A 1066939-nucleotide genomic window follows, 5' to 3' on the forward strand; every position below is an offset into this window, starting at 1 on the left:
TTGTTGGAATAGAAACACATGGACCCCCCAGCCTTCTAAACTCCAAATCCGAATCAGGGCTGAAGCCAAGGAGCAAATCAGCTGCCAAGCTTAACCAGCTCCCCGAACCCTATTAAAGTGATCCTTGTGCAATGGGGGACTTTACTGGCGATACGCTTCCACTGGCTTGCATTATTCGGCCCCGTGCGTAACATATTGAATTAGAATAAAGTTATAGGACAGGTTCAAATGTTCATGGATAGGAATATGAATGTGGCGGCCATTCCCGGATGTTTCTGGTATCGTTCACGCCTCATGCAATGTACAGGGGTCCAATATTTGATCTAGAATGTGAGGCCTTACCCACCTGCAAGGCTAATTAAGTACAAAGCTAACTGCACGGCGAACATGAGCGGCACGAAGCGCAGACTCGGACCAGCTAACCTTATCGCCGAGTCAAGGTGTCAGCGGATATGATCCAGTCGTATCATGTTTTGGCCGACCGCTTGGTATTTTAGCGAATCATGTTAGTTTCAAGCCATTATTATTGTTATTCTTGGTCGAACACGAGCGATATCAGTCAGATGCGAAGCAGTGCACATTCTACAAATACATAGCCCGCAGTTAATATAGCTACTTAGTGGTAACCCGTCGTATGCTTGCTCATGGTGATCCTGTTACGTGGCTTCCTGGTTAGCTCTCGCCATTTAACGCGCGCAAACAATGCACGTACATACATGGGATCAACAGGCTTGAAACCTAGAGATTTCTTTTCTGATCCACAATACTCCATATAGAGTACACTGCATCTTTTTAGTTCATGTTTTCTTTTATCCGTATCATTGCTTTGATCTGGACTAGGATTTTGTCAAGCTTTTGTGGTCACCGCAGTTAAATTCAAAACGCCGCGTCACTGGACCTAATACGAGTACGAGTCACGAGGATATGGCCACAGTGGCTTGCTTCTTTATTTATCAATTTTTAACCTATGAGATATCGGATATCGGATATAAATTAAAATACTCCGGGCCAGATTCGCTAAGATCAACCTTGTTTGGATGTGACTCGTATGGGACTTGCCCGCCAAGGGATAGGGTGTTGGATAAACATCGGACAGAATCGCTCAAACCCTGTTTGGGCTATTATTAATCAATGGGGGATCCTCGGTCGCATTTGGCTGGTAAATCCCGATAGTCAAGTGGGCTTGCTTCTTTTCCCTGGTAGATAAAAAATACTCTTATCTGAACATGGCAACCATCGGAATTGAGCTTTTTTAGCACGAAGTCCGATTGGAAGTCTGAAAGATAATATATATGTTTTGAGTACGTTGTATATGATGTAGGTACATCTGAAGGATAGCCCAATATCCAATTACAATATAGAATGAAGCTCTCCCCCCCTTTTGCCAAGAATGAAAATAAACCAAAAGTGGAGGGGTGGATGTGCACTCTGTAAGCGAGCATAAAGTTCAGCGCCGGCCTCCTCGTGTTGGATTAAGCTTAAGAGTTCCGCACTAACCTTTTTCGCGACCAGAGCGCCACTTTTCTGACACAGACCATTTTATATATACGCAACTTTTTTTAATTTTCTTTTTCTTTTCCATTTATTTTTTGTTTATGCATTATTACCATACGGACCTCGGGAGTAGATTGTACTCTATCTATTATTAATGCTGATCCTTTATTCTATCCTTTAATCATTTTAGTTTAATCTATCGCCAGGAATGGGGCCTTTGAAGGGGCCAAATTAACCTTACTGCCTTCCAAGGTTTTTCAAACCCCGTAAACCCGAGCCAAGAGTTCCAACATGGATTTAACTAGCCAATCCGGAAAACTGTTTCACTCCCCGTAACAGGAGAATTGAAATCTAAATTCCATTCTATATAATTCAAGTAGACTCACATTAAAGATCAATGACGCAATTACGAGTTATTACTTTTGCACATTTACAATATATACATAAATTACCCAGGCTACACAATATTGAAGCCTTTGTACTCCGTATAGCCGTGCCCACTTCAGCCCCATGTCAAGACTCATCTCCTTTTCCAAGGTTCCCATGCATAAATAGTTCGAGTGGATTTCAAAGAGATTCATTACTCCGTTCCATGTGTATTACCGAGAATCTAATAAGATAAAGTAATTAAAGTAATTAAATTAAAATAAATAAAGTAAATAGAATAAATTAATAATTCTCTCGCCCATTCTTGGAACCTCGGCGTTTAACAAGTTCCGTTCGATCTTTTCGCTTGGATCGCTTGGCCCGCTCTTCTTCTCTCCGCTTCCCTTATTTAACCTTCTTTTTATGATTTCTTCATTGTTTCTTATAAAGCTTTGGGTACATTTAGTTGAAAGATCTCTCCTTTTTTTTCTTCCTTTTTTTCCTTTTTCCTTCTTCTTCCATATTTCTCTCTTTCTCCCTCCACTCTTTTTTTTATTTTAAAAAAAGTTCCCGAGACAAGAACAGCTAAGCCATTCCTTCAGAAACCTTGTGGAGTCATAAAGTAGGTCCCCCACTATCTCTTTTGTCTCTTTGTGTCTTTTCAGCCTTGGCTCTCTCCCTTGTCTGTTCGGCATTCTTACGCCTTCAAGCCCACTTGGCCCACATCAATCTCTGCAGTTCTCTTATCCTCTTCCATTTTGGGATAAAGTCTCGAATCAGTCAAAAAAAAGAGAAAAGAGAAAAAAGAGAAAAAAAAAGAAAAAAACAATACTAGCCGGTCTAACCGTCTTGGGTGACGTAAAAGCTCGGCCTTTACCCACCAACGCCGGTCTACAGGCTACCCCATACTGACTCGGATCCTGGTTCCTTTTATATTTGGACCTGAACCCTATTTTCTTCCTCTCCACTTGCGCCTCTTTTCTTTTCCCTTAGATCTAACTCATCCCTCTCAGAGATCTCTCGTACTCCATCTACCTTTAAAAAAACCCTTCTATCCTTCAACCTGGCAATCAGACCAAATCAACCGGGGTCGTCGGTTGACTCGAGAGCTTGGATGGAGACGTATTACGGGCACGTTCGCACACCTGCGGACGCCATTATTCTTTTCGAGGCTTGCCGCATCGGCCTTCTACCTCGTGTGCAAAGACGATTATCAGAGAAAGAGCGACAATCGATCCGTTCTGGTTCGGTCTTTGTATGGGATGAACGAGAAGCGGGTATGCGGCGATGGACTGATGGGAAGTCATGGAGCGCCAGCCGTGTCTCTGGTAGCTTTTTGACCTATCGCGAAATGGAAGGCAAGCGTGGAGGTGGCAGTGTCTCTCAGGGCTCTGCCTCTCGAGGAGGCAAGACACCTGAGAGTCGGGGCAGCGACGATGACCGCGCCGATGGAACAGACGAGGGACCAGATGGATACCGTTACAAACCAGATGGTCTGATGAAACAGTCTTTCAGTATCACGACCTCCAACGGCCAACACTTGCATCTGATAAGCTACTATTCACGGTCCCACCCTTCTGCCGCCAACTTACAACAACCAACTTCGGATCCTGCGCTGCGTCATGTTCGACCCCAGAAAGGTCTCTATCCCGAGTCGACAGTCAATGATCAGCAAAATCTCCCTGTCGTTACCCGTGGACCTATGCCAGGCGCTGCTTACCCCATAACTCCTCATCCCCTCGGCGCATACCCCCGCGTCACCCATACACAGCCATACCCGCCTGCCTACGCTTGGCCGCCCACCCCTCTAGCTACACCACCGACTGTCTCGGTTCAATACGGCCCTGGTCCTTCTTATCTCCCCCCGGTAGGTGCCAATGGACATCCTCATTATGGCCCGCCACACCACCAGCCTCCACCCCATCAGCATGGCGGTGGACTCCCACCGCCTCCACACGGGATGACAGGCCCGTATGATCGACCACCTCATATGGAATCAACATTACCTCCAGCTGGACCGCCGCCACAACAACAACAACAACAACAACAACCACAACCACAACCAAGCTACATGAACCGGTCGCCGCGCTCAATACACGACCATGCTCACGCCCAAGCCCACGCCCATGCTCAAGCCCACGCCCAAGCCCAAGCTCAAGCTCAAGCACAAGCTCACGCTCACGCCCACGCTCACGAGCAACGCACCCCACCGGTCTACGGACATGCTCTAGTTGATCCTCGCATGGCATCGCCGCGCGTGCCAGTCCAGTCCCTGGCGCAATCAAATGGACACGCGCGCAGCCCTCGCCTGGTGAAGCAGGAGCATCCCGCCGCGTTGCCCTCTCTCAATCCCATCGCCGCGTCACCGAAGTCTTCTGATCCCGCGAGTGCTGGAAATGCAGTTCCCGGCATCAACTCATTAATGAACGGTGCAGCACTGGCCCCCCCTTTCCTCCTCCACTGCCTCTCCCGGTGGCCCCGCCGCGAGCTCGAACGGCACCCCCGTACAGAGCTCTTTCGCCGAGGGGCCACGAGATATCCCTAATGAGAAGATCGGATTCGGAGGCGAGGACACGAGGGCACTGCGCCAGCTGGACCGCGCCTTCATCGCATGAAGTGTTTGATGAAGCGGTTATCTGATGCATTCACTCAACCGGTGAAAACAGAAAGAAAAAGAAAATCCATATCAAACCCGAACCCGTTTCACATGATTGATGCCCAGCTTAACCTCACGCTTTGTCTTCGTGTCTATGTCTCTTTACTTGTTGCGGCTCCCTACAGAGGGGAGTCTTGTTGCTGTTTCAAGTGATATCCTTTTTGTTTTATCTTTGTATTTGTCATTATTAGCATCTTGCATGGGTCGGGGCAATTCGAATTCTTGTTTTTCACATGTGATCGGGCCATGGCTACGGGTTCAATGGAACCTGGTCATATTATGCATTGGGATCGGTCTACACGGTTGGGATACGGGCTTTATTTCTAAATGGGCTACTTGTGTCTTGTCAATTGACTTTCTTCTATCTATCCATGAGACTTGCATTGTGCTTTGTATATACTTAGATGTATCCCTGTGTAGCAAAAATGTCGCAGGCACCTTAGAACTGGCTTAGATATCCGTCGTCAGCACTCATTGCTTTTGCGTTCACATGCTTCTAAGTACATGTGTATGCAGGTAGCAGAGCTCCCGTGGTCTGCATACTGGCTTTTATTGCGGGTAGGCGTGAAGGATTATTAACTCTGACAACCCTGCACTCAAGTTATGTCGCTTTGGCCTCTTTTGAGATCCAAATGAACCGGTGAGTCCTCTAATTCCCATTCTCCAGGGTTATTACCCAGGAATCCACCTGTCTTACGTGTATCTGGGCAATGGGAAGGAGAAAGTGATACCCAAGACCAGTAATGGTGATGTTATCGCCGATGGATATGGGATATCGTTCTTTGTTGATCAAAGTGTCCTCCCCAAAGCGATGAACAGCGAGGTTTGATTATGGTGCCCTTTTAACAGTCTTGCGACATTTCTGACCCTTTGTCAATCTTACGAATGGCTGTCGCTTCGTGGACTATATAGTTCCTGATTTCGAATCATTAGATCAACCCACGAAAGAGTTGGAATCCCACCTCGTCATACTTTCTTACGTTGCCGGCTATTCCCTGGCCTGAACCAAACTCCTAATCTGGAATGGTCTTTGTGGGAACAAGGAATTGCCAATCTCGGACGAAATTTCATTGGTTGTGGGTTCGACTTGATCGAGATTAAGCCATTCCTGCAGACCTCCAATGCGAAGGAACTCGTAGGGAGTTCATCCGGTGCGAGCTATAATGATATTGGCCTCGGAAACACCCAGAATGGAATCGTTACGAGCTTTCCCAGAGCCTTCACCGGGCCGTCAGAGCCTGCCCCGGGCCGGGTATATGCATATTGGTCATGCAAAGTCAGCTTTGCCGAATGACCATCTCATGAATTCCTTGGCGCCGAAAAATAGGAAGTTCTGATCTGTCGATTCGATGGTACCGATCCTCCGAAAGAGTCCGCAGAACTCTAAAACTCAATTCTGCAGAACTGTCATTTGCTTGGAATTCAGTCTGACAGAAACCCCTATTCTAGAGTCCACTTTCAGGAGATATGTGATGGTTGTATCAAGCTCATTAGACTATGTAGGCAAGGGATATGTTGACAACACACCGAAAGAGCCCTGGAGTTCATGGCAAATCAACGTTGGAAAGGGCTCTGGATTGGGTCTTATCACCGTTGACAAACTAGTGGATTGTCTGCAGGATCAGTTTTGTCTATCACTGTGATCTCCGGCATCACCATCGAGCCTGAGTAACTTGGAAGCTCTATCCAGTATACGGCTTCTGTTAGCATTACTCATACGTTCTGGACCAACCTTGGAACAAGTATCGGATCAGCATCCGTGATATGTCTGGCTCCAGAAGTCTCGAGGTATTCGCTTCGTGGATGGATGGGACTTCTTCCACAATTCTAGTTCAACTGTGGTTTCCAAACGGAAGCCGATTTTCGGTTGAGAATGGCACTGTCTAAGATTAGACGGCCCTCGAATGCCCACTATGCGCGGTATACATCATCGGGAATGACAGTAACTACGCCTCGGGGGTTCACTTCGAAACAGAGACCGTGTCAAAATGTGATAGTTCTGGATTTGATGCTTATTTTCGGCCACCAACGATATATACATCGATCTAGTTGCCCCCGATACAAGGCTATACTCAAAGACAATGCTCTCTCAACAACTGTCGATGGAGTTGATGAACCTCCATTGCAGAGAAATCGAAACACGCCGAGAATCCAGCCCTATGGGTACAACAAAGTCCTTCTTTTCCGGGATATTCTTTTGAGATAGGAAGGTGCTACATCATTCAAATTAGATGACGAAATTTCACTGATAAATTAGGGCAATTCGATTATCACCAATATCTCTGCTGATTAATCTAGGGTTGTTCTGGGCCTAGAGTTACGCCTTCACGTCAAAGGTGACTTTTGAGAAAATAGAAAAAAAGGTGACCTGGCTGGCAAACAACCAACCAATATCATTTTCTGTTCATCTGGTCAAGTTCGACTACGTGATTATGAAGGAAAAGCCGAAGAAGGACGACGACCTGATGCTGTTCCTTGTGACCTAGGTATGCATTTTGTTTATATCTAAGTATCTCTACCCCTAAGAGAAAAAAGAGGTTTAAAATATACTGCCATCTGTCAGAATGCCGACTTTATACAGCGCTGTCGTGATCATGCCGAGAGAGTAGCACCCAAGCTCGGTCTTTAGTCCCCTGACTAGTATGAGAAGCTCGAAGACTGTGGAATATCTCGGTCCTCTGCATGAATTCGAGGAATAATTCGAGGATTCGCACTGCGAAATGGTTCTAAACAGTCCTGGTAAACCCGTAAGAAGTTATTCAACCTACCACTATATAAAAACTCATGTATATCCCAGGACAGCGATATCTACTCACTCCTTCCAGGATCTCCGGAATCATGAGAAGTCTTTCGAGATATCCAATTCCCTGTCATTGGTTATCGCAGTAGTGTAGACAATATGCCAGGCTCCATAAATTATCTGTTAGTCTGGGCTTCGTATCTCCTGCTACCAAGAGAATACTTCAGGGCTTCTTATCTGACTGAGAGATCCACCAGAATGCGGCCCAGAGGGTGAATTGTGTCATATTCAACATACTGAGGGAACATGTTCTGACTGCGACTGTTTTTTGTGGGCCATGACTGATGGGACAATAGTCTGAGTACCTTTAAAGTCGTTTCCGCACACCATAAGCTCAAGGCAAGCGTACTTCTCTCATCTGATTGTATGTACCTTGAGACTATGCAAGATAGCCACCTGGATATTACGAAGGCTGCCAACAACGACACAGGAAATAACCGCAATGCCTCTCTTTGGGCAGCTAGATTGGGCCGATATATGGACAACCTGAGGCTCTGGACTGCTCCAGATCAGATATCGATATGTCGCATGAGTCAACAAGCAACGAGACTTCCTAGTCATTTTTGCACCGGAACGGATAAATTCCTTACAGATCATGACAACATGTCTGAGATCTGGCATTCTTTCAAGAGTTGGCAAACATAGAATGGGTGTATCCAATTAGAACCAAGGTATTTTAGCACCCGAAAACATTGAGATGTGAAGCGTTCGACTCGCACGATAAAAGTAAGCAAAATACGCTGGGTCATGATTGGTGCTCTGTTAGAAATCTCCGCGGATTTGAGAAAAGAAAGAGGAACCTCATGAATATCAATTTCTCGTGATGGTCCTATCCACAATCCACAAGCTCTGGTCTGGATGCCGATCACACTCTGAATTAGCCCGTGTCATACCAAAAATAAAAGCCACCCATCGCTTGTCTCGGCAGAGGGGATACCTTTGCTTTCTCTTACCAAAGTCAAATGCAGTTATCTAGGCAACCTCCTTAAATTCAGTGGCTATGAGAAGGTCAAGCATAGAGGAATTGTGATGTAGTTCTGGCGGCCTGTTTTGCCAGGCCTGCACCCGAGTAATCCGAGATTTGTTTGTTCGACCAGCTACAGTATGAGGTAGTAATGTTTTTCCTATTTCGCATAATTATCTCGAAAGAGACATGTTTCAGATTTCGATAGTTTGCGACTAAATCCCAAACAAAGCCAAGCCCAGAGAATAATAAGTCCTCGTGACCAATGCAGACGAAATTTCGATTGTTCCTACTGGGCCAGCTGGGGCTGAAAGAGACCGAATTGAACCGACACTAAGCAAGTGGAGCATAAACGAGGTCAATTTTTCCTGTTGGTTATACAAAGTGTGTTGAAAAGCCATCAACTGCTTACTTTGGATAGTTTAATTGGAGAGATCGGCTGGACGACTTGGATGGGGCCCGTGTACGCCCAATAGGAAGGTAGAAGCCGAATTTCCTTTCCCTGATGATCTGACTAGTGTCCTGCGCAAGGCTCAGGCAATTCAATTATTTTTGATTGGTATATTCAGCGCCATCGGGCCCAGTAATGGTCGCGCAGCAGTTCCGGTGGTGCCTGGCGGGATTTCCCTTATGCGGCGAACACCGTTAAACAACATCTCCTCGTGTCCACTGTTGGGGGCGTGCAAGCCTTCTCTCGGAGAAGCCCCGAGGATGAACGGGGGTAACTTAATTAGGCAATAGCTTCACTCCACATGTGTACGGGGGAAGAGGTCAAAGATCAAGAGAAAGAGAGAGAGAGACTGAGCGCGAGAGAAAAGTACGAAAAGAAGATGGTCCAGACCTTGACCTCGGCTTAGTTACTGTATTGGTCTACGCCCTGAAAGGTCATCTGGCCGCCTCCTATTATCCGAACCTGGAAATCTTTTTGTCCTTTCGTACTTGCTTTGTACACCCCCTGGGTGCTGCGTAGGTATATAGCTCATCACCTCACACCCCTTGCTCCTTACCAGGAACGAGATCAGTTATACAAATTGAAGTCAACATCTATGGCTCCTTTGTTTTCGGCCCCACTGGGCGGGAACAACCGTTGACCCGCCTTGAACCTTGGAAGCGGATATGACTTTCATTGTTGGAGACATTGTATAGTTAAATCGTAAGTTGTAGAAAGAGAAACACATGTGCTCCGTACGGAGTACGGAGCAAGGGCAGGGATATGATGCGACGTCAACAAAGGGACTTCAGCGCGTTCCCCATATTTTTACGCTAGATCATCCGTGTACATTGCCTGATTCGTTAGCGCCACATACCGTCATCGAACCATTGGCCCATATTGTTGGTCCACCCCGTCAGATGAATGGACTTGCATAGTCGATCTTGTTGAGCATTGGAAAATTGAAACGAACTAAAAAATTTAATTGCCTACTCACATAGCTAGCCCGACCCTAGTGCGTGGACTCCATATGAAACTCCCACACGTCAGTGAAGAAGCTCGTATGTACGAAGAAACTAGCAGGGGTATGAACATCATCTAACCTCTCTCCCGCTTCTCAGCTGATGGGTCAAAATGGTTAAAAGGGCAAAAAAAAGGAGGGTCCCAACATTAGCCCGTTATTAAATCCAGACAAGTGTGTTTCCTTGTTAGTCTCCCGGCAGATCCACGGGGGCCTTGCGCAGTCAGTACTTTTGGTGACCTTGCCACATTCCCACCCCTTTGGACTGTCACAAGTCACAGAAAGTGAGCAGGACACGATGAAAAGGGCAATAGACACAAATAGTAACAAAGGAGCGAATGAAGAATACCGATGGATCCTCCGCAGAACATTGCCTATATTCGATAGGCGGAATGATGACAACGGACGGATTCCGATCCTGGTCGATTCCCTGCAGCGGATGTCCGTGCTGGTCGCACCCAGAAGATCTGGCCCACTCTTTACCCCAGATTTGTTGGTGTTACACAAAGGGAGATAATAAACGAAAATAGATGAAAATTTCAACCTGGACGGGGATGGCGCTTAGACCCGAATAATGGGAATTGTCTCCGAGGAGAATAGAAGATCCTCCCACCAGTTTCGCCCGAGTGGCCGCGCTTCTCCTTCCCAAAAAAGGAAAGAAAAAAAAAAGGAAGAAAGCTTCGATAGTGTGGGGAGTGGCTTGTACACCAGCTGAATGGTTCGTGAGAAGTAATATCGCCAACTAATTCCTATTAGTACACATCATTCTACCCAAAGATTCCGGGGACCATGTATCATCACATCCGGGGTTATTTGTCTTGGCCCCAAGTCTCCCAACGGATCAAGGGGGAATGTCTTACAGGTTTACATCTGGAGTACAGGAGACTCGTGACGAATCATCCACGTTATTTGAGTAGGAACATATGTACGGGGTAACATGTCCCATATTGCATGGATGTACTCCATAGACTACATATGTACGCAAGACACTAGATGGAGCTTTGGTCCAGAATCATATTGAGGCAGGACTTGATGGATATGGATTAGAGGTCGATCCCAAGGCAACGGGTCATTTGCCGATGAAAAAAAAAAATTTGGGAAAGAAAAAAGAAAAGCTCCAAAAGCAAATAAAACACAAAACCCCATAACGATGCCCTGGTCAATTTGCTTTTTTTGGGGCTTCTTCACTGCAAATCAGGGCATCAGATCCAACATGCTTGGCAGCCTCCCCCGCATAGAAAGTTTATGAGAACAAATACGGTAGAATAGAATATTTATTAATTGATTTTCATGATTTTTAATGGCTCAAATGGCTTAAATATTAACTCCGTAATGGATTATAATTTATAGGCTAATGCGTTCATAGCTAGAAACTAATGTAGCCTAGGTTTTCATTACGCATTTGATTCACCCAAGCTTTATACCCTGCCCTACCTAGTCGTAGGTTTCTTGTATATATTAATGTCCTTAATATCCTTCAGATCGGACTAGTTTTTCCCCTCTTTACTCAGCTACCATTTTGCTGGAATTTCTACGGAAAAGTGTATTCTCTGATCACACGCACTGCGGCGGACCAAGCACATTTTCCCGTACTTAGTTCCTTCCCCCCCTCCATTTATACCCAACAGCCCCTCTCGTCAGCAGAGCGCATCTGGGCTCTTATCGGATGCCCTTTCTTCTTCAATGTTGTCCATGCATACCTCATACTTCACCCATCCGGATTTGAATGATTCTGATGTTCGGGAGAGGGAGAGTCACGATAGCCGATCGGATATTCCTCCATCTTTATTAGGGATTCGCGGCTCCGTCATCCGAGGCAGCACATCCAGCGCCAGTACCGGTGTTAGCACCGATGATGCTTCAGTCGATTCACTGGATTGGAATGGCGAATCACCGTCGGTCGACCGAGACCAAGAGCAGGTGAAGGGATATTCGCATTTCGACTCGGTGCAATTGGACGATATTATGGAGTTACCCAAGGTGGAAGAACTGGAAGAACTCGACGATGACTTGTTGAGTATTAAACAAGCGGATGTGGAGTCGGGCCCTCCCGCTGTTCCACGGAAACGTGGTCGCCCACGCAAACATCCGCTGCCAGCTCCCGGAGGTCAGGCCAAGATCACTAAAGGTCGCTCCAAGACTGGTTGTATAACCTGTCGGAGGAGGAAGAAGAAGTGTGATGAGACAAAGCCTTCGTGAGTTGCGTGTTCCACCAGTGGGTCGTCTTGTCTAACAAGGGATAGTTGTCAAAACTGCCAGAAGAATGCGGTCGTCTGCGAAGGCTACCCACTCAAGGAGATTTGGAAGAGTGGGAGACAGAGACTAGCTGATGGTAGGTGCTTTTTACATTTTGATTCTGACTGTTCTTGATACACTAACTTCGTTTTTTCAGTAGCTCGATCCCAGTCTCTTACAGCCGTCCCGCGCAGTTTACCCCTCCTCATCGATGGCATCGAAACGGATGTCGACCGTCGCTTTTTGGACCATTTTGTGTATGGTTTCAGTCGCGTACTAACGCTCATCAACGATGATTCGAATCCCTTCAAAGAGATTCTTCTCCCGATGGCGACACAACACAGGGGGCTGATGCATTCGCTAATGTGCTTGTCCGGATCGCATCTCTCAGGTCTGGATCCCGAACCAAAGCTGAAGGAGCGAAAGTACTTTCATTTCCATCACGCTATCCAAGATCTGAAAGATAATATCAATGCGTCATCATCAGCCAAGAGCCCCGACGAGGATGATCGACTGCTAGTCGAGGACCCGATCATCGCATCCACCATCGCCCTCAGTTTGAACACCATCTGCGAAGGTGAAACCAACGGCGAATACCGACCGCACATGGATGCCGCCCGGTACCTACTGTTGTCACAGCAGCCACGGAACGAAAAATTCCGCCAGTTCATCGTCGAGTTCTTCCAGTACCACGACGTCTCAAACTCTCTCACCTCGCTTGACCGCCGTCCCAACCTATTACACAACGACCTGCACATGCCCAACTTCGTACCTGGCGTGTCAGCGGGGATGTTCCTCGGCGTATTCGACGGTCTCTTCAACTATATCTCGGAGATAACCCAGCTTCGCGACCGTATTCGCGAACGCTTCAACGAGGGCTATGAGCCGGCAGTGGACTACCAGACGCTGAGCGAGGCAGTTTCCATTGATATGGCCATCCGCACTTGGGAGACCTCCCACGAGCCCGACACCCCGAACTGGTGCCTGGCCCAGCTATACCGCCAATCAACCTGGGTGTACCTGTACCGGACGATCCGGCCCTCGCGACCGAGCGATAAAATCGCGCAGGTCGTCGACGACGGCCTCGACTACCTGGATCAGCTGCCACAGGATGCATCCGCTTTCAGTATCGTGTTGATGCCGCTTTTCCTGCTTGGTTGTTCTGCGTTCATGCCTGAGCAGCGCCAACGCATTACGCAGGGCTTCGAGAATCTCAAGTCCTATTCTAACCTGCGCAACATCGAGCCTGCTTTCAAGGTCGTTACGCGGGTTTGGGAGATTATGGATACCCGCATGCAGGATAGTTGGGACTGGGAAAAGATCATACGTGACATGAATATGGATTTCTTGATTACTTGAATACCCTTTGCTCCCATATCCTGCCTTCTTCTCTTCTCCCCCTCTTACCATTCTGATACCCTGTTCTATTCTATTTACTTTACCTTATTATTTTCTCGTTCTCTCTTTGTTCATTATTACCGTCTTGGAAAGGGGATTTTCCGCCCTTTGTCCCATACCGAGGGGACACGATGATCACCCCTCAGACGAGGCTGTACCATGTGGCGTTTTGATTTGATTGTTACTGCGACTGTGATGATGATGCATATGTATTTGCATCTCGGAGGCCCGGGAGTATTACTATTACGTTTGCGTTTGCGTTTGCATTTGCGTTTATGTTTCTTTTTTTTTTCCGGCTTGCGAGCATCGGTGCGCCGCGAAGTTTCCGTGTCAAAGGCGTATTATTCTCTGGCTGCATTGCATGGCCCGATATAAGCGCCAAGCCGGTCCTTCCAAAAAGCCTTCCGATCCAAAAAAAAGGCCGAGCTGGTGTTATTTCTATGGATGAGTGATATCGAGTGGCCGACTGGATGATCTCATGAGTTGATGGAGGGCGTTCTTGTGTCTGGAGGAATGTGGCCTGGTCTGGTCCTGTTATTTGATTTGGTTTAGGTGATTGTATATATTCAGCTTTCCCTTGGAGTTTCTTGCGTGGCAGAATAGGAATTGGGTCTTCATCCTTGTACAGTATCGGATTTGTCTATTTCTTTCAGATGTATTGGGGATGGTCACAGTGTCTAGGCCTTGGATCCTGCATCTCCTTACTTTATTTCTTTATTCTTTCACTGACAGTTCGGGGTACATCCTTGACTATAATGCAGTCAGATTAATGCTCTTACGCAGAACTGTACATCTGGAGATATAAACCTGAGAAGTTACGACTTCTAAGAGGCTCTGGCCTCAACATATTTGTATTCTTAGGTGTCTTCGTACACTATTTAAATACTATCAGCATGTCCGATTTTGCAATATATGTAACTCTTGTGATGCACCTATAACAGGTGGGACCCCGGTGACAGCTCCTCGCCTATGCAAGGACCACGTTGCTGCGGGGTGACCGGCCAATCGCATTGAAAATTCGGAGGCTAAGTATAGTCCGGGTCAGGTCTGAGGCAAGGAGAATTAATAGAATTAAGTTTGTCGGACTTATGTGACTGTTCACGAGGTGAATTGCAAGGATCTGATGTCGAATTAGCCTTTCAGGCTCAAGCCGGCGAAGGAGTCGGATTTTTTTTGGCACATTCCGGGCATCATCATCTTGCATCATCACATTCCATCCATCCCAGCCTACAACATAGTAAACTCGAGATCCACCACCTGTATAGCACATCCGAACAAGGGGGTCTTGTTTGGATGTTCTCGCTCCACCGGCAAAATCCACCATGGAAAAAGATGAGATCATCCCCGAATTGAGTGCAAAGCAAGCGGTCCTCCCGGCAGATATACAAGATACTGCATACAACCTCTCTCTGCGTGCAGTAAATCCAGTATGCATCAAAGTCCGCAACTTATCACTCGAAGTCAACACCACTCCACCAATATGGGAGACCTCGCCATCACAGATCTGGCAACGCTTGCGGGGCCAAAGGCCTTCAAGAACCAGCAAGACAGTCCTGGACAATGTATCCGCCTCCATGCCAAGCGGTAGCCTAACTGCCATCATCGGAAGCAGTGGCTCAGGCAAGACCTCCCTACTCAACCTAATGGCCAACCGAATGAGTCTCTCCCGAGCAAACACAAGCGGAACAACAACCTTTAACGACAACCGCGACATCGCGCGCATCCGCAGCTCCTACGTTATGCAAGAAGATGTCCTCATCCCGACTCTAACAGTCCGCGAGACCCTGCGCTACTCGGCAGACCTCCGCCTCCCACCACCAACAACTCCAGCAGAGCGCCACGCAATCGTGGAACAGGTCATCCTCGAACTAGGACTGAAAGAGTGTGCCGACACCCGCATTGGCACGACAGCCCACAAGGGCTGCAGTGGCGGCGAGAAAAGACGCACCAGTATCGGCGTGCAGCTCCTGGCGAATCCATCTGTGCTTTTCTGCGACGAGCCCACGACCGGTTTGGATGCTACCAGTGCATTCCAGATTATTAGGACTCTGAAGCGTCTCGCGTTGGACGGGAGGACAGTTGTTGTCTCGATTCATGCGCCGCGCTCTGAGATCTGGAGCCTTTTTGATAACGTTGTTCTATTAGCCAGGGGAGCGGCGGTTTACAGTGGTTCGGTGGAAGGGTCCTTGGCGCACTTCGAGGAGTGCGGACATGTTCTTCCGCCGTTCGTCAACCCAGCGGAGTTTTTGATCGACCTTGCTGCCATTGATAATCGGACGGAGGCGCTTGAGGCTGCTTCGAATCTTCGTGTTGAGCGGCTGAGGGAGGTGTGGCGGTCGAAGCAGACTGTAGCTACAGATACGGAGGCAGAAGGCAAAAGAGAAAAGGAGACACCGAAACCAGAGGTCGGTAGCTTTGAGACGGGAGCTGTGAAGCACGTCTCATTTCGTCGACAGCTCCGCGTTCTGACGTCTCGCACTTTCAAGACTACCATTCGTGACCCGATGGGTGTTGCTGGTAGTCTTCTTGAAGCTGTTGGAATGGCAGTCATTAATGGGTGGATCTTCTTGCAGCTTGATGAAAGCCAGTCCGGGATTCGCTCGCGAGAGGGCAGTCTATACACTGCTAGCAGCTTAAACGGCTATCTCATTCTGCTGTACGAGACCTATCGGCTGACAATTGATATTCGCCTGTTTGACCGTGAACGCAACGAGGGCGTGGTTAGTGTGCCGGCTTTCCTTCTCAGTCGACGAGCAGCTCGGTTACCATTGGAGGACCTTCCCGTGCCGTTGATCTTCTCTATCATCTTCTACTTCATGGTGGGATACCGTCTGGATCCGGCTCAGTTTTTTATCTTCTTCGTCCTCTCCCTGATCACGCACTACATTGCCGTAACATTTGCTGCGGTGGCCATTAGTGTAGCACGGAGTTTCCCTGGAGCTAGTCTGGTGGCAAACCTATCCTTCACGGTGCAATCCTTTGCGTGTGGATACTTTGTCCAGTCTAACCAGATCCCGGTCTACGTGAGGTGGTTGAAGTGGTGTGCCTACACCTTCTACACATTTGGGGCTCTATGTGCAAACGAGTTTATCGGACCCAATGGCTCAGAATTGGGGCAGTTCTATGACTGTCCATATTCCGATGACCCTCTGGACCCAGCCTGCAAGCAATATACCGGGCGCTACATCATGGAAAGCCTGGGAATGCCGACCAACTGGATCTGGCGGCCTATTCTGGTGCTAGTCGCGTTTGCTATTGGTCACTATCTCTTCGCCGCTCTTTTGCTCCAATATAACCGCTTCGCTATAGATGTTGCCCAAGCACGAAGAACTGAAGGAGACCAAACTAGTGGAAAATCTAAGGTCGCTATCCGCCCAACAGAGGAGGTGCGCAAAGTGGCAATATCGCTTGACAAGTACGCGTTGGATATTCGAAAGAGACAATACCCCTGGGAAACTGCGAAGATACTGCAGATTCTGAGACCCATTACCGCTGAGTTTCAGTCAGGAGAGCTGAACATTATCATGGGCCCATCTGGAAGCGGCAAAACATCACTGCTCAACTCCATTGCCCACAGGCTGCACGGGTCCGTAGGAACACAATACTGCGTCCATGGTAACATGCTATACAATGGTGCCGTACCCTCAGAGAGTGTGGTCCGCTCAGTGACATCCTTCGTAACGCAAGACGACGACGCACTGATGCCCTCACTAACCGTCCGAGAGAGTCTACGATTCGCCGCAGGTCTACGTCTCCCAACCTGGATGTCACGCGAAGAAAAGAACCGACGCGCAGAAGAGATCCTCTACAAAATGGGACTAAAGGAATGCGCCGACAATCTCATCGGCAGCGACCTCATCAAAGGCATCAGCGGCGGCGAGAAGCGGCGCGTAACAATCGCAATCCAAATCCTCACAGACCCCAAAGTCCTCCTCCTCGACGAACCAACCTCCGGCCTCGACGCCTTCACAGCAATGTCCATAATCGAGCTCCTTCACAGCCTCGCCGCCGAAGGCCGCACCTTAATCCTAACCCTCCACCAATCCCGCTCCGACCTCTTTACCCACTTCTCCCAAGTCCTCCTCCTAGCCCGCGGCGGCTACCCCGTCTACGCAGGCCCCGGAACACAAATGCTCGCGCACTTCGCCGAGCAAGGCCACGAGTGTCCACGCACAACCAACCCAGCAGACTTCGTCCTGGATCTCATCACGGTCGATCTCCAGCAAGCAGACCGTGAACTGGTCACGCGCGAGCGTGTGCATGGCCTCATTTCCTGCTGGCAAGATAACCCTCTCAGGTTAGGGCCAGACCGTCAGACGTCGCAGATTGCCACGCCTGCGGAACTGGGAAGTCTGAAGCGCCAGATGCTGCCATTCCGCGTGACGTTCCCACTGGTATTGCACCGCTCTGTGGTCAACTTCTGGCGCCAACCGCCGCTGGTTATGGCGCGGTTGGCGCAGATTCCAGGGATAGCGATTATCATGGCGCTCTTCTTTGCGCCGCTGAAGAATGATTATGCGGCTGTGCAATCACGTATGGGATTTGTTCAGGAGTTTGCGGCGTTGTACTTCGTTGGTAAGTTTACTCCACTCTTCCCCGGTTCTCTTCGCTGGATGTCCTTTTTGTATAGACATGCTAATATCCGAAAACAGGCATGCTCCAAAACATCGCAATTTACCCTAGCGAACGCGACGTCTTCTACCGCGAAGAAGCAGACAACTGTTACACAGCATCAACATTCATCCTCAGCTACACCGCAATCGAAGTCCCCTTCGAAATAGTCTCATCACTAATCTTCGGCGCGTTAGCCGCCTTTGCAGACAACATGCAACGCACCGTAACGATGTTCCTCATCAGCGCGTTCAACTGTTTCTGCATAATCAGCTGCGGCGAGTCCTTGGGCATAATGTTCTGCACGCTGTTCTCGCACGTTGGCTTCGCCGTCAATGTGACGTCTATCCTGCTCTCCATCTCGACCATCCTCGGCGGCGTCATGAGTCTTAATGTCAACAATGTGCTTCAGGCGCTGAATCATCTCTCGCCGATTAAGTATGCCATTGCTAATCTGGCGCCGTATTCAATGCATGGTCAGGTGTTTCATTGCTCTGATGCTGAGAGGCTTGCTAACGGGAGTTGTCCTATTGATTCCGGTGAGCAGGTGCTTAAGCTCTACAATCTGGATAAGAGTGGGCCGATGAATGTTATGGCGTTGGGTGTTTGCACGATCATATATCGGCTTGTTGCTTATGCATTTCTCAAGGCTATGAGATCGCATAGACTCATGGAGCGGTGGAGGGAGTGGCGGGCTCAGAGGAAGGCTAGATAGATCTGGATCTCTTTTCTTTTGGTTGATGTCTATTTCTTAGTTGAGATACCCTTTCACATGCTGGTTGCTTTCTTTTTCAGATCTACAGTCCCTCCCTATATAAGGGATAAGCTTCTGGTCGTGCCCGCTACCTAGGGGGCTAGATATTAGGCGGCCCCCTAGGCGGCTATTAATCTTCTAGATCTCACTTAGAACGGGGGCTAAATAATATCTTTAATATCCAAGTAGAATTAACCTAGGAACACTATATAGCAAAGAAATCTCTGATTTCACCCTCACGGCACTATACGGTCCTTCTGATGAAGTCATAGAACAGGATGTTTAAATCGATATCATCCTATCTTCACTTATCATCTCATTTTCACTTCTAATTTACTCGCAGCTACACCACGGCATACTCTCCCTAGAGACTCGCCCGAGCTCAGTGACTCTTTAACCGTAACACAAGCGACTATTGCATACTTCCACGCCTCACAGGCCCATATCACTTGCGAGAGCGTGCCTCCAAGTGTGCTGCCGTCGTTGGTTCATGGCACGACAATGACAAAGATGGATGCTTTGGCTTCCAACCATGGATTACGCTAAAAGAACGGCGACAAAGAAACTCTATGCGATTAACTACTTTGGGAACCGAGACACTGAGTTTGAACCGAGATAATACTGACTTTTTCAAAGCTGGAGACTACCGAGACGTGGCCACGTGATCATTTATGTGAACCATTGGGCATCAAAGTCTGCGATATGTACGTCACACAACGTAAAAAAAAAAGCATATTGTTGACTAACATGGAAGCTGGACGTGGAAGCTGGACGTGGTGTCAAATATGACCTGTCAGGTTGATCTCTGGTAATCGACGGTGAAGCCTGTGACTCACAGTTTTACCGAGAGCACCCGGTCTACCCAACAGGGCAGGCCGTAACAGGCAACATTAAATCCAGCTCCCATGTTGTTCAATGAGAATAATAGAGTTGGCAGGAATTTATCCCCACCCTTTAACAATGGTTCTAGACTGCGCTACCAAGAAAGAATTAAGCCACGCCTAGTGAAAGCCGGTAGTCTTGGCAGATGGAAGCCATCGAAGCCATCGAAGCCATCGAAGCCATGGAAGCCATGGAAGGGTTTGAAACGACCAAACGGCAAAAGAGGGGAAAAAACTTTAAGCATAACACAGTCCATTGGACAAAATAACCTTAATAATCAGTTTCTTTCAATTGCCGGTTCGCCCCGATTAGTTCTTCCCAGACAATTTGACTGGATGTTCCCACGGTTGGTGGCGAGTGGTTCACCCAGATAAACAATGTCGCCACTCAATAGGAACAGTCCTGCCAGACACATTCTGGTAGACGTGAATGGATAACTCGGCACTTTGAGTTATGTACCTGCCTGGAAGGTTCTGTACCTGTCGGTGAGTTGTGTACCTGTCTGCCATGAGTCTATATCACGTGTTCTGCGTTGTACAACATACTATGTAGCAATATATAACCCTATGACGAAAGTAATATAATAAAACACACACAATCACTAAAACCTGAATAATGACAACAGCACCTTTGTAAAGCGTTGTTTCAAGAGCGAAAAGCGCAGATCAAAGCCAAATTAATCCGCCTCGGTCTTTTGACAAAAATATCCAACAAATCAGGCCGAAGCTTTGAGGCGGAAATCTCGAATCGAAAATCCTGAAGCCACAAACCACTCAGTGGACACTTTAAACGTTATCCGCTCTTCCGACTGGCGGAGGATCGACACTCTGTACAACGGGCCTGAAGTGTGGAGCCAGATCTACGAATGGGAGATTTGTGTGTTGGGGTCTGTTAAGGGTCCCTGTCTATCACTTGTTCTAGAGCGTGATTATACTTGGTCTCGGTGTGTTGGGCAGAGTCTTCGTGGTTCCACTATTATTCGCTCCGTGGGATGTTTTGTGTATGTGATCATCCATGGATCTGTGGATTCGGGGATTTTACCGGTTTGCGCCTACGCTCCGCCTACGCTCGTGGTCTTTTACCTCTTGGGTTTTTTTCGGGGCATTTTTGCTTCCCAAGGATTTTCAGGTTTTGGGTCTAATTTTTTTTATGTGAAGTTTTTGTTTATAAGTCATTTGTAATACTGGAGATTGAGGAACACTTTTTAGAAGTAAAGATCGTATATTTCGTGTAAATCTTGTGCCTATTTGCAAGCCTATCTATTTCTCTCCCACACCATATATATAAAACTCCCATTTCCCCATATCAATCCAAGTGTGGGGGGTATTTCCAAAAGCCGTAAGAAATCATAGCTCGTGCCTGCCCCAGCGGGAATCAACCTGCTATAGATGGGGAGAAGACATGTCGAATCAACCGAACATGTTGCATAACAAAAAAATCACCAATCTCAAAAAAGCAATCACTAGCTAGGGTGTGAAAAGGTATATAAAAGAGTGGATGCACGGTTCAACCGGCAAAACAAAGAACAGCACTGGACACATCTAGGACTGGCCAAGAGTCAAATCAAGAGCAGTGTTGATTGGGCAGCCGTGGGTAGCATGGTCATCAGTGGGCGTGAGGTAAGCGGCGGAGCAAGCGGTATCACCAGCACTGCAGATGGCCTTGGGGCAAGTGGAGCTCTCGCCAGAAGGCACGACGGAGAAGCCGAACTCGGTGAACTTGTTGTTGCCAGCCTGCATGTCAATGCAAGACATGTCCCAGAAGATGGTGTCACCGGCCTCGGTGTACTCGAACTGGAGGACATCGTTCTGCTGGGGGTCAAGGGCCAGTTTGATGGAGATGCCACCGCCGTTGGGGTTGGTGCGCCATGCCTCGGAGTAGACGCCACCACCGCTAGTGATGGTCTGCATGGGGCCAACGTCGCCGGCAACAGACCAGGCGTAGACATCCTGTGCGAGGTTGTTGGTGATCGTGACACCGCCGCCGTCTCGGCGAACCATCTGGCGGCGGACCATGTCCTGGGGAAGAGCCGAGGCGATGGCGGAGAAGAGGGCGGCAAAGCCAAGAGTCTGAGTGAACATCATATTGAAAGATAGTAAGATGTAGATATAAAGACTGATGTAGTTGGAATGTGATTTGAGTCTAGTCGATAGACGTAAGGAATGCAACGAGAGTCAATCTCGAGATTTGAAGAGAGTGAATGTAAAGAAGGAATGTACTGATTGTACTTTGTAGTGAATGTGTTGAAGAACAGAAAATCTCTGGGTGAACGAAGGGGTTTATATAGATTTTGAAACGAGAGATGCATACAGACCCTGAGTGTGAAAGAAAACGTGAAAAGCCACCCATACTTCGAGCCATGGATCGGGTCAGGGAATTGTGGGGCAATTGAAAGGCAAAAGGCGAAAAGGCAAAAAAAAGAATAAAAAGAATAAAAAGAAGAAATTCCAGGGAAAAAAAAGAGTGGAACCAAATCAGGGCGTCCCGCCTCCCTCCAGGGCTCATTCGAGGTTTCTGTCAAAGAGAGCCCAGAATAATTGGGTAGAATCAGACAGCGATATCGGATATGTAAGATATATACAGATACACTATATTATTCTACTTATCAACTGCATAATCTGCATTGCTACGAGTTAGGGCATCACCGCTACCTGTTCATAGTACATGTGAGTTATAACTTTATACGAGGTAGACCATAATCTGGGCGTGTCAATACAGAGACTGCGTGTTTATACAATTTACCACTATGAAGTTGCCCCACCGATCGCCTAAATGCCACAACTGACAGCGTGGCAATAGTGCACACAACCCCTCGAACCCCACGTCATGGCCATCCGGCCGCATCCGCGGTTCTTCCAATCAGATTGAAGGAATTCACTTAAAAAAACTTCGAACCGGCAAAGACCATGGCAAAGACCATGGCAAAGAACATGGCAAAGAACATGGTAAAGAACATGGCAGAAGCAGGGCAATGGCTGCACAGCCAATTATAGCGCATTTTCGCCAGGAACCACTGGGGGCTTGGAGCTCATTGTATGGATGTGGTCTTGGCCACCACAACTTTTCTATCAAATTCCTCGTATTACATTCGGGGAAATAATTGTAGAATAGAAACAATCCAAAATCTAGAATTAAAGTCTAATGAGGGTTTGAGGCAAATATCAGTAATTAATCAGTGTCGAAGAGAAATCAAGGTGTATGCTGTACTTCAACATCATAATGATGGCAAGTAGGACATTACCAAGCAGACAACTATATTGCACAATATACGCACGTATTCTGAAGAATCTCAATTCAGCCAGTAATAACATCTCCTACAGATTATTACTGCAATTACCAATTTGACCGGCCCGGCTCCTCTATGCTTGTCGATTAATTCTTATACAAACTTATCCTTACTAGGTAGGTGGGAGCTGACACTCCACAGCTCAGACCCTCTTACAAGAAAATACTACATGTACAAATATGTATAACCAACTAACTAACTAGTTAACTATTGTATCGGAATAGTCCTGGACCCCTGTGTCAAAAAGCCCTGAGCCAATGGCATATTTAGCAATATCCCAGGGGGCCCACCACACGCCTCTGACGTTGATCTGGGCCCTGCACAAACTCACTGTACCTGGCGATCGAGTCTGGACTCTTTTTTGGCAAAATCATGTTCTGCATTGTACACTATAATACATACAAAGTAGTATGGAGTACTAATTCTCCAGATAGAATCATTTACCCTAAGTGGTTCTAAATTAGGGCTCCTATCGGGGATATTTAGTTCTGAACTGATAAAGCCCGACTAAAACCACCTTAAATAAAATAGGTCTTGGGCAATAGCCATGTGCACGGAGGCTGACACTAAGAACTCTCAAATAATAAAAGAAACTACCCCTGGTATACACAAATGATTTCTCCGATGTCTCACGATTATTCTGTTTGTTTTGTTTTCTTCACTTCACACTCCATTGAGCTCAGATGTTGATCCACTCTCCATCAGTGCCTCTGTAAGCCACTGAAGTCAGCGTCACAGTCACCGGTGGACTTTCCTAGTCTGGGTGGGACGAGCTGGAGCCTTACCCCCACCAACCCCCCACAAACCTCCCACCAATTAGCCCCCCTCCGCTTTCCTTCTTTGCAGCTTACCTGCAGTCTAGATCGCCAGGGGAACCAAACCAACCCGCAGGAAACGGTGCCTGTCAAGGGAGGGGTTGGACGGAGGATCCCGGATCAGGCATCTACCAATACGGAGCGCGCATGGCTGACAAACTAGCCAATGCGCCCTCGCTGCCCTCCTCTTTCTTCCGGTGACCAGCCAACTCCAAGTTAATCTGGCGGTGGATGTGCACCAGCCAGTCCACGTAGCTCTGGGCCTCGTTATTCCGGTCCTCCAGCAGGAGTCGGGCGAACTCGTATTCCGCCCCGTCCAGGCCTTGCCGGGCCAGTTGGATCGTTACGGACTTGGACCCGCGCACCGTCGACAAGTACTGCAGCAGGTTACGCACCTGTGCGTTCAGGTGTGTCTCAAGCACAGGCAGGGACGAAGTGTTGGGGTTCAGACCCTGGAGGGAGTCGTGGCCCGGCCCGAATAGGTCTTCCAGTAAATTGGGTGAGACCTGCGCGTGCAGCCAGAGTAGAACTGCCTGGCCGTTGTCCACGATGTAGACACCACCTTCTTCGATACGAGAGAAGCTGGCTCGCAGGGAGGGCGGGATTTGGAGCTGTCCGTGCTCGTTCGCAAATCCATCTTCCGGCTGCATGTTGTGCACAGGGATAATGCGAGGGTAGAGGTACAAGGCCATTTCCGTGCAGCCCATTGACCGGATCATGCGCATGTCATGCGCCCGTCGGTCTGATGACTCGGGCCCGGCTTTGAATGCTCTCGACTTAACCAAGCTGAGCATGTACATCGAGAACTCCTTCAGGTTCTCCGGTAGAACTAGCTGGCCGGGAGGGTGCGAGCCGGAGAAGATCTTGCGATACCCGCTGAAGATATCGACTGTCTTCTCTGAGATATTGGCTCGGATGTCCTTGAGATTCTTATCCAGGGTTTTCGAGGCGGCTATAATGGTATCAGTATAAATAGTCAACGTTTTCTGACAGATTATCCAACTTACCCTCTTTGGCAATAACCGAGACCACGGCATCCTGGTCGACAAACTTCATCGTCTCCATGCCTCCTTCATTAACCGCCGCCACAACGTTGATACATCGGACACGGCGTTGACCGTCTGCAGAAGTGTAAAGCAAAGCGGCCTGGAAGTGCGCATCCAGCTTGGGATCGAGTTTCCCGTCGTAGCTGAAGAGCACGCCGATAGCCTTATCGGCATCGACACCGGCAATATCCAGATCAGCGCCGAGTGTGTGCTGGACAAAGTTTCCGTGGTAGGAGGACACTTGGAGTCCATTGGAGCATCGGACTTTCATCAGGGTCTGATATCCCGTCTCACGAGTGACGGCATGAGTGATTTCATGCCGCAGCTTGAGAAGATCGCGCGGGGCATGGAAATTAGGGTAAAAGAAGGTCTCGCCGCCGGTGAGACTAGAGACGTGTCCTATGAACTAAGTTAGCTGATGCTCTGTATACGGCGCAATGACGCTTTCAACATACCAATTGTTGCCACATCAAGGTATGTGCCACCAGGCGCGGCCATGAACAGATCCAAGCCCACGCCAGCTTCAGCCAACTTGGTTGCCGTCTTCTTCCAAGCTGGGTTTTCTGTGGTGAAAAGTTTCCGTTCCGCATCCGTTCCATGAACTTTAGGATCTTCTCTGATGACCAAGTGTCCTGGACCGCAGGTAGGTAAGCTAGCCACCGCGCAGACGATCTTGCCACCTGTAGTCTGCAGTGCGGAGAGCGCCGAGTTCAATGTCGGCAGCAAAGCCGACTCCGGGTTTTTGATAGAAGAGAAGATTTTAGGTATCCGGCTGAGAAGAGAAGTGATCACAGACCTAAACATAGTTAGTGATCCGTAGGAGACTGGGAAGAGGGTATCACATACTTCGATTCATATGGGTCCACAAAGAGACCTTCGCTCAGCGGCACAAATGGCTCATCCAAATCGGTCATAACCATCATTTGTGCTTGTTCCAATGCCGCCTATGAACGTGTTAATAGACGAAAGCATCACACGGTGAGGAACACATACGCTCAGGTTGTAGAAGTGCACCTCCTTATCATACGTAACAATGCCGACCTTCGCCCCAACAGGCAATTTCCGTGATGATTCATCGCCTTCGGCACCCTCTGATGCTTCATCATCACCACCGTACAGAGCATCCTTGATACCTGCACAAACACCCTTGAGGAATCCCCGATGAACCGACTCCCGGCTGACATCGATCAAAAAGAGGGTTTGAAGGCCCACTGGCTCCTTGTTCCAGTATTCCTTCGGGACCGTAAACTCCACAGTTCCCATCAGCAATTCAGGACGCTGCATGCGATCCACACGCGCACCGGATGGGTCCAGCGGCGCAAAGTATTCGGGAGGCGTATCGTTCGGGAACGTGCACATATTACAGACGAACTTGCTGCCGCCAGATCGGAAGGACATAAATGGGTTGATATATGTTCGGCATCGTCGGCATCGCGGGGGACCAACATCCCCGAAGTCCAGCACGGGGATCGGTTGTTCGCCGGGATCCAGAGGCGCGAGGGGCTGCAGGATCATGCCCAATGGCAAGCCGGTCGAGGTAAGGAAGTCAGAGGCGGAGGGGATGTTGTTGAGCGTTAAACGAGCGTATTTAGGAGAGGAGTTGCCTTGGTCCTGAGCCACGAACGGGATCGCTGCTGGTGGGGGGAGGTGTTGGTCCATTGTCGGGTAGACATGGTTGAAATAGTATTGAGCGGGCAGGTCGCGCGATCGCGGGATGCTGGGAATATGCTCTGGGTCAATTCGGCCTGAAGTAGGGACAGAACCTGCACCACTCGGCATGCCAGGTATGTCGGCGACAGACTGGCCAGATACCAACCCCACCGCTGGGGAAACTGGTCGGTCAGCATGTTGGTTCAAGCCTGTGTTCAGGAACTGCGATTGTTGTTGTTGTTGTTGCTGCTGCGGCTGCTGCAAGCCTCCTTGATCCATGCCAGTATTAAATCCTTGCACGGGGGGTGCTACACCACCCCCGATGTCGTGGTGAGCATGACGGTGCTTCTTCCGGTGTGTCCTGGCCCCCGCATCTGCTGCAATTCCCAAACCGCTCATCTGAGAGGCTAGACCTGCCGTACCAGGATCCGCTGCACCCATTGCTTGTTGTGGTGCATTGTATGCGATGCCAGGACTCGCTAAACCCGGTTGTTGTGGTGAGCCGTAGGCGGGCCACTGATTCGGCGCCGGGTTGGCGTAAGGAGCTCCGGGTTGTGGAGGCGCGGCGCTGGGAGGATACCCAGCTGGGTATTGCTGAGGGGGAGGCTGAGCCATGTACTGTGGATTGGAGGGGTCTTCGCTGGATCCCTGACCCATTGTGTTATACATTGAAGGGTCGGCCATGGTGGATCATGCCGCGGGGTGTGAAAAGGCGAGAGAGGTCACACAAGGGTGGGATTGAGAAATGGAGAGAGAAAAAATACAGAACCTCAACAAATCATCACGTATGGAACAGAATTAGGGAATAAAGAATAGCAAGAGACTCCTATGTTGTATGTTGACGATATACAGTAGTATTGACCACCTAAACTCACTCGGATTTACGTACTTCCGAGGTTCTTCACGTGGGCCTTCTCGTTGCACCCGTTAACACTCGTTATACTTACTCTTACTCTTCCTCTTCCTCTTCCTTATAAAACGTTAATATTATAGAAGACAGCATCCTCCAATGACTTTAAAATTGCCAACCTGTCCTTTTTTTAAATAAAATGTAGTATGGCCCGCTATTCGTCACTCTGCATAACTCCGTTGTTAGAGGCAGACTAGCGATCCGGAGAACATCCCACTCTTTGATAGCTCCGAAGCCATAGTTACAAGGTTGGCACACATGTCAACATCCCAAGGTTCTCATCAGGGCTTTGTCCTCGTGTCGGCACCTTAGTCAAATTCGTCTTTGCATGGTCATTTTTGAAGTCCAATTTTACGCTTATCATATTCTCTCCAATCACGTCAGATTTCCAATCCTAGCTCCGGCTCAAGCTCCTTAGGGTCTATCTTTTTTTTCTGGCGCGTTCATCTCACCGTCTCTTTCCCGGCTTTGATGGCTCCTGTCTGGCCCGGTTCCTGAGCCGACTACCCCTACTCCGTACACCGTAGATATAATACAAGACAAGAGTTCTGTAAGTCCGGAGATTTCTCTTTTCTTTTTCCCCCTTATCTTTGCCCCCCTAAAGCTCCTTGCATATACATCGGTCACCTACTTCCTATCATGGACCTGACCGTAAAACTAGACCCGGGTCGCAAGCCTAGGAGAGAAAGAGTAGATACAACAGCTCCTCTTCAACCTACAATGGCCACTATTCACGATGATGATGAGCTGTTGCTGGCTCGAATCGGCTATAAGCAGGTATTGGCGCCCAACGCCTTGTGACGATCATAGCGGGGCACAATCTGATAACGATCTACTCGGACTAGGAGTTACGACGAGAATTCTCTAAGTGGTCAACCGTCTCATATGCCATCTCTATTCTGGGAGTGCTCGGCTCCGTGCCGGCGACATTTGGTGCGCCGTTATCGGCTGGCGGCCCAGCAACAGCTGTATGGTGCTGGTTGATCGGTTCATGCATGGCTATGTGCATTGGAAGCTCCGTGGCAGAGTTAGTATCGGCATATCCCACCGCCGGAGGGATGTACTTTGTGACAAAGCACGTCGTACCTCCCGATCAGGTCCCTATTTTCTCCTGGGTCCAGGGCTGGTGTAACCTCCTTGGTCAGACGGCAGGAGTTTCCAGTGTGGCATACACGGTCAGTCAGATGTTGCTGGCCTGTGTCAGTATGAATTCGGATCTTGTCGATGGCAAGTATTCGTATGCGCCGTAAGTTGGCAAGCCCCATTCGCTATGTTCCTAAACTAATATAATACCATTTAAGGACGGCGCTGGAGACCGTTCTAGTATCAATCGCAATTCTATGCATTCTTGGGGTGATTTGTTCATTGACCACGAAATCCTTACATCGAATTATTATTTGGTTTGCTCCCATAAACAGTGTGTATCAAGGGAACCTTGTTGTTAAACTTGTACTAATGAGTTCACAGTTGGGGCGACTATCTGCATCTGCATTGCGCTGATTACCCTTACCCCAAATTTACAGCCAGCGTCCTGGGTCTTTGGCCATTTCACTGATGGCTCAGGATGGGGCTCAAAAGTCTTTTCATTTTTCCTGGGCTTTTTATCTGTTGCCTGGACAATGACCGACTACGATGGGACGACACAGTATGCGACCCCGAAATCTATTTCTACTAATTTACATCTAATCTTTTACCTTATTGCAGCATGTCTGAAGAAACCCATGATGCCGCTGTGCAAGGACCAGTTGCTATCCAAACAGCCGTCCTAGTATCCGGGGCACTTGGATGGATCCTAACCGTCTCGATGTGCTTCTGTCTGACCGATTTCGAGGGAATTCTCACCTCCCCTACCGGCCTGCCCGCAGCCCAGATCTTCCTCAATGCCGGTGGCAGGCGAGGTGGCACAATCATGTGGGCATTTGCAATTTTGGTCCAATTCTTCACAGGCTGTTCAGCCATGCTGGCAGATACAAGAATGGCCTATGCCTTTGCCCGAGACGATGCGCTTCCATTTTCAAAGTAGGATGCTTTTGATCTTTGCACCCGATTCACGTTCCGCACTGATACATTATAGGTTCCTATCCATGGTCAATCCTCGCACCCATACCCCTGTCAATGCAGTGTGGTTCGTGGTTATCTTCAGCGTAGGTCTGAACTGCATCGCCATTGGCTCCACGCAAACAGCAACCGCAATCTTCAACATCACTGCCCCGGCACTAGACCTCTCTTACGTGTCTGTCATTCTCGCTCATCAGCTCTATAAATCGAAAGTCAAATTCATCGAGGGCCCCTTTACGCTCGGCAAATGGGGTACTTCTATTAACTACATTGCTGTTGTCTGGGTCTTGTTCATCAGTACAATTCTTTTCTTCCCGCCACAGCTTCCTGTGACTCCTGCGAACATGTAAGGCGCTTGAACCCGATTTATGTTTTAGATACAAAAGAGCATGCTAACATATTCCTACCTAGGAACTACGCGATCTGTGTTGGCGGCTTTATTGCCGCTTTTGCTTTGATATGGTGGTGGGTTGCAGCTCGGGGGTAAGAGACATCTGGAATTAACCCCATACTTCTAACATCATTCAATTGGATACTGACATGTGCTGCCTTCTTTCTGCAGAAATTACACTGGTCCCCAAACCAATGATACCATACGGGAAATTCCCACCGAGGACGATGGCAATGATTCCGAAGAGTCAGGCGAGACCACTGTTTAGATGGCAGATTCGTCTCTTACACCACGACGATCTGTGGTTTCATTTTTCGGGTTATAGAGTAGATATAGATTATGCTCATCCTTGTTTGATGTTTTGAGCGTTTAGAAATGGGTCGTGTTGATTTCGGGTTAAGATTGTGCGTGGATGATAATGTTGTTTTTGCATAGAATACTGCATTTAGCATTAATTTGGGCAAACCATTAGAAGAAAATATTATAAATCTCATGTTGTTTGGCAGAAATAAATGGCTATGAATGCTTTGTTGATCATGAAGTTATACATCGTGGAAAGATAGAAATACATGTCACGCGTATAGCCTTAACTGCCTGCAACAACCGCCAGGCCCTCGTAGATTTTCCTTTTGACAGCAAGGAAGCTTCCTGTTCCACGGCCAGCAGGCCGACCCAGTGAAGACTGCGCCGTTGCTTCAATTTCGATCTTGCCCGTTCCCGATTTGCGCACAGCTACGGACTTGTCAATGAGAAGCGTTCCCTCGCCTCGGAACTCAGCAGTGTGACCAGCGGATTGCATCAGCTTGCGAAGATCAGCCAATCGTAAGTCACCGACATGAAGAGGACGGGCCATAGACCTGGTTCCTGCAGCCATGCTAGCTGGGAGAGTGTCAAGTAAAGGATAGACCTCCATCTTGTCGTTTATTTTCCTGTCTGCTTGTTCCAACGTCGGGGCGACAGCGGAAGAGGCTGCTTGGTCTTTCAACTGCTTTACCTTCTTGCCTGATGTTTCAACGTCCCCAATCTCGGCAGGCTCTGGTCCTCGCAACTGTGCCGTGAGAGCAACGACGCCGAGGCTGCGGACGTGCTGCCAATTCAAGCGTCGAACGAGCGTGTTGCTCAGCTTGACCATCCAGGCATTTGTATCGACACTTGCATCGATGACTTCGCCGTTCGCCGGAGTGAAGATAATGGCAGCTGAGTCAAACGCAGGATCGGAAACCGTAGCGCCGAGCTTGACTGTCAGCAATTTCTGGCATTCGGCTGCCAATGCTGACGTCTCTTCCTTCATACCACCAACCAGAATCAATTTTTGAGGTTGGATCAGTGGAATTAACATCTCCAAGCTGCGCTTGTCGTGCAAGCCCATGAAGTCGATAAACGCAATCCTAGCGTTGATAGTGATGGTCTGAGTATGGTAAACAACCTTCGCAGGACCTTCGAATGACTGGCCTTCTACTTCATCTTCGGACTCCGCAGCAACATCAGCGTCTTCACCATCGGAGGCAAGGCTGAGATGATCATCGTCAATCTTCTTGCCATCAATGTGAGGACGCTTCCGTCCTGCTGCGCCACCAGACAACTTGCGTGCATGGGGGCCGGCGGCATCATCCCATCGTCGTTTTTGGCCAAGTTTAGTCTCGGCATCGGTACGCCGTTGTTGCATATCAATCTCTTCGCGTTCTTCTGCTCGAAGATACTCCTCTGGGCGAATGAATTCTCCATATTCGTCTCCCTTCTTTCTTGGTGCCACGTAAGGGAACATGCGCTCGCGGCCCTTCTTGCCACGCACGTCGTAATCATAAACGTTCTTTCGACGAAGAAGGATGTTGATGCCCAGGTCTTCGTCGCTGACGGCAAGTTTGCTTCGAGTAGCATGTGCAAGTGAGGCCGAAAAGTTCAGTGCGCGACCCTGCTGTTCAGGATCCGAGTCCTCAGAAGAGGTAGAGCTCGATCCGTCATCGAGGGCATCTACGGCAGTTTCAAGAGTTTCTTGGCCAAGTGTTTGAGAGGTGTCTTGAAGTTGGCGTTTGGTCGCGAGATACTGCTGGTATATTAACTGCTCCCCGGTATCGAGAGGGGCTCGCTGCACATCTGTCCAGGACAATTCTCGTCCACCGCTGTGGACTTGTTCGATATGTTCGCCATCCGATGCTTTCTCTAGAGCCACGCCGTCTCTTCGCTCCTCGTACCACTGCCAAATCATGCTTCCAATTGTTGTCGAACTCTGTGATGGTTTCGATTCTTGAGTCTTCATATCCTTGCGGAAGGACTCCGTCAGCAACAACAGATTGTTGGGTCCTTCGGCCACTTGTCGAAGCGCATCCTTTGAGAAGCCCCAGTCCATTGATGTATCGGATGCAAGAATTACTTTAGGTCCGGGTTCTGCTAGGAGCTTCTCAAGTCGCTTCTTGCGCTCAATAATCTTGAGATGTTTGAAAGTGAATGGACCACCACCCTTGTTAGAGCCTTTATCCTGTCCACCCGTCCTTTGCCCGCTTGTGACATCTGTGCTTTCCGCCGCTTCAAACTCGCGAACAATGTTCTCGTCCATCCACTCCAGCATGCTTCGGGCGAGTCGGATTGTGTTGGTAACCTTCTTGCCAGCCAGATACAACCCGGCTCCTTGGAGAACATCCTCTTTTTCGCCATTCGCGGCATCGCGCCAAGAATGTTCTAGTGAGTAGGCTAGTTCAAGAACTCGCGCACTTGTGTCTGTTGGGATGAGAACTGTTCCACCTTTCGCAAGGCTACTTCGGATCATGTCGAGGAGGAGATCGTCTCGCTTTTTCCGACCCCCGAAGGTGCCAGCTTATCGCCCCCCGTTGTACTGCAGATCAAGGCCGTGGGTTTCCGCAACTGTTCAATGACTTCTGCTCCACTGGCACCAGAGCCACCGAACCACGCAGCACCCGCGACCACGCTCTCACGAGCCTGGTTCCAATCCATTGCATAGACAATAGATTCCAACCCATGCTGAATATGCCATATCGTTCCACCGACGGTATGACCGGCATTGTAGGCTGTGAGAGTAAGCCCGTTCAACGGCGGAGAGAAAGGTGACGGGAGAGGCTGATGCGGTTGGGAATATTTGAGTGGCTGAATGAGAGAGAAGTATCGAGAAATTTCCTCCGCTGTCGGCGATTGAAGAAGTATTCGGCTTGTGCTGCCATCGGTATCCCCGCCTGACACAGTCGCAGAGCCTGCTGACGATGCGCCCGGCTCGGAGACAGAAGCCTTCGGTAAAAATGTGGCAGCAAGCGGAGCGGAGGCATAAAGGTCTTGTAGGAGCGTGCGGCCGAAAGCGATGACGGGATTCGTTGCATAGATTGGGATTTGCGTGAAGAGGGGAAATGTTCGGCAGCAATGGACTAAAGCGCCGATATGGGCGGGCGTCGCGTGTGTCAAGAGAATGAGAGAAAGTGTAGGAATATGCCTGATGATAATATTAGCTCATCTGAATTCAAACAAGGAAACGCGTTAATCGCATGCTCACTTCTCAAGTTCCGCTAAATCAAGGGTATTAAACTTATCATCCCAGCCCACATCCACTAGGATCTTGATGCCCCCATCAAGCTCCAGGATAGACTGCGATGCCCTCGAAGATGACGAGTGGGCGCCAAGGAGGGGAGTAAAGGTGAACATCTTGAGAATCTGCCGTTTCTCACGGCAAACCTAGCAGTCGCGATTGTTCTACTGGACCAGCGATTCGGGGACAGATAGGTCACGATCAATGCAGCTATATGCCTCGAGGTATTTGGTCAATTCCAAGATTGACCCATTATCCCAGAGTGTCAAATTGATCCGACTTTCGCGAACAAAGACGAGAGATACCAGATGACGGGTGAGCTGTTTGGCCGGTTTGCACGTGACTAGCAATATAAATGCCGTAGAACTGATTGTATAGATCAAGTCCTTCCCTCAATACCTTCAAGTGGTTTTTTTTACTTACATTTCACATTTCACCTAGCTGTGGATAACTCTCGCCTTCTGTATTGGCTCCAGACATTTATCTGAGTATCGTGCAACCAAGCGTTGCCTTGCGATTATGCCATATTCTGTAACGGGACTTCGCTCCAACCCAGTGTTGTAAGAATGTAATGAATACTCATTAGAAGAATGATGACGGTCAAATAAAAGTATAACGAAAGTATAAAAAACCAACGAATTCAAACAAAAATGAATAGACATCCCAAACTCAGAATCTATATATAATCCGGTTAAACAACCATCCGACCATAGGAACATCCCAAACTCCACCACGAAACTATGGAAGTACACAACAGGCTTATCTAAACGATGACCACCGGGCTGAACTGACTGACTGCTCTTTTGCAGATGCTGGTCTTGGCCTTCTCTTACCTTGCCCCTTGCTCCGTCTTTTCGATCTCGAGACCTTCGTGCCCGCCGTAGGCGCAGGTGTTATCCCAGTCTAATCGATTATGATCAGCGTGATTCCCATAAAGCTGAATAATTAAGGTACTCACCGGATTCTGCCATTGACTGAAAGGCCGGTGCCTCTCAGCCCAGGGGGGTAGCATAGCGTCGACTGTGGGTTTGATCTCATGGCCCACCAATTCCTCCCCTGCCCACACTCTGACTCGGCGCACAGCAAGAGGGTCAGGGAAATGTCTCGCCCTCTGAATTGGATCCTTGAGATATGCCTTGGTCTGTTCCAGGAACCTATCTTGCAGATTATGCGGAATCTCAGGACTAGGTGCGTCGGCCTGCGATCTTGCACCCGCCTGATTTCCCGTAGTCTTCTTCAACAGTGCCAACGGCGGCTTGTCTGATATTTTCTCCGCTGCAGCTGCTCTCATTTCGTCCCGTTTCTCTTGTCCTGCTCGTGCAAATGACATAACTTTATCCACCCTGATCTCAGACGCTGTCTTCCTTCGAGTCGCAGGTGGTGATGGTGATGGTGACTCCATTCGCATTCGTTTACAAGGCTCTGTGACCCCTACCATTTCGAGTTCTCTTATCTCCGCCTCTTCCTGTGCGTCTTCCAGTGACGGCTGTGTTTGGCGCTTTCGTTCTGATGTTTCGTGATGTTCAACTCCACCTAACCTTTCAACTTGAACCAAACATTAGCATCATTGACTGGGATGACAGATAAACAGATTGACTCACAATTTCCTTCCTTCTTTCCATAATACCCCTCGATCTGCCCAGGGCTGAAGAGCCCATCATGGGACACCGGGGATAGGCTATTCGTCGATTGGACGCTATTATCGTCAGCGGCGTTGACCTTGCTAGGCTCACTGGTCTTGGAAGAAGCGCTGACCTCGCTGTCGGAGCCGGAGCCAGAGAAAAGGCTATCAGGCGATTGCTCTCGAGAGTCTCGAGCTGAGTTGGGCTCAACCTGAACGTCACCGCCGTCGCCAAAGACTGAACCATCTTCCGAGATTGTATCTAGAGCCCATCAATTAGCGTATTGCCGGAATATGTCTCCAATATGCAACATGTAATGTGAAAGTGATTGACCCTCCTCTTCCCCAGAAACCCGACAACCAAGAGTGGACCCAGACGCCTTGGGTAGGACTGCTTCTACGTAGCTCATTGTGTCTCACACTGTAGTTGACACACTCGCACACCATCCACAGGGTCCATTGGCACACTCATAATCAAATCATCTGAACACCTTGAATGTATACAGAGAAGGCAAAGTAATATGTAGAGAATGAGAAAATCGCGTCAAACTAAGCACATTTGTACTCACCACGTGAAATTTTCTCATCGTTTCCAAGAGACACAGGGGTTGTCGGTTCCGAATAAGTGCCTTCTGGATTTAATTCCAGGTCAGACTCTCTGGTCACAGACGACCTCCTGGAATCGACTGACTGACTTCCTTCGCCGTCCTGCTCGCGGTCCTGTTTGTTGTCTTGCTTGCTGTTCTGCTCGTTTCCAAGAGATATGGTGGCTGTCGGTTCCGAGTAAGGGCCCTCTGGATCTCGTTCCAGGTAAAGCCCCCCTGACACAGACGACTTCGTGGAGTCGGCTGACTGGCTTTCTTCGCTGCCATGCTCGCTACCCCGTTCGCTTTCCTGGTCTGGACTTGCAGAGCGCGATGCAGTCGGCCATACCTCCACTCTCGGTCGATTATAGATATGGGAAGCGGCATGCGGATATGGCTGCACCATGTAATCCTCTCGTTTCTTGACTGCCAAGTTTGGACGCTCATAGTTGGGGAAGTAAAAGCCCGTATCGCTTGTCTTTCGACTAGGTTGCTCGGAGGTCCCTGTCGCAAAGTGTCTTGTGATGGGCACTGGCGGCAGAGCTGGGTACCATTTGTCCCCAACGGTCACAGCCTTGGGCAAGGGGCCATGGGCTAGGGATTTATAGATCTGCTCTCGGATCTCTGTATCAACGAGCGTATATTCGAGGCACAAGTACGCAAGTTCGTAAAGTGCTGGGTATTCTAGGCCGGTCCATTGTTTGAAGTCGCCTTCTTCAAAGGTCCAGTGTAAATCTCCGAAGTCCTTCGAGCTGGTACTAGGGGCACGTCGTTTGGAAGGGACTTTTATGCTTTCGGTTTGAGTGATCACCCAACGAGGCTGCGGTGCAGTGCCTCCAATGTAGATGTGGGGTAGAGGTCGGTTGTCTTCGTTCTCCACACCTTCTGGGACATCAGCTTTCCTCATGTAATCCCATTCCCCAATAATTTGTAAAGCCGGACGCGTTGCTTTGGTCGGGCCGATCTCCACATAAAGATTGGGAGGAGCCAGAGTCTCGACCTTGCGCCTTTTGGACTGCGGTTCATAGTGCTCTTCTTCGCTTTCTTCGTCATCTTCGTCATCTTCGCCATCTTCGTCCTCGTCTTCATCATACTGATTTGTTGAAGCCTTCACGGTAGCTGCGCTAACACTGCTCTTTGTGGCCTTCGCCTGCTTAGTGGTTTTGGCGGCTTTGGCGACTTTGATGGCTTTAGTGACTTTGGTGACCTTAGTCACTTTAGTGGCTTTGGTGGCCTTGATCTTCGGAGCAGTTGCTTGCTTTGTGCCCTTTGTGCCCTTTGTGCTGCTTTTGGCATTGGCAGCCTTCGCGGCCTTTGCTGCAGCCTTATTCGCGTCCTTATCGGCCTTGGCTGCAGCTTTCTTCGCATCATTCAAACGCTTCGCTGCAGCCTTGTCGGCCTTCTTTTCTTCCTTCTCAGCCTTTATTCTGGCGGCTTTGGCGGCTTTTTCGGCCTTGGAAGGCTTAGCCGGTAAAGGATGGACCTTTGGCCGAGTGCCCGCAGTCATTGCTCGTGTCGTAACCATCTTTCGAGTTGATCGATAGTCTTCAGGTCTGATTTGATTTGTTAGCCAGAGAATGTGTAAAATGATGCCACCAGGACCATACTTGTTATCAGTTGGTGCTGTTACAACGATGATGATTGATCTGGCGATGGAAGATCCCAGTCAAGAAAGTCGTACTTCTGTTCGTAGTTGAGGATAAATTTGGACATGTTGGCTCTATATTAATATAGGAAAGAGACGGCTCACCTATCCGTGCCTGTAGACAAAGCACGAGCAGAGAGTGACGAAGAAACCTGCAGATACTTACGAGCACAAAGAGAGTTAAAAATATATTTTCGAGCCCTCTTCTTTGTTGACGACGCCCACAGCTTATTACAGACACGCCGATGTACTTGACAAAGAGCGTTTCGGGTCAATCTTGATACAAAGTTCCCCTTCGTTCAATCGGAACTAGCATTGGCTCAAATTACCCAAAGTTACTAGCAGCTGTATTGAAGCAGGTGTATAATTTTTGTCGACACTATTCACGCTGTGGGCATTCGTTCATTCTAAATCAAAGTTTCGAGGGGCTACAGAATATCAACATAAGCTGGTGAGAATGGAACAAAAAGAAGTCAATAGAACAGACTAAGGAATACAACCAACCTACCGAAGCCGGGCAGCTCAAAGAGAAAGAAAAAAGAGTATCATCAGACTTCGAACGGCGCATGTACCATGAACAAGGACAGGCGCCACAGGAAGCAAAGTAGTACCATGAAACTGATATTTAATTTGAAAATCACCACATCAAAGAGAATGAGAGTAGTTCCCGGAATATCAGTCCCAGAAACAGAGTACCTCGTTTTCGAGCCCAGATGACCGGATCTGAGCCGGTATTCCTGATCATCTCGAGAAATTTACATCCAGCTTGTTTACTCCGGACGAGAGGTCCAGATTTTCATATCTAACATCCAATAAAGTAGTATCCTAGCAAGTTCGACACTTTTCCCCGGACAAGCTAGGTAATGGGGAATTGCGAAGCGTCCGGCGAGTTAGGGCTTGCTTCCAAGTGGGGATATCAACCAGCCATTTCCACCGACCTCAGAAGCAAAGCTGACCGGGTGAGACTAAGCCTAGTTCGTGTCCGGATTTGGCAATGGTCCCCCTCATTTCCTATCACGAAAGTGTCTCCAAAACAAAGCGAAGCGTAATTCCCCGTTGTCTAGATCTGACACCGAAATTCGACAGAACGATACAAAGAACTTTGAGGTCGATGAGTCCGTGCGGCATGAAGGAAGAGCCTGTTTGATCGAATCGAGTAAGCAGCGTGGCCACTGGAATTCAATGGGCAGACGTGCTACTCTGCTATGATTGCTCCGTGCAAAATCCTCGACGGCTCCATATCAAATACTGAAGGGCAAGTTCGATCTGAGAGGGAAAAAACGCGTGGTAACTTTATCAATTTGGATTGATCTGATTGACTGGGTTGAATTCAAACCGTCTTCGATGTGGTCAGGGCTATTATTAGCGGACGGCTGTCAGCACAGAACAAAGGATATCCCAAAGTCAACATCCAGATATATACGAAAGCGCCGGTTTACAAGCCTTTCAGTTTGGGATGGCTTATAACTTTGCAGCATCATGACATAAAGAGGAACATCTTGTGTTTGAGGAGGTGGTGTCTCATGAGCCTGTCGATCTGGTTGTTGCTAGGATTCCCACATTCCAGTTGAGACTGCAAAAAATGATTGTCAATATTTATGTTTTGTTCTCACATGATTTTTGGTTTCCAAGTTGGCAAAATGATCAAACTAGGGAGGAGAAAAAAAGCCCCGGCGCTACTGGAAGAAGATTGGGGACAATGTACAAATAACCGGCTATCCTTTGAGAAGAGGATACAGGACCACACAATTACAGGATCTCCTGTCCTATACACCCACCATGTGGGATGCAATACATTATCTTTCGGTCCCTTAAGCCATGCAAGGTACGAGTATGTAGGGGGTCGAGGAGCACGAGTCAGAAGTAAACACTGGTGGAATAGGAAAACTATCAACAAACAACACTCTCATCATTCAAGTACGCTAGGTATATTTGCAGCCCCAAGGATAGTGGGATATCTGCCTGGTTTGGTCCTTAATTATGTCACGATATGGCGGACCCATCAATTTTAATTTTCTTCAAGCGAACTTCTGCGCAATGAAGCGTATTCACGCTCCTTGCCCACCCAGACTGCCTATTGCCAGTACCTGGGCTCGTCGAAGACATGGTAGCGGTGCCCGCGCACTCCCTGGCCGCGGAACAAGGCAGGGAAGCGGCGGCCAACGGGGACCATCTCCTCTGGGATACGCATCTCATTTTCGGGTTCGGGCTCGCCAATGACGAACTTACCAACCTAGATCACGAAACAGTCAGAAACTAAGCACGCGTGGGCGAAGAAATAAAGAAACAACATTACTTACCTGGATCTCTGTATCCGTGATGGTATCACGACTGATTCTGGCGTAGCCAGTGCGGTGCAGCTTCTTGAAGAGAAGATACTCACACCATCTATCCCAGTCGGTAGGATCAATATCCTTCATTTGGCTACGCTCGCTCACGTAGGTGTTGTAGTTACCCTCGAGCGGCTTGGTGACGAGGTAACTCAACAGGATCAAAGGACGCGGGGAGTCGCCCATCAGCTTTGACAGATACTCGCTCTGCAAGCGGCGGTCCTCGGGGTCCTCTTCCTGTCCGGAGTGGAACACAACAACATCAATCATCTCGCCGTACATGTCGAGTGTGGCGTGGATTGCAGGTGCCAGCTCACCAACAGGCGATGGGAGGAGGTGGTGCGTAGAGTTGACGATGGGGAACTTGGACAGCAAGGCGGAGCCCCAGGTGTGCTTGTTGGGACCGGGGCCGAAGTCAGTGTAGTAGCCAAGGTCCTCAGCGATGAACTGGGTGACGTCCCTGTTGCCCATGATGATACGCTGGTTGTCGGATTCGAGGAAACCAATGACATCCAGCTCAAGCTCACTAATGACGTCGCGCATGCGGCGCTCAGATGACCACATGTTGTTATCGAGGCCGAAGTGGACAGTCCAGATACCAGCGGTCACAACCTTGTCCTCCTTGTGATGAGGGGTGTAGTCATTGGTCGGGAAGCGGAGGTAGGCGATAGACACGGAAAGCAGTTGCAGCACAGCAAGAACGTAGATATAGTATGATCGCTGTTTCCTGCTGTTGGGGTTGACAGGCTTGTGAGGCTTGCGGGAGCGAGTCGAGTTCGAGGTCGCCGCAGAGAAAACACCTGCACCAATGGCTAGCATTGTAGTGGTCATGAGCCAGTCAGTGTGCTCACGAAGCAACGGGCCACCTGGCACGAAGGCATAGGCAACAACCCAAACATGGAAGAGCAAAAGGGCCACATAAACGATGAAGCCGATGCCGAACGTGCTCGCGGGTGAGTGACGAACGCTGGATGCAATCAGAACCGGAGCAACGGCCATGATATAGAATGCAAGAATGAGGGCACCATAAAATCCAGTCCAGTGGTGGTAGCAAGTAAGAAGAGCAGCACCAATGGAACCGACACCGAATGCAGTCCAGCTTCCAGCGATTCTAGGGTGGAAGATGCCGTACACAAGTCCAGCTCCCATTGCGAAGATCGTCAGAGCACCGTGAGGAGCTGCGAGCGGTCCGCGCACTGGGTATCCGTCCCAGACCCACGAGATCATGGTACTCGAGTCAGTCAAGAGCGATACGATGGCGAACATCAGAGCGCCAAATCCAACGCCAGCAAGAATGGACGAGCCCTTCTTGCCACCTGCTGGCAAGTAATCACCGCCGCTCGTGTTTGAGCCTCTCTGGGACCTCAAAACAGCGAACAGAGCAATGGAGATTCCGATTTTGTTCCAGCCACCATTCTCGGCGTGTACAATTGGCCAAAGGGGGTTGTTGGTCTTGCATGCAAACTTGGCAACGACAGACATAATTAGACCGATTCCCCAAGCCATAATACGGGCTTCGAGACGAGGAGTGTTGCCCCTTTCGGAAAAGAAGCTAGCGGTCCATGCTGCACAAGTAGTAGAAAGAGCGAACCCAGTCACAAAGAGACGGTTGGCAGGATCCTGGAACTTGTATGCGAGAAGTCCAACGAGCGAAAGCAGGTGAAGAAGGCGAAGATTCTTCACAGCTGCATATCGCAGGGATGGGATAACGTAGAGCAACGGGGATGTGCAGCAAACAATGGCGACTTCGTATCCGGAGATACCCATGTGCCAAAGAGGGAAGTCTATCAATATCAGACAAGTCCATCTGTACCAGGGAATGGATGTCACTTACACCAGACAAGGACAGGTAGGGCAGTCACGATAGTCCAGAAAACAAACTACAGTCCATTGTCAGTAAAGCAAAGACCAATGATCGACTGTTATAATTTACCCCATTATAGACATCCGAGGCGGCATCAATGATCTCGGTCCAGAAGAAGCCCTCGCCAAAGGTGTTGCCCACTGGCTTGCCCTTCCTACGTATGTGTTAATTTCCGGGATGGTTGTAGTTGGTTATTGGATTGTACACACTCTTTCTCCAAGACAGAATCCGCAGTCGTTTCCAATTGCCTAATGAGGACAAACTTAGACAATGTTTTCTTTGTTCAAAACCAATATAGCCTTTGGCACTATACATTCCATGTGGGCAGTGTCATTTTGGAAGCCACGGTACATACCCTCTGCTAACACCCTTAACATCCCGCACCACCAGTTCGAAGCTCTCAAAGTCAAGAGCTGTGACAGCATCAAAACCGACATCGAACAGGATTAGGGACCATTCAAAGAAGGCATATTTGGTGTAGGCTAAAGGTTTGACTGATTAGCATGCGGTAACCCCCAATTGGATACAAGGGTAAGTACTCACCACCCGGAACCTTGTGGACCTTGTGCTGAATGAAATAGTAGATCAACGGAATCAAAGTTCCAAAGAACAAGCTGGCCATGATTTTGCGGTACTTGACGGCACGACGGTTGTTCGGGCTGAGCGCAAGGCAACCCAGGGTCCACGGCAAGGTAGCCACCAAGTACGAGATCATGAAGATGTCATGCCAGTCGTGGTCATCGGTAGATGTGACATAGGTCCAACCACCGCATGTCAATGTCCGGAAGATGCCCACGCCAGCAACCAACTTGGGCAAGGTCGAGTTCGGACGCGAAGTGAGAATGTACCACAGGAAGACGAGGGCGAAGCGAGGACCGGAAGTCATAGCAATGAAGACCTGGAAGAAGGACCGTTCGGGATATCGGTCACCGATGGTCGCAGACACGGAGGGGAACCATTCGATGGGGTAGCCGTAATGTTCGTTTTGAACGATCTTGTGGTAGTGCAAAGCAACGCCGACAATCAATGCGCTGATGAACGCAGCATACGCGAAAACCGTGTGAGTCCATGCGACCCATTTGCCGTTGATCTGCAAAGATGTCAAGTCAGTGGCGTTTCTAGATCCGCATCAGATGGCGCTTTAGAACTTACGGCAACCACGGCATCTCCGTCCTTGTATCGGGGAGCCATGGCGGCGCAGAGGTAAAGGCAGTCTCTGCACCTATATGACTAAAAAAAAGCAAAAACCGGGAAAGAAAAGAATGTCAAGGAAAAGAACGAAAGGAAAAACGACTTAAACAAGATGTCACGAGCAAATGGCCCCTGAGGGAAATGAAAACAACGACCGGATCCCTCGGTGGTTCTGAGCGTCCCTTTACGCTAACCCAATGCGGCTAAGCGCACCCTGGGGCTGATCGGTGTTTTTTCAATGCGGGATGCCGACTTTTTTTTAACCTCTTCAGTGAACAGCAATCATGTCGGCCGCAACAGATAAGGCTCGATTCTTCCTCGAGAAGTCAGTGCCTGAGCTCAAGGAATATGAGCGCAAGAAGATTTTCACCAAGGTAAGCCCGCAAAGCGGAGTTCTTCCATCAGAATGACAGCTGATCAAGATAACCAGGATGAAATTTCCTCAATTGTTAAAAAACGATCTGATTTCGAGCACAAGCTCAACGCGCGCGGTGCGCAGCCGGTGGACTTTGTGCGCTATGCTGAATACGAAATGAACCTCGACGTGCTGCGAAAGAAGCGGGTGAAGCGACTTGGGATTCGGTCAGCAGGATTCAATGGCCAGCGACGCATTTTCTTCGTTCTCGACCGAGCTACACGCAAGTTCCACGGCGATATCAACCTCTGGGTCCAGTATATCGAATATGCTCGCAAACAAAAGGCACACAAAAAGCTCCTCATGATTTTCACCGATGCTCTGCGACTACACCCTACCAGCGCCGACTTATGGGTTTATGCCGCTAAGCACGTTCTCGATGACCATGGAGATATGACACAGGCTCGGAGTTACATGCAGCGCGGTCTACGGTTCTGCAAGAGCGCGAGGACAATTTGGGTTCAATATGCAAAGCTGGAATTGATTTACATCGCAAAGCTGGTCGCTCGCCAACGGATTCTCGGTCTTGATGAAGAGAGCCAGAAGCCCAAGCAGATTCAAGAAGCAGCATTCGACGACACCGATGCCGACATGATTGCGCTCCCATCACTCACAGCTGAGGACATCAACCCGAGCACAGGAACGGATGGAGAAGTAGACCAGGTTGCTTTGCAAAACCTGAACTCCACGCCTGCTCTGAGCGGTGCTATCCCGCTCGCCATCTTTGATACCGCCACAAAGCACTTCAACCACGATGATCGGTTCGGTCAGGAGTTCTTTGATATGGCTTGGGAATTCCAGGATGCGCCCTGTCTTCGCAAGATTTTGGAACATGTGATTGAGACGATGCGCGCCAACAAGCCTTCCAGCCCACGGACGCAGATTTGCTACATCAAGTTCCCGACCGCTGGGATCCCTCCCACTTCGGCCGAATTCCCGCGGGCGCTTGGTAGCTCGCTTGCCCGCCTCAGGGAGTACCCTATGGGCAAGGATCTCGCACGCCAAGTGATCAATTGGCTTCAACCTGTTCAGGCAACAGAGGACCTGGATCCTTCGTTGCAGAAGGTTATTGCAGCTACCGTCCGCAATGCGGAGCGCGCGGCACAGGAGTAGCATACATATAGCATACCCAAGTATTTGTACTTAGCACTTAGGCGTTGATCGGATATTATCAAAATTCAGGGTCCACTGGCGAACTTGTCCCTATGCTATCATCAGGCGGTTCGCATGATCAATTCTCAATCATCGTATTTGCTTCCCCGGCGACTACCTTTCTTGTCGCTGTGCTGTTTCTTGTCTTTAATCCGTCCCTCATTTTGAGCCTTTTGTCTGTTTTTTTAGTTAGATTTGCTCGACTGCTTACATGTAGAGTAAACATACAATTTTTGTACGCGATTTCTTTGCGCTTGGGATGTTTCCCCGGGAATCACCTCCTTGGCCGAGGTCTGCAATAGTTGATAGAGCTTGTCAAAGCAGGATTCCACATTGTTAGACTGTTTCCGCTCCTCGTCCGACTGGATGACTAGACATTGGGTTCTTTCGGCGGCATATCGGGAAGCGCGTAGTGGATGGTGTATCAGACGGGGAACCAAGGGCAGCAACGCGTCCAATGGGACTTTCAAGGTGGCCTTGGAGTTGACCCTATTTCCCTCATTTCCAGATTAGCATTGCAACATTACAGTACTATTGATCTTCAAGTGGGGGCACTGACTTGTTCACATTTTGCCCGCCCGGACCGCTGGATCGACTGAAAGAGACCTCGCAGATGTTGCGGGGGATGGTCTTGGAATTGAGAGTTTTGAGCCAATCCCTAGCTAATTGTACATCTTGGTCAGCTTGAGATGTGAATTTTCTCAAGGGTAGTGCCCGAAGGCAGGGTATACGCCATTGGCAATACATGAGAGGCAGTCCAGTATACTCCGTACGAGAAGAAGCACTGGAGAGGTGGAGTGTGACTAATTAAAACATCTAAAAATGAAAGGCCGTTTCTCGCCTGGTCTAGCCCCGCTTAGCGTACGTAACAGAAGCTTTTATTTTGACCGGGATATGCGATTTAGAGTGATTAGAGTGATTAAAGTATTTGAAGTAGTTAGAGTGGTTAGAATGATGTAGTGATATATTGGTTATACCTACTCCTTAATAGTCAACCATCTACAATTTACATGTACAATCTTGGAATACACATATACATATGTACATATTCTTTCAATTTCTTGTCTATAAAAAATAAAAAAAAAAAAAAAAAAACCAAATGCCTTGCTCCCGTGATACTGGACATATCCCGACATATCCCCAATCCAGAATCTCAACGCCTCCAATATTGCTCACCTGACAAAGGGTTTTTTTCCATATTTCCACTTCTCACCTCTAGAACCCCCCACCCTATTCCCTTTCCCCTTCTTCATCGCCTATTTTTCTTCCTTTTTACTCTTCCCCTTTCCCTTCTGGGTGAGGTCTGAGAAATCCGACCCATCTTTTTCCCATCGCCCCACCTTAGCTTGCGATTGCGAAAATTCCTAGGGTGACCCTCTTCAATCTTCCCCGACACTTTTTCTCCGTAGATGAAACCACCTCTTCCTCGAAGTCTACATGACGCCCAGCCCCCCCCGATGAAGCGCTTCACTTTCGCGGAAAGACTCTGACTCCGGAAAGCCCTCGACCCCTACACATCCCAGAGCCATCCAATATCCCAGTCTTAGAGAACCAAATGGACCCCGTCTTCAACGATACCTCCACCTATGAACGCTCGGTGTATAAACAGGCCCCGCAAACACATGGATGGTTGCACGGAGGGTTAGAAGATGGCCAGGGAGGACCGAGTCAGACCCAAGATGCTGGTAGTTTTCATGGCTCGCAGCCGAATCGTGGGATGCAGAATGAAATGATTGCTTCTGCATACTACCCTCCCAACCCAGCGTCGGGATCCGAAAACACTGGCCATCTCAGCTCAGGTTTTTCTCACCCCGATTCCACTTATTCCCACGCTGCTCCGGTTGCTCCGGTATCCCGGGGCTTTGCCACTGGGAGCAAAGTAGATCATGCCCACAATCCGGAGCAGTCAAGGATGCCGGACCGCCTAATTGATGAGGAGCGCGTGGGACATAACGCGGGAGGTGTCAATTTCCAGCAACTCCTCGACAATCTTTCTCACCCCAACCCTGGTGCAACCATTCCCGCCGTTTCTTCAGCTGAGAACTCGTCTCTCCACCAAGCGCCCGCTGGCGAGTCCCTCAAATCCCAGGGCATCCCTGCCCACCCTCAAGCCCAAAGCCAAGATTCTCTTCAGGCCCATTACACCCCAAATGGCGAGGTGGCATATCACCAACTTTCGTCTGCCCATGATCCCGCTGCCACTGCATCGCCTGCCTACTCAGCCCAACCTAGTAATATTCAACCTCAAACCCAGTCTCAGCCATTTAACATTGCTTCTGGAGGAGTCTCGGCCGTCAGCGATCTACTTCCTCCTATTGTCACCTTCCCGCAAACCCCATCTACCGGTGCCGAATCTCAGGGCTCCTTGCAAGAGCCTTCTGTAGCCTCCAAGAAAGGCCGTGTTGAAAAGCAGGGTCGGTCTACCAAGCCTGCTGATGATGATTCGCCCTGGGGTCCAGAGGTTCAAAAGAAATACGACGAGTTCCTGCACGATGAGCGGATATATGTGACGGAAGGTCTTTGGGATCGTTTCCCAATGGGCTCCAGGCTGTTTGTTGGTCAGTTTTGTTCCCGCTTACGTCTACTCTTCGTCGATCTAACAGTTTTACCATGTACAGGCAACCTCCCTACTGAAAGAGTCACCAAGCGAGACATGTTCCATATCTTCCATAAGTACGGCAAACTGGCTCAGATATCGATCAAGCAGGCGTACGGCTTCATACAGTTTCTGGAGGCGAGCTCCTGCCATGCGGCTCTCGGCGTCGAACAGGGAGCCATCGTGCGGGGCAGGAAGATACGTGAGTGCTTGAAGCCATAACTCAACAACTTTTCTCTCAAAGACCTAACCGTCCCTAGATCTTGAAATCTCAAAGCCTCAGCGATCGACCCGACCCGCTCAAGCACCCGAAGTTTCTCGTGCACCACCGCCACGTCGTTCCCGGTCACCGGAGTTCAGCCGTGCCGCTCCTGGGCGAACTAACGTCCGGGCCCCGGCCGATCGATACGACCGTGCTAAGCCATATGAACCAAGTCGGCTTCCATTTAGCGATTTCCGGGATGAACCCTCTCACCGCAGCAGACGCGACGATTATCGCCCGCCCCGATCGCCTTCCCCGCGACCTTTTCGGGGGTCTAGAGATGGGTATCGGTCGCGCGACAGAACCCCAGAAAGGTTTGATCGCCGCGAGCGAAGGCGCTCCCGCTCTCCACGTTCTCCTCGCTCTCCTTATTCCAGAGATCGACGTTATCGCAGCATCAGCCCAAGACCACGTGGTATCTATGAAGGTGAAGCGGATTTACCCGTACCTCGACGCGCTCAGCGAGATGTACCAGAGGTGCAGCTCCTCGTGCTGGAGGAACTTGATAGGTGGGTTGAATCTCTCGGTATCTGTTTGGACAAAGTTACTGACATTGCGAAGAAACTTCGTTCTTCATGTAGAGAACGCTTTCCGCAACCGTGGATTGCGAGTGGATGTCCTGGTGCTTGGTCCACGGATCCCTCTTGGCGCCGCTGTGCATCGTCAATTTATTGAAGGTGTTCTTGCGGTTGTCCGCCTCTCTCGTCCGAACCAAGTCTCTCGGAAGATTCCTCTGCAGCTATTTGATCGTACCGCTGGATTGGATAACGTTCGCTTCCTTGGTAAGCCCATTCTGTGTTCGCTTCTTTATCGACGCCTTGCTCATGTCTCCTTTCTCACATAGATTACCCTGAGCTCGAGCCTAATATGTCTGCTGAGCTCCTGAGCCACCAATCCCAAGCGATGCAGCGAGGAGCAGCCCCAACCGCATTTGCACCCAATCCTGGTTTCATTGTCCCTTCAGCACAGCCTATGTCGGTTCCTCCACCTGGCTTGCCTGCGCTTTCAAATCCACCCAACATTGCGAACCTCATTGGTTCACTGGATGGTCCTAGCCTTTCAACTCTCTTGTCGGCGCTCCAGCGACCTCCCCATTCGCAGCCCGTGTCTGCCACGCAGTCGCCCTTTTCCTCACCAAACCCACCTCCGGCCGACCTCGCCAGTCTCCTGACCAACGCGCATCGGCCTCCACCTATGCAAGCCAACCCACAGCAACCCCTCCCTCACCCACCCTTCAATCCCCAGCCTGTAAATGCACCCGTCATCACCGATCCAACCCTGCTCTCGCTCCTGGCCAAAGGACTAGGTGGACAACAGCAGCAGGGCCAGGGACCCGTGGGTCCCCAGGTACAGAACCTGATGCAGCACCTGGCTAAATGGAAGCAATGATTTCACGACTCTCTTACTACCTATCATTCTCATTCGAACTTAAGGTTCATCTTGTCGTTGTTCATTTTCGGAGCCTGGCGTTCTTGCATCCCTACTTGGTGGATTTTAGTGCTCTGCTTCGGTTCCTTTTTTCTGGCTGGCCAAAAACCAGTTCTCGCAACACTAGGCGTTTCCTTTTCTTTCCTTTTTGCTCTTTGCTTCTCACGTGTCACAAACGCAGTAAGATATTAGGTAAATATTAGGGTAAGGCGGTATCTAGGATGGAGTTGACATGTCTTTTCAGCCATTGGACTCTTGCTTATTGTGATTACTGGGTTATTGCCCCCCTTTGGATATAATACGGACGTTTCCTAGATACGTATTTTGGGTTATATTATTGCTGAATATCTCTCCCTTTGGCATCAAAGTGTGTACCTAGGTCACTCTACCATATTCTCTCTGCCAGGGGCTTTATAGGGCTTCTTAGGTGCCGCTTTTATGAGGACGATCAGAGTCAAGATGAGTCAAATTCTAGTCCTCCATATTGTAGACAATTGCACAAGTTACCTGTATACATACATTTTCCGGGTTCCTGTAAAGGCGTTATCAAAATCAACCCTATCCATTCCATTGAAATTCCGAAAATTTCTCCTCTCTTCTGTTTTCCATACTGCTGTAAACAGTGATGAGCTCTTGATCTTAGAATTTGGGTTATACAGGGCATAAGATTGAGCAACCAAGCCATCCCAGGCTTGCAGCTTCTAGCAATGTACCTTTGAAACGGAGTGATCATCAAGGTACGTGATAAGAGAGGATATGCTACATATTGTACAAAAGCCGCCGACGAACTTCCCCTGGCTTCTTATTTCGAATTCCAACCTTTCTCCTTCAACTCCTTCACCTTGGCCGCATCCTCCTTTTGAATGCGCTCAATCGTCTTGTCCCGGTTGAACTCCATCACACGCTTTTCCTTGAAGTATTTCACCTAGTAGACGCAAGAACCTCGAGTCAGCAACCTGCGAATGAATATATATATAACGTAGAACAAGCTGGGGAACACCAAAAACCGGCAATTCTGAGCAGCCGATCAAAGATCCCATCGTACGTACCCAGCTTTGTGAACATGCTGCCTCAAACTCCACGACCTCGTTCGCGCACTTCTGTCGCGCCTTTTTATCATCTTTAATGCCGTCCAGGATATCGTTCTTGTCAAGGCAGGCGAAAAATAGATCGCGGCCCTCCCAACAGCGCGCGCGACTGGTTCGGTCCGGGGCAATGCGGCCGCCGTCGGAGGCTGCGTTCTTGTTTGAATCGCCGGAAGACCAAGGTAGCCAGCCCATTTTGGAGAGATGATTATACCAGAGAGGGAGTGGGTGAGGAATTGACTCGTCGAGTTCGAATCAGTAGAGTATCCTGTGGTTTGTAGCGAGTTTGCAGCCAACAGGTGTCAGTGACGGCAGATGTCCAGTTGTTGGCGGGTCGGGCCTGTGACCGCCAAGTCTGTTGATCCCAGGCAGGCGATCTCCATCTCCGGACCCTTTTTCACTTTCGCACTCCACGTTCTGGAATTTACATATAATTTTGAAGCCTCTGGCGCTGGATACTTTTCGTCTCTGGATTTCACTTGGAACACCCTCCCGATTAACATTGCATGTTCCCTTCCTCTCGCCTCCACTAGCTTACCCTCGCCTCGACCGCCGGGCTCACTCCGACCAACTTGACGCCTCGACCTTGAACGAAATTCGCCAAGGGCGACAGGACCCCTATTGTCTATTTAGTTGATGTCCGCGCGCCGGCGTCCACCAGCGGGGTCGCGCACTGAACTCCCTCCGCTGAAGATCGTCCGCAAGATCCTCTTGCTGCAGCTTGCATACTATGCCTGCGCCACGGTGCTCATCTTGTTCACGACAGTTGTCTATGGCGCACCGTTCTCGCTAGACCTGGTCTTCGGCTGGGACTCCCTGCGCGGTGATACAACCATTGGATGGATGTTGGGGTTGGTGTGGATGTTGAATTGCTTTATTAGGTGAGTTGTCCACTAGTTCGACATTGCGAGCAGTGTTCCGATCAGCTGGCTAACTATATTCTCCTCTCGGGGATATCAGCGTCATGTTTCTACTTGTTTTCGTATCCCGCTCAAAGCTGGTCCCGGATTTCGCTCTGACGATCCACTTCCTCCACCTCATCGCCACTACTTTGTACACCCACTCCCTCCCTTCCAACCTACTCTGGTGGGGGCTTCAATTCGCCAGTGCAGCCATGATGACCTTCCTCGGCATGTGGGCGTGCCAAAGACGGGAGCTGGAGCCTATCAAGTTCGGTGGACATGGTGGCAGCACTCAAGCTGGCCCGTCCTCACAAGCATCTGCCGGTGATGGCCAGCAGGAGTCGAGCTTTGGCCGCGGCCGCGGTCGAGAACGCAGCCTGCAAGAATATGAAATGGATGATATGAAGCACACCGGCGAGCATGCTGTATGAATCCGTGCCCCCTCGCTCCCTCGCACCCTCGCCCCATTGTTGATGTTCCCCGTTGGGGCGATGAACGACTTTTTGCTGCCCTGTTATGCCATTTTTGTCTTCTTACGCTCCGGTCTACCATGGACTGTTTTGATGCATCTTTTCCATTTTGTATACCCTTGCGGCAGTTGCATCTGTATAGATGGCGTTTGTTCTGAAGGAATTGATTTCCATATTCATTTGTTCGATACCTGTTTACATTAATACCTGCTAGTTTTTACTATTCTCCTCAGTCAGACAATCTGACGAGCTATATGAAAAAAATTCATGTATATCTCTACTTCTTGAAAAGAGACATTGTCTCTCATTGTGCCTAAGCCTTGTATCCACGAAGGTCAAATGCAACTGAGCGAAAACGTGTGCTGTATGTTATAGTGAATGATTAAATCATTGCCAGAGGAGCGTTTGAAGTCAATACAGCCTCCCCGGGGCCCTTCATTCAAAGCTCTTATAGACAAATATTGTGGTTGATGATTTGCTCTTTCGACTTCCTATGTTACAATACTGCCCTTTGAAATCGTCTCCTTCGCGACTGTCTCGTAGAGTGGAACGTGGTTTTGAATACTATCCTCCAGTTTGAGTGCTTATTATTGTCTTATACCATGGAGAATGCATATGCTACACATTCAGAAAAGCTTTGAACCGAATCAGAAACTGTCATATATATTGTTCACACTTTACAGAAGAAATCTTCCGTTTGTCTCTTCAACGAGCAAATCAAACTCAGGCTGGAACTCAGTATAGAAGTTATGCTAAAAGTTGTCAGTATACATATCCTCAAGCACTTTGGGCATATGTCCATTCCACTTACAGGATTCTGGGCAGCATCGGCAGTGAACTTGGCCGCATCATCCTTGATAATCTTCTTTGGAAGACCATTGGCTGCTGCTGCTTCAGCAAGAAGCTGTGACTGGCAAGCATTCTCCAGCATAGAGTAGAGGATCGCTGCTTCATCAACAGTCCGACCGACAGTTAGGAGGCTGTACATGAGTAAAGACAAATTAGTCAGATAGAACTAGACGCATACAGAAAACACAACGGCGAAAATCGACTCACCCATGGTTTTGCAAGATACATGCAATGTTTTGATTGCCCAATGCCCTTGCAATCGCCTTTCCTTCCTCTGCCGACAGAACAATGCCGCCATGGTCTTCGTAAACACCAACTCTGCCAAAGAAGTTGCATGCGTCTTTATCCAGCTCGTTAGCACAAAGTCAAACCCCCCAATGTCACCTCAAGAGAAAAGGAAAAGCAACTAACCTTGTGTAAGCATCTCAATTGGCTTTCCAAATGAACTCCACGTCTTTCCATGAATACCATGTGTGTGCGCCGCAGCCACAACATCCGGGCGTGCTTTGTGGATCTCAGAATGAATCAGGAACCCAGCTTCATTAACAGGCAGCTGAGCTCCGCCGTCGACGACGAACCCATCAGCATCCAGAAGAACGAGATCCGAAGCCTTGATAGTCGAGAAATGCCTGGCGAACGGGTTCATCCAGAAATGGTCCTTAAGGATCGGGTCTGCAAGCCGTCAGAATATTCTTCCTTGTTCATAACGCATCTCACATTCAAAATAGAGTTTCACACTTACCTCGCATCGAAATGTGCCCGGAGACACCCTCCCCATACCCTAGCTTGCCAAAGTACCGGAATGCAGCAGCCATGTGCTCCTTCATCCACTTCCGTTTTTCAGTCAGGTCTGAGAATGTGGGAATGCCACGGAGTTTCAGAGTGCCGTTTCGGCCTCCACGAGCCAGACCCTGGAACGATGCATCGTTTGCCGCTGGAGGTAGCGGAGGTAGTTGATCTTCGTTGGTCACGCGAACGGACTGCTCTTGCTGCGTTGTTGTTGTAGATGTCGACATGGCGGAGAATTGTCTTGGTTTAAAGTACTATCTTAGGAATCGCGCCTTAAATGTCGAGAGTTTATGTTCATGAGGTCTGGTACTCGGACTAAACTCCGAAGTCTTATCTATGAACCCCGCTCTGTCGTTGGAAGGCGTTGGTAGCAAAGTGCAACAGAGAATGTCAGTGCATTTGAATGCATTTGAACTTGAACTTGAAATCATATATTCATTGGCTTCAGAGGTATATCATGCCATTGTGATAAGATTATAAGATTGGTTAAGCTTCCAGGCTTTCCCAGGTTGGTTCTCTGCCTCCAAATCCCCATATTTGCCTGCGCCACCACATATGTATTGTATTATGAGACGGATGTAATGAAGTATCTTTGATTACTCGTATTTTGTGATTTATATTATTATCCACAGTCAGTAATGGCCTCAACACCTATATCTGCTGGGAATGTATAAGGTGACTAAGTGATAACACGTGACCCGTTATCAGCCATGTGGGCTTCCTATCTCAAGGCCAATATCCCTCTCTCCTCCAATGACCAAGTCGTCTGATGTCAAAACATTGAGAGTCGCATTGAAGACATATTATTTCTGAACTCCACATGCCCCTGATTTTGGCTGGCTCAAAAGGTGTTCTCTAGTTACTTCATTGCTCTTTTCTTCTATGCGGCCCCATTGAGATAGACATTGGACGCGTCTAGACCCATCATGGCGGAAGGAGATCCGTCATACATAGACTATGAGGCCTTCTTAGACCCAGATTTCTCCCCATCTTCATTCGCCAATACATTGGTGACGAGCACAAACAATGCAACAGATACCCCGTTGGATTTGTCAACACCATTGTCACGGGTGCTCTTTGATCTTCAGGAGATCGACACACACATCCATGCATTGACAACCAGATCAGCGCTCCCATTGCTTTCACACACCCAAAGCCAAACTGCTGCCGCCGATAATATCTTGAAAGAATCAGGAACGCAGATTGCTTCTGTAACCCAAGGGTACGAGCGCCTCCAAAAGGAGGTTGTACAAAAATGGGAAGCAGCCGACGAAGCCCGTATTGCTGCTGAAAACTCGCTTGAAACTGTCCGCCTAGCAAGGGCCGTTGCGCGCTGCTTAGCCCTGGGCAGACAGCTGGAGAGTCAGGTTTCTGAAATTACAGGGCGAGGCGCAACAGGGCCGGACCCCTCAGCGGGACCGGATGGAGCAGCATCACCGTCAGCTGGAAAAGATGGCTTCCGCGCACTGGAACGAGCAGCCTACACGATTTTGAATCTGCGAGAAATGTTCTCAGCCACGACACAGGGCGAGGAAGGCTATGGTTTGGATCGGGTGAAGGTCATTCGCACGCTACGCGGAGAATTCGTCATCCCAGTAGAGAACATGGTCAAGTCGAGAGCGCAACAGAACATCAACAGATTCTCTTTGTCATCAAACTCGGCAAGCGCTAATGGCCAGTCATCCATGCCATCTAGCTATAAGCAAGCCCGCGATGCCCGAGCACGACTGGCAACCGCCGCCACAACTCTATATCTTCTTTCTCCTCCGCCAAAGGGCGAAACCACTGCAGCCGACTACAAGGCCGAACTCTTATTGTCAACATTACAAGGGTTCATGCACACAGCAATCATGACATCCGCAAATTCCCTCGCCCGGGCTCTTACCCAACTCCCAACCATGGACCGAACCCTCGCCGACACCTCCGCACGATGCCAAGATATAGTCGCCTTGGAGAACATTCTCAGAAACCTCCGCCCTCCACCACACCCTCTCTTGGCCTCCACTACCACAACCGACGAACCCGCCACCGAACCGCAAACAGCGGACTCAACCAAATCTAATCTCCTGCAGCCTCTTCTCCAGGCTTTAGACACATCATCACTTCCTTCCTACTACTGGCGCTCCCTCGCCTCGTCTCTCGCCCCGCGTGTCCAGGAAATCGTCAGCCGAGGCGGTGTCTCTGCCCGTACATTGCGATCCAACCGTGATCGACTAAGAGTCGAAATTAAGGAGTGTGTGCTCCGTGCGTCGCAGGTGTCAGCTACCAGTCTGCTGGCCGAGAAGGGTCGGCCAGGAACTGACACGGTGGTGGTTGGAAACTGGGAACGAGAAGCTGCCGTGATGGTGGGCTCTATTGTTGGTCCTCTGGGACGGTGATCCTGTCTACGGCAAGCATGGTGTACATTTTACTGAATCTTTCCAAGGGAGATTCGAGATTCGGTACGAGATAGATGAGGTCGGTCCCAAGGATTGACTACAGCTCTAATGAGAAATATAATTGTATGGCATCATCTATCTAGAGTGGTATACTACACCAGAACTTGATATGCTCTGGTCTTCAGGTGTGAACTAGAGATCCGGAGCCAATTCTTCTAGTTCATAGAATAAGAACAGTCGGCCGCTTCTACAGCCTTTATACCCAACGATGTAGGTTTTGGAAATTTAGGTATCTAGTTGGAAAGAGATACTCTTGACATGCAGAGGCTGCATGTCATCACCAAACGACTCGGTCGAATTGAGTATCAAAAATCCGAACTTCGTTTACGCTTCTTATTCCTCTTCTTGTATGCTTCTTCATGTCGGACGTGAGCTCTTTCACGAAGGTGTGCAAGTTTGTCGCCATGGAATTTTCTTGCGCGTATTTCCACTCGGATTTCGGTGCTTTCATTGTTTCCACAAATATGGATAGCATACTGATCGTAGGCCCTCGCTGGTTTCTGTCTGCTGCACCAAATCCAGCATGGGATTGCCGGACACCGAACGAATATTTCGTTTAAAGTCAAGACCATTCATGGCCAACCCCTTCTTCTCGGTGTAATCGAATACTTCTTCCTGGCTCCACTGCTCGTACTCCAAGGTGAAAGTCTGCCGGTATAGATATAGGAAAGATCCCAATAATAGAAGCAGTTGAAGGATCAAATATTTGAGGAACTCGAGGTCCATAGCAAGCTATCACTAGATAACCGCAAGCCAAGAGCACCGAGGGCCAAAAATGCGTAACATCTGAATGGAGCAAATGCAGCAGACAGTTCACTCCGGTGATTCTTTTCCACCCATCGGCTGACTTCCAGTCATTCCATAGAATCTGTCATGCTGCAAGCAATATTTCCTGTCGACTGAAAGATCCTGCTGTCATCGAGTATGGGCCATCCCGAGGTCGCTCTCTTTAGTGATAGCTGGACTTGGTCATCTCGCATCTTCCAACGCTTTATCTCAGACGCAGAACCAGATCACGTTGGAGTCCCCATCATCATTCATTCTTGTTTCACAAAGTTCATCAGCCTTTCGATGAAAAGACCCGTGCATGGCAGACATGTTGATTGATCCTTGCGAATTCCATCGCTCAAGTTGGTACTCAATGAAACAAGCAGCTTCAAACCAGGATGCTTCAAACCAGTATGTTCGAGGGATATCAGCGGACTTTCTGAGATCCACGAATGACTCCAAAACCAGATCATGCATGCTTGGGCCAGCGCTGTCCCAGCGTAAGGGACATAAGATATTGCTGTCTGAATATACCTTTATAGATGATGTGGAACAACAGGAACATGAGGTCACCCCACCCCGACAGTGTTAATATGAGGGACACTGATAGAACGCTTCTTTTCCAACAATTTTTCAGCAAGAAGAATTTCTGGTTTTGCTTTGCGACAACCATGAGACAATGTGCATCATCGGGTTTGAAAATAGGTTCCACTGGCCGTCGACTTCTCAGAGTCTTTAGCAGGGCCGCAAAAACCAATGCACCATGCGTTATCTCTGGCCCAACGCAGCCCTAGCGTCACCATATAGTAATAAAGGAATATACCCTTCCGAAAAACATAAAATAGCGATATAATCACTCACTCTCCGACAGTCTCGATTTTGTCTGGGCAGAACGAGTGGCCAGCTTTTTGGCAAGTTTGACGTTAATTCCAATCGAGACTATCGGGGTAGACTCCTCTCATTGCGAGACATTCTTCGTATTCACCAATTTCCTTAACAAGAAGGATTGCTTTGCTTTGCTTTTGCAACAGCACACATGAGACCTGGGACTTCCCTTGCCCCATTGAGTAGTCATTGCCGCTTGGGGACAACAAGTCATGGGAGGTGGACGTGGTACTGCAGGCCGTGGTGCCAATCGCCAAGAGAAAACTTCTGTCAGGCTGCTACCAAAAAAAATGGAGAAGAGAAAGCAAAGGAACATGCTTTCATTGGCATAATAAACGAGGCATCAAGCATTCAAACAATTCCTCATCTTTGGTCGTGTCAGGATGCCTCTTGAACTTGCATATCCCGGAATGGAGCGCTTTGACACCAGTAAAAAGAATTGAGGGGAGTGCATCGTCTGATTATAGTATATACCAACACTCAAATATCTATCTATGCATATAGGTAAACGCGGGTATTCAGCTCCCATGTCGACTTTGGGTCGCACTCTGTTTCGAGCATTTGATCCAGAGTCGGCCCTTCAATTGGAGGAAACGAATCTTCATCTAGCCTGTAGATCTTCTTCTTCTCCTTTGTTACTTTCAAAATTGAATGAGGGCATTGAGGATTCGGGTCGGAGGAAGGAACACTTGTCGGCATTTGCAGGTCCATCTGTTCGTTGTGTGGCGGAGTAGATAAGCCCAGAAATGAGCCGCCATGCAACAATCAAAGACGTGGGAAGCAGTCCGTCTTGGAAGGCGCAAGTCACGGATTTAAGTGACTTTATAGACCACCTGTCTTTGCTTGTCTTTGCTTTCAGAACCTTTCCGGCGCTTTTGATGTCTTTGAGAGCCCCCCCCCCCCCCCCTTTTTGCACCCGCGGCTCTAGGGATTTTTATGAGTGCCCTTTAGCTCTTTTGATGTTGTCGAGAGCCCTCCTGGTTCTAGGCCTTTTTTTTTGAGAACCTTTTCCGGCTCTTTGTGATTGGCTTTCTGAGCCAGCTCAGCTCTTTGTGGTTGGTTTTTTATGCCTCTCCAGCTCTGTGAAGCTTTTTTTGAGAGCCTTCCGGCTCTTTGGGGTTTCTTGTTCGAACCTCCCGGCGTTTCGCCTTTTTGTGAACGTCTTCCCGGCTCTTTGAGGCTTCTTTTTAGATTCTGATAAGCCATCTCTGCTATGCGCTTGCTGACATGAGGCAAAGTTACCAGCAGGATCTCAATGTCAAGGCGGCCATCTGCGAGAACCAATTGGTCGATGACGATGTACATGATATCAGTGGGCATCGTTAGAAGGAACCAACCATAAGGGAGACACACTAATCCACATTCGTGACAGAGCGTGTATACCATAGCATCAAGGTCGCACTTAGCAAGTCCCATGAACTGTATCAGGAGTTACTTTCTGGTAGAGGCGTCTCTTGAGCATTTTGGACTCCTAAGTCAAACATCTCGCAATCCAGGGCAAGGGCCTGTCGTCTGGCTGTGCTCGCGATTTGGCACTGGGAATAATTGCCTCGCTTGGTCATGGTGGGAAGGCTGTCGATGAATGGCATGGTGGCGATGATGATTATTGGTAGATGAATTCTGAAAGTCGAACATTGGAAACACAATGCTAATAGCCAAGGGAGGTAGGCGTTCATACCTAGGTACCATTCCCGAGGGGGCATGGCGTTCCATGGAACCGGACCCGTGCCGGCGAATAAGGATTGCACAATCCGCTGTTTCGGGGTTCAGACATATCCTCGGCATCTGTTGTCTAGTCTTCTTGCCAGACAATGATTGTCGTTTTGCGGGCTCGGTGTTGTTGTGAGTGTGGATTGTCTTTTGAGGATCATTCGGCTCTTCGAAGCAGGAAATAGTTGTTCAACGTGCCAAGTCTGGTCTGGGTTCAATCCCATAATCCATCCTAGTGTTTTTTCGCGTTTGAAAGGATGGTAATAATCGGATAGACGAAAATTCGAAGGTCGAGAACGGTTGTATCCAGCAAATATCTGTAGAATGGAATCCCACCATTGATAGTGATAAAGCTCAGATCGGAGACATAGTCTCGTTGGGCATGTGTCAGCCTTTCAAGCTGCTCGAGGAAAGACTGCCAATCATCAACCTTACACAGAAGGTCGATGTCAAGCTGCTGGACTTGCTGAAAGGCGAATTCTTATCCGCCTTGACAACACGTCCTGGTTCCCCTTGTGGCTCAAAGATTTGTCAGGAGTCTGGGCGGAGTAGTATGAAGAGAAGAGAACAGAATCTGAGACAAAGGAAGGCGAGGAATCAATATGGTTCATGGTCGAGGCAACCAGGGTCAAAGGATCCTTTGTTGGTGTTGATTCCTGGCAACCAAGTCGAAGGACCCTTTGTTGTGTTGCTGCCTACAAACGGTGGATCTGATAGGGGGCAAAAGGTTAAAACGACTGCAATCATCGTGGTTGAAAAAAAAGACAACTCACTGTCGATGTGCCTGTCCACTTGGATCTTGACTCGTCTCCCATGTGGGCTGAACAGCCGTGACAGAGCTGCTGGAGGAATTTGGTTTTGGGCATTCAACATTCGAGTTTGACTTCAGGATATTAGCCTCTGTGTCAATCCTTGTGTTGCAGTTGCCACGGATAAGATGTCCAGCACAGTAGTTGCTCCAGCCCTTAAAGGGGTGATTTGGTGCGCAGGGGCACACCCGGAATGTGCAGAAAAAGACTCATGTGTACACATAAATGGTTACAGGACGTGGTAAGCTTTGGGGAGGGGGGAGGGGGAGGGGGAGAGATGGCGAGAAAGAGAAAGAGAGCGAGTTGGAGTTGGAGAGCAGAAGATGAAGAGAAAGGAACAGGAAGATACAAAAAGGTGGAAGCTTCTAGTTCCCACATTGTCCTGTCATTGTATACACATGTGCTTATTTGAGCCTCCAATGTTTAAGTGTAGACGGGTTATCTGTCTTGGAAAATGAGCTAAGATAAGCTCCCAATATGGGCCCTACTTTATGTAAACAGAGGGTCAGCCTCATATTTTCCGACTTCGCTTTTCCACCAGTAGTTGCTACAAAGGGAATCCGTGATTATTGCTACAAATTAAACATTCGAAACATTCGATTGCTATTCACACTGAACATCCTTATATACTCAACCTTGGAATGATAATAGCTATTTCATATCCTCAACTGTCAAATTCTACCACTACTATAAATATCTGAACCTTGCTGTCACACCATGGGCAACAGACCCTTGGAAGCAACAAACACCCAACACCTGGGCACGCAAGTCCCAGGTACCAGCAACCAGCCGCGCCCAAAGCCAAGGCGCGAACAACTAGCATACTTGACTAGGAACAAAGGAACCCGTATGTACCTTGGGACGACGATCTAAACACCAGGTTATCGGGACCGAATCCGTCAGCTCGCACAGAATCCGAAGCAAAAAACATCCGAACACCGGAAAATAATCCCCATGCATAAATGCATATACATACACACCAGAGTGTGCCGCAGATAAGCGGGTAGATCTACATCTGCAAGTAAGTTGTACAACTACCTGAACACGGTGGGTGTTCCAGAGGAGTCAGATGACTCCCACAAGGTGCACGATAGTGGTGGGGATCTCTAGGCAGTTCTGAAAGTGGCTGGGAGCTGGCGTGTGCACTGCAGGTCGACTCAATGCCCTGGATGCAGAGGGGAACAGATGCATGTCAGTTGCTGAGGAGGGGGGTTGGGGTCCAATTAGATTTGGAGAATGGCATGGGTATGGGTTAGAGAAAACAGATGTAGTGCGCTTTGTCCGTTTCATCTGGTCTGGAATTCACATGTGAATTGGACTCTCAGCCTCCTGGTACTTATTGTATGTACTATGTGTGTGTACGGAAGTAGGGGTTGATGTCTAGGGGCGATAAGGTTTATTGATGCTTTGTTGTTAGTACTCCGTACATACTATCTATCTCACTCAAGACTGCTATATAATATGAGACAATAAAACAAAAATCTATTAATACAATAATTTTTTTTTAATTCATATGGTCACATTATAAGGCGGCTCCTACGTGGCCAGCCACCCAGGTACGCATCCCGACACATAATCAGGTACAATTTACATGGATGGACCTGGTATGAGATGCAGAGCATGGCCTATGATTGGACTGATCAGTAAATAGTCAATGACCAGTCAGATAAGCAGACCGCTAGAAAGGCAAACGGATCGCCTCTTCAGGGGCGAAAGAACGGGTAGAAGTGTGCGGAGGAATAAGTACTGCCACAACAAAGAAAATATCGATGATCCCTGGAAGGCGTGAAGGTGCGGAAGTTTTAACCGTAGCCCTGGAGATCTCAGAAGTCAAAGACGTCAGCATATCCACCGATCCGGCCGGGGGGTTATAACAGGTTTATCGATAAGCCCTGCCGCTTAGTACCTGGCTCTACTTGGCTGTGCGCCTCCCTGCCAGCCCTGCAGATGTACCTACAGGTACCCGGGGTCTGGGATTTTCCCCCTCTTCTCGTACATGTTGGATCTTTGTAGCGACGATCCATGTTTTTTTTTACCCCCCCTGGGTGTATTCATATGGAATTTACAACATGAGTTGCATATTGTATTTCTCCGCTGTTCTCCGCATGGGAATTTTCCCGTGGGAGACGTCAACTAAACTGTCGATCATATAAACTAGCGGCAGGAGCCCCATCTTCACCTATTTCAGCTATAGCATCTGTTCACATCCTCGAATCATATCTCGCAAACTATGTATACGTAATATAAAATAATATGCCACACCTCATCAAGGAGGGGAACCATGTCTCCGGGGAAGAGTAGTGTATCCATATCGCCTCTTTTCTCCCCACCAACCGTGTTCGCAGGGTCATAACCGAACTTCCATAGGGCCGATCTGGGGCCAATACGGTACACGGTAAGAATTTTTTGATTTGACACCAAGCACATCATCTACATCGACCGTGGCGTCACATCGCGATTTCTGATGAGGTATTTGATCCCAAAACCAAAGTCAAGGGAATAAAGTACATTAAAGTACATGAGAACCAGGGATCTGAGAATACTGTACAGCATTGAATTCCAAGGTTGGGATTTGCCGTTTGCAGACTCGAGGGAAGTGGGGGGAAAGTTTAGCAGCGACGCAGGCACGATGGGCCAACGGGCTTAGTCCCAGGGGGTGAAAGTTTCAGATGAGGAGTTGCCTGAATGCGGTTTCAACGGAGCTGCCGGATCGTCGAGGTGACGAGTTCTTTTTTTTATTATTTGTGGTTCTCTTAGGTTCACGGAATAATACATATCGAAAGAGGTATGTTCTAGAATGTATAGAATGTATGTATGAAATGTGTAGGATGTATGTATAAAGAATGTATCAAGATGGAAATGAGATCTCTTATCAACCCCCCTCTCCCCCCCGCAGTCTTATAATCTAAAATTATCATGGGCTCGGACCGATGTGAGATCGAGGGCTCGAGCAAATGATTTTGTATAAAGACTTCGTATCGGGGCGGACCATTCGGAAGTCTTTCCCCTACCGCGTAACCATTCTTCTAAGAGTACGACGAGGTGCGATACATCCACGCGATGCAAGGGGGATGGTTGAGGAGGGGGAATGGAGTATATCGAGGTTAACCCTAAGATATCCACCCGAGTCTCGACCTTTTTTGTCTCCCCAAGAACCAAACTTATCGAGGCTTGGCAGTGCCTATTTCCAGGGTCACGGAAAGATGGTTAACGTCAAGAACCCCCGGTCTCAAGGGTTTCAACCTACTTTCGTATAATAGATTCCTATATAGATGGGAAGGACTAGGTCTAGACTTAGATTTCCAAGGCAAGTTCAAGTAGCTCCATGTAGCTTAAGTTCAAGTAGTTCAAGTCACTAATGAATCATGGAGGTGCCTGGTGCCTTTTGAATAAAATGGAGACACGCGGATATCTGGTGAAACACTTAATGATTCGCATCGGTAGCCCCGGAAGGTCTTTGAGTTCCTGTTGAGTTCCTGTCTTGACTCTTTTTTTTTGCCCCTCGCTTCCCGATAAGCCTCTTCTTCTTCTTCTCATCGTCACCATTCTCTGTTTTCTTTTTTATATTCTCTATAGTGTATACCCTGCATATATACTGACCCTTTTTTCCTTTTTTGTTCATTTTTCTTACCCGGCTGGTCGGATCTCTTATTTTTTTCCTGGAAATATTTCAGAGATGATCGCGATCAGCTAAAGACCTTCCCTTTTCTCTTTTTTCTTACATTCTTGACCTCTTCTCCCCGCCCTTGCGTTTGGGATCCTCGTACACATCCTATTTCCGCCCCTCTTTCTCTTCTTTCTCTTCCAGAGTAAGCGCACTTTCAAATCGTACGTGTTGAATTTTCTCCGAGTCTCTTTTAGTCTCTTTTTCTTCTCTCTTTTTTTTTTTACCCACTCTAGTAGTGTCCAAGTTACTGAGTTTGCGCAAATGTTCACAGTCAATCCGGCCAGACTCCGCGTCTTGATCCCCTCCGACTTCTCCGTAGCGCTGCGGTTGTTACGACTCGACATAGAGAGACATATAGAACCACAACTGGTCCTGGGGTGATTATTCCGATCGGATTGTCGGCTTTGCGACCACTGGTGGTCAGGAACATTCGCATTTGGCTCTCCGAAGACCTGACATCACTCCCGCCTCTCACCCTCTTACGTCGCTATGGCTTCCTTTCTCCCTGTCAACAACTCGGCCCCTGAAGACCACGCGATGGATGGAGCAGCTACACCCCGTGCGATCCCAAATGGCGTGCCGGTCACACCGGACGTTTCTTCGACGGAACTGTTTCCGGACGGAGTTTCACACCACAGCCACGGTAGCGACGCTTCATCCCGCACAACCTTGACCCACGCTCGAACACCGCCAACGTCTGACGAACCGATGCACGATTCCGAGGGAGAACAAGACGATTCCGATCATGATCAAAACCTAGGAAGTAACGGACCCCCCTCGAAAAAGAAGAAAGGCCAACGGTTCTTCTGCACCTCTTTCCCTCCCTGCAATCTAAGCTTCACACGGAGTGAACATCTGGCTCGCCATATTCGAAAACACACCGGTGAACGTCCCTTCCAGTGCCACTGCTCTCGGCGGTTTTCCCGACTCGACAACCTCCGCCAGCATGCTCAAACCGTCCATGTCAATGAGGAAATCCCCGGGGATTCGCTGGCGGCCACGGGCACACGGTTCCAGCGTCAGGTCCGTACAGATCGAGTGCGGCCACCAGGACGGGCACGGGCAGGTACCGGAGGCAGTGTCGGCAGTCATAGCCGAGGTCATAGCAGGAACTTGTCAACTTCGAGTATTGCGTCCACCACTTCGACATTCAGCCAACCTCCGGAACTTCGCCGGCGCCCCCCGCCTTTGATCATGGCCAACGACCCCGCAGCTCGATCCCGACTGGCAATGGATTCCATGGGAGAACCTCCGAGCACGCCCCCGGCCCAGATCCGTGGCATTCCTGGTCCCTCGGCAGCTGGATCACCATACACCCCTTCCAATATGTTTGCTGCTACTGGTGGAAGCCCCCAATTTGCTTCGCCCATGTCTGGCACAGCACATGGGTTCTGGGAAAGGGAAGATGGCCGCCCGTCGCCTTTCAGTACCGACGAGCAGCAACCCTTTCCTCGCACAGCACGGCAACGCATATCCTCCGGCATATCACACTCCCGCCGGCGCACCTTATCCGAACGCCGCTGGCGTATTCGCAAGCCCCACCAGCACACATTACTCCGTATCTCGTGATGAGAGCACCTTAAGCGCGGCCGAGGCGGAGATGCGGAGGAGAACGTGGCACCCTTCGTCATACACAGGATTTCCACGTCCTGGAACTAGTGGCCTGAACCAATACCATACACCCGACAATGTCCCGGCCTCATTCGGCGTGAACGGTTCGACCGAGCATCCGCCTCGACTCCCCGGGATTGAGAGCTTTGACAAAGTAGTCCAACGGCCGATGACCCCTCCCACTCGGAAAACCAGCCCAATGCAGCTTGATGGCCACCAGCGACCTAACCCAGGCTTTGGATCTGGGTTCAATTACACACAGCCAGCCCACCGTCCACCGCCCCCCATCTCCGGCCCTGGTCACCGACGAGGCCATGTATCCTGGGATATGTCTTTGCACCATAACCTAACCGGACTGGATATCCGAGACCGGCGTCCATCCACTGCATCTGCTTCTCAATGGAGTCAACAAACGCTCGCGGAACTCCAAAATGTGTCTTCCCGCCCATCGTCGTCTTACCAGCCTGCATTCGGCCCAACGGCCGAAAGAAGCCCTGAAGAGTATCGGGGACATCGCGCAAGCCTTTCAATCGGGAGCCGCGCACGAACTTCCCCCGAGGATTCGAGTAGCAGTGAGGGTGTCCATACCCCATCCACCGCATCGCTTGAGTATCATCCTGCGATTGTGCACAGCAGTGGATATATCGAATCTCATGATTCCTCACTGCCTTCCGATCACCCTCAACCGGTAGGAACTCCTGTTCGAACGGACGGCTATCGCCCCCGGTTACTAACGCCGTTATAGATATGTGGCCGCCAGTCTTCCCACGCGGACGGCTACGAATCCCACAACGACCGGGAGCCCAGGCCCGATGTCTTCTCAGGCTCTCCTGCCCGAAATGCGGGCCTGGGTCGCCTGGAGGCTCTTGTCGCCGTTGCCACAAGCGAGAACAAAGGAGCAGCCAAGCTATTTCTGTAAATTGTCTGGACAAAGCCCACCCATTCTACACTATTCTACACCATTCTACATCTGAAAGTCATCTTCGCTTCCTGCGACTAGCTGGAGAGCGATCATCATTATGTATACTTGGCATTCCACCCGTCTATTTCACCTGGGCGCACTCCCAACCACATTAACCACTCTTTTCACCCACTCTACCTTCCAACATTCCGCCCCTTGGCCTTTCTCGGCTTTTCCAATTCTTTCTTATTTCTATATATTTCGGGGATTCTCATACTTGCCATCTTATGACAGCGAACCCTTGATGACCTAACGACTTTGACGACGACTGATACACGACCGGGAAACATAGCCCATCTTTCTTTTACTTGTGTTCGGGAGTCTTATGTTTGTGTTTATGATTATTTTGTTTTTTTCGGACGGTTCTGGATGGCAATCTTTTTTGGATGAGTTCTTGGTCCTGAGCTGCATGTCCTGGCGTTCGCGTGGGAATTTTGTATGGATGGAGTCGCGTGCATGACGATACCTGGTTCCTCTTTCATTTTTGGTTGTGGTTCATGGTGTGAACGAGTGTTGTTGCATTTCACTCTCTTTCTCCGTGGGCTCTTCATCTCTCCCATCCCGAATCGCTTCCCCTCTCTCCACCTCCTTATCTCGCCTTCTCGTTTCGTTTTGTGTCTTATTATATTTTTTGGGGGATGGATCGTACATGATGCTTTAACGGACTACAACTATGAGGACTTTTGATATCTGTTATGAACTGAATATGACTGGAATGCATTGATATTGCCTTTCTCCTATAAGCTCACATGTGCAAATAATGAAACGTAAGAGATCACGCATAGACCAAGGGGCTCGAGAATGGAGGGCGGTGAGAGTAAGGATGCGAAAGTATCGACCGGAACCACCTGTTACCATAGCATATGGGTACATAGCAGGTCTTAGAGTATATTACACAATATATGTTATAGTGGATAGTAAGAAAACCCCAGAACCGGATAGGAATGAGGCAGCAATGACTTGCAGGTGACGTCGACGGGAAGTTTAGCTTTCCGGGGCTGGGCCTTCCAAGGTTTGAGTTCGTCCCCACTTGTAACCCTCACGTTTCTATGAACCGTGTTGGATTAATCCATATTGTAGACATTTAAGAGGGATTTGGATTTGGAATAAATTATTGAACAAGCTTCAGTGGCCAATGAATAGATCAAAAGTAAAACAGCATCTAGGAGGGGAAAAGAAAGAAAGAAAGAAAGATACAAAATACAAGGTAGAGGCAAGTTCTAGTACATGCAGACAAGGACTGGGAACAAGACGTCATAGTCGACTCGTTTCCCCGGTCATGAGAACTACCTATAAAACCAGGGAGACTTCCGATCTGCCAACTCCAGCATTTACTTCAGTTACACACTCTACATCTTCCCCTCCCAACACTACACTACACAACATGTCGAAGAGCCGGGTTCCATTGTATCTGGGTCTCGCTGCGGCGGGCGCAGGCGGTTACTACTTGTACTCTGCTGGCGGCAATCCTTCAGCAGCAAAGCACCAAATGAGAAGTACGTGCCCTGTCTGACAAATTCCCCCATGCTATTGAACTGCCTGGGGACCTTGAGCTAACTCTCCTCCTCCACCCCAGTCGACGCTGAAAAGGCACGCGAGAAGATCCCAGGCACAAACAACGCCGAGAAGTATGGCACGGATGTCGGCAAGGAAGCCGGTGCCAATGTCGATGATGCTGTAAGTCCCTATTCTGTCCACGGTGTCAATCAAGCATCCGTCCTCGATACTCGAGACTCGCCGCACCAACTACAACTGGAGATAATGTGACATGTCATACTAACCATCCAATTCTAGATCGCCAGAGCCCGCGCCGAAGGCAAACGCATCCCCGAGTTCGCTCAGGAGGGCAAGGAGAAGCTTGATGAGCTCCGCGGGGAAGCAAAGAGCAAGTTCAATGCCAATCGGGATAAGATCAACAGCAGTGTTGAGCAGATCGATCGCGACGTCGAGCAAAAAGCTGCTGAGGCCAAGGGGGCCGTCTCTGGCTGGTTCGGTAGCAAGAAATAAGCTCTTTTCGCCATTGAGCCTCGACGATTTAACTTTATTTTTTTATTACGGCGCTGGTCGGTTTGAGAATATCACGAAGAATTCCATGTCCATGAAACTTATGCGTGTTTCCTGTGAAAATGTCGATGTAGTTGGAGCTCATGTATGCGAAGTATTCAATGCACCCGGTACTGGCTGGTCTGCCCAGGGCGCGACATGAAACTGAGTATTGTCAATTAATCCTTTCTCGATAGTAAAGGCCGATTTGGAATTGATTTTCTGCCATACATTAGCATCGGACATCTCATGCGCCCGGAGAAATGTCCAGGCGCTAAGTGGGACACTATGACATTCCAATGCCGGAGTATTACCATAGTGACGAGAATGCCTGAGCTTGGAGCTCTCTTATATTTTATACTCAATTTTTCTCCAGAATTTATTATATTAAAACTTCTCTCTCCCTTTTCAAACGAGTCTCCTAATATTCCATATTTGACTTGAAGTTCTTATAGTTCCGGCTCACGCGTTTCCATTTGACCCGAAAAGGCTAGTGTGGGTTTTGCAACGCGCCCTCGAACGCGTCTCTCCTTTGCACCTTCTCTGACATCTCCTCCCACTTTCCACTTGCCACTTCCCACACTTTCCCACTTCTTGTTTACTTTAATATCTCGGTATCTCTTACCTTGTCTATTATAATACAGTTGTATCCATCGCCCTTTCTTCATTTATCCTCCCTCGACCGGCAAAAAATTTTCAGCAGTCGCGATGCCGCGCACCTCCCGGTCAAGCTGCGTTGCCCAGCCAGCCATTCAAGCCTTTACTCGGGCAACCAAAGCCGGCATTACTCCGCAACTACCTGTAAAGAAGATAACGTCTCTTCCGGTCTCGCCTTCCAAGAAACGCAAACTGCAGGAACTCGAAAACTTCGATAACGGAAGCAGACACGCGCCAATTGAGGAGGAAGGCACGCCCTCGAAAACTTTGCGATTGAACGAATTGTCTGTTTCCTCACCACGCAGCGGCCACTATGTCTCTCCCAAGAAACCTTCACCCGCGAAGACCCCGAGTCGGACCCCGAGTCGACGGGTTGCCCCTGTCAAGAACGCGCCCTCGACACCCGCTACCCCTTCGAAGCAACGAACCCTGAATTTTGAGAAGGTTATCTCGGTGCATGAGGAAACCCCAGCTATCGAGCGCCCTGCGTTCTTCAACGATATTCTCAACCTTCACTCCTCCTTTGTGCAGGCTTTCTCCATTCACATGGCACATAATGGCGCAAATACACCTGCGGACCTCCGAGAATTCCTTGGCAGTGTGACCCGCCTCTGGAATAAGCGCAAGGTGCAGATGAAGGACTTGCAACGTCTTGTGTGGGTCTGGGAAAAGAGTTCGAAAGCGAGACACATTTCATATCGTCTGGCAAATTATGGACTCGGCAAAATCTGCATGGAGCGCACCGTCCAGGTCAACGTGCAGCCTCCGGCTTTGCAAGACTCTTTCGAAGAAGCTTTGGACTTGCTGTGGGAAAAGGCCCCGGAGGCCCTTCGAGATGCCAATGAGGAAGCCCAAGCAACTATGTTCATCGAGTCTCTCGGTCTCTCCACAATCCACGAGTCGCTCACCCCTTTCACGGTTTTCCAGAAAGGCCAACAACGACTCCAGGATCTGAAGGGTGGTCTGCTCCGCTTGAAGGCCGAGAGAATGCGCTCAGAGTCAGCAGAGACGACTCCCCTGGAGCGGACGGCAACGACCAGCCGCCGCCAGGGCCTGTTGGATCGCATTAAGAATAAGGAGCTACGCCAGTCCAAGCTCCCTCCTCCACCTGCCAAGAAGGAGCTCGTGCGACGTGCAGCCGCCGATCGAGTGGAGGAGGTAGCTGGGATTCTGGCCCTGTTGCGTCCTGCTGGGTATGTGGGTAATGGTATCAAGGCCATGCTTGCAGCCCAACGCAAGCCGTTCAAGCTCGATGTGATGGTCGAGCATGTCCGTGACTCGGTCCGCAGCGAGATTCCCCGTGAGGAGGTGGAGATGTGTCTTGAGATTCTGTCGGATACAAAGGTGGCTGGTGATTGGATCAGTATGGTTACTGTTGGCCAGATGAAGTCGGTCGTGTTGAAGTCTTGCAAAGATGTCTCTGCCAAAGATATTGGGGCGAGAGCCGCCCAGCTGAAGGCTGACTGGGAGAAGTCTGTATCTTGTGTGCAGACTCCTCTCTTGTGATTTACGTTTTTTTGGTGTGTTCTTTTGTTTTTCATTGTTGGATACCTCACATCCGCGGAGCCGGTCTGCTCGTGGTCTTGCATCAGCGCTCGATACCCTGTACTTTATCATATGTCTTTTAGCATTAAAACTACCTTAGGTAGTACTTAGCAATTAGGTCCTCGGACACCCAATCATAATACTACTATCATAAGAAATGTCCAACCGCTCTCGCCATGTCTAATGTTTGGTAGTTTTTTGCTAATCTTCTTGGTAGTCTTCTTGGTTGTCTTTTTTGGTGCCTTTTACCGTTGTTGGTTTTATGCTAGAAAGATGAAAATATGATTAAAAGCACAAAACGTATGAACTAAATTTTTCTATGTATAACCAGGCATTAACCACCGAAATTGATTCCTGAAGAAACCTCTTTAAACCCCTGGCAACACGGAGCACGGAGTAGATCATACCCACTTAACGCGCGACGCGTGCACGGACCACGCGAGTTCGAGCAGCGCGTCGAATTGGACTCGTCCAAACTACCTTGATACCAGCATTTGCATTGTCCTTTGCTGCTTTTCTTTTAACACCAACCGACACCATGTCTTCCCGACCTGACTTGAAGGTATGAATTGAGCTATTGAATATACCCTAAACCCACCAATACAGCATCCACTAACTCAAACACTGAACACAGGTCGACGATGAACTCGGCTTCATTGGCTTCTACCGTGGCCTCCCTACACCCGATAATAATGAAACCATCCGTGTATTCGACCGAGGTGACTGGTACTCCTCGCACGGCGCCGATGCTGAATTCATCGCACGCACCGTCTACAAAACAACCTCCGTACTACGCAACCTAGGCCGCAGCGAAACAGGCGGTCTCCCCTCGGTCACGATGAGCGTCACAGTCTTCCGAAACTTCCTCCGCGAAGCCCTCTTCCGATTGAACAAGCGAATCGAGATTTTCGCCTCGGCCGGCTCGGGCAAGAGCAACTGGAAGCTGGCAAAGCAAGCCAGTCCCGGTAACCTGCAAGACGTGGAAGAAGAGCTCGGCAGCGTGGGCGCGCTATCAATGGATTCCGCGCCTATTATTCTCGCCGTGAAGATCTCCGCTCGCGCAGCAGAGGCCCGGAATGTCGGCGTGTGCTTTGCTGATGCGAGCGTGCGCGAGCTGGGCGTGAGTGAATTCCTCGATAACGATATCTACTCCAATTTCGAGTCATTGGTTATCCAGCTCGGTGTGAAAGAGTGTCTGGTGACCATGGATGTGGCTCGCAAGGACGTCGAACTGGCGAAGATCCGGGCTATCGCGGATAGCTGTGGGATTGCGATTTCCGAGCGGCCTGTTGCCGACTTCGGTGTTAAGGATATCGAGCAGGATCTTACGAGATTGTTGAGGGATGAGCGGTCTGCTGGTACGCTGCCTCAGACAGAGCTCAAACTGGCTATGGGGTCTGCGTCGGCGTTGATCAAGTATCTTAATGTCTTGACTGATCCTACGAACTTCGGCCAGTACCAGCTCTACCAGCATGATCTGTCGCAGTATATGAAGCTTGATGCCTCGGCGCTGCGGGCGCTGAATCTTATGCCTGGTCCGCGGGATGGGGCTAAGAGTATGAGCTTGTTCGGTTTGCTGAATCATTGCAAGACGCCTGTGGGCAGTCGTTTGTTGGCCCAATGGTTGAAGCAGCCTCTGATGGATCTGGCTGCGATTGAGCAACGTCAGCAGTTGGTGGAAGCGTTTGTTGTTAACACTGAGCTGCGTCAAACTATGCAGGAGGAACATTTGCGTTCCATTCCGGATCTTTACCGGTTGGCTAAACGTTTCCAGCGGAAGCAGGCCAACTTGGAAGATGTTGTCCGAGCATACCAGGTTGCCATTCGTCTGCCTGGGTTTGTGAGCGCGCTGGGTGATGTGATGGACGAGCAGTATCAGACCCCTCTAGAGACGGAATACACGTCTAAACTCCGTGGTTATTCTGACAGCTTGGCCATGCTTGAGGAGATGGTCGAAACAACGGTTGATCTTGCTGCTCTGGAGAATCACGAATTCATTATCAAACCCGAGTTCGATGACGGCTTACGTGTCATCAGAAAAAAGCTGGACAAGCTACGATACGACATGGATATGGAACACCGCCGAGTTTCAAAGGATTTGCATCAAGACATGGAGAAAAAGCTCTTTATGGAGAATCACCGTGTGCACGGTTGGTGCTTCCGTCTCACTCGAAATGAGGCGGGCTGCATTCGCAATAAGAAAGAGTACCAGGAGTGTTCGACGCAGAAGAATGGCGTATACTTCACCACATCCAACATGCAGTCGCTTCGCCGAGAGCATGACCAACTGTCCTCGAACTACAACCGAACCCAGACCGGACTGGTTAACGAGGTCGTCAATGTTGCCGCTTCGTATTGCCCGGTGTTGGAGCAACTCGCCGGTGTACTGGCACACCTTGATGTCATCGTGAGCTTTGCCCATGCTTCGATGCATGCACCTTCGGGATACGTTCGCCCAAAGATGCACCCCCGGGGAACTGGAAACACCGTTCTGAAGGAAGCTCGGCATCCTTGCATGGAGATGCAGGACGATATCTCCTTCATTACGAATGATGTTTCCTTGATTCGTGATGAATCATCTTTCCTCATCATCACCGGTCCCAACATGGGCGGCAAATCTACATACATCCGACAGATTGGTGTGATTGCACTCATGGCACAGACCGGCTGCTTCGTCCCTTGTACCGAGGCCGAGCTGACCATTTTCGACTGCATTCTTGCTCGAGTTGGTGCCAGCGACTCGCAGCTCAAGGGTGTATCGACGTTCATGGCGGAAATGCTTGAAACATCCAACATCCTCAAGTCCGCCACCTCGGAGTCCCTGATTATCATCGACGAACTTGGCCGTGGAACTAGCACGTACGACGGCTTCGGCCTGGCCTGGGCTATCTCAGAACACATTGTCACCGAGATTCGCTGCTTTGGCCTGTTCGCAACTCACTTCCACGAGCTCACTGCCTTGGCAGACCGGTATCAAAAAGCCGTCAAGAACCTGCACGTCGTGGCATTCATTGGAAACGGCAATGAGGGCGAGAGTGAAGCTGAAACTGAGGAAAAGAAAAAGCGCCAAGTCACTCTTCTTTACCGCGTGGAGCCAGGAATCTGTGATCAGTCTTTCGGCATTCATGTCGCCGAGCTTGTGCGCTTCCCGGATAAGGTTGTCAACATGGCCCGTCAGAAGGCTGAGGAGCTTGAAGATTTCACCTCGACAACTGAAGATGGGCAGGCACAGCTTCCTGCGGCCTCACTTGACAAATACTCCCAGGAAGAGGTGGAGGAGGGCAGTGTGCTCCTCAAAGGAATGCTGCTGAGATGGAAGGCGGCAACTGAGGGCAAGGAGATGACAGCGGAGCAGAAGCGACAGGTCATGCGTGATCTGGCTCAAGCCGATGAAAAATTACAAGCAAATAAGGTGTTCCAGGGTATCAAGGCTCTATAAGGATGTGAGCTATTAATGGGATTTGGCGTTCAAGGAAGGGCATGGGTTTGAAAAGGCATTGTTGTGTACTCATCTTTTTCCCATGTAAAGATGAACTAGAATTATATTTTCTACTATAACCCCTTCTGAATTCTCTTTATAGTTATCTTATTATAAAGTAGCCAACAGATGTCCCGAGGTCGACGTATACTCCGTTAATATAGAGGCCAGTCACGTGTAGGTCGGTCTAGATGATCAACGCGGGATTGCGACGAAGCAACTTTATTCCAAAATCCAAGTGATCGTTCTTTTTATTGTCTTCAATTTGTTCTTTTGAGTCTTAAACTTACCAAAAATTTTCTAATTCCGGACTTGTGCTATCGCTGTGCCTCTAAACCACCCTCGACCGCCTCACCCAGCTATGCGCGCAACCTAAACGCGGACGGCCTGAACCACCTCGATTCATGCACCCCTTTTCCGTCCTCACACTTGGAATCTTCGTCGCGGGTTATATTACCGCTAGGTGGGACCTTGTTACCCGTCTATACGAATTGGCCATCTTCGCCTGGGATCACGGTGTCGTGGTATGTCTTCCACTGGCCATCGGTCATTGGTCCTTGGCTCCCCCTCCGCCTGCGACTTTATCAGCTTGGTGCTAGCGCACGTTATATTTGCAACGTCACTAATTTGCTTTATAGACACGAACTGCGAAAGGATTTCTGTTTCTCTCCGTCTTCTTTTTCCTCCTCGTCTTACCAATCAATCATCTCGCGTCTAAGGAGGGCCAATTGGTGAGCAACACCGGAACAACCGAAGCTTTGGGCAGCGATCGAAAGATAAAGCGCTTGATGCTAGCTTAGTAGATTTTGCTGACGGCTTTGGTGGATATATAGCACCCGCGCCACGTGAATCTCGGCGTCTCCGCGCGCGAACAGTTGCGCCGTCGAGGTTCGTTCTGAGACTCAGGTGGAGGATGACAATATGATCATGAGCGATGGACTGTTGCGGGTATTTTGGCCATATGACCTCCCACGATCCTCGTCCCCGGGTGTGATTGTCGGATGGCGGAACTCGGAGCTTGATTTGTTCGTGCTCACGGTGCTGGAAGATGTCGAGGTAGGTGGTTGCAATTGCCTTTGTCCGCTCGTTCGATATAAGCTAATCGTGCTTGTAATTGAATAGTCTAGGAATGTTGACAATGCTCTCCGGGCGGGCATTCTCTTTCGAAACAGCCCTCACCCGATCGTGCGCATCTTCACTCTATGTGGACGCTCTCAGATGCATGTCCTCGGCTCGACCAACTCTCCCGTGTCTCCGGCGTGTTTCAACCCTTCCCACCTTGACGTGACTACAATTTCATCCCCGAAAGCTCCTCGCATCTTCTGCCCGCCAGAGGCAAATCTATCTGTCCAGGTTATCATGTACCATCGTCCGCACCCAACACGCATGGAATATATGTCGCTCGATCCGATTTCACTAGCCTTGGGTGATAAAGCGACAAAGACAGAAATATGGGGCCCATCATCAGATAAGATCGAGTCGGAGGAAGAGGGGAACAAGGCTGGGCCCAAGTTGTTGGTTGAGAAGCTCAAGCTTCATACGGTCGTCAAGCACATCCCATCACAGAAGGAGCAATCCCTCCCACTCATTATCAACCAAGTCAACTGTGCCTATGAGATGGGGCAGCTCATGCACAAAAACAGCCATTTGATTGGCATTCGTGCGAAGAGAAGTATGAGCGTCGGAGAACGTGTCGTGGAATCGGCGACAACCTTATGGGGGTTTGTTGTCCTTTGCATTGCTCACATTTTCTGGAAATGGCTTTGGCCTGTCGTCACCCGCATCTTTGTCGTCGGGCTTGTATGCCATCGGTCTGTTGCCGAAATTGTCTTGCGGGTTCTCGAGTGGCGTGCTCGGCCTGATGCTGCTGCTCTCAAGGATATCTCAGCAACAGCCCAACAGGTCGATATAAGATTGCAGCAGTTTTGCTACTGGCCGATTCAATATGTCAAGCTTCGGCAAAGAAAAGATAACTGGGAGAGTGTCACGACCAGTCATCCAGACTATATTCGGTTCTATAACAGTCTGTGGCTTGTCGCCAATGATGTGATCATTGGGATTGCGTTGGGCTCCTACATTATTGACAACGCGAACTGGGTCGCTTCGCAAATAAACACTGTCTTGACCGGCTGGACAGTGGAGGGGTTACAGCGCACCATTTCGTGGCTAATGGATTGGCCAGCCGGCTTGAAACTCAACAATGAGCTTGCAGCGTTTCTTGGTGACTTGTTCTTATGGGTCATTGAAAACTGGGCAGCTTGCATTGCCAACCTTCAACCTTACCTCCCCGCTGTCATCTATATTGTTGGATGCTCAAGCTTTGCAGGAGCTAGCATGCCCATCGCTCTCTTCTCCGACCTTCTTTCGATCCTGACAGTCCACATTTACTCCTTCTACATTGCCTCCGCTCGTATCTTCAACTGGCAACTCACCATTATCATTTCCCTTTTCCATCTTTTCCGTGGAAAGAAACGCAACGTCCTCCGCAACCGAATCGATTCATGTGACTACGACCTCGACCAACTCCTCCTTGGCACTATCCTCTTCACAGTCCTATTCTTCTTACTGCCTACAGTTGTGGTATTCTACCTTACCTTTGCCTCGGCCCGAATGTTAATTATTTCAATGAAGGCAGCGCTTGACACCTGCCTTGCATTCTTGAATCATTTCCCGCTCTTCGCATTGATGCTTCGTGTGAAAGACTCGCGAAGGCTACCAGGAGGTATCCGATTCGAGCTTCGAAATGAGCTAGACAAGAACCCAACGGAAACGGACTCGTCTGCGCTGGTTTCTTACATCCACCTCGAGGTATGTCTCCATATTTAACCAAAACATCGCCCCAGAAACGCTGACACGGATTCTAGTCTATTCCCCTTCCCCTACGTGCAATGTTCGACCAGTACTTCCAGCTGGGCCACCGGCTCCGGAAACACTATCTCGCGCCTCGCGTCATCTTCTGTCTTATGACCGGCCGCTTTGTGCCACCCATCCACCGCCGCAACCTCTATAGCATGCAGTACAGCATGCTACCTGCCCGACGGGCAGGTATGGTAGAGGTGTGGACATTGCTCACTCAACCCAAGAAAGGCAGTGGTGGAAGCAATGGCTCTGGCTCTATGGGTGGAGGTATTGGATCCATGAGTAACCCGGTAGCCAAGGTCCCGGCGAACTTCGGTCAGGGTGATCTTCGGAGACGGGGCCATCGTTGATATTACTCCACCAACTCCTCTTGTACATAATGCCGATAATGTTCTTATCCTAAGATAATATTCTTAATATTACCTTCCCAAAATAAGTAGGATGGACAAAGACATCCCTAGAGCAGAATAGAGATATCAGTATATTCAGTTAAGAGGTGAGATATGCTATGTACACAGAACGATCTCCAAAAGGCCACACCGTTGAACTCCTGTCCACGAAATTACATAGTTTACATGGAAAATGCATGGTATCGCTGAAAAGTACAAATGGCGCCAGAGCCAGGCTGCTCTTACAATCCCCCCGCAAGGAATAAGGATTCACAGAGGAGCCAGGTGTCTCTCTTCAAGATTTCTTGAGGAACTCTGCGTCCGTTTCACTGCTGCCGCTCTTTCGGGCATCATCCACCATGGCGTCAATGCCCCGTTCCTTGAGAACTTTCTGCAAGCATTACATACCTATGTCAGACATATTGAACAACTCGAGATATATGGAGGTATATAGAGGACATAGCGCAAGGCAGGACTCACATTCAAGCACCCCTTATAGTTCTTAAACAAGGCTTCGCAGTCATTGGATGAAGTGTTGCCACGCAGATATTCTGTTTTGGAATTAGCTGCTGTTATTTAGGCCTATGGTCGAAGGGCATAGGTGCATACTCTCGCTATACCACTTGAGGAAGCAAGTGTCATATTTCCTAGTAGATATATTAGCTTTGGGTCAACACGTAGAAGCTATGTTCACTCGAACTCACTCTTTGATATCGTTGCATTCGGGGGCGATAGAAGCTGCCATATTGGGCGTAATAGGAGATTATTTATCAGATAATATCCCGCAGACCTTGTACTCTTCTTGCTAGGCGAAACTTTGAGTATTTTAGAGGAATGAGAGGAAAGAATGCGGTGACCACTCGAAGATCGGCGGAAGTTCATACAAATCTCGCCACTCTGGGAAGGCGGTCAGGGCGGGCCTACCATTTCTCCATTGTCATTTTCTCGCCGCGACTTTTTTTTCGGGATCTTCATGTCACTGCTATTCCGCGTTTCTTTTCCTCATTATTCCTTTCGCCAGATCCAGTGAACTGGAGCTCTGCTAGTCATCATGGACTCTGCAGAATTTGCCCCATTCCAGGACAAGTTAACCTCCGCTCTGGTGCAGGTGACTCGAACTGTCGGACAGCTCTCATCGGAAGACCTGAACTTCCATCGCACCTCCAGCGCAGAGTTTTCGGAGTCGCTAGATGAACAGAGCGCGCGCATAATTGCGCTGACCTCCGCCGTTATCAAAGCTGCCACCGCCGGCACCGACGTGACGGGACCTACCCTTCACGATGAGGATTCCGTCGAGGACAATTGGCGTGGCGTGGTGGATGTGATTGACTCGCTTTTGGAAAAGGCCGATGCCTGCTTGGATGAATTCACAGGCGTGATTAAGAAGCTCAGCCCTTCGCAGGAAGAACAGGCACCGATCAAAAAAGCGCCCAACTTCCCGACTATTTACGACTATGGCCCCTCCAAGATTCCCAAGCCGCAATTGCTGTTCGATCGCAAACCGGATAACACTGATACGGGCCCCTTCAAGCCTCTTCTCAAGTCTAAGCCGCATGCGATTGTGCCGTTGGAGAAGTGCTTGAAGACGAAGAAGATGGAAGGTGGAATTGGTTATCCTCACCCCTACGAGGCGGAGATTCTTGCTTCGGAGTACCCGAAGCCGGTCTACCAGGTCTCCCCTCCGGTTGAGTACCTGCCTTTTGAGAGCACCACGGCTACTTTCGTCGATACTTTGGATGGAGTCAAGGAAATGCTCAAGGAGCTCAAGAAAGCGAAGGAAATCGCTATCGATTTGGAGCACCACGATGTCCACTCCTACCACGGTCTTGTCTCTTTGATGCAAATCAGCACCCGGGACAAGGATTGGGTTGTGGATACCTTGCAACCTTGGAGAGAAGATCTGCAGATGCTGAACGAGGTTTTTGCGGATCCAAAGATCTTGAAGGTCCTGCACGGTTCCACCATGGATATCATCTGGCTGCAACGTGACTTGGGCCTGTATGTGGTTGGGATGTTCGATACTTTCCACGCTGCATCTGCATTGGGCTTCCCAAAGCGAAGCTTGAAGTTCCTGTTGAGCAAGTTCGTCAACTTTGAAGCTGATAAGCGGTATCAGACGGCTGATTGGCGGGCTCGCCCACTTCCACCGGCCATGTTCGACTATGCACGATCAGATACGCATTATCTTCTTTACATCTACGACCGCCTACGAAACGACCTGATCGACAGCTCCACTGAAGAGGCGAGCCACATTGATTACGTTAGCGAGCGATCCAAACATGAAGCCCTGCAACGCTATGAACGTCCTGTTTACGATGCCGTCAATGGACACGGCCCTGGAGGCTGGTACGATCTGTTGTGGCGCAATTCGGGCAACCTTCCCAAGGAGCAATTCGCCGTCTTCAAGGCTGTTCACCAATGGCGTGATGAAGTAGCGCGCGCTGAGGACGAGGGTTGGCAGTGCGTTTTCCCCAAGCATATGCTCTTCAAGCTTGCGACCATTATGCCGCTTGATATGGGATCTCTATTCCGAACCCTATCACCCATGACTCCCATTACGAAGGAACGCTCACATGATCTTTTGGAGGTTATCAAGCAAGCTAAGGTTGCCAGTATTGATGGTCCGGAATGGCGCGATGTGGCACCCCCGAAACACCTCGCAAAGGTCCTAGAGGCTGCCACCACGGAAGCTGCCAATTTCCCCATTGCTGAACGCTACGAAACGTCTCAATTTTGGGGCAACGTTTTGGAAGCCAGGGAAGCACCCCCTCCTCCAGCATATGCGCTTGCCGCCGGCGCTGAAGCTCTGCGCCTTTCTCTTCCCATGCCACCCATGCCGACGACCGTCTCTGAAACCCGTGACCACCTCGGCACCGCACAACAATCCGCGCCTGTCCCCAAGCCCACACCTACTCCAGCTCCCCAGGAGCCAGAGGAGAAGAAGTACTTCACTGTCAAAGACCTCGGCGGTCCTCGCAAACGAAAGGTCACCCCAATCAACAACCCAGAGCAAGCCCTCTCCATCCCAGCCGACTTCAACGACACGAGCAACGACCCCGACTCCACACAAAAGAAAAGCAAAAAGTCCCGCAAGGAGAAGAAAGCCAAGAAATCGAAATCCGACTCCAAGTCCGAGAGCGAGGCTCCCTTCGACTATGGTACCGCCGACGCCGTCCTCAACGCACCGTCTGCTGCCACAGTCGCCCACCCTCGCAAAAAGGCTTTCAACCCGTACACCAAAGCGATGGAGGCCCCCTCAGGCGCGCGGAAGACCAAGCGGGAAACCCCCGGCAAGTCTCTTACGTTCCGCCAATAGACGGCTGGTCCGGAGTCAAAAAAGCATTTACGAATGGGGTTCAGGTTGGTTTTCTTTCCTGTTATTGTTTAGTTTCGTGTTTAGTTAGCATAGCGATACCCGTGCGTCAGTTGGAGGCTCTGGGATTCTACTTCTTGTATGTACATGTATAGAATATCAGGTTCTTCTCGGCAATGAGATATAAAGTGTGCATATTCTTGTAGATTAGATTAATGTTCATTCTTTTTTTCTAATTCCAAATCTATTTTGGATTCAGCGATCAAAAGAAAGTTTCGTGTAATCAAGGTACCGTCTATCTTTAATCCCATTGAGGTCCCAAGCCACGAAGTAAAAATGAGACAGTGTTTCACTGACCACAAGTTTGCTAGGTCCATGTTGTACTCCGTATGGGGTAAGAGTTAAAAGACGACATCATTGCCCCCTCCGCATTGACCATTCCCCGCTATAAAAAGAAAAGAAACATCAAAAAAAGCAAAATTCAACGGATGGCAAACGACAACCTTGGAACATGGGTACTCCGTACTTTGTACATCTTAGTGTGATCTTCTTCAACGGGTCCTAAAGAGGTATAATGGTGCGACAATCATATCTGCTTTAATGAATTCGGAGGGTAAGATAACTGTGAATTAAACATAATTATATTTAAGTACATAGTATGTATGCCGTACGCCATAGCAAAAGACATCCATGGGTATGTTGTATGCAGACATTGCCGATCCCTACTATATCGCAACGATAGCAGCTGACGAACATGGATTGCGGCGTAAGCGGAAGGATTCCTATCCAAGCGCGAATTAGCAAATTAGCGGAAGCCCGGATCGCTCAAACGGACCCATGGATGTCTAGTACTTATACTTGGTACATTATTACACTTGGATTTTATATGCAAGTACCCACGAATGGGAGTATGGGTCATGGTCCATATCAGGGGTTGGCAAGTGATCTACAGAGCTTTGACGCGTTTCATAACGGACGGGATGGGATGCATACTGGCCCGTGTGAATGATCGGCCGGATGTGAATGATATTTCGAGGGAGCCGTGAAGCGATGTAGCCATGTTTTGGCTGTAATCTTAAAATGCATGTCTACTTTGTACATCTGCATGTGCGTAGTATGCATAGTATGCATACTACATACTCCATGCATGTATGTATTGATAGGGGGAGGTTCGCGGAGAGAATCGAACTCTCTCTCCCCCCACTAACTCCACTTTTTCGGTTCAATTACCCCTGAGCAAAAAGCATAGACCAGGAATGCACTGTCTACCTTGAACTTATAACGTCTGTGTCGAGGGATTTTGGTAAAAAAAAAGCAAAGAGGTGGGTTCAGTGCACCCCCGCATACTCCGTAGTTTGCTTTCACTTTAATATTACATATTATATATCAATTATATTCATTCAATTCTGGATATTATTATCCATTCGATAACATAAAAAAGGCAACCACATCTGCAAACCTTGGAAAGACTCAAAGTTTGGTCTTCCCAGGGGTTGTCACCGTCCACTGGTACTGCGAGCCCAACCCACTGGTTCAATCCGGGACACATCTATGGAGGGAGATAGGAGAATATAAGATACATATGTATTAACTCATATTAACCTTGGAAAATATTAAACCTTCAATAAAAATAAAACCGAAAAGCCCCCATCTACAAGCATGTCGGATGTAGCCGAGGATACTCCGCTATAGTTTGAGACAATAGGAATTCATGCACACTATATTGTACTTCGTATGTACTTAAGTAAACTTAAGTGGTATGACTCTTGGAAGAATGAGGCCAGAAGTACGGAGTACTGAATATGAGAAGATCGAATACACGTAATTAATTGATAAGGCAAACCCCGAGATGCCATACTTGGTATGGGAAATCACCTTTTTGATTAACTACCCAGATCCGAATCAACCTGAAACTGGGTTTACTATGTCGAGTAGTTTAACGCGAATATTGTATCCATATTCATATAATTCTCATTCTGATTGATAAAATATACAATATATAACTAGGTACGGAGTAGACATACAAAGTACAAAATAACATTCCCGAGACATCCACATGGAGGTCTCGTGGTTTTAGCCTGAACAGTCCAAGTCTTTTTACAATATAGACGCAGGTACCGATTAGCCCTACCCCCCTGCAGACATGAAACCGTGTCACCTTCCTGTAATACGTTTTTATTTGTTTGTGTTTTTGGTGTTTTTTTGTTTGTTTGTTTTTTGCTTTTCTCATAAGCCGTTAAGAAGGGGGTAAAAAACAAAAGAAAGATCTGACGTCAAGATGTTCTCTTATATGTGATGTACGAGTACAGTATAGTGCACAGTCCGAGGACTTGGAGCTAGCGCGCATTGGTCAAATCCTTAGGACAAGGATGTTGATCGAGATCTTCCTACTTCGTACCAGTCCATAATCTCCAGAAAGGAGGGTGTTCCTGATAGTGGCGAAGTGCATCGGGCCAGGGGTAAAAAAAAAAAAGGCTCCCCTTGCATACCAAGATACGTATCATTCCCATTTTTTTCTTTTTATATAAGAGAATATTATACTCAGTAAAAATGAATATAAAAATAATAAAATAATAAAATAATAGAAAAGATAAAAGATGAAAGTAGAAAATAATAATACAAAAATACAAAAAATCCACATCATTGTTCCCCAGAACCGCCCTAACAGCAAACTAACGAAATAAATAATCTCCCCTCTCTTTACTTTACTTGACCCTTCTCCCCCCCTCTCTTTCTTCATTTTGATGATTCCTCTCTTTCTACACTAATTCGCCCTACCGTATCTCGGTCTCAAAAACCCCTGCACATCCTCGGTACGGGTGTTTCTTCTTTTCCCTTGGGGACCCGTTTTCTCCTCTTCGCCATTGGCAGTCATCGCAGTACATAACTCTGACGACCGCTCGTCACTCCCAAATTCCACAATGTCCGTTGCGACGATGCTACAACCTGCATCCAGACAGTCACGGGCATCCTCCTCCTCTTCCTCCTCGTTTCAGCCCGTGGCACGACAGAACACAATGTCGTCGCACGATACTCGGTCGCTTCGCCAATCCAAGCGGATGTCGGTCACGGCCCTGTACCTGTCCATGTCCGCCAAGGATCGAGACTTGGAGATTTCCGATGACTTGGCACGAGGTACGTCTAATCCTGGCTTATCCCCAGTGGTCGCGCTAATCCTCCGACAGCACAAAAACACCTGCGGGATTTGAAGTCGAGGATTTCATCGCAATCGAAAAAGAACTTCGTGTTGGAAAAGGATGTGCGATACCTGGACTCGCGAATCGCATTGCTCATCCAGAATCGAATGGCGTTGGAAGAAGTAAGGATTTTGATTCCGCAGAAATCGACACACATTCGCTAACCTGTTATCTTTCTGTCTAGCAAAATGAAGTCGCCAGCCATCTCGACGATACCGCAGACCCGCAGGAAGGATTCTTCCCGAACGATGAACGAACCCAGAAGTACGGCAATCTTCTTTTCCTCCTGCAATCAGAACCCCGCCACATCGCCCACCTATGCCGACTCGTTTCCATGGCCGAGATCGATTCCCTCCTCCAGACCGTCATGTTCACCATCTACGGAAACCAGTACGAGAGTCGCGAAGAGCATCTTCTGCTTACTATGTTCCAGTCCGTCCTCACCTACCAGTTCGATAACACACCGGAGTACTCGTCCTTGCTGCGCCAAAACACCCCAGTTTCTCGCATGATGACCACATACACGCGCCGTGGTCCCGGCCAGAGTTATTTGAAGCAGGTGCTCGCAGACCAGATCAACGCTCTGATTGAGTTGCGGGATGTAGATCTGGAGATTAACCCCTTGAAGGTTTATGAAAGCATGATTAAGCAGATCGAAGAAGAAACCGGCTCTCTCCCAAATTACTTGGCCCGATCTGTGACCGCCGAAGATGCTGCTGAAAATGCGCAGGTGCAGGCCATCATTGCCCCACGTTTGAAGATGTTGACGGATATTGCGAACGGATTCATCACAACCATCATTGACTCGGTAGACGAGGCTCCGTATGGTATTAGATGGATCTGCAAGCAGATTCGCAGTCTGTCGCGCAGAAAGTATCCGGATGCCCAGGACCAAACCATCTGCACTCTTATTGGTGGCTTCTTCTTCCTGCGCTTCATCAACCCGGCAATCGTTACTCCTCGCTCTTACATGCTGATCGATGCCACGCCCACGGACAGACCTCGCCGTACCCTAACACTGATCGCCAAGATGATTCAGAACCTGGCGAATAAACCTTCCTACGCCAAGGAACCTTACATGGCCAGCCTGCAGCCCTTCATCCAGCAGAACAAAGAACGTGTCAATAAGTTCCTGCTTGATCTGTGTGAAGTCCAGGATTTCTATGAGAGTCTTGAAATGGACAACTATGTGGCCTTGTCGAAACGGGACCTTGAGCTCCAGATCACTCTCAATGAAATGTACGTTATGCACGGTCTTCTAGAGAAGCACAGTGCATCGCTTGCCCAAGACCAATACTCGCACCTGTCTGTGCTGCTCCAAGAATTGGGTGGTGCTCCCCCTCAGGTTCCCCGCAAGGAGAACCGCACGATCACCGTGCCTTTGTTCAGTAAATGGGAGACCGCTCTCGATGATTTGACAGCCGCTCTCGACATCACTCAGGAGGAAGTGTTCTTCATGGAGGCCAAGTCAACCTTTGTCCAAATCCTGCGATCCCTGCCTCAGAACACCTCAGTTGCGCGTCGACCTCTACGCCTCGACCGCATTGCCGAGGCTGCAGCAACCTTGAAAAATGATGCCGTGATGGTGCGCAAGGGCATCCGAACCATGGAACTTCTCAGCCAACTACAAGACATGGGCGTGATTGACCGCTCCGACGAGTTCAGTTTGCTTCGTGACGAAGTAGAGCAGGAGCTGGTGCACCTGGGCTCCCTCAAGGAGAAGGTTCTGGAAGAGACGCGGAAGCTCGAGGAAGTTTTCGCGACTATTCGCGACCACAATGCTTACTTGGTCGGCCAGCTGGAGACATACAAGTCTTACCTCCACAACGTGCGTAGTCAGTCAGAGGGCAAAACCCGCGGCGGGAAGACGCCAAAGAACCAGGAACTTGGCCCGTACAAGTTCACCCATCAGCAACTGGAGAAGGAGGGTGTCATCCGACGCAGCAATGTGCCAGAAAACCGACGGGCGAACATCTACTTTATGTTCAAGAGTCCCTTGCCAGGGACCTTCGTCATCAGCCTGCACTATAAGGGTGAGTTTCTTGGATTTAATCTTTGGGGGAAAATAAACATCATTACTAACGCATTACCTAGGACGAGCCCGTGGATTGCTGGAGCTTGATCTCAAGCTGGACGATCTCCTGGAGATGCAAAAGGACAACCTTGAGGACCTCGATCTGGAGTATGTCCAGTTCAACGTCACCAAGGTGCTTACACTCCTAAACAAACGATTTGCACGAAAGAAGGGGTGGTAAGGGCGTTATATGCCCCAGGCTCCCCAAAGTCTCCCTTTTGATGAATGATGAGCTCGAGCAGAGGTCAACCAGCTCCCCCCCCAATTTGCTCTGCCAGTCAGGTCCTCTTTTCTACCTGACGATCGACCGTGCCTTAGGCGCTTAATATTGCGATGATGATGGACGCCAATATATGTCATAACTTTCCATCCCAAATAATGGATCGGATGACTGCTCTATGCAACGACTGAAATCTGCCTGTCCATGCAGTTCGGGCGAATGCCCTTTGTGAATGTTGCTGACACGCACATACTCTTAATGGAGAATGATCAAGGCCCTCTCCCCGCTGGTACGGGGGATGTCGATGATCCTGTGATTTTTGGTATATCCTTTTGTGTCCTTTCCCCATCTTTCCTACTATGCTTGCCTTTTACTATGTCTCTCCTCCTTTCAATGTCTATACCCAGCGCATAGTTGTTACTATTTGTTTTTTTCCCCCGGTTTCATTGGGGCCCCGAGTCCTATAATCCCCCGGCATGTCTTTCTGCTTTGTGTTTCCATCACCGCCCAAGCCTCTCCGGTCTTCATGCGCTGTGTATAATAATGCCTATTTGCGATGTGTGCTGATGTTGAACTGTTTTGAATTGAATACCCGTATGTTATGTTGTGAACGATTTATTTCTCTACGGAGCGTCTAGGCAGATTAATTTATTTCGGGACTTGTGGGCTTCTCTAATATATCTATTTTCTTCTCTCGCAGATCAAATATGTCAAATGCTAATGTCCACTAACATGCAGAGTGGATTCGTCACTGACACCTCAGACACCGCCACGTCTGCCCCTCGCCTGCTTGCCCCTTTTTCTTGAGTGAAATCTTCTTTCTGGGTACGGATATGCCTAATGTTGTTAGGACATCTAGCAGAACATTTAATAAGAGAATAGTACAGATTCGGAGTCGGGAATCCAGACAGGAAGTGCTATATAACTATTCTATATATGCTACATACAATATCGTCGATCCTTTGGACCCAAATGACCCAATAAATCACCAAACCAGTCAACTTGCAAAATGACGATAGTCTTGCCCCTATCAATCTCTAAAAATTCATTTGACATAGTAGTTTTATTGTTATTTTTCAATAATAAGAAATAACATTGGACGATCCCCAAGGAACCCCAAGTTTTTTTTTTTATCTTAGAAGTGGCCACTTACGCCAATCCCCCCCCTCCGCCTCCCGCCCTTTTTCCAGAACAACAACTCTCTTCTTCCCCCTCGACCATATACCTCCCATCCATCACAATGGCGGCCACAGAATCCCAGTTGCCTACCGACCCCAAGTACGACCAGTACGACTTCCCCACCACCGCTCCGGAAGCGCAGCCTGGCCACCCCGGCCACACCTCTCCCGAACAAGATGCAAAGGTGCACCAGCTCCGCGCTGAGCTCGAGAAGCTCGGCTACACTGAGCGTTTGGATACACTGACCCTCCTGCGGTTCCTGCGTGCCCGCAAGTTTGATGTCGAGGCCGCCAAGACTATGTACGTTCCTCGATTCTCGCCGGAGGGCATGGATGTTTTTTTTGGGCCGAGTTGGCAGAAAGCTTTCTATTACGGGCTTTTGACTTTCAGCTTTTATCGAGGCCCAATGGTCTAATTTGATATCCCAGGTTCACTACAAGCGAGGCGTGGCGCAAGCAGTTCGGCACTGATGATCTGGCTCGCAACTTCAACTACCCCGAGAAGGAGGAGGTCTTCAAGTTCTACCCCCAGTACTACCACAAGACGGACAAGGTTGGTTTTCCGTGGCTTCTACGCCTCTCTCTAGATGCAGGACTGACATAGTCCTACACCAAACAGGATGGCCGCCCCGTCTACATTGAGAAGCTGGGCAAGATCGACCTGACCCAGATGTACAAGATCACCACTGCCGACCGTATGCTGCAGAATCTGGTGTGCGAGTACGAGAAGCTGGCTGACCCACGTCTGCCCGCTTGCTCGCGCAAGGCCGGCAAGCTGCTCGAGACCTGCTGCACCGTCATGGACCTGAAGGGCGTGGGCATCACCAGTGTGCCGTCCGTCTACGGATACGTCAAGCAGGCCTCAGACATCTCGCAGAACCACTACCCCGAGCGTCTGGGCAAGCTTTACCTGATCAACGCGCCGTGGGGCTTCAGCAGCGTCTTCAGCGCCGTCAAGGGCTTCCTTGACCCCGTTACCGTCAGCAAGATCCACGTCCTCGGCAGCGGCTACCAGAAGGAGCTTCTGTCCCAGGTCCCCGCTGAGAACCTGCCCGAAGAGTTCGGCGGCTCTTGCAAGTGTGAGGGTGGCTGTGAGCTCTCCGACATGGGCCCCTGGAAGGAGGCTGAGTGGGCCCGTCCCGCTAAGTGGGCTACCCCTAAGGAGGAGACCCCTAAGGAGGAGGCCCCTGAGGAGGCCCCTAAGGAGGTTGCTGAGCCTGTTGTTCAGAATAAGGACCCCGGAAATGAGAAGAAGGATGTTGAGGGCCAGGAGGGTGCTCAGACTAGCGCTTAAGCTTGCTGAGGACTTTTTCTTGTCTTCTTTGTTGGTGCCAACAAGCCGATCGACGATCTCCTTCTATATGGCGACTGAAAACAGAACCCCAGATAAGGATGTTGGAGGTTTATTTTCAACTCCGATCAACCTGAAAACCTCAAAAAATATTACCTGGTGGTCCGACAACTCCCAATACAACCCCAATCCTCCCAGGCATACCGGAATATCTTTCTGGTAGTTTCAACACCTCTTTGCCGATCCATCCACAGCCTGTGGACTCCTTACTCTACATTCGCTTTTTGCGTTCTGCTTTTTTTTGTTCCGATCTAGATATCATGGAGAGCTTGCTTCTTTTTTTTACTTTTGCCTATCAAGATAAGCAGCGTGTGCTGCCACTGCTCTCAGTATAGAAGGGACAGGACGTGATGAAATTTAAAAGCGAGTTGGTGTGAAGATGGTGTTTAGCTTGGTTGTTTCTTTGTGTATACACGAATTAGCACATATTGAAATAGTAGCTGTCATATCTTGGACGTTGGGTCTTTGTCATGCTTATATTGTATGACGTGTGAGTAGCAGTAGAAGGAGTAAGAGTATAAAGTAACAATATTTGCCTTTGCTATCGAAATAGCAGACAGAGTTCAGCCTGAAGAAATGAAAGATGATAGGATTTCGACTCAACAGAGCCATCAAGAATAAACAAGACATGGTATCATGATCCCTAGGACAAGCCCAGGGCCCCGAAACGCCCCCAACATTGCAATAGTACCCAAATATAACAGAAGAAAAACAATAACAGAGAAGATAACGCTAGTCAACTAACCCCAAAGTCCTCAAAGCCCTCACTTATTCATACTCTCCACCACTTCAGCAGCACGCCCAGCCCTCTCAGCCTTGCCCACCGTTGTTGCCAACGCATGACCGTCCGCACCAGCCTCCGTATTAGCATTGCCCTCGCCCTGCAACCGCAGCAGCATCCGCAGAGCATCCTCATAGACACTCGCAATATCCCCACTCTTCCACCGCTCCTGCTCCTCCTCCGTCCCGAGCGCAGCCTGCAACGTCCACGTCGGGTCGTGATTTCCATGGGGGCGCCGCGAGCGCGCCTGGGCCACTGTCTGCCCCGATTCAGCTCCGTTTAGAGTAGAATCAACATCCATACTATCCGCCCCTTGGCCGGGCGTTGTGTTCTCGTTTCCATTATTCGATTGGGGCTGCACATACGCAGATGCGCGCATTTCCGTATCGTTATCGGCGTCTTTTCCACCATTTTCAATCTCATTTTCATATTCCTCTTCCTCCTCTTCAATCATCTTCTTCAACTGCGCAGCATATTCCTTCGCCGCACGCCTCGGCGCATCCCGTCTCTGCTGCGCGACAGTCGTATTGAGCGATTCCAGCTGCGCGTACAGCGACGTCACACGCGACGCAAGATCCGTATCGTATGCCTCGTACTCGACTTGTTCTGTTGGCGCGGTGAATGCTGCTGGGAAGGGGAATTGTGGTGAGGTGGAGTCTATGCCATTGATGCTGATTGAGGTTGAGGCTGATTCGAAGGTTTCGTTTATATACTATTTGAGGTTAGAGTCTGGAGGTACGTAGATGTACATGTTGTTCTGGTCTTACCTCGTCGATTAGCTCCCGGACGCGTTCGCGCATCGGATCGGGGGTGTCATTATCCGTTGCGGAAGGGGGGAAGTAGAGGTCGAGTTTTCGGCGCGATAGCGCGACTGTATTGGCGTAGAGGTAGGTGAAGTCTGCTGGAGATTGAAGCTCGACTTTTCGATAATGTGGTGCTGCCATGGTGGGCTATTGTGATTGTTGATGTTTTTTCTTTTCCCGCGATTTGCAGGAGAAATGGCCTTGGCGTTCATCCCCGCAAACGATGTCATCGATGTTGCATCGACTTGCTTTCCAAGGTTTCTTTTTTGGGTTTTCGCTCTCTATTGCTTCTTGCTTTCTTATGTTTATTTCTTTTGTTAGGATAATATACAGCTTTATGTTTCCATCTTATATATCCCTCCTTTCACTGTGATACGACCCCCTGAGATAGATAATGCGAGTGGAGCATACTGAGTGATATTCTACAGGGCTCGAGGAGCCCATTGGGATGCGTCAACACTATCCAGGACATTCCTTTACACACCCACACACAGGCCATGGAGAACTCGCCTTCCATTTCCCTTGTGGATAATACTGTCCCACAGCAACCCACCGGCGAAGGAGCTACACGGCGCACATCTACCCTCAATCAGCAAGGAAGCCTGACGAAGCACCTGAGCCGTGCATCCGTCCAAAGCCAGCTCACAAAGCGGAAATACGCAAAATGGCAACCCGATAGACTCGGTATTGCGCCCGACAGGAATGACTCGCCCAGCCGAGAATCGTCTCAGGTGCGCGGAGACTCGATCTCAGCAATCTCCGCCGGAGAAGGCAGCGCGGGCAGAGATGTCGAAACAGCTGACTTTGCGCCGTCGCGAGTCTCGACAAATAATGGGAACGGCAGCGGTCAGGTGAACGGAATAGAGGACCAAACCAACGGGCGCGAGGACACCAAATCGCGCTCGGAAATGGATGTTCTCTACGAGAACCAGCGGGGCTGGTTCGTTTTTGGTGTCCCACGTTACTCGCACAGCTCGCTGTTGAACTTCGATCCCAGTCCCTGGATGACCCAGGACCGCAGAGCCAGCCCTGTTAATATCACGAATGCCCAGCTGCCTGATCCGAGCTGGGAGTGGACGTGGAAGACATGGTATGTTGACATGTCTGGTGATACCGATGAGCAAGGGTGGCAGTACTCTTTTTCGTTTTCCTCGTCTTCATGGCATGGTACGCAGCCGTGGTTTCATTCGTTTGTTCGGAGGAGACGGTGGGTGAGACTACGGACTAAGGTCCATGCACGGCGGAATATTGGTCGCTCGGAGTTTGAGAAATCGCATATGCTTACTGAGGACTATTTTACAATTCATTCGTCCAAGGTCAGAGGCCGGGAGCAGAGCACTGCGGGACTGTCCCGGGTGGAATCTGGATTCTTGAACCATGCGAGCATGACGGTTGATGAGGAGCCACATATCGATGAGATTGGGGATATACCCAGTTTGATGCATGCTTTGAAATTAGCTTCCATTGATCGAGAGAGGATTGATGCTCTGAAGAAATTTATTGAGCAAGGAGGCGACGAGCTCTATTATCTGAACGACAAGGTGAGTTGGACAATTTTCCCTAAAATGTATGTTGAGACCGGGCTAACTATTTGGCGGATACCAGATACCAGATATAATGCCCATGTTCCTATTCCAGACCTCCCGCTGGCAATTTGTTACATATCTTTCTGGTGTCATTAGTGAGCTGTCCAAAACTCCCACCGATTCCGATAAAGACGCTGCAGTCCAACGCAAGAAAGACAATCTCTCGCGTGCCGCGGAATCTTGCAAGCATCATATTACCGGACCGGATGTCTTTAAAGATGATCATGGAGAGTCAGGAACGGAATTGTTAGACTTGACTCCGGCGGCCAAGCATGATACATTAATGGCTAAGCGACCTGTCTTGGAGGAGCGTGCGAGGTCGACGAGGCGGATTTTCAGGGGTATTCCCAAGGCTGCTGAGATTGGCCATGAAGGTCACATTTATTAATGTATTAAAACCACTCTGTATAAGCGAAATTGATATTATTCGGAGAATAACATAGCGAAGTATAGCAGCTTACCCGGCAGAGCCAAGCTCCGGCACACCGCCTACCCGTTCGGCGGCCAGCAATTTTCGGGGCAAAAAGGTCCATCGAAAAACACCTCAAACAGCAACGCGCCCAATTCTTGTCTCCTTCCCATTCATGTCTCCGGTGCCATTAGAGCATCGTCCCTTATGCTCTTGCGTGGCTGCCCGTGTCTAAGGAGGCGTGTGTCTGCCGTCTTGGACACTGTCGCGACTGGCCCCGATGAGCCTCTTCTGTTTCTCTATCCCCGCTGGGCTGCGCCTACTTTGCAACGTCGACGGATATCTTCCCTGAAACCGATTGATGCTCCAGCGAGGATAGGTCATACTTCCAGTGCCCCATTTCGCGCAGCAGTCCGCCCCGGTCCTTCGCTTTCTCGACACTCGCGCCAATGGATTTCCTCTGAGTCTTCCTCTCGGTCTCCCGACGATTCAAATCCACAATCTTCCCCTGCGGTGGCTGGAGAGGAACATTCTAAAATAGGCGAGGGCAAGGAAACTGGCCCTGATGGTTCGAATGAAGGTGGTAGAGTTTGGCTCTCCGCAGGTCAGGAACAACATGTCAATTCTCTCGCAGATGCCGAACACGCCACTTCTCGGGAACCACTGCGTGGCTTCGCGTTGACGAGAGCGAAGAGAATACAGAAAGGGAGACTGCACAACAAACCTCTGAACGCCAAACCTTCGTCTCCTACGCAGAAACAACTTTTTTTAAGAAATACATCGATTCGAGAGCGGAAGAAGTTGCGGTTTCGCGAATATATGAAGAAAAAATATCAATCTCGTTCGGCAAAGCTCTTCGACAATGCTTGGTTTGATACTAAGGAGATTCTGGACCAAGTGCACCGCGATATCCGGAAAAATCCCAAGAAGTCTTCGAACAAGAAAGAGATACTTGTACCAGAGGAGACCCTCGCCCTGTTTTCTGGTGTGACTCGTTATACCCTGAAAGAGAATATTTGGTACATCCCGCTCCACAATGGATGTCGTGTGCACATCCTACCTGTAAGTCAGAGCAAGGGATTACTCCGTCGGGTCGTTTTGAGTGCCACAGACCATATTATGGCGCTGGTGGAAGGGCATTTTACCCGTGCACAGAGCCTACAAGCTATGGGAGATCCCCTTGTTGATATCCACAAACCACCGGTTCCGATGTGCATTTCTCGGGGCGCGATGCAGCGTTCGAAGATGCCTGTACCGTTGATTCGTGGAAATTGGCATTTCGGTGAAACGTCGGATAGCAGCTCGAATTTGGATGAGATTCTACTACCTCGTCCGCTTATCGCCACTGTGAAGGAGTTCAACGAGCACGTCGAGGATGTCACATCTGCGAGACAACCGACGCTCGATGAGAAGGCCATGTCTCTATCAAAGCTTCCACACGTGGTCCGGATTAAACTACATCTGAAGGCGCTATTCATGGAAGAATCATACTCCAATTACATCTCGACTGCGGCCTTAAATAATGCACTAGAATTCCTTTGTCGACATGAGTTCCTTGAAACTGCCCGAGTCTTGTGTTCATGCACAGAGCATGTGGCTACCACTGATACATATAACATCCTGTTGCGGGCTGCTGCGAGGCGTCAGGATGTGGCTGTCTTCCGTCACTTCCTGCGGACGATGCCTCGGTTACACATGCGCCCAAACCCAGAAACATGGCTCGCATTGCTCAGCGCCCTGGTTGACCCCAGCGAAAAAGCCCAACTCATTGAACATATGGTCCAGCGTGGTCAGATGTCCAACCTTTCCACCATCCACAGCGCGCTCCAGGAGACAATCCAAGATTCGCTTTTAGTGCATTTGGACAGTGGAAAAGATATAGGTTCCTTCATTGGCCTCATGACCAATACATGGGGGGCCAATTGGTTCAGCCCTTCCGTGGTTGGCCAGATGTTCAGTGTGGTCGCTCGTTTGAAGGATTTCGATTCCATAGACCGGCTCATGGAAATCTGCATCGACAACAACCTCACCGTTGACAGTTATCCGCTCAGCCATATTGTGCAAGCGCTGGGCGCGAACATCCACGTCGCTTTGCAGTATACCCTCCGGTTTTTCGAGCACCCTTTGTTCGAGGTAACCTCTCAAAATTGGGAGGATTTGTTTTTGGCCGCATTCAGGCACCGCCAGTACAACATTTGCCTGGTTATATGGCGATATTCTTGCATGAAAAGAACCGTGACCTACAAGATGAAACAGGCTGTCTTGACTTCCTTATGTCGCAACGCGTCCTTTGGTAAGCCCACGAGACTCAACAAAGATTTGTGGAGTTCCGATGCCGGCAAGGTCATTATCGGTATCGACGTACACCATGAAAGCTACAGGCTTCCGGACTCCATTCTGAACGATATCCCCTCCGAGTTCCGTCACAATCCGATTCTCTACCTCATCGGATGGAAGCCCAGGGGTGACAAGCGTGATCTCCAAATCCGCCTTGCCAATGCCCTCATTAAGCGTGACATCATCCTTGGTGCAACTCGCTATGTCCCCCAGCATCCTTCCCCGATTATGCTGGATGCAGCGTCCATCTTGGACAAGGAATGGCGTGGTGTACCGCGGCCTCTGACTTGGAAGATGCAAAACGCCATTCAAGTTCCCGTTGTTCGCAAAGACAAAGACCGAGACCAAGACAAAGTGAAAGACCAATAATCTCCCAATCCTCCTCCCTTTTGCATCATTCGCGCATTCTTCGAACCTTCTACCTTTTTGACGCTAGCGTGTTGCATGAATATCCCATCTGGCGGGCTTGTTTTGGCTGGTATCTGTTTGATGTACTCTAGCTTGCCGACTTCCCCGTCACCTTGTATCTTATACTTTGTACATTATCTGAAAATATAGAAGCATGGAGTTGCAATGTCCAGAACAACATTTTGTGAATACAAATACATTCATCCAATCGTGAGCGAATACATCTCCTCTTTCAATATAAGCACTATCAAAATCTAAGCAACGCATCGAGATCATTCATAAAAACATCATGGCCTCCACCTGGAACTCTCGGAACTCTCGGCACTCTCGGCACTCTCGGCACTCTCCCTTCCCCCACTGAAGCAAGGCCCCTATGCCGGATCTCAGCTTCGCGAGCTACCGCATTCTCCAAACCAACCCTTTCACCTACAGGTGTCGGAGATAGAGATCGAGACCGAGACCGAGAAACAGGTATGCTGATCCCCTTTATAGAACTCGCCTCCGCACAATCCCTATGTAAAACACCAGACTGAAGGCGCCTCGAAGATTCGAACCCCGACGAAGACACATTCTGCCTTCTCTCGCTTGGTGCAGTTTGCGTGTGTGCAATCTCTCCTTCAATCTCGGGTGAAGGGAACGGGGAAGTGGAAGTGGAAGTGGAAGTGGAAGTGGAAGGGGAAGCGGAAGTGAGAGAAGGCAGTAGCCGTCGTATCTCAGAATAGGACGAATACACCGCACTCCAGCGTGGTATTTCGTGATCGATTCCTTTTGGCAGAAAGCCGTTGATGTGGAATTGGGGTTCGTGTGTTATAGTAGCTTTCTGGCTGTTGTGGTGGCGGTTGGGCTTTTGTTGGCGAGTAGGTCTTGTAGGTCTTCAATCGGTTTTGTAAGTCTTGCTAGTATCTTGTAATTTTGTTCGTTTTACATACCTGTCACTTGAATCTCGCGGGATGCAGCATTGATCTTCTTTGCGACAGTGCGTGCACTGCTTATATGGGGGGGCGATGTCGCATCGCTTTTTGCGGGCGTGGCAAGCCGTACAGGCTATTTTGCCGGGTCGACGACCTTGTTTATTTGGTTTTTTTATCCCAGATGGGCCTCGGAGGTGTCTGATTGCGTCTGAATCCATGGTGTGAGAGATTCCGGGGATGATAAAATCTAGACGGGGAAATGGCGAGTATATGGAGAACGGATGATCCGCAATCGCATTGATCTTCCGGACGTTAACCATAACGGGGATAGCGTGGAAAGCAAAGTTAAATGAGACTTTGGCTTTATTATCTCCCGAGGTCTTTTATTCCGTACAGTCATTGTTCTTATTTTTCCTGCAGATATAATCTGCCCTCGCCTCAACCCTCTTGAACATGGATTTTTTTAATGGGAGAAACTCTTTGCACAAGGCAGTGTTTCTTCACATCAATGTTCATTATCTTCTTGAAGGAGAGGATCCTAACGTCAAAAATGTCAGGAACCGGACTGCTATACAATGTGCTGATGAAGATATTCGGGAGATCACGGAATGGTCACCAGTTAAGGCAGCGGCACGACTTGAGCTAGCAAAGCAGACGTTTATATCTAAATTCCTCTCTTCTTTACACGATGTAGCCCTTCGATGCACAGATCCTTGATTCAGGCTAGGGAGTATAGACAACAGGCAGATTTCCGGTCAACCTGGTACGGAGGTATGTATAGACCTGCTCTCCGTTCACAATAAAAGTCTAATCCGGATACCATCTATAGTATGGTCAGCATTGACAGACGTGTTGCTCCTAATATATCCAGTCAAAGGTTAGACATCGGATTAAGCCCTTTTCCGCCTTCTTCTGCTATCTACCTAACAAAAGAAATATCTATAAAATCAGATATCTAGAAAGACTATCTGAGAAGACCACTGAAAAGACCACTGAAAATACATCTGAAAATACATCTGAAAAGACTACCGTAAAAAACCATCAAAAATATACTTGTCAAGGCCGCATAAGCGGCCGACTATTCTTGTGATTATATTGTGGAATCGTCGGATCTGCATACAGCAGAAAATTCTCATCTGCATCTTGCTCAGCCTAAGTACTATAGGCAGTCATTAATGTCGCTAACTAGATAGGTTTTACTGTGGCAAAAGGTCTGTGATCTGTGTATTGTCCCGTATACAAAAGAAGCACTTACATGGAGTTTTTACTAACATAATCCATAGCAAAACGCGAAATAGTCATCATACTCAACATCATAGAATTGTGGACAGTACTTATCGCCTCGACTGGCGCTCCACTATGGCCACTTTTAGACAAAAAGGTGTCAATATATAAAGACTAAAAATGGATTGGGCTCAATGAGATGAGCCCGAGAAACAAAACAAGCCAATATGGCAGATATCATGGTAACCCCGAATGCGATACGATGACCCATGATTTGAGCATCCAACGAAAGTACATATGTAAGTATTGCATCCCTCTTATGGAATATCCTCAACCAGAGTAGATTAGCTATTTGGTACACTTCGTAGGTAATTTATCTTTCTATACAGTATAAGTTCCACAAGAACGCCAGTTCGTGTGAAGTATAACTATTCTGGTCATTTCCCATAAATTATCATGACACGTCATGCCAGCACAGCTTGACAGAGCAACGAGAAAACTTCATAACGCTGCTAACAACCAAAAATCAAATCAATGACCCCATATTCGCATGAGAATGCCCTCCACACGTGTCAGGTAGACCATACACTGGCTGTGGAAGACCATAGGGATCAACAAGTGCCGTCCGAATCGCGCCCACACCTTCTTTGAGATAGAGCACAAGCCGGTAGGCCGAGTTGCCATTCAAGTAATATCGGTGCAGCTGTTTGCTACGAAGGAAACCCAGCCGCTCGTACAGTTTCATCGCGCCAGTATTGGTGATTTCGGTTTCGAGGACGATCTGCCCAAACATGTACAAGTCAGCCACCATACCTTCGAGACCACCCCGTTTGGGAACTAGCAGCCATATCCGCTGTATAGACATACCTCATCTGCATCCCGCTCGATCATAGCATCGATAGCCATGCGCACTAGCTTGGTTGCAATTCCCCGGCCCCGGTACTCTTCGCGCACGGCCAGCATGGCGATATACCCTCTCAGCGGGCCGTCACGGTGTGGCTCTAGCTTCGATACCACGACCCCGACCATCTCGTCCTTATCGTCCATCGCGAGGAAACACAGGTCACCCCATTGGTATAGGAAGTAGCGGTAGACGTAGATGCTGTAAGGTTCGGACAGATCTTTGGAGATCAGCTGGCGCATTGCGGCGACATACTCATTTTCGCGCGAATTTTCATATCGCACGTAGCGAAGATCGGGAGCATTGCTCATCACAGCGATGTCATCGAAGTGGGCTAGTGGTTGGAGTTGACGGAGGGAGGGGGTGGGATGCGTCCGGGAGGAAAGTTACTCTGTGCCATGTGATGCCGATCCGCCCGTTCGCGGACTTCATGCGCTTCCGTGTTTTTTTTATCCCCTGCCCTCTCTTGTTTCTTTCTTTTCTTCAAATTTGTTGGTTTTGTTCTTAATTTAATCTTCCAGGCAAATCGACCAGGTCCTCTCCTTCTACTCCCTCCCTCGCGGTTGGTCGCTATGCTCCGCCGCCGCACGGGCAAGGACGAGGTCCCGCCCTCTGACAAAGTTAACGGGACAAAAGCTGAGCAAGAAAAGCTCCGTGCGGAGGTTGTTGATACACAAGTCACGCAGCTAGTTATAAAGCCACGGAGTAAACGTCGCAATGGGTTCATCTTTATGCTGGGCGGGATCTTCGGCATCTTCATCGCCTTGTTCTTCGCGAACCAGCATGAGGTCATCAGCCTGGATTCGCTCATGGACCTGAATCTCGACTCATGGATTGAGGCCATTCCACAGGGAATTGTGAGTGATGTGAAGGAATTCTCGGTACGTGCTTTCCAAGGGAATGCGCTTATCTCTACATGTGGTTACCATCTGACTGACTTCCAACTGGGACATAGCAACATGAACGCGATACCGTCAGCTATGATTCGTTTGCTGTTGGGCTACAACTTCGCGCCATGGGCGTAGAAGCCAAACACCCCGTCGTGATGATCCCCGGAGTTATCTCAACTGGCTTAGAGAGCTGGGGCACGGGGGAAACTTCGCGACAATACTTCCGTCGACGACTATGGGGCAGCTGGAGCATGATGAGAGCGTTAGTCATGGATAAAGCTGAGTGGAAGAACCATGTCATGCTCGATCGGGATACGGGCCTTGACCCGCCTGGCATTAAGCTCCGTGCGGCGCAAGGATTCGATGCCACGGATTTCTTTATCACAGGGTATTGGATATGGAATAAAATCTTGGAGAACCTGGCTACCATTGGCTATGATCCGACCAATGCGTTTACGGCTGCGTACGACTGGCGACTCTCATATCTCAACCTCGAAGTTCGTGATAAATATTTCACTCGACTCAAGTCCTACATCGAGACCGCGGTGCAGGTACAGGGCGAGAAGATCACATTGGCATCGCACAGCATGGGGTCTCAGGTGGTGTTGTATTTCTTCAAGTGGGTAGAGAGCGAGGAGCACGGAAAGGGCGGCAAGGACTGGGTTAACAAACATATCGACTCGTGGGTCAACATCAGCGGTTGCATGCTGGGCGCCGTCAAGGGATTGACTGCCGTTCTGTCCGGAGAAATGCGGGATACAGCGCAGCTGAACGCCTTTGCCGTGTATGGACTGGAGAAATTCCTGTCGAAAGAGGAACGCGCGGAGATCTTCCGCGCGATGCCCGGTATCTCCAGCATGCTACCAAAAGGTGGCGAGGCCATATGGGGAAACTCGACCTGGGCACCGGATGACCAGCCAGGTCAGCCCCTGACCTTTGGCAACCTGCTCCACTTTCACGATAGCAACTCATCCTTGACAGAACGCAATCTCACCATGCCAGAGAGTCTTCAGTACCTCCTGGACCAGAGTGAGGATTGGTACCGGAACCAGGTTCTGAATAGCTACTCGCACGGCGTCGCGCATACGAAACGCGAGGTCGAAGCCAACGAGAAGGACCCGCGCACCTGGCTTAATCCTCTAGAGTCCCGCCTGCCCCTCGCCCCAGACATGAAGATATATTGCTTCTATGGCGTGGGCAAACCCACGGAGCGCAGTTACTTCTACCAGGAAGAGCCCGACCCACTGGTCAACCTCAAGGTCAGCATGGACACCACCATCACCAACAACGAGGGCGTCGACCGCGGCGTTTTAATGGGTGAGGGCGATGGCACCGTGAACCTGCTTAGCACAGGCTACATGTGCGCCAAAGGCTGGCGCATGAAGCGTTATAACCCAGCCGGCACAAAGATCAAGGTCTTTGAGATGCCTCACGAGCCTGATCGTTTCTCGCCCCGCGGTGGTCCCAACACTGGTATGTTCTTCTTTGCTCCTTGTCTGCTTTTTCCCATGCTAGATAGCAGGCGACTAACTTCATATAGGTGACCACGTGGATATCCTAGGCCGTGCCTCACTCAACGACCTTCTTCTCCGTGTCGCTGGCGGCAAAGGCGATTTAATCGAAGAGACTTTCTTCTCCAAAATCCGCGAGTATGCGGATCGTGTACAAATCTTTGACGAAGAATAGATCAAATGGGGGTCCCTTACGACTGTTCTGAGTAATTGTTCTTTTATTTGGCTTGCGTTTTGATACACACACATATGTACCTCTTTTTAGACATCTGGAATGCTTTTCTAGACGGATGGGGTTTTTGCTTATGATCCAGCATTTTTGTACATTTCTTTATAACAAATCCTTATATGAACACATTATATTTCTTTCTATGGCAATACATATTTTTGTTCAATTATAGCTTATGATACTAGAATACTCAAACAAACCATGTCAACAGGTCCGTATGTAAATCCCAGCCACTTCTTGTATCACGGATAAGCACGGATACAGCTTCTTACCTAGCCCCTAAAAATAGGGACTTATGCAAGCTACTGTACTCCGTATCAGCAACTGATCCCGTGTGATCGACGGAGCTGGAGTCTTTATTGGCCCACGTGAGATGCAAGGACCGCAAGATGTCCCGTCTCCTGTGTGGATCAACGGTCGTTATCACACTCGCGGGGTTGCCGGTTCTCTTCACGTTGGAAGGTTCGAATAGCTGCAAGCTAAGTTGAATGATGTAAACTACAAGATTCGTTTAATGTATACAATAAGAAAACCCAGAACTGTAAATAATGTACAATGATTCATTCATACGCTAGTGATTAAAAATAATGCTAGCGATACCCAACAGGATCCCACCGCCCCCAACAGTAACGATAAGAGGCATGCACACAACCCAATCTGGGTCGTATAGAGTGTGTCACAGGAGGTGTAGATGCAATAAGTTGTCGGGTCAGCTTCATCCTCAATAGTCAGAAGCGAAGAGAATGGGCGAAGCTCGAGGGTGGAGAAATGGCCTCCGTCAAAGTACCAAGATCTCGTTCACCCTAGGCTGCCATGGACACTTGAGCTCTGAAAACAAGAGCCCCAGCTTTCAGTGTCCCCCTTATTTCCTTTCCTCGGATCTTTTCGTGTCGAATCCACACGGAAAGAAGCCACACAATATCGACGCCGATTAATCACCTGCCAGGCGAGGTAGACACAGACAGAGGGTAGATCGAGACGATCTTTTTGAAAAACCCGTCTTTCATGTGCCGATGCAAAATGTCATAAAACAGCCAATATTCAAAAATCCTTCTAGTGCACAGCGAGTGGTGGTGCAGCAAAAAGCGCCGAACCTTTTTATCTCCAAAAAAACAGAGCAGAAGTTCCCAGGCGCCTATGATGAGCGAGCGACACGAATGGTAAAAATATTTGTTCATCTGGACGAGCCGAGAGTAAAAAAAGGTGGCTCGCCCAGTTCATAAAGTCGTAGCGAAAGACATGGGTCGGAAAAATAAAGGGGATCGCCCAAGGGCGTCCAAGAATGTGTACAAGCGAAGGTTGGCGGCGGTGGCGGTGCGGGGGATTGGCGAATGCAGGCATGTGAACAGGGCCCGATCCCTTCCACCACCGGTATTAATATTATAGACGGAGTTGCCAGCCCAAAGTGGGGTGGCGAGTCATGTACAGCCAGAAGGTGAAGAGTACCTTCAGCTCGAGGCGGAAGTACCGCGCGAACCGGAGGTTTTATTAAAAACCTTAAGGTGTCGAAGATTGCTCGATGCAGATAATGTTCCAAACATTGTCGTCAAACATAACGCCGATTCAAAAGTAGTAGATGCAAAAATAAACTGTGCCGAGGCACATGTGCAAGAGAAGCTCAAGGATTAGCGACCAGCCTCGATGTCGTGATTCGAGGTGAGAGTTTCGCTTTCCCATGTGTAATGATCGTCCACGGGGCTCAGAGAGCCAGAGGAAACGGACGAAGAAGAGCCCACGGTCCACTCGTCGCTGTCCAAGTTAAAATCGCCATCCAAGCTGGCAAGGTCATACCCGAAGTCGCGAGAAGAGTCACCGATTTCAACGTAGTCGTAGTCCCAGCGGAACATCTTGTCGGCCTGGACTCGCGGCAGGAACCGGGTCTTGGCAAAGTAGAAGGCAACTGTGGCAAGCAGACCACCGCAGACCAGATCGACTGCGTAGTGGTGAGAAAGATACATGGTAGCCCACCACATCCACAGAGTGTAGGTAACCCAGAGGGGCTTCAACCGCGGGAAGACGTGGCTCATGAACAGTGCTGCCAGGGTAGAGTCGGCAGCATGGAGCGAAGGGAATGCGCCGAAAACAACAGGGGACTGCTTGAAGCCTGAAGTGTAGAGATCAATACCCAGCAGCTTGTCAATGCGAGCAAGACCAGCTGGGTTTCCCTGCATCGAGTAGTCGGCTGGGGCCAAACCATACAGATTTTCATACCACGGTGGCGAGCAGGGGAAAGCCAGCTGAATGAAGACGGCGATCATGCTGATGTATCCGAGAGTCCGGGCATACAGAGGGGTAGTTCCCGGGGGCCGAAGAAGAAAAGGATCAGTGAAACGACGAATGGCGCTCCGTAATGGCAGAGTCCGTAAGGAATCCATGCCAGAATGTCAAGCACCACATTTTGGTGGGCGGATAGAATATTGCTTATGTTGGCACCGTACAGGATGTTTTCCATGGCTGGCAATACTCGGACCCAAATGGCAGGCCGCCAATCGCTTGGAACGAATCTAGAGAAACACATGTTAGCCATGTTCATACACCCGCACACAAGGCTATGGCAGGCGCATCTGCTGCAAGAAACCCAAAAGAAATCAAAACTTACTGGCATCCATAGAAGAAGATAAGCCACCCAGCAACGGGAAGGAAGGGCAAGAAGAATTGCCGGGTGATTGGCATAAGGAGAGAGCACAAAAGTCCCGTGGCGATCGCCGTCTTTCCCAGTGGTCCAGGAGACTGGATGATTGTCAAGGAGAAAAAGCCGATGATGAGGAGCAACAAGTATTGGAAGTCATACACCGTCCACCGGTGTGCCTGTAAGGATTTGAGGGTGTCGGCAGGCGAGAAGGAGGTTTGCAACCTCGATATGGACGAGGTGGGCGAGAGGCGGCTCCGGAGTTTGGACCGGAGCTTGCGACGCATGCGATGTGGCACCAGAAGCTGGAATGAGCGCCATGGCACTTGGATCTGAAGCTTTCCGAACTGATTCTGCGTGCGATCTTTCCATGACGGATAGGAGGCGCTCATGTTCGTGGCGACTCTCCTCTAGGAGGTCCGGGATCACTGGGGAAAAGGGGTGATTGAGACTTCAAGGAATGCCGCGGGACGAGACGGAAGGAAGTCGCGTAACGGAAGGAGGTTTATCGTTGGCCAGAAGAGAGGCTCATGAAAAGTTGAGTTGGGCCGATAGGAAGGCGAAGGATAGGGCCGAGGGGCGTGAGTCCCATGGAACTCAGGAGGTCACGTTGACAAGGGTCGGGATGCAAGGAGAAAAGGATGCAACCGAGAAAACCCAGGATAAACAGAACTCAAGAAAACCAAGGAGACCACTTAAAAGCCCTGAAACGGAGATATTATGAATTAAAGAAGAGAGATGGGAGAAGGAAGGAGAGGAAAAGGGCTGGATTTCATCCATGGGAACTTGAAGTATTGGTGTATTGGTATTACCAACATCTAACTTTTGGGTTGTAATTTTCCCGGTATTACATTTTGGTGTGGTATGAGTCCACGGGTGCTATGTAGTACTTTACCTATTTTATGTGTCTATGGCGTCACTAGTTGGTTTTAGTTTCCATGTGATCTTTTTTCCCTTTTCAGGCATGGAGAGGACTCGATATAAGGATTTCTTATTATCCATCTCATTTCTATTGCAATATTTGAAATCTGACCGGAGCCCTCGGCAGTATGTTGTATTCAATAATACAGTCCTGGATATCCGGTCTGAGAATTTGACTCGGAAGCTACGGAAGCCACGGAGATCACATTTCTGGGCATATCTCGGACTTCGCTATGCCAATGGTCCGACGTTAGTTTTTTTTTTTTTATGCAGATGAGTCCGAGACTCCCGAGAATATCTCTGTCTACAATTTGTATAACTTGATATTGTATATGGATATAACATCACGCTATATCGACCTCAACGATTTAACGACTTTTACTGCTTCAAACCATCAATCTAAATTTTAATATTGCTTCCAAGGATCATATGGTCCCGGCGCTTCAAAATTACAGCTGGAACGCAAATTTTCGCAAATTTTCGCAAATTCTCCATATAAGATCCATCGTCGGACTCTGATTGGCTGTTGCTTTCTTTGCCCCCATCGTTTAGTCCCGGTATTGAAACCGATCAGAACTATCTAATTTCGCTTATGCACAGCCTGTAACATCTTACTACCTCAACCGTCGTCCTGGTGATTCAAAGCAGCACTAGCTACCTCCTCATATTAAGGCTATCGGCAACGGCCAACGTCTAGATGCTATACTCCGTACTCCGTCCCGTACTCCGTACTCTATACTCCGTAGTATGCATTGGTATTAAGGAAACTCAGCCTCGGTTATGTGGCTGAGCCACACACGATCAGCACTCGATAGTCCCGATTTGACAACCTAAACCGGTTAGGTAAAAAAACGTACGGAGTAAGCTTGACACTGTTAGGGCCATTTTACATGGGGCCAGCGCTTAAGATGAGGATGTGCAGGCCCTCAGGGGATAACGGATAACCCCTCCTGGTTTTGACAACAACCAGTGTACATAATCTCTGCGGTTAAAAAGAAATTGCCAAAGACGGCAGGCACAGCTATGATTGAATATACTTTCTACCCCTTGACTTTGGTACACATGCGTTTCAGAATTCAAGTGTCGCGCGACCGCAGCCAATCACCCTTCGACTTCATCTCCAATCCAGCGTCAAAGCTCCCTGGGCATTTTACAATATAGGCAGTCGTTACTCCGTAAGATGTATCCTGAGGCTTATTATTACAATATTGTTGACTATGTATTCATCTTTCGAATACGACAGCGCACGTTCGTATTCGTATCTGGAGGCGTCTGCCTAGAGTGGGTTGTCAGGCTTAGAAGTGATGCAAGGCTGATGTGTAGAGCTGCGCCACTGAGATGAGGTCAAGCTGTTCCAAGCTTGGAAGGTTTGTTCGCCTTGCTACTAAGCCTTATCAGGATTTGGGTGCAGGTCAAGAATGTAAGATATCCCTATGATGCTACTTGTTCGATGAAAACTCGGTGAGCTCACTACCTAACTCATTGCGTCGTTGTCAAGATATGCGGATGCCAGAGACTCAATCTATGTCACATAGCAAGAGCCCTTAGCATCGCCCAGGCTTACATTTCACACACATTTCAATAGCCTTCAAGCAGTATGTAATTTCCGTTTGACACGCCCGTGCTTGTTTGATACGAAATACTATGATCGACGTTTCTGCGTCGTCGATCCTACCAGGCTATCATACCACGTCCCCGCAAACGCGATGCGGTCAGTGGGGAAAAATGACTACATCGTACATTTTGTATTTACATCATTCCCTGAGACAAAAAGAAGTTGTAAAGATTTAGAGAGTCTAATGTAGGCTTGCTACATGCGCTGACTTTTGAACAAGTAATGCTGTAATCATCTTTTGCCTAACTAAGCGCTTCTCTCATCATTCATTGGATATGCCGCGGCAACCAAGACCAAAATGACGATGGCTTGTGCATTATGTTCGGCTCTTATCTTAAGATTCTGCTGTCTAAATATTTCAAATGTTGATATACATATTGTGACTTGCAATCACTATCTTCTTTTTCACGTCAGTTCAAAGCCCCATGTTCAATAATCATCCCACGTATTAGAGGAAGTACTGCGGAAAAATACTGCTTTTATGCAAATTTCTAAAAGCCCACAGAACTACCTTCCCATTTATTGCATTCAATATGTCGTCGACGGTTTCAATTTATGTCGCCATCAGCATCAGCGAGGGCGTTTACAAACACTGGGGTGTTTTCATCGATGCACCCCGGGAAGAAGACAAAATTTTCCTCCAAGTGGCGGGTTCAGATGGTCGATTCCGCTATGAGCTGGAAACAACAGATGTTCGACAATCGGAAAGATTGGTGGAGTTGCTTCCCCTATGCGATGTGGAAGTCGCCGAAATCAACTCCATCACGACAGTCGCCAGTCAAGTCACCGTTCACAATGAGATTCGAGGCTGGAATTGCCAAGACTACGTGCTTGATCTTCTAGAGGCACTAGAAAAAGAAGCGATAGTGAACAGCAAAGACGCGGCTTACGAGAAGCAGAAAGATTTGCTTCATGGGAAGCAGGAAGGGCTGGCATAGGACGTGTTCTCCTTTCTGATGTGTGATGTGATACATTGCACCCTGGTATCCTTGCCATTAGGCGATTATGGCAAGGCGCTTGGCGGAGTCTGTGGAGAGGGTGCAAAGGAGTGTCATGTTGATGATTGCGCATTGTCGAAACGCATCACCACCTCAAAAGAACTCAAGAACTCAGCGACTTGACCTTTTCGGCACCTCCCTTTTCGGCACCTAACCATGGTAGCAACACAGTGGAGCTAGTGAGCTCTCTTCTAGTGGTTGAAGGCCTTTGCGCTATGCAGGTGTCGGTTCTTACTCTTGGCAATGTCAGGGCTGGCGATATCATGGTGAAACAAGATCTCAGTATTAATGGCCGCTATATTGTTGCTAGAAATATTGACTGGGAGGAAAGCAGCCATTGAGTGACCGAATCAAAGTCCTCATTCGATTTTAGTTCCGCAGTTTGCAAATCAAGAGGAAACAAACCCTAACGCCAGCCGATGTATCGTTGTAAAAAAAAAAGCCGCTCAGCGCCGACACCGTGGAACAGTAAAGAATGTTTGATGGACCATTCAGTCATGTTTGTGGTCTTCAGGACCATCAGCCAGCATCTGGAAGCCCTTCACCAGCCCCATTGCAGAACCAGCGGCGATACCGCCCACCAGTACCATTTGTATACCTCCAATGACACCCTTGCGGACATTTCGACGACCACGCCAGCCACTGACAAAGCATGTCTTTACATATCCGAAGATAAACAGCGCAATGACCATGGTAACAATGGACCATCGTAGCGCAATGAAGGCTTCATGGGGTCCGACGAAAAAGTATGGTACGAGAGGAATAAATCCACCGATAAAGTATCCGAGGGCAATTGTACAGGCACAAACGATAGCTCGCGAGCCTGAGGGTTCGGGAAGCGTGTGGTGGAAGTTCATGAGAAAGGATGGAAGCATAGGAGAGTCAGATAGATGATTTTTGAGTTGTGCGACCAGTTCAGAAGGCAACTCATAGGGCTCGAAAATGTCGGAGATGGTGTCAGATACAGACGTGGGATCCGTCATAGTCTGCGTCTTAGTTTCTTTCAAGGTAGCTTTGTATGACTCCCTATGAACATGTCAGCTATCGAACCACCGGAATTTTTCCTAGGGCTTCTCATAAGAGGTAGGTTCTTAGAATTTAGGTAGACTTACTCCTCGCTTTTAGCACCTAGGTACCCACCGAGTCCCATCGATATGGCTCCTGCGATGAGTTCTGCGAGTCCACCGAAAACCACGATTTTGGTATCGCCCAATGCAGATAATCCAGCAGTTAGGGCGAAAGGCACAGTCATGCCGTCGGAAAGACCGATGATGGCATCGGACACGGTGCGACCGTCGATGAAGCGGGAAGGCCTTCGCTCCGAGTCATTGTGACGGTTTGTGTTGTTCCCTGCCTCGACATCTGGTCGAAGTTGAGCACGAGGGTCCTTTTCATCCTCCGAAGAAGGGCTGCGATCGGGGAGGGCCATATAACTTGACATCAGGTCGGTTTAGGGAATTGATTAACACGGTGAGATCGGAGGAATTGAGGACTGAAAGGAAACCTTGCAGTATCCCTTGAATGGGACTTGGGAATGTTTGTTTAAGTGAAAGAGAGAGATGCAGCAAGATTAGAAAATTAGCCAGTTAGAGCACGCGGTGCAGTCATGAGGTTTCCCATGCTTTCAACCTTACATATTGACAAAGAAGTGATCAGCACCCATTGCTGACCACAGCCTATCGAGTGACCCAGGAAGACAACGTGCTTGGCATTCCCCTCATGGACAAGGCACGTGCAACGCTGATTCGAGGAGGACCAGCTTTTGGTGTGGGTCCATGTGGGTCCTTTAAAGGGACTCCCGCTGCTTAACTTGAGGTACGGGACCAATCAGAACCTGTTATTTCTAATCACTCATTTGTCCACCCGTGGACAGACTCACGGCTCACGTGTCAATATAAACTTTACCCGTTGCCAGCCCTAAAGAGGACTAGACATTCTAATGTTAGTTGCAATATCGCTTAGACTTGGTCACATTGGCCTGGAGATTCTCTAACCGTCACCACGTGGGCTACGGGAACTTCTGTTTTCCTCTAACATGGTATATCAGATCACAACCCCTCTTAAAGGTCATCTCAATCCAGATAAACCAGTGTTGAGAATACCAAGTCTGATGATGGGTTTTATTTCTGTGTGGATGTTGAATCCACAAGGAACACTGATAGCCTGCTGAGCATGACCTTCACCTCTAGGACCCCACGGTACAGGTAGATGTAGAAGATTAGAGATGGCAAGAAGGTAGTTGCAAACATATTTCTTTCACTTCTTTCCTTTCTTTTGCTTCTTAATTATTTGCACTTGTACCCCAAGGAGCTTACAGTCTCATATTGAACAAAAGTAACAATGATTTTCTACTGGGGTTTCGTTGTTCTAACGGCTCTGGCCGGTCTTGTATCCACTTATCCAACTGGGGGTGCTCAGGTGTGGGGCCAGCTGCGAGAGAATGTGAGTAAACTGCACAGCATCTATAATCCCGAAGGACCAGATGGCTTATAAGAGTACTCCCAGATCAAGCATGTCATCTATCTGACTCTTGAGAACCACTCATTCGACAACATCGCCGGCTATTGGGACTTCCATCCCGACATTGACAATTTGCGCAATCTCACCTTTTGCAATGACTACACCAATCCCAATTGGACAGTCTATGGGGAGCCACTAGCAATCTGCGCTGAGCCGGATGCAACCGAGGTGCCACTAAAAGACCCAGACCACAACTTTGGTGGAGTCACCTATGAAATCTTCCGCCAGTGGAACCCGACAAAAGAGGATATCCCTAATATGGCAGGTTTTATTGAGCGCCAATCGGAGAAGTACAATGCTACCCCTGGAGATTCGGCATTCGTGATCAAGGCCTTGAACCAGAAGAAGACCGCTACTCTGGTGGAGCTGGCCAGCAATTTTGCCTTCTTTGATTCATATGTGGGTCATCCTTTGGTCTATACTTGAATATATTGCAGATAACTGACCGCTGACCCTACCTTGTAGTTCGCCGAGCACCCGGGTCCCACTAACCCTAATCGCCAATTCGCAACCTCAGGCTCGTCCTGTGGTTTTGTCGATAACACAGATCAGTCCGCTGGGTTCTGGAACAATGTGACTGGAACTACTTGTGCGGTCTCGATCTTTGAATCGCTCAGCAAGAAAAATATAAGCTGGAAGAATGTGAGATAAGTCTCGTTCCTTTATATTGACAGCTGGCTAAACATTTTTATGTAGTACTACGAGACTGACATCGTCGATGGCTTCATGTATAAAGTCAGTCACTTCCTATACCCATCCAAGTGTCAGCTCCATTACTGACGATAATATCAAGTGGGTGCAAGACAACGCAATGGACCGTCTCGTCCATGCGACGGAGCTCTACCATGACCTGGAAGCCGGCACACTGCCTTCATTCTCGTACCTGAACCCGGAGTGCTGTACAGTTGACTCGATGCATCCTACCAGCAGTATGGCAGCAGGGGAGCAGATGGTCAAGCACTTGTACGACGCGCTGCGTCGCTCCAAGTACTGGGACAATGCGTTAGTTCCGCTATCCCCATGCTGAGTGCGGGAATACTAACACTCGAATACAGTGTTTTGATTATTAACTTTGATGAGCACGGTGGGTTTGCTGACCATGTCCCCACTCCAGTCAACGTGCCTCAACCCGAAGACGGTATCACCTTCAAGGGCACGTCATCAAACCACAATTTCACATACGACTTCACACGTCTGGGAGTCCGGTATGCATCTTGACCCCAATCTGAGATTCACCACACGAGTATTCGGCTTATCCTTTTATCATAGTGTCCCTGCCTTCATAATCTCACCCTGGGTACCGGCCAACCTCCTCATCCACGATCAAGGCACCATGTACGCCGACGATTCGGCCTACACCCATAGCTCAATCCTGCATTTCCTGCAGGAGTTGTGGGGGCTTGAGGGCTTAAACAACAGAGTCCAGTGGGCCAAGACATTCGAAACGGCTTTCACCAACAAGCGGCGAGACGATACGCCCAGGACGTTGGTTAAGCCAACCTGGTATGGTGGTAGTGGGCAGCCGGAACCGGAACCGTTCTTCCTTTTGAACCAGGATGAGAGCTACTATGCACGTCGCAACGCCCAGGCTAAAGCATAAGAGATGAAAATGGAGAGTTGCTATATTGATAATGCAACTATAGTGGAAAACTGAGGAATGATCCTTGAGATCTCCGGCTAGAAATGCGGATCTCCCGTTCTATGATATCAATATCAGTTCAATGGAACGATGCCTAATACACTTATTTACCAGACCATGAGAATACAATCCAGTCATCGACACCAACTCAAACCTTGATTTGTCAGTATGTAGTACACTGAACAACTTAAACCAGACGCGATCTCAAAGTATAGTCGACTCGAGTTTAGAACGCTTATTGATTTACGAAACAGAATCTGGAATGTACGACGCATAGTGATCGGAGGTTTGAAATGGAAAGTGAGATCATATATCAGGGCTGACCATCACTCATGAAGCCTTGACCGAGACCATAAATCAGAAATAGGTATCAACAAGAAGGTGGAAATGTCAAAGAAGTTCATCTCTCGAAGCAGGAGTGCACGCTATTTTCGGGGACCAGCCCTTTGCCAGGGACTAGAGCATCCGATGAAACTTGTAGATGAAATGGGGCTAGAAGCAGAAAATATGTCCAGTGTAAATGAGCGAGTGAAGAAGTGTTCATTGCGAAACCTGGTGAAGAACGAGTCAGGTCAGTCGAACCAGAAACATAACCAAAAAAGATGCAGGTCCGACATACTACTTGCGTTTCTCGGCACCCTTCTGCTGCTCCGACGAAGACGAGCCAGCCATATCCCACAGCCGGCTCTTGTAAGCGGGGAAGGAAGTGTGGTTCCACATGTTGAAGAGGACACTATGGGGGAATTATTGGGTCAGTCGGCGCGAACACGTAAGGGCAGTAAAAGAGCACAGCAAGACAAAACGCACCTCTGGGTCTGGTCCTTGTAGGCCTCATCTTTGACCTCCCTTACTTGCACTTTCATGCCGTCCTTGGAGAAAGCAATGTTCTTGCGCTCCATCTTTTCGCGCGTGTTTTTGCCTACATCCTGCACGATGCTGTAGACGACAAATCCGACTGCGGCAAGGATGCCAACAAAGACGAGGAGCAGGATGAGGGGAACGAGATTGCGGGCGCCCATGGTGGGGGTTTGTTTATCGGGGTACCGGAGGGTAGCCTAGTGAATCGCGATTTTTGGAATTGGGAAAAACGAGGCGAAGATCCGGAGACTAGGGCGGGTGGAATCAAAGGGAAAAAACGGGGTGAAAAAAAAAACAATGGATTATATGCCAAGAAACAGGTGTCTTGTCGCAAATAGTTGCAGCCTTGGGTCTTTTCTAGGCACTGTTGCTGCCTGGAGTGGATCTGGATGTTTCCTCACGTCAGGAATGCTGTTTAAATTCCAGCGGGGGAAGGCTGAATATGAGAACCTGAGACTCAGGGGTTTGAGACCTTGCTGTGTTTCAACGGTCCTTTTTTAGATTCGAGAGTGACGTCTGATTCGAGGGGAAACGGCACGCATCGTGGCTGTGTCCTGGTGTGGCTTTCCAAGTTAGCCACTTGCTGAGTCATTTTCAGCGGGAGGCCCTCCAGGGCTGGCCCAGTCTATGGGGTATTTTTTGAGATTAATTTTAGCCCGGAAGATATCTGAGCTATATTTTCGTACATACTTAAGACTTATTCTACTTTGATCGGATATACCAACATACATTATCTTTGTTTGTGATCACTACGAAGATCACCTCTAATACCCCAACATGAACTAAAGCTCCCCACTACCTAGGTACTACCTAAAACAAGACGGATCGGTGGATCTCGATCTCATCTGCGTCATCATGATAGAATCTCAAACCCACGATTACAATGTAACTGGGCGGTGAATCCTCCATCCGGGGAAGCTCGTTTCTTTGGGATAACCTGTCTGGATGAAGGCCGGGACATTTCTCTACATATTCCAGTTCAAGACCCAGCTACTCAGCCAAATCCGACACGATGTGTGACGTCCCTTTCTTTCCGATCTTCCCTATCTGCTTTCAATGCGGCACTGATCAGAACCCATGTCGCTGTAAGGTGGTCGGCCCGACAGTCGGTAAGTTCAGTTCTTCTGCAGTGTGAATCGCTGGAAAATGACCTTATGTCTGACGAAATGAACAGGGTTTTTCTCTACCATCGTAGCAGCGGTAAGTAAATATAGTATCTTCTCGGGCGACAGCATAAGTCTCTCTTGCTTAGCTCCAGGCTAATGGCAACCCTTTATTAGATCTTCTGCTACCCCGCATCGATATTCTGTGGTTGCTGCTGCACTCAAACTGGAAAGGAGTATGTCCTGCTGTCCTGCTACTTCTTAATATCCAGACTAACAAAAAGTAGCATGTTAGGATACCCAGTGGAGCTAAATCAGAAGATTAGTAATGCCATTCCATTCTGATATTGGGAGCTAGGCGCTTGGAATATATTTGAAAGCCTTTTAATTGTACCTAATCATTTTATCCTAATCTCAGTTTTTACCTTGGATTTGATAAAGCTAAGTACCCTTTTTCCCTCCGTAGTATAAGATTTCTACTCACATACTTTCAAAACTTTGGACCTTTCGCTTAATTCCCCTTCTTGGTAGAGTCGCAGGGCATGAATGCCCTGAAGCTATTGGTGGCATTGCATTTGGCTATTAAAAAAAATTTATAACTAGCATATACTGGAAGAAAGAGAATTCAATGCCCCGAAAATAATCCCCGGTCTTGCTCTGTGACATTCAACCCCAAGACATACTTAGGTGGAAGGCTTTTCGGGAGCAGGCAGATAACCCGCAGAGTATTCATCAGCTTCATCATAGTCTTTCAATTCCAGTCTTTTCAAGAATCCCCCTTCCAACAGATCTGCCACACTGGACAGAGCCAAAAGCTGCGATCCAAACCCGGGCTGCTCAAACCAAGGCGCAATGGGTCCCAAGAGAATATCAAACTCCTTGGTCACCTCGTAGACATGGTAGTTGTACGGGAAGCTGCTGTGGGGCGGCGCGAAAAGATTGGATGGTGGCAGGGATCGCTCGATATAAGGAGCTCCAAGAGGTGCCAGGAACTTTCCAAATTCAGACCCGAATCTGTCAAGCTTCTGGCCCACGCGGAGTGTGAAATTCCCTAGAATAGACACATTCTCGGTTGTGATGGCAAATCCGTCGTCGTCTGGATAGATCCAGTAACCCTTTGGGTCGGAAGCGTTCAGGGTCCATTTCTCCAAGAACTCGACTGGGCAGAGCTCGCCAAAGCGGGAATATGTCTCGAGCTCATTGGAGAGAGGGAAAAATCCAGGGAGGTCCTTTGGGCCAAGTCGTGGGTCACCGCAAACAGCAGTAGAGTTCACGTAGGTCACTCCTTTACAGGGATCGGGGTAGCATCTTTCTGGGTAATCCGGCTCCTAAGAAGCATGAGCGTCGAAATTTAAATAACCTAGGGTATCAAAAAAAGGGTATTAGGACCACTAACCTTGTTTGGCTTATGCAGAATAGGAGTAACGAAAGATACAGCCTCTACTAGAGCAACCGAAAGAAGCACGCTTATAGCTGAGAGATGCATGGTGATTAGGAGATGTATCCTGATAATCTGTGGATTTACTTAAGAAAGGAGATAGAGTCATCAATATATGTTGTACTTGAAAGTGCCAAGGAGCATTGACCTTCCAATCTCGCGATCTACAGCGCTATATTATGCACCTAAGCTATGCAAGCAGATGGGTCTGGCCTACGGTTTTCTTCCAGAGGTTAGCCACGCGCCTTAGCATCCGGTATTTTTCCCCTTGCTACTCCACCCTATCATTACCCGATTTGTAGGCTAACATTTCTGGAGAGTCCAGCATATCCTACTCACAGGGTAGTACTACGTATAGGGTAGTACATACAAGGTCGAATGGAATGGCCTACAATATGTTGAATGCTTCTCAACCCCTCTCCATCCCTCGCGCAACTCATCCGCCCCTGCAAGGATTACAGCTGTTCTCTTTCTATTACCCTAACGGAGTACTGCAAAGTATGGAGTAAGATGAGAAGCGAATGGTGTGTGGTGAAATGATGAAACGTCGAATTTATTGACAATTTGAGCTCGGATTGAACTCCAATCATGGCTTATTTGAGAGTGAATTTCAATTAATCATGGGAATAATTACTCCGTACTCCTCAAAGAACCCGAGGGGCGTCTGAAGAACCCAGCTGTGTTAGCTGAGCTCGTATCATCCACAAAAAGGTAGATGCACATTGCTTCCTATTTAGGAAAATGAGAGACAACATTTGAATTTACTCCGTACCCCGTACCTAGGTAGCATTAATTTACTCAATATTAGAATAATTATCCTGACATCTAGAAGTATTATAGGATTCCAGTCAATTTGTTTCTTCCAACCTGGCTACCATTGATTTTATTTCACTTGTCCTTATTTCCATTTGATTTCAAACCGGGCGAGTACTAGTAGGAGGCAGAGAACGGAGTAATATACGGAGTACTCCGTAAAGCAATCAATAGTTTGTGATCTACTTGGTAGGTGCATCACAGATGCAGGTGATAGGGCATGAGCATGAATCTGTGAGATTCGAGACCCACACCTTGGCAGGCCTGCACAAGACGATTTCCTTCAGCTGAATGAGATCGAGTAGGAACTGAGCCAATAATTGTAGAGTGGATCCAACAGTAGTCGTGTGACCAATTGCAAATCTCCAGGGCTGAAGAGATTCGGCTTTTCTAGGTTTGGTCACTGCATATTTGCTCTTGAGCAGCTCAACGCTAATGTGATCACTCGTGCATCAACTCGATACGTCTATTTGCCTATGCGGGATTGATTGCGATAAATGCCTCTTCTCTCCCAGCGTTTATAATCCCGCTCTGTTCCTGAATTGTATTCCGTACGGGGTACGGAGTATTTTCTTCGGAATGGAATAGACCCGCTATAGGGCCACTTAGTTTCTCCACTGATGTGGGTAGGTTAGCTGCGTGATATTAAGATCGACAAGATCATCGAACTATGTACTCCGTACTCCTTACATATTATTGATTGAGACTGCAAGACTCAGGGTTTTTACATTAGTCCTATCCGCTTGGCACATATGTTGTACTGAGTAAGTACAACCCAGCAATTACAACATGGAACTGAGGTGAGCCTTGAACAGCCCTTTATAAGCTCTGATATTGCTTGATAGTACCTACAAAAGCCCCTTCCACTCCATCACAACAATCGACATCTTCCCTACAACAGTCCAACTATGAGGGATTAGCCCACCTCCACAGTGGATCTTTTGGCGTATAAATTAGCGTGGTATTTAATATGGTATTTTACAAATTCATAGTACATTGATTTTAAAATGTCAAGAATACTAGTTTTCAGGCTAGCACCTGTTGGTCAGGCAGGTAATTCAGTGATGGAGAGGAGAGCGTATTGTATTCTTCACACAGAGACTAATCCTTGCTAAGGGGAAGTTATTAGGAGGCTCCAGTTCGTATAGATCTCTGAGGGCTAACCAACTGTGGGCAACGCTATGGTTAGCTCGATGTTACCCATGTATACAATTCTGTTCCTCCAACCTCTTGGCTAATTACTGTCCCTTGGCTGTTCCAATAGTCCAGGCAAGGATATCTTGCCCGAACCCACCTGGAGTGACTCAGAACGGCATGAAAATACATGCCACATACACCTGTGTACTCACTTACCTGGAGGTGACAGCTAGACTGAGCGATAGCCTCGTCAACAGTGGTGGGAATAACCAGAGCAAGACAAATTGCCGCAAAATTCGAAGGGCAGCCGGCTCAGACCCTCTACCAACGCAGACGTGATGATGACGGAGAACGTCCCACAGGAAGTGCATATCAGGAATGCGAAGACAAGCAGCAGAACATAGAAATACACTAGAATCAGATAGCAGGGCACAGAAACCCACAGATTGCTGTGTGTTCTGGCATCCGATTCTTTGCTGTAGTTCATTGTCGTCCATTGTTGAACGTTTCAAGGATATTCGAGTCACCATTTCTCAGATTTCTGCTTGGGTATGCTGGAAAACATTAGAATTAATGGTACGAACAAAAAGGGCTCATCGATCTATGTCACTATACTCTCTATGCATGCACCGGGCCAGAGTACCGTAACATGTGCAGGTAAGTAGGCGATGAAGTACTACTGCTAGCATAGCTGGAACCTTGGGGCGAACGAGGTATACAATATCTGGATGCATTTGTATGTTGGTAGTGTCAGTTAGACAGTCTGCCGAGAAGGCTGAAAAAATGAGAGCGCTTTATAATGTTCTATTATACACAGACCCCACCAGGTGCCACCGCCATCTCGAAATGGCATTGTACTTCTGCTAGGGTATATGAATGTTAATTTACCGGCACCCGACTGGTCAATTGCTCCAGACGCCCTGCCAAGGCTCGATGTTTGCGCATGACCTCCTCCCATTCGTAGGCCATGTCTTCGGTATCTTCTTCCCCCAGCTCGGTCAAAATCATGCCAAAGTCACCGCCAAGGCGACCAAGACTTGCAGCACAGTACAGAAGCTGGGTGAGAAGGCTTTCCCTCGAACTCCGATCTCGGACGTTGGGAAGATAGGAACGCATTGTATCCGCGAGCAATTGCACGAGATGCATTGGGAAAGTAGCCAAAGCCGGGGGAGGCGTTGCAAGGGGTCAGCTGAGTGTGCTGGCTTTGACTTGGCCTTGGAGTGGGCGTCTGCACCTCGTAAACCTGATATGGCAAACTCGGATTCGGATTGCTCAGAGTTAAAAATGTTCTTGTATAGCGAGACAATTGCAAAGCTCTGCTCACGGAAGATCTCAATGTATCTTTTTAAGTAGCGATCAGTCTGCTGACCGCCGGACCACGAGGTTGTGTCTGATTTGTCCTTGCCTCCGAGTCTCCGTTGGGTTTCTTGGTCCGCGAGCTCGCGGAGGGGATCCAGAGCTTCAAGCGTCGATACCAAATGCGCTAGTCTGCAGACCAGGAAGATGGCCCCAAGAGCGCCTTCTCCTGTCCCGACCGCCCCATCACTCTGAATCATATCTAAATCCGGGGCTACTCGCCGCAGCCAACCCACAGTTCGGATACCAGCTGCTAGCCGCAGGCTCTGGGTTCGGAGCCCCGTGATCAGATTACTTGTCATGTCCTTCATAGCATCCTCGGCCTGGGATGCAACATCTTGAATCAATGGTGATTCGGGGTATAATGTTTGTAGTCGCTTGATATGTGCATGCAGGTCGAGTGCAGAGGAGTAGGTTGTAGAGGAGACACCGGTACCGGAGTTGACTGAGGCCGCGGAGACGGCTTTGGACAGCAGACTTGGTAGTTCCAAGATATCTGACAATCGATCGACATTGCGAGATAGCTGCATCGCTTTCTTCCGTCGTTCTAGGGCGGCATTGTCTGTGATTTTACTGTATTTGGTGGAGAACCCAACGGCCTCCTCGTCGAGTTTGGGGATAGCATCGCGTAGCTGTTGCGCCTCGCGGGTCAACTGTGGAACAGATGTACATAGTGTGGACAAATTATCGGCAGAGGTGACAAATGCCCGGTGCGAACGGTTCGATAGGGCTTGGAGGGATAGAAGGGTTGAGTGGGAGGATTGGGCGAGCGAAGGGGGTTCTGTGGTCTGGAGAGCTTCAAGCGTCAAGGTTGAGAGGCGAGTGAGATATTTGTCGGTAGTTACATCGTGCGATTGAGTGGGATCTAGATGTGGAGCGAGTAGCTCCAGCAAGTCGGCCATGGCGAGTTGATGCTATTCGGAAGTTGCGTAAAAGAGGCGCGCTGAATGGATCACCCACCCGTTGGCCCGTGCGGGTCAGTTGTATCTCCGACTGGAATGAACTTTTTCTTTGCTTTTTTTGACTTCTTCTCTTCCAAACTGTTTTCCGCTTTAGATAGACGGTTATTTTGGTCATTGTTCTTTTCTTTTCTTCTTTTTTTCCCCCTCGTTGTCTTTCTTGCTGCAAATAGGTTACTTCTACTAGCCCCTCCCCCGCATTCGCAACCCATTTACATTCCCCATGACCCTTCCACCATGGGGAAGCCACGGGTAAGTATCCATTTCGGAGTGATTGAGATGTGTCTTGGCTTCAACTGACCGTTTTCCTACATATAGATGATCATTCTAGTGCGCCATGCACAGTCAGAAGGCAACAAAAACCGCGACATTCATCAAACTATTCCAGACCACCGTGTGAAGCTCACTGCTGAAGGATATCGACAAGCCCAGGATGCAGGCCGTCGACTACGTGACCTTCTCCAACCCGACGATAAACTTCATTTCTTTACCTCCCCTTATCGGCGGACAAGAGAGACCACCGAGGGAATTATCGACTCCCTAACCTCCGATACACCCGCTCCTTCGCCTTTTCAAAGACAAGCAATCAAAGTTTATGAAGAACCCCGGCTGCGGGAACAGGATTTCGGTAATTTTCAGCCATGTTCTACAGAGATGGAGCGCATGTGGATGGAGCGGGCAGACTATGGTCATTTCTTCTACCGGATTCCTAATGGCGAATCCGCAGCAGATGCCTATGACCGAGTGAGTGGGTTTAACGAGTCCCTCTGGCGCCAGTTTGGCGAAGATGACTTTGCAAATGTCTGTGTGCTTGTCACGCACGGCCTCATGGCAAGAGTATTTCTCATGAAGTGGTACCACTGGAGCGTGGAATACTTTGAGGACCTTCGCAACATCAATCATTGCGAGTTCCTGGTCTTGACCCACAATCCAGAAAACGGCAAATATACACTACAGAACAAGCTTCGCACCTGGTCGGATCTTCGAAAAGACCGAGAGCGTGAAAATGCATCGAAAGGGCAGGTCACTGCACCCATCCCGCCTGCTGGTCATGTCGGCCTCCCCGACCATATCCCAATTCGGCGCAAGTGGGGCGGCTGCCCCGACGGCTGTACTCATGGCATGACTGCAGAGAGAAAGCAATCGTTGCGAGCGAATCTACTGAATTCCATGCGTCACGAGCATGGCTATGCTCAACCAAAGCATGCCGATGACCACGTAGGCAGTTTTGGCTCCAAACTTCACAAGTCTATATCCATCGACGAGGTGGTATCGTCCTCAGAAGAAGACAGTTCGGCCCAGAATGATACCAGCCGCCAACCCAGCACTCGTCACGTCTCCAACCCGCAGCGCACACTTCGGGACGATGGCAATGGAGACACCACAAAGCAATACGACTCTGGCCCAGAAGCCCGGCCAAACGTGAATCTATTGCATCCAAAACGACCGAACTTACACGGATTGAATCGAAATAGCGAAGATCATCTCTCCCACTTAGCAACGGCCACATCTTCATCATCAGCGCACCTAAAATACGCCCTCCTCCACCTTGGCGGCCGTGACGGTGGAGGCTCCATGAGCGGAGCAAACAGCCTCGCCCCATCGGACGACGAAGGCGACGACCACGCTCACCACCGTCACGTTGCACCAACCTCTCCCAGCCTCCCCACTAGCAATTTGTCCCATGCGAACCAGCAACACTTCGAATTCCCGTCTAGCGAGCAAACCCAACGGGCAGCTCCCTCTCAGGAGTTCGAAGATGACGGCGATGACGAGATGAGCGGCAATCACACCGAGAAATTGAAGAAACCCCGACTGCACCATCCCCATCACCACCACCATCCTCATCATCGCCATATTTCTTCTTCCACCGACCAATCCGAGCATCGCATGGCCAATATCCTTGGCGACGGAGACGAGTCATCCAACCACTCAGAATCACAGACGCGAAGACAAGAAAGTTCGCCAACGGATTCCCCATCTCATCTCCACATCGAGGAATTATCCTTAGAAGAGCAGCAAAAGCAAGATCAGAGTATCCAAGGGAGCGTCTACTAATACTGTTCCGGTTGCTTTCGTTCACGCCTTGGCTGCTTTATCCGTCTGCATACTTTCCCTTCTCTTTTACTTGTTCTTGTCTCTTTCTTCTCTGCATCTACTCTTACGACCCGCGACGACTGTCTGGATGAATTTTGATTACCCACTAGTACAACTGCATTTTTACTCATATCTTATTTCAGCCTGATGGCCCTTTTCGGTGTTAGGCTAGAATCAAATTTATCAAAAAAAATACATAAATTACGAAATCTGACTCATGGTTCATTAAAACCAAGAGATCGCCAAAACTAGTGGCAGATAGAGAGAAGAGGCTCACTACTCAAATAGAAGATACGAGGGAGATACGAGTCCTAGGACTAAACACCAAAAGTTTGTAGTCCCGACAAAGACAATAGTTTGCCGCTAATTTAATAAGATATCTTTAAAGAACTGAGCATCAACAACCACAGCCACGGACGCCAGTAGCCAGGTCAACACATGACTGATAGAGACGGAAAATGTGACGGCCCTGGCTAGCCGGCAGCGCCAAATGGCAAAGGGCAGAAGGATAGAAGCAAGCCAAAAGAGCAGACAAACTCAGGTAGACTACATAGATGTCAGTCGTGGGGACTGACAGGACCCCGCGACTGACTGGACTCTCAAAACGAGATCAGACGCAAGATGCATCGAGGGTACCGATATCCCCGGGATACATGCGAAGATGTCACGGGGAGAAGAGATTCCAAGACCAATCGTTTGCCATCTGTGTCGCAAGTGAGGGGGGACAAAGGTGGGAGTGATGTAATACATCACGCGGCTTAGAAGGGTTGGAAAGGATCCTTGAATTGTTGATCTCATTGATTGGAGAAGAAAGGCTCGTCAGAGAAAGATAAAATCAAATCGAAGGAATCGAGAGGAAAAAAAAAGTGAATGAACAATTGAAGATTGAGATGAGAAGTGAAGAAAAATGATTAACGTCGGGCACTGCATGTAGCGTGGTGAATGGGAATAATGTACCGAGATGAAATGGAAGTGAAAAGAAGAAAGAAAGCACTCTATGGGTAATCACCGCGAGACACAAATGCCAAGCATAAAACAAAATGACCAAGGATATGAACCTTGATCGTGGGTAATAAACAAAGAAGTCAGATTTTGGGGATTCGTGATAGTCGTGACTGCGGCCCCGGCAACCTTTGCAGTGAAAGATGAAAGACCCAAAAATGAGATTGAAAGACTTGATGAATGTCAAAATGATATCAATATAACAAGTTGAGTCGAGATTTTGCATCGTGGGGCTTGCCGGGAGCATGCCAATGTCCGCTGTGGGAGCGTTTTTTCCCTTCTTTTTTTCCATTTTTTGAGATTTTTTCGCTTTGCCAAACGAGAACCAGCGGACGCAGAACATAAGTACTTTTTTGGAGACGCGGTAGGCCAATTGCTCAGAAGCAGGTGAAAGCTAGGAGGCAAAGGGTGGAAAGGCGCAAGGTTGAAAACAATTCAGGCAGAAGAAGAAACGGTATCGGAATAAATCCCATGCGAGTTGCCCAAACGAACGTTGAAAGAAGTCTAGAGTTGCAGTAAGAAGAAATTCAAAAAGAGGCAGCTAGACTTGTGGTCTTGAACCGTTGACACCGTCTGTTCCATCCGGGGTCGTGGGCAGAACATGTCAAGTATCGTCAACTAGGTTGCGATCATCGGCTGCTGCATGGAGGGGAATGCATTGTTGCACATATAGTGCTCGAGATGCTTGGCACAGTAGGTGCAGCCGCACGATGAACCATGACCCGTCCAGAGACTCTGTGCGAATGGCAGGCCGTACGCCGGAGTGTGGTGGTAGGATGGGGGCTGGGATCGAGGTGCGGGATGAGCCATGTACTGTGAGGGTGCGTTCCAGCCTCGCGAGTAGGGCGGAGGCGGGTTAGCGTAACCCCAAGGGCCAACCGAGTAGTAGTCGGGGGTAGTGGGGCCGCTGGAAAGGGCAGAGGGGGGCGAGTATTCGGACGCGGTCGGGTTGAGCCAGGAGTTCTCAATTTGGGAGCTGCGCTGGTACTGCGGCGGGATGGGGCCTTCGGGGGACATAAGCGGCTTGTTGACAGCCTGGCCGCGGATCACGTTGGTCTCGAGAGGCGCCAGAGTCTGGCGAGACTCCTGAGCCCGAGCTGTTGCCTTGGCCCGCCAGGTATCCCAGTGCGCGCGCCACGAGGCGAAACCATCCTGCTTGTCGTAGATGCGGTCGTGAATCTTCCAGTCGAAGGCGAAAAGCCATTCCAATTCCACGTGGTTCAACTCAGCAACGGGGATGTTGCTGACCTCAGCCCAGGATTTGTTCTGGAAGGTGTTGTCATCAAGGAACTTGCTGCCTAACAGAAGAGCCACGGTCAACATGCGATAGACCTGGCTACTGTCTGTCTTGGTGAAGGCGCGTTGGGCAGACAACAGGCGCACACGGCTGGCCAGATAGAAGAGACCGAGCAGGATGGTAGAACTTGGGAGGCGTGTCGAGGACAAAATCTGGAAGACGTATTTCCGAAACTGGGGGGGAACCGAAGATCCTGGGTAGATGCTTCGCACGAGGTCAATATCTGCAATGGTGATGTTGGTCTCAAACAAATCATACATTCCCTGAGCCATCTCTGCCACAAAGTCGGACATGCGATCCATCTCATAATCCAGGTGAGCTGCAACACCTCCAGTTGCCTTCTCCTCCTTGCGGGGTTGTTCGGGCTGCTGTTGCATCGGGGCGGCATCCTGTCGACGGTATTGAGGTGGCATCGTAGCATCCATGGGCGGAAGTTGGACGTTGCTGCGGATTGAGGGCAATCCAGTGCCAACCATGGGGTTGAACATGGGCTGCTGGTTCATCATGTGATGATCGCGAGCAGTGTTCATCGGATGGGCGGACTGGGGGTGGAGATTCATCGAAGTGGGTTTGGCGTAGCACAGAGACTGCGAGTACTGTTCGATGAACTCATTGCCACTTTGGTGGTAGCGAGGAGGGAATCCTGCGTGACCAACCGGGTAGAATGATGGTTCTTCCATACGGCCACCGTTGACATGGGGAGGCGTAGGCAGGCCATGGTGGCCTGGGACGAAGAAGGACGGCATCTTGAGAAGGTGAGGCGCGGTTACCAGTTCAGGGTGGGGAGCTAGACGTATTCTATTGCCAGCAGGTGAGGAATCAGCACACGAGGCCTCCGGGGTAGGCAAATGCCAGATGGACCGAGAGACAAGAGTTAAAAGAAACAAGGATACGAACCGTCTACTCCACCAGATCCTGATTCTGGGGGGAGGAAAAGGAGAAGAGCAGTGCTCGGCGAGCGGATCGCTCTGTCGTATTCCTGGGAGGCAGTCTCTAGTTGAATGACATTGAGGTGCGTTCAAAGATCCAACGGAAAAATGACGGGTAAATAAGAATTGGAAAGAGCGTGGTGAACGGTGAACGAGACACAGTCCTCGCTTGGAGTGTCGAAATGACGCAGCCTGGGAGGGAAGGTGATAGATCACAATCCAGTCAATTCAAGGTGCTTTGAGAGGCGAATAACCAGGTCGAAGCGAAGCGGAAGAGCCCACGCAGAAGTGTGAACTGAACGCGCTGGGAGAACGAAGAGCACGGTGGAAGAAAAATAAATTTCCCACGCGTAGACGCAAACCTCACAGAATGAGGTGATCAACGACACTTAGTGAAAAGCTCGTTGACACGGGAGAAGATTGATACAGAAAAGAGGTTGAGAAGAAGGATGAAGAGGAGAAAAGTGTATAGGGGCGTTGTGTGGGAAAAGGCCGTTGGGTTGCCCCGGTAATTTTACATGTATTTGGTATACAGTGAAGGAGTCACTTGGCCCACATATGGAAATTCTAAATTTAAGAAAAAGTTGTTTCGCACATGGTGTCTCTACTAGTATGAGATAAATTAGGCTCCTACCTACAATCTATGAATAATGATTGAATACGAATTTAGCATTATATTCAGTTCTTGTTAGGTTTTCTTAATTCTCTTTTTTTTCCTTCTTTTTTTTCCTTACTCTTTTTTGGCTACAAAAATCTATCCGGTGATTTCCATGAGTTTGGAACGTGCACAGTGCAGGTATTATAGTTGTAATTGTATCGTAAGGTTGTCCATAATAGTAAAGAAAAAAGGCCCTAGACCCTTAAGGCAAATCCGGTGATGCAACGCCCGTGTCACTGGTTCTCACTCGTATTGTATTTGAGCTTTGGCAGAAAAAAAAAAAAAAAAACTAAAAAAAGGTTACTCCACTTAATATGGACTTTTCGGGCCAGGGTTCTTAGTAAGCTCAGTTATATTTCAACCTTGGAAGGTTTCAATTCTTTTTTTAAATTGAATACGGAGTAGTGAATAGTAAATAGTAAATGCGAAATATCCTATATTAAGTGGCTACCATTGTTATATCTATAAAAATTACCCTGTAAACATCCAATGTCGCATTCCCTCCGTTGCTCAGTCTACAACCCCCCCCTACGTAGTGCTACCTGCCGGAAGTGTTCATCCGGACTCTTCCATACCCACTCCCCAAACGTACTCCAAATATGTACAACTACGGAGTATAGTCAACAAACTAACAACCTTGGAACATTTGAACCTCACAGCTGTCGCGGGTCATTCACTCCATGCTATCCCTCGATATGCAATCACACGCACCCATTACCCCGTACAACCAAGCAAGGGCAACCAAGACCATGCATCTGACAAGCACTCCATCTGACAAGCACTCTCCCTACCTCTTCTCTCTGGTCTTTCTGACATGTCAGACACAGTTTAACTGGCCACCTAGGAAGACACCCGGGCTCTGACTCACCGTAGACAACTCCGCCCTCAGCGATGGACCTGGATGTTGATCCCTGCAGTCTGCATCCCAATACGGAGTAGCGTCATGCTGCATGGGCAAGTTATCAGGTACTCCGTACATGTACTTACTCCTGGAGGCAAAGACAGTGTCTTGACCTGTATTTATCTGAGGCGCTGACAGTCCTGCTATATTTATGTGCCTATCTGCTTAAAAGGCGCATACATCTCTGCGTGCCAATAAAAAGTCCCGCATATATATTGAACTCATTTCTCTGACAGGGGGTCTAGAAATACATTATTAATCTTTAAATACTTAAAATACTTAAATACAACAGGCACCAAAGACCGTGCGTACTAATAAATTCTAGAAAAAACAAAGTCCCTCGGACCTCGTGCCTTGCCATGCTCCATTTTCGATGCAGTTCCTCCGATTCTTTCAAGGTACCACGATCTAACTGTACATACAGTACCTGCCTACATACCTTGTACTACTGATGAGATGGTTCTAGTCGATATAGACGATTAAATACACCAAGAACTGAACCTACAGAACAAAAAGAAGACAAAAACCGGATAGCAGGACCAACGATGCCCGACCGGCTACATTCGGCAGCTTTTTCCCTGAAATAAAAAAAACATCTCCATATTTTCTAGCTGCACTATGTGATTCGAATACAACTTAGGGAAACCCAAACTGTAATTCCCCCAAACTCCGTAAATCAAGGGGAAAATCGGAAAAACCAGGCGGCAAAACACCCCTCCTTTTATCTGAGGGCGGGGGAGGCGAATAAGAGGACACAAGTACACACTAATCCATGATGTTGTACTCCGTACAAGATTAATAGTTAATGACCTCAAAAACACTATAGCATTTGTCATAATTATGGTCTATGATTTTTTGTTTCTTACTATTTCTATTTTGGGTTCTTCTTACATATGCCTATATTGTATATAGCTGAAGTATAGGTGGCCTGTCTACCTATGTGATTGGTATTCTACGCCCAGCTGAGCGTTTGCGCTTTTACATCAGGCGCCAAGGTCATGCCTGGATCAAAAAAATAAGGAAAAAATAGGATTCACAAGTTGGAGGGTTCACTACACTGCCTCTAAATGGGCTGTGACAAGGCCGCCAATGAAGAGAATATTGAGAGGCAACCAATTAGACAGGCGCATACAAAGGCCTTTCAGTAAAACAGAGGAATATCACTGATCTTCAAAGATTCCAAATATGTTGCAAAACAAAACTATAAGACTTCTATTGAATGGGACTATGTGAACTGACTCTAAGGATTGTTCATGTCTTTGTTTGGGCTTTGAAAGCTTAAGTTCGTGCTTCTGCGTGAAGTCAAATATAGAAGGAGCTTTACACAATGTATTATATGACTATAGACTCGATCCCCGAGAAAATGCCAAAATCCATTATACCCCATATCAAGAATATACAATGAAAGAGATATGTACTCAAAGGAAAAGCGCGAGAGCGGCGATAGCACCAAGTGCAGACAAGACGCCGGAAACAGTGAAGGATGAAGCACCATTGAACACAGGCGATGCACTTGCTGAGCTGCTGCTTTCGGTAGTAGAACCCGAGCCTGTGCCTGTACCTGCACCTGCGATAGTATGAGAGGAGGCTGTGACGGGGGAAACCTTGGCCGTGGCTGAGTGGATGCCGGTGAAGTTTGAAGGTGTAGCTGAGCTAATGTGTGTGCGAGTGATGCCGGGCAGGCTGGAGAGGTGGCCGGCATTGTTACCAGAGGGGACGCTAGAGCTAGAGCCAGGGCCGGTCGAACCTTCACCTTCACCCTCGCCCGCTGACACTCCGGAACTAGGGCCATTTCCACTAACGTGAGAAACACTAGTCTCACCAACAACACCACCCTCGGTAGTAGCGGTGCCTGTGGCGGTGATAACAGAGTAAGCAGTCGAAGTCCTTGTCTCAGTGCCAACGACCATAGTGGTTGTCTGCACAGGGACAGACGATGTATGCACTGCGCCAGGTGCCGTGGTGGTCATGGCAGTGTTGATGGGGACTGAAGTGGTACCGGCAACGACGGTTTCGGTCGTGACGTGTGTTGTCTGGTCGCGAGCTGGGCAGCCAGTTACTGTTGCTGGACACTGGGTTAGGGTGACGGTTCTGGTTGAGAGGATTGTTGAGATTGTGTAGTCGTTGCCGTTGCCAGATGGGCCGGTAGGGCTGAATCCCGCGGTAGTGGTCGTTGCATCTTCAACAGGGCAGACGGTGGTCGAGACAACGATAGTCTCGGTTGTGATGTGAGTTGTCTTGTCGGTGAGTGGGCAGTTGGTGACAGTCGAGGGACAGGCTGTGATAGTCGCAGTGCGGGTGGTGAAGACAGTAGAGGTTGTCATATCCGGCGTAGGGGCTCCTACTGGGGAGGAGCTAGTGGGGTCCACGGACGTAGGGATTGTAAGTGCGGTGGACTCGGAAGATGCTGGGGCTCCAGGGGTTGAGGCTGAGGCCTCGATGGCACTGCTGGAAGCGGGATTTACGGGCCCAGTGATAGTGGTTGTCAAGGTGATAGGGCCTACGGTGCTACTTGGCGAGACTGAGGAGATGTTCGATGAAGATTCCGATCCCTCAGAACTGGAATGGCCAGACGAGGAGAGAGAAGAAGCGAGCGGAGTGCTGGTAGCTACAGGCGAAACTGATGGGGTCTTGGTAGGGACCGAGGCGCTGGTCGAGACGGATGAACCACATCTCTTCTCGAACGAGATGTTGTTCACATCCACTGTTGCGCCCGATATCGTCGCATCAGGGCAATTAATCAGGATGAACATGTCGACTTCTGAGCTAACAGCCGTCCATTGCTTAGAGATGGTCTTCCAGGAACCGGCTGTGAGAGTGCTGGTGCCGACATCTGCGCCATTGAGTAGGAGATTCACGGTACAGGTTGTACTATCAACGCCTGAGCCAGCTGTCTGGCGGAAATCGAAAGAGACAGTATAACTCTCTTCCGCAACGGCGCCGGTAACTGTCTGGGCCAACAGGGTCTGTGATTGGATGGCTTCGGCACTCAGATGCCTATCACAAAAGGCAAGTCAGTTCGCACTCTGCAAGAATCTTTTGCCCGTACATATGGTTAGGTGGACACGAACAGGTATCCATCAACAGCGACACCGCCATTGGGCGGCAGGACAGCCCACACACTGTCATCGAGATCAATAGACTCAAAAGCCACATCCTCAATCAAGTTCTCAGAACCACAACCCGAGGGCGGAGCTGGAGAGGGAGTCGCTAGAGTAGGCACGGTGATGGTGAGTACAACAGCCGGAAGAACGTGGGCAAGCCACATCAAATGGCTTTGGACCATCATTCTTATATAGAATCTAGCGAATGTAAACGAACGGACGGGTGAGTAAACACCACGGAAGGTAGCAAAAAGGACGTAATTTTGGATGAGTAAGTGAGTAAACCAAAATGAGGATATCGCGAGCTTTTAGCCCAAATCTCTAAATGGTAATCTCCCCCATAGGGTTGGAAAGTCTAGATGCGCTGTGGTTGTACCTTTTGCCATCGGCTTGTGGCGTTAACGCTCCACTTGGAAAATAAGCTGGCAATTTGAAGCGATGATTGTTTCATTCAAGACAAGGCAATTGGTTCCTGCATGATCTTGGCTGACTTAATTGAGGAATCAGGTAACTACACATCAAATGAGCGCCCAGAATCGTGTTGTTCTTGTTGTTCTTCCACTTAGGACTTGGGGTCTCAGGTAAATTACGGACGGGGCATGGCTGTTTTTCTTGCTGTCTACTATGTAGGGTTCTCGGGGAAATCGGGCTTATTGCTAGACGATATATTGCTCAATTTACATTCCTCAAATCACAGGAAATTCATGAAATAACTGACACCAGGGAATTAAATGGGGCGATCAGGGGAGCCACTCGGACTATCTAGCCACGTTTTGATGCCTCCGATCGGCGCTATACCAGTAGCCGAGCTTTCCTAACCCTTTTTACATATGTATATTTCCTAAACCGGCATGGGTCATTCAATAAACTGGTCTATTCTTGTAAATGTGCGCTATGGCCCATCTCTAACCGAGAAATCCAAGACATGCCATGATTTGAAGGCATTGCATTGCACAAGAAAAAAGATGGGGAATGCGAGATCTCGAAGTTATAGACTGTCAACACCCAAACACACCTCGATGACAGCCTGGCTGTCCCTATATATGCTATCCAGCCCCCAAACGCCCAGAAAACACAAACAGATCGGATAGAGAGCGAACAAAGGCGAACGCTTGCTGTACTAATGACACACAATGCACTCGAATGACAAAAGACAAGACAAGAAATGCTAAGAGAGGAAAATAAAGCTCTGAAGTCATCACATCATATATATCATACTTACTCTACGCAAGAGACGTGGGCAAGAAACAAAAGAAGAATAAAAAGACGCGTATAAACAGCCACGATCAAACAGTGCCGTATAGGTTACGCCCTACGCCCAACAGAGCCTGTCCCTCTTGCGGGACCGAAGATTCTCCTGAGTCCCTCCGAGGCGAAGCAGAGGGGATCCAGCCGCGCATCCAGCCGTGAACATGCCTCCAGCGACCGCGACCGCGCTTTTGGTCATCCCCATCGCCGCTGATGAAACTCTCGTCATCCTCGTGCTCTGGACCATCGCCATACATGAGAAACTGAACGCCCATGAACCCGTCCAGTCCCAATACACCGAAGGCACCGAGGAAAAATGGGGTAGCACGTCCGATCCATTCCAATCGGTCATTGCCGTGGTTATCGGCCCAGCCGCCGCCGCCGTATGGAGAGAAATCGGACCAAGCATTCGGGTTGGTGAGCAACGAGCTGGAGTAGAACAGGTTCCCACAGAAGGCGGCCATGAAGAGTAATGGGGAGAGACCTTCGGTGCTCTTGCGCTGGTAGTTCTTGTATAGCTGTGGAGGGCGTGAGCCGAGATACAGGATTGTTGACATCCAGGAGAAGACGCGGCCGATGATCTCGAAGATGGCTTCCCGCGGTGCTTCGGAAATGGGAGGATGAGGCTTATCGGTGGGAGCAGCGTTGGCGAGTACGGCACAGAGGAGTGATGCCATGAGCATCGTCCGGGGCAGTGCGAATGGCGGGCTCTGCGCGCTGCTCCCCATCCTCACGGATCGACGCGAGGAGCTCAATTTCTCGTTTGAGTATGAGGCTGTTTGCCCATGGATCGAGTTGAGTACTGACCCGGCCGGGAAGCCCACATCCTTGGCCTCGGAGTGCTTGTTGTCCATGTTGATGGGAGCTGGGGTCTGAGGGTCTGAGTCGTGGCCTGGAGGAGGCACGCCTTGAATGATGTCTCGACGAGACGAGTCATGCGAGTGTGACAGGTTGTTATACGAATCATTTTGGCGGGCTTTGTAATGGGTGTACCAGAAGAACTGGAATACCAGAGTGATGTCAACCAAGACGTAATAACTGGCAATCACGACCTGCCACCCTGCCTGCCGGGTGTATAGCGCTCCAACGAGATTGCTCGCATCACCAAGACACCAGATTACCAAGAAAAATATCGATAAGCCTGACGTCGATTGCACTTGGAAGTTCTTATAAATCTGAGGTAGTTGTGCGAAAAGCCATGAGACTATGCTGAGGGTCCCAAGAACGGAAGAGATCGCCGCAAGAGGAGTGGGGATGCAGATGTGGAGGTGCGAGGAGACGGCGGTCAGGAAGAGCGAGGTCGGTTCACAGTGATCAGGAAGTGTCCCAGAGAGGAGGTTCTGAAATAACGGAGGAGACATGGTCTATCAATGAAGGTGTCTTCGATAGATATAGTGGCTTGGTACAGCCTCAAGTAGACTCGCGTGGGACCGTGGGCATCAAAGTATGGGGTAAAGGCGATAAGCGAATCCGATGTAAACGAGATGAATAAGAGAGGATGTATACTCTAAGTCTAATAGAGCTAAAAGAGCGGGCAATCTTGGAAAGAGGAAGTAATAAGTAAGTGAACAAAAGCAGGAACTGGAGAGAACAGCACTGGGGGTCATTCTGGAGTGTCACGAGAGCTGAATCGCCTTATCGAGTTCATCGGGGCAGATCGGATGACTCATGTGATAAGCATAAATGGGCGTATCAGGGCTTCTCTAAGCTTCCAAGGTTGGAATGCAGGGTGCTGCATTTAGGTAACACAACATTATTATGTTGTACCGTGTAGGCCATGATGCCTATCATAAGGATTAATTTAGTTAGTCAATGCTATATATGTACATGTAAGCTACCCCGCATACTCTTCCAAGATTTTACATCGCCCCATAGATAACTTGGAAGTCGAAATGACACATCTCAAGCCCATTCTATAAGCCAAAATGAGCACCAGAAGAAGAAGAAGAAGAAGCTATAAGTCCAGTTAAAAAAAAATCTATATAACTGTGCCAAACGCTTACACACCTACCGGGGGTTCAATATTTCCAGAAATTAGGTATCTTTTGTATGACTTACCCATACAAAGGGTACTTAGGCACCATGTAAATTTTTTGAGCCCTCGAACTAGCTAAAGCAAGAGAAAAAGTACAAATATATAATAAAGGTCTAGCTTAATTGTTCTAATGCTAGTATTGATTATCGATGTCTAATGTGTAAGAAGGGTGATATTTAAAAAAGACACTATATATAAAATTTATATGTAGAAACATACGGAGTACTAGATGCTTTCTTTCTTATAGTATGCTTTGATCTTTCTTACCGAAGTTTGATTAAATGAAATAGACCTCCTTCACTCCGTACAAGTCTTCTTGTATCTGAAGGGACAATAAAATTGATATTATGCCTGTGATATACACAAGTATCTTTTGTATGGGCGTGTCATACAAAAGATACCTACTTTTAAATATTGTGTTTACTGAAAATATTGTGTTCGCTAGGGCGCACCAACACCAGGTATGGTGGTGTTGGGCACTTGGAATGGTTATATAAAAGAGACACTAATCCCTCTTAGAACGAAATATCTAAAGCTCAAAATATTTCTCCTCAAGGTCTCATGAAGGCTGGTTATTAGTCTAGCTCCCATCAGTATTCTAGGTCTATATCTTTTCAACCCCAACCAGACTGAAAGCCTAATATGATAACTACTAGCTGAGTTGGTGCAAGCAAAAGCTATCAAAGCGAATGCTATAGCAGCTAGCGGCTCGGAAAAGGAACTATAGTGAAGCTAGTACATATAGAGTTTGATCATCAGGTTATTATCTGGTTAGGGCATGTTGTTACGAGATTAGTTACAATTAGCCCTATAAATCGCAGTGGGTTAATACTCCATATAATAGGGGCATGCCAATGAGAGACCTGTTGGAAAGCCAATGGCCTGGTTTAGTATTGACCGAGGATCGTTTTCTTGCTTGCCAATACTTTGCCATGCAGATCGATGCAGATCAACACTTCTCTCCTGAGAAAATTCCGGTACTCTGGCTGGTAGTTTGACATGTATAAGGCCCTTTGCCCACCTCTGGATGATCTTCCTTTCCTCGTACCTTCATCTACTCAAGCTGCTATACTCTTTGTGAGTTCTCTCACGTTCACTCTTTTTTGCTGTTATCAGCGTCCATTCTTTTATCACTCTCATCAATATTAATCACGCCGCTTTCTCTTAATACTTAACTTATAATTTCTACATTTATTCCGACAATATGAAGCAATCTATTATCACTTCCCTTGTGGCTCTTGCCGCCTCTTGCTCTGTAAGTGGAACTTCCACCATTTCGGATTGCAATTGGATATGAAGCTAATAATATATGTCTTGCATAGGGTGTCCAGGCTACCGAGAGCTTGATCAGCTTGCCTGTTGGCCTCTGTGCTGGCATCCTTGGAGATGCTGAGTGCAAGCAGCAGAGCACCACCAACGGCCTCATCAACGTCCCCGTTAACGCCTGTGTGGCTGCTCTTGGCCAGGCGAAGTGTGACCAGGCCAGTTCCTCCAGCAGCGACAGCGAGTCCTTGATCAATGTGCCGATCAACGTTTGCCTTGCTGTCCTCGGCGAGGTCCACTGCAAGCAGAGCTCTGATTCCAACGGCGGCCTGATCAACATTCCCATTAACCTTTGCCTGGCAGTTCTGGGTGAGGCTGATTGCCAGGATGGATCTACTTCCTCCTCTGCTACCCCCGTCCCTTCTGTGACTGGATCTTCCATTCCCACCTCGGCGGCTGCCACCACTGCTCCCTGGACCGCCCCTGCTGTCACAAGTGCTCCTTCGTCCCCTGCTGTCGGTGTCTCCTCTATGTCCCCTATCTCTTCTGGCAGCCCTCGTCCTTCCGGTGTCTCTGCTGGACGCTCCTCTTCCGCTAGAGCCTCCTCTGCTATCACCGTGACTGTTACTCGGACCAAGACTGTCTGTGCCGCTACCTCGGCCTGCGCCGCTGCTACCTCCGCTGGTGCTAAGTCTTCTTCCCTGCGCCGTGTCACTCCTACCACTGCCACTGGCCCTGCCTCCACTGGTGCCTGGACCACTGCTACTCCCAGCTCTGTTCCCTTCAACGCTGCTGGACGTTCCACCGTCTCCGGTGTTGCAGTTGTTCTCGGCGCCATCGTCGTTGCTGCTCTGCAGATCTAGATGACACTTTAAGCTTGCAAAGATACCCATAACAGCGAAACTTGTTGGTGGCTATTTGTATTTTTCCGGGTGATTTTGAGCTACCATTGACAATTATATTTCTCTTGGTGTTAGACATCTGACTCCATCTTAAATTTACATTTCTTTTAATGGTTTATACCAGATTACCTTTAAGAACCGTACTATGATATATGTACTCTGTACCATCATCAATCAAGCATCCCAAGAATCAATTCGAGGATCGACCTCAACAACAATCATCCCCTGATTGCAATTCCCACTGAACCTTTTGTTGCTTCACTTGACTAGGCAAGGATGACACCATTCTGGACATACCCGCGCACAGATCGCCGGAATCGCATTACTTCGCGGAGGCATGAGACGCCAAAACAGTATCTGCATATAACCAGTGAGCAAAGACGTAATCAAATCAGAACGAGGATGTTGCGACCGTACATAGCGGCCAGCATAAATGGACCCGTGACGGTTATGTAGACATATTCACCCAATCCGGCACCCAAAGAGATTATAGTACGAATGTAGCTTATGATTGAAAGAATATCAAGAGAGGCATTGAGTAGCGGATGAAAAATGACTTCTCTGCGGAGCAGGACAAGATGAATTGAGGCCCAAACCAATGGCAGGAAATTCTAGATAATATTAGCCACTCAAGTTCTCAACCAACTCAAAAGAGGTCATTACCACAAGTATGAAAAACCCCCACGATGCTCCCACGGCCAGCAAATAGAAGGGTGAGACGGAGCTAGCGACTATGCACGCCACTCGCAGCCATTTTGATGTTGTCCAATATTCGTCATCAAATCGCGTAGGAAAATGGATAGACATTTTTGAAAGACGAAGAACGATGGGAATAAACAGCAGATATTTGGGTTGAAAGATGAATTAGTCTGGAAGCGAATTTGGGGATTATAGCTTGGGCCAGAGCCGTATTCCGATATCACTCAACACTGCCTCTGGCCCCCATGGCCCCCATGGCCCCCTTGACCCCCTTATTGTTTCACCCAATACCCCTCTGCGCCTCTTTGCATATGCATATTTCGCACAGATAAAATAGTTCTATTAATAGTATTGCTATATAAAGGAAATTCGTAAATATTCATCGGGAATTGTAGAAGAGCCTCGCCGTTCACGCTATCAACGGCCCGCCCCCGGATTTATAATTGGCGTCCATCGATTCACTTGTGATTCTGGACTAATTATGCATCTCGTCACACATGGGGTGAATTAATAATAAGTCCGCTTACCTCCCAACCTTACAACACGACTAGGGTGGCAATGCTATATGTGACCCCCGCAAGTCGGAAGCTTGAGCTGCACATTATCTGACCCTTCAAATTTTGTGAGGCAGTAATGACCCTGCAATCTCTTATTAGTAGTTTGCATGCGACATCTCCCCCATTGCTAGACTGATAATATGGCTTAGGGATGCTTGAACGTGCGAGATATTAAAGCCAGGCACTTTCACTCAAATTCCACGTCCATTAAGCTTCAATGCTCGCATGGACTATCTTATAGTCCTGTTGCCAGAACCGGTCATAAGTAAGACGGGCATAATGTGTCAGCCCAGGTATCTTCGTATGCTTGTGGCATGAGACGATAATGAACACCCTCGAAGCACAAGTCTATGTGACCAAGTGATGTTAAAGCAATTCTGTTGTATTGGAGGTTTGAACCCATCGGCGGCCATTCTTTTATAAGTGATTTCTTAATCTATTTGGGGTAATAGACAAAGGCGGTCCTCATCGCACAGATTAGTTGGCGTTTGTATTCGATCTACCTTAAAATTATCGTGTTTCATTCCAATTGACCTGAGAGATTCGGTGGTCCCATCCCTCTTATCTAGTTACAGTCATGTTGTCTTGCTATCCTTATTGTCTTCGAGTTATTCGATCATGGTACGACCCCTCAGGTCAGTCATGTAAATTTAAACCAGAAATGTCTTGCGTTCCATTGCCCAATTATCATGCCACTCCGCACTACTCAAATCACGCGGCCTCAAATAATGCAATGAGACGAGTTGATAGGCACGTAAACCCCGCAAAGACCAGGAAGGTTCTCTGGTTCGGGTAGGTCATTGGACAATGGTGCCCGCAGGTGTCGGCGGTCGTACCACTCGTGGACAACCTGTCGACGAATGTAGAATGAATTACATCACCACAAGCATTCCCCGCATTCTGGGGTAATATATAAACTATTTAAAGAGTTGACATTTCTGAATTGCATTCCAGGAGTTTCAATTCTACATACAATTATACATACAATTATTCAATTATCGCAATTACTTCACAGATTTCCACTATGGACAATATGGACAAGTACAATTCTCAGTGGGTCTCGTTCCACATTCGGGACCACATCAAAGATGGGGAGATCCTAGTGCAGAACACTGTCATTGAAGGGTATTTATGATTCCAGGGATTTACCAGATCTCTACTAACATCTGGCAGCGGCGAGTTTGCCGACCCCAACGACCGCCGCAAGTCGCTCACTGAAGAGGAGATCGACGAGATCAAGATCTCCCCTGATGGCGTTGGCGAGATCGGTGCTAGCAGCCGTCGCGGTAGTGAGGGCCGCCTGGACTTATTTCATGACAATGACAAGATTTGCGAGCTCCACTGGGAAAACCGTGGTGGAGAGTACGCCAACTTGGTTGAGGTGTTGGACAAGAGCGACAAGTACACCATCCAGCATGGAGGATGGAGTGCTGAGGCTGGTCCCTTGGGACATGTCTTTGTCGACGTCGAGGAGAAGAAGAGATAATTGCGCTCCACAGGCTGCACCAACTCCCTACTTGGGCGTTGGAGAGCGAAAAGCGTTGCGGTCCGTGGAGCATAAGTGGCAATATTTGGCGGGGAAAGTTGGATGTATTCTCAATACCGTAAACAAACCCAAAAATACCAAAAACAATGCAAAATTTCGAAAATCAGTGCCGTTCTCCGTTCCCAATTCCAATTCCAATACTTAAGCAATTTATATATGTATTTTTTACGTATGTATTTTATGGAGCAGCGAAGCAGTTTTAAAGAGCTACCCATCGAGATACACAGCATTTTCTGGGAAGAGGACTTCATGATGCCGAACACGAGGAACCAGTTGTATAGTAGCTGGATTTGGGTTGGCTTGGGCTCTAAGTCCTATCTGACCATTTTGTAAATAGATTATGTAGTATACCAATATAGCCCTGGAAAGAATTAACCCTTGAACAGGCAGCTAAGAGTGCCTTCCACAAACCAGGCCTTATCTTTCCTCCAGCCGTGGACGATCAAATCTCTTCCCAACTTCACCACCTCCTCAATTTGCTTTTGAGTGCCCCATCCAGGGACTCTACTTCCCATGGAAATCAGGTGCACACCAACATGGATCACAGTGCGGAATGCCATTTCATCGCTGAGGGTCCCATATCCCTCCAAGAACCCTTGAATAATCCACACTCCACCGTCCACATTCTTGAACAGCTTTGTTTCGTACAGCTCAGCAATCATCTGGCCCAAGTCTAATGCTCGGCTTCCAACCTGCGACAGTTCCCAATCAACAATGAACATAGTCGTCTCAGATTCATCAGTGAGAGGAACGTTTGGAAGAAGAACACTAAAAATTACGTCAGTAACCTGGGTCAGTTCATGGAGTCTAGATCCAAGAGAGCATACTTTCCAGTCCAGAAGTCACCGTGAATAATTCCATATCCATTATCATGGTCCTGTCGCTCAAGCTCTGCTGCAGCGAGGTCACGAATTTTCTCGAAAATATCACGATCCTGCTCTAGGATACCGGGGAAATTTTCAATAGTGTTCATCAGCAAAGTATAGTTCACCCAGAACTTCAAATCTTTCATGACTTTGTTCTCGCCAAGAACTTTCCTAGATTCCATTTGCTGTTCCTCGGCCGCCCAATGGTGAAACAATCTCAGCCAGGATCCAAGGGCGCTGCCCAGGGCTCGCCCTGAGGATTCGGACAAGTCATGAGAAACCTCTGAGAGAAGGAAGTTCTTTAGGTCGATTGAATTTGGAAGATCTTCCAACACCTGGGTGTCTGTTTCCCGATTAAAGTCTAATAAGCGCGGTGTCTTGACGGCTATTTTGTCACTTGTATACATTGCTAGGCCATCGAGAGCTTGAAGAATGGCTTCCTCGAAGTGCTAATTTGATATCAGTATAGTCCGAAGTAGGATCATTCAATGGAGTACAACTAACGCATCTCGTGACATCGATTTTAAAATCTGGGTTAGAGGCCGAGTGATCTTTGGTGTGCTTGATGATGATCGATTGTCCAGTTGAGGTAAGTGTGCCTCGATAGACAAAGTTGGCTGTGCCTCCAGAGAGGCGCGTGAGCGAGGAGCATGCGAAGGGAGTGGGGGAGAGTTGCTGTGCAATTTTATCCCGTGTGTGATCCCGCTCATTTGTATTTGCCATATTGTATGCCTTTTTTTGGGTGAAGGTTGTGAAAGATTTAAAAGATGGGTGTTCATACGAGTGTTTCCTCTGGGCCTATGCGCTAGTACATATACGGTCCCCGCATTTACGGTGGAGATATTTAGCTCGCCCCTTGCACAACGATACCTGATCTACATATATTAATAGTTCATCCTACCCAGGCATAGAAAAGCAGAAAACCTGGGCACTGTGTTACGATGAGATGGTGACTAGTAAGGATGATGTTATTCTGCTACTCCTATAACTAGACTACCGAGGTCACATGAGTCGGTCTGGAAGGAACTGAAAATAGCTACAAACAAGAAAGAAGGGGATTTTCAGAAGAGAACTTGCTTGATGGGGCCAGTCCTAATGTAGTCCAGGACTGTAGAGATAGTTTGCTCCCTCTCCCTCTCTCTCACTTTCCCCCAAGTCTCTCGTTGATAGCCAATACAGCCGTATTGATCTCTCTTGATAGCTCCGCTAGGACTTATCACGCGCCCCATATGACGGGGAGGTCCTTTGCCATCCCAAGCATCGGAAGAAGATCCTTCAAGATGGCTGCCGGCGGGGTTTTACAGTCGGAATTATCCTGAGTCCGATACCGCTGTAGCCATAGGTGCGGTTAGATGGTATTTCTTGCTGCCAAAGCCACCAGAGACGATCTATTTGTGTATGGTGCAGGAAGAAAATCGGGTCTGAATATGGAAAAGTAAAGCCAGTGGGGAGTAATTGTTGGGAAATTGTCAAGGTTGAGTCTTACCATTCGGTGATGTCGCGGAGGACCTGTCTCCCCCAATGGCAGAATGGACGGCACCATGAGGACCTGATTCAAGCGTGGTTCGGTATGAATCATAGTTCCGCAGCTTGAAAATCTTTTTTAACAATATTGGGAGTATATGCACGCCCCAGCATGTTGGCAACATATTCAGTCAGTGTATGCTGTATACGAAATATGCTTAATCACTACGCCAATCTATTAGTACTTAACATCTATGTTGTATCAACAATATTTGAAGCTTTTTATGTAATAACGTTGACGGTAACTAGCCTTTAACTATATAGCACTTAGAAAGTTATATATAGATCATGGCTAGAAGCCAATTATAAAGCTCTCTCTATGACCGATCATGTTCGTCTAATGTGAATAATGTAGCTCGCCATATTGTTATAATTCCTTGTTCTATAATGACCGGCTTTCAGCGGGTTGAAGTGACAAATCACAGACCATATGAATCAAGAGTGGGACCCTGTAGGCAACAGGCTACTAGTGGCCTCTTGAAGCATCTTCACTACTCCTTCATGGTTTTGGTTAGATGCCAGCTCAAGAGCGCTACCATGAAGACCACCTGAAGCTTGAACATCTGCATCGGCTTCTAGTAGTATTTTTACCACCGTTCCAAGGCCCTGGGATGATGCGGCCTGGAGTGCAGAGCCATATTCTCCACCAGGGGCATTGACATCGGCGCCTTCCTTTAGCAACAGCCGCACCAATGCCCCACGGTCTATAAGAAATGCATCTAGAAGCGGATTGCGCATTCCAGAATCCACAGCAGAAAGATCCTTAGGGAACATTGATAGCACAGCCTCGCTTATTCTTTTGAGCATCGTCTCATCCCAAAGGTATGCATCGAAGGAAGCAACCTGTAGTGCATTGCTATTCTGCGGAAGAACTGGCACACCCTGTGAAAGCATAGCCCTTACTATCTGTTGCACACCTTCTGCCATAGATTCACGAGTGCCAAATGATGCGGCCTGAAGAGCGTTGCCAAATCTTCCACCAGAAGCGTTGACATCGGCCCCTTTATCAAGCAAGTATTTAACCAGCTCAATATGGCCCACAAGGGAGGCAGCCTGGAGTGCACTACCAAGTCTTCCACTGGAGGCATTGACATCGGCACCATGATCGACCAGTATCTGCACTGCTGCCATATGGCCTCCAAGAGAAGCACTGCCGAGGGCAGTGCCGAATTGACCATCTTCGGCATTGATGTCGGCTCCAGACTTTAGAAGAACCTGCAGGACGTTTGTATGTCCACCAAATGAGGCAGCGTAGAAGGCATTGCCGAATATTCCACCGCGGGAATTGATGCTTGCACTTTTGTCCAGTAATGTCTGCACTATTTTGCTGTGGCCCGCACTAGATGCTGCAATCAGAGCATTGCCGTACTGACCAACTTGGTCGTTGATCTTCGACCCCTTGCGTAGCAGCATCGATACTAGCTCTCTGTTGCCATTGTAGGATGCTGCAATTAGAGAAGTGCCATATTCTCCACCATGGGCATTGACATTGATAGAATTGTTTGTGTTTGGCAACATCTGTTTCTCTGTCTCCTGCCGCTCAGGTAAGATTGCCTGTTCTGTGCTCGAAATCTTTTCCCCAATGTCAACATCAGGGCTTCCGTCTAGGAGAGTGCACACAACATCGATGTGGCCTTGTGATATCGCTGCTTGTAATGCGTTCCCATACCGTCCGCCAGGAGCGTTCACATCGTAGAACGTGACCAGCTCGGCTGCAATCTCGGCAAGCCCTAACAAACACGCATGGTACAAAGGTGTTGTATGGTTATCTGTAGCACCCGCGATGGCTGTAGCTCTCTTCCATGGGTGGCCCAGATCACGAAGTTGAATCCAAGTATCGAAGCAACCGCCCCGGTCCATAAAAAGCTCGACCACTAGTTTCTTGACGCCAGATCTTGGAGGGTCGGAACTTGTGTAGTGGTAGAGCCATTCCTTGGCAGCGTATGAAGCAAATGGAAACTCCATGAGCGTAACCTGGCTTTGTTCTCTCTGAGAAATCTTAGGGTCCAAAATATAGAGAAGACATGTTTGCGCAATCTCCATATGCGCAGAATTATGCTCTATCGCAAACATAGATACCTTTGGTTGCCGGCGGATTTTTTCTGACTCCAGGTACTCTCGCACAGAGAGGTGAGCTACTTGGATTATAATATACCCTTGAGCGAATAGACCTTTTTTCCAGGTAAGTTCGACCAAACAGCCAAACATGAAGTGGATAGTATCAATGTCTACTAGTCGCTGCTCAATATTAAGACGTGGATTTTGACCAAGATCCACTGCAAGTGCGTGAGTCAGCTCATTCACAGTCAGGGGTCGATTTGAGAGGCAAAGAATCCTCAAGATACGCCCTGCATCATTCGCTCCTGCCTTGGGAATTTTGCTCAGAATACCCTCGTATGCATCATCTAGAGAGCCAGGCAACGAGGAAAGCAATGTGTTTAATTGAGATAAACTTGCAGCCTGACCAATATGATCAAACAAGCAGTCAGCATACTTAAATCTAGAGACAAGATGGCTTAGTAGTCTTCAAACTTAATGCCCCAGTAGTACTTACGCGCTTTGGGCACGTTCTGAAATGAGATCCTGAATCTCACCGTGGCGTTCTTTGTATTTCTTGAGGATCGGATGGGTTTCAAGTCGGTGCCCAATATAGTTCGCAATGTCCTGCTGAATTGCAGCATTTTTCATGATCACTACCTCATCTTGCCGAGGCTTCAATGAATTACGAATGTTCAAGAAATCACGACTTGTGACTAGAAGGTGAAGACAAGGTAGGTTCCACTTCCGAATCATTTCGATGGTAGATAGTACGCCTGTCGTTTCCTCGGCAGTGATTTCATCCAAACCATCGATCAGAATGAAGATTTTCGAAAATTCTTCCATAATGGCATGAAGACAATTGCCGAGCACATCCCTTGTTAGATTTTGCTTCGAAGCATAAAGCTCTGTAAGCTGGGTGTGTCCATCATTCAACTTGTCAGAGAGTTGCCACAGTAGAGAGCGTAGCATACCACAGTCATCCTGCTGCGGTGATTGATTGAAGAAGAAGAAAAAGGCAACTCCTGTCTTGAGCTCATGGTACTTGCTCTGTCGCAGGTGATGATTTTGCAAATGATCAATAGCAGTAGCACACATGTGTGTCTTGCCACATCCTATAAATCCACGTGCCCAAAGAAAGGAAGGGCCCTTCTCTAGCCAACGAACAAAGAGCTTGTCATTGATAAACCACTGTCCTGTTTGTCCATGGTGTTTGCTCCGCGCAGTGATGTAAATAGAATCAAAGTCAGGAGTTCCAAACAAATCACGTAACTTAGCCTCCTGGCTGCTGCTGTAGTGTAGCCCTTGAAGATTGTAACTTAGAACGTCAAGCGCTTGCTTTAGAGGCACATATTTTCTCTCCACGTCATCCAAGAGGTTTGACCAAGTCTTGGGGCCGAGTTGAAAAACAAATCGAGAGGCATATCGGCGCACGGTAGCTCTGACAGATTCTTTGGTGTCGCTGTCGCAGACCTTCATCATTGTATTTAGTTTTTTCTGAAGCTCACCGAGGGTGTGTTGACTTCTTTTAACGGCGTCGGACATGAGATTTACTAAGTCATCCTCTTTGGGTTGGAATTTCCGCGACTCCAAGAAAGAAGCAAACTGCTGGAAAACGGCTAGGTGGAGTTCGAACGTCTTTTTCGTCTCAGTTGCATTTTTGTCCCATTCGCTCCAGTACGAGTAGCCCTTAATCAAGGACTGCGAGGTCCCAATGGCAGCAGTGACTAGCGCCACTGCTCCCGTCACAATAGAGAGCGGTTCAGCCATGTTGCGATGGCAAATGGCCGTAGACAAGTGCGTGGCTCGTTTCCTTTAGGCCGACCTCCAAGAGCACCTTGATCTGGACATATGTAAAGTGAATTGTGCCATGGTCTACCGTTAAGGGGGTCCCTGTATTTATCTTGCTGTAGAGCTCCACGGGACCTGGCAGAGTGCGCATGATAGGTCCTTCTTCTTCCCGTGTAGGGGTTCGACTTCATCCTGGCTCCTACCCAACCTGAGGGCCGTGCATTTCCTAATACCCTACCACCCCCTAAGTCTTCCCTACTATCCTTCTAGATCAGTATGCCTCGAGTAGCGATATTTTCGCCATAGTATGTCTTGAATCTATTTCTAGGTCTGGACAAAGTGTTGTCAAATTACAGTGTTTAGTGAACCACGAAACTGTCTGCGGTTCTACGAGTGTTTGTGGAATAATTTACCTTTGCTAATTTACCCTTGCCCTCTAGGTGATGTTTTTTGGTCCGAAGATATCCCGAAAGAAGAGAAGCCACATTTAGGCCAAACAGTTCGGCTGGGAAAATATAGCACTGACCATGATTCATAGCAACACATTCGTTGCCTAGAGACCATCCTTGTACCGACCTTTCAACAGAAAAGGAATAGTGGGACATATTCTAGACTGTGTTGATGCTGCGAAGTCGAGGATTAATAGAATCAAGATTCAATGCATTCGAACCAGCGAAATGCTTTGTGGCGCGCGAGGGGTACTTTCGCTCGCGCCCCGCGTTGGCACGCTTTAGGACACTAAGCACACCTTTGCCCTGAGCATCCATGGATACTTACCTATCCATGGATGTAGGTAAGCGAAGGGTGAGCTGAGCTGATAACTAAGCAGTCCTGAGTGCCCAGGTGCTCACATGCAGTGATCAATAGTATCCATGGATATTTAAGCACACGTGATGCTGTGATGACAAAAGTTTTAGTTAACTAACTAGTTAGTAAGAAGGGAGCTTAGGTAAATCGAGGTCCAGTGTAGCCATTTTCGACAGCCTATTTACCGTCAATTAGCGTTGTGGTGTTGTTTGAAACTACCTAGGTACCAAAAAGGGATGATCCAATTAAAGATACCATCCATGGATATAACTAGGTAATTACATTTCAAGACAAACCCGTGTTTATATAAGGGAAAACTAGGGCCCCGGGGGCAGCCCGGGAGGGCAACCCTAAGCATTGACCAACGCACCCTACTAAGAGGCAGGCAAGTTCCCCTGGTGTGAGTTCTCAAAGCTCGGGAGCACGCACTAAGCACTCACTGATCACGCACTACCCAGGTGAGCATGCAGTGAACTAGTCATCATTGATGTGACTACACCGAGGATGAGTCTGAGTCCGTGCTAACAACTACTCAGTGATCCTGAGCCTGAGCGCCCTCATAAAGGTGGCGGCAGCTCAGATAGGAAATGCCCCAGCCAGCAGACATTATCCTACAGGGCTGTCTATATTGTCGAATACTTTTCTCCATTTTAACCTCCTCCCTCACCACCATGGTTAAATTCTCCATTGAGAGACAAGTTGCATTGGAAATGCCGTGAAGGCATACCATTAGCGTGACAAAGCAAAAAAACCGCAGTATTGGCCCGGGAATTGACATTCCGTACCAGCTGCTTTGCAGACGAATCCTCAGCCCCGGTCCTCCCACCGTTTCTGGCAAAATTCTTGATCCTGTTCAAGAGAAAGAACTGGATCAGTGAATAATTTCCCTTGAGGCTGCCCATCCTCCTGCTACCCCTGGAATGGTAGGAGTCAAGGAAAATCGCGTGCTTGCTCGCGATGGAATCGAGATACAGGTTGGCCGCAACTGGCCTTACGGAATTATTGCTCATCGTCCTTCATAGCGGGCCCGACCTACAACGCCCATTGAGCGCACACAATAACTCTGCGCCAAACAGGGACCAAGTAAAGGCAAAGATTCGGAAGGCTATAGAATTACTCGAGAAAGTGGCTGAGTATCTAGATAAGTTCAACCCGAAGCCGCGAAAGCCGAGTAACTGGGGTCCTTACTACCGGTTGAACACAGGCGTAAGAAGTTACTCAATCTGAGGATTGAAGTCGCCAAATGCCTCCACGCCAGCAGCCCCGGAAACCAGTCTCTCGGCGTGTCTCCGCACCCGAGACTGAGGAATTGGATGAAGATTAAAGACGTGGACTCTCTGGCACGCCTATGACTGTTCTCACCACCAGAAAAGATACCACCAAACGAAAGAGAAGAGAGCAAATCCAGCATTAAAAGGGACAGGGTATGAGGCTGGTGTAGACGATACTATATGGGAGAACTGTGTCGTACGCCTAAGAGATCAAGGGACATCTACAGGTTATCACGTCGAGTTCAAGGAACCTCCTAGATATACATATTGAACCAAGTGACCGTGAATCGAAACTCTCATCACCTCCAGCTGACCGGTAAGATTATAAGGTCGTAACCATGAAGACTGGAATATGGTTTAATCGCCCTAGGTATTTCGTTTGCAAGTGAACATAATCAAATGTTCATTCCCTCATTACGCATAATCATCAAATTCAGTAAAAGATAGTCAACTATCAGGAAAGTCTGGATCCATTCGTAATTGTCGAAATGGAGTCTTCGTGGGAAAGTATACAAGGTGCCCATCAACCAGAGACTCCTCGAGACAAAAAGAAAATCATCAAAAGAAATCCATCAAGATAAGAATGCTGTCTCTAAACTGATACCAAGTCTCAAACAAAGGGAAGCATGTAACCCGGAAGCACACAACCTATATTCCATGGCAAAGGCTAGAATTGCAGCACGATAAAAGAAAGAGGGGAACAGAAGAAACCGTAGGCAAAAGAACACTGTCCGAAGTCGAGATCCGCTCAGTATTCATCCTCATGGCGGTGCCTCGAATGGCTGGTGTGATGAGAACTATGAGAGTGCCCGCTATGACCGCTATGTCTGCTATGACTACTGTGCCCCGAATGGCTCCGATGATCATGGTGGTGGTGGTGATGGTGGCGGTGACGGCGATGATGATCACTGTGATCATGTCCATGCTCATGTTCACTATCATCGTCATGTCTCTTGTGATCCTTCACTTTGTCCTCTATGAAGTTCCCAAGTAGGGCACCACCAATCGCACCCAGCAAGCCATGTTCCTTCTTATGACCGAGGTAATAGCCCGCCACGCCGCCAGCGAGCGAACCCCCGAGCCCACGGTCCATACCCCGGTTAGTGTCGGTGTCTGTATCGGAGCGCTGTTCGCCACTGCGCTGTGAATCTTCTGGCTCTGATACATGGACGGCGGGAGGGTGGGGACTTGCGGAGGGTGTGTACCGTGGTTGGTCGGCGGGATGGTCGTTGCTAGGGCTCAGTGTTAGTGTTGGTTCTCACAGCTGGGCATGTATCCCCCACTTACTAGTATCCTGCGTTCCCGGGGATTCTGTCTTGCGCATGCTGATATCCTGTCGGAGTCACTGGCCCGAGGTAGTCTGGCTGCCCTGCCGGCGTATAGCTTCTCTCCGTGGAGGATCCATATGGCTCGGGCGCAAGGTGGTATGAACTTTGCTGTGGAGCATAGGCCTGGCTTGTGTTTAGACTAGGCTGGTAAGGCTCCGGTCCGGGGTTGTATTGCTCTGATCCGGGGTTGTATTGCTCTGATCCGGGGTTATGGTATGGCTCTTGGTTTGCGTATGGCTCCTGGTGGCCATATGCCGGGTACTGAGGCTGATCCTCTGGGGGATAGTAGCCAACCCCGCCCGGCGTAGTTGAGTGTGAGTTGTAAGCGTTGTATGGGTCTGCCATGGTGATGCGACTACGTCAAGGAAATCCTGTCACATCAAGAATAGGAACACGAAATGGATTTTATGTACTTACGTATGTCAGACAGATGACTTGTGGGGGCCCTATACATCATGGTGCGGCTGACCTGCGCGCACGACCCTCGATCTTCCGCAGTAACTTCTAAGGTTCGGAATGCACCTATACTGATCACTTGCTTCTTTGCATACATATGTACATTTGAGGGGGTGTGTCTGCTAATATTTCTTTATTTTTTCTAGGAAAATATGTTCGGCAACTGATATTGTATTGAGATACAGTCCATTAACCTTGAATGACAAGATGTGAAAGGAAAAAAAATGAACACGGATGAGTCGGGGTATTCCAGTGAAAATCGAAGAAGATGGAAAGCATGGTGTAAATAGAGCTGGCCGTTAAGACGTTCAGGGTCACATCGCTCCCTGGGGCGATGGGAAAATGCAGAACAAGAATTTGCAAGCAGTGGCATCAAGATACAACACGGAAAGGAAAAAAAGTGAAGAAAGGACCGGCCAAAAGTGATGCGCCCAGCACATTCAAAAACATCCTGGCCTTCATCGCCATGCAAGGCGGACCGCCTATCAACACATGGCTTTGGTTTCAAAAGATTCATACACACTTGATTACACTGGTGGACTCTGAATGCCACGAGTCGAGGTCGAACTGTTAGTCCGCTGTGACATCCAGTTCACAAGCATGTCGTCAAGCTGATTGTTCATCTCCTTGAGTCTCTTGCTTTCCTCCTTGAATAGGCGACCGGTGATGGGGTGGTCAGGGCCAGCGGGAGGTACATTTGATTTGTCGTGGACAATAATAAACAAGTCGCGAATGTCGTTTTCTTCATCCATGTATGATCGTAGACTGGAGTCGCTCCACGTCGGGGTGTCCACAGAAAGGGTGCCCACTGAGGCAGGAGCAGCCGTGATACCCTTGAGGTAATTAACGTCCTGTCCGGGTGATGATGGTGGAGACGGTGGTGAGAGAGAGCGTACTTCTCGAGGAGAGGCATTATTCGTTGAGCCGCGTGCGCTCATAGGGGAATAAGCCTCCACGGGAGAAATATTGACAGGGGACTCCGACTCATCTCCAGCCACCAGCGTGGGGACGGATTTCTGGGGTGGAGATGTAACGGACGAGGGTCCAGCCGTTGTGCGGCCTGGATCATTGGGTCCTCTCCATTGAGCTTCACTAGATGGTCGATCAACAGGCGACTCCAGGGGGTCCATGGATTCGAGCGGAGTAGCGAAAGGGTCCTTGGAAGGACTCGATTGGCTAATAGGTGATTGTAACACAATTCCACAGTCTTCGTAGCTGCTTTCTCTTTCTTCTTGCAGCGGCACCTGTCGAATGCTCTTGCTGCCCTGACTCTGGTTAATGGCCTCGTTGCCCCTAGCGAACTCGGCCATCGTAGGGTCAAGGACTGGATCAACCTTCATGATTCCTGGGGGCTGCTTGTGTAGCTTGTTGTTCGAGTTTTTCTGGGGCTTAGAGGGCCGCTGTTGTTCAGGGGACACAGACTTCGATGAGATGGACTCCATCGAGGTCTTGGGTTGGGGTGATGTGCGGAATGCTGACTCTGCAGGAGACCTCTCTGGGTCGTCAATGTCATCTTTGCTCTTCTTGCGTTTGAATAACCCGCTGAGCATTCCAGGTTTCTTGTCTTTTCGCTTCTTCTCCTCTTTCTCTTTGATTTTGTCTTGCGAGTTAGAGCCCTTTTCGATGGATTCAAAGCTTCCACGAGGCTGCACCAAAACGTCAGCCAACTGATCTTTGGATAAACTCACGATGGAAAACATACCTCTTTCCATTCAGCCAAGGTGTTTGTGCCGTTTTCATCGCGAATATCGCGCAGGAGATTTGGTGTGAGAGAAATCTTCTTGGGCTCGGCCGTGTCGTCTTTGAAGAAGGAATCGGTATTCCGTACAGTGCCATTTCTGGATCTACTGACGGTGGGTTCTGCTTTGTAAAAGTGAGTTCCAAATACGATCCGAGAGCAGTTGAGTTGAGTGTGTTTACCTTCGGCCTCAAAGAACTCTTCACTAGATGGGCGTCGATCAGAGCTTGAACGCTGCAAATCTTGCTTCTCTGCACCGTTGGCATCGGCATGCTCTGCGGAGTTTTCTTTCTGGGCTTTGGGCCTAAGAGGTTCCACGACAATATCTTCAGCTTGCTCTTGCACGTCTTCCTCTTCTCCGTCCAGAGTCTCGTCATCGTTGAAAAAGTCGCCGTGTTCGGAATCATCGTCCGTTGAGTAGTCGACGTCGGAGGCGTCGATGTACGTTGGGGCCCCGAAGTTGACGGTCTTCGCATTCCGACGGCGCATGGCCTTTTTCAGAGGATTCTTCGACTTTTCGTTATTGTCGCCCAACATGGTCGCAGACAGATCCACGTTTCTGTGTTTATTCAATCTGGCAAGCCTTTCGGTTGGTGTTTCGATATGTTCCGCAGGGAGGTAACCAATGCTGCCATCCTTCACCACGCGCACAAGCCACCAGTAGCTGTTGCTGTCGTCGAGAAGAACCATAGTATCACCCTTTGCGGCATTTGCTTGCCCATCTACCGTAGCGACGAAGTTGTGAAGCGCATATACAAACTCAAAATCGATATCCTCTGTATAACATCAGCTGATGCCCGATTAATGCCTATAACCCCCAAGAGTCCGTACCATCATCGATAGAGGGCGAACTGGAGATTTTGTCCATATCATCGTCCATCATATCATCGCTTTCGCCGTCCGCCAGGTCACCATCTTCATGGTCGTAGTGATTTTCATCCTCATCGTCTTCCTCGTCATCTCGTTCTCGGTACATCTCCTTGTCACCGCGGTATTCGTGATTTTTGCCCGGTCCGCCGTTTATCTCCGCTTGCGAATCTTGTTCGGCATGGCGAATAGAAAGTTCTTGATGGGGAGCAGGCCGGCCGCTCCCAAGAGGATCTGGATGTTCGGGTTGTTTGGTGTGATCTTTGGCGGAAGGGGTATCGTGATCTTGAAGGTCCAAGGTATCTAGAGGTGGCGGTCAACACCTTCAACTTCGAGTCAATTGGCCTCGCGCCCCATAAATATTTGACCTACCAGCTCGGATCATCTGAGGCCTAGTCATGTTGCAGTGTAAAGGAGTGTGGTATCAAGAGCAATTGGATTGAAACAAGTCGTGAGCGCAAGGAGTGACTAGCGATCCAGGAGTATGGAAGTTTGAAGACAAGCGCGGGACAAAAGCAATGCGCGAGCCTCCAAATTTCCTGTAACCAAGTAATACACGAATACTAGACAGTAAAAAAAAAGTCGACCGGGGTCGCGAGCACTTGACGAATTGGTCTGAATGAGAGACAGTGCCTTGAATGAGAATAGTGGGGGCTGGTGTGCACTTCGGTCCAGCACGGTCGACACAAGGAGAAAGAAATAACTGCCAGAGCGACAAGGAGAAAAAGAAAAGGAGAAACAAAAGGAACAAAGAGATGTCTGCCAAGGCGACGTCGAGTCTGAATAGTAACTCCTTTCACATCTCCAAAAGCCAAAAGGAGGTATTCCCAAACAAGCGCCCCTTGCGCGCGGTTAAACCCACGACTTGACCCCTGAACCCATGGATATGCGGGCACGCAATAATGGCCGACTGGCCAGAGCTTCTATGGTATATTGGCCTTTGTATGTTTACTATGCTATTATGTATATATATATTTGGGGTTTTTTCCAGGCAGTTTAAATATAAATAATAATATCTCTTCGGCACTCTATACAGACTACAAAACACTGTGGAGATCGAAGTAAGACAATATGTAATAATAATTACCCTACATGCGCCTATTTCCCGCTGTATTTCTGACCATCGAGGGGAATTAGGGCCAGGGCTGCCCTTTAGTCAGGTGACCTGCTAATCAGGTGACTTGTTATTATCGTCATCACCCGAGTTTCCCCGGCTATCCTTCCCCTCTCAGTGACCGAACTACTTGACGAATACCTCACTTTCAGTTTCTCTCTTACTACCTTTGTTTGTACCCACCGTGTTTCATGTCGATTTTTATTATTTGCATCTTAAGGTTCAAAACCTCCTCAATCACGGCTTCCTTTACATCACCACTATCTCAAACGTTCTTTCCCCACTTTTGACGCTATCACCCCACAATCACAATCATCTTCAACATCGCAAAGCATACCGAAACAAAACAGCCAAGCAGAGGGTTATATAACCCTACTGCAAGCCTATCACAGGCTGACAATACGAAAATTTCCGCTTCGTGTTCCTTGTTAGGGCATGGCACATAGCGAGAGGGCCGGATTGGCAAGTGGATTGGCAGGTTTAAGGATTGAAACAAACTTTCATGAGCGGAACAAGCCCAAGTGGGCATATGAGAATGCTGGGAGGAAAGCGACAACAGTGGGCGATGGTATCGAGAGCGATCACACCAATCAATCTCATGATTATGCGCGTCGCCACGATACTGATGAAGACCGCAGTTTGTTAAGTGATCTACACTCAGCGACCCCTCCCATCTCCGTCCCTCGCCACAACGAGCAGCATCACGCAGACGATGCCGAAAACTTCCCACACAAGCCCGATGACGTGCAAGGGTCCCCTCTCGACAGCTATCTGCAAACTCGTCGACCCTCGATCTCTTTCAACCCGACGGTCTCTGTGGACTCCGGCAACCAAATTCCACTGGAAGAGCCACTGTCGATGGGAGATGTGAAGAGCCGTCCACCACAGAAATTTGAGTCTCGTAGCTCTGGACTTCGGAATGCCCTTTCACAAGATGATGAACATGTTGAACCGAACCACCAGTCCCCGAACTGGAGTCCCAAACGATCTCTGGATCGGAGTTTCCCGACCGGGGAATCCCGAGCCCAGCCCTTTGCAAGATCTGAGAATGGCTCGACCGCGGGCTCAGAGCTCGATCGTCCGACGTCCCTGACATCGCAGTCGACGGTATCACCGGTCACGGACGAGGTACGAACCCCTCCCGATTACTCCAGCCACACGTTGTTGTCGCCAGTTTGCGTACCGTCGCCAAGCGTGCCGTCGCCAACTCGATCATTTGCATCGCCTGAAAACCGCAGCAACTCTTGGTCAGGAGGGATCGCGACACCCTTCGGAAGCAAGCGCAGCTCTACCCTCGATCGCAGCGGCAGTCTTCGGATCTCCACCCGTCAAAGTTCTAGACGATCGACTAACTCGAGTGGAAAGTCGCCCGCCAGTATGTTTCTTTCCATGTGGAACACCCTTGAAGAGCCTGCTCCCCAGCCTGATGACGAAGGCCAGATGGTTGGAGACGACTATGTTCTCGGGAAGCAAATCGGATTTGGGGGTTTCAGTGCGGTGAAAGAGGCCTATAAGGCCGAAAAGCACGGTGAAACCAAAAGACTTGCCGTGAAGATCGTGAAAAAGCAGATTACAGGGCGAAGCGAGCACGAAAACGACGAAGTGCAAGCCGAGTTCGACCACGAAGTGCGAGTTTGGCGGTACCTCAGCCACCCACATGTATTGACGCTCGATGCCGTGTACGAAACAGATTACGCCACGTTTTGCTTCACCAAACTTGCTATTGGTGGCACTCTCTTCGACCTAGTCCGCCAAAATCGATCCGGTCTAGATACGCAATTAGCAAAGAAATATGCATACCAACTAGCCTGTGCAATCCGTTACCTGCACGAAGACGCCCGTGTGGTTCACCGAGACATCAAGCTAGAGAACTGCTTGCTCGATCCTATTGAGTCTGCTGACGGCACGACATCTTCGACCTTGGTACTGTGTGATTTCGGAATGGCGGAGTGGATGTCCATTGACACCGGTGGCGACTCTCCCGATCCCTACGAGGATGCCGCTGACCGTCCGCCGCCTCAACAAATGGGCCCTGCCGGATCCAGTACTAGTGTGGCGGGTAGTCTGGAATACGCATCGCCCGAGCTGCTTCAATCAATAGACGGTCTCATTGACCCTTCAGTCGACATCTGGGCCTTTGGCGTTATCGTCTATAGCGTGATTGTGGGCTCACGGCCTTTCCAAGACTCTTTCGCTCCTCGCATCCAAGCAAATATTCTCAGCGGCACCTGGGATTGTAATGCCGTATTCGGTGACACTGTGGACGGCCACCTTCGCCAAGATCGCCAGTATGCCCTCGACTTGATCCGCGGCTGCCTCGAAATGGACCCCAGCAAGCGTTGGACTATCCGCCATGTACTAGCTTCGTCCTGGCTACGAGAGGTTCATGAGACAGCTGAACCCTCACCCGATACTGTGTGGAGACTTTGAGCTTTGCTCATCTTTTCTTCCATTCGGTGATTAGCAATCCTGTATCTTGCCCTTGCACTCGCACCCCAGGACAGATGAGATTGTTTTAACGTTACACCCACGATGTGATGGCTCTCTTTTCCGGCGCTGAAGACTCAACAAGCGCCGATGCTCTCGGGGCCCTTTGAAATCACTATGATATCCCTCCATTTTGTTTTGTTCTATTTTATTGCTTTCTTTGGCTTGCTTCGGCTCAAGACTGCCAGCTTGTGCCTTTTCTTTTTGCGCTTCTTTTTGCGCTTTTCCGCAATCTATTCTCAATATCCCCCCTCACAGCGCATTCTTGATTTTTGCTTTTTTCTTTTGGATTGGGTTTGGTTCTGGCTTAGGCTTTGGCATCACGAGACGGACGATTATGATTTATTTTTATAGCAAGCGTGGCGTTTCATCTTATTATTGCCATCTGGTCGGACGTTGCATGAGCATTCGTCACTTCGGTTCTTTGTTTTGTGTGGTCAACTTAGCTTGATCATTTGCTTCTACTGGTGTACTTTTATATCTGCGGATCTTTGATTCCTCTTTACTGATCTGGCTTCGTTTCTCTACTCAATTTGGCGAGATATCTGTCCGGGTGGCTGGCCTGTCCTGAGTACGGCACAAAAATTAAGCTATGTATTCCGTTCAGCAATTCACAAGAATGGTCGGCCGCTCATGCGGCCTCTCTCCTTGACGATGAAGGACTTCAACAATCTGATATATCTGGCTTAGATAATACTAGGGACGTCTTTGTATTTAAGATAACGCTCGGATATTTTCTTTGGATCTGCTTTTTCTATCTTTCCCCCGTTTTAGCTATTCTATAGAAGAAACCTGGTTAGTATGTAGGAGGACATCAAACGGACGTACATTTAGATCACCGCACATATTCTGTATTTCGTAACTAATTATGTCTATTCTTCAACAGAGTAGCTAAAGAAAGAGGGGAGTCATCCATTTTTTTTTTCTCGATGTTATATTTGAAGGTACGGACTACATAGTCACGTTCGATGGTAGAATCCCTGAAGGCGGTACAAAATATAAAACGAACAGACGACTTTTCCATCTATAACCAGGGATGTATTTAATGCGTAAACCTCGAGATGCTTATAGGCTATTCCGCAGAATGAAAGATCTCTTAGGAGAATAGAAAAGAAGAAAAAAGGCCGAGAAGCATCTAATTTGCAAAGCCTAACATATCCAACAGAACATATTTATACATATACAGCAGACCAGTCTAAACCAGCCATAAAAAACAATGCCGAACAAACGAACAAACCAACAAATGGGGATCAAGTATGAGATTCTCCCCAAACCATTCAAATCTACCAAAGCCTATTCTCAGGCAGAAGCTTCTCCTTCTTAACACCAGCAGTAGACTTCCTCTCCTCGGAAGAGCGGAAGAACAAACTAGGTCCCTCAAGCGGCTTAAGCAGATGCGAAAGATATCCCCGATGCGCAGGATCACGGTAATACTCAATATCTTTACGCTTCGTCGGATCCGGCAGCCGGTACTTCATTTGCCGGTTGTTGACCACAGTAGTCCACTTCATCCAAGCCGCCGTAGGCCGAACGCCGGCGAGTTTGTAAAGCTGCTCGGAGCCACTAGCGCGCGCCCACGCAGCAGACAGGAAGCTGTGTGTCTCGCCGTCCAGGATACGGCGGATCGACGGCCGCGTGTAGTAGCGGGTAGTCACTGAGCCGCCGGCGCCTTCGATGGCCGCGATGGCGGAGGCGGAGACGCGCGAGGCAACGACGTGGATTGGTTGTTTCAGGTCTTGCGCGCCGTCGCCGAGGATCTTGAGGCCGTCGATGGGTCGGCTGATGCACCCGCTCTTGTAGAGCTCTTTCATTGTGATCGGGTGTTTGGGGTTGATGCGGCCTTGGTCGATCCAGTATTGGAGACGGTCGAGGTTGACGGTTGCCATATCGACGGAGAAGCTGGATCCGAAGAGGAATTGATTAGAGATGTACATTTGGGGGTTGGGGTGTTTTTGAGAAGGGGAGGACGACTTACATGTTGACGCCGCCGCGCTCGCCGTGTACAATAATATCCTTTGTCTGGCCACCATTGAAGCCCGCTGGGACTTTGCCGTGCTGACCTTGACCCTTGTGACCGCGACCGGAGGTCTTACCCTTGCCTGAGGCGGGACCGCGGCCTCGACGGATGCGCTTGTTGTAGGCAGTCGGGTTGTCGGAGAGGGAGGCTAGGATGGAAGCGTTGCGGGTTTGCTGGGATTGTGGGAGGAGGAAGGCGAGTGGGGAGGCATGTTGGAAGGGCCGGGCGGAAAATTGTGCCAGCTGTTTGGGCAGCCCCATCAGCCGGGGAGACATGGTGTGTGATTGTGGTTATAGGCTTGCTGGTGTTGGATTCGCAGGTTTGGTGGTGAGTTTCGAGATCTCTGTCGGGGCGGGTTATGTTTGGTCCGACTCCGGGATGGCCCTAACTATGTATGTACAGTATGGTACAAAGGTTGACCTGGGCACCAAGGGCTGTGTTGCTCATTCGTACATTTTTTTTTTTCAAGGATATTCGCTATTTTGATGAAGGAATCAAATATGGGTTTGTTATTTTCCATTTTTTTAAATATATTTACATGTATCGGTGTGGATTCGGACAGTCGGACAACTGGGTCACTGTATATCTTCAACTCGAACCTTTGGTTTATGTATATGGCTACCTCATTACAACACTAATAATATTATACAATCAAGGTTACAAGGAAAAATATACCAGTTCGTAAATCTAGATTCATATGCTGCAGAGCTAAAGCTAAGGCTGCCAGAGTAAAACGCCGTATGTATGCAAAATGCGAGAGGAGCAGTACACTGCCGATGTGTTTCAAGGCACATTCGACGGAAAAGGGCGAAATTGCAGTCAAGAATAACGCCGCAGATGCCATCCCCGAGGTTAATCTCGTCTGCAGGGAGGCGAAAACCGATTTCCTTCTAAAATGGAGCGCCGAAAATATGCCAGATACAATCGTGAAAATAAGGAAGTCTGTGCAGTTGAAAAAGGAAGACAAGCAATAGAAAGGGATAGTAAGGTGTACAGCGAATGAGATAATTTTTTCTCGTGTGACGGGTCGTAGCGCGGTGAAGTCATAAACTTAGGAGATGAGAGTGGTAAAAACAGGGGCACAGAATGCTTCAACCGGAGTAATCGGTGGGTGGGTAGATAGGGTGTAGGTAAGGAGCTTGGTTCCACGCGTCAGGCTGGATGTAGGGCAGCAGGCCGGTCTTGCGAGAAGTGTGACCCTTTCCAAGCGGCTGGTAGTGCATATGGTCAAACGGAACATTGCGCTGCTGCTGTAGAGAGCTTGACGGAGGTGGAATCAGCAAGGTGTTGACGGAACGCACTGGCCGGTAAGGCGAGTTGCGGTTGGCGAGGAAGAAGGAAGGAGAGAGGTGTGTCTGCGGGGTGTGGACGGAATAGGCTGAACCAGCCGGCGAGACGGTGGCAGAAGACACGCCGAATGGACTCTGGTGGTGCCGGCCTAGTTCTGGCAGTGAAGGGGTGGTGTACATGCTAGATGACATCGGGGGCACGGAGAGAGGAGGCATCTGCTGCCAGTTCGCCGGCCGATTGTAGATAGGAGGCATAATAGCTGGAAGGTGGGAAGGTGCTGTGGGAGGGAGCGTTTGAGGCGCGGGGTAGGAGGTTGGGAGGGGAGGCGGATGGTGAGGAGGTGGAAGACGAGCAACGTTCATCGGTGCCACCGGGACAGAAGTGGGAGTCAAGACGGGTGGCAGGGTGGGCATCGCATTCATGGCAGTCACCGGGTCCGTCATCGAAGGAGCAGATGTGGCGGAAGACAGCGCAAGCCGCTTGGTCGGGTGAAGCTCATCGTTCTCGTCGCGGCTTCGTTTCCGAGAGCCTCCCATCGCAGCCTCGCCGCCCATGTGTTGTGGCGGCAGCGAGTATGACAATCCATTAGGTGGCATATACCAATTGGGCTGTGACTGGGGTCGGAAGGCATCGGTGCCAGGCGACGGCAACTTTGATAATGGCGACAGCGATTGCACGCGGGGAGGCGAAACACGGAGCATGGCGGCTGACTCGACGGGTAGCATCGATGCCTGGTTGAAGTAGTCCCCGAAGAGTCCCAGCTTGGTGTGCCACCGGGACCATTCGGCCTCGGAGGAGAACAGATCATAACGAATGTTGCTCAAAAACTCGACCTCCATAATGTGAATCTCGTGCACCGCAATACCCGATACCTCAGCCCACGTCTTATTGGTGTAAGTGTTATCGTCGAGGTCTGTAGATGAGTCAGCTACTTCGTCCAATCAGGTTAAGGGCGGTGAACCCGATAAGAACACTCACATTTATTGCCGAGCATCAACGCAACCGTCATCAACCGGAATTCGCTGCCTTTCTTGCCCTTGACCCCAGAGTTGAACTTCTTCAGGCGGTAGATAAAGAGAAGGGCCAGTAGAATGACGTTCTGGCTGACTTGCGTTGTGGAGAGGATTGTGGCAACCCATTTCTGAAATCCGACGGTGGGTGCGGCCTCGGCGACCAGGGAAGGAACGGGATGTTGGCGGTCTTCGATGGCTTGCAATTTCGAGGTCTTTTCGAACCAGAATAGACAGGTCATCTATAAATGAAACAAAGACGTTAGCTCAGTGGCATCACTTCTGTAGACCCGGGATTTCTCACCTGAGCTGCAAACTCGGCCAGATTACCCTTGCTGTTGTTGATAGATGAAGGAATGCGGAGTTGCGATCCAGTTCCACCCGTTGACTTCTTCTGAGCAGTTGGTTCCGTTGCAGGGGCTACTTTAGTCGCAGTGTGGCTTTGCGGTTTCATGGCCATCATCGAGGAGGAAATGGAATCGAATTGGGGGCGAGAATGGCCGTAAAGGTGAGAGGGCACCCCGTTCGTTTTCCCCCCATATACGATAGGTGGCATGGCATTGTAGGTGACGCCGGTCATATCGTGAGGAGGGGTTGGTAGACCGTTCCGAATAGGAACAGTCCGAGAGGATCCCGAGGTTTGGCTTTCAAGGGCCTTCAACGGGTGATCCTCAGTCAGGTCGATGGTTGGAACTCCCAGTGTCGAAAAGGAGGAATGGAAGTCCACAGTGGAAGACATAGGGAAAGAGTGAGTGGTGAACAGAGAGGTCGACACATGGAGTTTTATTTTTTTTTTTTTTTTTTGATCAAAGCAAATAAAGGCGTCGGCGGAGAGAACCGAGGAGTTTCAGTGACCCATGTTCTGTATTAAAGGTGCAAATAGAGCCAAGCAATAGACAATAAGTGATGAGTTTCCTGCCCAATTGGAATGCAATCAAGGAGGAAAGGGCGAACAGAGATGTTTTATTCAAAGTGAGGGAAAAGTGAATATAGACCTTTCACAGGGAGTCTCAATGATGTATATAGAGTAGCCACGATAGGCCCATATAAGGAAAGCAGCGATAAACCAGAGAGATCCGGCTACTCCACTTAGAGATGAGGAAAGTAAAAAAAAAATACAAGAAAATCGAAAAATAATCAAAAATAAAATAATAAATTTGTAGTCAAGGCATCATCTCCATTAACCAAGTCCACAGACCCCATCCGGAGAAAGCGAATAGTGGCCATACACAGAGTTTGACCCGGACGCAGGTCCAGGTTGATCCTCCTTTCTGGGCTCGTTTGGGTTCCGGGTTTGGTCAATCTAGATTTGGAAAATAATAATCCAATAAAGTAACAAGGTAACAAGGTAACAAAATAATCAAGTGGAAATACCGGTTGATGTCAGAGCCACGGGGTGGTCAACAAGTGGATGCAACTAAAAAGGGTAGGTCACAGAATGTTTACCTGGTCCCGGCCTCACATTTGCAGTAAAATGACAAAAAGTTGACTAGACATAGCGTAGGACTAGTGAAAGCAAAAAAAAAAAGGAGAAAAAAAAATATTTAAAAAGAAAAGTAAAACCCCAATCAAGTTGGAATCAAGTTGAAATCAAAAGAGAGGGAGGTTCAATCCTGAGACCCATATCAGATCCAATAATAAGTTGGTTTTAGCGTCAATAAATTACCAAACCGTGTTATGCGAGGTGAAGGGCTGTGAGGGTGCGCAAGCATGTATGTAGGTACGCCTCCGTCCTGCAAAGAAAGAAAAAAAGGGCTAAAGGGGGGTTGCCGGGAAGCGCGGGGCCCATGGAGGTTTGAGCACGGTGGCTGGTAGTCGGGTGTACAACCAGTACGGAGTACGGAGTACGGAGGTACTGGGAAAGGCAAAGGAATGAACCAAAAAAAAAAGAGGAAAGAAAAAAAAGAGTAAAAAAAAAAAGAAGCCAATAATAAGAGAATGGAAGATCAATTACCTGGTTTAGGAGAAAGACCAAAAAGACCAAAGAGAGGGAAGATCGGGAGTCTCGGTAAGAATGGTGCATTCTTATGTAAGAAGGCAAAATTACTCAGAATTTGACCAATCAGAGAGAAGAATATGACAGTATTCACGTATACACAGTACTCCGTAATTTGTAGGAATGGTCCACTAAAAGTCTCAGGTGGGCCAAATTTCTCTTTCCTCTTTCTCTCTTTTTCTTTTTCTTTTTTTGTGTTAATTTATCCCGTGTACGACCGGTCCACGGTCCATGGCCTTTCATATCTGCTTGCTCCCTCTTATCACATCCGTGCTCGTGTACTCCCCGACTTGTTAGCCGCTGCCAATCAGCCATTGGTTCATTCCCATATTATGGATTTATGGACGGGTTCGGAGATAAGTAGTGATTTGGCATGTTCGCGTCTTTTCGTGTTCTGAAGTCTTGGTCTTATCCCGCGTCTCCCCTGCAGCCCACTGTTCCGGACGACTTTCCTGTTTATGATTCAGGGGGGGGGGGGGATCTCATCATAATTACAATACTATCCCAGTGATGGACCAATTTGATAGTTCAGGAGCCTCGGCGGAGGGCACAAATCCTGTCGTCTAATTCGTCCGGCTTTTATGCACTAGACTTCCTAAGGTATTTTGCTGCCTCCTACAGGTCACCACATACCTACCTTAGTACAAAGTACTTGCAACTGGTACCTCTGTCGGTATTTATGTCGGGTCCAAAGGCCGCTGTGTTAAGCCGAGTCTAGAGTGGCATTTACCACCAGGACTGTTGGCCCCCAGTGGGAAGAATTGGCTGTTTCACTCAAACCACTGTTTGACCTATCTAGACGGGACAAGCCTCACGTAAGGTGGCATGTAGTTGCACTTGTGATCCAGTGCAGTAGGCTAGAAAGCCCAAAGTGCAACGGGCCCAGATCGGCTGGTGAAATTGGAATCCATCGGCCACTCGTGGCGCCCCAACGGTCATCCCTTCGAAAAAAAAAAGCCGTGATTGTGCCCAGAAATGTGCACACTCCTAACTCGCAAACTATGTATCTTATACAATAATTACCGAGTTGATTGACATCCCGGTACCATGACATGGAAGTAGTCTGTCCAGATGTTTCTTTAACAGTAAGCACGGAGCATACATCTATTTAGTAGACTCTAGACGTCTCCCCCTAGACGCATACAAAAAGTATACAACGTATTGAACCACTTGAATCTTCAGAAACCTTCATCCCCGAAAGATCATCGGGTGGACTCTCACACAAGAGACACTTGCGGTCTATCACACCACCAGTTTACGTCCGAAACCAGGCAACTTGGGTAACCTCCAAAGTTGACTAGGGACGATCCAAGTGTGCTATTTTGGTGGCAAAACCACGGTCAAGCTGAGAACCAGGTGTCGGCTCACCAAATCGTGGACCTTCGTCAAAAAAAAAATAGTTGATCAGGCGAAATTAAATAATAAAAAAAGAAAGGAAGAAATTACTCTCTCTCCACTTTCTTTCTGAGCCACCGCCACGGAAGATTCGTTTCTAGAACCCCCAGACAAAGGTGGATTTGAACAAGGAAAAAGTCCACTGTGTCATACTGCTCCATCTTGTTAGACGATCCATGCTGTTGTCGATGGTTTAATTTTTTTCCAAAGTTGCTTTGGACTAAAGGTGACTCCTGATTGGCGAATTACTAGAGTGACCCCCGTCTTTTACTATTTTGGGTCAAGGGTGTGTTCACTCGTCACAGTCATACAGAGACCAAAAGAGAAGCCCTGGGGCCTTGGGAGTCAGCTTCAAAGGTGTTTGACTCGGAGCTTTGCCGCTTTGTCTCCCCCTTGATCTACATTCGTTTGTAATCTTCTCTTTTCTTTGGTAAATAGAAAGAAAAAAAATTGGAGTCTTCTAAAATGAAGTCTTGACCTTGCCATCCCGGTTGCGGCACTTCATTTCGACTTGTGCACAATTCCCGACAGCTCCACAAGTTTTACCCATCGCCTTTCGCGGGTGAGATTCCTCGGCACAGTACTACCTGCAGAGTTCACCTGGCCACCGTCAGGCTATTCTCGACCTTTTTTTCGGTCTTCAAATTATTGTACAGAAAGAGTGGGAAAATTCATATATATTTAATTGCTTTTTTTAATGACAAAAAAAGTCCTCGGAAAGGATTAGGTCTGGAAGTATATCACCCCCCTGTGTTATAGCCAGGATCCCACCGATGGTCACTCTCGGACAGGTTGTACCCTCGACCATTGGCGCATGCAGTTGACTGCGACCGCTATGGTGGTGATATTCCCGTTGGCAGAATCATAAATTCGAAGGTGCATCGTCTACTGACATCTGTGTGCCGACTTGATGCACGCGGAACCCATCCTATCATGGAAATCATCCGAGCTCACATCTTCGACCTTATGTCCGAAGTACCTCCATCACGTACTCCGTACCAATCCTACTATGCACAGTCACGGGCACTTGGGAACGTCTCCGCAGCACTTTGCGCAGAACCACACTTCAATGTTGCCTCTTGATTGGCGACAAGTGAATATCCAAAGTTTCCAGTACACTTTGGTAGTTGCGGGCAATGTGCTCCGTACGAGAAACCCACGCAATCTGGAATCTAACCCTGGTTAATAATGGTTGGGGCCCAGTGGCTGATCTAACTTAGCAAAGCTGAAGCCGATCACTAATTTACGCTGTAGTCACTCCTATATTAATCTCTACTCCGTACTCCGTACACAGTAGCTTCATCTATAGTATAATGGTGACCCATTCAAATCAACAGATAACCGGCTTATTCCGTACTCAGTCTCGACTATCACAACCAGGATGTTTTTATGGCTCTATTAATTACGCGTTAACCCTGACACCTTCCTTCATCATTACACGGCGGGGCTTGGATTCCGGTACAAGCCCTCTCTGCGCCCGGCATCTACTTCCTCTGGAATTTTAAATTGCTTGGAATATTGTGACATTTAATTTCTTTTTTTTTTCTCTTTTCTTTCAGGTAACCGATCTTATGCGTCAGTCGCAAGGCAAAAAAATCGCCCCCTAAAGTCTACACCTTGCAAAAACACTCGGGCTCTCAACGCCGTGTTAAACCACCTTGCTGTGCCTCTTACCCAGCACGGCTCCTTGCATGTTTCCCATCCTTGCGGGTTCCTATAAAGTACTAAGGGCAAGGTAAATATTAAACAGCACGGAGTATACGGAGTAGAAACCCTAGATCATTGCCTCGATATCACATAACATCGCACGTAGTATTCTGGTTTCGCTATCGGTGCATGCACTATCTAGGATTTTCTCCGTTCTCGCAACCTTGTAATACACTGGTTACAATTATCTATGTCATTGCGGATTATCTGCGGTTTTATGGGCCCGAGGCTATATGCATTCTGTTTTCAATTTCAATATCATAAGGCTGCTGCAATTAATCTTCTCTTCCTAGCGTCATTCGATCCACTCCCGGGATGGAGACGGCATGCAAACATCTCCAGAGGGGATCGCCGCTTCAACTGTTCGAAGATGGAAGAATCTTTTCTTTTAGAGTAATTCTTACTCGACCGAAAACCCAGCCCTGGAGGTGGAAGTTAGTGGAATTAATTGGGGAGTCAAAATTGCAGATCTGGTCATTTGGGACTCAATTACATCGTATAGATTGTCACTAAAATGTTAATATTATCTAGATAGTTTCTCTATGACGTCGCATTCCGGAGTGAAACGTTCTATACGGAGTATATTGTATGTGATATACGGTACGGAGGTATATCCTGAAGTTGTTCTGTGGGTGACTGCTTGGCACCCAGATCCATGGGTATTTCTGTCGCTGCAGTCTCACGATGATCAGATCCATTTTACTTGACTGCACGCCACCTAGAGGGTTGCCTTCTCCATTTAGTCTCTCCTGAGCAGTCACCGACAGACTGCAGCAACCTGACCTTTGACCTTGACCCCCGGAAGTGCACACTTTGTCAAGGGCAAATGCAAATGGGCTCGGACACACAGGGCCGTGTGACAGAATGGGGTCATCTTGAGCTATCAGTTGATGCCTTTTGAGGCTGATCTCCGATTCCAGACTTCGTGGTTCAGCCCCCCGCGCGACAGGGGCCAGACGCCAGAGGTACTCCATAGAGGGGGTGGACGAGCCCACACAACCCACATGCTCGAAAAGTTTCAAAGACAGAGCAGGTTGAGGGGGCAATAATCGGACATCATTATGTTTTCTTTGGCTTTTTGACTTTTAGCTTGACCAGGACGTATCTCGGAATTTGTCTGGATTGTGCATAGCGCCCTGAGCACCTCACAAAGCAAAACGCTGGTTTCGGGCTCTGGCGCTAGCACTGAGACTAACAGGGTCTTGAATCTTGACTTTTTGGGAGTAGATCAAAGACTTGTTTGCTTCCGCTTATGATTTGACTTTGGCAGATTCGAGAATATACCGCTCCGTCGACTCTATGGAGCCTTGATCGGGGTAATCGATACTCCTTTTGCCCCCCTGCTCGGTGGCTCATGGGTGATCAACGACCAATGCGGTTCTGACGGTGTAGAAATTAAAATCTGTTGTCTATCCCTGACGAGGTTGTATTATCTTCTATCGTCTATGTTGTAGACTGCAACATATACTATGTTGAAGTAATCAGAGTTCAGATTCCATATAATGTCCTCGGTACACATGCATAAAGTGTGGGGGAGCATAGGATCTATTACGTAGCCTTTGTCTCAGTCGCTCTAAACCGTCTAAGATTAGTTTTTTGAGGCTTAATAATACCGGACACATGGAGCGGCATCGGTCTCGAGAGTCTAGAGCTCCGATAATAAATAATAAAATATGCGTAGCGGTCACGACTCGACGATCCCAGTCGGAACGCATTACACTCCCGGCATCCGATGGAAATAAATTATTCTGCCTTGACATCTTCACTTAGCTTGCTGTGAATGGTGGAGCAGTCAACGCGTACAAATAAAATCTGACTTGCACCCTTTCTCTTACCACCGAGTACCATAGTACAAAGTGTACACAAGATCACATATTCCGCTACATCCGGGAGCCACTTCTTGTTTTCACTATTTTTTTTGGGATAATTTTTTTCAAGGGATATGAGATAAACCAAAATAAATAACAAAATTGTTTCAACTCAGTAAGCCGTCCTATGGGAAATGGCTCCTGTTCCCCGGTCCAAGATGTGTTGCAATGCCAGGTACAGTCAGTCCCGAGGCGAGCTGGGCTTGTTTCCAATCTGCAGCCAGTAGCACTGTACAAAGTAATCGCTTGTATATGGTAGATGTGAAATGAAAATATGCAATAATACCAGTGCTAGGATGAAATTCGAGAAAAATAAAAAGTACGGATACGCGGCAAAAGAAACCTTTGAAGGTTAGGAAACTTCACATTGTCACTTTTTGATTTTATGTGGATCAGTGGACTACCCCCGCCTGCACAGCACCGTGGGTGAATGGCACATATGTTGTATGTCACAGTCATCGATATCTCACAGATCGAATGACCGTCTTTCGATCCTTTGCAGATGCACCTTCCAAGGTAAATGGCGAGAAATACCCGTGAAGATCTAAAGATCTAGAACCAATCGCATTTGAATTCCCTCCATCATCATCATCATCCCTCGCATCTCCAAATCTATATCGGTTGAAACTAAATCTTTGACCTCTCGGAGTGGGTGGCTGACGACGCCTGTATCCTTTCAAGGCCTTCGACGCAGACGCCATTGAGACATGGTTATGGCCATGACCAGGGAACACAGGCCAGTGGCGGTTTTGTGCTTTTGGCGTAACCGCCCTCTCACCCTTCGTGTTCTTTTCAACTTTTCTTCTCTTCGGTAATCGCGGGTTGAGGCCAAATCCGATCAACTTTCAAGGTTTCTTTGTTGGCCGTCGAAATCTTTGAGGTGACAGGTTTATTCAATCGTGCTATTTCTGAAACCGTCCAGGAACTGGTTTGATTATTCCCTGGACTTCAGTGGGGTTACTGGTTGCTGGTGACAGGCTGCTCACAGCTTTCTTTTGGGGTTTCTTTTCGTTTGCCTGGATCGGAAGCGACTGACCCGAACGGGATGCACACCATGGCATACCGTTCCTCGTTTCTGATTTAAGTTTCTAACCACAATACGCCAATGACTAGCTATTACAAGCCGACTATTTTTATGCAAGTTGCATAGCGGTCTAGCCTTGCTTCGAAAGTGCGAGGAGGCCCAACCGATGCATTCGTCTTTGAATATGCATGTCTCTCCATTAACAGCACGCGGAGACCAATTTCTTCAAGGCAACTAACTGTGATCTCCAATTTTGTGGAAGTTATCTTCTACATTATTGTGATCACAATGCCGCTACACAAATTGGGCCTTCTAATCGACTCGAGAGGAACCAAGCAAGAAACTAGAGCTTCATGGGTGAGTATTTTCGGCTAGTTTGGCTATGCGGTTGATATGGCCATTCTGGGCCCTGAAAACCTGATGAAGTCTGTCTTGTCGCTTTTGATAATTCAAGCAATGGTCGCCTCTTTTTGATATCTACACCTATCCTCTTATCGGACCCGTTCAAGCCGGAGATTGCAGATCGCTGAATCTGTGAAAGGGAATAATTGACCATACCCATTCATATCAACTCTAATCTCAACTGACATTCTAATTTGATGTCTTGTTTTTCTTGTTTCTTCCAACCAATGAATGCTCTCTGTCGACAGACTCAAGACAGCAATACTTTCCGATCAACCAAGTGCATCCAATGCACCCACCGAACCAACCAGTTAACGTTGATAGAGGCACGCAAGGCAGAAACAACCTGACAGACAAGGCGAAATCCTAATGGAATAGCACCGCGTTCTACATCCAGATTTTGCCCAGAGATACAGGCATTAAGCCACAGCAGCACCTCCAACATCATAATTCGGCCTCGCCATAGCCATAATGGAACTTCACATTTCCCGGATCCGAAATATCTCATGAAGCAACTGGCCACATTCCCATCTCACAGTGCGGCTATATGTATATTTCCCCGTAACACAGACAAACGGACCCCATGAAGACCCGAAGCATAAGCGATGTCTAATCCAACCAGACGGGGCCAATGGAAAAAAGGAAGTACAACTCATGATATTCTATACTACACCAATCTAAGCCGCATCCTGCATACCCATACATTCAACACGCTCCAACGAGATATGATACCTCGTACGACACGGAGACCCCGATATACCCAATTAACCCAGATGCAATCCAGATGGACGCGTAGACAAGCAAAGGCGGGGCAAAAAATTAGCTGAAGGGCGATATTATGCTCGTACCCGCATAAGAGCACACTTGTACACTCGTCAAGCAGGGTTTCAGCCTACTGAATAGACAGACTCGCTGGTTACAGGCTCCCAGCACTGCTTACTTGCATACTCTGTGCGCGGATCGGCGGGCACTTATTAACGCCGTAATGTTTGGAATTCACCCGGGCTGTCACTCGTAGATACGTATCGAATTTGTCTTGTCTAGGCTCTTCTATTGCTTCCAGGATTGTAATGCAGTTCTTGAGTGGGTTTAGATGTATTGATTCCTTTTCTGGTTTGGGTCGGGGGGCCGCGGGACTGCTTATCTTAGTGTTCTATAAAAGAGCTTGGGATCCTCGTTGGATCATATATTGTGCTACGCATATCATATCATATCATACCCAGTCGGCCTTTTGGTCATTGGGGTTGTTGGTCTTGTGTTCATGCTGACGTCGGATCTCACGGACGATATCCCGTCGTTGTGGGTTTGGATATGATATTATTTTGTTCTAATCGCAAAGTTAGCATTGCTCTTGAAGTCTAAGGGTCTGTCACATCGGATCATGATGTCTCGGTTGATATACTGGCCTATACGTAATACCTGCTTTGCTGACACTCTAGGGATCTGAGGTCATATGGCAGCCTTTGAGATCCCTCAGACCTCTCGTGTGCCTTGCGGTGATGTGAGCATGAACGAGATATTATTTGCTGCAAACATTGGATTGACCAATGAAAAGGAAGCCCCTGAATTAATGCTTCGACTTGTCATATTGGCTTGCACTATGAAAAGGACATCTGATGTTGACATGACCTCTGAATAGTTTTCTTGATCTCACTTATACTTACCTCTGAAGCGCCAAGGCTTGAGGAGATTCCCTTTCTATGATGCGTCATATCGGAGCTGGTATCAGCTCCGCAATAAACAAGTATCAGCGGGTATTAGATGGCGTGCAAGTGTCGGTCACACAATACAAATTCCAATTGACACGATAAAGACCGGGAGTGCTGCCGACTGAGCACATCACGAGTACAACTAAGCTCCAAAAGACGATGACAGGCCGATTTTGGCCGACGTTTCCTATGATGTGTAGTCAGGCCCATCGGGATTTGTAAGGTTAGATGGGAGAAACCGGACCAGTGATGAAAGTGGAGCTTCGAACTTCCCCGGATTTTGCCAGAGAAAGCTCTAGCGCGGGTAACGTCAGAGATGTACCATATTTATTTAGAACCTATATTGTATAGAGAGAGCAAAATTATGCGGAATAGATATGCGGGTAATACCGGTTGAGGGTCGGAGAATATCGTAGGGCTTGGGGATTTTGGGGTGGGGAGGAAAGGGGAAATATAGTGATGGGGGGTTTATTGTCAGATATCAATTGGAATATCAATTCGGAGTTCAAAGATTGAATATCAAAGTTGTATAATTTTTACCCCAAAACATTGACCGATAGACCGAGTTTGAAGTTCCCCGGTTAATTTTTCTCCTCACCGGGAGATTCCTTGTCCCCTCAGTTCTCCAATTTTTATTTTGATTATTATTTTCCCTTTTTCTTTTTTTATTTTGATTTTGGCTTGTGATATTAAGCACTTAAGCGGTTATTATAGCTTTGCCGGTAAATAATTACGGGTTTTACTATGAATGTACATATCCATGGATGTATGTTATGACCAATGTTAGAGCTTATAGACTCGCACATAGTAATTGAATGATCGAATTGGCAGAAAAAAAAACGTGGTCAATGTAGACAGTACTTAGGTTTACTGCAGGCAGCACGCAATCAGCCAAGTACTAGATACACGGCTACCCCCTTTGGTCCGGCTACACCGATTCGCCCAAAGCAGCAAGGCGATGATGGAGCTTATCAAATCTTTTTTTTTCTCTTAAATTATTCAGTCACCCTTGATCTTTCATCCCATTTGCAATCCCTTTGCTACCTTTGGTGCGCCCTCTCACAATGGCTGGCAGCACGCTAGCAATTCGCAAGATGGCTCCGTCCATCATGCAGCTGTCATCGATGACGCGCAGGTCGATGTCGACATCGCAGGCCCTTCGCGCAAAGCCGATGCGGTCTACGAAAGTTTCCCAGCCTGTGTCGCGCATTTCTCGTCGTAGCTACGCTGATGCTGCCCCTTCGCCCGCCCCGAAGCCTAAGAAGCGTTTCAGAGCTCTGCGTTGGGCCTGGCGGTTGACCTGGCTGTCTGCCATCGGTCTGACCGGTACTGTCGCATACAGCATCTTCGACCTCCGTCAACCCCCGGACCAGGCCCCGCCTGACCCATCAAAGAAGACTCTGGTCATTCTCGGTATGTTTCGGTCGCGATCGTTGATCCCCTACGGCCAAAATGTCGCTAACGCGGCTGTGTTCGTTCAGGAACTGGCTGGGGCGCCGTTTCCCTCCTGAAGAAGCTTGACACCGAGAACTACAACGTCATCGTTGTCTCCCCCCGTAACTACTTCCTTTTCACTCCCTTGCTGCCCTCATGTACCACCGGTTTGATCGAGCACCGCTCGATCATGGAGCCTATCAGAAATATCCTGCGCCACAAGAAGGCCAGTGTTCAGTTCTACGAAGCCGAGGCTACCAAGATCGACTATGAGAAGCGGATTGTGTATATCAGTGATGATTCGGAAATCAAGGGTGATATCTCGCACACCGAGGTTCCCTTCGACATGCTTGTGATCGGTGTTGGTGCCGAGAACGCGACTTTTGGTGGGATCCTCTCTCGCATCTGAAACGATGCATTTTGGACTAATTTTGTGACGTATAGGTATTCCCGGTGTTCGTGAGAACTCCTGCTTCCTGAAGGAAGTCGGTGACGCTCAGAAAATCCGCAAGCGTATTATGGACTGTATCGAGACTGCCTGTTTCAAGGATCAGACCGAGGACGAGGTTAAGCGTCTGCTGCACATGGTTGTGGTGGGCGGTGGCCCCACTGGTGTTGAATTCGCCGGTGAACTGAAGGACTTCTTCAACGATGACTTGAAGAAGTGGATTCCCGAAATCAAGGACAACTTCCACGTCACTCTTGTCGAGGCCCTGCCCAACGTTCTTCCCATGTTCTCAAAGCAACTGATTGACTACACCGAATCGACCTTCAAGGAAGAGGAGATCTCCATCCGCGCCAAGACCATGGTCAAGAAGGTTACCGACAAGTACATCCAGGCCGAGGTGACCAAGCCCGACGGATCCAAGGAGCTTGAGACTATCCCCTACGGTCTTCTCGTCTGGGCTACCGGTAACGCCATCCGCAGTGTCGTCCGCGACCTCATGTCCCAGATCCCCGCTCAGGCCGAGTCCCGCCGCGGTCTCGCTGTCAACGAATACCTCGTCGTGAACGGTACCGAGAACGTCTGGGCCGTCGGCGACTGCGCCATTGCCAACTACGCCCCGACCGCCCAGGTTGCTGGACAGGAGGGCGCCTTCTTGGGCCGCCTTTTCAACACCATGGCTAAGACCGAGGCTCTCGAGCAGCAGTTGGAGACCCTCTCAGAGCGCCAATCCCAGGCCAAGAGCGACGAGGAGCGTAACCAGATTTTCGACGAGATCCGTGAGCGCCAGAAGCAGCTCCGCCGCAACAAGCAGATCGGTCCCTTCCAGTACTCACACCAGGGCTCCTTGGCTTACATCGGTAAGGAGCGTGCCGTAGCCGACATCACCTGGCTGAGCGGCAACATCGCCAGCGGTGGTACTATGACCTACCTGTTCTGGCGCAGTGCCTACCTGAGCATGTGCTTCAGCAGTAAGTTCCAAGTTCTATCCAACACTGATTGAGATTCATCATTAACATATAATCCAGCTCGCAACCGTGTCCTTGTCTGCGTCGACTGGGTCAAGGCTCGTCTCTTCGGTCGTGATGTCTCGCGGGAGTAAACATCTCCACCCGTTTTCGATGACCTTCTGTAATATTGCCAGCCACACTACATTTTCCTTTAGGTTATTCAATGCCTTTCCTGACACATTGACCGTGTAATGTGTCCCCGCTACGCCCCCCTTATGCCACCCCTCACTATCCTTGTCTTTATTTCTCTTTGCACCTGTGACTGTGATAGACATATCCATTTTCCGTCTTTTTCTCATGACTTACTATTGGTGCTGCGATTGGTTTCAGAGACAAAAGCCATTAATTCGCGTCTTCTTTGTTTCGCTTTCGGTTTTCAGACTGTACTGTACGCTATAGGAATATATAGACTGGGTCTGGGATTGTTATATTGAACTTGTCATTTCCATCTGTGAATTACGTTTCTTCCTTGGACAGTGTGGCTATCATACTGCGTGCTTGGATGCCACCTCTTGCTCGCTGGACGACATTCCTTTCTTTATTCTACGGCTCAACATCACAGGTCTAGATCATCGTCATCCGGAAAAGGGTATTCAATCCCGTTCCGTACTCTCACGCTCTGCACGCGCACTTCCCAGCTCCGAACCTCCTTTTGCTTTCTCAACCCATAGACCACATCAAGATTCACATCTCCCATCGGCGATTGAAGTCCTCGTACCAAGTCCCACGTCCAACTATCCTCACCAAATTGCGACCAAAGATGAGCTTCAAGATACGGCGAGTTCCACGTATCAAGCACGATATCCGTCTGCGCATTGGCCGACATCATCGCTTCGAGATAGTAGGGTTCCCTGTCCATCTGGATATCCGGAATACACCAGATAGACCACCTTTCCAGGTTAGGATGGCACCAATACATCCTCCAGTAAAAGAACGCTGCCGCCTCATTTGAAGACCTGACAACCAGGTCGTAAAGCATGTTCATACGAAGTCCACCGTACTCTTTCAACGAAATTTCCCATCGGCGCAGAGAGATCTGGTTGGTAAGGTTCTCTTGGCGGTCTACCCAGCCTAGCGACATTGCCGGGGGCTGTTGAATCAACATTCGGCGCCAACTTGCGCTTGGATGGAGCCATGTGGCGTGTTTGTCTAGAAATTCTTGCATGTCCCCAGCCCCGAATGCAGTATCGCGGGATGTTTGCCAAGCATCGGGAAACCAGTATGGAAACTTTACTGCCAGTAAGGGGTTTCGTCGTGGGATGGTTGTCTTTGGGAGGCTGGCTTGTATAGGCTCAAAGAATAGGGCTTGCTGGAGTACCCGGGAGTCTTGGATGCAACGAGCCCAGCGTCGACAGACTCGCTGGGCGAGTAGGAGTGTCTGCTCGTCATGTACCGATATCAGAATTATCTCTATGAGTTCTTCGGGGAAATTGTCTAACCCCATACCCGGACACTAAGCACTTGTAGTGTGTTGGAGAAAAGACATTTAGGCCAATTTGGGCGTGGGGGTGGGTTCTAGTTCAGCGGGGTAATATCGCGTAGGGAAAACGTTCTAGTTAACTACATAGAACTGTATGCGGAGCTATCTCTACGAGCTCTATTGCCCCTTTGAGCTGCGTTATGGATGAAGTGAAAAGAGATAATATGGTACCATAGGAGCTAGGTAATTGAAGTCTACTAAGAATATTAAGAACATTATAGATTCATTTGAATGATCCCATTTGTTTAGTTTTAATACCAAAGCCTCACAAGGTTATATATCAAAGGTTATACATAGAAAAGTCGTCTGCACAAAGTATGCATTTTATCGCCTTCGTATACGCCTAAGCAGATATCAAAAAAGACATCAAAAAATACTTATGAAAAGAACGTCCAAAAAACACGTCGGGGGGTTCTTACATATAACATCCCTATATCATCTTCAAATAAATCAGACTATTAAAGTCTTACGTTATCAAGGACATAGGCCGCATAAGCGGCCGACTATTCTTGTATATTTATATAAAAGACACTGCTTTCTAAAAATTACAAACCCCTACATCTTCACTGCTGTTTGCCTTTTCCCTTGGCCAAATGAGATGGTTTTTTCAGAACCTCGGGCTTCGAGCCTTTAGCCCTTTTCGCCGCAGGTTCAGTGGTGTTGTCTGCTGGAGAAGGCCGTTTAGCACGGGCCAGTGAAGCGATTTTCAATGCAGATGCTCTCGGGGGTCAGGACGTGGTGATATAGGCGATTGCACTGCTGAAGATGTAGTGGTGTTGTCCGCTGGAGAAGGCCGTTGAGCACGGGCTCGATGGATGGAAGGAAGAATACGGTGCTCACATGATCAAGTCTTATGGCCTCACCAATTGCGTGCCGGTGGTTGTGTCTTAAGATTGGAACGAGACATTGTTTGAATCAAATGGCAGATATTACCTTTGGGATCGGTATGGTAGCGGCCTGGTGCGCATCCTTCATGGTTTGGAGGAGATCAAGCAAATAATCACCGACTGGGGACAGGGAGCACTATCCATGGAGTTCATGGGGTTTGTGTAATTTGGCCATTTGATAGGACGCCTCATGGGTTCATATGTAGGTCGTGTGCTTGCGGGCCAAACTCCGGAGTAGCTAGGAATTCTACAGATCAAAATGGAGAAAGGATATAGATCCAAGGAATGAATTATCGTCGATTTTGTGATGAACGGTCTAGAGCTATGTACATCGACGTCCAAGACATTTAGAGATACATGCTATCCCAAGAGGAAGGGGTAAGGGGAGAAGACGGCTAAGCATGATAAAGAGAGTGATGAGAACACTAGGAGAGGTATCAAAACTCCAAATTGAGAAAAAAGAACGAGTGTTTCGCACGGGCAGTGAGGGGGAAGAGCAAGATAGCCCAAACATCATGTCTTCTAGAAAGGGTTCCAGCGGCTCCGCGTCTCCTTTCCAGGAGGCGCACGCTCTGGTTTCCGGGCGCGGCCATCAAGCTGACGGATGCCTTCGATCTTCTGCAGAGCCAGCTCTAGCAGCTCCTTCTTGCGGATGATGTCCAGGTGACGGCGGATGCGGGGATCCTCGCGGGCAAACCGCTCGACCTCGGCGTCTGAAAGGTGTCGTCCAAGTCTTGAATCAAGCTCACGTGGAAAATTATAGTAGAACTCTGATAAGAGCTCGACGTTGAGGAATAGCACGGCCGTGGAGGTGAGTTTATCTGCCACAACATCCAGGAAGACCTCTGGGCAGTAGTATTTGTTCTTTTGTGTTGCGCATTGTTTGGACCGGACGGCGAGAAGTCTCATCTTGATAAGATCAGCTCGGTCTCGGAGGAAAAGGCCTTCTCGTCCTAGATAATATGTCAGTGTCTGTAAATAAAAGAAAGAGGGAAATACCAACCTCTCTCCAACAAGGCGGCACTAAAGCCACCCGCGCCGCCCTCGCCGTTGCCCTCTAGTACTACTTCGCCCTTTCGCACTCTGTCGATAAACGAGACAACATCTTTGAGTTTTCGCTTTCCGACAATGTCTTCCACATGCTTCATGGCCGACTCGCACGACTTAAGCTCTTCCTTTAGAACTTTGCCCATGTTGTCTCTGCCTTTAGCCCATTCAGGATCTTCAATCTCGATCTCAAACTTATATGGCTTGATGCAATTTTCGACTTGATCGCTGGTGCTGAAGAATTTGTCATTCAGGATACTGGTGCATGCATCGGTAATCTGTTTGCAGGCACCAGGGTGGGAGGCGAACGTAGACGAGGCTAGAAGCGAGTCCACATGGTTGTTGAGAGCATTGGCGACAACAGTCGTAGCCAACCGACCAATTCCAAGCTTTGTTAACGACGAGGTAGAAGCATCCAGCTTCCGGTGCCAATATAGTGACTCAGCATCGGCTTTGGGAAGATCCTTGAGAGGATCTAATTCCAGCAGTGGAGGATCTAAGTCCTCGACTGGCTTGTTCCAATAACGCTGCGCCAGAATGTCCATGACTCGCTGGTCCAATTCTGCTTTGAGCATCTCCCGAACCTGCGGTCGCCCGAAGCTTTCCGCGAATGCCTTGAAGGAGTGCTTGAAAGCATCGAGGCTCTCAGCTAAGTGGGACTCCGCGCTCAAAGGTCGGTCATTATATTGAACCTTGAACTCATAGGTTGCCTCTTCAAGCTCTTGGCTGATGGAGTCTCTGGTTCCAGATAGGCTAGATGACATGGTTTGCTCAAGAACCTGCATCAGTGTTTTCCGCAGTGTCGAAACACCAACTGAGACGTCAGAGTGGGGACCGAATTCATTCTGATGCGCAGAGAAGTAGGCATGTTCATTCTTGAGAATGGCGCTGGTAATGTTTCCAGAGCCTCTAGAAAAGAGAGCTGTTGTCTGAGGAACCCGAGTAACAACACCCACGTAACCTAGCCGAAGGGGGTATTTTTTATCGGAAAGGACATCGCGGCCACGTTCGGGGCTGACAAGGTCCATCTTCGTAATCACACCGATAGTCCGTTCACCCCGAGGGTCTACTCGACGACTAGCTCGAAGTGCTGTCGAGTTTGCTAAGTCAACGTCGGCGGCCGAGATCGCCAAAATGACATTTGGTGGCTGAATGTATTTATCGCAAAGATCAGCAATCTTTTGCTTGAGCTCTGGGGGCTGATCTCGGCCCGCAACCTGGATATATCCCGGCAGGTCGATCAAAGATAGATCCGGAACGTTGGGAGAATATATCGTAAGCTGAATGGGATCGTCTGTGACACAATCCTTCTCAGGAACGGCAAGGTTCAGATCTGTGAGTGTGCGCTGAACTTGAGAAAAATCTGTGATCTTTCCGAGACCCAGGGCCGGGAATTCACCGTATTCTGCCTGAGCGTTGGGGGTGTTGACCAATGTGAGCTCGATCGGCCGCCGAGTCACCATGTTCGAGCCCTTGGGCAAGAACTCATGGCCGACGATAGCCTCAAGAACTGAGCTTTTGCCCGATGATTGGGATCCAATCACGACGATCGACGGAAGAGTGAGCGTGCCGGACTGGCCGATAGTCTGCAGAATATTTCGGATTTCGATCATTTTGCGGGTGAGCAGCATCATTTGGTCATCCTCCGCAGCATCTCTCTCTGGTCGTAAATCTTCCTCCCCTGATTGATCGTATCCAAATGCCGTAGTAGTAGCAGCAGCAGCGGCAGCAGTACCAGCCCGACTTTGTTTCGGCTTTTTGCCTCCACTACCAGACGAGTCGCCCTTTCGAGACTCAGACTCCTCGTCGAGACGTAGGACTTTCTGCAGCCAGTCAGGCATTTCGATGTCTTCAGTCGTCTTATTCCACCCGCGTTGTGTCTGATCCGCCATGTCCTGCAGTCCTTGGAACAAGGTCGAAGCTGTGTTCCCAGCAGTCTCCGAGGCTTGCTTGAAGACATCCATCGCATAGTTACCGGCCTCTGTGAGATTAAGTCAGCTTGAAATTCCACTTGTAGCGAGCTTCATCCACGAGAGACATACGAGTTGCTTGGTATTGGAAATAAGCTAGACCCGCGATTGTCGCCCCGCCGAACATAGCCGGAATCCTGACAAGCTTCAATGCGAGCTTCGGAAGCATTCGAGCAAATGAGATTGATCGAACAGCAGGGACATTGTGAATGGCATTTGCACCCACTGGCCATGCGCGCCCTCTGAGAGCAGCGCCACCATCTGCGCGTAGCAGGCCGCCGGTCCTCGAGCCTGCATTATGGATATGGCGAGATAGTTGACCGTTCCGCAATAGCGGTCCGAGTCGATGGGAGAGTATCCTCCCACTCATTATGGTTGTGGTAGCATTCAATAGAAAATGGAAACAAAAGTGATAACCTTGTAGATTACCGGATCACTGCACATGTGACATCAAACATAACTAACAGTCCCCGTGACTTGCGCAAGTAGCCGCGTAGCCTCCCGTACTACCCAAGTCACGTGAAATATGACGTGCTGTGCAAGGGAAGTGACTTTATTCTTTTGTGTTGATTTCGATAAAAAACAATCCTTCCTTCTTGCAATCTGTGGCAAAATTACAGCTCGGATATATTGTTGTTGGGCAGTAAGATCGTGGTTGACGTTTGGGCATCTCACCGGTTTCCAACAGTCGGTGACTCTTCCTCCGCCCTGACCCCATACATCCTTGATTAAGAGCACGGCCTTGTTCGAACTACAAGTTTGGTGTACACCTTGAAGCTATTAATAAAAATTTAAAGTGGGATTTGATACAGTCTCATTCCAATTGCATTTGATCCAGACCAAACATGTGTCGATTCCTGGTAAGGTCCATCCCTCCAAGCATTGGGCCTAAAGCTAATATCTCGATCAGATATACAAAGGGCGAAATGAGATCCGTCTCAGTAAGCTGATAACCGAGCCAAGTCATTCAATCCTTACTCAATCATACGATTCACGCCTGAGACTGGTAGGTTGTCCCATCTCGCTGGGTCAGATATCGCAGCCCACTGACATGTAATATCAAGGACAATCGCCGTCCTGTCAACGGTGACGGATTTGGTGTGGGCTTCTACACAGATCCCAAGCTTGGACCAGAACCTTGCATCTTTACCTCAACACTGCCCGCCTGGAATTGTGAGAATCTAGAGCGACTCGCTGCAAAGACATGCTCAGACCTGATTTTTGCGCATGTGCGCGCAACAACTGAGGGTGCTCTTGCCGAGAACAATTGCCATCCGTTCCAGCACCAGTCCCTGATGTGGATGCACAACGGCGGTATCGGCGGGTGGAGCTACATCAAGCGTACGCTGGGAAGCTCACTCGCCGACAAATGGTACCTAGGTGTGAAAGGTGGCACCGACAGTGAGTGGGCATTCGCCCTGTTCCTTGACCTGTTAGAAAAAGAAGGAGTAGATCCGAGCTCTGACCCCGGTCCTGAGGGATTCGGACAGGCTCTTCTACGTCGTGTTTTGATGAAAACCATTGCCAGAATCAATGAAATGGTCCAGGAAATTCCAGAGAAATATAATGTCACCGGAGTTGAGACTCGGAGTTTGTTGAACTTCGCTGTGACAGATGGCCATACTGTTGTTTGCACTCGGTACATCAGCAGCAAAACAGATGAGCCTGCCAGCTTGTATTTCTCTTCTGGTACCAAGTGGAAGGAGGGTGAAACGAAGGGACACTTCAAGATGGAGCGACACGATAAAGGTGCCGATATTGTCCTCGTGGCTAGTGAGCCCATCACCTTTGAACGACGTGGGAACCCTTTCTCTCTCTCTATATCTATGAATATATGCTAATATCATACACAGACAATTGGGTGTCAGTCCCAACCAACTCAGTTGTCACCATTCACAAGCAGACTGTTATGCTCCACCCAATTCTTGATGAATTCTATGGCGAGAACCTCAACCACGACCGCTCTTCCTGCTTTGCTGTATCAAAGGGACTTGTTAGCACCGCTCCCGGGACAACTATCTCACCACCGAATACAAAGGAGCCTTGCGCCCCTTCGGCAACAGGCAATAATGCTATTGGAAACACCAACAGTGGTATGGAAAGCTTACGGTCTGGTCATGTCACCGAATGTGCCGTCTCACACTAAATTCAACATCGAGCCGGTCATTCTTGGGGTCAACTCTGAGGTTCAGCCATGAACCTGAAAGCATTGTCTTAATATGGCGTTGGGAATGAGACAGATATGCCGGATATCCGGGTCAAATTGGAGTTTATGAGTCGGAATGCAAGCGTTTGGGTCCATGTGGTCTTTCGGGATATGTAATTTGGAGAAGGAAATACCCCTCAGCCAGGGTAAAATCCATAAGATATTCACAGAATCGGGACCTTCGAATGATTCCAAATATCTATAGTATACATATCGCCTAGTCACGTGGCTGTATCATGACGTAATTAAAATCAACAGCCCTCGGAGCCCTAGAGACCAAGTCGGGTCCAGGCTTCCTCCTCTCTCCTGCTTGTCGAATCACTCCCTATGTTTATTTTATGAACATGGCTATCTGATAATTTCAAAATGAGAAAGACCCTATTACTTGTCTTTATTCACGGCTTCAAGGTATGCCGGATGCCTGCTTGCTGAAGACCTGGTCGGTCCCCCACAAAGGATTACAGGTTCCAGCTGAAGGAGATTCGTTATTGGCCTAGAACCTACGTTGACTGACCAAATCCGATTCTAGGGCGGCGATGATACTTTTGGAACGTTCCCTGAGCATTTGCGCGTCCTCGCAAGCAGAGCACTTCCTGCGGTCGAGGTCGCCACTGCTGTCTACCCCAAGTATGAGACTAAAGGTGACTTGAAAGAATGCGTGGCGAGATTACGAGATTGGTAGGACTCGGTCCAGTGCCTCACGTGAATGGATACAAGCTTTGCTGACTGACGGTACTTCTTCTGTGCAGGTTACAAGATACTGTGATTGATCTCGAAGTCGCCAACCATACCGCATCGCCCACCGTCGATCCCTCGGTCCATGTCGTTCTGATCGGTCACTCAATGGGAGGAATAGTAGGAGCGGAGACTCTCCTTTTGCTAGCAGCGGAACAACCAATTCCTCGGAATCCGACTTCAAATACACAGCCCGAGTTTACAGATGGCACCGAATCTATCGTGGAACCGGGTACTTTCATGTTCCCTCATATACAAGGAGTGCTTGCATTTGATACCCCATTCCTGGGAATAGCGCCAGGAGTCGTGTCATATGGCGCAGAAGGACACTACCGCAATGCTGCAACCGCCTACAACACCTTCTCCGAGGTTGCAGGTTTATTCGGTTACGGTGGCAAGGGCAATGCATCAAACCAAGGGACCACCCACACACCCTCGCAAGAGCCCCCCAAAGCGTTGCCTTCCACACCCGACGCCGCCGCGACACCTTCCTGGCAACGATGGGGTAAGTATGCTATGTTCGCCGGCGCGGCTGGTGCTGTTGCCGCTGGCGGCGCAGCCATGTATACGCAGCGTCAGAAGCTCACTGACGGGTTTGGATGGGTATCATCGCACCTTGAGTTTGTCGGTTGTCTCACGCGCACGTCGGAATTGCACGAACGTCTCGTGCGATTGTCGAATGTTAAGAAGGAACGTGGAATCGGGAGTGTGAATTTTTACACATGCCTCGGAAAAAGTGCGACTAGTCTGGTGGAGAACACATCAACAAGCAAAACATCCTTCAGTCAGAAAATAATCAGGTCGAGGAATAGGACGTTCTGTTCATTGCCAGCGGAGGTGGAACGTGGCGAGGAATCTCAAAATCAAGGACTTTTGTGGACCAGGGCAATTAACGACCAGGCTACTGACGAAACCAACGCACATGTTACCATGTTTCTGTCCAAAGAGAATCCTGCATTTTTCGAAATGCTCAGGGAAGCGTGCGCGGTCTTGGTCAAGTCGATGGACAAAGGATGGTATGATTCGTCCACCGAACCAGCACCAGCCAACGATATCAAGCAACCACATGAAACACAGGACACAAAACCCAAAACAGACGGGGATTTCATGGATAGTGATGACGTTGTTATCGTTGACTGAGATCGCAAACCCCGATTCGAACATGCCGCTCCACAATTTCCCCTGTTTTATTACCGCTTTAGAACGTTCTACAAGACTTCAACCCATGGGGCCCTCCCCTGATCGGCAGACCCCTTACTTAGACTTCGGTCGCGTGGACTACACCCTAGCGCGCAGCGAATAGTATGCACCGATTACCGTGGTATCGAGATTTATTCTTCCCAGGCAAGAAAAACCCCAATGGGCCTTGATCGTCCCGCAACGTCTAGAACAAGGCGTCGTATTCGCTACGATCTGCCTTTCTAAGCAGTCATACCCGAAGTTGTCTCAGTGAGCGCTTTCTTCGTTGGGGAACGTGGCCATGCTGATCCTATGTACTCCGTACCGCTTGTTTCACCCAACGATCGTCTGCCTACTCCGTAGCAATCACACCCTTGAACTAGTGTGACGTGGCCCCGACATGTTCGGGATTTGCTCGGGCCGTTTTGCGCTGCCGCAAACTCTCACAGAAGGATACATTATTATAATGCATGGTAACATTTCCAAGTTTTCTTGTCTTTCTATTACATTATGCCTGCAGTTCTTGCTGCGTAGCCTATCTCTGAGGGTCTAGCGCTTCGACAAACGGTTTGCAGAGGGATAATGGACGCCAACCTTCTTCCCAAACGAACTTAGCGCTGGGTCGAAACGGAGCAGACGAAGTCCGAGACATACAACAGAGAGAACATTTTATCTCCCAGAACCACACTTTAGAGCGCGATATGCATGTGTGATCGAGATATCAACAATGCAAATTGAGTTTAAAATGGAACCCTTTCGATACTTGCATGTTATATACAATCGCTAGTCACCACTTACGTGACTTGATCGGGGAAGCAAAAAGTGAAAATAGTTTCCTGTTATTGTACTCCTATCGAGGATTGATGATCCATGTAATTATTATATGATGATGTAACTTATATCCATCCATGAATGCCCCAAGGGATGCTTTAGCGCGCCAATATGGTGAAAGTATTTGAATATCCACGAAAAAAAAGATAAATAAGATATCATGAAGTCAATAGTCACATATACAGCGCTGAAATAAAAAAGTGAAACGAAAATGAAAGAAATGAGAAAGGGAAAGAAGGAGGATCAATAATTATGGTGACCGTACGTTGAAGAGCGATGGTGGTACAGGCTGCCCGCATACTCGGAGTTATTGTCGGGGTAGACCGTAGCTCGGCGCTCTTCCTCGGATATATGTTCCTTAACCTCCCAAGTGTTTGGCTTGACACCGACGGAGAATTCCAAATCCTCCTTGGTAATCGAGTCCCAAAACTAAAGAACAGTTAGCAAGACCAACGCCACAAGCGTGAAACATGAACTTACCTTGTATACCATCATAACAGCGAGGAGATTGCAGAATGTAGCGAAGAAAAGGCCGTCCAAGTAATGTTGCACGTTGTTGCAGATAACGTCGCTGAATTGATACAAAAGAACCTGGCCAATGATGAAGACGAGCACACCAAAGGAGATATGGCCCAGCGGCCAGCGGTCATCTAATGTGTTCGCAACTAGGAGCAATTGCATGGCCAAGTACACAGCGATGGAGATGGCGTTCAGCAGATATAGCACCACGAACAAGCCCGTGGTATTCTGGGGCCCCATTGAACCCCACGACTTGAAAGTCGCCAGCGATATCACAAACGAAAGAGCGAACATCGCTGCGGACGGGACTCGGATCAACCACACCGAGAGGGCTGTGCCATCTTCGTACAGCTGAAAGCCGACGAACCCGTTGACGAGAAGACAGGTGCATAGCGCGGATATCAAGCCGTTCTGAACAGCCACGAAGTACGGGAACGGGCCGCTCCCTGGAGGGACGACACCTGCATCAATGAGAAGAGAGAAAAGTGTCAGAGCTAGGTAGATATAGAAGAAGGTGATGATCTCTTTACGGCCTATTGGTAGTGAGAAAGTTAGCTAGTTTGCGCCAAGGGTGAGCGGAGAGGGAGCCAGACGAACCGACTGCAGTAAACTTGGACCGAACATGCAAGATCATGATCACTGTCATACTAAGCGCCATGATATGCATGAAGGACGCGGCACCCTCGAAGATGATGGTATTCGCAACCTCAATATTCCGCGCATAGCAGTTGGATATGATGCCCGTTGAGCCGGAAATTGTCGACGCCGGGCCCACCAAGGAGCACAAAGGCACGGGCACCTTCTCACATATCGTGTCAAACTGACCGAACCCCATGATGTCTGGTCACTGGGATGTTGAGCAGTGCGACAACAAACAGTTGGAGTTCCAGTTGTGGCGGGTCACGAATGTTTCGAGTGGACGGCTGGTCTCCACAACGACGGGGGTGGGATGGTGGAGGAGATGACGGTATGTAACTCGGTCCCAAATAACAGCGTGGCTCTTTCTGCACCCCAGCTGCACTGTTTCAATCGGCTGGTAGCCTTTGATAGCGAATGTCGAAGATCGGATCACCCTGAATCGTTTATGCGAGGGGGAAGTGTCTCAGTTTTCGCTTTCAAGGTCACGGGATTAGAATCGCCTTTGTAGGTTTAGCGTCGTTGCTAGGGCAGTGTCAGGTGCCCAGGCCCGGGCTTTTAGAGGACCTAAGCCATTCAGAGATCGGAAACGCTAGATCCAAAAGGGAATGGCTCAAAGAAAAGATCTCATGTGACTCGGGTCCGAACTCGGCCCCAGCCGAACTATCAGAAGGCGCTAGGTCAATTACACATTAAGGGGTCAGGGCACAATAACATACCATTCAAGGTTCCTTGGACCCAATTTAAAAATCTGACTAGGCACCGTTGAGACTATACCGGATACTGCGGCAAGCTATTTTGTCTACTTTTTCAGTCTCCACAAGCCGAGGGACTTGCGATGTGATAAAGACAATGCCCCATATGGTGCCGTGCTGGTCATTATTATTGGACTGCAGTCTACGGAGTAAAAGTTGGGGGGTGAGTTGTCTTAGGCTGCAATTTACCTTTTTATTTTGACTTTTCCTTTGTTTCCTTTGCTTCTGTATCATCTATTGAATTAGACTTCCTCTGTATGTGGACTGACCTCTTTTCTCCACACCCTGCAACTGGGGCATTGTCGCACCATCGCCTGTTTTGCGACTGGGGTTTCCATGGATACTGAATGTAGATCTAGTTTCAAACATTTGTTCGTCTGACCAGCTGCCCAGTTAGGTAAACTGTCTCTATTAACGGGTACAACGACGCAATCCTGCAGAAGGGATGGTTTGATCTTACTGGAACACTGTTTCCCCCAGTGAATGGCCCATTTTGTCACAGGCCAATATTGAGCATGTATAATGTAAATTGCCTGATAATTGGCTTCCCAGTATTCAGAGGGATTAAAATGAAAAGTGCCCATTGCATCAGGTTTCATCTATAGGCATGGCTTCACGAGACTTCGATCCTAAAGTATAAACAAAAATTTCAAACCCTGTACAGAGTAACATCCCCCTTTTTCTTTTGACTTTTTCATTCGTGGCGTATAGATGCCACAAGTGCGGCGGGACGCCGTTTCCCGTATACTACAGATCGGAGAGCTTGATCTTTTAGTCTGCTGCCATCATCGCTACTACCTTGAACGACCCTAATTTGTCAATTGGTGCCCTAGAACAGTTTATAAAATTCCTCTGCCAAGTCTTTTTTCCATGTACAATATTTGTGTACTTGACTCATAGTCTGATTCTTGAACAATATCTTTTCCACTTTTGGATCATAAATTATACAACATTATATAACCTTCAAATCAGGATAAGTCTTGACTTTGGGAGTTATGCGTCAAGGTCAATTGTTATGTGACACAGAGGCTGAGAGGCAAAGCTCTTTTTTTTATTTTTACAAAAATCAATAAAGAAAAATCCCTCGGCTTAATTATTGGAGCCTATCACCGGCTCCGACTGCCCAACACGTCCTTCCTCCGGTTTTCCAACAGGCCCAATCTTGCACAATGTTGCAACTATCGTCACCAGACTCTCTACCAACAAGAGAAATCCTCCGTATTCGCCTGACCCTTGGACGAAAAAAAACCCCAAAAAAAGAACAAGCAGCGCCAAGCATGTGTTTAACGATCTGGCTTAAGTTCTCACAGGAGATTTAAGAGAATGCCGAAGGTATTCTCATGCATGAAGATCCCGACTAGCGCCACGTGTGAATTTAAGAAGCATCAACGGCTGCGAGGAACCGTGTCGATCTCCCATCTACCCGATGATTATGATGCTCCCGAGGTAGTCTCTCCATTTCCCAACGAAGCTTTCCCCTAAATAAAATTAAAAAAGGAATAAAAACACTAAAACAACACTAAAAAGATTCCTCTCAACGGTCATACAGATTAAAGCCTCTCCTTATGCAGGACCCGCTTTCTTGACAAGGGTTTTTTTTTAGGGGGGTGGTGGGGATGGTGGGGGAGGATGCCGTGCAGTACAGTATACTGCATCTTTACCCATCCTTAGGAATCAAAGTAAATTTCGTCTGAATGTCTTTAATTTTCTTTAATTTAATTAATTTTTATGTTTTATCGTTTTATTTTATTTTATTTTCGTTTTATCTATTCTCATGCCCTGGGGCGTCATGATATCCACTCTCCGAAGCAAACTACTCTTATATCTAGTCGAGCCTCCATCTATATTTTTCTAATTCATCACACCTTAAAGATCTATATCTCGTCCGTCACAGTCCAATCTGTCACACGGTTTTGATTCCATTGACTATCCTCCCCGGTGATACTTCCCTCTCGCCATCGCGGCCAATTTCAAACAAAACCCCCAATCCACCCCCCCCGATGGGATCGAAATGTGCAACTTTTTCAAAAACTTTTACATATATTCCACCTGCTCCAATCCCGCCGCCCACTTCCTCCGCACCGAAATGGAGGGAACAAAAGACAATAGCACTTGCAACGACAGCCCACACGACCGCTTCATTGTGGTGGTGGGCAAATGCGTACTTTGCTCGTCTGCTCGATGATCGCCTATTTTTCGACACTTTGGGCCACAGGGTACCCAAAATAAAATTTTCACGTCTGAAACTCAGTCAAGGGCATTTTCTAAAGTTTCCCATCCCGGTTTCTCCTGTCCATGGTTCTTGACGTGGACTCCATTCAGGAACTATGAATTCGGGGAGGGACGACCCTCCACCGAGAATCGCGGCTCTCTGCAAAACACTTCAAACCATTTTTACGTGACTATGATCGACAGCTTCCTAAAATTCTGCTTCTTTTATTTGAATTTGTGGGGCAAACCGTGCCGGCTTAAACTTTGCTTCGCGGTCGACGCGTTTTCCGATACTTTGGATTCTTGGCTGCTTTGTCCTGATGTCTATTAGCTTTGCAAGCGTTTATGTTTTCCAGTTTCATTGTATTTTGTTTTTCATATTGTCTTTTCTAGCGTCTGGTACCTTGTTTGGGCGTCTGGTGGTTTTCATATATGAGACTTAGAGTGAACTTTCTGATTTTCTGGCCTTGATTCCCCAATTTGCAGGGTTTGCCCTATGGTTCACTTTAAAGCCCTGGATCTATTTGTTTTGCTTCATTTTGTTATGACCTGAGAGCTCTTTGCTTCCAAAGGATAGGAAGGTGAAAAATATATTGTACAAGTACTCCTCACCCAATTTTCAATATAGTCCCTAAATCACATGCTTGTTGAAATGCTCATGCACACGGGATTTATTTTCCTCGACTTCTCTGACTGGTTCTCAACAACGTTCGGACCCAACTTCTCACAGATAGGCAATCCAATCCATTCAATCTAACTCTCCAGGGGCCACATGTGCAACGTGGTTGTTGTATCTTCCATCACATTCCGCCATGCCTAGGCCAGGGGGAAAAGGGGGGTTGCCCCAACACAGTGCGGAAATAAAACTGCCCACAAGTGAAAATAAAACTAAACTATGACAACAAAGTGACTTGAGAGATATTTAGGTACCTATGTCCCGCAGTGAGCATTCAATACAGGACTCATGTAGTTCCCGCAGCAGGGTCACTAGCTACGGAATATCCCCTCGTGCAGCTTCGGCTGGTCCGCTTACAACGGTTGGATGTTCTCCCCGGTCGAGTCCGTGCTTTTTCATGATAGGACGGAAATATGAAGGATTGGGATCCCTCTTTGCCATCTATCGAGCCATACTACAGGGTATAATCTATGGAACTATGGATTCCCAGCACAACCCGAAGACCACGCAATCTCTGCTCCGGGGTCGCCGATTGAAGAAGCAGAGCTTGGGTATAATGCACACCCCTCCCCCTGCAGGGATGCTATACAGTTTCGTTCTAGCTATTCATGTTCTTTACACAAGTTAGCTTATTCTTTTCATTTATACTTGCGTCAATTTCACGTTAATTCCGCCTTGCAACTTCCCGGTTTTTTCCCCCCTGGAACTATATTACAAGTCCATGTGCGGTGCCACGTGTAACTTTAGTAAGGGACCTGGGGACGGCAATGGTCAAATATAAATTGAGGGTGAACATTCATGCCAAAAACTAGACCCCTTGACCCCAACACCCCAAGACCCCCAAGACCCCAAGAAGCCATTCCTTCTCCTGGGAAATACAACCATGGATACATAAGAACTTGGGGCTTTGGTACCCGAGGAACCCGAGGTGGTGGATCCACGGCTGATAGATGGCCTTCCGAAACAGCCTTGGAGGGACCGGCGGTCCACGCGTCCATGGGTGTAGCTGAATCAGTGGAGCACCTGGGCAGCAAAACTAGGATGGATCCGTGGATCGCCAGTTGCATTTATTCGGAACACTAATTCTTGGCCGAACTATGTTGTACAATATACAATCGTACAATTGAATTCATCGAGGGGAAAGCCCGGGAATCTGCCCAGTTGGAAGTGTGCTCAGTCCGTTTCACACATGCATATTTCCCAATTTCTCTCTTCTCTTTACCCTAATTCGAGGATTTTCCGGAAATGAACCGACTATTAGAGTTTCTGTTGTCTTTTTTTTCCCTTTCTCTTCTTCCACGCCAAGACTGCGCGTTCCTCCATTTGGACTGTGGTCAATATAATGCTAGGCCATTGCGTTGTTCTTTACATATTAATTGTTTGCTTGGCTTCCGTCAATTATCACCGAAAATACCCTAGGCGTTGGTTGTGAATGTGCTTGTGTGCCGTGTCGGGCGCTTATTGGAAACTATATCGATGAATCCGTGCAATAATAGGCTATGATATATTAATATCAAGGCACATATCGGGACGAGTACAACGTAATTTGTACACTTACCGAAAGCCAAGTCTTGTTGTGCCACTCCTGAAGATTATGGAAATCATGCCGACGGCTAAGTCGGGTAAGTGGCACGGGTAATGATCTATGGACCAAGGTCAAGGTGGTTTGTATACAATCTACTTCCTATTTATTTTCTCTTTTGTCCGGGCTTTGTTAGTTATCGAGCCTATGGCGATTTATATTATGGCTCTGTCTCTAATTACAAATTAAAGGGATGTTGCACACGGTTCGCACACGGTCCCTGTATAGACTAATGTCTAGAATGTCACTTAACGCCTTTCTGCTGAGCTAACGTTCCTTGTTTTTCACATGTTTATAAATCCCAAACACCAATTGATTACCATAGCTTAATAGCTCAACGACTGCGGATACCCACGGATGAGGAGCTTGATAGCCATGATTATGACACTGGCGACATGTCTATCATTTCCACGATTGAGCCACCGACAGGGATTTCATCCTTTCGGGGGGAAATTGCGCATCTAGACCTGTATGGCTCAGTGGCATTTAGAAAACCCGTCGACTCGGGTATATCTGGACATCAATAATATCCGAGTAGAATATTAAAACAGGCTGCGCACACTTGTTCCAACTTCATTTGTTCTTGTTTTGCCGGATATTATGGCGACGAACTGAGTTCGGCCGGAAACCATGCGATTCGTTGATATAACAGGGCATATGTTATCGCTGAATATAACTGTGTAGTTTTAATTAAAACTTTTTTTTTTGCCAACGAAACACTAATCTAATTTCCTGGTGGGGGCTGTTGATCTTTTCTTGATCTTGTTTGTAGTTTTCTCTATAAGCAACTTGTTCTCTTCAATTAGACTAGGTACTAGAGGTAGTGTCTCGGAAGAGTCAAGTGGGTAAAAATTGATTGGTTTCATCAGCCTAATTCTCCGGTTATAATCCACGCACCACGTGTTTTCACTTAACTACGACTCCACGTTATACATCATAAGAGATCTGCCGATATGAACCTTATTAGGCGTAATTGTACCAACTCCAGCAAACCAAGTAACATGGTCAAATCCAACAACAGACATAATATAGCCTAAAAAAAAACAATAACATCGGCATTGACAACAGTTTGTGCGCAAATCGAGTTTTAGCGGTGGAGTCCCGAAGCCACAGCCGGTTACATACCCACCTCTCCCACCTGGGCAGAAGGGTCGTGCTCGAGCTACATGACCTCGAACTCGATCATGAATAATAAATCAAAGGGATCTGTCCACAGTGGGGACGAATCCCGGCACTTCTACCAATCTAAACTAGCTGAAACATCTCGCTTCCGGGTTTGCCTTTGCCGAGCCGAATACTAGTATCACTGAACATCAATTGTCTCGTCTAGCACGGAGATGAGCCCGTCTACAGCGTTGTATACGGAATACTACTATGTACGTCACATACATAAACAGGCAGGTGAGGTGAAAGTCTGTAGATCATTCTATTGTGTCAAAATAGATTGACATTACGTATGTTGTACATGGATGGTGTGAATCTCGAGGTCGTCTTCGCCCTCCCCCCACAATTCACGTTCTCGTGCGTCCCGTCTGATGCGAAGTGCACGGTTTGCACAAGTCCAGTGCATATGTAGGCACCCAAGTCCCAGAGGATATATAAAATGGCCATAGCTGGAATGATTCCTCGACAAGCTTTTCTAGGCGATCAATCATGTTATTACAGATACGCTATCTATATTGTGTATCCGTGCCCCCAAGTGCCGGGATTGTTTCCTACATCCATCCACTAAGCCAAGTACAATATAAAACAATATAAAAAGATCCCATGACCCAAGATAAATGCCGGCACGCCATTCCTTGGAGATGAACGCCGAGTCGTTAGTCTTCGCAACCCGACGATCTACTCCCTTTTCGCGAGTTGGCCCGGTGAGAGTGGGGTTCGGCTACAGTTTCATGCAGGGGATTTAAAGCGTGTGTGGGTATGTCATGTGTTTTGTGTGTTAGCATGGGCGAACAAGTTTCCAAGGTTAGCGGCTGCTGGGATGACCCACAGATGACCCGCTTGGAGATAATATTGCCTCTTCTTTGGTAAACCTCGGTAAATCAATAGATAGCTGTGCTGCAGGTTGACCTTTAGATTGCAAGGGTACAGGGTATACTCCATACTACATCATAAGTTGCATAAATACTCCTACGCTGTATATCATCATCGATACCGAGGTAAATAGTAACAAGAATAGTCCGCCACTTAGTTATACGATCTCTGTCCTTAGCGATGCAGTTTCAGTTATCTGATATATTTGGATGTCGATTTTAGATGTTTCCTCCCATTCTTGGTATTTAAGAAGAATGAAATAATTACATATAGTTGCCGAATATGGAATATGTGCGGCCATTTTATAGATATTTTTAAAATATGTTCTTCTCGGTGTTATAGTTAGAAGGATAATAATGAGTTATAGAAGTGCGGCTAGAAATGGGAAGAATAATACGGAGTAAACATGCAGGGCTTATCACTCTACGATGTACAATATATATGTCCGAACGCGGTAGAAGCAGAAAATATACGGACGACTCTTCCATGTATATGTAACTAGGGATTGATAACAACATAAAAATGAACAAGCTAATAGCAGTACATAAATATGATATAATAGACAATGACAATATCCCCACCTTGGATATCATAGAACAAGAGCACAAATAGAACAAAATCCCAATCTGCATACAAAAAAGCCCAATCAACCCAGCATTTACCCAATCCCGAGCCCCTAGAAACGCACCTCAGGCCGAATAGCAAGCCTCTTCTGCACAAATGGTGGAGGAAGAGGAGTATACCTCGGGCGAGGCTTGCACGAGACTTTCCCTTTCGAGGAAAACGGCAAACTTGGTAGATCGCCAAGATGTAAACTCAGAATCGATGAGGCTCTCTTCCGATCAAAGATTTGGCTTTTGCGTTTCCCTGATTTAGAGCCTAGTGTTGAGGCTGAGGGAGTCGATGTATGGCTTGGCGTATGATGTGGCAAGCAGGAGACTGTTATCAGACTGCGAAGATGGTAGAATGATTCTTCTTCTTCTGGTTGTTCGAGTTTAGGTTTGGGTATTGCTGATTGGGGCTCTGCTATGGGGGCAGCAGTCGATGATGGGGCGTTGTTGCTTGATGTGTTGCTCGCGGTAGCTGCAAGGGCGGCTAATTGATTGACGATCTGGTCTGTTTCGTCGTGATGTGGTGTGGTAGTCATGATTATCTCAGGCAGGTGCAGTTCTTTCTCTTGGAATTTGAGCTCTTCGGGCGTAGTTGACGAAGTGGAAGATTTGTCCGTGTTTGATCTGCGTCGTCGGATCCATAGTTTTCGTAACAGAAGGAGAAACATAGTAATGACTAAAGCAACGCACACTAAAGAAGGAAAGTTAGTTTATCCAGTGTCTAGGTATGCCCTAGGAGGAGTACGCACAGCTCGAACAAATAGTCAAGGTAATGACTTTATCGGAGTTATCCAAAAGCGTCGTCCTCAAATCCTCAACTGTCATCCAATGTCCATCAAATCTACGTAGTGTTCCTTCCAAATCTCAGATATATATGTCCTCGATCAACGCATGAGCCTTGATACAATGTCAAGAATCCGACCAGTCCGTGCAATATTGAAACCAGACTGGAGCTGAAACACCACCCAGAATCCGGCATGATCAGATATTTCCCGGAAAACCAAGGCCGTTAGAACTTCGGCATATCATCATGAATATGACTGGATAAGCTTAAAATGTGGATTCAGAGACTACTGCCCCTCTCGTCTAGGTGCAGCAATATAAACAGATCAACATGCAAGCATCCTAGCGTAGGGAAATATCCAGTTGAATGGTTGATTGGTCATTCCTCGGGTTGGATAGTTGCAAACGGATGGATTAGTGTGGGTATGTATCCCGTAGATCACCATGACACCGCATAGCCGCAAATATTAGATTCAATTAAATTCGAGCTATCTTGCCCCGTTTGTGGATTGAGATGGGTGGGTCGGATCGTTGGGGCTGGTTTACAACGGGACCGGAGTTAAGATTACCTGGAAAGACTTAGTTCGCTGCTAGATGTGTGAAACCCTTGAAATTAAAGGGCACCTGGTCATATTTCTTCATATCTCATTGTGGACGGATCCATGACATACTCCCAATTCGGCTATGAGGCAAAATCATAATATGACCCAAGCGTCCGAGCCAAGTCATAGAAGCAAAAGCAATAGAATCACTCCGTCCTCGGATCCCGGACCATGCAGTACAACTACCAACAATCAAAGTCAGCAACAACCCAAACGAATCTCAGCCCCACGACCAAACACTACAAAACAAGTACAATGTACATACCATGCAAGCATCCGCCCCATCTCGACACTCCATCTCCTTACTCATGTGAAAGCCCATACGCTCATAGATCGCCACATTGGGCACACTCTTCGAGCTCTCGAGATAACACTTGACTCCCTCATCATCTGCCTTTTTCGTAACAGCCTCAAACAACAACCTACCGACACCCATCCCCTGCGCTTCAGGGCTAACAGCAACAATATTGCAGAAATAGTACCCGCGCGGATCATCCCAGATAGCAGCCTGCGCCTCGGCCTGCCGCTGTTTCCAGATCCAGTACCTGTTCGCGCACAGCCCGCCGCGACCAAAGTACCGGATATTGTTGAGCATCTGTCTGAAGGACAGGGTCCATGATTGGAACCAGGAGTACCAGCTCTCTGGTTGCGTGGACGGGTGGGGCGCTAGCCAGCAGGAGACGCCGAGGATTGGGGTTGGGGTTAGTGGGGTTCTGTGGGATTTGGAGTCGATGTCTTGGATTTCTTTTGCGACGTAGAATAGTGCATTCTTGATTCCCCAGTGGCAGCGTGCTGCGAGGGAATCGTAGTTTCTTTGCTTGTTGAACTATACGTGGAGTTATCTCTCAGTAGACGTAACTACCGGTCAAGTTGACCGCGTCACGAGAGAGATGTATGTTAGCCTGGTGATTAGGAGTAGATGGGTGCCTTGTTTCTTTTTTTTGGTCGCTGTTTCTCAACATAGAACGTACCTTGGATGAATCGAAGACCCACTTGAAGTAGGGATCGTCTGCAAATGCCCGTTGAATTACTTCAATAGCACCGGGGATATCTGCCTCGGTAAGAGGTACGACATCAACAGCCATAATGGCAATTTGGGGAGTCTGTATGGCGGGTAAATCTCCAGATGCAAGGATCGGATGTCGCTACGGGAAGCCGCCTTACGCCCCGCTATGTCGGAGAATTGAAGAATGCGGTTGTCGAGGATGGACCAGAGTCGCTTTTTGTTCACTGAAAGTTGTCAGAGTTGTTCTTTGCTTGCTTTCAGTCCATATATAGCACATATCGTAACTCACCTATGCCACTAAGCGTCAGCCAATCGGCGTAGTCCGTGTCAAAAGTTCCGAAGTACACTAAGGGACCCTGTAGGGCGTAGCTCTGTAGTTCTTCGGGGTGATGATTTGGGCAAGGAACCGCAAGTACTTTGATGAAAGAGGCAATTGAAGGAAATAAAAAAAAGGTGACAGTTGGAGAACCAGACCAGCTTGGGAGTGTGGAGAGAGCTAAACCGGGGAAGGCAGTTGGATGCGTCGGCTTCCAAGGTTGGCCTTATCGCTGACACATCAGTTCTTATCTCCACCTTTAGTACTCGGTATTTCTGCATGGTTCTGATACTTGATGATATTTCAGTCTACTACATGTATCCATATAAGATATCTGACTAAATGACCCATTTCGCTATGTATCCCCGATCAACGCAGGAGAAACGAAGTCCAATATCAACACCAATCGAAAAGTATAACCGGTCCTGCATAAATCATAAACAAAGTGCTGTTAAATGGAAGGAAAGTAATTCCAAATATAACCCCAGAGGGAAGAAAGAGAAGAAGAGCCAGACTCAGATTCAGACTCAGATATAAAGGATAGATAGCATCGCTGGAAAACATGTGCCCGACACCAATCCCGATATGAACAATAGCGTAATTTCATGATTCAGACCTCGTGACAGCTTTTTTTTTTTTTTTTTTAGCCAGGAGTAGCGGTATTACTGGAAATAGTCTTCGAGTCGCACCCATTCGCGGGGCACGTCCATGCTGCGGTTGATACGTCCACCCGGCGTGAGGGGCACATCGACGCGGCCACGCCCGCGGTCATCGTCCTCGTTTTCTTCGTAGAACGATAAACGGGAGAAATAATCCTCGAGAACGGCCTCTCGGTCGTCCCCGACGATGGTATCATATTCTGGAGGCGGGGTAACAAGCGGCGGGGCGGGAGGGACGTCATCGAAAGCGGGGGGCGCGTAGGACGGCGCACGGAGCAGATGCATTGGGCGAGGTGGAATGGGTGTGTTGCGGTCATTTGGTGATGCGAGGTGTGCTTGTGGGGGCCGGGCGAGACCGCCGGAGTCATTGGTGAAGCTGCGGGAGAAGGTATGGCCTGTTGAGCCGCGGCGGGCGATGATGCCTAGTGTGGGGTTGCTGTCTTCACGATCGGATGTCGCTGGGGCGATGACTTGCTCTCGGGGTGCGAGGGGTGCACCGGGGCATCCGCATTCGAATTCTTGGGCTGGGGGGACGGGTTCCTCGGCTGGGGTTGTGTAGGCTGGTAGGTAGATGTTGGCCTGGGTGGCCTTGCAGGAGAGGATGTGAAATGGCGAGTCTATGGAGATTTCAAAGTGTCTTCGTTTTGTGGGGTCTCTTTCGTCGACCTTCGATAGACGGAGGACAATCTGCGTGGATCGGTTAGTATGATTATGACACGAAGAAAGAGCAAAGACGTTTGACATACTTTGATCCAGTGGTTGATCTGAATGTTCTCGTATGTGGTATCGAAATGCAGCCGCTGACCCTCGTCCCGGCCCTTCATTTCGTGGCAACTCGGCAGTTGCACGTTGAATTCCATCTCAGTTGGACCGACACCACAATCATTAGACAGATTTCCTAGCAGATTTGTCCTATTCCGATCCACAATCTCCTGCCCCCTTGCGGCAGCAGCGCGGTGGTCCCAGTCGATGCCGCCGCCTGCGGTGACACGCATGGAGCTGCCGGGATAAGTGCTCACACTGGACGAGTCTGCTCGTTTTTCGAAAAGCAAAACCTTCTTCGCTGGTTGCAAGCGGTGAACGCTCTTGTCTGCCGTCCAATGTTGGATATTCTCCGTCACGAAGACTTTGATTCGGTGGCACTCTACTTTCGCTAGTGGGGTCAACTTGAACGCAATCGGGATCTGCGAGCCGAGCGGGAAGGACTTCCCCGAGATGACGATGTCGTAGTGAAGCTGGTCTTCCCAGTTCCGCGAAATCGCAATCGGCTCGACTTGCTCCAGTGAACCCTCGGCAGGGGTACGAATCACGGGGACTTCCATGGCGCCGAGGAGATTGGGTCGGAATGCGCCTGATCGTTCCACCATTGCTTCCAGGTCGTATTTCACAGAGCCCAGATCCGTTTTGATTGTCTCCGGCAATGATCCATCGATTGGGAACTCGAAGCTGTATAAATAATCGCCTACGGGGAACATGCGGTAATTTCGCTGAGGTTGGGGTTGGGAAGTCGGGGGTTCGTTCTTGCTGAAGCTGCGCGAATGCCCGCGGTTTCCTTGCAGAGAAACACGTTTGGCTTCTCGAGAGGTTGGTATGGCGAGTGTGGAGGTAGAATTGCGATTGGAAAATAGTTCTCGAGTTGTCATCGTCACTCCCTCCTTTCCCGGTACGGATGATACCGGTTTGGCATGCTGATAGTAATGCGCGCCATAGTCATTCTGCATGAGCGCGGTGTCACCGTGATTGAAATAGACCACACCATGTGTGAAGAGATCCTTCTTGTCATGGAAGTGGATCTTCTTAGGGGGGATACCTGAACAATGTCAGCTTGTGTTGAAGTATAATTCTATGCTGTAGATTCATACCATCTGGCCAATCGGTCTGAGCATGGCCGCGGAAGCAGACCGAGATCTTCTTGATCTTGACACATTTGGTAACCTTCAAATGCATTTGTCCCCGCAGAATTGCGGACTTTTTACTGCTTGGGTCTTGCTGATCATAACCCTGCAAGTAAAGCACAGGCTCTGTGAGGGCAATACCAACAGAGATGCCACTCCCAGTGGCTACAATCTTCTCATTTCGCAAAGGGGTAAATGAAGTGTCAGAATCGGTAGTCACAGTGTGGTGTTCATGTACTGGGCGAGGCAGCACCTCGGTAGATGACGAATCCGAGCGCATCTCGTCCTCCAAGTCGACCGATATCGGCGACAATATAATCTCCGAAACTGGTCGTACACCACGGACAGGACGTTGCAATGGTGCCTGAATTCCAGACGACCGCAAGCGAAGAAATCGCTTTGCGTTTTCACGTGGACCCGCCAGCTTTTTGAAGATGGAGTCCCGATGACTCCGTTTAGGGGTCTGATTTTCGATACACACTGTGTGGCGACGAGCCGACCGTGAGATGAGATTGGAAATTGATACTCCTAGCGACGGAGGTCCTGTGAACTCCGAGTGCGGGGTGGGGTTGCTAGAGGCCGACCGCGAAGATAACTGTGCTGGCAAAGGAAGGATATTAGCACCCATCATCGTGATATTACTCTGAGCATCCCGGAGAAGTTCCCCAAAAATTTGTATGTTGTATATCCCTTGGATAATGCTTATATCGCCAAATTGGGCAAAGACAAGAATGGTCCTCCAACAAGAAAGGGAATACAAATTGCAGGGTATGTGTAGGACAGACTCAACATACCTTCGATCTTTAATCTTGTGAGACGATGTTTTCTTTGTTTTGTTTCTGATCCCTTGAATCCCTTCACGCAAGGAGACTGAGTCTTTGTAGAAAGATGGAATTCTCGGGGGTGCTGACTTCATAAGTCCTCCACTCTGATCATCGTGCAGATCTCTATTTCGACGTGTAGGATTGGCTGCTATGGGGCGGAATTGTGGCTCCTTTTTTTCTCCCTTTTTCCTTGATCTCTATGATTTGGCTCCGCTAGCAAGGCGTAATGTGGCGTCGCAGGTGATTAAAAAGATCCGTGAATATAGTTAAAAGGCGAACTGTTTTAAAACTAAAAGGAACGCTGATCCACGGGAGAGAAAAAAGAACATACTAAGCAAAAAATAAAATAAAATTGAAGAATCGTTAAATCCGAACTCGATGACAACACCATTGAGAAAGCCGGGGGGAAGAGAGAGGAGGGTCTCATATCCGGCGATCCGGGCCATACGTCTCTGCCATCTACGGTTTACGGATTTGGTTCGGCATTTCCTCCCAATATTTGTGGAAACATTCCACTAGGGTCTAGAGTTGTAAAAGCCTCGGATCTCACGGCATATAACTCGTTATATTCACGGATCCACGGCATAGGGCAGTGCTAACGCCCAGCTCTTGGGTATCTTGGCCTTTCTGATCTAGCAAAACTGAGTCTACCTAGGTAGGCTTAGATGCGGGGGATTTTTCAATTAACTCTTTTGTATGCCCGCATTTGATACATTTTGGGGACTATGTACCAGATCCCATGGATTTTAAACCCGTATAAAGTGTGATACCAAAATGTGATACTTAAACCTTGCACTTCTTAGATTCCATCTATATCAATCTTCTTTATGACATTGCATACTCCATACAGTGCTACGATAGTTAGTTAACTAGCCCGTTGTAGTGCCTGGTTTTCAAGGCTCACTGCACGGTTCACACGAGTTGGAATGTGAATGGTCGGAAGATAGACCCTGACAAAGATGGTGATAAGTTCTAGTTCGTCACCATCACCTATGTGCTGTATACTTTATATACCTAGGTAGGCACATCAAATTATTATACTAAATACTATTGTGACGATATTTACATCTATGACAATGACCTCATCAGCCTAGGTATGTCTAGACTCTCCACATAGTACATCGTAGGGCAAATCTATTTCGGGAAGCAAATCCTTTTCGTTCTCTCTGGGGTGATCGCCCTTTGGATTTTCCTGCCCTGATTTGCTTCCCCACGAGCCGCGCTGATCCTAACCTACGTCACTACGTCACCGGACTTATAAACTACATGCTAGTATAATCCACTGACCTCTTATAATCTACTAAACGCGTATCTTCCTTGAACTACAAAGAAGATCCTTCCACGTACGGAGAAACACAGTTCCAATTCAAATGTCTTTGGCGCTATGACCCTGTCGCACAATGAGCTCTGTGTCACCACTGGAAGGGTTCATGATTTCAGTTGAAGCTGTCTAGGAGCGGTGGGCCTCGATTATGGTGGTTTCACTATCTTCTTTCGAGGTACTCCCTACTTGGATCGGAGGTGTCAAAAGACTTAATTTTGTAAAGGTCCAAAGACATTAATTCTCTATTGAACCATACTTCTAGACTGGATCAGAGCTATTGGCTAGTAAATCCGGTGTTCATCATTGATGTTCCACAGCACCTATCCGGTCAGGAGCCTTGAGCCTGAGTAACAAAAGATCCATGCAGTTCACAATAATCTATGCTTTTAGTCACAGAAATCAGGGATATGCCATTAGATCTATGCTTAATCCCACTAGTGCCAAATGCGAACGCATGCAGATCATAGGATACCTTTTCCCCCGATTCCCCCAATTTTGCCCCCACTGGTCATTGCTCTTATCTGGACTTTATAGAGTCCACTAGTGTGAGCCCCTTCATTTTCATCAGTTGAACCAATTATCATCCAGCTCATTAACATTCATCAGGCTGTCCCCCTCCAGCTGATTAAACTCCCCACCATTCTCTCCAAAATTATCAGTGTCCATGAACAAATCGTCGAAGTTTGATTCAGCGGGCCCCATGAAATCTTCCCCGGAGTTACTCTGTAGGAAATTGCCTTCATCCCCCTCTGTTTTTTGCAACTCCATGTCAAATGCCCCACCACCAGCAGGGACATCCAAAGTATTCCCCGGGGGTTGAGTCGTGCTTAATTTGTCTGCACCACCAGTAGCACCGGAAGCTGTGAAATTCGACCCGGATAGAAAAGCTTGATTGCCCATGTCATCATCGTTGAAGTCTAAGCTAAGACCAAAGTCGTTTGTGCCCCCAGTGTCGTTGAGGACTGAATCAAAAGTGAGATCTTCATTGGTTCCGGGGAATGATTGACCGGGAGCAGCATTGTTGTCGACTTCTTTTTTGACAACTACATCATCGCCCGATTGGGTGTCGGGCTTGATCTCTGCCGGAGTTGAGTGGCTCGCAGAGATAGCTTCTGCTAATTTAGGTATAGGTTCAAGCTTTGTGTCCATTTCCACTTTCTCAGTCGGGGGAGGTTGGATATCAGGTTCAACCTGTTGTTTCACATCGCTCATTGCCACATCTTCGATGGGCTGGGGAGCAGCACTAGTGGCCTTGAGAGCCTCATAATCCCTTTCCAAAAAGGCTTTCGCGATGAACTGCAGCATGTCAGAAAAGAAAACCGAAAAAAAAGATGGAAAAAAAAGCAAATATTAATCTATTTGAAATTATTGATTTGTACTCACAATTTGCTCTGATAGGTTATCCAGGGCATTTTGGAAACTATCATGATACAACGGGATGGATCGTTGCAGGTGAGTCCTTGATGGCATGGAGCCAGACTTGCGAAACAAACGACCGGTATCAATGAGCTAGAAGCTGTCAGAGGCTATATACCAAGAGTGATGTTCCAGAGCCAGCGCTTACCGTCCGCTCTATTATGCTTGAGAGCTCTGTGAGTGAGTCGGGGTTTGAATAACTAGTTGAATAGCTGGCCATGGTTAAAAGAGGTGTAGGCAGTTGAAAATAGTTTTAGTTCTCCAGCTTTTTCCAAGGAAGATGGAAGTATCAATTTGAAGGAGAAAAGAACATTGAAGTTAAAGAATTTGGGGATGTACCGAAGAGTAAAAGGCGGCTAAACCCTTTGGGGTAAAGTGTCCTCCCCCCACCCCTAGCGGTTAACTTCCCTCCCTTTACTTTGCTGTTCTCCAGTTCTTTTTTTCTTTCTGTATCCTCACTTCTTCTCTTCCATTTCCCTTTTTCCTTTTCTCTTTTCTCTTTTCTTTCCTGTTTGGCTCCCCGTAAAGGGACTTGCATGCTTTGATTTTCTTTGAGCTTTCTCAGCCTCTTTTTGTTGGGCTTTCTACCTCCCAACGCGCTTTGTATCGTTTCAATCTCCGACCGCAGCTTTATCAGGCCACAGAAACATCTCCCTTATTCTATCGGAGCTTGATCGGCAAAAAACAAAAAAACAAAAAACAAACTCCCCACCCAGGTTCCATTTCGGTGTCTCTTTTACTAGCACTGTTTATACCCGGTGCTCTTTGTTACCTATCTTAGGGTCTTTCTTATTGGACTTCCTCCATCCTGGTCCCCCCGTGGCCTCCTATACGTATATTTTCCTGGTCTTATTTGCGATTGTGGCTTTCAGCGACGCTCTGCATTGTCTCAAATTCTGAATTTGACAGATCACCTAACACTGGGCTCTCCCAGTCTGATATTTAACACCTTCCGACTTCCGCATCACTCGCTTCCTCTGATCGCCTTTGGAATATATTCGTATCTTTTCAAAAAGCAATCATAATGGCTGAAAACGCTCAAGCCTCGACTGCCTCTTCTCTACCCCCCGCGCCTCAGCCCGCTGTCGGTCAAACCCAACAGTATGATGCTCCTCAGGGCAATGGCCAGGGCAACCAGTCCCACATGCCCCCGCCCCCGCGCCCTCCTGTGATAATCCCCCAGAATACCAATCCGATTCCCACCGCCATGACCTCCCCCATGTCCGGAGTTGCTATGATGTCCCCCACAAGCGCTGGTGGATATGTCCGCCGAGCGGCTCCTGAACCAAACAAGAGAGCCCTGTATGTGGGTGGGCTAGATCCGAGGGTCACTGAGGACATCCTCAAGCAGATCTTTGAGACCACTGGCCACGTGGTCAGCGTGAAGATCATTCCCGACAAGAATGTGAGTTCTCCTGACAGGCACCCCCTGCATATCGGCTCCCCCCTGAGTTGCTGGTAATGGTCTCTGGAGCTCTCATCTGTGATATCACTGCCAGCCCTTGATGAAATATTGGTAGCTGACTGTTTTACTTACTCCAGGGGCAATTCACCACCAAGGGCCACAACTACGGTTTCGTTGAGTTCGATGACCCAGGTGCGGCCGAGAGGGCTATGCAAACCCTGAATGGTCGCCGAATCCACCAATCGGTAGGTTTCCTTTTGTTCGTGGTACTTCGTCTGTGTCTAATTGCCTCAGGAAATCCGTGTCAACTGGGCGTACCAGTCCAACAGCACCAGCAAGGAGGATACTTCTAACCACTTCCATATTTTCGTCGGCGACTTGAGCAATGAAGTCAACGACGAAATCCTGACTCAAGCATTCTCTGCTTTCGGTTCAGTATCCGAAGCACGTGTGATGTGGGACATGAAGACTGGTCGCTCACGTGGATACGGCTTCGTTGCTTTCCGCGATCGCACAGAGGCAGACAAGGCCCTCAACTCGATGGATGGTGAATGGCTCGGTTCTCGTGCTATCCGCTGCAACTGGGCCAACCAGAAGGGTCAGCCTTCAATCTCCCAGCAGCAGGCCCTAGTTGCGATGGGTATGACGCCCACCACTCCTTTCGGACACCACCACTTCCCAACCCACGGCATTCAGAGCTACGATATGGTTGCTCAGCAGACCCCCCAGTGGCAGACTACTTGCTACGTGGGCAACCTCACCCCTTATACCACCCAGAACGACTTGGTCCCCCTGTTCCAGAACTTCGGCTATGTCCTTGAAACTCGCCTCCAGGCCGATCGTGGCTTTGCCTTCGTGAAAATGGATTCGCATGAAAATGCGGCCTCTGCGATCTGCCAACTGAATGGCTACAACGTCAACGGTCGTCCTCTGAAGTGCAGTGTAAGTTATTGCTAGTCCTGGGATTACCAGCTTACATTTACTGACTACCGCAGTGGGGTAAGGATCGCCCTCCTACCGGCCAATTCGACAACTTCTCTCCCCAGCAGGGCAACGCCGCTCCCTTCAACAGCAGCCCTGCTGGTTTCTTCCCCCAATACGGTGGTCCCGCAAACCCCATGAATCAAGGTGAGCCTAGGATTTATCCTGTCTCTCAGCACTCGCTTACTGGTAGAATAGGTCCTGCCCCTGCTGGTCGAGGCTGGGATCAACAACCCAACAATTTCAATGGGCCTGCTATGGCTGGCCAGGGCTACGCTCAGGCAGGCAATGCCGGGGGCTACGGCCGTGGCCAGCCCATGTCCCCGTCCGGCAACTGGGACCAGTCCAACAACTTCAACGGAGGCTACCAGGCGTAGCTCGGTTTTTCACAGTCTCCAGTCGGTCTGCTCACATACGACACTTCCGTCATTTGCTCACAGAACTAAGTTTATTTAACGTCCCTTCTGTGTTTCTTTCCATAGCACCCTTCTACAATTCCCCATCACCGTTGATATTTCTTTCTTTTACTTAAATTGAGTGGATTTTCAAGCGAGCAAGTTGCTTTTGTCTGAAACGGAATTTGTGTGTTGCGCACCCCATACCCCAAGTCCACAATGTTGATTCGGTTTTTCTTTTCGCTTCTTTCTTTCCTTTTCTCTTTTCTCTTAAGCGTGCCTTGCTATCAAGGGTTCCTTGGATTTTTGGTTCTGTCACGCCCCCAAATAAAAGCGACCTCCCTACTCTTCACCCGCGTATTTGGACTGTTGCCATCTTGTTCATTTCTTTTCTCTAGCTGTTTTATCATTCGAGTACACGTGTTGTATCAGCTTTGCTTCCCTGTCTTTTCTTAGGCTTGCTTTCGTTGTTTGGTACTCATTTCCACTCGAAAGATGCTCTTCATGGGTTGCCATGGATTTCTCGGTTGACACATTGGTCTGGGCACTTCCCCACGAGTACCCGTATATGCTGTGATGAATTTCCTTGGAGCACGCGAACACCATTGATCTTTTTTTCTAAGTATCTCTGCCTTGCTGGCGTTCTAGCCCAGATACCAATTTGCCTTTTTTTGTGCTGCATTCTTCGTTTCCTTTTCTTTAAACTCATTGCCGATGGCATTTTCTTTGTTTGTTTTTATATATACCATGTATGATGTACAGAGCAGACGGCGGATTGCATGATATTCTCTGCATAGAGGCTTGCAGGTGAAACTGAACATGCTGTGTTATGCTCCGCAAGGCACCTGAAGTTAACCTGGTTTCATAGCAGTTATTATTCATTGTAGCGTTAGTTGATTGGTAAACTGCAGCCCCTTTTCTCACTGCACATGTATGCAGTGTGACACTGAGATGTACGGCATGTTTTAGATGGGACAGACAATGTACATGCTCCCACCTTTTCTATTTCTCTGTTTGTCTGAACCCAGCTTGGAAGCCTGGACTGTTGAATATTTTACTGATTACGCAGCTATAGATGAATATATATGGATAAATATTTCGTTTTTGAGGTATTCAGCTGTTTACTCATCTGGTTATAACAGGGGAGAAGGGACAAAAGCATGAAAACTATGCCTGTGCACTTGTGTTTCTTATTCTTGGGTATGATTTGACCCCATTCCAAGCACGTCTCGAAATGTAGACTTGGTGCATCATCGAAGTATCTTTCGGCTCGCAGATTTTCCTCAATCGCGAGCAATCCATCAATCCTGCATCTTGATTGAGCCTCAATTAGCTTTACGGAGCGAGTGAGTTCCTTAAACTAGTTCAAATAATTTACTAGATATCGTGTAAGTATCAAATGGGGCAAGGAACACTATATATGTTACGTACTCAGCCATGGGCTTAGGTTCATAGGAGGGTCTTGCCAAGCTTGGAGACCGAAGACTTGGAGGCTGAAAGGAAGAGCGACTCTTCCAATATCAGCGATGGACATTTCCGTGGCCAGTCTCGCCATTTCCCGGAGGCTTTTCGATAAATTGATTCAGACGAGCCGTACTCGCTTGCGGGACATGGCGTGTAATTGTTCCCACAATTTTCAGAATTTTGCAGCATTGGCCAATGGCGGCATTATGGATAAGAGGAGGTTTTTCAATTGAGAGGAGAAACTAGAGGTACAAACTACGAAGCTCTTTGACTACTTCGGGACCGAGTTAGAGAAAGTGCATCTCTCAAACTGATACATGTATCCATCCATAGATGGATGATAAGATTATTATATAAATCCTTTTATCGCACATCGTTTCTGCTGTTGCTGATATTTTATATGCATCGGAGACATAATCTAAGGTTATTTGACCGCGCGACGCCATTGCTGGCATCGCGAGTTTGTTACATTTGATGCCTGATATTGCAGGCCACACGCCATTTACGGCCTTATGCAGGCAAAACATACCTATGTCTTTTTGCAAAACAAAAAACACCAAACGAAGAAACGAATACAGTCCCCGAGTTTCACCAATGCAAGAGGATTGACCGAGCTGACATTCCAACTCCCGGTTCCACACGCACCAATGGACGATAAGGAGAGAACCGCGGACTTGGCGGTCCACGAACTATCTCCTCGCCCACGATCAGGCAGCGCAAGTAGCGGCCACAAACGAAGCCTTTCGGGTTCACTCCTTTCGAGACTTTCCTTCTTTCGCGTGAACCGGGCAGCACACACCTCCATGGACCGACACCACCCAGACATGGACCACGATGGCGACGAAGACCTCCACTCCGGTATACCGCAGAGCACAAGCAAGGGAGGAACTACCAGCAGCCGGGCGATGTCTGCGGCGCTCGCACAACACCGAACGCGCCGCCGACGTGGCTCCCTCCGCAAAACTGCCTTGCTAGGCACCAGGCTCGAATCGCGCGACAAAAGAGCCACCGCCAAAGCCGCCGAAGCTCTCGAAGCCCTCCGCGCAGAACCAAGCCGACTCCCTGCCGCCGATCTACAAGCGGCGATACAACCCGAAGATCAGATCCCCTCCGATAATGGGCCTACACGATACTCGCCGCGCGCGAGCGAGCCCTTCGACGACGACCGCGACGATACCCAACAGCCGGCCTGGTTCCGCGCGGCAGATACCCAGAAACCCATCCGACCCTCAATAAGTCGCCGACGCCAGGGCCTCGCACAGCACAATCTCCAAGAACAAGCCACCGACGACGAAGACCTCGTCTCCTTCCCTCGCCTCCACTCGAATTCAAATCCCACGGCGGCCGGCACGGGCATCAGCCCCAAAATCGGCTCTGCAACCGGCTTACACATCTCCCCACCATCCTCCAGCTCAGGTTCTTTCTATTCGCTCCAACCTCAGCCCGAACCGGCATACCTACCCGTCCACCGACACAAGTCCTCGCCCCTGGTCACACACCCTGTTGAGATGAAGAGCAGTCCCGATGTGGATGTGGACTACTCCGAGACCGAGTGGTGGGGCTGGATTATACTGGTTGTGACGTGGCTTGTCTTTGTTGTGGGCATTGGGAGCTGCTTTGGGGTTTGGAGCTGGGCTTGGGATGTTGGGGAGACGCCCTATGCGCCGCCTGAGTTGGAGGATGATATCACTTTGCCGATTGTCGGGTATTATCCTGCACTTATCATTCTCACAGCTGTCATGTCTTGGGTTTGGGTTGTTGTTGCATGGGTGGGTATGAAGTACTTCAAGCATGCTAATATATCCGGGGATGATATTTGATTTTCTTTTCTTTGTTCTAGCGCATACCATATTATAATACCCTCTTCTTGTGAGCGTTAACATGGCATATTTTTCAATGATTCCGTGGGTTTTCATGGTAGGATGACAGTCTTGCCAACATTCGATGGTCAATACATGTAGGCTGCACAAATGTTACAGCTATATTGCTGCCCCTGCGATGTCAGTTTCTAAACACGAGCGACGGAGAGGTATAAACATCGCTAGGATATTCTCAGCAAATAACCTTGCTATCGTGGCTTGATCTGTACCAGCATCTAGTCTATAAACTATGTACATACGAGGGGCCTTTATAAATCACAAATTTGCAACCCCCAACTTCCTCAAGCGCAGCATACTATCTTGCAAAGAAGTCGCCAGCAACGTCCCATCAGGGCTCCAAATATGACTCTCATGCGTCCCCCTATTCTCCGCAGCCCGAGGCGTCCACCCTTCCTGCACGAACCACTTCATAGGCAACTCACTCTGACCGCCAACATCGCTACCGCTAATACTCTCCCAATCAACCATCCGCAGAGCCTCCCCATGCTGATGCACAATAACCGTAAGCGTAAGACTTGCCATCTCAGCCCAGTGCTTGATCCCCAGCGCGCGCGGAATCAAAAGAAGCGAGTTCTTATCACTGGAATACATATGCGCACACGCATACAAGTTATCGTATTCTCCGTTCTGTTCCCTCTCCCGGATCTGCGCCAAACTCGCAGCAGGATCCTCGTCCGGTGATCCTTTGAGCCGGTACTGCGTTAGCTGGCGATATCGCTCAGGATGTTGCTTGACATCCTCGGCGCGGTTATAATCCTTCATATCGGTCTTGCGCACGTCCAGACCGGGAAACCTGTGCTCGGAGATGTTTCCCTGCCGCACAGCCTCAATCCACCAGTCTGCGTCCACGCTGGGACTGGGAGGCTGATCTTCTGGCCGTTTTGCCGAGAGGATTGAGTCGAAGCGCGTTTGTGCTGATGTCGGCTGGTGCTGGAAGAGACGCTGCTTCTCGTCACGCTTGAAGGAGCATATGCACGTGAAGCAGATTCTGCCTGCTTGTCGTGCGTCGACGGCTCGTGTGCTGTACATGTATCCATCGCGGATATGTCGCACTGTGTACACGTATGGCGTGTCGAGCCGCCCCCCTAGGATGAACGTTCCCGTCATATCCTGCCGGTACGTCAGTTTGAGTTTCTCTGAGGACAGTTGATGTATAAAATCTTACGTGAATCACTAACCCCTCACCCACGGTCTTGGACGCTGCGTAGGCTGATTGAGCGTAGACATGTCCGCCGAACGAGCGCGTTCCCTGACCAGGGTTGTAAGGTGTTGCTAGCGAGCGAAACCGCTCAATTTTTTCTGGTTCGGCGGAGTCGGGATACGAGATCAAGGCATCTTCGAGTCGCTGCAGCGACATCAACTCAATAAAAGAATGCGGGGACATCAGCTCGCCGTCATTGTCCAGGGCCCCACGTTGCGGAGACATAGTGTAAAAGAGGCGAGAGTCGTCGTGATTTGGGCCTTTTCCCCCAAGGGTACAAGTACAAGCTGCGCGAAGCAGTTGTTTGTCTCAATAAGGCAAATTGTTTTCCGGGCCGATGGTACCTGTCCGATCAACGATACAGCCCCTGGATCCGATGGTGATCCTCCCAGCGATTGTAGTAGGTGAAAGTGGGGTTAATGAGCCAGTTCTTATACAGTCTTCTGCTATATAACGGAAAACATGTAGGACTGAACTGTGGGGAGTAGAGGTGATAGATTTTATAATAGATGTATGGGGATTGGTAGGTACCCCGGACTAAGAAACGGGACCGGCCGGTGCCTCGGCTTGTCAATTTGGTTCACGCGACCCTACAACATAGAGGTGAATGTGCTAATTGTAGATATTTTGAACAAAGTAATTATATGACTTCTTTATGAATCGGCTGTTTATATATCTATATGATGCTTAATCCAATTCCATCGTTCAGGATTGATCGGGTGAAGGAAATGCATTTCGGCTGGAGCACTTCGCTCCCCAGGTTTACTTAAATCGAACGGCAGCGTTCAGAGGGTGCGGTATGTCCATCTCTATAAATATAAATAGGGAAGAATATATTGAGCTTTTCTATCAGATGCATAGTTCATCTGCCGTGCTTGTCGTTGCCATGTTGTATGGATGACCGAGGAGTGGAGGGAACAGGAATTGTAGTAACAGCCACAAAATAGACGTGTAGATCAAACTGGTATTTTGTACAATATGCGCCAATTTTGCTGATAGGTTCGAGTGGCAGTTCCCAATGCCCGTGCCATAATAATACAAAGAACAAAAAGAAAAGTGCTGAAATCCAAATCCACGCTCCTAAATCTGATATCAACAATCAATCAAACTTTCGTCAAAAAATTTGCGTCAACTAGATCTGCTCGGTGATGGTAGAAACGTTGTTCCACTCGACCTTGCCCTCGATATCCTTGATCTCTTCGAGCTTGTCGCCGAGCTTGACCACGGAGAAGTTGATCATACGCGGGTCGAGACCGAGAGTGCGGCGGATAGATGACTGAACAGAGCCGGAGGAGTCGAAGCGCATGATGAAGTGGTGACCTTCGGTGTATCGGGCCTGATGTTTTGTGGTGACCCTGGGCAGGCGGAAGGCGCCCCAGTTGGTGTAGCCGCGAACGACGCCGCCGGAGCGGATGACTTGGGTACCGGCATTACGGGCAATTCTGCAGCAAATTGTGTATATTAGTATTTGATAGGTTCGGATGATGGAGACCGTAGCGATGGTGTTGATTCAGACGTACTCTCGCACCTCGTTGAGGCTGCCCGGGCGGACCTGTTAGCAGAGCGGTTAGCAAATCCAGACATGTCTTTTAAAGTCAATATAACAGTTCCAATGAAACCAAAACATACAATGGCAATCAGCTCGTACAACATGGCATCGAGGGGTGGCGCGAACTAGAGACAGAAATGGAAGCAATGACCATTTGAAGCCAGCAAAATCCGACGAGGTTAGCGCGTTGCTTATCGTAGTCTTGGCATTTCGTTATCGGGGAAATGCCGTCAACGAAACTCCGCCGGAGAAGGGCATCACCTTCTTTCCCTTCTACTTAAACTCTCCCCTCTCCTCATTTCACCTTCCACGCTTTCAATTCCTTTCCTCTATACCTCAAAATGTCCTCCGTCGCCCGCGCCATCCGCCCATTTGCTTCCCGGGTCCTTACCCAGAAGCCTCTTGCCTCCGCCTGCCAGGTTTCGCCTGCTTTCCGTTTCCCGCGGGGAACCAGGAGCTTCTCCCAGAGCCCTCTTTGTGAGTACTATGAACCCCCATTGCTGTTAAATGCTGTCTAGGACGATGTACAAGACATTTGGACTGGCTTTGAAGCATCACAATCCCTCAAACATGCTTCCTGGAGCTCTATGATGTCACATTTTACTAACGGCGCACCAATTCGCGATTATAGCTCAGCTGAAGAAGTACACAGAGTCGCACGAATGGATTGAGCTGGCCGACGGCGGCAAGACTGGTTAGTTCACTACCACCCCGATCAATTGGTCCCACACATCTGCCTTCGACCCATTGAACCGACGTGCCAGGTGTATATGGTCTTTTATAGTATACAGGATATGGAGCAGCGAGGTAACTAACACACTCTACAGCCAAGATCGGTATCACCGAATACGCCGCCCACTCCCTGGGTGATGTTGTCTATGTAGAGCTTCCCGAGGTCGACCTCGAGGTCGTTGCCGGTGAGCCCGTCGGCGCTGTCGAGTCCGTCAAGTCTGCCTCCGATGTCCTCTCCCCTGTCGCCGGCAAGGTTATCAAGGGTAACAGCATCCTCGAGGACAAGGCTAAGACCATCAACGAGAGCCCCGAGGGTGAGGGTTGGATCGCTGAGATTGAGGTCGCTGATGCTGCTGAGCTCGATGCATTGCTCGATGAGGCTGCCTACAAAGAGACCATCGATGCTTAAATTTGAGTGTAAAGACTGATCATGATTTGTGGTTTATAAATGCCTGCCTGGTACGGGATGTGGTGAATTCCTTTTTCTTTAAGTGTGATGTTATATTGTCATGTATGCCCAATGGTGACCGATTTCCTTCAACGAAAGCGTTTAGATTCGTCGATCCGTAAACGGATCGATATACTGTTCAACAAGATTTCTATAGTTATATGTGAATGGTTTGTTGTTTTACTTCCCTGTAGAGAAATCATGGTCCATATATCCAGATTGATGTGTATTCAGAGCTAGATCACGCAGGCCTCATCAGTGGAATGCAGCCGGTCTGTGTACAGGAAAATGATATCATGTACGAAAAGCATTACAACAGAAGCTATACAGGAGGTATGGAATCACGACAGATCGGACACTGGAGACGAAGTCTCATCCAGCTTTCCAGACAGGCAGTGTGGAATATATGACGACAAGGAGTGACCATGTACAACCGGCGACTCAAGATGCTCGAGGCCCCATCGGTGACGCTACTTCCACCCGACGTAGAAGGCGCGGGAAGGACAGGCACCTCGATATCCTGCATGCAAATAGCACAATCGAATATGGCCTTCTTGCGGTCTTTCCGCTGCTTATCGTCATCCTTGGAGTCACTGACCAGATCTCGCTCATCGCCCCGCAGGGATGCAATCGACAGAATGCCACCACCAGCTTCGAGATCCTCGTCCACTCCGGATAAATCGCGCAGCATGGGATGGTAATCGTATGCATGCGGCGCCCAACCACGTGGCACAAAGAAGCGCGGGCCGAGAACGTCCTGGCTGACCAGGATCCAAGCTTGAATCCACACCCATCCAGTCATAATGAATGCGCTTGTGTAGTCGGGGCGGATAAACAACACGTTTCCCCGTGCTGTGAGGAAGTACAAGAATGGGAAGAGCCGGAGAACACTTTGGCCGGCAACGAAGTCCCATCGAAGAGCCTTGCGGCAATTTCGCATCACGTTGCGGTAGATCTGTGGAACCCAGAAGGAGAGATATACTGCTGCCAAGAAGCGGGTGTAAATCGAGCCGAGGCGTCTCGGCAGGAGGAAAGCCCAGATTGACAGGATGAGCATGCCAAACAGCGCAAGATAGAACCGTGCGTACATTGTTCCTACGTCGCTGCGGATTTGCCTTGGAGTTGGGGGAGTGGTTCGGGTGGCTGGCGGCGGCGAATCCATCTCATCGTCCGGGGCGTCTTGGTCGGGCGACAAGATGATTGGGGTCGCCCCCGAGTCTCGCACTTCCGGAGCAGTGGCAGGTAAAGGCAATGGTTCAGGGAGAGAAGTTGGAGCTGATGCATTGGGCGGACGATCTTGCTCTCTTCTTTCTGGCTCTTGCACTGCCCATATTTCCATCATGAACTTCATTCCAATATAACTCACCGACAGGAACGCCAAGAATGATGCAGTGGTCAGAACCAAGAAAGATACTGCCGCGTATAGTTCCAAAACAATGAATGTCAAAACAAATGCATCGCCGAGCGCCATCAATGCGATGGTATAGAAGCTGATCCGACTCCGAGTAGAAGGAGTCGAAGCCTCTTTGATCTGTCGGAGAAGCAGGGCGATCTGTGCAACAAAAACACCAGAAACCACGAAAATGAGACGAGCTGCATATTTACTGTACTCCTCCACTTTGGGCCCAGTCACATATAGCGAATCAGAAGGAGGGAACTCGGGGGTTCCTTTCGTTTCAAGTATGTACCCGCAGTCTGGGGAGAAGACAACAGCAGACATGACCATAAGAGGAGGATCTGGGATCGGCGCTCCCATGGGATATCTGAGCTCTTGCTCCATACGCTCCAGTAACAATCGGTCAGCAGCGGCATCCCCGAGCATCACTGGATGCTGCTGCAAGTAGATGATATGTTCACATTTAGGCGCAGGGAACTCCATCTGCTCTGTTCCTGCGAGAGAGGACCAGGGGAACAGTGTTGGGGGTCGATTTTGCTTCTCCGAGATGGTGTCCGACAGCGACTTGAGAAGAAGCTCATGGGACAGTTCGTAAGTGTCAGAAGATAGCATGAAATGCGGCAAGGAGAAGATGCCGCCAAATTTCTCACTAGAAGTAGTCAAAACGATACTTCCGGTGTCTGGGAAGTGCACACCAAACAACGAGATGTACCAGGTACTTCCCCAGAAGTCCTCGCTCTCGACCGTCAAACTGGCTCGCATCTCTCTCAAAAGTCCATCGCCCATCTGAAGCTCTTCGCCACCTCCCTCTTCAAGATCAAAGTAAAAGGTGCCCACATTGCCAGTGATATTATGGCTGAATTCATGGGTGAAATATTCGTGTTCTTCAGCGATGCCTGTCGTGTTCAGAGGTTCACGGCGATCAGCACCTTCAGTTCGACGAACCCAGTCCCCCCGAAGCTTTCCGGTTGAGTTGCGATATACTGGAAGCAGGAGCTTGGTCAAGTTCAACGTAGGCGAGACGGTGGGGTCTTCTAGACCATGCGGAGGTTCTAATCCGGCATTTGAGACTGCTGATTGTAACTGGTGGCGAGCCAGGCCTTTGACCTGCGGGAAAAGGTCCCAAGCATAGCTGTCATTCCCCCTTAAGCCCGAAAAAGGAAGCCATCGATTGGCGGGCGGATCGAAGTCGCCATATTTTGACCCATTTAACAGCCGAAGGGCCTGTCGCTCATTGTCAAGCTCACGTTGCCGTGCCCGATCTTCATCGATCAATGGTGGTCGAGACTGAGAACTGAGGAGAAGGTAGAACACCAGCAGAAAGAAGAAAAAGGAGCCGCGGTTATCCATCTATGCCACGCAGTCTCGGCATCGGACTCTTTCTCAAAGGCAGACAATAAGCATCGCGATAAAAGAAATAAGAGACCCGAGAAGGACCGGGAAGCTCGGCTAAGTTACAGAGGGAACAAACAGAAAAGAACTAATGAATGACGAGCGCAGTATAAGTAGGTGTCTACGGAGCGGAGTTGATGATGTACTCGACCCGGGGAGCCAGCCCGCCGGGCACCCACTCCTTGCTGACTCATAACGCCTCAGACCCGACATGATGGATGGGTCGATATCAACCTTGAAACGTTCTACTTCGGGATTTATACCCCGTTAAATTAAAAAAAAAAAAATAGACGGGCAATTGAAGACTATTCTTAGCCGACTATTCTTATCCAGAATTTTGTAGAACAGATCAAAAAGATAAGAAATGCCAATGCATCTGTGGCAAGAAATGTCCACTAAATGCGAAGACCTGAAAGCTGATATCAAACCGGTTGAATTTTGGTACAAATAGAAAAACGCATACACACAACGACCATCTCAATCATAATAGCTCTTGCTTTATGATGCAGCAGCCAGGACACCACCCTCGGGCTTCTCATCCCGCCGCCGACGCTTCTCGAGAATGGCCTCGCGGCGCTGTGCAAGCATCTTCAATTGTCTGCTCTCAACACCCTGGAGCCAGTAGCCAAAGCTTCCACCAACACCGGCGAAAAGAGGGTAGACCCAGAGGGATTCCTTGGCGAGGATCGGACGCATCTCGATACCGAGTTGCCAGAGGCGGACGGCAATGCCTGTGGGATCAACGAGGTTAGTCCCAATGGCCATATAAATAAATCAAATAATTGTGCTACCAAGAAGTAGGCTCTTGTAATAGATTGAAAGCCAGAGAAGGATATGTCACGTACCGAAGCCACTCCAGAAGAGTACTTTGTGAACCATGATCGCGGTCGGGCGCGGGGTTGTGGTTGTAATTCGAGTGCGGAGAGGGATCCGAGAAAAAAGATTAAGAAGGCGGATGGGTGGATTGGTTAATTCAACACCACAGCGGCCGGGGTAAATGGAGGCGGAGTTGGATGTTGCCGTCGCAATAGTACAGGAGAGACGAGGTTGAAGCAAATCAGCGGGCCGCAGTTCCCAATCACGGAACAACCATTCTTCCGATCACGGCTGTTATCGCTTATCGCTCGCGCGACTTTGAATCTCTCTCTTGTCCAGGCCAGTCGTGTTACTATGGCTTCTGCTGAGGCAACGGACATGGACAATTCTCAGGGGATAGAGGATGTCCATTCTACGGCTAAACGACCTATTGATATTGAGAGCGTGAAGCACAAGAAGTTCAAAACCGATGACCTTCCCTTGTCCGCCGCGCAACATGCAGTCATTGACAAGCTCCTACATTCATTCAAGAAGAAGGGCGGCTTTGATAGTGTTCGCAAACAAATATGGGCTGACTTCAATGACGGGGTATGAGATATTATTTACATGTTTTTCTGCGCCCTGCTAATCCTACCCGAACAGGAACTTCGGACCGATTTTACCAGCAAGTTAGTCGCACTTGCAGAGTCAGAGATCGATCGCGAGCCGGCACTGCTGTCCCGCGAAAGAGGAAAAGCAGCGACACTCATTGAGGGTGCGGTGGACCGTGGTGATGCCTACAAGAGTGTGGAGGACTCCATTGACCAATTAGCATCTAAACACCTGGATTTTATCCTCGAATCTGTTCGTGAGATCCGATGCCAGGATGTTGGAGAAGAAGTTGCCGGCCGTGAACTCGAGCTAGGGAACAAAACCGATGCAGATTACGAAGCCTACGTCAGTGCCCAGCGGGAGGAGCGGGAAAAAGTGTGGCGCGAAGAGGAGCGCAAACAGAGGGAGATCGAGGAAGAGGAAAAACGCATTAGGGACGAAGAACGCAAAAAGAAGCGCGAGCTTGAACGTCAGAAAGACGACGAAGACCGTGCCCGAAGAAAGGAAATTGATGAACAGAGGCGAGCTGATCGTGAACGTCAACGCGAAGAGCAACGAATTCTCGACGAGCAGCGAGAACGAGAGCGAGACGAAAGATATGAGCGACGAAGGCGAGAAGATAGGGAGCGATATCGAGGCTGGGACCGCGACCGCAGTCGAACTCGAGATAGAGACCGTTTCCGTGATCGCTCTCCGGCCTATCGTTCTGACCGTGGCTTATCCCCTTGGCCCCGTGACTCAAAACACGACAAGTCATCTACATCGAATGCTCCTACTCCTGTGCTAGCGCCTCTTGTGGATGAGAAGTCACTTGAGGAGGCTGCTTTACAAATGCTATTGAAAGAAGGCGAAGAACTTGCAGCCAAGGCTCGACAGAAGCCCGAGTTTGACTTTGAGGAGGCCGAGGCTATTGAAAATGGACTGAAACCGCCAGTATCGACATTAGGGCCGGCTAAGAGCGCCAATGATTCCAGGTTTTCCAATACATCTACTAGAGCGGCCAGCCTATCCCGAGATGCTGACGCGAGGCATGGCTCTCTTGCAGACCGGGGTGATCGGTCCCGACATTTAACTCGGGATCGAAGCCGTAGTCGCTCGCGCCGACGGCACACATCCCGTTATGACACAGATCGTCGACGTGAACGGTCCCGGGATACTTCTGTGAGGTCTCGAGATCGTGATATGGATGCGCGCCGTGGCTACCGCGACTTCCGGGATGATCGAGGTGGTGGAAGCTACAGACCAAGCCGTCGCAGCCGCAGTCGATCTGCCGGCCGGCGTGACCGGGACCGCAGTGTTTGCCGCGATAGAGAGAGAATACGAGATCGATCGCGGTCGAAAGACCGCGACCGAGACCGCAGCCGCAACCGAGACCGAGATCATGACAATTATCGTCCTCGGCGCAATCGGCCCTCTCGCTCACCTATACGCCGACGTTCTCGCAGCCGCTCACGCTCGCGCCTTCGTGCTCGCGACCGCCCTCGGTCACGTTCTCGATCTACTCGACGGCGATCTCGGTCTCGGCGTCGCTCGCCTTCTCCTACTCTAGATATTGACCGCTACGTGCCCTCCACCAGTAACCGGAGCAAGTCGCCACGCCGCCGGGTCCGATCTCCAGAGCGAGAACAGCGACCCCGGTTAGCCGACATTGACCGTTACAAACCGGTATCTGAACGAGATAAGGATCCGACTCAAGCAAAAGAGGGAGATCTGGAGATTGGCACAGAAAAAGAAAAGAAGGAGAAAGAAAAAGAAAAAGAAAAAGAGAAGGACGCAGATGATCGCCGACCTCGTCGACGAACCCCTAGTCGACGAAGGAGTCCTAGCCGACGAAGAAGTCCAAGCCGACGACGAAGTCGCAGTCGCAGAAGGAACCGGAGCCGGTGATTTTTACGCAGGTGTTTTGCCATGTATAAAAAGACGAGGGAGGCTTTTTTTTACTGGTTCACTCCTTTTTTAAACTACCCTGTAATAATAACATGTATGATCAGAGGAACTATAACCATTTGAATTTCCTTCCCATCTACGATTTGTACTCTCAATTCCGTCTTAACTTGATGTTGATGTAGATCACATGCATTGATAGCAGATAAGCTTATCCGTTATCAGTTCTCCACCCAAAAAAGTTGAAAAATGCCCGACCTCCAAAGAGACTCGCCAACTTCCACCAAGACACAGACAAAACTCGCGGGCTATCGGACACGAAGATCACATTTAGCCGTATCAAAACTTTCGAAACATCTTATCAGCACGCCTTCCAACCCTTAAACACCACATCAGCGCATCACAATCTACCAGAAATCTCTGCGACTCCCAGCAAACCGCATACCTCCAAACGCCCAAAACATGCCAAACGCAACGACAAGATCCGAGGCTGCTACAAGCAATCCCTCTCCACAAACCCTAAACCTAGCAGACCGCACTGCGCCCCAGCGACAGCGAGCAAACTCTGTTCAATCATCCGATTCCGACCCAACCTCCTCCTCAGGCTCATCTTCAGAGGATGACAGCGAGAGCGAAAGGGAAGACGAACAGCACTCCGACCAAGAAATGAATAGCACAAGAGAGTCGACCACCCACGCACATGCCTCTAATCCATCCTCACTGCCTCACATCGCCGGTCGCCCGAAACCGCGCATACATCGCATGAAAGGCGATTCGGGACTTTTGTCGCGGCTCAACGCTTTCTTGCCACAGATGAAGGATGCAAATGAGGATTTGCAGAGGCAGATTGAAGCCGGGGAGGCTGGGGATCTGATTCTCGACAATGCGGACGAGAATGGGGAGCAGTATATTGAGATGGTAAGGTTTATTGATTGTGCTTCATGTTTGTGATGGGTTTGCTAACGGAGTTTAGGATCTTGGTCTTGGTGTTTTGGAAGAGAAGCGCGATGGTGATTCTTCGAGTGACGAGGAGAGTGATGACGAAGGGTCTAAGGATGCCACAGGGGCTGGGAAGACTCCCCAGGAGATGAATGACTCGGATATCATTGGGAAGCTTATGGGAGGTAAGACTAAGAAGTCGAATACGGATAAGCCGTCTATCGAGGAGATGGCTTAGTAGACACTTGTTAGATTTGGTGGTGGGTTGCATCATTTATGACATTTTTGGTCGAGATGTGTGGTCTTGATTCAATCATGGCGATTTACTGGCTTGACATTTGCATACCGTGGGCTCCGTGTTATCATTTAGCGTCTAATGCTTTGCTTTTTTCCCCTCTACAGAAGTGGCTCCAAACCAATCGCATGCACAGACACATACATTCATTCCCTATGTATGCAACTCATCAAAAATCAAGTCTAGATAACGAAAAATAATAGTAAAACAAAACAAGAGCATATCGCACATCTCTATATATGCATGAACCCATCATACACTATGACTGAATGACATTATTAAAAAGTGATAATTTTGCGTTTCACCGTCTCATTTTTTAGACCACTTCCTTGATGCGGCAAGTCCAGCCGGATTCCTGGCTCAGAAGAGGCAAGCTGTAGCAGGTCAGTATACTGATTAGAAAGAAACTGGAAGGAGTGAACTAACCTCGCACCAAGACACCAGCCCAGCTCGTTGTTCTTGATCTTCTTGGCGATCTTGACCTCACGGGACAAGGGCATTTCGTAACCGGTGTGCAGCAGACCCATCATGAAGCTGAGGTCCATACACCAATCCGGACGATCCCGAAGTTGCACGAGCGCATTATCCTCATCCTCGAACTTAACACTCTCGAATGCCTTCCATTCACTCTCGCCAGCACAAACGGTGGAGGTCAGCTGATTAAGCTCATCCAAAGTGAAAGATTCCGGCATGCCAAGAGGAGCCGTGCGGTCGAAGAAATAAGAGAAGATGTACACGTCCTCTCGGGCAAAAGTCTTCGCGAGAGAGGGCTGGTGCACGCCGTTGAAAGAGCAGGGTGAAAGCTTGCACTCGCCGCTCTTCTTCAGGATCTTCTCGGCGATAGCACGGCACTGGGGGGCCATAGACTTGTCCTTCGGGCCCACCATGGTCACTTTGACTTTAGGTCCCAGAGGATGATCCGCGGGGAATTTCAGTGAAACTTCCTTCTGCATTCCTGGGCCAATGCAGGGGTTGGAGATGGGCTGCTCAACCCAGGAGAGGTCCTTGGGGCTCATAGCTAGCATTGCCTCCACGACCACGGTGTTCATGGCCTCGCGAGCAGACATGAGACCGTATCCTAGATGGGAGTGCTGATACAGCTCGAATTGGCGGCCACCGAACTTGAGGTCATACTTGTGGTCACCGGCGGCGAGGTGCTCCGGCATACCACCAGCCTTGCTCTGCTCGAAGGTAGGCTGGAAGACAATCTGAGTGGAACCGCCACCCAAATCAAAGACAGCAGCCGTGGGAGTCTCATCCGGGCCACCAATCTTGCCCAACAGGTAGTTGGTTGTAATCCAAGCGTAGACACCTTCGTCCGAACCATCCATGATCTGGACACCGCCATTCTCCTTGGAGACAACGGGGAAGGGGTAGGCGGTTTCCAGGCGGTGTCTAACGGCTTCCAAGATCTTGTCACTCATTTCAGGACCTAGAAGACGAAGTCCGGCCGTGGCCTTGAGGGCAACCGGAGAGCACGACCTATACTCCTCAGGAACCGACTTCACAGCGACATCCATAAGAGGGTCCAGACTCAGAGCTGCACCCTCGGCATCCTCTCTAAAAGAGCTGAGACCGGATCCTCCCTCCTTCTTTTTCGTTTGTTCGAATACCTCGTTCTCAAGTTCTGGGGTAGGGCCGCAGTTGTTGAATCGGTATACATGAATCCGGGACCCAGTGCTACCAGCATCGATCATAAGAGCGTACTGAATAAGAGGTTTGGATGAATCAAATGGCTTGGTGCATACTCTCGAAGTGGACGCACCACTGCTTGAAGGTGGTTGCTCTGTCAAATAATCAGTTCTGCGAACGGCAGCGCACGCAAGGGAAACACCAACCGTTGGTAAGACTTGAAGCGCTCGGTTGGGACGGGGAGAGCCACACCAGCACCATAAAGATGAAGGCAATGATTGCCCCCGTCTTCAAGTAACGCGATCTCTGGGTTTGTGCCATGTTGACGGGTTGTTTGTCGGAGGATTGACTGGACTCAATGGACTGCGAGATAGCAGATCCGTCGCTGCGGGAGATGGAGCGGTGGCGGGTAGCCGAATCTATGTAGTCAGATTTGCTGTTATGGGTTTGATTGTCGACTCCAGTCGACATTCGAGCAGTTGACGAATTATAAGGGTGCAATGACAGGTGGCGTTTGTCGCTGGTGCAAGAATGGCTAAACGATCGTATGGGGTTAAGAGGAAGAATGAAACAATTAAGTAACCATTGATCCCGATGTCCTCCAAAAACACCAATCCAGTCTAGGGGGGAAAAAGCGGATGGATGTAAAGAGGGAAACTTGTCAGGGGAGAAAGGAGATTCAAAGTTTCATGGTTGTGGCGCAGATGTGGCGTTGAATGCATGCATGGTTGTGCCGGTACCTGGGTACATAACTAGTACATACCACGGGAGAACTTCCGAGATTCAAATGTTCATAGGAATGATGATATAGAATTAAAACATTTTTCTCTTCTAGTGAGTGTAAAGTGGACTGTCTTTTCCAGAAACAAATAACAAAACAAATGCTTGAGGCCTCTACGAGGGAAGTTAGAGCAAGCAACGTTGTGGTCTTGCAATTCAATCAAGTTAGCAGTGCAAGCTACATACGTAGACTTGAAGGGTTGACTGCTATATACACGAAATACAACAGAACAACATTAGAGTGTACTTATATTCTCACAGAGTTACTCCGCAGAGAGAAAGTATAGCTTGCATTGTTAGCACGTACAAGTAGTAATTGATTTATTGCCAGTACGTCCCGACTCTCAAATTGAGTGAGAAACTTCCATTTTCCATGTATCAAGGCAGCTGTTTTAGACGACGCGCCGGATGCCGGATGTGCTCGATGTGCAGTAAGGCCATACTATTTGATAGGTACGTACTAGGTAGGCATCATGAGTTGGCCGGAAGCATTTAACCTTCAAATATTGGTATGTAGGTATAGTCCCGGGGCAGATGCCAGATGGTGGATTACTAATGTTTGTTGTGTTTGCATCCTTGGGCTCAGTCCACGGGTCCAATGTCGTATTTGACTTCCCCATATTTAGCGGCCCTTCCACTGTTCAATTAACTGCTCTGTATTTTATCGTTGCAAACACTATATTTCTCCCCCCTGGCGAGCTCGCCTCTCTTCTACTGCTCCTGCTACATTTCCCGCTACTAGCCGACAATATGAACCACCCACGCAGTCTCATATCATCCGCCCAGGCCCTACGCCAGGTCTTCATCGCACCCGTTCGCATCTCCAGAGTTAGCATGCTTGCATTCAGGCCTCCTCAGAATGTCCCACAGACTCGATTTTTCCACCAATCCCGTTGCCTTGAGCTTCGAGCATACCGACCACCTGTCGAAAAGCCGCCGATAAACGAAGCCATCCGGGCGTCATTTGTCCAAGTTGTGAACGATGAAGGTGACCTCGACCCTCCGACCAGACTAGAGGATGTCCTTGAAAGTTTTGATCACGCCGAATTCTTTCTTCTCCAGGTGCAAGAAGGAGATAATGACAACCCGCCGGTTTGCAAGGTCTACAATAAGAAAGAAGTGCGAGAACATGAAAAGGCCAAAGCAAAGTCAGCTCGCGAATCCAAGGTTATATTCAAACAAATTGAACTGAACTGGGCAATCGATGCCCATGACCTGTCGCACCGCCTGAAACAACTCTCGACCTTTTTGGAGAAAGGCCACAGGGTGGAAATCCTATTGACCACCAAAAAGCGCAAACGCAGTCCTACAGTGGATGAGATCAAACAGGTCATGCAGAGTGTTTTAAACACAGTCAGAGAGGCCGGTGGAACTCAAACCAAGGCAATGGAGGGGGAACCGGGAAAGCAACTCAGGATTACTGCACAGAAAAATATCTAGCGGAGAGGACTGTTCACATGTATATTATATGGCATTGAACTGTACAACATGGCATCAGTTGTATAGCGCTGTTTGTGATCACTGTTAGACTATTCAAGAATTTGAATGTGTTGGGTCCATACACCGTGATACCTGATGTCACTTGTCCATACCTTCGAAGTAGCCCTGGAGATCTAAGACCATTGGAATACTGCGCATCGAGACACAGTTGCCACACAGATAACCGAAAAATATTCATAAAATTGATGTTTGATTATCCCCATGTTGAACACTCTACCTAGGTATTCTGCCCGCAATTCGAGGCCCGTGATTGGCCGATGACTAAGCCACCCTGAGCGGATCCATCCATGCCGGAAGCCATCTTACTAGAAAATTTGGTGTTGATCTGGGCTTCTTCTCTCCCATCCTTACTCCATCTCTTTAATCTTTCCTTTTTGTTCTTGTTCCATCGTTTTTGTTTCGATTGAACCAAGATGTCGACCATCTCCCGTTCATTGAACCTCCTGGCGCGCACTAGCCGGTCCTCCCTGCTGCGTCCGACTACCGTCAACCCTGTCCACCATGTCTTCAGCAACAAGGTGGCCGGCCGTGGATTGGCTACTGCTTTCGAGCGTAACAAGCCCCACGTGAACATTGGTAAGATCTAGTCGTTGGCGCATAATTCATTTCCATGCTCAAAGGTTGTTGTCCAGGTACCATTGGTCACGTCGATCACGGCAAGGTAAGCTATTCGCGACTTGTTCCGACACTCCGGCCATCCGAACGTGAATTTAACCCGTCCGCCCATAGACCACCCTGACTGCCGCCATCACCAAGTACCAGGCCTCCAAGGGTCTTGCCAACTTCCTCGACTATGCCTCCATTGACAAGGCCCCTGAGGAGCGCAAGCGTGGTATCACCATCTCGACTGCCCACATTGAGTTTGCAACTGAGGCCCGTCACTACGCCCACGTCGACTGCCCCGGTCACGCCGATTACATTAAGAACATGATTACTGGTGCCGCCAACATGGATGGTGCCATTGTCGTCGTTGCTGCCTCCGATGGTCAGATGTACGGCCCCCAGCATATAAACCTAGTTTGAAGAGTGTGCTGACGCAATTCACGCAATAGGCCCCAGACCCGTGAGCACTTGCTGCTTGCCCGTCAGGTTGGTGTTCAGAAGATTGTTGTGTTCGTTAACAAGGTCGACGCTGTCGAGGACCCTGAGATGCTTGAGCTAGTCGAGCTCGAGATGCGTGAGCTGCTCTCCTCTTACGGATTCGAGGGTGAGGAGACTCCTATCGTCTTCGGCTCTGCCCTCTGCGCCCTAGAGGACCGCCGCCCCGACATTGGTACTGAGCAGATTGAGAAGCTCATGGAGGCCGTCGACACCTGGATCCCCACCCCCGAGCGTGATATGGATAAGCCTTTCCTTATGTCCGTTGAGGAAGTCTTCTCTATCCCTGGCCGTGGTACTGTTGTCTCTGGCCGTGTCGAGCGTGGTCTCCTGAAGAAGGATACTGAGGTAGAAATTGTCGGTGCCACCGACTCCGGCAACCCCATCAAGACCAAGGTTACCGATATTGAGACCTTCAAGAAGTCCTGTGACGAGTCCCGTGCTGGTGACAACTCCGGTCTCCTGCTCCGCGGTGTCCGCCGTGAGGACATCCGCCGCGGTATGGTCGTTGCTGCCCCTAACAGCACCAAGGCCAACAACAAGTTCCTCGTGTCCATGTACGTTTTGACCGAGGCTGAGGGTGGTCGCCGTACTGGTTTCGGTGCCAACTACCGCCCCCAGGTCTACATCCGTACTGCTGGTAGGTTCAATTTCCACTAATCTAATGTAATATCAAATCGATATAAGGGATGCTAACTATGCTCTAGATGAGGCTGGTGATCTCAGCTTCCCTGATGGCGACATGGCCAGACGTGTCCAACCCGGTGACAACGTTGAGATGGTCCTCAAGACCCACCACCCTGTTGCTGCCGAGCCCGGTCAGCGCTTCAACATCCGTGAGGGTGGCCGCACTGTCGCCACTGGTCTGATTACCCGTGTCGTCGAGTAAATGGTCCGCTCACACCCATGGTCAGGCAGGTGAACTGTCTGACCTTTGTATTATGAACCCCTTTTCTTTAACATGTTTGTTTTGGCACCTTTTATTCCACAGCGCGGGAATCATCGATCAGCACGAGGGATCCGGGGGTAAACCGGAGTTTTCGCTTGAATCTTGTTCATGTACCTCTACTGTCTTGGAGATGTAGTCAGATTTTCTTTCATTTCTCCACTCCCGTGAAAATGTATTCAGACCAAATTCTTCCTAGGCTCATATATAATTCCAGTCCAAGTTCAACTCAATGTGCACCCGATATTTCGCTGCTTAACCCTCATTTGGTCTATTCCATAAGAGGACCGCTCTAACCCGTCCTTTCGACTGATTGGTGTTTCACCTAACGCCTGATCTCGTTATCGTTTACGAATGCGCTGCACATTCCCACATATGTTGGGCGAAGTCAGGCATAGACATCAATCAACCACTGCAGCCATCTTCAGGCATCTTCAGCATCGTGAGGCATCGTCAGTCATCGTCAGTCATCGTCAGTCATCGTCAGTCATCGTCAGTCATCGTCAGTCATCGTCAGTCATCGTCAGTCATCGTCAGTCATCGTCAGGCAGCCGCGAGAAGTGCTGGTTCAATGTGTATGGCTATATAACTAATAATGGAGGAGGGATGTCGTGGCGGTTGCCCTGTAGGGTCTTGGGCTGCAGCACCTCGCAGCACTTATTAACTATGTGGTGCTACGCTAGCATGATGCTGCCAAAATTCACCCAAATGCTAAGCTATCATAATACAATACTCCTTTTTACCCTTAGTCTCTCCATATAGTCAGTGACCTCAATAATCCTTCGCTCCGAAATGGCGGCACACTAGTACCTAGGTATTAGTCTAGTATTGCAGACTTGTCTCCTCCGATACAGGGTGCGGGGGGTATAAAACCTAGAACTAAGAAGTACATGTCGTACTCCGCACATCAGGGCATTCAAGATCTCTACCGCAGAGATCAGGAGTAACCTTTAGCCTTGGAATATTCCTATGGCCAAGCCACGGATAGCTTTACCAAGCCACTAAAGTTTTGCACCCTCGAACTGGAACTTTCAGGTGAATTTTTTGGCGCGCATTAGAGTGATTATAAGCGTACGGAGCAGGGGTATTGAGAATCCTTCATTGGATCATCTACTTCCACATAGCCATATATTAGGCCTTCTAGATCATAGTTCATATAAAACATTGAACTCAATCCACTGATAGGTTATCAGACCGCGTTCGCTTACGCAGTTCACTTTCATTGGTGCTGTCATTGTTGCCCAGTCGTAACCTCAAAAACCCGCAAACTAATCCGGAGAAACGGAGAAACGCAATAAAAGGAATGATTATATTAAATATATTGGGAAGAGCTCCACAGACAATACCGGAGGATTGGAAACAAGGGCCAACGCAATATATTTAGGGAAAAGTCATGGGCGCATGTGTAGCGGGCCTTCCTGGAATTTTGTATTTTCTTGCAAGATTGCGGAAGTATTTGGCATTACACACATTATATACCACTATGAAGCATCGAGGTGATCTTGGTCCTATGGCCGGCGGTGCGAGAGTTGCTGCGACGCCCTTGCAAGCTCAAGATGCACCGACTTATCTTTTTGCGTTGTATGATATCATTTTGTATTAATTAATCGGAGAGAAGCTTAATGGTCTACACAGCGGAGATTCCTACATTCAGACTGAGTTCACTGTCGATGGCACACAGCCATCTACTACAAACCCGACACTAGGTGGGTGCTATTCACGTGAAGAAGTAGGATTGAGATACTCATAATGCCAAATAGGGCCCGGTACAACGAGCGGTGGTACCAATTGGATCGGATACCTGACCACTCTATACAATGGCTCGCCGGTACTCAGCTACATCTTCGCTGTTGGAGGAGCAACAATCGAGACGGGATGTGACATCGCAGGTCCGGGACTTTGAGTTGGCATATAGCAAGAAGCCTATATCTGCGCCGTGGTCTTCAGAAAATGCGGTGTTTGGGTTCCGGATTGGGATCAATGAGTATCGCGCCTCAATACACGTTGCCGGTATGATCTAATGATTCCGATTTGTAGCATCGGGTGGGGTCATCAAAAAAACCCAACCTAGTGTACTTGACATTAATGGCCTAGTAACAATGTCTCATTGAAAATATATATGCATCTGGCGGACGGAAGTTCCTTTTCCTCAATGTTCCGCCTACAGATCGGAGTCCTATTATCATCAAAGAGGGGCCAGAAGCCTCAAAACACATGCTACGTGGGTGAAGACTTACAATAAGGCCTTCAATCAATGATCAATGACTTTAGGTCGAGTCAGACTGACGTACGTTCTGATCTCTTGCATTGTTCTCATAAAACTAACCCGATCGTAGACTACGATGGTTCTTTACGATACCTTGGTCCTTTATGCCGAAGATCTGGATGATCCTCAGACATAAGGATTTCCGAATGCCATTTGTTTCAATGAGAATGGAACCTCCTGTATTTGGTGGAGTCATTATCACCCCGGGCAGAACTACCATAAACTACAGGCAGCGGATATGATCCAGTACTTGCATCCTCTCGGTACTTGGTAGACTGATCGACGCGGATCGGGATGGATAGAGGTGGATTAGAAGGAGGTATCAAAAAGCAGATCATAGAATAAATAGCATTGTGAGAAATCCTCAACATGGTCATGTAGATGGTAGATAACTAGTTATACACGGAGTACATACTCTGTATCGTAGACGGACTTAACGGAGGAAGCGTATTGCACCTGATTGGCCCGGGCGAAAATATCGCACCACTTCGGCCGAACTTGACGGATGAATATCATCTATGAGAGACGACTCTATGACCGTGGACTTCTTTTTTGTTCTTTTGTTTAAGATTACGTAGGATTATTAATTTAAGCTCCAGGGCTACCTTGACTCTTCAGAGCTGTTGTGCCCCTTTATCTGTCATCTTATCTTCCTCCCAAGACTGTTTCTCGCTAAAGGACAATGCTGCACAACCTACAACGGTCACTGGTCTGATCAGCTTCTTTAGCAACACAACGTCGGTGGACAGATGGTCTTATCCTTGCCTCTTCGCTGTACGGGTTAAGATGGAATCCTGGACAGACCAAGAACCGGCGCGAAAGCGGATGAGAAAGGGCACGAGAAGTTGCACAGAGTGTATGTGTCAATAGATATTTGATATGCCTGCGCTAATATCGTTCAATTATAGGTCGGCGACGCAAGATACGATGCACATTCAACCCCAACCGTCCAGAAATTTGTAATGAGTGTCGGTCCAGAGGCATGAAATGTGTTGATCAAGAACATGCGGTTATTACCCCTCCATCGTCCGGCTACCAGCAGAACTCCCAACTTGGCGAACAGCCATACAGTCTCCGCGAGCGAGTCGCGCACCTGGAGAGCCTCGTAGAGAGGTTAACCAAGCGACTAGACCAACGGGACTCTAACACTCCACCTTGTGAGCACCATGGGATAAATCAATGTTGGTATCTCCCGGATGCGTGTGGATTCTTGTCGCGTGACTGACATTAACCAGCGGACGGTATAAAAGCCCATTCAAGGCCACTGGCTACCGAGCCAGATGAACTAGGCCCATCCAGTGACCAGATTTGCAATGCGCCGATACTACAACTGTTTGACAACTATGTCGTGAGCCGCCAAGAGGACTCGTCGAATAATGATAAATTCGCCGGTGTTCAGGACATGTCGCCAAAGGCCGAAGCGGTGCGTGCAGAACTCATGTCTCTCCTCCCTCCTGCAGAGGATATGAATAAGATAATCAATACGTCCTTCCATTGGTTCGTGTGGCAAGATCATCTCCCAGGGCTGTTCGATCAACATGCCGACAGACTCGTTTTTAATGAAAATTGTCGCGATAATCTAGTGGCTCCCGCCGAAGTCGCTAAGGCACTTATGTGCCTATGTATCAGTGCGGTTCATGCCCCGTCTGAATTTGACTTTGGTACTTTAACCGTGCCCTTTGAACCTCAAAAATTCTCCGATCAATGCATTGAGATGGTGGACCGTTTAATCGTCCGTGATGACAACTTCGCGGCTACCCTGCCCGGTATAGAATGCCAGATGTTGCTCCACAGGGTTCATATGACTGATGGCCGGCTCCGGAAAGCTTGGCTGGTAATCCGTCGGGCAATCGAGTTTGCCCATTTAGCTGGAATGCATCTGTCCACCAAGGTTCCAAGGCCAGACGACTCTTTTTATGAAAGGCGCTTGAAAATCTGGTGTTCCCTGGCAACATCGGATCGAGTCCTGAGTTTGATTCTTGGCCTGCCTTATGGTATCAGCGATCAATTCTTTTTGCCACAGATGGAGCAACGTCTCAATTCAAACTTATCAGCTCCAGAGGAATACGTGTCGCGCATTGGCATCATCACGGGACATATGGTTGACCGAAACCAAGACCCTTCCAAGATGACTCTTGCAGCAACATTACGACTGGACCAAGAGCTGCAGGATTCTTGGGAATCTATGCCAAGTCACTTACAAACCGCAGAGCCTTGTCAGGATGAGAAACGGGAACACTACATTGAGAGGGTCCCGTTGCAATTCATGCTCAAGCTACTGCGTGCTTTTCTCCATCTCCCCCTGATGCTGCGATCTCCCCTTGAGCCTCAATTCCGTCCCTGCCACACGATCGCGATTCAATCCGCAAGAGAAGGACTCGTTCTATACAAGGTCCTTCGATCTAACATCAAGCCCTATTTGTGCAAAATGATCGACTTTATGGCCTTCACGCTATGTCTTCTTTTGATAATCCACCTGCAAGGCTATTCCGATGAGAATCCAGATCAAAGTAAAGAGCAAGATGAACAAGATTGGGATATGGTAAAGAAGGTCGTTGAGATCCTTCGTCAGGCGGCAACAGAGCTAGGAGGCTCGGTTGCTGCCGAGTCTGCGAACATTCTCGGCGCCATCCACGACGCCAAAGATTACAAGCACGATTGGAGCCGCATCTCGAGCTGCAAAATTACAGTGCCCTATTTTGGTACGATTACGGTCAGGGCAGGAACCAAGTTTTCCAAGGGTCGCCCGAAAAGCAAGGAGCAGACATCAGTATCAGGCACAATAGGGGCGGAGGATTCTTGCTCAAGACAATGTCCTAGTCAGCTCTATACGCCGCCGATGTCTGACCCTGAATATGCACCAAGTACCAACACTGATGCCTTGAATGGTGCTTCCCTCACGCCCAGGATGGCGCCTGGATATCCAGACGAGCCATGGCTTTCGAGGAGTGAAACAGTGGCAAACCCATATGTTGGCCTGGAGCTCAACACGTTTAGTGGACTTTTCGATGATTTTGGGCAGTACATGTGGCCAAATAGCAGTGTTGACCTCGGACTTGATCAGGGCTGGAATCTGAACTGGTCAGATGGTATGCCACCACCATGAATGTAGATACCCTTGTGGCTTTACTTAACTGTCTGAATGTTTTATATGCTGTAAATTAGAACAGTTGATAATATATGTATTCCGTTCAAAGAAATGCGACTTCTATCATCTGATTGCATGACCGTGGAGGGGGGGGAACTGGATCTGTCCACGGGTTGCCAGACACTGGTCAAATCCAAATCCAAATGGAAAGTAGCATTGGTTTCTTGCAGTGTCAATACCCTTAAGAGATGAGCTCTAAATTTATTGTTAACCTTGGAATAAGATGTAATAGAATAGATTAGAACCAAAAAGAAATCAAGAAATCAAGTCTAGAGCCCTGGAGTGGGCTAGATGTGACGTTGCCGGGAGCTAAAGGGGTTTATGTAAGACGGCTTTCCCCAGCATCGACCTCGGGACTGATCATCTCAATGAACCCGTGAACCCGTGAACCCTTGTGATCCCTGAATTATTCCCATTTCTCCGTTTGATTAGTCTGTTGCTTTTTCAAGTTGCATGGTCCTCTAGATACTAGTATATCTTTGCTATTTCAACTCTCTCTTGCCACAACACCCCCCCCCTCCCCAACATACACAAAGCAGAAGATAAACATGGCTGAACGACGCCCCTCAGGGTTGGAAAGGAGTCCAACTGCGCCGCCGATTCTCTCAAATGGCCACTTTGCTTCCATCGGCGCCGAAGGTGATTCTGCCTCCTATTCGCACGGCGTGCAGGTGATTGATGAGAATAAGGAGTTCAAGTACGGCCACCTCCTTCTGCTATGGTTCATCTAATTATAAAGCTTGAATGCTGATGGCATCACTATAGTCCCAACCTGTCCAAGTATTTGTCCCTTGAGAATGTCACGCCGGCTGGTTTCAATTACCATCTCATTTCCGTGTTTGGTTCGCAATCCACCGGAAAGTCCACACTGCTCAATCACCTATTCGGCACCGAGTTCTCCGTGATGTCGGAGCTGGAGAGAAGGCAGACGACCAAGGGTATCTGGCTTTCGAACAACAAGAAGCAGGGCGAAGTTGGCGCGGCGGAGCGCATGGCTGACAACATCTTGGTCATGGACGTGGAGGGAACTGACGGTCGCGAGAGAGGCGAGGATCAGGACTTCGAGCGCAAGAGTGCGCTCTTTGCGCTTGCGACGAGTGAGGTCCTCATTGTCAACATCTGGGAACACCAGGTGGGGTTGTATCAGGGAGCCAACATGGGGTTGTTGAAGACCGTGTTCGAAGTTAACTTGCAACTGTTCCTAAAGGATAAACAGTATGTATCCTTTTGGTCGTCTCCACATCTGTACACTTTGGATGCTAATCTCTCTATAGTACCACCCACCGATCCCTCCTATTCTTCGTCATTCGTGATTTCATCGGTACCACACCACTCAAGAACCTGCAGAAGACATTATTGGAAGACCTCTCCCGTCTCTGGGACACTATATCGAAACCTGCAGGCTTGGAGAAGTCGACGATTCACGATTACTTTGATTTCCAATTCTACGGACTGCCGCACAAGGGTTATCAGCCTGACCAGTTTGTGACCGAGGCAAAGAAGCTTGGCCTGCGTTTCCGGGAGGGTCACCGAGACCCAAAGAGGGATGCCCTTAAGGGCGAGTTCTCCGAAGGAGGAGTCTTCCTACCTGAATACCATCGCCGCATCCCGGCCGACGGATTCTCACATTATGCGGAGGGAATCTGGGATCAAATCGTCAATAATAAGGACTTGGACTTGCCCACACAGCAGGAGTTGCTTGCGCAATTCCGTTGTGACGAAATTCTGCGCGAGGTAATGATCGGCTTTGATGAAGCGATCATCGCATTTGAAGATAAGCAGGCCGAGTCCGTGCGTGTTGGTGCGCCTGAGGTTCTAGGGGGACTTGGTGTTGCCATGCGTGCTGCGCGCGTCAAGACCCTAAAGAGCTTTGAGACGGAAGCTAGCCGATACCACAAGGGTGTTTACCAACGGAAAAGCGCTGAGCTTCAGGGCAAGGTCGATACCCGCCTCAAGGCACTTTTCCACGGCCAGCTGTCGGCAGCTCACAAGTCTGGAATCCGCGACTTCAGTGATTCAGTCAGTGCTGCTGTGAAGGATGGCCAAAAGAAGGGGGCTAGCTACGACTTCGCCGAGATAGTCACCAAGGAGGCCCAGTCTTCGTTGGAGAAGTTCGAGGAGGTCGCCCGCTCCACATTGGTGGATGGAGCTTCTTGGAGCAACTACAAGCAAGAGCTATCTTTGTATAAGAAAGAATTGGCTGAGGTCAGTGCCCGACTGCGCCGCGATGAAATGAGACGTCTGGCCACCCGCGTCGAGCGGTGGGTTCAATCTCGTCTGGGTGAATCTGTGGGCCTCGAGTTCAATGCCCTCGGGTCTGGAAGAGCCGGCGGTGGTGCTCCCGAGAACGGGGAGAAGCCTACCGAGAAGGACTTCTGGGATCGGATCTGGAACTTGTTTGAAGAGACTGTTCTTGACGCTGAGCGGAGATTCACGGACCGTGCGAGCAGCTTCGATGCCAGCATTGATGAGGTCGATGTTGGCCTTTGGCGACTGCGCCGTAAGTCTTGGGGTGTTCTCCGCGCCAAGATTGAAGAGGAGATGAGTGAGGGCAACTTGCTCCTCAAGCTTCGGGAGAACTTCGAGGACAAGTTCCGCTATGACGAAGCCGGTGTGCCACGCATTTGGCGCCCAACTGATGATATCGAGGGCATTTACACCCGTGCTCGCGAGTCTACCTTGACGGTGATTCCTCTTCTGTCTCGTTTCCGTCTGGAAAGGACAACTGCCCCACCCCCGCTTGACCGATGGATTGGACACACTCCAAGCACCGCGACATCTGCGGACGAGGAGGATCTGGCCCCCATCGGGGGTGTGGACGAACACGAGGGCAAGAGTTTAGAAGAAGAGATGACAATTCTTAGCGATACGAAGCGCCAAGAGCTCACTGTACGATTTAAGAAGGCCGCGGACGGTGTCTACGTCGAGGCCAAGCGGAGTGCCATCGGCGGTATGACACAGGTCCCCTTGTATTTCTACGGTTTGTTGCTGGCTCTAGGCTGGAATGAAATCTGGGCTGGTAAGTTTTCATTGATGAATCCTTCATTTTCGCATACTGACGTACTTTCTATCTCTAGTTCTGCGCAACCCGGCTTACTTTATCCTGCTATTTGCGTTTGCCATTGGCGCATACATCACCTATCAGCTCAACCTGTGGGGTCCCATGCTAAAGATGACCGAGGCCGCCTCCCAGCAAGCTCTGGAAGAAGGCAAGCGCCGCTTGCGCGAGTTCCTCGAATCCTCCGACACTGGCCGCCAGGCGATTGCTATGTCGGCTGGGGAGCGTGCTGGGTCTTCAGACCGAAAGGAAGAGTATGAAATGTCGGATATGCAAAAGGGTGGCTCGAACGCTAATGACGACCTGGATGACATGTAACCTTTTTGCTTGCTGTGCCCTTCTGGCGTGATCACCCTGTACTTTACTTTCTGTAGCTTCTATATGCATACGACATGGGCCTTTTACTACATTCATTGCGTACAACAGGAGATCCGACTTTGATACCAACTCCATTTTGCCAGCCTGGGGGTTTTAATGAATTCAAACATGGTCATAGTATATGCATCACAAACTCTTCTCGAAGGTAGAGATGGAAGACAAGTCTTGGATGATCCCATCTCCCATGTTGAAGCCTATTTCTACAGGCTTGCTGGCAGACTGAGCGCTTGTTTGCCAGATTCAGGATATAAATACCCTGCTCTTCATAGATTGAACACACAATGATTCTTCTTCCTCTCTCTCCCCCAAGCACTACATAGCAGAAGCTATATCAACAAGCAATAGCCTATAGGAGATGATCTTGATTGAATAGGAATATTTGGAGAGGGAGGAAGGGGAAGAAGAGGGGGGAGGGTTTATACTCGCAGGTGGGGGCGTCGCGCCTTCCTGCCTTCCAAGGTTGGAAGGTGATTTCAATTACCTCATTAGTTTACTCCAGGGCTGTTGTACGCAGGTTGGGAAGGAACGACACAAGGGTACATATGTATGCATTCCTGATTCCTACGATACCAGGGTAGCTATGATAGGGCCGATGGGCGTAGTACAACCATCGATGGGCCTTCTTGGTTTGAATCCCTTGCATCAGAGCTCAGCTTTGATATCAGCTCTCTCGGTAAGACTTGATCAGGTCTGCTATCTTAGCCCTTGCTTTGTTAGTATCTCAATGGCGACTTTGATTTACTCATTCGCTCGATCGCAACTTCTAAGTCCTGAGCCGCATCGAATAGTCAAACCCAGAACAAGCCCTGCCAAGAAGACCATTGAGGCTTTGTTCTGTTTGATTCGACTAAATTGGCAATGAGCTCTCATAGCGGGGGTCATACCAACGTCAAGGGCAATGGACCGGACTTCCTCCGAGTGAGGGGTATACACAACCGATCCAGCGCCTCACTACATAAATTAACCTTTGCGATTTGAAGCTCTGGAGTTGTTCAGCTAATCTACTTCTCCGATCCCCTCCAGGCTGAACCATGTCTGGCATTCCCAATCTCCCAGAGACATTCGATGATCTGCCTGACAAATGTCGGTTCTGGCCTGGCATTGCAGGGTCAGAAGAAGAAGGACTGGGAATGCTCCGCCTTCTAACGCCCGAGCTAGTTGCTCACGCCGCGCGAACACAAATCCAGTCCGGCGAGCGGGTCTGCTTAAACTGGAACATGGAGAATTTGAGCCCACCAGGTAAAACAAGGGCACCTGATCGTCAAATGAAATAATAAACTATAAGACTCACGACTCGAGAAACCAGGGTTCGGCCGTAAACCATTCGAGCACCGTGTCAAATGGGTCGCCGAGGGCGTCGCCTTCGATGATGAGTATCACTTCAACCCACAGCAGTCCTCTCAGTGGGACGGCCTCCGGCACCACAATGCGCCAGCTCCAACATCAGATGACCAAGACAGACGCCTCTTCTATGGCGGCACGACCGCAGAGGAAATTCTAGACGAGAACTCGTCGCGTATTGGCATTGGGTTTTGGGCGAAGAAGGGTATTGCTGGGCGCGGCGTGCTAATCGATTACGTCTCCTACGCGGAGAAGAAAGGCATCAGCGTAAACGCGCTGAGTCGGCAGATGATCTCACTGGACGAGGTGCAGGAGATCGCGCGCGAATGCAACATCAAATTCCAGAAGGGCGATATCTTTTTCTTGCGGGTTGGCTTGCCTGGGACGTGGGAGCAGATGTCGGCCGAAGACCGGGTGGCTTATAGTCAGCAGGACATGCCGCAGCATGCTGGAATCGAACAGAGTGAGCGAGTGCTGCGCTTTATATGGGATAATCATTTTGCGGCTGTTGCGTCTGATGCTGTTAGCTTTGAGGTTTACCCGGCTCTGAACCGGGAGTTTGATTTGCATCATCATCTTTTGGCTGGGTGGGGTGTTCCTATTGGGGAGATGTTTGATTTGGAGGAGCTGGCTGCGACGTGCAAGCGTTTGGATCGTTGGAGTTTCTTTATCTCGAGCAGTCCGTTGAACTGCTCCCGGGGAGTGTCTAGTCCACCTAACTGCATGGCTATTTTCTAGCTATCACGTAATAAGAAGCGTTCATCCAAAGCAATTTGAAGCTACCTATTATATGTACCTATATATCTATCGAGATGTCCCATATCTCATCTTCAAGCGAGATCGCTCTATTTGGCCCACTTTCCCCCTTTTGCATAAGCACACGGATTCACTGTTTATTGTACAGATGAATTCTCAAACCCAGTTGAAGGCTGAAATCATGTCTCGGACACCTCGGAAATCTCAGCTGTTAGGCCCCCTGTAAACAATCTTGATAAACTTCGACGCTCAGCCCCATCCAATAGAGCAGGCTAACGCCAAGATCTAACTAGTATCTAACTAGCGCGCCTAGTCTTATCACCATTGTTATTTTTCCCTTTGAAGGCGGGACCTTCTGTCGCCATCTAAAATCTATTTCCTTCTTAGAGGTATGCCGACCACAATAAAACGGGTGGCGGCTCTTCTGCCCTGCATCCTTATAGTCCTAGGGCTCTATATTTACTATCAACCTGAACGATCACGACCACTCACATACAATGGAGTACCTGATAAATTTCCTGCTAAAAAGCCAAACAGAGAGCATTTATTTGATGGCTTCTGGAATTATCAGCGCGATAGAGATAACCTGATGCTCACACAAGACCAATGTGACCAGGCATTCCCCGATCTATACGCCGAACTTGATCGCGCCAGGGATGATCGCAAATCTCGTCCAATATCTCTCAAGGAACTGGATGCGATCCCAGCCCGAAATGGATACATTCGAGCTATGATATATGATCAGCAGGTAAGCAACATGAGCTCGTGGGTCACCAAAGTAATGCTAAGTATGGTCTAGTTGTATGTGATCGACAAGGAAGGCTCCATTTGGTCCCGAGAAAAAGCTACACTGTCTGCGATAAATCGAGCGATCCTTTCATCGCCAGAGCCGCTCCCTAATATTGAATTCGCTTTCAATACAGACGACTCGGTTGATGAATTACCCCTCTGGGGATACGCCCGTCGCGCAAAAGACAAGTCTATCTGGCTGATCCCGGATTTCGGATACTGGTCCTGGCCAGAGACTAAAGCTGGGTCTACACGCGAAGTTCAAGCCAAGGCTGAATGGGCGGAAGAGGAAGGGCTGACTTGGAGTAATAAAACTGCCAAGCTGCTCTGGCGTGGAGTGCCGATCATGGGCCCAACGATCCGGGATAAGCTTATTCAAGTGACGAAAAACAAGTCCTGGGCGGATGTGAAGGCCCTTGTGTGGAACGACAAGGACAGTCTGAAAAATGACTACAAGACTATGCCGCAGCACTGTGAGTATCAATATGTCGCGCAGACAGAAGGGAATACGTACTCTGGCCGTCTGAAGTATCTCCAGAGTTGCAGGAGTGTGGTTGTCTCGCACGAGCTGGAGTGGATCCAGCACTACTATCATCTTATGAAGTCGTCAGGGCCCGAGCAAAACTTCGTCCAGGTGAGGCGTGACTGGTCAGATTTGGAACAACAGATGCAGCAACTTTTGTCTCATGATGATGAGGCCAGACGAATTGCGGATAACAGCGTTCAAATTTTCCGCGAGAGGTATCTCACTCCTGCAGCGGAGGTGTGCTACTGGCGTCGGTTGGTGCGGGAGTGGAAGAAGGTCATCGATTTCGAGCCTGAATTCTTCAAAATGGTGGATGGGAAGAAGGAATGGAGAGGTATTTCCGTGGAGAGTTTCTTATTGATGGGAGAGGTGGAGTATGATCCCCGGTGAAAGTACTCTAGAAATATATACATGTGATTCCTTGATTTGTTGCTATTTCGGATCCCGTTCTCTTATTGCTAAAATCCTCGCAGTTGAGGCTTGCGCTGAACGCGCGAGCTGGGCAGTATACAACTGGTTTGCTGGATAGCCCACCCTGGGATCAAATAGGTACCAGCCAAGCCCAATTGACAATTATATGGAATCAGGTGAGGGTTGCTACAATTAAGGCTACCACTAAACTGGAGAGATAATTTGGCCCTTTGTAAAACCTGCGCTTCATTCTTGTGGGAGACCAACATTTACCCGCCAAGACAGTTTTGAGCTCCCACACATTCCAACCCTTTTTTCCCCTTCCCTCCAGTGCCTTTGCTCCTTTGATGCGAAAGACTAAATACTCAATTAAACTCCTACATTCCACATGCTCGAAAAGCCTGTGTTTTGAGACTATGTTTACCCAACCATAATGATCGTCGCGTACCATGGCTTCTTAAATACCATGAGACGCAGTTCCCCGTCAAATTCCTCAAGCTAACTATTTTCACACCATCAACACTCTCTTTAACGCCTTTCCTAGCCGGAGAATTACTTTCTTTACCAAACAACCGCAATCCCTGACCAAGATGCACTTCTCTAAGGTAATTCCACCCATTTATCGTCTACACCCAGATGTATACAACTTGCTCACACACCACAGACCCTTGCCACCGCGGCTACCTTTGCCATGACTGTCTACGCCGGCTTCCCTGTCGCCACCGTCAGTTTCCTGTCCTGGGAGAAGTGCGACGTTGGCTATCCCGCAATCGGCGAGCCCAAGTTCTCTGCTGATGTGAGCGCCACTCCCGTGACTTGCGACAAGACTCCTGTCAACAATGACTGGAGCATTGACAACTATTCATTCCGCGCTCGCTTGGACACCAAGGACACGTTCTTCTGCCAAGGTGTGATCATCTGGAACAATGAGGGCTGCTCTGGCGAGCCTGTGCACTTCCTGCCTTTCCACCACGGCCCATTCACTGAGGGCAAGTGTATTCCTGACATCCTCGAACCTGGCTATGTCTCCTTCAAGCTGGCTTGCCACGGTTTCTACTAGAGGTGTAAAATTGATTTTTATGCAATGACGGCTGTCGATGTGCCACGTTGGATTCTATGAAGGCCTTGGATTGGCGATAGATTTCTACATTCTTTTATTGTCTGTTTTCTCTTATGTATTTTTACTTGGCTTTAACTCACAGATATCTCCGTGATATTACCGAGTACTTCCTGGACTATGTTTCCCATGAGATTATACTCCATATCATAATGTTTCTTGCCGTCCAGAGACCCCGATCATCCGATGCTCTTATATGAAGAACTTCATCCCCAATCAAACGCCAAAAAAAGATATTGTATTTCCAACTCAATCTCAGACATAGGGAATAGAAGAAAAGTGGAAGAAGGGAGGGTGAGGGAGACTCCCAGCAGTACATGGTCCAACAAGCAATTAAACTACACACTTCTTTCGTCATAAGGGGACGAACCTAGTACCTTTGCCTCATGAAGAGAAAGCTTGACGTTGCTCTTGACTATAATATATCACCCGGGCTGTTCTAGGTCATAACTATCTGAACTTCATGTACTATGTAATCCCCACTGCTATCACGTAACTGAGACTTCACTCCCGGGCTTCACCTATGAATGCGTTATATTCAACTGATATATTCGCCGTTAAACCCACTAAACAGGTGCTCGAGTCATACACGTTAAAGGTTCTTAGTCAATTGGGATTCAGTACAAGATACGGCGGAGAAACTCCGCTACTTGCCTCTAAAAAAATATATATCTGGAGATGAGGTGTACTTAGCTCCCCGTATATATGTTGGGGATAACCCCCACATCTCGATTGTAGTGTTGCTCTGTTTCTACGGTCAGATTATAGAGTTTATGAACTCTCGCAACAAAAGAACAGGTGGATACTGCATGAGCTTTGTATATGAGGATGGTGTGGTCGATAGACCGAGACCAAGAGGTTAAAAATAGATATTCGACAACAACTGCAAGGTGAGACTCTTGAGGCTGAAAGCAAATGACTATAAATAATTTGACCTAAATCATACTGTCTGAATCCCCCAGAAGGTGCATTTCGAGCCAGACTCGGGGCGGTTTGATCTCGTGCATGGCTGCGAAGATGAACATATTGCACTGTTTCATATCTGCAGTACCTTTGCTCTTCGTTTGATGTTTAACCCTTCTGTTGGAAATACCTTCTATATGACTCCAAACAGCGAGTCACCCGGCCCAAGCTATTTGTTCTTCTGGCTCTCCTGGTGATCATCGCTTAGACCTTTTCAGTGTAGAGAAAGAGTGGCTTGGCACCCTATATGCAACAAGTCGGAGATGATCAAACATATGCGACGAGCTACTAGCTGATTTCGTTCTTACGTGCCACTGCACACCCATTAATTAGATACTCTCGTACACTGATTTTGTGAACTTGAAAACATCTATGTTGGCTATGAAGTGAACGTTCATAATATACAGGGGTATCCCGTAGAATGAATGACATATGCACAGCTGAACAGATAAGATATCAGACATCGAAATTGAAGAGATCATGCACGCTCAATCGTGAATTGCAAAGATACCTCCCATCTTTGACCCCCGGTGCCATACCCGCCACCCAGCCTGTTGCGAATCAAGCTGGATATCTTCTCCCGTAGCCGGACAAGATTATCCTCAGAACCATTGACTCGGAGCTTGAGGTTTGCCATACATAGCCCATAATGGACCTGCCAGAATCGAGCATCATCAATGCCGAACACAGCAGCGTCGGCTTCAATATCCTTGATCACATCAGACACTCCTTGGCCGGAGTAGGACATGAGAAGCATGGACCCTAGAGTCTTCACCAAGCGAGTTCCTAGGAAGCACATTGAGAATGCAATGGTGCCAGATAGGAGCTTATCGAGCCAATCATAGATCCGGATTGAGACCAGAGGTAAAAGAAGCAGCAGAGTTGAACAAGAGAGGGTGAGGAAGTGGGACGGGTTGCTCAAGACCGATGGAAGAGATTGGATATACCCAAATCGCATAGCCTTCCCAATTCGAGCATGGTTCTTGAGACCAATTGCTGACACAAGCGTCGATGAAATAGCTAGAACTGCAGTCACATCCACACTACCCAGAGAAACCCGATCATGGTCATGCTGGTGGTGAGGCTCATGACCAGCCTTTTCGAGGAAATGTTGCAGATTGTGGGAGATGAGATCCATCCCCATAAACAAAAGAAGCACAGCCATTGCGAATCCGGCTAGAACTTCTGCACGTTCAAGGCCGAACGGGTGGCGGATAGTCGATCTTTTCCAAACTTCAAAATTGCCCAGCACATCAACAGCAACGCACAAGAGAGCCCCGAGTGAATCAAATAGAATCAGATGCGACAACGCTGTCATCGCCAGGGACCCATGTGCGGTCCAGAGTGTGTACGCCGCAATGAACATATGGCATAGACTCCACCAGAAGCGAGTCTTTTGGTCCTTCGACATGCTAGATCGGCATTCTTTCAGTGTTGGCATCGGCAGGGAGTTCGGAAGGGCTAGGGGCGCGCGAGGAGGAGGCTCGAGGAAGATCTGGTGTGAGATGCTACTGTGTTTGTACTTGTGGCCACGACGTTGTCCCATGTTCTGAAACACGAGGGAATAAGTTAGCACCGCCGCACATCACAGGTCACTAGCACGATTCAACTCACCGATTTGACCACTGGGCTCTTCGCCATAACAGTGGTATTGAAATTGAATGGCCCGGCGGGGGAGGTGTCGCCCGAGCCATTCTCGATCGGTGTCTCTGCATCTTCAGGCGAGGTTGGCAGATTGAAAGAGGACTTCGTGGGGCTCAGGGTATCCCTGCTTTCAGAATCCATGATACCCTTCGGAAAGGAAGCCTTAAGCGGCGATAGGGAATTGCGATCGATGGGTATCCCTGAGTTGATCTGGGAAGCATATTCGTCGTCCGCTGGCGGAGTAGGGGTGCGCGGCGGGAGAGGGAGAGGAAGGTTCGAAGCCATCGCGCTGGCTTTGCGAACAGAATGCCTTTATGAATTGATGGTTCCTATGTACATACACATGAGTCCATATGTAGGTTCAGGCTGGGGATCAACCCCCGGACGAGCCCCAGTGTTTTTGCCGATCATCACGTGGGCGGCCTAAACGCACCCCCAAACCTAAAAGCCTAGCAACCTTGGAAGGTTCCTCCAGTATCTTAGCCTCTGAGTAAGATTGAATGCATGAGGACAGGTTCATGGGGATCGTTTGTACAAAAGGAGGTGACACACTAGTCTCAGTATTTATTCCCGGTTGGCTTAAATCTTATTCGATACAAGCCCATGACCTGCAGAAACATGCACAAGTACGAAAGACTTCATTGGTTGTGATACCATATGCGGGCGTGGGGACCTTGTTCCATACTGAGAGGTCACTTTTCGGACTTCATCTCAATAAGAGCTGTATATATATACAGAGCGAAGCAGTTGCTGTACATCATATGAGCCTACCGGGGGAGGGCCTAGGTATGCACGGCAAATATCAAAGCTGGTTCACCATGGACTAAACAGACTTCCTGTCTCCTCTTTCCTAGATGTGATTGTTTGATTGTTTAAGGAACTAATCAACTTGAATCGGTCAAGATTAATCAGGTATAGTAAGAGAAAAATTTGATTTGTTTGAAAGAAAAATCGAGGATTCAGACCTGAATACCCGGTCATGAAATCAATTTGCTTCGCAACGCTCAGCAATAATTTATAATTTACACTATTTCAATATATCGCTTCAACTCCCTATAACCGAGTTAGTCTTGCATTCATAGGCAGCACAATATCTCCGACTTACCAATCAGTGACAGCCTCTCTCCAAAGACCCAATTCGTGTTGTCTTGTGGCTGTGAAGAAATCTACAAACTCTGAACTCAGAATCTCCCGTGCAATACTTCCCGGAGCTGAGAAACGGTCCAAAGCCTTGTCCAAAGTATTGGGAAGAAGCTCTGGACGGTCCCCTGGCGTGCGTGCAGACATCGGTGGGACCGTGATCTCAAGCTTTTTCTGTACACCCCTCCAGCCAGCTGCAAGGATGACACTCAGTGCATAATGGGGATGGAGATCAGCTCCAGGAATGCGGACTTCGAAACGCGTGGCACCTGGCTTGCATACTGGTGGCGTGATAAGACGGATTGAGGCAATCCGGTCCTCGAGTCCCCAGCTAATGTGCACTGGCGCCCAGTAGTTCTCAACGAGGCGCTTGTATGAGTTCACAGTCGGTGCAAACAATGGCATGATATCTGGCAGAGCTTCCAGAAGCCCGGCAAGGAAATGACGTCCTGTTTCGGAGAGGTGTGCGATGTCCGACCATTGAGGGTTTGCCTCGGGTGTCTCTCTTGCAAACAGGTTCTTCCCATCCTTGTCAGCAAGTGAGATGTGGATGTGTCCAGAGCTACCTGGCATGCCCTGCATGGGCTTAGCCATGAAGCATGGTGTAACGCCGTGGTCAACTCCTAGGGATTTGGTTAAAAGCCTGTCGACTTGTTAGCTGTGGAAACAACAGATGATTTGCGGCATTTGCGGCACTCACTTGAATAATGCCACTTTGTCTGCCATTTCGCTAATCTCGGAAACCTTCAAGGCCTATGTGAAGTATCAGAGGAGTTCATGGAATGACCAGGATGGATGACATACTGCTTCATACACACCGGGCCCGCCCTCAGTGTGCCATCCTTCAATGCCGCAGTTGATCTGCGCACTAGTATTGAAAATGTCATAGAAGTACTTCTTGTTCGCAACTGGTCGTGTTGAGCTATAGCAGAACATGCCAGCTGTAATTGGTCGCAGGGCACTAGGTGCATTTTTCTCTAGGAAAGAAGCGAGATTGGGATGCTGGGAACCTGCACTGCCGTATCCGTCCTCGGAAGGAGTCTGGAAATTCATAAATTCAAGTTCGACTGTCTGGTATCAGCCTTTCAGATTCCTTCGCCAGATTTTCCTGCAACTTACCTCCAGCAAAAGCATGAAGCCCCTCTCCCGCAAGCTTATCGCACAGGCTCCTCAGCATACTCCTCCCATCTGCAGAAACCGGGCGTGTATCATCAAGAAATCGCACTAGAAAGAAAGGAATGTTTTCTTCCCACGGGAGACGGCGGAACGAGTTCAGATCTGGAATAGCCAGGAAATCTGCGTACCCTGATTCCGGGGTGCGACCCGTGCATCGGTTGTCCATAGCATATCGTGCATATCCCAACCGAAAAGAGCTGAGCTGAAGCCGAATCCCTTTTCCGCAATCCCAAGGAACTTCTCCTTGGCCATAACCTTGCCACGAAGCACACCATCGCTGTCGATACCGGCGACTTTGACTTTGATGTCGTCGGCGAGAAGGTTTGGGAGTGATTCAACCGTGATCATGGTGGGTGTGGTCATTCTGAAAAAAATTCAACAATCGCAGTAGGAATAACTAACTGAGTCCAAAAGTTGGGGTTTGAATTGAAAGAGACATTTCGCCGGCCCCTGTGACTTTATACAATTGAGTGAATAGTGGGTTGCTGAAGTTGCGGGTCCAATATGTGGTCAACATTAATGCCGCGCTGCATTTCTCAGGTCGAAAATAATCCCGCGCGGTGCAGGCGATAAACGATAGCGTGTAATCTCTTTACACGCAAAACAATGGATGTCATCGGTGAAGCTATGGCCGGATGTTCTCACGGAGATGCTCCGCGGTCCGCGCTGTGGGGTTCAGTACACAGCGCGCGCTTATCCTCGTGTTGAAATGATACAAAACTTGAGAGACGGGCTTGAGATTAAATCGTCGTATTAACCTGACGGGTTCATTGTTCATTCTGAATCTAAATCTAAAAGCGGAAGTACACATCTCCAGTATGACACCCTCTGTTCGCATTCATGTCGCCATTCTCGTGTGCGACACGCCTATCCAGCCTGTTCTCCAAAAATATGGCGACTACTTCGCAATATTCCAAGACATTTTGAGACAAGCCTTCAAAGACTTGGAAATATCCGAGAAGCTCAAAGATATTACGGTGGAATTTAGCGAACATCAGATGGTGCACAATAACCGATTTCCTGATCTAGAGAACGTCGACGCCGTTGTTCTGACTGGAAGCAGTACGTTACCATCCATTTCAATATCCGAATGGGGCAACTAATATTACTTGATAGAACACGATGCCTGGGCTGACGATCAGTGGATCCGTGACCTCACAAGCAATGTTCGCGAGACTGTCTTAACACACAAGAAGCCCGTGGTTGGGATTTGCTTCGGGCATCAGATTCTTGCTCGGGCGCTGGGAGCTCGAGTTGGTAGAAACGAAGCTGGATGGGAGATTTCTGTCGAGAAGCTCACCCTGACTGAGGCCGGGAAGAAACTGTTTGGAAAGGATACATTGGTAAGTGAAGAAACACCCGAACAAGTTCGATTGAGGGAGATTCTGATTAAATACAGAGCATTCAACAAATGCACCGGGATATTGTTTTTGATACTCCTGTCGGTTGCACAAATTTGGCTACAAGTCCAAAATGTGAAGTTCAGGGTCTTTACTTGCCCAAGCGAGTGCTGTCGGTACAAGGACACCCGGAATACAACGCAGGTATCATGTCATGCCTGCTCGAAGCCAGGCACGATAATGGGATATTTGATGATGAACTGTATAGCAATGGGTTATCCCGAATGGGTGATTCAGATGACGGGTGGTTGATAGCAAAGGTAATTGCAAGATTCATATTAGATGTGAAGACCAAGTAGATCGAGCAGATACAAAATAAAGTGCTATTGTTATAAGATTGAGATACAAACAATAAAAAGTGCTAAAAAAGAAAAGATACGCTGTCAGAACTGCAACCGCGGCACCAGCTCCGCGCTATAAAGTCCCCCCTCTCCCACCTTTGGGCTTCCACTCTTTTTCCCAGACCAGATACACAACCTACGCTATGTCAAACCAAATTCGTACCATATGTCCCTCAACCCACGAGGTCATTTTTGACCAGCCTGGCACTTCACTCAATGAAGCTACCAAAGTTGCTGCTGCCTCAAAGCAAGCCTTTGAGTCCTACAGAACAACCTCTCTGGAGGATCGAAAAAGCATTGTGAAACGAGCACTGGACATTATTGAACAGCGCCGCGATGATCTGGCCGGCGAACTGACTGCGCAAATGGGGCGACCTATCCGTTATTGTGCATCGGAGATCAACACCATGCGTCTGCGCGCCGAGTACTTGATGGATATTGCCGAAGAGAGCCTATCCGATCTCCCTGGTCGGCCTGAAGCGGGCTTCCGGCGAACGGTCAAGCGTGTTCCCGTGGGACCGGTGCTTATTGCGGGAGCTTGGAACGTGAGTGAGCACTGTTATTGAAGTATCCAGACACTTGCTCATCAATATGATAGTACCCTTACCTGACTACTGTCAATGCTCTTGTTCCGGCACTTCTTGCTGGTAACAGCGTTATCCTGCGCCCTTCACCGCAGACCCCGCTATTTGGAAATAGACTGCTCGAGGTCTTTACTGAGGCAGGACTTCCGCCTCAGGTCCTTCAGGTCATTCATATTGGAAACCTAGATGTTTTGGATCAGGTGGCACAGATTCCTGAAATCCAGTCTGTCTCATTTACCGGATCAACTGCAGGTGGGATCAGACTCAGGGAGGCAACCGCCCAGCACATCAAGCCCGTCAACCTCGAGCTCGGTGGAAATGACCCCGCTTATGTTCGGCCGGATGCCGACGTGAAGCACGTTGCAGAGCAACTTGTGGACGGGGCTGTTTTCAATTCCGGACAGAGTTGCTGTTCCATAGAGCGGGTATACGTGCATGAGCAGATTTACGAGGACTTTGTTTGCGCTGTGCAGGAGGAGCTGAAATCGTAAGTTTGATTACATTCAAAAGGGGATGTATCTCTGACATTCAAATCAGGTATAAACTTGGTGATCCGCAGGATCAAAGCACAACAACGGGCCCTGTCATCTCAACACAGGCCATGGAGAAGATCGCTGCTCACGTCAAGGATGCAATTGCTAAAGGAGCTGTCAACTCTACCCCTCAGAACTTAAGCTTTGAGGTGGCGAGCAACCCTCAGATCCAAAAAGGCAACTTTGTCTCTCCGGTTGTTTTGACCAATGTCAACCATACCATGGCTACGATGAAGGAGGAGACTTTCGGTCCTGTGATGCCGATCATGAAGGTTTCCAGTGATGATGAAGCTATTACATTGATGAATGACAGTGAATATGGTCTGACGGCGAGCGTTTGGACGAAGGATATCACTCGCGGAGAGGAGTTGATCGATCGCATTGAGGCCGGTACAGTGTTCATTAATCGCTGTGACTATCCAAGCCCGGTAGGATATTTTGCCAATTTCTAAATCGACCTGTTATTGGTTCGTTGATGCTAATATTGGATATTAGGACCTTGCCTGGACCGGCTGGAAGACATCTGGCCTGGGATGCACTCTTGGCCCACGGGGATACGACGGATTCGTGAAGTTGAAGAGCTACCACATCAAGGACGGCTCAGCATAAGTAGACAGTTCTGGAGATTATCAAATAGTGTTATAGTCTGGAATAATTCAAGAAATCTCAATATCATTAGTTCAATTCAACTGTCCAACTATCCAAACATGTCTCCTACAACTTTAACTCGGAGCCACGAAGACAAGAACCAACCATAGCCAGCTCATGAAATAATTTAGAATTGAGAGTAACACAGATAAGCCCTGTGAACATCCATGCATATCTGCATTACTCTCCAATATTGTTTGAAGCTCATCCGAATTGCCCCCACTATAGCGCGGTCCGGGACCGCGCTACCTTAGCCCCGAGACCCCACCAAAGATAGTCAATGATATGACCGGAAAATGCTTCATGCACCTGAATGGTTGAAGATCCACCTAAAAGCTACCCCTCATGCCCCGCGTGTTGAGCTCACCGCGCCGTCGGGTGGGGTAGTAGGAGCGCGATAGAGCTCTGAACTCATAACACATTTTTGTGATTCGAGATGATTTGAAAAAGGGAAAGGGGGGAATATAGCGCGCTGACTCCGTTTAGCTGGGTCTAACTTATCATGTGGGCTGGATATCGGTAGGAGCTGCTCCGGTATGGTAATTATAATGTAGACTCTGGAAATTGGAGATTGGAGATTGGAGATTAGAAATGGTATAAATTCAGACCATTATCGAGGGACTACCCTCTGCAGTCTTTTTCATTCATTCTTGTCAACTACTGAAACTGTTTCAGCAAACTGTTCCATTATCCCTAGCCCCTTCTATCATATCACACACACGATATCAAAATGGTCGGGCGTCTTGAAGGCAAGAATGCCATCGTCACCGGTGCAGCTGGGTATGTACCTCTATCCAACTATGACGAACCAAACAATAAAAGACACAACTAACAAAAAGCAGAGGTATCGGCCTCGAAACCACAATCCTCATGCTCCGCGAAGGCGCCTCCGTTCTAATGGCCGACATTAGTGACGCGGGCCTGAACAAAGCCCTGTCCAAAGTGAACAGTGTCGTGCCCGCCTCAACCCGCACCGGAAAAGTCGAAACTAAAGTCGTCGACGTGTCAAACGAGTCCCAAGTCGAAGCAGCAGTCGCTCATCTTGATGCCTGGGGTGGACTAGATATCATCTTCAATAATGCTGGAATCATGCACCCCAAGGATGGAGATTCGGAAGAGTGTCCTGAGGATATCTGGGATCGCACAATGAATATCAATGTGAAGGGTGTGTGGTACGGCTCGAAGCATGCTGTGCGCGCATTCCGGAGGCATGGCAAGAAGCGCGCTAGCGTGATTAATACTGCTAGTATGGTTGCGCTGGTTGGGGCTGCGACGCCGCAGTTGGCGTATACCGCTAGCAAGGGTGCTGTATTGGCAATGACCCGGGAGCTGGCTATTGTTCATGCCCGCGAGGGGTTCCGATTCAACTCGCTTTGTCCTGCACCTCTCAAGTATGTTGATATTTTGCCCTTTCTCCGTTTAAACCCTTTGATGGAACTGACATTCAGATAGCACGCCACTCTTGCAGGATTGGCTTGGTGACGACAAGGAAAAGCGCTTCCGTCGTGAGGTGCATTTCCCTACCGGTCGGTTTGGCGAGGCAGTTGAACAGGCCCATGCGGTGATCTTCCTTGCTAGTGACGAGAGCAGTTTCGTGAATGCTACTGACTTCGTCGTCGATGGTGGCTTGACAAAGGCATATGTTACACCTGAGGGTCCGGCGACGGAAGCACCGAAGAACTTGGCTGCATGAATGGATGGCGACTTTTCTAGTTTGTACATAATATGAGTAACAGAATGACGATCAATATCACGCAAATGAGATCCATATTTGGTTTTGCTGCATTGCTCGACAAATATTCCATGGCCCGGCCTCAGATGCAGGTGATTGCCACATTGCTTCGAGGAGTAGAAGTGTTCGGTGCATATTTCCAAGACCAAATGTCTCAGTCATGGCATTCAATCGTTCTCGTAGGCAGTCCTGTTGGTCGGGGTTGAGAAGGCATGAACCCACCACAGCAATCGGCCAACAGAGGCCAGAGTTGATGCGCGCGCTGGGCGACAGATCAGCCAGGTATGACATGGCTTCTGTCACTACATTTTCCACCATGCCTTTATACATTCCATCCCTGGTGTATTGGAAACCACCTAGGGAGGTGTATAAATAGACGAGCATGGCTTCTTGGAAAATTAACCCAGCCAGACGGACCTCCGTCCCGACATTGGGATAAGGCGACCAGCGTAAAATCTGGGCTTGGATGGATGCAAACATGGCAAGATCATCAGCTGTTGGAACAACCGCCTGCGTGTCGTCCATGATCCACTGTCGGCCGAGATCGAATATACACGGGATCAGCAGCAATAGTTCCAGCCAGCAACCGCACAAGTTGCCCACGTACTGGGTCCGAAGCAATTGGCGCGACTGTTGTTCAAGATCCAAGTTTAAGAAGAGCTGCCCGCTGAAGCGAGCATCGATTGAGATCATGCTAACGGTCGCAGTATAGGTGTAGTATTCTATGACGAAATCTTTCAAGTCTCGTGGAACTGCCGAGTCGCTCTGGGCAAGCAATTTGACCAACAGCGAGTTCGCGGCGGATAAGTGGTCGAATATTGTCCCGTTCATATCACCCTTTGCTGTCTGGTTTCGTTAGATTGTTGAACACATTACTTTTGAATCATGGATTTCCTACCTCGGTGAAACACATTAGAAGTGCCCCCACTAGGAGCATGAGAGGGTTCGATTCTTTCCCGTCGATAAAGTCCGTTACTCCACGGCGGAAATGCTGGAGAGCTTTTGTGTAGTGACTGTGGGCAATTGTATCTGATTCGTCCCGTGATCGAAACGCGCGGTGAGCGGCGCTTTGAGTGATTACCAGCTGCAACAGCAAGTCACTAGAAAATGCCAGGGGTACAATCTGTACCAGAAAGGGGTTGACAGGCGTGGAGCCATTGGCCATGCAGTCAGCTGTTGTGGCCAGGTAATGACTGAGAAGCTGATAAGACTCGGCATCATAGCCAGGCAGCAAGGATAGGCTGCGCGGCAGCACGTTCCCCATTGAGACAGAGGCGACAAGAGCATCACTGGTAGTGGTAGCCTCGGTAGCTGTTGACAATCGACGTTGATTATGGGTCTGTTCATGTAGCATCGTGTCTTCAAACTGGTCTCCAATCACCGAGTGCCCTACACTCGATGAAACAGATGGCGCTCGTTGTGATAAGGGACTTCTAGGCATCGACATTTCATCGAGCTGCTCAATGTCATCAAAAATGTTCGGTCGGCACTCATCTGTCACAGATGCTTGAGATTCGTCCTCATGGCTGGGATCTCTCTTGCCAGGTACATCTGGGGGCCACTGGCAGCCCAGGTCATTGCGCCGACAGCCAGCACAGATTGGACGTGTCTCGTCGCATTTCTTCTTGCGACGCCTGCAGGTCAAACAACCAGTTCTTACTCGAACAATTCGCTGCACACGTCGATCTGGCGGCATCTTTGATTCAAGGAGATCAGAAGAAGGCACCTGGGCAGGATATTAGGGGATCTCAGCAATCGTATATCTTGGCAGAGATAAGAAAGTGTGGGGTAACCTGGAACTCCCGAGCCGGCCAACGTACTTTTATACATTTAGAGACGCCTGTACAAAACACTGTCTTGGTCCTCTTTATGTCTTTTTAATAATTTAGCCCCTTTGATTGTATGTCTCAAGGTACTTTCGGCGGCAAATAATCCACCACAGTATTGAATATATCTAGAAAGCCCTGGACCTCAGCTTCTGCATGCCACACATCGTTATATGCAGCACTCAAGCACAGAATTCCACCGAATATCTCTAGAAAAACACCGAGCCCGAGTTCTTCCCCAGTAACCCAAGGGTCATCCAACTGGAAATGGCCATGCGTTGAAGAAAGCATGTTGTCAACTTATGTCACGTGCTGCAACAATAGCAAGAAATTACGAGTAACTAATCAGTCCACGATCAGACCCGCCACATGAGCGTAAGATGGTCCTCATACTTGGATTTGGACATACCCGTCTTTGAATTTGTAGTTTGACAGCCAGACAGCAAATTTGACGCTCGACGGATACTTCACTGCATACTTCCCTGGGTCAGCATATCAGATTAACACTATTCAGGGTGTTATTGATTACCATCATTCTGACGTGTTGGTAATCACAGTGCAACACCCCCTTGGATCAGTACTGATGGACTCGAGAACGTTTGTTTGAATATTGGTTATTGCACCGAGTCAAATGAAGTTCTGTGTAGTTCAGGGTTTCTGGGTACTGCTGCTCTGTTAGTTCCATTGGTGCATTTAGTTCTCAGGAACACCAAAACAAGAAACAATTGGGCATCAGCCATGCACTATAAACCGGCGGTCTAGAGTAATATGAAAAAATTACAACGTAATTCGCACCACCGAAAAAGATCGGACATCCGAAGAAGATACTCACATATCAACAATTTCGCCAGCAAGTAATCCCCGAGAGGCTGCATGATCCCGGGGATACCCACTTATGTAACGGACATAAACCAAACACGAATGTCAGCCAATAAATGGTATCCCGGAACCGGGAGAACCCATGTACCGGTCACCCAATGTGGCATATGGTATTGACGATCAGCCACCACACGTGACCCATGTGCCGAAGACCCGACAATGGACACCTGAGGCTGCAAACGGAGCCACGAATACCGCGTTTCAGGCTTCTCTCCGCATAGACACTGCCCTAATGACAACTCAAGACGGGTCAGGCCGCCGGTATTCATAAAATTTTGTGATAAACAGAGGGGCAAATGGGGTCTGGCCAAGGTCACCCTCGTGTCAAGCTTTAAGTACCAGCCAATCACTATGCTCAATATTGCAAATTGGAGAGCTGTGGGTTTTCTTCTGGCGGTGTTAAGATCCTTTTTGCTTTATCGCCGTTCGCAACGGTTGGAATATGCCGTCTGTCTGCCTGTTGTTTTTTTTTTGTGTCTATTGATTTGATATAAAAACGTTCCCCGCTGTTGTCGTCTGGTTCGTTTTTTCTAGGGAATCAGTGCCGCGTGCCCATTTAGTTGGCTTTGCATATAAAAATTTTCATTCCTTTCCCCATTTATTGTCGATTGGTTCTCCGTAGGAGCATCGATAATGTCGGACCATAAAGAATCTGGCTCAACCAAATCACAGTCGGCATCCATATCCAGTACCGATTCCGAGTTTCAGGCATCAAGAACGCAGTCACGATCTCAGAGCTTAGCTGGTTCGCTGAGGACGAGGTTGCGGTCTTTATCAAATCCAGGAATGGCCCAGGTGGATCGAGTCTATTCAGGACGACATCTCAATGACCAGTCAGTATACCACAGCGACGATGGGTCCAACAATGGTGAACCGTTCGTCGAAAACAAGCAGAAGCCCGATACTATCCAGGAAGTGCGGAACGGGATTGTGAATGAGCGCGATCTGGATCTAGAAAAAGCCGATGCTACACAGCCCGAACTTGAGAAATCGAGGACGGCAAAGTCGAACCGGTCTCGTCATGATTCAAAATTGGTAGGTTGTTCCATGTTCCTAAATCTGCACTCAGTATTAAGTCAGTCGTACAGGTAGAATGGGACGGTCCTGAAGACCCCGAAAACCCGAAAAACTGGAGCAGCAAGAAGAAATGGGCTGCCACCATCACCGTATCACTATTCACATTCATCTCGCCGGTCTCTTCGTCAATGGTTGCACCGGCACTGCCATCACTGGCAGCGGACCTCAAGGTCACGGATGAGATAGTCTTACAACTTATGCTCTCAATCTTCGTTCTGGCCTACGCTGTTGGCCCACTATTCCTCGGGCCATTGTCAGAGATCTACGGCCGAACCATCGTTCTGCAACTCGCCAACCTCTTCTTCCTAGTTTTCAACATCGGGTGTGCGGTATCAAAAACGAAAGTCCAAATGATCGTTTGCCGATTCTTCGCTGGACTAGGAGGTAGTGCCCCGCTAGCAGTAAGCCAAGCCGCAAAACTTCCCCCAAGAAAAGCTTATATCTAACTACATCTAGATCGGCGGTGGGGTCCTTTCAGATTGCTTCCGGGCTGAAGAGCGCGGAAAGGGAATCGCAATCTATAGTCTTGCACCACTCCTAGGCCCAGCCCTCGGCCCCATCGCAGGAGGCTTCATCGCCGAAAACACAACCTGGCGCTGGGTATTCTATTCAACCTCAATAATTGACGGCCTAATCCAAGTAATGGGCCTCTTCTTCCTACGCGAGAGCTACGGCCCGAAAATCCTCCTCGACCGCGCCGTCCGCCTGCGCAAAGAAACAGGCGACGAATCCTACCAAACAGAAGCAGAGCGCCAAAATAAGACCCTGCTCGAAGTCCTGCGTAGCTCGCTCATCCGTCCCTTCCGCCTCCTCTTCACCCAGCCAATTGTCCAAGTCCTCGCCCTATTCATGGCCTACATCTACGGAATCATGTACCTCGTCCTCTCAACATTCCCCACTCTGTGGACAAGCCCAAATTACTACAACGAATCGACCGGCATCGGCGGCCTGAACTACATCTCTCTCGGACTAGGCTTCTGGCTCGGCTCGCAAATTTGCGCCCCATTAAACGACCGCATCTACCGCCGTCTCAAGGCCCGCAATGCCGACGTCGGAAAACCGGAGTTCCGCGTTCCACTCCTCTTCGTCGGCGCCTTCTTTATCCCCGCTGGCTTGTTTATCTACGGCTGGACCGCTCAGTACCACTGCCATTGGATCGCGCCGAACATCGGTGCTGTGCTGTTTGGTACTGGCAGTATTATTGCCTTCCAGTGTATCCAGACTTATATGGTTGATACATATACACGGTTTGCGGCTAGTGCGCTTGCTGCTGGTTCGTTTCTGCGCTCGCTAGCTGGGTTTGGGTTTCCGCTTTTCGCACCGTATTTGTATAGTGCTTTGAACTATGGGTGGGGGAATAGTTTGTTGGCGTTCGTGGCTATTGTCATTGGGGTGCCAGCGCCGGTGTTTTTGTGGAAGTTTGGGGAGACGCTAAGAAAAAAGAGTACTTTTGCCGCTGGCTAGGTCATTGACGAATTAACTTTTAATACTAGTATGGTTAGACTTTTTTTTTTGGGAATGGCTCAATTAATATTTAATTCCTTTACGATGAAACTAAGAAGTTATGGCGAGTACGGCAGGTTTTGGCATGTGTCCGAGATTGTCGTCAAGAATGCCTCGGCTCTCCGGATTCAGGATTCGGGCCCTACAATACTTTGGATCCCTTAAGTTGTTTTATTCAGGACACGGGATTATGCCGAAGCACATGCGAATTTTTCTCAGTTTGAGACACGGGCATTTCTCTCCTAAACTTCCTCCAATCGACGTTCGATCTGTAGGGCCTTTCAAGGTCCTTGTTGCTTATGGGCTACAACACTCACAGATACGATACGTCGTATATCGTACACAAAGTTGAATCTGAATAGAATGCCTTGGTTAATTTGACCAACTTTGCACCGAAGTCTCAGTATATGAATTAAGTATATGATATTGCCAAGCCTTCTTTACTTCTTCGCTTCTTCTATCGCCACTGCGGAGGGAATACTGTGCTGATCTGATCGTAGGGCTGCAGACTCGAGCAAGAGGGATCATCAGTGGAGATACAAGCATTGAGACCCATTACAAGAATGTTTAGAAGATTGATAAGGGTAAAAAGTATGTATTTAGATCAAATGAAATATAGAGAAAATAAAAAGAGATCGCAAAGCAGACTATCTACATACTAGTCTGCCCGCTTTGCCGTTAGACGGGGGGGTATAGGGAATCTATGGTCACATGATAATATGAGATCCGAGACAAATGATTAATCCAATTCGCTCCGCGAATTCCACTCAGCCGACATCAACCAAGGGCAACCGATGGTTGGAGCATTTACTCGTCGTGCTTGGCCTCACTGCTGCTGCTCATGGCAGTCTCAGCCTTCTCGGCTTCGGTGTTGATCTGGAGATCGGAGGTATCGAGACCCAGCTCGTTCTGCATCTGGGTAATTTGGGCAATGGAGAGCTTGGGCATCTGCTGTGCGACCTGGTAGGGCCACTTGCCCTCAACGTGGGCCTTGGCGAAGATAATGTCAATCTCCTCGAGATCACGACCGGCGGTCTCACAGTAGAAGAACCAGGCGAAGGGGATGGCGATGAAGTTGACAAGGGCGAAGAAGAGGTAGATACCCCAGTCGGACTGGTTGGAGAACACAGGAGTGAACATGACGACGGCGAAGTTGGTGATCCAGTTCATACAGGTGGAAGCGGAGGCGGCCTTGGTACGGGTGCGGAGGGGGTTGATCTCGGGGGGTAGATCCAGGGCAGAGGCAGCGTAGTAAAGGCGAAGAAGCAGATGAATAGGAAGATACCGACGACAGCACCCTTAGCGTTCTGCGCGTTCGAATCGATGAGACAACCCATAGTGATTATGAAACTGAGACCCTGGCCGAGGAAACCAATCAAGAACAGGTTACGGCGACCAACCCTCTCAATCATGAAGAAGGATGGGATGGTGGCAAGAGCGTAGACAGTGGCGAAAACACCTCCCAGAACCAGGGGAAGCTTGCCCGTCATTTTTAAGTTCTGCTCGAAAAGCAGGGTCGAGTAGTAGATAGCGGCGTTGCAACCAGTGAATTGCTGGAAGAACTGGCCAGAGCAACCGATCATCATACGCTGGAAGTTCTGAGACTTGCCACCAGTGAAGAGAATAGCCCAGCTGCTAGCCTCAACACTCTCCATGGCCTTCAGATCAGCCTTCATGAGATTGAAATCGGCAAGCACATCATCCGCATCGACAGCACTATCGTTAAGCTGGGCGAGAACCTGGAGGGCCTCCTGGTCATGACCCTGCATGACGAACCAACGAGGCGACTCGGGGAGCATAAGAGCACCAGCAGTGACGAGGATAGCGAACAAAATCTGGAAAGCGACGGGGAATCGCCACTGAACGGAGCTGTCGACATAAGAGAGACCGAAATCAAGCCAGTATGCGATGAAGGTACCGACGGCGATGATAGCACCCTCGAAGCAGACGAGGAAACCACGGTTGTGAGCACGCGAACACTCAGACTGCCAGACGGGGATAGTAGCGGTGTCCATGCCGTTTCCAAGGCCGGAAATGACACGTCCAACAACGAACTGGCCCAGTCCCCAGTGTGGGCCGGAGGCAGCAGTAGAGATAACAGTACCGAGGATCATGAGGAGGCCACCGGCCACCAGGAGAGGAGTGCGGCCAATACGTTGACCGTACATCATAGTGAAGATAGCACCGAAGAAACAACCCAATTCGTAACAGGCAGTGACCGCACCACGCAGGACGGCGACGTGCTCGGATGTACCATGGAGAGGGGGGAATTCCTTGGTGAATTGGTCACCAGAGATGATACCGGACATCAAACCCTGATCATAACCGAAAAGTGAGAATCCGACGACGGATGTAAATGTAATGGCGATATGGAGCTTCTTGCCCCGCAAGCCGGAGGTTGTGGTCCACATGATGAACGTCCTCTATTAGATGTGGAGAGGAAAAAACCAAAGCGACATGAGGGGAAAAAAAAGAAAGCTCAGACACTGGGGGGATCTGTACCTTTATGCATTCGGTCTCCATGTCCATTCAATGCCAAGAGGAGAAAAGTTTGGAGTGACATCGGCGGCGCTACAACATTGGATAGGCAAGTCTTGCGACCCGCCGTGGGGGCCATGGGCCAAGGAGGGCCAAGTAGGGGCCAAGGACCATGCTAGTGGGGTTGCGGGGATGCGACAAGAAACTCTCGAGATTTGCCAAGTACTCCGAGCGGCTTGGGTTTACCGTTTTTGGCCTTGGTAATATATCAAACCAGGCTAGTTCAACAACGTTGTATGTAGTCGCGTATATTCGCTACGTAGGGGGCTTCATCGGGGAGGGTTTTTTTTTCCCTCATGACTCCAGGCTTTTGTGGGGAGTGGATCAAATTTGATTCCTGGGGGACGCCTGGAGGCGTCTGGAGGTTGCGGGTTGCGGGCGACGGTGTTTGGCCGCAAAAGGAATCTTATCCGACCCTCCACGACCACTCCACGGCCCTGTAACCATGGGGAATTGGAAATTGGGGAGGTGGGTCAGGGGCCGAAGATTTCGTTGGCTATTCGTTGGCTATTCGTCTGCCGCAATTGGTAGTCCCTTGGTTTTTTTTTTTTTCTTTTTTCTTTCTTTTTTTCTCACGCTCTGCCGATTGGTGCCCGAATATTACGTACTCAGAAAGATCTCGTGAAAGTTGCCTTTTTCCTTCCAAGGTTCCGAACTTCGCCATGCCCGATGCCCCGGCCGGTTACGGCGACAGTTCAGCCGTACAAAGTACATTAATTTCCCGGGGTTTTGTGCTGGGATGCCGTCTTGAGCAATGATCATCGGGATCACGAGGCATACTCCGTAGTGACATGAGGGCTGTTGGATATCCATGGATGGACTAACGGCTTACTCAGGTCCACCCGTAAGGTCAAACAACCTTGATATCTTCTGAGATTTTCTTATGTAGAAAGTCTCCTCTACGGATATTTTTTTTCGAATATGCCCGAAGTAGCCCCTCCCGAAAAAGCCCTTCCAGAAGAAACCATTCGGGAATCATTCAGACAGTGAGACAGGTGGTTTAACATATGTTGTAGGAAGTCAAAAAGAATTCGGGAAGTAAAAGTGGATCCATTTGCCAAGACACCGCATTCGGAAGGGATAATCCTTTCAAAGAGAGTTGATTTCGAACTTTCACAAGTCAAGACTTTTCCAAGGTGGGTATATTTGCTTACCACTACTTGGCTCATCAACCAAGCAATTCCAAGTCTTTTCCAAGACGATTCCAAGAAACTATCATGAGGCGAAGCATTTGAGATATCTTGGCTAAATTCATATCTTGGCTATATGTATATTTGGCCATACTCCGTATGAAGTAGATATACGGGAAAAAAATGGAGGGAAAAAAATATTCGGGCCCACACAAGATCTCGGGTAAAAAAACTGAAAAGGAAATCTCTTAGTCGAGCGGGCATTTTCGGACAATTCACGTCCGATTTGACAGTAAAATCTCTGTTTGCGGAAATGAAACAACGGAAATTACATTGGTAGACATGGTAAGGTACCTACGGAGTACAAGTCTACTTTTTACATTAACTTTTCTCTTAGACCAATAACATAATTCCCCGACTTGTTGTGCATATGAGCATCGGCGCGACAATCCTCGGTACCTTCCCGAATAAGATCATGCGCTCTGTCCGCAATGATGCCATGTTGGATATGACTAGGTACATATCGCGTGGCACCCGTTTGGGGTCGTCGCTTGAAAGGGCCCACGACTCATCATACGAGACGACCGGGAGCCGATACTCGGGACACGGCTTGCAGATCGCGGCAAAGGCGTTCAAGGTCAAAGCAAAACTCTCAAAACGTCATGATAAAGTCTCAATACGCCTCCAGGATGTGGCGCTTCTAGGGTCTTGGCGTCCCCTCGAGTTCCTTTGGGAACGTTAGAAAACAAGTTGCCATGTGGCGAGGCTGAACTCTCCGCAAAGCTACTATGTTGCGATCTGAGAGACCTCGGGAGTTACTTGGAAATCAATCCCACTACCACTGATTGGTTTGTTGAATACCGATCCCCGCTGGGGTCTAGTGGATGCGAAGCCAGATCTATTGATCAGAGTAGTTCGGGCTATAGTACTAATGCCTGTAATTGGGTTGTGGTTCCAAGAGAAATTGTCGAAATGGAAACTTTTGATAGGGTCAGCATTCGATTTTGGGTAACAGGGCGGGGAATATCTCAAGGTACCAAATCTTAGATAAACTACACTATTTCAATAACTAGGGAGGGAAAGACATGTTTTAGCACTATCTAACTAACTAACCAAGTGTCTCTACACGAGGTCATCCGTAGTGTAACATGATCTATATGATGTCTGACGCGCCCAAACTGCATATGCCCAAAGGATTCGCCACCAAAAGGATGTCTGAAAGGGAGAAGGGGAAACCGGAGCTCATGTAGAAGGTTGCGTATACATAATATCCTCATTTTATTGGCGATTTGTCTATCTCACATTCTTATTTTCCAAAAGTCCGAGCATTATTAGTGGCGCAATATATACTTTGATTGTGGAGATATATATTTCTGTTGAAATAGTACACAGAGTAACTATACAGCATGTAAAATAAAGGGAGTATCTCTTGCAAAGATAAATGGAACTATAGGTATAACTAGCGCCAGGAATGAAAGTGTAAACTGTCTAATCTCTTCATACATAGAAAGAAGCCCATATTTATAGGCTTCTCCTTCTTCCCCCTGGAATCTCTCAATTGATCAATTTTTAATAGAAATAGAGTGGTAGAATCAAAGAGAAAGAGCTGAATGAGCGGTGATAGCACTAAGTGCTAGATTCTCCTGGATTCTTTGACTGAATGCAGCCTGAATTAAAATAACTTCCTGTGCTACAACAAACTGAAACTGGCGGTTGTATACAGGAATTGGTGGTGTAGACGGCAAACTGCATCGACGGCGCTAATCTCGATTCCGTAGGACCTCGAGGTTCTTGGCATGCGAGAAAGGCATGGTGATTCGTAATGCATAAAGCACGTCGAATTAGGGTTAGCGTTCAAAGCTCCATGTTAATTACTAAGAATTAAGCTGGATTCTCAACAATTTCGTGGGGTAGAGATAAACTGAGGATGTCTCCATACCCGATGCTCATCAGCATAGTCTGTGTTGATTGTATGTTGGAAGTCACAACCATCCAGCGGATCCACAATAGTTCCAGCAAAATCGGAGAACCCTTTTTAATGTGGTAGGACAACATAGCATTCAATCAAAATTTTATACACAAGGACAACTACTTATGTCCACATCTAACAGTAGTGGCAGTGCACCATATATACATGTAGGGATCATTGGTTTACGCAGTGATACGGGACTCCGTCTTACCGTCCTTCTGTAAATCATTAGCATTGAATCATCCAAGGAAGAAAGGGAAAGGGTCCATACCAGAGTACGTTGGTACTTGATGCCGACGTTGTTTCCACTCTTCACGTCATACGGCACAGGGCTGGTGTAATCGTAGGTAGGGTGAAGACCGTGGTAGGTCTTCTTCACAACTTCAGCAATACCATGGCCAGCAGAGCACTTGCCCTTGATGGCAGGAACGGCCCACTTGGAGGAATAATTCTTGGTAGACAGGGGGCCAGGGTAAGTCTGGTTGAGGTAGGCATTGCTGGTATCAACTTCCCAGTTGACATAGCCGGTCTTCTCAGCGACCATGTTCAGCAGGTTGGCGCCACAATCCCAGCGACCAAGCGAGGGAAGACCCCAGTTAGCGGACAGGGAGGCGATAATTGAGTAGTGTGTGTAGAAAGTGTCGTCGGTGGTGCCCTTCAGTTCCTTCGGGATAGCACCACCAACCAGGAAGCTGAAGACCCGGTTGGGGTGGGAATAGTTGCCCCCCTCGTCAAAGGTGACCAGCACCAGGCTATCCTTGGCGAAGTACTCGTTCTTCAGCAGGGGAGGCAGGAAGCGATCGACCCAGTCGCCGGCCACAGTGATGTCGGTGTCGTGGGCGTCGTTGGTCATGTTCGGTGTGATGAACAAATGCTGGGGAAGACTGTGGTGTTCCAGGTCATCGTAGAAAGTGGTGAAATTCTTGATTTGGCGTGGGCGCACGGCGTCGTTGGTAACCGAGTCATACAGAACCATCGGGTTGTGCTTGCGCACGTACTGGTTCGGACCGCTGAGGGGGTACCGCATGCCCTGGTAGCCGGCATAAGGCATATCCTCTTGGTACTCACCCCAAGCGATGTGCTTGGTATCAAACAGATCGGCAATGGTTGAGACATTGGCGGGGATCTGCAGGAAGTTGTCATTGTCCATGCCAAATGTGTCACCTCCGGCGGAAGCACAGTAGTTGGGTTCCGAGGGGTGAGTGACGGCAAAGTAGTTGGTCAGAAGGATACCCTCCTTAGCCAGCTTGGACAGGTTCTCGTCTGAAGCAGCGGTTTCATAGTCCTGCAAAGGGGTGAGCACGTAGTCATTGTTATTTATGCAAGGGGGAAATCTACTGTGTTCTCGAGCCAGATGTTCACGAATCGATCAAAAGCCAAACCCTTTACGTTTGACACAGGAGAGTAAGGCAGGGCCGTAGCACGGGCTGCATCGATCTCAGCCTGAGTTGGGGTCTGTTCAGTGGTAGTCTTGGCCGCGGCCAGGGCCAGGGCCCCGACGAACGTGAGAAGAGTTTGTTTGGTGAACATATTTGGGATCGCGGTAGTAGCAGCTGCGATTATAAAAGTAACAAAGGAGCAGATTCGGGCGACACGCGATCTTATATTTGAGTCAACCTTGGAGGCATGACATTCCCCTCATCGGCTGGAAGAATGCGCCCGTTGTGTAACCGATACCACGTTGTGATCGATGCAGGGCTAACTGGCTGCATTTCCAAGCCTTTTATCCGGAAGAGTTAAGGCTTGAACTGAACTAAATTAAAGTCACAAGACGATTCAATTGGGTGAATAGCAGATAGTGGACCGGGTACCTGCCCGGAGGTGGTCCTTGCGCTGCACGTTTTAGCTGTCCGTGCCCTAACTGGCTGACCACCTGGGGCCCACGGGGACAAGTATAGCACTCGGCTGACCATACACTGGGCTGCTTTTACCAATGTGATCATATATAAATTGGTACTAGTATACAAAATATATTAATTCATATATTATTACGGAGTACGCAGAAAAGCTTTTAGTGCCCAGAGTTACATATGCTTACCTTTTCTTGGCTTCTTGTTTGGAAACTCAAGCCTTGAGTCTCCACCCTAGAAGACCTACAACATACATAAACTCATCAAGTATAGTATTCTGGTCGACTAGCTATATATATGTGCATATACATGGAGTATATCAGACTCAGGTTAGATTAAATTTTGTGTTATGCCCTGTTTGTCTCAAATCTAGCTAAAACCAGACCAGTTTGTTCATGAATAGAAACAGCAGCTCTCCTACTCTTCCTTCTCCTAGTTTACTAACAGTTTCCCAGGTTATGTTTATGGATGAGAAAACAAAGAAAACAAACCCGAGATCCTTCCCAACTTACGTGACCTCTGCATCCACGTCCAGGTGATCGATGGATCCAACCGGCTTTCAAACAATAGTTCACTTTCCAGCTTCAAACCCTGATTTGAACTTATTTTGGACGCATTTCAAGTGCTTCTTGTGCCACAGACCACGCTCATCTTGAACATACCAATACAAAATGGGAGAATCACTCATAAGCGTCGCTGGCATCCATGAGATTTCCCCTTCAGTAAATATAATTAATTCTCATTGGAAAATCCTGAAAGTCCTAAGAATTTATGAATCTAGGTCTTCTCATCCATTCTTAACGTAGCATACCATGAAGTCGCAAATCTCAGCTCCCCGGCAACACTTATTCTCCTCACCGAGACGACCAGAAATTCAATCCACCATTACACCAAGGACTCGGTGACTCAAACACTCGTTGGAACTTCTTTTACCTCCCCGTTTGTCGGATGGAGTGCTCATGATATCGCGCGATTTCTGACTGAGAACGCGGAGGGGAGCATTGTGGAGCCAAGACTCTTCCTTATTGCTGATGAGAAGACGGCAGAAGACGGCAATACACTACTATTAGTGAAAGTTCAGACGAAAGAACGATATGACGGTGGACTGACGCTCAAAACTGTGCGTTTAGCTGGAGAATTCGTGAATATCGAGGCGGTTGCTGTGTCGATTGGTGCGAAAGGAGTTGATGAATTACTGGATATGGTGGATGGGGATGGGGTTTTTAGAGGTGGAAGAGGAAATATGACTGGACGGCAGCCACCAAAGAATGGAGGTGATGCGCCAAAGAAGCAAATGTAGGCTTTATTTGCTCTGTTGTTGACTACCAACTCAATTACGCGTACCCTGTATCAGCATCGAGACCAGACACATATTGGTTAACACATAAGCTCGAAGACGCAATAACGTACATCAGTAGACTTGGGCAAAGATATTGTGCAAAGGCACTTTCTAAAGAGATACAACGGTGACGAACGATACAACGCAGCCGTTATTTGGGAGTTGAGATATGCATCTTCAACGATGCTGTCCACAATATCAGTACGGAGTACGGAGTAGAATAAACGAGAATAGACATATAGCGTGAGAGATCAATGGGCATGAGCAGACTGGGCAGTGGAAGTGTCAGATCTTATGGGTCTATTTGTACCTTTCTCTTTGACTATTATGAAGCGTCCCGAGCGCGCTGGATGGTGCATAAGTGGAGTCCGTGGTGGCAAAGAGAAACTAATCTGATAGGACAACAGAGGACAGTGAAATGCGCGCATGTCTGAACGGCAAGCAAAGTTGCACCGGAGATAGCCCGCAACCTTCTCATGGACTACTATAGGATGAAACGAGTCCCTGTTGGCCCTTTATGTGTTGAATTAACATATACTGTAGACCTGGTAGGGCTAGATTTTGGGGTTTGAGGCTTGGCGATCCGCCGAAGTTGGGGGGGGGCGCCGGGTCGGGCCTTCCCTTTTCGGTTTTAGCATCGGGACCAGTGTGTGCCTGGAATGAGAAAATTGAGTGAGCAACAATCTAGGGGAAAGACCAAAATACTAAAGATACCCCTAATCCTGGACTGCTTGGATAAAACTGCCTCAAATGCAGCGCCCATAAGTTCAGGCACCGACCCCAGTAATCATGTAGCCGCCATGTGCCCTCCACAAAGTGCCACCCAGCTTACTACCTCCCTTTGGCATCTGATAATATCACACTTCATATTCATAAATCTCTACACAGCCCCAAGTTGGTACCCAGATACTCGATACTCAAGAACCCCAAGGGTTATATCACATTGGGTAGGGATCGGCTCCCCACATGGGGTTTTGGGTGCCCGAGCTTCAGCCCCAGCTAGTTCAACGCTCTCGAAAGTGTTCAGTCAGCTAACACCTTAGAGGTCTTGTGTACTCGACACACAACAATTCTCCAGGTAGATCATACCTCTATCCCATTACAATATGATTTCACTCCTAGATCTACCTGTTGAGCTCGTGCTGCTTATAATCGACTGCCCCTTCTCCCAACTCGCCGCAACGGAACCAGGCAACAATGACGCTTCTATCGCAACCCAAAAAGACTTGAACGCGCTTTCACAAACAAATAAATGGCTCTATGATAAGTTGGAAACCCGCTTGTACAAGTTTAATGCACAACATTGTGGCCAAACATCATTGGCATTCGGCGCCTTCCACGGCTATGACACTGTCGTTCAGAAGTCTCTGGCAGTAGACTCATCAAACATAACAAGAGATTTGAGATTTCCAACACACGACTGTCGAATCTTCCATTCTCCACTTTGCTGGGCAGTGCAAGGGGGTAACGTCTCTATGATCAATACACTTCTTCAATCTGGCGCTGATCTTCATGGGGAATGTGCCCACGATTGCTGTGATGCGCAGCTTCTTGGCCAGGCTGCAAAAAATGGCCATTTAAATATGATGAAAGACCTTGTAGGAAGAGGTCTCCGTCCAGAAATTATGTGGGAAACGAATTTCGCAAATCTGATGAATGAAGACGAGCCAGGACGCAAAGCAACTCTTCGCCTGGCTGCCGAAGGTGGCCATATCCCGTGCGTTGATTACACTCTTGCAACAGGAGAGTATGAGAATCTCACTTGCAAACAATATATGCACAAAATAGCGCTGATTGTGCCTGCGACTGTGGCAAACGGTCATATAGAGTGTGCCCTATTTTTGCTGAGTCGCAGCGGTGTCCTTGAGAGAACTGGTTTCTGTAACTGTGGAGGCAAGCCTGCCAGGTCTCTAGCTTCCGATCTTCCCAAACTGACCATGGTACTGGAAGATCCACATACCATGGAGAGGTATGGCCCTATGCTTCTTTACCTAGGAGCCGCTACCGGTTGTCTACCTTTATTTGAAGAGATGATTCGATTGGGTGTCCATATTGATACAAGATTCCGCGGGGGCAACACGCCGCTCTGTCTTGCCGTAATAGAAGCACGATCACCCAGAGAAGTAAAGAGATTGTTAGAGCTAGGCGCCGGAATCAACGTGGGGAACTCGCAGAATCAAACACCACTCTATCTTGCCACTCTACTTCGGCTCAAGGGAGTTATGAAGATGCTCCTGGATGAAGGTGCTGATACTGAAACACGTGGGACTCGATCCAGTCTTATTCAAACACCGCTTTGCCTCGCTGTTGTCGATTTTGGTGTTCCCGTGTCAAATACAAATCATTCAAGGCGCGCTGCCCGCTCCCCCAGTAACGAGATTGTGTCATTATTGCTGGAGAATGGTGCCAACCCCAACTATACCGATCCAGAGTATGGGATCACTCCTCTTTGGCTTGCTGTTCGGGGACACAGAACGCTTTGGCCATTTAGTAGGGATGATCTTGTGCGGTTGCTTCTTGAAAATGGTGCAGACCCGAAACTAGCATCCCGAAATCAATCAATTCTGTTCTGGGCTATATCGCGCTTCCACTACGATACGATCAAGATGCTTCTTGACTGTGGTGCCAATCCCAATGACTATGGGCGCAATTTTGATGGCTCAAAAACCCACCACTCGGGGAAACCACTCTCGCCTCTAGCGAAGGCCATGAAGCTGAAACATTATAGAATGGCTGAGCTTTTGCTTGATCACGGGGCAGACCCTCTTGTCTTGCACTGGAAGAAGGAGACGTCACTGCTTCATGCGACCATGTCTATGAACTGTTCGTTCATTGGGAAGATGGTTGCCATGGGTTTAGATGTGAATGAGTCTGTGATGGGCCAGACACCTCTCCATATAGCTGTCTGGAAAGGTAGTGTTGAAGTGGCGGAATTACTGCTTCGTCGTGGAGCAGATCCAAATATCACGGTTGGGGGGCCTACATGCTTTTTTTCATCAAATTCAATACTGTGGTGGGCTTCGGCTTCGACTTCCTTTCGACTCTATCCAAGTGCAGCTATGGTAGAGTTGCTATGTGCATATGGTGCCAGGGAGCTATATGATACTACGAGAGGATTCAAACCGGAGTTTGTTCCTTTGGTTTCAGGATACTTATAATATGACAAGGAGGATTGATTGTTCAAACAGTTTCCCTTGCAGATCATAATAGTCCCTAGATAGCTCTTCCAGTGTCGGTCGTAATAACCCCAAGGAATCAACCAAAGACATGCCCAGGTGTACCGTATCTAGCTCAAATAGTATGTATGCTACGAATACATAGGATAAAACTAACATAAAACAATACCAATCCTTTGCTCGTTATTCTTGACTCAATGACTATTACATTGCTATCTTGACAGGTAAAAGAAACAAGAGAAGGAAAAATTAATGACACCATCGATTAGGAGAAAGCGGCACGCAGCTCGTTCTCTGCCGACATTGGGTCAGATTTGAGCCAAGAAAAATCCCCTGGTGACGGGTAACGTGAAGAAAGAAGATGAAATGAAATAAGAAGAGGGGCACCAGGGTAGAACGTGCACGCCGGGGGTAATATTTTTACACAGAAAGACCGCTAATACCGTTGTTGCTCAAGATTTACTCAGGCTTCTTACCGACCATGAGGTACATGGGGGTGAAGAGGTTCTTCTGAGCACCTTCAACCAGACAATCAGCAGCCAAGGCCAGGCTGTCGGCGGTCTTCTGGGAACCCCTGGGGAAGAGACCGATGGACTCGCCGGCACCGACGAAGCGGTGGGCAAGGCCACGGCCCCACCAGGTCATGCGGGCGATGGTGAAGAAGTCCCAGGCCGAACCCATGTGCTTGAACGAGCCCGCCAGCGGGTAGTACCAGGGAATAGGGTCGGGACGAGCGGCGAGATCCTCGTGATGCTTCAGGTCAAAGCCAGCGTTCTTCATGGCGTCGATACCCTCGGAGATACGGACCATGTTGGAGATACCGTCACCCTGCTCGATACCGAGACGGATGCGACGGTGCTCGGCATCCTCGTTGTTGTACTCGTCGGTCATGAGCCACTCGTACACAGCGAAGGTACCACCGGGCTTCAGGACACGGAAGATCTCGCTGTACACACCAACAAGCTCAGGGGCGTGGACAGTGGCTTCAATGGCGTACACGGCATCGAAGCTGTTGTCGGGGAAGTTCATCTGCATGAAGTCGCCCTTGACAAAGGCCATCTTGTCCGAGAGACCCTGCTTGTGCGCGTAGTGGGTAGCGCGGTCGATCTGGTAGTCGTTGTTGTTCAGACCGGTGACGTGAGCACCGGTGAACTTGACCATCTCGCGGGCAGGACCACCGACACCGCAGCCAACATCCAGAACCTTCATGTCCTCCGTGATACCAGCCTGAAGGGCAAGGTAGTGCTCGTGGCGGGCAATGGCCTGGTGGAAAGGCTCGCCGTAGGCGAAGCGGCAGAAGTGGAACGAAGAACCCCATCCGTACTCGTAGAAGTCGGTGGCCAGGTTGTAGTAGCTGTAAAAGAATCATCAGTATGGGGAGCGTCAATCAATGGAGTTTGTTTCCGAACGTACTGTCGGGTCAAGGTAGCATATTCAGCCTTGCGGGCCTATCACGCACGAAATATTAGCGATAAGAATCAACTGTTTTGGATGCGCAGTGCCATACCTCACGGATCTCGGGTGTCTCATCAACAGCATTTTGGTTGTCCCAGTGCTTGAAGTACTCATCGACGGCAGCCTTCTGAGCGGCGGCGTCCTTTCCGCGCATGGCAGCGAGACCACCCTGGGCCTTGGCAGACTTGCCGTGCAAAGCCTTGTTGAAGGCGGCATCACGCGCCTTGTCCTCACGTTCCAATGCAGAGGGAGCCATGGTGAAGAAACGAGTCGCAAAGATTAAAAGGGGTAGATTGTAAAAGGAGGCAAAAAGCGTCAATTTCCAAGATTCAAGAGAAAAAGACAAGGTAAACCAAGATTGGAAATACCACAAGAGAAGCGAAGCAAGAGAGCACAAGTGAAGGGAATGGATAGCGACTCGGAGTAGGAGAAAGGGGAAATAAATAAGAGTCGAATCCCAAGCAACTTTTTGACAATCCAAAGTGGAGAGCCAATCAGGGGGGTTCCTCCGAACGACTAGACCGAGCTTTGTCCTCTGGGGGAGTGGCCACACTCTTTTTTCCTCACGGGACACCAACTTCCGGCCTGTGGCTGAGTCGGACGCTGTATCTCCCGGTGGGAAAAAAGGTGACCTGAGGATTAGATGCACGTGATCTACTAGCCACATTGCGCCACACGCCACTTCGATTGATCTTGATAATCCAACCTTCGAAGCTCTCACCTCTCGGATCAACTAACTCCATACTATCCGACATGCCTCCCCAAATTAAGCACGATTTGAACCGATCCGGCTGGGAGTCGACAGACTTTCCCTCTGTCTGTGAGAACTGCCTTCCCGAAAATCCCTACGTGCAGATGATCAAGGAAGATCATGGCGCAGAATGCAAGATTGTAAGTCGTTTTTTTTTGCTTCCTCGAAGCTAATTCATAACCACATACTAACTACATATTTAGTGCACGCGCCCCTTCACTATCTTCCGTTGGAAGGCCGATCGGACCTCCCGCCAAAAGCGATCCATCATCTGCCTCACATGCGCGCGCCTGAAGAACTGCTGTCAATGCTGCATGTTAGATTTGTCGTTCGGCCTTCCCCTTGCCGTCCGTGATGCTGCTCTCAAAATGGTCGCCCCAGGACCGGAAAGCTCCATCAATCGCGAGTATTACGCACAGAACAACGAGAAGGAAATTGAAGAGGGGCGTGGTGCTATCGAAGAATACGAAAAGACAGACGACAAGGCTCGTGAGCTTTTGCGACGCCTTGCAAACAGCGAACCATATTACCGCAAGCCCCGACGAGTCGAAGCACCTGCCGAGGAAGAGAAAGTAGAGGAAGGTACAGCGACGGATCAACCACGAACAAACAGCCGCTATGGAAATGGACCCGGTCCGGTTCGCACTACTGAAAGCCGTGTCGGAAACCGCCTTCCAGGCCGTGGAGGACGAGGTGGTGGCCGTGGGGGTCGCCCATTCCCCAGTACCACCCAGTTGCCGCCCTCGGCTGCAGATATTCTTCCCCCTACGGATCCCAACGTCACTTCCTTGTTCATTACAGGCGTGGAAGATGATCTCCCTGAACATGCGCTCCGCACATTTTTCAGCGAATTCGGTCAGCTGCGGTCACTTATTTGCTCCCACCGCTCGCACTGTGCTTTCATCAACTACGTCAACCGCGCGGACGCCGAAACCGCCGCAAACCACTGCCAAGGCAAGGCCATCATTCAGGGCTGCCCTCTCCGTGTTCGCTGGGGAAAGCCGAAGCCACTAGATAACCTGGACCGTGAAGAGAGAATGCAAAATGCCCGCGAGGGTCGCCAGACTGTGGGATCGGTTGGTAAAGGTAAGCAAGCAGACCGACGAGCCATTACCTCTGCAGGCGAGGGTGCTGGCCAGGAGAAAGCTCAGCCTCATGTTGTTGCACCGCCACCCGGATCGGGTGAGGTCCAGTACGCCAGCATGAATGGCGATTGAACAAAACTTGCTGAGATATACCATTAAATCAAATTGAGCTTGCATGTAACTTAGGGTTCGGAGCGGGCGTTATCAAGGATTGGGTTATTCTATGCAGATCTATGTACTTCAATCGAACATACCCCGAAGTCGCCAATAAATAAAAGAGTCGGGTATCTTATAATACATGTCCGGTCAATGTCGTAGCTTATTTTACTGTTCCATATGCCATCAGTTTGACATATGCTCGCAGACTGGCTTTGACGTCGTTTTCAGTGTCGGTTTTGGACTATTGAATGGACTCGGAGAGTGCGCTCAGATTCAACTGAGAATCATGGCAGGAAGGTAAAACCCATCATGACGAGCAGGCCTTGTGAATCTTCACATCCTGCTCGCCGACTTTGATAGAATCGTTATCACCGCGTTCGATCTGCTCGTGGATATTGAGTTCTGTAGAAACAATTGCTCGTTAGTAAACAGTTTGTATGAGCACTATGAGTACCAAGCTACAAAGTGAAATCGCGTGATTAATGAAACACATACCCCACTTAGCAGCTTCATCTCCCTGCGGCCTCGAGCCTTGGACGATGTTGTGGCGCAGGATATTTGCAACCTCGATTGCATGGTTGATTTGCATTCCAGTGTCAACGGCGGGGCGACGGTTCTTCTCAAAGTTCTGGCGCGCTTCCTGGCGTGCAGCGACGAGGACTGGGATATCGTCTATAGCAGACGTCAGTATGAGGGAAACAGATGCCTCAGTGGCGGTTGTGTTTGTCAAACGAACTGTGGAAGACAACCCGGGTAGACCGGAGGAGTTGCCGATAGGCACTCTTAGCAGCAGCAGCAGTGGAGGTGGCCATAATGAAAAGCGGAATGTGAGAGAGAAGTATAGACGTGAGTGTATTTAGGAACAGGTCGAGAAGCACAGGTTGCAAATTGTGGCTGCGGATGATCGGCACGGACAAGGAGATGGGATGAAGTTATGGGTGGTACTGTAGATGTGATGTAGGGGTTATAGTTGTCTGGACAAGAATGCAGATCGACCGGATAAGAAAATTTGAATGTACAAGTTAATAGAAGAAGTAGGCCTGGCTGGCTGGCTGGCGCCATCGCCAATCTCGAAACTTGAAAACATACAACCCCGTGATTGGCTGGAGGGGCGGATATTTGGGGCAGAAAAAAAATGTATGCAAAAAAATCCATCGCGGGACCCGATGCTCTCCACACACAACTTGGTACCATCACCAATACCATTATACAATGGCTGCTGCTCAAGTTGTTGACATTTCCCTCCCTACCTTGCCCCAGGGCTGGGCTGGTGAGAAGGATTTCAAGATTGTCGGTGCTCTGTCCGGTGCCACCAAGCGCAACGTGGAGCCCGTTGGCCCGCACTTCCTGGCTCACGCTCGCCGAGTAAGTTCTCCAGATTCACTCAATTTTTTTGTTTCATCAAAATTAACCACCCTTTAGTCTCGTCACAACCGTACTTTCTCCGAGGATGAGCGCCTCCAGGCCCAGAACAACGTCAAGAAGACAGAGACTGAGGAGGATGATGATATCTCTGAAGATGAGGACCCTATGATGCTTGCCCGTGAGGCCAAGGACTGGAAGGTCAGTAATGTCACATTTGTCCTGGTTGATTACTTTCTAACTCCTAGCAGGGCCAGGATCACTACGCCGTTTTGGGTTTGAAAAAGTACCGCTGGCGCGCAACCCCCGAGCAGATCAAGCGGGCTCACCGCAAGAAGGTCCTGCGTCACCACCCTGACAAGAAGGCCGCCCTGGGTAACAGCGATGAGAACGACAGCTTCTTCAAATGCATTCAGAAGGCCACCGATCTGCTTCTCGACCCCACTCGTCGTCGTCAGTTCGATTCCGTCGATGAGAACGCCGACGTTGAGGCCCCCACTAAGAAGGTCACTGGTAGCAAGTTCTACAAGGCCTGGGCCCCTGTATTTGTTGCCGAGGGTCGCTTCTCCAACAAGCAGCCTGTGCCCACACTCGGAGACGAGAACAGCACCCAGGAGCACGTCGAGACTTTCTACAACTTCTGGTACAACATTGACAGCTGGAGGACTTTCGAGTACCTCGATGAGGATGTGCCTGATGATGGAGAGAGCCGTGACCAAAAGCGTCATGTCGAAAAGAAGAACGCCAACGCCCGCCGCAAGCGCAAGACTGAGGACACCGTCCGTCTGCGTGAGCTCGTTGACGAGTGTCTCGCTTCCGATGAGCGTATTAAGAAGTTCCGCCAGCAGGCTCGTGCCGGCAAGGACGCTAAGCGCCTCGCCAAGGAGGAGGAGATTCGCCGTCTCAAGGAGGAGAAGGAGAACGCCAAGGCCGCCGAGGAGCAGCGCAAGAAGGACGCTGAGGAGTCCGCCAAGGCTGATCGTGAGAAGAACAAGAAGGCCAAGGAGGCCGCTAAGAACGCTTCCAAGAAGAACAAGCGTATCCTCAAGGGTTCCGTCAAGGATGTCAACTACTTCGCCGCCGGTGAGCCCACTGCCGCTGATATCGACGGTGTCCTCACCGATGTCGACCTCATCATGGCCAAGATCGATGTTGATGAGCTCGCCGTTCTGGCTGAGAAGCTCACCATCGCCGGCACCGATGGCGCTGCCGTCAAGACCGCTTGGTCTGGCGAGGCTAAGCGCCTTGTTGATGCTGGCAAGCTGAAGGCCGGCGAGGCCAAGGTCTTCGCTTAAATATTCTTGTCTACCAGATAGATGAGGGGTAGCCTATATACCTAGGCTTTCCTGATCATGACTATTCACGCCACATAGAGTAGAGAAATGGATGGTGCTCTTATCTAAACGCAGTATATTATGTATCATTCGTAATTCTTCCAAAGTTGTCCCGCTCCATATGATTCCTCGATTTCATACTCCCCACCTGACAGGATCATTGGCTTTGAGACTACAGACTATGTCCAACTTCCAAGGTTACTGCATTCAGCCAGCTGCATATCCGACCACTCCCAGCCACGTGATTGGGCATGGATCGAATAGTGCCTCGCTTTCTGATAACTTGTTTCTAGGCTCATGTTCTCATTGAGGGGTCTCAAACAGGCAGTCTTCGTTTCGTGGACGCGATGGATGTCTTTGGTGAGGGTCAGTATGTTTGAAAGTGATCCCAAATAACTACATCATATTAATTAGTGGAGGCACTTAGAGCGACAAGAACCCAGTCTCCGGAAGATCATACGGGTCGCCAAAGACAGATTGCTGAAACATGGACCCTCTCAAGAGATAGAGGTTGAAGCCGAGAATATGCGCTATATCTCCGAAAACACGACCATCCCGATTCCCCACGTTCACGAGACCCAAAATCATGATGGTGGCATTAAGTCTATCTTAATGGATTATATCGAAGGCCAGACGCTGCAAGATGCCTGGTCCAGCATGATCCCATCACAAAAGATGTCCGTTGCGCAGGAACTACATGGATATATACAGCAACTACGAGGGTTAAAGCACGAATATCCCGGACCTTTCAATCATAAAAATATATATCCACGGCGCCCAATCTACCTCGACGAGTACCTATTTTCGAGATTGACGACCTCAGTCCCGGATCTCGCGCGAAACTATACGGGAAATAAACGGTCGGAGGATAATATAGTGTTCACGCACGGTGATCTGGCACCGAGAAACATCCTGGTTGACGACCATGGTCATGTCACCGCAGTATTGGATTGGGAGTTTGCTGGCTGGCACCCTGAATGGTGTGAAACTGTTAGAGCGTATACCTTTTGTAACGATATTCCTGGCTGGCTTGCCTATCTATCGGCTGTTTTCCCGCCGGATCATGCAACGGAGTATATGGCTGTGGTATTCGCTAGACATATGACACAATGAATTGGATGCGAGACTGAATTCACCCGAGGATGGCTGGAATATCCTTTTGTGATAAGCCACAAGGATATGTGGGATTTATTATGAAAATTGTCCATAGTGGTGATACTACTTTGGACTCCATGTATATTGAGCATGAGTCCAGTGATCAAGTCTTTAACCCCTCATGGCACATGTTACTCCTAGCTTTCAATATGTTCCGAGATAATGTAATCCCAACCTCACGCAAAGAAAATGACACTTATGTCAACCGCGGCCAAATTTCGCTAAGCTTCATAAGATTAGTGATCGAATCTGCATACCCAGGTGAAAGCCGAGGCGTTGGCTGACATATAAGTTACCAACATATTTCAGCAAATGGCGAAGTAAACTACAGCCCAGCTCACCTCTACTGACCACAATGATTTTTGACCCAGACACTGTCGACATTCCCAAGTCTTACGAGACTCTTCCATTGACCGATGTCAAAGTCTCCCACCACCCAGCCGGGGCCCCTGAAGCTACCCCTGTTATTGTGGTAACGCTGAACCGACCGGAAAAGCACAATTCATTTACTCTAGAGATGATGCATGTGTTTGAGAAGATATACCCTATGTTTGATGTTGACGAACGCGTCAAAGTTGTGGTGCTTACCGGTGCTGGCAAAATGTTCTGTGCCGGTGCGGATCTTGAGCGAGGATTCAGTGGAATGGAGAAGGAGAGAAACAAGGATCATCGCGATAGGTAAGATTACGAAGCTCCAGCCCATAATCCATGTATCAATTCCGCTAATACCGATATCAATAGCGGCGGCCGTCTCGCCTTAGCCATCCACCGCTGCCGCAAGCCTACTATAGCGGCCATGCAGGGCTCCGCTGTTGGCTTGGGCATGACAATGTCTCTGCCCGCTGCCATACGCATTGGCTGCCAGAAATCCAAGTATGGATTTGTCTTCCCGCGACGGGGTCTGACGATGGAATCGAGCTCTTCATTCTTTCTCCCGCGGTTGATTGGTTACTCCAATGCTCTTTACTTAATCACAACTGGCGGCACCTTTCCGCCTACGTCGCCGCATTTTGGAACGTTGTTCCAGGAGACATACCCTGATCCAAATCAGGTAGTCGCGCGTGCGTTGGAGCTTGCTACGGAACTTGCAGAGAATGTTAGCCCCATGGCATCATACCTTTCGCGGGAACTCATGTGGCGGAACCCAGGGAGTGCCGAGGAGACTCACCTAGTTGATTCGGCGGTTTTATACCATATGTTTAGTGGGAGGTATGCTTGTCCGCCTCCTTTTATCAAGCCTTTTTGGATATGTTCGCATGACAAGAAGCAATACTGACCGTGTTACAGGGACTCAAGCGAGGGCATCAAAGCATTCTTCGAGAAACGAAAACCAAATTTCAATGCAACTCTTGAGGGTGATGCACCACCCAGCTTTCCTTGGTGGTCTGATGTTGATACCGGGAGACGTCCGAAGGCAAGCAAGGCGAAATTGTAGGCAAGGGCCACTGCCGTCCGCCAGCCCAGAATGTGCACGCATAGAAACGGGGGACAACGAGAGATAAGATACCGTGACAAGATTGAAATGTGATTCTGAGGATTCTTGGCACAGCCACACAAGAAACGAAGAGATCTCTACATAACAATAAACTCAAATGAATATTCGTCTAGGTATTCCTTCAAAAATAGCCTCTTGTGGAACTCCATTGATACGGAGCGAATGAGAAACATCAATCGAGCTGGAATGTGTACAACATATATATCCTGAGAAAGCAAGCGGGTCCGGGATGCGGCGGAACACTTTTTAGCCGCATTCCCTTTGAGATAAAGTTGAAACCAAATCTGACAGCCGCTCCTTACGGTCTCCATAATTTCCAGCTCTATCTAGCTCTATCCAGCTCCACTTGCATCCTTATCTCATACTTCGAGTTCTACAGAATTTTACCATTTTGTAGACGGAACTGCTCGGGGCCACATCAGACCAAGGTGGCCATCACGGCAGCATCAACAAATGAAACAAGGACCGTTTGATATATAAATAAGTAATCATAATTTGATGTCGAAGTATTTTGATGAATTGCTAATTCTTTATCAACTCTGCCATGGCCTCCTCTCCATCACTTGAGATCCGGATGCGGTCCTGAACACAGAAGTCGACGATGGCATTGGATACAGAGACACCGGGTCCTGGAGATTGCTATCTCGCTGCTCGGAACGCTCTTTAATCCAGGGCCGGAGGTTGAAAATACCGCCGCAGATAAATATGCCCACCCAAAGTGTCAATTCAGTTCCATAGATAATTATCCCAAGAACATCAATAGTCGATCCAAACACTGCTTGCATATTAGCCATTGAATATCTGTACCTGACGATGAAGTTGATTTACAAACGGAGAGGAGCGAAAACAAGTCTCCAGCAGCATCAATTCCAACAAATATGAAGCTGATTCCTCGAACAGTCCGGTGGACATAAATATCCCAGTAATGTCTCAGTACACCTGCTGCAAGTAAACATGCACTCAAAACTGCCATCACGATGAGGGGCCATTCCAATCCGTGACTTTTCGCAGCCTGCAAAGCAAATATGAGTCCAGCTTCAACGCCGCCCAACAGCAGGAGAAGCGAAGTGACTGCGACACAGCATTTCATGATTCGGTATTTCTGAGTCCGAATGAGTATTATGAGGATCATGTTAGATACAAGGAAAAATGGTTACCTTTCCATAGTAGAGACACTGTGCCCAAGTAATGAGGCTGAGTGTCGTCAGAATTTGGGGTTGAATCCTTAGGGCAATGTTGAATTCTTCCACGATGTTGTACACCCCGAGAGGAACCCCTGCTACGGCCCATAAGAGCATCATTGACCCTTGTAGCCCTTCAGTGTCATGTCTCCTGTAATTGATGATTATCTGAGGAAGGAGCTGTATAAGGGGATTAGTGCGGGCTCAAAAATAGTTGGTTCACAGCAACCGCATACTTGGATAGACCAGCAAACCTAGAAAGAATAGTTAGCTCGGGTCCACTAATTGGGAGACTGGAACTCACCGCGCCCAGAGTACCGAGAACATTCTCTGCAACTCGATTGTCCATTTATAAAAAGGCTTTGCCGTTGGAGCGAAAGACAAAGAGACCGAGAACGATATCTGATAAGAATACATTTGTGACACGTGAGTGGGCCCGTTTCTCCGCTTCTCATTGGATCAACATCATGAACTGCGTTACTCCGTACGACGATCAAAGTTGTTCAAAGTTGTATCTCTTGTTCCTGGTTCGAGTGAGAGTACTTATAGCATTGACTAGAAATATGCCGTTGTACTCCCTTTTAAATAATACAGGCGGGATACCTAGTGTTTCTGCGAACATGACCCATTCAATATCTCATACCCAGATTCTGCAAATTCCCAATCTCCCGGAGAATTCTAGCAACATGTGTGACCGGGAAAAGGCACAAGTGATGACTCGAGTAAAAAAAAATGAAAGTTCCATTAAAAGCTGTCCCTATCTGGTTGAATTAATATAAGGTTGTGCGTAAGCTACGTAGGTGGAGACGTGAAGATTCAAGGCGTTCGTGATTAGACTCTGAAAGCCAAACGAATCTAGACTGTCAAAGTCCAGTTGAGAGACCGATACCGATCGGAATTCAAATCCGGTCATTAATAGGGAAAAGTCAACCAAAAGATGGGTTAGTGAATTTACTTTTGGAGTAAACAGACATTTCTGTTGACAACTATGTTGAAGTCAGGGGTATTTGCGCTACAAGTTACCTAGATATTTACTATGTTGTACGAAGTACTCGGTATGGCCTAAAATAGAAAACCTAAGGTGAGATTAAACGATGCAGAACCATGGATATGTCAATAGGAAGATTCCAAGGTTTCTCTGCCGATCGGATAAGAAATTTTTTTTTGTTTACCCGGTGAAGTGTCGGCTGAGACGTCCGCATGGTTGCCACCTGTGCCACCTTATTTTTGGATATCCAGCCATGTTTATATCAAGCTGCACTTTGACCAAAATAGAACGAATATCACGAACATAGGAACTGGTACGGAGTACGGAGTACGCAGTATGATTGTCTGAATCCTTTGGGAAGAGTACGTATGCATCTGCGTAAGACGGGTGTCCCAGCCCCTCCCACTTACCCGAATAGGACTAAATGATCATCCACTCGGGATGATATCATCAGGAATGAAAACCCGTTGTCGGGGGGTTCGACATTGTATTGTGAATGTACGGATGCCGAGAATTGAATTCCTGACGATCTGTTATATGCATGGCTGGGTTCGGCTGAAATCGAAGCATACGTGTGCCCTGTGTGGACGTAATCGACGCTTGGCATCTCGAAACGTGGATATTATTACTCCTTAATAAAAAGGAAAATCCCAATCTTGAAATCTTGGTGGGTCCATAATAAATTGTGGACTTTTCCCCTGTCAGTCTTTCTAGACCAGAAAGACCCTTAAGAACCAGACCCTCCTCTATTCTACTTGCGCTTCTACAATTGTCCCTTCTCAACCAAATACAACCTTCTACATTCGTTACCAAGGCACCATGGTATCTACTCTTCGCCTCTGCCTCCTGGCCGTGACTCTGTTCTTCAACCTCTCATCAGCCTTCCCCCTCGTCAGCCGCGAGGTTCAATGGTCCTTCACCCTTTTCCCGTCACCTTCATGTAACGGAACTATCGGTGATCCTCACGTCGGATCTGGCAGCACAGGCTGTCGCGCCGATCTCCACAGCGTTGCCTCTGCCTACAAGTTGAACTCTGTCGCCGAAGGCTGCCGCATCGAGTTGTTCGATAACACCATGTGCGACCAGTACGAACTCCCCGACGTCGCCAGCCAAGCCAATGCCACTCAAACTTGCCACATGGCTGGAACAAGACGCCGCTACGGTTCATACCAGGTCACCTGCGCCTGAACATCTTCAAACCTCTTTTCGAATGTCACTGTTTGAAACAGTCAAGGGTTTCTGGCGGGCTCCTAGATCCTATGCGCAATTTGTTCGAAAGTCCGCTGGGACATCGCTTGGGTTCCCTCAGTGGGAAAGGATATGTATAGACTTTTTAATGATACCCTTAGATTAAATGAAATGAGTTTACGATCTTCAATATTTTCAACTTTGCGCTCTTTTCCTGCTATTTACTCGTCGACGGGTTTTCAATCCACGGCAATCACCGGTCTGCGTGTTCTGGTATCTCTGGTGTCGGGCGGGCTGTAGCGATGGCCGATGCGACACGGATATTATGGAAATAGAGGAGTTTGAGATGTTACAAAATCTGCACACTATCTCACTACCCTGCAAGCTGACTGAGATCAGCTTGATGAAACGGGGACGCGCAATGGCGATTAACCTGATACACTAGGGATCATTTCCCGCGTGACGCGCCAGGGATTAAACCATTATTGAAATATTTAATTAGGAAGATTGCTCACATAATACGATGCACAACGGTTTTGACTAGTCCCAACGTCATGATTGACGTCCAGGATGTAATGATACCGTGTTTACGGATGTACATATTCCTTCGCCACATGTGCACGTATATATTTAGAGCGCGGCTATATGTTTATTTTAGTAGACAACACTGTAGAATTGTCCACGGGTATGCAAGACTCTCATTTGTCAAAACCCTAGATGTCATTAGATCATCTTGGTCTCACCCGGAGTTAAGGTAGGAATTTTCCAAAAATGGATAAACCCCGAGGGAAACTACATGGCCGCAAGCGGATGGACATCTTTTCAAGTGTAGTTGTTAAAATTTTTCATATGGCCCAATCGCAATTTTTCGTAGTCGCATATCCCCTGCAAGCTTTTCGATTATGACAGTAAAAGTTGAGGTATTGGACGGTGACGCCAGCCCACCCGCGGCTGTATCATTCTTTGATCCATCTCTGAAGGAGGTTCGACAGCGCGTATTCTACCAATGGGCTCGCACTTGTAAGCAACGTTCAAAACTTGGGGACTCGCGGAATGGAAGGGAAACTAACAGAAATAATTAGTGTTAATTCTGTGCGTCTTCGTGTTCGGTGTGTTATCTCTCTTCTGGGGAGCTCAATACGGCACTGAGGCCAAGTACCCAGCGTTGAAGGTATGGGTGGTCAATTTCGACGGCCAAGTTGATCCATACCGCTCCAACGACACTATAGTTGGTTCAGCAGTTACGGATGCTACCAACAGAATCCTGCAGTCTGACGGCCTCCACCTCGGCTACACTATCAAATCCCCCGCCGACTTCAACTATGACCCTTTGGCCGTGCGTCAAGGCGTCTACGATGAACATGCCTATGCCGCTGTGATAATCAAGCCCAATGCAACAACGCTGCTCCAGGATGCAGTTTCCAATGGCAATACAACCTACGATCCAACCGGCGCCATCGAGATAGTGTTCATCTCCGCGCGCGATGAAACAACCTACTACACCTATATCCTACCCGACCTAGCCATCCTACAGGGCATGGTGCTAGAAGATTTTGGCCCACAATGGGTCCAGCTTCTCATCTCATCTGTCAGCAACCTGTCATCCGTGCCCCCACAGGCGATAAACCCGGGCATTGGGTTCACGACCGTCGACCTACGTCCTTTTGCCCCGGCTGTTGCTTCACCTGCCGTGACCATCGGTTTGATCTACCTTATCATCATTGCGTTCTTCAACTTCCCATTTATGATGCCTATTCATGCCCAGTTCGTGAAACCAGATGGTCATCCGCCGTTGAAGGTGCCGCATTGGCTCATTTGGCGCATTATCTCGAGCATCGTGGCTTACTTCTTTCTGTCGCTGTGCTACTCACTCGTCTCACTGGCTTTCAAGATACCATTCACCAATGACTCTGCGTCGGAAGTCCTGTCCGCAAATAACCCTAATGCCTATGGTCATGGCTCATTTGTCGTATTCTGGATGCTGAACTGGGTTGGCATGGCAGCTTTGGGATTCCCCTGTGAGAACATGGCTATGGTCCTTGGGTTCCCATGGAGTGCTTTGTTCCTTATTTTTTGGGTTATTACAAATGTTGCGACAGGGTTCTATGCCATTGATTTGGCCCCGAAGTTCTATAGATGGGGATATGCATGGCCGTTACATCGAAGTAAGTATGCCCCCCATCATGGTTACGGTGCTCTGTTACTGATCAAACTTACTATCCTAGTTATCGACGCCCTACGAACCATCATTTTCGATATCCATTCGCGCATTGGGTTGGACTTTGCTATTCTGTTCATTTGGATTGCAATATCCTTGGCCTTTTATCCATTCGCGGCATTCATCATGCGGTGGAGGATGAAGCGGGGGATGTAAAGCAGGGATAAAATAGGAAATGAACAGGCAATGAATAGAAAGGGAGAAGGTAGGGACAGTCTATGGCAGTCTCTAACCGTCAGTGTGCCACCTCAGATTTTACCTGCAGTATAGTTTATAATAACAGTGTTTTATACAATTCAATAATCCCACCTAACCACATATATTATGGATACATCTATGTACCTTCTGTACATGTAGTAAGGTTATATTATTGTTTGGTATTCAATACTGGTTAGAGTTGGTTATGACATACCTAAATGCAACGCATAGTGAAAAGGTCTTTGCTCTACGTTGCGCAATCAGCCCTAAAATGCTTCTTCCTCTAGATGTACCTCTTCCACCCGCAAAATTCTCCGCCAAAAGCATGTCACTCACAAGCATCCTTACCTAGGTACCTTCCTGGTGTGCGTTTGTCGCAGTATCCCGATTCACCTATTGAGACGCACGTGCTCTCCTGAAGGTACCTGCTAGCCCTATCAATATGGCGCACAGCGCAAGTACCTTCGCTCCTATAGACAGAGCTGGTGAATAGACCAATGTACCTGTCACTGATTGTCACCGACATGCATCGATCTTTGGTCTCTACTACCTATTTATTGCAATATTCTGTGTCTTTCTTTCTTCTTCCTACCTTCTCCCCAAGTCGAGCATCTCGCATTCGCAGACTACAGTTCCCCTGTACTCGTATCTCTATTTGTTTCTCATCTTTCGCCTTCTACCACCAACCTAGTGAAATGGCTACTCTCAATCCTCACCGGCACGCGTTCTTGGCCACAAGAGAGCGAGCCGCAATGGATCCAGATTTTCATTTCCGTCGCAATCCCCACGAACGTCGTCGTCGCGCCCTTGGTAAGCTCGATGAAGCTCCCTTTAGCTGGGCACATATTCACACCGTTATCATCGCCGGCCTTGGGCTCTTCGCCAGCGCTTATGAGATGTTCGCCATCAACCTGGCGGTTACCATGCTTGGTATTGTTTATTGGCAAGACGAAGACTCTGGCTCTGGTAGGATTCCTTTCAGCCTGGAGACTGCCATCAAGGTCGCCACTCTTGCTGGTGCTGTGATCGGACAGCTCCTCCTCGGTTGGCTCGCAGACCGTATTGGCCGCAGACGCGTGTACCGCTATGGGCTGATGGTCATTATTTTCACTACTCTGGCTCAAGTTGTGTCCTCTTCCTCTCGTGCCCTTACTATGACTGGTCTTCTGATCTTCTGGCGAGTAATCATGGGCGTTGGAATTGGCGGGGTCTATCCTATTTCTTCTGTGATTACATCTGAGTAAGTTCTCTCGTTTCCACCAAAAGACACTAGCTGACTCGACAGGTTTGCTACCACCAAGTGGCGTGGTGCCATGATGGGTGCCGTCTTTGCCATGCAGGGCTTCGGTCAATTTGCAGCCGCCATAATCGCCCTGGTTTTCACGGCTGGTTTTAAGGAGTCCCTACAAAGTGCCAAGGATGTTGCTCACTGCACCGGGGCTTGCCAGCTCGCTGTCGACAAGATGTGGCGTTTTATCATCGGACTAGGGGCCATTCCAGCCTGTTTTGCACTCTATTACCGTCTGACAATTCCAGAGACCGCGCGGTTTAGCTTTGACGTCACCCGCGACATCATTAAGGCCGATAAGGATGTTCGCGCCTACCTAAGGAAACGGAGGGAGAACGGCACAAGGGAGCCACTGTATACCCCTCCCATCCAGCAAGGTATTCCTGACTTTGGGCCCAAGGCCAGCTGGTCCGATTTCTACAGTCACTATTCCCAGTGGAAGCATGGGAAGGTTCTACTTGGTACAACAGCGTCTTGGTTTTTCCTTGACATTGGTAAGTCCACAGAAGTCCACAGAAGTCCTGAATCCTGCACAGAAGCTAATATTGCGCCAGCATTTTACGGTCTTGATCTGAATAACTCGATTATCCTTGGCGCTATTAACTGGACTGGCGCCAAGAACGTTCACGAAATTCTGTACCGCAATGCTATCGGAAACCTTATCTTGATCTGTGCTGGTGCCATTCCTGGATACTTGGTTACCATCGCCGCTGTTGACAATATCGGGCGGAAGCGTATTCAACTCCTGGGATTCCTCATGCTGTCTGCCCTTTTCGCTGTGATTGGCTTTACTAACCTGGACCAGAACGACAGCGGCCTACTTGCGCTTTACGTTTTGACACAATTTTGTTTCAACTTCGGTCCCAATGCAACCACTTTCATCGTGCCCGGCGAGTGCTTCCCCACACGCTACCGCGCTACCGCCCATGGAGTCAGTGCAGCTGTCGGTAAGATTGGCGCCATTGTCGCGCAGTGTGTCTTTGTTCCTCTTGTTTCCCGGGGTGCAAAGATGCCTGGCGATGCGCCCTGGCTCAATCATGTTACGCAAATCTTCTCGGGGTTTATGCTTTGCGGTTTCGCAACTTCCTTCTTGGTCCCCGAGACCAAGCGTCAGAGTCTGGAGGTGCTTTGTGGAGAGATAGATCCGCCTCCTCGAACCCAGTATGCATACGTCAGAGATGAAATCCCACTTCAAGAAGTTGGGCCTATCGGTGCCGGAAACCCCGTCACTGTTTCCGCCGCCGCAAAGCCTTAGAGGCCTTGCATGGCGTTTTGATAGGTTTTAGGGCCTGTAGCTCTCTTTGATAGCTTTTACCTCTCTCTCAAATAACTATTCAGTCACTCTCACATTCCATACATTTCGACGTAATCCTCTCAGTAGGCCTCTTTTGTCAGGTCCTGAGCTCTCGTTTGCTGTCTTCGTTAATATCCCCCGTCTCCATTTAACCTTCATTAACTTCTTTACCTTCCGGCAGCTCGCCGTCCCATCACGGCCATTCGCCACCAAGCTGTCGCATCTCGTACATGCTCTTTCTATCTCAATTCGTCAATCCAAGCCTTTATCCAGCCAATTCCATATGGATCGATTCGGTTGCGCCATACCGACCCCTCGTACTCGGCCTCATCTAGATTGGCCAGTCTCACCTAGACCGATCCAGCTTCGTATAGCCACCTCTATAAGGCAGCTTTCTACGCGGCTTCCTATCTACAAATCTCTTCTAAAGAGTCTTCCAGCGGCAACTTCGCCGAGCCTACGCTCTCCGAGCCCGTTCTAGTCTTTGCTGGCGAGGCTACATTCACATCATGGTCCACCTCTCTTGAATGCGGTCTCGACACCCGCGGCCCCAGCTCTTCGAGCTTCTTACCGACGGATACGTTAAGCCAGATATCGAGAATCCTTCCCCTCCCCGGGCCACCCCAATGATATAATTATATTGCTAAATTCCTCTCCATGTGGTTGTAAGGTGTGGTGGTGTGGTATTACATATGACGGGTTCCTGCAGGCGCAAGTTATTTATGTGGATGCACTGGCCAGTGTCATACATGATTGGAACATTGTGAGACAATCCTAGAAGTAAATCTCGTTATATATCCCTCGAAATGGTCTATACAGGTACAGGCTCGTTCTAGATAGCCTTCGCAGTTTTCTAAATTATGTGAGAAGGTCATACTGAGTAGAACATACTCTATGCACAGAAATTGAATCTTCCAGTACTTATTGTGGAACTCTGTAGTTTATAGCAGCGTTGATCACGATCCACCTCTATCAATGTTGTTTGCTTCCTGTGAAAAGTCGCCACTACAAACACGTCCACCCTACCTTAGCTGTCCTCGCAAACCTTCCAAACTCTACTTTTCGCTTACTCCTATCTATCAGAGACAATTCACCATGGCGCGTATGGTCACATCCCCTTGTTCAGGAGACCATGTTACGACCAAAAAGCCAAAGAACGCCGTTAACCAGAAAAGGGTCCGCCACACGAGCCCAAGTACCAGCCAGAGCGCGTTCAAACCCATCGCGTCTCCAGGACAATCGACCGATGTAGCAACCGAAGACTTCGAAATCGCCTCCGCACTGAAGCTCATCGCCGTCTCAGTGACTCAGCAGCGCCGCATCGCCGCCAAATCCCTCGTCCTCCACCCGACCACCCTAGCACTGGTAGCCGTGAGTTTCGCATACAGCGTCGGTGTCGTTTACCATGACCCATCTGGCTGGCCCTACATCGTTATTATCTGTGTTACCGCGGTATTGGCCAAGCTAGGCATTGTCACACGTTTGCTTGAGAGGTACAACGATGAGGCTGAGAAGGTTGGAACATTGAACTGGTTGTACGGGTACGATCCTAGCAAAGATGTCAGCGCTACCAGTACTCAAGAAGACCCCGACTTCAACTCGGATAATGGAGTTACCTTTGTACTTGTTCATCGGTTTGGGGGCCGTATTGTCGGCACGCTTGTAATGAGCATCGCTTACAGCGGCATCCAACCCCATCCGAAAGCCAACGCGACAACTCTCCCAACGGGCGAAAATTACGATGCCTTTATACGTGCCTGGACAGTTCAAAAAGGCTTCCGTGGCTATGGCGTTGGCGCTGCGCTCCTCAACGAGGCTGTTACGATCTGATATGAGCATAAGTGGAAAGGACTCCAGTTCGCGAATTCCCACGCCAACTCCCTTCGCGTCTTTCCCTGCATATTTCATCGCGACATGGATCAGGTGTCCGCTATGTGGAGCTCGTATCTGCGCAAGCGGGCTGAGGCTCATCGTCAGTCCCGTGCTGCTTTGGAGGCTCGTGTTCTCGATGCGTCCCTGCATGCGAGTGATAGCCAGACCCCTATCATTGGTACACAGATGCGGTTGATTTGTATCAAGGTGAAGCTAGAGGAGTTGATCCGAAATTACTTCAATGCGCGCCTTGAAAAGGCAGTTGAAGCTCAGAGTCGTTGGAAGAAAATCTCGTGATCGGTCCCGTTTTGACATTGGCTTGCTGTTTCTGGGTGTGGTGTCGGTGGAGCTCAGGGGGACCGATGTTGGGATTCATCTTCTGCAATTGTTATCTATCTACATGACTGGTTTTTGTATTGGAGACCCTCATAGATATTCTCACAAGGAAGGGTGCGCCCATCGTTGTTTTGCAGATACGACCTTGCCTGACTCAATACTCAGTTCTTTTACATGGTCCATATCTGTTGTCCTTTGGGTCAAATCAGCTTCCAATATGTGACGTTTTAACTGAATTAACGAAGTACCTAATCCCCTATCTTCAAACATTGATACAACGCCACTCGCAGTCTTAGAACAGGACTTGATTAATACTTGTATATGTACCCTCGAATTCAAGCCCTATGACAATTCATTGTTCTTATACAGCCCAATGAAGGGGGGTATGAGTATTTCTAGGTTCTATTATCTAGCAAACGGTCAGGTGACTATTCGTTCGAACAGACCTAAACTTGGTTGTCGGGGAATATATTCTCTTCCTGTTCTTTCTAGTATGATATTAATCTAATTTCCTTTATTTCAATACTAGTTTGATCTCCTCCAAGGCAACATACAGCACAATCCAAACTATAGAAAGTCAAAAACCCGAAATTGATATAGTGGACAAGGTGATATCACTACTATGCATGCACCCATGTGCTATGGTTTTGATGAAGTAACACAAGAGACGCCGCGGGCCAGGGGCAAAAGAATCATGGCAACTTTAAATCAACAGCGATACTGTCTCCATAGAGCTATATAGATGGGTTCATGGCAGTAGATAATCTCCATCTCCATTATATCGATCACTACTAGCATAGCCTCTTCCACCTAGCTTGAACTCTCTGGACTTTTTAATAAGTCACTCACTTGTGCAACTAGATAAATTTGTCAATATAAACCACGAAAATCGTGACAGTCCTCAATTCCATGGCGGTATGTTAACCAAAATATATATCTAGGTCTTTGTCGAACCGAGACATTTCGGAATTGGCAACCCACCCAATGTATAGGCCAAGGCTAATTCAAATAAACATTTCAAGTCTAAAAAGAATCCCTAAGAAAAGTTTTCACAAGCCACCCAACCTACCAGATGACATAGAGACATGTCAAGTCAAAGCTGAAGTCCAGCCGGAGGAAACCGGAGACCGAAACGGAAAATCTCTCCACTCGCAACACCCATTTGATTTGAAAGAAAATTTATCTAAAGCAAAGAATAACAAGGATTATTACAATGCAAAATATCGGACTCCGCACACCTGGTGTGTTAAGCGTTGTATTCGGCGCTCAAGGCGCCTTTCTCCTAGCCAATGCCGTCTACACCTTGGCATATCCTTCCGCCGCATCGAATCTCCCGGACTCTCCTTTGGCTGGGGTTCCAAGTCATACAGTTCAATGCCTGGGGTGAGCTTTGAATATTTTACTTGACTTGACATTAAATTCTTACCGCAAATACCGCAGTCTGACGTCTCTTTCTACGGGGACGATTTACGCCATTGCGAGCTACCAGCGCAATATTCCGATTATGGTTGCTTCGCTACCTGGTCGCTTTTTTGCCGGGTATGTCTTTTATCGGAACGGGGGTGCTTGGACTCGGGTTGCGATATTTGAAGTCTGTATGGGGCTAGTGAATGCTGCAGCCCTTATTTGGGACCTATACATATAAGACTAGGAGGGATGCACTAGCGGTTTATATTTGTGAAGAGTCCCGCTCGGAGGAAAGGATGTGAATATTGTATACTATGTGCGATATTGAGAACTAAACGATACTATTCCGGTTTAAAGGCCTGTACAAACCTACTTCGGGGCTTCTAGATTGGACGGGCCGAGGCCAAGCGCGTGCTTAATATCGCCGGAGTTAGCCACAAGACCGAAGTGGAGACAGTGGAAAAGCTGTAAGTCCAAGCATCAGCTAGCATTCGGGTGTATTGCGCCAAGAGCTACTCCGTAGGTCTCTCGCAGTTGACAAGCGACCGATCAATGTCCGGCAAGAAGCCGAGACATTTCCTGACATGGCTTTTTGGATCAATTCTGGGGCGCTGGAGAAAAGCATAATATGACATAAACATCCCATTTATCCACGTGCCGATATACATTGATGTATATAGCATTACCGGCTAATCCTGGGGTTCGACGTTCGGTAGTTGTCGCTGGATGACCGGTAGCACGACCACCCGCCTGATGCCGATTCGTACAGGAATTAAATGGTAGGGTGGCGCACGGTCAGTGGTTATGAGGACAGGGGTTAAACCGGCTAAATCAAAAGCAATTCAACCGGTTCGGAAAGGAATTCGGATGTGGGGAAATTGACTTCAGCTCAAATTATACAGTCTTTGCCTCGGACATTTTGCGGAACTTTGGCCTTTGGGGATCATAATCTGAAGAGATACATTGTGTACAACTTCCTGTAGACCAAATAAGAGTTGGAGGTTGACTGTTGATGAATCTCCAGATTTTGAAATGCGCGGGGTCCCCGGAATGTCTCCATCCGGTGGAGCTTGTCTGAATCCGCGGCCGGTGCCGACTCAGAAACTCCCTGGATTAGAGTCCTAAACATAAACTTCCAGTCGGGAATCGATCTGGTAGGCTAGTACCATATCGTGGTCTTCTGCTTCGGTCATTTTATCCAGCCGTTTCAGGGTCTTTGGCTAAGAGCACCGGTTAAATACTTCGACGTCGAAACCACGCACGGCCCAATGATATTGCAGCCACTGACGGTCTTGCAGAGCCACGCTAGTCGAGCCCTTCCCGTCTCACGGCCGATTCAACCTGGCCACACGGCTTGAGGAGAAGGGAGACCACGCGCCACGAAGCTTGGTCACAATGGGCTGATTGGGCTGATTACCTCATGTTTTCAGGATTCAAACTTGATCATGTCCCCTCCCATGCCCCATGGGGCTAAATTCCCGGGGGAACCTGGTCCTTTTGAGCTCATTATCCGTACCCGGTTGAATAAATACTCGCAGATCCCCTGTCGAGACGTAAGGAACGTGCAGGCATTTCTCCCGATATTTGCCATTCTCATTTAGTTTCATTCCCACCGGAAGTTGGGTTGTTTTGTATCATCCATCCTTATCGGCCTTTGTCGTAATACACAATGGTGGCTCCTCTTGCGGGAGAGACGGCCATCTCGGCCAAACGTGCTGAGCTTTCAGGCAAAAATGGGCTCAAGGGCCTGCTCAGTAACAAGAAGACAACATGTATCGGACTTTTCGCGTCGCTGGGAGGTCTGGTCTATGGATGTAAGTTGATGAAGCCACTTGAATGCTCTGAATATAATCTGATACCGATCATCCAGACAATCAGGGAATGTTCGCGCAAGTTTTGACAATGCCGGCGTTCCAGGCAGCTGTATGTCTCTCGCTCGTTGAACCCACCACTTTGCACTACTAATGGCTTCCCCCACATAGACTCAAGATTACGCGAAAGAAACGGGTATTAAGCAGGGAATGCTGACCTCTATCCTCGAACTTGGTGCTTGGGTAGGGACATTGGCAAATGGATATCTCGCCGATGCGCTCGGTCGTCGTCTGACTGTTTTGGTTGCCGTGGCAGTGTTCTGCGTTGGTGTCATTGTTCAAGCCTGTACGGAGAATAAAGACTTTGTCTTCGGAGGTCGATTCGTGACTGGTCTGGGTGTTGGTAGTCTGAGTATGGTTGTGCCATTGTACAATGCAGAGTTGGTGAGTGAATGCGAATGAGCTCGAAAAGGGAAAATGGCTAACGAAGGCGGAAGGCACCACCGGAGATCCGTGGCTCGCTCGTCGCTGTGCAGCAACTCGCCATCACCTTTGGAATCATGGTCAGCTTTTGGGTACGTCACATCTATTCTTGTGAAATCTCTCAATTCTGACGTTTGCAGATTGGCTATGGAACAAATTATATTGGCGGAACTGGGGCAACGCAATCGGATGCTGCATGGCTGGTCCCAGTCTGTATTCAAATCCTGCCCGCTGTCATCTTGGCTGTGGGTATGATGATGTTCATGCCACAGTCCCCCCGTCATCTGATGAACACTGGCCGCGAGGAAGAATGCCTACAAACACTGGCCCGCTTGCGTAACGCACCTCCAGATGATATGCTTGTTCGCATTGAGTTCCTTGAGATCAAGAGTTTGTACCTCTTTGAACGAGAGACGGCTGCCGAGAAGTATCCCGACTGGCAGGATGACTCGTTTTCCAGCCGCTTTAAGATCGGATTTTATGATTACATGTCATTAATCACTGACAAGTCTCTCTTTAAGCGCACGGCAACGGCGGTACGTTTTATTTTGGTGGTACTCCATGTATATTGCTAATGAAATTATAGTGCATGGTTATGGTGTTCCAACAATGGAATGGTGGGATATGTGAAATCCTGAAACTTGAATCTATCACTAACATTATTATTTAGGTATCAACGCAATTAACTACTATGCGTAAGTTCCTGCAAATGCAGTCTTTTAGCAAAATATATGGAAGACCCATGATTCAATTCCATATGTTTCTTGATGAGTTCACCTGCTGACATTTCCACAGACCATTCATCTTCAAGGAGATGCACCTAGGCGGCAACACAATCTCACTACTCGCCACCGGTGTTGTTGGAATTTTCGAGTTCGTCTTCACCATTCCTGCTGTCCTGTGGGTTGACAAGATTGGACGAAAGAAGATCCTAATTGCTGGCGCAATTGGAATGGCATCCTGTCATTTCATTGTCGCCGGTATCATTGGCGCCTACCAGGGTAGTTTCGAAGAGCACACAGCTGCTGGCTGGGTTGCTATTGTCTTTGTTTGGATTTTCATCATCAACTTCGCCTACTCATGGGGTATGTACAAATTTCTTGCGAAGGGTGCACTCTGCTGACTATCATTCCATTTCAGGACCTGTTGCGTGGATTGTTACTTCCGAGGTATTTCCGCTTAGCATGCGTGCCAAGGGCGTCAGTATTGGAGGTAGCAGTAACTGGGTAAGTGGCGAGATAGACCACCGAGTTCGTTGGAAATTCTCTAACTGGGTACTCTACAGTTGAACAACTTCGCAGTCGGTACTGCTACATCTCCTTTCCTCCAAAAAAGCAACTTTGGTGCATTCATCTTCTTTGGATGCATCACGACCGTTGCCGTATTCTATGTGATCTTCTTTGTACCCGAAACCAAAGGTCGCACTCTTGAGGAGATGGACGAATTGTTCGGATCGGTCGGGTTGGCAGCTGCTGATACTGGACGCAAGCACCGAATTGAACGTGAAATCGGGCTTCTTGCCCTTGTCGGTGTGGAGCCTGCCGATGAGAAGCACACTGAGGCCGGTATGGATGAGAGCAAGGTTGAGGTGTTGAAGCACGAGGATGCCGTGCCTAGCCCCAATAATTGAATGGAGCCAATTTGCCTTGTACATGGAGGAACTCATTGACAGGCTGAACAGTTCTCTCAGGACAAGATCGACAAGAGTCGACATATTCGATACCAGCAGCACATATCTTTAGTTTCTATAATCAATGATATAACCCTCGACCTTTGTTCCCTCCTTACCTGTATGCAAATTTGTACATGCATAACACTCATCACATGCACCTGATCACTTATACTCTGTCCCACAATAGAAGTGCCAAGTAAAAAGAGCCAAGATCAAAGTTTTCAGCCCATTACTATGTATAGAAATTTGGGGAGGCCAAGGCTGAGGGCCAAACACCAGTCACATTCAAGGGAAGGCACCCTATGTCTTGGATAGACCCTCCTCACCTCTTTTTTCATTTTCTTTCTTTCTCTTCAAACTATTTTCATCTCTCAAGTCCACCAAATCCCCACAACTCAAAATGTCTACTACTACTTCCTCCACCACCTCGTCCGTGAGCGCAACCAGCACTGCCTGCGGCGGCAGCGTCTGGGAAATCCCCACGACAGATGCAGCATGTGCGGCCATTATTAGTGGGAATATGACCGATGTGATGGATGAGTGCTGCAAGAACGCGAAGGTCTCCAAGTATGACAACGACTGCGGCATCTATTGTCTCGCCCAGGGCCAAGATGTCAACAAGCTCCAGTCCTGCCTCACCAGCAAGAGCGGCAACTACCAAAATGTCTTTTGCAACGCTCGTCTCAATGCGACCGCCACAGCCACAGGCTCCAAGTCCACTTCCTCAGGCACCGGTACTAGCACAGCCTCGTCTGCTACCTCGACTTCCCCAAACGCCGCTATTGCGAACCAGCCAATCTCGAAGTCTGGTGTTGGACTGATTGCGCTCCTTTTCGGCTCTGCTTTGATGGCTGTTATTTCTTAACTCCGTCCACGGATGGTTTGATGTTTCGTTCGGGGAGGATTCAATGGCTGTTTTGACAAAATATTTCTTTCTAGCGGATGAGCGACCGTGTTTTCTTACTTCGCATCCTCTGGACTTAACATTCTCTCAATGTAAATAAAATTTGACATGCATAATGGATTCCCCGTACTGCAATGGTCATCATATCATTAGATTGTTCGCGGGTACAGCCGAGAAAATGATAAACCCCCATGACGTCATCGCGTTGCACTAAAACAACTGCTGTTATTTTGCTATTCTGCCCCTCCACTGATCCTATTACTGCTAAACTAGACCCTCAAATATCACCAGATACAGCTGCATCCAAAAATGTCATCAATCGCAAAAACTGTCATCGCGACAGGCACCTCGTCGGGTTTGGTAAAGCCACATTCCCTTGGAATATCCGGACTCCAGCTAACATTGATCATAGGGCTTTGAAGCAATTAAGCAGTTACTCCAGCAGTCACAGCCGTACAGCTTCATTCTGGGCGTTCGTGATACAGAAAGGACACGTGTCGCGTACGATGATCTGAAATTTGACACTTCAAAGCACAGCGTCTCTATCTTGCCCCTGGATCTACTGAATCTTAAGAGCGTGCAGTCCTTTGCCAAAAAAGCACTCTCTGAATTGGGCCAAAGGCCGTTGAACTACCTTTTCCTCATTGCGGGCTTCGTTGCCAGCGCTGATGGACCAGGACCTCATGGCTCGCAATGGTGCGAACAGTACGTGGTGAATCATCTGGGTATGTCAACACTTGATCCATTGGCTACTCAAGAAAAGAGTCGAGGAGGCTGAAGCTAATCATACATGAATCGCAACCCAGCCCAGCATTATCTGACACACCAATTTGCTGAGACCTTGTCCGCCTCGCAATCACGTATCGTCATTGTATCTTCGGGTGCAATTCGTAATGTGAGAAACGGCGACCCAAGTAAGTTTAGTTCCAGTTTTCCAGTTGTGTCGCCAAAAGCGAAGTTGTTCAGGATACTGACTTCATATTAGGCACTCTTGACGTTGACCTAAAAGCAAACTCCGGTGCGAACGCAAGAGTAGCGTACAGTGCATCGAAATTCACCCAGCTTCTGGGTGCACACTACTGGCGGCGCAACCTCCCAAATTGCAAAGTAGTGGCTGTCTCACCGGGTCTCATCCCCAACACCAAGCTTGCCCAGACAAACTTAGGATTGACCATGGATATGCCCGATGCGAAGACCGTGCCAGAGGGTAAGGATCTTTGGATTTGAATTTTGGATTTGAAGACGATATCTAACGATCAATAGGTGCCCAGAATATCCTCCGCGGTGTCACCATCGATAATTTCCCCGCTGATCCGGAACAGATTTTCTTGACTAGCTGGGGTGAATGGTGGCCCAAGGATGTCTATGCTTCAAGTCTTGATCCTGCATTGCAAGATAAGTGGTGTTTGAGCAAGGAGGATATTGAGAAGTCCGAGCCTGTGTTCAAGGAATAAGGAGCACAATATGGACATTTTACTCCATCAGGTCTGCAAATAGTCTATTTTACTAAGCCTGTTTTGCGAAGTCCAAGATCCTGTTTCAGGAGCAACGCTATCCATAGCTTCGCGAATCGGAGAAAATACGTACATAGACATGAATGGGTCAAACATTGAATTTATCCATCTTGCGACAGACAGCCTTAGCCTTAGAGTGGAAGTTTCCTTGTGCCAGCGCCTCAAGCCAAGACGAGTAATAAACAACAGCAAGCCAAAATATTAAAGGACACAGTGCACAAGGGCCAACGAATCGAACCAGCCACAAGATTATTATATTTGCAAATATAGAAAAAAATCTATGTGTACATAACTAGCATGAATGCATATCAGAAGTTTCCAACCGGTCGGAATTAATCATAATCTGAAACCCAGGCAAGTGCATCACATCAACAAGCAAGATTCGCAACCTACTCAGCGTTCGCTAGCTTGCGCATGGCAGCAAAGTTGGGCGATCCAAGACCGGAAACAGGGTCCCAGCCCTTAGTAGCGTTCCAGCTAGCACCTGGAACCGATGGACCACCGTTACTAGGGCCGCCGAAACGGCCATTCCCATCGCAGCCCGTGCTGCCGCCATCAACAATGTCCTTTAGGCCGGCGCGGCCGGTCGAGTACAGCCAGGGATTGAGGAAGCCCATGGGTGCCTTTTTGGCCTTCTGGCGGGCATCGTTGAGGAGGGCGATGACTCCTGCGAAGGCAGGTGCCGAGCAGGAGGTGCCGTCAACGCTGCTCAACGAGCCCTTATTGTAAATGGCGTAGTTTTGACCTTGGGCTGTGACGTCGGGGAAGGCACGGCCATTAGGGTTGAAAAGGCCGGACCAGCGGTCGCCCAGGTTCTCGAGGTACTCACTCACAGCGTCCTCTTGCCATTGCGGGCGATCCCAGAGATCGGAGAAGCCGCCGGACGAGAAGTACACGGCCCTCTCGGGCGCGGTGTGGGTTGTCGCACCGACCGAGGTCACCCACGGGCAGGCGGCGGGGAATTGGGGTGGGAAGTGAGTCGCGTTCCTGCCGTCGTTCGTCTGGCAAGCGGCACCAACGCCGGAGTCGCCAGATGAGAAGATGACGGACACACCACGGCTGCCGAGCTGCGAGTACAAGTTGCAAACGGTGCGGGCGTACGTTTCGGGAACGCTCTGGAGGTTGATATTAGAGACTGACGAAATCACGAACAAAGGGGGTTGGGTATCATACCTGCTCGTCCTCGCCATAAGAGGTGGAAATCACTTGGGGAAGGTCCTTTTTGTTCATCTTAAGCACGTTCTGGAGGAATTCAAGGTACGGCTCGTTGTTGTTATTGTTGGGATCAGGCTGGTCGAGATCGGGAACAAGTTTACCACGACCGCCAACACTAAACTCTGTAACGGGAACAGGAGAGCTGACTCCAACAATGTACTGCAAGTCGAGGTTCGCCTCGCTGCTGCTACCGCTCCCGTGTTGAACATTAAGACCGCCGTTGTACTTGACGACGGAGAAGTTCTGGCCCTTGGCAAAGGGCGCGATATTTTGCTCAAATAGTTCCAGATCGGAGTATTGTGCATACTCCTCTAGGTAGCTGGCAAAGCCGACCTTGTTCCCATTGGTGGCGTCGGCCTTGTAGTCACCAATATTGTACATATCCTTGAGACACTGGGGGGTGATGATACTGTTGCAGTCCGGCTGAGCGGACATGGCGTTCGAGCGGAAAGCCTCGTCGTTTTCCTTGACCTGGCTGTGCAATATGGCCCGTTGGGCGCGCAGCTGGCCGAAACGGGTGGTTGGCTGGATCATGTTGATGTGTGACACCAGAGCCTCCGGGACAGAGTACTTGAGTGTGCGAAGACGCTCAATGTGGTTGACACTGTTGGTATAGAACTGGAAATTGGCTGCCAGCAGCTCATTTGCCGCCTCCACAGTGGTGTAGAAGGTGATCCAGTCGGCATCCTGTTCGATCCTGGTAATACCCGCGCCTTCGAGCCAGTCACGGATCGAGTCTGTAGACTCCGCGCTGGGCTGGAGCATCCGCTTCATTTCCTCGTGGGTGTTGAAGTGGTTCCCGTAGCTGGGGTGATCGGGGGTTGACATGTCCATCACAGCCTTTTCGAATCCGGCAGTATCCCCCTGTGCCAGAGCAATCTGTAGCTTCAGGGATTGATCAGCACGCGGTGTGCGAGAATATCTCCATCCTATGGCAAGTCAGTATATCAATTCCGTCGGTTTGGTTTAGAACGCAAGTTACTTACCCTGAGGAACAGCAGACAAACTCTCAAATACATCAGCTGCAGCAGAGGACGCGAGAAGCGACAAGACCGCGAGCGACAATGCTCCACGGTTAAAAAGAGACGCGATCATAATAAAAACGAACGATATGAGGACACCCTATCAGACACTGGTCGGGACCTCTGCACAGCGAATACAGGAAGTATAAATAGTCTGATAGAAGACTAGGAAATACAAAGGAGGGGTAAAGACCGTGAATTGGTGTTTATTATGGTTGCATTGGTGGGGGGGAATGATAGGGCGACAAAGAATGTGTGTTGAAGAAGTCCAGGATAAACCAGGATAAGACAATAGTCACAAGAACTGAGTGCTTTAATCGAAGTTTCACGTCATTCCCTTGGCATTGCTATAAGTTCCACTGTTCCAGTGGACCCTTGGTGGATTCCTGTTTGGTGAGATTGTTCTGAATCAATAATCGCTCCGGAGTAGCGACGGCTGGGATTGCATGTTCGGGATATTGCTCCATACTCGCATCGTTGCGACCAACAGCCTTTCCCAGACCGAGGAACGACGAATTGTTAGTGATGTGATCGGTATGGAGACAAGCCCTCGATCCCATTGTGATATTGGGCGCGTCCGTCGGGGATCCGTTTATGATCGGCAGGGGGTTGACCCACTCCGTTTGAAGGAAACAATGTGAGGTGAGCCAAGGGGGCTTGTATTGCTGGGTGGCTGGATGACTTGGCCCTAAAATGAGATCAGCTCTGGTTCTGATTTACATGAAGCCCACAGTTCATCTACTATCAGGTCTGATCGGTAGGAATTAGCTGGAAGATGTGTTCAATTATCAAAATCATTCGTCCCCTGCCAAGACTCACCAGGGGGGAAGCTCGGATAGTGATCATGCACCGTTGCACAAGCTAGCAGCCAATTAGGCTGTCTCATCAAAAATTAAGACAAGCTTGGAAGGGTAGGCGCTAGGCTTCTGTGGCGCTGAAATGCGCTGAAGGACTGTCGCAACCCGAATGACTATCGGGTTTGGTTGCATTGCTGTGCGTCGGAGTGCGTCGGAGTGCGCCGGAGGCTAGGGCCAATACAAAATACAGAGTGCGAGAGTCATAATTAGGCACTGGAGACAGATATGGCTGGTGATCTCGATCTTCCATTATTTGATGTGACATCTCAGTCTTAGGTAAAAAGGGCTGGGCAAGAATGCGAGGTGATAAGATGTACGGAGTGCATAGTACATTGGTACGCTGGCTTTTGTGACACCTATCAAGGGTCGAGATGGTAGTTCCCGTTGGCCCGGAACTGTCTAGCAATTTCATGTGTTGTTCAGGTTATATTGAAATGTTGACTTCTTGGCAGGGAGGTTCTCCGGAGTTGCAACAATCTCCATGGCCCGCCGGTACTCCGTACCCCGTGACTCTCCGCCAAGTTCTTTTTGTCCGCAAGTTGTTTTTTATTCTCTTAAAAAAAGATGATGCCTAGAATTCCTACGGAGTGTCTATTCAAGCCAATGACTTCGATAACCCTGAATTTTCTTTCTATGAGGGATGCACGTCAACCTAGTTCCAGATATACAAAATCTAACTGGGTTATGTTATGCATATGTAACTATATACTGTGTACATGTCTGTTCTTAGGCATAACTAACTATGTACAAAGTACACTATGTACATGCCTGTCCTACACACGATCCAAAAATGGTGTAGCTTCTATACATAAAATATGAAAGCCCACGGTATCACTTCTGATCAACAATGACCGGAGCTTGAACGGCAGGAACAGAGTCATCATTACCTAGCTGATTCATTTCCAGATGGTGGGCGTAGACCATTGAGGCGATGGCATCTTCGGTCTGGAGATATGTTCGGTTACCTTGGATGAACCAGAATGCAACAGCGATGACCAACATAACACCAAAGACGGCAATGGCGAAGTTCATATCGCCGGCCGCCGGGTTAGGGGCTTCCAGGGAACAGGAAGAAAATGGTAGTGATGATACAGTAGAAGATGCTGACCCAGTTCAACCACGGACCAATGCGACCGAGCTTGAATGGACCCGGAGGCAATTTCTCACGGCCGGTGATGAGCAAGGCAAGAATTGGCATGGCGTAGGAGACAGTCAGGGCGATGGTGCTGACGCTGAGAATTGCCTCGAGCACAGTGTTGGCGAATAGGTATAGGATGCCGACGATACCGATGACGATGCTCTGGCCCCAGAGAGCGCGGGCAGGGACTTGCCACACAGGGTCGACGTGGCTGAAGTACCCGCTGAAAGGCACGCCGCCATCACGGGCAAAGCCCCAGGTCAAACGGGAGGCAGTGGTCAGGACACTGATGCCCTGGCCTAAACCATTGAAAATGAACAGTGCAATCAGTACAGCAGCCCCTTTGAGTCCAACGGTCTCGATCATAAGCTCCATGAAGGGGAGGTTGGCGTTGACGACACGGTCCACATTCTGGATGCAGAACAGACAGACCACCATGAAAATGAATCCAGTCACGGCACCGAACAAAACGGCCATCCAAATAACTCGAGGAGCATTCTTCCGAGGCGCCGGGATTTCCTCCACCATGTGAATGACCGAATCGAACGCAGTCAACCCGTACGCTGCCTGTACCAACCCCGTGAACCAAACCACACCGTCGCCCCAGCCAGTCTCATTCTTCCAAGCACCAAACGCGAACGAAGCGGGCTGGAACGACAGTTCACTCTTGGTTCCGACCGAGATAAGTAGCACAAGAGAGAGAACAATAAACAGACCGAAGAACCACACTCCAACAAAGTTGTTAAGCCAAGGTAGTATCTTCTCTTTACGGCAACTGACAACGTTGATCAGGGTCAGCACGAAGACCACCCCGATATATACAACAAAATTGAGCCAGCCCTTGTTGACTCCATCCCACTCGGGATCAAACATAGTCTTCATGCCCAGCAGGAATTCAGTCATGAAAGCAACCTGCGACGCAGTCAAGGTCCACCATCCAAATGTATTGATCCATGCACACATGTACGAGACGAATCGACCCAATGGTGTATTCCACAGTCGATATACCCAGTAAGCCTGACCAAGGGCGGTGGGCATGCTGCTAGTCAACTCACCCAACGAGAGCGCAACACAGAGGTTGCATGCTGTGACCAGCACCAGACCCCAGAGGATAGTGATAGCACCACCGTTGGTCAGACCACTACTGAGATCTTGGGCGAAGGTCGAGTAGGTTCCTTGGACATGTCAGCACACCGAATTCCATCGGGTGGAAAATAGCGCAAACATACCAAGTACACAAAAGGCGAGCGCCAGCATACTCCACATATCGAATTTTCGCGTCAGGGCCTGGGAATGGCCCAGCGCAGCGAGATCCTGCGCATCTTGCACATTCTGATCCGTCAGCGGTGGCTTAAGGGGTTGCGAATTGGACTCCAAATCCATGCCGTGGTAATTCAGCCGGAGGCAATATAGATCAAATTAGTGGGCAGGCAGGAAGGAAATGCGCCCATTTTCTGACCGAAAAGATCAACGAGAAGTATGGATAGGGGGAGAAACGATGATTTCTATATATCTTAGATCTGGCGTCTGGCGTTTTCGGTGCGCGTTGACACCCCTCACGGATTAACCCCGTTCTCAAGGGAAAATACGGGGGGGCTTAGATAAAGCTGAAGACCAATTGAGAGTAGCCAATGACGCGGCGGGCCTGATACTAGGGTTTGGTTGAATCAGACTGATTGGTCATGGACTGAGGAGATGTTGATAATAAAAACGATCTGAATTTTCTTGGTTTTTGCGGGGAGTCGTCCACAGGTCTTCGGGAGGACCTCCCTCCAGTGGGCCGTCATCCATAATATCCACAAATGCACTCCACAGATAAGAGCTGGGGTATACATAATTGGGATTGAATTCATGCTGTTTAAGTAATTGAATATCGTAGATATTTTGCAGCTTGCTCGCAAGTACCATCAATTGCCACATGAGGTCCGACCGGTGTAACTCAACAGCTTCTCTTCTTCAAGGATATCCCTCAAATTCAATAAAAATGACAATTTCAACAAAAAACAAGCATGACCTCCTAAGTATCTTCCCGATATAGTTAAAAATCAATAGCATTGTATACCTAGGTATCAACATCAAAGTACAATCATCAGTGGCGATGGCTGACCCAAAACGGCAAGTCCATGCGTGGCCGATAAGAATGAACGATTAGCGGTTTAGAGCGCGCGGCTCCAGTAGAGTTTCGGGGCGTCAATCCTGAGATTAAACATGCTTTGGTGTGTAAATAGACACCATAATGGTAACGGTAGAGCTGCATATCTGCATTTCATATGAGATATTAAACAGTATATTTGTGGAGTCAATGCCACATAGGCCCGATAGGCATGGCTTATCCGGCGGAAGCCATTGTGATATCAATGTGGATTCAAGGCAACAGCTTGGAATATTTGTAGATGATCAGCATCTGGGGTCAGGCGGGAGGACCAAGTTATGATTCGTGACAATATTCCCATCGAAAGGGGAAATCCGGCACGACGGATTTAGAATGCACTTTGCACCACTGAAGCAGCAGCTTTGAGCTTCGTTCGGGAAACGATGCCATCAAGGTCCACTTCTTCAATTATTGCCTCGTAATGAGAACTAACAGCCTTCGCTAAAGGGGCGAGTCTCCTCAGTTGGGCATCCCCGTAGGGTCCTCGCCATCCATCTGGCCGCAAAGCTAAATCCCGCCCAGCTCAACCCCACAAAGGGAAGGAGAAGGAGATGCAAGCACCGAGAACGGCGATGTACGCCAATGAAGGACAGACCATAGTACGCACGATTGGGAAACAGCCCCGTGAACCCCAGAATGGTTCAATTTGATTATCGCCATTGTGTACCCGTGACAGTCCGGCAAGCTCCCTATCGATTGAGTTCATGAACAGTGTATAGCCGTCTGCCGGCACCCGTGCAGGCGAGGTATTGTAGTGATATTCAGGCACGGCGCAGCAGTCTGATCCCAACGGGGAGTATTTGACCGGGGTCACAGGGTTGGATGGGTGGCTCCTAGAATCATGCTGGTTTCTGCCTACCTGCTGTAATTAGCGCAACCGGCTATTTGACTAACCGAAAAGGCAACATCCGCTGTCTGATTCCATGATCCCTGCTCCGCATTATGGACAATCTCGGATCCTAGATTTCGCTTATCCTATCCGCTCCCCCTGATCAAGTGCTGGGTGCTGCATCTCTTGAGGCGATACTGGCTCTGTTCAACTTGCTTTTAGACTGATTATGTCCGTTGGCTATGAATCCAGAAGTTGAAAGGTTGACTATTATTCGAAGTGCGGTCTTACTCAGGTCGAGGCCATCCATGGATGCGGTAAGCGATATGAAAGCCGGAGAAACACATTCAGCGTTGAGTTTGAAAAATTAATCTTGCTAACTCAGAGTGGCCAGTACAGCACAAAGATCACAGACCAAGGAACTTCACTTACATTAAAGGTATATATATACCTGGATGGGGCCACCATAGCGCAACTATTTCCACATTGGGAAGCATCAGGCCATACACACACAATCAAGAAAGGAGAAGGTTTGAGCAAAATGAATCATCCGAGTCTTGGCAATTATATTGATGTTTTAGGATACTATCCATGAGGTATTCCCGTCCGTGTTGGGGAATCACAAGTCACAAAACACTTTTGTGGTCGCCACGACCCGAAAATCAAATCATATCTGAGATGAGAGAGGGCCACATTCGAGCCCAAATAACACTTCATCCGAACGCCTGCGCCAGTGCAAAGAAATAAACGAATAACAAAGCAAAAAGACGAACGCCGACCGGGACCACGTTGTCCGGCTACTCTAAGAATACAACGCTCGCGGTCATGAGAACAAAGAAAGATACTTGAAGCGGCAGCATCACTGTGGCATGATCGGCATGCACCTGATCATAGTCGGGGGTTTTTGGAGTGACGCCAGATTCCGCCCGGTAGCAAGTTTTGCTTGAGCAGTGCGAGCTCCTTGTGCAGGGCCTGGTTTTCCTGCTGAATGCCATCGATGTAGGTAAGGGCATTGGTGAGAATCTCAGACTTTTTGAGAGACCCTGCTCCAACCTTGGCATGTTTTTGAACACCCGAGGGCGAGATGGCCTGCTCGAGTGAAACAAATTTGGCGTTCATGTTGGTGCGGTAGCGCTTCTCGATGATGTTATGGGCGGCACGCTTGGCAGCATTCCGCATTTGAGGGTCTTGGCCGCCCGTTGAGGAGCGGTTTGAATCTCGGGAAAAGCTGCGGGTCTTGCGGGATGTGGAGTTGGTGGGTTTGGAGGGTTGGGGCGTAGCAATCTCTTCTTCCTTCATCTCTGGACTCGATGACCATCTTGTTGAAGATGAGCGAGTCTTGCTCTGTGTTTGAGGTTGAGAAGAGGTGTAGTTTGAAGGTTGGTTTGTCGACTGGGTCTCGAACGCGTTCGAGTCGACGGATTGCCGGGCAGCAGCGGATGGCCATGTTTGATCATCACTTTCGAATTCCTTTAAGGAGATTAGCTTTGTGTCAAGATATTGATGGGAGGTGGAGTCGTACCGATGATAGTGAAGCTGCATCCTCGGGCATGGTGAACCCACTAATCCCAGAGCCAGCAAATGGGTCGTTGAAGAGGTCCTTGGACTCGAGATTCGTGAGACTATCGGCAAAGTCGAATGACACGGGCTCCATATCGGTGGGGTTGATGGAGAACAGGTCAATGGCGTTGTCATAGCTCCAGTTGGCAGCGAGAGGGTCGGGTCTGTCGAAGAAGTCGGCGGGTCGAGACTGAGGACTCAGGTGTTGGCTGAGGTAGGTCCCCTGGTCTATGGAGAGATCGGGGATCTCATTGGATCGGTTGCAAGCCATGATGCACATCTTGGATCATACGTTGGCCTCGAGGGCAGTAGGATTGGGATATATAGTAAGTTGGGAGAATTACTATAGTGAAAGGGTGGCGAAGGATCGTTTATAAATAAATCAGAACTGAAGATGCATGGAACAGGATATGGGTTTCGGCCGCGGGGCATTTATATAAACCCAGAGTGTGCCCCGAAAAAAAAACAGGGGTACGAAGGTGATTCGGAACAGACGATTACGCCTGTGTACGAAGCCCTGTGATGTCAAGTCTTGAACAAGACATCCAAAATGGTCTAGCCTCCACTCGCTTGTATTGTTCGGTGAAATCAAGCCGAGTTCACCCCCTAAGATCTTTCACGGCCGGCTCCGACAAGCCCATTTTCCGAGAACTCCCCAGTAACGAGTAACGTGTGAAACCGTTGGAAGTTAAAGTCGGAACCAGTGGGCTAGGCCAAGACTCCGGCCAAGACTCCGGCCGAGTCTCGGAGCCGATGTTTTATGTAATTTATGTACACTTATGTACATTTACGTACATTTGGTACCTTTTGTACCTCCTTTTCTTTGTTTTTGACAGGTTTCGTATCTTTGTATCTCTTCTCTTGCTTTGATTTCACAGGTTGTAGAATTGAGACCTGACTATATGTATGTATGTATGTACTAGTAGCCCTAGAGGTCTACGGGTGAAACCAATCCCATCTTGCCGAGTTGACTCTCCCAACACTTGCATGTGGTATGCCTGTCGATTTATATACCTCATCCTTCATAAGAGATTTCACGAATTATCTTTCGTCTCAGTCCGGTACTTATTACTAACTTTCATGCAAATCATTATTTCGTCATAGACAATCCTTGCAGCCGATTCATATCTTCACTAAGACTGAATGAGGTTCCTCCATAGTAGTGATGAACTAGATGATCACAACTCGAAGAGAAACGGCCGAGATGTAGCTGTTCTGCGGTATACGCAGCCCTAGATAAATCCCTAACTGTCTTTGTAGAAGCGGCAACGTCAATAACATCAATCCAGGAAAGGGCCCAAAACCCGATAGGAACATACACGTTAATCGTATCAACTAGAATCATGTACACAGGGAATCTGCATCATACTCGGCTTTGTATCTTTACATTCTTTACTCCGTACCCCTGACCGGTAAAAGTCATACCCTGTTTCTTGACAGAGTACTAATAGTATCCTCTGATTGCTTGCCTCACCACATATACTTTGACGATCACCTGTCACCCTGTCAGGCAATCTATTTCCTGAATGGATCTCTTTGACATATGCGACTATGTTGTAAACTATACGTCATCAGTCACTGCAGAAAGTCCCATACGAGCTAAGGAAATGTCGAGATATCATATCCGAAATAAAACTTGATATGATAGTAATGATAAAGGTTGACACGTCCAAACTGGTCAGAATCACTCAATTGAATACGCCACTGTGATATATCTATATAGTACACTAAAGAATACAATATACCGGCTCAATACTTCCATATTTCTTTTCTTGGAAAGGTCACGTATACTCTTGGCAATGCTGTAAGTTTCTGCCCTGCCGCTTGTGGCAAAGTGCACGAGGAGTAGGTATCAGTGTAGTACTTTTGTCAGTCTCGCTGCAAATCAGCGCCAACCTTTGTTTTTTTTTCGATTTTCCACTCAATGAAAGCAATAAAAAAGAAACCTGTCAGATTCAGATATATTAAATAAGCCCTGTTACCTTGCATTTGATAATAATGAAAGTAGTATGTGAATTAGACGTGGGGTACTTCGTAGTGCCTCAACAGGCCTCCGTGTCGTCCAGTAGCGAAACAGGTAAATCCCGCTTATTCAATTTTCTTCCCAAAACAGCTCCACCTGCACTTTGGATCAGTGGGGTGACTCGGATGCTCTCCTTCCTTTGCCCTTCGCCCTACCCTCGATCCCGATCTTCACCGAGTCCATACGAGAATTGCTCCTGTGACAAACCGAGATTCCACACGAATTGCAGACGGTGTCCGTTTCTCCAGTTTGGCATCCGGTCAACAGTTCTAAATCTATGGCATGAGCGTTCGTATCCTAATACTCTCCGATGCTGGGGGCGATCCGGTTGTAATTTTCCCTCTTTCGAGATTCGAAGGGCTTTGCCGATATGGTTCTTGACGATCGCAAAAATGATATGCATTGTTAGACTTTGTGGCTAAGACCACCATCACACCCCTCGACATCTCAGATCTATCACAACCTTAAAAATCTGCATTCCATGCCTGTATCGAGTCATCTAGACCGAGGCTAACTCAGTACCCTGCAGGTGACTCGTTACCCCTGTGTCACGGCTTGTTGCAAGATGAGGAAGATGAAGGTCAGTCCACCCGACACGCCTTGACCTAGTGGAGCAATAACGGGCGCTAGACCTGTCATCTGCACAAAATATGTTGTATACGGATCTTGACTCGATTCCGGTCCCGACCATCGCTCCTGGATCTTGATTCCCGGCGGCTGGATCTTCACCAGTGGCTAGGATGGATCTTCACCAAAATAGCGCTGTCCGGATGCGAAGAGTACATAGGAGGGTAAGACCTTTTCCGCCTTTGTATCGGCGATGCCATACTTCACTCTCATAGGCAACCGAATGGAATTTTTCCGCACTTGGAAGTCTGTGGTGTCGAATTTCGCTCCAAGTCTAACCTAGCTCTATATTTTGGGATAACTATGGTACCAGGTCTTTGAACTATGACTTCTAGAGCCTGAAAATGGACAATCAACAACAGTAACAGTCCTCAATTCTCGCTTGTTTCCCAACTGCCAAGTACACCCAGTTGGTTTATGCGGTTCTGATGAAACTTGTTCATAGCCCTAGGTCATCTAATTACTTTACCAGGGCGTTGTTGCTCGATCGTCGGTTCTTTCGATAACTATGACTGTTGTATAATATTCAATTATTGCTATGGTTGCGTTTATTGGAAGAAAAGATAGCCCTTAGCTCTTCGTGCACATTGCTAGCGAGTTAAATTGCGTCCGAGTAATGAAAGTTTACTCCCGCTGAACGATACACAACTTATTTTCGGATTTATCTCCCAAATCAGACATACATCATACGGTTGAGCAAGTCCTCCACTTTCGGGTACCCATATAACTGGGCGATCCACTTTTTAATTTGTGATTCACAATACGTATCAGTGTACATTGTGTTCTCATTTCCACTATATATTTTGTAAATTATCAACCCCGTTAGGCGACGTAGCTCGACCGAGCGCTAAGATGGGCGGAAGTTGAAGAGATGATTATTTTGCTCTATGACGCACATTATGCACCGATTAAGGTGTCGCACTAGGATCTGATATACAGCGGGAACAAGATTTACTGTCATCTCAGAGAAGGTGGACTATCTTATGGGAAGGCGAGTGTATTCCTCGGCGGTTCAATGGATGCATATTTGATCAAATCCCCAGGGTTGATCAAAAGGGTAATGCAATTTTGACCACAGGTCTCCAGAACAACAATATGAGCGGCTGCTGGTCTGCAAAAACTCGCTGCTGCCAATGTCTAGGACGCCTTCGACAAGTCCCACCCCATCAGCCCGAACAGTTTATTAGTACATCGAAAGAATCGAATGTGAGCACTGATTGCCCGACCAAGACAAAACCCATTAGCATGAAGTAGGCAGGCAAGATATTCTGATCAACTAAGGATATCGATCCCATTATATCGTACAGATAGGGAGAATGGGGAGTGTGTCTGGAATGCAGACTGGGGTCATTCTTGGGTAAATTTGCATTTGATGCAGATGTAACTTGTGTAGCTGAGTCTATGTACGAAATTTCAAATATGAAGTGAAGATAAAAATGTGCCTCTATGCAGCATCGCCAGGTTGAGTAATGACGGATGCTTCCAATTGCACTGCTATAGTTTATGATAATTTCCCTATTGTCGATCCATGGATTACTTTGGCTGCGGAGCGTAAGCGGAGGAATATGAAAAACCTAAGGGATAGATTTAGTATGCGTCAGTGGACGTGGTTAGTGTGCAGGTAAGCTTCCCAAATATCACATAATCTCTCTCGTCTACGATCTTATACTAGATTAGTATTTTCACTAGCTAGAGCTACGTGACGTGCACCGTTTAACTCTTAATTAGGTAGTGGTCAGTGGCTTGGCTTCATATGGATATAGGGTGCCTTAGGCATCACACTGACCACACTACTAGCTATTCGACTAGCTTTAAAGCCTCCTTAGTCGCCTATAACCCAGCCATTAGGCCCGCTGTAAGCCATTTAACCTTACATGAAGGCTTTATTGTGTTATGTGGTTTATACTCATTGTGATAGATTGTTTGATCTCGGATCGCAACATATACTTGTTGGGTGTGGCTACCTTAGCTGGTCCTCACAGTATTGATTAGAGTTTGGATTAAGCATAAGGCTCGTGGGGCCCGACCCGACGTAGGTGTCATCGGTTTCCAATAAGCATCTGAAGAAAAGGGAATTAATGTACATACTTAGATCATAGTGGCTATGTCAACCAATGCTACTTTTTTCAGACAACTTTTAGATCAGCCATCATTTCGATCCACAAGTTTCCCCGAGAAAACAGCGACCTTCGGGCTAATACTCTACAACTTTGAGCTAGGACCAGATTTGCTGGACCAGCAACAAGCAACAACCGAAGTCAAAAATAGAGTCGGTCTGAAAATTGGGTACTTGGGACTACTCGAACATAGGATGGGGATCGAAATAGGCAATGCCCCGAACTCTCTCCACCCAATCCTGAAGATCGACAGTGGCTTGATGGAGTCAGTTTCACCTTTCGGAAAGAATTACATATGCATTTACCCGGATTCTAACCGGAGATGCAGGAGCCTGGAGCGACGTTCAATGTCTCAGGATTAGCTGGGTTGGCATAGTCGATCAATAATATGATATTTTCAAATCTCAAACTCTGTAGTCTGGCAAGTTAGTCTCGTCAACAATTCAATCACTCAACAAACCATGCATTTCGAAGTCTCTCGCTGATATACCTCTCTCTTTTTGGTAGATATGTAGGATTCTGTAGAATAGGGGCTAAGCCGCTATTTTGGCGACATCTTTCGACATCTGTCGACATCTGGAGTAAATCATTTTGTCATGAGGGGTTGCAAGACATGTTTCAATATTGCGAAATGACCATCCAATAGACCTGATAGAGTAATTTAGAATAGCCATTTTAAATAAAAAAATAAAAATAGTATCGTACCCAATTTAATGACAACATACATATGTACAACAAGCCAAGGCAGGTCTTGGATATATAAGAGTCCTGAGTCCTTCGCATCAAGTCTATCACCAAATCTAGTCTATAAGTCCAATTCACACTTAAAATGAAGTTCTCCCTCGCCACCATCACTGCCTTCGTCGGCGCCATCAGCGCCGCCAACCTTCCCGACGCCTTCACTCTCGTTGCCGAGGGCGGCAATACCCTCCTGACCGATGGCCAGAACGCTTACATTGGTGCCAACACCACCGATCATGAGATCCTGATCCGTAAGCATCAAGCCTTTGATGATCTCGATCCAACCCCTTAACATATATGCTTTTCTTAGTCCGTGGCGGCAGCCCCAACGGCCTCGTCTCGTACACTGCCAAGAACGCTGTTCCTACCGCTTTCCAGAACCTCTACATTGTCGAAGACTCTGTCTCGCCCGTCGGTTTGACCCTCCCTCACTCCGGTGCTGTCCCGGAGGGCGGCAACGTCACTTCCTTTGGTGTCAACGACGAGGGTCTGTTCACTCAAGGCGGCAAGGATTGGTTCGCCATTGACGGCTACGGTGAGAACAAGGTCAAGGAAATCTTTTGGTCTGCTGCTCACAACGCTGAGTACGGCGCCGTGAAGCTCTATGTCAAGGAGCTCAAGAATTACTCCGCCTAAATATTTACTCGGTTTGGACTCTGGGTCCATATAACAGAATGGCTTGATGAGAGTTCCTTGTGCTTTTCGTGAGGTCTTTTATGTTGTTATAACCCTCTCACTACAGGGTTGTTCCATTCAACAGTACATATTGAATATACACATCACGAATAGCGACATCAAAGCAGCTGAACTTTCTCGAAATTTGCTTCTATCTCCGATGAAAACCATCTATCTAGTTCCTTGGTGTACACACATTCCAATTGTAGCAACCCGCAAAAGCTCATCCAATCAACTCCTTGATAGTAGTTTCAAAGCTCTCCGGTTCACGCCCCAATATCTCACGTAGAGCCGGAGACACAACTGCAGCCTCACCCCGCCTGATAGCCTCCCAAGCGGTAGCCCACTCCCTCGACAGATTAACCCCCTTGTATGTATGTTTGTCCCCAATCCCAGGAAGATTCACATACTCATCGACAGAGATCTCACGAATCTTGAGTGGTTTCCCAATCGCACGACCGATAATCTCAACCGACTCCGCAAGAGAGATCTCCCGAGACCCAGAGAACAGAACAGCTTTGTTCAAATACTTGAAGCTGGTCGAGTCATTGATATACAAGGCAATCAACTTGGCGGTTGCCTCGCCCAGCTCATCGCGCTTGACCCACGCCACGCCTGGGCCTGTACCTGAGTGAGGGATCGTAACCTCGTCCGCTGGATTCTGCGGATCAAGGAAAGCGGTATAGATCGGGAAGGAATCAGTGTAGATACCCTCGCGGACTATGGTGTAGGACACTGTGTCTTGCAGAGAAGAGAAGTATTTCTCTGTTTCGATGTGCGCGCCCATGACATGAGCGATGCTATGGTCGGTTAGATCACCGCCGAATCCAAGAGAGGAGTAGAAGATGTGCTTGACGCCGCTCTTGATAGCTGCGTTTATAGCAAGACGGTGTGCCTGATTATTATTGTTAGACCAACTACTCAGGTGGGTGATATCACTTGATTTTCCTTACCTTGACCCTGTGATCTATCTCAAATGATGCATATGAAACTAGCATCAAGACATCGACGCCATTGAAGGCTGTGTCTAATGTCGATGGCTCATCATAGTCGGCCCTGCGTACCGTAGCGCCAGCTTGATTGAGGTCGTGCAGTTTCTCGGGGCGTCGGGCAACCAGAACCAGGTCGGATTCTGGGACTAGTTTCGCCAGGTTGTTCACAATGCTTGATCCAAGGGCCCCTGAGGCCGGGAAGACGCCAATTTTGGCACCCATTTTGATATAGGGTGAGGATGATAGAAGGGTAACTTAGTTGGTAGGCTGTAGTTGGGAATCTTCGTTGATACACTTGACTGGGAGAATTTTCAAGGCTTTTATGTCCTACATTTCATGATCGCATGCTTATAAATGGATATCAGTATTCGGTCTATGGCAAAAATGACCGAATGCAATGACCCTGAACTTGGTTTCTCTGTGAATCCATGCATGTCGATCCGTTACCTTTTTAACAAAGAGGATTGCTAATACACCACCCCCCTTGCGCCAAACTTCACCGCTATCTGGAAATCCAAGCATATTCTACCGAACTTGGTGTAGTTATTTTCTTTGAAATCCATTGCTTGCTCAGCGGATGGGTAATCTAACGTTGGGTAGGGATCTTGCGACTTCTTTCATTCGTCAATCGTAATTTGAAATTTCAGGAGATGAGATATGTTGTATGTACTTCAAAGGTTCTAAATGCCCAACCGATAACTGACAAATAAACAAAGAAAACAAGTTGGCTTAATCAGACTCCGTACGGAGTACTCAATTAGGAATACCTCCGGTTCCAAACAATTCCATCTTGATCCGGTCGGCACTCACGCCCCTGGCCTTGAGGCCTGACTCCACATCGGCCATGAACTTTCCAGGTCCACAAATATAGTAATCTGTCTTGGCATCATCAAGGAACAAGTCCTGATCCTCCAACTTGCTCAAGTCCACCCGCCCGACATGGTCGTAGTCCACGCCTTCTGTCTCTCCCTCGGAGGGGTGACTCGTAAAGAATGTTGTTTGAATGGAGGGGAATTGCTTCGGAAGCTCGGAGATGTGATCCTTGAAAGCGCGTGCGCCCGATGAACGAGCGCCATGAATGAAATGCAGTTTGCGGGTTGCGGGCGCTTTCGAAATCAACGTGTTCAGTATCGACGTAAGTGGCGTTAGACCCACACCAGCAGAGATCAACACGATCGGAATACTTGTTTCCGATTCGACAGGGGTAAGGAAAAAGTCGCCATAGGGGTGGGAGACATTGAGTTTATCTCCAATGTTAAATGTATCGTGTAGTACATTCGAGATGTAACCCGGATGGGCGGTAGCATCTGGAGCGGCTGGGCTAAGGCCTAGTTCTCTCTTCACACTGATGCGATAGTAGTCTGGCTTCGGCTGGTCGCTAAGAGAGTACTGTCTGGCCTGCGGGTACTTGAGAGCTGGAACGTAGGTTTGGATGGAAATGTACTGGCCGGGCTGGAAGGCCGGCAGTGGCTTTTCATCGACAGGGGCGAGATAGAAGGATGTGATTTCCTCGGATTCCTTGACTTTGTTCACAATCTTGAATTCTCTCCAGTCAGTCCAGCCCTCAGCGTGTTCGTAAAGCTGCTTTTCGCGGCCGATCATGATATCTGCGAGCTGCCAGTAGGCTGTGCCCCATGCGTCGTGGATTTCTGGGGTCAATGCCACGCCGAGTACCTCGCCCATGGCTTCGAGGAGGTACTTACCAACAATCTTGTAATCGTCGGGCTTGATATACAGAGAGGCATGCTTGTTGCAGATCAACTCAACTGCTGAGCTTAGTGCGCCGAGGTCATCGATATGCGATGCATATGCGTAGAGTGCACCGGCCAACGCACGAGGTTGATGGCCGTTGACCTGGTTGGCAGTGTTGAACACGTTGTTCAGCTCCGGGTGGGCTTCGAGCATGTTGCGATAGAAGACAGTTGTGATGGTGTTGCCATGTTCAACGAGAACCGGCACCGTCGCCTTAATGAGCGCGATTTGGTCTGGGGTCATTCCCGGATTGGAACCCATGATGGATGGATCTGTTATATTTGGGTGGTCGAGGAAAGAAAACGTTTGATCGATGTCTGTACAGTTCAATGACCGGTGCAGGGGCTTAAATATAAGAAGTCAGAATATGTGAGTAATAATAAACTGATTTCATTTGGTTGGTTGTCTAGCTATTTATTTATCTCCACTGTAACTGGATCGCTAGCACGTAAGAGTCTAAGAGACGGGGTTTGGAAAATTCGGAAGGTGTCTGGCATGATCTGTGAAGATTTTCAGGGCCGAAGTGAAGATATCTCCGCGGAGAGCTCCGCGGAGAGGGACATGGATATAACGCAAAAGGGATTACTTCGGTCTATTTTCGCAACTTGCAACATGCCATTTATAACTTGTACATAGAATTGTGTCGCATGTTTTATATTCCTAAAGTCTACTTCGTACGTGGAATATCTACGATGTATGGTAGATTGGGATCTGACCCACCTCTAAATAGTCAGTCTCGTCGATCTTAGATCATGATGTTCTGTCAGAACTGAGATGATTCTTCAAGCTCAACAAGAAAGGACAATGAGTACCTAGGAACGGAGTACCTAGGTACCAAGAGAAGATACCAGCTTTCTGTTCATTGTACCCGTGGAACTTTGAAAGTTGAAGCTATCTCAATTTCCTATTGGATATTTCCCTGAAGGCGGACTCTCCTCTTCCGTCTCACCGCTTCCCATGATCTGGCAGAACACGTCAAAACGCCGATGGAAGGATCGTTGGAGGATCGTCCCGTCAAAATACTCCGTACAGTGACTGGACAAAGTTTTTTACACCCTGGGCCCCACACATCCATGATTATATAATATACTGCCGGTCAAAAACCGTTATAGTATGGCGCATACCACTGTAGAAACTTATGTCCACTGACTGTACATATAGTACGTCCAAGATAAGGCCCAAATGCAATCTCCCTAAAACAGAAACATCCATGTCGATGATGAGGCTGTTTTTTGTTTCTATGTGTACACCATCCGGATACTGAGTCATCACATCAGGTCAGGCCACGCGCGAGAATGTTGTCGGCGCCAAACGGCCCGATTCCTGCCGATCCATTAGGTAAACCCCCTAATCCTCGCATTTCCAACCTTGGAAGGTTGCCAGCCCTGGAGCCGCCCAGGTGACCTCGAGGGTCATGGCAGGAGATATGTCTGGGTCCTTCGTTGGGACTCTCTACTAAGTGATATGAACCACACGGATTACAAGGCAATGCCGTTTTAACCGTTCTGGCGCTGTGAGTTGCTGGATCTAAGTTTACTCATCTCCATTAATTGGGCGCTAGGTCCTATCATGATCCAGTACTTCGCCAGCTCTAAGGCGATTCACTAGATCGACAAACCTAATCCGCGAGCACTCTAAACTATATGTCGATTGAATATGAAGTCTGAGTTGTCAAACCCTAAAGGCGTTCATGCGAGATCTTTCGGACGATCTAGATTTCATTGTTTGACGCTAGCTCAATCATGGGATTGTGGAAACACATGGAGAATATCAATACATGAATAGACTATTGGACAAATCCATTGAGAATGACGTGTGGGGGAGGTCTAGACGATCGATACCCGCAACCGTTTGCAGAAATCGGGACGACTCCACCGGCCAAACCCCAGAATCCTGACTTCATTATCCCACTATATACGGGAAAACAAACATGAACCTATCCTGTCGCACCTGGTAAACGGCCCTACTGCCATTAAGTAAACTCAATCACGGTCGAGTCAAGCGTTAATCGATTTTACATGGCCCAGTTGCGACGCCTCCGTATGGAGTAGTGACGTCTGCGATTTGCAATGGTTGTAAACTGCAAAAAACGATGGATAGTAGAAGAGTCTGAGAAGTTCTCATTCTGATGAGACATTAGTAAACTCCGACTTCAATTAGTTCTTTCAATTCCAGCTCCCTCACTCCTCGCGATGCTGTTCAAGAAACGCCAGTCGTCTGATGCCTCGACGCTTGGGGCCACGCCGAGTGCCGGTGGGAATGGCGGCGGCCAGCTGCCCATGCTGCGGCTCCCAGACAAGCTGCGGCACAACTTGCTCTGCGTGATGGGCGAGTTCGTGGGGACTTTCCTGTTTCTCTTCTTTTCTTTTGCGGGTACACAGGTGTCCAATACCCCAAAGCCAGCACCTGGCGCCCCACCGAATACTTCTAATTTGCTGTATTCGTCGCTCTGTTTTGGGTTCGCTTTAACGGTCAATGTCTGGGCGTTCTTCCGAGTCACGGGTGGTCTCTTCAACCCGGCGGTAGGGACATCACCGTACAGGAATGGAAATATTGTAGCTGACATTCACTAGGTTACTCTTGCTCTCTGCCTAAGTGGTGGCATGCCCCCTCTCCGGGGGTTATGTGTATTCCCCGCGCAACTGGTCTCCGGAATTGCTGCAGCGGGCGTGGTGAGTGCCCTGTTCCCGGGCCCGCTCAACTGCGCGACACGACTCGGCGGTGGCACATCAATTTCACAAGGTCTCTTCATTGAGATGTTCTTGACAGCGCAGCTAGTGTTTGTCATCATCATGTTGGCGGTGGTGAAGCACAAGTCCACCTATTTAGCTCCAGTGGGAATTGGTCTGGCTTTCTTTGTTGCGGAAATGGTTGGTGAGTAACAATCATTCTCGGATCACTTCACAACGTATTGTGCTGACCATTCACACTAGGTGATTTTTATACCGGAGGATCTCTCAACCCTGCTCGCTCCCTCGGACCGGATGTGATCAACCGCTCGTTTCCGGGATACCACTGGATCTATTGGGTCGGTCCTCTGCTCGGATCCCTTCTTGCCTCTGCTTTCTATCGACTCCTTTGTTTCGTGCGTTGGGAGACGATCAACCCTGGCCAGGATTATAACGAGGAAGATGTGGCCAGAAAGCAGTCGTTGAAGCAGTCGTTGATGGGTTCGGATCATACAGCCACCACGAACGAGGACCCTTCAACCTCATATCCCCGAAGGGATACTCCGTCAGATGAACATGTCTAACGCTGCTCCAATTTCCGAAAGGCTGCGCCGTGGAAACCTGGCGCTTTCGCCCAGATGACCATAACCGAAGCAACCTTGAGTGCGCCCAACAAATTTCCCTGTTATGTACGTAGTGGAGAGGCCTCAATGAAATGTGTTTGGTACAGGATCTGAGTCAATATTTCAGGCTGGCAAAGAGGCCGAGAAGAGTTCATTGTTGATTGCAATAAGTGTGAATAATTAATTGAAAGCATTTCAAACAAATGATTGGCACTCATGGATCGATTATGAGACTTTGGGGTCGGCAGATTTAATCAAAATCAAGTTGGCTGGTGTGCACGATGTAGCTCGTGCAACCCACCTGGGCAATGGGCTGCAGGTGATTATCTCAGAATCGGTGCAGATTAGCCGCCCTCATAAGTGTCAACATTCTCAACAATCGCGAGATATGAAGTGGGCACAAATGCCTCACATTGGCCCCTCTGCATTTCAAACGCAAGGGCCGTAATCACGCTGCACGTCCTATTTCCTGCAGGAAACCGCGATTATTGGAGTCCGCCACCGATGGTTGGTCAGTCTTGGATTTGGCGTTGGATGAGATTTAACATCCACATCCTTTGACTTGACTCCCAAGTTGATTTGGCATTTAAATTATCCGTCCCCACCATGTCCCTCTGAAAAGCCACAACCAGAATCGAGTTGTTTATGATGGACTCGCAACCCGTCGACCCCGAGGCAGTCGCACCAGTTGCGCCCGACGCGAGGGCAGGTACCGGGGACGTGCAGCTGCTGGGTATAATAGTGTGCTTCATTTTGTGAGGAATACTGGTCGCTAATGTGTTGTCTAGCACGAATGGGCTACAAACAGGAACTTCGTCGGCAGTATTCCACTCCACAGGTTTTCGCAATCGCATTCAGCATCATGGGCCTAGTACCCTCAATTGCGTCGACGCTCTCGTTCTCTCTTCCCGCGGGTCCGGTCGGCATGGTCTGGGTAGGGGTTGAATCCCTGTGAATCTGGTTGTGCTGTTGATTGACTGGGATTATGGAATAGGGATGGTTTACAGCGAGCACATTCATCTTGTTGGTTGGCTTGGCAATGGTAGAAATCTTGGTTGTGGCCTGTGGAACTATCGCACTGATATCACCTAGGCTGATCTTGCGTCTGCCATGCCGACAGCTGGGGGACTATATTGGTGGACACATTATTTCGCCGGACCGAAGTGGAAGAGCCCGTTGAGTTTCTTGATCGGATATAGCAACACATTGGGTTTGATCGGTGGCATATGTTCGGTGGACTGTGAGGACGATCCATACCCATTGCGATCCATCACATCACTTACTCTTGTTGTGCAGATACCCTCGCACTCATGATCCTCTCTTGTGTCTCGATATCACGGGGAGATGGATGGTCCGCCTCGCGTGGCGTTATCTATGCTGTTTACGTCGGCCTGATTCTCTTCCACGGGCTATGTGGCTCCTTAGGTGGACGCCTGCTGCCGAAAATCCAGACATTCTGCATCTATATCAACATTGCCCTCGTCGTTGCCACCGTGATCGCTTTACCAGTTGGAAAGGTGACGCGCGGTGGGTCTCTCAACTCTGGCCATTATGTGTATGGTCATATAGACAATGAGACTACATGGCCGGCCGGATGGGCATTTATGCTGGCATGGCTCGCTCCGATCTGGTCAATTGGCTCCTTTGACTCTTGTGTGCATATGAGCGAAGAAGCTATGCATGCATCTAAGGCTGTCCCTCTTGGAATCATCTGGTCGGCGGGGTCTGCATTTGTGCTTGGCTTCTTGGTGCTGTCCGTTATTGCTGCTACTATGAACCCGGATGTAAGCGCGACAATCAGCACGAAGTTCGGTCAGCCAATGGCTCAGATCTACTATGATGCACTAGGCAGAGACGGTGCTTTGGCATTTATGGCTGTACTCTGCGTCGTTCAGTTCCTTGTCGGTCTCAGCTTGATTGTCGCTGCTTCTCGCCAAGCTTGGGCTTTTTCTCGCGACGGAGCATTGCCATTTTCTAGGTTCTTCCGCCACGTCAGTAAGCGCATCCAATACCAACCTGTGCGCATGATCTGTGGCTTAGTAGTTGTCTCTATTCTGTTGGGCCTGCTGTGTCTGATCAACTCAGCAGCCGCCAACGCCCTATTCTCGCTATTTGTAGCAAGCAACTATCTATCATGGGGCACTCCGATTTTCTGCCGCTTGCTCTGGGGGGAGGACCGGTTCACCCCGGGGGAGTTCTATACCGGCCGCTTCAGCAGGCTCATTGCCTGGGTGGCCGTTCTCTATCTTCTATTTGGTGTTATCTTGTCTATGTTCCCGACTGAGGGCCCCAGCCCAACTGGTATGTATTTGAACACAGGAAGGTCGCTTGATCGGATGGCTAACAGTACTTACCCGCAGCGTCGAACATGAACTACACGATCGTAATCAACAGCTTTGTTTGGTTCGGGTGCATGGCTTATTATTTCCTTTTCGCACGGCGATGGTATATCGGACCCAAGATGACTGTCGACGAGAGTGCTTCTACTGCTTCAGACAATATCATTGTCGCTTCAGTTCCCCATGCGTTCCCTATCGATGAACCCGAATCTTTCGATCATAAGAAAAAATGAAACCTTCTCTCGATCTCAGCCTTCCTTACATCATGACCCTCATGATATATCCCTTACAATCGGTCTTATTTCCCCATCCCTTTTCCACAAAGGGTTTCAAGGCACACGAATATATCCGGTACCCTATAAACACTTCTGCCTACTTCTCAGCTTGTCCTTAATAGATGTATATATGATCACTTGATTTCATGTAGGCTGACGAGTTCAGATATAAAGAAGACTAAGTTACCTTCATGTAACATTCTGTTTCGATAGAGTTTAATGAAAGTCTTTGGATAAAGGAAGTGTATTTTCTACGTCATATTCATCATTCACCATCTTCAAAATTCTGGTAGAATTGTCATGTTATCGTTTTCATACCTGTCTTTATTTTTAGTCGGTTGCCCTCCTTGTTCAGATTCCAAGATGTCTAAGTGGCAGCAGCCCTCTCCAAGTCACCGAACCACTCATCATGGGGACTGCGAAAGGAGTTTTGAGAGCGTCATCCAAACCTTGAGCCAAGGGGTCAGACATAGTAAGCCCATGGAGGTCACCTATAATAAAGCCGTCGTTCTTGGTCTACGATGGAGTAATGATGACTTGGACCTGGCCAGACCTCAATCTGCACTTCTCGAGACATTTCGGACACAATGTGGATTCGAGACGGCTAGTTTGCTTATCCCCTCCACCTCTAGGGAGGGGGCATTGGAAGCGATACGTGACACAATTTATGAACTCCGTCGGAAATATGAAATGGACCGTGATCGCTATCTCAATCGGGGCACGTTATTTGTAATACACTATATCGGCCACGGTGTATCTGAAACAGAACGAAAATTTGAAATCTGGTAAGGACCCCAATAAAACCTATTGTATTTGTATTCATTCAGCATCACTGATATCGACTCTCAGCGGAACCCGCAGCCCTGATGCCGTTAGAATCCCGTGGTCTTCCATCCATCTTAGCATGAAGGCAGACGTCCTCGTTCTCATCGATACCTCCTACTCTGGAAGCTTTTTCCAACCATGTCACAGCCTGCAAAGGATATTGCAGCACAGTGAACGTTCCGCGGAGTACCTATTCGCAACAGGCAACGAGATTTCTGATCAGAACGGTCCCACTTACGATGCTAACAATAATTTCACAACCCGTCTAACAGAACTTCTATACACTACGTCACCAGCACCGGTTACTGTTGTACAACTCCACGAAGCTCTCTGTACCCAAGCCAATGACCCAAGTACTAAGCTGCGCTATACTCCTCAATATATGGACTGTCGCAAATCATCTATCATCCTCCATCATCTCGATAATCATGTGTGGAGAATAGAAAATCCGACAAGCAACGCACACATACCTACGGGTCGTACCCTCATTTCCGTTTCCATCCTTGGGCACACCGTTCGTGGCCAAGTCGCAGAGTGGCAGACGTCGCTATCGAAAATAGATCCTAATGTGACCATCGAAGGTGTGTTTAACCTTCAGGGCTGTTCTCTGTGTCTTCTATCAATGCCTATCTCGTTGTGGGATAGTTTCTTACACCCAGGGTACAAATTCATGAGCTACGTGGATTCCCACAACCTACTGGCATCGAATCCTAGCGCTGATGGCCTCTTGTTAGCCACGCTACCAGAGAGACCGAAGGAACAAGCGTATGTTGACTATGTCATGCTCTCTGACGAGGAGGAGTGATCTGGTGACACGATATGCCAATGTGCTTCTCGCTGCGGGGGGATATCCTTGCCGTGATAGAGGAAAGAGTGTTTCTGTCTTTTTATCGTCCTGACTATGTAAAACCTGTGCAAGGTTCTATCCGTTATTGGTACCTTTGTTTAGTTCTATTGCTCAATCAAACCTCTCTACTCGCTCTTGATATCGCTTTTAGTAGTACCTTAACTAATGTCTCCGTTCACTATATATAACTGAGATAAGCTGCTTGCGTGTGAGATGAAAGTAAAGAAATGCGTTCAATTGGTTATAAAAATGCTCTAGAACATGCTGTCGAAGTGGGATATGGCCTCTCTAGGCCCTAAAAAGGAACCGAGGTTTTTGTTACGGTCTAGTGGTAAAATGGCTGTATTATTTCCCACAGATGCCTATCAGTCGGGGGCTAATGAGCAGATTCAATAAATTTGTATAGTCGAAATTGTCGACCAAAATGTAGATTGTACAACAGAGGTATATATACAGCTTCAAAGGAACGCCGGTATTAGATCACTTTTAACAGATGCGAGGCTGAAAGTGGCGAATACAGTTGAGGAAAGTCGTGAAGAAAAGGCGTAGTGGATATCATGCCTGAAATCAAATCCAGAACCAACGGAGCAAGGTATCAACACTTTACAGTGCAACCATGACACCAAGGACACCGGCCATACCAGCAGCAACAGCGCCGACAGCAGTGGGACGAGCGAAGGCCGCATTGTTAGAGGTGGAGGAAGATCCGGAAGGAGACGCGGTGGACATTGTGCTGGTCATGGTAGTGGACTCAGTAGCGGTGGCGGAGCCAGCGGAGTTGGTCAGAGTAGTCTGAGCAGAAACAGCGGTGGCAACCCGGCTGGTGATCTCAGAGCCGATGGAGCGGCCTTCGCTGGCGGCGGCAGAAGCCTCGCTTTTGATAGATGAGACGGCAGCGGACCCGCCGGTGCTCACGGCCTCGGCGATAGAGGTGGCCTTTGAGGCAATATCGGATCCGATGGATTGGCCACCGCCGACAGCAGTTGAGTAGATACCCTCGACGTCGGAGACGATAGAGTTCACGTCAAGACCGTCTGGGGAGGCCATGGCAGCGGTGGCCAGGAAGAGGGCGGAGGAGATCAGAGTGAACTTCATTTTGAATGGAGAAAAAGGTTGACTGAAAGGATATTGTGTAATTTAGGTGATTTAGATTGTAAACTGAAATAATAAGCTGGAAATCCGGGGGGAACCACTCCTTATATTTATTTACTCAATAGGCACTAGTTTCCTATAGATAGAAACATCGGAGTTTGATTGCGTATGGATGCTAGGCAGCCAAGGTGGCAGTGGCGACATGACCTCAGCCTTGTGAAGAGCACTGGAGCGATTCTCATGTCGATCGTAGGGTCCGTTCAGGGATAGGGGCGGTGTCAGAGAACTGGAACTGTATCGGGTAACCATACAGCTTTGGGCAATGATATCGTCATCTCGAGGTCCACTTTGTAATGAGGCGTTTCAACGCCCTGGTCCCTTCCCCCGGAAAACACATGCAAGATTTAGACGTGCATGTTCTCGCATGACCTTGATTCGTCCTACTCGCGGGCAATGCAACACAGCCCGCTACCAAAAAAAACACATCGTAGTATGTAGTAATGGTTTGGGTATTTTGCTGCCTTGGCAGCCCCAACAGCTCGATTCGTACCGGAGACACAGTCAGCCCCGTATAGGTTTACCGATCAACTGCCCACAAGTTACGTGAGTGGTAGACAATGGCACATAAGAAAGCGAGTCTTACCGGTAGAGTGGGTCGACACTTGCGTTGTTGGATAAACCAGTCTCGGCGCCCGTCATTATAATTGGAACCATGAACCGCCCACTTGCAATTTCCAAATATATCGGCCCCTATGGCATTTTCGGCTGGCTGGAGATGGCCAAGGGCTTCGATGACGCGTCATGTACCAGGTTGAGTGCTGTTATTATTGCAAAGGGGCAGCCAAGAAGCCTAGTGAATCATGACTGGTTGTGGACTCAGTTGCCGGGGGCGATGCGGGTCGGAATCTATCCACCGTTGGGCCTGAGGCAGCCACAAAATCACGTGCAGTGGCGACATGCTAAAAAAAGAAACATGGAAAATGCCAGAACGGCAAAATATCGTTGAGGGACCGAACGAAGTGCTTTGGTGAATGGTACATAGTTGGAAGTATTGTGCATGAACCCCATGAACCCTTTCATTAATGATTATCTATGATATAAATTATTAACAAAATGCATATGTCCAGTGATGATGATGTAATCAACACAACACGACGAATATCACGCTGTAAACTGGCCGTAAACCTGGATGATGCCTTCCCACCCGCCTTTGTGGTCTGATTGACGGGGATTGCTCTTCCCATCGAGCACCATCACGTCCGTCATCCGCGTGCTGATAGAGTACCAGACCAGATTCTGAGGGTCATTCGTCACCCGCATCATGTTGGTTTGGCAGTTCCCATTGCAAGGCTCATTATAAAGACCATTCCAGTACCCGTCGAAGAAGGCCCAGGCAGCTGAGTTGTACAGCGCGATGTTAGATCCGCCGTCGACATTCGTAGCTATCGCGGTGCGACACTTTTGGTCATCTGGAGCACACCACGAGAAATCAGGGTCACCGTATTTGGCAACGGCTGTCCATGGCGCTGGTGCGGCCTGGTACTCGCCATGACCCTGCATATACGGTGTTTCTGTTTGTAGAAGACCCGCAAAGACATTCTGAGCGTTGTGGAGGTTGTAGTTATACAGCCAGTGATGCTCGGAACCGGTTCCTGTCAGCCAGGTGCCCTTGATGGATTCGACCAAGATTCCGCGGCCGGTTGAGATAATAGTGAGAAGGGAGTCGCTATCAAGGTTGTGATCGGCGGTCCATCCCCAGAAGTTCTCAATATATGCGGACGAGCTCTTGGTCAGGTGCATTACCATAAACGCAGCCATACAGTCCTTGGGGTCTTGCGACGTGCAAGCACCGGAGATACTAGTGTCAGCGGTCCCGCCAACCATCGCCATTGTGTTCCAAAGACCGACATCGCCGGGCTGATCACCTGCGGCATTGATTTCAATAATCTTGGCCCCAGGCAGGATGTCGCCGACGGAGAATCGCATATCCTGAATTTCAATCACACCGACGTCGCCAGGATTGCCAAGTTTAACAACGGGCCTCGGATTATTGGAATCCTTGAACTTGTCGCCATATCCAGAAATGACAGACCATGCTTCTCCGACAATGCGAGTCCCGACTGGGACAAAGATAGTGTCTGAGACTCGATATACACCGAAGGGGATGTATGTCACCTTGCACGAATCGGCATTTTCAGCCAAGATAGCGTTCAGACCTTTTGTATCATCAGTCTTACCGTCACCTTTCACTGTGTGTCCAGATACGGTCTTCACATTGACAATATCCCCTGTGCTGTAATCCTGATAGGTGGGCTGAGCCTTTGTGAAGTACTTGTTTCCCACCAACAAAGCGGCCGGGCGCTTTGTCTTCCAGCTTACCCCAGTCTGGTAGGTTTTTGGAACAACAGTACCCCAGACCCATGTATCGACATGAGGGGTAGCGGCCAATGCCACATTTCCATGAGCGTCGACAGCGATAGCGTTCGGAGTATCATGCTTGAGGTTCTGAATGAGGAACTGGCTATTTCGGTTTCCAGAATCATGGGACGAGTCATAAAATCTGATTACTGGCCCTGTGTTCGTGGAAGTGGAATCCAGAAGCACTAGGCTACCCAATCCATTGCCAGTCATATCGATACCAGTGCCGCAGCTATCAAAGGTTGCCTGTTGGAGCAGCACTGTCCACCCACCTGCCGCAGAGAAAGCTGTTCCGCAAGACTGGAAATATATGTTTTTGAAGTTGACCTGTTGGTTGGAGTTCTTGATCCCGATAGCTCCGCCAGTAATATGCTACACTTTGTTAGGCTCTTTTTCCTCATCTTTTGGCTTCTGTGGATTACTTACCACATCCGTAACAGCAATTGTTGACCCGGCATTTATATCGATTCCAGTGTGACCCTTGGAAACTTTTGGCATGCGAATCTTAACATTTGTCAAACCTGATCCTTGGGCAACTCCCCATTGAAGAGCAGTGAAGTGGCGGTCCGGGCTGAGGGCGGTCGTATCCACGATCACGTTCTTGATAAGGGTTGCAAAGCTGGTTTCCGGGTGGCCGTTGTGTAAATCGTACCCCATGATGAGATGGTCACCACGGAATCCCGGCGCAGCTTTGATGATAGGCGGGTTCAACGGATTACCAACAATTATCGTACCCACAGTCAGGTTGAGAGTGCTTTCAAGCTGGTACACGCCGCCTGGAAGGTAGACCTGGGCAGGGTACCGCGTGACACCTTGGCCCTTGCGACTGCCGCCCACGCCGTCATCGTCTATCGCTTTCTGTAGTTTCGGAGTCTGATTACCACTGCCATCATTGACGACCGAGTAATCCATCACATTTCGATACACTGGGTAGAGAGACGTTTTAGCGTAGGGAGCAAATCCTGCTCCTTGTTGGTTGTGGTCCTGCTCGTCAAGCCAGTAGGTCTCCGGTGATTTGCTGGTAGGGGCAGCACAGGTTTTTGTCGCGGGCGAGTGGCCATTTTGAGACATTGGACTGGACGGGTTGATTAGCATTCAAAGACCCTATGAAACTTTAAATGACACCTACGATGGAGTCGAAGCACTAGTTCTTGTCGATTGAATGTGGGTCTTTGGCAATGGAGTTGAAGTCCTTATACTTGTTGCGAGAGTATGTGTGGCCGCGGAATTAGGACTAGCTGCTGCCGTAGTAACCTTTGTCGTCTTTGGCAATCGAGTTGAAGTCCTTATACTTGTTGCGAGAGTATGTTTGGCCGCGGAATTAGGACTAGCTGCTGCCGTAGTAATCTTTGTCGTCTTTGGCAATCGAGTTGAAGTCCTTGTACTTGTTGCGAGAGTATGTGTGGCCGCGGAATTAGGACTAGCTGCTGCCGTAGTAACCTTTGTCGTCTTTGGCAATCGAGTTGAAGTCCTTGTACTTGTTGCGAGAGTATGTTTGGCCGCGGAATTAGGACTAGCTGCTGCCGTAGTAATCTTTGTCGTCTTTGGCAATCGAGTTGAAGTCCTTGTACTTGTTGCGAGAGTATGTTTGGCCGCGGAATTAGGACTAGCTGCTGCCGTAGTAATCTTTGTCGTCTTTGGCAATCGAGTTGAAGTCCTTGTACTTGTTGCGAGAGTATGTGTGGCCGCGGAATTAGGACTAGCTGCTGCCGTAGTAACCTTTGTCGTCTTTGGCAATCGAGTTGAAGTCCTTGTACTTGTTGCGAGAGTATGTTTGGCCGCGGAATTAGGACTAGCTGCTGCCGTAGTAATCTTTGTCGTCTTTGGCAATCGAGTTGAAGTCCTTGTACTTGTTGCGAGAGTATGTTTGGCCGCGGAATTAGGACTAGCTGCTGCCGTAGTAACCTGTGTCGTCTTTGAGGAGGAACTAGCCACCTTTGGGGAAGAACTGGCCATCGAAGTATTGAGAGTTTTCGATGGAGATTCCGTGGCTGTGGAGAGAGTGTTTGCTGCAACCGACGAAGTCGTGGTACTCAAGTATTGATGAACAGTAGCAGTGGGTGGTGTGCCAGTAAGACCCGCCAAGGAAGACGCAAGAGCCCAATCAAAGGGGTAGCCATTATTTGACGGTCTGGCATGAACGGTCGTGGTACTCAAGTATTGATGAACAGTAGCAGTGGGTGGTGTACCAGTAAGACCCGCCAAGGAAGACGCAAGAGCCCAATCAAAGGGGTAGCCATTATTTGACGGTCTGGCATGAACGGTCGTGGATGACGGTGCATCCAATGAAGACGCACGCAGCAAGTGTAGAGGCACAATAGCACCTGATGCTGTAGACACAACAGCTGCCACAGCAGCCAAAGAAGAAAAACCCCACATATTCAATCAGCCACAAACCACAACCTCAATCTCGAAATATACAGAGAAAGAGTAAGGGGAAACAGGGTGGATGAATGGATACTAATAAAAATGATCTCCTGGCCATATTTCAGGTTTTCCGACAGTTGACATGCCAGACGGTCTTGGAATGCACACAGAGCTCACCTTGTATAAAGAATGTATACAGAATTTGTTGGTGCACCTTGAATATGGTCCGGCTGAAAGGGCCATGGATTATCGACGCCCCTTGCATGACTCGGGATTCGCAACCTTCTGGGCAAACCTTGGAAGTATCGCGGGCTTATGTCGTCGCTATAACATCCCTTGTAGTGCCTACTTTGTTGATTTAGCGGAATTTCAGGCTTATATTCTAATGTGCTGCGATCCTCAATTCGGATTAACAAACTAGCCTATAGCCCATGTCAATTCTGCATTCATTTTAAACTGTGTATTCTTACACCATTGAACGCGAACGCACAGAAGGTGCGTTAAAGGCTCTCATGAATGTCCTCACCTCTCTCTATCTGTTCCTTATCTTCTTGTATATCAAAATGCTATATCTTGATTCTTACCACCCGTAAGGGTTTACCAACACGCTTACAATAGACTTGAATACGAGATCACCGTAGGAATACGTGTTTCTGACATATTTCGAGTGCTCTAGATTCGGAACACGTGGTAATCGGTTGAATGTCGGCACAATCAAGGTTTCTCACAACACCCCTTTCATTGGGTCGAAGGCCGACAGATGTTGATATAGACTTCCATGCCAACGGCAGCTATGCGGCATGAAGTATGCCTCCTCGGCAATTCTGATTCGTGTTATCTTTCTATAAACGGGGCGCACTATGCCTGCCGATCTTCCCTGTCAAGCTTCATCTCCATGAGCATTACCTCAGAAGGTAGATTCTATACATTGGTTGCAGCTGTAACACTCCACGCTTTACGGCTGCATTCAAGTTTCTTCTATCTTACAAATGTCTTGTCCTCTATGTTTAGTGGAACGAAAACTGCCATCGAAGTATCTGTATTGTGTCGACGTTCGGATTTGTCGAGCGGCAATGGGCGGCAATGCTGGCAGATATATATTATAGTATGACATCCAAAACTGATAGGTCATTAATGAAGTTGGTAAACCAAGACTTACGATTTTACAAGAATTTCCAGCTTTGGTAAGTCCTCTACTTAGTAATTAGCGCCGCTTGCAAATTGTAACTATGAACGGAGCTTAAGGTTGATCGTTACAACCCATAGGGCAATCATCGGAGACGGAGAATTCCCAATGGGCCAAGTTGTTAAAATTCATTTCTTTCAGGCTGCTAATGCATCTGTCGAAAACAATTACATGATGATATTGAGGACGATGTTGGGTGGCGAGAAATCTACAAGTCCGAGAGTTGCGTGGGATAGGTTTCCGATGAGGCGACACCCACAAACAATACCTCATGACTGACGGAAAGGGCTCAGAATCCCGTTGGGTTGATGGTTTCTTACATTTACCTGCGCGAAGATAAATTCCTTGCTCATTGCCGACCATGGTTCACACGTATACCCCAATCACGTCTCCGTGAGCTCATCTAGCGATTATGATAGCCCAATTTGGCCTGGAAATCCCGAGGGAATTAGGCGAGAGTGATTCAAAATTTCTTCACTGAAAACAATTCACAATCTACAAACTCATTTGCTCCCAAATAATCGGAGGCTAGATGTTGGCGAAGGAGTGAAAACCACGCGTCGCCTTCATGTCGGAAGCATCCCTCAGCAGCTTCAACGATGACTCGGACCCAGACAATACAAGCTCGTCCGAAGTTTGGCAAGATGCACCTCAAACCAACCCACAAGATGAGCAGCCATCACCCCGAGTTCGATTTCGATCACATGCGGGTTTCATGCAGGAGGCCCGGCATGATCCGCCGGCACAAGGTCTCCGGGAAGAATGGGATCATGCTCATAGCCAAGCGCTGCCCCATCGACCAACAATGCCATATTCCCACGAGACTGAGGATATTACCGATACGCCGCTGCGAGATCGCGAGCCACACCCGGGTGAAAGAGATGGCGAGTCAGGCGTCGAAAGGATAGACCAGAACAAGCCACGGGAAGATGAGAAGAAGGGAGAAGAGAAGAAACAACCTGAGACTCCCGAACAGCGATCCACACGAGAGAAATGGCGAGCTGTGACGAGGAATTTCAGGCAGAAAGCATCGGAATTCGGTGACCGTTTGGGTCGCCCACAGGCCGAAGGAGACGACTTAACATCCGGAAGATATCACGCAGACTGGGCGACTGGCGGTGCACCTGCCCTCTCTGATATGACAGATGACAAGCATAAAAGTGTGGAGGAGAAGCAGCGGCAGCAGAAAGGGCACAGCTCCGAGGCTCATCGTCTGGTGCGAGATTTGACCCAAGATCAGTCCCAAAAACGCCGCAAAGGCCGTGGGAAGCCTTATCCTCACGCTGAAACCGAGTTTAAAGATGAAGAGAATGAGATCGGACCAGATTCGAGCTTGAGATATCGCTCTGGCGGCGGCGGGGTCCTGTCGCACTTGATCAAATTGCAAGGTGGTCAGCAACAAGGTGCTGGAGGCCAGTCTCGAACATCAACTGACTCGTCCCGTAGCGCAGAATCCGCCCCCAGCGGGGCCCCAACACCAACACCCAAGAAGGGAAAACCACTGAAATGGTACAAAAAGCCCCAAAATACTTCGACCTCGACCTTGATTGGTGGGGGCGCGGATAGTTTCAGTGGTGCAAGCACCCCTGTTTCAAGGGATATCCTGTCACAAGCCTCGAAGCGCCGCGACAAGGAGGGTGGTGGTGGTGGAGGTCGCAATGTGCGGCTTGAGGATGAAATTCGAGTGACAGTGCACATTGCAGAGATTATCTGTCGGCAGCGGTATATCATGCAGCTCTGCAGAGCATTGATGTTATTCGGTGCTCCCACACATAGACTTGAAGAATACATGCAGATGACCGCAAAGGTGCTGGAGGTTGACAGCCAGTTCCTGTATCTGCCAGGCTGCATGGTCATGTCATTCGATGACCCTTCTACCCGCACGACAGAGGTGAAGCTGGTTCGCGTAGCCCAGGGAATTGATTTGGCTCGCCTATCAGATACGCACCTCATCTACAAGAATGTGATCCATGATGTAATCGGCATCGAAGAAGCAATTCAAGAGCTCGATTCAGTCATCACGAAAAAGCCTCAGTATCACAAGCTCATCATTATCTTGGTGTACGGGTTGGCTACTGCAACTGTGGGACCTTTCGCTTTCAGTGCCAGGCCGATTGACATGCCGATCATTTTTCTCAATGGTATACTTGTCGCATTAATGCAACATGTCGCCGCGCCTCGTTCGGTGTTGTATTCAAATGTCTTTGAAGTGACATCGACAATAGTAACGTCCTTCGTCGCCCGTGCCTTCGGCAGCATCGCCCTTGGAGTTGTGGATGGCAAGCCACAGTATCTATTTTGCTTTTCTGCCATCGCACAATCATCGATTGCATTAATATTGCCAGGGTTCCTTGTTCTTTGTAGCAGCTTGGAACTTCAGTCCCATCAGATCATCGCTGGCTCCATTCGGATGGTTTACGCTCTCCTCTTTTCGCTGTTCATTGGATATGGAATTACAGTTGGCACAACTATATACGGACTAATAGACAACAATGCGGTATCCGACACCACCTGCCCAGAGAAGGGGGCCTTTAAGAATCCATATGTTCAACGGTTCCCATTCGTTGCGATCCAGACAGTTTGGCTTTTGATCATCAACCAAGGAAAATGGAAACAGCTCCCACCCATGAGCGTCATCGCATTGACGGGCTACATTAGCAACTACTTCAGCACGAAGAAACTGGGATCAAACTCCCAAGTCGCGAACACCGTCGGCGCGTTTGTCATCGGCATCATGGGAAACATGTACAGTCGGTTGTGGCATGGCCACGCTGCGACGGCTATTCTGCCTGGCATTTTCATTCTGGTTCCATCTGGACTTGCTGCGACGGGGTCTTTAATTTCGGGCGTACAGTCCGCGGATGAAGCTCGTAAAAACGTCGGGTCTCATGGTGGCGCTAGTTCAGCACCCGGCGCTGGCTTGCAGTCTGGTAATTCTGTATTCAGTTTAGGGTTTGGTATGATCCAGGTGGCTATTGGCATTACGATTGGTTTGTTCACTTCTGCACTGGTGGTTTATCCGTACGGCAAGGCCCGCAGCGGACTGTTTAGTTTCTAGGCTGGTACTATGCCGTTGGAAGTTGGGTTCTAGCCTGATGTTGATATTGGGATAATGTGTACAACAAAAAGAAGAAATACAGAGCGTATATATGTATTTATCACATCCCACAATTATGAGAACCTCACACTGATGTGAGCATGCCTATTTAGGGAAAGTAGCAAGATGTTGGGAAACTTCAACTGTCCCATGTACCTCACGGATTCAAATGTTATTTTTACGTGAAAGGAACCTTAATTTATGATCGAAATAAGAGTAGTTACCATGTATTTACATGTACATGTAGTAATCGTCACACTTCAAACTGTCGCAACTCACAACATATGTACATATGTACGTCAATTTTCTACGATGCTATTCTTCTTACTCAAGAGAGGATTTAGAAATGGGGGCGAGTTCTTCAGAAGCCGCCGCGAGATTAGCAGGTTCATAGTTTGGTCGTTCTTTTGGACTCCCTTTATCCTGGGTAATATCTGGACTGCGAGAGTAATAGAGCAGGAAGGCAATACCGATATTCTTATTCGGCGAGAGTAAACCTGCATAACTTTACGGAAATATCGTGTCCTTTATGATATACTCAGATATCTCTCAAGATATTCCATTTGCTCCATCTTTTCTTTCAACACACCGTTCCCATTGTCTTTTTGCAAAACCTCGATGTCTGACATCTGGGGTTATTCTGCGCAATGGAAGATAATGGCAGCAAGCAATACAAATATTAATGTTATCACAGTATATTAGGAACAAAAATACCTACTGTACGCTAGAGACTGAAGTGTAGCATTTCTAGGGTAATAGCGAAAGGAATCCCGCAATGCAATGCAAATATGCAACAAAACGAAGAGCAACCGGCGACCAGCCGCCGGTAAATTGCTTCAACCCCATGAGTTCCGGGGGTGGTCATGAGACGGTGATAGAATCAGGCCTCGAAGATATTAAGCGCGTTCTATCGTGTCATCTTGTGTGGTTGTTGTGGCCTTTCTGTGATCCTGACAGACGGCGTGACCGAGAAGTTCGAGAAGGTGGCGTTCGCGATATGTGAAGACGCGGACACCAGTTGTTCGTAGAAATCGCTTTGCGTGCTCCAGGATGAGATCTAGGTGACTGGGGGGAAGGCGAATGAGGGTGTCGAGGGATATCGTGATTTGGTCAGGAGATGTGTCTATAGATGGGAATGCGACAAGAAGATGGCGGGTGGTTTTGTCGCGGGCAAGGGACTCGCAGTATGTTTCGAGCATATTTTCACGGACAATGAAGCGAAGAATCGAGTCCAAAGAGTCGGGTTGGACAATGGCCTGCGGTAGGGAATGTTCAGGGTCGGCGAGAGCACGCTGCATTACAATAACGTACTGCAGGTCTTCAATGAGCGATGTCACCTGTATTTCCGTTGGTGATGTATGCCCAAGGAGTGGCCGATCATAACCCAGCTTTATCCTCCAGAAATAGTTGCATAGGATTAAGGAAATAATACACGGAATCAGGACAACGTATCCCCACCAACGCTCGGCAGTGACCATCGAAGCAGCACCAGCAACAAGACCATTTAGGCCATTAATACCAGCATGCCATTTGAAGCGACGGAACCGAGTATGTAGACGGCGACGAATGTCATCACTGGGCTCGCGGGCAAAAGCAGCAGCGTCGTGCACATGGAATCGACGAAGTAGATAGCCAGACCAGATGGCATTCACAAGGCCAAACACTGCAGCGAGGCCGTTTCCAATATACCCAGAAAGCAGATTACTGGCTTTGAAGACGCGGGGGTTGGCGCCGCCAATGGCCATCAAAGTACCAACGCCAACCAACAACGAGCCGAATCCCATCAACACATCCATCACAATCCGGTCAATCACTTCGGTGCCAATTTCACGGAGTCCCACTCCAAGCCGGCTGTCAATGAGCCGGGACAGCTCTGTGTTCTTGGCGTGGTATTGCCGCAGACGCTGCAGGTGACCCCGCTCCGCTCGCAGCAGCTTGACATTTATCCAGCTGAGTCGAAAATCATAAATAGCAACCAAGACCATTCCCAAGGCCAATGTACCCCCAATGCCCATGAGCACAGCGGCAAACTTCGGAACAGGAATCTGATTCCAGACATTGGCAGCGAAGTCAGCGGCGTTAGCTAGCTCGAGGTACCCGACACCGGCGAGCAAGCTGTTTTTGAATTGCTGCTGGTGCAGTAGGCGGAATCGACCGCCTCGCCGGACTAGCACAACCTGGCCTTTCTTGGATTCTAGGGATTCCTGCCATGTGATATCACTGGCTTCACGGAGGAGTTTCGGGACGGGTTGTGGGGACTCGGTCGGTGATAGTGTGCCCATCTCTATGGCCATCGTCGAGGGCTTGGGGGTCGACTGTGAGATGTGTACGGGAGATGGAGGGGTGATCAAAGTGTCGGAGGAGTTGGTAGGGGCCACCATCGTAAAAGCCGTATGGGGGTGACCGTAGGAAGGAGAAGCTCACATGGGGCTATCCATGTCGATGCTCTGTACAACCAGGTTCAGAGGGTTGGATGAAAATTAAATTGAAGGCAAGGGAGAGTAAGATGGGTAAGAGTCAAAGAGACAAAAGGGAAAAAGGAAAAAAGAGGAAACGACACGCAAGCGGGTAACACCAGGGAATGAATGAATCACTGGGGCCCCTTCAAAGCTCACGAGTGGATCAAGACAATCTTGGCGTAGCCCTATAGGGCTGAAAATATGCTTTGGCAGAAGACCATTGTCCGTGTACGTCTACAAACATACCGGTATAATATTGTATAATATACCTATGAACTAAATTAATTAGTGAAATTAACTCCCCACAGGTATGATCCTTCAACTATCAATGCTTACATTACTAGCGGCTACAGCCCAATCTAGCGATCTGGTGATCTATACATAGAAAACCCCAGGCAGCAATCCAATGGAAACTGAAAATATGGTCTAAAAATACATAGGGCTGAGAATATCTATGCCTCTTTCGAAGACTTACCCCCTTCCCCTACCTTGGGTGTGCTTAATGCGCGAATTAGCTTGACGCCTGCGTCTGCCATATCCCCTGAATGCGCGCTCCAGAACTGGGCCTCACGGTCGGATCCACGAAGCACATCATTCCCCGGCTCCTCTTTGGTCGGAGATGGAGTACCGTCGTCGGCCGCTGGGTCTTTTTCGTTCGAGCTGTATACATTGACTCGTTCGTTGAAACGCACCCGGTGACGGGTCCGACCGTTCGGCGACCCTTGGGAGCCGGAACTTGGGGAGGAGTTCCTTGCCAGACTAGCAGCAAGATAGTTCTTGCGCACTGCATACCGACCTGCCTCTTCTCTTCGGATCGCGTCCGAAAAGACCTTCTCGAGGGCTGTAGAGGCGGTGAATCGCATCCCCAGATAGACCTGCTCGGCGACGAACAAAGTCAACAGAAGCGAGGAGAGCCGGACCTCGGAAATAGGACCCCGGTAGACATGCACAATGGCTGCAGTAGAGAGAGTACCCAGCCAAGCCAAGAGATCCAGCCCCAGTAAACATGGGCCGATCGAGTCCGACCGGATTGGTGGTGGTCGTTGGCACTCCAGCGTGAGCTTGAAGAAGTCACCTCGCAGCTCCAGCCAGTTGTTCAGCAGGAAGCCCAGCGGCACCAGTGGCCAGGCAACTCCAAACAATGCTAGATAGCCAAACTGTACACACATCTCCATGATGTCCTCCTCCACATGGTATTCCTCTGCGCCGGCCTCGCTACGCAGTCTTGTCATGAATACCGCTTCGTCTGGCGAGTCAACCATAAACAGGCCGGTCGCCGTGGAATGCTTCCGCTTGCGGCTGTATTCTGCCTTTTGATCCCGATAATTTTGCCACTTTTGCCTCAAGACATGCTTCACATATGGTAGGACGACCTCCTCGCCGAAGCTAAGTACTTGAGCCGTCATGGATAGATATATCACCTCCTGCTGAAATCGGCTTGTATCAACCTCGAATTCCTTCTGCCCGCTGACCATGTCGGCCCTGAACCCCATTCTACGGAGAATGTCGAGGTGTGGGACGATTTGTTTGCCGAAGGGAACATAGACATAGGCGGTCAATATCGTGGGGAGGAAAGAGGTGATAAAATTCATGACGAAATTCTTTTGAGTTTGGGCAAGGTCATATTGATCCTGCGTTCGGTAGTTTTCGTAGTCGGTCAGGCGGGTTGCGATGCTAGTGAGAAACGAGGTTATGGCGGGCAAGGATAGCGAAAAAAGGACAGTCGGTACGAATTCCAGATACTCCTTGAATGGACCGTCGTATACCTCAGATATGAACACCTCCGATGCGAAGGACGCAACAATCAAGGCTCCGAGGGCTACGCTCGCAACAGAAGCAAAAGGAACCAAAAGGAGCTGGCGTGTGAACTGCTTCCAACCTGGGAAGACATGTTTCACCTGACCACTGATTGGGTCCTTGACCTCTTTCTCCCACACATACTGCTTGCGATTCACCTTCAGTCGTCCAACCCCTTTGACATCCCATCTCTGACTTAAGTCGGTCTCTCGTATCTTCCAGTACTCGACGAACACAATGCACCAGGCGCAAAGTACAGTTCCATATACAATGGAATATGGACCGAGATATAGCCATCCAATAATGCCCAATCCTGCGGGCACCACGAGGAATAGTGAATAGCAATGAATAAAAGCATAGTAGAAAGCGACCTGTATGGTTAGCTGTTTGTCACGATATCACAATATAGCCAAGCTAAGAGCGGCCGAGCTGGAACAATACCTTTTCGCCAAATAAAGCTCGAATCGCATCCAGATCGCTAGTCGTCAATACAGTTTTTCGATTCCATTGACGTAGCATTTCCGCACAGGCCTCCTGGTCATGTAGCGGAAACGAGGCAGTGACGTTCTTCCATTTTCCGAAACCCGGTGTGATGCCTGCGCCTCCTATCTTCTTTTGCCAGGTGACGGCGTGGTATACCGAACGGATCTCTTCGGATGGTGTATCGGCGTCGGCAATTGCTGTTTCGTCGCCATCCGGTAAAGTATGGGTAATTCCAAACAGCCAATCTTTAATTCTGTGATGTTAACCCAGGTTAATTAACCGTCCCAAAAATAAAATCATCTGACATTCAAGACCCCTCAAATCCCACTCACCTTGACTGGTGTACTAAATTCCCGAGATGATCCCGCGGAACATGAATGCAAACTAATAGCGCTTGGCCGTGGCCGTGACGAACCTGAACCCGAAGACCAGCCTCGCTCAGGTCGTGGATAAGCATTCGAAACTCTGTAATAGCTTGAGCTTGATCTAATGATCGTCAGTATATGCAGAAGGCCAAGGATATCCCATGCAAGCACGTCATTTACCTATGTCTCCAAACTCATATTGTAGTACCCAATCCACGCCCAGGTTGTCGTTATCATCTTCATCAGTATTGCCATACCCCGCGAGCCAAGACATGTTGGGAGGCTAGGTGTGGCCTGTTGAGAAGGGCGCGCAGTTGGAGGGTAATAGGTTAGGTAAAAGTGGTAAAAGTGGTTAAACACTTTACATCTGCAAAAGTTGGAAAGGGAAAATGTGGGGGAAGATTGCCTTGTCACTATTACCTAGGTACTCTACTCCGTACAACAAACTAGTATTAATTGTTCTATTTCCTTCTATTCTGGTTCCACTCGACAGGGGGAAATACAGGGTATACGGTATGCATCATCTTTACCCGTGGAGAACTGCTGATCACACTCTAACTTTTCAACTCAACCTGCAACCTAAAACCTGCCCTATACGATTACAATGTCCAAACAAAATTACATGAATTACACAATTTTATTCGCCAATTCGTATCCGATTCCTGACGCTTATGCATCAGGAAATGCGAGTCAGCCCCGCAACTCAAGCTTCAGCCCTATGAGGGAGATTTTATTGCAGGATTCATCCAATGATACGCAGTAGGTTACGATTGCCATTTCTCTGCCGTGTCCCCCTTACATGTTTGTTAACAGAATTTTGATGCCTTGCACAGTTGAAATACTCCAATGAGCTGATGAAACACTTGCACCCAAAGGGCTGTTCCTACAAGGGATGATTGCACAGGGCTGGATCCACTTATGCAGTTGTCAGGCGGGAATTGGCTAGGGCTGAACACAGGGAGGCCATTCTCTGGGCAGTCCAAAACAAATTGCCATATTTATTGGCTCAACAGTATGGAGTACGGATTGCGGAGTACAGAGGATTCTACGCAATCTCCTTTGGCAGGGGAGAACTGTTGAATAAAATGCTGTTGCCTACAATTTTACGCCAAGTCTCGGCAATGATTTTCGATGATTTCAAGGAAACCCACATTTTATTGAAGATCTGCTAATTGCGGTGAAAGTTTCCAATCTGAATAATATTGCCAAGAGTGGAAGAACTTGAATCGGCAATGGCACAGGCATCAACATTTAGGACTACCTACCTAGGTACGTACCTCGGGAATACAGATTTTTCTAAAAACGGTTCCATGAGCCACAATGTTTGGGGGCGCACATCCGGCGCTTCCATCGTTGTATCGCTGTAGCTATAAGTATATATGGGGTAACATGCGCGACCGGGCCGATCGCAATGAGATCATTTCCACTCAAATCTTTCTTTCCTGGCCCAAATTGACCGTATGTACTCGGCCCTCGAGATCATGGCCCGTCGGTTTGCTCGTGGGCAGAATCTCACCCTCGGATTGAGTCTCTTCCTCTTTATTTTCATGTTCCTGCCTACCTTTGTTATTCTGTTAGCGGTCATCGTATTCTTTGGGCTGGTGTATCCGCGATTGCGGAAATCGTACAGCCTTGACCATGAAAAGGAGATGGAGTCTCGGCAGTCGGAGATCAAAGAATGAATGATGATCGGAGCATGGTATGACCATATTCAATGTGCTCGGTTATGTTCAATCACTAACGCGTGTTAAGATTCCATCTGGGTGTAATAATATCAAACCCGGCCACCGAGTCCACGAAAATGCATTGGCGCTTCGTTTTGTCTCGGATTGAGGGCGTTGTGCAGCTACCAAGCACACTAATTTGAAGGCGTTTTTGGTTATATATTGGTTATGGTAAAAGAAGGCTGAACTCTTTATGTTATTTCGCTTTGGGGATATGGGGTTTCGACAACTATATATATGAAGACCATGATCATAGGATCTCCAATACACATTTAACAACAGGCCTTCATCCACTTCATTATAGAAACATATTGTATCCCCATGTACGGAATAATCCTGCTACATATTAGGTAAGATGGACCTTGAACGAATCTATCACGTAAACGCCCAGCAAGTTCAGGCCACAAGGCTCCGCATTATTCCAAAATGATTGGATATGTACATCCAGGTAAAGCTACCAAGTACATCATATTAACTTGGCACCTGGGCAGTTCCACCGCTTGACTCATTCCGAGGTCTTCCCTGTGCATGCGGCTATCGGGTAGGGCTGGTAACGTTTCACGTGGCCGAAGGGGTCCTTCCTCTTTCCTTTGTTCTTCTTTCACCCTGGGTCATCTCTTCCATCCATCTATGAACAGCTTCGATAGAAATCCCCCTATCCAATCCAATCTCCTCGATAGTCCAATTCGAGGAAATATAATGGGTTGAACAGACTCGTTGTCTTCATTCATGGAAGTTCGATATTTCCAGAATACGGAGCACCACTCCCTGAATCGCACCCCGATCAATATCTGATGGCATCAGATCAACCGCCCAGGGTACCAACCATATCACCCGCCTCTATTCTGGTACACAGCCAGTAAGATGCAGACCAAACAAGAAAAGAAGCTGGAAATCGACCGGCCGCTGCCTGATCGGTTTAGTTTCTTCTCGTCAAAAACGCGACAAGCGACCACCTCGTCTACATGGGATGGTCTGTTCCCCAGCGGGAACATCGACCATATCTTCCAGGAGAAGCATAAAAGTCGTCCAGATCCCAATGAGCCAATCTGGTGGATCGACATCCGCGACGCTACTGAACAAGATGTCGACGCCGTCTCGCAAGCCTTGTCTATCCATCCCCTGACGGCAGAGGATATTGCTATTCGTGAGCCTCGAGAAAAAGTCGACGTCTACAAGAACTACTACCTGATCTCGTTCCAGACCCTCGTGGCGAACAAGGTCAAAAATGAGCGACCGGGGATTCCCATCTCGGCTGCATTATACATTCTTGTCTTCCAATATGGCGTTGTCACCTTCTCGCCTAGTGGTTGTGGGCATGTGGCTCGGGCACGAGAGCGGATTCGCAAAATGCACGATCCCACTATATTGACAAGTGACTGGGTCTGCTATGCAATGATGTATGTTTAATCAAATCATCCCCTCTTTAATTGATTTACGGCTAATTAACCTATAGAGACGACATAATCGACAGCTTCGAGCCATTTGTCCGGGACGCGGAGCGCGAGTCCGAAGCAATCGAGGATCAAGTGTTCATTAGTCGCATCGATGACGCTCAAGCTCTTATCCCGCAGGTCGACATCCTCCGGAAGAAAATCACTCACATAATCCGCTGCCTCAATGGCAAGGTCGACGTGTTGAACGGATTCGTGAAGCGTTGCCAATCTCCCGATAAGCACCCTGTTTTCCCTGACGGTGATCTACTTCTATATCTCGGCGATGTTCAGGACCACTTGGTCACAACGTTGTCCACACTTGGACACATCGATGAGATTATTGGTCGGTCCCAGGCGAATTATTTAGCCCAGATGAGCGCTACAAATCTCCGATTGAGTTTGACTATTAACTCTGGTTTGAGTAAGGTTACTCTACTGGCTACCATTTTTGTGCCGTGCCACCTGGTTACGGGCTTGTGGGGAATGAACGTCAATGTCCCGGGTGAGGATGATAAGGGGCTGGGGTGGTTTTTTGGCATCCTCGGTGGGTTTGCGGCATTCATGGTCATTTGCATCGCTGCGGCTACGAAGTACAAACTCTTGTAGACGTTGAGGTTGATGGATATATTAAGCTTAGAATATATTAATGCCACAGATATTCCACAATCGGAGCCACAGTATTGACGGAATATTGCTCGAGACCGTGAAATCTGATGAAAACATACGGAATGTATGCAAAAACTTAAACCAGGTGTAGCATCGGCTTGACGTTTCCCGACAGATCCTCAGTCGATACATGAGACATAACAGCAAGAGGGGGGCAAAGTTTGGAGGACCATACTCAATCACATCCTGCAAACTAAAACTCACGACAGCCCTAAGCACCTCCAATGACACAAGTGCGGAGAATGCCAGATCCTCGATGAGACGGATACTAAACAACTCACTATCAATCCTCTGCATCTGACGGCCAAGCATAAGCATGGATTAATCCAGGGACGACAAGTAGGGTCGTCAAGGCTGGCCGTTCGTAATAGCCACAGACAAATGGCACAGGAGCGAGGTGAGTGAGAATTGAAGGCGGCCGATTTCAACGCTGTGTCCCCTAGTCGCACCATCCATTGAACATCGCTTTTAGTGCCATAGTGGTCAGATTCAACTGTGGGCGCTTCCAGTTTCTGAGTTGTGTGTGCCATTAGCGACATACTGGTGAGAATGTGCTGGATCTCAGCTATAACGTTGTCGTAGATTTATTTGGGGAATCTCCAGCCGATGGGCTGCTCAAAGGTGCTGAAGTGGGTGTGCATGCAGAGTCCTGTTATGAAAAGCATTTCATCTTTGGATATTTTGTGGCGCAAGGCTCGAGGTTGGGTTGGATTCGGTCGTCGGTCCAAGCTCATCGCTGAACCAGAGTTCGAAGGTCGTGTGAATGCAGCTGTAGAATTTGGAGAAGCTTTGCCGAGTACTTTGCAGAGTTAAGATGTCGCGGTTATTGGGTATGGGAAAAAAGATAGCCATGCTCTATGAGTGTGTCAAGCCCCTTCATCTAGGTTGTCAACTTCCTCGTTCCGGGTGTCATTTTTGACTATTGTCTCCAATGTGCCTAGGAGCACTGACAAATTCTAGGTAGAGGAAGAAGAAGAGTTCGAAAAAGATGTGCTATACCGGTCAAGTCAGGGCTCGGCTGACAACTTTCCCCATGCAAGCTTGTTCCCCGAATAAAAAAGACCAGCGTGAAGTTCAATATGCAGACTATCAAGCTTCATAATTACCCCCTGCAGGTGGTTTTGTTTGGTTTGCAGATTGATCTCATCGGAGTCAGGCATACCCTATATACATAATTCGTGCATGATTTATCGATTCGAGAAGACGGATGCGATCGTTCCTTTTTGAACATCCATCGATCTCAAGTTCGCCTGTTTGGGACATGATATTCCTGCTTGTTTAGCGATTGACCGATTGGGCTTGCCCCGCTGGCCGCTGAGGTTTGAGGGTAGTTTTGGCGTGTTCTTGATAATATGAAAATGCATCCATGGATGCTGCCAGACGGAGGAGTAAATATTTCCCACAGATACAAGATCGATTTGTGAAGAAAGGATCTTTTATTTCCCACTACTAGGCACTGCCGCCTAACCCTCAGATGCTGAAGGCCTCCAAAAGCAATGAATCCGCCACGTTCATCTTCGTGATATCTACATCGATGTAGATAGACGCCCCCAAGACTGCATGGTATGCATTGTGTTCCCAAAGACTTGCGCTTAGAGTACTGAGAGTTACGTCGGTATGTACAGGGCCTATGGATCCACAATATGACAGGCTATCGGTGTTAATTAGTGAGTCAATTCGAGAAAACACCCGTAACATCCAAGGATGGCGGATTGTGGCAATATATAGTGACACAGCCACAGCCACAGCCACAAGTGTGGATATGGAGTTGTGGGGCTAAAGCTACACGGTCTAAACATCGAGAGGCGCAGCAGACCTTCATCCATGTATCGAGAGATAGATGTGTTGTGTTCCGTAGGACAGTCGGATATGTGTGAAGCCGTTCCGAAAATACAGTCAAATGACCTCATTCCTAGACATTAGTGAAGCACGACAGCACACACACATACAAGACCAATTGTACATCGATGTGGAGTGTCCAGAAAGCGCCTATCCGAAGGTGTGACAAGCATCCGAGGACAATAAGCGAAAATAAGACATCAGTGCCAATAATAATAACACCCAAATATGGCAGCCTGATGGCCGATCCCGAAAATGATCCACCAATGATGTTGACGTGTGAGGTACTGGACCCGGTCTTCCCGTCTCTCACCCTTGGCATCCTTATAGGGAGAAATTCGTGGTTAACGCGTCATTCATTGGACTAGATTGCATAATAAGGTCCAATAGACAGAGTCGCCCCTGGAGCATTTCAGGATTGACATCATGCCAGGGATATAGTATAGGGTGACGAAAGACAACGCGAGGTTGAGAATGTATTATTCATAGTTGATAAACATTCCTTGGAAAGAAAGGTCTTAATTAGGATCTCCAGGGCTGAGATAAAAAAAAAGTGAAAAAAAGGTGTGGCGTTGGGAAATCATCATGCCAAGCTGCCAAGACCTTAAATAAGCCTGGCCCGGCTCCAAGATTTCCAAAGAACTTCCCCCTTAAGAGACTCACTGGTGTGTCAACTGTCGACTTTATTATTTTCTATCTTCACCTACTGTCTTATCATCAAAGGCTTGTTGCCTTCTTTCATCTGTCTTTTTTTCTCTGAAATACATGCGTAAGTAGTATGCAGTGAAGACTCAAAGCTATCGCTATAGCTATCCATGGATAGCTATCCCGAGATCTTATCTCCACTCCTATGTATCTGGCTAACAATGTTCCCTCCTGCAGACCGGATTCACTCGTGGGCGAAAGCTCACGCATCTTCTAGCGGCCTGCCAGATCAGACTCCCTCCCAACAGGCCGCCGACCCTGTTAATGCCGAAAAACCTCCTCAACATGGACAAGTGAATGTGCCAGTGGAGGACCCTACTCCGGGGTCCGCCACGGAAACCAACTCAAAGCCGGGTCTTCTGATCCGTATGCGAAATGGCTCCGGCCGTTTCTACCACCATACCGCGGACGCTATCTGCCACAGCTGGATTAATGTCTTGCTGATATTCGTACCGGTCGGTATTGCCTGTGAGGCCGCGGGTCTCGACCCAGCCATCATCTTCGCGATGAATGCAGTGGCCATCATTCCCCTGGCTGGACTGCTCAGTCATGCCACAGAGAGTGTCGCCAGTCGTCTGGGTGACACCATCGGAGCTTTGATCAACGTCACCTTTGGAAATGCAGTCGAATTGATCATCTTCATCATCGCTCTGGTCAAGAATGAGATCCGCATCGTTCAAGCGTCTCTTCTCGGCTCCATTTTGGCCAATCTGTTGTTGATCATGGGCATGGCTTTCCTCGCTGGTGGCCTTCGCTTCCGAGAACAGATTTACAACAGTACCGTCACTCAGATGAGTGCTTGTTTGCTCAGTTTGAGTGTGGTCAGTCTCCTGTTGCCCACTGCTTTCCACGCCTCGTGGTCGGATAGCGACAATGCCGATCGCGAGACGCTCAAAGTCAGCCGGGGCACCAGTGTCGTTCTTCTGTTGGTATATATTCTCTACATCATCTTCCAGCTGAGAACACACTCGTATCTCTACGCCAGTATCCCCCAGGCCATCATTGACGAGGAATCCAAACCCGGTGTTCTGGCAGAATTCTTGAACAGCTCTTCGGACTCCTCATCTAGCTCCAGTGATGAGTCGGATGACACTACGACTTCCTGGACCACTGCCAAACGGATCAAAAGAGCAATGAAGTATCGCAGACACCGAAAGTCAAGTACAAGCTCTAAAGGGACAATATCTCGTAACTCCTTCCAAAAAAGGGCTATGGCATCGACTTCTAATGAAAACCATGGCTCTATCTCCAATTCCATTGGCAGCAATGAACACGCCATTGAGCATAGTGATGCCGACGACGATGTTCAGTCCTCTTCCGCAGTCCGTTCACGCGACTTTGGTTTGGCTTTGAGCCAAATGGACAGCAAAGCGAGTAAGAAGTCGAAGAAACGGGATCACAAAGGCCGCAAGGCCCGGAAAGCAGAGAAGAAGGCTCGGATCGTGGCACCCGAGGATAGTGGTCCCTCGTTGGATCAAGGCCCGGCCCTCAATGGGTTCCCATCCTCTCCTAACGTCGCTGGCCCTGGATGCGTAGGGGATGATCCCCGGAAACGCCGTTCTCCTTTCGGCCCTATTCCGTCTCTGCTGTCCAACACTGTTTTCAGCTCCCAGTCACCAGTGGTTTCACCCCGTATTGGGACCACTGCCTCGCGCCCAGGAATTTCTCGCAGCAACTCACTCCCCGCACATATCAGTCGTCCTCCGCCGGCCGGAAACGCAGTGCAGTTCGCCCGTGGTGCTTCTCGTCTAACCGAGCCGAATGATGTCGTGGGTCCGGAGATAGCTTCTCAAGCCCCGGAACCCATAATGTCACGTACCGCTGCTGTTGTCATGCTTCTGCTGTCCACTGCTTTGGTGGCTGTTTGTGCTGAATTCTTGGTTGACGCTATTCCCGAAATGATCGCCAGCTCAAACGTCAGCGAAGCTTTCATTGGTCTCATTATCCTGCCCATCGTCGGCAATGCAGCTGAGCATGTTACTGCCGTCAGTGTTGCCACTAAGAACAAGATGGACCTGTCGATTGGTGTGTCTGTTGGTAGTAGTATTCAAATTGGTAAGATTCTATCCATTCCTGATGAGGCGTCTCTTCATGTGCATATTCTGACCATTTCAACAGCTATTTTCGTCACACCACTAGTCGTCATCCTGGGCTGGTGTATGGACAAGGACATGTCTCTGTACTTTACACTCTTCGAGACTATCTGTCTCTTTGTGACCACCTTCGTTGTCAACTTCCTCGTCTTGGACGGCCGAAGCAACTATCTAGAGGGTGTCCTCTTAATTGCGGCCTATATCATTATCGCGTGAGTTTATCCCTGTCCTCAATGTCGCTTCAATGTGCTAAATATTCCCTCAGCCTATCTGCGTTCTTCTACCCGCCCAGTACGGAATCAAGTGTTATCGCAGGCTCAGGGGCATAGTCCTGAACCCGCAGTGATGGGATGTTGAGCGTGGATTGTTTCCGCCATCAATGGTCTGTGCGCCAATTGGTCTTCTTCGATTGCTAGTGCTAGAGCGCCATTCATAACTACACGACTAATATCACGCTTCCCTTGAACGATCTGTTATTGGTGCTCCAGTAGGCAAATTTGTCGTAGTGCATGTAGGGTGAGTAGGAATAATACATTCGATACATCTTTTCCAAAAATTAATTCGTATTATTGTCTGGTATATCTGTGGATCGTCTATACATTAACTGCTCTAGCACCGCTCATCGAATGAATTCATTTCACTGGCAAATGCCCCATATGGCCGATCGTCGCGGTCCCGTATGGCCCCGCGCGGGCTGGGTCCAGGCAGGCCGCTCTCGTTCCGCACCTGATTTGAGTCAGTCCGCAGGTGCCGGCGCGTATGTACATCGTACATATGTACATGTATGTATATGCCGGATGCACATTTCGAAAGAAACGTCAAAATATCAACTTACATTTCTAGAGGTGGAAATATTCATGAGTCAATATGAATATCTTAACGTTCTCCGAATGGAATATAGAAAATAATCGAAGCTGTTGCTACTACTACTTGACAGGACGCAGATCGTTCTTCTCGCCTGTCTCAGGGTCGCAAAATCTTGGCGCAAGTAATGAACATTTTTGTACGGTACCGAGTACGATGTCGCAGGGTGCTTCATAGCAACTTGGTAGATAGCGCCCTTGATTCCAGCCCTACCTGCATTAGCCACATGCTGATTTGGCGTTTCAATATCTATGAAACTAATTGCGACTAGTTTTGTCGGAGCACACCACACTATTAAATGTGCCAAGCCCCAATCCCTATATCCACCAGCCACGTGTGTGACAGTCAGTGGCTGTGTTTTCCACAACTCGGTTGCCTGAGCCACATCGTGGCTCGGCGGTAGGTAGCACACGACAGGTTGATTTTATCCCGCAGTCCTTAATGCCCCTATAGAGGGGAACTCTCCACTGGCAACATACACCGAACCAATATTCCCCCTATTTTTTATTATTTATATACATCGTGACGAGTAGACCCCTTTTTATACTTGTCCGAGACCAAACCGTGGAAACAAACAGTCAAGCTCCCGGGTGGAGCAAAGTCGCTCCTGATCTGTAATGCAACCCCTCTAGTCCGTACTCCGTATATATACGGCTTATTGTGACACACTAACATTGAACAGGGGCCACTTGGCATGAACTCGAATTGGTTGGCTGACTAGCCCTGCAAGGCGATGGGATTGTCAATCTGACCATCCTGCCCACTCCAGGGGCTCGTGGAGCATTTTATATTGCATCTGCCTAATCGGAGTAGACGTGAACTTGGGCGCTAACATGTAACTCCCTAGGACTCCTTAGAAGTGGGGGCATAATTCTAGCGTTGGACAAATTGTGGAGTTGTCTCTTTCGGTTCTGGTCGGAAGGAAGGTGATTGTCTACAACGGTGTTCTTTGCGCTTCCTTCCCATAAAAGCTCTCCTCTCTCCCCTCTTTCTCAGTTACATTCATTTTCTCTTCCCTCCTTCACCTCTCTCTACCAACACTTATCATGTCGTACGCTCCTCCTTACGGCGATCCTTACGCTCGCCCTCCCCCAGATCGCCCACCATACGACCCCTACGGGCGCCCACCTTCTGATCCTTATGCGCGCCCTCCCCAAGATGGATATGACCGTCCCCCCTACGACGGCGGTCGCCCAGCATACGACCGAGGCCCATACAGTGCACCCCCTCCTTTAGCCCGTCCCCCTCCAGGTCCCCCACCTCCCCTGCCCCAGGGCTGGGTCCAGGAATGGGAGCCCAGTGCCCGTCGCGCATTCTATGTAGAACAGGCCACTGGTCGCTCCCAGTGGGAGGCACCTTACCAACAGCCCGGCTACTCTGGGTACAATGATGGTTCTCGCAGCGTTCCTCCCCCGAGCCCCAAGGTGGCTACTATGCGCCTCCCCAGGGCCCTCCACCTGTGCCTTATGATAACCGCAGCCCTGGCTACTATCAGCAGGGTGAGCCTGAGAAGAAGAGCAGCAATGCTGGGAAGTATCTCGCAGCCGGTGCTGCTGGTTTGGCTGTCGGTGGTCTTGGCGGTGCTTTGATTGCACATGAGCTTGGTATGTGTTCTCTTTTGTTTCGATTGAACTGCTTTATTTTTGCACATGCTAACTATCTTTTTAGACGAGGACTCGGAAAAGTCAGATCGCGAAGAAGCTTATGAACAGGGCCGTCACGACGAAGAGGCTTATGAGTCAGATGGTGGTTGGTGATTGTCTTCGCCCATGGGCTATTGCTTGAAGGTCTCATCGCTCCATCGTTTTTTTAAGATACACATTATTCTTTGCTAGGATTGAGGGTTGCATTTTGCGAGGGTTTTACATCGTTACATTTGCTGTTCCTTAACATTACGTCGAGATATTTCTCTACTACCATTTCTTTTAAATGCCGAACCACCTTTAAAGACAACACTTGTTTCATTTTACTTCCAACACAACATCTCCCCGTGCAACAAACCAAACCAGGCATCTTCATCTTCCACAAACTGCCTCCACCCCGCTGCAATAACTTCTAAATCCTCCGGCTCTGCAAAGCCCTCCTCAACAACATTCTTCGCAAACCCAGAAGATCTAGCCCTCTCCTCCATAGACCCACCCCAATACGCCCTCTCCTCATCACCCCCAAAACACCAAGCCCCCGCACTCCTCTTCACTCTCCTACTGTCAAACCCAGCCTCTCGCGCCCAAACATGAATCATCCTCCCAGGATGCGGATTGCCACCTTTAGCAAGTTGCATGCGCTCCGTAACCTCGCGCCACTTGGCAATCCCCACAGACTCAGGATACCAGCTCAACTCCGCCGACTCGCGACATGCAACAATGCCGCCGTCCTTAGCGACTCGCCGCATTTCCTTTAGCGCGTGAACTGGATCCGCAATATGTTGCAGAACTTGGTGCGCATGTACCACGTCGAAGGTATTGTCCTCGAATGGCAGGGCGTGGATGTTTCCTTCTTGGAACGTAATGTTCGACACGCCTTCGGCTTGCGCAAGGGCACGCGCACCTTCTAGTGGATCGGGCACGTATTCCACGCCTGTGACATGTCCAGATGGGACCAGTTTTGCGAGGGAAATTGTGATTGAGCCAGGTCCGCAGCCTACATCTAGGATTTTCATGTCTGGTTTTAGGTGTGGGAGGAGGTATGGCGCGGAGTTGGAGACTGTGCGCCAGCTGTGCGTGCGCAGCACTGAGGTTGAGTGATCTGTTGTGTAGACTTGAGGCATATTCCATATATTGTGATTGGAGTTGAGTTGTAATTGTAGTTGAAAGTGTGTTGTTGTTGGATGAGATCGGCAAGGGATTTTATAGTTGGGTCTGGACCTGCTTCGGAGTTCCGTAATGATCTTCGATAGTTTTCAGTTGGCCACGCCTTTCAAGGCTGATTTAACCCTTCGGATTAAGGCATCAAACTGTTTCCCTCAGCTTCTATGAACATGTGTTGAAGTTTGTACATATGTAGTGAACTATAAGAGTTTCAACCATGAAGCCAAAAAGTACTGGGTAACTGGGAGAAAGAGCTACAGACTTCAAACTGGGTGTAACACAGCAAACGTTTGAGATACGCAAATAGCCGAACTGAAGACAATGCGTGGTTTTATTTCTAGACAAGATTGCTACCCAAAAGAAGGTAATGTTACCTAGTAATTACCTAGATAGCCATGAGAGGTGCCCAGATGGGATGGATGACTTCATGGCTTGGCATTTAGTGCGGAACTCCGAGAACTTTAACGGAATTCCGAACTCTCCTCCGCTTCCATTTCATCTTCAATATGGAAGAAGCCCCAGGTAAATCCGGGCCATCAACCCCTGCTTCATCTCGAATCCCTCGCAATACACGAAGAAAGGCATGCCGAAAATGTGTAGAAGCCAAAACTGGGTGTGATCTCGGGAAGCCGAAATGCAAGCGATGCAGAGATCGAGGCACGAGTTGTGAATATCCAGCACACGTCATATCGAATAGTGGTGCTATTGCAGAGAATCAATACGCCACTACGGATGCCAGTCCTCTCAGCACTATTTCTGATGCAATATCTCTGGGTTCCACATGGCCAGAGGGTCTGGTTCAAAGCACCGGAAATGTATCTCATACTCCGAGTTACCCTACCATTACGGATAGTGGACCAGTTGTTCCAGATCCCACTATTGGGCTGGACTTTCAACAACTTGATCTGGTGCCCATGATCGATGCAGAGGAAATTCGCGATCGCTGGTTACGCCCCTACATCTCAAGCTCGACGGGCCAAAAGCCCAAGCAGTTGAATGCTCACACCATACAATATCTCACCTGTGTGTTGAAATCATATCTTAGGAATCTACTCACCTCGACTGCGCCGCCTTTTGTTCATTCGATGCAACAGATGGGGACTTGTCCGCCTGTCTTGGCTTACTGTTTCACCTTGGTTCGGACGTGGTTGACTCGGATTCCTGGGTGTGAACCCTTGATGCTGAGGACGATGCGAGCAGAGATGAGGAATATTGAAAACCAGGTATGCTGGCATCTTATTATTTGTTGCATGTCTCCCTAATATGGAACAGGTTGCCCTTCAAAGCGATTTTGATAGCCTGTGCTCGTTCCAGGCGTATCTCATCTACTTTATGACGATCCACTTCTTTCCTCGTACAGACACCGTCGAAGAACCCAGCCCCTTCGATACCCAAGCGCAGATAAAAATGCAAGAAATTGCTTTCCGATCCGCCAAGGCAGGTCTCATCTGCAGAGCAGAAGAATCTCAGACCCGGCCGAACTGGGAGTCATGGATAGTCGCCTCTGCCAAGCGTCGTACCCTTTTCACCATGTATCTCTTCACGAACGTCTACAATGCCCAGGTTGGGTTGCCGAACTTTGTTGCTGAAGAGCTGAGAGGGACCATGGCCCCGGAAAGCAAAATACTCTGGGAAGCTTCAGACCGCGCCTTTTGGGAAAGAGAATACAATCGCCACTTGTCTCGCTGGGAGGATGGGATGCTCGAGATATCGGAGCTGTGGAGGTCCGCTGAGACTGGAACAGATGCCCGGCGGGAGAAGATTGAGCGGTGGCTGCAAACGGCTGATGAGTTTGGGATGATGCTCTTTTCTGTTTGTGCACATATACATGGATGCTAGTCGCATATTCCTCTGTGACCGACTCTAGAAGAAGCAAATACAGAACAAGGATACTAGACACTGGGACACGGTTATATTAACCAGAACCTCACGTTTGCTTAGTTACATTGCTCTGTCATGGTATAACTATACATATGTATCTCTTACTCCAATTATATGTGCACAGAAGTCCCAACCCATCACTTTTTCGACGCACTGGCCATCTGCTCGGCCGCAGAATCCAGAACAGCCTTGACGGACTTGTTTGAAGTGAGGCGCTCAAGCCACTCCTTCTCATGTGGGAACTCATCAACGTTGAACCCTTCCTCAACGAATGCGGTGTGTAACGCATTTTGCCAAGGAATGAACGCTACATCAGCGTATGACATCTTGTTGCCGACCAGCCAGGGACCATCCCCAACATTCTTGGCGTTGGCCTCCTTCTGCTTGGCCAACCACTTGTCAAGCACGCCCGTCACGCGTTTCGCTTCGTCGACATAGCGCTTCAATGCACTAGGGACCTTCTCCGCGTGGTATTTCTTAAACCAATAAGCTTGTCCGTAGTACGGACCTTGACCGGAGATCTGGAGGTGGAGGAACGAGCGTGCAAGCTCGGCCTCTTCGCTGCCTGGTGTAAAGCTGAGCTTGCGGGGTTCATTGGTGTCATAGCGCTCGATGAGGTACTGGATGATGGCACCACTCTCCCAAATGGTCAGGTTGGTGTTTGGGTCATGAATCGAAGGTAGCCGCCCATTTGGATTGATTGCTTCGTACTCGGGCTCCTTGACTTTAGCGAAGCTGACTGGAACGGTTTCAAATGGGACTTCGAGGAGTGTGAGGATGATTCCGACTTTCTGAGGATTGGGGCCAAGGATGCCACCGTAGAGCTGAATGGGTTTGAGTGTGGATGGCATTGTTGCAATTCAACTGTGATTGAAGCTAGAATGATAATTGTGACCTTATTTACAGGGACGGGGTTCGGTTTTATAAGTTCCAACGGTTCTGTTCAATTCACATCTTCTTCCTTCTCCGCAATTCCTATTATCAATCGCTATGGATACGAGCTGAGGGATTTGTAACATTTGTCCTCAAAAGTTCGTCCGTTGTTTGTCCGAATGTTTCAACGACGGGAACAGGGCCCCCGGGCCCCGGGGTCTCAAAATATTAGTAATCTTCGGGCTCGGGCATTGTAAAGGCCGAAGACCGCTGCACTTCGGGATTTATGTTATTCCACCCACCGAGGCTACTCACCAGTGAGTGGACCTTCCCGCGGAAGGTCCCGAGGTTCCGACCATGGTTAGGTCTAATTCATTGTTTGAAAAGTCGGCCTTTCATTGAATATCCTGAGGTCGCTATGGACCGTCAGTCCACCCGAGTTGTGATATATGCTTGCGTGACCGACGCCACTGGCTGTACCCAACGGCAATATACCCAAACCGGGGAAGATCTTTGTTAGATCATTCTTGAGCGAGAATACTATCATAAACTTGATCCTACAGGTGACGATAATCCCATATTCCCGGTGATTTGACTCTATGCCACTTAATATGTGGTTCAGTCTTGGTTTGGCTGTTACTCAACAGATCACCAAAGAAGCGCTACAAATTCCTCATCCAGTATACCTTTCAAGCTACCAAGTGGACGGGCTGTCTATGAGATGACCTTTTCTGCAATATTACCTTCAATTCCATGCCTTGACTCATTACTAAAAGGATTTTCTTATGGGGACATAGACTGAAACAGTCAACACTCGGGCTGTCTCCTATTATTGGGGAGGTAAGCGTCAGCAAGACATAGTATGTAGAGAATATTAGGAGCAAGATATATACTCATTGAAGTCATATAAAATACCTGTCCTACGACCCCTCCACACTCAAACGCAAAGTGTGGCCACCTCGGGGGTAGAGATCCCATTTGTAGTCCTTCGGGTCTTATGTCTCCTTCTACCAGTTGAGATTCACAGTGGTTGTCGTAGTAAGTGGTGGTGACGGCGAAGTGGAAACTACTATCCAAGCCGGTCGTGCTTTCCCTTGAAATTCTCTTTATGTCTCCTCATTCCATTGGTATTGCAGGTACACAGCGCCGAGACCGCGACCCCGCACTCGTGAGTGACACAAGATCCTTCTATATAGTACATGCCTCCCCACTTTTCATTTGTTTTCTCCTTGTCCATGTCCATCTCGTACACACAATCTCTCCACTGCACCTGGCTGCATAGCAGCACTAAATGCTAATTTCTTATTCATTGATCAAACATCAGCCTTCAATCAACTGGACGACAACTCTTGTCGACTCTTGCGAGGGGCTAATGTGCACCCGCTGTGTTCCGACAACAACAAACGCAACCACAAAGTGACAGTCTAAGTTCTATGTCTACAGAAGAGGTACCTACTCCGGTGTGTTTACATATTTTTCCTACCACTATTGGGTATCAAACCCCGACGACGACAAGTTCCCACATTCTCGCAAATGTGCGGGTGTCGATTGTTGTTTGCCTCTAGATACCCAAAGCAACGGAGACCGTTATGGGAGTGTTGACAGCTTGAGCTTTCTGTCTTCGCATTATGTCGGTCTCCTACATTCAGATACGTAATTTCGAACACACCAAGCAATAGATGTTCTCAAGTGTAAATATCACATTCAAATCCAATTAGTCGACTAGGTACATGCCACAAAGTTGTTACCGCTGGCACCAGTGTGAGTAATAACGCCAGCTAGCTCATCGCCGCTGTTGAAGATCACACGGTCCGCACCAGGAGAGCTACCAGTATAGACCTTGCCACTGCTGAGAATGGGGAATTCGTAGTAGGTTCCTGAAACAGGGAAGTCGAAGCCTTCATAGTTGTGGTACTCGTGGGGGTAGCTGGAGACATCATCACTCGCGGCGTAGAGCTTGTATCCCGCTGCCTGGGCGGCGCTGATGGCACTGCTGGTGTAGCAAACTGTTCCACAAGTCGCGGCACATGCGCGAGCTTCCACGTCCAACGGGGCGGCGAAGGCACTGGATATGAAGAGGGAGGCCACAGCCAGGATCTGAGATTTGTGTTAATGGCTATTGGTCGATGCTGTTGATATGGAAGAGTATATTACCTTGGTGTACTGCATTTTGGCGATATAGTTGACTAGAAGATTTAACTGCCCAACGGCTATGAATATTTCTTGAATTGTAGACCTTCAGTGCTTATGGGAAAAGTGATCGTTTAAATATACCTCGCCGGAAAATTCGGGCTATGAAAAGCATCTACTCGCTATCTACGTGATGTTACATTCTGTGAATCCAGCTGTCTTAGTTTTTAATTGGCAATGGTATGCTGCGAGTTCAAAAGACCAATTCATGACCACCATACCGAATGAGGAACCGTCACCGACCGGCAACCTCGAAGTATAGAAGTCAAAGCGAGGTACAACATAATCCCGATTGGTCGATTGGGGACAGCGTGAAGAATCGAGTGGTGCCAGGACTCCGGATTCCTGGAAACGCGCCCTATCCGAGAAGGTGATCGACGGGCGGGGGCTATTTGGGATGGGGCCTTTTTAGGCCGATGCGCCTGAGATGAGCAGGATCTCTCTCCCCTCTATATCGGGCCAATCACGGCATCAACCGTCGGGCACGATGTTGATCTAATGGTCCATTACTCAGCGGGCCAAGTAGGGATAGATATCTTGCTGTCTGCATTTGAAATTAACAGTGATTTCTGAGGATATTGCACTGATCTAGCTGTGGATAAATTCAAGCCCTTTGCTTGTCAAGATAAGAGATTTCACTCAATTGCGCTTCGCATATATTGCATTCCCCTCACGTGTTTCCGCGTTCCGACGGTCTCCGTGCTGATCTCTTGAACTATCATCTCTGGCCCGCTGCGTGCTGACGAGATCGCATGTTTTGTGTCTTGGGTTTCTGTTGTCAGTCGCACAAAACCATATTCGGCAGTTACTCCTTACACGGTAGATTAGATCCAATCGTGTCACATGCTACTCTGCATAGTGCTTTAGACAGCTGAACATAACCGAAAGGTAGCTTCGGATTGTGTATGGATGGGTATAGTATAAGACGCAGGGTAACTGGTCTACCCTATAACAATCGAATAAATGCGAGACCACCACTTGGCGGCCTTTTTGGGTGACTCGGGCTCTTCCGAATCGACCTGCTCCCTTCGCCCGGTCCAGATATCCATATCCTCCAGTCGGACGACACGGGTTTTATTCCAGAACTTGTATGCAATCACAAATAACACAAACACAGGGAGCAAGATATAGTTGATCACAAAGTCAGTCGAGCTAAATGGATTGAGGAAACAAGTGTACCCCTGAAAGAAAATGAGGAACACATTGGCTGCCAGCGAGAGGTAGGTACCCCATGGGTAAAAGAGAGCTTGGTATGGGAGCTTTGATGGGTCTTGGCCTTGCGCGACCAAGGCTTTCCGAAATCGAATATGCGCAACTCCGATTACTGACCAAACAATAAAGGTAGCAACTGTACTTCGTTAGCATTGAACAATGGTGTTTATAGGAACGGCCCGGGAAGGGGAACGTACCCCCTGAAAGGGTGATCAATGCCGAGTAAACCCTCCCAGCACTAGAGGACTGCTCCAAAAACACAATACATGCGAAGACGTTGGTGAACACCAAGCCCACCCATGGAACTCCGAGACGATTTGTCCGGCCAATGAATTTTGGAGCTTTTCCATTGCGGGACATGAAAAGCAGCGTTCTTGATGCCACATAAAGCGAGCTGTTTCCTGCGGAAATGACACTAATAACGATGAGAGCATTAATGAGGTGGGCGGCTGGGAGGATTCCAGCATCCTCTAACGAGATTGTCAAGGGAGAGCTGGCTGTCTTCGACGTCCCCCCCAACAATCTCTTGTCGTTCCATGGGATGAGCATTCCAATGAAGAAGATAGTACCTGGATATAGTTCAGTACTACTTCGGTCTTTTGTTTCAATGTGAACTTACCAACGTAGAAGATTAGGATACGCCAAAAGACCTGCCTGATAGCCTTGGGTACTGCTTTTTGGGGATTCGCCGATTCTCCGGCGGTGATGCCAACCCTAAGACTGTCAGCTCTCGCTATTCCCCACCACCTTCGATGTTGGAGAACATACATTTCAGTACCAGCATACAACGTTCCCGCAACAACAAAAGTCTTTGCAACGCCATTGATTGAATCTGCAAATGCCCCGGGGGCATGCCAATATTCAAACCCAATAGCGCGCGGTCCAATGCCACCTGCGCTGATGATAATTGCGAGAATGAAAAATACAATCAATGCCAACACCTTGATACTGCAGTCTATTAGCCAATTTGATGCTTCAAACGCAAGCACGCGGAAACTTACAGAGATAGCCAAAATTCCATCTCGCCATAGGCCAAAATTCCGAGATTTGACAGGGTAAGAAACATCACCCAGAAGATCAAGATCCAGCCCCATTGAGGTACAGCATCCGTCCAGTACCCAATGACTAGTGATATCGCGTTGTATTCATTTGCGAGAACCTGCATTGTCAAGTTAGCAAGAGATCCTTCGTAACACTCGAATTCTGAATGTATGCCGTACAGTTACCCATAAGTACCAATACGCCCATCCCAGCGCAAACGCAAGAGAGTCGTCAATAAAGCGCTCCGCATACTCGGTGAATGATCCAGTCACAGGGAGCAGCGTGGCCATTTCACCCAGCGATTGCCTATAGCCATCAGAATCATTCTTGGGACCAGAAAATGCACTTCCTTACATGACGAAGAAGACGATAATGCCGACCAGCGAGAAACTAATCAAAGCTCCTGCGGGTCCACCCTCGTGCAGCGCATTGCCGGAGCTCACTAGCAGACCAGGACCAATAATGCCTGGGAATATTTTGGTCAACACTAACTGCGTAAAAGAATAATTGCGACTGTAAACTCACCTCCAATGGCGATCATCTGTAGATGTCTAGACTTGAGCTGCCGCTTTAATGGTGCAGACATAGGATCTGTCGCAATCTCTTCATCCGATCGGTTTATCTCCGATCGCAAGCTTTTCGTAGCGCCATCCTGAACGGGTCCTCTGTATGTTACGGCGCTGAAATCCGTTTTGTCCGTCATATCGAGAAAGTCTGCATATACAAACAAATCAAAGACAAGTCTCAAATCAGTCAAATCGGAGAGATAGAAATTGTTGTTTTTTTCACACACAAGGACCCCTGGACATGTTGGAGCCAATGATAAGGGTTTTCCTCATTTGCTGCGGATGTCGTGATAAGCCACGGGTGCGGCGTCATGGATGATCTTGTGGGGCGATTTAGGGAAAAGGTACAGCACTTGTACTGCACTTTGGAAAGGTATCATTTAAGATATAAAACATTTTCATACTATTTCGACCATAGAAGAGTAGTGATACAATGCTGAATTGACGTCTGAGAAACCAGATTTTGCTTGGGGTACAGTTTCGAACCTTTCTGGGTGAGAACTCTAGAAAAAATCAGGAATTTAGCAGAGAGCTCTTGAAAATTTGAACTAATGGCAGAAGGAAGAAGGGATAATTGCTTCAATATAGCCTCAGACTAGCGTTAATATAGTCCATCAGGGCGGGTTCAGCAGCAGCAACTTTCATCATTGGCATCAAGCAAATCAATGTGGAGAGAAGTCCGTCATACGAGACGTGGTTTCAAACTCACCGGTAGTATAGTATTAAACAAAGAAACTCAAGGGCAGGGCAAAGGATAAGAATCCAACAACGATGGCTGGCAAGCTAAAATAGTGGCTCAGAACACGCACTGTTTCTTCAATGAAGTTCAGCCCAAGCAAGTTTCTCATCATTGCCACCAAGCAAGTTGCCCTCAAATGCAAGGGTAGAAGATATGTTGAATCTAGGAGATTGCAATCTAGAAATCAGCGACAGGTGCATTGAGAAGGGATATCGTAAGGGTATAGGAAACGGGAAAAAACAAGCAATGACACATTGCTTGAATGGTGGCTCAGATCAGGCAAGTATTCGTCAATGAAGTTCCGGCCACAAGACTTTCTCGTCATCGCCACCAAGCAAAATGCCTTTGGGGGTATCATGTATACGGGAAAAGTTGACAACATAAAAAGTACTCAACCTTAAAAAGCAGCGAACCATGTAGACTGCTAAGTGTAACAGACAAAGTCAAAGTGCTCAAAAAGTGCCTCAGACAAGTGTAGCTTGGTCATCAAAGATGTTCAGCTAGCTCTCTTTCTCCATCATTGGCATCAAGGAAATCACCGATAGGGGAAAGGTCGACAACATCAAAGACTAAACTCAAGAAATTAGCGAAGGTAGTCAGTATACGGAAATAATATATGATAAGGATAATCCACAAAGGCAGGAATGTTGGATGATGCATCAGATTGGCTATTCCATCCATGTTCATCAAGGATATTCAGTAGAGCTCTTTCCAAGGTTCGGTCATCATGGCATCAAGCAAGTTACCAATAGGCAATAAAAGGATAGGAAGAAAGTTGACAAAATGGGAAACCATAACAACAAGGTAACGACAACTCACTTGCTCAAAATGCAAAAGGACCGTCGAAGGGCCAATGGGATTGGCAGAATAAGTTCCACAGACTGAACATGGGAACCTTGAACACGAAGAAATCAAGCAGGGGATTTTGAGCATAGGCTCATATATGGGGTTGTTTTCTCCAGACCCCTCTTTTTATCCGATCACAAAGGGCTGATACCTCATAAGATGAGCTTCAGGCGTAATTCTTTCCATCATTGCCAAATCGAAAACCAAGGCGGAAACGGGAGCGTGAGTGAGCTGGAAAGGAATAATGGCATTAGCGAAATATAATCCAGAAAGAGACATGGGTTCCAAACAGAGAATTTGCAATTAAAATTAACGAAAACAAAGGCATCGAATGTAGGCTCGGACATGAGGATTGTTTTCGTCGGAATCTTTTTTGGTTCACCATAAATGGCAGATCCTTGATAAGACGAGATTCAGATATAACCCTTTTTATCATTGCCAAACCGAAGGCTAAGGGAGGGCTAGGAGAGAGCTGAGCTAGACATATGCAAGTGGCGTTAGCAAAATGTAACCCAGCAATATGAAATGCGGATTCAAAGAGAAAAGTTGCGATCAAATGTAGGCTCAGATATACGGGGGTTCCTTTTCTTCAGTCCTCTGTTTTTTTTTTTTTTGTAAACTGAAAAGAACTCTTGCTATCAACAGAGGTTCAGGCATAAATAACCCTTTTCATCATCGCCGAATTGGGAGTCACGGAACACAGGAATGGACTTACAATTCCATCAGCAAGTGCCATTTTAGAAATGAGCAGGTAAATGAGAAATGGCAATGGCGGCTCTCTCAAGGAACCAAAGATATTGAATGTAGGCTCAGGCATAGGGTTTGGTTTCTTCGGCACCTCTTCCTCTTGTTTTGTCCACAAGAGGCGTGTCTTTCTCTGGGGCTCAGGTATAACCCTTTCCAACATCGCCGGATCGAAAGCCCAGAAGGGAAATGGGAGAGAGAGAAAGCTGAGCTAGGAAGATTCAATACTATTAGCAAGATGTAATCCAGCAATTGAATGGGTGTTCAAGTAGAAAGGTTTGCATCAATATAGGCTCAGACATAAGGGGGTTCTTTTTCTTCAGTCCTCTTTTTTTTTTTTTTTGTAAACTGAAAAGAACTCTTGCTATGAACAGAGGTTCAGGCATAAATAACCCTTTTCATCATCGCCAAAGTGAGAGCCACAGAACGCAAGAAAGCACTTACAATTCCATCAGCAAGTGTCTTTTTAGACATGAGCAAGTATATCGAACAGGGAAATGACAATGGCAGCTCTGCTAAAGAGGCAAATAGGTTTGAACTGTGGATCAGAACTCTCAGAGCTAGCATGGGTATTGGCCGTCATCACTGCCATATTGACAGCCCATAAGTGCATGAGAAGACTAGTGAGAGACAAATTTATTAGCAGATGAAACTTCAAAAAGACTGAAGAGTAAACCAAATGATGATTTTTTGAACAAGGCAATGGGTTTCAAACGGTGACTCAGACATAGTAGTGCGTTCATCAACCATCAGAGCACAGAAAAGAGATGTAGTCATCATTGCAACACCGAAAGAACATGAAACCCATGACCAAGACATAGTCATGGCAAGAAGGATAATGCAGAAGGGGAGTAGGACTTACACTTTACGTTGGAGATGGTAGATGGGGCCGAGTCAAAGCAAGTAGATGTGTAGACACTAGTCAGATGAGACGTCAGTAAGATAGAACCCCCATGGCATCTGAAGAAAAAAGGAATGATGAATGTCTCATCCTATTCCATCATCATCATCATCATCATCATCATTGAACCAAGAGGGAGTGGACATGAAGTGATGGAAGCACATAGCAATCAGCGCAACAAGAAAACTCCGTAATGCAGAGGATGGAGAAGGATAAATGAGACAACTTACCAAGGAGAAGGTAAAGGAAAGTCAATTGGTAGTCAAAGAAAAATAAAAACAAAAACGACTTGGAAAAAACGTGTAACGAGTAAGCAAAGTGCGTCGGCGACTAAGCGATGTAAGCGAGTCGCCTAGGCAGCGAGGCCATTGGCCTACGAAGCAAGACGTGAATCGGTATAAACGATCTGGAGACTCACCAAGGTACACAACCAAACCACCTGCAATGGGGTAAACGAGAGATAATAAACGTGCATTGGAGTAAGCGAGGTCAAGTACAAGCAAGGATGCAATTGAGAAGAGTAGAAGTATGAGGTCCCTGGAGCCAATGCGACTAGAGAAGATGTGGAGGAGGAAAGGTAAAGAAGACAGACAAAATTGAAGTTGAATAATTTATATACTCGTACTCAACGCTGATTGGCGGTGGGCGGGCGGTGGGTACTTGTATCGGACGCTGATTGGTCCGATGGAATGAATCTGGGGTAAATGTACCCACGGCTTGTATACAATAAGGCGCGTGAGGTGACACGCTTCACCCTGATCGCTACAGTATAGTTGTTGAGATGAAAATTTGTGAGCTTATAGCTAGGGTAATAATTTAAATTTGTACGAACTATCACGTTGGGGAGCGACGTGGTGCGCGAGATAATGCTGGCTACACTTTGCATGGGGATCGAGGGTTGCGTCCGAGGTACCAGGTATCGAGATCTATTGCAAGCCGCCTTGGGGTTACCGCCTTATCATTGCGGCAATTTATTGAATGTAATTACAATCTCAGCAAAAGAAAGTAGACATTGCCAATGACAACAGAACGAGTCAAAAAAAAGCGACGGGCGACTAGGCGAAATGACTACCGACGACTCAGCAAAACATCGACGACTAAGCGAAGAAAATCTGGACTCAAGCTAATAGGTCAACACTCAATCAAGTCGCTAACACTCAGGATCCGTGGGCAAAACAAGACGACAATTCAATTCCTATGGTAACGGCAAGCGGCTTGCTTTTGACAGACAAGGGGATTGAATATCACTATACACCATGCTCAGCAGTCCTTGACTATCAACATGAATCCCCGGGCCGTCTGCAACGGAGGGATAATTTTTCGATGAAGGTCTCGCCCCATTTTGCACTACCAAGGTTAGCAACTGACATTAGGAAAGCAGGAAAGCCCTTCGAACCTTGTGTTGGTATTGACAAAGCCTCGAAGATACTCGTACTTTGCCTTTCGTTCGGCCGGGTCCAGATTCAGCGCATTGAAGATTGCCTCGGACATTTCCGTCTTGTTTGCAGGATGGAACGGAATACTACCATCCGTCATGAAGGAAGCCGCGCCGGCAAATTCGGAGAGAACGAGGACACCATGACGCTCTTGCTGGCAGGCGACATACTCGAAGGCCACGAGGTTCATTCCATCACGAGTGGAGGTGAGAAGACAAACATCGGCTACCGAGTACAACGCGGTCAATTCGTTGAATGGAACGGAGCGATGCATATACAGCAGCGGAGTGCCCTCGGGAGTGGCTGGCTAGTTAGTATGCTCCCAATATTTGCGCACAAGGTCTTACCATGTTTTCCGTTGATCTTCCCGGCGATAGTACATAGTTCCGTTTCGAGATCTTGATATTCCTTTACGTCCTCGCGGCTTGGGACGGCGACTTGAATGAGAACAACTTTGTTTTGCAGCTCTGGGTGATCATCAAGGAAAGCGTCGAATCCCTTGAGTTTCTGCGTGAGGCCTTTGATGTGGTCCAGTCGGTCGACGCCAACAATTACCTTGACACCTTTGTAGCGTTCTTTCAAGCTTCGAATTCGGTCTTGGACATCAGGCTTTTGCAATGTGTCGGTGAACTTCTCGGGGTCGATGCCGACAATGAACTTGTTTATGCAGACCAGCCGATTTTTATACTGGATTTGGTTGGGAATTTCGGTGCGTGCGTTACTATGGTGAGTGTTGGTTGATACTTCTTAAGCTTGCGGGGAAAAGGAATTAGGGCTAATGCTCACAGGAGACTGGCACAGGTGTCGATGAAATTTTGTTTATACTCGTCCGTGTGGAACCCAATCAAGTCACTGGACAGCATGCCCTCGATAAGATGCTTTCGCACAGGAAGATTCCTCCAAAAGTCTCCTGCAGGAAAGGGCGTGTGGAGTGAGAAGCCAATGGCACAGAATTTGCCTTTCTGTTTGAGTCTGTCGCGGAGAAGCTCGGGCAAAAGCATGAGATGATAATCATGGACCCAGATCAACGTTCCACTATCCGCCGTTTCAGCGATCGCATCGGCGAATAACTCGTTCACCCGCCTATATGCTTGCCATGGAGTTTCGTCGAAAACTACACCGGATTGATAATGGAGAATGGGCCAGAGGATACGGTCTGGCGGTCAGCGTGAATCGCGGTGTTAGGGCACGGAGCTTACTTGAGAACCCGTTATAGTGCTCATGGGCCAGGGAGCTATCAAGGAATATTGGAATGGCATTATGTGCTTCCAAGCTCTTTTGCACTTCCTCTCGGTCCTTTGGGTCTTTAACTTCGATTCCTGGCCAACCAAACCATTGGAACTTGGTGGACTTGGTCAACCCAGAGAGGGAAGTGACGAGACCACCGCTCGAAAGGGATGATTGAAAGGCACCATCAACCCGTTTTACAGACAATGGAAGACGATTTGAGACGATGATGAGGTTTCGTTTTTCGTCGGTGATTGAGCCCATCCTGGTACGACAGCTGGAACTTTATATATATTCGATGACAACAAAGAACGGGCAATGAGTCATGGACAGAATTCAAGCAAAAGGATACTCAGCTTTCGTATTGAAAGAAGCAGAAACCAAAAAGAAAATCGGCAGTTATACATGGCCGCAGAAATGGCGAATGGCAAATTGCAAATTTACGTCAGTATGAAAGAAAATCCATTTCTCTCCTCTTTATTATCCATGTGCCTAGATCTAGGCGAGATTGGCCTCAATGACACTCTACATCCAATATTCCATTTGTCTGGAATCATCTGGATAATAGGTAAAATGGTTGGGTGACAATCTTTCCGGGTTCTACACAAGCAGAGGAGGTGGACTCGCATAAAATCAACACCAGTCATTTAGCCCTATTTTCTACAGAAACGGCCGACAGATACCACAACAATTCTCCATGTTTGATCTTGAAGTAATTTTAGTGTTCTATCCACATATTATTTTTCGTCTATATACTTCAGAGCTGCTTCTTCCAAGGTTTGTTGCTGGATTTCGTCATGGCCATGTCAGAGCTAAGCACCCGGCGCCTCAACCTTTTCTAGGGATTTGCCTCTTTTCTTTTGAAGCAGTTTTACAGCAATGAAACAGCTCAATCCAGCTGCATAGGAACATCCAGCAAATGCAATAAGTCCCCAGTACTGTCCTTCACAGACATTAATGATCTCCCCAGCAATCGGGACGCCAGTCAATGCCCTAAAGAAAACATATGTCAGCCACATGTTCTAATAAAATGACTCTCAATACAAACAGAGAAGAACTTACCCAAAAGCAACAATGGTATACACAGTGGTATAATATCTCCCATAATTCTCGACGGGACACAGCTCTCCCACACAGACTGGCACAAGGCTGATATTGCTCCCACTAGCGAATCCAAATACAATAGAGAATATCACTGTAGCAACAAGGTTGCCGTCAGCGGGCATCCAAATACCCAGAACCGAAATCAAACAAAGAATGTTTGTCATTATCAATGTGTTGAACCGACCAACACGATCAGCAATGATGCCCGGCAGCCAACGACCGGGAAAAGAACCCGCGTTCAAAAAGACGACCATCAAATACGATAGATTTGGAGAGATCCCGCTCGCAATTGCGTACGAGGCAATGTACTCGAGTGGAATGAAGAACCCCCATTCAATGAAGAAAACCCCCATTGTGGTCAGAGCGAGGACGGGGTCTTTTAGAATGGTGAGATCGGGAAGGAATACTTTGAGCGACGGACGCGCCGGGACTTTGGGAGGAAAGTTCGCTCGGACTAGAAGGCAGCCGGGGATCAGAAGGATCAGGGTGATCAGGCCCACGACCCGACTAGCCCAGGCAAATCCAATCTGCGGCGCGAGGTACAGCAATACCAAAGGGAAGATCACGCCGCCGATACTACCCCCGGCCAATGCGAGACCTGTTGCTGCGCCTCGACGTTTGATGAAGAAATGCCCAATGCTCGCGACGGGTACAATGAATATGAAAGATGTACCCATTCCTCCCAGGATGCCAATCACAATGAGGAAGTGCCAGTACTCCTGGCAAAAGCCCATGAGGATGAAAGTCAATACAAGCAGACTTGACCCGATCCACATGAGCAGTCTCGGCCCCTTGATATCGAAAATAGGCCCGATCTGGATCCCGCAGAAGAATACAAGAAAGTTGTATATTCCGAAGATCCAGCCAATTTGCCCTTCGCTGATGTCTGAGAGTTGGTGTGTTGAGATCCAGGCTTGGTAGATACCGATGCTGTTCATCAGCCCGAGTCCGCCCATGATAGCGCTGAAGCTGCCTGCCACAACGAGGTTGCCAATGAGGCCGCCCTCTGGGCAGACAGCTGGGTCGATTGCTGATTCGTGGTGCATCATTATATGCTACACAATAGGTAATAGGTACAAAATGGAAAAAGAATTTGTTGTTTTGTTGTTGGAACTATCTATATAAAAGCTTCGACTGTATGGATATATAGCTCCTTTTAACTACTTAATAGTAGATAAAGTAGCAAATTTTCATCTGCAAAATTTTCCGAAGCTCGGCCATTATAGAGACATTACATGCATGCATACCGTCTGACGTGCAGTTGAACTAGAGAGAAATTCGCCGAGGGCAGCATGAAAATCGGAAACGGGCTGCTCCCGGGAGTGCGCCGAACCCATTAATATGGGATCAGCAAATGAACATTCAGTTGGAATTATCTGAAGAACTCCACTGGAATCATACTTCGAGCTGGCTCTACGGCAAAGAACGATGGCCGAGCATAACGGCCGCCGGGATGCTCGGCCATCGGCGGACGTTCGCCGACTCGGCAGCAGCGAGCCTAGATCAAGTTAAAGCAGCTGGGTTTCGACGTATATAATACTTGATTGTTGAGATCGTATATGGTGAGAAAGGACAGACACAAAGAGGAAGAAAAGAAAATGTCATAGGAATATGAGATCTATACCGGCCTAGGTAAAAACAAGTACCTAGTACGTACCAGAGGTAGAGACAGCAGAGAAGCCAATATAGCCCCCGGAATTAAATCAAGTCAAAACTAATACAAGAAAAGAAAACACCATGACAATGGTATGAAATAAAACACCAGTACCGGACCAATTCAAAATCCCAATCCCGAATATGATCCCATCCCCGCTGGTTATGCTGCCAACCCATCCGCTGTAAAACAAGTACGCCGACCAAGACCCAGGCCAAAAAATGAAAACAGTGGCTTAGGCAAATCTGCGCTTGGTTGGGCTCGGTGTCCGGAGGTGCTGCTCGCGCTCACGAGAGCGCTCAGTGACAAAGTCCATCGCCCGTGTGTTCTCGAGCATCAGGGGCTGGTCTTGTTTCTCATTGTAGGCGGCGCCTTGGGTTTGCCGAGGGTCTTGCTGCTCATAGTACCCGAAGGAGGGGTTGTGCTGCAGCTGGGGGTGCATGGACTGGGGTGGGGGTGGGTGTTGCGGGTAGTGCTGTTGCTGGAGACGGTGTCTAAATGAGCGGAATGACCAGTTGCTAACAACCGTGACAGTGGATATGGTTGTGAGGAAGAACAGCTTAATGGTATTCAAGTCAATAAATATCCAATACCGAGTGCGTAGGGAAACTCACAATCGCCTTCCAGCTGATGGGGTCAATGAAACTGTTGATAATAATGGCCATTGTATGCGCGGAGACCTTGGCGCGGCCAACCTTTGCTGGGTCACGATTCATGCATCGTTCCCAGTTCTCGCATATAGTCTCCAGGGCCGGCGCGCGACTTGATCGCCCGCAGTCGTTGTCGATGTAGCTCTTCGTGCAGACCGCCATGTCGGCCAAGATAGTATCGGACATTTCCTGCGCAGCTTGCTCAAACTCGCCGCGGATGGCCGACACAAATCCGAAGACGACATAGACGGCCAGAGAGAATAGCGACAGGTTGACTACCAGTTGGGCCCACCATGACAGGATGGCGGGGACATTCGGGTGTGCCTCCAGCATGCTGAAGAACTCAGACCAGGATGACACTCGCGAGCGACCCTGTTCGGACTTCTGTCCCTTCCCTTGTTTCGTGGCTTTCATCGACTTCTCTTCCCTGCTGCTGGGCCGGTCTTGGTCGCTCTCGTCATCGCTGTCGACTCGTATTTGTCGGCCAAGTTCCTTGTCTCTACGTCGTTTCTTTTGTATCCGGTGCAAGGCTGCGTTGGAGTGGTGGGTCAGCCGAGGGATTTCGCCTCGTCCTGGGCTCTGCGGATTCCGGCCATGAAAGTTGAATAGTGACGAAGTTCCCTTCCCTGTCTTGTATTGTTGCTCGGGCGTATCCTCATTGTCTGCATATTCCGGTGATGACATATTCTCGGCGCCTGATGAGAAATCCACGTCGAACTTCCGTGGCGTCTGGAAAGCAGGTTGGCCGAATTTAGCCTTTGGCGATAGTGGTGCGGGTTGTTGTCGGGGTTGTGAGAAGAGGAAGGGCTGAGAGTTTGGTTCGCGGAGGGAAGGTAGCGCTTGCTTTTGGGGGGATTCGAATGCGCTGTATGTTCCTGTGCGAGTGTCAGAGGGCTTAAAATTGCAGTTGTCCTAGTTCAGACTGGGATACAAACGTTTCTTGTCATGTTGTGCTCCAAGCTGGTAGAATGGCGAGGTCACGTCGCCGGGGGCTCGAGTTTGCCATTCAAAGTCCATGGGACTCTCTCCCGTTCGCTTTTCCATCTTTAGGTCGAGCGGAATATAGATCTGTAGCGGGTGGATGGTGAGGGTTAAAAGGCGGGAAGTTTTTTGTTTGGGGTAAACATCCAGACTCCCGTAGCAACCTTGGCATCGACACTCTTTTATCTCCGAGAAGGTCCGTACTTGATATTTTGTACACTTGATTTCGGTTTTATTGTACTCAATCTACGGTATAGTTTACAGCTCGAGGAAGGAAATTTTGAGGAAACGTCCGTGCTAGAGCAGGCCTAATCGACATCGGCCTGTGGAATAGACCACAGTTCTAGGTATCTACAACAAGGATATAGACTGACTCAATCCAAACATCGAAGCAAGTAAGATCATTTGATGCATTGGGCGACCAGCACCCACTATGGATATTAAACAAGATGGAAAGCAGATAAGACAGACAACATGAGAAGCCATCTATTCATCCATCTGCCACTGGTATTCCAAAGCCTCAAACCGGGTCTTCTTGTTCCGCGACGTAAACCAGTCCTTCTCAAACCCATTAGCCCGATCCACTCCATCCCAGCGGTGCCCTGGCCGGATCCCATATCGATTAGGCTGGAAGGAACCACGATACAGCGGCCGCCCTGTAACACTGGCTCCCGCATCACGCCGGGCAGTAAGGAACTCGGCAGCGGGATCATTCCACCGATCGCGGGCCCTCATATCTTCGTTCATTTCTTCGTCCTCGATCGTCCGTGCAAGCGGCATGGCCTTGATATCTTGTAGGTCCTGTCGCCGCTCCTCGCGCTGCTTTCGCTGCACGTCTCCCATCAGCGCCTCGCGCGCCTGTTCTTCTTTCTCGCGCTTTTCTTCTTCTGCGCGCCGGGCTTCGGCGCGTTTCATGGCCACGTTGATGATTCGGCCGGATGCGTCTCGGTAGATTGTTTCTTGGCTCTTTTGGTTCACTGCTGAGGGATCGCGGTACTGTGCTTCTTCGACTTTGCGCCGCTTTTCTTGGGCTTTCACCATCGCTGCGGTTTGGGCGGCGGTTTGGAGGCCACCTCGTACTCCGGACTCCATGCGACCCGCGCTCTCGTCTTCGTTTTCTATCATAAGCGCATCTTCGTCATCTGGATCTTGCTGGGCGGCGCGTTCGGCTGCTGCATCGGCTAAAATTGCGTCGGCGGCTTCTTGTTCACTTCCGCCTTGGCCGGGCGTAGGTCCTCCGATCGTCTTCCAGCTTGACTTCTTTGCGCGGCGGAACTCTGCAGTTTTGGCCGATGTATCGAAATAAGGCCTGTCCTCATCGTCTTCTCCTGTATTTCCTAATGATCGAATGTCTGGTGGATCATCGTCGGCAATGATCAGGCCGGAGTCCGCAGTATCGATAGCTTTGGTCTTCTTGCGCTTCTTCTTTGGCCGCTCGGTGACCGGGTCGGCAGTCAGATAGTTCTTTGCTAGGTAGTCGGCAAGTGAGCCAGGCATGATTTCGGGATGCTGTATGTGAGGAATGTGAAATGTAGAGGTGCAGGTTGAGCTCAGTGATTTAACGATCCGGAGTAATGTTTTCCCGAACTTTATGCCGCCTAGCGCTTTGTGTTAAGGCGTGAACGTTAAATGATTATGCACTCGGCAATGTAGAGGAAGAGTTCGAACTTTGTTACTGAAATTATTTGGAGGTCTGCACAATGCCACGCTCCGAAGAAGCAGAGTGGTGGGCCAATGCAGTTTACGAAGCCATCAAAGAGGTCCCACGGGGCAAAGTCACTTCCTACGGTCATATCGCACGCCTCCTCGGTGAACGTATGGATGCAATTATATGGGTTGTTGTAGATCTACTAACCATTTTTCCTTTTGTAATAGCTCAGCGTCCCCGCCAGGTCGGGATCTGCCTCAAGGTACTTGCGTCGCCGGAGTCTGGTTCGCACTTCAATTCGAACACCGTGCCGTGGCAGCGAGTGATTAATTCCAAAGGGATGATTTCCCATCGGTGCGTTTGTTCTAGGCTACCTATACCAAACTCTTGTATCATGTCAAACTGGACCATATGGATGATTCAGACTTGAAATGAACTTTTATACGTGTTCATAGCTGACAACCATTGCAGTGGACCCGGCAGTGCAGAGCGTCAGGCCGAAGCTCTTACACAAGAAGGTGTGGAGGTTACTACAGACAGCATGGGTGAGATGTATGTTGATTTTTCTCGGTATGGATGGTTTCCGAGCGAGTTGCCGAGCGAGGGAACGGATGAGCAGCCATGAGAATGGGGAAGTTGAACACTCATCTACCGTCGTAGAGACGTTTACAAACCTCATACATTGAGCTCTAATGTCCTTGCATTGCATCCGAGCGTTAATAATGCTTCGAAAAATCGTACGGGGATTGAATCCATACATAGCGAATAGTCATATCTTGTCTGTCTGGTGGAGGGAATCTAGAAGACGGAAAGGGCTTCACAGATGAGTAGGAAGGGATGACACAGGAAACTAAAGACCCCATCACGAATATGATCAATGGAAAATAGAAAGACGAGTCTATCAGGGAGATAAGATGGAAAAGCACCAGACACAAAAGGTAGACAGACGTGCAGGGGGGAAAAGGCGAGGCATAAGCATACGAGCATGTCGAAAAACACCCCATCCAACCAACTACCAGCATAGGACGAAAGAAAGCTTTGAAGAAAGAAGAAATAAAGACATAAACCAACCAGCATCAATCCGTAAATGGAAAGAGAAAAAAGATCGTTAACTCACATCATCGCCATAAGGGCATGTCCGCAATGAAAACCCAGGGGATAGTCCCATCTAGGCTAAGGAAAGAGAACAAAGAGGGGGGTCACTAAGGTCACCTTCATCGCTTTTTGACCTCGGTAGCCCAGCCTTCAATACCCTCCCCGCGGGTTCCAGGAGTAATTCCCAGATCGATCCCATCCATACCAGGTGTGTCCTTTATCCACTCGTGAGCTGACATGCCACCAGCGTTTGCCCTCTTCTCCGGTGATAGATCAAGCATGGGCAATAGGAGTTCGCTGATACGCATGCTCTCCTCCATGGAGTAGTGGTACTTTTCTCGCAGGACGTCGGGCAGGGCCCAGTGACGCAGTCGGTGGATATTGCGCAGTTCACCCTTACGATTGAAGATTTCTTGGGACCATTTGCCGGACATGCAGAGTGACTTGGGGAAGGGTCCGAGTAGTTCAATGATTTGGGCGATGTGATCATCATCCTTGCCATATTTGGTCCCTGATTGGGGGTCGAAAAGGTAGTCTCCGGTGATAAGTTCGAAAACCTAGACAATTAGTATGTTGTTCGGCTTTGGCTGTGATTGATGATCATGTCACTCACCATGCATGCCATACTCCACACATCAGTACTAGCACCCCACTTAGAACCCAGTATGACTTCGGGCGAGCGGTATTGGCGAGTTTGAATGTCGTTGGTGAAATGATGACCGACCCAACAAGCATTGCCTAAGTCTGCAATCTTGACAGAAATAATATTGACATCAAGTTCTTCTTCTGGTGATTTGCTCGAAGAACCTTTATCAAGAGAAATGCCAGACACCTCTCGCTCCAAAAGATCACTGTATGTATATTGTTAGATCAAGTTCTTATCAATCAGAGCATTGAAGATGAGATGTAATAACGTACGCGGTTTTCTCTCGCTGGTTCTGCTTCGCATCTTCTTCCTTCACCCCAAGCAGTTCTCTCATAGAGGGCATTTCTGCAGTAGATGCTAGGTCAGTTTCAGTTCACGCACGGTCGTGCCATAGGTGCATCAAGGGGGACTGACCTGTAGGTTCATTGACCATCTGGCTGAGGCTACTGTGTGAGTTGGAAGAGCTGTGTTTGAAGTCGAAGCTATTGAAGCTGGTGTTGAGCGGACTAGGGAGCGGCTGGCTCCCTGTGATCAGAGTGCGTCGCCGTCTCCGTCCATTCCGGTTATCCTCTTTCTCCTTGTCCTCTTTATTGGCTTCTTCCTTGACATGCGCCTTGACGATCTGCTCCACATCTCCAATCTCGATCAGCACATTCTCCGGCTTCAGATCGGTGTGGATGATCCCACACTCGCGGTGGAGATAATCCAAACCCAGCAGTACTTGCTTCGCAATCTGCTTGACTAGCGGCATGGGAATACCGCGGTGGTTCCACCGCTTGATCAAACCCAACAGGTTCTCGCCCAGGACCTCGAAAACCATACAAACATGGATACCGTTCGGTCCCTTGTGCTCAAACGAGTCCAGCAGACTAACCACATGTTTCCGACCAGGGTGAGAGGGTTTTGCTTGAACGATCTTGTTGAGGAGCTTGATTTCGTCGATCGCGGTTTCAGTGTAGTGTGCGGCGGATCGGACCACCTTCAGCGCGACGTGCTTGTTGGTAGTTGTATCCCGCGACAGCCAGACCGTAGAGAAATGACCCCATCCAAGCTTGCGCACGACAATATAGCGACCATTGTTGTATGCTTCGCCGACAGCGACGGGATGGTATCCACCCTTGCAATAATCTTCGGAGTCCTCCTCTTCCGCGGTAGCCTCGAGTTCTTCGCTAGACGATGAGGATGATGAGCGCGATGCGGCTTTGGAATTTGACTGGGCAGCGCCGGTTCTGTTCCATGAGAGATTAGTAACTATGTTCATCAGGAACCTTTGAAGACATACGATTCTGTAGCGCCGGGCGCAGGGTTCCCTTCATTGGTGACGATGGGCTTCAAGTCGGTACCCTTTCTCCTCTTCTTTCCGCCGTTGCCATTGGCAGCTGAAGCAGCAACGTTTGCCATCTGTTTGCCCTTGTTGAGCATCGCCTTGGTAAGATCGACTCCCTCCATGGTGTGGAGATTTGGGAAGTCAAGCTGAGAGGCGGGGCACACTGGCTTTTGGTTGGCTCAAGCGGAACTTAGAGGCGGTGGATGTTGGAGGGGCGCCTCTACCACCTGCACACACAGTAAAGACACGGTAATCGGGGAAATGTTGTAGAAGAATTTCAAATGAACTTATTGAGAATAATTTGGAGGGGGGGGCAAAGAGAAGTCAAAGATTGAAAAATAGCGGGTAAGGCAAAGGCCAAAGAGAATATTGGCCAGAGCGACGATCCGATCGCAAAGTCCACGAAAGTTTTATAAAATCGAAAGAAAGATAGATCACCTCGGAGAAAAGGGAAGTGAGATAGGATGGTTTTCCGCAAGCAGCCACAGCGTTGTGGTGGCAAATATCGACGCATTGAGTATAAACAATAAATAGCCTATAAGGATATACTAATGATTGTTAAAAGAAAACAGAAGTTCCAGGAGAAGGTCGCTGGTACTTTGATTAACTAGTAGAAACACAGCATGTAGCAAGTATGCGTACATGTCAGGTGAGATGATACATTCTGTGATGTTTGACTCTGTTGAGGCACTGTTTTGAGGTTTTTATCCTACATATGTACAATCTACATATCTTACTTACCTCTCATATCCTACACTATCTTCTATTATCTTCTATTAATTATTCTATCAAATTTGTATCAAATCGAAAAAGAAAGTAAAAAAAAAAGATCGACTGAAGTCCTGATGTCACGATCCCCGCTTGGGGTAACGGGGTACCTGACTTTATCTCGGTGGATTCACCTCTTGAACTCTTACTTTGTAGGATTCTAGCCTTTGGCTTCTCTGCCACCATGACGAGCCCCTTCAACCGCCGCCCTATTCCCGACTACTTCATCGCCTCTCCACTAGTAGCCCTACTCTATCCAGTGCACCAGATCTTGCTCCGTCTGCGTGGATCTCCCCGACTCCCTCCGCCAGGCGCTCAACCAATCCGAGTAGTCTGCATCTCTGATACTCACACCCTCGAATGGCCAGACGTACCTGACGGAGACCTACTCATCCACGCCGGCGACCTCTGCAACGACGGTTCCGCACGCGATATCCAAGCCTCTGTTGACTGGCTCCGAAGCCTTCCCCACCCACACAAAGTCGCCATCGGAGGGAACCATGACAGCTACTTCGACGTGCGGTCACGCCTGGATGAGGACCGCAAAAACCCAGCTTCTACGGTGGATTCCTTCGCCGGAGTCTCCTCCTCCTCTGCATCCATCCACTCGCTCCACGAGCTGAACGGCGCCTCCCGCATCGACTGGGGCGACATCCACTACCTCCAACACTCAGCCGTGACCCTCTCGTTCGCCGACACCTCCACGCCCTCGCCCACAACACCCCTCACCAGCTCCCGCTCACGCTCCCTCACAATCTACGGTGCGCCCCAAATCCCAGCCATCGTCCCCTTTGGCCCCGAACACGCTTTCACATACCCCCCACACCACGACGCTTGGTCCGGCACCATCCCCCCAGAAACAGACATCCTCGTCACCCACACTCCACCCCAAGCCCATCTCGACCTGTCCCCCGTATACTCCACAGGCTGTCCCAACTTGCTAGCGGAATCATGGCGCGTCCGTCCTGCCCTCCACGTCTTCGGCCACGTCCATGAATCCGCAGGCCAGGAACCCATCTTCTGGGATGAGGCCCAGCGCGCCTGGGAAAGATTGTGTGCCTCGCGCCGCTCACGAGCGGGTTTTAGCCGCCTTGCTTCGCTGGCCGGCTTCCTGCGCGATATGTTCGATCTCTCTGCCTGGATGGATGCCGCACGGGTCGTGGGATACGGGATCCTAGGTGTGGTCTGGGCTCATATCTGGGGTGGGGAGAACCTTAATGGTGGGTGGATGGTCAACGCTGCTTGCATGTATCGCGATACTGGCCGGCTGGGTAACCCGCCGAGAGTTTTTTACCTGTGACCTTTCACCGGTACGCATAGCGTTCGCTTTTTGCTTCCTGTTCATAATACCATGCATGTTTAATTGGCTTGCGCTTGGTGAACTGCAGCTGTACATACAAGCTGAGCGGTTTACTACGCCAGAAATGGCGTCTCGTCGTTTTCGGTTATTCACATCTTTTGATCCCAGCCTGAGCAAATCCAAGGTTGGTTCTCAACGTCCACCTTATCTCACATTACAAAAATAATAATCTGTATAATATATATGTTGGCGGTTCTAATCCTGGTAGCAATAATAACCTAACGCCGCATGAGATTGGCTGAGTTCTGAAGTAACAGAACCTCATTGAGCTTCAAACGTCGAAGTACTTGGATAATGTTAGAGAGGCAATTACACTATAATGGCTATTAAGGTGTACACATACGGAAAAGAAAAGAAATCAATAAATCGAACACAGGTGTGGACGGAAATATATGTATATCTATTTACTTTCGATGGCACATATGGTAGTATAAGATTGGAATCACCATGCTTCTCATTCGTGTATGGTCAGTGCCTCCTCCATGATCTTGGCATCAGTCATTAAGATTCTACAACCAAAAAGATATACACAAGTACCTTTCTCCAAGATGAATAATTTATGAATTGCATGGGTATAGAGATATATATGAACTCAATGGTTACATGTCCAGACGATACCATCCTGCAGACCGAGGTGAACAACTCAGCAAGCATCAACAAGAACAAAAACGAACCACTAATGTGGCAAAGAAAACTACAGCTTCGGCTTCTCATTAAACCTCGGCGCCACCAATGGATCATAAGCACCAAGGCCAAGGGTATCAGACGGTACAGCCCCAGAGTGCCCACCCAACAACCCACGGGTATCAAGCAGACTAGGATTGAGATCCGCCACACTCGGAGCTCCAATCAACCGCATGTTCATCTCCATCTCATCCTTCAGCAGCTGCATAGCCCGGTCCACGCCATCAAGCCCATAAGCAGACATGGCATACAGGAACGGCCGCCCAATACCGATACCAGTCGCGCCCAGACATAGCGCCTTGATGATATCAGTTGCGCGACGCACACCGCCGTCAACGAAGACTTCAATGCGCTTTTCCCAGCCGCGCTCACGGAGCGCAGGCATCACCTCGGCCAACACCTCGATGCCGGACCGCGCGGTCTCGAGCTGCCGTCCGCCGTGGTTGGAGAGCACGACGCCGTCGCAGCCTGCCTCGACAGCGCGCAGGACGTCCTCAACGCACTGCACGCCCTTCAGCACGATTGGCATGTTTGTGATGGACTTGAACCAGGGGATGTCCTTCCACGAGAGAGCAGGGTCGATGAAGGAGGAAATGGCGCGTGCGGCGCCCTGGGTGCGGTCGATGTTATCGCCACCGGACTGGACGTTCGAGCCGGGATCGGAGAACTTGGAACGCATATCTTTCTCGCGGCGGCCGAGCTGGGGCGCGTCGACGGTGATGAAGAGGCCCTTGCAGCCGCGCTTTTCGGCGTGCTCGACGATCTTGCGCGTGATTTCGCGGTCTTTATTGACGTATAGCTGGAGCCATTGCACTTGGTCGCCTTGTTTGGCGTCGAGGATTTCGTCGAAGGAGCATGAGGCTAGCGTGGGGATCATTTGTACTACGTTGTGTCGGTGGGCGGCTTTTGTGAGCACCACTTCGCCTTCTGGATGGCCTAGTTTGCCGAGTGCTGTGGCGGTCACGTAGAATGGGATTGAGCATTTTGTGCCCAGCATTGTTGTGCTCATGTCGATGTGCTCGACATCGACTAAAATTCGTGGCCTGAACCAGATTTTGTGGAAGGCTGCGTGGTTCTCGCGCATCGTCTGGTTATAGGTTAGCATTGGGGGATTCGATGACTGGGGGTATCGATATTGATATCATGGTAGCTTACAATTTCATCATCTGCTCCACTGGAGTAGTATGCCCACGCCGTCTTCTTCATGACTTGGCGGGCCACCGTCTCAAAGTCCATCAGGTTGTAGCATGCTTCGAGGGAGGGCATGCGGGAAATGCGCTCTTGGCGGTCGGCCTCCTCCGGGTCGAAGGCCTTTTCTTCCTGCTCCACGGTTGCCATGTCTACTGTTCCCAAGTGTTTCGACTGGTCTAGGAACTTGTCTAGGGTGTCGGGTGGGTGGATTGGTTCGAACTCTTCGGTCGCATCTTTGCCTGCATACTTGAGGATAATCTTCTGACCACCGGGGTGTTCTGAGAAATGTTAGCGCACATTCGAGGAGAGAACTGCAGTACAGAAACACATACCCGGGAGGAATTCGGTTACGTCGTAGGCTTTGCCGTGCACGATGACCCAGCATGAGTCTTTGGAATTGTGCTTGGCGACATCTGCGCCGGTGAGCTTGCCTACACTCATGTTGAAAAGGATATGAAAGTGTAGTTTGTAGAAGAGTAGAAGAGAGGAGGTAATTAAAGGGAAAAAGACCTAGTGGAACCTCGGGATAAATGAGTCCGGGGGAGAAAGTTGCGGGGAGCTTCTCGGCCGACTCGGATGAGAGTCGTCTCGTCGGATGAGACCTCAATTGCTCCTTAAGTCCGTATATTAATTGGATGTTATATTCTTGAGATCACGCCCAAAATCTAAAGGATCTAAGAGATTGGGGGTTGAGATCGCCGTGGGAGCCTCGGACTAGGTCACGTTCTCTATCTTGTATTCAGCCAGTAGTAAGGAACGCATTATACATGCCCGGATGTTCCCTTCACACTGTTTCCCAATGCTCTTTTTGTTGTGCCAGATGCTGCATTCAGAAAAGGAACAGCCTTACCTGCAGAATCGCTGTTGACAGCCCTACATTCCCTCATTGGAATGTCGGGGACAGTTTTGGGGAAAGAATAGCGAGTGGCCTGAGGCAGCACATGACTATATCACATGACTATATCACATGACCATGTCACGTGTCACACGTCATCAGAGTACATATGTACACAAAGCACACCATATCATAACGCAATTGTGTTGAAGTACAGTTTGTAAGGCTTTTATCACCATCAAAACACCGGCAATTGGAAAGTATCGTTGACATTATGTTGTATAAAGTAGTGGAGATCAGTGGACGGACAAAGAACGATCCTACCTCGTCTTGGCTGACAGCGCCACCGTCGATCGCATAGAAAGCTTCTTCAAAACCTGGTTTTTAGCTCAAAGTTCAAAGAGACCGCCAAAAAGAGGCCGGTCAAGTTGGCAACGCCCGTGATGCGCACAGGTCACTTTGTTATCGGCATCGATGCAGATGCTATCATCGGGCTCTTTCGGTCATTCCTCGCGCCTCCCTGGCATTGCCGGCACCTCCGAATATTCTCCACCCTCCCACACCTCCGCCATTTCTCCATCTTCCGCCACGGTGGTGGCCCTTGTTGCCTCGTGGCCGCCGCTGACGTTGTACGGGGAAGGGTATCGGCCAAGTGCACTGTCCACGAGTTGTACCATGTGTATGCGGCGCAAAATCTTTCAATCCGTCCATGGAAGTGTAGGTAGACCGAACCGGGGCGCAAAGCGGTCGCCACCAATGCATGTAGTTCAATCAAACGGTATTGTCGGACTCATAGATGGGTATTGTTTGGATCACCAATCTTTAAAAATATATGGCAATGATTAAAATCAATTCAACCGCGGAGGATTCATCCACAGGTCGGCTACGCGGACAGCCCATCAGAGGCTCTGAACTGGCGACTCAAATCCCCTAGGAAGCGGGGTCTATCTTTACAATGTGCTCTGTTCTCATATATATGCACTGTGACATCGTCTGATGCTCGCCTTTTCTATTGCCCAATCAACCCCTCATCGGGCGAGGTCTGTTGGGGTCTCGATGGACTGTGATGGAGATAAAGATGGAGCTACAAAGTGCAAAGTACGAGACAGGAAGGCGGTTCCCCAAGATGCATTGTTAGCCGAAGGAGACCCATCGATCCATGTAGTCTCCTGAACCTCCTAATCCCCTGAATTTGTGGACGTGGACACGCGGACCTGCCATGAAGAGAACTAGTTGCTACCATCGTACGCTCCAAGGGTAAAGAGTTCTTCCAATTTGAGTCCAGTGCATTGACATACGAGGGAAAAAGAATGACCCTCCAACCATGTCATGTAAATTCGGTTTATTTTCATTTTGCGGTTGCCTTTCTGTTGCGCCCGTATCCACTTAGTTGCAGTTCGAGAAAACTTCGAATACGCCGGGAAGTGGTTCAACGACATCATTGCGGATACTATGTAGGCGACACTTTTCCGCCGAGGTACTCTTTGAGGGGATTTGATGGAATATCCACCATTTCTTTGAGACATGACGTGGGTCGTCATTTGAATGGTTGAAAGAAAAAATGAAAATATTTATAAGTTTTCATACAATTCATGTGTCATCCTTTTACTTCAGGCTGAAAAGAAGCAACGGTCGAGAAAAAAAAAGCCTCACAGGCCCTAGGCGCCTTGGCTCTTGGCTCGCATAATTCCGTAAATTGTGTTATTCCACATATTGTCTTCGGATCCGAGTACAACATTGTACAACATCTGCAGCCTTATGTTGTATTACCTATAGCCTAGATAGGAATCCCCAAAGAAGGGAGAAAGAAAAACATTGCATACAAAGGATAATATTAAAAGATCTCAATAGTTTTAAAGCAAGGAGGATGAGTTGTGCCCAGGTGCACATTCTTTATCGAGTAAGCCAGTATGATGATCCCTGTCCGATCATTTTAGTGTGGCGCTAGTCCTTTCACGGCACCCGTGAGCATTTCTCGCCGACCTTCTTCGGGATGGAGACGGCTTCCCGAGTCCCGTTTTGCAACCAGCGCCGAGAAGGACGGGAGTGGCTTGGCGCTTGGACTTCGAGTCGCATTAAGATCGAGTACAACGTCTATGTTGTAGGTAAACTGTAGGGACCCTAGTAGTCGCACTTACCATATTCCCGTGTGCATGCGCAATCCCGCACTATTTGATATCGGCAAGCCTTCCTCAACGGTTCCAGCCTATTATTGGTAGGGCTTGTCATTCTCCCTTACCGCTCCGGGGCAATCTCGCTTTCCATTATCTCACCCGAAGAATAGACGTACCAGGCACAGTCCATTTTAACATGACCCAGAATTCACGTTGTGAGATTTTATGTTTGGTCAGTCGGTGCGGATCCAAGTACACCGAAGGACCAGCGTATCTCCACCCTCTTTTTAGAAGGCCAATGACGATGAGAATCATTACCATCAAAAAAATAAGTCAAACTAATAAATAAATAATAAGAAATTTCATATCTGATGTCATCAGGGACGCAAACTACCGAGTGGGTCTTAAAAAAAATGCTTAACACGCCATTATTGATGCATCCGGCTAATAGGCTCCACTACTTGACAACTATGATTCGTTGAACCACAACAACTGCGGTAGTGGCTTTTTGTTATTTTGCATTCTTTTATTTATTTTCTCCCGAAGGCCTCGGGCTCAACTCGTATGGAGTATTCCGTAGACACGGGGGAAAAATATTATATGCCCCACGATGAATCTCCTTGCCACTTTCGTCAAACTCCGTTGGAGAAGCAGACATTCAAATATCTCCCTATTTCCTCCCCCCCCGGGGTTCTTCTTTTCTCCGCGTGTCTCTATATCTCCAGTCATTCCACTCATTCCGCTCATACCCACGTGTTTACACTGGGACTAGTCCTTCATCCATTGGACTTGTATAGATTGATTATATTGTTATCTCATTCTATTCTTCATCATGTCGCCGAAATATGCTGGCATGTCTGGCAAGCCCCTGGGTTTGACGGTGTCGACCATCGCTACTATGGGCTTTCTCCTTTTCGGTTACGACCGTGAGTATACATTGAATTATTATTATACAAATCCAACGTTGCTAACACTTCACAGAGGGTGTCATGTCCGGCATTATTGATTCCGATGCCTTCGGCAGGTTCATGCCTATCACCCATGGCGACTCCACCATGCAGGCCTTGGTGACTGCCGTGTACGAGTTGGGTTGTCTCGCTGGTGCCATGTACGCCTTGTTCGCTGGTGACAAGCTTGGTCGTCGTCTCATGATTATCCACGGTGCTTGGGTTATGATTATTGGTGTTGTTATTCAGATCTGTGCCATCAAGGGCCATGGAGCTACCGCACAGTTCTTCGTCGGCCGTATCATCACTGGTATCGGAAACGGAATGAACACTTCGACTATCCCTACCTACCAGGCCGAGTGCTCGCGTTCCTCCAACCGTGGTCTTCTCATCTGTATCGAGGGTGGTATCATCGCCATTGGTACAATGATCGCCTACTGGATTGACTTCGGTGCCTCCTACGGCCCCGATGACCTCGTCTGGCGTTTCCCCATTGGCTTCCAGATTTTCTTCGGTATTGTCATCGTCGTTGGCATGTACTATATGCCCGACTCGCCTCGCTACCTCATCTCCAAGGGTAAGGTGCACGAGGGTGAGTATGTGCTCGCTGCTCTCGGTGGGTACGAAATCGACTCCCACGAGACCCAGATCCAGAAGCAGCTTGTCATCGAGTCTATCGAGGCTGCTGGTGTTGCTGCCGGTGCTGGTTACTCTGATCTCCTCACTGGTGGAAAGACCCAGCACCTGCGCCGCATGCTTATCGGTTCTTCGTCTCAAATCGCCCAGCAGCTGTCTGGTTGCAATGCTGTGATTTACTACCTGCCTGTCCTCCTGAAGAAGTCTCTCGGTCAGGATCACTTCATGTCCATGCTTATCGGTGGTATCAACATGATTGTCTACGCTATCTTCGCCACCTTCTCCTGGTTCTTTATTGAGAGGATTGGTCGCCGCAAGCTCTTCATTGGTGGTATGACAGGTCAGATGGTTTCTATGATCATCGTCTTCGGTTGTTTGATCCCCGACAAGACCGAACCTTCTAAGGGCGCCGTCTTCGGTCTGTTCCTCTATATGTCCTTCTTCGGTGCCTCGATCTTGCCTCTCCCCTGGTTGTACCCCGCCGAGATCTCGCCTCTCCGTACTCGTGCCAAGGCCAATGCCGTCTCGACCTGCTCGAACTGGCTGTTCAACTTCACCGTCGTTATGATCACCCCGGTGATGATTGACAGTATCTCCTGGGGTACCTACCTGTTCTTCGCCGTGATGAACTTCATCTTCATTCCCCCCATGATCCTCTTCTACCCCGAGACCGCCGGTCGTAGTCTGGAGGAGATCGATCTCATCTTCGCCAAGGGTTTCTGCGAGAACATGAGCTATGTCAAGGCTGCCAAAGAGCTGCCTAAGCTCACTGACGAGGAGATTGAGGCCAAGGCTGCTGAGTATGGCTTCGAGTCTAGCCGTCGCCAGGGCGATATGGAGAACGCCGGTGAGAAGGGCTCCCCTCGCAGCACCTCCAGCGATGGCAAGGAGCTCCACGAGGAGGCCGAGAACTCCAAGAACCTCTCTTGAGAGCTAGGCTTTCTATGAGTTCTGCTAAGCGGTTGTGTTTCAAGTTGCCGGCGTGACAGCGCTGTGCGCTGCCATTTCTCAACATTATGGCTGTGCTGTTCCCTCTGTCTAATGGACAGGTGAACGCCAGATTCGCATTATTCTTTTATTTTCTTATTTCTTTTGACATTATATACCCATTGTTTCTTGCCTGGAGGATGACACCCTGGCTCTGATGCCGGTGGATCATCCTGTCTGCACTCAAAGTGCGGTGCTCTTGTTTTTTTGATAATGACCTCCGAAAATGGTTCGGTCGGGCATGGGAATTATCAGCTTCATGTACATGCGCTTTGCATGATCCCAGTATAGAGGATGAACACATATCATATTTACTCTTTTCCCATGTAAATTGTAAAACCTGTACTCTGTAAATGTCCCTGCATGTGCCAACGTCTAACCTGCCGCTCTAGGGTCAAGTTTAATAGTGACTCATGCGGGTGCTGCCTTGCATGAGGCTGATAGATCCTAGAGTAAGGGGACCATTCATAGTCCTCGCAATTAAAACTATAATCACGAGTATAATCACGAGTATAATAGCCCCAAGAGCAAACCAATCAACAGCGTATGTAGAATATATTAATTTTAGCAGGCTGACAGTTTAACTTGATACAGCCCTTTGTCTGCCTGCACATGTGCCTTAAACCTCAGGTTACCAGCCACTGCATGTAAGTCAAATAGTCGGGTTTATACTCCGTAGAAGTTGAACCCTTTCTTCCCTTTATTTATTTTTATACTATTTTGCTATCCAAGACACGTGCAGATGACCTCGTGAACAACCTTGGAAGAAAGAAGCCACCGGCTGATACCGCCCGGAACATCCCCAGCATTTCTTTTCTTTCATTTCTTTTTTAGATCTCTCTTTGATCTGATCGCTTTCTTTCCTGTCGGTTGTCAATGAATTTGACTTCTGTTAACATATAATGCGAAATCAAAACCTTGACCCCCGCTTCCTCAACCTCGGGGAAACATGAGTTCAAGCCTTGAAGCTAAGATCGTTGTGCTCGGAGCACAAGGTATGTCTGTGGAGTGCCCATTTTCCAGTCTATATAGTCGAGATTGGAAACTCAACTAAACACTAGACTGACCTTAATCACAACCAGGGGTGGGAAAGACCGCGCTCGTGGAGAGATACTGTAAAAACACCTTCAACCCCGCAGCGGCTTCAACCATCGGCGCGTCGTTCGTGACGAAGCGCGTCCTCGATTCCACTTCCGATACAATAGTCAGATTACAGATATGGGACACAGCTGGACAGGAGAGGTTTCGCAGCATGTCGAGACTTTATTATAGAGGAGCTCAAGCAGTGCTCCTGTGCTATGATGTCAGTACATCCACTTCCACACCATTTCCCCTCTCCATTCTTCTTGTCTGCTTTTGTATTTGTTGCCTGCGCATGCGCAAATTACAGCATAATAAAACCTACATAAACACTAACAGTAACTGGCTACACAGATCACCGACCAAAACAGCTTCCAAGAAATGGCCGGCTGGCTGCGCGAACTCCGCAAAAATATCGCACCCAGCGACGACGGCACAGACTCCCTCATCATCCATGTCGTAGGTACAAAATCCGACATTGTCGCCGACGACCCCTCCTGCCGCCGCGTTCCATTCGAGCGCACAATCGCCTATGTCGCCGAACAACTCTACCCGACCCAAGCCTCCACCCCACCAGCAACCGCAACAGCAGGCATGGGTGGGCTAGGCTTTGGAACATCTGTCTTTGGAGGCAGTGGTGGCAGCGCATCGAACGCTAGCGCCAGCGCCGCAGCACTCTCGTCAAATGCCCTGCAGAGTCCAGACTCGAAGCGCAGTTCGGCCTTCTGGGGGCAGGAGATTGGGTGGGATTGCTGTCATGAGATCAGCGCACGGGATGGCGAGGGAATCGATGAGGTTTTCCGCGTGATAACGCGTAAGCTGGTTGAACAGCGCAATCGGCGGGATACTGAGTTGGCTCTGTCGATTGCTGGTACGCCCATGGCGAACGGGGTCGTTGGGCCCTTTAGTCCTGGGGCTGTGGAGGGCACGGGGAGTTTCCGGCTCGGTCATGGTGATACGAGGAGGAGTTGGCTGGGTTTGGCGGCACCTGCTGTTAATGTCGCTGGTGCTGAGGAGGAGCTCGTTATGCGTGCGTCGAGCAATAAGGGGCGATGTTGTTGATCATTGGCTGGTATGGGGGTTTGGGGTTCTTTGCTTTTTCTTATGTTTGCATTTGAGCTAGCGTTGCTTTTGGACTGTTTGTTTGATTATCTACATATGTATGTATGGGTGTATGGGTTAGAATAGTGTAGTTAGGGCTTGGATTGGATAAGCGGCCTTGTATTGTTTTTTTGGGTCAGCTATGCGTAAATGAAGATACTTTTTGTTTGTTCTGTAAGGAAGGATATTATACGCCACATGCAAACAGCATCGTACTTTGTATAGCACTTGAAAGGATCGTCTCTAGGAATCGGTTGTGGATACAGTGGATCCGATCATCGATGTCCCACTGATTCGCACTATACAACATACTATGTACATAGTTATATGTAACTAGTTAACTATGTATGCTTCTATAAATACGTATATCTTTTATCCATGGATGTTTTTACCATATCACCATACCAATAGGCAACATGATTATGCAGTTCACCCGGGTGATAATACCAGATTGGGCACTCTCACCTCCGTCAAACCCCCTCATTTCGCTTATATCGGAGAATTGTGTTCCCATTGGTCGAAGAGTCATGGCGCCAATCGAAGAGAACTGCCCAAATGGACTGTGCTTTTGCTATCAGAAGTACCTGTCGATTCCAATCGAGTCCATGTCTGCGTCACATTTGGCCAAGGACCAAACTGCGTCCCTTTTCTGGGCATTCCTTCTTGTCTTTCTTATCTTCTCCAAGCTTTTTGTTTTATATCGAAAAAATCCCATATACCTCTTGACTACTGTATCTTTTGATCCTAAAACAGATTGCAGTGCTCGTATTCAACCCCTCAGCCCCATATATCCCAAATCCCATCTCACTCACCATGTCGGGGGTGGAGGTGATCGCGGTCGTAGCCTGTGTGGCAGCTAGTAAGACCATCTCCTCTCCTAGTATCAATAGATGAGATTAACAAACCCAAATCGGCAAACAGTCGTCTCCGCCTACGGTGATGGAGTCAGTATGTTCACTGCCATTAGGAAGAAATACCACGAGCGCCAGTCCACCCGGGAACTAGAACGGTCGCTCACACGCGGCCGTACTGAGATTCAATATCGGTTTGATCAGCACAATCAAGAGCTTGGCCGGCGATACGAGGACGGTGACTCGATCGCTCGTGAGCAGATGAAAGATATCATCATCACACTGCAGGGGGCGTTGCTGAGACACCTCCGCGAGGCGCAAGAGCAGGGAACCACTCCGGATCTGATGGCGTTGCAGATAGAGTCCGACCAGGGCCGTGTTCGCACTCTTCTCGTTTTGGGAGATTTGTACCAGCGTCTCTCGAGGCCGTTGCCTGTTCTGCCGTCTTTTTCGATGTCCATCGATCCAAACTACCACAGAGTGAATTCGTATGGCCGTGGATATTCCCCTAATGGTCCGGACAGATACTGGCCATCCCACACGTCGGATATGGGGTACCTCTCGGGTGGATATCCCATCTCACCAGCCAGTTATTCACAAGGCCAGTTCATACCCGAGGTCGTCTGCGCCTCACCGACGGATACACTGGGGCCATCGAGGGTCGAGGGAGATGAGGCTGCGAATCCAAGACCTCGTACACGATCATCGGCCTTTGGGTCAGTTGTGGGTAGTATGGGTGACTTGTTCCATCCCCGCCCAAGTCGTTGGAGTACACCGTCGTTCCCATCGTCAGCGCCCGAGCCCAGGTACATCCCACAAACCGGGGTATACAACGCAGTGTCGCCGTCGACGTTAGAGCCGATTCCGCAATTTGATATCAGACCAGCCACGCCGCGCAGACCCAAACTGCGATCAAGCTCGATACCCCACGATGTTTTGTGGGGGAACCCGTGGAAGCAAGAACGCCTCACAGACTCCGACTCCGACGATGCCATCAGCCATTCTGCGACCAAAGAAGAAGAAAACAACCACCTCTCGCCCATCTCCCCATCCACACAACCCCGCCAAGATTCCCTATCTGCAACCTCAACCGCCTCAACAGACTCAATCCCGTCAAACCCGTCCACGCGAAGCAGCACAGACCGGCCAACCCAAGCAATCCGACCCCTCTGGCCACCCAGCAAAACGAACAACTACCTGGGCTTCTGCAAAGGCGCGTGGAAAGTGCACACGGGATTCCGGGGATTCAAAATCTACTCCGAACCCGGGACGGGATATTACACGCAACAGTCATGGCTGCGGTGCACGAAGTGCGCATTTGAAGCACCTATGGCCCCCAAGAGTTCCAGCCACAACCCGCAATTCGAGGGAAGCGTGCGTACGCACAAAGCCAGCGGCATTCGTTATCGGTTCGAGTTCTTGGCGAAATCACACGTGCCTTGTAAGCGGGACCCGGCGTTGCATTTTGCTCCTAACACTCCCCGCGGCACGTTTTGTTGTGTATTTTGCTGTGCGATGGCACAGGGGTCGACGCAGGTGTATGGAAATCTGGATATCTTTATGGCGCATCTGGCGGAACAGCATTGGGGGGTTGAGAGGGGGACGTTGGCTGTTTTGCCTAGTATGCGGTGTGTGGTTGGTAGGCTGGCGCCTGATTCGGAGTATTTTGATGTGAATATTTTGCCGGCGCGCAGCTGATGTCTTGGATATTATACTGGGGTTGTCTTGGATTTATTTTCGGGCTGATGTCTTAGGTTCTGCAACTAACTGGCGTTGGTCATACCCGTCTTTAATTTTGGCGTTGGGGTATATCGGAAGATTGAAAAATTGATCTGCAGTCAAAACACGGGAGATATCCCCTTGCATGGGATGTGTATCATGTATAGGGTCCAGTAGTGAAATGGGTTCAGGAATGTACCTCTACTGGACCAGGTTGATATTAAGGATCCAAGTCACCTTGTACTACAGTCAACTAAGCATTATGTACTCCGTATCTCCGTACCCCTGAATATGTAAAATAATCAAAAAGATAAAAGAAAATAAAAAAATAAAAAATAAACTCAAGCGGCATAGGCCGAGATCTTTCAATTTGGCCAATCAAAACGCCCCAAATGGCCCAAAATGGAACAGAAACAGAAACAGACCGCAGCCCACTCTCCCAAATGAGGAAAGCGCGATCCTTTTTTTTTTTGAATTTCCTTTTCTTCTTTTTTTTTTTACCATTTCTCTTCTTGGAGAAAGGACCATCTCCGCCTCTTAATACTTATCTCAATTGATTCCATTCCTTCTCGAAGTCCTTCATCCCTTGACTCGGCACTTTCGTCATCTCGCGTTCAGAGTACGCGAGTGAGTTTGATCCCCGACCTTCACATGGGTCGGTGCTTATTACTTTCCTAAGATTGCGCGTTCTGAGACACTGGCCTCTTCTCATCTTTCTCCTCTCACACTTCCCCCCTATACCCTCACCCTCGACCTCAACAATCACGTTATGCGATGAGGTTGTCACTCCGTGTTAGTGCCGCCGCCGCACTAATTATCCTGACTCTCGTCCTGGTCTGTCGCAATCTGAAGGCGAAAGGTGAATCACTTCAGGATATATGGCATTTCGACACCGGCTCCTTCCGCACATCCCTCAGACCAAAACCCCAACATGAGACGGGATCGCAACGGAAATGGCGGGTTGCATCGGATAAGAAACCCGCTTTAATGTACCAGACCACCGAGATCGTGGTCCCCAACCAGGGTGCTATTGTGATGGCTAAGCGCAAGGAGGAAGATACCGCTTGGGTCGGGGCAGAACTGTCAGAGTGAGTGTAACTCGATTATATTCCCAGAAGAAGCCAGCCTAATTGAATATCTCCAGATGGCGCAGCGTGATCTACACCGTCGACGATACCAATGCCCCAACGCACACCCCGAAGAACAAGGGCCGCGAGGCTCTCCCCTACCTCCAATACCTGATCGACCACTACGACGACCTTCCCGACGTCGTGGTCTTCCTGCACAGTCACCGCGACGGCGTAATCGCCGGCTGGCACATCGACACCATGGATTACAGCAACGTGGACTCGGTGCGAGCATTGCAGAAAGAATTCGTGCAGCAGGCAGGCTTTGTCAACTTGCGTTGCCAATTGAGCCCAGGATGTCCCTCGGCCATCCAACCATTCCGTCAATCCCCGAGGCCGGAAAGCCCGGGAGAGGCACAATACGCTGCTGCATGGAAAGAGCTGTTCCCTGGTGAGCCGGTTCCTCGCGAAGTCGCCGCCCCGTGTTGCTCCCAGTTTGCCGTTTCCCGAGAGCAGATTCTCCAGCGCCCCCATAGCGATTACCAGCGCATGTATGACTGGGTGATGAACAATGACCTGGCGGACGAGGCTACCTCGAACATTATGGAGTACTCATGGCACATCATTTTCGGCAAGGACCCTGTCTTGTAAGTTGTCCTACAATTGTATCGATTTTCCCGCTAACATGTTTCATTATAGCTGCCCTGATTTGTTCCAATGCTACGCAGATGTCTACGGCGAAGAAGTCATCTTTAACTACTGATCATTTCAAGTTATTTCTCTTATGCCTATGTACAAGGGCCGATAGCTCTCTTGCATTTCAACCAGAATACGTTTCTTTATTACCCGGCACTTGCCGGAACTCCCTAGGGGAGAAATACCATGGTTACTGGGAAGACGCAGTGCCAATGCCACATGATGACTTGCTTCGATGTCTATTTTTTTGTTTTGTCAGAAGCAAATGTACAAAGCTGAACTGTGCCGGGATGGCTATCACAGTGATATCATCTGTCTCACCTCGAGTTGTACGTCCAACTCAAGCGCATGAGATATTCCTTTCGTGCTACGGCACCCATGTATATTTTATTCCATTCAAATCTTATTCCTGTTCAATCACACACCGGGTCGCTACCAGCTACCACGTAGCTATGCCTTCCTATCCCGCAGAACCATCTCCCTCGCAACCTCGTCCCACTGATACATCCCCCCACTACCAACATTATAATGATAATAATTATTTGTCCCGCCAGGAACAACAGCCCGCCGAAAGGTAATATTAATCCGCCCCCTCGTCGCCTCCCCAGCTTTCCCCTTCCGTTTAGGAATACTATGCAACCAATTCGACTGCGTCGCCCCGCGCATAACAACCATGTCGCCTGACCCAAGACTCATCTTGATCTGCTGCAGTGGCACCGTAGCAGCAGGCCTGGATCCAGGAGAAGAGACGGTATTCAATGTCCCACCCGAAACCGTACAACTCGCCTGCGTCGCACTGGTACCACCCGGCCCGGACATTGCGTCTGCAGCACTAGGCACGCATCCACCCGCCGTCCGCTTTACAATTCCCCCGGACACCAAAGGCTTATGCTTCATTAGAAAATCTCGCTCGCCGCCCAGCGACAGCGAGGCGATGTTCGGCTCGGGTCCGAGGAAGCGCTCGTCATCAGAGTGGAATGCGATACTGTCATCTCCGCTGGCGTAGTAATTTACCAAGCAGAAATTGTAGCCGGAGGTTGTATTATCTGCGTTTGCATTTGCATTCGCTGCTTCGACCTGTCTCCGCAGCAGATCAAGACAAGCTGGGATTGGGCGCGGCGTGCACTGGTATTTTGTTTTCGGGATTGGGGTTTTCGACTTTGTTTCTAGTAGAATGAGGCTGTTGGGGTTGTTGTCTTGTTCTTGGATGAATGTCGATGTCTCATCGACTCCAAAGACTGTTGTCCATCGTGGTGTATTGATTTGCGTTTCGATGTCGCCGCGTCGTGCTGTGTACTGAACGCGGTAGAAGGGGAGTTCGCGACGGAGGAATTTGAATAGCTCGTTTGCTGTTGGGCGGGGGATGTAGGGTTGGAAGTGGAGGAGGTCGAGGTGTGGCTGGTTGTTCATTTCGCGAGGTGCATTTGCTGGTGTTGCGTGTTCTAGGCCTACTTCGATGTGGGAGGGAGTTGGGCGATTGGGATTGGGTAGCTTGGGTGTTGGCTTGGGGGTTTGGTGTCCTCGATTGGGATATTGTTTGCTTCTGGGGTTGAGATTGTGATTGCGGTGTTGGATTCGATGGGATCGATTTTAGGTCGTTTTGGAGCGGTGGTTGATGGCTTGAAGAATGCGTCGAGCGTGCGTTTTGCCATTGTGGAATGAGAAGGTGTTGGGCATTAGTGACTGGAATCGAGGCAGTATGTCCATTCTGCACGACTTGGGAGAATTTATCGGTGATGTCATTTTCGATCCAGATCTATAAGTCCCGATCTATACATCCCGATCTGGCTTGGCATAGATTTTGTAACTTTATCATCATGGCATTCATAGAGTAACTCAAGATCGTTTTCTCGGGCAATATAACTACTGCTGGACTCCCTCAGTCTCGGCAATCTTGATCACATACTTCACCGCAGATGCCTTGCCAGCCTCCAGATCTTTCAAGGCGCCCTCGAGACCTCCCAGTCCACCTTTTCTCACTTCATATGGGTGGCCCGAGAACCAACCCTGTGCCAGACCTCGACCAATGAATTGGAAGAAAGCAGCCGCGAACTCTTCATCACCAAGAGTCTGGCCCTCAGCAGTCGGCATATGAACAGACCCAACCATAGTTCGATAGATGCTAATTTGCTCCTGCGCCTTATCAGCTTCCGCAAGTAAGACGACAGTGATTTTCCCAGGTGCATCGAGAGCAGCACCGAGAGTTACATAGCTTCCCTTCTCGGACACGGCATCGTAGGCATGATGAATGGGTGTCTCCTTGCCGACAGCCTTAATCGCCGACAAGACAGCGTCATCGCCTTCACGATAATCAATGATCTTGTCTCCCTTTTCTCTGCTGATCAATGTCTCGACGAAGGGAGCGCCTTTGCCTGCGACAGCGATGATAGGGTGTATGTTCGATAGCTGAGCGAACTTGATTGCAAATGCGCCAACTGCCGAAGCACCGCCGTACACAACCAGCGGAGTCGGTTTATCGGCGGGAGCCCAAGGTAGAGGCAATTTCAGCCGTTGATATAGGCCCAATGCAGCAGTCATCGCAGCGAGAGGGATAGTAGCAGCCTCTAGTCAATATGTTTAGTTTCATCCCCGTGTGCTAATTAGGACCCGGGGGACATACCTTCAAAGCTGGTCTTCTCAGTGAGATGGAATGTCGTGTATTCCCATGCAATTGCGTATTCGCCATAACTTCCATGGGGGCTGCCCATCTCGTGGAACGCGGCCACTTTGTCTCCCTCGCGGAAGCTGCGGACTCCTTCTCCCACTGCCTCCACATACCCCGCGATATCGTCTCCCTGGTTTATGGCATTGTCTGGTCGCCATTTGGGGCGTTTCCAGTCCTTCGGGTTGGTACCGGACACTACTACCCGGATGAGGACCTGGCCGGGTTTGGGAGTGGGGATGTCAACATCACGGATGATGACCGAAACAGTCTTGTCAATAATGGCTTCTTTCATTTTGAAATCTGCGACGGTGGAAATCAAACAGATCAAATCGATATTTATATTGGATTGATTTGTAATGCCGCGGGGGGGTCGGAATATAATTGATATCGGAAGCTTAACCCCGGCGCTTACATGGATTTATTAATCAGATACCTTGTACATGCATGTAATACCTAGTTCTGCTTAGTCTGATATTGAGGAATGGTCTCCCCTGCCCGCCACTTGTACTTGCTTCCAGGATGATCCTCTGGCAAACGTTGCGATCCAATAAACACTTCGCGAGCCGTAGCACCTTCTTTCTCAATTTCCTCTCGGAACAACCCTCTACGTCGCAGTTCTGGCAATAAGAACTCAATGATATCTTCGAAAGTTCCAGGATTCACAATATGAGCAAGATTGAAACCATCCACGTTGGAGACCTCAACCCATCTTTCCAACTCATCTGCAACCGTTGTAGGACTGCCAACAACCTTAGCCTGTAGTCCACCCACACTGATGTACTCCACGATCCTCCGTTTGGTCCATGGCAGGCTATCCGTGCCTGGCACGGTAGCAGACCATCTCCGAACAATGGACTGGACCCGCGGCGAGTCGCTGAACCGGAAATCCTCATCATCAGCATGGCTTGACAGGTCGATCCCGGTCCATCCACCGAACAAAGCTAGTGCACCTTCGTCGTCGGCATACTCGAGATATTCCTCCCGCTTTGCCTTTGCTTCTTCATCTGTCGCTGCGACAATCACGTTGATACCCACGATAACTTTGATATGATTGGGATCACGACCTTGCTGTTTGGCAATATTCCGTATATTATCCACCGTCAAGCGAGTACCCTCGGGGGTCTGACCACCGATAAAGATTGCCTCGCCATGCTTTCCACCGAATTGACCACCAGCCTCGGACACGCCGGCTTGGAACAGGAATGGGGTACGCTGCGGCGATGGCTCGCAGAAATGAGGCCCAGGGACATCAAAGTATTTCCCTTTGTGGTTTATTTCTCGCACCCCATCGCTAGAAATATATGTCCCGGACTGTCGGTCGGCAAGCACGGCGTCGTCTCGGAAACTTCCTTCCCAGAGCTTATAGAGCACCTCGAGATATTCATCTGCTATTGCGTATCGTTCGTCGTGAGGAATCTGCTCGTTCAACCCGTGGTTTCGGGCTGCGCTGTCCAGATATGACGTGACAATATTCCATGCCACACGACCCTGGCTTAGATGGTCCACTGTAGAGAGTCGGCGTGCGAGCGCATACGGTTTCTCGTATGTCACACTGGCAGTCACTCCAAAAATGAGGTTCTTTGTGACTGCGGACATGGCAGGAACAAGGTACAATGGGTCATTGACAGGAAATTGCGCGCCTGATGCCAATGCGGGCACAACATTATTAGGGCCCTTGTACACATCGTACGCTCCTAGGGTGTCTGCAATGAACATCGCATGGAAACCGGCTTTGTCAAGCAACTGAGCTAGCTCGGTCCAGAATGAGAGTGTTTTGTACTGATCGGTCTTGTTCCTAGGGTGCTTCCATAGCCCGGGCGCCAAATGGCCCGGGGTATTCATGACGAAAGCATTGAGGATGATCTGCTTTTTGCCGGAGGTTGGTATGATTTCACCCATTTTGAGCTGGAATCCTTTGAATCTGCACGGAATTTAAAGAGGCACTGAGGTTTAATTACTGAGTTTTGGGTAACGGGAACCGCGTTGTATACATAGCGGGCGGAAGTATACGCCAAGCGCTGTCACCATCGCACCAGCGTCATTCCAACGTTGGAGGCTTATCTTTCGTTAATCGGTATTCGACATTTGCGATGAATATTTTGAATCCCATATCGGCCGATAAATTAGCCTCTTGTGTGGGGTACGCAGTGACCCTTGTCGTTCGCGATTCCAAGTCATTTTCTCGCAATCTGGGAGTCGAGGCACGCAATCCCAACCACAATCCCCTCAAACTCCCGTATATTCCACAACTACCACATGTTAAGCTTGTTGGCTTTGTTTTGATCTTCCAATGGCCCTGTGCCTAGACTTTTTAGTCGCGTCTCTACCACTCATTTCGTATAACGCAATTGCGGACTTGGACGACGTGAGATATATCGCCTACATGGCAACTCTGATTGTTGCGCAGTCCTCCACAGATTGCCAATTGGCTGCAGATCTACAGAGACCAGCCTTGGCATTGAAGATATGATGGAACTTCCAGACAATAAATATTTCTCGGCCCTGCACCTTCGAACTTGGCTTTACTTTGCCCAGACATGTCTAACACGATAGATACGTCCAAGTTGGCCTTGATCCCTCAGGGGGCGGCCTATGGCCTTCTCATTGGTCTCAGCGTGGTGTTCTGCGGTGTCATTTTGATTGCCGTCAAGGTACAGAAAGCGTATCTTGCTGAAGATTCTGGAAAGTCGGAAATGTTCATGGTCGCCAATCGCTCCGTAGGGAGAGGATTGTGTGCATCCGCAGTCTTCAGCTCCTGGATGTGGATCAACGAGACGGTATTGTGTGCGGCTATGACATATAGATACGGTCTTGCAGTGCCTCTGGTATGTTCCCCTAAACCCCGAATGACATTGCGTGACTGACGGGCCATAGTGGTGGGGATCTGGTCTATGCTTCCAAATTGCACTGATGGCAGCACTCGGTGTTATGGCCAAGATTCGAGTCCCTTATGCTCATACCTCGCTTGAAGTCGTTCGGATGCGCTATGGCAAGATTGGACATCTCGTGTTTATTGTGCTCAACCTCGTCAACAACGTCTTCGGCTGCGCCTCGATGATTATGACGGGCTCTCAGCTTATTCATGGTGTTTCTGGCATGCACTATGTAGCAGCAACTATTCTCGTTCCCCTTGGAGGTTCGTTTTATTTCCCTTCTGAAAATATCCGAGGAATCAAGAGCTAACTTCTTTATAGTTGTCCTCTATACAGCCGTCGGTGGCTTGAAGGCCACATTCCTGACAGACTTTTTGCACACGGCCATTGCCCTCATTCTCATCATCTATTTCACGATCGCTGTTCTCACAAACTCAGCCATTGGTGGGCTAGGTGGTTTGTATGATAAAGTTACTGCAACAGCTGCGGATAATTACATCCCCGGCAACTACGAAGGTTCACTTCTCACATTCAAGTCCAAGGATGCAATTATTTGGGGGTTGATTCTCAAGTTTGGAAACCTGGCACTTGTCGTTATGGTACGTCAATTCCACAATGGGATCCTTGAAAGGTCTAGAAAGACTATTGAGAATCACAAAACTTCGTGTTTTTAGAAAGCTAATATTTCATCGGTAGGATACCGCATTTTGGCAAAAGTCCTTTGCGACAGAGGTCAAGGCAACAGTGCCAGGATACAATATCGCTGCATTGGCTGTTTTCGGTATTCCCTGGGGTCTGGGCACAGTCATCGGGTTGGCAACGAGAGCAATTCACGATACACCAATCTTTCCGACCTACCCTGGTCTGCTTACTGCCACTGAAGTCAGCTCGGGCATGGTGATGCCATATACCATAAAAGCACTCATCGGAGACAAAGGAATTATTGGATTCTTCTTCCTTTTGTTCATGGCTTTGACGAGTACCGTTTCCTCCTCAATGATTGCCGTCAGTAGCATCTTGTCTTATGACATCTATAAGACATATCTCAACCCGAAAGCTACCGACAAGCAAATTGTGGGAGTGAGCCACTTGACTGTTGTTATCCACGGCGTCTTTATCACCGGAATTTCCATCGCTCTAAACTACGGAGGAGCAAACATGACATGGATCGGGTACCTGAGACCCATCATCTCATGCCCTGGAATCATTCCCATGATTCTCACTTTATTCTGGTCTCGGCAGACCCGGATAGCTGCAATTGTCTCTCCCGTGCTTGGCTTCTTTTCAGGCCTCGCTGTCTGGTTGGCAACAACCAAATATATGTATGGACATATCAATATCACAACCACTACAAATCCCTATCCAGCACTATATGCAGCCATCGCTTCCTTCTTCACGCCGGCTCTCTATTCCGTTGTCCTGTCACTCTATAAGCCTTACAAGTTCGACTGGAGGGTGTTCCTTCGAATTGAGCTCGCAGATCAAGCAGAAATCCAGTCGCCCTCAGACACAAGCACATTGAACGAGAGCAGCGAGGAAGACCACGAAAATGATTCGAAGCGCGTCGCTGGATGTGTCAAACCGGTTGTGGATAGCCAACCAGAAAACATTGAAAACGACGCAGAGCAGATTGGCGACATCAGCGAAAAGAATACTACGAAGAAAGCTTCGTCGCCATCTTCCGTGGAAATCAGCCTCGATGATATTCAGCACCCATTTGATGACGCAACATTGAAAGAGCTGTACAGATGGCTCAAGATTGCATGGTACATGTTCGGAGCTATCGTGCTGATCACGTTCGTTGCTTGGCCTCTTCCACTGTATCGCGATTATATCTTCACAAAATCATTTTTTGCGGGGTGGGTAGTTGTCGCCATAATCTGGCAGTTCGCTGCCTTTGGGGCGGTCGTGATTTTCCCACTTTATGACGGACGGCAGGATATTGCGATCGGTGCGAGGGGTATCTGGAAGTCTTCTAAAGAGTATATCGGCAGGGGCAAGAAAGAATAGACGAGCTAGATGGATAATTGGACTACTGTGAAATTAAATATGCGCATGGGCATTGTGAAACTACTATGTAGAGCTGGGACCGGATTGAGAAATATACAAAGCGGGTAATTCCGCTATCTCTTCAGGTATATATCCAGTCTTACTAAATATAAGTCTTCATGACACCATCGGACTGAGTATTTAGTAGTTTATTCGAGAATTGCTCTTTTTTACCCGTCACTCGTCTTCAACGACAGGGCCACGAAGTGATACCTAGTTACTCGTCGTCAGTGAATTTTAGCCTCACAACTCTGCCTGTCGAATCCCAAAATATTTACGACGACCCAGATTTCTTTGAGTATGGAAATCTCCCTCGATCTCAACACGGTCTGCAGGCCGCACCGAAATGGCCTATCCTGGAGGGGATGATCCTCAGTACCAAGTTCTCTCCCATAGGGCCATCAGAAAATTCTCTGAAAGGATCTCTGATTCTCGACTTAGGATGTGGCTACGGCTGGTTCATACGCTGGGCCCGTGAGAAAGGCGCTGCTTACGTCAAAGGAGTCGATATTTCCCAAAACATGATCAACCGAGCAAAGGAGTTTGAGACTGAGATCAATCACCAAACGAGGAACGGGGTGGTGGCATCAGCCCCTGCTACTGAAGTCATCTTCGAAATCCACGATCTAGAAACTATAACCTTGAGCCACCAGCCCAAACATGAGCTGTATGATATGGTTTATAGTTCCCTGACTTTTCACTACGTTGAGGATATGGTGCGACTATTCGACTATTTCGTGAAATCCACGGCTGCTTGAAAAAAGGTGATGATCATGAGCGAGGGGGGGAGATTGATCTTCTCCGTTGAACACCCTATTGGAACCGCCCTAGTCTACCCAAAGCCGGGCTTCAGGGTGATACGGGATGCAGGTGCAGACCGGAAGGTGTGGCCATTGAATTCTTATAGCAGCGAGGGCCTGCGCTTGACTAGCTGGCTGGGAGCAGAGGGAGTAAGGAAATATCATCGCACTGTTGAGACCTATGCCACAGCTTTGCTTGAGAATGGGTTTGTGTTGACCGGATTGAAGGATTGGTGTCCTTCAAAGGAGAGTGTCGCAGGTCAAGCAGACTGGAACATTGAGGGATATCGTCCCTACTTTCTGCTGATTTCTGCTGAGGCAAAGCAATGAGATAATGGTGGTGTTCGGATCACGACGTTAGCATTTATGTGAACCAAATCCCTGTACTATTCCAGACTGAATTTGCCAACTGGACTTATCACAAAATGATATGAATCAAGGATTGTTATCTTCCGGTATAGTACGATGGCTATAGACAAGACTGTTCGAAGGTGAAGTATATTTATCTCGTCTACCAACAAGTAATTGCAGAGTTGCAGAGCCCACTGCCTCTAGTCAAATGACCAACCCCCCGTCTTATCGGCAAAGAAGTTATCCGGATCATACTTCCTTTTGATTCGTTGCAATTTCCCATATGTAGAGAAGGTTGACAGAGGATTTTGATCATAGTTTGCATCATTGATGAACAACGGAAGACCTTCGGCATTGGTTGTCGACGCAATCATATCACGGAAGCTAGACTGAATGGCATCGTAGTCAGGCTGGCTCATTCCCGGTGGCGTTGTGATCAAATAATTCAACCAGAACCATGGACCGTCGGGCATATCCATTGCATTTCCACCCTGCGCCTTGCTGGCGTCTGTCAAGCTTTTGGGGACAGGCTGGAAATCGAGTGAAAGGAGTAGATATTGGCCTTTGTTCAGCTCGCCCCAGTTGCGCCACACATCCAGGGCATTTTTGCACTCATCATTATCGGCGCGGTGGACTCCAACACGGAAGATGTTGTTCCCGCGTGAAACCTCGGTGGCAATTGGAAGTGGCATGTCGGCTACCTCAGGGTAGGACTTGAGGCCAGTAGTGTCGAGGAGATGTGGAATGCTCGTGAAGTTCGCGAACGCATCACCTGCGTTAGGGCCATCATATACTAGGAACATGATAATGGCCTCGTCCAAGTTCAGATTCAAATCGGGGGTGAACAGCTTCTCGTAAGTGCCGATAATGCTGGCTTTGGGGTCGGTGTTGTATTGGATGAAATTGCCAATTGCTTCAACAACGGTATCTTTCTGAGAAAAGGCATAGATGATATTTCCCGCGAGGAATTGACCAATAGGGCGACTCTGGACCGTATACTTCGTTACAACACCATAGGCATTGCCCCCGCCGCCACGCGACGCAAAGAACAGGTCAGGGTTGATAGTGTTGGACGCTGTCACGATTTGACCATCAGGAAGAACAATTTCTAGTTCCCTGAATGAATCACAGGCCATGCCATATTGTGGAGAGAGATAGCTCATGCCACCACCCAGAGCGAGGCCGGTTCCCACCCCGGAGAGTCGGGCTCCAACGACCGTGCGATTATAATCCACGAAGTAGTCGTATATGTCGCCAAATACACCACCTGGCCCGTATGTTGCCAGAGTGGTATCTGGATCATACGACCTTTCCGAGAGGTCGTTCAAGTTAATGAGCACGCCTTTTTCGGTTGACGAAAAGAACTTATTAGGGTTGTGTCCTCCTCCTTTGACTGCAAACCGGCTGCCCGCTGCTCGGATGGCCTGAAGAGCCACAGAGACATCCTCCGAGGATGAAGGATAGACGACACAGGATGGTTTGTAAACATCTTGGGGCGTGCTCCAATACTCTGTGCTAGCGATATACTTCAAGCTAATTTTGCTGGTTATGACTTTGGACGATCCCAGTTGCGATGTGATATTGGAACAAGCTGCTGGACCGGGATCGGTTGACAATGAACCAGTAGGCCCCAAAATGCCAACTAGGGCCAATGCGAGCGATAGCATGATTGATACGCTAAACCGCGACAAAATTGCACAGACGATGAGAATTGAGTCCACGGCCCTGACAATAAAAGCTACACGAACTAAGAAAACGAGCGCGTACTTATAACTCCCTCCATTTACGTGTGATAATCTATACATAATGAGCCCTCGGCATATTTATACGACGTGAATACGATAAACGGTAGAAAGGGGTGATCTTAATCTTTCTGGGATGTCGATCAACGGTCATTTTACCGTATAGCCGGGAGGCGGGGAAATCTTTATTGGGAACAGGCCCAGTGAGCAACACAAGGGTTGTCAGTTTGTGGAAGGAAATTGTGCAAATTGCGCTAAACAATGATAGAGCCACCATTTTGACCTTGGCCTATGCAGTCGAGTTCAAGTTGACTCAATAACGTGGATATCTGTCATTGAGCCAAGGATTCTGACTAATTTAGTTCGGTACTGATTTAGCTAGTCACTAGTCAATGTGGTCCAAAATCTTCCTTAGACAACTGATACAAGTCCTTTCCCAATTCCCCATTGACCCGATACTTTTCACCAACAGTCGAAATTTCGTAAGGATAAAGGGGGTTCGTATAATGCTGTATGATGATGTCGTATATTTGCCAAATATCAGGGTCGACACCACCCTCTCGGACAATATTTCGTTTATTATCTAGATAGAGCAGCCGAAGTTGCTTAGTTTGGATGGCTTCCTTATCCGTAATGAGAAGATAGACCTCGGTAATGACCCTATATAGACTATTCCTATAATCCTTAATAATCTTATACTAGCTTTTCTTTCCTTTCTAATCATCTAGTAAATTCTGCTTCACGGTAGAGATAGTTTCCTTAAACTCCTTACGAAATAACTGTAAACCATCGGGAGATATATACCGTTCCGCACTTGCTAGCACTAGACTAGTAACCTCCGAGCTTAAGATCTCGAATATCCGCCACCGAAATTGAAGAGATTCTTATCGTTAAGGCATGCCTAGTTTAAGGCTTCTTCGAACGTCTCTTTATCTGTCTATACCTCTAGTGTCTCGTCATCTTTTAGGTCGGAGCTATAGTGGGCTTAAAGAAGGATAGGTATGCTATCGCTATAATGTGTCTATTGAGCTTTCTAACGAAGGCCATTAGGCCTCTAAGGCCGAAGAATTTCCTTAATTCCGTCGGGGGTTGGCTGTCGAGACGGCGAGATTTCATATAATTTCATATTCAGTTCATCGGGATCTCGTCCAAGTCAAGGAATTTATTAATAAGCCGAAGGCGTTGCTTAGTGGGTGATTTTGGTGAGACTCGATCCCAAATTCTCTGTTGAAAGGTGTTCGATGCAAAGAAATAATGGAACGTACGATCAAAAATTGTTCAACGGCTAGCCCGCCCCATGGAGCGGTTTCTTGCCCCATAATGAAAAAAGTGTTTGAGTGGAAACAAGAAGAAAACGGGTAAAAAGGTCGGAAGTTTATATTGAAGGGTTTAGGTAAGTTCGGTCTATGAGGGGTGCGGCCTTCAGTGGGGGCAGGCCAAGTGGGCTTGGTTTGGAGAAAAGAACTGAGATATAAAAAAGAATGCTTAATCTTTTCTCAATAAAGGTTTCTTTCTGCCCGGGACAGAATATCACTCAAACGATGTCGATGATGATGGAGATACTGCGACCATAGTGAAATGTCGCGAAATGTTCAGCCCGACTGGGCTAAACGAAATACCATAACATATATCTATTGCACCAAATTTCAACATTATTATCACTCTTTCTACATTTACCCGTGAGTAGCACACATTTGTGGACTGGAATAAGCTATGATACAATCGTACCTTGATGACAAGTGACAGCGCTAGGATGCTCGAAAAGAAGAAACCAAGGAAATTCTGCGGGAAGAAGTCCCCTATGTGGGCAAAGGAAACCGAACTCATCGCATTCGGTGGATCCTTTTGCAGATTTTTACGGCCGTAAGGAGATGCCACACAGTCAGATTGTCAGAATACATTCACCAAGCAATGGGTTTGTGGCGTTCAGAGAGGCTTAGCCAGAGGCTTAAGCAGAGCTACCCAATGCACTAAGCCGAATCTAGTATGCAGTGTGTGCTTGAGCAGATGCGATTGGCCAATAATCTATTTGAGTGGAGTATCCGCAACTCTTACTATATTCGCCTAGGGTGTGAGGCTCAGATATCGAAATTAATTGCACTGCCTTATGAATGGAGATAAAGAAGAAATTATCGCGAGCTGAAATGGCGTCGAAAGAGTTAAATAGCAGACAAGCGCCCATGAATCGAGGGTAATACAAGTATCAGTCCATTCTCAGTTTTCCTCTTGATTCCAGTATTCTTCATTGTCACTTGCGATTATGGCCATCGATTATCGGCATGGGATCTCGATCCTAGAGATCATTATTTACTCTCCAACCCTATTTATTGCTCTTTGGATGGCATTTCATCATGGTTTCAAAAGAAGCTCGGGCTGGTTTTTTTTCAACCTTTTTTGTCTTGCCCGCATTGTTGGCGCAGTATGCTACTTGGCCACGATTCAATCTCCTTCCAATGTCAACCTATACATTGCATGGGCTGTTTGTACTTCACTCGGACTATCGCCATTAATTTTGGCTTGCATTGGTCTTTTATCACGAGCGTGAGCAACACCTTTACTTGCGATTGACTCGATGATTTGCAGCTAACGACATTTCTTAGAAATGATTCTATTATGCGAAAGACCGCCAAACCTCTCCCTCCGATTATCTTCCGGCTTGTTGGACTATTTGCACTAGTCGCCGTGATTCTGAGCATCGTCGGCGCAACCAAGAACTCCGATATTTCCCATGGCCTTGTCACCACAGAGACAAAGGTTGGGCTCATCCTCTACCTTGTTGCCTGGATCGGTGTGTGCGGACTGTTCCTTCTGGTCTTGATGCGAACTCAGAGTATCGAGGACGGAGAACATCGCCTCCTCTTGGCCGTGGGAATATCCCTCCCTTTGATCCTCGTGCGATTAATCTACTCTTTCATCTATGCCTTTGGCCAAAAGGCCGAATTCAATATGCTGTCGGGAAATGTCACAATTCAGCTTGTGATGTCTGTTCTAGAAGAGTTTATCGTTGTTCTTGTGTGCCTGGGCATCGGCCTTACACTTCAAGTACGACCTGCAGCAGAGTATACGCAGCAACCCAGTGTCTATAGCGGAGAGGGAGATTCAGTGGAGCTGGAGAGTGGCCATCTGCAGGGACAAAGGCGTGAAAAGACACGAGCCCAGAAACCAAAGCGTCGGGGTGGTCCCATTACGAGACTCGTTATGTATATTGTGGATGAGGTTAATGACCGGAAGCAATGAATGGTTGGATCGGTCATGGCGCGATATTTTTAATTGGAGCACTGGTACCTATGGGTCATAATTGGTAATTGGGTTTGAATGGATATATATGATCTTTAGAATACATAGAATGACTGTTTTATTCTGCCATGTTTATTTCTACTCCATGTAGAAATATAGTTAAATACCCTTGCCACTAAACTTTCGCTATATTTTATTGCTTTTTTTACATTCATGTTTGTTGTAAAATCACCACATGTACAATCATTCTTCATTTCCATTTTCATTGACATAGAATATTGGCAAGTAGAAGATGCTTAGATGAGGAATGGAAAATGTATGACGTCAACTTTCTGAGAAGAGTCACGTAAGAAAAAAAAAAAAAAAGGCAGCCTGAAGGGAAATGGAAAAACAGAAAATGGACCTCAACTCTCTCCACACACTTCATCTCTCCAATGGATCAGACGGGTTCTCCCTTGTTTATTGCCCAGGAGACTCTCTGCTTTTATCCAATCAGTACAATATACAACTCATGTCCACGATATCTCTTCTATGCACTTCTGCTGGCAATCTGTGTCACTCGATGGACAGGATGGGTTATGAATGCATTCTTAGGAACTGCAGCTGCATACGCAGGAACTGCGGCAATTCAAACCTTTATCATGGTTTCTAGTTACCAAACGCCCCAAGACCCTGGACCTGTCACTATTCCGTACCTGCCAGCTAACTCCAGCCTGCGAAACGAATTTCCTTCTTTGGTCACCGAAACAGACCAAGTTATTGTCTCGCCCGCATCACTTGAGCTTGACTCGGATGCTGTTCTTGCCATCGTTGTCACTGGCTATCTCGTCTTTCTGCCCCTCCAATGCTGGTCCCGCATCCTAACCCACGATCGGGCACGAAACCTTCTATTTTATCTTTGGCACGCCCTCATGTTAGCTGGCTCTATATGTGCCCTAGTCTATGCCGCAAAAATACCTAAAAAAAACCCCCAGTACATGTTTTGCTTCCCTGATCTCCCGCCTTTCAACGACACATCAAATGATGGCTGGCAAGCCTCATGGAGAACATCTACATGGAACGACAGTGTGTGGGATACATTTTCGAACATATCGCGGTGGAATCAGCTAGGAGATATTTGCTTCAACCCTTGTTTCAATTCAACACAAATTCTACGAAAGCCAGAATCATTGCATTCAGCTACCGCAGACGGAGACTTTGAAGTCGCTGGCGCCCAAAGCTTCTTGAATAAGGTCCTTTACTCACATCGATACATCTACAGTCTCATCATTCTCTGTCTAATCCTAAATTGCATTCTTTTGACGTACCGATTCCTACCTTACCGATCACGGATCCCATCAGCGCAGATCGTGGTCATCTGGAAAGAACGAAAGACTATTTGGAAAAGCTTCAAAGACGAAATTTATGGTACCCTGAAGCCACCAAGCAACCTGGATGACAATGAGGATGACCCAGAACCAACAAACAAAAAGACCTCTGTCTGGCGCCGAATGCGACACATATTCAGCCGGCGGTTCCTGAAGTCTTTTCTCCATGTGCTTGTTGACGCCGCGATTCTTTTTGGAATACTCTTCAGCATGATAGTCAGTCCATTCACCATTGTTGCCTTTGTTGTTTGGATAGAGATCCAAATCTCCAATGACGGACCGTCAGAGGAGACTCCGAGCCAGGTTGGTCAGTGGGCGTATCCTACGTCTCTAGCATTTCTTGTGATTTCAGCTGCGATTTTGAAGCTCAAATATCGACTCGCTTCATCGGTTGAGTTAGAACGTGAGATTTCCGCGTTGAAACAACACCTGGGGGACTTGGAGAAAATGAAGGAGGCCCGATCGGGGTCTGAGTCTATGACAGGTCAAACCAAGGAAAGCTAGATGATCCAAAGGATATTATTAGCATCTTGCTGTCTCGGAGATGCCCGTTGGGAAACTTTGTTCCAAATAGGTTGCAAAAACGGAGCTACCTCGTAACAATGAATACATCCGGAAAATCGACCGCCAGCCTTTCTGTCAATAGTGTCTTGTTTGCTGCACTACGCGTAATTGACCATACACTGTCCCTATTTTAAACTGAGATGTTCAGACTCATGTAAAAGGGTACGAAGCAAAAAGGATAGTGCCAGATCTATAATATTAGATCTATAGAATCAGAGCGAATGATATGTGGCAGTATTGATATGAGGCACAGGTAAACTAGGGGGGTTCTGGATCGTTGTGATCAACGGAAATTGCGTTCTATCATGGCCTGCGTATCCAGGCTGGGCGAGGGCAAGCAGTCCTAATTGATTCTGGGCTGTCTTCACTCGACTACACTGCATAAGGCATAATGTAGGACCCGGCTTCTTCTCAACACTTCCCTCCAACCATCCCGTTTAGTCTCCTAGCGAGATAGCTTCGATCCTGGACGGCAAATGCGCATTCTCGCAAGGTTCACTAAGAGACAGTATTGCAACCAACATACGTTGAAAACGGGAGGATCCTTGAAAAGAAAATCCAGTGTCGCGAGTTGGCACCATACTCGAATATTGTGGCTGTTTGTAGATATGCTGGACCGGGATCCAGGCACATGGTGGTATAATAGCAGGATTACCAGGGATTACCCCAGTTACGTCTAAGCGATGGTCTTTTCTGAGATGATCGCCTTGGCAGTCGTGCGGGGGACCGCCTCGTACCCAAATAGGATCAAGAGACCAGCCAGCTATCCTTGTTATTTGTGACATATTGAGGTCAGTGCTTAGAAAATCCTCAAAAATAAGATATTCGATTGGCCGAGATAGGTCCGTTGGCTTTGCATATTGCATGCGCTATGGATAAATTTTACATTTAATATACCTTGCTTTCCCCCCCTTTTTGAGCTTAGTATACGGGGTTCTTTGTTCTACCATTCTGGAGAGGCCATACATCCACAGTTTTAAGACAAGAAATTTCCTTCTTATCATCATTCCAAGCACCTATACATTATGAATCTCTCTGAAACACAATCCACCAAAGAGTTCAATGAGGATGGCGTTGCTGGCGCCGATGGCATTGAGGCAGGCAAAAAGACATCACACATACCACTCTGGCAATCGATCAAGAAATTCCCCAGAATAGTGGGCTATTGCCTCGCGCTAAGCTCAGCAATTCTTCTCTACGGATATGATCTGGTCATCGTAGGGACAGTGGCTGCAATGCCTCAATTCCAGTGAATAATCCCCCCAAAAGACTGAAATGAGTGACTGCTGACACGCAACAGACTTGTTTTCGGCCAGGAACTGAATGGAAAGTACATCATCCCCTCGATGTGGCTTTCCCTCTGGAACGTCTCCAGTTGCATTGGCTTGATGTTCGGCTCCATCCTCGGTGGTTACTATCAAGATCGTCGTGGGCGTCGGATTACGCTCGCTACAGGCAGTTTCCTATCTACCATTGCAGTCGCGATATGCTACATTTCCGACCTGCCGGATGGAATGGAAACCCGTCGAGGGGTATTCTTCGCCGGTAAACTCTTCCAGGGGATTTGTATTGGCATTCTTCTGTGTGTTACACAGACGTACATGTCCGAGGTACTCCCTGTTGTTCTTCGAGGACCGATCATTGCATTCTATCCGATCTTCACGCTTCTTGGACAACTAGTGGGGTCGATCGTGGTTTACACATCACTCAAACACACAGGCGCACAATCATACCGGATTTGCTTTGCGTCGCAATGGCCGTTCTCGGCCGTCCCCTTTGTCCTAGCGGCGTTTTTGCCAGAGAGTCCAACCTGGCTCTTGAGGAAGGGACGGACAGACAAGGCTCTTAATGCACAAAAAAAGCTCGATACTAGTTGTGTCAACTCGCAAGCTGTAATCGACGAGTTACAGGCGTCAATTTCAGCAGAGGACGAGGAGAGCGCAACACATGCATATTCTGATTGTTTCAAAGGAGTCAACATGCGCCGAACTTTGATTGTATCTTTTGCAAACGTGATACCTCAGATGTTCGGACTGCAGTTGCTGGCAAATGCCTCCTACTTTATGCAGATCGTGGGTATGGGTTCATCTAACAGCTTGATTTTCCTGATTTTAGGTATTGGACTGGGCCTGGTTGCGAATGTTACCAGTCTATGGGCGCTGAATGCCTTTGGGAGAAGATTTTTGATTCTACTGACTCTGGGTATTGTTATGATTCTATGGTTCGCCATCGGAATCGCAGGGATTTTCAAGGGAACCGTGACGATTTGGTAAGACACTTTATCCAATTCCTAAGATGATGAGCTAACTTGGCGGCACTAGGTACACAGCGGTTAGCATGATGATTATTACTATGATTTCTGGTTTCGGATCCTGGCCTGCGTCTCATGTGGTTGCTGCCGAAGCGTCCTCACTGCAACTCCGAGCCAAGAGCCAAGGTATTGGGTGGTTTACTAGCGGCGTTGGAACTGCAGTATTTGCCATCATCTTGCCATATATCTACAACGCAGACCAAGGAAACCTGAGAGCTAAAACAGGGTTCGTGATGGCAGGATTCGCCGCAGTTGCAGTCGTGGTAGTGTGGCTGGCTATCCCGGAGATGAAAGGGCGGACGCCAATGGAGATTGATCGCATGTTCTCGTTGGCATTACCGACTCGGGCATTCAAAGATTGGCAGAGCGATGTGACTCTTACAAGTGAAACAGAAGACACCCATCCGCCCGCGAAAGCATGATTGTTCTTTCTACACAATTTTAAGGTGTATAAGATGTGACCAAGGAAACATCAAAAATACTAATATCACTTGTGTTTCACTGTCGCTACGGAGAGTTTAAATATATATACTATGGTCTCCCAATATCAGATTAAGGCCCCACTGGGCGATCGTCGACTAAATACATAATTTGGCCTAATCTTATGGTCAACCGCTAAATCTGACCTTGCATACGCATCTGCTAGGCCCTGTAACTGATAGCTGTCTCAGACACCTATTGCCAGGCAGCCTGAGGTTGAAAAAGAACATCTTCACCCGTTAGCACAATTCGAAACCTCGTCGAACCAAGTGCACGAAAAAGACAAGATTAAGAAATTAGCTGACTCTCATTCAGCCGTTCTCATAAAACACAGATGCCCGATGCCCGATGCCTATATCCACACACCCCGGGGCCTTGCAGCCCTGGAGATCCATGTGTGGGCCCTGGCTGTGGTGATGCATGACTAATCTGAGGTGGACCCGGGCGTGGACGCGGGCCCAGCCCACGGTATGTGACTCTTGTTCCTTTCTCACTACATTATCCTTGTCATATGCTCAAAAGTCATGTCAGATACACCATCAGCCAGGAACAAACCTGCCAAGCGTGGAACACGGAATTCCCTTTCGTGCGCACAATGTCGCTACAAACACCTTCGCTGCGATGGACGTAAGCCCGTCTGCTCACGCTGCGCCACAAATACAGCACAATGCGTTTATCCTCCATCACGCCGACGTGGAAATCCAAAATCGGGGAAACCCCCGCTATCGCCTGTTAGAGATGTCTATGAGAGCTCTATTGACTCATCACTGCAAACTACCACCGTCTATTCTTCCTCTTCTGTCACTACCAACGGGGAAATTGAATCATCTTCCAACTCAGCTTCCTCATTTCTGAGTTTGTATTATGAGTTCTTTCACGCGGCCCATCCTTGCGCCTTGCCTTTTAAAGTTTTTAAAACTCGTCTCAACGAAGCGAAAATTCAACCTCTCCTTCAAGTAATGTGTTATGTCGGATCAATTTTCGATGTTTCGTGTCCCTCTCAATTATTGGAATCATGGGCTCAGCGTGCTCGGGACTCAGTGGTCGAAATTCGGTCATCAATACGGCCTCTTACACCGTTTGACGTTCAGGCTCTCTTGCTTTATTCCATCGCTGTATACTGGTGCAATGAAACGGAAAGTGGTGTTGAGCTCCTTGACCAAACAATTCGCATGGCAGTAGCCCTTGGGATGAACAAAAAGGAATTCGCCCAAAACTACGCAGAAGCTGATGCTGTGCTAGAAGAAAGTTGGCGCCGCACTTGGTGGGTGATCTATATCACCGATGCCCACATTGCCGGTATGCCCCCTAAACATGATTATTACCCCGAAGTTACATTTCTGATGACCGCAGGATCTACCCATACGTACCCGTTTCGAACAAGTGGCATTGAAATCACTACCGACCTTCCTTGTGAAGAGGAACAATATGAAAGAGGGGTAGGCCGATTGCTTTATTCGGTTTAACAGGGTTAAGCTGACCTTCTTGCTAGGTCATCCCATCCCCACGATCCCTAGAAGATTACGAGAAAAGGGAATTCCTTGGCGAAGACGAAACTGATTTTTCCTCCTATGCGGAGCTTATTGGCTTGACCCACGGGATTGATCGGGCCTTGTCTCCGGGCAACACTGCAGATGATCGATTATACACTACGATGGCTGCTAGCTCTGATACTAGTGTTCAAGCATGGTGCTCTCTTCTTTCTCCGGAAAAGAGGCAATTAATTCGCCCCGATGGATCATTTGATGAAGTTATGTTCAAAGCGTTCTTCATTATGCACACGTGAGATCTGCCACGTCATTGGCTCTTATCCATTTGTCTAACCTAAATCTAGATACACTGTTGAAATTCATCGGCCACTGTCAGCGTTGACTCACAGTGCAATTGAATCCGTGTCGCGCTGCGCTCCATTGCCTCCGTCGGAACAACTAAAATGCAACAACGCAAAGGAACGTGATCTGCATACTGTCAAATGCACACAGGCTATCAATAGCATTGATGAACTTTTGACTCTACCAACTAATATGAAGAACCATTCTCCATTCATCATGTGCATGATTGCCAATGTCGCCATTGCACATTTATCGGCTTGCAGGTTTGTCTTTTCTGGGGATCGGCGAGCCCAAAGCCGCGAGAAGATTCGTTTAACTATGGGTACTTTGAAGCGTCTAAGTGAGCACTGGACGCTGGGAAAACGGACTTACCGTGAGATTGGAATTATCGCCCGAGAATTGTTATCTCTCGCAAAGGATCCCCCCGCTAGTTTGGATGTCGTTGACCTGTCCCTTCCGGATCCAACTTCACCTGCATTCCCTGCATTGGACATGTTACCCGACTCCCATTTTGACTTCTGTGCCTTTTTTGATGCGGATGCTCCTGGTCAAACTGAAATGGGTTCTTTTATTTTACAATAGATCCTACGGGGGAGGATTACCCTTTAATGATAACATCCCATAGGGTTTGAATCGCTGATTATGTTTATCTTCATGCTTTGATGGCGTAAAATCACTTGCTTCAATCTTCCGCTATTCTCATTTCCGGTACTCCTCGTCAATCTGGAGGAGAGCCCCCATTCCATCCCTCTCAAAGGCTTCAGTATCCGTGATCATGGTAGCAATGAGCGTCGCCGGCTCGGTCTTGCTAGCGTTATCGCTGATGCGATGATGGCACCCCGGTGCTTCAAACCAGCTTCCGCCCTCTTCGATGGTTTTCATAGGATCGTCATTCATCTTATTGAGCAGCGTCCCTTTGAGGACATATGCGCCCACGTTCGCGCCCCCGTGACGATGCGGGGGGTTGATCCGTTGGGTGGGAATTCGACGCGCAGGCTGACGATAGTCTTGTTCGGGATGCCGACCAGCTTGTACGAGTAGGCGACCTCGAGCGAGGGCATCGGGCGGCTATGTGTTCAATTAAATTCCATTCGGCAACTTGGTTTGGTGCTTGACTTACCTGGAGTCGTAGGTTGGTTCCTGCATATTGGAATTTGATTGTTTTGAACGGAATGTTCGGAATGTTTGGAAATAGGATTTTGTCTGGTTGTGATGATGTAAGACTCGCACAATCCCTTGGGGTTTATATAGGATGGTCGGATCAGGTAGTACACGTGTCACATCAGCTCACATGGAACAGTTAATTCCGTATAGCCTATGGGGTTTCCGACGTCATGGTGGATACACTATCCGGGGGTAGGCTATAGGCTATCTGTTGATAGCCTACCGGATGACCTACCGGAACAGGGACAATGCACCCGCGTGTTCTTCGATCCGAAACTAAGGGGTTTTTTAATGAAAAATTTCCCTTTGGCTAATCCTTAGTTATTATGCTCGCCAGCCTCGAATTGTGTGGTGGACATAGCCCAAGTGGTGGCGCCATTCCCGACCGGACAGTTGGTGATATCTCACGAGTTGTTTATACGGCCTACGAATAGACAGTGCTTTCAGTCCACAACTTCTTTTATCCCATTTTGTGATTCTTCTATTATGTCCAAACTCTCAACAACTACGAGCCAACGCTTAGTGATAATAATTTAGGCGTCGAAAAATGTGGATTTTATCTCTCACTGGGCATTCCCACAAGACACTGGGCCAAGCAGAACGTTGAATGGGGAAAAAAAGGAATGACAATCAGGAAATATCAAGGATCTACAACACCTAAAAATCACACCAACTTAACAGCACCAATCTTCGTGATCTGCTTATCCAAACGAACAAGGTTCTTTTCCGGCGCACTCGATAGCTGGGGCCTTGGGCCCAAATTGTCTAGTTATACCGAAACAGCAATTTCTCAGGATTTGCAAAACATCCACAGTTGTCTCCCACTCAATGCAGGCATCGGTGATACTGACCCCAGGGTGAAGCTCACTCTCCCCTTGTGGAGGCACCTTTAAATTGCCTTCATTGAGATTGCTCTCGATCATCACACCAGCGACTGCAGTCTCTCCACTTGCAACCTGACCAGCCACATTCGTAGCCACAACTGCCTGGTTTCGATGGTTTTTCTCCAAGTTACTATGCGAACAATGCACCATGATATTCTCCCGCTCGCCTTTTAGCTTCAGCGCCTGCTTCACACGGCTGATGTGCTCTTTTCCATAGTTCGGGCCCTCATTTCTACCTCGTATAATATGGAATTCATGTTCATTCGCAGTGGTACGAGTCACAGCTGCCATGCTTTGTTTTGTGACCCTGAAAAATCTATGAGGTTTGGAGGAATCCTGGACAGCAGCGATGGTGACACCACCACAGCCGGATGTCCAATTTTTGTACCAGAAGCCAGCTCTCGATGCAATTGATATTCAGTGGTGCGAGTACCAATTGCCTCGAGGGAAATAAATTTCGGCAGATACTGTGGGGAGATGGTATCCAGCATCTTACTGGCAACTCAGACACCTATATCGGTCAAGCTCGAGTAAAGCTGACGGGAAATGTGGAGTCCACTGTTAATGTTGTATGACCCGTCAATGTCAGCATCATGAACCAGACCCTTCCAGCCGACAGCAGTACGAGGTTTCTCCAAATTACGATGCAAAGAGTCGAAGAAAGTCTTTTAAAAAGTTCAGGCAGTCGGGACGCATATTCCATTGCCTGTCGCGTGTTGTGAATTGAGCAAGGGACAACGACCACTAGTAAGCAGTCATCTCGCTGTTCCAAGGATATCGACGATCTGCTTTCAACTGGAGCGTACGGTTTCTAATGAAGAAGGTAACTTCCGTGTGTTAGCGATAGTAATTTAATTTTTCTCAGTATAATTGCATTGACATAACTGCTGAAATTTGCCGCTGCCACAGACTATCTTAATCTGTCAATGCGGTTCCAAACATGAACACAATCTCCCTAACTGCGTGTATCTTCTTAGGCATCGGAAGCCAGTAAGAGAGGCATTTTTAATCACAGACAGTGAGCTGACCTCTACCGATGTTGAAGGGAAAACATGAAACCCCGTATCAAGTGAACAAGACAAAGTATACACGGTACCTCTTATAGAGACATCGGTGAGACGAAACGAATGAACATGAAGACGATGGCAAGTTGCGTTCCAGCCGTGTAGCACGTTGCATTGTATGCCTAGGACATGCGTAAGCCCTCGCTTTTCCACATACTTTCTTTCGAGCGAAGATATAGATTGATAACGTTGGTCGATTACTGCATGCCAAGGCGCTAATATTTCCCCTGGTGCCAGCAAACTACGAGGGTCCCCTGTCATATTCCCAATTCGGCCCGCGGAAATAATTTTCATGGGCCCGCCCGTGCATTAGTCGAAGGGTCGGAGGTAGCCGTCGGGTCTTCCAATTCTGTCACTTCAGTATTACGGGATTTGGAAAAGAGTCATTTGTTTCCAAATCCCGGTCACCTAGTCAGATCCCTAGCCCTAGGAGTTTGCCGGGGTCCGGACTGAGTCTCCTGTGGTGATCTTCTGGCCCTTATAATGCCCCTTCGAACAGAGAAATGTACACCACATGACCCCTTGTTCATTTTCTACTTGAATAATTTTCAATTTTACATTCTATCTTACTTCCAAACTCTGATTCTTTGTCATTTTCATTCCCCAAAGTCTAATAATGATCTCTGAGAAAGAGTTCTTGGCTCGCCTCCCTCGGTCTGTCAGCCACTGGCTTGGCTATCGTGAGAATGCACCAAAGCCTCCCGCGAAATATCTCGTCCACTTCTGGTCGTTCATAGCCGCATTCTGTGGTCTATGTGTGGTGCAGGGTATATTCAATTACTCTTCCTACTTCATTGAACGTGGCGTGCCGGGTATCATTGCTTCTTATGTACGTCTCCCTTTTTTTTCCTATGCGCTTGTCTCAGTTACTCATCCATAAGTAGGGAGCATCGGCAGTTCTCGTATATGGTGCTGTTGAAAGCCCTCTAGCACAACCACGTGCACTGATCGGTGGTCATTTTTTGAGCGCTCTGGTCGGCATCTGCATCACGAAACTCTTCAGCTTAATGCCCAATGAAGAACGGTTCAACTCTTTGCGCTGGCTCGCCGCTTCCCTTTCGTCCGCTGTTGCCATTGTTGTTATGCAGGTCACCGAGACAACTCACCCTCCAGCCGGTGCCACAGCTCTCCTTCCAGCAGTGGACGAGGCTGTTTGGGCACTATCTTGGTACTATCTGCCAGTTGTCTTACTTTCGTCGACTATGATCCTGATGGTGGCTCTGATCGTGAACAACCTCCAACGCCGTTATCCTGTTTTCTGGCTCAGTCCGCCTGCCGCAAAGCCTGTTCTTCCCCAGACCACCAATTCAAAATAAAGCTCCTTCATTGCAAGGTGGTTACATAGATGTCGGGGGTTTGCTGGGGAATGATATTGTGATGCATCCCTTGTTGTATAAATAAAAGGAAGCTGAGCGGGACTAGACTTGTTATGTCTCTTTGGATGGCAAGTGGAGCGTCAGGATGTTATTTCCGACGAGTTTTAGGGGGCCGAGTATGACCCCTTCGAGTATCTTGGGTTTGTTATGACCTAGTGGTGGAAAACGTTGTATTCAATATATTAGATAATGAATTGTTCAAAATAAATAAGGAACTAAATAAGAAACCGTTACTCCGTACTCCGTAGGTTTTCTAGTAGGTTTTCCCTCGGTTTGGACACTCTATAAGATCGTCATTGCTCGCCCCGACCCGCGTTACCGTGGCGCACGGGTCGCCAAAGCGGCCATCCATCGATCTACGAATAAGGAACCTTGGAAGGTTTGAACTCAGTTCCGATCTGAGATCCGTACAACATTCCAAAGTTAGCATCTTGGATGTGTGTAACCACCTGCAGCCCTTAGGTGCCGAGTTTCAGCCTCAAGAGTTTTATAGTCAAATATGATCTGCCTCGAATATACGACTTGCATTTCCTCAACGGCCAAGACAATTTGAACTCTCTAAATACTATATTCACATGTTCACGGCCTCTGGTCTCAGCTAAGATTCACGGCAATTCTGCGATGGCTTGCAGTAGCCCGCAGCCCTGGAAGCCTTGCATTTGATTACGGGCGACGAAGTGTACTTGGATATGAGCCCGAGTTGCTTTTTAGAAAGCTAGTATACACGTTCACACGAATGTTGTTGATTACCGGCCGAGGTCATGTCACTACCTAGGTGGAGCTGAACTTTAATTGTCTAATCCTCCCAAGCCTACATGCAGCTACGTAGGCAGCTGGGCTGAGAATACTCCGTACTCTAAATGAAGTTCTCCAAATGCGTTAGGAATCATTAGGAATCATTAGGAATCATTAGGAATCATTAGGAATCGACGCCACTTATCAACCTAATGTAGTATAAAATGTTTCTTTTTGGCCATCCACAGGAAGAAATACTCTATAATGGTATAATAACAAAAAGAAAATACCTGATAGGTTATGTATCTCCGTTTTACACCGATATATGCATATTTGAATTCAAAAACCAGAGGAATAGCGGTACGTCAATACAACCGGAGTTCCGCATCTACGCGTCGCACATTTTGTTAGCAGTATTGGATGGTGCCTTGGTTCCACTATGCTCTGTTAGTTTTTTGTCTTCTGAGATCCTTTGTACGGGGGTAACCCAACGCGACCCTGCACGAATAGGCCCGCAATTTGGCGGTAGGCTAGTTCTGTTGTAAGTGAGTGATGATCATTTTGCTTCTTTTGATTGATGTGAAGTGACAATAGTTAAAATATGAAAGGGGTAAGGGAAGGAAACGGCCACTAGATCCGAGGACCACACCAATTTGAGAGCTAATTCACATGTGCAGGTGACCTACAGTTAGCTGTGGGTACAATTTTGTGGCCACGAGGTTGAAGAGCTGCAGCATTGAACTTTCCGTGGCCAAATTATGCGTTACCAATGCCGTAAATTCCAATATGCATGGCCCAGCCAGCCTCGAAAATACGGCCCTGACCCGTCCATATTGTAATTCCTGGCCAGGGTCGTGGTCTCTATATTGTCGGCATTTGAATGATTAATGCGTTCTCCATCCATGACTCCGGGATTATAGATGCAAGTACATGTATTGGTGGAAATAGTTTTCCGGATCGACCTGAGGCGCTTTTATGAACGAAGAAGCAGGCATGATATGCAATCAGGTTTTAGCTTCGGGATATAAATTGGCAGGGGATTGAATCTGGCGCAGATCATTATTTCTAGAAGTGGGCAGATTAGATCTCTCTATACTGACCTTAGATTATATCGTTTACTCGTACAATGGTAAATTGCAACAATTGTGTTTTCATTAGTCGATTTCCGGAGTGTATAAAACGGTGATGCCTCCATCGATCACGTCTTGCAACCAAACTCATCGAATACCTTGACGTGATATCTGTTGTGTATAACAGCACCGAGCCTTTGCTCACTCCCTTGTTTATTGATCCAGCGTCGTGGTCTGTAGGACTTGGCGCTGTGACCGAAGCAAGTACGCCATTTCTGTTGACACTCAGTGCAATTGTCGGAGCATCGCTATGCGTGGGAGACAGGACGAGAAACTAAAAGACTGAAGATGACTGGGATGGCGTTTTCCCAATGTGAGACTGCAGGTGTCTATGGAAGGTCCTTCATGAGTTCAACTACCTGCGTTCTCTCGGAAATAGGTGCTCTGGTGAGTCGTTTGACTTTTAACAATATTTATGGTATAGATTATGTGCTCCTTTCTAGTTCGCACAACGTTCCCCATGGACAAAAACAATAGATTAGATATGGCCTCGTACACAACAATTCCACTTGCTCGGTTAGACAAGGCTGCAACTTGTACTTTGTCGAATAACTACCAACATTGAAGATTGAATACTACTAGTAGTACATGGATTGTACAGGGTAAAATACCTCGGGGGAAGGTGGATCCCACATAAACCTTCCAAGGTTAGTGCATATTATTGTTTTTCAGCATGTTGAACTTCTCGTTTTTGTCATTTTAGTGAGTTACATATCACTGATAGCATACGGAGTACATTGTATTGCATATTGCTGTCAGGATTTTCTATGCATACCTATCGGATTTCAGGGCTTGATGGATTTGTTTTAGTGCTCATCCCTTAACCATTTTTGATCACACACGTGGACACGTGCCCCGGTGGCGATGCCCCTGAGTAGTATTACATAATCATAATCATTGCGACCCGGCCCGCCTGCCCCTAGTTCAGCATCACAGCCCTAGAGAATTGTCCTTTTCTAATCTTAGGTGGCCCACAGTAAATATATGTTGAACGGTGGGGAATCCAGATTGCGGATCAAAAGCTGAAATGAGGGTACATAATTCGTACGGAGTAAGATGAGCATGTTCAGGCTATTTATCCCATATGGGTTTACAAAATCAGTTCAAAGGTGGCTTCTAAGCCAAGCCATGCATCCATAACCACCCCATCCGATAGGTTCTGTCAATGTGGTTCAGCTAAGCCTCAGCTAATTTTTCAGTTACGCTTTGGGATGCATCTACTCCGTACTATGTATGTACTACTATTAAATACTCGATACATCACTAGCGCGAACTGATCGGCAGGATTAAGATGGAAAAAAAACTTACTCTGTACGGGGGTGGAGAGATGACCCATTCTGGCTGACAACATAAAAGGGGCCTTCCAGCCCAGTTGCGCGGGGGATTGTCGATTTTTTCTTTGGTATTTCTCACGTACCACGCCTGTTGCTCGGCCTTTTCATTATGGGCAATACCACCAGCATTGCCGCTGGACGTGACTGTCTGACATCCGCCGTCGGGGGCGTTGCCGCTCATGTCGCGTTCCAAGATGCGCTTCTTTACCAGGCTACTGCGGTTGAGCCGTACAACTTGAATATCCCGGTCACCCCGGTGGCAGTCACGTTTCCTCAATCAGCGGATGAAGTAGCTGCTGTAGTTAAATGTGCCTCTGACTATGACTACAAGGTGCAGGCTCGCAGTGGAGGCCATAGTTTTGGCAATTTTGGTATGACTGTTGATGATGGTAGTTCAGCTGCCCAAGCATTTAGCCGACTAATTCGTACTTGGTTCTAGGCCTTGGTGGACAAAATGGTGCCATCGTAATCGATATGAAGCACTTCTCGCAATTCTCCATGGACGAGTCAACATTCATTGCAACTATCGGTCCCGGAACAACCCTAGGCAACCTCGACACCGAGCTTTACAATGCGGGCAAAAGAGCAATGGCACACGGTATTTGTCCTTCCATTCGGACAGGTGGCCACCTGACGGTGGGGGGTTTGGGCCCGACAGCGCGCCAGTGGGGTCTGGCGCTTGACCATGTGGAGGAAGTCGAGGTGGTTTTGGCGAACTCGAGTATTATACGGGCATCAGATACTCAGAACCAGGATGTTTTCTTCGCCATCAAAGGCGCTGCTGCTAGCTTCGGCATCGTTACAGAGTTCAAAGTGCGCACGGAGGAGGCGCCTGGCCTGGCCGTTCAATATTCGTTCACGTTCAATCTGGGAACTCCTGCCGCGAAGGCGAAACTTGTCAAAGATTGGCAAGCATATATTGCCCAGGAGAACCTTACCTGGAAGTTTTACTCCAACATGGTCATCGTGGACGACCAGATCATTCTCGAAGGTATTTTCTTCGGCTCAAAAGCGGAGTACGACAAGCTCGACCTGGAGAAGAAATTTCCTACCAGCGAGCCTGGCACTGTGCTAGTTCTGACGGATTGGCTGGGGATGATCGGGCATGGACTGGAAGATACCATTCTGAAACTGGTCGGAGACTCTCCGACATGGTTTTACGCCAAGTCACTCGGATTCACCCCCAGCACGCTAGTTTCTGACTCCGCTATCGACGACTTCTTCGATTACATCCACAAAACCAATGCTGGCACTTTGGCCTGGTTTGTCACCCTCAGCCTGGAGGGTGGAGCTATCAACGCCGTGCCCAAAGATGCCACAGCCTATGGTCACCGCGATGTGCTTTTCTGGGTCCAAATATTCGTAGTCAACCCGCTTGGTCCGATCTCAAAGACCACATATGACTTTACCAATGGTCTTTATGATATTCTGGCTCAGGCAGTGCCAGAGAGTGCGGGACACGCCTATCTCGGATGTCCAGACCCTAAGATGCCAGATGCCCAACGTGCGTACTGGCGTGGCAACCTTCCAAGATTGGAAGAGCTCAAGGAAGACTTAGATCCAAAGGACATCTTCCACAATCCGCAGGGTGTTCAGGTTGCCTCCTGAGACTTCTTGGCCCTCATAAAGCGGCGGCACCTCGATCGGGAAAATCGCGGCCGCGGCCTGAAATCTAGTTCATAGTGATACATATATATGGAAAGCTACATACGACAGTCTGCACGGTCTACTTTCAGACTTGGGATATATAAAGCGCTGGCTTCACCTCGTTAAAAGAACTTCAATTTCAATTGCGAGCTATATAAACCGCTTTCATTCTCTCAAAACAATGAGCGAACTATACGCATAGGAGCAGCTTTGAACCAAGCACCCCAAGTGGGATATTCGACTCTTGGTGGAAGGTCCACATCGAGAGCAGAGTCCCTTATAAAGCTGTCAATGTCCAACTTCCCAATTGGGATGAACCAGCCTCCACGGTCGAGATTGGGGTCTTTATTCCACCTGGTGTAAAGAAGCCAGAAGGCGAAAAGTAGTATCACAAGTGGCGCAGCAAGATAGTTCATGAAAAACGTCTCTGCATCTTTTGAAGCCACAGAGACATAAAATTCCGCGATGAGACACAAGATGTTGAGACCTAGACCGATATAGCTCCCAACCACACCGAAGGGGGCGGAATAGGTAAGCTCCTGTACGGTGCGCCCGTTGTGTGACCAAGCGGAACGGAAGCGGATATGGGCAAGGCAGATGCTTCCCCAGATGAAGAAGTCAGAGATACCAGACAAGGCAAGAAGCCAGTCAAAAATAGTGCTTCCAGATGGTGCCTCATTGATAAAGGCGAGCAAACCAAAAGCAATCTGCAGAATAATACAGTAAAGAGGCCGACCCCCCTTGTCAATAAATGCCATAAATCTGGGTGCCATTCCACGTGAAGCGAGAGCCTGGATAGTGCGGCTTGAGCCATATGTCGCGGAGTTGGCGACACTAATGACCGAAATAGTAATGATTGCATTCATGACAGAGGGCAACCCAGAGATACCGGCATTCTTGATTGATACGACAAATGGAGAAGCCTTTGTATTGGCGCCAGATGCCCCAAGAAGCCAGTCGGCGTTGGAAGGCACAATCAGGCCAACTATAAAGGTACCCAGGACATAGAAGATCATGATGCGCCAGAAAACCTGCTTGGATGCTTTGGGGATAGACTTCGCAGGGTTTGCTGCCTCTGCAGCAGCAAGGCCAGCCATTTCTGTGCCACCGAAGGCAAAGGCTGCTGTCACAAAGACCGAACAGAACCCCTTGAAGTCTGTGAATGCACCAGGATCATTCCAGTAACGAGCTCCTATGTAACCCCCTTTTGGGGCTCCACCGCAATCGATCACAATTCCGAGGATAATGAAGCCAATTACAGCAGTGACCTTGATCATTCCTAGCACAAATTCGACTATAGGCTGACGTTAGTATCAATGTATTTTGAAAGAGATATGAATGGTGTGTTACCTTCTCCGTAGCCTCGAACCCCAAAGAACTGGATTGCAGTTAGAGCGACCAGAAAGACTGCCACCCAAATTCCACTGTTCAAGCTTTCACTCCAGTACTGAATTGTTAAACTCGCGGCTGTGAGTTCGAAGGGAAGAATGATGAGCCATCCAATAGCGTAGTCCCAGCCGACAGCGAATCCCCTATTATAAAATGAGTAGTCAGTTTTAGTTGTCCATGGATCTAATACATGAACACGGAAAACGCACCAGGCTGGACTAATAAACCGGACGCAGTATGTGAAAAAGGCTCCGTTCACGGGATATAGTACGGCCAATTCGCCCAGGGCCTGGATTGTAAGAAGAAGCATTCCTCCAACGATCAAGTAGCATAGTAACAAAGCTCCAGGCCCGCCCTCGCGGAGAGCAGACCCCGTACTAACGAAAAGGCCAGCTCCAATAGCGCCACCTTGCTGGAATTAGTATCAGAAGAAAAGGAAGAACTGCCAAAGGACACATACCAACAGCGATCATCTGCATATGGCGGTTCTTCAGATTCCGCTTCAGCGGGTTGATTTCACCGACCTGCAAATCATCATGAGCTGAAGGGAGACTTTCAGCTGGCTCCACGGTAGTGGCTGCTTTCTTCTCGACGTCTGAGTCCATTGCGGTCATGTTTTTGGATTTTACACCAACGCACTAGGCAAGAAAACTTATCAACAGCGAGTGCAACTTATATGAAAGTCCAGCCCAGATACCCGTTGACTTGCATCCCGTCTATGATAAGCAATGCACTGAGCCAGATTATTGCTCGGTAGCCTGTGGCGTACCCAGGAGGTTTCTTTAGATGCGATCAGACGGCAAGGTGAAGATAAGACTTTCTGTATTTCTTAGAACCTTGATATGGGCAATCGTAGCCAATCATGTTGAGAGCCCAGAGATATTGTTTAAGCTTAGCTGACACGCTTCACTTGGCAGCAGTTGATATTTCCCCTATTCTGCGGGTCCGATTCGCTATCCCGGTGTTGCTTGCTTGAAATCGCTCATCTGTTCTAGGAACTCGGGGCAGAACTAGTTGCACGCCAATGTTAAGACCGTAGATAAGCCCGCCTTGACCTCCAAACAACCAAAAGTGGCGGGAGTGGGGTTGAGGTGCTCAATTCTCGCGTCGCGAAATGTCGAACCTAATTTCCACTTGGAGTGTCTGTGTTTATCGGGCAGATGGCATAGTTCATATAGAAATCCGAATCTAACGGAGAATTGAAATGGGGTTTAGATTGAATTGAACCAGGTCAGTGTGCATATCGTGCACCATTTGCAAAGTCATTGGGCGTGCTCGAAAAGGAATCTTTTTCCTGCTGACATGTCTGGCTGAAAGTCCCGAAGTCGATAATATCATACTGGGCTGCGATGAACGGATTTCTCTTATCATGCGCCAATATGCTTTTGGCGAAAGGAACAGATACACATGAAATACTCGTTTATTGCCCGGGCGCTGGAGATCGGCGGTGCGTCCCTATCTAGGAAAGAAATACCGACTGCCTTTAGAACTGGAAAGACCCGATATGGATCGAACGTACTTGTTTCATTGTGCACGGCATGGATTGCCATAGTAACCAGCATCCCAAGGAGACATTTGTATCGAAAGATAGCCTTTCATGTGTGATCAATGTATTGAACAGTTGCTGAAATATGGAGTCCAAAAGCTTGTGTTGAACGAGCTTCTGGGATAGACGAGCCCTTGCCTCCAACCTACATTGCCATGCTGTTCTGCTTATCCCAGTGCAAGCCACGGAGATGGCCATGGTTGCCTTCAAGTATCACTGGCAATTACTCGCGCCACATGATCTGCAATGTTATACTCCGTTACCGCGCGAATTCGGTTGGTCATAAAACCAGGGAAGAGTCCTGTGGCAGCTGTTAGTCAACACCACTACTGGACGTCATAAGAAGCTCTCACCCATTATTTTCATCACAGCATACATAGAATACTCTTTGAATATGCCCATTTCACGCTTGCTGTTCTGGGTCTTTTGTGCAAATTCCAAAATTTCGTTGACGTGTGGCTGACGCAAATTCACATACTGTGAAGCGGCTGCATTGATCGCATTCTTCTGGGCCGTTGGTATTACCTCGTCCCGATGTGTATCGCCCTTGTGAAGATAATGAGCCAAAAGCAAAGCAAAAGCTTCAACATCCTCCAATGCTTGCGAGGAACCTTGACCAGAGCTTGGAGGTAGCGCATGTGCTGCATCTCCTACGAGAACGACACCATCTCGCTCCCACGTCGGAAGTGCAGGTGAAGTCCATGTTGGATACATGTTTTCAACCCGAAGGGATTGAATTATCTTTTTCACAACAGGCTCCTTCCAATTAGCATGTCTCTCACGCAGTTGCCTAGTCACGTCGACCATGTCGAGGGTTTTGCGATCAGGACATCTTTCGATCTCGTAGGTTGACCACCAAGCAAGGGAGTCTCCTGGTTCAGACACGTGATAAGGCGAGTCCCGGTTAGTAGCAGACACTGAGCTTTCTGAAAAGAAATATCCGAAGAACCCGTTTCCACCAAAGACAAAATTCATGGATCCCGGATCGACGAGATCTTTTACATCTGCGGCAGGGATAAAGCCCCCAACCCCGACGAGGCCTCTGTCGCACAGTTAATTATGAGGCCACACAGAATGGATTCAATAATCGGATTAAGGATTTTCTGTGTTCACTTACTCGTAGTTCGGGGGATATGGATCCTCTTTGGCATTCGGGAAGAGTGCCCGCTTAGCAGTACCTCGGACCCCGTCCGCGCCGATAACCAGATCAGCCTCCACTGGAGGACTGTTGTCGGCAAAGTGAATCAAATTCCTTCCATCAGGTCGGGCAATAACTTGGGTTATTCTTTTGTGGATGATATGGTGGTCTGGAATTCGGCCTCGCAAAGCAGTCCAGAGCGAGTGGCGACTAGTCGCAACCATGTGGGGTTTTCTGTTGTTATTTTTGTTGCTGTTGTTGTCCGAAGAAAAAGTGTTCATCGAAAAAAGGGACCAGCCATTTTTGTTTTTCATGTTGGAAATTGCCGTAACGTATCCCCTGCGGACAACGTCCTTCAACAGCTCTTCGTCGAGGCGTTTCAGTACGTTCAAACCATTGGGGGCAACACCTAGTCCGCCCCCCACGAGTAGCGTCGATGAATGCGTATGTTCCTCTGTTCTTTCATCAGGTGTGATGCTCGGGTTTGTATTATATGCCTCGTAGATAGTGATCTCATGGGATTCATCGGATTTGGTAGGCCGCGGGAGATGCTTTTGCAGCTCCAGGTAAGCTGCACATCCGGCGATCCCAGCGCCAATGATGATAATCTTCATTGTGACGTTCCAGAGAAGAGTGCAGGAGTTTCGGAAAGAATACGAGAATGAAAAGTCGAAAGCGGAGACCCCAAGAATAAATATTTGGCACACTTTTAAGGTTGGTCCAATGTGGGTCACCGCAAAGCTAACCTAATTAAGCTAGGCTGTGCCAAATCCACCAATCACCTGTAACATTCGGGAGCTCTTCATGCCCAGGTGCTTCCAATGTTGCTATACAACGGACCGCGAGCTTTCGACTCGTAGGAATATTTGCCTTAGACAGGAAGGAAGGGGTTTTGTAACGTTTGGTGCCATCCAAGAAGTTTTCATCCTGGTTTCTGGTTTATATATCAGGCATCAAGATATTAAGATATATAATTTTCAATATATACGCATCCATGAAACTATCTCTTTACACAGCGTATGCAGTTGCCCTAGATCCCCTTCTAAAGGGCATCGAATAGGTCTCCTCTATCGACGAATGTATTAGATGGAAGCGATGACTAGAAATAGGATGGTGGTTCAGAAGTTATGGTGTTTCGAAAAGGAAGGCGCGACACACAAATTGTAAAGAGGAAGCCACAACACACATGGAAAGATGAATATCTCCAGATGTCCGTATCTCTACACGCTTCCTCTGCCTCTCCTTCACCCCTCCCTACTATCAATCGTCATCCTTGTCAGGTATGTTCCCCATCCCCTTCTATACATAACCTATTCTATCAGACCTGAATCAGTCTAAGTGACCCACTGGAGATGCGTTGACACAAGAACATGTCCAACTGTCGTTTCGATACGACCCGGGGAAAGCCAGTTTGCTAATCGTGATATACTTTTGTAAATGCTCGCCATGTCTGCGGACGATTACAAAGATATTTGCCGGGACGGCTTTGTCTACGGACTTGGCCGCTTCCAAGCAAAGCCCGGCTCGATGGATCGAATCGAAGGTTATCGCGTTCGAAGCATGTTTTTACCAAAACTGTCACGCGAAGGGCAGAAGGTATTCAGGGATGCATTGGTTGCGATTTCCACTGGAGCAAACTCGGCGAAACCAGCAACGAAACCAGCACCGCAGATCAACAGAAGACAAGCACCACCCCGAAAAAGAAGGAAGACCACACGTAAACGGCGTCGCGTGCCTGATGACGCCTCAGAAGCCGCGACCCACGATACGGATCAGCCCCCGGCCACGGCTGCAGTTTCGTCCGGTGCCAGTTGAACCACTATAGGGTGCAGTTCGAAGAGAAGGAATTATGTGGCAATGAGACTGGATTGATGAAGAAGGTCCTCCAAGAAGGAAAGTGCGACCGTGTCCCTGGCCACATTCTGGAGCTGCAAAACCAAATTCATGTGGAATGGCTGGACCAACGTACTCCCGCGCAGCTCTCGACCCTACCTGACTTCGTTATGGCAAAGTACTTCTTGTCTTTTGGCAAACCCAATCCTAAGAACACCACCTTTATCGTTGGCATTCCCCTTGAGCGAGGTAGCGACGTGTATTCTGGGGAAATGATGAAGGCAGCGAGCAATATCGCAGGGCTGCACCACAAGAAGGCCATGGGTCCGAAGACCCATACTCTTTTTATGGGTTGGGATGCCGCTGCTGTGGAAAAGGCCGCCGGTGGACACGCTTCTCAAGAGGAGGAGAGGCTTCAGGACGAAAAGGACGAGCAAAAGAGTAAGCGAGACAAGATGCATGCGGACTATCTCATCGCGCTTTAGCCCAAGGGACAGCTCAAAGCTCTGATGCATCCGACACCTGTTCGTGGCTACATTGTGTATAGCGAATATCTGGACAAGGAACATGCTGAAGATGAGGGCTAGTGTACGCTCGAACTAGGAACGGTGGGGGCAATATGAGCTTTCTAGGCATTTTGCTAGAACATATTCGAAAAAAAAGCAAAGCTTGCAACAATTCCGTTACATACCCATATGAAAGCGGCTAAGAGAGGAATTCCTAAAAAGGAGTTCCAAGGTAAGCTGTAGTGATCTAAGTAACATTTCATATAGATCCTTATCTATTTTGGTGGGCCCGCCAGCCCTGCCGTGCTTCCAGAGTATTAGGCTCAGCTATACCTGATCGCGATATATGTATGTTTGTTGTTTTTCATATTCCATGACCTTTTGCCCTTGTAATAGCTTCTAGTGGCCCATTTATTACAACTTGCTCGGAAACACTCCCAGTTCATAAGATCCTCCCGAGATCTATAAAAAACTTTACAGAACAATAAAACGGTTAAAAACATCCTCCTAATTGAGATAACTTGGTACAAATATATAGGCATCGAAAAATGAGAGCAAATACAATAGCAAAGAAATGCATCGTTTCAGCGTCTGATTACACCAGTAAGTTAAATCCAAGAACAAGGAGTCATAATGGAATACACCATCTACCACTAATCCCGATTCACATGACAACACAGCAAGAGTTTTGCTTCTTGGCCTGGATTCGGTTTTGTTAGTACATTCGGTGGAGGGCAGCATTCGATTTGCATACCTGGGTATAGAACATCTTGCTCTGAGCTGAGAGCCCATCACTCTTCTGAACCAGGGAATCGATCTTCTCACCGCGCTCCAGAACACTTTCGATCTAGAAACAGTTAGCATGTATAATGAGCTCATACAAGCATAACAGCATACCGTCTTGTGAAGGACGATCTTGGTTTCGTCAAGCTCCTGCTGGATCTTCATGATGCTGTCGGCCTGGCCGGGGTCCTGGTACTTGACGATATATTCCTTGAGCTGCGGCAGGGGGCACGCATTCTCGCGCAAAGAGGGGTCGGAGAAGGCAGTGCGTGGGTGTTTGGCAAGGAACTCGTCCACAATCTTGCCCAAGAGCTGATGGGCCACTAGGGCAGGGTAGTCCCCATCTGTTACAATAACACCGGCAACACCCTCTGTCCGTCCATAGGCATGGAATGTGTAGGCCTTCTCCTCAATATCCTGTCGTTGGCCTGGCTTCGTCTTCTCGGCGACCGTTCGGTTGAAGAGCATCAGGAATTCATCGTAGCTGTTAAGCGCTTGGCGGTTAGTGACCTAGCCGTGTCGGACCGAGAGAGGATGGGTGGGCATACTTCTGACGAGTGAAGCGCGAAAAGCTAGTAATAATTAGCGAAACGTTCCAGTCATTTGTAGGGCGCGCATGTGAAACTACCTGCTGAGGTCCTTTTCCCCGCATAGCTGCAGAGCTGGCTGAGTGTCGTTCCGGAAAACCTGCAAGGTTTATAGGTGAGTACCGTATCTAAGCTTATACTAAATCAAATCCAAGCCGCAATGAAACATACGCCCATATAAAGAATCTTCATGGCGACAGCGTGGTTGTCCGCACAAGGACAAGGAGGCAAGTAGGTGTCGGGGGTAGTGGGGCGTTGGGTCGTAGTAGGTGCTTAACAAGGAAATGCTCTGCTTTCAGAGAACCAGGCAACTTCTTTATCGCAGGAGGTCAGCTGTATGATCAACTGAAGTGGCGAAGCAGAATGACAAGTGTTAAGCCTAAAACAGGCTCGTGAGTTGCCGATAACAATGATGCACTGGACCCTCTGCATTGTGGCCTGAGGCACGAGCATTACACCGCTCTTGTCATGCGACCGATTGAGCCCTGCGGGCCTGCCCTATAACTACTTTTGGCTCAGCTTATCCCCTCATTCCCTACGTTCTTTGTTGCTCGGCTCATCACTTCTTGATCATTAGGTCAACATGGACAGCATCGCAGCTACCGAGTCGCAATGGCTGTCACAACTAGCAACCATGCGCCAGGCTATTGCTGATCTGAAGCTCCCCCAAGACCTTCCTCATGACTCAATCAGCTATGGAAGCGATATTGATCTGGACATTGACGACGACTGGTCGTCCCCGGGAACAAATGATGATGTGTGGGATATCATCAGCTCGGACGATGAAACTTCCGACGACCTGGACGACTTGGATGGACTCGACGGACTTCATCTTGCACCAGGGTCCTCTTACAATCGGTTCTGGCTAGAAGACAAGTGCCAGGATTTGGCTATGCGAAACTCAACTATGGATGCGACAGAGCTTGCTCAGCAAGTCATCGCCACGCTGGCTGCTGACAGCAACGACGAGGAGCTACAAATGTCTTTGGCCGAGGTTGTTGGATTCGATGACCTGGATCTGGTGATTGAGCTGATCGCACACCGAGGAGAAATTCTGTCGGACAAGGGACCCCGCTTGGAATCCCAGACAGATGGGCTCATGGCAGGTAGACTCCAAACACGAGCAGAGAGAGAACATGCTCTGCAACAGCGCGACCTCGAACATAAGAGTGCAGCGTTGATGCCGGCCCAAACCCGATCGGAGCCCTCCTACCCGCATGTTTTCAAGCAACACACCTCTGGCAATACACTTTCTGCTAGTGGGAAGAAATATGGGCTGCCTCTGGGTAGCGAGCAGATCGAGGAACCGAAGTACACTGAATTCGCGATCCCAGCATCGAAGGTCGGAACACTTGGAAAGGGCCGGAAACTGGTGGAGATCGCTGAAATGGATGGCCTTTGTCGGGGTACCTTCAAGGGTTACAAAGCCCTTAATCGTATGCAAAGCTTGCTCTACGATGTTGCATACAAAACCAACGAGAATATGCTTATTTGCGCGCCGACTGGCGCGGGTAAAACGGATGCCGCCATGTTGACTGTTCTCAATGCTGTGGGAAAGAACACATCTCCCAATCCGTTGGAAAACCCAGAAGCGACCGAATTCACTGTCCAAGTTGACGACTTTAAGATTGTCTATGTTGCTCCCATGAAGGCTTTGGCTGCTGAGGTGACGGATAAACTCGGGAAACGTTTAGCCTGGCTGGGGATCAAGGTCCGCGAACTGACTGGTGATATGCAGTTGACCAAGCGGGAGATCGTTGATACCCAGGTCATCGTTACTACCCCTGAGAAATGGGATGTCGTAACGCGGAAAAGCACTGGAGACACAGAGCTTGTTCAAAAGGTCCGCCTCCTCATTATTGACGAAGTCCACATGTTGCACGATGAGCGTGGAGCGGTAATCGAATCCTTGGTCGCTCGAACCCAACGTCAGGTCGAAAGCACCCAGTCCTTGATTCGTATCGTTGGTCTATCGGCCACCCTTCCGAACTATACTGATGTGGCGGACTTCTTGAAGGTGAACAAAATGGCCGGCATGTTCTTCTTTGATCAATCTTTCCGACCCGTACCTCTTGAGCAACACTTCATCGGTGTCAAAGGAAAGCCCGGCTCCAAACAATCCCGTGACAACATTGACTCCGTCGCCTATGAGAAGGTTCGCGACATGATGGAGAGAGGCCACCAAGTCATGGTTTTCGTTCACTCGCGCAAAGATACCGTAATGACTGCCAGGATGCTTATGCAGCTAGCCGCGGAGGAGGGCCGAGAGGATTTATTCAGCTGCCATGATCACGAAAACTATTCCAATGCCCTTCGTGACATGAAGCACGCGCGTGCGCGTGAACTGCGTGACCTTTTCGCTAACGGATTTGGAACGCATCATGCCGGAATGACTCGAAGCGACCGAAATCTGATGGAGCGAATGTTCTCAGAAGGTCTAATCAAGGTACTTTGCTGTACTGCCACCTTGGCCTGGGGTGTCAACCTTCCTGCAGCCGCGGTTGTTATCAAAGGTACTCAGTTGTATAACCCCCAAGAGGGTAAATTCATTGACCTGAGCATTCTCGATGTCATGCAAATCTTTGGTCGTGCAGGTCGTCCACAATTCCAGGACACCGGTATTGGATTTATCTGCACTACTCATGACAAGTTGAGCCACTACCTATCTGCTGTGACGGCGCAGCAGCCTATTGAGTCACGCTTCTCTAGTCGACTTGTGGATAACTTAAATGCCGAAATCTCGCTCGGAACAGTCACATCTGTTGCAGAGGCTGTGCAATGGCTTGGCTACTCGTACCTCTATGTGCGCATGAAACGTGAGCCGAGAAACTATGGAATCGAGTTTGCCGAGTTACGCGATGACCCAATGCTGGTCCAAAGGCGGAGGCAGTTGATCTTACAAGCAGCACGGGTGCTACAAAAGAGTCAGATGATCATCTTCAACGATAAGACTGAAGATCTCAAAGCCAAGGATGTTGGTCGCATTGCGAGTCAATACTATGTATTGCAAACCAGTGTCGAGATTTTCAACGACATGATGCGTCCCCGATCTGGTGAGGCAGATGTACTCAAGATGATCAGTATGAGTGGAGAATTCGACAACATCCAATCTAGAGACAGCGAGTCGAAAGAGCTTCAGCGACTGCGCGATGAAGTTGCACAGACTGAAGTTGCCGGAGGAAACGACACGCCACACGCAAAGACAAACCTCTTGTTGCAAGCCTATATCTCTCGCGCCAAGATTGAAGACTTTGCTTTAGCCTCCGATACTGGATATGTTGCCCAAAACGCGGCACGTATCTGCCGTGCTCTTTTCATGATTGCGTTGAATCGTCGCTGGGGCTATCAATGTCAGGTTCTGTTGTCTCTTTGCAAGTCCATTGAGAAACAGATCTGGCCCTTTGATCACCCCTTCCGTCAGTTCGACTTGCCCCAGCCGATCCTACGTAACCTTGACGAAAAGCTTCCAACTACTTCCATCGAGTCGATGAAAGAAATGGAGCCTGCGGAGATTGGTCAACTTGTTCATAACCACCGCATGGGCAACACATTGTCCAAGCTCCTGGACAATTTCCCAACTCTGAGTGTTGAGACCGAGATTGCTCCCCTTAACCGCGACGTGCTTCGTATTCGCCTTTCCATCTACCCTGAGTTCACCTGGAATGATCGTCACCACGGAGCATCCGAATCCTTCTGGGTATGGGTCGAGAACTCGGAAACATCTGAAATCTATCATCACGAGTACTTCATCCTAAGCCGGAAGAAGCTTTATGCTGATCATGAGCTCAACTTCACTATTCCGCTTTCTGATCCCCTTCCCAGCCAAATCTACATTCGTGTGATATCTGATCGCTGGCTGGGTGCTGAAACCGTTAGCCCGGTTTCTTTCCAGCACCTCATTCGCCCGGACACTGAAAGCGTGTATACGGATCTACTCAATCTCCAGCCACTTCCTATATCGGCTCTTAAGAATCCCATTCTCGAGGAAGTGTATGGGCAACGCTTCCAATTCTTCAACCCTATGCAAACACAGATCTTCCATCTCCTTTACCACACACCAGCCAACGTTCTCCTTGGTTCTCCCACTGGTAGTGGAAAGACTGTTGCAGCTGAGCTGGCAATGTGGTGGGCCTTCCGTGAGAAGCCCGGCTCCAAGGTTGTCTACATTGCACCCATGAAGGCCTTGGTTCGTGAACGAGTTCAAGATTGGCGTAAGCGCCTCACCAGGCAGATGGGTTTGAAGCTTGTTGAGTTGACCGGTGACAATACACCTGACACACGTACGATTCGGGATGCCGATATCATTATCACCACACCTGAGAAATGGGACGGTATCTCACGTAGTTGGCAGACCCGTGACTACGTCAGGAAAGTGAGCCTGGTGATCATTGACGAAATTCACTTGCTTGGCGGTGATCGAGGTCCCATTTTGGAAATCATTGTTTCCCGAATGAACTATATCGCTTCCCAATCAAAAGGATCCGTTCGACTGATGGGCATGTCCACTGCCTGTGCCAATGCTTCTGATCTGGCCAACTGGCTTGGTGTCAAAGATGGTCTGTATAACTTCCGTCATTCAGTTCGCCCGGTTCCCCTCGAGATTTTCATCGATGGGTTCCCTGAACAGCGTGGTTTCTGCCCCTTGATGCAGTCGATGAATCGCCCAACTTTCCTCGCGATCAAGAACCACTCACCAGAGAAGCCAGTCATTGTCTTCGTTGCTTCTCGCCGACAAACTCGCCTGACTGCTAAGGATTTGATCAATTACTGCGGTATGGAGGACAATCCTCGTCGATTTGTGCGAATGTCTGAAGATGATCTGGAGTTGAACCTTGCGCGAGTGAAAGATGATGCCTTAAGAGAAGCCCTCAACTTTGGTATTGGTTTGCATCATGCTGGTTTGGTTGAATCCGATCGTCAGCTGGCAGAAGAACTCTTTGCCAACAACAAGATCCAAGTTCTTGTGGCGACTAGTACTCTTGCATGGGGTGTCAACCTTCCAGCGCATCTTGTGGTGGTCAAAGGCACACAGTTCTTCGATGCAAAGATCGAAGGTTATCGGGACATGGACTTGACTGATGTTCTGCAAATGCTCGGTCGTGCCGGTCGCCCACAGTTCGACACCTCCGGTATTGCGCGCATCTTCACCCAGGACTCAAAGAAGGCTTTCTACAAGCACTTCCTCCACACCGGTTTCCCTGTCGAGTCGACCTTGCACAAGGTTCTCGACAACCATCTTGGCGCTGAGGTATCTGCTGGAACTATTGGGACGCAACAAGATGCATTGGACTACTTGACTTGGACATTCTTCTTCCGTCGATTGCACAAGAATCCCTCATACTACGGCCTCGAGATCTCTGCAGAAGAACAAAACACCATGGCAGCTCAGGCCACAGCTCAAGATTTCATGGTTGAATTGGTTGGAAAGTCGCTCAATGATCTCGCAGAATCGTCCTGTGTTCTCGTGGACTCGGCCACCGGGGAGGTCGACTCTACTCCCTTCGGCAAGATCATGAGTTACTACTACCTATCCCACAAGACGATCCGATTCCTCGTCTCCCATGCCAAGCGTGACCCATCTTTCCAAGATGTCTTGAGCTGGATGTGTTCCGCAACCGAATTCGACGAGCTGCCTGTCAGACATAATGAAGATCTGATAAATGCTGAGTTGGCCCAGAACTTGCCGCTGTCTATTGACTGCATGGGCGATGCGCCCCTCTGGGACCCACATACCAAGGCGTTCCTCCTCCTGCAGGCCTACATGTCGCGGATCGATCTTCCCATCACTGATTATGTTGGCGATCAGACATCTGTGCTCGATCAAGGCATTCGTATCATCCAGGCCTCAATCGATGTTATGGCTGAACTGGGGTATATTCCTGCGTGTCAGATGCTCATGACTCTTCTCCAGTGCATCAAGTCGGCACGCTGGCCTGAAGACCACCCGTTGTCGATTCTGCCCGGCGTTCCGACCGAAAAGCCACCCAGTGGTCTCCCGGGAACTCTTGTATCGCTCTCGTCACAGCCTGCTGGTGCAGTTGCTGCTCTGGTCAAGAAATTAAACCTTCCATTCAACTTTACTCGCATTACGTCCCAGCTGCCTCATCTGTCGGTCTCGGTTGCTAGTGTTTCTGCTAAGGGTGTTGCTGTGTCTCTGACACGGCGTAACCAGCCCATAACACCTGAATGCAAGGTCTACACCCCTCGATTCCCCAAGCCACAGACGGAGGGCTTCTTCTTGATTATTTGCAGTGCTCTGCCCAATGGCATGGATGGTGAATTACTTGGCCTGAAGCGTGTGTCTTGGCCACCAGTATCTAAGCGCAACGGTAACGGCAATGGCAAGGGCAAGGGCAATTACGGCGCTGGTTCCAGTCGCGGAGGGCCTGCCAACGATAACAAGGGCGGCCTATTGACTGTTCGCTCCAACATTAAATTCCCCGAAGGCATTCTCGCGGAGTCTACGAGCACCAGTACAGCTCGGGTCAATATCAGAGTCATCAGTGACTCGTACGTCGGGATGGCGTGGACCGTCTCCAATGTCGAAGTTAATTTGGATACTGGCATCGAGACGCAGATTGTGGCGGAGTCCAGCGTTCCTACCAAGGACTAAAAGCAGATTCTCAAACTACATATTGACCGATAAATTTACGTAAATACATACATGCATGGATCCCCAGTCATCACAAATAAATAGAGAACCACTTCTTCAGCGCTTCAAACCTCCCCTCCTGAGTTTCAAATGAATCAATGACCCTCGTCCTCCCACCCATATTCAACTTGACAACGTTGTTAACCATCATAATCTTCCCAGCAACAAAGATATCATCCGTTTTCTCCAACACCTCTCCCTCCAACAAAGGCAATCCCGCCGTCTCCCCATTTCGAATGAACTTGACCACGACGAAACTGCGTTTTTGCACAGCGTCCCAACTGGTGAATCGATTTATCACTTCGAAATCATCCTGGAAAAACTCCAGTTCCGCAAACGAATAGAAGGAATTCCACGGCTTGTCCGCAGCATTGCGATATTGATATATCCAGACCTTCTGCCCTTTGCGCGTCTGCTTCGGCATATTGTCGTAAATTAATCTCACTTCTTGTGATCCCAGGTTCTTCGTTACCTGTCCCGAGATCAGCGGCAGAGGACTTGTTGGCCCGTCTCCACCGAACGCTGCGTCCAAATGGTACTCTGCGCCGCTAGGTAGACGGACGATGTTGACGATGTGTGTCCTTTTTTCACCGTTTAGTCGTTGTGCTCTCGTGGTAACGTAATTTCTAGCCACTGGTTTTGTGGCCTTGGATGATACTCTTACCAGCCCTTGAATTCGCCTTGTGGTATACCATCTATCCGCTCTCGATTCCGAACGCCAGTCATGTATACTGAGAATCCTAGGCCGCGCAGCACGTGATGGAAGAAAATGCTGACTTCCAAACAGTAGCCTCCTCGACAGGAGGGGGTTGTGTCGTCGCATCCGATGACTTTGGTGTAGATTTTGCCGGGTTGGATCTCCGCTAGTTGGGTAGCGGAATAATGGCACGTCAGGTTGTCATATGGAAATCGAGTGATCTGACACCGGAAGAGATCTTTCAATGCTTCTTCGGTTTTGGGGAATGTGTCTGGCTCGTTGATATATTGTGCATATTGATCTGGTAGAGCGATGTAGTTCAAATACTTGGTTAATTGCACCGGTGTATAGGCGGAGGCCAGTTCTGGGATGTCCATTTTGTCGATTCTCTGGCAAAAGATGTAATGGTTTTGTTTGTTCTATTTAAATGTGTATCTATTGTCTCCGTGACTCATACCCGAAAGGGACATGGGCAGTGCCAAGATAGATGAAGAGTCAACAAAATGGAATTGAGTTGATGTAAATTCGTCATTTGGAGCTGTGATTGAGCGAAATTTTACAATGATTGGCCTAGGTGCTCTGTTTAGTCTACACTTACTACAACAAGTAAGTGCATGCGAGATGTAGTGAACTAAAAATAAAACGCGGACCATGAATAATATGAGCCATCCAAGGCATGGATTAGGATGTTGTAAAAAGTATGAAGACCATATGTAGAAAACAAAAGATATGTATAGACAAAGTATGATAGAATGAGAAGTGGCAAAGGGGAATCAGGTATGAAAAGAAAAAAAAAGCTAAGAAAAGAAGAAAAGAATGGCGCAGTAGAATGTCACAGACACTCTATCCGCAACTCCTGCGAGACACCAGGTCGATGCCCCCGGTGAGCATCTGTAATCTGCGGTGTCAGAGGTCTTCTCTGCACAACCCGCTCCTCGGGGTTCAAATGATCGATCCTCATGCCGATGGGAACCAGAACCTGCCGCTTTGCCCGCGAGACAGAGACAGTGCGTGCCATTGAGATCTCAACCTTGGGGATAGGACGTCGAGGCTCGGGCGCAAGCTCAGGCTCGGGCTCGGGCTCCTGTTCAGCGGTATCAAGGGTCTCAACTGCATCCGCGAATGGCATGCGCGTGGAATCTGCTGGCGATACGCCGGATCTAGGACCAGTTGAGGCCGATGATGGGGACATGATTCGGTCAATCTTGTTCTGGGTCGGGTTTAATGCTGAAGGAGAGCTGTGAGATGGACTGCTAGATAGCATGTCCTTTGCGGGTGGTTGGGGTCGGTCTTCAGTTTGAACTGTAAGACGCGGTCGCACTGACTCGGTGGTTCTGTGGTGATTCGATGTCTTATTGGGCTGATGTGGTGCGGTCTTGTTTTGTGGTGAAGTATCCCGAGGCTGTTTTTCTATGGCTCGCGGCAGCGAATCCTTTCTCGGCTGTGGATGAATCCAGGGCTGAGCAACCGGCTTTGTTGCAACAGTATTGTGCCCTTGGACGCTCTGTTGTGGCCGGGTCTTCTGTGGGGATGGTGTTTTCCTTTCTGCCCGAGCAATCTTCTGTGATTGAGTAGATGTAGTCTGTGGTTCCGGCTTGATAGCAGGAAGAGGCTTGTCATAACTACTGGAGGACTGCGGGGTATTGGAACGCTCAGAGAAAAGCTTCGGAATGACGGGTGACTCGAATGATGAGACACTGTCCATATTTGACCCATGACGGAGCTGTAGCACAGGCATCTTCGATGGGCTATCGGCAGGAAGTGTGTTTGCTCTCACCAGTGGGCTCGGTCCACGGGAGAAATTCTGTGTGCCGAGTATCTGGGCCGCTTTCGAAGGCTGTGAAGCTGGGAATAAGGTGAAGCTTGATTGCGCTGGTGATGTTGCCCGACGTTGGGGCATTGGGGGTGGTGCGGGTGATTTTAGGAAGCCCTATATGAGTGCATCGGTTAGTCCCATATCGGTTTCTGATCGATAAAAGTCCATACATTTGCATCTGGCACGCGAAGATTGTCCAATGTCTTGGCCCTTCTGGCCAGCAGTGAGGGTTTTTGGTTCTTGTTGACGACATTGCTGAACATGACACTGTACCGCTCCATCTGAACGTCTGGGATGTCGACACTCAGTAAGAGACCCTGGGTACTTGGTTCATACTTGGGCGGCTTGCTGCCGAGTGAATAATTCCGACTCCGCTGGGAAGGTTGATCGCTTCGACCAGGCATGTTGTTGGGATCGATCTCGATTTTCGGCCACTCCTCCGTCGAGTTCTTTCTCAGTCTTGCTTTCTGTGGTTTCTCCGGTAGTTTATAGTTGTTGCTTTGTGGCTTGACCGCGCTTTCTTGTGCGCTATCTGGAAGCGATGTAAGCGCATTCTTTGCCTTGAAGAATCCGCCAATCTTCTTCCACTTGCTGGGCTTATGCGCTGAATCTCTTTCTGCAAAGATGGATGTATCAAATCTAGGTGGCGGTAGTGGCTCGTCTTTGTTTAACATGCCAGGACTGCCCAGCGCAATGCCAATCATGTGTTCCTCGGTTTGGGTACGGCCTGATCGAGTATTTTGAATGGCTTCATCTGGTGGCGCGGTTATGCGAAAGTCGAAAGTTGCACCTTGGTCCGGGGTTGGCTTTCTGAACCACCCATCTCCCGTAGAGGGCTGGCTGAAATCCCACTGTCCAATCATGGCGGGCTGACCTGGATACTGTGAGGCCTCAAGAGAGTGAAGGTCATTCCGTGGCAAGGCATCGGTATAGGTCAAAACAGGAAAGGAGATAGTCTCCTTAGGTTGCGTGCGAGACTGAACTGCTGTCACACCCCTTGCCATTTTTTACTAGTATATTGGAATCCAGCCGACATGCGATAGAAAATGAGTGTACAAAGCCAAAAAAATATGTTAGAGAATGATATTAAAACAAAATCGCAGATAAAAAGAAGAGATGGGCCTTCCAGAAGCCCAGCAGAAATGAAGGGAAATAAAACAAATAGCGAGACATCAGGGTATAGCCCAGTATATTAATGAAAAGCAAATGAATTGAGTGGAGCAGTCAAATAACCATGTAAATGAGACAGTCAAATTAATTCCAACACCTCCATCCTAAATCCGCTATAGGTACGCGCCAACAGGTCTTAGTCTGGGACTGAACCAACGAAACACCAGAAACGAGCCCAACACTCGCAACTAGATTCTGTTTTGGAATTTGAGGGGCGTCTCAGCGCTAACATCGAGCCCTTGTGAGATGCTTATTTCCCGTGGGACGAATGAGCGCATCGGTCGCGTATTGATTAGCTCGCTACCACGTTGGAAAAGGGAGCTATGCAGGAGGCGTGTTTCACCCGGCCAAAACTGAGACACGGGCGTTTTATTTTGCGTTTTACCCTTGAATCAGGGGCGTTCGGCACTGGATCACGGAGTAGCATTGAAAGATGTCCACATCTGGTGCACGGTCACGAATATCGAAAATTCTCCGACGACGCATTATAAGTCGCCAATGCGATGTGATGCCAAGCCTGTCTCTGGTTCCAATGGTATGAATCTGCTAAATCATCAAATCATCAAAAGGTTATAATCGTGCCAAGCGCCCAACACACATTCTCTGTGTTGGTGCGCCCCACTCAACGATAATTCCCACACAACGATAATTTTCCACTTTGGCATCAATTTTGTTAGCATTTTATACCATACCACGATGTCGGAACAAATTGAAAATCTCGAAGATCAAATTTTAAAAGCTACCAATGCCTTTCATCTGAATAATAACACTAATATCGCCCAGTTGGCGCGGGAATTCAGCGTTCCATACTAAAGGCTTCGCGCCCGTATTCACGGGCGCGGAAGTAAAACCACTGCTGCCAGCCTAAAAAAGACATTAAACCCAATTTAGGAGAGAGCATTGAAAACCTAGATCGATACCCTACATATTAGCAATATGGGTATATCCCCCTCTCTCATTGAAAAGGCTGCAAATTCAATTCTACGCCGGGCTGGCAGCGATTAGGTGGTGGGCCCTAACTGGGTATACTGCTATATGTAAAGACTACCCCCTGAGATACCCTATATCAACCTAAAAATGGCTGAAAAAGTGAGGCTTGATAGCGAGTAATACGGCCCAATGTTACTTTGGTTTAACAGCCTTCGTACGCTCTTTAAAAAGCATCAATTTCTACCCTATAAGATCTTTAATTGGGATGAAACCGGCTACCAAATTGGCTAAGGAAAGCGGCAAAAGGTGCTTACACCTAATGCTAATTATACCAATCCTACTAGTGGTCAAAAAGAGTCTATTACTAGCATTGAATGTATATCTGCCGATGGTTGGGTTATACTACCTTAGTTTCTACCTAAGGGCTCTTTGTATATAGAGGAGTGGTATAAAAATATCACTACCCCCGATTTCCGGATTAAGCCTACGCCTAATGGCTGGATTGATAATAATACGGCTTTTAAATGGCTTTGTTCTTTTCATGAAGCTACAAAATCTCTGGTTAAAAAAGGCAGGCCAAGGCTGCTTTTAATAGATAATCATAGATCCCATATAACGATCAATTTTATTGAATTTTGCAACCAGCATTTCATTATCCTAGTCTTTTTTTTACCCTATACAACCCATCTCTGCTAACCGCTAGATAGCCAGCCATTCCAATGCTTAAAGCATCATTTTCGTATAGCGAATAATGAAGCTATAATGTGGGGTGGAAGCGCAAGCAAGAAGCGGGATTTTTTTAGGATAATTTAGGGTGTCCGAGAGCAAGCTTTCACCTAAAGAATCATCCGATCTTCATTTAAATCTAGGGGTATTTACCCCCTAGATCCAGAGCTTATTCTCGGTCCTCTACGTTAAAGAGCTCTTAAATCTGAAGGGTCCCCCTTAGGATTCTCACTCCCTCTCCCCCTCCGGAATTCGCAAGCTCAGTCACTAATTCGCCGCTAGATACAATTGAGCGGGTTAATAGGCTTAATGCTAAGCTTATTGATGACGTTAAGCAAATGGAAAACTACTCTCAGAGGGTGAAACGGTATATCCAACGAAGTATAGATGCAACTTCACTTTTATCCTAAGAAAATGCTATACTACGGGCTGAATTAAAGAAGGCCCGTACGTCCAGTTCAATTGCAAATACCCCAAGAAATGGGAAATCGCTTCTTGGGACTAAAGGTAATGTCCTATCACCTATATGTGCAAATAGGAAGATAGTTGACAGGAGAGATGCTGATTCTAAGAAGTTGAAGCGCATACAGGCAAAGCATGCCAAGGAATTGGAAGCTCAACGGCGAGCTCAGGAAGCAAGGGATTTAGTAGAAGCTAAGCATGAAGCTTCAATGGCGGCAAGAGATAGTAATGGTGCAAATTGGTATATAGATACTACTAGTGGTTATATGTAAATAGTGGTTTAAATGCAATTCATCCCATTAAAATTATCGTTGTGTGGGAATTATCGTTGTGTGGGAATTATCGTTGAGTGGGGCGCACCAACACAGAGAATGTGTGTTGGGCGCTTGGCACGATTACACAGAAGAGTCCGTTCTACGAATTAAGCCTCTTACCGCTTTTTTTCTGCTCCCCCTCCTTAACAAACCGAGAAGGGAGGGAAATATCTAGACATCCAAAAAGACTAACTGAGAAGAATAACTGAGAATAATCTGACAATACCACCAAAAAAGACATCTGAAAAGACATCTGAAAAGACTACCATAAAAGACTACTAAAAAAACGACTTGACAAGGCCGCATAGGCGGCCGACTATTCTTGTAGCGGTCAAATCAGAATCAACCCAATGAGGTTCTGAGATTCAGGCACCCAGGCACGTAAATACTGTCGGCGCAGTTACGCCGGTATACCGGAGGATTTATTAATCCTACATGTTTTCGTAATTTATGTTATGTAATCGAGGCTCCATATAAATTGTGTAGAGAGCCGATACAGAAATACAGAGAGTTGAATACCATTGATTGGACCCTACATTTTACAATACGGAATCCACCGACAGTTATGAGCCCAGTTCGCACTGAATAAGACTACTATATCGGTATATAGTATCTAGCACGCAGCTAGAAGTTGTCTTGCAACCCTAAAGCTATACCAAGCTATCATCCCTTGATTCATTGTTTAAAACATTGAAGCATCTAGTAATGGAGGCAGCATTAATCCTCTCCGCTATAAAGGGCGAAAAACTGAAGGATGCACCGTAATAGCTCACCTAGTTTGTAAAGGTGTAGTTATATATAATGCAAAAGAACGTCTAGGACCACTATAACCCGGATACCCTATTAACCGAACGACCCGATACCCTAAAGGAACTAGTGGAACCGGAATACCCTAAGGAGGGTGACGAAAGGAATCGAAGGGTCTAGCGAGATCGAATAGACGTGTATAAAGTGAAGAACGCACGGTGGGAGAAATAAGCAAAGGGACTAAGTGATATAAATGAATATATCCTCACGTATCTTAACCTAATGCACCACCTCGCTCTAATAGAATATCGTACTCCGTATGATAGACTTATATATCTAAAGTCTCGTTTCGTAAGATCGACCGTATATAAGGAGGAGATTCGAATGAACTAGAAGGTGTTTACGATATAGAAGCCGATAGGAGATATCGAGTAATAGCTTTAAAAGTGGAATTCGCTAAGGGAGCAGGCGATTAGCCTTAGTATTAACGATAGAGATGCTAATAGGGACTTCCTATACGCTATGAAAGAAGTACTACTGATCTAGTGGTAAGGTAAATACTAGGAGATTATTATAGATAAAAAGGCGTATGATACTCGAGATCTTCTCGAATCGTTTCGCGTACTAAACCGTGAGATAGGTGTTAAGACTATCACCTCGACCACTCCTCCGAAAGGCGCCTTTTCAACCTAGTAAGGGCACTAGGAAGCAAAGTAAGAAAGGTAAGAGAAGCTTCCTTTTAAAAAGAGAGATTGTCTATATAGGAGATCTGGTTTAAAGTATAAGGTTACCACTTACTAGATTATAAACGAAGCCACCCGACTAGAAGGCTTCATCCTATATAAAGAGAAGCTAGAGAGAGTAAAGAAGGTGCTAGAGAAGGACCTAGGCTAGAAGAAATGGGTTGATAAGGTAGTAGCTAATGCTAAGCCTAAGTAGACTAAGTATGCAAACTAAGTCAGTTTCGTAACCACCTACTAAAGCTAGCACCACGGCTAGCACCACTACTAGCACTAAGGTAAGTCGCTAGGTGAAGCTATATAGATTAGTAAGTATATACTATCTATAGTAAAGGCCGGTGATCTCTCTCTCTATAATCGATAGATTCTTAATACCGGATCAAGCACGCACGTTTATAATAATCGAGATCTATTTATCGACTTTATAGTAGATATTATAGATTTGACAACTAGAGATAGTACCACGTAGGTGCTAGGTAGAGGTAAGGTTCGCCTAATTAGGAGACACCTAGTTAAAGGAAGGATAGAGATTATATTGAGTGATACTCTATACTCACCTAGTTTCCATATAAATCTCGTGTCGTATACGATGCTAAAGAAGAAAGGCGGGCTTTAGTGCTAACGTACGAATTATATACGGGATCTAAATGATAGACCTATCGTCTATATAAACCTATAGGATCAATTCAATCTCTAGATCTTTAACGAACTAGGTGAGGCTCTACCACCACTACAAGCATATACTATATAGCTAGTATAAAGGAGATTAGTGAAACCATAGGAATCAAAAGCTTCCTCCGAGATCTAGCACCGACGCCTTACTTATATTAAACCACGTACTATAGCAAAGCTTACTACTATAGTGGATGGCGTCGTCCTCGAGGATAAAGGAGCGAAATCGACGGAGGAGTAGGAATCACTATACCAAACCTATTATCTTAGGCGAGCACTAAAGCAGATATCACGACGGCCAATTAGACGCACCTTTAGACGATTTAGAAGAGTCTATTTTAACTTAATATAACTACTACCGGCGTATAATAAGCATCGATAGATCTCTCACTTCTATATAGAAGGACCGAGATTCTATTAGATTATAACGCACGAACTAAAGCCTAAATGTTAAGTGGCTATCAACTAGTTTATATAGCTAGCAAGGAATTAGTGGAAGCTGCTAATTAAGGCCTTTCACTATGATAATAAAGTAGCAGCTAGTAAAGTATCGGAGTATAGCTTAATAAGCGATGGTATCCTAATATATTATACTCCACCCGGCCACTCCGAGATAAATGGCTATACCGAGAGATCTAGCGGTATAATCATTACTTATATACGGATACTCACCCTCGAAGGGAAGCTTCCTAAAGATCTATAGCTAGAATTTATAAGCGCCGCCGTATGGTTATTAAACCGTACACTATTATATATTGCTTCCGAGAATAGGTGGTTAATACTATAGGAGGAAGTGAGAAAGGAATTTACGCTAGTAAGGCCGAGGATTAACCTAGTAAATGTTAGGTTGTATAGAAGCCTAGCATACTATAGGATTGAAAAGTAAGTGTAGTTAGATAAGATGAATCCTCGTATAGAGGTTGGCTTCTTGGTTAGATATCTCGCTTCTAACATTTATAAGATCTGGTTTCCACACACTAGTAAGGTGAAGTATATTAGAGATATAGTTATTAATAAAGGCCGTAAGTACTCACCCGAGTATAAGAGATCTTAACTAGTTCCACTACCACTAGTGAGAGAACTAGAAGAGCTCACCGTTGAAGAGATCACCTAGGTGATTAACTATAAGATTACTAGTTAAGAAGAGACTAGTATACCGGAATAAGATAACTAGCAAGATCACGAGGTAGAGGATGATCCCTAAGGTAGAATACGGGAAGTAAGTGACGCCGTTAATATATAACGGGATACCACCCCATTTTAGGGGGTGAATAAGGAAGTATATCTACTAACACCGAGCGCTCTATATATAGCGTAAACGGGTGAAATGCTTTATAAAAAGGATTAGGAAGATCCACCACCGCGTATAGCACTACCGGGTGCTTTTCCGGATGACTAGGACCCACTACCACTAATCACGCCGCCGTAAGAAGCGAGTACTAGTCCTAGTCAGGGGGTGGATATATATGATCAAGATGATCAATTGCTAGCTAGGGACTAGGCCTAGCAGCATGAAAATGAAGCTATTCCCATTGAAGAAGACGAGCTAGAAAGACAGCTCTAGGCAGAATTGCTAGCACTAAGCCTAGCACTAAGTAGGGAGATCACTAGCAATGTAGATGCCGGCAATATACTAAGTGGTCGTCGAACATGTAGAGCAAGACAAGATGATGATTTTATATATACAACCACTATAGTATAGGATGAAGAGCCACCGGCTCTACTATATGCTTTCGTAGCTAGCTTATACGCCGAGAAACCAGGCATTCGACGCCATCGAGACGATCTCCTACCACCACCAAAGTACTAGAAAGATGTTATAAACCATCCGTTTTAGGGAGGCTTTCTTATAGCAATAAGGAAAGAGATCAACTCCTTAAGTGCGAAGGAGACATTTGAAGTGATTAAGAAACCAAGGGACCGAGGAAAGTAGATCCTCCCCTTACTATAGGTTTTCTTATACAAATTTGACTAGGACGGTTACCTTCTAAAGCTAAAGGCCCGTATCTATATATATGGAGATCTTAAAACGATTTCGTATAAAGAGAAGAGAGCCGCTACGCTAGTAGTAAGGATAGCGAGGATGATCTTTGTGTTACGCACTGCTAACTAGTCATAGTTAGGTTAGAAGGTTTCCAGGTTATACTTGCCTTATGCTTCTCAGGTTTCCAACGTCAACGATCTGTACTCTCAACCGTACTGTTGCCTAATAGGCCTTACTATAGGATGGGTCCTATTGAGGTATCGAGGAACGATGCTAGGTAGAGCGCCGAGTAGATCTATACCGGAGTATTGGTCTGCTCGTGAGTGTTGTCAAGTTATAATCAAGTTAAAGAGTCACTGAAGTTCTAAAGGTATATATAAGTAACAATATATGATTGAAGACGAAGAACTAAACTAGATATATGAATGAGTGTCCTTATATATCCCTAAGTTCTTCCTATATAGAATGGTAGATTATAGATAAGTAGAATCGCCTTAGTAGATTCTATTAGTCTACCGTTAACTATTCTACTACTTATATGATCACGTGACGGCTTCCGTTAGTGGCAGAGGTTTGCTAGTCTATATAGGTATATATATACCGGATATCCTCTAGAAGTAGGTCCTACTTAGGGCTAATCATACTCTTACTCACTAAGTATAATCATAGTTTCTCTTTTCCCTAATCACCCGGGTATCCTAGAGTATAGGATAGTACACATGATCTAATGATAGATCGTTCGGTTGGCTCTTAGTGGCCTATTAGTAGTTATAGTCCCTATAACTAATTAGTGACTAGTATATCCGTAATATTACCTCCCCTCTTCCTAGGAGTTTCGTCCCTAAGACTTATAAATCTACGGTTCCCCCTTAGGTAGGTGATAGATTTTTCTTTTCTTAAAATAATACGCCCTCGTTATACCTAAATGTAAGGCTGACTCCGTTTCTAAGCTTACTCCTTCTAGGAGGTTATAGGGGTTAGATGGTAGGAAAGAAAAACTAAAGATGAAAGGTAAGAAAGTAAAGAGATAAAAAGTTGTATTTAGTTAATTGAAGTATATTCAATATAAAGAAGATATTAACCGTGTTGTAAAAAGATTATTATCTCGGTGGTTATAGTCTTATTTATCTCTTTTGAAAATAGATCTAGATAGATCTAATTAAATGTGTTATCGTCATAATGATAGATTTAAAATGCATTGTATAGTTATATTATTAAATCATATGTAATGTTGCATTTTAATAAATTCATATATGGTTTATATTTATTAAATCATTATTTGTAATGTTGCATTTTAATAAATGCATTGTATGGTTATATTGTAATGTTGCATAATGCATTGTATGTTCATATTATATTTTACATTGTATGGTTATATTATTAAATCATTATTTGTAATGTTGCATTTTTAAACTAAAATGCACTGTATAGTTTAAATCACTTACATGTTATATTAATAGGATTATAATAGTAGAAGTATTAACTTTTAAATATGATACTCCTAGACTTCCTTCTAATTCCTCCGACGCTCACTAATATCAAGCAACCTATATTAAGGATAATAGTTTTACCACCGCTATTTCTTATAATCATTATAAAACGGCTAGTATGGCTTACTTAATAGATCGATCTCGTTATTATTCGAAATATACGTCTTATACTAGACAACAACTTGGGCTTACCAAATGGCCGCCATTTTCGGCCTCGAGTGACGCCTTTTTCGGCCGCCATCTGGTAACACGTGATGGCGCCGTCCCGACACGCCCACGTCTAGCTACCACCACGCACCAGTTAGACCCACTCGCAATAGACCCCTCGCCCCACCTACCTAGCCAGTTCTGTTCCTACACCTTAGCGAAGGCTAGTGTTGGCTCGGCGTTCGCGAAGGCGCTAAAAATGGCCTCACTATCTTAGCACCTGGTCAAGATGGTATCTACCCGCTATAGCCCCTTTCTCTTCCGTATATTTTCCTTGTTCCCCTAGCTTTCCCTCTCCCTCCACCGAGACTACTTCTTTGCCTATCGCCTATTCTCTTCTTTTCTTCGTGCTTCCTTAGTCTATCATTTCTGCTCGCCTAGCTATAAGTGTATAGTCCTAAAAAAATTAGTCACCGACCGTCTACTCGTGACCTACCAGCCACTTTATTATCTCGCGGTCTTATAGTCTTATTTCTCTACCTCCGCACCCTCGCCGTCCCTTTAATTCCGCCGAGTTCGACGATAAAGCGTTCTCGACGCTAGCAGACTAGAAAGCTAGAAAGCGATTCTAGCGAGGATAACATTATTAGGGCTACTTCTAGCGATTTAGAGCGGAGCGATACTATATATAAGACGGATCTAACGGAGCTAGAAGACGTTTCTAGCCCACGAAAACGTCTCCGACCCGACGACAACCTTACCTTAGAGCTGGAGGTCTCTTATAACGCTAGAGATCTCTACGAGGACCTACTAGATGAGGGTGGGGTTAATCTCTCTAAAATCCCCGAGGATGTTACGGACATGCTAGTCACCAATCAGTTGTGGGGACCGCAACTACTGATGGGCCACCGAGAGCCAACCGAACGATCTGTCATCAGATCACGTGCACCATCCTATACTCTGGGATACCCGGGCGTTCAAGGAAAAGAGAAACCGTGATCATGCTCAGTGAGCAAGAGCATGATCAGCCCTGAGCGGGACCCACTTCCAGAGGATATCCGGTACATATGTACCTATATGGACTAGCAAACCTCTGCCACCAACGGAAGCCGTCACGTGATCATGTAAGTAGTAGAATAGTTAACGGTAGACTAATAGAATCTACTAAGGCGATTCTACTTATCTATAATCTACCATTCTATATAGGAAGAACTTAGGGATATATAAAGACACTCATTCATATATCTAGTTTAGTTCTTCGTCTTCAATCATATATTGTTACTTATATATACCTTTGGAACTTTAGTGACTCGTTACTTGATTATAACTTGATAACACCTACGAGTAGACTAATACCTCGGTATAGATCTCCTCGGCGCTCTACCTAGTATCGTTCCTCGATACCTTAATAGGACCTATCCTATAGTAAGGCCTATTAGGCAATAGTACGGTTGAGAGAACAGATCGTTGACGTTGGAAACCTAAGAAGTATAAGGCAAGTATAACCGAATCCTTCTAACCTAACTATGACTAGTTAGTAGTGCGTAACACATTAAAGACTGTCTCGAATCAAGCTTCGAGTCACTACACGATAAACATATCTCACGTTAGTTCGGGCAAGAAGCCTATTAGGGAGCAGGCTACTCCACCTCAAGATGAACCTAACTCCGACATCGAGCGAGACAACACTATCGCTAAGTAGAAGAAGAAGATCAGCGAACTAGAGCATAATATCAAGAAGATGATAAGTCAACTATCCGACTTAGGCGAACGAAGCGGCACTAAGTTCGGCGAGGTAGACGAGTACCTCGAGCAAATCAAGTCTTAAGTTATCGCCTCCGCACCCGCTAGCTCTGTCTAGGCACCACGACTACCCAAGGCTAAGTGTTTTAAAGGAAACCGAACTAAGCTTCGAGGGTTCCTCACTCAGATAGACATGTATCTCGATATAAATCAAACTAAGCTACCCACCGAAGCCAGTAAGGTGATCTTTATATCAACCTACTTACGTGGCCAGGCATAGGGCTGGTTCGAACCATATATTCGAGACTACTACGAGAAAGAACCTAGCGAGTGGTTAACCACCACTACCGAAGTCTTCGGAGGATACTATAACTTCCGCAAGCACCTTAAGCGAACATTCGGAGACATCGACGCAGCGAGAACGGCTGAGCGTAAATTGCAGAAAATCAGGCAACAGACCAGCGCATCGGTGTACGCCTCCGAGTTCCAGCAAATCATTTCGTATCTAGATCTGCCCGATCGAGCGTATATTCCGTACTTCGAGGCAGGACTCAAACCCGATGTCAAGGACGAACTGGCTAGGATCGATAGGCCAGATACCCTAGACAAACTCATTAAGATCGCGGTCAAGATCGACAACCGCATCAACGAACGAAAGTACGAACGACGAGAAATGGATTAGTGGAAGCGCGGTAAAACGCACGGCTTCAACCGATTCAGTGGACGCCGCGATAGGGCACCACCACGAGAATCTAGAAAGGACTACCTAAGAAAGGAAACCTTGGAAGATCTCTTGGCAAAATTGGAAAACCTAAGCCCAGAAGAGATAATAGCGGGCAACCTATACATTAAAGGGTTAGCCGACGAGTAGTATATCGATTACCTAGAGATCGATTGGGATATAGTGGAGAGTCAAGGATAGACATAACACGTCCCTTAGAACTAGAGTTATGACTCAGCGGGTTATGAACCCCAAGAGGACGCTAGTTGGCAGCCCTAGGGCTCGCTAGGTCTATAGGCCGCGGACGTACGACTAGACGGGTCCTAGGACCACCACAGACTCTAGGAGTCAGATATAGGGCTCCTAGGAACACTAGTCACGTTCCCCGGAACCACCGTTGACCTAAGAACGCTAAGCACGTCCCTAGGAATAGACTAAGTGATCCTAGAAACACCACTAGAAAGTCCTAGGAACCATCGTCAACTAAGTAACGATGAAGAAGCCGATAAGCTTATTAGTCATCTCTAGGGTGAGACTTAGACTAGCAGGTTGGACTAGCACCTTATTGTAGCAATTAAGGAAGGCGACGACCCAATAGGATGCCCTTACGAAGATTCCACTTACGCGTGTAAAGGATATACACGACACCTAGGGCATAGCAGAATGGCTAGCATTATATACTACGACGAAACGTGTATAACCTATAGGTCAGTAAAGTTAGATTACGGCATCGAACTAAGACCACTACGGTGGATAAAGAAGCTATAATAGAAACAAGTTTACTAAGGGATTTAGTATAACGGAAGACAACTATACGATTACGATAATCGTCTAATAACGTAGTTAGCTACAACCTTATTAGGAACTCATATCAAACTATTCGTGATCTTACCTATAGGAAAGGCGTGGACCCTAATCGACTTAGGTGCCACCAATAACTTTATAAACCTAAGTTTTTAGGAAAACCGATAAGTATCAACCAAAAAGTTGTTATAAGTGATACTAGTTTTAGGGCTCGATAGAGAAGTTCTCTCTAGAGGAGTTAGCGAAGAAACTATCACCCTACCTATATCTATCTACGGACACCTAGAATTAATTAAGTTCAATGTCTTAGAGATAGGAGACTACGACATCGTTTTAGGCATCCTATAGCTTAGGAAGCATAACCCGAGTATCGATTGGCAAACGGGACGTATCGCATTTAATAGATACGAGTGCGTAAAACAATACGACGAGTACGAGACACGTCGGAAGAAGTCTGCCTAACGAACCAATAGTAATAACAACTAATCCCGTAAGAAAAGGGCTAGGGTGTTAGCCACGGGCGTTACCCTAGACACGATAGAATAGTCACTAAATATATCCGACCACGAATTAGCGGAGTATATGATTATTAAACACGAAAAGCTGTATATAACTAGCGATAAACCTAGGATTCTAGACGAATACCGGGAGTTTAGAGACGTCTTTACGGCACTAGCCGACGGAGTGCTACTAGAACACGGGATCTTTAACCACGAGATTAATACGATAGAGGGTATAGAACCTACTTTTAGGCCTATCTATCAATTATCTTAGAAAGAATCCGGAGCACTTAAGGATTATATCGACGAAAACCTATAGAAAGATTATATCCGCGCCTCTAAATCACCGGTAGGATACCCGATTATCTTCGTACCGAAGAAGGATAGGAGTCTTCGACTCTATATAGACTATCGATATCTAAATTCGATTACTATCAAGGACCGACACCCCCTACCCTTGATTCACGAGATTTAGGATCGGATTCAAGGAGTAAAGTACTTTTCGAAGTATAACATTACTAATACGTACCATCGCATTCGGATCAAGCTAGGCCATGAATGGAAAACGGCATTTAGAACTAAGTACGGGCACTACGAGTATATGGTTATACTATTCGGTCTTACTAACGCACTAGCCACCTTCTAGCGCTTTATCTTTAGCGCACTAGAAGAGTATCTCGATATCTTCGTTATCGCGTACCTAGATAATATCTTAGTATTCTCTAAAACGCTCGAAGAATATATCAAATATAATAAGCTGGTACTATATAAGTTGAGAGCTACGAAGGTCACTCTTAAACTCAAGAAATACGAGTTTTATATCTAGGAAACGGGATTCCTCGGATATCGTATCAGCCTAGACGGATTAGGTATAGAAGAGGATAAGGTCAAAAGTATTATAGAATGGCCTATACCTAGAAACGTCAAAGAAGTGTAATAGTTTCTTAGACTTACAAACTACTATCGGAAAATTATCGACGGATATACTGGTATAGCAACCGGACTTTACCGATTCACTAAGAAAGGACAAATATTTGTATAGGACGACGTAGTAGAAACCTTGTTTTAGGAACTAAAGAAGCTATTCAACAAACGAACAATTATGGCTACGTTTAACTACGACCTACTAATCGTGTTAGAAACGGACGCCTTAGACTATACTCTCGGAGCTAGACTAACTTAAGAAGAAAACGGGACTTCCCAACCGGTCGTATTCTAGTCTAGGAAGATAATCCCTATAGAACTTAATTACAATATACACGATAAGGAACTATTAGCTATAGTGTCAGCATTCTAAGTCTAGAGAGTATATCTAGAAGGAGTAAAACACACCGTGACGGTATGGACCGATTATAAGAATCTCACATTCTTTATAATAACAAAGATTCTTACACGACGATAAGCGCGATAGGCTGAAACACTTATATAGTACGATTTTAGAATCATACACTATAAGGGAATAGAGAATAGCTAAGCAGACGCTTTAAGCAGACGACCAGATTATAAGCTTGGCACTAAGGCAGCGGAACCCGCTATACTAAAACAAAACTAAGACGGAACTATCTTATATAACAAACAAATACTAGCTATAATAATCGAGGTTAAGGACAACGACCTATTATAACGGATTAAGGATGAATTGAAAGGAGACGTAATCTAATATCTTACTAGGATAGGCGACAAACTCGCCCTAGACGATAACGGATTATTCCATATATACGGATTGATATATATCCCAATAAAACTTAAAAACGAAGTGATTAAAAGATATCACGACGATATCATATATAGATATATAGGGGTAGAAAAGACTATCGAGCAGATCTCACGAAACTATTATTTTCCGAATATATATCGAAAGGTCCGATTCTACATTAGAGGATGCGATACGTGCTAAAGAAACAAGCTAGCACGACACACACCTTATAGGGAATTATAGTTATCTGAGACACTATCCCACCCTTAGGAATAGATCACTATAGACTTTATTATAAAGCTACTAGTCTTAGAAGGACACGATATAATTATGGTTATAGTCGATAGGCTCACGAAGTACGCCTATATGATCGCGACTATAGAAACCATTAACGCCGATTAAATGGCGAATATCGTGCTATAATATATAGTCGTAAACCACGGAATGCCGAGCAAGATTATATTAGATAGAGATAAGTTGTTTATATCGAAGATATAGCAATCATTTACGGATCAAATAGGTATTAAGCTTAGACTCTCTACTATATATCACCTATAAACTAACGGATAAACAGAAAGAGTGAACCAGACGTTAAAATAGTACCTACGCCACTACGTGAACTACTAGCAAGACGACTAGGCAGGACTATTACTAATAGCACAACTAGCATATAACAATGTAGTACACTCTACAACACGAGAATCACCGTTCTTCGCCAACTATAGGTACAACCCTATGATATTTAGAGAACCAATTAGTAAGACAGCCGTGGCGGAATCAGCAAGACTAAAGGCTAGCGGGCTAAAACAGTTATATCTATAACTATCTAGAGATATTAACTTCGTTAATCTACGTATAAAGAAGTACTACAACTAACAACACTAGGAGGGACCTAACCTAAAGAGGGGGGAAAAGGTTTATCTTTTACGCCGCAACATCAAAACCAAGCGACCTAGCAACAAATTGGACCACCTACGATTAGGACCATTCGAAATTGAAGAAAAATTGGGACCAGTTAATTATCGCTTAAGACTACTAGAAAGTATATAAAAACTCCATTTAGTGTTCCATATCTCGTTACTCGAACCCGCACTAAATAACGCTAAACTTACGACAAATGTGGAAATAGAGGAAGAAACCGAAAACGAATATAAGGTTAAGGAAATTCTAGAAATAAAACGGATAAGCGGAAAGCCTCACTACTTAGTGAGATAGAAGGGGTACGATACCTCTGAAAACACGTGGGAACCTATCGAGAATCTAAGGGGCTACCCCTAGCTAGTTTAATAGTTCTACTAACACTAGTAGCGGAGAAAGCCGGGCCGTCCCAGAAAGACACTAGAAGATCAGCAATCTCCGCTAGCATCTAATCAAAATTCGGATGCTTAGTAGTAGTAGTAAGCTGCTCGAACTCAAGAGTAGAGGAGGAAGACTACTCTAGGGACGTTTGTTTTTCATCGAGAATTTAAAGGAGTTCCGCGTTATATTCTAACATTTTAAAACCCTTTTATTTTAGGAAAGCCATCTACTTTCGTAGCCGACGTTATCGCGATATGGTTTCCTAGTATTGTTTTTATTTATTCAACACTTGCTAATATAGCTCTACGAGACGAGCCTACAATTCACCTAACTCGGGTTCCAACAAATCGAGTTCATTTTTATTTATTTTAAGGTCGGAAGAAAGTTTATCTTCGGCACGACGTAATAAATCCCACTCCCGACTAGTGTGGAAGTCACGCTTACACGTACGACCTACACGAGTGTAAGACGTATATTTCGAATAACAATGAGACCGATCCATCAAGCAAGCTACACCAGCCGTTTTATAATGATCGTAAGAAATGGCGGTGGTGAAACTATTATCCTCGATATAGGTTGCTTAACGTTAGTGAGCGTCGGAGGAATCAGAAGGAAGTCTGGGAGTAAGCTTAGAAACGGAGTCAGCCTTACGTTTAGGCATAACGAGGACGCATTATTTTGAGAAAAGAAAAAATCCATCACCTACCTAAGGGGGAACCGCAGATTTATAAGTCTTAGGGATGAAACTCCTAGGAAGAGGGGAGGTGATATTACGGATATACTAGTCACCAATTAGTTGTAGGGACCGTAACTACTAATAGGCCACCGAGAGCCAACCGAACGATCTATCATCAGATCACGTGCACCATCCTATACTCTAGGATACCCGGGCGTTTAAGGAAAAGAGAAACCGTGATCATACTTAGTGAGCAAGAGTATAATCAGCCCTAAGCGGGACCCACTTCTAGAGGATATCCGGTATATATATACCTATATAGACCAGCAAACCTCTGCCACCAACGGAAGCCGTCACGTGATCATACAAGTAGTAGAACAGTCAACGGTAGACTAGTAGAAACCGCCAAGGCAATTCTACTCATCTACAATCTACCATTCTATATAGGAAGAACTCAGGGATATATAAAGACACTCATTCATGTATCTAGTTTAGTTCTTCGTCTTCAATCATACATTGTTACTTGTGTATACCTTTGGAACTTTAGTGACTCGTTACTTGATTATAACTTGACAACACCTACGAGTAGACCAATACCTCGGTATAGATCTCCTCGGCGCTCTACCTGGCATCGTTCCTCGATACCTCAATAGGACCCATCCTGCAGTAAGGCCTGTTAGGCAACAGTACGGTTGAGAGAACAGATCGTTGACGTTAGAAACCTGAGAAGCATAAGGCAAGTATAACCGAATCCTTCTAACCTAACTGTGACCAGTTAGCAGTGCGTAACAGAGGATTTCGATAAAGCACCGGGTACTATTAAACGACGAGAGCGGATTAAGAGTTAGTGGAAAAGGTGAGTGACCTACTAGGTATATCGCTACTAGAGGTATTAATAGGGAGATTCCTAACGTAGGTATAGGTACTATATTAGCTAAGTGCGAAATAGGCCTAATAAGCTAAAATAGCGCGAGGTCGAGGAGGCGCTACGCTAGGCGTCGAATAATGATATATATCGTTTCCTACGCTAGTGTCTCTAGCTCGAGCGAGGCGAGGACGGTCGATATATAAAGGGCATTAATAAAGCTAGTACATTCGAGACCGATTAGAAAAACCTTCGCTATTACTATTAAAAGCTCACTAAGATTATAATTAATGATAAAGATAGCTTAGAGATACGAAGGGTTATTATACCTCTAAATTTATCCTAATCTAGCTTGATATCCTTGACTTACTATTGATTATAGGGTATAAAGTACTTAATCGTGGAGTTTAGCTTAGACACGTAGCCTAAAAAGGAGACGCCGGTTTATATCGAGGATATCGCCCCATTTAATAAAACGATCTTATCGATATAGGAAAAAAAGTTCCATCTAGGCTTCTAACGTATCTAAGTGTGTCTATTCAACTCCCTCGGTATCTTTACGTTATACCGGAAAAGCGCCCTATTAAGTCTATAGTTCTAAGACTTATAGATCTCCCTCTAGAAGGATCCTCGTGGGGGCCCACCCGTCCCTATAATCGAACTTACTCCTAAGGGAACTAAAAAATTCCTCGGTCAGACTAAATTATACGGCGAGCGTAATTTCTATCTCCCCCTCTCTTAGTTCCCCTAACTACCTCTAGATATATAATATCTCTTAAGATCCTTCTTATCGTCTCTAGGATTTCTAACTAGGGTCATATAGCTAACTAATCAATAGAACTACTTTTACACTTCCCGAGATCGTTTATAGGCCTTCTCTAGTGATATGCCCGTATATATTACTTTTTAGCATCCTATTTCACGCACGGGCGTTCCGGAATCAGGGGCTGACTTCGAAGACAGCTACGGAAACTTTTCATTAGTAAAGGCTATAAGTAGCTCCTAGTGCCTTTAGATCCGAAAAAGTCTAAATAGTATATCTTTTATAAAACGGAGTTAGTTAAGGGCGTTCCAACCATTCAACGGACTATACAGATGCCTAAGTCTTTAATATCTACCTTACTAGTTATATTTAGCGAGATTCGCGGATAGAAAGGGGCATTTTACGCCTATTAGTTCTAGTATAGAAGTGGTAAAGTGCTTAACGAGAGCGGTGAGTTCTTCTTTAGATACTTTGAATTTGATTTATCCTATTAAGTTGGTGGCTGATATAGTCCGTAGGGTGGGTGAGTAAGGAGTAACATATATTGATTATAAAATATGCTAGTCCCCGCACCTTTCTCAACCACTATCATCCCTTATAAATCGACACCGATATAATCCGAGTTATCTATAGCCTCGACCCGGCTATAGAACTGATACGAGCCGTCACCTAGTAAAGCCGTTAGTGAGACACGCGACGCCCACGCTACTTAACTTATTAATAAAGGGCGTAAGTTAAAGATCATCCCGAGTTGGAAGAGGCCTAGCGTAATCTAGGTAAGATACGCGCGTCTGGGAGGTTATAGGGGTTAGATGGTAGGAAAGAAAAACTAAAGATGAAAGGTAAGAAAGTAAAGAGATAAAAAGGTTGTATTTAGTTAATTGAAGTATATTCAATATAAAGAAGATATTAACCGTGTTGTTAAAAAGATTATTATCTCGGTGGTTATAGTCTTATTTATCTCTTTTGAAAATAGATCTAGATAGATCTAATTAAATGTGTTATCGTCATAATGATAGATTTAAAATGCATTGTATAGTTATATTATTAAATCATATGTAATGTTGCATTTTAATAAATCCATATATGGTTTATATTTATTAAATCATTATTTGTAATGTTGCATTTTAATAAATGCATTGTATGGTTATATTGTAATGTTGCATAATGCATTGTATGTTCATATTATATTTTACATTGTATGGTTATATTATTAAATCATTATTTGTAATGTTGCATTTTTAAACTAAAATGCATTGTATAGTTTTAATCACTTACATGTTATATTAATAGGATTATAATAGTAGAAGTATTAACTTTTAAATATGATAGCGCGTAATACGAAGAGACCTAGCAACCCGGCCTACTTCTCCGACTCTAGTAACGGGAGAAGGAGGTGAGAAATACGCGGAAAAGGCTATACTAGAGCTTATAGTATTAGATCTAGGAGAAATTTGATAAAGAGTAAGCCTTTTTAGATATTAAGGTATAGCTATCGGGTGCCGCGGTTAAGGAAGAGAGCGAAGACTCACCCTTAGAGGACACTATATACCCCCTTTAGTTATATCTCGTGTAGAGTCTTCTTTCCTACCCTATTTCTAACTCGTTAGAGGATGAGTGGTATCGGCGCGATACGGGTACTATAGCGGTTATCTAGTATTGTGACGTCCTTAAAGGAGGCCTATTAAGGGGCCGGCCTAAATAGAAAGCTCCTAAATCTACTTCGCCGACTAGACCGATACCTTAGCTAAAGGATTTATAGTAGACCCGAAATGATATCGACTTATATAAGGTACCTACCCCTATACGTGGTAAGCCGTTACGTACCACTAGGGAATACCTTAAAACTGCTAAGTAGCTAGAGGCATACTTTCAATGCTTCGTAAGTGAAGGGCTTCTAGATAAGGTTCGCTTTTAGATATTTTATAATCCTAGGTGTGTTACGCGCCACTTTGATACTATTTATCTTAAAGAAGAACCACTTAAATGCAACTAGTGTGAAGTAGGCTTACTATATCGAATGGCGTTCTAGCGCTATACTTCTAATATGTATCGTGTGCGGAGTCGCTAGCGATGCCCGAATCCGATATAGGGGTATCATATTTAAAAGTTAATACTTCTACTATTATTAGTATTATTATTAAGTAACATGTAAGTGATTTAAACTATACAATGCATTTTATTATAATCCTATTAATATAACATGTAAGTGATTTAAACTATACAATGCATTTTAAACTAAAATGCAACATTACAAATAATGATTTAATAATATAACCATACAATGTAAAATATAATATGAACATACAATGCATTATGCAACATTACAATATAACCATACAATGCATTTATTAAAATGCAACATTACAAAATAATGATTTCATAATATAACAATACAATGCATTTTAAATCCATCATTATGACGATAACACATTTAATTAGATCTATCTAGATCTATTTTCAAAAGAGATAAATAAGACTATAACCACCGAGATAATAATCTTTTTTACAACATGGTTTTAATCTTCTTTATATTGAATATACTTCAATTAACTAAATACAACCTTTTTATCTCTTTACTTTCTTACCTTTCATCTTTAGTTTTTCTTTCCTACCATCTAACCCCTATAACCTCCAAGAAGGGGCTTCAAAAACAAGAATAGGCCGGCCATAAATTAACGAAGCCATTAACTCGGTATCCGTTTACTTCTAATTTAGAATAGAATCGCATTTGCCGTATCTAGCGAGAATATAGACTAGAGAGGTTCTATACGAATCCCCCGCGCGAGGAGAACGAGCACGGGATAGTTGCCGAATTGGTAATAGCTCCTTATTACGGTTAGGATAATAAAGTGCTTTATAGCACTTAATGCTTTATATATGCTATCTTAGTTTTGTATAATCTAATCGGGTTATATATATATATACGATGAATCACGTAAAGTAGTGTCTAATCGTCTCTTAGTAGTAGCCCACTCGAACTATTAGCTCTTAGGTATATAATAAGCCTTATACCCTAACTCTAGCTTAGTTAGACTTCTACTTTCCTCCCACCTAGTCAACCTAGCACCTAGGTACACCTCTCTTCTTTTTAAGCTATAATGACTAGTCCGTTAAGCACGATTCTTATTAAAGATGACGAACTACCCCCGAGCTAGCGGCCAACCGATTCATAAGTCTAAAGAAGATCTCTATATATATCTCTTAGGATCCTAATCGAACCAACCGATACTACGAGTGGTAGTATAGAACTATTATATAAATGTAAAAGGGCTAAAGGAAAATAACGTGACACTCTAGTATAGCTTTTCTAAGACACTCCGATTTCCCGAGCTAATAATAAACTAGGATACCTATTTTAAGAAGCTATATAAGACACTTGACGAAGAAGTTAAAAGTCTCGATTAAGAAGTTGAAAAGCTATAAAAGTAAGTCTAGGAACTTTAGAGCAAGCTTCTCCTATAGGAAGAGCGGTATTAAGAGGAACTTTAGAGTAAACTTCTCCTATAGAAAGACTAGTATCAAGAGGAGCTTTCTCGAATACGTATTCTAAACTATGACATTTACTACGAGTAGCCGGATCGTTAGCATACGCGGGCATACGGACATTTGATTTATAAGGCATACGAAAAACGGCTTGATCGAGATCTATGCCCTATATATAGAAAAGAACTTTCGGGGTTTATTAAATGCTTTCTATTTATAGGATAGATGTGTATATATTTTCTACTTAAGACTAAATTTGAGGTCGACGCACTTAGTAATTTTACTCGAAATCCTCTTTTATCAGCTTAAGAATGATTGTGGTTTATAAACACTATGAAGTCTATAATATATAATCAGAGGATAAGGGTCGAGACTGTGTCAGTCGTGGACCCTCGGGTTATTTTTAACTTTCTCATCGATATCAACGTCGTCTAGCGGCTTAAGATTATCACTCTATATCTCATAGTTAGTTCGAAATCAATGGAATATTCTGGTTTTCTTACAATTTCATGAGGTGGCCAGATAATGTGAGATAATTGAACTTAAAGATTCAAATATTATGACAGGGGAATGGGTATATCTATATTGTAGAAGACGGGTATGCTTATGCACCTTACGCACCTTATCCACATTGCGCTTTTGCACCTTATAACCATTACGCTAATTTCTTATGTCCGGTTAACACCGCTAGAGTGGAAAATTATCGGTGTACAATATTTAGGATAATGGAATATTCTTAGGGCTCGAAAATTTCGGGCTATGGATTTTACAATCACTTGAATTATACCGCCTCTTAAAATTTGCGCGTTGCAATTTTCTTAAAGGTCAAATATTCCGAAAACAAAATTTTAAAGGGATCTTTTATTTAGGCTCACTTGAGATTTAAGCTCTTTAAAAGGGCTTTTGATAAGTTGTTGCCCTTCTTAGGTTTATGGCAAGCCATCAAACTGACCTATTTGCTCCTTCGCGTAAAATAGGGATAGTTAACTACGAGGTTCTTTGGGGGGCTGCGCCTTTTAGGCTGACACACTAAAACCATTGGCTAACTATAACTAACTATATCAGCGTATATTAGTTAGTGATTTCAATCTGATCTCTATATATACGGAAGATGGTATAGAGATCGCAGCACATTTAATTTATAAGCTCACCTTTATTTCTATATTGAACGAAAGACGGTCTGTTCTAACGATAAGTTTCGCGCTAGGAAACTTTTAAAGTCGGCATTCCGCATTAAAATCTCCACATTCTAGACTATGTAGTCTTATAGTATAACTTCTAAATTCCTTATATACTCACTATCCTTAAAAACAAATACTAATAGCTGAACGATATCTCCCGTTCGTTCTTCAAATAGAGTAAAATTCTTAAGCAATCGTAATAACCGATAGAAAGATAGGAGAATAAGAGAAAGCTAGCCTATTCTAAATCTAAAACGATAAATTTCGGCGTGACTCAGAAACACTACTATATAGCTCGTGAAAGGGTTATTGCTTAAGTCCTTCTTAGATCCTAATCGTGGTGTATGGCTAAGTTCTGCTAGTAGGATATCATAATTAAGTAAAAGCCCCTTTAGATAGAAGAGATTGAAATTTAGGCTAGAAGAATCCTATCTATTCGCCTCTTCCTAGTATTACGTTTCCCTATTTTCTAGCTACGGAGTACCGTTCCTAGAAGATTACGGAACGGGATATAGAGTAGAGTAATCCCTAGAGTATATAAACTCATAGTAACGACTAAAGACTTCCTTATCAATACTCTCGATTATCGCTAGCTTAAGGGCCTTTCTTAGAAAAGAACTTTCCAATGCCTAGTGAATTATGAACTACTTTTGGTTTTTACCAACAAAAAAATGAACGATATCAGATTATAGGACTCTACGCAATTGTTAGGAATTGGAACAATCTTTGTCTAAATGAGGGCAAACTTAATTATGATATACAAGCCGCATTATATAGAGAGTATTCAGAGATAGAAAGATATCTGTCAAAGGCGGCGGTATTTTTCAATTCAATAGTAGGATAGCAGAGAGCAAAGATTTCTTCGATATTCTTTTTCTAGAAGAGGATTCTCGTGGCTCTTTATAGTGATTGGCTTGGCCCTAGCTCTACTTTCAGTCACGGTCTAGCGTCCGTAGCGCTATTATATTGTCGCCCAATGAAAGCCACTGCAGAGACCCGCTCCTACAGCAAGCTAATAAGCCAATGAAATCAATCCTCACTGGCAGTGCATTGGGCCGTTCCCAGGAGTGATAGGGTAGCACGGACACATAAATTAGGCGTAGTAAAGATACGGCCAGTTAAGTCCAAGACCACTGTATTTGCGCGTCTTCACAAAATTAAGCATTGGGCCCCTCGCTCTCTTCTGGCGACGCATTCTCAATAGATTCATTGGATTCTTTCCATGCTCGCAAGGCTGCCAGTTCCTCCTCTGGAATCACTACATCCTTGTTCAAATGCTGGTGCAGGTCTTGGATCACACCCCCAATCTCAACATCCGACTTCTCGGTCGAACAAACAACGGTCACCGAGTACAAGGTTGCGTTCATACTGGTAATGCTGTAAACGTTTCCTCTCACATGATCGGCAATGCTGACGAACACATCGTCGATTGAAGCGGCGAACGTAGCTCCGATACCTCGAAATGTGGAATTGCCATGAATGTTGAGCCACGTCACGTGTACCAAAGGAGGACCAAGAAATGTATCTGTCCGGGTGTTTTGCCGGATTTCACCCGTCCTGGGATCCTGATATCTCCCATCCACGATAGGGACTTTATGTTCGGGGTGCCAGGGGGTCTGATATCTCATAATGGACGATAGCTCGACGGCTGTGAAGATTGACGTAGAGAGATACTTGAAAGACGCGTGTGGCTGGAATGGGATATCCGGAGATGTAATGTTTTGTGGGACTGAATCTCACCGAAATAAAATGAATGGGACCTTTGTTTTAAAGGTGGAAATGTGATTGCCTCGCGAGCTCGAAGTCCTTTGTGCTGTTATCTCTGTGGGTGTGTGTAAACAATCCACTTATCATTGACACAGAGCAAGGATTAAATCAAGATTCCTCGACTCGGGGCTAGCACCCCTGAAATGCAATGCTACCACGCATCACGAGGCCGTGAGTTGCCGCAGTCATATGTAACCACTCAAAGTACGGTTACATTCAACCTGACCGTACGGGGGTGCCCTTTTTCCTAAAGAGAAAAAGCTCCGCATGGACGGGCTTGTTAGGTAGCAATATATGCGGGATTTTAATGGTCAACTGTGCTAACGGAAATTGGCGTGGTTATTAAAGAAAAAGGCATATTGGGCAGGACATTTCGCCGATCCGCGATACCGTATCTGTCGTGGTGCTGTGGACTAGCTATGAGAAATGTTATATAAAAAGGCATAATGGACGGAGCCTTTCTGACGGAATACCTCGAAGTTCAAGTTTGTCTACACATTCATTCTACGAAACATACTTTCAATCGTGACGCTCCACTGTTAGTCAAGATGAAGGCCCAGGTTCGTCCTCCTTTTACTAGGAATTTTTATATCTTTGACTTTTTTTTGATTTTTACCTCGTGCATATGGACAGATCAGTCTCACGTCAGTCGTATGGCTTCTTGCGGCGATGGGCTCGGCAATTCCTATTACCAATGATCCCCGAGATGAAGGGCTCAGCAGCCTTCCGAAGAAGAATTTTATTTATCGTTTGAACTGTTCGACCCCCGCCAATGCCTTCTTTTGTCAGCATCATGGCGCCTACTGCTCAACATTTCATCTCCACGGCAGCGCCTTCTGCATCAGGGATTGTCGATGTATAATTGATGCCTCCTGCACCCGTCCAAATTGTAGACTGGAGGCTCCTGCCGAAGATTCGAAAGATTCCGGGAACTCCGAGACTTCTTCCATCAGCACCTCTACTGATGCAGCGGTTCCTACCCCTTTGGCAATTTGAGATTAAATACCTGATTAAAGTCTTGATTCTCGGGGATTCCTAGGCTTGTTAGGAAGATCATCGGGTATAAAAACCTATCAGAACTCTTGGATGGAAAACAGTTGCTTCTATCACTGCCTATTTTGGAAATATTCTAGGACCCGGATGTTACAGACGTGTGTGTGTAATTTATTTCTCATGGCGCCTCGCCGAGTTATATCCCAGGCTACGTGATGTATATAAGTCTTTTAGGAGTGCAAAAACACTGTTTGGACAGAGGCATGTTGATGAAAAACAAACGGCTATTTGAGAGTCGATCAAATGTGCCATTTTAACCCTGATAGCACTGTAATCTTTGAAGGGAGAGTCTGTTTGTTCGGTGATCAAGAAGATTTTCATTTGTTTCCTTGAGGGAATGCGAATATACTAGATAGGATAGAAAGGAAGGCACAAATTTTCCTACGACACTAAAACTGGTGTCGCGCTTAGACCTCGCCCTCACCCGCGGGTGACCCTCAGACCCTCGTTTTGAGGGTCGAAGGTCTGACATTCTCACCGGCAGCGAGGGTCACCCGCGGGTCACCCGCGGGTGGTCAAACAGAACAAACAGTAGGACCTCGCTGTATGCATATTTTATGTAGATTTTGCTGTATTTTTTAAGTATTTCGCTTACATCTTCAGACTACAGAGAAGGTCTAATAGATTTTTTATAGATCAGAAGAAAGATTTTTGTTTTCGGATTAAATTTAGCTGTAGAAATACTCCAGTGGCTGTGCTCGCTCCACTTCACACCAAACCTGCCCGCAGATTATTTATTCACACACCTTATTGGAGCCATTAGATAGACCATTGAAGGCATTGCTTCTGGTGAGATGAAGCTTCAAAGTGTGGGGTCCTCGACATCCTCCGGACGCGGGGACGCGGGCCTCTAACCAGACCGGCACCGGGCGGTGGCATCGATATAGCTAGAACTCCAGATGGGACAGTCTGGAACGACCTGCCATTCCTTGCGACGGACATGACAGAGTGCTGGATCAACGACTGCGCGGAAATGGACTTAAAGCAGCGCCTTAATGCTGCGTCCTTCCTTGCAAAGCTTGCGTCCACGCGGATTGCGAACGATCGGCTTTGCCAGATTGCTCTGGTCCTTTTTCGTGATACATTCGAGTCCGAGCGTCCCCTTGGAAGCTCTAATGAGCCGGATGACGAAAACGAAGACCATCGCCGAACAATGCCTGGATTTACTATTGCTTCTTTACTCCCATCTGCATGTGCCTGGATCCGAGAAGCCGGGCATAACATCATACTCTTATCCGATGTCTCATGGAATGATTGCTCCCACAGTACCATTGGGACAGGTGGCTTCACCTTTGTCCAGTCGGAGCTAGGTCAACAGGCACCTGGAGGATTTAGTCCCTGGAGATGGTTATACTGGCTTAAGCGGTTACATCAGATTGCCGATGATCACTGGGACACACACCTAAGGGTACCCCTAGCCAATGATGACGTTCCTAACTCTGGAGTGGGGCATCAAATCCCCGAACGCACCTGCCAGCACATGCATCTCCTTGTCATCAGGGCGTCTCGGCCCGTTGGTGCTCTAATGCTCACATATTTCTTCTCAACCGAAGATCTGCCAAGATGTTTACGGCATTTCGCAAAGATACGGCTGGAGGCTACCTTGAGATATTATTTTATATAGGGGGATGTAAACTATGGGAAGAGCATGACCCAAAAATGTTTATATAGAGTACTATTGCTAATAATTCTCAAATGCCATCCTTATCTCCCTTTTAGTCTCTATAGCTATTAGCGTTTCTAGACCCTTCTCTATAACCTATTAGTCAGCCCTTAGTTAAATTTCCACCTAAAAAAGGCTTCCTATTCGAGCCTATAGTTGATTGCCTCCTAGGGCGGGTAGAATACCTTCTAGTGATAGCAGAGGTTACTATTTGAGTGGCTTTATGCTACGCTACTAAATATAATTCCTAGGAGCTACGGAGTTGAATGATCTTGGTTAATAGATTATAGTCGCCGTCTTCCACTAAGGAGATATATAGGAAGATATTAAAAAGATATAGACTATAAAGGTCTTATACCACTAGTGTTATATTTTTACTAGTAGAAGGGAAGCGATCCTATTTATTATCCTTAGGATTAAAAGGATCGAAGTCTATCTCGAACTTCTTTTACGATCGCTAAATTAGAAGCTAAACTTCGGCCGCGTTCTAAACTATTATCTTAACTTTTATATAAAACAAATCGTGCTACGCTTTAGAAAAGAGACTACTTATATATAAGGACATTTTCTAAACCACGGCTCGAATTTTAGCTTTAAGAGTGTTATATTCGGCGTATAGATTAATAGAGAGAAGTATACGATGGCAAAATGCTTCTCTTTCGCTATTACTCTCTATAAGATGTTCGAGAGCTTCACGAAGATTATTGCCCTCTAAAATAAAATAGCTAGGCTAGAATATCCGTTAATTAATCTCTCTAAATAGAATAGCTAGGATTAATATAAATCGTATCGCTTTAGCTACCGAGGAGTTTGAGGGAATCAGAGGAAAGCTTAGTGGTAGAATTATATTATCTACCTTCCTAATTTTCTCCTATATAAGTTTCTCCTTTTTATTATATTAGTAACGAGCGTGAGTAAAGGTGTCTAAAAATAGACCTTAAGAATATCTTCTAGAATATCTTATTCTAGAAATAGGGACAACTCGTTTATAGTAGAGGTCTAAAGACTTCTGAATTTCGTCGTCCTATAATAAGACGCGGGAATAGTTAGTTCACGAATGGTTACAATTATTTGATACGACTTATATAAAGTCGTTATTAATGTCTAAGGATTGGATAGGGAAGTCTTCTAATTTTTAGATACGAGCTCTAACTACCTAGAGCTCTATACTTATCGAGGCATTAGTAGTTTCTAGCTCTTCGTTCTTTTTCTACTATAATAATAACATTGATTTTAATTTCGATCCTACTATCTTCATTTGGTCTATTATCTTATCCTTCTCTTTTAAATTAGCTTATAGAGTACTAATATCTTCGGCGGATTATAAGACTTTCGCGATCTCTAGCGAGTAAGTCGATTTTAAGTTCGCTATTTCCTACTATAGAGCCTCCAAAGTCTTAGAGTATTTAGCAATCTTACTTTCCTTTTTATCTATAGTAGTATAAAGCGATTCGATCTATGTCGCGGAGTCTCTCTATTTTGCTCTTTTAGTCTCGTTGGTAATAAGCATATCGTTGATGGTAGTTCGTTTTATCTCCTATATATGAAGAATCTCCTTTTAAAGATTCTTCAACTCTTCATCTTGAGAGTGGATCTGCTCACGCTATTAAGTGATCTCGCTAAGCACGGTAGATATAAATTGAGATTTAGAGCTTGACGCTGGTATACCTATATATTTGATAAAGCCTTCTAGGCTACCACTATTGACTAAAGGTAGGATATCATGCTTGCCTAGGTTCAAGGATGATGAGTCGATTAGAGATATGATAAACAATGGCTTAGATGAATTAGCGAGGGCGTGTAGAGTCCGAAAACTTGATCGACCTCGAGTTTCTGTAATAGAAGATAGGACTTATATATTCGTGATTATCTTATAAAGGCGTTCGCTCCACGTATAAAGCCACTAAACCGAGACTCGTGATAAGGGGAAGAAATAGTGAGGCGGTTTATATATATAAGTGTAGGGTAGTTTACGATGTGTTAGCGAATTTATGGTCGTTAATAACGCGAGTTATGGGAAGTAGATATAGAATGTCCAAGCCATACGTGTCGTTCAGACTATAATCGTATCACTAAGGCTTCTTCAAAGTTTGGAGGTTATATTGCGAGGCTCTCGAGGAAATTAGCACACTATAGAAAAGGAAGTAGCTACTAGAGGGGTGCAGACCACCACCGAATCGAAGGCCACTACGGGGACCCACCCTTTAGCTGATAAGCTAATAACACTAGCCCTCACTAGGATAGCGTGGGTATCTGGCTGAGAACTGTCGTGCGCATTTCCTGGTCGCCTCTAGACTATCTTAGGATTGGTCTAGGCCTAGAATAATTGGACTAGAAGAGAAGGAGCACGAAGAGCTAGTTTATATAACGTGTAGCCTTCTATATTGCCTATACTCTTTAGTAGGCCCTACTATATTTGATTCCCTCTTAAGAGGATTTTCCTATATGCTGAGCCCTATCGAAAGGAGTCTCTTATTTTCTGCCTTCTATGTGATCCTTACTCCTGAAATGAGCTAGCTAAAAATAATCTGTTATTAACATCCTTTTATATTACCATTTATAGGATACTCTATATAGCTCTATTATAAACATAAAAGCAGTCTTTTATCTTAGTACCACACCTATTAGATTCCTCTTAGGGTGTTATATATCTTATCTATAGTACGCTCTTATTTCAAGCTATATAGGTCTATTAAGGATCTGAAAGGAGTATCTTATAAGAACTTAGGATACCTTCCACCCTCTACCTAGTCTAATACTCGAGATGCTATCCCTAGGAGTTTCTTCTCCTTTATAACTCGACCCTCTGCCGTAAGCTTCTTCTCCTTATACTCGGAAACTATGAAGAAGGCGTTACTACCATCAGCTATCGCTACACGGTAATATTAGGCTGGCCTTAGGTTGTGTATATTCTTATCGTATAGGGAATAATTCTTCTATAAATACTTTTGCGCGACTCGTTCTAGTGGCGATAGATCTAACGGATCGACGCGGAGCTAGTCTAACCGTCTCCACTCTCCTCGTTTAAGGGACTAGAGCTCGATCTTAATATGATTTTAAGGGGGCCGCTACTTAACCGCCCTTAAGGGTATAAGATCGGCTATAGAGGAATCTAAGGTAGGGATATCTTTAGTAACTAGAGGAGTGGGGTGGGGATCTATAGCAGATCCTGGCGTTTCTAGGCGGAGAGGTTCTACCAACGCTTCGTGGGTGATAGCGTCTAGAGCAACTACGGTATCCACGACATCCCTATACGCGGGTTCCTCGGATCGGTACTTAAGGCGTAGTGGCGATGAATCCTATCTGTCTTCTTATGGAGAAGGCTTCTCGTTCTGTGAATGCTCTAGTTCGCCGAGCTCCTAATGAAGCCGCTTATTTTCTAACCTCTCTTCTAATTGTTCCTATTCTTCCTAAGCTCTTCTTAAACTAGCAAGAAATTCATCTAGACTTTCCGGTGGGGGTTGGCTATATACTAAGGAATTGTTTGTCTCTAATTCTAGAGAAACTCGCCGAACTTTATTATCGACCCGTGTCTGCTCGTTAGGAGCATCGTCTTTACTAGCCTCTTCGACTATTGTTTGCTCTTCCTAGTCCTCTATAAGCGGACCTACGTCTAGGGAGACTCGTGTGTAGTCACTCCTACTATCTTCAATATCTGGCATAGTAGAGGTAGGGGAAAAAAGCGTGATAGCCGTCGCTAGTTAGACCGGCTCCGGCTAGCTTTAAGGCCCGACTGATATAGAATTTTCTTTAGGCGAACTGCTCCGGTTTAACATAACCTGGTCATGATTTATATCTGGTAGTTCCAACTCCATTAGCTCTTTTATATTCCCCGCTAGGCGCGAGATAGCTCGGCGTATTTGAAAATTTCGCCTTCGTTGACGCCTCGCGGTTTCTTTTTAGTCCGTCCGTAATGGCTGCTGACTTTCACTACCTCCTCGCCCTATAATCACTTTAGCTATCTGCTGCTATGGCTCCCCCTAATACTCGTGAGGTGGTTAGGGGTCTAGTGCGGGCGTATGAGTAATAGGGGGGTCGTCCTCTTCGACGAATATTAGCGAAGGAGGTATCTCCCCTATTCCTTGATCTAGATTAGTGTCTTTAGCTTGGTTGACATTACTAGTTATAACCCGGGCAGACTTTCCGAAAAATGCAAAATATACATAACGACGGACGAAAAAGCTGGTGACATTATCGGCAACCTTAATATTAGCGTGTAAACGGTCTAAGAAGAGCAAGGGTCTATCTTGCTTATGAGTCTATATTTGTGGCTCCCTAGAACGAGACTTTAGCTTCATTACGCTATCCGCTAGAAGACCCTAAGGCTGCTCCGGTCGGTCGGAAATAGCCTTAGCGAAATAGCTCACAATCTGATTGACCAAAATATTAAAATCCTGGCTATTATATCGATACCTGTTAGGCTTTCGGGCTTATAGGAGAGCTAAGCGTGCGATCTGATGATCGGGTGAACTCTTGATCAGTATATTGATTTTAGTGGACTATCATATTTAAAAGTTAATACTTCTACTATTATAATCCTATTAATATAACATGTAAGTGATTTAAACTATACAATGCATTTTAAACTAAAATGCAACATTACAAATAATGATTTAATAATATAACCATACAATGTAAAATATAATATGAACATACAATGCATTATGCAACATTACAATATAACCATACAATGCATTTATTAAAATGCAACATTACAAAATAATGATTTCATAATATAATAATACAATGCATTTTAAATCTATCATTATGACGATAACACATTTAATTAGATCTATCTAGATCTATTTTCAAAAGAGATAAATAAGACTATAACCACCGAGATAATAATCTTTTTTACAATATAGTTAAAAATCTTCTATATATTGAATATACTTCAATTAACTAAATACAACCTTTTTATCTCTTTACTTTCTTACCTTTCATCTTTAGTTTTTCTTTCCTACCATCTAACCCCTATAACCTCCTAGAGTACCCATTTACGAAGGAGACTTCTTAGGTATATTTGCTAGCACAATCCGTTTCTTAGAGGAGTTTAGTGAAACTCATGGTATCTCCGGTCCTACCAGGAGACTTTGGCTTAACTATTCTCAGGTCACAGGGGTACTAAACCAGATGTATATATCTAAGCCCGGTGGCAATGTAAACGTGTGCCTTCTCTAGGAGGCATTCTATAGAAACGTTAAGACACAGTCTTGCATTTCCTGGCAAGTCTCTGTCAAAGCCACTAAATAAATCATGCCGTTTGATCCTATTATTCGTGTAGCTGCTTAGTAAGAGCAATTCGATCTATATATATCACCTGACAATGCCTAAAAAGGCTTTCTCGGAAATTATATCAACTTATAATCAGGTGCCGGCTTACATTTGAGACGCGTTTCATTTAACGGTAGCTAAGGAAAATCTAGGGGTTTAATATAGGAGATTTGTCATTCATATACTTTCTCTTATGTTTTTATAGTCTGAATTTAAAACTTCTATAGGCTAGTATCGCGGAATCTGAGGCCGCTTACTAGGCTAAGAGAAGATAGTAGCCGTAGAAAAAAATGTATACTTTGCTTCAATTGGATCGTCCTAGCGTTAATTGTAGAAAAGGGGTTTAAACTCTCTAGGTCTAGATTGCCATCGAATAGCTTTATAGGCCCACCACTGATTATAGTGATGTGGGTTCACTCGGCGTGCTTTCCTTAAGCGTCGCCAGTGAATACACGCGAACTTTTATCCACTTCCACGCCGAAGAAGCTATGCGCAGATTGACTAGAAGAAGCACCTACGAGTCAGGGAGCCCTGTTAGATTTCCTTAAGTGCGGACAATCAATAATAGGGTACTAATACCTTGTCGACTTCTTTCCTCTTCGCCTAGAGGAACGAGGTCTGAGGAATGATTCTATAACCAAAACCAAATTGTTAGGCAAGGAGAGGTCCTCTGTGCGATGCTGGGATATAGCGGGCGAGTCCCATCCAGACTGTTCTTTTTTATCAATCTAGAACACATATTATGTATTTTCGTCCCATTGATCATACGTTTGATAGGTTGGTTGGAATATGATGTGTGATTGGCCCACCGCTACTCCTTTCTCCACCTTAGAGTAGCCAAATTATTTTAGTGGGGTAATAAAAAACAATTGCCTTTTGAAATTTTTCGTGCCATAGGTCATAACTGACTGTCGTAAGGCCGGTTTTTTTCCACCCGTATCAGCTATATTTCTAGGCTCTTTTCCAACCTCCTCGTAACTTAGTGGCTTATAACTAATAATTCTCTATAATAATTAAAAACCGTGCTAGATATAAGCTCGGTGCGGAGAAATACTCTCTATCTTCACGAGAGCTTCTCATTAATTCATATATAGGCTTTTCCATACCTATAGAAGTCGCTTTGTCTCCTCCACGGTTTAATTACGTACTCGATAAGCTGACCACATAGGCTATCTACTTTCCCCTATCCTTAGGTCTACGAGTAGTCGTGAATGTCGTCGGAATGTACAGCGACTTTAGTATGGAGAGACGCTAGTCCCAAACTGCAAACTGGTAATGCACGGAAAGAATAACAAATACAGGAACGCATGAAATACAGTAATATTCGAAATCAGATTTACCTCCACACTCTTCGACTTTAATTCCCGAACCCTAATTTGAAACACGCTAACCCATATATGGTATAGCCGTCGATCCCCTTGTTCCTAGAATAGAAATTGTATTTTACATGACGCGAGTGGGATCTTGTCTCTTTGTAAATTACAGGAAACTGCTATACATACAATACCATTCCACTCTTCTCTCCCATTCTTTTACCCCTCTTTAAAACGGGCTTCTACGTATCGGCGGTTGTCCCGAACCTAATTTCTCTCCTTTTACCTACTTTCATTCTCTTTCTCTCTCTTGCTTGTTAGAGTTCAAAGAGCTGATTAGCAAGCCAACGTTGGCCAGCGCGCACAGCTTAGAGCCACTTTTATTTTCAGCCTTCCACCGACGCCTTTTATACCATTCTTACCGTTCCCGCTGTATTAGGCGCCATGTCTGATGCTGTGGGTATGCAGGCTGATATAGGGAGTCTCTCCCTTGCTAGCCTGGGTCCTTTCTCGACTATCTTAACAGCGCTCTCAGCTGATGATGTTCAGCCTATGGCATTACTCCAGTTGCAGGATTTAGGTGCCGCATTTCCTGTCAGTGGGCCAGTGACAGTCAAAATACCAGAACATCTCCAGCGCTTTCACAGCACCCGGGTTGAACGTCTCGGAATTATTGTGGGCTGGCGCAAAGGTGATTCTACATCACTTCTCGCTCAGTCAATTGGTGGCCAGGCGATTGCTTTGTTGGCTGTGTGTCTATGTAACATACAGAGACAATCAGTGGGTCATGTCTTTCACGCAATTTCAAAAGCCTTGCTACCTCGGTCGGTCTGTCTTAGCAGCCCCTCGATATTACAACGAGCCGTGGAAGTCCTTGCAGATAAACTAGCGCTGATTGGATTTGGAACTATCATCGCAAACCAAGTTTGTCGCATCCATGAAGCTTATACGACGCTTCAGCAAAAAGTACCTATTAACCTTCTGGAAGAACTGAATGAAGGTTGGGTGGCAGAGATGCTCGTGAACATCTCCTATGCCTTGCGGGAGGATGAAGGGATTATGCAGATCCGTGGATGTTGTGGCATGGGATACATTTTAGCCCTGGTGATCACTTTGTTTGCAGATGATTGTACGGTGACCATTGAAGGACTTATCATTCATCAAGGCAAGAACTCAGCGTCTATCATTGTGGACATTGTCGCCTTCATGGAAGAACAACCTGTCCAGATTCATCGAATGCACAAAATAGATTGTGTTGCTGAAATATTCCATACTTCTCGTGCTTCGGAAAGTGGAAGCCGTTGGGGAATTGGGAATGGGGGAAATCCGCTATCCCCTGTTGGTGCAGACTTCCAGTGGAATGGACTCATCTCAGCTCTCCTACATACTATTTTCCAAAAATGGAACTTGGTATGCCCCGTTGATGTGGTTGAAGCGGTAGGCATATGTGCTTTATCCGCAGGAGACGTTACTTGTGTTTTCGCTGGTGATGGCTTAAAGGAAAATCACTTCTCTATCACGAGGCTCTTGGGTGAAAACCACCGTTCGATCATGCATAAGCGCTGCGAATATGTTATAGGGATCCAATTGCCCTATACATGGCCGATATATTCTGAAGCATTTGAAATGCTCCATAAGGCGATAGTGCGACTGATCCAAAACGCACCTAAGAGCTCATCCCATCGTCTAGTCTGGCCCCCGAACGCCGCTAAGGAAGACAATACTTTTGGTAGCCAAGTAGTGGATGTTATATGGTTCACATTCATTGCGCTTTTTATAAATCCGCACGAGAATGCCACTTGGAGGCCTGAGTGCTTTGCCAGCAGATGTGTTCCCAAATGGCCGGACACGGAAGTCGAGGATGACTTCACTTGGGGGATGCAAACGGATTCGGATTATCCGTGGATGTTCTACGAGTTTGACTGGTTAAACTTTTTTTGCGACTGGCATCATGACACAATCGCATCCTCGGATCGAAAGGTCACGCTAGTCCCATCGCCATGCCTAACCCTGGGCTATGAGAACCTTTGTTACTATCGTGGGATGGAGCTTCTAGATGGGCCGCTCATATATAACAGCCGATATCATAAAACGGTTGAGAGTGTGAGATCTTCGGTGGAACCGCAAGACAATCGCCTCCTTCAGCCTCCAAAATCGTTGAATCCTATACTGCCCACCGCAGAAGGTGCTCACTCTGATCTGTTATTTACAATCTCAGAAACTTGGTACGGGCTGGCTCTCAATACAACAGTCACCCTTTTCGGTCGACGAGTTAACATAAATTTTGCAAATTGCTTGAGTGGCTTACTTAGTCTTATTCAAACCGAACCGTGTGAGCATCCCAGGAAGACCCCTTTAAAGAAGGAGTACTCTCGTCTCGTGATGACGACCTCAGTTCTTGCTCCTGAGAGTCAGGTTGAAAGTGATCCTATCATATCCATTGTCCAGACTGCTGGGAATCCTACTGCGCAGCTCCTCTCATTATCCCGCACACCATCCCGCAAGTGGCAAATCCTCTGCTACCACTGCTGCCTCAACTGTGCATACGAGCAAGCCCTTTTCAACGAGATAACGAAGATTATTGTTGCTTGATAACTGTTTACATGATTTTGCTAGCGATCAATGATTAGATGGAAAATGATTCACAGAATTAACAATGATGGCGTAATTTACTTCGTTATATTTCCCAACACTATTTCCAAGACGATCCAACTTTATTCAAGACATGGGTACGAGTCCTTTGGAAAATATGGGAAGCTGCTTCTCGATGGCGATCCAAGTTATGTCGGTGTCGTCAAATCAGTTAGTCAGTTTGCGTTTGGTGCGAACGCTTATTGATGCGACGATGACAGTGTCATGGATCTCACCCGATAATGGCGAGCAATTTTCGTCGATGAGCTGTCTCTAGCCTCTTCTCCAATGGCAGCAGCCAGAAGGCATTGGGGGCCAAGACGACATCTTCCTCAGTGTCCACTGATACCTCCCTCCGGGTTATTGACTGTCACTCGCCACTTAATACGATAGTGGATATAGGTTAGTGGATCCTGATTGTATACTCTTCCTATTCCGACAACCGGAGCAGCCTAAGAGTTTCTAGTTGCGACTGATTCTCGAGCACAACAGACGGGGAGGGACTATAGTTAGACCGTATTGCGTAGAAACTACTATAGTATCCTTGAGTTGGAGAGTATTGCCAGTCGTGTTCCTATAGTTCGGGCTCTTCGGGCTGAGAGATTGGATCGTCGTGATCTAGGCTCTGTTTTATCTCTATATATAACGGTAGTCCTTGAAAGGTCTAATGTCAGCTTCTCGAGAGTACAGCCTTTCGATCGACATCGGTAACGAATGGGAATCGAAGTGGATAGGATAAGAAAAAGCAGCTTTGCCTACTAGGGTTAGTTCTCTAAGTAGTCACTGCAGCCTTCTATTAGATGTTAAAGGAGTGTAAGCGAAGGCTGCTGTGATGAGAAGATCGGAATTTAAGGGACGAGGATGGGGATCTTGCCAGATTGTTGGGATTCCCCCTTTGTTTGGTCCCTTTGCATGAAAGATTCGAGCAAATTCTAGGGCAAATTACGGTATTATAACACTGCCTCATCCATAGTTACCAGGGAATACAATACAGTCTAACAGGGATTACCAGGGAATGGCTAAAATTAGACTAGCGTGTTTCAAGCTAGGATTCGGGAATGAAAGTCTAAGAGTGTAGGTCAATCTGATTTCGAACACTACTGTACGCATCAAAAGAGACTTGATTTGTTAATGCGATGAAAAGCGAAAAGGGCAGCAGGACATGGCGCGCACAAAGAAACGTCGAGTAACTATAGAACAGGGCTCTCGAGTCTGCGGGGTTCTTGCACCTTGTCCGTTCTCTGCCGAGTGGCTGAATATTGGTTGCCAGGGGAATAAGGCAAAGAGGGGTGCGTAGTGACGTCAAGTATTGGCAATCGGCTGAGAACAATCTTGTAGGAGCGGGGTGAAAAAAATCTCGCTGGTAGCAAGGTATTAGGGGATGCACGGACATCAAAGCAAGTGGAGACAAATAAGCCAATAACATCTAATGAACACCATCCTTCGAGGTGGTGATCAATTAAATTCATTAAACAAAATTAAATACATGATTTCTTCGAACGAGTAAAACACTCACCAAGAACTCCCCTCACGTTTGACTTGCGCATAAAAGATAAGGACCGTGAGAACTAACTGACGTTAACAACTATTGACTTCCTATTTACTCAACGTTTATTGAGTTCGTCGTGTGCAATGGTCAACACACGTTCAGGATCTACCAACCTATCCGATTTCCATAATAACATTTTTTTAAAGGGCATCCGTTTCCTCACTCTATTATAACAAGTGCTCAAATATGTTGAATCGGCCTCGAAAGCCATCGAAAATGAGCGGCCTCTTAATTCTTCTACGACGCCGCAGTCAAATGCGTTTGCCTATCTTGTTCTGGTTCAAACCTAGCTAGCTGCCTACCTGATTAATCTACGTTTTGCTAAGTAGTTAGGGAGCTACTACCATCGCTCTTAGGGTCATGCTTACGGCCTCTTAGAGCTTAATGGCCTCCAGGAACTGCTGTGGCGGATCGTGGCGGATCGGGGAGTGAGACAGATTGCTTCAGGAACACCCGTCCATCCCCAGGAGCACCAGTCTATCCCTAGGAACACCGACTCTGTCTTCAGGAACACCAAAATAACTTAGGATCAAAGGTAAGAGAGGCTAGGAACGGTCTGGCTCGCTCCCAGGGGAGATAGGTACAGTTCCTAGAGGACGCTCCCAGAAGCCGATAGCATAGATCCTAGAAGCGAGTTTTAATCTTGGAATCGTCGAAGTTCAGTAAAGTTGTCTCTAGGCTCGAGATATGTAAATTTTAAAGCTAAATGATAGTGTAATACTGAAATCCTTGTGCTACTATAAGAGCTACTATCGTCCTTTACCCCTCTGCTACCCTTCAGGCTGCTCTTCTAGACGCCGAATCGTTTGGGACGAGCGCGTCGCATACTATAATGAGGTTTCTAGCTTAGGGCCAGGTTCTATATTTGCCGCCTTTACTATTCCTCTCATGACTAGCCGTGTAGAAATCCCCGCTAAATTTGAGTCAGTGCTCGCCACTAGGCATTCAGGAGAGGAGGAAGAATTGTCAGTTCTTAATAGGAAGGTTGATAGCTTCACAACAGTGATAAGGCCGGGTCTAGAGAAATAAAGAAATAGCGTAAGGCCCTCGAAGATCGGAAGAGTAGAATCTGACGCTCATATTCGAAGGCCATGGATATCCTCGGCATGCCTCTATAAGTGCATCTCGTGTAGGACGGACAAATCGCAGAAATTATATATCCGGTCCGTCAAATAGGATGTCCTAAAATGCCTCTTCACTCCATTATAGTCGGAGTATATCTTAGGGCATTAGAAGCATACGAACGTTTGCTCTATATTCGGGATATATTCCTGGCTAGTGGTACGTTTATTCTCCCACAACGTAGTCGGCGGCGTATCAGGTTTTATCTTTCGAGCTAGCGGAGAGGGAACTATATCGTTATTATCGGACGGTATAGAGCGCTTCCGTCGTCCCCAAAGGGGCCCACCCTCCTAAAAGCCGTAGTATTATATTCTAGTAGCAATAGCTTTATTACGCCGCGTCTATTCGTCTTCTAATAAATCGGTGGTAGGCTAAGTAAAGAACGTCTCCACGAGAAGAATCTGCTCCGATAGTATTTCAAACTCCTTCCGTAATACCTCGCGCGTAGGCTTATCACTAATAGCCCCACTAGTGAGCTATCTTTTAATATCAATCACCGCCTATTTCTGACTAAAATCGCGGCGTGTTTCTTTCCGCCGTTTATCTTATAGACGCCGGCGTAAATTATAGACTTGTCGCTTCTAGTCCTCTAGTATCGCTCGTAATGCTAGGTTTTAAGAGCGATTAGCGCACTAGGTCTCTAAATCGACTTACTAGCGTATAGCTGATTGTAGTTCTAGGTCTTTCTCCACTAATTCCTAGTTAGTATCGCTTAGGTTGTTACGCACTGCTAACTGGTCACAGTTAGGTTAGAAGGGTTCGGTTATACTTGCCTTATGCTTCTCAGGTTTCCAACGTCAACGATCTGTTCTCTCAACCGTACTGTTGCCCAACAGGCCTTACTGCAGGATGGGTCCTATTGAGGTATCGAGGAACGATGCCAGGTAGAGCGCCGAGGAGATCTATACCGAGGTATTGGTCTACTCGTAGGTGTTGTCAAGTTATAATCAAGTAAAGAGTCACTGAAGTTCCAAAGGTATACATAAGTAACAATGTATGATTGAAGACGAAGAACTATACTAAGTATATGAACGAGTGTCCTTATATATCCTTCGTGCCTACTCCCTGGTCTACCCCCTGGGGGTAGATACTGGAGTCACCGTATACTCCCAGGTATACTCCTATGGAGTAGGTCCTGGAGTCACGCTTAGTCAGGCGTATCCTACGATCAACCTCTTCCTATGAAGTACCGGGGTCATGCTTAGCTAAGCATGACCTGCGGCTGTCCTGCGACTAGTCCCATCCTGGGATAAGCCTGGTCCTGCGATATGCCTTGGTCACGTGTCCCATTCGTTAGATCCCTAGGGATCCTATGATGGTTGCTGTCGTGCGGTAGCCTATGTCGTAGGATCCGTGGTTCCTTGCGACATGACTCGTCTTGGGTTCGCTGACACCGTGTGTTATTCTGTATCATGAGGGTACAACGGAAAGACCATGTATTTCCGTGGTGTGTCACGTGACTTGTTGGTTGGTTGGCTCTCGGTGGCCCATCGGTGTGGCTTGTGGATCTCCACTGATTGGTGACGGGAGTGCCCGTAACATAGGTATCGTGGTCGCCGCCGATCAATCTAACGGCTTATCTAGGTCATAGCCTTTAAGAACTCTTCGTCTAGATTAAGGCCGTATATAATCTCTTATAAGCTAGTATACCGACGGGGACGATAATATTTGATAAACGTTCTACTAGTGGCGTGGGCTATAATCATATTACGCTATACTTCACTAATAAAACCTAGGCAGAAGAGTTAGCCCGCTTATCTAGAGAAAATCAGAACCTTAGGTATTTATAGTCTACTCACCACTCTTATTAAGTAAATCACCTCCTCCGTATCGAAATTGGTGAGAGAAGAAATGATTAAGGAAGCCGTGTATCTCACTAGATATCCTAAGTTATACGTCGAGTGTGCTACCATTTATAGGCGTCTCCTATAAAATATGGGGCTAGCTATAGATCACCTTAACCTTTAGGAAGATATAGTAATTATCCATCTCTTTCTTTAAAGGAAGTAGCATTTCCTATCGACCACCCTCGATAAGTAGTCTCTAAAGGTCTTCTATTGATATTAAGTGAGGCGCTTTAAAGGCGTGGACATAAAATAATATAATGAAGAGTAGGACATACGGGCTAAAGATAAGCGATACGCCGTAGACAATTTTAGGTAGCGCGAACGTGTTACTAAGTAATATCGATTAGTTAGTCTGATTATAGCAAAAAAGTGTGACTTGGGTGCCACCTATAGCTTCGATATGCCTAGGACGCTTTTCACAAACTAGGGCTCGAGTTCGATCATCGGCTTGGGAGGTCCTCCGTCGGATCCTACTAGAGCGATATTTATAGATGCTTAAACTGAAGGTCAAGCATTACCTGTTTTCGGTTGATGGTAAATAACCCAATAGTGTTATATAGACATAGGATAATGCGCTGAAACCCCAAGTGGAATCGCTTCTCCTGTGTTTGAAGGATTGTCTCATTAAAAATCCCGACCGATTGTTTAATTATCATTTGAGCTGCTCCCCCTCCCCGGCTTCCTCGACATCAGAATAGCATATATATGCGCGTCACAGCAGCAAGGGTTGTTCTGAAACCATGGGGGCCACAAACTGATATTCGGTTATATACATCTCATGAAGAATTACGCCTCCTAAACTCCTCCTCGCAGCTCCCACAATATAATCTCAAATACCCGACGCCAAAACAATCCCTGCAACGATCGAACGCGATCCCTTCGCCGTAACAGCTACGGCATTCCGCGGAGAAATAAGGGGCATGAAACTCTCCTCGTGTGTTGTCGTAGCCACCCTCCGTCTCAAAGGTACCGCGCTTGCCCAAGCAGGAGGGACAGAGATCAGAGGTTGTGCCGGTGCCCGTGCAAAGAGGGCATAGGTGGGTTGTTGGACAAATATTGCAAGTCATTTGAGCTTCGGGTCGAACCTAGTTTGACATCCAAGTGCGGTCCGGGTGAAGGCTGTGTTGATTTGTAGATTTATTGGTATAGTAAGTGGATAGATTGTGATGTAGTATGTGTCAAGAGAAAGGAATTTGAATCGAACCAGATTTCTCGAGGACATCCATAGCCATGGTTTATCCGTGGGCTGTGCAGGAAGTTGGAACATCACCCCGCCATTGTGGCTATATTTTCCCGAAGTTTGAATCATGTGATGGTCCTATTTGAGTAACTTGCATTTCTCAGGCATCGGCACCCAAACCCTTCAGGGTCAACGTTAATACTTGGGAACCTGATACTCATCATGATTGATGCTATCCAAACCTCGCTGTGAAATCTCCCAGGTTCGTAGCAGCCTCATCGATGCGACCATAGTCGAAGTGACACGTAATGGCTTCGATATTCACCATCTGCCTGCCGTAAGTCGCGTGATTGACGACAACAAGACTCTGTACAACAAATATATATGATAGATTTGACGTCTATTAAATATTGATTTGAAAGATGCGGGTCCAGAGTTTGCGTTCTTTGGGATATCAGTCATGGTTAAACAGGGCAAACGACTGCTCACAGGTAGCTATACCGCCGCTCGTGCCAAATCTACGCGACTTAATAATCGTTTTGCACCAATTCTTCGAGAGGAGAATGACTGATTTAATTTACATGTACCAGCCTGGTAACGAAAGGCAATCTACCCCACTGTAACCACAAACCCGGGCAACGAATTCAAACTCATGATCGTTTCTACATGTTGGAAGGTCTGACCATTTTTTTTCCAACGTGAGTTGACACTCTCCATTACCTGCTTTCTCGTCCCATTCCTTAGCAGTTTTAAACATGTATCGAAGCACTGCCCGGCATCCCATCTGCGTTCTAGCGCGTCGCAGGTAGTTCTTGGAATATGGCGGCCACTCGCTCCGGTTGTTTGAACACCACTCAAGATTTTCTACGCTTGGGACCTTATTGGCCTTAAGACACTCAACGGCAATTCGGAAAATATTCACAAAGCCTCTTCGTAATGACTTGTTGCTTTTGAGGTTCTGTCGCACATCGGAATCGAGGTGCACGATGATGTAGTCGTTGTCTTCTACCCAAAAGCTGCCATCATCAATTCCTTCCTACATAAGGTCATACGTAAGCTCGCCCTAAAAGGTTAAAGAGGTCCTCATTCGGGCGGAAATAAAACCTCCCACGCAGTCGCCGTATGTACACCCGTATCGAAGGCATGCTTTATTAAGCCCCAAAGGATCCCGTCCAAACAACAGTGAAAGACAGGACAATGCAGCTTCAGAGTTTCCTTCAAAGCGATCCGATATGTTGATTACCCTGAAAGGACCATATACCTTTCGTGTTCTCATTCTCTCTAACTTCTCCTATAATGCTTCGAGCGGGGTGTACCCGTCAATGTCACGAGCAACCTTCCAAGTGTCGGCGTGAGGGACATTCTCAAGTAGCCATTGCGTACTCAGGGGCTTGATTTCGCAAGCTATTAGATGTAGAAGCGTGGCTTCAGAGTTCGTCACTCGATCCCAGCCAATCTTATCATCAGCATGAGTGATGAAGAAAGCCCTGAGCTCTTCATCCGTTAGAGTGAGACTTGCATGATATAGTGACAACACGTCACGAAGCCTTTCCATTTTCAGTTCCTTTACATTAGTCCAACTGTCTACTTCATAAATCATTTCAAGCTCTTCGTTCTCGAGATCTTCCGCATTACTCCTTCGTGGGTCAAAATCACACGCCTCCGCCAATGCGCGAGACTAATGCTGGAGATCGAATGATAATACAAAACAGCGAGATGCTCCAATTCGACGAAACCCGCACGATCGCCAAAAGTCGATAGCACCAGATTGATTTCGATATTTTGTTGTTAAGCGTTCTTCAGCGGATTTGCCCTTGAGCTGCGGCTCGATATCAGCTGTTAGATATCCAGGACTGACTAGAGCGTGAAGAGTCCATGCTCGCTCGAAAGCCTCGTCGGAACCATAGATAAGATCCGCGTCTTCACCATCTGGTCTTTCATGTTGGAGGAACTTTTTCGCCTTTTCCAATAGTAAAGACACCACTTTCCGTCCGAGTCCTTTCCGACGTAGTTCGAGTGCTGTAACATGAAGCTTCTCAAGTAGGAAAAAAGGGCCATGATCGATCTCGTTTCCCCATATACCAGTTCCTCTTTGCACTGGGTGGTCCTTGCACTTGGCCTAGACTGTTCCATATCGATCAAAGATATAGAAGGCCACATCGCACGTTTCCTCGCTAGGCTCTTCCATCCTTTCCCAGAACTCAGGGCGAACACCTTCTCGATGAATATACCGGGCTAGAGCGTTGGCGACAGTGACGCCATCGTAGGTGCATTCGGCGACAAAGTTTTTCATCCACTTAGATTCGCTGAATCCTTCATCTGCCAAAAATAGCCGGATTTTAATTGGTCGCGCCGGGTCATCGGAGGTGGTATATTCGTGCTCCTCGATTTCCTGTTCGTCATTCGAATCTTCGCTATCATTTTCCGTCCGCCATCCTCCCTCATCCTCATCCGAACGATTGTACTCAGAGTAATCTTCTATCGACTCGTCATCATCTTCGAAGTCCATTCCTAGACGTCAAAAAATTGTCAGCAGAGCTCACATTTCCTATCTATTAGTGGAAGGGGAGAACGCACTGCTTCGCTTGAGGGGTACTCGCTTCCCCGCTATTTTCTCCCCGTCATTTTCCATTTTCATTATCAGCCTAGCTTTCTGGCTTATTTTGATCGAGACGAGTATAATTTAAGAGAAGAGGGATAGGTGAGTAGAGAGACCAGAGTGGAGTCAGTCATTCGTGAGGGATCTACTACTTCTTGTACTTATAGGAGGCAGGCTGTAGGAATGACTAATGTATTTCCTAGGTTACTAGCTTCTCATGCCAATAGAAAGTACCATCACATGGGCGGGGACGCAGAATGGGGGCCGTTCTAGTTATGGCAAGCAGATGCAGAATATCTAAACATTACGAGTCATTTCGACTATGGTCGCATCAATGAGGCTGTGGCAAATTTGGAGATTCTGCGACAAGGTCCTCTAGGAAAATCACACATTGCTGAGGTACAAGACCATTGACGGACACTGCGGTGACCCACATTAGCGCTGCTGAAAGGCCAATGACACCAGCCCTCAGCGAGGACTCCTCGCTGAGGAGTCCTCAAACGGGACAGCATGGGGTGACTAGCTGGTTTTGTCCGTTTCGTCGCACTTCTGCTTTTTGATAGCTGACAGAAATCTGGCTGTATGACAACGTATGGACAAAATCAGATATATTGGAATCTCTAACTAACTAAAATGACAAAACCCGCACTTTCAACAATCTGGGCGGACATAGATGACTAACTGTAATATGCACTTTTGTATGGTATGGGCGGTACCATGTGTCACATGATATTCAGGGTATTTTACCCTGTTTCCACCATGTATTCAATCTTAGTATTCGACACACCCCCCAGTTTTTGGAGCTTGCTCCAAGAACTGCCAATTCCTTCATTTCTGGCCTTTCTTCAAAACAGCCTCTGTTTTTCTGAGATGACTAATCTCTTTTCTCGTTGATCAGTTGACTGATCTCTCTTGCTTTCAATCTCTCTTGTTGATTAGATGACTGATCTCTCGCATACCGATCATCTCTCTGAAGATCGCCTGCTTCTGCTTCGGTAGTGGCTTCGTGAGGCCATCTGCCGGCATCTCTGCAGTAGGAACCCAGTTAATGTGAACTCGACCAGCGCTGACTTCCTGTCTCATCTAGCACCGATTGATATCCACATGCCGCAGCTTCGTATGCATACCCGCCCCTTCCTTTGTGAGCAGATCGACTGTCTGCTGGTTGTCACACATAATGGACAAGGGGTGATCGGGTTTGAATCCCAATGAATTCAGTACTCGGCGCCACCATTGTACGGTTTTACCGGCCTCGGCGAGAGCAAGAAGTTCAGCTTCAGTGGTTGATGTTGTGACGGTCTTTTGCTTAGATGCTTTCCAATCAATTGGACCGCTATACAACTTGCAGATATAACCTTCTGAGCTTTTCCTATCTTTGTTGTCTCCAAAGGAAGCATCGCTTGCGAATTCAACTGACTTCGCTGCCAGTTATAAACTGTGGTTTGTTTGGTTTTTATTATGTTCTTGTTTTTGATCTTGGTCTTGATCTTTATCTCTGGTCCCATATTCAATGGCCCAGAACCTGGTTTCATACAGATACTGAATGATTCTATCGATGGCGTCGACATGTTTCGGACCAGGGTTTATGAGAAATTCAGCCACTTTTGACGTGGCTTTCGCGGCATCTGCTCTCGTTGTGGTCGTACTATACTGAGCAGATCCAACCTTCTGTTGAAATTGGTGAATTTGATATGCTGAAGCCACCCCTTCGAAGGGTAGCAATGGTTCAGTGCTGCTCATTGGTGAGCCTATTTTTCTTTCTGTAACCAGGTTATACCTGGTTGCCATGCTTTCAATGTATGAATCCTAGCATAACCAGAGCTTCTTCTGTTTCCGGTCCCGAATAATGCGTATATTCAGGAACCAACTGGCATCTAGCTCTCTCAATTCCCACTGCTTTTTCATTTCTCGATCTAGATCAGCAGCCTTCTTTGTATAGACTGGATCTGGGTGGTTTGCCATAATGATATCGTCCATATAAAAGAAGACGATGATACCATCGGCAGTAAAAATGCAGGGATCTTCTAGAACTAGAGTAAGCCCTAGTTTTACTAGAACCCTTGTTGCTTCTTATTGCCATAGTCTAGGTGACAGACGTAGGCCGTACAATGCTTTATGGAGCAGCCAGCAATAGCCTGGTTTTTCAAAGCCTGGCGGGCACTTAGTATAAACCTCAGTTTGCAATGTTGAATTCAGAAATGCAGTAACAACATCTCTCTACACCATGTCAAGATCAAATGCTGCCACCAATGCAAATACAGCTCTCGCAGTTTTGACGGCGAGGGTAGCAGCTCTCTTTTCCTCTGTAGACAGCCACTATAGATCTCCTCTCACACAGATTCTGGCTTTGTATTTTTCCAGGTAGCCATTGGCATCAAATTTGTAGGTAAATACCCACTTTAATGGCAAGACCTGTGTCCCTTTTGTATTCGGCGTTGGAACATGACTGAATGTCCCTTTCTTGTCTAGTGTCCCAACTTCGAAGCCAGCTGCCACTTTGAATTCCTTGCCATGTGGATGAGCTTCCAATTCTGCCCAGTTCTTTGGCTCTAGTGGCAGTTGATCTCTATAAAGCCTAGCCTGGCTGAATCTTGCTCCTATGCTTGTTGTAAAAGCATAGAGCATGCCAGGTGTCTCTTCTTCTTAGTGGTTTTCCAGAGATAGATATGTTGCATAGTCGTTATCCACCCTTGGTTTCCTATTTCTTCTTCCGGTCATGACATTTGACATATTGATATCACCAGATATATCCCTTGGTGCTAGTGCTCTTTCTTCCAGCTCTCTATTTGGTGACGGCTGGGATGATAGCTCTCGTTGAATCTGTCTTTGCACTTCCTCTTCTTCTTCATCTATCTCTTCTTCCACTTCCACCCCCCAGTTTCGATCGACGGTATCACTGAGATCGGATCTGGCGACGATGAATGCTCGTTTTGGGTATATATAGATGGAACTGGGGTCGTATTCGATGGAATCGACGGCGACGGTGATGAATTTGATGAATTCGGCGACGGTGAGGTTGTTGGTAGAGGTGGAGAGGATGGGATATCTGCTGGAAAGCTTCCTGGCAGGCTATCTATGCTTGCTTGCTCTCTATTTGTTGATCCTAACATTGACTGTGGGGTCAAAGGAAAAATAGCATCTGTTTTTGAAAAGGGCGCCAATGGCGTTATCTCCCTGGTTTCTGTATCTCCATTTTCTTCAACCAGCTCTGCCTCGCCGGCGTCATTTCTGGCATCCTCGCCTTGTTTGGTATGCTCAGTTTGTTCGTATAGTGCGATCCTCGCTACTGACATAGGCATCTTCAACCTAGTACTCAGTTCAGCCTGGGCTTCTTCCATGGTGAGCACCATAGGCCAATTGACAATCCCATCAATGAGAGTGCTGACCGCGTCTTCTTCTGTAGGGATCGGCTTGCTAGGTGAGTACCGGCGGGATTCATCAACGATAGCATCTCTGACGACGTCTATCCTTCCCATTCCGGTTGCTCTTCCTTTCTGCGGGAACCATACTTTATATAGGTTCTTCGAGATATATCCCACAAGATAGCCGATCTCTGCTCTCGGTGCCATTTTATCTGACTGCACTCGCTTGATAATTCTTGAATATACCAAGCTGCCATACATCCTGAGATTTGACAAGTTGACGGTTTGAATTCCATCTGGCGCGGCATGCTTCATAAGCTCTTTCCAAGGTATGATCCATTGGTTGTTCATTTTTATGGGCGTACGGTTTAGCATATATGCCGCTGCATACATAGCTTCCGGCCACAATTCAGGTGGAAGATTGGTGTCTTGGATCCAGACTCTCGCCGTTCTGACTATTATGCTCCCAGATCTCTCGGCTGGACCGTTCATTTCTGGTAAGCCTGGTGGTGAATGCTCAATAGTGCATCCTTCGGCTTGGATCATGAATTCAACTTCATTTCCAGCACTTCGTTCATTGTCATAGTGGAAGACCCTGATCTCAATCTTCAGCCAGTTCTTGATCAATGCTAAGAACCGCCTAACTGCCATCTGACAGTCGTTCTTTTTAACGTGGGTGAATACAAAGTGGCATCTAATACCATCCAGGTAAAAATGCGTCAACCAGATATGTCCGTTATATGCTGGTTTCAATTGAACTAGATCGAAGTGCACTCTGCCAAATACACCATATGTCTGTCCAATTCTGCGTCGAGATATCTGTCTAGGTGCATCTGCTAACTGGCAAGCTTCACATACCTGCCCCTTAGGGCTAGGGTTGCTGCCAGTTATAGTTATGCCCTCTGTCATCTCGGCCAATTTAGCAATACGCTCTGGTCCAATGTGACCTAGGCGTTTATGCCATATTTCGAAAGTAGCCTCTGTTTTTGGCTCCTATTCCGATTTCTTAGTGGCAAAAGCCACTTCTTGTTCCGGCTGTAAAAGCCAGGGTAGTTGCTGATCTTGATAGATGCTGAATACTAGCTTTCCGCCATCAATTGTCTCAATGCAATTGTTCCTGAAATTCATTAATACCCCCCCTTCATCATCAATCCATGGGATATCAGATTACTATGGAAATTGGGAGAATATCTGGCATTCTTAAGCTCTAATTTGACTGATCTTCCGTTGACTAGGCTGACTCCATAGATGACTACAGTGCCAACGCCGTCTATTTTCGTCTCTGTGTCTCCCACCCGGACGCTGCTTTGTGCACTTACGAAGGTTTGAAATAACCGACGATCGTTACATATATGCATTTGCGAGCCGGTGTCAACAACCCATCTTTCTTTTGCCGGCTTTATGCCGTTTTCTTGGGTCATTTGGGTGGACATAACATTGGTGGAGAGAGCTTTGGCATGCATATCCTTTGGTGGAATATCATTGGTTTGAAGAGCTTCTTTCTGCATACTCCCGGCTGGAATAGCATCTGTTGTGAAGAAGCTAAAGTCATCGTTTTCGAAGGTTGCATTTGCATGCTTGGTGTCTATTCTAGACTGCCCTTCGTCCTGTGCTTTCTTCTCAATATATGCTTTCTAGGCTGGGTTTACATTGATGGCAGCTTCATATTTCTTCTTCCGGTCTTTATTGACCTAGTATGAAGCTGGCCTGTCTTTTTCATAGACATCCCAGCATCTCCATGCAGGATGCCTACCAAGGTTTCTACCACATAGACATCGTCTCTTAGACATTAGTATGTCTTCTTGCCTAGCTTCCTTAGCCTTTGACGATTCTCTCTCTAGCTTTGCTTCTTCATGGTTTTGCCAGGTTGAAAATGCCGCTTTTAACATGTTGTTTTTCGAAACTTGCTTTACATGGGTGATTGACCAGTGAGCTTTATACCGAGTAATAAGCTCACTAAATTCAATCGTCCCTTTGTCTTCGAGTCTCAATATCCATGTTTCATAGAAGCCAGGTGACATAACTGATATGGCATCTAGGAATTGAGTGCTAGCATCCTTTGCTTCAGTGATGCCTACCTTCGCACAACGAGTATGAAGGGTTTCCCAGTTTAATAGCCACATATTGATATCGGTATTTCTATCTAGCCCTCGGTCTAGATTTCTCCATTGGTGGCGAAGCTTTGCAAGGTATGTTAGATCGCAGTCTGGTGAGAATCTCATCCTCAGTTTTCGGAGCAGTTCATATGCTGAATCCTGAGAGATAATGAAGGCTTGGAAACTTAGGTTGATGCTATTTCGTATAGCTGTTACCACAGTGCTTAATCCTCTCTTTTTCTTCAGATATTTGTCGTCTTCGCTCTGCCAAATCATCTGCTTCGCCTTTAGGGTTTTATACCAGTCTTGGTTTTGTTCTTTTGCTTTCTTTTGAACTTCTTCAAGATCAGGTTGTTGAGGTTGTAATAGAGCAGCTGGCTCTGTTTCTTGTGAAGGATCACATAGCTCCCAGACGTTGAATTGATCGGCAATTCCTTTGATATTGGCTAGCCATGGTTCCCATATTGTTGTGTCTTGTAGGATGACGCGGGCAGAGGCCGCGGAGAGAGTATAATCTGCCATTCGTTGTCTTTTTCGTAGACAGAAATCCGGTTTTTCTTCGATTCAGGGGTTGCTTCGGCGGTGGGTGGTTGAACTTTCAACTCAGCATTGACCGGCGACAGCGAGGTTTATTGATCTTAACAAATATAGATCATATTATTGAACGATTCCGGGCTCATAACTGACAGAAATCTGGCTGTATGACAACGTATGGACAAAATCAGATATATTGGAATCTCTAACTAAAATGACAAAACCCGCACTTTCAACAATCTGGGCGGACATAGATGACTAACTGTAATATGCACTTTTGTATGGTATGGGCGGTACCATGTGTCACATGATATTCAGGGTATTTTACCCTGTTTCCACCATGTATTCAATCTTAGTATTCGACAATAGCCACAAGATGACTTGAGTCGGGCTAATCATAAAACGCTGGTTCGAGATGCTAAATTTAGTTGGTTTTATGCTGCTTTCCCCCACCTTCGGCTGTTGATTAGCCCCACAGAGTAACAGTTTCTATCTGCTTCAACGATTGTGCTTGGTGGTTCCTCGGAGCCTACTGTGCCTTGGCCGCTAAACTAAATAACCGCGGAACAGAACAGACTCAATGTGGGATGCCGGATGCGTAATCGATAGATCACGTGATAGAAGCATTAGCCAAGTTTGGAGCACCGAACAATCGGAATGTCGCGAGTGAGCAAACTCCCTTAAAGAGAGCGAGTACTTATAGCATGACGGGCCTCCTCTCACTCCAGTAAGTCCTAAGCCAGTGAAATGCTTTAACGGAAATTTAATTATCTTCTCGAATCCAGAATGTTCCAATCGCGACCCTTGTTGGCTGAGGTGGGACAAGAGCGTACCCGATTATGGGTGCATTCGGCAATTCTAGAGCGCTTTCCAACCCTGTTAATGTTGGAGTTAGACGCTTCCCCAAATTTGCAAGACGAACGATGTCTCCTTCTAGAACACATTGACCCAGATATCTTTGGTTGGTGCTGCGAGTATGCCTACACAGGGAACTACACGTTCATTTTTTCACCAGGCCGGGAATCGACACAAAAACAATCAATTCGTCTGCAAAACTTCGGATTTGACGGTCCATTTGCTGTTGTGATCCCTCCGTATCAGATCGAGAGACTTCACCGTTCTGACTTGGCCAATCTTACCGACCATTCTCGTATCCATTCCTTTGCAAGCAAGTACCAGTGGGAGCAGTTACGTCTGCTTTCTGTCAAGAAACTCCGGGATTCTATTTTAAACCTACGTTTCCCCAATCGTCGTACCAATGAACTGCTCCGGTATTTTATGGAAGAGGCTAGATCACAAGTTCCTCTGGAAGAGACACCCTCTTGATAGTAAGATAATGCAACTTGCCAGTTATTCGCTATATGCATCTAGTGACTCACCAGTATATTATCGAAATATATCTGGACTCAAGCACCGGGGCAATAGGAATGTTATATCACCAGCAACTTCTGTCCCGACTAACTATATCATTAAATGACCTTAAACCTCGATCATACCCCGAAGCTCATATGAAAGTTCACGGGCAGACCTTAAGAGAAACTCTTAGTGGTCAACTGTACGGTACAATTCAATAATAGCACCCAAGGCGGAAACAGACAAAGTTGAGGGCCTGTAGTCGAGATTTGAGGTCTCTTCCATGATAGTGATTTGTTCGCGTGATGAGACGCACGAAAAGTTAATAGGTATACAGAGATGAGTAAAAGAGGAAGGTAGTCGAATTCATTATGATCCATCAATCAAAAGGTCGAAACAACTACGATGGGATTCTGTTCCGGTAGCTCTAAATAATCGCGACAAATCTGGTACGCCTTAATGAAATAGTCACCAACCCAACCACGGCGCCAATTGTGGCCAGATAGAGAACAAAGGAATGGCGCAGGGGTCTCCAAGATGGAAAAAGTAGAATCTGACGCTCATATTCGAAGACCATGAGCGTCAGAAGCATGCCGCCGCAAGTGCATCTCGTGTAGGACGGACAAATCGCAAAAATTACATTTTCGGTCCGTCAGATGTGATGTCCTAAAATGCCTTTTCACTCCATTATAGTCGGAGTATGTCTTGGGGCATTGGAAGCATACGAATATTTGCTCTGCATTCGGGATATATTTCCCGCTAGAGGTATATCCCTTCTCCCACGACGTATTCAGCTACGTGTTAGCTTTTATCTTTCGAGCTAGCGGAGAGGGAACGATATCCTTATTATCGGACGGGGTAGAGCGTTTACGTCGTCCCCTAAGGGGCCCACCCTCCTAAAAGCTGTAATATTGTATTCTAGCCGTAATAGCTTTATTACGCCGCGTCCACTCGTCTTCTAATGAATCGGTGGTGGGCTAAGTAAAGAACGTCTCCACGAGAAGAATCTACTCCGATAGCATTTCAAACTCCTTCCGTAATACCTCGCGCGTAGGCTTATTATTGATAGCCCCACTAGTTAGCTATCTTTTAATGTTAATCACCGCCTATTTCCGACTAAAATCGCGGCGTGTTTCTTTCCGCCGTTTATCTTATAGACGCTAGCGTAGATTGTGGACTTAACGCTTCTAGTCCTCTAGTATCGCCCGTAATGCTAGGTTATAAGAGCGATTAGCGCACTAGGTCTCTAAATCAACTTGCTAGCGTATAGCTGATTATAGTTCTAGGTCTTTCTCCACTAATTCCCGATTAGCGTCGCTTAGGTATCGTGGTCGTCGCCGATTAATCTAACGGCTTATCTAGGTTATAGCCTTTAAGAACTCTTTATCTAGATTAAGGCCGTATATGATCTCTTATAAGCTAGTATGCCGACGGGGACGATAATATTTAATAAACGTCCTACTAGTGGCGTGGGCTATAATCATATTACGCTATACTTCACTAACGAAACCTAGATAAAAGACTTAGTCTACCTATCTAGAGAAAACTTAGGGATATATAGGCCACTCACCACTCTTATCGAGTAAATCACCTCCTCCGTATCGGAATTAGTGAGAGAAAAAATGATTAAGGAAGCTATATATCTCACTAGATATCCTAAGCTATACGTCGAGTGTGCTTCTATTTATTAGTGTCTCCCACAAAATATAGGGCTAGCTATAGATTACCTCGACCTTCGAGAAGATATAGTAATTATCTATCTCTTTCTTTAAGGGAAGTAGCATTTCCTATCGACCACCCTCGATAAGTAGTCTCCGAAGGTCTTCTATCGATATTAAGTGAGGCGCTTTAAAGGCGTGGATATAAAATAATATAATAAAGAGTAGGACATACGGGCTAAAGATAAGTGATACGCCGTAGATAATTTTAGGTAGCGCGAACGTGTTACTAGGTAATATCGATCAGTTAGTCTAATTATAGCAAATAAGTGACTCGGGTGCTACCTATAGCTTCGATATGCCCAGGACGCTTTTTATAAACTAGGGCTCGAGTTCGATCATCGGCTTAGGAGGTCCTCCGTGCGGATCCTACTAGAGTGATATTTGTAAATGCTTGAACTAAAGGTCAAGCATTACCTATTTTCGGTTGATAGTAAATAACCTAATAGTGTTATATAGATATAGGATAATACGCTAAAACCCCAAGTGGAATCGCTTCTCCTGTGTTTAAAGGATTGTCTCGTTAAATAGAATCATATCTTCGATATATACTAGGACATTTACGCGCGGTTATTTATCCAGACCGCGCTTATCCACCAAGTATCTCATGCCCTATTAATCTTCGTTAGCGCAAGCCTCCTACAGACGATTGGGAGGGGGGGTCGAAAACAAACCGTGCGAACAGCCTCGCCTATCTCTTTACTTATCTCGGTTTTAGTAACTCGCTAGTAGTAAATTCGGAAGTACTTCCAATCCGCTTTAAGGGCGCTGGCCTTTATATAGCCTTTCTAACGGCGACCATCGGGACTATACTCTAGCTTCAGACACCAATTGAGAAATCGATATATATCATTTAGTGACGCCTCACGTAGTGTATCCTCTATAACCCCCCACTTATGATTAGTGGATGGTTCTATTGCTTTCATTTGGTAGTACCTAAAATGAGGTAAGTCGGTCAGTTAATATTAATATAGTATAAGCTTTTAACGATATCCTAATCACTTACCAAGCCCAACGCTCTTTTAGTCGAAGTTTTAACTTCTTTGTTTTATTGGATCGGCTGTAATCCTCTGGTACTTGGGCCAGGTCCTTATCCGTGTCATTATCGGGCACTTAGTATCGGGCCTAGTGGACATGTTCCACATTCGATAGGTCTGTTAGTAACGATTTTATGATCAGTCTTAGAGGAATTGGGCTCGAACGGTCTATTATTATCGGTATCGATGGGAGAGGTATAAGAGGATTCGCTCGTGATTCCGTGGTTACTAGTATTAGGCGTCCTCCGACGATATATAGCTAATCAATTTCGCCGAGCGTGCGAAGGAACTACCTCGGAGCTCGAGATATATTAACGTACGACACGACTAAATAGAAGAAAGTATAACGGAAGATCAGAGGGAGATTTTTGGAGTGGTATTTGAGTCGAAATAAGGATAGTGTTGGACGGAGAATAGGTGGGAAGGGGATATTTATAGCCATAGCGGCTAGGAGCTAGCCAGAGTGTAGCTGGCATGGTGCTGAAGGAGGCTATTTTCGGCGCCCCCCTCCCTAGTAGGCGTGGTGGAGCTACTAATGAGCCCTTAGGGAACCAAGGATGTTAGCGCGCACGAAATGGCAGCCTGAGGTATGAAGTGGTGAGTGGTGTGGTGCGTGGTCGAAGGAGGCGGGAGCGTGGCGGAGGGAGGTTGCTGAAAGACGGCCATTTTCGGCCTCACCTGCGGCCGAAAAAGGCAGCCAAATAGCAAAACGCAATTCTTATCTAGAAGAATAGTGATTCTTATATTATAGAGTGTACTATATTATTATATACTAGTTATACTATCGGTAATAGTCCTACCTAGTCGTCTTACTAGTAGTTTATATAGTGCCGTAGGTACTATTTTAACATCTAGTTCACTCTTTCTATTTGCCCATTAGTTTATAGATAGTATATAGTAGAGAGTCTAAGCTTAATACCTATTTAATCTGTAAATGATTGCTATATCTTCAATATAAATAACTTGTCTCTATCTAATATAATCTTACTCGGTATTCTGTGGTTTACGACCATATATTATAGCACGATATTCGCCATTTGATCGGCGTTAATAGTTTCTATAGTCGGAATCATATAGGCGTACTTTATGAGCTTATCGACTATAACTATAATCATATCGTGTCCCTCTAAGACTAGTAGCTTTATGATGAAGTCTATAGTGATCTATTCCTAAGGGTGGGATAGCGTCTTAGATAGCTATAGTTCCCTATAAGGTGCGTGTCGTGCTAGCTTATTCCTTTAGCACGTGTCGCATCCTCTGATATAGAATCGGACCTTTTAATATATATTCAGAAAGTAATAGTTTCGCGAAATCTATTTGATGGTTTTTTCTACCCCTATATATCCGTGTGTGATATCGTCGTGATATTTTTTGATCACTTCGTTTTTTAGTTTTGATAGGATATATATCAATCTGTGTATAAGGAATAATCCATTGTTATCTAGGGTGAGTTTGTCGCCCGTTCCGGCAAGATATTGGATTGCGTCTCCCTTTAATTCATCCTTGATCCGTTGTAGTAGGTCGTCGTCCTTGACCTCAGACCTCAGTCCGGCTTCGAAGTACGGAATGTACGCTCTATCGGGCAGATCCAGGTAAGAGATAATCTGCAAGAATTCAGAGGTGTAGCTCGAAGTAGAGGTGGTCTATCGGATTCGTTATAGCTTTTTCTCAGCTATTCTTACCGTATTAATATCTCCGAACGTATTCTCGAGATATTCTTAGAAGTTACGGTATTCGCTGAAGATACTTGTTATGGTCGCCGACCATTCTTTAGTTTTCTTTCTATAGTAATCGCGGATATATGGTTCGAACTAGTCCTATGCTTAGCCGTGTAAGTAGGTTGATATAAAGATCACCTTACCGGCTTCGTTAGGTATCTTGGTACTATTTATATCTAGGTGTATATCTATCTAAGTGAGGAATCCTCGAAGCTTAGTTCGATTTCCCTTAAAGAACTTAGCCTTAGGTAGTCGTAGTGCCTAGACTACGCTAATAGGTGTAGAGGCGATGACCTAAGTCTTAATCTACTTAAGGTACTCGTCGACCTCGCCGAACTTAGTGCTACTTTTTTCACCGAAGTTAGTAAGTTGATCTATAATCTTCTTAATATTATACTTAAGTTCGCTAATTTTCTTTTTCTACTTAGCGATAGTGTTATCTCGCTCGATATTAGAGTTAGGCTCTTCTTAAGGCGGAGTAGCCTATTCCCTAGTGGGCTTCTTACCCGAACCGACGTGAGATATATTACTATTTAGTGACTGGAAACTTAATTCGAGACGGTCTTTAATATGTTACGCACTACTAACTAGTTATAGTTAGGTTAGAAGGTTTCTAGGTTATACTTGCCTTATACTTCTTAGGTTTCTAATGTTAACGATCTATACTCTTAACCGTACTATTGCCTAATAGGCCTTACTATAGGATAGGTCCTATTAAGGTATCGAGGAACGATACTAGGTAGAGCGCCGAGTAGATCTATACTAGAGTATTAGTCTACTCGTGAGTGTTATCAAGTTATAATCAAGTTAAAGAGTCACTAAAGTTCTAAAGGTATATATAAGTAATAATATATGATTAAAGACGAAGAACTAAACTAGATATATAAATGAGTGTCCTTATATATCCCTAAGTTCTTCCTATATAGAATGGTAGATTATAGATAAGTAGAATCGCCTTAGTAGATTCTACTAGTCTACCGTTGACTATTCTACTACTTATATGATCACGTGATGGCTTCCGTTAGTGGTAGAGGTTTGCTAGTCCATATAGGTATATATATACCGGATATCCTCTAGAAGTGGGTCCTACTTAGGGCTGATCATGCTCTTACTCACTAAGCATGATCACGGTTTCTCTTTTCCCTGATCACCCGGGTATCCTAGAGTATAGGATGGTGCACGTGATCTGATGATAGATCGTTCGGTTGGCTCTCGGTGGCCCATCAGTAGTTGCGGTCCCCACAACTGATTGGTGACTAGCATGTCCGTAACAATACGGCGAAAGTAACTACTAGGCTAGCGTAATTTCTTACTAACCCCGGTCCTCAATATTATGAAGCGGTAGATAGAGTTATTTCTTACCTCTATACTACCCGGAACCTAGCAATTAAGTATAGTGCTAGAGTAGCAAGTGCCGGAATAGACTCGGTATAATTTATAAGTGATGCCTCGTATAGGGATCACCCTAACAGAAAGAGCTTAGTAGGCTATATTTGCTAGGTATACGGGGGTCTAGTTAACTAGAAAGCTAGCAAGCAACCCACCGTAACAACTTTAACTACCGAAGCAGAGCTTCTTGGCCTATTAGAGGTAGGAAAGTAGCTTTAATAGTGGCGTCGACTCCTTGATCACCTTGGCTTTATCCCCTCCTACGATATGACAATCGATTATGATAACGAGAGAACGATTAGCTTGTTAATAAGCGAGGACACGGCGTTTAAAACGAAGCTTCGACACGTTGATATTTATCGCCATTGGTTGAGATAGGAGGTTAGAGAGGGACGCATTCAGGTGAAATGGGTTCCAACGGCGAGTTGTTACGCACTGCTAACTGGTCACAGTTAGGTTAGAAGGTTTCCAGGTTATACTTGCCTTATGCTTCTCAGGTTTCCAACGTCAACGATCTGTACTCTCAACCGTACTGTTGCCTAACAGGCCTTACTGCAGGATAGGTCCTATTGAGGTATCGAGGAACGATGCCAGGTAGAGCGCCGAGTAGATCTATACCGGAGTATTGGTCTGCTCGTGAGTGTTGTCAAGTTATAATCAAGTTAAAGAGTCACTGAAGTTCCAAAGGTATACACAAGTAACAATGTATGATTGAAGACGAAGAACTAAACTAGATATATGAATGAGTGTCCTTATATATCCCTGAGTTCTTCCTGTGTAGAATGGTAGATCGTAGATGAGTAGAATTGCCTTGGCAGATTCTACTAGTCTACCGTCGACCGTTCTACTACTTATATGATCACGTGGTGATTGCCTAATCGTGGTGGTAGAGGTTTGCTAGTCCATATAGTAACATATGTACCGGATATCCTCTAGAAGTGGGTCCTACTTAGGGCTGATCATACTCTTGCTCACTAAGTATGATCACGGTTTCTCTTTTCCCTAAACACCCGGGTATCCCAGAGTATAGGATGGTGCACGTGATCTGATAACAGATCGTTCGGTTAGCTCTTAGTGGCCCATTAGTAGTTACGGTCCCTATAACTGATTGGTGACTAGTATATCCGTAATATCACCTCCCCTCTTCCTAGGAGTTTCGTCCCCGAGACTTATAAATCTGCGGTTCCCCCTTAGGTAGGTGGTGGATTTTTCTTTTCTTAAAATAATGCGTCCTCGTCATACCTAAATATAAGGCTGACTCCGTTTCTAAGCTTACTCCCAGACTTCCTTCTGATTCCTCCGACGCTCACTAACGTCAAGCAACCTATATTGAGGATAATAGTTTTACCACCGCCATTTCTTACGATCACTATAAAACGGCTAGTGTGGCTTGCTTGATGGATTAGTCTCGTCGTTATTCGAAGTGTGCGTCTTACACTCGTGCCGGTCGTATATATAAGCGTGACTTCCACACTAGTTAGGAGTGGGATTTGTTACGTCGTGCCGAAGATAAACTTTCTTCCGACCTTAAAATGAATGAAAATGAACTCGATTTATTAGAACCCGAGTTAGGTGAATTGTAGGCTCGTCTCGCAGAGCTATATTAGTAAGTGTTAAATAAACAAAAATAATATCAGGAAACCATGTCGCGATAGCGTCGGCTGCGAAAGCAGATGGCTTTCCTAAAGCAAAAGGGTTTCAAAATATCAGAATATAACGCGGAACTTCTTCAAATTCTCGATGAAAAATAAACGTCCCTAGAGCAGTCCTCTTCCTCTGCCCTTAACTTCGAGCAGCTCGCTACTACTACTAAGCATCCGAACTTTGATTAGATACTAGCGGAGATTGCTAATCTTCCGGTGTCTTTCTGGGACGGCCCGGCTTTCTCCGCTACTAGTGTTAGTGGAACTATTGAACTAGCTAGGGGTAGCCCCTTAGGTTCTCGATAGGTTCCTATATGTTCTCAGAGGTATCGTACCCCTTCTATCTCACTAAGTAGTGAGGCTTTCCGTTTATTCGTTTCATTTCTAGAATTTCCTTAACCTTATATTCGTTTTCGGTTTCTTCCTCTATTTCTACATTTATCGCGAGTTTAGCGTTATTTAGTGCGGGTTCGAGTAACGAGATATAGAACACTAGGTGGAGTTTTTACATGCTTTCCGGTAGCTTCAAGCGATAATTGACTGGTCCCAATTTTTCTTTAATTTCGAATGGTCCTAATCGTAGATGGTCCAATTTATTACTAGGTCGCTTGGTTTTGATGTTACGGCGTAAAAGATAAACCTTTTCCCCCCTCTTTAGGTTAGGTCCCTCTTGGTGTTATTGGTCGTAGTACTTTTTTATACGTATGTTGACGAAGTTAATGTCTCTAGATAGTTATAGGTGTAACTGTTTTAGTCCGCTAGCTTTTAGCCTTACTAATTCCGCCACGGCTGTTTTACTAATTGGTTCTCTAAATATCATGGGGTTATACCTATAGTTTGCGAAGAATGGTGATTCTCGTGTTGTAGAGTGTACTATATTGTTATATGCTAGTTGTGCTGTTGGTAATAGTCCTGCCTAGTCGTCTTGCTAGTAGTTCACGTAGTGTCGTAGGTACTATTTTAACGTTTGGTTCACTCTTTCTGTTTGTCCGTTAGTTTATGGATGGTATACGGTAGAGAGTCTAAGCTTAATACCTATTTGATCCGTAAATGATTGCTATATCTTTGATATAAACAATTTGTCTCTATCTGATATAATCTTGCTCGGCATTCCGTGGTTTGCGACCATATGTCGTAGCACGATGTTTGCCATTTAGTCGGCGTTAATGGTTTCTATAGTCGGAATCATATAGGCGTACTTCGTGAGCCTATCGACTATAACCATAATCATATCGTGTCCTTCTAAGACTGGTAGCTTCGTGATGAAGTCTATAGTGATCCATTCCTATAGAGTATTTAGTGTCTCCGATAGTTATAATTGCCCGTATAGTGCGTGTCGTGCTAGCTTGTTTCTTTGGCACGTATCGCATCCCTAGATGTAGAATCGGACCTTACGGTTTATATTTAGAAAATAGTAGTTTCGCGAAACATGTTCTACTGTCTTTTCTACCCCTATATGTCCGTGTGCGAGGTCGTTATAATGCCTTCGGATGACCTCGTTTCTGAATTATAGCGGGATATATATCAATCCGTGCGCGTAGACTATTCCGGTCTCGTCCGTGGTAAATTGTGGTTGGGTGTATGACCTATCCCTAACTGACTTTGATGCCACGTCGTTGTCTTACGCTACTCGGATTTGTTGTAAAAGATCGTCGTCCTTAACTTCGATCGTCGCGGCTAGGATCTATTTATTATACGAGATGGTTCTATCTTGGTTTTGTTTTAGTATAGCGGGTTCCGCTGCCTTAGTGCCAAGCTCGTAATCTAGTCGCCTACTTAAAGCGTCTGCTTGGCTGTTCTCTATCCCTTTATAGTGTATGATGCTAAAATCGTATTGTGCTAGGGTTTCAGCCTATCGCGCTTATCGTCGTGTGAGAACCTTGGTCGTTATGAAGAACGTAAGGTTCTTATAATCGGTTCGTACCGTTATAGTGTGTTTTACTCCTTCTAGATATACTCTCTAGACTTGGAATGCCGACACTATAGCTAGTAGTTCCTTATCGTGTATATCGTAATTGAGTTCTATAGGGATCATTTTCCTAGACTAGAATGCGACCGGTCGGGAGGTCCCGTTTTCTTCTTAAGTCAGTCTAGCTCCGAGAGCGTAGTCTGAGGCGTCCGTTTCTAACACGATTAGTAGATCGTAGTTGAATATAGCCACAATCGTTCGTTTGCTAAATAGTTTCTTTAGTTCCTAAAACGATGTTTCTACTACGTCGTCCCATATAAATACCTATCCTTTCTTAGTGAATCGGTAAAGTCCGGTTGCTATACTAGCATACCTGTCGATGATTTTCCGATAGTAATTTGTAAGTCTAAGGAATTGTTACACTTCTTTAACGTTTCTAGGTGTAGGCCATTCTATGATGCTTCTGACCTTATCCTCTTCTATGCCTAATCCGTCTAGGCTGATACGATATCTAAGGAATCCCGTTTCCTAGATATAAAACTCGCATTTCTTGAGTTTGAGAGTGACCTTCGTAGCTCTCAACTTATATAGTACTAGCTTATTATATTTGATATGATCTTCGAGCGTTTTGGAGAATACTAAGATGTCATCTAGATACGCGATAACGAAGATATTAAGATACTCTTCTAGTACGCTGAAGATGAAGCGTTAGAAAGTGGCTAGTGCGTTAGTGAGGCCGAATGGCATAACTATATACTCGTAGTGTCCGTACTTGGTTCTAAATGCCGTTTTCCATTTGTGGCCTAGCTTGATCCGAATGCGATAATACGCATTAGTAATGTTATACTTCGAAAAGTACTTTACTCCTTGAATTCGATCCTGAATCTCGTGAATCAAAGGTAGTGGGTGTCGATCTTTGATAGTAATCGAATTTAATTGTCGATAGTCCACGCAAAGTCGAAGGCTCCCATCCTTCTTTGGTACGAAGATGATCGGATATCCCGCCGGTGACTTAGAGGCACGGATGTAACCTTTTTATAGGTTTTCATCGATATAATCCTTGAGTGCTCCGGATTCCTTCTAAGATAATTGATAGATTGGTATAAAAGTAGGTTCTATACCCTCCTTCGTGTTAATCTCGTGGTTAAAGGTTCCGTGTTCTAGTAGCACTCTATCGGCCGGTGCCGTGAAAATATCTCTAAACTCCTAGTATTCGTCTGGAATCCTAGGTTTATCGCTGGTTGCGTACAGCTTTTCGTGTTTAATAATCACGTATTCCGCTAATACGTGGTCGGATATATTTGGTGACTATTCTATCGTGTCCGGGGCGACGCCTATGACCGATACCCTAACCCTCTTCTTATAGGGCTGGTTGTTGCTGCCGTTAGTCCGTTAGGCAGACTTCTTCCGACGTGTTTCGTAGTCGTCGTGTTGTCTCGCACACTCGTATCTATTAAATGAGATACGCCCTATTTGCCAATCGACGCTTAGGTTGTGCTTTCTAAGCCATAGAATGCCTAAGACGATATCGTAGTCTCCCGTTTCCAAGATATTGAACTTGATCAATTCTGGGTGTCCGTAGACAGATATAGGTAGAGTGATGGTCTCTTCGCTGACTCCCCTAGAGAGGACTTCTCCGTCGAGTCCTATAACTAGTATCACTTATGACAACTTCTTGGTTGATACTTGTCGGTCTTCTTGGTACCTTGGGTTTATAAAGTTATTAGTGGCACCCGAGTCGATTAGGGTCTACGCTTTTCCTATAGGTAAGGTCACGAACAGCTTGATATGAGTTCCTAATAAGGTTGTAGCTAACTACGTTATTGGACGATTATCGTAATCGTATAGTTATCTTCCGTTATACCAAATTCCTTAGTAAACTTGTTTCTATTATAGCTTCTTTATCCACCGTAGTGGTCTCGGTTCGATGCCGTAATCTAACTTTACTAACCTATAGGTTGTGTATATCTCGTCGTAGCATATAATACTAGCCATTCTGCTATATCCTAGGTGTCGTGTATATCCTTTGCACGCGTAAGTGGAATCTTCGTAAGGGCATCCTATTAGGTCGTCGCCTTCCTTAATTGCTATAATAAGGTGCTAGTCCAACCTACTAGTCTAAATCTCATCCTAGAGGTGACTAATAAGCTCGTCGGCTTCTTTATCGTTACTTATTTGACGATGGTTCCTAGGACTTTCTGGTGGTGTTTCTGGGATCACTTGGTCTATTCCTAGGGACGTGCTCAGCGTTCCTAGGTTAACGGTGGTTTCGGGGAACGTGACTAGTGTTCCCGGGAGCCCTATATCTGGCTCCTAGAGTCCGTGGCGGTCTTAAGACCTATCTAGCCGTGCGTCCGCGGCCTATAGTCCTAGCGAGCCCTAGGGCTACCAACTAGCGTCCTCCTGGGATTTATGGCCCGCTAAGTTATAAATCTAGTGCCGAGGATCGTGTTATGTCTATCCTTGACTCTCCACTATATCCCAATCGATCTCTAGATAATCGATGTTCTACTCGTCGGCTAACCCTTTAATGTATAGGTTGCCCGCTGCTATCTCTTCTAGGCTTAGGTTTTCCCATCTTACTAAGAGATCTTCCAAGCTTTCTTTGCTTAGGTAGTCCTTTCTAGATTCTCGAGTCGCACGTAGTTCTTCGCGTGTCGCTTGTATATATTACCGTTTTTCGTATGGTTTCTTCTACTTATATTCCCTTACACGGTGTCCTGGTTTCCCGCACGTAAAGCAGAGATTCTTTTTACGACGCTCGTTTTACTTATCTTAAGTGGCGTCTAATTCTATTGGTTTGGGGCCGTATGGGTCGGAGTCCTATGGTAGTCCCTGGTCGCGGCGCCCGTTACTAAATCGGTTGAATCCGTGGCTCTTGCCCTTCTTCTATTGTTCCATCTCTCGACGTTTATATCGTCGTTCGTTATTGCGATTGTCGATCTTAACTAAGACCTTGATGAGCTAGTCCAGCGTTTCTAGTCGATCGATTCGCGCTAGTTCGTCCTTAACGTTAGATCTTAGCCCGGCTTCGAAGTACGGGATATACGCTCTATTAGGCAGATCTAAGTAAGAGATGATCTATAGGAACTTAGAGGCGTAGCTCGAAGTCGAGGTGGTCTATCGGATGCGTTGTAGCTTCTTTTCTGCCGTTCTCGCTACATCGATATCGCCGAATGTGTTCTCGAGATGTTCGCGGAAATGACGGTATACACTAAAGATATTTGTCGTGGTCGCTGACCATTCTTTAGGATCCTTTCTATAGTAATCACGGATGTGTGGTTCGAACCAATCCTATACTTAGCCGCGTAAGTAGGTTGACATAAAAATCACCTTACCGGCTTCGTTGGGAATCTTGGTGCTATTCACGTCTAGGTGCATATCTATCTGAGTGAGGAATCCTCGAAGCTTAGTTCGGTTTCCTTCAAAACACTTAGCCTTAGGCAATCGTGGTGCCTGGATAGCGCTGATAGGCGTAGAAGCGTTGACTTGAACTTTAATCTATTCGAGGTACTTATCGACTTCACTAAACTTAGTGCCGCTTTTTTCGCCTAAGTTACTAAGCTGATCTATAACTTTCTTGAGGTTGTGCTCGAGTTCATTGATCTTCTTCTTCTGCTCCGTAATAGTGTTATCGCGCTCGGTGTTAGAGTCAAGGTCCTCCACGGGTAGAGTGGCCTACTTCTTTCTAGCACTAACGTGAGATATATTGTTTATTGTGACTCGAAACTTGATTTGAGACGGTCTTTAATGTGTTACGCACTGCTAACTAGTCATAGTTAGGTTAGAAGGTTTCTAGGTTATACTTGCCTTATGCTTCTTAGGTTTCTAACGTCAACGATCTGTACTCTTAACCGTACTATTGCCTAATAGGCCTTACTGTAGGATAGGTCCTATTGAGGTATCGAGGAACGATGCTAGGTAGAGCGCCGAGTAGATCTATACCGGAGTATTGGTCTACTCGTGAGTGTTGTCAAGTTATAATCAAGTTAAAGAGTCACTGAAGTTCCAAAGGTATACATAAGTAATAATATATGATTGAAGACGAAGAACTAAACTAGATACATGAATGAGTGTCCTTATATATCCCTAAGTTCTTCCTATGTAGAATGGTAGATCGTAGATGAGTAGAATTGCCTTGGCAGATTCTACTAGTCTACCGTCGACCGTTCTACTACTTGCATGATCACGTGGTGATTGCCTAATCGTGGTGGCAGAGGTTTGCTGGTCCATACAGTAACATATGTACCGGATATCCTCTGGAAGTGGGTCCTGCTCAGGGCTGATCATGCTCTTGCTCACTGAGCATGATCACGGTTTCTCTTTTCCCTGAACACCCGGGTATCCCAGAGTATAGGATGGTGCACGTGATCTGATGACAGATCGTTCGGTTGGCTCTCGGTGGCCCATCAGTAGTTGCGGTCCCCACAACTGATTGGTGACTAGCATGTCCGTAACACGAGTATGGTTGCCGATAGACTCACCAAATTACTCTCTCGACAGAAGCATGAGAGTTTCATACGGATGCTTAGGATGGTGGACATAGGCTATCTAATAGCCTAGAAAGATCAATATACAGATCTACAGGGTCCAGCAATCCCATACTAGGATCGCTGAGGGGGTGTGTCGGCGTAGTTACGCCGGTATACCGGAGGATTTATTAATCCTACATGTTTTCGTAATTTATGTTATGTAATCGAGGCTCCATATAAATTGTGTAGAGAGCCGATACAGAAATACAGAGAGTTGAATACCATTGATTGGACCCTACATTTTACAATACGGAATCCACCGACAAATACTCAGGCATCAAGGCAGCCATCGTGATCGAATCCTGTGATGATCGACGGTACATGAAGTGACTGAGCTGACTGGGCTGACTGGACTGGTACCGGGATGCTATATGTATGTCATACATATTTTTCGACATGACTGCTTTGAATAGACTCATCCAAAAGTTGTCGATGTTAAAGCTACTTCGTATTTGTTGAGATCTCCCACCGCTACTTAGTATAAGAGAAGATCAGATATCATATACACCTACCCATTCTACACAGATATTATAGTATCCTACCTAGCATAGACAAAATAAATAGTAGATTCCAGAATCAACAAATCAACCAATAAATACACATAAGCAACAAATATAAGCTTGATATCCCAAGTCAGTTGCAAACGGTAGGATCGTCATATGGCGGGGTCCTCTCCCGACCGCCACAACTTCTTCTCCCCCCACTAACTCCTGTTCTTCTCCCAGCTCTCCTTTTTCTGTATATTCAAAAGGTGTGCTGAAATTTCTACCTTCTCTTCTTGTCTGACCTCTAATTTCATCAACTCCAGCGTTATTCTCTCAGCTTCTTTACAGTCATCATGGGCGCGCACTCAGCAATCTGGCAAAGTATGAATCACCTTGAACTGCAGACTGCAGACTGACAGTTCAACCCTTGCTTGTTCGAGTCCGCTAACATGAGATTTCTTCTTCAATCAGGCTATGTCGACTCCAGGTACATCATCACCCCTCCTCGACCCCTGATATGCCCCTCGATGTTACCATCGAAACCAAATCAACTCGCCATGTCTATCCTGTACATATACTGACAAGCTTCTTTCTCACAGCCTGATGGGCTCGGGTCAATTCGACAAAGCCGGTATCCTCGCCGCCGACTTCTCCGCTGTTGAGGCTGCCTCGCCCGGCTTCGCGGTAAGCTCGCCTGTTATTTTTCCTCGTGCGGGGTGGGGTCACGGACTTCGACACAGTCGCTAACATTGTTGGTTGTCTCAATACAGCTCTCCCAGGAGGAGATTAACTCCCTGATCACCGCCTTCACGTCTAGCGACCAGGCTTTTGCCGGTGGCTTCTCTGTCTGCGGTGAGAAGTTCGTCACCATCCGCGCTGACGAGCGCAGTCTATACGGCAAGAAGGTAAGCATACCCGCTTCCCTCGACCCATAAATACCTCGGGGATTATATCGATACGTAACATCGGAATCTGTGCTAATCTCTTTGGTCTGTGATATAGGGTAAGGAGGGTGTCATTATTGCCCGTGCCTCCTCTTGCACCATCATCGCCCACCACAGCGAGGCCGTCCAAACCACCAACGCCGCGACCGTTGTCGAGAACCTCGTCGACTACCTCAACAAGCCCCAGTAAATTGGCAAAAACACAATGATAACTAAATGATGTGATGAGTTGAGGGTTTGTGAAGAATAGGAAATAAAGGAGCATTCGACTATTTCTCTCTTGAGCCCAGCGTGATGTTTCGCTCATGCTTCTTTTCTGGCTTGACTGGATCTCTTTGCCTCAATGGGCCACGTCGATCTAGACATGGTTCCTAATGCACAGTATGAGGATACGAACCAGATTGTATGATGCACAATGTAATTTGTCTATTCTAACATGCATATTAACTGATTACCAGCTGTCAATTTAACGCTGGAAGATCAATAAGGGTCATTATTAATTACATAAAGCTGAATTCCGTAGGTGGATCGTATCATCCCGTGTCACATGTATAATACAGCGTACTTGGACATCTCCAAACATGGAGAGGTGCATCTGATATCCCGCAACGACGAAGTCCACAGATTCGACGTAAGTTTGGGATACCATTAGGGAACCTCATCGCTACTTCCCTGTTTGTGTATACTCATACAGGAAGCTCGGCATTGCTCCTCCCACCAGCAAGCACCTCCAGTCCACGCTGGATATACGGCCCTACCACGGGGATGTTGCCCGCAAATTGACCGATCGTGACAAGGAAGTCGCCAAACAGGATGAATAAGCCATAGAGTTCAATCAAGAACCCAGTCAAGGGCCAGCGGAAGAGAATAAGGAGGATGCCAGCGGCGAAAGCGGCAGTGCCCTTGAGTTTTTGTGGGCGCGTGAAGAAGACTATGGTTTTCTGGACACCAATGATCAGGGTCAATCCGATGAGAAAGAGGACCTGGTATTGTTAGTTAAATATAGCAATTTTGTTGGAGCATGTGGCGTACATTTCCCATAGCAAGTCTATTGAAAACGGACATTAGCATTTATTCCCCTTCAAAAGAGCAGAACGCCGGGACATACAATGACCGGTCAAAGAACATCACCACTCCTCCAAATAGGAACAAGCCTCCTAATCAACAGCAAATTTGGTTAGCTCTCGGTCCAAATAATTAGTGATTTGCGATCGCCGATCTCATACCTGCTGAGCAGAAGACCACACCGATCTCTGTTATATAGATCAGCATATGCTTGACAATTGCTATACATGCACTGCTATGACAGTGGACATCACAGCTTGTAGAACGAATGCGACTGACTCTGGTTCTCTGTTAACCACATGCTCGGCATTTTTGGTTATTTCAGGTTCGACAGTTGATGATGGTATATGGGACCGAAGGTTGCGCAAAGATTCTCGATGTAATTTTAGAACACGCGACACTTATCACTGCGGTCTGAGAAACAAGTGATCCTTGTGGAATTGGTAGGGCAAGAGCCAGGCAGATGCGGCGAGACAAAGCGGAGATATTGGTGGCGTTGTTCAAAGCGGGTAATAGCAGGTCTTTTGTTGCAACAGTATCCTCACGACTTGGAAACGTCCTCGACACAGATGATAAGGTAGCAAAAAGTCCCAAGGCACGTAAACAGAAAACAACTCGAAAATCACAATTCTGCCGTATAATCGGCGCCTAGTCGAGAATGGTAGGCGGTGACTCTAAAGTGCTTATATCGCGCGCTGATCATTCCACCTGTCCTTTTCCTTTAACAGTCTTTTCCAATTTATTGGCAATTGAGCAATGGTCATTAATGATGTGATCGTTCCAATTGCATAGATTTTCTCGATCTCAAATTTCAGTTCTAATTTTACTGGTATTGAGATACACCGACTGAAGCACACAATATTGAGCATAGCTCATACATACTACTACCCACTATTGCAGAATCTTCCTGTACATGTATTTTGTACATGCCACGCCGCGACGACAGTCTCTTCGGATTCTGTAACTGGTGCCCTGTCCCATGGGGTGTCGGTAATAGTCGAGTGCTTATGCACAAGGCGAAGATCGACTCATTGATCACGAATAAGCCGGAGCGTTTTCTTGAGCCTGTCTCGAAAGGGGCATGGTGGGGTGGAAAGGGCTTGACTGTGTTGGTCGTACATAACGCTTATTGGCGATTCGTATTTGTGTCTAGTTGAATTGATTAGTAGAGTTCTTACTATCCAAATTCGTTCTTGTATGACATACCCATTCTTGCATGATCGTTCGTTTGGGAATTGAATAAGGTAGGCCTCTTGCCACTCTTTTACTTCAAGATGGTGTGCGCTCCGCGCGCTTCCAGGTAGTTTTCAGGGACACCCTGTGCCAGAGTTCGGATCACCTTGAAGATCTCCTTGTCGTGATACCGCAGCCGGGTCTTGGGGTCGGTGTACGGTCCATTCAGGCCCGTGATGTCACAGTAGTGATGGTGGAAGGCAGGGTTAAACGATGGTGCCGATTCGATGTTCGTGTACGTGACGGCGGGCCCGGTAGGGAAAGTCGCTCGAGCGTTCCTCTCCAAGACGAGAGTCGAGAGGTTTTGGGTGGCCTGGGACAGGTTAGGTGCAGCCCCTTCGGAGGGGGTTTGTGTGCCATCGGTGACAGCGCCCGAGGCCCCTGGCGTAGTTGCACCCGAGTTGGCTTGAGTTGCCATCACTGATGCCTCCTTCCGAGAGGCCTCTGAGATAATCTGCTTGAGATTCTTGTTGCGCCGCTGGGACGGTTTCCAGTGAGGGTTGCGGAAGGGCTTGTGGACATGTGAAATGTCCAGAGTGTTCAACAGCTGCTGGTGAGCTTCATCGTTGGCGGGAGTTGGCGGAGGCATATTCTTGAATATGATTCAGGCCACGGGTCTGGTCAATTTGGAGGTTGAGGCGGAAACAGCTCTTGCGAAGCTTGCCGGTGTGTGGAGGGATGAATGTATTAAGATCGGGGTTGGGATGGTGTGATCAAACAATATTAGATTCCTGAGTTGGCAGCACTTGGTTATATAGTATAAGGCATATAAAGACGGATCTCAAACGGACAAGTCAGGTCCAACGTAGAAAGCAATGCAAGTAGTATCCCCGGCCCGCGAAGTCTGTATAGCCGCACGTGATCTCATCCCGATTAAGTCCAAATAAACACTTTCACGTCCAACACCAACACAACATATCTCAATATCCAGCCATGGTATGCAGTTTCTCTTCCATACATTGGATCTGATATGTTCTGAAAGATCCCAGATGCTGATATCTCTTTAGGAAAGCCCCCACGAGCATCAGCAGACGGTGCTGCTCTCTCGCATCATCACTAACGTTGTATGTCATGTTGAACCACATCTGCAAGATATACTTTGCTAATTTTGTAATATAGGAGAAGCTCAACGAAGCCATCATGGTCATGAACAAAGGTCTTCAGGTAGGTTTGAAACTCCTTCATTGATATGATCAAAGTATTGACTCTCGATCATAGGAAGTCAACATCCAGAACATGAATGTTGAGCTTGTGGCGCAGATGTTCAAGAACTACCAGTCTAATGTTCTCTTCCACCTCGAAGGTATACATTACTCCACTATCATTATATCAACCTTGAAATTCTCTACTAACGCCCTATAGCCACGGAGAACCTCCAAGAGCCATCCTAAGGACTCCGGAGGATGAACAATTTCCTGTAACGAAGAAATGTGTAGATGAGCCTGCAATTAGTCAATGATACCAACTTCTAAATTCAATAGGCACCTGTAAATGGTTGTAATCGTTGCATCCCTGTACTCCGTAGCAGCGATAGTGATAGCCTCCATTCTTGGCGGTCCAACTCCGCCAAACCTCATCAACCGCGTTTGTGTCTTTTGCCTCTTTGTCAATCCGCTGCCCTTTCCACGGGTTCATTGCTTTCCTCCTATCCCAACCTCATTTCCCATGCAGTGAGCCCTACTCGCCATCTACAATCTCCGACCCCAATAGCTCCTGGTTTCCGGAGCGCAGCCCGCCATGACGATTACTTCTGTGCAGACCCTCCTACCAGCTCGCGTTGCATCCAATGCCACTGAGCAACGAACTGAGAAGCCTCCTCCACAACTTCACGGCGTACAAGACTTTCCATTCAAGGGTTACCACCCTCCGCAACCCGAGGGATATCAGGAGAGCCAGGCCCATCCCGACACCAGTGCTATCGTCATTGACAATGGTAAGGAATTTCAGATAGTTTGCGACTCAACCCTTCTAACAAATGTGGTTCATGCGCAGGCTCCCACCTCGTCAAGGCCGGTTGGTCTTTTGACAAAAACCCCCGATTCGCCATACCTCCCGTCATGAGCCGATACCGTGATCGCAAGCTCAATCGCCAGTGCCAATTTATTGGATACGATGCTTACGTCGATGCGACTACGAGGGGACAGTTGCGCAATGGGTTTGACCCCGGTTCCAGTGTTGTCGGTAACTGGGATGTCATGGAAGGCGTGTTGGACTATGTGTTCCTCAAGCTGGGCGTAGACGGTGCAAATGGGGGCGTCGGTCGCCCGATCTTGATGACGGAGCCGATCGCCAATATGGCATATTCAAGGAAGAGTGAGTATCTGGCGGTTCCAGGGCCAGTATGGTGGTTGCTGACACTCCTTTAGTGATGAATGAGGTCCTCTTCGAGTGCTACTCTGCGCCGTCAGTGGCCTACGGTATCGACTCCCTTTTCTCCTATCGCTATAATGGTGGAACGGACGGTTTGATTGTGGATTCATCGCATACGTCCACTCATGTCATTCCGGTCATGAACTCGAAGCCCATGCTCTCCAACAGCACTCGTCTCAACTGGGGTGGCCTGCAGAGCGCCGAATACCTGATGAAGCTCATGAAGCTGAAGTACCCGACCTTCCCGACTCGTTTGACGGACGCACAGATGGAGGAAATGGTTCATAAACATTGTTACGTCTCACAAGACTACGATCGCGAGTTGGGTGGATTCCTCGACTGGACAGGACTTGAGGACCGTGACCGCGTCATTCAGTACCCGTTCACAGAGCATATTGTTCAGGAGAAGACTGAAGAAGAGCTCGCGCGAATTGCGGAGCGCAAGAAGGAGAGCGGCCGTCGCTTGCAAGAACAGGCCGCAAGGATGCGACTTGAAAAACTAGTGAAGAAGGAGCAAGAGCTGGAGTACTGGAAAGATCTGCAAAATAATCTAGCCAACGAGACTAAGAAGGAGATTCGTCGCGTCCTGGAAGCCGAGGATTTGAAAGACGAGGCTGCGCTTGATAAATTGATTCGTGAGCTGGAGAAATCTATCAAACGCTCGCGCAACAAGGATCTAGGCATTGAAGAAACCGAGGAGCAACCTGAGGAAATGACATTCCCTATGCTTGATATCCCAGACGACCAACTGGATGAGGCCGGATTGAAGGAAAAGCGGCACCAACGTCTAATGAAGTCCAACGTCGATGCCAGACTGCGTGCCAAAGAAGAGAAGGAGCGCGAAAAGGCTCGTGTTGAGGAAGAGGAGCGTCTAGATCGAGAGACGCGTGAGAACGATTTCGAGAACTGGATTGCCAAGCGCCGCAACAATCGCCAGGTATGTTGGCCAGGCATGACATTTTAAATTCACATGCTAATATTTCTCAGGGCATTCTACAAAGAATCAAAGACCGTGACCGCTTCACGGCTGATCTTGGAAATCGCAAATCCCTAGCCAGTCAGATGCGTATGAAGACGCTGGCCAACCTGGCATCCGACGGTCCTAAGAAACGCCGTCGTGGCGGGGATGACGATGACTTCGGTGCCAATGACGAGGACTGGGGTGTTTACCGCACCGTAGCTGTTGGCGAGGGCAGTGACGATGAAGAGGAGGAGGATCTCAACGGTATGCTCAACTCTGTAGAGAAGGAGCTCCTTGAGTACGATCCCGAATTCAATGAGCACAACACTTTCGCCGCACAGTCCGACTGGACAAAGAGTCTTGTGCACATGTTCCTTCGCGGACCCTGGCCTTTCGACCCGGAAAGCCAGCGGGAGGCACACCAGCTCCATCTTAACGTGGAGCGCATCCGTGTGCCTGAGGTTGTGTTCAAGCCGTCCATTGCTGGCCTCGACCAGGCTGGTCTGATCGAGATTGCGGCCGATATCATTAACCAACGTTATTCCAACCCAGCAGACCAGTCCCTTCTTTTGAAGGATGTGTTTTTGACTGGAGGAAATACGTTGTTCACCGGTTTCGATGAACGCTTCCGTAAGGAAGTCCGCGGGTTCCTGCCCATTGATGCTACACTGAATGTACGCAAGGCATCGGACCCCGTTTTTGATGCCTGGAAGGGCGCGGCACAATGGGCTTCTGGTGATGGCCTAGGACGATCCTCGGTCACGCGGCAAGAGTACATGGAGAAGGGCAGCGAATACATCAAGGAGCATGATCTTGGCAATGCTACATGGTGAGGGTTAAAAAAAAGCGAGTTCCGAAAACACCTGCTTGGGCGCACTGGAGTCGAATGGTTCTGCTTATCCGGCGTGGTATAGGGCATGTTTATTTGATACTTAAAAGATGTTATTGCAGAGTCCGACGGTAGTAAGCGAAATATGACATGTTCAGCCCTCCGTATGAATAACTACAACTATGTTAATACAAACCGTCTTTCCCTTTTACGACTCTCACTCTTATTGAATCTGACATTATTGTATATGCTCCTCTTGTATACCTCATCTCACAATTCTCTCAACCTCTGTGTCTCCCCGGGTCTTTTCTCTCTCTTTTTCTCCTTCCGATCTCCTGGCCTATCACTTTCTTCAAGAACAATGGGCTCACGCCAGGACAAGTGGAAGCCGTAAATACAGTTGAGGGGATGAAGCCGAACACGCGGCAAAAACCACGCAAGCTGCCGTAGGCGACATTACCATATTGGCTCTATTCTCAAGGGATATCCCTGGGAAATGGATCAAGCTTGTTTTGCCCAGTTCAGGGTAATGGCAGAGACAGCAGTGGTCTGCAGCTGTCAGTCTATCAAATAAACATGGGCTATCTATACATATTGATGGCAAGGGACCCGAAGTATTCACCCAGACTAAAACACGCTCCTTGCATCTATCAATGAGCTATGTTTAAAGTTGGGGGTCTGAGACATCTACATGCATGGCCTCTGGGGTGATTCACGTCATGCCCGTTTGATGTCAATGGCTCCCACTGACCAGTAAAAATGCAACAGCTCTGCTCTTTTGTTCTCGGCTGTGTCGGACTACTCTTGTAGACCAGTCTATCTACGACATGGTCAGTCAAAGACAACAACGTTGTACGAACGAATACGATCTATTGCGCTAGTTACACAACACTTTGGTGTGGCCAGCACTGGCATCGCTTACAATTTCTAGCAATCATCAAACAATAGCACTATAATTTTGTCTCCCTCGAATATTGTAAACGCTGATCCAAGTCCAAACACTTGAGTAAAGGGATACCACTATCCCTGGATAACGGGATCATCGAACAAAGCGTTAATAAGGCTGAAGCCACCGTCGATCATGGCCCATGCAGGGAGAACCCCGCTATTGGGTGATGCAGATTATAGTCTCGTTGTTCTTCTGCCTCGGTGGTTATGCACCGGTGGTGCAATATACCCATCCTCGCTCTGATTGGCACTTGGTAACCATCACATCACGAGGTTAACCAGACGCTGGATTATCTTCCGCAAGCTGCCGGCTGGGCTTTCGTTCGTTTGACGTTATTAGTTTTTCTTCATGTAAACCTTGATTCGGGCTATCTCCTTGCTTACGATAACATGATGCTGCCATTGCCATAGGCCCAGATATTGACTTCGTATAATACTGAAGTTAATTGAACTTACTGCACGATATAGTTCAAATAGCTACACAAAGGAAAAGGTAAACACGATCTCCAATTGCCTCTTCCAAGAACCTGGAATAATAGACAGTGCCAAATTGGGATTTGGGCCAGACATGGTTGATTCTGACTTCATGAAGAGGCCATCATGACGCACCTGGGGAATTCTTGCTTTTCGTCCTTGCTGGCACTGGTCCTGGACTGTGATGGATTTTGTTCCACTGTACCTAGGCACCTGGCGTCGGTCTTGTTTGTTTACTTTGTAAATGATAGATGCACGGAACCAGTGATGTTGGGATGATCTGCTCCGAGATATAAAATCCTGCTCCCTGCTCTTCTGCCGTGGAAGTTGATTCTTTTTTTTCCTCGCTTGTATTTTCTCTATCTATTCCTGGATTATCTCATAGGCGTGTCACACTCGGCCGTATTGTGCCTACTTTCACGTTTGGTATACTTCTTATTCTTCTACACACGATGCTCTTCTCAACAACCATCGCTCGTCCACTGCAACTGGCCACTCGCACCATGCAGTGGGCTAGCGTTGTCATTGTCATGGGCCTGACCTCGTTCTTCATCAACCGCGGCCCCCGTGGCCAGCATACTATCTACCAGGAAGTCATTGTACGTTATTCCCAGTTCTTCGATTAACCGATCATCACAGAGCCATAATCTCTAACTGCAAGCTTAGGCTGTCCTCTCGGTTGTCTTCTTTCTTCCAGCTTTCATTTCGCCATTCCTGCCCTCGGTGTTGAGCAGATTCGTGCTTGCTATCGACGTCGTGTTCTCCTACCTGTATGTCAACATTCAATCATATTGTCTGCATCAAAGTCTCTAATATCCATTCTAGCTGGTTGACTGCCTTTATTTTCTCCGCACAAGACTATAGCACGAGGCGGTGCTACTGGGCTATCCCCGCAGGCCTCAACTGCAAGCGCAAGAGGGCCAATGAAGCTTTCATCTTCCTAGCTTTGTATGTGGCCTGAATTTCCGCAGCTGCTGTGAATTGGCGGAAACTAATATCATTGCAGTATCTTCACCTTCTTCGGAATGCTCCTTGAAGTCGCCGCCCTCTGGGCCTATCGCAAGGAAAACACCACCACCCAACGTACCGAGGAGGATAAAGTCAATTCTGGGACCCGTCCACCTCATGATACGCCTGCAGCTCCTGCTGGAACTGTTTAATCAGTATGTCGGCTACCTCCCTGGGCAGATATACATCTACTATCTCTTGACGTGGTCAATGGTTGTGGATATATACTGGGATGTTTAGGAACCCGCTTTGGGCTTTTTTTTTTTGCGTATTTTCTTTGATTTTGTGTTGATGAGTTTGGATTTTGACAGCGGCTGGATTGAACATACGTTACTATGAGCCGGGATGGGAGCAGGATGAAGTTGATACTTGATGGACTGTACTGTGTATACCCATCGCAGACTCGGGGATACCTTTCCAGTGTGCTCTTTTCTCTTAATACCTTAATTGATTAATTACTTTACACCGTAGTCGAAACTTTGGGGTGTTCGATATGGTGATACATTTTTCCTTTCTTAATTAACGTGTACAACATGGCACGGCTACTGAGTGGCCTGATTCGCAAAACTAAATATAGTACTAGTAATATTGGAAGTAAATGTCATGACTGCCAGCAAAGCTGTATTTCTATTTTCTTTCTGGCTATTTGCAGTATACACTGGATGTACAGGTTCAATAAGAGAAGCCACTCAACCGGTATCTTGCGCAAGAAAGGGAGCCGGCACCAAGCACAGCGAATCATATGCAGTGTTGAACGCCGGATACGAAAAGTCAAGTCATTGCTTCATTGGACTCAAGATGTCATGCAGGGCTGGATTGAAGGATAATGTTGAAACGGTTAGATACTAGCTCGGCGAGGAGCCATCGTTCGCTGCAGCTTGCGCTTCTCCTCGGTTTCCTCCGGGATAGGCAGTGAGCCTTCGCTCTTCAAGCGGTCAAGGAACTCCTTTCCATATGTGTAGCCGACTTGGTAGATCTCGTCGAATTTGCCAAACTCTAGGGTGCCATATGGGTCGATGGGAGGACGCATGTACAGACAGCCAGGCATATTCTTTGCGCGCTCGAGATTGTCGAACGATGAGACATAGGCCAGTCGTGCTTGAATTTCGGAAAGTGTAGGTGGGTTCGGGAGAGAGGAGAAGGGGTTCCACCGGTTGAACACTGACCAGAATCCTGACAATGAGTCTCCGAATTCCTGGGGCGTGCTGTCATCGATAGACCCAACATCAATTGCGAAGATGACATCCGCTCCAAGGCTTTTCATGTGTGCCACAGTGAGATTGTCGATGTAGCCACCGTCCAGGAGCATACTGCCTTCGTCACAGATAGGAGGCATTAGGCCGGCCAACGTCATCGAGGCCCGAACGTACCGCCAGACGTAACCAGACGAGTGATACTCAATTCGGGATCGGCTGATGTTGGTTGTGTTGCAGTAGAACTCCAACCAGAAATCTTCGATTTGACTGTTTCCAAAGGTCTTGAAGATCCCCCGGTTGAATTCATGACCAGTGGTGTAGGAAACAGTGGGATAAGTCAGGTCCAATGCAAACCGCCACATGCTCCCCATGCGCCCAGAGAATTTCTTGGCTCGCCCGTACATGGGGACAACATCAGCGTCACGTGCGTACAGGGCTCCAATGAAGGAACCGATCGATGTGCCACCGATGATATCAATTGGGATACCAGCCTCCTCGAGCGCTTTAATGACGCCAACCTGCGAAATGCCACGCGCTCCACCTCCGCCCAGTACAAGACCAACAGACTTGCCGCACAAACGCCGAGCCAGCCGATGGAAATCACCCTTGAAAGGGGTTTGCGGGGAATACAGTGGAGTTTGTTGTGCACGCCGTGACGTATACTTTTGAATTTCGGCTTGTAGAATTTGGACGCGCTGCTTCAGCACAGTACCGAACTTCTTACTCGGCGGGTGCGAAGGCTCGGTGGTCGAACGGAAGGCCATTTGAATGTGGTGATGGCCACCGTTAATCCACACCCGGTTCTTGAGCCATTCCCGAGTGAGTCCAGGTGAACAGTATCGTTCCGCGTGCAAAAGAACCAGTTCTTTGCGCGCAGTGGTCTTCATACCCAGCAGGAACCGCTCATATTCACCAATTCTGGGCGAAGACTCTGCGAGACCCACCAACAGAATAGAGTCAGCTTGCGCGATGCAAGTCTGAGTCCACGGTGCGTTCACGTTGGTGTCAGCGATGTACAAGACCATTCCGAATTTCTCTTCGAGGTCAGCCAGGTATTGGGAAAGCTTAAGCTTCCCCATCTTACTGAAGGCATGGCGACCCAAGTGGTTCAAAATCGTGGCTTGGTTGAGTGAAGTGACACCTCTGGTCACACCAATTTGGTGCAACGCCTGCAAGAGTCTATGCCCAAATTCCACAACCGGAACGCCAGAAATGACCGGAAGAATTGCCACAGTGCGAAGGTTGACTGTTGAGGTTGCAGTCTGAACACCGCCAGCATGTCCCTGTTCAATCCCCTTTTCAGACAGCGGATGCTCGACCAAATCACGCATTCGTTGGGCAATAAGTTTAGAGACCTGAATGGTAATTCCAGGATGCTCCTGAGCAAGACTGTTGAAAAGAGACCGGGGGAACTTAGCTAGTTCCGTTTCTCGGATAGCATGCAAGGTAGACGGTCTAGTAGATTCAGTCATGACCTCGAGTTCGCCAACACTCTCACCCTGGCCGTGTTCGCCAATGACAGTTATCTTGCCGTTTGGTCCCTCAAGGACAGACCTCAGGCGACCGTTCAGAACAAGATAAATAGCATCGCTTTCATCCCCTTGGTGATAAATCACCTGTCCTGCGCTGACCTGCACCCACTCCAGCGCGAAATCAATGTGGAGCAGCAAACGGGGCAGCAGTCTTGTCAACCGCTTTGCCAGCGTTAAGAGAGCAGCTGGATGTCTATCTGCGATTCTCTCGAGGGAAGCACGGGGAAGGAATCCAACGTAAACATCCGTCTTGGCCACAACATCGGTGTACGAGCGGTACGATGCAAGAGCACCGACATACCCTTGAATGCCACCAGGTTTGATCAGGTATAGCGATTTTCGGGGCTGGGACTTCCGTCGAGGGTCATTGCTGCCTGTTGCACCAGGGACACGCGACGATGCTGTCGCTGTTCGTCTCAGATTCGGGAACAGCTCCTCTTGCGCTTGCGAGGCAGACCCATGAGAAGACCCAATAAGGGTGTCATCGCGCTCATTCGCTGGAATACCCACGTCCAAGAATCCATCAATGACGTAGTATAGACCTGGATGGCGCTCACCCTGTTCCACCAGAACCGAGCCTTGTGGAAAGTAGACCACTTCAATGTCATGGCGGAGGTCTTCCCGTAGGTTGAAGACAGGCGAAGTCCCCCCTGCGCTCGTCACTGACATGGAGGACATCATGGATTCGGATTCGCCATCACCAGACCCTTCGTAGGGATCGATGAAACCAAAGGCATTGGAGAACACTGCCTTCTGGCGGCGGTTATCGTAGGAGAGAAGTCTCGGCGACGCCTCGCCAGAATGGCTGGTCTTGCGCAGAGTATCGCGTGTGCCTTCGGTGAGCCCAATGCCCTTCATGATACAGTCCAAGATCGACTCGCGGAAAATAGCGTCCTCGTCAACTGACTCATTTCGCTGGAAAGTTGAGGGCAGAGCATTCATTGCAGCAGTTGATACAAATTGAGGTCGCTCCCGCTCAGTAAGAGGAGTCTGGAGGCGAGGGGCCAAATGATCATGTCGCGGTCCAAACCGGGACAATTGTATTGTCGATAGCAGATCACCGGGGCTGACACCTGCTGAGTCCCTGTTAATAAATGCCGGTGGCCTTTGTGGGCTTAAGGGTGTGAGAGGGCGCTCACTTGCCACCTTTGCTTGTAAAAAGGCTTCTTTTCTGAGAGTACTGCTCGAGCGTCCTCTACGGCTGACGGAAGGATTGTGAAGAGCAATGCCTTTTCCAACTTCCTCCGGTCCCAATCGATCTCGCTCTCGCGTGAATTTGTCCTTCAGACGATCCAAGGCACTTCCTCGAAGATTATTCGGAAGGTCCCAAGATGTGAATTTAGACATTTGCCGTTCTATGCCTAAAACCTCGCTAGTCAGGCCCAGATAAGAATGCGCTGTAGCAAACGTGACCCGCTGGAGACGTGTTAGGATAACCTGGACAATGTGCGACGTTGCCCGTGGGTAGACTCTGGTCAGGCGGCGGAATGCGCTCGCTGGGATGATAGCAATCGTCGTGTCCACCGTAGCCCGTGCCACAATATCTGGATGTACCGACTTGCGGCGTTTTTTCTGGGCATTTTGTTTAGTCTCCGACTGCGGGGTCTGCTCGGGGTCCTGTCGGGGCATGGCATGGCTCTCCCCGAGGTTCAGCGGAGGCACTGGTGGCAATATATCGCCAGATCTACGGGCTGCAGTGTTCAAGTTCCTGGAGTCTCTCACGGTGGACCCGGGACTAACAGCGAAGGAATCAGGCACATGAGTCTGGCCAAGGATAGGACTAGATATACTAGAGCCGTGGCTTCTCGAGTTGCGGAGCTCAATATCTTCAGTAAACAGCTGGAGGATCGAGAACAAAGACGACATCGAAGCGCCGTTCTTGACCTCGGTGAGGAGCTGATAGCCCTGTTGGTTGTCAATGTTCTGGTCCTCCTCGTCTGAGGAGGCATCGTCCATCTGGAAGTTCTCTTGCGAGCCTGACTTCCCTTCCCGTGCTGATTTCACGAAGATCTGGACCAGCCCATCCACAACCATGCAGAAGCCTTTCTCCTCCTCCAGCATGAGCGTCTCTCCCGCAATCAGCTTTCTGGTCTGCATCGTCCGGGTCAGCTCGTGGAAGACGGGCCGTTCAAGGTAGCCAAAGACTTTGATAGCACTGAGGAATTCATCGAGATAGTTGGCAAGTCCTGGTTTTGAGTCCCCTTCCTGGATATCGGGGAACAAGTCGACCTGGGCTTCTTTGCGTTGAGGCTCTGGGGGCAGGCGGCTGTACATGTTCAGGTACCGGTAACGGATGAACCAGCTGATGGTCGATGCCATGACAAGGAAGATTAACATTCTAAGGGTCATGATTGATCAGCAACAGTCAAAGATTCAGTTAAGCGCAAGACCAAGACCTACATGGTGGTGAAATTCATGGTGAATGTCAAGCTCATAGAGAAGAGCGTAAAGAGCCATGTGGGCAGTGTAATTGTCGAGAATGTGATTATCGAGTAAAGAACGCTTGGGAAGGTGTGAAATACGAGGGTAAACACCCATCCGATCCACCCCGCCATGATTGAGGGAGCTGGGGGGTATGGTGGGGGTGGGAATTGGGAGAAAGAGGCGCGAGAAGCGAAGGAATTAATTGAGGTTGAAGTTGGAGCCCCTAGGCTGAGGGAGAAGGACGGGGCCAGGCCAGCCATGTTAACCACATGCAAGATTGGAGAGCTCCGCTTTGTGTTCCAGGTCTAAGGTTGAGACTAACTCAGATTGACTTAGACCAACGCCAAAGCGAACCCAACCGTGGGGCCATTAGGCCTGATTATAAGCATCACGGTACTACTCCGTAGGTGTAGGTGGGATAGAGGTGGGATGGTGAAAGGAGGTGGTTAATCCCGAGTCACCTGCAACTTTACGTTAAGAGCCAAGGCGGCATGTGAGATTATCATTTTATGATTCTACTTAATATTCTATTATTCTATTATTCTATTACTATTCTAGTATTTCAATTAATATTGTACTTTATAATATTCTATAATTCTATGACCCGATGATTCCATGATTCTACCGAAATATCCCTGTTATAACAGGCCAATCCACAGTGATGTAATTGTTTACAAGATTCTAAGCCATACAGTACCTGTAGGTAGCAACACAACTTCAATTTTATACATATATTTCAATGATTAAAATAAGAAATCTAGGACATAAAATATTGGCTTTTTCAGATTCATGAATCAAGAAATCATAGAACCCCCCGTTCGTGTGTTCTTGGTGGCCCGTTCTCGGAAGTAAAGTACACAAATATATATATGCGACCGCGCATTTTCAAAAACCAAATTCAACTAGAAAGAATAATAAGCTAAATCAAAAATACACTAGACTCAGTTCTACCTGAGAGTAGAAATAAATTGTTAATAAAATATCATAATCTTTATGAAAATCAAGTCTCTCAACATATATGAAAGAGTGTACCTAGGTACATAGACAGCCGAATCTGGACCTTCCACATGGCAGTTCCGCCTTGGCCACGCTTCCCTGGAAACCAATGCTCCCCCTCACTTCCCTTTGCGGCCCACTGCTATTCTTTTTGTTTTTGGTAAACACCTTTGCTAGTGGTCTTGCGTTTCTAGATTCTATTGTCGTCTGGGTTCTCAGATCCGCGGCAATGTTTCAGGTACTTATTCGCCCTTTGATGATGCGCCCAGCATCCTAAATAACACTCGTCACAGCGCCTCCGCGACGCCATCGACTCTCGCATTGCAGAGGAACAAGCACGTCAAAAAACCGCCCAGGATAACATCGAACGCTCCAACTCCGCTCGCCGTCCGCCCGGACGCAACCAGTCCCCGAGTCGGCGCTCCCGTCCGAGACGCAATACCGGCACCCCCGTTCGAGGGCCCGACCCCAAGGAGTTTGAGGCCGAATTCACCATCGGTGACGATGAATCCAGCAGGTCCGGTACTCCCCAAGCAGATGCACCAGAGGCTGCGTCGGAAGTAAGCGCCTCTAACGAGGGAGAGAGCGAGATGGTTGAAGGAAAATCGGCGGAGACGCCCGAGAAAGAGATGGGAGAGGAGACAGAGGCTAAGGAGACACCGGCTGTGCTTCCACCTGATGTTCGCGCGAAACTCCGACGACTTGATAAGCTGGAGTCCCGATACCATGGTATGCAACTGCCTAACCAGACCGTAGGGCGCAAAACTAACTGAGCATATTAGAATTGCTCAAGGCTTACCGCACCGCTCACTCGCGCGTCCTATCCATTGAACCCTTCGAAGCTGCTTTGCGCGAGAACACCCCGCTCACCTCGATTGGCGAACCCAAAGCCTTCACGGAATACCTCAACCAATCAACCTTGAAAAGCGACATGGTCATGGAAGAGTTGAAGCGCGTCACCGAAGAAAGAGAAGACTTCAGAAAGAAGTTCGAAGAAGCGCAGCAGGCTACCAAGGAGGCGTTGGATGAGGTTACTGGCCTGAAAAAGGAGAAACCCCAGACGGAGACAACCAAGGGGACAGACGGAACTGGGGAGCAGGCCAGTGAAGAGTTCTTTTCGTTTGATAATGAAGTTCCCCGATTGGAAGGCGAACTCAAGGAGAAGCAAGAAGAGGTTGAGAACCTTAAAACCGAGGTCGAGAAGCTCAAGCGCGATATGTCTGTCACCCGCGAGTCGACTGAAGGCATGGTGCAGAATTTGGAGACAGCCACCCGCGAGCTCGTTGAGCTGCGCGAAACCAAGGACAATCTAGATGCTGAGATTGAGACTCTTCAAACCTCCAAGAAGGCCGATGTCGATGACCTGAAGGCGAAGCTAGCAACTGCGGAATCCTCTCTCAAATCAACCACATCTGAGGTTGAGAAGCTCAAGTCGCAGCTCAAGGAGAAGAGCGAGGAAATCGACAAGCTCCAGAAACAGGCCTCCGAAAGAACTGAGCCTGATACGGACCTCGCTGCTGAGTTGGAGAGGACAAAAGAGGAAAAGAAATCCGACGAAAAGAAGCTAGTTGTGCTCCAGGGCTTAGTTGACGGTCTTCGATCTCAGCTTAAGGACACCGAATCTACAATTTTGGAACTGAAGATTGAGAATAACGAGAGGTGCGAATATTCTGCCAAACTACAAGACATTTTCGACTTTGTGGATGAGAACTTGAAAGAGAACACGTCCTGGGTATCTGCCAGGGAGAAAGTTTTCGCTGGAGAGTTGGCCGACTTCAATGAGGTTCTTAAGACCCTGGCGCCGGTCAAGGAGGAGCCCACCTCTACTGTTCCTGCTCCTGCTCCTGCCCCTACCGAAGGAGAGACACAGCCTGCTCAAGCTACCGGTGGTGGCGGCAGTGGAGAGGAAGAAGAAGAACAAGAAGAAGAAGAAGGGTGGCAAAGCGGATGAACCTTCTAAGCCGGTTGATACAGCTCCTGCAGAGCGATCACCCCCAGAGGCGCCTGCCACCGCTACTAAAGAGCTGGATGAACTCAAGCAAAAGATCGAATCCCTCACCCAGCAATTGTCCGAAAAGGAGGCTGCCATTGACCGTCTTAGCTCCAAGCTGAAAGGCGAGGACAATTTGAAGGAGGAGATTGAGTCCCTGCGCGATGACCTTATCAACATCGGCCAGGAGCATGTGGCAGCCAAGGACAAGATCAAGGAGCTTTCGGCAGAAAAGGGTTCTCTTGAAGAAACTATCAGCAAGCTCGAGAAGGAATTGGCCGAACTCCGCACTAGCAACGCTTCGACCTCAGCTGACTCGGAGAAAGTGCACAGCTCACTCAAAGAGGAATTCGATAACCTCAAGGTCCGCTCTGCTACCTTGGAGACTGATCTTTCCGCCGCTCAGCAGCTGGCTACCACTCGGTTTAAAGACCTTACAGACCTCCGTGAAACTCTTCAGAAGGTTCAGCCCGAGCTGCGCAGCCTACGTGCTGAGTCTTCGGAGTTGAAGACCCTAAAAGAAACTCTCACTAGCAAGAACTCCGAGTTGAAGGCCCTTGAGGGCAAGCATGAAGATCTGCGTGCTGAGCTGAAGACCTTCAAGTCGAAGATATCTGAGCGTGACGCAGAAGTTGGTACCCTCAATAAGAAGATCCGACAGGAGACCGACAGCCGATTGAAGGCCGAGGAGAACCTTACTGTTGCCCAATCTAACCTGCGCTCTGCGGAGAGCAAGAAGCAAGATGCCATCAATGCCAGAGATAAGACTACTGGCGACCTCTCCAAGGCCCAAGACGGTTTGAAGAGTACTCGCGCCAAGATGCGGGAGATGGATGAACAGATTTCCCAGCTGAATAAAGAACTCGGAAGCCTCCGAGATGAGATCCAGCTAAAGACAGCCCAGTACACCAGCGCCCAGAGCCTGATGAATAGTATGCGTGATCAGACCACAGAAGTTGCAATGCAAATGAAGGAGGCCCGTGAGCGATGCGAGAGCTTGGATGAAGAATTGGCTGACGCTCACCGTCTGCTGAGCGAGCGAACCCGCGAAGGCGAGACCATGCGCCGTCTGCTCAATGATATTGAGGGTCGTTCGGAGTCCAAGGTACGAGACTTCAAGGAACGCATGGAGGCTGCTATTGAAGAGCGAGACCGTGCGGAAGATGAGGCCAGCACCCAAGGTCGACGCCGTGCTCGCGAGATGGAAGAGCTCAAGGCTAAGGTCCGTGAAGCTGAGCGCGCCCTGCGCACGGCGGAGCAGGACAAGGAGGAGCTTGAACAGTCGCAAAAGGACTGGCGTCGACGTCGTGATGAGCTCGAGTCAGTATCCGAAAAGTCATCACAGGAAGTGACAGAGATTCGACAGGCCATGGCTGGTCTACGCGATGCCCTCGACGAAAGTGAGAAGCAAGTTCGTGACCTCGAAAAGGACAAGGCAGAGCTTCGTCGCTCAGTGGAAGAGACCAACAGCCGACTGGAGAAACTTCGAAGATCCCACAAGACACTGGGAGAGGACGTTCGCCTGCGTGGCTCCCCGTCAGGTCGACAATCCTCGCGGTCATCTCTGGATTCAGGCTCTCGCCGGGCAGTCGTATCTCCTGGTAGGAGCGAGACTCCTCTTGGTCCACCCAGCAATGCATCCATTGACTACATGTACTTGAAAAATGTCCTCCTCCAATTTTTGGAACAGAGGGACAAGAACTATCAGAAGCAGCTGATTCCTGTTCTGGGAATGCTGCTCCATTTCGATCGGTGAGTTTCCGACTGAACCTTCTTTTTTAACAGTGGTCACTAACGAATATAGAACCGATGAGCAAAAGTGGATGTCGGCCATCATGTCCAAATAATTGGCGTTTATACCCATGGGCGTGGATTGCATATCTCAGTACCTTGCTCTGTACAATATCATTCTGTAGAGATAATAATATGTTCCTCTATCAACATAAAAACACTGTCCAACCCACTGATATCCTTTTTGCCTGTCAAGAAAGCATCGAAAGAGAAGTTGAATCCAACATCTAAAAAAATCGGGTAATATTACCTAATGCGGGATAGTAAAATCCTGGGGCACATCGCGAAGCTTAGCCAAGAAAAAAGAGGCGCGCATATACTAGCAAGTACAAAAGTCCGAGAAAAAAAAGAAGACCTCTGAGGTCTGGACTTCGTCATGGATTATCTTCGCCCTCTCTCAAACACTATGGCCGACCAACCCACCATTCGTCTCGCGACCCCCGAAGGCAAGTGCATTGACCTCAAAGCTTCCGAGCGCGTAGCACACACACACCCCAACTAACACCAGGTAGACGTCCCTCTCATCCTCCAATTCATCTGCGAACTAGCCGACTACGAAAATGCCCTCCATGAAGTCGAAGCCACCGAAGAATCCCTCCTAGCAACCCTCTCCTTCCCCGATACCCCGCCCAAGCGCGGCGCCGTCTACACAGCTCTTATTACCCCGCCACCTACCGCCGACACTCCAAACCCGATCCCCGTCGGCATGGCCCTGTACTTCTATAACTACTCAACCTGGCGATCTGCCCCTGGTATCTACCTCGAGGATCTGTATGTGCAGCCCAGCGCGCGGGGTCACGGGTACGGCTTCAAGTTGCTTAAGTACCTTGCTAAGCAGGTGCTTGAGGTGTCGGGTCGGCGGTTGGAGTGGAGCGTGCTCACATGGAACGAGCCTAGCATTAGGTTCTATGAGCAGGTTGGTGCGCGCGGTATGGACGAGTGGATGAAGATGATGGTTGAGGGGGATGCGTTGACTCGTTTGGCGGAGGGTGTGTAGAGCGATGTACGGGTTGGTGTTGGGCGGGATAGGGCTGGGAGGATTGTTCCTGTATAATACTACAAAAGGCATTGGGCACGATCGTTTCAGGATGATTTATTTACCTTGTAGAGCTCATTACAGGTTGAGGGCGAAAGTGGGCTATACATGTACATTTAGCAAATATCTATGATCACAGCTACATATGGCTCAATATTATATTTTCAAAAACGGAAATGAAATATATCTGAATACAAGAATCTCAATCCCACGTCATTAATGTGATTGAATATTGAATATAAAGAAAACATCCAAGTTGTGTCGTAATGCAGCTTCGCCCCAAAGCCCTCTAGCGCCAGGTGACGGCATCGACCCGCAGATCACCTCGATTTGCCTGTTTCACTTTCTTTCTTCTTTCAACACCCCAGTGATGGCCACAATTCCAGATAATGTCCAGGAGTCTAATCTCCATGTGGACTATGTTATCCGTTACAGCTTCGGAGATGTAGGTGAGTGAAAGAGAGCTCTAGGATGTGGCGGGGGGACACATTCTAACAATTGCAGACCGATCGCAGGCAATTGAACAGCTAGAAAAATTGCTCCAAGCGCTGGCCCAAGTCGGTCTACAGGTCGAGGTACGACAAGGCGATGAGTCGTCTTTGCTCGTTTTTGTGAAAGCTTCGGAAAAGCGGCTGAAACAGGCGGTCTATCGGTCGCGGTGAGTGATAATGCATGTGGATATCGTTCTATGGACCAATGTGCTAATCTCGACTTTGTATTTTAGAGTACGCGACTGGCTATATGGCATTCGCAATGCTGAGCTCACACCTTCCAACTCAACCGAGCCCCAGACCGAGGCTGAGCGCCTGCGGGTGATCAACCAGATGATCACACTTCCCAAGGAAGAGGGCGGTGCCGCTATCACCCCAAACCATGGCGAATGGAAGAACGTCACTGCTATATTCCCCCTTCATGATGTCGATACAAATAAAAAGTGGATGCGAGACTGGAGCTCAAAGACTTTCCTCTCTGATGACGACTTGGATCAGATCCGGAACAAGTTTGGAGAAAGTGTATGTGCAGCAGTGGTTGTTGTTTGTGGGCCAGGCTAACGTATATGGCAGGTTGGATTTTACTTCGCATTCCTGCAGTCGTATTTCCGATTTTTGATTTTCCCGGCTGTTTTTGGATTCTCCTGTTGGTTCCTCCTCGGTGGATATTCGATTATTTATACTATTGTCAATTGTCTTTGGTGTATCATTTTTGTGGAATACTGGAAGCGCCAGGAGGCTGAGTTGAGCTGCAGGTGGCAGACCAAGAACGTCTCAGCTGTTAGGACCAAACGACGAGAGTTCAAGGCAGAAAAGGAGGTCTGCGATGAGGGCACCGGTGAGATGCGCGGTGTCTTCCCGGCAACTAAGCGCATGCAACGGCAGCTACTTCAAATCCCATTCGCATTGCTTGCGGCAATTGCTTTGGGTGCTATCATTGCGACTTGCTTTGCCATTGAGATCTTCATCTCGGAGCTCTACAATGGTCCCTTGAAAACATATTTGGTATGGTTATCCTTCCCATTCCCTGTTACCAAAGCTTACCCTTCAGATTTTCATCCCAACCATCCTTGTATCAGCGCTTGTGCCAACCATGAGCGCTATTTTGACGTCTATCGCAACGAAGCTTAATGACTACGAGAACCATGAGACAAGTGATGCGTATGATGTTGCATTGACCCAGAAGGTCTTTGTTATCAACTTCATCACGTCATATATGCCAATTTTCCTGACAGCCTTTGTCTACGTGCCATTTGCTAGCCGAATTGTCCCTTACCTCGATGTCTTCCACTTGACAGTTCGGCCTTTCGTGTCGAAGGAAGATGCCTCCTCAAAGCGATCGCATTTCCAGATCGACCCAGCTCGCCTGCGAAACCAGGTTGTTTACTTCACTGTCACAGCGCAGATTGTTGGCCTCGCCATGGAGACTATCGTGCCCTATATCAAACAGCATGCACTCCGCAAATATAAAAAGTACAACAAGGAGCGCAATGGTAAGATGGACCGAAACGGCGACAAAGAATCGCCCGAAAAACCTGCCGTGTCCTTCGATGATCCGGCTGAGGAAGCGCAGTTCCTCACACGTGTGCGTAACGAGGTTGAGCTTTCCGAGTATGATGTGACTGATGATCTACGTGAGATGTGTATTCAATTTGGATACCTGGCACTTTTCTCACCAACATGGCCGCTTGTTCCCCTTTCGTTCTTTGTGAACAACTGGGTTGAGTTGCGATCAGACTTCTTCAAGATCTGCATGGAGTTCCGCAGACCCGTGCCATTGCGGACTGACACGATTGGACCCTGGCTCGATAGCCTGGGATTCCTCTCCTGGGTCGGAAGTATCACTAGCGCTGCGCTGCTGTACATGTTCAGTGGCAACACACAGCACGGGCCCAATGGCGAGCCGACAGATATTAAAGGCTGGGCTCTACTTTTGACAATCTTCTTTTCGGAACACCTCTATCTTATTGTGCGGTACGCTGTGCAGGCTGGTATGGCCAGGATTGAGCCTCCCAATTCCCGCAAGGAGCGCGCTGAGCGTTACCTCATGCGCAAACGCTATCTTGAGTCCACAACCAATGCGGAGGCGGATGAGGAGGCGGATGAGGACGATATTACGTCCATGGCCCAGTCAACTGATATCACACGCACGTCTCTTGAAGATGATGCGCGGCGTGCATCCTTGCATGGCGCCGACCCGGCAACCCGTTTCTGGCTGCACCAGCGGGGCTGGACGGAGTCAGCCAAGATCGGAGCTGGGATTATACAGGCACAGCCTACCAACGGGGGCACGAAGAAGCAACAGTAGTGCTTCAGAGTTGTGCAGAGTTAGGATGTGGGCCAGGGACGTGAGACGCTGACTGTGTTTTGGGGTGGATACGAGATCACGAGATTGTATAAATTTAGCTTAGTACGCGATATACAGATACAGTAATCACCGATATTGGTTCGATTTACGGCTTTAGGTTGTCCCTAATTGAATGGAATAATTGTCCAGTTCTAGTGCCTTAGGCAGAAATGTCGAGATAAGCGGTGATTATGATGTCATGCAGACTTTGTCGGGAACAAGTAAACCCGTCCCAGGGCCGGATGTGGGCGGGAAGCAGTCAGCAATAAACTTACTCGTGGACGTGTTCATGGGTACGACGACAGCATACGATTGGAGGGAGATGACGAGTCATCATGAGATTTTGGTTAAACCCAATCACAGCCCGTATATGTTGTATCAAAATCAGTTTAGTGATAAAAAGCGTAAGAGATAAACCCTGGGGTAGGAGCCACCGGCGTCTCTCACCGCCTGCCTGATGCGACCCTTTCGCTTACCAACGCCTTACATAAATCGACGATCGCCCCGGGGCCCCAAATCTTCTGACTCAGAATCCTTAAGTAATCCTCCTCCTCCTCCAGGGCCCGCCATCAACTTGCTTACAGCATCGGATCTGTAACTGCTTACCTCATTTCAAGTGTATTTTGTGATCAGCAACGAAGCTCGCTTTGTTCTCAATTTTTGTCGAAACTAAGAGTGCTGTGCAAAGACACTACCTAATTCTATCACCAATCCCCTTTCCTGTGAATCAATGCAGCCTGCACTTGCGCCAGCGCCGCATCCAAGCATGCAGACTTCTGCTCAGGTAAGCAGAGCATCGTGAACTCGTTTGTCATCAGATCTATATGAGGTCCCGCGTTGAGTACTTCCTCGATATGTTTGGATCAACGCGATTATGTCGCGTTACCGATGTGTCGGGAACGGGGCTCGACGTTTCGACGCGTCGAATCTCCCTCCAGTCTTGCCCCGTCACCTAGATCCTTCATTCTGTTATTTGATATGGTTCATACTAACATTTGACTGTAGGATCATGCGGACCAGGGTACGTGATTGTAGTTTAGAGCGTTCTTGATCTTTGATTGTCATTACTTTTGAGGGATTCGTGGGGCCGAGACCTACCGTACCCCGATCTACCTCATCCCACCTGGAACAAATTAGGGATGCGCGTCGCACGTGATTGTTCCTCATTGCTAACAATGATTTTATAGTCCTCCATGACCAGCTTTTAGCTGCTCAGCACCACCTGGGCGGTCGCCCCCAGGGTGCTCCGGGCCAGCAACAGCATTTGCAGCCTAACAATGCTAGCCCACGAGACCAGCCAAACATTGACCCTGCTATCTCAGGTGCCATGCTCGGTGCTCCCCAAACCCCCACCCAACCCCAGGGTTCTCCCCCATCTGACGGCGGCTCCAAGAGCTATGGCAAGCGTGAGCTATCCACTTCCAAGCGTGCTGCCCAGAACCGTGCTGCTCAGGTATGTCCTTTTGATATCGTGAACAGAGAACTTCGCTGATCATAACAGCGCGCATTCCGCCAGCGCAAGGAAACCTACATTCGCAAGCTCGAGGAAGAGGTCAAGAACATCGACCCCCTCAAGGAGCAGGTCAAGTCCCTGGTGGGTGAGAACTACCAGCTGCGCGAATACATCATCAACTTGCAATCACGTCTTCTCGAAGCCCAGGGTGAAGTCCCTGATTTGCCGCCCAACATCGATTTGACCCAGCCCCGCACCACTGAGATGGCGCTTGCCTCTGCCGGAGTTCAGAACTCCAGCCCCTCGGGCTCGGTGCCCGCTCCGGGTCCTCAGGGTCAGCACCCCAGTTCTGTCTCTGATGATATGAACTCTCTGAACCGCATTGCTGCAGCAACACTTGGCATGCGTAAGCACCCTGACGATGCGACCTTCCTGAACAACAACAGCTTCCAGCAGAATAAGCGGGTGCGCACGGATGATAACCAGGACGGAAATGATGGTGTGAACAAGCAGGAGGTTTCGCATGGTCTCCCTATGGTCAACTAATCGCCATGCTATTTTCATCACCATCTTGATTGCCTACGTTCTGCGATCACCTTTCGATACCCGCGTCTGTGTCTTTTATTTGCTTATGCCTTATTCTGCTTTGGTGTTACGTTATGCTTGACGACACTTGCCATATTTTATCTCGCCTGTTCTGCTGGATCTCCTGTGCCTTTTTCCTTTACTGTTATGTCATGTTCCCCCTTCGCGTAATGGTGTGTGGCGCAGTGAGTGATTCCATCCTCTTGATTTCGGATTCGCGATTCGGCGGTGTTTTGAGATTTCTTACCTCCATTGTGGCAGATTGATGGAAGGAGTTTATTGTTACCCCCGCGTTTGTTTCATAATTCAATTCGATCTATGTATCTGTCTACTTGTTTAATCGGACAATCATAAGCTGCGGATATCCATACCTACCCAGCATACTTTTGCTGCCTGGTGTGGGGTTCCTATGCCGCCGCTTTTGTAAGGAATTTATGATGTCGCAGAGAGTCAGGCTTGTTCTTTTGAGCTGCTCATTGCTATCGGGTTTGGGTGGGTTGTACTCCTTAAAATACCTAGTACCACTCGGCATCTTCGGGCCTCGTTGAAATTAATCCATTGACATGAAGCGATCAGAGACAGTCCTTTGAGGCAAAGCGCTCAGACCTACCTAGATGTACCTATCACTAGTCTACATACATCCATTGTAAGTGACATAGCCTGATAGAGGATCCGAGCCTTTATCAAACGCATGATACAGATAGTTACGACTGTGCAGTTTGGACATTTTATATTGGCGTAACTAAGTATATCTGGAATGATGTGAATAATTCTACGCATAGAGACTAGAGATCCAGTGACACCTTTATATTCAAAATGTCAGGTCGCATCGGAAATACCTCTTTGGGCGGGGGGGGGGAAGGAAGACCGCGAATCTCCGTTGTCCGTCATGGCCGTGACACTTTTTTCTCTTTCTTATTTTTTTTTTTTGAATATTGAACAATCAGGGAGAGACATTAGCTATTTAATTGAACCGGCCCAACATTCTGACCCAATTGGTGTATCCATCCCAACTACTCAACCATAGTATATTGTGGGGACCGAGGAGGATTACATTATCAGCACTTCGCCTCCTGGGCTTTTCACGTATAGGGATCGAGAATGTGCTCACTTCATTGCTTAACGTCTGCTCACAAAACGCCTTTTCAAAACTAATGATAACACCTCCCTCGGCTTGATCTAGTGCGCCCTTATGTTGGACGAATCAAGATGACAGACTCAGCAACAAAGCCAGGTAAGGATGAAAAGCATCCGCCAAGGAGTGCGGGTAGGCGCAGGCTCGATGCACCCGGGGAAGCTATACTGTCCAAGGTATTTAGTCTCCATGGAATTAATAAGGAACAGTGGAGAAGACACATTCTAATTCCCCGCTTAGGATCGGCGAAGCCAAATCCGCCGTGCTCAGAGAACATATAGACTGAAGAAAGAAGCAAGTCTTCAACAATCTCACAAACAAGTGGCCTTCCTTGAACATAAGATGAAAGAAATCGCAAATTCGCTTGCAGACTACAGAGTCACTCTTCAGTCTAGCCTGCAAGGCACTCATTCCGAACTTCTCAGGGATTTTGACAGTATCCTAAGTCTTCTGGCTTGTGCGTCCGAGGACTTTGATCAGAAAACTAGCGCCGATGGCATTCCATTGAGAGATACTTTGAAGAAGTCTGCTCCAAAACCACCCAAGAACATCCAGTGTGATGACCATTTCACCAATGATACTATTTCTGGTCAACAAGCTATTGCTGAGCCAAACTCCACATGCATTGATACGTCCCCGGAAACCGAGGTCAACCCATGTCAAAAAACCGGGGAGAAGGTCCTTTGTCAATCCCCGCTTGTCATACAGGAACAGAGAAGATTGGATCATGACCAACCCATTGTGCAAATCATCGATCGATTTTGTGGAGCCAATGTTCCCGATTCATATTCATTCCTGGAAAGTTCCTTCACTCGAAGACTCAAACGATCCAGTCTGGAGCACGCCTTCCGAATATTTAGTGATACACGCTCTGATCCACTTGAAGTCTTCCGAGTATTCAGACTCGTGCCCTGTTTCAGGGATAGGACAAAGATGTACCCTTACTTTAGGGACCTGGTTACTTCTGAACGAGGCAGTTCCCTGGAGATTTCTGCACTACCATTTTATTGTATCGGGGGAGCTGGAACACATTATGCGACGAAAGATGAAAAAGGGAATCCCATCTACCCCCCGAAGATGAGGCACCCTCGAAGAATACTCGGCACTCTACCCATGCCCGGGATTCCCGATGACCCGAATTCTGTCCATCAGGCTCAGAGTAACCTTGAGCTTTGTGGGTTCGGTGGCCAGTGGTTTGATTGCCGCGATGTGGAAGGATATCTTAGGGAGAAAGGTGTGGACTTGGACGGACCTGGTTCATTTCCCATCGTGCATAATTTAACACCGAGCCCCGGTCGATCCGAGTTCGAATCCGGTTTATTGGACACTCAACGCATATCATTTTCAGATATCCAAACTGGTAAGTTGATCTCATTTACAAGAAAGACTTGAACTCACGGTTTACAGATGTCATAGTTCCGTCACTACCCCAACGACCATCATGTTGTGTACTCGATCTTGAATCTTTTTTGATAGGTAAGCTTTCGCGCTGATATTATGTTAAAGTCTGTTTCTAAAAACGAATAATAGGACTTCTTCGCGGGGTGGCTATCTTAGGGCGAGCACCGGGTTTCCGACGATCTGATGTTGAAACTGTCTTTCGCTCAGCCTTGATGCGAAATTTATCTTAAAATGACAATTACTATATCATGCTCAAGTATCAGATGAAATATATGAATAAGTTCAGGGGTAAATTAAGATTAAATAACCGAAGATCGGCGAGAAACTTAGAAATCGGAGAAAAGATGTCCAATATACTAGTCGCATCCGTCATATGAGTTACTTTGACAAGAGTGCATAGCAAATGAAGTGCTTAGTTCATTTATTTTGGGTATGTAGGTATGTAAGTAGGCCCCTACCTTGCTCACCTGTCCAGGTGGGCAGAGCCCTATCTGATTACATTATCACTGTGATCAACCTCCGAGGTCCCATCAGAAGTTTTCAACTTTCTAAGCATGGTTGTCTTGAGAATTGCGAGCCCAACAATATGGAGCCAAGTAATATCTCACATTCCTGAAGTTCACCGAGAGTTTTTGTTGGGTTATTGATCCACTGTAACCAGCAGCCTCGGCATCCAGAACTGTTCTTCCTTGCCACATAAGATATGTTAAATATCCTCTACAATCCCAAAGATATTTCTTCATCTAGAGTCGCAAAAGCAAAAGAATTTATAAACCTCGCCCCACCCACAGATACAAGCCTCGGACAGTAAGTTGGCAAATGGGAAACCCTAATTTTACGCCGAATGCTTATCGTGTTGTGACATAGAACGAACACTTCAAGTGTCCTCCCGTTGACGGAATGTTGAACGCTACTGGTTTGGTCTATACACTATGGAGCAAACATCAGTTGACGATTGCTATTGCCTTCATCAGCTATATAGCATTTGTTGGCCTTCTTCGGTACCGCCGCATGGCCAAGATTGAGGCCCCATTCGCACCTGGAAAGAAAGACTTGTCAGAAATGACGGTAAAAGAAGCACATGCTATCCTGAACCAATTACAAGAGCTCGAGTTTCCACATGCTTTTTCTAAAGCTCGCAAACTTGCTCTATTGAAGGTACGACAGGGAGTTGTGACCGGTTCAATCAGCAACATGGAGAATGCCGCTAAATTAAGTATTGTTTTAGGCTGGAGGTATCCCGACCATGTCCAAACTATTCGCAGTTACGGGTCAAAACAACAAGCGCAATTCGGGGAAGCGTGCTGTTGATACGGAAATCCTCCTGCGAGAGGTGCAGTCCAAACCTAGGGATTCTGATCGCTATACATCAGCCGTGGCCAGAATGAATTATCTGTATGTTGGATGCACTCCTGAACGCATATTGCCTTTATTTCGAGGGAAAAATACAGTCTATTGTTCTGTTCGCTGACACGGAGTATCATTAGCCATGCTCGTTACCGTCGAGCCAACAAAATAACGGATAATGATCTCCTCCATACTTTGGGTGACGGTCTTGCCGAGATCCTGAATGTTGTTGAAAGAGAAGAATGGCGCAAGCTTACTGACGTTGAAAAATGCGCTCTCGGTATCTTTCACAAGAACTTGGGAGAAGACATGGGAATCCCCTTTGACCAGCTTCCTTCAAAAGGCGACGGATGGGAAAATGGCCTCCACTTTGCGATTGAATTGGTGAACTGGACAATTCAGTATGAAGAAGAAGTGGCAAAGCCCACAGCGACGAACGATCAATACGTTCGAGTCTACGTTGATTCGGCACTGTCATCGCTTCCTGGGTTCATAAGAACAAACGTACGAAAGATGCTGGGTAATGACTTGGACGATGTCATGAGAACGAGTCTTTGGTAAGTTTTACCTCTTATTCAAGTGCGGAAGTCACTTCCTATACTAATATCTACAGTCTCGAGTCCCCGGGCCCAATCCTCTGGTTCCTACTTCGCCTCATCCGAGAAGCACGAAAAGTATACCTCCGATATCTTGCACTTCCACGGTCTTCATCTAGTGCCGTTAAACTAGTGCAGGACATGCCAAACCAAGAGACGCGTCTATATAACTTTCAAAGAAAAACCCTGCAGCCTTGGTACGTCCAACCGACCTTCTGGTCAAAATGGGGACTTGGCGCGTTGCTGGTTAGAGCACTGGGAGGAAAGGTGCCCGGGTCGCGAGGAGACCGCTATCAGCCAGGAGGATACGACTTGATGACGATCGGGCCGGACCCGCAGAAGGAGCATGGAGCAGAGGAGATGAGATCCGATATTGAGGTAATCAAAGCGAGAGGTGTAGCTACATGCCCTTTCTCACAGGCAAAGGCAAAGTCGGGTCACTTCTAGTAAAGTTGTTCACTTACACATGATCCCGAGGATCTATGTAATGAGACAGACAGGGTGTCCATGCATCTATATGCAGCAGCATATATTGGGAAACAAATCCCTGATGTGATAGAGAGCGAAAATGCAATAGCATTAGCCGCAGGTGATATAGTCCTTATATCATTTTATTCCTTGAAACCCGTTTAGTCTAGTAGAGGTCCGGTAGCAATCATTCATTGGGAAAAGTTGTTGTTTTCATCTATTTGTGGATCGGTTTGTATGGTGGCTGATTAAGATTATTGAACAACCTTGACCTGCCAATACCATATACTATTTAGCATTTACTGTTCATCAAGTCCGTATTCCTTGATAAGAACATCAGTACAAGTAACACCAGTCACGTAAGCTGTAGCCTGCGTGTGGTTGTTAGTGAGAACAGGAACAACACTCATATCAGCAACGCGGAGGTTCTCCATGCCCCGCACGCGGAAATGCGTGTCAACAGCTGCGTCGCTGGCATCAGCCTTGCCCATCTTCACTGTGCCGGTCATGTGCCAGCTAGAAGAGAGGTAGTCTTTCCAGAACTGGAGGATGTCCTCGTCGGAATCAGACGCAGGCCCGATGAGCGTGCCGACAGTGTCCTTCGCAAAAGACTCCTGTCTACTAACTTCCAGCAGGTGTCGATATATCTCGACACAGGTACGACGATCGAAGGGATCATCGAGGAATCGAGGGTTAAACAGTAGCGGGATACCTGGGTCGGAAGACTGCAGGCGTACTTCGCCGCGGGATTGCTCGTTCATCATGAATGCCGCGAGACCAACATAGCTGTAATCTTTGAACATATCGGGCATCATGAAGTGGATGGGCATGTGGGTGATTATCTCGTAGTGGGGAATGGTTTCGCGGTTCATGAATTCTTGTACGGATGCTGGAAGTGCTTTGAATTCGGGCGTCGAGGTGATGCGGTCTGATTTGAACCAACCACAGCCGATCTGGCAGCCGTATCGGGTCCACAGACCGGTACTGTTGTCTTCCCACTGTTTCATTGCACTTTCCATGGAGGCGGGATCTTGGAAGAACGAATTGCGGTCATTTGTCTCCGGGTTACGCGCGAGAATCAGAGGAACAAAGTAGTGGTCTCGGAGCCCCTGGCCAATAGCGGGGAGATCGTTGACTACTGGAATGTTGAACTTCTCGAGGTCTGCAGCTGGTCCGATTCCAGAATGCATTAGGATCTTCGGGGTGTCGAGTGAGCCTGCAGAGATAATCACATCCCGGGAGGCGAAGTCTGTAATCTACATCAGATGAAGTGCATGGTAAAAGTTCAGAAGAAGACATACACTGCTTGCCCTGAGTCTGTACCCCAACAGCCTTTTTGCCCTGTAACAAAATCCGCTGTACTGGGCTGTCTGTGACAACTACAAGATTATCAGGGGCATCCGAAAGCAAGTCAACAGCCGTGGTACGCTTTCCCTTGCAAGCAGAGTTGATAGTGGCGGCCATGCCAAGGGGATTACCCGAGTTGTGATCCAGGTTGAGCTTGTGTCCAGCCGCTTCAAACGCATCTAGTGAGAGTGACAAGTCCCTTTCCCAGTCGTCGGCATACCCGACATGCAGGGCGCCCGAATTGCCGTGGTCCGAAGCAACATAACTGGCATATTTCTGATTCTCCGAGAGTGCGAAACTGCCATTGAATGTCTCCAAATTCTTGAAGCGGGTCTGCATCTGCTTCCATCCGAAGGTATTGTCGTCCACCACAGATGCCCACTCATTATAGTCGTCCCGCGCGCCTACAGTATAGACCCCGAAGTTGATTGCCGAGCCACCTCCCAGACCCTTTCCACGGGAATAGTCGAGCTCGCGCCCATTGCAATGTTCCTGAGGTGTGGTCTTGTACCCCCAATTCAGGCTTCCATCCATGAATGTCGTCCAACGCTTTCCGTCTACTCGCAAAGCTTTATCATCATTGCGCCCACCTGCTTCAAGAAGTAGAACTTGAGGTCTTTGGGCTGATTTGGCGAGCCCCGCCGCCAGGGCGCAACCAGCTGGACCACCTGCTTTAAGTGATAAGCATGGGAGACTACATGTGTGTCTGGTGCATGATTACCTCCTACAATGACAAAGTCGTAATGGTTTGCAAATTCCATATTGAAGGTAGTCTTTTAGCGTCAAGGGCAATTTGCGAAGAAATTAGTTAGGGCCAGGGGAACGGCGTCAAATATATATCACATTTTCTTTGTCGCATGTCCCGTGCCAGCTGAATACCCCTCCTTGCCTGGCGCATTACTGCCAACACACTAACAATGACGGGTTGTACACCTGTAGGTGCCCAATAATAGGTGGGGTCGTCAGGTATGTGCACCCCCACTAGGGATCAATTATGGGTGGAAGAAGGATAGCGTTGATTTGACTGCAATATTCACAGGATATTGTATTTGTTTATTCATGACACGGCTAAATGGACATTTGAAGCTAGGAAGCGTCGTAGTCAGCTCAAAATTGCAGGGATTATGCATGAAGATCCTATGGCGAAGAAATACATACCCAAATTGAGGCTAATTCATTAGTGGCACGCCAGAGCAAAGCTTCGATATGGTATCCATAAATAAGGGGATTTAAAGCCACAATTTATCGTACAGCATGGCTCGAGTGGTAACCACCGGGTTTAAATCCATGGTATTGAACCTCATAGTGTCCAGTACCTTTTAACACTTACATTTTCGCGAAGTGCCCACAGCAAGGCCCGTTGCTTGCCGATTCCACGTCGCTGGAATTTAGTCGACAGTGTTGTAAGAAACCTGAACATGGAAAAGAATAAGATTCAAGCTGATGGGGATCTACACTGTGATCAGGGAAGACTAGTGCAGGATATCGATTTTCTGAAGCTAGGACGTTTCGCTCCAGAGCTGAGGGCAGAGCGGAAAAATTATAGGTCAGAAATATGTTTCAAAGCTGTAACGGCGCTATTGATCAGGACAATTCCCCGTATTCTCTACTGCGACTATCATGATACACCCCAGAGTGACCAGTCGCTCGCATGGCCTGTGCGGCCAGATCTGCAACGGGGAGATCTTGGACACGGGCCGAAGACGCATACGCATACTCCGTACGCATACGGGACATATTTTCATGCCGATTGATGAGGGATCAACATGGTTTGGGAAGTCCCCAAGGTCATGAGACCATAGGGACGAACGCGCACGGTTCCCATGTTGTTTTTGGGTCTGGATTCTCCGCAAACCAACTGACCAATTGTAAGCGAGAACATATTCCCCACCCGGAGGTTAGCGCAAGAAGGTGAAGATTCACCTCGGCAATTTAATTTTGAGACATCTTGTTTCTTTTTCAATGGGGTTGTGGGAGTATGTGGAATAGTTATAACTAGAAGGTTGCATCTGCCAAGGTAGGTACCGTCGCCACTTTAGCCACTTTAGCCACTTTAGCCACCGCCACTCTAGTCACCTTAAAAGTTCGACTTTGGGTTAAAATCGTGCTATACGAGAATAGACCAAGGTTGAAATTTGTAATGGAAAAGATCATCTGGTTCTACTCCGTATTAATTCCCAGTCGCTAAAATCGGAAAAAAAAAGGAGCAAAGTTCACGTGTGGCGGTTCCAAGGGTTCCCTTTCTCGGCTTAGCTTGGCATGGGGGCAAATAGGCTGGGGATAGCCCGGCAGTTTTCTTTTCTCCTCGACTCAACAATTTTCACTATTACAATATAACTAACTGCATTGTTAGACGTTCAATTGGCTTCGATTCCTACCTTGAGTCTTTGACCTAATCACCCTCCTCAGAACCTCCAAAGTTACATCCGCATTCTTCGGCAAACGGACTTGCGATCAGATCCTCACACCGATCTCAATCTCCTCCCGCAACCCCCCCATTTTTGTCCGATTAGCGACCCAAACCTCGATACCTTTGAACCAGTATACACCCCATTGGCGCAAATGATTTGCTTGGACTAGCACAACTATCATGGCTAAGGAGCTGCTACAATTCAAGCAAAGTGTACCGGCGTTCTCACGCGGGGCATGAAATATCCCTCCTACGGTCTTTCCAATACCAACATTGAATATATATCCCAGCCAGGCTGGTTGAGTTAGCGACCATGACAAACCTATCACAATCCCCCGACGGATTACATGGGTACCACGACAATAATGTGGCAGTGCGGACATTGATGATTGTCTTCACCTCCATCGCATTGTACAACGCCATTGAATTGCTCATATTGTTATTTTTGACTTTTACTCATTATCGGGGACTCTACTTTTGGACGCTTCTGCTCTCGGTAACTCTCGGAGTCATCCCTCACGCCGTTGGCTATTTGCTGGTGTTCTTTTCTCTAGCGCCATTATGGCTCTCTTTGACTATCTCCACTATTGGCTTCTACGTCATGGTCCCAGGTCAATCGCTGGTCCTATACTCTCGCCTTCATTTGGTGGTCCATAGCAACAAAGTGCTTCGGTTTGTTCTTTGGCTGATTATCATCGACGCGATCATTCTCTTGATACCAACCACCGTTCTTACCTTCTGTACCGCATTCGTTGCAACTCCGTCAGTGATTCGCGGATACAATGTCATGGAGCGCATGCAACTGGCCTGGTTCTGTGCCCAAGAGATTGTCATCTCGGGAATTTACATTGTCGAGACCGTGAAGCTGCTCAGAATGATGCCGGACAAGGACCAACGGCGGTCCAGAATCATGTATGAGTTGCTGGCCATCAATTTCGTCATCATATTGCTCGATATTTGTTTACTCCTTGTGGAATACCTCGGGTTTTACTCGCTGCAGACCACGTTGAAGTCCATGGTCTACAGTATCAAGTTGAAGCTCGAGTTCGCTGTGCTCGGGAAGCTAGTCGATCTTGTGCAGAGTTCTCGATCGCAACCCACTTCGCTGGAGCACGAAGAATACCCTGGCTTCGTGGATCCTTCCCAGATTACATCGGACATCACTCATGCAGCCCCTCGGGAATCGCGACCGGGGGTACGGAGAGGCTGGAATACAATATCTGTGGAGAGCTTGCCCATTTCCGAGCGCAGAATTCGTCCGTCTACCCGGTCGACCGACAATAGCCTGCATCCATCTTGAGGTTGGACTGGTGGTCATGAATCTTTCTATCACTTAGACCAAAGGTCTAAATAATCCTTCACGGGCACAAGCAACATTATTTTGGTTGTTTACTCTCCCAACCAGGTTTCTGCGCATCGCATATGTTGCAGACTTTCAGGAGTAATGGATGCGATTTTACATGCTGCTTCATCCGCTCCTCACAAGAAGCTCGCCTGAACAAGTCTTCCAAAAAACAAACCACAATCCCGCTCATTGGAATCCGAATCCCCTGGTTCCATCTCGCTCGCGCAACGAAAAAGATTGCGCAGCTCTTTCGGCGCGTCAACAATCTGATGCCCATCGATGCCTGCATCCCAGCGCGAGATTCGAAAAGTCTTGCTGTCGGTTCGTGCTGACTGTACAATATACCATTTGGTTCAACTAAACCACTGTGCGGAATTCCGCCAGATCCACCATAGGGGTAGGTTGTTCATATGTGCCACATTTGCATTGGCAATAATAATTTAATCCCGTCTATTGACACCCAAGTTGTTGATTTTCAGCCGCATGATGTAACTACTTCAATGACAATATTACGTCGCCATGACATACCATCAGAGACCAAAACTAGTTGAAAAAGATTTAGAACTACGAAAAGTGTTTCTTTCGTAGTCGATGCAGCATGGAAAGCACCGTCTCGATCCACCACGGCCCCTACGAGTCCATCCCTGCCACAGCTTCACCAGGTCTCAAATTTCTCCAACGATTCCTACCAGCACTAGACTCCATCACTCCCGACGAAACTCCAATCAGGCCTTTCTTCACACGCAGCGCTCCCATACTTATTGGCAGTGATCCACCAACAGCCGCAAGCCAGGCAGTCCCTCTCCTAGAAGTGCGCAGCCGTCACATCTGCAAACTCCACCACCATGTTCATCTCGCCTGGGATATAGACCTTGGGAGGGACATAGGCCCTGTCCAGACATCGTATAGCAGGACCGCCCCAGACCAAGAAACCGCCCAAAAAGGACAGCTCTATTCCCCGCTAGCAGGGAACATACAAATGAAGCGCACGGTCATGTTTGAAGCGACATCTGAAACAACATTCAGAGAGGACTCTGACCAGTTCGCAGTCCGAGTCCGTGAGTTCAATGTGCTCGATCTGGAAGGTCGAGACGAGTCGGATCTGCAGATTGTTGAGATGCGGATCTTTTTGGATCAGAGACCTATTCAGGCCCATTCTGCAAGTCTGTTTTCCGGGTCCGGTTATTCCGGATCTTAGTGGGCGATGGAGTGTAGATTGCATAATAAAATGAGATTCATGGATGGACGTGCTTTGCTTCTCCACTGCGGAATCCTCCAAGAATCCCCGCACCCCCACTTGGGATGTGTCTTGGATGTCTTATCTTCGGAGGTATTGTTCGGCACGGGGTTCCTTTCTTGGCTGTTTTTCTTTTAAAATTGCATTGCCCAGTGCCAAAATTTTTGAACAATTCGGATTCATTTTGCGATTCAACAAAATGTTGCCAGTACAGGGACAAGCAGAGATCATCCACAAGGTCTGTGGGGCCTTGGATAAGTATGAATCCAAGCTCAGTGAGATCAATCAAAAGGTGTGTATCATATTTGGCAAGCACACCATACTTTTATTAACGTTCGATAGATCTGGTCCAACCCCGAGCTGGCATTCAAGGAGTATAACGCCCACGACAATATCTGCGAGTTTTTCGAGTCGCTCGGAGCTGGATACGAGGTTCATAGAAAGGCTTATGGGGTTGAGACGGCACTCGAGGTGATCTATAGCCGTGGCGAGGGTGGGCGTACCGTTGCTTTCAATGCAGAATACGATGCCCTTCCAGGCATGGGACATGCATGTGGACATAATCTGATCGCTACAAGTTCGATTGCGGCCTTCCTAGCTACCTGCGAGGCAATGAGTACTTTGTACTCCGATGGAATTGGGTATTCAGTTCGGCTGCTGGGGACTCCTGCCGAGGAGGGTGGTGGTGGAAAGCTCCTGCTCATCAACGCGGGAGCATACAAAGATGTGGACGCATGCTTCATGGTCCATCCATTCCCGGTGCTGTCCGGCGCCCCGGGTCTTATCAGCTCGAGTTCCTGCACCGGGATGTATCTTGCGAATGACAAGGTTCAGGTGACGTTTACTGGTAAACCGGCGCATGCTTCGGCTGCTCCGTGGGAGGGCATCAATGCTCTAGATGCTGTGGTGTCTGCCTATGTCAATATTTCCATGCTCCGACAGCAGATCTTGCCTACGCAAAAGATTCATGGGGTTATTTCGCGAGGTGGAGATAGACCGAATGTTATTCCTGCCTCTACGACGGTTGAATACTATATTCGATCAGAGACTGCAAAAACGCTGAAACCATTGACTGAGAAAGTGCTCAAATGCTTTGAGGCTGCTGCGATTGCTACTGGCTGCACGGTGGAATACGAATGGTATGACATTGGCCATGTTCCATTCTGATACGCTTCGCTAACCCATTTTCTAGGGAGGCCTCCTATAAAGACATGAAAATCAATAAGCCTATTTGTGACAGCTACGTCTCTGCTATGACCGCTATGGGCCACAGCACCATTTTCGATGCTGCAGGGCAGGTGGGTGGTCTTAGCGGAGGATCAACTGATATGGGTGAGTGTTGAAGTTCATTACAGTCCGCAGGTGTAGCCAGAGGCTGACTATTCACTCCAATATAGGCAACGTCTCATATGAAGTACCTGGCTTCCACGGTGGATTCTATATTCACGCTGATGGTGTCAACCATACGCCACAATTTACCGCCGGGGCTGGATCTGAAGAAGGGTTCAAGCGTAGTTTGCACTGTGCAGCTGGAATGGCCGTGGTGGCGTGCAGAGCTTTAGTCGATGAAAGTTTCGCCACTGCCATCAACTCGGACTTTGAGAAGGTTTAGAATTGTAAATAATAGGCTGGATTTAGCGTTCTCTCATGTTTCATCAGAGACCTTCCGAAATTGAAGTGCAAGCGTATGACAAATCGTCATTGAACAACTTTCCCTATCTGTACAAAGAAGATTGGCAATTGTCGCGGAATAGAGCGGTACTCTTAGCGCATCTCGAACGCCTCGTGTTCATACATAACCACATCGCTTGGGCCCCTATGGCAGATACCGATGATCGACAACGGACTCAATTGCCGTGCTTAGCATCCGCTGAGGGGGAAGTGGATGCTCCCCCCAGATTGGCACTGTCCTGACTGCAAACCCCCGGATTTTAATTGACTGACACCGGATTATGGGAAGTGGGGTGCCGAGCGATTAGCACGCTCGCCTGTTCTCTGGAATTGGCATCGCGGGGAAATTCTGATAACAATCTTAAAACCAAACCATGCTTTTCAATTGGTTGAGGCATTTTAACTTCCTCTTAAAGATAGGATAAGGCCCACCGCGGAAAACCACCGGGCATAGGACTAGCAAGTTCAAGCGAAGTTTGCTCGGCAGACTTTCTGATGAAGTAGTCGAGAGCGATACCGGCTTCGTGGGTTTTTGAATAAGAAGGCACTGAATATGCCTCATCTAGTGGATTTGAACTTGTATCATTTTCAAGATGCAACCTCACGACACCAGCCTAGATGAGAAGGACATGAAGGGAGGGGGTGAGTCGCCTGGCCGGGACCTCGATCTTGGCCAAGTACTCGCTATGCAACCAACGACTAAGGAGGAACGGAAAGTGTTGTGGAAGCTTGATCTCATGTGAGTATTCTGGCAGATTATACCTATGTGTGCATGTATCTGATCCAAGGAAGTCTGGTCCCGTTGATGGGAATCGCATATTTCCTCCAATTCCTCGACAAGCTCGCACTGAGCCAGGCGACACTGTTTAATTTACGACAAGATTTGGTATTTATTCATATACAGGTGTTAGTCGATGGATACATGTTGACGAAAGGCTATAGAACTTGAAAGGATCAGAATATTCATGGGCATCTGCGATCTTCTATTTTGGATACTTTGCCTGGAGTTGGTATGTATTCAAATCCCCTCTACCTCTACCTCTCATCATGAATACTGATTCGACAACAGGCCTAGTTCATATATTATGGTCCGACTTCCTATTGGAAAATATATCGGAGTCTCAGCGTAGGTTTTCCCCACTGGAGGATCCTTAGCGCCAACGATGAGACTGACCATACCAGCTTCCTTTGGGGTGGGATCCTAATGTGTCATGCAGCTTGCTCTAGTTGGAGTGGACTTATGACCGTCCGTTTCTTCCTAGGAGCAGGCGAGGCGGCCATTGCGCCAGGATTCACCTTGCTCACGGGAATGTTTTATAAACGGGAGGAACAGCCTCTACGGTAAGTCTTCCAAATTTGGGTGGACCTAGGACGTACTGACAAGCTCCAGACAATCTGCCTGGTTCTTCGGAAACTGTATTGCTGTACTCATTGGTGGAGTGATTGCCTACGGTATTGGCACTGTTAACACGACAGTCATTTCCCACTGGAAACTCTTGTTCCTTATTCTCGGCGCCATCACTTCAACTTATGGTCTTGTATTGTTTGCCTTGCTGCCGGACTCGCCTTCCAAGGCGATATTTTTGAAGCCCAATGAGCGTGCTATTGCTGTGCAGCGAACATTAAGTAACAAGACCGGAGTCATGGATACCGGCGTGTTCAAGTGGTCACAGGCACTCGAGGCCATAAAAGACCCCCAGACGTGGCTTCTGGTTGTCAACTCTTTCACCTCGAACCTGGCCAACGGTGGACTTACTAGCGTGAGTATTTACCTGTTTATCAACAGAGCTCAAAGCTTACGCTGCTTTAGTTTACATCGATTATCACTGCCGGGTTCGGGTTCACTGATCTTAAGGCCCTTATTATGCAAATGCCTCAGGGCGCCGCCCAAATCGTGTTTTTGCTGATTACCTCAATCACCGCGACCTTTATTCCATCTTCCCGTATATTAGGAATGTGTCTCAACACAGTCATCTCTATTGTGGGCCTGATCCTAATCTGGAAGCTTGACCCCGACAATCAAGTTGGGCGAATGGTTGGATTGACGTTAGCTGTTGTCTACGCGATCAACCTTCCCATCTCATTGAGTATCGTTACATCTAATGTGGCCGGATTTTCGAAGAAAAGCGTCGTGAGTTCGTTGCTTTTTATCGCATACTGTGTTGGAAATATCGTGGGCCCTCAATTTTTCCTCACCTCGGAGGAGCCATCGTACCATGTAAGTGGCCATTTTATTCCTGCTACAATTTCTATTCCAAAATATCAAACTAACGTCACGGCCGTTTACTATAGACTGGAATTCAAGCTTCTATGTCAGGCTTGGTTTTGAGCCTTTTCTTCCTTCTATGCTTATATTCCTACTACACATGGGAGAACCGTCGACGAGACAGGCTGTATGGTTCGCCTGAGCAGATGACGGTGGGGGCTGAGTTACAGGATGAGCTATCGAACAAGACTGATCGCGAGATTGAGAGTTTCCGGTATCTTCTTTAGATGGGAAACTGAGATCATGCCAATATAATGCTGTTCAGCTAGCAAGTTTCAGAAGTTAAACATAGCAGTTTCCAAGTCGTATCCAAGGTATAAGAGAGTTACTTCTCCTAGAATTCAAAAATCGTCCATATGTAGCATCCCTACGGTATCCAGCTCGTTTTTCAGTGGTCTTGTTGGGAGATTTTTGCAATTCCCGCTCATTTGAACTCGTCCGAGCTAGTATAAATATGTCCACAGCCGAGGGATTGGTCACAGTGGGTTATACATAACAAGGGCCATCAGGAACCTAGAACGGGGTTTGATGCTACCGACTGAGTTTTCCCCATTCGGTCGATAGTGTCGGTCGATACCACTGCTGCTTCAGTCATTTAGAATCTGTCAAAGACCATGGAAGTGGCGCTCATCAATAAAGCGATACACAATGACCGCGGAGGTGTCTTTACATGAGAAACGAGAGAACTACATCGACACATGGTTCGATGGTTAGGTGATAAACCCTTTTTATTCGCGATGTTAAAAATCATCCACGACTGTTCTCTGGATTGACAAACCCAATCCCTCAAACTGAAAATGCCTATAGGTCTGGGAAATGGGAGGACGGCGGTTGGTTCGCCTCTTACTAAACGGTTCGAAGGTTCAAAAACAAAGAGAAGCAGCCACCCGTGTCCGGTTAGGCATTCAGCCATCGACTTCTGTCACCTTATCGCGCAATTCATCCATTTTTCCTGTCCATTATCCACTTCCTGTGCCCACGTTCTGCACCTCCGCGGGCAGTGACATCATTTCCCCCCTCTTTCGAACAATCCTTCCTATCAGACATTCATGAGGCGGTCATAGCTTTTATAGCTTTTATAGCCATGGCGAGTTTCTTTGTTATATGCATGAACCGTTTTCCATATGCAGAAGTATGCCCGGTCACACGTGCTGGGCCTGTGGGTTTTCTTAATCTAGGCGTTTCTCGTGATTTCATTCAGGAAAATATATATCCCATTCACGTTCATGCTAATATTTTGTCACCCCGTAACTACGTGATGCTGTGCTGTACATTCCAATGTCGTCCTAAAGAAATGGAGGCTATACAGCAATTCAATCGATGTTATATGAATGTGTACAAACTTTTCAAAACACAGACATTAATAAAATCAACACACATAACAATAAGTATAGCGACAAGGGTATAAAGCAAAAAAAGGGTGGCCGCCCAGTGATGATTCGACTGTACATAGTCGAAGTTCATCTTGAAGTAAGTACAATCATGCATGCAAAATCATGTCCCTCAAAGTTATCAACATCTGCTTTCACTTCGGGCGCTCGAGCAATGTCATTTCAATCGTAGACTGCGTATCCGACGAGTGCATCTGAGGCCGAGCACTTGCTTCTGACTCAACAGAGTTCACAGTCGACATTGTCTGGCGCAGTGCCTGGTGGAAATTGTATGTGCCGCTGCGGGCTGAATGCGGCCCCGAGCTCACTGTCTCCGAAGCACTGGAGCGAGCCTGCGCCTCGATATCCTGCGACGGAGGATTATTGGCCAGCATGTCGAAGAGATTGATGTCACTTGAACTGCGAGGGTTGCCACTAACCCCTCGGCATAAAGCGCAAGAGTAAGTGCATGTCAGATCGCGGAGCTGCGTGAGGGCGTGGAATTCGAGCTTCAGCTTGATGCTGTAGGCGACTGTCCTGAAGCTGATGACGATGTAGTGGAATTTGTATTCGGCGACAAGGATACATACGTTGAGCAGGATCCCGAAGATATTAACGAAGAGGATTCGGTAGATGATTCTGCGCCCTTGGGGGCCTTTGAATTCGAAGACGGGTTTGAGCGCTCGGAGTGCTTCGCGGACGTAGATGGCACAAATTATTGTGTCTTGGGTGGCGAATGCTGTTGCCTGGAAACGGTCGTAGATTGCCGCTACGCGGCTGAACGGCATATCATCAACGTTGAGAAAAAAGAGGACTGCCATGGGAATGTGGAGAATGAAAAAATTGGCTATAATCATCCATAGTACCCATCGTACATGGCGGATGTCGGCCACAACGAGGTGCAGTCTTGAATACAGCACTAGCGCTTGTCCGGTCACCATGCAGATCCAGCCCACGATAAACGGGACTGACATGGAAAGGGCAGGGGCTTTCTGCAGGTAGCGAATTTGAGCTGGTATGCCATGTAACAATATTCCCCAGGCGGCAATTTGCATACTCCAGAAGTATAGCCCACGATACCGTTTGAACGTCTCGAATATGCCGATCACAACTTCCAATGAGTTCCACGCTCCGATCGAGAACATAGCTATGACCTGGACGATTACAAAGTTGGCAAATAAAAGGTCGCCCACCCCCGGAGGGAGGTTGCTCATAGAGGTATCCATGGCGTGAGAATGGGTTGGGCCATGCAGATACACCAGCCGGTGGGAAAAGAAAAAGGATATATTGAATCACAGCTCGGACGCAGGTCCCACCTGGCTGACATATACGATGATAATGGAGACTCGCCTTGGGCGCCTCATCTTAGGCCACGGGGTGGGACGGAATAAGGTTGACTGTTGGTGTCGAGCCCCGTCGAATAAATGAGAGAAAAAACCGGCAAATGCGGTCTATGATGCTAGCACACGGGGATCTAGGGCAGATGTTCCGGTTCATTAGACAATCAATGATCGAAGTGGAATTCCAATTCGGCTATTGGTAGCAACAATCGCGGAATATGAGGAAACCAGAAAAACCCCAGTTTCCCCTCCCCCTTAATCAGGTTGGTTGGAGAGCTCATTGGACACGGCAAACAAAAGGTCAAGTGTCGAGAGGCTATCGGCGCGCCAAACAGGGATTCTCGGCATCTCAAACAAAGAAACCCAGCCAGAATTTGTGCACTGATCTCATTTTTTCGCTAGTGGCGCTCCGCAATGGGAGCCCAGACCTTGAAATGATGAATTTGGGCATTGGTAATGATGATTGAGCTGAAGATATATGGAGTTCGGAGTAGAAAGAAAAGAAAGGGAATGGATTGATGTTGACGTTGAGGCTTGGCATTTGGACTCGTAACTCTTCTAAGGGACAAGGAGTGGTCAAAGCGTAGTACTTTCCTAATCAAGTTTTGGCCACATATTACTCGCACAGAAAAGAAATATATATAGATTCACCGCTCCGACATCCAACAGATTCAGATCGGTGAAGGGTGATACGTCGAACTTATCCAAAAAGTTCAAGCGCTAAATGCTACCGTAGGATGTAGATGGATGGAGGAGCATACGTTAATAGATCGGATACCGCCAAGCCATCCATGGATGTATTTAGATACCCCTTATTTTGGACATGTAATCTTAAATCTTCATGTATCAAATGTCATCTCCTGATTCTCATTGAATTTCTTCCCGATCAACTTCCAGTTCCGGGTAATTGGGGAGTTTCCAATCTCCATACCCATCGCCTGAAAACCGTGATATCAGCTGCGGTATGCGAAGGAAACAAGCCAGTTCTACAACGAGATGAACAAGCGAAATTTCCCACTGCGAGTTGGGGACTGCCCATCGGATCCACCCAATATTGAGCTGTTGAACCTGGTTGATAAATGGTCGCATCATCTGGGAGTAATTTTGGAATGCTTGGGGTAGATCTTTACTGCGAGCAAGCTCTCCAGCCAGGACATATGCCCCAACCAGACTACTGCTTGTCCCCATGCCACTCAAGGGAGAAGGGCGGTGTGCCGCATCACCGAGAAGGACGACCCGACCGGAGTGCCAGGTATCTGTCCTGATTTGGACGACATTCTGACAAAACCAGTTCTCTGTAGTATGCATCCCTTCAATAAAGCGATCGGCCTGCCACCCTGAATCGCGAAAACTTTGGGCCCAAAAATGCTTTTGCTGCCCAACTGAAGCCTTCGGGATAGTTCGTAGTTCCTCAGAGTCGGATCTAATCATGAAGTAGACCTGGGTTTCGGTTTTATTATGGCTTCTGGACATTATCATTCGGCCGCCTGGGATGAGGTATGACGTGCACATATTGCCGTCGGTCTCAATCCGTGGGACAAACCAGTAGGCCAGGTGTACTCCGAGCTGGTGATATTTATCCGGAACACCAGGGGGTAGAATGTGCCTTCGAATGTGCGAGCCCTGCCCGTCTGCTCCAACAAATAGATCGAATGTGTCCGAAGAGCCATCTGAAAAGTAGGCTACTACCCCTCGGTCATTTTCCGTGAAGCCATCCACCGTTTTCCCGAAGATATATTTCACCTTGTCTTTTGTTGCGTCGTAGAGTATGCGCACGAGATCCCCACGCATGATCTCGTACTCGGATGTCAGAGACTGTGCGCCTTTTCCAGACTTGTTGGCAAGGATGGTTGCCTTGACATTGCCCTTAGCGTCAACGAGGGAGACGCCTTTTTCGTCAACGAGCTTTTTGCGAACGGCGTCGATGAGACCCATGCGTTTGACAGCCTCAATGCCTTGTCCGCGGAGATCGATCTGGGCACCTGTAGCTCGCAGCACTGGGAAACGTTCGACAATAACAACTTGGTGACCAATTCGGGCGAGCCAGTAGGCCAAGGTTGGACCAGCGACACCTCCTCCACAAATGAGGACTTTCAAAGCCATTCTGTAGAGATAATTCAGGAGAAGGTTAGGAGAGGAAACAATTTCTCTGTCCAACCATTCGCAGTCTGGACTTCAATATTAGGTGTAACAAGCTGGTCAACTTGGGCGGTCGCATTCGCACAATTCGGACATAACGGGCAATTGCTGCTTTTCGCGGAATATACCGGTTTGTCAATGCAGGTAACCACCTTTGAATCGGATATATGATATTATCTTATTAGTCAAATAATTTCGGACTCAACTCTCTATCTGGGTAGGCCCGTGGCTGGAAATCAAGGAACCAGGGCATGGTATGGCAGTGGAACAGGGCAACTCTGAGCAACGGGAGATCTTTCGCATACAATTTTGTATTTGAATGATTCAGCTAAATAACACTACCTAGAGAAGATGATATAGTACTTGAAAAATTGTTCACAGGCGAGGACGACCGGTCGCAGGGAAACAGGGGATATCATAACGGTCCAAATTCATAACCTTGTCCCAGGCAGCAACAAAGTCCTTCTTAAACTTATCTTGGGCATCGGCGCTACCGTACAGCTCAGAAAGAGCACGGAGCTCAGCATGGTGACCGAAGATCAGGTCAACACGAGTCGCAGACCACTTCTTAGCGCCAGTCTTGCGGTCAACACCTTCAAACTTCTCACTGTCAGCGTCGGTTGGCTTCCAGACAGTGCCCATGTCGAGCAAGTTGACGAAGAAGTCGTTGCTCAGCTGGCCAGGGCGGGAGGTGAAGACACCGTAGTTTGAGCCATCCCAGTTGGCGTTCAGAGAACGCAGACCACCAACGAGAACGGTCAATTCAGGGGCGGAGAGGGTCAGCTGCTGCGCCTTGTCGATGAGGAGCTGCTCGGTGCGGACACGGCGAGTCGAGTTGCCGTAGTTGCGGAAACCATCGGCAAAGGGCCGGAGCCAGCCGAATGACTCGACATCTGTCTGCTCCTGGGTTGCATCGTTGCGGCCAGGGGTGAAGGGAACGGGAATACCCGCGGATCTTTCAAGGGCGGCAGATCCAGCAAGCACAATCAGATCAGCCACTGAGACGCGCTTTTCGCCGTTCTGGGCCTTGTTGAAGCGGCTTTGAATGTTCTCCAACAGACTAAGAACTTCTTGCAACTGGGCTGGGTTGTTGACATCCCAGTCCTTCTGGGGGGCGAGGCGGATGTGGGCACCGTTGGCGCCTCCACGCTTATCACCACCGCGGAAGGTAGAAGCCGATGCCCAGGCAGTGGCAATCAACTTGGTGGGCTCAATGCCAGCTGAGAGAATCTCATTCTTCAGGGCAACGATGTCGCCATTATCAATCGGAGCGTATGTGGGGGCAGGGATGGGATCCTCCCCAGAGAGAGACCTCCTCAGGGATCTCAGGGCCCAGCCAGCGAGCACGAGGGCCCATGTCACGGTGCAGCAGCTTGAACCACGCACGGGCGAATGCATCGGCAAGCTGATCAGGGTGCTCAAGGAAACGACGGGCGATCTTCTCGTAGGCGGGGTCTCGGCGCAGAGAAAGATCGGTGGTCAGCATCTTAGGCTTGTGCTTCTTGCTTGCGTCAAAGGCATCGGGAATGAGATCATCTGCATTCTTGGCGACCCACTGGTTACCCCCAGCAGGACTCTTAGTCAACTCCCAGTCGTACTTGAACAGATATTCCAAGAAGGTGTTACTCCACTTGGTAGGAGTACTTGTCCAGGTCACCTCCAATCCACTAGTGATAGCATGGGGGCCTACTCCGGAGCCGTGCTTGTTGTGCCATCCCAAGCCCTGCGACTCAATGCCGGCAGCTTCGGGCTCCTTTCCGACATTATCAGCAGGGGCAGCACCGTGTGTCTTTCCGAAAGTGTGACCACCAGCAATCAAGGCGACGGTCTCTTCGTCATTCATAGCCATACGACCGAATGTGATACGGATATCTCTGGCAGCAGCGACAGGGTCCGGGTTCTTATCAGGACCTTCAGGGTTGACATAAATCAAACCCATGACGACGGCGGCCAGCGGGTCCTCGGGATCACGAGTCTTGATATCGCTCTGCTTAGCCTTCTCCTCGGCGGTCTCGGCCTCATAACGGGCATCATTAGTAAACCAGGCGTTCTCACTTCCCCAGTACACCGACTCATCGGCTTCCCAGACGTCGGGACGACCTCCAGCAAATCCCATTGTCTTGAAACCCATAGATTCCAAGGCAACGTTGCCAGTTAGAAGCAGAAGATCTGCCCATGAGATTTTGGAGCCGTACTAGGTACTGGAATTAGTATGAAGAAAACTCGAAGTATATAAGTAGAAGTATAGCACTCACCTTCTGTTTGATGGGCCAAAGCAGTCGGCGTGCTTTATCTGGAAATAGAAGATACATATCAGCATGATAAATATGCCACCTTAATTATTAATGAAAACCTACCAAGGGAGACGTTATCGGGCCAAGAGTTCAATGGTGCAAAACGCTGCTGGCCCTGGCCACCACCACCGCGTCCATCAAAGACTCGATATGTTCCAGAGCTATGCCAAGCCATTCGGATGAACAGACCACCATAATGACCAAAGTCAGCGGGCCAGAACTCTTGAGAGTCGGTCATAAGGGCGTGGAGGTCCTTCTTGAGGCCCCAGTAATCGAGGGTCTTAAAAGCAGCGGCATAATCAAAGTCCTTGTTTTGAGGGTTGGTGGCATCGGTATGTTGGCGGAGAATACCCAGCTTCAAGGCATTAGGCCACCAGTCAGTGTTGCTGGAGCATAAAATCAGTATTTCGAACCATAACGGTGCCAAGGGGCATATAAAATGTGCCGAGGTAGGATTGCAGGAGAACTAGGGTCCGTACCGGGTGCCATGGCCAGCAACATTGCTCTTCTTGTGGGCAACAGGACATTCACTCATGATGCAATTTGTTATGGTAAATAAAATAGGGAATATGAAGAAAAGGAAAAAATGTTGGGAAGAGGACACCCCCGCAGTTTAAATGGTACAACCTGTGGACCCAATGACGGGTCGTGTATTAAGCAGCTTCTGTATTTGGGGCATGTTTCCATGCTATGCTAGTTTAAAGGGAAAGATATAAAAAAAGATGACGCCAATTTGTATTTCTTTACTTTATCATTGGCCACACAGCAAAAGATCCGGGGCGTGCGGGGAAATCATAATGGGGGGGCTTCACGAAGATATCAATGATTCATTGGCGGAATCCGCCGAGACGCGCTAGCTTCCGGTGTTCGCCTTCAATATATGATGCGCTGACAAAATAGCCATTTCTAGAGCCATGGACATTATTTGTAGGGGGTATATGAGGAATGTTGAATTGTACACTCTCTACAGGGTTCTGGCCGTCGGATCTGACTAAGAATAGCCCCGCGGCTGGGCCTTGGACTTTGAAATCGTGCGACCATCCCGAGGTCTACCCGTGGATGACCTATGTACTCCTTCCTACTCCGGAGTACTCCTATACTGAAACATTAAGTCCTCCGTATATTTTGTATGCCATGCCTATGTTAAAACTATAAAAGATACAAGATTCATACCACATATTTTCCCTCAATCTAGGTAGTACATACCTACGTATATGTATTGAACATGATTTCCTCTGCCACTGCTTGGTTAAATAATAGTCCGCTGGTCCGGATAAATGCCCGGATTAGGGTTTATCCGAACCAAACAGGGCGGTGTGGTATAGCTTCGCGGACGCTAGCCAGATATGGACTAGCGGCTCCTAGCTTTAGTTTGAACCTTGGAACTACCAATGTTTCCTGAATGGACTTCCTACGCGCCATGACTTCGATGGGCTTCATGGTTTACGGCTCAATCTCTCGGGAAGATCCATGGATATTTTTCCATCTTCACAGTCGACAGCCGTGGCTCACAACACTTGGCCAACATGTCCACCCTCAAACTTCGTGCAGAAGTTGATACTTATGGTGCGTATCACAAAGCTCACACCCGCTTTGATGAACTGAGATCGGTGAATCCATTATCGAATTTTTTGGTGTGCTGTTACTAACTTGCTCAGGTAGTAGGTCTACTATGGTCACATTGCATCAACTACACCGCGCTCTGCCTATGCCAACGAAATGTGTGGCCAGACGAAGAATATAGCCTCCCTAGGCCGTCCATGAACAGATCCTTTGCGTTTTTGCTATGGTCTAGCGGTACTTCCAGCATACCTCTCCATTGGCATGCTGGCTGCCATCGAGCCATGAAACTGCACAAAACCAAACTGATACTTTGACTAAGTCATTGGATATTGCATCTGAAGCTTTCAGGTCGAAGTTATTGAGCAAGAATTTGGAGGATGAAGCTATTGATGCTTCCATACATCAACTGCCTAATCGGTTATTTATCGATTTCAATGAATCATCTTGGAACTTCTCACCAGGCTCCATGTTTTGTCATGATATCATAGTATTGGACAGTGTGATACCGAGTAAGTGGGGAGAAAAACGCTTTGAGATTGAGATATCCTGCTAACATTTGAATTCCTAAGCTGGATGCTTGTTTGAACAATGGCCCATCACAAAGCGAAACTAACAGCATGATGCTTCACAAAAAGCCCAATGCCTTGAACATTTCAGCAGCGATAACCTACATAATATACCGCCAATGACTCCGGGACAAGAGGACACAGAAAGAAATCGGCCTGGTACTAATCCTCCCATACGAGAACTCACCCCCACATGCCCGGTCATTAACATACCATGTGATCAACGTGAGACATAGCGACCTAGTCAGACTGGGAAGTCATACGTTGCCTACTATGATATCAACACGAGATCCATATCGCAGCCAGCATTTGATCAAACCTGCCGGCCAATCAGGCGTTAGGATCGATCCCTCTTGCGCGGCTAACGTTTGATCGCGCCCACCGGCCAATGAGGCATTGCGATCAGATCGTGGTTGTTAGGAAGGTACCTATGTATGTGATGACATCGTCGCCGCGGCGATGCCATTGATCTGATCTGTGCCGGGGACCTATTTATTCACCTCAAGCCTCTGTTGTTGTTCTTCCTTTTTCTCCTCTCTCTTTCATATCATCATCTCCATTCACTGCTTCCGACCACCTCATTCCAATCCTTTATCGCCTAGTACCATGGCCGCCAACGAAACTGGCCAGAGGGGCCTTCCCACCAAACTTCCTTTCCGCGAAGTTATTTCTGTCATCAATATGGGGCTTCGCATGACACCCGAAGCTTCCCAGCGTTATGCCGACTTGTGGAAGAAGCTTGCTGCTTGCGGCGCACCTTCCGACCAGCTTAACCTGGTAATGGCCATAGTCACGCTGGCTAGTCTGCACTCCTCATTTGCCAAAAACCCACTCGCCTCCGCTCTTGTCAAGACTTATATCAAGTCGAATCACATTTCCGGGCTTCGTGCTGTGCTTCCTCGGTTGCCTGAAGAACTGGCGGCTGTCGTCCCGAACTTGATCGAACGATCTTCCGAAGCTATTCTTATGTTGCCGGCTTTACCCTCCGAATTTTACGAGATCTTTTCGCTTTCCGCCAACGATGAAACTGCCCTCCGATGCGCGCTTCTCCGTCTGGATCCAATTTGGAAGCCCGCAATCTCTCTCTCGGATGAAGATGTCAACATCCTTATCGGCAATTTGCCGACCTTGCCATCCAACCTCAGTGGTATCTCCAAAATCGAGGTCCCAGAGTATTCTATTCTGGCCAAAGATTATCCCGAGCTTTCTGACCAGTTCCGTATTGTTTGGAGAGTTGGCACCTACGAGAATTGGTTTGCGGCTTACAATGCGATTAGTTTCTTCGAAGGTCTGACCAAGTTTGCTGGTGCGATCCAAACCATCCAGCGCAAGGAGTCGCAGGCAATCTACTGGGAATTCTACCTCCATTTCCTCCAAACTGTGGTGGCCGGTCGCATCGTCCAAGTCTGAGTTTTTACTTTTTGTTTGAGCGACGGTGCTTTGTATCTGTGGCTTTGTTCCACCGTTGCCTGAAGTTTGACAACAAGAGCTCGCAAATACTCGTCTGAATCCAATCATGTTTCTTTTGTAACATCTTATGTCTTCTTATTGGTAACTCGTCATATGCACATAAACTTAATTTCCCCATCCCGCAAAATATCTGGCCAGCTAAATGTTCCTCCACAGAGGCTCACATCGCGCCTTTTGGTCCATATTGTCTCAAATATCTGTTTAGCGACCGATGCATGAACCAAGGCTGTCGTCCGAGCGCAATTATCAAACCACAAGGAGAAGAACACCTGTAACTCGGGACTAACAGCCTCACAAGCAGTGATAAAAGCCGGCCAGATCAGAGCAGCATTGTTACTATCCTTATGATCGCCTTCCTCTTGTTGGATTTGGATTAGGTAGCCCCGAATTGCAGCGACATTGCCCTGAAGCATTATAGGATCAATTTCATATATTCGGCGATGGAAGAAAATTGATAAGGCCGTGTACATCGCTTGAGCTGTCGCAGTCATGACTACTGGAAGGGCTCCATCATAATGTTGAGCACAACTTGGGTTCGCAGTGGATAGCAAATGATCGATAGCCCTTTCCAGACCCTTTGCTCGAGTCCAAAATTCTTTGAGACTGAGACTACCTTCAGCTGCATCAGACATCATTGACAAATCTCGCTCGTTGGCAAGGCGGATCACTTGGGACAGTAACATGAGAAATATTTCATCGATTCCGTACAGTGTGGGAAACAACGTCGAGCTCCATCGACCGGGTATCGCCAGGTGAAGGTCACGCTGGGCCATCCCCGGATCCTTTTCCATGCTCATTGTGGTCGTCGAAAAGATTTGATTGGGGTAAACACGGAAGTCTCCTCCGTATGCTGTGCTTTCGTTCAAAGTACCGCTTGTCCCGGCCGGCTTGATGCTCAATCTATCAGCAATGCATGTTGTCTCAGCCATAATGCGCATATAAGCATAACAGTGGTGCAATGCTCTTTTGTTGGCTGACAGCGCCGGTTGGCTGAGTCCCTTCACACAAATGAGTTTCTCTGTTTGGACGAGATAAGCGCGGCGCATTTCTGGGTCTCCTTTTATCATCTGTATTAGGGAGGATGTTAGCTGTGTACAGTGAATACACGTTGATGACATACAAAGATATTTGAAAGACTCAGCATTGCCATGAGAATCTCCTTATATTTGCTCATCTTCGTCGCCGACATACAGCTTTCCTCCATGCATCGTTGGAAGTGATATTGGGCCCGTTTCAAGTACATCCCTCCCGAGACTGTCCATTGCTCAAGGCAACCCACTGAATTATTTCCCAAGTGAAAGGCGCTTGTGCTCCATACGGCATTTAATAGGGCAAGCCGTGCATGGTTGGAAGACCCACTCATCATCAGGTCTGCCAAAGTTGCCATTGCGCATGGTATTACCAGACTCATCCAAGGTGTCTCTTTTCCACGGCGCAAAGGAGAGATCAATGGGATGATTCGGTCTTTATAATGAGATAGGAGACTCCAGCCCTCGATATTGCCCACGGATAAGTATGGACTCAGCTGTGCTTGTAGACTCGGCTCGTGGAAGTTCGTCCCGATACTCTGAAGTGGCTGTATACTCGGCTCTTCTAGCGTCAAATCGTCACCGTCATCTGCATTCAGAGCATCTAGGGCATCCAGACTGAACAAAGTCTGGTTGAAATCTTCATCTATTGGCAGCTCCTCAAACTGCTCAAACCAGTCATTGGATGAAAGCGGTAGCTCGTCTCTATCGGAAGGTGATGGGTCAAGCGGGAGCGGTGGTGAGCATCTGAAAGCACCAAAAGGTCCCCGAAAAAGGGAGGATGGTTTTGAGTAACTGGTATTCAACTCGAATTTTTCTAGATCAACAATTGCTTGGTCGGGATTCCGATCGGGCACAGAAGAGACGATCTCAAGGGTCATGTCTCGACGTTCGACATCTGCCAAACATTGTCAGAATATAGCCGATGGGAGTTGCATAAAAGGCGGACCTGTGAAGATCGAGTGGCGGTGCCTCGCCGCATTTCCTGCATTCAACCATCGAATATCCTCTTTGTCGTGAATAAACGTTAACTGTACGATTCCTTGCATCTTGAGGGTTGATGTGCATCGGGGACGGTGTGGTTCTGATACAGGACTCTGAGTCTCCGTTGGGGACGGAGCCCAAATGGGAATGTGGTTCCGATATCGATATGGCAGACATCAACTACCTGGAATAACCGAGTGACAAGGCACTAATTTTTATATACATACTACTAGGATTGATAAACAATCATCAAATCCAGGTCTGCATTCACATCCAAGTACAATCCTCTGAGTCGCAAAAATCAATAGTTGGATCTGGGAGACCGAATATCGAGGGCTCGGAACTTCTTGCCTGTTGGATTATTTCCCCTCTTTTCGGATACCAACGGTGAGTCTTGATAATCGTCTTCTAACATTGTATTAAATAAATAGTATAGACGTCAAACAATAGTCACTGCGTCGAAGTCTAAACTACACATCCAAGGCGCACTAACACGTTCACTCGAAAAGAGATAAATTGTGCTACAAAATTGCCTATACACATCTGTTTGAGATTTGATGACAATATTCCAATCTAAAGAGTAACATGAGCACAAAAATACATGTATGACTAGACGCCATATCTTGATCGGACGACTGTTTAGGAGAACAACTTGGCGATTCGCAGATTGTTGTAGTCCCAAGCCGTAATATCCTCATATTTGCACGGAGTAGCAGGCGTGATGAACTTCTTTAGGGGAAACAAGGAAGCGATACGGTTCGGCTTCGCAAAATAGGCAACAGAATAGCGTTCGGGAATAATCACATCAGAGCCCACTTTGACGGTGGGCGGATAGGTTACCCGGTGACATGCAGCCATGAATGTATCATTGGTCAGGCGCTGGAGCGAGTCGCCGATGTTCAGAATGATCTCCGATTTGCCCCCTGACACGACATCATGGAAGGTCCCCAGATTTTGCTGGTCTTCGACCTGTAAACCACCAGTGGAATCTTGAAACAGCATGGTAATCGTGCCAAAGTCTGTATGCTCTGCAATGCGCGTGGCGGTTCCATCTTCTAGCTCAGATGCTGGCACAGCTGGATAATGAAGTAGGCGGAATTCATTTTCGGCCTTGTTGTGTAGTAGTTTGAGATCTGGTGCCGAGATATCAAGGGCCTTAGCCAAGGCGTCGAGAATCTCCAACTCGACCTTGAAGCAGCTTTCATAGAAATCCTCCATGAATTTGCGGAAGCCGGGTAGTTTCTCATCGGCTACCCAAATGTTGTCCACAAGGCTGTCGTGCGGGGAGCCCATATCGAGGGTTTCCTGTTCTCATTAGAATGGATGTCCACGGCGGATCATGCAGGAAGCGCCTACCTTAATATCCCGAACTGAGGCCCCTTGGGGGAGGCCTTTGTCATAACCACTAATGGAAGAGACTGATTCCTGGCCAACATAGCTGTATCCACGGTTGGGGTTTGCCTCTGGCGGATGTTTGGCGGTCATCTTATCCTCTAGTGAAAGAGAGAAGAATCGACGGGTCTGGTAAAGACAGTTAGTGGATGTCCAATCCCTCGTTTGAGCCAACTTACATAGTCAAACATTTTGGCAATCAGATCTTCTGGGAGCCCATGGTTCTTTAGCTTGGCCACCCCGCGCGTTTTGAGTGTTTCTAGTAGGGCTGCCGAAACCGCATCTCTTTCCTCAAGAGACCCCTTCAACAGGGATAGATCAAGAGCTTGCGACATGATTGTGGATGTTGTTTCGGGGGATTTGCTCGGAATTATCGTCCGATACAGGGGTTCAATCAGCTTTCGAGTTCTGGGTGATGAAGATTTAAGAAAAAGAAAGCCATACTACACTCGACTATATATATTCGATCATGGATGGGGACCTACGATTGCAGATCGTAGAGAAAAACTTCACTTGGAAGGTAATATTGGATGTATGACCACACAGATCTTTAAACTATGGATTACCTTCCATCCTATCTTCATCTTTCATGATCCGAAGCAAAAGTCCCAAAAGGCGTTCGTTCCGAAAATGGTAGCGTAGCGCACGCCAAGATTACCCCAACGCGTCTTCCAATGAGGAAACAGCCGTAGTGGATCACCTTCCTATTTACTTTTTTTTGGCTTTGTTTTTATGTTATCAAGTAGAGATAGGAAAGTGATGACAGATGTCACTTTATCTCGGGGGCTGTAGAAGTGTAGAAGTGTTTCACATTTCTTTTTCAGAATTTCCGCGCTCATGCTCTCGGTTCTCATAATTTGCGACCATTCTCTGATCTTCGACTGTGACATAATATATCGATGTATGGGATATTGAAGCAATTTGAACGGGAGATTACAATCTACGTGTAGTTATTGGGACAAGTGAAGGGTTGAATTCAATGATATGCTATAAAACAACCACTGACATAACAATTATTGGACATGTCAAGGCACAAGGGGTTGTAAAACATTTGCTTCCATTTCTGTCACTTTTTCTACGTCGAAAAGGATTGTTCCTCAATATTGACCTGGTGCTGGTATCCACGTACAATCGGAGCTTGCTGCATGACGCGTGGGAAACTTGGCTACGACGGCGACAAGTCCATCCCTTGGGTCTCGATGGACTGTCGAGGGTCTTGGCTGCGGAGACCACTGTCTGTTTCCTCTGGCTGTTCCAACTTAATGAATGGCTGAGGACTGTCGAGCCTGCGGAGGGCAACTGCCTGAAAGTAGGAGGAAAAGTTCATGTAGGCTTGTTTAACATTGCCCTCCTCAAGAACATCGACCTGCTGCTGAAACAAGACCATGGCTAAATTGTAGCTCAAAGCATTTTCAAGGGCAATGCGATCTTCGTCCACCTCAATACCCAGAATCAAAAAGTTCAGCATTGGGCTCAGGGTTTGCATAAGGTTGCGGATAATAGTGGCATCAGATGGTGAGATATCATGTTGGACCATTTTAACAGCAATGCGATTGTGACGCCACCTTTGATGCATGGTCTCCATTGTACCGACTGCCGTGAATAGCTCCCAGTATCTAGGGGGCGATTCGATGGCTGCCAGCTCGGCCCAAAGTGTCTTGAAAGTAAGCAAGTCGTAGGAATCCTGAACTGGTCGGTCCGGGTTTCTCTCATTGACCGTTTCCGTGCCAGTCGATGATGAGTGCGATGGAAATCGGAGGAAATCTTGGGTTTCATTACCACTGTCTGGCCTTTTGCGCTTGTGGCAGGTTGTGTTGTCTTCAATGATCTTTCTGCGAATTGGCAATTGCCCCCACTTGATTCCAATGAAGTTGACGAAATCATTGGTTTGTCGTTTGAACTCGGCATCTGGAGATAACTTGTTCTTACAGGCCGTGGAAGGCCATTGGTATTGTTGAATTGCTTCATTTGCATTGTTGGGGTCGGCGCCGGGACCAATCAGGATATTGAAGCCAAAGAGAAGACCCATCTTCTGGTATCCAGATATGTTCTGCCCTACAAGCACAAGACAATATCCTGAAGCATCGCTGCAACCCCTGAGTGAGATCCCGTACAAGTGATATGCACGTTTCCATAGATTCTCCATAAGATCAGAATCGCGGAGGAAGATCTTTCTTGGCTCGTATTCGGTCAACTGGACATTGAGGGTATCAAATGTCTTCACATGAGATGATGCGATCACCAGGCCAGTTTGGAAAAATGGTGCTCCGGCAGGGTAATTGTCGGCCAGCAACCATCCAGCATCATTGTATCCCCCTGTGAAGACATAGACACCTTTCCACGCGACAAGCGTCCGCTGGTTGTTCTGGTAGAAGGCAACAGTGGGTGCTTTCGGGACTCGTTCTTTGCGTACATCCCCTTGGTCATCAAAGTCATAGGGTAGGTGTCGGATGCGATAATCCGCGGGCAAGATCAAAAGGGCATAGATGACGCCTGCATCCGACAGGCGGACGTTCTTGGGGTTCCACTGGCGCTCCTTGACCTTTATAGCCACTTCTGCTTTAACAGAGGCACGGTCAGGGGGATTCATAATTTTCCAGTGACGGAGGGAGGCCAGCTCTTTTTGGCTTGACACGGTGCCTGGGTTCCATCCAGGGACATCGCCCTCTTTCCATTCAACTGGGTCGTTGCATTTATTCTCCCACTCCTGACGAATCCACCTCTGGCACCTCTCACGCCATTGCGACAAGTCCCTCAGCCAGTCGTCAAAGACTTTTGTGGAAGGGCACGCCATCTCATAATCCCGGGGGAGATTGATGGCACCGGCACAGATGTTGGTTGACAGGTGGTTTGGACTTGAAGGTATTCCGACGGATGTTTTAGATTTCGAGAAGGAGAGGTCACAACAGGTAAAGCGCTATTGCGAATCAAAAAAGCAGATAGAAGAAGATTGGGTTTAAGGGACAATGGAGGAAAAGGGATGGAAAGGTAGAAGAAAAAGTGAGAGGTTGATGAAGATGAAGACTATTTTTGATATGAGAAGAGAAGAAGCAAATAGAGAAAGAACGAGTCTGTTGTCGTTCTGAAGGAAGTATACAACACCCAAAGGGGAATCAGAGCCTTGACTGCGATTGGACCAAAGCTGCGCGATGGCCGCTGCGGGATGCCGTAGCTCCCCCACCAACCCATGGACAAACAGCCTGCTGGGCTTCGTTTGATTCCTCTCATTTCCCATCTTTTTTTTTTTTTTTTTGCTTTCTGCAATACAGCGTCCCATTGCTTACAGTCTCATTTGAGACTTACTTATCATGGATCCCATGGGTCTCAGTAGTGATGGTGCTGCCTACCGGTCTCGTGGGTACCAACTCGAAATGTTAGAGGCTAGCCGCAAGGAGAATATCATTGTCGCGGTATGTTTTTTTCTTGAGGTTGAAGTTTGAGGCTTCAGAAGATACTGACTATTGATAGATGGACACGGGGAGTGGAAAGACTCATATGCATGTTTGGAGGTGAAACTTCACTTTATCGGCACATTTTCCTAACAGTTGTCTTAGTGCCATTCTTCGCATTATAGATGAGCTTGAGAACTCTGGTTCTACAGAGAAAGTGAATAAGTTCGTTGATTCTTATATTTGTTCTCAGCTCACCTGTGTCACAGCTTATCTGGTTTCTTGCCCCGACTGTGGCATTGAGCCTTCAACAACATGAAGTTATCACTAGCCACATCTTGTCTGTGAAAACTAAAGTTTTAACGGGTCTGGACAATGTTGATCGATGGACTGAACAAGGTGTCTGGGACAAAGTGCTCAAGGATGTCCGCGTGGTTATCTCTACATATGCTGTCCTCGCTGATGCTTTGGGTCATGGTTTTGTTCGCATGTCCCGACTTGCTCTACTTATCTTTGATGAGGGTACGTGGCACATTTCAAGGAATCCCAGAAACCATACTAATATAAATTGCACTACAGCTCATCATTGCACGAGACGCCATCCGGCGAACAAGATTATGCAAAATCACTACCATCCTACCCTACTGAGATCAGGCCCAAATGCTGTACCTCGGATCTTGGGACTCACTGCTAGCCCAGTGTTCCGTTCAAGTCAGAACGAGCTTGAGTTAGTTCATTCTACTACATGCTAATAACTTTCTCCAGCAACTAACAATCTTCCCCCAGAACAATCGAATCCAACTTGAACGCAGTTTGCAAGACTCCACGTGTCCATCGCACTGAGCTCTTGGAAAATACCCATCGCCCTCATCTAGAGCGTCTCAATTACATACCCTTTGAGGAAGCACAGTATGGCTTTGGAAGCCGACTACTTTCATCTCTCATAGAAAGTTGCAGGGCCTATAACATAGAAGATGACCCTTGGATCGAATCATTACGGTCAAAGGATCAGACTGTGGAGCTTGCAAAGGCTCTCACTACAGGTAAAACCTTTTGTAGCGAGCAACTGAGGAACTTCCAGGCGCGCAGTCGTCACATTTATGAGGAGCTGGGAGGTTGGGCTGCCGACTTCTTCATCAGTGCTTCAATTGACCAACTTCAGCGTTCAATCCAAGATGCTAGTGAGATGTCACATTTGGACCAAGTGGAGAGAATCTACCTGTTGGAGCTACTGCTCGCAATGCCTGCGCCAAGTTCAACTGAGGAGAGTAATCACGTATCCATCAAACTTGAAATGCTTCTCAACTTTCTCGAAAGAATGGATAGCCCTGGGTTTTCCGGGCTACTATTCGTCAAGCAGAGGGCAACTGTCAGTGTGTTAGCTCGCATTTTATCCCTTCATCCCAAAACCAGAGATCGCTTCCAGTGTGCTGCTTATGTTGGTTGGGCGAGTGATAGAAACCGCAAGGGCTGTCTCGGTGACCTACTTCACCGGGATATGCAGCGAGATACCCTCGATGAATTTAAGGCTGGCCGCAAAAACCTCATTGTCGCCACTGATGTTCTCGAAGAGGGGATTGACATAAGCGCATGCAGTTTGGTCATTTGTTACGACAAGCCTGCGAACCTCAAGTCCTTTGTCCAGCGGCGTGGGCGTGCTCGTCATAGAGAATCTACATATGCTGTCATGATCTCAAACGAGGATGAGTTGTTGAGTCTTCACAAATGGCAGGAACTAGAGCAAGCTATGATGAAAGCGTATCAAGACGACGAGCGAAAGCGTCGGGAAGCTTATGACCTCGAAGCCATTGAGGAGCAAGTGAAAGAGAGACTTTGGGTAGAAAAGACGAGGTAAGGGCAATCCAGGACGTCTCTTGATAATTGCTGACATCGTTTGGGCAGTGCTCTGTTGACGGCGGACGACGCATTGCAGCATTTGTATCACTTTTGCGCTGTCTTACCAGTTGATGAATTTTCCGACAACCGACCCGTATTTTCCTTCCAAGAAAATAGTGTGGGATTGCTTTTGGGTACGGTCACATTACCAAATTCGGTGCACCCGACGGTTCGTCGAACAAACGGGAAAGCCTGGTGGCGGACAGAGCGGGCAGCCAGAAAGGAGACCGCATTTCAAGCCTACAAAGCTTTGCATTCGTATGGGTTGATCAACGACAACCTCTTGCCATTAACACGAAAACCAGAGTTGAGATTCTCGGACCAGATCACTCTCCCATCCATTGTGCATGCTGCGGAGCAGTGTGACCCTTATGTGGACCTTGCACAAGGCTGGGCTTCGGGTCAGCTGTCCCAGACACGCTTGAAGATATGCAGCAATGGTTCTGTCGATGAAGATCTGGCTATTTGCTTAATTTTGCCAAGATTGACACCCACGCCGCACCCTATCCCTCTTTACTGGGACCCCGAAACCTCCTTGCAACTTCACTTTGATCCACAAATTTCGGCTTTTGAGACGACAGCGGAGACACTGGATCAAATGAGAAGGACGACGGCCCTCTACCTACAAGCTCCCAGCTCGCGACAGCGGGGAGACGACCGTGACTTCGTGGCTCTCTTCATTCCCGATATTCCACACGAACGCCTAGGGGAATGGCTTGCGGTGTACGAAGGAAAAGAGCCTGCGCTGGAAGTTTACTCGAGAAATCCAACTACGCCACCTACGGGTATCGTCCGTGATCAGTCTAAATTCAGCGAGCCACGAACATTCAACAGATGGATCGTTCCGGCCGAAGTGACAAAGACGTCGCCTATTGAAGTGGAATGTTCATCACTTCCCCGTCGACGAAACCTCCTCCAGATGCGAGCTATGAATATCGCCGAAGATGGAGAGGCAGATGCACCAAAGAAGTCATACGTTCTTCCTGCTGTGGCTTGCGTCATCGACAAACTCCCAGCAAAACAGGCTGTCTTTGGACTTTTCATCTCCGCCATTTTGGACAGGTTGGAGGCATCTTTGGTCGCACATCGCTTGAACGATACCATTTTGAAAGGAGTCGGCATTCAAAACATCGACCATGTCATTACGGCTATCAGCGCGCCTATTGCACAGGCCAGTACAAACTATCAGAGATACGAGTTCTTTGGTGACTCTGTTCTGAAATTCACCGTTAGTTGCCAGCTGTTTTTCCGAAACACCAACTGGCACGAGGGATACCTCTCAGAGAGCCGTGACAAGCTTATCCAGAACACTCGCCTTGCCCGCGCAGCTCTCGACACTGGCATTGACTGCTTTATTCTTACGAGCCGCTTCACCCCGCGAAAGTGGGCTGCACCATTGATCAGGAACAAGTTGGAGCCATCCACGGCCAAGAGGAACATATCGACCAAGGTCCTAGCAGATGTCGTGGAATCCCTCATTGGCGCAGCATATGTAGACGGTGGAATCCGCAAAGCGCAGGCCTGTCTCCATCGCTTCCTGCCAGAGATCGATCTCTTCACAAATGAAATTTCCCCCCTCATCCTCCCACCAGGAAAAGGCGTGAGCAACTTAATCAACCATCACAGATTAGCCGGTCTGATTGGCTACACCTTCAAAGATCCCGCCCTTCTAACAGAGGCGCTCACCCACGCATCCTGCGAGTACGATACATCAACACAATCCTACCAACGCCTCGAGTTCCTCGGCGATGCCGTCCTCGACATGGTCGTCATGGCTGTGATAGCAGCCCACCCCGTGGAAATGGACCAGGGACCGATGACATTGCTCAAACATTCCGTCGTGAACGCCAACCTCCTGGCCTTCTTCTGCATGGAGCTATGCGCACCAGACGAACCTTCACACATGACCCAATTCGCCAATGGCGAAATGAACCTCGTGCCACACTATGACCAGATCCACCTATGGCGCTTCCTCCGCTCTCACGGCCCTAATATCAACTCCGCCCGGGAAGCTTGTCTCGAGCGACACCAAGGTCTTCGCGCTGAGATCTGCCATGCCCTGGAACACGGAAGCCAGTACCCGTGGGAGTTGTTCGCTCGTCTGCGTGCGGATAAATTCCTCTCGGATATCATCGAGAGTGTTCTTGGGGCGATTTTCATCGACTGCGGTGGTGATCTGGATGTATGTCACGCATTCGTTGAACGTATCGGTCTGGTGTGGTACATCCAGCATGTTATTGCCGACGGGGTTAATGTTGTTCATCCGCGGAATATCGCGCAGAACATGGTGAAGGGAGCGGGTACGTTGGTCTTTAAGAGGAAGAGGGTCGAGTCTGGAGGCGTGGCTACGTATCGGTGCTCGGCGGTGGTTAACCAGACCGAGATCGCGCTGGTTGAGGGATGTGCTTCTGCTGAAGAGGCAGAAGTTAAGGTTGCCAATGTTGCTATTGAGCACTTGACGTTGCACCCGTTGGTCTCTACATGAGCTCGTAACCAATGACTTGGAAATTGGCGTGCTCTGAATGATCTGTATGATTTTGGCTTGAACTTTTCGATTTTGCTTAGCTAGATACCATATGAGAAGCCTTGAATTTGGACTGCTTTCGGTGACGTCGGAAGCAATGTAGCTAATTGGAATTTCCAAATGAATAAAGTAGTGGAAGATGGTTTACTCCTGTGCCTTGTCTCCCTTTGCACCGCGCTTGGACCTCCGCACAGGGGCGGGCTTAGATTCCTCTTGTGTTTGGTCCTCCGCATCAGAGCCAATGGAGTCCACTTGTTCCTCCTCACTTGAGGCAACCATGACATCCTCCCCCCGTGCCCTCGGAGGACGGTGTATCCGCCTCGGCCTTCGACACGGGCTCCCAAGTTCCCTCAGCTGGCACAGCATCTTGACGCAAATTGTTGAGAATCTTTGTTGTCTCGCTTTCTACTCCATTCCAAGCTCCACAGCTGCCACACCGCCAGCGGCCCAGCTCTTCCGGTGTTTTGATACCAGGGGGAGCCTGCCCGTTCACGAGCCGGCACGCGCTGCAGATCATGACCATCCGGTTACGGGGTTGGGTTTCATCTTCTCCCAGCAGAACATCCAAGAGACGGTCGTACCAATGTGGTTGTTCGATGAATTCGCCGTTCTGAGGGAATGCGTTCGGCGCAAAGCTGGGTTGATCGGCGGGTGTTTGGGGAGGGAAAGGAGGTGGGAAAGAGGGCTGCTGTGGGGTTTGCGGGCCGCCGTGGGTTAACTGGAGAGGGGGAGAGGGATAGTCGGGGGATGGCGGGTCGTTCTGGGTTTGCGATGCAGATGGAGAACGGCGAATGTTGGCAGTGGGTGGCGGCGGGAGACCAGTGCGGGCCACATGCTGTGGTTGCTGGGCAGGTTTTCCTTTCTCGGCTTGTCCCTTTGGGCCTGGGGAGGGCTTGGGAGACTCGCCGCCGTACTTCTCTAGCAGTTGTTGGGTGGAGTTGTACTTGGTTGCGACCTTGAGCTTTTCGATGGTCTCCTCGCGCTGTTTATGGAAATCGTCCAGGCGGCGTTGGATGCGGGAAATTCGATAGTCGAAGATTCTGGAGCTGAGAGTGCGCACACCGTAGATCCTAGAGAAATGAGAACTAAATGTCAGCGATGTGGTAATGTGCATATTGAGGACAGACGTACAGGACCGGCCCGCCTACGATGGCTGCATATTCCTTGATTCCCCAGCTCTCCCATCCCAGTACGAGGGCGAGAATGATGGAGTAAAACAGATAGGCAAATGTCGAGTAGAGGGTCCAGAGAGCCTTGATTCGCCGGGAAGACTGACGTTGCTGGTCGAGTCGCGCGGTGGCCTGGGCGATCTTCGTCGACAGCGTGGACAGTGTCTTCTCAAAAGAAGCCGCGGAGTTGTCATCGCCCTGGTGATGTTAGCCGCAGTAAACCGAAACAATCAAGTACCATATATCTCACCTTCCAGGGCCAAAAAGAAACCATTATTGTACATACATAGTATGCCTATGAACTGAGAAGGAGAAGCTCGACCGTCGAGCTGTTCCAAGTTTAGGAGGGCGATACGCACGGGCCACATCAAGTCGGAGCTACGACTCCGACCCGTGGACATTTGGGAGTCTACTAAGTCCACCTAAATAGGGGGTCATTGGATTTGTTTATTTGTTTCATTTTGCTTGAGTATCTTGGACATCGTTACAAAGATTCCAGCTATTCATTTTTGTGGAGTTGCACTTTCTATGGCTTGGCGAGGGTGTTGCCGAGCTCAGCAGCCCGAGCAGTGGCAGCCTGGACAGACTTGTCGACGATCTCTTTAAAGTTGAGGGACTCGAATGTCTGAAGAGCAGCGTGTGTGGTGCCATTGGGGCTAGTCACATTCTTACGCAGCTGAGTAGGGCTGTCGGGGCTCTCAACCAACATCTTGCCAGCACCGAGACATGTCTGTGTAGCCAACCGAGTGGCTTGTTCTTCAGAGAGGCCGAGAGCAGTTGCACTTGCAACCAGATGCTCAACCATGGCAAAGAAATACGCAGGTCCAGACCCTGATTGAGTCAGATTGATACGCGTTGATTACATGCCATATGGCTTTTGATGCAGGAGACTTACCGGATAATCCAGTGACGACATCGAGGAGATCTTCACGGTCCACCCACTCGGTAGCCTTGCTAACACTTTCGAGCATAGCATTGACAAGCTCCTTCTCATCGGGGGTGACATCCGCGCTAGCAAAAGCACCCGAAGCGCCCTCGCCAACTAGGGCGGGGGTGTTGGGCATCACACGAACAGTGTGGGCCGTACGGCTATCGCTAGTCGTCAACCATTCCTTCAAGCTATCCAGGGTTATACCCGCGGCAATGCTGACGACAACGGGCAAAGTTGCGCGCGGCGACCAGGCACCACCGAGCTCCTCGCAAACACCCTTGGTAACTTGGGGCTTGACGGCAATGATGACCAAATCGGCATCACCTCCAGCCTCGACATTGGAAGTGGTGGTGCGCACTCCGAGTGCGGCCATCTTCTCGCGGTTGACATCCCACGGCTCGGAGACGCAGATATTCTGCTTGTTGACGCCTTTGCTCAGCAGACCACCAATGATGGCGGAGGCCATGTTGCCACCGCCAATGAAGGCCAATTTGCTCTCTTGGATGGACGGCATTGTATAGATATAGCTGAGAAGGACCACAGGTGTTGTATTGTCCGAGTAATCGGACCCCGGGGAAGTCCCGCACTTATGTAAAAATTTGGTGGGGCACCTGGGCAACCCACGTTATCGCACCGGCCCGGTTACCCAAGGTTGGAGAAAAGGCGTCTCGATTTGTGTTTTCATTACTCACTAGACTTAACTCAAAAGGATAGCTCATTGAAATTAGTGTGGCATGGGGAACAGAGCAACATCTACTTCTAGATTTAAGATTTAAAAACGTGGGGTTCGGGGATATTCAACAATGGAATTCAAGGCTGACTCTTATGGTACATTAATCATAGTATCTCAAAAAAATAACAAAACAAGATCCCAAGGCTTAAGCCATCATTCGTAACTCGTCATAGTATACAGGGTATCAATCAGTAGACACGGTGTGCGTGGCTTCCACGTCCATCAGTGCCATGCATGCGGCGGGTTCCAGCAGCCTAGTTTTAGAATGTTAGCTCGAGTCTAAGTTGAACCAGAGTCATTCGCTCCTTACCTTGACTGCAGGGCGATGCGTCAAGCTTCCTTTCAGCTTCAACATAGCGCCGGAGACCTTGTCGCCAAGTGTGGGTTTGCGCTGATGACGAGTATGAGTAGGTGTTCCATAGGCGTTCCTATGACCAAAGCGGCCCCCAGTAGGACCAGTGCGACCAGTATGGGTAGTATGGCCAGTATGGCCAGTATGATGGCCGTGGGTGGGATTCTGATGTGTTGTCGTTGTGGTTTTGACGGTGCGCGATTGCGCGTTTCGCCCCTTGAGTTTGGTCATCAGAGTAGGCTTGCTGGTGCGAGTGGTTGTGGTAGCGGGGCGACGTCGATGAAACATTGTGATGGATTGATAGATTGATGGGTTTTGTATGGAGTTTGATATGGAATGTATATTGTATACAAGTGTAGTAAGTTGATTTGTATTTTGACAGTTAGGTGGAGATCAGGGTCTTTAAATAAGCTGCAGACATAGCCCTGGGTGCTTCCTACGTTCATTTTGATGTTGCACAAAACGTACGCCAAGCACTATATCGCCTTCAAAGATAACACATGGGGGGAGGTTGACGAAGAGGCGCTCAGCAGGCGCGTCATCCGAATGATGATCTTCTCTAGGGGTCTCCAGTTAGCTCGCACAGGGCAGAAGACAAAATTCTACTTAAAATAACAAGACGTGTTATTGGTAGATCGTCCTTGCAGATCGAAAACTTATACAGGGATATATATTGGGACTACGTCTCAATGATGATGATAGCAGCATGAACAAGATTTCGACATGAGACGTAAGTTATTAAGTTGTAGGCCGTTCCTTGTGTTGGCAAATGATGAGAGCCGGGATGATGTCACGGAATGTGGTCTGTGCGTCAGTCAAGACATGGCAGGTACACATCGGTGTTCCAAGGTTGAGAACAATAAAACCATCATCTGTTCACCTGGGCATAATATTCCAGGGTTGAGTTTATATAGAGCTTATCCAAGCTAGAATATAATAAACAGATCTTTATTTGGAGGTTGTCACCACACCTTTTCACCAGCATGTTGCGTCTCAATATACAATCTTCTCACTTGGTCTGAGTATAACCCTGGAGCTTAACAAATTGAAGCAATTCACCGCTATCGGTAGTACTTGGTTTCCTTAAACCTTCCATATGCCGAGAGCATCTGCATTCCTTTTATAACACTAGCCGTTACGCGTTACTAACTAGTCACAATTATTCATGCTAAGAACATATTCGTGCTATGCTAGCCTAGTGCCGGACAGCCTTCAACTTCAACGATGTCTCTCAGCCGTACCGTTACCTAACAGGACTTATTGCGGGTTAAGTTTGCTTTTTGAGTATCGGGAAACGGTACAAGGTAGAGCCTGAATACGTCAACACCGAAGTAGCTCCCCTATTCGTAGTGTGTCAAATGAAAAGCAAGTAATTAAAGCAAGTGAACATTCTGGACTTTCAATGGAAAACGGCATATAATAATTCTAATTGATCACGAAGACCTAAAATAATATACGAATGGCTGTCCTTATATATCTCAGCTTTCCCCATCTGTGGATACAATCGCATAAGCTGCACCTTTGCAAACAGAACAATTAGCCATAAATCTTGCAACAGGATGACAAATTAAAAATCACAATTTCAGTAACTCAGAGACCAATATGAAACAATGTAGATAGACACGGATTCAACAAATTCTTTGCAGAAAGGGAAGAGGTCAATCATCATAGAGACTGTGTATTGTGGTTTGCGGGGGGAACAGGGGTATGCGCATATGCCGGGGGTCGATAGTTACCTGGACCAGTCGGAGCATTGCCCCCAGTGGGGGGCGATTGGTGGCGGCGGGAACTACCATGTGTTACTCGTGCCTGGAAATATTGTTCCTTCGGCTGCAGCCAGTTAAGTTCTGTGTAAAATGGCGGTTTGTTTTGAGTGGCAGCGATCGCTATTTGTTAGTCCCAGACGCAGGGGGAAAAGAATGAATGGCTTCCTCTCCACCTGTCTTGAAATGTGAGAATGGGCCAAAAATTATCAAAAAGGATTGTGGTGAATCCCTATGGTCTCAGGGTGCTTTGGAGATTAAATATGAATTCCCCTGAGTGATGTTAAATATTTGTCGCTGGGTCAGGGCTAGGGCATCGGCCCTATTTCAGAAATTTACGTTCAAGGAGAAATTATATATGGAGAATTTCGTCATTGATGGAGCCCTGCGACGACGTTGTACCCACCTATAAATATGTTACATAAGTGCACACCCAGTGTTAGTTAGCCCTAGTCAGTTATGTGTATGTATACAACCTGACAAGAAAAAGACCATGATTATGCCTGGGCGTGATCTTGTCTATAGTCCTCAATTATTCCTTTTTTCGGCGGCGACCTGATCAATGTCCAGGAAGTCTATTCAAAATCAACTAGAACATCATGTGCGCCGAGATCCATGAGGTTGAAGAGATACTTTGCACGAGACATCTTAAATAATATCCATGGATTGAATTTAGTGGTTCCGACCAATGAGCCTGATTAAGCGCCTTTATATTGGAAAGCGGCTAAAATAGGAAAGCCCCACCCGACAGGGGAAAGATGGCGGAGTGACCAAAGTATGAACTGGATTCATGTTTTACCATCGGCATCTTCGTTACCTACCCAGGTTAAGCCGTGGAATTCGTTGCAATCAATATCATTAATATTGGCAAGGTCCCATCCGAAATTCAAAGCTGGTATACGTCCTCTGCATATGCTCTCTTATATATATATATACCAGGTGGCCCTGATGTGATGAGGTGCTTCAAATGTTACATACCAACGCTCAGCGCTCTGTCTCTAACAAGCACAACTTTCTGTCACTATCTCATTGATGTTGGAAAAGCTTGAAGACCACCTAGCATCTAGGGCCCTGGATGGCGAGATGCGTCTAGTCAGCTGATCCCACCGTGGACTTGTCTCATGGACGCCTGAGTCGTGAGGGGGCCAAGTACCGCGCTTGAATCTCGTGGGGCTGTGTGATGCCGAAAGCTCCCCCGAGGTTATTTGTTGGTGTGCCAAAAAGAAACTAAGGGGGATCTACCCCGCACTCTGCCAAGACGCAATGTTCGAGACATCACCATATCACGACCAAAAAGGGAAATGTACTGCAGAGATCGTCCAAAAAATGCCATTTGAAGAGAACAATAGGGCAAATAAATGCAGTGAGATCTGCATACGGAAACTATAGAGGTTATTTCTGCGACTTTTGGATGCATCCAGGACGCCGTATAAATACGTGTCTTCAATCGCCTGAGTCTAGATTGTGCGGGAGGCTCTATTTAAATCGCTATTTTTCATCTCTCTAGTCCCAATCCCTTAGTATTGAAAGTTGAAGCTGCCTAAAATGACCGACACCAAAACATTAGATTTTTCTGTGAGTCTCTAAATTATAACATCGATCCCACGACTTATCTTTGCTGAAATAGACATTCCACAATGTGATCAATAATCAATTGACCACGACATCGGAAACCCGGCATGGGATCAACCCTGCCAACACTCAGCCTAATCCACCCGTACCACTTTCGACCCAGGATGATCTTGACAAGGCCGTAAAGGCGGCTCAACATGCTTTCAAGGGCTGGGCCAAGACCTCTTTTGAAGAACGACGTAAAGCCCTGCATGCCTGGGCTGATGCCATCGAACTTAATGCCGATGGATTCGCGAAAACCCTCACAATGGAACAGGGAAAACCATTGACTCAATCATCTGCGGAGGTGGGTATGGCAGGTATATGGATTCGTGGTCTCACCGCTATTGAGATTCCCGACAATGTCATCGAGGAAACCGAAGATAGGAAGATTGTGCAACGCCACACACCTATCGGCGTGGTGGGCGCCATTGTCCCCTGGAACTTCCCTGTCCTTTTGGCTATCGGCAAAATAGCCTCTGCTGTATACACCGGAAACCCCATTATTGTGAAGCCGTCTCCTTTCACACCTTATTGCGGCTTGAAGCTGGTCGAGCTTGCCACCAACTTCCTGCCTCCTGGCGTGGTTCAATGTCTAAGCGGTGATGAGTCCCTTGGCCCGTTGTTCACTGCTCACCCTCGAATTGAGAAGATCAGCTTTACTGGGTCGATTGCTACTGGCAAGCGGGTTATGGCTGCATGTGCCACGACTCTCAAGCGAGTTACTCTCGAACTGGGTGGCAATGACCCGGCAATTATCTGCGAGGAGGTTGATATCGATGCTATCATCCCCAAGATTGCAATTCTCTCTTATTTATGTAGCTCGCAGATCTGCATGATGATTAAACGACTTTATGTACACGAGAAGATCTACGACGAATTCTTGAACAAATTCGTCACCTTTGTCAAGACCCTGAAAGTCGGTGAAGGCACCGAGGCAGATACCTTCTTCGGACCTGTTCAAAATCTGATGCAATATAAAAAAGCCAAAGACCTGTTCAGCAGCATTGGCACTGAAAGCCTGAAAGCTGCACTTGGAGGCTCGATTGAGAACTCTTCCGGGTACTTCATCCACCCGACCATTATCGACAATCCCCCGGAGACATCGCGCGTGGTACAGGAAGAGCCGTTTGCTCCCATCCTGCCCGTCCTGAAATGGTCGGATGAGGACGATGTCCTTGAGCGTGCGAATGCTTTGGAGACCGGATTGGGCTCTTCTGTCTGGAGTAAGGATTTCGAACGCGCAAGTCGCATGGCAGATCAACTCCAGTCCGGTTGTGTGTGGGTAAACAGCCACTTTGATGTGGCGCCGAATGCACCCTTTGGTGGCCACAAGCAGAGCGGCATGGGTGTCGAATGGGGTCTTGATGGGCTGCTTGGGTACTGCAATTCGCAGACTCTGTGGCTGAAGAAGAGTTTCTAGTTTAGTGTTTAGCTTTAGATAAACCATTTGAATGTTGGCACAAGCAAACGAGTTTCAAAGACTGACACCGTAACATGTACCACATTTATCCACTATATCGGAGGTCTCCCCATGTCATCGGAAATGTGTCAATTCCGACATTCATTTGTTATCTTATCACGCCCCTCAACGCGGATCTTTTCGTTCATCGGCAGACTCCGTCTCCGTTGTTTTTGCGGGGATATTGATTTTGAAAATATAAATGCCCTGGGGTTCTTTTCAGCTAAGTTGCATTAATTAAGAACTTGACCAGGAATCTCTTTCACAGCCCTTAACACTTGTTTTCAGATCCATCAGACGATTCGCCATGCTATACACTCATGCCACCGTTGTGACTGTGGATGCTTCACGTCGGATAATCACCGACGGAGCAATCCGCGTAGTTGGCGATGTCATTGTTGATATTGGCAAGGCAGATATCCTCAAGGGAAAGTATGGAGCCGATGAAGAGTGCGATCTCTCCGGGCGGATTATCATTCCAGGATTGATCTCGACCCACATGCACACAGCACAGACCTTACTACGAGGCACAGCCGACGATCTCGAGTTGGTTTCGTGGTTATGCGAGAGAATCTGGGTTCTTCAGGGTAACTTTACGGCGGAGGACGGGTACGCTGCGGCACGACTGAGTATCGGAGAGATGCTTAAATCGGGAACCACCTGCTTTTTGGAGAGCATGGTACTATAGCCCTTCGATTTCCTCGATTGCCTAGAGATTGACATGACTGCAGTTTGCAGATCGATACGGTTTTGACGGGCTATGTCGCGCTGTCGAAGAGAGTGGCATCCGTGGCTGTCTAGGTAAGATTGTCATGGACATTGCAAAATATGCTAAAGACGATGCCTGGGCCATGCATCCCGGCCTTGTTGAGAACCGTGAAACCTCCTTGCTTGGGACTTTGAAGATGTGGGAGAAGTGGAATGGTGCAGCCGATGATAGAATCAGAGTCTGGTTTGGTGCTAGGACTCCCGGAGGGTATGTGACATGACTGCCATTGGGTGTTATTTGCTAATGATAAATCAGAGTATCGGACGCACTTTATAAAGAAATGACCGCTATTTCCAAAGATAAGGGTATACCCATTACCATGCACTGCGCTGAGGTCAAGGCCGATCGTGACTTTTTCGCTTCGGTCTCGCACACCCCGATGTCATATTGCAAATCAGTTGGCTTGCTGAGTGATTCAACTGTCCTCGTTCATATGGTTCATTTGGATGACTCGGACATTGAGTGAGATTGAATATTTGTGAATTGATGTAACGGAGACTGATGATATCAAGACTTCTTTCTTCTTCGGGAACGCATGTCGCACACTGCCCAACATCTAATGCGAAGGTAAGTTCCAAGGTTGCATTGCCAGTTCGATTCATACGATCGCGGGACTTAACGATCTAACGTCATCTAGCTTGCGTCCGGAATCTGCAGGGTGCCAGATCTCCAAAAGGCCGGGGTCAATATCGGCCTGGGTACCGATGGCGCACCGTGTAACAATACATGCGATCTATTGCAGGAGATGAAACTCGCCGCTATTATTCACAAGGGGATCTCCCAGGATCCCACAGCGGTTCCAGCCGAAAATGTGCTGGAGATGGCTACAATCAATGGCGCCAAGGCACTGGGCTTGGATAACCAGATCGGCAGTCTGGAAAATGGCAAGAAAGCTGACTTTGTGGCTATCGACGTTCGAGGAATCCACACCCAACCTTGGTTTAACCCAGTCAGCGCGGTTGTTTATACTGCAACTGGGAGAGATGTCGATGTCGTTGTGATCAACGGGAAGGTTGTGGTCAATAATGGAGCGCTCATGACGATGGATGAGGAGGAAATTGTGCAAGAAGCACAAAGAAGAAGCAAAGAGGTAGTGGAAAGAGCCGGTCTGGGCAAGAAAGTTCAAGGCCGCTGGCCAGTGGAGTGATCAAATGCATATTCACATTTCATGGTATTTTTATTTCATTCTATTATCTAGCAAGTTCGTTCGTGCAGGGAACATGCCTATGTACAGCTCTATGATTCAGGTCATGCCCACATTCCATTGCCATTTCAGTCATTAAGACGTGCATTCTTCACAACAGAGCACGCAAGGCTTCACCCAAAGCCATAATAGCCATAGCCTGGCCATAAGGCATTGAGGTCAATGGAATCTTCTTGTAGAAGTCAAGACAATCACCCATCCCAGTGCCAAAGCTGGTATTCTGCAATTCTCCTTTTTCATCCACATATCCCATCACCGCAGCAATAGCTTTTTCAGCAACGGGGCGGTACTGGGCACCGATGTAGCGTTTCCGAACGGCCTTGAGGATACCGTAGGCAAATCCAGCAGTCGCAGAGGATTCCAAGTACGAGTCGGGGTGATCAAGGAGAGTGTGCCACGCGCCGGATGATGACTGAAGACGCTGAAGGGCCTCGCACTGTGCCTCAAGGGTATCTATCAGGTGAAGACGGGTAGGATCATTTGGCTGGAGGTCGAGCAACTCGATGACCTCGGGAATGACGATTGTGACCCAGCTGTTGCCACGGGCCCAGCGCGCATCTGCAAAGTTGTGTCCGCCATCCTCAAATGTCCAGCCGTGGAACCAGAGGCCAGTCTTTGTATCGAAAAGATATTTGATGTGAGTGAGGAATTGCTTTTTCGCCTCTTCGATATATTGGGGTCGGTTCAGAAGTTTTCCGATCTTCGCAAGTGGCATAACAGTCATCATCAAAGTATCATCCCAGAGCTGCTGGTAATTCTCTGTGAGATAAGTCATATGCTGCATGCCACCGTAGCGGGTGCGGGGGAGTTCGTGCATCGCCCACTCAGCCCATGCATCGAGCCACGGCAGGTAGGTGACATTGCCGGTCTTCTCATAAACGTAAGCGAGAGTCAAAAAGGCGGCCATTGTGTTGATATTCTTGGTGGTGCCACCTTCCGCAAACCGTGCAGCAAACCAGTCTTCGATGATGCGCAACAATCTCTCGTCGCCCGTCAGTTCGTAGTACTTCCACACGCCGTACAGTCCAATTCCGTGTGTCCACTCCCAACCCTGCCATGACTTGGTATCAATAATGCGCCCATCAGCAAGTGGCAACAGGAATCTTCCTGTCTCGTCTTTGATGTTGACCAAATTGTCAATTAACAGGTTGACGGCGTTGTGAATTTCGGGGCCCGTGGGCTTAGGGGACGACATTGTATGATGCTGGGAGACTGGCTGTTGTCTTTTCGACGAATAAGATTTTCCACGACTTTTTGTCCGGGAAACAAAATAATATGTTGTCCCGGAAGCTCCAATAATGACAAGAGTTAGTGGAAGTTCTTCCACTAATGAGCTCTCGAGTCAGACGCCACGAAGCATCCCCGCGCGGGCCAAGCGTAATTCGGGTGAGAGACGACCGAATTGCAAATCACCGAGATACCTTGAAAGTGTATTTATCCAGACCCACTACAATAAGCGAGGTACTTTTCGGCCATCGGGGTAGTAGATCCCCGGATTCCCCAGCGTGTGGAGAACGCTAGCGTGCTGTCTCCTCCTTTGCCAAGAAAACCGGGGAAAGCAAGGAGACGGACGTGACTGCTTGACTTGGTTTAACTCGATTTGACTCGATTTGACTTCCGGTTAATACGGTAGACCTACTAATTGGACAGCCACATGACTCTTTCAGCCGGATAATCATCTTACATGTGGTTTGACGGCCCTAAAAACAAAAGCGTGGCCTATTATAAGTCTAAGTGGATATCTCGCTTTCCTGTCCCCTGTGTCCCCTGGTGAACTGCACTTTTGCACATACTGCTTTCAATTCGCCATGGCTGATGGCAAAGACGACCCCCAGCGGGGTATTGAGGCAACACCTCATCAGGGCATTGAGACAGCGCCCGTTGAAGGAATTGAAGTAGTGCATAAGCAGCACCCGAAGATTGACATGGGAGAGTACGAGAACAAGCAAGACATCTCGCATGTCGAAAAGGTTCTCTCGGAACCCGATGACCTCGCGAAGGATAACATGGATATCACCCGTGTGGATAAGGAAATCCAAGCATATGCCGCCCACAGTCAGGTGGAAATCGACGAAGCCACAAACAAGCGTCTGAAACGCCTGATTGATCGCCGTGTCCTTGTTGTCATGATTTGCACATACTTCTTACAGGCTTTGGACAAGGGAACTATGTCGTTCTCTGCTATTATGGGGATCAAGGATGACGCGAATCTAAATGATGGGCAAAAGGTATGCAATACTTGTTGAGCTTTCTTCTCCATCAACATGCTAAATCTATTCCTATCAATAGTACTCCTGGTTAACCACGTGTATTTACATCGCTGTTCTCATCGTCGAATATCCCACAAACTGGATCATCCAAAGAGTCCCACTCGGCAAGTACTTGGGCATTAACATCTGCCTATGGGGTATGATTCTGGCACTACATGCAGCCTGCAAGAACTTCACTGGGTTGGTCATTGTTCGTACCCTTCTGGGTATCTTTGAGGCTTGCTGTCAGCCAATTTTCGTGACTCTTTCCTCGATGTGGTACAAGCGAGAGGAACAAGCGGCCACGGTGACATACTGGTATGTGAATACTCGTCTACCAGCGAGCTCTCGTTAATCTAATGGCGAAATAGGTACATGATGAACGGTGCACAGCAGATTGTCGGTGGCTTATTGGCATACTGTTTCACCCTTATTGGAGCAGACAAGGTGCTCAAGTCTTGGCAGGCACTCTTCCTGACATATGGATGCATCTCCGTTCTTTGGGGACTTTTCGTCATTTGGTATATGCCTGACTCCCCTATGCGTGCAAAGTGTTTCAGCGAGGAAGACAAACGTCTTATGGTAGAGCGTCTTCGATCCAATCAGACAGGTATTCAGAACAGAAAGTTCCATGCATACCAGGTGTGGGAGGCTTTCCGCGATCCCCAGATGTGGTGCTATTGTGCTGTTCAAATGTTCACCACTCTCCCTACCAGCGGTTTAGGCGCATTCTTCGGTATCATTATCAAGGGCTTCAAATTTACCGTATTGCAAACTCAGCTGCTTGCTATGGTGCTGGGTGCTTACATCATTATTGTTCTGTTGTCGTCCGCATGGCTGGTGAACAAGTTCAAACAGAACACCATCGTGATGTTGTGTTTCATCATTCCGTACGTATCTCTCCTTGCTCGTTTTGCAGCGAGCCCAGACTGACAGTTCCCAGATCTTTCATCGGAACTATTGTCCTTATGACGGTCGAAAACACTACTTTGCCCACCAAGGTGGGCCTTCTTATTAGTTACTACATCACTCTATCATTCTGGTCGGCCCAAACCCTCACATTATCTATGGTGTCGCGAAATATTGCTGGTCAAACCAAGAAGTCCACCGTGGTAGCTGCAACATTCGTGTCGTGGGCTGCTGGTAACGCAATTGGTAAGTATCTCAGATGCCCGGTGGAGAAGCTCAGTTCCCAGTTAACAAACAATAGGTCCTCAAGTGTTTCTTGACAAGGATGCACCACGGTACCACATTGCCTGGAGTGTTCACCTGGCTTGCTATGCCTGTATGGTCTGCGCCGTCGTCTACCTCCGCTTCCATCTCAAGCGCGAGAACGCCAAGAAGGATAAGCTGTTGGCTGAGGCAGGTCTTAGTGCCGCAGATCCAACCCTCATTCATGCATTCGAGGATAAGACGGACCGGGAGAACTTGAACTTCCGCTATGTTTACTAGATACGCAAGGTAGATGTTTAGGTATACAATGTCCTTGCTGGTTTACTTGTTAAGCTTGGCTGCCTTTAATTATATCCTCAGATACTTCTATTCTTCTCAAAAATTGCATTCTTATATATGGAACTCCCAGTACGCACAAATGACATTTCAAAAGGTCTCAGCTTGTGGTATTTCCGAGCCTTGAGGTTAGGTGGTAAACTATGCTGGTAAACACAAGTTATATCTACGAGATTTATGGTCCAATTAAAACTATCAAGCTAGCTACCTGCACCTGCACCTACAACCCAAACCCCACATTCTGTGAACAACCATATAGCATAAGTTAAAACCTTATATTGATTCTCAATATATGTCGAGTTAGCCCACATGAAAAACGCTTAGATTAAGTTTGTTTGGAACCACATGGCGGTGATGTGAAGGTCATGGCCACGATATTTCTTACCTTCAGAATGTATCAACGCGGTAACTCACAAGAGTTTCACGGGGTCATTGCCTCACCGTCGGTCGTCGTGTCCGCCTTGGCGCTTGATTCATGACTGTTAATATATTATCATCTTGCTCGTGGAGATATCTTGTATCACCTATTTGTTTCCCTTTTCTTTGTTTATTCCACCTGACTAAATCGTTAATTTCGACCACAAGATAATAGATCATCAATAAATAACTTGAATGCATCATGGAATAGCAAGTGTTAAATAACTATACACTATCTTGTTTCAACAGCTCATTTCCCAAACTGGTGCCAAGGGCGCCTACCAACACTCCAGACGAGCCAGTGTGTCAGGTTTGGATCACAATTCCATGCGCCTGACCCCTCATTACCTTCCATGATTCCTTTCTTCTTGATGGATTGGCATCCTGAGTACTCTCGACACGGAGTCAGCGCGACCTCCGCTGGTGGCGTTGTGACTTGCTGCAGCAATATCCCGTGGTCGTTCTCCGTGCAGAATGATCACTTTAATTCTGCCAAATTCGCGTGTAATGTATCCGACTGGTTTTGGTTGGTTGTAATTAACATTCCCACTTGGGGATATTGACCAGGAAGCACAGCACATGAAACTGAGTTGTACTCCCCTCGATCACTATAAATATGTCCGCCGTCGTGCAGTTTCACTACAGAGGGCAAGCACAGTTAACGTCTCACTCAATATATCTGTTTCTTTGAGACTTAAGCTTATTCAATCCGGTTCTTCAAATACAAACGCAATGTATAGCCTTCTCGGCCCCTCTCTGTTTGCATCCCTCGTTGCAGCTCATGGTCACGTCACCAACATCGTCATTAACGGTGTCTCCTTCGATGGATGGGACATAAACAGTTATCCTTATGCACAATCGCCTCCAGTCGTGGCGGCTTGGGGTACCCCAAACACTGCCAATGGCTTCATTGCTCCCGGTATGTTATGCCATTGCTGTCCTCTATGACAAAATTAATTCCCTTTCTAACCTTGCAAAATTAGATGCGTACACGACCTCGGATATCATCTGCCATCTCGATGCTACTAATGCTAAAGGCCACGCGGTAGTAGCTGCCGGTGACCGAGTCTTCCTTCAGTGGACCCCCGACTGGCCAGAATCGCACCATGGGCCGATCATTGATTACCTCGCTAGTTGTGGCGCGAGTGGTTGTGAAACTGTGGATAAAACCACCCTCGAGTTTTTCAAGATTGATGGTGTGGGACTAGTTGATGGAACAACTGTCCCAGGATTCTGGGCCGATGATCAGCTCATAGCCCAGGACTCGGGATGGATGGTCGAAATTCCTCCCAACATCGCACCTGGGCATTATGTCTTGAGACATGAAATGTAGGTAAATCCCCCTTATTCCTCGAGAAACTTCCGCTAATCTCGCTGTGAAGGATCGCACTCCATGGCGCAGCCACTGAGGGTGGGACCCAGAATTATCCCCAATGCTTCAACCTACAAATCACTGGTTCGGGGTCAGACCAGCCAACAGGTGTCTTGGGTACTGATCTGTACCGTCCAACGGATCCTGGCATTCTCGTGAACATTTACACATCTCTGTCAACCTATGTAAGTGATTATTCGATGTTAAGGCTCGCTAATAGCTCGCCCGATTCCACTCCCTTTCTAATGCCAATTTATCAGATCGTCCCGGGACCAACTCTTTACGCTGGTGCTGTCTCAATCACGCAAACGACCTCGGCAATCACAGCTTCCGGTACACCGGTAACAGGGACAGGTGGTGCTACCGGCGGTACCACTACAACTTCAACCTCGAAGGCCACCACCACGACACTGGTGACTACCACAAGCACCACTAGCGCTACCATTGCTACCAGTAAGATCACAACCACCACTGCTGCTGGCGGGGGTGGAGCAACCCAAACTCCCTATGGACAGTGCGGAGGAACCGGTTGGACAGGGGCAACTGCATGTGCGTCGCCAGCAGCCTGTTCTTCGTTGAACCCGTGGTATTATCAGTGCGTTCCAACTGCTGTCTGAAGTGATCTGGCAGAAGACCCATGTGAAATCTGTCGCTGGATGATGAATTCGAAGTATGAGCAGAAAATGGCTGCTATTAATGAAGCGTGGTGATTGATAACGATGTAAAGCCATTTGAGGTATCGCAGATGTTTCTTCTTTACACCGAGGTTTTAGTTGGGTGATCCATGTATATAGGATCTGTAGCGGAGGAGTAGGCTATATATATTGGTTAATCGCTTGTTCTAGTCATGGATATGGTCTTCATCCCAGCCTACAAGTCTTGGTTGTTGTCACCATTTCAAAATTAACTAGATACTGCCCATGTTTCACTACTACCATGTCACTTTGGCCGGATTTTCTATAGGTCATGTTGATATGGATGCCTATGTATCTATGTATGTAGTCAGGCAGTGTCGTAGAACGGGCCACAACGCCTGACAGCAGATAGCAGATAGTTTTGGGAGCTCGTCTCTTTCTTTAATACCGCTCTCTTCCCTTCTCCCCTGGTTTTTCACCTTGTAGGGTCAACAGATCACAATCTCAATCTTGAGATCGTGTTAACTCAACCTCATCACCGACCATTTTCATGCGTTAACACGTCATCTCACAAGGGCTGTGCTCCCCAACGCCCAATCCCTACATCTGAATATATCCTGGGATGGAAATCACTCTCCTTCAGTATTTCCTTAACCGCACACCATTGTTCTAAAATTTACGTGGTCCTTTCCCTCCGTCCGATCGCGATCATGGTCGCTCCCACCACTATGGCCCAAACAACCCGGGATTCTCATAATGTGTTTTGTGCTGGTCCTCCTTGCCCTGTTCTTCCGCCTGGAACCAGTTGGCCTCGATTACTCAAATGTGTCCGGTGTGTTTTGGACCGGGAGCCTTCTGGGCCTGAGTGATTAGGTGTTTGAGCGGTTTCTGCCCTAACGAGGGTCAGCTCCTGCTGCGAGTCGTTTGGAAAGAACCCATTGTTTATCCTGCATCATTCGACATGTTCTCGGACCTGCCTCCTCTCTCAGTAGAGGGCCAGTTTGGCGGAAGAGCAGCACCCCACGGAAATAGCCTGGGCGAAGATGGCGAGCTAGAAGAAGATAAACTAGAATGCGTAGGCCAATTCCTGGAAAAGGTCATGCAAAATACCCTGATTGATGAAAACGAATCACCGACTCACCTTTCAACATTGCGCGAGTGGCTTTCACTTGTTCTCGGCAGCGATCTATCGTTCTTTCGTGGAAGGGAAAATTGCTCGAACAATTTACTTTGGATAGTGGATTGCGCAGATCGGGTTCTCGATTCTTTCCGCTTGTTTTTCGGAGAAAAAAACAGAATACCCGAGGTTTATGCGATACAAGATATTCGAAGACGAGCTGGTATTCTAAGGGGGAATTCCATCGAGTGGAAGAGAGTCTGGCAGCCAGCATGATGACCACGTTGTGCAGCTACGACGACGCACCACAGGCCGGATGGAGTAAGGACTTCAGTAGTGTATTAGATGAAGATGAAACTAATGACTTTAAACTCCTTTAAGCTTATTATAGTTACTAGTCTATTCGTATTAGCTACCTAAAATAATATATGCTCAGCAGGCGGCAGCAAGCCGTTCGTAATGACTCTTTCTTGAAATCATGCCTTCAGTGGGTAATTTTCCTGGCCACAAGCTCAGAACGTTGCCTTCGCCAGGTTGGAAGCAAAATTGTTCTCGTTGAACGGAACATTCCCTGATCCAAAGTCGGTTGTATCCAAGGCATTTTGTACGACAGCTGAACGTTCCAGGTTAGATTGCGCTTCCAAACCTTGGGGGTATATCTGCGAAACTTACTTGACATTGACTCCCAGGCAACCAATGGCTGTGTGCCGCCGACGGTGGTTGTTAGGCCGAGAGAATGATTAACAGGCCAAACAGACTCGTACTTGATCAGAGATGCAGTCCCATCAAGCGTATAGCCGTCTGTACTGCAATCCCAGGCACCATGTGCCGACGGACAAACGGCCACAATGTTCGAGGCAGCAGTACTTTTGTCGTCGGAAAGCCAGATAATAACCCCTTCCCAATCGTGGCGATGGCCGAGATCAGTCGAAGGCGAATCCTTGGGGAAATACCAGGAATACATCAGGGCATGTTTGTCACCCGAAGAACCGCTTCTCACTGTGGATTGCAATCGTAAGCCCGTTAGTCAATATATCCCAGGTTATTTATTAATAACTTCTAGAGAAACTCACCGTATACTTGTCCCGTGCTCTTGCTGCATCCACTACTAGGGCTTCCTGTTGGTTTGAGACCGGCACTACATCACATATATCAGATATTGGAGTTGAGAAAATTGTTCAAGAGGCAATTCTTTCACTCACTTGGTGTTCCCGTTTGCATCTACGGCCGGGAAAGGCACGCAGCCATTTGCAACATATAGTTTCGGCTGGTAGGCCAAATAGAGGTCGCCAGTAGCACCGGCTGGAACTGTTTCGGGAAATCCGACAATAACGTCGGATCCAACCGTTCCTCGACGCGTCAGCTCAACCGGGCTAGCCGTCACAGGCAGCACAGTGAGAACAGTCAGCGCAGCAATCAGTTGAGGAATCATGTTGAAATGGAAATCAGGAATAGTGAGCTCGTGCTATGTACAAACGGGCTTTCTTCGGAATATTTATATTGTACATGTACAATGTTGTAGTATTCATCCCCTTTGATCGACATGCGTACCTTGTCGCTAGACCCACTTCCTTCGGGCGGTTTAGTCCGATGGAAACGGTCTTCAGCCCCGATGAAGTATAGTGGATGATAACAGAGTCCCACTTGAAACTTTGATTATAGATTAGATTACTTTTTGCCCGTGGGATCGACAGACCCGGTGATTCGCCGTTTGTTTGTGTTTCTCCGATGCGAAATGTCTCAACCAGCTACTCACAAGCTGAGGCATTTTCTCCGCTTGTCAAGGTGGTAACTATCCTTAATTGAAGCTAGTCTGGGTTTTAATATACAGTAGTGCTCTTCATATGTACTCCTTGCAGGGATCTAATATCCTCTGGCACAACACGCCATGGCTCAATATAGCACGTGGTGATTATCAGGAACATGATCTGCACATTCTTGCACATTCTTGGCACCGGCGATTTTTACACCAATCATGGTAGACAGGTCAGCAAATTTCCTAGCTTCTTCAAAACAACCCCCTGCATCTCTGCGTCGGCATCCCTCTTCGAGGCTGCTATTCCAACTGAGACACTTGCATAGCACCCAGACGCTAGCGATACTTTCAATTCGCTTGGCAATCTCGAATCCCCGCACGTGGTCACATCATCCGGAGTAATCAATGGAACTGCGATATGGATGCGGGAGAGGACGAAAGAGAAATCAGCCGGACTTGCGCATTCGTCAGAAACCTTTCCGAAATTGACGTTCAGCCAGATATCGTCCGGTAGGTATGGCTTGCCAGCAGCAACCACCTGGTTTGTTACGTTTGTTGCCAAATCGGCATAAACATCACTGTAGTGAGGCCGCTCGCTATCCCATGAAGTCTGGGAGCCACTAGCACCGGAGAAGGCGATAGCGGGGATTCCATCCTTCGCAGCGTAGGTGGCGGCGCCCACTGTTCCGGAGATGAAAACTGCGAGGCCAATGTTGCTGCCGACATTTGGACCTGTGACGGCCAAGTCCGGGGCGCCGTTGAAGAATTTCGGACCGCTCGTATCGATGCCGTATTGAATTGATGTCACCGGGTAGCTATTGACATAACCAAGTCGGGGCTATTTATACGATCAGTCCACCGTTCTGGGGACAGCGGACACGATACTGACCTCCGAGGAATTAGATCCCACAGCCGGGCTGCCAGATGGGCAGCTATTAAACTCGCATGGCTCAGTCAAGACAGTCGGCTCTTCTTCCTTTGAACCTGTAGTGACGCGTCAATAAAGGAGCGGAATGTAGAGGGGAAGGCATAGCATACCCGTGCCGCTCTGGTTCTCGGCGGGCGCAGAAACCACGACTGAATGATCTGCGGCCCCTAGGGACTCGAATAGAGCGCGGATGTTCGATTCCGCCCAACCATCATCATTGGATGAGATGATGTTGACCGCACTGGCGGCCAGAGGGAAGACGGCAAGAATGTCAAACCGCATCTTCAAGGGCGTCTAGGGACGTTGATCCAGTGTAGAATCAGGGGGTTGTTTGGACCTTTTTATATTTTGGATGCGACTAGTCTGTACAACACGTGGGTCTCAATCTCCCTGTGATCAACGGCTGTGAACCTCGGGGGTACGTCGGGGTCCGCGACAAGGTTCAACGGCTCGGCTCAAATCCGAGAACGCAACGGAAATTGAATTGGTAGATCATGTCCTGTGCCACGTTTAACTCTCAAGCATCCCAGGTTTTAATGGGTTTAATTGCGCTGGTGGAATGACACAGACCACAATCACATCCATGCATGTGTATATAATGTGCAACGGCAAGGTCCCCAACCTAGGTGATTATCTTTACCACATAGCAAGTGGAGAGCAAATTATCTACACAAGAACTAATGGCATCCCTTCCAGCTTTAGTCGTAGCTGGTGAATCGTGTGGTACAACATGTTTGGCTTTTTAGGTACACATAGATTATCTAGTCGTAGATTATTGTGTTACTGCTGTATGCAGGTAGTTTTACCACTTCCGGTTTATCCCCTCAATACTCCCAAAGTTGTAGTCCATAATACACTACGGAGACGATATTAGAAATTCGTATGGAGATTGTGCAATACATGTTTCAATTCCAAATGCCAAGAAACCAAAGAGGGAGTCTGCTCTTTCTAATGATTAGCGAATCCTCGCCTAGCTGACCTACATATGTAATTTACACGGTGGAACGGCATTAACGCAAAATTACGAAGAAATGGAGGCAGCGTAAAAGTGGTGATGTCACAACAGCGTACGGGCTAACTATTGGTTTTATATCGAATACTTGAACAGAAAACTTTTCCGTTGAAAAGTAAACGTATATGGGTCTGCATCGATTTACGATGTCCTTAAATGAAGCTTCTTGGATTTTGGAGCCAAAGGGAGACCTTCAGGTTCTCCCAGCCCCGTATCCAGTCCCAGTGGGAAATGAAATTGTGATCAAGGTGTGTACGGACGGTTCATGCTCACTGGTGATCTCTAGGGCTCTCCTAGACGGCGGTCGACTCTGTTAACAGTCAATAGAATCAAGCATTCGCCATCCAGCCTTTTGATGCAACTGTTCGCGGCCAAGCTTATATTGATATGCCTTATCCTTCCATTTTAGGGAACGGTGTGGCTGGCCTCGTCGAAGAGGTTGGGCCACTAGTTACAAATTTCAAAAAGGGCGATCGTGTTGTATCAGACACACCAATTTACCAATTGAAACAAACTAAATACGGGTGTTGGCAAAAGTACGTGGTGGGAACCGAAACTACGACTGCCATGATTCCGGAAAACACTACATTCGAAGACGCTGCGGCGATCCCTTTCGCACTTTTAACTGCAGTAGCAGCCTTGCATTTGAAATTGGGGATGGGTAAAGCCAACGAGCATCGCGGTGGGAAAGCACTGATCTGGAGCGCAAGTGGATCGGTGGGAGGATATGCTGTTCAGTACGCTGCAAGTGTGAGTGAAATGTTCACATACGCTGGCAAGTAAAGAGTTGACATTAATATCAGAATGGATATGACGTTGTGGCAACAGCATCGCCGCGGAAATTTGACTACGTGCGTGGTCTTGGTGCGTGCGAGGTCCTGGACTACAAAGATGACCAGATTGTTGATAAGCTGAGGGAATTCGGCCCGTATGATTTTGTGATGACAGCTTCTGGAGATGCAAAAGGAGCAACCGCTATTAGTGACATCCTGCAGCCTGCGGGTGGTAAATTCGTCTCTACCCGCCCGAAGAGCGAGGAGATGCGTCTAGCTGCCAATGTCAGCCTCCTCTACGACTTTTTCAGCGCGACCACCCAAAAGGTGGCGAATGCAGCCTTCACAAAATGGTGGTACAGTGAATATTTACCTATGGCTCTTGCTGGCGGTGTAACACCGACACCATTGGAAATGCGACCTGGTGGGCTGTATGGAATCCAGGAAGCTTGCGAAGACGTGGTGGCGGGACGAAGCCCTAGAAAACTGGTTCTTAATCCGCAGACTGGGGGGCCTTGATTATTCCTGTACTTGCGCTCAGATGCAATTTGTTTCCGTTACATTTGCGTGTGGTCTGCAGCACTCTTTTGTCTCCTCTACTAATAACGCAATCCTTTTACCTCCAATTTAATGAACGCCCATCATTTACCCTGATCTCATCATCATATCACGATTTCAGCGTGCAAGTGAGATCCTCAACTGAGACCTTCAAAACTCTTGAGGGACAAAGCACAGCATCCCACATCGAGAGGATAACAAATAATATAATTCAGTGTCAAAAGTCTAGCCGAAGATGTTAAGCCCTAGGCCTCAATAAGAACTTTAATTTGAACACTGATTTGGAGAGTCAAGGACGCTTCTGCTGCCACTTTACTTTTCGGCACTCTGACCGCTGGATGTATAGCTTTGCATCAAGCACCAGTAACCGGGAACATAATCACGCCAAATTCCACGATAGCCTTCGACATCCCGGCGCCAATCTCTGTGAAGCTCAGCAGAGACAGCTGCCCAGTTGAGAAGCTGGCACCCTGCTTGAACCATCCGCTTGTGGGCAGATTCCCTCGTGTGCTCTTTAAAGGTACCGGATGCATCAGTGACCACAAAGACATCGTAGCCTTGTTCGATTAAACTGAGGGCGGGGAAGGCAACGCAGATTTCAGTCAACACACCACTACCGGTTGTTAGCGAGATCGATCTAGAACTGTACTAGTAAATTACAGCAATTACCTGATGATAATCTGCTTTTTACCAGTTGCTTTGACTGCACTGACAAAGTCTTCGTTATCCATGGCATTTATTTGCCCGGGACGACGAATCAGAGGTGCATTGGGGAGCGCCTCTGGAATCTCTTTGACGATAGGGCCATTAGGTCCAGATTCAAATGAAGTCGTCAGCACGGCAGGGGCTTTGTAGTAAGCTGCAACCTTTGCCAATGCCAGGAGATTTGTGTGAAATTCGTTGGGTTCAAAGTCACGGACTAGCTGGATTAAACCTGACTGTTTCAAAGAAGGTATCAGCCAAAACCAATTGTCGATGAATTTATACAATGCAACGCACCTGTTGATCAACAAAAAGGAAGACGCAGTCGTCTTTGTCAAGTCGTTTGTATGCAGGAGGCATGGTGAATTGCGGAAGAAAGTACTAATTGGACAATTTGGGACAGCTGCTTTACGATCCAGATATAATCTGTGGAGTGGTAGTTGTGCGAATATATAACGCTACCCCCGTGGCGAACCTAGTAAAAATTCCCACGCAATCAATCTAGAGGCTTGGCTGGCATTGCCGCGGGTTCAATATTAGTCGACGAAGAGTCATTCTTACGTACCGACCTAAGTAAAAGCCCAAACCTTGGAGCCTACTGCTTGAGCTTGTTCCCGATATGCTTATTTATATGAGTGGAGTAGCTAACTACCTACGTAGATTAGTTGGTCAGCCCTCGAGGTTTATAATCTTGACTACATGTAAGAATTAGCTCGTGATTTAAGGATGGCTCGTGCGCCCCCCGTTACCTGAACGATAATGAACTTCCGTGTCTGTGGATCATCGGAGAGATCCGTCTCTCATGGTGAACATTCCCGGCATGGTCTACGTCATGAACTGTCCATAGAAAAGTCTCTGCCGTGTTAAACGGCCCCCCTGAGCACGCGTACAAAGCCTCAAGCCTCGGGATTTATTTCCGTATTAATACTCGTGCATCCGCAGATGTTGAGTTCCTTGAACCAGTATTTCACGTCTTGAAAGATTTCGACTACGCTCCCACACGCCAAATTCTGGAGAAGCGGACATGATACTGAGGAATTACCTTCGCCAACCACCGTCGTCCCATTCGCTGGACGCATTGGTGCCAATCAAGAGTTCTCAATGGACAAAGAGAACTATACGCAGATAGAATTGTTGCAGAGGTTTCCTGACGCTGCTCCCTGAAACCCATTATGGGATGCCCTATCTTTGCGACATATTCTACAGGGGAAGGCACTGGTGTCGAAGCTGTAGGTCCATGAACCCTAACAAATATGCAAGTGAAATTAATATTAACAGCGGTAGGAACATGTTTGCTGGTGGGATATAAAACATCTTAGAAGCACCTTAATAGTCCAGGCGAAGCAACGAGTGAACGGACTTTAGCTTTCAAGGGAGGCCATTTTAAAGTCGTTTGGTCACTAGTGGAAAACGTGGGGAGCCACTTGCTAAGGTCGAGCGACTAACACCAGGTCAGGAGGATTTGGGGTAGCGGTCAAGTGGGGGTATGGTGGAAAGCCAGCCGTTTTTGGCGCCAAAAGCTATCATTTTCGACGTCGAATTCACAGGTCATTATATTCTATATGTAAATTTCAAATGGATGTGACGGTTTATTATAGCTTAGTTACCACCCAGATAGAAGTAAACGAAACATAATATAATTAATAGACTGAATAAGAGGCTGTAGAAGGGAGAAATTAACAATAAAAGAGAGATCAATCTAATGAGGTCCTGGAGAAACGCCGTGTCCCTTGGCTGCTAACACAAGAGTAGTAAATGCCGAGGGAAATGATCTATAGAAGCAAAGAACGAAATGGGAAAAAACTTTGTGGTTCTACCCCGCAGAACTTGAATGGAATATATATGAATGATGCCGATCTTAGATTAACCAAGGCCCTATGGTCAAGTTGGTGGTGATCGCTCATTCAGAACGGGCACTCTTCGTCTTCTTGCTCCTGAGCTTCATCATCAAGAACACCAAGGCGTACGATGAGATGCAGAACAGGGCAGTGATACCCGTCTAAACATAAAGAATTAGCATTGCGATATAAGCCAAATCAACCAGGGTATACTCACATCTCTCCACGAATAGTATTTCTCTTGAAGATTGAACGTTTTCGCGTAATCGGAACCTTCGGAATACGGACAGAATGAACATGTCCCAGTCGAGTTCCCATCAGCTAGGTAACCAGTCTGCATGGCGAGGAAATCGGCCATGTATTGGCCGCAGGTCTGACCAGACGGTGCGGTGAACTGCACAAATTCTGACGGTTCACACTTGACCTTAACATCCCAGATCACCTCGCCAAACAGCCCACCAACCAAATAGTTGAAAGGGTCCAGGTAGTAAATCCAGTATCGCCAGAATGGCTGCATGAGAGAGTATGGAACCACTACGCCACAGAAACTGATCAGGCCGGCACCGATCAATACGGGGTTCATCACAGCCGCAAAATACTCGTTCGGTGCATATGCCGCAATTGCCTGGCCGATGGACGTGTATAGTAGTTCATAGACTGTCTTGATGTTAGATACCCGAATCAATCTTCAAGATTTGGTGTAACTTACAAATCATCTGAAGATAGACATGTCCGGAAACGTTGGCCTCCACCGGAAGTCCTGCTGTGAAGTACCAGCATGCAAAGTAGAGTGTGGCGCAAATAATAAGGTATGGAATCTCCGTCAGAGTCTGAGCCCCAATGAACGCGCTCCAGTGATAGGTTTTGGACTATATGGAAACTAGTCTTAGCGATGGTTGTATGCCAGTAGGATCCCACTAGCCTACTCACCTTTTTCTCTCGGGTCTCAAAGATATCCCGACTATGCAAAAAGAACGGCTGCATCTGATTAATACAGCCTGGGGCGACGAAGATGAAGTTGAAAATCGCAAAGAGTCTCAACTGAAGGTCGAAAGTGCCGTTTCCGATCTTCCAGAAGGTGAATCCACTGAAGAGTGCGGCGAAAATATGGAGAATGATCTTGTTCCACATGTAATCCTAGGCGAACGTCAGCTTTTTGCAAATTAATTTTGTATATCATTGTAACGACGTACTGGTGAGCGCCAGATATGAATGCTGAGGCGCTTAGAAACCGTCTTGAATTGGAACCAGTGCGAGGTCGCAAAGTCCGCAGTATCTTCAACATAGTCGGAATCATCTTTGCTGGATTCGTTTAGTGCATCAAGCTGGGAGAGTGCTTGCGTGCGCTCTTCTGACTGGTTCCAAATTTCAACCCAATCCTTTTTGTCTGTAGTACCACCTCCTTGAACAACATCAATGATGTGCTCTGCTGGGTTGGCATCCGGAGGGCACGGCGCTCCATTCCGACTGAAGTAGTCTAAGATTTTGGTTGAGTCCTTGCCAGCTGTAATCACAAACCAGTTAGTAGTTGCTTGATCGTGACCAATCGCCTGAAGAGTAAAAACTCACTTTCTCCGAAATATGTCATTTTTCCGCCCTTGGCTAGCAGGAGTAAACCGTCAAATGCGTCGAATAGTACCGCAGATGGTTGATGAATTGTACACTAACACATCAGTACGACGCAAATATATTGTAACTAACTGAGAACTTACCAACACAGCTTGGCCGCCATCGACCAGTTTGCGAAGGAACCGCACGATGTTGAACGCACTTTGTCCATCAAGACCGGAGGTGGGTTCATCTAAAAACAGCAATGTGGGCTTAGCAACAAGCTCAACACCCAGGGTCACGCGTTTGCGCTGTTCGATGCTGAGTCCAGCTCCAGGCACTGAGGGCTATTAGTATCGCTGTCCAGTAGCATCAAAAAATCAAGCAAACATACCTCCAATGAGTGCTTCGCTAATATCACGCAGCTCCAAAAGGTCGATGATATGTTCGACGTAAGCGATCTTTTCTTCGTGTGGAATTGTCGATGGCTGACGAAGAACGGCTGAAAAGTCCAATGCCTCCTTGACGGTCGCTGTCTCAAGATGCACATCCATCTGTTCGCAGTAACCAGTAGTTCGCTGGAAGCTGATGCCCACTGGGCGGCCGTCAATCAAAACAGATCCATAGATCTCTCCGCTATCCTTGCGCTGGGCAAGGACATCCAACAATGTTGTTTTTCCGGCTCCAGAAGCTCCCATGAGGGCAACCAGGTTTCCAGGTTGGACAAATCCAAATACCTTGTTCAGAAGCTGTTTCTTCTCACCGTGGAAAGGTACATGGTAGTCAAGGTCTTTCCATGTAAAGGTTGATTGCTTGACCGAGCCCAAAAGTGCGCCAACGTCTGCCTGCTTTGGAGACTGTGACTTCTCACCTTCTTCTTTTCCACGAGTTTTCTTGCTGCCACGCTTGTAAAGCAGAACAGATGATCCACTTTGGCTGTTCCGGAGTTCAAGCCCGAACGAAGTCAGACAGATGAAGAAAATCCAAAATCCAATGAGAATACCAAAGCTTCTCCAGATGTGATGGACTGAATAACTGTATTGCTCTTGGATGTATTTTGCCCCATCAATAATACCTTCGTCGTCACTTCCAAGGACTGAACATCCACGGTGGGCAGACGCTGTGCTGGAATATCCGGTGCCATATGGAATATAGTCGGGTTCTATGCAAGTGAATTTGCGTCCAACAAACTCATTGGCCATGAGTGCTTCAAATGCATAGGCTCCCGGATTAAGGTAGAAGATCCAACGGAACCACACATGCATTTTTTGGAATGGAATAAGATATCCTACAAATTATCAGTTTAGAATGCTTTGTATCAATGCTATAATAAAACACTCACCTCCATAGACAAAGTAGACGGTGGACAGCAAGCCGGATATTTTGGATGCATTTCCAAACTGTTTACAAACAGCGCCAACAGCTCGGAATAGTTGCACGAAACACAATGTCTGCGCGATAATGATGATCCAAAAGGTGAAGAACTTTCCTGCGTTCATTTGAAGAGCCGCCATGAAGTAAAGGATGAGCGAGAAGCAGGTCACCTGGAACATCACAACTGGGATATCAGTGATAGCGTTGGCAATGGCGAAGGCTGTAGGTCGGTAAAATCCGAATCGCTTCTGACGAGAAAGAATTGGCCGGCCCATAAAAGATGCAGTTGTCTCAGACAGACTTTCAAGGAGGAAATATAACACCGGGAAAAAGCAAACACCAGGGCGTAAGAATATTGAGCTCGAATTCTTGTAATTTCAACTGTCAGCTTGGTCTTCTTGAAGTGTCTCGAGTAGGGGGTTTCTTGATTACCTCTGGCAAGTTATAGAACAAACTTCCACAGACCAGGGCCTGGATTAGAGCTGACCCAACCTTCACAAACAGCGAGAGCTTATCACCCCAGATAACCTGGAACTGGCGGAGAGCACAAGCGGCAATCTGATCCCAGAGATTCGCTGTATAAACACTGCTGTTCCGAGGAATATGCTGTTTGCGCTTTTCACTGGATACTGCCAGCTTAAGGTCTTCGGCTTCGTAGCTCAGCTTATCAGGATCCACGATAGAGTTCATTTGATCTTCGCAGATGGGGCTGTTTTGATAGCAGTTTTCGAAGTCCTCGGGTGTATTGGGCACCTTCTCTTCCCAGCCGGGTCGTATTGTGCGTTCGGTAAGAACAGTGACTGAAGTAAGGAAGTCTGCGACATTGGCACCCTTGGGGCAGATGAATCCAAGGTCTTCGAAGTATTCCCTTGCAATACGACGAGGGCCGTAGTAAGTCACACGACCTTCAGCCAAGACAAGGACCTTGTCGAACTGGTCATAAATACCGTTGCCGGCCTGGTAGGTAGTTGTAATGATTGTTTTGTCGTTTCGATCCGCTTCGCGTCTGAGCATTCGAGCAAATTCAACCGCTGATTTCGAGTCCAATCCCCGAGTGGGATTGTCCCACATTTGGACTGGGCTTTGGCCAGCCAGGACCTCAGCAAGGGAAACGCGCTTACGTTCCCCTCCTGACACGCCTCGGATGTACTCGTTTCCTACCAAGTTCTTCTTCGTGTGTCCAATTCCAAGCGACCCCAGGATCTCATCGCGGTGGTTCTGCACGAAGTCCTTGCGGTTTCTCAGATGCTCTGGGCGCTCGTTAGGAACCTTGTTTCGAAGAGCGAATTTCATTGTACGGTTGACAGTAAGTGTTGGGAAGTGAACGTCGTCTAATATCAGTGCAGTTAGCATTGAGTTCAGTAGATCTCAAGTTATGATTGCATGCCTTCATTGTTAAACATGATCTGCTGACGAAACTTTTTGGCAGCTTTATGATCCATGCTTCCATAGTTGGTTTCACCGGTGACTTCGTCGAAACTATCCCGATCATTGGAGAGGACTCGAAGGAGGGAAGTGCATCCAGAACCTGGGCGGCCCAGCACAAGAAGCTATATTGATTAGTTACAACATTCCTGTTTTCGGGTTAGAGCATACCATTTCACCGGGCTTGACCTGACCAGCAACATCTTTGAGGATCGTCTAGAGGCTAAGTCAGTATATGATAACTGCATGTTAATGGTTGAATATGCCCACCCTTTTTGGGCGGTCGCCGCGCTTCAGCAGTGCCCCAACCTGTCGCGGGTCCACCTCTGACCATAAAGTGCTTCCCAAAGCAGCATCTGGTGCCGTTACTCGGACATTTAGATCGCGGAAGGTGACTGTCAGTCGTTTGCGAATCTGGTCGTCGCCGTGTTCCAGGTCGACTGGAGTTGTTGTGCCGGACGATGGAGTTTCCATGACGGAGGCGTATATGCCTGGGATGAAAAAGAATGACTACTGGCGATGGGACCAGGTAAAGTGAGATTGGAGAAAAATACCATGATGTCGAGGCACAGAAGAACTCTTATATTGCGGATCTTGTTATCGAAGCTATGTTTTTAAATCCATATTGCCGGGAGTGGGTCATGGTTCATAGATCACATCACGTATGTATCGCTGTGGCGGGGTTTATAGATAGCGGATATTTCTTCAAGCGGATAAAACAAACTGCAAACACTATCGTGTTAGCGAGGATATCACTGGGGCGAGTTGCTCGGAAATATACGTACGGATATATTAGCGACCCACTTGGTCAGAAACGGCCGTTCATTTGCTGGAATTATATTTCTGTACCTTCCAGAGCTTCCAGAGCTTCCATTATATCCACCCTTCGGATATAGATCAACTTTTAGCGATTAAGTCCGTAGATGACCCACTGATGGAGACCAAATGGATACAATATGAAGGAGTTGTATTCCAGGTTATGAAATTTCCTGATGCGAGGCACCCATTAAAGGACCGGGGCATTATTCGATTGATAAACCGAAAAGAACGCGTCCAGATCCATGGTAGAGAAATCAAAATCCCAGCCCATGTCAGACTGAGTGAAATCAAGCAAGTCTTCCCCGGAGCCCGCAGAACCTCCGGTTTCCGGGTTTTCCAGCTTTTCCACCTGTGGAAGGTTCCAAGGAGATGTCAGTATGCCAGGCCGGGTGCCTAGTGACGGGTTCTGAGGAATTGCAGAGATGTTCAGCAGTGATCGATGCCTGCGGTCGGGGGTGAGGCCTTGCTGTATCGCTATCCCTCCTTGGGGCCCGATGTTATCCCCAGTTGTTACTAATGGAGGTACCCATTCGTACGATGGATTGATATTGCGAAGCACGGTCTGCATGGCTGAAATTGAGCTTGCGATCGGGTCCCCAGCTCGCATGGTTGACAAGGTTTGCAATGAAGCATAAACCCATGGCAGATAGACAGGCGCGACACTCGGGTTGTGAATGAACTCGTATATGAGAGTAAATACAGAATTGCCGAAAAAGTACCCATGGTATCGCAATTCCTATCATATTGTTAGTGGGGGTTTTTATAACAACATTCGGTCTATTTACCAGAACAAGATTATTGACTCTTGAAGCTTCACATAAGAGATGGAGTGTTTTTTGGGCGGCAGTGATGGCATGATTGCAGGCTTCGTTGAGCCAAGAAGGCGTTTCTCTGGGGAGATTTGTGGCATTGGTGCTAGACTGGTTGAGTGCAATATTCCTCTCGCGCTGCCAATGGCCGCGAAATATCAAGAACGGGCGAAATGTGAGAAGTAGGGTATGATGGTATACTAGCTCTGGTCAGAGTGGGGCTAGATAACATCTCAATTGTTGACTTACGAGTAATGAAGATTATTTGTCGAACCCCAAGGGATCCTGCCTGGATGCTATCATCAAGCCCAAGGCCCAGGGCTTGTTGTAGATGTGCTTCATGGCCACGGATATCAACTGCAATGGATCGAGCGACTCTCCACATATGCAGAAGAGACTCATGCCGCTGGCCATATATCTCATTAACAGATCGAGTGATGGTTTTGCAAAGCTGCACCAACAATCGAATAAATGGATCCTGTGGATACTCGATTGCGACATCTTTAAGGGAAAGGGAGCTAGGGCGTCCCACGTGAAAGCAGAACCAGCTATATATGAGGTTAGAGAGTTCGCCAAGGATCAAACTGAAAGCGGTACTGTACGTTTCGTAGATGTAAAGAGACCAGAAGGTTACCCGTCGTTCTTCAATGTTTTCGGGTGTTTGATCAACATCATGGGGAACATCCTTATGCAGACCTGCTGATAAGGCTTTGCGAGAAGCCGAACCCAAATGCAAGAACACTGAGTTGGGCCGACCTTGTTCATTCTGGTAATTGGCGTAAAATTTATGTCAGTCTGCACACCGCAAGATAGGATGAGAAGAACTTATCATAAGCAATGAGATCTGAATAGTCTGAAGGTTCACCACGTCATCAAACGCGGTCAACGAAGCCTTGACACGCTCGAACAGGACATCACCCCAGGCAAAATGTTCCGTGCCAAGTGCCGCGCTTGCCATGGAAAGGAGAAGGATCGCTTGGGTGAGAGCATCTAGATGGTCTGCGGGCGAAGAGTTGTAGAGTCTGTCCAGACATTGCTCATAATATATCTTGGGGCGAAGTGGCGTCAGATGATAAAGGCTGGAGAGAAATCGCGACAGAAAAAGCTTAGCCAGGTCGTACGGCAGGAACATCATAGACAAATCCCCTTTCCCGAGGGACTTGTTATTCTCATGAAAGTCTGGGGTCCCGAAAAAAATGCGACGAAAGCTAAACAAGTCCAAGCCAGCTCCAGCTTCCTCGACCCCGCCAGAGGGTTCAGGCTGGGAGGTAGGATTGGAGACGAGATCTCGGTAGATATGCTGCATAAGAGAGAAATGAGAGGTAGGACCATAGTATAGCTGCATCCGACATGACGGTGATGCTATATGTGTTGCAGACACACTATTTGGAAAGTCATTCATGGCGGAGGCTGTGCGTTGCCCTGATGGCGGGACTCCACTTGGGGAGGCTTGACGAGGTGAATTCCTCTCACCGACTTCCTCATAATCATGTTTCTTTCGCCGATGGCGAATGTAGTCTCTGTATATACAGGGTGTATTACGCAATTGGCAAGTTTTGCAACTGATGTTAGTTATATTAGCCCAATGCATTCACGCTCCGAACTTGGACTCAAGGATCTCACGGGGTCAGGCCATTGCATTTGATTTTACGTTTGCGGCATTCCTGGCATGCGCGGGGGATTCGCCAACCTGGCTGGGCTTTATCCGACGTCTCAGACATGGATAAATATGTATACAATCTTACGGAACTCCTGTAAGTGCAGTTCATCCGTTTAATCCGAGAAAATTATCCGTCTATATCCGAGTCACGTGGTGATGTGTCATCATATCACCTCGAACCTTGGAAGTCACTCAAGGACATTGTATCCTATATATTCCGTCTGCGTACATTGGAGATCGAATCTGTTCTTGCTCACTGATAAGTTTAGTGGAAGCATCCCAAAGCCGATCATCTTTGGTCTTCCACTATCATATCACATGACCTTAAGCCTTATAAAAAAGGCATCAAACCTTCTCACGCTAACTAGTTAGCTCGTTTTAAGACGTCGTGCATGACTCTCGCTAGACAAGCCTCAAATCATTCGATGGGAGCAGCTTCGGGGCAGCTTCCGGGATTACTTCCGATCGGATGACCTATGTATCCGATGCTCTAAGCCGTATTTTTTTGGAATACTTGGCGTTCTGGGGAATCACAACGCCTGACAGATTCTGGGGGTATGGCTGGTCACCATGATGCCTACAAGATAGTCGGATGAGGGAGTCGGCATTTCCAGTAGGCTGTACCTAGGTACCTAGGCTAGATCCATGGCAATTCATCCAGAAATCCCCACAAACCCAATAGTACAGTCCGGGGTGGATCCACAAGTCTGGGGAAATCTCTAAATCCTTCCTGGGGAAATTCCAAGCACGGCTTATCATTGATGCAATTATCTCTAAACTTTAGAGGTCTGACACCTTGGCGTCCTAGCAGTTATTATGATTGGGCCTCCCACTGCAAGCTCCGACTCCTAAGGCCTATTACCAGTGTCAGACGTGCCATTCCCTTGGCAGCGGCAGATTGAGATTCCATCAGCTGAAAAAGCCGAACATCAGCTCGGGACTAAATCCGTGATCCCCCACAACCCCAGGATCAGCCGTTCGGATCTTCCGATCTGGCTTCTGATTGAGGTATAAAAAACATCCGGTCGCCCCCCTATACTCCCGAGGTCTCCCTTGCTCCTTGTTATCGGAGAACTTCAGACCGCCCGCTTATCCCTTCCAAGCTCAATTCACTGTCCGGTACTCCAACATGGCCGACACCGAGAGAGGCACCACGCCCATCGGTGATGAAAAGGTCATTTCAGACCACAAAGAGCATATTATGGGGGAAATCACCCATGGTGCAGCAGAAAGGGGTCAACTTGCGACCGATGAGCATGGCCAGCCCCTGGTAGAATTTGACAAAGCCGCCGAGTCACGATTGCGACTCAAAATTGATCTTTATATTGTTCCAACTGTTGCAGTCATGTATCTCTTTTGCTTCATCGATCGAGCCAATGTTGGTGTGTGACCAGCCCCTTTGATCGTTGCCGTTTTTTTTTGTTTTTTTTTTTTTTTTTCAGTTCAAGCACTAATCCGTTTCGTTTCTGGAATAGGCAACGCTAAATTGGCCGGCTTCGACAAGGACCTTGGACTTGTAGGCTATGATTACAACGCTGTGCTCTCGATCTTCTTTATCGCATATATTATCTTTGAGATCCCCAGCAATCTCATGTGCAAATGGGTCGGTCCCGGATGGTGGCTTCCAGCGATGACATTGGGATTCGGTATTTGTTCGGTCGCTACGGCTTTTGTAAATGATATGCAGAGCGCATGTGGTGTCCGCTTCCTCTTAGGGTATGTCTCCTAGATTTTGCGAAACTCGAAAATGCTGACAACTCTCCTCTAGCATGTTCGAGGCAGGACTCATGCCTGGAATCGCGTACTATCTCTCACGTTGGTATCGACGAAGTGAACTTGCCTTCCGTCTGTCGTTGTATATCGTCATGGCTCCCCTCGCTGGAGCGTTCGGTGGTCTTCTAGCCTCTGGTATTCTCATGCTCGATAGCTTCGGTTCTCTCCGCAGCTGGCGTATGATCTTCGCGATTGAAGGCATCGTCACAATTGGAATTGCTCTCGTCGCATTCTTCACGTTGACCGACCGACCTGAGACCGCCAAATGGCTCACTCAGGAAGAGAAGGATCTGGCCATTGCCCGTGTCAAATCGGAACGTGTTGGCACGACGGAGGTCCTCGACAAGCTCGATGTAGCCAAGACACTGCGTGGTATCTTCAGCCCAGTGACACTCGTAACCGCGATAATCTTCATGTTGAACAACATTACTGTTCAGGGTCTTGGATTCTTTGCACCTACCATTGTCAAAACCATCTACCCCCATGCCACTGTGGTGTCTCAACAGCTGCACACAGTGCCTCCTTATGTTGTGGGCGCATTTTTCACTGTGCTATTCCCCTACCTCAGTTGGCGATTCGATCATCGCCTCATCTTCTTCATTATCAGCCCGCCGCTAATGATGACTGGTAAGTCTCAACTCCTTAAGCAACCTTGGACGCAATAAAGAGTTCAGGGTATAAATGGTTCCAAGCTGATCATCATGGGGATTCATACAGGTTATATCATGTTCCTGGCTAGCGAAGATGGCATGGTACGGTATGGGGCCACCTTCCTTATCGCCTGTGGGGCCTTCGCCTTTGGGGCCTTATGCACAGCAAACGCGTCTGCGAATGTCATCGGAGACACCGCGAGATCTTCGGCTATTGGAACCACGGTGATGTTCGGAAATATTGGTGGGCTCATCAGCACCTGGTCATTCTTGCCTTTTGATGGGCCCAACTATCCGATTGGTAATGGGCTCAACTTGGCAACTTCAAGCACCACTCTCCTCCTCGGAGCCAGCCTGTGGGCTTATATTATATGGGACAACCGGCGCCGTGCGCGCGTCGACGTCCACAGCGCCTTGGCGGGACTTTCCCAGAAACAGATTCAGGATCTGGACTGGCGCAATCCTGGGTTCCGCTGGCGACCATAGCTATGCTCTATAGCTCCACCAATCACTTTTGTCCTCTATCTTATTTTCCGAGTTGATGAACTGACGACTCCGCACCATCGCGCACTAGCCTCGGTCTCGAACAATCAACTGATCCATATTACCTTTTTAAACCTCCGATTCTCGGGCAAAGAGATAGGTCAACTTAGAGCTCCATTGGCATTAGCACGCGTAGAATTGCGAGATACCCTGTTCTTTTGGTGTCACTCCTTAGACCCACCATGATTAGGGTCAGTTGTCACAATGTATTGCGTGTAAAAGAAGTGGTTTCGAAATGTACTCCGGATTCCAAGTTTGAGGCTGCGTTGAATGGCTGGTCTGACTCCCGTCTGAGGGCATTCCTTGATACTGCAAGGACCGAGGTGATATTGCAGCGACAATAAACGCCGAAGAACGGACCAAATGTTCTAGAGCTGTACGATTCTTACCTAGGTACTTCCTAAGATCGGGGGTTGGCAGAGTTTAATAATCAACCATGTTGCCAGGAGATTGCAGAACCCGACTATTATGCCTCAAAAGGATTGCCGACCCTCTCGGCACGGTCATCCCTATTGCTCACACGCGAGAAGTAGAATCTTGCGTGGTTGTCCAAGCGCACCCCACGCCAAGAAACAGTGCGCCTTCCCTTTCCAGACCAAGGGAGAGTTGTGGTGATCTGTGAACCAATCGGTGGCTTTACATCAGTCATGGATGGGGCTTTCTCCAGTTTTCGCCCCCGCGATAAAGAGGCTAACATCTCCCCAGTGGACCTCTTTATCCCTGCAAGCCACATATGGCACGCGCACACACATTTTTCTACGGACGTTGTCCGAAACTCTCTGTCAAGGTTTGATGGAGGAAACAATAGTCTTGGCGGTTCAGGTACTCCAGTACTGCGTATGGAGTAGAAAGTCAAGAATGTCTGGGAATGAAGATACAAAAACATAACGAAAAAAGGAAAAGTGGGCTGCAGCGACCCCCCTGCAGTTCTTAAGTGAAGCTGCATATTGGATTCCAAATTGCGACCATGTGGTGATTCGGGGACTCGGTCATGTCCCGTTCAAAAAAAACTCCGGAAAGAGAAAGACGGCAACTTCGTCAAATGAGAGTGGAGCGGGCTTGGGACTCGAGACGCAAGCTCCCTTGGCACTTGTTCCCGAGGCCTTAGCCTAAGCCTGTCCCGGTGTATCATGTGTATCATGTGTATCATGTCTCACTGGTCTACGGCTCATTTCGACTGGGAATTCCTAAATCGGTCTTGACAGAATTTCTCGGGGCTGAAATTTCCGATGCCCCTCGCCCCCAGATTTTCCCCGCATGTCGGGGAATTGAGATCTCATAGCTATAAAGACCGCTTGCGCTGTGGCTCACATCTGTGCATTTTTCTCTTCTACTACCCCGGCTTTGCCTTTGACATTCTCCCCCGCATTCAACTACATAATTGAGTGTTGCCCACGATGGCCGGCGGAGCAAAGAAACCAGTCAATATATTCCGCCTTAAAGACCTCGGCGAGCCTAAGGAGGTCTTCAACTGGCGATTATGGTTTGCGGTCATCTCATTTGGCCTGATGGGCGCTGCCCGAGGTGTCGATGAGGGTTTGATCTCAGGCGCTTTCAATTCTAAAGACTTTCAACATTACATCAACTATGAATCGTACAGCGAAGTGGAACAGACCAACATCAAGGGAAATGTTACCGCAATGGTCCAAATTGGATCTGTTGCAGGCGCTCTTTTGTGGGTTCCTCCTTGCTCTCTGTTATATCGGATCTCGTGTCGCTAACCCGGTCTGTTCTTATACAGTGCCTTTTTAGTTTGTGATCGCATCGGCCGTATCTGGGCAACTCGCCAACTTTGCGTTTTATGGATCATTGGAATCGCAATTTTCATGGCCAACGGTGGCCACTTGGGTGCTGTCTATGCTGGTCGCTTTATTGCTGGACTCGGTGTAGGCCAAACAGTTGTCGTTGCTCCAGTATATCTTGCTGAAATTGTGAGTTGCTCGTTATCCAAGTCCTATTTTTACATCAACTAACAAAAAAAAAGGCCCCCGCTTCTATCCGTGGACTCTGTACCTGTGTCTTCACAGGCTTTGTCTATTTGGGTATTGTACTCGCATATTTCGCCAACTATGGCTGCCAGCTCAATCTCGGCGACAAAACTCACAACCGATGGGTATGTGTGATCCGCCCGGAACCACTTATATTACCAATACTGACTTGAAGATAGCTCGTTCCCACAAGTCTGCATATTATGTTTGCCGGCATAATCTTCCTCCTCTCCTTCCTCCAGCACGAATCACCCCGATACCTAGTCAAACGCGGCCAGCTCGAAAAGGCCATCTCCAATCTCTCAAAAATCCGTGGCCTACCAACCGACGATGAATACGTTGTACGCGAGATTTCCGTTATTCAAACAACCCATGCAGCTGAGATGGAAGCCACTATGGGGTCTGGCGCTATGGGCGTGATCAAGGAAACCTTCCTGGTCCCATCAAACCTCTACCGAGTCTACCTCACCTTCATGGCCCAGCTTCTTTCCCAGTGGTCCGGTGCCGGTAGTATCACTGTCTACGCCCCTGATTTATTCAAGCTGCTAGGAGTCACAGGCAGCAATGAGTCTCTGCTGGTGACTGCAGTGTTTGGAATCGTCAAACTGATTGCCGCAATTCTCTGTGCTCTTTTCCTGGTCGATGTGATTGGACGCAAGCGCGCCCTACTCCTTGGTATCACCCTCCAAGCAATTTCCATGATCTACATCGCCGGCTTCTTGACCTCCGTTCCCCTCATGGGCGTCGACGAGAAGTACAAGGTCCCGGCTGACAAGAAGGCCGCTAGCGAGGGAGCCATTGCAATGATCTACGTCTCTGGATTTGGATGGGCTCTGGGCTGGAACTCAATGCAGTATCTTCTGACTGCAGAGCTCTTCCCCCTTCGGATCCGTGCTCTTTGCACTTCTATGGCTATGACTCTCCACTTTGCCAACCAATATGGTAATGCCCGCGCAGTTCCCAATATGCTTCTCCCCGTCGCAAAGGGCGGAATTGACCCCAAGGGTACCTTCTGGTGCTTTGCGGCCATTACCATTATCGGTGGTGTTTGGGTCTGGTTCAGTATTCCGGAGACGGCTGGCCGCTCGCTGGAGAGTATGGATCGTCTCTTTGCTTTGCCGTGGTACAAGATTGGCCGCTATGGTAACCAGGATGCCGATGAGCGTGACCAAGCTGTGGATGAGAAGATGGAGATGGCGGTGCAGACGCACGGGATGGCTCAACATGTTGAGAGGCAGGATAGAGAGGGCCGGGTTTGAATGTCACCTATGCCGTAATCTTTCTTTTTTTATGATTTGGATTTCTCTAATGTCCACTTGCTAGTCATTAGAGAAGGAATATCTTTTTGAATAATGATACCATCATGATTGAATAAACCGCTTTTGAATTATAATAAGCTGTTCGTGACCTCTTACCGCCGCCGCTGAAATACATGAATGAAAAACCGTATGTCCTTTTGTTCCCGAATTCTTTTGTCCGTTCCTTTAACCACGATTGTGCCAACTTGAAGAATTCCCCGTTGACGTCGGCCCATCTAGAGGGATGATCACAATTCTCGCCTTGAGCGCAGCCTTATCTCGCGACTTCCTAGCAGACCCTGCCGATCCACCACTTGTGCGAATATCCATATCTTGCATATCATTCAGATATTCATCAGGCAAATCGACCCGGATCAAAATACCCCTTGGCCGAAATACAGTCTCGTTCCATTGCGAGATGTGTTGAGCAAGACGTTCACCGCGAGCTCCAGCCAATGACGATATCAAATTCCGTTGTTCTTGTCGATTTCTGGTGAGACGGGCAACGAAGATCGCAGGGATAGCACCCAGAATGCCGACCATGAGCCCGCCCACTGCCATTGTGCCTAAGCCTTTGCCAACCACAGTGGTCCACTGCTGACGTGAAAGCTTAGCCTCGTCGCAGACTACTTGTGTGAACTGCGCCCAGTGGTGTTCGGAGACGCTGTAATGAGATAATTCATCTGGATACTCGAATCCTGATGTGCAGGCACCGGATCGGGATGGTACTTGCAGGCCTCGGCTGAGAGCAGATGCAACTGCAAACCCGGGCTCGTTTTGTTCAGGTAGGAGTATCATGGGATTGTCTTTCTTTTCATCGAGGAATGAATTGAATTCCTCAGATGGGGAATACATTGGTGGGGCATCGTAATGTTCGGACTTGTTCATGGTTGGTGAAGTGGACTGTATAGATACAGCTAGCATTGCTTTTGATGGAGTTTGGGATTCGCTGTTGCTTTTTCCACAGGAAGGATGTTTTGATATTCAATGATTTTGTGTTTTGTGGATGTAAAAAATGGGTCGCCATCCCAAATACTTATAGTTCTGCTGGATCTGCATTCTCGGGCATTATATTTCCAATCAAGCATCTGCTAGTCAGGAATGACTTGGTCAGACATCGTGGCAGTGTTGAGGGGTTTCTTTCGACACTCGGAGTCATCTCAAAGGGCTTACAAATTAATGATGCCTTGTATAGGCCACTGTGTTCAAGGGACTTTGGGGAGACCAATAGTGATTGCAGCTGGTACGAGCAGGGGTCCAGATCCAGTCATTTAGTACGAGGATAAGGCTAAACTAAATTTTCCGCAATGATGAATCAGGCCCATTTGACCAATAGAATAATGGTGAACTCCGAGATTGCTTATTCCCGAGGTCCTTCGTATTCGTACGTTGTGTATACCTACTCCGAGCTCCGCGTGAGTCACTGAAGGGACGTGCACCAGCTAAGCTAACACCCCCGGTCATCCAGGCACCATCTTTCTCTCCTGCCTACCTAGGTAAGTGGTACCATTCAATCATGACAACGCGATATAGAGTAGAATGTACGTCACACCTATTGATTTCGTGATTTATCCAGATGTCTTCGCTGACAAATCTTAGATGCCCTCAAGGTACGGCCATCTCCCACAATGTTGTGCCCCTCATTGACTCCGCAGCCATATAGACCCATCGCCGGGATCAACTAGTAAGTGATTACGTATCTAAAATATCCAAAAGAACCTGCCTAACAACCTGTAGATCGAATGGATCAAAGTATGTCGCTCAGTCGTGTCATATTGGCCGATTCTAATCCCTCTAGGGTCTACTGGCCGTCCCCTTTGTCCTGCATTCCCAGCCCACCGCCATCTACAAGGAAAACGGTGAGGTGCTGAAGACAGTCGCGGCCGACACCCACCATCGCTATGCAGAGATTATGCGTGATGTAGAGAGATTGATGCTTGATCACAGTAAGTGGATTAATAGAAATCAAGCAATAGGGGAAGATACCTAATCGCTCTGTGAAGTCCAACACCACGAACGCAATGCCCCCGGCAAATCGAAATTGAACCTCCTCGTGCCATCCGTCGGCCTTTTTTTCACCAAACTATATCTGGAAGATGCATTCAAGTATCAAGACCAGCAGCGATTCATCAGCCGTCGACGCTTCGTCGCCCCTTCATTCAACGATATCAGACTTATCCTAAACTCCGCCCAGGTGATAGGTCTTGTTCGCTCCAGCGGTGTGGAACTAGTCACATTCGATGGAGATGTAACACTCTACGACGACGGCGCCTGTCTCACACCCGACAACCCAGTCATCCCGCGGATTCTGCGACTCCTTGAACAGGACCGCAAGGTCGGCATTGTGACAGCGGCCGGGTACACCGATGCGCCAAAGTACTACGAGCGCCTTCAGGGTCTGCTCGATGCGATGCACGATTCAACTACTCTCACTCCCGATCAGAAACAAGGACTGATTGTTATGGGCGGCGAGAGCAATTTCTTGTTCCGTTTCGACCCGACATCAGACGCCCGACTGACCTACGTGCCGCGGAACGAATGGTTGCTGGATGAGATGCAGTCCTGGAGTGATGATGATATTACCCAGCTTCTTGATATTGCCGAGTCGGCTCTGCGAGCCTGTGCCGAAAATCTCAATCTGCCTGCTGCTATTCTGCGCAAGGATCGTGCCGTTGGTGTCTACCCGGTAAACGGTGTTCGAATCAGTCGTGAGCAATTGGAAGAGACTGTTTTGGTGGTGCAGAACACGGTCCAGCGTTCCGCTGTTGGGGCACGATTGCCGTTTTGTGCTTTCAACGGTGGAAATGATGTCTTTGTGGATATTGGCGACAAATCATGGGGTGTGCGCGCCTGTCAGCGCTACTTTGGTGGCATCGATCCAGCCAAAACACTGCATGTTGGCGATCAGTTCTTATCGGCTGGGGCTAATGACTTTAAGGTGGGAAAATTATTAAACCCTCCTTGGTTACTAGTCGGACTAACATCTTTTTTTTTTTCTAATTAGGCCCGCCTTGCATCCACAACTGCCTGGATTGCAAGCCCCGCTGAGACAGTGGAGCTACTCGATGAACTGGAGAACACGGTAAACCCGTAGTCATTGAACTCCACATTGAACCCTGGAATAATGCATCTGTCCGGGGTTCATTCTGTGTGATTTCGGGATCAGTGCTACGACTGATACAGCCTCAGCAATTCTATAGTACTGTTTTTGGAGTACCTCTTTTATCTTCACGATAGCAGTCGCCCGTGGCGTTTTAGCTTCATTTGAAATAATTCGAGGGCTGAAATTGATGGTTCTATCTGCAACGCACTTTGTGTCGTAGACCAAGTGTCTTCAAGAGGGATAGAAAAGCATCAAACGAAATCCACAATCCCAAACTCCCAGGCATAAATGTCACGTAAACCATCCTTGGGTCGGGAGGACTTATTGCATAGCATCGTACAAAGCGTAACGGACGTTCAGTACGATCGCCCTCAACATCACAAGTTAGCGGATGGCTCGCCGGCCAGTATTTGGAAGAAACATTCAAGCATATCCCGGGTGCGTTATTGGCATGGATTCCATGGTTGGTGGGAAAGAAGTTGAAGTCCTTGGGTGGAAATCCTTTCAAGGGGAGCCGGGAATCGAGGGGACGGATCGGACTGTCGAAGGATGACCTGGAAAGTAGGAAACGGGATAATTGTTAACATTCGCATTGGAGGGGCGCCAGATATGATCACTGTACGGGGGAGCCGATCCTTAAAAGGCCAAAGGAGCAAAACGAGCAGCGACGAAACGGATTGAACAGGGGTGAGCAAATAAGAAGGGTCGCAGTCGGTTTACGTACTCTCATAGCAAGACCAGCTTTCCTTGTTGCCAGCGTGGGTGCGTCCGGAAAGAACATTGACGACATCCTGCAGTTCAAGCCAGAACTCGGACTTGGGGCGACGGCGCACCCAATCAGTCTCGGTAGCTTCCAGTCCAGATTCGCCACCCATGGGGGAGAATAGCACACGTGAGCCCTTGACGCCAATCACAGCAGTAGAGAGAGGGTCCTCGGCGATTTCATCACCGCTCTTGCCGGCATACCCTTCGATGTGCTGCATGCACCTGATGGCCATACGCATAGCACGAACACGATCCATGGGCGAGGGCTTTCCACCTTGTTGGAAGTGACCAGGAACAGCGGCACGAGACTCAAATCGGCCCTTGGCCTCTTCCTTGATCATGTCGGCGATGAACTGGGTAGTGTACGTGCCGGACGCACATTCGTTACGCAGAATGATCTTGCCTGCACGGTTAGCTCCTTTGTCGCGGATGAAGTTGTCACGCAGGAAGTCAATGTCGCGCGAGAGCATCTTGATATCAACACCCTCTTCGGGAATGTACACTGCCACAGCACCCACAGCAAGGCCAGCTGTGGTCGCAATATATCCAGATTTGCCACCTTGGGTCTCAATCACGAACACTCGGCGGCGAGAAGAGGAGGCGGACTGACGAATGGCATCACAGAAGTCGATCAGAGTATTCAGGCAGGTGTCACTGCCCAAGGAGTATTCAGTGCCCGGGACGTTGTTAGAAATGGTAGCTGGGAGCACGATGAGCGGAATCTTGAACGCATCATACTTCGCACGAGCCTTGCGCAGTTCGCTGACGGCTGTGAAAGCCTCGAAACCACCAACAACAAACAAGGCGTCAAATTTGTACAGCTCAAAGCACTTGGCAGTGTTCTCCATATCAACAGATGGCAGGCTACGGTTAGTTCCAATGTCTGAACCACCCTCGTTGACCCAGCTATCAGCTTCCAGCCAAGAGACCTCGCGGACTGAGCTGACTGGCTTATCGTCGTGGTGACGGCACAACCCGGGGAAACCGTTATGAATGGCCAGTGGGGTGTGTCCACGGGTCAGGCAGTATGCAACGGCGGCACGGGTCGCTTGGTTCATACCACCAGCCGGGGCACCGACGTGAATAATGGCGATTCGCATTCTCTGTAAAAGAGTAAGTATCTGAGTAGCCCGGATGGGCTGAGGAATTCAGTGCATACCTTGCCCTCTGGAAGAATCATCTTCGGGTCGTCCAGGGTCGCGGTAGTCAAATATGCGTTGTAGTACTCCTTGAATTCAGGATCACGGAGCATCATGGCCTCATCGAACTCCTTTTTGTCGATCTTCGCTGACACATCTTTCGTTGCTTGAACTGCTTCCATCAGAGGGGTGCGCATGATCTTGTTCTCGCGGATGGTGATAACTGGTGAAGGGGACTGGGGCGACATTTCTAGCACGGCACGAACGGCCTCCACGCCCTGCAGAGTTGACAGCCAGCGGTCATAAGCGCACGCCGCGCCACCTCGCTGGGTGTGGCCTAGAATGGTGACTCGAGTGTCCAATCCCAACCGATCTGTGAGAATATCCTTGATTTTCGTGCTCGACACTCTGTTTAATTGGCGATCCTGGGCTCCCTCGGCGACAATAACGATCGTACGGCGCTTGCCGCGTTCGGTTCGGTTCTATCAAACCCCATCAGTTAGCAAAAAGAGGACATTAAATAACGCTGGAGTAATTCCCACCTTGGTAATTACGGAGCACATGTCATCCTCCCAACCCTCCTGCGGGGGCATCTCAGGGAGGAACATCCAGTCTGCACCAGTACTGATGGCCGACATTAAGGCAAGCCATCCACAGTGTCGGCCCATCACCTCAATGACGAAACCACGCTGGTGGGAGAATGCAGTATCGAAGACAGCGTCGACGGCATCACAGATACGGGTCAAGGACGAATAGCAACCAATGGTGGCATCTGTCCCAGACATGTCATTGTCAATCGAACCTACCAGGCCCACAATGTTCAACACCTTGTAGGGTTCCACCTGCTCAGGGGACAACTCCCCAGCGGCAATGAGGTCTGACAACAAGCCGGGCCACTCGGCACGGAAGACATCGGCACCAGTCAAACTGCCGTCACCACCACAGACGACCAGTGCATCGATACCTTTCAGGACCATGTTTTTGGCTGCTTTCATACGGCCAACACGCTCACGGAATGCCAAGCTGCGGGCAGAGCCGATCAGGGTACCACCGCGGGACAACCAGCCACGGACATCCTCCCAGTGCAGCTGGCGGATCATGTTTCCACCATTGACAAGTCCTTCGTATCCTTCGAAAACGGCGTAGGCTTCGCAGTCGCAGTGAATTGCCATACGGACGACAGCTCGCACGGCACCGTTCATACCGGGAGCATCTCCACCAGAGGTGAGAACACCAATGCGGCGTCTCTTAGCCGGCTGAGTTGCAATCTTTATGGGCTCCATGTCGAATTGAAGGCTTCGACCTGAAATACAGGTCGATAATCAAGAGAATGAAACGAGAGGTGATTGAGAAGAAAACAAGTCAAAAAAAAAAAGGAAGCCGATAAGCGTTGTAAAGCTCCAGTTATGAATGGGTGGGTTGTGGAGGGGTCAAACCCAATCCGGTGAGAGAAATTGGGCAGAAGTGGGTGCTTTGCGTCACAGACGAAATAACTTGAAGCTAAAGTAATATGTTGGATTTAAAGAAGCATAAGGAATTGTTGAGGAAAATTATGAACTGGACAGGACTCTTCTAAACTACCTGTATATAATCCCCCCAAAATTAAAGTGGTCTGACCTTTTCAATACCTTCATGGTACCTGCGTTCCCTTCCAATTTGCCTGCAAGACGCATGTCACCGCTTGGTCTATTTGGGTTTAGTGCAGGCGGTGAGAGGTCTTGACTGACGTCATAAATACTAATCGGTTTGTTCGCTTTGTTTGGTCTGGCGATGACATCTTTCCTCGAGGGCTGATTCATATTATTCTCCATTATAGTCATCAACATCATCATATTCATTATTATTCTGCTTCACTATGGGCTTAACCCTGCAGCCGATTATTATTGGTGTACAACTAGCCACCCGTGGACCCTTGGCAAACATGGTCTGACCGGTTCATTCACACAACCTCGGTGCATAAGAATCGCACCAAAGGAGCGATGCCTCTGGCCGGTAGTGTCGCACCAGTTCTAGGACTTTTGCAGTGCCACTTACATGTGTCCATACAACATAGGGCCTAGGGCCACGTTTTTGATGCTGACACGTTTTGCCTGCAGCTCCTTGATTAGTTCTTGTATGATGTGCTACGCAGACCCCTTCGATCCCGCGTGGGAGTTACAACCTTCAGTGACAGCTCTAAGCGCCATAGTCACAGTACAAATGATGTTACTATCGTCGGAGACAGGCGCAACAGCAAAGCTGAGGGTGGAAAAACGCATGCTTGGAATTGATCTGGCATGGTAAAAAAAATTAGTGTCATTCGGTCCTGACGGGATGGGCTGACGCCTGTACGAATATCGTGTCTCATTTATTGCTCCTCCGAGATCTCGGCAATGGGCTTCTTCGGCGCCTTGTGTGCGGTACTTACCGCTTGCCCACGATATCGGTATATTTCCGATCTAGTTGACGGCCAAATGCGATGAATGTTGCCTACTCACTAACAGGCATTCAAAATCACTTTGGCAACTCAACAATATGACTTGTTTCACTGTCAGCCCGCAGTCTGGGGCACCTCTCCATTTTTGTTGACCCCTCCTGAGAACTGTCATTACGCTGTGGCGGCTGCTATGAGCGAATACGTATAGTCTTCTAAATTGAATCATTGTGTGGATTGTGGATGCCCTCAGGTCCATTTATACTGAAACTTTACTACCAAAGGTATAGATTGCTCAACTAGTCTCCTCTCGCAACCAGCATGGTTTAGCTGCTGCGTTGTCAGTTGCGAAATGAATGTTGACATCAGGACTATGACTTACCCTGAGCACGAGTGGCTACCCTCTGTAGCTGGGTCTTTGCATCCGCTCGAGCAGAGCTTGGGGTGCCCAACTTCTCCGGGGTTTGTGCAATGGAATAGAACATTCTTAACATCCTCATTCTCTAGATCTGACCCCTTCAAAACATCCTTCAAATCGGCCTCGGTAAACCCTATTATTTCTTCAATTAGCCTGGCGCATTGATGCTTGATGGGAAACAAGTTACCTTTGTCTTTGATCAGGACGTCAGAGCAATAATCAAAGCTAGGGGTGCACGTCTTCGCTGCGAGACCAGTTGTGGCCAGTGCAAAAATACTAAGGATAATGGAAGAGAGCTTCATTGTGAGGTAAATGAATTATTCAAGATATAACGAAAGTATGAAAGTGCAAGGTAAAGTGGAAATGATTGAACTATTATAGCGAGCCCATCCCTCGAAATTGGAGATTTATAAAACAAGCCTTTTGCATTTTTAGTTCCAAGTTCCTACGTAGTTGGTATGGAATGCTATCTGGAATGCAGTTACGCCATTTACATGCCTCAAACGTATATCCGGGTCCGCCAAGATTCTTGGATTTATCCCATGGAATTACCCCGGCCTTTCTACCTATGTATACCCAGGGTTCAAAACCCCCTTCAGGGGGGATCTTGATGCCTAAATTCCTGGATTAGCACCGCTTTCTAGACTCCGGGGCCGCTCTATACAGTGTAACGTAAATTAGTCATACATCAAAATAAAGCTTTTTACACTATACAAATCCATGCATCTATCTCCATTTCAAGGTGGGTTAACACCCATAAATATGGACATGCATGGATTTTTATGGGATAAAAAGCTTCATTTTCTTACATGGCGAGAGAGTCATCTTCTTCCTCGTCCCCGACGTCGCCCGAAATTCTGCAGTCTTCGCGTTTCCATTTCTGTTAGCTCATTGAGAAGCTGTGGCGGTGTCTGTCCCGATGTATTTGAATGACCCATTGAGGCTCCAGCATCCACTAAGACTTGGATCATCTCCGCCCGCATTCCTTTCAACTGATCACGGTCAATGGGCTCGACGGTTCCGTTCTCAAACACCCTCTGGGCCAGTCTACCATGCATTGCCTCATGGAGAGGAGAGTTTCCTTTTTTATCAACCACATTGACATTCGCCCCCCGACTGATTAGATGTCGAACGGCGTTGATCCGATTTAGACGCCGAACCATAAGATGAAGCGGCGTATGGCCGTCAGCATCGACATGGTTAACATTGACAAACTCCACTAATTTGTCTATGATAGCAGCATCCGCGCAATCGGTGTCCGGGAACATCGCCACTGTATGTAACAAATTCTGTGATTTGTCGTTGCATGTGCGGCCATCAGCTCCATTCTCGAGGAGGAGGACAAGTAACTCCAAGAGTTGGTCACTCGGACTACCGCGTCGTCTTGCATAGTGGTCGATTGCAGCCCCTAGGAGCGTCCAGCCTTTGTGATTGCGGGAACTCGATACAGAGGAAGGAAGCGGGTTGAAACGCAGAAGCAACTTAACCACGGGTAGAATACTCGGCAGGCCAGCTTCGGAGGTCACCGCATAATGAAACGCCGTTACACCCTCCTGGTCCCGCAAGGCGAGTGCGTCTGGATTGGCCTCGAGGAGCACTTCCACAGTGCGCATAATGTGAGCTGTAATCTCTTCTTGATCGTCCCTGCCAAACATATCCGATCGGCCATCCTTATCCCCAGCCAAGGCGCAGTGGAGGGGAAGCCGCCCAGAATCATCAGCAATCGAAGCCATCTCTGTGATGCCCACCTCGCCCAAGTGATCAGCCAGCGCTTGAATTCCCTCTAGGTTCCAGTGATGAGCTGCAATATGTAAGGCGGTCACTTGTTTGCCCCAACCAATGCTCCCAGGGCCAGTGGACCACATTTGACGGGCGTGGACGTCAGCTCCCTCAGCGATAAGACGAGATACCATCTGATAGCTGGCGTGAGGGATAGCGGCACCGAGCACTGTATTCACCACCTTCGCGCGTGGTTGATCCAAGTGGGATGGGGCTGTTACCCCGTACGGGTGTGCATAGACATTGGAGTTCGGAACCGAACAGCCCAGGTCCAGAAGAAAGTAAATAAAGTCTTCTATGCGTGTAATTTGGTCCCGCTTTCTATGTCTTGCGGCGATCGTACCGGGGAAATTATATTGATCTCCCAATGCTTGAGCCGCGCTGAACAGGGGCGTGTCACCCTCCACCCCTCGATCATGCAAGTTTCCCAACGGTGGATCATGGTTAAGTAACCAGAACATTAGGTCCCGGTTGGCAGCCGCGCATGCATCATTTATTGGGGAGCAGTGAATGCGCCCGAGATACGTGACAAGGGGTTCTGTGAGTGCGGAATCTGCCAGATATATCTCTAGTAGTGCCTTGAGCACCTCCACGCTACGGCATTCTGACGATGCAAGAATGAATGGATGGTTGTAGGGCGGTTCGTATCCTTCCCAAAAGACCTTCGTGTTGGGGCTCTCACTATACAGGTAGAGAGATGCGACGTCGTTATTGCGCACAATATGAGACAAGAGGGCCTGGTAGGGATCCTCGTAAAGTGGTACTCCATCTTCGTCGTAGAAGGCGGGCCGGGGGTTACCGTCAGGGCGCACTTCCCGAAAGAGGTTGTACGGCATTATTCAAGAGACCCTAGTATATTCGTGTATTTTGGTAATTGAAGTAACCAGTTAGACCAAGCGATGTATATAGTATAACAATCTCGCCTTTGCAGAAACTATTGCGATATCGGGATACCAGAGAGAATTCACTCTATTCCCACTTGGGCAGTTCGATCCTTTTGAGATAAGACCCCGCACGGTGCCTACATCCATATATCTACTCCATACCAGCTCCTATTATCTTAAACCCAAATTAAACTTAGTTATTCCTAATTAAAAGATCAATTACAGATTCTGGCTTCGTTATTAGCTCAAACTATTGAATTCTGGGCCTTTTTACATCCTTTGCCATGGCGCCAAATGATTCAGGTAACCCCAATCAACCCCCATTCCTGAAGTTGACTGATGTGCTATCACGCTTAACTCTGCCGCAGTATAAATGGAAGATTAACACAGTCTAGTCTTCAGCCTCGTTACGGCTGACCCAGGCCTGCCACGACCCAATCCCACTGAGTCCTACTGGCAGCACATTCCACATGCTCTCGCCGACGTCCAATCGTCAAAATTGCCACCTGACCGAGATTTTGTGATCATTGGGTCCGGGATCACGGGTCTATCGGTAGCTAGAACTCTCTTGGAATGCCACCCTACTGCCACAGTAACCGTTTTGGAAGCCCGCACGCTCTGTTCGGGTGCGACTGGGCGCAATGGTGGGCAGATGGCGGCGAATGCCGGAGAGCAGTATATGCATCTTGCAGAGACTCATGGGATCGAAACGGCAGGCAAGGTTGTGGATTTCACATTCCGCAATTTGGAGAAGATGCAGGAATTGATTGAAGAATATGATGCTGTGGAGTTGAGCGAGATGCAACGTCTGCGGAAGCTGCGAGTCTTTTTGACCCAGGGGAAGTTTGACGACTTCAAGAAAAGCATAGCGCGCTTAGAGGTGGATCATCCTTCTAAGAAGGGGCTGTATACAATTTTGGATGCGGATGCTGTGCTCAAGGTGAGTCTTGTCGCCCATGTGGTAATAGGTGTCATTCTGATCTTTCCTTTTTAGGAATATGGAATTCATGGAGCATTTGGTGGAGCACTGCTTCCTGCTGGAACAGTCTGGCCATATCGTCTTGTCACCAAAGTATTCGCTGCACTCTTGGAAAAATACCCAGGTCGCCTGACAATTGAGACACATACACCGGTTGAGTCCGTTGAGCACAGCTCGATACTTGCCTCGCCCATCACGAGTATTTACCCATATACGCTGCGCACTTCTCGCGGTCCACTACGAGCACGGACTGTAGTTCATTGCACTAATGGGTACAGCGGACATCTCCTTCCTCACCTACGAGGGCTTGTCCATCCTTTCAAAGGAACGATGACAGTTCAAGACTCTCAGAATGCTGTGTCAAATCAAGGCGCGGCCGTGTCATGGGGCTTCCACTACCCTCCATCCTATGATCCTGAAACCCAACATCTTGGATATGGACTGTACTACCTAGGACAGAGTGCAAAGACCGGTTATTTCTACTTCGGCGGCGAGCATGCGCGTTTTGATGAGTCAATATCTGCAGATGACAGCTTTGTGGCCGACCACTCCGTTAAACACTTGGAGGTCGTCCTCCCGCGATTCTTTGGCAAAAACGATACATCCGATTGGCGACTGGTCAGTTCATGGAGTGGGATTATGGGTTATTCCTCTGATGGTCTGCCAATAGTCGGACGATTGTCACCGACGCTGACAGGTCGGGAAGGTGACGGCGAATGGATTGCTGCTGCATTCAATGGATATGGTATGGCGAACAGCCTGATGAGTGGCGAGGCGTTGGCTTTGATGATTCTGGGCGAGGATGTCAGTGATTGGCTCCCAGTTGCATATGGACTGGGCGAAAAGAGACTCCGAGAGACCCTCACAGTCCCAGGGGCCGTCAATGCACTAGGCTCGAAGCTATGAATTGAGCACGCTGGTGCACGGTATGTTCGTTATTCAAACAGAAGTATTTCAATTCAACCTTTTCCATTTTGTACAGGGTATTCAACCCATTTCTTATTTATTTTTGCGAAAATAGAAGGGGAAGAAAAAATTTTCCATAGACCCACTACTTCACCTCGCGAGCGAGCCATCACGACTTTTTGCTTCAAGAAAAAAATATCAGAAACAAAAAGACATGGACTCGCGGGGAATCGAACCCCGGACCACTCCCATGCTAAGGGAGTATTATACCACTAAACCACAAGCCCTGTGATTGAAAATCGGGGAGCGGATATCGGCTCAAGGCGGCCTGGAGTGGAGTGGTTCGGCCCGATACCAATCTGCGCTCTCTGTGGGTCACGAAAGTGACACCTCGGTGGACACAACATCCATCAAAGAGGGCTGGTTGGGTGATCCAGCAATAGGAGATGGTTTCCAAGTATGCGGCCTTGAATGGTAAGAGGGCTTTTCCCAATTCCCGCGCCCGGTTCCGTCAATACAGCGCACGGTGTAGATCTCGAGAGACAGTTCATGACGGGACAGAGCAATCTTCATCTTTTTTCGTTTTTCTGATTTGGAAAAAGGCATCAGAAGTTCACCATGTTGAGGGTAAATCGCTTCCCAGGTGCGTTTCGCTTGGTCCTTGTCACCCTCGGATTTTGGTGAACTGTTGTTGGATGAGATAGTGAAAACGACATCAAGCAACAAGAGATGGGTGATGGCGGCTTCCACTTCTTCCCTGTGAGAAAGTTTACCAGGAGACTCAAGGTCCGGGGACTTGGGCATATTGAATGAAACATCAAAGGTGGTGCCGAAGGGTGGTGAGGAAAGGTTGGTGTGAATCGCGATTGAGAAAGAACCCCGAGGGGTCAAAATTTTCCCATTGAATGTAGACAGCAAGGGGGTAAGGAACTGTCCGACGAGAGCCTCCACTGGTGGAGCAGGAGAGTCTTGTCTCTCTCTCCCTGTCGAAAAGACTCTTGCAGTGTACGCTGGAGGTTTCAAATTTGCCGATTGCAAAACACCGAAAAGGTCCTTCAGTAATGACTGAAGCCAGCGCACATGGGATATGTGCTTGATGTAAGCTAGAGCTGGCCGAATCAGTTGGTGCTCAGGAACAGATCGCGTTTTCGGGGTCAGGGGCAGTGGAAGTAGAGTCCGACGACGCAAGTTTTGACGGTGGGCATATGCCAACAATATCCGGATCGTATGTGACAAGCCCTCTGCAAGAGAAGTTCCATGCTGTGAGATATTATGTTCGGGTTGCAAGGTATCTTCATCAGTATCAACCAAGTCCAGTAAAATTTCGAGGTCATCGGAAGCAGGAATTTGAATGAGATTCTGGCGTGTCGTCACGCCAAAGCTCGCAATCGCTCGGGCTTCTCGGACTAGCTCGTGGAATAGCTCTTCTTCATAAACAGTATCACGCGCTTGCAGAATGCGGTCCTCAATCGTTCCGTCACCGTTGAAGGTGGAACGCGTCGGTTTAGAGCTTCCCGAAAGGCGACCATCCTGTATCACCCGTACCCGGACAAAACGGGCTTTGGAGGGGATCAACCCTTCATCTAATAACAAAGCCCCATCCTCAGCTCGGCGTAAGGAAGCAAGGCCGCGATCGCGGAAAACAGGCGTCGCTGTATTTGGTTGTGGTCAGCAGATGCTTCCTGCAGTATCAGTCAGGTCGGTATGCGCTCACCTTCAAGGAACCCATATTGCACGCCCAGAGATTGCCTTTCGCGCGGGAGACGGGAAACTTTCCATCCTTTATCCTTAACAGCCAGCACCTCATTCCAATATCGAGTCTCCGACGCGACTTCGGTTTCAAGTCTGGAGGCGGCCTGCAGAAGCTTGTTTGCCGCCGCGTTGAAATTTTGGATCCGCCATCCTCTCGATACTGCTGCTATGTCTTTGGTTGTAGATTCCGGCTTCGGGGGAGGGTTCACGACCTCGGCATTGAGCGAACCAAGCGGTGCGACTTGCTTGAGGAAGGCCGACATGGAGGTTTCGGCCTGACGCGGGGCCTGCTTGGAGAGCAAAAGGGAGACGAAGTCAAGGGCAAACATGGTCTCCATGTGAGCTTGCCTGGGAAATTGTCAGTTCTCGCGCGCTGAAGACATAACTTCAAGACCATTAGACTCACATGGCGAACTGAGTGATCTCGGCACGCCGCTTGTACAGTTGCTCCAAGCGCTCCGTTGAGTCAGGATCGCTCGCATCCTGGTCACTCTCGTCTACCTCATCTAGGCCATCTTTTTCTGCCTCCTCTGCAATCTTGTTTCGAAGAACATCTTCGTTCACCTCGCGAAATGAGCCCCACTGATTGTTGATTTGCGCAATCTCCACAGGCAAAGTATCTGGACGATCACGCTTCTCAGGGATGGGGCGCAAAGGCAGGGTGAAGGAGTCAGCCATGGCGTCAATGCACCTAAAGATCCACCCCTCTGCGAAACTTAGCAAACCAATGGCTTTGAGAGGGAAAATAATGAAGAACAAGTGGACGATCTTGTCGGGACCCCAACTCGGTGACGTAAGTCGCACGTGATCGTCCCTGACATTGAGATAGCATGCCACTTACAGTTGGCTTTTTCCCCCGTTATTAACGTTATAATTTCTTTTTCTATCCTGTAAATACCAGTGATACCAGCGAATTGCAGTGTGTTGATGTTCACGGGACTGTAAAGTAGTTAGTGTGGAAAACCTCGATGTCACAAAGCATGATATATAATGTATCTATAGCCTTGCATGACACTGGTCCTTTTTGCAGTTAGCAAACAATGTTAATCCAAATAAAATATTGTCGGAACCCCACTAAAAGATGTTGTTCTTGGTATATAAAGCGCAGACACTAACAATTATCCTCATAGGTTTCCAGATGTTCTTGGATAAAAGTATAGCAATCTAAGTCCAAATAGATACCTTGGTAGGTTCCTACTAACCTATGTACGTATAAAAGTCCGACCGGAGATTAATGGAGATGACAGATATATGTTTATTCAGGTACATTAAGCATGTAGTAGACTTGGAGGCAACCACAATGTTTTGTTCATCTGCGAGTCATGACTCTTCCCGGGAGTTTCCCCATCATATTTTCTGCGCAATCATTACACTTCAAACCTCCTTCGAACCTCCCATCCTATTTTACCAATTAGAATACTGCTAGTCAAATTTATCTGAACACTACTTCCGCAAACCATGGCGTCCTATCTAGTGACTGGCTCTTCTCGGGGGCTAGGATTGGCGCTGATTACCCGTCTAGCCACATTGCCGAAAACCGAGGTGGGGCCAATCATCGCCACCGCGCGCCAGGACAATTCTGCTCGATTGAAGGAAATTGAAAGTGCCTCACCAGGGCGAGTGCATATGGTTAATCTAGATGTCACCAATGAATCAAGTGTGAAAGAAGCTGTGGCGGCAGTAGAACGCCAGCTGCAAGGGAAAGGGCTTGACTATTTGATCAACAACGCGGGAGTGAGTGACTGGTCACCAACAGGACTGGAAGGAATGTACGTTGGATATCCTGTCAGAAGTCTTGCTACGATACTGATTTCATAGGGACAATCTAAACGAGACATTCAATGTCAATGTTACTGCTCCACATATTGTATCGCGCGCTTTCCTGCCACTTCTGCGCAAAGGCGAGAAGAAAACAGTAATCAACATGTGAGAACATTGGAACGAAACTACATGAGCCATTTATACACTCTAAAAAGCTGACCCAAATACAAGATCGACCACTATAGGCTCCATAGCTATGGCTGATGCTTTTCGACCCATATTGTCACCGGCATATAAGATCTCAAAGGCCGCATTAAACATGCTCACTGTGCAATATGCCCGGCAATATGCGGATGATGGCTTCACCTTTCTTACGATCAGCCCTGGTGTAAGTCAAGCCCTTTCCGTTATTTGTTGATCGCAAATTTCGCGAATTTTACTAACATCAAAAGTGGCTTCGCACCGATCTTGGTAGCCAGCGAGCAGATCTTCCGGTTGAGGTTGGTGCCGAGAAGATTCTGGATATCATACAAAAGGCAACGCCGGAGCAGAACGGAAGATTTGTGAACATACATGTCCCTGGATGGGAGACGCGAGAGGGTCCAAATCAATATGATGGCAAAGACATTCCTTGGTGATCAGGCAGGGCATTTTTCGCCAGCTTACTTGGAATATCATACCAGAAAAGAGGGTCACACCAAAGAATTGGAGGAAAAGAACGGATTACTTTATACATCACGGACCTCGGGAGGAGATCTTATGTGCCAATTTCCTTTCGTATTACTACATACCTTTCGTATACTACATACGGTTATTGTAGGAAATGTGATTCAATGTCCTCGTTCATCAAGTCTATCCTAGGTTTGTCACTCTAGCTACCTGAAATTCGCTGTGGGCCACCTCAGTCTTTGTTCGGCTGTCGAGTTTTCACAAAATCAACCAGGTCAAAGAAGCTCTTCTTGTAGTGTCGCTGCTGGGTCGTGCGATTGACGCTTTGTATTCCAAATTGCTGCGTGTAGTCTCCGAACTCCCAATTGTCGACGAAGCTCCAAGCAAGTGCTCCCATAACATGCACACCGTCTTCATATATCGACTTGAGAATTTCAGACATGAAGGAAAGATAATAGACGCTACGTGGAGAGTCAAAAAGCTGATCAGAGAGCTCTTCCAGTTCCGCTTCTGCGTGTACCGGAAACCCGAACTCCGACACCAGAATTGGGCTTCGGAAAGTGTTCCACAGGTAGAAGAGATACTCTCGGAAATGCGTCGGTGTGATATACACGTAGGAATCGGAGCGATATCCAATGTTCCATCCGTAAACATTTTTTGTTTCTTGCTTGACGCAATATGGGAAAAGCTCATTCGAGCTTGATTTGTTGGCAGCGCAAGCCTTGATGCCTTCATCGGCTGGAGATACTACCGTAGCAGTGTACGGATCAATCCCAAAAAAGTCGGATGTGTTGTGGATGTGTTTCAGTTCGGATTTGCTCAAGGGCTTGGCTCCGGGGAGCGTGTCTAACACGGACTTTGGGTACTGCTTACCCAAGAAGATTGGATTTGCGAAGATACCCAGTTGCATTTCTTGGAAGCGATCGGCTGCCAGAACATGGCTAGAATTCTTCGGATCTTTAGGCACTCCAAAGTTATCGTTGAACTTGATCCCAATTTTCCCTGTAGCCTTTAAAGTATCATGATAGAAGTGATAGACCTGCGCATGTGCCTTGACAACGTGGTCTGCTCCTTTGAAATTGAATGCGTAGAGGAGGGGCTCATTGAAGGTCACCCAGATTGGGACTCGGTCTGCATAATGAGAAAGTAGAACCTGGGGAAAAAGCCGCGTCAGACTTGCGTGAGGATTGATGACTTGTGGAATAGAAATCATACCTTTCCATAGTTGACAAATGCGTCGACAAAAGTTTCATTTTGATAGCCCGCATTGTTGTAGCCAATATCTGGGTGTTTCGTGATATTGTCGCTGGCGACAAACAATAATGGGCTGTCGAAATGAAGCATTGTAACCACTGGCTGCAATGACGTTAGAATATTAGAACTTAACGGGCATATACAGAGATATCTGGGATTTTCTTACCGTCATTCCTGCATCGAGGACTGTGTCAATCAAGTCATTATAATGATCAATGGCTTGTTGATTGACAGGTGTTCCTGGCAGAGCAAAAGGCAAAATCCGCGTCCAGGGAATTGTAAAGCTGTAATACTCCACGCCCATCGCAGCTAGTCGCTGTATATCTTGCTTATACAAGAAATAGTTTTCGTTGGTGACATAGTCCTTCGGCTTACTGTCGGGTACCAATTTCTCCAACAACGAAGGTCCTCGACCATCCAACCCAACTGCACCTTCGATCTGGGCTGCACTCCCTGCAACACCAAACACAAAATCTTTGGGGAAATTATAGCAGTCTGTGGCACCAAAATAGTCGCGGGGTGGCAAGACCAGCTCACTGCTGGGCACAGGTGTGGGGCTGACAGTTGTCGAGAATAAACCAGTGGTGGTCTAACGGGGTGAGCATCAACTCCATTTTGAAAAGAAGAAATCGCAGAGCACAGGACATACATAGTTGTGAAGATCCGCCTGTAGCCACATCGAGGACCACGCAGCTTGTCCATATGGGTCCTTCGTGTCAGTGGCACTGATAATTGTTTTCCCTGGAACCCAACTGCCCCACGTTGAGGTCGGCCAGCTGGTGGTCAAATGCTTGACTACGTCTGTATAAGGCGCGGCATATTTCCGTGTTGTCGTCGGGGAAGGAACCGAGGTTGCATATCTCATACTTTAATTAGCAAGCGATGGTGTAAACTAGATCTATGTATTTCTTACCGAACTGTCTCATTCAAAGTATACGAGAAGGGCTGGAAGTGGTACTTCGGGGCCACATTCGATTGTGTACATTGTGGTCGAGCCGAGTAACCGGTTGTTGTCAAGTATACTTCCTGTGCCTGTATAGCCACAGCCAAAGCTGCAAGGGAAATGAACAGTGTTCGCATTTCTGAGGAGACTATGAGACAGTTTTGCCGTCGTACGCGTAGGAGGAGGTCCCTTCTAATAAGGATTTCCCCTCAGAGCTCAGTGGGTGTGCCGGCTAATTGTCGGGCCCATGAAAACAGTACTAGATGTATTCAAACTTAAATTAAGGCTTTAATTGCAACACTAAGTGCCACCGCGTCACGTAACTAGCTTTTAATGGTGCTGATCGGCAGCCCGGCAGATGTAGCTGGCGAGGAGGAGTTGCAACGTCGGATTGCATCTACTTAGGGCAGTCCCCGGCTTCCCCGCATTGTGCGCCCTTGCAGATCCCCATTTGGTAAATTTGGGGAAAGGAGGTCGAGCCGGACATTTATCCCGGTCAATGGAAACTTCCTGAAGAGATTTGAAAGCATTTTCGCTACATTGGCTGTCACGTCATATCAACGCGTCTATATTGTAGTACTCTAGGCTTGCCCCCTCTTAGGATAATCGGAGCTTCATTCAATTCACCATATTAACTACACCGATAAAGGTGTATACTACCTTGGCTTCGATCTGGACTGCTCTATACACATCTTACGCTTCGACTCACCATTATTCAGTCAAAAGTTAAATTTACCCATCTTCAGAGAGGATGGATGTACATGAAGCAAAAACGAAAAAAAAATGGACTCGCGGGGAATCGAACCCCGGACCACTCCCATGCTAAGGGAGTATTATACCACTAAACCACAAGCCCAGTTTGATGGAGGAAGCAGCAGATTAATGTCTCATAAGCCTAAAGCAAATACTATATGGTAACCTCCGGTGCTCTTTACCGGCATATCCGAGGTCGATATTCCAGTAACCTTTCAAAGGACTATCTCATACATAGTACAGTACATAGCGTCAAATTGTGAAAATTGTGACTGTGCCTAAGCGATCTAGATGAGCATGATCGCGACCCTGCATATTTGTAGAGTTAGTTCAAATTGGAGCCAGGTTCATCTGTCACGGGATATATATTTTCACCCGTCTACTCCTCCCAGTTGAAATTGATCACAATCCGTCCGGCCACCTCCCCCTTCCGTAGTTTCTCCACAGCCTCGGGCATGCGATTCAATGGATATATCTCACTAATTTGCCGCAGGGCCCCTCGCCGCGCAAAATCCAACGCCATGGCAGTATCGCTCCGGCTACCAACAAGAGTGCCCTTGATGGTAAGATTCTTGAAGATATACTGACAGGGATCGGCTCCTATCGTCATCGACCCTGCAACAGGAAGTCCAATGCACATCACAATGCCTCCGATCCGGTCTCCGATAAACGAAACTGCTGTTTTATAAGCAGCAGGGGCTGTCACAAACACCCCATGAGCCCCGACCCCATCGGCAATTTCAACTACAGCTTTGGTGGGATCGGCAACTTCTTTGAAATCCACAAAGGCCTCTGCACCCATCTCGAGCGCCAATTTCTGCTTGAGTTCTCCCGTGTCCACCACGATCGGACGCATTCCCATTGCTTTGGCCAGCTGTACACCTTGAATCCCCACGCCACCACCGCCGCCAGGGAAAACAACCCAAGCCCCCGATCGAAGGTTAGACTCAATCAGAGATCGGTATATAGTGCTAGCACTGCACATAATTGGACCTGCAATTTCGTCGGGGACCCCATCTGGAATTGGCGATGCATATCGTGCCGGTGACACCAAGTATTGCTGGTAAGTACCTGGTATAATGAGCGGCAATTCAGACCATTAGAAATGATTCAAGTCGGCCTTACCTGCCGTCATCAGACCAGTGAGGATTGCGCCCTTGCAGTATGTTTCCTTGTCATCCCAGCAAAGCGCACAGGACCCGCATGTATCCATCATCGGTTTGATTCCGGCTCTATCGCCTAACTTGAAAGTCTTCACGTTGGCTCCGACCTTGACCACTACACCCGCACCTTCATGCCCCGGAGATCGCACACCGAACTCTGACATGAACGGGAGACCCAGGTCTCCTTGCATCATATGGATGTCGGACGAGCAAAGTCCAGTGTAGTTCAGCTTGATCAAAACATCGTCGGGGCCTACACAAGAGCATCAGTGGCCGTGACCTTGTGTATAGTAGAATATTTGACACTCGAACAAAGATCGGGGTCCTACCTGGCTGTGGCACAGGCACCATCTGTACCTCGACATGGAAACCGGGGCCTTCGTTGATCACCACCCCCGCTTTACAGAACAAGGGAATCTCGACTTGAGAATAATCCGTGACTGAACCCATGTTTTGACGAGCTGAATTGGGAAACTTTAATATTGCAATGTTAATGGCTAGATAGCTATTCGATGGACAATATATAAGAGAATTCAGAGGAGAAAGCCGAAATCACACCTAGGCAACAAGCTGGGGAAATACAAAATACACCGTGATTGCAACGTATGCAACCCCTCTTTTTGCTGGTCTCATTGTAAATAGCTTGGCTTGACCGAGGAGTAGGTACATGTGTATGCGGGGATGCAGATGCATCTTGACCGGTATGTCCGCTTTGCATCGTATGAGCGGGATTGACGGAATTATGGGAATCCGGGGGAATGGAACAGGGCAATTCAGAGCGAGAATGATATGTTGGATTAAATTATTCACAAAACGCCACTAACCACGTCCGGAAATCAATAAGAGAATCAGAAAGTCACAAAAAATATGTCGACACTGAAATAAGCTACAGAGGACCAAAAAAAGCAAAAGAAATATATTAAAAGAAATAGATCAAGTTCAATCCCAAATCAGCCATCCAGTGGAACCGCCAATGCCAATCATAAACAGCACGGTCAAAATACCTGCACCAGCCTTGTCGCCTGCAGTTATGTCGTAGTCGAGAGCGGGCGGAATTGTTTTGGGGGGCTTAGTACCTGCATTTGGGTTCCCTTTACTCGTCCCACCGTCATCGTTGGTGACCGGGGCTGCCACACGCGTGATCAGATTCGCTTGAATGACTTCAAGGGCAGCCATCTGCTGGCCAAAGTCTTTCGTCTTATCCCACTTTTGATCTGTCCACTTGAGACCACACACATTCTTGTTGATACCACCGGTACAAGTATTGGCAGCAGCCTTAGCAGAGGCCTTTAGCCGTTTCATGACTGTGTCGTATACGAAAGGGGCCATCTGAGCAGTTTGAGCCATCCAGCGGGAAAAATAGCCCTTGAAAGACCGCTGGTCGACCATGCAAGTGTTGACGGTCTCACAGGCTCGCTCGTACATCACGTCCTGAGAGAAGAAAACACTGGAAGCATCAATGATTTTTTCAGTGCGCTCCTTCCATTTGGGTTCTTCGGTCTGTTCAAAGTGTTAGATAAGATAATGTTTCAAAGCATCGGAAGGAATCAAAAGGTAGAGTTCACTCACCAAATTATACATATTAGCTGCACCGAGCAAGTATACTCCAGCGTTATAAGTCCATTCAATCTGGTTGATTGGCTTGCACTCAGTGAGGTCACTAGCTCCATCATAGAAGCGATACTCGGGGGTCATGAATCCAACTTCGGCAGTCCAGTCCCAGGCCTTTTCAGCCCAATCGTGGTACGTTTGATTTTTGGTGTATTTTGCCAGACGAGAAGCAAGATTGAAGAACCCGCCAGACGAGATGGTGTTCTTATAATTGTAGCCATTGTTCCACGTAAAGATCTGCCAGCGCAAGCCACCACCACATGTAGAATTGTCCCACCGGGGAGCTTGAGTGTTGAAGACAGCCTGGGCCATTTCAAGCCATTGGGGTTGGCCTTCTGGTGGGTTTGGGAAGTTTCGCTCCGCTGCGGTCATAGCAGCGAAGGCCCAAAAGACTTGGTCGTCATTTCCTTCGGTTTTGCTCTGGTTGGCCGGCATGAATGCTTTGTTCTCTCCAGCCTGCCAGAGCATAGCTTGTGTCGTGATGTTGTTCCAAGTATCATCGCCCGTGTAGAACCAGTAATCGATAAGGGAGTTGAACATTGCACCAGCCTCCCACCAGTAGTAAGGATCCGGCAAATTACCTGGGTTGTCACCAGGATTCATACCGGTGTAGTAACTCATCATGTTGGTGGCGACCTCTTTGGCTGCCTTTTTGATAGAATCTTTGATATTGAATTAGTCGTTGCGCATAGCCAGGCGCCAGAGTGGAACACTTACCTCCATCATCAAGATCCAGCTCTATCGCTTGCACAGTTGAAGTGCCCAGTAGAGCTGCAGCCAGCAGACCCATCCAGGAAGGTTGTGATGCGTAATTTAACACGCGCATGGCGGCTGATATACCGATTTGTCTAATAGAAAAGTGGAACAGCTATGCTTGAATATGTCGAGGACGCTATCGAAGGTCGATAGCGACACGTCCCCGAAAACCAGTGCAGTTGTTAAAAAAGAGGAGTCAATTGCTTTTTGACACAATCATAAGGCTCAAAGTGTCGTAATTATGGCCAGTATAGCTTGTCCCCAATCGTTGGCGAGATGAGGATACAGAGAGATGAAGAAAAGCCGCCCAACCAACTTCAAGACTCCCCAACATGAAAGTGAGAGGGGGATGTATATGAGTGTGTGGATTGGGCGACCACATTCCAACCGTCTAGGAGCACTGGCATGGTAACAAGGCGTGGTTCCCCAGACCATTTGCACCTCCTGTAGGGGGAATCGCATCAGCGTACCCTTCGACACTCGACTGCATCAAGCACGAAACCCACAATTCCATTGTAGTTCTATCCAAGATTGGATGAGAGGACGACAAGAGTGCAACGCGCCGCCTCTCATTTCCATGGTTTCCTTATTGGCGCTCCACGATAAGGGATCGCCGTGACATTCCAGAGCAGCTGTCAAACAGATCAATTTGATCAGCCGAGGAAACTGGCGAATCATCGATGCGTATGAATGATTAGAGGAGACAGTGGGTAAGGGGCGTAGACAGGGTAGTCTAGGGCCGCAAACGAACGCGATGCAACAATTGACGCATTCCAGTGTTGTAACCTGTACCCCTGACCGGTAGGGGCCCGCACCCTGTCGCTTGTCCTTGCACGGGTGAATTAGAGGAGTACAATCAGATTGTTACTTTCCTCTGATCTAGAAGAGTATCATGCCCTTGTAAAACAAACACCACCCGTGTTGAAGGAGTTGTCCTACAACGTAGGGGTTAGAGCCTATCAGTTCTGGGCATACCACAGGGGGACCCCCTGAGGGAGGCTATGTACGTTGCAAGAAAGGCTTTTCCGAGCCAGTCCCCAGGCATCATTTTTTTAAAGGGGTAGAATTATGCGAGTCTCTCGAGTATAAGAAGTGATTAGTTATTTGCTGAACAAGATGAAAACTGATTGGAGCCTTGGAGCCTGAATGCCTGAAAAAATCTTTAAGGCCATAAATTTATGCCTGATGGGTCAGGCATAAACAATCACCAAATCCATAACTGATCGTGGACAGCTTGCCATTTCCCCATTGCTACGGAGTACGGATATTCCAGTAACAACACTCCTTTTCTATTCCAAACCTTGGATTTCCAATTAACAAATGATCTGCACGACAGGATGCACACCCCACAAACCCCAAGAGGACTAAGGATTGAAGATCCTGATAAGGCCCGAATAGGAATATGGTCAGTCCGTCATCTCTCATCGGAACAGAAATGAATTCCGATTATTCTCACAGCCCGGACAGCGCAGACACCAAGGTTTCTCAGCGACTCTGTTGGGAAACTCCCCTGGTGATCCTACGCAGAAACGGGAAACATTGCAGATTTGCCGGAATCCCCGTATGAACTAGTCCTAGCCCAGAAAGTCGTCGGAGAACATCATGTAAACAAAACAACCTACATCCCACGGTCGTATGAACCTTGCATCGCGTGACACAGTGTTACTTTGCTCTGAACGCCACTTCGTGGGTTTTATATTTTAAATGAACAAGCCGTCGCGTGTATTCCTGCGATTCGAGCTCAACATCACTGTTGGCCTCTGAAGAACCAGAGCAACCAAATGATCATGTTCAAGAGCATGAGTAAACTTTGCATAGCGCTGGCTATCAGTGCCAGTGCTTGTGCAGTGATCACCGGCTCCAAACCCCTTGTCGCCTCTGCCGGTGATATTGCTGCTATCCCGGGATGGTACCTCCAATCAACGACCAAAGTATCAGGTGGAATGGATGTACTCTCCAAACCAGGAAAGGATGTCTCATCATGGTATCGGGTTGGTGCTCGTGGCACTGTCATGGCTGGGCTTATCGAGAATGGGGTATACAACGAGACAGACTTGTTCTACTCGGACAATATGGAATCTATCGCCGATCCCTCCACGTTCGACGCACCCTGGCTTTATCGAGAAGAGTTTGCACTGAACCCATCCACCGGCCAATATTTCACCCTAAAGACACACGGAATCACATCCAAGGCAGACATTTATCTGAATGGAGTGCTCATTGCATCGAGCGACCAGCAGCAAGGCTCCTATGGCGGCCACCAGTACAACTTGACCGAGCATGTTAAGGAAGGAACCAATTGTCTTCTCATTCGCGCGTTCCCAACCAACTATCTTCGCGATTTTGCCCAGGGGTTCGTGGACTGGAATCCCTACCCAGCCGACAATGGCACCGGCGTTTGGCGAAATGTGGAGGTCTCTCAGACCGGAGCGGTCTCAATGTCGCCGTTCCGCGTACTCACCGATTTTACCCACTCCAACTCTGGGCCGGTGAAGGTCACCTTCCGAACTGATTTGACCAACCACGAATCAAGTGGTCACCAGGTAGCGATCACCGGCACTGTAAAAGGGCCAGATGGCTCCGCAGCTGTGCAAATTAGCCAGACATTTGACTTGAAGTCCAACGAGAAAAAAACGGTCTCTATAAGTGTGTCAATTGAAAGCCCTGATATTTGGTGGCCTGCCCTTTGGGGTAAGCAGCCTTTATACACAGTACAGGCCAGCGCTGTGATCCAGAAACCCCAGAAGGTGGTGTCAGACAATTCGATTCGCCAACAATTTGGGATTCGCCATGTATCATCGAAGTTGAACAAGTCCAATGATACCGAATTCGCCGTCAATGGCGAGCCCTTCCAGGTCATCGGAGCTGGATACGGGCCGGATATGTTTTTGCGATTCGATATTGACAGGCTACAGAAGATTTTCGCCTACATGTTGGACATGGGACTCAATACTGTGCGCTTGGAGGGAAAACAGGAACACCCAGAACTTTATGATCTCGCAGATAAGATGGGGATGATGGTACTGGCAGGTTGGGAATGTTGTGATAAATGGGAAGGGTGGCAGGTAAGTCTTCTCAAAACTCTACCCGAGACACCAGACCACTGACAAAAAGAAATCGTAGTACAACGACGAGGCCGACGGTGTCAAATGGGGGAAGTCAGACTACCCGGTTGCGAAGGCAGCAATGCTGCACGAGGCAGAGATGATGCAAAGTCATGCCTCGATGCTCGGATTTTTGGTGGGCTCAGACTTCTGGCCGAATGAGCAGGCCACCGAGATTTATCTAGATGCCCTCAAAGTTATGGATTGGCCCAACCCAATCATTGCATCAGCCAGCAAGCGTGGTTACCCCGAAGCTCTTGGACCATCCGGAATGAAGATGGACGGCCCGTACGATTGGGTACCGCCAAATTACTGGTACAACGACAAAGAAGGAGCGGCATTTGGCTTTGGATCTGAATTGGGCGCCGGAGTTGGAACCCCCGAGATGGGTAGCCTGAAAAAGTTCATGTCTGATGCCGAGCTGGAAACACTCTGGAAAGAACCAGATGCAACGCAATATCATATGTCCCGCTACGATTCGCAATTTTACGACCGAAAGCTCTACAACAAGGCTCTTTTTGCCCGATACGGAAAGCCATCTAGCCTGGAAGACTACATCATTAAAAGTCAGATGGCAGATTATGAGGCCACCCGATCCCAGTTTGAAGCTTACGGAACGCAGCAAAATGCCACCCGACCTGCCACGGGAGTTATTTACTGGATGTTAAACAGTGCCTGGCCAAATCTGCATTGGCAGTTGTTTGATTACTACCTCAGCCCTATGGCAGCCTACTTCGGAACCAAGGTTGGAGCGCGTATGGAACACTTGGCCTATGATTATGAGAGCCACAACATTTGGTTGATTAACCACTCGCTTGACAAGAACGGAAATCGGCAAATCAAGGTGGATTTCATTGATTCAAATGGAAAAGAAATATCTGGAGCCACGGTGGAGAGCAACACAACACCCCATTCCTCAAAGGTGGTGGCTTCGCTTGCCGGAATCAAGAAGGTCAAAGATATTGGCTTCCTCCGTCTCACGCTCAGCGATCCCAAATCTAAAGCTGTCCTTAGTCGCAATGTTTACTGGCTCTCTCCCACCACGGATGTCTTGAACTGGTCAAAGTCTAATTGGTACACCACACCAGTTACCAAATTTGCCAAATACACCAAGCTGGAAACACTGAAACCGGCTACTTTGAAGGCTTCACTACACAGCGTGGAGTCGCCAGCAGACGATGGTTTGACTCATGCTGAGGTCGTGCTCGAAAATCAATCTGCAGGACCGGCAGTTTTCATTCGTCTGAATGCTATCAATACATCCGAAAACGTGGAGATTGCACCGCTTTATTGGTCTGACAACTATGTGACTCTTTGGCCGAAAGAACAGCTGCGGTTGACTGTTGCATTTGAAGGAGATATCAAGAATACACTGATTGAAATCACAGGAAGAAATGTGGAGAAAGTGACACTCACGGTATAGGATGTGAATTGATGATATGAAGGGTTTCAGATAGCCTAGGGGATGATGTGAATTTGTATTAAGAGTCAATATCTGAGTCAATATCTTGCTTGTAATGAATGAAGACACTTCTAGCTTACTTGCTATACAAAGGCCCTTGGATACCTCGAACAAAACGTTCCTTAAATGCACTGATAACTGCGGTTTGAAGAATCATCTCTGCTGCCTTCTCATAACCGTCTGGTTTGTATAGTTGCACTTGACCTCCTATACCACGAATATAATGCCGCCCAACGCATTTTGGCTGCAGCATCAAGAAAATCCCGAACAACTACAGAAGAAATGTGCTTCAACGTTGAGAACTTCTGTACTGTGCCGTTGCATTGAAAACAGAGCGTGGGAATTAGTATGACAAAACAGTACACAGCAAATATTTCTCGGAGCCTCCGAGGCATGTCCAAAAGAAAAAGAGTGACAATCGTAATAAAAACACGCCTCGAATGTAAAATGTTCAAAAATCATACAGAGGTAACATGTCCTAATGTGAATAAGGTCTTTCAGTGTTTGTCTGTAATAAGTTCAACACATGTGACATCTTCGACCCAGAATACTCGATCCCAAGAACAGTGGGAGTTTTGAGATCTTCAGAGTAAAATACGTTGAGATGCTGGCCCTTCGAATTACACAACGAAGGTGTCTTTGGGATATCTGGAAAGGTTAAGAGTCCCTTAGCAGGCGTGCTGGCCCACAGATAATATAGCGAGATACTCTGCAAAGCCAGAAATCCCTGACTCAGCTCCCTGAGAAATAGAGTCCAATCGCTCCCTGGTGCTAGGGAAACATGGTATAATGTGAGCGACATCAAGTTTGGGCGGATATTGGCGAGTAACTTGTGGAGATCGGGGCCCCGCATGGATGTTCGGAACAAGGCGAGTTCGCGCAGTTGGGAAAAGCTGGCACTCTCAGCCAGTTCATGAATGAATTCAGATGCCAAGTCGTGGGAACCGAGGTTCAATAGGAGAGTTCGGAGATTTGGAGCGCTAAGAACAAGCTCAAGTAGGAAACCGAAGTTATCCAACGTGAGATATTGTTCTAAAGAGAGTTTTTGTAAATTGCCCCACACAATCTTGAATTCAGGTTGGCGATAGAGAAGCTTGGGAAGACGACGCATGTCCATGATTAAGGTGCGCGAGTATTTGTTGGCATATATGAGATGGAACGACGAAACCGGCAGACGAGCATCGACGACCAGGGCAAAGAACACCGCGACAGCGTCCGTGATAGTGACATGGCTCATATCCGGATGGCCCTCTGGGTATCGACAGAAAATAAAGAACGATCGACAATTAGTCAAGTTCTGGATCAAATTATCACGCAGAGACCGAATCGCTTCGACTTCTAGAGGAGCGGAGATAGGACCCCATGGATGACGGTCCCAAACTAAGCCGCGACCGACACCATTTTGAAGCATGAACGCCAACCCGTTCACGTAAGGGCGTAATGCAATATTCTGCGAGAGTGCGTTGATACGACGTAGACTGTCTTCAGAGAGGTCGGTCTTGATAGATGAAAAGAACCGCGGCGCAAAGTGATGAAACGTTTTCCTCTGAAGCTCGCGACAAACTAAACGTAGTGCCAATAAGCCATCTGCGTCGAGGAAGCCTGCAATCAGCTCGACCAGCTCAACGGGGAGGGAAGGGAGGTAAGCTAATGAGCCTGGTTTCATTGCGTGAGTATTTACATGTCATGGAAGAGTGTAGGGTGACGAAAGGTGGAGAAGGTGGCGAGGGTGGAGAAATGAGCTTCCCCAGATTTCCGAATCCTCCAGGCATGTGGCTTGTTATTACCCCTCACTTGGACAACCTTGGTGGAATGGCTGTGTTCGCGGGATTAGTCGGAGTGCAATGCAAGAGCAGTGTTGCACGAGGAATAGAAATCTTACACAGCATGGATAGAACACTCGACTATCCACACCCGTGGACGAGAGGAGTTAACGATGTCATACATTTCAGGGCGGTTATTTTTCTCAGTGAACATTCTCGATAACGAGCTCCTTTCTATTGTCCATCTCTTGAGGATCTGGGATCCTAGTCGAAATGTTTATTAGGGATTCCCTGCTCGCTTCAGTACCTGGCAAATTCCAACAAGAATTATATCGGAACGAGTGAACTGATGAGAGGCAGCAGCAGCTATGGTCAAGCTCTGAGGAGGCTGAGACTGAGGTTCCCCCGATGAGACTGCGACCTCAGAGTTACGGAGGCGAGACACTGGAACGAGAGTCACTGGTAGAACCCTGGCTTTCTCGATCGCTTGATCATGTTGTGGCTGCAGTTCAACGCGGCGCGCACGGCCAGGACGACAAACGGGTTGCATTTGAGCAGTTAGGCTGTTTTTTCCCCCTGCCCTATGATGGTTGCAATCCAGAGGTACTCCATCGCCTTTGTCATCTGTGCAAAATTGTGGTCGCGTGGTCGACTCGCGCTCGGCGAACATACTGGTTTTTCACATCGCGAAGCTTGCTAGTGTCAATAGTGACCCGCAAAGAGCAAAGTTTTACTCCTTCCTGCGTGCTGTGATTTTAAAGCTGAGTATCAATGCTGCTTTGAATGAAGGTCTAGGTGGTGCTCGATTTGTCTTTGTGGACTCGTGGTTCGGAGACGGAGGGTTCGTTTGGTCAGAACCATTGAGCCAGAAAAATGGATGCTCATTGAGCGGGAGCTCGCGCGTGACCAAGTGATGAGGTGCTGGCAGGCCGTGGAGCAAAGATCGTGCGAGTTGCGTGATCGTCAAGAGAGGAAGAATCGGGCTGATTTTCTTTAGGCTCACTATTGACAAGGAGGCAACCTTAGAATATAGGAGGGCCAAGGCGATCGGCTTAACCTGATTGGGGGAACCTAGGAAATGCGGGGTCGGTAGGTAATAGGTCGGGCCGAACCCAAAAGCAGTCAACCCTTCTATCTAGCACGGAACTCGCGATCATATTCCACACTCTACTCCCCGGATATATTTGTCACCTCTATCTGCCATTGTCTCACAATTGCCTGGGATTGCTGGTCTTACAACGCGGCCTGATGATACCTCAGATTTCGGCGACTTTGTGAGCAATGAAGATGAGGGGCTTGATCTCGAAGAGGTTGTAGAGCCCTGGCATAAGTATGCTATAAAGGAAACACCGAATGTTTTTTATCCTATTTATCTCGGAGAAGTCCTGAATGAGAGATATCTGGTCGAGCATAAAGTCGGCTTTGGCGGCGGCTCTACTGTCTGGATGGCCCATGACCTTCATGATAAGAGGGATGTGGCCCTTAAAGTCATGTCTTTAGGGGACTGGGGGGAAAACGAATACCGCATGCAGAACGAAATACTTCAGAACGTGCAGGATACCTCTCACCTAGTGATGTATCTAGGAACTTTCCTCATCCCTGGAAACGAACATAGGGTCCTAGTGTTCCCTTTGATGGGTCAATGCATTTCCCCTATTGAGTTGAAAAAGATCCCTATGGCCAGTCGCATGTCCGCTGCTCGGCAATTGCTAGAAACCTTCGAACATTTACACACAGCAGGAATTGTACACCGTGGTAAGTGGGCGTATCCCTACCTTTTATTTCTGGTATGCTATGACTATTGTATTATATCATATTCTAATGAACACTTTATAGATCTAAATGAGAGAAACTGTATGTGGGGGATGGCCCCTCTCCACAATCTTAATAGGAGTGCGAAATATGAGGCAGTCGGCCGGCCATTAAAGCAAACCATACCTTTTGTCGACCTTTGGAAGAAGGGGGAGCTTGTTCGAGCAGTTGAGGTTCCTGAGAACTTGCGCACGGAGGAATTCTTTCTTGGAGACTTTGGTCTAGCGAAGAAGCTTAGCGATAGCGAGACTCAACTAGGCTACCCCCCTTCACAATTTTGCTCGCCAGAACGTCTTCATGGAAAGGATCCGAGTCTTGCCTGCGATATGTGGAGTTATATGGTTATCTTTACCGTGCTCTATCTTCGCTTTACGCCTTTCCCTAGCTGGGTCGAGGGTGGAATAATCAGCGGTTTTGTTGCACGCTTAGGTCCACTACCTGAAAAATGGAAGGGCCTTTATATCCGCCCCGGTGAGATTGATTCCTGGTATGATCAATCTCAAACGCCTAATCCGGATCATGACCTTGCCTCAACAAACAATTGCACACTTTCGTCCCGATGCCGATCCGATCGAACGACAAAATATGAACTCTATCATGTGCAAAATGTTTCAATATTGCCCAGAAAAACGACTTACTGCAACAGAGCTTTTACGGGACCCGTCATTCCGAGCTATCATGGAAAAATATGGTTGTTGATCTGATGTCCATTCTATCGCTTCCTGTTCCTCCAGTTTCTTGTGCTACAATGTTGTTTCTTCAACACTGAAACTGGATCAACATACCACGATTACAAAAGTCGTTGGACTTGGTACTGGGAATCTACACTACTTTGACTCTTTTATTGAGGGCAAAGACCTTCAAGGCAGGCAAATAACAAGGTATACAACGAAAAGAAAAGAAGGTGGTGGTGGCAAGAGCTTCCACGGATTCCGGACTCTTCTAGGACTGTTTCTGCGAACCGAGCCAGAGTACAGAGGACACGGAGAGTCTGTTCTCACGACTCACAAGAAAGTCGGTAATTAGAAATGTCGACAGAGATCTCACCAGAGAATACTACATAAAACATATGTAGGCATATTAACATATTACATATGTGCGTGTAATGACTTTGTATTACTTTTTATCAATGCTTTTTCATACAATGGGTGACTTCCAAGGTTGGCATAACATGTGACACAAACCCTCTAAGCATCATATATCATTCATTGCTGCATATCTGCTGCGAAATCCTCCCACATCGAGCAACGCTCTAACTCCAAGCGGGGAATAGGTTCCATCTCTGTCGAATTTGTCTGGAGTTTGAGTCGCTGCCCGGCTCCTGAGCCCCATGGTTGCCATTCTAGGGCGTCCTTGTACCGGTAAATGTTGGGGTCTAAGACTCTAATAAAGCTCAAGTAGTAGTTCATGGTGATGGGCACGATCTTTGCGTTAGAGCTGGCATATGAATAGGTTGGCTGATTGGTTTCCCCTATTCCAAAAATCGCAGGCAAATCGAATACATGAGGAACACCCATCCCATTTGCAATTTTTGTGGGGTCGCGGACATTGTACCGATAATTCCAGACGCGATGGGACGAGAATGATTTAGCCATCGCCGCGGTCATGAAGTTCCCTGGGCAAGTGAAGGTCGAATCTCCGTAAGCGCCCGCGGCCGATGCGAAATAAGCCCCGTGCTTAGGAAGGGGCTCCACGTCCTCGTATGCCTTGTTGATGGCGTTGAGTTGGTCATGCGAGAGTCCGGGATAATTGTTCTTCATGAACTGGGACACTTCGGATTTGCTGGTTGCATTGTATGCAAAGTCGGTGCCCTCATTTGTCTCATCACCGACTAATAAGGGCACATGAATAAACTTTCCTTGACTGAACAGATTGTAAAGTTGATCTTGGATCAAGTCTCCATCAATAACAGGAAGAAAATACCACTGGGGGACTGGCGTGGGACTGCCTCCTGGGAACGGCTTGTCGACGTTGAACTTTTGGATCATTTTAATATCCACAGAACGCAAGCATGCCAATGAGTTCTTTGCCTTGTCACAACTAACATCTTTCACGAATCGGTCGTACTGAAACTCCATCTGTGCAACTGTTCTTTGAGTGGGCCAGAACGGCGACTCTGCCACCGCTCCAATGAAAAGGGTTGTATTGCGCTCACCGTACGCAGTGAGATGATGGGCAACCGAGCCTGCACCAGCAGAGTCACCATGAATGACTACATGGTCTGGGTTACCCCCAAATTTGCGAATGTGCTTCTGAACCCAATGGAGTGCCTTTCGCTGATCGAGCAGTCCAGCATTGAGATCTCCATTTTTTCGCACATGCTCACTGGCAAGGAATGCAAGGACACCGACGCGGTAATTAAAGTTGACAAAGATAATGTTGTCACCAGACTGCTGAACGACCTCGCTGCCGTTATAGTTGCCATTCGCATTGTTGGCGTATCCACCCCCTTGAATGAACAGCCAGACAGGCAAGTTGGAATGCGAACTGGCGTTTGTTGGCCGCCAGACATTGATAAATAAACAGTCCTCTGCTAAGGAGTCATTAGTTGACTCTCCAACCCCAACGCAAAGGGGTCCAAACTATCCGAGTCAGTTTAATGTGCTGAAGCCAGGGAGGATAGTAGTCTTACGGATGATGCATCCAAAACCCCTACAGTATGTTCTGGATCTTCTGGGCCTCGGAACCGCAAGTCGCCTAAGGGTGCCTTTGCGTATTTAATCCCAAGATATTCGTCAACCCCATTGGATAGTGATATTCCCCGATACTGAGAATATCCCAAGTCGATTATCGGCAATCGCGGCACCGAAGGGGAAGGGGAAGCGGACAGCAGACCACCAAAGAGGCCTGCAGTCAATATGATAACCATTTGAATAGCGATCATTATGCAAATCTAGCCCAAAATGCTATACACCGCGCTTCAAGTGCCTTCAATTGTCTTTAGACGTCAAGGCTCGAGGACCAAGGAAACCTTGAACCTTGCCCACCCCTTCCATGGTACACCGCCCTTCTAAGGAGTACCTAGGTAGATACTTCAATGCTAACCAATCAAAAAAAGGAAAGAACGATCCATCACTTCAAGTTGTGAAGTATGAATGCATGGACAGGATAGCTCACAAAACCATTAACCAATCTCGCGAATCGTACAGATCGAACGGCCCAGAGATGGCACATATCACCATCTTCATGAAGCTGCACAGCAATATAAGAAACCTGAGTACTGGCTGCCTGATTTTAGATTTAAAATCTCGTCAATCCTAAATCTAGCTAGTTTGCTGGATTGTCTGATTATTTCACTATTGGCGTATGAAACAACTTTCTCAACATCTATATAAATTCCGCCTAAGACACCACGAATATCATGTGATCAGAGCCCGAACACACAAGTGCTCCACTCTCCAAGCGTGGCCCACTTGTTTATCCTCCTCTGCCAACAATCCCGGTTACGGCCCGTTAACGCGTTAACGCCAGGCATAACATGAGAGAAGTAGAAAAAGTTGAGCTTGCAATTAAGCGCGACCGCAATGAAAAAAAATTACATATCCTCTGGGTATCCCCTGAAAGATGACGTTCCCGTTTAGACTTCTCGGCCATGCAGCCTGTGCAGGATTCTTGTGCAACCGAGCCGCGTCCATCATTCTTGTGCGAGATACAACATGCGGTCAATCGAGAGAATCCTCACACCGCGACTCAAAGTCAATACAAAAAACCAGAACTTGATCAGGAAATTCAAGCCATCGACGATGAACTGGTGCCCCTTTACAGTGTCCTGCCAAATGGCGAAAAGACTTTCGTTATTATGGCGGGATCGTTTGCGGCCCTAATTTCACCTCTCTCCAGCAGTATTTATCTGCCGGCGCTCCCATCCTTGGCTAGCGACATGAATGTTTCTGTGTCACTGATCAACTTGACCATCACCACATACCTGGTAAGGTCCACCGAGCTAGACAGAGATACTATGAAGCTGATCATTTGTAGATATTTCAAGGACTTGCACCCTCTTTCATTGGCAGCTTTTCTGATATCCATGGGCGCCGTCCTGCATATATCATTGCATTTGTCATTTGCCTTGGGGCTAATATTGGCCTTGCTTTGCAAAACAACTTTACGGCACTAATGATTCTGCGCTGCGTGCAGTCCTCAGGCAGCAGTGGCACCATTGCATTGGGGAGCGCTGTTGTAGCCGACCTCTCGACCCGCGCCGAGCGAGGAAAGTACATCGGATACGCTGGGGTTGGAATGGCACTGGGACCGACGCTTGGCCCCGTTATTGGTGGGCTGTTGGACCATTTCCTGGGGTGGCGATCGATATTTTGGTTCCTAGTCATTCTATCGGGTGTTTGCTTTGTGGTCATGCTTTTTGTATTTCCTGAGACATGTCGAGCTGTCGTGGGCAATGGGTCCGTGCCGCCAGCCTCGTGGAATCGCCCACTGTGGACATTATTCGTACGAACATCACGATTTGACGACGAACAAGGGACCGCCGATCACTCCACCGTCCAGGAACTGAAGCAGCGTCCAACCCCAATTTCAGCTCTCTTGATAGCCACACAAAAAGAGATGGGGTTGGTCCTATTGTACGGATCCTTTTTGTACGCAGGGTACATGGCCGTTATTAGCACTTTGTCGACCGAGTTGGCGAGTCGATTTGGATTCAACTCTATCCAAATTGGACTATGCTATCTTCCCATGGGCATTGGGAGCATAAGCTCGCGTTGGGTAGTTGGCCGACTTTTGGATTGGAACTTCCGCCGCGAGGCACAGTTGCAGGGAATGATCATACACAAGAACCGACAGCAGGGAATTGAAAAGTTTAACATCGAACGAGCACGCCTGGCGATCACTCTCCCACTGATCTATTTGGCTAGTCTTTGCATCCTAGCTTACGGTTGGGTGATGCAGTATCGCACTCCGCTGGCGGGACCACTTGTGATGTTGTTCTTCACTGGTCTTACAACCACAAGTGCATTCAACACATTGAGTACTTTGGTTGTGGATATCAATTACCAAAGCGCCGCCACTGCTGCGGCAGCAAATAATTTATTTCGCTGTCTTGTGGGTGCTGGAGCCACGGCTGTTGCGTCCCCTCTGATTAAACACATCGGTATTGGATGGACGGCTACATTAATTGCTGGCCTTTGGGTGTTGGGCACTCCTGCTCTATGGGTTGTTTTCTACCGGGGGTACCGATGGAGAAGGGAACTTTCCCACAAGCACGAGAAAAAATCCGAAAATTCTTCTCATGATTTGTGAAGCCTGCTAGAAAATGAGCGATCAGACCAAAGACAAAGCCAATCTGATTGAATATCGGGAGAAGCGACGGAACGATCACGATCTACTCTATGCCTTGCACGATATTTCGATCAAAACCGAGAAAGCTTGTAAAAGCTTGGCATCTGGCCCCACAACTGGCTTACACTCCACTATGAAATGAGTTGACGACGCTAGCGCCGAGGATTACGCGTGCCCTTCTATATTTAAAAATGATATTATGAAAATGAGATTACTTGGTAGTGTCCATTTCTGGAGAAAATATTTTCTTTCATTCCTTGATGCCTCAGTGACTTCTCTTGAGCACACCAGTTTACGCCCATTCTCTGATATCTCTCGTTGGTGAAATTTGTATGGTTTCCCATACACCACCTTGAAAATATGCACATGCTCGGGGGTGGTTGCCCTTCAGAGGCGCTGTCGTTGCACTACTCTTTTCGAGCGTAGCACGCGCAATCGGTTTGGATATTAGCGATGAACGTACGTGGTGGAGTCTAGATTATCCCTCCATGTCAATTATGAAGGAGAACGAGAAGCTAATGTTTGAGTTCATGACAGAGTCAATCAAAGATGCCGCGAGTACCTCGACTTACGCTATGATGAAATACTATTACGGCAACGAGACCGGTCAAATCCCTGGAGCCTTTCCAGACAAATGGTGGGAAGGAGCTCCACTATTTATGGCCCTGTTAGAGTACTGGCATTTTACTGGCGACACGACATACAATGAGGAACTAAGTGTTGGGTTGCAATGGCAATCCGGTACGGATGGGGACTATATGCCTACCAACTACAGTTCTTATTTGGTGAGCACTGTCAGATTCTGAAAAAGCAATAATATCTAATGCCGATGATCCAAAAGGGAAACGATGACCAAATGTTCTGGGGTCTAGCAGCTATGACGGCCGCCGAGTTCTCGTTCCCGGACCGCTCGACTGGATTCTCTTGGCTTTCTCTAGCCCAGGGTGTCTTCAATACTCAGATCAAAAGATGGGATACATCCTCCTGTGGGGGTGGTCTACGGTGGCAAATCTGGCCCTACCAGTCTGGCTATACAATGAAAAACGCGATCTCTAATGGGGGGTTATTTCAGTTATCTGCGCGTCTAGCTCGCTACACCGGAGACGCAATCTATCTCCAGTGGGCTAACAAGATTTGGGATTGGTCTGTCTCATCACCTCTGCTTAGCAACTCAACATGGAATGTTGCCGATTCTACCAATGTCGATAATGATTGTGCGACCCAAGGAAACTCCCAATGGACGTATAACTATGGCACTTACCTGATGGGGGCAGCGTATATGTACGACTATGTGAGGAATACCCATTTCGAGTTTCACGTTTTCATTGTCGTGTCAAAGTACTTGAACTAACCCCTGCTGCCTACAGACAAATGGGACTACCCAGACTCAATGGCTGACGGCAGTAAATGGTCTATTGAACGCGACGTTTAAGAACTTTTTCCTCACCGGTGGGATCATTGAAGACTATTACTGCGAGCCTGCAGAAAACTGCAATAACAACGAGATCCTCTTCAAAGGACTGACCTCCTCCTGGTTGGCATTTACCGCTTTACTTGTTCCATCAACATTTGACAGCATTCTTGCGAAGCTCCAAACATCGGGCCAGGCAGCCGCTGCATCCTGCACGGGCCACAGCAATGGCACTTGTGGTGTCCAGTGGTACAAGTCTACATGGGACGGCTGGATGGGAATGGAGGAACAGATCAGCGCGACAAAAATCTTCACGTCAAATTTGATCAATTTTAACAAGACTGCTCCGTTGACCTCGACCACTGGCGGAAACAGTACTAGCAATCCAACAGCAGGCGAAGCTGACAGTGATGCTTCTAGTCAAATGACGAATACAGTGACAACTGCTGACAAGGCAGGCGCTGGCATAGTGACCGCAGTCTTCGTGGCTGGCTGGATTGGACTCATGTGTTTCATGATGTTTGGTGGTTGATTGCGCTAGCACATGTGTATACATATTTTCCTTGGCTATTATTTATTTGTGCATTTGGAGTTTCGGTTATCTGGTGCTGAGCGACTAGACATATTGTATTATGATGGATTTGGCATGTGAGAAGTGAAGAGATAAACCCCTTACAATGCCCGCGTGGCAAGACCCCGGGAAACGGATTGAGTCAAGATTCTTGTATTTAATCCACTCGAGCTTTCAATTGATACCAGATACAATATAAACCCGTCGGTGGGAACAAGATGCAGGACGTTGGTGAAACAGATTGACTGTTGTACCGAACGGTTTTCAAGCTCACGCAATCCAGAACCATATTCGCTCTGTGCAATGTGCGTCAGTATCTCTGATAAGGTGCCAAAGGAGATAAAAGAAGGATCCGCACGTACCAAGAAAGTTGCGAGGCTTAGGCTCTTCCCACACGGATTCTAGTCGATCGATCTCTTCTTTGCCAGACCAGAAATCCATGTCCTCTACCTTCACAAATTTTGTTCTTTTCAGGAATTTATATCCTAGGAAAAGACAAGCAAAGATGGGAATGTCAATGTAAGGTGGAATGAAAGTCTTCGCACTGAAACGACCAGGAAAGAAAGCATCAAATCCATTGAAGAATGCCACGGTCAAGGAGAACACTATTGCAAAGTAGGCCAGGAAGGGCTGGAAAGGTGACTGGAATGGAAGACTGGACCGCGGGATGCCGTGGTATTTCAGTCCTTGGTAGAACCGAACATAGGTCGCAGCAATTGACGACCACACGATCAATGTGCTCACAGAGCTTAGGTTGCTAATCCAGAAAAAGACTTCAGCCGAGCTTGATGAGACATTGAGGTACACAAGTAGGCTCAAGGCGGCAGTGACGGCAACACAGGCATACGGAACTCCAAATTTCTCAAATCGGAGCAGCCGAGGTGCTTTCCCATCCAATGCCGTGGAATATAGAATTCGAGTCGAGGCATAAAAGAAGGAGTTACCAGCTGATAATGCCGATGTGAGAACAACTGCGTTGATGATGGAAGGCAGCACCTGGATACCCCCATTTTCGATTGCAATGACAAAAGGGCTTGCCCCCACGCCTGCCGCGCCTGCATCAATGGCGTTGAGCAACCTATGATCTTGAGAGGAGACACATAGACCGACAAGAAAAACGCTGCCAACATAAAAGATGGCAATTCGCCAGAAAACACGCCGCACGGCTTTGGGGATATTCCGCCGGGGGTTTTCAGTCTCTCCTGCCGCAATCACCACCATTTCACTGCCCCCGTAGCTGAACGTCGCCTGAATAAAAACCTTCCAAAAGGCTAGAAAGCGACCCAAGGATCCATCCTCCAGATAGGTATTCATAGGACCCGGATGTTTCCAGTAGCGGAACCCTATGCGGTCATGTGTCGGAGCTCCGCCGAGTGTGATGATGAACATGAGCAACATCAACCCCACAATGGTCAAAAGCTTGATCGAACCAAGCACGAACTCGAGTTCACCATAGACCCGAACAGGAAGGCAGTTGAGGGCGAAAATAGTCACATAAAGTATAGTAATCCACACGGCAGAGGAAATGTTGTTGGGCCAGTAGTCGATCACAAGAGCAGCTGCACTTATTTCAATCGGAACACCAATAGCAAATTGATACCAATAGTTCCAGCCCAGAGTGAATCCTAGCGCTTCATCAACGAATCGAGATGCATACACGGGAACAGCTCCAGGTAATGGAAGCCAGGTCGCCATTTCACCCATGCTGTTGATCACCGCGTAGAGATTAAACCCGGTGATGAGATATGCAAGCACTGTCGATAATGGCCCAGCCAACGAAAGAACCTGACCTGTGCCCACGAAGAGACCGGTCCCGATAGCTCCAGAAAGAGCAAGGAACTGAATATGGCGCGACTTGAGCCGGCGCTGTAAGGTGCCCATCTCCGGCGGCATCCTGACGCCCTTGTCGAGTTCCGGGTGCTCATGATGCTTCATATCGTCCACTTTTTCATTGTCTGCCTCCATGTCCTGTGAGTGAATTTGACTCTGCATCTTCTGGTTTAAGGGAGATGCTGGGCCTGTGGGACTGAGATGGTGACAGCATAGTAAAAGGACTGACCATTCCGGGCTGTCGCATATTTTGTATGGAATGCACGGACCCCTGGGGTTAAACAGCATGTGTGGGGATTAAAATGCGGAGTGATACCTTGGGAGGTTTAGCATGGGGAATGACTGAATGAGGAAATAATCCTGTCGGCAAACGTTGGTTGGGCCAATATTATCCCATCCCATCTATCGTTCTAGTTGTTGATCGGCAGTGCTATCGTATCGCAGGGATGTCCGAGGCCCGAGCCTGTGTAAGCCTTGCTAGTGTTGTATCCTTCTGTAGCATCCACTCCTAGAAGAGAAAGAGGGGACTGCGGGGGAAATAATATCATCACGTTTGAATCGATTTTTGGAACTGTCACCTTTCAAATGTCCAGCCTAACAGATTGCGGACGTGGCAAAATGTCACCTGCTTGTCAATATGAGCCGACACCATTTGGACATGAAATGCGTCGGCACTTTTCCTTTGGCCCTGGTTATCGCAACCTGAATCATGGTAAGAGAAATCAGCTTTTTTATACGCTATTTGGCGTGCTCACTACGTCAGGATCATTCGGAGCATCGCCTGTTGCTATTCGCAACAAAGCAAATGCCCTACGCGATGAATGTGAGACAAATCCGTGTCCATTCATCAAATATCGTTTCCCTAAACTGCTTGACGAATCCCGGGCTGCCATGAGTAACTTCCTCGGTGTACCAGAGTCAACCATTGTCTTCGTTCCAAATGCGACCACTGGAGTCAACACGGTTATGCAAAACATGGTATGGAGTAGTGATGGGAAAGACGAGATTCTTCAGTTGGATATCATATATGGAGCATGTGGTAAGACGACCAGTTATGTTTGTGAAGCCAGTGAAGACAGGGTTCGCACGAGAGAGATTGGTTTCACGCATTCAGTTGATGACACTGAGATGATTTTTGCATTTCGAAAAGCGATCGAGGATTCACGCATGGAAGGTTACCGCCCGCGCATTGCTATTTTCGATACAATTTCGTCCAACCCGGGTGTTCGGCTTCCATTTGAGGGACTTACAGCGGTCTGCCATTCGGAGGGTGTACTGAGTCTGATTGATGCCGCCCATGGAATTGGGCAAATCGATCTTAATCTATCCTCGCTGGACCCAGACTTCCTGGTTAGCAACTGCCATAAATGGCTATTTACTCCTCGCGGATGCGCTGTATTTTACGTCCCTGAGCGCAACCAAGCCATGGTGCGAAGCACTCTACCAACAAGCCACGGATTCATTGCTCGGTCGCCTGGGAAAGCATCTTGTGTTAGTTCCAATGAGTCAGTGAGGGAAAAGACAGAATTTGTCTCCAATTTCGAGTTCGTTGGAACAACCGACAACTTTTCGTTCTTAACGGTGCCTGAAGCCATCCGGTGGAGACAGAAGGTCTGCGGTGGTGAGACCGAGATTCGGGAGTACTGCATTCAGCTTTCTCGCAAAGGTGGACAAAGGGTTGCAGATATTCTAGGGACCGTCATTCTAGACAATGTTGCCCATACTTTGACAGACTGCTGTATGGTTAATATCCTCCTTCCTATCAGGAAACCGACTTCTGGAGACGGGAGTCTGGTCAAAAGACAAGATAATCCCGATACGACTGTGACTGAATGGATGCAGCAGACGATGATCAAGTCATACAAGACATTCATGCCAGTCTTCCCTTTTCAGGGATCTTGGTGGGTTCGACTTAGTGCGCAAGTTTATCTTGAGGCCAGCGATTTCGAATGGGCTGGCTGTACACTGAAAGACCTCTGTAAGAAGCTACACGAGGAAGATGATCGTGATAATCGCGTATAATAGTTATGGCCAAGCAAGAAACATATATAGTTGCAACAAATCAATCCGGCGGTCTTTCAACTAGAATATAATAAAAGAAATATCATATTCACGGAAATTTGTTTATCATATAGTGAGCGTATCCCGTACAGAGTGGAACTGGGTCCCGAACTCCGCCCCGACGGCTTCGGCACGGTTAACACGCCAAATCGGCTTCACGTGGGTGTCGGAATCGGTCTAGAAGTAGCCTATAATATAGGCATGGTGTCATTGTTGGTTATTATAAGCCGAAAACAAACCAGATTGAAGAGTTTTCCGTCGCCTGAGACAAAACTGATAACGGCTATGGTCGGTTGTCCTCGGTAGACCACTCCACAGCGGCTGTCAGCCACAGCTCCGATTCTAGCCGAATCCGACATGGATTTTTAACTGGTCACTGACTTACACTGTCAGGGCACTGTGACTGGATAGTGGATATTTACTGCACTTCAAGCCACAGCGGAAAAGTATGGATCTTCTAAGGCCAACTTTTTGCCCTAGTTGAGGTCACTTTGCAGCAATCAGGGCCCATTTTACTATGGATCAAGAATTAGGTCGAAGACCCAGAAGACTAGGAAGAAAAAATGTGATCAATGGGCCGACCGAAAGAGGGACATATACTGCGTTGCCTTCCTCGACTAGAGCCTTTGTATATTCCCACACAAACACTTGGTCTAATCCCCAAACCTTGATATGACAGCATACAATGGATCGCCTCCATCAACACCCAGACAAATATGAGCCAGACATCGACTATCCCATTGACACTCGCAGCCATGAATCCGACGACACAATTGAGGAAATTAACACTCTCGAGCTTACCCGTATCAACACCTATCGACTGCAACAGAAAACAACTGTAGGCTCTACAAGAGGACCTACTCCCCGTGACCGATGGCTTCCTATGGGTGCCAACAAAGAGTATCCACCTCTGCTCCCAGATTCTGAAGACTATGTCGTGGAGTTTGACGGAGCCAATGATCCCTTACATCCATACAATTGGTCTACACCTAGGAGGTATGTTTACTACCGTTCCTCCCTGTCGATACCAAGATACACTTGCTAATATCTCAACAGAATAATGCTAGTTTGCATCCTATGTTATGGTACCTTCGCCGGATCGTTTACCAGCGCTGTCTTCTCGGCTGCTATTTCTGGCTTCAGCGAAGAGTTCAACACAAGCACCGAAGTTGGCTCACTTGGAGTGGCACTCTATGTCCTTGGATTCGCAGCCGGGCCGACAATTTGGGCACCGGGATCAGAGCTGATCGGCAGGCGTTGGCCACTATCTCTTGGACTTTTCGGATGCGCCATCTTCACCATTGCATGCGCCGTTGCCAAAGATATACAGACTATCATGATCTGTCGTTTCTTCGCTGGCCTGTTCTCGGCGAGTCCAATTTCAGTCGTTCCCGCCGTGTTTGCAGACTTGTTCAACAATACACAACGGGGTGTCGTGATGTCGATTTTCTGCATGGCGGTGTTTATCGGGCCCTTTTCGGCACCGTTCGTGGGTGGCTTCATTGCAATGAGTCCTCTGGGTTGGCGGTGGACGATGTATATCTCTGCAATCATGGTGTTCCTAGGGTTCTTGCTAGTCTTTGTCTTCTTCGACGAGACTTATGCTCCAGTCATCCTTGTTCGCAAGGCAGCTACCCTACGCCGGCAGACTCGCAATTGGGGCATCCATGCAAAGCAAGATGAAGTGGAAGTAGATCTCACGGAGCTTCTGCGGAACAACTTTGCCCGGCCTATTGTGATGTTGGCCACAGAGCCCATACTGCTTCTGGTCTCATTGTACATCTCCTTTGTCTATGGCCTCATCTATGCTCTGTTAGGCGCATACCCTGCTGTCTTCCAAGGCGTCTACGGAATGAGTAGTGGTGTCGGTGGACTTGCGTTTATCGGCCTTATCATCGGCGAGCTTCTTGGCGGCGTTTATATCCTCCTGATACAGGGTTCATACAAGATGAAGCTGGCGGCAAACGGTGATAAGCCTATCCCCGAATGGCGCCTTGGGCCAGCGATTATAGGAGCTGTGTTTTTTGCGGGAGGAATGTTTTGGTGAGTACCCTTCCTGAAACCCTCAACAATGTCTGGTGTTCTGAGCTAATACCAAACAGGTTCGGCTGGACCGGATACACTTCATCCATTCACTGGATTGCTCCTGTAGCTTCAGGGCTCCTCACCGGAGCGGGGATCTTTTTGATCTTCTTGCAGTGTTTTAATTATATTGTTGACTGCTATCCTTCGTTGTATGTAACCACGTTTCTCCTGTGAAAACGAGTGACTAACCCAATTGACAGGGCTGCATCCACTATTGCCGCGAACACGATCTTACGCTCAGCTATTGGCTGCTCGTTCCCACTTTTCTCCCGCCAAATGATGGAGAACCTAGGAGTGCAATGGGCAGGAACAATGCTTGGATGTATCGCAATCGTGATGATTCCTATTCCTGTTCTGTTCAAGGTATACGGTCCATGGCTGCGAGAGAGAAGTAGGCTGGCATGCTCGCCGGTTTATGATGTTGAAAAGAAACCTTACGATGTCTAATAGATATGAATTCATGTTAAAAAGCTAATAGCAATATACCCCAATTTTATTTTGAAGATCAGATCGAGCACACGTCCAGTAGAATATATATTCATGGCCTTGTTTGTCAGGCCGCAAAACTTCATTTATCGGTCAACTATAAAATAAATGACGTCACACTGTCAATCAACCAGCCGATCCATCGATCGATCGGATTGCACCTGGGCAGTTCGCAGTTCGCGACAAATCCCACAATCTATCTCCCATGGACTGGTCTCGACCGACTCCCAACACCTTTCGAGTTCAAGATGGAATCCCCTACCAATAAAGACATAATTTTCGGTCCAGATTGGGACCTCAGTCGCTGGACCTCCTCCGATGACCGCGTCCGTGGTGGATCATCCGTGTCAAATCTCAAGCCTACGGCAGAAGGGGTACTGTTTCACGGCAATCTCGACATTGAGACACTCGGTGGTGCCGGATTTGCCTCACAACGCACGGTCGGAGACGAACAAATATGGGACCTCACTGGACAGGACGGTGTTGAGCTACACATTGTTCCATTGGACGGAAAACGATACACTTTCTCCCTGACAGACGAAATCCCACAACGGAGGCCGGATGGTCGTGAACAAAGTGCTCTTGTGTGGGAATATGATTTCTGCGCAAATGAGACAGGGCGCGAAGTGCGTGTGTTATGGAAGGACCTGAAACCGACATATCGGGGGAAGCCGGTAGGAGATGCCAGGCCGTTGAACTTGTCGCGTATAAGGCGGTTTCGGATCATGATTCGAAGGTAAGCTTTATATCAAGGGAGGACAGAATATGGGTGCTGATTTTATAGTTTCTTTGGGACACAACAGGGTGACTTTAGCCTCAAGATCCAATCCATCGGAGTGTTCCGAGAGAGTTACCTTGATAATCCTAGTGTCACGAAGGAGTCCATGGACCGTGATGATGAGAGAACGGAGAAGAAGGAAACTCGAGAGAAGAGAAGCTGGTTTCCGAGTTGTTGCTCATTGTGCTGACCTCATGGTCGTTTCAAATACAATATAAATGACCCTGAAAGAATTGCACCATACAACTCCCGCGGAGATTGGCATGTCATTGATTCAACCTCTGATTGAGATTGAACCCCATGAGACTAACCCAATTGGCTTCTCACTCTGACTTGACATCATTCCATGTTCAACTTGAATATAAGAATGAACAAAATTAGAGGCAGGGGTTGTGCAGAACAAAGAAGCCTTGGGGAAAATTCCACTCCTGCTCGGTATGAATATGCCGTGGCATATATACAGCTCTAGAGTAATGAATTAATATCCTCATCTCGGATATACAAAACCTTGGAATTCTTGAATCAATTTCCTCTGTGCTTGATGAAATTATAATCATTTTATGACTACTCCTCCACAGTTGTCACACCTGTCTCTGTATCAGCCTGGACCATTGTTTGTATAGATATGCCGCCAATGGTGCTGTCAACCAGTGGGTCAAGCATCTTGTGGATACCGAACCCGAGACGGGGATCCTTGATGCTCGATTATGTTATGAGCCCGGTAGTGGCACATTCTGCGGTTCCAAGCCTCGGGCTCTGAACTCTCTTAACTACAACAAGAAGGTTCAGTTGTTCTATTCCAAGGGTGTGGGATATACGAGCGGATTGGGCGCCGCCACCAGGGACGTGTTGACCTGAGAAAGCGCTTTCTTGAATCCTATGGATCCGGAGGAGAAATGAATGATGGAAAAACCTGCCTGTGGGCAGAGAGTAGTTTTAAACGAACCAAAAGGTTTCGTTTCCCCCTGGAATACCAAATATATAGCCATTCTTAGATCCAATGGGCGGTTAAACTCTACCTTCATAGTTCCTTATAAACGCTCTCATACGTGATCTATTCCTTGGAAAGTCTACTGTTCTGAGAAAAAAATTGACTGTCTCATTTTCAATTCTAAATACACTCGCTGGTAGAATCATTACTGCAGACATATAAATAGCGCTTGTATGCCTTCAAAGCCTTTCCATCTTGGTTTGAAAATTTTACAAATAAATGGTAATGCTTCTAAGAAATCGCGCAAGAACACCCCAACCCCAGAAGCAGTGCGAATGCTGGAATAAATTAGACAACTCAAACCAAAGGTGTATTCTGCTCATTGGCGTATCCTCGCGGTGTGTGATCTCTAGTAGACACCGTGGTCTGAGATGTTGTGGAGATGGTGTGGCTGTGATAGTTTGTCACTGATGGGGCGCTTCGTGCTGGAAAGTATTCCGTCTCCGGCTGGTTGGTGAACATCATAGAGGAGCGGTCGACCTCAAGGTTACTGGCGGATTTTTCTTTCGCGGCCACAAGAGGTATCTTCGAGCACGACGGGCTGGACTCCAACTCTTTCCTAGCTGCAATTCGGCGTGCCTTTGCTCTATTACGCAGGCAGTAAATCAGGCTGATGCCGCCAAATAGCGAGATCATACAACAGCCAAATACAATTGCTGCTATGTTACCCCTGCGGTTCCATTCTAGGCATTGTCAGTACGATGGGAATTTTGCGCTTGATGTGTTTGTACACTCACCGTCCAGCTCTGCCGAGGAAGTGCTCGTTGCAGTTGCAGTTGTAGTACTTGTCGTCGAGGTGGCGCTGCTAGTTGTCGTTGAGGAACTTGTCGTTGATGAGGTGCTGCTGGTCGTCGCCGAGGAGCTGCTGGTAGTCGAGCTAGTAGTCGAACTGGTAGTCGAACTGGCAGATGTTGAGGTTGTAGATGTTGAGGAGGTGGAGGTAGAGGTTTCAGATGTTGAACTTTCGGTCGTAGATGTCGTTGAAGTAGATGTCTCCGATGTGGTTGTATCGGTTGTGGTATCTGTGGATGTAGTAGAGTCGGTTGTCGCAGTGGTGTATCTGGCTTGGAGGATCTCGCCATATCCACGTTTCCCGTAGAGATGGGCTACCTCACTAGGCTCCGAGACAGCCCATAAAGTGTCAACGGATGTTGTTGTCGCTGAAATCCATGATGTTGTTTCAGAGGCATAGGGGTGACCGAGCACCCGAGAGCACAGCACTGTGCAAAGTGTGAATATTGAAAACCGCATTGTGTTGCAATCAGGGGCAATGGGAGAGGAAGCTTGTGGACAAGAAAAGAGTACCCTAGAAAGAGATCAGAATAACTTAAGACTTGCTTTAGCATTTGATAGACTCGGAAAAAAAAGAAAAAGAAAAGCCACGCGGTATAATTAGACTGACGGGTAAGACAATTTCCCTATCAATCTAGCCTTAATTATGCTCGCCGCTATGGTTTAGTGTTTTAATTTTGTACTAAGCATTGTGGAATCAGCCAGTGGACAGCCGGTGGAGGAGGCTTAGTTGAACTGCACACGCATATGCCGCGCGGCACGCCACAAGGCTGATTTTATGCTTCAATAGACCCATAGATCTCTAATCCCTGGCTGATAACGTTTTACTCAAATTTCAATGTGCACACATCTTATTAGCAGTATAGATAGGACCGTCCCCGTAGGCTGGTATATTGAAGTTTGCGAGAGACTCGAAAATAAGACATGATCCACATGTCACACTAATCCTCGCCTGCACTTTCTCATAAATTCATACCCGTGGCCGCGCCTCGGTCCTATTTTCATTTTGATTTTTATCTAAGGGCAAATATTAGAGGGTGCCGACTATTTTTGTACTGCCAAGAGACACTAAGAATCGCGCCATTCACACACTTTGGGTATTCAAAGATCAGGAGATGTTGAAAAAACGGGATGTGCTCATCATGATCATTTTTGAAGAGATTCGGAATGTAGCGGATAATTATCCAAAGACCGAATGTCTTCGAACGTTAAGATGTGTTGATCAAAAATATCTGACGGGGATTTGCGATTGTCGCCAGACATATCAGGCATCAAAAGGTAAAAAAAAGGTAAAAAAAAAGGTAAAAAGGTCCACCTTTGATCTGTCCAATCACAGTAATGCCAGCATTTCGGCAAAAGGACATACCTAACTAGGTACCTAGATAGTATTTGCACTCTCGTTACGGATATTACATATTATGCCTTGAGGATATTCCTGGATCACAATGACACAGTTGAATGTCCTGTGCGAATACTTCCCGAGAGCCACCCAACTTCGGATATGCTTAATGCCGGTCTAGGAAGTGGGAGATGAAGAGCCACGTGCCTATTTCTACTAACTTCCAAGGTTAAAATCATCCAAGTAATTGGTCCCGAGGTTTCAAGGTCGTTTCAGTGTCTTTCGGTGTCTTTCACCGGCAATGACGCAAATGAAGGTTATACGCGCTTCCATTATGAAAGGAATTACCTGAAGTAGGTGGTGTTGTGACAAGACCATGTGGCTTTTGGAGTTACAATTTTCTACAGGGTGTAACCCCCGCAAATGTTACAATAGTCTGCTGATTGTTTCCCCATATGTAAATAAATGTAGTATCACTTTGATACCCATTGAGTTTCCCATCTAACACACTTCCCGATGGAGCCATCAAACCTTAATGAGAAGAACCTTCTTAGGTCGTACAATTTGGTAGTCAGCTGCTGAATGGGATTTTGCTGCTAACAGTTTTCTCCGAGAAGGACATATTTGTATGTTTGTAGATAAAAGCATAAATCGTAACTTTCCATTCAGATCTTATGGTTTGGGAATTTGACTTTTCAGTTAGTGTCTCTGCACATAAAATCCTGGAAGTTGCTTGCTTAATCTAGTCAGACTTCCTGTGATCTATACCAACATCCTCAAAAAGCAATTTTTGGTTTGTGGGTTACATTCGGGAGGTTACTGCCCAGGTGATATAATGCCGATGAATTAAGGTTCGGGGGATCTTGAGCATGTCTTCTACTACGTTCACGTTGAATCACAAGGGCTTGAATATTTTACGAATTCCATCATTATGGACGATGCCAATGTATAACTTTGACTAGCGTAGTGTAAAAGAGAACCGAGTCTCCAGAGATATTTATCTAACAAAAGAACAACGCTGGATACACATTGAAAATGTTATTGATGGTATCGACGGTTCTAACCCGCTTCAAGATGAAGTTCTTATCATATTTCTGTATGGTAACCGGCAGGTATATATAAAATTAAACAGCCACTGCTACCCCTAAAAATATCCGGCGGCCACCCTGTACCTACTTTAAACGCAAAAACGCGCGATATCCTGATGGTGTGAGCATTAACGCACCAACTTTGCGATTTTGTCGCCCCAGAGTTTTGTAACAACCACATGGTTCCTTGTAGGTAAGGCGCTGATTGGGTTCGGAGAGATAACTGGCAAACATCACACTCATTGTCCAAATGATTAACCTTCGTAGGTCAGCTGCGAGAAGTTCCGAGTGATCTGGTAAATCAAGGATATATGATATATTTAAAGATGCATGATTTACACAAAACAAATACAAATACCTAATTCAGAATTCAGAATATTGACCCATGGTGAAGTGAACTAAGAGAACTTCAAAACCATGACGAAGATACGGTTTATTTTGGGTGTGATTACTTTGCTATTTACGATAGTTCATGGAGTGTCTAATGTGAATCATGAGATACGTCGTGCCAAAAGACAGTCCACCGACCGACTTGTCTTTGCGCACTTCATGGTAATATCCCCCTCGAGCGTCTTCTTTGCGTTGTATATATACTGATATTCTGAAAGATCGGAATCGTCAGCAACAGAAGGAGCGCCTCGGACTTTGATGATGACATGAAGCGTGCTAAGTCTCTGGGGATTGATGCATTTGCTCTGAACATTGGCGTAGATCCTTATACTGACCAACAACTCCAACTGGCATACGAATCGGCTGCCAACAATGACATGAAAGTCTTCCTATCATTCGATTTCAACTGGTGGCATATTGACCAGGCTACCGCAGTTGGCCAGAAGATTGCCCAGTATGCTAGCAAGCCTGCACAACTTCTCGTCGACAACAAAGTATTCGTTTCATCATTTGCCGGGGATGGAATGGATGTTGCAGCATTGCGAGCTGCAGTTGGAAGATCGATATTTTTCGCGCCCAATTTCCACCCATCCACTGGGACAGACATCTCGCCAGTTGACGGCCTCCTGAATTGGATGGCGTGGCCAAACAACGGAAACAACAAAGCCCCAACTCCAGGTCACAATATTTCGGTGGCCGACGGAGATCGAGAATATGTTAACGCCCTCCGCGGAAAAGCTTATATTGCCCGTTAGTCTTTTCCTTTCCATTTCCACCGAGATCTAAATTGAGTTTCTAACTATGAAGCAGCTGTATCACCTTGGTTCTTCACGCATTTCGGACCTGAAGTTTCTTATAGCAAGAATTGGAACTTCCCATCTGATCTCCTATGGTTTAACAGATGGAATGAGATCCTTGCATTGAAACCGCGCTTTATCGAGATTGTGACATGGAATGACTACGGAGAGTCTCATTACATTGGTCCTTTGAAATCACCACATACTGATGACGGCGCCTCAAAATGGGTCAATGACATGTGAGAATATCAAAACCGGCCTTTCAAAGCCAGATTCCATATTTCAACCGACTCAACTAACGGGTGACTACAGGCCCCACGACGGATGGCTGGACATTTCAAAACCATACATCGCTGCGTTCAAAGCAGGCCAGTCGTCTCCCAACGCTCATATCTCATCTGATGAGTTAGTATACTGGTATCGACCTGCACCACGTGGGGTAGACTGCGACTCAACAGATACCTGCATGGTATCAGCAAACAATGGGAGTGGAAACTACTTCATGGGCCGCCCAGATGGCTGGCAGTCCATGGCAGATTCTGTGTTCGTTGTATCATTGCTTACATCCCCAGCCACAGTGCAGGTCAACAGCGGCGGGACTGTCTATAATTATGACGCGCCAGCAGGTGCAAGTGCAAAGGAGGTGCCGATGGGAGTTGGCGCACAAAGCTTCGCGGTCATGCGCGATGGGCAGACTATTCTGTCAGGGACTAGTTTGAAGGAGATCATCAACGGGTGCGTGTGTGGTTTATATAACTTCAATGCCTATGGTAAGTGAAAATATGACCACTGGTTACGATCCCGCTTTTAACTTTGGTGTCTAGTCGGAACACTTCCAGCAGGATTCAATGATCCCCTCCAGCAAGATGGACTCTCTGCCTTTAAACAAGGCCTGCGTGTCCAGTCATGTCAAGCGAGCCCCTCATTAGGTACAGTGCCCCCAGCTCCTCCGTCTTCAAGTACGAGCACCACTTTGCCAAGTCCTCCCCCAACCACAACAACGCCCCCTGGACAATGCTCTGCGACTGTCGTGGTCACTGTTACAGTCACCGAGCCTCTGACTCCACCACCTTCCCCTCCTACAACCCCAACTGGCGGCGGCGGTGGAGGAGGTGGCAGCGGAGGAGGAGGAGGTGGTGGTGGCGGCGGAGGTGGAGGCAGGACCTGCATTGCGGGAACAGGACCCAATAACTACATTGGGTTGTGTTCCTTTTGTTGCAACTATGGTTATTGTCCACCTGGACCCTGCACTTGTACGCAATATGGGAATCCAGTCCCGCGTCCACCATCAACTGGAGCTCATGGGGCCCCTCTTGTCGGCGAAGATGATTCATATCTCGGCCTTTGCAGTTTCGCATGCGATCATGGCTATTGTCCCCCTACAGCCTGCAGAGTGGTTTGAGTACGACTCTTACAAGGCGTTGAGATACTGTTCTCCCAATACATCATCAATACGTGAACATAAAAACAGAACAGGACTTGTCATAGGCCGATGTAGGTTCCCAAGTTTCCAAACGATATATGTTCAATGTTTACCATGTGTCAAAACAATCTACGCAGTAATCGGAGGGGTTTTTGAAATGGGCCTCTAGTAAAATTAGAATATTAAACGTTGCTAAACTAGATTTCGTAGCAATCTATTTTGTGAATGTCGGAAATATTGAAAGGCAAGGAATGCCAGACAACCTTGGAAATACAAGATCAAGCTCAATCACTGTAACAATGCCATCAGAGCTTGAACTGCGGCACAAGCTAGTACAAAACTAGTAGGCTTTGACCTTCCAGCCGCACTTCGCACGGGGGTGGTGGCCGCGACAGAGGTAGCAGCAGCCGTACCCGCCGCGGGGGTAGTGACGACGGTGGCAGCGGGTAATGTCTCGCTACCCGACAAAACTTCACTAGTACTTGTAGAAATGGACCCATTTGCTGTTGATGCGACCGGGTCAGCAGTGGAAGTTATGGTAACCGGCAACAGCGATATCTGGTCCCAAGCGACGGTTGAGGTGCTGGTTCCGGGCGTATTGGCCCCCTTCCCAGTAACAGTGCCTGTACAAGTATAAGCCCCGGTGGGGAGATCGGTCACATCGCAGACAACGTGATTGTATCTGTTGAATCAGTGAGCAATCTATTGTAGCTTGTAGCAATAGTTGAGGGTTGAGTAAACGCACACGTTGTCATATTCAGCACTTATCAAATATTCGACACTTGTTGGGGCTGCGGTCAAAAATAGGCCAGGGCCCATACCGCATTCTGTGCTATTAGTTCTGCCGGGTGGGCAATTGATGCTGTATGTAGTTGTTGCTGATTGCTATTTAGAATTAGTTGGATATTCATGGATCATTCTCATTGATACGAACCGCTGCCAAAACTTCGCCCAACAAGGATTGGGGGTCGGCGTTTGGAATGAACAAAGAGACGACTGGATAGTCGACAGCAAGTCCCAGCGTTGCAAACGCCAGGAGAGCTTGCAAAATCATTATGTGCCGGCTGCTCTCTTTATGTGGTGGTTGAATACAAAAAGAAGGGCAGATATCTTCAAGGCACCGGATTATTTGAGGAGGTCAGGGGTCCTACATTAGAAGGATAAATTATATCTGTGATAGAGACGCTATCATCATCATTTTCTAAGCCTGTCGTGATATAACGGGACGTTCTTGCGCGTGATATTGTACTATATTGAGATGATGAAACTCAGATGTCATACGGATCACAAGCCGGCCATCATAATCCTCATCTTAGCATTCAATGTTACAAATTGGTGCTCAAAACTAAGAGGAAGAGAAGAAGAACAAGAAGAAGAACGAAAAGTCATAATATATCTTAGTGATTCGGATCGTGATCTTGCTTCGTCTCCGCTCTTGTGAATGCGCCGCATTCTGAATATTCGAAGACCAATCTATAACAGGCATATCCATATAACATCGTCATTATTACCACTCACGAATAGAGCCATCTGGTCCATAGAACTCCTTGGGCTGCCAAGGCTCTGTCTCCTTGCTGATCCTCCGGACCAGCTCTTCGTCAATATCAATTCCCAAGCCGGGCTTCGAGGGGGCAGCCACATATCCCTCCTTAATATCAAAGACCGTCTTATCCACCAAGTAGCTGTTCAAGTCAATATCTCCAGCTTCAACATTGTAGTGCATGCCCAGCGACATCTCTTGGATAACAAAGTTGGGTATCGACACGGCCACTTGGAGAGAGGCTGCTAAGGCGATCGGACCTAGAGGACAATGAGGTGCGATAGCAACATCGTAGGCTTCAGCCATGTTTGCGATACGCATAGTTTCGGAGATACCTCCTGCGTGGGCAATATCAGGCTGTAGGACATCTACCGACGAATCCTCCAAGAACCTCTTAATGTCCCACCTGGAGTATAAGCGCTCGCCGAATGCGATAGGAATGGTAGTCTGCTCGGAAAGTTGCTTGATCGCTTCAGGATGCTCGCACAGCAGAGGCTCTTCGATGAATAGAGGGTGGTAAGGTTCCAGTGCCTTAGCCAGCTGCTTAGCCATAGGTCTGTGCAAGCGACCGTGGAAGTCCAGACCGGCATCAAGACCCAGAGCCTTCACTTTTTTCAATCGTTCCACGCAGGACTGTAAAACGGCGGGCGAGTCGAGCCAGTTGACATCTTCCGTGGCATTCATCTTGACGCACTTGAGGCCTTGGGCGATTCGTTCTTTCCTATTGAGGAAGGTTGTTAGTACTTCGGTTTATTTTGCTCTCCTTTCTTTTCTCGGAACTCACGCCGCAGCCTCGACATCACTTGGTCGGTCACCTCCAATCCAGGCATAAACCTGCACCTTCTGGCGCACCTTTCCGCCCAGGAGCTCGTGGACTGGGACGCCCAGCTTTCGGCCCTTCAGATCCCACAAAGCGATGTCAATGCCCGATAGAGCTGACATGAATACCGGTCCACCACGGTAGAACCCGAGCCGCCATACTGTCTGCCAAATGTGTTGGATATCGCTGTCGGGGACGGTTAGCGTTTTGGCTGTGATGCAAAACAATTGATTCAAGCATACTCCGCTTCGTATCCCACAATGCGAGTGATAATTTCATCGAGTGCTCCTTCGACTGCAAGAGAGTGTCCTTCCAGCGTACCCTCTCCCCAACCGAAGCGCCCCTCTTCATCGGTGACTTTAACAAACAGCCATCGGGGCTTGACACGGAAGTGCTCGATGGACTTAATCTTCGCCATGGTGAATTACGGAATGAAATTTGTATGCAGCAACAGAATCTGGGATGCGACCAAATTATATTGTAGCTTGAGGTTCGCGACCCAACCCCACACCATGCATCCCACGCGGGGGCCTCGGGAGAAGTCCGGGCGGTTAAGCTGATTGCCGTGTATCAGTTCCCCCACGTCGAGGGGTGATGGGTTCGGTATTAAGCATCCTATTTTATGTGTTGATTGGTGGAAAAACTGCCCCAGAGAGGTGGGCCACTATGGCAGAGCCGTAGGAGCTTTGAATATAGTGCGGAGAGGTGTACCTAAAACCAAATTACTGCCACTCATTGCTACTATTATGATTTCGAAGATGTTGCCATTAAATTTGAGCGAGAAGGCAATTCATTTACAGTAGCTATTGCCAGAAACCCTAGTTAAAAATTCTAAACCGAGACGCAAACCGCCGAAAAGACAATAGGCGAAAAGACTAACTGACCGGCAGCGTAAATGTCCAATCTGCCCTTTCGAGCGCTCTTTCTAGACTGCCAAGCATATTACCGCAGCATAAACAAATTTAAATATCTTTTCCATTTCATCCTAGTTACGCTGAAAGCTAGGGGACGAGGAAGATGCTCATGCATTCTCTAGCTACAGCAGCCTATTTTAATCCATCCAGCACCGTTACGTCCTCCCGTGAATATCTACCAGTGCTTCCATATGCGCACTGTCTATAAGCCGTTCTGTGAGATCAGGATGGTAGGCGCGATGGGGACTCTAGCCTTCCGAATGTCGCCTTTGATATCAAAATCCTAGGCTAAATGGGTTGCCCGGTATTGCTTATCGTGCATGTTGAGTGACAGGATCGCTACGTCGTCTGTAAGGCGGATATCCTTTGGTTGCTAGATGACTTCGCCCGTCTTGGGATCGATGATGGAATTCTCGCTCGGTATCGTCATCAGCTTCTAGTTAGGGCTGCCACCGCGTTGGCATTTGGTGACTTCGACGTCGGGGCCATCACTATTCTGCGGTGACCATAAGTTGTCGAGCTGTAGGTGCTTTCTGTCGAATTGACTCTCAAATTCGCTGTTGCACTATTCTCTGGACGGCTTTAGTCTTGGTGCTCGAGACCCCACTACCACCCCTCTATCTCGTAGAGGGTCTGGTTCCTGTCTCCCATCTTACACCACTATCTGGTATCTCTTGCGGGCAACAACCAGATGTGGGATCTTGCTGACCAGTGCTCTAGTCAATGGTGTACCATTCACCGAGCTTCCATCTCTCGCCACTGCTGCCTTGGCGTCTTTCCAGCTGATTCTTCGTCCGTGCGGCTCTGGCTCGGGCCATAGCCGAATGAATCGGGATTAATCGTCATAGTGCTCCGTCTCAAACTTAGCCCGGTACCATTCTGATCTTAGGTGCCACCCCGGCCCGAATGCCTTCCGATCTCCGTAGAAGTATTGTTGAGGAAGTAGTCCATTTACTCCTTACAAAATGTCGAATGAAATTGATTTCCTCTATGGGTTGGGAGCGGCAGTTACCTCCCCAGAATCCCAGAATCCCAGAATCCCCGCAATAGAGGTAGTGGAGAAAGGAAATGCGGAGAAACTGTCCCGTCTCAAGAGCTACTGGGTATGGGGCTGTGAACCCCCACGCTCGGATGGATTCCGGGATCATCATTGGGGTTGGGAATTACAGAACTAGAGTATTCATTTTATGACGAGAATCTGCCATTTGCAGTTGGCAATACAGAGTAATAATCCACGATGAAACTTACTCGCCAGGAGATCAACCGACATAACAATCAGGAGTCGTGTTGGGTCGCCATCCACGGGGCTGTCTACGATGTCACAGGTAGGAAACTCACAATCTCTGCAGGGGCTGAGATTCTAGGCTGACTTCTGCAGACTTTTTGGACTCCCACCCGGGTGGTGCAACGGTGATTTTGCGATGTGCGGGCAAAGATGCGACTGAAGAATTTGACTCTGTTCATTCACTGGAGTTGTTGAGTGAAGCACTCCCTGAAACCGCGCTCCAAGGCTACATTGATCCCGGTGAATTAGACAAGCCGAAAGATAAACCGAATGCGTTGAATGAGGAGCAATCAAATGCAGACCATGACAGTCTTCCGCCATTGCAAAGTCTAATCAATCTGCATGATTTTGAGCGAGTTGCCCAGAGGCTTCCTGCGACGACATGGGCCTATTACTCATCCGGTGCCGATGACGAGATCAGCAAACGGAATAATGCCCTGGCATATCAAAAGATTTCCCTTCGTCCACGTATCCTGCGCAAGATTCCTGCTGTGAATACAACCACTGCAATCTTAGGGTACTCTACCATGCTCCCGGTGTATGTCTCTCCGGTGGGTCTTGCAAAACTTGCCCATCCAGAGGGCGAGTGTGCGCTGGCAGCTGCAGCTGGTAGGGAAGGACTGGTCCAAGTTCTCGCAAACGGATCCAGCATGCCGATTGAACAAGCGATGAAGAGTCGTACTTCACCGAACCAGCCTATTTTCCAACAACTATATGTGAACAAAGACATTCAGAAGTCTGTTGAGACTGTGCGGCGCGCTGAAAGAGCTGGTGCTAGTGCTATTTGGATTACGGTCGACTCGCCGGTGGTGGGGAAACGTGAGATGGATGAACGGCTTAACTTGAGGGTGACAGTATGTAGTCTGCCCGCTAGGTGGCGTTATACTTTCATTATATTAATGTTTTTCAGGCTACCGATAATACTGCGGAAGGACAGGGTGTGGCGAAGATCATGGCCAGCTCAATATCTCCATTCATCGACTGGGAAATTCTCACATGGCTTCGCCAACTGACAGATCTTCCTGTTGTCATCAAGGGAATCCAATGCGTGGAGGACGCGGTGCTTGCCTATCAGCATGGTGTGCAAGGCATTGTACTCTCTAACCACGGAGGACGCTCACAAGACACGTATGATATCTCCCAAGACCCATTCCCCACGCTGGTGATATGCTCACTTATATAAACAGGGCACAATCACCACTTCTGACACTACTGGAGATTCGAAAGTTCGCACCTCACTTAATTGAGAGCAAGATGCAGATCTTTATTGACGGGGGCATTCGCCGAGGAACAGATGTACTCAAGGCGATTGCGCTAGGGGCAACCGCTGTCGGATTGGGCAGACCCTTTTTGTTCAGCTTGTCCGGATATGGCGAGAAGGGTGTGCGACGGATGATCGAGATTCTACGACAGGAGATCGAAACCAATATGGTTTTTCTGGGAGTCACCAGTCTCGAAGAGCTGAGACCCGAAATGGTGAATACCAGTCGGTTGGAGAAACACTTGATAGCTAGCGTAAAGCTATAAATTGGATCACTGCCTTGCCAGTTTCTTTCGCTTGAAATTAAAAATGCCAAGACTACTACATCATCCCAATGCTCCACCAATTCTCCGTGAAGCATCCACCCCCACGCGGCCATCCTCCGATGCGGGGAACCTTGGAAGTCAAGTTTCAAAAGGAATACAATCCAGTGCATTGCATTTGATCATCACAAAATGTCGGATCAAATTGATGTCCTCGTCTATGGGTTGGGAGCGTGAGTTCAGCCTCTTTCACAAAAACGATGTTGTACTGACTTATGAAGGATTGGCTCCTTCTATGCCTTTGTCCTGAGTCGCTCCGAGAGTGTACGGCTAACGGTCGTAGCCCGTTCAAATTATGAGGCTGTTCAAGCAAATGTGAGCTTTTCTGGGCATTAGGCGATTCGAGTATTAATATCTGGGCTCCAAAAGGGAATTACTATCAATAGCCAGAATCATGGCCAACATACTTTCCGTCCACACCGAGGTATGTGAGATAAACACAATTCACCCCTGGAAATAAAATTATTTTGCTGACAGTCCAACAAGTGGTAAAATCTGTCGCGGAAATTTCACCGGTGGACTACATCGTGTGCGCTCACAAGGCAATCGATCAGGATGAGGTAGTAGCTCAGTTACAGCCAGCCATCGACAGCAGGACTACCATTGTCGTCATTCAGAATGGCGTTGGTAACGAGGAACCATTCCGAAAGCAGTTCCCGGACAACTCGATAATAACCTGTGTGGTGGGTTCTCTTCACATCGGCAATTACACAGTCTCATCTAACTTCCACAGACATGGGTCGGAGCCACGCAGACAAGCCCTGGAATTGTCGCGCATAGCAAATCCGAGGATATGCAGATCGGCCTATTTCCCAATCCCAAGGTCGATAACCAAGTCGAGCAACAACGCCTTGAAACATTTGCCGATCTCCTCCGAAATGGCAAGACTCGGTTCCAGGTTCTTGAAGATATGCAGATCCAGCGATGGGAGAAGGTAGTTTGGAACGTAGCATGGAACTCGTTGACTACTCTTACTCTGGTGGATACACAAACGTGGTTGAAGTCATCAGAAGATGCGACGCCTTTTACACGCCAATTGATGCAGGAGGTCATTGACATCGCCCGTGGCTGTGGTGTACCGCTAAAGGATGGTCTGATTGATCAGCTTATGGAAAAGATCAATGCGATGCCTGGGATTGGAAGCAGCATGCAGACGGATTGCAAAAGTGGACGGCCAATGGAGATCGATGTCATCTTGGGCTTCCCAGTGCGGAAATCTCGAGAACTCGGTATTCGAGCCCCCTTTTTGGAGACACTCTACGTTCTTCTTCGGGCGGTTGATGGTCGACTCAGGGCCGCGCGGTAGAACAAGAAATGTGATGTTTGATTTGGCTTTAGCTCGATGATGTAAGGCTTGATATAGAAGCTAGACGAAATGAATGTTGTACTTAAATCCTATCAAAATGAGATCAAAGTTATTTAAATCGTTCATGGTAGTTCAATGTACTCGAGATTAAGACCAGTAGTCCACTTGCCACACGGGGAATGCCATCCGTAGCGCCACATACTGTACCCTTTTCGTCTCGCTCGACCTTGCTCGGCGTCGATTATAGAGGAAGTAGGACTCATCCAAGATGTTCGAGATATCGTGATATATATGAATGTAAATTTCTTGCCTGTCAAAGATCTTTCCCATGAATGTGCCATGCGAGACACTGTCTCTCCACACCGGCAACCTCCAAAGCCCAAAGACGGGAGTATGCGAAAAAGGCGCACCGGAGAACATATACTCGGTTCCGGATATTTTTTACAATGTACCAATGCGACGTCCCCGCCAATGACGTCCACAATGCAAGTGAACAAAGCGAGAGCCAGCTTGCTTGTCCAACTGTCTATCTCGGGAGGCTGATCAAAGTCAAAAACGCCCATGTCCAAATGAATATATACCTCGAAACATAATATAGCGTATCCAAATCAAAAAAGTCGTAGCACATAAAGGCAGAGTCATCAGGGCGGAGTAGTAGAGGGCGGAGTAGTAGAGGGCGGAGTAGTAGAGGGCGGAGTAGCAGAGGGCGGAGTAGGAGATGGTGGAGTAGGAGAGAGTGGACTTCGAATCTCCTGTAGCTGAATTGAGGTGGTCTTGTCCGCCACCACTTCTGGGTCGCCGTCCGGCGGATCGGGAGGTTTGATATTCTCTGTTTCCTGGTCCACGGCGTACCTCAAGCGGTTATCGGCACCCATGAACATGCGGAAAGCATAGCGTTTGTTCAGGGATACGAGATGCGCATGCCGTTTAGCACTGCTCCAGCTGTGTGTATCGGTAAAATCACGAAGCATCTGGCTGTGCGAAATCCACGGGATGACGGCTCCAATGGAGCGCGGCATTCGGGGTCCCCGGAACCGGCCGCGTCGTGTTCCGAACACTAAAAGCACGACAATCGTGTCGAAGACAATGATGGCTAGAGCGATGGAAAGCGAGGGACCCGACGGCACCATGCGCCAGGTAACGCGGGTAATGGTGGCATCTGTGGCCGGGACCGGGTGAGGTAGAGGTTCGAGATAATTTTTGCGCCAAATTGAGAAGTAGGTGCTGTAGACCCATTGATATACAGTGCGAGTCATGTTGGTCAGAAGAACGGGGTCCAGGGCGTCAAAGTTGGGGTCTTGGGTTTCGTAGAGACGGGCAACAAGGAAGCCTGCCCAATCATAGGAAGAAACGTTGTATGTTCCATTCTGCATGGAAGTATTGCCCACAAAGTTGCTAGGAATAGCAGCAAAGACTTTGTTGAACTGGCCGAGACTCACGGTAGCATTGTCGTACATGGTTCCATGGGTGATAGATGTTTTGGGAACAGGGTCATCCCAAGAGATCTGTCCCTTCTGGTCGAAAGAGATATAATAGTTTTGCAATCTCGCCTGAGGTTCACAGTGCAATGCAATTGTGTTGTCGTCCGTGATCGGGGTATTTGGCAAATAATCCCAACGGCCGACAACTAGAACGGTCGACGTCTGGCATATGTCCGATTCCTCGACATCATCTGGGGACAGGAAGTGAATAGATAACGAGATTCCTTCCTGTTTGCTCTTCAAGGGTGGCATGCGTGCCATGCATTCAATGGAGGAATTATCAAATAGTTCATATCGCCAATGCTGATGACCATTGGTTTTATTGTAGACAAGAGCGTCGGATGAAAGGGGCTCACACTTGAGCTCAGCTCCAACGCCAAGCGTTGAAGCGCTGTAAGTCACATCTGGGTTGCGATTGTTCACGTGTAATGGGACGAAAGACTGATCTGGGCTAGTCCAAGAGAGCATAGGGACTCCACTGCTGATGCTGGTCTGAATCAAATCATACTCGGTGAATTCTGCGGCGAAGTCGGTCCGCCAAAATATAGACTGGCTATAGTTCATTGACAAATCGCTGGTGTCCAATGTTGAGGTTGTCAATTGTTGAGTGAAAAGCGCACCCGCAACCACAGTCAAAGCCATGTTAACAACGCACGCAATCGATACGAGAGCCAGCAAAGGTGACCGGTTGCGAACTGACTTGAAGAAAATGGCGAGCGGACTTTGGGACGAATAGTTCAGTGATAAAGATGTCCTTGCCGAGGCGTTGCCGCGTTGCAGGTGGACCCAAGGCTCCAAAACGCTCAGGTTTCGGTGAATGGAGGTACATAGAGCTCCCACGGACGATGCGACGACGGAAGGTAGGAAGGAAAGAATGACCTGGAACGCACTCGAGTCGGATTGGGTCAGGTGGCGGAAGCGGCCGTTTCGAAGCAGAGATGCGACCACTAGTCCAATGAGGATAATGACCCCAGCTAGCGCCAAGAATTCAATAAGAAAGAAAGGAATGACGAGAAAGTGAGGCATTGGATCAACACGGGTTCGGAGATTCTCTCCAAGCTGGACAGGGGAGCCTGATGATACAGTCAGTTGTAATTCTCGGGGATGAATATGATTCGAAGGGTAGGGGTGGCACAAACCATCTTCAGCGATAATATCCAGCCTGTTGCCAGAAGGGCCTGGTCGCCAGTAACATCGTGCATTTTTAAAAATGCGACGAAGTTGCCGAGTAGAGAACTGATGGATTTCCGCCGCTGGTTCTGCGAGGATATTGGATGGGTGAAAGATATCAGCGGCAATACTGCACATGGCACCGATGGACCCTGGGTCACTTTGGAGAAACAGGTCGCGCGAACTATACATGTAAAGAAGGTACACCGCAGTCAAAGTGGCCAGGGCAAGAATGAGCTCAGACCAAAGGGCGGCAAAGTCAACGACAGCGATAGCGACTTGGTTCGACACGCGCTCGGCGGCGAGTATACTTGGTGCACTATCGGGATCAAACAGGCGACCGAGTGTGAGCACAAAAGTCTGTTTGACATCCCGCGCAATCTTTGATTCAAATTCGGTCTCTGTCATGACGGTCGATGTGTCGAGCACTAGCACAGGCTGGAAATCTCCTAGATCCTGGCTGATGATAGGGAGTTCAGTCACTGTCCGAGCCCCCGTGGTGGAATTTTCGTGGATGAAGAGCAGGTCACTGGTGAACGGAGCGCGTTGAGAGAGCAGAGCTTGGAAGTGTTCAATGTTGAACTCGGCTTTTGTGAGCGCGCGCGTGGTGGCTCGATCGACTTTGATAGATATGATGGAGCTGTTGGAGTGCATAGTCACGCGAGCCTCCGCTTTGTGATAGATGATATCACAGGCAAAGGCCATACCAGACGCGGAGTACCCTGTCGAGGTCGAAGTCGAGTTTGGACTGGTAATATTGACTCCGATGAGCATACCATATAGATCATACTGATCGCAGCCAAATTCCGTGAAGGCCTGGGTTCGATTTGGAAATGCTTCTTCGGCAGCAGCACCGATCATCGGCTCCCAATACCGTACTTGCACGTAATCGGTAGTAGGGAAGAAGACATTCTGGTATTTGAAATCAAGGGCACATTTTTGAGCGCCTCCGTATGCATCAACAACAAAATCAATACCACTGGCGCTCCACGAAATTGTTGGAAATGCCCCCTCGGCATCGTCGATATCAACGGTGAGCTTGTCCCCAACAGGAACATTCTGGCATGAAACTTGCGCCCAATACAGCGTCTGGTCAACAGTCCACATTGTACTCTCGTCTTGCTCGCTATCTGGTATCTCCACGGGCGCCATGGCGTACTTGGCGGATCGGGCCCGGGATAATAGCTCATTTGAGGAAAACACGTTGTCAAGGGAATCAGCTTGCGTTGAAATCAAGTTCGCTTGTGTGTCCAAATCCACCAGGTTGGTCCAGCTTTTTATGGTGTTGTGATCGACCACCGTCACCTCGCGTAGCTCAAATACCGTACTCTGTAGAGCGGGAAGAATCATTCGGATCGAGAGCGTGACAAAGGAAACGCAGAATACGACCCAGTGGCGACGTATTGCGGCATTTATCGGAGTGATAATAGTTTGGCCGAAGTTGTAGTTGATGAAGAGGACGGTCGCCGGCGCTCCCTCGGGTCGGGATAATTGGAAGTATGGTTCCAGACGGAGGACATCGAAATCGGTCACGGTCCATACCAAGACGAGCACGAGGGAGATGATGATAGGGAGATAATTGTAGGCAAAAGATTGTGCGGCGTTGACATCTTCCGTGTAGTCGAAAAATACCAATCCACCTTCGCGATCACTATACTGCCGCAACCCTTCCAGGCCCAGCAGCATCGTTAACATCAAGCATATAAGGGAGATCAGGTATGGCGGGCGCAGAGCCACTGGGCGCCAACCTCGAGGTTGAGGGCGGACTGGCAGACGAAACGGGGCAAAACGACCTAGTGCACATCTCGATTAGCCTATACTCGTATACTCCGTGAGGTTCAACGGGGAATGCGAAAGGAAAAGGGGGTGTCAGACGAGAACAACCACTCACCCTTAAGTCGTGCCCAGCCTCCCACCCGATCACTACCGGACATGCTGGATGAGGTCCCGAAGGCGGACGATGTACTTAATACAATCGAAGGGCATTGCCAAATCAGATTTCAACCATTCAACAAGACTCTGCTGCAAAGACAACGGGCCATGATTCCACAAAGGGCATGTGAGACTAAGGTTTGAGGAGACAAAAGGAAAAGAAGCCACTAGGAAAGCAAGTCTGTAAAACCGGATGAAAAAGAATGATCAGCCAGCCAAGAAAACGAGATGGATCTCGGACATGACGAAGGAGAAGGGGAGAATCAATTTTGTTGCGGCTGTGCCGTCTGTGCCTGTATCCACACGTGGGGCGGAGCAGTCCCTCAACAGGACCCCGATCGGCTTTACAAAACACACCATGACATATCCCGTATTCCATACAAATCGAAATCTCTATTGACTCAGAGTCCTATTGATCTGGAATTCTCCCATATGAAAACAAATTCTAGTGAGATTTCAATTGATCTTCTAGTACATTCTGGTTGCGATCTAACAGTAACATCAAACATCAAAACAACCCAATTCAAAACGAGCGACGATTAATGAACGACAATTAATGAGCGACAATTAACGAGCGACGGTTCAAAACAAGCTCTGGGAAAGACCCATAGTTTCGTAAACAACAAAGGGCAAGTTATAGCTCACACAAGTAGCAATCATCTTGAAAAGAAATGACCCGCATTCAGACAAGAGGACTGCCAGTTGGCCATCTAACACCGGACGAAGAAGCAGAGCCAGGAGTAGAAGCAATACCAGAAGAGGAAGCAGTCACAGAAGATGAAGCAGTCACAGAAGATGAAGCGAAAAGAGAACTGAAAGGCTTAGGCAAGCCAGTTCCAAGGGGAGCGGTAGGAGTGGGGGCACCAGTGGGGGTCAAGATAGGAAGGGACTCGGCGGCGCGTTTCTGGACACCCGCGGAGGCGATAGCACTGCCGATGGATTGGGCATCAGCCAGAAGAGACGGAAGGTCTGTGGGAATCGACAGAGATTCGCCGCGCTTCTGGGCTCCGGCGGAGGCCAGCGCAGCAGCGGCCGACTGAGCATCAGAAATCAACGAAGGGAGATCGGTGGGAATGGAAAGCGACTCCCCGCGCTTCTGGACACCCCCCGAGGCGATAGCACTGCCGATGGATTGGGCATCAGCCAGAAGAGATGGAAGGTCTGTGGGAATTGACAGAGACTCGCCACGCTTCTGGGCGCTAGCGCCGAGAGAAGCGAGGGCTACAGCCACTGACTGAGCATCCGAGGCCAGGGACGGGAGGTCCGTCGGGATGGAGATGTCCTCTCCGCGCCTCACAGCACTGCCGCTGGGGACTGGCGCCGAGGTCAAAGGCCTGGACCCAGAAGACGGAGTGGCAGAGGACGATGGCGATGCAGAGCTGGAGGCAGCAAAGAGGCTGGGGAGAGCTGGCTTGGTCGACAGATGAACAGGAGTCGACACAGCAGAAGAGTTGGATGCAACGTGAGTGCCGTTAGAGAACGGGGCACCCATGGCAGAGCCAGAGAGGGCCAGAGCAAGGGCGGCAAATGAGGTCTTCATTGTGAAAAAAGATGCAAAAGAAGTAGTAGTGGAAAGATTGAATAAATCAAAGATTGTCTGTCAACGGAACTCGCACAGCGAGGGAAGTTTGTAATGAAGTGAAGATGATGGTATACAAAAAGGATCCCGGATCTGCTTGATGAGAAGAATTGGACAGACGGATGCCAGGGATTTTATATCTTTCGGAGGCCGTAGCACACCATCAATTCTCTAGACCACATGGCGACTTCTTGAGTCTGTACATGGTTGGTCTGTTCCTCCATGCTTATGTTCCTTATCTTGAGAACAGCCTTTCAATGGCTGAGAATGGACGATCGCCAGGTCTCCTCATCCTTTGGATCTATTCTCGAAGGGTTCGTGATATCCAAGCTTTGGGTGATAAACGTGATTGATGTTTCATGTCGATCAACTGCCTAGTTAAGGCCTGGGTTGGGGTTGCCCTGGAGTATACCAGTGGTACACATGGGGCATGACCAACGCTAGAAAGGGTCGCAAAATTGTAAAATGCACGAGATTGCCGACCATCGTTCACAAGATTGAGTTCATTCCAAGATTGTATCTCGCATCTCCACGATACGTGCGAATTAGAGCTGGGTCTCCAAGTTTGGGCGTGCATGTGGGACTTCCAAGGTTGGGACACTTGGTGGGACTGATAGATGCATTTGGTATAAGCCCCGTGAATATGGGGAACTGTTTGTGAAGGGAACATTGGTTTGCATACATATTTGGGATATGAGGTCCAGCGGTTCGCAGGGTGAGAAAATTCCAAGTTTGAGGCGACGATCCACCGTTTTACACCGATATATGGGCAGATAGAGGAGCTCTGGTTAAGAATTGGAGAATTTGAGAAGCTGTATCCGTGGTCTACATAGGTCTGGTTAAGAATTTTTATGGTCTGGCCCATCTCCACTTTGCCCATTCGGTTGAATTATCCGGCTTAATTATCGGGGCCCTGGCGAGGCCCAACGGTTGAGCATCGGCATGCCTAATTTATGGGCATATACCTCTCTCCATGCTTAACTTGAGGTATATTTCAGTACTCGTGCATAGATTGCTAATCATAAACTTTGGGTTGTAATTTGCCATTTTTTATCCTTATTATGCGGACAGGATAAAATTTGCTAGCATTAGGCCAGTTATTGTGAACCCATAATGTACAAGAGTAGTCGGCCGCGTATGCAGTCTGTGGCCTGAACCTTGGAACGACGTAGGACTCTAATAATCTGATTTATGTGCATACGCTATATTCAAGATAACATTACGATGTCTTTTTAGATGTCTCTTTATATCCTTCTTCTTCGCGGTGTTATAGCTAGAAAAAATAATAATAAACTATGATTTTGATAAAAATAACTCGATTTCTCATTATTTGCTCTGAACTTTGTAGACCAGGTCACCCTGGCCACACCAGTTGTAAAAAATGAAATGAAATGAAAATGAACCAGAGCAAGTGATACCCTCCTACTCGCTGTACTGGCGAATGAGATCATTAAGTGCGCGTTGGAGATCCTGACGGTACAGTCTAACATCATGTTCGGCAGATCGGACGGTATTACCTCGACTCACCCCAGCCGTGACCTGTTCTCGGACCCGTCGGATATCTGAGGAGCGGATAAGATCACCAGATCTCAGGCGAGATCGTAGTCCTTGAACGGTGTCAGTTACCCTATTCCATGCCGTAAGATTGTCATTTCCAGCCTGGCGAGTATGGGTAGTTGCGATGCGAAGATCCTCGGTGATTGAGAGGAGACTGTTCAACTCGCAAACGAAATATCGGCGATCGCTCGCTCGCTGGCGAGCCAACTCCTGATCGACGGAGCAGTCGCGGGGTTCAACAAAGTGGGAGCATTGGCGGGCTTTGCCACCCCAGTGGCAGTTAGCACACTCTTTGGGCCAACCGATAGCATCGACGACAACGCAGTTGACGAATGGCCCATCTTCTTGTTGACAGTGGGTACATTCCTCCTCTGTCCATCGCCCAACCGTCTGGATATAGATCGCTTCCACGTTTTCAATGCTCATCCCAACCTGCTCGTCAAATCCCCAGCGGTCGCACTCGTGGACAGGCCGTAGGGTAGGCTCCCGGCGAGGTTCCTTAGTCCGAAGAAACTTGAGAAAGTCTGACTTCACGAAGTTGGCTTTTCGGGCAATCGTCCATGGCAGGGTCTTTACACGGGCAGCCAATTGGCCTGGGGCGCGCTCATCGGTTCCCATAGGTGGATCAGGTATAATAAGCCTGTTTTCAATCGTGGAGAAGGCCGGCGCAGGTGCGTGACTAAACATGTTAGTGTAGCTCTCGTAATCCATAGTAGCTCAGGGTGACCTACTCAGCCATGGTGTCCCAAGGTTAGTTTGTGACAATGGATGTGATGTTTTGGATGAGATCAATTGGATAATGTTTCCCAATCTGATAGATGATGGATGGTCTGGTGTTTTGGTACGAGGAGAAGGGAGAAAGGGGAAAGAAGACCTGGATGATGGTTCTCGATCAGATGGATGATCGATGTTCTGACGATACTATGTATGATGTGAGGATAGACAAAAGTAAAGAGAGACAAGAAAGCAAGAGAATTCTTGTCAACAACTTGGAACATGTAAGGTCGAGTCGGATATGAACGTTCTTTTTGTATGTACTCATTAGCTTTGACCACCTAGGTATGATTGTATGAAGCTCCACATAGAGATTTTCGATAGCCTCTTTGCTTTCTTCAAGTCCTATTCTCAGAGACCTAATCGTGGTTTATATAGTTTCCCAGCCCAGCAGACTCTGGTCCTAGGTACCAATTTGCCATTTATAGTTAGCCTACGCTGTTCTGGGTTGCATTGGTCACCTTTGGATAGTCTCTAGGGGATGCTTTGGGTGATGCATTGGGTGATCTCAATGTATTTGTACAATGAGGCGGCCTAATATATAAGAACAACTGATGTCAAGGAGAGTGAATGTAAAGTGCAATCACATCAGAAATTTGTTGACGTTTGGTGAAATCCAGTGGAGCCTTGGTCTTGGCAGTCGGACCTTTCCCGAGATGCCCGAGAGCTCTCCCAGCTCTCGCTCCCCTCTTGTTACTCCTCACCTGCCTCCAACCCTCTCTTCCTCTCCTCAGCCATGGGTATTTTCAGCAAATTAGTCAAGACCACCGTCGCGGGCAGTATTGCCTCGGTCGGTGTTTTCTGGGGCGCCACGCGCAATGACGTTTTCGAGACCATGGACAGCTCCGATCCCATCTTCCAATCGGCCTTTTTCAAGAAGTTTAACCCGAGCCGCAACCCAACTCTTCATGACGTCTGCATTCGTCGGATTCCCCTAGACAAGATCCAGCCCTCACTGGTCGAGGAGAAGGGCAAGCTGGTGGAAGCGTTCTGTGCCGGTGTCTGGGGTGGCCTGGGTAAGTCCTACACTGGGGAAACCAGCCTCGTCGCAATGCCACAAACTCTAACAAGTTTATTTTCTCTCCAGGATACATTCCCCAGCGAGCCATCCTAGAACGGAAATACCGTGGCCCCGAGACTGCCGACCACCTCTGGGACCGATCGGATCTCCTCTCAAACAAATACGAAGTAGGAACCATCGTCACCGATCACTTTGAAGTTGTCGAGAAGACCGAAGACCGTATTCTCATTCGCTGTGGTGACTCCCCCCGCATTCGTGAAGTCCGTCCCTCCGACGGCCTCTTCGAAATCGCCGCTGTGGTCAAGCAGGATCAAGGCGTGGCCGAATTCAGTCTCAAGAGCTGTTTCTACCAGGGTCTCGGGAAGGCGGAAGGTGCACCCATGAATGACCAAATAGCTTGGGCACACCGCCAGTATACTAAGTTGCTGCTGGAAACCGCCGTGCTGAAGACGTGCGTGCGGTAAGGTAGAGTGGACGAACTTTCAACCGCCGAGAGACGGAATTTGTCGGCATACAAAGAAACCCAAGTTTTCGGTTGGGACATGCTATGTACATATATTCCTAATCAGATATCCCCACTGATCTGCATTGTCAAACCTTTTTCTAAGATTTTTTACTGTTCTATTTTACATACGTCTTTCCTCGACGGCAAAAATTCCGCACATCCTTCTAACCGAGGTTGACATTGAGATACAAAAATAATCAAGATTTCACCACATCTGCCCGGGACTCCTCCGTCTCTGGGAAGTCCTTCTCATTGACTGATGGTGATTCTTTGTCACTGGTCATAGTGATTGCCAGGACGGTTGGGATAGCGATAACCAATGAGCCCATGCAAAGTCCCCAGTTCATAGCGAATTGGGTCATCGCGGGTTTCTGCATGGCATTAATGCGCCACGCCATCGCACCACCAGTACTCTGGAAGGTCTTGTACGCTCCGACCAGAACGGCTGCTGTGGCCGGGGAATTGGACTGGGCACCCACGAGCCAGTAGCAGAATGATTGCCACAACGCATCATAGGCGCCATAGAAGATGTAGAGGAACATCGGGCCCACTGAGATGTCAGCATCTGTGTAATCAATATCCTGTTTCAGGCCCTGCTCCAGACGGAGATCAGACCACACTTGGAACTTATAACCGCCACCCCAGATGGCCATTCCAGTGACAAACAAGAATGCCCAAGCGATGCGAGCGCGATTGGGTCGACTGACACCGGGGATGTCGAGAATGAGACCCATGACGAGACCACCCAGCATCTGCGCGATCCAATAAAGCGAACCGTTGAGCGAACGCGTCCGGATGTTGAAGTTCATACCGTTCACAGCATTCTGCTGGTAAGAATAGAACACATTGGCCGAGAAGAAGAGGGGCAGCATACACAACACCCGCCAGTTGCAGATAGTCTGTATGGAATGGCGAAAAATCTGGCGGAAGTTCTTCTCGCTCTCCGGTGTGACCTGCAACTGGGCAACTCTAACGTACGATGGCGGGCAAATGAGGGCTCCCAACGCCCATCCGAACGCCATAATGATAAGCAAGGCGATGTATGTTGCGTCACTGACAGTTCCGCTCGTCGATTTGAAGTTGAGACCGAAACTAGCGAGAGATCCAACACCGCCGCCGAGATTAAAGATAATCCAGAAGGCTGCGATTGCGCGACCCTTCTGTGACTCGGGAACATAGGTCGTCATGATCGCACCCTGGGCCACCCACAAGAACGATGCGCCCACACCGAGAATGGCACCCGAGGCAATCACGAAGCCGCCATTGCTGGTTGCTGTTAGGAGTATCATTAACTTGGTAAACAACACACTATGGCTTGGCAGCTGAACATACCGTTGAAACACAGAAGACTGCCGGAATACAATGCGTAGGTCCATCCTCCAAGCAAGAGACAAACCCTAGGTCCAACACGATCGAAGATAGGGCCGACAACGAAAAGAGCAGTTCCCGCAGTACAAGCCAGAAGAGCTACAGTCGCATTTGCAGCGACGGTCTGGTCAACTTGACCGGAACCTCCAAGACCGCTGAGGGCATTGTACATCTAATAATGTTGTTAGTCCACTGGATTTGAACAATAGCCTTTGCCGAACTCACTCCCGGACAACAGAAGCAGATGAAACTGATCAAAATGATCTGGAACCAAGAATCCGTCCAGATCTTGTACAAGGTCGAGCGGTTTTCATTGTGCTCAGTACCTGTGGCAACACGCCCTTCTTCGACTGTTTCATTCGACATCTTGTGCGTATGAAATGAAAAGTCCGGGGAGGGAATGACTGGGGTCTTATGTTAGAGAGTTCCAGCATTTCCGATATCCCCTTATACCGGACTACCGGACTACTGTGGGTCGGCTTATCGGCATCTGGAGTCTGGGGCCCCATACGATACGGGGCTTGGGTTGCACGCGAGTGTGTTATCGTATGCGTATCATCTGGATATCTGCCACGAAGTAGTAGTAAAAGTGGATCAACCCCATTGTTCTTTAGGATGAATTGCATGCCATTCCTTATCAAACGACCTTCTTCTTTCTCGGCCGACGAATCTTGTGGGAGATAACTCCACTATCCTCCAGATCGGCTGTTTCCGATTCCTTTCTGGGAAAAGTCTGGAGAAGTGAAGTATCCACATTAGTCGCTTGCTAACCGGTCCAATCCCACGTTGTCAAGATCCCTTCATTGTAACACTGTCGTGCAACGGCCCCCATTTGATCGGACCGTGAGATGCTTCTCGAACAAGGACCTCCCCTTCGCCTTACGTACAGAATTCAGTAATTTCCCGCATCGGCATCGACCTCGGGAAATAGGGCGATATTAGGCACTTGGCTTGCATAGCGCCAACTCGAAATGGATCCAGCTTCACCTCCACAATCGTTCTAAAAAGCGCCCTTATCGCCCTTTTCCGCATAATCTGATCCATGATTCGCGAAGAAAAATACATTAAAAACTTCGACAAGAAACGGCGTCAAGCTTGTCATCTTCTAAGTGATCACCCAACACACCCTGCATAATGGATCTCGGTAGTCTATCTCAACTCCAAACGGAGGGGGTCAATCCCCGAACCGTGCATATTGATCGCATGTCGACACTTGACATGTGCACTGTGATCAATGCCGACGATCAGAAAGTCCCAGAGAGTGTTGTTCCTTGCTTGCCTGTTATTGCAGGAGCCATTGACTCATTGACCCCGCGAGTTCGACAAGGCGGCCGGGTGATTTATGTCGGCGCTGGCACCAGTGGAAGGTGAGTCACGTGGACCCTGGTTCCCTAGTTATTAAACAAACATTAAACAGAAAATTCTAGGCTTGGAATCTTGGATGCATCGGAAATTCCTCCCACATTCGCCGCTCCTCGTGGTCAGTTCGTCGGTCTGATTGCTGGTGGAGATGCCGCAATCCGATCGGCTCAGGAAGGAGCCGAGGATGACGAGAAAGCCGGTGAGGATGAGATGAAATCTCTCAATCTGAACCCGGAGCTTGATAGTATCATTGGGATTGCAAGCTCGGGGCGCACGCCTTATGTGCTTGGTTGTCTTGCTTTCGCTAAACGTCTCGGTTGTGTGACCATCGCGGTTGTCTGTACAGTTCCTTCGGCGATTGGCCTTTCGGGAAATGTGGACTTCGTCATTTCACCCGTGTCAGGGCCTGAAGTGGTCACTGGTAGCACCCGTCTCAAGGCCGGTACTGTCACCAAGCTGGTTTTGAATATGCTAAGTACCGGTACTATGATTCGCACAGGAAAGACTTACGGAAACATGGTAAGTGGTAATTTTGCCCGATTGTTGTACTCCGGCTAATGTTGAGATTTAAGATGGTTGATCTCGTGGCCTCGAATTTGAAACTTGAGCAAAGATCCCGCAATATTCTGCGGAGGTTGAGTGGAAAGTGCCAGTCCTCGTCTGACGCTGACTTGGACGCTCTCCTTGCAAGATGCAATGCTAGTGTCAAACTGGCTATCTTGGTTGCAGAGACTGGGGAGTCGGTTGAGACCTGTCGGGGATACTTTGACGCTGCGGGTGGAGTGCTGGCTAACGCGCTGGCTGCCACCTCTAAGCCCATCGAAGAGAATCCCACAAGTACACCCACTCAAAAGTTCGCCTTGTGCATTGATGGCGGCGGTACCAAGTGCGCTGCTGTTGTGGCCGACGGCGCCAACCTCATGGGCCAGGGTTCTGCTGGCCCATGCAATCTGTATGATCTCTTCTCGTTCTGGTTTTATGCTTTGTTTATCTTTAAGCTAACCTTAGCCCAGAACCGACAGCATTGGAAATATAGACGGAGTCATTGCCACATTACTTGATGCTGCTAAGGCTGCTCTGAAAGACGTCCTGCCAAGCGACGTTGAACAAACAGAATCTTCGTGGAAGGAACTTCTTCAAACATCCTTCAGCTCCGTCTGGATCGGACTGGCTGGTATTGATCGAGCTGGGCTGGAGGGAGTGCTATCGCCCAAACTGAGACAAGCTTTCGGAATCACTCACGAAAAGGATCTCCAGTTAACCAACGACGTAGATCTATTGACTGCGGGTGTTCCACAATCTCTCGGTACACCCTCTGTGCTGGTAGTGATTGCAGGCACGGGGAGTGTTGCCATGAGATACAAATGGTCCGAGGATCAGCAAAGATACGCTCGTTCAGCCCGTTCTGGAGGCTGGGGTCACATGCTCGGTGATCAGGGCGGTGGCTACGCAATTGGTATGAAAGCCATCCAACACACCCTAGGAGTCTTTGAGGATATTACCTTGGGGCTCGACAAAACAGGAGGTGATGAACTTTCCAAGGCGGTTGCAGAGAAACTTGGGTGTCAGGTTTCCGAGAGTGCCAGTATCGACATGTTGAATAATATTTTGGCCCAGAACTACTCTCAGGGTGTGAAGGCACGCATTGCTAGTATTGCGCCAGTTGTTCTCGACTTGATGGACAAGAATGAGACTGCAGCAGTAATCGTGAGCTCTCAGGTTGCGTTGCTTGTTGGCGAGACTCTTGGTCGCTTAGCGAAGCCTCAATCCACTGGCTATCAGCCATCGGAGGCCTCTGTATTGGTGTTGGCAGGAGGATTGATGAAGAATGAGAGGTACAGGGCCACATTTGAGAAGCAACTGGACTCACACAGATTGTATTTCAGAGGAACGGTAGTTGTTGAAGACGCAGCCCGTTCAGGCGCCATATACTTGAGTCGTTAAGTCTTGTTGGGCAGCTTTTTCCAAAAATAAATAGACTTACTTCTCTTACCTTTTATATTTTTCTTGTATTCCATCCTCTTCTTTCCTTTTTTTTGCTCTGCTAAAATGCTGTGTTTCGTCTTCCATCTTTGGGATTCAAGTACCTAACTTAATCAAATTTCTTCACTATCTGTTCTATTTCAACATTGGAACTGCTTCAATCACCGACTCCATCGCCGGGCTCTGATTCCAAATCCCTGTGATCTCCAGCCCGGCGCTATGCAAGAGATCTCTCCACTGTCGTTCCGACCGTTCGACACCGGCTCCAATACTCATCATCTGGATATCAAGCGAAGCCTGCATCAGGGGCGTATCGGTGTCTGGCAGGACGAAATCAACAATGAGAATTCGAGAATAGTCCGGCGCCATCGCTGACATCGTATTTCGGAGAATCCTCCGACTGATGTGGTCATCCCAGTCATGGAAGATGGAACGAAAGTAGTACGCACGGGCACCTTTGACGGGTTGAGGATCCATGAAATTGTATCCCATCACCTGGATTCCTACGCTCTCACCCTCAACCCCGTCAACCACGTTTGGTAAATCCTGCAGCACTATTCTGCCCGGCAAATGGCCATATTCTCGACGGAATTTACCCAGATCATGCCCTTGATTGCCACCAATGTCTACCAGGAAGACCGTGTCTTTGCATGGCACGGCATGGCCAAACAGTCGCTCGACTGGGTATATATCGTACCACATCGGTCTACCCTCTCGACGACCAGCCATGTACGAGTTGAAGAGCTCCTGCTGCTCCGGACGACTCGAAAGCCACTCAAACTGACTCTGTCCAACGGCCCACTGCATAGGAGACTGAGCATAATCCTGGGGGTTGGCATAGCCATGGGAGCGCAGGTACTCCGGGAGCTTGCTCAAGGTTGGAAAGGTAATATCATATCTAAACGAAGGGTCAGTGAGTAACGGCGCGACGAGATGCAAGGGTCCAAGTCACATCACCAACATACATGCATGGGATTCCATCTCTCCCAATCGGCTGAGTCAGTGCCACTGTCTTCTCATTGGCAACATAGAGCTCGGGGGTCGGTGTGACGCACAGCCCAAGAGAAGCCATAACGCGCATAAGTCGGACTATTCACGGAGTTAGGCAATCCACAATGTGTGACGAACTACTGTCATTGCAGGAAAAGGTACCAATTAGATCATGCTCGGCGCCCGTATAGTCTGCCAGCTGAGCGGCTGATAGTCCCGTTCCTCTGTGTCGCTTCTCCACAAGCATGGCGAAAATGCCCAAATCAATGACAACGCGCAACGCGGCATTTTGAGGAGGCTACAGTCCAGTCAGAATACAAACTTGAGTTTAGTCCGTGGAACGCCTTACCTGGTAAATCAGACGCAACACGGTTTCTGTCGGCGTTTCCACTGCAGACCTGAGCTGGTCGATCATTCGCAATAGCTCGAAGTGGGCTTGTGGAGATGGCTCCGAGGCTTCTTTCAAGGCCATTTGGCCGAGACGGTTGACCAAACAGTGAAAGGGTGTTGTGATTGTCATTATCGCTGTTCAAGAAAAAGTAAATAACGATATTCAGCGTGAAATTGATTGCTTCGAGTAGTACAAGCTAGGATGAGGGAACTATTTGGCTGGATCTCGATTGCATCTTATAGTCCCTGGTGCCCCCCTCGGTGACAGTGACATTGGACAAGGCAAATAAATTAAAAGACCCTTGTTTCCATCGGCGTTCAATTCATTCCTACAACATACGAATGCAATATAGGTAAGCTGACCCCGAAAACAGCTGAAACCCGGGGCATATCGTTTCCAGACACTCCACTATTCAATCATTCTTGGCCCATCGTCTGAATATACCGCATTTGAGAGAGAAGTTAACCCGATCGAGATGACCAAGGGTGTACATGCTTGCCCTACGGTGTACGATTTGAATCCGGGCCATCCGCGAGTGGTCTACGTTCTGTACTCACCACCCACATTGGAATTTACTTTTTTTTTAATAAAGAAAAAGAAACCACTGAAATACAGGATAAGCACGGAAACAAAAATCTCATGTTGATGTGAGATTGTGATTTATGCTATAAAGAGTGTGACGAAGATCACTAGTTGCTGCTAGTTTCAGGTCAATCTCTAAAAGCATTTTAACGATGCATTCTCTTCCAAACGTCCTCAAGTCCGAACTTGACTCACGATGGAAGCCAGCTATTGCAACGGTCAGTCTGGGAGCTGCGCATTTACACCCCATCCTCGCCAAACTTGATGCTGCTGCCCACAATGGCCAACAAGGACTCGAACTCTTCCATGATGATATAGCACAGCTTGCCAAGACCCTTCGCGCCCATGCAACTGACAGTGCACCCCGCACTGATCGAGACTACGAAATCGACGCAGCCCACGCTATCCGAGATTTGTCTGCTGAGCGTGGTCTGCAGGTTGTAGCTCTCCAACCTTTCCGACACTACGAAGGCCTGATTGATCCAGAACGGCATGCGCAGCGCATCGACGAACTCAGGCATTGGGTGCAGTTATGCAAAATTCTGGGCGACTCACTCTTCATCCTGATCCCATCATCTTTCCTCGACGCTTCGGAGATCACCTCCGACCGAGAGCGTCTCGCAGCCGACCTGGCGGAAGCCGCAGATGTCGCATTCCCCGTGCGGATCGCCTACGAGGCCCTGGCATGGGGAACATATATCAACACCTGGGAAGACTCGTGGGATGTTATCAAACGTGCCAATCGACCCAATCTCGGCATCTGTCTTGATACATTCAACATAGCAGCGCGAATGTGGGCCGATCCCACCGCCGCAACAGGGCGACTTGGCCCAAGCGCAGACGGAGATCTGCGGAAATCGATGGACCGGCTTGTACGGGAGATTGATCCGGACCGAGTGTTGATGGTTCAACTTGCCGACGGTGAGCGGGTCGACCCACAGGCGCCCTTTCTTCAGGCACCAGGCCTGCCCACTCTGCTAGCCTGGTCGCGGAATGCGCGTCTGTTTCCGTGTGAAGAGGATCGGGGCGGATACCTTCCGATTCGCCAGGTGACGGATGCCTGCATCAACGGTTTGGGTTATACCGGGTGGGTCAGTATGGAGGTCTTCTCGAGATCCACCGGGGAAGATAACCCGGCCGTGCCGATGGAGCATGCTGGGCGCGCTAGTCGGTCCTGGCTGCGGGTCCTGGAATTGTTGGAAGAGAAGTCGGAGAAGGGATCCCTCTAGGTTTGGGGTGGCTTGGAGATCAGCGCATTTTGTTTCAGTCAGTGTTATTCTGCATTTTTTTGGTTCATGAATGGAACTCCGGGTACATTCAACAAATACAGAGGAATGATACATAGTCTAGGTGATAAAATGAGCAAGTGTCTTGCAATCTCCTCTTACGAATCCCTGTTTAGAATTGTAGACTGGTTCTTAATGTCGATAAAGTACGGTCATGCCCGATGCCTACACATACCCTCCTGAGTTCCCTACGGTCCAAACGTCTCAGATCTCAGGAATGCTCGATCTAAATGAAGAAATCACTAACCGTTTACAGGAATATGAGAATTGCTATGTCGAACCAGACCATCGGGTACGTCTCCTTCTAACGGAACACCACAGGATCATTCCCGATACCTGGAATGCTATGCCTAGGTCTGTATTCTGAGACCTATCAAGGCAAGACAAAAAAAATGTAAAAAATAAAGTTGGAATGATCAGCATAGACCGATCGAACGGGTCAACATTCTTGACAAAAGTCCAGCAATGGTTCCCAAGAACGCTTATACTCTTAAGACCAGATATAGATCAGAACTCCACAGGGCATTCCCGGCTTCCCGGATGCTTCTCCCGGCCCGCTCCCGATCCAATTAGTGGAGTGGAGTCTCCATACCGGATGACTTCCAACGTTCCTGGAAAACACTATCCGCTTGACATGGGCCTCGACGATTTAGATTATTACTGACTTGACACATCTTCAAAAGTGGTATTTCCTCATTGCGTCACTCCTCGGTGTCATTCCCTTAGCCAGGGATGGAAGGGGACTTCTCCTACAACATACGCTTTCAAGTGAGACATCGCTAAGCCTGGCCCTTTGCTCCTTCGCCGTCTGGAATGGTCTTAGTCCGATTTAGCACCGGTGGGAGAGTAAGACTGATTGTACGTTACGATGAGGTTGTTCAACGCCTTGGAATATATTTAATAGCCAATGAAACACAGAGCCAACACTTCATCGGGGGATATCTGAACACAACGCTTTGTGTAGCATTTTATTATGACACCCAAGCTGTTCCAGACTGAAGGCTAACGTTCACCGCCGTCCCCAGTTACACTGACTTGCGCGGTAGGTTTCAGAGTCCCAACACAGGATCTAGACCTAGTAATATGCATTCAGGTGATGTTCCAACTAATTATCGCTTCGACAATCTATCACAAAAGTTCCTTTTTTGTCCGGTGACGGGTAGAAATCCTTTGGGGCTTTCCCAACGGGATTTTCATTCCAACCGAGGCGGATGTGTCTCGGGCAGCCCTGCAGTGTAACAATTGCCGCTAGTCGCGATCGAAATTCCACTCCGAAGATGGAGAAGAATGCAGAACGCATGCACTTAGTTAAAGCTAGACAGGGGAATTATTCCCAAAAGTTGGATTTTGGCCACTAGCGAGGTAGCTAGTTAGTGGCCTGAGCCACAGTATATGGAGTAGACCAGTCTTGACGTTAACGGAACGCCACTGTTGAATCTCGGCGAATGAAATTTCTGATTTCAAGCTGAGTGTTTGCTGGTGACACAAACAAGTCGCTCAGCAAGCCAGTCCTTGTGCATTGAAATTGTGCTGTTGTACATGGAGTATGTGCATATTACTATTGCCGAGATATTATTTCCTCAAATCCCAACTATTTAATATGCGCCTTGATGACTTTTGTTGGCATCTGCATAACTATCACAGCATGGTAGCTGATCCTATTTGTTTGCTACTGGGCTGATCCCGTGTGATATGTATATCCTTCTCCCGATGCAGAAGGACTTACTTTTGCCGGGCATCCCGAATGCAGTCAGTATAGGCTAATCTGGGAATAGGGGTCAGTCAAGCGGTCTAAACGAGCACACGTCCTTAAATACGGCTTGACCCTCAATATAGCACGAGAACTACCAAGCTGCTGTGGCACCTTTCCTCTCATTCTAGAATAATTCTGTAATCATAATGGGTATCCAACGTGGGAGTCAAGGAGCACAGGCTGGCCCCTCCAGCACTATCAACCCATTGGTGCAGGAGTTTGGATCGCTTCAAGTCCTTGACGACTTGATTCGCTTACGAGCCGCTGATGTCGTTCAATATCCCATTCTTGCCTATCCCCGTTTCGACAACGATGCAGCTTCCTATGAATACTACACGGGGAAACAATTGGATGCTATGATAAACCATGCTGTCATCAAGCTCATGGATCATGGATTCAAACAGGTTAGTCGGCAATTGCGTTGCGCGGTCTCGACTCTCTAACACATCAATGGTTAGGCAACACAAAATCCATCCATCGTGGCACTTCTTACTTTGTCTGACCTTAACATGGTGATCACCTTTTTTGCCCTGAGTCGTCTGGGCTATACTATCATGATGCTCTCGCCAAGGCTCTCGGGTGACGTCTGCATCTCATTGCTAGAAACTGTCAACTGTGAGTCAATCATATATGGCCAATCTCCCAATATCCGCTCAACATTGGGCGAGATCCTTTGCCGGAGGCTAGTGACCTGCCGCCCAATACTCTCATGCTCTTTATACAACAAACTACAATCGCCATCGCTTGTTCTAAATCGCAATCGAAATCCCGAAAAAGTCGCCTTGATCCTTCATTCCTCGGGATCAACAGGCACCCCGAAACCGCTCTTCCTCACACACAGAGCGATCATGACTCACCCGCTGAGAGGTCCTGGGTTTACTTCTTTCAATACTTTGCCATGGTATCACCTCCATGGGCTGTCCACCGCATTGCAGGCAATGTGGATGAGAAAGACAGCCTACATGTGGAACGCTGCGCTGCCTTTAACTGCAGAACTCGTTGCTAGGGCTCTCGAAGAAGCCAGGCCAGAGTCAGTGGCAGCGGTTCCATATATGCTCCAACTTTTGATTGATGACCCCCGTGGTATCACATTGTTAAGGCAATGCAAGTTGGTTACCTACGGAGGTGCACCTTGTCCCGATGAGCTGGGCGATCGCCTAGTAAGCGAAGGAGTACACTTTGGAGGTTCATTCGGCCTGTAAGTACTATCATGGAGATACCTACAGTGACGCAAAGACTAACAAATCTCAGCACCGAGGCTGGTCTTGTTGCAGAATCAATCTCTCGACCAAAAGGTGACCCCTATTGGAACTATCTGAAATTCTTTGACAATATCCGATCATATGTCTGGATGAAGCCCATCTCCGAATCGGATTCGCTTTTCGAGTGCGTTTATCTTGCTGGTCATCCAGCATTAACAACCTCGAATTCAAACGAGCCGCCAGGATCCTTCCATTCGAAAGACGTGTTCACCCCTCACCCTACAATTGCCGGAAGATGGAAATACATCTCACGATTGGATGACCGAATCAATCTAGTGAATGGTGAGAAAGTCTTGCCACTCCCGATTGAAGGCCACATCAAACAACACACTTTTATCCATGATGCAGTTGTAGTCGGGGTAGGCAAGGCTGCTCCAGGTCTATTGATTTTGCGAGCGGACGAACCTTATACCAACCGTCTCTCGGACGAAAAATACCTCAATGCAATCTGGCCGACAATCCAAGAAGCCAACTCTCAGGCAGAGGCTTTCTCTCAAATCTCCCGCAATCTCGTTGCTATATTGCCACATGACGCCAAGTTTTCTCGAACGGACAAAGGGTCCATGATCCGAGCACAAATCTATAAAGAATACAGCGAACTTATCGAGGGCCTTTATACCGAGGAGAAACAGACCTATGGGAATCTTCAGCTTAACGTTGTGGAGACAGAGCGCGTGCTTCTTCAACTAGCCGAGCAAGAACTTGGGATACCGCTCTCTGGTATCGACGCCAATTTCTTCTCTGAGGGTGTTGATAGTCTCAAGGCAATCCATTTCCGACGTCTCATCCTTCAGCATTTCAAGTTTGAGATGAGCCAGACTCCTGGACCGAATGTCATATTTGAAACGGGTTGTATATCACAGTTGGCTCGACATATCTGTGCTTTACAAAAGGGGGAAATATTGGAAGATGTCGAGAGTGATTTATCTGTGATGACTGAATTGATCGAGAAGTACTCCGTGTTTGAGAGGCACATACCTCAATCACATGCTTTCTCAGGGCCGAACAGTGTGGTGAGTGACTATCTTGCTGTCAGAGTTTAAATTGTAAAGCTAACATAGCGAAGCTTTTAACAGGAGCCACCGGGTCAATTGGTGCCCACGTCTTGTACGAGCTACTCAACGACGACTGTATCTCCACGGTGTACTGTCTCACGAGGCGAGAATCACCATTAGAAGCAATACTCCGCACTCTAGCCGACAAGGATCTTTTCATATCCCCTGAACAGAGAGCAAAGATCGTCGCCTTCAACAGCCGTATTGATCAGCCCGATTTCGGTCTATCTCTAGATGAAAGTACAATCACACACATGCTCGACTCGGTTTCACTCATTATTCACACAGCATGGCCCGTCAACTTCAATCTCCCGCTGGGCGAGTTTGAGCCACACATCCAGGGACTGCACAATTTAATACAATTCTCGCTATCAGTGCAGAGACGCGAGCCTGCGGTCATGATGTTCTGCTCCTCAGTCTCCACCGCGCTCGGATCTCGATCAGCCGAGATCCATGAAGAACCAGTCGACTTGGACAGCGCCTTCATGGGCTACGGGCAGTCCAAGTTGATTGGGGAGCAGATTGTGAGTAATGCGCGACGCAGTGGAGCAAGGGCTTATTCTCTTCGGATTGGCCAGGTCTCAGGTCACTCGAAGAAGGGTCGTTGGAATGACTCTGAAGCTCTGCCGTTGATGATCCGGTCGGCGCTGACACTGGGCGCACTGCCTCAACTATCCCAAACATGTTCTTGGCTTCCGGTGGATGAGCTCGCGTCCACTATTCTTGAACTAGCCAGGACTTGTGCTACGCCGAGTGTGTTTGGGGAAAGTCAGGCGTCCAACTCAGCTCTACTGGAGTACGTTGATGACTCGATTTTCAATTTGTGTAATTCTCGCGAATTCACCTGGTCGTCTTTGCTTCATACGCTGAAGAATTGTGGTTTCCAATTTGATGTTGTGCCTTTTGAAGAGTGGTTGCTGAGACTTCGTCGGAGTGAGAAACGGGGTGAGGAACTTGTCAATCCGGCGGTCAAGCTCATTCATCATTATGAGACAATGCATGGGAAGAAATCATCTCTGATACAGAATGGGCCGAAAAGGTTCATTACCGAGAAAGCAGAGAGAAGTAGTGTGACTTTGCGAAATGGCCGACTGAGAATTATTGATGATGGAATCCTGAGATGCTACGCTCAAGATTGGTTGGCGAGGTGGACGGCTTAGGGAGTGCAGCATTTGAATTTGGGCGAAAAAGCGTGGCGTTTGGGGATAAAGGGTGTCTGTACAGATCGAGGTCGGGTAAAAATATCACGAATATTTCGAGAAAACAACTCTTCATTAACTAGTTATGCTGCCTTTTGCGAGCAGTGTGCAAGCGCCCCAAGAGGCAAAGCACAGACTAAATACAGACTTGAAGCCAAACAAAACCAAGCAGTCTATGGCCATCTCAAGGGCCTACTGTACAGTGAACAAAACAAAATCCGCCAAATTTAGACCAATTTCAAACGCGATCTATCACAGATGTTTAAGCCAAAAAGGCAACAATGAGTCCAACCAAGAGAGCCGAGATGCTCATGGACAATCTATCAGCAGCACCGGTAAAGACAGGGCTGGATCCAGATTGAGAGCCGGTAGGAACATAGAACCCAGATGTAGCGGATGTAGCCTGCTTAGGAGAGACACCGGTAGGGGCAGGGATCAGGGCTTTGGAGGCCTCATACGGAACATCGGAAACAACGGCAGAGGGGACCGCAGAAGGCTGCACCCATGAACCACCAAAGGACTCTGCACGGTGAGAAGTGTGTTCAGCTGCAACGGGCGGCGTAGTAGCGACAGGAACATGTGCAGGCTTCGAATCGGTGTGGCCCTGACCAGCTGGGACGGATGCGACGCTGGAGGGAGGGACCACAGCATCCGCAGAGGTCCGTGCCTCCGTTTCTTGGCCGTTGGCTGGGATGTGAACAGATTGAACAGCTGGAGCGGGGACAGTTGTTGCCACAGAGGAGTGGGCGGCAATGGCGGAAGACTTTTCGGCCTCGGGGCAAATGGTCTCAGTTGCAGTGACTATAGAGGTGAAAGTCCGAGTCTTCTTGCTGGTGGAAGGGTGCTCGACTGCTTCGGTGGCATGGCTTTCGGCAGTAGCTGCTACAGTAGGAACTGACGCAGTAGTCAATTCCTGAACAGCTCCAGCGGTTTGATCTTCCTTGGAGGCAACTGAGTGCACAGCAGTAGCACTATGCGTAGTATGGGTCTCAACAGTTGTCTGCGAAACCACAGGAGCAGCGGCAGTCGTAGCTGGCTCGGGCTCGGATGATGAAACTGAGGCAATTCTATTCACACCAGTCTGATATATCTTGACCGAGTTGATTTCCCAGTACGTCTCCTTGAATTGGGCCGGCTGGTTTGCGACGTAGTTGTGGCAACTCTGGAAGGAATCGCCGTCCGTCATGGGGCAACCAGAACCACCATACACACCACCTGCCCAGTCTCCGCAGAAGGTGACATCAAATATAAACGACTGGGACTTGAAGGCGTTGGCAACGTCGCACGATTCCTTCACCAAGGCCATCGGAGTACCAAATTCGGTTACATCGGGCTTGCCGCTAGTAATCGAGGCCGGGATTGAGCTTCGGGGGAAGTACCAAATCTTGAGGAATTCGTCGGTCCACTGCAGCGAATACACACCACCTTTTTGTTTGTTGAAAGATGTGCCATAGCTGCCCTCATGACCCTCGATCTTGCAACCGACAGTTCCTAGATCCTCACCACACCCTGTAGCGTTGACCGAACCGGTCATATCCGTATCTGTCAAACTGCAAGTTCCGGCTGTGTGCATGACAATTTCGTTGTGATCCGCCAAGTTGACGCCTTCGATGATATCAATCTCACCGTCCTCGGGCCAATTCTTTCCGACAGACCAGAAGGCAGGCCAGGTACCGCAGACACCACCAGGCATGTGTGCGATATCGGCGATGACTAGAGACTGGTCGTAGTATTTCTTGCTGCCAATACGCACCGAATCACGGCCCTTCTTGCCGTTGGGGTCCAGCTTGGTAGCATAATCGACACCTAGATACACACTGCCTGTATCGGTGAGCTTGACGAGGCCTGTACTTTCGGCAGTCTCCTTGTCGAGATAGTTGACAAAGCCATTGGTCGGGTCAGAACCAACGTGGAAATTGAAATAATCCAGGAAATTCTCCCCCTGCCAAGTCTCCACCAGGGAGTAAGTTGTGGCGGCCACGGGGGAAGATAACAAAGCGAGCATCAGCGATCCAGCGCTCAATGAACGTGTTGAAGAAACCATATTGTCGGGAGGAGGGGTATAACAAGACCAGATGCTTGAAATAATCCAGAAAGGAAAGATGAGAAGAAAGATAAGAGAGAGTGCAATTGATAAAAATAGGAAAAACGACTAAAAGAAAGACTGACAATCCCAGATTGTCAACAAGGAGAAAGGAATGTGAGCGTGTCCAACGTATCGAAGCAAAAGTGGGAAGTATTTGACCCAAATACCTTTCACCAGCCGCACAAGCCCATATTGCTTTATGCTAAAAAAAAACCGGGGATCAATTTGTCCAGTGACAATTCTCCTGTGCCTGAGACCTTTGACTAGGGTTAGTGAGCGGATGTCTACAATAGGCTGCAACTCCGTAGTCAAGAAGCCCCATGGCGTTCTAGTCCAGGAGTCCGGTCCACTTAAGATGATCCATTCTTTAGAGCAATAGGCCGAGCAACACACAAAAGGATCGACTGGTCGCTGTCACAGCGGTTAACGGTTACTTGGTAGGGGGTGTGTGTTAATCTGAAACCACTAGAGTCCACCCGAGTGTAACCCAAAACAAACGGTGAAACAGGAGAATTTTTGCATCTGAACAGATGGAAAAGATGCGAGGGAACAGAAAATCAGAAGAGATAATCACATCTTCAAGATCTATCGTCCTTCGAGTTTCTTGATCGTCACATTCCAAGTCAAGATGAAGTCAAAACGTTAGGCGGACAATGTTGTGATCGGAGTTGCCGCTCTCTCCACTTTGCCTCTTTTTGATCTACAAAGTACATCTATTCCCCTTAACGGCCATTTGGCGCTTAGGTCTAGACTGTACTTTGCTCAAATTATCTGAATAGATATGCTTGTGATAATTTGAATAAACCAGATTAATATTAAACATTTAAATGACATCACATTCCCGATTCCGAGGAATGTCAGTAACATAGCCGATTACAACATGGCGGTGATCGTGGCAATCCCGTTAACGCCTACTAAGTGTCGGTGGGCACCACCGGATATCAAAGGGAACAAATTGTACGAATTGCGTATCTTTTGTATGGCGATTATATACAAAAGGTACATAAACACAATTTTCTTAACCCTTTAAGTAGTGGTGGTGGGGGGGAAGGGGGGGGGGGGGGTTGGAAAGATATATATAGTGTAAATGAAGTCTCAGTTACTCAATATTAATTAACCTTATTCACCTTGGAAGTGTTATTAAGTACGCTTGATGAAGTAAGAGAACAACTTTTACATACAATATTTATGTGTAGTTGTTTTTTGCTCTTTGCACTTGTGTCATATGTTTAGCATAAATCTAAGTGGTAGATCTATTAAACCAAAACTGTGTCAACTCTTTTATTTTTTTATCCTTGGGCTAGTTTGAGAGTTAGGAAAATTCGTCGTTATCCTTTATGATGTGTTTATGTACCTTTTGTATGTAGTTGCTATACAAAAGATACCCAATCGTACAACTTGCTATCCGGTTGGGCCTGCCAACACTGCCCAGGGTTTTTGAAGATTCAAGCTTGAAGAATATGAACATTTCTACATATATATCCAATTGTGCACATCCTAGCAAGTATTTGCAACAAAACAGTAGCAAATTTCACATTGTTCTACTACTCTGTTCATCTCTCGTGCTGATCCTCACGATAACGCAATTGAAAGTGCTATATGGAAAAGCGTTATTTCAGTGCAGATTATGTGTCAAGGTCTCGCATTCACAAAACAGAAGAATCTGGGAATTCTTCACGCAGCCAAGTGTATTCTTCCAAGTTCCTTATTGTGAGCATGCCCTCGCAGATGAGCTGGCTATTTCGTATTTCGTTCCTCATTTTATTATTAGAAGCGCCATGGGGAAGAATTATATCCATTGAGGTCTAAAAGTAAGAGAATGTTGGCAAATAACGTCGAACTAGTCACAAACTACACACTGCTAGTAGGATCTCGTACTCGTAATGATTCCCATTTCGGGATATCCATAACACGTCTGATTGGACGAGAAACCACGAGCCTCTTGGGTGGATCAGAGCAAGAGCAACTAAGCTATAGCAAGCTTGACCCTCTTTCGTTCTTGCTCGGATAATTCGTATTCTTATAGCCAAAAGGACTAGTTTTTCTCTTCTTAACTATGGTCAACGAAAAAGTGATCCCTAATTGTGGGGCAAGGCAGATAAATATCAGCATAGCTGTATACTAATATTAAATGATCGCCAAGATGCAAAGTTGTTTAAATAGCAAGTTTCTTCTCATAACCTGGGCTGGACCTCTTACTGGATCCTTTAACAGACGGAATTTTCACTCCTTTCTATCTTCAAACAGCGTCGCCTATCTTTCTCGAATCTTAAGACTTCTCTAGAGAAGCCATCCTTCTTATTCCAACCCTATCTTGCGGTTTATGCTAGCTCATCATGGCTGAGGGGTTCAAATTGTACCATTATGACCCATCTGTTGGTTCTGCTGTCGCCTTTGCGGCAGTCTTTGGACTCACTACCGTTATACATATCTGGCAATTGGGTCGGAACCGAACCTGGTACTTCATACCATTTGTCATTGGTGGTTTATGTGTGTATTCCTTCTATATTTTCCTCGCCTTGTTTTGAAACTATGCTAATCATTGTGAACTATTTTCAGTTGAGGCATTCGGCTATTTGGCAAGGTACGCCAGCGCAGAGGAAGCCCCGGATTTCACCACCAAGCCATACATTGCACAGAGCTTGTTGCTCTTGCTGGCACCTTCATTATTTGCGGCTTCTATATATATGGTTCTCGGCCGTCTCATTCGTATGCTGAACGGAGCCTCTTGTTCTCTAGTCAGGCCGTCGTGGTTGACCAAAATATTTGTGGCGGGTGATGTGCTATCATTTTTCATCCAGAGTGGAGGTACGTTATATAAATCCTCTGCCACATGGAAGGTCACTAATACTGTTCCTTTCTTGAAGGAGGTGGCATGCTTGCTACCGCAAAGGACCAGTCGAAAGTAAAACTTGGAAACAACATGATCGTTGCCGGACTCTTTGTTCAAATCCTATTCTTTGGGTTCTTCATTGTTGTTTGCGTGGTTTTCCATCGCCGCATGCTAGCTACACCTATGCATGCTACGGGCGATACTCAAATCCCCTGGACCCGTTATATGAAGGTCCTTTATATTGCCAGTATCTTGGTCATGGTCCGATCAATCTACCGAGTGGCAGAATATGTCCAGGGCAGCGGCGGATTTCTTCAAAGCAAAGAGGCGTTCATATATGTATTCGATGCGACGTTGATGTTCATTTGCTGTCTGCTTTTCAACTTCTTCCATCCGAGCAAGATTATCTCGAGCTATCACAAAACTCAGGAAGATCCGGATCTAGAAATGTTGAATCATGGCGGACATACCGGATATACAGGAGGACAAGCGAGATACGACAACCTCTAATGAACATGCCTCTTTTGTCAGATCATGGTTTCTTTTGTACAATAGACAGCTGTTTCTTAATGACACTTGCGTTGGCAGTAAACATCATCTTCAAGAGGTTTCGGGGTATTTCCGGTGCTTTTGGCATCTACTGCCCGATTGTGATGGTGATGTGACGTTATAAACCCGGGCTTCTCTGCCGCTATTACTTCGCCTTCGTAGGTTTTAATAATCGTTACCAGCTCTACAATATCTAGAACTCCAATTTTATCTTTGTGGGGTAATTTGAAATTTGTTCGAATACCTAAATGCATGATGTCAAGCCTTGGAGAGGCCAAAGATGTTGATTTATCTATTGAAGACGAAATAAACTCGAGGCGTGGCTATTCAGCGTGAGCTTGGATGTTCTCATTTCCACTTTATAGCCGTTATTAATACTTTCCAGTGCTCTTAACAAACCTAAGGTATCCAAGACCGCCAAGCATAATGCATTAGACCTTGTCAATGACGAGATTGGCGGGGATACACCTCGGCATTACCTTCAAGATAATGATGAGGCTCCTTCGGACCAGAGTCAAGACCAGAGTGGTCTAGCTGGTATGGAAAAGTGAGGGATATTCGTGTACAATATCGCGTCGACTGCTAACGATGGTTTATCGAGAGCCGAGCACAGATCTCATCACACCACTCAAAGCGAAAATGACTCGATGGAGAGATATCATCATCATCGTCCAGGATAGGAATTCAATTACGTTCACGCATTTGCATATTCTTCAGGCTGCAAGCTGGATCCATCGTAGGGCAAAAAGAAATGGAATCTCTATGTTGCTGTAACTCCTCTATTCGTTTTATCTACTCCATTGGCGAGGTTAGAAGGCCTTCCTCCTCTGGCCACCTTCGAAACATATCCTGAAGATGATCCAGGGGAGCCGTGAGCAGGTCGGCTACAGTCTCGAAGCGCGGGTTGTCCAGGTCATATGGATGCGAGCGAGAGGGCACGAACATCTTAGTGCGACTAAGAGATTCAGCCAACCCCTCGCTCTCATCAGAAGTGAGGGACTCCTCCAATATAACCAGGTCGTTTGCCTCTTCGTCTTTCATATGCCGGGCAAGACCTTCCATCAGCATCGTAATTGTAGGGACGAATCTTGGATCGGAGCTGTTTAGGTCTTGGAAAACGTAGAGCATTTCTTTGAGCTACGTCATATCAGATTCGCTCTCTCTATTAAAGATGTGAAATTGTGAACACTTACCGCTGAATGCTCACGCCGATCATCATCTAGCTTCTCCTTGCTGTTAAATCGAACCTTTTCCAGTGCAGGGAACACTACTAGCTCTTCGGCGACAGCGTGTCGGGCAAGTTCCCAGGTGAACTGGTTCTGGAATCGCGTTTGTTCGTCTTCATCTTCGGAGTTGACGATGATGTTGTAATAAGATTCGAGTTTCCGGTGATCGTCTTTGATCGCCTCGCTTATCCGAACCATGTTGGCTTATTATTGTGAATAGCCTTAGAAGTTCATCTGAACATTTTCTTTTTTTTTGCCACATGTTTTCTGGTTCACTGAAGCCATTATGACGTTTCAACGGTTTTACAGTAACCCTGACATTCACAGCGTCTCGTGGAATGTGATTCCGAACTGTACAACTCCGAATATCGAATATCGCCTGACGTTGCTCTGGTTGAGATAACATGATCAAATCCGAAAATACAACTTAAGAAAACCCCAAGAACATGCTCATTCCTCTTGGCCCCATGACTTGCATCTACAGCTGCCTAATGTGACATGCAGTGCCCGACGTCCGTTCCAAGGTTTTTTGCTTATTGCTGCTGCAGGGGGCCCGAGGGCCTGAACGGAGTATGCATTGCTTTGGGTAAATCTCTCGTTCTCGGCCTTTTTCTTATTTCTGGCTCATCGCCTTCACTTTGCCATGAATAATGAATAAGTATTCTCAGTGAAAGTTCTACTAAAAGGAGAACGTGGACCCCCAGAATGCCGAGTCAGGGCCGCCGGTTAGAGTCTTTTTTGAGGTTATTCCAAGGTCTTGCTCAACGCTGATTTTGGATCTACAGAGAACAGATTGATCGGGAACCAAGTCAGAATTCCGCTATAGTACAGATCTCCGGTGATCCGCCTATATACGGGCATATGAAGGGTGGACTTTGCGGTCGCATCTCCCGGTGGCTGTGGTCTGGATGGCGGGGTACTGCATTTGAAGGCGCTTCCCCAGATTTGCAAAAACCTTACCAGCTAAATCCGGGGGACTGTAAGGCCTGTCGTGAACAACAGACTGCTTGTGATCAAACACGACCTCAGTGTTCTCATTGTTGGTCACAACAGCTATTGTGCTTCTATGTGGACTCGAAACAGAAGAAACAGAAAAGTCATCGGAAACCAACTGTTAGTGAAGTGGAAACGGTTTCCAGGTTGAACAAAGACGCGACGATGTGACTATGATTGTTCTCTGTACTCCATTCCCTTTTTCAGGAATTTATATGGATAATGGTTGAGACTTTCTCGGATTCATCGTAGTCGCACGTCTAGCGTCTCGAGGCTATCCAAGTCCTACATGTTGCCGAGGCATTTTTGCATTTATCTTTTATTTAGAAAGTCACATTTCAAGATTTGATTTGGATTCCAGTCTCATTTTACCAAAATCAAATGAAAGTTCATTTGCAGTTCGTAGGGCCTAAGCCGGTGTGACGCCGGAGAATTGTGCCCCGAAATGATTTTGGCATCAAAATGGTCTAAATGGACCATCAAAACCTCCAGTTTTCCCCCACCCCCTTTTTTTGACCTACCCCAAATACCACTTTCAAATATCCTAATTGAGGAGGAATGCCGAGTCGGCACAACAGCGGCACAACACCGAGAGCCTGTGTTCGGAACACTGTGACCCGATACCCGCTCCACCAACACATACATAACTTGGCCCTGCACTTTTATCAGACATTTGAAGAATAACTGGATAGCTGCTGAATTTGCTCTTTGCTTTTGGTGCAGAATGATCCGTTGATTGTCACCAGCCGTGGTTGAGGCATCTACTTCAGTTTGCGTCACTATAAGATACATCCATGTGTGATTGATTCAAGGTAAACTTCTATCTAAGCCTTCATAGTACTCAATCTAACCTCAGCTTACAGATGGAATCCGAGTACCGGCGACTGGCAGATGCCATCCGCAACCAGGCCAACGCTCATCCCAAATCACGCTACCTAGTCGCCATCGCAGGCATTCCGGGTTCAGGAAAGACCACCACAGCCGAGGCAGTAGTGCAAGAGTTGAATAAGAACTCGTCTTCCCGCGCTGCCCTGCTCTCTATGGATGGCTTTCATCTTTCTCGGGCAGCTTTAGATCAGCTACCCAACCCCAAAGAGGCACATGTCCGTCGTGGAGCTCCATGGACGTTTGACGTGAGCCGCTTTGTAGCCTTCGTCTCTCGGCTCCGCACCTGGGCCGACGAGACACCGCTAGCAGCTCCGTATTCTGGAACCTGGTCACCAGCGGATGTCATTCGCGCACCAACATTCGATCACGAAGCCAAAGACCCTGTCGAGAACGGCATTTCCATCATGCCGGATACAGAGATCATTATCGTCGAGGGAAACTATATGCTTCTTGATGATCCCGGCTGGCGTGAACTTGCTGAGCTTGTTGACTATCGCGTCTTCGTCGACTCCGATCCGCTAGAAGCAAGGAGCCGATTGGCTGAGCGCCACCTACGGGCAGGTATTGAGAAGACGCTGGAAGATGGATATCGCCGGGTGGACAGCAATGACTTCTTGAATGCGATCTCCATCCGAGATAAATTGCTAGCGCCGGATATGGTTGTGAAAAGCGTGACAGTGGATGGTATATGATATGGATATTGAGACTAGATGTGCATATGTATAGACAGGCGAGATATTTGAAACCCCGAGGAAGCATCCATCTATTTCATTACTCCTTACTCATTTACCGTCTGCTTGTGGAATACATCTACATATATTTGTCAGAGTTAAAAAGAGCCAGGAGATCAGCATACTAAACTCACTCGGAATATCCGGCATCCAGCTCGCCCGATCCTTGCAGAAGAACTCCCCCTTGGGGGGTAATGCTTCCGGGTCGTCTAAGGATCCGACACAGATGTAGCGAAAATGGTCTTTGGCAGCATCCTAATTTTTTTGTCAGAAAACCTCCGTACCTATTGAATAGAGCTCACATACCCCATATTCTAGGATGAAGCTACCACAATTGTCACAAAATTCACGATGAATCATAGCTCCAGATCCGTTATCTGCAACATGCTCTTTTGGTATTCCTTTGGTGAGATTGAATGTCTCCTTTGGGACTTTGGCTGTCAGGCCATAATTAGTTCCAAAGGCTTTCTGTTCAATTATTTCACCATTAGTAAAATGACATCCTCGTTCAATTTAAATTGTATACCTTGCAGTTACGGCAATGGCAGAGAGATGTTCTCGCATCATCAATCGACGCGAGCTTCAGGTCGTATTCGATATTCCGACAAATACATGACCCTGTGAGAGTGGGCATCTTGAAGGGGCATCTTGAAGGGGCATCTCGAAGCTTTGGATCACTTTGATATTCGTTGGATCTACGTACCAACGATGACGTCACTAGTATTTGGTGGCGAATTAGAGCTTGTCAAAAAGGAAGTAAGACAAGTTTCGTATCTTGAAAATCCTGGAGCAAATAATTCGTCCAGGGCAGTTTGTCAATGCGATGATGTGGTGGTGACGGTGTTGCGGATATCCCCCGGGGCCGAAACCTTCAGCTTATCTTTATCGTAGATGAAGACTTTTGACTTCCAACAGGAGCAAGATGAACCAGAGCAACCCCGAGCTCAAGCAGAGATCAGTAGTGTCCTCTTTCATCTGCTCAGATGCAGGAGAAACCAAAGTTGCTCTATTTCGGCGGAGTGAGAAAGTCAACACATATCAGTATGTATCCAAACGCCCCGCTTTACTATCAACTGTCGCGCCCAGAATAACTGATTTCTCAAGGCACCACCTCGCTCCCATATCAGGCAGTATAGAGAGCCATGAAACACCAGTAGCAGCAGCATGGCGCGAGTTGAAAGAGGAGACTACTCTCACCCCACGAGATGTTGATCTTTGGCGGGAAGGAAAACCATTCACCTTCAGTGATCCTTCTGTCGGTCGGCAGTGGACCATTTTCCCATTCCTATTCCGACTCAAAGTCTCCCGTGAAGGTGTTCGCGGGGAGGAAGGTATTCAAATCGACTGGGAGCATGAAAGCTGGGAGTGGTATAGTCCAGAGAGAATACAAGATGATGAGAAATTCGGTGGCGTACCACGTCTGAAAGAAAGCCTGCGAAGAGTGTGGTTCGAGGGTGGCATGAACGAGGGCGCTAGCAAGGCACTCACAGCAGGCCTGGGAGAACTGAAGGCAGATCACCAGAGTGGATCGCACGAGCTCACCTCGATTGCGCTGAGGGCCTTCCGGGATGTTATTGCGCAGATAGGCGAGGATATTGACACAAAGTGGTGGGAAACTGCTCGCATGTCTGCATGGCATCTGTGGAAAAATGGACGAGAAAGCATGGGGGCAGCTACCTTGAATGCATTTCTCGGATTGCTCACCGACATGGAAGAGATCATACACGAGACCCTCGACTCCAAGGTCAAATGGGAACGCTTATTGGCTTTGCTCGACCACCATTTGGACAAGCGCAAAGACATGCCCAGGCGTATCAAACGCTCCTTTGCGAACTATCTTGAATGTAACTTCCTGTCTACAACAAGCTCGAAGCCTACGCCCTCTCTCGTTATCCTCACTCTCTCGGCGAGCTCTACCATCCGGGATAGCATCCTGGAGGCCTTCGCGTCCCTTCCAATTCCTAATCTGGACCTTAGGATACTAGAATCTCGTCCGCTTTGCGAAGGAGTCAATATGGCATCTTCCATCCTCTCTTCCTTTCAGTCAAGATTTCACTCATCTTCCGATCGACATCTGAAACTATCTGTACACACCGATGCATCCGCCGCTCTCGCTAGCAAGGAAGTGGATTTCGTCCTGCTTGGGGCAGACAGGATCTCGGATTCAGGCTCAGTGAGCAATAAAACTGGATCTTTGCCAGCTGTTCTGAGTGCCAAACATGTCTGTCCTACCACCAAAGTCTTGGTTCTCAGTGAGCTGGAGAAGGTGGCCGAGCCTGGCGCCGAGAGTGATCATAGCCACGAAGAGAATGATCCTAAAGAGCTGGTGTGTTGCTGGGTGGACGGCGGCCTTAAAGGAGTTAAGATTCTTGCTGAGGGAATTGAGGCTGATCGAGACAACACCAACTACGCAGTCGAAGTTAAGAATATCTACTTCGAATGGGTTCCAGCTGAACTCATAGATGCTTATATCTGTGAGGAGGGGACTTTGGACGCCACTGCTATTCAAGGGAAGGCCCAACAGGTAAAACAGAAGGTGGACAGATACTTTGGCCAACTCTAGCTGGAAATTCCATTACTGATTCCAGCATACTTCTGCTTTTACAACATTATGTAGCCGTATTATTCCGAATGACGTCACCGTTTGATGTTGAAGCAATAAAATTGCATTGTATGTTCAACCTAAAATAACTGTCAGATACTGATGCTGCTTCTCAAACTCTTTCCAAATGTCAAAAATATTCTACTCAGAAATCCACACCTTCAGTGTTCCGTCAAAAGAGTTGATATTTGAATATGTCGTGCATCGATCATCCACCGAAAACGAAGATCCACACAATCTAATTGTTGTTCAATGTCCTGGCTGGGGATTAGGGTCTGAATATCTTGAAAATGGACTGCAAGAGCTATGGAGACCAGAAGACCACACCAGTACCGCAAATACCAGGGACTATACTGTCATCTTCTTCCATTCTCGTGGAACGGACGGATCATCCCGACCACCGGCATCCCAGATGAGTAGTATGCCCGATCTTGCCTCCGACTTGGAGGATCTCCGACAGCACCTGCATCTGGAGCGATACCCGGTCTTACTGGGCCACTCTAACGGCGGAGCGATTGCGCTAGGGTATGCAGAGATGTATCCCTGTCGTGTTGGCAAGCTCGTTCTCCTTGATCACCAGCTAGTAGGTTTTCAGGATAAGAGGTTGTTGCTGCTTGAAGCGACGCGCATAGATCCTCGATACCAGGATGCTTGGGACAGTGTGCTAGATCGGCAGACTGGATCCGACGAGGAATTAACAGAGTCGGTGCGAGCCATGTGGCCTTTGTACTTCTTTGATCCGCAGCAGTACGTGCCAGAGCTAGTGCGTGATATTGGCGATCGCAAGTTGTCGGTTTGGTGCTACCAAGCCCAGGGTCGATGTGACAAGGAATTGATGAATCCAATGCAAATGGTGGAGAGGCTTGGTGATGTACAGGCAGAAACACTTATCATATGCGGCCGCGAGGATATGATCTGTGGAGTAGGGATTGCGGAACGGACAGCAAATGATATCCAAAATGCCCGACTGATTACCTACGGCGAATGCGGGCATTTCCCCTGGATTGAGAAAAGGGAACAGACCATATTGGATATCCGTGAATTCATTGAAAAGGAAGACTAGCATATCTCTGGCAATGTATACCAAACAAATAAAACGTTGAGAGCCTGCTACTGTGCATTGATTGAACCAAATGTATCATTGTCCATACAGTAAATCACACGCTGAGACAGGAATCGGATATCTCCAAAGGCTTTGGCAAAGGAGCAAAAACATCAAGAACCCGACCAAGACGCCGGGGTAGAGGACAGGATCGTCAAAGACCCCTACCCACTTAGAGAAAATCAACAAAATATATTCAAGAAAGGAAAAGAGGTATCATCATAATCAGGCGTCACGAACACGCGCCTGTCGCTTTGCGGTGCCAATGTGGGTGTTGTGTACTTTGGTGGCGAACTTCAAGCTGGTCAAGGTCTCCGACATGTGCGCCTGGAGCGGGCTGACCATAACAAACATGAGAGTCTTGGAGTTTCCACCCAAGGAGAACTGGAGGAGGTAGGTGAGCTGGAGAGCAAGTTAGTACCTAGCGAAAAAAAAATAAGTGCAAAAGAAACTTACCTTGCTGTTCCGGTATGGGATGTGGCCTCCCTCTTTACCTTGGCCGAGAGCTGAAATCACATCGCCCAGAGAGCTGAGGCTACGGTTGATGTTTTGTGTCTCTTTCAAACGTTCGCCGGTCGCCCCACTGTGGCTCAGACGTTCGCTTCCTGCCAAGTCAACGAGGTTCAACGTTCCTTCGCTGCGTTCGCCAGTGATGTGGTTCTGGCCGGTGAGCTTGAGAATGAAGACAGAATGGGACCGCGATGAGCGCTGGTTGGCCTTGGTCGCTGCTACTGAGCGGTTGGCATCCGCATTCTTAAGCATAGACTCAACCATCTCGGGAGAGTCCAAGTTGACAGTTGTAATATCGGTAATAGTAGTCTTGCCACGCTGCATGTCATGGCGGATCTCATGCTTCTTCTTATCCAATTCATCGGGGTTTCCCAAGAGATCATTGAGGTTTTCGTTGTAAACTTCGACAAAGTTGCCGGCCATCGAGTACCGCCAACCCTTCTCTTCCAGACCTTGCGCGGTCTCGTAAATCTGGTGAACAGCACGAGGAATCATGCCGTCGGCCGATGACATTGTGTGCGTCTTGCCACTACCAGTTTGACCATAACAGAAAATGCAAACATTGTAGCCATCCAAGGCGCTCTGAACAAGCTGGCTAATCTCATCAAAAACCTCGGCGTTCTGGGTGGACGGATTGAATACACGATCAAACGAGAAAGTGTTGTTTTTCCGGTTAACTGTTCCAAGACTGGTTTTCTCTTCGGGGCCAAGGATATTAATCTCCTTTCCATCGTCGCTTTCATCAGGATACTGCATGAGAGCGATATCGGAGGCAGGTTCACTGTTGAGCGAAGGGCGAACTCGGCAGAACACGCGGATGTTGCCTTTGAGCTCTTGCACTTGGTTATGAAGTTTACGTCGGAGTGTCTCTTCCCTGCGCAGCTTCTCCTTTATCGCCTCCGTCTCGGCAAATGCATCCATCATCTCCTGGTTGCACCGCTCAAAGGATTTAGACTGTTCCTCTCGTCCACTTTCAAGGAACTCAATGCGTGCCTTAAGAGCACGAATTGATGACTCTAGCGTAACGCTGTTGCTGCTTGTGGTATCCAGGTTGAGTTTGAGTTCCTGCACAGTTCGTCGTTCCCGATCGAGTTCCGCCTTCAGGGTCTGTAGCCCATCATGCAATGTCGTAATTTCACGCTCCTTCCTTTCCAATTCAATTTGAAACTTCTGGATATCAAGTGTAGATTGGGAAGTCAGCTTGCCGAGCGCGCTTACTCGTGCTGCTTTCTCGTCTTCAATCTCGCGATCAAATCGTCGTTTCAGGTCGCGAACCTCCTCTTGATGTCTGTCAGTGATTGTGCCAACTTCTCTCCTGCTTTGTTGTTGGAGTGAATCCAATTCAATACGTTGGCGCTGGTAAAGATCATCCATAGCGATTTCATGGTCTCGCTTGTCCTCTTTAAGCGCCTGTTCTGCCGTACGTAACTGGTTTCGCAGCGAATCTAATTCCACGCGCTGGGTAATGTTAAGTTCTTTCAACTCATCCCGAGAGGTTTCGAGCTCGTTGACTGGACGAAAATATTAGATTCGTTTCAACATAGCCTTCATCCAACTCAACTTACTTCTGGACTTGTAGATATCAATCGAGTCCTTGAGACCAGAGCTTGCTTGACCTTGTTGATTTACCTGGGCCATAAAAGTCTGCATTAATCCCTCCATGCTCTTTTCGCGAGAAGCTTGATCCCATTCCGGGCCTGTAATATTGTCAAAATTTCTGATCGAAGAACCTTTGGTCAAAAACGCGGGGTGGGAGGATTTCTTGACAATGCGCCGCTGGGAATGTGATGGGCTTCTGGGAGGTGCAATAGGGGCGGTAAAATAAGAAGACGCAGAGGACTGCACATGTCCGGGTGACTTTGGGGTGGTAACAGTGGAAACATTCCGAAATGGGGTACTGGGCAACACGGGGATAGTTGCTAAGTTGGAAAGATTTGGAAAAGAGACAGGTTTCTCAGAGACAGAGAGCGCTGCCAATTCACCAACCACATTCCAACCTTCATCCAATCCGGGGGACACGGTTCCAACGGGGCAGGAAGGGATACGACTGGGAGATAAGGGAAATTGTGGCATACCCTTTCGTTTTCCTAGCACACTGGGAGAGACATCTTCCATATGGGTATCCAAGGCGCTCGCTGCGCGCGGAATCGATGCGCCGACGGGTCTGCGGCCGTTGAAGGACGATTGATGCCGGGACATGGCCGTTGCTGGGCGCGTGCCGGGGCCGACAGTTGAGGAAAAGGAGCCGTTGGCTGCGCGAGACCCAGGCGCGGTCGGCCGGGACATGGTTGAAGATGAGTACGAGTTTCCCCGGGTATGTGCCCTGGTCGTGGTACTAGGTTGTCGGGTGACGGATCCAGGTCTCTTCGTTTCCAAGTTTGCGGTTTTCGGACGGGTTGCTTCCGGCGCTGTCAGTTCATGTTGCGCCAGTGATTCAGGGTCTTCCATACGCGACATGCTCATAGCCTTGTTTGCTATTGTACCTGGCGCCATGATGCCGGAGCGCGAATTGGTCGTCGCGGAGCTGGCCTCACGTAGGCCAGCCTGTGGTAGGCGCGTCCGAGTAGACGACCTGGTTCTGGTCTGAAGATGGTCAGTTATGTTCCCATATACTCTCATGTAACAGAAACTCGAAGTGGGGGTATGTACTATGTTTTCACCCTCCATATTGGGATTTGTTGACCGCCAGGTTACCGGCGAATAGAGTATCCGGGCGAGAAGTAGGAGCTCACGTCCAGCCACTGTCTGTGTTGGCCGCTGGGACTTGAAGTCAGCGAGTTGGGATGAAACAAGCAGGTATAGGACATACCAATGGATGGTCTGGGCAGTAACCTTGGATGTATGAGCATCAAATGAGCGCAAACTGGTTTCTGGAGGGACGAAATGCAAAGTAAACAAAGAATTGCTGACTCAGGCAGGCGTCTGACGCTAGTCCATATCCGGCAATAGCATCAACTGTGCCGTATTCGTATTTCAAAGGAAAAGTATTTGAAAACAGCACGTGATCATCTCAAGACCAAACATGAAAGGCTTCAATGGTCAAAATGAAAGAAAAACACACAGAAAGATCAGATTGTACAATGCCATAGAACATCCAATCCTTTTCTTTGTTGACTCCCTTTGAACCTGTTCCGAAATTAGTTCGCAATTCGTGGGGCCTTTGCCTCCACTCGAATTCCCGAAACATCGGCCCCAGTAGCCCCGTTGCTTGAGCTTCTCCAACGTCTCTTTCACCTACTCCTTTTTCCTTGCTCTACTTTTTTTTGTTTGCCCTACGTCTTCGTTTGAACACTTGGTAATCATGTCCGGGCGTTTTGTTCGTTCCTCCAAATATCGTGAGTTACGTCTATAATCCAAAATGCGCCTCCCCCGCTGACCCTTACAGGCCACGTCTTCGGGCGATCGACGAGAAAGGTAAAGGCTACCTCCCATACCCCCGATCTCCTATTCTGACTTTCGCAGGATCAATGTTACGATAACCTTCGAGTCTCCCGAAACGCCTGGGATACCAACCTTCTTAAGGTGTGTGTTTTGCCTTCCGCACCACCCCTGACGTTTCACTGGCGAACCCGGTCTTACGGTGCATCTAGGTCAACCCGAAACACATTGCGGTCAATTGGGAAGCAGGTGGTGGCGGAGCTTTTGCGATTATTCCTCTTGAGGAACGAGGCAAGCTCCCTGAGCGCATCCCATTGTGTCGAGGCCACACTGCGGTCGTTTTGGACACCGACTGGTAAGGAATTCGAATATAGAACCCCCGTGCCGCCAGCTCACTGAAACCCTGCAGGAACCCTTTCAATGACGACCTGATTGCCTCTGGATCTGATGACGGCAAGGTATAGTGCGAACAAACAACAGCTATTAGCATTGCGACTGACCGATTCCAGGTTTTCCTCTGGCGGGTTCCGGAGAACTTCACCGTTCGGCCTGAGGCCGATGCCGACGACATCAAGGATCTCGCGCCTATTGGCAAATTGAGTGGTCATCCTAAGTACGAATCCTTAACCAACCCCGTCATCGCCTTATGCTTACCCCTCCCTGCAGGAAGATTGGCCACGTGCTCTTCAACCCCGCGGCAGAAAACGTGCTGGCAACGGCCTCGGGCGATTATACCGTGAAGATCTGGGATATCGAAGCTGGCGCACCGAAGCTCACGCTGAACATTGGCGATATTGTGCAGTCGCAGTCGTGGAGTGCCAACGGCTCCTTGTTGGTCACTACCTCGCGTGACAAGAAGCTCCGCATCTGGGATGTGCGACAGGAACGTCCGGCTCACGAGACCAATGGCCACACCGGTGCCAAGAATAGCCGAGCTGTGTGGCTGGGAGAGCGTGATCGCATTGCGACTACCGGTTTCTCCAAGATGAGTGACCGCCAGCTGGCGCTCTGGGATATCCGTGCCGTGCGGGAACCCATCAACGGTTTCAAGACCTTGGACTCCATTTCTGGCGTGTGCATGCCTTTCTGGGATGATGGAACTAACATGCTATACTTGGCTGGACGAGGGTGAGTGTCCAGATTGAACTTTTCTGCTTTCGCAATTCTAATAACCAGCAGTGACGGCAATATCCGATACTTCGAGCTTGAGAACGACAAGTTCGAGTTCCTCTCTGAGCACAAGTCTGCCGACCCCCAGCGAGGAGTTGCTTTCATGCCCAAGCGTGGCGTGAACATGCACGAGAACGAAGTCGCTCGCGCCTACAAGACCGTCAACGATCAATACATCGAACCCGTCTCATTCATCGTCCCCCGTCGGTCCGAAAACTTCCAGGACGACATCTACCCGCCCGCCGCCGGAGTGACCCCCGCCATGTCTTCGTCCGAATGGCTGGGTGGCAAGGAGGCACTTCCTCCCAAGATTTCCATGGCCAGCCTATTCGATGGCGAGGGTATTAAGGAGGTGTCAGGAGTGGAAGAAAAGCCGACTGGCTCCATGGATGCCCCTGCATCCAAGCCCGCCGAGGCACCCAAAGCCGCTGAGACCCCCAAGACCCCTGAGCCTGCTTCCCCGAAGGCTGCCCCCGAGCCCGTCCCTGAACCTACTCCCGCTGCGCGCCCCGCCCCCTCGATGAAGGAACAGGGTGCTTCAATGGCCGCCATGGTGAACAAGTTTGCCGATGGTGAAGAGGAGGCTACCGTGTCAGACGATGACGACTCGAGCTTCGAGGAAATTCCCAAGCCGGTTGAGCGTCCCACTCGCCCTGCCGCTGCCGAGTCTGCTTCGCCCCGTGTCAGCAGCCCGTTGAGGCCGAAGGAGGTTGAGACAAAGCAAGCCGAGGTAAAGCAGGTCGACACAAAGCCTCAACCCACCCTAGTTGTAAGTTCCCCGCTCCGCATTCACAATTGTCAGGTTGTGTCAGCTACTAACTGTCCTAGTCCTCTACTGTCCCCTCACCCACTAGCGAGACCCCTTCGCCCATCACCTCCGTCCCCAAGAACGACATCGAAGAGATTAAGAACCTGATTGCCGAACAGACGAAGACGATTGCATCTCAGGCGCAGCAAATGCAAACACTGACTGCTGAGATTGAGGCATTGAAGAGCAAGCTGAACTAAATAATCTAGTCCTAATTTCAGTCTCTGGAGACTGCTAGGTTGGTCAAATATTATCTAGGTACATTCATTGTTGGAAGATTATGCTCCGGATTGGAATCATACGGTGTTTGACGTATATGAGGCGGTGCAGTGTGTGGATAAGTTTTTTGTTTTTTTTTTTAGCGGAATTGTCAATACATTTGCCCATTGAAATCAAAATTTGATAATATGTTCATTCAATAGCTAGAGTACATAGCTAGTCCTCTAAGCTACTCGTCTATGGCAGTGTATGGTCCCCATCATGGATTTTGGCTGAGAACTACTCCGAGTAGAGGAAAAAAGACAGCAAACTTTACTAAGACACCTTGAGAAAGGCTATTATACGCAAATATATACAATATGACATGGCTAGACCAATATATTTCCTACAGGAATCATACGGCAATCATTCAAGCAGTTTGCTACATAGTACGTTTAATCTTAGGATACAGGTCCTCGCGAGCTCTTTAGTAGCTCTAAAAGATTCAACCAAGTAAACTAATCAATCCTAGAGTAAGCTTAAGCTCAAATTTAGATTGTATTCATTATGTTCATTCTATTCATTCCTGTGATGGTTCCTTACACTACCGTCCTCGCCCTCAATGGTGACCTTGAGGGCTTGGGGTTAATACATAACCAACGGTAAGCTAATAATATTCAAGGGTAGCGGGTATTAATATGTTTAATATGTTGCTAGATGGTTTGAAAGCCCCTGCTCTTCATCAACGGTACTCGGTTCTATTAAGATTTTGGTAATTTGGGAGTGAGCAATCCATAACGCGATGATATATAGTAGTGACAGATCATGTTAGCAACGAGTGTTTTATTTTTATTGCTTTCTTTATCAAGCAAGGAATTATCGTAGCAAGGCAAACATTAGAATGGAGAATTAATTTTCATCATTTGGAGTTCCATTTTATCTATTCATAAGAAGCCATTTCAAATAGCCTACACAAATCCCATATCTACTGTCGAGCAGGCTCACATACCAGCTCAAGGAAAATAACAACATGCAAGAAACTGAAAGAGCAACCCTTGACGCCGTGTCCCATGATTTTGTACGGAAGGGAAAAAATCAAACTCCAAGCTCAGAGTTCATCTTCGTACTTGTAGTTGATGCGACGGCCCGCCACCACACGGTCCTGCCGGCTATCGCGGCGGCGGCCAGACTTGGCCTTCTCACGGTGCTGCTGCTCGCGCTCAAGGCGCTCCTTATTGCGTGCTTCGCGTTCAAGAGTGTAAGGGTCTTTATCGGGTTCGGCCCTCTTGGTTGAGGCTCCGTTCGTGTCCCGACTACGGTCCTCATCGCCACGTTTCACACGGCGGGCTTGGGGATGGTCACCGTTGGCGATAGACGGGGATCGATCGCGGCGAGAGCGCTTGCGATCACGATCACGCTCCCTTGGTCGATCTCGGTCGCGCTCCGAAGTCCTGTCTTTATCGCGGTCGCCATCACGCCGACGTTCGCGATCGGAATCACGGTCTCTGACACGACGGTCGCGGTCGCGGTCTCGGTCACGATCTCGGCGTCGGAGATCTCGGTCCTGTTCGCGTGATCTGTCATCTTCGCGGCGGCTCCCTCTGTCCTTGGTGGAGCGGTAGGTGCTGCTGATTCGGCTTGCTAGATCGCGCGACTCTGGGGCCTCGGAGGACGCTTTGGTCCTGCCATTTGATCCATCTTTCTCTGCGATCTTTCCTAGGCGACCAGAGGGACGGGCATCGCCGTGTCGACTTGAGCTGCGGCTACGACTGCGATGACGACGGGAGCGTTGTGAACGGTGATTGGTTCTTCTATCTCGCTCCCGATCACTGTCGTGATGTCGGCGTCGCGAGGACGGACGAGAAGATGTGCGGGATGGAGAGCGAGAGTGACGGGCGTCGGATTGTAGCTCATCAACCCGATCTAGGCGTTTGGTTTCTGCACCACGCCGACTGTCACGGTCGTCTTCAGTACCGTGAACAGATGGTGAACGGGGGCGAGAAGCTGGAATTTGAGAGGGAGATTGGGATCGAGACTGCGCACGTTGGGACAGGGCGTTGGATGTGGCCCTTGTGCGATTGTCCTCAGTGGGTTCACTACTGGTAAGTTAGAATTTATATCGCCAAGACAAAAGAACAGACAAAAGAGTAAGATCTCACCAAGAAATACTGGCTCGGCCCTGAATCTGGAAACCACGTTGTCGCAGCACACTGGTGTTGGGTAGCCCCTGCCGCATGGCACGCGGAGCAGCTGGAGCGCCTTCGACACCTGGCCCGCGTTCTTGTCCATATCGGCCATACCTGTACTGGCCATACCCATTACTCATATGACCGTATCCAGGGCCAGTTGGTACAGGATTATCAAGGCTGTCAATTGTGGGAATTCCTTGGGGTTGGTCTGTGGTGTCTGTTGGGATATCGTCTGGATTACCCGGCACATCGGGTCCAGTTTCACCTGATTCTGGAGCAGCTTCATTTGTTTGGATATTACCTTGAGCATCCACTGGAGTACCATTGAGACCATTAGCCATGCTTGGGTTCTGGTTGGGATAGCCTGAGTTAGCACCCTGACGGTAATGACCTTGCATGGGTCCAAAGCCACCTCGACCGGAGCCATGAAACTGGCCACGGCCGCGACCTCGGTATCCACCACGGCCATAACCACCGTAGTAACCGGACTGATAGTCTGAGTGAGAAGGGTAAGCAGACATATTAGACCCGCCAAATGCACCTCCATAAGGAGGACCCGTGCCATTTGCGAAAGCATTTGGATTGAATTTATTTTGGCCGCCTTGCCACATATTGTTGTTCTGTTGGGATGCGTCCCATCCTAAGGATCCATACATGCCCCCGTTGTAGTTCATCCCAGTGTTCATGCCCATGCCAGTCATGTTCATTCCGTACATCCCCTGATTTGCCATCGGGTCCATCCCCATGGGCATACCTGTGAAGGGAGATTAGCGAGGTTAAAACAGCAGACTTTGGTAACATTAAACTTACCCATCGTGTTCGGGTAATTGAACATGCCAGCCATGAAAGGATTCATGCCGTTTCCGTTCCAGCCCATCGCGGGGAAGTTTCCGGCCATGTTTGGGGTCATCGAGTTGGTACCGGATTCCCCAGGAACCTCCTCAGGAGGGGGAGCGGGTTCTCCATTTAGTGGGGTTTCGCTGACTGCGGCATCTTCAGTCGTGGACTCAAGGGCCGGTTCGGTACCGTTGAGTTGATCACCAGTTGCCTCGGGCTATGCACAGGGTCAGTTAAGAAAAAATAAAGTATGTGATAGCAGTATGAAATTACCTGAGCTGGATGATCTGCCGATACCGGGGCGCCTGCCTCTGGAATGCTCTCTCCAGTTGTGTCCAGGGCCGGTGTGTCTAGTCCTGGCTCTTGAGACTTTGACTCTGTAGGCTCCGTAGAATCCGGAGGGAGAGGTGCCTTGGTCTCCACCGCTGTCACTAGCTCAGCCCCATTTTGATCGGGAGCTGCATCCTGGATAGGTATTTTTGTATCCGCAGGTGGGATATTGGATGGCGTTGGAGGCGCCGCAGATTGGCGGTCCTTTTCCCGCTTCTTCTCTTCGGTGCGCAGGAAAGCCTTGAGAGTGGTCCGCAGAGCCTTGTTGGGTTTGCAGAGATCGGGAGAGACCGGGGTATGTGTACAGACGGGACATGTGTCAGACAGGGAAGCTTGGCCTAGAACAGAGATCAGATTAGCTACCATTTGCGACAGGTGCGAAACATTGGTTCCAACATACAGGTCTCACAGATGGACTGGTCACAACAGGGGAGACGAAATGCGTTCACCGCCAGCTTATTGCACATGGCACATCGTAGCTTGAAGGGGATCTCATCTTGGGCCAGGGTACTGCAGAATCATTCCAAGGTTAGCATTGCGAATTTTTGATCGGCATGCAAGTACTCCATACCTGGCAATGTCCATGAGACCGGGCACATCCGCCACCGCCATGGCTGGAGATGGCTGGAGAAATTCGATGACCCTGACTAGACAAAGAGCTTCAGTGACATGACTTCAATGTCCGGTAAGAAGTGTAGAGGTTGATGCTTTGAATTTGGTCGGAAAAACTATTTCGCCGAAGTTACGGAGTACATGTCAGAGAGAAGTAAAAGACTGGAATTAAGAGATGACGTGGAGCACCCAAACAAGGTGTATTATGTGATGAGACCCTCAGATTAGATCAAGTTATTTTGGGCGTTCACAGAAGAACAGCGATACGCTGATGGTTTCATCTGTTTCCACTCGACGTTTTTGGATTTATCGTCATCGGGTATTTGGTATTCTACGGGTGCCTAGAGGGGGGGATAAAGGAGAGAGGTCACCTACGATATATGGACAATTCAATATATTGAGAAATTGAATATATGACAAGGAGAAGAGGGTGGAGCCCTGGAGAGTACAAGGCGAACATAGGCGAACAAGGAGAAAAAAGGGTCAAATAGAAAATAAAACAAAGAAATAAAAATTGAAAAGGTGAAGAGTGAGATATAACAAAGAGAGGAAGATGAGAAAGGGCAAAAAATGTTGATTTTCGTAAAAAAACAGACCAAAACAGTCAGACCCGGTAAAAAACATTACAAAAAAAACCACGACGGAATTTAAAAAGGACAGCGGCGCCCGAGTCGGTCGTGGATTCTCCCTCTCCAGGGAGCTTGGGCCACCTACTTTTTCGCGATTCCACTATAATATTTTTTTTTAAATTTTTTTTCTTGACCATGACAGAGGACAATTATCGGCCTCGCTCTCCTGATCTCTCTCTCCCTCCTCTTCAACAACACGCGCTTGCAAGTCCAATTACCTCTTACGCACCGCCCTTCTTCAACTCATACCAACCGTACCAACGCCCAAATCCAAGTCGCGTGTCTCAGCAGTACGTTCCACCATATCAGCCAGACTTGGACATGGCCCGTCGTTCAAGCCGTCTTGCTCAGTCCGACCACGCCCCCATCCCCGAACCTCTGCCCGAGGCAATTCAACCCATGCCCGAAGCAATTCAACCCATGCCCGAAGCAATCCAACCAATCCCAGAGCCGATCGCAATGGCGCCAGTCCTCGCCGTTGCGCCGGAGATGGACGAAGAGATGCCACCGGCGCCTCCAAGTGCGGGGATTGAAGTAAAGACCAAATTTCCCGTGGCGCGCATCAAGCGCATCATGCAGGCCGACGAGGATGTCGGCAAGGTTGCTCAAGTGACGCCGATTGCTGTGTGTACGTACGCCCTCTGCGCTTCCCTTCGCGCGTATTCCCTATGATTTGCAAGAGATACTGACCGGACACCTTTTTGTAGCCAAGGCTCTCGAACTCTTCATGATCTCTCTCGTCACTAAGGCGGCACAAGAAGCAAAGGATCGCAATTCAAAGCGCGTCACAGCCTCGCATCTCAAACAGGCTGTCGTCAAGGATGAAGTGCTTGACTTCTTGGCCGACATCATCGCTAAGGTTCCGGATCAACCCGCTAGCCGGAAACACGAAGATGACGGGAGCGATCAGAATGAGGGTCGCCGTAAGCGTGGCGGGCGGCGACCAAAGGATGAGAGTGATTGAGATTGACCCGTAAATGATTTGACGACGTGCTAGATGGGATGGGGTATCAGGCGCATAAATTCATGGGGGTTTTTTTTATCTTTTAGGCGTTTAAATAGTGGGAGGGAGATCTGGGAGCGTATTTATCTGTGAATATCTTTGGTTTTTCGGGCTCGAATGACTCGAGCCCTCATACGCGCACGGTCTTTTTATTCAACGAACAGGACCCGGACTGGTATCTTTCTTTGTTGGAACTTGAATGTGCATGAGTTGTAACTGTGTAAATCTCGAATGTACATGTAGTATATGCTTAGAAGTTGATGGTCCGTAGCTGTAAAGCGGCGATCAGCGCGATAAACACCGTCTCCACTCATCCTCGACCCCCCGTCACTTTCACTCTGTGAGATCATGCTGTCCTCACAGAATGGACTTTGTACGTGCCCCTTACTTCTCTATGAATCTCTACTAATAGAATATAGTGGTCTCGTCTTATCGGCGGCTCGCGCGCGCTGTCCAACAAATCCTCCAAGGCCACCTCGCCCACGGAACGGCTGACTGCCTTTAAGCGCGCCTGCAATGCCCTCCAGGTACCGACTATGTCCGCTTCCACGAGACCACAAACTAACCCAATTGATAGCAAATATGGCGCTCAACAAATGTACCTTCTGGCGAACAATCGGTTGCGCACGCGCGGACGTACGTTGAACGACTCAACTCGATTCTGAGCGAGGAAGCCCGCGGACCCGCACCGCACCCCTGTGTCGCCTATGCAGCATCTTCCCAGGTCTTTGTGACAGTGACCAAGCTCGCCCTATCCTTCCACGATGAAGGAGTCATCCGATCAGCCACGGTATTCTTCGACACGCTGATTGATGCGGAGGTGGATGGGGTTGTGGACAACCGACTGTTCGCCCGCGCTATGGTCGATCTCGTCCGCCGTGCCGAGAAGACCTCGGATGAGATCGAGGGCCGACTCGTTGAATTGCTATTTGGTATTGCAAACAACATTCGTCTGCAGCCTGGTATCCTGCCCGCGTGGTTTGTGCCTCGGGTAACACCCATCGCCCAGGATAGCGATTCCCAAGCCCCAAGTGGGACGGAGTTTGCAGGAGCTACGCGGAAGGACGAGTTCCCTCTGTTCTATCTGCTGGTGGACTACGTTCATCATGAAGGACGTGCTGGCGACTTTGCTCGAACGGGGTTGCTCTACCTCATTGAAACCGCATCGCGGTCCAAAAATCTAGAGAAATGGCTGATTGAGAGTGACCTGGCTACGCTTATGGCTACTGGACTGGGCGCACTCTATAGCCAGCTGGGACAGTAAGTTTGGTTCTTTGATCGTTGTGGGACAGTATACTCATCAAACACAGCTTGTCTTTTACTCCTACCGCCGAGGACGATAATGTCCCTCACATTGTTGTTTTATCTGATCATGCCAAACAAGAGACCGCTTTGCAGCCAACCTTAGGTCAAACAATGGATGCATTCATGTCTTATCTGTTGTTTTGGCAGGATACAATCGACCATTGCAAATCTGCCGAAGTGAACGACACCTTACTAGACCATTTCCAGGTCCTGTTTCTGGAGCAACTTTTGTGAGTATACACTCGTCCCTCTAGAGTGGACATATCTCTGACTATTACAGGTACCCCTCTTTGTTAGAATCATCAGATGTAGCTGGTGGCTCCACAGCAGCGGTGCTGACCTACATGTGCCGCATCCTCGACTCGATCGATCAAGGCGAATTGGTTCATCGAATCTTACATTTCTTACTAGCGTCCTCCCCTCAACCCGAGGAGCAACTGGACATGTCCGCAAGCCGACGGAAATCACTCAATGTGCTAGCTGCGTTGGCCTCTGAAGCGGCTCAACCATCACCGTCACTATTCAATCTTCGCGATTTGGCCCTGCTGGGACTCCAGTCATCGAACTGCCAGACGGTGTTAGCTACATTACGCCTTCTGAACACCGTTCTTCAAAGACATCATCTATTCGCACGGGCGCTGATCCATACCATTCCTACTCAGCCTGCAAATCAGCGCCCCGTTGGCGCTTTGAATGCCGAGCTAGAGCAACTTTTGGTCATGGGAACGTCCCTCGTCGATGACCCCACGCTGAATGAGTCGTATGACAACTATGTTGCAGATGCGACATGTGTGCTTGAATCCCGCTTGTGTCTGCCCGTCTCTTCGATGGAGGAAGATGAAGAGACCCTACCCCTACCATTACAGCTCCAGCAAGACGATCCAATAGTGCAGGCCCTTTTCGGGTGCCTGGAATCTTTCTTTACCAACAGTGTCATTGTCAACCTAGCATTAACAGGTGTGTTCATGAGCCTGGCCTCCTCACATCTCTTCTCCTTGGACGGGTGGGTGTTGGTTGATCCCAACCAGTACGAGGCCCCACCCTCTGAAGGAACCGAAGATGGATTTGACGACGTTCGTCGGGCATACCAGGCACCAACTTGGCCTGCTACAGCTGCTCCGACATTGACATTAGCGCTCCAACAGCTCGTGAACCAGGTCCGACAATGGCAACGAGAACTCCCCGACTTCGACGTATTGGTCGCTGCCCGACGAGAACTCTTGCACCAGGAAGATCGCCCACAGACGCCGGACCGATCACGAGAGCCCTCGGAGCATCCAGCATCCTCAACGAATCGCTCGCATCCGTCATACCCTGGTTCACCGGATGCCTCTACCCTAGCTTCCCGTGGCCGGTCTCCGTACTCGGTCAATTCGCCCCCTATGTTTTCTAGTCGGGATCGGGATGGATCTTCTGTTCCTTCTGACTCGCGCGGGTCTTTGAATGCCCGGGCGGTGGCCGCTGAGGCTCTTCGCCAGCGCCTTGCCACGCCGTTTCCGCCTGCACCCGCGGATCCACAGTCTCCATCTGCCGAGGAGGGAACATCGGGCTCAGAAGAGACCAAGGATGCCCCAATCGCAACTCTTGGTCATGTACTGACGAATGTGGTGATTCTTTATGAATTCCTCCTAGAATTATCGGCGGTAGTACAAGTTCGAGGAAGCTTGTTTGAAGAGGCAGGATATGACTGTAATTAAGAAAAGGGGTGTTTTTTTTTTTGTATATAAAGGGGTATACCTAGGTATCAGTATACTGTTTTTTCTTTATTTCTTCCTGAACAATCTATCAAAAACATACTAAGAATTTGATATGCAAAGTAATGAATAAGAATAGCAAGCAACTAGTGGACACCCGCTAGTTGACCACTAACCCCTGGACGGAAGAAACTATGAGCCCCGCCAAGACATCGTGCCGGATTGGCTTGCGACGATTGGCAACTTGGCCTCCAGACACGTAAGACAGCATTTCTCACACTCTTTTCTAACTGAATTCTGACAATGATCTAATACTGACCCTCATTTATACCTCCCGATCGGACTACCTTCTTTTATATATACCCTCACTTGACGGTATGACTGGCCAAGATGGCCTCGATACGTCATGAGTCTCTCGACCGCGAGGACCGCGAGGATGCCCCATTTCTCGACTCCTCTGATCCGAGCACCCCCGGCCCAGCCCATCGCCATGCCTATAGCAAGCCCAGTATAGGCAGCCGCCCAGTGAAGGCCAATGCCTCCGCCAGCGCCATCAGCTTTCGACTCAAGGCGACCCTATTCGCCATGGTCCTCGCAGTTGAAATCGGCTTCGCTTTCCTGGAGGGCCCTATGGTCCGGATCATGGAGTCTATCGCTTGTCGGCAGTATTTCCTGGGTGTGGACCCGACTAAGATCGGTGCGGATGGACAAGTGCCGGAAGCCATGTGCAAGATCGGCGAGGTGCAAGCTGAACTGGCGGCTGTGAAGGGCTACCATATGTTCTTTGATGGGTCACTGAGTATGTTGATTTGAATGTCTAGGGCTAGGCCATTATCTGATTATTTTACAGGCGCTCTTTTGGCGATTCCCTATGGTCTGCTGGCAGACCGTCATGGCCGCAAATCTACACTCGCTTTGTCTCTTCCCGGGTTTGCGTTGAATTCCATATTTACGCTCGTTATATTGTGGTTCTCAGATATCTTTCCCCTGCGAGCGCTTTGGTTTACTGCCCTGACGTGGTTGTTTGGGGGTGGTCCAGTCGTGTCGTTTGCGATTATCTGGACTATGATGGCCGATGTAACCAGTGAGGCAGAAAGGTATGCTACTTCTCCAATTTGGACATGAGATTTTGAGATGCTAATCGAGTGTCATAGAGCGGACATCTTCTTTCAATTTGCCATCGTATCGATGGGCGCCGACTTCGCTTCGAGTGCTTTTAGTTCTTATCTGATGACCTTGAATCCTTGGATACCATTGGTGATTGGCTTCGGAATTATAATGGCCGGCATGATGCTCATTTTGGCACTACCGGAAACGAAGCATGCACTGCCACCCCGAAAAGCTGAATCAACTCATGTCGAGATGTCAGATCTGACGGATGGCGCCCCCGAACCAAAGCATTCTTTACATGAACCCGAACCATATCGAGCAGAACCCGACATGAATGGCGATCATGAGAACGAACCGCCGTCTTGGAGTATCCAATCGTACTCCCACCGGTCTGTTCTGGCAAAGTTCCGCGCAAATTACCGCTTTTACCTTAGACCCTACCAGTTCATCCTCAACCGGACACCAGTGCTCCTCCTCCTCTCTGCATTCCTGGTCTACCGCCTGAGCCGAGGCTCATCCTGGTTTTTGACCCAATACATATCGACACGTTATTCATGGACACTGGCACAGTCCAACTTCCTGGTATCTGCTCGCCCGACTGTGTCAATCCCGCTGTTCCTTTTCGGCCTACCTTTCCTCAAAAGCCGAGTGCTGAACCCCCGACTTTCATCAACCGAAAAAGACCTTTGGCTCGCGCGGCGCAGTATATTCTGTCTTACAGTTGGAACCCTTGGAATAGGCCTCTCCCCAACGATCGCAACCCTGATCCCCAGCATGATCATCCAGACCTCAGGATCAGGCTTCGTTTTCCTTGCCCGCTCCATAATTACCACTTTGGTTGAACGTGATGAGACTGCTCGCTTGTTTACTGCAATCGAGATTATCCAGTCATTGGGAAATGTGGTTGCGAGTTTATCCATCACGACTGTCTTCCAGATTGGACTGCGCCTAGGTGGGGTCTGGATTGGTCTCGCGTGGATGATGACCAGTACGCTCTTCTGTTTAGTCGGCGTGGCCATCTGGTCCTTTAAATTGCCTCCAAGTCCTCCGACACCAGACTTTGTGGTGGAGGATTATGACGGGGATAACAGGGCGTGATCCTATAGATCTTGTATACTACTCATAGCTTCCGTGCACACTTAGAGCGTTTCTTTTTTTTAGTATCTATTATATTATATATACCTATATATGAAAATATTCAAACAATAGCATAGAACTTAATATCGGAGATCCATCAATGTGTACCACGCTCGCCCGCAACTCTTATACTCCAGGGAAAGATGCATGAATGCCTCAGGCATAAAGTCACGTGACAGCTCTTCTCGCATGTGAATATCAGCTTGTCGACCCGATTCCGCTGTCAGATCTCGCCCCGAGTTTGAGTCGCAACTTGTGCTGCCGGCACATTCCTAAATTTACACTTGCTCAGCGCATGGCGCGTTGATGATTGAGCCCGTACCACAGCTCATTCTGCCAAAAACCGTCATAACTCAAGATGGAGAGATACTCTCAGTTCCGGGATCGAGGTGAGATTCCGCTGTGATAAGCAGCCCCTCCAAGACAGTTATACTGACATCTCCTAGGCTCGGGCATTGCGCCCTTCCTCCCAATCCCCGTTGAACCACTCGGCCTCCAAGCGCCCCTTCGTATCTTCCTCTTCTGCTTCCGCCTCCCGCTCTTCATCTTTGTCACTCTTAGCTATTTTTTGATCTTACAATGGCTTCCTCTCGGATCGCTGGGCAAAAAGGCTGCTCTATGGTGTATCCTTGGAGTTCCCAGCATCTGGTGGATTGATCTCCAAGTGGACGGAGTGCGCAAAGGGTTCGTGCTGCACCATCGGAACTATATCCTGTTCCGCTGATAACTAACTGTTCCTACACAGGTCTTTGAAGCAACAGCAAGCGCGTCTGCCACAGCCCGGCTCGGTTATCGCCTCGTCCTTCACATCACCCATTGATGCCGTGTACCTAGCAGCTATCTTCGACCCGATCTTCACAGCGTCCTATCCCAACACTCGCCAGGTCGAGCGCATCTCTCTGCTCCAGGCCATTCTGCGAGCTTTCGCTTTCCCCGCCACGCAGCCGGCACCTGGTGCCCGGATGGTGGATGTCTCGACCCTGGTCGAGCAGTACCCCAACAGGCCGATTGTCTTGTTCCCAGAATGTACCACCACCAACGGTCGCGGCATCTTGACCTTGAGCAACTCCCTTCTCAGCGTACCTCCCAAGACCAAGATCTTCCCCGTCAGTCTGCGCTATACACCTATGGATATCGTGACCCCCCTCCCCGGGAGTTATATGAGCTTGCTGTGGACGCTGCTTAGCAAGCCGACGCACTGCATCAGAGTGCGGATCGCGGAGTGCATTACAAATAGCCAAAATGCTATTGATACAGCCCCCTCTCTGTTGACTGGGAAGTCGACATATAATACGAATTACCTGGATACACTGGACCATAACGAGCAAGAACAACAGGCCTCGGTCAGCGAGAAGGCGCTGCTGGATAGTGTGGGGGAGTCGCTCGCCCGTCTGGGTCGGGTCAAGCGGGTTGGCTTGGGGGTGAAAGAGAAACAGGAGTTTTCCCGAGCGTGGAGTCAGACTCGTCGGACATGGTAATCTCGATACATAGTATTTCTTTCGGTATATTTTAGACTTCCAACCCAAACACATTTTGTGGGCTTCAGCTATTCCCGCCAATATTGCAGGTATTCGGCTTGTATATGCAGTCCGCAAGTCGAATCTAGTTTGCTAGGCACATAAATAACGGTACAGGATGGATCTTGATTGATGAGGGTCAATATTTGACTAAGGGCTTGGGTTTGGTTTCTATCTGGGCACGAATCGTTGTATAGGGTAGGTGGAAAATGCGGGTATAAGAAGTGTGTCTTCCATCATTGAGCCCGTGGGCGAGTCCGAGGCGCCCGGTTGTTGATACTGACATAACCAAACCCCTTGCATCTTCAACGTACCCCCAGGGCTAGGTATGTAGTTTCCAACCATGCCGATTAGACCTAGGAACAGTTGGTGGTTTTTAATTAGACCAACAACTCACAAATATTGTGTACTCTCTCCTTTTGCAGATGGGATCATAATATCACTATGAGATGAGCAAACGAAAGTGCTTCAAACCTTCAGACCGAATGACTCAGTCCTATCTGATATGATGTTCTCGTTTGGAGCATTCTGTTTGGACTACGCGTGGGGTCCCCCTGATCTTCCTCTCTGTGTCTCTCTCGAGGTCAGCTCCTTCCTCTCTTCCTTTCCTGATCTACCTTCCACATGATCTGTGGCCGAGGGCACACTTTGCCGAGACCAACCATGCTTCTACGACTACTTCTTTTGGCAGTGGGGGCCGCATCGGTGGCACTTGCTGCCTCCAATGAGGCATTGAAATCATGCTTCAAGAATGCGCTCACAGACCCTTGGAGTTTTGCCTTTGCCGGGGATCTGTTCTACGACCGCATTGTGAATCGCTACAACCTGAACATTCCCGTTACTCCAGCAGCATTGGCCTTTCCCACGTGAGTGTCCTTGAAGAGAATGATTTATGTCCCTTGCTCATAGACCACAGCTCTTCTCAGCAGGTGGCTGCTATAGTCAAGTGTGCTGCAGAGAATGGATATCCAGTCCAGGCCAGAAGTGGAGGGCACAGCTATGGCAATTACGGTGAGGTTCTAAATTATACTAATACAGATGAATCTGACCTGAAGACTAACATGTTAAATATATGTGATAGGCCTTGGAGGAACTGACGGCGCTGTTGCGATTGACTTGAAGCATCTCCGACAATTCTCTATGGACAATACAACTTGGCAAGCGACAATTGGAGCTGGGAATTTGCTGAGCGACGTGACACGACAGTTGCACCACGCCGGAGGAAGAGCTATGTCTCACGGAATTTGTCCTCAAGTCGGTTCGGGGGGACATTTCACAATTGGTGGTCTTGGCCCGACTTCGCGTCAATTTGGTACCGCACTCGACCATGTACTGGAGGTTGAGGTGGTTCTTGCAAACTCGAGCATTGTCAGAGCCTCTGACATGGAAAATCAGGACCTCTTTTGGGCTATCAAAGGTGCTGCCTCCGGCTACGGTATCGTCACGGAGTTCAAGGTCCGAACTGAGCCTGAGCCTGGTACTGCCGTGCAGTATGCCTACAGCATGGATTTTGGAACCCTCAAGAACCGTGCGGCCCTATTTAAGAGCTGGCAGGAATTCGTGTCAGATCCGGAGTTGACTCGAAAGATGGCATCCACGCTCACTGTGCTTGAGAACGGTATGGCAATCAGCGGTACTTTCTTCGGTACCAAGGAAGAGTATGATAAGATGAACCTTAGCAACAAGTTTCCCGGTGCAAATGGCCGTGCATTGGTTTTTGATGACTGGCTAGGTCTTGTCGCCCATTGGGCCGAAGATCTTATTTTGGGGTTGACAGCTGGAATCCCAACAAGTTTCTACGCAAAATCTACTTCTTGGACGCCCCAGACACTGATGACCCCAGAGACTATCGACAAAATGTTCGACTACATTGGGACCGTCGACAAGGGTACTTTGGGTTGGTTCCTGTTGTTCGATTTTCAGGGAGGTTACACCAACGACATCCCAACTGATGCTACATCTTACGTCCATCGTGACGTCCTCATCTGGCTACAGTCCTACACAATCAATCTCTTGGGACCCATCTCCCAAGCCCAGATCAAATTCCTTGATGGGCTTAATAAGGTTGTCACCAATGACGAGCTTCCCTACACTGCCTACCCGGGTTATGTTGATCCTCTCATGCCTAACGCCGCCGAGGCATACTGGGGCACCAACCTCCCCCGACTGCAGCAGATCAAAGAGCAAGTTGATCCAAACAATGTGTTTCGGAATCCACAGAGCCCATCTGCTGCAAAGAGGGAGCCTTTATGACGAACCATCGGGTACTCCACATTCAGAACTACGTTGAACAGTCATAATCAACTCATTTTGTAAAATTGTTTAGAAACATAGTAATCGAGGTTTGATTTAGCCAAGAAAACAACGTCTTAACTTTCAATTTGTATTTGCGGCTCTAATCATTCTCGCTTTCCTGCTTCGCCGCCCACTCTTCACTCTGACGAGACGTCCATTCCCAATGAAGCGCCCACATCTCTCGATATAACTTCTCCGAGCACTCCGAGCACATTCCCGCCTTTTGATGAAGCCGATCTTCAGGAATACCAATGATGCCAATATTGAGAGCTCGCAAAACACGTCCTGTACAGCGTTCTCGTTGGAAAAATGGCACACCAAACTCTTCACAACGTTCAACTCGTCCGAAATGAATGCAGTTGCACATCGTCCACACGTCATAGGTCTGTACGCACATTTTGGCGGTAATCTTTTGTAGCTTAAGTCAATGAAAGGAACACGGATATTGTATAGTATACTTGGGGTTTCTGTTGCTTCAGTTTGGAGGATAGCTTGCGATCTTACGGATCTTTGTATAGGAACTAAATGGATGGTTATATATTTGTGGAAGCAAAAATCTGAACTGGAGAATACAAAATATTCATTGATCTTTGAAGACTTTGATGTTTTAATAATTCTTTGTTTCTTTAATGTGTCGCCTTTGAGCTGGCCTCTATTACTACAGACACCAGGTCGACAAAGGCATACACAGAACATTGTCTCAAAAGGGAGTAATTGCCAATGATACCCTAGGAGTCAGATGACAGGAGTATTCCATAAACTAAGGTGCGGGATTTTATCGAAGGGCCAAATCAATACTAGTATAACCAACAATAGCCAGTGAGCAAATCTGGCGCGAATATCAAAACAGTAAATGGGTATTGGGTATTTCAACAACTTGCTAATGGGCACAAAACCTCCGTACTTTAAGCCGTGATACATATTGTGATACATCATGATCGTTTGCTCAAGGCACCACTAGCCAAGGCATCGATGCGACGGGAATACAAGTCCATAAAATGCATAACGGGGTCACCAAAGACCACGCCTCGGAGCTCAGGGTCTGTAATCCCACATGCATCCACCTTTTCCCGCGGTGGCAGTGCAGGAGGGCCACCGGGGACAGGTGGCGCTACAATCACAGGGCGGCCGCTCAATTGGTCCCGGGGACGAAGAAGAACAAGCCGACCAGCAAGTGACAGATCAGATGAAGGGATTCTCCAATAGATAGGAGCTGATTTCTTCTTTCTGCCGTACAAGGCTAGTAGTGACCCCGGAGCGGGTGAAACATACAGATCTAGCAACGAGAGAAAGTAGCTCTTGTCGGCACGAGACACTGGATCACCCTCGTTGATAAAAGCGAAGAACATGGACTTTGATCTCTGTGCAGTAGGGGAGAGCTGCAACGGACGAAGAGATAGGGGCGGAGCACCAAATGTAACGCAGTGAATGTGCTTAAAGCAGCTGCGGAGATGAGTAAGTTCTGATTGCACGACTGGCGACTCGGATAAGAGATGTAGATATAGCAAGCTGGCGACGGCGCCGCCTGCGGAGTGGCCAGTGAAGACTAGCGAATAGGACATGCGTGTGGGATTTTCTTCAAGTAGATTACGTAGTCGGCCTGCGACGGGGGCAACCATTTTTCGGGCCACGGATAAGAATCCTGAGTGACAGTAGTTGGATGGGTCGTCTAGAAAGCCAGTGGGAGAGGTTGGTGCTGCCCGAACGTTCACGGCCCAGTCCAGGAAACTCTGTGTACCACGTATGGCGAAGACGATCGTGTTCATGTCGTCGATTGGTAGCGACTTGACCACCATGGCTTTGGTACCTTGTAGCCAGTCTGAATTCACGTATGAATGCCGTTCATGGCCTGAGGGTTTGTCGTAGACCCGGCGCGAGTACTTGGCTGCGAGTTGGAGGAGGGGATATGTTGGAGGATAGCTGAATGCGAGATCAGCAAGTTGGGGTAAATAGTACTAGAGGGTAGGGGGTCTTACAATTTCAATGGTGTTAAATGAGGTGGTAACCGCGAATTGGCATACAGATACACCTTGGAGAAGTAATCCACAGACCCTGTTGGCTTCTTCCCTTTTCGCTGTGATCGGCGATCTTTCTTCTCGTCTGACTGGAAAGGAATTGTACACGCAGCAACTATTGTCTCTAATAAGTATCATTTCGATAATACGATTGGAACTATACCACTTACTCAGTTCATTTTCTCTCCCACAAAACGACCCCAGATCGATCGAGGTAATGACTTGATCCAATAACCGCGATGTAGCCTCCTTGACATTTGCACCACCGCCCAAACTCTGGTAGACTAAATTCTCAAGATCAAGAATCGTGGCATTGGTTTTTTCGACTGTATGCGATACTAAGTTGGTCATTGATTGGTTCAGATTCGTACATGACGTCCATTTTGAAGATTTCGGTGGTTGAGAGTTCCATGGCGGACTGCTTAGAGCAGTTCCTGGGAAATGATGGAGTGGCTGTGGTGCTTGCTGAGGTTGTAGATGGACCGTAGACATTGTCATATTTGGATTATATGGGACTGTAGGCGTATGAAATGTGTTGACTGAATACGCCCCCGCTGGCGACGCATATGGAGGATGGACATATTTTTGTGGTACCCCTATTGCGCTTTCGCGCTGATTCGGACGTGGTGGTTTTGGCGGGGGTTTTGGAGATGACGATCTCTTTGAGCGACTCGAATGGCCAAAGGCCATGGTGTATATCCCAACTCAGTGTGTGTGGAAGCGTGGAGTCCTTGGATTCAATATTACATCCCATAGTTAAAATTTCAAGAGTCCCAGTCCTTGTACATCGTACGTTCATGCAAGGCAAAAATAAAAAGGCAACGATGCAGGAGTTATGCAGGTTCTTCACGCCAAACACGCTTAAGAACCACTCCAAGTACGAGCACAGCCCCATCCAGGGCGCCTCCACAACAAATGCCATTGGTCGCATGTGAAACAGAGATTGTGTTTCAGCTGAGCATAATTTTGTTGGTTTCTTGACGTCATGAGATTTGGACGTGTCGAATAATACTGAGACTAAACATCGGCAACCCCATATGAAGTATAAAAAGTTTAAAAATTGAAAAAGATGAGACAAAAACAATGACAGACCAATGAAATTCAGAACTATACAACCATCTACGCTGAAACTGAGAAAGGACATCGGCTTGGGCCGCATGGTTGGTAGTTTTGTTCGAGGCTATACTCTCGAGGGCATGTCGAGTCCATATGGTGGGCCTCAAATTGCGGACCTGTTAATGACTTAGTAGTGAGGTCCCTTGGTTAATAGCCGAGTCGTAGACCACAGCTCCGTCCGGCTTGTTCATAATTGAATCGCCCGGGTATTATACGTGAGTCCCTCCGATTGCGATAGTCACATGCATTCATCACACGTACCGATGTTGGCTTAGGAGTAAGGACCTACCAAGCAACGGGGACATTCCAGATAGTAAGTCACACAGCTTTGATACCCATGCCAGTAGAAGTCATTATTGGAGGAAGTGGCGATCTTTCCAGCCCTCCCTGGGTGGTATGGATGCGGAGATCAAGATGATAGTCGTTGACTAATTCGCTCATGACACCGTGACCATCGCCAGTTGAGATCTCTGTAGCAGGAAGGCCCGTATTTGGAGGGTGATATGGGAGATGAAGGCAGGGAGCATATTGAAAATGAGTCTTGTATTTCCGTGTCTTACCTCCTGGAGGTAGTTGTATGTAAAAAAGGGTATAAAAAACCGGTCTAGCCATAAGAACATAACATTCAATCCACATAATGACCCATTCAGTCATCGTGCCTCGTGAATAATGAAAATGAATAAAAAAGACACAGGAGAAAAGGTATGTGTGTCAAGAAAAGGAGGAGAATGAAGGAATATCAGAAAAAAAAGAGAAGAAGAAAAAGAGAAGAAAAAGAACAGCAATATACGGGACGACGAGGCACATGGGAGACCGGCTCTATGGCACTTCTTTGTCGCCTCGTTTCAGACCGCCAGGCACATCGATAGCATCACGCACCCAATCCATAGCAGCAATCTCATCGAGGGTCTTGCGTTTCGTGTTGCGCTTGAGGAGACCTTCCACACAGTCACGGGCCCCTTCAAGTCCTTTGCCCTTCTCGGGGTCCCATTCCTCGTCCTCGTCGGCATATCTATACCAAGCCCATTCACAACGTGCGATACGATGCGGAGTCCGGGCACGAAGTTTGGCAGGATCTCCGCGAGTGCCAGGTAGAACATCGAAGGGCAACCGATTCTCCATGATAGCATAGAGTAGAACACCGAGTGCCCAAGCGTCGGTGGAGCGGCCGTCGTAAGCCTGACCCATCAGAATCTCGGGGGCTGCGTAGTCCTCGCTGCCACATCGGGTCTGCAAGAGTGGGCTCTCGGGCGGTTCAGGGATACGTCTTGACAGGCCGAGATCGCTGAGGGTGACCACGGCGCGGTCATAGGTACGCCAGTCTTGGACGTCATCCATAACATGAGCGGGCATGGTAAGCAGAACATCTAGAAACAAGGTCAGTACAAGGTCTGCAGTGTTTTGGCAAACAACGCTGACTCACTTTCTAACTTGATGTCCCGGTGAACGATGTAATGAGCATGCAGATAACGCACAGCATCAACCAATTCGGCAAAAATACGTCGGATCAACCCCGCGGACATACGAGGAGCTCCTGACGTGGCAAACTCGAACAAATCTCCGCCAGGACAATAGTCCAAAACCAACAAAGCACGCTTTTCATCGCTGCCGAACGCTTTCAGTTGGACAAGGGACGGATGGTTGACCGACTTCAAGATTTCTACTTCACGCTTGAGTGACACCTCCAGTCGGCCCTCATCCGCGCCTCCAGCAGGACCATGTTCGATGATTTTGACAGCGACCAGCTTTTGGTTGTTGACAAACCCATGGAATGCGCCAGCTCCATCACCATCCGGCGATAAAGGCATCTCGGGGATAGGTTCGACACGTGCTGCCAGACTGACCTGACTGAACGTGCCCTGGCCCAATGCCCGGACTTTCTGGTAAATACGGGCCTGCTCTGTGCGGACCGACCGGACAGAATATACCTCCTGGGGCGTGGATAGAGGGGTAGGGTGACGGATGACGGGTTCATTGTCACTATATCCACTGCCACTGCTGCGAGGCGGGCTGGGAGGACGAACGGTCGGCAATGCGATACCTCGATGGACAGCGAGATATTGCTCGCGATGAAGTCCATTAGACTTCGAATCTATGCTCGACGACGAGGTAATGCCAAGCCCGGTACTCCCTGGTACTGCAATCGGACGGGGAGGAACAGAGACCCGGCCGGGCGGTGCATAGTCACTCAGACTGCGGTTCCGAGAATGAGAATGCTTTGAGGACGAGTCGCGACGATTCCGATTGTTCATGAATGACTCTTCCCCATGGCCATCAATGCCGGTGTACGGTTTGGCGCGCGAACGGGACATGACGGGTGGCCCGAGCATCTGTGATGAATCGCTGAGGCGAAGGCTGGAACCGTTGCGCGAGGCCATCGACGAAGAACGAGATAACGACGGCACATCAGGTCTCCGCCACGGCGAAGCTCCTCCAATTGGCGACGGCAATGGAGTTATGTCACCCATCGCGTTCAATTGAGGCGAGGACATGATGGACGCCGGGGACAAGGAACCCGCACTATATATAGGTGGAGCGATGAGGGCACGAAGACTCGGGGTACGGTGTGGATAACTTCCGGACAAACTGGTCGAAGCATAAGGATCGGAGTCTCGCGAACTGGATGGTCGAATACTGGGTAGATCGGTGCGAATCTGAAGAGACGGCAGTGGCGACTCGGGATTAAGTATGGAAGGTGTGAGATCGTCTACCGAAAGAGGGCCGTGAACCTCTTCTTTCTTTGTATGTTCATTGTCGCTTGCATCTTGAAACATTGTTGACATGGTCGATAGACCTGACTCGTGTATTATTTGGAACCCGAAAAGGTGTTGGAGGGAGGATGACTCGGCCGCAAACGGAAGGCCGGGAGCGTTAAATTCTACCGGGGTGTGGGGGGGAATGGGAGTCACAGGATATAAAACGGCCAAAGATAAGAGTCTTGGAACCCCCAACTAAGCCTCCAGGCCTAAATGGCCTTAGCGTGAGAAGACCCGTTAAGGGTCAGCTCTCTACTTCCGTAGGTATAGCGGAAGTTCAGACCGCATGTGAGATAATATTATAAAGGAGGGGGAGAAGGAAAGGGGGAAATGAACGAGTTAATACAAATAAAAAGGAAGGAAAAGCGCCATGGCTGATGCAGCGAAAAGAAGAAAAGAAAAAAATAAAACAAGAAATCACCTGGGATTAATCGGGGACACTAGTCAGCTGACGATCCTAATTTGGTTAGGTCCCCATGTGTTCCCCGCAGTGTTTACTTGAGTTTATACTGCAATTTAATATGGTAATATAGAGATATTGGACGGAATAGAAGATCGGGGTTTATATTACGTTATATTCATGCCTATTTATATACTTTAAAGTGAATAAATTTGATCTGATCTTGGTATATATCTTTTAATACCATGTTAATACTGTGATCCCCGAAGATGTTTGCTCCGAGTGTAGTTCCCAAAAGGGAAGGTGGTATGCCTATCATCTGCACTTTTCTGTGGGGGCCTCAAGGCTTAGGTATAGATTATACCTCGTAGATAGTATCTCGTCCAACCGAAGATCATTTCTACGCTCTCTACATAGTACGCTGTACACTTCATTCTATTTCCTACATACCTCGATGTTCAACCCTTGCTCCCGGCCCTCGGATAGTTTGGCGGCTAGGCCCGGAATCGCTTTAGCTGCAGTCATGTAGGGGCCAAACGCGTCCTGTGCGCCACTGCTATACCTAATTTTAGCCTTCGACGGTGGCTTGCCCCCGAACCCAAAATCGTTGGAAGCGCTATGTGATCCTCCGCCTTGGCATGCCTACCGCATGACGACACTCGCTTCGGCATCCGTACGATGTACGGAGTACACTTTTAAGGTTGTCATCAAATTTTGAGTCAGCAAATACGAAACGATATGCCAATTCATTCTCCATTCCTGATAGTTGAGACGCGTGGCCCCGATCCATCCCGTTATAACCCATTCTCCGGATAACATAACTCAGCCGCATAATGTCACTTGGGCCATCTTTGCGGCTGCTGTGGGAGAGGCGTCTAATTGCAAGGGGCACTATGTACATTCGCTCAATTAATTGGAGGGATTGTACGGCGAGTTCCAAGGTTGGCGGGGGGGTTTTTCAGGGTCTTGGGATTGGAGGCCCCTGCACCCTTTCCACCATCGTGGCCATGGTCAACTACCGGATAAAGAGCAACCAAGATACGGAGACTTTCAAGGTTCGGTCGATCAGCGCCGTATCGTGCACCCCAGGACCATACCCATTTGCTGGCTGAATAAGATGGCTGGGAAGGGATCGGCACGTACGTACCTGCGGACCCGACAGCCAGGATCCGACCGCGGTGGGGCTTTATATAGTGAACCCTGAGCTTCAGACCGAAAAAAATGATATCAATAATCATTACCAAGGGCACAGGAGTGTTCGTTGTTGGCCTTTGGGGTGTCCTTCTCATTTGCCAGGGGGTTATTTGAGAACTCATTATTCATTTGCGCACATCATGCTTCTCCGAGTTGGATGGCTGCAGGTGGCTATTCTACCCCACATATCGAGGAAAATCTCACAGAATGTCGATTGTGCGCCTGTTCTCGCACAAGCTGGTTCCAGGTCGTCCTCGCGCAGGGCTCCCAGCACTACACTAGCCGCATCCTGCTCCAGGAGGGATACTGGGGTAGACCTGAATCCTCTGGCCGCTCCAGTAGTGGCAGCAACATTATTTTTCCCACGATGCCGTGGATTATCGCCAAACTTGTTCTTGGGATGGATTCCATCCCGGCGAATGACAGAGACACCGTGCTAATCAATTTAATAGACAGGTGAACATACACCACAGTTTGCGTATCAGCCGAATACAAATTGATTGCTTTTAGCTTGTTCTAACGAAGATACTTTGGAGGAATATAGACTCGTAATGAGGCTAAAAACCACTTCGAAATTTTTTCAAATGCCCCATGAGGGCCTGCACATTTCGATTCACCCAGAAAATATCCTACATGGATATAGACAATGGCTGGCTCTCCATCCTTACGAGGCGGAGCTTCCTTGAAAACGTGGCTCACGACCAGGTTGTATCCATCTAGTGCAGAGACATGGCGAATCTGGCGGTCCAAATCCTCTCGCAGGTTAACATTCTTGATCCTCGTCGCCTCCAACCGGGCGCGCCTGGTTGCAACATCGTGTAAGGCTGGCTTTGGAACCTGCGCTACCTGTGGTCGGACAGGAGCAGCCTCTTTTGTAATCTTGAGTTCGCATTTTAGAAACACGATAAAATGAAGAGATAGGTAGCACTACTGAGGCAAGTGTTGCATTTAATCCCTCGTGTGGGACGCTGAGCGAAATTAAAAGCAAAACCCAAAGCCACCTCGATTCGACGGATATAATCAAAACAATCAAGATATTGTTTTCATCTCTTTCCAACAAAAAACCACCCAGGCACAGGAAGTTGACAGTCCATATCCGCATACTTTCCCGATTCGGGGCCTCTGTCCTCTACAAATTAGCTGAATCAGACCTCATCATTATCTTATACACTATGGCATTTCTTCCGAACTTCGATGACCTTCCTCCTGTCAAGGGGATGCCGCAAGGCTGTGCATGGGGTATCTTCGACAAAGACGACAAGAATGATGCCCTGGGCACCCTGAATCTACTCACCCCAGAAGTTGTGAAGGATGCTGTCGCAGAGGTTCGCCAAGGCGTGTCTATTTCTCTAAAGTGAAATGCCCTTCACTATCTCCAGAACATGATCCCTAATACCACTAGTTGGCCCATCGGAAGCATCAAAATCCCAGGGTTCTTTCAAAAAAGCCTCTGCCATAATGTCATGAAGTTGGAAGACCCAGCATCTGGCAGCCACTATGGGTTTGACGATGAGGTATTGTGCTGCCTGGTCGTTCTGTCTGTCACCAGAGCTAATTAATTCCAGATCGAGTTCAATACCCAAGCCAGTAGTCAATGGGATAGTTTCGGTACGTCCAAGAATTCTAGCCCTTGGAATTCAAAATGACCCTCAACCTAGCTCACTTCATGCACCTCCCAACCGGCCTCGCCTATAACGGAGCAAAACCAACAATCGATGCATTTCAAACCCTCAAATCTGCCCAATGTCTTCCAACACTAGACCGTAAGAAAATTCCACCAAAACTCAAACCCAGTACTGAAAAAGGCTAACGGAGAAAACCAGACTGGCACCAACGCGGCTGTGCGACAGGCCGAGGCGTACTAATCGACTTCAAAAGTTACGCGCAGAACCACGGGATAAGCTACGACCAATTCTCCGGTTTCCGCATCGGGACCACCGAGTTAGAAGCAGTGGCTGTCTGGCAGGGGTTAACCTTCCGAACAGGAGATATCCTCCTCATCCGATTCGGCGTAACTGAGACGCTGGATCAAATGACTGGCGCCGAGCAGGGTATTGCGATGAGCAGCGGCAAAATGTGTGGGCTGGAGGGGAGTAAGGAAATGGCGCGGTGGCTTTGGGATCGACATTTTGCTGCTGTTGCTAGTGACAACATGGCTGTTGAGGCTATGCCGCCTATCATCGATGGTGTTGAGCAGCCTACCCATGAGCTTGTGTTGCATCAGTGGTGTCTTAGTTTGTTGGGTATTCCGCTTGGTGAGCTTTGGGATTTGAAAGCGCTGGCTCATGCTTGTAGGGATAGTAGGCAGTATTCTTTCTTGCTTACTTCGTCTCCGCTGAATTTTCCTGGTGCTGTCGCGAGTCCTCCTAATGCACTGGCTATTCTGTGAAGATGAGGATATGTTTTATGACGGATTAACAGTTTTAACGGTTGTAAGTTTGCGAATTTTAATGCAAATACACTTTCTGTTGATTTCTATTTGTAGAGATTTGAAGCGTCGAAGTTCATAGGTACACACAGTACCTGTTCCGAGTACCCACTTTGGGCTCCACATGGCTTGGCCTCTTGTTCTGTGGGCCCCGAGTATTTATAGACGGGTGTGACACCCCATCAATATATGTGGAGCATGGGTGATGGTTTATACCTGAAGAAAAGCTGATATCCTAGTGTAATAAACCATAGCATGTTGGTTTCTGTATGTTTCTATCCGTATTCAAACAAGCATGAAGTCAAAATCAGCTTCCCTTGCAATATCCTGCCACTGTATATCGACGAGCGGTCCAGCCGCTGCCCGCCGGTTCCACAGAGCTTGAACGATTTCACATAATATATTGATACTGTGGATCCCATGTCGACTTTTCCGGTCAAAGAATGCCAACATGCGATCTTGCAGATCAGGCCTCTCGCAGTCAGCCGCAATTACAAAACTTGCCCAGTTGTAAGAACAGCCGCCCTTGTCACGCGTGAGCGCATCGACAGATTCAAGCTCGTGAATTGCTTTCTCGATCAAATCCTGTACGTCACACAATGATGCGCCACGCATACTGCGGCGGAAGTATACAATCGTCGCGTAGTAGAATGAGTTCAGAGCGTGTTGGACGATGATCGAACCTGGGGCATCTGGGTTGGATAGGGATGGAAAGTTCAGGTAGAGTTGTAGTTCGAGCCGGTCTAGTTCTTCGATGGACAGCTGTGTCCGGGACTCAACCAGTGTGGTAATTTGAGCGAGGCATTGGACCAGCGGTGTTGTGACTCCATGCGATCGTTCTAGGTAGTGATGTAAATCGGAGGGGCCATTGAGGAGCGACATTAGCCGTTCAGGTACAGGAAGACTGCATAGTGATGAAAGTGACAAGTAACTTTGAAGTAATCTAGCAGCAGTCGGACTTCGGATCCAATCGCCATGGACCTCGTTCTCCAGGAGACCAAGGCATCCAGAAACGTGTGCTCTCCATCGGCTGCGGCGACCAGACATAGCTTCAGCCGCGATGCAAGTGAGAACAGCAGCTAATGTGGGCTCATCTAGGCAGCGAGCCCGCTCCAGGCTTCCTCGCAAATGACGCAGAGCCAGCTGATCATGGTGGACGGCGATGGAGTGGTACCGCGAATCGTGGCGGAGGTGAGAAAGACTGAAGGCGGAGGAGGCACAAATGGCGTGGAAGATTGAGAGATGGATGTTCGACTCTGTTGGGGAGGCATCGAGGCCTTTCAGAGCCAGAGGCAGGAACACATTCCGGCAGGGATTGTCCGGGGTGTCGATTAGGAGCATGTTTCCGCTGAGAAAAACAACCCAGTGATGGACTAGCTCTATCTCTGGCCTTGGAAGAATCAATGGACTCATGGAATCCCAAATGGAAATCTCAGTCCCATTGCTGTGAATATTTGATATTGGTCTGTTGTAGTCGCTCTGGTCTGACAGCCTATTTTTGGGTCTTTTGTGATTAAGGACATGAGCGATTGCGTTGGTAGAGATGTCATCAACCCGATGGTTAGGCTTTGTTAATGCCGTGCATGATTCCTCGGGAAATTCAGATGTGGCTGGTGCGATAGCAGATGATAATCCATCCCACGTTGGTCTCTGTGAGGCCAAGTCGCTATCTTCGCCAACTGATGAGTTAATCAAGTCCGACGAGATATGCAGTGTATCTTCCGCATTTTGCGATGACGAGTCATTTCCCAATGGACCAATACAGCCTGCTTCTTGCGTCTCAGGGCTTGACAAAACGGAGAACACTGAGAATGGTCCTCGTTGTTGGGCGCAGCCATCCCCTGAACATCCATCCAACTCAACCAACAGTGTCGTCACGGCGGCAGATGACAACCCATGGCCCGCATCTAGTACTGGGGACCGCAATTGGCGCCGATGAGAGCGGCTTCCGGGGATTTGAGACCATCCTAGGCGCAAACCATACCCCATGCACACCCGACCACTCCGCTGGCACCGCCGACAGTGAGGGTGTTCCTCGTCGCACTTCACTCGACGGTCTCGACAAGTCCAACATCCAGTGAAAGTCTTGGTGCGTGGTTTTGGGACTTTTGCATTATTTGACGATATATCTGGCATTGCCAAGGATCTGGAGAAGGGTGAAAGCTCTGGCGCGGGAGACCAAAATTATTCCCCATTTGCCCGCACGTCGGCAATGCCGGTCCCTAACAGTCACCACACGAGCCTGGAAATTTGCCGGCAAAGATTATTGGAAATGTACCAAAAAAAGGCCTGGTGTTCTACTGCCAGTAAATGCGCCTACATTTGGGCGTATCTATAGGGGAAGGGAATGATTTACATCAAAGCTTGGTACATATTTACTACACCTAGCGCAAATGCTATATATTCCTCAGTGAGCTAACCTTTCTTGGATTTATTACCTTTTTACTAACTTTAATTAATTAAAAAGCTTGATCCCAAAGGATGTTGCTATGGTTGAAAATAATATCGAAGCCTCTTGACTGCGAAGTCTTTTATATCAATGAACTTGTTCTTTCAATCTTTCCTGTTAGCACTTCTTGCTCGACGCATGGATTTCCCCTATAGCGCCCCGGGGCTCTGCGATGATTTGTCTGTCTTCCAAGTGCACAGCAGCGATGAAGATGATCTAGACACCATCCTAGTCCTCGTATTTCGAGCGGATGGAGCGAATAGCTTGCCCTCGCCCTGGACCTGGCTGTAGTCTCTGGATGGGAACCGGCAGGACATCTCCGTTCGTTTATACATCGGTAGCTAGCGAGTCGAGGACTTAGGGACCGGGAGTAGAGTGTTGTCGCCGTTTGAAATCGGTGATAATAGGAATGCACGAAGCAACAATGGTATTCCATGAAGCCACTATCCTTCAGGCTATATTCGGGGGTGCCTAATGGGCTATTTGAAGTATACAATTTTGATAGATTCTGCGGGTGACAAGGCGTTGTTGAACTAGGTAGAGGATGTCGAAAGTGGTGAGTGGGAGGTGAAGTGAGGACGGTGTTGTCCATGGTATTGAAAAGTTCATCGAGGCTGATACTGCAGAGCATTGGAAGAACTACCAAGTTCCGCTGTTTTGGTGAAGAGATCGAATGCATAGAAGAATTCATTGTATCTTCTCTATTCATTTGCTTTTTGTTTTGCAGCCTATGCGTAGTATCTGGCTGGAATAGTGCCATTTTCATCCAAGCCAGCTGTTGGTATAACATTTTGACGGCATACTATGTGGCAAGTATATTCCTTTGAGATTAGCTATAGATCATATGACGCCATGAATTTTGAAAATTGAGAGCCAGAAGAGATATGATGGGGTTAGATAAATACAGGAAGAAGCTGTCCACGGCCGTTAGCCCGAGGATAACCCTCACTGCTCTTTTGTGGCATTGGTACGAATTCCCAAGCCCACCGAATATTGTTTCATCTCGCAACTAAAATGTCAGTAGGAATATGAAATTCACTTATTAGACTGGGTCAGGATGTGTGAGAAATTGTCTATTGGAAGTCACTAGCAGCATTAAAATACGTAACTGACAGACACTTGCAAGCGCCATAGCCAATGAATCGCAGGTATGCAAGAGACTTTTCTATGTACACAGAAGAAATACAAAGTACAAACCCAGTTGCACATCCCATTCCCAACCCACGCATAAATGCGAAACATGAAGCTTGAAGCGCCGGAGTGAAGAGACCCGCAGGGGGAATAAAAAAATAGTTGTAATACATCGCAGGTGGAAAGACAAAGCAAGGCGGCTAATCGTCAACCGCCAATGTCGTTTAAGGGTGGCGTGGAGGGTATGGAGCGTCGGATAACCGAGAAGCGGAGTAGGATAAAACTGGCCATGCTAGCAATCTAGAAGAAGGCCTTTCGAGTCACCTGTAGAGGTATAGTTAGCAAAAGTCACACAGCACATCACAGCAATATACATACAGCCCAGGCACCGGCAATGGAAGCCACAATGCCGCCAGAGATCATCATTGGCTTAATTCCACGCGTACTCTTGAAGACCATGCCGCTCAATGCGCCGGCAACGATGCTGTTAGACGCATCGTGCTTGCCTCGCACATATCCGAGGCCCGAGTTGAATCCGTTGTAAACCATAGCCACAACACCAGCCGAGTTTCCGAGGAACGGACCGCGACGGGTAACCGAGTTGAGTACACCATTAAGACGAATTTTTGGTGCTGCCGTGGATGGTGTCTTCTTCAATCCTTCTACAAGTCCCCATGCGCCTCCAGTAGCGAGTGCAACGAGATAGGTAGTGCCGGCACCATAACAAAGGTCGTCTGACCATCCACGGGATGGCAACACTGATCGGGAGCCGGGGAGTTCGTCAAGGGCGGAGTCATCGAGGGAGAGGTAGTCGAGGGCATCCTGGTTCAGACCAGCCAGGGGGTGGAGGCGAGAGGGATCGGGAATAGCGACCTCGGAGAGGAAGGATGTGGCGTCTTGCGCGGTTGACGGGTCGAAGGCATCGGGCCCGGTTTGCTTGCGGCCGCTGAGGGAGTCCCAAATGGACATTGTGAAAAGAGTTATGGAAATATAAGAGGATAGAAGATAAAATTACAAGAACCTAAGGAGAACCTTGAAAGGTAGGGGCGGATGACTGGAGAAGAAGTGATGACCCTGTGTTCGCAGCTCCACTGGCATCGGAACAGCAAAAACTTCGGTCCCGTGACTTCCGGCGATCCAGCGGAGAAGAGTTTGGCCGATGAATATGCGCTTTACCCGATACGGAATCCCACTTTTATCACTTTGCGGCCTGAGGCATCGCGGGGAGCATAAAAATTAAACGTTGGGGAGACCTTTCGCGCAAACTGTTATCCAAGATACCGAGGCTTGTATAATTGGGGCTCTGACTGTTGATCCACGTCAGGTTTAACGTGGTATCAACCGAAATGGAAGACCTTGCGCAGAAAGTGCAATTGTACTCGGAGAAAACCCTCCGAGATATCGCCAAAGGTCCATTGGTGAAATTCACACTGACATGCCAAGAGACTGAGTAAGTGAAGTATATTTTCGAATTCACAAGAACCAATTTGTTCTAATATTGTCAAAAGAAAGGTGAACCGGGTATGGCAGTCGTTGGTTCAGACGCTATCGACAGCATCCATCTCGCCACCTCATTCTGCAGAGGCATGCAATGCCGCCTCTGCTTTTATTGATGCTGCTACGAAGTCACAATGTGATACGACTCAACGGTTGATTTTCTCACAAGAAGCGTGGCTTTCAATATTTGATATTTGTTTGACTCGATATGAAGACGCTAAGCCAAAGCCTGTTAAGAAACTGCTCGCCTCAGTCACTGCTATCCTAGCCAAAAGCCACCAAGGAACGACAAGAGCAGCCCTTCAAACTGCAATCATTGATGCCATAATCCCTAGTATAGTGCTTGGGGAGCCCCAATCAAGACTGAAGGGGTGCCTGGTGTTTTTGGAAACATTCATCAGAAAGGATGCCCTGTTACCCAGCGAGTTTATCACATTGACTCGCCAGTGGTTGTTGAAGAACACAGATAAATGGGCAACTCTCTTCGCCAATGATCATGAAACTCTTTCCCAAGGGGAATCAGGCCCCGCTTTTGACACTGCATCTGGCAGCCTGTCCGATGAACTAGCAGCAAGGATATTTGTTCTTGGGCTCTTAATCCAAACCAACAACAGAACCATGGCTCTACCAGCTGGCAACGTTTTGGCAATTTTGATCCAGAAGATGAAGCCTGAAACCTCACCGGAAAAGCTGTCAGCGATGTGGGTAATGCCAGTGAGACGCATAGTCTTACAAAACATAGAAACGTTGGAAGACCTGTCCAATAGGCTCCTACAGCCTCTGTTCACCATTGATCACAATGGATTTAAGGTTTTCCTTGACACTCTCCCTGTCAAGAGCCTTATCAGAGGTGATATGACCGATGCGCCTGAGGCAGAGTATATGGTTCTTTTCGCTGCTCTCCAGATCGGCAAGAAAATCAACTTGGTTCACGAAGATTGTAAGTAGCGTTGTCAACCTGGCTTTATTGGAAATTTGCTAATACGCGCAGATATTTTTAACGTTGGCAAAATGAAACTCGACAAAAATGTGTTGGTCATGAAGAGCGACGTGATCGGCAACTTTCTCCTGCACCGCGAGGCTAATATCCGTATAGCGGCTCTCTCGCTGCTCATCACGGCATTTTCCACAGTAAAACCATTTACGGTGACGGCCACGAATGCTATTCTTCGAGGATTACCCTCGATGCATGCTGAATCCGACGCATATACTCGAGGAGAAATTCTGAGTCTGACACGCAAATTCTTTGTTCGTCTAAGGGGCGGCATTGTCAAAGATGAAGATGTTGTTTTAGAGACAGAGAAAAATGCCAACAAGCCAGCTCAAGGTCAGGTCAGAAATGAAACTGAAACCACAGAGTTCTTAAAGGCATACCTCAAGTTGTTGGGTAATGATTTGCGTCTGGCGGCCTCATATTCGCGCCATATTACGGCTCTCAAAGCACTGAAGCTCCTGCTGGACTCCGGTCTTGATCCACGGATAGAAGTCAAGCTTCAAAAATCAGAGATGGAAAATATTTGGAAAGTCCATGTCGAAGTGTTTGACGCCCACCTACTCCGGTTGTTGGTTGATCTCCTGCTAGATCCATTTGAGGAAGTTCGACAAACAGCGCTTTCAATCTTGAGTTTGTGCCCTCGAGAGATTCTGCTCAACGGTTTGCACAACAAGACAGACGACCAGTCGGCTGTAGGCATGCGGTTGACAGATGCAATTACCCGAGCGGAAAGCCTGGCAAGTAACACGAGCAGAGCTGATCACGCTGATACTGTTGCTCGTCTATACCACATCGTCTTTTGCGCAGCCCTGCCAGCCAACTCCGGTCAACCGGTTTCTGATTGGTGGACAACTAAGGCATCAGTAGTCGACACAATTTTGAAAAAGCTTGAGGAACGTCTCCTAGATTCAAAGACCCTTTTCCACTCCGCTATGCGTGAGGCGCCACTTCATGGATATACGTCCGGTCTTAGGTATGTTGTCTTGGCCCATACATGAGATAATATGCTGATTGAAGTTCCAGGTATATTGTCCTTATGCCAAGCTTCCACTCCCTGATATCTGACGGGTCGGGATCTGCTGCTTGGCGGTCTGTCCATGACCGTATTGTTGCAATTTGCGATAAGATCTGGATTGAGGCAAAGCCTTTGCTGTGTATCGACTCACCCGAAGGTCACTCGGACGAGCCCACCGAGGATCTGAACGTGGGACCCAAGGACGCTCTTTCTTATTCTTGGAGATCTCTTCGCGAAGCAAGGTAAGCTCAACCCCTTTGTTGACTATGCATAGTCTCTGACTGGAGTAGCCTTTTGCTCCATGCCACTATGGTAAACACCAGTTACGGACCAAGCGGCACTGACGGACTCAATTTGGCGGATTTTGCAAACATTGGAGGCGTTAGCTTCACACAGCTGGCTGAGCTCCGCCATCGAGGTGCATTTTCCAACGTCTCACAGACATTTGCAACATGCTGTCAACGATGCAGCTCCTCGAAGGATCCGTCAATCCGAGAACTTCCTAGGAACTGGTACCAGGAAGCTAAGTCGACCATCTTTGGCTCGGCATCTCAACTCACCCGTCGGTCCGCTGGCTTGCCTGCATTGGTGACAGGAATTGTTGGCTCTGATCCCGGAACTCCATTCTTCAACGCGGCCATTAATGAACTCCACGAGATCTCATCCCTTCCCGTGGAGTACGACAAAGAGAGACAGTACTTGGAACTGCCCCAGGTTCATGCAATGAATTGCCTGAAAGATATCTTCACCAACGCAAAGCTTGGCTTCCATACCGAGCCATTCATTATGAAGGCCCTGACGCTGTCCGCCGAACGCCTAGGGTCGCCAATCTGGGCCCTTCGCAATTCAGGACTGATGCTCTTCCGTGCCCTACTCACAAAAATGTGTCGGGTCATTCCTGGTGCTGGGCCTGGCTTTGGAGGAAACTCGGGCTCAGAGCCAGGATCTCGGATAACATTCCCCAAGTATCCTGGTCTGCTTGAACTGCTCTCTGGCCTTCTCACAACGACGCAAGGTGAAGCAGCGGAGGGTACTGAGATTATTACCGAGCGCGTGTTCCCTGCGCTGGAACTCGTTGGTGACAAAGTCCCCAGCTTGGATGATCCTACTGATGAAATGCTACGCGGATTGGTTCTTCAGCACCTCAGCAGCCCTGTTTGGGGTGTTAGAGAGCATGCAGCTCGTGTGTATGCGTCGTTGCTCACTCGACAACATATCCCGGAAGATTTACGCACTCTTATTACGGCGCCCTCAAAAATCACCGAGAATTATGTCCATGGTGTTGCTTTGTGTGTACGATATGCCCTTCGTCGATACTCCCTCGCCACGGATGATTTTTGGAGATGTGAGTGCACTAAACAACCCCTAATAATACTCAAATTAACCATTTGGCAGCAAACCTTGATGTACTTTTCACGACGTTGCGCACTGTATTAGAGGTCCTGTTCCGTCTTGGGAAATCGCCGACAGTAGCAAGCGAGCTTGTTGAAATTCTTAATGGCACGATGGAGCGGGCGATCCAAGCACAGAGCGAAGGTACGTGGACATCATCCGTTCATCTGAGCAAAGAAATATGAGCTAACCGATCCATAGACCAAGTTATTTCTTTTATCAACGAGATGTTCGAGGTTCACGACCTTGATGGGATTTTGAGATTTGTTTTTGACGCTTCTCAGGCGGGATGGAACCTCTCAAGTACTAGCCGAGCATCTGCCCTCCTTAGAAGAGCGCTTGCCTGGTGCACAACATTGAAAATGCTTACTTCTCAGCAGTGGGAACAGCTCCCAGCATTCTTCATTGGCGTATCACAATTCGATGCAGATGTCGCTCGTTGGATTTTGGAGCAGCTCCACGAGTCAGTTGGCGAAGACGAGAGGTATAGACAGCCATTGGCTGATTTGTATTCGTCCGTGATTTTGGGAAATAGTCGACCTGATGTGAAAACAATGGCCGCATCCAATTTGGCTTCTATTTTGGAAAACTTAATATCATCACAGTTCGACTCTGTGCCAAGCATCGGTCTGCCATGGGATGCTATTGCAAATGGCTTCCGCCCTGGAACAGATATCACAGCCTGGAACCGAGAGGCAACAGACGCTGAGCTCAGACTTCGAGGCTGTCTACTGGCCATTCGGTCATCTGTTGATCAGACACCATCGTCCTCATTTGAAGGCGATGTCCACAGCTGGACTATCAAGCTTCGCTCTGCCTTGAGCGAGGAGACGGTTAGTTTTATGGGTGTCATTTTTTCCATAATCGAGTCACTGATCTAATATTTCTCGTTTTCTAGGAATTCACAACCCGTTTTGCTGCAGCCGTATCTGTTGGCAGCTTTTCACGGGCTCTCAGATCCCCTGGTTCCCAGCCACACGTGGATGCGGTGCTGCTGGACGTCTATCTGGTCTTGTATGACATGCTCAATGACGACGACGACGAAATTCGTGATGTGGCTGCATCAGCTGCCTCTTGGGTTTTGTCACACTCGTCCGTTTCACCTGACGCCGATGTGACCCTGGCGCCTCTCAATGCAGGCGCCCTGCTTGCCGACTTTATTATCGATAACTATTCAGATTCCGCACTCCTCGGGCAACGGGTTCTTCGATATTTGACTAGCCAAGAGCCAAGGGTCAGTGGATCTGACGAACGCAGTCACTTAGTTGCTGTGTCAGACCAGATCGCAGAGCATCGCCAAGAGAGTACCGTTCTCTTCGTGGAGGAGAAACAAAATCTGTTTATCGATGATGTGCGTGAGGTTGAGGTTTGGTCACGAGCTCTGTTGCGGTTGACTCACTCGGCGTACAATAAGCTCTCGTTGGATGAAACTTCTGCTTGGGCCTTTGACGGATTAACATATCTCTGTTCTCTGGTTGGCTCTGAGAAAGAGGCAGATGGACTTCTTGGTTGGGTCTCGAAGCCTGAGATCTTCACCCTAGGTCTCCGCGTTATTATCATTTCATCTGCTCTAGGCTCACAGGTCTTCCCGGCACCGGAGAGTCTGCGAGTGCAGCCAAATGCCTTCCGGGCATCGCTTGAATCCCTCTTAGGCGCAGGCAAATCGTCATCAGTCCATGGGGATTGGTTGTCAAGAATCCAGGCTGCATTGGAAATGTGAGCTGTAATGTGAATTGAAAGTGAAAAGAGATAAACTGCATATACATTAGATAGAATATTGAACAATATCTCGTTTGCCACGTTTGCCAGTCTGCTCCTTCCCCATTTTCTCTCTTCTACTTGTCAGCTCTTTCCTCTTTCGTGTCTCTCGTCACCTTCACTTGATATCGATATCCTATTTAAGCCCTTCAATCAATCCTCACACTCTTGACACTCTTCACTCCCAACATTCATTCCAGCTGCACGCACTTCAAACCCATCACTTCGAGCCACTCTTTCACTACTGGTATACACCATGAAGGACAATATTCTGGTGGCGGTTCTCCTGGCGATAGCGTTGGTCACCCCGGCCTTCGCGTGGTTGTTCTACGTTTGGTATCGATCACACGTGGCCCAAATGCACCAAGAAGGCCAAATCTTCAACAGAAGAAACCGAGATCGTGCCCAGGCCAACTATGAGCCTGCAAATGGACCCCAAAACCCCGTATTTGGACCCTACTTTACCCCTCGCGGGTGGGTTCGACCAAAGGCCCGAGGATTCTCCAATGCCCTGCGTACGCCACAGTATGTTCACCCCCGGCAGCCAATATATACCGGTAACCCGAAATCTGACCAACATTTCCAAGGACCAAGCCGGACGAGCACGCGTAGTCCTCCCCAGCCGGCGAACCAGCAGCCGAACCCATTATCCAAACGGCAGCAAAGGAAACAACGAGCGCTACAAAACAAACAAAGACAGCAACAGGAAAGAGAACAGCAACGAAGTCAGAATGAGCAACGGAGCAAGCAAAATCGACAAAACCAGCGCAAACAGAAAAACAAGAACCAAGGCCAGAATCACCAGAGGTCCCCCAATTCCCATTCCCCAAATTCCCAGGGAGGCCAAGACGAGCAATATCATCACTGGGGAAACACAGAAGGACAAAATGACCAAACCAGCAATCATGGTGGCGGATGTGGCTGGGGAAATGATGATACCTCACGGGACAATCAACACAACACTGAGCAGAACGATAACAACGTCGACTGGGGCAACACTTTCAACATTGACGAAGGAGGGGAGAGAAATAGTGGACCTGGTTCCCCACGACGAGGCTCACGAAACAATCACAATAGCCCACGGGAAAAGAGCCCTCAATGGGGTAACAGCCGCCCTGCATCCCCAGATCGAGCGTCACGAAACGAAGCGGATTCCCGCGGAGGTTGGGGTCAGAGTGACGATGGTGCACAGCGAAACAGCCATTCACGGAGCAATCATTCCAATGAAGACCATCATAGCCGCAACGAGGGACGGGGCGATGATGATACGAAAGGCTACCACAAGAAAAGCAAACGTAACCACCATATGTCCCCGGAGCGAAAGTCAAGAGGCCGATCAAGCCCCAACCGTAACTGGGGACAGAATGACAGTGGCACACGACAAAACAGCCCTTCACGGAGCAACCATCCCAGCGAAGACCATTATAGTGGCCACGATGGATGGGGAGATGACGATACGAAGAGTTACCACAAGAAAAGCAAGCGTAACCACCACGCATCCCCGGAGCGAAAGTCAAGAGGCCGATCAAGCCCCAACCGTGACTGGGGACAAAATGACCATAAGGACTATGGGGAATGGGACAACAACAGCCGCAAAAGGTCCAGGTCCAACTCCTGGGGACATGCAGAAGAACGCCGTGGTGGTGGCAGTCCAACCTGGAGCCAAGATGGCAATGTGCACCGAGACAAAAAGAAGAAAAAGGAGCGCTGGCAAATTGAATTGGAGGAGAATCAGAAGAGACGTCAGAGTCGAAGTCGCTCGCGCGAACGCTCGGATACAGGATGGGACAAGCGCAGCCAGGCTTCCGGCTGGAAAGAGACACAGAAATGGTGAAGTCAAATTTCTTTCGCGTGGATTGGAGATGGGGGAGCTTTCCAGGTATTATGGATTTGCGTTCATCCACACATGATATATGTGTAGTCGATGAACTTTTTATCACCTGTGTTTTACCCTGAACAATCTATTTCTTATTGGAGAATTACACACTTTTATGCATTTTGATCTTTAAAATAGGCAAGGCAGAAATGAGCATTGTAAGTATATACCCATGGCTATACCAATGAAATCGAATTCAATAAGTAGGTATGGTACTCCTCTTCATCTCCTCGAAATATGCAAAGCAACTAAGATCCTCAAGCATAAGACATGAGGAGGTGCGTCACGATCGATGGGTCGCTTTGAAAATATTGGCCGCGCACATCAAGGAGCCGAGGGAAATTCGAAACCCGCAATATTTGAAGGAAAAGTCGGGAGATAAGCTGTTCCTGCACTACATTGTTAAGTTGCATGACTGACACCTTTCTACTCCATGGTCCGAATGGGACGCATCATTTTTTGGTGCTCGAATGTGTTGGTCCCACCTTTCGACCGTCTGATCGCTTGTCACTAGTCGGTGTTGGAAGTTTGTCAAAGCGCTGAGAAATCCCAGTCAGATGTGCAAAATGGGGCGTTGGATCTGCTGAGCGATCATCATGAGCACCAGCCGGCCTCGCCTGATATCTCCATGAATCTTGGACAAGAGAAGCTGACGGTAGTGAACGGGGCACCAGAGATACTTCGCAGCCAGGGAGAACAGCAGCCGGGGGTGCCAGCAGGCACATCCGAGCTGCTTGTCAGCCATGAACCGTAGATGTCGGATGTGTGTCAAAGTGCCGAGAAAGCCCAGCCAGAGGCGCAAATAGGGACGTTGCATCCGCTGAGCGATCATGCTGAGCCTCAGCCGGCCTTGCCTGATATCTCTAAGAATATTGAACAAGGTCAACTGGATGCAGTGGATAGGGCATCGGACTTATTCCACAGCCAGGGGGAACAGCAGTCGGAGGCGTCAGAGGTTCCCGAGAGTTCTAAACAGCCGCAGCTAGAGACTGCGGGGGATGCAGATGATGCAGCGGCATCCTTGGAGGACGGTCAGCAACAAGAGCCCGGAAGTCGGGAAAGACTCCGTTCACGTTTAGGAGAGTTGTTAAATCATCGATGGAGGCCATGGAAGAGGCGCCGGAACTCTCAGGGGATCTTCTGCAACAAGATATGGAGGCGGAAGGGAACACACTGAGAAGAATGGAATCAATCAAATCAATAAATCAGGATGTGTCGGTTGATGAGCATTGACTGGATTATATGATAGTTGCTTTTATCCATGTACTTTTGGTCTTAGATTAGAACGACACATGTCAATTCAGTTTCGTTCTTTTGATTTGCATCCATTTCCAGCATTGGAGAGGAATATACAATGAGTCATGCAGTACGTTTAACGACACCTAGCGCCTCATTAGACTATATAGTCTTGGGTTGATACTTGCAACATTCGCGCAGGCTTGCTTCAATTTTTATATGACCGAATCCAGTGAGTTTATATTCACTTTCGCAGAAACATATGTATTGGCAAGGTAAGTCACAATTCACAATCACAAACGTTCAAATATACCGAGAGCAAAGAGTTGGATATCCCAGGACCTGTACGCCACGAAATGCAGACGAGGAAATTTGAACAGAATGGGTAATGTGTATAAGCAATGGAGTCGCGAGAGGCGGACGAAAACAAGTCTATGGGAGTGAAAGAGATGACGATGGGACCCCTTCAAGTATTTTGGGAAGCAAGAACGCAGAAATATGCAGAATTCGAGATCCATTCTTGAAGGAAAAGGGATGGGTTGAACGCGGATGCAAAATGCGGCGGAGTTTAGGCGATATTATCGGAGGTCTATAGTGGTGTAGAAATGGAAAGTCTAGGATAGATCGAGAAATGAAGGGCGTGCGAATGTGAGATCAGGCCTGAGCGATAGGCCATCCGTCAACATATTTGAGAGGATTGAATCCAAGGAAGGCGTCCTGTGGATGCATGTGTTAGATCAGATCTTGATGACGTTCGTGTGTATGGTGCAAGGGGTAGCAAAGGAGGATCGACATGGGTGCATGAACCACGACAATTGTGGCCCACAAGCTTGCCAATAATCAAGTGTGAGCTTACCTGGAATGCAATGCCAACTGTTGTGTTCACTGTGATGAGGTCAGTATGGAGTTCAGACATGGTATTTCGATTAGGGGTAAACGCACAGTAGTGGTAGTAGAGCACATCGGTATCGCCATCACGGATCACAGCTTGCCCGCCTGGGGCATAGGTCTCTCCGTTCGAGCCGTAGACAAGTTCGCCGCCACCTGTGACGAGATCCTTGCCGGTCTTGTCTGTGAATGGCCCACGGGGACTTTGAGAGCGTCCAACGCGGATGGAATATCTGAAGTACGTGAATATAAAGCAACAAGTCACTGGATCATGAAGACTTACTCTTGACCAGCGGGCGGCAGGTTGTCTTTCTTCAGATTACAGCAGAAACCATGACTATACCAGAGATAGTACCATCCATCATTGTAGGAGATGAAAGCACCCTCAACGGGATGGGGACCGCTCGGATCACCACAGATGTTATTGGCCATGCGATTCGGCGGGCCCAGGGATTCCGGCTCCCACGCCAGCTGACGCTCATCAGGTTCGGTAGTCCTGGCTGGAGAGAGGAGGTCCTTGCTCAGCGGAATTTGGAAAATTCCATTCCAGTAGCTTCCATAAGTCAAATAAGCATTTCCATCGGGAGTGACCAATGTGCTGGGGTCAATGGCATTGGACTTGGTGTAAGGATATATGTCCGATCCACTGCCCGTGCCAGTCTCAATGACAGCACCGTGATCAAACCAGTTGCCTGGACCCGGAGAGTTGGAGGTGGCCACGCCAACAGCGCTATCACGGCAACCGGCCTTGCTCACACTATAATAGCAATAGTATGTGCCGTCGACGGCGATAACGGTCGGGGCCCAGGGCACGGCACGATCACCCTTCGGGATCACACTATTGGCATCCAGCACACTGCCGACATGCTTCCACGGGCCGGCCATACTCGGCGCAGTGTGAATGAAGATGTGTTCGCCGACATGATAAAGATAATATTCATCACCCACACGGAGAATAGTAGGATCATGTGTATGTTGCTGTGTCTGACGGGGAGGAGGAAAGCGGCTTATAGCCTGGTCATTCCCGAGATCTTGTAGCTTCTGGCCATGTTCAAAGTTCCGGTCTCTTTTGATACTCAGACCAAGACCGACGGAGAAGAAACATACTAAGGCGAGGAAGGAAATCATCTTAACCCAGCGTCGAGGGAATTGTTTCCAAAAAGACTGATGTCGAAATTCATCGTGATGGCCAGACGGCGACATCGACCGTGATAAATGACCGGCCCTGACGATCATCTTGATGGATCCAGGCACTCATCGTTTTCGGTCGACGCACGGCGTTACCACCCTGGTAGGGTGGAGTTGGTGATGCAGGACAGAGGGGTGAAGGAACTGCGACACGGTCCACTGGATACTCAATAAAGGCCCACAATCGGACATGCCTGCAGGGTTTTCGGAATGCCCAGAGAACAAGTTGTTCTTCTGTAGGAGATACAGAAGGTGTGTTCGCCTTGGCGCAATGGAAGCGGCAGGATTAGTGGAAGGATTCGTGGCACAAAAGATGGATCACTGTTAGACCAAACTACATATCAGGCAATTGAGCTCTGACATACAACATAGTCGCACACCATAACTTTGTACATAAGTTAGTGAACTTGACAAGCAAGGGAGATGGGTAACTTTTTGAAATCAATCGGTTGCAGTGTCGATCGTCCTTTTCTTCGAGTCACGGGAAGTGATTGGTCAACATGTTGGGAATGTGCCCTTTGCCTTTGAAACATATCACTTCTCCAAGGATGATGAAAACGGTTATAAACACATCTAGGAGCCGGCCCTTTACTCGTCTTTTTGAGACTTTTCCAACAATATAACCCTGTAGGGTTGCAGGTACGAAGGTACAGGTAAGACAAACCCCTCTCCATCCAGGGCTACTACATAGTACTTTCTATACAGAATAGCCTAGATTTAGAGAATTGGATATACCAGGTTTGCATTTCCAGCGAGGTCCAGGGCAGTGACAAGTTAACAATCAGTAAAAGAAAAAGGTAAAAGATATCCGCCGAACGCCAGCGCCGAGCTTATCAGCCTGAAGATGAAGTATGATCTTCTATCGAGCCACGATCTTGTCTACCTCATCTTTGGCCTCGGTCCATGTTTCCAGGTTCTTCCGAGCCCAGTCCAAGTGGCAACGAGCATATGCGACCTAGAAAATCATGGTTAATCTTAGTCTTGAATCATGTAGGGGGGCATTCATACCATGTATCGTCGCAGATCGGCTTCTTTGTCCTTCTGGAAGCGCTTTAGATCGTGTAGTACGCCCGCGCTCGCATCCTTGACGTCCTTCTCGGACACTTCTAACGCTTGCTCCAACTAAAAATCGAGATTAGCTTGGAGTCATCTGAAAACAATTTTACTCCACTGCCCACATACCTGAATCAGACTTTCTTTCGTCTTTCCGATCTGGTCCCGACGTGTTCGTTCGGGATCTACATCCGCAAACCCGTGGATAGCATGGCTGATGCGACCGAAGATTTTGTTCGCCACAAAAGTCCCGCTAGATGACTTCCGATGAGCAGGAGAGCCTGGTACTGACGGGTCAGACCTCTTAAGTCCTCCGGTCTGCGACCCAGGCGCAGAGCTCATGGAATCGTCGTGAGTAGATGGGAAACCTGAGTCAGCTGGCATGACGGGACCATTCCCCCTTCGCTGCTGACGGCGGATGAGGTTGACAGAGAACGAGGCTTCGTCCCTCCAGAATGAGGGTTGGTGCGGTTGAGGTACTGCTCGATGCGCTTGGCCTCGAGTTCACTGCGCTCAAGGGAGTCTAGTAGGGTTTTTTTCTTCGACAACTCATCGCGAGTCATTTCTTGTTGTACCCGCTTGAGCACTCTGTATCGTAGAACTCCGCGAACCACACTAGCAAACTGAGCGCTCTCCCGCATAGGTTCCGCAAAACTTGCGCTCAAAGCGGATGATAGTTCTTCGGTTTCAATATAAGAGGTATCTGCGGCCTGGCCGATCCGCTCAATGGCGGCAGCCACTGTTGGTGACTGCTCAGAAAGAGAGAATCCGTTGTAACGCGCTCCCAACTCCATGAGGTCGGCTGAGAGCCCAGACAAGTGCGAGAGAGTTCGTCGATTAACTTTCTCGATGTTGCCCTGCAAAAGTAATTCTAGCTCTCGCGTAGACGCTTCAAAATTAATAAAGTAAGGATCCAGTTCTTGCTCGCTAAGCTTGCGTGACTCAGGAGGGAACCGCCCGAGCATCTCAGGTCCTGGGAACGTGGGCGGCTCTGATTCACTGGGTGACGTGGGCGATGCTGCGGTTCCAGCAGCCGTGGTACTCCCACCGCTGGGTTTGAGCTTTGCGGATGTAGACGGAATCGGGAGCCAGCCATGGGCTGGTGTCGGGTTTGCGGGGTCAAGAGGTGGCGCTTTGAGATTATTCTTTGGGACTGATGCTGCAGGATGGGAGCTCAAAACCTCACTCTGGGCAAACGTTAGTTAGTAAACTCGTAACCAAGAACATCTAGGTCGAACCCACCCAGCTAACGTTGGGATCAAGGAATCTCCACCACACTCCATCCTCGCGGATCTCCTTCATACGCCTGCAGCGGTTGAGGAACACACTGAGCATGCGCTTCCGGAGATCTATAATGGCCATATCATCTTTAGCTCTGGTGGGTTTGGCTGCATAGTCCGCCATGCTATGCTTCTCGGGAATCGGCGGAACGACCAAGGTGGGATGCAAATTGACAAGGGTTTGTCGCAATGATGCAAACTCGGAGTATCGACGGCGCACTTCCAGGTCCTATCAACACTCAGCATTTTACGGTTATCCGCCGGGCACCATTCTCATACCGCAGTCCGAATTGTGTAAACAATAAAGCTCCCGCCGCCCTCATGGTTTTTCCCGGCATCCGTGATCAAAATTGGCATCTCAGGATTTTCATAAAGGATCTGCTCAATCCGGCTATCATAGACGCTCTTCCGAGGGTATTGTTCACTGGCGGCACCATACTCGGCCTCATCCTCGGGGTCGCTAAGGTCTTCTGGATGAGTGATGTAATCAGGAGGCTCGCTGGTGGAGTCGCGGCTAGATGGAGGGGTTGAGTCATGTTCATAGAGAGCTAGCTGCTGTCAGATACTGATCCAAAGGCAGAAACGTTAGAGTGGGAACCAAGCGGAGATCTTACGGGGAGAGAGTGCGGCTGAATGTAGGGAGTCAGATAGGCCAGGCTGATGTTGGTCAAAGGCCCCGTAGGGATTGTTATCTTCGTCGTTCCACATTATGAGGGTATGGAGGCTTGATAAGGCCAACTAACACCGGAAACTGAGTTGGAGAAGCTGTGCCTGGGGATCTGCGGGGGGAAGTCGTGGTGTGGCTGGTGCAGGGCGGTGTTCGCGATTACGTCATGAAAGAGGCTTGAACTTCAACCATCATGGATAGAATATGGGTAAGAGACTGTAAAAATGGACAGCTGAGGAAAACTTGAAAGCACATAGGTTGATAGATGTCTTGATAGATGTCTTTTGTCCTAGAATATAATGGTTGCGATGGTTCCAGCTTGAACCCCAGGTTTCCCGCCACCGCAACGTCACGGAACGGTGATCCAAGAGCGGCCAATGTATATTTAGCTGTTGCACTAAACCACTACATGAAGATATTTTTCTCATACCGAGCCAGCCAAAATTTAGTACATCCCAAAACAAGGGAGTAACTCTACACAACAAGCATTTTGAAATTAACTTCATTTGAGAGTAATCAGCTAATAAACAGGTGATGTATGCCGAAGGTTGCATGTATGGCAAAAGGCTCAAAGTAAAGAGCCTCGAAGGCAAACATTTGCAAGGTCCTAGAATTCAAAATCCGATTTCACACATCTCAAAGCCTCAGATATTGTTCCGCCGTGCCCTGACCAAGCATCAAAGTCCATAAAGCTTTCTCCTTCCATGAAATGACCCTCATATCTCATACCTCAATGTTTCTGCGCCCTGTGTCTCATTTGCGATCGGCATGCCGAGAGCCTGCAGCGTCGCGTGCATTTTGTATCGCCCGTTCTGCATTGCGCATAGCTGAAAAGGCCGGGTCCATTCCACTAAATGAGCTCTGAGCACGTCGTAGAGTTGGGTGGGGCGGCAGGGCTGGAGACTGGGGAGATTGCGGAACAGAGAGCGAGAAAATCCGGCGATTGGGCTCGTCGGTGAAGGAAGTAGGGCTCTGGTCGAAGCCAGATCCATCTCTCGAACCATGAGCCCCACTGATGGTAAATGAACGGTTTACGCGATGAGGTCGCAGCTCCTGGGGGCTGGGGAGAGTGATGTTGGCTCGGTTCTGGCGGCGCTGACGCAGGTTGAGAGGGAAGTCGTTGTTAACGGAGCCACTGGCGGAAGTGAGAGCGACAGATTCAAGCTCATCTGTCCTGAGGTGGCGTTCAACTTGTTGGTCCGAAGTGTCGCTGCCAGGCCCCGGCACAAAGCTGGGAGCAGTGGTACGCGCGAGGCCGATTCCAGGATGAGCACTTGAAGAGGATGAGTTGCGGCGAGAGGCTCGAGATGAAATATGGGTAGATTGAAGACTGGGGCCGAGATCAAGAACACTGATCTCACTTTCGCTCAGGACTGAAGCACGGGGTCGCATCGAGGTTCGCATCGAGTTTGGTGTGGTTCGCGTCGAGTTTGGGACGGTGGGACCAGGTTCTCCATTGGAACTCAAGCCTTGAGTTGAGACGGGGCTCGCGCGGTGAGGAGACATCTCATTTGCTGGATCGGTCGTGGATTTCGTGGACTCCAATATCCTGAGACGCAAGGCCTCGAGCCTCAGAAGCTCGAGTTGGTCACTGGCGCTTTGGAAAGCCAAGTATCTATCAGCGTGCTCGGAGTTGATCCTGTCAATCATAGACCTGGCACTGGGAGGGCTGACATTAATAACCTCTGGACAGAGGTTAGATAGCTGGGGATTGAGTTGGCGTGGCTCATGTCTGAAGAGTCCCCGACGTTTCGGAGAAGGAGCGGTGCGCTTCATCTTGGAATAAGTGCGTGGAATATGGATGTTTGGTGATTCAATCAAGGGAAGCGTGGCAATTTGGAAGCTAGTTGCGCGAAGGAGACAACTCGCACGCACCTAGCCCTAATATGGAAGGAGGGACTCTGGCACTTTCCTTCCAAGGCCCCCAGACCACATAACTTCCTATCCTCTACATCACCATAGAAACATCATACACGCCATGTGTTGATATATACTACATGTATGTACGCTTCTGATATGGAGTCAATGAACGGAGAAGGAATTCCTCGGTCCAGACTACTAGGTGACTTTGGATACCACGTATCTTGATAGGTGAATCCATATAGAACATTTAAAACCACAGATATGTGTTAAAATACAAGGCCAGTGATGCTAAGGATACATGTACTATAAGTGCTTGTCAATATTTTTAGTTGACTCCATGGCTGCACAAGCCCTCTTGTACAACCCATGAATTTCACTTCAAACATAGGGGTTTGAATACCTTCTGTTAATTGGAAGCTGCCAGTGTATATACCGCGCACAACCGTTGTAGGACTAAGGAAATTAATTATTAGGGTCTTGTCTACTGCATAATGTGCCACTGGAATGATTGTAGGAAGAATTGGATAAGTTATAGGTGAGAATCTTGATATCGCCCAATACTGAAACACTTCTTGTGAAGCAGACAGCCACCTTGAAACAACCATCTCTACATTTATGATCAACCTAAGGCTCTTAGAACGGTCCCTGGTAATGAACTAGACCGCTATCGGCGGACACAAAAAGGAGAACAAAGAACAAAATCACAAAGCTACACAAAATGGGGTCACCTTATATGGACACACCGCTAGCAGCCGCAACCGACCAAGACTGAAGGTAGTTAGAGTCAAATCCCGGACATGTTTTGGTGTGACCTGCTATAAAAGAGGCGAGGTCATTAGGCCTCTTTGTTATAGATACAAGACCTCGGCGAGCAAGCTGATAGGAAGCCGATAGTTAAGTGATGAAGAAGTGATAGAGAGAAGTCTTTCTTACTTTCTCTACAACTTCACTGGATCTTTACATTGGCCTGAGTTTGGCCTTACTCTTACTTTGCTTTGAGAATGTGATTGAAATTAAAACAAGAAACATATTTTTGATTTTGTATGGGCCACCTGCCCATCCCCCTCCCTCTATGTAGAAAACACCCCCCCAATCCGCCTCCCCTCCCTCACTCCTTTTTTTTTTTTTTTTTTTTTGGTTCATATTATTCATGGGTCCGAGGACATTACATCCTCGGACCCCACACGCAGCTCCACGACTGGGAGATCATCGGAGGAATCCTCCCCCTCACCCCCAGAAGTGAGACCCAACTGAAACTGAGGGTCGATGTCCATGGGGTGATCCCATGGACATCGGCCCTCAAAGATGCCATCTTCGGTGGCAGCGTTACCACCGGAAATCTGCGAGATGTCGTGAGCGGCGTCGAACGACCAAGAGGGTTCCGTGAGCTTGCTGAGGGAGTCGACCTGCGATCCCCCGTTCTGGTGCTCGTAGCCGATTTTCTTACCTTCGCTGCCACCGTCCTCCGAACCCGAAGTACTCTCCTCGGCAGAAGAGTATAGGTCATTTCCGAGGGAGTCTTGCCCCCGGCTCACCCGGGGTGCCCCTCCTGCCCCGGCCAAGGCAGTCGACCCCTTGCGGGGTGCGCCGCCAAGGGCACGACCGCCATCCTCCGAAGGTGATTGGGAACCACCAGGGCTGCGGGAGCCGGAGGAACTGCCAGAAACACTCGCCTCGCGGTTCCGGTAGCCTTCAACCAGCTCCCGCAGCTCCTGGTTACCCAATGCACGATCGGAGCGACGGCGGTAGAACAGGAGGTAGGCACCCGGGGTGATGATCGACTGCATGTTTGTGACAGTCTTCGCAGATGTATCTAAAATCATGTCAGTAAGATATCTTTCAATTAGCACATCAGCGGGGGTATCGAACCATTGCAATAGACCCAGGCACCAGACACAAAGTCCTTGATGTAGGCAGTGTAGTGACCACCACCCATTCCACCCATGTGGTTGTCGACAGCAATCAGATCGTACACCGCACTCTTTCCATCCATGGGGCCTTCCACTCGGCTGCTCAAATCCAGTCCCTCAAAGGGGAAGTCGATGAGAGTGCTGATCTTGTGTCCGTTTCTGCCGCGGAATTGGCTAAACCGCTTGAGCTGCACGACCATGATATCAGGGGTTCTCCATAGCTCGAACTTCTTGGTGGCCGAAACATGGGTCTTGCACTGAGGACAGAACCAGCTATCTGCCCGAGAAAGAATTTCCTCCTTGCTGAACTCATCCAGGCATTGGTCGAGAGAGACAGTTGTTTGCTTCGGCTTCTTCTGGCTTACCACCATGGTATGATCAAAGACATTCTTGATGTTCATGTAGGTAGGGCGACCACGGAGCTCCTCGGGGTCACGTGGCCTGCCGCCGAAAAGGGAATCAACGGCATCGGGAGCCCAGTCAAGCAGGATGGCATCACCTTGGCGAAGGAGCGATAGTGGTGAGCTTGGTGACAGATCTGATTCATCGGTATCGTTGCCATCATCACGATTGTTATCTGCGGAACTTTTGGATGAAGAATCGGATCCCTGGCAAAGATTAGCGGGCTGAATCTGAACGGACAAGACGGAATAAACGAACCTTAGTAGAAGTGGGAGGAGATGGGGTGCGAGAGGAAATGGAAGGGTAGGTTTTGATCGTGGAAATATTACGTCCATCAGGCAGAGTGGTATTTGTGCTCATGACCGTTACATCAAAGAGTGACAACAAACTGGCGGGAATTTTGCTAGCAAGAGGATGCTGAGGGGACTTGACAGATTCAGAATCAGAATCCGACTCATCAGTGTCCTCTGCAGGCTTTGGCGCTTGCTCGGTTTGCATAGAAATGTTAACGATGCTGTCTTCGCCATCAATAGAAGATGTTTTGATTCGGGAATCTGCTGATCGTGCATCATCCTCGTTTGTGACCACAGTGTCCGAGTCATCAGTTGCATTGTCGTCGTGGCTGTTTTCTTCGGCAGCCAGAATGTCGTGTGTAGTCATGTTATTGGCCTGGGTAAAGAGCTTGCGGTAAATCGTCTCAAGGTCTCGAGTTTCTTCACCAGAGAGACGTATGAAGGATGGAATTCCGAAAAGTTCATGAGTGGCCTCTTTGTTCTTGCGCGGAACAAGTTTGCGGTGGAAGACGGGTACAAGGACTGCATCATCATCGGAGGTAGAGTCAGGAGAATCAGTAGATGCTGGAAGAGGGCCAAGATCAAAGAACACAATGGTATCTTCTTGGGTAATGCGTAGACTACCGAAAGAATCGTCATCGTCGCAAAATGTTTGCCAGAAGGAATTGTGCAATGTCTCTGCTGCGAAGATTCGTTCTCCATCGATTCCCATCTTTTGGGCGACAAAGTCCTTCCAGTCCTTCAAAGTATCATTTTCATCGAGCCGGACTTTGAGAGACACGGGTGGCCCGTCAAGAGGGTAAAAGATAATTGTTCGATTGATGAGCGTTGGACCCGTTGGGATGGGCACAGTGACCATTGTGAAAGGGTCCATGATGATGCTGGTCTTTTCACAATTGTGGCAAATCAGTGTTGACTTGTACATTCCGGCAAACAGATCAGTGATAACAGAGGCGTTGCGGGCCTCATAGAGGTCCCAACACTTGTTTCCGAACTCCTCAAGAGCCTTGCGATCGTGGATCATCTCATCGGTGGAATCGGGGATGACAGTGGCCGGTTTGCTGCCAACGATGCGGCTTAGGTCTTCCGACAGTGCATCAAGGAGAAACATCACAAATTCCTGACTATCATGTTGCTCGTAGCCAGCAAAGTCTTCACGTTGCCGACCAGCGGCAGCACGAAACCTATAGGGGTTGACAGATCTCGGCTGAGGGTCTGATTTGTAGAGCTCCTGAAGCAAGTTGGCCCATTGCTTAGCAATGGTGCCGCCGCATCCAAGGACGTTGCCAGGATTCAGCTCTGGTTTGTACGATCCACCTGCAGATTAAGATTAGCATCGAAAGACCTCTTTCGCAGTATCCAACAGTAAGATGTGTATACTCACTAAGGAAGTAATAAGACAATTCCTCAATGCTTCGCACACATTGCAACGCGGAGTTCATGTAACAAGTGTTGCCAAGGTTTTGCAATCCCACGATAAGCTGTCGACCCTTCCGACCTCGAGAGATGAGCCCCCGAATTGGATCGGGCGGCAGGGTAGGGGTGGATCTGCCACTGGGTTGTGTGCTCGTGAGTGCGGCTTTAGCGGCAGATGCTTTGGTAGCAGCATCGTTCTTCGGCTGATCCACAGGGATACCCAGACTCTTGAGAGTTTTGGTAGAGGCTTCAGACACCCATTCTCCGCCTTTGAAGCCACCGACCTGTTCCTCAAGAACAACACAATTCGCCACGCTGAGACCAGCCATATCCAAAGTCATACGACCATTGTAGTTTGCATTTTGGGTTTGATCCTTAACATTGTCAAGCAACACCCGGTGGGTTCCCTCCGGAAGATCGAGGAAAGCATTCAAATCGAAAAGGAGCTTGTCGTTGGGGTTCGAGATCAGAGCCAATGGAGGAGCTGGCGATTGGCTGCGGGAGACAGCTGGGGTTGCTGAGGCTGATGCAGTGGTGCTACGAGGTAGCTGGAGAATTTTCCAAACTCGAACCTTGGTCGACATATCGATACCAGTCTGTTCTTTGGAATCCTTCAACCATTTTTGGTAATTCGTCTGGCGACTAGCCAGGATCTTGACAGACGGCTTGACGGTTTGTCTCAAGATGGTCGGGGTGGTACCCGCGGTGGGGTTGGCCAACTTGAAAATGGTGAAAATCGGAGGATAAGTCTCATATTCGATCTTTTCGGTATCGCCGGGTTGGCTAGTGTTGTGAGCATAGCGGATGATCACAGGTGACTGGTCGGCGAGGCCGTACCACTTCTGGATCAGGTTCCAACCATGTTGCGGAATTATCGCGAAATCCAGAGAGTCGTGCAAACCGGGGCGCATAGGCACAAACATTTCACCAGTTTCGTCTTTGAAGCTGGGCGTGGCCGGGTCGGTGTCGAGCATTATGTTCAAATTGTTGACGGGACCAATGTCTCCCTCCAATGATCCTTTGTCAGTGTGATCCGCATGGGCTGTAGTGCGTGCAAGCACCTTCTTCAGCCAAGCCATTGACACCACAAAGCCCTTTTGTCCATCTTTCAACGGCGCTGTCATCAGCGCATTCACCTCGGCCACCTGCTCGTCGATCGTAGGAATATCGTCTAATTTGGGCGATGCTGGTCTGGACTGCTCGCCGGCCGAGGATGCTGACTCGGTCTTATCATTGTTCGACGTGGTGGAATGTGTAGATTCATCGTTTGTGCCGTCGCATGTGCGGGGAATAATGTATGTGCGCGCGTTATTGCAGACAGTGCTCACGCCTCCTTCGGGGTCGGAGTCAGTAATCTCGGATGCCGGGCGCTTCTCGCCGGGAGAAGGGGATCGTCCATGAGTTGGAGGTGTACCCCCTCGAGTATCGGAGGGCATGTCGGAATGGTCGCTAGAGAGGGTGAGGCCGGCGGTCGCGGTCGCGGGGGTGAGCGAGCGGCCAGGCGGGCTTCCGGACTGAAACTGCAGATGCGCAGGCACGTAGCGAGGCGGCGACAACGACGAACTCTGGCCGCGGGAAGAAGAGGAAGACGTGTGGCGAGAGTGTGGAGGTTCGGAGCGGCCGTGACGTCGAGCCCGAAGGCCTGGACTGGTGCGAGGCTCTGGGGAAACTTTTCGTCTCTTTGGTGAAGACGTCGTGGCGATGAGCTGCGCACCTCGTGTCGCAGCTCGGGGCAACCAGGGGAAAATAGAAGACGGGATCAAAGCAGCACCCTTACTTCCTTTTGGTGGAAGTACAAGGGGATTTGGTTGTGAGCGAACGAATTCGACTGGCAGAAAATCTTAAGTTTGGTAATTTTTTTTTCCGGAGCGGAAACGAAACCCAGGGGCTCTCCACATACAGACGACCAGCGTCTGTAGATGAAGCGAAGTTCAAGATAATTGGTGAACGAAAAAAAGAGTAAGAATACAAGTCCAAGAAGATATGAAATGACGAAGATATGAAAGATGTATGAGAAGAAGAGAAGAAAGATTGGAGAGTTGGAGCTGTGAAGCTCTTACTTATACTTGAAGGTGACTATTCAGAATAGTTCGCACAATGACAGAGACTCGTGAATGGGATTGATTGTCAATAGCTATTGTAATCTTATAATTGTTTGTGAGATTTTGGTTCTGTTTCTATTGCGGTGCTATTGACCTATTGTTAACAATGGATTAGGGCACAATGCCCTCACTATCGCGAACGACTCATCAAACAGATTAGCCCTGGAGAGTATCCAAACATTATGGGTTTGTTAGCTGTTCAGAAACATGATTGAAAATATTAAGGACATTTTGCATTTTTTTCAACTGAACCTAGCTGCAACAAGGCCAGCCATGGTGAGATAGATACAATAAAAGCAAAAAAAAAAAAAAAAAAATACAACCTGCTCATCAACGCTCCTCCATGTGAAGCTTGTACATGGTGTTGTTCTCCGATCCGGAGAGGAGCAACTCCACATCAGCCCGGTAGGATACAGGGTTAGACGGGTCATTCCGACCGCATGCAACGACTGTATTGAGGTCACCTTTGAATCGCTGGGTGAGGCTGAAACAGCACTCACAGAGCATCAGTCCACATCCATAGGTTTCTTCATCACAATCCACCACATCTGCGTAGGCATTAATTGGCTGAGCCGCCTGGCAAGATCCGAATGCGGGCTCTCGACACAGGCTGCACCATTGGTAAGGGGGAGTTGGGTAAAAAGGACCAGCCTTCCCAGTCTCGGGATCAGTCAGAGCTTCAGTGGCTTTGTGTAGCAGTGCTGCAGCATCAGCTCGTATTCTTTCTTTCGGGGGCGAAGGCACAGGTAGTAGATTGAAGGTGTTGTGGGAGCATTGTATGATTTTGCATCGATTCCATGTACAGGAGACACACATCCGGCTCTGTTCTTTTCCTTCAGCAATATGTCCATCCTGGAGCTCGACGATCATGCCGCTGTCAAAGGTCCAGACCTCTGGGTTACGAGGACCGAGGCCATTGATGCCATACGCAAAGTTGTTGCACCAGTGGCAGGGGGGAGATCCGTTCCGGTCATCTGAGAGAAACACCACAGGATGAGCAAGTTCGGTCCAGAAACGGTGGGTGTTCGCGGACTGCGAGGCAATGGTATTTGAGACAGTGGCGCGAGTGGGTGACTCAACGGAGTCAGAAATATAGTTCGGTGAGTTCTGCCTCTTCGGGATGTTCGGGGTGTCGTCGTCTGAATCAGTGAGCACAATCACCTCATGTGACTTCGGTCCCTCAACAACGGAAGGCTGAGAGTTGCGGAATGGAGGGGAGGGGAGCTCTCCAGAATTGTTCTGTGTGGGATTGGTCTCTGGAACCTGGATATTTGGTTGGATGGCTGGGAAACTGGTTTGTTCACTCGGCTTGGATACCTCAAGGATGTCGATCTCTTGGATGCCATGTGGTGAGTTGGAGCGTGCTGGAGAATCGATCTTTGGGGAACTGATTTGTTCAGTCGGCTTGGATACCTCAGGAACGTCGAGCTCCGGGGTGGCATGGTGTGAGTTGGAGGTTGCTGGAGAATCGGCCTTTGGAGAACTGCTTGGTTCACTTGGTTCGCTCGTGGAAAAGAGTGCAAAGGGTGGGTGTCTAGCTGGACCAGCGACACATTCGAACCCATAATTTCGGCATGAGAGACAAGGTTGGGAATGGTCGTAATCAGCGTACCGATATGAACAAATCTCTTTCCTCCGACCTTTACAACTCTCGCATGATCGCTTCCATTTGGGCGGGGGGTTCACAACACAGAAAACACCGTCGATTTCACATGTTGTGCAAGGATAGGCGAACGGATCGGGGTCAGATGCAAGCGAGCATTCCAGCCCTAATTCTTGACAGGCAGCGCACTCTCTCTGCAGAAGTTCGTCATCAGCAGGCTGGACATCCCCAGTCGGCTTTGATGCCTCGGCCTCGGCCTTGGGTGTCTCTTTCTTTTGTGGTGATTCTGACAGCGATTCCTTGTTGCGGCGTCGAAGGCTGTATCGTGAATTTGGTGTGTCTGTCTCAGGGTTGACGGCCCAGTATCTGTCCCAGCTGTCGGGCTCACTATGCGGGGAGGGCGTAGAGGGCGTCGAAGGGGGAACAGAATCTTCTCTCTCCGTGTCTGGGCTCAGTCTAGAACGGAGCCTAGAAGTTGGAGACAAGCTCCTGGCCTTCTTGTCAGATCGAGGTTCTTGATCACCCTCATGGAAAAGAGATAGTTTGCGCTTGGAGGGTGTTCGCTTGCTGGAAGGTGTGTAGTCTTCATCTTCATCATTGTCATGCCATGACCCAACGACGGCGGCACGCTTCGAGGCACGCTCTCTCAGGTGATATGGGCCAGCGAGATATGGGAGCATGCAGTAATTGCCCGTGCTACGGTCAAAGAGCTGCTGAGCTCGCACGAGTCTCTCGAGAGAGTATGCCATGGTGAATAGCTGCGAGCTGTAATGAATCTGCCGTCACGTTTGATTAACAACTGTCAAAACCGTAACAATCTCAAGCAGTCAATACTTGTAGGTTGTTCAGATTAAATCAACCGAGGGTTTCTGACGCTTTTGAAGCCACGCATCGGTCGAAGGACAAAAAAGGGCTGTCGCTCACGTGGTGAGTTTAGCTTGCACGTATCAATGCAAATTTATGTACCCTGCGACGCTTGGGGGATACGAAAGGGGTATGAAGATGGATAGATGGAATGTTCAAGTGATGGAGGAACAAGCAATGCTGATATCAAAGCATTCAATGGAACTGTACACCAGAGAGTAAAGTAGAAGTGAAGATGAGATGATAGCGATTTAAATACTGATAAGCAGTCCATATGCAGGAAGATGGAAAAAGAAGTCAGTCGATTGGAGTTGTAGATAATAGTATTCAAGTCTCAATAGCAGGAACAATAGGGTTGAATTGAATTGTATTCATGTCTCGATGGGGAACTGTAGCAATAGGAGACAATCGCCTTTGGAACACACAATAGCAATTAACACGTGGTAATCAAAGGTTATACATAGAAAAGTCGTCTGCACAATGTATGCTTTTTACTGCCTTCGTATACACCTAAGGAGCTATCAAAAAAGACATCAAAAAGGCATATAAAAAGTATATCCAAAAAGCACATCGGAGAGTTCTTACATATAACATCCCTAGTACCATCTTGGTCCAACATTGAAATATATCAGATCAATAAAGTCTTAGGTCGTCAAGGACAGAGGCCGCATAAGCGGCCGACTATTCTTGTATGACAATCAATAGCAATTTCCCTCCATTCATATCAATACACAATTCCAACACAGTCGCAAAACCCAAATAATCTCACACTGGATCCATTATATCAATTGACCCGAGAGAGTATTCAATGTGTCAATGAGGTTCTTGTCACTCCCATAGAGGGAGCCGGCGAGGCGACACCGTTCGTGGACATAGCGATACGGACCTTGGTCAAAAAGGTATTTCGCGCAGGATCGGTGAAAATAGGCATGGGAGCGGTCACAATGAGGGATGATGTGGCGGTAGACAGAGAGATCTCGGAAGAGTCGCCAGGCAGGGCCGTTATCAAGGCGCGTTGGTGTATGGCATTCTCGGCGCTAGGCTTTGCGATTTGGAGCTTTGCCAGTCTTTCCTTTTCGATACGGTCCTTGGCTGCCAGATGGGAGCCGACGAACCAAGCAGTAACAACTGTGACGGCGATCAACCCGAATATAACTAGAAGCCATCTCATTGCCGGCGGGAGTCGCTTCCAATGAGCCCAACATCCCCAGCAGTGTCTGTAACCGCTACGGGGCTGTTTAGTCACAGCAACTGACTGGATCTTGGGTGAGGAGGATAGTCCCAAGCTGGAATCCGAAAAGCTAGAAGCGGAGGGGGTCTCAGTGTCAACATTTGGCTTTTCCGGACGTATGTCAACGGAGTCTTGACCTGCATGATGTTTGCTTCGATTTCTCTGAGTTTTGCTCAATATACTAACCGTATGAAAGTTCATCCATTTGATAAGACCACACTCGGTCAGATCGAATATCATTTCGAGCGTTCGCCATAGTAACTATAGGTATCCTAAGTTGGAGGGCGCGAGTATATCGTTTTTTTCCTTTGTATTGAGATATAGAGGGTGACAAGAGTTGGAAATAGAGCAAAAAAGGGTTGTAGGTTGGGCTTTCATATTGCAGGCGGTCAACATAGTAGTTGATAGGTTCCTAATTAGGAATAGTAGCGCGAGGTCCGATGTTCTTCAGTCACGGAGACATCAAAAATGACCACAAAATTACCTAGATCTGTCGCCATATCAATGGTAGCGGGAAATCTTTAAATTTTCTCTTTCGGGAACTTTGAAACTATCGCATGTGCCCAATCTTTAGATTTATCTGGCGCCGAAGGATAACATTGGATGCGGTGGGTAGAAACCAGCGTGGCGTGGGCATGGGATATATACAACCACCAATTCAGAAGTTCAAGATTTGCATTTGATCAATGCTATAGCTCGACGAAAGCTGAAATGGCGTCTAGAAGATATCGTGGGTTGTCCAGGATTCAGTTGGTGAGAGGAAGAAAACAGAGCATGTAGATCTAGCGAACCAAGTTTATTGTCTTAAAGCCTTGAATCCTCGGGCCAGTTCCAAGGTTCCCATCCCAAACGGTCTTAGCCCCCGTCTCGGTGGGGCCGTCCCGTTGGCTTCCACTGACGGCCCGATCACGTACAGTAGTAGCACAACTAGCGCTATATTGCTACCGAGTGTATAAAAAGAAGGCCTTTATGTGAGATGATGTTCGTTCAAATTCACTGAAATTCATCGATGGTCCTATGGAAACAAGGGCAGATGGTATTATAACACGAAACCAGACAGATAACCGAAGAGAAGGACAAGTAGTAAAAACAAAAAAGCAAAGTAGCGCCTGTGATGCAGTCAGTGGCAATATGTGAGATCAAATCACCTTGTTTGAGCCACAGCCGTTCTTGAATGCGCCAGGGTATCCATCCATCGACCGGAGATGCAATAATAAAAAAACAGAGATAGCAGCGCCGCAGTTATACGCTCCATCCCATGACAATAGGAAATATTTAACCAACAAGGGTACTTTTGGTAGACAAAAGAAGAAAAGAAATTGGCCACTCTAGGCCCGGAAATCGTACATGCGAACTTGGTAGTCATCACCACCAGTGATGAAGCGGCTGTCGCTCAGACCAATGCAGTTTACAGCTGCGCTGTGACCTTCATAGGTATCCTGGCCGGTAGGAACACGAGGATCCCATATCTTGACCATGCGATCCATGCCACCAGAGGCAATCCGCAGGGTATCAGCAGAAAGAGCCCAAATACCTTCCAGATGTCCGAAGAAGGTACGAAGGCATCTTCCGGTGCTGGTTTCCCACAATCGGATGGTTGTGTCCACACCGCTGGTGATGATATAGCGCGGGGGTTCAATGCGGCCTTGATCCTGGTCAAAGGAAGAGCCGAATGGTGAGTTCTGGAGAGATAGAGACTTGGCCTCGAGAAGAGGGGAAAGTGTGCTCAGGATGTTGTCGCCATTTTGAGAAGATGTGCTTACGTGGTCGTTCTCGCAGTCGGCGAGGTGATTCTCCAGTTCAATTTCTCGGGGCAAAGCAAGAACTTGCTGAACGGCGCCGATGTGGTTATGGAAGACTCGGATGCAAGTCTTGGTGTCCAAGTCCCAAAGGCGTGCGGCACCATCGTCGCAAGCGGTCAAAACTGTGCGCGAAACCGAGTCGATTTTGACAGCGTTGACTCCCTGTGGGTGGGGAAGAACAAAAGTAGACTTGTCCTTGAAATTCCAGATTTTGACAGTGCGATCGACGGAGGCGGATGCAAGAAGAGTGCAATCAAAGTGGAGGGCGATGACCGCTTCGGCGTGGCCATTGTACTTAGAGATACATTCGCCTGTACGCCAGTTCCAGATTCTGATGCTGCGATCCAGACTACCAGTGATCAACTTGGTGTCATCGAACTGGAGGCATCGCACTCCAGCAACGTGGCCTTTGAGAGTTCTCAATTCTTCGCCAGTATCTGTGTCCCAGATCTTAACCGTAGCATCATAGGACCCAGTCATCAAGATATTGTCCTCGAACTGCAAACACATGACACTGTCTCTGTGGCCCTTGAAGACCTTGACAGAGCAGCGCTTGTGCTTCCAATTCATACCGACAACAAATCGATCCCGATAAACCTCCTTCCACGGACGGTAACGAGTTTTGAAGTAACTCTCGTCTTCTTCAGGAGTCTGGGGAGGCGATGCACAATGGCGCTTTGCAAGGGCGGAGGATTCATCGTCGGATTCCATCTTGCGTTTGCCACTGGCTGAAGGTTTGACTGTCGAGCAAGATTCAATCATTGCGGCTTCAGTCGACCCAACGGCAGGCTCGTTGTTGCCCCAGTTGGTGGCGCGTAATTCAATCTCACGCTTGGCTTCGCGCAGACGCTTGCGATCTAGAAGAGGAAGACCCCAACCGCACTTGTTACACTTTCGGCGGATATGCTGCTCGCACATCCGGTGCCACACCACATCATCATCGGCGAGGGCTCTCCAGCGGGGAGAAACTTGTGCTGCTCGGCACAAGGAGGCTGTGTCCAGGTAACGGAGAATTTTGAAGGACAGCTCCGGAGGGAGGGCACCGAGGAAATCGATTCGGATGAGATCACGGACACTGGCGGAGATGTAGGATAGTTGGGGGAAGCAGGACTGCGCCAGAATTCCCTGAAGCATGAGAGTTCGTTGTTTCGCTGGAGCAGCGGAGAACAACGACCACACATGGGAAATACCCTGTTGGTCACTTTGAGGAAGTAAGTTCAGCTCGGATTGCAGCTGGGTCATCGACTGTTCATCAGCTTGGCGTCTGCTGCATTTTGAGTCCGGTTGATGACGATAGCAGTAGCTGGCATTGACTAGGTTTTGCTCAGATGGAGTTGAAACTTGCGAGCGCAAAGGCGCATATTGTCGCGGCTGATATTTTGCGAGGAACGGAGCCACATTTTGCCTCGCTAGATCCTCCAGGGTTTGTGTGGTATTGTCGGTGTCTTTGCGCGGCAGAGAGCGGTTGGACTCGGCGTTCGCACTGACCCCCGCATTTGGAATAACCAGGCTCTGCTGTGTAGACGAGGGTTCCGGTGTATCGGCCATGGTGACTGATCCGGTCTCGCGCGGTGTGACGGGGAGGGTACGGCCGCTCGGGCGACGACGGTCGCGCCTGGTGTACCGAGATAAGAACAAGTCGGTGTGCAGAAATTCGTGTTCTCCCGAGTTGAATTGTTTAGAGTGAGAAGCACGGAGGAAAGATATCAATCAATGTCGTGATGGTATCCTTGAAAAATTCTCCAGAATCAGGGAGTCAAGAGGGAGGGGGGTCAAGGGCTATCGGTTCGTGCGATATGAGTACCCTGAGGAAGATTGAGATAAGAGCGATATCGAGCGTCCAAGGTTGGCGACGGAAATCAACTTGGATGATAAAGAGAAAGTAGGAATAGGAATGGGATAGAGGTCTTTAAACCAGAGAATTATACAGGGTCTGGGAAAAATTGCACAATCCAAAGTGTCTTTGATATCGCCATCGATGAGTCCGGGGAATTGCGTGATAGCGCCAGCCCTAGAGAGCGGCAAATACGTGATCTGGGCGGTGAGACAACACGTGACTATGATCCGCATGGCGCCATCTCCGCGCCATCGCACCTCAGTCGATCAGTTCCTACGCTTCCGACAGGCTGATTCGTTATCACTTGGTTTCACTGGGGTGAAACGGGGCATTTCATCTTCTGGGTGATTGAGGCTAGTCCCACAGCCATCTCACACCGACACTCACACTTTGTCAGACCCACTGCCCCCAGCTTTGTTGGTTACTACCATAAACCCGTGGATCCTACTGCGATCTACCTAAACCTTCTGTGAACGGCTTGCCGTGTCTACAATTTACGTTGTACCCAGGGAATCAGGTCTCGACCGAGAGCGACTCGAGAACTACTGGTAAGAGGCTTTTTTTCATCCCTTTATTTGCAAGTCATTTCCGGGCTGGAGCTCGTGCTTCACTTTTGGTGTAGAGCACGGCCCCGGCTTATTTCTACACGGCCCCGGCGTATCGTACTGAGCCCCCGAGGTCCTCATGACACCCAGCTCCCAGGTCTATAGGCTGCACAGTAGCCATTTTCCCCTCTGGTTTTGTCCAAGTTTACAACAGTCTAATTTGGTAAATATAGGCCTATACTGAAGTGTCCTAGGGTTTTGGTGAAGTGAAAGTGGTGCAGTCACCCCCTTTCCCTCGTAGCTGTGTCAATCAATTTCACCCTCGCCCCTGAGAAGTTAATCTCTTCATCAACCCTGGTCTTATCTTATTCCGAATGCGCCATTAACAGGGTTAATTGATTCTCACAATGGCGTCATCCCAGTCCTCTTCTTCGTCTATTCGTCCGCAGGCTGGACTGAACGAGGGGGACCAGCAATCCCTACCCCAGGTTGAGACTCTGATCTCGTATCTCCTGGGTGCCAAACGTTCGCTCTCCTCCATTACTCATGTCTGGCGGGCCAATGAAATAGTCACTGCGTCACACTCGGCACTGGAGAAGAGTGTTGTCCTGTGCTCCCGCACAGGCTTCTTACGCCGAGGCCTTAATGGACAACTTCGTCTTTTATACGATGTCCGTACCGAGGTCGAACAGATATCATACCGAGGTCGTGATGAGTTTTCAATGGCACTAAAAAACCTGGATGCTGCTGATGCTCGGCTCAGAAACACAATAGATCTGCTCCGCGGGACTATCGTTCACGCGTCATTCAGACCTGGCGATGAAGAGCAGAAGTCCCTACATGACTTTGTTGATGAGCGGGGCGTTGAAGAGCTACATGCCTCATTGAAAGCATCTATCGACCGCACTAACACAGCGCGCGCCGAATTGGATACGTCCAATCGTGAATTTGATGACGAACTTCAAGCCACCAGACAGTCGCTTCGTCACTACCACACAGCCACGAAGTTGGCGTCATCCCGATTATCAATCACATCTTCCTCGTCATCTGCCTCCGATTCCGGCCTTCTCACTTTGTCGTCTATGCCGGGCCAGATCCAATCGCTGGAGGCCCATGCTCAAGAAATGGCCATTCTTTTAGAAGCCCTAGTCAGGCATTTTGACCTATGTGTCACCGCCGTGAAGCATACAGATGGTGGAGGAGCAGTTGCGCGGTCCATCACGGGGGATATGCCAACTGTTGTTGACGGTAGCAACGACGGCATGCCAAACATCGGGGCAGAGATCAACGCCAATTTGAATGCACCTCTTGACCCAATGACTGACGCCGAGTATCAGGAGATGGTGGCTGTTTTGATCAAAGATGCCCCCGAGGCTGATGATGTTGTCATGGAGATCCAAGATCGCATTAATGAGATGGAATCCATATTTGAACAAGTGCAAGCCCAGCGAGATGCCCTTCTGTCTATCTCCAAGGCAACGATCGAAGTTCACAGCCATCTATCCTCTCTCGCGTCCTCTCGCTTACCCCGTTACATTTCCCAGGCACACAATTTCACGCGCGTTTGGCTTGAAGAAAACGACCGCATTAACTCTGGCCTCGCCGAACTCTCCGATCTGCACTCCCTGTACGACGGGTTCCTCAATGCTTACGACAGCCTGATGCTGGAAGTAGCACGTCGGCGTCATGTTCGCCAACGTGTGGAAAAGGTGCTCCGAGATACCCGGCACAAACTGGACCAGCTCCATGATGAAGATGCTGCTGCTCGTGATACTTTCCGCGTTGAACAGGGTGACTTTCTTCCCTCTGACATATGGCCTGGCGTTGGCTTAGCACCAATGCAGGTGCAGTTCTTGCGCCTCTCGGGTGGCCCCCTGGATAATGATCCTGTGGCCCAGAATGCACTCGAGGAACCTAGTGTACATGAGTACACAGGAGCTGTCAAGCCAAGAGTATCGGATGGAAGTGCCGAAGGAGAACAAATCCCTGACCTGCCAAGAGACCTCATCGAGGAAGCGTATGCAAGGGTGAAGGCACGAAACAAGGTCGCTTCACAAATGCACACCGCTTGATTTCCCCTGTGTCTCCGATACTGGCAGCTCTTTACTTTCGTCCAGTGCACATTTTCGTCCCATCACCGTCCGATTGTTGCACCAGTTCCATTGGTGTCCTCGGCCTCGCTCTGAACTTCACTACATTTGTAGCTAAGATGGAAATTGGATATTTGGCATCTCAATGCCGCTTATAACTATTACATCGTGACCATGGTATGATTGCAACTTAAATGACGAAAACACAATAGGTCTGACCTTCCGTCATGCTCACCATTCATGTTCCCTGCTCGATGCTCATTTCCTAGATGCATACTCTTGCGCCTTTTGCGGGATGTAAGCACTGTTTGGTGACACTTGTGGGGAATTTATGGCGAGAGGACGGATTGGAGTGACGTCCAAAGAGAGCTCTGATAAGTTGTTACCTCAATTTGTTTTTTTTTTTTTTGAACCAGTTGTGAATACCCATATACTGTGAATAGTGTACTCTGAATGAGAATTTTTGGTTCAGTCTTGAGGAGCTTGCATCAAATATATATTTATGTTTTTCCCATTTCTATCAAGTATAGACCAAGGTATCAAATGCCCAATGCTCCATCCATATATGCATTTCATCATCAAATCATGCCAAGCGGTAGATTGACACCGAGTGCAAACATTCGCAACTCGTGTACGTGCAAAGAAAGATAAGGTCAGAAAGCTACGAGAGCTTATTTCTTCTTTCTCGAAGACCCAGAAACAAGCTTCTTCTTCATGTGCTTCGGCATTTTGTTGGCCCGCTGCTCACGCTTCTCCTCCTTCACCTTTGCCTTGTGGTCGCGCTTGATGTCTTTATCTTCGAAACGCTTGCCTCGTGGCGGCTTCGGCGCGAACGGGTCTATTTCTTCATCGTCCGAGTCGGATCCCGATACGGAGACACCGCCGCTTGCATCAGATTCAGCGTCTTCCTCAACAGCATCAGTGGCAGTGGCCTTCTTTTTGCCACCGGCCAAGAGATCTCCGTAAATCAGATCAGCACCTTGGCCATCGCGAATGCGTTCGGCGTCACGCTCAACATCGTACACCTGCTCTAGGGTCTGGGGAATATATTGTTGACGGAAGACAGCAGTGTCGACATCCTCAGCCTCCTGTTGCTCATCGTCACCCTCCTCACGGGCAACGAGGAGCTTTTCAATGGCACTCGTCATCTCCTCATTGCCAGCGGTCCCATCAATGGGTCCTTCTGGGGAGATGATGAAGTTGAACACAGTCCGCTCGGGAAGAGTCAGAATGTTCTTTCGACGGAAGAAGTCGCTGACGTTCTTGATATCCATGCGCAGGAATTCTAGACTGCGCGGGTGGTCATGCTCAACACTTTGACTGACATCGATGATATACAGGCGTTCCTTATGGTACAGAATGTTGTACTCGCTCAGATCAGCGTGCACCAGACGGCAGGTCTGGTACATAACGCGCATATAGCCCAACAATTCGATATAGAGTGAGCGCCAACGAGTCTCAGGTTCAGGGATATTGAAGTCCACATCCTTAAGGCGCGGTGCGCCCAGACCCTTTGAGCTACCAATGAATCCCATAACAAGGACGTGCAGACGAAGGAAGATGGGCTCGGGGCAGGGAATACCAGCGGCATAGATTCTTCGCAGGTTTCGCATCTCCTTCTCGGCCCAAAGTTTGACCATGGCGCGGTTGTTGCTTTTGTTGTATCCCTGACGGAAACGGAACTCTCCAGTCACGTACTTATCACGATCCTTGAATACCAAGATACTTGTCTTGTAAACCTTGATCGCACGGTGTAGTGGGGCAGCATCCTCGTCTTCCTGCGAGATGGACATGGCATGATAGACATTCGCTTCCTTTCCGGTCGACAAACATCCGTGGATTTCCGAGACGAGACCTCGGTTGATCATCTGCAGCAAAAGCATCCGCGTACGGGGATCTAACACTTGTTCAGATGTGGCTCGGTCTGCCTTATCTCCACCCTTGCTGGAGTGCCCCGAAATACCGGCCTGTTGGTCGTCCAGCTTGATCTTTGCGGCATGGCGAGTGAGAGACTTGACCTGGTCATCGACAGACGCAGAGGTGTTCACGGTAGGCTTCTGGGTGTTCGTCTTGGGGTATGTCCATCTCGGCACATTGGAGTCGCTAGCGAGGTCGTTGATTCTGCGTTGGCGGTTGTATGCTTTGGTAAGATCGGAGTTATCGGAAGACAGAATATCTTCACGATCCAATTCCTCGTCGAAAATGTCGTCGTAGTACTCGTCTTCCTCATAGTCTTCCTCCTGCTCATCGGGCAGAACTTGCCCCGCCTCGGCGGAGTCTGCAGTATCAGGGTTCACGTAGCCTTCATTGGGCACGTAAGTATGCGACGGCGCGAGGCCATCGGCAATGCCAACTGCCTGGGCAGTATTCTCATTTGAAGCCATTCTGGATCTTCAAAGTTGAGAATGTAGAGATTTGAATATCTCCGTCGGTCCCCAAGGGATTTTTTTTTTCTGTGGCTCAAATTAGGATCACCGCCCGGCAGAACCCCGCGCCCATCGAGACGCGCTAATTTCGTTCCTCGCGTAGTCAATCCCAAGGCTTTGCAACACAATCACGACACCCTTCGGCCTTTGTCTGTTCATTGCTAGAGTGATCTGCTGGCTGTGATCCTTGTGGCACATTTTACCTTTAGTTTTTACTCTTGCGCCAGGCGCGTTATGCCGAGGGTGTTCTGATTGATACTCGCGTCGCGCGTTTCTTCTCAAGATGTATGTCAAGCAGATCATTATCCAAGGCTTCAAGAGGTATTTCCCACCCCACATATAATCCCTATGGATTTATGAACTTTCTATTGACTTCGCACCAAATTCAGCTACAAAGATCAAACGGTCATTGAGCCATTCTCCCCCAAACACAACGTCATTGTCGGCCGCAATGGTTCCGGAAAGAGTAACTTCTTCGCGGCCATTCGCTTCGTCCTCAGCGATGCCTACACTCATCTCGGCAGGGAGGAACGCCAAGCTCTTTTGCACGTATGTATCTTGGTATTACTCAAATTTACATAGGTTGACCCCAAGCAGGAAGGTTCCGGTTCGGCTGTGATGTCCGCCTACGTCGAGATTATCTTCGACAACTCCGACGACCGATTCCCCACCGGCAAGCCCGAGGTTGTCCTGCGTCGTACTATCGGTATTAAGAAGGATGAATACACTCTCGACCGCAAGAATGCCACCAAGAACGATGTTATGAACCTGCTCGAGTCGGCTGGTTTCTCTCGGTCCAACCCTTACTACATTGTCCCCCAAGGCCGAGTGACTGCGTTGACCAACATGAAGGACTCCGAGCGCCTGATTTTGCTTAAAGAGGTCGCCGGTACTCAGGTCTACGAAGCTCGTCGTACGGAGTCTTTGAAAATTATGAATGAGACCAACAGCAAGCGCACCAAGATCGACGAACTCCTCGACTACATTAACGAACGTCTTGCCGAACTCGAAGAAGAAAAGGACGAGCTTCGGAGCTATCAGGAGAAGGACAAGGAACGCCGCTGTCTAGAGTACACCATCTACTCCCTTGAACAACAGGAGATAGGTAAGGTGCTCAATGAGATCGAAGAGCGACGACAGAACGGCGTTGAGGATGCCGACAACAATCGTGACCAATTCGTTGAAGGCGAGAAGGCCATGGCTCAGATTGATGCTGAGATCGCTGAGTGCCGGCAACAGATTGAGTTCCTGAAGGTTGACAAGGCTCAACTGGAGGACGAACGGCGTGAAGCATCTAAAACTCTGGCTCAAAATGAGTTGAAGGCCAAGTCTTTGTCTGACAACCAGGCTGCCGCACAAGCACTCAAATCACGCTACGACTCCGACCTCAGCTCTGTTCAGACCGCTATCAGTGAGCGTGAAGCCGAACATCGGGAAATTCTCCCTCGGTTCAATGCCTTGAAGGATCAGGAGGACACCGTCAAATCACAGTTGACGGATGCCGAGACATCGCGTCAGCGTTTGTATGCGAAGCAAGGTCGGAACTCGCGATTCAAGAACAAATCCGAGCGTGACAAGTGGCTGAACATGGAAGTCCGCGAGAGCCATAATTCTATCAACACTGTCCAGGGTGTGATCTCTCAGACACAAGAAGATATCCAAGACCTAGAAGGCGAGATTGCCGCTTTGGAGCCGGAGACTGAACGCTTGCGCCAGCAAATCGATGGACGCGGGGACACAATGCATAATGTGGATCAACAAGTCCAAGATGCTAAGGATGAAAGAGACCGTCTCATGGACCAAAGAAAGTAAGCTCCCTTGAATCACTAATTGGCTAAAACCAGATATTAATGTTTCCGCAGGGAACTTTGGAGAGAAGAAGCAAAGCTTGACTCCGTGCTTTCGAATGCATCCCAGGAGGTGGACCGTGCCGAGCGAAATCTCTCGCAAATGATGGATAACAACACCAGTCGCGGAACCGCCGCAGTGCGCCGAATCCAGCGGCAGCATAACCTTGAAGGAGTCTACGGTACTCTTGCCGAGCTTTTCGATGTCAATGATAGATACCGCACCGCTGTCGAAGTCACTGCTGGCCAGAGTTTATTCCACTACGTTGTTGACACAGATGAAACTGCTACAACCGTTCTCGAGATTCTACAAAAGGAAAAGGCTGGTCGTGTGACTTTTATGCCTCTGAACAGGCTTCGCTCTAGGCCGATGAATATGCCTCGTGCTAGCGACACAATACCCATGATCGACAAGTTGCAGTACGACCCAGCATATGACAGAGCCTTCCAGCATGTGTTCGGCAAGACTATCATTTGCCCCAACCTGCAGGTTGCGTCACAGTACGCACGAAGCCATGGTGTCAATGCTATCACTCCAGAGGGTGATCGATCAGACAAGCGTGGTGCCTTGACTGGTGGATACCACGACTCCCGTCAGTCGCGACTGGATGCTGTCAAGGGTCTAGCTAAGTGGCGAGACGAGTATGAGACCAAGAGAAATCGCGGTACCGAAATCCGGAAAGAGTTGGAGAAACTCGACCAGATGATCACCAAGGCTGTTGGTGAACTGCAAAAGCTTGAGCAACAGAGACATCAGGTCCAGAACAGCAGTGGGCCTTTACGACACGAGTTGAGGGCCAAGCGTGATCTCCTTCAAAACAAGAACGATACTCTTGACGCCAAGCGACGCGCTCTTCGAAATGTTGAGTCTAACCTTGCGGCACTGAACGACCAAGTCAATGCATTCGAGACCGAACTGTCCTCGCCTTTCCAGAAAGCTCTCACCAGCGAAGAGGAAGCTCAGCTAGAGACTTTAAGCAGCACAGTGCAAGATCTGCGCCGTCAATACCAAGAGCTTTCGGGTCAGCGCAGCGAGCTCGAGGCACGCAAGTCGGTGCTGGAAGTTGAGCTTCGAGAGAACCTCAACCCTCGCCTTGACCAATTACTCAACAGAGACATTGATATCGCTGACGAGCAAGTTCAGGGTAACCTGAAAGAGACACAGCGTGAAGTGAAGCGCATTGGTCAGGCCTTGGAAAAGCTCAATGCACGACTTAAGGAGGTTGACACCTCAATTGAGGAAGGCAATACTCGCGTGATGGATCTGCAACAGCGTAATGCGGAGACCCGACGGGAAATTGAGGACCTCGCTCGGTCTATCGAGAAGCACCAGCGTCGTATGGAGAAGAGCATGCAAAAGAAGGCAGCACTCTCTAAGCAGGGTGCCGAATGCGCGGCTAACATCCGTTCCCTCGGTGTTCTTCCGGATGAAGCTTTCACCAAGTACCAAAACACCGACTCCAACACTGTTGTCAAGAAGCTCCACAAGACCAACGAGGCTCTTAAGAAATATTCCCATGTTAACAAGAAGGCGTTTGAGCAATATAACAGTTTCACTAAGCAGCGTGAGACTCTTACTACACGTCGTTCCGAGCTGGATGCGTCTCAGAAGTCTATCGATGACCTCATTTCTGTTCTTGATCAACGCAAGGACGAGGCCATTGAACGAACCTTCAAGCAGGTCTCACGCGAGTTCCACAACGTGTTCGAGAAGCTTGTTCCCGCCGGCCGTGGTCGTCTTATCATCCAAAGAAAGACAGACCGTGCTACACGACTTGATGACGATGTTGACTCGGATGACGAGGAAGCTCGCCAGAGCGTCGAAAACTACGTCGGTGTCGGCATCAGTGTGAGCTTCAATAGCAAGCACGATGATCAACAGCGTATTCAGCAGCTGAGTGGTGGACAAAAGAGTAAGCATTTCTAGTCCGAATCTGTATCTTGTTTCGCTGTTGCTAACTAACTTGCCATAGGTCTTTGCGCTCTCGCACTCGTTTTCGCCATCCAGGCTTGCGATCCCGCACCATTCTACCTATTCGACGAAATCGACGCCAACCTGGATGCTCAGTACCGGACAGCCGTTGCACAGATGCTCAAGTCCATCTCGGATTCCACCAATGGGCAGTTCATCTGCACTACCTTCCGGCCTGAAATGCTGCATGTGGCGGAGAAGTGCTATGGTGTGAGCTTCAGACAAAAGGCCAGTACTATCGATGTTGTCTCGCGCGAGGAGGCTCTCAAGTTCGTGGAGGAGCAGAAGACGTGATCGTCGTATTTCCCAGGTGTGCTCTTTGTATATTGTAATCAACATTTGCTTCGATGGACTAGCTGGCTGGCGTACTCTGATACCGAACTCTTTTTTATTTTATTATTCTATCTTCATTCCGATTCTTGCAACGTAGTTCTTTGTGTATGTCTCGATGAATTTTACACGACAGCTTTCTACCGACTTAAAATGGAATGGTCATGAAGTGTCATGAAGTGTCATGATATAGATTCGACAGAACGGCTTTTCTTTGCTAACATTTCTTGGAGAACTTGTAATGTTTTCACAGGTCAAGCTAGCTCACACTCAATCAAACTCTCCACGCCCCTCTGTGCAGTCCAAATCTTGACAATCTTCAGTCCAGCAGACTCCAGCAATGCATGCCATTGGCGTTCCGTACGCTCGCCAGATCCAAGATGCCCCATCATAAGCATGTCCAAACTCGTGGCTTCCCAGTAGGCCCCGGTGTCCGGAATCACATTCTCATTCACCAACACCTTACTATAGCCGGGCCGCATGGCGGCCACAGTGTTAGCGAGGATCTTGCGACAAAGCTCATCGGACCAGTTATGGAGAACAGAATGCATATAGTACGCGCGGGCTCCTATGCAGATAGAAGGTTAGTATATTCCAGTAATTGATGGCCTCAAAATGGCAATGCGCAAGAACATGGGAAAGTCTTCTATCTCCGTACCTTTGACTGGTTGCTCAGTAAAGAAATCATGACCGGTGACGTCAATAGAGTGGTGCAAATCCTTAACAGAAATCACGACCTCGGGAAGATCCTGAAGGACCAGACGACCGGGGAGGCCAGGCCATTTCCGACGGAAATCAGATAAATCATGACCAAAGCTACCTCCGACATCAACTAGCAGGACATCGTCGTCGCCAATCGTGACCCCATCTATAAGCTGCTCTTGGACCGGGTAGAAACCGGGATCCATCCAGCGGAGTCGGCCTTGCGCGTACGCCGACATGTGGTTATTAAACTGCTTTGCTGTGAGCGGTTCCTGTTGCACATGGCTGAAGAAACCCATGTCTGTTTCATGGCCCATTTGGAAAGCTGTGTCTGTGGGACTTGTAGGGTTTTGGTAGTTGTTTTTCTTGAGGAAGGCCGGTAGCGCCAGAATGCCTTTGGTGAAACGGCGGCTCCTGAATTTGTTAGTTGCGGTTCGGGGTATGGGGTTCTGGCTATCAACCTACATGAGCGGGAATGCGTCGCTATATCTCTCAACCGTGAGGACTTTTGAGAACCCAGTAGGGCAGTACTCGTTGTAGCCGGTCTCGGTTATTATTCCCATCGCAGCGAGATGCTTCATCAATCGCCCTACAAGAATTAGTCAGAATTTGGTGCTTGCTGGTGTATGAACAAACTACTGACCGAGCAAGATTGGATCCACGCTGGTTGCTTCGGCAAGCTCTGCGACAGTCTTCGGTTTGTCATCTGTGCCGAGAGCAGCGAAGAGATTTATATCAACACCAATCTCGAGTGCTGCATAACTTGTAGACTAAACAAATGCAATACCCGTCAGTCCAAATAATTTCAACTCGCCCCAAGAAGCACGGGATGACGAGTGATAACACACCTCGGACCAGCAGTGTCGAATAATGGCCTCTCGGGGTGTTTCCAATGCATAGGTCAATGATCGGGCAGCTTCTAGCAGCTTCAATCGTGCTTCGGGATCCTGAGCGAGGAGGTCTTTCCCATGGCTCGCAACGGTTTGAAGGAGACCAGGCACGGTATCTGGCAGGTTTGAGGTGAGAGCAAGACCCTCTACATTGGTGGTGTTGGACGTCATGATGGACTGTGTTTGCTGCAATGCATATGTAGAAGAACAGGTGGGTTTAAAAGGAGGCCCGGCGATGACGGAGTCTCCGCTACACTAAATCCTAGGTGTCAACATGCACCGGTACCTAATTACTGAACCCCTTACAGGACCAGATTCTAGTAAATTAGTGCTGTAGCGACCTTGTGCAGCAATTGGTTTATTGGATCTATTGGGGCAAACTCGGCAAGTTATATTAAATACACAGAGCCATTCTAATAGTGAATCCTGGCTGATAGAGGGAGTCAGGCCAGCTTAGCGGGGGTTATGTTTACATGAGTTGACCAATCACTGCTCTGGAGAAATGGAGACCTCAAGATCGGGAGTGGCTCGAGGACATCGATTCATCACGGATCAGGTAAAGATCGAGTAATGGGGAAAGACCTCAGGGTGACCGCACCACGACCTTCATGGTAGAAGGGGAGGAGGTCGTCCGCTCTTACACCCCCGTCTCCGACAAGGCTACTTCGATCTGCTCGTCAAGGCTTACCCCCAGGGTAATATCTCCAAATATTTCACACCGCCTCAATACTTAAAGATATAGCGCGTGATCTGAATATCGAGTTATTTTATACTAATATTGTAGACCTTATGCTTGTGACTACGATTCCACCAAGATATATTTATTATATCTTTCTAGAGCTCTTTTTAGGATAATAAGTTAGAAAATCCGTAGATGGTTAATTTTCTTCTGGCAATACAAGCCAACAACACTAAAGCCCTCAGTGGTCACTATGCACTGCGATAGTTAGATGCCACGGATGAAAACCTGATCAATCAGGTAAAGAGTCTTTCAACAATCCCACCAGCAACCTCACTCGTTTACCCATTCAAACAAGATATCCTCAGGGACATCACGAACCAAAATATGCACATGTTCCAATGCCCTCACGCTCTGTAGACCGACCCAATTCTTAAACCATAGCACATGGGAGTCAGGTTCCGGGAAATTGTGAGGATCCTGAGCCAACCGGTCCACGAAGGTCTTTCGAACAAAACTGTTGATCAATGTACGAGATTCATCGGTCAAATGGCCCTCCTCGGATTGTACAGGGATGGGAGTGCGCAGCCACACGACGAGATGTGAGATTCCAGGGGTGATGCCATAGGGCCAGTCATTGCGAAGGATCTTGTAGTCCTCGGGATCGGCAAAGGGACGCGGGTTCTTGAAGGTCGCCGGAGTCCCGCGTTGCTGGATAACCGCGGAGCCAATGCCGCTGGCAGTGTTTAGCGGCAAATGCCACTTTAATCGCTCCTGGCAAATATAATTCATGATCGAGCCATACTGGGCTTTGATCTGTTGTGTCCAGGCCAGGTATCGGCGGAGATCGGAGGGCTTCCGCTTGAGTGCGCCGAGATCATTTCGCGCTATTACGGTATATGACATGAGGGGAATTGTTCCTAGGGTAGAATTGGAGCACATGTGAACACTTACCGATGATGCTTTTTAGGTCTTCCCAATCGTGGTATACGAACTCCTCGTCGGTCATGGCCAGAAGCTTGTGATCCAATTCCGTTAGATTAAAGGCAGGGGGTACTGGTACTTCTGGTACTTCGGACATTTTGATGGCTTTGAAAAGAAGAAAAGAAGAAATAAAAAGCTGTACAAGAAAGCTAATAACCCAAGTAAGTCCAATAACCCCAGAGTAAGTCGAGGAAGTCCAAGTAAACACATGCAAAGTCGGGGAAATCGTAACCCCAAAAGGTGGGAAATTCCGTTGGGCGGACTAGCCCCCTCACTTCTTTTTATCTCCTCTCTCTCTTCTCTTTTCTCTTCTACTTCAATCGCAACTGTTTTTTTTTTTGAACTACAGTATCCGAGTTCTGTCATAATGAGGTGAGTTAATGTTCTTCACCTCTCCACCCCTATAACATCGAACAATGGCTGATTCCTCGAAGTCTCGCCACCATCGGCACGGCCCTCGTGCCCTCCGCCCTGCTCATCGCGGGTGTTTACGCCGTTAAGCCCGAGTTTATCGCCTATGCAATCGCTATCGCTGGAATGCTGGCTGGTTACTTGGTTTTCAGCAACAGTGCGTGCATTTCTTTTATTTAAATATCCGAGTGGTGGAGGAGCTGAGGAACTGAACTGACCCCATTGATCTCAGAGCCTCGCAAGGTCTTGAACCCCACTGAATTCCAGAACTTCGTCCTCAAGGAGAAGAACGAGATCTCTCACAATGTCGCCATCTACCGTTTTGCCCTCCCCCGTTCCACCGATATCCTTGGCCTCCCCATCGGTCAGCACATCTCTCTCGCCGCTACTATCGCCGGTCAGCCTAAGGAGGTCGTTCGCTCTTACACCCCCATCTCCTCCGACAACGAGGCCGGCTACTTCGATCTGCTCGTCAAGGCTTACCCCCAGGGTAACATCTCCAAGTATCTTACCGAGCTGAAGGTCGGCGACAACATGAAGGTCCGCGGCCCCAAGGGCGCAATGGTGTACACCCCCAACATGTGCCGTCACATTGGTATGATTTCCGGTGGAACTGGTATCACCCCCATGCTCCAGGTTATCAAGGCCATCATCCGCAACCGTCCCCGCAACGGTGGCAACGACACCACCAAGGTTGACCTGATCTTCGCCAACGTCAACCCCGATGACATCTTGCTCAGGGACCAGCTCGAGGAGTTGGAGAAGGAGGATGATGGATTCCGCGTCTACTACGTTCTCAACAACCCGCCCGAGGGCTGGACCGGCGGTGTCGGCTTCGTGACTCCCGATATGATCAAGGTAAGTTTGCGTGTTGTGCTCGGCTGTGCTACCTCAATACTAATTAAACCTTCTTATAGGAGCGCCTGCCCGCCCCCGCTGCCGATGTTAAGATCTTCCTCTGCGGTCCCCCTCCCATGGTCAGCGCCATGAAGAAGTCCACCGAGGCTCTTGGATACACCAAGGCGCGCCCTGTCAGCAAGCTGGAGGACCAGGTCTTCTGCTTCTAAGGGATTCGCTGCGAATCAACGAAAAGTTACTGTTTTCGAACTTGACTCTGCCCTTTATATATGCGAATCGGCTATAGAATATTAGCGGGTCCGGGCGAAGCATTTCTGTTTTTATGTATAGTCTCTGTTGGTGTGGGATTAGATGTGTCAATAGACTCTAGCCTAGGGATTAAAAGATGTCCCTCGGGGCTCGAACGCGTGAAATATCCGCCTAGATCTTGGTATTAATACCACATTCTTAATCGACGTTAATATCTAACTACACATGTGTATAATTTTCTTTACATATCATCTACTCTATCTTCGTCATATGTGTACAGTTGATGTCGCTTCAAAAGCTTCATCTGGCATAACACTCTAGTCACGGTGCTTAGACCTTCCTTCAACGCCCTCATGCTACCATCATATAGACAGACATAGCTCGTAGCGTTTAGCCCACAGACCCGTATCTGTTTGATCCAATTATGCCGGGACATGAAATCGTTCTGCCCCTGTAATGCATGATCATAATCCCTTCGAGCTTGGATCTAGTTAGAACAACGCCATAAGATGCACCTTTAGAAGGGACTTAGTGGATTCGAACATTCTACATACTCAAGTCTATTTCCCCCCTGCTGGCGTGAGATAGGCACAGGCCAAACGCACCATGAGTATGCAGCGTCTCCATCTTTAGCTACTAATATATAGGGAGCTCCTAAAGCTCTCAAACATTGAACACGCACTAGTCACATTATGAAGTAAAAACCAACGATGTGGAATCTGTATATGCATTCATTTCAACCAACCATAACACTAACAGTCTTTACTATTATTATCTCGACTAGTATCTCGACTAGTATCTCGACTAGTATCTTGACTAGTATCTTCACTGGTATCCTCACTAGTATCTTTTGCCCACCACTCCGGATGCACCATCCGATCGCACACATTGTCTCTACAGCATTCCTTACCTTCATGAAAGGGCTTCAGATCAAATAGCAGTTCGCGGTTGATACTTGCATTCCCATTCAGAATCTGGACCCTGTACCACTCCGCCAGTTGCAAAGCGTCGGCAACAGCTCCGCCCGTGGTTCTATGGGGTTTGGAGACTGGTATCGAGATACACCACCGAGATCGTCGATCCATGGGCTCACTACTAAATTTGAACTTCTTCTCCCGGATACGTTCAATGATGAAGCAAATCAACGCTCCGTCAGTGCGAAGGTAAAAATGATCCTTGATAGTAAAGGTGATATTGATCCACGTGTTTTCGGGGCACTCATCCACACCTGGGCCGTGGTGGATGGTAATGTAATATGACATATTGGTTAGCTCCCTAAGTCCATTGGCTGCTTAGAGGCTGATATTTTCAAGATGACGATACCCGTGACGGGTGATTCTGTCGAGTTCTTTGGTCGCGAAATAATGTTGCTTTGTCGGTGAAATGGATGCTGGGAATGGAAACCCAATAAATAAAAGGCACTGACCGACTATAAAAGAATATTTCCTTATGACATATTACCTTGGGTCCTTTGGCGAGAACAAAGGCATTATGTTCCAATCCCATTGTCAAGTCAAGTCTTTGATGAATACGAATCAGGAAACAAAGCTTTGAACTTATTTGTGGTGTTCATTGTTTTGTTGCAATTCTACCAAGCTCCGTGATCCCCGGCCATTGTGTTCTCTTTTCAGAGTGGCACTGGAGGGGAGAGCGGGTGATAATGAGATACAAAAGAAGGAATCGACAAGGAATGGGCTACAGGTATCCCTTCTCCGCCTCCCACAGATTTCTTTCTATGCCTCCTCGGTGTTCTTCTCGAGAGTAGGACGACCGCCTCGGGTGAGCTCGTAGTTAGTGCTAGAAAGGTAAAAGGTCAGCAAAATCCCATGCAAGCAGACAGAGCGGATCGACTCACTACCGAACCTTCTTACACCTAGTGGTACCGGAGTTAGCAGGGAACCATAAATAGAGGAAAAGCCGATAGATATACACACGTAGCGGATCAACGGTAATACCGGGGTAGTCATTGCTCCCTTTCTTTAAAGTCAAATTAGCATGGAGTCAGTTGTGTTCAGCGTGTGTAATACTTACCAGGTGATAGTCACGGATGTGTCGACGCAACAATGGGGCAGGATTTTCGACATTGACCTGTGCAGACTTGTCGGTCTTCCACGTACAGTACGGGCACCGTTTTGCACAGTCTGGAATGAGCTGGATAGGAGACGTGTCAGTTAAGTAAACATCAGCTTCAAACACCCGAGAGTTACAAGAATAGCATGCTCGGCTGGCCAAGTAGTTTCGGAGTGCTCGAGACAGTCGCAAAGCTTGGCATTGGGACTGATACTATATTAGCCAGGAGTGCATACACGGTAAATGTGTTTGACACGTTATGGTAAGTACTTACGCCCAGACTGTAGGCTCGATGGGACGGGAGCTTGTCCAACAATCATCATACGGCCACAAAGACGGATCAGGCGAAGGAGTCGCGATACCAGTCTCGGCGTTTGAGGCCTCATCGGGCTCTGTTTTCATTGGGTTGGGAATATCCATCAGTTCACCAAGCTGAGAATCCAGTCTGGGATCGATGTTTGGGGGCAACGGCGACGCCATGGCGTTGATAAAGTTGTACACCGTATGAATCTGTAAGATCTCTGTGAACATGAGTACTTAGTGGGCCAGAGGAAGGATGAAAGAATACAGATGGCTACTGACCGTGGAAATTGATAAGTTGGGGGGGTCGCGTTGCAAAGCGACAGTGATAAACGTGGAAGTGACCGTGGTAAACGTGAGTTGGAGGCAAGTTCATTAAATAGTAACCGCAGTACCCTTTGCGCAATGCGTCCCTATCACCCCCCACCCCTGTACTGCCACCCCTTCTGCACTTCTAGGAAGTCCGGAGTGCTCGTGTATTCTCTACCATTTTACGGGCTAAGCCATATGTCTTGTTATGCATTTTTGTTCGACAATCCGGGCACTTGCCGAGGATTTTGGAGTTATTTATGTCTTTCTCTTGCTAAGTATATACAGAGACATTGTTATGAGATAAATGGCCAGCCAGATGGCAGCAAAACAACAGAAAGCAACCCCCCCCAAAACTAAGACCTAAGACATATCATACTAGTGTATAGAAATAATACTCCATCTGAAGAGCGAAGGAGAAGAGATATGCAATTCACTGACAGAATCAACTACTAGAGCAAATATCTATTCATTGCGTTTCAATCATGTCCACAACCATAGTCAAAAATCCCACGCGATATTCACTCGCAGTTGGTCGTTGTAATAGCGATAGGACCCTGTCTTCCGAAAATATTGAAAATTTGTACGATGCCGAGTAGTCGACTGCATTGGCATCTCGCAGAAGCTTGACAACGTCCTGGATCATTTGCCAAGATGGGTAGTAGTCTGCACACCGGAGGTGGAGTTTGTCGTTGAAGCTGTCTGCAAGCTTGCTGGGAGTTTCCTCGCTCACTACCTAGAGGCTCAGGCTTAATATCTCGCTCAGGATAAAAGTATTTGAAAGTCGCCTGTCTCATATGGGTGTGTATGTAGTCTGTGATCTAAACTAGTAGTGTATATTCGATATAGGGTTTCAGTAGATCACGTTCAAGTGACGTCACAGTTAATCGATAAGACCTGTGTAAACACGTGACTCACCGCCCTCTTTGAGTCAGAGGGCAAGTCAAAAAGGGAAGGCCCAAAGGAAAAAGAAAAAGGCAAAAAAAAAAAAAAGATCCCCGAGAGATTTCCCCCTCTTTATGGGTCATTGTCTAAGCGGGGCTCGGCGGTTCACAGCCATTTTTTCTCCGTTGCGTTGCCCCTCTAAACCTTCGACTTTTCCGACTTTGATACGCGCATTCGGTACATCGCGAGGATTCTCAATCATGTCCGCAGCTTCTCTCCCCGCCTCTGTTGAGGCTCTCTCGCTTCAATCCACGGCACAGAAGTCTCAATTCGCCGGCTGCTTCCCGACACTGAATCCGATAGATATCTACCGCCAGCACATTGCGGAGGAGTTGAGCAAAGCCGCTGATATCGATGCTCAGAAGATTTACCCGCGCATTGCCTGGACCAGTACTTTGGACAAGGGTGACCTTTCATTGCCGGTATGTGGTGGCACATGCCAAGCGCAATTCGCATGTTTCGCAAAATCATGAGGCCTTAGACTAACAATGTCTTGTTGCATACATCTAGGTGGCTTCTCTTCAGATTAAGCAAAACCCCGTGGAGCTTGCCAAGGATCTTGTCTCCAAGTTCCCCGCCTCCGACCTTATTCACCCCCCAACTCAGCTTGGTCCTCACATCCAGTTCTTCTGCAAACCTCAGCCATTGACCAGCAATGTTCTTGGACGTATCCTGAAGGAGAAGGCCGCGTATGGAACAAACGGCAACCAGGGTCAGAAGGACCCCTCCGACCCCTCCAAGGGCCAGAAGAAGATCATCATCGAGTTCTCGTCCCCCAACATCGCCAAGCCCTTCCACGCTGGTCATCTGCGCAGTACCATCATCGGTGGTTTCCTCGCCAATATCTACACTGTTATGGGATGGAATGTCATCAAAATGAACTACCTGGGTGACTGGGGTAAGCAGTATGGTTTGCTGGCCAACGGCTTCAAGGAATACGGCAATGAGGAAGCTCTTATCAAAGACCCCATCAACCACCTCTTCGATGTCTACGTCAAGATCAACCGTCACGTCAGTGACCAGGATGGACCTATCAAGGAGCTGAAGGAACAGATCAAGGCGAAGAAGGAGAAGAACGAGGATGTTGCTGAGCTCGAGGCACAGCTTGCCAAGCTTGTGGACGTGAGCGAGGACGAGAAGGCCCGTCGCTACTTCAAGAGTATGGAGGACGGTGACCCCGCGGCTCTTTCTCTCTGGCGTAAGTTCCGTGATCTCAGCATTGAGAAGTACAAGCAGACCTACGCTCGTCTCAACATCGACTTCGATGTTTACTCCGGTGAATCTCAGATCAAGTCTGAGAGCATGACCGATGCCTACAAGCTTATGGAGCAGGCTGGTGTCTCCGAGAAGTCCGAGGGTGCTGTTATTGTGGACTTCACCAAGCACGGTGCCAAGAAGCTGGGCAAGGCTATCATTGTCCGCAAGGATGGCACTCCTCTCTACCTGACCCGCGATATCGGTGCCATCACCGAGCGTGATAACGAGTACCACTTCGACAAGATGATCTACGTTGTTGCCGCTCAACAGGATCTCCACCTGGCTCAGCTCTTCAAGGTCACTGAACTTATGGGCCACAAGGACCTGGCCTCCCGATGCCAGCACATTAACTTCGGTATGGTCCGTGGTATGAGTACCCGCAAGGGTACCGTCAAGTTCTTGGATGACATCCTGCGCGATGTTGGTGACAAGATGCACGAGGTCATGAAGAAGAATGAAGTCAAGTACGCACAGGTCGAGGATCCTGTGAAGACTGCCGATATTCTGGGTATCACTTCCGTTATGGTGCAGGATATGACTGGCAAGCGGTATGTACAGAGTGTTTTTCTTTCCCGCTTACTTCCGTCTATCTGTTTACTAATTGTATGTTTCCTTTCAGCGTTAACGGCTACGACTTCAACCTGGATGCCATGACATCCTTCGAGGGTGACACTGGCCCATACCTGCAGTACGCTCACGCTCGTCTGTGCTCCATGACCCGCAAGTCCGAGTTGGATGTTAACGAGCTGGTCAACGCCAACTTCGATCTTTTGACCGAGCAGCATGCTGTCGACTTGGTTCGCCTGCTGGCTCAATGGCCCGACGTACTTCTCCAGACTGCCAAGACTCTTGAGCCCATCACTGTCCTCAGTTACCTGTTCCGGATGACACACATGTTGAGCTCTAGCTACGATGTACTCAAGGTGATCGGTAGCGAGCCCGATGTCAAGCAGGCGCGTATGGCGTTGTATGCCTCGGCCCGCCAGGTTCTGAACAACGGCATGCGGGTTCTTGGTCTCAGCCCTGTTCAGCGGTTAGTCTTTCCCATCCTTGTTGAAGAAGCAATCACTAACTCATCCGTTCTAGTATGTAAATTCGGCTTATTCGCCCGATTTTACTCACTTTTCTGTGTGGTGTTTTCAGTAGTCAGTATTTCTCAAAGACTGGTGTCTTCGGTATACCTTGATTTTAATTTAGTTGCATTGGGCTCCAAGAGCGGGACGAATAAAAATGGCATATGCTTCTTCTTTTACCGAGATCATTCTCAGGTTTCCCCTTTTTTCTTTTCTTTTTTTTTTCTTTTTTGAACGCCGCATTCTTAAGAAAAAAAATGGGGACGATCCCCGACGGGGACGGGGCTTGGACCCCGTCCACGCATCTACTACCCATGCACCCCACATAGCAAAAGCGCTATTGTTTTGTGGAATCTCATCCAAGGGATTTTATCTAGGCTCATGAATTTTCTCTAACATTATCCACTACGGAGTAGAGGACGGCGTCTCCCCGGGGGATCGGGGACCATCGAGGTATTATGTCAGCTCGGGCTTGAGTCCCAAAACTGAGCCCTATCTTCAGCCTCACCTGGGCAAGTCGGGGACCACCTCAGACACGTAATAAGGGCTTTGTCCCGGGGTCTCGACGCTAGACAGGGATTTATAAGTCCGTGGGTCTAGGTACAAATAATATGGGTGTGTTTAAAATTATAAAACCTGAGCCCGCGAACCTGGACATGGGTTAGATTCCAATTCTCTCCGTAAACCGTCTACATTATCTTGCAGCATGGGCGATCCCTCACCCCCGGGCGCATCCAGAACCCCGGACCTGGAGCGCAATGACAGCGGACACTTCCTGATGAACGAGACTGTTCGGAATTTCTCGTGGCAAGGTTTAACGGTTACCGTCAAAGATCGCGAAACAAAATCACCCCGCGATCTCATCAATGATATCAGTGGTGATGTGCAGCATGGTTTGTATCCTTGTCCATACTCTATATCAAGATTATCATATTGACACTATTTCGACAGGGGAGCTCGTTGCCCTAATGGGCCCGTCAGGCTGTGGCAAGACAACACTCCTCAACGTGCTTGCTCGACGTGCCGCGTCAGCTGGTGCGAAGGTTCTCGGGGAGAACTACGTGAATGATGCACAAATGGACTCGCGGAATTTTCAGCGGGTGACCTCGTACGTCGAGCAGGAAGACGTGTTGATCGGGTCGTTGACGGTGCAGGAGACATTGAAGTTCGCGGCGGATCTCTCGTTGCCCAGGTATGTCGAGTTGAAATAACAGCCGACCAATCCCAGCCATATATCCCGATACTTACCACTTCTATCTACAAGCTCTGTCTCGAAACGCCAGCGTATGGATCGGATCCGGACACTTTTGGAAGCATTTGGTATCCAGAACCAGGCAAATACGTTGGTGGGCACCCCGATCCGGAAGGGCATCAGTGGTGGTCAGAAGCGACGTGTCAGTGTGGCTAGCCAGCTCATCACCAATCCAAGGATCTTGTTCTTGGATGAGCCCACGAGCGGTCTAGACTCGACTGCCAGCTTTGAGGTGATGTCGTATGCAAAGGAGCTCGCGCGAGCCAATAATGTACGTTCATATCAGATGGGTTCCCTGCTGTTGTTAACATTGTTCATTATAGCTTCTCATCATTGCGAGTATTCACCAACCATCAACCACGACGTTTAAGCTCTTCGATAAGCTGCTGCTTCTCTCGGCAGGAAAAACATGCTATTTTGGGGCAATTTCGGGTGTAGAGAGCTACTTCAATGGCATTGGCTATCCAATCCCCACGCAAACCAACCCTGCTGAATTTCTCTTGGATACTGTCAATTCTGATTTTGCCAGCTCGAAGGACTTGGACGAAAACCGAGTCGAGGTCATTCAAACTGCCTGGGCAAACTCGAATGAGGCAAAATCACTAACAAGACAAGTGTCCGAGCGAGTACGCTCAGCAGAGAAACTTGCCAACAAAGCCTGCATGGAAGAAAATACTCGACCGGGGACGGTTTCGATTACTATAGCTCTGCTGCATCGCTCATTTGTTAAGTCTTACCGCGATGTCATTGCTTATGGAATCCGGATCGCAATGTATCTTGGTACGAAACATTATGCTCCTTTTAAAGCATACTGGAACTAATGTGGCATAGGATTGGCTATCATGATGGGCACAGTGTGGTTACGTCTTCATCCATCCCAGGATTATATACAGCCGTTTATCAATGCCATTGTGAGTTTTACATGTGGTTGAAATTGAAGGGATACCGATACTAACGTGGGATATAGTTCTTTGGCTCCGCGTTCATGTCTTTCATGGCGGTAGCATACGTGCCCGCATTCCTCGAAGACCGGGCAAATTTCACCAAAGAGCGAGCCAACGGCCTATATGGTGTGACACCATTCATGGTCTCAAACTTTCTCATTGGGCTTCCCTACCTGTGTATGTACACGATACTTCCTGCTATATGCCTGCTCTCTAACGTGTCTAGTTTTGATATCTGTCCTCTTCTCGATTGTCTCATACTGGCTCTCCAATTTCCAACCAACGGCAGAAGCCTTCTTCACCTGGGTTATGTGGATATTCCTTGATCTTGTGGCGGCCGAATCGCTAGTGGTCCTCGTGACATCGATATTCCCAAACTTTGTAATCTCCTTGGCGCTTGTCGCATTTGCAAATGGCCTTTGGATGAGTGTCGGAGGGTTTCTGGTTACGCCGAAGATTCTCAATCCGTTTTGGAAATATGTGTTCCACTACATCGATTACCAGGTATGATTTATGATGGGCTGCTATCAGAAGTTTATTTTCTTGTTAGAATGATCACTAACTCGCTTGGTACATGGAATAGGCTTATGTCTTTCAGGGTATGATGGTCAATGAGTTCTCCGAGAGGAATTACTCGTGTGGTGCCGGCTGTCGATGCATGTGGTCTACTGACCTGGAGGATCAGTGTCTCATCCGGGGCACTGGAGTGCTGGAGTCGTATGGGTATTCCACTGGTCGGACCGGGAAGTGGGTTGGAATTCTTCTGGGCATTATTGCAGGATATCGAGTCCTTGGGTGGATTGCTCTCTATCTGCGCAGGAATTAGGAGGCCGAGGGACTTGAGCTTCCTCAGGGATACTCTGGGTTTAATTGGGATATTGGTGCAGATTGAAGTGTATGCCTATATTTATTATCTTTGTGGATAATAATCGGATTGGGTGGACATAAATGATAGAAAAGTATTTGTTTTGAAAACCACATGTGCTTTCACCTGGGGAGCTTCATCCGGAATGGCAGCCACCTATGCCCCGATACCCTGAAGAGGCGCCACAATCCCCAAGAGAGCAAGTTACTGCAGATTCTGTAGTACCTTAGTAGCACGCTGGCCTTTAAGTATGGCCACGGAAACACTTGACTTACATGGCTGTTGTCTTTCGTACGACATCAGACAATGCTAATTACCCATCGAGTGCCGAAGCCTAACCCGGAGCATACATCGCCGTCATGAAAAAGGCTATCTGGAACTAGCGAATCATATCACTTACAAAGAGAAACGGGGTGATGCGATCAATATGCAAGTCATGTATACCGATGTACCATGTACATGAAACTTTCATAATGTTTCCGACGCTTCCTCTTCCTCCACTCGAAGCCCGATAGAAGCCTCTCGAACCGAGAAAGGAATAGAGTTGGACTGGTTTCCCCTCATATTCATCACCGGAGTACTGTATATCGGTAATCACAAAAGAGCGGTGAAGATCTCGACCTCGAGGAGCTGATGCCATCTCGCAGAACGAAGCAAGGGGGTGGCTCCCTTGACCTTGTTTTACTTCCCCGAGATAAATTATTGAATCACTGGCGGCAGATGTCAACGTGATCGCACTGAATTCGATATGCGAGGAAAGCTTGTTGGCTGTTTTGCCATGCAATCCAAATTCAGATATTTCCCCGTGCGTACAGCATGTTCCTAGTACTCCCGGGCCCGATGCGAAGGTCTATCGTGGTGCCCGTCAAAGGTATCACTGTAGAGGAAAGTGGGAAGGCAATACTGGAGCCGCATGGAGATCCTTAGTTATATTTGGAGCGGAGCCCTTTTCCTGGTTCAATTTTTCAGCCTCTTGGCCTGAAGATATCCACTTCGGCCCAATATAGGATTTCGATCAGCTCGGCAAACATACCCAGGGTCCAGGGTGTTTTGGATATTATCGGCTACGCTGTATAGTTTATATTGAGCATTGCTAGTTATAGCCTTGGAATGTTGTCATTCCCACACGTGCGGAGTAAGAATTCCACGAACCTCTTAATCTAAGGACGCAAGGGATGTGAAGGAATCCACAATGGCAATGATAGACCGTCCGTGCTGCATGTCATACCGATCTAGCTAGTTCTGCTTTCCGAGAGAAGGTTCCGGCCATTTAGTTCATCACTAGTACGATATAGTGTTCCGTGTATGGAGTACTTCGATACTTGTACAAATACATATACATATTGGCATTGAACCGATAGCACATTGTCAAAGGGTTTCCACCAAGTGTGAGTCACTAATGAGAAGTATGCAGGCGGAGAAGAAACAACGTCCAAAGATATCCTGCCACATGGACGAGGGACTCTGACGACGAATGCCATGCAGTGCTCAGTCCCTCTTCTGGTTCTAGTGCCGTTTGATGTCTGTGGTTTCTATGGTAAAAGTAAACCTGCCTCACTCCACAGTGGCGATTCTGCCAGGCTTCGTTGTCGACACATACAGGTGTCTGCCTACATCCTACATACTATAGGGGAGTACGGAGTGTAGTAGGAGTCACCTTAACAGACCTGAGTTGCAGCCTGGGTTGCAGGGTGTCATCCCCACCGACTTTTTCCCGTGTACCGAATACATTGTCATTGTACTTGAAACCCTGCATTGACCAACACGAAAATAACTGAAGAAAAGGATCCAACAACGAACAATCGGAGAGAAGGATAAACCGAATTACCCGGGAACCGAGTCATAGCCGATTTTTGCCAGAGGAACAGGTTCCTTTTTAATTGACAGGGAAGACCCTTTACGGTGGAGGCGATCATTGGGCCGCAAACCCGGTTGGGCCTTAGATGATGCACTTTAGGGAGAAATAGGAATGCGACATCACCGTATCCAGCAAAGTCCATTCAAACACGGGATAAAAAACGAAAAAGGGAAATTGTAGAAAAGGGAAAGAAGTAAAAAAGAGGTAAATAAAGATAAGAGTAAAGGTCAAGGCCAACCATGGATCCTAGGAATCAAACCAAGGATTTCCCCTCCAGCGGGTCCCGAGCTTAAATACATCTGTACTGGAAGTATTGCAATTAAGTATATTGTACCGAGTTACTATACAATAATATATAATAATTTCTTCGAGCTGATGACGATGTCCCCCACTTTCTTCTTTTTTTTCCTTTTGTGTTGGGTACCGAGAGCCTCTTCGTGAAACTTTTTGATTTTTCTTTTCCTTTTTTTTTTAACCCTGTGCCCTGTGCCTTCGGGTGTTTACTCTTCCTCCTTTCTCTTTCTCTTTCTTTTTCTCTATACTCCTCTCCTTTTTATAGATATCTTTCTCTCTCTCCCTTTAGATATCAAATCACCCCCTCACCTCTTTTTTTTTTTTTATCGCTGCCCATCGACTCCACTCTCCCCACTGGGTTCTAAGACCGTCAGGCAGAGGATCCCAAATTCTCAACCCAACCTCTGCAGCTGCAGTACGCTCCACCACTCATCGTCTGCCAGAGGTCATTTTCTATTTTCTTCCTTTCTTTGACCCAACGCTTCCGCCCGACTCCTAGCCTAACATCCCACTTCGATGGAGACGTTGCGATCTGAAAAGTACCATCTCGCTCTCTCCGCTTGACAGAACCCGTCGCCCGTCGCCTGCCATCGCCCGCTGCGATCGGCAGGTCCGCTTACTTGTTTGAGTGGCCCGCTTGGGTTGGGCACTGGGGAGAAGAGAAAGAGAAAAAAAAGGAAGCCCATTTCGTCAGATCTACGGGGTCGATAGAGGGGAGAATAATATCCATTCTGACTCATCGTCAAAGGGGAGCAGTGGCTTGCTGTAAGTTGAACATCTCTGGAGCCCTGTGGGAGCCACCCACGTCGCCCTTGTCAGAAACGGGACCAACCCAGTTTTTTTAATTTTTTTTTCAGACACCCGATCGCCTTGCAGCCCACATAATGGCCAGTAAGGGCCCCCGGCCTGCCTGCGTCGAAGATTACGACGAAGAACACCACGCCATCCTACCCGACACTAGGCTTTCTGCCAATATTGCTGCTGCCAATACAGCTGCCAAAATATCCTCCAGGTTGGAAAGATTCCAGGAGCCGCTGATCGACGGCGCCAGTGACTCAGGTTATTCTAGTCGCACCGCCGCTACGGTTAATAGCACCCAATCTGGGCCGTCGGGCGGAAAAAGCCCCCCGATCCCTCTTAAGCTGGACACCCCCAAGCGTAACGACCTCGCAAGGAAAAGTTCAACCAGAGAACGCAAGGACAAAGAACGATCACGACCCTCGCGCGAAGAGAAGATGGTTGGTGCCTATCCGGGCGCTGCCCATCATGCTCACGTGCCCCGGTCGTTGTCCAAGGCTCGTCGACGAGAATCTTCCCATGCCCGCCAATATCACGACAGTTACTACGATTACCCTACTCAGTACCATCAGTCAACCCCGGTTGACCATCGACAGACCGAATATTCCTACTACACCCAGCCACGCCCACCCGTCCCGGAATACTCATCGTCCCCGCACAATGCTCGATATCCAGCCGGCGCTATAGAGAACATTCACGTCAGTCACCCTGGTCGACCCAGCCGCTCCAATTCGTATCACACCTACCACCCAGACGGACGACCCATGAGTTTCCATGGTATGCCACATGGAATGGGTTCAGGAATGGCATCTCCGATGTACCCCCAGCACGGATACGATAGTCATGGCCCTCCACCAGCCAGCTCAGCGTACATGCACCAATACTCGTCATCTCCGTACGGACAATCCTCCTACTACGCCCCATCAGCCTCGGACTACCCCCCATCGGAGTATCCACGAGAGCGGTCCCGGTCCCGGGAGCCATCACGCCGTCGGTCTTCATCTATCTATACTGCGCCTAATCCCCCACCCGTGGACTCTGGGGGGTATGCGCCATGGTTTGATGATGAGCCACCTATGGAACACTATTCCTCGCGAGAAGTCCGTGAACGTCCTCCTACAAGACACCAGGAGCAGGATGAAGACTACTATCGGATGCCACCACCAGGAGCCAAGCCCAAGCCCAGGCCACAGATTCACCAGGCAAAGCGACCAGAGCGGCCAGAGCCACCACGGAAGATGCATACCTCTGCCGGTATTGTTCCCTCTCGTCGCCCATCCAGAGGCATGGACAGAGAACGAGGCATGGACAGGGACAGAGGCATGGACCGAGATATGGACCGCATGGACATGCCGGAACTTGCAGCTGCCTTGCCGGTGATTCAGGATCGGTCCCATCGTCGAATGTCAAGGGACGCCCCATTGCCAGAGAGAACCCATAGCCTACGAGATAACCGACGATCAACGTCCTACCAGGATGATCGACGGACTGCTCAGGTGGCCGTGGCGAGCTCTCGGCGACGGAAGCCAACCGAGTACTACTACGAGGAACCATCCAGCGCCGGCGACCTTGAAGACCGCGAGCGTGAAGCTGAGAACTACCAGGCAGCCCGATCCGGCCGAACCTCAACGGCTGCACTGCCTCTCTCCACAGAGGCCTTGCTCCCTACCAAAGCGTCTCACCGCAACGGGAGCGAGAGCGGCAGCCAGAATAGTCGGTCGAACAGCAGCCGCGGCAGTGCCACAGCCTCACGGAAGGAAGAAGACAAGAACATGACCCTCACATTGAACGGATTCCAAATTGGATTTACATCTGAAGCAGTTGCAGGCAAATCTATTAACATTCGTGCTGGGGACACCGGGGCTGTTCGGTTGAACATCGGCGGCCCGCGGCCATCCAAGCAGCATGTGAACGGTACCAGCTCTGATTATACGGGCGGCTCCAGCCGTCGGGAACTTGAAGATGTGGTGAGGCGTCCCCGGGATGATAGGCGGTCGGAACGATCAAGTCGTCGAGACAGCCAGTCGGCCTACGGGACTACTCGCTACCATTGATCTTGTTACCCACCCTGTTAGATGTGTTGTCCTTTTTTCGTGTTTTCGTTTTTCATGGTTAGGTATATTTTTGTTGTGATTCCATCTTGTGTCTGCATAGCCGTTTGTGGCTGGTCTTGTTCGTTTGTTAAAAGTTTCGATTGCTTTGCATATGTTGCGTTTTTCTTTTCTTTTTTTCTTCGGGATCGGGTGCTTGTGCAACAAAAAACAATGGTGATTACCAAAAGCGAGACTATGTTGGGCGACTTGGGAACAGGCTGGACTTTGTCATGAAGTCTAGAGTTGCCTGTTGCCCAACAGTCTCGCTAACCTGGGAGGACTTTTTGTGTGTGATTTCATTTGCAACTGCTGTCTCGATTTTTTTTTTATGTGTGCTTGGGCAAAATGGTCGGGCACAAACCCCATGATGATGTGTTTGTTATGGCGATATGATTGTACGATTCTGATGACCTGCAATGACAAGTCTGATGTGCTTTACTTTCTGATGTCTTCTTTTTGTCAGCGTTCCGTGTATAGCCTTTCTTGTTGGGCCTGTGTCTTTCTCCCGGTTACCTTGTTCGCGACTCCGAGTGGCGGAGAGAGATTATACCCATATCTGTTTACTTGTCATGTCTCAACAGGTCATCTTTTTCTTTTGGCCATATCTATGATTTTATGTGTCTTGTTGGTATTTGGTCCTGCTGGGGGCCTCGTAGTTTTCTTTTTGGGCTTTTTATCGATTCGGTTGATTTTCGCAGTCTCGCTGATCTCCTTGTCTCTTTTATTGTCCATCGGCCTTGATTCTTTTTCCTGCTTTTGCTGTTTAGTTGGTTTTGATACCCCGCAAGCTGTCTGGGCGCGATCACAGCTTTCGACCGTGTATGCCTCTCTCGGAGGCTTCCAGCGGGTGGCATTTGTCGACTTGATATAATTGATCCATAATTAAACCCCCTTTTTTAAACGCCATGTTTCAGATCTAGATAGAAGTCAATTGTGATCGACTCTTTTTAATAGATCGACCCACGGGTGGCCCAACTCTACCCGTCCACGGACCCGTGGATGTCTGGGCAGTGTGGGGGATGATGTAAGCGGGTTACCCGTGACAACCATGTAAACACAGATCCCCAGCCTCCCCTCCAACCTCCTCAATTTTGCGACGGAAATCTAGTTGAATCATATCTTGGTTGATATTTTTCCCATCTTCTTATCTTCAACCTCCTACTAATACCCATCTAGACACTGTGCTTCATTTCTGTCCACATTCCACACCCACATTCTATACCCACATTCCAGCGTGTCAGAGATCTATCTCTATTCACATCTGGTGTTGATCACTTCCTTCAATGTATGTTCATATACTTCATCTCTCAATTTTAACAATGCTCCACATGCTAATGATCTCATAGTGAGTCCAGTCTTGAGCCGGGTGCTCTTGACCACTCTAATATTCCATCATGCCTCCATTTTGGCCCATCGGGAACTCCCCCGACACTCCAGGAGCGATCGTTGCCGGACTCTATGTTCGGGATGCCAGCAATGAGAACATTGCCGATACATTATCTTCCGTCGACCCTAATACCCACAACCTCCTCCCACGTACCGACTCCTCGACAGAAGATTCCGGCAAGCCAAGATATGGCCAAGGCACGGTCGACCCACACAGCATCAAGATGCAAGGCTTGATGGCCTTGTTTGCCATTATTGGACTGCTGTTTGTCATAGGAGGAATCTGGTTCTTCTTCTGGGCCAAGAACGGCGGATTCGTCTGGCGCAAGGGCGACTGGGATGACTACAAGTCAACTGTTCTACGACGAAAGGGACCCGACGGAAAGACTCTCAGTAACGCCACAGCGAGTACCAAGCTCGGTGGCGGAAGTGTTGTCGGAAAGGGCTACACCGACGACGGATACTCGTTTACAGAAGGATCGTATACCGACACGGCGACAACTGTTACAGAGGAGAAGTCACGGCGCAAGAAGTTCAGAGAAACTGCCAAAGAGAAGCTCCTCCGACGCAACAAGCACGAGCAGTGGGAAGGCGCAGATGATGCCGACGTACGCGCATACCGAGAAGAGAAGCCCGCTCGCATTGGCGGCATGAACCGTGAAGCCGATGGAACCTACAACGGCAGCGACTACGACACCTCCGCCCCGCCTACCTCCTACCAACAGAGCGAGATGAGCCAATCTCATGATTTCGCCTACGAGCAGCCCCGCCGTCCACGCCGCGATCCCTCTGGCTTCTCGTTCACCCAAGGCAGCGAGGATGTCATCAGCCAAACAACCGAAGAGCCTCGTATCCGTGACCCATCCACCCGCCGCCACAACCGCCGTCGTGACCGTCGCAGCGAGGTTGCCCCGTCTGGTCCACCACCCGCGCCTTCATCTCGTACTAGCAGCCCCCGCACTAGCAGCCCTCGCAAGCAACGTGAGCGCCGCTCCGCACCCCAGGGTCACTTCACTGAGCCCTTGGATTTCTCATCTGCGGGTTCCCGTTCCGAGTACCAATACTCCAACGTTGACACCGAGGATTCCGGTACCAAGAGCTACAAGCATCCGATTCCGGGCTTGACCAAGGGATACCGCCGTGATGGACGGAGCCGTCGTCGTGATAGTCTGAGTGATAGTGAGGGCGAGACACAGTACTCTTGAATTGCGACTGCAGCTTGGGCTCGATTTTGATGTATGGGATTTGATTTTGAACGTTCAACAATTCTTTGGGTTATGGAATCAGCGTCTTTTTTACGGCAAATGCCGATTGATTTATGGATATGGATATGGGAATTTGTTTGGGTCATGTACATAATGAACAGAATCACGATACGAATGGATAACATCTCGATACAACATACGATGTTATCGGACTACCTGCAGATTTTCAGACGTGAATTAATGTAGGCTACCTCGGTGAAAATGTCGCTTCCATGAGCCGGTGCCATGAGACGGTGAGCGGTAGTTAAGTTTGTCCGACGTACATTTAGGTCTATACCAGTACTTCCCTCAAACCACAACCTGGGCTTGAGATATACCTGGGCATTGTTCCTTGCATATAGTCCACTACTACCTATCCCAAATTCTCGGTACCCGTCGTCAAGACAAGAACCCCGTTGTTGTTGACGACATGGCTTCCTGTACGTCATCGCCCTTCTAACTCCACACCATCCATTCTAACCCCCCGCAGCAACACCTCAGGATCGACGACCTCTTGTCATCTCCGGTCCCTCGGGCGCAGGAAAGGGAACCCTTATCCAAAAGCTCATTGACGCACACCCGAACACATTCGAACTAACTGTCTCCCACACAACCCGGCAACCACGTTCGGGCGAAAAAGACGGTATATCCTACCACTTTGTTTCCGTCGAGACATACAACACTCTCAAATCCAACGGAGGTCTGCTAGAAGATGCAATGTACACCGGTGACTTCTACGGCACGAGTAAAGCAGCACTCGCAGCGATATTCGACAAACAACTCATCCCTATTCTTGATATCGAGATGACTGGCGTGAAGCAGGTGAAAATAGACCCTGAGTTTGAGGCTCGATATGTTTTTATTAAACCGCGGGATCTTGATGTGCTTGAGCAGCGGCTTAGGGGTCGAGGGACGGAGAGTGAGGAAAAGATTCTGGCTAGATTGGATCGGGCGAGAAGGGAGCTTGACTTTGCTGAGACTGCTGGGTTTTTTGATCGAGTTATTGTTAATGATGATCTAGAAAGGGCTTATGTGGACCTAGAGAGGTTTGTTTTCGGGTTGGATTGATGTTGGCAATGTTCACATACTCACGACTTTAGAAGTTACTGTTAGTCAAAAGCGCTGGTGTAGTCGAGGCTTTGTATGGGGGCGAGCATTGCCGAGTGTGGTAGTCAAGGTTAGGGTTGAGATACTATGACCGTGTGTGTATGTGAGATCAACATCAACGTGTGGTCAATAAGTAGATCGAGTCTTAATCTATAATTCGATTACTACAAAAGAAGAGAGAGAAAATCATTGACACTATCTACAAACGCCTAACGCTGCTAGGTAGGGTATATGCACTACCCAGCTGATTGACTCCTAATATGCTCCATGCTCGCCGCACCATCTTGAAACCAAAGCATCATCGCCATCTTGCTAATATTATCTGACCCCCATCCCTTGCTATCCAGGTCTATCAGTTCAGGCGCAGACTTAAACCGCATAATCTCAACTCTTGAGTGTCGCAACCGATGAAGAAGCCATCGATTCACGAAAGTGCCTTTGTTGACAGGCTGTATGTGCGCGGACGCAAAGAAAGGCGATGAATCTTCAAATTCCGACGAGTGCAGCGGATCATTGTACGTCTGATCCTCCGGTTTCTCGGGCATGAAATGCTGTATCATCTCGTCTTCGTTATCTTCCTCTTCTGCGATCTGCGCGGAGCGAGTGGCATGTTCCGGGTGCGACTCAATATTATGGCGCGCTAGCTCTAGCTCGGTCTCAATCTTGGTCCTTTCATCTTGGTATCGAAGGAGGAAGTTGAGGGCCGCACTGTCGAGTGGGATACCGACTCGTTCGCGGAGCTCGCGTTGGTCGACTAGGACCAGGTATTCTGTCTCTAACTCTGACAGCCGTTCCGTGAGTATGCGTGCCTCGCCAACCATGGAAAGGTAATCAGCCGCTTGGGGCAATATTTCGTCTCCATAGTCAGATGTGTAGTCCGCCGAGGAAGATTCGGTGTCCGAGTCAATCTGTTGGAGGTGTGCCAACGAGCCACCTTGATACTTAAAGATGGTTTGCAGTCTTTCTAAGCGTATGTTGTAATCGTACTCCAGCTGAGCCAATTCCTCTTCTTGTCTATGATACTCATTTTCAAAGATGAAATAAGACGCTGTCGCAGCCTGGAGGTCGTTTATTATGTGATTGATAGCAGCAAGATCCTCATGAACGTTTTCGGCAGTTATGAGATTCAACTTGCTCCGTAACGCGACCCGTACATCATCTTCTTCATTACGTTTCTGTCGAAGCATATGCCGCACTTCCCGGATCCGATAGCGCTTGGCTGACACATCTTCATGTGCGCTTAGTACTTCTCCTATAAGCTTCGCCACATTGGCACTGGTGTCACGGGTTGATCCGGGAGGCGGCGCAGGCATGTCATACCAGTTGGTTGGCTCATCTATTTCCGGGGAGTATTGGAACTGGAAGGACGGCACGGATGACTCGGTCAAAGCATCATATTCATTCCATTGTTGGAGATTTCGTGGTGACCAGGACTCGCTTTTCGTGGCTTCATCCTCCTTGTCTACCAAGTCTAGTCCGGCAAAGCCGAATATTGGCGCTGTTGATGTTGTTCTTGGAGCAGAACCACATGAAGGAAGTGGCGATAATCGGTGCAGAGTTTCCGCTGCTGCGGAGCTCGATGCTCGAGCGCCCCCTTGCAGCTCCTCCCGCCATGAAGTTGGTGCAAATGAAAGGTTGGGAAGGCAGACTTCACTTCTAGTGCTGGTACAGCAGTCTGCCGTGGATGGCGGCTACATAGTGAGACCGTGATGAGCCTCGAGTATAATGCATATTGATATAGGTTAACTCACCTGGGATAAACGATCCCGTATGACCCCTGGCCAAGATGCCATTGTTAAAGCGTTTCAAAGTACCACCCGGTCATATTTCGCTAAGGAGATTATAGATCGACACATTCGAATGTTGGTAAGCAAGGTTGAACAGCCCTGGGGGAAACAATGCTATTGATAAAACGTGCAATTTTTAAAGAGCAGGAAATAGAGAAGCTTTGTCCTCGGAGTCAAGTCACACGATAACTAAGGGTTCTAGTGGGGTGAGGTTGTTAAAGGCGCAGTTACGCTTTGGTGCCCAAATGGAAATCTCCAATGACCGTTATTCCGTAATCTTCCTGGATTGCATTAGCGCCCGCGCTTCACTGTTCGGTTGGTTTCCCCGAGGGCAATGGTAAATCGTGAGCCAAAGCATTCGAGGTATATCAGCCACCAAATAAGTTATTCCCCTCATTCATCTGGGATCTCATTGGGATCCCACTTAGGGTCCGCGATCATGTGCAGGTTGCCAAATTCTCTTTTCCGCGAGTGAGCGCTTGCCAACAGACCAACTTGATCCGTGCCATACGCGCCATGCATATACTCCTATATGTATGTCTATTGAGAGACTGTTGATGTGAACTGTCCGAGCCGCATGGTATGGGTAGTTGAGGAGTTCCAGATGAAAAATATAGAAACCCCAAGTCTTATATTTTGTCTGCCTGATCTTCCTCAATTCCTAATTTCTTGTTCAGATATGTAAAAACCACGGCCTCGGACTGGGTACTTCATCCTGAGAGCAACCGATGGGTTCGATCCATCTACAACCATTCAGGTGAGCATCACGGGCTACATGAAGAATGATTGCAGTAACCGACCAAAACGGAAGGAGAGTTTCTTTACGAATGGGACTACCCAGGTGGCGCGTTAACTCCTGCGACAGCAGGTCAAGGTTCAAGGTTAGTTCTTCATTCTTTTCGTGTGGGAAGTCCAGGGAAGTAATGCGTTTAATAAAAGCGTCGCGGCGCGCCAACGAAGCACCTCCGGGTCCGCATTTCCCAAGCACAAAGATGCATATGGGCATCAGGCCCCATTCGTTCCAGGACCAAGCTGTCATGCAAGTCGCCTAGATCATGTACAGCGGCAGGACCCGCTCGATTACGGCCACACATATACCAATGATCGAATGGATTTCAATCACCACTCTCCACCCACCGGATACCAGCAGCCCCCCAATCATCGTGTGCATGATGGCATGTACCTAGGTGAAGGAACAGTAACAAATGACAAGGCGAGCAGTCCGCCTGAATGGAGCCCGGAATGCTGTACGAGGTAGCCAGAGAAACAACCGGTCGCAGAACAGGGCGTGCAAGCATATCCGACCGTGGCGAAGCCACCACCTCGTCAAGAAGTGATGCATCCATTGCGCGAGTCCACGTCGATGATCTGCAGGGATTTAGTCCCGGGGATCATCCAGCCTCGCATATGGTGCTACCCTATGGGGCCAGCAGTCACAGTCACCGCAATGACCTCATTCTGGGAGATGTCCAACGAAAGTATGACATGGAGGTGGTGAGTAATGATTTCTTGCTTCCTCCTTGATTGATTGGCTGATTTTGAGATGTAGCAAAATTCATTGGAACCAGCATACGTGATCCCCGGCAGTAACGGCGAACGTGAGACGCTGGATCCTCGTAAGCAACGGCCTAGGCACGCTTCATGCATACCCGAAACAATAAACTAACGATAATTCACACGGACCAGGCTACAAAAGGCAGAGCGATCCTCAGAGATTTTTCCGAATTGGCAGGGTTTGTTTACCTGTCAAATGCGTCTCATCTTTAAGGCCCTACTAATAATTGATTGCAATCATATAGGTCTTTTCGATGCTCTGGCATGAGAATACAGGTTGGCATGGAACTATACTCAGCGAGAAAGCTTCTCCTCCATCATCAAGCCCGTTCACCAGGGACAAGTATCAAGAGCCCATATACAGTAGCATCCAACGCATGGTCGTGGTCAAAGAGCAGAGGGGCTGCTGCTGGTGTGTGTACGTGTGAACATTCGCATCCAACGTCAATTGCATTGTATCATACTAATCCACCATTTCAGACCCATTACTACCTATAGTGGACAAGGTGTGGCCTCCAGATCTGATTCAGGTTTTGTAAATATTGTTTCTGCTCATTTTGTCTTTACAGCAAGGAAATACATGGTATGGTGTGCACCACCTGCGGTTATTTGATTCAATGAATAGCGATTTCCTTATGAACGCTTATTCTTCGGATTTCATGACATTTGTATCCGATCTTGAAAAAGAAGGGCAACATGATGTCGCTTGCAGTGAGTACCACAAGGAATGTCGGGGAACTATGTATATATCCCCATAACTGGAGATACCAGTGGTTTATGACAACTGGAAAAGGAAAATCACAATTGCACAATAAGTGAATCCTGCTGCAATGGTTGCAAAACGAGTGAAGACTTCATGGGTACTCGCCGCGAGCTATAGGCTGGTTTTGATATATCGGGTTCGAACACTCTAGGGTACATACAGGTCAATATCATCTCATCTTGAATTCTAATCCTAGCTTCTGCTAAGGATGAGTGATCTACAGGATGGTCCGTAGGCAGAAACTGTCCTTGTCCTGCCTCGCAGTGCGCTGTATGCCTTCGTTGTTGTACTGCTGTTCGCCAACCTTTTTTGAAGTTGATATATCTGTATTATATCTTGGAATATGTCTGTTCTAGAGGCTCTTTATGCTCATTAGTTAGGAACATTTGGTTCATTGGTGATACTCCATAAAAAAATTTCATATCTAGCCCTGGATGTATATCAACTACGGGGATATATTTTCGGCTGGGCGGGTAGGTGGCTAAAAATGACTTGTCTATGAATATCCATAGTATATATTACACAACAAATATCGACAGGACTATTATGCGGCATTTAGACTAGCGAAGTCTGAAAGACTCACAAACTTCTTTTCGATCATTTGTAGTTGTTCCATGGAGTTTCCGCCTGAGGCACCAAAGATTATGTCAACATAAAATCTTCCAATTTACCGCCCGCAATATTCTCACCGCCCGATAAATCTTCCCAAAAAAGTTTCAACTTCCGCAGATTTGATCAAGCAAATGCCTAGTACAATCACGATGAAACGCAAGTTGGACGCAAACGATGTCCCTTCGCCCGAGGCTGCTGGGGCTGAGGACCAAGAACTGGACTTCGAAGCCCTCAATCTCGATCCTCGATTGCGCCAGGCCTTGATCAAGGAAAAGTTCACCAAACCCACTCTTGTACAGTCCAAGGCGATTCCGCTCGCTCTGGAAGGAAAGGATATTCTTGGTGAGACGAGCCTCTTGAATCGATGAATCAAAGGACAATTACTGACAGAAATAGCCCGTGCGAAAACTGGCTCTGGCAAAACCGCCGCCTATGTCCTCCCAATCTTGCAAGCCATCCTCCAGCAGAAGACTGTTCGTTCACTCTTTCCCCTCTCTATGAGTACTTCGTATAGAAAGTATCCTAACCGTGTACAAACAGACCGATCCCTCCTCAAAAGCCACAACCGCTCTTATCCTTGTCCCCACTCGCGAGCTTGCAGAACAGGTCCAGAAAGTGATTACGTCTTTTGCCAGTTTCTGCGGAAAGGATATTCGGTCTGTCAACTTAACACAGAAGGTGTCTGATGAAGTTCAGCGCTCGATGCTGGCCGATTTCCCGGATATCGTTGTGTCGACGCCTACCCGAGTTTACAGCAATGTTAACAACTCCGCTTTGTCGCTCGATAAAGTCACTCATTTGGTTATCGATGAGGCGGATCTGGTCTTGTCATACGGATATGATGAGGAGATCAATGCTCTCTCCAAGGCTATCCCGCGAGGAGCGCAGACATTCTTGATGAGTGCTACTCTCACTTCGGAGGTGGATACATTGAAGGACTTGTACTGCCGGAACCCTGTGATTCTTAAGCTAGAGGAGAAGGAAGAGAAGGGTGCTGGTGTCAGCCAATTTGTTGTCCGGTAAGACAATATGCTACAGCCGTTATTTCAGCAGTTGCTAACTCAATTCCCAACAGTTGCGCGGAAGACGAGAAATTCCTTCTCACATACGTTATCTTCAAACTGCAGCTGATCAAGGGCAAGGTCATCATTTTCGTAGCAGATGTGGACCGATGCTACCGTGTGAAGCTCTTCCTCGAACAGTTCGGTCTCAAGAGCTGTGTCCTCAACTCAGAACTCCCCATCAATTCGCGGATCCACGTTGTCGAAGAATTCAATAAGGGCGTCTACGATATCATTGTCGCAGCCGACGAGCAAGCAGTATTGGGAGTGACCAAATCGAAGAAGTCGCGCGAAGCCAAGGAGGCAACCGAAGAGGAAGCAAAGGAAGAGATGGGAAGCAGCGAGGATGAAGAGGTAGTTGATGAAAGCGGAAAGGGAAAGAAGCCGGAAACCAAGAAGCGCCGCAAGATGACCAGCAAAGAAAAGGACTACAGCATTGCTCGCGGCATCGATTTCCAAAATGTCGCCTGCGTCCTCAACTTCGACCTCCCCACCAGCTCCAAATCCTACACCCACCGCATCGGACGTACCGGCCGCGCTGGCAAAGCAGGAATGGCCCTCTCCTTCGTTATCCCCACCGAGCAGCATGGCAAGCACCGACCCACCTCAATCCCCAGCACAAAGAATGACGAGACCCTGCTCGCCAAGATCATCAAGCGGCAAACCAAGCTCGGCCACGAAGTCAAGCCTTACCACTTCGAGATGACGCAAGTCGACGCCTTCCGATACCGTATGACGGATGCCCTGCGCTCCGTGACCAGACTCGCAGTGCAAGAAGCACGAGGACGCGAGATCCGCCAGGAACTGATCAAGAGCGAAAAGCTCAAGCGCCATTTTGAGGAAAACCCCGATGAATTGCGGCAGCTGCGCCACGACGGCGAGCTGCGCGCTGCACGTGTCCAGGCTCATCTCAAGCATGTGCCTGATTACCTGATGCCTGCCAAGGGACGCAAGGGTCTCTCGAAGGAGAGTGTTGGGTTCGTTGGGTTCACGAAGTCGAAGCAGAATCGCATTCGCAAGGCGAGAGATCGCAACCGTGCTCGTGGAAAGTCTGGTGGGAAGGTTGATCCCCTGAAGACGTTTAATCGTTCGAAGAAATAGTTGCATAGTTTAAAATCTGCGGGCGTTTTGTCCGGATACCATTGTATAGTCAGACATGAATAAAATAGTTTTCAATTTGCGTTTCCGGTTACATGCGTAGGATGGTTTCTTTTTCTGTTCAGTGACATGCATTGTACATATATGTGTTACATTGCGCGCATAGCACCCTCATAGATAAACCGACAATTCCTGACCATCCAGCGATCTGATTATTTCAGGCTCAACATCTTCCAGCCCTAACCCGAGCTCGATTTCGAGCCATTTCCTCCCCCTCCTTATCTGCCGAATGTGCCTCAGCACATCACGCGCATTTTGAAGGTGATCTGCATAGATAGAAGAATCCGAGGAGCGTGTTTGCGGGTCGGGGACTTCATAGGACGGCACATGGGACGAGTCCTGAGACTTCGTCAAATCCAGAAAGCCAGGGCCGATCCCAAGCCATTCGACATCTCTCCAAGATCCGTTCCACTCTGGGCCAACATTATCAGGGCTCTGTGGAAACCCATCCGGGTCTTTCCCAACCCATTTCAAGGCTGGTAGCCATTCGCCGCAGCCCTCGAGGTCCAACCATTTCAGGCAGTAGGTCGAACGGGAGAGTTGACGAAGTATACTCGCAGCTTCGGCCCAGTTGTCGTCAAGGGCGTCTGGAGTCAAGAAGCGGGCCACTGGGCCGCGAACGCGAGTAGTAGCAGTGCGTGGATTCCGGCACGGTATAGGCCAATGGGCAAGCGAGAGATGAGTGAGTGTTGGCAAATGTGCTAGCAGGTTGAGAAGACCGGTCCAGCTTGCAGCACTAGGTGTCGGGTGTGCTAGGGATAAGGCGCGGAGTTCGGGGAAGCGTAGAGTCTGTGTAATGGCCTTGGGCATGGACGGAGCTGGAAGATAATCAAAAATAGCTTCCCCTCTGCCGTTGTGAGCATATTCATCCCATGAAACTGGGACAGCATCCTCTGTTTCGTGATCTGAGAAACCCACGGCTGGAGCTGGCGAGATGATCACCTCGTGTGTGAGCTGCTTCAAAGTTATCCAGTTTCCCAGAGCATTCCCCAGGTCCAATCGCACGATTTTGAAATCCCCGTCAACAGCTCTCGCCTCGTTGAAACCCGGTATCTCCTCGCCAATTTGATCCTGATCCTGCCGGGTCAAAAAGAGCGGCTTCAGCCCCTTCATGTACCCTTTCAGAGGTGAGCCTCTCGCGTAGACAGCAACATAACTCAGAAGCAGTTCCTTGATATGATTTGGAAGATGAGACAAAAAAGGGCCATCATATTCAACATGCCAACACCAGTTCAAAGCCATGGTTTTCAGCGTCAGATGTACCAGGCTCTTCTGGTCCGGAAACTGCGGCCCCGGGAGGCGGGTCAGCCGGTGGATTTCCTCCTCTAAGGCTCCAGGCATCTGGTCATGCAATCCATAGTCTCCCGCCAAATCTGTATTTTGGGACAGCCAACTTGCAGGCGCCGGAGGCCCGACAGTTGGTCGAGTTGGACGCACCCCGAATACCGTGCGGCGGGGACCGGGGCGAGGTCGCGGCGGCGCGGTTTCAGGGAGCTCAAGTACATCTCGAAGAGATGGATGAACTGAGCGCGGAGCCACAAACGAGCGCTGAGCCCGTTGTGGGCTTGGGGAATCATCATAGGAACCACTAGGGATCTGTGTACGGCGGAGGTGACTGATTAAGTCGTTGACTGACGTCGCTGACGCGGAGCCCTGTACCCCAGACCCGCCATCATGACGAGACCTAGATGGTGCAAGACTGTGATGTGCTAAGTTGGCCGGTTTTGCGTGAAACCGCTGGTGCTTTTTGGGCATCTGCGGTCGAGCTGCGAGTTTGACGAAGTGAAGTGTCTCCATGCTTTCCCGCCTTTATCACTTATCGCCCCCACATTTGATCAGTTTGCCTTTAACGGGGTATAGCGCAGGAGGCTGACATTTAGGGCTTACAAAACAGGCGGAAAGTGTCCGCATGAGTCACCTGGGCAAAGCATGAAAGTGAGTCTATGCTCGTGACTCACTGTTGCTCATAATAAAATTTATACAATGTTATACAATCTATGCACACGGCCTCAGATGTCCCGAACCCAGGAATCGTCCTTCATATGGCCCTCACGTTGGGCACCCTCTTCCAGCCAGGTATCCACCAGGCCCTCCTTCGGGTCCTCATCGGGCAATCCGCGCGATCGGCGAACGTCCAAGACAAGGTTCCTGATCTTCAAGGTGACCTCTTTGCGTAGCTCGACAGCTTCTTTATCATTCAGCAGTTCATCACTTAGCACACCCAGGGGCAGATCTCGGGAATCGGGGTGGCTCTTTGCGACCTTCGCTTTCAGCTTCTGCCACCGAGATCTCATTTCCCCAAATACGACATCCGAGTCCACCTTGGAGCCAAAGGTAACGCTAACATCTTTGCCAGGCCGAGGAAGGAATCGCGGGAATTCGCGACTCTCGTGCATGACATCGTCGAAGCCTTCAATCCACATCGGAACCACATCCGGACACTCTTTGGGCTCTAAAATGAGCCGTGCGATTCCCCACTTGAAATAGCGCATGGTCTTTCGTGGTGACTGGTGAATCTTGCCTTCGGGGAAGATATGAACCCACGAATTCGAGTTGCAGGAGTATGCGGTAGGTGCGATGTGTGAGTCCTTGCCATCGGTTGTATAGGCGACTGAGAGGTCCGAGAAGGGATCGACACAGACATTGTGCAAGCTCCAGCGCTGACGTTCAGGTTTGGCGCGGTGGTGGTCAACGGGGAAAGGACCCTTCGATAACAAGCGAATAGCCTCAGTGATAGCGGGTTGAGCTAGGCCACCGAATGTAGAATGCGCGGAACGGTGAGTGGGCAGGACCTGTCCCATAGTGAAGAAGAGTGCCAGTGGTCTGCGATTATTCCAGTCAGCAAAACAATCCATAGAAGCTTTCGGGTAAACTTTTAAATACCTTGTCTGATAACAAATATCGTAGCTTCCAAAAGACCACCGCTTATTCCAAAATCGCGGAGGCAAAATACCCCATAGTAACGGGTCATCCATTCTGGTATTCCGGCGCAATGTCAGCCATCTTCACATTTGGAGTATGGATTGTCTCGGTCCGAGGCTGTTGGAGGCACGTACACGCTAATGTGATTGGATACTATTTTCAGATAAATCAATTAGCAACTGCACTGGGTCTATTGAACTTTGCTGTGTCCCGACATACCTGTAATCAATCCTCGTGTCCGTTGCGAAACGTCATGCCGAGAGTCTAACAGCTCCGTGAATGTTTCTTTCCCGTGACATTCTGCATGACAGAAAACCGAAAGGAAACCACGACATAGACCCGCCACTCCCCACATTGTTGTGTTGGATAAAGCCCTCCAAGGGAGGGAGGGGGCCTCTGCCGTTGCGTTCGAGTCCATGGTGGATAGTGTAAAACTGCTATACACAATCCATGAACAAGAAGAAGCTTTGCACAAGCTAATAGTAGCTTGGAAAGGAGTATGTTCTCCGAAGAGCAGTTGAAATTGACTCAAGTGTAGTTTTAAAAAATATCGCGTCCCTGGAAATCGACAGATTACCGGAATCACATGATTTTGGTTGGGGTAACCATTCACAGTAAACCACCAGAGGCCAGCATTCCCATTTTTTTATTTAATAATATGACTAGTTATAATTTAGGATCAACAATTTGGGCTTACTGTCCAAGTCACACGAGTTCTCCAGTCTCCCTATATCAATTGTATTAATTAGTAAATTCACCATTCCATCAGTAACTTTTGTATACATTCAGCGCACGGACCAACTACACTCCCGACTCCGAGCACGATTTTCTCCCGGCTACACCCTAACAGCACCAACAACCAACGATGTTTAAATCAACCCAAGCACTATTTGGCGGTCTTCTCTGGTGCGTTTCTGGCCCTTTGACCAATGTCCCAATTCGAACCCAGGCTAACACCCTTCCCAAATAATAGGAAGACCCCGTGGCGTCTCTCCTCCCCTCAGAAGGCACGACAGCGCAAGCGCCTGCGCTCCGTGGACCGGGTCGTTGACACCGTCAGCGCCGCACTTGAGCGCAATGGTCAGACCTCCAAGGCTGTGAGCCGGTGGTTTGCGGAGATGCCGCGCGAAGAGGAAATGCTGCCGAAGGACAAGTACACTCTCTTCGATAAGAAGGAGAAGAGCTACCGGAAGAGCATTCACAGTATGTTCTTGTCCCACTTCTACTTCACATGTTCACACCAATTGGTATTTGTTACTGTGTGGATCGGCTGAGCTAACCACTTTCTTTACCTTCAGAGCTGCCCAAGTGGACTCGTGTCAGCCAACGTGTCAACCCTCCCGGTTTCTAAACGGATTTTTCTCCCCCGCACATGTACTATACATCCGAAACTCGACTCTGGCAGGGGACTTGCCGGAGCGAAAAACAACATATGGACAACCGGAGTTTTGGCTTTTTGGAATTTGCAGCGCGGCCGCTCTGAAGAGGATGGTGGCTTACAATGTTCCATGATTACCCCAGCGCTTAGATCAGGCTTTGAATTCAAATGCATTTGGCAAGGATATTTATTTGTGTTCGATTCCGTGGTTCCGGCTGTATACTAATGATATAGATGCAACGACAGACATGGTGGTAGTGAACGTATGGCACCAGAAGTGATGGATATTTTGAGTGCGTTTCAAATGAGTGTGGAGTGCGAAACTTGATTGGGTAACAGGTGAGGAAGGACAAATGAATATAAGGGACTGGTGTGAAAAGCGAGCGGTTCGAAAAGAATCATGAGACAAGGAAGTTTGGAGCTTTTGTTTTCCCAAGATCATAGCTTGGGATTAATTTCCCGGATGCAGTACGACAGCACTTGTTGACTTGGGCTACCACTTCCTTTGCCCTGCCCCGATTGACTCGGCCTTCGTGGAGGGCTTTGTGGACACGATATCCCCGGTGGACTTGCTGCCAATCATCAAGCTTCTCTTGCCAGCCTGCCCCTCCTTCATACCAGGCGTTCTTCTGCGCAGTGGACATCTCAAAGCCTTGAGGTGGTTTCGGCAAAACCCAGCAGCCTGGATCGATATGACCATCTGGCGGTTCCTCGGCTGATTCATCATACAGTGTAACAGTGCGAATGGCGTCTCGTATGCCAGACACCTTCCGCTGATTATTCACTGCGGCCCGCCAGGAGTCGATACGAGGAGTCTGCGCGCGCTTCCGTGTGGACACAGGGTACTTTGGTCTGGGGCTGAAAACTGGCTCTGGATAAGGAACGTTGAATCGCGGGTCTCCCCATATCCGACGTGCATCAGTGGGAACCCTAGATACGGGATCGTAAACAAACCATGTTTCTCTATTCAGCCAGTGGTTGGCTAGCAAGGCAAAATGGTATGGTTTTTGCCCTGGTGTGAATTCATTGAAGAGCCATAACAGTTTTCGATCCAGCCTCTCCATCATTCTGACCTCCCAATCACTCAACTCATCGACAGCGCCTCCCGTTTTGAGCTGGATTTGATCCGCAGAGCATCGAGTGACGTCTATTTCCGGGCTTTTCCCTTTACGACGGGAGAGGACAGGATGTTTTGGGTCACACATAAATCGCCATTCATCAGACAATGCTGGTCTCGTTTTCGAATTGGTCCCTGTTCCTCGGAAATGACTTCTTGCTGGAGCCGAATTCCATTGGATGGTTTTGGTATATCTCCGCCGTTCACTTGAGAAGAAAACTGGATTTCCAATGAGGAGTCTGGAACTGAACGATGTTCCATCTTCTGAGATACGCAAGCGCCCTTCGGTGCTATTTCGCAGCCGCTTGAGGTGACCACGAAGAGAAGAGCTCGGGTCCGAGACATAGCTGACCAACAATTCGGTCCTTGGCGTCCCAGGAGGGCCAGATGAATCCCCTATGTTGTTGTCAAGAACTTCCTCTTCTGGCCCCATCTGCATTCGTGCTGACCATCCACGGTATCTGCGGTGATTACTATGTCGATTAAGTGGTTTGGGTTCTTTTGTGTGCATTGAGCCACCCGGATCCGCTGGCTCATATTGGATCCCCTCATGTTGCACGACAGATTGGATTTGACATGAGATATCTTGGGATCCCTCACCACGCGACCATGGGATTGATCCTCGGGTCTGGTAGGATTTATTTTGTTGAGATGGTAATGATTGGACCTGACGGAACCGCATCGGTGCGCAGGTAGCTGGCCTCGCTGCATTCTTGCAAGAATTGAACCAGGGTTGATGATCCGAACTGCCATCGTTTGGCTGCAGTGGGTCCCTGAGAAGTTCCTCTAGAATTGAACGACTGATAACTGGTTGATTATTGATCAACGTGGGTTGCCGTGGCAGGATTGATCCCGATATGTCCTCTTGCGCTTGCGGCCGCCGCACAGAGCCCGGCACTGGAACAGGCTGGGGCATTGGAACACTGTCCTTCAAAGCTCCATGACACTTGGGTCGCAAACAAGGATTCCAGATTTCATCGGCAGTGGGAAAATCATCATAGCTCTTGAGCCAATCTGGTAGCCAACGAAATCCTCTCTGTTCTCGACGGTGCTTTTGCTTTTCCACATCGCCAGGATCCCACCAAATCCAACTATAGTCGTCTCGAGTCGATTTCCACGTGGTTGACTTCCAAATTCGAGCGAAGAAGTCATGAATTACCCTTTTATTTCTCTCGTGTGTCGGCTGCGTGACCCAGCCATACCATGTGCGTGCGTATCGGGTGTTCGTATTTTTGCCTGCTCTCAGCACCTTGTTTCGATTGAATCGTCTGATGAACCCCCCAAGCTTCCAAAACAGGACTGCGATTATGAATATTCCAACGGTTCCGACAAATAGCTCAATGATGACCATAGGGTCAATTTCCTTATGGACTTTGACTGTTGTGTTTGGAGGTCGTGCGGGGAGACGTGGGATACCAGGAACCAAGGAGTGACTCTGTCGAGTGGCTAGTGGCGCCATTTAGTGGAAGCCTGGGTATACTATCCAGGAATCAGTAAGAATATATAGCACAAAGTGTCGTCAAGACTGTCTTCTCGCAATGTGCAAATGAGAGAGGTTGTGAGAGATGAGGAAGCAGCAAGTGATGCACGGAACCTTTCTACCATATCTTACTTCGATGTTTTCTGCATACATTCATCACAGCCATATTTCTTCAGAATATTATTCCTGTAATGAAAATTCAATGGCAAATACTACAAGGCGGTCGCGAAATGCTCTACAATGCTTGATATTCCACGTCTATCTATACCGAGCTATTTGCGGTTCATCCAAGTCACGACCCATCGAGGACGAGCAAGAGCGTCAATATTTAATATTGAACGTGAGAAACGCCGTCAGTGCCAGGGATTGAATTTATATTGATATTGCCAGCCAAATCGGACGCGCGGAGTGAACCACATTCGGTGTATTATAATTCTCCTCAATAATTCTTGCCGTTCAATGCATTTTTGGGCAGCGGGTCACTCTCATACTCTATTATGTGTAAGCAATATATAGCAAGATTTCTTGGGCTATTCTTGGGCAGTGCAGGTTCGCTATCTTAGGGACTGTGAATAAGCGTTGACATAAAGCATCCCTATTTGACATTGGGACTAGCAACCAATGCAGCCAGCTTTGCCGAAATCCATTCAGACGATAGGCTTGTCGGCCTTTTTTAAATCTTGTCGAACCATGCTAGACTAGTTCTATTGACTCTCGAGCTGTGTTTGAAGGATAAAAAGACCATCAATACCCAAATTTACATTTGTGTGAAGGTGTCAATCTAGAGCTACAGGATGCACTCCTGTCCTCTCGTGCTGTTATCAAGGTGCCCAGCTCCCTAGAATCGACCTTCCTTCCCGGCTAAGGTCAAGGATTCTAAGAGGACCTGTGTTTGCGGGCAAAGGATATTTCAGTGTTGATATGGGATACAATGTAGTGAATTCTCTCTACCAAGGGCTCTGGTCTCAGTTGTGGAGAAGGTTTCTGTTCGAGTGAGACAATGTTCCACAAGTCAGACTTCATGTCTACGTGACTTATTCTGTACTTTTGGCCGGCATCTACAATAGTAATCATCCATGTAGGTGGTAGTTTGACTCACATTTATGCATAGTTCATTGAAGTTCTCGACCACAAAAGTTCGCTTCTTCACCGTCTCGTCTAACTCTGATGGTATTTTATGGTAGGCAGATACCTTTAAGTGGCGAAATACCTTCGCAGTGACGCTAACAAAGCTCCAAATTCTAATACCAAAATATCATATCAGATTTGCTTTCACATGCCAACCTCGTACAAGATCTTGGAGATCGGCAAAGTAGATGGGCAAAATATATCTCAGATGAACCTATGAAATGATCAGCGATCCGAGAACTCTCGGCCCATGTCCACCTGCCCAATTAGGAAAGAACCTGATCCACAGCCACACCGATTCAGCCACTCCTTGCAGTTCTAGCCACTAATCAGCCACGCTCGAGCCACTTACGGCTGACATAGTGGCGGTGCGAACTATTGACTTTCGAAAGAAGGTTGCGTCCCTGTTTTGCTTTGTTTTGCTTTTTGTTGGGCTTCAGGTTCTGCATATTCGTTGGGTATCGTCATTCACAGTTCTGATATGTTTCTTTTCAGGATGATGATTAGCTTTCTCTTCTAGTCAGTGTCTCGCAGCTACCTCACTTTTCCCAGCACTTGGGATCAGATTTTATTCTGCATGCCTGCGTCACAATCTTCTGCCCAACGGGTTTCGACCACCAAAAGCAAAGAATATCGCATTTTCCGGTATGGTTTCGTCCCGTCGCGGCGGCGGGGCCTCGACTGATTTGAATTATTGATGAGATCGTCGGGACGATCGCCCATCACATGAAGGATATGATAGGGTCACACAGAGATGGTTCAAGCTGCTTGTGGAGTTTACTTCAGATCCCAAACTTGCATACACATGGAATCTCTATCAAAAGCCGAGTCTCGGCCGGGGGCCAGTGAGGCTGATTATGCATTTCGTCAAAAATGTTCAAGATAGTAAAGTATGAACGCCCTAATCCAACGCCTCTTTTCTACCTCCGTTAGGCAACACTGTTGAAAGATGAAAATTCTAATAGAACTTGAAAATGAATGAGAATTCTCATAGCACAAAATAGGCTTTCGGGGTTCGAGTGGGATATGTCGGTGTTTCCGAGTGGCGAAGACGATGTCCACTTGACTCTACAACGCCACAGTTCACCGTTATGGTGTGGCTTGTATTTGCTGATTAAAGGGGCTAGACAACTTGGAACCTTGGAAATCCAGAAATTGCGGTCTGATGTTCTTTCTCCTTTGATCCTACTCGGGGATCTTGTCCAACTAGGTCTAGGCGGGGGTAGGCACCTCCATAACAAACCTACTCCATTTATATGTACGATGACCAAGATGAGAGACTTGCATACTAGTGGTGCGCCACATCCAACAAGTAAGGGTCCGGGCATGACACTGGCGACTCACCAGATGCCAGCAACCGAATAACAAGATACCGATGCTGCGATAAAGACCAAAAAAATTTTGGTCTGAGACCCTCTACTTGATCCGTGCACAGAACTATTGAAAGAATAGACCCCGAGGCACGACCCCATCGCCTTGAGGTTGTGTCTAAATTCACAACTCGTATCCTCGCACATGAACGTCCATCATACATGCCAAGCCGGTTCCCTGTCAAATTTGTCAGGTTTCCACATGCGCGAAAGGGCCAAACCATCTACGTTGTACAGATCATGGTGGAACCCCTGTCGTGACGAAAACCTAGGGTCGATCCTAACACTAGCTTCAGATCTCCTGCAGTGCATCTTCGATCTCACAGATGCACCTTCTCCACATCTGATATTCTACTAGGACGCGTACCCGTCGATCCGCTCAAACAGGAACAAAGTACTATGCAGTCCACACTCGCCCCACTGTTCGATTCCGTTGCCGGAACGTGCTGCTGCAAGGATCCTGCAGTATGCCGAGCAGACCTTTTATTGAGCTCACAAATATTGTTTCTGCGGGCATGGTGGCTCCCTTGGCCATCCCAAGTACCTGGTCACCGACCATCCCCAGGCTAATTGTGTACTTTTGGATGGTGGCGACATTCCCGTGGCGCCCATCGTGACTTGCCAAACAATTGAGGTTATGGGTCCAAAGTATGTCCGTTATTGATTCTCGGCGAGTGCCATGAGGTATATGAAGCCCAGGGTACGGCCATGTTTATACTTGACCTGATTCTTATATTCATCCATCTCACCAATCATTCTCCCTATTCTTCTTGCCTCTCTTGCATCCTAATCTTATTGAATTATACTTCACGGTTACAGTTCCACGATCTCTCCACTCCCATTACTCCTCGATTGGATTGAAGCAGGTCTTCGAGCTTTAAACTCTTTTCTATCAATAAGTGATCCAAGGCAACTCCTCTGCCCCAAAGCACCATACCATCCAACAAAAGTGAAAATGGCCGGCCGTGAATTCACACTGTCCTTCGAGACTACTCCCCCAACAGCCGCCCAGCCCGGTTTCCCCTTCACAATCCCAGTAGTCATTGCCGTGAACCCAATCGGGACACCCGCCCAAAATGTGCAGCACCTTGTCGTGAGCGCCTCCCTCCGCGACGAAGCCGGCACAGGAGCTGCCGTTGGCCTGAGCGGGAATCTCACAGCAAGCGTGCGGAGCCGCACCGATAGCGCAATGAGCGGATATGCAAAACTCAGCCCTCTCACTATCTCGCAGCCAGGCAAGTTTCGGCTGCGAGTGATGCTTAGCGCGGCTTCGTACAACGGCGTTGTAACGAAGGAGTATGTTGATTCGACGATAATCCATGTGCACGCCGGTGCGGCTGCCCAACGGCCAAGTGGGTCAATCCCCTTCCTTGCTTTCGGTCGTTTTTGCTTTGTTCCGGGTCCTTTTTTCCGCGTCTCATCTTCTTTCCCGTTCTTTTGTGATCTGCCCCTCTCCCGCCATGACGGGTTTCCCTTTAGGGCCAACATTTAGCCCCTCCTGCTCGCCACTTTCGGACTCTTGCTTACACTCAAAACTTTAGCTCCCACTCAGCTGGCACGACTTCAGCGGCTCACGGCCGAAAACTTGGATATCTCCGCTGCGGATATCGCGGCATGGCAGCGTGCGTGACTGAAGGACATATAGCATTTTCCCTTTTTTTTTTGCTTCGGGGATCTCCGCGTTATTCATGTTTAGCCTGTACCAGAACCTTGGATGAGGGGGTTTTGGCCACACGGAGGATAGTAATAAATTTCTCTTAAACAAATTCAATTCCAGCAACTAGTCTCGGGCGCTCTATACCCACCTTTTCTCAGATAATTTCTGCATGCATACTCCCCATTGCATTTTTTTAGCGCCTATCTCTGGTCTCGGATGGGTTTTCCTCTATCTATTAGCGCATACACTAACCCAAACCGAACCAAATGTTAATCTCTGCAGATTTTCAATTTAGCTGCAGATATAATCAGGTATTCAAAACAAATCATGATCTTCTTCCTTTGCTTCACACGAAGGGACTCGGGGTTTTTCTCCACTGACCGTCCTAGCGTCGGCTTCCGGGATCACCGGGCTTTGGCAAACCCCGAGGTTTGATCCCGACCTCACACAGTTTCCGAGGTTCTTCTCTGGTTCATGATAAACCGAGTAGAGGGTTCTCGGTTCGAGTGTATCCACTACTAGGTACTTAGTATGTAGGAACCCCGCATTGCCTATACGTCTGGTAGGTTCAAAACATATTCGGAAGATATCCAGACTACGCCTCCGAACCAGAAGAGGATCAAAAGAGAACACACCAGTCTTATTGCGGGGACGGAGAGCCTCGCACTTCGGCCGGATTGGGAAAACCTTTAATTCAGACCTCGGGAGTAGTCCGATTATTATCATGATACCCCTTCAAAAATGTCTTGCATGAGAAAAGAAGCTGGCAAACTACAATGTACTAATTTCGAAATAGGGCTTGAGATATCTCCAACCATTCTTTCTATATAGAGCAAGTATGTCTGCTGGGTGTGATCAAATAACTAGAATGGAGCCTTATGCGCAACTGCTTAGCTTAATATATTCACGGGATTTGCATAAAATGTATATTAATGAGCGGGTCACATGCCCCTACATATTACCGAGCGTCGTGTAGAATACCTATAGACATTAGGTTCCCTACATAGGCAAAGATACATGTTCTCATCGCCTCATAGATTACAAAGAGAACAAAAAAGCCCACGAGGAAAAGGCAACAGGCCCAACCGGACTAGATATCCAGTCCAAACATCCAGAAATTTATACTCTATCTATACTCGCTAGACAGATCAACTTACTAACCTATTGAGGTAAGACCCTTGTAAGTATTAGTGGCGAATAGTCTGTTTTGTGTAAATATTTCGCCTTCGCTTAGTGCTGCAACATGATACAGACATGCAGCCGGTGTGTGAGTGGGGTAGATGGCGAATATTTGACTGTTATCTGGTCTCGGATAGATGGAAGTCTGGTTCAACATGGTTCTAGTCATTTGCAGCGCACACTGGGGTATACTCCTGGTTTCCTTCAAGTTCAGTACTTTACAAGTATTGGGTACTTGCCTTTATTGTGCGAGTTGCTCTTAGACCAAAGTATTGAGTACTTAGTTAGCTTACCTAAATACATACATAATTAGGTTTAGGTTAATCTTGCAGGTCATCTCTCAGACTATGGTTACAGATGAATTTAGTGACATCAAAAATTAGCTATATTTGGACACTTTGAGTCATATAGTGAAGTACAACCAACGCCTGTACCTTGTCGGGCCGTTGCTGTCATGGGACACTCTGCCGTCCTCTTGACCACATCAGGTTAGGAGGTCATTCCTTTAGGGGCCCGACATAGCAAGAGATTCTATTTCAAAATGAGAAATAACTTGAACTTATCGTTATTAATACAAAAAAGTGCTTAACACGACACTTACACAAAGTTATTCTTTCGTTCTTTCTCGTCTGTTTTTCCTCGTAAATCTGCTCGCCACCTGAATCCTGAACTTCCCGGATCCTGATATTCTAATTTATATGTGCCTTGGTCATTTTCACTTGCAGATGAGTCTTTGGTCACCCGGAAAAGCCTCTGAATAATGTATAGCTCTACACGTGCAAGCTACCTAAATATGCTACCCGTCGGCTTTATAAAGCTGCGTTCTGCCAGCCAAATATATATCCCTGTTTATCTGATCTAGTTTATCTTCCTCTAACTTGAAATACACATCATGAATCCAGGATAGTCTCGCTACTATCTCGTTCAACCTAACCCTTCCCTCTTCTCTTCCTCTCCAATATGCCACATACCCGCCACCACAGAAGGCACCACACATGGCCCCTCTGCGGCTCAGAACTGTGTATGCGGGAACCTCGCGGCCTAGAGATACATGTATCCAAGCCAGGCGATGGCCCCGCAACTCATATCCCACTGTTTTTTCAACAAGCCACAGCGGTCCCGCTCAGCACAGAAGAGTTGCTTTACGTTGATATGGGAATGCCAGAACTTTCCCGCCAACCAAAACGAATGTCTCGGCTCTGGTTCCGATCAGCCACCAAGGGACAAAGCGATCAGAGCTCGCTGTCGGGGTCGTCGGGGCAGATGAAACAGTCATACCGGAGTGTTCTGCGTCGCTTGACACGTCGGCCGCCCTTGAACAAGACTCGCTCTTTGGTTGTCGTACCTTCGGATATAAGATCCGGTGATCCATATATAATGTCTGGTTTGAGACCACCCCATGATTTGGCTGAGCAGGCTATTCTCTCGGACTCAGACAGGGGGAGGTCGTCTGTGGTTAGAGTCGGCGCAGCAAGATTCATGGCTGAAAGACGACATCGGAGGTGTCATTCTGAACAACCACGCGCATGGAGAAAGCCGAGCGCTACATTGTGGACACTTCAGGAACATGAAGAATGATTGGCGCTGGAAGCTTTTGTTGGACCTCTTTGCCGGCTTTGCATTGTAATCTTTCTTTGAATATGCTGTTCCGTTTATAGGATTGAGTTATGAGAAGGTAGATCTGACCGAATTCCAAAAGGCTCGACGGCGTGAAAGGAAATCTGTTTAATTAGTGTCCATTGACAAGCCCAAGACCCAAGCCATCCTCGGTCAGGTACTGATAAAGATCTTAAAAATAAACACAAAATTGAGACTGGATCTTTCGGCTTTTTGGCTCATCAATGAACGATCTTCTTTCACTATCTCCCGAAAAGATGCCCAAGTCCAAAGGTAAAGCACCTATAAAAATGCAGCATTCTGATTTTCGCAATATTGTACAAACGCCGCTGCATCCCTAGTGCTCCCCTCTTCTTTTCCCTTCATAGCTCGCAACAAATCAGCTCTTGGACCCGGATGTATACGCCCCCAGGGCAGGACATACTCCCCCTCATCACCAATTTTTAGATCACTAGCAAAAGCAGACCAGATTGCAGCATATGTCACAGACCTAGTGGCATAAAGGAAGGGCCCAAGCATAAAAGGAACAAAAACCTAACTATGGCGCATGGTGTTTGTCTTGATGTTGCCTGGGTTCTGCACCAAGCTTGATACCCCATTTCCACCAATCTGGCTCGCGAGGGCATCTGCCAAAAACCAGTTTCCCACTTTGGTGTTGAGGTAATGGCGTGATATATCCGCATCTGTCTAGAATACTTCTGCAAGCTCTATCCCGGTCTCAAGCGCAAATGCATCAACGACAATCGATGCTGTCTAGATAACCCATACACTGGCAACAGGTGTAATTTCAGCCGTGCGGCGTAGTATCGGCAGAAGAAGTTGGGTAAAAAGATGCCGCCCAAGACAATTAGTTGCTAATTGAAGTCGAGGTACACAAGCTTTTCATCTTCGAAATCGCATCCAATGCCTCTTTTTCAGACCGACCGGCAAGATACGCTGTTCCTCCTCCTAGATAAATAATTCTGCATAGCTCGAAGCCAACTCCTGAATAGCCCCCATTTACGATGAATACTTTGCCATTCTGACTGGGGAGATTGTCTTCGGTCAGAGAGAGAGGAGGGGGTGGGAAAATCTGCAACCAGGTAACTTCTATACTGTTGAACTGTTTATCGAATTGTTCTATCTGCAATGAAATCTGGGCCAGGTGTAAAAGAGTCAGTAGAAATGAAGAAAAGGATGTCTTGCTCCGTTGTCGCTCTCAATATTCACCGAGGAGTTACCACCTCGTGTGTACAACGTCCATTTATTAACAACTTGCTTGCCCTAACATCTTGGGGGAAAAAAGAAAAGGAATGGCGCCACCCGGAATCGAACCGGGGCTAATAGAGAGGTTTTAGTTCCTGGATTGTGGTTCACCACAATCTATCGTCATACCACTAGACCATGGCACCAATTGATAAAAAAAGGTGCACGTGCTTGTTTTATTAAGCTAGCCTCATCTTTCCCTATAAGGGAAATAGAAAAATACAATGCTGCACTACGGTATCAGGCGAGCTACCGTATCAAGCGGCTGATACGTAGCAGCCACTATGTGGTAGCAAACGCTCCTTTCGATGTTCTCTAGAAGAATATACCATTCAAATAAGCCCTTGCCTTTACAACTTAGGGACAGATAGCTCAATGGTGGCTGCTACGTCAACTAACGTATCGCTACGTACAGTGACAGCAAAAGTTTTAGCCCCGATCTGCCGGTCGAATCCATCAATCAAAAAAATTGAAGCACAACGGGCGGTACCTAATGAAGAAGGCGGTAGCGGTGAAATTTTTGCTGTGTCACTGTATCAACGACCGGATACCGCATTTTTGGTGATACGGTATCAACAGTACTGTAAGAAGTGAGTACATCCATGGATAGCAATAAGATACCGTATCAAGTCTCGATACCGTAGCACTACGGTTGTATTACGGTATCCTGGATCCCCTTCTCTTGCATGGTAAAAAGATATGGCGCCACCCGGAATCGAACCGGGGCTAATAGAGAGGTGTTTTAGTTCCTGGATTGTGGTTTACCACAATCTATCGTCATACCACTAGACCATGGCACCAATTTGATAGAGAAACGTGAACATGCTTGTTTTATTAGCTAGCCTGATCTTTCCCTATAAGGGAAATAGAAATAGAAAAATAAAAAGATATGGCGCCACCCGGAATCGAACCGGGGCTAATAGAGAGGTTGTTTAGTTCCTGGATTGTGGTTCACCACAATCTATCGTCATACCACTAGACCATGGCACCAATTTTATATAAGATGGATCGCATTTTTGGCTACATGAAGTTAAGACTTATCACTTTATCTAGGCCTTTATCTACAACATAGTTACATGTAGTTATATATGTACATACTTGTTAAGAGGTTTAAAACTGGCTAGTGCGGGGGTTCCTACTTAGGTATATACAAAGTAGGAGTGGAGATCCATCTATGGATGACTTCGAAGGTTTAAGTAAAATCCCCTTTGCCATCTATAGCCCTGGAAATCCCCTGGGCAAGTGCTATCTGTTACAAAATTCTTACTACCTACAACCCTCTACTACGGCTTCAAATTTATAAGTCATCCCTAACCTCTCACTACTAGTATCCTCTTATAGCTATGAGAGTGAACTTGCTGCCCAAAAGGAGCTAAATAAAAAGTACAAGAAATATCTACCTCGGAGTCATAGGCACGCCCGGCTGAACCAACAGGTGGAAGAGATCGTCACCCTAATGGATAAGCCCATGAAGAGACTAGGCGGGATTGACTCTGGTCGGGTCCTTACCCACATGCTGCAAAGGACAGACGAAAAGCACCACGCTCGGTATGGAGAAATCCTAAGCCACCTTAGAAAATCTTCGGTAGAAGATATCCTAAAAACCGCTCTGACCTCTAGAACCAAGTCACTCTTGGAGGTTATTAGGTCTGAATCAATTGGGTTGGATGAGTACTTTAACCATATATCGTTTTCCTAACTCTAGACTAATATTTATTAGGCTGATAAATCTCGATGGAAACCCTGAGAATGACGAAGGGGTAGGGATTTACTTACATATCCTTTGGACGAAGGAGAAAAAGTTTTCGCCATACTTCGGCCAGTTACTGAATCTAAGTGAGCGAATTGGAAGACATTGCGACCCAGAATATCGGAGAAATCACCCGTCACTTCAATACAGCCTCTGGGACTCTGGAAGCATATGCGGCGAAACTTGTTCACCCTATCAAATTTTAGGGCCCCTCAAAACCTAGCGACAGATGATTATGCACTTTTGCTAAATCCCCAGGAGATGTTCATAGCTTGTACACTACAGACACTCCGCGGGGCTGATCTGATTTTGTTTCTACCTGGTGATATCCCAAGGCCATGTGCCAGCCTACATCTGAACGTGGCACTATCTATCTTCCAAGGCTTTACAGATAAGGACGGCGAGCCTATAACACACCAAACAATTGCCGATGCTCTCCGAAGCCCGAATAGCGATATTCGTCAGTGGGCAAAGTCTCGCAGAGACTCGTTTAACGACCTCCGAAACACTCCCTGATCCGTAGCTTAGTGCATACTGGCAACGTAGGTCGGAGGAGGCAAGAATCCTAGCCGCTGCATTGGAAAAGCCTAGAAGGTAGATACTGATGTATCATACCGAAAGCGAAAAACTCGAGAGGTTTCGAAAATTAAGAGACTCCGGATTTTGGGTAACAATAAGAAGAAATGCGTATACTCTTCGCTTTAGCTGGGGGTTTCACGAATTCAGTATCCCACGACGCTTACAACTCACGGTGAGGGCTGGAGATAAACTTCTCCTTTGCCCACTTCTTTTTGACTCCCCCAGGAGCTCCACTACGGTAGGAGAGCTCTTTCAACAGACCGTGCTGGTAGGCTGATGATCGCCGTGAGAGTCCAGAAGGAAGGTGGAAATCATTGGCGCTGGCTTTCTTATTTTGGAGAACCAACAGTGGAACATATGAATCATTTTCTGGATTGCCTAGAAGGTTTGAGTATAGCTCAATCACAGCGACTACCCCGCCGAAAAGTACCTCCTACCATTCGTCGGGTCAGGCGTAAGAGACATCTCAGGGAAGCTACAAGGGGGGATCTTAATGATATTCCTCCAGAGATGAATTTGGATTCGAAAGATGATCCTACGGCCGACATGGAGACGGGTCAACTGGCTTTGAAGGAAAGCTCAGGGGAAGACGAAGAGGCTTTCTTTGGAGAGATCAAGACAAACCTCTGTATTCAAGAACTTGAATTACAACGTGATATTTCATAATCTCTGTCTGATATTGTCCTGTCGTCGTCTAAAGAAACTATGAGCTTTGAGCTTTCACTCCTTTTCTAAACTGCGCTTATATTTTCTCTGTAACTTCTCTAATCTTCACTCTTCCCTTCTCCAATATGCGATACCCGTCATCACAGAAGACACCACACATAGCCCTGGTGCGGCTAAGTCAGCTTCGCTGAACCACAATGACTCGTCATACCACTAGATCATGGCACCTATTTGATGGAAAAGATCTCATATTTTCGCACCCTCACCTATGCCTTATCTTTCCGCTTCCAATCTTCCAGGCCCCGGCATAATCCAGCTCCAGGACTAAACCAATTTAGGAAATAGCCTCTCCGCATCATCTCGACGTACAAATACGCTCACTCAGGCCAGCTCATCAGTTATTTTTACCAACTTCTAGATCCACAAACATACAGATGGTCATGCAAAATGGATATACAACATATAAGGCGGCGATTCACCAGACCTATAAGCATCCTTTGTGGATCTCATCTCGTGCCACATGAAACACCCCCCGCACTATGTCCCGAAGATCAAAGGTCAAGAACAGGTCTACTCCATCGACTTAAGAATAGCCACTGGAAACATTGCCATTACTTCTGCCACTGCTACCAGAAACTATACCCACCTCCAAAACGGCTCTTTCCCCTTATCTGGCCACTTTCTCGAGGTCCATGCTTTTATGCTGATCAGGTCGATATTTGCCCTTGCTTCAGCATTAAATTTCCGGATGTACGTCACTTGATTGATATGGTAAAATCACAGAAAGACGGGCTACCGGATCGCCGAAAAGATCACCATTATGATTTATTTCACAATCTGAAATTGGGCAACGCCCGTGATCATATAGGGCATGATTGTGCCTTCATTCGGCACCCTCTTGTCAAAATTCAAATCATGACGACACTTTGGATCGATGAGCCTACGCAGTCTTTAGAAGTGATGACATGTTATGCAATACGTGGATCGCAAGATATTTTGTCGCAAATTCTTGCAAATCCGAAGGCACACAGGGAGATAGCGAAGTGGCTTAGAAAGCTTTTTGATGAGGCTGGCTCTGCCTATGCCGGTTGGCACAAAAATAGCTACTTTCTGGTATCTTCAAACCGTCCTGAAATGCCTAGGGGTCATGAGCCATCTCTCGTGGAAATAATCACCACGCGGGACCTAGGAGATGGTCAATGGCCTAACAAACAATGGAAAGTCAACGTTCATTCCTAGGGTTGCATGTTTGGGCTAGGGCTGTTTTTGATCGGGCTACTGTCGCATTGAATCGACCCGTGATTTTTTGCTAGATGATCGGTCTTTGTTTCTTCGATTTCTAACAAATGGCTTTGCCCTAGTCTTTCTTTTCTTCGAGGAAGAGCAATAATATCAAACCACTTATTTTGATCTGAGGTAGTAGTTAGAAAGAGACCCTAGACCTCTAAATAAAAATTCTCCCAAGGCATCGCAGGCCCGCATAAATAAGAAGACATGGTCAATATTAATGTCGTGTGAGACTGTGTAACAATCAAATATATCTCAAGCATACCTTTTTCCAACTCAGTCGACATCATTATAACCCACCCCACTTGACGTATTCAATTGGGCATGAGGCCAATTGCCGCTCACCTATACTATCCTTTTATGTACTAGCTTGGCTGACAGACTCGCGGGGCCAGGTGACTCACTCAAGCATCCCTGCCGTGTCCTTCGGTTAGAACGGCATTCTAGAAGGACGCTAGAAGGGGAGTTAGGAGGAGTTAATTGGCGAAGATAAGAAAATTGGAGCACGGGAATGTCTCATAAAGGCTTCGTATTTCGAATTCTTGTTTTGTCAACCCCGCGGAGTGACCCACTTGGGCGGAACGATGAAGTCACAAATCCGGAGAGGAATCGGGTATGGAAGACTTTCATGTATCTTGGTTTTGAATGGTATACGAAGTACGCTTATGTACATTCCAACCGAAAAAGTGTAGATTGTAGACGTGTCATTTCAAATGTGGGAGAAAAATAAGCCCAGACGTGTCAAGCGGTGAATCTGCGGGGTCCAGAGAGCGGGAAGAGGAGGCTCCAAGGCAGAAACAATTGCTGATTGGCTGGTGGGCGGGCGATAGGGCACTTTGGCCCTCGGAACCTCCCAATCTCACCGACAACAAACAATCACACTAAACCTTACCGGTGGGTCTTCCAACTTCCTCACTTCGATTCTTATTGGTTGAGATGTGGACAGGTCCCGCGCCAAGTCATGTGTTATGAAGCTGATTGGCTGTGTCTTTTCCTTTGTCCGTGTTTGGCTACATCATAGTGCTGCATTTTGGTTGGTTGCCCTACGGGGACCCCGACGATCCCAACTGGGAAATTACTGGAGTGTCTCGAACATAAATAAACCCATCCCGCAGGCTACTTGATTTCTATTTCTCATCCTTTACCCCATATTCTAAGTGATGCACACTCAGTCCAACATTTATCCCAAGAGATCGCTCTCCCAAACCTCAGCTACTTCAACCTCCTCTCACACTAGCCAGTTCTCTCAAGAGAAGAAGCGCTCCAAATTGTCGAACTCTCTCTCAAAGGTCTTCCGATCTAACTCTCCTCTACCAATCGATATCCCCACGAGCCACCAAAACACAATGTCACAGCCTCGAGATATCCCGCAGAGCAATCACAAATCTTCATACTTCCCAGACCAAGACTACACCTCAACCAGCCCCATCCAGATGCCTTCCAGCATGGGCTCGCCGAAGGCGGACTGCCCTAAGCGTGCATCTACTCCCACCCGCAAGAACAGCGATGACTACAAACGCTACAGTGGAACTGTCAACCATTACGGTCGCCACTCGAATGACTGGCTGTTCGGTGGCTTCAGTGTTCGCGATACTGTCCGTGATAGCCTCGATAAGCTCCGCAGCCAGGACAAGGAGAGCTGAATGAATGCTCCTTCTCTGCAATTTCAAATACATTCAACATGTGGAACCCCTGTTGGATCTACTTTGTCTCGTTTACCCCCTGGTTTACATCCATCTTATGATGACGCCCACCCCCGACCGTTCGGCGAGAATCAATACCTGGTCCGCCATGATTTGAAAGCTGTTTTGCTTCAAGGTCCAGGAACCGAGTGTGGTCCGCCCTGTAGGGGTGTGACTGTACTCGGGTGTCAACACGCGCGGCAACTATGTACGCGTTAGCGAATCGTCTGTGATCGTACATCGTTTTCACCTCGAGCCCTACCCTCGATCTATGTGTGCGCCCGGTACTTAAATTGTACCGGTCGCTGCTTGTGTTCCCCCGGGTCTTGAATATTTGATCATTCCCATCATGTCTTGAATTGTGTTGGACTTGATATCTCATTGTGTGCACGATTGCGCTCTCTTCCATTGTACGGTCGATTCGATTATGAAAGGAACAGACAGCCGCGATCGTTTATTGAACTTTTAGCAAATGAAATTTATATACCATGAAGCTGCCATTGTGCAAAACAGAAGTAATGTAGAATCCAAGGCCCACGGCCCTATGCTGCCCCTGCAGGAACGGTTTTATAGCCCGCAAAGTCTCGGGGCCGGTTTGGTCCTAACCCACATAGATGACGAGTTTCCATTATGTTCACGATGCAGGTCTGAACTGTTAGTCACTAGCGTAATTTCCTTCTCCGCCATAATCATACAAGCTCTGAACTGAGTGTTTTTTTTGTACGTTTACTAGAGAGCGATGACAGGAGGACGCTGGCAATAGAGAGGCCACACATCCTCTACATACCCAGCTGTGTAGTGGTAGAATTCCACAGTCATATCCAACCTGTTTAGCATCGTCCAGCAGCATTTTCCTCAATACAGCCCTCGATTGACTGATAACCTTCCGCTAGTTGCTCATCAATTTCATCTTTGAGGTCTAGTTCTCCGTTCATTGCATACTGCTCTGTCAATGATTTCCACCAGACATCTACAAATTTCACATGGCCATATCTTTCTAGTGACCATGGCCGCGGACCGCTTTCAGGATCGTGGAGAAGACTCTACAGTGGCTCTTCGTCAATCTGGATAAAGTATCTGTATCTCGGTGTGGTCGCCAGATCGGGGTCGGATTGTACGAATGCTGAGCCCAATTCTGAAAGTGTGCGCGAACCTGATCTTTTGATTCATTCTCAAAGTTAGAACGGTTCTCAAGGAATGTCATGCTCAGACTCTCATTGAGAGATGTATCGAGATCTGGAGTTTTGGTTAATGGATTTGCGCAGTTCCTCCGTGATCACCCCCTTAACGTAGTTCCAGACTTCGTCGTTGTATGTATACGTGGAGCGGTAGCAGACCCAGCCCCATTTTTGGTAACCCCCTTCCTTGAGGAATTTGTGAACTAAGCGCGTTGCGAGACCTATTGCGTCGAGCATGGCTTGAGTTTTGATGGCCCCGGGTGTGAAAGCCCGGGATGTGGGTGGTTGAAATAAGTCCAGATGTTCCCAAGAATGAAGCAAGGAATGAGCAAGAGTGAATACTAGAGATTTGACGGAAAGGCAATTGGCATCCAAATGGATGTGTGAGGATAGGGGTATCTCATTAGAGATAAAAGTATTGAGAGGAACAAAAAACAAATGGTTTAATATTTTGGATTGAGATTGGAATCAATAGAAGGGGTCGGGATGTCAAATATATAACCTCGGGGCCCGAACGAACCATTAGTAATGGTACTAATGGTCTAATGGAAGCTTGTGGACCTGGTCAGGTGGGCATTATCTAGTAGAATATCGTTGATGTAGAGTTGTTATGTGTTCATCGGGGCTCGATAATGGGAGAATATCCAAACGCGAGAAAATATCGTCCAAAAGGATACTCAGTGAGAGATTTGCTTATATAGCCAATATGGACGAGTATTTCCATCAACCAGCCAAGTGGCCGAGCAGTAACTCGACCATCGCATCTTCCTTGGTCTAGTGGTGATGATTTCCGCTTGTCATTAATACCGATAAGCGCGGGAGACCGGGGTTCGATTCCCCGAGGGAGAGATTTCTTTTTGCACTTTTTTCTTTTTTGGTCTAGGCTTATTTCTTTTTTGATCATCAGTAGAATAACGTGAATGAAACTTGGGAATAGCTTCTATTCATATAGAACTGACACAACTTGTTCCTACTTAGGATGGGATCACGCTGTAGGGCCGATTGACGTTTTCTAGGTAATCTCCCTCTGTATATATTGAGTTCAGCCTCGTGTCTACTCCATACTAATTGGTTTATATAAAAATCAAACCGGCGGTTTGATTTTCACGGATAAACCCAGCACAAGGTTACGGGATCGGATGATCAACGTGCGTCATATGGCGTACCCGAAAGTGGCAATCATCTGGTCGGTACAGGCTAAACATACCACATTTTTCTAGCTGGGTCGGCCGGCTCTACGTTAGATCTAGATTACAGCTAGACGATCGTATTCCGGAAGCGCGGGAGCCTAGATAGTTTCGAACACCCCCGTGTATTTGTTGAGGATCACGGATGACCAACTTATCCGTGGCTTTGAATAGCTCTATTTTGAGACTCGTTTCCGTGGGAAACTTACGGGAACAGATCTATGTATTCGCAAACTCTAATTGCAAAGCCACATACCTAGGTATATAATTCATGATCCATTTGCTTGCTGCAAAGATTGCATTAGTTTCAACGAGGGATGAAGAACCGGTTCTCGGATTGGATTGTGGTATACCATGTGGATGACAGAGGGTCCAAATCCGCATACCCCAAGTCCCTAACATTCAGAGCCATATGGCCAAAACCGAGGCTGAAATTAGGCCTTGACAAGTCCCGCAGCACCATCCGATTTTTGGTCCCGGCCCCGCAGCACTAAATACATTCTGGTGCTGTGGTGCTGCGACCATACCTATTTAGGCTAGAAAACTACCTAGATAGGAAAGTGATCGGCATGACCATGCCAAGACAGAACTGAAACTAGCGGCTTGGCGCCAAGTAGGCGCCAAGGTCGGACCAAATCGGCGGGACTTGTCAAGGCCTAGCTGAAATCCAGATCACTGTCAAAAGTCTAGACAATCTATCTGTCCATTTGTGCCCATTGGGTGGTCGTTTGTAACGGTTAAGTCACCAATGCGTAGTGGTCTGATCTCCATCTAGGCAGGGCGAAATACTACACCATAGCAGAAGAAGGCACTGGTGGCAACCACATTGGATGTCTAGACTGGTCTTAAACATCACATGTGATACTTTCATCTCGGAACGCTTCTTTCTCGTGGGTCTAACCTACCCAGCGTTAGAATAACATCACATCCATGTCACATGCCCTGGACGCTGAGCTCCGACTATAAGTATCCCCCACCTCAACTTTATACTTGCACTTATCTCACCCGCTACATCTAAGAAACGAGCTCCTCAGTCATATCCTTATACAAATCCACTTTTCTGAATAATTCCTCCTCAATATGCCGATTAGTGATTACGGTGTCTGGAAAGCAAAACCTGTACACTATGTCGTTGAACATGAATGGGATGACAACAAAAGCCCGCATTTATCACTATACTTTAGTGATAAAGGAGGACTGAGTCACCATTCTGGCTTCGACTTTCGCCGGGCCAGCCGACCCAACAAAGGCAACAAAGGCAACAAAGGCCACAAAGGCCAGAAAGGCCAGAAAGGCGACAAAGAAATCCCTGGGCTCTTCAGAGCAGCAATTAACATCAAGTCTGGTGATAAGCATGAATCGCGACTTACCTACTGGGTGAATCACGACTTCAAAAATCACCCCATCGTCAATAATCTCACAGACCTACCCTCGGGGTTTTCTCCCCTCGAAGAATCGGAGCCAAACCCTGCTGGGGTGAGACTAGACTACATCCGGAGCAACCTATTCAATATCAACACCGGTCGAGTCCTACCCCATGACGAACCAGGTCGGGACAATGATATGATTGATGTTCTAGAACCTGAAGTTATACAGGCGATTGAACAAGAGGCCGAAATTTACCTATTTGGAGAACCGTTCGACAATCGAAGAGGTAAACACAATGTGCATATAGGTATTCACAATGTGCATATAGGTATTCACAATGTGCATATGAATCAAGGTAATATTGAGAAATTCGCACAGGATGACGGTGTGTTCCAAGATGGTGGCCTTTTGATCAACTACCCATCTGGTCGATGGGTCGGGGTCTTTATCGGATTCGCAACACAAGCTGTGCACACCGATGAAGAGAATGGGCATGCCATATCAGAGGAGACATGGGGTGACTATCTGGAGACAAAGAAAAAGAAGAAGAAGAGAGAAACCGAGCTGACCGAGGACTCTGTGATAATTGACGGGGCGTTGATCAACCCTGAAGCCGGACGCAGGTCGGTTACTCTCACAAATCCAAAAGACCACAAGATGCCCCTGTCTTCCTGGAAAATTAAAAATTCAGCTGGTGAAATCCAAGCACTGCCGCGTGATGCAGCTTTGGGTGCTAAGTCGACGCAAGCGTTCGACATTCCAGATGTTCATCTCTCGAACCTTGGCGATACCATCACACTGTTGAACGAAAAAGGACTGAAAGTTGATGGGGTGAGCTATCGCTCGGGAGTTGAAAGGCAACCAGTTGCTTTTGCTCATTAAAATGGATATTGTAAAATTAGTCTGTTGTGCCTTTGGTTTTCTCGTTTTCTCAAAAGTGCTACTATCTACATGTACTTAACGGGACAAAATTGTACAACCCAGAAAAATGAAGATACTTCAATTACTATTCCAGAGGCCTTAATGAACAAGGTACCCTAGTTCTGTCAGCTGATCGTCTGAAGTGTAAAAATCAGCCTTTTTGACACCATACAAATCCATGCATCGCCACTTTTTGGTTGGTTTATAGCTCTCATGAAAATGAAGCTTTTGACACCGTACAAATTCATACATAACCACTTATTTGGGGTAGAGAACCAGAACCACCCTAAAAAGCGGTGATATATGAATTTTTATAGTGTCAAAGCTTAATTATGACATATCGATATTACAAATACCTTGCATAGAGTGTAAGAAGCGGTTGAGGTTCTAGGGATAATCAGGCATTCAGGCATCAATATTAACCGAAAAGGGGGTTTTGTCGCATGGCACCTCTACCGCTGCGTACCTGCGCCGAAGGGCGGGAAGGAACAGCAATGTTCAGTAGCCATGGAAAAAAGCCTCAGATCAGTCACGATTTACATTTATTCAGGTAGACGTGCGCAATGTGAGAGTGTGAGGGAGATCATTGGTGAGGCTCGGTAAAGTGGTTCGTTTTTGCCGCGGGAGCCTAGATGAGGCTAAGGGTGCAATATTTATTTAAGACATGTCTGCCACTTTCGGCTTCTAATCCAACATTTCACCGCCAAAAAAATAATGGGCTTCTTGTCTTCTCTCCGTAACACAATGCCTGGGCTGTTCGAGGGCAGTGATGGATCCCCCGAGCCGGAAGAGCCTCTTCCTCCGCTCCATGCGGCAGTTGATGCAGAAGATGTGGACCAGGTGCGCCAATTGGCTGCCACTGCGGACCCTATCGATCTGACTGCCGCTCTATGTCGATCTTGCCAATCTGGTAAAATAACCAGCGCCCAGGCTCTGCTTGAGGCCGGGCGATGTGATGTCAACGCGGCGGTGGAGGGAGACACGCTTTTATTCCTGGCCGCGAAAAAGGTCGACTTGGCCATAGTCAGACTCCTGCTTCAGCATGGGGCCGATGCCACGATCAGATCCAAGAACAAGCGGTCCGGAGACAAGCCCCCATCTTTTACACCTCTCCACGGAGTGGCGGACAGCCTGTATCCCTACGAAAAGTTGGAAGACCTGCCCCGCTACGAAGAGCTGATGCAGTTGTTGCTGGATGCTGGGTGCGACATCAATGCACAAGATGCCCACGGAAATACAGCGCTGCTGCTCTCCGTACACAATGAGATCGCCCTGGTTCCATTTCTCTTGCAACATGGGGCGGACCCGAATATCGCAGAGGATCGGGGAGGCACATCTGCGCATTTCCTCCACCACCCCCTGGACCACACAGAGTGGTTCAAGGGCCTTATGGCGAATGGCGCCCGCCTGGACATTGTTCGAGATGGAGATGGCCATACCCCACTGCATGCTTATGCGTCTAAATGTCAGCTGGGCGATCTGTCGCTGTTCAAGCCCTTTGTGTCAGATTGGATGATCACTGATGGCAATGGCAACACGCTTCTTCATATCGCCGCGGCGAAACATTGTCACGGGAGCAAAACTATAGTCGAACTGCTGAAGCTTGGGATTGACCCAAACCAGAGGAACCATAAAGGGCAACAGCCAATTCACATGGTCGAGGGGTCCGAACAAAACATCAAGGATGTATTGGACATTCTCTGCGCAGCCGGTGCAGATCTCGAGGCTAGAGACTATCGCGGATGTACGCTTCTCACCAAGGCCATGCGCGGCACCCCGCAATGGTATTGCCGCGAGCTTCTTCCCTACCTCATCAGCCGCGGATCCAATATCAATGCGCAGGATTATAAAGGCAACGGGGTACTATCGTATCTGATCGAACCATACAATTTCCGATCCGAGTACTTGGACTTTCTACTGTCCCTTGGAGCAGATCCAAAAATGGTAAATTACGACGGAGACACGTTCCTGCATCATCTCGCAGCCAATTTTGCTACCATAAGCCAAGATAAGGTTCTTTTAGCCATGGTTCAACTTATCAAGATGGGCATCTCCCCGACCGTTCCCAATTTCCGAGGTCGGACGCCTCTGCATATGATATGCAGTCAGGCTTCCAACGATTTGTTCGCGGCGACCGTAGAGGGAGGCAAGTGTGCTATCGACGTACTCCTAGATGCGGGTCTTGATGTCGCTCTAAACATGAGTGATCACCAGGGAATTCGACCTATCCACCTCGCTGCCACAGTTTCGGAGCACCTGGTCGGTAAATTACTCGCTCGCGGGGCTGATACCACCGCTTCAACAAAGGATGGCCGCAATCTGTTGCATATTGCGTCAACCGCGCGCCAAAGTAATTCTGTTGGGCTGATTTTAGACCACTGCGACTCCAAGAAGCTTGCTTTGATGCTCAATACATGCTCGGAAGATGGGAGAACGCCATTGCATGAGGCCTGCCGCTCTGGAAGACTGGAGACAGTGAACCTCCTCCTCGCATACGGAGCAGATGTCAACGTTGAGGACAAGCACAACCGTACCCCTCTAGATGCATGCGCCGAGTCCATCGCCGAAGACCAGCTCTGGCAGGGGGCTGATGACCAAGAAAACTTGATGAACACGCGCTCCGCGGCAGGGGTTTTGGCAGAAGACAACAACCGGCCGACACAGCCCACATCGAAGATGAAAGAGGCGCATCACAATACCAAAGGTTTGGGGTGGAAAGGAGAAATCACATCCGAAAGTTCGACAATCGGAATTGGACGAATCGTACGAGCATTGGCGTCTCATGGAGCCTTGGCATATGAAAAGATATTTGGCGCTGGTCCCATGTATTATGCGGTTGCCGAGGGAAATGAGGAAATGGCTGTGGAATTGGACCGGTTATCACGAGAAATGAGCCTTCGGATGGAGGGTTTCCGCCCTACGCAGACTGAATTCTACCTGCTGCGCTCTCAGCACCTCCCAGACCTGCTCCAGAAACAATTCAAGGAGTATGTTTCTGAACATAATGTGCTTCCAATGATCTTGCTCGGCCATCACCAGGAGGTTGCACAGGCGTTGGAAAAGAACGCTTCGATTATCGAGGACAAATCCTCCCTGCCAGCGATCATGGCCTCTCTCGCGAGGTGGGGATTTTCGGAGCTCTTTGGCCGGATTGGCAGTACGATGACCGGTAACTGGATCAACGGCAGCGACACCAATCTTCGGGGCGAAAAGCCGACTCCGTATCTTCTGACGGCTGCTCAGCGAGACATTCCCAATCTGGAAGTTATTCGGGTCATGGTCGAGAAGTTCAACGCGGATGTTAACATCCGATTTGAAGCGGGCATGGTCGATAAACCCACGGTATACTACCAATCGACGATGGCACTGGAGCGGCATTACAAGCCGGGAGACACGATTCTTCATCAACTGGCCCAAGGTACACACTGGTGGTATGAAGGAGCCATTCGGTACCTCCTGGAAAATGGGGCCGACCCCAACGCCCGAAATGACCAGGGTAAGACGCCGTTATGCAATGCAGTTTCACGGGGAGAGCTGGGCGGTTACCGCCAGCTCGAAATCACCAGAATCTTGCTGGAGGGCGGCGCCGATCCTAATGTCGCTGCGACGTGTGGCTATTCGCCGCTGGCTATGTCGGCGCATGATACACCGTTGTTCCAGTTACTGATCGAACATGGAGCATATCCCTCTCAGGAGCACCCCATGGAACTCTTTGTTGCATTGTATAGTTTCAACAAAGAAGTGGCCTCCGCTCTCTTAGGCATGGACCTGGATTGCAATACGACGGTGTTATCCGATGCGCAGCCACATTGGCACACCCACCGTTTCAAAAAGGTCCCAGTAAACCGCGGGCTCATCCTGAGCCCTCTTCTTTACATCTCAATTCCACCATTCAACGAACCCAATAGCCGCGACCACGCCTGCCGGATGATTGAATTCCTGCTAGAACGCGGCGCAGATCCTTTCCTGCCTTGCTACGCAGACCAAGTGGTTCTACACCAGATCTTCGCCATCGGAGGAATCATCCGACCATGGCTAGATATGCCCGACCTTGACCTTGCACGACGCGACCCTACAGGAAAAACGCTGCTGCTGGCAGCGGCGACCTGTGCGACTGGAACTGATTCGTATGCCTACACGGTCTCGGCATACCCGCTCCGAGGTGGAGAAATTGCACCGGCGTCCTGGAAGGAGGGCGACCCCACGCGTGCAATGACCCTGTACGAACGGGGCGCGGATTTGAGGGCAGTAGATTACGAGGGAAACAACGTATTGCATTATCTGGCTGACGTTGACTGCTCCAATGATCACTTCGCGTCGATTGAAGTTCAACGGACATTGTCCTTGTTTGTGAATAAAGCCCCCGAGTTGGTACACCAGACCAATGTGCATGGGCAGACGCCCTGGGCGATCGCGGCGGAGAAGGCTTACCTGGAGTTCATGGAAATTTTGCAAACAGATAATGTGCGCGCGGAATGATAGTTGGCGGGTGTTGTTTATTCGAAATATGTGGCTGCCGAGCAGGGATATGACCATCATCGACCCCGAACTGGTTATACAAGATGGTTTGCTGAAAAGCCTACCAGAAAGACTACTAAAAAGACCACTTAAAAGACCACTTAAAGACTGCTTAAAAAACTGCTTAAAAGACTGCTTAAAAGACTGCTTAAAAGACTGCTTAAAAGACTGCTTAAAAGACTGCTTAAAAGAAATGGCAAGGCTGCATAAGGGGCTGATTATTCTTGGTACCATATATTGTGATAAAGGTGAGAGCTGCCCCCTGAGGCATTGAGATGTTAAGAGGTTCCAGTTAGTTCCGCTGGGGTACAAGCGACGGTTGAGTATTGGCAATGACATACGTCGACTTTCCTCGTTTCCTTTTTGGGCCTGATTCGGCTTGAGAGCAGTCGAGACCTTTGTTCAAACACCTTGGTGCTGTTAATCTCAAATCTCTCGGGAAGCTTAGATTAGACCGGAATTGACCAACCTCTCGCAAGCTGATGTTTCAGGATCGGCATCGGTCCAGACACATTTGGCTTTGGCGCGGGAACAATTGAAGCAAGCGCTTGTTTTTAGAGCAACGCCAGAAGATTCCGACATGGTCGGTGTCTTGTTCGGAGATGGTCAGTTGGCCTCAGTCGGGCCGGAGAGCAAAAAGGGTCCCGGACAGTGGAAGGAAGAGCGGTGGATCCAACAACAGCCAATAATATCCCACATCTATCAACCAACTTTCTATATTTGGAAAACAATTTGATGCCCGCACCCGATGGTTTATAGAATACTTAAATCGAAAGGCCACTTGAAAATGCAGATTATTCAACTGCTTCAATTTCGCTCGTGACCTCTCGCCTTGTCAAAGATATGTTTTCGAACGAAACTTGCGAAAATCTGCCTGCCACAGAAACTGAAGTCCGGACTATGCAGCCTGATAGTGAAGAAACCAAAGCAGAGGACACACAGTATGCCCATGGGATTCACGTGGTTTATATAATTGGTGGTTTAAGCTTGGCGGTCTTTTGCATAGGACTCGTAAGTCTTGCAACTGAATCTTCAATCCTCGAAGCTAAAATACATCATCCTCAAGGACCGCACCATACTCGCGACAGCAATCCCAAAATAACCAGCGAATTCCACTCCCTCGACGACGTAGCCTGGTATGGCTCATCATATCTCATAACAACATGCTGCTTTCAACTTATGTTTGGCAAGCTTTACACAGAGTTCAAAGTGAAAGGTATTTCTCACTGCACTTGGGCATTTTGAATTGGGATCGTTGATCTCCGCTGTTGCGCCGAGCTCTATTGTTCTAATTGTTGGCCGGGCAATCTCTGGGGTTGGCTGTGCGGGTATACTATCCGGGGCCTTTCTGATCGTCACTCAGAGTTTCCCTGTGCACAAGCGCCCAATCTACACGGGGGCAATTGGTGGTATTGCTGGTATTTCCTAGCTGATTGCGCCTACACTCGGAGGGTTGTAATGGTTTACTTGGCTTCGAGTCTTGAAATAGAGCATGAGCTAACATGATCTCGAACAGGTGTCTTTACCGATCGCACCACATGGCGTTGGTGCTTCTGGATCAACCTTCCCATCGGTGCAGTCACAGCAGTGATCGTGCTTTTCTGCATTAAACACCAGACATCAACTTCAGCAGCCGAAAAGCAAAAAATAGCCGGTTTTCTCGCTAAACTCGATTTGCTAGGAACTGGTCTGTTCATTCCTTTCATGGTGTCTCTCCTGCTAGCTCTTCAGTGGGGCGGAGCTACTTATCCATGGAGCAACTGGCGAGTCATTTTGTGCCTCTGCCTATCTGGTATACTTCTTCCGGCATGGCTTCTTCTTCAATACAGCCAGGGTGACAAAGGCACACTTCCACTTCGCATCGCCTGCCAGCGATCAGTTTCAGGTGGAACTCTCTTCATGTTCGGCATCAATGGAGCGGTCTTTGTGTTTGAGTACTATGTCTCGATTTGGTTTCAGGCAGTTAAGAACCAAACCGCGCAGCAGTCTGGTATCAACTTTTTGGCATCATCTGGTGCTATGACAATCGGTGCTGTTCTCTCGGGTATCGCAGTAAGTAATGGGCTTATTGAAGCTTAGACTTCTACTGTACTGACTCTAACCAGGCATCCAAGATCGGGTATTATGTCCCTCAAATGATTCTGTGTACAACTATCGTGTCTGTTGCCGCGGGTTTGATATTCCGGTACACCCTCGACACATCGACTGAATATTGGTAGGTCAAGCGTGATCTTTCCCGGGTCACTAACACTGTAGAACAGGGTCGGAACTCTGGTTTTGATCGGATTCCGAACCGGAATAGGCATGCAAATGCCGCTCACAGCTGTCCAAACAATTATGAAAGGCACTGACGTTGCCGCCGCCACGTCCGTTCTAGTCCTTGCCCAAACGCTGAGTGGAGCTATATTCCTGGCTGTCGGACATAATCTCTTTCAAAATAGATTGATTGAGGTGTTAAACAGCAGCACTAATAAAGTAGACTCTGACTTAATCATCCCAAATGGTGCATCTGGATTGAAGACGGTGGTTACAAAGCGATATGGTTCGGTGGCTGCAACAAAGGTGCTTGAAGTATACAATGAGGCACTCAAGGAATGCTTTTTGGTGTGTGTAGTCTTATCAGCTGTGACTATTATTGGTGTGATGGCTATGGAGTGGAAAAGCGTAAAGAAAGGCAGTGAGGATGAAAAGACGGAATTTAGCGCTTCTGATAAGTCCGATTCAGGCTGATTCGGATTACTTACAGCTGGAAAAAAGCCCTAGGTTCACTTCAAACCAAATTTAATTTGAAGGTAGAAGGGGCCACTGTGGTGCTAGAACAGCGCTATACCAGATAAAGCGGACGCAGCGATCCCTTCCAAGTATAGATTGGCCAAGTCTCTGACTATATTATGCCTGGTGTGTTTCTCCTCTGTGTATCTTCCTCCTAGAACTCCCATGCCACGCGACGAACAAGGACAAAATGCCACTCCACTTCATTGAAAAACATAACCCCCAGATACCTGCTTGGGGGAAGACTCGATTGGATGTTTATTTCCTTTCCGAATGGGAAAAACCTCACCCAGACCCCTCAGTCTCTAATGAGTCCCACGCCGACCGTCGCAAAAGGCTTTTACGCCAATTTCTCGCATTGGGATGCGAAGGAAGACAGGTCAATGCCCTCTATACCTCGTAAAAGACCACAATATTGAACTAACCGAATATCAACTTATTAGCCTTATCGACCAGGCAATTCACCACCCTCTCCTACTCAAGCTCAAATAGATGATATTCTTCGGCCTGCAAGGCCTGAAGCACTGCGTGTCTACGGTCATAATACCACTGCTGACAATGGCTGCTGGCTTCGTCTCTGCTACACGAATGAAGAGGGTCATAATGCTCTATGGTCTGCCAATGAACTCGCAGAATGGGTTACTTATGATGGGGTTGTCCTTGATGATGAAAGTATCTTCGGTGGCCTGGATTTGGCAGCTGCCCTGGAAATATTTCCTGAGCGTGTCGCAAATGAGCGGGTCGATTTTGAGATCAGAGAGGAGAGCCTCAGGGACGCGATAGAGGATGCCGAAGAAGGCGACTGGGATGAAAACCCTCTTGAGCCATACGCTCTGTATCAGGCAGAGTGTGTTGTTACCCATATGTATGTGGAGGATGATGTTGCGGTGAATGGCGGGGGTTTGTTGCATGTGTTTTTGGACGACCGTGGGAATGTGGTCAGGCAATGGCGGGTGCAGGATGATGGATCGGAGAGTAATTATGATGGCGCTTGGTTTGAGCGTGTTTGGAAAGGGGACTTTGAAGGTGAGCGTGGAGAAGTCGGTCCTGCTTATCAGGAGGGTGGAAGCCGAGGTCCCCCATACATTCTTTGAAGACGTGAGACTGTGAGCTAGTACATGTAGATATAAAGTCAGTCATTCTCGTCTGGTGAAGGAGGCTCCCTGAAAAATACTCCGCGTGCTAGAGAAAAGAAAATTGTATAAAACCAATAATCTCATAATCAATCTACGGCGATTAACACGCATAAAAATGTTCAGAATGCCTCGTCCAAAATATGATCATGCCATGGACCCTCTGTGGAGCCTGCCACACCCAAAGTACTGTAAATTAGGCAGATGTCAAGTCTTTGAGGCATCAACGAGACTTTATTCAGCGGCCGGATCAAGATGTGCGTTTGATTTTATCGCAGTTGCCCATTCATTTATGTCGCGCTGGCAAATCTTACGGAAATCAGCTTTGTACGCCTCCTCAGTGGCGCGTGACTCCAGCCATTTGCAGTATTCTCTAACGGCTGTCTCACGAGGCCCGGCGATTATCAACCGCTCCTCAGATAACGGTCTAGGTAGGTATGAAGTGACCATAGGAGCACTACTGTTCTGTGTTGGCAAGACATTGATAATGGTCGGATGATATGGTGGTTCCGTTGTTGATGCATCCGCTTTTTTCGACTTTCTTGCTGTCTGGCTCTCCAGGGCTAGGTCTCGACGAATTTCACCCGGAACGTCGTCATGACCATCTAGGATACCACCATCATTGACATAATCGATAAGTCGTTCTAGATGAGGTGCCCTGAGCTTGTAATGTTTCTTGTCTCTGGGGTCCTCCCAGCACCAGTCAGACTTATGCGGACATGAGCGGACATCACATCGCATTAGCTCATATACATGTTCCTAAGTCGAAGGTTGTCCAGTAACCTCTTCCTCCGCCACAATATGTGCCTCACGTTCAGCTAACATTCTGCTGGTTGCGGACACACGGCCTCTTTTTTCAACTTTTCTTGATGGAGGTATATAATTGCTATCGTCTTCCCTGTAAGTGAAGGCAATTTCGATTGTGATCTTCTTGCCTATACGAAGCAGATTACACCATTTACGTAGTTGCTTCTCCACTTCGGCCCACTTGACCACCCTAACACTCCGACTGGCCGGACCGCCCTGGTTAGCTTGGATGTTATAGCCGTTGTCCAGGCGTAGATAAACGTGGTCACCGGGGCTGAACCATTTGCGAATGTGCGTCTTATCGTAATAGTTCCTCATTGCCATTGCGGCGTAAGCCAAGCTGTGTTCGGCGTCTAGCCGAAAGAGAAATCTCGCTCCGTTTCCAGCGCGTTCTGCATCATATCCATCGGCTGTCGCAGCTCCACGCCGTACATGAATTCGTGGAGGGACTAGCCCGTGGAAGCGTTGACGGAAGAGTTGAGCGTGGCTTGGAGAAAGGGAAGAGCTTCGTTCCACCTTGACTATTCAAGATCATCCTTCTCTTGTTCCATATCCTCTGTGGATAGGGCATCTTGTCTGAGCTGAGATAACGATTCAGATAGCCTCTTCTCAATGGCGAGGGTTGGCCAGCCGGGAGGGTGCCCGGGGGAGGCGGGCGGCGAGATGGCGGAAGAAATCCCTGGTCAGCTTGTTTTCCTTTGTTCGCAGTCGGCTTGTACGTCGCGGTGGCCACCCACTTTCTGCTGGCTGTCTAAACAAGTCCAATTCCGATAAGAGAAAGATACAGTAGGTGGATAAGCATGCTGCTGCCTATGTGGCCACCTCTTATGGGAACTGGACAGCCCATATCAGGCGCGCAATGTGTTCCATATCCCTTTCGGTAAGAACAAAATCGGTCTCAGTGCCCTTTTTCTCGCGAAGAAATATGGCACGGAATTGCAGCTTAAGCTGTCCATTGACCTTGGGGCAGTTTGGCGCTGGTTTGCGGACGATCTCGATCTTTTGAGTAGGAATCCGAAGGTCCATGCTCCCGTCGGGCCTTGGCTTTATTCCCCCTGTTTGATGGTGATTAGGCCACGAGCATGGACAGTGATTCCGATCGTGACGTTGACTTGACCGTTGGAGTCTTTGAGCCAAAATTCGATATCTTGTAGGAGTCTTTGTCATGGTTCGGACCATGATACTTCCCCAACGAAAGTTGGCCAGCGAAGTCCTCGGCCTGACAGATTGGTCGGCGTGTAGGAAATTTCTGCTCTCTTGGTAATTGTCTCTCCACGGACAGCGCCTGTGGCTGTAAGCGATAGTTTGGTATCGACCAGGCTTCTCTCCTAAGCGAAGAAGATGGCATTGAACGCTCCGGCAACGACTGCGCGGGTACCCGACCCCACTTCTAAAAGAGTGGACTAAGAGGCATGGTCGTAAATCTCCCATGACAGCGTAGGGAGTTTCTCTCCAGAATTCACAAAGCACTCAAGGAAGGAGCGTTCATCAACATTCATGATGACATAAGGGTTAGATAAACCTTCAGATTCCTCACGTTCATATTGGTAGAACTCTTCGCCCATAACCCTAAGACATTGCTCGATTCCCTCGAAGTTGTATCTTGATGTCGTAGAAGGAAGAACGTCTTTAAAAGACACCATATTGATAAAACCGTGTTAGCTGGAGATATAGAACACAAAGTGGGAAGGCCTGCCAGATGGGGGGGTTACTCCAATCTTAGTTACATATGTACAAATGTAGTAATTGAGTGGCTTAGTTATGTACCTACATGTAGGTACCTAGAGAGGTAACTATGTAAGTATGACGACGCGTGTCTTTTTTTGGTAGTCTGTTGATAGTCTTTTTGGTAGTCTTTTTTTTGTCCTTGTCGTGGTATAGCTAGAAGGATAAGTAGGATTACCCTTGGAAGAATATCTGGTAGGGTGTCCTTTATAGATGACTCAGATACCGCCTTCCATATCCGGAATCAGGGGTCGAAACTCCCCCAAAATAGCCAAGCCATGACGTCAACCCCCACACTTTATCAATACGGGGTACGCGCTAGCCCGACGTCCGCTGCCCACCTAGCAGGTGGTAAGCAATACCAAGCCTCTCCCTCGTTAGTATATTTTCCTGAATAACTGTTGAAGATGAGCCATGGATCACAAATGCCGGGTCAGTTGGACGATGAGAGTCACGATCTCACCCAGACCCCAGAAGAGCCTGGTCCCCTCCAGACACTGAGCCCGAGACCGCCCAACACTCAATGGAAGGCATCATCGCACAAAGCGGATGATACTCTTGCTAAGGGCCTGTCCAATGAAGATCTATGGATGTTGATCAGACGGTTTAACAAGGTTAGTGTGGTCTCTAGTTGTCGACAATAATCGCTGACATGTGATCAGCAAATCTACCATGTGAAAGCGGTTCATGATACCGCTTCTCTGAACTTGGATCTCAATCGCACTGAAAATGAGCAGTTTCCGCCCGAAAAACTGCGCATGACGCTTGAGAGGTTTTATATCTCCGTAGTTGTCGGAGTGACCGAGCTTTTCCGCCATATCAGTCGCCTGCGATCATGGAAGGAACCAGTGAGAACGACAATGTTCTGCGCGGTATGTGTATCACGAAAAGTCAGGTTTTTCATGGGATATTAATAATTTACAGGGCTATTTTGTTGCTTGGGCCGTGGATCTCTTGGTTCCAACCATTCTGGGTACTGTCGTAGCTTTGATAATGGTTCCCCCCGTTCGGCTATTACTATTCCCTGGGTTGGCAAAAACAGACGGTCCACAGGGAAGCACTTCTACAGAAGAACAAGTTCATTCCGAGGATAGTCTCACGGGCGCCCCCGAAAACCACAAGGGTGAAGCCGCTGAACAAGAAGCCAAGAATCTGGTTGACAGCTTTGCCAATGTTGCTATGGAGAGTGCAGCGGCCAGATATGGTCAAACAGTTACAGAGGACTCCCCCGACAGACCTGCGCTCATTGAAAGCTTAGAAGCTGCCGAGGCTGCAGCCGGAACCCCGACCGGTGATTCTCCTGAAGACAAGACCAAAAAGCCCATGAAAAAGAAGGTATCACACGCGACTGATAATGTCATGCGTATTCTGAGCGATATTACTGATATTTATGAGAAATTCGCCAAGTAAGTCCATTTTGGGAAGAAATATGAACATGCGATACTAATGATATAACAGCATCCTTTCTCCAACACCTCCGTTCTTTTTGGTTACATCTAGACTCCGCCTTGCGAGCATCTTTACCATCGTGTCCGTTATCGTACCTTTTACCTCTAGTTATTGGATCATCAAGCTCGTTGGCTTCGCGCTTGGACTAGGCTTCTTCGGGGACCCAATCTTCACCTACACCCTTGATCTGCTGAACGATAAAGTACCAAACTGGAAAGATCATCTTGATTTACAGAAGTATGATAGCTCTCGTTTTTTTGCAGCCCTTTATTACCTTGCTAACTCGAGATACAGGACACTTTTGGCTGGCGTTCCCACAAACGCGCAGCTCACTTTGACCCTGCTCCGAATTGGCGAGATCAATTCTTCGCCACTACCACCCGCCCCATCCTTCGATGACAACGAGCCAGTGTGGCCCATCCGCCGCAAAAAGTCACAGGCAGCGAGCTCTACAGACGTCACCAGGCAGGGATCATCTGTGGACCTTCAGTCGACGGATTCCACCACATCGCTTCCGGAGACAAAGGTGCCAAAGAAGAGATTTGTGTTCAAGCTCTTCAAATTCTTTCGCCGCACAATTGCTACGGCAATCAAGGGCCATATTGCTTTTGACCGAGCCATAGCCATTGCAGGGTCAGCACATACCAAGAACCTGATTGGAATGCTGCAAAATGGACACTTTGCTGCAACGCCTTTTGGGCCCCTGAAGTTTGATGCGAAGTTCGAACGCAAGAGAGGCGCGGCAGTCATCGACTCGTCGAAGGAACCTCCTATCTTGTATTTTACCACATATCAATCCGCTGGACTGGATGATTTACGCATCGAAAGTAGGAAGAAGGGATCTGTTCTGTTCCAGATTCCTGTCACCGAAATTAAAGAGCTGAAGAAGACGGAGGGACTTGGCTGGAAGGGGAAATTGATTGTTGAACTGACGGCTGGGAGCAAGGAGGCTGCAGATGGGCTGGTTGTTAGCGGTGATGAGCTGGGCCAGTCTTACCATCTTACTGGTATGAGATCACGGAATCAACTGTTCAATCGGTTGGTTGCTCTTGATGCGCAGTTCTGGGAAAGTCGTTGATACCTAAGGTATCTAGCTCTGTCCACGGGTGGTGCTGCATCTGGTATACCTATGTATATATGTAGAGAATAACAAACGTTATGTACAGAATCCTGATGTGAAACCTCATGCACTAATATACTGTGTAGAATATCAAAGTCAGTAGGTTAAATACGACGTCACCGTCTTATATCCCATACAGCCAATATGGCTGAGCAGGAGGGGCAAAGCCCCTCTACCATTACTTGGGTGCGCGAGGTCCCTTTAAAGCTCGCGGTTCAAACTGCGCGCGAACTAGGTTTTCCCTTTATCCTCGATGAAGGGTTCATCCTTAAAGATGATGATGATGAGCTGAGAAATTCTCAATCTCTGCCCGGAATCATCTTTTTGTTAAATTGAATTTATTTTGTTTATACAAGAATTGAAATTACTGATCTCACACCTACATGTACATAGAGCCTACTAAATCTACCAAGCCGCGTGACTGTATGCTCATACATACTACGGACATATAATTTACATACAAACAAACTGTAGTCATACCGGTGTGGAACTCCGCATGGCCGTTCTTCATCCACCACATCATAAGAGCTTCCAGCTTGATCAATATTATTGAAGATCTTGGGAAAAAATTGATATCTTTCAAAGAGAGGAATGCTAAGATTTGTGTATTCAATATGAGTAGATGAGAGATATTTATAGGAACTTCGGCAATTGCTGCCCTTGTAACACAGCCAGAAACTCGTCTCGGTCTATGATTCATCCCATGCATATTAGCACAACAGAAAGAGTTAAAGAAAACCAGTTCCAAAAAAAACGAGGCAGACTAACCTTCACTTGTTTGAAAAGAAATCGACATGGCACCCTCTTTATTTTTGGCATTGGAGTTCTTCGGGCTCCGAGCCATAACATTCATCATGTCAAGTGTCATACCACGCAAGTACGGAAGACGCGGAAGGGTGAGCCGGGTATTGTCTTTTGAGAAATCGATGAACTCCGACGGAACAGTCATGGTAAGCCACTTGTCCGGCACGGAGTCATCCCACCGAGCGGCAAGCTGGAAAGCCGTTCCGCGACGCCATAGTTGGATATCGGCGCTGCGCTTGCCGGACATTTGGAACCCGAAGAGCGAATTGGTTTTCGTTGATAGGGACTGGATCCGCCGGGAATAGAGGAGTTCGTATAGAGGAGAGAGAGAGCTGAGGAATGAGCGGGCTACAAGGTCGTTGCCAAACTCGATGGTTGTCTGGCTGGTCTTCTTGTCGCAATGGGAGAATGTGACCGGGATTTCTGGATGGTAGAGTTGGTCAACGTGAGTTGAGATATAGTCTGTGCAGTAGATGCGGGGGAAATGGATGCTGAACGAGGAGTGGTCGTATTCATAGTCGGCGTCGCGATAAATATAGTACAAGTCTGAATATCGCCATGATCCACGAGTTCGAAATACTAGCACAGCTTTGTATTGCTTGTGCTCAGTACCAGCATCAACCACATTGTAAATGAGACCGGAGCTACTGGGCTGCGACCAGGAGAACTCCGGACGGAAGTTCATTTCTAGGACGGATTTTTCAAAATCTTCTGCCTCTTGATGTGAGTGAAATTGCAGACCAACACCGATATTTGGAGCAGTGTCATCGTACACGTAGGAGTGCAGGGTGTTGTAATTGACGTCGGTCTTGTCAGATCGCGCCTGGCATGTGTCGGACCACTGCAATACCACCTGGCGGGACCTATCTCCTCGGTTGATCTGAACTCCACTGAGAGGCATGAAAAGTTCCATAGTTCGTGGGGACTTCTCGGCAGCAGAGGAAGTGATCACCATGCGTCGGATAGACCGCCAGGCTTCCCCAAAAGACCGTTCCAGAATGCGCACCTCGCAGGATTTCACCACGACAGGCGGGTTCATTGATTTCATAGTTGGCGTGTTCAGCTGCTCGAACATATCCACCGAGGTCTTGAAAATAACGCTCTCAGTAAATTCGGTTGCATCAACTGGCTCTCTCTGCCATACGGCGTCAAAGTAAGCTTTCGGAATATTGATGAATTGTGCGAGATCTCCATCAAACTGAAATGATATCGAAACGCTCATATCATCAAATTTGAATGGCACAGGCTCGGACACTCGGGAGCCAGGGAAGCCAGTCAAAGTGGCATTCGATAATTGAACAAGAGGCGATAGATCATCCAGCACGACTAGCCGCATCGGTCAACTCCATTAGAGGGTACTGTGAGAATTATCACTTACAGTCTCGTTCAAGACACAGAGTGCCACTTTGGTTGCAGAGAACAATCATTGGTTCGCTTTCACCCTCTCGTGTTGCCAGCAAGAGCATGTAGGGAGCACCCTTGGTGCGCATGCGAGACTTTTTGCCCCCGATTCCGGCGTTGACAAAGGTGCGGTAGAGGACCTTTTCCTGTTCGTTCCCTGCATCCTCCAGATCAACGGCGATCCAGAGCATATTGTCCAAGCCAAGATCTAGATCAATACCACCATCCCAATTTTCCTCCGGCTGCATGGGCTCTTAAATGGCAAGGTTTTGGCTATGTAGGTTCGATGGTTCGGGGATGTCGACGGAAGTATATTGGGAGAGCTCCTCGTTGATGCTCTATATTGAATTAGTCAAAGGTTGGAGTAACGATACGAAGGCACTTACTTCAGAAAGTTCGACAATTGACTTGCGGTCCTCATCAACCAAAAGAGAAGGGGAGGCTTCTTCCTCCAAAACGATGTCGTACAGAATATATGAAGCCTTGAGGAGGTCAAGATAAGCTTGGTGACTAGTCGTTCTCGATTCCATGGAGGGACTCAGACTGCCACGAGCACTGACATAGTTATGTCTGTTGCAATTTGCCAAGGCCGCACGCCCCTTGATAAACCGTTAGTAAATATAGGATCCTTTTTTTTTTTGCACGGAGAGCTCACTTTCAACAACCACCAAGTCGCCACACGAAGCCAATCTCTTGTGGTTAGCCTTGTGATCTGCAACCCGTCATTCACTGATGCCTCGAATATCCTCAATGTTTCCGTAGTTGGCCTATGTAGTTGATTCTGCGGCTCAAAATGTATAGGCCTTGAGATATGCTCCTGATGCCGAACATCACGAAGATGTTGCATGGCGGACGTCACATCCTCGATAACGTGAGGATGGCCATGGTCAGCATCAGAGTAGCCTCGAGTGTGATGTACAACTTGTTTTCCCGCCAGGTTGGAGTCGTTCGCCCATATTCCACCATCAAGTGTCCGACCGTCAATCGAGCCGCCAAAGAGAAGCTGTTCACTGCACATTCGTGTATGGTCTATTCGGCCCCTGGTAGATAGGGATGGTGATGTGTTCAAGGATAACCAAGAAGTCGGCGAGGTATTGTCGAAGAGCGAATCATCGGATGCAGTTATCGCCGATTCGGAGGATGTAGAAGTATGTTTGACCTTGCTGCTGCTGCCCACGGAGCTTCTGTTAGTGGCCAGCTCCGACATTCTGGCGCGAACTTCCTGGATTATGTCGATTTCGCAGTCTTCTTCGTTGTTAGCTGGTAGCTCCACCAGACCCTGGCCCGGGCTCATCGGCGAGACAACGGAGTCTGTATCCCGAACAGGTGATGCCTCTGTACTGAGAACGATCTTTTCATCCTCTTCCATCGCCAGAAGCATTGTTTTCTCTATACGAGCAAGCGATACACTACACCAATTAGATTATGAGCCCTGGATTTGGGACAAGCAAAGCAAACTCACTTCCCTATAGGGCTTGTACATAGGCTCAGATAGTAAGTGTGCACCCTGATCTTAGATCTGATATCCTCAATCTGAGTTCGTTGTGTCGCCCATTTGATCTTTTGCCAGAAACCCTTTCCATCGCCAGTTTCGAAGCCTTTCAACCGGGCAAGGAGCTCTTTCAATCGCTGCAGGGTCGTGAGACAAGTACCGAGGGATCGTTCGAACGTTTGTTTGCGATGGTCATCCATCTTCTCGAAGAAAGATACGATCGAGTTCACATCGTCGGCGAAAGTGTGCAAAGTGCCTTGTAATGAGGCCAGCTCAGTTACTAGCTTTTGGAATCCTGCGGGAGCATCCTTCGCGATGATCTGGCATTGGTTGTATAGGTCCCATGTCACCTTGGCGAGGGCGGGGATCTCAACAACACCGAGACCTGAAGGAATTTTTGACAATAAATTGCACTGCGAAAGATGCGGGATAGTTTGAGAGAGCACAGGCAAGAAGCCGTGAGAGGAGCAGTCTCCCAAACAGTCAGGATCCACAGGAAGTCAAACAGAATGCCTTTCAACGGGTCCGAACTGAGGCAGGCAGTAAATAATAACAAAGTGTTACCCAGAGACAAGCCAAAACCGCTTAGCCATTATATTAATAGCTGTGAAAGAGACAGCCTCGAAGGATAACCCGCCAAGCATTCTGAGCCAATACGGAGATCGGGGATGATTCGACTATTCGATGGGTGCACCCAACAACAGGTACCTTTTCCAAGTCAGCAATTCGCACGGCATATGTGTTGACTGAACCGAATCAATGGTATGAATGGGTATCGGTGGAGAATGCAGACGGCTGTTTCCAAACGCATGTTTCTTTGACAACCCGCCACTAGGCTGTGTGTGCTGCAGGCAAACAAAGAAGCGTAGAAAAAAGTGGTGTCGGGTGACTACAAGCTGGACGGGAAGTATGCAAACGATTGAGAGGCTAGAGAATTATTAGATTTCCTGCCAGATTGGTGTTTTTCGGCTTGGGTAGGACATGAAGTTGAACGCGTAGAAACCGTCCACTTATTCCCTGCATTTTGCTGTCAAGGTGGTCCAACAGAGTCCAACACTGCAATATGCAATGAGCTGCAAGGACATTGCTTGTTTCAAGTGACACAGTGATACAAAGGTAAAAATCCTGCCAATATAGATATACCAACTCCGTACTCTCCAAACTCTTATAGAAATTGCACTCATCCGCGACCCACCTCCTGCCTGAGGCACCAACTTTTGATCGTCGCGATAGCTCAGCCCCTAATTTTTTATTTTCTTTCCTATCAGACACCCCATCCAGCTGTCAATCGATTCCACAAAGCATGAAACACATTTAAAAAGTGTTGATTCCACCAGGCCGAGACAACTACAAGCTCGCCTACCATCATAGACCACCTGACACGATCTCCAAATAATCAAATCCACCATGGCGTCCACCGCGTCCTTCACCTTGGACGCCACGACAGTCCTCTGTGTCGTATTCTCACTTTCTATGATGCCAATCGCATACGTCTTGAGCAAGACACTTGTCCCAGCCCACAGGACACGCGATCGTATCCTCTTCTTCTGGCACGCCTATGACGCCCTCACCCACGTCTTCATCGAAGGCTCCTGGCTCTACGAATGCTTCTTCAGCTACACCACTGTCACTGGAAAACACAGCGTGGAGCCCTTCTTCCTCAACGACCCAACCCGTATCTATGGTCCTGCCTACGGGACAGGACCTAGCTCGCGTCTGTGGCAGGAATACGCCAAGGCTGACCGCCGCTGGGCTAGCGCTGATTTGACTGTCGTCTCGTTGGAGTTGTTGACCGTCTTCCTTGGTGGTCCGGCTGCGATATATATCTGCTATCTGCTGTGCCGGTCGTCGAATGAGAAGATCAGTGCTAAGTCCCGTGGTGGTGTTAAGGCGACGTTGTGGCTGGTTTCAACCATGCTTGCTACGGCCGAGTTGTATGGTGGATTTATGACCTTTGCGCCGGAGTGGCTGACGGGGAGCTCCCAACTGGCTACTGAGGATCCGGTTTACCTTTGGCTGTACTTGTTCTTCTTCAACACCCTCTGGGTCTTTATCCCTCTGTGGGTGTTGTGGGAGGCGGCGCAAGAGCTACGCAGTGCCTTTGTGGCAGCGGAGTCTCAAAATGAGAGGAAGAGCCAGTGAGCTCGGTCCGAGCGTGGGTGTTAATAGAACGCCTGCATGAACTTATGCCTGAAGCCTTTTCTTGTTTTCTTTCTATTTTCGGAAATCTTGATTGGTTATATCCTCAGGTACAAATTGAGGCTGGCAAATTGTTGCCACGTCTGTTCAGGATTGTGATGAACTAGATTGCGATAGAATCCCATTGTCTCTCAAGCATTACCAGTTGTTGATTTACCCGGTGTTGATAATAGTAAATAATGTTCACGAGGCTTCTTGCATAGTATTTAGATCCACAGAACCAGTGTCGAAAACAGTAGCTTCCAACGTTATTGCATATGTAGTATTAGGGATAATACCAGCGGATTCAAAGACTAGACAGTTGTTTATGTATGCATTCGAGGGGGCGTTGCAAACAAGATCGATTGTCTATACTGTTAGATATTACCAAGAGGTTTTGGCTAAGGCGCTTAAACTGCTCGTGGTCATTCATGATCACCATCATAACCTCTATATAAAATCCCAGTCTTCATTCAAGGCATTATATATAGGCATTGTTTATGATTTGGAACCTGAGACGCCGAATGCCGTGATATGGCACAAAGCATAGCTTCCGAGGTTATCACCGAGACTTGAATGTCCTACTCTAAATCGACACAGCAACCATCACATAAATTCGAGATGACTATAAACCATAAAACCATCTACTTGACCTATGAGATTGCTAGAACACTAGAATTAAATAAAAATATAGACTTACTTAGTCACGGCTTCCTAAGCTACCTCATGACTAGTATAATGATTTTGACTGCCTTGGCGTACTCCCGTTATTAACTTGCGTTTTCCACCGTTTCTTGATTGCACGATTCTCAATTTTCGTCATTATGCCACCGAAACGGGACGCTGTCTCGAGTCCCTGGTGGTTTCACTATGAGAGCTCGGACCCACCATGGTCATTTAAGTCCGGAGATTTCACACTTGAGGAAACGGAACGTGAACATCTATAGAGAGTCCACTAGCTGGAACCCCAACCCTGGTTTAGAAGGGGTGCGTGTAAGCCTTGGTATATGAAATCCCCCCTGGGGGTATACTATCTATCGTACTGATTATACCCTGGGGTCCGACCTTTATTGGGAGGCTGCCGTTGATGGGATCCGAGCAAACATCCCAGCTACGATAGACTGGCATTCACACCATGCCCAACGCGAGGACGAGCAATCTCACCGGTTTCTACACGGTGGGTACCGCAGTCTTGTTTTCGGAGGTAAGACTCGCTTTGATAGGGCGACTATCGCTCAAGTCCGAGAGCATTTTGAAGCCTTTGTGGAAAGTGTTATCGGAGTTCTTGTCTAGGTATCCACGAGGAGACTTTGTAGTCCTTTATCTGTTATCCAGAGCCTCTTGTTGTGCTTGTTCAAGAGCACGTAGATCGAACAGATAAAAGTGACAGGTTGGTGACAGTTGTTGAACCTGACTACGAGCCAACTACTCAGTATTCATATATGCATGCGCATTCACCTTAACCGACTCTTCCGGCTGGCACACAGCTGAGATGTGCACGATATCTGAAAAGATTCTCTGGAATAATGATTTTGGAAGGAACACTATAGGGACTGAACTACGTGAATTGAATGTTTCCTTTCTTTCCTGATTCCCACAAACCAACCCTGAAACAACATTTCAACATCATGACGATGTAAGCCTAGAGAACACGATGTAATCAATCACTATGGCGACTAAGCAATCCATATGAATAATTCTACATATGCAACAGGTTGTATAGATAAATCCTCCAGTTTCCTACACAATCCATCCTTTCTTCTCGTCACCGCCAACCTTTTTTATTTTCTTCTTCTACCGCTTTCAGTCCAAAGTCGGATCTCACAAAAATGGCGTTCTGTTTGCCTATGGGGCTGATCCCCCTGTGCTATCCAACCCCTCCTACCCCAAAGACGGGCTTCCAAAATCTCCCGGCAGAAATCAAGCTTGTTATCATCCGCCACCTTCGTCGTGACACCTTGACATTGAGCCGTGTGGCTGCCTGCAACAGGGAGCTATATAACATGGCAATGCCTGAGCTGTACGCCGATGTATCTTTGGGAAGTTTTCCTCATTATCGAATTTGGCCCGGTGTAGCATGGCCCGCTGATCGTCGCTCTGTAAGTTGCCTCTTTTCCGATAATTACTTTCACTTACTCATCTGAAATAAAACAGATTGAACTCTTTCTTCTTACGATCCTCCGCAAGCCTCACCTTGCGCGACTCGTGAAATCCCTTGATTTGACAGACCTGCACGAGCTTTCCTACTCGCACAGGCTGAGTAGTACTCACCCGGAGAGAAGACAGCTCAATCTTCAACCCCTCCTTTCACGAGACCATGAAATGATCATGGATGCCTGCATGCAGTTACCATTGTATTCAACAGTCAGGGTGGCGATGTACAAAGCGCTTGAGCCCAATGTCCCCCGCTCAGATGCGTTGCTAGCCGTTCTTCTGGGGTATCTGCCTGCCCTGGAACGTCTTGAGATCCCGATGGAGAGTGAGGACCCGCTCAGTACTCCAGTCGCAGATTGGAGCCTGGTTGAACGTGTCTTGATCAGTATTGCCGGTGCACGCTCGATGTACACCGATGAAAATGGCATTTCAAGAATGCTTCCACCTACCCTGTCTAAGCTCACCCACCTGAAAGTCGAAGTCGACGCAAATACGCCCTCGGCTGATGTTGACTGGCTCACGGTGCTTCTTCGAATTCCCACGTTGACCCATGTATTCGGCACCAAATGGACCAACGCAGGACGGTGGATCAGACCTGTACCTGGATATTCCAGTCTCGTCCACCTCGAACTTCGTGACTGCACCTTTGACGCCCTGAACTTTCGAAGGCTCCTCAAACAAACCCACAAGTTACAAACCTTTATCTACCAACGCGGGTGGACGATTTACAGGGATTGGGTCTTGAAAGCTTCGGATCTCAGCCAAGCACTTCAATACACATCTCAGACCCTGACCTGTCTTGAACTATCATTCAATCGAAGTGGCCGCAAGATTTACGAGGACTTGTATCTTCAGCCTCTCAATCTATCGGGGCTTGTTCATTTGAAGAGACTACGCATTTCGGCGGGCTATCTTGTCCAGACTGAAGGGAAAATGGAATATTTCGAGGGTCGATTTTGGCGGCTGTATGACGAAGAAGGATCTTACAACAGTTTACAGCCTTTGCATCAGCTACTTCCCAAATCACTTGAGCAGCTGCACATCTTCCAAATCCACGATTGTTTCGAGTTCACGCTCGTGCGTGATAAGCTGTGCGAAAGTCTCCAGAGCAGAACAGAGCCCCTTTCGCCGGAGCCTCACCAATTTGAACGCCTCAAAGAGATCATAATTGAGGCTCCTTTTGAGGACAAAGGCGTGCACTTATTCGAGAAACTCTTCAAAATCACAAACCAGGTTGGAGTGAAGTTGACAACAATTGAAAACTCCGCCGAGTACGTCAGATCTTGGATCAACACAGCCAGCCCCTCGAGAGTATCATGCGCAGACAAAAATATGGACTGGGGGTTTGACGGCGAGATCCAGTGGGCACATCCCTTCATCCAGCGAGGGGAATTGGAATTTTGCCTCCGCTAAATGTTCGAATCCGAGCCTGGGAGGGTTGATCCCAGAAAGAAGGGGATGTTGAGATGGGATATCAAGCGGTAAATTCTGTTGGAAAGGATTCCCAAAGGGGTCCCTTCCCATTTGTATGTAATGAGTACAGTGTGTGTTGTACATCGATGTATGTAGGAATTGACTGCCTTGTTGCCTGACACATGCACGGACCACATGATCTACATGACGTAATCCCTCCACATGGCCCCGGGGCAGTAGACCTCGGCCTTGATCCAAAGAGATCACGTTCCTAACTTATTGACAATCTTCCCACTGTCTGTAATTACCATCATTTCAAATCTTCTTGGAAACTATCTCACTCATGTACATCCTGTCTGAAACGGATACCAGAGGTTGAGGGGCACAATCCGGAGCATAACATCAATTCTCCAGAACTGGATTTCGAACTCAAGCACCAAATTTCGAACACGACCTAGCAGAGCCATGGCCGAATACAAGCTATCCTACGAGTCTCAACTGGTGTGTCTTGAAGACCAGCTCGCTTCCATTTCCTCACACATCCGACCCGTACCTCTGGACTGCATCGGACCATACTAACCTCACGCAATCAAGGACGTCTACCACCCCTCCTACCGCTACGAAGCCCATGACCCGCGCGACTGGAAATCCGCCGCTCTTCGTGGCCCAGCACTCCCCGCCCTAGGGAATGCAACTGCCGGTGCAGTCGGCGCAGCCATCTCCAATGTTGTCGTCTACCCCCTCAATGTCATCGTCGCCCGTCTACAGACCCAGAAGCAGAAAGAAAGCGACTCCAGCGAGAAATCAGATGACGACGAAAATGCCGACGAAGGATATACCAGCGTGGTGGATGCTGCCCACAAGATATATGCGCAGCAAGGCATAGGTGGCTTCTACCCTGGTCTGGCGCAGGATACTTGGAAGACCGTCGCGGATTCGTTCCTTTTCTTTCTTGCATATAGTGCCATCCGCCAGAAGAGGATAGTCGCACATGTAGGCGCAGAGCGGGCTGCAAAGAGCAAAAATATCGTCCTTCCGATACTCGACGAACTTGCCGTTGGTATCTTGGCTGGCTCGTTTGCCAAGCTATTTACCACGCCATTGTCGAATATTGTCGCGCGCAAGCAAACGTCTGCGGCACGCAAGGGTGGAAATACGAAGAACTTGTCAACCAGTGACATCGCAGCTCGCATCCGCGCTGAGAAGGGTATCCTAGGCTTCTGGTCTGGATACTCGGCCACTCTCATACTCACCCTGAATCCATCTCTCACGTTCTTCCTCAATGAATTCCTCAAACGGACCCTCCTCCCACGCTCAAAGCGCGACAAACCTCCTCCAGCTTTGACATTCCTTTTGGCGGCCCTAAGCAAAGTCGCCGCCTCGTCAATCACATACCCCTTCTCCCTTGCGAAAACCAGAGCTCAAGTAATGAGCTCGGGCTCTAAGTCTAAGTCCGAAACTGCGGATAAGTCTCGGGCCTCGCTTTTCGCCTCTCTGACTCCCGAAATACTTTCCACAGTCGCCACCATCGCCCGCACTGATGGTATACCAGGACTCTACGCCGGCCTTCATGGTGAAGTGCTAAAAGGCTTCTTCTCGCACGGCTTTACAATGCTCGCTAAAGACGCCGTGTACGCGTTTATAATCAAGAGCTACTACCTCCTTCTGATGCTCGGACGTCGCTATCCCTCGCCCGACGAACTTATCCAACGTGCCCGCGAACAGGCGGAGGAGTATACAGAGATCGCACGTGAAGGAGCGCGTGACCTAGCGGAGAGAACAAGGGAGGGCGCCGAGGAGCTGCTGAACGCTAATTCTGGCGGTAATGCTGTTGATATGACATCGAACTCCGCGGGTGCTGCTGATGCTGCCGAAGGTGCGGGTCGTGGCATCGATGCTTCTTCAGGTCTGAAGGATTCTATTCCATCGGTTTCTGATGAGCTCAATGAGACGGCAGAGCTGGTCGGTGATTATGTTGAGGATGAAGCGGTCGAGTGGAAGAGCCTCTATCATTGGTTTTGGGAGAAGGATCGTGGGACGCATCGGGATTGATTTGAGGGCCAAAGTATACTGTTTGTGATTTTTACATATTTAGGCATTCTTGTTACGACCAGTCCTTGTTTTGTTACCGGAGTACATAATAGCGTTTGAAATATCATTTCATCCCATTCGAAGATCTCGATACTTAGGTATCTATCCAGTCACTTGGCTCCTCAAAAGCAGAGGACCATCTCGGAGGGTCTGCTGGCTCAAATATTTCCAGCCCCTGCTCCAGCGCGACGGATTCCTTTTCTGAACGGTGCTCCCTCCAATCGGGCTTCCATAAAAGAACATGTTGATATCTACCGCCGAACTTCCGTGGTCGAAATTCGCAACGAAAATGGAAAGCAAACACAGCTCGGTAATGTCATTATGAACATCCATGGATCCCAACCTGTGGACCATGATCAATCGCTCGTTCGTGAGGATTGGTTCATTTCCTGCAATGACGATAGAATATTAAATTGACCGTTACATATATTATTTTGGAAACATCTAAACCACACAGCATTCGATACATATGCCTGTATCTAGATTAACTATAAACTGACCGAGGATATTATGAAGAATGAAATTCCCCTACACAGATAATAATGGAGAGCGAAGGATATATTGTAGAGTTATATAGAAAAGTGCATTTCCGGCGTCTAATTATTTCGGTGATGTTTTCTTATAACCCGATAAGTAGCGAAAATAGAAAAGGAAGAAAAGCCAACAAGCTTATTCATGTATATATACGGTAGTAGTGTCGGTGCCTCAGGTTTGACCAATTTATGTTCTCAACCATATCAGCGTTGCCTCTGCTAGTTACAGGACTGACCACGAGACATCCAAGCCTAATCGGGAGCCCGAGATTACCCTGCCGGGGTTAGCTCCAACTCTGGAGGCTGATAGTGCTTACCTTACGTTAGCCCCAATGTAACAGGGCGTCAACCTTGAAAGCTCATTGGTTATCAAAACCATTGTTTCCCGCTCTCTTTCCTATAAAGCTATCGATAATCCCCAAGTGAACGGATAACGGACTTTGAATTCCACTAATTTCTAAATTTCCAATATGGCATCAACCCAAGCCATACAGGGACTGTCCAAGTCTAGCCGGCTCGTCTACCGAGCCCCAGAGAACTCTGAAGAGGAAATTGCATTTCTCCACGATTTCATCAACGACCCTACAATCCAAACACTGAGCACTGCACGTCTCCCGCGCCCGCATCACAAAGGTTCCGCAGGGGAGTTCATCAAAGTACTCCAAGACAACCTTCTAGGAGTGTTTATATGTCTTCCTGCTCAGAATTCCCCCGAAGCAGAAACAAACCCCTCAACTGAGACCCAGACCTTGGATCGGCCTGCTCAAAATTCCAAGCCAGTCCCAATTGGCCACTTGAGCCTTTTCAGCGTGGCTGGACCAACTCAAGCTCATCATCGCAATGCGACGATAGGAATCTCACTTGCGGACGGGTTCCGGGGGAAAGGATACGGCGGAGAAGCTATCAACTGGGCACTGGACTGGGCATTTCAGCATGCTGGACTGCACAGAGTCTCTATAGGGGCACTTTCGTTCAACCACAATGCATTGAAGCTTTACAGAAAGCTTGGATTTGTGGATGAAGGTCGCGAACGTGAGTCTGTATACTATCGTCGCGCTTGGCATGATGGTATCAACTTGTCCATGCTAGAGCATGAGTGGGAGGTTTTGAGAGGAATAGCGCCGGGTCAATCAGGCCCCACTCCCCCTCCCACTGAAACATCTGATCAATGAAAGCTCAACTTATGTTGTATTTTTGACAACCATAAGGCTCCAAGTTGATCAAGCAGTGGGGGTTGATATACCACAATATCAGCGTGGAGCATTATGGAGGGACTTGAGGGTAAATAACTTGGGGATTTGACTTAAGAGGGGCATTTTTATGGTTGCATGATAGTTGGCTTACTTATTCCTATGCATTCAACATACAAGAGACGGAAGGCTAAACTTCAACTAGCATGATTCAATTATTTTTCCCATGTCGCAAGGCTCAAATAAAGCTAGCACGTATTCCTTTTTTATTATACTCCTGGACAATAGTGGAAATGTATGTATCGTAGGGAAATATATTCAATTCACGGCTAAATATCCCAGGCAAATTCACGCAATGACCTGTCCTTATCCAACGATGCAAACGCGAGGACAGCTTTGTTCAGCGGCCGTAGGTATGGGAGCCAACGACCGAGCTCAGCATCCTTTTCATGTTGACTAATATCGCCCAATAAAGCGTCCACTAACTCATAGCCGCGCTGAGCAGTAGCCGGGTCATTTGAACCTTCCATGTGCACACATAAGTCCTCTAAGATCTGGATGCAAACCCGGAAAACTGCAAAATAATCAATCCGAGCTACTGGCATATCTCCTTCAAGCTCTGGCAACACGGTATTTTTGATTTTCTCCATGGTTACGGTGAAAACGGTTGAACTAAGTTGCTGGGAAGCCGCTCTTATTTGACTTGGTGTGGGATTGTCCACTCTCCGCTCTTCGTAAATCCGAACCCACAACTCTCCGCTTAGTTGATAGTTTATCATATGCTGAGCATAAAACCGAGACAGCTGAGGACAACCGGTGGGTCGATCGCTGAAGAAAGAGGGTCCACGAGAGAATCGGAAATCATTCTCACTGTGTAAACTCGAAGTTTTGATCAACTGGCCTCCACTCGACCGACGAAAGACTGAGCTGAAGTTGCTTTTTGGGATTGATCCCGGGAAGAGGGACTTTGTGAAAATCACACACATTTGATCTAGCCAAGTCACTCGCTGCATCTGCGGGCTCACTTCCAAGAGAGCGTTGTAGAGATGGAGTACTGTCATGACGTAGTTACTCGCGCAGCACAAGTTGACCCCTTCATACATGGATAAATAGAGGATCTCGATCATGTGGCCAGATGCAACCCAAGGTGCTTGATAGTAGAGATCAAACCTTTTTTCTTGGAAGTAAGTTTCCAGCTTGCTTCGGAAATCGCAGATATATTGTTTATATGGGCAGGTGCAATTGTCCGGAGTCTGACACCAACAAAGCTTCTCCAAACATGGCATGCAATCTGTGATACTCTTGATGACGTCGTTGGCGAACTTCAATGATATAATCCGGCAATTTACTTGATTTGTATTTTCATTGGACCACAAGAATGACTTGTACGTTGATAGCAGCATATCCATACCGAAAACAAGATGCGTTGGAATTGGCGATTTTGGGTTTCTTAGTGCCGCATCTAGAGCAGGGAGAAGAGGTTCTGCCTTCATCCGTTCTTCTTCTAGTGAACTGATAGCTCGGCCCGAAACAAGAAGTTGTCGCATGCTTTCCTGCATTTTATCAAAAGCCGAATCGTCAAGATTGTAGGATGCTCGACTGTCGACAAGTCTGTGTATAAAATCTCTCGGATTTTGTTGACTGCCAGCGGTGGGAAGTATCTCTTTATACTCATCAAGGGTGCGGCAGTGGTGAAGAATTTGCCAATAATGCATCAATCCAAGATTGTTAGCGAAACGTTGATAATCATGCTGGAGTTCTGGAATATCGGTGAATCTGATTCTGAAGTCTCTTTTGGTGAGATACCATTTAGAGATCAGTATAGCATTATCCGCCAGTCCAGTTGAGCTTTGCATAATTCTTTCTACTGCGTGGTAGGCCGTATTGGTCAAGAATCCGGCGACAATGATAGAGAGATTTCCCGATGCTGCATCGACCCAGAATCCGTTCACCTTTTCGCAAATGGCATCGAGTTCCTAATTATCGTGTTAATATTGTTCATCGAAATAGTTGGAACCTTTCTCGTACATATACCAAGAGGCTGAGCTCGATGTACTCGCCTAGCTCATCATCTTGTAACACGTGTTCGACCTTTTCTGTCGTTAAGGCGTTTGCTGCACTAGTAGGGTCCTGATTTTGCATTCCAGAATCAGGCTCATGATGGACCGTGAGATCTAAATCTGCCAAGCATGCGTATCGATTAGGCGCCGAAGATGATGATCTTGTTTCGCTTGCCTTGCTGGTCGAAACTGGAAGTGACTGCGTCGATTTCGCTAGTGGCAACAATATCTGATATGTCTGCTCGAGTCTGTTGACTCGATCAGTCACTAATAACAAGCGGAAACTTGCTGAAACGAGACATTGCACCTATCTATAAAAGCTTTATGCTTCAAGTTCTCTTCTTGTTGGTCCGAGGCAGCGCGCTCTACATAGAGACTATGAACTGCCCTTCTCTTCTTGAGAATGTTTCGAAGCTTGTCGAGCACGTATTCTGGAACTGGTAACTTTTGGTCGCGAACAAGGATTGCAGCATTCACGATTTCAGTGGTGCTGGGCCGTGCATCGAGGTGGAACCGTTCACGGCCAACTGTCGAAACGAGCCAGTCCACGACAGACTTTGTCGCACTCTTGTATGAAAAATATAGAGAAAACAGCGAGTTGTCCATTATGAATTCGTACGAGCAAGAGATGTAAGACTGATGGACACTGCGCTGAGAAGTACTATTACCCCGCCTTCATATGTGCCCAAGCTGACAACATTATAAAACAGAGCCATCTGACCCGTTGAAACAAGCCACCATCGCTGAAATAATACTATACATGAAAGGATTGCTGTTGAGACCAACCCAGAGCTACGGTGGTACCGCAACACGAAGATGTGTATCAACCAAGTCAAACCAAATGCCCCCATATCCAGACTCCCTCGACCCCCTAGCCAACTTCACAAATTCCCGAAGCCGCGATATGCACACACTTTGGACTGTGAATGAGGTCAAGCGTTCCACCAAAGCTTCTCCGGGTCCATGTATCTCAAACATGGCCAACGTCAAAGGAAACACCACAGGCAGCGCGCTAGATTCCTTTACATTGACCGCCAATTTGGCAAAGAACGACAACTCAGAAAATATTCCATTTGCAAGTGTCCACGCTGGCCCATCCTCGACTCCTAGCGGATATCGCAGCCGATGGAGGATTAATAAAGCTGCCAGACGATACACATTTGCTTGTGTCACCATTGCTAGAACCGGATACTGGCCGTAAGTGTCGAACAGTCCGGTGGGGGTTCGGGGCCGCCAGCGTCGGATCGCCTGTTCTATTTCATCTAGTCGGTCATGAATGGCTGAGTGTGATTCAGACCCGACAGCAGGAGTTTCTCTCTTCAACGTATTACTACACTCGCAGATGTCGTAAAGATGAGGAAGGAGTGTTGCGCAAAGACCAAGACAGCGGTCAACGATGACGCGACGCTGGGGATCGAGTCGTATTATAGGGATCTCACGGTGTATTAAACACTCGACCGTGTCTATCAGAATCGGGGCCATGGTTATTATGTCCATCATTGGGATTTGCACCATTCTGGGAAGCCATGCTTTGGTCGAAATGAGGGAGCTCCGAACGATAGTGTGGGCTGTACTAGAGTATGTTGCCGTGAGTACATCGAACACGTACATTTTCTGGCCCAGGAAGAGAGTGCAGGCTGCGTCGTAATCGTTTGTGATTTCCACACTTCTCAGACGCTGCAATCCCTTCGCTGCCCTAGACATATCGGGCGGGCTCCGGCGTATAACAGGGGAATTTTGGTAATTTGTCATCAGTCCAAGATAGGCCAGGTATCCTTCAATCAGGATCGGGGCGGATAGTTGCAAAACAGCATAAATAGTCTTTTGGAATCCCGGAAGAAAACTATGTCCAAATACGAATGGTGCATGTGTAACTGAGAATTGTTCCGAATCCCCAACGGTGCGCAACGCATCTGATATCGTTTCGAAGTTGGCGGGGGCGGCGAGTAATTTCTCTGGCGATATTATCCTGATATCGGTGCTGTCTGGTGTCCAAGATTCGTCATCTTTGGGAGGCGAGCTGCAAGAGGAGCCCGAACTGGATGAGGAAGATGAGGCATGGCTCTCGCTTTTTTTGAACTTGGCGCGCTGTCGCGACACCACAGTGGAAACCCGCAAATCCTCATGTGGGAAGTGTTTCGCAGAAGTACGGTATCTCATGCGCTTTGTATGAAGAGCGGTAGAGCCAGTCTTTAGACGACTACATCTGATGCATGTCGGACTAGCACCTGCAGTGCGTTTCTCTTTCTCTTGACTCAAGTTGCAATAGTCGCAGGCCTTCCCCATAATTCTAGCGCGAATCCGCGAATATAAATAGCAATATATCGCGAGCCGTGGAGTAGACTGGAAGCAGTCTGCTCAGTTTCCAAAATGGATGTCAATGGTTGTATGAATTCGGGGAGGTCCCCGGGGGCCGGCAAGATCGCCCGATTTCCCCGCTCGCCCCAAGATTTCCCGTTTTGATCGGCGTATTAACTTCCTATTCCGGTATTACGATCAGATCCATAGATCTCATTTAAGATCCAGGGTTTTATGGTCTGTAATAGAGATAATGGGTTAAGAGCATGTCATTATTTCACAATGCGTGTGGTACTATTCCTCGTCCACCAAAAGTATCGGTTGGGTTGCGCAGTGAATCACACCCCCAGCCAATGGAAGCGCAGACAAAAACACAGGCCGAATCACGCGATCAGAGCACAGCTTTTGAAATAGTACCAGGGCCTCTTGATCTCGCCGAGTATCACCGAACTGGGGAAGAATAAGCCCTCCATTGACGAAATAGAAATTCACGTAGTTCGTCGCTGGTTCATCGTAAGACAAGACCCCGAAGATGTTGGGGTTCGGCTCGTCTACTACGTGTACCTCGAAAGGGCGACCCTTCGCATCGACTGACTTCCCCAGAATGTCCTTGATCTCTTCATAAACCTCCACCCATTCCTTAGGCACGCTAGAATGGGGCCGCGAGAGGACAACAACTCCGGGCCGGACAAAGTTGACTTCAGCGTCAACATGGACATCAGTAACATCCAGATCTTTTCTGCCAGGAAACCAGATGATTTTCTCAACCCCTAGCAGACGACGCAGCTCTGTCTCAATCGCGGTCTTCGAGAGACCTGGGTTGCGATTTTCATTGATGATGCTGCTTTCAGTGGCCAGAAGTGTGCCTTCGCCATCGACAACTAGTGCACCACCTTCCAAACAAATCTGTGATTCCACTTGAGTCACCCGAGACGGGAGAACATCAGATTCGATAACCCTGCGGGCAAAGCTTCTGTTTTCTTCGATCTGTTCAGGCGTCATCACAGGCCAGTCAAGCCCATCCGAAGCCCGGTCGTGGGCGCCAAGCTCATGTTTTCTTCCCCATTCACTGAAACGGAAGTTGATTGCAAAGCGTTGATGGATATATTCGCCAACGCCACGTACATAGACAGGGCCTGTATCGCGGACCCAGAGGTGATTTGTGAGGAACGGAATGACAGAGATATTGGAGGTGTCACTCGGATATTTTGTAATAGCTTGGCTAATCATTGACTTTGCTTTCTGGACATCTTCGGGTCGCGCATATAGTCGAACTGGCTCATGTGCCGAGATGACAGAAGCCAAACTAGCAATGTCGACACATGCACTTTCGTAGTATGTCGAGGCGATGGAGGCTTTGGATGGGAATCCCAGAATGGTCGCGGCATGACGGGCAGTCTCCTGAGGTAAGAAAAACCTTCCTTTTACTAAAGGTGAAACCATATTTGCAACGACTGGTGGGATGCTAACAGACATTCTGCTCAAGAGGCCGAGTTCACTTTGTAATGAGGAGGGAAAATCCAATTGTGTTATCGGTGAAGCCTGCTGGAAGTGGAGTCTAAAGTCAGGTGCGGGGGAATATTCTCCGCCGTTCCGGGTAGGAAGACGGTCATTTATTCAAGACAGCATACATAACCAGTCTACTACCTCAACTACTAAAATTATTTGCTACGGCAAAATACAAATTACGTCAAAGACCACATGATTGATAGCAGACGTTGTATTGAACTCCATGGAGTCAATCCGAGAGCCTATCAGCAACTAGTTGAAGGACGATGGCCCTTGACACGAAAAGAAAAGTCGATCCCAACCCTCGGAGGGCAAAAAAGCAGTCCCAAAGAAATTCCCTAAACCCCATAACCATTTGACGCAGAAAAGAAGAAACCCATCACACCGTAGCGCATTAAGTAGTGAAAGCCTCCGACCGGCACAGCAGCTCACACGAAGTGAGTGAGCAGTAATTCGCTCAAGACCATGAATGTCGCAAGACAAATCTAACCACCGAAACCGTAGAGGGTACGGCCCTGGCGCTTGAGGGCGTAGACGACGTCGAGGGAAGTGACGGTCTTACGCTTTGCGTGCTCGGTGTAGGTGACAGCGTCACGGATGACGGACTCAAGGAAGGACTTGAGGACACCGCGAGTCTCCTCGTAGATCATGGCGGAGATACGCTTGACACCGCCACGACGGGCGAGACGGCGGATAGCCGGCTTGGTGATTCCCTGGATGTTGTCACGCAAGATCTTGCGGTGGCGCTTGGCACCGCCTTTGCCGAGACCCTTTCCGCCTTTGCCGCCTGTTTTGGTTTGTTAGTTATTGCTCGAGGAATTGTGGGATGGTAGTAGGGCTTGGTATGTGGAAGTATAATATAAAACAGGATGAAGAGAAGGGGAGTATAGGGAGTTGAGGGTGATTGGAGGTTGTGTTAAGATGCGTAAAGGCGAACGGCCTTTCCTAATTAGGAAAGGCGGGAGGCAGTTGGTGCCTGAGGCATGAATCACGTGCCGAAAGGGGCATCACCAGTTCTTATTTTGGGAACTTCACCACGCCGACAACAAACAGATGGGGGTATGTAGTGACAACAACACGTGGAAAAAATAGTAATACTTACGTCCAGACATAGTTTCAGATATGAAGAATTGAAAGTCTTTAGAAATGTAGATGAATCGAGATCTGTGGTGTTGATAAACGATGAAAAACACGCGTTTAATGGGCTGGCGTTGAGGATAAGAGAGGGGGGTAAAATAAGAAAATCACTACATGGAGGGGGAAGGCAGTTTAAATAGGAAAGCCGATTACGCGTGATCCGGAAAGTAGGTATTTTAGGTAAGCGAGAGATTTATCCATTCTGCAATGCGGCGGTGATTGGCGGGCGGCGGGGAAAGAAAAAGGGCGTTATGAAGGGTCGGTTTCCAGCACGTCTACCAGGCATCGGCGAACCCGCATTTTCCTGCGTCCAGCGACATTGATACTGATCACGTGACGATAAGATAGGGGTGGCGCTAGCCCAATCTGGAAGTATACCCCAAGACTTCACCACTCGAATGAATGTGAGTTACTTCTTTTCTACTCCTTAGCTTTTCAACGCGTGACTAGCATTTTCATTGAGTAGCGGGAAAATAATTTATGTTTTAGAAGTTATCCTAACAAGCTACGAGTGACAAAAGAAGATCCAGTTGGTCGCGTTCATCATGTCTCGTGTCATTTCAAAACTATGTCGCGTTGCCTATATAGTAGGCATTCATGTATCACTATCTTCGCGTCCTCACGTCTTCGCATCCCCTGTCCACGTCCAACCAGAAAGTTAGACTGTAGTGGAACTGAAACCGGAATAACAAGCGGAAAAAAAAACACAGCAAAGAGAAAACGCCAGAACACCATGCAATCAAAAAAGAAAAACCCATAAAGTCAATGCATCGAGATCAAGAGCGGAGGCAGGCATACTAAAAACTTTTTGCGTTGAAAAGGAAGGGCCATCCAAGAAAGAACAGCAAAGAATCGAAAAAGGCCTCGGAAAAGAAATCGTAGCGTCATCATGCGTGGCCAAAGCAGCACACAGAGGTAAACAAAAAAAGAGAATGACCGCACCAGACAACAGCTGGGACGGGCGCGTCGATAAATTGGGCCGACGACTGGTGGTAACGAGCCGCAACGAATGATTCAACGAAACGTCCGCGGTTTATTAGGCATCGCAGAGACAATCGCTCACATGTGCTGCTGGTCGAAACCACTGGCGAATAGAGCAGGTAATGTTGAGAGGGAGTCAAAAAGACAAAAGAAATCCATCCATCAAAGTGCACAGATACGCGCTGGGGTCAAAGGGGTCGAAATTGGGCCAACAGATCTGTCCATTTCCACACAAGGACTACCAGATGCCCTTCACGACAGTCGTCAACGATATGCTTCAAAGGCCGACCGGGAGGATCATAGCCAGGTTGGACGCTGTCATAGAACAATCTATGTTACTCACCCTCTAATGACCGTAGGAGAGTGAGGATCATTCATGAAATTGTGGTGGAAAGAATGGCGAAAGGCCAGGGGTGAGGCTGAGGGCAGCGGAGAGGCGCGTGGGCTAACAGAAGCACGGGGTGCTTCGGCGACAGGAGCCCGGAGAGGAGCAGGAGACCGAGGAGACAGCGGCGGCGAAGAACAGGCTGGGGCAGAGATATGCTTTGGGGCCTCGCCTTCACGACCGCTCGAGATCGATGGGTGTGCCTTCAGGTTCGATCCTTGCGGAGACCCATACTATGAGAGTTAGTTGGCTGTGATGGTGCGATTTGCTGTTGAGAAACTTACAAAGCAGTACTTATCGACCAACTCCTGGTACACGGAAGACTCGAGCTGTGGCTTGCTAGATACCAAAGAGGACGGTTTTAGATCTCCCACACGACCTCCGGTGCGGAAATTATCGCTCACTGCAGAACCATGGCCCTGCCCAAAACTGGGGGCTTTCTTGGTGGGTTTGGTCTCCGGCGCCACGGTCTCCCCAGATTTCGCGCGGGCAGTCAGAGCGGTCCGATCTAGAGGCGCCTTTGACCGCATAGCAGCAGACAGCGACGCTCCGAAGTCGTACCGATTCCCAAATGCCTGGCGGTTGGAGTTTTCACGGCGTTTGGGCGGCGCGACCGTATCGATGTCATCCGAGGGCTTACGGGCCAAGGGCGCACCATTCGCATCATCGAAAGGATTCGTGAATGGCGTCTTATCGCTGACATCGGGGAAATCATAGTTAGGCGGCATGGATTGCGGTCGAGCGGTATGAGAGCTGGTGAAGGATCGGCTGCGCGGAAGAGCAGGGCGAGATCCGCCACTTGGAGGCTTGCTCGTAGGGTTCTTGGGCACCTTGTGGAAATCAACCTGATAGTTCACCGAATCATTGTTATCCCAATATTCCTGTCCATCCACGTTATAGCGGATGCACATAAACATGGTCTTGGTCTCCAGATTGGCCTGATCATCCAGCTTGAGATCGAACGAAAAGCGATCGAACCCATCGGCAGCTTGCTGGCGGCGAACATCGTGGCAGTATGCCGCTGCAACCTCCGAGGTAGTCCTCCAATAATCCAGTGTGAAACGAGCGGTCACATTCTTGTGGAAAGCAAGATTCGCCACTGCCACAGTGCCGATCAAAGTGCTCTTATCAGTCGACAAGAACAATCGCTCGAGGCGGACCGGACAAGTCGCACGTGACGAGATATCCTTGGGCCAATTGGCGAGCTTGATCTCCCATTCCCACGATGGACCGCCAAAGGGAAACTCGGCCTCGGTGTCGTGGTTTTCAACTGGTGATGTTTCTGTGCTGACAGCCAATGGTCTGTCCAGCTGGAGGAAGTGACGGATATGTTCCAAGTGGGAGTCAAAGTGCACCGCTTTGGAATAGACGGGAGTACCAGGCATGCTGGATGGTCGTCGCCGTGCCAAAGAAGGGCGCAGGGCAGGTCGAACAAGCTCACCTGACTTCTTACGGACCATTGGGGGCTTGCACGGCATCTCCACGTCACTTCCTTCGGGCGAGCTAGTCAGTGCCGATTCACGAGCCAACTCGATGGCGGTTTCAGTGGATGATCGAGAATGAGTAATCTTGCGAGCTTCTTTGGATAATGGTAGGTGGGGGGAGCTTGGGACGAGTGGGCTTTGCCTCAGTGGTTGACGGCGCACTTGATGAGGGCCGAGCCGGCATTTCTGGGTGGTCTGATGAATCCATTCTTTCCGGTGAGCTCTCCCGCCTCAATTTGATTGATCGAACGGCAGCCTCCAGCTCGTCAAACTTGACACCCTCACCACTCCGGTGTGGTGATTCTTCATCACTTGAGTTCGGTCCAGACTCAGGGGGGAGATTACCGCCCCGGGAGGGATGATAGCATTGCTTATCGGCGGTGGGGACTGACGGAGACTGGCATGTGGATCGATAGAGGGGGAAGCCCGGGCCGGGGATTCTGGAGTGGAATGCACTGTCGGTTTGCTGTTCGAAGGACTCCTCCGATGACGACGGGTATATGAGGTAGAGGAATATGAACGGGAATTCTGAGCCCGTCCCGACGAGGAGCGAGCCAAACCGGGCCGCTCAGAAGGCTCGGTTGGTTGGGAGTATTCAATGTGCTGCGCGGAGAGCAACGTCTTCAACGGCGCAGTGTATGGCATCCGGCCGACTTGTGTGTCTCAACACAAGAAGGGGATGAAAGGTAGATAGTAAAGACTCGCGGGTGTCCAATGTTTCAATCACAATAAAGTGTCTGAAGTAGCTCTGGCCGTCAGTAAGGGTTCATTAAATTCCGTATTGTGGCAAAGGTGAAGGAGTGGCAAGAGGCGAGGAAAGACGACATGCCATTTCATCAGGGAATAAAAGGGGAGTGGGGTGACACTTGAGGAAGGTGCCAGTGGAAAAGTCAAGGTTTCACGGAACGAGATAACTTTGAAGGGAATTGGGTTTGGGGTTTGAGGGAAGGAGAGAGCTTATCAATACCGTGAAGCATGAACATCGAGTGGCGAGGTATTAGCCAAAAGTATCGGCAAAAGGAATCGTTTAAAATAGTACAGAGAAGAGACAAGATGTACAATATAAAAAAGAAAGGAAAAAAAAATTGTCAAGCTCCCGGCACAGCCGCGATCAAGGGCGAGAGAGGTGATTTAAAGGTACCTTGGAAGTTATAGTGGCAAATCAAGCAGCCATTCCCGCTATGACCGTTGAGAGAAGATAAGCCGGGATGGGAGATGTAAAGAAAATATTCACCAGAAAAGAGATAAAATCCGGTATTATAGCTTTTTGCGAGAAATTCTAAATCCTAAATCCTAAAATAAAAAGTAGATAAAGATAATGCCATAAAAATTATTGTCAAGGTGCGTCTGCTTTGCATAGACTCCGCTTCGATACCACCAAGGTCAGTGCGTCCCGTATAGGTGGGGGATACTTCCAGGTTTTTTTTTTTTTTTTTTTTTTCTAGGTCTTTTTTTCCTATTTTCTTTTTCTATTTCTTTTTACTAGACTTTATCATTTACCTATTTCTATTTCTACATTCCATTGTCAATTGTCAATCTGATTGCAGTTGATATCCTCGAATATACCCGTGGACTTCTTTAATTGATCTCACCATCTGCTATTCCCCCCTCTCCCATTGATTTTTTTCAAATTCTCCGACATGTGGTCTATTCGCACGAGAACGTTGGACGATCCTACACTTTGCGAGCTCACTATAATGCACTGGCCGTTCCCCCTAGTGTCACAATTAGCGGACTACAGACCTCCATCAGCCCACAGGCGCTAAAGAGGTCCATGTACTCCGTACACTAACTTTGCTTCAACTGTGTTCCCTGTTTTTGACCTGACGCATATCATTTTGTAACACCCATCATTATCCCCAAAACATCAAAATGCGTCTTTCGAAAAAAATATATACTCTTATCGTTTATCCAACCTTTTCCCAGTGCCATGGAGAATCGGTGTGTGGTACACTGATCTTCCCTTATCAATTGACTAGTGAGGCCCCGTGGTCCAAAGATTGGTCGAGATTTATGGATCGGCCCAGCCAAAACCTGTTTGACCCAGATTCTCCTAGCCTGTGGCAGGTAGAAGAGTCGAACTTTTTTTTTTTTTCGTTTGGCGCGCACAGGTAACTAGGGATACATTGCGCCATGCAAGTGCTAGAAGCATAATATCCACTCATCCCTCCCCTTCGGCACACCTCAACTACACCGTGTTCCAGCATATGCGATATGAAATCCTGGGGGAAGTGCCAAAGGGGTTGAAGTTACTCTGGAGTTGTCTCCGGTCGGATTACATTGTAAATACTAGACAAGGAAATAGATAGCGAAATAAGAAAGTGGGAAAATAGTGTCTAGAATGTAAATTAACTCGATCATACTCTGTTATCGAGACTTTCCAACACTTCCGGATACGGTACTCTACAAATGAACATGTTATCGGCGGTGGAACGACAGTAGGTTTCCTTTCCCGCTACACGACCATGGTCCAACTACGTAGATATCAAACCGAGAACAAGAATTTCGAAATTGTCGTTGTCCAGTTTATGTATGGAATCCTACTGTGACGTGCATGGTGCATTTGAATATAGTCTCGGTCATTGTAAGTGCACTTGTGCTGTACTCCGGAGTTCGGTGGATCTCTACCCATAAACATGCACTCCAGGGCTCCACCAAGGGTGCCGCAAAAAGCCGGTCCGAGAGAATGGAGTATGGAGTATGAAGATATGGAGATATAGAGATATGGGTTTGAGATTATTCTAGTCGGATGATTTCCAATCGGATTAGTGTAATAACTGAAGAAATCACGAATCGATCACGACTTCCCCAGAAGGAATTCCAATGTCCGAATGCAGATCCGAAATCACGACTTCTCATATGTATACTCCGTACAATAAATAATATAATATATAGGGTCGTGGTAATTCCACGCGGATAGTCCATGATGTCAACGTGCATTTGATAGTCCCCAGATGCCTGGTTTTCGTCCACTTGGCGGGAGGTCTGGACCCCCGGTCGCTCGTGCAGCATATCAACCAACTTTTTTTTTTTGTACTCCAAGACATTTAATAATTCCAAGTCTTGGAAGTATCATGATGCATATTCCACTATTCTTTTGATCCTACAATCTTCAACATACGTAGGTGTAGAGTTGAAGTGGCATGCTCGCTGAGCTTGGAAGTATAAGTTGCATTAATTAAATTAATTGCTCTAATCATTGACTTAGCTGTGGAATTCCTAGTGACGAGGCCAATATCTGAATTGGTTTTTGGCGTTTCACGATCCCTTCAGCCCCCACGGCGACTCTCATCTCCATGTCTCACCAATAAAGTGTCATACAAGTGATTATTATTATAATGTTCTTTTTTTGAAATGTTATTTCCAAGCAAGCCTTCCCGAGCTCTTGTACGGAGTATAGACGCCCACGCCCGGACCACCAACCCCTTTGTTCCAAAGTATTAGCGGCGCAGAATTTTCCTCTTTTGCCACTCTATTCATTGAACTATCCCAACAAAACAGGTGGCTTTCAGATGGCGTTATGGCTTTGGCGTTATAGATTCGAGGTGTTTTATTTTAATAATGATCTCCTCGGAAATGCCACGAGATTGGCGAAACCCTGAAGCGCCCCCCAATGGCGCATGGTGGGTACCCGGCCAGAGTCTCGACTCGTAACCGTTCGACAGTCTCGAACTCATCTGCACAACCTCATGGTTGTTGATCTCCAGGTTTGTAACCCCTCCTTTTCAGGATGGAGTTCTCCCGCAAAACTCCTGGTATCCACGGACTGAATGTGCGCAGGTGGATAATCTACGGAGTAGCCTACGGGCGTACCCGATACAGTTCTGATGGGATCCTCAAATTGCCAATATGAACGTCTCGGTGAGCGGCAAGGTCGCAACATTCCGAGCTGCAGGGCGATAACGTCCGTTTAGCCCCTTCTTGCCGAGACCCTGGAAACTTCCGTGCGCTTTTTGTTTTTGCTTTTTTTATCTTTTCTTTGCTTTTTTCTAATTTGATCCCGAAATTTGAGAACCCCTCCATCGGTTGTCCGGTCCATGGGAAACCCGAATTAGGTTATAACCCGCAACCCTTGAATAATACCTATGTTGTAGGTAGAAAGTATTGTAGGGTCGAAGCGTCGAAGCGGTCAGATCAGAACCTATCAGAAGTATACAGTGTTCACATATGAACCTTGAGATTACAGAGTTCAGCCTTAGGATTTTACTTTCTGACGGATTGCGAGCCCTTTGCTGATCTACTTTCAAAAATGATCGCCCAGATGCGATCTCATCTTGCAATTTGCAATTTCAACCTGTACATATTGAGACATTTTCAACAGGCGGAGTAATGTACTCGAATGTACTCGGAGTGATGTGCTCCTTGAAATTCGCCTTCTCTCGCTGGCGACAATTCCAAACTGCAACTCACCCCGAGGGCGTTAGCGTGGCTGAACTCAGACTCTCTGCGCCATCGACCGAGCTCTCCATCGGCGGCTCAGTTCCGAGAATCATCTCGCGCAATTTGACCCGATACTGCTAAGAATAAGCTTCCCCTGCTTCAACTTGGTGATAAAACACGCCGCCGCTTTGGGCAGCGGCCTGTGCAGGCTGCAGTCGCTGCTTGCCAAGAACGACCAAAGGAAATGAAGCGTGAATAGTATAGTATGTATGCATCAGTGAAATGAGAGAGGGGCAGCGCGTTTCCTAGAGAGCTCTAGCTACCCCGCGTGGATACGGCTGGCGTCAGCTCTTGCGTTCATGGTACATACCTAACTTTGCGAACTCGGAGTTGATGCGGACCCCAGGCGGGATCCGGGCGATGCTGACTTGCGTTCTGATCCCCAAGGCTTCTTACCCCGCGAGCTATACCCCCGGATTCGCGTCGGGTTGGCAATGATTAGGTCTAGATCTGCCAATGGGATATGGCGGTTCGCTGCACTATGGTTGTAGAACTAGAATCTGCCCAGATATCCCAATCGTCCAATCGTCCAGAGTATACACCCGATGGAAGATGTGTATCCAACATTCCGATTAGACCTCAATACGACAATTAGACCTCCATACAATTGGAACATTGTGATCAGCCAAACATTTCAATTAATCACGAGTTGTACAGCATAGGCGTTTCAACCCGTTTCAACCCTGCGCTATTCATATTTATGACACAAGATAGAACCTTCAACGATGATTGGCCCGCAGCTACTGATAGCTCAAGAATAAGAAAATCGCACGCAAGCAGCGCATATGGGCTGACTATGCAGTGTTGCACGTCACGTAAATCCTAGGCGCGCCTCTTCTGCAATGCACTACACCGAGCACCTGACCTTCTAACATCCCTGCCGACCACACACGTTCCCAAGGGGCATCTGTATCCCGGACGTTGTATCTCAAAAAAAAAGATTGTTGAGGAAGTGGCACCACCTTGTACATCTTGGCATCAACCAACCACTGGCAAGACGGCCAGGCGATCAGGGACAGCCGCTTTAGTCGATTCGGTCTACATCGGCTGGGTGGTATACATGATACGTACTAAGTCGAGGGACAGCACGGGCCTTGGGAACGTTAGTCGTGCATATGTGATAAAAACTCTATAGAAAAATGTACCTAATATATACTTCAAACAGCCACCTATACTACCGACAAACTAGTAGCCTCACTCGAAGTAAGTATATTGTATGTATACCTTGGCTTGCCCCACGCTTATGCATAGCATTGCGAGAAAGGGCCAGCGTCAAAGCAACCCCCACCAAGTTCGACCACTGGCCAGAACGGAGGCGCGGTAGTCAGTGCGCGCGATCCCGGAGCTACGACTCGACGGTGCGGTGATAGTGGGGCATGGATAGCTTGATTAGCCTGCGCGGCCGTGCATAAGGCGCTGCATTAGTGCGGCGAACTGACAATTGCTATGCATGACGGACGGGGTCAGTGCGTGGTCGTTGTTCTGGGCTGTTGGATGTGGGTTTATCTCAGGGGTTTCATGTTGACATGTTTACACTTTGCGCTTGGAAGTATCCATATATGGTTTTGTTGGCTTGCTCTGGGGAAAATGATGTGCAACTTGCAGGTGTACCCCGAAGTCGCGGGGTTTTATCTCCACATTTGCTAGTTGCAGGCATGGGGTTGATTGTCAATTCGTCTGACAAGTTGGGATTTGAGAGGTTAATCAAATCTCTGAAAATCTTCAATTGATATTGCTCTCGGCTAAGTTGTTATTATTATCCTGACTCAATCCACTCTTTATATAAAAATGGCGATCTTCCAAGGTTAACCCGGATGGCAGATAGATTACCTAAAAGTCAAGCCACAAATAGAAAAATATCCATGGATAGCATTCGGCTATCTCGAACCGCCATAATACGCCCGAGCTAGAGGATTGGCTGATTTGGGGGTCCCCGTTATCATTCCACACGGGAGAGGCGTTTTCCGTCGTCAGCATTATAGAACGCCCATTTTTGATACGAGAATTAACGCCCGTAAAGCCCTGTAAGTCGGGAATTCGGCCCTCATTTCCCGCCTATTGAGATACAGTCAATGTTCAAATGTTTCCATGGTTGGATTACATACAGAGATAAGGATCCATGGATGCGGGGTAGAATCCCTGGGGATTGAGCTCGTCCCTCTGTGGGGTTGAAGAGGGTCTAGGGGTATCTGAGTAATAATGATCGCTGCTAGGGTGATCATTTCCAAGGTTATTACTCTTTCTTGTTTGCTATCAAAGATTATGCATGTAAACGTGGTTTTGTAGGCCAATTATTTTCATCCTTCCCTCTACAAAGAAGACATCCAAAAGACAAAAATTATCATTCTAATATACGTATCTATCGACCTGGCTATGTCCGCGGGTAGCTTTTTATATTATTAAAATCCCATGTCTGGAACAGAGGCATAAGCCGACTATTCTTATACCAGACCACCTATGTAAGTAAACCAAAGACTTGGTACTTTAGCATATTGCCTGAACACAGAACAGAGTAACCTAACAATGTTCTCGGATTCAACGGATATCGCTATCTGCGGAGATGAGTATATTTGGGCTTGTCGCCCTGCGCCCCCCAATTGCGGGGTGCATCTGCCACCTCATACTGTCCGAGCGACATTATCACCTTACATCTGATACTCTTCCGAGGTTGTGTTTTATGCCTTTCCAGTAAACAGCTGACAATGCAGACATTATCACGAGACAAGGACAGCAAATCAAGCCCCTCAACTGATAACACTACCTGACGAATAGATCCCCTGCTGTTCCTGTCATCCAAGGTCTCCGAAGCTATGCTCTCCCATATCCTCAAGCCACAGCGGGAGCCAGTGACGGGCCCTACAAGCCGAGCTCCCTTGACACAGACCTTCCCCACACTTCGACGCAGATGATCACAACATGCATCTCGCACCGGGAGATCAGTGAGGAAAGACAGCATCAGCGCCTATTTCCCACGCGATGTCGTATGCACACTGAGACAAAAGGCAAAACAGAGATACACAAAGTTCCGCCCTTCCCTCACATGACACATAATGTCAGGTGTCTAGTTCCGACGTTCCGGCCTCACAACAGTTGTGCTCAGACTCCGAGGAAATGGCATTTCAAAGTCAATTCTTCGCTTTCTCGCAGCCACCCCCTCACCGCTACCTGTGATAGCCAGATCAACCCATAGGAATAATGGAAACTGCCCGCAATGTCCGCCACCTGAGAGGCGAGGTCTAGAAAGACTTTTCTGTATCCGCCTTTTTTTTTTTTCCCTCGCTGGGGCCATCATCCCTCCACCATCCCGCCTAATGTGGCGAGCTAAGGACTATACTAAAACTCGACTGAAACTCTTTCTTCTCGGCCGGCCTGGTCTGCTCAGGGACCGGTGCTCGGACTTGTATTGCATTGTCACTGGGAGGTACCTCTATCTCTGCCCATGGACCGTGCGTGTTGTGCTTCCATGGCGTTGAGGGACGTGTCCTGCATCTTTGCCGCCACCACTGCGTCGGCGAATGGGTGGTTTTGTCGGGGAGATGGCGAAGAATAGGACAGATCCCTATAGACTGGTTTAGAACATGCTCATGGCCTTGGAATGACCGGTATCGGATGATTTGAATATCATTCCGTTGACCGCTTGGCCTTTTGTATACAAGACAAAAATGGCATATAGATTTATTCTGCCTACCTGGGCTTCTTTGACACGATGCCTTTGTTCGGCATATATCCTGCGGTAGGGACTGCCTTTTATGTGAGATCTCGCAGCCGAGTGACCACACTTTGGAACTTGATGGTCAAGACCGGATACTGAGGGATCGCAGTGTAGTTGCTGATGATCAATTAAATCTGGCCGTTGTTATACAGCAAGATAATGTGTTTGCTGATATTCTTCCGCTCTATGGCACATCATTCCAATTTGAAATTCAAACCGGGAATCTTCAAAGAAATTGCATGGCATGTTTAGATATATGTATTCTCCTGAAACCTCAGCTGAGCCCATTTTCCGCCTAAGGCTCGCAACCTTCCAAAGAAGATCTGATGATGGAACCATCGACCATCTTCCATCTTCCATCTTTCATCCACCCACAGTGATATGTTCAACCATTTTCATCAAGTTTCATCGGGTGTGCAGAAATCTACCCGGTGTCGAGAACCACTCTGTAACAGTGGTACAAGAGAAAATTCTCTCAAGGCAGTCCAGATTCAAAGCCCGAAAGAGAGGAAGTTGAAGTTGAAGTTGAAGCGTTGAAGTTGAAGAAGGTGAAGCTGTAAGCGGGAGATCAGCCATTGGTGGAGCCAACTTCTCCCACATTTACGATCCTTGGTCTTCACCTCTGTTTACTTGTTTACGGGGACCTCTCCAAAACCTGCTCATGTCTCAAGTACAAAGTTCCGGATTGGCGGACCTTGAAAAAGAGCTGGTATGCTCGGTATGTACTTGTCCATTCCGCCCCTTACGTTTTCTAACACCGCTCTTTGCCCCAGATTTGTACCGAACTCCTCTACCAGCCCCTCACTCTCCTCGACTGCCTCCACACGTTCTGCGGATCCTGCGTGAAAGAATGGTTCTCCGCACAAGGGTCGCGTCGCTCCCGTGCCTCGCCCCGATTCACCTGCCCATCTTGTCGCGCTGAAGTGCGCGACACCCGCCCAAATGCCACCGTCACGACCTTGCTGGACATGGTCCTGAGCGCGCACCCAGATCGTGCCAGAGCGACAGATGAAAAGGCAGAAATAGCTACGAGATACACACAGGGCGAGTCGGTATTTCCGGCACTTCCTTCGGGCGGAGAGAGCGCGGAAGAGGATGGTGAGGATGATAGACGCATTCTGGAGGAGGTACGCGAGCTGAGTCTACGCGAAAGCCGGGCACAAGCTAGGCGCGAGACCCGGCGGACGGGCCACTCTTCGCGGACGCGTGAGAGGAGCACCAATGCCGAGAGGCCTGCGGAGGACGGCCGGTCAAGGCGTCGGAGGGATGACGATACGACGCGGCAGCAACGTACATTACGGCCCGATGATTCGGACCGCACGCGACGAGTCGAGCATCAATCTAGTCTGCGGTCATTACTGAGTTTGTCAACTGATGCGGAGACTATGGAGGCAGAGATCTTGCGGCAAATTCTCGAGGACGGATTACTGGACGATATTAATCTTGATAATCTTGGGCCAAGACAAGAAGAGGAACTCAGTGAACGCATCGCGGAGGCTTACCGTCGGAGACATATGCGAACATCGCAGTCTCGCCAGCGACAAGAACAGGGACGAGAACAGCGGCAAGAGGCTGACGGAGCTGCGCGAACACATGCGAGGTCCGAGTCCGCCCACAGGACTGCGGAACCAACAGCGGCTACCCGAGAACACAATATTAGACGACCGCCAGTTTCCAGACCGCATCTGTTCGATTCAGCTCCCACGCGGCCGAGCATCGCAGGCCATCAAAGGCGCAACTCGGAACAAGTGGCTGGGCGCCGACGGACCTCGCCTGTCCGAACAAATCAGGCGTCTGCGTCAGATGAAGCCATAAGGCCTGCTGCCCGATCCTCGAGTGATATCACTGCGGATCGCCACGTCTCTCAGGCTGGGCGCTTACGATCAGAATCATCATCAGCCAGGCCGCGACGGGCCACAGAGTCAGAACAGAATATCTCTAGAGCATGGGTGTCCGGAGGACGAGAACGAAGCTCTTCTAGACAGGCCACGACGCAATCAGCCATGAACTCTCCCACTTCTAGCGCTGCGCCTTCAAATTCATCCCGCCATTCGACTCCCACGGACCACAGCCTTCCGTCATTATCTTCGCCCCTTGTTCCAGTTCGATCAGAAAGACGAACAAGACCATCTTCGTCCCGATCGAATGTTCCTGCATCTCCCACTGTACTATTCCCCGAGCCGTCCATCTCCTGTGACCGTTGCGGAAAGAACAACATCCAATATAATCTACATAAAAAATGCACAAGTTGCAAGGAAGGAAACTTCCACCTTTGTCTACGATGTTACCGCTTGGGTCGTGGCTGTCTTCGATGGAACGGATTTGGTCCATCCGCACATACGACCTTTCAACGAATCATATCGTCGTCTACTCGACGCCCTATACAAATTAATGACCCAGGCCATGTGCTAATGTGGTTCAAATACCAGCGGCCCTCCGAGACTGCCCATCAAACCATGAGCGGAGAAAGACTAATGACCAGCGACAACCTAGTCCGCCGGCTACAAAGCGGTCTCTTCTGTGATACATGTCAATCGTCGACAAACGATTGTTTTTGGAAATGCAACCAGTGCAACGAGGGAGATTGGGGTTTCTGTAACTCCTGCGTCAACCAAGGACGATGCTGCACCCACTCCCTGTTACCCATCCGGCGCATTACCCATAGTCCACCCCCATCAGCATCCACCACACCACCGCCGGCTGGATCAAATACCCTCCCCACATCATCCGAGATCGAGAGCTTCAAAATTCTCTCATTCTCAACAAACTGCGATATCTGCACATACCCAATCCCAGCCTCAAATACTCGATACCATTGCTTGGAATGCAATAGCGGTGACTACGACGTCTGTACAAACTGTTACCTCAAACTCGTGGCAACGGGCAAAATCAACAAAGAGAACGGGCACAACGGCTGGCGCCGCTGCCTCGCCGGCCACCGCATGATAGTAGTCGGCTTTGAAGACCACGAAGAAGGCCAGCGCCGCGTCATTGTCCGCGATCTTGTGGGTGGCCGCGCCCTGAAAGACGAGCACGTAGCACAATCACAACTACAATCACCAACTTCCTCCCCAGCAACCGGCGGCCCCGTTGCATCCCCAGAGCTAGGAACCGGTGACTGGAGCTGGAAGGACGGCCCCGAGCGCCGTAAGAAAGCATCCCGTCTGCGCGGCGGGCCTGCCCCCACGAACAGTACCAACGGAAGCACTGTCTCTGCTTCTGATCCCTCGAATCCACCGCATTCCAGTGCCACCGCAACTCCGACCCAGGGTATTCTGCCTTTCCGCCGGTTCCCGCCTGATGGTGGTGTCGGGCTCGTCGTTCACGCTCTGTGGTCCTGGTACCCAGAAGATGAAGTCGAAGACGAGCTTGTTTTCCCGCGCGGTGCGCATATCACCGAGTCGGAGAATATCAACGACGATTGGTTCTGGGGATGCTATGCTGGTCGAACGGGACTGTTTCCTGGTTCGCATGTTGAATTCGTCAGGGAGGTCCATAGGTAAAGATGTCTTGGCTTTTCTGCTTTTGAATATCGCACCCACATATGATACGCATTACATGCATCGTATACCCGTTCTGTTCTGTTTTTCCTTTCTTTTGCGTCTTTTCGTTGCATGGTTACAATGATTATGATGATCGGAGTTATGAATTTAAATGCTGCATGAGCATTTCCTCGCATTGCATACATACTATTGTTAGATTCAATGAACCTCGGACTATATCTACATCTATACCATGATATACTCGAACGAACATAACACCTGTGATGTGTCCCTACTAGTAGGACTATTTACCAACATACCGAACACATAGACCCACCACCACACCAATAATACCGCCAACCAGTATGCCTATACAGATATGCACGACATAATACTTCACCACGCGTGCCTTGGAACCATATTTCCACTCATCCCTGTAGCTTTTGTTGGTTTTGAGAGTGCGCTTCTGGGGCTGTTCGGGCAATTTCTCAATATCAAAATCGGGCCTATCCGAGGGAGACGTGTGCGCGTGAGTCTCTGGGTTTGTAGATTCCATCTTGTGTGGTATACTCGCGCTCGACCAGTTGCTGAATGTGTTTCATGGCTTGTTAACGCTGTCGATTCGAAATTTAATGGAATTTTCTGGGTGTCACACTCACGTATACTTGGTTTGCTTTCCCCTTTCCTTTTCGGGATTTTGATCTGCTTCGCGAGAAATCTTGGAGAGGACAGGAGATTTCTTTGTGATCCCAATAAATTTCTGGAAAGATCCTTCTCTTATAACCTTCAGGTTGATGGGAGAAGGGCAAAAGAAAAGAATAACATAAAAGCTACAGCGGCAACCGACTTAATTAGTGAATTTCCCGACCGCTAAAGGATCACTAAAATACTAGATTGATACATATGTATGTTAGAATTGTGGGTCTCTCTATATAGCTCCGTTGGGATCTACTTTGGTATCAGTAATGCAAAAGAGGCTACCCTCCTCCGTATGACTGTTACCAGCCCATCCGCAATATTGGAGACCAAAACACTCAGACATCGACAAGGCAAGCTAGGTGCACAAAGTATATATCTATGATGAGGACGGAGTAATTTGTCAATACTTATCGACTCATCGAGAAACTAATGACGTATTTTCTTGACGATCTTTGGGGCCATACATATGTAGGGTATGGTGGCCGGGGGCCGTAACAGTACCGGAGTACTGCAGGTAAAATGCATTAATCAATTTGCTACTCGTGCTAAGGGGGCTCTAGATCGGTGATCACAACTCCCGGCACCTTTACAAGGAAGGTTTACCTATCACTGACAGTCTACAGCATTTTGAACGAACAAATGTAACAAACAAGAAGGTATAGCCACTTAAGTATCTCTCTGTTTAGGACTATACCTGGGAAGGCTGAGCGGTCTCCCAAATAGGTTAGCTCGAAGACCCCAGACATGCGTAGAGCCCAGCGAACTTCTTCCTTTCGATTCCCATGGTGAGCCCCAGACTCACATTAGCACAATACATCGAGATACCGTTGTGCCGCCCGGATCTGCAGTCTACTCTTCGAAGTGAGTCCTGATTCTTTTTAAACATCTGCATCGACACCCTCTTGGTGACACGACCTTATTCATCACTCGGCTGACAATCTGCTGGAAATCAGTCGAAGTGCCCAAAGATAACAGATCATGGGCTGGTTAAGGGATATATTTGGCAAAGTTTCAACCATGTCAGAAAAGCGAAAGCAGCGGAAGGCGAGGAAGCGCCGGAGTAAAGAACACGGTCGACGAGTTCGAAAACGAGAAGAAGAATTAAGACGTCGACCTGGAGAAAAGGCGCCTTTCTTCTTTGGCTCGCCTTTCAAAACATACGAAGTGAACTATCGCGGACCTGCGGCGAATTCATGATAGTTTTGCATCGAGTCTACAAACAATAAGGTATTGTTAGTACATTGTTCTGAACCTACTCTACTGTTTTGTCCATTTTTTTTCCCACTTCATTAGCCTCTCTCTTACTTCAAATATTGACAAAAAACAAGCCCTTTTGTTTTTAGTGTCTCGCTGTCTGACTAACTTATATTACTTTTTAGGCACTCAGCCCAAACAAAATTATGCCGAATTCAATCTGAGTGGGCGACGCATCAACACCGCGTGGCGTTCGTTTATCCTTGTTAAGATGCCTGATGCTTGTTTGTTCAGGCTCACTAGCTGAGTTCAGACCTTCTATGTGGCCTATAAATTCGTGCATGAATAGAAATGCATTTCTTATTCTCTTCTCCTCTCCTTGGTTACACAAGAGTTCTCACTGTCCCTAAAGCATACAAAAGATGGCTTCGAGCTTCCGTTTGAGACGACTTACCTGTTTTGCACTTCCAGCTTTTTTATTTAAAGACACTTCAGGGAAACCACACCGTCCGCGCCTGCCTTACATTGACGTGCTGTCGGTGTTTCCTCCAGTAGCCCACCACTACCACCTTATCCCCGCCAATATCAGATTCGAAGGAAACTACGATGGCTTGTTTACAGATCTAGCAAGACATCCATGGATACAGTGAAGGAGGGAAAGGTGGTTTATATCCGGAAGGAGCAGCCGTGCCCGAGAAAACTACACTCGTCTCCCCTTTCCTCACTTCATTTCCCTCACTTGTCTCTCATTTCTTTCTCGTGGCTTCGTTGGTAACCGTCTCTCACCTTATTTTATGGCCACAATATCAGCGGCGTGGTGATGCATATCAGACGGTGTCTGACTTGGATAACGGGGAGTCAACTTGCCACCAAGCATCCATTGGCCGAGGGCCGCCGCAGGTGTAGCTGCCGCGATCAGAATTAGAGCGGAACCTCAGTGAACCATTTTCCGCTGGAGATAATCCCAACCCCCCGAAACAGTTGGATTATGACCCCCGGGCCCTACAGCTGCTAGATACGCTCGTTGTTGATACATTGGGGCTTTTCTTTTCTCTTTTATTCTTTTCTCTTTCTCTTTCTTTCTATTCTCTTTCTTTCTTTCTTCTCTCTTCTTATCTTTGTCATACCATCTGAAGCATTCTTTTCTAGCAGCAATTCCCGGTATTCCTTTATTTATTTTTTTCGTGCTCGTTGCGGCCATGGCCGCATACTGGCACAGTGACCTCTTCCAACTTGTTGGAAGCATTGTCATTTCTTTCGCCGTGTTCGTGGCGGGGACTTGATGCATGAGCAGGTAAGCTTAGGAGATTTCATTCCCCATATCCGTGGATGTCCCCTCCGTATTGCCCGGCCTATACGCCATGTCTCATAACACCAAAGGAGTTGTCAAGAATGCCTTGCCCGAATACCCATCCAAATACCTACCCAAACACCCCTACGATACAGTTTTGAGACTAACATCAAGTAGTCCCCGGACATGGCGCAGGCTATTCCACCTGCTACAGTCCGTGACAGTGTTGATTGTTGAGCCAACAATCCACGATGATGCCGAAGCCACCGAGGCCGAGGCCAAGAGAAATCAGACGCTGAGAGCCCAGTTAAGGGTTTTGGAGCAGCAGCTCTGTGGCACGGAGGCACGAAGTCGTGATTCAGTTGGGAGACTACCAATCAGCAAATTCTGCACAGGGCTTGCAGTTGTGTCGAAGCCCCAGTCCCAGGAAAAGACGGGAAATATCGACCCGGAACTTGGCAGCCATTGAGAACAAGCCGCCTTCAAAGCCGATCTGAAGAAAGTCCATGGGAAGTTCAATTAAAGGGATGGTAGAATGACTACGACCGAGTGGATACAGGAAGACGAGCGGCGGTGAAGACAAGAAGCGCGTACGAGGGTAGTGTATACGGGGGCAGTTTGCTCTCCAGGGGTGACTCCGGTCTTAGCAACCCGGGGACGTGTCACTCTAACCCGAACCCTAAACCGTAGGGTAGGAGGACAGCACCCACATTCTCATGGTACGCAGCGTATTGAGCCGGCTGTGTTGATGGACAGTTCGCAGTCGAGTTCTTCTTGCAGCAATAGCCACCAACCACCAGGTCACAATCTCTGCTCACTGGGCCATGGATGAGTCCGATGGTGTCTTTTTCAAGTCGCGTTTGCTGAAAACAAATCGCACCGAGGAGAACGACGAGTCGTGATGGCTGCAGAATCCCATCGAGTTTGTGGTCGACCGAACAGTCATCTATCTCCCCTCAGGCCTCTTAGGTGTCGATACGGTGGCGTGAAGGCCTGTTATCGTTCTGTAAGTTAAGGACTGTATACATTTGTTCCGAACATGACTGGAAAGTTCTTGCAAGAACCCCGAATAAGTGGCTGGGGACTGCACTATTAGCATGGTCCATCTTCTCAATACTATCTTACTGAGGACTTAATACGTCGCCCTATTATCGACTTGCGTAGTTCTGCTTGGCTTTCACGCCAGGCGATTCTAAATTCATAGAGTACATATGGGGCTGGGGTAGAATGAATTCTCCTTGAGCATTGAAAGTATACTGTTTCGACTTTCCTTCTTATCCATTTCTTTCCCTTCATTGTCCTTCCTTCAAATATGCACAATATTGAGCAGACCATTTGCCCTAATTGTTAGCTATAGGAGTAGATAATCTAACAGTCGGGAGTTGGCCGAGCGGCGAACACGGCCGAGCGGCGGGGTTTGCCACCCCTACTACCTTGAAGCTTTTCAACGAGAATAATGAGATGCAATAATCTCTCTACATATATATCAGCGCAGTTTTGTATAGTATGTCCGCAGGTGGGCACGTGGGACGTGGTCAGCCCGCTTGTGTGGCCGGCTGTGAATTGCGTTACCCCCGTGAGCCCTATGACTGTACGTCGTAGGCAGAGAATAATCATACTATCGACATACTCCATAACTTGCTCTATATCAACCGTTGATGTACATAATCATTTGTTTAGCTAGGCCCACTGCCTTTCTATCTGCCAAGTCTGCTAGCAAATTTCGGCCGTTAGAACCCCACCACACACAGCGGAATTCAACTTCGCCGTAGAGATGGCGAGTCTATAAAATATCTGGTATTCTCCTCTAGCTACGTGTGCAAGGAATCACCTGGCTCAGTCTACAGTCTAGTGTATATTATTCTGTCATGTCGGACCTCAAGTCTTCCAACGTGGAGGCCAGTACAGTTTCCCCACCATGCCCCGAAGCCTCTACCAGGGACATCAAGTTGCCCGGTGCAGCTCGCATGAAGGCCCTGTACTCTTCCCTCACGGTTGTGGAACGAATTGCCATCTTCTCTGGCATCTTCATTATTGGTTTCGCTTATGGTCTCGACAACCTGCTGCGAGGCACGTATAATCCCTATGCCACTGCCTCCTTTGGCGAGCATTCCCTCTTATCGACCATCAATGTAATTCTCAACGTTGTTGCCGCTGCTTCCCAGCCGACGGCGGCCAAGATCGCCGATATCTTCGGTCGAGTCGAGCTAGTGGCCTTTTCCGTCTTCCTCTACGTGGTCGGTACTGTCATCGAGGCCGTCGCAAAGAACGTATCCACCTATGCCGGTGGTAGCGTTATATTCCAGGTCGGCCAGAGTATGATTAAAGCTCTTAACTCAATCATCGTTTCCGACCTCACTTCGACCCGCTCACGCCTTTTCTTCAGCTACACTCCTATCGCGCCGGCTCTTATCACCACATGGGTTAGCGGCAACATCGCCAATGCCGTCCTTTCCGTCACCGACTGGCATTGGGGCATTGGGATGTGGTGTATCATTTATCCTATTGCTGCACTTCCTCTCATAATTAGCCTCTGGGCCGTCACCCGGCGGGTCAAAAAGGAGGGCACCTTGGAAAAATCTAGCACCCCCTTCCAGGCTCTCGGCCCAACAGCGTTTATAGTCGAACTTTTTTGGATGCTCGATATCATCGGCATCATCCTCCTCGTCGCCATTTTGGCCCTTCTTCTTGCGCCGCTCACCATCGCCGGGGGCGCCCAGTCCCAATGGAAGAGCGCCCATATTATTGCGCCTCTCGTTGTTAGCGCCTTTTGTGTTCCAGTCTTTATCTGGTGGGAACGCAGGGCTCCTTCTCCGTTGATTTCCATGACTCTTATGAAAGACCGAGCTGTCTGGGCTCCGTTGGGGATTGCCTTTTCTCGGAATATTGGGTACCATCTGCAGGCCAATTACCTTTATACGATCCTTGTCGTGGGTTTCGATTTTGATATCACCGCCGCGACCCGTATCTCCTCTCTCTTTTCCTTCGTCCAAGTTATAGTCGGGCCCCTCCTCGGCTTGATCGTCTTCCGGGTCCGGCGGCTCAAGATGTTTATCATTGGCGGGACTAGCATATACATGATCGGCTTCGGCCTCCTAATCCGATACCGCGGGTCCCTTGCTGGCAACAGCAAGGTCGGTGTCGTTGCAGGCCAAGTGCTCCTAGGTTTTGGCAGCGCACTATTCTCATGGCCGGCTCAGGCCTCGATGCAGGCTCACATCAAGCACGAACACCTCGCCGTTATGACAGGCACGTTCCTGGCTTCATACAACGTCGGGTCTGCTATTGGAAACACAATCTCCGGAGCAATCTGGACCCAGCTCCTACCATCCTCGCTCCAGGCCGAACTCAGCGGTATTAACCCCGCCCTGGCCATCTCTGCATACAAGGATCCGTTTACCGCAATCGCCGAATGGCCCATGGGTACACCTGAACGCACGGCTATTGTTAGCTCCTACCAGTACATCCAACACCGTATCACTATCACCGGTATCTGTCTCTGCGTGCCACTCATGGCGTTTGCCTTGGCCGTGCGCGACCCCAAGCTTAACGACGAGCAAACTCTAGCTAGCGATGATGATCTGCCCTGCCAAACAGGGTTGTCAGAACCTCCGCAACAGCCAAAGATGGGCCATGGAGACCCAACCAAGTTCCCAGGAGCCGTACACTAGATCAAAACCACCCACTCCTTGGTACCTTAGCATTCCCCTGGTCTACGACCGAGAAACATTTCAACTCTGCTCAGAGGCTCCGAGCAGATCACTGAGCAATAGATTTAGCAGATCCACTTTCATACATTATCCTCCATATATGCTTTTGGTAAGGTTCTCTCATCAAGAAATATTTCTAGGTCTTGATCATTCACAGTGATTGCTCATTCCATTCGAATTTATTCTCGACCACGGGGCACATTGGGAAATGTTGTAGTGAAAAGCTCGAAGAAGGCCGCATAGATCGATGTCCATTGTCCAGACAGTTCGGGTAAGTCGCGAGTCCCGATGGCAAACATGGCAAATCGATAGATGTAACGAGACATAATCCGGTAATTATAATTCTGATTTAATTTAACTGTTCATGGCTCCCATTAATAATCTCCTGTGGCCACGAAAGCCAATCTCGATATTTCGGATCCAACACAGAGTATAGTTGTGTCATAAGACGTGAGCTTAGACCTTCCATCCACCACATCCACTCAATCTGACGAATAGACGCGCACCAATGAGCAAATATAATGAGTGCAATCGGTGCTTCCTGGCGCAAGAGGTTTAAATATTCATCGGAGACATCAAGAAGCCACCGGAAGACATCTGCAGTCTCGAGTCTCCGCACGGGGCCAGGCCTTATAGTTAGACCCAATGTTCGGGCTAGTTCATCTAAAGCCTCTTGATAGATAGCCCGAAGTGAAGGGTCAGCTGCGCACTCTCTCCATATCATTTGCTGCAACTCCCAAACATGCGGCTTGCCTTGCTCAAGGGCCTGTGGCGAGCGATAGGCAGCAGCTAGATAAGATCCATTCGTGAATATCGGTGCCAACCTCCCGGTACGAAGATCCTCACCGCCGGTGTGGATAACAGTTGTTGTCCCTCGGAAAAGACGGGCCCACTCTGATAGATTGCCACGCTCAAAAAGGACTAGGAAATCGCCTTCTTCCGATGGCTTGGCGCAGGAGAACATGCACGTTAGAGAGGAGAAAATGAAAAGCGCTGCGCCATTTTCTCGCGCGAGAAGTGACACGAGCGGGATCATCTCTCTCACGGCGGTGCTGTGGTGCATATGTGCGTGAGCAAGACAGGCTGCGCGTCGGGATTCATCGGAGCGAGCTAGATGGAGCGCGGAAAATGCTAGCAAGGTGTGTAATACTGGTGGTGTTGCAAAGCCAATGCGAGGTGCCTCACGGCACCAGACGGTCTGCACAGCGGGGCTTCGGGATAGTGTGTAGCAGGTTGATGTTGTCCAGTGGTGCAACAATTCCAGGTCAAAAACAGCCAATGTGGAAGGGAATGGTCCTAATGAGGACAAACTTGGTAAGGCTTGTGAGATTTGTGCTGGGGCACGAATTGTTCCAGATACAGTGCTCTCTGGGCCAGATAGTGACACAGGTGACTCTGCTAGATCCGCTGGTGTGGAAAGCACGGTTGAGGGACTGGCAAAGGAACAAACTACCCCGTGCTTCTCACAGTTCCGGCAATGTGGCTGGTTTTCGTCACACTGATACAGGACTATAAGCTAGCGCTCAACAGAAAGACATGTGCATTGATGAATATCTCACCTTGACTTTTCGCTTTTTGCATTGTAAGCACCCGGATCGCGATTTCCGGTGCGAACGGCGGCCTGGAGGAAATGTGGCCATGTCAATCACTAGTGTACCGTGAACCTATGGACCTCGAGAGGCATCTAATATAAATTGCACCATTGAGATGGAATCTAGGAGCCTATTTTGCGGATTTTTGCGGAGGCGCACATCTCAGATGCGAAGGGGCTGCGCTAGCCTAATACGGCTAGCGTTATCAGTTCTGGGATGCCTGGTGCTGCCTGCCGGCCGATGTCTAAAATCTTTTCTTAACCAACCATAAACACCATGTTCACTATGCTTTAACTCAGAAACCCCCCTCCCAAAATTTCAGAAAGAAACATGCTCTCTACGTTACCAGCAGAGCTGCTGCTCTCAATAGCAAGTTATCTCGATAGCCACACGGATACTCTGCGGCTCGCCTCCTGTTGTCGTGCCTTATATCCACTTTTGTTACCCAAAGTCTTTACATCGCTCGACCTGATAGAGCACCGCAATGGCCACTTGAGTCATCTGGTGCACACGCTCGCATTAAAGCCGGCATTAGCGCAAGAAGTGCGCACTTTCCGTGTCTCCCATGGCTGGCGGCCGACTTCCGGCGTGCGATATGAACAGGAGGTTATCCTGCCAGTTCTGAAATCAACCCTGGGGCCCGACGACAACCTATCCATATGGGACTGTGAACTACAGAGTCGAGGGAATAATGACGCATGGACTGTCCTGCTTCTGGCCCTCTTGCCTAATCTGGAGGATCTGGTCCTGAAGGTTCATGAATTTTCAAACTACACTCTCGAGTGGATGGTCAGGATCGCCGAAAAAGAAAGCTCTGGTTTGTCTAAATTAAGACACTTCACAGTCGTGTGTTCTGATGTAGATGGTGGCCTCAGCTCATCGCACTTTCTCCCAATACTTCGACTTCCCTCGTTACGAAGCTTTTGTGGCCATATGATATGTGATGGTGGTAGCTCTGATGAGGAACATGCCGAAGATCAAGCGTTCGATGCGGCTAGCTACGTGCCTGACAATGTTCGGTACTCCAATATCACTCATATCCACCTCAAGTCCAGTTGTTCTCGAAGAGGCTTTGCGAATTTGATCGGCGCACCTAAGAGCCTCGAATCTTTCATCTTTGAGCATTCCGATAACCCGAATTACCTGGATGATGGGGGGATGTACGCGTCGAGATGCTACCCACCATTGCAAAGACATCGGGAGACCTTGCAAACGTTAACACTGACCGACGAGTGCACCAACAATTATACCGCTTACCAGAGTCACGACTATGATTACGTCGGATCATTCGCGGGATTTAGTGCGCTGAAGGAACTTCGGCTGCAGATATCTCATATGCTAGACTGGGAACGAGGCTGGAGTGACCTAAACGAGACATCAAGGAATAGATTCAGTGGTGTTCTGCCTCTATCGCTGGAAAGCCTTATCCTTGATGGTCTAGAGACCGAGCATACAACTGAACTAGCTGAGGCGTTTGAAGACCTGCTCTTAGGAGGGAAGTACCGCTGCCCAAACCTGACTTATTTAGAGGTCAAGGGAAACTGGATGCATGTCCAGCAGTCAACTGAGGAGTCTAACGCTAAGCCTCGTCCTATACCTGCCATGTTAGAGGAGTTTGCGGTCTTCAAGGTGGAACTTGAGTTGTTATGTTCGGCTGCGGGAGTTGGGTTTCGTCTACGTGATTTGCATGTTGAGGATATTATCAAGCAAAATGGTTTGTATGGCTTTTGGAGTGATGCCCTGTGACTGGGTAGTTGGTCACTATCCGCCCACTAGCAGGAAGAGGTACCATGCTTCAAAAACTCATGAACGCTGACGGAAGTCCTCTACGGCTAACGAAGATTAATTATTGGAGGTCTATGTTTGTGTGCGCTTTAGTTGTTCCAGTCTGGGAGCACAGGGCAACAGCATCATAATAATGGGCGCTGAAACACGCAACCTAAATGGCCGTGGATGTGATGGATGAGATCGTCCAAACGGGCCCCACCTATGTAAATGCTCGTAGACTGGCGACGCCAATTGAATAGGCATATCTGTGCCTTGGCGGATAATAGGGGGAAGAAGCAGTATATATTCTTAGTATGGACCTCACGACCTTTAGAATTAAGAAAGAAGCATAGTCTAGGCTATATATGATCTGGAATAAATCAATATGGTTCCAATTATCCATATATAGAATGATGTATATGTACATGCTCAACATGAAATAAAACAGTGTTCAGAAGCTTATTTTTCAGACTTGGAGGTCACCGAAGGGGAAGAATAAACACACCACAAGAACAATAGCACAATAGCTTTTTCTTCATATAGTTACACGATTATCAAAAAGATTCTTGGTGAAAAGTTACATGCGTAGATATTAATATCTCAATTTAATGTATATCTCTGTGTAGATATATATTTCGTCTTGTCCTAGTTATGAGCCATTTCCTTAGAAGAAGCTCGTTGATTAGCTTCATCTAGATCGCGGTAATGTATATAACCATGCTGTCTCAGCTCGACAGGTTGTTGCCCGCTACTTTCTTTGACTTTTATATTCAGGACCTGCGGGCGGCTGAAGCCCCATCACATTACGTAGCCCCGCATCTCTGGTATGCGTTGCACCTTGGATATGCACCATGTTTTGTGCTGTAAGCGCCTCGATAAGACGAACGGCCATCCATAACATGGAGGCCGAGCACGGCTCTCCACTTGACCTGCATGTATGACATCGGATGCACTGCACGGTATCCCACCTTGAACTTTGAAAACTGACCGCTCTTCCTTGTCCAGTCTCTTTAAATCATTGAATGACCACCTATATTCGTAGCATCAATCCCAATACCAGCGAATATCTGGCAAAATCTCCTCACAGTAAGCACTTGGCACACTTCCATGTTCCCATGGGTAGCGCTCGCAGATACTGATCAACTCATGAAATAGATGCCACAAGGAACTGGAACCCTGACAAGCGATAAAGGACGAGTCCTTGGTCAATTTGAAGTTGAAGGCGCTCAGTATATCTTCGTGGGCAACCTGACTGGCTTTGGGCAGTCTTTCTCCATTCCCAATGCCGATGTCACCTATGACTCAGCCGACCAGTTACACAAAGAAACCGAAGAATTCGAAGAGTTACCTATAGAAAAGGACCAGATTGAACTCAGACTCAAGAACGGGGTTGCAATTACGGGCGGTTTTGATATGCCCTTCAGCGATGGCGAGGTGAAGAACGGGACCATTGTTGGCGGCGGAGGGAAATGGTTGAAGTTGTGATTGCAATGAGTCATGATCATAACGTTTTGAATATGTGAGAGGACTTTGGGATTGAAATGAATCAAGGGGTTGATCGAAGTGAAGTTGGCGAAGTCCATTTTGTATACACCAGTCCCATCGAACTTTACAGTAAGGCAACAGCAATTTTCTTTAATTAGAACAAACCCACAAGGTAGAACCATGAACACGAAACTATGAAGTCCACATTTGTAAATTGGCAGACGTCAACAACCTGGGAATTCTAGAAAGCCGCAAGGCTGTGAACACCCCCACCTGACTGCGCCACACTGGAGCCGAGCAGCCGGGACATATAAACAGCCCCTCAGCCCCTCAGCCCGGACGTTTCTTACTTAGATACATACAAGTCACAGTCTGCATACCATGTCTTATCAACCTAACCGTGAGTGTCATTTCAAATAATACGTTTCAAGCCACGAGCTAACTCAGTCAATAGAGCCCCCCTACGGAGGATATGCACCCCAATACGGACAGCAAGGTCCTCCTTCAGGACCTCCGCCCCAGGGCTATCAGCAGCCTTATGGTGCCCCTCCCCCGCAAGGACAATATCCCCCCCAGCAAGGCCACTACCCCCCGCCTCAACAGGGGCATTATCCTCCACCCCAGCAAGGCCACTACGGTGCCCCTCCCCCGCAGGGAGGACATTACGGCGCGCCATCTCCTCAACCCCACGGATACCATGCTCCGCCCCCACAACCTCCATATGGCCAACAGCCACATGGCTATGCCCCTCCAGGCCAACCGCCCGCGGGTGGTCCCGGATACCCACCTCCAGGCCAACCACCCGTTGGATACGGCGCACCACCACCCGGCGGCGCCTTCCCACCCCAGGGTGCACCATCACAACCGTCTCTGGGTTACATCCCTGGCCAAGTAGCACCAGGCGACTTCCGGCCCCAAGCAGATGCGCTTCGCAAAGCGATGAAGGGCTTCGGCACGGACGAAAAGGCCCTGATTGCAGTCCTCGCGCGGCTCGACCCGCTCCAGATGGCCGCTGTCCGCGACACATATTCCAAGCACCTCGGCCGCGATCTGTTCAAGGATGTTAATTCCGAGGCTGGCGGGTACTTCCGCGATGGCCTACTTGCCGTGATCGACGGACCGCTTATGCATGATGTCGAGAACTTGCACTCGGCAATCGATGGCGCTGGAACGAAGGAGTGGTTACTCAACGAGATCTTGCTCGGCCGGTCCAATGCCGATATGAATGCTATCCGGACGGCCTACGAAATGAGACACAGGCGCTCGCTTTCTAAGGATGTCGAAGGCGACCTCTCCTTCAAGACGTCTACTCTGTTTGCCATTGTCCTTCGTGCTAGTCGCCATGAAGAGTCTACCCCTATCAACCCGCAAACCATCGATACGGATGTTCGCGCTCTGCAAGGGAAGAACGTCACCGAGGTGTGCGCAGTATTTGCCCAGGCGTCCAATGCTGAGCTCCGCGCTATTAGCCAGACTTTCGAGTCTCGCTACCATATCCCCCTCGAGAGGCATATCGAGAAGGAATTCTCGGGTCATATGGAAGACGCGCTGCTCCTGATGCTCCGCACGGCTACAGATCCTGCCATGCGTGATGCTATCCTACTTGAGGAGTCCATGAGCGGCATGGGCACCAAGGACGAGCGTCTTATTGTCCGTGTTGTCCGAACCCACTGGGACCGCAACCACAAGGAGATGGTCAAGCGCGCTTACCAACACAAGTATAAGAAGAACTTGATTGATCGGGTTCGCGGCGAGACCTCTAGTGATTACCAGCGGTTGATGGTTGCTCTTCTTGAGTAGAAGGCTTTTTCTTTTCTTTTTCCTTTCTTATTTTATTCCTGTACACATTATGACCTTTGAATGACTCTTGTTCATGATTGGTTACATTTACTTTGAGATACCATGATCTGAAATGAGGAATACGAGCTATGCAAGACAGATAGTGTTGAGTGCGACAGTAAGAGAAGCTAAAAACATTATGTTCTGCTTTGATTAACTTCGGGACCCCTGTATTTGCTGTATAACTAATATTAACGGTATAAACTACCTGGATATTTACAAATTCCTAGCCCTTTAGGCTATAGGTTAATAGTCCACTTCGTCCGCAGCCTCTCTCCCCAAGTTTGGAACAAAATCGGTATAGGGGCCATTGCCAAAGCAAGGAACGCCAGCAAACTATTTCCCCACCCAAGGCCGAGTTTTTCGTACATTTGCAATCCACACAGAGGGAGAAGAGCCCCAAGCAAGCTTCGCAGAACAGTACAAGCAGCCACAGCACTGGCAGCATGTGCAAGGAAAGCATCTACCAGATATGTCTGAACGCACATCAATATAATGATCATCCCGAAACCAGTAACAGCATTTCCAATCTCGGGAACGATCCAATGGACCACTGTGTCTGTCGACCACCCATAGATAAAGAGGCCCGCCGGGATGGCTAATGACCCAGGTATGGTAAGATACATAGGAAGTCGGTCTTCGGGGATAGGTGTCTCCTTGCGCTCGAGTTTGATCCTGATCTTGCGATCACTCAACGTCCCCACGTAGGCAAGACCAAGTAACATGCCCACTCCGCTTCCTAGGAATGAGAGGCCGCTCGCGCTGGCAGAGAAATTATACTGACCCTCAAAGACAATTGCGAATGTTGTGAAGAGGATGTAGAGGAAGCCGTAAAGAACCGCAATGTAGCTGGACATTAAGGCCACTATTGGGGACAGAACAAGCATTTTCGATGGCCGAATGAGACTCCGTAGGAACAGCTGTTTTGGAGGGATTCCGGAATCCAAACGAGATCTGTACGCCGTATCTCCTGTTGACCTTCGCAGCCGAGCAGCTTTCCGCTCAAGTAGAATCGGGGCATAAGTCTCAGGCACGGCAAAAAAGAAGACGATGGATGCGGCTCCGCCCTAGAAAATGAGTTAGAAATGAGGCTCTTTTGACCTGATGTTGTCTTTCTTACCGCGATAGCAAGAACCCAAAACACCCATCGCCAATTTGTCGCTTCCACAAGGAACCCACCCACGACGGGGCCAATTATTGGGCCGAACAGGGGTCCCAGAGACCAGATAGCCATCGCCTGGCCCCGTTTCTCTCTCGGAACAAGATCTGCAATTGTACCACTACCACATGTGATGGCAGCGACGCCCGCAACCCCATCGAGAAATCGGAAAACCACCAAAGACGCCATATTGGGAGCGAGCGCACTGGCGATATTGAATACCACGAACAAGACATTGCACACATTGTAGACCCATGTGCGGCCGCTGTACTCGCTGACGGGTGCGACTATCAGAGGACCGAAGGCGAATCCTAGGATGTAAACCGAGACGACAAAAGACGAGAGGAGATTAGATGTTGAGCCGAAGTCTTCGAGGACTTGTCTGATGCCCGGTGCAAACATCGAAGAGGCGAGGGGACTGGTCTTGTCAGAACCTTGGTCTATACGAGAAGTTTATGCACTCACGTCAAGAAAGTTATGAAAGATACCATTCCGATGATAGTCCATTTTCGCCCGGAGCTCCAGTTCATCGGATTCTCGGGGTCTTCACTGGCTGGTTCCTCCCAGAAGACATCGTATTCGGACACATCCGCCGTGTGTTCTTCGTTGGCTTTTTCATCTGGCAGTCTGACAAACTGCGCTTCAGGATCAGGCGATTTTCTGTCCATGTTGAGGATTTTGAGAAAACAAACACACACACACGGCTGTTTGGTGTGCGCCGACAGACTTTTTGAATGCGTCCAAGTCTGTCATATGCATGAAATGCATAAATTCCACGGGCTTCTCCATATCCGTGAACCTAACAAAGGGGATCCCGAGATATTATGCATATGCTAAATGGGATCCCCGTGTTTTAGTTCTTAGTGGACGGGTTCGTATTCGTACCATTCGTGATGCCCTTTGGTGGACGTTGATTGATCCAACCTCGGGTTCGGGTTCGGGTCCGGATTCGGATTAGGACTCCATTTGACTCTATTTGACCCCTAAATAGTCCAATTGCCGCTATGATCTTGAACTAATTAAAGATTCCGTTACAGGGATATCAATGTCCATGTTGATCAACGGCCAACCTCGGTCCTGATCAAGACCTGCACATATAAGACCTCACATGTCGCATCGGACTTCCTCTCTGAAATAATTTATTGCGAGCGAATATCGAGACAGAATGGGAATTATTTTCAACGTGCAACATGTGTTGATGACGGGTCTCTTCACGGTACATCATGCGATATCTTTTGTGACTTCTTTTCTAACGCGTTTAGGCGATGTTATATCTTGCCTCTAAAGTGATCTACAATGTGTACTTTCACCCCTTGAGCCGGTTTCCAGGGCCATTGGAACACAAAATATCACGACTGGCATACGTTTACCGGTCTATTCGGGGAACCCTTCCCTTTGACATGCTGGAAATGCATAAGCGGTATGGCGACATTGTCCGTATTGCGCCGGACGAGCTGGCCTTCTCTCACCCCGATGCCTGGCAAGATATTATGGGCCACCAGAAAGGACGACCTGAATTCTCAAAGGCAGACTGGTTCTACCGTCCGGTTGACGACAACCCGTTACATGTAGTTAACGAAAGCAGAGAGCAACATGGGCGTCTCCGCCGACAAATGGCGCACGGGTTCTCTGAAAAGGCAATGCGAGAGCAGGAGCCAATGATTCGTGGTTATGTTGATATGCTGCTTGACCGATTACATGAGTTTTGCAAGCCTGGTAATCCGGTGATTCTTTCCGATTGGTACAACTACACCACTTTCGATATTATTGGAGACCTGGCATTTGGTGAGCCATTTGGCTGTCTTCAGGGATCAAACCTTGACGGATGGATAAAGGGGATTTTCGACGCCGGCCGGCTTGGCATTGTCTTGCAAGCTCTCTCGTTCTATCCACTCGTGAAGCGGACGCTGTTATCAATGGTGCCTGCGTCAATGAAAGAGGCCCACGAGAAACATCGGAAACTCACCCAACAGAAGATGATGCGTCGGATGGAGAAGGAAGAGGGTCGACCCGACTTGATTGAGGGACTTCTTAGAAAGAGGGAGGAACTGGTGAGTTTTCGTCTATTTTCGTTAAGAATAATAACTGACCTTTGTCAGAACCTGAGTATTGGGGAACTCATTGCAAATGCTGAAATTCTCATCATCGGTGGCTCCGAGACCACAGCCTCGTTATTGAGCGGAGCCACATACCTCCTTCTCACGAATCCAACTGCCTATCAGAAGTTGAAAGAGGAAGTGCGTACTGTGTTTCAAAGCCAGGAAGAGATCAACCTGATCTCTGTTAACAAGTTGCCCTACATGCTTGCCTGTCTCGATGAGGCAATGCGCATGTATCCACCCATTGCAAACGGTCTTCCCCGTGTGTGTCCCGAGGGCGGTGCGAAGGTCTTGGGCGAATATATTCCGGCAAACGTGAGTCTCATTTGATGTGAATACTACGTCTTGATACCTGCTGACGGTGCTTTTTAAGACTTTTGTTTCTGTTCATCAATGGGCACTGTATCGGCGCGAAGAGTACTTCAAGGACCCCAACACATACCACCCGGAGAGATTCCTGGGTGATCCATCATTTGCAGATGATCGCCGAGAGGTATTGCAACCATTCCATACTGGGCCGAGAAATTGCCTTGGAAGAAAGTAAGTAATGGCCTAGATCACCACGGGAGATAACAGGCGATATTAACCACGTTGCTTTAGTCTTGCATATAGCGAGATGCGTCTAATCCTCGCCTTGATCATCTTTAGTTTTGATATGGAGATTGCCGATGAAGCCCGTGATTGGATCAAACAGAGGAACTTCCTGATGTGGGAAAAGGGTCCGTTGAAGGTTTATTTAACCAGGGTATAGGCTTATTTATGAGATTAAGTTAACACTTGAGCTATATCGAACGTCAAAATTTCATGTTCTCTCCACATATTGATCCTGCACAATAAGAAAGGGGCTTGCTTGCGCCACATTGGTATCTAGGTGCCTGGGTAATTTGTGCCGATGTCAGCTGGATTCCTCGTATACAATCTCCCGTCTCTTGAAATATTCGTCAAAGATCTCCTCGACTCGACTCGAACATTTATTAACCTCCCTAAAAATACTTCAATCCAGTTGCTATGACCGGAAATACCAGCTCTATACAAATACTATCATGCGCCGATAGCCCCTTTCAACAACAGGCAATATTATCGGAATCCTGACGTTAGCATACGCAATATTAGTCACTGTCATTTTCCACGCGAATCGCATACTGAATGCTGAACGAGACATGCGAGATTTTGGATATCGGTTTCTTGATGAATTCGCGGCATTCGAATCGGTTGCACATTGGCTCCAAAGCCTTTCCCATTTGATTGCCAGTGACCTACATCCGAAGCTAGCCAGAGTCAACAATACCATCATCTAGAGAACTTAGCGCACAAAGTCAGAGCAGATCTAGCGCAAAGGGAATGTCTTCCCTTGTGGAACTACTTGGTCGACGGAGCTACTTTCTAGCCCAGAAAGTCGAGGCGGAGGAGAAATTGAAACAGATTGTTCAATTGAGGAAGAAAAGACAGATGTTTTGTCTTAGGGTTACTCAAACGTATGTGATCTGGTTATTCTTCTCATGGCGTAGGATTTGTGTCTAATTCGTGGGTGGTGCTAGTATCATAATCAGGCAGGCTGCAGACCAGCGCGAGAGAATGCATTTGCAAGCGTCTTCAGCATACTTTGATCTTTCAGTTGACGATGCAGCCAGCACCCTCTGGGAATGATAATGGCTATGAAACTGCACCTGCGGAATAACCATGTAGACTTCTTAGGATTTCTTGTTGAGCATGCTCATACTAACATCTTTTATCTTACTACTGTCTCTCGCTGAATTTCAGGTCTCTAGGGATAGAAATAATTAAAGTAATTGTTTATCCATATTAAGTCCTGCTTGTACAATGGAAATCCGACACAACACACCCCTCTTCCTCTATGGCACATATCAATCATAGCATCATGCACGCCATATCGAATAAAAAAAAACAAGTAGAAGCAATGCAAACCTTGAGCGTAAGCCACAAAGTCCATATTTTCCAAACGCTCAAAAACAATCAGACTTCATAAAGGCATATATATGGGTATTTTTCCATGCAGCGTAGAGTTCAATCAATCATGTATCTCATAAAAAGAAAAAAGAAAAGCCGAAAACGAAACGAAAAACGAAAAGAATAAAGATGAAAAATGAAACATATCAATGTGTTGTTCCATTACACACTTGCCGTGCGTCGCGGAACCTCACTAGGCTTCTGGGCGTATGCAATGAACATGCGGAACCCGGTCCCACGCTTCTGGCACTCGCGGAGTACCTTTCGGTCATTCCAAATACTCGGATCAGTATTTGCAGTCGAGAAAATAGGATCCTCGTAGCATTTCGAATACCACCAGCGTCCGACGCGGGCAACGATCTTAGCGATTGACTCATCGTTTGCCGGAGAAGGGGAAGGATCGGAGAGCAAATCGCCGAGAGAGATATTCGCATCATTGGAGGGGGATTTAGAGGCCATTCCCGTACTTTGGCTACCACCAGTAGTTGTGACAGATATAGTAGGCAGCGAGAAAGCAGTGGAAGGGGTAGCTGTTGAAATGGAGTGGGCTGATGAGCTGGAGTCGGAGGATCGGAGGACCATTCCTGCAACTGGAATTCGAACCATGCAGCGACGGAGACTGTCGAAGCCCTGGGCTCCGAGCTCGCGTTGGACGCTGTCACTGGTTGGTTTCAGGCTGAGGGTCGAGTCTGAGAGACAGGTCATTTCTTTGAGTTGGCGGATAGCTTTGCGTGTGTGAGGTCCCATGTTGACCATGTCGCGGTCTAGAAGGCTCATTTCTAGATACCCGCCAGTGCGGAGAACGCGTCTGCATTCTTGGATGATGTTGCCTTGCACGGTCTCGGAGCAGACAGCGGGGAATCGTAGTACGGCGACTGTGAAGTAATCCTTTGGGAAGGGGAGGGGGTTGTCCAGTCCTGCGTGATACACGGTGTGGTGGTTGGTAGGGGGCTGCCATGCGGCGGGGTGGGGAGGTGCCGCGGATACAGGACGTCCACCTAGACTGTATACCTCGGCATCGGGATACGTCAAGGAACAGTAGAAAGACCAGTCATCATTTCCCAGTCCGTCGACCACAAGAATTCGCCCTTGTCCTCCGGCCTTGACATGGTTATGTGCAGGGCTGAAAAGGACTCGGCCGAAAGATAACCAGCGACTAGTCATGAGCGAGGCAGAACGCATGTTAGTCCGCGTCACTGCGTCCCACTCACGCTCCGAAGATGCGGCTTCTTGTTCTCGGTGGAACTTTAGTCTAGGCGAAGGAACAGCAGCGAGGGAGTGGAGAAATGTAGACTGCTCTTCACGGTGCTGATCTGTCGAAGAAGGCTGTTCAGTAGGATTGGCAGTCTGCTGGGTCTTCTCATCATTTAAGCCTCTATATGCAGCAACGAGATCATTGTAAGACGGCTGAGACGAAGGGGCGGTAGATGATTGCAAAGCAGAGACAATCTGAGAACGGCGAAGATGAACAGAGCTGCCACTCGAGCGGACCGAATTGCCACCAGGCACTGACTGAGGATGATTGGCATTATTCAACTCGTCCTGAAGAGCCCTGCTTGCCATCGTTGCAAGTTCAAATCTGTCCTCTTCTTCAGTCTTTCCCGACTCCTCAGGCTTCGGTTCATCTGGTGACAGAACGTGATCAATAAGATCGTCGTACTCATTCCACACCTCGTCCTCAGTCGGCGGAGAACCTGGAATCGGCGCAACGGCTGTAACTGCAGCCAGAGCTCCAGAGCTATCCGACGATGTTGAGCCTTTCTTCGGCGGAAATTGAAGAAACTCATACGTTGAGAACGGTCCGGCAAGAAACTCCAAAGCGCTGGTCTCTTCGGAAGCGCTAAAAGTCGGGTTGAACCCATGGCCCCAGTCTGAAGATTCGCTTGGACCAATCCCCAAATCCAACGGAACATTGGCGACAAGTGGGGATTCGTATGAGCCTTCCGTCGTTGGAATCGTGAGGGAAGGCGATTCGACAACACTGAACGGACGCGAGAATGACTGCATGGCGGGGTGATGATTTCTATCGCGGCGCGAAACTACCTGTGGGATCCGACCGACAGAGGCCAAGCGTGGGCGTTGTTCAGGTGACGTCTCGAGCTCCGGGGCCATAAGGTTACGATTGAACATGGCGGTTCTCGGCGATGGCCGATCATCATTTTCGAACTCGCCATGCATCTTTGGCGGAGATGGCAACAGAATTGATGGCTTTCTTTTTCTGATGCTCAAGCCTCTTGGAACTTCCACCGGATGGAAAATTGTTTCCTCCTCGGTTGGTGGTGAGTCTTCGATGTTGTTGATGATTTCATCGAGCTCGTCCGAATCAGCATCCACCAAGGCGTAATGGGCCACGGGCCGAGTGTTCAGAACCGGGGAGATCGCCGCATGAAGTTTCGCAGTTTGGGATGAGGTTGTTGGAGGAATGGAGCTCTTATGGTCGTTGGCGCGGTTCTTCTGGAAGAAGTTCCACATGGATGTCTTTCCTTTCTTGGCTTGTTGCTTCTCGACCTGCTCGGGCTTGGTGGTTTTTTCGGGGGACTTTTCAGCACGCTTCGGTTCATGTGAGGCAGCAGTGCTTGGTTCATGGCTAAGAAGAGACGTGTTTGTGACAGCAGCCTGGGGGTTCGCAAAAATGCCGTGTCTCTTTCCTCTTGGGACAGGCATGCGTGACTTCGATGCATTTGGACGATCACTCGCGTTAGATTGGTACTCAGGGCTCTTGCTTTCCATCGGCCTAGCGCCATTAGAATAACTTGGCGTAATAGTCTCGCCAAATGTCCCCGTCGAAGTTGCGAGGGACTCGGTAGACTGGCTAGTCGAGTATGATAGCAGTTTTTGCTGCGGCAAGTTCGAAGTCGACGCAACGCTCATGCTGCTGAAGCTTTGCTCGCTGTGTGTTCGTGACAACGATGCACCGTCTAGTCCACCGCCATTGATAATGACAGGCTCCAGACGGCTCATTAGAAAATCGTCAATGTCCAACTCCGGGCGACTCGATTGACTCCCTTTGCTGGCGGCACTCCGTGTCGTGCTTGTTGATCTGGTTCTCGTTCCGCTGCTCCTACTACCGCTTGCTTTGCGGCCGCGCTGTCCATATTTTCCGTAGCCCTCGTGGCCTGTTCCTGCGGCTGGACCTTTGCGAGTTGCTCGAGCTTGATCCGTTAAATTCTCTGACATATCTGGCTTGGACTTCTTTGCGAACAGACCGAACCGTTTTTGCGTTGGTATTTGCTTTGTATCCAGCTTCTCTTTGGGAGTTTCTTTGGTTAATGTCCGAGGCGTCTTTTTGGATAGTATGAGAGATTCGTCATTCCGCGAAGGGACTTGAGAGATGCTTCTTGATTGCAGTGAGTCAATGGATGCAGCGGTAGACTGGTTGGGAGTTGGATGTGGCTGTTGGGTCGCTAGGGTCTTTTCTATCGACTCGCGTCTTGTGTGGCCCGTTGTTCTAAGATACCGAAGGTTGCTTTGAACAATCGGCGATGTTTCAATCTCTAAGCGATGCGTTCCATCTCTGCTCGGTCGTGGTGGAGTTTGTGGTGTCTCCGCATTCCGTGAGGGGGAACATTCCATAACTCTTTGTGGGTCAAACAGACGCCTCTCGGCTTCCTCCACTTCCTTCCGAGCCTGCTCAACGTCGATGTCCGAAGCTTTTGAGGGGCTGAAATTGACCGATGACTTTCTTGGCGGTGGACTGCAAGGTGGGCCTCGGGGTACTGTGGAGGGAGATTTAGATGGTGGTACTCCCTGGCTTTTGCCGGTCCCTACTGAGCTTGGACCAGAAGGCTTTGTAGCAAGTACCCGCTTTTGAGTCTTGAACTCCGGTCTTTCTTGCTGAGGGCTTGCGTGTGTCGGTGGAGGAGAGAAGACTGGCAATCTTGTTTGAGACGGGCTCGGTTGTCTCAGACGACCAATCTTTGTAATGCCCGGGGAATATGACGATAATGATGTTGGGGTAGACCCCCGACTCCAAATACTCGGAGACTCCGAGTATCTTGTCGAGGGGCTACTTGACAATAAGAAGGGAGTGGGAGGTGCTGGCAAGTTTTGCGTATCAACTGTCGTTCGAAGACTTGCCAGTTCCACCGGACCATTGAACCTAGACCTCACCGAGTTCACCGCCACATTACTATCATTCTTGTGGTTTGGTTTGTAAGAGGAAGCTGATTGCCCTAAAAGTGAGGATGACGAGTTTCCGTGTCCTGACGCATTGTTCATAACGAGAGAATGAGGCTCTTGCGGAATAACAAGGCTAAGCTTGTCAGAGTGCAATTGCTCCACATGTTTCCCTATTGTCGGTGCCCTCCTTCGAAGAACATTCCGTGCTCGTTTTGGCGGGGGCAATTGTTGTCCAGCAACGAAAGGCGAGGGCTTATTAATCTCCGGGCTCGAAAACGAGGAAGGAATTGGCTGGGTGGAATTCTGAGAAGAGGAAGCAGACACTGGCGTAATTGGAGAGGGTGTGCTACCAATACTGGGGCGCGGAAGCATGGACAGGCGATTTCCACGACTGGTAGATCGATTGGTAGCCGACAGCGCTGATACAGGGCCAGTATCTTCGACATCTGAGAATGACGATGTTCTGCTCCTAGGGGTATGATTGACTGGTCTCGCAATTTGGGATCGCGGAGGTCGGCCATAGGCACCAGCATTGGTATGTGATAAGTTTGAAGAAGAAGCATCGTGTGGCATGTGATGGCCAGAATTATACGACATGGCGTACGGATGAGTGAAGTTCCCGGCTCCAATCCGGGGACAAATGATTAAACGGTGGGTACATGTACTTCGTTATAGTAACCATCACGTCGTTATGGGGGTATATGGCTATCTGGTTTAATCAGCTCTTTGGTCCAACTTGGTCTTGGTCATGTTCAGTATGTAAGCTCACAGCATCTGAATCATGTCAAACGAAAAGATCAATATTGATGGGCGCCTAGCGCTTGAGAGTGGGGGTATAGTATTAAGTAAAAGTAGATTGAATTCGCAAAAACAATGGTATCTCAAAGTCGCACTAAAAATTAAGTGTCAATAGACATTGCAAGGATGTTAAGAATCATAACGAAAAAGAAAAGACACATGGACTCACAGAAGTCAGTAGATAAACGAGAAAAGTCCACTGTGGATCGGCGAAGCCTTAAAGCTGCAGCTGCTTCGCCACAGTCTGGAGCAATGTGGCGTTGTATCTCAGGGCTCTCCAGCGTTGGCCACGTCAGAGATAAAATCTGGAAGTATGCAAAAATAAATTGTGTTGTCAAAACGAAAGTCAAAAAGATCAAGGATATTGAGGAATTTCCGAGACGCCAGAGATTTATGTGCTACTGGGGTTGCCCCTCGGATGTGGGGGAAAATGCCTCGAAACCGGAATGGCTATATAGAAAGAACGTAGCCAGGGATCTCATTGGCAAGAGAGTAATGTGACTACTGTGATAAGACGGGAAGGAATCGAGACTGCAAAGACCTGGAGCGTATCAAAAGGACCAGTCGCGAAAGTTGCGCGGTGCTTCTGAAGCGACGATAGCCCCCATCGCAAAGTCAAAAGGGGAATTCTACAAATAACCAGGGCGATCCCCCAGTGGCCGGATCAAGAGAATTGCGCGCACGGGAGCCCATATGGGGAGGTAAAAGCCGGTCCACTCGAGGGTTCTCCCTTAGCACGGACTTGTCGTTGGCTGCTTTGATTAGACAGTATGGGCTCGCGGCGGCAAACACCCCCAGGTATCGGGCCAGACACAACGTGACAGGGCAGTGGTACAACCCGTGGCGTACCATAGGCTATTCGTCATGCATGGCTTGAGTCGTTAAAAAAACCCCCTACAAATCGTGACTCGTCCGCACATCAGATCAGCTGATAGACTCAAGCTGAGTATCTGCAGGATTGGAACACTACATTGATGTAGCGACAATCTCGTATTGACAACCAGTCTGGTTATCGCGTCTCCCTCGCCTCCTAGACAGCGCATTCGGAGACGCCGAACGAGTCAAACCTAAATGGTAAAATGATCGACGTGAAGGTGATTTTCATTTTCGTTCTTTTAATTTTTTTGGCGGTTTGCAATTCCAGCCTTTCCCGGGCATTCGGAGAATTTCCCAACGTGGTTTCAAGGGACCATGCATATGCGGATAGACGTAAGGGTGTCTCTACCCTAAAATGCTTCATCTTTTCCGAAACAGTCGCATATTCATTTCCGAGTCAACGTTTTTGATGTCGTATATTCTGAGACATGTTAACTTGAAGTCTCAATATTTCCCAACGGCCATAGCTGTCCATAGTTTGGTACAGAGGCCCGTCCCGAACCTTTCGGGGAACATCCTTTCAAAGTTCAAGGAAGAAAGCGAGGGGGCTTTAAAGTTGAGTCTAACGTCTAGACTTGTATGATTCGAAGAGCCAGTGACTATCCACAAAGAGCCATTTCGTCCTTGGACTGGGGTGTTCGATGTGCAAGCCGTGGAGCCTCGAGACGGTGGAGCCCGCTAGTCACTGGGCTGTGATGGCCCACCGGATAATCGAGCAATGAACAAGCCCTAGACGAGAATTCAAATGTTAGCTCGCAGCCACCATCTAAAAAAAAAGTGAGTTGTGGGTTGCGATTCGCGGGGAGGCCACTGAGCTAAGTGGGGAGGGCGTTAATCTGGGCAATAGGAACGACGAATGACAACGGGAAATGAGTCTAGAATGACATTGACCAGTGAATGTTGCATATTGCTATTGTAATATTGTATTCCGTACTCCGTACTTCATACAGAATACTCTCGGACTCTCATACGGAGTAGTAAAGGAAGAGTTTGAGGTCCCACAATCACGATCTGGCCAATACTCGCCGAGTGACTGGTCGTACTGGTCGACGCCCATCCTGCAGGAACAAGCGACTAATGCACTCTTCAGCTGACTTCGCACGCAGTCACCGGGGAATTAGTTCTGGGGGCCGCAAGAGAAGTTAAGATTGAGTTTTCCCTGGGTAGAGTAGGTCGGTGCTTAGATATGGGAAATGGATAAGTCCACGTGTTGAGAGATATCCGGTGTCCTCATACACATACACCACCATGGACATACGGACAGGCTACTTCCGCGCTACAAAATATAAAACTCCATACACTTGTACATTTTCATTGAGATCCACATATATTAAAACAAATAGAATGGAATGGTTGACCCTGAAATTGTCCGGTAGCATATCAACACACAAACGCCCATGATGAAAGAACAAGAGATGGAACCGAAGCCCAAGTCAAAGACCAGACAAAGCAAACTATTGGAAACATTCAAGCAGCAGCTGCAAACCGCTTCTTGCGAGCCTCCATGGCCGCATTATCCTTCTCACTCCAAGACTTTTGGGCAGTGTTCCCACCGGCATTAGGCTTCTTCACGCCAGCGTTGGTCTTGTTCCCACCATCGCCACGGTCGCGGTTGCGGTTTCCATCCCCACGTTGACGGTTGCGGTTGCGTCCATTGTCACGTCCAGTGTCACGTCCAGTATCACGTCTCTTACCTCCACGACCACCCTGGTCGTTGCGGTTGTCGCTGCGGGACTCATTACGTCTCTTGCGGGAGCGCTCATCAGGAAGTGCCTGGTCAAGACGACTTACACCGGCAGCGGGGGTAGTCTCAGCCTCGGCGCCAGTGCCGAATCGCTTGGCGCGCTCCAGCTGCTTCGTAGCCTCCTTCAATGCTGTGTCGTCATCCTCAACAATACCGAACTTCTGCGCGCGAGCCTTGCGCTTCGCCAGCTCCGCCTCCAGATCGGTCTGGGGCAGTCCTCGTGTGTAATCGACGGCAGGCTTCTGTTCAGTCGCGGCTTCGGGCTGAGTGGTTGGTTCAGCGACGGCGCCGGTCGCCTCGACCTTCAAGTCCTCGGTGGTGGCGGGGTTCTCGTCGAGCTGCTGGTTGGGGACAGCGACGGGGTTGGAAACTGCGCCCTGGCCACCTGCGGCAATCGCAGCTGCGCCGGCTTCTGTGGATGGCTCGATAATTGTCTCGGCAGGTTCGTCGTCCCAGTCAATGACGTCCTCGGCGGCGTCAGTCTTGGCTGCGGCAGGAGCTGCGGCAGGAGCGTCGGATGGCTTGGTCTCGTCGGCTTCCTGGAGGCGCGAGACCATGTCGGCCTTCTTTCCGGTGTGGGGGAGAGAGCGAGTCTTAAGGATCTCGACCAACTCGGCGTTGGTCTTCTTGCTGTAGTCGGTGGCCATTTTGCGATCGGAGATAGGTAGGGTGGAATTGGTGAAAGGGAGAGAGGGTAGAAGCAGAAGTAATTGTGATAATAATCAGATGTTTGATATTCACTGCAGACCAAATCTTATACTGCGGGATAAACAAAAGAATGGAAGTTGGATTGCTGAAGGAAAGACACTCAGAGACGCGATCTTACCCAGTGGAGGTCCCCAGCTGCCCGGGCAATTACACCAATTACATAAGCAATTTAGAATGATCCTATTGGCCACCCGGACACCAGGCAACAAAGCCAGATCCACCTCTTCTTGAAGCTTTGGATGAACATATAATTCGGCGAGTCCGAGCAGAAAACCAATACAATATGACACTTCTCCAATGTATCCATGGATGCTCAATTATCCGGATTTTCTTTCAGAGGATACGAGATGCGACAAAGATCCATTGTCATTGGCAGCTAGAGTGCTCCGCGCAGCGATCAACACGCCACAATGCAGAGGCTGCTAGTCTAGTTGGGGATTCAGGCGAAGACAAAAAGCTCGCCAAAAATTTAACAGGCGCTTTAATCTCCGAATCAGAGGCTGACAGTTGTACAACGTATAGAGAACCACGACAGCTTGTTGGGGGAAATATGGCAACCTGCATGCACTGCGCCACAACAGAAGCAGGTTTATACATAGACTACATCATACGCCACGTTGCTTCCTCCGGCATCGCATGAACTATGCGCTGCTATCATGCCATGCCAAGGTTGTTGTCAAGATACGGAGTGCAAAGCAGACAAAAAGCACACGATTAGTCGTTGAATTCGGTTCAATCATTGAAAATTTCAAACTAATGCAAGTAGGAAAAAAAGAATTGAAGCTGAAAAGCACCCCCAACGATGTGTCTGTGGCCGGTAAACATTCTTTCGGTCCTTGCAAGCTCTTCCACCCTCAACTATGCCTCAGTCTTGAATCTCTTTCTGCTCCAGTTGCTGCAAGAATCGGGCTTTCGTCTCCTCAAGTCGACTCAAGATACGCTGCCTGTTCCGCCATCCCCACGAGGGTCGTAATAGCTTGTCAGTATTGAGATAGACATGCTGCCAATCAAGAGCATCCGCTGGTGGGAACTGATCATTCTCTAGATAGTTATCATCAATGAATCGACGTCTCCAGTAGCTATCAGGGATCATTGAGTGCCAACGCGGAAACACCCAAAGCAGAGTTTGGATATCCTTGTGATGTTCCAAATAGTCTGCGATGTTCAAGATGAGTTCGGTTGGAAGAAGCACGTTCCTGGGTTTGAAAGTAGCCTGGGATCGTCGGGACATTGTATGCGTGGGTGATGAGTATTGCGACACTGGCTCAAATCCCTTCTCCCTCTGCTTGGTGTACTTGGCTGTGTACTTGGCAATCAGGTTCTTCATGTAGGAGTCATTCAGAGGATCTGCGCTGCGAAAGTGACGAGGCATATGACTTGGATTCGCATCATCCTTGGCTCGAAATCGCAGAGGAATTAGGTAGGATATTGGTGTTAAACCGGAAATGAACTCAAGCCATTCCTTGTACACGGGGGGGACATGGCTTGAGTTAACTTCTCGCCATGTGACGCGCTGTGGCTCGCACATTGCACGGAAGAATATATCCATATCCTTTTTGATCAACTCTACGTCGAGAATTCGGGTCATGAGGTGCCAGCATCGTTCGTGCATAGGAAATGCTTTGTGGTATCCGTCTCCTAGCAGATGTCCCAGCGGATATGCCGGCGTCGAGACAAAGTTCGGAATTAGAGGGGCGTGCTGACTTTCGCTTCGGTGATTCCACAAAATCATTTCGTCCTCATCCTGTGGGAGGCTTACTTTATGGGTCGGTCGAAGCTCGCCAACACCAGAGAGATGGAATCTGGGTCCTTCCTTCTCAAGCCTAAACATCACTGAGACCACACTCAAGGTTAGAATAACGATCATCTAATCAAGGCTTTGAAAAACAACACCTACCAACTCGAAACGGGCAAGACCATGTCCACATCTCATCGAAGTGTATATCATCCAGATCTGCTGGTCTTCCTTGGATCCATGGATTGTGCGGTGAGAGAATGTTCAGATCTTTCGGTGCATTGCGATATAGGATCTCGGAAATCTCAGTGGTCGAAAAGCTGCAAATTTTCTCACCACACAGATTGCAGGCAGGATATCGTCTTCGATACTCTCGCGGCTCTCGCCATCGACGGGGCATGCTGCTTGCATCCGGATACAAGAGTATCCAGAGAATATGGCTAGTACTAGAGAGACACAAGGCTGTATTCGTGATGTAGAACTGGGATGATGACGATGGAGAGAGATGTGAGAGAGGGGTGAGACGTGATATATATGATAGATTCCGATAGATTCCGATAGATGTGATAGATGTGAGAGAGGAGAGAGATGAGAGAGAGGGAGAGAGGCCGGCAGATAAAGTCATTGTCATCTGCAAATGCCTGAGGTAGTTACCTTAGCTTGAGGCTTTTACAGCTTCATTGGAAATCGATAGGTTCTAACAAACATGTATGCAGTTCTTCTCCTTTCCTGGCTTTTGTTGTAAGGCTGTGACAGGGAGTGCAGTCGAGCGCTGGAGGGCCCGGGGCGTGAGCAGTCCCACCAAAAACATATATGAGGGGTTCTGGATAATTATCAGAAAATGTTCCAGGGCTAAAAATACATATGTATCGCAAGTTTGTGGAGCTACGAAGATGAAGAGCTTCCCAGGCCAGATTCTACGATGATCAATTCGTAATGAATTAAGCATTACTTAGCAGTGCTGGATTTAGCGGCTTGGATCTAGATATCTCATAACACGGTTCGAGACTTTGTATTTGAAGGATAAACCTAATCTAAACATTCATTGTGGAGGAATCCCTCTTGGATCCCCATGGCTCTCGTCAACTCATTTCTGCTGCCCATCCTTCTTGAAGAAAGGTCCTCGCCGGAAAGCAAGTCTCCCAATCTGCCTATATTCACCATCTCCTTTGTCAAGTCTCATTTTGAACTCCACCCCATCCACCAGAAATTCGCCAAAGCAGTCCAAGTATGCGTCCGTCCACTCCATCCAGCCCTCCAACCCTTGCTTCATCACGAGATCGCTCATGTGCTGCTCGGCTCGTTTGTCCGGTTGGGTCACCCATTCAAACAACTTCAGGTTTGGGATCGTCATGGCCCAGAAAGGAATATCGGGTGGGTTCAGTTCGCCGCTAAAACATGGGCCGGGGGCGATGGCGAGAATGAATCGGATTCGCTGGAGATTCTCTTTGCTGAATGTTTTCTTCAGCGTAGCTTCAGCTCCTCTGTTCAGGTAGACTTCGAACAAGCTCTCGCCATACAGGATGTCCAAGCATTCATCGCTCATTTGTTTCGAAACATGTAAAATGTTAGTCCAGAGAGGGCTGGTGTTGGAGAACTTGTCGTGGTAGAAGGACGGGTCACGCGTGGAAACTACAGGTTCGACCCCGTAGGGCCGGTACATCGCGCTTGTCACTTTGATTGCACATTTTCGGGGGACGCAGAAGCCAAATATCTTCAAACGTATCTCGGCGGGAAACGTGAAGAGTAGAGGTGTCGTAGGGGTTGAAGTTAGTCGTTCAGACTGGTGATCTTGTGGGGTTTCCATTGATGCTGAGCTGGAAAAGCGAGATTCAATCACTTCTCATGCGTTTCGGCCAAGAGCTGACTAGAGATTTTCATATCTCGAATCGTGATCCAGCGTGTTTGGGTGTGTACCTGATAACATCTGCGATCGACCTCGAGGGAGATCAACGACTGACTGCGGTGGGCAGAGGGGATTTTGAAAAAGATGGTAATGATAGCAGCAAGTAGATAGGTTCCATAGAAGATAGGAGGGAGGGTAGAGGCCCAGGGTGACAGCTGGGCCAAGAGGGCTGACAGCTTGGATGTGGTGGATGGTAAAGCAAAGCTGAGTTGCAGGAAGAAAGATGAGCCTGATTGGCAGTCGTCAAAAGATCGCGATTACTCTTGTCGAAACAAAAGTTTCATTCATATCCTGGTCGACGGTCTTGGGTAATCGCCATGCGGTCGCTCAAGGCTCCGGTGGTTAGAAGTTACCTGGGTAGAACAAAACATCGAAACGGTGAGAGCGAGGGGCCTCTCTGGCAATACCTAGCTATAATATCTCTAGCTAGCTCTGCCCCTTTACCCTTTTCAAGATATCGCCATGAAAGGGTCAAAGTACACTTCTCATAGTGGGGAGAAAAGATTTTGCTGGCATAAACTTTATGAATTGTACAAAGCCTACATATGTAGTTAGGTACATATATAAGTACATGTAGGTATCCAAATGTGAGAGATCAAATACTCGGTCATTCATAGAGCCCAAAGTATGTCGAAGGACTGACTTAGAGTGCGATTTTCCGAGTATCTGTCGTTTCTTTGAAATCCCTATATAACCTCTTATGCTGCTCCAAAAGAATCAGCGTTGCCATAGTTTGTGGCCCCAGCCGAACAAAACCGGGCGTCCACCCTCGAAAGATCCATCTCATTCCTTCTGCGGTTGTAAGATCCTTCATCACATACAATATGCCTTGCTTGCTTGAAGACCCCATTAAATGAGTCTTAATCACATCAATGGGACTGCAGAGCGTTGTAGCAACCAGCGCCGCCAAGAACGACGCCGATAAATGCAAACCGGGATGATCGTTATGAATGCCAGTAGTTGCCACTATCAGATCCCTAAAACCATCATATGATGCAAGCTGGCAGCTGGTCATCATACCACAGCGGAAAGCATTCGGCCACAACCCCTGTCCAAAGGCCTTCCATCCTTCTTGGTGCTTGATCTGTCTCCACGCATCGAATATGTGCCGGTAATTGCGACGAAGATGAGGAGGTAGTGAACCGTCATTTTGCATGCGGATGTTGCCTATATCTGAGGAGTTGCCGAAGATCGCGCCAATAAATCCAGAGATTCCTGCTAATAGACCAAGAACTGGTGGGGGGGTGGGAATGTTGTTCGCTTTGGTTTGTTCTTTTAGTGTCTCGTAGAGGCCGATGCGGACTGAGCCATATGTTACTGCCGGATAGATGAGTCAATTTGCATCGATGGAAGAGATGGAATAGTTAGGTGAACTAACACTGTCTCATAAAACCTGCTGAAAGCTTCAGAATATGAGTATCTCATCACAATTAACACCGTGTTTGATTAGACGTACCCCGTTATAAAGCGCAAGTACGCCCTCTCCTTGAACGATTCGAATGCAAGTATTGAGTGTCCCAGCTTTCACACCACCCTGCTCCATTTGCATCCTGACCTTAACTATGATCGAGGAATCAGAATTGTGCTTTTGGAAGAGTTGGAATAGCTGAACTCACTCAAGTCCAAAGGGTGAGAAACGAGGACCGCCATGCATGATGCAGAACCCCCGAACCACTTGGGATAAAGGATTGACTGAGAGATGTCTATTGATTTGCTCATATTGAATATTTCGAATAGATTTCGCATTGTCTCCACCATAATTAAGAATCATTGGATCTTTTTGTATCTTGCACAGTGCCATATAGCCGATTTGGAGATCATCACAAAGCCGGCCCTCGGTGCGGGGGGTTACCGAATAGATGAAGTAGGCTGTTATAATCGCAAATGTTTGATTCTATGGATACTCTTTGTACCGTGAATGTCTTAAGGATTAAGGAAGTTGTCAGTGTTCTTGTTAGACTAGCGACGAAAGCCTAGGTGCCTGTGGATACCGCTATTTCTCCTTATCAATCAGCCTGGGTTCACTTATACATTCATTTCTAGCGGTGGACATTCTAATAATCACCAGCGAGTGGGATGATACCTGGGCGGTTGGGGTGGTAGACGCATCGAGTTGGTCGAACTCCTAGTTCGAGGTTGCCTAGGAAACTAACCATACCTAGGCAACCTTGGAGCTAGCTTACAAAAGACATTCAAAAACAAAAGGAGTGGAATCAATAGAACGCATTGACAAGGACATAGATTCTAAACAGACATCTTCTCCAAGCGCCCGGACAAGCCGAACAGTTGATGAAAAAGGAGTTCGCGTCGATCGGGGGTAGTGTAAGCCCAATGACACTGTGCAACGAGGCATGCGCAAGCACAGGGGCCAAGTCGCGGGGTCCAAAAATAGGAATAATCAAAGTGTTTCCTGGACGGAAACTTTCAGAGATTAAACTGAAAAGAACAGATACTACACTTGATCTAAGCCAATAGGCAAAGAGAGCTGAAGAAGAAAGAAAAGAAGAGGAAGTTCTGGGGGAAGGAGGCCCCTCTTATATCACCAGGGCGGTAAGTTTCTGCCACTTCCCTTGACAAACGTGGCAAACAACAAAAGCGGTCAGAGGGGTCCATGGATATTGCCACGGGCAAACCATGGACGTGTTTACCACATTGGTGTCCACGGGTTATTATTTGCTGGAAATGTGATGAATAAAACGGCTGTGGCGTCTCAGGTTATTTCGATATATGAATTATCAGTCTATATAGGTCTCTTGTACTATATATCTTGTACTATATAAATCAGGTTTGAACTCGTGCTGGTTAGATTTATGGATACATAGTATCCCTACATTGAAACAGTCACAGAAGAAGAATCAGATGTTCACTATACACAGGGCTTGTTTGAAGCAGTAGAGGTAGAAAAAAAAACAGACAAAGGAGAATGACAAGACATAATAGCACAACGCCATGGGAAGAAAACATGGAGCATTTGATACACCCTAGCAGCATCGAAAGTTCTAGGGTTTATAGATCACATCAAGGAAATGGGTGGTTCCTCTTTTCTGATTTTCCCCCCAGCACAGGCGAATCTAACCATCTAAGAGGATGCCATGGGAAGGTTTTCTTCGGGTTTGGTTTTTCTTTTTTATTATTGCGTTTCCAATATCGTTTACCGGTCAACCTCACCGAACACAAGGTCCATAGTACCTAGAAGAGATTCAAAGTTAGAAGCTGGAATTGAAGAAGCCAAGGGATCAAAAGACTTACCGATAATTGCGACAGCATCGGCGAGCAGGTGACCACGAGACACCTGATCGAAGCCACCCAAGTGGGCGAAACCAGGAGCACGGATCTTGCAGCGGTATGGCCGCTCACTGCCATCACTGACCAGGAAGACAGCCATCTCACCCTTGGGGGCCTCGATGGCTGAGTAGGTCTCACCGGGGGGCACGGAGTAACCCTTAGTGAAGAGAAGGAAGTGGTGAATGAGAGCCTCCATATTCTCCTTCATGGCGGCGCGGGGAGGGGGGGAGATCTTGTAGTCCTCCACGCGGACCGGACCAGCGGGCATCTTGTTCAGACACTGGTGGATGATACGGAGGGACTGGCGGAACTCCTCCATACGGCAGAGGTAACGGTCGTAGCAGTCACCATTGACACCGACGGGAACGTCGAACTCAACCTGGTCATAGGCATCGTATGGCTGCGACTTGCGGATATCATAGGGAACACCCGAGCCACGGAGCATGACACCAGTGAAACTCATGTTGAGCGCATCCGTGGCGTTAACAACACCGACACCCTGGGTTCTGGCCTTCCAGATACGGTTATCCGTGAGCAGCTCCTCGGTCTCATCAATGCGGTCACCGAACTGAGTGGCCCACTGGTAGATGTCGTCCAAAAGACCAATGGGAATATCCTGCGACACACCACCGGGGCGAACGTAGGCAGCATGGAGACGAGCACCGGAGACACGCTCGTAGAATTCCTAAACCACCCGAAGTGTCAGTAAGTAAGACCTGGCCGTGATGGCTTTTACGAAGCTCTCAATTACTCACCATAAGCTTCTCACGCTCCTCGAAACCCCACAGGAAAGGAGTGAGGGCACCAACGTCCATTGCGTGGGACAGGACGGACATGAGGTGGTTCAGGACTCGGGTCATCTCGCCGAACAAGGTACGGATCCACTTGGCACGTTCAGGGATGTCGACGTTCAGCAGCTTTTCAACTGCCAAGGAAAAGCACTGCTCGTTCGTCATCATGGAGACGTAATCCAATCGGTCAAAGTAGGGCAGGGCCTGCATATAGGTCTTGTACTCGATCAACTTCTCGGTACCACGGTGAAGCAAACCGACGTGGGGATCGGAGCGAACGATCTCTTCGCCATTGAGTTCCAGAATCAGTCGGAGCACACCGTGAGCAGCGGGATGCTGAGGACCAAAGTTGACAGTGTAATGACGGATCTTGCGGTCAGTCCCTTCGGCCTGGGATTCAAGACCAGCAGCATCGGGGTCCTCGGGAACACCCTTGTTGGCGAGGGAAGTGAAGGTCGGGTCGGTCGGCACAAGTCGTGTGGCCTGGTAGCTAGTAGCCTCTGCCTGGCGGCGAGGAACAGAGGTAGCTATCGAGCGGGAACGAGGAATGGATGTGTTGAGCGAGGAGGGGCGGAGGCAGAGCCTTTTGGGCGCATTGCCCGCTAGGCGGGCGAAAGAAGCGGCCATGGAGGATGGAGAATTGGAGGTCCAAGAGGGAAAAGAGGGGAGATGATCCTCAATCCAGGCGCATTCAATGGGTGGATATGGCTCGCTACGGATAGGGAACTCGCTGAAGGTCTTAAGTTGGGAGTCGCATTTTGGCCGGTCACGTGAAAAGCTGCCGGGTCATCAGCCGTGCGCTGGTTGGCTTGAAGGGCCACTATACTGTGTGCGAGCCGGCTCCACACTAGACTTTCCTTGGCTTAGTGATGTGCATTACTCACATAATTCCACTCTTATGGATTATGTAATGCGTTCCTATGTGCGCAGATTAAAGGCCCCTTTGCTGCCTTAGGCAAACTAGAAAATTGCTTCGAGAAATCTCTCTTATCGGTGATCGCGGATTTTACCATCAACCTTCACCAGACCCTATACAGTTGCTCACCATGGCGCCTCTTGTTGCCTCGCAGGAGGAGCTGCAGCGCCGCCGTGTATGTCTCCAACAATGATTCCGTGCAGCTCAGAATACTAATCGTCCCAGATCATCGGCATCAATGCGGAAACCGTCACCAATATCCCCTCTACAGATTTTCCTGGCCATTGGCCCGGAGAGCCGCATGGGTGGGCACTCGACGAATTCAAGAATGTATGTGCTGAAATATTACCAGGAAGGTATACTCTACTGGATTCAGTCAATTCTGACCATTTACACCCAACAGAATTTCCAGGTCGAATTCCACCGCAATGAGCGATTTGAGGCTTCCTTCTCGCTGATCGGACTCGACGCCTCAGTCGCCAACGCTTTCCGTCGTATTCTTATGGCCGAGATCCCCACCATCGCCATTGAAGACTGCTTCATTCACAACAACACTTCCGTCATTCAAGACGAAGTGCTCGCACAACGACTGGGCCTGATCCCGCTGAAGGGTTCTGTCGAGGGAATCAACTGGATGCACTGGTTCAGGAAGGCGTCTGAAGACGGAACCGAGGAGGAAGATGGCCCCTGCGACTTCAACACCATTGTGCTCCATCTCGACGTGGAATGCTACAAGAACGAGTACGCAGACAAGGACGAGCAGGACCCCCGCAAGCTGTACACCAACGCCCATGTTTACGCCAAGGACCTCATGTACATGCCCGTCGGTCGTCAGGAACAGTTCTTCGTCGGCGATGGTGCTATCGCCCCTGTCAACCCGGATATTCTGATCGCCAAGCTTCGTCCCGGCCAAAAGATCGAGATGGAACTCCACTGCCAGAAGGGTATCGGTGCCGACCACGCCAAGTTCTCGCCCGTGGCTACCGCTTCATACCGTCTCTTGCCTGATATTAAGATCGAGCGTCCCATCATTGGCGACGATGCGAAGAAGTTTGCCAAGTGCTTCCCTAAGGGTGTGATTGGCCTTGAGCCCGTCACCTCTGCAGAGGCCGCGCAGCGTGGAAGTGGATACGAGGGCCACGCCGGCGAGCAGAAGGCTGTCGTGAAGGATGCGTTCAATGATACTGTCAGCAGAGAGTGTCTGCGCCACGATGAGTTCCAGGGTAAGGTCAAGCTGGGACGGGTTCGGGATCACTTCATCTTCAACGTGGAGAGCACCGGTCAATTTGAGAGTGACATGCTCTTCCTGGAGGCTGTCAAGGTTATGAAGCTGAAGTGCAACCGGTGGAAGAGAGGCCTGACCGATTTGATGGGTTGATCAATGGGTCTTTTCTCTGCTACACCTTATTATATGCATTCTTTGGCGTTGGATTTTTTGGCTGCCTTTGCGCTGTACATTTACGAAAAGTCGATCAGGGCTTCGCCTCACGAGGCTGGAGTCTGGATGTGTTAATTGTCTTGGAAAAGAGCCCAACAGCTATCTTTTGAATTCTACGCAGTTAACTAAGGCTAATCATTCCGGTCATAAGCTATCTGATTTCTCGTAATTTTCACATGGAACGGCAGAACAGGTTGCCCTTACTTGAAGTGAAGACGGAAGCGGAATGTGGTGGTGTACGCTGGGTCACTGACAGCAACTTCCTCGCCATCCTCGATCAAATCTGCCAGCTTTTTGACCAAGTGAGGTCTGGTCATTTCCTCTAGCTGGGGTGGGAAGCGCTGGTAGAGGGTCTTCTCTTCAGTCCGCATACTAGGCTTCTTCAATTGAGCCTCGGCCCTTTCCCCGAGGCTGTCGATGAACTCGCCCAGAGTCATATTAGGATCCACGTTCAACTTCCGGGCAAGTTCTCCGCACACAGGGCAGTCGGGCTTCTTCTCCGCCTCAAAGGTGTAGGTGTACACTCCTTCCTCGCCAGCATACATCATGTAGTTGGATAGGAATGGATTGCAGCTAGTGGCAATCTTGAGCACTTCTGAAGTTGTGGAGGCCGCAATGACGGCGTTCGTTGATGCGATAGCCGGAATGATATTTTTGACCACACCTTGGGTCATCTGGAAGGTAACGCCATGGATATGGAAATGCTGGGCACGTTCGTGAGCGGCATTGTATATCCACGATATGTGTTCCATGTCGTCGCTATCAAAGGTGTCATCTTTGCGCTTCTCTTGCCATGCGATCTGGTGCGCCCATTCAATGCAGTGTTGAGGCTGGCGCGGGATGGTGGCAATAGTGCATAGAGGAACTGCTGGACGGGGTGCATGCATATCCAGTTGGCACTCAATGCAGGATGAGATAGAGGGCAGAATGACACGGGCTTGGCCCTTGAAACCTGTTTGTATATCAGTAACATGTTCTTAGCTGAGCTTGATTATCTAAGTAAGTACCTTCAGTTCCACCATCAACAAGTGGCTTCAGACTCAAAGGGTCATCTTCATCGACCATCGAGATCAATGTGGAATTGATCCAGCGTCGAGCTTCGATACTGTCCAAGCCACAGACGACAATATTAAACTGCATGTAGTAGTCTTCATCTTTATCCTGGATCTTGCCGACGTATGGTGTGATATTCACTCCCTTCACTCGCTTTTGCACAAACGCAGCGGCGACTTCAGCTTTGGGCTTTCCGATATCTGCCTGGCGGAACAGAAACTGCCGGTTGAGATTTGATATGTCAATGGTGTCTGTGGACTGTGAGCTTCTAGACTTGGCATTATGAGTTGAAACACATACCCATGTCAATGACATGAATATCTTTGAATCCCGACAGTGCGAGATTCTTTAAGATCTCGCATCCTAGTCCACCAGCTCCGCTAGATTTCAATCAGTCCTTCATCTTGATAGAATACCACAACTTTGCGAGGTTGACAAACATCACCCTGAGATTCATGTTAGCAAAAGTACTTTCTCCGAAATGAATCGACTTACAGGATTTTGGCAGTCTCCAGAGCATTGATAGGCTCGGCGCCAGGGTTCCAGTCATCATCTGTAAAAGGACCACGTTTACTTAGGACGTTGTGGAGGTGCTTCCTGTGGGGTATTAGAGCAGATCAGAGGTCTCGGGGGTCATCCAACGCACCATCGACCTTGTTGGTCCACGTAAATCGGAGATTCTGGGGCATCTGGGGTTTCCACATCCACATCCATCTTGATAGGATTCTGCTGTGGGCAACTGGTGAGAGTAAATAGGCGCAGTATCAAGTCGCGATACACGGGTCAACGCTCGTTGCGGTGGATAGGCAGACAGAGTGAACTTGATAGGAGTGGTATCAGGTACAGATACAGTTCAGCTTTTGATCGGATCACCAAAGTACTCAAGTCCAGTGTAATGAAGAGGCTGAGTTGACAACATCACCTGCGCGTGGGCTGCCTTGGGGTGACTATGGCTGACTAATCCCAAGCCCGCCTACTGTAATCTTCACCTCAGGCACAACATCTCTTTTCCCCCGAAGTGATATTCAAATCGAAAATGGAGGGCCTTCTAACGGCAGTGAAAACTGTCAAACGAGATTCAGATGCCCTTGTAACATCTGCTGTCGAGCCTCTGCGTGCTGATCCGCCAGCAACAAACTTCGATCCTGAACATCTATCATCACGTCACATTATAGATCTACTCAAAAGCACTCCCGATCGTGAACAGCTGTCTGCCATTTTGGCAGCCCTTGATCCCTTCAGCAAATCCAAAACTACGAAGGACTTCGACCTCCGGATTGCAAGTCCCATCACAGCCCAGATTCTCCAACTGTTAGTCAGCACCACGATTCCAGATCATTGGGGATCGCTAGATGCAAAAGACAGCAGAGGGAAAGATGCCAAAGCTCGAGCAGCATTATTGAGATGTCTTAGCAGCGTCGCGGGTCTTGGTTCCCTGGTAGCTCAGCTACGATCTCTAATCCACGCGGCCCGCGCTTCTACCCAGCAAGCCCAAGGTTCAAGCAGCCAACTTGCTATCCGGGATCTCTTGGCTGTGCTTGCTGCTTTGCTAGAGCCCAAAGACTTTTTGTTCCGTCTTTCTACTGATATTTCGGTCATCTATGACAATAAAACTCGACAGCAAGTTACATGGAGAGAGCTTGTGTCGCTCGTTGCTGCCGGCAAGATTCTATCAACGGCAGCCGAGGCTCTTACTGTTGTTGATGAGTCAAAATCAGTATCTTCAATCTCATGGGTTGGAAATGGTTCCCAATTTGCATCATGGCTTGGGCGCAATATTTCTCATATGGCGGCAAGGCTAGCCCCGGATAACGAAAGCGACTGGGCTTCAGTTGCTTTGTTGACAGGGCGAGCCTTAAGCCTTGGATATACAGGTGAATATACAGCGATGGTTTTATTTGAGCCCCAGGCTAACATCGCACAGATCAGGTTGTCAAAGAAATCTACTCGGATCTCCTTCTTGGACAGTCCTCGCCGGTGCAATTTGGAATCTTATTAGACCACCTCAGACGGACGGAGCAGCTTGCATTTTTAGAAGCTATCTTCCGTGATATACAACGAAAGCACTTTTCAGGTGACCTATCGGGGGCAGCGGGCCAGTCAATCACTCTTTCAGAACCCATTAAAGGAGTGGCAGCTTTGATTTCCGCAGTCATCTCTTCTCGGCCAGACCTAGAAAACCAAGTTGTGGATTGGCTCTCAAAATCGCAAGGTGGCTCGATAGGCACGTTAGGACTACGTCGTGCACTATTAGCCACTTGCAGTAACAGCGGTGGTAAGTTCGCGTTGCCGAAGGAAAGACGAACAACGAAACTAAGGACCCGCAACAGATGTTTTGAAGTCCCTGCTCATACGCAGCCTTGAGCAATTTGGAGACAAGTTCTCTATCAAACATGTCCCAAATGTCGTTCAGAATGGTTTGTCAACAGTCCACAGTCCTCCATTCCCAAAATATTAGCCTCTGACATTGAATAGCAACTGCACAGGTGATCCTTCTTGCCGCTGGCCACCTCTATCGGCTAGATCAAGCACAAGTGAAAGAAGTAGGCCGATCAGGAGCATATCTCAACGCGGTCTCCAATCGACTCGCTGCGTCCTCTAACAGAGCACGACTTCTTGGCATGATCGTTGGAACAGGAATATCTGAACTCATCGAGCAACCAGACAAAGTGTTGAGATTCGACCTAGAGGAAATGCGAGGCGAGGAAGCTGTTTGGTATTTGGCTTTGACAAAGGTCCAAGACGAGGTCGGTTCGCCTGAATCCATCAAAGTTTTGCAAGAGGCATTGCCAGCAAAACCAGAAATGGTCCGCTCCAAGCCTGCAGAAAAGCCGAAAGCACAATTTTCCCGCCACCATACAAGCAAGATTGTTGCTATTGAAGAAGTCGAGGATAGCGACGAAGATGAAGATGAAGATGAAGATGACGATCTCATTCCGTATGAAAAGCCGGACGACGACGCATACGATTCTGATGACGATCCCACGTTGATTCAACGGAATAAGCCGACAGCGCCTGTGTAAGTACAGATTGCCTGCTGATATCGATCTCGCTAACAAATGTAAGATACATCCGTGATTTGATCCCATCTCTCCGAGACACCGAGAATGTCGAGCGCTATCATCTCGCCATCACCACTGCCCCATCCTTAATTCGACGGAAGATAGGATTCGGAACTGAACTTGCCGAGCAAATCGAGGAGCTAGCTCTGACTATCGTGGGCCTTCAAAACGACAACAATCATCCGTCATTCCATGAATCTCGTCTACAAAGCATGATTGCATTGATTGTATCCGAGCCTTTTAAGATGGGCCGCTGGTTTACTGCCATCTACTTCGATGGAGACATCTCTCAAGTCCAGAGATCCGCTGTTCTTACAGCCCTGGGTCTGAGTGCTCGCGAGTTAGCCGGGAATGGAGAAGACGATGCCAAAGCACTGCGTCTCCCAACTACTGGCGATACCTCATTCCCATCCAAACGGCTCTCGCCTGCTCTAGAGGCGATGTACTCAGGAGCAAATGAGTCTCCCATCGCAACGCTCACCAGGGAAATGTCCCGCACGTCCTTGGAACCGCTCGCAGCCAATGCAGCAGATACAATGACCGGCCCCAACGCTCTCAAAGTGCGCACCTTCTCATCGCGTATGGAAGTCGAGAAGAAACGCCAGCAACGTGACACCCAGCGTCAAAACTCCACAATTAAGGATCTGCACAAGGTGCTTGCCGAGGGTTTCTTCTTCCCACTGCAGGGCAGATTTGAAATAATGATGCTGCAGTTCTCGTCGTATGTCTTATCTCCCCATCTCACTTCAAATCATTATACTGACATCGCCCTAGATCTTCCATGTCCTCATACAACCCATTCTTCATCCCCCATCTCCTAACGCTCTTCCTTCAAACACTCTCCCTCATCCTCTCCACAACAGGCCCGCACACCCCCTTCCTCCCAGCCCTCACCCACGAAACCCTCTCCCTCCTCTTACCACTACACACAGCCTCGACATCCAGCGAGCCAACCGTCACTGCCGCACTCCTATCCCTCTTCCTCGCTGTGGTGGATCTCAATATTGCCTCTGGCTCAAATGGCGAGCAGCGTCTTGTCACCGAGTACGCTACGCAGGTGATCGAGTTGCGCGAGTGGGCGTCCCAGGTATTCGACCGGACGCCGCCTTCAGCTGCGCGGGCTGATCCAAGCTCAGCGGTTACTGACCCTCAGGAGCAGATACGTACCCTTGCTGCTGGTGTTATGGTGCGGCTCGGGGAGGTCATAGAGCGGTATCAGGGTCGGCTGATGGGCGTTCATTCTGGATTCACCTATTAAATCAATCTTTGGGGTATATCTATCAGTTTGCTAGGTTGAAATCTATAATCGAAACAAATGACAGGAGGATATGAACATTATTGAAAAATTCCACGACGAACGAGTCAAACAGCCATCGGCGCACCTTGGTCTTTACGTTAGAAAGAAGACTGTAGATCGTGCTCCCTTTCTTCCGAAAATGACATACATATGTAGCTACCTATCATTATGATCGCTGAGGCGTGGATTAACACATTTACTCCGCCTTGGCAAAGCTACCCTTCTCAATAGCTGCCTCCATCATCCGGTCACCACTGATGATACTCGTGGTACAGATAATAATCTTCCTCCGTGGAGCCTCTTGCGCAGCAATGAAGCGCAGCGCGGCGATCTCTGTGAACGTGATACCGCCCAAGAAAAAGACATAAACAGCCTTCGTAGCAGAATTACCGCTCAGTGTTTGACGCGCCCGCACAGCCTTATCATCACCCTTCTGGACAATGCTGAAAGTCGCACCGCGAGCACTCTTGACAACGTCCTCGAAGCCAAGCCAGCCAGGCGACGTTGTATTAGCAGTATTCAGCGAGGCAGCCGGTGTACCTCCCTTGATCAGCGAGACCATATAGGACTTTTGTAACACGCATTGAACCAGGCGGACGCTAAGGGGCGCGAATCCACTGTACACGTAGGAAATATCGTTCGGATCCTTCTCGCTGACCTCCTCGATGACAAGACGGAGGTTCTTGCGCAGGTACCCGTAATTCGTCTTTGATCCTGCTTGCGCGCCGGATGTAGGGAGGAGCATCGTCGTTGCTGAGGATCTAGGCTGGAGAAGTTCCATTTTCTCTAGCGCCCAGAATGTGAGGAGGTGCTGGTGGCCGTACGCTTGGACGACCTGTCTCTTGAAGCTCTCTAGGTCGCGGGGGCGGAGACCCCCAGACATACAGGACTCCAGGCATAGGAGCCGCAGCACAGTCTTTAGTGGGACGTCGCGAGCTATAAGCTCTTCGATTGTCTCGTGCTGGTATGTGGAGTCGGCACCGGCTGCGTTGTTCTGCTGGACTTCTAGGGTTTTGCGGAAGGTTTCAGAGCGGGTGAGTCGCATTATTTCCTCTGCGAGGTTGGTATGAGTTCGAAGACTCTGGTGCTCCAGCTGGTAGGTTGGTAATCGGTTGACAAACTCTCGAAGCTCGCCTGTCGTTTTAGCTGTGTGGCGGCTCTCGTACTCAGTTTCTAAGCGGCGTGCCACCTTATTCAAAATATCGCCCACGATTGCAAAGTTTGCATCTCGCAGTTGGCTGAACAACTGATCCGAGGCGTCCAGCTGTATCTTTCTTTTCAGCCCCTGCTTGGCTTGCTGAGGTGCCTTGGATGACTCTTGGGACTGTGGCGTGGGAGCAGGACCGACAATGCTCGTATCAACGTCTGCTTGGTTGTTCTTTATACCGACATATTCATCAATTAAGCCTTCATAGGTGAGCTGTGTGAGAAGGGCCGTCGCAAAGTCCACGTCACGGTCTATGATGATCAAGTTCTCTACACTCGCACTTGGCAACAGCCCTCGTGCAGAGGGATCGGACAATCCGGAGCTCTCCTCTGCATCGAGTTCTTTCCTCATGCGCAACAGGAGATCTGCCAGGCGCCGGGCATTGTCACCTTTTCCGACAATGCGTGGGAAATAGCCATGGCGCTGCTGGACACCCATGAGAGCCTTAGCGGCGTGGAAGATACACCCGGGATCTTTATGCTAAATAGCAAGGTCAGAAAATGTCTCATTCAAAACACCAGCAACCCACCAACTTACCAAGTACAAGTCTCCAAACGACTCATCCAGTTCTAGTGACAAGATATCTTGTTCTAGGGGCATAAAATAGAGAGGAAGCTCGGCGATGTTCACGTCGCCAGTGATTCCCGCCTCCTCCAAGACCGCATTGCTTACAAGGGTCCGTCTGGGGGCGAAGAAGATAGAGAACTCATGTTCAACGTTTCCATTATTCTGAAGGCGTTTTATTTGTTCTAAGGTAGAAATGTCAGCTCATCCTGATGGCACTCAATCAGAGATAGCAGGAAAGGGCCCTAATGAAACGAGCTTGTAAAAATGTTGTAAAGATGAATATCGATATAGGGAACGTTTCTCCAGATTACATAGAGTAGAAAAGCCTCTGCATAATCTAATGATGGCCCATCATGGACCCAAATGAAAGGGGTCCAATCTACGCCAGCCTAACAAGCGGAAAGGGGGCGAAAAAAGAGAAAATGTCATACCTGCCACAATTCGAACGTGGCGAGCTTTCTCGCCACGAACGAGGAATACAACATTGCGTTGTGATGAGTCGATGTTTGCATTTTCCAGCAAGAAGACGCGGTCCACACCATATTCTTGGAGCACGGAGAACTTGACGAATAGCCCCACTGGGCCGGCCAGCTCCTGGCTTATGACGAGGTTCTTCTTACCCCGGGCCTGGAGAATAGTTAGCGCAGATCAGGATATCAAGGAGCTGTACTCACGCCTTCCAGTAATGTCAGGAGATCCCTCCGCGCCTTGTCTCTAAAGTAGTCCGTGTCAGACCCCGATAAAGGAGCCATTTCATCCAGGCAGCAGAGGTAATGTCGTGGCCAAAAATAAACAGAGACGTTGAAGTGCCACTCCGCCCGCATTGGGTTAGCACTGCCACTGCTGATGTAACTATGTAACTTTGGTATTAGTATGGTTATCCCCGACCCATGCCCAATAAATCTGGTGGGTAACCTTGGTATGTCCCTCATATGTTTATTACCATCAGGCGGCGATCTCGAACATCTAACTCCCCTGAAGGCGTCTCACATTAATTCTTTCTCTTGTCTCAGTTCATTCTCTTTCTCCTTTCTTTCTTGTACTTCCATTTGCCCTCGATCATTTTAATTTCATTCAACAAATCCTTACAAACCTACAACCCCCCCCCACATCATGGGTCTTTTCAAGAAATCCGATGCCGACGAGGACTCTAGCCGCCGAGCACTCTTCGGCTCGCGGAAGAAGGACAAGAGCCCATCCACCCCCCTCCAACCCTTACGCCCAACCAATTCCGGTAGACCCATACACCAAAGCCAAGATTGGCGCAGGCGTTGCCCCCTTACCTGCCGACCACCCAGCCGCCAACGGCGGCCCCTCGGCGCAGAGCCCTCACTCCATCCCCTCCGACAACAAGTACTCCGCCAACAAATACGGAAACCAAGGCGGTTACGGCAGTGATCGATTCGGCGGATCCGGCGCAGGCGCCGGCTCCCCGGCCAACGGCTCGGGCTCGGGCTCGCGGTATGGAAACGGTGGCTACGGAGGTTTGGGTGGTGGCGATCCCAATGACCCCGCGGCTGCAGACTCCGCACGCAACGAGCTGTTCGGCGGCGCCAACAAGAACAAGAACCGGTCACCGGACAACTCGACCAGTTCGCCACCGCCGTACTCCGAGGGCCAAAATGGTCAAGGACAGAATAACTACGGTGGCGGCAGCAACGAGTACAGCATGGCGACCTACCAGGATCGACAGCTGACAGCCGAAGAAGAGGAAGAGGAAGAAGTCCAGGCGACGAAGAACGAAATGCGCTTCGTGAAGCAGGGTGATGTGGCGTCGACACGGAATGCACTCCGAGCTGCCGCACAGGCTGAAGAAACCGGTCGCTCCACTCTGGCCCGACTCGGCGCGCAGGGCGAGTCAGTCCACGACACGGAGAAGAGTCTGGACATGACGAGTATCGAAGGCCGCATCGCGGAAGACAAGGCAAGGGAGCTCAAGACACTCAACAAGAGCATGTTCGCCGTGCACGTGGCGAACCCGTTCACAGCCTCGCGACGCCGGCGCGAGCGCGATGAGAAGGTCCTCAATACACACCGTGAGGATCGTGATGTCCGTGATGGCACACGGTCCGAGGCGCACGCAACTAATCAGCGCATGGACCGGGTGTTCCGTGATATTGAACGCGATGCGGCGAAACAGGGCAAGGGCAAGAAGGCGAGTGTCACCGAGCGTGCCAAGTACCAATTCGAGGCGGATAGCGAGGATGAGGCAATGGAGGACGAGATCGAGCAGAACTTGGATCTGCTGGGTGGTGCTACTGGTCGGTTGAACGGTCTTGCCAAGGCCACTGGCAAGGAGCTGGACGAGCAGAACAGACATCTAGAGCGTATTATGGGCAAGGTGAGTTTTTGCGATCCCTTTCAATCTAGTTTGGGTATGAAGATGAGACTAACTGGCTACAGAGCGACTTTGTCGACGATCAGATTGCCATGAACCGGGCCAAGCTGGACCGGATTCGTTAGATGTGTTGGTTTTTAAAGCAAATGGGGCTGCGGTATGCCTGGTGCTGTCGAGCTCAGTAATTTTCTGCGTGCGTTCTGTCCGTTGGGCAGGGATCACACATTGGCGTTGGGGTTAGTTCTGCATTGTCTGCCGTGGTCATATCAGAACCGGCGACTAGAATATTAGTTGAACATCAATTAACATAATTTCATTGCGATTCATCCCGAGTACTTCATATGAAGCCCATTGACATACAACATAGGTAACTAGGCCTGTCCCTTGACACTCAACTACTCAAACCTCCCATCGCAATATCCAAAATCCCACGGAGATCGACACCCCGACTGCGGGGAGTGTGGGGGAGCACCCGGAGAATGAACCTCCGCAGAGCCCTAAATGTAACGGAGTATAAAACCACACTTCCAAGAACAAGGTACTTACTTCTACAAGCCAGTTCATCTCCAGCTTACAATCTCCCACCAAAATATCATCATGGGCCTACCCCAAAAAACCGACATCCTCGTGATAGGCAGCGGCAACGCCGGCCTCAGCGCCGCCCTCTCAGCCGCCCAAACCAACCCAAACCTAAGAATAACTGTAATCGACAAAAGCCCCGTCTCCTGGGCAGGAGGCAACAGCTACTTCACAGCCGGTGCCTTCCGCACCGCCCACAATGGGCTCCACGACCTCCTCCCACTAGTCAACAACACCGACGCGACACAGGCATCCCGCATTGACATACCAATCTACACCGAACAAGACTTCACCGCGGATCTCCAGCGCATGACAGGAAACCGCACCGACCCCGCGCTATCAGCAGCTCTAGTCCGCGACTCGCGCGAAGCCGTCGGCTGGCTAGCCGCTAACGGCATCCGCTTCCAACTCTCCTTCAACCGCCAGGCCTACGAAGTCAACGGCAGAATCAAGTTCTGGGGCGGACTCGCGCTAAAGACCCAAGATGGCGGTAAGGGTCTTATCGAGGATGAGCTGCGCGCTGTCAGGGACGCCGGCGTGGATGTCTTCTTCGACACGGCTGCCACAGCGCTAGTGACTGATTCGACGAGCGGCGCTGTTGTCGGCGTTGAAGTTGTTAACAGCGACAGTGCTGGACGTAATAAAATGACCATCGCTGTCGGCGCGGTCATCCTCGCTGCAGGCGGTTTCGAGGCAAATCCGCAGCTGCGTGCGCAGTGGCTCGGTCCTGGATGGGATAGTGCGCGTGTGCGTGGCACACCGTATAATACGGGTGAGATGTTGCAGATTGCGCAGCGGGATGTGTCGGCCAAGACAGCGGGGAACTGGAGTGGATGTCATAGTGTGGCGTGGGATGCGGATGCGCCGGCGGATTCTGGGAACAGGGAGGTTTCAAATGAGTATACCAAGAGCGGGTATCCGCTGGGGGTTATGGTGAATCGGGATGGGGAGCGGTTTGTTGATGAGGGGTTTGATATGCGCAACTATACGTATGCGATGATTGGACGGCGGGTGCTTCAGCAGCCTGGGCAGGTTGCGTTCCAGGTTTGGGATGCGCGGACTGTGGCGTGGCTGCGTGAGGAGGAATATCGTAGTGAGGTTGTTCGACGTATTGAGGGCGCGTCGTTGGAGGAGCTTGCGGAGAAGTGTGCGGAGGTTGGACTTGTTGATCCTGAGCGTTTTGTGGAGAGTGTTAAGGAGTATAATGCTTCTGTTGAGGATGGGGATGGGCAGAAGAGGTGGGATCCCACTGTCAAGGATGGGCTTGCTACTAAGGGGCTGGCTGTTCCCAAGTCGAATTGGGCTTTGCCTATTGATAGGCCGCCTTTCCTGGCTGTCAAGGTCACGGCGGGCATCACGTTCACTTTTGGTGGATTGGCTGTGAATCCTGAAACTGCGGCAGTCATTTCGGAGACAACGAGTAATGAGGTTCCTGGATTGTATTGTGTGGGTGAGATGCTTGGAGGCATCTTCTACGATAACTACCCCGGTGGAAGTGGATTGACTTCTGGGACGGTCTTTGGGCGTCGTGGTGGTCGAGCAGCAGCGGAGCGAGTTGGGGAGAGTGGAAGAATAGAACGGCTGTGATGCTCACGATATCAAGACATTAGATGACTATGGAGAAGGTCAAAATATTGGAATATCAAGGCATTTAGCTACATAACTACAGAGAATGATAGAATGATATTCAGAATGTCTTTTATTGATTAGACAATATATTTAGTAGCGACTGTAATGTGAGACTCGAACAAGGCCAGGCCCAGCCAGTATCAAAACAATAGGAACAATGCTTCTTCCTATGGGTATCATCATCAACACCAACCCAAACTTGCACGTGAACCCAATGCACTTGAAACGCAGACTTGGTGGAAAAAGGCGACTGGGGGAAAAGAGAAAATGTAATGGGTTCAAGCCATGCAGAATGCAGACCATGGAAGATTAAGAAGCGAAAAAAAAAGTGTCAGGGTATGGCCTGCCGAGAAAATAAAGAAACATCGAATCATCACAAGCCCCCATGGTATCGAGAAAAAGCAGAAAGGTGACGCCCAGGTCTAGCGAAAGAATAAGAAATGAAATGAAAACAACGCATCCAGCCGGAAACCTCTATGGTCGTAACGTGGGTGAAACAAATGAAACATGGAAATATGAAAGAGAAAAGAAAAGAAAAGGCACTCTCTTGCCTGTGGCCCTCAAACAGAACCCATTATACCCATAAATCACAGACCCTTTTGGAAGGAGTATGGTATGTATAAGCGTTTCTCTCTCCGATGAAGAAATGTGTGTCGGGAGTTGATATAGAAAAAGGTGATGAAAAGGTGATCCATGCTGTTGTACAAGGAGACGAGAAAGCCCCAGCCATTTGTATAAAACATGCCAACGCAGTTGGTTCATGCTCATGGCACAGGGAGAACGAGTTTGTGGCGGGTGAAAGATCTGGCGCTTTGTGCGCGAAGGGGGTTAGGAGAGAGAGCACTCGACGGGGTTTCCGAATCGAGTAGAAGAATGTAGTCGTATGAAAGGAGATTGGCAGATTACTCGTCGTCATCGCCAGAGCCGGTGTCCTTCTCGCCCTTGTGGACCTTCTTGTGCCGACGCAGGTTTGAGACAACGGAGAAGTGCCGCCCGCAGCCTTCAACATCACATGCGAATGCTGGAAAATGTTAGAACATGAATTTCAAATGATTTGTCTTCCGAATAGAAAAACTTACGCTTTTCGCCAGTGTGGCTGTACATATGCGTCTGAAGAGAAGACGGACGCGTGAACCGCTTGTCGCAGACCTTGCACTTATGCTTCTTCTGGGTGTTGGAGGGCATCTTGGAGCTGAATTGGCTCATCATTGATTGCGGGCCAGGGGGAGCACTGCCGGCCAAAAGGCTGGTCGGCCGGGGGAGAGTGCGCGATTCATATGACTCGGAAGTTGTGGAGCTGTAGTCTGTCACGGAGGAGTCGACGGAGCCCACCGACGCGCTGTAGTAGGGGTAGTTGCCGCCGGAGGAGATGGATGAGGCGGAAGATTGGGTGGAGGGGAAACCGTAGGAATCGGCGGAGCTTCGCGCGCCGCGATGGCCAGGGCCGTAGATGTTGCGCGGGGTCAGATCCTGGCTGAGAGCGACCATTCCGCGGCTGGCGTCGAGCGCGTCACCGAAAGTAGGGGCGGAAGCTGAAGAGCCAACGCGAACGGCATCTCTGTGGATTTGTGTAAGTTTATTTTTATTCCGAAGCATGTAAGCGATGCGGACTTGGAATTCAACTTACGAGTGCGAGATACGACGGCCGTCTTGCGGGGAGGGGTGAATGGGGGCATAGGCATAGCTGGAAGGTGCGAAGTTGCTCATTGGAGGAGCCGTGGTGTAGGAAGGAGCCTGGTCGAAAGTTGTGCGTGGCACCTCATGTTGCATTCCCATTACCTCTGGGCCATAGCTGGCGGTCGCGTAGGTGCTCCCAGCCACCATTGACGGGGCGGACACAGGGATGCTAGGGTAAGGCATGGACATGCCGGAGCGGTTCACTTCCTCTTGCTTGACCTGAGCGAGGCCCATGCTGGCGCCATTGCCCATGGAGGTCGCATAGACCGGGGGTGTCGAGTGCGACGAAGTGTGCGCCGCCCACGGGTCTGTGAATTGTGGTGGGGTGTGGTGGTAGACATTGTCGAAGCTCATGCCGCCATAGGGGCGGTTTTGGTTTTCCATAACCATCGTCATGGGGAATAGAGTCGCGAATCGATCGCGTGTAGAAACTGTATAGAGAGAAGGTTCCAAGATCGAGTCCAAAGGGTTTTGGAATAGAGTGATCGTCTGTGTTGATCCGGAGGTATATGAAGAGAGAAAGTGATAAACCCGATGATCAACAATTTTATAATTTTAAGGGAGAAAAGAGAAAGCAGAAACAGTCTGGGGAAGGGGATCGGCGAAGCTTATGAAGGAATATAAGGTGTGAGGCATGATCCCATATACTCCAAAGTGCCACTGACGACGTCCCGTCGGGGGTTGCAGATCTCTGGAAATTATGATACCGGTATTTATCTTATTTTTTTATTTTTTTACTTAATTTCTAATTTTGCCTTTTTTTATTTCTTTTTTCTTTTATTTTTTGGATTTCACATTTTAATAATTTTTGGTTTTATTATTTCCTTTTTTTTACTCCTCTCTCAGGATTGGTCGATTAGAGGCACTGCTTAGGGCAAAAAAGTGGTCCCCAACGGGAACCAGTTCCTCGGATGTGAATTTACTCTTTATATTTACCCTAAGCATACTAGTAATACAATTTACCCTTTGTTAATCAGGGTCTAAAATATATTAATTGCTTAAGCATCAACTAGGCTGAGGAATGGAAGATCTAAAGAATCTGTATAATCAGTGTTTAAATGGGAATGTCAAAAGTTGCTCGACTCCGGCATCGGAACGGCAATTATAATGAGCCATAGAAGGTGGACGGTCAGTAAAAAAAAAAAAAGCATAACCAAAAATATTTCCTAAGAACAATATACGGAGTAATAAGGGGACGAAAAAGGAGAAAATCATGAGACCCAAAAAGCAGTCGGTGACCTCAGAATCGAAGGGGGTGTAGACTAGGGGAATGTTCAATTGGAGACTAGCCGTGATGAACGCTGATGAGTGGTCCAACTGTGCCGTGTTTGAGGGAAGAGGAAGCAAAAAAGGAAATTTATGAATTAAATGAATTACAATAAAAGCTATAATATTTATAATATGTTTTTTTGCAAAAAGGAAAAAACAGAAAAAAGGGACTGCCAAGAAATAAACTCACCAAGGTTCGCCCTGAGTCCGCTGTTTCAATGTAGCGGGGCAGATCCCAGTGTCAAAGGGTATACCCGTTGCCGTGGGGGTTAATATGAGTGATTATAGTGATAGTTCTTGATTACGGAGTACGGAGTCCAGTTTATTCATTGTGATTATCATACTATGGCCATTAGTTCCAGTAGGTCCAATACACAAGGTACACTATACCTCTTAAAACATTCCAAGACCCTTTGAGAGGACATAGCTTAAAGACAAACCCACATCTGGGATGGCATACTGGAGTCTCTCATTATTGGAAAGCTGCAGGATCATAGGTAGAGCACATAGGAAATATAACTCCTCTTAGTCTTTAAATAATAAAATTTTAAAAAGGAATGGCTGAAGCCATGGAGGGGCCTTTGACACGGCACAGAGAGGGTTTAGCGCGCCAACCCGACCTTACATCGAGAGAAGGGAGCATCGAATCACTAGCCGCCAACATTATTGACTGCATTCTAATTCCATTCGGTCAGGGAATTTAGCAAAAATGTGATGACGATTGACATCCCAAGTCGACGGGCTATACGGAGTACAACATAGTCTTAGTATGTCGTACTCCATGAAGCATGTGGAGGATGTACAGTGCAGTCCGATGGAGCACACTCCACACGGGACAGGAAGACTACCTCAGAGAGCGGGACCATGGAGGTTCTCCGTCGACGCTCGCTCAATACAGAACTTGGTTAGTTTTCCCTCGGTCGCATAACCCCAAATGCACACAAAATACGAGCGTGCAATGAGGTTGCGTCCAGCGGAACACAAAAAAAAGCCTCCTGCAGGAAGAAGGAATAAGTTTGAATATCAACGCTGCGATTAGCCGGGCCATGCGAGCTGTATCACATAGAAAAACACCCTTAAGTCCACGCCTAAGGCACCCGGGCGAACGAAAACGGAATCCATGACAACCTCGTATTGGCCTGTGATGATAAGGACCACGGGCTGCAAGCCATGTTTTTTCTCCTTTACTGGGATTGGGACAGCTGGACATCGACGTCAGAGGGGCGGAACAGCGCAACCATTGGGGTGGGAAAACGGGAAAAGGGCCGCTTTGGAAATATTGGCGGGCGCGGCTCCCGCAATAGCGCGGTAGAGGTCGATGACCTGAATGGGACATATCACAATCTATTGACCTTAGTTATTTGGTTTCTCTCTCCTTGGTGGATTGTTTGGAGATTATCCCCATGCCTCGTGCTGAAAGCAGACATATCCTCATCTATCCGATCAAATTTGCTATTCAATAGTGTATGAACCCGCAATAAATAAATTTCCGATATGGATTCGATATGGTCCCCGAGTCTCGGGGATTGATGTCACCCCCGGGAATCGCTCTCCGTTGTACAGGAGTACAGGGTTGATCACAAGGTACGAGAGGGGGCAGATCGTCGAGCAAGAGCCGAGGAAGAGGCTGAAGAAAAGTTACATAACCTTGAGCCCATCCAATCACATAGACTGCATAACTAGGTCCCCATCAATGATTGGCATTTAGCCCGGGGAGAAAACCAACGTTAAGTGTGAGACCGAGGTACAATATACAACATACACATACTGTACATTCCGTACTCCGTAAACCATAAAGCATTCGAGGATCAGGATCAACCGCCGCTCTCCCGGACAAGAGGACAAAACACGTTCAACCGTGGTCTTGCCACTGCGGAGATCTAAGCGGGAGGCTTGGGACCATGGACGCAAACCCAAAACCAAAACCAAAATAAGTGCAGTTCCAACTTTCCCCTTGGTCCCAGGCTGGTTGGTTTCTCCGCATTCTACTGAACCATAGCGACGCCACGGCATCCTTGGGTGCGCGGTTTCCAGAAAAACTTAGACTGGCCACCAACCATGGAAACTAGCAATTAAACAGTTTCCAAGGTTGTGGGCCGTGGACGGAGTTTAGTTTTCATCCACTTGGGAGTCTTGCTCGACCGGATGCAGTATGCCCAGGTGGAAAGAGTGGCTATCCATGGATAGCGGAAGTGTGCCTCGAAGACAACCGTGGGTCCCGGGTTACCGGATTAAGATTGGAGTAACGATTAGGTTTCTCTCTATCAAATTACTCCAAGCATTTTATCCAAGCACTTTAGTCTTTGTAGACATTCATGTTAACCTTGGAAGGAGGTTGTCTGGTTTCCCTAGAGTTAAAGTTACCAGTCTACGACCAATAAATGGATCTAGCATATTGTATGAATCTATGTTGTATTTCGTATGGATCTATCAGTTCGCGACTGGGTTTATCTTGTATCCTTGTATACATCTCAACCATCAACACCGTAAGGAGAAACATCTCAGTACGGGGCCCCCGAGTCTCGCCAGAGCCCGGACCGTGTCTAGACGGTCGGGGTGGACATCCCCCAAAAGAAAAAAAAAAGAAGGAAAAAGGCATTTGGGCAGTCAGTCGGGCACCCAAGTCCCTAGTCCACACTGCACAGTGAAAGGGGCAAAAAAGAAATTCAGGTACAGGTTCAGGCTACTTCAGCTTCAAGTTGCCCCATTTTGAATAGCCCATATGGAGCCCTTGAAATTAAGAGGCGCGAACTCGACCAGGCAAACCAACACCAAAATCCAATAAAAGAAAAACAAGCAATGCAAAAAGATGGGCTCTAGTCTGAGCGTAACCCCCCCTTTTTTGCAGCCATGCCGTGTTGGTGGGCCACTTGGCATCTCACCGGCAGGACTCCGTCGCTTTCAACGAACGCCCACTGTGTTGGCAAATGTGGCGTTTTGAGGGTGCTGATTTTTGAGTGCAGGGTGAAGTGGGTGAGAGGGGATGTGAGATGGAAGTGTGGATGCCAAGATGTTTGTGGTTTTTGTGTGGATATGTGGTTGCTTGGTTCATCCCAATTCGTATCTGTATACATTGGCATGGCGTTCAGTAGTTCAAAAATATGTGTGACTTTTGAGGAAGGTATACCTTGACCACAATATTGAGCCGGAGCGTGCCGGATGGACAGTGCTTGAGAATGGAGTCAGATTGTAAGTGTATCTCTTAGAGTCTATAGGTTATACAGGTCCACCAGTCCAGAAGGCCCCTGCTAGACACGGGAGGGGTGGAGCATATCTTGAGGTTGTGAATGTTGTGAGGGACCTCTTCAAGGTCTTCTATGTTGTAGATGGGCCTTGACGGGCCTGACCGCTTTTCTCGCTCCGACACGGCTCATATTAATGACGCGTCCCCTGGGACCCTGAGACGTTTCTATCACTTTGCCATTTCATCATCGTCTGCTCCGTGCTCCGTATAGAGTAATTATCTGCTTTCCCGAGAAACCCGCTGGAAAATCCAGAAAAAGAAAAGGGCGGTCTGAGATTTATGTGACAGTTCAACACAGGAATATCGGAGAAATAAATATGTCAAGCCCCGGATTTTGATCTCAATTTACAATCGATCGTCCATGTAAAGATGATTATCACCTGGCTGAAATGAAAATCTCTCCCAAAGTCCGCTGTAATCAGATCCTTATCTAGCACGTTGACGATCCGCCTCAATGCCGAGTGTCAATCAGGTACCCTTGACCAACAGAGGCCTGTCATCTGCATGGGGCTCCGAGCTTGGCAGTTCCCACACGGCAGATCGTCATTGTCCCTAAATCAAGGTTGACATTATGTGCAAATCACCGTTTTTTTTTGTCTCATGCTGGATATAACATATTCCAGTGATGACAATCAGTTATGTCGAAAACTCGGGCGAGGTAAATGTACTGTGCTTTGGTGGTTATTATTTCCTTGGCCACCATGCTGCGTCACTGCAGAAATACCAGAACCTGGTTTCTATACATAGAATAGCTGAAACGTTGAACTGAACCATTCTTTGCGATGTTCAAAGCGGTGCATCCACACAGTGGACCTGTGGACTCTCTAATTTGCGAAAGACCATGGGAGGTCCAAGAGGAATCCGGGTAATGGGATAACCCCAAGTCCCGTATGGCATCCACACACCGAAAACGTATTGAACTATGGTGCCCATGATTGGCTAAGGCGATTCTCCCGATACCGGACCCCTTTTAGGTTTATTTCCATAGTTTTAGACTAATACGGATTAGTTTGGCCCATTTTGGACTAGTCTGGCTTAATTTCATTGGGTCCACATTCTTACATGTTTGTTGCAGAGCCTTTCAACCAATCATCGATGATCATTGACAATCCAGTCCCACCTGGAGACGGCAGATAGTCGATAGCCGATATTGGCAGTCGTTGATCGACCAATTGTATATGTGGCCCCACCTGGAGCTGACGCGTGCTCATCCCGCGCTTTTCAAGCCAACGTGGTTATCTGCTGCTTGGTATAGGTCGAACAAAGTAGGAAGGTTAACCTTGGATTGTGAAATTCGAAATATCTCGGACCTTTCCCGAGTATGACTATCGTCTTTGCTCCTAACCTTGGAAGTTTTTATTTCGACTTCATGTAACTCTATTAACTCTATCTATTCCTGCAGACACGAACCCCTCAAATCTTTAAAGTCAAATGACGTGACCCTCCCCCAACACCTCCCCGCAAAGCCCGTTTTGGCTTGGTGCGCAAAGTTGAGATCCCTGCGTGCGATCCTAGCTATACTCCACATTTCCCGCTAGGAACACTGCCACTTTCAGGGTCAACGCTAACAACCTGAAACGCCCGTGAGTGGATCGGGAATTCAATTACAGTAATTTATATTCCTTTTTTAATAATGTGTCCTCCTTTCCCTCCTGTTCGAGAGATTCAAATACAAAGTAGATAAACACCGAATTCATGCATCATAGTCTAAACCGCACCGAGTAAGTTGTCCCTGCCACTAGTCTTTACCAGTACCCATTTTGCGATTTCATCCATCATTACGTAGTGGATCTCGTGTCTAGGAGGGAATCGGAAAATGACCGGAGCACTTCGGAGATGGCTTACATTTGACATCTAGCATGCCCAGGTGGGGTTTAGACTAAGTGCGCCTCTTTTTAGCCTGAAGAATATACTTTTTGCCTTAACAGGCGATTAACTCTACTGTTTGATCGGATCCCCCCGCCACCATCAAAAAAAGAAAGTTCAGTCCAATCCCATCTCTGCGGTTCATGTTGGAGTTTCCCCGAGAACAAGGTGTGACTGTGGATATTGTCGAAACTGCGGTGTGTGCGCTGTAATAGAAAAAAAAATCCCAGATCACTTGGATACAAAACCACTTGAACCGGAAGTTGTATAGCATCATATAAAATGATCAAGCTTCCCCTTCTCTACCTAACATTGTACATGAAAGACGCACTTGCAGTCAGAAAGTGGGGAAATCACTCTCTTGGCCTATGTCACCAGACATTGTAAACACTGCAGGAAATACCAAGGGCCTTGAAGGAGGGGCCGTAATCTTAGCCTAAGTCTTAGTGCGCACTACAGTCTGCTGTTGACGGAGAAAGGCCCAAAGAAAAAAGGTAACCCGCCAGAGGCGCCCGATCCACAAAGTGTGCACCCCTCGCTTTGTGCCTCAACCGTCGTGAATGGGGCATACTGCAGGGTCTCCGATCCCTTGCAACAGATTCATAAATTTAAAAAAATATATATTAAAAATAATTAAAATAAAAATCACCTCTACTTCCTTCTCACAGAAGAGAAATTCTGTCCTACCTACGATGTACAACATGTCCTAGAATAGGAACCAAAAAGAAGAGCACTGACAACAGAGTTCCCAGCATTGTTAAGCTGGTTCCAATCATCCAACGCGCAAGTCTTCTCCCAAAACTGAAATCCTTAATCCCTACGGTGTTGCGCAAGTCAATCCCGCTGATTGGATCACAGCTCTCCATGCTCTGCCCACATAACCTTTTTTTGTCTCCATATCTCCAGTCTGTACTCCGTACTCGGTGCTCCGTTCTCCTTCACATGAATCCGAGGAATCGCGGTATCTCGCATGTTTGACGGCTACCTCGAGCTTTAGTACATGCACAAACAAAGACTACTCGCGGCTGTTGAGATTTAGTAGATGCGTGTCACGCGATCTTCCCCACTGCTATACCATGTAGACTGCATACATTGTACATATCATATAGTTAGTTATCTGTGCCTTCTACGTTGTACAATGTACACTTTACGCCTTACACTTTTCCGGTGGGGTCGCCTCGGGGTTCAATCCCTGCATGTGCTACCTCCACGATCTAAGGATCTATGAACCTCAATTTGGACCCATGGTCCTTGCAGCCAAGGTGATTCCTGATTCTGTCCCGTGTCCGCCACTGCGCTAAGGGGGGAACTGATAGCTTGGGTGAGAGATTAGCCGTGATGTATGTTATCCAAGAACTCCAGAGTGACCAAGTAATTAAAAATAAGAAATAAACTCGGATCCTCAACGTCCAAAAGCGGATAGTAGACCCTGGAAATCCAAAAAAAAGGAATTCCGAGGAACCTTGGAAGGAACCGTGTCCAAACCATGGAAAAGGTATAAAAAAAAAGGGGCGTTACACAACAGCCGCCCCCCTTATCAGGGTCTGTGTGTTCTCTTTTGACTCCAATTGTTGTTGTGTACGGAGTACGGAGTACGTTTAAGCAAAGGAAATGAAATCTCTTCCATTCCGCGGTTCGTAGCTCAGCTTTGTGATTGGAGATTCTGGATGCCCTGGATTCAGGGGGAGGCTGTGTAGTTTGAATCTTTGTACATACTCCAGTCCCGATTAGGTTCTTGATATCTGACATTTACGGTTGTTCTGTATACATTCAAGGACCATGGAGAATCAGTATACGAGTACGTACTCGGTAATTTATAGTTTAGAGGTCAGTGTATATGTGCATATTCACATTCTAATGCCAGGGCATATTCAAGACTCTTACTTCTATATTGGACTACTCCGTGCCTACACATTGTAACCTCGAATACAAAACTAAGCATGCACAAACGTAATTCTAAAATGGATATTCCCCACAGGAGCCACATCTGCCAGAGCTTACGCGGCCACTTCCTGCGCCAAGACCCTCCCACGGCAAGCTTAGGCATTTGGCGCTCTTGGCAGGGAATATGGGGGGGACACTACTCGATGGGGAACCATTGGCAATTACATATTCTGCCCCTCCTTTTTGATTATTTTGTACTTCGTCGGGACCCTGTGATGACGAGTTTTCGAGTTTCTATTTTTTGTGTGGCAAAATGTGGATGAGAGGGAAAGGGGGGGGGTTGGATTCCCCCCATACGATTGAGAGTTGAGGGATTATTCTCTTTACTAAATGTTTCGCTAGATGTTTTGCTAAAGACAAGAAATATTATGTATCCTTATTGTCGGATACGTGACGTCGAGGTTGTACCCCAGACTCAGACCCTGTTGGTTTAAAGATCTGTGATTGACATGATTGTCGGCCTTAGGAGCGATCCCTGCCTGATTGCCCCTGTCACCATGCTTGGCCTTGTCGATTGTTCTGTGTAGGGTTTATAGAAACGATCGACTCTATAGAACGGTTGTTTTGTGAATTTAGACATAGGAGTCAATCAAAATCTCAGTTTTTTACATATTGATTTGAAGATTTTACTAAAGCCATTCAGTTGTACCTTGGTAGAGATATATATCGCCTTACAAGGTTACCGGAATCACACGATAGTAAGCAGCCACAAAAGTATGTCTTAACATATCCATCACAAATCGAATTTTGAATTGATATTGAAATTTCTCGTAACGATTTTCGAAAATGGGATACAGTTACACATGAGACGCCATACATCCCCCCCAATATGAAGAAAATATTGACCAGAAGGAAGAAAAGAAAACACCGGCTAGCAAATAACACACCCCATAGAATCTGTATCTAATAATGCACGAGGAGAAAGCAGACCATCCAATTACAACATCGTCCTTAGACAATGATGGACAGTTCCGGTCGGTCCACGTCGCCCTCCATGTCCGGGTAGTAAGGAATCATCGCATCGGCTCCCTGGACGTATGCATCGTTGTATAGTCTCCAGTAAGGCATGCGGACCTTCCGAGCAGGGTGGAACAAGCCAGCCCAAACGTAGTTCATAACGATACCAGTGCCGACCGCCATCCGAATGGCTTCGATGGCTTCAATGACTCGGTCGATGACGTGGGGACTGGTCTCGAAGATGTTGGGCCAAAGCAAATTAAGCAGATGGACCATAGCGTCCTCGCAACCAAGACCGATAACACCGAGTGCGACGTGCTTAACCGCGCTGGCAGCGGTCTGCCGGTGAACTTGGTCACGGTCGACAAGGGCATCTTCTAGCAGCGGCGTGACAGCGTAGACATAATCCTTGCCCATCTCGCCGATGTACTCGAACAAGAAGGACAAGGCCTTGAGCACACCGTTTTGCACGTTCAGATCGGGCACACGGTACTCGTTCATCAGTGCCGGGAGCACAGTGAACGGAGCACAAGTTTCGGCCACGATACCGATGGCGACAGCTGTGCAAACACGCGACTGACGCTCCTGTACTCGCAAGTTTCCGAGAAGAGCGGCCAGGACATCTTGAGGACCAATGGCCTTTGCAATGAAACCGAATGTGTTGTTGGCCGCTCGGCGAATTCCCTTCTTGTGAGCCTTGAGCATATCCATCAGCTCAAAGCAGATACGCATCCATTCACGGGCATTGACGGACTCAGGACCACGGTCGGCAATACGACCGACGAGATCAATTGTGTTCTCCTGCACCTTTTCGTGACGGTTACGCAGAATGGGTGTAAGTCGGGGAAGTAGATCGCGAATGGGCGGCTGCATCTGGGTGATACCGACCACGGTGACGATCGCACGCAAAGCACCCAAGATTGAGCCCAGAACCTCGGGATATTCTTCACCCAGATATTCGTAGAGCACGATACCAAGCTTGCCCATGAGCGCTTCTTCGTCACACTGCTTCATCACCAGCGCAACGCGCGAGATAAGATCGGCCGCCTGTTGTCGAACAGTGGGAGATTTGTTGTTCAGACGCCAGAGAATAGTACTGACAATCTGAGGAATATATGACTTGCATCGTGTGCCAAGTGCATTTACCACGGTGCCGAATCCATTAAGAATGACAAGGTCTTCGATGCTTTGTTCCTGGAAGGCGAAGAGTACACCATCAATGAGGCGTTCTTCCAGCCTCTCAGAAATGTCAGCGGCTCCAAGTGATGCAATCAATTTTTCGACCGTTTCCACAGTCATCTTGCGATATGGCTCGCTTTCATCCTTCAGGTTGTTGACGACGCGCTCGAGAATCTCGCCAACACCCACTTTCTGGCCGAGGTCCACTGTGGTATCGACTACCTGGCGGTAGTTTCGTCGATCGAGGGCCATACGTCGCATCCAGAAGCCCTTGAAGAACTCGGTCAAGACGTGGTCCTTCAAGTAGCTGGCAGTCACACCTGGGGTGCTTGCACATTGAGAAACCACCTTCAATACGACCTTCTTCATTTCCTCATCTGGTGAGGCGAATTCTCGAATAAGGATCTCCATGATTTGAGTGGTGTAGTAGTTGGCGTACTCTTCGTCCATAAGAGGAATGATATAGCCGACAGCCTTGAGGAAGGCAGAGAGACCCTTGCCACGCTGCTTGCGGGCACCGGTCCAGAGAGGGCTCAGGATGTCATCGAAACTTTCGATACCATATGGGTTCGCAGCCTCAGCCAAAGAAGCCAGAGATAGAGCGGTGACGGTCCGAACCTTAGCTTGTTCATCACTGAGGTTACCTGAAACGCATCCAACCAGCTCCTTGAGATGAGGGAGAATGGCGCAACCCATGAGAATAGGGATATGTTGGACAATCTTGACACCGGTGTGTCGGGCCTGCCATGACTTCTTACTGCGGCAGACAGCGCGGAGGAAAGGAAGGAGGGCTGGAATACCGAGGGCAGAGGCCACAACGGCAAAAGCGCGTGCTGTCGTGTTTCGCACATATTCATCGGCGTGGTCAATATCAGGACGCATAGTACTGATCATTGTAGCAAGACCGGCGGCCTTGGCAAGGTTCGAGATAATCTCTCGGCCTTCAACACGAGCATAGTAGTCTTGATCAATGAGAAGTGGTTCGATGACGACCAGAATCTTATGAACGTAGGGACGGACAAGATCATCTAGTTTGTAGAGGATTCGGTCGATGACCTTCACCAGCAAATGGCGCTCCTGGTCTTCCAGGGTCCTTTCCATGAGCAGGGGAAGAATTTGGTTGAAAAGAGCTCCGGGACCAAAGTCGCGTGCATTGTCTGTGATTTGACGCAGAGCAGTCTTGCGCATGGGCGGGGTACCGTTCTTGATCTTGAGCAGTAATCTCATGATCTTCCGCTCCTTCATTTCTTCCACAGTCATGCTGGTTTCATCCCCACCTTCCATCAGCTTACCGAAGTAGGCCATGTCCTCCGCCTTGAAGAATTGAAGCTCACCCACACCGGGGATATCAGTTGGAAGATCCTTTCCTACAGACTGAACACTTTCTGGCTCTTGCATCATGAACCCTCCCACACCACCAGCGCTAGAAATGTGTGCTGGCGTGGCTGCAAGTCTGCGGGCCTGGGTTCGGATGGGCTCATACCCGGGAGGAGGGTCAAGGACCCTATAGCCATCGGCCTCACCGGGAAGCATGATATCGAGCTCGTCATCAGACCAGCCAACAACTTGACCGGGCACATCAGCCCCAAAACCGACTGCAGGTGTAGCGGCACCTGCTTGAGATGGATGCATAGGAGTCGCGAGTCCTAGGTTGCCAACGGGAGTGGCAGCTGTGAGAGATGGCGCTAGATCCCATCTCGATGGGATGGATTTGGGTGTTTCTTCTGGAGTAGGTGCCTTATCGAAACGCGATCTTTTGTCTGGTTCGGCAACAGGCTCGCCCCATCGGTTCTTTCGCTTTTTGTCGGAAGTCACCGCAGCGGTCAAACCCGCCTCGGCGTTTTCTTTATCGTGTTCCATCATCTTCAACGTAGCCTGGTGCTCTGTGACGTCTTCGCCCTTCTCGCGCTTCTCTGCGATTAGCTTTTGAACGCGTTCTTCTTCCCTATCCATCTCGCGGAGGGCCATGACCTCACGGTAGGTTTGACTTTCTCCTTCAACATTCGCATTGGCAGCGAAGGGGTCGGCGCGCGTCGGGGTCAGGGCGCCACGGTTGAATCGGCGCTTTTGGTAGTCTGTCTCGCGATCTGCAATTCGCGCCGCCTTTTCGCGGCCTAGCAAAATGTCCTCCTCCTCAACGCCGGTTCCTTGCGCCATCTCGTCGATCTGGCTTCTGGTAGCAGTGTATTGGCCAACCAGTTTATGTCCTCCATCCGCATCTTCCATTTCTTCATCGCCATCAACAGCAATCGAAGTATCGTAGCCTGAAAACTTCTCCGCTCCATCCCGTTCGTACAAAAATGTGTCGAATGATTCCGTTAGGGAGGCTTTGGTTGAGTTATCAGTGCGTTGAGCAGATTGGTCAAAGGTCTTGGAGCCCTTTTGACTAGCAGCAGCAGCATTGCGCTCAGCCTGGAGCCGTCGAACGGCCTCGATATCGGCTACAGTGGGGATCAGTATGGGGCCAGGCGGGAGAGCTTGTGAAAACTTACCGTCAGACATGGTGATGAAATGTAAAAGTCGCGAGATATTGAATGAGCCTATATTACCGCAGAAGGGAACACCGCAGCTACATCCGGATTGAAAACCGCTGTAACGGTCACAATAATGGTGATTGAGGATGCTGTGTTGCTAGCCGCCTCGTGATGAAAAGGTCGTGATTAGGTGACACGTGACTACACACCTTAGCTTCTTGGGCGGTGTCAAATCACGTGAATTATGATATAAGCCATTATTATGCCGGGCTTTCCAACCTTCGAAGGTTGGGGCGGTCAACAACGTCGGTATGAAAGGGAGCCTGAAAGGAATATGGCGAGCATCACCAACAGGAGGGAATAGCAGCCTAAAAAGGTCAAAGTGAGAGAGACAATGGATCTTTCTAAAGAAAATTTGAGCTCCCAAAGCATTTTACATTCGCACCAACTCCCTTTGAGCTGCAACTACTACTAATAGTTGGTTAGAAACCATTGATATTTCTACCTAGTAGTGTTCTGGGCTGTTCACTCTATAATGCCTTGTATTTGATCAACTCTCACACTGTGTTTTATGGCTGATAAATGTATGTATTGCTGCCTCATTGGTACTCAAAGTTGTGGCGCTGTAAGGGCGCTTATGATCTATTTATGTCCTACAACTGGTGTATCAAGGAAATTGAAGGTCTGCATGAATTTTAGTGTTCCTGTGCGCTAGAAACTAATTGTCTAATTTAGGAAAAAGGTTGCCAATATGACTGGGGATAAGAACAAGAAACTCTCCGATAGCCAATGATAGACCTAGGCTATAGTAGCTGCTTCAAATAAGCGCCTGCAACATTCCAAGCTGCGGAAATATGTCATTGAGCAATATGCCTTCCAAGGTTGACTATACTGATATAGTAGGTTGACAAAAACCACCTAATATTACTCATATCCAAATCTATTCCAAGGTTGTCCAACCTCAAAGCGACAGCTTGCTGCCGGCCAGTAAACAACAACGGGGTTAGTGTAACTCTATAAAGCCCTATGGTTACATCCTTTTCATTCTAACCAGCACAGGTGAATTAAAATTTCATTTCCCATCTCTCTAGCAACCTTTCAAGATAGGTGGCGTTGACAACAAAGAGGCCAATTTCAGCACACCGTTAGCCCCGATGGCTGTCCCCAGTCAGCAGACTCGGATACTTTTTAAGATGTACTATGTAGACAACTCAGATGTACTATGTAGACAACTCAGATGTGGATGACGGTATCAAATTATATGGAATCTATCATTGGTCCTCTCAAAGCTTCATTGAACCAAAATCCACTATACTTGATTGAATACGGTTTACGCCGAGAGCCTTGCTACCTGTGCGGCGTATCTCAAACTCCGAGCATGTCCTTTGTTACATATCAAAGTAGCCTTGCCAGCCTTTTCATTAAATGGGATATATCTCCCTGTTTGTTGGTTTTATCCTTGCCATTATACCCCAGTTCCTTTCCACTGCCCCAGACCTAGATTTGTTCGAGCAAATTCTAGAAACAGTCTGCATCTTATAGATCAAAAATTACCCGGTCACCATGAAGCTCTTCTTAGCGCTGCCATTGCTCCTCGTAGCGACAAATGTGGAAGGACACTCAGGTCTTCCTCATCCTCTGGCTCTCGCTTCCTCATTCTCCCAAATCTACCATCAACTTGAGAAGATCAACCTTGGAAATTGCTCTCTCGCAAATGTATCCCTCCCATTGAACGCAACAAAGTCACCGCTTCCAACACCATCTATGAACTTGACTCTCAAATACCTTGCATTGGGCCGGGGAACACAGAACTATACCTGTCCATCGAATGGTTCCTCGAATTCCAATACCACCAAGCCCAAAGCTACAGGGGCTGCCGCTACACTCTTTGACGCCTCTTGCATTGCACCATCATCTCTAGCTCTCCTCCACGAAGTGCCTGCAATTATCAGCGCCACTCCTCTCGGATCTCTCGCGTTCATGGCAGCCCTTGTGGCCCAGGGCACGAGAAGTACCAACCTCATTATTGGCGAACATTACTTCAACGCTGGTGGAGACCCGGTCTTTGACATGGGACTGAGTGGCTCCAGTTCCTGGATTGCTTCTTGTAAAATTGCCTCTACTCCAGCGCCAAACTCAAAGTCAGGGTCCTCCGGCGATGTCCCGTGGCTTAAGTTAGGATACAAGAAAGGGAACGGCATCCAGGTAAGCTCGGGGTATCTATAACCGGATTTGAAGTATGCATATCTGACCGAATTTTTCTATATAGGAAGTTTACCGAGTTGTGACATCTCAAGGTGACCCGCCATCTACGTGTGCCGGTCAAAATGCAACGATTCAAGTTGATTATGCTGCAGAATATTGGTTTTATGGGTGACAGAAGCGTGCTAAGCCCTTGTTCGAGGCTATATGGTGGACCTTTGAATTTTTTACAAGCAATATATACGACTGCGAGAGCAAACATTTCTAATATATGTATCTAGGACTGTATGGAAAATACAGTTCATGAATTTCTTGAGATTTATCGAAGGAAACAATTTATATACAACCGCCCGAATAAGCATTTTGGATCGGGATTTCCAATAAATTCGACATCCGAAGTAGAGACTAAACCTTTTAATAAGACACTCATGAAGAACTCCAAGATGGCACCTGTTTTCTTCTATTTGTTGTTTGCCAGTATACTTTGAATGACAAGCCCTAACCTTCCCACCCCCTCAACTAGCCGCCCTTCATCCTCCCACATGAAACAAAGTCTCAGCCTGCGATGCAAATCTCCCCCTTGAGCATTCCCTCCTGGAACCGCAAATGTCTCACCGCCACCCAGCACCAAATTTTGCATCTCTAGGGCCTCCTGGCACACCTGAGTCGCGGTCAATGCGGCCGGGAGCTGAACCCAGATGTAGTATCCCCCCGCGACTGGACTAGTCTCCGGATCAGGAGTAAATGACACGCCAAAATGACCGAGATGCGTTTTGATTGCTGATGCCAGAATGCAATGCCTTCTTCGTCCTTCTGGGACTAGGATATTGGTAATATATTCAGGCAAGAAGTTATCCTCAAGCAGCTCATTGATGAAAGTTGACGTTAGTTGCGAGGGAGCACCGCCAGAGCGCGTAGAGCCACTGTGAGTAAAATTTCAGCTTACTTTCAGTATTCTGAATCAAGAATGAGGACCCACGCTTGAGAAAGACCATAGATGAAGTCCTTGGTCCCTTCAGCCCATCCAACTCGACACCCCGGACCAATAAGCTTGCTGAATGATCCATTGCTCACGACATTGCCGAATCGATCTTCTGGCCCACCATCAATCACCCGATCTATATCCACGAGACGCAGTTGCGGACACGAAGCTAGGTTGGCGGGATGTGTCGCGCCCCAACTGAGAAAATCATACACATCATCAGCGACGACAAGAGCATTGTACTTCCGCGCCACTCTGATAAGTGCCTCGCGCCGCGAGAGAGACATCGTCTTCCCCGACGGATTAGAGAAGCTCGGAACACAATAGATGACATGTTTGTATATCTTTCTATACGGCCTGTGGGGCTTGTATGTCTTCTCCTGTTTCCATTAGCACGGCTTATACCGAAAATAACCAGCTTAGTATGGAAAAAAGAACATACCCGACCATCTTGAGAGCCTAAATCTTCACTACGCTGAAATGCATCCAAAGCAAGTTCAAGTGCGGCAACATCCATCCCCTCCTCGTCCTCGGGTATCCCTCGCATCCGACCAGTAAACCCAGCATCCTCAAATACCCGAAAGACAAGATGATACGTTGGCTCCACGAGCCATACAATCTCTGTCTGCGCTGGGTCCGTGAATACCTGCAATACACATGCGAGATTCTGGCTTGCACCGCCAGTAATGCATATCCGCTCTGCGCTGATGGGTTGCGCAGGTGCATAGGATCGGGATAGCCACTCGGCTATATTTTTTCTTAGGGGGAGTACCCTTCGTCGGGGCCATAGGCAAATCCTTCGGTGAATATGGCTTTGTTGGATAGGGCGTTGTTGGCTGCTTGTTTCAGGCGTTCCACTGGAAGCATGGCTGTTGCGGGCCATCCCTGGAAAAAGTCAATTTGAGTCATAGGTGCCATTTCTGATCTTGAAGATAATGATACTTAAGGAATATTCTTGAGAAAATTGGGTCGTTCTTATACTTGGGGCTTGGATGGTTTGTACCATTCTTGCTTGGGGAATATAAGCGATCTGGCCAATCACATTGAACATCCGCTATCGTTTCCCCCGGATAAAATGGACAATTGCTCATACGGTGGATTCTATTACTTGATTTCTTCTCTCTTGTCAACTCTACTTACCAAATATTGCTCAAAGAGAAATGGTCCTCTTATTGATCATATTGCTAGATAATGAAAAACCCTTGAACGCCCGCAAGAAAGCCATCCATTCCACGATTGAGACCAACAATGGGCCAGCGCCAGGATGAATGCAAACGCGAAGAATCAAGAAGTACAATGTCATCCCATGTAACTCCCGCCGCTCAAATCTCAAGGGGCGGAATTGCATCTATCCAGAAAAACGCCGATGTATGTCCCCCACCTTGCCAACGCAAGCCATCTCTTTCTTTCAAACACACCACGGACCAGCTCCAACTTGCGAGAAGCTAGAAATTTATACATTGTCATCCTCGTAGACAAAGTTGATATCACGGATGCGACGGCGGTTGGTGGCAATGAACTCCTGGTCACCGGCAGGTCGCTCGTTACGATTGTTGGCGGTAAGCATGCTCTGAAGGCTCATGCAGATGCTCTCGACTGTCTGCACTGGGGACCATCCGGCGGAGCCTAGAAGGTCAAGGCAGATAATGCCATTGCTGTATATATGGGGATGCATTGGGATTGTGCGGGGTGTGCCAGTCGAGGCAGGACATTGCATGAATTGGACCTCTGGGGGTTCTAAAATGATTGTCAAAACCCAGAATAATCCGATAAAAAGACGAGGCAAAGACAAGAGGGATGGAATGGAGCTACCGAAGGAGTCGATAGAGACAGAGGGCTTTCGGCTGAGAAGACGGGGCTTACCAATAGGGTACTTCTTGCTGAAGGTAAACTTCAGGCGATAAGTCTGGTCGAGATAAAGTGGATTCTGGTCGAGGATCTTGATGTCCATCTGCCATTCCTCCAGATTGTCACATTTGACGATTGAAATTCCCGGTGGGACATGCTCTTGCATCTGGAAGGTCAAAAAGGTTAGAGAAACATGTTCATAGAATGAACAATATGCATGGGCGTTATGGTATGCTCTCAGAGTATGCGGGGGACAAAGGCGATAAGCCCTAGAAGAAAACGGAGGAATTGGTACCTTAAGGAGCTCCTATAATTCACGAGTATAGGGTTAGCAAGATGCGCATCCTAGTAGCCTTCATATTCAGAGTATAATCACCTTGCTCAGACGCTTTGTAGCGAACATTGTTGCGATGGAGTGCTGAAAGAAAAGATTTAGATGTTTGAGCTCCGGTGGAGAAGGAGGGGCGGTGTCTCGATTAGGTGGAGTCGAGCGGATGTATGACGTTAAGGACGGAAATGTGAGAAACTCTCAACAAGATGAGAATGAACTGAAGCAGCAAGCCTTTCAAAGGATACAAAAAGAGAAGAGATATTGTTAAAAGATCAGTGATGGTCTAACGCTAAGTGTGGGGAGATTATCTATTAATACACGTGATATCGACACCTGACTATATATTGGGTCAAGTCACATACTTTTATACTTGGTAGCTTTGCTTTCCATTTTGTCAAAGACATTTTAATTGTATATAAATACTGAAATTAACAGTGTGAAACCTTATAGGAGCTACCACCCCCAAATAAGTCTTTATCAAAATAAGAAAAGTGAGCGCGATGATTACTTGAAAATAGTATGTCCACTTTGATTGACTAGGAAAAATGGGAATCACAGAATTATATCCAAGAAACCGCCAGGCAGATAAAAGAGAAGTATAGGGCAGGATAGGCACATGAATAGCGTATGAACAAGACGTAAACTGTAAAACAGATACAAAGAAGAACGGTAAACGATTTACGCAGAAGCAGCCTTCTCGCGAGCTTCACGTTCAACCTTCTCCCGCTCCTCGGCCTCCTTCTGCTCACGCACCTTAGCCAGAACAACTTCACGGAAAATAGCACCGCGAGCAGCGCTAGCCAGACTCTTCTTCTTCGCGTGGCCAGGGGTGTGACCGGCATCGCCGCTTGGCGCTGATGGTTCCGCCACATTTGACTCTTCGGTTGATTCGCCCATGTCCATGGGGCTGGGGATATCCTCTCCGTCCTCCTCCTCGTGCATCTTGAGCGACTCGATACGGTTGGCGAGCTTGACGATCTCGATTCCGCGGCGGAGACGGGCACGTGCAATGTAGGTGCGGATTTCAGGCAGCAAGTCACGGTCGCTCGCAGTCTTTCCGGTCAGCCATTCGTGCTTGAGGGCTTCCTCGGAGGAAACTCGTTTGCTGGGGTCCGCATTCAGGAGAGTGAGAATGAAATCTTTGGCGTCCTGGGACACGTCGCGCCAGTAACGCTCGTGGAAGATGATGCGGCCTGTCCGGCACTCTTCGATGAGATCGGTCAAGTTCTCGGATCGGAAGGGGGAGTAGCCACACAGGAGGGTATATGTGATGACACCGAGCGACCACATATCGACGGCCTTGCCATGACCCTGCTTGAGCATGACTTCGGGAGCAGCATATCCAAAGGAGCCGGCCATGCTGGTCAGTACCTCAGAGGGGCTGTGCAGCATCTTCGCGATACCGAAATCTGCCAAGACCAATTGAGAGTCGGCGGAACGGGTGAGGTAGAGGAGGTTCTCGGGTTTCAGGTCTTCGCAAGGGTTAGTTACATGTAAAGCGCTAGCATGACTTAAGGGGACCGACCTCGGTGAACGATGTTGCGCTTGTGCAGATAGTTCACGGCATCAAGCACCTGGCGGATGGTCTGCGACGCATCCTTCTCGGTGAACTTGCCGTACTCGCAGATCCGGTCGAACAACTCGCCACCGGTGGCTAGCTGTGTAACGATATAGAATTTGTCCTAGGTCCACAATTAGAGCTCTGCAACGATCGGATCGAATAGAGACGTGCTCACCTTAGATTCGAACCAGTCGACAAAAGAGACAATGTGGGGATGTTGGAGTGATTGCAGCATCTCAAGCTCATCGTAGACCATGCTCTCGTTGCCTCGGACATTTTTCTTCAGGATTATCTTGACCGCAACCTTTTGTCCGTCGGTGCCATCCGCCTCGCGCACAATCCCGTATGTACCTGCACCCAGAGTCCGTCCGAATTTATAGAGAGCCCTATAGCAAGCGAAAAACAGGTCAGCGAATGTGGGGTAAGGGAGCTATGATAAGGAGGCCGTACTTTTTTTCGTAGCTCTCCGGCTGCCCGGACAGCTTGTTGAGCATATTTGCGACTAGAAGGGTGAGAGTTAGTAAATTACGGGGCCTCTCAGACGAATCGCGCAAAACAAATGAAGCAAAGGACCCCCGGAGGAGCCGACCGAGCGGGGAGGGCTTAGACATGGCGAAGCAGACCGTGACACAAAATGACAGCTAGAAGTCCAAGTCCTCCCAGCCCCCATATATTCCACAGAGGGCTCACAGGAAGCGTGTAGATCGACATGGCAATTCCAACACAGTGCATAGTCAGATTATGGACAAGGCTCACGCGAAGCCGGACAATATTCGGGTAACACCAGATGGCGAATCATAGCAAGATTGACCGGAGAACAAAAGTCCCGCAAATATGGAATATCGACTCACAACTCATGATGTGGGGATAGGGCTGCAGACACCCAAGGTGGCAGACACGGTGTGGGATGGGCTCGAATGGGCACGGAACCCGTTAGGTAGCAACGGTGGACTAGAACGAAGAAGAGGATTGAGGACTCAAGAATTGAGGCTTTTAAAGTCGAAAATGAAATGGTCCAATCTAGCAAGAGAATGGTCAGTGATATACCTTAGAAAATATAGAAACGCCAAATTCGAGGGGTGAGTAGATGCGCGGGGGTGGCTGCATAAAGATTCCAAACAGAACCAATGGAGTAGACATACCACACACAAGTAGACCAAATATCAGAGATCGCAGTTCAATCGCAAGTCCTAAGGAGGTGAAATTAAAAAAGATCAAAAAAGTGCTGAAGAAGGGGGAGATCAGGAGTTCTAGACGCGATAAGGCTATGATTCGGGGCTGTAGGGTTTAGCGCCAGCACAGCCACAACGGGAATGTTACTGCCTCCAGCTCTGGAGGACCTATACGAATTAATATAACATAACATAATAGGGGTCAATTAAATATTGAAAAAAAGGAGAAAAAAAGGAGAGAAAAAAAACAGGATGAACCAAAAGGAAGCTGTAGTTTCCCAAACGTTAGCATTGAAGCCCAAAGTTACATATTAACAACAGTGTAGATATTTGCATGTGACTTGAGGAACATGTGACTATATGTATTTACAAGATACTACTATCGAGAAGGAGAATCCATAGCTGTTTTCTGTTTTCTAGTCATGAAGTACAAGTAAATACCTTTGCTTTCTTTAATCAAAGGTAAGGACAAATAGAAGCTCTAAAGGCTGTGTGTGGTAGATCTATTTAGAGCCACAACACTACTTCATCCCGACACTACTTCCGACACTACTCCTAGACTGGAATATAGCAATCAAAATAGAGAAAAGAATGACACCTGCGTAACTTGACACATATCCATGGTGAATGAAAATTAATATAAAAGCCCTTCCTGATTGGCAATAAATATCCCGACTCCACCGGGGGTGCCAGTGTGGCACGGCGTCGTCACCAGACGTCATAGGCTTAGCAAGAGGTATATGAACCACAGTAACCAGCTATTTTTTTTTGGCTTCTTATTCTGTCAGACTTGGTTGCTATCATAATATCCTCAAGCATCCGAACTTTCAATCATGTTATCCTTCCTCTTTTTCCTTACCTTCCAGGTAATTTTACTTGGCGCTTGGGTCTTGGGATACCTAGACCCATACCAGAAACAGCTTCAAGAGCTCTTGCTGGACCATATGGGCGAGACAAAGGTGTCTTATGGATTGAAAAGTATGTTATGTCAAAACAAATAGAGCAAGAGGGAAAGAAAAATAATTGTACTAACAAGATTTTACTTATAGAAAGTCTGACTGGCAAGAGACTCACGGAGGACCAGAATCTAAGCAAGATTCAAGATCAACTCGGGAATCAAATGGGTGGCATATTTGGGAAAGGAGGTCTGGGAGAGGGATTTGGTTCTGTCTTGGGTAAAGGTCTTTGAGGAGTGGACTGTTAGGATGAAGGACAAGAATAGCAAAATTGACATTTGATTTGATTGTTGAGACTACATGTAAGTTAAGATTAAGATTAAGAAACAAATCCAACCATGGGGATGTTTCCAGGCGGTCTTCATCCAAGCGGTAACATACAAAAGACCATCGATATCGTGATCTTTTGTACCAAACCAAGTGAACGAAGGCGCAACAATGTTTTCCTTCAGTATACCCGATGGCATACTCAACTCCACCAAACCACCTCGACCTGCAACCAAGATGATCAAACATAGACCATGGTGATAATCATGATCCAACTTGTCAATCACCCAGGCACATTGAGCAACACAATACCCATCGAGCATTTTGAATCGAATAGCTCCAGTGTCATGCAACTGAAACAGCATCCGCACTTGCAAAACACCCAACCCCGGAAAAAGAAAAACGAAAAACGAAAACAAAGCAAATAATCAAAAGACGCCAGCAAGTGAATAAGCAGTAACATCTCACCGCTGCAGCCATTCACGAGATCCATAACCTGTCTCACCAAGCTCTGCCAAAGCAACTTCGCAAAGATTATCGTATAATCAGTCCCCTTCCAGAGACTATGCTTCGACCGAATACCAATCCTCCAATCCTCTTCCCTGAGCCGCTTAATGCGCTGCGCCTTAGTCTCAACCCGAATAAGATTTCCATACTCATCGATATTAGGCCCCTCAATCACAGGAGGTTCGTCAGGTTCACCGGAATCGGGGTTAGACTTAACGGGAGAAAAAGTCCAGAAAGAGGCAGAGCGGGCCATAGTTGTGTTGCGAGAGCGACGGGCCTGCTGCAGGTCCGAAACGTGCTTGATCTGTTTGCGGAGCCCGGTCACATCGGCGGGAATGTGCTCACGGAGCCACTTAACGGCGTTGTTGAACTGATTGATCTGGGCGGCCCGCTCGGCGCTGACAGGTGCGGTGGAAGGCTTTCTAGACCGCAAAGAGGGTGACTTAGTGCTTTTCTGCTCTGGCGAGCCTGCGCAGCTGGCGAAGGGCGAACTGAGGGAGGGGATCTTCTTTCTCATAACGGGGGTGGGCGTCGGTGGAGGCATGGTCATGGGCGAAGGGAGGAGGGGACTCGGACGCTTTGGCTGCGGTGCTATGAATGAAGAGCTCGTCTCCTCTGTGTTAGTATTCAGACCTCCGGATGGGATTATCTTCAAGGGTAGTCGGGGAGGGCGAGCTCGGACGGGTCGATTCACCTCAGTCTTGGACGTCTCTTGCTCTGAACCTCCGCATATTACCATTGCAGAACTGATGCACATGTGCACCTCGCCGGAGCTCTTCCGGATTGAAAGTGGGGATGGAATGAGCTCGCTACGCTTTGCTGGATCTTCAAGTCCAGCTGGGAACCTGATCGGAGACAGACGCACTGGTGGCCGCTTTGGAGCAAGTTTTGGCGGCGCGCGTGTCACAAAAGGGTCGTCGGCTCCCGCGATAATAGAGTTATCAATCATCCGGGCGATATTTCGGACGATAGATCCCCCGTTGGGAAGCCCATCTCTGGAACTATTGAAAGAGACTAATTGGTCTCTCGGAGCTGGGCGAGCAGGAACGCTGCGTGGTGGAGGAGGGGGCTCACGGGTCGGACGCGGGATATGAAAAACTGGGGGAGGAGCGTCGTAGTCAAGACGCGAGGCTTCTCGAGCACTAGGAGGCGGTGTGACACAGAACGCAGTGGTAATAGACGAGTGGGAAGAGGGAGAGGGAGAAGGGACAGGCGAAGGAGGAGTGTGAGCCAGCCTAGCATTATGAGCTGATAGATTCTGAACTGACAAAGCTTCAGCATTTGGACGAGGACTAGAACTAGGAGGGACACCATGGCCCGGCGAAAGTGCGGGGCTCCACACGACAGTGGTCAAAGAAGACCGAGGAGACGAGTCGGGTGAATGAAGAAAGGTAACTGGCGAGTATGTCTGGTTGGGATTCAGAACCGGCGGCGGGATAGTAGCTGGCAAAGACTCGTAGGCAGTCTGAAACCGCTCCATAGCAGAAGTCAGAAGCGGGACTTTGACAGCTGAAAAGATGTGAGCTGCTCGTCCCATATACTCATATGAGGTGGCTGCATAATAGTGGAGGTAGGTCGCACGGATCGGATGGAGCTATGTATAAACCCCGTTAGCAATCGGAGTTCGAGATAAGATCTGTGAAATACAAACCGGACTAGACGCGGTGTCTATGAGCTGGTTGCAACGCAAGGCACATTGTTTGTATTGCTGGTTGAAACATAGCCATTTCACATCGGCCAGGGCTCTCTTCCATTCGTAGGAATTTTGCGGAGGAGAGAAGACACCAAAGGGCAACGAGGCCTCTGGTGACATTTCTGCGGTATGTGAAGAGGAATAAAAAGTCATTTTGGAAGCAGAGGGAATAAGTGAATGAACGAGGAAGAAGAGATGAAACACGAGATGGAATGAAGGAGGAAGAGACGAAACATGAGATGAGATGTGAGAAGAAGAAGAAGAAGAAGAAGAAGAAGAAGAAGAAGAAGAAGAAGAAGAAGAAGAGACGAAAGACTGGACCTGGGCACTTGAGGTGCCAACCCAGAGTTTGCCAGGCAAGTCCAGTGTTCCTGGTGCTTTGATTCCTCAAGTTTGCCCCTGCTGCCTATGTATGCTTCTACCTCCTTCAGTCATGTCTACCAGGTTTGACCAGCCTCTAGGACGCTCAAGGTTACAGGCATATCTCCAAGTATCTTTACGGGCATCAAATGAAGTACATCTTTGCCTCTAGCAGCCACCTGGGCATGAAGCAGTGACTACATAATCATCCTTCGTGGAAATCTGCGTAAGAAGTGAACATAACATGTATCTCATTAATCCCACATATCTGGGCCTCCTTAAATGGCCTTCGAGTAAGGATATTTGTCAGTAATAATATCACACAAGCCGATGCTGGTCTTCTAGACCTGCTCAACAACCTGAACATCATTCATCTCATATTTGAACTCGGCCCGTGACAATGCCTCACCAGTCGCCGAAAGCGACTCTAGGAAATCACCCAGTAAACGGTCAAGTTCTGCTATCACCACACCATCATCCATACCTTCCATCAGACTCGCCGCACTCGGGGGATTGAGAGCCGGGAAGGGGATTGGTCCCTCATCTTCTGCCTGTAACATGGGGACTTCAGATACATCGTGTCGTACATTTCGTATAGTTTCAAACACAGGAGAACCCGGTTCTGAGACCGGACCCGAAGTCACCGAAGAAGCAGTGGGGGTTTGGGGAACTGGAACGGCCGTAGGTAAAGCTGTCATACTATCTTCGTACGAGGAAGTCCTGGAGTGCGCCTTCCATTCAGGGTGAGATTCTTCGTCTGGCCCGGGGCCATCGAGAATCCCGGAAGCCTCATATTCATTATAACCGGCCAATTCCATCATCGCGGGGAGCTCTGTGTCGAAGAAATGGCTGTGATGGAGCGAATTTGCGCCCTGTGGGGTGGTGGGGCGATCGAAGCGGAAGGGATCGTAATCTGAATCGGAGGTATTCGATGCCGAAGTCGAAGGACGTGAGTCACCTGGTTCATCTGTTGACAGTGGCTGCGACTGCGGCGGAGGCTGAACCTCAGGCAGAGGAGCCCGGAGGGTGTCATGTCGGTCATCGTAGCTTTGACTCTCGGGCACGGATCCCATGACTGGGAATGTCCACTGCATGGTGGCTCGCTTCTCAGCCTGGAAAGACTCCTCCGTTATGGGCTCCTGTGCAAGAACCTCCTCCTCTTCTTCTTCCGGTTGTTCCTCTTCATCTTGTGTGAACGACGGGAATTTCCAGTCCATGGTGGGAGGTCGAGGGCCAGACGGTACGAATGTGTCTTCGAGGTTTTCATCTTCATCCACGCTGCTACCAGACGACTTTGAGCTATTCTCAGAGGAGGTCCTGTTCAATCGAAGACTGGAACGGTTTGCGCGGATAGTGTTTGCATCGACCAATTGGAAAGGCTGCGCAGATGGAGCTCCTGCTGCGTAGTGTGAGGCCTCGAATGACCCGATGTCGATATCGAGAAAAGTTGATGTGACAGAGGAGCGGTCTGTTTCCGCACGGAGGGGGAGATCTGAAGTGGGCTGGGCGGGTTCGATGGGGACAAAGTCATTTTTTGTTTCGTATTTGTAGCTGGGCTTTTCCTCATCAAACAGGCCTTCCATTGCCACAGCGCCTCGACGCACACGTTCATCGAAATTGGCCTTATCTTCATAGTTGAGATCGTCCTCCGAAAACTGTTCGTACATGTCCTGCTCAGGCATTGTGTCGGTAGGACTGATTGACTGCTCCATCTCCGCCAGCGAGGCGGCAATTTCATCCAGGTCAATGACAGAGAATCTTCGCTCGAACCCATCTGTTGTACTGAAATTCCAGTCATCTTCTGACTCCTCGATGCCTGGGAGTTCAGCTGCCGCGGCGCCGCCTGGGTGGAACAAAGAAATCCGCTGGCCTCCTCGCTGTGACCACTGGTAGTAGTTTCTTACCAACTCACCCACAGAGGCGGTCGGGTATTCCTCATCCGTATCGGCAATGTAGGGGTGGGCAAGGATGTCTGCCATCGTGGGGCGAGTGTCTGGATTGGAGTCAAGGGCGTAGGCAATAAGATCCTTCAGGCCTTGGCTGTACTTATCGCTGTCCAGCTGGGGAGTCTTGCGATTTAGTTGGCGACCGATTTGCATTCGTTCTCGCAGGCCTGCGTTTGGCGGGTTCCCGTTCGCGAATTCAAACAGTGTGCACCCATACGCCCACACATCAATCTCATTCCCGTATTGATGGGCCTCTCCACGAGTTGCAAACATCTCTGGCGGCATCCAGTGTGGTGTTCCAATCCAAGTGGATCGTTTGTCTCGCTGTGATTGGAGAACACCAGCAACACCGAAGTCACAGATTTCTAGACGACCCTCTTCATGAACAAGAATATTTGCAGCTTTCACATCGCGATGAATAATTCCAGCTTCGTGAATAGCATGAAGTCCAACAGCCAGCTCACGAGCGATTGGTATGATGTATTTCTCATCGAGCTTGTCGTTTGTTGCACGCATCAAGGTACGGACACTGCCACCGGGACAGTACTCACAAACCAGCCACAACTGGGAGTGAATGGAAATGGCTTCAATGATTTCGTTGATGTTTTTGGCACCAGAATCCTTCACTTGCTTCATCACCTTTGTTTCATGGATGAAATCTTTTATCGACTCGTCTCTGAAATCTCGAAGCGACTTGTAGTCTAGCGAGTCAATATCTAGAACTTTGATGGCAACCAGCCGACCCGATGGTTTTTGGTGACCCTTGTAAACGCGACCATAAGCACCTTTGCCTATCAACTCTTCAAACTCGTATGGTGGAACCTCGGTTTTCGCACGACGACACATCTCTTGGACGGCCACCCCTTGTTCACGGGCTAGCTTGATTGCTTCCGCCTTGTGTTTGGTGATGGCCGCCATTGCAGAGGACGGGTCCAGGAGACGGGATGTTCGAGAATCCATTGTGAGTGAGGATAAGCTTGAAATGAGACAGGTGTGAAGTGAGATAGCTGTAAGAATGAGACAGGTATAAAAGTGAGCAAGGAGGAGAGATAAAGATGGGGGCTAGGTGAGATGCGTTTGAAGGTAGTGTAAAGATATGCGGGTCCTCTGGTCCGGAGTTAATGATTGAGTGCGGATGGAGTGCGTTTGGGGGTGTGACAAAGCAGCTGTTTGACCTTTTTGACAAAACGCTTCAAGATTCTCTTGCGTTTTGGTGTGCCCCTTTTTCCAGAGGTGAAAGAGATTGTCGACGGACGAGTAGAGATGCGAAGAGGTGTCTTTTGGTAATATCGAGGGGAACCTGTAGGTGGAGGGCACCCTTCGAAGATAGTGCGGAAGGATTGCTGCCTTCTAATCACGTAGCTGATCGGACGAACTCGCGAGGAGTATTCAGGGAAAATGGTGTAGGTGTACCGATTTGCCCGCTCCTGAGCCTGGTGGGAGCTTTCAAGATCCACTTGTTGTCCCTCGTGATAGTCAATGGGAAGACGTAACTCTCTAAAAGAGACGCTGGGGGACAGGGAAGGGATCTGAGGGGAAACGTTCCGAGTGTTGACGATAGTTGAAGTCTCGTCGAAAGGCGGCGGGGAGATTCCAGAAGAAGTAGTTGAGGTATTCCCTAGCCCACTTGTGTCGAGTGCAGATGTATCACCTTTGGCACAAATGCTGGAAGAATATTGCTCTCCGATCGGGTTACTGTCCCCCAAATCTTCGGAGAATCGGGAAATCCGAGGTAGGCTGGTCACAGGTTTGATCTGACTGTTGGCGATCGTCGATGTATTAGCCTGGGCACTGTCTTTCGGTGGCACTCGTTGGGTGTCAGAATAAACGTGGGGGAAACTTTGCTCCCTGACCGTTTGATTGCGACCGGGAGGTCTTGGGAATGATTCAAGTAGCCGCTCAAAGCTCCCAGGGTGATTTAAAGTCCTCGGGTTTTGGGATGTTTCGCAATTGCCTTGGGTTCCAGGGGTCTCGTTGAGGTTATCAACAGAGTCGGGTGGCTCACCTATTTCGCTCTCATAGACTGATGGGCTTGGGGGTTCAACAGACCCAGGGCGTGCAATGTTCTCCGATGCCTTAGGGTGTTCAGGAAGCCCAGGGGACTCGAGGCAGGGAGGCTCGCCGTCTGTTGCAAGCTGATGGAGTAACTCGGAGAACAGAGATTCTGAATCGGTGCCAATGAGGGAAGTCCACTCTTCTTCGTAGTGAACCAGATCTCTGCCTTCTAAACCTTCGCGAAAGTCACTAGGACGACGGTGGGTGGATTGTAGACGAAAATGATTGGCGCGTTCACTAGGCGGTAGGTTAGTTAGGGAAATCCACCCAGTAAACGGAGGAATATCTTGCCAGAGCCTAGCAGATGCAAGTCTGCGAGCAATGCTGGTGGAACTGAGTTGGCAAGATTGATTTCGGCTGTGACTGGCCTCTAGGTCTGCACCAGGAAGCCCAGCAAATGGGTCGGATGAGCCGAAAAGACGAAGCAAGAATTGGTGCTCGCTTGGAGGAAACCCGAGCTCCTCAATTAGGTTGTAGAGACTGGGAGACTCGTTAGCCATTCCGCCTTTAGAATTCCATAGACGGTATATCAATCGAGCCCGGGGTGAATTTAACGAAGGGAGAAGCGTAGAGGGGATGAAAGCAATAGTGTCGCGTCAATATTTTGGAACCTACCTGGTCGCTTATTTAATCGAACGACGAGTCACCACAGAACATCCGAAAATCCATGTAATCGCGTAGACACGCCGAGCCTTTCCATTTGCCCTTCCAATATGGAATGCTTCGTAGGGGCAAGCGGGCCTTGACGGTGAGCTAAGGCAGAGATGAATATTTTAGAGCCACAGTCTGATTCACACACAGCTTTCCACTGGTATAGTACAAGACTCGAGGCGTGTGGATATGTTGAAGAACAGGGCGATGAAGACTGCCAGATGTCGTTGGCGATATTGTGGCACGTGATATATACACCCTTATCGTGATCTTGAGGAACTGACCGCTTTGTCTTATTAGGACTTCCAAGGTTGGAATTCTGACCGCCATTAGGATATGCCTTCAGAATAGCCCATCAGGACTGGAATTTCAGTTCTTACGAAGGATATCGGTAAGGGCCAGCGTAGAAGACTTCACATTTCACCGGACTGTTGTTACTGTTCGATGATTCCAAGGTTAAGGGTGTCCACGGGTGACCCCTGTGGGATCAGATCTTATCGCTTATCGTGAAGGCTTATCGCTTGTTTCTTTCTGGTTGTTCCCGTGCAAATCCCCGGGCCATGTCCCGATGATATGACATGAGATTATTGTTCAACAGAAACAGTACAGCCAGTGTGCCCTATAGGGCCAGTCATATCATCCATGATATAGAAAGGCTGAGAGATGATGCAAGGGATAGACCTAGGAAATTCACGATAGCCCCTACAAACAGGGACCTGTTAGGCCGACAAACAGTTGTGTTAGATGACACAAATAAGCCTATATGTAGACATGTAGTCTTCAGAGATCGCCACAAACTTATTGACCGCTCGGTTTCTGCAAACCCACTTATCCCAATAATATGGTATGTTAGAAGAGCCAGCCCGAGGATTGTTAGCTGGCATTAGATCACGATAGAAAGCCCGAGTTAAATCCATTGTTTCGAGAGAGAAGCTCACATCCAGTCCCGCATAAAACAGAATGGCCAGATTTGCATATCCACAGATATGGTCATCACCTCAAGTGCCATCGCTCCTACTCTGGAAGCCAAGATTCTGTCTTGGTGCAAAAGATCGTCCACGCCTCTACAGTAATCTCGCCGGCTGCCAAATCCAAGCTGGAGATGCTCGTGGCAGATGCCCAAGCCAGGGAGTGAAGATTTATACCAGCCCGGTTCCATCCACCTCACTTTCGTCCCAGGAATTTCTCCCGACTGTCATTACAGGCCTCACCAAGGAAATGGTTTCCACGAGACAGAATCGTTCGGGCCGGTTGTCGGCATTGTAACGGTTGAGTCTGAAGCCCAGATCATTGAGATCGCTGAGCAGGCCAATTATGGGCTACCAGCCTCTATCATCTCCAGCAACCACTATCGCGCCCTCAAGTTGTCCGAGTCTATCAAGGCTTGAGCTATTCACATCAACTCGATGACTGTGCACGATGAGCCAACTCTGCCTCATGGAGGATATGGAGAAAGTGGCTGGGGTCGATTTGGGTCTCAGTGGGGAATGGAGGAATTCATGCAAACCAAGACTGTCACATTACATCCATAGAAACATGTGATATAAATCTGGCAGTGCGACAATGTATGGGTAACCTCAGTGATATTGAACTCTCTTGTTAATTAACTAAAATGATATAAATGAGAATTTCAACTGACAATTTGACTAAACATACTAAGCACTTTTGTGTGGCATTCGCCAATCCAATGTCATATGATTTTCTGGGTAGAACATCCTGTATTCAACCATGCTATTCGACAACATCGTATTAATTTGGGAAGCATTGTTTTTCACTACGTTTTCCACTGTCACTAGATTTGTCATTGACAGGAACCTTATGCTAAATAAGGAGGATCAGAATAGGAGATAAACAAAAACAAAACGATATAGGAAATACGTAAAAGCGACTTTATGGTCCGGTAACTATCTTATCAATGCAAGATGAGCGACCAACATGGATATAACAAATAGAGCCCGGCACATCTGGAAGCAACGGCGATGTAATACCTCGGCGAATTGGCGAATTGTGGACAATTTGAGATGATTCGAAAATAAAATCAACCCCAACGTATAGTATAGAAGACCTCCCGAGATCGTTCCAGTCAGCCTATGTTGCTAGTGAATCTCCTTTATGATTTATGAGCAATTAGATCGTGCTGATTAATTCTTGTTACAGGTAGATCTTGAGGGCCGAAGACAGTCTAGTATAGTATGAAGACCACTATTCACTACTAACAGCATAGAGAAAAGGGTATCTAGGGCCTTGCCCCTAATTCTGAATCTAATGATATCGAAGTCCTTGGTATGGTCTACAACTTTCGGTCAGAATAAATCACTGATTAAATAGGGGATGGTCGGGTCAATCTTGGCATGCGACACGTGTGGCATGTATCACAGCAAATGCCCCTGCTGAAAGACCGGGCGAGGGACATTAGAGGTAATGTCAGTGTGGAGCCACTGTATATGAACATAGTAATTTAGAGGCCACATACTAGAATATCAATTCCCTCTAGGCCCTAGGCAACCACACACTTGCAGTTAAGCCCGGTAAAATCACTAACTATTCATCACTAGTTGTACACGGTAGAGCTGGTTTGTAGGATATGTGCTTTGGACAGGTCTTCGTAGTACTGTTCATAGCTCCTAGTAGTTATAATAATCCTTCTGGTCACGACGCTGTATATTATAGACTAAGCACTTGGTGGATGCTGTAAATGCCATCTTAAAAAAGGCTGGTGAAAATCGGGTTGTTAGCCACAACTAGGCGTACCGCTTCCTTATAAGACTACCCCCCAGGCTCAAATATATCACCTAAAAACCAAAGGAAAAATCGAGGGTAGAGAGTGAAGATTACGGTGCTTTACTTCCCTAGTTTAATCACCTCTCTACGGTGGTTAAAAAGTATCAATTCCTACCGTATAAGATTTACAATTAGGATAAAACCGGCTACCGAATTGGCTAAGGGAAGTAACGTAAGGTTATTACCTCTCGTACAACTAGCGATATCCCTACCGGTGGTTAGTAAGAGTCAATTACCGGCATTGAATGTATTGCTACCGATGGCTGGTTAATGCTACAATAGTTCCTACCTAAGGGTAGTTTACATATAGAGGAGTGGTATAAAAATATCACTACCCCCAATTTTCGAATTAAACTAACGCTAAATAGTTAGATTGACGATGAAACTGCACTTCAATAGCTCTTCTCTTTTTATAAAGCTACTATTAATTGGGTTAAAAAAGGCAGGCCAAGGCTACTTTTAATAGATAACTATGGTTCTTATACAACCTTTGGATTCGCCGATTTTTGTATATAAAAAAACATCATTCCACACTACTTTTTACCCTATACCACCTACCTATGCTAGCCGCTAGATAGTTAAGCCTTTTAAAGCTTAAAACACCATTTCCGTACGGCAAATAACGAGATCGTTTTATAGGGTGGAAGTGTATGTAAAAAGCGAGATTTTTTCCGGATTATCTAGGATATTAGAGAGCAAGCTTTTATATAGAGAACGATCCGATCTTTATTTAGATCTAGAGGTTGTTCTTACTCCTCTACGCTAGAGAGATCTCGAAGCTGAAGGGTCCCCCCTTAGGGGTTTCACGCCATCCCCCCCCCCCCCCCCCCCCCCGGGGACTTTATACGCTCAGTCACCAATTCACCACCAGATATAATTGAGCGGGTCAAAAAGCTTAATACTAAGCTGATTAATGATCTGGAGAGAATTTAGCATCTATCTAAGAGCGTATAAAGGCATATTCAACGAAGTATAGATGCAAATACGCTTTTATCTCAAGACCTTGAATTAATAAAGGCATTCTTGAAGAAGTCTCAGTCCCACAAATCAACTGCAAATACGCCAAAAAATGGGAAAGCGCTTCTTGGGACTAAAGGCAGTATTCTATCACCTACATGTGCAAATAGGATAATGGTAAAAAGACAGGATGCCGATACTAAGAAGTTGAAGCGGTTACAGGCAAGGCATGCCAAGGAATTAGAAGCTCAGCAGCGAGTTCAGGAAGCTAGGGATTTAGCTAAAGCTGAGCATGAAGCTTTAATGGCGGCAAGAGATAGTAATGGTGCAAATTGGTATAGAGATAGTCATGGTGGTTACATGTAAATAGTATTTTCATAGTTGAACAATTGAAAATCTTGCATCTGGTGGGGCGCACCAACACCCAGTACGGGTGGTTGGGCGCTTGGCACGGTTACGTGAGGGCAAACCGAAGATCTCCTGTTCCTCGGGGGTCCCATAGACCCTGAAATCGTTGACACCGATTTGAAAACTCGACGCAAACGTATAAGTTCTTCTCAGGGTTGGAGACTCGCGAAGAAGAGAGGAAATCACCATCATACAACACCCTGGTTGGATGGCTGGTACATAGTGTCCATGATTATGTTCACAGCCAATTGGGTTTGATTTACTGCAAGCAAAACCCAATCTTTGCCAGATTGGTCCAAGTTTTGCACCAACGTGATCGAATCGGAATTTCCAGCTAGACAAGCCAGCCAAGCCTCACGGCGGCTAGATGGTGCCAGGATGCCGTCCATCCAGCTTATTACCGGGCTTTGTTTCAGGACTTGAATCGTACCAATCATAGCTGAACGCGTTGTGAATCGAAAGCTATGACTTCTTATATTGACTCCCTCTCGCTTAAGCCACAGATGGGCTAGTCGATTGTTGTTGTAGCTGAGGTGATCAAAAATGAAAGACGCAAATATTACCGCAAGGAGTGCTACTCCATCCCAGCCCTTCTGCGCTGCGACGTATGTCACCGCAAGAAGTTGGAGAACTCCTAAGAAACGAAGGAGAACTGGTAGGATCCAACCGAGAGGCGAGCTAACAGACTCTATCATCGGTTTGTTGAGAAGGGTATCTATTACCGCTCGCGATCCTTTATATAGGTACCAGGTTGAGGCATTCTCATGAATTGCAGCAAGCATACAGCTATCAGCTGTTGGCCCTTCATTGTTGTAGAGATAGCCAGGTGGCCGCCTAACCTGCACCAGCTGACATAGAACTTGGAATGCAAAGGCGATAAAAATACAAGTCGCCGTTCCATATAACCCGAAAAGTACTGTCAAGATGCAGAAGCCGAGGAGAGCAAGGAGCAGTAGAACTTTCCCAACACGTAAAATAGCTGTTGATTGCAATAAGGACGTGGTGTTATAGATATCGCGTTTTGGTGTATGAGAAAAATCTAGGATATGGAGTGTCTGGAGATTGCGATATCGATTCTCCGTATGTTCACTCACGATCGGGATCTTCTCAGAGGCGATATCCTGAATTGAGGTAAGGTTGGTCACGAGCTGTACCTGCGGGATTTCGGTAAAGTGACCAGCGGAGAGCGTGTGCTTTGATATAATCTCACTAGCCGCCCCGTTCGCGCATGTAAAGACACTGCCCCAGTTGGCATCCCATATCGTTCTTCGCAGTTCGCTGATCGAACTTGCGCGATCGAAAAAGTCAAAACGATCGTTCAGGAGGGATGCGATATGGTTCAGCACACCTAGAGGTGGGAAAAAGCTGACGCCAAGAGACCCAAGAAGTGAGACTCGACCGACAAGCTGATAAGTGAGCTGACTACTAGCCAGATAGATGGTGAGGGGTAGCAGAGCAACCCATTCGAAAATGATTGCGAGTCCGGCGGTTGAAACGGGAAGCACTGGCGGGTGGGTATCATTGGTGCCGTATGAGGCGGAGTCACGGTCTACCATCGGAATAGCTCGAAGCACGTATGATTGACTCTCTGGGTTGATAGGTGGTTGTCAAAGGATCTAGAAATATGTCATAGTATAGGATGCAAGGAAAACGAACAAAATGAATAAGTGATAAAAGAACGGGGTTCGCGTCAGCCAGTTACTGAGTGGGCGACTACGTACAGCACAGCCCATGTTGTGCGAACTGCGGTCTGCTACGCTAGGCCGAAATAAAGATACACCCACTGTCAAGCCCACGAAAATACAACCTGAATTGCAGAAGTACTAAGAAACCATAGGATCGGGCCGTTCCGATCCAAGAATAGTGAGTGCAACACTTATTTTCGTCTCCAGGAAAGGTACAAGGGTACAGAAGTCAATGGGCCGATGAACACGACGTACACAATTGGTATTTGACAAGTGTAAATGACTACGTTGCAGAGCACCACTTGGCCAGCAAAGCAACCCTGTGATGTCACTCGACGGACGATGCACGATACACTCCCATGCTAGTGGATTCGCCTCGGGCGCAAACTTGAGGGAAGCCGATGTTTGTGCTTGATATCCCAGACACACTTATACGGTCGGAAACAAACTGCACTATGAAGGAAAGGGAACTACTCGCTATTTTCGATGCAATCGACAAATAGTTCTCACTTGTGGAAATATCACCTGGAATACATGTCAAACTGATCACGCACACGAGCTTGAAGAATCCCAGCACAAACGGTGAATCAACAGTTAAAAGACGCCTTGCGAGGCAGCTCCCTTCGACGTGGCAATATCTGCCTGGTCAGCCTAAAGCTCCTCTGCAGCCTTAGTTCGAGGGTTGCCTGAAGAGTCGACTAATCAACAGCGCTGAGGGATGCAATCATCATTCTTTAGCCGCCGAGGCTGAAACGTAGATACTTTTAGTGGACTCCCGAGCAATAAAATTCAAAATACACAGATTTTAGTCAATGAAAAAGGATACAAAAGAGCCAATACCGAAAGCCACCGTATTTTGTAAAGTAATTGGGTGGCTGTTGAGATGCAGTCTGTCCAGAGTTTGGAGAGAATCATCTCAACGACTGGAGTACATAAGTACGTACTTTGGTTCCCTGGCTGTTAATCGGCTGACTCGCTCCATTTCTATTAACTACCTAACTATCTTAATCATCGGCATCTTCCTTAATCCATATTTCTCTCTACGATCAGTCCAACCTATACCGAACCCATCCCATTTCACAATGCGATTATTGAACACGACGACATACGGACTAGTTGAGTATGCTCAAATCAAGAAGAACGACAGGGAATATGTCATTCTGTCACACACATGGCTAGAGAAGCATGAAGAGGAAGTCACATATAGAGATATGGAATGCAATCTTGAGGGACTCAGAAGAGGTACATACAAACAGACCGGTTGGCGCAAATTGACCGACTTTTGCAAATTTGCTGCAAATCGTGGACACAAATGGGCTTGGATGGACACATGCTGCATCAACAAGGCAGACGCCATGGAGACCCAAGCTTCCATTCACGGAATGTACGAGTTTTATGCCGAGGCCCTGGTTTGCTATGCCTACCTTGCGGATGTCAGCGTTGAGGGCGGTCGCGATCAATACAAGGCCAAACTAAAGGGCTCAAGATGGTTCACCAGAGGATGGACGCTTCAGGAATTGATAGCGCCCAATATTTTGGTCTATTTAGACCAAGAATGGCGGCATATAGGAACTCGGGAGACCTTTAGTGATATCCCAGGGCTGAATCGCTCATTTCAGCGCTTCCTGCAACTGCGCATCACTTCGGTGGCCAGTCAAAAATCATCGCTCGCATACAACTTGGCGACAAGAATGTCGTGGGCAGCTCAAAGGCGAACAATGAGACCGGAAGACGAGGCATATTCAATTTGCGGATTGCTGCGGATAAAATTACCTGTGAGATATGGGGATGAAGATACGACGATGGCATTTCTCCGCCTCCAACTGGCACTGATCGAAATGTACCATGATCTTTCCATCCTTGCCTGGTTTAGTAACCCAGGTACGCTCCTGCCCATGATGGCTTTGTGGGCCACTTTATAAATGCTGATAATGGATCATACAGAGACTCGGAAACGGTACGAGAAACGTCACCCCAGCAAACAATTAGAGCTGGGTATCCTAGCACCAAGCATCGGATTTTTCCCTAAAGTACCACGAGGCTGGGATCTAGCTACGACACCCAGTGATTGTGGTATATCCATCGATTCTGATTGCTTGCATGTTAGAACGACAATTTTCAAGTTGGAAACCGCAATCCAGCCATCCGGTGTGGAGTTGCCTACACAAATGTTGCTTGTGGAATTACACCTTCACAGCGAGAGTTCGAGAGACAGGGTTGGGATAGTTGTTGTTCAGTCGCATTCAAGAAAAGATCATTACGTAAGAAAATTCCACGAACTTGGATTATTTCGCTTCAACCACGACAAGGATAACACATATCGCGGATTCTTTGGTCGTCTTGGATGGCGATGGACTAATCAACCGTGGTACAAGGCTAATTGGATTGGTATCAAATCTATCAGCATTGATTATCATTAATCGATATTGCCAACGTTTATTAAAAATATAATTGATTATTCTTCTGCATACAGGGCTCACAGGACCCGCTTCAGTATTACATCATGTAACATATTTGGCTGGTTCGATATCTATGATTAGACTATCAATCAGCTCCATGCCAGAAGCAAGCTAGACAACTGATGTCATTAGATCTTGCCCGTTCAATTTAAGACAGCTGCGGTCCCCAAATCCTGGCGCCTTGGGGTGCTCAGCAGCATAGACTTTTGCGATATTTCAAGGGTTTTTTTCTTCTTTGTTGAATTAGAATAGCAGGCTGGAATAATGCAGCATGAAGGAGCTATCTTGATCTACTTGAACTGAAAGGTATAGGTGAGAATCAAATAAGTGAATTTGTCTAACCCAGGTAAAAAACTGGGGAAAAAAGGGATACTCTTTAAATACATGCATGGGAACCAGTTTACTGTGCTAATGGCGTAGAAACCTCTGTCGTTCAGGGGTAATCGACACGTATATCGATTCCTATTGGTTTATCCATGTAGGACAACAACCAGGCCAGAATCGTGGGTTTTAGCGAATCACTTCGGGGATTGAATTCCCAAGAGAATAGAAGTAAGGGTAATTCTCAACACAATTATATTAAAAATTATCTCCTTGACCATTGTGTACATATCTTTGTTACATAACAAATCGTTTCAACAGAATTTTAGAAAACGCCACAAAACACTTAGCACCTGCTAGATGTTTCTTGGGTAAGTTGACAAAAATCAGTGACCAGTATTGTATGGGTTCCGGAATGGTGATATCCAACTCTCTAACTAACTAAACTATGAAATTGGCAATTTTGTAGGACATGCTGACAAATAGTAATATGCACGTTTATGTGAGGTGTCTGATATTGATGTCGTAAGATATTCTGGGTAAATACCCAGAAATTCACATGCAGATCCACCATATTTCTGACATAAGCTATAAACAGGCATTGCCTTCGTGTTCTGGACGCAGTATTGATTATACACCATTTAAACAGCGTCAAGCAGTACAGTACTGTAGTGATTATTGTTTCCTTCAGTCTCTACCCTATGTAGAGAATGTATTACTTTCGGCTATGCCTCTCGGCAAGATCATGTTCTAAAGATGGATTGTACCTAGCCTTTAGTCCCAGATAGCCTGTAGATAGTTTCTTCCTCTCTCCACGCATTTAGAGATTTTTCCAGAGTTATCTACTATTCTTCATCGTAGATTTCTAGACTCTCTCTCAAAATCATTTTATTAATATAGCTTAATAGAGCTATATAGATGTTCCCGGTGTTTCCCCGGCCATCCCGCAGTGGGTTCACCTCGGGTAGCCGGCCCGGATTCTTCGGATTCTCCGGGGATCTGTTCCAACTTCCTGTTCCTCTGTTCCTGGGGCCAATCGCATGATGTGAAAATGAAATGTATTTCAATATTGATCGATCCTCTTCAATCTCCGAGAAAAGGTCTGACTTTGATCACGTCGCTTAGAGATTGTTTTCTAGTCAAAATTAATAAAAATGGCATCCCCTGCTCCCCAGCATTTTCCTAACCGTCCTCAATTCTCGGACTTCATGAAGCCATGCCGATTTGAGGGCGAGGTTCAAAACTTGGAGGTGCATGGGGATCTTCCCAATGACATCGACGGTACTTTCTACCGTGTCATGCCTGATCCTCAATTGCCTCCTTTCATCGACAATGATCCAGTATGTATCCGCCTAATTTTTCTATTTCACTTTCTTTTTTTGGTGCCGCCCTGACAACTTGATAAATTAGTGGTTCAATGGAGATGGAAATGTCAGCGCATTCCGCATCAACAACGGTTCTGTGGCCTTCCAACAAAAATATGTTCGCACCGAGAAGTTTGTACGCGAGAGGGAAGTCAGCCGCGCGCTCATTGGTACGGATTTCCAACATGGCACCTATCTTCCACTTTAGGTACATTATAGATCGGGCTATTAACAGCTATTTCCAATTAGGAAAATATCGAAACAAGTTCACCGATGCGGTGGAATTCACCGTTAGAAGTACTGCCAATACCAATGTTGTCAGCTTCAACGGCCAGATCTTGGCTCTCAAGGAGGATTCCCCCCATATGCGATGGATCCGGAGACTCTGGAAACAAGGGGCTTGTATACCTTTAATGGCCAGCTTCCCAGCGTGACTTTCACTGCCCATCCTAAGACCGATCCAGTGACTGGAGAATTGATCTGTTTCGGTTACGAAGCCAAGGGAGACGGCAGCCCCGATATTTGCTATTACACGATTAGCCCTGACGGTAAGTTCACTCAGACAGTTTGGCTAGTGAGTCCTGTCTGTGGAATGATCCATGACTTCGCAGTGACGGAGAACTGGGTAAGTGTTGCTCTTTCATGCTCATTATTGGCACGATGTCGCCATCTAACCAAGAGTCTTTGTGTCAGGTTCTTTTTCCTGTGATTGCCCAGCTATGTGATCTTGAACGATTGAAGCAGGGCGGAGAACACTGGCAATGGAGCCCTGAAACTCCCTTCTATATCGGAGTGATCCCCCGCTACGGAGCTAAGTCTTCGGATGTTAAGGTAAGCGGATTGCTATAACCAATCTTGTCCGTTTACTATTTCCTCACACGTCATTTGCAGTGGTTTACATACAAGAATTCTTTCCCCGGCCATACCGCCAATGCCTATGAGCAAGATGACGGGAAGATTGTCTTCGATCTCGGACTCAGTGACAAGAATGTCTTCTACTGGTGGCCCGATGCACAGGGCAACTCGCCTGAGCCCAGCAAGATCCACTCTCAATTAACACGTTTTATTGTGGATCCTAACACAGAAGAAGGAGTCCTTCTCGAGCCGAAGGTTTTGCACGATGGGAATTCGGAATTTTATCGCATTGATGATCGGTTTTCCGGAAGAAAATATAGCCACAGCTACTTTGATCTCATGGACCCCCGCCTGGGAACGGACTTTGCAGCCATTGGCCCGGTCATGGGCGGTGGATATCCTCCTTATAACTCGCTGGCACATCACGACGAAAGCACGGGCAAAACGGAGGTTTACTTCCCGGGACGCACACATCTTGTGCAGGAACCCGTTTTCATTCCTCGTGCGGGCTCTACGGAGGAAGGCGATGGATACTTGCTGGCATTGGTGAACAATTATCGCACTCTGTCCAGTGAGCTGCATCTTCTCGATTGTCGGGATTTCACCAAGGCCCAGGCGACTATCTTGCTTCCTTTGAGACTCAGGGCTGGTCTGCACGGGAACTGGGTTGGGAACAACTAGCGAGTGAGTGAGGTCCAACGTTTTTGCTATTTCTTATCAAGATCAACTGTTGAATGAGAAGTTTAATCATAGACCTTCTGGAGTCCACTGTTTTCCAACGAGTTGGGTCTTCTTGGGTGTCACATTTGAGACGTGCTTCCGCGAAGGTATCCACTGCTCCGCATATGAGTACTGTACCCCGTCTGCTTCGTCTCCTTCATCTCCGTCGTTGAACTCTGGGATCCATATCTATTATGCACATCATTCTATCCATCCTGGTATTCCCACTTGAGCTCGTAACATTAAGCATTCTTTGTTTATTTTCACGTCTAATTTTGTTTTGATGGAATGAATGAGCAGAACTAGGCAGTTTAGGAAAGAGGCTTTACGCAAAGGCCCGGAGGGCTGGCTAGTAAGCTTTTGGACGCCTACGTTTGCAAGATAAGGTTTCCCCCGGGTCCAAAACGCGTGGTGCCGCCGGTAACTACGGGATAGATCCTGTCTTTCCCCGATTCTTTCCCACTCATTGAGCCGCTACATATGAACTCAACCCTCCCTATCAAAACATTGGAAGATGATTATTTGCACAGATCTTGGATAGTCTCGCGTTATTATTGTCGACGGTGAATCAAATTATGATTCCAATGACATATTTATACTATCTACCTGGACCCGCAGTTTCAACCAGCGCTTCTTCCAAGGTCCGGCCCCGAACATCAATGTGACAAGAAGGCTGACACGGGAAACCAATACAATGAAACAATTAAAAAGAGCTGATTTGAGTTCACTCCCGCTCCCAGTGTCCATAATGGTACAGTGGCACAGCCAGGACCAAGGTAAGCATGTTCAACATGAACATGATCATATAAACTTGAGTAAAGCCCTGGGAGGTAACCCAAGGAACCGCCTCGTACAGGAAAAGAAAAGCAAGAATATTTTTGAAAATATTAATGAGAACGAGACACTGGGCGGCATGTTTCTGATGGCGATGGACCACATAGGTAAGAGCGATGTTTGGTGTGTAAACTTCTCCAAATGAAACTGCTCGTTGTCAGTCATACAGAACAATGAAGGTCGAGCGAAAGAAGTAAAAAGAAGCCGCTTACCCATTCCGAACCCAAAAGCTATTGCAACCCAGTTGAGCTTGTACTGGCATGCGAAGGCGAGGAGAATACATCCGGCTGGGGCAATGAACATTCCAGGAAGCAACGAGATAAGGCGTTGCTCGGGTCTAATCTCGCCTTTGCTTTTTTTAACAATGTGAGTCGTGATGATATCGGACATATAGCCGCCACCAAAGCAGGCTACAACAAAACCGATTATCGCAGCTATCTCCATGAGACCTGTATCGCCAGACGAAAAATTATATGGTGGAGGCATAAGGAGGGTAGACATGGTAAATCTAGAAAAGAACATAAAGTAAGTACCATTCGATTGAGAAGTCCAGAAGGAAAACGTACATCATAATAATCTGCGGGCTCAGGGAACATCCATAGGCATAGATAGCCCACAGCACGGATGGATGGCGTAAGAGTAGAAGGGGGTCAACAAGGGTTTTCAAAAAACTAATACTGGGATTATATCGAATCAAAGAAAGGCGTTCCTTGAAGGGCAAGAGATGAATCGCGTACTTCGGGTTATGTGTAGAAGCGTTTTCGACAACACTGGCATTTGATTTCTCAGTTGTTTCCTCATCTCTGATGGGTTTCATTTCAATTTGACTGTCATGTTCAAAATCAGGTCGCCGGAAGTTGCTTTCTGGGCAGAAGAAGAATAGAAGGGCGAGATTAGCAGCGGCCAAGCTGACACAGAGCCAAAAGTAACTTCTCCATGTCTGGGCAGTAGATTGAACCATAAAACCGGCGATGAGAGGACCAACAGCCGTTCCCCCTGATATCAAGATAACATATCTAAAGAAGAAATAACTAAGTCAGAGAGTAAGTCAAGTGAGACACTGTTTCGGGTTGTTCTTACATGGACATCATTGTGGCCCGTTCGTGAAGGAAGAAGAGATCTGCAACTATTTCGGGAACAATGCTCTTGAGAAGAGTCGTCAGCAAGAACATAGCGAGTGTTGGGGACGCGTAAGCTCCCCTCTAAGGTAATTAATGTCTTACCTCTCCAGCGGCGGCAGCAAACCCAAGTACGATTCTGGCAGCGAGCAAGCTATCGAAGCTTTTGGCGAGTGCACACCAAATTAAAGCGCCTATCTGCAAGGCCATGGCCATCAGAAGCGATGCTCTCTTGCCCAGTTTCAAGGCAAGTGGAACCCAGAATATGTTGCCCAAACCAAGGAGAAGGAAGTTGAACTTAGGAGAGCACTATCAGCTAATCCATTTCCTTGGACGACACGGCACGCATGAAAATCAGACGAACTTACCGTCAAAAGTTGTGCCACTTGCGCCTGAGACTTTGAGAAGTCTTGCATAAAGACTTGTATAGCCACAGATGGACCAGCGCCTGCCATATTGGACACAAAATTAAACAGGGATGTCGACAGCACGACTGATATTTTCAACCAGCGTGGCCACCGGAGGGGGTCATGTTTGTGGTTAGTTGGGGGAGGAATGAGATTCATTCCTGGGCGATGCATGTTAGTGGATTTTCAACCCACTGAATTGCCAAACTGTATTTTTTGAGCCGAGTCTTTGGTAGACAGGCTAGGGGTATTTGGCAGCTTTAAATAATAGAGAAAGCCATTTCATCTAGGTCTACCTAAGATAAGAGCTGCCAAATTTCCCCACGTCGGCTCGGGTACTCCCTGGACCGGGCCGATATTCCGGGGCCCCGGGGTGGTTATCATTACGTATATAATCTTGGAACTATTGGAAAAGGCGTAATCCCCAGAGGAACAGATGGTAGCCAATAGCCTAAGTCCTTCTATCTGATAGATTATGAGCCATGGTCCCATTGGCTATGAAGAAACCATTTGTGGCTCACTCTAACTACTTTGATGGTAGCATACAAGATCGACGTGAGGGAACCAGTTCATTGTGCGTACTCAATTTTACTCTATTACAGTGCATGTGGCTGAGAAGAATTGCGAATAAAGTCACCGGCATCTTAGACTTGCGATTGAACAAGACACGGGTTTCCTGTTAGCAGTAGTTTAAATGTGTGATCGTGTCTATATGCGCACGCATGTGCTTTTTTATACCAGTGGGTCCAACAGCATTAGACACACTGTGTGGGGCGTGAAGGCCGCTTCATATAACTATCCGGTCCTTCCCCGGTTCTTCCCCTTGATCCATCCACGGACTCATCGCAGCGAATATTAATAACAGATATGTAGATTTCACGACGGGCTGAATATACTTGCGGTAATGTCACTAATCGGAAAAAGCAGTGCGATAGGTCACACTCTAAGTGTGCCATATGCATCAATTTGGAACTAGAATGCATCTACCTGCCATCTAGCACGTCGACCAACGTGGTTGTTAAGAAAGAGTATGTCTTGCCACCCTGACCAGCTCACTAGCAGAATCCTAGAGCGTCTGACTGGTCTATTGATAATAATTAAAAAAGAAAAGCTATCTACAGAATTTAGAGTCCCGTATTCGTACCCTGGAAGAGAGTCTGCACCTTTAGGGTTCATATGTCTGACTTTCCTCTACAAGTTCATAGCGGGGTTTCTGTTAAAAACACGCTCAACGCAATGCTAGAACTAGCCCAAACAGAAACCTTAGTTAACACGGCGGACATCGAAGATTTAGTGGACCCTGGTTTTTGCCGATGAAGAAGACCGCGGGTTTTTTTTGGTAAGTATCACACAAGGCCAGTTCCCTAAAGGCGGCTAGTTGCTCTTCTCCCACTAGAAGGATCTCGTTGGACGGCAGCTTTGTTAATGCATCTCACCCTCCGTCGCAAGGATTGAATGGTGATCTCATATCTAGAAAACAAAAAGAGAGGGACATCTTCGCATTTCCACCTTCTCGCGGAACTTCTCAGCTTATACGTAAATACTTCATCAACACGGGCTTTCTTTTACCCTACATCTATCCCCCCTCATTCCTTGAAACATATCGGGGTATGTCCGAAAATAATTTCAAGATTCTAAGGACCTGGCTTAGGCTGCTTAATATGATACTTGCAATAGTTAAGATTATAGATATTACCTTGAACAGTTCCACGACGTATTAAACCTACAAGGTAAGAACCTTGGAACAAAATTGATTTATTCATTTACTGAAAGATCTAGTAGGGGAAGGGGACATGTCTATTTAGGACCAGCAATTGTCTTATGGACAGCTCCGGGTCTAATACGAAAGCTTCGCCACTAGGCCTGGAAATTGATACATGTATATTGGTGAGGTTGTACAATCAAGTGTGAATGATTTTGAAGTTACGAGATTTACTACTGGTGACTTTGTATTTGTAGTATTAACGGGTTGCTGCTTTGCTATATCACACCAAAAATGCTACAAGTATTAAAACGAAAAGTTATGAACCAGATCCTGAAAAAGCACTTTGAAGTTGGCCCGAAGGAGCGATGGCAAGAGGATATTGCTCAAGGTCATATATGAGAATAGATAGCTTTGAAATCAACTGATAGCAAATACAGCCATCAATGGAATTAGATAGGCGGGGTGGTTCACTAGATTATTCGGTTGGCAAGTGGCAGCGATGTTTTTTTTTTAAGTCGCGTTCAGCTCCTGGGAGGGTGAGGAACTTAGCAAGGAAGTTTATATTCTAGATAAAAGACTCTAATCTTGTCATCTGGGATATTTCTTTTTGTAGGTTAAGAAACGCCCGCCGAATCACATGATTCCTTATTATATGGCCGGAGGGGCTGCCGGGACTGGGCACCGGAGTACTCGGGCTGGAAGAATGTCCCGGCTTATGGATTGTTTTGAGATTCACTATTTTGGTAATAGAGTCAAATATTTGATAGAATCAAGTCTTTGTTGGTTCCATTAGTTTTGCCTTGGCTACAGCTTTGCAGTTTGATTTCCTATAATAATGTAGGTGTATGGTGTATGCAGGTGGGATGATTTGATGCCTTGCTGCCTTGGCGCCTCCAAATGAGGAGTTGCCCCCCACTAATGCACGGTGCTGCACGAGCTAGTAGTGAAAATCCGATGAAAATTTGCTCGAGGGATATGTCGGAAGAGGATATTCTTTTCAATGCGATTGAATCTTTTAGACATGTCTATTTTGAATTATATGCAAATATACTAGTAGCTGTATAGCTGTACCAAACATTGAGCTCTTGAGCTGTGCATGCCCGAGGTGACAAATTTTGAAATCGCTTACTAATGTACATTGCCCCACGTTGATAGAGGGGTTTTGGGCAGTCAAGTCATTTAGAGGAACCTTGGAAAGCTAAAAAAAAAGCATGGAGTGAATCATAGGCTCTAAATTGACTCTTTTTTAGCATTTAAGAAGATCAAGGGATCATAAATATAGCTATAAAAAGAGTTTGGTACATCTTTCGGTTGTGATATGGCTGTCAAACGTCACCGGAGCACCCACGGAAGGCAAAAAAAAGTCAGCGTGAGTCAGGATATCAAAGCATGAAGGATTTGAAATCAAAAAAAAGGACGAAATGGAAAGTAAATGAGAGGAATCTAAGCAAATTAAAAAAAGAGAGAGAATAATATGTATTTTTTTCTATATGGGAAAATGTGCTAGTCAGCTCAAAACGCACAAAACCGGGAGGAGAAAAAATGTCCCCACTTTCGCTTTTCTTTTTTTTCTCTCCCACTTTCCCTTCCCCTCTTCTTCTTCTTTTCCCCTCTATCTCTGTCCCCCAGGAGCAGTTGCACATAGAACTCTTTGATTCAGTGATCGAGAATCTCGGTCCTAGTCATCTGTGTGCTCTTCTTCTTCTCTTTTTTATCCTAGTTTATCAAGGATTCAACCGCCAAAATGGTTAAGTAAGTGAAGATCTTCCGAGACACCTAAGAGAGAACATACAGCTAACAGTGATGTGAACAGCTTCACTATTGAGGAGGTCAGTATTTGCCTTTCAAGGTTTCCAAGGTTATATCAAACATTACCAGTGGAAGAAGGGAGATATATTCCCTCGATTGCTCTCCTTCCCATCCTTCCATCTCCCATCTCCCACCTCCGCTGGTGATACTTGAAAACCTTTCTCCCTTGGAAACAGAGAATCAAATCATCATGAATGTCGATACTGACCTACTTGAAGATCCGGACTCTGATGGACCGTCGGGCTAACATCCGAAACATGTCCGTCATTGCTCACGGTAAGTTCTTGCCAAGGATGAGATATGATATAGTGAAATGGCTGATTCTGACTTGGTTTCTGTGCGTTAGTCGATCACGGAAAGTCCACCCTCTCCGACTCCCTTGTCCAGCGTGCCGGTATTATTTCCGCCGCCAAGGCTGGTGAGGCTCGTTTCATGGACACCCGTCCAGATGAGCAGGATCGTTGCATTACCATCAAGTCCACCGCTATCTCCCTGTACGCCAAGTTCCCCGACCCAGAGGATCTTAAGGAGATTCCCCAGGCTGTCGATGGTGACGAGTTCCTGATCAACTTGATCGATTCCCCCGGTCACGTCGATTTCTCGTCCGAGGTCACTGCTGCTCTCCGTGTCACTGACGGTGCCCTTGTCGTTGTCGACTGTGTCTCCGGTGTCTGTGTCCAGACCGAGACTGTCCTGCGTCAGGCCCTGACCGAGCGCATCAAGCCCGTTCTGTGCATCAACAAGGTTGATCGTGCTCTTCTCGAGCTCCAGGTCTCCAAGGAGGATCTCTACCAGTCTTTCTCCCGTACTATTGAGTCCGTCAACGTCATCATCTCCACCTACTTCGACAAGGCTCTCGGTGACGTCCAGGTCTACCCCGACCAGGGTACCATCGCTTTCGGTTCCGGTCTCCACGGCTGGTGCTTCACTGTCCGCCAGTTCGCCATCAGGTACGCCAAGAAGTTCGGTGTTGACCGCAAGAAGATGCTTGAGCGTCTTTGGGGCGACAACTACTTCAACCCCAAGACCAAGAAGTGGACCAACAAGGGTGAGCACGAGGGCAAGACCCTTGAGCGTGCCTTCAACCAGTTCATTTTGGACCCCATCTTCAAGATCTTCGCCGCTGTCAACCACAACAAGCGTGACGAGATCTTCACCCTCCTCGACAAGCTCGAGGTTTCCCTCACCAACGATGAGAAGGAGCTCGAGGGCAAGGCCCTCCTCAAGCTCATCATGCGCAAGTTCCTGCCTGCCGCTGATGCCCTTCTGGAGATGATCTGTATCCACCTGCCTTCCCCCGTCACTGCCCAGAAGTACCGTGCCGAGACTCTCTACGAGGGTCCCATGGACGACAAGTCCTGCATCGGTATCCGGGACTGTGACCCCACTGCTCCTCTGATGCTCTACGTCTCCAAGATGGTGCCCACCTCCGATAAGGGTCGTTTCTACGCCTTCGGTCGTGTCTACTCCGGTACCGTCAAGTCCGGTGTCAAGGTCCGCATCCAGGGTCCCAACTACATCCCCGGCCGCAAGGAGGATCTCTTCATCAAGGCCATCCAGCGTACCATTCTCATGATGGGTCGCTTCGTTGAGCCCATTGAGGATGTCCCCGCCGGTAACATTGTCGGTCTGGTCGGTGTCGATCAGTTCCTGCTCAAGTCCGGTACCCTCACCACCGATGAGACTGCCCACAACATGAAGGTCATGAAGTTCTCCGTCTCCCCCGTTGTGCAGCGCTCCGTCGAGGTCAAGAACGCCCAGGATCTGCCCAAGCTTGTCGAGGGTCTCAAGCGTCTCTCTAAGTCCGACCCTTGTGTCCTGACCATGATCAACGAGTCTGGCCAACACATTGTTGCCGGTGCTGGTGAGCTCCACCTCGAGATTTGTCTTAAGGATCTCGAGGAGGACCACGCTGGTGTTCCCCTCCGTATCTCCGACCCCGTCGTTGCTTACCGTGAGACCGTCGCTGGCGAGTCCAGCATGACTGCTCTGTCCAAGTCGCCCAACAAGCACAACCGTCTGTACATGACTGCTCAGCCCATTGACGAGGATGTCTCCCAAGCCATTGAGTCTGGCAAGATCAGCCCCCGTGACGACTTCAAGGCTCGTGCCCGTGTCCTCGCTGACGAGTACGGCTGGGATGTCACCGATGCCCGTAAGATTTGGTGCTTCGGTCCCGACACCACCGGTGCCAATCTGCTCGTCGACCAGACCAAGGCCGTGCAGTACCTGAACGAAATCAAGGATTCCGTTGTCTCCGGTTTCCAGTGGGCTACCCGCGAGGGTCCCGTTGCCGAGGAGCCCATGCGTTCCGTCCGCTTCAACATCCTTGATGTTACCCTGCACGCTGATGCCATTCACCGTGGTGGTGGTCAGATCATCCCCACTGCTCGTCGTGCTCTGTACGCCGCTGCCATGTTGGCCGACCCCGGTCTCCTCGAGCCCATCTTCAACGTCGAGATCCAGGTTCCCGAGCAGGCTATGGGTGGTATCTACGGTGTCCTCACCCGCCGCCGTGGTCACGTCTACACTGAGGAGCAGCGTCCCGGTACCCCTCTGTTCATGGTCAAGGCTTACTTGCCCGTCAACGAGTCCTTCGGTTTCCCTGCCGATCTCCGTTCCGCTACCGGTGGCCAGGCCTTCCCCCAGTCCGTGTTCGATCACTGGAGCATCCTCCCCGGCGGTTCCCCTCTCGACCCCACCACCAAGCCCGGTCAGGTCGTCCAGGAAATGCGCAAGCGCAAGGGTCTCAAGGAGGTCGTTCCCGGTTACGAAAACGTACGTCTTTTTGCTCACTCTCTTTGGTCTCAGTCACTAATTTTGTTCTATAGTACTACGACAAGCTGTAAAAATGTTCACGGTCACCCAGAATTTCCCTTCTGCCAGTCATTCGTGGAATCTTTCATGAGATTGATGAATTCAATACAATTTCTTCGGTTCAACAAAATTTTATTCCCTCATTCGTCGGTATTTGCTTCGATCGTTCCGTCATTAGAAATCCGGGCATGAGCCTTGAAGCCTCTGGGCATCATTGGTTCTGTGTCCTTTCATTGCTATTTCTACATTTGGTTTTTACCGATGGGCTTTTTGCTTTTTGCGTTTTTGCTGTAGTCTAGCAACCAGTTTCGATATGAAAATAAACTTGGGTATGCTAGGCACAGTTGTTCATTCGTAGAGTTCGTGAGTAATTGTAAAAACCGAAACAAAAAAAAAACAACAAAACAATGAATCCGATCACAATCCTGGACACGTAGCTCGAGGAGTCGCAGAGTATTGTCCTATGTCATCCAAGCACGTGATCTACCGATGCTCGCGTTTTTGCCCTTCGCCTTCGCGTACCCAGCCATGTCCTTCCATTCCCTCACGGTTGGGGGTGAATGCTTATCAGCTTAAAATAACTCATTCTCAAGCTTTGTTATTTAAAACACAAAGTTGTGATTTCATCCCACATACGATTATTACCGCATACGCAGGAATCTTCCGGAGTGACGGCTTTGTTGAAACCGAATCTCTGCAATCATCGTCACTTTCACGTCAATCTTTTGTTCGACCCAATTCAGTACTCACAGTCTGAAATTACTCGGAAATTATCTTCGCCATGCAGTTCACTGACGCGGAGGCCGCTGATGTAAAGAAATGGGTGGTCAAAAAACTGGAGGACATGTGAGTTCATCAGGCACTAGAATCGGGTCTTTTGACACGTGCCCCGGGGAAAGAAAGCAGCGACTAATCAAGTTCATTCTGCCTATAGCTCTGATGCCGACTCGGATGTGCTTGCAGACTATGTTTTGGCGCTAGTTAGGTCCGATGCGCCAGCCGAGGAAATCAAGAAGGTCTCGGTGGAAAACCTGGAGGATTTCCTGCGCGAACGTGCGTCTAATGCCTAGCTCGCATTGAGTTGTTTTATATCAGCTAACACTTACTAGACACGCAACCATTTGTCACTGAGCTCTTTACAACCTTCGGTCCCAAACAACCCTCGCCTCCTGTGCCCGCACCTCCACCCCAGCCTCAGCGCCAGCCCCAACCCGCTGCTCACATTCCCTCATCACAACCTCCTGACAATGCCCCCAGTGGCCCGAGGGCTGCCGTTGCTCCCAGCAGTGCCAACCGCAAACGAACTTTTAATGATGGATTCCAAGGGGAGCCAGACCACGATGATGGTGGGTTCCAGAATCGCGCCATGAAGACTGCACGGCGTGGCGCGCGCGGAGGCGGTCGCGGCGACTTTATGGGTGGACATCAGATGCAACAGGGTCAACAATATCCCCCACAGCAACAGGGTCAATTGTTCCCTCCGCAGCAACAGGGCCAGCAATTCCCTCCACACCAGCAGGGCCAACAGTTCCCTCCGCAGCAGCCCGGTGGCTTCCCCATGATGCCCGGTTTCCCGCCGTTCGACCCAAACGATCCTATGGCAGCAATGATGGCTATGCAGGGAATGCAAGGTATGGGATTCCCGCAGATGCCGGGGATGCCTATGCCCGGGATGCCTGGTCCTCCCGGTCAGCCAGGAGTCGATCAAATTCCACAAAGCAACCAGCGATGTCCGTTCTATGATACCCAAGGTATCTGTTACCTAGGAAATACTTGCCCTTACCAGCACGGCGAGGGAGGTGTCTCGAAAGACGATGGTAAGAGAAATTCATTCATCCTAGATATACCATTGCTAACGGTCGCAGAATATGACCCCAAGACTGCGGGTATGCATGCGCAGCGAGGTGGTGCTCCTATGCGCGGTGACCGTGGCCGCGGCCGTGGTCGCGGCGGATTCAGCGGACGAGGACGCGGCCGGTCCGATTTCTCATCGGCAGGACCTAATGAGGACCAGTCTGTCACGACGATTGTTGTTGAGCAGATTCCCGACGAGAAGTTCAACGAGGATTCTGTGCGTGAGTTCTTCTCTGAGTTCGGCAACATTACTGAGGTGTCCTTGCAACCCTACAAAAAGATCGCTTTGGTCAAATACGAGACTTTCCCCGAAGCCAAGGCCGCGTGGTCCAGTCCCAAGGTCATCTTCGACAACCGTTTCGTGAAGGTTTACTGGTACAAACCCAACCGCGAAGAGAAGCATGACAGCGCACAGCCTGAGGCCCCAGCCTTCAACCAAGAAGAGTTCGAGAAGCAACAACTAGAAGCACAGAGGGCGCACGAGGAGAAAATGAAAAAGCGACAGGAGACCGAAGCAGCCAAGCAGGCTCTTGAGCGCCAGCGCGATGAACTTATCAAGAAACAGCAGGAGGAGCGGGCCCGTCTCATGCAGCGACTCGGTGGCACAACAGACACAAGCGATGCTACCGGTGCTGGGGATGCCATGGCCACCGAGCCTGCCGATGAGAATATCAGTGATGAAACGAAACAGCTGCGAGCTCAACTGGCTGCTCTCGAGGCCGAAGCAAAGAGTCTTGGCCTCGACCCTGCGGCCGACCCTTCGGGGCGGGGTGGATACCGGGGTCGTGGTGGCTTCCGCGGCCGAGGCACATACCGTGGACGCGGCGCCTACGATCCCAACTTCCGTGGAGGATATCGTGGACGCGGTGGGTTTGCGGCTCGGGGACGAGGAGGTGTATTGCGTCTGGATAACCGGCCTCGACGAGTCGCCGTATCGGGCGTTGAGCTCAACTCAGACAAGGACGAAGCATTGCGTCAGCACCTGATGGTAAGTCATGTATTTTCGAACCAAGCAAAGCATATACTAATTTGTTATGTTCTAGGGCGTTGGCGAATACGAATCTATTGAGGCACACCCAGACCAGCCCAACTCCGTCGTGGTGGCATTCAAAGAGCGCTTCCAGGCCGAGAAGCTCATGTTCTCTCCCTGGAACATCCCCTCCGTGGGCGAGGTCCAACTCACCTGGGTGGCCAACCCGCCCATTGTACTTCCTACTGCTGGATCATCAACAGAATTCAAGGGTGGCCTTGGACAGGACGAACCTGAAGACACAGTCATGTCGTCCACCTCGGTGGCCAACACCGCACCTGCGCGGGATATGGACTACGATGTTGCGGAGGATGACAGCTGGGGGGCGTAATTCCGTTACCTTTTGTGTACCATCATGTGTTGGTTGTATAGGCTGCATTAAGCTATTCTTATGGGATGGACGTTCCATTCCCGACCTGTTATCTAAACCAAACTCGTGCTACGATCGTAGAGTGTACAAAAGTAGATCCTCACAGCGTTACACGCTCTGAGGAATCAACTCAACCATATACCCATCCTATGAACTCACATCAGCACAGCACCCTGCATATGTACCTAGGAGGGTATAGAAACTGACCGGATCAGCAACCATAGCAAACTTCTCAAAAAACCACGCATAGTTCCCATGAATCTCGCCACATCCAATCCCCCTCTCCTCCTCCCACTCCGAAAGCGGCACCGTCTCCCTCGAACAAACTCCCACATCCTTAAGAATACTAACCCCACCCTCCCGCAACCTCTGCACAGCAGCCGACACATCGGGAACCGTGAACCCCAGATGCGCGAATCCAAGATGCGGGGGTACATTCCCCGTAGAAACACCACCACCACCACCACTACCATCTGCACTGGCATTCTCTGTGCCATGCACATGATACAACTCCAGAAGCCCGCTCGTCCTAGTCATAACAGGGATTTCGCTAGTGCTCTTCGCCCACGCTGTAATATCCTCTTCGGTCTCTGCCGATGCCGGCGGGTGTCCGAGATAATAGATCGTGAAGGGCCCGGCGTTCATGGTGAAGATTACTCGCATGCCTAGGAGGTTGATGTAGAATTTGAGTGAGCGGGCTGGGTCTTGGATGCGTAGGGCTAGGTGGTTTAGTTTGTAGTCTTTTGTTGCGGGTGTTGGGGGTGGGTTTAGGTTTGGGGCTGCGTTGAAGTGGCCTTCTTCTTGAGGTTGGAGGTTGAATTTGGTTGAGGACATAGTTGGATTTTATAGATGGATGTATGGAGGTATTGGTTTGGTGAAATTAGATTAATTTGGGCGATATAAAGGATATAAATTGGGAATTGAGAGCTTTGATAGAATGAGGGGTTGATATTCTACTAGTAGGGCGGATCCCGTTTGGCCTATCAAAGAGAACGAACTAAGTATGTTAAAATAGCTATAGCTCATGAATGCACGAATTGATATCTTCGACAACAGGGTACAGGTACTGCTTGGATTACTTCAAGAGACTACATCTACTGATAAACAATCATATCCAAACCCCCCTTATACGGCATCGTCACCCGTCGGAACCCACTGCCCTCGGCATCAACATACGCAAAGAGCTCCTGATACCTATCAGCCGCCATGACCGTATTGTCAACGACGATCGCAGCGCCAGGACAGAAGTGAGGCTGGACGAGCTTCAGCGCGGGGAGGGCTAGAGGCGCCCAGACTAGGAGTAGTAGTTAGTATATATGCTGCCAGTATCACGACTAGACATAAATCGACCATGCAAGTTGAATACAAGATAACAGGGCAGGGTATCAAACACCAGACATGTACATACATGTACTCTGTACATGTCTGTAACTGCTTCTGCATCAACCCAAGAAAACAAACACAACTTACTATCCAACAACAAGAAATCCACTGTCCCCAAATCCGAAGTAAGCGTCTCACGCAGATCCCCAACACGAAGATCAATCACATCCTCAACTTCCTTGCCCGCACTGGCCCAATGCGCTCTTGCCAAATTAGCCTTGGTCTCCTCCTTCTCCGTGGCGATGACCTGGGGCTTAGTGGTAGCGCTAACACGCTTCGCATTCTCTGCAACCGCAAGCGCTAGGTAGATGGTGCTAACGCCAAAGCTGGTACCGGCCTCGACGACTGTCTTTGCGTTGATGCTGCGCAGGATGTGATAGACTAGTTCGCACTTGTCCTGGTCGAGTGCGATGAACTTGTCCAGCATGATGGAGTCGAATTCGGTGGTGCATTGTTGGGGTAGGCTGGGCCAGTCCAAGGTTGATTCTTGGGTTAGGGATTTGGTGTGTAGCTCTTTCAAAAGAGTCAGGATCTCTGGGGATGCTGTGAGGGGTGAGGGGGACATTTTGGATTGTTTTGTTGGTTGTTTGAGGTTTGGGAGTTGTAAGAGTTGAGAGTATGTCTTGGGCTATCAGGAGGGGGAGAAGGAGAAGAGGAACTGCGTGATTAAATAGCAAATAGACTAATTGGGAGACCATCCGGCAATACTACCGGCAACGATGCCTGCCATAACTAGTGGCCTGATCTCAGCTAGGAGGGCCTGAGAAAATAGGCAGGAGAAATTAAATATCAGGATTGGGGAATTGGGGGACTGGTGTACGTAAAGGCTAGTGACGTCGGAATCCTCCAGCTCCGAGCTCCACGGCCAAATTGATATTCAGTGAGTCATCGGGGAGCCCTGTGCAAAGTCCGTACGATGTACATACGCCCGATGGCGGGGGCAGTTGGGGTCAGGCGGATGAACATGAACGACGAAGCACGAAAAAGTGCCGAGTTTAGCCGCATGAGCAATATGATTGATTCAAGTGCAGCCCTTGTCTAGTCCGGCAGCTAGAAATACCTAGGTAGCTACAATAACAGCTATGATGGCCGTGCAATTGGCCCCAAGTTAGCCCTAACTTTGGAAGCAGAATACCGCTATGACAACTCCATACAAGCGTTAGCAACAGCAAACTCCATTCTACTGCTCTAGCAAGTCCGCATAGCTATTCAAAGACCTCCCGATCAAAGCAACCATCTCCCATATATAATCCGCCGTAAACAGGCGCGCCCACAACCTAGTAACCGCAGCACTGAGCCGTGTATTAGTAGCCAGCAGCCACTCCCTCGAGACACCATGCTGCACCTCCATAACCATCTCGAGCACGAAGTCCCGCAAGCGAGTCTCCTGCTCCGTCAGCGGCGGCTCCGGATCCGACACCGCAATCGCCTCAAGCCACTTAGCCAACAGCACCGCGCACTCCAGGGAACACAAAGCATGCTGGTTAGACCACAGCGCCACCTGCGAGTGGGCGACAAATCCAATACCGAGCTTGACCGGTGTGCTGAGGGCATGTGCGCAGTGGAGCGCGGCGCGCGTGAGCCGGTCGCCACGTCGAACGGAGAGGTTGTCACGGAGACTGGTTGCGATTTGGACGGGATCCCAGGTTTGCAGTTGGCGGGCTGAGCCGCAGTCTGCGTTGAGTCGGATGTAGGCTAGTCGAAGCAGCGCTGCTGATGTGAAGGATAGCGGCCCGTTCGGGCTGAGTGGGTCAACGGAGGATTCTTGGTTGCGTTCCCAGCACTGGCACCAGCGTTCTAGTGCTTGTTCGACGTGCACGAGCTCGGGTGTGGATGTCACTGATGAGGGGGTGAAGCGGTTCCGTCGTGAGACGGGTAGTCGGCCCGCTTTCGTCATTAGCCAGATGTCTTGTAGAATCGCGTGGATTAGAACGTAGCCGCCGAGAGAGGAGAACGGTGGTACATTGCTATTTGGCCCAAACAAGGCAGAAAGGGCATCTTGGAACTTTGGTTCGCCAGGGCTCTTCAGGCGCTCTGTCTGCCAGAGGTCTGCACGCGCGGCTTGCCATTCTTTTTCGGTGCTGGGTAATTCGAGTGTGAAATCTTCAGTGAGAATCATTGGTGGGACGTCGAATACGATAGTTTGGATGTTGAAGAAACAGAGAACAATTAGTTTGGTGCGCTTTACGCATTCCTGTCGTATCCAGCTACTCCATGTCCCGTCTTGCTCGGGTAGCCGATTGAGTCCCCCTTTTCGGATGAGCATTTCCATTAGACTGCGAAGCGACAGCGCTTCGTAGAATGGGGGGTTGTTAATAAACCACAGGGACACCGAGGTCAGATACAATAAAGCTTGCAGAGTTTCTAGGGTATCAATGTCGTCGGCCGCGTTGATCGGGGGCGGGGGCAACTTGCCCGACTGGAAGACCCGGCGAACATGTTCCAAAGTCACTGGTTTGGCAATCTGATAGAGACGCATGCTAGTGTCTGGCTCGCGGCAATACCGTGCACCCAATGCCGCCATCGATAGAAAGAGCGGTAATGTCATCGAGTCTACATCGAGGGTCGGGATATGCACGATTGGGTAGTGCTCATGGAATCCGGTTACATACCCAGTCAAACATCGCGATAGCGCATGTCGAGATGGCAGCGATGGATCTGGTACCACATTCGCGTAGTCGGATAACATATCCAAGAACTTCTCCCGGCATTGAGCCGTGACCGGTACGAATCCCGTGGGCTGGCGCGCGACCGCCGGGGAGATGTGATACCCCTCCGGCTGGAGTGAGGGCAACTGAGCGTCATGTCGGGGAAGTACAGAACTCGATGGAGTCGAAGGAGTGGTTTCGGTCAGAGCTCCTCTATCGGAAGATCGATCATAGTCCGGGACCGGGGAAAAGTGCAAGGGTGGGAATAGCGGGAGTGGCTGATAAGCCGGCGAGAAGGGATGATTTGGCAAGGGGACACTGTCCAAAAATGAGGTGAAGTCATGACCATGATATGATCCCGGTCCAAAGCCACCTAGGGCATATCCAAAATCCGGGCCCGGAGATGGGGTGGTGGGACCTGCAGAGGGAGCGTCTGTGCTACCCAACTGACCACCCAGCATCGGGCGGTGTATGGCCGGCGACAACGCTGGGAAATGGTCATCGGTCCGTTGTAACGCGCTGCGACTAGATTGGGCGTGGTTTATGACTACAGATGCCAAGGAATCTAACCCGTCCAGGGTAGGAGGATTCGCGGGGGAGGGCGTGTGTGTCTGATTGCTGGCCGGACTGGCATCAGGGTTGTGAGAGAGACGCTCATGACGTGCCAGCAGATCCCTAGAAATGTGAGTATCTAATGCATGTATCTGAAATGGTGAATTATGTATCGTACTTGCGTGTAAAAGCCTTGGGACATTGCTCGCAAACGAACGGTTTCTCTTTGGTATCTGTGGGGTATCAGATGAGGGTATTCGATCCAAGGTCTAGAAGACATACGTGAGCGCTCGTGTCTTTGAAGATGTTCTAGACGAGCAAATGCCCTCGGGCATCGGTGACACTGATAGGGCTTGCTATTCATTATTCATTGGGGGTGGACATGACGTGGTGTGTGATCTCGGGGGATTGTCGCGCAACTCCGGTGAGTCTGACTGTGGCATATTCCCTGCTGTTCCCTGTCCACATGTACCACACACACCAAGTCGAATTGATTGGAATATCACGATCTTGCAGCGGCCTTGCATAGCCATGCACTATTGGCTAACCCTGCCGATTCTATATTGATTGTTAATCAGCTCTATCGAATCGGTCCCAATTCCGCAATCCCCAAATTCCCCAAATTGGGGAATTGCCACTATTAACATGACTATGACTTATTTCACTGCGGAGAAGTATACCCCGTATTGTTGTGGATTATACATCTTACGCTACAAAATCCTCATTTTATTCTTGTTTTTTTTTCTCTAGCATTGAGATAAGTATTCAAGTCTTATTTGCTTGTAATTAGTGAGATGAAGTTGAAAACCCTTCAAAAAAGGAAATAGAGCTAGAACATTTTTAGCAGGCGGTATGCGATGACTCCGACGCCAAGGCCGCGGGCACCACGTCCCACGGATGAGCATTATCAGTTCCCCCAACTCGGTGCTTTGGAGGATTCTTCCTTTAATGTACATGTAACTTGGCATAAGACCTACATATGTAGCATTTAACTGCAAAGGGCGTATAGATCATCAGCATGCTCCACATTGGTCCACAGTGTGATTGGAATGATATATCAAATTGGGGGATTATTCTGTTCTCGGCGTTTGATCTTTTCTCCAATTTTCTTTTCGGTAGGACTCCACGCCCTAGATGCTTAGCCTATAAGTCATTAAAGTCCGTCAAAATCTAGAAAAATCTTGCATCCTGACTTACTACATGGCATCTACAACGCCTGAGTCACTTAAACGGCAACCAACTGCCATGGAAAAGCGCGAGGAGACCCCCGAGTCTCTATGCGGGTCCCAAGATATCGAATTCCGGTATCTAGAGCTAGAAACACTCCTGCCGACCCCGTGCATTACTTTACCTCCTGGCCCCGCTCAGTCACCACCACCAGAGGCGCCTAGCTTAGAGAAATATATCTCTCCGTTTCTATGGCCACAATGGCGCAAGTCTATGATGACTTACATCGCCTGCGGGGTTACTGCACTAGCGGGTTATGCTGCGGGTGAGGTCAGTCCTGCAGCGGAGGAACTGACTGAAATGTGGGGGATCAGTACTGTCGTGTACAATCTGAGTATCACGCTTTTCTGTTGTGGGTTTGCTCTGGCGCCGATGGTGCTGGCTCCCTTCTCTGAGATTAATGGACGGAGACCGATCTTTATCGCCAGTGGAATTCTCTTCGTTGGTATGTATACCGTGCTTCGCTATGTTACTTGGCATATGACTGACTTGGTATATCAATAGCTAGTTTAATTGGTTGTGGAGGCACGCAGTCCTTTGCCGGATTGCTTGTAGCTCGTTTCTTCCAGGGTGTGGGTGGATGTATGTATAGCCTGCTCCGAACAATCGATTTTTCGGTTCAGCACTCAATAGATGTTGACTTGAACCCTCACAGCAACGTTCTCCACCATGGTTGGCGGCGTCATCAGTGACATCTATCACGCCCAAGACCGTAACACGCCCATGGCGCTTTTCTCCGGATCTGCATTGTTCGGTACCGGCCTGGCACCGATGATCTCTGGCGCAATCATCAGCCGCACCACATGGCGCTGGGTGTTCTACTCGCACGCAATTGTGTCCGCCGCATTTGTCATTATCATCTACTTCTTCTTCAAAGAAACGCGCGGCAGCGTCCTGCTAAGCCGCAAAGCCGCAAAGTTGAACCAGTACTACGAGCAACTCGAAGAAGCCGGCCATCACGGTGTAATCCTACCGAGCGAAGAAGCGTCTGAAGAAAAATGCATCCGTCGAATTAGATGGAAGGTCAAGAGCGATGAACAACGAGAATCGATCGTAACCATGATCCAGATCTCGTTGTACAGACCATTCCGTAAGTCTACGTCAATCCTCAAGCCACCAAATATAAAGAAAGAAACAAGAAAAAAGAAAAACAAGCTAACTTCCCAATCCAGACATGCTCCTCACCGAACCAGTAGTCTTCTTCTTCTCCTTATGGGTCTCCTTCAGCTGGGCAGTCCTCTACCTCCAATTCAGCTCCGTGCCACTCATTTTCCGCACAAACCACAACTTCACAATCGAGCAAACCGGCGCCGTCTTCACCTCGATGTGCGTCGGCGTCATCCTCATCACAGTCATCAGCATCTACCAAGAACGCATCGCCATGCGCTTCGGCAAACACTCCACTTCCCCCGAGGGCAGACTGTATTTCGTCTGCGTGGAGTCTGTGCTTCTGCCTATTGGTCTGTTCTGGTTTGGTTGGAGTTCCTTCCCATCCGTTCACTGGATCGTGCCTGCTATGGCGGTTGGCTGTGCTACTATGGGCATCTTTTCCATTTATCTCGCTACGTTTAACTACCTCGCTGATACTTATCATCGGTATGCGAGTTCGGCGATTGCGGCGCAGTCTTGTTGTAAGTATTTGTATTTCCCTGGATTGTTCTCTTGATGAAGGTCTGGTTATGTATGTGATAGGATATTTGCTGACATTTTGCTCACTAGGCCGGAATTTGCTCGGTGGGATCTTTCCATTGGTTACGAATGCCATGTTCACCAACCTTGGTTATCCAGAGGCATCAAGTCTGCTGGGAGGACTTGTAAGTTGTGGCAATTACCCTCCAAAAAGAAAATCGACTGACTGGATCGAAATAGGGAGCTGCTTTGACTCTGGTCCCGTGGGTCCTGGCCTTATACGGGCCCAAGATTCGAGCCAGGAGCAAGCTCGCAAGTGTAAGTGATGTCCTCCCCTGATGTATAATGTTCAAGACTAACGGAATGATAGGAGCTCGCACATTAAATGATGTACAGCGCATACCAATCGCGAACGCGACAAAAAGTAATTTAATCATAGTATTTTAGGGTGCAGGATCATATAACTAGAGCTAGGGACATGCATATTATCAAGAATTTCAGGCTCATATAGATGTCCGGTCTGAATTTTCATTACAGCAAATGAATTGAAATCATACCAACAATACGCTTCCTATGATCTGAGCATGGTTATGCCAGCAATTTAAAAACCCCCCACAATGCTAAAGCGATGTACATGACATGATCCAATCATGTATGTGCCCCATGCAAAATCCTGAAATTTTAGATCAAAACAATGCAATTACCTCGGGCGTTGGTGCCCTCTAAATGGATGTGCACCATTTATCCCAGGACGATACGATGCATACCGATCCTCATCCTCGCTATCACTATCCATTTGATCCAAAAGGCGATCAATATCATCACCAGCATGAGCTTCCAGCCCAGGTTTTCTTCTGAGTTCACGACCATTGTGAGACTCGGAGCTTTGGGAGCCCTGGCTTCCATCGTGATGGGCTACATTGCTGGAAGCGTTGATTGACTCGTTCAGGCTGCTTTGCGTGCTAGCTAGTTGCAGCGGGCGAGGGCTGAAACGATACCCCGAGTTCTCGGGGCTGGACATGAACATCAGGGTTTCGATGGCGTCTTGTTCCATCAGGGTGTTTTGGGACTGGGTGCGGGGTTTGTAGAAGCCGTTCGGTGTGGATGTTGGTGCATGTGCATGGGATGATGAGAGCGAGGGCGTGTCTGGCCCTATGACTGTTTGGCTGTTGAGTGGTCGGGTGAGTCCGTTCTCTTGGTGTGAATGGTGGCGTCGGTGGCGGGAGATAGGGCTGTGATTTGAAGGTTTGGAGACTGCGTTAGGATTCGGTCGACGGCGCTCGTTGTGACCATTTGATGAGATGATATCCACAGGCGGTGCTAGCTTGGGAATTGGAAGGAATTGATTAGATGAGAATGCTGATCGCGAGCGGTTATGGTTCGGGAAATGATGAGAGTTTCCGTTGGATGATGTTTGGGAATCTTGTGAAAAAGGCGTGGAGTTTCTTGCCGGTAATGATGCGATGTCACTCGCTGCTGACGCGCTCAATGGCGACGTGCTGTTGTGTGTTCGCAATGCGGTTTGAGGGGTAGCTTCACGCGACTGGCGAGCTTGTTCTACTTTGGCGGCTGCGTATGATAGACGTGTACGGATATGGACCGACAACTGGGTAATACAAATGAGCTATAGACTCTTGAGTGAGCGAGTGAGTAAGTTACCTGTGCAATCCTACTCCCATAAGCTGACGAACCCGTACTCTTCGAACGTCGTCGTGCAGCTCCATGTGCGTCGGCACTGTGAGCTGTGGGGGAATCTAAAGTGGATTTGAAGTCGCCAGCTGCTGTCCGTTTCTGGCTCGGAGCCAAGCGAGCATCAAAGTTCGACCTTGTGCGCGAATGCTTTGGCGATGGCGGCGGTGATATTGAAACATTGCCAGCTTTTATCGGCGATAATGAGGGTTGCCATCGATCTATTGAGGCGCCTCCATTCACCGGCTGCATGTGTGGGGCGAGTTGGGATTCCAATAACTCCCGGCCCACCCACGGTATCGATGTATGTCCATTCAATGTATGAGAGTTACCGAACTCTGTCGACTGGCTATTATCATTGGTCGAGGATGAAGGAAGACTGGAAAGAGAGTCTGTGAGGGTGCTAGCGGAAAGGTCTAGTCGTCGGCCATCGCCCGATGTATCGCTGCCGCGCTCCGATGATTCGATATAGGCTGGGTTCGGGTTACCCTCGCCGTGAGCGAGGGTAACGGGGTTCAAGCCATCTATTTGTAGTGACAGTGGCTGCGGCGACTGTGTGTTTTGGGTCTTGGCCGAAGGCATTGGTTTGTGAGGCACGGGAGACGTCGCGTTGTTCATAGAGTGGGTGTTCGCATTGGCCTCCGCATGGAGCACCCCACGATTAAACACAGCATCGCGACCGTCATTCATGATCAAGGGTGGGGTGTGGAAGATTAAAAGATGATGGGATAGCGATATCGGCAAATACGCGCGAGCTAGCTTTAATCGCGAGTTTACGCGGCCGCACGATCTCAACACGCATGTCCTGTCTCGCCGAGTCACCGCATCGAGAGTTGGGGCCGGGAAGGTCCGATACCAAGTGATTTTGATGCAACTAACAGTCGAGATCTCAACAAGACGCGTGGGAGTACTGTGGGAACCAGGAGCATCTGCCCGATCGAGTGGCGATCGACTAGCACGCGCGCAAGGGTCAGCACGAGGCGGCAAATTGGGTTCTCCACCGTAATTCTGACCCCAGATGAAGGGCCCGACAGGGTTTTAAATAGAAGAATGCGAGTAGTAAGAACTAATTTTGAATATAGATGTGCCACAGTATGCTAGCACCAAAAGAAATCCAGTTGAATAGTTGGTAGAGGGAAGGGTTACTGGTTTTGGGACACGCGTGAGAGGCGTGGTCACGTGGATGATACTAGACCAATTTCATCTGATTCAATGAGTTTCTATAGAAACAATTATTCTCGAATCATCAGTATATGGTCATTTAGAGATAAAGATGGTTGAAGATCCATCGATGGCTGTAAGTGGGCTTGGTAGGCTTATGTTCGATGGGCTATATACTTCGGAGTATACATATGTACTAACGACTACCACACCATCTACGAGACTACAATATAGAAGTCAAGAAAGGATATAGAAAATCAAAATTGGAGTTCTCATTAATGATATAATATACAACATCATGGAGTCATGGGAAATATACTCCGAAACAATGACTCAACTCCCATGACGACAGACAACATGCCAACAGAAACAAAAGAGAAAAACAAGTCAGCGGAAAGTAAGAATAAGCTGAGAGAAAACAAAAGAAAAAACAAAAGAACAGCAAAAAAAAAAAAAGCAACCCTTTCCGTAGTACTCTGTATCAAATCCAGGCATCAGTCTGGCAGGCCTTTGATACCTCTACCAGAACTGAGCCACATACCCCAACTCCTCCCCTAGACGATGACCGCTGTCGACTTCTTCAGGTACTCCGGAGTCAGATCACAAGTGATTCGGTCGACCTCCGGAGCCTCGGAAGCGTGGCGATCAGCCACGAGAGCAGGCGCTGGCGCTGCTAGAAGAACCGTTAGTATCAAGGACAAGAGCATTTTGCTAAGATCAACTTACTTGGCCAGGCCGCCATCTTCTCCTTCCAGCCCTCATACTTCTCCTTGCAGTCCCGAAGCTTAGGCTTAAGCTTGGGCTTCCATTCTTTCTCGTACTTGGGCTTCAACTGGACGTACCTAATAAAGTTATTAGTATTCTTTTTTTAATCATTGGATGAATAGTGGACTTATAGTGTGCACCCCAAGAACACGGCAAGGGCGGCAACAATGATCCCGAAGATCAGTTTGGTAAGGAAGAGTTCCTTCTCCATGTTAACCTCGTATTGCTTGACAGCCCGAGGAGAGAGCGTGTTGTTGTTGACAAGGGCTGGGATAGGAGCCATGTCTCTCTACTTGTTGTTTGATGTTTGGGAAAGATGTTTTATTGATGGATTGAGAAAACTTTGATGGAGCTTGATGGAAAATAGATGTAGTTGGATAGTTGGAAATCGAGGACAGTGTGAATTCGCGAGGATAATATAGACAGGACTACGTGTGCTACTAAGCTTGCTACGGAATTCGCAATGAATGGGGTATGAAGCTTTGCGAAGTTAGGGTTACTTTACCTGTTGTGGTATTGGGATGATGAAGATATGATTTAGTTCCTCACATACTATGCCACATCTGGGAGTATGAACATTCAAATCCTAGGTTTGTTTAGAACTTTCCTACTTTGGGAACTGTCAGGTGCTTCAGATGCTCCAACTTTGATGTGAGTCAGATATTCTACTTCTGGCATCGGAGGCCAAGCGGCGGCAAGAAGAAGCTTCGTCATTAGATCAAGTATAGTATAGACGGTGTGGAAGGCAACGAGAAGAAAGCCTGGGCAAACAGTAGTGCATTCATGAAATAGTTTTGATATAAATAAACATCCAACATAATGTAGGTACAAGTTTTGGGTCCAAACGCCATCTATGCTAAAGACCCAAGTAGATTAAGACATGTCCAAGAACAAAGAATAGATCACTTGCGCTTCTTGCCGCGACCACGGCCACCAGAGTCTTCATCCGGGTTCTTGCGCTTCTTGCCCTCCTTGCGCCAGTAATCATTGCGCTCTCTCTTCTCGCGTTCGGCCTTCTTCTCCAGACCATCAGCCACCTTAGCGCGGTAGACCTTGCGGCGCTCTTCCTGCTTGACAGATCGCTTGGCCTGCTTCTCGTTGCGCATGGTGGTGAGCTTCTGCATGAGGTCACGGGCCTTCTTTTCCTCGCCTCCGAGAACAACGGCACGCTTCTGCATGTAGGTCGGCTCCTTGTGGCCCCGCATCTTGGTGATCTGCGACTTGAAGGGGAGCTCGGCGGCCAGCTGTCTTGGCACACGGAGCGGGTTAAAGTGACGAGCTTGTCTTTCGATGGGCTTGTAAGTCGAGTCTTTGATTTGGGGGTGGGGATGCCCTGAGCGTGGCGGACTTCACCAGTCAAGCGCATGCCTTGCCATCCATTATCACCCTTTTCGCCATCGACTTGGTCCAACAGGTTGGTCACAGGATTGTAGTAGCGGTGGGGCTTGATGGGGTACCAAGCGCGCAGGAAGGCAATATCACTCATCAAGATCTTGTCCTCGAATGTAGCACGGAAACAGCCATCGGGTTTGGATAGCGCACGCTTGATCTGACCACGAATACCAGAGACAGTCTTGATGGATGCACCTTCGAACTTGGCAATTTCCAGCGCAGAGGTGAACATATCCTTGATGAAGGCAGTGTTCTTGAAAATCTTGTAAGGGTGACCAGTGAGCTTGAGCTTCTTGACAATTTCTGTGTGCTCATCCACGCTCTGAACAACACCCGTGGCGGCAATGCGGAAACCGGGGTTCTTGTTCGAGAAGGAGTTCACACAGCAGAAACCGGTGTTGGGAGCGACAAGAGGTCCGTAGAAGGTAGCGAAGCAGTGCATATGCTCAGGTGTGTACTTAAGCATGCGGTTTCGCGTCCGACTGTCGGAGGTGCTGTAAATAGGCATGGTCTGGAAGCGACGCCAACCAAGCGAGAAGATCAACGGATCGTTACTCTTGAGAATCTTCTTGTGCCAGCGGTGTCTCTTGATCCGGATCTGCACGTAGCCAAATCGGTCCTCAGTAGGTGCGAGGCCACCAACAATGACAGGGAAGCGAGGGTTGAACTTGGAAACAAACTCGTAAGGTACGTTTTCGAGGACGATACGTGCGTAGGTGCCGGCTTTGTAACCTTCAGCCCGGGCGCGCGAGGCAGGGTCGAGTGTCTCGAATTCGGCGCGGTTGATATCTGCCTGCTTTTGCAGCTTGGCTTTCTGCAGATCGTACCAATCGTCTTCGCCGAACTCGCCATCAATACCATCATGCGTCCCGTCCTGAACTTTTCCGAAACCTTCGCGGTCCTCTTCTTCGAAACGCAGCTTGAGTTCTTCCTTCTTTTTAGCATTTCGCTCACGCTCGGCTTCCAGGTCGGCGGCCTTTTCGGGCTCATCATCGCCTTCCTCTTCCTCATCTTCATCGCCATCTTCCTTGATACCGTTGAAAACCTCGCCAGATTCCAAGTCTTCGTAGTCACCGTCGCCTTCATCTTCATCCTCGTCCTCGTCCATATCACCATCCTCATCATCTGAGGCACCACCGGACAGTTTGCCAGTGATGAAGCGGAGTTTGATTAATTCGAGCAAGTCCTCGTCCCGCCACTTCCGCTCCAGCTCATCGTAGTCGTACTCTGGAACGGCGCGGAAGTCGGCTTGGTCTTCTTTCTCGTTGTTTGTCTTCTTGAAGAAGTCCTCGCCTTCGTCGTCGGCGGTTCTATCTTCCTCGTCCTCCTCTTCATCGTCGGAATCTTCACCGCGCCATGTCTTCACGACATCAAGTGGAGTGATCGACTCGTCGTACATCATTCTTGACAGGTCGGTGACTCGGAAAGGAGGGCGTTTTCCGTGAAGAGACTTGGCATTGGCGAGCATGTTCTCCTTCCATCGAACATTGCCCTCCTCATCTTCTTCATCTTCTTCATCCTCATCCTCATCCTCATCATCATTCTCATCTTCGTCTTCATCGCCGCTCTCAAGTTCCTGGTCTGAGACTGAAGAGATGGAGCCCAGGTCAGAGTCACTGTCAGCAAAAGCCATGTCTTCTTCCTCTCCGCCAGCATTCCCGTTCTGTTTGGCCTTGAAGCGGGCTTCAAAGTCTGCAGGTGCAGACATGTCGAGTTCGCCTTCATCATCTGTCACATCATTCTCGTCCATATCTTCATCGGCCTCCTCTTCGCTATCGGATCCTTCGGGGATATCTATGTCGTCTTGTTCGGGTACGGCCACGCGGGCGCGGCGTCGATCTTTCCGGCCGGTCTCGTCGTCGTCCGCTTTATCGAGGGCCTCGCCGCCACGGAAGAGACGAACACCCTGATCAGCCTCACCCAGCATCTTGCGCTCGCCTTGAAGGCCAACAACAAGGTGCTCGCCAAGACCACGGCGTTCCTCATCGTCAGAATCCTCGTCCGAGTCCCGGTCAAAGGTATTGGTCTTGATATCAATGTAAACTGCATCCTTGTCGACCAAGACACCGCCGACATCAGACATGGGAGCGAAAAGCAGCTTTTGGTGCTCGCCAAGCTTGCGCCTGTTCGACTTTCCTGTTGCCTTGGCGATCTGCTGGTCCATATAGGGAGTTGGGCATGGATCGGGCAAGCCCTCAATATTGGCAACAGTCAGATCACCAACACCAGGAACATGGACTCGGGCGCCATGGGATGGGAAGTTGGTGCCGCGCAGGTAGCCGTAGAGTGCGACTGTGCGATCACACTTCGCGTTTTCCTCGATCTGAGTAGGGGGTGTAATGTCCAAGAAGCGATCTGCAAGCGCATAAGGGTGCGAGTTGCGCCACACGAGCGGACGAGGGTTTTTCATCACAGACAAGAATCGGGAAAGGTTGTGCACTTCACGATCGGGGTAACGGCCGTTGATAACACCGGACAAGTAAAAGAGCTTTGCGCCCGCGTATAGCTCACTCCAGAAACGGTGCTTCAGGCGCTTCTTCGCGTCCTTCAACGTGCTGTGTTTCTTGAACTGATCAAGATGAGTAAGAATACCGAAGACGTTACCCGGCATACCAGCCGTCGATAAGGCGTTCAAAAACTCCATGGTCTCCATCTCGAATCCAAAGTTTCCGTCAATCATGAGAAGAACAATATCTGCGATCTTGGAAACATCGATGGCAGCTGCAAGAGAGTCGGACGGGCATTCGAGGAAGGTGAGACGCTTGCGCTTGGTCGTAACAACGGTCAACGGGCCTTGCGGCGAGCTGAGGGTTTGCTTGGTGTAGCGGCGGATCAGAGACTTGAGCAGAGTTGTCTTACCAACTCCCGGGGGTCCAACGATGGCGACAACTACCGGCGGAGCCTCCTCGGGCATACGATCCACGAGGGGGACATGGAGTCTCTTTTCTCTGACCTAGAGGAGAAGTCCGGGTCAGCATCAATTGACCAGCAGAAAAATTCCATATACATACATCATGCGATCGCGCAGCCTGCTTATTGAGCTTTCCAGGTCTGGAAGTGACGAATGCTTTCGGATTAGCACCTGTACAGAAAAAATCAATTGTTAGCATGGGCTCGAAAGCAGAAAGTTTGCAGATTTATTGCAGCGGTCTCGCCGTACCCTCAAACTTCTTCTTTTCTTTGGCAGGGCGATGCGCCCTGTTGGCCTGCTGCTCCATGCTATCTGTAAAGAGGTATAGTACCTCAACAGATCCACTCCTTTTATTAAAGAGAAAGAAAGGCAACAATCAAGGTAGAGGACTGTCCCCGACGGCCAAAAAATTAGCAGCAATTATTTTTCTGCCAAAGCGGAGTAGATAAACCTTAGTCAGGGAATCAGAAGAAGCTTGATAGCCTAAGGCACCAACATTTCTCTAACTTTGGCCTAAGGCATCAGTCATTATCCTCTACCGGCCCGGTGGCTCCACCCCGAGCCATGAGACATCAGAGACCCCGCTGCTTGGGCTTTCCTTCCAAGGTTGAGTCTACATATGGCATAAGTTTCCGTGCGATATCGCTATCAAACACCGAGCCGGACTCCTTTAGAAATCGGAGGATGTAATTTCCCTCCGCGGCTATCATGCGGGGCAGAAGTTAACATCGGAAAGCCCCCGATAATCCATAGCTATAAATTCACTCTGTATCTGCCCCTGGGTCCTATGAATCCAATCTTGCTCTGTGTCAACTAGACCTTTAACACCCAGTCTCTATACCAACCCGCAAACCGCATATAATGTCTGCACGCCGGCCACCCCCAGCTTACACAGCACCGCCCGATTCGGGGGTTCATGCAACTTCGCAGGTGTACCGCTCAATCTCTGAAACCGCATCCAGCCCCTCTGCGCGAATCCCGAAGGAATCATTCACTATCAGACCATGCTCCGCTCAAGCGTGGGTCGTCCCCGCCGGCCACATCTGCCGCCTGACCACGCCGAAGGGACCACAGGTGGGCGATCTGAACATCTGGAACGCAAATAACCCCCGAGAACGGATGTGGGCTGCGCGTACCCGCCAGATCCACGCCTCCCACGTCTCAGTGGGTGATCGACTATGGTCGAACTTACCGTACCTGCGGCCCCTCGTAACAATCACGGGCGACTCGTTGGGCGGCGGGCAGCTGCATGACGTGCTTGGACCAGATGGAAAGCGCAACCCGGAGGTCGTGTTTGGGACTACACAGTTTGGAGGGCGAGTGCATGACTTGATGGGTACTCGGTGCGATCCTTACGTGAACTTGCTCATGGGTGGAGAGACCTTTGACTTCCACTGTCATTCGAACCTCACTCGTTCCGTCGTCCCCCATGGACTGACGGAGCTAGATGTCCATGATGTCTTGAATGTGTTTCAGGTGACGGGGTTGGATGAAAATGGAAAGTACTTCATGGAGACCTCCCCTGCAAAGGCGGGTGAGTACTTTGAGTTCTTTGCAGAAGTGGATGTTCTCTGCGCGCTATCTGCGTGCCCCGGCGGTACGGTTCCTCCACGCTACACTAATGTCTCGTTTTCATGCTAACCATAATCTCAGGTGATTTGTCCAATTGGGGTTGGGATGATAAGGAAGGTGGTATGGGAGCTACTTGTCGTCCGTTGGGTGTGGAGGTATATCAACTGGCAGACGACAAGGTCCTAGAGGGGTGGAAGGCTCCAGAAAGCCCCAAGTACAAGGGAATGCACGGGATGAAGATGCCTCCCCGCGAGGAGGATGGTTACATTGGACTCTAGGGTAAGAATATCAAATAAAATTATAGAGTCGTCTATTGAAGCGTTGAATACATGTATACAACATAGACATATTGCCCCGCGTTTCCTTAGATATGATGTCATTGCCTCATATTGTTACATCGACAGCGATTCCTTTACAGCATACTTTGTAGGCGGGATTAAAATCATACAGGAAATTATACCTTTGTAGAGTCATTTCAGCAAGGGATGCAATGGAAATCCGGCTTTCAGAGAGTGGGTTTAGCAACTGCCCCATGTCATACAGACATAAGACCAATAGATCACGACATTGTCAAGTAGCACGGGAGTACCCAGGCATACAGGACAGCATGTAACGTGCAGGGCAAAAAATTTGAAGGGGTGAGAGGAGAAAGAGAAATAGAATGGGTGATTGGAAGGTACCTGCTTCAAGGCACCTTCCCAAATAAAGTGTAGCCTTACCCCCTCAAGCCCCTCTCTCTTCTCCTATAAATTCTTATCTTTCTTTTTATTTCTCTTTTCCTTTCTTCACGCTTTCCACTCTGACACATATTTTGCTATCTGACATAATGCCTCTTTACAACGTGAGTTCAGCTTCATTTTCAAAATATCCGGACTAACATCTCCCTAGATCACTCTCAAGACCGACGCTCCCGTCGAGGAGCTGGAAAAGTGTGTCGCATTAACGATAGATCCAATACCTTGGTACTAACATATCTTCTCAGGGCCAAGGAAACGGCCAGGGAGAAGGGCGGCGTCATCAGACATGAATACAGCATCATCAAAGGCTTCACGTAAGTGGTGCTGGTTCGATCTATGCTATTGAGGCACATACTGATATATGGATCAACACTAGTGTCGAGTTCCCCGATGACACCGTCCAAACCTTCGAGTCTACTGAACATGTCCACGTTGAGCAGGACGGCGCAGTGAATACTCAGTAAATGTCCCAAGTCAACATGACTAGGACTGAAGACTGCAGTCGCTGTACATGTTCCGCTTTATGAGTATGACCGAATGGAAACACGACAGCTGGATATCCGGGGGTTATTTTGTTTTATTTCTTTTTTGTTTTGCTTCAGCGAGATGACTTGATACCAATTATGCGACCTGCTTTCATCCGCGATGCCATGTACATCTTATGAGTACCCATCTTTTCCAAATGCGAGAGGTACAGGCATTCATACAGATGGAGCAATTTTCTTGAATCCAACTATCAGGTTGAGTTATGTGCACAGTGTGTATGTATTCAAACTTGAATGAGCCCCGTGCAACATCCGAAAGGAGAAATTCACGTAAACGCACCTTTCACCGGTAAAATAATAACAACCTTGGAGTTTTAATTCTTGTTGATCTGCAACATTGGACCGATGATATCCGCACCGCCGATGCAGATCTTCCGTCCCGGGGTCTCACTGTGAACTTCCACTTATCTCTTTCTCTTTCATGGCTACAATTCACAATGACAACCTCAATACCTAGAGCTATACCTTTTCGGCCTGGCTGCCGGGCCCTTCCAATTACGCGACCTCGCATTTTCCGTCAATCGTCCTCGCAGAGTCAAAATTGGGCTGGTCGCCCATTTGATGACGCCAAAGACAATGTTGCGCAGCTGGCTGCGAGTCCCCGTCGGCCGTTGACACTTGCAGACCTATTAAAGTCAGTCTTACATAGATATAACTTATACCAAAGCAGAATCAAAATGTGCTAAATTCATGTCCGTCCCTCAGACACGGCCGCCCACCATTGAACAAAGAGGCTCTACTAGCCTCTGCCAACTTCACTCTCTCCCTCCTCCCCGCCCGACTAGCTTCTCGGATTCAAGCATTACGAAACCTGCCTTTCATCGTCGTCTCAAACCCTCATGTCTCTAAAATCTACCACAATTACCTCCATTCGCTATCGACCCTCCTACCATATCAACAGCGCCGCATCACAACTCTCGAAGAAGAGAAACAGTTCGGGGACGTACTAGCAGACCTTGTACACACGCATGCAAACACAATCCCCGTCCTTGCACGCGGGTTTCTGGAGTGCAGGAAATATGTCAGCCCGGCCGACGTGACGAGCTTTTTGGATACGCATCTACGTGCGCGTATCGGTACCCGCTTGATTGCGGAACAGCATCTAGCTCTTCATTATGCCTCTCAGCCCATCAGCGATAGCCCATTCGATGGTGCCAATGCACCTGCGCCTAAGGACTCGATTCCATCAAACTATATAGGCGTCATTGACACGGCTTTGCAACCGGCACGCATCATCCGGCTTTGCGAGGATTTCGTCGGAGAAATCTGTGAGCTCAAGTACGGAGTGCGACCGCGTTTAAAGATTGGAGGTGAGCCCGAGGCAACATTTGCTCACGTCCCTGTACACGTGGAGTACATTATCACGGAGTTGTTGAAGAACGCATTCCGAGCAACTATTGAAAATGGAAATGAGCGTGAACCCATCGAGGTGACGATCGCTGCTGCTCCAGATGTGCCCGGAAGTGAGCCGCCGGTCCCGGGTGATGCTGATGCTGGCTTCGAGATTGATTCAGAGCTTGCCAGCGCCAATGAGAATGAAAACATTGGGCACTCGGCTCCATCGTCTCAGAGTATCACAATCCGTATCCGTGACCGTGGTGGTGGTATTCCGCCTGAGGTTCTGCCACATATCTGGTCGTACAGCTTTACGACTTTCTCCGATATGGACTTGCATGGCTCGGAGAACAGCAACATGGATGCCTTGAACACCATATCTGCTAGCGGTGGCCAGCTCAGTAGTATTGCAGGTCTGGGCTATGGGCTGCCTCTCAGCCGAGCATACGCTGAGTACTTCGGTGGCAGCATTGCAGTGCAAAGTCTATGGGGATGGGGGACAGATGTTTATTTGACCCTGCAGGGAGTCGGGAGAATTGATTGAGAAAAGAAAACAGAACGACAACACTAGATCCCCTGAACAAGATCATCCTTTTTGGCTAGTACAACCAACTCATGATACCCGCAGATAGCTTTGCCTTCTACAACCTTGACTTGGTCGGTGACTGGATAAACAGATCTACGAAATCCGAGATCAAAGTACCTCGATTTTGAACAGCACCCAAAATCCGACCGATCTCTGTCGCAGAGAATATAAGCCCCATATTTTGGAAAAACTTATCTTGTACTGCAGCTGGTGTTTTGGGGTTCCGCGCATGTCCTACGGGATACTCGACCAATATTTGAGGCAACGAGGATCCATCTGCGAGATGGACAGTAATCCCCGCACCAATGCTCTTCTTGTCCAGTTCCAAGTAGTCCTCCGTGAGCCTAGGGTCGGGCTGCACCACGATCCTTTCTCGCAGGGCTTCAAGCTCCTCACTATTCACCCATGGACTTGTGTCTAAATAGTCTGTAGCCTCTGGTGGACTGCCCTTCAAGAAAGCCAAGGCAACCACATACTGAATGCAGTGGTCACGATCAGCAGCGTTGTGCAGCGGCCCATGTTTGTTGACAATCAAAAAGGCAGCAGCAGTCGTTCGCAGATCTATTCGCTGAATCTGTTCCAGCGGATCGGACAGCCCCCTCTCTCGAAATCGACGCGCTTGCAAAACGGCTGCCTCGACGGCCGAGATTGCATGCCCTTCTACGGGCATACTTTTGAACAGCACATTCTGTACCGTCCACGACCCAAATGGTCGTGGAAGTAAAAATCCCGCCTCGCCAAAAGTTCGTTCCCAAAACCCCCATGGCTTCGCACTCAATGCCCCCGGCGACCCAGGCTGGCCGCCCTGGACTAGTAGCGCCAACTGCACAGCTCTTCTCGCCGCATCGCCTGCTGCCCACCCTTTCCTCGGGATAGTATTTGCGCCAGATCGGTACACCCGGTTCGGATGGCCATCCATCCAAACATGAGAAATAGTCGCCATAGCTTGTTCATCCGTCATCCCAAGCAACCAACAAACAACAGCAGCAGAAGCCAATTTGACTAGCACGACATGGTCGAGTCCATGGGCATTAAACGCATTCCGCATTTGATAACACCCCTGTATCTCGTACGCCTTGACCAGCGCGATGAGCAACGTCTGCATCGTCAACGGCGGGCCATCATGAACCCGTCGGCCAGACAAACTTGCGCGCGACAGCCAATCCATGACCGGGAGTATGGCACCGAGATTATCTGCAATTCAACCTTAGTTTCACAGCCACAATCCCCAGCCCTGTGTCTTCAAACAAACCATACCTGAAGGATGTCCCCATTCCGCACCACCAAGCGCATCATTATGATCCAAGTACCGAATCAGGACACCCAGATCGAAAGCCCCCTTGATGGGATCGACCTGCAACTCCGTTCCTGGGACCCTGAATCCATCCAGCACAAGTGTACCCTTGATCACGGGACCGAGCAGCTTTCGGCATTCAGTGCTCGTCGCTGCTGTCTCGATGGCGCAGCCCATTGCGTCCAGCAGGGCTGTCCGTGCGCATTTCCAAATCGCTTCGTCGTCTTGGTTGAGCGTGTGGTGGTAGACATAGTTTACTATGTCGACTATTGGCTGGTCGTATGGGCGAGACATTTGTGATGGTATGGGTGTCTTAGCGGGAGTTTTGGGTTACTTTGTTACTGATTTGTTGTAAAATTGGGAGACAAATGAAATTTATGATTTTGGCAAACTTGGCCCAGGGTACATGCTGTAGAAGTCCTCGGTGGGTTTCCTGGAATGATGCGGTCGTACATGACGGCCTTTGACTTGTGAAATGGCCAATATCGAGTGTTCATCTTAGTTTTCACATCTTGGTGGTCTGCTACTCTTGGACAAAAACTCTAGCACCTTTGCCCTGAATATCTTGTAAGGGGATATTTCCATAAGTCATTCATTCACATTGCCAAAAGAGATCCAAGCATAGTTTACCCACTCTCTAGACAAAAATATCCCGAGACCAAAGCACCCCAACCACATAAGCAAATGGGCTTCCCGAGGTCTAGAATCCACCAACACCTCTCACTCGCTGTACAGCACCAATGGCCCCCTTAGCCCAACTAAACCGACCCTTTACAGGCCCCATTGAGCCCGGCGGGGTCTTGTCGGTCTCAGGGTCATGCCAGCAGCCATCCTTCGTACTTGCAGCGCCGTATTTGGCAGTATTTTGGTTGCGATTGATCAACTCCGTCCAAGCCCGACAAACGAGCGCGGAATCAATAAGAACATTGACTTCCTGGCTGTGGAAGAATGACTGGGTATCGAGGTTTCCATTGCCTGTAAAGATGGTTAGGTACTTGCATAAAGCATACTTCTCTCCTGGTGCTTTTTGGGGCTTACCTTGAATCGCAATCTGCTCATCAACGATCATCAACTTAATATGACAGCTCCGCTTCTTAAAGCTATTATGAATCGGACGAGTCTGGTCCTTGCCGACATAATAGCATACCCGTAGACGAGATTTCTCTTCGTCGGTTTCGAGGGAGTTATACAGCCTGTTCGCAATCATTTCGTTGGTCCCATTTTGGAACGGGAGGAGCTCGCCTGCGTCGTTGTAGCCAAGGCAGAGGTAGCAAGATACCACAACGCCGCGGCGAACGGCGTTAAGGAGGGGTTCCAATAGTGGCTCGGCGTTCATGTTTGGCGTCTGAATGAGGATTGAATGCTGGGAGTGGTTGATTGCGGACAGCCATGCCGCGTTTTGCGGGGTGTGCACGCTGCTGTGGTTTGGGGCTTGAAGAAGTTGAAAGTCAGAGTCATGTTCGGCTGTCTGAGAAAGCTTCTCCTCGTGGTTTGGACTTACACCCAAATGGTTCCCTGTTTACCAATGCCATTGCGAAGGGCTCATGTCGTGGTAGGATCAAGTAAGGGTTGAACATATTATCCTGGTCGCTGTCTGGTGCATCGCCTGTTGTGTTAGGCTGGATAGTTGTATCTGTTTAGCTGTTAGGAATTATCATTAACAATACACAAATTTCACATACTGAGATGACGGCTGACAGCCTGTGTGCGAGTTTCGTCACCTTGAGGGTGAACACAATCGTTGACTCTCCGGGCCTCTTGTGCAAAGTCGCTATCATAATGTGGAGATTTGGTAGTATGGTCAGGAAGAGCTGTATCTCTATTCTCTGTAGGGATAACATCATTTCTTTCTTCGTGGCATGGTATCGGAGCGTCCCTCGCTGGAGAGTCCAAAAGTGGAAACGGGGGGTCGAGAGCCTTTCCCCACGACAGCAAAGCAGCATCGTAGAAAGAATCAACAATCGGGCCCTCGATATGAGCTAACATCTCAAGGTTGTCGTTGTCTTGAATATTACTGCTCTGTATGAGCGCCATGCGCCGGTCAATAACAGTGAATTTTGCATGGAACGTTCCAAAGACAGGCCGGTGGAAGTTGATGACTTGGAGATCGACATTGGGTATCTCGCTCGCGGCAGGTAGCTTCACTTTTCCGCCAACATATTGGTCCTCGTGGACACTCAATCTATTCTCCCATGCCTAGTGCTTCATTAGAATCATGTCTGCAGATCGTGCTCGATACACATCAATCAGAATCAAGAGCACTCACCTGGCGAGGATCTCCGCGATCATACATCATCTTCATAACTATTTTCTGTCCCCTTTCTCCTGCTCGTTTGGAAAGTTCCCGGATGGCATTCGTCACTAATGTGGATGCGTCCGAGTGGATCCAGAAATTGGTACCCAAAAAGACTTCATGTTCGGCGCGCACAATACAATTCGCTAAATGGCGACAGAGATCAGGTAGCGGGGCGACAATTGTCAGTGGTAGAACTCCTGTGCTCCCCAGCAGCTGGGGCGATACAACCCCCGACATTGGGTTCTTTTCTAAACAACATAACGCGTCACGATAAACCTGGTGAACATGTGTTAGGTTCTCCTCTCCTAATGGTGATATAGCAAATTAATTCACCTTTAGAAATAGATCACTCGTTTCCACAGACCCAAAGTTCCCGCAAGCGCGAGCTTTCTGCAGCTCATTCAACGTTTCCCATTCCGACGCTTTGTCGACATCTGATTCTTCCGCGCCATCGTATGTATGCGACACGTGATGACTCTCGAACAACTTATGAAAGACTTTTTGCGGACATTGCGATGGGTCAAGAGCTAACTCTGAGGTTACTGTCTGCCCTTGACACATATTGTACACCTTGCGTGGTATCATCTCGCACCGAAGTCGATTGGGACTTGGGGGTTGTCGAATGATCAAAATAATTCCAACGACAAAAAAGGAACAGGTCGCAGCAAATAACTTGACAAGTTCAAAGATATTCAATATTGTTCCAGTCAAGTTCCACGGGTGGAATATACCATCCATGACTGAGATGACGTAGCGCACTTGGCCCTGGGCTGGCTTCCTGAAGGCTTCTGACAGGCTTCTAGTTTTCGGGAGAAGGACAAACTGGGTCCATATGGAGGATTTCGATTGAAAATGGAGTCGAATAACTGTGGTGCCTAAATATTTTTGCCTTCGCTCCCTATATGCCCAGGTCTTCCAACTAAACTTGGAAGATGACCATTCAGCCCTATGACGTCGGATGCTGCATACCCCACAAAAATACATTGCTTGTCGTTCCTGATTATAAATTAGGTGTTTTAATGTTTTAATTGAAAAAGGAGCTTGATCTATATGTGGAAGTCTATAATTTTTACCCTACGCTGTTCGACACCCATGAAAATCTACGGATAGTCAACGAACTACTTCGACCTACATGTATATGTATGCTTCAGAACTATCAGACCGAATCAGACACCAAACACATAAGAATTGCATAGAGGACCTCAAAGAGCCAGCTGGGCGTTTTGTAATCATATTATTAAAGAGATTAAATGAAGTATTGCACAAAAAAAGAAAAATACATAAAGCCATGTCCGAAAGGTCGACCTGTTTACGCTGGCATGCGCATATACCTGCCAATGCATTCCACCATACATTATTGTTTCAATCAGAGGTGTTGAAAGAAAAAAAAAGAATCACGTCGCAGTGACTGTCTCGCCGGTGTATGAAACCTCTGAGCTCCTCCATTGCATATCCTTGGTCCCAAGGCCCGTCGATTGGAGACTTCTCTGTTGAGATTTCTCTAATTTGAAATCTCCCCGTTGCAAGTCCCCAGCTTTAGGCACTTCAATCCCAAGGTCAATATCCCCAACTTCCCGAACAGACTGGCGGTATGTCTTGATCCCAGTCTTCAAGTACAGATCAAGTTCGTCGACATAATCATATGCGGCCTTGCCGGTGATGGCGAGCCTCTCATAAGAGTCAATTCCTCCTAAACGCCACTCGGGCAAGGGATTGCGCGCATCTCCCATATCATAGACATAACCAGGGCGGCCATTCTCGTCAACCACCTTCCTACGGTCAAACTTGACACCACGCCCAATCGGCGTGTAGTCTTTGATCTGCTTCTCCCTAAATCCCACCACTGGATGGATGAACTCAAAACTCTCTCCCAGCAGATTTCCCTCTTTGTCGAAAGGGGCATAGTTTCCAGGTCTGCGCCTCGCCGACCCGTTGGCGTAGTAAAATGCAGTAAAGCTGTCTTCCAGAGGCCCTGTTCCCCAGCCATAGCTGCGTCGCTTGTCCACAGACTCGACAGAAGACGTGGGGGGCTGTTTGAGTTTGAAAGCCGAGGCTATAGCTGCAACCTTGCGTTGAGCCCAGCTTCCCAATGACTCATCGTGGACCGTGTTTTCGACAATTGTTGAAATGTGGTATTCCCTCTCTTCTCTTTCCTCGGAGAGAGAATCCTCGTTGAGCGACAGGTAGGGTTTGATCTGGTCTAGCATCCAAGAGAAGGTGATATTAGACATTTCTTCCATGTTGCCCTCGTTTTTGAGTGTTTCATCCGAGCCTCCGCCGATATTAACGTGATAGCCGGGGAACCACACTTGTGTCAATGTTCGGGGATGGTGCTGGTGCTTGTGGTCATCTTCCAGCTTCAGGAGCTTTCGGGTCTCCTGATTCAAGGCTCTGGCGGTTTCATTAAGTTTTCGGGCTGCGTTGTTGACGTCCTCATCACTAGCCCTGCCGCTACCCTTGAGGGTGATTGCGTCTTGCAAGAGATTGTCCCATTTTTGTGCTTGCTGGTCGACCATACTCTTCTGGGTTTGTATCTGCTCTGAAGTGACATTTCCAAGCTTGTGGAGATACCACAGAGTAGGCGAAAAGGCGTTGCGATGTTCATCGAGAGCCAAAGCCTGGAATGCATGTTTGACATCTAGGGACCGTTTGTCAGTATTGTGCCGACGATGAAACCACACCTAGGTAAGAAGGAAAGAGAGGATTTAGTATACTTACTAGGTGAAAGTCCAACATTCTCCCACCCGCTCTTAGCCAACCACCACGTGAGCCAAGATGGCAGCTTCATCCCCAGTACCTCCGGCATTCCAATAGCGCCGACTGTATCATAGACGCCAACAACTTCCACATCCCTTGACCCTTCCTGGGCCCAGTCGCCCTCGGGACGCTTTTCAAATACGAAAGTCTCGCCTCGAGCGCCCTGATTCTCATCCGCCTTTCCATCCATCCACTCAAACCAGAGGTCACTGCAATAGAACCGCTCGCCGGGCGTGGTTTTCTTATAGACCTCCCAGAGATCGGGAAACCGGTTCAAATCTTGTTTACTGCAAATACCAATATCGGAGATCAAACCGGCAATGGCGCGGGCCGTGTACGCACCCCTCGAGAAACCAAAACACATAATCTGATCGCCCGGTCTGTAGTTCAGGACACAGAAGTTATACGCTTCGATGACATTCCCTTCCAGGCCTAGGCCAATGGCGCCTTCGAGTTTTTGTCCCAAAAAACCTGAGGTCGTGCCAATTCCGGAATCATACCAGACTATTTGCTGCCATTGATTCCCGTGTTCGTCGGTTCCGACACTGTTCAGAGCACGACAGAGACGCGTCACATTAGATGGGACATTTTTCTTGCCTGAGACGGCAGATTGCCATGTTCCGTCGCAGCAGATGATGATGCGCTTCCGCACGGAGTGGGCCTTTGAGTCCCCTCTCTGTTGGACTCTGTATGGTGGCTCATGGATCTCGGAGCAAAGAGACATTTTAAGTACAATGGAGTTTAATGTGCTGTGGGAGAAGATTTAAATCAAGTCTAGTGGGTGGGTACGACTCTTATCTACATAGTTTTCATTTACACGCTTGTCTAGGTTTTTATTGTTGTCGCACGAGTTGGGTTCGTCTCGAGGTCGCTTTGAATCATCTGTTTTGTTTACTTGCATGAAATCTCCCGCTAGTTTACGAACCCAAACGCCACGATCGGCAGCCTAACCCCGTTTCGAGTCACCCAGGCGTCCCAGTGTTCGTGTTCTCTTCAGCTCCTGCAGGAATTGTGACTCTTCACTGGATCAGCTTAGCATAGCCTCTCGCCAAGCCAATAATCACCTGGCCATACATATGGGCCCAGCTACGTCGGCGCATGGTTAGCCTTATGATCGGCATGAAAAGATGAAAAGATAGCGACAGGGTGGTCCAGCCGCAAACCTTCCCGGGAGTCCCGTACCACAGATAAAATACACGAGCTGGACTTTTGAGGTCTGTGCCAGGTGGTTAAAACCGGGGTAACTATGTGGATTGGCCTGAATGGGTGGGTGGGTGGGTGAGCAGAGGGTGCTGAACCCTTCAAGCCCCCGGGGCCAGCCTTGGAGGGCTATGTAGCTTATAAATGTGCTAAATCTCTAAATCAATCAATAATCCTTGTTGTAAATAAGAAAATGCCAATTTCGTCCCCTGTGTCACTGTTTGTACAAAGGTCTTATCGTGACCTGATTTGGCGAGATTCCCGGCTCAGGGGTTCAAGGCTTCTTGACTGCTGTTGCTAATATTTCCTTGATGAGATGACTTGTGATTATGAGTCGAAATTTTATCTAGTAGCCAGCGGAATAATGGTCGAAGAGTGACGAGACTGCCTGCTGTAATTCCGAGGCCGGCCTCAATGTTGGATCCGATGGCGATTTGGTAGGCAGAATCTGGAGGATGTTAGACTTTGTGTTGAGGAGGGGGTTGGACGCCGACATACAAAGTAAATTATCATGGCATAGAATCGTAGAGCTGGAAGTCAGCATATCACTACCACACTCGCATTATTTATAGTTAGCAATAGATTCATCTCCAGAGTGGCCAGTTGGCCAAAATATAGCACGTACATCGCCCGTAACCCGAGAATTCCTCTTACTGCAAACTTCGTACAACTATTGAGTTGCAATTTCCAGACGAGGAAAGCAGGTAGCAGGTCAAGTGCTACATCACACAATATAGTAGTCACAGAGCTGTAAAAATAAGAGATATCCAAGATTGTGGACGTGGGCAGACATATTCCGGTGCTAGTTCCATCCACTCGTCGCTAGAAGTGGGAGATGGATTACGGGCGAAGAGTAGCACAAGCCAGAACATAAGTCGGACAGCAATGAAGACAGCAATAATTCTCCAAAGTATCACTCGGTAAGACCTTTTGACGGCTAGGCTAGCCAGAGGAGTGCAACGGCAATTGATAATTCAGGAACTGTTAAGACCCATATGTAGAGCATTTGACCAAGCCACCACAACTATAGGAGATAGTTAGCAACGAGTAAGAGATCTTCTATAAACATCACATACCACTAGTGCTCTCTTATAAATCTTCGTGCTTGTGAAGTCTGTATACGTGTGTCCGACCCCCATTCATTGCTCCAATTATGCAGCAGCCATCCAAAGATATAAAAATACAAATTAGGATTTTCTATCACAGCATGTCATATCATACGGGTCACTACTCCAACGCAGCAACCATCAAAGCATCATCCCAGCCAAGGCCCGGAGGATATTCAGTCGTACAAAAGCTCGTAACGCAACGGTCAATGGAGATAGACATCATCACAACTGAGACGATGAAGACGGCGAGACTTCGGCCCACCATAGGCATTGAGGCTCCCATTTTGACGCAACTCTAAGTTCTTTTTACTGAACGGCCCCTTCACTCATTCATTGCCCTCCTAGTTTAGATTTTCTTAGTCGCACTTGAAGCGGCAACTTGAAAAGAAGATATCGGCCGATAAAGGACCGCCGAGAAAGGAAAACTTAAAATTAAATTTGAAGAGTCTTCCGAGCCAGAAGCTATCTACAATTACAAGGGGAATCAAGACTTCATATACTCGAAATTAGCCAAATCCCTGGGTACTCCGTAGCGAAGGATCCATCGAAGCTAGCTACGCAGGCGTTAGTGGGGAGGTTTTTAAAATCGGTCGCAGCCAGCGCATAGATCGATCGAGGAACCATAGGCGATTATAACGCATAGGGGGTGTAACCCCCACGTCCTAGTTCCATTTGAAAGCGAAGGCCTGCGCCATGCATGTATATAACACCAATCAATGCTACGGGCTTCCTATATGGTGAATATTGGAGATCCTGATAAGCTATTGGCCAATTATAATTGCTGTGGCTTTCCCTGATCTATTCAACTAGCTAAATGAGTATCCGGCTGTTTGGGCTGTTCGTGCTGAAATTTTGTGTATGGGCAATCTAAGGCGGGTTCTAGATATACAAAGTAGATCTTGTCGCCCTAAAAAGGGGGTCATTATTGTTTCAAGGGAGCGCCAAATGGTTATCACTCTATCTCTTCTTATTTTCGTGTTGTGGCAGTTTTATTTTGTACAACGGAGCCACCATTGTAGTATACCTAGTCCTAAAAGATAGTAATCTCAAGTCGTAGTAGTAAAACACCACAATATATGTTACTACCATTATTTCAGGAAATATGAACCCGCTGAGTTCAAGTTTAACGACTGGCTTGCGTAATTATAGTGGGTTAGTGGTGGGGGTAGTAAGCAGATCTACAACATCCATCCAATATCTAACATAACCCTGCAGACCCCTTGGGTATATTGCTAAAGTGGCATCACATAGCTATATAAGAAAGCTTACTGCAATTCTCCAAGTTTTTCAAACTAAACTTGAATGATCTTCCCCAGGTCGGTTCTTTCACGGTTTCTAGTAGATCTCATTTCGTTAGATAAGAATTGCTTTTCTCGTTCTACTAAGCCTTCTTCAAGCATGGCATTTTATACATTTGAAGATAGCTTGTGTCCAGGAAAGCCTTTGATTACAGAATTCTGTAGGAACTAGACCGAATATGAGATCTAGTTCGGAGACTGGTTCCCGGCATAATCCCTCATCGACCGCGGTTATTGGGCCAAACATGGAGAGGAGAACTTCTCAGTGAATTCGGAGATGATTCTTTTAAAATATGGTATAACCGAGAAATCTATATATTGAATGCTTCAGAGGCAATCGGTGTTCCTTTGGTACCCCCACCCTCGGAGTTGTGGCCGAGATCCCAATTCAAGGCTTCCCCAGATCGTGAGCTTTATCAGCAATGTGTTTCCCCTCTCTTCTCTGTTTGCTCTTCGTATATCAATATTCAGAGACTCGAAACACCTTTCTTTTGCTATTCAACTTTAATAGTATCATAGAGTTCAGCTATGTACGGAGTTCCCCATACGAACATTCAAACGTTCTTTTACTCACATAAAACAAGGGTTTATACAGCATCTTTTGCTTTCTTCGAAGCCCTCTGGGAGGTATGTACTAGTAGGAACTTTATTTAGAAAAGAGATTCAATCCTAATCCTTACAACCTCAGGGCGGCGTGAGCCATGTCTTTGTCAATTTGGGATCAGATCACCCCTCCATCCTCGAGGCGATGGTGAAAGGCCAGAAAGAAAAGAAAGACCAGTTTCCTACGATCATCACCTGTCCCAATGAAGTAAGTTAATAATTGCATCACGGGACCTACCAAGCTTAGTGGCAGCACTTCGGTTAGAGTCGGTAGTATGAGAGCCCCGCTGACAATGTAATGTGTTGTTCAGATGGTGGCACTGTCCATGGCCGACGGCTACGCCCGATTGACCGGAAAGCCTCAAGCGGTAATCGTCCATGTCGATGTCGGCACGCAGGGACTCGGAGCAGCAGTTCACAACGCCTCATGCGGGCGCGCCCCGGTCTTGATCTTTGCCGGTCTATCGCCTTACACGATCGAGGGTGAGATGCGAGGTTCGCGCACGGAATATATCCACTGGATCCAAGACGTGCCGGATCAGAAGCAAATCGTCGCCCAGTACTGTCGGTACACCGGTGAGATCAAGTCGGGCAAGAATGTTAAGCAGATTGTCAATCGGGCTTTGCAATTCGCAACTAGTGACCCACAGGGGCCTGTGTACCTCGCTGGGGCACGAGAAGTCATGGAGGAGGATATCGAGCCGTACCAGCTGAACCAGGCTGTGTGGGGTCCTGTGGCACCGGCTGCCCTACCAACGTCCGGCGTTGAATTGATCGCATCTGAGCTTGCAGCTGCGAAGAACCCTCTTATCATTACTGGATATTCCGGGAGGAAATCCCAGGCTGTGACTGAGCTGGTCACATTGGCAGATAATTTCAAGGGAATCCGTGTGTTGGACACTGGTGGTAGCGACATGTGCTTCCCCGCTAACCACCCCGGGTGGTTGGGATTGAGATATCCAGGGCATGAGGCGGTGGGAACATCCGATTTAATCCTTGTGGTAGACTGTGATGTCCCCTGGGTGCCTACCCAGTTCAAGCCGTCTGCATCGGCCAAGATTATCCACATTGATGTCGACCCTTTGAAGCAGCAGATTCCAGTTTTCTACATTCACTCGATGGCTGCGTTCCGCGCTGATGCTTCCACCGCGCTCAAGCAGATTAACGATTACGTTGCTTCTCAGGAATCTCTGCAGCAATTCATTGGCTCCAAGGAGAATACCACTATGGGCGAACGCCGAGACGAGGAGTATTCGAAGCGTCGACAAGATATCTCCGATCTGGCTGTGGTCCCGGAGGGCGGCAGTGGAGCCTCCTTGAATATCAACTATCTCATGGCGCAGGTCCGCCAGGGCGTTCCAATTGAGACTATCTGGGCCATCGAGTCCGTAACCATGACCCACTTTGTTGCGGATCAAGTCTCAGCTACCCAACCTAAGTCGTGGATCAACTGTGGAGGTGGCGGTCTCGGCTGGTCCGGCGGTGGTGCACTTGGTATCAAGCTTGCCAGTGATATGCAGCATGGAGGACGTGGGAAAGGAAAGTTTGTCTGTCAGGTTGTTGGCGATGGAACATTCCTCTTCTCGGTACCTGGATCTGTGTACTGGATCGCCCGCCGCTATGGAATTCCCGTTTTGACAATCGTGCTGAACAACAAGGGCTGGAATGCCCCCCGGCGAAGCATGCTGCTCGTTCACCCTGAAGGGGACGGCTCTCGTGCTACGAACGAAGACCTCAATATCTCATTTGCGCCAACGCCGGATTATGCTGGTATTGCTAAGGCCGCGGCGGGTGGTGAAATGTGGGCTGGCCGTGCCTCGACTGTTGCTGAGCTCGCCCAGAAGCTTCCAGAAGCTATCCACAGTGTTCTGAGTGGAAAGGCAGCGGTGCTGGAAGCGCAGCTTGACGGGACTACGGGCAAATATGTGGGGAGCTCGTGAGAACATGGATTTTGGAGGGTTGGCAGGTACTTGTAAACAGATCAGTTGGCGTAACTTTGAAATACAAGGAACCTGACTATATTCATAGTTCTACACATTTTCAACTATTCTCCACATCTCCTTTCCTGTCCTTCCACCATCTAGATATAGGCGTATTGTAGCGCTGGTCGTGTATAGTACTGTTGTACCTTTCTACGTGAATCCCATACAAAATATACAGCTTATTTTGCACCCCTTGAGGGGGTTTCTCACTATTCAGTGATAGACAGAATTAGAGACAGCCATTCAACAACAGCCGGGGTAGCTCAATGGTAGATCGTCGGGCTTGCCTTCAGTATGAGACCCCGAGGAGGGATAGTTGATATCGGAGTTGTTCTATCCAAGGGAGACCGGTCATGACGGTTGCACTGACGGTTGCACATGGAAACGTTGCAACTGCGCCCTAGTCGGCATTGTCTGGAGCTGGACTACACAATTCCAGCATTGTTCAGAACGCCGTTCCATGTCACGCTGCGTGGGCCGTCATCGACGGACGATACTTCGATTTTTGTAGAAACATCTTTCTTTTATAGAGAGAATTTATCGAAGCAGTAGATAACTGACTTACTTGTGTTCCTTTAGTAGTACCCCGCGGATGGTCTTTCAGGTTTCTAGCTTCTGAAGGCGGTATTTAACCGCATATATATAGACGATATATACCTAGAGTAAGCCCGAGGCGAAGATAACCATGGAAAAAAACGGAGATAATCTTATGATGTACATGTTGCATGAATGTCTATCTATTGGTTTCTTGCCTTTGATATGTCTAGAATAATTCGTACTATGTATTCTATGAGTCAATGCGTGGAATTGAAAATTGATGCGATGAACCTAGCAAAACCAAACCAAAAGATTCAGTCCTTTGCGTTTCCTCAAGATAGCCTATCAACAATCAGCCTACCTCAATTGACAGAGCGTGTGACTATTGTTCTTTCACTGTAAATCACAAGGTTCGGTCGGGTCCAATTGCTCGTTCTTTATATATAGATATATATATAAAAATTTATTTATTTATTCTTATACTAAGAAAGATAACTGTACTCCGTAACTATGTATCCCATTTTTTGCTGTTGTTCTGACGTAATTTTCACTGTGCCATTGGTTATCCCATGTATAAAGTGCCAAGCATAAGTTCCCTACGCCCTTTGACATACTAGTGCATACATTTAATAATAGAAATACACTATGTACCTATAGCCATTGACCCCAAAATGTAGAATGGAAAGCCCAATTATGAAATATTATTGGACGACGGAGTATACTTGTATCTATTATATTGTAAAATGAGTCATGTGGTTCGGAGAAAAAGTTCTCGGGATGGAGAGAGATCAAGTTCCGCTCCGCTTTCGCCGAGTTGCCCTCTCTGTGGCACCTTTAGCATTTTCAGCACCTTCGATTTCTCCTGTTTCTTTCTTATATATATGTAGCCTTCTCTACTTTCACAGACATATCAGGCCAATACTACTACAAATCCCATATATCAAACACCCCTCCGCATACCTCCCCGCATACCCCTCCGATTCCGCATTCCGCATTCCGCATTTACGCCGCTACCAACCCAATCACAATGAGTCCACCAGCACCCCTAGATGTCAACCTGGTGGGCATCACCGATACATCGGCTGTCCCTATCCCGGATCCCTTGACATTCAATGGCGTGTCTGCATGGAGACAGAAGATGGCCAAGGTGCCCACCGGCGTGGCTGCGGCATCCAACAGTGATATGTTTAAGAGCCCGGTATGATAATATGATAATTCTAGATTGTGCATAGGCGTCCCGAGGATATGGGCCAAAGAATACAGTCAATTGCAGGATGCAGAATGCTGATATATGTCTGGGGGCATTAGATCTGCTATACCAAGCCCAAGGCTAAGCGGTTCGAACGTATGTCTACCCTTTACTCTTTCCGAATCTATACCAAGTTGTTCTCACAATTATTCCACTCATACTAACTTTCACTCGATCTCAGACCGTTTTTCACTCGAAGCCAAGTCTCGCAAGGTTCGCAATGAATTGCGCAATGCGAAGTCCACTCTTGCTAATTTCCTACACCTTAGGCGTCCACTTTGAAGACTGCCGCTCGTTACCTGAAAAACCCAGGTAATACTTCAGAATACTTTTTCCTTCTATTTATGGGCTAATCATGTTTTCAAGGCCTTATTTCCCTCGGTGGTGGACTGCCCTCACCTGAATACTTCCCCTTCGAGCACTTGGATATCAAGGTCCCTACTGCCCCCGGATTCTCTCCGGAGGCCACTCAGAAGTCAGGCACGGTTCTTCGTGCTGGAAAGCATGATATTCAAGAAGGAACTAGCACCTACGGTGAGTTCCCATTCTCTTCTTGCATTAGAAATGACTGACTGATCTAATTCCTCAGACTTGGAGATTGCCCTTAACTACGGACAAGCTACCGGAGCTGCGCCATTGCTTCGTTTTGTCACGGAGCACACCGAAGTGAGTATAAAAAGTCAAGTCTCTCATGTCTCAGCAGAGACTAACTAAAGCAGATCATTCACAGCCCTCCATACTCTGACTGGCAATGCACCCTGACTGCTGGCAGCACCTATGCCTGGGACACTGCTCTCCGCTTGTTCTGTGAGCGCGGAGACTACATCCTCATGGAGGAATATACCTTTGCCAGCGCCGCCGAGACCGCCTTCCCCCTGGGCATAAAGGCCGTGGGCATCCCAATGGACGAGCAAGGTCTCATCCCGGAGGGAATGGACAAAATCCTCAACAACTGGGACGTCGCCGCCCGGGGTGCACGCAAGCCTCACGTCCTGTACACCATCCCAACAGGGCAGAACCCGACTGGTGCCACCCAGTCCGCAGAACGCCGCCGGGCCGTGTACAAGGTCGCGCAGAAGCACGATCTCATCATCGTTGAGGACGAACCCTACTACTTCCTGCAGATGCAGCCCTATACCAGCGGGGACGCCTCCCCAGTGCCTCCCCCTCCACCCACGATGAGTTCATCAAGTCACTTGTTCCCTCGTTCCTGAGCATGGACACTGATGGCCGTGTCGTTCGCCTCGAGTCCTTCTCCAAGGTTATCTCGCCCGGTTCCCGAGTTGGCTGGATCGTCGCCTCCGAGGAGATCGTGGAGCGCTTCATCCGTACATTCGAGGTTTCCTCGCAGAACCCTAGCGGTATTGCCCAGCTCACACTCTTCAAACTTCTCGATGAGCACTGGGGCCACTCCGGGTACTTGGATTGGCTGATCAACCTGCGCTTGTCGTACACTGCTCGTCGTGACTCGCTCGTTCACGCCTGTGAAAAGCACCTGCCCCGTGAAATCGCTCACTGGGAAGCTCCCGCGGCTGGCATGTTCGTAAGTTTTCTCTCGTCTTTTCTTATCTATCTCCCTTGTATATTCCATTAAATTGTCATATTGCAAAAATACTAATTTGTTACCCAGCACTGGATGGAAATCGACTGGCGCAAGCACCCCGGCGTTGCCGCTGGCAAGACTCACGCCGAAATTGAAGAAGAGATCTTCCTGTCCGCTGTAAACGGAGGTGTCTTGCTCTCCCGCGGCAGCTGGTTCAAACCCGACCACGACACTGCCGAGGAGAAGATGTTCTTCCGTGCGACCTTCGCAGCTGCTTCGTCGGAGAAGATTGACGAGGCTATCTCGCGCTTCGCCGAGTCTCTGCGCGTTCAGTTTGGCCTGTAATCTGGTGCCTGGCGTACGATTTTGACGAATCTCTTTTATCATAAAGAGGATGCATTAACTGGTTGGCTTTACGATTTTAGATGGTAGATAGATATCGCGTTTTGTAAAAGGGTGGTGGTTTTTCATTGTGTTTCAGAGAAACATATTTCATTCTCAGTTTCATCTCTTTTTGGACAATTTATTGATTCATAGTCAAAAATGCCACTATTTTATTCTGCTATCCGAGATTCAATATCGAGTCAAAAGAATGGTATGTTCATGATTAATGATGTGATATAATAATGTACAAAAAGCACAATGGTATCAGGCAATAAAACAAAAAGGCAACAATAAAGGATGAGAAAAGCATCCAAGCGAATCAACAGTATTCAAGGGGGGTGGTATCTCCAAAAGGGAGAAAGATCACGACCCCAAAATCTTGCCATAAGCATCCTCCACCTCCTTAGCAATCTCCAACAGCGTGACAATAATAATCTGGTGCGTCACATTAGGCAGTTTATCACGCTGCAACCCAATCCACTCCAACGGCGGCGTAGCCTCACCCATATCCCGGAGCTGCGGCGTCTCAATAATCGGCGGCTCAAGCGCAGTATAGGTATACCTGGACTGGGGCACATTGACAACGGCCGTAATCTTCTCCTGCTTCTCAGAGGTAGCACCGCCCCCTTCACCACCACTACCTGGTCCACCAGTGATGCGCACCGCAGACGGCGGCAAGGGCTTGCCAAGTCGCGACGCGAGCGCCCGCGAGTGCGTCTCCCACATATCGCGGATGAAGCTGATGCGCGAGTAGTTCCAGCCGACATCGACTTTGCCCTCGAACGTGCTGCGGAATATGTAGTCGATCTGGTGGGTTCCTGGAGCCTGCCAGGTTTCCATGCTCGCGACTAGTCGCGGCACTTTGAGGATTGTTCCGCCGCGGGATGCTGCGGCTCGGTCGGCGATCTCGTCGACCGAGAGCTCGTCGAGCTGGGCGGATGTGGGTCGTGTTATGCCGGATAGTGCGACGCGAAGCTGGCCAAGTGTTAAGCCTAGGGCACTGTGGATTTTGTTGGCTTCGAGCGAGACGGCGAAGCGGGCCTCGGCGTCGTAGGCTTCGACCTTGAAGATCTGGTTGTCGAAGAATGAGCTGGGGAATGCGCCCAGGTTGACGTGGAGGATCTTCACAACGACTCCGGTGTGGAGAGAGATGGGTGCTTTTTCGGGTTGGTCCTCGTCTTTCTTTGTTAGATCCTTGGCACTGACATCGAGCCGCTCGGTGAGGACAGAAGACTTCCGACGGAGGTACCGCTCTACCTCGCGTAGTGATGCTTTGTAGGCTGCTTGGACATCTTGGATTAGGCGCTGCCACGCCTGGAACAGCGCTAATGTTTGTGATGCTGTCAGAGATGTGCAGAATAGCTGGAGTTTGTCGCCTTCCAGGGTACTGAAAAGACGCTGGCTCTGCGCGCCGGATGTGTTTCGAACATTGTACATCAAGAAGTTGAACATGGCGATATGTGCAACCAAGAAAGGTTGGTAGTCGAATGACACCTTGGCTTGGAGGTGATGGAAGGCAATCGTGGCTTGAATCAACGGTGTGTGCCCCATCTCACGGGAGTCCTCGGGCCATTCGATGGAGGTATGAATTTTCAGCTTTCCAAGTTCGACAATTCCACTCATACGGCCCTTACTCTCGATCGCAACTGAGCCGAAATTGATACACATGTTCTGTTCATTGTCGGATGTCTTGCTGGTAGACACCCACAGATCAACAATGGCAAACTGTGCCTTGCCTAGGGTCGATCCCAAATCGAGTTGAATTTCGACCTTCTCGATCGCGATAGTAGTGTTCCAGGGGAATGCGGACGCCGACGCAACCTGTTGGTATCGCTGCACGATATAGGTTTGCGTTTCAGACGGCTCTGGTTGGACTGTCTCACTCGACTTGGTTTCACTGTCGGATGGAAGCCAGATCTCCTTGAAGAGCAAAGAGTCTTGAACTTGTTTGGCGTTGACTGCGACCTTCATTGGACTGACGCGCAAAATAGCTGACATTCCGTTCATTCGGCCAAGGTGTTTGCTATTCATCAACGACAGTACCATGGACTTGACCTCGAAGCTTGCGGTTGATTCATTGGAGTACACGTGCTTTACAGATGCTTCCAAGCTGTTGAAAGCCAAAGAGAGAGCAAGGAACCGGCCCTGCTCTTCCGATAGGACCGTGTTGACAGTCACGTAAACACTCTCAAACCTTGCAGTAGCCGCGACTCTTGCAATAGGCTGGCAGCTTAAACTAAACTCCTGTTTGCAAAACAGCAGTCCCAGGTTTACCTTGCACCGACCGAGGATGCTGGTGGGATCGGCGGCATCAAATGGCTTCTCCTGCATTAGTTTCTGTGACTGCAATTTCGCTGCAGCAGATGGCCTTCGAGATTGGCCCTGCTGATTGCCCATGATCTCCTTGACTGTGGCGGTCATTTGCTTGACGAGAGGAACAAGGGTGGGATACAGTGTATTCGTCGAGGGGTCGACCTTCAACTCCGCATTAAGTGCGGGATCATCCGTACCGTTGTCCTCGAATTGGACTTTGAGTGCCACTCCTGGTGCTCGAAGGGTTGCTGTAGTCGCTGCATCGCCTTGGACATATTGACCATATTTTGCGTCGGAGAGTCGGCTACCCTTCCATGTGGCCGCTAACAATGTCTGGTGATCATGGCCAAGTTTTCCTTGAAGCGTGACAGTAGCGCCTGCAAAGTCAACATCGACGAGGAGAGACCGCAATCGTCTGTTGCCGAAAAGGCTACGATCTTTGTTGGTATTTGTGTTTTCAGGAGAGTCTGCTCTGGTTGCCCAAACAGCCTTGCCTTCCCGGAGCGCCTCGCTTGCTGTAGCAATTGAGTCTTGTATCATACTAGCGGGAATGATAAATTCCGATGTGGCGCGTATATCGAGAGATTTACCAGCTGCTTGGAAAGCAAGCCACACTTCCTTCCCTTTGGAGGAATACGCCACGTTGAAGACCAGCTCTGGCATAAGGGCTGAATTGAGCGAGCGCTTTCCTCTGTCCGCTCCGAATGGTACCATCTGAAGTTGCATGTTTTCAATTCGAAGTTTGGCTGCGTTCTTCTTCTTGTTGGACAGTTCGACTTGCTGGATTGAAAAGACCAAGTCCTCGGGTTGTCGACCAGATTTGTTGTGCATCGTGGCCATGTTCCAAGCGATTTGAATGGTCCGGAATTGTAAAGAGTAAAGAGCATTGAGGAATGTTTCCGGGGTGGAATCATCGTTGATGTGGATTTCGGGGGCAGCGGTGGCTCCGTCTGTTGTATCGATGTGGCCCCCATGTCTCAATTTCCTAAGACGCTTGACTTCATGGGAAAGGTCCAGAGTTTTGATGCGCTCTTGTGTGTAGACGGCAATGTCGACCACGAGGGCTGCTGTCTCAGCGAAAAGTTCGATATCGAACCTGTCGCTGGTGAAATGGTATGCTCTGGTGGTCTCCCCATTTTCGCGGACGGCAGAGGTTCCCTGAAGCTTCACTCTAGCAGAGAAGCTGCCATATGATTGACTGCTAGCTTTTTCTTGTCTGAGAAGCTCGAATCTGATTTGAGAGGCATCGATATTGAACTCGGGATGTTCCATGGAGTATCCCCGATCTAGTCCGTTTTGAAGTCGCATACGCATCATCCCAAGGCTGAAGATCATCTCCGCAGAGTAATCTTTGCTATTAAGGCCAGGTGCAATGGCATGAATCTCGAATCCAGCCATTGTGAGACGGGATTTGTAAAGGATCTCCTGTCCACCAGATGCTGGTTTGGGCTTTGGAGATGCCCTCTGTAGCGACAGCACGTCTTTCAAGTGTGACCGGAGAACATCTAAATTCTGCTTGAGATCACAAATCAAATGGGAAACATCCGGTCCAGTCAAAACAGCCAGGAGACTGCGCACAGCACTGGTTTCTAGGCGAATGAGTTCAATTGTCACATCAACCTCCACTTCCTTGCGCTCCGATAGGAGGTTAGCAAGGATTCGCCCGTTTACGGGAGGTATTTCCAGCATTGACAAGACATTGAACTTGTCGCCTTCGCCCGATACGAACATGTGCGAGTTCTTCTTCACATCAAAGTCAATCTCGATTTTGGATGCCTCTGCAGGCGTCACTGACATGCGAGCGACCTCGCCTGACACAAGGTAGGCCAAAGATGGCAGAAGGCTAAACGTCAACCGATAGTCTTCCAAGAACATTGCTACATTGAAGGTGTCACGGGTGGGTTTATTCGATGCGAGGCTCTGATCGGTTTCCGACTTTGGTACTTTGACACTATCCATAAGCTGCCGGATGTATCTGACTTCGTCCGCGATAAGTCTGTCTGCTGTGTGTGCCAAGCTGACAGGGTCTTCTTTCATGTCATAACGAAGCTTCCTACAGGACCCAGCGAGCTTCCAATCGTGTCTGCACTCGTTGTCGTCTTCCTCTGATGCAAGTGAAAGGTACATGTATGGATCGGCGATTCTGGACAACATCAGAGTTGTGGATTGGCTTTGAAGCTCAGATGAGCATCCTTCAGCGCTAAACAATACAGCGAGGTGTTCGTGGTCTGATTTTTTGGTACCAAGCGACTTGTGGACGATTGATCCTCGGAGAGCTTTCGCTATCAAAGCAAGCTTAACATTGATACAGTCGAGAGTGATGGAACCAAAATCAGTGCCAAACATGAACTGCAGCTCGGTCGGTGTCTTCTCTTGGATCTTGTCAATTGGGACATGACCCGGCGAAGATTCAAGTGTGATATTCGACATGACCTTGATCACCCCTTCAACGAGGTCCAGGATTTCCCAGCGCAGCCTCAGGGCTGTCGATCCGCAATAAGACTGCAGGGTGATGAGTTTCTTGCTCCGCCCCACTTCACCCTCAGGCGAGTCTGGAGTAAATGATACAACAGTGGACAGATTTCCAATGATCAAATCGCTTTCTCTCGGACCAGGATCCATGGAGAATCGGAATTTATGGACTGTGGAGGATAGGAATATCGAAGGCTGGGAAGTCTGTGGTTCAGCGGCGTGCGGCCAGACACGGCGCATGACATAGCTTTTGGCAACATGTGCCAGGTCCCAAGCTCGCCAGTGGTCGAAGCCGGATAATACAGCATTTTTGGCATCCACCGGCAGAGGGAAATTGTCACACAAGCATTCCTGCTCCAAGTCACGCTTGTGATGAGCAGGTAGGCCTTTGTAAATCTTGCGAATGCGAGATATGATTTTCCACGAGTCATGCTGCCGCAAGTGAGTCGAAGCAACTCTAAGGACGTAAGATATGCGAGCAAGGAAGATTGGATCCGGTATATCAGTGGCGGATTGGGTGAGGGAGTACAAGAGGTACTGTAGGCGCTTCTCGCTGGACGTTAAAAGCTGTTGAAAGGATGACGCGACAGAATCAAACATAGTCGTGGCTCGACGAACGAGAAATGCAAGACGCTCCACAGACTTTGCTGATGTGATTGTGTTGAATGCTCGCATCTGAAGATTAGAGCGAATATTGGGCGAGGTCACGAGCCAGAAATTCATATCTTCCATGTGAGAGTTGAAGACGGCTTTCTCGTGGAAAGAATCCGCTCGACTACCTTCAACAGAAATTGAGACGTGGTCCGCTGCCGCATGAACCGTCACACCTTGTTTGAGACCTTCAAGCAGATCGCCTTTCTGACGTTGAACCTTTCTCCGGAACTCAGTATGCAGACGACGGATCTCGATGCTGTATTCATCTCGGAATTCGATCTGTTTGTTGTTGGGAGCCTCAGACAGGTCAACTAGTCGTAACTGAATGGAAGGAACACGAAGAGCAACAGCTGTTGAAACTTTCGGTTGGCTCATGGCGTTGTCGTAGCCAACGATGTTCGATATCACATCCTTTTGAAGCGAATCAATGATTCGTGTAGGATGCTTTGGCTCCAATCCATCCAGTAAGGTAGCTAGACTTAGAAGGAATTTCGGTGTACAAAATCCTCGGATACCAAGAGGGAGGTTGCACGCAAGGTTTGTGTATTTTGTTTGATCATCTTCAAATGTGAGAAACACGGACTTTTGATTCATTGCTTCACCCATTGTGTCATCTTCGTCCGTAAATGGCAACGGAAGTTCAGATGTATCCAGATGAAGCTTGTAGTACGAGAAAGGTGGCATTATCCACGGGTTTGCGTCCCTTTTCGCAGAAGACGAGAATGCGCCTGCCCGAGGCCCGGGGTTTGGTCCATCTCTTGACCGGTTGGTTTTTGAGACGGCCGGGCTCGATCCTCGGGTAGGCAGAAAAGGTCGTGATTTGGAAACAGGATCTGAGGCTGCTCTGGGGCTGTTGCCAGTGTGTATCCGGACACTCTTCATACTTGATGCTTCTGACTGGACAAGGAAGCTCTTGGCGCTTCTAGAGGGACGAGAACCTGAAGCTCCCTGATATGACGGTGCATCAACAGAGCCAATCCTGTCATGAATAGGCTCAGGCATTGAAGGTATGGCCATGGTTGGAGGGAATACGTCGTCGTCAGGAGGAAGGGTTGAAGCTGGGCCAGTCTCCTCCCAGTCAAAAAGCAACCACTGTGCCCTGTGAGTCCGCTGATCATGGATTTTGATATGTTCTTGCTGAAGTCGTCGACTTTCGGCAATATCAGATTTGCGCAAAGCCATCTTCAGTCCAATTGTGAATTGGAAAAGTCCTATGGGAGATATCATTTCTCCCGCTGATGGGTTGTATTTCGAGACAGATTGGCGATCAACGGCAGCGATGGAGATGTCCGGAACGAGAAGGCTCATGCGTTTCGAAAACTTGGTGTTTGCCCAATCGTTGAAGTTCACATTCAAGGGCCGTGTGCTCAAAACCACAGCTATGTGGTCCAGCAGCACGGAAACATGAATTGAGTCAATCTTGGCTCGCAAGAAAGTCACGTCAAATAGAAGCTCCGGGAACAGCATTGGCAACGCGTTTTCCTCGTTGTCAAACGAGAAATCAAAGCTCTTCAAAGATGAAGCCAAACAGGCCAAGAACTCAGTGGAGCATTCCCCGACAATTCTGCCGACTTCAAAATCCCAGTTACAAACGTAGGTTGGTTCAAGAGGCGGCAAACCAAACAGACGATGGCCATAAACCGAGATTCCATCGATGAACAGCTGAGTGCTAGAGATAGTGGAAAGGCCATCCAGTTGAGTGGTCTCCAAATCAATTTTCAGCGGGGCGACGGAAAATTGCAAGTCCATATAGTAGTTGGTAAAGCGCAAATCCGCTTCGAGTGAGGCTGCGCTAAGTCCCATGCACTTTGAGTGATCATAGATATTCACAGGAAGCAAAGCACGGGGGCCGTCAACCGTGACACGCACAAGCACATCCATGTCATTTGACTTTCGGTTTGGGTTGACGCCTGTCGGATTTGACGGTGGCCCATCGGCATAGACCAGCTCTTGATATTCTTCAAGTGTCTTAAAGTGCATCTCCTCGCCAAAATAGTTCTCTCTGATTGTCATAAAACTCTTGATCAAGAATCCAAAAAGGTATAGACGAGGTGAAGTCCCATCGATATTGAGCAACAGCGTGTCAGTCAGTTCCGGGGATGTTGACTGGAAATAGTTATAGGAGCCGTCAATGAACAAATTCTCGAGAGTGGCCATGGATTTTTGCGGCAAAAATTCATGCAGAGTATCCCATAGAGGAGTTGTGTAGTCCACGCCGCCGTTTTCAAGGTTGACCCTGAACTCGATGGCATTTTGTTCAGGTTGGTATTTGTTCAATGGTATCATGACATTCGACGTCAGGCGCTTGCCTTTGATCACAATGAATCGGTTGTCCTCTAGATCCGAAGGGTTGCTGATGATGTTTCGGTCGTTGACATTGATATAAAGCTGAAAGTCGGAGAAATTGAGGTCGAGGTTGTAGATAAAAGGCACAAATGCATAGTAGTCCGAAGGCGGCCCCGAAGCCCAGTCACTTACAAGATCCGTGAGAAGGAATATGTGATCACGTAGGAGAAACATCTGTAGGTCCTGGCTTTCGGCAGTAAATTTCCAGGAGCGAAGACTATTCCAGGAGAGCGGGTTGGACAGATCGCAAGTGACCTGTTGCCGAGGACATTGCCAGAGTAAGCCATGATTGATGCTGGATGATAATCTTGACTCTCGCAAGTCGATAGAAAGTTCATTGCAAAACCCTGCGCTCGATCCCACCATATCCATGGTATAATTGATGGTAGAGTCGGCGGCAACACAAAGGGAAAGCCACCCAAACGGGCGAATTTCAGGACCAAGGTAGCCCTTTTCACCTTCTTTGGCTCGAGCGTTCTTCTGCTCATTTGGCTTCTTTGCTCTCGATACTCCCCCAACGGCATCAGCACGACCCTTCCATTGCCAATCCTTGGAAGGCTCTCGTGTCGGAATTCGCAATGTCAATTCCTTGTTGATTTCCACGCGCAACCTAAATGCCGTGCTTTGTCGCAGAACACCGGGGGCTAGTTGCCCTGTGGGCTCAGCGCTGCGATAGAAGTTTGGAAAAAAATATTCTGCAGGCCAACCCGCTCCCTATCAGCCCATGGTCCGTAATTTATCGTACCTCCTTCAATCTTGATGTCAATCCCCCATTCCGGGGAAGGAGCATAATTGATATTGCGATCCATTGGTTGAGACCGAACAGTTGACGTTGGTTGAATAATGACTCGTCCGGGGACGTCCCAAAAGTAGGCTATATTCAAGCTAGGGCTATCCACGATGGTAGAAAACCTGCCATACTCGACTGAGTTCCATTTTTCATGGTCGTCCTCGCTATCTTCGTCCAGATACCGAGAGAGACCGATCCAGCGGACCTCAGGAAACTCTGCCTGGCTCCTTGGCATACTATTGGTGTATCTGCCATCGTCATGGAACGATTCGACAGATGTCTGGAAATATGGGACCAACTCTCGAATGCTGTGCCATACTCTGCGCCTCTGGAATTGATAGTTGAAGATATTTTGGGGTTTTTTCTTCGATTCGGGCTCTTTCTCTTGCACCGCACCGAGGTCTTTGGCGGTCGCCGACTGGTTCTGCTTGAAGTCCGGGTTTGGCCGCATTTGAATCACTGGGTTATTGAGTTGGAATGAAAATATTTGACGATACAAATCAAGAGGGCCTGAATTGGAAGCATCGATGGTACCCCTTCCAGTGTCGAAAGTCGTTGTCAACACAGACCTGGTATGCTCATTTCCCATGACAATGGCCCCTTTCTGGCAATCCAGCTTCATAGGCAGGAGTTGTAACATGTTGGACACAGGGTCCGATAGTTCTGATTCACGAATACTAGTCCTCTGCGACGCAACCCCGCCCCTCTCACTCATACTGCGCTCTGACGTGGGTTTCGTGGTTGGCCGATGGCCAGGCGTATCTTCAAAATCAAAGGCGTTGCTTTCATTGCCATCTTCTGCCGTCGCGCGAGACCCTGGGGAGTTTGAATTGTCATTTTCTAAATCAACATTTTTTGGAGAGTATCCAAAGCCAGTAAGGATACTGTCATAGGCAGGAGTCCGGTTGTAGATGAACCATTCAAGGCCATAGGTGTTGATAGTAATCCGGCACGGCAATTCGGTCGTCTTTCCCATGCCACCTTGCTCTCCTAGATTGTCGTCTGTTCCATCGTGCGGGGACCGCGCCTGTCCTTTCTTTGGAGTATGATTGGCAAGACCTGCCTTCCGTCGAATTCCGGTCAAGTCATTTCGCTCGACCGTCCGTGTCCAATAGCGCCATGTTATAAATCCTCCATGAATAAAGATTGTCTCGTTCACGCCATGGTACCGAATGCCCTTGAAGAAGATTCTCCCACCGAGTAGGGATATTTGAAGTGCGTTGATATCGACATATGCGCGGTAATAATGCCAGGTGTATGCTCGAATCGCGTAAGAGACGAGGTTCGCGAAGAGTCGATTGAAGTAGAACAAAAAGAACAGAGCGCTATGCCAGTGATCAGCGTAATCCAACCGCGTTGAACAGCGCAAACTTACAGAATGCAAGAGACAATCAGTTCCAAGAGAAAGAACCTAAGTCGATCAGTATAATAGCCATAGTCCAAGCAGCGATTCCATACCAATTGAAGCTTGGATCCGGCGTCAGGAAAACCGATGTCAAGCTTGTACTACCCATCTTTCCCCGCCTGCCAACATGGACAGCGTCGGCGCGATAGAACGCCAATGACGAGCCAAAATTAACCTCTCAATCATCGACACCAAAATAGCTGTGTCAAATATCCTGGAAGTCGCAAGGTGAGGACGTTGTTTAGGAAGTCCGAGGGCGGTGTCACGAGAAGATCGTCATCGGACAACACGCCTCCTCATTCCGAACCAACATTTCTCCAGCTTGATTTTCCCCCCATTTCGGTCTTGACCAACATGTTTTGCCCCTCTATCGACTCCGCGGAATGAGCTGGATTATCTCCGCAGGCAAAAAGCGGTCCCTAAACCGTGCTTGTCCCTAAGTTTCAGCAACCATGACGACCGGAGGAACAGGCTCCAGCCTGGCACGCGCCATTATCATTGTCACAGGTGTCTCGGCTTTGGTTTCCTCTCTCTTGTCTTTTGTGTGAGTCTAATATATCTTGTGTATCCTAACTCATGGGCGCGGTCGTTGTAGGCTCCCAAGCTAACATGTTGTCTCGAACCGCAGGTCCATATGGTTTCAAACGTGCGAGCCTATACCGTCCGAATTCGAGAACCGCAGCTCACCATATATATAGCAAAAACTACCGGAAACCCTTGCTCCAACGCTACGTGGTGCGCATATTGTTGATGTCAGTATTGGCTTAAGTATTAGCTCAGGGGCGGGGACAAAGAGCAGTGCTGATTGAGCTTAGGGTCCCGATTTACGCAGTATCATCATGGACTAGCATCGTGTCGCTAAAGGCGGCTCAGTTTCTGGATCCTGTTCGCGACATCTACGAGGTATGTGGGGTCCTGGTCAACTGTGGGATGGGTCCGTACTAATGGATGGCATTGGCAGGCATTCACCATCTATACCTTCTTCCAGCTCCTCATCAACTTCCTCGGCGGCGAGCGGGCCGTAATTATCATGGCCCATGGCCGCCCTCCTATCTCCCATGCCTGGCCTCTCAATCACTTCCTCCAAAAGATTGATGTCTCCGATCCCCACACCTTCCTCGCTGTCAAACGTGGTATCCTGCAGTATGCTTGGTTGAAGCCCATTCTGGCTCTCGCCTCCGTCATAATGAAGGCAACCGACACGTATCAAGAGGGCTATATTGGGCTGAGCTCTGGATACCTCTGGACAGGTATCATATATAATGTCAGCGTCACGATCAGTCTCTACTCCCTTGCCCTGTTCTGGGTGTGTCTGCATGATGACCTCACGCCATTCCGCCCAGTCCCCAAATTCCTCTGCGTCAAACTCATTATTTTTGCCTCATATTGGCAAGGCTTCTTCTTGTCAATCCTGCAGTGGCTAGGAGCGCTTGGTAGTGTTGCTGGGTACACCCCCGACAACCTCGCTGCCGCCATTCAGGACAGTCTCATCTGTTTTGAGATGCCATTATTTGCTATAGCTCACTGGTATGCATTTTCGTGGCACGACTATGCGGACCCGACCATCTCAGCTGCACGCATGCCCGTCAAATACGCGCTGCGCGATGCCTTTGGCGTGCGGGACTTGGTTGAAGACACCAAGTTCACCATTCGCGGTAAGAATTACGGCTACCGGATCTTTGACTCGGGTGATAATATCATCCCGCATGAGGAGTCAGGGTCGCGGGTCAAGCGGGTAATGGCCGGCATGAGGTATGAGCGTGGAGGTAAGGCAAAATATTGGATCCCCAAACCGGGTGAAGCCAACAGCCGCACGCCTCTATTGGGCGGCGAAACCAGTGAGCGCGGCCCCAGAAGTGAACGCGCCAGTCAGACCTCGAGAGAGAGATTCCGATCTTATAGTGAAATCGATGAAACCGCAATGGACGACGAGGATGAGCGACTATTCCTCAATGCTCGCGCACTGGAATTTGGAGACTGGAATGTAAGTTGGTGCTGATGCAGGGTGTTCGTTGTGATTGCGATGCTGACCGCGCATAGTACCCGGTGATTACCGCCAACGAGGTGCCAAGGGACCAACAGCTGCCACCCTCGCGGAGAAATCAAGATTCAAACCGAGGGGCAGATGTCAAAAAGGCCCGTAAGCACAGGAAAAGTCGCGCGTCAGATGGTGAGAGCAGGCAAAGTCCCAAACCAAACTCCAATAAATCTGGCCCAAGCTCGGCGACTCCCGGTCCCTTGCAGCGAAACGTCAGTTCCACCAGTTCCAGCGGTACGCAGCGCAGCCAGCTGGTTGACCTTGTTGTGGAGAATACGGAGGCCGAGGAAGAAGATCGAGCTCAAATACAGAGGGAGTATGGCTCTGCCTGGGCAGAGCCTGAACCTCGACGATTCTCGTAAGTTCCCAAATCATTGGCTGGTAGCAGCCCTGGAGATCTCAGAGCAGAGTTATTAACCCGGTTCCAATTTCCAGAAGAGTCTCCGAAGAGCCAATCGAAGAAGAGACTGAAGCCAACTCGGCACAGTCAGAGTCTAATCATGACGAAGATCGGCCCAAATGGGCCTACGACGGCTTAGAGCAAGACAATATATGGGGCAAATAGCGCATTCTGTAGTGTACTTTGCCTTTTGATACATCTTGGATTATGATCATCTACCTTGTTTACTCATTTACTCATTTACTCATTTACTCATCCTCGGTCTGATATATGTGTTCTGTATATATCCTTCAAAACGAACCACAAGAATGCAAAACATTATGAAACTCCAAGAAATTCTATAGAAATAGAATTATCCTTTCAATCTCTGTAAGCGCCCAACTTTCTCATCACGAGAAAAAGTACTTGACAGGCTTGACAGGGTATAGCTCAAAAGCATAAGCACAGATGTGATAACTCCACAGGGCGCCAACGAATAGCAGTGCTTCAATCAGCTCCGTTACCGACGATCAATGGTGCTAAATGCGCTGGCGTCAGGATGTATCTCTTTACTGGGCATAGCCCCCGGTTATTAGTCCCACGATGGTGTGTACCTGGACGAGTTGGGTAAGGCGCTCATATTTGGGCTTATAGGATGGATGTTCCCATCCCGTCTGAGGGGCTGATTTGCCTGTGCAACTGGTTTGTGCCTTTCCTTTGTTTCTCTCCTTTCCTTCTCTTGAAGGTGATGGATTGAATTTTCGAAGCGCTGGTCGCCATCATGCTGGCTTTGGAGAAGGCAGGGTCGTTATTCACTGGTTGGATACGATCGTGCTTGACATGTCTACCGGGCGAGGATGGTTGTCAACCTAGAGCGGGGAACGGTATGTGTGCAATACACTTCAAAACTCTAGAGATGATAAACTAATATACATCGCAGGCGTTGAGCGGGAGATGAAAATATGCCACACTCAACCGCACCTTGTTCCGCCCATGAAGCTGGTGGTATACGATGACCTCCCCAGTCCAAGTCTCCATCAACATCGGAACTCACTGTCATCATGGTTCAACGACAGCCGGAACTTGGCCTCGCGAGCCTCTAACCGGGCAAGCATGTCTCTGAAACGATCTTCAACCACCCCGTTGAAGATCGGCGCACCTTCGGACTTTCGCAGAGTGCAATCCTTCCATGATCACCCGTCACAGTCATTCCATGCTCCTCCCCCACCAACCTATCAACCATTGGACCTCCGCATTCATCGATCAGGCAATCGATTGTCTGACCTACCTTCATTCGAAACCTTCCAACTAAACGAGAGCCCCCAGCGCAAGACGCTACCGGTGCCCCCTCGTGCCCTCACGACTTCAACCGGCGTTCGAGATCGATATCGCCAAAAAACATTTGTAGTCTCTCGCAAGCCAGTCGGGTCCCAGAAACGCCGCTCACTTGGGAACGTGGAGCCTCTTCCCGTCGATGAGCCTGTTCGCACCACTAGTACTCTGGTTCCGCATTTCTCCAAGGTCACTCCCGTCGAGATCCCTCTTCCAGAAGCTCAGGCAGCATCTCCAGTCCATGGCAGGTCGAAATCGGAAGGGAACGAGCTTAAATTGAACACCCCATGGCCAAACGACGTAAACACCAGCGAATCATGGGGAAGAGTACCTCGGACCCCACCTGCATCCAAGAGCCTGTACACAGACTCACCGGATTCATCCCCATCCAAGTACTCAGCAATGTCCAAGGACAGTCCTTCATCAGCCAGCTCGCGCACGATGCCATCACAAATCTCATCACGCCGTCCCTCCATTCCACTCCCCGAGAACCGAGACACAGTCGATTCAGTCCCCTCCTCTCTTTCCAACCGCGTAACTCAATGGATGTTCCCTACACACACCAAGCCCTCTACGCCCCCAAAGCAAACCTTTATCCCTGGCGAGAGCGGGTTTAATTGGGAGCGAACCCGCACGCTGAGTGGCACCACAGTCGCATCGACTACCACGACCATCACCGGTGGCCCAAGAGCACGGAACAATAGCTCCATCTCTAGTGCCTTCTCTAGTGCTATTACTCCCCGCACCTCATTCCAGGTCCCCTCATCTGCTGCAGAAAAGGATGTTGACCCTGGTGTCTGCTACCCGACCATCTTTGAAGGTCAGCAGCAGCACCATCAGTTCTCTTCGTATCATGACAATGGACATATACGGTACCACGAGTCCTGTATTGGGTTGGCGTTTTGAGTTCTCTGAAGTTTCTTTAAAGACGACGTTTTTGACCGTTCTGGGATTTTGATAATGAGTTACCCAGTCTCTGCTTTCTCTTGTTCTCTCGCTCTTTCGGTTAGAAATTTGTTTTTTTTGGACTTGGTTGGATGTTTGCTGGGTGTTTACTTTTCGACTCCATTCTATTTCCATTGCGCGTTGGAATACCCCCGTTTCGATCCCGGTTGGTTAGTTCTTTGCTTTGAGGGGATTAACGAAGGTACATAGCTTAGTGCCTATGTAGGAAGTAATAACGAATACAGTCTCGATACTATGACTACATGGGAGCTTTAGTAGGTACAAAAGGATTATTCTAAGAAGCATTCTAGGAAGAACATTTATGCAACAGAAACACAGAGTTCAAGGTCTAGGCTGATACACATGGCATCTGGCCATGATATCCGATCCTTCTGGAATATAAGGTAATTGTACACAAAGTCTGACGCTAACTATCTCTGTAGGGTATCTCAAAAAGGACAATGTAGCTGCCAGAAAGACAAATAGGGTACAAGTTAAAAGAAAGTGTGAATGTCATGTACAACACGAGATATCGATATCCTGGCTTTCATACAACGAAACCAAAGCTTCAGTCCGTGGTCACTATCTCAACACCGTCCGGAGCAGGTGTACTTATGGAGTCGTTCTTGCGGTGTTTTTGCATGCCCAGAATCTGCCAGGCACGGCCCATCATGCCATGACCTAAGCCCTGGGGAAACTCAACAGAAGCCTTGTGAGCATGCCTGGAGACGCGATCACGCATTGCACGTTCCTGCTTGGCGGCGGCCAGGCGGTCTTGTTCACGTTCGTGATTGACAATCTCATCGCGCCATTCGGCCCAGTGCTCAAAGTTTTCGCGCTGTTGGAGTACCTGATAACGGAGGCGGGTCTTGGACGGGCGCCAGGCAGTGCGGCTGGCGTTGTCTTTGTCGTCACTAGCTGGAGGAGTCATCGTGGACTTGAGATCGGGGACATGGGACTCCTTGGTAAGTTTGAGGAGATGGGTCATGACGTCCCGACTTTCGAGAGCAGTGCGTTGGATCTTCTCTTGTTCGGGGGTTGGTTTGGCACGTGCGAGCGGCGAATCGAGCCAGGCGTGCATTTCAGTAGATCGCTGGACGGAGTATGGGTCGAGGATGTTCGAACGGCGGTTTTCTTCACGCAGGAAACGCACGGCTGCTTGGAGGCTTTCCACTTCAGCGCGGAGAGACTCGTTCTCGTCCATGGCAGCTAAAGAGGCCTCACTGGCGATGACGGCGCCGTTACCCGAGGTCGTCAGACCTGCTGTTCCGGACATGCGCTTCATTCGCTCAAGACGAGCCATGGACTCGTCTCGCTCTGCTTCGGCTGTCTGAAGCTCCTTCTTTTGTTGTTCAACTGTTTTTTCGAGTTCACTCCCTGCTCTCTGGATTTCCTCGATCTTGGCTTCAAGATCTTTGACCATGGCAGCCTTCTTGCTTGCCTCCCGCATCCTAGATTCAAGATGCTCAATCTTTAGACCCTGCTCTTCGAGGGTATTGTCCTTGACTCCAAGTGCGGCTGACGCCTCGTGAATCTCATTTCTCAATTGGCGGATCTCCTCGTCTGCATCAGGGGATGTCATTTTGTTGGATTTTAATTCGGCAGCACGGGCAACCCAGGGGAATGCGGCTCTCTCAAACTCTGTCGTGCGAGACAGATCTGATGAGATGGAATCAAGCTCCTCAAATTGGTCGCCTACATCCCGCAATTTGGTAAAGAGCAACGAAACAGGGTCGTTATTTTCATCCAAGGTTTCGGAAGACGAGGCAAAAGACACGGCGGCCTGGGACATGCAGTCCAAAATCTCTTCCGGGCTGAATGGTTCCGTGCGACCTTCATCGCTCGTGAGGACGACAAGGTTCTCGCCAAGCTTTCGAGCGAACTCTGAAAGTTGCCTAGTTTCATTTTCGATCTTTTTGAAGGGTTCATCGGCGTCCTTTGGAAGTGCAAGTGACCTCGAACGCAGATCATCAAGAGACCGGCTGATCTTACCCATCGCAACCTTGTATCCGCGGGCCTGAGAAGTGAAAGTGTCCAATTTCTTCAGAGCAATCAAGTTTTCCTCGTCGCCTTCTGCCGCCGCAACCATCTTGGAGCTGATGATGAGCTTGACGCGTGAGATTGCACCGGCTGAATGCTCAATGTACGATTGAGATAAATGGGCCCGCATACACAGCTCATCGGCAAACATCTCCAAGCTGGAAGGAAGAAGGGTCTCAGCAAGGTGAGCGAGGAGGGCGATAGACCGCTGCAATTCCACTGCAAGCTTTGCAAGATTTACTTCGTCCTTCTTCATAGGCTCGATCCAGAAGTTCAACATGCGCTCCACTGGCTCCATTTCGAACATTGCGACCTTGATGCTGCCAAATTGCTCGGGCGAGCAAGCTGTGATATAGTTCACAAACCGATCACACACATTTGAGATCCACATAAGATATTCCAAAACCACATGGGCTTGGAAAAGTTCTTCGTTGGAGACTACTGAGTGCTCAGATCCCTTTTCTTGTAGAGTGCTGCTCATAACATTGGCTTTGAATCCGACACGCTTGAATCGAAGTAAAGCCTGAATAGAATTCCTTTCCCCTTCAAAGTACTCCGGAAGATAGAGCTTGATCATTGAAAGGTGCTGTGCATTTTCCTCGGACTCCATACGGTTCAGTTCGACATCGATAGATTTAGTCAGGGCCTTCGATTGATTGGCCTGTAGTTTCATATTCAAATCCTGCATCTGGCGGTGGCGCATTGCATTTTCAGTGGTCTCTGCCTCTGAAACTTGCTTGGTTGTGCGCATATCATCCAAGTCACACTGCAGGTTCGTCACCAAATCCCTGAAACGAGTTAATGTGTATTCAAGGTCTTCGATAACTTCGTCCTGTTGTGTGATCTTTCGGCATTGGTCGCTGAACACACCCTCTCGGTACTCAATTTCTTCTTGAAGTTGCTTCTCGGTCTCGATATGGGTGTACTCCATCTCGTCACTAATCTCCTTGAGAGATTCCAAATCTTCGATGGCAGCTTTCAGTTCATTAATCTCGTCCTGGTAGCGCATGTTTTTGTCTGCTAATTCTTCAATCATTTCTTCGGCTCCAAGTGCTGTCTCCAGCTGCTGCTTGAGATCATCGACATTGGTCTCAGCGACCAAGATTCTCTCCTTTGCAGCCTCGTAATCAGACTTGACAGCAGCGTACTCCTCGAGGTCGTCCTCCAATTCTTTGATCTGGGACTTGAGGTCTGACTCCTGCTGCTGAGTCATATCTCTCAAACGAATGAGCGCCTCGCGGAGACGTTCATTGGTTTTCTCCATCTGAAGCCACCCATGAGTAGTTCTGTCTTCGGGAGTGGTTTCTTGGCTGTATTCTTCATTCTCCTCTCGGAGAACCTCCACCTCCAAATTCAGCTCGTCCAACCTTAATCGTAGCGCTGCACACTCGTGCTTGAATGCCTCCGCTGTCTCCTCTGCCATTTCGCGGTCAAGAGTAGCCATTTCCATGAGCGATTCATGCTCTGCTTGCATGCGTTCCACGCTGTCAGAACGAGTCTCAAGTTCTTTCAGCCTTTTGCGCAACTCAGTGACTTCCATTTGCTGCGGTTGGTACTTTGCTTGCAGTTTCTGGATGATTGTTTCAAATTTATCACGCTCAGCCTGGAGTTGCTCGAGGGTCTTCAGCTTCTCCCTGTCGTCGGCTCGTTTCTTTTCCATGACTCTGAGCTTGGCGTTGAGTTCTTCGAGCTCACGATTGACTGCACCGCTCTGCCCTTGGCGTTGAGATGCAGAGAGCGGGGCACCAGGACGCGAGGCTGCTGGTCGTGTAGCAGTCATCGATTGTCGAGAGGTCTTCGGCGCAGTAGCTCCGTCTTGCGCACCCTCCCCTTCAGTGTCAGGCGACTCAGTGTCGGTTGGATCTCCAGATCTCCCGCTCATACCCGTGTCTCCTCCATCCGATGCTTTTGTGTTGCCAACCTGCCGTAGTGAAGGACGCTTTGTTAATCCCGCGGTTGATGAAGCAACGGTACTTTGGGAGCCTGGTCTTGAAGTTCGGGCTGCTGGCCCGGACACCGAGGGTCGCGAGCCTCTAGAGGCCGCTGGTTGTGTTGGAGAAGGACCCAGGGAGCTTCTGGTGCTGGGAGCTAATCGGGGTCGATTAGACGACACGGTAGAGGTGCGGGAAGTACTCCCAATGGATGGGCGACCCGCAGTCGTTGCGAGCTGTTTCGTTGGGGACTTGGTGGGTGACTAAAGAACGTAGAATTGTGGGTTAGCTTAATAGCAAGGGACGCATTTATAGGACATGACATACTCGGAGAGACGATCGAGCGGCCACACCCTTCGGCGCCGGAGTAGGAGTGGAGGCTGCATTGGTACTCTGCCGCCTTGCTGCTGTAGGAGGTAACCCAGTTTGCTTTTGCATACCAGCGGAGATCCCAGGTTTAGGCTGCGCTTTGCCACCTGCGGCGCTGGTAGCCGGTTTGGTGGTTTGTTTACTCTCCGGCTCGGGCTGGACAATCTTACCAACCACTGTTGGGCGAACAAACATGCCGTGTCCTGGGTCGCAATCAAAATACCGTTCGCCTTGGACTGCGCCGTCGTTTTTGCCGGTAGCCTCATCTAACTCGAGGCCTATCCACTGTCCGTCCGCAAAGTGGGTGGTGCCAATGAAGCGCACTGTTGCTTGCCGTCCATCAGGCAGCTCGATCACCGTGCCTACAGATAAGGCTTGGCCAGGCATTCTGAATAGGTTCAAGAGCTACAATGAGCTCTTGAGCGATAACCGAGAAGTTCTGGTTGTTGAGAGAACGGAAACACGGCAACTCCTGAGTCCAGCGGAGCGCGTCAAGTGATTGTATGCTGCCTGAGGCAGAAACTTCTAATTTACGATGTAGATCACTACTCCAGGGCTATGTACATGCATTGATAAAAAAAAATACGGCTAACGGCTTCTTCATTGTATCATTATAGCAGGCTTGAACCCTGATTTCATTTCACATAATTCAAAACCTTGTGTGTCTGGCTGGATAAATAGGCCCGTAATCATATACATTCATAGTCGTAAACCAAAAGTCTAGGGGGAATAAACGAAGAGTATTGTGGCCAGGTCCAGATCTAAGCACCACCGTTTTCTTGTTGCTGTTTAAAAGCATGGGGGAATAGCACTGGAAGCTCTTTGAGGCTAGAGATCGTGTACTTCGCAGCTGGCTTGTGTGGTATGGGGATACCTGGCTCGACGAGGTGAACGGTAGTCCATCCCCGAGCATGCGCATGTACACAATTCAAGTAGGAATCATCTAGTTCAACGCTATTAGCATGAAGAGTCCAAAGCGGCCATAGATATGCAGTGAAAAGTGACGTACCAACAAAATAGCACTGATCCGTGCTGGGGGCACCAGCTTCCTTCTCCGCTTTGGCGTACATATCCTGACTAGGCTTGCAGACCAAGGGCAAACTTCCATAGTCACAATAAGTAACACCTTCAAACAGATCCTCGATACCGAGCAACTTCACCACACGTTTTGCGTGGTTAACATAGGCGTTCGTGAGCAGCCACGGCTTCACCTTTGTTGTGTCCAGGTTCTCTAACAATTTGCGCAGCTTGGGATCAGGCTTGAGGATGTTGTCAAGAGGTAGAGCATCATCGACCTCGTAGTTGAATGCAAGCGGGTCGATCTTGTGGTGGCGGGTAAGGCCTTCAATGGCCAGTCCATACTCCTTGTAGTACTTCTGGTGTAGCATATGGGCATCTTCCGATTTAAGGTCGAGATGTTTGACAAAAAATTTATCTAACAAAAGTGTAGTTGTGTTAGTTATATGTTCCAGCATATTGTGTCGGCTTCACTTACTGATCAATGCCTGCATCTCATCGTGGATGTTGCAAGCTGCTCAGGAGTACGCTCTGTCAGTAGTAGCTCATAAAGAGCGGAAATCAAGAGCACCAACATTTAGAATATAGCTATAGGAGCATATATAAATTAGTGATCAGATTCCCAACTTTAGGCTCTCGTGACTTACACAATTGTCAATATCAAAGAAGAAGACTGGCCGTGAGTCACTGACTCCGTTAACGCCGTTGGTTGCCATCGATCTTGAATTGTGAAATTGCAAGGTATGATAAGCAGGTGAAAGTCTGGACAAGGTAACAATAGGTCTAATAATCAGACAGGAGGATAACGCAAACGATCGATGCATAGGTCAAAGAGAAGGTAAGAGTAAGATCAGCTTCCCCTTCGCGCTCCTTCACTTTCCCGATGCCTGGGCAGCTCCCGTGACCTTACCTAATCGGATTTAGCGCCCTGACGGCCAGCATGGACTTTTTACAACACTTCATTTGCTCTACCATCTAACCCTCAGAGCCTTCTCAATCGTAGATTGGACTGGGTGGATATTTGACGTGTGTCTTACGTGTTGGCAAACATATCTGCTTCCAGTCTCTCTCGTCTTGTTCTAGTTTCACCGATCCCTTTCCCTAGCTTTCCCTAGGACCATGGCCGCAACTCATGGGCCAGCAACTCACCTTCCAGCAGATCCCATGGCTGTTTCAGCCCCTACACCGGATGATGAGGTACGGGAGTACGAAAAAATCCTAAACATCAATGACCAAGTCTTCTCGGGCACTCATCCCCGGCTCAATGTTCCCCAGCACCTCGTGCGCAAGCCTGGGAGAAATGTCCAAAATGTCCCTCTTCGAACTCATTTACCTAAACACCCTCCCCCAAAAGCTGTATTGGCAAATTCCCCTGTGGTTGCAACCACAAAACAGCCTTACAATAGCTCGCAGAGTGCCTCGGCCAGAAACGCCTTGCCTGCAGCACCACAACCCGCCCGTGTGGCTTCAAAACCTACATCCGAGATCGATCCAATCTTCTTGACCAAGTCGGATGACCTAATCAGGGCAGAACTACAGTTACAAAGACAGAGATTGGAACGAGCACTGCGTGATCAAGTGGAGCTCAAGAAACAGGAGACCAAACAGAGACCTGCGGTTCAAGACACGAAGCCCGACTTTGATGTTTCAGAGGTTTTCAAACAAGCTCTTGAGGCGGTGAAGCCGGTTTCGCTGAGCGATGCATCTGAGGCCAGTGGACCTGGCGGTGCTGCCAGTGACTCCTTCGACGACAATTCATTTTACTCCAGTAGAGCTCCTGACTCGCCTCCCCAGACTGGCAGACAACAGAAGTCATCCCCCGTGGCTATACTTGCACCCACAGGACCTGCCACGCGTGTTCCGGTAACCCATTACGCAGATGAGTTGCAGCGACTTGAAGCTCTCAACCGTCCTGGATCTGATCAGGAAATGCCAGATGCTTACCTTGTTGCTGACCAGCGTCACTCCCATTCTCAGAAGCAGGCCCGCTACCACAAAGCAGAGGCTCCCGTCAGCCGCTTCCGCGATTCGCATCGGTTCGAGACTGTGGACGAACCCGAATATTCTCCACCTGCTCCAGCGGCGCCGCCAGCGGATCATCGTGAATATCCCCGTGGGTTAGAAAGTGCTGCTGGAAGAACATCTAGGCCAGATGCTAGATACACCGACCGAACCAGAGATATCCGCGAGCCCCCGTCTCCCGCAAACGTGAAGGTAGTTCGAAACCATATCACATCACCGGCAGCTCCCCAGCCATCTCGAGTGTCACCTCTGGCCATTGCAAAGGTTCCTTCTGTCCAGCAAATCCGGGATGAACGATCTGAACATGGTGCTGATCAGGTGTACTCGGACCCTGATTCTGCTCGTGACAGTCCCAATGCTCCGGTCTTTCACATCATGTCCCGGAAACGGAGGAGGCTGCGTGAAGGCGATGAAGGGCCCCGTCAAACCTCGCACAGGACACAAAATGCAGAACCTGTCGAGGCATTTATCAAAGAGGAGCCTGTTTCACCGCCGCCATTCGCCGATGATCCTACGGTTGTTCGCAGCCGAAACCCTGCAGAGCGCCCCATCTACATTGACATCGCGTCCCCTCAATACACTCCAGTTTACGAAAGTCGCGGACCACCAGTGCGAGAGCCAGTTTACGAAATTGACCCGTACCATGAGCCTCTACCGGACGCTGGACCCCAGCGCACAATATCTCGTCTGAGCATCAGACGACCAATTCGGGAGGAAGCCGATCTTCGACGAGTCGCCAGTTCACAGTATGCTCGGCAATCAGACTATGCTCGTGAGTACATTGAGGCCCAGCCACGCCCAGTTCGAGCGGCATCATACGTTGTGGAACGCCCGGTTCAAGAGCGGCCAAGGTACTACGAGGAAGCCTCTCCTTACACACAGCATCGTTACATTTCTGCGGATGACATGCCGCCCCCAACATATCGGGAGACTTACTACGAAGACGCACCGCCGGCACGGATGATGGCACCCCCTCGACGTCGGATCGTGGTTGATGAGCATGGCACTCAGTACTACGAGTTGCCGCAGGCACCAAGACTGCAGCCGATGGCACCTCCGCCCCCGCCCCCGCCCCGGCCAGTCTCTCGGATGTCAAAGGATGTTTACGATGAACGAGTGCATCACCACGCGGGCAGTGTTCGTGCGCCTTCAGTTGTGCAAGACCCCTACGGTGAACGACACTACGTGCAGGAAATGCCCCCGCCCCAGCCTGTCTACAGGCGAGTGACGTCAGAATATGCTCGTCCCGTAGCAGCCGATGAGAGACAAGGCTACGCTGCTCCTTTGGAAGGCCATGAACCCTACTCACGCAGCAGCAGTGTACAAGTAGCGGAGTACCTTCCTCGTCATGCAGTCTATGTTGATGAGCGTGGAGTGCCCCAGGAGAGAATAATTCGGACAGCCAGTGTTCGTCCTCCCCAGCCTCGCTATGAAAACCCGCATGAGGTTGTTCAGCGAGTTGGGAGCGTGCGACCAACTGGCCCGGGCCGCGAGGCCAGTATCTTCATGCAGCAGGACAGACCAATCGGGGAATACGTTGAGAGACCGTACTACATTCGGGATCGACGGTACTATGAAGGTGAAGATGAAGAGGGAGAACGCCTCGCGCTGGACGGCGCGAATGATACGATCCAGCGAGGTTCACAGCGTTACTAGTGTCGTGTCACGCTTTTTTTTTTTCTTCCATTTGCGCAGCATTTCATGACTTTGTATCTAAATGTACTATTCCAGCGACTCATACCTTAGGCAATACAAACTTGCAAGGTCCTAAAACCATTATCTTATTATTACATACCAAGTAGCCTTCTATTGACAGATTCGTACAAGACATGATCATCGATCAGAGATGTTGAGCCCAATGGAATTGCTTGACAATCCCCGTTGCACATCAGAGGGTTGTTGTTTTTGACATGTGGGATTCCGACTTTCTTGATATTCGTCATTTGGACAACTTGGATGTCAAGCAGCTTCTCATTGAAAGATCTCGCAATCTCTATCAATTCCTCGTGCTCGTTGAATATATCAGTAGACAGTCATATCCAGAACTCTCGTCGGAAATTCTTTCCCGTTGACACGTTTCAGAACAATGAAACTCGCATTAGTTAGGGAAATTTATCCGAATTGTAGACATAGTTGGACTTCACCAGTGTAGGCATAATTTGCAACTTTTTAAGCATAACAGTAGTGTCTTCAAGAAATTGAAAGTTGATATGTACGACGAGTCATACCAGAACCCAGAGGGATCACAATTTGTATACGTCCACCTTGCACTCATTCTTTGTAAGACTTCAATATAAGTTCCTTACGAAAATTGTGGTATCATGCTCTTATCTACAAATCAATTGTCAGTCGGTCGTGTACAAATAGAGAGAATGCGAGTGCGCTAGGAAAAAGCCAAGGTAGATTGATTTCGCTGGATCATATAGCCTCGGGGGACTTGTATTCATTTCACATCAGATGGCCAGATATTTTCAACACTGTGATTACCACATCAGCATGATATGCCATAATCATCATTTGAGAGATCTGAATCAAGCATTCCCCGAGGGCTGAAAGTCGGTACATGAAAGCATATCAAATCGCAGGCAGACAACGGATTTCGTCTCACCACTCAAGGACCTCTGCGGGATATTTCGAGATTTGGAGGGTTGAAACACTCTCTGGGGTATGCTTGTACCTGTGTAATTCTCTTATCAGGCTGCCATGTTCAATTTGTATCGGTAAATTGTAGTATTCAAGGAAGTAAAAAAAGGAAAGAGATAGCCTTGGCTGCTTTCACCTGGATCAGAATGAGGTAAATTTTGTTTACATGGACTTTTCAAAATGAGGAGTGGGATTGATCATCATGTGCAAGTAAAGCTGGAGTATGGCTGTGTTGAAAATGAAATTTATGAGGTACTAACCAAAATAACAGTTACCAAGAGACAATGTGCTCGAGGGTCCAAGAGAAGAGACATGCAAGGCGCAATCTTGCAACTTCTAGTCCGTGCTAGGTCGGTCAGAGGCACCTAAATAGAACTATATCATGGTCAGCTAGTGATTTCTTGCTCTGTCATGAGAGTGGTATGACAAGTGTATACTATAGTTACGACAACTTGTATCAGAGTAATCTTGTACAACATAGTAGATTCCGAATGCCCAAAAGGTTTGATCATCACTTGCAAGCGCATAACAATAATCAGGAGGTTAATAGATTCATACCTTGTTTTGATGCGCACGAGGTCACGATGAAGCATTGAGATGATATGTGGCTGAGCAAATGTGCCATATATGTTGCCTTCGATGTTAAAGCAATGAGAGCCTTGTAGACAAACCTACCAGGCCTGGAAAGATCATAATCGGTACGATGACTGTGCTGGACACGGTGTGCTAGGTTGCATGCTGGGGAGATGGGCAGCAGATAGACCTCATAGTATCATGGACTTCCGGATCCTCAACATCCTTGTTATCACATCAGTTGGCGCAAGGGAGCTAGAAGGGGACTGGAAGCATCGCAAGGCAGAGACTTGAGAAGCAGACCAGATCGTAGGTGTTGAATCAAGGAAATATCCTAGGAGGCGTTTGACAGCATTGAATGAGTCCAGACTGAATCCAACTCACAGTTAGCTTTTGGTGCTAATATAAGGGAATTCACATAGCCATCTGACAAAGGAGAAAAGGGAGGTCAACAAACGATTCTGGCACATGTTATGTAGCACCTGATTTTGGCCAAAGCTCGCCAGAGTATCTGGGATATCGCATTTCGCAGGCAGAATGAACAAATGAGGTCCAAGAAGATCAGAGTGGCTGATCCCCACTAGCTTCTGTTGAGTTTGAGAGCCGTGTAGATATTTGTCGCCGTGTTCGACGAAAAGCTTGACTTGGGGGTCCAAGGGACCAGGCGATATAGGAATGGAAATCTGTCAAAGCAAAAAGACCAGGTCAGCTAGTTGTGGAAGTCAAATGAGGATTGTTTGGTCTAGTGAACTTCAGGCACATATTGATTCCAATTAGCCATTCATATCTCGCATCAGAGTGACAATTTCTTCGTCCTGTAGCTTAGCTCAGCCCACCGATTGAATCAATCATCATTTGCAAGATGGCATCTTGAGACAGACGAGGGTCATGTCCATGGGTCAAAGGCCACGCATGGGGGTCAACTTACCGCAGAGCTACAAGGGGTCCTTCTCGAACCCGCTATCTGGGTCCATCCCGAACATGAATCCATTTGTCGGGGCCATCAAAAAAGACCAGAGCACGCGTATGTGGCATCAAAATGTGGTATCTATCCCATTAGCCTTGACCGTCATTGGGCCACTGACAGAGCGGGATGGGGAGATGGTTAGTTGACGAGGGAAGATGCAGAGTGGTGAAGGGAAGGTAAGTCGTATGAAGAGATGGGCTGAAGGCAAACAGAGAATAGAGAAACATTAGGTAGGTGGAAAGCTCGCAGAGGTCGCTTCGTTTGCCTACCACGAACAGGCCATACACACCACACTGTCACAGCTATCTTCGACCTAACCCCAACTATAAGAATTTATTTTGACATGAGATATTGAAAACTTGTACTGGTCCTAGAGGGTCTACATAGTTTTAACATAAGATCAAATGGCGGGATGAATTCATGCTGGTGGATTGGGTATTGTTAGAGGTTGTTGTGATGAAGCTCAGGCATTGCTACCTCAGAAAACAATACTTGAGGCCATGAGGAAGTTCGTAGCTAAAATTTCCATTCTACAGTGTTACTATTCCAATCAGCTCCTCTGTGTTTGTCTGGCCTAGGTGCCTTGACAAGCTCGAATACAAATGTGGTCATGCTCATAGGTAGTATCAACATATAATCTTAGGGTCACTACAATCATTGAACAATTAATTTGGAAAAGGCTTCGACTTAGATTATTATATGTAACTACACCCGAGATACCAGAGATTAGTAACACTCCTAATATCAAAGGTTAACTGAACCTAGCCATGTAACCTAGACAATCCGCTGTTCTACCTGGTAGTCACGCTGATTCAACTGCTCGAGGATCAAATAGTCAAATCAATGAGTTCATGGGGTACTGGTGTTTCTTTCATCAATAGTACGTAGTATATACGATACCCGTGAACTGGTATTTGCCATTAGTACAATCTAGGTGTATTCCCGAGGCCACTAATGGTTGAGCAATTATGATACAGGGGCATGAATTTGTATCCTATAGCAAGTTGAAAGATTCGTGGCGCAACTGGTAGTGCCTCGCACCTATGCAGTTATCCTTATCGGGAAGTTTCATGAATTTCAGGTGTGAACTGATGGAAGTTGTCGCTATTAATAGCCGGTGTTAGATCACTGGCATACAACATAAGACTACTACTATCACATGAGAGAAATTGGATTGGACACTATCAAGAATGCTTAAGGCATGATTGTTTTTATAACATAGTTAACGACTAATAGTGATAGTTGTCAACCGTTTACCGACGTGGTCGACGTCCCACAATGTGATGGAGTACATAACTAACTAGTTAGTTCTGCGGTAGTCAAAGGTTATACATAGAAAAGTCTCTTGCACAAAGTATGCTTTTTTTTCCCTTTTTTCTGCCGTCTAGCTAACAAACTGAGAAGGGGGAGACAATATCTATGAAAACAGACATCTGAAAAGACTAACCGAGAAGAATCCGAAAACGACCACCAAAAAAGACATCTCAAAACACATCTAAAAGACTACCATAAAAATACTTGACACGGCCGCATAAGCGGCCGACTTTTCTTGTTAGAATACTACAACATACATGTACTAGTAATGATCGACGACTTGTAGCGGCCGATCAGCCTAAGCGATCCATAGACATAAATCCCGTGAAATTGAAAAGGCTTGTACTAATAAAAAAAATGGGCTGAATGATTCCTTCATATCACATCCACAATGGCGAAATGTGGCAAAAGTTGTAGTTATATATTCTACAATATACGTGCGGTTAAGTAGATAACCTGTTCTGCCGTACCAAGTTTACATTTCCGACTTTCTTTGTCCTAGAAGAAAAATAACTGAATCTTTCACAAGCTTTGTTTTATGTCAATTGATCGTTTTATTATCCTGAAGCTTGTTCGAATACCAAAACAGGCCGATGTGATAAGTCCCCTTCCACTTTGAAACCGGGGACGGGTCGATAACCCCTGCAGTCTGATTTTCAAAACCAAGGGTCCAGTCGGAATTGTCGAGTCCTTGATGAGCTGAAGAAGTGACCCACAACCGTCTATACGAGGAGATGACGTCGACTATTTGAGGGGAAGTTATTCCACCTGGACAGCTGGGCAATGGGTCCCAGTTCCCCCCAGTCCACTGCAGCATATGCATATCGTTGCATACGTTGAATTTACAATTACAAGAGTTGTGTATTGTATGTATCGGATGCGCAACAGGTTGTCCCCCGGGGCCGTGGAGTCTAGACATGTCAGAGATTAGAAGCGATAATCTAGCTTAGGCATCAGCGGTATGATCAACCTTTAGCTCCACATGCCTGACCAGGCTTGACCCCTCAGTTTTCCCATCGTCCGGCCCAGCCGGTGGCAGTACAGTGATGGGTGTCCTATCACCGCCTCTAGGCCAGTGGGTTAAGATACGGCGGCATACAGGGGTCTCTATCCCGGAGCCTATGAAAGGCTTGACCCGTGTATGGTAGGTACGGTACGGAATGATTCGGATCCCGAAGTGCCTGAAGCCTCCGGCACTAAAGCCAAGTGAATGCACAGCTCAGCCTTGAGAGAGAGGCGTAGAATGGGCACTTCACTGTAGGATCTCATCACTCTCATCACTTTCAGATTATTCACATTACCCACGTGATAAGGCAGAGTCGGTATGAGACAAGGTTTCCAGGGACTTAAATTCAGGATAATTTACTGAGATACTTGCCAGGTAGTTTATATGAGATGGGGATGTCTCTATCGGGTGCTAACAATCCATATTGAACATTGGCTAGATTCGATTTGCCAAGAAGACCCTTGCGAATGGACATTCAAGATCCTGCATTCTTGATAAAGGACAATGTGGATTCGAGAAAAAGATCTTAAACGAAGGACTTAAAGACCTTCTGAGACCCTTTAATAGCTAAATGTCTAAGGTCTCAACTAAAAAGGATTATATCAAAAACTGCAAAATCAAGTAGAAGACCCGCAAGGACTGACGACACCTATTTTTTTTTGGTTCTTGTTTTGTTCTTGTTTTGTTCTCCTTCTCTATTTCTAAATATTTTTCTATTAAGATATATACACATATTTTATATTTATTTCGATCTCATTTGCTTTTGTTCTCATATTAGAGATTTGCGTTGGTTGGCCCCATCGATCTTCGTTTCCACCATTCCCGGGTCGAAACGCCCACACAGGTCATTCCCATCCCTGTCGAGAACGGCCTGATTCCTTCCCACACCCCCCCAACCCAATCCATCCACACACTCTCTCTCTATCCCCTCGACTCGCTCAAGGGGTTAGAGATTTCTCTAAGTCATGCATAAGATATCCAACTTCACGGGCCAAGCCCGTCATGGTTGGGAACGAATGACGCCGACTTTCGGGATGTCTAGACCTCACACCGACATGGCTTTTCGCCGACCACACGGTGCGCCGCCCATGACACCGCCGACTAGCATCGATCCCACAGTCAATCTGTCCTTCAACGTCCCATTCTCGTCGACCCTAGCCGGCCCCGATGTCGAGGATGTGCTCCACGCCAGTCCCGGCGCCCTCCAGCGCTGGACTTTCCCGGAAGGCACACTGGAGGGCACATCGGTGCACCAGCTTCCCGTCCATACGAACAACGTTGAGGGTCTGCAGAGGTTATGTCGGAAGATCACGGAAGAGAAAGGAGGACGGGTGGAAGCGACGCTCACGACCTCCGAGGCCAAGGCTGTGCCATCGCTACAACGCCGGCCGAACGGCTTGGTGACCAACGTCTGTGTCACAGGTGATGGGGAGATGGCACGAAAGATGCGGGCGAGAATCTTGAACGAGACCCCGATTATGCTGGTACGTGGACGAATTTTTTTTGATTTCGACACCAGCAGGATTTTCAGGTCCAGAGACATCCCTTGCTAACATCGGACCGTTCACCAGAGATGTGCGACCGTCGATGTGGATATGCATCTCATTATAGATGGATCACCAAAAGGAATCAGAGCTAGCGTTCTCGAGCACCTCGACACTTTGGCCGCCTACACGGGGGCCGACATTTTCCTGCTGACTCCCAAACTCCACGATGCGGATAGTGCGGTAGTTTCGTCCTATGGCTACGCATCGGACAATGGCTTGGACCAGCGCTTCCGAGTCGCCATTTACGGCGATTTGGAGAGCTCGGAACATGCCAAAACCCGGGTTCTGATCATGATTGACCAAATAGTACGTCTTTGTGTGCGTGTCTCGTGAGACCGGCAAACTAACCCGAGACCAGCTCAAACGCCATGTGGACGCCATCAAACTGGACTCGACTATGCACACCTTGGTCTGTGGTCGCACACGCAAGAACATCAAGCTCATCGAGGCTGCTACAGGCACCGCCATTTACTTCCCTCCGCCTTTCCCCCAAATTTTCGGCTATATCCCCCCCGGTGCGAACCGTCGAAGCGAGGATGAGGTTTATATTACGGGTGAGACGCCGGAACAGATTGCTCGCGCTAAGCAGAAGCTGCGAGAACTGGTGATGGGAGTAAAGATTTTTGTCAAGGATGTGGTTGTCAGCTCAAGCAAGATCGACAATATCTTACTCGATCGTTTGGATAAGGTCCGGAAGGTGATGGAAATGAACGGATCTTATGTCCTTTTCCCGCAGCTGGGTAGCCAACGCGGCCTTGTTCGGATTCAAGGAACCGAGGTGTTGCACGTTGAGCGGACAGTTCGGGAAATCATGGCTCTGGTGCGTCTCTTTGTGATATTTTGACAGAATGATATGCTAATCTTTGAATTCACAGGCTGGTCAATTCTATAGCGCCTCGTGGTGGATCATCATGCCCGACCCCGCCCAAGGTGGTCTCCGTGCCCCCTCGACTGCCGATATTCGCTCCATGCTATCGGATATCTGCACCAACTCGGAAGCGGAGGTCAGCTTTGACAATCTAACATTCACGATCAACGGTTCCGATGATGCAGTCAAGGCTGCCATGACAGTCATCAACCAAATTCCTTTCGTGATGCGAAGCCAATACCAGATGCGGGTGAAGATTGAGCTAGCCAACGAGCACAAGGAGTTTGTTAGTGGCAAGAAGAACGGAAAGATCAACAAGATCATGGGACAGAGTGAGTTTTACCAGACATCCACCTGTGACACGAGATACTGACTCGCAGTCAGGCAATGTCCAGATTATCTTCGATGGTTTCAACGAGTATAACTTTTATATCGACGTGTGCGGCAACCAGTATGAGTCGACCAAGAATGGCCTGGACTTGGTTGAGCAGGAGATGCCTGCATCGATCTCATTCCATGTGCCTGACCAGTACCACAAGCGGATCATCGGAATTGGTGGACAGCATATCCAGCGCATCATGAAGAAGTACTCTGTCTTCGTGAAGTTCTCCAATGCCATGGATCGCGGCGGCATGGGCAAGGAGGATGACGACATCAAGGTTGACAACGTGATTTGTCGGACACCTGCTCGCAACGCTCAGAGTCTGGACCTTGTCAAGCAGGAGATCATGGACATGGTCGAGAAAGTTGTAAGTGCTTACATTACCCACAGCTTTGATCCCATAGAAACTTACAATTTGCAGGATGCCGAATACGTGGCCGAGAAAGTCGTCATCAACCGCCTATACCACCGTGAGCTATTGGCCCGTATGACTGAGATCGACGAGCTGGAGAAGAAATGGAACTGCAAGATCGAGTTCCCAAGCACTGAACTTGCCAGTGACGTTGTCACCATCTCCGGCCCTGAGTATCAGGTCCCCCAAGCGGTCGACGCATTGCTTGGCATGGTTCCAGAGAGCCACGAGCTTCACTTCCAGAGCTCAATCGAACTCCAGGACTACTTCAAGTGCTCTGATTTCCTTGCCGATGTTCGAACCAAGCTCAAGGAACAGTACGAGGTCGATATCAACGTGGATGTCGGTACCGATCTTCCTACTACCCACGAGGAAGGCTCCTCATCTCCCACCCCCGGGCCTGAGGACCGTGTGGTACTCGGATACACGCGCAACAACGCCGGTGGTTTGAAGGACGCCATTGACTTCCTGATTTCCCGCCTTGTTGCACATGGACTCGATGCCAACACCGTCAAGGGTGCTATTCCGCGCCCTAAATCCGACTCGTTCGAAGAGTCGCTGCCCTTCTTCGACTCGAAGCTACTGCAGCACGCCCCAGTGCCCCTCTCGACCGACTCGCCTACTCGGCCAAACTTCTCTGATGAGACCAGCGAACGAGGCTCGATATTCGAGCGCCTCCGCAAGCCCGGAAGCATCTCGTCCTTCTCCTCGTTCATCGGCCGCAAGAATCACTCCGCCTCGCCGGGATCATTCTTCAAACACGCCTCGAGCAACGCCTCCAAGGCCTCGCTCGTCTCCATGGAGTCGCGCGATAGCGGCTACCGCAACCCATGGAACGACTCTGGCGTGAACCTCCCCGAAGACGACGTGCCCGTCCTGGGGAGCTCGCACAGCCACAAGAGCAGTACCAGCAATGGCTGGCCCACGCGCTTCGACGCCAAGTTTCCCTTCGGCACTGCGCCGGGTGATATGACGCCCAAGCATGACCCGCGCACCTCTTTTGATAGTGGTCGTCCTAGCACTTCCAATTCTACTTCTGGATACCCGGCCCCAATTGGGCCACCGCGTTAAAACCAAAATATCCATTTGCAGCAGTATACCCTTTTTTGGTTGAGTTGTTTTTGTCTTATTGTCTTTTTTTTCTGCTTTTATTCTCATTCCCAGCGTGTTTTTTTTTCGGTTGTCTTTTTTGTTGGACTTCTTGTTGATTGATACCACGGAACGCAAGCAATGAAGGCGTCAGAAAAGAAAACGAGATATCCAAGATCTGCGTGCGATAGAGCAGGAAGTCATGGTCTTGACCATATCCTGCCTCTTTTTGTCTTTTTTTTTATTATTTCGCGGTGCGCATTCGGAGAAAAGGGAGGGATTGGATAGTCTGAATTCGTTGATACCAGGGCATCTGGCATCGACTTCAGAGGTGTTTTCCGATAAGTTTGGCTTTTATGTTGATGTTTTACTCTTTTGATATCCCCCAATCATCAATGAGATTTTGCCATTAGAAGACATTCTCCAATCTAAGTTGTTTTGAAGGAAGTTGTTATACTTCTTGTTTGAGCATCTCACATAGATCTGAACCCCGATGTCTCGGTATGCCCCCCGCACGGCGAGTGACGTTAGACGCGGGGTCGAAGTCAAGGCAACCTCTACTCTTCTCCAACACCCCCAAATATCATCAATTGACAACTCCTAAGAGACCATAAAACCCCATTGAACCAAACATAAACTCCTAGAACACCTAACATGGCAACATCCTACCCCCGCCCGGATTTCCAACGCACCCCTCTAAACTGGAACACCCTAGACGGCCCATGGACCTTCACTTTCGACGACAAAGACGAAGGCCTAACCTCACAATGGCACAAAACCAGCCTGGAAGGAAAACCTTCCCACCAGATAACAGTTCCATACGCCTTCCAAACCCCAGCTTCGGGGGTAAACCTCATCGAGGCGCACGAGGTAATGTGGTACGAGCGACGCATCACAGACATCCGCACAGCCGATCAAAAACAAAAAGGGAATAGACTCCTCCTCCGCTTCGGCGCCGTCGATTACGAGTGCTCTGTCTGGGTGGACGGTGTCCTCGTCGGCGGACATCGTGGCGGACATGTGCCATTCGATATAGATGTCTCCGATGCCCTGCCTGACGGCGCTACGGAGGCTCGTCTCACTCTGCGGGTTAGAGATTCGCCTTATGACATGACCCAGCCGCGTGGTAAGCAGTTCTGGAAGCCCGTTCCGGAAAGTATTTTCTATACCCCCAGCGGGGGTATCTGGCTCTCTGTTTGGTTGGAGAGCGTTCCAGCTATGCGGTTGCTATGTGGGAGTGGAGGGACGGTGCTTCGTTCTGATGATATCGAGGGCGGACAGTTGCATGCAAAGGTCCATGTTGCCGGACGTCGGGTTGGAAGTACGGCGAAGGTTGAGGTAGAGGTATCGCTTGCGGGCTTGAGTGTTGCAAGTGTGGACTGCGAGCTTCTGCGGGAGAAAAGTTTCGTTTCGCTTGATTTGGGTATAAAGGTTAGTGAAGCTGCGGTGACGAAGTTGAAGATAAGGAACCAGGGGCTGTTTGGTGTTGATGGAGTCTGGTGTCGGGGTGTTGCGCTCTGGGCTCCGGAGCATCCTGTTCTCTATGATGTTACGCTTCGGCTATTTGATGAGACTGGCGATCTTGTTGATGAAGTCCAGACTACGACCGGAATGCGCAGTCTATCCTGGCAAAACGGCGATGGAACATTCCGGCTGAACGGAAAGCCGTATTTCCAGATGCTATTCCTGGACCAGGGATACTGGCCTAAAACAGGCATGACACCCCCTTCTTCAGAGGCGTTGAAGACGGACATCGAGCTGGCGCAGAAACTAGGCTTCAATGGATGTCGCAAGCACCAGAAAGTCGAAGACCCGCGCTTCTACTACTGGGCGGACCGGATGGGCTTCCTCGTCTGGGGCGAGATGGCAAATGCCTATGAGTTCGACTCTGACTACATCGAGCGGTTTACCAGCGAGTGGACCGAGGCCGTGAAGAGGGATATCAACCACCCATCGCTGGTCACCTGGACGCCACTAAATGAGTCGTGGGGTGTGACTGAGTTGAAGCACAATATCGAGCAGCGAAATCATGTTCGCGCTCTGTACTACTTGACCAAGTATGCCCTGCCCGGTGGCATCTCCAATGTTTCCACGCTGCCTAGAGGAAATGGATGAACTAGCTAATACAAAAACGCAGGACCCTCGACCCTAGCAGGCCAATCAACGACAACTGCGGCTGGGAGCACGTCAAAACAGACCTAACAACCTTCCACGACTACAGAGATTCAGTCGAGCTGGGCGCAGCATGCGCCAACATGTCAGGGATCCTCGAACTGAAAGGTGGGCACGATGTTTTCACCAAACCAATCTACTCGGGATACTCCGGCTCTCTGCTGCTGCCGGGGAGCGGGACTGGGGGTACACGACCGCGAGTGACTCGGCAGACTTCTTGGTGCGATTTGAGAAGCTGGTTATGGCGGTTGTAAAGCCGGGGCATATTTGTGGGCTTGTCTGGACTCAGTTGTATGTTGCATGCATTATTCCTGGTTTTTGGCTTTGGGATCTCGGAAGTTCTGCTAATATGGGGTTTTCTTTTCTCTAGATGTGATATCGAGCAGGAGGTGAATGGTCTGTACACCTATGATCGTAAAGAGAAGGTTCCCGCAGAGAAGGTGAAACTGATTATGGATGCTGCGAGGGATCATTATTACCATCATGTTACGTCTCATCACTCGAAGGGGTTTAGGAAACTACTGGATCAGTATAAGCAGGTTGTGCATCGTTAGGTACTGGAATGGCCGTTGTGGTTTTGATGGATATGCAGTGACATGATACGTTCAAGACCATACCTAGGTAGTCGCCCGCAAGAGGACATCATGTTGGGTAATTTTAATCTATAATGTTGAATACTGAACTGTTATTTACATCCTCCTTTTACGGAATAGACAATAAAGGTTAGGGCATTCGTTTACTTATAGACTGAGAAATGAAGATGTAGCGCTTTGTCGATACCGAAGCACTCGATATATTTTCAAGTTTCCGTCAACCTGGAATGCAAGACAAAGCGAGGTCTGGTCAAATTAAGTCTGCGTCCCACGATGCAAGGTGTATAAAAAACACACAAGGCCCAAATTCAACATCATCAAAACATATATTATTGTCACTGGGCGCTAGAGAAAAAGATCCCATTAAGTGAAGACTAAAGAACAAAATAGCCCAAAGATCAAGACGCTGGATGCTGTACTCGAAAAAAAACCAAAGCCCCATAAAAACTCCAGAGATGCCGAGACCCCATATCAGAAAAATAGAAAGAAACGTGCTAGATGGATGTGGGTGCGGGATGCAGAATGCATATTACAAGTAAAATATCACATGTTAGCCAATTCCTGGTCGATCTGTCGGTCCAGGAAGGCTCGCTTGTCGCCCGTGAGCGAGGTTTGCAGGCGTTGTTCGACGAGAACGCGGACTATTACGATACGGTTAGCAAACTGTATGGTTATCATTAAGATTGAGTTAGGAACTTACCCTGCTTTTTGGTGACAGTGTCAAGATCAACCTCGGCCAGACAGCTGCGGATTGCCTCGGTGATGGCAATCTCATCGGGCCCACTGGCAGCACGGAAATCAAAGGCGGTGCTGGCGGGTCGAGAGGGGTACTGAGGCAGGGGGCTGCGAGAGCCAGCATTGCCGAGGAGGTTATCGCTGCTCTGCATCATGCCGACGCTGTGTCTGCTCGAGGCCATCGGGTTGTCCTGGTAGGCGCTGAGGCCACCCATGGACATGTGACGGGAAGCCTGGGCAGAGTGACCACCCATGTGAGCGCTCATCTGCGGCATGTCCGTGTAGCGGGACAAGTTTGACATGTGCGAGTTGCGGTTGCCGGGGATGTTGCTGCCGACGAAGGGTGCGGGCGACTGCGGGGGCAGGTAGGGGTGGTGGCGGCCCTGGCCCGGGAATCCGGTGAGAATGGTGGAGGCTGGCTTGACGGATGAGTACTGAGAGTGCATATCATCCATCTCCATAGCCATGTCGTCGTACCGGCCGCTGGTGTAGACCTTCTCCTGGCTGGCGCTGAGGTCGCCGCGGCGGCCAGGGAGGTTATTGGCCATGGCGTAGTCATCCCAGCGCTGGAGTGGGATGCTGCGTGGGTCAAAGGGCTCATCTTCCACAGCGATGACTCGCTTGTCGCCCTTCTCGCCGATGACAACACGGGTGGTACCCCATGTGAAATCGTCCTGTTTCCAGAAGGCATACAGCGGCAGGATGAAGTTGTAGATCGGGTACGCAAGAAGGTAGATGATCATCCATCCGATGTGTTGCCACTGCCGTTTGACAATGAAGATGATCGCTTGCAGACCATATACACCAGCCAGCATGATAATCGAGATCATAGGGAAGGGACCCGTGTGGCTAGCAACACGGTAGATCAGGTAGGTGAGGTATACGCAGGTCGCGGGAAGGATGAGAGTTCCCACCAGATCGACGAGAACGACGAAACGCATACTGAAACAGCAGAAACCGCAGAGGTCTTCCAGAGCTGCCAGTTCCACCAGGTTGTGGATTGTGGAGTTGATCCAGCGGCGTCTCTGCGACATAAGCACACTCCAGGTCTCAGGGGCGGCTGTGCTTGCGTAGGCATCGGGAATAAACTTGTACGACATCGCTGGGAAGTGTTTGGTCATGATGGTTGTTAGGTACCGATCCTCACCAAGAGAGAGGAGGTTCTTCTTGTGCAGGGTGTCAACATCATTATCAGCGTAGTCGTGAATGACTTTGTCCGAGATGATGAGAGGACGTCCTTTGTCCGCAGTTCGAAGGCGATACATGGTGAAACTAGACATTGTTAGTATCAATTTATTTCCAAGAGAAAAAGTATATAGGGACTTACCATCCAGGAAGACAAGTAACACTGCCGAAGAGCGACTCAAATGCCTTAGCCAGGTGATGCGAGATGTAGTATTCGTAAACCTGAATCATGGTCCACCAACTACGTTCCTCGTTCTGAAGACTAGTCTCGCCGCAAATGCCGGCGATCTTGGCATCTGCTGCACACGCGGCGACCAAGCGATTCAGAGAATCCTCCCTGACAGTGGTATCTGCGTCGACCATGAGACAGTATTCATATAGCTCTGGATCTACACCGATGACGTTGTTGATTTGGTGGAACATTTCCAGTTCAAGGGGCGACATAGGTGAGCGGTGGTGAACACGGTTCAGGAATTGCATGAGAAGGACCTGCGTGTCTCGCTTGCCACGATTGCCAGGTTTGGACTTGCGCTGCTCGGATTCCTTGCCAACCTTGACGACCACAATGTAAGGCACGACATTGCCTTCGTACTCATAGAGTCCAGAGTAAACCTTGCCGTAGTTCAGCTGCTCACTTCCCTGACCGAGGGATTTGCATGGCAGGGCCGGTGGGTCCATCTTAGGATCAACCCCAAGAATATCCAGAATGATCTTGGGCGTAGGGCGGTCATTTCCACCACCAACGATCATACCATCACAGATGACAAAGATCAACTTTCTCTTGTTGTCGTACTGCAAGGCAGTCAGAGAATCGAGACCTTTCCGAAGATCGTTCTCGCCCTCAGTGTATGCGGGAACCATGCAGATGACGAATTTGTCCTGAGGCGTGGGCCGACGTTTGGATCCCAGCTGCAGAGCTGCCAGGAACTTGATCAGGATGACAGAACAGATGAGAATGGTGAATGTGAGCAGGATCCAGTTGTTGACTGTGCATCGTGGACTGTCACGGAAATCAACTTTGCCGACATAGAAGACAAAGTCGAGACATGTCTGGGCATTCCTGAAGTCCGTTGTGTCCTGCCATTTGTCGGTGACATCTTCGCCCATGTTGTTCTTGAAGAGAGCAGTCAAAGTCGACGGCAGCCAATTGTATTGGTCGAGATTGTTCATCCTTTTTAGTGTATAGAAGTAGTCCGTCAAGTCATACACCTTTTGGTCCTTGATAACCCAGTAGCGGGAATCAGCGTCGGCCTGCTTCTTGATGGTATCCCTTGTCCAAACCACGTCACCCTTGTAGTATGTACCAATCTTTGGCAAGAACTTCTTTTCATACCAGGTATCCTGGTGAAGTACTGTGGTGGTTGTTAATGATTGTTTCCCCCGATTTGTGCTCGGCCGTAGAAAGGACGATAGCGTCTGTTTTGTTGTGCTGCAGGGCCATCGTATCTGATTTAACAAATGGGGCACAATAACGATTGAGAGGCGGGGGAAAGTAGGCATCTAAAATCTGTCCTCCAAATTGTTGCATGTTGTCTGAGCTTGTGTCTACTCCAATCATGTCACTGTGCTGTGTGCGCCAGAACTTGCTGATGTCGTAAACACGGCCGTGGATGCCGACGAAGAAGTCATTATCGGTTGTATGCCAGCCGACCTCCTTCTGATTCCAGGCTTTGTCCTTGTTGGGACAGAGAAGGTCACCAAAGGCAATGATATAGAAACAGACAATGGCGTTGAAGAGCAGAATCAAAAACACAAGAACGAGCTTTTCTCGCCAGGCCAGGCGGACATCCGGGCGTTTCATGCGGCCAACGTATCGAAGCACGAAGGAAGGAATCCAGAAGGTCAGCGCCCAGACAAAACCAGCCCAGAGTCGACGGCCCCAGGAAATGGTTTTCTTCTCAATGTGCTTCGGATCACCAAACTCAGGGTCGAATTCACCGATGTACCGGCCATATTCGTCGTAGTATGCAATGTCTCCTTTCTTGTCGTCACCTTTCCGACCCAAGCCGTAGTCACCGGCATTGGCAGCGTTGGTGAATGGCGCACTGGGCGCAATGGATTTGGCACCGCCCATCACACTCGGGGCCATGGCGCCGCCAGGTGGCATGCCAAGAAGATTTGAATTTTCATGGATGGCAGTGCCATCTGGGGTGAAGCCGGTCTCGTACAACGCAGGGCCGTACATGAATGGATTCACGTGAGCCTCTTCTGGCTTGAGATCCAGCATACTCTCCGCTTCCCACCATGCCCCCTCGCGCATCCAAACGCGCTGTTCACCGACGACAGCATCGCCATTGCTCCAGCCTCTCTCGATGATCCAGTTCTCAACACCATCCTGGCCTTCGGCGCAACCCAGTCGGGCATACCGTCCGACAAACTCTTCCACGTCGAAATCGGCGGTGAAATCGAGTTGCTTCAAACGACGGTTGGCCCATTCCGGGAGTCGCCAGTCTCGCAATTGACGGGAGACTGCACCCGCAGACCATGCTGTAGGTGCCGATGACGCGAGCTGTTCCGGCATGTCATCAGTCGGATGGAGGGAGAGGTGGTACCAGACACGGCTACTGTTTAGAGTGGTGGCAAGATCGAAGCGGCCGCGTTTTCCCACGGAGATACCTTCGGTATCAACGGGGAATAGAATGCGTCGGAGAAAAGCGTCAATCTCAAGTTCAACACCAACCTTTTCCAGTACCCCCTGCCGCTTGTCGAGATCGTGTTCGCGTTCTCGCCCGGCAAGGCCTGTGATAATATTGAGGTCTGGTTCAACTTGGGCCACTGCAGAGTTCATTTCACTAATGACAGAAGCTCCAATGGGTGGGAGGGGAATTCCATCATCCTTCATTTCAGCATTGAGACCAAGACCATCATCGAAGATACCTCTCATCATAATCGCCTTACCGAGAGCCGGTCGTGGAATATCGACTACAGTCAGGTTGACTGTGTCATCGTTTGACCATTGTGCTGCACCACCCCCGTTGCTGGAATCGTTTTCCAATGCAACCTGAATGTCAGACGTGATGGCTTCGTTTGCTTTGCTGATGACCCAATCGACCAGAGCCTCGTAGATTCCGGCGATCAAGACTTCCCGCTCATCAGTGGAACATTTATGAAGAAGGATTTCTGGATCAATTCCCAGAAGACCCCCAGCATCCTCACAGACCTCTTCTAGATCTTCCTGGTCCACCTCGAACCCAACTGCATTGCCGAGCTTAAGGAGACCAGCAAGGACTGATAGCAAACCTCGCTGAGCAGCACCTTTAATGCCAATGGATTTCAAGGAAGCACGGAAGTCTTCTGCAGCAGCAGAATCGTCAGCCGTGGGTAGATAGTGTGGAGGATTGTACGTGTTTGATCGGTTGAGCAAGGTATACGCAGCGGGGTCTTTCAAGTCCAAAAATTCACGCTCTGCAGCTGTCGATGTAGAGGTGAGAAGATAGTAGAAGGCATCAAATGCACGGTAGCCGGTCTCAGGCTGGATTTCTAGAAGACCCTTGCGCACGTTGATGCCGGAGGTAGACAAGGCGAAGGAAAGGCCAACGACAGATCCTTGCAAAGACAAGGTGTAAGTGGCGGCCAACGCAGAATGAAGAGAGTAAGAGGGGTTGAACGAGGTGACTGCAGTGAGGAAGGGTCGTATAGCGGAGAGCGCGATCAGAGCTACCTCCGGTGTTTCCACTGGGATCGCCGCGATAAACGGTTCTAGCAATGAGGGTATGGATTGATGGAGAGCACTATTCTATGTTAGCCCCTATGTGTCTTCAGCTAAATGCACATTTCAACATACCCTAGAACAACGCAGCCATCCTCGGCCCGGCGTCGGGCATGTTCCCAAGCTCTGATAGCCAGATCACGGTCGACCGTGGCGCCAGTTCGCCCATCAGGTAAAGTGGTTGCTGCGGTCACCCATGTATTAACAACCAGGCTCGTGGCTGAGTCTAGTTGATATGGTTGACCTGCAGTATAAAATGAATGCAGGGCATTCAATAACGTTGTTGTTGAAACCTGAGTTCCATGTTGTGGTCTGGGTCCGGCCGAGAGACCCGTGGACTGCGTGGAGAAGACCGAATAACGGTTCGACATGACGAAGGTAAGGTCGGAGGGTCAACGATGTTAACCGCAAGATGCGATGTCCGGCCTGCTCGTTATCAGAACCGCATGGGGGTACTCTTTCTGGTGTTGGTCCTTTGTCTCGCAAAATGTACAGTGGGAGTTGACGTGTGGAGGTTGTAAGAGAGTTGGGTTTAGAAGGTCAGGGGTGGACGATCAAGGATTTTGGATAATTGAGCGAGCGACTGGAGACGGAACTCCTGAATGGGTGAGGAAGAAGACAAAACAACTGAGAAGAAGTTCGGCGTGGGGAGAAAGAAATCGATGGAGTTGAAAATTACAGGGTATGGAAAAATACCGTCGATCCTGACGATCGTCTCGACCCTGTGCAGTCCAGCAGTTAAGCTTTTGGCATTTTGTTCATGTTGGTCTTAATGAAGAGCAAAACGAATACTAGTACGATTCAAGTTTCTGATTTTAAATGTTGGCATTGGCTAGGTTTTATTTGAACTCCGTATTTGCATTCAAAGAGACAGTTCCCTCTGTAATTTTGAAACCGTGGGATGTTTGTTGCTCTTTCACCCTGATGGGCTTCTGCTGGATAAGTTCCAACCAATGAAATGCATCAGATAGACAGCGACCCTGAGACCCAGAACCCCGTAGAATGATAGATGGAGTATTGTATTTTTTTCGTTCACATGTATTCAATGTATTAATAGTATTTTGGTATGGCGCGTGTGCACTATATTTGGGATGTGTCTCACACTTGTTTTTTCCTAACAGATGACCAGTTTCGCCACACAATGTATGATCGGAGACTTGATCCACTGTGCCACCTCTACTAGCCTGTCTACTGGCCTATTAATCGTCACGAGAATGTCGAACCACTCTAGTTTCTTAGGCCGACCGGGAGAACGGGCCTAGAGTGCCCCTAGTTTCAGACCTTTATCCATTGTATTCCTCATATTTTCAGAGTTTTTGATATGCAGGTCCCTTGCAAGGAGGTCAATATTGGTGAAAATATGAGAGTTGACGTGTTCCAGGGACTTGGACCCTGTACCGACTACACTACCATGGTACTATGTAGTGTTGTAGTACAGAGTATATGTGTGTAGCTCTGTAACAGCTGGAGTGGAGATCTCTCAACATGAGACTGATGTATATTAAAAAGATTCAAAACCAGCTTTTTCTGATTCATGTATTGTTGTTGTTTCTATTTTTCTCCTTCGCTAAGTGGTATTTCCAGTTTTTATATCTCTGATGAGTGTTTCTCAAATATCCATATTATCCATAGTGGGAACACTATCAGCTATGGTGGATTCCACCCGAGACACATCCAATGAAGCCGAAGCGAATTAAATACTGAATCCCCAAATAGACCCCGTTTGATCGGTATGGCCGAGGTTCACCTATTCTTAGCGACCAAGCTAGTAATTTGTTTTGTATTGCACAATACGCATCCACCCCCGACCTCTTATCGATTTGTTGCTTTTTTCCCTTTGTGATCTTGCATTCTGGGCTTCTGATTTCTGTTTCTGCTTCTGCTTTTACTTCGATTTTCGTGTCTCTCACTCGTTCACCCTACACTCTCGCCATTGAACTTCAAATCACAACTTTGTCGAATCTTCCCCCCTCGGCACCCCGATGCGTGCGATCTCGATCTGTTGCTAGGGTAGGGGTCTTTATTCCGCCAAGTCCACAACGCATTCCTACTCGTCTCGCTCCACGTTCATTCCGTTACTGCGAGGCTTCTGAAGCCACTCGCTCCGTCAATATTTGACGCCCCGATTTCCCCTCATACACTCGTTCACGCCCTCACATCTCAACTGAGAGGGTCCAAATATGGTCAATACCTTCTCTGGGAGTGGCCCGGCACACGCTCAGCCCTCACTCCCCTCCTTACCCGCCCACCTGCAGTCTGATACACATCTCACGGCCCATCTCGCCAGTCGGTATGAAGATTCCCGACCCTGTTCATGAGTGCAATCTTGGCAAAGCTAACGAGTGTCTTAGGTTTCATGTTGGATTACCAACTGCCCACCTGTCGTCTCAGGCCCTCATTGCTCTGAATACATATTCATCGGCGACCAAAGGACCCGATGGCGGAAAAGAAGGAAGTGCTGCGGGCGAGGCTGAAGACCTCGCGCGCCGCGCCTTCACTCGTCTAGGTGCACGTGCTGAGAACCAAGCCGTTGTATTCTTGTAAGCTGAATCAACTCTCTACCCCAAACCCATTTCTAACGTTCGATTAAAGAGGAGAGAGCGGATCTGGAAAAACCACCATTCGCTCGCACTTGCTGTCTTCATTCTTATCCTTTTCATCGACCCCACTCTCCTCTAAACTATCATATGCCGCCTTTGTATTCGATACTCTTACAACCACCAAATCCGTCACTACACCCACCGCTTCAAAAGCTGGTCTCTTCCTTGAGCTTCAATATGATGGATCATCCTCCGTGAACCCCACCTTGATCGGTGGTAAGATCATTGACTACCGATTGGAGCGAAGCCGCATCTCTTCGGTGCCCACGGGAGAGCGAAGTTTCCATGTGTTGTACTATTTGCTAGCTGGAACAAGTCCTGCAGAGAAGTCACACCTGGGATTTGAGAACAGCATCCATGTTCAAACTGGTAGCAGGCTGTCCGGAGGAACTGTCAGCCACAAACGCTGGCGTTATCTCGGTCATCCAACTCAGCTTAAGGTCGGGATCAATGATACGGAGGGCTTCCAGCATTTCAAAACCGCGCTGCGGAAGTTGGAATTTTCCCGGGGGAAATCGCCGAGATCTGCCAGATCCTGGCCAGTATCCTTCACATTGGGCAACTCGACTTCGCCACGGGTCAGTCTACCACCACCGGCGCAGAAGAAAGTGGTGGCTATTCTCACGAGGGTGGTGAGACTGTAACGGTGGTGAAGAACAAGGATGTCCTGGACAATGTCGCCGCGTTCTTGGGTCTTAGCGTCGATGCTCTGGAAAATAGCCTTGGTTACCGGACGAAGACGATCCACCGCGAGCGGGTGACAGTCATGCTCGACCCGAAGGGAGCGCGAGAGAATGCTGATGCATTTGCACGTACTATTTATTCTCTCTTAGTGACCTATGTCATTGAAACCGTGAACCAAAGGCTCTGTGCAGCTGAGGACAGTGTTGCCAACACCATCTCCATTGTTGATTTCCCCGGTTTTGCTCAAGCCCCTTCCACAGGGTCTACTCTCGATCAGCTTCTCAGCAATGCCGCGACGGAATCGCTCTACAACTACTGCCTTCAGTCATTCTTCGACCACAAAGCGGATATCCTGGACCGTGAGGAGATTACTGTGGCTGCGACAAGTTATTTTGATAACACGGATACCGTGCGTGGTCTGCTGAAGCACGGCAACGGTCTGTTGAGCATTTTGGATGACCAAACCCGGCGTGGAAGATCCGATGCACAGTTCCTGGACAGCGTGCGCAAGCGCTTCGAGAACAAGAACCCCGCCATCTCGGTGGGTGGCACCAGTGGATCAGGTGGCTATATGTCCCAGACCCGAAGTGCGTTCACCGTCAAGCATTTCGCCGGCGAGGTGGACTACTCCACCACTGGCCTGCTTGAGGAGAATGGAGAGGTCATCTCGGGAGATTTGATGAACCTGATGCGGTCCACCCGGAGTGACTTTGTGCGTGAATTGTTCCATCAGGAAGCTCTGCAGACCATATCCCACCCGCAAGAAAAGTCTGCCATCATGCAGGCTCAGGTCAGCTCAAAACCACTGCGAATGCCTAGTATGGCCAGACGCAAGACCGGACCACCGTCTCGTTTCGCTGCCCCAAGTGCCCACCCTGAAAGTGAGGAAGGTGATGAACACGAAAGCCAGGTTGCAGGATCCAAGCGAGCCAGCGGTCGGAAGAGCGGAATGCCTTCCGGCCCGGCTCAGGGAGCCGCCGGCCAGTTCCTTTCTGGCTTGGAGATTGTGAACAAATGCCTGAGCTCCTCGAACCTCAATCCCTATTTCGTCATCTGTCTCAAGCCCAATGATCGTCGCATTGCCAACCAGTTCGACAGCAAGTGTGTGCGGATGCAGGTCCAAACATTCGGTATCGCTGAAATCAGCTCGCGGCTGCGGAACGCCGATTACAGTGTCTTCCTTCCGTTCGGAGAGTTCCTCGGCCTCGCTGACATCGGGAATGTTGTGGTGGGAAGCGACCGCGAAAAGTCTGAGGTTGTTCTCGACGAAAAGCGATGGCCTGGCAACGAAGCTCGTGTCGGTAGCACCGGTGTTTTCTTGAGCGAACGATGCTGGGCAGATATCGCCAAAGTGGGCGAGCGCGTGGTACCATCCTATGGAAATGCTGGTGCTGATGAAGGAGATGGCTTCCAGACCGCCGGTGCTAACCCGGACTCCAAACTTCGACTTCTTCACCCCACCGACCAGTCTCCAGGTGCTTTTATTTATGGAGATGATCCCAAACAAGGCTACTTTGGAAGCCGCGAACTGGATGGACGCTCTGATGCCGGAGGTTCCGCCTTCAACTCCGGTGATATGTTCAAAAATCTTGACACCAAAGAGCAAATGCTTGAGAAAAACAACGAAAAGAAGATGGAGGAGGTCGACGAGGCTACGACTTCCGCGGGTCGTCGTCGTTGGATGTTCCTGGTCTATCTCCTCACCTGGTTCATCCCCGATTTCGTGATCCGTTTCGTTGGGCGAATGAAACGCAAGGACGTGCGAATTGCCTGGCGTGAAAAGCTTGCTATCAACATGATCATTTGGTTCGCCTGTGGTGTAGCAGTTTTCATGATTGTCGGTTTCCCTGGAGTGGTTTGTCCAACTCAGGCTGTTTACAACACGGCAGAGCTCCGCGGTAAGAATGGTGCAGGTTCAGCAGACTCTTATGTTGCCATTCGAGGCGTGGTTTTCAATCTTGGAAGTTTCATGCCATCCCACTTCCCTGACATCGTTCCCCAGAAGTCACTCAAGGCCTATGCAGGCACTGACGCTACCAATCTTTTCCCTGTTCAAGTCTCGGCTTTGTGCCAGGGTGTCAATGGGAAAGTGGATCCGAGCGTACCATTGGACTATCGATCAAATTTGAATGATTCCGCAGTCACAGCGTCTAGCTCTACCTTCGATGTCAATGCTAAGTACCATGATTTCCGCTCTTGGACCAACGACTCCCGAGCTGATTGGTTCTATGAGCAAATGCTCATGATGCGCTCGAATTACAAGAAAGGCTACGTTGGTTATACTTCGAAGGCAATCAAGAAGTTGGCGACCGATAGTTCCAAGAAAGTTGCAAGTATCAACGGCAAAGTCTATGACATGACCTATTACATTGCTGGGCCCCGAGTACCTCGCCGGCCAGCCGGGAAGAATGCCACTGGCAATGTTGATACGGATTACATGAGCCCTCTGCTTGTCGATATCTTCCAGGGAAAGGCCGGAGATGATGTGACCAAGTATTGGGATGACTTGAATTTCGACACGGCACTCAGGTCCAGAATGCAACTTTGCCTTGATAACCTGTTCTTCATTGGCAAGGTCGACACGCGAGACTCAGTTCGCTGTCAGTTTGCGCGATACTTCATTCTCGCAATTTCGATCATGCTTGTTTCCATTATTGGTTTCAAGTTTTTAGCTGCATTGCAATTCGGAAGGAAGAACCTTCCGGAGAACTTGGACAAGTTCATCATTTGTCAAGTCCCGGTGTATACCGAAGACGAAGAGTCATTGCGTCGTGCTATGGACTCCATGGCTCGCATGCGCTATGACGACAAGCGCAAACTACTGCTCGTTATTTGTGATGGTATGATTATCGGCCAGGGCAACGATCGTCCGACTCCCCGCATCGTCCTTGACATTTTGGGTGTCCCCGAATCTGTGGATCCTGAACCGCTCAGCTTCGAGAGTCTGGGCGAGGGTATGAAGCAGCATAACATGGCAAAGCTCTATTCTGGTCTCTACGAAGTCCAGGGCCACATCGTTCCTTTCCTGGTCGTTGTAAAAGTTGGCAAGCCTTCTGAAGTGTCCCGTCCTGGTAACCGTGGCAAACGTGATTCCCAGATGGTTCTTATGCGCTTCCTCAACCGTGTTCACTACAACCTGCCCATGAGCCCCATGGAGCTTGAGATGCATCATCACATCCGGAACATTATTGGCGTCAATCCGCAATTCTACGAGTATATTCTACAGGTCGATGCTGATACCATGGTGGCGCCCGATGCCGCCACCCGTTTCGTTTCGGCATTCCTCTCTGATACGCGTCTCATCGGCTGCTGTGGAGAGACGTCTTTGTCTAACGCCAAGACCTCCATCGTGACGATGATTCAGGTTTATGAATACTACATCTCTCACAACCTGACCAAGGCATTCGAAAGTTTGTTTGGATCCGTCACTTGCTTGCCTGGTTGTTTCACTATGTACCGTATCCGCACAGCGGAGAACGGAACGCCTCTCTTTGTTAGTAAGGCTGTGGTCGACGCCTACTCGGAAATCCGCGTCGACACCCTCCACATGAAGAATCTGCTGCACCTTGGTGAAGATCGCTACTTGACGACACTGCTCATTAAGCATCACCCGAAGTTCAAGACAAAGTACATCTTCCGGTGCCATGCCTGGACAGTTGCACCGGAAAGCTTTACTGTCTTCCTTTCCCAGCGTCGCCGATGGATCAATTCTACGGTTCACAACTTGATGGAGTTGATTCCGCTTTCACAGCTGTGTGGTTTCTGCTGTTTCAGCATGCGATTCATTGTGCTCATCGATCTGCTCATGACCGTCATTCAGCCAGTCACAGTTGCCTATATCGCCTACCTGATCTATTGGTGTGTGACTCAGCCAGATGTGCTGCCCATCACCTCTTTTATTCTTCTTGGTGTCATCTACGGTCTACAGGCCTTGATCTTCCTTGTAAGACGCAAGTGGGAAATGATTGGCTGGATGTTGATCTACCTCCTGGCCATTCCCATTTTCTCCCTTGCTCTACCACTGTACTCCTTCTGGAACATGGACGACTTCTCCTGGGGTAATACCCGTGTTATCACCGGAGAGCAAGGTCGCAAGGTTGTCATTTCCGACGAAGGCAAATTCGACCCCGACTCTATTCCCAAGAAAATTTGGGAAGACTACCAAGCCGAGCTGTGGGAATCCCAGACTTCGCGCGACGACCGATCTGAATTCTCCGCACACTCCTACGGCACCAGACTGCCTCCCTTCCCGCAGTCAGAGTATGGGTACCATACCGGCTCGGGTCCGGTTTCGCAGCTCGACCTGCCTCTTGGAGGCGGTGGTACTCGTTACTCAGTCGCCCCGTCTGAAATGATGAGCAACTTTGGCATGGAAGACCTCAGCCATCTACCTCCTGATGATGAGATTCTCGAAGAGATCCGCAAGATCTTGGCGACTGCAGACTTGATGAAGGTCTCGAAGAAGACCGTCAAGCAGGAGCTTGAAAGACGGTTCGATGTCAACTTGGACGCCAAGCGGCCATACATCAATTCTGGTAAGTTATCATTTAGTCGATATCTTAATGGACACAGCTAACACATATATGCAGCCACCGAAGCCGTTCTATCAGGAGTTCTTTGAACGATCTATTTACACCGTTCCGTTTTCTGTGTTTCGTCCTTTTGAGGTGTGGACATAAGGTTCCTTCGACTAACATGTGTTATTAATTCTTTTTACTTGTGTCTTGATTTTTCTTTCTACAAGCGAACTTATGCATGGATGAGAGCTTTGCGCAGCGATTTACTTTCGGCCCTTGATTTTCTTGAACATTTGGCCTCATAAAACTATTATCTACATCCTTGAAATTGATAATTCCCAGGGGTTGTCTCTGGTGTTTGGCTTTTGATCCATGTGAACGTCGAGTATTGTATCAATTGTCGGCCGTAGGTTTAATATTATAATATTAATCTGAGATGAGACAAAGACTAGGGTACCTCACCTCTCTATCACTTTGCCCTTGTTTATGATCTTGAAGTGAAGCACCTTCTCACCTTCTCACCTTCTCACATTGTTACTTCCAGTCCCATTTTTCTTTCTCCTTCCACTGTTCATATCTTGTCACCACACCAAACTACAACTTTCGTTCACCCACCTCAAATACTTATTTTCAATGTCTGCTTTGGTTCTTCCTGCTGCGGCCATTGGCCCTCCCCCTACCGACAGGCCATTTCTGCGCAGACGGCCCCGGTTCTGGAACAACAATTGACTGGGTTAATACCCGGCACAGTACCTACCTAGGTAGGTAGGGGACTCAACTCTGAAATTTGGCGGAACTGGCTCGCGGGCCGGGCCGGTGCCGGTGTGTGCTCCACTCGTCGTGGACCCACCTGCCCTTCAGAAACAACCTTGGAAACTTTGGAAGTTAGGTTCGGGCACGGACGAAACCCCGGATTTGTAGGTGTGTACTTAGGTAGGTATGTAACTGGGCGAGGTGGTGATAGTCGACATTGATGCGGGCGCACCCAGAAATGACATTTTGCTGGGGCCGTTTCTCGGCGCTGTGATCTTGCTGTAGCAACCTTTTTCCTGGGAGGCGGCTGCACATTTGCAATTGCGAATGTGGTAGAAGAGAATATTCGAATAGAGTTAGAAATTCTGTTTGCTCATAAATGGTGAGTGAAAAAAGCGGACTATATGTACTCCAAAATAATGGATATCAACTCTGGCGGTAGTGAAAAGCCCGTATTGTCTTGTTGAAGACTTAGCTCAGGGTTCAAGGGTCTAAGTGAGTTGGCCCCAGTCACCCGTGAAAAATGACTGCGCCCACAGTTAATTGCAAAGCAGAGATCAAGAAGCTGTTGGAAAGTCTAAATCTAAATTCAAATGGATTCTAAGAGCATATAGACATAAACCGAGGCAGAATAAACCTCGAGGACGTATTTTGCACAACTTCAGCCTTATACCTCGATGTGTGCAGTCTCGATGATTGGCTTTTCAATCTCCTCAGTGTTCAAAGTTCGATGGTGCCCAGGGAAAACAGGATAACCTCTAGTTTCCCAAACACCTCCAGTAATTCCACCTCTTGAAAAGAGGTGGTCAACATCCTCCAGTTCCAAGCCCTTGGTCTCTGGGAAGAAGAAAAATACCATAGGAATCTTGGTTCGATCAGTATTATATAACATAGAAATTGGGTTCAGAATCGGGGTCATACCCAGGCAAAACAGAAGCAGGCAAAGATGATAAATGTTTTCCATCCAATATTATCAATTGCCGTTGGTGTAATTTGGACGACAATGACTGCGAAGGTTAGCGAAGTCACGTACTTCTTATGGGTGCCAGGCAACTTACAAACACAAATCCAATTGACGAAGCCACCAAAAGCTTGAGCTCTAGCTCGGATACGAGTAGTCGAGATTTCAGAAGGATAGAACCTTATTAATTGTTAGCAGTGGCACACAAACACGACTAAGATAGGCAAAAACCAACCATGGAACCGGCAGATAACCAATGCCAAGGAACAACTGGAATATGAAGACAAACACAGTAGCTGCATATGCACATGGCGCAGTGCCTATCGATAATAGAATAGCAGTCATCACAAAGCAGAAACAGAGACCAGCGGCGGAGACCATGAGTGATACCCGTCGGCCGAATTTATCCATGCTCCACAAGGGGATAACAGAGCCAACAAGGTACGCGAGAGAGGTGCAGCCGCCGAGAACCAACGATAGGTTGCGAGATAGATTCATAGCATTCTGTTTTGGAATTGCTATTAGTTCACTTCATCAGCTGGAGATGGGCATAGGTGCATACCTGGTAGACAACGGGGGCATAGTAGTTGATCATGTTAGAGCCTATAATATGTCAATAAGTCAATTTCCTACAGCACTTGAGTTGGTATTGCTGACCTGTAAACTGCTGCTGAATATTGACAACAGCAGCCAAGATCATGCGCCGAAGATTTCCCATCTGGCCACCCGACCAGAGCTCCTTGTACTTGAAGGGTCCACCAGCAGACTCAATCTCGATAGACGATTCGATTTGACGACGTAGAAGAACAACCTCGGGGTTAGACTCATCAGCGGGCTGATCCAGTTGTAGACGTGCCAGAACTGACGCTGCCTCGTCACTGCGATCTTGTTCACAGAGCCATCGTGGGGAGTCAGGCAGGGGAATCATCTGCAGAACCAAGCAGATGGCAAAGAAAGCCTGGAAACTGATTGGGAACCGCCACTGAACGGGCGTGTCCACGAAACTTAGTCCATAGTCCAGCCAGTATGCGATGCAGAGACCGAGAATTGTAACGGTGCCTTGAGCAGATAGCAGCATGCCACGCTGCTCTGGGCGTGCTAGCTCGGATTGGTAGGCTGGAACGGTACTGCTGTTGATTCCGTTGCCAAGGCCGGTGACAATTCGGCCAACGAGGAATTGAGGAACGGTATAGGAACTGCCGAGGATGATTGTTCCTATGATCATGATGGAGCCACCAGCAATAATCATCTTGCGGCGACCGAATTTGTGGCCAACGACGAGACTGAGGAGACAGCCGACTGCACAGCCGATATCGTAGATGGAAGTAAGGAGACCCTGCATCGTGCTGTCGGGATTGTTGAAGGTTCGTCCAAATTGATTGTTCGCGCCAATCAGGCCGCTCATAACGCCCTGGTCATATCCTAGGAGAAGAAAGGCTTGACAGCTCGCAGCTGTCACAGCCCAGTGTAAGTATCTTCCGCGCAAGACCATATTGTGCTCGGATCGATGGGGAAACTGGAGAGACGCTGAGGTCCGGGGCCCCAGGTCATTTTCTCCACTCCTTCAACCATTTCAACCCCATGGCATCTCGGTTCAGTTTTGCCCGAGAAGTATTGGTTGTTCGGTTTAATGCAACCCGGGGCCGTCATTAATGTTCACCCGCGGGACGAAATAAGACTAGCGCAGTGGTTTCCCCGCGGGGACTTCCCCACATGCCGACGAATCCCTGTTCGGTTGGAGGGACAGGGGTGTTCTGAACAACGCCATTGACGCCTTATGATGATACATGAGCTCCTCAAAGCTGAGCCATACCGAAATGCAGACGATCCGAGAGCCCAACGTACAAGACAGGCCCCGCAGGAAGCCATCCCAATCCAAGCACAACAACTGTTAGACAATGTCGGTCATCCCATTGATGCCTCCATTTGTTTGCAGACTGAGCATGTCTTTGTTTGACAGGGTATAAATCCCCTGCTTTTGATAGATTGAATAGATCATGATTCCTCTTCTTCTCTCTTTCCCTTAGCTAGTAGCTCTAACAACAACCAACGGTTCAAACACAGCAGCCACTAACTCCAGGATTCATCAAACATGAACCAAGCACAACCCCATCCCCGGAGCCACAAACCAAGCCCGTCCTTCCGCAGACCATCAGTACCGAACTACAGGCAAAGCTCGAGGCGATGGCGGGATACGGCACAGCAGCCGCCGCAATTACTTCGGCCGTTGCTCTTGGAAGAGGGCTGGTACAGGCAGCTTGTAGAGCGCTGGAAGCCACCTCGCCGCAGAAGCACTCAGAGAAATTAAGGGCACAAGTACAGGTTGTCCGTTTTAACACATCTTGGTTATTTATCTTTGGTATATACAACCTTTTGACGAGGTGGATTATTGGCAACCAGTGTGAACACCGAACGACTACTAGTCAAAGGTTATACATTGAAAAGTCCATTTCACAAAGTAAGCCATTTCCGCCTTTTTCTGTGAGAATGGGGAGAAAATATCTATAAAACAGATATTTACAAAGACTATCCGAGAAGACCACAAGAAAAGACCACTGAAAAGACCACTGAAAATACCACTGAAAGAATACTTGACAAGGCCGCATAGGCCGACTATTCTTGTAGTTTTTTAGGAATTCAGCAAAACTTCATGACCTGAGATATCTGTGAGTGCCCCGAGCAACTTCTTGGTCTACGAGCTACTACGACTACAATACTACGAAGAACGCTGGAAAATTTGAGTGCGAAATCTTTTGAACGAATGAATTGGTATATACCTAAAGGTCCAAGTACCGGTCCACAGCCTCGATCTGACGGGAAATCCAATGCCGGTCGGAATATAGAGACATGAGGTTATCCTTAAGCACAACCAAATGGCGCCGAAGCTTGTGAGTCTTCGCTAGAAATGCGGAATTGTGCCCGTAATAACCACGTCTATCAAGCACGGTACGGCATCGTGGCATCTCCCTGTACATAGTGACACTAGCCCGTTCAACGACACATACTTGGTCAATAAGGTCGGTGAGGTTGTCAACAGCCAGCGTCAGGCGGAAGGGTGAAATCCCATTGCGACTCATAATCGCATCTATCTCGAGCTGTATGTCAGCTATGAACTGATCCCGTGTGTGCAGAAACTGATGTTCGGCGTTTCCTGCGGGGATCGGCATAATGTTAAATGGGTATTGTGTTACAAACCTCAATAGTAGATTGAATCCTGTGAGGTTAGCTGGTAGTGTCAATGAAAATGTAGTTGATGCAGATGCTTCGAATGATGGGATTGAGTCTATTTATGTAAGTTCCGTAGAGGGAAAGCTAATTATTCGAATCAAAAGAGGATAATGTGATAGAGAAACAATGCGAGTCACAAAGACTTCAGACTTCACTCGCGTTCTTTGACTCTTTCAGGGCTGCCATTCATTCTTTGTGGTTTGAACGGGAATAAACTTGATGAAGAATTAGGGATGAAAACAGTATATCTGTAACCGAGTCACTAAAAGGAATTGTTCAGGTCTTTGGTATCATAATGCACTACCTATGATAGGTACATCGGAAAATCTGTATAGGTCCAGGTTTCTGATTGTTACTCCAAGCGAAGTAGCAGCGACCAAGATATCGTTCTTTCTTTTCAGAGCTCGAGGTAATAGTAGTAGTACTCAGTCAGAAAATTGACAGTCAAGTCTTTGTTCATCGGTGTTTGAGAGTAGAGTGTTAAACTCGGAGGATTCTTACAATTTTCGAGAGCGATGCTCCGAAAGTAATTACCTATGCGAGGAGCGAGGAATTAGATAAACTGAAAATCACTATACTTTCTAAAAATTCAGAGAAGCTGACTTTCCAGCCCGAAACCTGCCCCAAAACAGTTAAATGACCTCGACCCGACTGCGTCATCGAGGCTCAGCGCATACCGCTAGCCCGAAATAGGCTTCATGTTGCGCCTCACATCAGCAACGTCGATATAAGACATACCTTGGGCCTTTCTTTGCACCTATCTCTTTTGATCAAAGCTGACTTGTCTCATTCCTGCTCGCCACCTAAAATGACCTTGACCGACCGAATTCTTCATTCAATCTATGGGCTCCCGCCTCCGACCAGCGGTGTACGCAAAGAGCCAATGCAGGTACTGGCTGTCGGGATCTCACGAAGCGGAACCGACAGTCTGCGTGAAGCATTGCATATCTTGGGATTTAACCATACCCACCATGGTTTTGACACAATCCTTCCCCCTTCATCTCTAGAAGGGATATACCGACTTCTGCAAAAGAAATACACCACAGCCCCAGAAGCCGACAAAGTCAAGAAATTGACGGCTAAAGATTTCGACTCCATTCTACTGAACAGTGTGGGCGTCAGCGATTTATTCGCCGCAGAGTTTGCGCCCGAGCTCATCGAAGCCTACCCCGATGCAAAAGTCATCCTCAATATCCGCCAGGACCTTGACAGCTGGTACCGTAGCATGCAAAACACAATGGGATATTTCGACAAAAATCCTATTGATTGGGACTGGTGCAAATCTTGGTTCAGCTCGGATCTTTTCTGGATTCGGCAAACAATGTCGAGGACCATGATGCCCCGATTCTTCAAAGGGAGTTTCCAATCGAACGGGAAGTGGGTCTATGAGCAGCATGTTGCGATGGTTAGAGGCCTAGGTTTGCCAGAGGATCAATTTCTCGAGTGGTCTGTTGAAGATGGCTGGGAGCCTCTTTGTCGGTTCTTGAGCAAGCCAGTGCCTGACATTCCGTTTCCCAATGGTAATCCTCCAAAGGCATGGGCAGAACGGATTGCTAAGACAATGGACGCTCATCATAAGCGAGCAGTAAGGAATATGCTTATCTTTGGGGCTTTGACTTTTATGATTCCTGTTATTTTGTGCACATATTTGGTAGGCTTCGTTTGATCGAAGCGGAGTATCAGCACATATTTCTCCCATTTCTATGGATTTCTGATCTAGTTACAGCTGAGTAAGATCTACATTTCTGTCACTTTCAGTGAAAATTCCTTATTTTGTGACATACATATTTGAGAAAGTCCCCTGTAGTTTGATACTCTTGGCTCATAGCATGATCATCTCGTCATCTCGAAAAATTATTCCCCAAATACTCCTGACCATTTTTATTTGATATCAAGAAAATAGACTTGATGCGTACTCTAATAGATCGATTCTTGCCGATGCAGACACAGCCCTGATAACGGCTGTGAAGTAAGGGATATCGACACCCTTGAAAGAACAACTTTTCCCGCGAACGTCTATAGTCACAGTGCCAACGTCATCGTCACCCGAAATGGCCTCGTGAATTAACATTTCCTTGTCAACTGAACCGAGTACCACAGTGTTGCTGATAGTCTTTTCTAGAAAGAGATGGGGCAAGTCGACCCAACCCAAGTCCGAGTCACCAAGAGAGAGATTGAAAGTCACATGTCCCTAAAGATGTCAGCCATACTTATATCCTAGGGTATGGGATAGAGTGGCATACCATCTCAACAATGAAGGGACTCGGATTGCGCACGGAGATCGTGGCATTGAAGTTATATCCATCTACTGGAGGATCCAGGAGTTCTAAGCTGGTGATGTTGAATGCGCCTTCTGCATTGATGAAGTCTGCGAATTTTAGAAAGATTTATCCCAGGGGGTCGGGATTTAGCACGGTATGTCTCACCTGTAAAATTATAACCTAATTCAACATCGTCAGCTTGTTTCATGGATGTAGGGAAAGTACTCACTTACCACCCACGTTCATGATTTTATGAATGTTCAAATGAGCAGTCGGTAGAGCACCAAATTTCAAATCCGGTGAACCCTCAATCAAAATGGAAGAATTCTTGTTAGATCCAGCTGCGGAGGCCAACCGTGACAGACAGTCAACACAAGACAAATCCAAATCTTGGTCTATTTCAAGAGTGGCGCCGTTGCCAAATGCAATATTTGGCACAGTCAATACTGTAAAGACTTCGTCGGTGTCTTCCACGCGGCATGTGGCGTTGAATGCATTCATATGACCACTACCACTAAGCCCACCTCCCATTTGAAGGCTTTGCGTTTGTTTAATATGGAAGGCAGTAGGCCGGGGGTTGGTAATCTCGAGGCCGTCGTAATCGTATTCGTACTTGTTGATATAGTCATTCGCGAAATTGGGAATCCCGACATAAAATCTGAGAAATAATTAGTATAAACAGTATAATCTTCCATGATAAAGCTCACAATGGGAGAATGATAACTAGGACAGAGATGCAGAATGCGATCAAATAACCCCACCAGAACCTCTTCATATGTGTCTTGAATCGATTCCATAAGGTCGGCTTTGCTGGGGCTGGCAGCGCCTCATCCGCCTCGGATGTACTTGAGATGTCCAATTTTGACATGAGGGGCGCAAGGATGTTGATTAGTGCCAGATAATTTGCTTTCAGCCCAAGTCATGGATGGTGAAAGTCTGATAGATAGCAGTATGACAACTGCTTCCCATGCTGTAGCGTGTGAAGGTAGAAGTAGATAGAGAAGAAATTAAAATGGGGTTTGGATCAAACAATTTCATAAGCTAGTCGTCGCTTGGGGTTTTGTTATTGTTATATCCCATGTCGATCAGACCCGCCTTTCACATGACAGATATGCACAGCAACGATTCAAAACGTGAAGAATTTCTTTGCGCGACGTCAGTCGCTGATGTCATGACATGTCTTTCAGGATCACCTATGTTGTTTGATTGCGGGTCCAAGGACTAACGTTCGGTATATAACCCTTGGAAGACGAGGCTCAAGGCAAAGAAACCTGGGGTGTCGGGGTAGCAAAAGTAGTCAAAGTGGCCAATCAAGAGCTTCAATAGGTATTGGCTTGCCTCAGAAAGGGGTTTAGGGCCTCGTACTTCTCGTACCGGATACGTGATCAGCACTATGGTGTTTGATGAGTTGCAGATCGCGCACCGAATAGGGTGATCGGCGTTGATAGGGACGGACCTCGGCTGTGGATTAATTCGCCTAACGTAAAGATGGACCTGGAAACTAATGCGAGTTGTACGTAGTATACGTTCTACTTAATAAGAATACAAGAATAGTTGGCCGCTTATGCAGCCTCTGTCCTTGACGACTTAAGACTTTAATACTCTGATCAATTTGGACAGAGATGGTATTAGGCATGTTATATGTAAGAACCCTCCGATATGTT

General features: G+C 48.4%; 413 protein-coding genes across 413 annotated transcripts; 207 read left to right on the plus strand and 206 right to left on the minus strand.

Annotated features, from left to right (window-relative positions):
- Nucleotides 1-2974: 2974 nt before the first annotated feature.
- On the plus strand, nucleotides 2975-4888 carry N7471_005069 (camp independent regulatory protein; the record flags this gene model as incomplete). The annotated part of the gene is made up of 2 exons (XM_057277788.1): nucleotides 2975-4243; nucleotides 4296-4888. The coding sequence occupies 2 exons, from the start codon at nucleotides 2975-2977 to the stop codon at nucleotides 4473-4475; spliced, it is 1449 nt and encodes a 482-aa protein (XP_057137398.1). The 3' UTR covers nucleotides 4476-4888.
- Nucleotides 4889-5020: 132 nt separating this feature from the next.
- On the plus strand, nucleotides 5021-5345 carry N7471_005070 (uncharacterized protein; the record flags this gene model as incomplete). Its single annotated transcript, XM_057277789.1, has 2 exons — nucleotides 5021-5074; nucleotides 5184-5345. The coding sequence occupies 2 exons, from the start codon at nucleotides 5021-5023 to the stop codon at nucleotides 5343-5345; spliced, it is 216 nt and encodes a 71-aa protein (XP_057137399.1).
- A 6046-nt stretch (nucleotides 5346-11391) lies between these two features.
- N7471_005071 (Zn(II)2Cys6 transcription factor) lies at nucleotides 11392-13599 on the plus strand. Its single transcript, XM_057277790.1, has 3 exons — nucleotides 11392-11926; nucleotides 11975-12063; nucleotides 12124-13599. The coding sequence occupies exons 1-3, from the start codon at nucleotides 11415-11417 to the stop codon at nucleotides 13323-13325; spliced, it is 1803 nt and encodes a 600-aa protein (XP_057137400.1). The 5' UTR covers nucleotides 11392-11414; the 3' UTR covers nucleotides 13326-13599.
- Nucleotides 13600-14686: 1087 nt separating this feature from the next.
- On the plus strand, nucleotides 14687-18690 carry N7471_005072 (putative ABC efflux transporter; the record flags this gene model as incomplete). The annotated part of the gene is made up of 2 exons (XM_057277791.1): nucleotides 14687-17939; nucleotides 18017-18690. The coding sequence occupies 2 exons, from the start codon at nucleotides 14687-14689 to the stop codon at nucleotides 18688-18690; spliced, it is 3927 nt and encodes a 1308-aa protein (XP_057137401.1).
- A 2462-nt stretch (nucleotides 18691-21152) lies between these two features.
- Nucleotides 21153-21695, minus strand: N7471_005073 (putative extracellular thaumatin domain protein; the record flags this gene model as incomplete). Its single annotated transcript, XM_057277792.1, has 1 exon — nucleotides 21153-21695. One exon carries the CDS (start codon nucleotides 21693-21695, stop codon nucleotides 21153-21155), a length of 543 nt encoding a protein of 180 aa, XP_057137402.1.
- A 2027-nt stretch (nucleotides 21696-23722) lies between these two features.
- Nucleotides 23723-27219, minus strand: N7471_005074 (Sec23/Sec24 family protein). Its single transcript, XM_057277793.1, has 5 exons — nucleotides 25752-27219; nucleotides 25605-25702; nucleotides 25214-25554; nucleotides 24720-25157; nucleotides 23723-24664 (listed from the first exon to the last, which is right to left on the minus strand). Exons 1-5 carry the CDS (start codon nucleotides 27090-27092, stop codon nucleotides 23841-23843), a joined length of 3042 nt encoding a protein of 1013 aa, XP_057137403.1. The 5' UTR covers nucleotides 27093-27219; the 3' UTR covers nucleotides 23723-23840.
- Nucleotides 27220-28038: 819 nt separating this feature from the next.
- Nucleotides 28039-30035, plus strand: N7471_005075 (uncharacterized protein; the record flags this gene model as incomplete). Its single annotated transcript, XM_057277794.1, has 8 exons — nucleotides 28039-28095; nucleotides 28164-28564; nucleotides 28620-28735; nucleotides 28786-28963; nucleotides 29023-29337; nucleotides 29393-29722; nucleotides 29788-29859; nucleotides 29939-30035. 8 exons carry the CDS (start codon nucleotides 28039-28041, stop codon nucleotides 30033-30035), a joined length of 1566 nt encoding a protein of 521 aa, XP_057137404.1.
- A 318-nt stretch (nucleotides 30036-30353) lies between these two features.
- On the minus strand, nucleotides 30354-33702 carry N7471_005076 (cleavage polyadenylation factor subunit CFT2; the record flags this gene model as incomplete). Its single annotated transcript, XM_057277795.1, is given in 3 exon segments — nucleotides 30354-32552; nucleotides 32564-33203; nucleotides 33264-33702. The coding sequence occupies 3 exon segments, from the start codon at nucleotides 33410-33412 to the stop codon at nucleotides 30354-30356; spliced, it is 2988 nt and encodes a 995-aa protein (XP_057137405.1). The 5' UTR covers nucleotides 33413-33702.
- A 353-nt stretch (nucleotides 33703-34055) lies between these two features.
- On the minus strand, nucleotides 34056-37214 carry N7471_005077 (uncharacterized protein; the record flags this gene model as incomplete). Its single annotated transcript, XM_057277796.1, has 5 exons — nucleotides 34056-34199; nucleotides 34255-34841; nucleotides 34898-35179; nucleotides 35487-37054; nucleotides 37132-37214. The coding sequence occupies 5 exons, from the start codon at nucleotides 37212-37214 to the stop codon at nucleotides 34056-34058; spliced, it is 2664 nt and encodes an 887-aa protein (XP_057137406.1).
- A 1808-nt stretch (nucleotides 37215-39022) lies between these two features.
- N7471_005078 (uncharacterized protein) lies at nucleotides 39023-42650 on the minus strand. The gene is made up of 8 exons (XM_057277797.1): nucleotides 42493-42650; nucleotides 41884-42430; nucleotides 41696-41822; nucleotides 41550-41588; nucleotides 41410-41494; nucleotides 41311-41356; nucleotides 39447-41260; nucleotides 39023-39379 (listed from the first exon to the last, which is right to left on the minus strand). The coding sequence occupies exons 1-8, from the start codon at nucleotides 42529-42531 to the stop codon at nucleotides 39221-39223; spliced, it is 2856 nt and encodes a 951-aa protein (XP_057137407.1). The 5' UTR covers nucleotides 42532-42650; the 3' UTR covers nucleotides 39023-39220.
- A 157-nt stretch (nucleotides 42651-42807) lies between these two features.
- N7471_005079 (snoRNA-binding rRNA-processing protein UTP6) lies at nucleotides 42808-44179 on the plus strand. The gene is made up of 2 exons (XM_057277798.1): nucleotides 42808-42905; nucleotides 42962-44179. The coding sequence occupies exons 1-2, from the start codon at nucleotides 42816-42818 to the stop codon at nucleotides 44057-44059; spliced, it is 1188 nt and encodes a 395-aa protein (XP_057137408.1). The 5' UTR covers nucleotides 42808-42815; the 3' UTR covers nucleotides 44060-44179.
- Nucleotides 44180-44184: 5 nt separating this feature from the next.
- On the minus strand, nucleotides 44185-44845 carry N7471_005080 (peptidyl-tRNA hydrolase domain protein; the record flags this gene model as incomplete). Its single annotated transcript, XM_057277799.1, has 3 exons — nucleotides 44185-44275; nucleotides 44327-44587; nucleotides 44658-44845. The coding sequence occupies 3 exons, from the start codon at nucleotides 44843-44845 to the stop codon at nucleotides 44185-44187; spliced, it is 540 nt and encodes a 179-aa protein (XP_057137409.1).
- Nucleotides 44846-45548: 703 nt separating this feature from the next.
- N7471_005081 (putative RNA-binding protein (Nab3)) lies at nucleotides 45549-48743 on the plus strand (the record flags this gene model as incomplete). Its single annotated transcript, XM_057277800.1, has 5 exons — nucleotides 45549-46656; nucleotides 46717-46877; nucleotides 46955-47465; nucleotides 47538-47738; nucleotides 47801-48743. Coding segments are annotated over 5 exons (2526 nt in total), but the record flags the coding sequence as incomplete, so codon positions are not given.
- A 443-nt stretch (nucleotides 48744-49186) lies between these two features.
- On the minus strand, nucleotides 49187-49664 carry N7471_005082 (cytochrome c oxidase subunit 6B family protein; the record flags this gene model as incomplete). Its single annotated transcript, XM_057277801.1, has 2 exons — nucleotides 49187-49309; nucleotides 49434-49664. 2 exons carry the CDS (start codon nucleotides 49662-49664, stop codon nucleotides 49187-49189), a joined length of 354 nt encoding a protein of 117 aa, XP_057137411.1.
- A 441-nt stretch (nucleotides 49665-50105) lies between these two features.
- On the plus strand, nucleotides 50106-50802 carry N7471_005083 (protein SYS1; the record flags this gene model as incomplete). The annotated part of the gene is made up of 2 exons (XM_057277802.1): nucleotides 50106-50350; nucleotides 50430-50802. The coding sequence occupies 2 exons, from the start codon at nucleotides 50106-50108 to the stop codon at nucleotides 50800-50802; spliced, it is 618 nt and encodes a 205-aa protein (XP_057137412.1).
- A 505-nt stretch (nucleotides 50803-51307) lies between these two features.
- Nucleotides 51308-52911, minus strand: N7471_005084 (class II aldolase/adducin domain protein). Its single transcript, XM_057277803.1, has 5 exons — nucleotides 52433-52911; nucleotides 52102-52362; nucleotides 51898-52030; nucleotides 51653-51821; nucleotides 51308-51593 (listed from the first exon to the last, which is right to left on the minus strand). Exons 1-5 carry the CDS (start codon nucleotides 52704-52706, stop codon nucleotides 51519-51521), a joined length of 912 nt encoding a protein of 303 aa, XP_057137413.1. The 5' UTR covers nucleotides 52707-52911; the 3' UTR covers nucleotides 51308-51518.
- Nucleotides 52912-53405: 494 nt separating this feature from the next.
- N7471_005085 (putative Golgi transport complex component Cog5) lies at nucleotides 53406-54857 on the plus strand (the record flags this gene model as incomplete). The annotated part of the gene is made up of 1 exon (XM_057277804.1): nucleotides 53406-54857. The coding sequence occupies one exon, from the start codon at nucleotides 53406-53408 to the stop codon at nucleotides 54855-54857; it is 1452 nt and encodes a 483-aa protein (XP_057137414.1).
- A 507-nt stretch (nucleotides 54858-55364) lies between these two features.
- N7471_005086 (uncharacterized protein) lies at nucleotides 55365-55643 on the minus strand (the record flags this gene model as incomplete). The annotated part of the gene is made up of 1 exon (XM_057277805.1): nucleotides 55365-55643. The coding sequence occupies one exon, from the start codon at nucleotides 55641-55643 to the stop codon at nucleotides 55365-55367; it is 279 nt and encodes a 92-aa protein (XP_057137415.1).
- A 7602-nt stretch (nucleotides 55644-63245) lies between these two features.
- Nucleotides 63246-65286, plus strand: N7471_005087 (C2H2-type zinc finger protein; the record flags this gene model as incomplete). The annotated part of the gene is made up of 3 exons (XM_057277806.1): nucleotides 63246-64044; nucleotides 64106-65055; nucleotides 65113-65286. The coding sequence occupies 3 exons, from the start codon at nucleotides 63246-63248 to the stop codon at nucleotides 65284-65286; spliced, it is 1923 nt and encodes a 640-aa protein (XP_057137416.1).
- Nucleotides 65287-66712: 1426 nt separating this feature from the next.
- N7471_005088 (uncharacterized protein) lies at nucleotides 66713-67335 on the plus strand (the record flags this gene model as incomplete). The annotated part of the gene is made up of 3 exons (XM_057277807.1): nucleotides 66713-66824; nucleotides 66905-67005; nucleotides 67123-67335. 3 exons carry the CDS (start codon nucleotides 66713-66715, stop codon nucleotides 67333-67335), a joined length of 426 nt encoding a protein of 141 aa, XP_057137417.1.
- A 744-nt stretch (nucleotides 67336-68079) lies between these two features.
- Nucleotides 68080-69534, plus strand: N7471_005089 (DNA replication factor Cdt1 C-terminal domain-containing protein; the record flags this gene model as incomplete). Its single annotated transcript, XM_057277808.1, has 1 exon — nucleotides 68080-69534. One exon carries the CDS (start codon nucleotides 68080-68082, stop codon nucleotides 69532-69534), a length of 1455 nt encoding a protein of 484 aa, XP_057137418.1.
- A 577-nt stretch (nucleotides 69535-70111) lies between these two features.
- Nucleotides 70112-73012, plus strand: N7471_005090 (mismatch repair ATPase MSH2; the record flags this gene model as incomplete). Its single annotated transcript, XM_057277809.1, has 2 exons — nucleotides 70112-70135; nucleotides 70208-73012. 2 exons carry the CDS (start codon nucleotides 70112-70114, stop codon nucleotides 73010-73012), a joined length of 2829 nt encoding a protein of 942 aa, XP_057137419.1.
- Nucleotides 73013-73972: 960 nt separating this feature from the next.
- On the plus strand, nucleotides 73973-76260 carry N7471_005091 (phosphatidylinositol N-acetylglucosaminyltransferase; the record flags this gene model as incomplete). Its single annotated transcript, XM_057277810.1, has 3 exons — nucleotides 73973-74107; nucleotides 74174-75859; nucleotides 75916-76260. 3 exons carry the CDS (start codon nucleotides 73973-73975, stop codon nucleotides 76258-76260), a joined length of 2166 nt encoding a protein of 721 aa, XP_057137420.1.
- Nucleotides 76261-76594: 334 nt separating this feature from the next.
- N7471_005092 (uncharacterized protein) lies at nucleotides 76595-77044 on the minus strand (the record flags this gene model as incomplete). Its single annotated transcript, XM_057277811.1, has 4 exons — nucleotides 76595-76690; nucleotides 76780-76850; nucleotides 76909-76946; nucleotides 77004-77044. The coding sequence occupies 4 exons, from the start codon at nucleotides 77042-77044 to the stop codon at nucleotides 76595-76597; spliced, it is 246 nt and encodes an 81-aa protein (XP_057137421.1).
- A 306-nt stretch (nucleotides 77045-77350) lies between these two features.
- N7471_005093 (exosome nuclease subunit RRP6) lies at nucleotides 77351-79615 on the plus strand (the record flags this gene model as incomplete). Its single annotated transcript, XM_057277812.1, has 1 exon — nucleotides 77351-79615. One exon carries the CDS (start codon nucleotides 77351-77353, stop codon nucleotides 79613-79615), a length of 2265 nt encoding a protein of 754 aa, XP_057137422.1.
- Nucleotides 79616-82533: 2918 nt separating this feature from the next.
- N7471_005094 (Ras GTPase activating protein IRA2) lies at nucleotides 82534-85791 on the plus strand (the record flags this gene model as incomplete). Its single annotated transcript, XM_057277813.1, has 4 exons — nucleotides 82534-82747; nucleotides 82798-82931; nucleotides 82994-84842; nucleotides 84904-85791. The coding sequence occupies 4 exons, from the start codon at nucleotides 82534-82536 to the stop codon at nucleotides 85062-85064; spliced, it is 2358 nt and encodes a 785-aa protein (XP_057137423.1). The 3' UTR covers nucleotides 85065-85791.
- Nucleotides 85792-86258: 467 nt separating this feature from the next.
- Nucleotides 86259-88039, plus strand: N7471_005095 (SEC14 family lipid-binding protein). The gene is made up of 3 exons (XM_057277814.1): nucleotides 86259-86582; nucleotides 86711-86834; nucleotides 86901-88039. The coding sequence occupies exons 1-3, from the start codon at nucleotides 86344-86346 to the stop codon at nucleotides 87573-87575; spliced, it is 1038 nt and encodes a 345-aa protein (XP_057137424.1). The 5' UTR covers nucleotides 86259-86343; the 3' UTR covers nucleotides 87576-88039.
- Nucleotides 88040-88396: 357 nt separating this feature from the next.
- On the minus strand, nucleotides 88397-89357 carry N7471_005096 (uncharacterized protein; the record flags this gene model as incomplete). Its single annotated transcript, XM_057277815.1, has 2 exons — nucleotides 88397-89125; nucleotides 89181-89357. 2 exons carry the CDS (start codon nucleotides 89355-89357, stop codon nucleotides 88397-88399), a joined length of 906 nt encoding a protein of 301 aa, XP_057137425.1.
- Nucleotides 89358-89713: 356 nt separating this feature from the next.
- Nucleotides 89714-91190, plus strand: N7471_005097 (uncharacterized protein; the record flags this gene model as incomplete). The annotated part of the gene is made up of 2 exons (XM_057277816.1): nucleotides 89714-90757; nucleotides 90822-91190. The coding sequence occupies 2 exons, from the start codon at nucleotides 89714-89716 to the stop codon at nucleotides 91188-91190; spliced, it is 1413 nt and encodes a 470-aa protein (XP_057137426.1).
- A 228-nt stretch (nucleotides 91191-91418) lies between these two features.
- On the plus strand, nucleotides 91419-93917 carry N7471_005098 (uncharacterized protein; the record flags this gene model as incomplete). Its single annotated transcript, XM_057277817.1, has 1 exon — nucleotides 91419-93917. The coding sequence occupies one exon, from the start codon at nucleotides 91419-91421 to the stop codon at nucleotides 93915-93917; it is 2499 nt and encodes an 832-aa protein (XP_057137427.1).
- Nucleotides 93918-94197: 280 nt separating this feature from the next.
- Nucleotides 94198-95187, minus strand: N7471_005099 (Zn(II)2Cys6 transcription factor domain-containing protein; the record flags this gene model as incomplete). Its single annotated transcript, XM_057277818.1, has 2 exons — nucleotides 94198-94828; nucleotides 94886-95187. 2 exons carry the CDS (start codon nucleotides 95185-95187, stop codon nucleotides 94204-94206), a joined length of 927 nt encoding a protein of 308 aa, XP_057137428.1. The 3' UTR covers nucleotides 94198-94203.
- Nucleotides 95188-96617: 1430 nt separating this feature from the next.
- Nucleotides 96618-97303, minus strand: N7471_005100 (peptide alpha-N-acetyltransferase MAK3; the record flags this gene model as incomplete). The annotated part of the gene is made up of 2 exons (XM_057277819.1): nucleotides 96618-96872; nucleotides 96959-97303. 2 exons carry the CDS (start codon nucleotides 97301-97303, stop codon nucleotides 96618-96620), a joined length of 600 nt encoding a protein of 199 aa, XP_057137429.1.
- Nucleotides 97304-97564: 261 nt separating this feature from the next.
- On the plus strand, nucleotides 97565-99568 carry N7471_005101 (phospholipid:diacylglycerol acyltransferase; the record flags this gene model as incomplete). The annotated part of the gene is made up of 3 exons (XM_057277820.1): nucleotides 97565-97873; nucleotides 97948-99355; nucleotides 99423-99568. The coding sequence occupies 3 exons, from the start codon at nucleotides 97565-97567 to the stop codon at nucleotides 99566-99568; spliced, it is 1863 nt and encodes a 620-aa protein (XP_057137430.1).
- A 1679-nt stretch (nucleotides 99569-101247) lies between these two features.
- On the minus strand, nucleotides 101248-102643 carry N7471_005102 (phosphatase PAP2 family protein; the record flags this gene model as incomplete). The annotated part of the gene is made up of 3 exons (XM_057277821.1): nucleotides 101248-101804; nucleotides 101909-102126; nucleotides 102222-102643. The coding sequence occupies 3 exons, from the start codon at nucleotides 102641-102643 to the stop codon at nucleotides 101248-101250; spliced, it is 1197 nt and encodes a 398-aa protein (XP_057137431.1).
- Nucleotides 102644-105320: 2677 nt separating this feature from the next.
- N7471_005103 (uncharacterized protein) lies at nucleotides 105321-105725 on the plus strand (the record flags this gene model as incomplete). Its single annotated transcript, XM_057277822.1, has 1 exon — nucleotides 105321-105725. The coding sequence occupies one exon, from the start codon at nucleotides 105321-105323 to the stop codon at nucleotides 105723-105725; it is 405 nt and encodes a 134-aa protein (XP_057137432.1).
- A 551-nt stretch (nucleotides 105726-106276) lies between these two features.
- N7471_005104 (VIT1/CCC1 transporter family protein) lies at nucleotides 106277-107226 on the minus strand (the record flags this gene model as incomplete). The annotated part of the gene is made up of 2 exons (XM_057277823.1): nucleotides 106277-106811; nucleotides 106898-107226. The coding sequence occupies 2 exons, from the start codon at nucleotides 107224-107226 to the stop codon at nucleotides 106277-106279; spliced, it is 864 nt and encodes a 287-aa protein (XP_057137433.1).
- Nucleotides 107227-108125: 899 nt separating this feature from the next.
- N7471_005105 (uncharacterized protein) lies at nucleotides 108126-109905 on the plus strand (the record flags this gene model as incomplete). The annotated part of the gene is made up of 7 exons (XM_057277824.1): nucleotides 108126-108227; nucleotides 108291-108704; nucleotides 108771-108947; nucleotides 109002-109040; nucleotides 109099-109307; nucleotides 109361-109510; nucleotides 109575-109905. The coding sequence occupies 7 exons, from the start codon at nucleotides 108126-108128 to the stop codon at nucleotides 109903-109905; spliced, it is 1422 nt and encodes a 473-aa protein (XP_057137434.1).
- A 193-nt stretch (nucleotides 109906-110098) lies between these two features.
- On the minus strand, nucleotides 110099-111074 carry N7471_005106 (uncharacterized protein). Its single transcript, XM_057277825.1, has 3 exons — nucleotides 110752-111074; nucleotides 110564-110677; nucleotides 110099-110496 (listed from the first exon to the last, which is right to left on the minus strand). Coding segments are annotated over exons 1-3 (327 nt in total). The 5' UTR covers nucleotides 110964-111074; the 3' UTR covers nucleotides 110099-110495.
- Nucleotides 111075-111814: 740 nt separating this feature from the next.
- Nucleotides 111815-112250, plus strand: N7471_005107 (uncharacterized protein; the record flags this gene model as incomplete). Its single annotated transcript, XM_057277826.1, has 4 exons — nucleotides 111815-111911; nucleotides 111977-112002; nucleotides 112083-112141; nucleotides 112193-112250. The coding sequence occupies 4 exons, from the start codon at nucleotides 111815-111817 to the stop codon at nucleotides 112248-112250; spliced, it is 240 nt and encodes a 79-aa protein (XP_057137436.1).
- Nucleotides 112251-112588: 338 nt separating this feature from the next.
- Nucleotides 112589-113391, minus strand: N7471_005108 (TNT domain-containing protein; the record flags this gene model as incomplete). The annotated part of the gene is made up of 2 exons (XM_057277827.1): nucleotides 112589-113233; nucleotides 113302-113391. 2 exons carry the CDS (start codon nucleotides 113389-113391, stop codon nucleotides 112589-112591), a joined length of 735 nt encoding a protein of 244 aa, XP_057137437.1.
- A 2906-nt stretch (nucleotides 113392-116297) lies between these two features.
- Nucleotides 116298-117551, minus strand: N7471_005109 (Dor1-like family protein; the record flags this gene model as incomplete). The annotated part of the gene is made up of 1 exon (XM_057277828.1): nucleotides 116298-117551. One exon carries the CDS (start codon nucleotides 117549-117551, stop codon nucleotides 116298-116300), a length of 1254 nt encoding a protein of 417 aa, XP_057137438.1.
- A 375-nt stretch (nucleotides 117552-117926) lies between these two features.
- N7471_005110 (acid phosphatase DET1) lies at nucleotides 117927-119666 on the plus strand (the record flags this gene model as incomplete). The annotated part of the gene is made up of 1 exon (XM_057277829.1): nucleotides 117927-119666. The coding sequence occupies one exon, from the start codon at nucleotides 117927-117929 to the stop codon at nucleotides 119664-119666; it is 1740 nt and encodes a 579-aa protein (XP_057137439.1).
- A 1044-nt stretch (nucleotides 119667-120710) lies between these two features.
- On the minus strand, nucleotides 120711-121050 carry N7471_005111 (uncharacterized protein; the record flags this gene model as incomplete). The annotated part of the gene is made up of 3 exons (XM_057277830.1): nucleotides 120711-120879; nucleotides 120912-120965; nucleotides 121028-121050. 3 exons carry the CDS (start codon nucleotides 121048-121050, stop codon nucleotides 120711-120713), a joined length of 246 nt encoding a protein of 81 aa, XP_057137440.1.
- A 275-nt stretch (nucleotides 121051-121325) lies between these two features.
- N7471_005112 (uncharacterized protein) lies at nucleotides 121326-122750 on the minus strand (the record flags this gene model as incomplete). Its single annotated transcript, XM_057277831.1, has 1 exon — nucleotides 121326-122750. The coding sequence occupies one exon, from the start codon at nucleotides 122748-122750 to the stop codon at nucleotides 121326-121328; it is 1425 nt and encodes a 474-aa protein (XP_057137441.1).
- Nucleotides 122751-125910: 3160 nt separating this feature from the next.
- On the minus strand, nucleotides 125911-127781 carry N7471_005113 (uncharacterized protein; the record flags this gene model as incomplete). Its single annotated transcript, XM_057277832.1, has 2 exons — nucleotides 125911-127489; nucleotides 127564-127781. 2 exons carry the CDS (start codon nucleotides 127779-127781, stop codon nucleotides 125911-125913), a joined length of 1797 nt encoding a protein of 598 aa, XP_057137442.1.
- Nucleotides 127782-128882: 1101 nt separating this feature from the next.
- Nucleotides 128883-130205, minus strand: N7471_005114 (PQ-loop repeat-containing protein; the record flags this gene model as incomplete). The annotated part of the gene is made up of 1 exon (XM_057277833.1): nucleotides 128883-130205. One exon carries the CDS (start codon nucleotides 130203-130205, stop codon nucleotides 128883-128885), a length of 1323 nt encoding a protein of 440 aa, XP_057137443.1.
- A 1878-nt stretch (nucleotides 130206-132083) lies between these two features.
- Nucleotides 132084-133005, plus strand: N7471_005115 (uncharacterized protein; the record flags this gene model as incomplete). The annotated part of the gene is made up of 2 exons (XM_057277834.1): nucleotides 132084-132134; nucleotides 132202-133005. 2 exons carry the CDS (start codon nucleotides 132084-132086, stop codon nucleotides 133003-133005), a joined length of 855 nt encoding a protein of 284 aa, XP_057137444.1.
- Nucleotides 133006-133310: 305 nt separating this feature from the next.
- On the minus strand, nucleotides 133311-133851 carry N7471_005116 (uncharacterized protein; the record flags this gene model as incomplete). The annotated part of the gene is made up of 3 exons (XM_057277835.1): nucleotides 133311-133401; nucleotides 133462-133655; nucleotides 133708-133851. 3 exons carry the CDS (start codon nucleotides 133849-133851, stop codon nucleotides 133311-133313), a joined length of 429 nt encoding a protein of 142 aa, XP_057137445.1.
- A 1254-nt stretch (nucleotides 133852-135105) lies between these two features.
- N7471_005117 (aegerolysin family protein) lies at nucleotides 135106-135952 on the plus strand. Its single transcript, XM_057277836.1, has 2 exons — nucleotides 135106-135425; nucleotides 135474-135952. Exons 1-2 carry the CDS (start codon nucleotides 135325-135327, stop codon nucleotides 135784-135786), a joined length of 414 nt encoding a protein of 137 aa, XP_057137446.1. The 5' UTR covers nucleotides 135106-135324; the 3' UTR covers nucleotides 135787-135952.
- Nucleotides 135953-136217: 265 nt separating this feature from the next.
- Nucleotides 136218-137435, minus strand: N7471_005118 (uncharacterized protein; the record flags this gene model as incomplete). Its single annotated transcript, XM_057277837.1, has 3 exons — nucleotides 136218-136614; nucleotides 136674-137161; nucleotides 137217-137435. 3 exons carry the CDS (start codon nucleotides 137433-137435, stop codon nucleotides 136218-136220), a joined length of 1104 nt encoding a protein of 367 aa, XP_057137447.1.
- Nucleotides 137436-138671: 1236 nt separating this feature from the next.
- On the minus strand, nucleotides 138672-142043 carry N7471_005119 (ankyrin repeat domain-containing protein; the record flags this gene model as incomplete). The annotated part of the gene is made up of 2 exons (XM_057277838.1): nucleotides 138672-140736; nucleotides 140791-142043. The coding sequence occupies 2 exons, from the start codon at nucleotides 142041-142043 to the stop codon at nucleotides 138672-138674; spliced, it is 3318 nt and encodes a 1105-aa protein (XP_057137448.1).
- A 2444-nt stretch (nucleotides 142044-144487) lies between these two features.
- On the minus strand, nucleotides 144488-145815 carry N7471_005120 (uncharacterized protein; the record flags this gene model as incomplete). The annotated part of the gene is made up of 2 exons (XM_057277839.1): nucleotides 144488-145374; nucleotides 145430-145815. The coding sequence occupies 2 exons, from the start codon at nucleotides 145813-145815 to the stop codon at nucleotides 144891-144893; spliced, it is 870 nt and encodes a 289-aa protein (XP_057137449.1). The 3' UTR covers nucleotides 144488-144890.
- A 638-nt stretch (nucleotides 145816-146453) lies between these two features.
- On the minus strand, nucleotides 146454-148931 carry N7471_005121 (SH3 domain-containing protein; the record flags this gene model as incomplete). The annotated part of the gene is made up of 5 exons (XM_057277840.1): nucleotides 146454-147572; nucleotides 147629-147786; nucleotides 147847-148440; nucleotides 148496-148834; nucleotides 148904-148931. The coding sequence occupies 5 exons, from the start codon at nucleotides 148929-148931 to the stop codon at nucleotides 146454-146456; spliced, it is 2238 nt and encodes a 745-aa protein (XP_057137450.1).
- A 1149-nt stretch (nucleotides 148932-150080) lies between these two features.
- N7471_005122 (serine/threonine-protein kinase) lies at nucleotides 150081-152075 on the plus strand (the record flags this gene model as incomplete). Its single annotated transcript, XM_057277841.1, has 1 exon — nucleotides 150081-152075. One exon carries the CDS (start codon nucleotides 150081-150083, stop codon nucleotides 152073-152075), a length of 1995 nt encoding a protein of 664 aa, XP_057137451.1.
- A 1340-nt stretch (nucleotides 152076-153415) lies between these two features.
- On the minus strand, nucleotides 153416-154424 carry N7471_005123 (mitochondrial 54S ribosomal protein uL15m; the record flags this gene model as incomplete). Its single annotated transcript, XM_057277842.1, has 2 exons — nucleotides 153416-154031; nucleotides 154108-154424. The coding sequence occupies 2 exons, from the start codon at nucleotides 154422-154424 to the stop codon at nucleotides 153416-153418; spliced, it is 933 nt and encodes a 310-aa protein (XP_057137452.1).
- Nucleotides 154425-154925: 501 nt separating this feature from the next.
- N7471_005124 (uncharacterized protein) lies at nucleotides 154926-155123 on the plus strand (the record flags this gene model as incomplete). The annotated part of the gene is made up of 1 exon (XM_057277843.1): nucleotides 154926-155123. One exon carries the CDS (start codon nucleotides 154926-154928, stop codon nucleotides 155121-155123), a length of 198 nt encoding a protein of 65 aa, XP_057137453.1.
- A 117-nt stretch (nucleotides 155124-155240) lies between these two features.
- On the minus strand, nucleotides 155241-157188 carry N7471_005125 (uncharacterized protein; the record flags this gene model as incomplete). The annotated part of the gene is made up of 3 exons (XM_057277844.1): nucleotides 155241-156352; nucleotides 156418-156691; nucleotides 156754-157188. 3 exons carry the CDS (start codon nucleotides 157186-157188, stop codon nucleotides 155241-155243), a joined length of 1821 nt encoding a protein of 606 aa, XP_057137454.1.
- Nucleotides 157189-167565: 10377 nt separating this feature from the next.
- On the plus strand, nucleotides 167566-169895 carry N7471_005126 (uncharacterized protein). Its single transcript, XM_057277845.1, has 4 exons — nucleotides 167566-167963; nucleotides 168032-168370; nucleotides 168429-169400; nucleotides 169458-169895. Exons 1-4 carry the CDS (start codon nucleotides 167615-167617, stop codon nucleotides 169529-169531), a joined length of 1734 nt encoding a protein of 577 aa, XP_057137455.1. The 5' UTR covers nucleotides 167566-167614; the 3' UTR covers nucleotides 169532-169895.
- Nucleotides 169896-169995: 100 nt separating this feature from the next.
- Nucleotides 169996-170883, minus strand: N7471_005127 (uncharacterized protein; the record flags this gene model as incomplete). The annotated part of the gene is made up of 1 exon (XM_057277846.1): nucleotides 169996-170883. One exon carries the CDS (start codon nucleotides 170881-170883, stop codon nucleotides 169996-169998), a length of 888 nt encoding a protein of 295 aa, XP_057137456.1.
- A 1445-nt stretch (nucleotides 170884-172328) lies between these two features.
- N7471_005128 (dynamin-related GTPase MGM1) lies at nucleotides 172329-175193 on the minus strand (the record flags this gene model as incomplete). Its single annotated transcript, XM_057277847.1, has 3 exons — nucleotides 172329-172759; nucleotides 172810-174834; nucleotides 174896-175193. The coding sequence occupies 3 exons, from the start codon at nucleotides 175191-175193 to the stop codon at nucleotides 172329-172331; spliced, it is 2754 nt and encodes a 917-aa protein (XP_057137457.1).
- A 475-nt stretch (nucleotides 175194-175668) lies between these two features.
- Nucleotides 175669-176969, plus strand: N7471_005129 (glutamine amidotransferase subunit DUG3; the record flags this gene model as incomplete). Its single annotated transcript, XM_057277848.1, has 4 exons — nucleotides 175669-175683; nucleotides 175734-175829; nucleotides 175888-176620; nucleotides 176677-176969. The coding sequence occupies 4 exons, from the start codon at nucleotides 175669-175671 to the stop codon at nucleotides 176967-176969; spliced, it is 1137 nt and encodes a 378-aa protein (XP_057137458.1).
- A 426-nt stretch (nucleotides 176970-177395) lies between these two features.
- On the plus strand, nucleotides 177396-178904 carry N7471_005130 (esterase/lipase family protein; the record flags this gene model as incomplete). The annotated part of the gene is made up of 3 exons (XM_057277849.1): nucleotides 177396-177437; nucleotides 177559-177707; nucleotides 177779-178904. 3 exons carry the CDS (start codon nucleotides 177396-177398, stop codon nucleotides 178902-178904), a joined length of 1317 nt encoding a protein of 438 aa, XP_057137459.1.
- A 1113-nt stretch (nucleotides 178905-180017) lies between these two features.
- On the minus strand, nucleotides 180018-181128 carry N7471_005131 (chitin synthase export chaperone; the record flags this gene model as incomplete). Its single annotated transcript, XM_057277850.1, has 3 exons — nucleotides 180018-180203; nucleotides 180255-180826; nucleotides 180891-181128. The coding sequence occupies 3 exons, from the start codon at nucleotides 181126-181128 to the stop codon at nucleotides 180018-180020; spliced, it is 996 nt and encodes a 331-aa protein (XP_057137460.1).
- A 7738-nt stretch (nucleotides 181129-188866) lies between these two features.
- Nucleotides 188867-189469, minus strand: N7471_005132 (uncharacterized protein; the record flags this gene model as incomplete). The annotated part of the gene is made up of 1 exon (XM_057277851.1): nucleotides 188867-189469. One exon carries the CDS (start codon nucleotides 189467-189469, stop codon nucleotides 188867-188869), a length of 603 nt encoding a protein of 200 aa, XP_057137461.1.
- An 863-nt stretch (nucleotides 189470-190332) lies between these two features.
- Nucleotides 190333-191271, minus strand: N7471_005133 (GNAT family N-acetyltransferase; the record flags this gene model as incomplete). The annotated part of the gene is made up of 3 exons (XM_057277852.1): nucleotides 190333-190368; nucleotides 190452-191012; nucleotides 191158-191271. The coding sequence occupies 3 exons, from the start codon at nucleotides 191269-191271 to the stop codon at nucleotides 190333-190335; spliced, it is 711 nt and encodes a 236-aa protein (XP_057137462.1).
- Nucleotides 191272-192170: 899 nt separating this feature from the next.
- On the minus strand, nucleotides 192171-194693 carry N7471_005134 (arrestin family protein; the record flags this gene model as incomplete). The annotated part of the gene is made up of 3 exons (XM_057277853.1): nucleotides 192171-192854; nucleotides 192914-193977; nucleotides 194030-194693. 3 exons carry the CDS (start codon nucleotides 194691-194693, stop codon nucleotides 192171-192173), a joined length of 2412 nt encoding a protein of 803 aa, XP_057137463.1.
- A 2060-nt stretch (nucleotides 194694-196753) lies between these two features.
- On the minus strand, nucleotides 196754-197912 carry N7471_005135 (uncharacterized protein). The gene is made up of 3 exons (XM_057277854.1): nucleotides 197775-197912; nucleotides 197594-197719; nucleotides 196754-197506 (listed from the first exon to the last, which is right to left on the minus strand). The coding sequence occupies exons 1-3, from the start codon at nucleotides 197844-197846 to the stop codon at nucleotides 196775-196777; spliced, it is 930 nt and encodes a 309-aa protein (XP_057137464.1). The 5' UTR covers nucleotides 197847-197912; the 3' UTR covers nucleotides 196754-196774.
- A 738-nt stretch (nucleotides 197913-198650) lies between these two features.
- On the plus strand, nucleotides 198651-200389 carry N7471_005136 (uncharacterized protein; the record flags this gene model as incomplete). Its single annotated transcript, XM_057277855.1, has 5 exons — nucleotides 198651-199031; nucleotides 199169-199276; nucleotides 199326-199973; nucleotides 200027-200159; nucleotides 200211-200389. The coding sequence occupies 5 exons, from the start codon at nucleotides 198651-198653 to the stop codon at nucleotides 200387-200389; spliced, it is 1449 nt and encodes a 482-aa protein (XP_057137465.1).
- A 2129-nt stretch (nucleotides 200390-202518) lies between these two features.
- N7471_005137 (PIG-Y family protein) lies at nucleotides 202519-203691 on the plus strand (the record flags this gene model as incomplete). Its single annotated transcript, XM_057277856.1, has 1 exon — nucleotides 202519-203691. One exon carries the CDS (start codon nucleotides 202519-202521, stop codon nucleotides 203689-203691), a length of 1173 nt encoding a protein of 390 aa, XP_057137466.1.
- Nucleotides 203692-204006: 315 nt separating this feature from the next.
- N7471_005138 (acyl-CoA thioesterase) lies at nucleotides 204007-205374 on the minus strand (the record flags this gene model as incomplete). The annotated part of the gene is made up of 2 exons (XM_057277857.1): nucleotides 204917-205374; nucleotides 204007-204861 (listed from the first exon to the last, which is right to left on the minus strand). The coding sequence occupies exons 1-2, from the start codon at nucleotides 205175-205177 to the stop codon at nucleotides 204007-204009; spliced, it is 1116 nt and encodes a 371-aa protein (XP_057137467.1). The 5' UTR covers nucleotides 205178-205374.
- A 710-nt stretch (nucleotides 205375-206084) lies between these two features.
- N7471_005139 (mitochondrial 37S ribosomal protein bS6m) lies at nucleotides 206085-206605 on the minus strand (the record flags this gene model as incomplete). The annotated part of the gene is made up of 3 exons (XM_057277858.1): nucleotides 206085-206394; nucleotides 206473-206504; nucleotides 206582-206605. The coding sequence occupies 3 exons, from the start codon at nucleotides 206603-206605 to the stop codon at nucleotides 206085-206087; spliced, it is 366 nt and encodes a 121-aa protein (XP_057137468.1).
- A 237-nt stretch (nucleotides 206606-206842) lies between these two features.
- Nucleotides 206843-207642, plus strand: N7471_005140 (glycine decarboxylase subunit H; the record flags this gene model as incomplete). Its single annotated transcript, XM_057277859.1, has 3 exons — nucleotides 206843-206978; nucleotides 207133-207195; nucleotides 207329-207642. 3 exons carry the CDS (start codon nucleotides 206843-206845, stop codon nucleotides 207640-207642), a joined length of 513 nt encoding a protein of 170 aa, XP_057137469.1.
- Nucleotides 207643-208003: 361 nt separating this feature from the next.
- Nucleotides 208004-210427, minus strand: dscA (ubiquitin-protein ligase dscA; the record flags this gene model as incomplete). The annotated part of the gene is made up of 1 exon (XM_057277860.1): nucleotides 208004-210427. One exon carries the CDS (start codon nucleotides 210425-210427, stop codon nucleotides 208004-208006), a length of 2424 nt encoding a protein of 807 aa, XP_057137470.1.
- A 334-nt stretch (nucleotides 210428-210761) lies between these two features.
- Nucleotides 210762-211545, minus strand: N7471_005142 (putative NADH-ubiquinone oxidoreductase 14 kDa subunit). Its single transcript, XM_057277861.1, has 2 exons — nucleotides 211315-211545; nucleotides 210762-211200 (listed from the first exon to the last, which is right to left on the minus strand). The coding sequence occupies exons 1-2, from the start codon at nucleotides 211346-211348 to the stop codon at nucleotides 210968-210970; spliced, it is 267 nt and encodes an 88-aa protein (XP_057137471.1). The 5' UTR covers nucleotides 211349-211545; the 3' UTR covers nucleotides 210762-210967.
- Nucleotides 211546-211639: 94 nt separating this feature from the next.
- On the plus strand, nucleotides 211640-213763 carry N7471_005143 (BOD1/SHG1 domain-containing protein; the record flags this gene model as incomplete). Its single annotated transcript, XM_057277862.1, has 2 exons — nucleotides 211640-211873; nucleotides 211928-213763. 2 exons carry the CDS (start codon nucleotides 211640-211642, stop codon nucleotides 213761-213763), a joined length of 2070 nt encoding a protein of 689 aa, XP_057137472.1.
- A 264-nt stretch (nucleotides 213764-214027) lies between these two features.
- On the plus strand, nucleotides 214028-215128 carry N7471_005144 (NOPCHAP1/New4 family protein). Its single transcript, XM_057277863.1, has 2 exons — nucleotides 214028-214678; nucleotides 214734-215128. The coding sequence occupies exons 1-2, from the start codon at nucleotides 214223-214225 to the stop codon at nucleotides 214935-214937; spliced, it is 660 nt and encodes a 219-aa protein (XP_057137473.1). The 5' UTR covers nucleotides 214028-214222; the 3' UTR covers nucleotides 214938-215128.
- Nucleotides 215129-215310: 182 nt separating this feature from the next.
- N7471_005145 (guanosine diphosphatase) lies at nucleotides 215311-217097 on the minus strand (the record flags this gene model as incomplete). The annotated part of the gene is made up of 3 exons (XM_057277864.1): nucleotides 215311-215368; nucleotides 215421-216780; nucleotides 216833-217097. The coding sequence occupies 3 exons, from the start codon at nucleotides 217095-217097 to the stop codon at nucleotides 215311-215313; spliced, it is 1683 nt and encodes a 560-aa protein (XP_057137474.1).
- Nucleotides 217098-218156: 1059 nt separating this feature from the next.
- N7471_005146 (putative translation initiation factor IF3) lies at nucleotides 218157-218846 on the plus strand (the record flags this gene model as incomplete). The annotated part of the gene is made up of 1 exon (XM_057277865.1): nucleotides 218157-218846. One exon carries the CDS (start codon nucleotides 218157-218159, stop codon nucleotides 218844-218846), a length of 690 nt encoding a protein of 229 aa, XP_057137475.1.
- A 473-nt stretch (nucleotides 218847-219319) lies between these two features.
- On the plus strand, nucleotides 219320-220893 carry N7471_005147 (translation elongation factor Tu; the record flags this gene model as incomplete). The annotated part of the gene is made up of 5 exons (XM_057277866.1): nucleotides 219320-219482; nucleotides 219539-219567; nucleotides 219636-219898; nucleotides 219959-220644; nucleotides 220712-220893. 5 exons carry the CDS (start codon nucleotides 219320-219322, stop codon nucleotides 220891-220893), a joined length of 1323 nt encoding a protein of 440 aa, XP_057137476.1.
- Nucleotides 220894-222433: 1540 nt separating this feature from the next.
- On the plus strand, nucleotides 222434-222853 carry N7471_005148 (uncharacterized protein; the record flags this gene model as incomplete). Its single annotated transcript, XM_057277867.1, has 3 exons — nucleotides 222434-222531; nucleotides 222586-222656; nucleotides 222711-222853. The coding sequence occupies 3 exons, from the start codon at nucleotides 222434-222436 to the stop codon at nucleotides 222851-222853; spliced, it is 312 nt and encodes a 103-aa protein (XP_057137477.1).
- A 216-nt stretch (nucleotides 222854-223069) lies between these two features.
- Nucleotides 223070-223573, plus strand: N7471_005149 (uncharacterized protein; the record flags this gene model as incomplete). Its single annotated transcript, XM_057277868.1, has 3 exons — nucleotides 223070-223175; nucleotides 223222-223237; nucleotides 223287-223573. 3 exons carry the CDS (start codon nucleotides 223070-223072, stop codon nucleotides 223456-223458), a joined length of 294 nt encoding a protein of 97 aa, XP_057137478.1. The 3' UTR covers nucleotides 223459-223573.
- A 429-nt stretch (nucleotides 223574-224002) lies between these two features.
- Nucleotides 224003-226322, plus strand: N7471_005150 (uncharacterized protein; the record flags this gene model as incomplete). The annotated part of the gene is made up of 3 exons (XM_057277869.1): nucleotides 224003-224072; nucleotides 224125-224397; nucleotides 224452-226322. The coding sequence occupies 3 exons, from the start codon at nucleotides 224003-224005 to the stop codon at nucleotides 226320-226322; spliced, it is 2214 nt and encodes a 737-aa protein (XP_057137479.1).
- A 590-nt stretch (nucleotides 226323-226912) lies between these two features.
- sey1 (dynamin-like GTPase SEY1) lies at nucleotides 226913-229740 on the plus strand (the record flags this gene model as incomplete). The annotated part of the gene is made up of 4 exons (XM_057277870.1): nucleotides 226913-227061; nucleotides 227130-227579; nucleotides 227639-229383; nucleotides 229442-229740. 4 exons carry the CDS (start codon nucleotides 226913-226915, stop codon nucleotides 229738-229740), a joined length of 2643 nt encoding a protein of 880 aa, XP_057137480.1.
- A 1091-nt stretch (nucleotides 229741-230831) lies between these two features.
- Nucleotides 230832-231879, plus strand: N7471_005152 (uncharacterized protein; the record flags this gene model as incomplete). Its single annotated transcript, XM_057277871.1, has 2 exons — nucleotides 230832-231039; nucleotides 231086-231879. The coding sequence occupies 2 exons, from the start codon at nucleotides 230832-230834 to the stop codon at nucleotides 231877-231879; spliced, it is 1002 nt and encodes a 333-aa protein (XP_057137481.1).
- Nucleotides 231880-232486: 607 nt separating this feature from the next.
- On the plus strand, nucleotides 232487-233602 carry N7471_005153 (CAZyme family GT90; the record flags this gene model as incomplete). The annotated part of the gene is made up of 2 exons (XM_057277872.1): nucleotides 232487-232645; nucleotides 232697-233602. 2 exons carry the CDS (start codon nucleotides 232487-232489, stop codon nucleotides 233600-233602), a joined length of 1065 nt encoding a protein of 354 aa, XP_057137482.1.
- A 611-nt stretch (nucleotides 233603-234213) lies between these two features.
- ccpA lies at nucleotides 234214-234683 on the plus strand (the record flags this gene model as incomplete). The annotated part of the gene is made up of 2 exons (XM_057277873.1): nucleotides 234214-234228; nucleotides 234288-234683. The coding sequence occupies 2 exons, from the start codon at nucleotides 234214-234216 to the stop codon at nucleotides 234681-234683; spliced, it is 411 nt and encodes a 136-aa protein (XP_057137483.1).
- A 1498-nt stretch (nucleotides 234684-236181) lies between these two features.
- N7471_005155 (cation efflux family protein family) lies at nucleotides 236182-237632 on the minus strand (the record flags this gene model as incomplete). Its single annotated transcript, XM_057277874.1, has 2 exons — nucleotides 236182-237252; nucleotides 237318-237632. 2 exons carry the CDS (start codon nucleotides 237630-237632, stop codon nucleotides 236182-236184), a joined length of 1386 nt encoding a protein of 461 aa, XP_057137484.1.
- Nucleotides 237633-238369: 737 nt separating this feature from the next.
- Nucleotides 238370-240026, minus strand: N7471_005156 (glutamine synthetase family protein; the record flags this gene model as incomplete). The annotated part of the gene is made up of 6 exons (XM_057277875.1): nucleotides 238370-238400; nucleotides 238453-239130; nucleotides 239188-239240; nucleotides 239292-239554; nucleotides 239607-239711; nucleotides 239792-240026. The coding sequence occupies 6 exons, from the start codon at nucleotides 240024-240026 to the stop codon at nucleotides 238370-238372; spliced, it is 1365 nt and encodes a 454-aa protein (XP_057137485.1).
- Nucleotides 240027-240435: 409 nt separating this feature from the next.
- N7471_005157 (Aldehyde dehydrogenase C-terminal) lies at nucleotides 240436-243171 on the plus strand. Its single transcript, XM_057277876.1, has 7 exons — nucleotides 240436-240725; nucleotides 240780-241006; nucleotides 241063-241323; nucleotides 241527-241949; nucleotides 242003-242475; nucleotides 242526-242949; nucleotides 243017-243171. The coding sequence occupies exons 1-7, from the start codon at nucleotides 240482-240484 to the stop codon at nucleotides 243128-243130; spliced, it is 2166 nt and encodes a 721-aa protein (XP_057137486.1). The 5' UTR covers nucleotides 240436-240481; the 3' UTR covers nucleotides 243131-243171.
- A 728-nt stretch (nucleotides 243172-243899) lies between these two features.
- N7471_005158 (oxidoreductase, short-chain dehydrogenase/reductase family) lies at nucleotides 243900-244862 on the plus strand (the record flags this gene model as incomplete). The annotated part of the gene is made up of 3 exons (XM_057277877.1): nucleotides 243900-243949; nucleotides 244012-244560; nucleotides 244622-244862. The coding sequence occupies 3 exons, from the start codon at nucleotides 243900-243902 to the stop codon at nucleotides 244860-244862; spliced, it is 840 nt and encodes a 279-aa protein (XP_057137487.1).
- Nucleotides 244863-244919: 57 nt separating this feature from the next.
- Nucleotides 244920-246597, minus strand: N7471_005159 (Zn(II)2Cys6 transcription factor; the record flags this gene model as incomplete). Its single annotated transcript, XM_057277878.1, has 2 exons — nucleotides 244920-245747; nucleotides 245800-246597. 2 exons carry the CDS (start codon nucleotides 246595-246597, stop codon nucleotides 244920-244922), a joined length of 1626 nt encoding a protein of 541 aa, XP_057137488.1.
- A 1642-nt stretch (nucleotides 246598-248239) lies between these two features.
- On the plus strand, nucleotides 248240-250147 carry N7471_005160 (MFS transporter; the record flags this gene model as incomplete). Its single annotated transcript, XM_057277879.1, has 3 exons — nucleotides 248240-248641; nucleotides 248695-249084; nucleotides 249140-250147. 3 exons carry the CDS (start codon nucleotides 248240-248242, stop codon nucleotides 250145-250147), a joined length of 1800 nt encoding a protein of 599 aa, XP_057137489.1.
- An 846-nt stretch (nucleotides 250148-250993) lies between these two features.
- Nucleotides 250994-251326, minus strand: N7471_005161 (uncharacterized protein; the record flags this gene model as incomplete). Its single annotated transcript, XM_057277880.1, has 1 exon — nucleotides 250994-251326. One exon carries the CDS (start codon nucleotides 251324-251326, stop codon nucleotides 250994-250996), a length of 333 nt encoding a protein of 110 aa, XP_057137490.1.
- A 26-nt stretch (nucleotides 251327-251352) lies between these two features.
- On the minus strand, nucleotides 251353-252597 carry N7471_005162 (uncharacterized protein; the record flags this gene model as incomplete). Its single annotated transcript, XM_057277881.1, has 1 exon — nucleotides 251353-252597. The coding sequence occupies one exon, from the start codon at nucleotides 252595-252597 to the stop codon at nucleotides 251353-251355; it is 1245 nt and encodes a 414-aa protein (XP_057137491.1).
- Nucleotides 252598-254196: 1599 nt separating this feature from the next.
- N7471_005163 (uncharacterized protein) lies at nucleotides 254197-254596 on the plus strand (the record flags this gene model as incomplete). Its single annotated transcript, XM_057277882.1, has 2 exons — nucleotides 254197-254199; nucleotides 254252-254596. 2 exons carry the CDS (start codon nucleotides 254197-254199, stop codon nucleotides 254594-254596), a joined length of 348 nt encoding a protein of 115 aa, XP_057137492.1.
- Nucleotides 254597-256005: 1409 nt separating this feature from the next.
- N7471_005164 (putative acid phosphatase) lies at nucleotides 256006-257353 on the minus strand (the record flags this gene model as incomplete). The annotated part of the gene is made up of 3 exons (XM_057277883.1): nucleotides 256006-256041; nucleotides 256095-257108; nucleotides 257162-257353. 3 exons carry the CDS (start codon nucleotides 257351-257353, stop codon nucleotides 256006-256008), a joined length of 1242 nt encoding a protein of 413 aa, XP_057137493.1.
- Nucleotides 257354-258344: 991 nt separating this feature from the next.
- Nucleotides 258345-258973, plus strand: N7471_005165 (uncharacterized protein; the record flags this gene model as incomplete). The annotated part of the gene is made up of 2 exons (XM_057277884.1): nucleotides 258345-258395; nucleotides 258455-258973. 2 exons carry the CDS (start codon nucleotides 258345-258347, stop codon nucleotides 258971-258973), a joined length of 570 nt encoding a protein of 189 aa, XP_057137494.1.
- A 1145-nt stretch (nucleotides 258974-260118) lies between these two features.
- On the plus strand, nucleotides 260119-262170 carry N7471_005166 (ankyrin repeat domain-containing protein; the record flags this gene model as incomplete). The annotated part of the gene is made up of 1 exon (XM_057277885.1): nucleotides 260119-262170. One exon carries the CDS (start codon nucleotides 260119-260121, stop codon nucleotides 262168-262170), a length of 2052 nt encoding a protein of 683 aa, XP_057137495.1.
- Nucleotides 262171-262647: 477 nt separating this feature from the next.
- On the minus strand, nucleotides 262648-263899 carry erg6 (sterol 24-C-methyltransferase; the record flags this gene model as incomplete). Its single annotated transcript, XM_057277886.1, has 3 exons — nucleotides 262648-263542; nucleotides 263602-263636; nucleotides 263696-263899. 3 exons carry the CDS (start codon nucleotides 263897-263899, stop codon nucleotides 262648-262650), a joined length of 1134 nt encoding a protein of 377 aa, XP_057137496.1.
- Nucleotides 263900-264396: 497 nt separating this feature from the next.
- slt11 (Pre-mRNA-splicing factor ECM2) lies at nucleotides 264397-265611 on the plus strand (the record flags this gene model as incomplete). Its single annotated transcript, XM_057277887.1, has 2 exons — nucleotides 264397-264534; nucleotides 264598-265611. The coding sequence occupies 2 exons, from the start codon at nucleotides 264397-264399 to the stop codon at nucleotides 265609-265611; spliced, it is 1152 nt and encodes a 383-aa protein (XP_057137497.1).
- A 334-nt stretch (nucleotides 265612-265945) lies between these two features.
- On the minus strand, nucleotides 265946-266450 carry N7471_005169 (LYR motif-containing protein; the record flags this gene model as incomplete). Its single annotated transcript, XM_057277888.1, has 3 exons — nucleotides 265946-266040; nucleotides 266134-266310; nucleotides 266375-266450. 3 exons carry the CDS (start codon nucleotides 266448-266450, stop codon nucleotides 265946-265948), a joined length of 348 nt encoding a protein of 115 aa, XP_057137498.1.
- A 329-nt stretch (nucleotides 266451-266779) lies between these two features.
- Nucleotides 266780-268404, plus strand: N7471_005170 (putative ribosome associated DnaJ chaperone Zuotin). The gene is made up of 3 exons (XM_057277889.1): nucleotides 266780-267003; nucleotides 267061-267201; nucleotides 267252-268404. The coding sequence occupies exons 1-3, from the start codon at nucleotides 266851-266853 to the stop codon at nucleotides 268293-268295; spliced, it is 1338 nt and encodes a 445-aa protein (XP_057137499.1). The 5' UTR covers nucleotides 266780-266850; the 3' UTR covers nucleotides 268296-268404.
- Nucleotides 268405-268515: 111 nt separating this feature from the next.
- Nucleotides 268516-269447, plus strand: N7471_005171 (aminoglycoside phosphotransferase family protein; the record flags this gene model as incomplete). The annotated part of the gene is made up of 3 exons (XM_057277890.1): nucleotides 268516-268575; nucleotides 268628-268704; nucleotides 268754-269447. 3 exons carry the CDS (start codon nucleotides 268516-268518, stop codon nucleotides 269445-269447), a joined length of 831 nt encoding a protein of 276 aa, XP_057137500.1.
- Nucleotides 269448-269844: 397 nt separating this feature from the next.
- N7471_005172 (uncharacterized protein) lies at nucleotides 269845-270924 on the plus strand (the record flags this gene model as incomplete). Its single annotated transcript, XM_057277891.1, has 3 exons — nucleotides 269845-270167; nucleotides 270231-270698; nucleotides 270777-270924. The coding sequence occupies 3 exons, from the start codon at nucleotides 269845-269847 to the stop codon at nucleotides 270922-270924; spliced, it is 939 nt and encodes a 312-aa protein (XP_057137501.1).
- Nucleotides 270925-271517: 593 nt separating this feature from the next.
- On the minus strand, nucleotides 271518-272514 carry N7471_005173 (PQ-loop repeat-containing protein; the record flags this gene model as incomplete). The annotated part of the gene is made up of 5 exons (XM_057277892.1): nucleotides 271518-271759; nucleotides 271813-272086; nucleotides 272142-272345; nucleotides 272402-272419; nucleotides 272470-272514. The coding sequence occupies 5 exons, from the start codon at nucleotides 272512-272514 to the stop codon at nucleotides 271518-271520; spliced, it is 783 nt and encodes a 260-aa protein (XP_057137502.1).
- Nucleotides 272515-273972: 1458 nt separating this feature from the next.
- N7471_005174 (uncharacterized protein) lies at nucleotides 273973-274341 on the plus strand (the record flags this gene model as incomplete). The annotated part of the gene is made up of 1 exon (XM_057277893.1): nucleotides 273973-274341. The coding sequence occupies one exon, from the start codon at nucleotides 273973-273975 to the stop codon at nucleotides 274339-274341; it is 369 nt and encodes a 122-aa protein (XP_057137503.1).
- A 902-nt stretch (nucleotides 274342-275243) lies between these two features.
- N7471_005175 (SNG1 family protein) lies at nucleotides 275244-276715 on the plus strand (the record flags this gene model as incomplete). The annotated part of the gene is made up of 3 exons (XM_057277894.1): nucleotides 275244-275361; nucleotides 275424-276506; nucleotides 276567-276715. The coding sequence occupies 3 exons, from the start codon at nucleotides 275244-275246 to the stop codon at nucleotides 276713-276715; spliced, it is 1350 nt and encodes a 449-aa protein (XP_057137504.1).
- A 737-nt stretch (nucleotides 276716-277452) lies between these two features.
- Nucleotides 277453-279300, plus strand: phoD (phosphate:H+ symporter; the record flags this gene model as incomplete). The annotated part of the gene is made up of 3 exons (XM_057277895.1): nucleotides 277453-277997; nucleotides 278043-278539; nucleotides 278600-279300. The coding sequence occupies 3 exons, from the start codon at nucleotides 277453-277455 to the stop codon at nucleotides 279298-279300; spliced, it is 1743 nt and encodes a 580-aa protein (XP_057137505.1).
- A 1134-nt stretch (nucleotides 279301-280434) lies between these two features.
- Nucleotides 280435-281169, plus strand: N7471_005177 (Acyl-CoA N-acyltransferase; the record flags this gene model as incomplete). The annotated part of the gene is made up of 1 exon (XM_057277896.1): nucleotides 280435-281169. One exon carries the CDS (start codon nucleotides 280435-280437, stop codon nucleotides 281167-281169), a length of 735 nt encoding a protein of 244 aa, XP_057137506.1.
- Nucleotides 281170-281253: 84 nt separating this feature from the next.
- On the plus strand, nucleotides 281254-281508 carry N7471_005178 (Acyl-CoA N-acyltransferase; the record flags this gene model as incomplete). Its single annotated transcript, XM_057277897.1, has 1 exon — nucleotides 281254-281508. The coding sequence occupies one exon, from the start codon at nucleotides 281254-281256 to the stop codon at nucleotides 281506-281508; it is 255 nt and encodes an 84-aa protein (XP_057137507.1).
- Nucleotides 281509-282735: 1227 nt separating this feature from the next.
- N7471_005179 (uncharacterized protein) lies at nucleotides 282736-284358 on the plus strand (the record flags this gene model as incomplete). Its single annotated transcript, XM_057277898.1, has 3 exons — nucleotides 282736-282930; nucleotides 282988-283086; nucleotides 284253-284358. The coding sequence occupies exons 1-3, from the start codon at nucleotides 282761-282763 to the stop codon at nucleotides 284356-284358; spliced, it is 375 nt and encodes a 124-aa protein (XP_057137508.1). The 5' UTR covers nucleotides 282736-282760.
- Nucleotides 284359-284623: 265 nt separating this feature from the next.
- Nucleotides 284624-286878, plus strand: N7471_005180 (uncharacterized protein; the record flags this gene model as incomplete). Its single annotated transcript, XM_057277899.1, has 10 exons — nucleotides 284624-284768; nucleotides 284825-284877; nucleotides 284937-285209; nucleotides 285263-285340; nucleotides 285389-285784; nucleotides 285835-285865; nucleotides 285919-285943; nucleotides 286044-286333; nucleotides 286389-286474; nucleotides 286534-286878. 10 exons carry the CDS (start codon nucleotides 284624-284626, stop codon nucleotides 286876-286878), a joined length of 1722 nt encoding a protein of 573 aa, XP_057137509.1.
- A 442-nt stretch (nucleotides 286879-287320) lies between these two features.
- On the plus strand, nucleotides 287321-287785 carry N7471_005181 (uncharacterized protein; the record flags this gene model as incomplete). Its single annotated transcript, XM_057277900.1, has 1 exon — nucleotides 287321-287785. The coding sequence occupies one exon, from the start codon at nucleotides 287321-287323 to the stop codon at nucleotides 287783-287785; it is 465 nt and encodes a 154-aa protein (XP_057137510.1).
- A 348-nt stretch (nucleotides 287786-288133) lies between these two features.
- N7471_005182 (uncharacterized protein) lies at nucleotides 288134-289278 on the plus strand (the record flags this gene model as incomplete). Its single annotated transcript, XM_057277901.1, has 5 exons — nucleotides 288134-288184; nucleotides 288237-288549; nucleotides 288631-288738; nucleotides 288810-289031; nucleotides 289088-289278. The coding sequence occupies 5 exons, from the start codon at nucleotides 288134-288136 to the stop codon at nucleotides 289276-289278; spliced, it is 885 nt and encodes a 294-aa protein (XP_057137511.1).
- Nucleotides 289279-289727: 449 nt separating this feature from the next.
- Nucleotides 289728-291648, minus strand: N7471_005183 (S53 family peptidase; the record flags this gene model as incomplete). The annotated part of the gene is made up of 3 exons (XM_057277902.1): nucleotides 289728-290453; nucleotides 290512-291482; nucleotides 291540-291648. 3 exons carry the CDS (start codon nucleotides 291646-291648, stop codon nucleotides 289728-289730), a joined length of 1806 nt encoding a protein of 601 aa, XP_057137512.1.
- A 274-nt stretch (nucleotides 291649-291922) lies between these two features.
- On the minus strand, nucleotides 291923-292135 carry N7471_005184 (uncharacterized protein; the record flags this gene model as incomplete). The annotated part of the gene is made up of 1 exon (XM_057277903.1): nucleotides 291923-292135. The coding sequence occupies one exon, from the start codon at nucleotides 292133-292135 to the stop codon at nucleotides 291923-291925; it is 213 nt and encodes a 70-aa protein (XP_057137513.1).
- A 1128-nt stretch (nucleotides 292136-293263) lies between these two features.
- N7471_005185 (uncharacterized protein) lies at nucleotides 293264-293464 on the minus strand (the record flags this gene model as incomplete). The annotated part of the gene is made up of 1 exon (XM_057277904.1): nucleotides 293264-293464. One exon carries the CDS (start codon nucleotides 293462-293464, stop codon nucleotides 293264-293266), a length of 201 nt encoding a protein of 66 aa, XP_057137514.1.
- A 16-nt stretch (nucleotides 293465-293480) lies between these two features.
- Nucleotides 293481-294953, minus strand: N7471_005186 (uncharacterized protein; the record flags this gene model as incomplete). Its single annotated transcript, XM_057277905.1, has 2 exons — nucleotides 293481-294745; nucleotides 294800-294953. 2 exons carry the CDS (start codon nucleotides 294951-294953, stop codon nucleotides 293481-293483), a joined length of 1419 nt encoding a protein of 472 aa, XP_057137515.1.
- Nucleotides 294954-296245: 1292 nt separating this feature from the next.
- Nucleotides 296246-296663, minus strand: N7471_005187 (uncharacterized protein; the record flags this gene model as incomplete). Its single annotated transcript, XM_057277906.1, has 2 exons — nucleotides 296246-296555; nucleotides 296617-296663. The coding sequence occupies 2 exons, from the start codon at nucleotides 296661-296663 to the stop codon at nucleotides 296246-296248; spliced, it is 357 nt and encodes a 118-aa protein (XP_057137516.1).
- A 776-nt stretch (nucleotides 296664-297439) lies between these two features.
- On the minus strand, nucleotides 297440-299474 carry N7471_005188 (uncharacterized protein; the record flags this gene model as incomplete). The annotated part of the gene is made up of 2 exons (XM_057277907.1): nucleotides 298074-299474; nucleotides 297440-298021 (listed from the first exon to the last, which is right to left on the minus strand). The coding sequence occupies exons 1-2, from the start codon at nucleotides 298389-298391 to the stop codon at nucleotides 297440-297442; spliced, it is 900 nt and encodes a 299-aa protein (XP_057137517.1). The 5' UTR covers nucleotides 298392-299474.
- Nucleotides 299475-303707: 4233 nt separating this feature from the next.
- On the plus strand, nucleotides 303708-304255 carry N7471_005189 (uncharacterized protein; the record flags this gene model as incomplete). The annotated part of the gene is made up of 2 exons (XM_057277908.1): nucleotides 303708-303870; nucleotides 303930-304255. The coding sequence occupies 2 exons, from the start codon at nucleotides 303708-303710 to the stop codon at nucleotides 304253-304255; spliced, it is 489 nt and encodes a 162-aa protein (XP_057137518.1).
- Nucleotides 304256-304517: 262 nt separating this feature from the next.
- N7471_005190 (uncharacterized protein) lies at nucleotides 304518-305508 on the minus strand (the record flags this gene model as incomplete). The annotated part of the gene is made up of 2 exons (XM_057277909.1): nucleotides 304518-305189; nucleotides 305248-305508. The coding sequence occupies 2 exons, from the start codon at nucleotides 305506-305508 to the stop codon at nucleotides 304518-304520; spliced, it is 933 nt and encodes a 310-aa protein (XP_057137519.1).
- A 531-nt stretch (nucleotides 305509-306039) lies between these two features.
- Nucleotides 306040-307299, minus strand: fhpA (flavohemoprotein; the record flags this gene model as incomplete). The annotated part of the gene is made up of 1 exon (XM_057277910.1): nucleotides 306040-307299. One exon carries the CDS (start codon nucleotides 307297-307299, stop codon nucleotides 306040-306042), a length of 1260 nt encoding a protein of 419 aa, XP_057137520.1.
- A 1898-nt stretch (nucleotides 307300-309197) lies between these two features.
- N7471_005192 (uncharacterized protein) lies at nucleotides 309198-310501 on the plus strand. Its single transcript, XM_057277911.1, has 3 exons — nucleotides 309198-309560; nucleotides 309612-309912; nucleotides 309972-310501. Exons 1-3 carry the CDS (start codon nucleotides 309231-309233, stop codon nucleotides 310289-310291), a joined length of 951 nt encoding a protein of 316 aa, XP_057137521.1. The 5' UTR covers nucleotides 309198-309230; the 3' UTR covers nucleotides 310292-310501.
- Nucleotides 310502-310975: 474 nt separating this feature from the next.
- N7471_005193 (putative GABA permease (Uga4)) lies at nucleotides 310976-312959 on the plus strand (the record flags this gene model as incomplete). Its single annotated transcript, XM_057277912.1, has 6 exons — nucleotides 310976-311063; nucleotides 311119-311264; nucleotides 311325-311372; nucleotides 311423-311570; nucleotides 311627-312631; nucleotides 312691-312959. The coding sequence occupies 6 exons, from the start codon at nucleotides 310976-310978 to the stop codon at nucleotides 312900-312902; spliced, it is 1647 nt and encodes a 548-aa protein (XP_057137522.1). The 3' UTR covers nucleotides 312903-312959.
- Nucleotides 312960-313307: 348 nt separating this feature from the next.
- Nucleotides 313308-314574, plus strand: N7471_005194 (uncharacterized protein; the record flags this gene model as incomplete). Its single annotated transcript, XM_057277913.1, has 2 exons — nucleotides 313308-313729; nucleotides 313794-314574. 2 exons carry the CDS (start codon nucleotides 313308-313310, stop codon nucleotides 314572-314574), a joined length of 1203 nt encoding a protein of 400 aa, XP_057137523.1.
- A 645-nt stretch (nucleotides 314575-315219) lies between these two features.
- Nucleotides 315220-315711, minus strand: N7471_005195 (putative GPI anchored protein; the record flags this gene model as incomplete). The annotated part of the gene is made up of 1 exon (XM_057277914.1): nucleotides 315220-315711. One exon carries the CDS (start codon nucleotides 315709-315711, stop codon nucleotides 315220-315222), a length of 492 nt encoding a protein of 163 aa, XP_057137524.1.
- Nucleotides 315712-316869: 1158 nt separating this feature from the next.
- N7471_005196 (glycoside hydrolase family 55 protein) lies at nucleotides 316870-319197 on the minus strand (the record flags this gene model as incomplete). The annotated part of the gene is made up of 2 exons (XM_057277915.1): nucleotides 316870-318498; nucleotides 318553-319197. The coding sequence occupies 2 exons, from the start codon at nucleotides 319195-319197 to the stop codon at nucleotides 316870-316872; spliced, it is 2274 nt and encodes a 757-aa protein (XP_057137525.1).
- Nucleotides 319198-319288: 91 nt separating this feature from the next.
- N7471_005197 (uncharacterized protein) lies at nucleotides 319289-320170 on the plus strand (the record flags this gene model as incomplete). Its single annotated transcript, XM_057277916.1, has 1 exon — nucleotides 319289-320170. One exon carries the CDS (start codon nucleotides 319289-319291, stop codon nucleotides 320168-320170), a length of 882 nt encoding a protein of 293 aa, XP_057137526.1.
- A 2077-nt stretch (nucleotides 320171-322247) lies between these two features.
- N7471_005198 (threonine/serine exporter family protein) lies at nucleotides 322248-324737 on the plus strand (the record flags this gene model as incomplete). The annotated part of the gene is made up of 1 exon (XM_057277917.1): nucleotides 322248-324737. One exon carries the CDS (start codon nucleotides 322248-322250, stop codon nucleotides 324735-324737), a length of 2490 nt encoding a protein of 829 aa, XP_057137527.1.
- Nucleotides 324738-325672: 935 nt separating this feature from the next.
- On the minus strand, nucleotides 325673-327157 carry N7471_005199 (uncharacterized protein; the record flags this gene model as incomplete). The annotated part of the gene is made up of 1 exon (XM_057277918.1): nucleotides 325673-327157. The coding sequence occupies one exon, from the start codon at nucleotides 327155-327157 to the stop codon at nucleotides 325673-325675; it is 1485 nt and encodes a 494-aa protein (XP_057137528.1).
- Nucleotides 327158-327687: 530 nt separating this feature from the next.
- On the minus strand, nucleotides 327688-330154 carry N7471_005200 (anoctamin family protein; the record flags this gene model as incomplete). The annotated part of the gene is made up of 4 exons (XM_057277919.1): nucleotides 327688-329403; nucleotides 329474-329768; nucleotides 329848-330001; nucleotides 330061-330154. The coding sequence occupies 4 exons, from the start codon at nucleotides 330152-330154 to the stop codon at nucleotides 327688-327690; spliced, it is 2259 nt and encodes a 752-aa protein (XP_057137529.1).
- A 1207-nt stretch (nucleotides 330155-331361) lies between these two features.
- Nucleotides 331362-331562, plus strand: N7471_005201 (uncharacterized protein; the record flags this gene model as incomplete). Its single annotated transcript, XM_057277920.1, has 1 exon — nucleotides 331362-331562. The coding sequence occupies one exon, from the start codon at nucleotides 331362-331364 to the stop codon at nucleotides 331560-331562; it is 201 nt and encodes a 66-aa protein (XP_057137530.1).
- A 906-nt stretch (nucleotides 331563-332468) lies between these two features.
- On the plus strand, nucleotides 332469-333646 carry N7471_005202 (magnesium transporter CorA family protein; the record flags this gene model as incomplete). The annotated part of the gene is made up of 2 exons (XM_057277921.1): nucleotides 332469-333004; nucleotides 333061-333646. The coding sequence occupies 2 exons, from the start codon at nucleotides 332469-332471 to the stop codon at nucleotides 333644-333646; spliced, it is 1122 nt and encodes a 373-aa protein (XP_057137531.1).
- A 2765-nt stretch (nucleotides 333647-336411) lies between these two features.
- Nucleotides 336412-338672, plus strand: N7471_005203 (uncharacterized protein; the record flags this gene model as incomplete). Its single annotated transcript, XM_057277922.1, has 3 exons — nucleotides 336412-338305; nucleotides 338369-338555; nucleotides 338609-338672. The coding sequence occupies 3 exons, from the start codon at nucleotides 336412-336414 to the stop codon at nucleotides 338670-338672; spliced, it is 2145 nt and encodes a 714-aa protein (XP_057137532.1).
- A 1581-nt stretch (nucleotides 338673-340253) lies between these two features.
- On the plus strand, nucleotides 340254-340964 carry N7471_005204 (WW domain protein; the record flags this gene model as incomplete). The annotated part of the gene is made up of 3 exons (XM_057277923.1): nucleotides 340254-340631; nucleotides 340655-340811; nucleotides 340876-340964. 3 exons carry the CDS (start codon nucleotides 340254-340256, stop codon nucleotides 340962-340964), a joined length of 624 nt encoding a protein of 207 aa, XP_057137533.1.
- A 209-nt stretch (nucleotides 340965-341173) lies between these two features.
- N7471_005205 (class I SAM-dependent methyltransferase) lies at nucleotides 341174-341974 on the minus strand (the record flags this gene model as incomplete). Its single annotated transcript, XM_057277924.1, has 1 exon — nucleotides 341174-341974. The coding sequence occupies one exon, from the start codon at nucleotides 341972-341974 to the stop codon at nucleotides 341174-341176; it is 801 nt and encodes a 266-aa protein (XP_057137534.1).
- A 546-nt stretch (nucleotides 341975-342520) lies between these two features.
- N7471_005206 (Zn(II)2Cys6 transcription factor domain-containing protein) lies at nucleotides 342521-343853 on the plus strand (the record flags this gene model as incomplete). Its single annotated transcript, XM_057277925.1, has 2 exons — nucleotides 342521-343237; nucleotides 343287-343853. The coding sequence occupies 2 exons, from the start codon at nucleotides 342521-342523 to the stop codon at nucleotides 343851-343853; spliced, it is 1284 nt and encodes a 427-aa protein (XP_057137535.1).
- Nucleotides 343854-344032: 179 nt separating this feature from the next.
- Nucleotides 344033-344746, minus strand: N7471_005207 (glutathione S-transferase family protein; the record flags this gene model as incomplete). Its single annotated transcript, XM_057277926.1, has 1 exon — nucleotides 344033-344746. The coding sequence occupies one exon, from the start codon at nucleotides 344744-344746 to the stop codon at nucleotides 344033-344035; it is 714 nt and encodes a 237-aa protein (XP_057137536.1).
- A 1744-nt stretch (nucleotides 344747-346490) lies between these two features.
- Nucleotides 346491-346937, minus strand: N7471_005208 (extracellular guanyl-specific ribonuclease RntA; the record flags this gene model as incomplete). Its single annotated transcript, XM_057277927.1, has 2 exons — nucleotides 346491-346865; nucleotides 346923-346937. The coding sequence occupies 2 exons, from the start codon at nucleotides 346935-346937 to the stop codon at nucleotides 346491-346493; spliced, it is 390 nt and encodes a 129-aa protein (XP_057137537.1).
- Nucleotides 346938-347899: 962 nt separating this feature from the next.
- N7471_005209 (amino acid permease) lies at nucleotides 347900-349914 on the minus strand (the record flags this gene model as incomplete). Its single annotated transcript, XM_057277928.1, has 8 exons — nucleotides 347900-348306; nucleotides 348368-348739; nucleotides 348790-348884; nucleotides 348939-349118; nucleotides 349172-349329; nucleotides 349397-349517; nucleotides 349566-349677; nucleotides 349737-349914. 8 exons carry the CDS (start codon nucleotides 349912-349914, stop codon nucleotides 347900-347902), a joined length of 1623 nt encoding a protein of 540 aa, XP_057137538.1.
- Nucleotides 349915-354284: 4370 nt separating this feature from the next.
- N7471_005210 (trehalose-6-phosphate synthase) lies at nucleotides 354285-355934 on the minus strand (the record flags this gene model as incomplete). The annotated part of the gene is made up of 5 exons (XM_057277929.1): nucleotides 354285-354354; nucleotides 354404-354746; nucleotides 354791-355164; nucleotides 355230-355599; nucleotides 355643-355934. 5 exons carry the CDS (start codon nucleotides 355932-355934, stop codon nucleotides 354285-354287), a joined length of 1449 nt encoding a protein of 482 aa, XP_057137539.1.
- Nucleotides 355935-356482: 548 nt separating this feature from the next.
- On the minus strand, nucleotides 356483-357820 carry N7471_005211 (uncharacterized protein; the record flags this gene model as incomplete). The annotated part of the gene is made up of 2 exons (XM_057277930.1): nucleotides 356483-356663; nucleotides 356733-357820. 2 exons carry the CDS (start codon nucleotides 357818-357820, stop codon nucleotides 356483-356485), a joined length of 1269 nt encoding a protein of 422 aa, XP_057137540.1.
- A 577-nt stretch (nucleotides 357821-358397) lies between these two features.
- Nucleotides 358398-360122, minus strand: N7471_005212 (putative nuclear envelope protein Brr6; the record flags this gene model as incomplete). The annotated part of the gene is made up of 3 exons (XM_057277931.1): nucleotides 358398-358987; nucleotides 359043-359953; nucleotides 360014-360122. 3 exons carry the CDS (start codon nucleotides 360120-360122, stop codon nucleotides 358664-358666), a joined length of 1344 nt encoding a protein of 447 aa, XP_057137541.1. The 3' UTR covers nucleotides 358398-358663.
- Nucleotides 360123-360545: 423 nt separating this feature from the next.
- cwc26 (putative cell cycle control protein (Cwf26)) lies at nucleotides 360546-361556 on the minus strand (the record flags this gene model as incomplete). The annotated part of the gene is made up of 1 exon (XM_057277932.1): nucleotides 360546-361556. One exon carries the CDS (start codon nucleotides 361554-361556, stop codon nucleotides 360546-360548), a length of 1011 nt encoding a protein of 336 aa, XP_057137542.1.
- Nucleotides 361557-361759: 203 nt separating this feature from the next.
- Nucleotides 361760-362332, plus strand: N7471_005214 (MGMT family protein; the record flags this gene model as incomplete). The annotated part of the gene is made up of 3 exons (XM_057277933.1): nucleotides 361760-361874; nucleotides 361935-362061; nucleotides 362179-362332. 3 exons carry the CDS (start codon nucleotides 361760-361762, stop codon nucleotides 362330-362332), a joined length of 396 nt encoding a protein of 131 aa, XP_057137543.1.
- A 589-nt stretch (nucleotides 362333-362921) lies between these two features.
- Nucleotides 362922-364897, minus strand: N7471_005215 (serine/threonine-protein kinase; the record flags this gene model as incomplete). Its single annotated transcript, XM_057277934.1, has 5 exons — nucleotides 362922-363359; nucleotides 363416-363653; nucleotides 363721-363793; nucleotides 363863-364677; nucleotides 364731-364897. The coding sequence occupies 5 exons, from the start codon at nucleotides 364895-364897 to the stop codon at nucleotides 362922-362924; spliced, it is 1731 nt and encodes a 576-aa protein (XP_057137544.1).
- Nucleotides 364898-365727: 830 nt separating this feature from the next.
- Nucleotides 365728-366843, plus strand: N7471_005216 (metallophosphatase domain-containing protein; the record flags this gene model as incomplete). Its single annotated transcript, XM_057277935.1, has 1 exon — nucleotides 365728-366843. The coding sequence occupies one exon, from the start codon at nucleotides 365728-365730 to the stop codon at nucleotides 366841-366843; it is 1116 nt and encodes a 371-aa protein (XP_057137545.1).
- A 754-nt stretch (nucleotides 366844-367597) lies between these two features.
- N7471_005217 (L-lactate dehydrogenase (cytochrome)) lies at nucleotides 367598-369219 on the minus strand (the record flags this gene model as incomplete). The annotated part of the gene is made up of 3 exons (XM_057277936.1): nucleotides 367598-368674; nucleotides 368743-369056; nucleotides 369111-369219. The coding sequence occupies 3 exons, from the start codon at nucleotides 369217-369219 to the stop codon at nucleotides 367598-367600; spliced, it is 1500 nt and encodes a 499-aa protein (XP_057137546.1).
- Nucleotides 369220-371546: 2327 nt separating this feature from the next.
- N7471_005218 (uncharacterized protein) lies at nucleotides 371547-371917 on the minus strand (the record flags this gene model as incomplete). The annotated part of the gene is made up of 3 exons (XM_057277937.1): nucleotides 371547-371707; nucleotides 371752-371819; nucleotides 371853-371917. The coding sequence occupies 3 exons, from the start codon at nucleotides 371915-371917 to the stop codon at nucleotides 371547-371549; spliced, it is 294 nt and encodes a 97-aa protein (XP_057137547.1).
- A 642-nt stretch (nucleotides 371918-372559) lies between these two features.
- N7471_005219 (putative MFS monosaccharide transporter) lies at nucleotides 372560-374240 on the plus strand (the record flags this gene model as incomplete). The annotated part of the gene is made up of 2 exons (XM_057277938.1): nucleotides 372560-372653; nucleotides 372709-374240. The coding sequence occupies 2 exons, from the start codon at nucleotides 372560-372562 to the stop codon at nucleotides 374238-374240; spliced, it is 1626 nt and encodes a 541-aa protein (XP_057137548.1).
- Nucleotides 374241-375246: 1006 nt separating this feature from the next.
- Nucleotides 375247-376439, plus strand: N7471_005220 (Rab family GTPase; the record flags this gene model as incomplete). The annotated part of the gene is made up of 3 exons (XM_057277939.1): nucleotides 375247-375292; nucleotides 375380-375600; nucleotides 375732-376439. 3 exons carry the CDS (start codon nucleotides 375247-375249, stop codon nucleotides 376437-376439), a joined length of 975 nt encoding a protein of 324 aa, XP_057137549.1.
- A 989-nt stretch (nucleotides 376440-377428) lies between these two features.
- N7471_005221 (uncharacterized protein) lies at nucleotides 377429-379027 on the plus strand (the record flags this gene model as incomplete). The annotated part of the gene is made up of 1 exon (XM_057277940.1): nucleotides 377429-379027. The coding sequence occupies one exon, from the start codon at nucleotides 377429-377431 to the stop codon at nucleotides 379025-379027; it is 1599 nt and encodes a 532-aa protein (XP_057137550.1).
- Nucleotides 379028-379591: 564 nt separating this feature from the next.
- N7471_005222 (DUF3431 domain-containing protein) lies at nucleotides 379592-381218 on the plus strand. Its single transcript, XM_057277941.1, has 3 exons — nucleotides 379592-380136; nucleotides 380193-380762; nucleotides 380815-381218. Exons 1-3 carry the CDS (start codon nucleotides 379823-379825, stop codon nucleotides 380876-380878), a joined length of 948 nt encoding a protein of 315 aa, XP_057137551.1. The 5' UTR covers nucleotides 379592-379822; the 3' UTR covers nucleotides 380879-381218.
- Nucleotides 381219-381261: 43 nt separating this feature from the next.
- Nucleotides 381262-382221, minus strand: N7471_005223 (Oxoglutarate/iron-dependent dioxygenase; the record flags this gene model as incomplete). The annotated part of the gene is made up of 1 exon (XM_057277942.1): nucleotides 381262-382221. The coding sequence occupies one exon, from the start codon at nucleotides 382219-382221 to the stop codon at nucleotides 381262-381264; it is 960 nt and encodes a 319-aa protein (XP_057137552.1).
- Nucleotides 382222-382259: 38 nt separating this feature from the next.
- On the minus strand, nucleotides 382260-382463 carry N7471_005224 (uncharacterized protein; the record flags this gene model as incomplete). Its single annotated transcript, XM_057277943.1, has 1 exon — nucleotides 382260-382463. One exon carries the CDS (start codon nucleotides 382461-382463, stop codon nucleotides 382260-382262), a length of 204 nt encoding a protein of 67 aa, XP_057137553.1.
- A 211-nt stretch (nucleotides 382464-382674) lies between these two features.
- Nucleotides 382675-383768, minus strand: N7471_005225 (zinc-binding alcohol dehydrogenase family protein; the record flags this gene model as incomplete). Its single annotated transcript, XM_057277944.1, has 2 exons — nucleotides 382675-383375; nucleotides 383432-383768. The coding sequence occupies 2 exons, from the start codon at nucleotides 383766-383768 to the stop codon at nucleotides 382675-382677; spliced, it is 1038 nt and encodes a 345-aa protein (XP_057137554.1).
- A 161-nt stretch (nucleotides 383769-383929) lies between these two features.
- N7471_005226 (LLM class flavin-dependent oxidoreductase) lies at nucleotides 383930-385375 on the minus strand (the record flags this gene model as incomplete). Its single annotated transcript, XM_057277945.1, has 1 exon — nucleotides 383930-385375. The coding sequence occupies one exon, from the start codon at nucleotides 385373-385375 to the stop codon at nucleotides 383930-383932; it is 1446 nt and encodes a 481-aa protein (XP_057137555.1).
- Nucleotides 385376-386013: 638 nt separating this feature from the next.
- Nucleotides 386014-389528, plus strand: N7471_005227 (Sodium/solute symporter; the record flags this gene model as incomplete). Its single annotated transcript, XM_057277946.1, has 6 exons — nucleotides 386014-386301; nucleotides 386351-386612; nucleotides 386671-386948; nucleotides 387046-388331; nucleotides 388640-389114; nucleotides 389163-389528. 6 exons carry the CDS (start codon nucleotides 386014-386016, stop codon nucleotides 389526-389528), a joined length of 2955 nt encoding a protein of 984 aa, XP_057137556.1.
- Nucleotides 389529-389749: 221 nt separating this feature from the next.
- Nucleotides 389750-391216, minus strand: N7471_005228 (FAD-binding oxidoreductase; the record flags this gene model as incomplete). Its single annotated transcript, XM_057277947.1, has 1 exon — nucleotides 389750-391216. One exon carries the CDS (start codon nucleotides 391214-391216, stop codon nucleotides 389750-389752), a length of 1467 nt encoding a protein of 488 aa, XP_057137557.1.
- Nucleotides 391217-391680: 464 nt separating this feature from the next.
- On the minus strand, nucleotides 391681-392081 carry N7471_005229 (uncharacterized protein; the record flags this gene model as incomplete). Its single annotated transcript, XM_057277948.1, has 2 exons — nucleotides 391681-391989; nucleotides 392064-392081. The coding sequence occupies 2 exons, from the start codon at nucleotides 392079-392081 to the stop codon at nucleotides 391681-391683; spliced, it is 327 nt and encodes a 108-aa protein (XP_057137558.1).
- A 1470-nt stretch (nucleotides 392082-393551) lies between these two features.
- N7471_005230 (uncharacterized protein) lies at nucleotides 393552-394528 on the plus strand (the record flags this gene model as incomplete). Its single annotated transcript, XM_057277949.1, has 2 exons — nucleotides 393552-393832; nucleotides 393892-394528. The coding sequence occupies 2 exons, from the start codon at nucleotides 393552-393554 to the stop codon at nucleotides 394526-394528; spliced, it is 918 nt and encodes a 305-aa protein (XP_057137559.1).
- A 434-nt stretch (nucleotides 394529-394962) lies between these two features.
- Nucleotides 394963-396399, plus strand: N7471_005231 (uncharacterized protein; the record flags this gene model as incomplete). Its single annotated transcript, XM_057277950.1, has 1 exon — nucleotides 394963-396399. One exon carries the CDS (start codon nucleotides 394963-394965, stop codon nucleotides 396397-396399), a length of 1437 nt encoding a protein of 478 aa, XP_057137560.1.
- A 1085-nt stretch (nucleotides 396400-397484) lies between these two features.
- N7471_005232 (uncharacterized protein) lies at nucleotides 397485-399192 on the plus strand (the record flags this gene model as incomplete). Its single annotated transcript, XM_057277951.1, has 3 exons — nucleotides 397485-397708; nucleotides 397760-398728; nucleotides 398781-399192. The coding sequence occupies 3 exons, from the start codon at nucleotides 397485-397487 to the stop codon at nucleotides 399190-399192; spliced, it is 1605 nt and encodes a 534-aa protein (XP_057137561.1).
- Nucleotides 399193-400209: 1017 nt separating this feature from the next.
- N7471_005233 (putative C6 transcription factor) lies at nucleotides 400210-401664 on the plus strand (the record flags this gene model as incomplete). The annotated part of the gene is made up of 4 exons (XM_057277952.1): nucleotides 400210-400549; nucleotides 400604-400689; nucleotides 400743-401032; nucleotides 401085-401664. 4 exons carry the CDS (start codon nucleotides 400210-400212, stop codon nucleotides 401662-401664), a joined length of 1296 nt encoding a protein of 431 aa, XP_057137562.1.
- Nucleotides 401665-401781: 117 nt separating this feature from the next.
- N7471_005234 (DAHP synthetase I/KDSA) lies at nucleotides 401782-403421 on the minus strand (the record flags this gene model as incomplete). The annotated part of the gene is made up of 3 exons (XM_057277953.1): nucleotides 401782-402150; nucleotides 402203-402285; nucleotides 402962-403421. 3 exons carry the CDS (start codon nucleotides 403419-403421, stop codon nucleotides 401782-401784), a joined length of 912 nt encoding a protein of 303 aa, XP_057137563.1.
- A 1389-nt stretch (nucleotides 403422-404810) lies between these two features.
- On the plus strand, nucleotides 404811-405510 carry N7471_005235 (HPP family protein; the record flags this gene model as incomplete). Its single annotated transcript, XM_057277954.1, has 2 exons — nucleotides 404811-405023; nucleotides 405079-405510. The coding sequence occupies 2 exons, from the start codon at nucleotides 404811-404813 to the stop codon at nucleotides 405508-405510; spliced, it is 645 nt and encodes a 214-aa protein (XP_057137564.1).
- A 3333-nt stretch (nucleotides 405511-408843) lies between these two features.
- Nucleotides 408844-410463, plus strand: N7471_005236 (FAD-binding oxidoreductase). The gene is made up of 2 exons (XM_057277955.1): nucleotides 408844-409140; nucleotides 409209-410463. Exons 1-2 carry the CDS (start codon nucleotides 408879-408881, stop codon nucleotides 410375-410377), a joined length of 1431 nt encoding a protein of 476 aa, XP_057137565.1. The 5' UTR covers nucleotides 408844-408878; the 3' UTR covers nucleotides 410378-410463.
- Nucleotides 410464-410589: 126 nt separating this feature from the next.
- On the minus strand, nucleotides 410590-412419 carry N7471_005237 (Amino acid/polyamine transporter I; the record flags this gene model as incomplete). The annotated part of the gene is made up of 4 exons (XM_057277956.1): nucleotides 410590-411710; nucleotides 411767-411948; nucleotides 412015-412213; nucleotides 412266-412419. The coding sequence occupies 4 exons, from the start codon at nucleotides 412417-412419 to the stop codon at nucleotides 410590-410592; spliced, it is 1656 nt and encodes a 551-aa protein (XP_057137566.1).
- A 1138-nt stretch (nucleotides 412420-413557) lies between these two features.
- On the minus strand, nucleotides 413558-415103 carry N7471_005238 (FAD-dependent oxidoreductase; the record flags this gene model as incomplete). The annotated part of the gene is made up of 3 exons (XM_057277957.1): nucleotides 413558-413652; nucleotides 413705-414393; nucleotides 414469-415103. 3 exons carry the CDS (start codon nucleotides 415101-415103, stop codon nucleotides 413558-413560), a joined length of 1419 nt encoding a protein of 472 aa, XP_057137567.1.
- An 832-nt stretch (nucleotides 415104-415935) lies between these two features.
- N7471_005239 (uncharacterized protein) lies at nucleotides 415936-416304 on the plus strand (the record flags this gene model as incomplete). Its single annotated transcript, XM_057277958.1, has 1 exon — nucleotides 415936-416304. One exon carries the CDS (start codon nucleotides 415936-415938, stop codon nucleotides 416302-416304), a length of 369 nt encoding a protein of 122 aa, XP_057137568.1.
- Nucleotides 416305-416360: 56 nt separating this feature from the next.
- N7471_005240 (uncharacterized protein) lies at nucleotides 416361-416807 on the plus strand (the record flags this gene model as incomplete). Its single annotated transcript, XM_057277959.1, has 1 exon — nucleotides 416361-416807. The coding sequence occupies one exon, from the start codon at nucleotides 416361-416363 to the stop codon at nucleotides 416805-416807; it is 447 nt and encodes a 148-aa protein (XP_057137569.1).
- A 685-nt stretch (nucleotides 416808-417492) lies between these two features.
- Nucleotides 417493-418390, minus strand: N7471_005241 (palmitoyltransferase YKT6; the record flags this gene model as incomplete). The annotated part of the gene is made up of 6 exons (XM_057277960.1): nucleotides 417493-417528; nucleotides 417583-417675; nucleotides 417726-418095; nucleotides 418160-418183; nucleotides 418240-418298; nucleotides 418370-418390. The coding sequence occupies 6 exons, from the start codon at nucleotides 418388-418390 to the stop codon at nucleotides 417493-417495; spliced, it is 603 nt and encodes a 200-aa protein (XP_057137570.1).
- Nucleotides 418391-418781: 391 nt separating this feature from the next.
- On the plus strand, nucleotides 418782-424811 carry N7471_005242 (RNA helicase SLH1; the record flags this gene model as incomplete). The annotated part of the gene is made up of 1 exon (XM_057277961.1): nucleotides 418782-424811. One exon carries the CDS (start codon nucleotides 418782-418784, stop codon nucleotides 424809-424811), a length of 6030 nt encoding a protein of 2009 aa, XP_057137571.1.
- A 70-nt stretch (nucleotides 424812-424881) lies between these two features.
- On the minus strand, nucleotides 424882-425924 carry N7471_005243 (uncharacterized protein; the record flags this gene model as incomplete). Its single annotated transcript, XM_057277962.1, has 2 exons — nucleotides 424882-425431; nucleotides 425515-425924. 2 exons carry the CDS (start codon nucleotides 425922-425924, stop codon nucleotides 424882-424884), a joined length of 960 nt encoding a protein of 319 aa, XP_057137572.1.
- Nucleotides 425925-426379: 455 nt separating this feature from the next.
- Nucleotides 426380-428367, minus strand: N7471_005244 (uncharacterized protein; the record flags this gene model as incomplete). Its single annotated transcript, XM_057277963.1, has 2 exons — nucleotides 426380-427477; nucleotides 427534-428367. The coding sequence occupies 2 exons, from the start codon at nucleotides 428365-428367 to the stop codon at nucleotides 426380-426382; spliced, it is 1932 nt and encodes a 643-aa protein (XP_057137573.1).
- A 10314-nt stretch (nucleotides 428368-438681) lies between these two features.
- Nucleotides 438682-439170, plus strand: N7471_005245 (Retrotransposon polyprotein; the record flags this gene model as incomplete). The annotated part of the gene is made up of 2 exons (XM_057277964.1): nucleotides 438682-438729; nucleotides 438769-439170. 2 exons carry the CDS (start codon nucleotides 438682-438684, stop codon nucleotides 439168-439170), a joined length of 450 nt encoding a protein of 149 aa, XP_057137574.1.
- Nucleotides 439171-445152: 5982 nt separating this feature from the next.
- On the plus strand, nucleotides 445153-445931 carry N7471_005246 (uncharacterized protein; the record flags this gene model as incomplete). Its single annotated transcript, XM_057277965.1, has 4 exons — nucleotides 445153-445243; nucleotides 445321-445368; nucleotides 445672-445765; nucleotides 445888-445931. The coding sequence occupies exons 1-4, from the start codon at nucleotides 445190-445192 to the stop codon at nucleotides 445929-445931; spliced, it is 240 nt and encodes a 79-aa protein (XP_057137575.1). The 5' UTR covers nucleotides 445153-445189.
- Nucleotides 445932-445935: 4 nt separating this feature from the next.
- N7471_005247 (uncharacterized protein) lies at nucleotides 445936-447373 on the plus strand (the record flags this gene model as incomplete). Its single annotated transcript, XM_057277966.1, is given in 5 exon segments — nucleotides 445936-445941; nucleotides 445960-446031; nucleotides 446176-446262; nucleotides 446446-446541; nucleotides 447305-447373. 5 exon segments carry the CDS (start codon nucleotides 445936-445938, stop codon nucleotides 447371-447373), a joined length of 330 nt encoding a protein of 109 aa, XP_057137576.1.
- Nucleotides 447374-451636: 4263 nt separating this feature from the next.
- On the minus strand, nucleotides 451637-452107 carry N7471_005248 (uncharacterized protein; the record flags this gene model as incomplete). The annotated part of the gene is made up of 1 exon (XM_057277967.1): nucleotides 451637-452107. The coding sequence occupies one exon, from the start codon at nucleotides 452105-452107 to the stop codon at nucleotides 451637-451639; it is 471 nt and encodes a 156-aa protein (XP_057137577.1).
- A 2132-nt stretch (nucleotides 452108-454239) lies between these two features.
- On the plus strand, nucleotides 454240-454923 carry N7471_005249 (DUF3632 domain-containing protein; the record flags this gene model as incomplete). The annotated part of the gene is made up of 1 exon (XM_057277968.1): nucleotides 454240-454923. One exon carries the CDS (start codon nucleotides 454240-454242, stop codon nucleotides 454921-454923), a length of 684 nt encoding a protein of 227 aa, XP_057137578.1.
- Nucleotides 454924-461993: 7070 nt separating this feature from the next.
- Nucleotides 461994-464141, plus strand: N7471_005250 (uncharacterized protein; the record flags this gene model as incomplete). The annotated part of the gene is made up of 1 exon (XM_057277969.1): nucleotides 461994-464141. One exon carries the CDS (start codon nucleotides 461994-461996, stop codon nucleotides 464139-464141), a length of 2148 nt encoding a protein of 715 aa, XP_057137579.1.
- Nucleotides 464142-466841: 2700 nt separating this feature from the next.
- Nucleotides 466842-468764, minus strand: N7471_005251 (zinc finger protein; the record flags this gene model as incomplete). The annotated part of the gene is made up of 5 exons (XM_057277970.1): nucleotides 466842-466949; nucleotides 466971-467141; nucleotides 467244-467319; nucleotides 467349-467440; nucleotides 468651-468764. The coding sequence occupies 5 exons, from the start codon at nucleotides 468762-468764 to the stop codon at nucleotides 466842-466844; spliced, it is 561 nt and encodes a 186-aa protein (XP_057137580.1).
- Nucleotides 468765-468914: 150 nt separating this feature from the next.
- On the minus strand, nucleotides 468915-469354 carry N7471_005252 (uncharacterized protein; the record flags this gene model as incomplete). Its single annotated transcript, XM_057277971.1, has 3 exons — nucleotides 468915-469027; nucleotides 469086-469171; nucleotides 469200-469354. 3 exons carry the CDS (start codon nucleotides 469352-469354, stop codon nucleotides 468915-468917), a joined length of 354 nt encoding a protein of 117 aa, XP_057137581.1.
- A 756-nt stretch (nucleotides 469355-470110) lies between these two features.
- Nucleotides 470111-471023, minus strand: N7471_005253 (uncharacterized protein; the record flags this gene model as incomplete). Its single annotated transcript, XM_057277972.1, is given in 3 exon segments — nucleotides 470111-470245; nucleotides 470510-470914; nucleotides 470931-471023. The coding sequence occupies 3 exon segments, from the start codon at nucleotides 471021-471023 to the stop codon at nucleotides 470111-470113; spliced, it is 633 nt and encodes a 210-aa protein (XP_057137582.1).
- A 974-nt stretch (nucleotides 471024-471997) lies between these two features.
- On the minus strand, nucleotides 471998-472510 carry N7471_005254 (uncharacterized protein; the record flags this gene model as incomplete). The annotated part of the gene is made up of 2 exons (XM_057277973.1): nucleotides 471998-472389; nucleotides 472456-472510. The coding sequence occupies 2 exons, from the start codon at nucleotides 472508-472510 to the stop codon at nucleotides 471998-472000; spliced, it is 447 nt and encodes a 148-aa protein (XP_057137583.1).
- Nucleotides 472511-479173: 6663 nt separating this feature from the next.
- Nucleotides 479174-479795, plus strand: N7471_005255 (uncharacterized protein; the record flags this gene model as incomplete). The annotated part of the gene is made up of 2 exons (XM_057277974.1): nucleotides 479174-479196; nucleotides 479255-479795. 2 exons carry the CDS (start codon nucleotides 479174-479176, stop codon nucleotides 479793-479795), a joined length of 564 nt encoding a protein of 187 aa, XP_057137584.1.
- Nucleotides 479796-480382: 587 nt separating this feature from the next.
- N7471_005256 (zinc finger protein) lies at nucleotides 480383-481606 on the minus strand (the record flags this gene model as incomplete). The annotated part of the gene is made up of 5 exons (XM_057277975.1): nucleotides 480383-480616; nucleotides 480694-480780; nucleotides 480866-480896; nucleotides 480926-481017; nucleotides 481550-481606. 5 exons carry the CDS (start codon nucleotides 481604-481606, stop codon nucleotides 480383-480385), a joined length of 501 nt encoding a protein of 166 aa, XP_057137585.1.
- A 3-nt stretch (nucleotides 481607-481609) lies between these two features.
- Nucleotides 481610-481882, minus strand: N7471_005257 (uncharacterized protein; the record flags this gene model as incomplete). The annotated part of the gene is made up of 2 exons (XM_057277976.1): nucleotides 481610-481769; nucleotides 481863-481882. The coding sequence occupies 2 exons, from the start codon at nucleotides 481880-481882 to the stop codon at nucleotides 481610-481612; spliced, it is 180 nt and encodes a 59-aa protein (XP_057137586.1).
- A 446-nt stretch (nucleotides 481883-482328) lies between these two features.
- N7471_005258 (C2H2 finger domain protein) lies at nucleotides 482329-483053 on the minus strand (the record flags this gene model as incomplete). The annotated part of the gene is made up of 4 exons (XM_057277977.1): nucleotides 482329-482476; nucleotides 482547-482652; nucleotides 482743-482836; nucleotides 482898-483053. 4 exons carry the CDS (start codon nucleotides 483051-483053, stop codon nucleotides 482329-482331), a joined length of 504 nt encoding a protein of 167 aa, XP_057137587.1.
- An 11553-nt stretch (nucleotides 483054-494606) lies between these two features.
- pfy1 (profilin) lies at nucleotides 494607-495387 on the plus strand (the record flags this gene model as incomplete). The annotated part of the gene is made up of 5 exons (XM_057277978.1): nucleotides 494607-494634; nucleotides 494725-494740; nucleotides 494853-494937; nucleotides 495024-495158; nucleotides 495256-495387. The coding sequence occupies 5 exons, from the start codon at nucleotides 494607-494609 to the stop codon at nucleotides 495385-495387; spliced, it is 396 nt and encodes a 131-aa protein (XP_057137588.1).
- Nucleotides 495388-495883: 496 nt separating this feature from the next.
- Nucleotides 495884-496572, minus strand: N7471_005260 (uncharacterized protein; the record flags this gene model as incomplete). The annotated part of the gene is made up of 5 exons (XM_057277979.1): nucleotides 495884-496180; nucleotides 496230-496245; nucleotides 496306-496354; nucleotides 496424-496450; nucleotides 496542-496572. The coding sequence occupies 5 exons, from the start codon at nucleotides 496570-496572 to the stop codon at nucleotides 495884-495886; spliced, it is 420 nt and encodes a 139-aa protein (XP_057137589.1).
- Nucleotides 496573-497526: 954 nt separating this feature from the next.
- On the minus strand, nucleotides 497527-498084 carry N7471_005261 (uncharacterized protein; the record flags this gene model as incomplete). The annotated part of the gene is made up of 1 exon (XM_057277980.1): nucleotides 497527-498084. One exon carries the CDS (start codon nucleotides 498082-498084, stop codon nucleotides 497527-497529), a length of 558 nt encoding a protein of 185 aa, XP_057137590.1.
- A 315-nt stretch (nucleotides 498085-498399) lies between these two features.
- Nucleotides 498400-498975, plus strand: N7471_005262 (DASH complex subunit DAD4). The gene is made up of 5 exons (XM_057277981.1): nucleotides 498400-498431; nucleotides 498503-498559; nucleotides 498615-498659; nucleotides 498714-498798; nucleotides 498858-498975. Exons 1-5 carry the CDS (start codon nucleotides 498429-498431, stop codon nucleotides 498884-498886), a joined length of 219 nt encoding a protein of 72 aa, XP_057137591.1. The 5' UTR covers nucleotides 498400-498428; the 3' UTR covers nucleotides 498887-498975.
- A 68-nt stretch (nucleotides 498976-499043) lies between these two features.
- Nucleotides 499044-501826, plus strand: N7471_005263 (actin-related protein ARP5). Its single transcript, XM_057277982.1, has 4 exons — nucleotides 499044-499428; nucleotides 499488-499808; nucleotides 499862-500802; nucleotides 500853-501826. Exons 1-4 carry the CDS (start codon nucleotides 499233-499235, stop codon nucleotides 501657-501659), a joined length of 2265 nt encoding a protein of 754 aa, XP_057137592.1. The 5' UTR covers nucleotides 499044-499232; the 3' UTR covers nucleotides 501660-501826.
- A 1703-nt stretch (nucleotides 501827-503529) lies between these two features.
- N7471_005264 (MARVEL domain-containing protein) lies at nucleotides 503530-504237 on the plus strand (the record flags this gene model as incomplete). The annotated part of the gene is made up of 4 exons (XM_057277983.1): nucleotides 503530-503676; nucleotides 503744-503847; nucleotides 503903-504025; nucleotides 504084-504237. The coding sequence occupies 4 exons, from the start codon at nucleotides 503530-503532 to the stop codon at nucleotides 504235-504237; spliced, it is 528 nt and encodes a 175-aa protein (XP_057137593.1).
- A 686-nt stretch (nucleotides 504238-504923) lies between these two features.
- Nucleotides 504924-509368, minus strand: nte1 (lysophospholipase; the record flags this gene model as incomplete). The annotated part of the gene is made up of 2 exons (XM_057277984.1): nucleotides 504924-509151; nucleotides 509214-509368. 2 exons carry the CDS (start codon nucleotides 509366-509368, stop codon nucleotides 504924-504926), a joined length of 4383 nt encoding a protein of 1460 aa, XP_057137594.1.
- On the plus strand, nucleotides 509367-509546 carry N7471_005266 (uncharacterized protein; the record flags this gene model as incomplete). The annotated part of the gene is made up of 1 exon (XM_057277985.1): nucleotides 509367-509546. One exon carries the CDS (start codon nucleotides 509367-509369, stop codon nucleotides 509544-509546), a length of 180 nt encoding a protein of 59 aa, XP_057137595.1.
- Nucleotides 509547-510373: 827 nt separating this feature from the next.
- On the plus strand, nucleotides 510374-515011 carry N7471_005267 (putative vesicle-mediated transport protein (Imh1); the record flags this gene model as incomplete). The annotated part of the gene is given in 5 exon segments (XM_057277986.1): nucleotides 510374-510471; nucleotides 510527-510962; nucleotides 511016-512122; nucleotides 512133-513946; nucleotides 514523-515011. The coding sequence occupies 5 exon segments, from the start codon at nucleotides 510463-510465 to the stop codon at nucleotides 515009-515011; spliced, it is 3855 nt and encodes a 1284-aa protein (XP_057137596.1). The 5' UTR covers nucleotides 510374-510462.
- A 409-nt stretch (nucleotides 515012-515420) lies between these two features.
- On the plus strand, nucleotides 515421-517849 carry N7471_005268 (anoctamin family protein; the record flags this gene model as incomplete). The annotated part of the gene is made up of 5 exons (XM_057277987.1): nucleotides 515421-515499; nucleotides 515555-515708; nucleotides 515775-516063; nucleotides 516115-516546; nucleotides 516593-517849. The coding sequence occupies 5 exons, from the start codon at nucleotides 515421-515423 to the stop codon at nucleotides 517847-517849; spliced, it is 2211 nt and encodes a 736-aa protein (XP_057137597.1).
- Nucleotides 517850-518425: 576 nt separating this feature from the next.
- N7471_005269 (uncharacterized protein) lies at nucleotides 518426-520262 on the plus strand. Its single transcript, XM_057277988.1, has 4 exons — nucleotides 518426-518672; nucleotides 518894-518909; nucleotides 519076-519341; nucleotides 519390-520262. The coding sequence occupies exons 1-4, from the start codon at nucleotides 518619-518621 to the stop codon at nucleotides 519885-519887; spliced, it is 834 nt and encodes a 277-aa protein (XP_057137598.1). The 5' UTR covers nucleotides 518426-518618; the 3' UTR covers nucleotides 519888-520262.
- Nucleotides 520263-523362: 3100 nt separating this feature from the next.
- N7471_005270 (uncharacterized protein) lies at nucleotides 523363-524852 on the plus strand (the record flags this gene model as incomplete). The annotated part of the gene is made up of 4 exons (XM_057277989.1): nucleotides 523363-523620; nucleotides 523691-523857; nucleotides 523950-524366; nucleotides 524423-524852. 4 exons carry the CDS (start codon nucleotides 523363-523365, stop codon nucleotides 524850-524852), a joined length of 1272 nt encoding a protein of 423 aa, XP_057137599.1.
- Nucleotides 524853-525172: 320 nt separating this feature from the next.
- On the minus strand, nucleotides 525173-526981 carry N7471_005271 (GMC family oxidoreductase; the record flags this gene model as incomplete). The annotated part of the gene is made up of 3 exons (XM_057277990.1): nucleotides 525173-526122; nucleotides 526175-526888; nucleotides 526942-526981. The coding sequence occupies 3 exons, from the start codon at nucleotides 526979-526981 to the stop codon at nucleotides 525173-525175; spliced, it is 1704 nt and encodes a 567-aa protein (XP_057137600.1).
- A 1962-nt stretch (nucleotides 526982-528943) lies between these two features.
- Nucleotides 528944-529930, plus strand: N7471_005272 (uncharacterized protein; the record flags this gene model as incomplete). The annotated part of the gene is made up of 1 exon (XM_057277991.1): nucleotides 528944-529930. The coding sequence occupies one exon, from the start codon at nucleotides 528944-528946 to the stop codon at nucleotides 529928-529930; it is 987 nt and encodes a 328-aa protein (XP_057137601.1).
- Nucleotides 529931-530573: 643 nt separating this feature from the next.
- N7471_005273 (uncharacterized protein) lies at nucleotides 530574-531173 on the plus strand (the record flags this gene model as incomplete). Its single annotated transcript, XM_057277992.1, has 1 exon — nucleotides 530574-531173. One exon carries the CDS (start codon nucleotides 530574-530576, stop codon nucleotides 531171-531173), a length of 600 nt encoding a protein of 199 aa, XP_057137602.1.
- A 238-nt stretch (nucleotides 531174-531411) lies between these two features.
- N7471_005274 (M20 family metallopeptidase) lies at nucleotides 531412-532824 on the plus strand (the record flags this gene model as incomplete). Its single annotated transcript, XM_057277993.1, has 4 exons — nucleotides 531412-531504; nucleotides 531555-532351; nucleotides 532405-532544; nucleotides 532610-532824. 4 exons carry the CDS (start codon nucleotides 531412-531414, stop codon nucleotides 532822-532824), a joined length of 1245 nt encoding a protein of 414 aa, XP_057137603.1.
- Nucleotides 532825-533476: 652 nt separating this feature from the next.
- N7471_005275 (uncharacterized protein) lies at nucleotides 533477-535376 on the plus strand (the record flags this gene model as incomplete). Its single annotated transcript, XM_057277994.1, has 8 exons — nucleotides 533477-533622; nucleotides 533676-533769; nucleotides 533826-533893; nucleotides 533953-534009; nucleotides 534066-534224; nucleotides 534274-534643; nucleotides 534694-535101; nucleotides 535176-535376. The coding sequence occupies 8 exons, from the start codon at nucleotides 533477-533479 to the stop codon at nucleotides 535374-535376; spliced, it is 1503 nt and encodes a 500-aa protein (XP_057137604.1).
- Nucleotides 535377-536674: 1298 nt separating this feature from the next.
- N7471_005276 (uncharacterized protein) lies at nucleotides 536675-537745 on the minus strand (the record flags this gene model as incomplete). The annotated part of the gene is made up of 1 exon (XM_057277995.1): nucleotides 536675-537745. One exon carries the CDS (start codon nucleotides 537743-537745, stop codon nucleotides 536675-536677), a length of 1071 nt encoding a protein of 356 aa, XP_057137605.1.
- Nucleotides 537746-538726: 981 nt separating this feature from the next.
- Nucleotides 538727-539962, minus strand: N7471_005277 (uncharacterized protein; the record flags this gene model as incomplete). Its single annotated transcript, XM_057277996.1, has 1 exon — nucleotides 538727-539962. The coding sequence occupies one exon, from the start codon at nucleotides 539960-539962 to the stop codon at nucleotides 538727-538729; it is 1236 nt and encodes a 411-aa protein (XP_057137606.1).
- Nucleotides 539963-540373: 411 nt separating this feature from the next.
- cat2 (bifunctional catalase-peroxidase Cat2) lies at nucleotides 540374-542840 on the minus strand (the record flags this gene model as incomplete). The annotated part of the gene is given in 5 exon segments (XM_057277997.1): nucleotides 540374-541294; nucleotides 541311-542192; nucleotides 542254-542291; nucleotides 542356-542678; nucleotides 542772-542840. 5 exon segments carry the CDS (start codon nucleotides 542825-542827, stop codon nucleotides 540374-540376), a joined length of 2220 nt encoding a protein of 739 aa, XP_057137607.1. The 5' UTR covers nucleotides 542828-542840.
- Nucleotides 542841-545027: 2187 nt separating this feature from the next.
- Nucleotides 545028-545831, plus strand: N7471_005279 (uncharacterized protein; the record flags this gene model as incomplete). The annotated part of the gene is made up of 1 exon (XM_057277998.1): nucleotides 545028-545831. The coding sequence occupies one exon, from the start codon at nucleotides 545028-545030 to the stop codon at nucleotides 545829-545831; it is 804 nt and encodes a 267-aa protein (XP_057137608.1).
- A 149-nt stretch (nucleotides 545832-545980) lies between these two features.
- N7471_005280 (fungal specific transcription factor domain-containing protein) lies at nucleotides 545981-547968 on the minus strand (the record flags this gene model as incomplete). Its single annotated transcript, XM_057277999.1, has 3 exons — nucleotides 545981-546958; nucleotides 547012-547817; nucleotides 547869-547968. The coding sequence occupies 3 exons, from the start codon at nucleotides 547966-547968 to the stop codon at nucleotides 545981-545983; spliced, it is 1884 nt and encodes a 627-aa protein (XP_057137609.1).
- Nucleotides 547969-548542: 574 nt separating this feature from the next.
- Nucleotides 548543-549630, minus strand: N7471_005281 (isopenicillin N synthase family dioxygenase; the record flags this gene model as incomplete). Its single annotated transcript, XM_057278000.1, has 3 exons — nucleotides 548543-549208; nucleotides 549260-549424; nucleotides 549475-549630. The coding sequence occupies 3 exons, from the start codon at nucleotides 549628-549630 to the stop codon at nucleotides 548543-548545; spliced, it is 987 nt and encodes a 328-aa protein (XP_057137610.1).
- Nucleotides 549631-550460: 830 nt separating this feature from the next.
- On the minus strand, nucleotides 550461-552089 carry N7471_005282 (uncharacterized protein; the record flags this gene model as incomplete). Its single annotated transcript, XM_057278001.1, has 1 exon — nucleotides 550461-552089. The coding sequence occupies one exon, from the start codon at nucleotides 552087-552089 to the stop codon at nucleotides 550461-550463; it is 1629 nt and encodes a 542-aa protein (XP_057137611.1).
- A 514-nt stretch (nucleotides 552090-552603) lies between these two features.
- N7471_005283 (putative RNA helicase/RNAse III) lies at nucleotides 552604-557065 on the plus strand (the record flags this gene model as incomplete). Its single annotated transcript, XM_057278002.1, has 7 exons — nucleotides 552604-552705; nucleotides 552764-552804; nucleotides 552850-552901; nucleotides 552954-553206; nucleotides 553264-553411; nucleotides 553471-554535; nucleotides 554587-557065. The coding sequence occupies 7 exons, from the start codon at nucleotides 552604-552606 to the stop codon at nucleotides 557063-557065; spliced, it is 4140 nt and encodes a 1379-aa protein (XP_057137612.1).
- A 301-nt stretch (nucleotides 557066-557366) lies between these two features.
- Nucleotides 557367-558547, minus strand: N7471_005284 (uncharacterized protein; the record flags this gene model as incomplete). The annotated part of the gene is made up of 3 exons (XM_057278003.1): nucleotides 557367-558174; nucleotides 558236-558471; nucleotides 558524-558547. The coding sequence occupies 3 exons, from the start codon at nucleotides 558545-558547 to the stop codon at nucleotides 557367-557369; spliced, it is 1068 nt and encodes a 355-aa protein (XP_057137613.1).
- A 252-nt stretch (nucleotides 558548-558799) lies between these two features.
- On the minus strand, nucleotides 558800-559718 carry N7471_005285 (pyrroline-5-carboxylate reductase family protein; the record flags this gene model as incomplete). The annotated part of the gene is made up of 2 exons (XM_057278004.1): nucleotides 558800-559104; nucleotides 559169-559718. 2 exons carry the CDS (start codon nucleotides 559716-559718, stop codon nucleotides 558800-558802), a joined length of 855 nt encoding a protein of 284 aa, XP_057137614.1.
- Nucleotides 559719-560125: 407 nt separating this feature from the next.
- On the minus strand, nucleotides 560126-560577 carry N7471_005286 (uncharacterized protein; the record flags this gene model as incomplete). The annotated part of the gene is made up of 2 exons (XM_057278005.1): nucleotides 560126-560191; nucleotides 560248-560577. The coding sequence occupies 2 exons, from the start codon at nucleotides 560575-560577 to the stop codon at nucleotides 560126-560128; spliced, it is 396 nt and encodes a 131-aa protein (XP_057137615.1).
- Nucleotides 560578-563597: 3020 nt separating this feature from the next.
- On the plus strand, nucleotides 563598-565086 carry N7471_005287 (aldehyde dehydrogenase family protein; the record flags this gene model as incomplete). Its single annotated transcript, XM_057278006.1, has 2 exons — nucleotides 563598-563627; nucleotides 563680-565086. The coding sequence occupies 2 exons, from the start codon at nucleotides 563598-563600 to the stop codon at nucleotides 565084-565086; spliced, it is 1437 nt and encodes a 478-aa protein (XP_057137616.1).
- A 346-nt stretch (nucleotides 565087-565432) lies between these two features.
- On the plus strand, nucleotides 565433-567041 carry N7471_005288 (amidohydrolase; the record flags this gene model as incomplete). The annotated part of the gene is made up of 5 exons (XM_057278007.1): nucleotides 565433-565804; nucleotides 565857-566101; nucleotides 566150-566356; nucleotides 566407-566461; nucleotides 566532-567041. 5 exons carry the CDS (start codon nucleotides 565433-565435, stop codon nucleotides 567039-567041), a joined length of 1389 nt encoding a protein of 462 aa, XP_057137617.1.
- Nucleotides 567042-567189: 148 nt separating this feature from the next.
- On the minus strand, nucleotides 567190-568293 carry N7471_005289 (glycoside hydrolase family 88/105 protein; the record flags this gene model as incomplete). The annotated part of the gene is made up of 1 exon (XM_057278008.1): nucleotides 567190-568293. One exon carries the CDS (start codon nucleotides 568291-568293, stop codon nucleotides 567190-567192), a length of 1104 nt encoding a protein of 367 aa, XP_057137618.1.
- A 613-nt stretch (nucleotides 568294-568906) lies between these two features.
- On the plus strand, nucleotides 568907-570799 carry N7471_005290 (uncharacterized protein; the record flags this gene model as incomplete). Its single annotated transcript, XM_057278009.1, has 5 exons — nucleotides 568907-569326; nucleotides 569388-569665; nucleotides 569719-570237; nucleotides 570291-570502; nucleotides 570558-570799. The coding sequence occupies 5 exons, from the start codon at nucleotides 568907-568909 to the stop codon at nucleotides 570797-570799; spliced, it is 1671 nt and encodes a 556-aa protein (XP_057137619.1).
- A 1206-nt stretch (nucleotides 570800-572005) lies between these two features.
- Nucleotides 572006-573262, plus strand: N7471_005291 (putative endo-1,4-beta-glucanase; the record flags this gene model as incomplete). The annotated part of the gene is made up of 4 exons (XM_057278010.1): nucleotides 572006-572192; nucleotides 572257-572602; nucleotides 572656-572830; nucleotides 572906-573262. 4 exons carry the CDS (start codon nucleotides 572006-572008, stop codon nucleotides 573260-573262), a joined length of 1065 nt encoding a protein of 354 aa, XP_057137620.1.
- A 1647-nt stretch (nucleotides 573263-574909) lies between these two features.
- On the minus strand, nucleotides 574910-575829 carry N7471_005292 (NPP1 family protein; the record flags this gene model as incomplete). The annotated part of the gene is made up of 4 exons (XM_057278011.1): nucleotides 574910-575010; nucleotides 575070-575396; nucleotides 575471-575535; nucleotides 575600-575829. 4 exons carry the CDS (start codon nucleotides 575827-575829, stop codon nucleotides 574910-574912), a joined length of 723 nt encoding a protein of 240 aa, XP_057137621.1.
- A 541-nt stretch (nucleotides 575830-576370) lies between these two features.
- On the minus strand, nucleotides 576371-577363 carry N7471_005293 (5'/3'-nucleotidase SurE; the record flags this gene model as incomplete). The annotated part of the gene is made up of 3 exons (XM_057278012.1): nucleotides 576371-576991; nucleotides 577043-577137; nucleotides 577192-577363. 3 exons carry the CDS (start codon nucleotides 577361-577363, stop codon nucleotides 576371-576373), a joined length of 888 nt encoding a protein of 295 aa, XP_057137622.1.
- An 855-nt stretch (nucleotides 577364-578218) lies between these two features.
- On the plus strand, nucleotides 578219-579385 carry N7471_005294 (zinc-binding alcohol dehydrogenase family protein; the record flags this gene model as incomplete). Its single annotated transcript, XM_057278013.1, has 3 exons — nucleotides 578219-578341; nucleotides 578421-578843; nucleotides 578897-579385. 3 exons carry the CDS (start codon nucleotides 578219-578221, stop codon nucleotides 579383-579385), a joined length of 1035 nt encoding a protein of 344 aa, XP_057137623.1.
- A 351-nt stretch (nucleotides 579386-579736) lies between these two features.
- Nucleotides 579737-580486, minus strand: N7471_005295 (uncharacterized protein; the record flags this gene model as incomplete). The annotated part of the gene is made up of 3 exons (XM_057278014.1): nucleotides 579737-580037; nucleotides 580094-580362; nucleotides 580424-580486. 3 exons carry the CDS (start codon nucleotides 580484-580486, stop codon nucleotides 579737-579739), a joined length of 633 nt encoding a protein of 210 aa, XP_057137624.1.
- A 1348-nt stretch (nucleotides 580487-581834) lies between these two features.
- Nucleotides 581835-586785, minus strand: N7471_005296 (putative ABC multidrug transporter; the record flags this gene model as incomplete). Its single annotated transcript, XM_057278015.1, has 13 exons — nucleotides 581835-582125; nucleotides 582182-582621; nucleotides 582674-582833; nucleotides 582895-583101; nucleotides 583158-583468; nucleotides 583534-583627; nucleotides 583677-583852; nucleotides 583907-584800; nucleotides 584855-585254; nucleotides 585319-586217; nucleotides 586274-586436; nucleotides 586483-586527; nucleotides 586582-586785. The coding sequence occupies 13 exons, from the start codon at nucleotides 586783-586785 to the stop codon at nucleotides 582027-582029; spliced, it is 4092 nt and encodes a 1363-aa protein (XP_057137625.1). The 3' UTR covers nucleotides 581835-582026.
- Nucleotides 586786-587317: 532 nt separating this feature from the next.
- On the minus strand, nucleotides 587318-589341 carry N7471_005297 (fungal specific transcription factor domain-containing protein; the record flags this gene model as incomplete). Its single annotated transcript, XM_057278016.1, has 5 exons — nucleotides 587318-587866; nucleotides 587916-588139; nucleotides 588189-588487; nucleotides 588542-588705; nucleotides 588805-589341. The coding sequence occupies 5 exons, from the start codon at nucleotides 589339-589341 to the stop codon at nucleotides 587318-587320; spliced, it is 1773 nt and encodes a 590-aa protein (XP_057137626.1).
- Nucleotides 589342-590728: 1387 nt separating this feature from the next.
- N7471_005298 (putative MFS transporter) lies at nucleotides 590729-592508 on the plus strand (the record flags this gene model as incomplete). The annotated part of the gene is made up of 4 exons (XM_057278017.1): nucleotides 590729-590981; nucleotides 591075-591315; nucleotides 591368-591999; nucleotides 592090-592508. The coding sequence occupies 4 exons, from the start codon at nucleotides 590729-590731 to the stop codon at nucleotides 592506-592508; spliced, it is 1545 nt and encodes a 514-aa protein (XP_057137627.1).
- A 1454-nt stretch (nucleotides 592509-593962) lies between these two features.
- On the plus strand, nucleotides 593963-595812 carry N7471_005299 (putative MFS quinate transporter; the record flags this gene model as incomplete). The annotated part of the gene is made up of 4 exons (XM_057278018.1): nucleotides 593963-594240; nucleotides 594307-594496; nucleotides 594550-594678; nucleotides 594733-595812. 4 exons carry the CDS (start codon nucleotides 593963-593965, stop codon nucleotides 595810-595812), a joined length of 1677 nt encoding a protein of 558 aa, XP_057137628.1.
- Nucleotides 595813-596037: 225 nt separating this feature from the next.
- Nucleotides 596038-596739, minus strand: N7471_005300 (uncharacterized protein; the record flags this gene model as incomplete). Its single annotated transcript, XM_057278019.1, has 1 exon — nucleotides 596038-596739. One exon carries the CDS (start codon nucleotides 596737-596739, stop codon nucleotides 596038-596040), a length of 702 nt encoding a protein of 233 aa, XP_057137629.1.
- Nucleotides 596740-597191: 452 nt separating this feature from the next.
- On the plus strand, nucleotides 597192-598945 carry isn1 (IMP 5'-nucleotidase ISN1; the record flags this gene model as incomplete). Its single annotated transcript, XM_057278020.1, has 8 exons — nucleotides 597192-597266; nucleotides 597320-597392; nucleotides 597451-597461; nucleotides 597515-597535; nucleotides 597589-597603; nucleotides 597650-597797; nucleotides 597855-598789; nucleotides 598856-598945. 8 exons carry the CDS (start codon nucleotides 597192-597194, stop codon nucleotides 598943-598945), a joined length of 1368 nt encoding a protein of 455 aa, XP_057137630.1.
- Nucleotides 598946-599458: 513 nt separating this feature from the next.
- On the minus strand, nucleotides 599459-602141 carry N7471_005302 (ATP-dependent 6-phosphofructokinase; the record flags this gene model as incomplete). Its single annotated transcript, XM_057278021.1, has 4 exons — nucleotides 599459-599508; nucleotides 599679-600822; nucleotides 600879-601340; nucleotides 601401-602141. The coding sequence occupies 4 exons, from the start codon at nucleotides 602139-602141 to the stop codon at nucleotides 599459-599461; spliced, it is 2397 nt and encodes a 798-aa protein (XP_057137631.1).
- A 1456-nt stretch (nucleotides 602142-603597) lies between these two features.
- On the minus strand, nucleotides 603598-603991 carry N7471_005303 (uncharacterized protein; the record flags this gene model as incomplete). The annotated part of the gene is made up of 3 exons (XM_057278022.1): nucleotides 603598-603601; nucleotides 603654-603822; nucleotides 603877-603991. 3 exons carry the CDS (start codon nucleotides 603989-603991, stop codon nucleotides 603598-603600), a joined length of 288 nt encoding a protein of 95 aa, XP_057137632.1.
- Nucleotides 603992-604577: 586 nt separating this feature from the next.
- On the minus strand, nucleotides 604578-606304 carry N7471_005304 (ankyrin repeat domain-containing protein; the record flags this gene model as incomplete). Its single annotated transcript, XM_057278023.1, has 2 exons — nucleotides 604578-604600; nucleotides 604624-606304. 2 exons carry the CDS (start codon nucleotides 606302-606304, stop codon nucleotides 604578-604580), a joined length of 1704 nt encoding a protein of 567 aa, XP_057137633.1.
- Nucleotides 606305-606636: 332 nt separating this feature from the next.
- Nucleotides 606637-608237, plus strand: N7471_005305 (NAD(P)/FAD-dependent oxidoreductase; the record flags this gene model as incomplete). The annotated part of the gene is made up of 3 exons (XM_057278024.1): nucleotides 606637-606655; nucleotides 606748-607292; nucleotides 607347-608237. The coding sequence occupies 3 exons, from the start codon at nucleotides 606637-606639 to the stop codon at nucleotides 608235-608237; spliced, it is 1455 nt and encodes a 484-aa protein (XP_057137634.1).
- Nucleotides 608238-608612: 375 nt separating this feature from the next.
- On the minus strand, nucleotides 608613-610802 carry N7471_005306 (mediator of RNA polymerase II transcription subunit 17; the record flags this gene model as incomplete). Its single annotated transcript, XM_057278025.1, has 3 exons — nucleotides 608613-609889; nucleotides 609952-610337; nucleotides 610396-610802. Coding segments are annotated over 3 exons (2070 nt in total), but the record flags the coding sequence as incomplete, so codon positions are not given.
- Nucleotides 610803-611447: 645 nt separating this feature from the next.
- Nucleotides 611448-612388, plus strand: N7471_005307 (SDR family oxidoreductase; the record flags this gene model as incomplete). Its single annotated transcript, XM_057278026.1, has 4 exons — nucleotides 611448-611758; nucleotides 611808-611915; nucleotides 611982-612138; nucleotides 612203-612388. 4 exons carry the CDS (start codon nucleotides 611448-611450, stop codon nucleotides 612386-612388), a joined length of 762 nt encoding a protein of 253 aa, XP_057137636.1.
- A 263-nt stretch (nucleotides 612389-612651) lies between these two features.
- On the minus strand, nucleotides 612652-614753 carry N7471_005308 (glycoside hydrolase family 1 protein; the record flags this gene model as incomplete). The annotated part of the gene is made up of 5 exons (XM_057278027.1): nucleotides 612652-613572; nucleotides 613635-613775; nucleotides 613840-614262; nucleotides 614323-614533; nucleotides 614587-614753. The coding sequence occupies 5 exons, from the start codon at nucleotides 614751-614753 to the stop codon at nucleotides 612652-612654; spliced, it is 1863 nt and encodes a 620-aa protein (XP_057137637.1).
- A 995-nt stretch (nucleotides 614754-615748) lies between these two features.
- N7471_005309 (zinc-dependent alcohol dehydrogenase) lies at nucleotides 615749-616982 on the minus strand (the record flags this gene model as incomplete). Its single annotated transcript, XM_057278028.1, has 3 exons — nucleotides 615749-616440; nucleotides 616495-616785; nucleotides 616862-616982. The coding sequence occupies 3 exons, from the start codon at nucleotides 616980-616982 to the stop codon at nucleotides 615749-615751; spliced, it is 1104 nt and encodes a 367-aa protein (XP_057137638.1).
- Nucleotides 616983-617471: 489 nt separating this feature from the next.
- Nucleotides 617472-618969, minus strand: N7471_005310 (glycoside hydrolase family 76 protein; the record flags this gene model as incomplete). Its single annotated transcript, XM_057278029.1, has 3 exons — nucleotides 617472-618032; nucleotides 618102-618805; nucleotides 618861-618969. 3 exons carry the CDS (start codon nucleotides 618967-618969, stop codon nucleotides 617472-617474), a joined length of 1374 nt encoding a protein of 457 aa, XP_057137639.1.
- Nucleotides 618970-620638: 1669 nt separating this feature from the next.
- On the plus strand, nucleotides 620639-623669 carry N7471_005311 (putative glycosyl hydrolase). Its single transcript, XM_057278030.1, has 2 exons — nucleotides 620639-621964; nucleotides 622023-623669. Exons 1-2 carry the CDS (start codon nucleotides 620681-620683, stop codon nucleotides 623424-623426), a joined length of 2688 nt encoding a protein of 895 aa, XP_057137640.1. The 5' UTR covers nucleotides 620639-620680; the 3' UTR covers nucleotides 623427-623669.
- A 274-nt stretch (nucleotides 623670-623943) lies between these two features.
- Nucleotides 623944-625131, minus strand: N7471_005312 (F-box protein; the record flags this gene model as incomplete). Its single annotated transcript, XM_057278031.1, has 1 exon — nucleotides 623944-625131. One exon carries the CDS (start codon nucleotides 625129-625131, stop codon nucleotides 623944-623946), a length of 1188 nt encoding a protein of 395 aa, XP_057137641.1.
- A 370-nt stretch (nucleotides 625132-625501) lies between these two features.
- On the plus strand, nucleotides 625502-628066 carry N7471_005313 (protein kinase family protein; the record flags this gene model as incomplete). Its single annotated transcript, XM_057278032.1, has 7 exons — nucleotides 625502-625531; nucleotides 625589-625785; nucleotides 625830-626069; nucleotides 626304-626317; nucleotides 626489-626983; nucleotides 627065-627527; nucleotides 627775-628066. 7 exons carry the CDS (start codon nucleotides 625502-625504, stop codon nucleotides 628064-628066), a joined length of 1731 nt encoding a protein of 576 aa, XP_057137642.1.
- Nucleotides 628067-628245: 179 nt separating this feature from the next.
- Nucleotides 628246-629924, minus strand: N7471_005314 (putative carboxylesterase; the record flags this gene model as incomplete). Its single annotated transcript, XM_057278033.1, has 2 exons — nucleotides 628246-629622; nucleotides 629673-629924. The coding sequence occupies 2 exons, from the start codon at nucleotides 629922-629924 to the stop codon at nucleotides 628246-628248; spliced, it is 1629 nt and encodes a 542-aa protein (XP_057137643.1).
- A 708-nt stretch (nucleotides 629925-630632) lies between these two features.
- On the plus strand, nucleotides 630633-632293 carry N7471_005315 (uncharacterized protein; the record flags this gene model as incomplete). Its single annotated transcript, XM_057278034.1, has 2 exons — nucleotides 630633-630968; nucleotides 631019-632293. The coding sequence occupies 2 exons, from the start codon at nucleotides 630633-630635 to the stop codon at nucleotides 632291-632293; spliced, it is 1611 nt and encodes a 536-aa protein (XP_057137644.1).
- Nucleotides 632294-632724: 431 nt separating this feature from the next.
- Nucleotides 632725-634275, plus strand: N7471_005316 (glycoside hydrolase family 76 protein; the record flags this gene model as incomplete). Its single annotated transcript, XM_057278035.1, has 3 exons — nucleotides 632725-633117; nucleotides 633174-633623; nucleotides 633700-634275. Coding segments are annotated over 3 exons (1419 nt in total), but the record flags the coding sequence as incomplete, so codon positions are not given.
- Nucleotides 634276-634584: 309 nt separating this feature from the next.
- N7471_005317 (Amino acid/polyamine transporter I) lies at nucleotides 634585-636306 on the minus strand (the record flags this gene model as incomplete). Its single annotated transcript, XM_057278036.1, has 1 exon — nucleotides 634585-636306. The coding sequence occupies one exon, from the start codon at nucleotides 636304-636306 to the stop codon at nucleotides 634585-634587; it is 1722 nt and encodes a 573-aa protein (XP_057137646.1).
- A 456-nt stretch (nucleotides 636307-636762) lies between these two features.
- Nucleotides 636763-638166, plus strand: N7471_005318 (Pyridoxal phosphate-dependent transferase major region subdomain 1; the record flags this gene model as incomplete). The annotated part of the gene is made up of 1 exon (XM_057278037.1): nucleotides 636763-638166. One exon carries the CDS (start codon nucleotides 636763-636765, stop codon nucleotides 638164-638166), a length of 1404 nt encoding a protein of 467 aa, XP_057137647.1.
- A 105-nt stretch (nucleotides 638167-638271) lies between these two features.
- N7471_005319 (uncharacterized protein) lies at nucleotides 638272-638564 on the minus strand (the record flags this gene model as incomplete). Its single annotated transcript, XM_057278038.1, has 2 exons — nucleotides 638272-638382; nucleotides 638445-638564. 2 exons carry the CDS (start codon nucleotides 638562-638564, stop codon nucleotides 638272-638274), a joined length of 231 nt encoding a protein of 76 aa, XP_057137648.1.
- Nucleotides 638565-638890: 326 nt separating this feature from the next.
- Nucleotides 638891-641744, plus strand: N7471_005320 (uncharacterized protein; the record flags this gene model as incomplete). Its single annotated transcript, XM_057278039.1, has 6 exons — nucleotides 638891-639201; nucleotides 639262-640248; nucleotides 640308-640439; nucleotides 640491-640653; nucleotides 640911-641512; nucleotides 641561-641744. 6 exons carry the CDS (start codon nucleotides 638891-638893, stop codon nucleotides 641742-641744), a joined length of 2379 nt encoding a protein of 792 aa, XP_057137649.1.
- Nucleotides 641745-642842: 1098 nt separating this feature from the next.
- On the minus strand, nucleotides 642843-643796 carry N7471_005321 (uncharacterized protein; the record flags this gene model as incomplete). Its single annotated transcript, XM_057278040.1, has 2 exons — nucleotides 642843-643228; nucleotides 643283-643796. 2 exons carry the CDS (start codon nucleotides 643794-643796, stop codon nucleotides 642843-642845), a joined length of 900 nt encoding a protein of 299 aa, XP_057137650.1.
- Nucleotides 643797-646181: 2385 nt separating this feature from the next.
- On the plus strand, nucleotides 646182-648353 carry N7471_005322 (glycoside hydrolase family 71 protein; the record flags this gene model as incomplete). The annotated part of the gene is made up of 5 exons (XM_057278041.1): nucleotides 646182-646316; nucleotides 646373-646904; nucleotides 646965-647190; nucleotides 647264-647721; nucleotides 647776-648353. The coding sequence occupies 5 exons, from the start codon at nucleotides 646182-646184 to the stop codon at nucleotides 648351-648353; spliced, it is 1929 nt and encodes a 642-aa protein (XP_057137651.1).
- Nucleotides 648354-648662: 309 nt separating this feature from the next.
- Nucleotides 648663-649428, minus strand: N7471_005323 (uncharacterized protein; the record flags this gene model as incomplete). Its single annotated transcript, XM_057278042.1, has 3 exons — nucleotides 648663-649056; nucleotides 649120-649259; nucleotides 649309-649428. 3 exons carry the CDS (start codon nucleotides 649426-649428, stop codon nucleotides 648663-648665), a joined length of 654 nt encoding a protein of 217 aa, XP_057137652.1.
- A 453-nt stretch (nucleotides 649429-649881) lies between these two features.
- On the minus strand, nucleotides 649882-651152 carry N7471_005324 (mandelate racemase/muconate lactonizing enzyme family protein; the record flags this gene model as incomplete). Its single annotated transcript, XM_057278043.1, has 3 exons — nucleotides 649882-650635; nucleotides 650699-650920; nucleotides 650977-651152. 3 exons carry the CDS (start codon nucleotides 651150-651152, stop codon nucleotides 649882-649884), a joined length of 1152 nt encoding a protein of 383 aa, XP_057137653.1.
- Nucleotides 651153-652613: 1461 nt separating this feature from the next.
- On the plus strand, nucleotides 652614-652823 carry N7471_005325 (uncharacterized protein; the record flags this gene model as incomplete). The annotated part of the gene is made up of 1 exon (XM_057278044.1): nucleotides 652614-652823. One exon carries the CDS (start codon nucleotides 652614-652616, stop codon nucleotides 652821-652823), a length of 210 nt encoding a protein of 69 aa, XP_057137654.1.
- Nucleotides 652824-652885: 62 nt separating this feature from the next.
- Nucleotides 652886-654460, plus strand: N7471_005326 (FMN-dependent alpha-hydroxy acid dehydrogenase; the record flags this gene model as incomplete). Its single annotated transcript, XM_057278045.1, has 4 exons — nucleotides 652886-652973; nucleotides 653027-653787; nucleotides 653844-654061; nucleotides 654121-654460. The coding sequence occupies 4 exons, from the start codon at nucleotides 652886-652888 to the stop codon at nucleotides 654458-654460; spliced, it is 1407 nt and encodes a 468-aa protein (XP_057137655.1).
- Nucleotides 654461-654649: 189 nt separating this feature from the next.
- Nucleotides 654650-655823, plus strand: N7471_005327 (ketopantoate reductase family protein; the record flags this gene model as incomplete). Its single annotated transcript, XM_057278046.1, has 5 exons — nucleotides 654650-654690; nucleotides 654739-654832; nucleotides 654887-654941; nucleotides 655004-655200; nucleotides 655251-655823. The coding sequence occupies 5 exons, from the start codon at nucleotides 654650-654652 to the stop codon at nucleotides 655821-655823; spliced, it is 960 nt and encodes a 319-aa protein (XP_057137656.1).
- A 641-nt stretch (nucleotides 655824-656464) lies between these two features.
- On the minus strand, nucleotides 656465-660408 carry N7471_005328 (DUF3433 domain-containing protein; the record flags this gene model as incomplete). The annotated part of the gene is made up of 2 exons (XM_057278047.1): nucleotides 656465-660267; nucleotides 660366-660408. The coding sequence occupies 2 exons, from the start codon at nucleotides 660406-660408 to the stop codon at nucleotides 656465-656467; spliced, it is 3846 nt and encodes a 1281-aa protein (XP_057137657.1).
- A 680-nt stretch (nucleotides 660409-661088) lies between these two features.
- Nucleotides 661089-661946, minus strand: N7471_005329 (uncharacterized protein; the record flags this gene model as incomplete). Its single annotated transcript, XM_057278048.1, has 1 exon — nucleotides 661089-661946. One exon carries the CDS (start codon nucleotides 661944-661946, stop codon nucleotides 661089-661091), a length of 858 nt encoding a protein of 285 aa, XP_057137658.1.
- A 1461-nt stretch (nucleotides 661947-663407) lies between these two features.
- N7471_005330 (DUF3716 domain-containing protein) lies at nucleotides 663408-664281 on the minus strand (the record flags this gene model as incomplete). Its single annotated transcript, XM_057278049.1, has 2 exons — nucleotides 663408-664221; nucleotides 664274-664281. The coding sequence occupies 2 exons, from the start codon at nucleotides 664279-664281 to the stop codon at nucleotides 663408-663410; spliced, it is 822 nt and encodes a 273-aa protein (XP_057137659.1).
- A 771-nt stretch (nucleotides 664282-665052) lies between these two features.
- N7471_005331 (uncharacterized protein) lies at nucleotides 665053-665801 on the plus strand (the record flags this gene model as incomplete). The annotated part of the gene is made up of 2 exons (XM_057278050.1): nucleotides 665053-665332; nucleotides 665404-665801. The coding sequence occupies 2 exons, from the start codon at nucleotides 665053-665055 to the stop codon at nucleotides 665799-665801; spliced, it is 678 nt and encodes a 225-aa protein (XP_057137660.1).
- A 238-nt stretch (nucleotides 665802-666039) lies between these two features.
- N7471_005332 (putative MFS transporter) lies at nucleotides 666040-667576 on the minus strand (the record flags this gene model as incomplete). Its single annotated transcript, XM_057278051.1, has 3 exons — nucleotides 666040-667115; nucleotides 667175-667382; nucleotides 667436-667576. 3 exons carry the CDS (start codon nucleotides 667574-667576, stop codon nucleotides 666040-666042), a joined length of 1425 nt encoding a protein of 474 aa, XP_057137661.1.
- Nucleotides 667577-668339: 763 nt separating this feature from the next.
- Nucleotides 668340-670516, plus strand: N7471_005333 (putative glucokinase regulator family protein; the record flags this gene model as incomplete). The annotated part of the gene is made up of 4 exons (XM_057278052.1): nucleotides 668340-668577; nucleotides 668638-669091; nucleotides 669145-669524; nucleotides 669586-670516. The coding sequence occupies exons 1-4, from the start codon at nucleotides 668345-668347 to the stop codon at nucleotides 670514-670516; spliced, it is 1998 nt and encodes a 665-aa protein (XP_057137662.1). The 5' UTR covers nucleotides 668340-668344.
- A 174-nt stretch (nucleotides 670517-670690) lies between these two features.
- N7471_005334 (uncharacterized protein) lies at nucleotides 670691-672065 on the minus strand (the record flags this gene model as incomplete). Its single annotated transcript, XM_057278053.1, has 4 exons — nucleotides 670691-671453; nucleotides 671521-671644; nucleotides 671708-671843; nucleotides 671895-672065. The coding sequence occupies 4 exons, from the start codon at nucleotides 672063-672065 to the stop codon at nucleotides 670691-670693; spliced, it is 1194 nt and encodes a 397-aa protein (XP_057137663.1).
- A 605-nt stretch (nucleotides 672066-672670) lies between these two features.
- Nucleotides 672671-673747, plus strand: N7471_005335 (sugar phosphate isomerase/epimerase family protein; the record flags this gene model as incomplete). Its single annotated transcript, XM_057278054.1, has 1 exon — nucleotides 672671-673747. One exon carries the CDS (start codon nucleotides 672671-672673, stop codon nucleotides 673745-673747), a length of 1077 nt encoding a protein of 358 aa, XP_057137664.1.
- A 1956-nt stretch (nucleotides 673748-675703) lies between these two features.
- Nucleotides 675704-679034, plus strand: N7471_005336 (uncharacterized protein; the record flags this gene model as incomplete). The annotated part of the gene is made up of 4 exons (XM_057278055.1): nucleotides 675704-675961; nucleotides 676016-676755; nucleotides 676809-677832; nucleotides 677886-679034. 4 exons carry the CDS (start codon nucleotides 675704-675706, stop codon nucleotides 679032-679034), a joined length of 3171 nt encoding a protein of 1056 aa, XP_057137665.1.
- A 301-nt stretch (nucleotides 679035-679335) lies between these two features.
- Nucleotides 679336-681117, minus strand: eng2 (putative GPI anchored endo-1,3(4)-beta-glucanase; the record flags this gene model as incomplete). The annotated part of the gene is made up of 1 exon (XM_057278056.1): nucleotides 679336-681117. One exon carries the CDS (start codon nucleotides 681115-681117, stop codon nucleotides 679336-679338), a length of 1782 nt encoding a protein of 593 aa, XP_057137666.1.
- A 2378-nt stretch (nucleotides 681118-683495) lies between these two features.
- N7471_005338 (RTA1 domain-containing protein) lies at nucleotides 683496-684502 on the plus strand (the record flags this gene model as incomplete). The annotated part of the gene is made up of 3 exons (XM_057278057.1): nucleotides 683496-683649; nucleotides 683719-683967; nucleotides 684027-684502. The coding sequence occupies 3 exons, from the start codon at nucleotides 683496-683498 to the stop codon at nucleotides 684500-684502; spliced, it is 879 nt and encodes a 292-aa protein (XP_057137667.1).
- A 291-nt stretch (nucleotides 684503-684793) lies between these two features.
- Nucleotides 684794-685092, plus strand: N7471_005339 (uncharacterized protein; the record flags this gene model as incomplete). The annotated part of the gene is made up of 2 exons (XM_057278058.1): nucleotides 684794-684873; nucleotides 684927-685092. 2 exons carry the CDS (start codon nucleotides 684794-684796, stop codon nucleotides 685090-685092), a joined length of 246 nt encoding a protein of 81 aa, XP_057137668.1.
- A 241-nt stretch (nucleotides 685093-685333) lies between these two features.
- Nucleotides 685334-685965, minus strand: N7471_005340 (uncharacterized protein; the record flags this gene model as incomplete). The annotated part of the gene is made up of 2 exons (XM_057278059.1): nucleotides 685334-685678; nucleotides 685735-685965. The coding sequence occupies 2 exons, from the start codon at nucleotides 685963-685965 to the stop codon at nucleotides 685334-685336; spliced, it is 576 nt and encodes a 191-aa protein (XP_057137669.1).
- A 1658-nt stretch (nucleotides 685966-687623) lies between these two features.
- On the plus strand, nucleotides 687624-688340 carry N7471_005341 (phosphoribulokinase/uridine kinase family protein; the record flags this gene model as incomplete). The annotated part of the gene is made up of 1 exon (XM_057278060.1): nucleotides 687624-688340. The coding sequence occupies one exon, from the start codon at nucleotides 687624-687626 to the stop codon at nucleotides 688338-688340; it is 717 nt and encodes a 238-aa protein (XP_057137670.1).
- An 86-nt stretch (nucleotides 688341-688426) lies between these two features.
- N7471_005342 (GFA family protein) lies at nucleotides 688427-689013 on the minus strand (the record flags this gene model as incomplete). The annotated part of the gene is made up of 4 exons (XM_057278061.1): nucleotides 688427-688458; nucleotides 688514-688634; nucleotides 688686-688847; nucleotides 688906-689013. The coding sequence occupies 4 exons, from the start codon at nucleotides 689011-689013 to the stop codon at nucleotides 688427-688429; spliced, it is 423 nt and encodes a 140-aa protein (XP_057137671.1).
- Nucleotides 689014-689301: 288 nt separating this feature from the next.
- N7471_005343 (translation initiation factor eIF-2B subunit family protein) lies at nucleotides 689302-690942 on the plus strand (the record flags this gene model as incomplete). The annotated part of the gene is made up of 2 exons (XM_057278062.1): nucleotides 689302-689420; nucleotides 689484-690942. The coding sequence occupies 2 exons, from the start codon at nucleotides 689302-689304 to the stop codon at nucleotides 690940-690942; spliced, it is 1578 nt and encodes a 525-aa protein (XP_057137672.1).
- Nucleotides 690943-691108: 166 nt separating this feature from the next.
- N7471_005344 (alpha/beta fold hydrolase) lies at nucleotides 691109-692044 on the plus strand (the record flags this gene model as incomplete). Its single annotated transcript, XM_057278063.1, has 1 exon — nucleotides 691109-692044. One exon carries the CDS (start codon nucleotides 691109-691111, stop codon nucleotides 692042-692044), a length of 936 nt encoding a protein of 311 aa, XP_057137673.1.
- Nucleotides 692045-692308: 264 nt separating this feature from the next.
- N7471_005345 (putative kinesin family protein (KlpA)) lies at nucleotides 692309-695260 on the minus strand (the record flags this gene model as incomplete). Its single annotated transcript, XM_057278064.1, has 4 exons — nucleotides 692309-692485; nucleotides 692540-694104; nucleotides 694159-695176; nucleotides 695243-695260. 4 exons carry the CDS (start codon nucleotides 695258-695260, stop codon nucleotides 692309-692311), a joined length of 2778 nt encoding a protein of 925 aa, XP_057137674.1.
- A 634-nt stretch (nucleotides 695261-695894) lies between these two features.
- On the plus strand, nucleotides 695895-698149 carry N7471_005346 (coronin; the record flags this gene model as incomplete). Its single annotated transcript, XM_057278065.1, has 9 exons — nucleotides 695895-695928; nucleotides 695979-696007; nucleotides 696056-696115; nucleotides 696184-696326; nucleotides 696381-696429; nucleotides 696481-696584; nucleotides 696638-697099; nucleotides 697151-697910; nucleotides 697970-698149. The coding sequence occupies 9 exons, from the start codon at nucleotides 695895-695897 to the stop codon at nucleotides 698147-698149; spliced, it is 1821 nt and encodes a 606-aa protein (XP_057137675.1).
- Nucleotides 698150-699255: 1106 nt separating this feature from the next.
- On the minus strand, nucleotides 699256-702115 carry N7471_005347 (RING finger protein; the record flags this gene model as incomplete). The annotated part of the gene is made up of 6 exons (XM_057278066.1): nucleotides 699256-700243; nucleotides 700307-701090; nucleotides 701147-701390; nucleotides 701447-701841; nucleotides 701904-702013; nucleotides 702075-702115. The coding sequence occupies 6 exons, from the start codon at nucleotides 702113-702115 to the stop codon at nucleotides 699256-699258; spliced, it is 2562 nt and encodes an 853-aa protein (XP_057137676.1).
- A 764-nt stretch (nucleotides 702116-702879) lies between these two features.
- nctA (negative cofactor 2 transcription regulator complex subunit BUR6) lies at nucleotides 702880-703708 on the plus strand (the record flags this gene model as incomplete). The annotated part of the gene is made up of 2 exons (XM_057278067.1): nucleotides 702880-703372; nucleotides 703452-703708. The coding sequence occupies 2 exons, from the start codon at nucleotides 702880-702882 to the stop codon at nucleotides 703706-703708; spliced, it is 750 nt and encodes a 249-aa protein (XP_057137677.1).
- Nucleotides 703709-704111: 403 nt separating this feature from the next.
- Nucleotides 704112-706749, plus strand: N7471_005349 (uncharacterized protein; the record flags this gene model as incomplete). Its single annotated transcript, XM_057278068.1, has 5 exons — nucleotides 704112-704120; nucleotides 704167-704274; nucleotides 704325-705007; nucleotides 705058-705282; nucleotides 705333-706749. 5 exons carry the CDS (start codon nucleotides 704112-704114, stop codon nucleotides 706747-706749), a joined length of 2442 nt encoding a protein of 813 aa, XP_057137678.1.
- Nucleotides 706750-707136: 387 nt separating this feature from the next.
- On the plus strand, nucleotides 707137-708954 carry N7471_005350 (putative MFS transporter; the record flags this gene model as incomplete). The annotated part of the gene is made up of 3 exons (XM_057278069.1): nucleotides 707137-707545; nucleotides 707597-707843; nucleotides 707901-708954. The coding sequence occupies 3 exons, from the start codon at nucleotides 707137-707139 to the stop codon at nucleotides 708952-708954; spliced, it is 1710 nt and encodes a 569-aa protein (XP_057137679.1).
- Nucleotides 708955-709351: 397 nt separating this feature from the next.
- On the plus strand, nucleotides 709352-710471 carry N7471_005351 (lysophosphatidic acid acyltransferase LOA1; the record flags this gene model as incomplete). The annotated part of the gene is made up of 3 exons (XM_057278070.1): nucleotides 709352-709382; nucleotides 709440-709677; nucleotides 709739-710471. The coding sequence occupies 3 exons, from the start codon at nucleotides 709352-709354 to the stop codon at nucleotides 710469-710471; spliced, it is 1002 nt and encodes a 333-aa protein (XP_057137680.1).
- A 702-nt stretch (nucleotides 710472-711173) lies between these two features.
- Nucleotides 711174-712763, plus strand: N7471_005352 (FAD-binding oxidoreductase; the record flags this gene model as incomplete). Its single annotated transcript, XM_057278071.1, has 3 exons — nucleotides 711174-711376; nucleotides 711427-711521; nucleotides 711592-712763. 3 exons carry the CDS (start codon nucleotides 711174-711176, stop codon nucleotides 712761-712763), a joined length of 1470 nt encoding a protein of 489 aa, XP_057137681.1.
- Nucleotides 712764-712905: 142 nt separating this feature from the next.
- On the minus strand, nucleotides 712906-713202 carry N7471_005353 (uncharacterized protein; the record flags this gene model as incomplete). The annotated part of the gene is made up of 1 exon (XM_057278072.1): nucleotides 712906-713202. The coding sequence occupies one exon, from the start codon at nucleotides 713200-713202 to the stop codon at nucleotides 712906-712908; it is 297 nt and encodes a 98-aa protein (XP_057137682.1).
- A 535-nt stretch (nucleotides 713203-713737) lies between these two features.
- N7471_005354 (lipase family protein) lies at nucleotides 713738-715171 on the minus strand (the record flags this gene model as incomplete). The annotated part of the gene is made up of 3 exons (XM_057278073.1): nucleotides 713738-714725; nucleotides 714782-714935; nucleotides 714991-715171. The coding sequence occupies 3 exons, from the start codon at nucleotides 715169-715171 to the stop codon at nucleotides 713738-713740; spliced, it is 1323 nt and encodes a 440-aa protein (XP_057137683.1).
- A 1584-nt stretch (nucleotides 715172-716755) lies between these two features.
- On the minus strand, nucleotides 716756-718719 carry N7471_005355 (putative protein kinase; the record flags this gene model as incomplete). The annotated part of the gene is made up of 2 exons (XM_057278074.1): nucleotides 716756-717303; nucleotides 717360-718719. The coding sequence occupies 2 exons, from the start codon at nucleotides 718717-718719 to the stop codon at nucleotides 716756-716758; spliced, it is 1908 nt and encodes a 635-aa protein (XP_057137684.1).
- A 1278-nt stretch (nucleotides 718720-719997) lies between these two features.
- Nucleotides 719998-720330, minus strand: N7471_005356 (uncharacterized protein; the record flags this gene model as incomplete). The annotated part of the gene is made up of 2 exons (XM_057278075.1): nucleotides 719998-720200; nucleotides 720240-720330. The coding sequence occupies 2 exons, from the start codon at nucleotides 720328-720330 to the stop codon at nucleotides 719998-720000; spliced, it is 294 nt and encodes a 97-aa protein (XP_057137685.1).
- A 1128-nt stretch (nucleotides 720331-721458) lies between these two features.
- On the plus strand, nucleotides 721459-722675 carry N7471_005357 (cyclase; the record flags this gene model as incomplete). Its single annotated transcript, XM_057278076.1, has 5 exons — nucleotides 721459-721611; nucleotides 721666-721800; nucleotides 721852-721894; nucleotides 721945-722049; nucleotides 722110-722675. 5 exons carry the CDS (start codon nucleotides 721459-721461, stop codon nucleotides 722673-722675), a joined length of 1002 nt encoding a protein of 333 aa, XP_057137686.1.
- A 324-nt stretch (nucleotides 722676-722999) lies between these two features.
- N7471_005358 (Zn(II)2Cys6 transcription factor) lies at nucleotides 723000-724850 on the minus strand (the record flags this gene model as incomplete). The annotated part of the gene is made up of 1 exon (XM_057278077.1): nucleotides 723000-724850. The coding sequence occupies one exon, from the start codon at nucleotides 724848-724850 to the stop codon at nucleotides 723000-723002; it is 1851 nt and encodes a 616-aa protein (XP_057137687.1).
- Nucleotides 724851-726214: 1364 nt separating this feature from the next.
- N7471_005359 (protein transporter TIM23) lies at nucleotides 726215-727347 on the minus strand. Its single transcript, XM_057278078.1, has 2 exons — nucleotides 726673-727347; nucleotides 726215-726618 (listed from the first exon to the last, which is right to left on the minus strand). The coding sequence occupies exons 1-2, from the start codon at nucleotides 727261-727263 to the stop codon at nucleotides 726595-726597; spliced, it is 615 nt and encodes a 204-aa protein (XP_057137688.1). The 5' UTR covers nucleotides 727264-727347; the 3' UTR covers nucleotides 726215-726594.
- Nucleotides 727348-727640: 293 nt separating this feature from the next.
- Nucleotides 727641-732912, plus strand: N7471_005360 (Armadillo-like helical; the record flags this gene model as incomplete). Its single annotated transcript, XM_057278079.1, has 8 exons — nucleotides 727641-727744; nucleotides 727803-728731; nucleotides 728783-729758; nucleotides 729809-730042; nucleotides 730091-731145; nucleotides 731196-731336; nucleotides 731394-732025; nucleotides 732091-732912. The coding sequence occupies 8 exons, from the start codon at nucleotides 727641-727643 to the stop codon at nucleotides 732910-732912; spliced, it is 4893 nt and encodes a 1630-aa protein (XP_057137689.1).
- Nucleotides 732913-733206: 294 nt separating this feature from the next.
- On the plus strand, nucleotides 733207-734784 carry N7471_005361 (uncharacterized protein; the record flags this gene model as incomplete). Its single annotated transcript, XM_057278080.1, has 1 exon — nucleotides 733207-734784. One exon carries the CDS (start codon nucleotides 733207-733209, stop codon nucleotides 734782-734784), a length of 1578 nt encoding a protein of 525 aa, XP_057137690.1.
- A 595-nt stretch (nucleotides 734785-735379) lies between these two features.
- On the minus strand, nucleotides 735380-735658 carry N7471_005362 (uncharacterized protein; the record flags this gene model as incomplete). Its single annotated transcript, XM_057278081.1, has 1 exon — nucleotides 735380-735658. One exon carries the CDS (start codon nucleotides 735656-735658, stop codon nucleotides 735380-735382), a length of 279 nt encoding a protein of 92 aa, XP_057137691.1.
- Nucleotides 735659-736716: 1058 nt separating this feature from the next.
- Nucleotides 736717-738186, minus strand: N7471_005363 (putative endo-arabinanase; the record flags this gene model as incomplete). The annotated part of the gene is made up of 4 exons (XM_057278082.1): nucleotides 736717-736779; nucleotides 736919-736947; nucleotides 737005-737183; nucleotides 737234-738186. 4 exons carry the CDS (start codon nucleotides 738184-738186, stop codon nucleotides 736717-736719), a joined length of 1224 nt encoding a protein of 407 aa, XP_057137692.1.
- Nucleotides 738187-738997: 811 nt separating this feature from the next.
- On the minus strand, nucleotides 738998-741179 carry N7471_005364 (PX and BAR domain-containing protein; the record flags this gene model as incomplete). The annotated part of the gene is made up of 7 exons (XM_057278083.1): nucleotides 738998-739093; nucleotides 739147-739260; nucleotides 739321-739509; nucleotides 739560-740378; nucleotides 740434-740700; nucleotides 740751-741019; nucleotides 741086-741179. 7 exons carry the CDS (start codon nucleotides 741177-741179, stop codon nucleotides 738998-739000), a joined length of 1848 nt encoding a protein of 615 aa, XP_057137693.1.
- A 712-nt stretch (nucleotides 741180-741891) lies between these two features.
- On the minus strand, nucleotides 741892-742914 carry N7471_005365 (uncharacterized protein; the record flags this gene model as incomplete). The annotated part of the gene is made up of 1 exon (XM_057278084.1): nucleotides 741892-742914. One exon carries the CDS (start codon nucleotides 742912-742914, stop codon nucleotides 741892-741894), a length of 1023 nt encoding a protein of 340 aa, XP_057137694.1.
- Nucleotides 742915-744149: 1235 nt separating this feature from the next.
- On the minus strand, nucleotides 744150-751476 carry N7471_005366 (Peptidase C19 ubiquitin carboxyl-terminal hydrolase 2; the record flags this gene model as incomplete). The annotated part of the gene is made up of 5 exons (XM_057278085.1): nucleotides 744150-744814; nucleotides 744871-745519; nucleotides 745572-746923; nucleotides 746991-748862; nucleotides 749460-751476. 5 exons carry the CDS (start codon nucleotides 751474-751476, stop codon nucleotides 744150-744152), a joined length of 6555 nt encoding a protein of 2184 aa, XP_057137695.1.
- Nucleotides 751477-752396: 920 nt separating this feature from the next.
- Nucleotides 752397-753078, minus strand: N7471_005367 (uncharacterized protein; the record flags this gene model as incomplete). The annotated part of the gene is made up of 2 exons (XM_057278086.1): nucleotides 752397-752959; nucleotides 753009-753078. The coding sequence occupies 2 exons, from the start codon at nucleotides 753076-753078 to the stop codon at nucleotides 752397-752399; spliced, it is 633 nt and encodes a 210-aa protein (XP_057137696.1).
- Nucleotides 753079-754150: 1072 nt separating this feature from the next.
- On the minus strand, nucleotides 754151-756172 carry N7471_005368 (F-box/WD repeat-containing protein; the record flags this gene model as incomplete). The annotated part of the gene is made up of 1 exon (XM_057278087.1): nucleotides 754151-756172. The coding sequence occupies one exon, from the start codon at nucleotides 756170-756172 to the stop codon at nucleotides 754151-754153; it is 2022 nt and encodes a 673-aa protein (XP_057137697.1).
- A 1241-nt stretch (nucleotides 756173-757413) lies between these two features.
- N7471_005369 (autophagy-related protein 17) lies at nucleotides 757414-759078 on the plus strand (the record flags this gene model as incomplete). Its single annotated transcript, XM_057278088.1, has 1 exon — nucleotides 757414-759078. The coding sequence occupies one exon, from the start codon at nucleotides 757414-757416 to the stop codon at nucleotides 759076-759078; it is 1665 nt and encodes a 554-aa protein (XP_057137698.1).
- A 689-nt stretch (nucleotides 759079-759767) lies between these two features.
- Nucleotides 759768-761480, minus strand: N7471_005370 (serine/threonine-protein kinase RIO1; the record flags this gene model as incomplete). Its single annotated transcript, XM_057278089.1, has 1 exon — nucleotides 759768-761480. The coding sequence occupies one exon, from the start codon at nucleotides 761478-761480 to the stop codon at nucleotides 759768-759770; it is 1713 nt and encodes a 570-aa protein (XP_057137699.1).
- A 325-nt stretch (nucleotides 761481-761805) lies between these two features.
- On the plus strand, nucleotides 761806-765635 carry N7471_005371 (chromosome segregation protein SMC; the record flags this gene model as incomplete). The annotated part of the gene is made up of 5 exons (XM_057278090.1): nucleotides 761806-761843; nucleotides 761912-762071; nucleotides 762120-763330; nucleotides 763385-765282; nucleotides 765343-765635. 5 exons carry the CDS (start codon nucleotides 761806-761808, stop codon nucleotides 765633-765635), a joined length of 3600 nt encoding a protein of 1199 aa, XP_057137700.1.
- A 290-nt stretch (nucleotides 765636-765925) lies between these two features.
- N7471_005372 (uncharacterized protein) lies at nucleotides 765926-767451 on the minus strand (the record flags this gene model as incomplete). Its single annotated transcript, XM_057278091.1, has 5 exons — nucleotides 767222-767451; nucleotides 767017-767143; nucleotides 766839-766962; nucleotides 766330-766787; nucleotides 765926-766239 (listed from the first exon to the last, which is right to left on the minus strand). The coding sequence occupies exons 1-5, from the start codon at nucleotides 767432-767434 to the stop codon at nucleotides 765926-765928; spliced, it is 1236 nt and encodes a 411-aa protein (XP_057137701.1). The 5' UTR covers nucleotides 767435-767451.
- An 824-nt stretch (nucleotides 767452-768275) lies between these two features.
- On the minus strand, nucleotides 768276-769023 carry N7471_005373 (GIG1 family protein; the record flags this gene model as incomplete). The annotated part of the gene is made up of 2 exons (XM_057278092.1): nucleotides 768276-768829; nucleotides 768897-769023. The coding sequence occupies 2 exons, from the start codon at nucleotides 769021-769023 to the stop codon at nucleotides 768276-768278; spliced, it is 681 nt and encodes a 226-aa protein (XP_057137702.1).
- Nucleotides 769024-769293: 270 nt separating this feature from the next.
- N7471_005374 (cytochrome b5 reductase family protein) lies at nucleotides 769294-770404 on the plus strand (the record flags this gene model as incomplete). Its single annotated transcript, XM_057278093.1, has 4 exons — nucleotides 769294-769298; nucleotides 769361-769494; nucleotides 769570-770195; nucleotides 770255-770404. The coding sequence occupies 4 exons, from the start codon at nucleotides 769294-769296 to the stop codon at nucleotides 770402-770404; spliced, it is 915 nt and encodes a 304-aa protein (XP_057137703.1).
- A 776-nt stretch (nucleotides 770405-771180) lies between these two features.
- Nucleotides 771181-771706, minus strand: N7471_005375 (uncharacterized protein; the record flags this gene model as incomplete). Its single annotated transcript, XM_057278094.1, has 2 exons — nucleotides 771181-771209; nucleotides 771355-771706. The coding sequence occupies 2 exons, from the start codon at nucleotides 771704-771706 to the stop codon at nucleotides 771181-771183; spliced, it is 381 nt and encodes a 126-aa protein (XP_057137704.1).
- Nucleotides 771707-772177: 471 nt separating this feature from the next.
- Nucleotides 772178-772994, minus strand: N7471_005376 (uncharacterized protein; the record flags this gene model as incomplete). The annotated part of the gene is made up of 5 exons (XM_057278095.1): nucleotides 772178-772241; nucleotides 772300-772421; nucleotides 772476-772595; nucleotides 772652-772721; nucleotides 772789-772994. 5 exons carry the CDS (start codon nucleotides 772992-772994, stop codon nucleotides 772178-772180), a joined length of 582 nt encoding a protein of 193 aa, XP_057137705.1.
- Nucleotides 772995-774268: 1274 nt separating this feature from the next.
- On the plus strand, nucleotides 774269-776418 carry N7471_005377 (arginine--tRNA ligase; the record flags this gene model as incomplete). The annotated part of the gene is made up of 4 exons (XM_057278096.1): nucleotides 774269-774490; nucleotides 774579-775873; nucleotides 775945-776358; nucleotides 776412-776418. 4 exons carry the CDS (start codon nucleotides 774269-774271, stop codon nucleotides 776416-776418), a joined length of 1938 nt encoding a protein of 645 aa, XP_057137706.1.
- A 686-nt stretch (nucleotides 776419-777104) lies between these two features.
- On the plus strand, nucleotides 777105-779420 carry N7471_005378 (putative ABC transporter; the record flags this gene model as incomplete). Its single annotated transcript, XM_057278097.1, has 8 exons — nucleotides 777105-777291; nucleotides 777350-777590; nucleotides 777663-777921; nucleotides 777974-778430; nucleotides 778482-778561; nucleotides 778618-778771; nucleotides 778821-779098; nucleotides 779178-779420. 8 exons carry the CDS (start codon nucleotides 777105-777107, stop codon nucleotides 779418-779420), a joined length of 1899 nt encoding a protein of 632 aa, XP_057137707.1.
- A 3075-nt stretch (nucleotides 779421-782495) lies between these two features.
- On the plus strand, nucleotides 782496-784463 carry N7471_005379 (uncharacterized protein; the record flags this gene model as incomplete). The annotated part of the gene is made up of 1 exon (XM_057278098.1): nucleotides 782496-784463. One exon carries the CDS (start codon nucleotides 782496-782498, stop codon nucleotides 784461-784463), a length of 1968 nt encoding a protein of 655 aa, XP_057137708.1.
- A 1433-nt stretch (nucleotides 784464-785896) lies between these two features.
- N7471_005380 (uncharacterized protein) lies at nucleotides 785897-787093 on the plus strand (the record flags this gene model as incomplete). Its single annotated transcript, XM_057278099.1, has 1 exon — nucleotides 785897-787093. The coding sequence occupies one exon, from the start codon at nucleotides 785897-785899 to the stop codon at nucleotides 787091-787093; it is 1197 nt and encodes a 398-aa protein (XP_057137709.1).
- A 469-nt stretch (nucleotides 787094-787562) lies between these two features.
- Nucleotides 787563-788200, plus strand: N7471_005381 (guanylate kinase; the record flags this gene model as incomplete). The annotated part of the gene is made up of 2 exons (XM_057278100.1): nucleotides 787563-787572; nucleotides 787623-788200. 2 exons carry the CDS (start codon nucleotides 787563-787565, stop codon nucleotides 788198-788200), a joined length of 588 nt encoding a protein of 195 aa, XP_057137710.1.
- A 275-nt stretch (nucleotides 788201-788475) lies between these two features.
- Nucleotides 788476-790032, minus strand: N7471_005382 (uncharacterized protein; the record flags this gene model as incomplete). Its single annotated transcript, XM_057278101.1, has 2 exons — nucleotides 788476-789930; nucleotides 789991-790032. The coding sequence occupies 2 exons, from the start codon at nucleotides 790030-790032 to the stop codon at nucleotides 788476-788478; spliced, it is 1497 nt and encodes a 498-aa protein (XP_057137711.1).
- Nucleotides 790033-790704: 672 nt separating this feature from the next.
- On the plus strand, nucleotides 790705-792149 carry N7471_005383 (uncharacterized protein; the record flags this gene model as incomplete). The annotated part of the gene is given in 8 exon segments (XM_057278102.1): nucleotides 790705-790783; nucleotides 790838-790907; nucleotides 790966-791273; nucleotides 791285-791524; nucleotides 791595-791642; nucleotides 791713-791759; nucleotides 791826-791994; nucleotides 792061-792149. Coding segments are annotated over 8 exon segments (1020 nt in total), but the record flags the coding sequence as incomplete, so codon positions are not given.
- Nucleotides 792150-793086: 937 nt separating this feature from the next.
- dbp9 (ATP-dependent DNA/RNA helicase) lies at nucleotides 793087-795117 on the plus strand (the record flags this gene model as incomplete). Its single annotated transcript, XM_057278103.1, has 4 exons — nucleotides 793087-793297; nucleotides 793352-793428; nucleotides 793496-793974; nucleotides 794031-795117. 4 exons carry the CDS (start codon nucleotides 793087-793089, stop codon nucleotides 795115-795117), a joined length of 1854 nt encoding a protein of 617 aa, XP_057137713.1.
- Nucleotides 795118-795285: 168 nt separating this feature from the next.
- Nucleotides 795286-796971, minus strand: N7471_005385 (uncharacterized protein; the record flags this gene model as incomplete). Its single annotated transcript, XM_057278104.1, has 1 exon — nucleotides 795286-796971. The coding sequence occupies one exon, from the start codon at nucleotides 796969-796971 to the stop codon at nucleotides 795286-795288; it is 1686 nt and encodes a 561-aa protein (XP_057137714.1).
- Nucleotides 796972-797183: 212 nt separating this feature from the next.
- Nucleotides 797184-798514, minus strand: N7471_005386 (tafazzin; the record flags this gene model as incomplete). The annotated part of the gene is made up of 4 exons (XM_057278105.1): nucleotides 797184-797997; nucleotides 798058-798150; nucleotides 798231-798249; nucleotides 798316-798514. 4 exons carry the CDS (start codon nucleotides 798512-798514, stop codon nucleotides 797184-797186), a joined length of 1125 nt encoding a protein of 374 aa, XP_057137715.1.
- A 447-nt stretch (nucleotides 798515-798961) lies between these two features.
- Nucleotides 798962-799447, plus strand: N7471_005387 (mitochondrial 54S ribosomal protein mL60; the record flags this gene model as incomplete). Its single annotated transcript, XM_057278106.1, has 3 exons — nucleotides 798962-799002; nucleotides 799070-799299; nucleotides 799395-799447. 3 exons carry the CDS (start codon nucleotides 798962-798964, stop codon nucleotides 799445-799447), a joined length of 324 nt encoding a protein of 107 aa, XP_057137716.1.
- A 425-nt stretch (nucleotides 799448-799872) lies between these two features.
- Nucleotides 799873-802050, minus strand: N7471_005388 (uncharacterized protein; the record flags this gene model as incomplete). The annotated part of the gene is made up of 1 exon (XM_057278107.1): nucleotides 799873-802050. The coding sequence occupies one exon, from the start codon at nucleotides 802048-802050 to the stop codon at nucleotides 799873-799875; it is 2178 nt and encodes a 725-aa protein (XP_057137717.1).
- A 3474-nt stretch (nucleotides 802051-805524) lies between these two features.
- On the plus strand, nucleotides 805525-806199 carry N7471_005389 (uncharacterized protein; the record flags this gene model as incomplete). The annotated part of the gene is made up of 2 exons (XM_057278108.1): nucleotides 805525-805921; nucleotides 806111-806199. The coding sequence occupies 2 exons, from the start codon at nucleotides 805525-805527 to the stop codon at nucleotides 806197-806199; spliced, it is 486 nt and encodes a 161-aa protein (XP_057137718.1).
- Nucleotides 806200-808637: 2438 nt separating this feature from the next.
- On the minus strand, nucleotides 808638-808886 carry N7471_005390 (uncharacterized protein; the record flags this gene model as incomplete). Its single annotated transcript, XM_057278109.1, has 1 exon — nucleotides 808638-808886. The coding sequence occupies one exon, from the start codon at nucleotides 808884-808886 to the stop codon at nucleotides 808638-808640; it is 249 nt and encodes an 82-aa protein (XP_057137719.1).
- A 3870-nt stretch (nucleotides 808887-812756) lies between these two features.
- N7471_005391 (uncharacterized protein) lies at nucleotides 812757-813061 on the minus strand (the record flags this gene model as incomplete). Its single annotated transcript, XM_057278110.1, has 2 exons — nucleotides 812757-812974; nucleotides 813034-813061. 2 exons carry the CDS (start codon nucleotides 813059-813061, stop codon nucleotides 812757-812759), a joined length of 246 nt encoding a protein of 81 aa, XP_057137720.1.
- Nucleotides 813062-815709: 2648 nt separating this feature from the next.
- N7471_005392 (uncharacterized protein) lies at nucleotides 815710-816192 on the plus strand (the record flags this gene model as incomplete). Its single annotated transcript, XM_057278111.1, has 1 exon — nucleotides 815710-816192. The coding sequence occupies one exon, from the start codon at nucleotides 815710-815712 to the stop codon at nucleotides 816190-816192; it is 483 nt and encodes a 160-aa protein (XP_057137721.1).
- A 3484-nt stretch (nucleotides 816193-819676) lies between these two features.
- On the plus strand, nucleotides 819677-820846 carry N7471_005393 (uncharacterized protein; the record flags this gene model as incomplete). Its single annotated transcript, XM_057278112.1, has 1 exon — nucleotides 819677-820846. One exon carries the CDS (start codon nucleotides 819677-819679, stop codon nucleotides 820844-820846), a length of 1170 nt encoding a protein of 389 aa, XP_057137722.1.
- A 783-nt stretch (nucleotides 820847-821629) lies between these two features.
- On the plus strand, nucleotides 821630-825364 carry N7471_005394 (ankyrin repeat domain-containing protein; the record flags this gene model as incomplete). The annotated part of the gene is made up of 1 exon (XM_057278113.1): nucleotides 821630-825364. The coding sequence occupies one exon, from the start codon at nucleotides 821630-821632 to the stop codon at nucleotides 825362-825364; it is 3735 nt and encodes a 1244-aa protein (XP_057137723.1).
- Nucleotides 825365-826582: 1218 nt separating this feature from the next.
- On the plus strand, nucleotides 826583-828133 carry N7471_005395 (MFS toxin efflux pump; the record flags this gene model as incomplete). Its single annotated transcript, XM_057278114.1, has 4 exons — nucleotides 826583-826619; nucleotides 826920-827455; nucleotides 827509-827618; nucleotides 827665-828133. 4 exons carry the CDS (start codon nucleotides 826583-826585, stop codon nucleotides 828131-828133), a joined length of 1152 nt encoding a protein of 383 aa, XP_057137724.1.
- Nucleotides 828134-828365: 232 nt separating this feature from the next.
- On the plus strand, nucleotides 828366-829269 carry N7471_005396 (uncharacterized protein; the record flags this gene model as incomplete). The annotated part of the gene is made up of 2 exons (XM_057278115.1): nucleotides 828366-828554; nucleotides 828619-829269. The coding sequence occupies 2 exons, from the start codon at nucleotides 828366-828368 to the stop codon at nucleotides 829267-829269; spliced, it is 840 nt and encodes a 279-aa protein (XP_057137725.1).
- A 273-nt stretch (nucleotides 829270-829542) lies between these two features.
- Nucleotides 829543-830439, minus strand: N7471_005397 (uncharacterized protein; the record flags this gene model as incomplete). The annotated part of the gene is made up of 2 exons (XM_057278116.1): nucleotides 829543-830016; nucleotides 830092-830439. 2 exons carry the CDS (start codon nucleotides 830437-830439, stop codon nucleotides 829543-829545), a joined length of 822 nt encoding a protein of 273 aa, XP_057137726.1.
- A 501-nt stretch (nucleotides 830440-830940) lies between these two features.
- N7471_005398 (uncharacterized protein) lies at nucleotides 830941-831141 on the minus strand (the record flags this gene model as incomplete). The annotated part of the gene is made up of 1 exon (XM_057278117.1): nucleotides 830941-831141. The coding sequence occupies one exon, from the start codon at nucleotides 831139-831141 to the stop codon at nucleotides 830941-830943; it is 201 nt and encodes a 66-aa protein (XP_057137727.1).
- Nucleotides 831142-832195: 1054 nt separating this feature from the next.
- Nucleotides 832196-834470, plus strand: N7471_005399 (uncharacterized protein). Its single transcript, XM_057278118.1, has 5 exons — nucleotides 832196-832454; nucleotides 832503-832712; nucleotides 832765-833246; nucleotides 833299-833526; nucleotides 833584-834470. Exons 1-5 carry the CDS (start codon nucleotides 832248-832250, stop codon nucleotides 834365-834367), a joined length of 1911 nt encoding a protein of 636 aa, XP_057137728.1. The 5' UTR covers nucleotides 832196-832247; the 3' UTR covers nucleotides 834368-834470.
- Nucleotides 834471-834553: 83 nt separating this feature from the next.
- Nucleotides 834554-834745, plus strand: N7471_005400 (uncharacterized protein; the record flags this gene model as incomplete). The annotated part of the gene is made up of 1 exon (XM_057278119.1): nucleotides 834554-834745. The coding sequence occupies one exon, from the start codon at nucleotides 834554-834556 to the stop codon at nucleotides 834743-834745; it is 192 nt and encodes a 63-aa protein (XP_057137729.1).
- Nucleotides 834746-835042: 297 nt separating this feature from the next.
- Nucleotides 835043-838750, minus strand: N7471_005401 (uncharacterized protein; the record flags this gene model as incomplete). Its single annotated transcript, XM_057278120.1, has 7 exons — nucleotides 835043-835098; nucleotides 835178-836539; nucleotides 836592-836856; nucleotides 837001-837213; nucleotides 837270-838023; nucleotides 838077-838519; nucleotides 838724-838750. The coding sequence occupies 7 exons, from the start codon at nucleotides 838748-838750 to the stop codon at nucleotides 835043-835045; spliced, it is 3120 nt and encodes a 1039-aa protein (XP_057137730.1).
- Nucleotides 838751-839513: 763 nt separating this feature from the next.
- Nucleotides 839514-840248, plus strand: N7471_005402 (EXPERA domain-containing protein; the record flags this gene model as incomplete). The annotated part of the gene is made up of 1 exon (XM_057278121.1): nucleotides 839514-840248. One exon carries the CDS (start codon nucleotides 839514-839516, stop codon nucleotides 840246-840248), a length of 735 nt encoding a protein of 244 aa, XP_057137731.1.
- A 1865-nt stretch (nucleotides 840249-842113) lies between these two features.
- Nucleotides 842114-843851, plus strand: N7471_005403 (uncharacterized protein; the record flags this gene model as incomplete). The annotated part of the gene is made up of 2 exons (XM_057278122.1): nucleotides 842114-842383; nucleotides 842439-843851. 2 exons carry the CDS (start codon nucleotides 842114-842116, stop codon nucleotides 843849-843851), a joined length of 1683 nt encoding a protein of 560 aa, XP_057137732.1.
- Nucleotides 843852-844131: 280 nt separating this feature from the next.
- Nucleotides 844132-846197, plus strand: N7471_005404 (putative mitochondrial carrier protein). Its single transcript, XM_057278123.1, has 2 exons — nucleotides 844132-844352; nucleotides 844446-846197. The coding sequence occupies exons 1-2, from the start codon at nucleotides 844317-844319 to the stop codon at nucleotides 845901-845903; spliced, it is 1494 nt and encodes a 497-aa protein (XP_057137733.1). The 5' UTR covers nucleotides 844132-844316; the 3' UTR covers nucleotides 845904-846197.
- A 748-nt stretch (nucleotides 846198-846945) lies between these two features.
- On the plus strand, nucleotides 846946-847647 carry N7471_005405 (GNAT family N-acetyltransferase; the record flags this gene model as incomplete). Its single annotated transcript, XM_057278124.1, has 1 exon — nucleotides 846946-847647. The coding sequence occupies one exon, from the start codon at nucleotides 846946-846948 to the stop codon at nucleotides 847645-847647; it is 702 nt and encodes a 233-aa protein (XP_057137734.1).
- A 347-nt stretch (nucleotides 847648-847994) lies between these two features.
- N7471_005406 (uncharacterized protein) lies at nucleotides 847995-850331 on the minus strand (the record flags this gene model as incomplete). The annotated part of the gene is made up of 3 exons (XM_057278125.1): nucleotides 847995-849641; nucleotides 849700-849973; nucleotides 850033-850331. 3 exons carry the CDS (start codon nucleotides 850329-850331, stop codon nucleotides 847995-847997), a joined length of 2220 nt encoding a protein of 739 aa, XP_057137735.1.
- Nucleotides 850332-850517: 186 nt separating this feature from the next.
- N7471_005407 (transcriptional regulator family TF) lies at nucleotides 850518-852011 on the minus strand (the record flags this gene model as incomplete). The annotated part of the gene is made up of 1 exon (XM_057278126.1): nucleotides 850518-852011. The coding sequence occupies one exon, from the start codon at nucleotides 852009-852011 to the stop codon at nucleotides 850518-850520; it is 1494 nt and encodes a 497-aa protein (XP_057137736.1).
- Nucleotides 852012-852317: 306 nt separating this feature from the next.
- On the minus strand, nucleotides 852318-853499 carry N7471_005408 (agmatine deiminase family protein; the record flags this gene model as incomplete). Its single annotated transcript, XM_057278127.1, has 1 exon — nucleotides 852318-853499. One exon carries the CDS (start codon nucleotides 853497-853499, stop codon nucleotides 852318-852320), a length of 1182 nt encoding a protein of 393 aa, XP_057137737.1.
- Nucleotides 853500-854017: 518 nt separating this feature from the next.
- Nucleotides 854018-854644, minus strand: N7471_005409 (histone H4; the record flags this gene model as incomplete). Its single annotated transcript, XM_057278128.1, has 2 exons — nucleotides 854018-854319; nucleotides 854635-854644. The coding sequence occupies 2 exons, from the start codon at nucleotides 854642-854644 to the stop codon at nucleotides 854018-854020; spliced, it is 312 nt and encodes a 103-aa protein (XP_057137738.1).
- A 1345-nt stretch (nucleotides 854645-855989) lies between these two features.
- N7471_005410 (protein phosphatase regulator GAC1) lies at nucleotides 855990-858164 on the minus strand (the record flags this gene model as incomplete). The annotated part of the gene is made up of 3 exons (XM_057278129.1): nucleotides 855990-856268; nucleotides 856320-857714; nucleotides 857805-858164. 3 exons carry the CDS (start codon nucleotides 858162-858164, stop codon nucleotides 855990-855992), a joined length of 2034 nt encoding a protein of 677 aa, XP_057137739.1.
- Nucleotides 858165-866332: 8168 nt separating this feature from the next.
- On the plus strand, nucleotides 866333-869174 carry N7471_005411 (SH3 domain protein; the record flags this gene model as incomplete). Its single annotated transcript, XM_057278130.1, has 2 exons — nucleotides 866333-866389; nucleotides 866445-869174. 2 exons carry the CDS (start codon nucleotides 866333-866335, stop codon nucleotides 869172-869174), a joined length of 2787 nt encoding a protein of 928 aa, XP_057137740.1.
- A 1695-nt stretch (nucleotides 869175-870869) lies between these two features.
- Nucleotides 870870-871049, plus strand: N7471_005412 (uncharacterized protein; the record flags this gene model as incomplete). The annotated part of the gene is made up of 1 exon (XM_057278131.1): nucleotides 870870-871049. The coding sequence occupies one exon, from the start codon at nucleotides 870870-870872 to the stop codon at nucleotides 871047-871049; it is 180 nt and encodes a 59-aa protein (XP_057137741.1).
- Nucleotides 871050-872407: 1358 nt separating this feature from the next.
- Nucleotides 872408-872806, plus strand: N7471_005413 (uncharacterized protein; the record flags this gene model as incomplete). The annotated part of the gene is made up of 1 exon (XM_057278132.1): nucleotides 872408-872806. One exon carries the CDS (start codon nucleotides 872408-872410, stop codon nucleotides 872804-872806), a length of 399 nt encoding a protein of 132 aa, XP_057137742.1.
- A 1399-nt stretch (nucleotides 872807-874205) lies between these two features.
- N7471_005414 (uncharacterized protein) lies at nucleotides 874206-876008 on the plus strand (the record flags this gene model as incomplete). Its single annotated transcript, XM_057278133.1, has 1 exon — nucleotides 874206-876008. One exon carries the CDS (start codon nucleotides 874206-874208, stop codon nucleotides 876006-876008), a length of 1803 nt encoding a protein of 600 aa, XP_057137743.1.
- A 388-nt stretch (nucleotides 876009-876396) lies between these two features.
- On the minus strand, nucleotides 876397-877687 carry N7471_005415 (Zn(II)2Cys6 transcription factor domain-containing protein; the record flags this gene model as incomplete). The annotated part of the gene is made up of 2 exons (XM_057278134.1): nucleotides 876397-877545; nucleotides 877607-877687. 2 exons carry the CDS (start codon nucleotides 877685-877687, stop codon nucleotides 876397-876399), a joined length of 1230 nt encoding a protein of 409 aa, XP_057137744.1.
- A 282-nt stretch (nucleotides 877688-877969) lies between these two features.
- On the plus strand, nucleotides 877970-879385 carry N7471_005416 (F-box protein; the record flags this gene model as incomplete). Its single annotated transcript, XM_057278135.1, has 1 exon — nucleotides 877970-879385. One exon carries the CDS (start codon nucleotides 877970-877972, stop codon nucleotides 879383-879385), a length of 1416 nt encoding a protein of 471 aa, XP_057137745.1.
- A 1176-nt stretch (nucleotides 879386-880561) lies between these two features.
- Nucleotides 880562-880891, plus strand: N7471_005417 (uncharacterized protein; the record flags this gene model as incomplete). Its single annotated transcript, XM_057278136.1, has 1 exon — nucleotides 880562-880891. One exon carries the CDS (start codon nucleotides 880562-880564, stop codon nucleotides 880889-880891), a length of 330 nt encoding a protein of 109 aa, XP_057137746.1.
- A 381-nt stretch (nucleotides 880892-881272) lies between these two features.
- Nucleotides 881273-882691, plus strand: N7471_005418 (uncharacterized protein; the record flags this gene model as incomplete). The annotated part of the gene is made up of 2 exons (XM_057278137.1): nucleotides 881273-881291; nucleotides 881346-882691. The coding sequence occupies 2 exons, from the start codon at nucleotides 881273-881275 to the stop codon at nucleotides 882689-882691; spliced, it is 1365 nt and encodes a 454-aa protein (XP_057137747.1).
- Nucleotides 882692-882969: 278 nt separating this feature from the next.
- Nucleotides 882970-884557, minus strand: N7471_005419 (MFS transporter; the record flags this gene model as incomplete). The annotated part of the gene is made up of 3 exons (XM_057278138.1): nucleotides 882970-883797; nucleotides 883851-884307; nucleotides 884355-884557. The coding sequence occupies 3 exons, from the start codon at nucleotides 884555-884557 to the stop codon at nucleotides 882970-882972; spliced, it is 1488 nt and encodes a 495-aa protein (XP_057137748.1).
- A 497-nt stretch (nucleotides 884558-885054) lies between these two features.
- On the plus strand, nucleotides 885055-886739 carry N7471_005420 (cytochrome P450; the record flags this gene model as incomplete). Its single annotated transcript, XM_057278139.1, has 5 exons — nucleotides 885055-885105; nucleotides 885152-885940; nucleotides 885989-886303; nucleotides 886362-886528; nucleotides 886589-886739. The coding sequence occupies 5 exons, from the start codon at nucleotides 885055-885057 to the stop codon at nucleotides 886737-886739; spliced, it is 1473 nt and encodes a 490-aa protein (XP_057137749.1).
- A 1379-nt stretch (nucleotides 886740-888118) lies between these two features.
- On the minus strand, nucleotides 888119-892672 carry N7471_005421 (uncharacterized protein; the record flags this gene model as incomplete). The annotated part of the gene is made up of 1 exon (XM_057278140.1): nucleotides 888119-892672. The coding sequence occupies one exon, from the start codon at nucleotides 892670-892672 to the stop codon at nucleotides 888119-888121; it is 4554 nt and encodes a 1517-aa protein (XP_057137750.1).
- A 2544-nt stretch (nucleotides 892673-895216) lies between these two features.
- N7471_005422 (SAP domain-containing protein) lies at nucleotides 895217-896140 on the minus strand (the record flags this gene model as incomplete). Its single annotated transcript, XM_057278141.1, has 1 exon — nucleotides 895217-896140. One exon carries the CDS (start codon nucleotides 896138-896140, stop codon nucleotides 895217-895219), a length of 924 nt encoding a protein of 307 aa, XP_057137751.1.
- Nucleotides 896141-897066: 926 nt separating this feature from the next.
- N7471_005423 (uncharacterized protein) lies at nucleotides 897067-898336 on the minus strand (the record flags this gene model as incomplete). Its single annotated transcript, XM_057278142.1, has 2 exons — nucleotides 897067-898034; nucleotides 898099-898336. 2 exons carry the CDS (start codon nucleotides 898334-898336, stop codon nucleotides 897067-897069), a joined length of 1206 nt encoding a protein of 401 aa, XP_057137752.1.
- A 687-nt stretch (nucleotides 898337-899023) lies between these two features.
- N7471_005424 (uncharacterized protein) lies at nucleotides 899024-899743 on the minus strand (the record flags this gene model as incomplete). The annotated part of the gene is made up of 1 exon (XM_057278143.1): nucleotides 899024-899743. One exon carries the CDS (start codon nucleotides 899741-899743, stop codon nucleotides 899024-899026), a length of 720 nt encoding a protein of 239 aa, XP_057137753.1.
- Nucleotides 899744-900485: 742 nt separating this feature from the next.
- N7471_005425 (uncharacterized protein) lies at nucleotides 900486-901561 on the minus strand (the record flags this gene model as incomplete). The annotated part of the gene is made up of 4 exons (XM_057278144.1): nucleotides 900486-901159; nucleotides 901221-901245; nucleotides 901299-901402; nucleotides 901459-901561. The coding sequence occupies 4 exons, from the start codon at nucleotides 901559-901561 to the stop codon at nucleotides 900486-900488; spliced, it is 906 nt and encodes a 301-aa protein (XP_057137754.1).
- Nucleotides 901562-902993: 1432 nt separating this feature from the next.
- N7471_005426 (NADH-quinone oxidoreductase subunit D) lies at nucleotides 902994-904545 on the minus strand (the record flags this gene model as incomplete). Its single annotated transcript, XM_057278145.1, has 3 exons — nucleotides 902994-903031; nucleotides 903092-903812; nucleotides 903883-904545. 3 exons carry the CDS (start codon nucleotides 904543-904545, stop codon nucleotides 902994-902996), a joined length of 1422 nt encoding a protein of 473 aa, XP_057137755.1.
- A 389-nt stretch (nucleotides 904546-904934) lies between these two features.
- Nucleotides 904935-906405, plus strand: N7471_005427 (DNA-directed RNA polymerase core subunit RPC40). The gene is made up of 3 exons (XM_057278146.1): nucleotides 904935-905009; nucleotides 905060-905164; nucleotides 905238-906405. Exons 1-3 carry the CDS (start codon nucleotides 904965-904967, stop codon nucleotides 906210-906212), a joined length of 1125 nt encoding a protein of 374 aa, XP_057137756.1. The 5' UTR covers nucleotides 904935-904964; the 3' UTR covers nucleotides 906213-906405.
- A 67-nt stretch (nucleotides 906406-906472) lies between these two features.
- On the minus strand, nucleotides 906473-908039 carry N7471_005428 (NEDD8-activating protein UBA3; the record flags this gene model as incomplete). Its single annotated transcript, XM_057278147.1, has 6 exons — nucleotides 906473-907224; nucleotides 907280-907576; nucleotides 907626-907705; nucleotides 907766-907771; nucleotides 907821-907922; nucleotides 907972-908039. The coding sequence occupies 6 exons, from the start codon at nucleotides 908037-908039 to the stop codon at nucleotides 906473-906475; spliced, it is 1305 nt and encodes a 434-aa protein (XP_057137757.1).
- Nucleotides 908040-908361: 322 nt separating this feature from the next.
- On the plus strand, nucleotides 908362-911645 carry N7471_005429 (telomere length regulation TEL2 family protein; the record flags this gene model as incomplete). The annotated part of the gene is made up of 6 exons (XM_057278148.1): nucleotides 908362-909199; nucleotides 909250-909600; nucleotides 909656-909742; nucleotides 909801-910344; nucleotides 910392-911108; nucleotides 911162-911645. The coding sequence occupies 6 exons, from the start codon at nucleotides 908362-908364 to the stop codon at nucleotides 911643-911645; spliced, it is 3021 nt and encodes a 1006-aa protein (XP_057137758.1).
- An 81-nt stretch (nucleotides 911646-911726) lies between these two features.
- Nucleotides 911727-914282, minus strand: N7471_005430 (Sec1 family protein; the record flags this gene model as incomplete). Its single annotated transcript, XM_057278149.1, has 4 exons — nucleotides 911727-913371; nucleotides 913429-913640; nucleotides 913890-914085; nucleotides 914133-914282. The coding sequence occupies 4 exons, from the start codon at nucleotides 914280-914282 to the stop codon at nucleotides 911881-911883; spliced, it is 2049 nt and encodes a 682-aa protein (XP_057137759.1). The 3' UTR covers nucleotides 911727-911880.
- Nucleotides 914283-914473: 191 nt separating this feature from the next.
- On the plus strand, nucleotides 914474-916118 carry N7471_005431 (putative plasma membrane SNARE protein (Sec9); the record flags this gene model as incomplete). The annotated part of the gene is made up of 2 exons (XM_057278150.1): nucleotides 914474-915799; nucleotides 915862-916118. Coding segments are annotated over 2 exons (1386 nt in total), but the record flags the coding sequence as incomplete, so codon positions are not given.
- Nucleotides 916119-916393: 275 nt separating this feature from the next.
- N7471_005432 (uncharacterized protein) lies at nucleotides 916394-917962 on the plus strand (the record flags this gene model as incomplete). The annotated part of the gene is made up of 1 exon (XM_057278151.1): nucleotides 916394-917962. The coding sequence occupies one exon, from the start codon at nucleotides 916394-916396 to the stop codon at nucleotides 917960-917962; it is 1569 nt and encodes a 522-aa protein (XP_057137761.1).
- Nucleotides 917963-918101: 139 nt separating this feature from the next.
- On the minus strand, nucleotides 918102-920283 carry N7471_005433 (C2H2-type zinc finger protein). Its single transcript, XM_057278152.1, has 3 exons — nucleotides 919632-920283; nucleotides 919084-919562; nucleotides 918102-919025 (listed from the first exon to the last, which is right to left on the minus strand). The coding sequence occupies exons 1-3, from the start codon at nucleotides 920075-920077 to the stop codon at nucleotides 918907-918909; spliced, it is 1044 nt and encodes a 347-aa protein (XP_057137762.1). The 5' UTR covers nucleotides 920078-920283; the 3' UTR covers nucleotides 918102-918906.
- Nucleotides 920284-928955: 8672 nt separating this feature from the next.
- Nucleotides 928956-932642, minus strand: N7471_005434 (U2 snRNP complex subunit HSH155; the record flags this gene model as incomplete). The annotated part of the gene is made up of 2 exons (XM_057278153.1): nucleotides 928956-932581; nucleotides 932633-932642. The coding sequence occupies 2 exons, from the start codon at nucleotides 932640-932642 to the stop codon at nucleotides 928956-928958; spliced, it is 3636 nt and encodes a 1211-aa protein (XP_057137763.1).
- Nucleotides 932643-934177: 1535 nt separating this feature from the next.
- Nucleotides 934178-935030, plus strand: N7471_005435 (DUF3455 domain-containing protein; the record flags this gene model as incomplete). Its single annotated transcript, XM_057278154.1, has 2 exons — nucleotides 934178-934819; nucleotides 934884-935030. The coding sequence occupies 2 exons, from the start codon at nucleotides 934178-934180 to the stop codon at nucleotides 934989-934991; spliced, it is 750 nt and encodes a 249-aa protein (XP_057137764.1). The 3' UTR covers nucleotides 934992-935030.
- Nucleotides 935031-935276: 246 nt separating this feature from the next.
- On the minus strand, nucleotides 935277-936716 carry N7471_005436 (aminotransferase-like domain-containing protein; the record flags this gene model as incomplete). Its single annotated transcript, XM_057278155.1, is given in 4 exon segments — nucleotides 935277-935739; nucleotides 935796-936178; nucleotides 936241-936556; nucleotides 936571-936716. 4 exon segments carry the CDS (start codon nucleotides 936714-936716, stop codon nucleotides 935277-935279), a joined length of 1308 nt encoding a protein of 435 aa, XP_057137765.1.
- Nucleotides 936717-937251: 535 nt separating this feature from the next.
- N7471_005437 (ubiquitin-conjugating enzyme E2) lies at nucleotides 937252-938233 on the minus strand (the record flags this gene model as incomplete). The annotated part of the gene is made up of 2 exons (XM_057278156.1): nucleotides 938023-938233; nucleotides 937252-937953 (listed from the first exon to the last, which is right to left on the minus strand). The coding sequence occupies exons 1-2, from the start codon at nucleotides 938047-938049 to the stop codon at nucleotides 937252-937254; spliced, it is 729 nt and encodes a 242-aa protein (XP_057137766.1). The 5' UTR covers nucleotides 938050-938233.
- A 248-nt stretch (nucleotides 938234-938481) lies between these two features.
- N7471_005438 (serine/threonine-protein kinase) lies at nucleotides 938482-940402 on the minus strand. The gene is made up of 4 exons (XM_057278157.1): nucleotides 939989-940402; nucleotides 939714-939924; nucleotides 939503-939659; nucleotides 938482-939449 (listed from the first exon to the last, which is right to left on the minus strand). The coding sequence occupies exons 1-4, from the start codon at nucleotides 940147-940149 to the stop codon at nucleotides 938656-938658; spliced, it is 1323 nt and encodes a 440-aa protein (XP_057137767.1). The 5' UTR covers nucleotides 940150-940402; the 3' UTR covers nucleotides 938482-938655.
- Nucleotides 940403-941543: 1141 nt separating this feature from the next.
- N7471_005439 (uncharacterized protein) lies at nucleotides 941544-941899 on the plus strand (the record flags this gene model as incomplete). The annotated part of the gene is made up of 2 exons (XM_057278158.1): nucleotides 941544-941688; nucleotides 941760-941899. 2 exons carry the CDS (start codon nucleotides 941544-941546, stop codon nucleotides 941897-941899), a joined length of 285 nt encoding a protein of 94 aa, XP_057137768.1.
- Nucleotides 941900-942397: 498 nt separating this feature from the next.
- On the minus strand, nucleotides 942398-944253 carry N7471_005440 (uncharacterized protein; the record flags this gene model as incomplete). Its single annotated transcript, XM_057278159.1, has 3 exons — nucleotides 942398-942456; nucleotides 942516-944034; nucleotides 944092-944253. The coding sequence occupies 3 exons, from the start codon at nucleotides 944251-944253 to the stop codon at nucleotides 942398-942400; spliced, it is 1740 nt and encodes a 579-aa protein (XP_057137769.1).
- Nucleotides 944254-944834: 581 nt separating this feature from the next.
- On the minus strand, nucleotides 944835-947399 carry N7471_005441 (putative serine/threonine protein kinase; the record flags this gene model as incomplete). The annotated part of the gene is made up of 1 exon (XM_057278160.1): nucleotides 944835-947399. The coding sequence occupies one exon, from the start codon at nucleotides 947397-947399 to the stop codon at nucleotides 944835-944837; it is 2565 nt and encodes an 854-aa protein (XP_057137770.1).
- A 158-nt stretch (nucleotides 947400-947557) lies between these two features.
- Nucleotides 947558-948994, minus strand: N7471_005442 (uncharacterized protein; the record flags this gene model as incomplete). Its single annotated transcript, XM_057278161.1, has 1 exon — nucleotides 947558-948994. The coding sequence occupies one exon, from the start codon at nucleotides 948992-948994 to the stop codon at nucleotides 947558-947560; it is 1437 nt and encodes a 478-aa protein (XP_057137771.1).
- A 1266-nt stretch (nucleotides 948995-950260) lies between these two features.
- N7471_005443 (Aldehyde dehydrogenase N-terminal) lies at nucleotides 950261-950533 on the plus strand (the record flags this gene model as incomplete). Its single annotated transcript, XM_057278162.1, has 1 exon — nucleotides 950261-950533. The coding sequence occupies one exon, from the start codon at nucleotides 950261-950263 to the stop codon at nucleotides 950531-950533; it is 273 nt and encodes a 90-aa protein (XP_057137772.1).
- Nucleotides 950534-953479: 2946 nt separating this feature from the next.
- On the minus strand, nucleotides 953480-954847 carry N7471_005444 (uncharacterized protein; the record flags this gene model as incomplete). The annotated part of the gene is made up of 1 exon (XM_057278163.1): nucleotides 953480-954847. The coding sequence occupies one exon, from the start codon at nucleotides 954845-954847 to the stop codon at nucleotides 953480-953482; it is 1368 nt and encodes a 455-aa protein (XP_057137773.1).
- Nucleotides 954848-956058: 1211 nt separating this feature from the next.
- On the plus strand, nucleotides 956059-956898 carry N7471_005445 (uncharacterized protein; the record flags this gene model as incomplete). The annotated part of the gene is made up of 1 exon (XM_057278164.1): nucleotides 956059-956898. One exon carries the CDS (start codon nucleotides 956059-956061, stop codon nucleotides 956896-956898), a length of 840 nt encoding a protein of 279 aa, XP_057137774.1.
- A 2012-nt stretch (nucleotides 956899-958910) lies between these two features.
- N7471_005446 (carotenoid oxygenase family protein) lies at nucleotides 958911-960656 on the plus strand (the record flags this gene model as incomplete). Its single annotated transcript, XM_057278165.1, has 6 exons — nucleotides 958911-959096; nucleotides 959167-959290; nucleotides 959370-959522; nucleotides 959585-959745; nucleotides 959814-959951; nucleotides 960012-960656. 6 exons carry the CDS (start codon nucleotides 958911-958913, stop codon nucleotides 960654-960656), a joined length of 1407 nt encoding a protein of 468 aa, XP_057137775.1.
- A 763-nt stretch (nucleotides 960657-961419) lies between these two features.
- N7471_005447 (putative MFS transporter) lies at nucleotides 961420-963102 on the minus strand (the record flags this gene model as incomplete). Its single annotated transcript, XM_057278166.1, has 6 exons — nucleotides 961420-961676; nucleotides 961742-962037; nucleotides 962096-962560; nucleotides 962610-962674; nucleotides 962753-962944; nucleotides 963016-963102. The coding sequence occupies 6 exons, from the start codon at nucleotides 963100-963102 to the stop codon at nucleotides 961420-961422; spliced, it is 1362 nt and encodes a 453-aa protein (XP_057137776.1).
- Nucleotides 963103-966503: 3401 nt separating this feature from the next.
- On the plus strand, nucleotides 966504-969417 carry N7471_005448 (elongation factor 2; the record flags this gene model as incomplete). Its single annotated transcript, XM_057278167.1, has 5 exons — nucleotides 966504-966511; nucleotides 966573-966588; nucleotides 966787-966844; nucleotides 966915-969346; nucleotides 969400-969417. 5 exons carry the CDS (start codon nucleotides 966504-966506, stop codon nucleotides 969415-969417), a joined length of 2532 nt encoding a protein of 843 aa, XP_057137777.1.
- Nucleotides 969418-969919: 502 nt separating this feature from the next.
- N7471_005449 (CCCH zinc finger and RRM domain protein) lies at nucleotides 969920-972684 on the plus strand. Its single transcript, XM_057278168.1, has 5 exons — nucleotides 969920-970231; nucleotides 970320-970438; nucleotides 970495-971202; nucleotides 971251-972227; nucleotides 972283-972684. Exons 1-5 carry the CDS (start codon nucleotides 970167-970169, stop codon nucleotides 972598-972600), a joined length of 2187 nt encoding a protein of 728 aa, XP_057137778.1. The 5' UTR covers nucleotides 969920-970166; the 3' UTR covers nucleotides 972601-972684.
- On the minus strand, nucleotides 972685-973473 carry N7471_005450 (putative lactoylglutathione lyase (Glo1); the record flags this gene model as incomplete). The annotated part of the gene is made up of 2 exons (XM_057278169.1): nucleotides 972685-972786; nucleotides 972847-973473. 2 exons carry the CDS (start codon nucleotides 973471-973473, stop codon nucleotides 972748-972750), a joined length of 666 nt encoding a protein of 221 aa, XP_057137779.1. The 3' UTR covers nucleotides 972685-972747.
- A 260-nt stretch (nucleotides 973474-973733) lies between these two features.
- N7471_005451 (O-methyltransferase) lies at nucleotides 973734-974587 on the minus strand (the record flags this gene model as incomplete). Its single annotated transcript, XM_057278170.1, has 2 exons — nucleotides 973734-973933; nucleotides 974110-974587. 2 exons carry the CDS (start codon nucleotides 974585-974587, stop codon nucleotides 973734-973736), a joined length of 678 nt encoding a protein of 225 aa, XP_057137780.1.
- Nucleotides 974588-975202: 615 nt separating this feature from the next.
- On the minus strand, nucleotides 975203-977586 carry N7471_005452 (transcription factor domain-containing protein; the record flags this gene model as incomplete). Its single annotated transcript, XM_057278171.1, has 3 exons — nucleotides 975203-977345; nucleotides 977401-977455; nucleotides 977505-977586. The coding sequence occupies 3 exons, from the start codon at nucleotides 977584-977586 to the stop codon at nucleotides 975203-975205; spliced, it is 2280 nt and encodes a 759-aa protein (XP_057137781.1).
- Nucleotides 977587-978374: 788 nt separating this feature from the next.
- N7471_005453 (MFS transporter) lies at nucleotides 978375-980524 on the plus strand (the record flags this gene model as incomplete). Its single annotated transcript, XM_057278172.1, has 7 exons — nucleotides 978375-978894; nucleotides 978954-979031; nucleotides 979105-979539; nucleotides 979622-980080; nucleotides 980169-980263; nucleotides 980319-980396; nucleotides 980449-980524. Coding segments are annotated over 7 exons (1680 nt in total), but the record flags the coding sequence as incomplete, so codon positions are not given.
- A 125-nt stretch (nucleotides 980525-980649) lies between these two features.
- N7471_005454 (uncharacterized protein) lies at nucleotides 980650-982651 on the minus strand. The gene is made up of 2 exons (XM_057278173.1): nucleotides 981738-982651; nucleotides 980650-981684 (listed from the first exon to the last, which is right to left on the minus strand). The coding sequence occupies exons 1-2, from the start codon at nucleotides 982455-982457 to the stop codon at nucleotides 980779-980781; spliced, it is 1626 nt and encodes a 541-aa protein (XP_057137783.1). The 5' UTR covers nucleotides 982458-982651; the 3' UTR covers nucleotides 980650-980778.
- An 831-nt stretch (nucleotides 982652-983482) lies between these two features.
- Nucleotides 983483-983976, minus strand: N7471_005455 (uncharacterized protein; the record flags this gene model as incomplete). The annotated part of the gene is made up of 3 exons (XM_057278174.1): nucleotides 983483-983601; nucleotides 983655-983770; nucleotides 983834-983976. The coding sequence occupies 3 exons, from the start codon at nucleotides 983974-983976 to the stop codon at nucleotides 983483-983485; spliced, it is 378 nt and encodes a 125-aa protein (XP_057137784.1).
- A 619-nt stretch (nucleotides 983977-984595) lies between these two features.
- N7471_005456 (GTPase BMS1) lies at nucleotides 984596-988303 on the minus strand (the record flags this gene model as incomplete). Its single annotated transcript, XM_057278175.1, has 4 exons — nucleotides 984596-985026; nucleotides 985080-988038; nucleotides 988097-988167; nucleotides 988246-988303. 4 exons carry the CDS (start codon nucleotides 988301-988303, stop codon nucleotides 984596-984598), a joined length of 3519 nt encoding a protein of 1172 aa, XP_057137785.1.
- Nucleotides 988304-988782: 479 nt separating this feature from the next.
- On the plus strand, nucleotides 988783-990167 carry N7471_005457 (urea carboxylase-associated family protein). Its single transcript, XM_057278176.1, has 2 exons — nucleotides 988783-989593; nucleotides 989650-990167. The coding sequence occupies exons 1-2, from the start codon at nucleotides 988858-988860 to the stop codon at nucleotides 989844-989846; spliced, it is 933 nt and encodes a 310-aa protein (XP_057137786.1). The 5' UTR covers nucleotides 988783-988857; the 3' UTR covers nucleotides 989847-990167.
- Nucleotides 990168-990394: 227 nt separating this feature from the next.
- N7471_005458 (uncharacterized protein) lies at nucleotides 990395-990769 on the plus strand (the record flags this gene model as incomplete). Its single annotated transcript, XM_057278177.1, has 4 exons — nucleotides 990395-990409; nucleotides 990457-990497; nucleotides 990551-990619; nucleotides 990682-990769. 4 exons carry the CDS (start codon nucleotides 990395-990397, stop codon nucleotides 990767-990769), a joined length of 213 nt encoding a protein of 70 aa, XP_057137787.1.
- A 518-nt stretch (nucleotides 990770-991287) lies between these two features.
- Nucleotides 991288-992729, plus strand: N7471_005459 (alpha-ketoacid dehydrogenase kinase family protein; the record flags this gene model as incomplete). The annotated part of the gene is made up of 2 exons (XM_057278178.1): nucleotides 991288-991484; nucleotides 991556-992729. 2 exons carry the CDS (start codon nucleotides 991288-991290, stop codon nucleotides 992727-992729), a joined length of 1371 nt encoding a protein of 456 aa, XP_057137788.1.
- Nucleotides 992730-992826: 97 nt separating this feature from the next.
- N7471_005460 (putative 2-methylcitrate dehydratase (PrpD)) lies at nucleotides 992827-994359 on the minus strand (the record flags this gene model as incomplete). The annotated part of the gene is made up of 2 exons (XM_057278179.1): nucleotides 992827-993965; nucleotides 994029-994359. 2 exons carry the CDS (start codon nucleotides 994357-994359, stop codon nucleotides 992827-992829), a joined length of 1470 nt encoding a protein of 489 aa, XP_057137789.1.
- Nucleotides 994360-994484: 125 nt separating this feature from the next.
- On the minus strand, nucleotides 994485-997206 carry N7471_005461 (IQ calmodulin-binding motif protein). The gene is made up of 6 exons (XM_057278180.1): nucleotides 996695-997206; nucleotides 996332-996637; nucleotides 995748-996261; nucleotides 995567-995698; nucleotides 995104-995496; nucleotides 994485-995040 (listed from the first exon to the last, which is right to left on the minus strand). Exons 1-6 carry the CDS (start codon nucleotides 997097-997099, stop codon nucleotides 994766-994768), a joined length of 2025 nt encoding a protein of 674 aa, XP_057137790.1. The 5' UTR covers nucleotides 997100-997206; the 3' UTR covers nucleotides 994485-994765.
- Nucleotides 997207-997755: 549 nt separating this feature from the next.
- Nucleotides 997756-999842, minus strand: N7471_005462 (T6SS phospholipase effector Tle1-like catalytic domain-containing protein; the record flags this gene model as incomplete). Its single annotated transcript, XM_057278181.1, has 2 exons — nucleotides 997756-998999; nucleotides 999080-999842. The coding sequence occupies 2 exons, from the start codon at nucleotides 999840-999842 to the stop codon at nucleotides 997756-997758; spliced, it is 2007 nt and encodes a 668-aa protein (XP_057137791.1).
- Nucleotides 999843-1000584: 742 nt separating this feature from the next.
- Nucleotides 1000585-1001190, minus strand: N7471_005463 (uncharacterized protein; the record flags this gene model as incomplete). The annotated part of the gene is made up of 3 exons (XM_057278182.1): nucleotides 1000585-1000766; nucleotides 1000876-1001066; nucleotides 1001135-1001190. The coding sequence occupies 3 exons, from the start codon at nucleotides 1001188-1001190 to the stop codon at nucleotides 1000585-1000587; spliced, it is 429 nt and encodes a 142-aa protein (XP_057137792.1).
- A 2063-nt stretch (nucleotides 1001191-1003253) lies between these two features.
- N7471_005464 (uncharacterized protein) lies at nucleotides 1003254-1005268 on the plus strand (the record flags this gene model as incomplete). Its single annotated transcript, XM_057278183.1, has 3 exons — nucleotides 1003254-1003352; nucleotides 1003414-1003536; nucleotides 1003640-1005268. 3 exons carry the CDS (start codon nucleotides 1003254-1003256, stop codon nucleotides 1005266-1005268), a joined length of 1851 nt encoding a protein of 616 aa, XP_057137793.1.
- Nucleotides 1005269-1006590: 1322 nt separating this feature from the next.
- On the plus strand, nucleotides 1006591-1008310 carry N7471_005465 (uncharacterized protein; the record flags this gene model as incomplete). Its single annotated transcript, XM_057278184.1, has 8 exons — nucleotides 1006591-1006711; nucleotides 1006735-1007045; nucleotides 1007156-1007192; nucleotides 1007278-1007309; nucleotides 1007366-1007408; nucleotides 1007463-1007630; nucleotides 1007686-1007762; nucleotides 1007816-1008310. 8 exons carry the CDS (start codon nucleotides 1006591-1006593, stop codon nucleotides 1008308-1008310), a joined length of 1284 nt encoding a protein of 427 aa, XP_057137794.1.
- A 2-nt stretch (nucleotides 1008311-1008312) lies between these two features.
- Nucleotides 1008313-1009156, plus strand: N7471_005466 (Pyridoxal phosphate-dependent transferase major region subdomain 2; the record flags this gene model as incomplete). Its single annotated transcript, XM_057278185.1, has 2 exons — nucleotides 1008313-1008639; nucleotides 1008727-1009156. The coding sequence occupies 2 exons, from the start codon at nucleotides 1008313-1008315 to the stop codon at nucleotides 1008982-1008984; spliced, it is 585 nt and encodes a 194-aa protein (XP_057137795.1). The 3' UTR covers nucleotides 1008985-1009156.
- A 230-nt stretch (nucleotides 1009157-1009386) lies between these two features.
- Nucleotides 1009387-1019112, minus strand: N7471_005467 (uncharacterized protein; the record flags this gene model as incomplete). The annotated part of the gene is made up of 4 exons (XM_057278186.1): nucleotides 1009387-1017461; nucleotides 1017554-1018923; nucleotides 1018974-1019009; nucleotides 1019057-1019112. 4 exons carry the CDS (start codon nucleotides 1019110-1019112, stop codon nucleotides 1009387-1009389), a joined length of 9537 nt encoding a protein of 3178 aa, XP_057137796.1.
- A 343-nt stretch (nucleotides 1019113-1019455) lies between these two features.
- N7471_005468 (OSTA/TMEM184 family protein) lies at nucleotides 1019456-1021606 on the plus strand (the record flags this gene model as incomplete). The annotated part of the gene is made up of 7 exons (XM_057278187.1): nucleotides 1019456-1019547; nucleotides 1019632-1019649; nucleotides 1019702-1019755; nucleotides 1019819-1019906; nucleotides 1019965-1020987; nucleotides 1021044-1021399; nucleotides 1021477-1021606. 7 exons carry the CDS (start codon nucleotides 1019456-1019458, stop codon nucleotides 1021604-1021606), a joined length of 1761 nt encoding a protein of 586 aa, XP_057137797.1.
- Nucleotides 1021607-1022158: 552 nt separating this feature from the next.
- Nucleotides 1022159-1023658, plus strand: N7471_005469 (uncharacterized protein; the record flags this gene model as incomplete). The annotated part of the gene is made up of 2 exons (XM_057278188.1): nucleotides 1022159-1022304; nucleotides 1022361-1023658. Exons 1-2 carry the CDS (start codon nucleotides 1022202-1022204, stop codon nucleotides 1023656-1023658), a joined length of 1401 nt encoding a protein of 466 aa, XP_057137798.1. The 5' UTR covers nucleotides 1022159-1022201.
- Nucleotides 1023659-1024265: 607 nt separating this feature from the next.
- Nucleotides 1024266-1028424, minus strand: N7471_005470 (uncharacterized protein; the record flags this gene model as incomplete). The annotated part of the gene is made up of 2 exons (XM_057278189.1): nucleotides 1024266-1027931; nucleotides 1027996-1028424. The coding sequence occupies 2 exons, from the start codon at nucleotides 1028422-1028424 to the stop codon at nucleotides 1024266-1024268; spliced, it is 4095 nt and encodes a 1364-aa protein (XP_057137799.1).
- A 374-nt stretch (nucleotides 1028425-1028798) lies between these two features.
- N7471_005471 (putative pyrimidine 5'-nucleotidase) lies at nucleotides 1028799-1029770 on the minus strand (the record flags this gene model as incomplete). Its single annotated transcript, XM_057278190.1, has 5 exons — nucleotides 1028799-1028980; nucleotides 1029047-1029472; nucleotides 1029533-1029568; nucleotides 1029630-1029642; nucleotides 1029702-1029770. 5 exons carry the CDS (start codon nucleotides 1029768-1029770, stop codon nucleotides 1028799-1028801), a joined length of 726 nt encoding a protein of 241 aa, XP_057137800.1.
- A 403-nt stretch (nucleotides 1029771-1030173) lies between these two features.
- Nucleotides 1030174-1032732, plus strand: N7471_005472 (uncharacterized protein; the record flags this gene model as incomplete). The annotated part of the gene is made up of 1 exon (XM_057278191.1): nucleotides 1030174-1032732. The coding sequence occupies one exon, from the start codon at nucleotides 1030174-1030176 to the stop codon at nucleotides 1032730-1032732; it is 2559 nt and encodes an 852-aa protein (XP_057137801.1).
- A 2541-nt stretch (nucleotides 1032733-1035273) lies between these two features.
- On the plus strand, nucleotides 1035274-1035576 carry N7471_005473 (uncharacterized protein; the record flags this gene model as incomplete). The annotated part of the gene is made up of 2 exons (XM_057278192.1): nucleotides 1035274-1035396; nucleotides 1035490-1035576. The coding sequence occupies 2 exons, from the start codon at nucleotides 1035274-1035276 to the stop codon at nucleotides 1035574-1035576; spliced, it is 210 nt and encodes a 69-aa protein (XP_057137802.1).
- Nucleotides 1035577-1038634: 3058 nt separating this feature from the next.
- N7471_005474 (KH domain protein) lies at nucleotides 1038635-1041859 on the plus strand (the record flags this gene model as incomplete). The annotated part of the gene is made up of 6 exons (XM_057278193.1): nucleotides 1038635-1039063; nucleotides 1039151-1039432; nucleotides 1039485-1039946; nucleotides 1040002-1040326; nucleotides 1040379-1040743; nucleotides 1040798-1041859. The coding sequence occupies 6 exons, from the start codon at nucleotides 1038635-1038637 to the stop codon at nucleotides 1041857-1041859; spliced, it is 2925 nt and encodes a 974-aa protein (XP_057137803.1).
- A 672-nt stretch (nucleotides 1041860-1042531) lies between these two features.
- Nucleotides 1042532-1044603, plus strand: N7471_005475 (glycoside hydrolase family 2 protein; the record flags this gene model as incomplete). The annotated part of the gene is made up of 4 exons (XM_057278194.1): nucleotides 1042532-1043934; nucleotides 1044015-1044157; nucleotides 1044262-1044340; nucleotides 1044420-1044603. 4 exons carry the CDS (start codon nucleotides 1042532-1042534, stop codon nucleotides 1044601-1044603), a joined length of 1809 nt encoding a protein of 602 aa, XP_057137804.1.
- A 346-nt stretch (nucleotides 1044604-1044949) lies between these two features.
- csmB (putative chitin synthase) lies at nucleotides 1044950-1050909 on the minus strand. The gene is made up of 5 exons (XM_057278195.1): nucleotides 1050347-1050909; nucleotides 1047896-1050293; nucleotides 1046705-1047852; nucleotides 1045343-1046649; nucleotides 1044950-1045283 (listed from the first exon to the last, which is right to left on the minus strand). The coding sequence occupies exons 1-5, from the start codon at nucleotides 1050640-1050642 to the stop codon at nucleotides 1045186-1045188; spliced, it is 5247 nt and encodes a 1748-aa protein (XP_057137805.1). The 5' UTR covers nucleotides 1050643-1050909; the 3' UTR covers nucleotides 1044950-1045185.
- Nucleotides 1050910-1052451: 1542 nt separating this feature from the next.
- Nucleotides 1052452-1058176, plus strand: chsE (chitin synthase class Va; the record flags this gene model as incomplete). The annotated part of the gene is made up of 5 exons (XM_057278196.1): nucleotides 1052452-1052561; nucleotides 1052623-1052811; nucleotides 1052864-1053291; nucleotides 1053342-1058090; nucleotides 1058145-1058176. 5 exons carry the CDS (start codon nucleotides 1052452-1052454, stop codon nucleotides 1058174-1058176), a joined length of 5508 nt encoding a protein of 1835 aa, XP_057137806.1.
- Nucleotides 1058177-1059492: 1316 nt separating this feature from the next.
- Nucleotides 1059493-1061278, minus strand: N7471_005478 (sugar porter family MFS transporter; the record flags this gene model as incomplete). The annotated part of the gene is made up of 6 exons (XM_057278197.1): nucleotides 1059493-1059690; nucleotides 1059747-1059832; nucleotides 1059884-1059966; nucleotides 1060022-1060290; nucleotides 1060349-1060389; nucleotides 1060444-1061278. The coding sequence occupies 6 exons, from the start codon at nucleotides 1061276-1061278 to the stop codon at nucleotides 1059493-1059495; spliced, it is 1512 nt and encodes a 503-aa protein (XP_057137807.1).
- A 1285-nt stretch (nucleotides 1061279-1062563) lies between these two features.
- Nucleotides 1062564-1062953, minus strand: N7471_005479 (uncharacterized protein; the record flags this gene model as incomplete). The annotated part of the gene is made up of 1 exon (XM_057278198.1): nucleotides 1062564-1062953. The coding sequence occupies one exon, from the start codon at nucleotides 1062951-1062953 to the stop codon at nucleotides 1062564-1062566; it is 390 nt and encodes a 129-aa protein (XP_057137808.1).
- Nucleotides 1062954-1063822: 869 nt separating this feature from the next.
- N7471_005480 (sulfotransferase family protein) lies at nucleotides 1063823-1064680 on the plus strand (the record flags this gene model as incomplete). Its single annotated transcript, XM_057278199.1, has 1 exon — nucleotides 1063823-1064680. The coding sequence occupies one exon, from the start codon at nucleotides 1063823-1063825 to the stop codon at nucleotides 1064678-1064680; it is 858 nt and encodes a 285-aa protein (XP_057137809.1).
- A 225-nt stretch (nucleotides 1064681-1064905) lies between these two features.
- On the minus strand, nucleotides 1064906-1066143 carry N7471_005481 (DUF3712 domain-containing protein; the record flags this gene model as incomplete). The annotated part of the gene is made up of 5 exons (XM_057278200.1): nucleotides 1064906-1065205; nucleotides 1065258-1065382; nucleotides 1065441-1065455; nucleotides 1065509-1065933; nucleotides 1065983-1066143. 5 exons carry the CDS (start codon nucleotides 1066141-1066143, stop codon nucleotides 1064906-1064908), a joined length of 1026 nt encoding a protein of 341 aa, XP_057137810.1.
- Between the last annotated feature and the right edge of the window lie 796 nt (nucleotides 1066144-1066939).

This window comes from Penicillium samsonianum (assembly GCF_028829775.1).
Source record: "Penicillium samsonianum strain IBT 33392 chromosome Unknown utg000003l_segment0_segment0, whole genome shotgun sequence".
Taxonomy (NCBI): Eukaryota; Fungi; Ascomycota; class Eurotiomycetes; order Eurotiales; family Aspergillaceae; genus Penicillium; species Penicillium samsonianum.

Bases quoted from the DNA above. Each gene is read 5' to 3' on its own strand.
- N7471_005142 (XM_057277861.1), bottom strand. From the start codon at position 211,348: ATGGTTCACAAAGTACTCTTCTGGAGTGGCTTCG. The intron at 211,201-211,314 runs GTACGTGACATA...TTGATCCCACAG, and splicing joins ACTCTTCTGGAGTGGCTTCG to GCATTGCCGTCCGCCTCTGG.
- csmB (XM_057278195.1), bottom strand. From the start codon at position 1,050,642: ATGTCGAACCGTTATTCGGTCTTCTCCACGCAGTCCACGGGTCTCTCG. The intron at 1,047,853-1,047,895 runs GTATGAAAAGAA...ACATACTACAAG, and splicing joins GTACTTCACCAGGATACCTG to GGTGACGTGGTTTGGACAAG. The intron at 1,046,650-1,046,704 runs GTAAGTCCCTAT...AACAATGTCTAG, and splicing joins GTTACTTGTCTTCCTGGATG to TTTCACCATGTATCGCCTTC.
- N7471_005126 (XM_057277845.1), top strand. From the start codon at position 167,615: ATGGCTGGCAGCACGCTAGCAATTCGCAAGATGGCTCCGTCCATCATG. The intron at 167,964-168,031 runs GTATGTTTCGGT...GTGTTCGTTCAG, and splicing joins GAAGACTCTGGTCATTCTCG to GAACTGGCTGGGGCGCCGTT. The intron at 169,401-169,457 runs GTAAGTTCCAAG...CATATAATCCAG, and splicing joins CCTGAGCATGTGCTTCAGCA to CTCGCAACCGTGTCCTTGTC.
- N7471_005433 (XM_057278152.1), bottom strand. From the start codon at position 920,077: ATGACGATGGTTATGGAAAACCAAAACCGCCCCTATGGCGGCATGAGC. The intron at 919,563-919,631 runs GTAAGTTGAATT...ACAAATCCACAG, and splicing joins GGCCGTCGTATCTCGCACTC to AGATGCCGTTCGCGTTGGCT. The intron at 919,026-919,083 runs GTAAGTTTTTCT...AACATTTTCCAG, and splicing joins CAGCCACACTGGCGAAAAGC to CATTCGCATGTGATGTTGAA.
- N7471_005236 (XM_057277955.1), top strand. From the start codon at position 408,879: ATGGGCAATACCACCAGCATTGCCGCTGGACGTGACTGTCTGACATCC. The intron at 409,141-409,208 runs GTATGACTGTTG...ACTTGGTTCTAG, and splicing joins CCATAGTTTTGGCAATTTTG to GCCTTGGTGGACAAAATGGT.
- N7471_005071 (XM_057277790.1), top strand. From the start codon at position 11,415: ATGTTGTCCATGCATACCTCATACTTCACCCATCCGGATTTGAATGAT. The intron at 11,927-11,974 runs GTGAGTTGCGTG...AACAAGGGATAG, and splicing joins TGTGATGAGACAAAGCCTTC to TTGTCAAAACTGCCAGAAGA. The intron at 12,064-12,123 runs GTAGGTGCTTTT...TCGTTTTTTCAG, and splicing joins GAGACAGAGACTAGCTGATG to TAGCTCGATCCCAGTCTCTT.
- N7471_005404 (XM_057278123.1), top strand. From the start codon at position 844,317: ATGGCCGAATACAAGCTATCCTACGAGTCTCAACTG. The intron at 844,353-844,445 runs GTGTGTCTTGAA...CACGCAATCAAG, and splicing joins TATCCTACGAGTCTCAACTG to GACGTCTACCACCCCTCCTA.
- N7471_005095 (XM_057277814.1), top strand. From the start codon at position 86,344: ATGGCGGCCACAGAATCCCAGTTGCCTACCGACCCCAAGTACGACCAG. The intron at 86,583-86,710 runs GTACGTTCCTCG...TTGATATCCCAG, and splicing joins GTCGAGGCCGCCAAGACTAT to GTTCACTACAAGCGAGGCGT. The intron at 86,835-86,900 runs GTTGGTTTTCCG...TACACCAAACAG, and splicing joins ACTACCACAAGACGGACAAG to GATGGCCGCCCCGTCTACAT.
- N7471_005438 (XM_057278157.1), bottom strand. From the start codon at position 940,149: ATGTCTAAGCCCTCCCCGCTCGGTCGGCTCCTCCGGGGGTCCTTTGCT. The intron at 939,660-939,713 runs GTGAGCACGTCT...TTGTGGACCTAG, and splicing joins TCGACTGGTTCGAATCTAAG to GACAAATTCTATATCGTTAC. The intron at 939,450-939,502 runs GTCGGTCCCCTT...ACCCTTGCGAAG, and splicing joins GCGCAACATCGTTCACCGAG to ACCTGAAACCCGAGAACCTC.
- N7471_005106 (XM_057277825.1), bottom strand. From the start codon at position 110,963: ATGGGCGCCCGCAATCTCGTTCCCCTCATCCTGCTCCTCGTCTTTGTT. The intron at 110,678-110,751 runs GTGCGTTTTGTC...ATTCCCCCATAG, and splicing joins TACAAGGACCAGACCCAGAG to TGTCCTCTTCAACATGTGGA.
- N7471_005079 (XM_057277798.1), top strand. From the start codon at position 42,816: ATGTCGGCCGCAACAGATAAGGCTCGATTCTTCCTCGAGAAGTCAGTG. The intron at 42,906-42,961 runs GTAAGCCCGCAA...CAAGATAACCAG, and splicing joins GCAAGAAGATTTTCACCAAG to GATGAAATTTCCTCAATTGT.
- N7471_005078 (XM_057277797.1), bottom strand. From the start codon at position 42,531: ATGGCTCCCCGATACAAGGACGGAGATGCCGTGGTTGCC. The intron at 41,495-41,549 runs GTGTGTACAATC...ACACATACGTAG, and splicing joins GATTCTGTCTTGGAGAAAGA to GAAGGGCAAGCCAGTGGGCA. The intron at 39,380-39,446 runs GTAAGTAATGTT...TTCGTGATCTAG, and splicing joins TCACGGATACAGAGATCCAG to GTTGGTAAGTTCGTCATTGG.
- N7471_005269 (XM_057277988.1), top strand. From the start codon at position 518,619: ATGCAGCCTGCACTTGCGCCAGCGCCGCATCCAAGCATGCAGACTTCT. The intron at 519,342-519,389 runs GTATGTCCTTTT...TGATCATAACAG, and splicing joins CCCAGAACCGTGCTGCTCAG to CGCGCATTCCGCCAGCGCAA.
- N7471_005359 (XM_057278078.1), bottom strand. From the start codon at position 727,263: ATGTCCATTTGGGACTCCCTCAGCGGCCGCAAGCAAACCGGGCCCGAT. The intron at 726,619-726,672 runs GTATGTATATTG...ATACCTCTACAG, and splicing joins CCATTGCCGGTGCCTGGGCT to GTGACTCGAAAGGCCTTCTT.
- N7471_005144 (XM_057277863.1), top strand. From the start codon at position 214,223: ATGCCAAACGCAACGACAAGATCCGAGGCTGCTACAAGCAATCCCTCT. The intron at 214,679-214,733 runs GTAAGGTTTATT...AACGGAGTTTAG, and splicing joins GGGAGCAGTATATTGAGATG to GATCTTGGTCTTGGTGTTTT.
- N7471_005192 (XM_057277911.1), top strand. From the start codon at position 309,231: ATGCTGTTCAAGAAACGCCAGTCGTCTGATGCCTCGACGCTTGGGGCC. The intron at 309,561-309,611 runs GTAGGGACATCA...GACATTCACTAG, and splicing joins GTGGTCTCTTCAACCCGGCG to GTTACTCTTGCTCTCTGCCT. The intron at 309,913-309,971 runs GTGAGTAACAAT...CATTCACACTAG, and splicing joins CTTTGTTGCGGAAATGGTTG to GTGATTTTTATACCGGAGGA.
- N7471_005222 (XM_057277941.1), top strand. From the start codon at position 379,823: ATGAGGTTGTCACTCCGTGTTAGTGCCGCCGCCGCACTAATTATCCTG. The intron at 380,137-380,192 runs GTGAGTGTAACT...GAATATCTCCAG, and splicing joins GTCGGGGCAGAACTGTCAGA to ATGGCGCAGCGTGATCTACA. The intron at 380,763-380,814 runs GTAAGTTGTCCT...GTTTCATTATAG, and splicing joins TTCGGCAAGGACCCTGTCTT to CTGCCCTGATTTGTTCCAAT.
- N7471_005399 (XM_057278118.1), top strand. From the start codon at position 832,248: ATGAGCCATGGATCACAAATGCCGGGTCAGTTGGACGATGAGAGTCAC. The intron at 832,455-832,502 runs GTTAGTGTGGTC...ACATGTGATCAG, and splicing joins TGATCAGACGGTTTAACAAG to CAAATCTACCATGTGAAAGC. The intron at 832,713-832,764 runs GTATGTGTATCA...AATAATTTACAG, and splicing joins GAACGACAATGTTCTGCGCG to GGCTATTTTGTTGCTTGGGC.
- N7471_005454 (XM_057278173.1), bottom strand. From the start codon at position 982,457: ATGAATGACGGTCGCGATGCTGTGTTTAATCGTGGGGTGCTCCATGCG. The intron at 981,685-981,737 runs GTAACTTACTCA...TGTATTACCCAG, and splicing joins ATGGGAGTAGGATTGCACAG to TTGTCGGTCCATATCCGTAC.
- N7471_005074 (XM_057277793.1), bottom strand. From the start codon at position 27,092: ATGGCCGACCCTTCAATGTATAACACAATGGGTCAGGGATCCAGCGAA. The intron at 25,703-25,751 runs GTATGTGTTCCT...ACACGTTCATAG, and splicing joins TGCACTTCTACAACCTGAGC to GCGGCATTGGAACAAGCACA. The intron at 24,665-24,719 runs GTAAGTTGGATA...ATACCATTATAG, and splicing joins CTCGGTTATTGCCAAAGAGG to CCGCCTCGAAAACCCTGGAT.
- N7471_005170 (XM_057277889.1), top strand. From the start codon at position 266,851: ATGGCTGCTGCTCAAGTTGTTGACATTTCCCTCCCTACCTTGCCCCAG. The intron at 267,004-267,060 runs GTAAGTTCTCCA...ACCACCCTTTAG, and splicing joins TCCTGGCTCACGCTCGCCGA to TCTCGTCACAACCGTACTTT. The intron at 267,202-267,251 runs GTCAGTAATGTC...AACTCCTAGCAG, and splicing joins GTGAGGCCAAGGACTGGAAG to GGCCAGGATCACTACGCCGT.
- N7471_005311 (XM_057278030.1), top strand. From the start codon at position 620,681: ATGATCATGTTCAAGAGCATGAGTAAACTTTGCATAGCGCTGGCTATC. The intron at 621,965-622,022 runs GTAAGTCTTCTC...AAGAAATCGTAG, and splicing joins ATAAATGGGAAGGGTGGCAG to TACAACGACGAGGCCGACGG.
- N7471_005157 (XM_057277876.1), top strand. From the start codon at position 240,482: ATGACACCCTCTGTTCGCATTCATGTCGCCATTCTCGTGTGCGACACG. The intron at 242,476-242,525 runs GTAAGTTTGATT...CATTCAAATCAG, and splicing joins GTGCAGGAGGAGCTGAAATC to GTATAAACTTGGTGATCCGC. The intron at 242,950-243,016 runs GTAGGATATTTT...ATTGGATATTAG, and splicing joins GCTGTGACTATCCAAGCCCG to GACCTTGCCTGGACCGGCTG.
- N7471_005263 (XM_057277982.1), top strand. From the start codon at position 499,233: ATGACGATTACTTCTGTGCAGACCCTCCTACCAGCTCGCGTTGCATCC. The intron at 499,429-499,487 runs GTAAGGAATTTC...GTTCATGCGCAG, and splicing joins TGCTATCGTCATTGACAATG to GCTCCCACCTCGTCAAGGCC. The intron at 500,803-500,852 runs GTATGTTGGCCA...AATATTTCTCAG, and splicing joins AGCGCCGCAACAATCGCCAG to GGCATTCTACAAAGAATCAA.
- N7471_005135 (XM_057277854.1), bottom strand. From the start codon at position 197,846: ATGGCCAGCTATTCAACTAGTTATTCAAACCCCGACTCACTCACAGAG. The intron at 197,720-197,774 runs GTAAGCGCTGGC...GACAGCTTCTAG, and splicing joins CAAGCATAATAGAGCGGACG to CTCATTGATACCGGTCGTTT. The intron at 197,507-197,593 runs GTGAGTACAAAT...GACATGCTGCAG, and splicing joins ATAACCTATCAGAGCAAATT to TTCATCGCGAAAGCCTTTTT.
- N7471_005262 (XM_057277981.1), top strand. The intron at 498,560-498,614 runs GTATGTCATGTT...TTTGTAATATAG, and splicing joins CTCGCATCATCACTAACGTT to GAGAAGCTCAACGAAGCCAT. The intron at 498,799-498,857 runs GTATACATTACT...AACGCCCTATAG, and splicing joins TGTTCTCTTCCACCTCGAAG to CCACGGAGAACCTCCAAGAG.
- N7471_005084 (XM_057277803.1), bottom strand. From the start codon at position 52,706: ATGTCGACATCTACAACAACAACGCAGCAAGAGCAGTCCGTTCGCGTG. The intron at 52,031-52,101 runs GTTAGTTGCTTT...AGCTGGATAAAG, and splicing joins AATTGAGATGCTTACACAAG to ACGCATGCAACTTCTTTGGC. The intron at 51,594-51,652 runs GTAAGTGGAATG...GACAACTTTTAG, and splicing joins CCGATGCTGCCCAGAATCCT to CATAACTTCTATACTGAGTT.
- N7471_005449 (XM_057278168.1), top strand. From the start codon at position 970,167: ATGCAGTTCACTGACGCGGAGGCCGCTGATGTAAAGAAATGGGTGGTC. The intron at 970,439-970,494 runs GTGCGTCTAATG...AACACTTACTAG, and splicing joins GGAGGATTTCCTGCGCGAAC to ACACGCAACCATTTGTCACT. The intron at 971,203-971,250 runs GTAAGAGAAATT...TAACGGTCGCAG, and splicing joins AGGTGTCTCGAAAGACGATG to AATATGACCCCAAGACTGCG.
- N7471_005457 (XM_057278176.1), top strand. From the start codon at position 988,858: ATGTCTGCACGCCGGCCACCCCCAGCTTACACAGCACCGCCCGATTCG. The intron at 989,594-989,649 runs GTACGGTTCCTC...CCATAATCTCAG, and splicing joins GCTATCTGCGTGCCCCGGCG to GTGATTTGTCCAATTGGGGT.
- N7471_005117 (XM_057277836.1), top strand. From the start codon at position 135,325: ATGGACAATATGGACAAGTACAATTCTCAGTGGGTCTCGTTCCACATT. The intron at 135,426-135,473 runs GTATTTATGATT...AACATCTGGCAG, and splicing joins CAGAACACTGTCATTGAAGG to CGGCGAGTTTGCCGACCCCA.
- N7471_005461 (XM_057278180.1), bottom strand. From the start codon at position 997,099: ATGGATGGTATATTCCACCCGTGGAACTTGACTGGAACAATATTGAAT. The intron at 996,262-996,331 runs GTGAGTGCTCTT...ATGAAGCACTAG, and splicing joins ATCGCGGAGATCCTCGCCAG to GCATGGGAGAATAGATTGAG. The intron at 995,699-995,747 runs GTATGTGAAATT...ACAGCTAAACAG, and splicing joins GGCTGTCAGCCGTCATCTCA to ATACAACTATCCAGCCTAAC.
- N7471_005427 (XM_057278146.1), top strand. From the start codon at position 904,965: ATGGCGCCTCTTGTTGCCTCGCAGGAGGAGCTGCAGCGCCGCCGT. The intron at 905,010-905,059 runs GTATGTCTCCAA...TAATCGTCCCAG, and splicing joins AGGAGCTGCAGCGCCGCCGT to ATCATCGGCATCAATGCGGA. The intron at 905,165-905,237 runs GTATGTGCTGAA...TACACCCAACAG, and splicing joins CACTCGACGAATTCAAGAAT to AATTTCCAGGTCGAATTCCA.